Source organism: Rissa tridactyla, chromosome 19, assembly GCF_028500815.1.
Source record: "Rissa tridactyla isolate bRisTri1 chromosome 19, bRisTri1.patW.cur.20221130, whole genome shotgun sequence".
NCBI classification, from domain to species: domain Eukaryota; kingdom Metazoa; phylum Chordata; class Aves; order Charadriiformes; family Laridae; genus Rissa; species Rissa tridactyla.
In genome coordinates, this window is record NC_071484.1 from 3,167,207 (window position 1) to 4,267,886 (window position 1,100,680).

Here is a 1,100,680-nt window from a genome sequence, read left to right on the forward strand (position 1 = left end):
TTGCAGGATAAAACCCCTTGGAAATAATAAACAAGGGTCAGGGCAGGGTTAGAGCCCAGCCCCGGCTCGCAGCAGCAGCAGCAGGACCCTCACGGTCCGACTTCAGCTCCTTCTCTGCGCCCAGCCCGGCAATATTCGGCACCACCGTGATCCCCGCAACCATCGCGTAAGGGATGGGGACCAACACAGAACCACAGAATCCCAGCCTGGCCGGGGCTGGAAGGGCCCTCTGGAGATTGTCCCCTCCAACCCCCGGCCAGAGCAGGGTCACCCAGAGCAGGTGGCACAGGAACGCGTCCAGGCGGGGTTGGAATGTCTCCAGAGACGGAGACTCCCCCACCTCTCTGGGCAGCCTGTGCCAGGGCTCTGCCACCCTCACAGCAAAGAAGTTCCTCCTCCTGTTGAGATGGAACTTCCCAGGGGCAAGTTTGTGCCCGTTACCCCTTGTCCTGTCCCCGGGCACCACTGAGAAGAGCCTGGCCCCATCCTCCTGACACCCCCCCTTTCAGTATTTATCAGCGTTGATAAGATCCCCCCTCAGCCGTCTTTTTTCCAGGCTGAAGAGACCCAAATCCCTCAGCCTTTCTCCATCAGAGAGGTGTTCCAGTCCCCTCAGCATCTCGGTGGCCCTTTGCTGTCCCCTCTCCAGCAGTTCCCTGTCCTCACGCCACCCTCTTCCCCGCGGAAACGTCCTCCTCGCAGCTGACAAACCTGACGGGGTGGGAGAAGAGTCGCCCCTGCTGAACCCCTCCAATTTCTGTCCCCGCGGCACTGAGGAGGCTGCCCCGGAGCAGCCGGGGGAGGCAAAGCAGACGCTGAGCTCCCAGCGCTGCCCTCGATGGTGAAATTGTGTTTCTCAAACACTCAAAAAGGAGAATTTCTTTTAGCCTGTCGCCTACTCCTGTCCCGGGCTGCAATTTGCCGGAGCCGCAGGTGAAGCCGGGGTTGATTTTCCCCAGCGTCGCAGACGACAGAGCCGGCACACAAGGTTGTGAAACCCCCAGCGCGTTGCGGCAAGATGTTCCCGTATTTATACTCCCGATTTTTGGGTGGCTTCGGATTCCCGGCGCTGGAGTTCCCCCGTTGATTCGGTGGCCATCTGACAGGGCGGGCAGCTCGCATGCCGTGCCGGAGGGGTACCGAGGGTCGCTGGAAATGAGACAAGAAACGGGCTTTTTAAACTCTGCGTTTTCTGTCGGATGCAAAAATTCCCCAGCGCTCACTTGCAACCGCTCGTTTTAAGTGAGAAAAACTTCATTTTTAGAGACTATAACGCACAATAAATCAGGGAAAGGTGTAAAGGTCCTGTGGGTGCTGGGCTCCGCGCAGGGGGGAGGTTACAGGCCCAGAGCTTTGGGGTGTCAGCGCTGGAGAGACCCGACACCAGCACAAACACCCCCCCGGGACCCCAAAGCAGCAGCTGACCCACAGCATGGGGCCCCCCAAGCCATGGGGGAGGCCATGGGGGGGGGCTCAGCGCGGGGCCAAGGCCACCAGGGCCTGGCCTGGGATGGGGGGGGGGGGGGCTGTCAGCTTTGGGGGGCAGCCGGGGGGTGGGGATGGATTGGGGCCCTGCCCACCCTCCCGGCCTGGGGAAGAGGCAGCAGCCGGGGGATGCTGGGGGGGGGAAGCCCTTGCTTGCACCACTCTGCACCCCCCGTCTGCACCCCTGTCACTCTGCACCCCCGCCTGACCCCCACCCCCACCCATTTGACCCCCCCTGCGCCCTCTGACACCTCCCCTGCACCCCCTTTTTGACCCCCCCACCGCCTTTCTAACCCCTCCCCACCCCGCACCCCCTATCTGCCCCCCTGGCATCCTCTGACCCCCCCACCTGCACCCTCTGACACTCCATAATTGACCCCCCCCCCAACCCCGCACCCCCTTTCTGACCCCCCCTGCATCTCATGAACCCCCCCCACCCCGCACCCCCTATTTGCCCCCCTGGCATCCTTTGACCCCCCCACCTGCACCCCCTGGATCCCCTAATAGACCCCCCCCCCCATCCGCACCCCCTTTCTGACCCCCCCTGCACCCCCTATTGGATCCCCCCTGCACCCCCGGACCCCCTCCCTGCACCCCCTTTTTGACCCCTCCCCACCCTGGACTCTCCCGCACGCTCTGACACCTCCCCCCATGCACCCCTCTTCTGCCCCCCCCCGCACCCCCTATTTGACACCCCCCTTTTCTGAGCCCCCCGCCCCCGGCTCACCGGCTCCGCGCCTCCGGCCGGGGAACCCGGAAGTGCCGGCCTTGCCGGGAGCGCGCCGGCCACGCCCCTTCCTGACGTCAGCGCGCAGCGGGGCGGGGAGGCGGGGCCACGCCCACCACCCCATGGGGCAGGGGGCCGGGCCGCGGGGGCACGCGGGGCGCGGGCACGCGCGCGTGCAGGGGCACGCGCGTACGTACGCCCGCGCCCGCGCACTCACGTGCTCTTACACATGCACATGCGTGCACGCGCGCGTGCACACCCGCACTCTCGTGTGCAAATGCACACGTGCTCGCACACGGGCGAGAACATACGCGTGCACGCGCGTGCACGTACATGCAACCACATACACGCATGGACTCTCGTGCAAGGGCACACGTGCTCATAGCGTGGAAATGGGCACAGACACAGGCACACACGTGCACACACATGAAAACACACGTGCACACACGCACACACGTGCTCGTACATGCAAACACGTGCACACGCATACACACACATGCTCGTACACACGTGCAAACACGTGCACATATGCACACACACACATGCTCATACTGCAAACACGTGCACACATGCATACACACATGCAAACACACGTGCACACATGCACACACACACGTACACACATGCAAACACGTGCGCACACGCACACACGCAAACACGTGCACACACGCATACACACATGCAAACACACGTGCACACATGCACACACACTCGTACACACATGCAAACACGTGCACACACGCACACACACACATGCTCGTACACACATGCAAACACGTGCACAAATGCATACACACACATGCTCGTACACACATGCAAACACACGTGCACACACGCATACACATATGCTCATACATGCAAACACATGCACACACATACACAAACATGCTCGTACACACGTGCAAACACGTGCACATATGCACACACACATATGCTCATACATGCAAACACGTGCACACACGCATACACACATGCAAACACACGTGCACACATGCACACACGTACACACATGCAAACACGTGCACACACGCACACACACATGCTCATACACACATGCAAACACGTGCACACACATACACACATGCTCGTACACACGTGCAAACACGTGCACATATGCACACACACACATGCTCATACATGCAAACACGTGCACACACGCATACACACATATGCTCATACACACATGCAAACACACGTGCACAAACATTTTCAAACGCACACATGCTCACGCACATGTGGAAATACACACACGCACACACGCGCACACATACATGCACACACACACATGCTCGTACACACATGCAAACACACGTGCACACACGCATACACATATGCTCATACATGCAAACACATGCACACACATACACACACATGCTCGTACACACGTGCAAACACGTGCACATATGCACACACACACATATGCTCATACATGCAAACACGTGCACACACGCATACACACACATGCTCGTACACACGTGCAAACACGTGCACACATGCACACATACATGCTCATACATGCAAACACGTGCACATGCATACACACGTACATGCTCATACACACATAGAAACATGTGCACACATGCACACACATTCTCATACATGCAAACACGTGCACACACGCACACACACATGCTCATACACACATGCAAACGTGCACACATGCATACGCACATACACATACATGCTCATACATGCAAACGCGCACACATGCATACACACACATACATGCTCATACACGCATACACATGCACACACATTCATAAATGTAGACACACGTGCACACGTGCTCATACACATGTGGAAGTACGCGCACACACACGTGCACAAATGCACACATGCACATCCCTCCAAAACACGTGCACACACGCACACACACACATACATGATCATACACGCAAACGCACGTGCAAACATGTACACACATGCACATGTTTACACATGCACACACACATGCACGTACGCATGCACGTACACATACATGCTCATACATGCAAACACGTGCAGACACGCACATGCACACGTTCATACATGCGAACACACGTGCACATGTGTTTGCATGTATGGGGATGTGTGTGCGTGTGTGTGTGCATGCATGCACACATTTGCAAATGCACACATGCTCATACACACGTGGAAATACGCACACACACATGCACACACATGCACACATGCACATATGTGCAAACACGTGCACGCATACATGCTCATACACGTGCAAACACGTACACACATGCACACGTTTAGATGCGCAAACATATGTACACACATGCACACACACCCTCATACACACGTGCAAACACACGTGCACACACGCACACACATTTGCAAATGCACACGTGCTCATACACGTGGAAATACGCACACACACATGCACACACACATGCACATACATGCACACACACGTGCACACATGCACACACATGGACACACGTTCATAAATGCACACACACGTGCACACATGCACACGCATCCTCATACCCACATGCAAACACACGTGCACACACACGTTTGCAAATGCACACATGCTCATACACATGTGGAAATACACGCGTGCACGCACACAGGAGCACAAATGCACGCATGCACACGCATCCAAAACATGTGCACACACGCATACACACACATACCTGCTCATACGCACGTGCACACATGCCTACACACGCACACTCGTTCACACATGCAAACACACGTGCACACACGCATACACACATATGCTCATACACACATGCAAACACACGTGCACAAACATTTTCAAACGCACACATGCTCACGCACATGTGGAAATACACACACGCACACACGCGCACACATACATGCACACACACACATGCTCATACACACAAACACACGTGCACACATACACACATGCACACACATCCTCATACACACATGCAAACACACGTGCACACACGTGCGCAGATCCACACACGCTCAGACACCTGTGCAAATAAATACACACGCACACACACGCACACTCATGTTCATACACACGTGCAAACGCACGCGCCCACATGTACACACGAGCACACACGTGCACACACATGGCAGGCACACGTGTGCATGAAGCCACATGTGCACGCACACATGCAAACACACGTGAGCACACGCACAAGCAGACACACGAGCGCACGTGTGGCAGGCACAGGTGCACAGACACACGCCCGAGCGGGCACACGTCTGCACACGCATGGACAGACGTGCCCAGGCAGGCTCACCAGACCCCTGCCCACACGTGTGTACTCGCACATGCCTGCACACGCCTGCACACGCCTGAACACGCCTGCTCACGTGCGCACATGGGTGTCACAGGCTGGGGTTGGTGCTCTCCCCGGGCAGAGCCACCTCCCCACCGTCCATTCACGGCTGCGACACACGCGTGTGCATGCGTGTGCAGGCCTGGACACACGCGTGTGCGCTTCCCCCCTGCTCGCAGGATGCTTTGGGTGAAAACCCGCCGGGTTTTCACGGTGACTTCGGCAGCGCTTCCCTGTCCTCCGACAACCGTGACGGCCTCGGACACCCCACGCCACCCCGTGGGGACGTCCCTTCCCGCGGGAGCGTGTCCCACGCGTGTTGGGAATCCTTGCAGCCGCCCGGTCCCACCCCGCCGGGGTGAGCTCTGGGGGTCCCGAGCGCACGGCGCCCGCAGCGTCCCCCCCGTCCCCCTCCGTGCAGGGGGACCGTCGCTCTCGGGGTGCAGGGGAGCCACAGGGCGTCGGGGCGGGGGGGTGGCGTGTGTCCCCCCTGCGCGGCTGCTGCGGGCGCTGCCGGCATCGGTCGGGGTCACGGCAAGGAAAGGCCATCCCGGGAAATAACAGCCAAGGAAATGGTCAAGGAAAGAGCGGTCAAGGAGATAACAGCCAAGGAAATAACGAGGAAATTACAGCGAGGAAATAACAGCCAAGGAAATAACTTCTGAGGAAATAACAGCAAGGAAATAATATCCAAGGGAATAACAGCCAAGGGAATAACAGCCAAGGAAACAGCCAAGGAAATTACATCCAAGGAAATAACCAAGGAAATAACAGCGAGGAAATAACGTCTGAGGAAACAGCCAAGGAAATAATGGTCAAGGAAATGACAGCCAAGGAAATAACATCCGAGGAAATAACTAAGGAAATAATGGCCAAGGAAATAACTGCCAAGGAAATAACAGCAAGGAAATAATATCCGAGGAAATAGCCAAGGAAATAATGGCCAAGGAAATAACGGCAAGGAAATAATATCCGAGGAAATAGCCAAGGAAATAATGGCCAAGGAAATAACGGCAAGGAAATAATATCCGAGGAAATAGCCAAGGAAATAATGGCTAAGGAAATAAGGGCAAGGAAATAATATCCGAGGAAATAACATCCAAAAAAATAACAAGGAAATAACGGCAAGGAAATATCAGCCAAGGAAATAACAGCCAAGGAAATAACAGCCAAGGAAATAACATCCGAGGAAATAACCAAGGAAATACCGGCCAAAGAAATAACTGCCGAGAAAATAACAGCAAGGAAATAATATCCGGGGAAGGAGCCAAAGAAATAATGGCCAAGGAAATAACGGCCAAGGAAATAGAAGCTGAGGAAATAACATCCAAGGAAATAGCCAAGGAAATAATGGCCAAGGAAATAACGGTAAGGAAACAGAAGCCGAGGAAATAACATCCGAGGACATAACAAGGAAATAACGGCAAGGAAATATTAGCCAAGGAAGTAACAGCCAAGGAAATAACATCTGAGGAAACAGCCGGGGAAACAGCCAAGGCCATAACAGCCAAGGAAATAATCGCAAGGGAATAACATCCAAGGAAATAACCAAGGAGATAAGAGCTGAGAAAAGAACGCTGAGGAAATACCGTTTGAGGAAGGAACCAAGGAAATAACACCCAGGAAACGGCGGCGCCGGGCGGGCTCAGCAGTGCCCACGCCAGGGCCGCGCAACAGCCGCCGTCCCCGTCCCCGTCCCCCTTAGCGTCGCTGGGCCCTGTTGAAGATCTCCATCTCCTCCTCCTCCTCCTCCTCCTCTGGGGCATTCCAGTCGCGCGGCTGGGCCAGGGCCCGTTCCTGCTGGGAGGTGAGGAGCTGGTGCAGGTCCCACATCCACCCTGGCGCGGAGGGACCCCCCTCGGGGCTGCCCCGGGGCTGGCGTCAGCCCTGGGGACACCAGGGAGGGAAGGTCGTAGGGGCAGGCTGCGGAGCGGCCAGTGGCGCGGGCAGCGGCCAGACACGCTCCCTGCCCTTACCTGCGCTCTGACGCCATCCTCCTCCACGCTCCGTGCCCGGGGCAGGAGTTTTTGAAAGAATCTGGGGGGAAAAAAGAGGAAAAGCAGGATAAAAAGTGGGGGCAGTTACCAGCAGGAAGGTTGTGCTGCCGGGGCTGCAGCTAATGTGGGATGGGTGGCATCTACAGCGCTGCAAAATCACAGAATCACAGAACGTGTTGGGTGGGAAGGGACCTCTCAAGGCCATCTAGTCCAACCCCCTGCAGTGAGCAGGGACATCTGTAACTAGATCAGGTCGCTCAGAGCCTCATCCAGCCTGGCCTTGAATGTCTCCAGGGATGGGGCCTCCACCCCCTCTCTGGGCAACCTGGGCCAGTGTCTCACCACCCTCAGCGGAAAGAACTTCTTCCTAATGCCTGATCTAAACCCGCCCTGCTCTAGTTTAAACCATTGCCCCCCGGCCTATCGCTACATGCCCTTGTGAACAGCCCCTCCCCAGCTTTCCTGGAGCCCCTTTAGGGACTGGAAGGGGCTCCAAGGTCTCCCCGGAGCCTTCTCTTCCCCAGGCTGAACCCCCCCAGCTCTCTCAGCCTGTCCCCACAGCAGAGGGGCTCCAGCCCTCCCAGCATCTCCGGGGCCTCCTCTGGCCCCGCTCCAACAGCTCCGTGTCCTTCTTGTGCTGAGGGTTCCAGAGCATCAAAAGAACCGTCGCCAGCAGATCCAGAGAGGTGATTCTGCCCCCTGCTCCCCTCGGGGGAGACCCCCCTGCAGCGCTGCCTCCAGCTCTGGGGCACCAACAGCAGAAGGACACGGAGCTGTTGGAGCGGGGCCAGAGGAGGCCCCGGAGATGCTGGGAGGGCTGGAGCCCCTCTGCTGTGGGGACAGGCTGAGAGAGCTGGGGGGGTTCAGCCTGGGGAAGAGAAGGCTCCGGGGAGACCTTGGAGCCCCTTCCAGTCCCTAAAGGGGCTCCAGGAAAGCTGGGGAGGGACTCTGGAGCAGGGAGGGGAGCCATGGGACGAGGGGGAAGGGTTTGAAGCTGGAAGAGGGGAGATTTAGGTTAGTTATTAGTAAGAAATTTTTCCCTCTGAGGGTGGTGAGCCCCTGGCCCAGGTTGCCCAGAGAAGCTGTGGCTGCCCCATCCCTGGAGGGGTTCAAGGCCAGGTTGGACGGGGCTTGGAGCAACCTGGGCTGGTGGGAGGTGTCCCTGCCCAGGGCAGGGGGTGGAATGAGATGGTCTTTAAGGTCCCTTCCCACCCAAACCATTCTGTGATTCTAAGGTGCTACGAAATAGGGCTGAGCTGGCACCAGAGAAGAGTTTTGATGGGAACCAGAGCGGGGAGGCATTTCCTCGGGGCTGGGTAGTGTGGTTGCAGGGACGTGGGACCACATGGGAGCCCGGGGCCAAAGACATCCACCACATCCAGGGTGCAGCTGCCTGAGATGTGAGCTCACAGCTTTGGGGTCCCTTCTCTGGGTGCCTTAAAAAAGCTCTGTGTTTTTAACCTAATCTGGTGAGTCTTCGGTGCCCACATGCCCGGGGCTCAGGGATTAGGTGCTGTTAGGAGTAAAGATCATTCATGACACAGCAGTGGCACGATGCAGGGGTTCGTTACCTTTTCGGTTGTGATTTAGTGGTACTTCGGTGTTGGGAAGCAGCTGCATTTTTTTGGGAGCAAGCCTGGTGAAGGAGAGAGGGGGAGAGTGACTTGTAACATCAGGATTTTCTCGTCGTACTCTGCAAAAACAAGGGAGGCCAAAAGGTTCTTCCTCCAACCGAGCCCGTTATATACACGTGCAAGCCTGTACCAGCAGCCATGATTTTAGAAAGAGCCCATCCTCCCTTCCCAACTCCCTGCTTTTCCCTGCCTCCGGAATGACCCGAACTCCCAGAGCTCTCCTAATCTCAGCAGTGTTTATGTCTGCCTTTCTTATCTGCGCGGCGTTTTGCAGGGTGCTCCCCTCCGATTTAACCCCAGCCTGAAACACGTAGGTCGGGTTTTAAAGAAATAAAAGCCGTTTTGTTTTGTTCCGTTTTGTTTTGTTTTCCGAGAAGGGCCCCAAATGGGGGCTGAAAGCCTGTGGGCACCCTGGGTCCTCCCCACAGCCTGTCCCACTGCCCTGACCCACGCGGAGCCATCACGCCTTGCTGAAGGACTTGATTTTGTCCTTCCAGAGGACAGGCTGGGAGAGTTGAGTTGGGGGTGTTCAGCCTGGAGAGGAGAAGACTCTGGGGAGACCTTAGAGCAGCTTTCCAGTATCTGAACAGTACCTCCAAGAAAGCTGGTGAGGGACTTTTTACAAGGGCATGGAGTGATAGGACGAGGGGGAAGGGTTTAAAACTGGAAGAGGGGAGATTTAGATGAGATCTGAGGAGGAAATTCTTTCCTGTGAGGGTGGTGAGCCCCTGGCCCAGGTTGCCCAGAGAAGCTGTGGCTGCCCCATCCCTGGAGGGGTTCAAGGCCAGGTTGGACGGGGCTTGGAGCAACCTGGGCTGGTGGGAGGTGTCCCTGCCCAGGGCAGCGGGGTTGCATGAGCTTTAAGGTCCCTTCCAACAAACGATTCTGTGATTTAATTCTACGATTCTATTCTGTGATTTTGGCAAGAGGGAAGGCAGCAGGGGAATCGCTGCATGGCTGAAAGCAATCAGTGTGGGCAGGAGAGCAGGCCAGGGTCAGGAGAAGAGCCTGGGAGGTGACTCTGTAGGGTTGGGATTGCGGGATAAAACTCAGGGAAGGGCTGATGGGAGAGGCTGGGTTGGGAACGTGCCGCAGCCCCGCTCAAGGAAGCTGTTCGGAAAACTGCAAAGCAGAGCTACAGATCACGGAATCATAGAATGGTTTGGGTTGGAAGGAACCTTAAAGATCATCTAGATGCCAAGACAATCCCCTCCAAGCAGGCTTGAAGCCGCACTGAGCTGCATGGATGCCGTGACCAGCTCGAAGGTTGGAAGAACATCTCCTGTGCTAGCCACGGGCATTCGCATCGGCACCCCGGGGCTCAGAATCCGTGTGGGGAGGCACCACCCTGCCCCGGTGCACTCCAGCTACAAGGCTTGACTGACAGCTGTCTGTCAAACAAGTGACTGGCTTACCACGAGAAGACAAATCGCTGTGAGAATAATCACAATCATGATGGACACCAACATTGATAACGGGAACCCATCACCCAAGGTGTACTCTGCTTTCAACTGGGAGCAAAGAAGAGAAAATCAGGAGGGGAGAGAGAGTTGCTCCTTCCGTTCCCCGTTGTCCAGAAGGACGTGTCCAGCAACGCCCAGTATCTCTCCTACCTTCCCTGTGAATTTCCTGCCCGTTTCCTTGGCTGTGCCGTTGGAAATGTTCCCTTCCAGGAGACACTGGCCTGTGACAGCAGAGGCTGCCTGGTCATCTTGCCCCTCGCTGAGCAGCTTTACGAGCAGCCCCGTCTTCGAGACCATCTTTGCACAGGCCAGCTGGAGCTCGGGCCGGCGGCAGTCCATCCTCAGGGTTCATGCCACCTGGGCGATGAACGTCCGCAGCGCTTCGTTGGGGATGAGCAAGCGCAGGTCATGGTTGACCTTGGTTTCAAAGAGGTCTCCTTGAACCAGCGCATCGTCCGGGCTGTCGGAGCTACCTGGTTTATTGAGGAAACCGGATCCTTCCTTTTGTTGCTTACAATGTGTTTTTGTGGCTTGAGGGATGGCTGGTAAATGCCCACCTAGAGAAGAACCCTTTTCTTCAGCAGTGTCCTCTAGCACGCTGCTTGCAGTGGGGGGGCTGTCGTTAACCAACAGCGTATCAAAAAAATGCTGTTTTGTGTTTAGTCTCTGCTTTACTTGCTGTCGCTGTGGGCTCTTCCTCTGGATTCACGTTGCCACACGTCTTGGAGAAAAGCTGAGTGCTTTTATTCAGATACGGGCTGTCCTCCTGCTTGTGCTTCCTGTAAGTCCAAACATAGTCCTGCTTGGAGATGGTGCCTCCTCTGCATCTTCTACATCCTCCACATCCTCCATCCCAGGAGTTTTCTTGGTCTGTTCCACAGTATCGGAATAATTTTGAATGTTACAAGACCCAGATAAATGAGGGGCCTCCACTGGGGAGTGGGAAAGGGAATGTTTTGAAGGAGGTGTGGATATTTTGCGTTGTCTGAAGACCGAGAGGTTGTCAGTGGGGTTTAACCTGCCAGCTGCTTCCCAGGGGTTCAATGTTGCACGGTTCAAACCTACGTCATGCTGCTTTTTTACCCAGGTTGTCTCTCCCTCCGCTGCCGGGATCTCCTGCACCTCCTGCTTCAGCACGCCAGGCGCTGGCAGGGCTGAGACGATGTTTTTCACAGTCACGACGATTTTAGCCTTGTGCAGCTGCTTCTTCAGCTCGGCCACTAGCGCCTTGTCTAGAAAATAGAGTTTCCTCATAGCAGTTTCACTGGTCCAGCCCATGCGCTGAGCGCTGTGCAGCATCAGCATCAGCTCCGTACTGGTTTTACGTTCCTGCCTGGATAGCTGCTGAGGGGAATATGAATTTGTTCCAGAAATGTGATCGTGGGGGTTACTGAGATCACCGTCAGTGCTGGTCAGGCTCAGGACAACCGCAAGCGTTACAGTTTCATGCTCTCCGAGCGAAGGCTCCTTGGGCTTGAGGTTCAACACCGTGCTGACGCTCAGTTTCCTGGATTGTACGGCTTCTATTATTTCTCCTTGTGTCTCTGCCAGAGGAGCCGCGCGAGCTGTAAAACACCGAGAGAGCAGATCGGTGGCTCGGCATCACAAGAAGCTTTCTGCCAAAACACAGGGTCAAAGGTTTACCCCAAGCAGCAGGCGCTCGGCTTTAAGACAGGGAAGTGCGTGAACTGAAGGGTGGACGTGTTACAGACGGGGAAAAAATCTTGTTAAATCAATCAGATTATCTCATGGGGCAGAACAGATAGATGTTTCTTTTCTGGTCTCTCCCAGGGGTCTCTTTGGATCGATGGGAAGCATCCCGGGGGAATGGGTTTGCTGTCGGAGAGTTTCCCACAGCTCGATACGAGCCAGTGTTGAGTTGCTAAAATCACCATAAAGCTTTTAAACTGGGAGCGAGCCTGGAAAGCAGAACACCCAGAGACACGGTGTTTGTCCCTGAGCAGTTATCCCGACCAGCCCTTCTCCCTGCGGTCAGGAAAACCTGGGATATTTCATGTTAAAATATTGTGGTCTGCCACAAGCTGCAGTCAGAGCGAGCCCCCGATAACGGAGAGCTTTTTCGCTGCTGGTGGGTGCAGCTCCCATCACCCTGGCCTAGAAGAAGTGGAAAATGTTGGGGATTTGACCCAGAGCCACGCAAACGGCCCAGGAGGGCACCCGCTGAGTCTGCAGAGCCAGGATAAGTCTTGAAGAGTCCCACACCAAGGCTGCAAACACACCCTTATCTCTAATCCTGCTTTGCAGATAGCCTCGTGCCAGAGGCAGGGTGACATGGTCAAGAATATTTACAGATTGCGAAGGTATTTAGGCCTTTTTTTTCCCTGTTAAAATGATAGGAAATCAGACACATAAATACCTTTGAGGTACCTAGCCCTAAATGGCTTAGCAGCCTGTTTTCACAGAATCGCAGAATGGTTCGGTTTGGAAGGGACCTTAAAGATCATCCATTGCCACCCCCTGCCCTGGGCAGGGACACCTCCCACCAGCCCAGGTTGCTCCAAGCCCCGTCCAACCTGGCCTTGAACCCCTCCAGGGATGGGGCAGCCACAGCTTCTCTGGGCAACCTGGGCCAGGGGCTCACCACCCTCACAGCAAAGAATTTCTTCCTCAGATCTCATCTAAATCTCCCCTCTTCCAGTTTAAGGCCGTTACCCCGTGTCCTATCATTACACTCCCTGATCCAGAATCCCTCCCCATCCTTCCTGTAGGCCCCCTTTGGGTACTGGAAGGGGCTCCAAGGTCTCCTCGGAGCCTTCTCGAGGTTAGGCTCACTTGTCCAGCTCCAGTTTGAAAATGAGTTACTCGGGGACCTTCCTGTACCTATTTGCAGAACTCCAGCTTGTCTCCGATTTGTTACCCCTTGCAAAGATGGAGCGGGCCAGCGCATTGCTCACGCTGCCCAGGCTAACGAGAGAATAACGATGCTCGGTGTTCCCCTAATGCCCTGTGAAGGAGACCGGGGTTCCTGTCCTCTCTGCTGCCCATGGGGAGCAGGGTGACAGAGAGACCAGGCAATTGTCTGCGGGGGTCACCCAGGCAAGTTTTGGAGCCTGTATATCCCTGCCCCCTTCCAACATGCTCTAACATCACAGGAGGGTTCTATAGAGTCTGCCGGGGGGCATCCATGCTCAGTTTTGGGGGTTTCCAGTGTGGGTGGCAGGTTTGAGGTGCAGCTCGGCACCTTACCAGAGCAATGCAAACATCACCGGGCCCTTTGGCCACGTCTGTGCTGTGTCTGGGACCCCTCTCGCCGCTGAGCTGTGGTTAGCCAAGGTATGGTGGCACTGGAAAGGCTCGGGAGGTTGTCAGGGGGGATTTGGAGGCCTTATGAGCAGACGGTGCCTTCCAGCACTTGGGAAGGGTACTGGGAACGCATGATTGCCTTGGCTAGATGCGCTGTGTGGATTGGAAGCTCGTGTGTTTGTTTAGCCCAGCAAGCTATTTCTTCTCAAGATAGTATTTGACACAGAAGATATGTGCAATCACTAGTAACTTTTCAACCCTTGTTTTTTCCAAGTCATAGGCTCAAGGGGGAGATTTTTGTGCCTGTGGCTCCGGGAGCAGAGTCAGGGGCCTCCCAGGTCTCACCTGAGCTCCCTGCACTGGCTGATTTAAAGGCCTCGCACGGACGGAGCTCCTCTAGGTGTGCTCAGCTCACTAAATCTGTGCTCAACTCATTAAATCTGCTCAGATTTAGTGTCCCTGGAACTGGCCAGGGGCCACCGGGCTGGACTGATGACATCGAAGTGACCAACGCTGCCTGGGAAACCACACAAAATAGGGCCATGCTACTAAAGCTAGAGGAAAAGGGGCAGATTTGGGGAGTCTACGTCATGGGGAAGCCTACCGCAGTGGGGAGCGCTGGCGGAGCACAGGTTCTTGCAGTGGAACTTGATGGTCCTGCAGGGGGTTTCGGTGGTGGGTTTCTCCTGGCAGAGGCAGCAGGCCATGTCACCGGGCAGTTTGCTAAAGATAAGAGGTTACTGGAGAAAAACCCAGCATCTCAATCCCTGTCTCTGAGTCCAACTCAGGTAACACACAGATCACAGTTTTGCTTGGATTTCTTCTACGGCTCTGGAAAACTTCCCACCCCACCGTTCCGATGGACAAATACGTTCTCCAAAGGTCTAGGAGAGGATTCAAATAGAAAATAGGCTTCTCCGGTGGCATCAAAATGTTGATTTTACCTTTGAAAATGGAACCGATCCCAAAACACTGTTTGAAACAGAAACACGCCCCACCTTGATTTAAAACTTCCCTTCGAAAAACCTGGAAAATGTGATCTAAAAGGTGAGATTCCGTTTCGTAGGAGGTGAGTTTGGGAGGTTCTCAAAAGTAAATAGCAAACCTTAGGCTCACTGGGGTTATTCTGATTTAGTGGCGAGCTGGTTTGTCTCCCAGGCAGACCCTTTGTTCCAGCAATTACGATCTGCTGGCAGCTGGGACCGAGTCCCTGCGTACTCACAGCCTTTCCAAGCGGACTGTTGTCAGGAGGAGCGTGAGCAATGTCTGCTGAGTCACTTCTGTCGCACCCAGGTCTCTGAAAGGATTTGAAAAACCGCATTAATTTTTCAGGCCGCGTTACCAGGACTCTGCTCTGAGAAGAAGAAGAGGTCCCTGGTGATTGTGGTGGTGTTCGCAGGGGGATCCACTTCTGCCTAATCAAACAGAAATGACTCAAAAACCTATCGTCTTTCTGCTTTGACCTGTTCCTAACCATGGGGTCTGATTCAGGAGGGGATCCCGCAGCTCTCGTGGGAGATAAATGCAAACTGAAAGGATTCCCTGGCTCAAAACCCCTCCTCCTGCTCTCCATGAGTGCAGCTCCAGCCCTCGGAGGGAGACGCTTCTTGCCCAAGAGGATGAATCCACTGTGACCGTGGGAAGAGAGATTATAACAGTGAAAAGAGAAAATGTGCTGAGCAGAAAGCAAAGGGTATCTGTGGGATAGCAGGGCTGCCAGCAGGAAGGACCTCTGCAAAAACCCTGCATGTCTTCCTCCCCGAGGAGTCACATCGATGCGAGCAGGAGCCATCGGATGCTGTGAATTGTGATGAACACAGACATCCCCTGCCCTGAGCTGCGTCAAGGCAGCGGGGCGGGGATGTGGGGTGCGCAGGAGCCCAGGACTGCCGGCATGAGCACCCCAAAGACCAGGATCCCACCTTCTCAGCACCCAAGCAGGGGCGAGGGGCATTCCCACACCCTTCAGGCCACCCCACAACCCCAGACCTTGGCGTCTGTGCGTCCCGGCTCCTTGGTTGCTTTGCAGCTGGGAACACACCGGGACCGCTTGGCCTTTGCCTCGCTCTGCCAGTGCTGGGGTTATTTTTGCCTCCAGCAGAATAAAGTTGGGAGAAAAGTGAGATCTGCTGCTGGATCTCTGCTTTCCTGACAATCGGGCACTTGATAGAGACAACGATCTGTATTAATCTCGTAAAATTTAGTCAATACTTACAGATATTTGACGGAAGGCAGCTCGAAGAACGATGTGTCAGCAATAACGGACGGGGGGTTATGGCTTAGGGTCCTGAAAAACACAACACACCGCTGTGAGGGGGTGATGGGAAGGACGGGAGCTGGGTGGGTAGGGGGACGTGGGGACAGCGTGTCCCCGTGTCCTCTTGCCCACGAGTCTGGAAAGCCAAGATCAGCAGGCACTGGAGAAACGGGAGGTGGTTAAAACACTTACTGTAGAGTCAAAAAAAAAAACCAACCCAGCGGTTCCTGAATTGTACAAACACAGCGAAATCAAAGTGATTTTCCACTAGATCATTGCAAAATATTTCTGTGATCAAGGAGTTTTCCCTCTTTGCCAGGCTTCACATTTCTGCCCTTTGAATAGCAGAGAGGCCCAAAGAGAGTTGTGCCTGTTGGATCTGATGCGGAATTACACTGAAATCCGCTTTCCAGGCTCCCCTCTACTGTGCGAGGGGTGTAAAGAGGCTTATGGTTGGTAAGGATCCAGCCCGCTTTTATGGATGGCAGATGTGGATTTGGCTGAACAATTTTTGCTCAAACCTCCCCAAAGAATTTCCTTTCAAGTAGAGAACAAACATAGGAAATTTCAGCCCGGAGATAAAAAATTGGCTCGGCGCTAGGCGTGTGAGGAAGGGGCTGGGATGAAGGCTGGAGGCAGGAACACATGCTGATGGGCTGATTCACAAAATACATCAGGTCCTGATTATCTCCAGCTCAAAGAGCAAAAGCCCAGAAGTGCTGCTTCTGGAAAACACAACATCTCTTTCTTTCCTCCTCAGCTCACACCTTCTCTTTGCTTCCCTTGACCAGGACTTTGATGTTATTTTGGAGTCTAACTTTCCGTATTTTCTTCCATTTCCACTGTCCATAAACTTTTACTCTGTTACCGCATCCGGCCAGGCAAAGCTGCGGCCTAGTCCGATGGGAATTGTCATTCCTAATTTATTATCCCACCTTATTTGGTGTCTCACGTGAGAAGCATGGCACTTTGCAGGAGCAAGCGCAGGGAGACCGTGGGCTTTTCCTTACGTCTGTGAACCCTCGGTGGGCAAAACGCCCTGGCTTCCCACTTACTTCAGGTCCGGATGGAAACGGTGATCCTGCCCCTGGAAGGGCTTCTTGATAGAACGCGCTATGGATTAAGTCACGTTTTCTCCAGATACCGAAAGAACAAAGTTTCCTTTTTATGGATGTTTTTTGAGATGTTTTGCTTTTAAATGCAAATACGCGAAGTGAAATCTCCGGCTAGAAATCCGGGTCACATCCCGTACCCTTCATCCCCCTGCCTCTTCTCCCTTCCCGCAGCATTTCTGATCTGTCCCCGTGGCCTCTCTCCGCTGCAGTTTGAACCTGATGCTGGTTCAAGGAAGCCGCGGAGAAGATGGGCAGCCCAGGAGAAAGCGGCTTTCGGGCTGCAGACTCTTGGTGGACCCTGGATGACGTCTGTGGTAGGATTCAGTTCTTCGCAGAGAGCAAATCCTCTCTTCCCCGCTGTCGCCGCCGAGTCCCGCTCTTATCTACCTTTGGACCTTGTTCGACTTACAGCTTCTCTAAAAACTGCATCCCGTGCCGTGCCTGGAAAGCGCCGTTCCGGATCTGCGTGATGAGATTTCCGCTAAGGTTTCTGGGGAAAAAGGAGATCACAGAAAGAAAATGAGTCTGTCCTACAGGAAGCTGGAGCCAAAACCGGTATCGATTTGTAGGAAATATGCAAATCCAAGGTAGAATAGGGAGGAAACTGCCATTTTCTCATTTTTTTTCTTAACCTGTCAAGGAGAGGAAATGAAGTGCACATGTGCTTAATCTATTTCTGCCCCGGGATACAGCAAGCCTTCAAGAAATGGCTTCGATTATGGCTGCGTTTGGACAACCACGCTGTGATCTCTCATCCTGTTGCGGGTCACCCAGCCATCTGCATCAATCGATCTCTTTAGCTCGGTTAGTCTTTTTAGCAGGAGAAATTTAGTCACTGTGCTAAAAATAGCAGGCACATTTTCTAGCACAAGGAGGGTTATAAATGCAAACAGGCTTCACTAAATACACTAGAAAGAAACTTTTATAACTCACATAAGCTGCAAAAAAGGAAGTGGCTCAAAAGCATGTTCCTCAAGCGACAGGATTTTATTGAAAGATAAATCCCTGTTAAAATTAGAACGCGAAATGTTAATTACGTTTGCACCGTCCTGTTTACTTTCATTTGCTTTGACGCTGGCAGCATATATGTTACATGGCTCTGGTTTCCTGCGGTGTTTATATCTGATATCAGCTTGCAGTGGTGTGTAACCTGTGATAACCCTCCTGACTGGAGGTGGCTATCATCTCCGTGATTTTTTTTTTCTAGCTCTGATCCCACTCGGAATTATTTTAGGGCGCGATTTTCCTCGCTGATAACAGAAAAGATGCTTTACGCAGGCCCGGTTTAGCAGCCGAGGATGTGTTTGCAGGGACCACACCGATTTGCCCACCTCTGGATGCACCACAGGGATGGAACCTGCCTTTCCCCGGTGCCACCGGTGCTTTGCTTGCTGAAGTCGGCCAGAAAAGCTGGAACAGAACCTCTAGTCTGAGGGCTCAGGGACGGGTTGGTAACCACCTGGGTGACGAAAAGGGTTATTTTTGATGATCCGAGGGCTGGAGCACCTCTCCTGTGAGGACAGGCTGAGAGAGCTGGGGGGGTTCAGCCTGGGGAAGAGAAGGCTCCGGGGAGACAGAGTCCCTTCCAATCCCTGAAGGGGCTCCAGGAAAGCTGGGGAGGGGCTGTTTGCAAGGGCACGTAGCGATAGGACGAGGGGCAATGGTTTAAACTAGAGCAGGGCAGGGTTAGATCAGCCATTAGGAGGAAGTTCTTGACACTGAGGGTGGTGAGACACTGGCCCAGGTTGCCCAGAGAGGGGGTGGAGGCCCCATCCCTGGAGACATCCAAGGCCAGGCTGGATGAGGCTCTGAGCGACCTGATCCAGTTACAGATGTCCCTGCTCACTGCAGGGGGTTGGACTAGATGGCCTTCAGAGGTCCCTTCCAACCCAACACATTCTACGATTTTTCTCTTCATCCCTTTTTTGGTGAAAAAGTTATGTTAAAGCGACCCTATTAAAGATGCAAAATCAAGAACATGGAAGTCTCGGGAAGGGCAGAATGAAGGGGTAGCTTAAACTCCGCTTTCCTGCACAGCTCTGCTGGGAGATGTGTGTAGACACTCAGCAGCTGCGGGACTCACCTGGCCTAGCCTTACAAATCAAAAGGTTCCTTGTCTCAGCCTGAATTCGCCGCCCGGGCTTGTTCTGCAGCAAACAGCGCGAGAGAAATACATTTGGGGAGTGATTCAGCCCCTCCTCAGACAAGTTCCCGAGATGGTTTGGGTGAATGGGAAGTGCCTGTTCCTCTCCATGGCGGATAAAGAGAGTCTGAACAATTAGCTTAATCCCAGGCAATTATTAGGCGTCTAAAATTAGAGGAGACGAACGCACAAGGTTTCTTCGGTAGGAGATGGCCTGGCTGCTTGGAGGGGGTGTTGAGAGAGAGCGTTGGGGAACAACCGCAGCTCTTGCCTGCGGGGTCCGGACCTCCCAGGGTGGCAGCCGAGCGGTGGGAGGAAGGTCTTTGCACGTGCGATCTCAGAAGTGCTTTGGAGAGTTCAGTTTTCAGCCTTGTGGAAGGGGAGCGTGGCTGGCAGCATGTTTCTTCCCAAACGGACTCGTTTAGCCTGCAACCCACATCCCGCAGAGCATGCTCCCTGCTTTTAAGTCTTGGATCCTTCTTTTCTACAATGTAGGGCACACGTACCTGCTAAAAAGCCACGGGGAGGGGGAGCTGGTGTGGGCAGCGAGCCCCGGCACTGGCACTACCTTGTTTTCCACCATTCCCCAGCGCTGAGACAGGGCTTAGACACCGCCCTAGGGCTGGCTCACCGCAAAAGCAGCTCCAGAAAGGCCAAGACCACCCTGGATTTGGTTCCTTCCAAGCCAACACGAGGACTAGAAAATACAAAACCTCCCTTTTTCTGGGAAAAATGCAAGCATGTAAGGGTCGCACTCAACAAATGACGCTATGAATGCAAACGGTGATGGAGCTGAGATACTCGCTATGATCTACAACAGAGGGGATTTGGGGACACGTCTCCGTGTCCTCATTTCAGCTGCTCTAATAACGGAGGAACGGGACTCAAAACACGACCCTCACGAGCCAACTCCAAGCCAATGCTTCCTTGGCTGTCAGTTTTTCTGCACGGTAGTATTTTTGTCTTTGACATGAGGTTTGTGTTGAGAAATGAGTGTAGCCACGTCTCCTCTGAGGCTCAGGTAATCTGGGATCTGGGCACTACAGCTCTGAGCCTCCACGGGGGGATTTATTTCTCCTGCTTAGCCTTTAGGATAAGAAAAAGACAGCGTGATAGCGGCCAAGCAGAGGACAGAGAACAGGGCAAGATTTTGCCGTTCTTGTTTCATACTTCCTTTGCCTGCACCGCACAGGAAACCCCAAAAAATATGTAAAAACCTGAACTTCAACAAGAGAAAAACCAAAACCCTAATGCTTTTCTGCTCCTTTTCAGGGTGTGGAAGAGACAGAGCACTTGTTGCCATTTCATCTGACATTTCATATGACATCCGTAGATGCGCATTCGTTTCTCCTCCAAGAAGAGGGGGGGGGGTCTCAGCTGGATAAGGCCCTGAGCAACCTCATTGATTTTTAACAGAAAAACCCTGTGCTAGGTGTGAGGTTAGTCCTGCTCGGAGCTGGAGGCTGAAGCAGAGACCTGCCAACCCCGGTCCATCTGGGATTTCAGCAGAGGAAAGGGCAGTGCTGGCTTCTCTCTTTCCACCTCAGATAGCCACCAGAGGGGCTATCCCAAGAGCGGTCAGCAATGTGGAGCTCTGTCTTCAACACAACCGAGGTCTTTCCCCCCAAGCCCTAGCAGAAGCAAGGCATGCGTGGGTTTTGCCTTGTTCTAGGTGGTTCTCACCCCAAAAATGTCAGTCCTCGGATAAACAGAGCCGGGGGCAATCTCCCAGGGTGTGGGGAGTGGTCACTGTTAGCGTGGGGTTGACTACAAGTCATCCAATCTCTGTGGGAAGGGGCAGCAGCCGCCTCCTCTTGGTTGGATTTGGGGAAATGAAAGCTGCGCTATGGCCTTGCGGGAATCCTCCCACCGGGCACTATGGCAGCACCGAGACACCCGGCTCTGCTCTGGCTGTAGCTCGAAATGGAGGAGGAATAAGGCAGAGGGGTGTTGGGGGGGGGCGCATCGAGCAGTAGGGGTCCAAGGGAGGGGGAGGCAGTAACCCACCATGGTGGGCAGGGGATGATACCTACAGGTGCTTCAGCAGGAGCAGACCCTCCAGTGAATGCCTCTTCACTGCCCGCAGAACGTTGTCCTGGAGGACCCTGGAATGAGACAAGCAGACATTTACTGTAACACCAGCTGCATTCCGGGAGGAAGTGGAATTTTCAGGGGAAAATATCCCGTGGAAGCTTTACTAAAACATCTCTCTGAGTCACGACAGGGATCATCACCACTCGTCACAGGAGCAGGCACTTGCTCCTGGGCTGCTGAAGCTAAGTGTAGCCTGATCATTGATTAAATAGGCACAGGGATGGTCCCGTAGGATGGAAGAGACACAGCTCACGGCATTTTTTGCCGTCCTAGGAAGCCCTGGGGATTCACACCCCTCCTTGCTGAGCAGCCCAGCTTTGAGTTCAGACGGAAATGGTTTCTTGCTGAGCAGCTCAGCTTTGAGTTGAGATGGAAACAGTTTGTGTGGGTGCTTGGGCTTATCATACCCTTGGCTCAAAAACCAGACGAAAGGATTGAAAATACCTGAGCTCCTGACGCTTTAAATGTTAGAGGATACTTACAAGGACTCAGCCCATGGGTATTCCCTCCATGCTTGTTTTTCGATGGAAGAAATCGAGTTGCCAGTGAAATCTCTGCAAAGAAATGATTGACGCTGTCACCCCTCAGGAAAACCCTTTCCCCTGCAAATCTGGCTACTGAGGTGGAAGCGGAGTTTGCCTGGAGATGCAATAGCCCGGCCAGCCCAGCTTCACCCCTTGGAGCCGCAGCAGGAGCCCCCAGAACAAAGCTGTCTCCTGCCGGTGACTCTCCTGGGTGTCTGGGATGGGGTTATCAGGAATAAGAAGTGCAGGAGGGGAAGATAGAATCACAGAATCATAGAATCGTCGAGGTTGGAAGCGACCTTTAAGATCATCGAGTCCCACCATCGACGTAACTCTGACAAGACCCACCACTACCCCATGTCCCTCAGCACCACGTCTGCCCGGCTTTTAAATACCTCCAGGGATGGCAACTCCACCACTGCCCTGGGCAGCCTCTTCCAATGCTTGATAAACCTTTCGGTGAAGAATTTCTTCCTAATATCCATCCTAAACCTCCCCTGGCGCAACTTGAGGCCGTTTCCTCTCATCCCATCGCCTGTTCCTTGGGAGAAGAGACCGACCCCCCCTGGCTACCCCCTCCTTTCAGGGAGCTGTAGAGAGCGAGAAGGTCTCCCCTCAGCCTCCTCTTCTCCAGGCTGAACACCCCCAGCTCCCTCAGCCGCTCCTCACAAGACTCGTGCTCCAGACCCCTCACCAGCTCCGTTGCCTTTCTCCGGACACGCTCCAGCCCCTCAATGTCTTTTTTTGTGGTGAGGGGCCCAAAAGTGGACACAGCACTCAAGGTGGGGCCTCACCAGTGCTGAGTACAGGGAGATGGTCACTGCCCCAGTCCTGCTGGCCACGCTGTTCCTGAAACAGGCCGGGATGCTGGTGGCTTCTTGGCCACCTGGGCACACTGCGGGCTCATATTTAGCCACTGTCGACCAACACCCCCAGGTCCTTTTCCGCCCGCAGCTCTCCAGCCGCTCTGCCCCAGCCTGTGGCGTTCATGGGGTTGGTGTGACCCAAGTGCAGGACCCGGCACTTGGCCTTGTTGACCCTCACACCGTTGGCCTCGGCCCATCGATCCGGCCTGTCCAGACCCCTCTGTGCAGCCATCCTGCCCTCCAGCAGGTCAACACTCCCACCCAGCTTGGTGTTGCCAAGATGGAGGGGGTCTGGCCGCCGGTACTCACAGGACGGAGAAGGCCCGATGGTGTGTGGCAGGGGGCAGGCCATCCAGGGCGGCATGGCGGCAGTCCTGCAGCCACCCTCGGCAGCGGCGCGGACAGGGTCCCCCGGGGCAGGGGGCCGCCACCAGCAGCAGCGCCAGCAGCAGGAGCGGGCAGCCGGGCCCAGGCAGGCCCATGGCAGACCAGGCCCAGACGGGGGTCGCCAGGCAACAGGGGGGCTGCCGGCCTCACGGCCCGGAGCTGGGACTGACAGTTTGGGCCTCTCCACCATAAAATCTAAAATAAAATTACAATCTCCACCTGAGAACTTGCCCCAGTAGAGGATTCACTGCACGCCGTGGAGGGCTGGGCCCTCCCTCCAGCATCGCCCCTTGTGAAACGCTGTGAATCTCGCTTCCCCATTTGGATTTCTCTAAATTCAGCGTCCCGACGCTGGATTTTGTTTCACCTTCTCCGTTAAAAAGCTCACCCTGGTATCAAGTGTCTTCTTCTGGAGCAAATCACCTCTTCCCGCTCTTTCTAGTTAAATTAAACAGGCCACAATCCTCCCGTTTCACGAGAGAACACAAATCATTCCTGTGGCTCTTCCCTGAGCTCTCCCATTTTACAATCATCTTTTTTTTCCAAAGACAGGGGTCAAAAAACATGCACAGGGCTCTGTTATCAAATAAGCTTTCCCCCCACTGCATACCCTCATGATTCGGGGAACTTGATGCCCCTTCCCATTGCCTCTGAGATTCATTCACCACACAGAGTTACAAAATCTTACTTAATTTAATGAAAAACCTCTTAAAAAGAACCTTTGCTTTACATCGTGACAATGTCCCAACTCCTTGTAGCTGGGGCTCAACCCATGTGGCTCAACGCATTACGAGAAGACTTAACGCTGATTTCCTTAAAAGAAATTTCACTTAGAGCGGTATTTTCCCTGTGCCTGTGCAGGTGTCTCTAAGTACCACAGCTACTCCTGCTGGTAAGACGTCTCCTTCTGCCGTCTCCGGCTTTCTCCGGCGGATCAGAGCGAACCTGAACTGAAGGCTCTTGGAAGGGCAGGCTCGTTCCTTTTATTTTTCTATAAGTGCCACGCACATCTGTTATGCTGTCTAAATAATAATTGTGCAGCTAAGCTGGCTTCTATATATAGCTGACCTGGATAAGTTGACAGGAAAACACTTCCTCTCCAAAAACAGCATATATTTTTGGGCTTAATTTTAGTAACACTAGGTTTATTGCCCATTTCTTGCGCTGTTACGTATCCGGAGAAAAAGAAAACAGTGGATATGACGCACATGTCATTTCACAGCGTTAAGACTTTCATTCCGAATCAAACGCTGCAGAGCTTTTGGAAACGATGTGAAAACAGAGCTGCGCTAATTAGACGGCACCTCCCGGCTAGGGAGCTCATCATCAAAACTGACATCAGACAAAACTTCTTCTTCCAGGTCAAACTGTTCCACGGACAACTCACTGACCTGGGAAAAGAAATCAAGAGTAAATTTCTTTCTCTCCAATGTATTTTCGGTTCATCCTTCTGCATCTGGAAACTATATATTTTTACCACATGCAAGAGACAGCCTCCATGGAATTTACCAACTCAGGAACATTTCTGTTTCGGAAAGACTGACCGACATCACAAGGCAATGAACCTACAGGACACCCAGCAGCTCTCTTCCCGAACAAGTCCTTCCGAATTCCTGCCTGGTCCTCTTCCTATCAGGCTGGAAGGTGCCTTGCGGAGAGAGCACCGAATTAACCTCCCACACACCATCAGAAGGGAAGTGAGAGGGAGGGGAGGGCAGGGATGGCTCTTTGGGTAAAACAGAGGTTTGAGAAGCAGGAGGCTTTCTGTTTGACTTCGCTCCTCACTTCTCTTATGGTGATTTCACATGAGGTCGGCTCTCTGCGGGTTTCAAAGAAGTCAGATGGAGGGGGCTGTACGGAGGAAAATGCAGAGAGAGAACAAACCAGCAGAGATGTCATCTTCTCAACTGATAAAAAAAAAAAATAATCTGGTGGGCGTTAGTTACTTCACGCACGAAAATACCTCCTATTTTACAGCTGCTCTTCAGTAAGAAAGGAAGATAGTCCTGCCCGTGGACACCAGGTGACTCAGCGTCATCAAACGGAATAAAGTATCACAAGGTTCGTTAGACGCTTCCTCCATGCAAACTGCAGGAGGAGTCTGACGCTGCGCAGCACAGAGCTGATGCATCATGTGAGAGTGATGCCCGCTTTCAAAACCCTGCCCTTTCAGTCGTCTCCCCTGGCAAGCAGCAGCGTTTTCAGTCTTCTGCCGGGGACCGGCTGCGAGCAAAAGCTGGCACGCAGAAGTCATCTCGCTGAGCACGATAATTAAAGTTTTACTGTTGTACCTGGGTATTTTTGTTCAGTGCATGCTAACAATTACCTGCAGGGATTCCACCCAAGCTTTTATTTCACCAAAGCTTTTAACAATCACTCCCTCTGGGGTAAGGATAAGTTTACGAAATGCATTTCTAGACAGGGAGTTTATTTAAGAACGTATTAAAAAATCATTTGATTTAACACACGGTGACTTTACGGGGGTTTCCACTCTTACAGATTCTACAAAGAGCGGTCCTGGACACTGTCACGCGTCAGACTTGTCAACTTGCACCATAACAGTCCTTGTCCCCTGACTGCGCACTTCCCTGTGCTGGCTACAATATACATGCATTTCTGCACAAAGATACCCAAAAAAGTAAGGGTTTTAAAACCTTGGCGTGCTGCACAATTTCAAGATGTAACCGCTTCCTGGGATTTAAGTCAAGGTAATCGCTGCTGCATAAAAGGAGGGTGTCAGAGGCTGTAAGAGTTAACAGCTCTGTCTCCAATCCCTAGATGTAACATAAAGGTCCTGTGCAAAAGCTAAATATCCACCGGTTTTACCTGAACAAGCCCCTTCAGTTCCTCTTCTGTTAAGGAGTCTGTGAGCTCCTCTTGGGTGGGATTGTATTCCACGGCCACTTTCCCATTCTCTGAAACAGAATAAACAGCCAGAGAACAAACACGGTTAATTACTACGGTGTCTAATGCCAACAAACCTACCCTAAACTCCAAATGGGACAATCCTGCTTCATAACGGCTTTCAGAGCAACCGGCTGGTTGGTCTGAAGGAATGTGCTTCTTTCTCTGGCCTCTCTTCTCTGCGGAAAACCAAATGGCTCTTACTAAATGGAGTGGAAACTGAAATTGCGGAAGCAGAAATCTACCGAGAAGACGGAGCATGTTAATTGCTCGTCTCCGTGTACATGATGGACCAGGAGGCAGGAAGGACTGCAAAACATCTGAATCCAGAAAGCCACCTTTGGAAAAAACACCTTAAGGAGTCCAGGGGAGGAGCCTGGCAGATGAAAGGCCCCTCTCTCTAAAATGAGGATAGTGGCACTGACCTGATCCCATAGGGATCTGTCCTGATAAGCATAAAAAACTAAAGTACTCAGATACCACATAAAGAGGCGTCACCTAAAAGCCCAGAGACCACAAGACCTGGAACCCAGAGAAAGCAGATCCAACAGTTCCTGGACAGGCACCGAGTCAGCTGCTGTGATTAAAAACTCAAAGGAGTAGTAACCCCAAAGAAGCAACGTGGAACGCCACAGTGGGCATGGACCTTTGATGGCCCCTGGCTGGCTCGGAACCAGGACAGGAATGTGCCGAGTGCTGCAATTCAGTTCATGCTCCCCCTGGAACCAGAACTTCCCCACATCCCTATTGGGCATGCACACGTAGTGCTGCAATCTTGGAATTTGGAGTCTCAATGATTTATTTATCATAAAAAAATCTGACCTCCCGTTGGGTTTTCCTTGCACTCACATAGCTCATAGGGTGGAACCGCTCTGTTAAATCACTGCAGTCCACAACACAAGTTTAGTTTTGCCCCAGACCCTCATAGCCCAAATGAATCCCAAGAAAGGTTCAGAGAAGAATTCACATCCATTATCATAAGTTATAATATCATTAGCCCAAACAGCCTCGTGTTTAATACAAAAATTGGCCTCACCTAAGACTACGAGGAGTATCTTCTGAAAGGCGCAAGACAAAGCCTTCCCGACTGCGACTTTCTGAGCTCTCCTTGAGGCCGTGACAAACTCGAGAGGATCTGAACACAACAAGCAGCGTGTTATCGATATCAAGACGACACTCTGCAATCGAAGCACACCCGTTGCCTTGCGCTAGGAAACGTAACCAAACGCAGCCTTACGGAGCCGATAAGAAAGCTGCTTGTGTTTTGGGAGCCGCTGGCAGCATGGCAGCACCCTCAAAGGGGTTTTTGTTGCCAACCCCCAGCAGCACGCGACCCTCAGCCCTCTGTCAGGACTCTGCCCAGCGCAGCGGGCAGTGCAGAGCCCTGCTGGCACCGGAGCTGTGCCACAAAGACAGTATGAAGAATCCAAAGCCATGTTCACACCAGAAGTGGCTGCAACGGGGAATGAACAACACTGCAGGCGAGAGGGAGAGAACAGAGGGTACTTTTCCCCTTGTACTGGGCACTGGTGAGGCCCCACCTCGAGTGCTGTGTAAGGTTTTAGGCCCCTCATCACGAAAAAAGAATTGAGGTGCTGGAGCGTGTCCGGAGAAGGGCAACGGAGCTGGTGAGGGGTCTGGAGCACGAGTCTTGTGAGGAGCGGCTGAGGGAGCTGGGGGTGTTCAGCCTGGAGAAGAGGAGGCTGAGGGGAGACCTTCTCGCTCTCTACAGCTCCCTGAAAGGAGGAGGTAGCCAGGGGGGGTCAGTCTCATCTCCCAAGGAACAGGCGCTGGGACAAGAGGAAACGGCCTCAAGTTGCGCCAGGGGAGGTTTAGGATAGATATTAGGAAGAAATTCTTCACCGAAAGGTTTATCAAGCATTGGAAGAGGCTGCCCAGGGAAGTGGTGGTGTCGCCATCCCTGGAGGGATTTAAAAGCCGGGCAGACGCGGTGCTGAGGGACACGGGGTAGTGGTGGGTCTTGTCAGAGTTAGGTTGATGGTGGAACTCCATGATCTGAAAGGTCCCTTCCAACCTGGGCAATTCTATGATTCTATGATCCTAGGAAAGTGATACTGGTGCGAAGCAGGGAGGGAAGAGGCACGCTCAGGATCCCTTGCTGCGTAGCACAGCAGCTCACAAGGCCCTGCACAGATCCTTGCCTCCGGCTAAATTCAGATACTTTATGAGAGCCACAAACTGTGCAAAAGCAAGACTGACCAGTGCCTGTGCCAGATGCTAAGAGAGACTTCCAGCTGCATCCAAAACGTACCTCCACTGTTTTCTATGTCTGCCTCGCCGAGGGCAACTCCCCTGGTGCGTACCCTGTGGTGGGGCAGTGTCACCTCTACAGCACACAGGTATTTCACGGATCGCTTCTGTAACGTCTCTCCCAGTTCCTCATTCTCACCATCAAAGCCAGATACATTCTGCAGCTGTTGGGAAGACCACAAATCATTAATTTTCACCAAAGAGGAAGGGGATCTTATGACCACCGCCTGGATACCACACACCACCTCTGCACAGCATGACTCCAAGGCAGAAGCACACGGTGGAGACAGCGCAGGGATATTTACTCTTTTGACCCTATTTTAGAAATACTTCATAGTCCCCATCCTCCGAATCTCAGTCATCTTGGACACCTTCAGCACACAAAGACTACGGTCAAGCCCTGGCACTGCTTTCATCACAGCCACCCCCATTTTTATTAACAGAAGCCCAGGCAGCGCCTTCACCCATAGCAATCTTCTCCCCCCAGGCTTTCAAAATACCCTCACTTGCGTCCTAACCACAGCTCCCGTAGCTGTCTATTATTTGCTGATTTGAGGACAATTCTTCTTATTCCACCAACCACTCTACCGAAGAAGAGGATGAGGAGAAGGATGATGGATGAATATAAAGGGCCCCTTACTGTGATGATGCGACTGGACCAGCCGTTAAAGCCAAGGTAGTGGTTGGCCAACTCCTGGCACTTGTTGCTGTTGAGAGCAAGAACTTGCTGCTGAAACCCTTTCTGCTTGGTGCAAACGCAAACCTGTCCGGGAAAGAACAACTCTGGTTAGCCAGGCTTTGCTTGCAGGGTTCCCGCTACAGACACACCATGGATGGCGCTGGGACAGTCACTCGAAGGTAACCTCTTCCCTGACCGCATGCGTGCTTCTGTGTTAAATGTTTTTTCCCGGGAATGGGCCCTGCAAATTATTCCAGAGGAGGGATGCTGCCATTTTACTGCTTAAATACTACCTGGCAGCCAGCAGATGGTGGGCCCGTGCAAATCTCATGAAGTTCAACCAGGCCTGCACATGGGTCGGGGCAATCCCAAGCCCAAGTCCAGGCTGGCCGGAGAATGGCTGGAGAGCAGCCCCGAGGAGAAGGACTTGGGGGTGTTGGTGGGTGAGAAGCTCAACACGCCCCGGCAACGTGCGCTGGCAGCCCAGAAACCCCCCGCAGCCTGGGCTGCATCCCCAGCAGCGTGGGCAGCAGGGCGAGGGGGGGATTCTGCCCCTCTGCTCCCCTCGGGGGAGACCCCCCTGCAGCGCTGCCTCCAGCTCTGGGGCACCAACAGCAGAAGGACACGGAGCTGTTGGAGCGGGGCCAGAGGAGGCCCCGGAGATGCTGGGAGGGCTGGAGCCCCTCTGCTGTGGGGACAGGCTGAGAGAGCTGGGGGGGTTCAGCCTGGGGAAGAGAAGGCTCCGGGGAGACCTTGGAGCCCCTTCCAGTCCCTAAAGGGGCTCCAGGAAAGCTGGGGAGGGACTCTGGAGCAGGGAGGGGAGCCATGGGATGAGGGGGAAGGGTTTGAAGCTGGAAGAGGGGAGATTGAGATGAGATCTAAGGAAGAAATTTTTCCCTCTGAGGGCGGTGAGCCCCTGGCCCAGGTCGCCCAGAGAAGCTGTGGCTGCCCCATCCCTGGAGGGGTTCAAGGCCAGGTTGGATGGGGCTTGGAGCAACCTGGGCTGGTGGGAGGTGTCCCTGCCCAGGGCAGGCGGTTGGAATGAGAGGATCTTTATGGTCCCTTCCCACCCAAACCATTCTGTGATTCTGTGTCACCACAGCGGTAGCACCCAGCCACAAGTTAGTAAACTTTTTGCAAAGGAAGCATCGCTGAGATCAACAAATATTGAATGCGATTCTGCCCTGCTGCTGGAGGGCACGGTGCTGGGTCCTGCACCTTCCACACCTGGGGCGGTTCTGCCTACCTTCAAGGGAGATTCCTGAAACAGCCTCTGCCCGTTGCACGTGCGCTGGGCTCTCCTGGCATCTCCAGCTGAGTAAAACTTGATGATGGCGTAATACCCCGGCCCTGCCACGGCAGCGTTTCGGTGCGCTCGCACCGAGTAGAGGGGCCCAAATTTGGAAAACGCTGAAAACAGGGAACGCTGAGGAAAAAGAAGAGACAAAAGGGTCTTTTGAAGTATCTATGGAAGCTCCAGGGGCTGGGCAACAGCGACAGAGAGAGGACTACTCCCAAGACCTAATCACCTAGAAAACGAGGAAAGTTTTTAGTACCGTTTAACAGCAATAAGCCCTGGAGTAAGCAGCGAGACTGAAGATGTGTATGCCTCCATAAAAATAAACTCAACCTGGCTGGATTTCTGCCCCTGAGGACGTCTCGTCTCCCTCATCATCCAGCCCTTGCATCGGGAGGAGAGCGAAAGCAGACGTGGGATTTTCTGTCCCCTGTCACCCTCGTCCCCGACCGCCTCTTGCTCTCCGCCATCCCGCCTTGCGTGAGCGCACTCTTTCTCGAAGTGTGCAGTGAAAAAATTAGCCCGATATTTTACGGGCGGAGTTAACGGGGTTTTGTTCCAGCTCTTCCAACTCGTCCTGGTGTCTCTGTAGTTTTGCTGTGCAGAACCGGCTGCGTGGCACAGGGGCAGAAATCACCCTGGGGTGAAGCCCGACACCCCCTTGGGGTTGCCCGGCGCCCAGCACGCCTCAGGGAGAGAAGGAAACTAAAGAATGATTAAAAACAAACAAATGAAATAAAGGGAGGGATTTAAAAATATCTTATTAGCACAAAGGTGAAGCCATGAGTACAGGTGAGGGGGAAGGGACAGGGGCCTTAGCTCCAGTGGGGGAGAGGGATGGTGGGGGGTCCCAGTCCCCGCTCCCCAGCCCTGGGGGGTTTCAGGCCCTGCTCCCTGGCCCCGGGGGGGATCCAGGGTCCTGCTCCCCAGAGCTGGGGGGTCCAGGCACCGCTCCCCAGCCCCGAGGGGGTCTGGGCCCCACTGCTTATCACTAGGGGGGATCTAGGGCCCTGCTCCCCCAGCCCCAAGAGGATCCAGGACCTGCTTCCTGGTCCCCGGGGCAGGGGGTGGTATCCAGGCTGTCACTGGCGGGGGGATCCAGGGCCCGGCTCCTCACCCTCGGATGGGATCCAGGCCTCACTCCCCAGCCCCAGGGGACTCCCAGGCCCTGCTCCCCACCCTCGGGAGGGATCCAGGGCCCTGCTCCCTATCACTACGGGGGATCCAGCCCCCAATCCCCAGCCCCGGGGGTGGATCCAGGCCCCTCTCCCTGTCACTGGCGGGGGGGAATCCAGGGCCCCGCTTCCAGGCCCCAGGGGGCTCCCAGCCCTGGAGGGGGATCCAGGCCCCTACTCCCCAGCCCCGGGGGGGTTGGGTCTCGGCCCTGCTTCCTATCACTGGGATGAATCCAGGGCCCTGCTCCCCGGTCCTGGGGGGATGCAGGCCCCGCTCCCCAGCCCCACGGGGATCCAGGTCGCACTCCCGGCCCCGGGGGGCGTCCGGGCCCTGCTCCCCAGACGCCGGGGGGATCCAGAACCCGCTCCCCAGCCCCGGCTGGGTCCGGGCCCCGCTCCCCGGCCCCGGGGGGGAATCCAGGGCCCTGCTCCCTCTCACTGGGATGGATCCAGAGCCCCTCTCCGTAGCCCGGGGAGGGGGGTCCGGGCCCCGCTCCCCAGCCCCGGGGGTGTGCCAGGCCCCCTCTCCCCCGGCCCGGTCCGAGGCCGTGCCTCACCTCCAGCCCCGGCTGCGGCTCCAGCCCCCAGACCAGCAGCGTCTGGTGGCTCCCCGCGGGCACCCGGAACTCCACCACCTCCGCCATGCCGGGGCAGCCGCCTTCCCGCCCCGCCATCGCCCGGCCCCCGGCCCGCCCCCATCTCGGCCGGGAGACACGGCCTGGGCTGCGGGCCCCGGCCACGAGTGCGGGGGAAAAGACCCCCAAATCCCCACCTCCAGCCCCAACCCCCCCCAGCCCCACATCCCCCCTGCCCAGGCTGCGGCTCGTCCCTCCCAGGCCCCCCATGGCGTCCTGTCTCCGCAGCCCTCCAAAAGCCGGAGACGTGTCAGTGGGTTGCAGGTTTATTCTCTGATTTTCTTTACAAGGAGCAGGGCAGCCGTGGCCGGCGAGGGGCCGGGGCGGTTGGGGAGCCGTCCGCGGTGTCAAACGGTGCAGTTTCCCTCGCCGTAGCGCCGGCACTTCATCACCTTCAGGTAGGTCTCCACCTTGTGCAGGTCCTTCTTGAAGCAGGAGAGCAAGCCGTAGTTCTTCAGCAGGGCGTCCTCGTTGCGCAGGTGGATGTCGAATTTGTCGTAGGTGGGTTTGAGGATCTGGGGACCCCGCGGACTCCGGTCCTCCAGCTCCTGGGAGAGGATGGAGAGATCCTGGGGATGAGCATCCTCCAAGGGGCCCATCGCCGAGACTCAGGTCTAGCTTTAGAGGAGGTTGGGGTGGTTTTTTCCCCCCTTAATCATAGTTCAAGTATATTTTTGAGTGTATGTATTTACAGGAAGGGTAATTATGCAGGGGTGATGCTACACAAATTGCTGCCAGCGAGAAGCAAGCTGGCCACGAGGCTGCAGGGAAGGAGGAGCGTGTCCTTTGGGGTCTTAAAATAAGGCGAAAATTGCAGGGTCTGTCCATAGCTACTCTAGCCAAGGAGATGGGCAACTGGGTAATTTTCTCCCACTTTACTCTTTTCTTTCTCCCGCTTTCCCCGTGAGCAAAGCTCTAACCCAGTCCCAAGGTGTGTGCATCTGGAACTGGGAGATCGGCCGTCTGCCATTCCTCCTGCCTTGCCTTGCTCACCAGCTGGCACAGTAAACAAGACAGTTCTGGTTAAGTAAACAGTGTCGTAAATGGATGAAATGTGATTATTTGCTAGTTTGTGTACCGCTTCCCAATGCCCAAGCACATACCATACACAGAGCAAAATCTGGAAATGGTACTGATACATATATACCTACTTGCAGGACAGAAGATCTCTATTTACTCTCAGGGCCTGACTTTCAGAGTTATTTAGATGCCAGAAGATGTAAATAATTGTCCAGACTCATTTCTCACAGACACAGGTCTCAGAGCTCTAGCTACGTGGTGATGCTGGCAGAGTTTATATAGAAGTTTATAAAGTTTATACTTAGTTATAGAGGAAGCATAACTGAAAAGGTGTCCTGACAGATAATAAGCAATTTCTTTAAAATAATAAAGCAAAGATTAAGAGCGACTCTCGTAGAAGATCACTCTCCAGCTCTCAGCTGTCTGGGTGCTGTATTAATGTAAGAGAGAAACATGGGAGTAAAGGCTTCCATCTGTACACGGACTTGTGTGCGCTGTTTTTATAAAACGTTGGAAGACCTTAAAGCCAGGTTGCAAACTTCATAAAATTTACTCCCCTTTAAAATGTTTTGCATGGAGATAGAGCAAACATCCTTCCGTTGCTGTTTGTACAGATTTAACTGATTGAATACTCTTTGGTGCTGGGTTTGGAAAGACTTTGGGTCCGGACTGTTGTGATTTTCCTGGTCTGTGCTGCTATCTGAGTGGTTATGGCTTTCTATTCACATTTATTATGTGTTTTTTTTATACTCCCCCGTGATGGAACATGTGCAATGGAGTGTCATGATCTCGTTATCTTAAAGTAATCAGAGTCCAAGGGATGCCACTGGCCTTCAGAGTGGAAGGTGGGGAGATTTCCCGTGGTCTTTGGATCCCATGGAAGACCCTGGGAGCTGAGTGCCCTGTCTCTAGGAGATCCCTGTTATTCTGTAATCATGCTCCACTTACCCTCATGAGAGCTTGGATCCCTTCTTCCAGGTCCTTTAGTTTTTCATATACTCTGTCTGAGGTGCCGAAAACCAGATTGTTTGTGAACACCTTGCTTAGGTATTGCACCGGGGTCAGCCAGGACTGGATGAGAACCAGTGAAAACCGAAGAAGCTCCATATCCTGAAATTAAAAAAAAACCGAAAGGGTCAAAGAGATATTTGGTACAGTTACCTGTACGTCTTGCTCCCTCCGAAACAGCCTGGGCTGACCCAGAGATGTGCCACTGCTCCTGCAGCTTCAGCAGATACAGAGAAGTTTGCAAGCTGAAGAGCAGCACCCAGCCATATGTCCCGTGGAGACAATAGTTTTTCTCCTCCTTGGGGTGGGAATATGATTTATAGTCTTAACCCAGAAGAGTCGTTCTTTGTTCATGCAGGGTTCAAATAGTAAAAAAGGGAGGGGAGGAATGATACCTCGGGAAAGCCTCTGTCCCTGTAATGAAGCACGGCTGGGCTCTTCAAACAGGTCTGTGCTTGCCCAGGGGAGCGAACTTACCGATTTCTGCTGGGCATCGTCCTTCCCCGTGGGAGCAGGGATGGTTTCTGAGTAACAAAATGCTGCCTGAGAATTTTTGTTGGCGTGTCTCTGGTCCTCTGGAATATAGGTGCGTTCCTGTGGAGACATCCCAAATACGCTGAGATCTGTTGCCCACGTACTGGGAGAAGACCACAGACACTTTCCCCGAGCTGTCCTGAACGGTTACTCTTTGCAAGAAGTAAATACGAGACATGAGGTGCCTCTGTACGGGGCTGGCAGGTGGGAACAGGAGTTTGTGTGTTGGCACAGTAGCTTCTGGACCTAAAGGTCTTCTTTTCGCTAAGCCAAAGTGCTAAATTGAATGCAAAACACCCTGGGACCAGAAGTAGGTGACCCTCAAGGACAGTTCTTGCCAAAGTGACAGCTCATGCCAGCTCCTGGCAACAGCAGAGACTGGGTAGTTTTAAGCACTTGGGATCAGCCAGGGCTGTGGGTGACGGTCACAGGAAAGCCTTGCAAAATATCTGTGCCGTCTCCCAGTGCTTTCAGAGCCAGGTTTCTCTTTGAGACAGCTGACCCCCTGCGGTGGGTCTGGACACGGGCAGCAATGGCCCTGAGGAGGGGACTGTGCAGGATCAGAGCGGGATGCGGAGAGCTGAGAAGAGGAGACAGGGCCCAAGCTGATGGGACATCGCCTGTCCTATCCTATTAAAACCATTTTGCCTCATCAAGAACTGTCGAAGGCGACACTAATCGTTGACAAGTCTCTGTTTCTAGGAAGTTACACTGGGTGGGAAGCTGTGGCACGGTCCTGAAACCATCAAACTAATGTGGAGGTGATGCCCAGAGGATGCAACACTTACGAACTCTTTGTATGTCTCGGCAGCCAGGAGGTGAAGGTGCTGAGCCCTCAGCACGGCGTTGGCAAACAGGTTGGAAAGGGGCATGGCCGGGAAGGTGGCAGCTTCCTGTGGCCACTGCAGTCCCAGAGCGATCGCAGCAATGAAGAGAGGAGAAAACCACGACCCTGCAGCAAAGCGGAGAGGAAAGGCGGTGGCAGTCCTTTAGTGGCCGTGCTGAGGAGAATGAATTCCCAGCCTCTTCTCTCCGTGCTGGCTGAGAGCTCACCTTCCTGACCGTCTTGTTTGGCTCCTCGGGTGAGTTTAACCCTCCCCAAAATCAAATGGAACCTCATCCCCTGTCACTGGACCTGCCCTCGAGGCTCGTACTGCTCTCAGCGTTACCAGCGGTGTCTTCCTGGCTGAAGAGTCATTGCTCCTCCATGGAAACTAGAGTGTGTCCCTATGTTTTTCCCTAACACGCTCGTGTGTTTCCGTAGGCCTTGCCCTCATGAGGAGAGCACACTGTGTGAGCAAGCAGGGGATGGTGAGCACCAGGTGAGGGTCTGGGAGTAGCTCACGTCAGCCTTGGTTTACTCCATGCTGCTGAGGTGAAACCGCCTGTCTGCCTTCACTGGTGACATTACCTGTGCTCTGACCAGCTTCTTTTTCTTTCTGGGACGTTCCTGTAGAATTTGGTGATCTTTGTCAAGCCTAAAGGTTTTCCGCCCCTGACATCTAACTCACACAAGTGTCCATCTGTGCTTACAGAGACCACAAAGTTAATCTCAGACAAATAAATACCTTTCAGTGAAGGAATGCCCTGGAGCCTGTAGGGCTTGGATGTATGCATTAGACATCATCCTGATCCCCGTCTTCAGCTTGGAATATGAGTTTTAATATCCCTGCCAACATTGATGTTAATAATAACTGTTATAACTGTGGCTTGACCTTATTCTTCGTGTTCTCCACCCTCTCCTTGCCCAGTTCAGGCTAACGACTACCTAAGTTAAGTCCCGCTGTACGGAAAGGTGTTCTTTTCCATTGATTTAGAAGTTGCCACATTTTAATTTAGGGCTGGCGCTGAGTGTGTGCCGCCCACCGCAGTCCCACCCCATCACCACCCTACGCGGGCAGCAGCGCTGGCAATCCTTTAAAACTGAAATAAAGAAAAGTACCTGGAGCCATTTCTGCGCGCTGCGTTGCTCAGGTGTTGCTTGAGAGCGAATGTTTCCTCCTTTTCGTCTAGGCTGGTGAAGGTAACTGTCGAGCCACCCCTTATATAGCAGGGGGTCTGTTTAAAATGTATGTATGTGTTCGTGATCACAACAACATCTCTATATCTTCTCCGTGCATAAATGCACAAGTGTTCGCAATGGTGCTACCCAATCGTAGTCGTTTATACATAGATGTAAAGGTTGGGGAGGTTGTTTGCCTGGGGATGAAATCGGCGCTGAATAATTTCGCCATGTTCTGCTGTTTATTGCAAAGAGGGGCTTTATGGTCGTTGGAAGACCCATCCCAAATCAGATCGGTGCTTTTACATGGTGGAATTTGCCACAGAGGGTCGAAAATCCACCTGATTTCCCTGCCTGGCTCTACATCCTTGGCCACCCAGTTAACAGGGCAGACTGACCAGTTTGGGAGACTTCTGACTCGAAGCAAGTGGGATGTTTTCCCCCTTTATTGTTAGCAGTGGCAGAGCTGGGCGGATGTTGTCAGGTGACAAGTCATTTCTTTCACGCCACCAACATTTCCAAAGTTCAGCCAATAGTTTCGGCGAGCTGGTTTGGCGTCGGTGTGACGAAGAGCTGTCACACCCGGCTGCCTGTTCGGGTACCAGCCTGCCCACCGCAAATCCCAGATGCCAGCGCTCTGGGAGGTTTCTCACGTCCTCAGATGGACAAGACCATGGGAAGATCTGGTTATCAGCGTCTTCCTGCTCTTGCCTGAGCTACAAATGTGAAATGTTCTCTGGATGAAGCAGAGGGCTGGTGTGGGAAGGAGGTATTTGAGATGACGAAGAGGAGGTGGGGAAGAGGAGAAGTCGCAGCACGCCTATCCCTGCTTTTGAGCAAAACAAGACAGGGATAGGAGATTTCTGGGGGGGCTTAAAGGACTTTTACCCCCCATAAGGCACCGATTGCTCCAAACCACCCTGTTTTAGCCCTTTGTCCGGGGCTCAGGGACTGCTCCCTGGCCAGGGCTGGTGATTTGGCTGCCCCGGGCCCTGGGTTTGCCGTGTCCCCGTGGTGTGGCTCCGGTTTCTGAGAGGCAGCATCGTCAGCGGGGCGGCTGGAGCAGAGGGTGCGAGAGCTGGTTAATAAACATGCCGGGGGGAGCGCGGTCTGTTCCGAGAAGCCCCTGGGTGTTTGCTTGCTGGAAATGTGGTGGCGTCGCAGAGTAAATGTCAGTCCCTAGAGAAGAGGGAACAGTGGGTCCTGCAGCTATCAGGTATCCCGTCACCCAATAGCCGGCAACATCTGGGTGTGTTTTTCTGCTCCGGATCATGTTTAAATATGTCAATATTTGTCAGAAATGAGCAGAGCGCCAGACACCCCCAGCCCAGCACAGGCTCTGCTGCCTGGTGATGATGCTGCTCGACCACCTTGTACCCGAGTCCTGCCCGTCGCTTGCTGCCCTGCTGCCTCTGGAGCTCTGTTAGTAAAAGCACGGTGCTCAATCAACGTATTTTATTTTATGTCGCAGCCAGGCACGGGGATGCCGGGATGATCCAGGCTGTGCGATGGCCCTGAGGCTTGGTTTGTCCCCCGTCATCTCCGAGGCAGAAGCGCCGCGGCGAAGGCAGCGCGTGACTGCGAAGTGCTGGGCTGGGCACGCACACGCCACTGGCAGAATTACCGTCGCGTAAGCCGCTCTCAAAGATCAGCTTGGCGTTTTTCTAGCTTTCGAATGCCTGCCTTTGCGGCCCAAAGTGGCGTCTTGGCAAGCAGCGTGAGACTGTGTAATTTCCCAGTTAATTTTCTTTTTAAAAAGACAAAAAAAAAAAAAAAAAAACAAACAACCAAAAAACCCAAACCCCTCAGTTTTCTTCAGGGTGGTCCCGTGTCCACCCGCCTTACCCTGAGCATCACCAGCAGCATCTCAACAAGTGAAGCAACTTTCCTGGCCCCTCCTGCCCCCCAGCCTTGCTGTGGTTGTGTGGAGAAGACCTTCCCTGACCCATGGGCGAGCTGTGACCAGTGACTCCTGACCCAGCAGCCAGCTGCTGGCCCACAGCCCCGGCGCTGCACTTCGGTGGGCGACGACGTGGTTGACAGAGCTTTTAAGTGACGGTTGACTGCCTCCGCTAGCTCGCTACTCGGCGGGTAAATATTCCTTTTCGGGTTGGATTGGTGGGTTTTATTTACTGGAACTGCCCGGTTTCACTGAACCCGTTTCTAAAGAGGAGGCTGGAGAGGTCCAGGACTGCAACCCAGCCTGTCCGCACGAGCGTCCTGCTCATCTAGGGATACAAATCAGGGCAAAACACCGTAGATACTGAAATATATTTATTTACGTGAAATGCGTTTTAAATACAAACCCATCTCAGTATAAAATGACAACAAACCCTATCTCTGGGCTCCCTAGAAACTAGTCTAAGCATTTAAAAGAAACCGCTAACGCTACAGAAATGTTTATTTGCTTCTGGCGTGTTAAAGGAAGCCAAAGCCCTGGGCTAAGAGTGTAGCCAAGCGGCAGAGCGGAACTGGGGTCGCCGAAACTGCTTTTTGACATCGGTGGCTTCCTCTCCAGGTGCAAACAGCAGATTCTCCTTAATTTTCATACGGTTCGGTTAAGGCGGCTGAGCGAGTTGTTTACGCAGAGCTGAGAAAGCGGTTGGGAACTGGGAAGGCCGGAGAATTCGCCTTCCTCTTCCATTTCGTAACTGAAAACGAGGGATGGAGGGATGAGCTCTGCTAGTCCTAAAACCTTGGCAAACATGGAAACCGGGAACAGCCGGTTCACTTCTCTCGCTGTGAATGTTCCTTTCTTTAATTAATCCGTTTTATAAGTAAAACATGTGTAAGTAACATTTATATGCATGTGCGTGCAACTAATTTGGGGTGGTTTTATTTAACTAGTAAAAATCAAGCTTAAAATGCTGGTTTTGTGCTATTTAGATTGAATTCCAGTTTTCCACGAAGGTGGTTTACTACTAAACAAGAACCATCCTGTTCCCTGCTGAAAAGCCCTGTTTGCTCAGGATTTTACCCTCCCTTTTCTGCCGGCTGGGATGCGGAGCGGTCCCGTCTTCTCCGCGGGGCCCGAAATGTCACGAACCACAGGGACGCGGGGGCCATGGGCTCTCCGAGGGGGGACAGATTTTCAGCCCCACGGTCCTCATCATCCCTTTGTCCTGCCTCGTCCAGCCAAACCCACCGTGTCTCTCCGGACCCCCCCGAGCCCTGCTGTTGGATGCCCAGCCGGCCCCGAGCCCCATCACCCACACAGCTGCTTCCGTGCCAAGATAGTTTTTTATTAACAAAACCAATTAGCGCCGCTCTGTTCCTCTCCAGATGTTTTTTAGCTTCTCTTGCAAGACCAGATGTAGCTGGGAGCAGAATTTCTGGCCCTGGGCTTCGGTTCCTGGTGATGGTCTTTGTCCCTCATCCCCAGCTGACGTCTTGGGACCACAAAGGTCCCCCCGTGCGTGCTCAGCGAGAGCTTCCAGGAAAACCCCGCGGCTGCTCTCGGTTTTCCATCCCTGCCTACTCTCGGAGCCCTGAGGAGGTGAAATGTGGTTTCTACCTAAGTTAGACCTATGAAAAGCTGCTTCTTATTCCCAGAGCATCCATCCTACCAACCCTGGCACCAGGGTTATGGGACACCCCCCGACCAGGCACGGCAGGACGGAGCAGGATGTGAATTTACCCGTTATCTTTATTAGGGCTTGAAAAAGCAGATGGACATTTGAGTCCCACAATTTACATCCTTCCCGTAGGTTCTGAGATCGGACATGGCCCTCACCAAGGGGACGTCCTTGTGATATGGGCCAGCTCTTGCCTGGAGAGGAACAAGACTTGCGCAAGACCCTCTGGGTGACAGCTGTCTGCCCAGCTTTTCCTGTAGTCTTTGGGGAGAAAGAGGTTCTTTTGGAGGATCCTCCATTTTAGACGACTGCCAGCTTGGCCTGCTGGACATGTCCGTGGCTGAAGAGCTAAACAGTGGCCCAAAATCCGCTTCTTGTAAAACCCACATGGTACTGCTCACCTCGGCTCCTCTGCCAGGGCTGCAGCGGGGTCTCACAGCCCAGGAGGGTCCTTGCAGGACGGAGAGGGATCATGTCCGGTCCTCTCCTTCCCAGGGATGGTGGGGCTGGAGGAGACCCGCCACCCACCGTGGTACTTCCATTGCATTAACCATGCAGGAGCTCAGCGCCATGGTGTGGGGCTGCCCGGGGTTTGGGGACAGTTCGCTACCAGGGGGACTGCAGGTAGCTCCTAATTTCTACATAGGCTTTAGGGGTTCATCAGCGGGGCGGTGAGAGCGACAGGGCAGCCTTTGGTGGGCAGCAGGACCCAAGTTCCGCGCAAGGCTGCTGGAGACGGTTTGCAGCCTGGGATCCGGGCACCCATCAGAGCCGTGGTCCAGGGCAGGAACCGGGGGCCCCTCCCCGCAGGCACCGGCAAGGTGCTGGCAGGGAGCCATGCCACCGGTGCCGGCCAGGCGGTGGGCGCAGGACCCCTCACTCTTCACCCGGGTGCTCCCCAACCGTCCACTTGGCCTTCACGTCCCGGAAAGGAGTGATGTCCTCGTAGGTGGCCATCTGCTCCACCTCCAGGCCCTGTGCCAAGAAGAAGGAGGTTGAGACACGGGAAGGGGACCATGGCCTTGGCCACAGCGTGTCCCCCCCTTGGGAGCCTCAAGCAGAGACCCATCTCTAGGCTATTCCCCTGGAGATCGGGGCGGCCTCTGAGAGGGGAGAAGGTGGAGATAGGTGGCTGGATGTGCTCAGAGCTTGGCTTGGTCTTCCAAGCAGCTCTTTATGGCTGATGTGCAAGAAGCACTTGGGAGGAGGATGCCCTGCAAGGGCTGGTGGTGCCCAGGAGACACCCAAGAAGGGCACAACCAGCCATTTCAAGGCTCAGGTTGATATTACAGAGGCATTTCTCTAATTAACGCAGCGTTACCTCGTAGGTGTGGTCCTCCTCTGGGCTTTCCTTGCCTTCACCCTGTGGAGAGCAGAGTCACAGGTTGGGTGTCACCAGCACCCACTGGGATCCTCTGTCCCCTGTCCCAGCCTCGTCCCCCCAGGCCAGGTCCAGCGGCTTCCAAATGCAAATCCAGGCAGTCCCCCCCACCCCATTTTAGATGCTTATTTCCTGTATGCAACAGCCCCAAGCCCAGTGCCTGCCCATAGCCATCCCTAGCAGCGTCCTGCCCCTGGGGACATCCCAGGCTGGTGCCTGGAGATACATCTGATGATGGGCTGGAGATGCTGTCACTTACTTTATCTAGGAAGAGGAGCATGGGGACGCTGATGAAGACGACCAGCAGGATGGACTGGATGATGATGATGGCGTCTTTCAGGGTGTTCCTGCTCTGGATCTGCTGGATGTTGCTGTGACCTGGGAGCAGGAGCACAGGGAGAGCCCTAAGTCCCACCTCTGTGCCAAGCTCCCACGGAACGGGGACGAGCTCAGCCTGGCCACAGGTTCGTGTCAGCAGAGCGGATGGGGGGGGCCAGGGTGACATGCCCTCCCCCTCGGGAGAGACCAGAGCAATGCAAACTGCCCCCGGGGTTGTCATCAGGGACCAGCTCTGGGATGAGATACCTTGGCCAGGAGCCACCACTAGCCAGAACCAGGAAAACTCTGATTTGTTATGGGAATGCAGTCCATGGGATGTGTTTCTGTGGGATGGATGTGCCAGGGAAAACAGGGGGGGTATCCTGCTGCTTGGTGGCTGGCAATGGGCAAAGAAACCTCTGTGGTGCTTCTACAGTTGTATCTGAAGGGGTCCCACCAGCGTGGGGTGGGTGTACAGGAGCGTGATATGGGATTCGCATGGCGGGGGAAAAGGTGAGAGAAGAAGAAAGAGCATCTCCTGGGGCGCGTGGAGGAGGGGGATCTCCCACTCACCCATCACTCTGAGCTCCGTCCCGCACCTGTGCGGTCGCTTCTTCTCCGCCCTGAGGTTCTTGCTGTCACACACGTAGATGCCGTTGTCCTCGTAGGTGATCCTGAAGATGGTGAAGTTGATGACTTTGCCTTCCCTCTTGATGTTGTAGCGGGGGGAGTCGGGCAGCTCGTGCATGTCGTTACTGTTCTCCACCATTTTGTACCACTGCATGCTGTCAGGGTCCTTGGAGGAGCAGATGAAGTGGACGGGCATGTTCTTCTTGGCTGCCACGTACCGCGGGTGCTGCTGCACCACGGGGCACCCGCCGCCTGCCAGGGCACAAGGGTGGTCACGGCCAGCAAGGACCCGGCACCCGGGGAGCCTCAGAGAAAAAGCCACTTCATGAGACTTCCCCCCCCCAGCATCTCCCAAATCAAGAGCTTTCCGTTTTCATGGATTATACTGCTTTTGAGCATGGGGCCAGGCTCTTTTCAGTGGTGCCCGGGGACAGGACAAGGGGTAACGGGCACAAACTTGCCCCTGGGAAGTTCCATCTCAACAGGAGGAGGAACTTCTTTGCTGTGAGGGTGGCAGAGCCCTGGCACAGGCTGCCCAGAGAGGTGGGGGAGTCTCCGTCTCTGGAGACATTCCAACCCCGCCTGGCCGCGTTCCTGTGCCACCTGCTCTGGGTGACCCTGCTCTGGCCGGGGGTTGGAGGGGATGATCTCCAAGGGCCCTTCCCACCCCGGCCACTCTGGGATTCTGGGATTCAGCTTTGTTTTGGTCAGTCATCATCGTCCGGGGACAGAAATCAGAGACTTTTGGTGAAAATGCGCGTTTAACGGAAACTCTGATTTACTGTGTTGTGGGAATGGCTTCATTTGAGTACTTTTTTGCTGCTCCCACCCCTCTCTTTGTACATCTCATTGGTCCCAGCTCCAAAATAACACCCTGCGTTGACACACACCACAGAGCCTTTGCTAGGACAGCCCCATCTCCCCAGCTGGCTTCTTTCATGCTTCCATATTTTTAAAATTTTGCCGCATTTCGTATTTTTGCCCGTGTTTTGGCCCCAGAGCTGGCGAGTTTGAGGGCTCGTTCGGGTTGCAGAGTTGATGCCTAACACCCCGCGGGTGGGAATGGCACAAGTGCCCGGTTCCAAGGCATGGGCTTGTTCAGGCACGGTGCTCTGCAAACGCAGAGCGAAAAACGCGTGTGGTCTTTGGAAAGACAAAATGGGTTCTCCCTCAGCGAAGGGAGAGCGAGGTGCAGGGCTGGGGAAATGCCGCGGAGGAGGTGACAGCCTGGGAATCGCCTCTGTGACGGGGAAGGGCGGTGGGTGATGGGACATCTCCAGCTCCGCAGGGGAGCAGCACCTTCGTGGCATAGCCAGCGGGGACGGGAGGGACCCTGAGGACACAGGTAGGGAAGAGCCCGATGGGTCTGGGAGGTTACCTGTGCTGCTGATGGTGCTGTTCTTGTGTGCTGACGTCCCACCTGCAAGACAGAAGGGCCCTCAGACAGTGGCCAGGAGCTCATGTAGGACAAGCCTGTGTAGGACAAACCCGTGTAGGTTGTCCCACATGGGATGGCACGTCCCACGTGGGATGTCACATCCCATGGGTCTTTCGTGCCCACTCCATGCGGGATGGAGTGCTGGGGAGCATCAACCACGGCCCTGCTCAGAGGACACAGAGCAGTGGAGATTTGGATTCACACCCTTCCATTTCTGTCCCATCTCCTGAATTTTCTCTAAGCTGCTCTCTGGTTGACGGCCCGGCGAAACCTGCCTGTGCTATTACAGCTGCCCCAGGCTGGCGGCCTTTCAGACAGACTCGCATCTCTTTATTTACACTCTCTGTTTTCTGAATCAACCAGAAACACTTTCCCTGCCGGGGCTTCCCTGGGCTCAGGGCACCGTGATGGCCAGGGCAGGATCTCAGACCTTGGGACCATGCAGCCCCCCTGGGACAAAAGCTGGATGGAGCCATGCGACCTACAATCCAGTGCAGGAAAGGGGGCAAGACAGGGACCCCCCAGCACCCATGGGCGCCCCTGCCCACAGCTCCGGTGCTCCTGTGCCTCGGTTCCTCTTGCTGCAGCTGGGCAGGAAGCACCAGACCTGTTTATCGCATCGCTTCAGTGCCCGGCTCCATCCGCTCGATCGATATTCGCCAAACCCCACCGCGGGGAAGCTGGCACGGAGGTGGGGGCTGCACCACCTCCCAGCACGTTGGGGCAGCTGCAAAACTCCCCCCTGCCTCCCCTCCAAACAGAAGAAGAAGAAGAAGAAGAAGAAAGAAGGTTCAATTCCCCAGCCTGAGTTCTGCTGCCTTGCCACCCAGACCTTCGCCATGGGGTCCCCTCCCTTCCCCAGAGCCTCTTCCAGGTCCGTGCTGCCCTCTTCAGCTCCAGCACCTACATCTCCTCAGGCAAACTCCCCCTTCCATCCTCATTTTGTTATTTTTTTTGAGACAGGGAGATGCGCCTTGTCCGGGCTGTGCGTTGGATATGTCTCCCTGTCACCTGCGGTCCTGCCGGCCAGACGGGACACGGGGCTTTGCTCTCCGTGTTTTGTTGGTGTTTCTAAACGAAGGCCAGGCTGGTTCCTCACCCTGAGAGCCCTCACGCCCCTCAAAGCCAGGATTTCCATCGCAACCACGGGTGGGCTGAGCTTCCCCTGTCCTCCCTCGAAGCCACCCAGGAGAGCCAGGACGAAACCTTGTGACCTCGAATCCATGTTGGTGGCCACCCAACAGAAACCCTTTAATTGCCCAATCCGTGCTGGACTTGGGTGGCCACCCAACAAAACCCTTGAAATGCCCGTTCCCCTGAGGGCACAACTTTCTCCATCCGAGAGAATCCAAGGCATTTCCTCCTGCCGCAGGATTTTGTGGGTGTCCCTGCACTGAGCAAGAGGAGTTGGAAGGGGACAGGAGCTGGGTCCCGGCTTTAGCTGCTGCTTCTCCACAGGGATGCAAAGGGGAGCAGCACCGGGGTGTTCACACAGGGCCTCCAAATCACCCCCAAACCCATTTTTCCTCCCATTCCTCCTCTGCTCCCGCGCACTGAACCCCACAAAGCAAAGGGACGTGGCTTGGCCGTGGCCTCAGCGATGTGCCGGCCCCGTTCTTAGGCCTCCGAGAACAATAAATGGTAAAAAAAGACCCAACCCCTTCTTTCCTGACACCTGCAACCGCAGCTGGGCAGGCTCGGCACACCCTCAGCCGCCCCAGAAAGCTCCTGTGGTGGGGGTCAAGACAGTCGTGTCCCATCCCCGCGCCCCAGTGGGAAGCAAAACCCAAAACCCAAGGCAGATGTTGATCCCCGGGCCCCCGCGAGTCCATCCCAGCTCCGAGCGACGGAGAGCAACGATTGCAGAGCTTAAAACCAGCTCATTGAAAGCCAGCCCTGGGCGAAGCCCCTCATTGCACTGAGCCGGGGCGCATCTCCTGGCTACACGTTTCCTTGCTCCGAGGTGCAAAGCCCGCGTTTGATGCCTACCTGTGACGAGGGCCATCAGCCAGAGGTTGGCCTGGAGCACCCAGAGCCTCGTGCAAAAATCAGCCATCTTTCACCCCAAACGGCGGGGAAGCATCCAGTTCACTGGCCCTCCCGTCTGAAGAACACAGTGGCCTCTCCCACCGGCTTGGTCTCCGAACCTAAAAATGGCAAAGCTGCTGCTACGTGAGACGGCCCCTTTCCTGCTCATGTAAATCCTCCTCGATGGGGACTTTCCCCTCGGGGCCGGTTTTGAATGCGGCGCAGACGCTGGGGCGGCCGGTGCCTGCGCCCTGGGCCCCGTCCAAGCCTCGTGTCCCCAGGCTCTGCTCGTCGTGGTGGCCGCCTTTGATGGAGGTGACCACGACTGGTGTGGGTCTACACCAGAGCCGGAGACGAGCCCGCCCGCCAAACCCGGGCCGAGCACAGGGGATGTGCCCGGGAAACGAGATGTGACCGGTGGCACTGTCACATCCCTGGGCGGGGGGGGAGAGGATGGGGGTCGCCCCCGGGGTTGTACCCCAGCTGCACAGCAGCGCGGGCAGATCGTAGAATCATAGAATCGCAGAACGTGTTGGGTGGGAAGGGACCTCTAAAGGCCATCTAGTCCAACCCCCTGCAGTGAGCAGGGGCATCTTCAACTAGATCAGGTCGCTCAGAGCCTCATCCAGCCTGACCTTGAATGTCTCCAGGGATGGGGCCTCCACCTCCTCTCTGGGCAACCTGGGCCAGTGTCTCACCACCCTCAGTGTAAAGATCCCCTCCCCAGTTTCGCCCTGCAGGTGATGGGTGCAGGGGTTAATGCTTGGCCCAGTTGCAAGACTTGGGCCAGGAACAAGGTGGGACGAAGGGGTGTTTGTGGGGCTTCTCATCTCTGCTCCTTGAGGGCTGCAGTGGGGATGGTCCTCCCAGTTCCCATCCCCAAGAGCCCCCGCAGCCGCCCGTCCAGGGACGGGTGAAATCTAGAAGAGGAGAGGGAGGACCAAAGCGAGGTGTCACCTCCCTGGGTGCCAGCCATGCCCGCCCTGATTGCCATGACACCCTTCTCCATGAGTCCTTTGGAGACAACCACTCCCTGGGGAAGCACAAGGTGGTACCCCAAGGTGAGCTCTGTCCCCCTCTGCTCTGATGCAGAAATATGGTTTCCCTCCATGCTGTGCCCTCCGGCGGCTGCGCTTTACCAGCTGCGGGCGAGCACTGAACTGTAAATCCATATGAAAAACACCTTCAGGTACTTTTGCCAGTTGTGTTGGTCCCCAGAGCCCCGGTGGCTCTGCCGGGGGCCTTCCCAAACCTTCACCTTCTGCAGGTTTGGTGGGGTTTTTTGCCGGTTCTGAACATCCGGCGGCTGCTGGGAACCAAACTGAGCCTCACCTTGTATGCGAGGGCACGCGAAGCGAGAAAAAGGAGGGATAAAGGTTTCCAGAGAAAGGCTGGTCCCAGGAGGAGAAGAGAGAGGTGATGGGAGAGGTGTCTTCTCCTGGCAGAGCGGGCAGGTCGTGCCGTGCATGGTGCTGTACGTTGGGGCTGAGTCCCCGCTGCTGGCACCCCTGGTCTTGCTGGAAAAGCACAGCCTGGTCGTGACATCCCGGCAAGGCAAAAGTGATGGGGGATGCCCTTGTGCTCAACCAGCACTGGAGGGATTGTCGTCAAGCCCTGGGGTTGGAGGTGGGAGCTGCGAAGAGCGAGGCAGCAATGCTGGAGGTGCCTGCAGAACCCCCAAGGGGCAAAAAACAGGAGCAGGGCACAAGCCAAAGAGGGTTTGCAGCAACGGTGGCCAAATTACCCCACCGCATTGTCTGCAGGCTCCGTCAAACAGACGCAGACCTCATCCAGAGGGGCTCGGTCAACCCTTGAAGTCCCCTGTGCTTGCAGTACCCCATGGCATGGGATGTAGGGAGAGCTGGAGGTCTCAAGGGCAGGGTCCTGTCCCCCAGCATCTCTTCCCCTGGGCCACCCTGGCTCCCCAGCCCGCAGCTCATGGCCAGACCGTGCCCTGTGGGCAGGGCAGAGCAGAGCCGCTGCCAGGCAGCTGTGCCCTTCCCCAACCCATTCCTATTCATCAGGGCTTGGGTTTCACCGCTGTCCTTTCATACTGACGGGGACAGTGGGTCACACCACCTCCTCCCTCCAGCCCCCTGCCTGCGTGGGTACCACCATGCTCAACTTGAATTACGCCAGCCTTGGGACGAGCTGTTCCAACCAGAGGAAAAATACAGCGGTGAGGCCATGCCGTGGCCCTCGGGGACGTCAGCGGGTCCCGGAGGTGGCTCCTCCTCCAACCACACATCGATGCAGAAACCTCCTTCACCCACCGCTGCTTTCTCCCCATGATGCTGAACTGCTCCCGTGTGGCCGGTGGGGCAGGTTTGGCCCCACAGAGCCTGGCATGGGGTTCTGCACCTCCTCCAAGCCCACTTCTCTCCTTGGTTGAACCTGCAGCAGCATCTCCTGGAGTTGGGGCTCATTGCTGTGAGGCACCGAGGGCCCCAGGGGACTTGTTCATGAGCAGAGCAGAAGCTCTGGGGTCTGGGTTGGGTTGGAGGCACCAGGGGGGACAGCCCAAGGGGGCTCTCGTGCAGAATGGGAACACCAGGTCCTGCTGAGGATGGCAGGTCCACCCAAAGCCATGCAAAAGGGCTCCCCACATCTACCCTGGAGCAAAGCGGGACAGGGGGGCATTTACCCCTCCCAGGGGCAGGGTAAACGTTTCTCCCTCTAACATAGAATCACAGAATGGTCAGAGGTGGAAGGGACCTTAAGGACCAGGTAGTTCCACCCCCTGCCCTGGGCAGGGACACCTCCCACCAGCCCAGGTTGCTCCAAGCCCCGTCCAACCTGGCCTTGAACCCCTCCAGGGATGGGGCAGCCACAGCTTCTCTGGGCAACCTGGGCCGGGGGCTCACCACCCTCACAGCAAACCCTAACACACACCAAGGCACCTAATATCATAATAATAGACCATTTATGGTTGTTTATTTTAAGAAATGTACAAAGAAAAATGCCTTTAGCGCGCACGAATCCTGCTCTTTGGCATTTTTTCCATCACCGACAACACGTACGTACAAGCAGCATCGATTGTGAACCACAATCCGGGCTGGAAACCGCCGTGCCACGGATGCTTCCCAGGCAAACGCCATCGAAAGTAGCTCAGGCTCCTGTTCCAGGGAGCATCACCCTACGCGACACGGAAACGAAAGCACAACGCTACGGGATGAGCAGAGCGACCCCGGCTCTGCCGCCTGGCCGACGACAGCACGTGGACTCAAGCAAGCTCAGCACCGCTCCTGGCCAGCCTGAACATGGGGCATCCGTAACGGCTCAGCGCCAACATCAGCCCAAGAAAAAAAAAAAAAAAAAAGAATTATAATAATAATAATAATAAAAAAGAAAGACAGACCATTTGGCTTCAAGAAGCAGCCCTTGTTTTAACTGGAAGAGGTTTTGGTTCATGTTTGGTTTGATCTCAAGAGGGTTGGGTTTTTTTTTCCCCTTCTAAAAGCAGAAGGCAGCCCAGAGACGAACTCGGGGTCTTTTGCTTGTTTTTCTTGAATTTCTTTCCTCCACCTGGGTAAAGAGCAGTAAAACCCTTCCCCTCTCCCTGGGAAAACCCTCCTCTGCCGAGAGGGTTCCTGGTGAGGACCTGCCTGGCCCCAGCATGTCCTGCTGGGTCATCTCCAGAGCCCCGGCCAAGGGAAGGATGCTCTGCCCCAGTATTTTGGGATTTACACCCCGGTGGGAGCATTCACTGCGTTAAGGCCCCTGGTGGACGATGGGATTTAAGGGACCCCGTTGAAGCAGCTCGTTGCAAAGAACGACTGTTCAAAGACCCGCTCCGATCCCCCTGGGGATGCGTCTCATTAATTAACACTAATCAGGAGCGCTCCAGCGGGACGTTTCCACTCGCTGCGGGGCTTGAAGGAACCCTAGAGGGTTTTGTTACAGGGACCGGGGGTTCTCGGAAAAGGTTCTCCAAACCCGACCTTTGTCCATTCCTTTCCTGCCACAAAATCTGGATGAAAGAGGAAAACGGTGAAGAAACATGAATATAAATACCATTTACATTCGTACCGCGGAGACCTGAATGATTTATGATTTCAATGCATATCCAGAGACCTTTAAAACCTGATATTTAACCCTGAGAACATATCTGCAGATGCTTTGGTTTTGGCTATGCAAACAAATCTTTAAGACGTTAATTGCACTTTCTCTGTATGTAACAAAAAAATAATCCATAAAGCTTATTCAAATATTCAAGAAGAAAGGTGCTACTTTAAGACATTGGAGATTTTTGTTCAGAAGACTTTGTTTTTTCTGTAATTATCCTTAATATTATTTCACTTGGCTCATCTTTCACTGGCCGCTTGGCTGCACTCTGGAAGGATAGTGTACAAGAAAATCTCTTAATTGTGAAATAACATTAATAAATAATTACTTTAAGCAAAAGGACAGCCATCCTCCTTTGTTAATGTCTGAAAAACATCGTTACCGTGATGACGTCATTTCAAAACTAAAGTGTTTCTCTTCCACCAACGATAGATTTCACATTTCATTCTCATAATAAAAATATTAAACTCTTTGCAAGTGCAGTGAGCTGTAAAAACCAGGACCGGTAAGAGATCCTGCTTCGAAAGTTAAGGTGTCTCCTTGAAATATCTCAAATTAGCTCAATATCTAAGATCTAGTGATCTGTCTATGGAAGGGCTCTTGAAAAGGAGATACAAATCAAGTCTTTTCAGGCTGGGCGAGAGATGGAAGCCTCCTCCTGTTATACCAGCGACTCCTTCACCACCCATTCCTTATCCCACGCTTCTGCTTCGCCAGGAGCATCTCGAGTCTCTGAGCTGGGAACGGGTGCAAGATCAAAGGCAGGGGCCGTCTCCACGTCTGTCCCACCGTGCCCATACATCTCGTGCATTTTGGTGGCGATCAGACCTTCCTTCTCGGGTGCGTCCTCTTTCAGGGCCTCCTCGTCCTTACTGTGCCTGTACATGTAGGATGCCTGCTTCACCGAGCGCCTCAGGAGGTACCTCCGGAAAGCCCTCTGGATTTTTGTAGCACAGACTTCCTCGTGTTTCCTTTTCAGAGTGGTGGTGATGGGCTCATAGGAAACCTTCGAGGGGTTCGCGGCCATGAACTTCTCCTCCATGGTGGCCTTCAAGGCATCCATCTCTCCTGAGTCTCCCAACACTTCCTTAGTCAGGGCAAAGAGGATATCCAGGCAGTGGATTTTGTCCCCAGCAACCATTGGTAGATCCATGGTGATTAGCTTGATCTTGTTCGGCTTGGGAATTTTGAGTGGCTCCTGTAAGGTGTCTACAAAGTCAGATAAGGTGCTGTACGCGATGAACTGAGTGGCGTCTGGGTCAAACTTCTCCCAAGTTTCATAAAACATTTCAAAATCATCTTCACAGAGGGGTTCGCTGCTCTCCTCTGTGGCCACATTGAAATTCTCCAGGATGATGGCAATGTACATGTTCACCACGATGAGAAAGGAAATGATGATGTAGCTGCAGAAGAAGAAGATGCCGATGGAGGGGTTGCCACAGTCCCCTTTTACCGAACTGCCAGGGTTTTCCAGGTCAGGGTCACAGTCGGGGGGGCCGCTGTTGAGGATGGGGCTGAGGAGGCCATCCCATCCCGCTGACGTGGTGATCTGGAAGAGGCAGATGATGCTGTTCCCAAAAGTTTCAAAGTTGAAGATGTCATCGATCCCCGCCTCCTTCTTTACATAGGCAAAGTTGGACATCCCGAAGATGGAGTAGATGAACATGACAAGGAAAAGCAGGAGGCCGATGTTGAACAGGGCAGGCAGGGACATCATCAGAGCAAAGAGGAGAGTCCGGATGCCTTTCGCCCCTCGGATCAGCCGGAGAACACGACCAATCCTTGCCAGCCTGATGACCCTGAAGAGCGTGGGTGATACGAAGTACTTCTCTATGATGTCTGAGAGGACGATACCTGCGAAGGGATGAAGAAGAGGTGAGTTTGCCATGCTCTGCAGCCAACACGAGGAGGTGATATGGAGCTACTCCATCTGTCAGAGTGGGCAGATAGGCGGAGATGAGGCCACCCCTGATGGCACTCAGCTCTCTGCTCCTCTGGTGGCAAAGGGAACATATTAAAAAAATGAATTCTGAACACAGACTCAAAGGTTAAATGCTGGCTGCTCTGTTTGAGAGACAAGGGGAACCCAACACCAAGGAGGAGCGAGACACATCCCCAGCCCCTCATCCAGCTTGGTGGCATGGGGTGGCCTCACATCCCTCTTGTCTCAGGGTCCTGTTGGCTTGGACTTACTCAAGGGGTGGGTGTAAGGGGGTGGCCGGTGACTGCTTGGTGGCTGTGGATCAGCTAGATCATTTCCACTCTTCATTATCCAGTGGGACCCCCGAGGAACTGGTGGAACCAGCAGGACTCACCTAAGATGGAGAGGATGACCACCACAAAGTCAAAGATGTTCCAGCCAATAGTGAAGTAGTAGTAACGCAAGGCAAACATTTTGAGCACACACTCTCCAGTGAAGATGACGATGAAGACCAGGTTTATCTTGTAGAGGACAGATGTTTTGAGTTCACTTTGATCATCTGTTTCGACCATCATGGTCACCATGTTAAGACAAATCAGGATCATGATGGTTATGTCAAACACTTGCTTGGTAACAAAGTCAAACACCATCCCTTGAAACTTGTTCTGTCGTGAGGGCCATGTGCGTGATGATGGGGAACCAGAGGTGAGGTGGGAACGTGGGACAGACACACACGAAACAAAAGACACAACAGAAAGAGAAGAAGGAACCGTATTTAAAAGAGCGTAAAAAACCTCAGGGTTGTGGCCAGTACACAGGTCTCGTGGCCCCAAAAGCTGTGGGAGGAGGACACCCAGCACCTTTCAGGATGAAATCCATTACCATCACCGTGACACCACAGCCAGGAGGTGTAGGCACAGGGGACAGTTGCTTTCTAATTATATCCACAGCTAATGCGTCAGGGCAAAAATAAACACATGGAAAGGCCTCACTTGAGCAGATCTATCAAAACCAAACCCAAGTCGCAACCGTGTATGTATTGGCTGGGCCAACGTCCCTTCTAGGAGCGTTGAAAGCTGAGCTTTCCCGGAGTCTAACCCCCTTGGAGAGAGGAGCTGGGAGCCAAGATAGGAGAAAACCCTAATCCCTGCAAAAGTGAACCCCCACCTGGCCCTTGCCAGCAGCCCCGGGGCTGAAGAGCAGACCCAAAGGATGTCACCTGATGGGAACCTCTCCCGGCAGCCCCGTCTCTTAGCAAGGTCCCGTCCGAAGAGTGGTGACAGGGAGCCAGGATTTGGCTCCTTGCCCTGGCAAATGGTCTTCCCTAGACCCTTCTGATTCACTTTGGGACAGCTGGTGGCATGAACTGCTCCCTCCCTGCTGCACTCCAGGGTGATTAACCCAACATACCGATGGCCTGGGGATGGGCTTCTGAGGTTTCTTGGAGCCGAGCTTCTTCATGGCGTTGTAGTATTTCTTCTGCTCTTCCGTCATGAAGATGTCTTTGCCTCCAAAGTATAAAGGGAATCGCCTCTGTTAGTCTTGGGGGACTCACCTCTTTCTACCGAGCATCTCTGACCGTGCTCCTTTCCACCAAGCATCTCCAGCCAAGCTCCTACCAGGCATTACTCGCTGCACTGACTCAGTGAAACCTGCTTCCTCTCCGCTTGCCCTTTTCTACACTGCTTCCCCGAGCTCACAGCACCCATGGGTGCACACCCCAGCGCTGTGGTTTCCTCCCGCAGAGGTGAGATGCTGCAGGGACCGGGGCACCCCGTGCCCTGCTGGGGTTCACCCCCTACGTGCTGGTTGGATCCTGCTGGCAGCATCTTGGTGAGCTTCAGAGCGTGCTCGGCGCAAACAATGTGCTCCGTGTTACCCACCCTCCGCCTGCTCCCCGCCTCCGGCAGCCCAGGGGCGTCAGTGCCGTGCTGCTGGCTTGAAAGCAGAAGTTGAGTCTTTCCTTGATGCATGGAAAAACGGTGAGAAAGGGTCACGGGGTGGGAAAAGAGACTAAAAGTGACAGCGCTGGCGTACAGCCGTGCCTGCTGGGGCATAGGCAAGAGAGAACACGGGGGTCCCCCCGCCTCCTCCTCCCTCTGCATCCATAAATGAAATCTTCTATAAATGCTATGGCCAGGACACAAATCCCTGGCTACTGTTTGCCCGGCACTCCTTGTTCACTAATGGATAACGGCAGTTCGGGTTGCAGAGGGACCCTGGGGTCCATCTAAGCCCTGGTCTCCTCACCCCACAACCGTGCAGGTCCCCTCTGTCCTGTTTTGGCAGGGGGTTTGGACTGGGCGATCTCCAAAGGTCCCTTCCAACCCCAGCCATTCTGTGGTTCTGTCCTGGACCAGCGGCCCAGGAGGCAACAGTGGCTGCAGCACCCAGAAAATACTTATCTTTTTCTTCTGCTGGTTGAAGTTGTCGATGATGACGCCAATGAAAAGGTTCAGGGTGAAGAAGGCACCGAAGATGATGAAGATGACAAAGTAGATGTACATGTAGAGGTTGATCTCGTACACCGGCTGCTCTTCAATCTGACCAGGAGAGATGGGAAACGTGAGACTAACCGTCTCCTGAAAGCATATCCCCAAACCCCCGGACAAGGGATCGCTCTATCCAGACACAGCTGTGGGGTCGCTGCTCCAAAACCTTTGGCAGATGCTGCGTGGGCTGAGTGGTCCCTGTGGGAGCAGCCATGGGAAGGGACAACCAGGTGACACCAGCCGGGTGACCCCTGATCCCACGGCATGGGCTGGGGAGTAGGAAAGGATGCCCAGGTGTGGCAATACCATTGAGCAAACTTGAGTTTCTTCCCAACAATCGGCTTTCCAAGGGCTGAAATATAGCCAAGAGGGGAAAGGAAAAGAGGTTTAATTCACGCCGCGCCAGCGCACGGGGGTGGCACAGCCCGGGAAAACGCTCCTCGTCATGGAACGTCACTTAATTCCGCTCTACATTTGACTGGAGACATCCCAAGGTGTCACAACCAGCCTCCCTCATTCCGAGGATAGCTCTTGGCAGAAAGGAGCGGTTTTTCTCCCGAAACAGCTTTGCCCCAGGTGTCCGGGGAGGCAGGAGCCCAGGCCGTTTTCAGAGGGAGCTGGAAGCAGCTCCTCCGCTGAGCCTCAGCAGCTGCAGCCGGGGCGAGCAGAGCGGCTTGTTTCTGGTGCTAAAAAAAGGCAACGAAAACAATACGTTCGGGCCCGTGGGTGTGCGGGGCTGACCCCCTCAGCGGGGCACCGGCAAGGTGGCTCGGTTAGAGAAAGGTAGGAAGTCCCTTCTGCGCTGGCTCATGGCAGGGCGTGCACACATGGGCTGGCCTGGGGACGGTTTTTGGGGTGGATGCCAGTAGAAACAGCCCCAGCATAAGACCCTTCAAAACGTTGTTTTTTTGGTTTTGTTTTTTTTTTGTTTTTTTTTGTCACCCATTTAACCCAAAGGTTAAACGTTGGCTGCTGTTTTAATAACCCGTTTATTAGGGGGCCTACATAAAATAACCCATTTAGGGGGCCTACAAGGAAGCTGGGGAGGGACTTTTTACAGGGGCAGGTAGTGATGGGATGAGGAGTAATGCTTCAAACTGGAAGAGGGGAGATTTAGATGAGATCTGAGGAAGAAATTCTTTGCTGTGAGGGCGGTGAGCCCCCGGCCCAGGTTGCCCAGAGAAGCTGTGGCTGCCCCATCCCTGGAGGGGTTCAAGGCCAGGTTGGACGGGGCTTGGAGCAACCTGGGCTGGTGGGAGGTGTCCCTGCCCAGGGCAGGGGGTGGAACTACCTGGTCTTTAAGGTCCCTTCCACCTCTGACCATTCTGTGATTCTATGATTATTTCTCAAGTCAAGCCAGGCACTTTATCCAGGATGGGATAAGCTCTTCCAGCTGGAGGGGCACATGGAGGGGCACTGCGTCACTGCGGGGTGAAGGATGAGCCCTCCAGGTTGGAGCTGTGGGGGCAGAGCAGGGATTTCGGACCATGAAGGTGAAGCCGAGAGGAACGGGCTCAGCCGCAGCTGTAGCCTGGGTGAGGTGGGAGCCCGGTGTGGGGGCCAGGGTGCAGCTGGGATGGTGGCTGTGGTGCAGGTGACAATGACACGAGCGGCACAGGGACACAACTGGCTGCCCTTTTTGGGGCTGTGCACCTCAGCAGGGGGGATGTTTTGGAGGTTTCTCCACTCTTTAGCCCATGTCCTAGCTGAAACCAAGGGTGGGATGCGGGCAGCCCGGATGGGCAGAGCCAGGCGGGTTGCTGCGGCCGAGGGGTCCATCCCCAGCCCGTGCTGAGCATCTCCTCGGCCCCAGGACTCTGCTCCCAGCCTGCCCGGGGAACCGGCTCGGTGGGACGAGTGATCCTTGGTGCCGGTTGTGAGACATCCCTGCTTGTCCCCTCACCTCGCGTGAGTCCACGGCGGCGTACATGATGTCCATCCAGCCTTTGAAGGTCGCCTGCAGGGACAGAGGAGAAGAACAGATTCGCTGGGAGGTATTTGGGGGTGAGGGAGGGAGGGGAAGGCAACGGGTGCGTGTTTGGGGTTTAGTTTGGGGGTTCAGCTCTGGGCTGATGTTACTGGAGTTACAGCTTCTCTGTGGGAGTAGCAGGAGAGGGACCATGAGTTGAATCCACAAGGAAAATGCCCTGATACAGAAATGCGGAGATTTACACGCGTGTGTGCACACACAAGCTCCGTTCTGTGGCTGAGGTTACCAAGGACTTCCCCAAAACACTGCTGCGAACCAGGCTGGGAGAAGAAGCAATGGACTCTTTCCTCCCCAAAAAAACAAAATGGATTTTCTCAGTGGCAAAGCTGTGCCGGAGCCGACTGCCTTCCTCCTGCTCCCAACCTCTGCCACCTCCGTAGCCCCAATTTCTGCATCGCTGCCTCTGCTACCTGGATCCCGACCCTGGTGGGGGCACACCGCATCTTTTACAGGTTTTTGCTGCTGATTTGTTAAACAAAAAGCCTGAACATCTTGTTTCCTGAATCTGATGGAACAACAAATCTGAAGAGGAAGCTGAATTTAAAGCTGGTCGGTCAATTTGTGTCGTGCTCCGATTCTGCAACCGCCAGTTCCCCTGGATCTGCTGGGAGTGACCCCAGCACACCCCATAACAGAGCCCACACCTATATTTTTATTGAAATGAGGGGTGAGCAGTTCCTCTTCTGCTTGCCTGGCTCAGCTGCGGTGGGTTCGGTGGAAGCACGGCTGCGTTCGCCCACCGCCCTGCAAGCGGACACACGCACTCTTTTTCCAATCGTCATCTTCCCCATGCAAAACTCTTGCAGCCTGCGACTGAGAGCAGACCGAACCTTTCGAATGGGTAGGGGGCAAAGGCTCCTGCATCCTGTGCTCTGCAGAGGTCTTCTCGCAGCCCCAGGCTGGGTGCTACCTACGCTCATCCGCAGCGGTTCCCTGGTGACACTTTCCCCACCCATCTTCCAACCCTCTCCCTTTCCTTCTTGGCGCTGCAGGGTTTTTTGTGTTAAATACCAATTTTGGAGCTAAGAAGCAAGTAAGGCGCCCCATCTAGGCGTCATAGAATCATAGAATGCGTTGGGTTGGAAGGGACCTCCAAAGGCCATCTAGTCCAACCCCCTGCAGTGAGCAGGGACATCTTCAACTAGATCAGGTCGCTCAGAGCCTCATCCAGCCTGGCCTTGAATGTCTCCAGGGATGGGGCCTCCACCCCCTCTCTGGGCAACCTGGGCCAGTGTCTCACCACCCTCAGTGTAAAGAACTTCTTCAGCCCTCATGCTAATTCGACTAGAGCAGTGACCATCCCCCCATACTGGGCACTGGTGAGGCCCCACCTCGAGGCCTGTGTCCAGTTTAGGTCTCCTCACTACAGGAGGGACATTGAGGTGCTGGAGCGTGTCCGGAGAAGGGCAGTGGAGCTGGTGAGGGGTCTGGAGCACAAGCCTTGTGAGGAGCGGCTGAGGGAGCTGGGGGTGTTCAGCCTGGAGAAGAGAAGGCTGAGGGGAGACCTTCTCGCTCTCTACAGCTCCCTGAAAGGAGGGGGTAGCCAGGGGGGGCCGGTCTCTTCTCCCAAGGAACAGGCGATGGGATGAGAGGAAACGGCCTCAAGTTGCGCCAGGGGAGGTTTAGGATGGATATTAGGAAGAAATTCTTCACCGAAAGGTTTATCAAGCATTGGAAGAGGCTGCCCAGGGCAGTGGTGGAGTTGCCATCCCTGGAGGTATTTAAAAGCCAGGCAGACGCGGTGCTGAGGGACATGGGTCAGCGGTGGGTTTGGCAGTGTTGGGTTAACAGTTGGACTCAATGATCTGAAATGTCTCTTCCAACCTCGACGATTCTATGATTCTAATTGCACTGCCCTGCTACGATGATGCATGGAGGAGGGATGGCAGCTGCTTTCGTTACGTACCACCTGCAGCAAGGAGAGGTATCCCAAGCCAACGTTGTCGAAGTTGACCTTGACGTTGACCCATCGGACCTCGTTGGTGTGGAGGAGGGCCATGCAGTCGCTCTTGTTGTTCACCACGCTGATGTCAAAGAGCTCCCCTGTGGTGGTGTTGACGCATCGGTAGTACTTCCCCGCAAAGAGATTCACCCCCATAATGCTGAATATCAACCAGAAGATGAGGCAGACCAACAGGACGTTCATGATGGAGGGGATGGCGCCCAACAAGGCATTCACCACCACCTGCAAGGGGAGAAAAGACCTTGGAGGACCTGGCTAGGAAACCAGGCTAGCAATGATGACCTTCATGTTCCTGTGCCCCAGCCTTACCCTCCCCAGCGGCACCAAGTGGGCTCAAACTGGACCAAATCCCTTAGTATTGATCCCACCGATCCAGAGTCCCCTGAAAACCAACTGGGATGGGTGCCTGGTGTAGGTGACTGCTGAACGGTACCACGGTGCACGGCCGTGTCAGAGCGAGCAGCACACAGGGGAGGCACCTACCCTCATGCCTTCAAATCTGGACAGGGCACGCAGTGGTCTCAGAGCCCTCAGCGTCCGCAGGGACTTGATGGCTCCCAGCTCAGAGTATCCCAGCCAGTTCGCTGTCAGGCTGATAAGGGAAACCTGGAAGGAGCAGCCCAAGGGATGAGATGGAAACACAACTGAAACGCGTCCACGCAGATCCTGCGCTTCCCTCCCTCCCCAGCACTCCCTCAGGCCAGTGGACATTGTCTTGGGACACAGGGACTTGCATTGAGTCCTTGGGTTCCTGGTGACCAGCCACCTGGCGGATGTCCCTGCTTCTTGGGTGTTAGGGTGGAGGTGACAAGGGACACAGAAATACTGCCCAGGTGGAATGGCCTGTTGTGCCACGGAGCATTTGGGAGACCCTGTATCCCTTCCCATCTCTACTGGGGTCTGGTAGAACAGCACGGGCTTGTTCTTGGCTTGAGCGTCAAACAGAAAGGCTTTGAAAGGGTTTCTGCAATGAAGGAAAGAAATGGCCCTTCCTGTGGGGGACCATTATTTTAAGCAATGGTCTAAGCCCTCATTCCACAGCCACCCCATTGTCCTTTAAAATACAATGTGGGCTCATTTCCAACAGCCTGCTGCAATCCCCTAATGCTCCCAAATCCCTTGGCCAACTATGGCTCCAGAGGTGCTCACCAGACAACACTTACGTCGACGATGAGGAAATCCAGCCAGCACCACGCGTTGGTGAAGTACACCTTGAAGCCGTAGGCCACCCACTTGAGCAACATCTCGATGACAAAGATGTAGGAGAAGACCTTGTCGGCGTACTCCAGGATGGTGCGTATCACCTTCCGTTGTTCAATGTAGATGTCCTCAAAAGCCTGGAAGAGGCATGGAGCTACGTGACAGTCATTCTTCCATTAGACCCGCTGCACAGCTCGGTGCAGCCGCATCCACGCCTGCGTTTCCTTGGGCTTGGGGCCGCTTGAAAAGTCGAGAGCCTAGCTACAGGTGACATTTACTGACGCACCTGATCAACGTGGGGTCTAACTCCTGTTTGTAAGCTCTTGTTGGCTCTGTAGAGCGGTGTTTGTCCCACAGCAAAGCTTCGCTGCAGCAAATGTCCAGCTGCATCTCATTCCCACCGGGCTGAGCACAAGCCAAAAGCTAGGACACCAACTTTGCACCTTTGGATGCCCTGGTAGTTTTGAAAATGCTCTTAGGAGCGCTTAGGGTTACTGATACATCCTCATGGCACGTAAAACATAAACAATCAGAGGTACGGGCACGGTGACCAGGTGTTGCACAGCTGTTTTAGCATAACTTTCGATTCCGGCACTAGCTACAACCTCAGACATCCCCAAACTGCACTGCAGAGCACGACGCAGACACATAAAGTGTGTCTGAAAACCAGTTCGGTCCCTCTGTCCTCATTCCCTCTCTTTTTACCCCCCGAACTTGGCGGAGAAGCTTGTCTCCCCATTAGCTCTGCGTATTTACAGGCGCAGCTGAGTTACACCCAGCCCAAATACTCAGAGAGGACCAACAGGCCAAGACGCAGCTTTTTAATTATCTTGATGTAAATGGCTGCCCAGGTTCTGGGAGGGTGGAGGGTGCACCCGTCAGCGGCTGGAAGCGCTTGAACAGCAAAATGATAACCATGAACTATTCGAAAAGCACCTCCCGACAGCCAGTTAACGGAGGCAGTGAAACGAGGAACCATCCACGTACAGCTAAAGAGAAGGTGCAGATGGTTCATGGTTGACGCCGAGAGCGGGAGGGGAGGCTGGAGGCGGTTGCATCCCCTTGAGCCCGTGGACCACAGCCCACGATGGAGGCTGGGGAGGGCTGTAGCGGGGTGACTGAACCAACGCAGGGCTCTTGGAGGGCAAGGGGAGGATGTTTTGATCCCCTTGCAAGGCTGTACGTGGGGCAGACCTGAGCCAAATGGGGTTTTAAATCAAACACCTGCCCACAGCTGTGTTATTTCGCGCAGGAACCAACCAGGTGATGTCCAGAGCCTTTGGTGCTGCTGCCTGGGCTCTGCCCGCGTTCCTGGGCTCCCCAGCTCCTGGGGAGCTGCCGCAGAGCAAAGGGGACAGGGCAAAAGGTGGGACCTACCAGCGCCCCACTGCTGAGGAGGATCATGAAGACGATGAAGGTCTCGAACCAGTCGTGCTCCACGATGCGGAAGCAGGTTTTCCGGAGGTTCCACCACACCTTCCCTCGATCGCTGGTGACGTCCACGTAGAGGCAGGGAAACCTCTTCACACAGGCTGGGGACGGGGTAAAGAGCTGTAGGTTACCTCCTGGCCAGGGCATTTCCACCAACATGAGACTATTCGTGCTTTTATTGTCTTTTCAAACCCTCCTAGACGAGGGTTGGAGCAGGACCCTGCTGGGTTTGAGGGTGTGCACGCAAGAGGGGACCCCACGGGGACCATCTCCCTGGTAGTAGAGGAGGATTTGGAGTTTGGGCTGAGCTAAGTGAGCCTGGGGGTCGTTATGCTGCAAGGATTAGTTGGCAACGGCCCCTCCATACCCACCTCCCCCTCTCCACGGGGTCCCCCGCCCCGCTCGGTCCCTCACCTTCGGTGAAGCACTCCTCGGGCTCGTTGCTGTCCTCAGCCTCTTCTGCCACCTCCTCCTCCTCCGGCTGCGGGGGCTTGTAATCCACGGTGCTGCACAGGGAGGAGGCGTTGTCGCCGGGGAGGGGTTTCTGCAAAGGGAGAGGAGGATTCAGGCCGGGCTGCCCTGAGGAAGGGATGCTCCTGGGCTGCGGCTGCCTCCAGCCATCCTCCACCTCCTCCTGCCCCCACCGTGGGAGCCAGCTGGTGGGACCCCCTCTCTTGAAGGCTGATCTTAGTCCCTTGCCTACGAAAACGCAGCCCAGAGTGAATCTTCTGAATTGCCCAGGGCTGCAAGCCTTGAAGGATCGTTGGTACACGAGCTTGCACAAGCTTTGCTTTTCATCCAGGTTCAGAGGAGCAAAAGGTCCCCTGACTCCAGCCTTCCTTGGGTGGTGAGGCGCTGGAACAGGTCACCCAGAGAAGCTGTGGCTGCCCCATCCCTGGAGGGGTTCAAGGCCAGGTTGGACGGGGCTTGGAGCAACCTGGGCTGGTGGGAGGTGTCCCTGCCCAGGGCAGGGGGGTTGGGACTAGATGCTCTTTAAGGTCCCTTCCAACCCGAAACCATTCGTGATTCTGTGATTCCTCCCAGCACAGCAAATCGTTCTCCCATCCACTTGTACCATCACCTCTGGCTGATTTTCTCACCTCCTCCTCCTCCTCCTCTGTCTAAGAAATTCTCTGCCAAACACCCTTTGGTACAAGGAGACCTGCAGAAAGCTGGGTGGCCACCATGGCACGTCTCTCAATTCCCGCTGGCTTGGCTTGTGCCGAAGGGCTTTTAGGCTGAGGTTCATCCAAGTTCAAAACCTGCATCCCAAATATCTCTCACCGGCTCCATCCTGCACCACAGCTCAGCTTGGCTGGCTTCCCAGACACCACTCAGCAAAGCCCGGAGGGGCTGATAACGAGAGAAAACCTTGGCAAGGCCTTTGGAATTTTTTTCTCCTCCCCCTCCCCCCCCCCCCTTTTTTTTTTTTTTTTAATGGCTTTCCGAGAAGACTCTCTGTGGCACTTGAGGAAAGAGCAGATCCCCAAAGCTGCCTGTCCTACCTGGGAGCAAGTGGGAACCTGAAGATCTTGGGTGGATCTTGGGTGGACCTGGACATCTCAAGTGGGAACCTGAAGATCTTGGGACATCTCCAATGTCCAGTCCTCCCCCAGGGTTGCCAGTGCTTTCAGTACTGAATAAAGCAGCTTCCCCGACCTCCAACAAGCCAGGGGAGACCCCCTGGGGTAGTTTGAGGCACCGTTGTTGCCTGCAGCTTCAGGGGCCACAGCCACGTCAGTAGAAGACATTGCTTTGGGGGAGCCTTGCAGCCGCGCTACTGCACGCTGGGGACACATTACCACGCAGAGAAGGACACAGCGGTAGCGGTGGCACGAGCCGTCGGCTGGCGGCTCTGCAGGAGCATTGGGGTCACCCTCTGCCGGGGCTGGGGCGGGACGGAGGGATTAGGAGACCTCGGCACGGAGCCAGGCAAGCTGTGACCCCAGGGAAGGACACACGGAAACCATCTGTCTCCAGGACAAGCCTTGCAAAGGCACGAGGTGGGGACGAACCAGGCCAGCTGCGCCGGAGAACAGGGGAAAGGTGCCCAGGGCAGGTCCTCTTGAGGAGGGGGGACAGGGATAACTGTGCTGGTCCCACCGCGTGGTCCCCAAACCCCATCTCCGGGGGCTTCTGAGCGCCCACGCGCCTGCGACCGGCAGGTTTGCAGGGCAATTTCCATCACACACCTGCTACGGCACCTCCAGCCTGGGGGCTGGGTGTTTCCACCCAAATCCAGGGCTTTCCCCGTCCTTGCCAGCGCCAAGCACCGGCATTCAGGCTCTGCACACCCACGCTCACCCCGTGACCCCAAAATTCACAGCGCTTGACGATACTCCTGTGATATGCACAGCCCAGAGCATCTCAGGTGACATCACCCTGCCCGGCAGCAGGGGGGTGTGAGGGCAAAAAGCCCCCAGGAAGAGCCCCGAGCCACAGCACGGACTCTTTTCGCGGCCGTTCCCGTCACCCCCTCGGTGCTTCACGGTGCAAAACCCAAATCAACCGTCAGACACGCAAAAGCGCTCGAGGAGAGCGGCCATCACCCCGCCGTTATTATTTCACCCTGAAAAATGTCTTTGCCTGGGAAAGGAGCTGCTCTGGAAGCCGGGGAGCATTTATCAGCCTTTTCTGAGCAGCCCATCGGGAGAAAAAACCCCAGTTTGCCAGAGTCACCAGCGGCCCACGTCCCCGGCGCGAGGTGGTGTGCCGGGCTCTGGCTCCATCTGGAGATAAGCGACGGCATGTGAGCAGGGCCAGCGAGCAGCAATCCTCCCCGAGGACCCGCTCAGGGCTCCCACCAATTAGCACCTGGTTTCTAATGATCTTTTCACGCGATGACCGCCGGCCCGCTGCCCACCCAGGCCGTCGCCGGGTTGTTAACGCACCCCCCACCCCCTGGCTTGGCACCTTCATCAACATTCCACTGAATTTAGCCACCAAAAGCAGCAGCGATGACGGGGTGAACTGGTATTTAGTGGTTGAGGGACGGTGTTTGCCCCCTGCACGTGCTGAGCAGCCACGGGCGGCTCGCAAAATATGATCTCCATGGAGGGTGTTGGAGCAGGTGCCGCTAGATGTCAGCTGAACACAGCCCCATAGCGCTGGAGCCACGTCGGGACGTGTCCCGTAGTCTCATGCTGAGGTTTTTCCCCCATCCGCCAGGAAGGACATCACGCTGGCGGGGAACTGAGGTCCGTGGGGACCCCACAGACCGGGCAGGATGCGTCCCCCTGTGGTGGCCGGGTTGGCATTAGCATCCGATGCCAGGTTGGACGGGGCTTGGAGCAACCTGGGCTGGTGGGAGGTGTCCCTGCCCAGGGCAGGGGGTGGCACTGGGTGGGCTTTGAGGTCCCTTCCAAACCAAACCATTCTGCGATTCTACGATCGGTGTGACCGCACGCCCAGTGTGCTGCAGCACGGCCTGGGTGTACTCGGGATTAGTGCTGCTGGACTGGACTCGTAGCAGGAAAAATTTTTGGGAAAAACGCCAACTCTCAGCCCTCCTGCTGGCAACGCCGCGGGGAACGACAACAGCAACTGCCCTTGCCCCGGTCCCTCGCCCAAGGTCCTCCGGGCAAGTTTGTCCCCTCTGAGCACAGCAAGCAGTACGTTTGCAACGGGTCACAGCCAGCCGCGGCCGCTCCTGCCGTCTTCCCCCTGCGGCCCCAACTGCTGCAAATGCCCTGTTTTCCCAGCTAAAACCAAAAAATAAATGGATAATCAGGATTGTCCCCTCTTCTTGCACCGTGCCCCAAGCGACGCCGGGTCCCTGGTGCTGTGCGGAGCTGCAAGGAGCCCGCCAGACGGGGAGGGAGGTGGGTGGCTCTGGGGTTTTGAGGGTCCTGGTTCAGTTTCCAGCCCTGCATTGGGGTCCCTGGGCAATCACAGTCGGGATCGCCCCCCAAACTGCACCCCTGCCTTCCGCCCCAGCGTGGCACCCCGAGCAGGACCGGCTGGGACAGAGCTTCCCAAAGGCTCCTCAGCTCCTTGAGCAGACACATTTGCCATCGATAGCGATGACAAACCCCCAGGTCAGAGGTGTCCTATTATTCCTACAAAACCCCTTTCCAGATTGCTGCGGCTGCTTCTCTCCACCACAGCGTCCCTGCTGCCCTGCATTTCCCCAGGACCTCGGTGCGACCACGTTATGAACAGCAATTCCGCCCCCCCCGCCCCGCCCCAGACCATCACCCTCCTTTTTGTGCCCACTCAGGTCTTCCTGAGCGTCTTGTCTCGCGTCTCCCCGAGCACCGAGGCCATCGGTGTCCCACGAGCCCTGACAGTCCTCTCCGCGCCTCGACACAGCGGTGCCAACATCAGATGTCTCGTCGGCTTTGGATCCGAAATGCATTGCTTCATGTTCGCTTGTGCTAAGCTCCTCCATCTGGTTTCATGCTCCCCCCCCCCCGCCCCCACCCCGATGATGTTTTCTGAGGCATTAGCAGTGGATCCAATGTTAGTGCCATCAGCAGATTTCCCAGCATCAAATTCCTCTGGAACATCTTTAACCCCAAACTGAGCGCTTTGACCCTTGCACCAGCCCTGTGGTGCTGTGGGTCCCCTTGGCACTCGCAATAACCCCATAGACTGACCCAAACCAGGCTAAACCCCTGCTTGGGCACCCCCCCGCCCCACATCCAGCTTACACTGGGAAATGCCAGGTTGGAAAACCCCACGTTCGGCCCACGCCACACGTTGTGGAAAAGCTAGAAATAACCAAACCCAGCCATCGTTTTTGGGGCAGCACAGCAAGAACGGGTCAGTCCCGGTTTTTTGGGTTGAAACCCTTCCACCCGCCTTTCTTACCTTGATATCTTCGGTGTCGGACTGGGTGCTCGTCTCCTCATAGAGGTCAGACTCCTCCGAGGCGATGGGGACTTGCACCGTCAGGTTGGGGTTGTTAATGAAATTCATGTGGTCCAGTTCATCCATGAAAAAATGCTCTTTGCCAGCGACTCCGTCCAAGTACTCCAACTTGAGGTCCTGGCCAGCGTCCACGTGGTTGAGCACAGAGTTGTCCTTCTTACTGTGCTCTTGCTCTTCCTCCGGGGCCACCTTCTTCCCCTTCCACAGCCTGCGGAGCAGCATCAGGAGAGAGGCCTTTACAAAGTCGATCCCCTTGGTGATCCTGCCAATAGCGATCTGCAAATTGTTCATCTCTCCGTCGTCGTCAGATGCCGCCAGGCTGTCGGCACTGAAGGAGCTCAGCAGCAAAGCTAAGAACAGGTTCAGCACCTGGAGGGGACAAAAGCAAATACCAACACTGATATTCGGCACCAATGTCATCCCTGTAGGCTGGAGCAAAGTGGACCAGCCATGGCCATGGAGAAGACCCCTTCGTTGACCGTGGTGTGGGACTCCCTCCTCCCATCGCCCAGCTGTGGGGACTACAGAGGTGCCAACCACATCTCCTGGAGGATGCGGACATGGTCCTCCTCCCTCCGCCCTGGGCTGTGATGCCCTCACTGTCACCTCCAGCTTCTTGGGTCCTGCTGATCCGTTTGGAAGTGATGCCAGTCATCGCTTCGGCCCCTCTCAAGCCACCTCCCCTGTGGGTGCATCAACAGGTCCCTCCCTTTGGTCTTTTGGAGAACTTGGCCTGGCTGGTCCCCACGTGGGACTCCCCCCAAGCCTATGGTGCTTCTCCTCACCACCCAGAGGGATGTGACTCCCTCTCTTCCCAGGGAGAAATCTCCTGCTTATTGTCCTCCCAGATGCAATTCTTCCTCTCCTCTTTGTTGGCTCTGGTAGCTCAGATGCCCGGCAAGGTCCTGAGGGTCTCCAACACCCTGGAGCCACGTAGGAGCCTGAGCCACAGCCATAACCTCGTCCCTTTCTCCCAGAGACCACTCTGTTCCGCGGAAAGTGCTATTTCATCTCAGCACAAGTCAGCTCACGGGATGCAAACGCTCTATATCTCTCCAAGCACAGGCTCTCCTCTCCTTCCCCCAGATCTCTCCTACTTCACCATGCCCAAAACGTGACTGGACCCCACCGTGGCCCCGCCTGGCATGGGTGGACTCGCTGCATGCCAGAAAGCTGGAGCAGCTCACGAGGAGAGGAGTGGGATGGGCTCTCCCCGGGGTAGGGGAGCATTGGCAGCACCCAGACAGGCTCTCGCTGTGCGGAGCGGCCGATGGGCCAAGCCCACAGCTGTTGATGTTTGTGCCTTTTTGTGCCAGCAGCGTATCTGAGACGGGAATTAGCTGCTATCCAAGGTCACTGCTGTTTTTACATGGCTCATACCATACGACTTAAATCGCATCTTTAAATAAATCCCTACTATCCCATCAGTTTAATACTTAACGTTAAGTACCAATTACAGCTAATAGTTGCCGTTGGCTCTGGCTTTTGTGGACAGGCGTCCGTTACCTTGTCACCCGACTGACTTCCTCCCTTTTCCCTTAATAACCCCCAAAGGAAATGCTCAAAGTGTCATTAACAGCAAAGGACGACGAGCCGTCGCCTTATTCCTCGGGCAGGGGAAGTAGGGAGAAACACACACCGCCCTGCGGCCGGGATGCTCGGGAGGTTGTGCGGGACAGGCTCCAGCACTCGGAAATACCGGAGACACAGCCAGGAGAGGCTGGCAGGGGGGATGAAGAGGGCAGAGACGGCTCTGTAGGTGGTTGCGCGTCCTGTTTCTCTACTTAGCTTCCAATGAACCCCGTGCAGCAGCACAGGCCATGGAAGGAGCTGCAAAGCTTGCCCGGAAAGCTGGGGTGCAATCTCAGTGAGGGCTGCCTCTGACCCCACCAGCTGAAAATCGTGCTGCCCCCGTATCGTCTCCAGGAAAGTCTCCTGGAGGGGTGGGTGGGCTGTCCTACTCCAAAAACTGGCTTCGGAAGAGGAAAACTCTCCGGGAGCCCTTTTGGGGAGGGTTGCCAGGGAGCCCCAGCTGCGATTCCCAGTCTCTAAGCACCTGCATCCCCTGCAGACCATCCTGGCGATGCTCCTGCTGCTTACGGGTGATTTTAACCCCATTTCGGCATCGCAATTCAAATGAGCATCTTCCCCCTTGAACGGCAGCGTTCCAAGCCGTTGGTGAGTGCCGGGGTGACGGGCGGCCCCGGGGCGGGGGCACGTCGTGCTGCTCCCCACCGCGAGGTGATGCCCCCACGTCTGCCCAGACCCCAGGACACCCCAGGGTGAGGTCTGCAGCCAGCGCAGCTCTCCGCGCTGCTACGGGGGGGCCAGTTCGAAGCCCCAGATGCCTGACGTGAGCCAGTGAAGCCAAGCAGCACCCAAATCCCGACTTTCTACCCTCGAAGGGGGACACTCTAAGCTGCCCTACCCCTCACCCGAGCCATGGGGAGGGTCTGGGTTTCCCCATGGGGCTGCCTTCACCCCACTGGAGGGCTGTGCCAGCCTCGGGGCTGGAGCAGCTACCCGAGAAGCGTCAGCAGCTCCCAGATAGGTTTCAAAGCAAATTCCAAAGGGCTTACACAACCCCGGCAAGTAATAGGAGCGATTCGGCAAGCCACCGCGCTTCCCTCCCCTGCCTTGCTCCTTAAGAAGGGCCCACGCAGCCTGGAAAACAAGCTTCAAAGCCGCCAGCGAGAGGGTTACCAAGTTTAGAAAGGATTTCACGCTCGCCTGGAACTTGCAGACCTGCAGCGCGGGCAGCGAGCGGCTCGGGTTAGCGGGGAGGGCACGGGGCAGGGAGGGAGGAGGGTGACGGTGAGCAGGGGTTCACCAGGACCTGGGGGAAGGAGCCGTGGGCCGCGGAGGGGTCGTGCATCCCCGGGATGCCACCTGGACCGCGGGGAGGATTAGGGATGCTGGGGGTCTGCAAAAGCCTTCTGGAGGGGTCTGCTCCTAAATACACCCAGGAGGAAAGGGCCAGCCCCGGGGCGAGCCGGATATAACGCCACCTCCATTCCTCATCGCAGGAGAGAGGGGAAACAGGGGAGGAAAGCCTGAAAAGCCACATGAAGAAAGGGCAGCTCGAAGATGAGCTCTCTTTTGTCCCGGAGTTGCTCCTGCCTCTGCCTAAAGCCCGTTCTTAAATTTTCCCCGCCTCAGTTTCCCCTTCTGTTCCTTCCTGATCTGGTTTCAGCTGAAGGTCCCTCAGAAATTGCTCCTTACCCTGCTTTACACAGAGCTGAGCGCACGGCACATCCCCTCCGGGTCTCCAGGAGGGAGGACAAGCCCTTCGCCCGTGCTTCTGTACAGCTCCGACAAGACCATGCCTAGAGGCGTAGCCCTGTAGATGAGCTGAGCTGGAAAGCATTGGTCAGAGAGAGAGGGCTGGAGGTGTCCCCACCCCATGACACCCTCCATCCTCACCCCCCACTCTCACTGAGGGTCCACCCCAGCTCCAACACTCACCACGAGGTTCCCAATGACCATGACCATCATGAAAACGATGAGGCACATGGTCTGGCCGGCCACCTCCATGCAGTCCCACATGGTCTCGATCCACTCCCCGCAGAGGATGCGGAAGACGATGAGGAAGGAGTGGAAGAAGTCGTTCATGTGCCAGCGGGGCAGCGTGCAGTCGAGGGAGATCTTGCACACGCATTCTATGTAGCTCTTCCCAAAGAGCTGCATCCCCACCACGGCGAAGATGAAGACGATGATGGCCAGCACCAGTGTGAGGTTCCCCAGGGCGCCCACCGAGTTACCGATGATCTTGATGAGCATGTTGAGGGTGGGCCAGGACTTGGCGAGCTTGAAAACCCTCAGCTACAAGGAGCAAGGAAACAAGGCGTTGATTTGTCTGGGGCTTTCGTTGCCACAAGGTGACAGCAAGGCTGCGAAGCTGGGATTAGGCCTCCACGTGGCAGTTTTATTAAGGCAGGAGAGATTAAACACCCAACTGCTTTGCAAAGAGCACAGATTCCGACTTCCCTAAATATTTAGCTCAACTGCCAGCGTTATCTTTAACAGGGCGCAAGTTGGTGACCGCCGTAAAGGAGGTTGAACAAGCCATTCTCCACCCTGGTGGCAAATGCATCCAAAACCCCCTCGGCCCAGCTCATCCCCAACGGCACGTACCAAGCGGAAGGAGCGGAGCACAGAGAGCCCTTGCACGTTGGCCAGGCCCAGCTCCACCAGGCTCAGGGTGACGATGATGCTGTCAAAGATATTCCAGCCCTGCTGGAAATACTCGTAGGGGTCCAAAGCAATGAGCTTCAGGACCATCTCCGCCGTGAAGATCCCGGTAAAGACCTGTGGGAAACAGCACCCCGTCAGCTTGCTGGAAAGCCAGTCCTTGGCATGGGGTGGGTAGAACCTCTCCTTTTTTGGGGTATTCCCAAAGCGTTTCATCCCACTGTATCCAGCCCTGGTTAACAACGAGCTCCCCAGCTGCTGCCCAGTGTGGCTTGATGGAGCCAGGCTGGGAGTACTGGGGACCGATTGCTACCGGAGAGACTCGGCAAAGGTGCGCGTCAGCAGGAGGCAATTAAAAATAAAAGCCTCATGGGTGAAGGGACCCCCTTCAAATGACTGCTGAATCGTGGGGATTCCCAGCACTGGGAACTGGGCTGCTGCTGGGGTGCCCCTACCCGGCCCCGAGCCCTGCGAAAGCTGATCCGGCTTTTACACATTACGCTTTTCCTGGGACTACAACGGCGCGGTGCATTATCACATTACTCCGGGGTGGGATCAGCAATGTGGCAATTAGCATCCTTGATGCAATCTCCTGACGCGGCGTGTGCAGAGGGGCCCCGCTGACAAGTTTTGGATGTGGATGGGGTTGGGATGCGCAGGTCCTTGCCTCCGCTTCGCAGAAAGGCTTCTGGCACTGGCATCCCGAGGGATGCTCCCTGACATCCCCCTTTCCCCGCCAGCCCCAAAGCGTCCCCTTTTCTTCTTCTGTGCTCTCTTTACTTATAGCTTGGTTAGTTGTCGGCAGCGAGATGGGCAGCAGACGCTTCTGTCTTCATCTCCGTCACAGGCAAGCGATGTGGGGGGAGACCGTGGCTCAGTGGGAGCTGCTTCTCCTGCTCCCACCCCTCCCTGGCCCTTCCCCAGCAGACCATCCCCATCCCCACCGACATCGGGGTGTACGCACGGCCAGAAACCGCTGCTGGCCCGAAGGAAAAGCTTGGAGCTCGTCTTTGCAGCCCGACCGTGCTTCGAGCAACGGCCAATTAATCCCCTTGTATTTCCTGAATGAAACCAGAGACAATGCAGCTATGTGCTGAGCGTCATCCTTCCCCTCCCCGGGGCTCGGGCACCGGCATGTGTCACTCCAGAGCCTGTGCACGCAGAGGCCCCGGCAGGTGCTGGCGCAGGGCAAGGTGGCAGGAGAGGAGACGGCGAGCTCTCCCATCCCTCAGCTCCGTTTCCCAAAGCCACCAAGGGCCTCCTGGACCCATCCCACCGGCAGTTTGCGTCTAGCTGAAAGCCCTTTACCCCGAGCTCCAAGCAGGAGCAGCCACAACTGGCAGCTAAACGTGCCCATGAAATCAGGACAGCCCAGATTTGCAGTGGTTTCAGTGGGAAAAGTCCTGCTTGTGATTTTTCACTGCCGCCTCCCTCCTGCTGCCTGGGGACCTCTTTGCTCCCAGCATCTGAATTGCCCCTGCTCTGCCACGTGGCCACCCGGCATCGTTGAGGACATGGTGGTGTCAGCAGCTCGCGCCTGACCCTGGGTTGCGACGTGGAAGACAGCTCAGGGCAGCTCTGCAAGGCCGTGGCCACACTGGCATCGCCGAGATGCACCGAGCGAGACAGAAGCTGCAGCAGCTGGTGGAGCAGGGGGTGAGGGATCCCACCCCCACATCACTTCCCTTGATCTGAGCCATCCTGGAGCCCGACCCATCACGGGGATGATGGGATCAGACACACAGCTCCGCCCCCACAGCCAGAGCACTTTCTCAGCAGCTGGGAAGTGTTTCCAGGCATGCATAGAATCACGGAATGGTTCGGGTTGGAAGGGACCTTCAAGCCCACCCAGTGCCACCCCCTGCCCTGGGCAGGGACACCTCCCACCAGCCCAGGTTGCTCCAAGCCCCGTCCAACCTGGCCTTGAACCCCTCCAGGGATGGGGCAGCCACAGCTTCTCTGGGCAACCTGGGCCAGGGGCTCACCACCCTCACAGGAAAGAATTTCTTCCTCAGATCTCATCTCAATCTCCCCTCTTCCAGTTTGAAGCCATTCCCCCTCGTCCTATCACTCCATGCCCTTGTAAAAAGTCCCTCCCCAGCTTTCTGGTGACACAGTGGCAGCAAGGGGGATCTTCCCACCAGGGTGGATGGTGTGGCTGCTGTGGCTCTAAACGGGGAAGGACAGGACATCTATAGCTGCCTACCAGGTTTCCCACGGTCAGCACGTTCTCAAACTCCTCTGTCATGGGGTAGTGCTCCATGGCCATGAAGACTGTGTTAAGCACAATGCAGATGGTGATGCCCAAGTCCACGAAGGGGTCCATCACCACCATCTTCACAAACTCCTTCAGCTTCACCCAAGGAGGACAGCAGTTCCAAACCAGGAACGTATGGGCAAATTTGTACCACCAGGGCGGGCACTTCTGGTGAGCTTCCTCCAGCTCTGAGGGCAGGAAGGAAAAATTACATCAGTGTAGGCTTCTCCTGTCTTCTCCTGGGTGGGACAAGTGGTAACCCCCTAAGAAGGGACCTCTTCTGAGGTCCTGAACGAGCACTAGACCATCTACGAGTTTCATATGGGGGCTAAAAGGAGGAGCCTTCCCATGCCCAGGCACAGTGATGTTGCAGACCTCACCCTCCCAACCAGAGGGGGATGGAAAGGCAGATCAGTCAGGGAACTGTGGATACGATCCTGCTTTCAGCACCCAGGCAGGATTTGAGGCGTCCCTGCTGCGCTGAGATGGCAGGAACACCCAAGGGAACTGCTCTGGTGTGGCTGGAGGGCTCGGTGCCATTCCCAGGGAGGGCAGGGCCGAGAAGCCCGTTATTGCTGACTCTGTGGTGCTTTTTGCTGAAGTTGAGACAACGGTTCTTGGGAAGCCACTCAACAGCTCTTGATTGACTCTGGGATTACTTTAGAACGATGCTGGGACGAAAAGCCATGCTTGAGCACCACTGCAGTGCCCTCGCCACATTTGGAGACCCCAGGTCCAGAGTCATCCCTCGCGTGGGGCTGGAGATGTGGGACAGCTGCTATCACTGGTGCGTGCTGAGCACCCCAAGCCCACCAACACACAAGGGCTGGGCTAAAACAGCCGGCGCACACAGCCCTTGCCCAGGCTGGAGAAGGACGTACCTTCCACAGCGTTGGAGATGACACTGATGGCGCTCCCCACTCTCTTCTCGAGGCCTGGCCCATCTTGGTTGCCCACGGTGAGGTGGTTGTGGTCCGATTTCTCTGGCTCAGGGGTCGGGTTGAACTAGAAGGAGAGGAGGTCACAGAGGGTGAACACAGAGTGCTGCGTGGTATTTAATGCACTTAAAGATAGACCAGGCAGAAAAAAAAGGGGCATGGTCTGGAGAGACCTTGGGTGGGCTGCAGAAGGGCTCATAGCCCTCACAAGCTGGGCACAAGCCTGTCCCTCCACTGGGGTTTATTGGGTTGGGCACCCTCAGGGGATGGCAGAGACAGAGCCCAGCACGTACATCAATCACCGTAGCGGACCGCTCCAGCACGACCTTGGGGACCACTTGCCCGTTGCAGTCCTTTGCCTTGTCCTGGTCACTGTTCAGGTCCGAGTCGCGCTCCTTCTCGGCCACGCTGCTGGGCAGGGAACTGCTGCTGGATCGTCGCTCCTGCAACTGCAGCAACCCACGTCTCCATCACCCGCCTGTCCGCAGCCATCGGGAGCTTCCCGCAATCACTACGGGCCACCAGGCTAAGAAGGGGGGCAAATTGAGCCCCAGCACCGTCCTGGGCAGGACTTTGTGACCCCAAAGTCCGCGCTGCCGCAGGACCTGGGCAGAGGTGAAGCTCATCGGCAAACTCGGATCCTCACGAGCCATGAGGAGGGATAACAATTTGCAGCAGCTAAACACGTGCCTGAGGTTGCAAGCTTTCCCTTTTTGCTTGCTTCACCATTTGGCCAGGGTGAATAATTCAGAAAGACAAAGTTACGGCTCGCCCTTAATTTCTGCCTTGCAGGAAATTTCGAGCTTCGAAACAGGCTTTCATCCCAAATGGAAAAGCAGCAAAATCTTCAAGGCTCTTGCTGGAAGGTAACGTCCAAGATTTTTGGACTTGCACTGAATTTGTGAACGTTTGTGTCAAAATTTAATTTTTTTTTTTTTCAAATGTTGTTTTATTAGGTTTTAATTTACGCATGCAATCCTTTTTTTTTTTTTTTTTTTTGTTTCTTTACAAAAAGTGGTATTAATATTTGAAGTTTACTATGCCTTCTGGTAGCACTAAGGATGCCACAGACGAGTGGGAACCTCTCTGTTCCCACTGCGCATCACTGGGATGCAACGCGGTTTCCAGGCTCGGGTGCTGGATATTAAATGGATCCGGGCACCCGTTTCTCGTAGGCTCTTTGCCCTCCCTCTCAGCCTTACTCCCTCCGTCTTCCCCATTTCTCTAGGTGACAATAAACAAATAATAAAGCCTTTGGGCAACTCAGCGGTTCATTTGTCTGAGGAACCGGCCATGGCATCAGCTTTATGCCCAGCCCTGGGGGGGGGTCCCCATCCCTTGGGCAGGACCTGCCGAGACCCATCCTGCAACCAGCAGCAGCCAGATAAGGGCAAAGCCACTTCCTCGGAGGATGTTGTGGCTCGGCACAGATAAGCGGTGAGAGATAAAGGTTCTAGAGAGAGGAAGACACTGTTTTGTGTCTGTCTCTCCATGCGAGGAAGCTGGTCTTTTGCCCAGACCAACAGGGAGGTTTGCAGGGGTGTCTCCCGCGGACCTCGCGGACGCTGGCCAAAATGATGAGTAGAGATGGAAGACGGCTGGGCTGCAGTATCAGACCTCACAGCAGCTTTCACTCGCAGCTTCGGAGGCGTTTTGTGCTCAAAAGAGACTCCTAAGGACTGGAAAGGGGCCAAGGCAACACCTTGGGGGCCGCAGTGGAGCAAATGGGTGGAAAACTCAGGCAGCTTAGAGACTCCAGCGTGAAGAAACAGCAGTGCAAACCCTCTGCAGCATCAGGCACGTGTATCTGCTCGTGTGCTGGGGCACGAGAGCTGAGCCTCAGCTCCTGCAAGGACACCAGCACCTCCCCGGCTGAGACGCGGGGTCCCCTCCAGCCCTCTCTTCTGTTTCCAGCCTCTGCCAAAAGCAAACGATTTGGTAACGCCTTTAGCTTTGCTGCAACCGCCCTGGCTTCCTTCAGCGCTTCTTTTGAACCCTGATCACAATCTGCCCGGGCGGGCTCTCTGCCAGGTTTCCTGCTCTTGACGTGCTGCGGGGAGGTATATTGTTAGTTCTGGGGCCTTTTACGCCTCGTGTCTCACCTCCTCCTTTCAAGCAATACCACAATTCAGCGCTGCACCTCTCTGCTGCCTCCCAGTGCTCCCTGTGCTGGATTTTGCGTGTGGAAATTAAATATTTTCAGCTTTTGTTGTTTGTTTTTTTTTTGTTTTTGTTTGGGGTTTTTTTTTTTTTCTCCCCTTCTTCCCCCCCGCACCCCCTCCCCCCAGGTTAATATCTCAAATTTTTGATTCGGATGAGACCCTCAAAATAGTTACTCTCTACAACTCCCCGAAAGGAGGGTCAGTCTCTTCTCCCAAACAACAAGCGATGGGACAAGAGGAAACGGCCTCAAGTTGCGCCAGGGGAGGTTTAGGATGGATATTAGGAGAAGTTCCTACACAGAAAGGGTTGTCAAGCATTGGAAGAGGCTGCCCAGGGCAGTGGTGGAGTCGCCATCCCTGGAGGGATTTAAAAGCCGGGCAGACGCGGTGCTGAGGGACATGGGTTAGTGGGGGATTGGGCCGTGTCGGGTTGATGGTTGGACTCGATGATCGGAAAGGTCCCTCCCAACCTTGATGATTCTACTGTTCTATCATTCTAATTATTATCTTTGCTTACTATGGACCAAACGGGGCTTATTCTTGGATTTTACATAAACAGAGTCACCACCACTCTTGTCGCTGCCTCCCCTTTTCTTCCCCTGTTCCTGAGGTCCCTTATTTTGGCCTCCACACTTTCCACCAACCATCCTCTCTTGCTCCTCCTGATGCTTCTTCAGCTGCTCCATGAGCTGCTGAAATTCCTCCTCCTTCTGCTGCTCCTCCAGCATCGTGGCGTCGTTTTGTTCTGCGTAAGCCATGGCCACCACTGCGAGGATGAGGTTGATGAGGTAGAAGGAACCAAGAAATATAACCACCACGAAGAAGATCATGTAGGTTTTCCCTGCTGCACGTAGCGTCTGTGGAAAGAGGAGGCACGGGCTGTCACACCACCTCGGCACAATATCGGTTTGGCGATGCTTCCGATGAAAGGTCTTGCACCAGGGCACCCTCCCGTTTGTGGTAGGCATACAATATTTTGCTCTCATCTTCCCCAAGGGCTGGTCATTGCCCACTTGGCCTTTCTGCAGTCCATGGCATTGGATGAAACTTGTGTGAAACAGCCAGAAGTCTCGGCAAACCCAGCCACGCTGTTGCGTGCTGTTTGGTAGCCCAAGGGCTGCAAGTGTGTATGGAGATGGGACCAGTATCTCATCAGAGACTCCCTTTGCCGTGGCAGGGGCTGATGTCTGTCAGCCCCCAACTTCATAGGTCTCACCCTTGGGCCAAGAGCGGTCCTTTTCTAACTCCAGATCTGGGCCTTATCATTTCCAGAGGACGCGTGTAGCCTTCAGGCATAGGCTTGCTTTTATCTAAACAGTCCCCGGACCCCGCTGGGATTTCATGGTGTCTGCAACTTCTCCCTAAAGGATGATTCAATCCAGGGTACAAGTGACTTGGCTTTCCCCCCTTCCCCTCTCCCTCAGCTCAAGCCGAAGAGGTACTAGAGGCTCCTGTAAATCCCCAATTTCCATGATACAGCTGAAGCAAGCCTGGGCTTTGCTCTGGAAAATGCTCTGCACTGCTCGGGTTGAGGAGCTAGATGGGACGGTGCCCCATCTCCGCTGACCCTGGTTAGAGCCATACATCATGGGACAAGGTCCCGCGACTTTCCACTCAACTGCCTTTTTCCATATCCTATGCCAGGGGCAGCATCAAAACAAAAGGAGAATTTGCACAAGGATAAAAATTCGCACCAAAGCCCCACCCCCACCCACAGGGGTCCCACGGGCACCTACCAGCTGGAAGAGGTTCTCCCAGAAGTCCTGCGTCATGAGGCGGAAGAGGGCCAGGAAAGCCCAGCTGAAGGTGTCGTAGCTGGTGTAGCCGTAGTTCGGGTTCCTCCCCGCCTTCATGCACTGGTACCCTTCAGGGCACTTCCTACCAAAGGAGCCGCGGGGGCAGCTGGTGTGAGCCCCCAGAGCTGCCCCTCCTGCACCCGCAGCGGAATGCTCCACCCCCGGAGGTGCTGAGATGCTTCAGCAGGACCAACCCCCAAAGCTGATACAGTTGGATGCCTGGACTGATCCCCCCCTCCAAAATGACACAGTTGGATGCCCGGACTGATACCCCCTCCAAGCTGATACAGTCAGGATTCCCGGACCATTCACCTGCACAGCCACATTCCCAACCCCGGTCCTATCCCAACCCAAGCATCAGTGTTCCCAACAGGCTGCGCTGGCTGCCTTGTCCCCTCCCGCGGTGCCAGAGGGGACCCCGGCTGCCAGCGTGAGCTGCACTCACCCAGCGTCACTGCTGTTCCCGCAGAGCAGGGCATCGAGCGCTCCCTCCAGAAAGTAGAAATTGGCTTTGCAGTTGGCGAAAGAACAAGACACAAAAAAAAAAAATATACATTGATTTGAAAATTTTTGGCAGCTCCTTGCTGTCAGGGAAATTCCCTGAATCCCCGCGTCAGGCGCTGGGTTATCTTCTCTCTGCTGACTTTGCTATTTGCATTGAACTACTTGGCACTAGCTCACAGAGCTCATGGCTTCGTTTCACCGACCCAACTAGATGGCTCCCAAGCCCATAAAGAGCTCTGGAAACAGCCAGGTTGGCCGGGGTCAGGCATCCTGGGAAGGTGGGTTAATATCTGCTCAAAGGACCAGGGCCGGTCTGTTTTGCTGGGAAAATGTACAAAACAGTGGAGCGTTCCCAGGGAGCACCGAGCATGGGGGACTGCAGGGCTCCCAAAAAAGCCTGGGGAAACGGTCTGCTGCTGCTCCGTGGCCATCACCTTCCTCCTGCTGCTCCCATCCCAACCAGCCCCTACCTGGGTGGGGGAATCCCCACCTGGGGTGGGGAAATCCACCCCACTCACAGACCGGGGGTCCTTAAAGCTCCTCCTTACATCTCGAGCACAGAATTGGAGCCGCAGGAGCTGCCAAGAAGTGGCACCACCGATCACCTGCCCCCAGGGACACACAGACGAGCACCTGGAGACACCCGCCCCAGGACATGGCAGAGGGCGGCCGGACCCCCATCCTGGGCATCACAGCCCTTCCGGAAGCCACGCAGGGATTTCTGGAGCTCCCTCAAAGCATCCCCGGCTCCGCCTGGCTTCTTGCCACCAGGCTTTTATTTAACCGACGTGGGCTCGTGGAGGAGACGCCCTGCTTGTGAAACTCCGGGCGACATGTTTTTTTGGCCTGGCCCCAATAGCTGTTAACCTGAATGCATGGCCGCAGGGTGCTGTTGCTATTTGCGCTGCACTCATTAGATCCTATATATTGAATTTGCACCCCTACCAAGAAGCCTTCCTGTAATTAATGCCAGAGCTACTCGTACAGTCGGGCAAAGCAGCTCAGCCGAGATGTAACCCGACCTTCTGCTGAGCTCTGCCCAGTGCCCTAAATGAGACGTGAAACGTCCCCGCGGAGCATCCTGCCACCGCGCAGCTCTGCCAGGCAGGTTTTCTGAGATTTTTACATTTTCATGGAGTTTAAAAAAAAAACAACAACAACAACAACAAACCAAAGAAAAACAAAAAACCCACCACACTTTTTTGGACCAAACTTGTTACAAAGAAGGGGTTGGAAAGCAGCAAACTTGGAGACCTGTCTGAGGACCTGTGCTTGATCCCATCTCTCCCTCCTTCCCCTCCTCTCTGCTGTCACGGTGTTGCGTGCTTGCATGCAATGCTCCCTAGACACCACGGTACTTGGGGTAGGACCCAGCTATGATGGAACAGTGAAAGTGGGTGAGAAATGTCATGCCTGCATCCTTCCCTCTGGTTTTCCACCCAAAGTCCCATCTGCTCCTGGAGGGTTTGGTCTCCCTGCTGCAACCAGCCAGATGGAGCAGCTGCTCACCAGCGTCCAGCACGATGGGTAGATTGTGCCCTCACTAGCAAGTGGGAAGAGATGGAGACACTGGATTGCCCAGGTCTCCCCATGGTGAAACCTTTCTGGAGGAGTTTAGCTTGCCCAGGTGGACTGCATTTCCCTGGCAAGGAGGATTTGATCCCATCTGTCCACCCTGTGAGTATGCACGACCCTTGTTTCACCCACCGGTCACATCTCTCCCTGCAAAGCACCTCAACAGGAAGATCCATGGAAGCACACCATGCTGGTCTGACAGGGAAGAAGACCAAAGAAACTGAGGAGCAAACCAGAGCGATGGGTCAATGGAGAAGGGCATGCATGAGCATTTACCTTCATCGTTGATGTAGGCCTCGAAATCGAAGGTGCTGTTGCTGGTGAAGTTGCTGGTGAAGTTGCTGGCGATGCCGTCGGTGAAGTTGCTGTAGAGCGTTTCATTGGCCAACGTGTCGTTGTCCAGCCCTAAGTCCCCCAGCAGGGTGTCATTGAGGGGGGGCCACCGCACGCACTTCTGCCGGAGGTTCCCCATGAAGAGCTGGAGACCAACGAGGGCGAACACGCTCAGGCAGAAGACGGTGAGGATCATGACGTCCGAGAGCTTCTTCACCGACTGGATCAGAGCCCCAACAATCGTCTTCAGTCCTAGGGGGGAGGTGTTACTACTGAGCTAATCCCTTGTTTGCTAATTGTGGAGAACGTGCTATGGTGTTCCCAAAAGGTGCTGGATCTGGTGGGGACATGTGGTATCACCAAATTCACCCCATGTGCTCAGACCCCCAGCACTGTGCCCCATGTTGCTGGGCAGCATAAACCCTTCCCCCAAAATTGTCACCCTCACACAAGTGCCAGCCCAGCCTCCCCATGCCAACCTTAACCCGGGTGTCACAAGCCAAAGCCCACCCCAGCCTGGCAGCCATCAATTACTTTTGGCTTTAAGTTTTGCCCAAATGCCAAAATCTGTCCTTTTTTTTTTTGGCCCAAACCACTAGGGTAGACCACTTTGCTGTGGCACATGGAAAAGCTGTTTGCCAGCCCAGCTGGAAGATGCTGAGCACCACTCTCAGCTCCCGAAAAGCCTCCGTGGTCCAACACCCTCAACGTGCTGCTGTCCCGTGGGTGGTCAGGAGCTCAGATGGACCCTCCAGCCTGATCCCTTCAAGCTCGAGAAACCCCATCGTGTCTGAGCGAAGGTGACAAAGCGACATCTGCATTAAGCATCAGGATTAACTCATCTCTCCCCCCCCAGCATCGCCATTCCCTCCGCAGAAAAGGCTCGCCCACAGATCCTCGGAGAGCTTTTGACATGGAGGATGTTGTTCCTGTCACCCGAGGTCTACACGGCTGATGGGTGATGCTGGGACATCCTGACATTGATCTTAAAAGCAGCTCTGAGCACAGAGCTTTCTCACGCGGAGGCAGTTCTCTGATAACACATGATTTTTATCCCTGTCATCGTGCCAGTTTCCCCCCCCTCCCCTCCCCAAACTATTTAGGTAAAACCCTGTTCTCCAAGGGCTTCTCTATGTTGGGAAACTGCTGAGGAGCGCCGTTCTAAAACCGCTTATTTTCGCAATGGCTATTTCTGCAAAGCCTCTTGGGGGGATGTCATTCCAGCAAGAAGCATCAGCTTCTGTTTTCCTAAATGCAATTTTTAGCCTGTTTGAGAGAGGCAAGAAACATTCAAATATGAACCCTAAAGATCAGGAAACGCAGGGACGCAAGAACTTGTTCACCACAAGAAATCATCATTTTCAGTTCAATCTCATGCTTCTTCAAGGGGTCTGACCCATCATTTCAGTGAGCTTGCACGAGGTGGTACCAAAGCAGGGCATTGAAACGGCATCAAATTTGGGAAACGGCCGCTAACACCACAGGCTGGATGTTTGGGGTGATGTTAAACACTCGGCACGCCGGCTCTTGCACTGTCACCCACCAAATATCTCAACCCTAGAACCAGAGCAGTCAGCAGTGGGGACAAACCTGAGTTTATGGCTCCAAGGACCAAACAAAGCATATCGGTTTATCGAGCCCATAAACACAAGTCCACTTAAGGCCTCTCCGAGGAGCCCTAAAAACACCACATCTGGCCCACCAGGAGCTTTCCCTGGCCAAACAACCGAGTGAGCGCAGCTAATTTCAAGATGTAAAACCAGCAGGACCTGACCCAAAAGCTGAATTATGTGGAAAATTATTCATAAATATTGAATACCTTATTTCCTCTGTTTTCTCTTAGAGCTGTCAAAAGAACAAGGAATTGCTGTGAACCGTGGGAAAACCTGAGCTCGAGGAAGGGGAAGATACGGAGAGGAGACCCCTTCTTCACGTCTCACCTGGTATCACGGTGATGGTTTTCAAGGCACGGAGGACACGGAAGGTCCTGAGAGCAGAGATGTTCCCCAGGTCCACGAACTCGGTAATGTAGCTGCAGGACAGGAGAGGAGAGAGCTTCAAGGGCTTTGCCGGGCATCCACCTCCTGTTTCTCAGCCTTCCTCCCCAGGGTCCCCTCCCTGGGTGCAGTGGTCAGGCCTCCTGTCCTCCCCCCATCCCACCAAACTCACGCCATGGAGATGACCATGAAGTCCAGCCAATTCCACGGGTCACGCAGGAATGTGAAGTCGTCGATGCAGAAGCCTCTCGACAGTATCTTGATGAGGGACTCGAAGGTGTATATCCCAGTGAAGGTGTATCTGAAACGGGAACGGTGACTGAGGGGATGCTCACCGGGGTCCAAGGGCCAGCTCACGATGAGGTTTTGTCCCCCCATGGGACCATTTTGGGAATCTGAGTTTGGGGGGACCCGGGCTGATGGGTTCTTGGGGTGCTTCAGCACTGGGGGAGGTTTTCACCTCACCTTGTAAGGAAAGTTGGGACATTTTGATGTACCAATCCCTTTGGTGACTATTCTACAACACCTCTGATCCCTGCTGATGTCCCACACCACCATGTTCTCTGTAAAACCCAGCTGAGACCTGATTGTGCAGAACCACAGCAGAAAATGCTGGATTTTCCCCTCTCACCTGGGGCTGGTTGTCCATACTCCTTGGACTGGAGAATCTGCTCAGCCTCTCCAGACTATCACTGTTGACCTGACCCGACCTGCTCTGCAGTTGTCTCCTGTCACAGGGACCCCACCAGATTTTGGGCAGCCCTGAAACGCTCCCACTCTTTGCAATGCCTAATGCAGAGCATGGACATCCCTCCTGAGATCAAGAGGGCCACCAGCACCTCCCAGTGATGCCTCTCCTCCTCTGAAGGGTGCCTGGATCCTGACATCCCTCTCTCAGACTTGGTCCTGTCCCTCCTGAGGACGGCCAAGCTGGGATGGCCCCCACGGCCGGGGGAGGTCACAGGAGGAAGAAACTTACTCCACGTTCTTGGACCACGCCGGGGGGTTGCTCAGCGTCATAAACACGCAGTTGGTTAAAATCGTGATCATGATGAACATGCTGAATAATTTAAAACCTGGTCAAGGAGAAATGCTGCGGCTGTTGCCTAGATTCCCCCCTTCACACGGTTATGAAGCCAAGCACCCCTACTCCTCTCGTCCTGGCTCCCATCTTGGTCCCATGCCCTGGCCTACTCCTCCTGCGGCTCTCTCCCAGCTCAGTCCTGTGGTCACGCTTTCCCGGTAGTCCCCCTGCTCCCGTGCACGGTCCTGGCCCCTGCCCTCCCTTTCTGCTCCCCTCCCCGTCTCCATGGTGCTGGCTCTGCCTCCCTTCTTGTCCCCTGTGCTCCTTCCTCTCCATCACCCCATGATACAGCGTTCCCCACTTGTCTGTTCCCTCTGCCACAAACATCCCCCCTTTTTCCTCCTCCCTCCAGGCCACCAAACCCTCCTGCCACCAGAGCTATTCTGGGATCACTTCCCACCCATCCTAGTGCTCCTCTTGCTCTTGGGGTCCTTTCCTGTCTTTCCATCTCTGCTTGTCTCACATCAAAAGTTCAAAGTTGCCTCCTCCCCTGTACTCCAACGTCATGGTTCCTCTGCCTTCCTTCTCCCAAAGCATCCGTTAAGCTCCTTCACCCACTTGCCAGACGGGACAGGATCCTCTGACCTGTAAATATTTTCCTTCCTTTCCAAGTGTCTCCAGTCCTCAGAGACCTTGAGCCTCTTCCTAGGAAGCTCCAACACTTAGGTTTCTTCCCTTCTCCAACCAAACTGATTCCTCCCTTCTTCAACCAAGACTGAGCTCTTGGTGCCACCAATGTGCCTGAAGCGTCCAAACACCTACTCCTTGGGAAGGGACCAAAGCACTGGGATGGCTGGGCAGTGAGTCCTGACCATAGTGGCGGCCAGCCCAGAAGATTTGCTCCACACCATCATGAAACACTTCTCTCAGCCCTCTCCCAGGGCTGTTCTCACTCTGAGCACCAGGGTTTGACCTGGCCATGGAGCAGCACCACAGAGGGCAAGGATATGAATGGATAAGCACTTTGATGGCTCCTCTGCGGATGGGGTGGAAGGGCCCCAGCATGTAGAGGGCAGGGGTTGCCGAGAAGCGGAAGATGGACTTCCCTTTGTTGAGGACTATGAATGTCTGTGGAGAAAAGAGAGAAGGAAGATGGGTTAGCCTTTCTGCACACCCCTGAAACACCCATGGATCAAGTGCTGCCATTAGAGGTAGGACCTCTTTGCATGCTTTGGGTCTCCAAAGGCTCGAGACTTTGCTAAGGAACAGATGCTCTGCTTTGGAGAAGCAACCACAGAAGTCTGGGGCTGTGGATCACCCAGATGGGCTCATGTGAGAGCCTGGAACATGGTGCAAAGAAGAAGATGGTCCATGCTTTGGTCTTTTTCTTGGGACTTACATCTAATGCCAAGTCTACCCATGGGCTAAGCTGTGTCCCTCACCTTCTTATCCTTGTAGAAAGGGTCCAGGTCCTCCAGAGGAGTCCCTATGAGCTCCGGCGGTGGGTCACCATAGATGAGGGGCAGGTTCTTGCCAGCTTCCAGGTCGCTGCTGGGCTTGATCTCCTCTTCCTCGGGCAGCTCAACTTGCTGCCGCTTTAGCTTGAGTGCCTCTGCCTCGGCGATGCGCTGCTCGATGGCAGCCAGCGAGGCAGGGGTGAAGGGGCGGAGGTTCTCAGGGCCCGGGATGTGCGGCAGGCCGGCCATCCTCTCATTCTGCTTCCGGGACGCCTTCACCCAGCCTGCTGGGGAGAGGGGGGCTGAGAAGGCAATGCCAGCCGGTGCCGTTTTGGGGCATTTTTTGCTCAGCCCTTGAAGCCAGGTGATGGCAGGATCTCGGTGGGCTTTTGCAAACAGGTCTATTGCAGAAATATTGAACTTGCAAGAAAGGTTATCACGCATGGATCGCTTGCGGATGGAGCACCCCCTGTGCTCCTTCTCCTCTCAGACCCCCATTCAGCCCCCCAGCAAAAAGAACCATCAGGTTGAGCACCATATGAGCCGAGCAGTTGGTGTCCCCGGCCCCAGGTGGCTGTTGTTAGACACGCCATTTCACAACCTAGACAGGGTTGTTCAACAAAACACAACACCTCCGGCGTCAGTGGCACCGTCTCCCCTTTGCAATATGTCGCAGGGCATGGACAGCTTTCCTCCCGCACCTTGCGCCAACAACGCGGGGTGCTCAAAGCAAGAGGTTCCTCAGCCAGAGGAGCTCAGTCCTGTAGGAAACACGAGTAACCTGCAGTGCCGGATGGCTCTGCTCCCCAGAGGAAGGGGTTAAAGCCTTATCTTGAACCAAAAAGCAAGGCAATAATGACACTTTCTAATGTTACAGGGATCAGGATGACTCCCCGGACAGGAATAGGATGGGCCATTTGGGAGAGATAAGAGTGGCTCCACTGAGCAGCAAAGCAACAAAAAGGGTTGGAGAGAACAAAGCGGGGACCAGACGGGTGACTGAACCCGGCGGAACAAGCTGCCATGCCCTGAGGGAGGCTGAAACCCCTGGCCAAGGCTTCCTAGACACCAGAGAGGTTCTTTCTTTGAGTAATCTTGCCTCAGCTTCCCCTCCATACCTGTTCGACCCCCAAACATCAGCTTGTGTCAGAGACGAGCCCAATATTCCGCACCACTCGATCCCGCTTTGCGGGGATACTGGGATAGATGCACCTCTGTGCCTCCCCCTCCCCAAAAACCGGCGTCCCACTGGCAAGCAGCGACTCCTCTGTGCACCAAAACTTTACGTGATGCTGCTGAAAAAGCTTTAGGATCGATACTCCCGACAGCCCCAGCCCTGCCGTGCTGAGAGCTGGAAACCTTCAGCCCTTTGTAATTTAGGAGAACTGGACATTTATAACCCTGATGGGAAGAGCGACTCCAGGCGCGCAACAGTATCGACACGTTCCGATGGTGATTATAAAACCAAGTGATAAAAGCAGTGGCAAAAGGGAGGTATTGATTTCGAGCAGGGCAGGATAACTGCGTTTTAGAAACCACCGCGCTCCCTCGCTATCGCCGCCGAATTGACTCTCGGTGGGCAAAATGGATTTTCTTCTGCCAAGGGCAGCAGCACACCGGTGTGGGGGTATTACTGCTCACACACACACACCCCCCCCCCCCGTCATCGCTTCCAGCCCCAGGGATGAAGCAGGGACCGGCCCCCCCTGGCAGAAACCATCTCCATCACAGCGTTTGAACAGCCCCTTCGTGGCTCCAGCACCAGGGCTTTGATGCGCGATCAAAAGGCAGCTGGTAGAGGGATGGCAGCAACTTGCTGCCATTTGGAACGGGGCAAGCTTTAAAAAAAAAAATAAATAAAAATAATCAAGTGGCAAGAGCACCACTTTTTGTAGTTAAACCTGTTTTAGAAGAGGGAGAGTTTTGTCCTTGCTGAACAGGGCTGTCTAATCGGATTAACTGAGTCGCAGCACTGCAAAGTGGAGTCTGGCACTGCCTAAAAACCAGCTTCTGGCCCAAATCGCTGCAAAACAGAGAGCCTGGAGCAGCCACCCCAGGGGGGCACAGCCCCGTCTCACCCCAGGCCTGCTGCACCCCAAAGGTGGAACCTCAAAGGAAGCAAAAAGGGAAATTTTTGCCACCACACGTCCCCGCGAGGGGACAGTGGCCACGGCAGCGGGTCAGCAGGGCACCACCGTTGCTTCTTCTCATCCAGTTATTCTGGATTTACACCCATTTCACACTCCACTTGAGCGGCTCTGGAATCCTGCCCGTTGCATTCCCTCGATACCAGCGGCCTCGAAGCTCCAGCCGAAAAGCACGGGGCTGCGTCTGGCTCTCTCGCCCCCAGTCCCACGGGGGATGCAGTGATGCGCGCACAAGCAGGACCCACAGCACCCATGGGGGAGGACCAACCCACCCCATCTCCTGGGGACTCCGAGAACTTACAGGAGCTCAATTTCCCTGGAAATGGGGTTTTGCAGAGCTTTTAGGGCAAGCGCGTGCTGTGGGCCACGCCAGCGCCCCGTCGGGCTCCAGCCCCTTCCACGCTGCTCTCCAAGGCCTCAATGCATGGGGTGCGGCATGGTCCGGGTCTTCCCCGGAGCCTCCCACTGGGTGCTGCCCCTCCAAACCCCCCAGCAATGCCCTGTCCCCGCTTGCTGCGGTCCCGGCGGAGGTGGCTGTGCTGGTGCCAGCTCCCACCAGCGATCACCGCAGGAGTCAAGTTTCTCCAGCCCCATGACTCTGCTCATTCCTGCCCCGGCAGGAGCGAGCGCAGGAGGAGAGCTCGAGCGAGAAGCACCGGCTTTGCTTTCGGCCTGTGTCCCCTCTTCCTCTGGCTGGGCTGAAGCCACCGTGCCGTGCCACGCTGGTCCAGCTGCCGATGGAGCAGCCCTTGGCAGCCCCAGGGGTTGATGCTAAGTGCTGGCAGCTCTGCCCAAGGCTAAACAGGGGGTTCCTCAAAGGGGATGTTGCCCTTTGGAAATTATTTGTGTTTTTTTTTTTTTTTTTTTTTGAGGGGGTCTTTTGCAGCGTCTGGTCCTGCTCTGACCCCTTCGCGGCCACCCAGGGATAGAGGGATGAGCCCAGGGAGCAGGATCAGGACTTAAGCCTGTATCCCAGTCCCACACACTGCAGCCCTGGAGCCATCAGCATCTCTGGTCGACCGCTGCTTCCCAAAAGAGAAGGGGCCAAGAGCCAAACGCAGGCTCTGTGGGGGATCCAGCTGAACACCCCTCTCCCCCCGCAGCGCGCCCAGTTCCCACACCAGCGTGTGGGTGGGAAACGGCCGTGTCCCACCACCCCAAGTGAAGCAGCTCCCCCTGGGACCAGCCACCTTCCGCCGCCGGGACGGGGCGAACAGCCCCTCTGCTGCCGGCCTGGCACATTTATAGCAGCTGCTATAAATAACCGAGATCAAACTCTTTGCGCCTCCGATAGGTAAAAGCAGTTCAGGCGCAGTAACAGGTGCTGCCCCTGGCATGAGTCGCCCGGTGGGGCTCAGCCCCAGCTCTCCCCAGGACATGGGTCCCCCCAGAGCCCCTTATTAAAGGCAGACTCTCGCCCCATCGGCTTTCATGCTAAGAATTTAACAGTTGGACTCAATGGTCCTAAAGATCTTTCCCAACCTTAATGACTCTAGGATTAAATTAGTCACTTAAAACATCTCCGCAAAGCTCTGATCTGCTATTTATTGCCTTCGTAGATTTTGGACTCCCAGCTAAGCCGGATAACTCCGTTTTTACTGTGACACACTTGAGCTGTTGCTTTTGGACACACTGCCCATGTCCGACACCTTGGCACGCCACGGATGAGCATCTCCCCAGCTTCTCCCCATGGATGAGTGCTCCCCAGCTCAGCATCATCAATTCCCAGCAGGCAACTGGGAGCAGCTCCCTGCTCAGGAGCCCACGGCCTTCACTTTGATAGAAATTCAGTTTCCTCTGATATTTTTTTTTTGCTCCTCTGAGGCCACACAAACGAATCAGCCTCCAAAATAACAAGAGCGGGTTGGAAGCTACCAGAGATGCTGCGTAATACGTTCTCTATAATCAGGACAGACGGAAGGGCGACAGGGTCCTGTCTGAGACAGCTTGGAGAGCCACCCCATCCAGAATTGGCACCTCATCCCTGCACAGAAAATAACCTCCCGTGGGCTGAGGAAGAGGGGGAAGGACTTTCTTGGCCGCTGTGCGCAGACATGTGGCTGTGAGGGACACGGGGTGGCCGGGGGCCTCCCCCCATCCTGCTGGCCCGTGGAGGTGCTGGGTTCAGCCCATCACCCAGGCGCCGGGGCTCTGCTCCTCCCTTCCCAGGGCATTGCTCCCCAGCAACGCTCCCCCAGCCTGGAAAGCCCAGAGAGATGCAACTGTTCCCTCACCATACTCAGGGCTGGGTTAACAGAGACAGGTATAACTGGGGTGTCTCAAGTGAAGACATGCTGCCCCTGAGATCTCTCAGCTCTACGGACACCCGGAACACGGAGACAGCAGTGGGACCCTCTGAGTATCTGCAGTGTCGCAGCAAGACCGCCCAACACATCTTGAAGAGCTGCCACCTGCAAGCCTGCCCTCAAAATTCATCCTCTTAACAGGAGACACTCTGGAAAGACCCTAGAAGAGGCCGACAGGGACACGAGTCCAAGACAGAAAACAACCCGAGTGGTCACCAGCAAGTGTAAAGCAGCTTCACTCACCAAGGACCAGCAGAGCCAGATGATGCTCAGCCAAGAGCTCGCGGTGTGCGGCGCAGGGCGGGTGCCCTGCAGCAGGGATTAGCGTGGAAACCACGCGCTCGTGCCCCAAAGCCCGTGAAGAGCCAGCTCTGGGAGAGCCGGTGCCAGAGAAGCCAGGGCTGGCCCGCACGCTCATAGCTACGAGTTAATGCCGGGGGAGATAAGCTGGCACCAAGCAGCTCAAAAGCTCTGGAAACCAGACCTTGTTTGCACGCACAACCCAAGCCCATCACAGCACACCGAAAGCACAATCCTGCAGCACCCACTCCCTGCACCCCAAATCCTCCTGGGACACGCCACCTCCACCCAAACCAGCACCTAGAGGCTGACGGCACACAGGGCAACCCAACCCTCTCCATCCCTCCCTTATTTATCCCCCAAGGACACCCAGGGTGGGGCAGGATGGTGCAACGGGGACCAGCTGGGACCGCAGGGTTTGGGGATGAGTCACAGCTCAGGGATGGGTGCTCGGTCATGTGCATCGCCAGCGCTGCTACAAACACCATCCATCCTCCACGCTGCCGGTCCCCGAGGCAGCCTCTCGCTCGCCCAGGAGATGCCATGGGTCTCGCTCTCCCAACCCTGCCACTTCCCCCCTGAACCGTCCCCCCCCACCACAGCAGGTTCCCCCTCCACCCCTGTACACATTAAATAGGTTTTAAAAACCAAACCCACGTGGGCTGGGAGACCTGCTGCCAGGAGAATGTGTATTTGGTTCAAACCCAGCCCAAGAACGTGGCCACTCGGAGCGGTCAGGACAGCGTTCACATGTCCACAGAGGACAGAGAGCGTTATGGGGATGAGAAAGCTCCTCCTTGTCTAGAGGAGGCCCCGGAGATGCTGGGAGGGCTGGAGCCCCTCTGCTGTGGGGACAGGCTGAGAGAGCTGGGGGGGTTCAGCCTGGGGAAGAGAAGGCTGCGGGGAGACCTTGGAGCCCCTTCCAGTCCCTAAAGGGGCTCCAGGAAAGCTGGGGAGGGACTCTGGATCAGGGAGGGGAGCCATGGGACAAGGGGGAAGGGTTTTAAACTGAAAGAGGAGAGATTTAGGTTAGAGATTAGGAAGAAATTCTTCCCTCTGAGAGTGGTGAGCCCCTGGGCCAGGTTGCCCAGAGAAGCTGTGGCTGCCCCATCCCTGGAGGGGTTCAAGGCCGGGTTGGACGGGGCTTGGAGCAACCTGGGCTGGTGGGAGGTGTCCCTGCCCAGGGCAGGGGGTGGAATGAGATGATCTTCAAGGTCCCTTCCTACCCAAACCATTCTGTGATTCTATGATAAATAGCATTGTCCTTATCCCCTCTGCATTTCCCACCTCCGTACACCCAGTACTCAGTGGTGGGACCATGGTGGGAAGGAGAATGAGCAGGGCCAAATCCTGCCACTGTACCCAGCAAGGGACCCCAAACAGCCCCAAACCCCACCGGGTGGAGGCTGCGACGCCAGAGGCGATGTCACCCTGGTGCTGTGGTGGCAATGCCATCTGCTGCCGTGGGTTTTGTTTGAGCTTTGGGATATTTGGCTTTTCTTGTGACGCTTAAGTGCACCGTGCTTTGTTGTAAAGTCTGATATTGGTAGAAAAAAAAACCCCTTCCGGCGTGGTCCTATGGATGTCACGTCGCGAAGAAAGTCCTACGGGGTGTTTATTTCCTGCTGTGTTTTCCCCAGCTTTTGGGAAAAAAAAAAAAAAAAAAAAGGAAGTGGGGGAAATTGAAAAAAAAATCTACTGTGAAATGTTTTGGGTTTTTTTCTGCCCACAAATAGCACAGGGGGTGGAGAGAGAGCGGCTTTAGGTCATGCACATGGGTGATTTAACGCGCAGGGCCTGGAGCTGCATGAGCGTCTTCGAGATTATATGAGTTTCTAGTGGTAACTGGGATAAACACCCTTCAGTTGTGCCAGACAAAATTAGCAATTTTATAAACAAGTTTATGTCCCTTTCAGTCACGCGATAATGTGCTATTTAAGAGTCTGATGTTTACTATCCCCAGATATATGGTTGTCCCCAAATGCTTTGCTGTAACTACATGACAAAGGCTATCCGGAAAGACACGCAAAATTTCCAAAAATCTTCTTCTGCAAATAAACACCTCTTACGGCGCTGCCGTGGGACGCCGGAGCTCCGCCACCGCGGCGGTGCCGAGCCCACGGTAAACTCGCTCTGGTTTTTTTTGGCGGCTCTTTTTCAAAGGGAGCTGGGGCTAAAGTTTCACGAAAAGAAAATAACACCGGGGGAAAAAAAAAAAATAAAAAAATTAAGAGGCAGTCAACCCGATCCTTTTCCCACTCTGTTTTCAAATGGCGGTGGGCTTGGAAGACTCTTTTAAGAGCGAGGAAAAAAAATTAATTCTTCATTTTCCAGCATTAGCCTTTTGAATTAATGAGTTTTTTAAGCTCCTGGCTGGGAAGTCCCATGGGCTGTGTGGCTCAAACACCAGCCTCTCGCCCACCAAGCCTGGCCGGCACCGCTGGCTCCCGTTAGTGACATGTCCCCCCCCGTGCCGACTCCTGTCACCACTGTGGTTTTTTACCCTCCTCTTGGTGTATTTTGTTCCTTTGCCTGAAGCGTGGCCCAAGCCAACTGTACTGGCCGGAATGCAGGATGCTTCCAAGCAGCATCCATCATCCCAGGGACCTGGGGGAAGCTAGGCTACGCTACCTGTGATCACCTGATGGCGAGCAAAAGGGATGGTGTGTCGAAAGCCCTTGGAAAAAAATGCCAGAGCAAGCCCAGGGCTGGCGAATGCCTTTCCCCAGCCAGACCGGGGGGACTGAGAAGCTCTTCAGGTGCCATCGTGGTCCCCCAGGTTGGTCCAGCCCAGCCAAGGTCACTCATCACGTGTCACCCACAGCACCAGCGATGCTGGCACGGTTGCTTGGGCCAAATGCTTGATTTTAAGGCCACGTTGAATGAGTTCGCTGCTATGGGAACGACGCTGCTTCGCTGCTTTCCGCCTGCAGGACGCTGCCTTTCTCGAGCAGAACAAGAGGAGGTCTCCAAAGGCTCTCCGGCCCCTTTTCTGCGACGCGATGCATCTCCCACCCCCTGCCTTGCGATGCACTTTGGGACAAGGACACCCGCCAGCCGAGGGCTGTGCCGGTGCTCGGGGGATTTACGCGGAGGAGGAGAAGGACGTGATGCCCAATCCCGTGTCTCACGGCCCGTTGCAGCAGCACCTTCAGCCGGGTCCCACCGCGATGGGTGCCAGGCAAGGGGCTGCTCCCTTCCCCAGCTCCTTGCAAAGACGGGGCCGAGCCTGCGCCGTCGCTGCCTGCCTTTGGAGAGCCGAATCCGTGACGCTGAACACGCTAAGGGGGCACCAGCCCCCCTCCACCACATAAACCGCTGACCCCTCCAAAATACATCCCCTGCAGAGGTGCCTCCACTCCTGCCACCGGCATCATAAGCGGGGTGGAAATTAATTTTATGCAATTCGCTGGTCGTTGTTGGCCTGAACTTACTCAAACGCCGGCCCTTCAATGCCTGTTTGCCCTACCAAGGGTACCTCCATGTGCTTAAGGCGGGGGGTGGCGTGCATAGGCTGGAAGCTGTGAAGTCCTCAGATACTCTCCTGGGCCACAAATGGAAATAGGAGGTTGCAACATCCTGCGGTAACGCGCTAACCCCCTCCTGCCCGGAGCTGGAGGATGCGGCGGGGGGTACGAGCCCATCCCCACCTCCTTTGTGTCCCCCCCGCTATCCCTACGGACCCCCGGGAGGGGATTGCTGGAAAGGGGACACCAGGGCGGACGGCTGCTTGGGTTTATTCTGGGGGGATTTTGGCTGCGGTTGAGGTTCGGGCAGGCGGGGAAGGGTTAAAGCGGGGACCCTGTGCTTGCCCACTGCCCACTGCCTGCGCTCCGGTGTCATCCAATGCTCCCGCTCCTCCTCCTGGAAAAGATCTGGGAGGGGATGGCTGGGGGAAGGGAGGATGATGTGGGGCCATCATGACCTGCTACCTGCCATGGGGTCCCCCGGCCTTGGGGAGAATGGGAGGACAGCGATGCAGCCACCTCTGAGGGATGCCAGGAGAGACACCGCGGGGATCACCATAGGGATCCCCAACCCGGGAGCAGATCCCGGACCTGATGCTCCCGCGGGATCGGCAATATCGAGGCCCAATCCCGGGGTTGGAGGATGCCCGTTTTCCCATGGCAGCCTCTGTACCCCTGTACCCCACACAGGACACCAGGCAAACCAGGACCAACGTGGGGCACCTGCGGCCAGCACAGCCCACCCCATGCCCAGCTCCAGGCGCTGAGCCCCGCACTCCGCTCTTGCCTTCCAGCTCCCCAGGGATCATTCAGATCCATTTGGATCTGGATAAGGGGGACTCGGTGATGTTCCCAAGGGCTGTATAAATAACCAAGGAAGGAAGGAGACGGATAAACAGACAGGCGCAGAAGCTGAGCACCCTTCCCAGCATCTCCGGAGGCTACAGCTGGGATCTTTGCCCTCAGAACTCCCCAAAGGATCCGCCACCTTCTGCTTCCTCCCCTCCATATAAATGACCTCATTAGTCCAACTTGCCGAAAATGATCCTCAAAAATGATCCTCGACGCCTCATCATTACCGGCAGCCGGCTCACTCTCCTACCCCTAGATCCAGCAAGTTTCCCTGAGGGAAGACGGAGCTGCCGGAGCGGTTCCATGGGGCCCTTTTGCCCTGGATGATGCTCCTGGGCCCCTTATGTACACACTGGAAAGTAGAAAATGCTATTTTCAATATTAGCACAGCCAAGTCAAGGCAGGACTCTGTGTTCTTTAACCAATTCCCGTAAATGTGCCCTTTTTCCCCCAAACCGTTATGACGTCAGGCATTTTCCTAGCAGGGACCAGAGGAGGCAGCTCCGGCGCTCACAGCGTCAATCCATCGGCTACATGTGCAGGGTCTCCCCTGTACGACGGGACCCACTGGGGTGTCCCCCACCCTCCCCGGGGTTTTATGGAATTGTTGCCCATCGGCTTTATCCGCTGATAAACCATTTGCCGGGCGTTCAGCTCGCCGCAGGCGTCCGTCGCATCCCTGCCGGCAGCGGTGCGGGCAGGGGAGGAAACGCCGGTGCCGATCTGCAAAATTCACTCCGCGACTCAGCGCCGGCTTCGAGGAGCGAGGGGGGCAGCAACGCAGGATCTGGCCAAGAGGGATGGTTGCTTTTGTGAAGGGTTTGTGGACCAGGGTGGCCGATTGCCTCTGAATAGACCCCAAAACGGCACCGGGGGGTGCAGCGAGTGATGGGAACTCTGCAGACCCCCGCGCACCCACCGCAGGCCAGAGATGTTTGCGGGGGGGGTGGGGGTGGGGATTCAGCACCCAAAAACTGAGCCGAATCCCACCCTGGCACTGCCTGTTTCTCCGCTGCCCATGGGGGGCTCTGAGCCCTGAACCCCACATTGGGCTCACCCTGCCCCCCCCGGCACCCCAGAGCTGTTGGCTCTGCGTGCGCGCCCCCCAGCCCCCACGCGCGGATCGGGGACTGACGGCCTCCCGCCTCCCCGTCACCCTGTCACCGCTCTTTCGGAATGGCAGAGGGGGTCCCACCTCCTCCCGCCGCCCCCACGGGGGTCCCTCCCTACTGCCCCACGGGGGACAGGGGCTCTGCGGGGACAGACGCCTTTCCGAAAGGAGACACTGCGACGCACCACCCCCCCGCCCCAGACCTTTCTTGCAGCCTTGCCTTGGCCAAGCTGAGGTTTATATTTAGACCTCCAGGAGAAGCGAGGAGAAAGGCGACTTGTGACTTTTAAGCTCTGCCTGTAGCTCCCTTCCTCCCGGTGGGAAGGTGGCTCAGAAACCGGTTGCCCGTCACATCCCCCACCGTCCCCTCTCGTCCCGGCGGCAGGTCCGTGGCCACTGAGGGGTCCGGTGGCTGCTGGCACCGCCGTCCCCGCACGCTGCCTGCACCTTTGCGGGGACTTTCTCCCCCCGTCCCGGGCTGTTTTCCACACAGGGGGATCAGGTGGGTGCCTACAGCCCTAAACACCACCCCGGCGATGGCAGGGGCTGTCCTGCTCCCGTCCACCTCCAGCTCTCCGACTGCGAAGCCCCTGATGTTGCCTGCACCGCTCCGGGCACCGCGACTATGACAAAGCCGGTGACATCCAAGACCCTGTAGACCCTTCCCGGTGCCCTGGCATCAACCCAGGGCTGAACCCGGTACTTACTGTTGGGTAGAGAGAGCGAAATCCCAAGGAGAGACCTTTTAGGGCCAGAATTTCCCTCTCCTTCGACTCCGGGAGGCTTTTAGCTCAGCAAGTGGCTGTTGGCAGAGCAGCTGCTGCTGCTGTCAGATGGTCATGTGTGAAACCTGAGGACACAGGATCCTTCAGGTAGCCTCGGCCCCGTCTCAGCTGTGGCATTCGTCCCCCGCCGTGCCAATCATGGGGCTGGCGGCGCCTGCAAACCCCCCGCGGCCGCATCGCCTGGTGCTGCCGGGGTCCTGCATGGCCGGACCCCCCTGCCTTGCACCGCGGCCACCCTGGCCACGCGCCCAGCTGGGGGACGCGGCCACCTGGGGCGGTCCCGGTAGCGCAGCAGGGTGTCCCAGATGTTGAGGTGGCTTCGGACTGGCTTTGGCACCAAATGTGCCGTGGGGAGGCGGGAGGGGAGGTGGGAAGGGACCCCGGCCGGCACCTCCCCATCTATCTCTCCCAGAAGTGACATCTGATTGGAAAGAGCAGCGGGACAACTGCAAGGGCGGTGGGGCCGGCGTGGGGGGGGAGTTCGGTGCCAACCCTGCTGCCAACGTCGCCTCCGAGTCCGTGGCTCCCTGGGAGCGTTATTCGGTCGTGCAGCACCCACCGCCGGCCGTAGCTCCTCCTCTTGCTTGCAAGTGGGGGGCATCTGCCCTTTCTGCTTCGTTGCCCCCGTGCCCACCCTCCGCCGCTGCTGAAAGTTGCACCAGAACCATGTTTCTTTGCACACCAGGAGCATCCAGTGGCCAGAATGGCCAGTAGCCCTGCGGGGTCACCCTGGTTGGACAGCAGGGTGCTTTGACACCCGTGTCCCTTGATGCACACCCTGCCCGGGGAGACCTCCGTGGATCTGAGCCGGACCAGGGTGGCACCGGGTGGTGCAAAAGGACGGCTTGCTGCATGGCTGTCCCCCCTCGTGTCCTTCCTGACAGGGCCTTTGGGTGCTCTTTGCGTGCCCAGGTAGTTGGTCTGGTGTGTAGAGTGCTCAGGGGGCACCCAGGATTGGGAGGAGAAGGTGGCGGGGTGACCAGCTTGGAGGGTCAGCCCTTTTGGGGTGCACAGAGCTGCGTTGGGGGTGGACCAACCACCTCAGCACCCAGCCTGGTCAGAGGAGACTCATCATAGAATCTTAGACTGGTTTGAGTTGGAAGGGACCTTAAAGCCCACCCAGGGCCACCCCCTGCCCTGGGCAGGGACACCTCCCACCAGCCCAGGTTGCTCCAAGCCCCGTCCAACCTGGCCTTGAACCCCTCCAGGGATGGGGCAGCCACAGCTTCTCTGGGCAGCCTGGGCCAGGGGCTCACCACCCTCACAGCAAAGGATTCCTTCCCAACATCTCATCTAAATCTCCCCTCTTCCAGTTTAGAATAGTCCCCCCTCGTCCTATCACTCCCCTCCCTGATACAGAGTCCCTCCCCGTCATCTCTCCAACTCTGTGCAACTCTTCTGCTGCTCGTCCGGTCACAAAATACGCTGTAGCCACTTTCCCCTGCTGGCATGGGCTTTACTGGAGCTGAAGCACCTGCCCTGCCCAGCCGGGCATCCCTCGCTGTCGTGTTCCCATGACAATTCCCCTTTCCCTGCCTCCAGCCTTTTGCCCGCGGGGGTCCTTTGCTCGCTGGCGTCCCATGCAATCAATAAAAACAGGGCCAAGGTTGCGAACCTGAGCACCCAGGGAGGTGGGAAGTGGAGTTCCTTGGCTCAATTCTGCTTTTTGCTCAATAATTTTCCTTTTCTGTCCAAGACCATGGAAATACAGCAGCGCAGGAGACCGGGTTTAGCTCTCGCGGGAGAGGTCGTGCAGCGTGGGACGGAGGATTAGCTCCCTGCGGGAGATGCTGAAGGTGTGCTCTGGGAAGCGTAACTTTTGATTTCTTCAATTAAAAACCGACCCCAGGGCTCTTTTTTGCTGGCTTGGAGGCCAGGCCGGGCTCAGAGCAGCTAAAGCCAAGGGAAGGAGGGAGTGAGGAACTCCCAAGGGATTGCTACATCCAGGGCAGAGAGCACCCGGAGCCCGTCGGGAGCTCAGCAGCAAAGCAGCAGCCTGTATCCACGGGCAAAGAGCATTCCCCGTGCACCCAGCGGCCGGTGGTTTCAGCGGACTGGGAGGGCAGGGACAGGGACTTCCTCGCCCTGTGGCTCTGGGGACTTTCCGCTTGCTCCGTTGGTCACAGCAGGAAATTCAGGGGATGTTCACCGGGTCCCGTCAGCTGCCAGCTGCCCCAAACCCAGCCTCGGCACCGCCGGGAAGCCTGTGCAAGCTGCACTGGTCTTTTTTTGCTTTGCTTCTAGCCTGGAGCAAACCTGGGGTGAGGAATGTGAGGGTGGAAACCCCGGGATGGGGCTTCTGCCCTTTGGGAAGCTGGAGCAACCCTGGGTGTCCAGCTGGGCAACTGGGCAGGCACAAGGGCACGGTTCTGCCTCCAAAACCAGCTAAATCCCAACTGGAATGGGAGTCTGGGGTACCCAGGGGTACTCACAACACTAATTTGGGAGAAAAACTGTGTCCTTGGGGTGACGGGGTGGGCTAAAGGCAATGCCTGGCACAGCCTGAGGGACGCCGAGGTGTTCCAGGTGCTTTGGTTGGCACCTTCCCCCGAAACTGCCGGCGCTGGGCGCATCCTGCCCCTCGCCCTGCTGGGGACGACTGGCTGCATCCATGGGGGCTCTGTGGGGCTGAGCCCTGGCTGGTCTCCGTGCAGGCAGGACTGGGCAGAGACGGAGCTGCCCGCACGCAGCAGGGTGGAAACAAACACGGGGAAGGGGCATTTGCAGGGTGAAGTCCCCCAGCCGCAGATCCGGGCACATCCCGGAGCAGGGATGAAGGAGCGGGTGCGAGCACAGGCATCGGGGCACCCTGGGCACCCAAGGGGGGCGGCCTGGCAGCCCCGGGGAGGAGCAGGGGATGCAGGCAGGGAAAGAAGCAAGAGGCAAAAGCACAGCTCTCCCAGCCCTCAGCCTTATCCCCATCCCCATCTCTGGTTAACCCTCCCCTGTCCAAGGCTGCAGAGGGGGATCCTGGGGGTTCCCCGGCTTTTGCCGGAGCCTTGAGGGGACGCGCGGGGCCGGGTGCAACTCTCCCCCCGCAGCGGCGTGGCCCCTTACCTTACTCCCTGGGTGCTCTCAGGGCAGAACCATTGGGTGCCGGCACCCAGGGCCAGCAGGCGGTAGCCCCCGGGGTGCTCTGGGGTCCCTCCGCGCCGGCCGAGCCCGTGTCCCGGCGCCTTGTTGCGGGGACGCTGCGCGCCGCGGGGCTGACACCCTGGATCCGATGTCAGTGCCCGCGGCGGTGTGGCGGGGCCGCAGTGCCACCCACCGGCAAAACACCCCCCCCCACCACACACACACACACACACACACACACGCACTCCCCCCCCCGCCCCCGCTACTGGTCCCCCCCCCGGCACCCCAGGCTACTGCGTTCCCCCGGACCGCAATGTTATACTTGGAGAAACTCACAATTTATCCTCCTTTAGGCAATTATTCTATCACCTGATGAGCCCTCCCCACCCGGGAAGGGGAATCGGGGAAAACAAGGAAACCCGAGGGTTGAAATATAAACAGATTTAATAGGATAAGACTAAATAATGAACACTAACAATACTAAAGAACCAGTATTGGTCCTGATACCAATATAAATGTAGGAGGATTCGGCCCGTTCCGTCATAGGAAGCCGTGCACTACCCGCAGGGACAGCCAATGTGGGACACTGCGAGCGCTGCAGATTCGGGAGGAAGGGAAGGGCTCAGGGCTCCGGCACCGGGGCAAGGAGTCCTCCGGCCCACCGCCATCAAGGGAGAGAGAGACAGAACTCCCCAGCAAACTTTCTGATTTATATTGAACGTGACGTTCATGGTATGAAATAATCCTGTCGGCAGCTTGGGTGAAGTGCCCGGGTCTCGCTCCTCCTCATCCCCGCACCTGGTGAGCTTGAAGACACTGAGACCTTGAAACCCATATCCCGTAGCTGGCTATGAAGTCAATATTTTCACAGATTCAGAGTCTTCTAAAAGTCCCGTTTTGCCAAGCGTTAGAAAAGAAATGAGTCCTGCGTCGCGCAGACCCTGCTGGAGGGGAGATGGGGAAACCTGCCCCGGCTCTGCCTAGGCTCAGCCACCCCAGATATGTGTCTGTAGGGCATGGTCCATGCTAGAGATGCAGCAAACCCTTTGGAAAGCATTTCCTGCAGCCTGAAGGCGACGCGCAGTCCCCGTGGGGGTGGCACATCACCCCTCCTGCGCCCACGGTGGCCTCCTGCCTTCCCAGGCTCTGCCCCGCCGCGGAAACTACAGGGTCGAAACCCAGCGGGTCATTTGCGGGGGCAGGTTTAGCACCCAGAAAGGCCCGTTCGCAGCTGAAACTACATGCAAAACCCAGTGCTTTTCAAAGCTTTGTGGCAGCCGCGAGGTTCCCACCCAGCACCCCCAGCCCTGGCGCGATCCGCTGCTGCTGTCTGCCTCCCAGCCCTGCCGAAACAGCATCTTCCTCGCTAATGATGGAGAGAGATATTTATTCACCTGTGGTCTCTTCACGGCTGCAGGCAGGCATTTATTTGACAGCTCCCGGGCTCCTCTGGAAGTTTTCTGGCCGGCAACGCAGGGTGTTGCTGGCCCGAGGGGGTGTTGTTTAATGAAGCATCTTCCATCTCACCTCAAATCAAGTCTGGGGCTCGGTTTCCTTCCCTCAACGCCTCTTCCTGAGACCGGGTGGGATCTCTGGAGATCCCGCAGTCTGGAAAGGGGCCAACAAGTGGGTTTTATTTAAGGAAGGACATGTGGCTACACGGAGAAATTACAACCCGGGAATTGCGAGAAGCTCCGCCGAGATCGGGTGGCCGGGGTCTTGGGGACACGGGAGACGCCAGGAGGTTTGGGGAAAGGGCATTCGAGGCCTTTCTCACTCCTGGAGGCAGCGTTTTCCAAGGCAGGAGCTCAGCCCAGGGAGGGCGAAGGATGCTCTTGGGGACAAAGAGGGTGGCGTGGTGGTGGCAGCTCCAACCCGGAGGGGACACAGTGTCCCAGCACCTCTGGGACAGCCCGTGATACACCCATCTTGGGCTTTTCTTCACCTTCCTCCTCCATCTCCTCTCCGTGGCCGTGCCCAGAGCCTGGCTGCTTCACCAGGCAGAGAAAAAGCAGATTATTTCTCCCCCCTGGGGAATATTTCCAGGCATTACAGACACCGGCAGGGTTTCCACCCTCTAGGAAGCCTGGTACCAAGTTATCTGCCTTTGTAGAGCAAACCAAACCTCTCAAAAGCAATGCTGGATTTCAGAACAATATTTTATTGGCAAAATCCTCACTAGCCCCAGGCAAACGAATCCCCAGCGAAGACGGGTGAGCCCCACTGCTTGCAAACCATCCCGTCCCTCCGGTGCAAAGCCCCTGGCGAGCTGCAGAGCTCCTCGGAGCTGGCATGGTGGGGGTGATGGACCGTCTGCCCCGGCACCAAGAGCAGCTGAAGCAACAGGCACGGGAGAAAGGGAAACTTTGTGGAAATCAAGGGGGGATCCGAGGCATGAGACCGTCGGGGGTCTCACCTAGGGAGCTCTGGGGCTTGGTCCGTCTCTGTATTTGTTTCTCCTCCTCCCAGAATGGCTCCTGGGTGTTGTGTCTAGGCGTCTTCCCATAATTTTGTAAACCAAGGAAGGAGGGGAAAATAACCAGCAGTAAATCCCATCAGCGTTGGGGCTGCTTCAGTTTTCATTCCAGTGCCAAAGGAAAAATGCCAGGTGCCCTTTGTGAAATGATATTTGTGTTTCCTACCCTTGCCCGGGGCAGAAGAGGGCAAGAAGCTCTCTTCCCTTCGCCTAAAACATCGACCAAAATGTGGGGAGAGCTTTGGGCGAGCAGGACGCCACCTCTGGGGTCCTCAAGAGCCACCAGCACCTGAGCAGGCAGAGCTTTTCCCAACGGCTGTTCGCACCACCCAAATCTGCCAGACCCAGGACCTACAAAATCCTTTTTATTGCGTTTCTGGGACCGTAGCCTTGCGGCAGCACCACCACCACCATCCTCGGGGAGGTATTTCCCCCCCACCCCCACCCGGAACGCAGTCCTCGTCACGCTGTGAAGTCTTGGGTCGCCAGGTTGAAGACATTGCTCTCCATGGAGGACTGCCACTTGCCCCAGTTCCTCTTGATCTCAGCCTGGACCTGAAGTGACACCACGGACAGGTGCTGGCACCCAGGGCCACCCTCCAGCACCCAACGGAGGGGCAGGAGCTGCACCCGGGGCTCGACAAGGGATCTGGGGTACCAGAGGATGGGGACCCCCATGCGTGTCTGCGTGCCCCGGTGTGCACACGTGCAGGGTTGCGTGCATGCCGCGCTCATTGGGGTGCACCCTTGGGGGTGTCTGTGCACCCACGTGTGTGGCTGTGGTGCCCAGGGGGTTGGTGATGGGGGGGACACGCACCTCTCCATTCAGGAAGCAGTACAGCAGAGCCACCAGGAACCCCTGGAAAGGGCAGAAAGAGAGAATTTCACCCAAGGAATAAGGGTTGGACCCCTCTGTGTTCATCCGCTGCCTGCTTGTAGCATCCTCCCACACCTCTTACCCCACCCTACGGGTGGTAGGTGTATGGCATCAGTGCACGTGCACGAGACCCCAACCCTTGTGCCTTATCCCTGGTGTTTGAGGGGTGCCTTGGATGTTGTCCCCTCCCAAAAGCATGCAAAGCCCCAGCAGCCCATCCCAGGGTCCCCTGGTGGGATCTTGGGATGGGACAGGAAGGGTTCATGGGGCTTTTGTCTACCCATCTGCCCCGGCCTGTACCTGGTAGGAGCCGAGAACCAGCTCAAAGTACAGACGAGCATCCACACCGATGTGCTCGGGGAAGAGCGCGAACACCACGTAGTGCACCCCGAAGAGAGGGATAAGGAGCAGCGTGGACTTCGTCAGCCTCCTGTGGAGAGTGGTGGCATGAGCGGTGGCCTGGGTGCCAGCGGTGGTCCTCCTGCCCTGCGAGACAAGCCCTTCCCAAGACCTTGGTCTTAACCCAAAATAGATTTTCCACGAAAGGAGGTCTTGGAGGCTCCAAGGATGCTCCTCCTCCTCTGTGTTCTGCCAGGGAAGGGTCCCTGCTGCCCTGGGTCTGCCCAGAAACCGGGGTGAGGGGAGCTCCCCCTTGCCCGAGCCAGCCCTTACATGTACTGCTGCTTGTAATTTTTGCTGATGTCCGGGGACCGGATCTTCTGCGCTAACATCCTGGTGACATTGAGGAAGATGAGGAAGTTCACCTGCCACGAGAAGCCATGTCTCAGGCTCTGCACAGACCCCTGATTGGGTCCCCCTGTTCTTATGGGACCCCCCGGCTCTGGGGCTGGGATGCTCCGGGGACGTACTCACAAATATGGCCAGGAGGATGGGAGCCTTGATCACCCACCAGTACAGGCTGGTGTAGTCATCCCAGCACCTGGGGGTGAGGAGAAACGGCTCTGCCACCCACTCGCACCCTTTTAGCCTGGGTTTCACCCCGCTTCCCCCCTCCCAGCCCCCTGCCCCGGTTGCACAGCACCTCTTGCAACGGGGCCCCGCCGCAGCATGGGCCCCACTGGAAAATAGAAATAGCTTTAAAATAAAGTGCTGCCCCACTTCTCCCCTCCTGAGCCTCCCATGCATGAGGCTCGTCCCCCCCGCACCCCCCCACGACCTGCATGGGGGACACGTGGCCGAGCTGGCCTGCAGCAAGAAGAGGGGTGGCTGCTCTTACCCATGGTCGTCGTACTGCAGCCTGGTGACCACCCAGACGCAGACCGTCAGCATGGGGATGCCTGCAAGGACAGGCGAGGGTACGGAGTCACCCTGGGGCTCTGGGGAGCCCCTGTACCTCCCCCCTATCCCTTGTCCCCAAAAACACGTGTCTATGTCAGGTATGAGGCCCTGGAGGTGGCAGGAAAGTGACAACCTTTCCCCTTTCTCCAGGTTTTAAAAGGAGATGGCGCCCACTGATGGTGATGTGTCTGTCTGCAAGTCACCTCCTGGCCACCATCCTGCCCCTCTCTGGGCTCTTGCATCTAACCCGGGCACCTGGGACGGGCGTTTCCAGCCCCAGATGGATGAGGGAAGAAGGAAGGACCCATCTCTGTCCCATCCTGACCACATTCAGGATGGGTGGGCAGCAGATCATAGAATCATAGAATGTATTGGGTTGGAAGGGACCTTTAAAGGTCATCAGATGCTGCTACAAAGGCTCTTTGATCGGCATTAGCAAACGTTTTCCACTTGGAGGGATTTTGCACACATGCCACGAGGGCAAGGATCAAGCCGTGCTGCCTGACCGAGCACGAGGCCATGCAGAGAGATGCTGGGGTGGGGAGCCACACGGAGAGCAGCCATGGGGACCTCTGTGGACCTCTGTCCAGGTGGGCCACAAAGCAGGTAATCCCCGAAGGCGGCGCAGACCCCAGTCTGTGTCAACGGGACCTCACCAGAGGGGGGTGGATCTGCCCAGGGGCCCCTGCACTCACCCCAGCCGATGAGGATGTACCACCAGATGTACCTCTTGTCGGAGGTGAAGGTGAGCAGCAGCAGGGTCTGCAGGTACATGCCCTCCACCAGCAGCCAGTAGAAGTTGGCCAGGACCGAGTACTGGAAGAAGGCGATGGCTGCTTTGCAGTTCGCCTGTGAGGAAGAGGAGGGGGAAAGGCTCAGGAGGGTGGGCTGGTGTCAGACCTTGTCCTGGGGGCACAGGGGGTGGGCAGCCTCTCTGTCCATCCGTCGAGGAGACCTGCGATGGCCTTTCAGCACAGCCCCAGGGATGCTGCGCCGGCGCCGCACGTCACCTGCGGCATTTTCCGCTCTGCCTGCGCAGCACGGGCAGGCGGCCGCAGGCTGTTACCGGAGGACCTTTAGAAACCTGTGTCTGTGGTGTCCGCAGCGTTGTATCTGGGCTGCGCGCAGGGGTTTCCGTTTCTACTGACAACCCCGAATCCGCGCATCCGGAGGCGCCAGGTCTGTTTTCATGTACACGGTGCTGCCGGGGCTGTGCAGAGCTTCAGCCCTGCTGGGACACTCTCCGAGACCAGGGAGAGCTTTGAAGGCAGAATGTGTTTGCTGCAGACAGGGCCCATGCAAATATGCTGTCGTGAACCTCCTGAAGTCCATCCAAACCAGCCTTCCCCCCTCCCCTGGTTCACGGCCTCTCTGTTTCTCCTCTTTGCAATGCTAAATCCACCACAAACCCACCGAGACCCCTCCAGTTCAGCTCATGGTGCCCTCTCCTCCACCACGTCAGGGTTGGGACTCGGCGTCTTACCGTCGACATCGTGCAGTGGTCGACAGACTCGTCCGAGAAGAGGACGGCGTCCTTGATGAACACGGCAGCCCCACGCAGTATGAAGGAGGTGAAGAAGTGGATGTGGATGGAATTCCTGGTGCAATGAAGCTTCCTATGGGAGGAAGAGATGTGCTGTGCCCAGGGCGGAGCAGAGAAAGCAGATGGCAGGAGAAGCTTCTCCTTTGGGAGCCACTTCCCTGGCTGGACCCCAGCCCAGGGGGCCATGTCTTGGTGGTGGTCAAGCTCAAAGCCCTGGAGAAGGTTTTCCTCCTCCGAAATCACGAAGGACGGGGTTGTGCTGTGCTTGAAGCTGCTGCCCGGGGACGAGGTGTGCTGGGGCACGTCCTCCAGCCACCTCCTGAGAGCATCCTTCTGCAGCACAGCGAGGTCTGCGAAAACAAAGCTTGAAAGGGCAACCTGAGGGTTTAAAGTCTTTGTGTCAGCAGGAAAGGACAACGCTGCAGTTCGTCTCATGCCTCCCTGGTTATCCGTGTTGGCAGGGATGGAGCCTGGCTGCTCTGGGAGGGGAGAGACTGAGAGCAGCCATCCCCTGTTCGCTTTCCTCCAGCCCACGGAGCAGCCAGCACTGGAGCCCTACCTGAAGCAGGAGAAGATGCCGATGGCCAGGAAGAGGGCTGCCAGGGAGGTGGAGTAGCCGCAGGTGTAAAGCACCTTCATGGTGACAAAATAGCCTTTCTGGAAGGGAAAGCACCAGCGGAATGAGGCAGCATGGGCTGGGAGGAGCTGGTCTGCGACGGGCAGGGAGGTGGCAGGGTGACGCCCCAGCCCTTGGCTTGTGCCCAGCCAAGCTGAGATCCCTCCAGGCATCCCAGCAACAAGGATGAGGTCAACAAGACATCTTCATCTTCATGTTTCATTGCCCAACGGCATGGGGCAACGTGGGGTAGGGTGATGCTAGGGAGGGTGCCCCATGGCCACCCCCCCGGGGGACCCACTTGCCTTGGCTTCGGTGTCGTTGTTGCTGCCAATGGCCTCCAGCTCGCAGGCATTGTAGTAGGGAGGGCTGGGGAAGCTCCATCCCGACTCGGTGCAGTTCCTCCGGATCAGCGCTGCAGCGACAAGAAGGGACCTCACGAGAGCCACGGGCATCGCCTCTGCACGGGCACCCCCAAAACGTCTGGGGATGGCACCCTGCTCTCCGGGACGGAGCCCAGACCCCACCACCAGCACCCTGGCTGTGACAGCAGCGTGGCACCCGAATGGCCTGGCTGCCCCGTCCCTCCCATCCACATCACATCTCTGTCCTCCGGTGCCGGAGGTGCCAGGCCATCTTAAGGCAGGATGTGAAAGCAGACATGAATCCTCAACAGCGGGAGGGAATTAAGGCTAAAAAAAGGTTTTTTTCATCCTGCAAGGGCTTCATCAAGCCTCTCCTGAGCTGTTTCCGCCCTAAAGCAAGCATTTACCAACCCTCCATCGACTCTGCCCAGCCGAGGCAGCGCTGGGATGCCGTGGGGGCTGGTTGGGTGCTCTCCTTCACACTCTGCTGCCTCCGAGATGGATGGAGGCAGCGGCTCCCCCGGCAGCAGCATCGGGACCCGGGAGAGTGTGCGGCCTTGAAATAATCATGATCTTACACCGCGTTTTTCATCCGCGGGGCTTGGAGTGGTACCGAGCAGGTCAGGAGCGTAAGGCTGGTGTGTGGATGGGGATAGGAGGGCGCTGAGCAGTTAGGGGACTCTCCTGGTGTCACCCGCTTGGAGGATGAGGTCCCCAAGTGCTCTGCCCACAGGGGATGCTTGCTACAGGGTGATGAAAGGGTTTGAGGACTTCCCTGGCGTGACAGAACCCTGCATCTCTGCTTTTGCCTGTCCCCTGCTTTGGTTGTAATATATGCCAAGCTTTTGGACGGGGCAGGAGCTGTGGGAGCGGAGGGGAAGGGCTGGGGTGGCACAAGGACCCCGAGTGGGCAGGGGTGGGTGCAGCTCAGCCCTGGGTCCCAGGGGATGAGTGATCCGGGCTGGATTGAGAGCACTGCACCTTTGGACTTCTTGAAGACGTGGAGGATGTCGGGGCAGGCGACGGCTCGGGACTGGCCGACGGGCACGGCCGACCAGCAGCTCACTCCATCCCACTCCGTCAGGCAGCCTGGGGAAGGAGGGAGGGAGGGAGGGAAGGAAGGGTTAGTGCCGCCGGGAAGGGACGTGCTGGGGACACGCACACACACACACGCAGCCCCCCCGGTGCCCGGCACAGCCCGCAGCAGGCACGGCTGCGTGGGTGTAATGGGAGAGCTGAGAGCGGCCGGCCGTCACCCGATCTACGGGGCCATGCCGTACCCCCTCAGGAATTAGGAGCATCCCGGCTCCAGTTCTGGGAACGGCCTCCCCCCCCCACTGAGATCTCCTTTTAGCCCGGCGGCGAGATGGGACCTGGTATTTCCCGGGGCTACATCAGAGCCAGAGCTCCTGCGGGGAGACGCCGGGGGACGAAGGTGCGGGAAGGGCTGGGATTTTTCCTGGTGGCATCTAAAACAATGCGGGTTTATGCTGTATTTCTGCACCCAGCAGCCGTGGTGGCCCAGCTCGGGACATCTCGCCAGCCCGAAGGAGGAGGATGGGAGAAAGCAAGTGTTCAAGGCCATGTTGGACGGGGCTTGGAGCAACCTGGTCCGGTGGGAGGTGTCCCTGCCCAGGGCAGGGGGTGGAAAGGGATTATCTTTAAGGTCCCTTCCCACCCAAACCATTCTGTTTTCTGTGATTCCGTGATTCTGTTATTCTATAATTCAGACTTGCTGAAGAACAATCAGCTTAAACATGTTTTGCTTCTCTCTCTAGCACCAAGTTCATCTTTAAATGCCTCTCCAATTGCCTTGGAAATGAGAACGGCCGAAAAAGCGAGAATTAGTGCTGCAGCACACCGGGATGAGACATAGACATCACGCTCCCAGAACAGCTCTCCTGCTTGCACATGTACATTATTAACCTTGTAGATATACATTATTAACCTGGAGCCACGTCTATTCCCAGCCAGGGAACGCGGACTCAGACAAGTCTAATTAGTTTTCTCTGATTTTCAGCAAAGCCGTCTGTAGGTATGTGGCCGGGCTGGGAGGGATTTGCAGGGCTGTCATTACAATGTCAAGGTACGTCTTCATTTTTGCTCCGGAGGACAGGCGAACCCAGCACAGCTGCTGGGACCGGTGCTGGGAGCGGTTGCTTCATTTCTTGGAGGCTGAGCGAAATATCTGGATGGGTCTGCCTGACGGAGCCATCCCCTTATATATAAACGCATCTCTCGCTGTGTCAGCGAGCTCTTCCAGCACAGTGGGTGCTGCGGGACCACTTGGTTGGGAGCCAGAGGAGCCACCCGTGGCGCCCGGGATCGAGCTGGGATTCACGCAGCTCTGCGGTGCAATCCCAGGGAATAGAGCCACCCCTCCGTTCGGATGGGGAGGGAAGGTTTAAATCTCCCTTCCCCCTCTGTTTCCCTCTCCTGGGCTGCTGCGGCATCCAAAAAAAAAAAAAAAAACCAAAACATTTCTTAGCAGCGTGCAAAATGGGGACAACTCTGCCATGGAGGAGAGGTGATGGAGGCAACATCTGGGGGGAAAGGGCAAAAAAATCTGCGAGCAAAGGAACTGCCAAGTATCTCATTGCCCACCTCGCAGGCGGGAGCTGTGCCTTCAGCATCCCCGCGTTGTCGGTCCCCAGGGGCCGCCCCATCCTCTCACTGTCCCCTGTCCCCGAGCTCCCAACTGGCGTAGCCCAAGGTGTTTGGTTTGGGCTGACCCAAAGCAACCTGCTGTATTCCCGTTTCCCCGGTGGAGGGCTGAAACATCCCGGAGATCTACATCACCCTCGTCATGTTCTCCTTCACGTGGCCGAAAAGGCCATTTTTTTTTTTCCCCTCAAAAGACAGTTTGATGGGAAATTGCTGCTCAGCGTTTCTGCTGGTTGATTACGTGCAGACCTGCCGGGGTCGCCTCCCTATTTCTTGCTGCTCGAACTGGTATCTGGAGACCTCCAAAAGAGATCGGCCGAGCCTCACCTCACCAGCAGGTTATTTCTTCCCGGCTATTTCGGAGCAGTAAATGCTGCGAGCGCCGACTTTGAAGCAAAAGCGTCGCCAACGTGAGCTCTAACCGGTTTTAGGGCCCTGCGGTGGGTTCCCCGGCAGGATGCTGAAGCCTGAGGTCCCTGTCCTGCTCCTTCACCCTATACTGCCACCGCGTCCAGGGCACCTGAGCCATCCCCTCCAGCGTCACCCCCCGCAGGACCCTCCCCGCGCTGGCACAGGCGAGCACGGGGGAAGGGATAAATTCGGTTCAGGTGGGCAGCGGAGGCGGCAGGGAGCAGGAAACCTGGGCTTAAATACTGATTTTAATTACGCATTGATGCCTCTTGCTTATTTTCCCACAGTGAGATTCCTTCCCCCTGGCTGGCACGATCCGGGCTGCGAAATGGATGTTTTCCAATCAACTTGGCTTTTCTCTGCTAAGCTGGATGATACGTTATATCTCCGCGCAGTTACTTAAGCAATTATGCACCTTAACGGGCATCTATTGAGATGCTTCGTCTTTACGTTTGTAGTAGATGAAATCCGTTGAATGACGCACTTCTCATTCACTAGGTGATCATTTTTACCCAGAATTTAAGCCACGCTTCTTTTGGATGGAAGTTGAAATGCAATTAAAAAAAAAAACAAAACAAAAAAACCAACAATCCCCCCCCCCCCAAAAAAAAACAACAAAAACCCCAAAAAAGTACAAAAGCAGCACTTTAAAACCGGTTTTCAGTTAGATAATTGGTTTAAACGTCCTGGATGTGTAAAAACTAAGTGGCTCGAAACCTGTTTAGCATTAAAAGTGACTGAGTTAGGAAGGGGTGAAGTGGTGACACGCGCCGTGCGATGCTCGTGCTGGCGGCCAAGGCTCTGCGTTGTCCTGCCCGGCCCCGGAGCGTCGGTCTGTGGGGGGATGGGAGCGGGGCAGGAGGCTCTGCTTGGGCCACGGCCCTCTCCATCGTTTCATTGCCTTAGATCAGGGGGGGGACTCAGCCCCTGCGGTTATTTGCATCCTTCAGCCCCCCTGTACCTCCCCGGTGAAATCTCAGCCCCCACCTCTCCCTGCAGCAGCAATTTCGGGGCTCTCCGGGAACGTTTAGAATCATAGAATCGTTTTGGTTGGAAGAGACCTTTAAGATCATGGAGTCCCACCATCGACCCACCACTGCCCAAGCCACCACTGACCCACATCCCTCAGCACCGCGTCTGCCCGGCTTTTAAATCCCTCCAGGGATGGCGACACCACCGCTGCCCTGGGCAGCCTCTTCCAATGCTCGACAACCCTTTTGGTGAAGAAATTTTTCCTAATATCCATCCTAAACCTCCCCTGGCTCGACTTGAGGCCGTTTCCTCTTGTCCTTAGCCTTCACCTCGGCGCCGCTCTCCATTTTCCTGAAAATACCTGCTTTTCTGCATCCCCCCCGCTCCCTGCCACGGATCATCCTCCAAAGACCCCCCTCAGCAGATCCCCCCCCTCCTCCCGAGGGAGACGAGCCCCGTGCGCGGCGGGCGGCTCGCACTCACCCCGCTGCTGGGGGGATGCCGGCGGGGCTGACGTTTGCCTTTCGCTCCTGATCATCTCCAGACATTCAGCTTCTCGCTCTTGGAAATAGAGGACGACGGAGCAGTCGGGATGTGTCGCTCGCACCTTGGGAGGGAGGAAAGGGCAGAGGGTGGGATGCCGGGCATTAAAAGACCTGAGGAGGCGGCGTACCAGCCAATATTCACTATTTCTGCTGCAGCCGGCCCCAGGAGAGCCTACCTACGTAATGGTGCTTTTGGACCCTGACATTTCCTTAGCTTTCTACTGTTTGCCTTGTAAACACCATAAAAGAACCGCGGCGATTATTTCTAATTCCCTCTGAAAGCCTGCGATGCTTAAGGGCACCGCTCCGCCAAGACTCAAGCTCCACGCGGAGGAGCTGAGCTTAAAGACGGAGGGGCCGACCCCATCAGCGGGGCAGAGGCGAGCACGTTCAAAGCCTGAGGAAGGAAACCACGTAATTAGAGATTTGAAAAAAAAAAAAAAAAACCAAAACAAAAAACCAAACACCTATTTGGGCAGGTCTAATCCTTCCCTTGCCGGCTGGGTTTTGCTCACAGGGGTTTTGTTCCCGTTCAGGCTGGTGTATTTTCATCAGAGGCGTCGGTTATGGCTGTTGGAGTTCACCCTTTCTCCCGTTCCTCAGCTTTTTGGGGCAATGCTGCAAAATGGGCGCAATGACCTCATTAAATCTCCGGGGTTTGCTAGCAGAAGTGCTGAAACACCAAGGAGCATGTCCCGACCCCGCAGCTCCCAAAAAAGCAAGGGATGTGGTGGCTCAGAGCCCTGGGATAGAATCTGCCCGGAATTCCCTGCATTTGGGGTTTACCCCCTTGGTTTCCAGCTGGAGAGCTGGGAGATTGAGGCTGGATTTTGCATGCACATTCCCAAGCATCCATGCCCATTCCCATCCATCCATGCCCATTCTCATGCACCCATGCCCATTCCCATTCGTGGCCATTCCCACCCATGCCCATTCCCACTCATCCATGCTCACTCCCATTCATGCCCATTCCCACCCATGCCCATTCCCACCCATCCATGCTCATTCCCATTCATGCCCATTCCCACCCATGCCCATTCCCACCCATCCATGCCCGTTCCCATGCACCCATGCCCGTTCCCATCCATGCCCGTTCCCATCCATGCCCATTCCCATTCCCAAGCATCCATGCCCATTCCCATCCATGCTCATTCCCATTCATGCCCATTCCCATCGATGCCCTTTCCCACCCATCCATGCCTATTCCCATGCACTCATGCCCATTCCCATCCATGCTCATTCCCAAGCATCCATGCTCATTCCCATTCATGCCCATTCCCATTCATTCCCATTCCCATCGATGCCCTTTCCCATCCATCCATGCCAATTCCCATGCCCCCATGCCCATTCCCAAGCATTCATGCCCATTCCCATTCGTGGCCATTCCCATCCATGCCCATTCCCACCCATCCATGCCCATTGCCATGCACCCATGCCCATTCCCAAGCATCCATGCCCATTCCCATCCATCCATGCCCATGAGAGGATGCAGTTGGGGCTGCAGCATCCGGAGTTGGGGCATGTCTGGGGCCAAGCAGACGGGATTGGGTTGCTGATGGTTTTCAGTGTGAGGACAGAGAGCGAAAAGCTGGAAAAACAGAGGGATGAGGGTGGGCAAGCGGACTCAAGGGCTGGAGGAAAGTCTGGGACATTAAAGCATCGCTTGGCTGAGTCCTGTCCTCCCCTGCCCTGGCCTGGCCACCGTGCGGCCACTCCCCTGGGGCTCCTTCACCTTTCCCAGGAGATTTAGTTTTCTTTTCCTGCCGAACACAAGATTTACAAGGAAATTTCGGGTCTGCAAAATACATTTTGGGGATGGCTGCTGGGCACAGCACGGAGGAAGCGCACTGCTTCATCGCAGTGAGGAAGGACGTGGACTGGGCAGAGGTGCCGCAGCCCCTTTTAGCTGTAAAGCTGCTGGTTTTTATTTACGGCCGCGCAGCATGGCTGCTGGAGCAGCGGAGCAGGTAATGTGCAGAGCTCCCTTTGGAGCTTGCTTCAGGGCAGGCAACTCCTTGCTGTGCCTCAGTTTCCCCATCTGTGAAGGGGCCTGATGCCATCGCTCTCCTTAGAAAGCCCTCAAAGCCTCTGGTACTCCCCTGGTCCTGCTTGCATTCCCTGCTCTTTCCCCTTTCCCTCTTTTTTTTTCTTCCTTTCCCCTTTCCCCTTTCCTCTCCTTTCCTCTCCTTTCCTTTCCTTTCCTTTCCTTTCCTTTCCTTTCCTTTCCTTTCCTTTCCTTTCCTTTCCTTTCCTTTCCTTTCCTTTCCTTTCCTTTCCTTTCCTTTCCTTTCCTTTCCTTTCCTTTCCTTTCCTTGCCTTGCCTTGCCTTGCCTTGCCTTGCCTTGCCTTTCCTCGCCTTTCCTTTCCTCGCCTTTCCTTTCCTCGCCTTTCCTCGCCTTTCCTTGCCTTTCCTTTCCTCGCCTTTCCTTGCCTCTCCTTTCCTCTCCTTTCCTTGCCTTTCCTTGCCTTCTCCTTTTTTCTCTTTTCTTTTTTCTTTCCTTTCTTTTTCCTTTCCTTTTCCTTCCCTTTGCCTTTTTTCTTTCTTTTTTCTTTCCTCTCCTTTTCCTTTCTTTTTCCTTTCCTTTTCCCCCCTTCCCTTTCTTTTCATTTTCTTTTCCTTCCCATTATCCAAAGCCTCCATGTTAGCTAAAGAACTTGCGGAGCGAGGCAGCGCCGGGAGCAATCCCGAAGGCTTTGCAGAGAAACACTGAGCCGAAACCCCCTCCCTCCGGAGCCCTCCACCCCCTGGCATTTGCAGCCGGAGCAATCTGACAAGTCCAGGGTGGCTTTGCCGCATGGCTGCCAGGCTCACGGCGCATTGCTCCGGCAGCACGGCCCCCCCTGTGTCACCCCCGTTTCAGCGGGCACCCGCTGCCCCTGGGTCTGCCCAGCGATGGGGAGCACCCAATGCGTGGTCCCTGCCCCCTGCGCCCTCCAGCCATCCCAACCTTCGCGCCTGCGGGTGCTCCCCCAAGCCCTTGGGGTCTGGGGCTCCTTCCAGCCTTGGAGGATGGTGTGAGCAAAGCCCCCTCCTCCAGGACCCACGTCAGGATGGAGGGGACCGTCCCCTGGGCAGGCCAGAGGGGGTCACCCTCCCTGAGGATGCTCTGGAGCATCCCCTGGAGCTGAACCCCACCGGAGCTTTGCCGGCTGACCCTGGCTGGACCCCGAGTGCTGTCCCAGCCCCGGGATGTGCAGTGGGGTCCCAGCATCGCCCACCTCCCTCCCTGCGCTGCACACCCGCAAATCCTCCCCCAGAAGCTGCTGTGAAAGCACCCGAGCGGGTGCAGCGGTGCCGGCAGCTCGCAGGGCTGTGGCTCGGTGTCACCCAGGGGTTGGGCAGCTCGAGGGATGGGGACGGGGATGGGGACGTGCTGGGGGAGACCTGACCCCTAACCAGGACCGCGGGCATGCCGCTCCCCAGGGCCGGCCGGCCCCCGAAGTGACTGTCACAGGCAAGGGACAGCCACACCACTGCCCACCCTCTCCCCATCCCGTCGTCCCTGGGGACACTTACCCGGAGCATGGGGAGCGCGAGCAGCAGAACCAGCAGCGTGCAGGCACCGGGGAGCCGCCGTGGGCCCCCCATGGCTGGAGCCAACCCTGCGCTGCCTCGTCCACGTGTGTCCCAGCTCAGTCCCCGAGGGGTTGGGGACAGCCCGGCTCCTCCTGCATGGCCCTGCAGGTGGGGGGGCCACATCGGCACCCCGGCTCCCAGGGGGGTGACCCAGCACCCTGCTCCCCCTCACCCCGCTTCCGCTGCTCCTTCCCAGCCCTGTCCTGCTGCCGCCTCCCTCCGGGATCTTTTCCCGTGGAGGATGCTTGGTCCCACTCAGGTGACCCTGACCCCGCTCCCTGTGCCCACCCGAATCCGTCTGTCCCCCCCACCCTTGCCCAGCACCGACGGGCTCCGTCTCTCTGCGAAAATGAATGTCACAGCTCCTGGATCTGGTAATATGGCAGGCTCCACCCTCCGCTCCCCCTCCCCACGCAGAGGGCTGGATGCGAGGAGCAGCAGCACAGGGGCGGGGGGGGGGACATGACACCCCAGCCTGGCCACCCCCGGGCTGCCAGCATCCCCTTCTCTGCTCCCGTCAGGGACACGGGGACCCCCAGTTGGGCTCAGGGGGATGCGCAGCGGAGGGCACGGAGCCCTCTCGCCTGCTCCTTGGATGCTGCTGAGCCGGAAAACCGCCGGGTAAAGGCTGTGGGAAGTGGGGGTGCCGTCGGGATGGGGCGCGGGGGGCATGCCGAGGGTGCTGACGCTCCCCAGCCGACTCCACGCAGGGCTAGAGGAAGGCAGAGAGCTCAAAGGAGATGCCGCGATGCAGGAACACACATGCCCTGACACGTGTGTGCATGCCTGGCCACACGCCGGCACATGGGGTGGGGGGCAGTGATGCTCCTTCAAGCCCTGCCGGCCCTGGCGCATCCCCGTCCCCAGCTCCATCCTCCCTGCTCGCCTCCCGCCGACACCCCAGACGCCCTTTCCCAAACGCATCCCCTGTCCAGAAAGGCCCTGGGTGGGCACCGGGTGTCCGGCCGGCTTGGCGAAATAACCTTAATTCTACCCCAAAATGAGGTTTTCGGTCTCGGCTGAGCTCGTGATCTTGGTGGTTTGGTGCTACCAGGGCGGTGGGTGCTGTAACCTACCGGTACGGAAGCGGAGCGGAGCAGAAGGGGTGCTGGTGCACCCCGGGTGTCGGAGCAACCCGTGACGGACACACACCACGAACACCCCCCCGGCAGGGTCCCCCCCAGGCGTGCCCAGGGATGGGGCTGCCCTCGGGGCCACCTACGCACCCCAGACCCTCACCTGAGGTCTCCTCCTTATATATATAGATAAAAAAATATATATAATAGATATAAAACCATATATGTTATGAATATATATAAAACCCAAATATATAAACATATAAATATACAAATATATAAATGTATAAATAGATAAATATACAAATATACGAACATATAATTACATAAATATACAAATATAAAAATATATAAATAGATATAATTCTCCACGCTACAAAGCCCCAGCCCCTTTAGCAAGGGGAGTTTTGACCCAAACTTCACCATTTTAGTGCTTTTATTGACGAAGCAGAGAGGGCAGGAGGGGCGAAGGAAACCCGGGAGCGCAGGGAAGGCGGCCGTGGGAATCTTTTGGGATTAAGGGTCCAGCCTCGCAGCCCCGGACGCCCCCCGAAATCCTCCTCACCGAAACAACTCAGGTGTGGGCCATGGTGAAAGTCGGGGCTGAAAATGGCCCCAAGGGCCTTTTGTGGAGGGTAGAGGGCTGGGGGGGGGGCTGCACCCCGCTTGGTGTGGGGGTGGGAGGAGGGCGAACCGTTTCTGTAGCTAATTTTGGTAATCCTGCGTCATTACCATTTCTTAACGAGGCAGCAGATCGCATTAGCTGCTCCTTCCGTAACTTCTCACGACGAGATGCGAAGCCAAGGAAGGAAGCGCCGCTGCCGCCCCGCGCCGTTCAAAGACCTCAGTAAGAACCGCTACGTAAATGAAATACTCCTAACGAAAAAAAAAAGGCAAATAAAAGAACTACGTCCTTAATATTTAAAAGCACTCGTTTGTTTGACGTTCTTAGGAGTGACCGCCGCCGCTGAAGGCTGAGCCCGCGGTTGTGTCGACGCAAAAGGCTGCTGAGACCCGGCCAGACTCATTACCGTCTAATAGTTTCCACTGAAATGCAAAAAACACCCGTTTTTAATCACTTCATTTCCCGACAGCATATAAACAATGCAGAGGGAGGGTGCCTTATCAGGTGCTGCTAAACCCAAACGAAACCATACCCGATGCAAACAACCCCGTGCCCCCCCGCGTCGCCCCACGCCCGGCAGCTCCCGCTGAGGGGCACAGGAAGGCGGTGATGGGGGACGTGGTTTGGTTTGGGGGTGGCGGTGGCCCTCAGCAACCCAACGAGTCCCCACAAGGCCGTGGTGCCATCTGGTGGCAAATGGACCCGAGGGTCCCGTCCCCAGCTGGTCGCGGGAGGGGAGCAGCCCGGTTTGGAGGTGGCCGGGTCCCGTCCCCACGGTGGGAAAGGCCAGAGGAGGTTTGAGAAGCATCGCCATGGCGGGAGGATGCGCCCTGCTCTTCCCTTCCCCAGCAAGAACCCCATGTGAAGGGGAGCGGTGGGGACCCTTCAGGTGATGCCGGACCACCGCCGCCTTCCCGAGCTGGTCCTGCCCTTCCTCCACTGAGGATGAGCTGGGACAGATGGTGGTGGCTTGACGTCCTTCCTGGGTGACCTGCCCAGCCCTGCCGGCGTTAGGGGCATTGCTCTATTTTGCAGCAGCAAGTGGAAGATGCTGGGAGGGCTGGAGCCCCTCTGCTGTGGGGACAGGCTGAGAGCGCTGGGGGGGTTCAGCCTGGGGAAGAGAAGGCTCCGGGGAGACCTTGGAGCCCCTTCCAGTCCCTAAAGGGGCTCCAGGAAAGCTGGGGAGGGACTCTGGAGCAGGGAGGGGAGCCATGGGACGAGGGGGAAGGGTTTTAAACTGAAAGAGGGGAGATTTGGATGAGATCTGAGGCACAAATGTTTCCCTCTGAGGGTGGTGAGCCCCTGGCCCAGGGTGCCCAGAGAAGCTGTGGCTGCCCCATCCCTGGAGGGGTTCAAGGCCAGGTTGGACGGGGCTTGGAGCAACCTGGGCTGGTGGGAGGTGTCCCTGCCCAGGGCAGGGGGGTGGAATTAGATTGTCTTCAAGGTCCCTTCCCACCCAAACCACTCTGTGATTCTATGAAATGAGGTTAAACTCACGGCACTGCAATCCCTGGCCAGCCTGGGACCCTCCAAGCCCCCTCCGGGCTCCCCGCCTGGACCAGCACAGGGGCACGCAATGGTGGCGGTGATGGGGAACGGTGGTGGCTGACTGGAGGGGACAGGAGAGGAGGATTTGCCTCAGGCACATCACTTTGGTCATGCATGGCCGGGGCGGGGGGGGCGGGGGGAATGGTGACCGTGGGGCTCTGTGACCATTCCGAAGCCCCGGGAAGCTCCCGGAGGCTGCCCTCCAGCCACGGGCACTCCCATTAATCCACCGCCAGCGCTGAGATCGCTGCTGGTGCTTGTCGCTAATTACAAATGACTCAGCCGTTTCCAAAGCAAATGAAGTCACTGGCAGTAATCTTTTTGCAAGCGGCAAGCGCTCGTTTACCCAGGGCTGGTAATTACTAATTGGGTTACCTCCATCCCACCTTACAGCAGAGCAGCGGGGTGTCCCCAGCCCTCGCCAACAACCTCTTGCTTAATTTTAGGCACCGGGGAAGGAAACAGCCTGCGAAGGGCGATTCAGAGCAAGAGGAGACCACGGTGGCTGGATGATGGCTCGGGGAAGATGGGGCTCAAAGCACCAGCAGCGTGAGACCGCCTGGAAAGGGAAAGTGGCATTTTTTGGTTGTAATTAGCTTTGAAAGGGAGATGCTTTCACCCGCTCCCGCGCCTGGACCCACAGAGCATCCCCGAGAGGTGTGTGCCCGAGCGTCTGTGTGTGACAGCGCGATGCAGAGCTCAGGGGACAAGTGGCTGCCAATCTGCCGCTCCGGATCCGGGATTTGTCTTCATGTGCAATGACAAACTGGTTTTTGGACTGGTTTTTTTTATGCCCCTTAAGAGCCAGAAGGGATTAAGGATTATGGGGGGTGTATTGCCTCAGTTGCGTTTACCTCATCTTCCACGAGTCTGAGGCAAGGTTGCTGCCTCCTGCCCGTGTTTCCTCATGTGGGGAATTGCTCCGGCTCCAAGTTGTCTCCGGGGAAGGGGGGTGGCACAAGGGATGCGCCGTCACCTCGCCCCCCTCCCCCAGTTATCGGAGGGCAGCTCAGTGACTCAGTGCTGCCGTACCGCAGCACAGCTCATCCGATGCATCACCGTCCCGGAGTTCCCGGTCGGCCGGCCGGCCACCATGCCCAGGGTGCCCCTGCTCTGCTCCTCGGCTAATTTTGCCAAAGCTCGTTGATGCTGAGCTTTCTTTGCTTGCATTGCAAGTGGAGACCTGCACAAGAGAGAGCACGGCTTCCCTCCGAGGGGCTGGACCACGTTGATCCCGCTCCAGATGCCCGGTGGAGCGTCGACCCTCTGCTCCCAGCTTGTGCTGTGGCGCCTGCTTGCACCTGCGTGGTGCCGATGTTGGGTTCACGTCCGAGGGGGTGGCAGAGGGTGCCCATCCCTCCTGATCCCCGGGTGATTGACCCTGTTTCGGGACCGCTGCCTTGGTCCTGACCATGGCCCAAAGCAAAGCTTCTGGTGGAGCCCACCCTCTGCCTAACCAGAGTTCCCGGCCCTGGGTTTGATTTAGGGAGAAGACTTAGGTGAGGGTTTCCAGAACAAGAAATTCCAGACTTAACAGAGGGGCCGGAGAGCTTCCAAAGTGAGGGCTGCTAGTAAAATTAGCTGCTGAGCATCCTCGGGGTGTCTCAGCACACATCTCAGTCTGGGGGTTGGGTTTGGCAAGGTGGCTCTTACTGGGGACGGCAGGGTCCATGCCCACCGGAATGTTGTAATCCTCTGATCCCTCCTGAGCCCTGGTTTTCTGTGATGCACGTGTGGATGGCTTACGGGCCATCACCAAGCATGTCAAGATGGGGAGCATGAACTGGTCCTGGGCTGTCACCTCCTCCCCAGTGTTGGTGAGTCGGTTGATGGGGGTCCTCACCCCACCTCACCCCTCCTTTGTGATAAGAGGTGGTACCTGCAGCTGGAGGGTCATTTCTACCTGTGAAAGGTGTCTCTGGGCTGTGTCCTGGGGACAGCACAGCCACGGCTGCCTTTCTCTGTGCCCATCCTATGTGCCTTAACATTTGCATTTCATAGAATCATAGAATCACGGAATGGTTTGGGTTGGAAAGGACCTTAAAGCCCACCCAGTTCCATCCCCCTGCCCTGGGCAGGGACACCTCCCACCAGCCCAGGTTGCTCCAAGCCCCGTCCAACCTGGCCTTGAACCCCTCCAGGGATGGGGCAGCCACAGCTTCTCTGGGCAACCTGGGCCAGGGGCTCACCACCCTCACAGCAAAGAATTTCTTCCTCAGATCTCATCTAAATCTCCCCTCTTCCAGTTTAAAACCCTTCCCCCTCGTCCCATGGCTCCCCTCCCTGCTCCAGAGTCCCTCCCCAGCTTTCCTGGAGCCCCTTTAGGGACTGGAAGGGGCTCCAAGGTCTCCCCGGAGCCTTCTCTTCCCCAGGCTGAACCCCCCCAGCTCTCTCAGCCTGTCCCCACAGCAGAGGGGCTCCAGCCCTCCCAGCATCTCCGGGGCCTCCTCTGGACCCTGTGCCCAGCCCATGCTTTCCTGGCCAGCACTTGTGATGCCACCCGACATCCATCCATCACCCAGCAGCCCAACCACCCACAAGGCCCTGAGTGCTCCTGCCCGAGGGGGCTGGGCAGGGGTTGCCCCCGCTCTGATATCCGCCGCCCGAATTCAATGACGCTGTGATTTAAAGAAGACTGAGAGCGGGGCTGACACGCAGGGGCGGGCGCGCGGTGCCTGCATCTCCTGCTCCCTCTCTCCCACGGATGCTCAAACCTTCCCTCTGTGTGACAGACGTGCTGGGGGACTTCCAAAGGGACGTGCCACGGTGAGCACAGCTCTACCCTCTACCTTCGCCCCGGAGCTTGAATCTTTCCCACAGATGAGAACAATATTAGCGTCAGCGAGGCGGATACCCGGGCTCTGTTCAGAGCAAGGCAGGCTCTGCCAGAAGCAGGGGGTAATCAGCACGGTAATTAAATGTGCAAATAATGGGAATTTGGGAGCTATAACAAAAGGCAGAGGAATAATCCGGAGGGGCTTGGAGAAATTAGGAACTCGGAGCGAAATCTAATCAAGCAGAAAATAGCCTGACTGGAGCCAACGGCTGGGGGCTAAGGCAGCCGGCCTCGGAGCGCTCCTTCCCTGGCTTCTGGGGGTGTCTCCAGTGACATTTTGGGGCAGAACAAGAGTTTTTGGAGAGATCTGTTCCTGCTCGGTGAACAGGACTGGCTGCAGGCTGGGTTTCTGGGAAAAGTTCCCAGATCTGCGCTATCGGCGGACGGCGGATTTTGGATGTAATATTGGTGGAAATAATCACCCAGAAGAGGAGTCGAGGGGGAAACGCAGCTGGTGGAGGTGGAGGAAAGATACCTGAGACCAGTGGGAAGTTGGGCTGCTTTGGGGGAGAAAGTGGTTTTTCATGGCAATGGGGTTGCTAGGGCTTAAATATTTTATGCAGTGTTTGCCTGAGATGAGCTTGGACACGCAGAGCTCTGGCCAAGGGGAGATAAAGGGAAAATATGAGCCGGTTTTGGTCTGCTGGACACAAAACCCCTTGTGAGCATCCTGGGAAGGACTCGTGGTCGGGAAGAGCTGGGGGTTGGAGCCAGGCTCTGGTGCAATTGATTCCTGCCTGGTTTCCGTGGCGGGATACGGTGGATGGTCATCGCATCTCCAGGGAAGTGGTCCAGGAGGCTGGGAGCCAGACTCAGGGGACCCGGCGCTGTGCCATGGGCACCCTGAACTCAGGTGGCACTGGTAGGTCTGAGTGACATCCCCGGCCACTGTGCCTTGGTTGTGCACAGGGGGACGCTGTCTCTGAGGACCTGCAAGGGGACATCCCATGGGGTAGAAGGACTTTCTCGCTCCACCAACTGAGACCCCAAACCCGTGGTGCACAGGCGGGGATACTTCCATCCCACGGCGGGCACCGCAGAGCCTTGTAGGTCCGATCCCAGACATCCAAAGCCATCCCAGACTCTCGCCAAGACCCATCTCCCAGTGCTCCCTGCCTTTCATCACCAGGTTTGCTCCGACGTCCCGGAGCACCCCCCAGGCACAGGTGACACATCTCAGCCCCACAGGGACGCGCTGCCACTGCCTCCCCGTGCTTTCCGCCGGCGCTTGAAAGGACCTTTCAACAAGTCCCAATAAAAGAGGCGGTGCGGCGAGGAGCGAGCCGCTCCGACAGGAAAGCACATCCCACCCCATCCTTGTTTTCCTGTTTCTCTGCCTTCTGCCCCGGGGAGGTGACCTGGCAGCGGGCTCGGAGCCAACACAGGGCAACGGCCCTAAACTGGAAAGAAAAGGCTGTTAAAGACGGGATCATCTCCGGCTTGGGATGTCCCAGAGCCCCACATTGCTGAAGCCCAGGAGAAGGTAGCAGGGAACTGTCATCGCAGGTTTTCCCTTTTATCCCGCAGCTGAGTGACCTTTGCTCTGGCCTGGGGTGGCTGCGTTTGGGCTCGGTGATCCCAAATATCTCCTGCAGCCCCCGAGAGTGGGAAACAGAGGCACCGAGAGCACGAGCCACAGGGCAGGAGCAGCCCCGTCTCCCACCGGCCATGATGGATGGGACCAGTGGAGACCACAGGGTGCTGGGGCCTGGGATTTTAGGAAAGCTCCCAAAACCACAAGCTGTGAGATGCCGCCACCGGGGCTCAGCGGCCCCAGCACTGGGACCAGGTCTCCCCTGCTACTGGGACCAGTAGCAGGGCTTGGAAAAACCTGCAGCCCCCTACTCCCAGCTCGCTTCCCTGCCGGGCAGGCTGTCCTGCAGGCTCAGAAACGCCATCAGGGGGGCACAAGCCATCCCTGCCCCACAGCCTGTCGCAGTGTCGGGGGGTTATCCTGGGAATACACCGCAGGGAAACACAGCCCGGGGAGGTTCCTCCGCCGGCCAAACCTGCGGGGAAGGGTTTGTTTAGCCCCAGCAGCTATAGCAACGAGCCCTGCTGCCTGCAGCAGCCCTGCTCGCCCCATCGCCCGCCCCAGCCATGGAGGTGGGGGCACCCCATGGGGCCTGGGGGGGCACGCCGGCAGGGACTTACATCCTACCCCACAGGGTAAGCCCTGGAGAGCAGCTCTGTCTCTGGATTTATGGGATAGTCAGGGCTCACGAGGGTCGGGTGGGGAAAACGGGATGGGGTGGGAGGAGAGAGGGGCTGGTTTCGGGTGGGCACTGGGATCTGGGGCAGCAAAGCTGCTCCTTGCAAAATCCCTCCCTGCTCCCTGCAGACCCCGGGGTCACCGGGAAGGCCACTTCTGCACGGGGACATGTCCCCAGGGGTTGGGACTTGCCAGGCATGCAATTCATCCGGGCTTGCAGGGCTGCACCCCTGGAAAGATGGGGGCTGGTGCAAGCCACCCCCGGCTCTGAGGCTCTCACCCCTGCTCCTCCCGGGGCCAGCATTGCTCTCCTCCCCACCACCAGCTCCTCTCCCCTCTCCTCCCCGGCTGCTGTCCCGCTAATGGGGCACTAAATTAGAGTGGGAGATTCCTGGGGTTTTCCTTCCCCTCCTGCCTTTCAGCTCCAACCTGGGCGATCCGGTGGGGCCGTGACGGTGCCCCAGCAGCCAGTGGTGATCCTCCAGCAGCTTCCCGGGATGGTGGCTGCCCCGGTTCCCCCCGCAGGACCTTCAGACGTCCGGGGAGGTGCGTGATGGTAGATGTTGTAGAGGTCAGCGTTAAAACCAGCTTAACTTCATCCTCCTCTTCTTTTGCCCAGCCTTTTCAGGATGAGGGGCAGGCAGGGGGGCTGTGCCCACCCTTTACAGCCGTACCCCGTGCTTTGACGGCTGCTTTGCCCCATGGGATATGATTTTCGATGGTTTTAGCAACCTTGAAATCTGGGCAGGCTTTGGCCACATCGGGACGCTTCCAGGGGATGGTTTTGGGCTGATTTTGTAAATCCACCTCTCTTTATTCCTCCAAAACCCCCATTTCACGTGGGTCTAGGGAGCATCACCAGGGAAAGTCAGGGTGACACGGGCTCCTAGGTGGGACCGGAGTGGGACACGTGCCAGCCCCAGAGCCCGTGGGACGTGCAGGTGGGAGCAAAGACCGACTGTCTACAGGGGCTTCACCCAACCTTGTGCAACCCAGGATCCAGCAATCTGGGCCGGGGGAGCAGAGAGCAGAGACGGGGGAGCTTGTGGTCCCCAGGACACTCTGCGGGGGAAGCCACGCAGCATTTTGGGGAGGGGGGAAGGTTAGGCCGTCTTTAGAAAGACACGGAGGAAAGGGCACGCTCAAAATTGGTGTGGGAAGAGAAAGGAGAGCCCAGCCCGGCCCCTCGCAGCCGGCTGCCTTTCCAGCGGGACGGGTGGGATCCATTAAGAGCTGCCAGCCCTTCGCCTGCTTTCTCTTCCCGGTTCAATGCCTGGCTGCTGGCCCGCTTTCCCCTCGTGGCTCCGGCTCCGGCCACCTCCCGGGTTGTGCTGTAATGCTTCTCGCTGGAGGGTCAGTTGCCGCATGGGTGCCCTGGGAGCCCGTCCCAGGGCGTGAAAGCATTTTGGGGTCAGGCATGTGGGACACAGGGGTGCCCAAACCCCTTTTTTTCCCAGGATTCCAGCTAAAAGTGGATCGTGGGTCTGGTGCAGAAAGCCAGTGGGATCTCGGGGGCAGCCCCTCCAGCAGGTTTGCAGGCATTTTGCAGGGGAACTTCACGCCTGCGGCAAATGGGGATGTTTCGATGGGGATGTGGAGCCAGACGCTGCGCTTCCCCCGCAGCCTGATTGCCCTCAGCGGCCACCTCGTGGCTTGGGCATCCAGCCAAGGGGACCGGGACATGTACGTGCCTGGCTGCTCCGTGTCCCAGCTCCTCATGCGGAGCCAGGGAAGGGGCTGGCGAGGCACCGAGCATCCCCAATCCGCTCCTCTCCCGGACCCAGTTCCGTAGGTGCTTGCTCCTGGGGATGGAGGTGGGTCCAGCCCCAGCTCCTGCCTCCTCGGGAGGGTCTCTGAGCCCCCCCTGCATGATGTGGTGCCAGGCAGAGCTGACCCTGGCGTGGTCCCCATGCGGTGCCACCCCCAGGACACCGGCTCTGCCGCCTGGTGCCAAGGCAGAGCCTTGCCAAGCCGCTGAGCACTGCCAGGACCACAGCAATTCTCCTCCGAATGGGCGGAAAGTCTGATGCCTCCAGCACCACTAATCACCTTTTGTGAGCAGCCCTCAGCAAGCCAGACCAGATGTTTAATCACATTTGCAAATAAGAATAGGCTGGAATATGGCTATTTTAAAGCTTTATCCAAGCAAAATAATTTTTAAATGCCACATGGGCCTTCCAAATTGGGGTGGGGGGAGTCTGGCTTAGCTCCCGCCACTTGGGCACAGGGACAAACCGTGGTGCCGCCCCATCCCATCCCAGGCACTCATCCCATGGCCGTGTTTCTTGTGCCCTTGCTCCGATCTCTCTCTGACGCAGAGCCCCTTACTCTCCGGCAGATTTAATCGAGTTGATGATGATTCAAAACTCCCAAATGCACCAGGTGGTGATGAACAACCTGGCTATGTCGGCACTGACGTCCTTTGGGTTCGGGCCATCCGCAGCTGCTGCCCAGGTAAGGATCAGGGATGCTGGATGAGCAAAGGGACAATGGGATCAAAGAGGACCAAAAGGACCAAAGAGGTGGGCAAAGGGACCTTTCCAGAGCTGCTCAGGAGAGCAGGATGCCCGTCTCCTGCTTTGGCACAGCGTAGGATCCCTCCGGGCGCAGAAGCTGGGTGGTCTCAGCCCATCTCAGTCCAGGCTCTGCAGCCCCTTGGGGTTTTGGGGCTCTTTGTGCTGGTTTGACCCCCATCTCTGCCAGCACAGATCGCATCCAGGCTTCCTGGAGGCAATTCAGCCCAGCGGGGAAGGGCCAGGACCCTCCCTGCGTGCTGCGGTCCGGGCAGGGTGCAGCGCGGGGCTGCGGCGGCCGAGCAACGAGACTGAGCGCTATTCATTAGGCAGAATGGCTCTGCAAGGGCGTTCATTTAAAAGTCCATCTCGAACCTAAATCATATGAAACATTTCATCTCCTTGGGGGGAAACAAATGCTGCTTTCTCGGCGGGGGCGAGGGCTGGGCTGCGGGCAGCTGCCTTGCTCACTGCCAGCTGGCATCTCGAGGCACGTCCCCTCCCCTGCTGCCCGCCCAGTGCCCACCACTTCACCCAAGACCGGTCCCTGCCTGTCGCATCCCAGCGGCCGGATCAAACAGAATCTTCCCAGCAGCGTTTTGAGGTCCCGGCTGCGGAGCTGCCACCTCCCCGTGTCCCCAGCAGCCTGGTTCCCACGCTGGCCGACCGCGGGGCTTTGTGTGGGAGCGAGCCCACCCAGCCGGACCCTGGGAGAGCCGTGCCGTGCCGTGCCGGCGGCATCGCAGCCAAGAGCGGCTCCGTGGGAACTCTCTCGCCGGTACTTTGGGGAGCGGTGCCCCAGGCTGCCGAAAGGGGACTGGCACAGCCCTGCCTTTTGCTCCTCCCCGCAGGCGATGGCGGTACCTTTGCAGACCGGAGAGGAAGAGGAGGCTGTGGTGTTCCACCATCACTACATCCCCTGCCCTGGTCCCGCTCCCGTCCTGGCGTGGCTGGTCCCGACGCGGGATCGGGGACCGGCGGCTGTACGGTACCTGGGCGCAGGCTCGTTAGCCGAGGATGAGGAGGTGTGAGTAACGAGGGTGCTGCTTGGTGGCACCCAGCATAGGGTCGCGTGCATGTCCCCGGGGCTCCTGGTGTAACAAGACTTCCAGCCCAAGCTGGGACACAAGGGGCAATGCCAAGGTGGCACTTACTCCTGTCCTTGCTCCCCTCCAGCCGTGCGGTGCCCCCCCCTCCACCCCCCAGCGCCACGGGGACCGTGGGAGCCAACGTCCCACCAGCTTCGGGTAAGGACACGTTCTCCCCATGTCCCTCAACGAGGGACGTCTTGCCCTCACGTGTGGATGAAACGGGCAGCACCCGGTCAAAGCTGAGGCCTCCCCGCTCCCTCCATCCGTGGGATCCTGGGGGTGGCCATTGCGCATCTTCCAGCTGCCCTTTTCTCTCCGCAGAGTACTATGATGTGGTGGAGGAGAGGCTGTGAGCTCCATCCATCCCAAGGTGGTTTCTCCTGCACGTCCCAGCCCTCAACCCCAGAAGATCCTGCAGGTTCTGAGCATGGGTGCTCCATGATACACCTCGTTTCGGGGCTTCCTCCCCGCAAGCCACCCCCGAAGGCAGAGGGTGTCATGAAGCCTGTCACCAAAAGCCAGGTGACAGCATGACCCCAAACAGGGACAGTCTTTATCTCCATGCTCTGCACGGGGCTCATCCCCAGCAGATGGGTGGTGACATCCCAATCCTGGCTGGACAACGCGTCTCTTCCAAGCCCTGAGGACTCTGCGGCAGGAGCTGAGCCACCTCCCCATGGGTGGGAGGAGGCAGGTGATGCCAGCCCAGGTGGTCCTGCTCTTCATTAGTGCCTTCAGATCTCAATGCAGCACATTGCCTGTAATTAATTTGCTTTGTTAAGGAAGTGCCCTGCTGTCACTAATTAAGCATCTGTAATTACACAGACTGCTGGCGCCGTGCCTGAATGCAGGGATCCCTCCAAGCTGTGGGGGTGAGGAGGGGTGTGTGGGTGTGAAAAGGGGTGATCATGGAGTTCCTCAGGATTCAGTGTCCCCTCTGCCCATCGGGAAGTGGGGGCAGATGCATTTTTGGGTGCTGGAAGCTGCCCCCCGCCTCTGCTACCTTCCACAATGCCACTTAGGGGTGACAGCCCTGCTCTGACCCCAGTGGGGTTCCAGGCCAGTTGTCAGGAGGCTTTGCCTTAAGAGCAGAGCTCTTAGCAGGAGACCTCAGGGCTGGTGGTCACCTGGAGCTCAGAGTAAGCAGGGAGATGGCGCTCAGGCAGTTGCACCTTAAAGCCCCTCCTTTTGCCCCAACTGGGCATGAGGATTGCCCTGACTTTCTTCTGGGCTCCCTACGGAAAGCAGGGTTTATCTTCTCCAAGCCCAGGACTGAGCTGTGCTCTGGCACAGGCAGATCTGCCCCTCCAGCTAAGCTCCTCCTGGCTCCTGCTGAAGCTGGAGGAGAAGCTTCCCAGGTGTGGAGCAAAAGAGTCACGTTGGGTTGCAGCATGAAGACACATCTCCTCCAGCTGGGAGCACCCTGGCAGGCTGCGAGACTGGCTGGGCAGAGCAGTAAGAGCAAAGGGAAGGAGACGATCCAAAAGCAAAGCTGAGTTCGATGGGAAACCAGGCTGGTGCACAAAGGTTTCCACATCTGTATAGACAGAAAGGGAAGAAGGAGGAGAGGAGTCACCTGGGGATGGGGTGGACAGGAAGGCTGGGCTCAAGATATGTCCCAATTTTAGCTTGAATATGAGGATAATGAGAGGAAGGGGAGGATGAAGCAATGGGGATTGCAACACCCATGGTGGAAGTAAACCCTGGAGCTCTCTCTGGGTCACGCTGGTTGAACTGGGGCACCCTTCAGCTGGCAGCACGGAGAGCATCGCACGGCCAGGAGCCCACCGGCATCTGCTCGCACCCACGTTGGCAGGGACAGGGAGAAGGTGTGGGTGGAAAGAGCAGCCATGGGCATGGAGGGGAACGGAGCAGAGGAGACGCAGAGTGGTTTTGCTGAAGGTAGGTTGTGTCAGACGAGGGACAGGGCTGCTGGGTGATGTGATGTCCCTCCCCAGTGTGGTGCGATGGGACTGTTTGCCCCAGAGCCCTGGTCGGGTTGTTACGGGAAGGCACAAGCGGAGCTCTCTGCTCGCAGGCTCCCTCCCCGAGGGGCAGAGAGGAATCGATGGGGCTGAGCAGCAGCATTTGGATGTTCCTGGCAGGGCTTGGGACACGGAACAGCCAGGCTGGGAGATGTTGCTGGTGGCTGAGACCAGGCCAGAGTTACCTCCTCAATGACGAGCGCTTGCTTTTTAACAGCAAGTTTCCACGTGGCAACCCAGAGTTGGCTTGGATTCTGTGTGCCCAGTGTGAAAGAAACAGAGCGGAAGGAGAGGCTAATTACAGCCCTGTGCGTCTTAATTACACCTAGGTAAACACCTAACGCAATGTGGCCCCTGGCTGCCAAGTGGGGCGAGGGCTGGCATCTCCTTCAGCTTGGGGTGGGAGCAGGGGGTGGTGGCAGGGCGCAGACCACTGTGGGATCACCTGGACCTCGGTGCCAGATGCTGGACCTTGAGAGGGGAAGGACAGAGGAGCTCCTGCAGCCCAGACTGGGGGGAGCAGGGAGACGGGGAGCCCTGGCACCATTTGCCTGCTGCAGACGCTGGGAGGGAGATACCTTCCAATAATCTGGTACTCTGCAGGGTGAGGTGTGGGGATTAGCCATGAGGCCAACAGGGAACGGTGCTAAACTTCGCTGGGGTGGTGGGCAGGGACCAGAACCAGCTCCCGCTGTCCCACCAGCTGAGATCCCCCTTTCCCACACCTCCCTGTGGCCAGGAGAGGTGCCCAGAGAATGGACACTTTAGATTGCATCAAGTCAGAGACACTTTTAACAGCCCAGGAGGGCACTTATCAGCGGTGACACCTTTGATGAGCTGGGGTCCCCGCCGTTGACTCACCACCACTCTCCACCCTTGGTGGGGTAGTCTGACTCCTGTCTGAGCCAGTCCATCCTCAACAGGGTGAGATACGCACAGCACCTTCCCCTGGACCAGCCCCAAACGCCCACGCGCTTCTCTGCTGATACACCTGAGTCACCTGCCACGATCCTCGGCATCCCTGGCTCCACTCGCCCTGCTCCCGGTGACACGGGCTGAGCTCCACAGCATCCTGCCGCCGGGGCAGCGGGATGGAGGTGGTCCTGCTCCACGGGCTGCTGCTCCTCCTCCCCTTGGCAGCCCTGCTGCTTTACCGGTACAATGCCACCTTCCACTACTTCTGCAAGGTGGCCTTCTTCAACTGCTGGATTGTGGCCGTCTCCACCCTCCTGTCCCCCTTTGCGGCTCTTTGGGGACGCTCTGTGGAGAACATGAAGTGAGTACGGCCTGGGGATGTACTTCTGATGTGGAGATGGCTGGGGCTTGACTGTGGTGGAGAAGCTCATGTGGTCTTGTGGACACACGCTCTCTCCTGCTCTGGGCATACCCACAGCCGTCTTATGGCTGGTGGTTGAGCCCTGGGGCCACAGAAAAGGTTGTGGTCATGTCCATGTGGCAACGAAGGATGCCTCTGCATCTTGGAAAGGTGGTGATGGTGGTGAAAAGGTGCTGGCCATGCCCAGGGAGGGTTACGCCATAATGGAGATGGCCAGCTGGGTCGGGACTAGTGGTCTCTGGAGGATGTGGCATGAAAGGGATCATCCTTGGCCATCACAATGTTGGGGTCATCAGTCGGGTGGGCAATAGGGGGGTTTTGGCAAAGGTTGGAGGTACGATCATAAGCAGGATGGCAATGCACACCCATTGCAGTCTCCGTGGCGGTGCAACCAGGTCTTGCTCAGCGGGGATTGCGCTTTGGCAGAGGGATTTGGGGATGTCTTGATGCCATCAGCTGTCGGGCCTGGCACAGTCACGTCCCGGCGAGTCATGCACTGGTGCTGTCAGCTTGCTCAGGGGTGGTGGCAGCCGAGATAACATCGCTGTGCAACACGAGAGGAAGGTCTGGTTGCTTTCAAGGGTGTTGCAATCCTGTTGCTGGATTCCTGGGCATGATAGCATACCGCAAGGGATGTAATTATGTCAGAGTGAAAAATGTCTGAGCCTGTGGTGTTTGCTGAGCTCGAGCCACCACATATTTCCGCTGATGGATTTCGGGCCCTCGGTAGGAGTGTGGTCAGAGGTTTGATGTTATCAGGCCGTGGTGCAGCCTCTCTCCCTCGTCCTTTCTGTGCAGAAATGCTGCGCGCACACGCACGCATCCGGAGGTGCTGCGAGCCCTGGTGCAAACGCTTCCGGCTTAGTGGAAATACCCTTTGTGGAAATAAGGTGACTCACGCTGCCTTATCGCATCCCACCGACACCTCGCAGCCGTCCTCTGCCCCCGCAGCATGCCTGCCGGTCCCATCTCTTCCTCAGCCTCCAAATCCCAAAGCCTCGGGCTTGGAGCATGTTCCTGTCATTAGCCCTGGCTTTGGGCCATTGCCACAAGTGTTTTGCTTCTCTGCAGACACAAGGACCTCTGAGCCTTCGTCTCCCAAGGGATGTGGTGGCCTTCTGATGCAACAGGGCCTCTAAGCATCGTGCCTCCTTCTCCCTCTGTGCCTGCCTCTGCTGCCTCCTCCCAAAGTGCTCCTCATCCCTACCTGGTGCCCTGTCCCCTGCCCTGTCCCCTGTGGGCTCCCTGGGACCAATGGCTGCCAGGCGTGTGGACCCTGGCATGGGTGCTCCTCACGCTGTGGGTTTGAGCGTGGCCCATTTCAACACCGAAAGCATTCCGGCTTTTTATCTGCACTGTGGGTGCTGCAATCCCTGTTGCTCCATCCTCCCTCCATTCCTCTCATTATTCTCATACTGAGCATCACCCTTCATCATACCGCCATCCTAATGTCACCCTTCCTGTCCAACCCTTCCTGGATGGTGACGCCGCTCTTCCTTCTTCCCCCTTCCATCCGCACAGACGAAACCTCCATCTCTTCCCAACACTGCAGGTCTGGTGAAGCTATTCTTTGTGATTTCCTCTAGCGAATGAAGCTGAGTTGGTTTTCCCTTCCCCGCTCTCTTCCCCCTCCCCCTGCAGCATGGAGCTTGGTGCCTGCCGTCCTGCCCTTTGCCTGCTCTGCAGGGACAGTCCCTTGGAGACGCCTGCAGCCTTGTAGACCCCTGTCTGTCTCAAGACTGTTCCTCTGCATGTCCATCTTCAGTGCTCAGCACCTCTCGGCTGCGATCCAGACTGTGATTCTGGTGTCTGGGTTTCCAGCCTGCACACCCAGATCCAGCTTTGTGTGTGTGTGTGTGTTTGTGAGCCTACGAGTGATGCTTACCTGGCCAGAGGTAGTTCTCCTCATTGGGATATGATGATTTGCACCTTGGCTGCAGGCAGGCATCCCATCCTTTCTCGTCTTGCTTCCCCATCATCCCTAGACATCAAAAAGCCTGTGGTTTGGGGTTTTTTTTCCTCCCACCAGCTTGCACCGGCTGCTCTTCTTCAGCAGCAGCTCCAATACAGACTTTCTACTACTAAGGCAGCAGCTGGTCCCACCCTGGGGATGGTTACAGGGTTAGCTCTGAGCTGTGCAGACTACAAATGCGCTTTAGAAAAGCAAAGCATCGCTGAGACTGAAGGCAGATCCACCTTGGGACCCACTATTTGCTCATGTAGAGCAGGTCTGGCCTGGCCAATCTCGCCCCTTGCTCCCTGAGTGATTGTGAAGGGCTGTGTCGATCTGCTCCCTGCGTGTGTTCCTCTGCCCTAGGCTCCTGCGTGCTGCGATCCGGCCCCTCAAATACTTCTATGGCATCAAGATACAGGTGTGGGGCTCTGAGCATCTGAACATCAAGGGGCCCTATGTGATAGTTTGCAACCACCAAGCTTCCCTTGACCTCCTAGGTATGTGCAAGAGAGAGGGGGGGCTCATCTGCATGGGCGGGCAGCCTTTGGGGTGCTGCAGGGGTGGACCAGGCTCGCCCTGGGGGTTCCCAGCGAGGTCAGCACCAGGATTTGTACAGGGCAGCGTGGAAGGGGCGGGCCAGAAGAGCTGGTGGGACAGGAGCTCAGGGCTATGGGTATGCTGGGACAATGGAAGATGATGCCAGGTCACTACAGCACCAGGGCTGGTTGGTTCTGAGTGCCATTGGTCAGGGACGGATCCTTTCCTCTCCCACCCATCCTCCAGGCATAGTGGAGATCATTCCCGACCACTGTGTGCCCATCGTCAAGAAGGAGCTCCTGTACATGGGTACCGTGGGGTGGGCCTGCTGGCTCAGCGGCATGATCTTCATCGACCGCCACAAAAGAGAAGATGCAATCAACGTCATCTCCCAGACGGCCAGGACCATGCAGCGTGAAAAAGTGAGGGGGGGTGGGGGGCTGGCAGCTGGGGGGAGTCAGGGAGCAAACACCGATGGGGCAAGGGGACTGACAGCAGGTCCCAGGGCGCTCTGGTCAGGGTCCATGCTCACGTCTCTCCCTGTCCCATGTAGCTCCGAGTGTTGATTTTCCCTGAAGGCACCAGGAACCAGGACAAATCCATGCTGCCCTTCAAGCGCGGGGCTTTCCACTTGGCCGTGCAGGCTCAGGTAAGGCTGTCCTTCCCCTCCCCTTGCCCTTGATGGAGTTGGGTGGGTGGGCACCCTGGGGCAGTGGTATGGGGGACATTAGGGTCTTTTGGTGTCTGCAGTCCCCAGGGACACACACCCTGCTGTGCAGGACCCAGGGAGGAAATGGGGACCTGCTGAAGCCTGGGGCATGGCAGGAGCTGAAGTCCCACATGCGAGGGGGTCTGTAAGGAGGATACCCCTGACCCTCCATCTCCTACAGGTTCCCATTTTCCCCATCGTGATCTCCCCATACCGGGAATTCTTCAGCTCCAAAGATAAGAAATTCACCTCTGGTAAGCGATGGACAAAAAGCCCCGTTGCCAGAAGGCAGGGCTGGTGGGGGGGATGAAGCACGTAGGGCTTGGGGGGGTCCCTTTGTGGGACACTGAGGTGTGGGGGGGCAGCTGGTGGTGGAGGATGCTGGTGGGAGGACCTGGTTCTTGGTGGGTTCCTCTAACAGCCTCCCCGGCCTTTCCCTTCTCTCTCCAGGGACGTGCACCATCCGAGTCCTCCCCAAGGTAGAAACTCAGGGCCTGAGCCCAAAGGATGTCCCTGAACTGACAGAGACTGTCCGCCAGACCATGGCTGATGCCCTTGCTGAGATGTCTACAAATCACCGTGGGGACCAGGGCGCTGAGCAGCCTCCGCTCCCGCGCTGCCCTGGGGCCGGTGCTGGCAGGGGGACGGGCAGCCTGGAGCGTGAGGGGGACAAAACCGGGACCAGATATTAGGCAGAAACCCTCGGGGACATTAAGGAGGTGGCACAGCCAGAGGCTGGTCTACCCTGTCCCCTGCAGATATGTCCAGCAGACCTGCCACTGCCTCGGCAAGGGGAAGCAGAGGGACAGGGACTGGGCAGCAGCCTGAAATCAGTGCAAGGTGCCCCCAGAAACCCCTCGCTATGACTGTGCGTCCCCTCCCCTGGGGCATTGCCCGTCTCCCCCAAACTTGGCGCTGTGTTTGGCCCCGGGGTATCAAACCCGGTCTGCCAGCTCTGCCCGGCAGGATGGCTCCTGCCTGCGCTCGGGGTGAGGGGAGAGAGGTGCCAGGCTGGGCTGGGGCTTCACCACACCATTTTCCACCCCTGACAACGTGACTCGCAGCGGGGTTCACCCACAGACTTGCTGGGTTCCTTCTTCCAGAGGCTCCTGCAAGCTGGCAATGCTGCTCAGATGCAGCCACCTCTGGGGAGGGGTCCAGAGCACAGCGTGTGGCTGGGGCCGGGGGGGTGGCAGGAGGTCCAGGGGATATTGCCGCGTGGGAAGAGCATCCTTGATGCTGAACTATGAGATGAGGGTGCGAGACTAAAGGGTCCATACCTAGTATCGCGTGTGTGTGTGTGTATGGCGTCTTGCCTGAGCCTTGGGTGCCGAGGGGAGCGTGGGGATGGGGATCCATCTCCTTATGGCCATGTGGGATGCACGGATTGCTGCGTGTAGAGCATCAATATGGACACCACAGCTTCTCCATGGGGTATAGTGCTGGATGGTGTGAGTTATGCCAGCGTGGACCTCTCCCTGCCATAGGGACAAGCAGTAAGTGTGCAGAAGGAGCACCAATAAAGCCCAGAAACCTCAGAGGGCAGAGGATTATGCCCACCTGGAGCCAGAGGAACCTCTCCATGGCCTCTGGACCATGGCACAACCAGACCGATGTGCCAGATACCATGTCCCCTGGCCTCTTCCCTGCAGCCGGGCAGGGCTTTGGGCATCTGCTGGCTCCTTGCCAGACCAGCAGCTCCTGCCTCAGCCACCCTGGGGTGACAGTAGGGCAGGGAGAAGCAGAGTGCGTGGCTGCCCCTAGTGCTGGAGTAGGGTGGGCAGGCTTCACCTCCCATCTTCTAATAAGAAGTACAAACCGTGGCCAAACAAGGGTGCAGCGCTCCAGTGTGGCATCGTTCCCGCTCGTGGGAGCGGCTGGCTCATTCTGGAGGAAATTCTGCAAAACCGTGGAAATCATGGACCAAAATGGATACCACTGGGCAAAAATATCAGCAACAGAAAAGAAACTTCCCTTGAGTGACAACTCACCAGCTTGGGAACCGTCACATGGAGGTGGTCACAGAATCACAGAATGATAGGGGCTGGCAGGGCCCTCTGGAGATCATCCCCTCCAACCCCCGGCCAGAGCAGGGTCACCCAGAGCAGGTGGCACAGGAACGCGTCCAGGCGGGGTTGGGATGTCTCCAGAGACGGAGACTCCCCCACCTCTCTGGGCAGCCTGTGCCAGGGCTCTGCCACCCTCACAGCAAAGAAGTTCCTCCTCCTGTTGAGATGGAACTTCCCAGGGGCAAGTTTGTGCCCGTTACCCCTTGTCCTGTCCCCGGGCACCACTGAGAAGAGCCTGGCCCCATCCTCCTGACACCCCCCCTTTCAGTATTTATCAGCGTTGATAAGGTCCCCCCCTCAGCCGTCTTTTTTCCAGACTGAAGAGTCCCAAATCCCTCAGCCTTTCTTCATCAGGTGTTCCAGAGGTGTTCCAGTCCCCTCAGCATCTCGGTGGCCCTTTGCTGTCCCCTCTCCAGAAGTTCCCTGTCCTTCTGGAACCGGGGAGCCCAGAACTGGACACACTCGCAAGCAGGGCAGCGTGCAGGTCAAGGGCAGCATGCAAGTGAGGGATTTAATTTCCTAGGAAACTCCATTATTCCCTTCCCTCCCACCAGGGCTCCCTACGTGGCGTTTAGTCTGTCAGCTCTGAGCTGGCTCGGTGGTCCCACCACGTGCCCGCCACCATGGGTGCGGTTTGGCTGCCCGGAGCCTTGAACCCAGCAAAGCTTGGGTTGGGTGGTTAAACATTGTCCTAGCTGGGTCCCAGCCAGAGACCTCGCTGGCTTTTGCTTACTGCCAGCGGGGAGGTGAAAGCTTGAGGAGAGGAAGAAGACCCAGCACGGGGGCTCTGGGACCACCTTGCTTCCACGTGGTCCTCCAATTATGGGGTCCGCAGCTGCCCTTCTTTGCCTGCTGCTTTGCACCCTACACCTCACAGCTGGAGCACCTGCAAAGCCGTAAGCCCTCTCTGTGTCTGCCTGTCCATGCCTGCCGGGATGGTGGTTGGTCTCAAGTGGTGTGACAATCCCTGCCGTTGACTGTGGTTGCTGGTTGGGGTGGTGGGTTGTCCCCACAGAGGACTTTGCACCTGGGGTTGGTGTCTCTGGGCTGCTTTGGCGTAGGTGCAACCTTACACACAAGAGCAGAGCCTTTCCTCCACCTGCAGATCAACCCCGCGGATGTTTCCCGAGGTTTTTAGGCAAAGGGGGCTCTGCTCCAGTCTGTGCACTGGTCAGCCTCTCCGGGCGGATGGGAGGAAGGCTGGGTGGCGTAGCCCTGCAGAGAGCATCCAGGGCTGGAAAAAACACAAGTCCCCCCTGCCTTGAGAGTCTGGAGTGGAGGGGAGCACTGGGATTTGGTGGGGAGGTCCCTGCTCTCCTCCTCTAGCCAGGCGTCCCCTCCCCAGGCGCTACGTGGTGCTCTTCCCCTCCGTGCTCTACTACCCGTACCCGGGCAAAGTGCACATCCACCTCATGGACCTGGATGAGCCTGTGCGGGTGACCCTCCACCTGGCGAGCAGCCACAGCATCCCCAATGTCACCCTGGAGGCGCAGGGCAGCGATATCCTCCAGCTGAACTGGCCCCGCTTCTCCAACGTGAGTCATGGCCCCAAGGCAAGGCTGGGGACCTCGGGAAGGGGTATCCATCCCCTACCCACTGCCAGAGCAGGGCTGGGGGAACTGGGAGGGGACGTGGGTCCTGGATGGGCAACGAGTGAGCTGAAGAGTGGACGGATGTGGGGCACATAAGGACACCTTGTGGGTTGTATCCGCATCCTCTTCCCACGCACACCAGTTTCCTGATGCTTTCATGGCGCAACGTGGTGGTGACAATGGGGGACAGGTATGACGACTCACTGGCATCCAACATCAAGGCTTTGCAACCATTTCTGCTCTTTCCCCGGGGACAGATTTCTACCCCTCCTGCAGAAATCCACGAGGTTGCGCATCTTCACGTCTCCATCCAGGGAGGTTCCCTGCAGGTCTCTGAAGAGAAGAAAGTACTGGTGAAAGCTCCGGAGCTGGGGACCTTCGTGCAGACAGACAAGAATGTCTATAAACCTGGACAAACTGGTGAGGGGCAGGAGGTGCTGGAAGAGCTCGCGGGCTCTTGGAATGGGACCTCCAGGTTTCGTTCCCAGGCCCTAGCGCTCACTCCTGCTCCTGCCTTTGCTCTCTCCAGTGAAGTTTCGAATTGTCCGTTTGGATCAAAACTTCATTCCTAACAACAGGGAGGTGAGACAGGGTCGGGGCACAGGGAGGACGCGATCGGTCTCGGCGGCGCTGGCACAGCCTTCAGCGTCCCCATGAGCATGGAGGGGACAGGTGCGGGGAGGGGATCCCCCAAACGCCGCAGGGCTGTGGGATGGGGGACACACGGATCTCTTCCCGTCACTCCCAGCCTGGGCGCCCAGGGGGCAGCCCCTTACTTTTGGCGCTGGCGCAGGAGATGAATTATTTGCACCGTCCCTTTGCCTGTCTTTTGCATGTAGCTTTTATGCACCGTTATAACACCCACCGCTTTTAGCCCCCTGGTGTCGTGCATCGCACAGCGAATGCTGTTTGCGCAGCGCGGCTGCTCGCGATGGCTGTGGATGTGGCGGCGGGAGCTGGGCAATGACAGCGGCTCTGAGCCCCCCAGGCCACCAACTGGCCCTGTAGGGGCCAATCCAGACGCCTCAGCCCTCAGCTCAGCCCTCTGTGCTTTGATCCTGCTAAATCCTTCCTCTCTCTTTCTTTGCAGCTTCCCTTGGTGGCCGTGCAGGTGAGTTGTCCCCCTGTGCCAGCCTGCCAGCTTCCCCAGCAGGAGAAAAGGGCCCCAGCACATGTGTGGTGCTGGGGACAAGGAGCTGGGGGGGACGGACAGGGACATCCCTGCTGCGGGTGCTGAGAGAGGTTACAAGGAATGGGGAGAAGGGCTTGGGTTCCTCATCCACGTTTCCAGCCCACGGGGGGTCAGCTCGCTGTCTGCCAGCAAGATGGGGCTCCTCTGGGGAGATGCTGCTAAGGGGCAGGTTGCACGGATGAAGACGGCAGTGGCTATTGCCACGGAGACTTTGACCCAAACTGGAGAGCTCCCTAAGCTCCCGCTCCATGCTGGAGCATCCCCCTGCCAGCTCCAGCTTCTGTAGCCAGGCTAATAGAGTCCCCAGGGGGAAATTTTCCTTCTGGAGAACCCTCGGGGCTGCTCTGAGCATGATGGCAGGGCAAAACCTCTGCTTTTTGCGAGGATACGCAGGGTGACTTGAGTCCTTGAGGTTGTCAACCCAGAACCACCACCGTACGCTCCATCTCCAGCCCCACAAGTGAGGGCTGATGCCCCACGTCCCCGTGTGCAGGATCCCAGCGGGAACAGGGTGGCGGAGTGGCGGGAGGTGAGCCCACGGCAGGGCATCGTGGATCTGTCCTTCCCGCTGGTGGCAGAGACGGCCCTGGGCACGTACATCATCGAGGTGGAAGGGAAGAGACACTACTTCAGCGTGAAGGACTACGGTGCGTGGGGATGAAGGCTGGGCTCCACAGGGGGTGTTTGGGAGCCATCGCATGGGATGGTAAGGAACTCCCGAAGGAAGAAATGGGCACAGTCCCATTCCCCACTGGTTTTCCCCCAGGAGCGCCCCACTTTGAAGGGCTGATCCGGCTGCCCTGTGTCGTGACGGTGAAGGATGAGAAGATCCCGCTGCACGTCTGCGGGCGGTGAGTCGGAGAGCAGCCCCCAGCAGCAAGGCTGGCTGCCCCCAGGGCGATGCTCCCGCCGCAGCCTCCCCATCCGGTCCCCTTCCTGCTCCCTCCCGACAGGTACCCATCCGGGAGAACTTTCCGGGGAAGGGCTGAGGGCATGCTGTGCCACGACTACGACCATATTTTCCAGGAGGGATCTGAGAGGATCTGTGCTGAGTTCAAGGGCCAGGTGAGGAAATGTGTCCCCATCTTGGGGTGCTTGGGCTGATGATGGCCGGGTGCATCATTTGGGCATTGCCAGGTGATCCAGCTCTCGTGTGAGAGTGCTGCAAACCTGAAGTCATCCCAAAGAGGGCTGAGGAGCCGAGCGGGGACTCTTGGGGTGGTTCTTGGGCCAGGATGGGCAGGAACGGGACAGCCAGATTCATGGCAGCGTGTGGGACCAGCCCCAGGGGGGCAAGTTTGCGGGATCCAAGGGTTGCAGGATGCGATGGAGGGAGGCAACAGGAGCAGGAGGCCAGGGGTGACAGCAGATGACACTCAAGATGACACTCAAGGGCCTGTCTGTGGGGCTGCTGCTAACACAGGCGACTCTCTCCTTCAGACGAGGAGGAATGGCTGCTTCTCCACCAAGGTGCCGCTGGCTTCCTTCAACCTGACCAGCTTCTACCAGGCTCAGCTCTACGCTCATGCGTTGCTGCTGGAGGAAGGGACCGGTGAGCACAGCCATGCCGTCAGCCGCCTGGTGATGTCCTGGGGGGGTGGCACCTGGAGGACGTGGCACAGCTGCTCCGCTCGGGTGTCTCCAGGGTCTCTGTTCTTCCCATCCACAAGCATCAGCCGCTCTGTGCCCTCACTTGCTTTGGTGTCATTTTTCCTCTACTCCTGCCTGCTGGAGCAATCCCTTGGGTTCTGAAGGCCGATCAGGAGTTTCTCCCCCTTCCAGCATCCCCGCCCCGAGATATCCCTCCAATGTCCACCTCTCCTTCCCCACTCTCTACCACTCTGAGCCTAGTTAGTGTGCTCGGTTAGTGCCTGGAGAGCTACCATGGTGATCATGTTTTTCTTATTGGGTCTTTCTAACTTTGAATCTAGTTATAAATAGTCAGTATCTGCCGGGGGTGGAGGCTCGTTAGACACATCCTGAGCGTGAAAAGCCCAATTTCAGCCCAACCCAGCTGTGAGTGGCAGATCCTTGGCCTCTCCGATTTGCTTGTGGCCATTAAGAGGGGCATTTTGGGGTAAAGCTGGGTATTTCGGTAGCACACAGCTCTTGGCTGAGCGTGGTCCTGCTCGCAATACAGCTCCTGTCATGCCCGAGGACCACTTTTTTTTGCATTTGTAGCCCCACAAGCGTGGTTTTGCGCTGTGCGGACTTTCCTCATGCTCTCCAGACTGGGTCTCCACACCAGCGTGGTCTGGTCGCTGGTCAGGGAGGGGACAGGAGAGCAGACACCGGACCCAGCTGCCCTGGGGGGAATCTCCAGGACAAATTGCCGAGTGCCCCTCTCATCTCCCCCTCCACAGGGATGTGGCGTTTAGCCAATAAAAGCTGTATGTTTGTGAGCGAAACGGCCAAAATCACCTTCGAAAACAACGATGAATTCTACAAGTCTGGGATTCCCTACACCGGGACGGTAATGGGGGGGTCCCCGCGCCCTGCAGGGCTCCTGCTGCACCCAATCCTGCTCCCTCTGACCCCCAACCCTGCTATCCCACCCCCAGCCCAGAGCATCTCCCCTTCCCTTCTGCTGCAGATGCTGCTGAAGGGAACCAACATCTCTGCCCTGATGGGGAAGGAGTTCTTGCTTGTGGTTAACACTGGAAGAGGAACGCAGAGAAAAACCTTGCGCATGGATGGGTCGGGGAGAGCCTCCTTCCAGCTGGACACCTCTGGTTGGACTGAAGGGGTCTTCCTGCGCGTAAGTGACCCGTGTCCCACACCCCTCAGGCACTTTGGATTTAGTAAAGATCACTGAGATTTTTCTTACACAGACTCTTCCAGCCTCCCCTTGACCCCACTTGCTCTTTGGCACCCACAGCATCCCATGGTCAAGAGTTTCACATGTTTATTAGCCCTGTTCGGTACCTCGATTGCCTGTCAGACCCTACCAACCCCGGCACCCTTCCTGCTCCTCCTGCACTGGGAAAAGGGGCTACGCTCACTTTTGATGCATTCTGCGAGTTCTTCCGCTAATGCCTCGCCCCTGCCTTACTGTTTTCATCATTCACTGCTGAATTTCAGGATCCTTTCTACTTTCACCATCCAGGCACAAGATTAGATGGTTGTGGGGTGCTTTTTCAGTTCCTACTGTCTGCCCAACGCTTGCTGCTTAGCCATGCCGCCCTCCTGCCATCCACTGGCTACCTCTTTGAGTGTCCTTTGGGCAAAGCCCGTGATGACGTGCAGCTCAATTTTTTGGTGTTGAGGGCAGCTGGGTTGCGTTTCTTGGCATGTCCCCACAGGGATGTCACAGCAAAGCACGGGGCAGTCACAGCTGCAGAGTTGCTTTCCACCCCTACAGTGCTCTGCTGCTGAGCTGGTCTTTGCCAATGAAAGCCTCGATTTCCATCCCTCAGGGTGAGCTCAAGGATGACCCTCCAGCCTTGGAGCACAAAGGCAAGAAGTATCTCGAACACCCCATGGCCAGTCTCTACCCTTTTTCCCTCTCGTCGAACTGCGAAAGTCTCCTGAGGATCCGCAAGGTGGAAAAGAAGCTGCACTGCAGCCAGCCCCAGACGCTCTGGGTGGATTACATGTTTGATGAGAAGGCCGTGGGGATCAAGCTGCAGAGCATGGACGTGGTCTTCCTGGTGAGCCTTCACCTGGGAAGAGATGGGAGCCTGCACGAAGGGCAGAGCTCAGGGGAGGAGAATGAGGCTGTCTGGGGTGTGGGGTTAAGCCTTCCCTTCCAGCAGAAGCCATTTCTCTGGTACTCTTGGATTCAGGACTCAGGGATGGACCCTGGAGCTGTCAGGTCTTGGGGCACTATTTCCGTCCCTCCTGCGGGATGTGTCTCTAATAGTCTCTCCTTGAGCATCCTCCATGGCCTCCCCTTGTTTGCTCGTGTCGGTTCCGTGCTCAGCATCGGTTTCATTGCTCCCGTCTCCTCCTCTGTAGGTCCTGGCCAAGGGGACCATTGTCACCGTCCTCAGGAAGGAGCTGCCTGCAGGGGCTGGTACGTCCCGAGGCATGGGCGGGCTGTGCAGGGCTCTGCTCTCCATGCCTGGTCCTCACCTTCCCTCCTTTCCCACCACCCAGGGCTGAGAGGCTCCTTCTCCCTGGAGCTGCCCATCGGCCCCGAGCTGGCACCCAAGGCCAAGGTGCTGGGCTACGCAGTGCTGCCCAATGGTGAGATGGTAGTCCACAGCATCAAGCTCAACTTGACCAAGTGCTTCCCCAACAAGGTACGCGCAGGCTGCTGGAGTTGGTGGAGTTGCTGCCGGGCTTGGTGTGGGGAGATGTGGGCACTGACCCTCGCTCTTCAGCAGAGCCTTTCCTCTTGCCCTGCAACTGGCTGGTCCCAAGCTCTCCTTTCAGGGAGGGTTTTCTTTCCTCTCCCATTCCTGTTGCTGCTTGCAAACCATCTCCTGGTTTTGAACGCAGTCCTCACTCTCCATCCTCTGCTGGTGTTTGGGGTCAGGCGGTGGTACAGAGCTCCTTCCTGCCACCAGCTCCCCTCTCGGCTAACCCAAAGGCTTCCCCTCTCCAGGTGAATCTGTCCTTTTCGGAGCAGAGGGCTCTGGTGGGCTCACGGCTCCGTCTGAAGGTGCAGGCTGCCCCGGGGTCACTGTGCGCCATCTACACTGTGGATCAACGCATGTGGTCCTCTGGTCTCAAGGACAAGCTCAAGCCCAGCACGGTGAGTGTTGAGTAACCTCGGTCCTGGGCTGGGCTGGACTGGGCTTGCTGCCGGGGCATGAGGCCAGCAGTTTCTTTCCACCGTTATCCATTTTAGGGGAGGATGGTAGGGACCTTGAGGGACTTCCCCTGCAGGATGAATGCCGTGTGAGCCCCCCGTGAGCCCCTGCCACCACCCATGGCTCTGGGGCTTTGCAGGGGACATTGTGCATCGCTGACTGGGGGCAGCTGAGCCACAGAATTGCTCTGTGGTGCCTCCTGGGGTGGAAATCTTGTGAACACGGCGCGGACGGTGAGAAGCATCCCAAGCTCAAGAGAGATGGGGTGGTGACGGGTCCTAGCAGAGGGGCTGGAGGCAGGGCAGCAGCACTGTGATGCCCAGGGAGGTGCAGAAGCTACAGGGCGATGCTAGGGGTTGGAGCTGGGCCAGGAGCATTTCACATCTTTCTCACCCAAAGTTCATGTGTTTTGTTTAGGTCTTTAACTTATTCCCGGTGTTTTCTGAAGACAGATATCCTTTTGAAGTTGAAAAATCCAATTCACCTCGCTGTTGGATAAACGGGTTCAAAGACCAGGTAGTAATGGCTCCACCCATTAACTGTTATGATGCGCCGGGGAGTAGATTGAAAGATTGCCTCCGCATCCTGTGGCGCAGGGAGGTACCGGAGCCTGTCATCCAGCCGGACTCTGACAGCCTGGTGCAGGTACGAGACCTCCAGCCCTACCTCCCCTCCTCTTCCTCCCAGAAGGAAGGTGCTGGGGTCTCCCAGTCCCTCACTCAGCCCACGTCTGCACTCACGAATCGTGCTCTTCTATCGCCCAAATAACATGCCCTGACCCTCGCTTTGCCAGCCTGGGACAGACACGGGAAAGGCATCCATCAGTCCAGGCACAGTAGCGTTTCACAGGGATGGGGTTAAGCTCTGCTCTTCCCATCACAAATCTGGGCTTGGAGTAAACAGCATGGTTTGGCCTGGCATTCCCCTGCTTTTTTTGGGGGTGCGTGTCTCCCACTGGCAGCAAACCCAGGCGTCGGGGCTGTTTGGGAATGGAGCGGGCAGACCAGATCCACCAGACCTTTTCCAACCATCCCTGATGCAGCAGCTTCTCCTGGCACAGATATTCCTCTCCTGCTCTCCCTTTGCAGCACTGCGGGGGGTCCTGATCTTCGGGAGCTCCCTTCTGGCACGTTGGGAGCTCTGTTCTGGCTTCGTGCACGTCGATTCCTTGCTTCAGAGAGGGATGGGAAGGCGTTTCGGTATTTTTGGCCTTCAGCGTGGTGCTGTTCTCTCTCATGTGTCATGTTTCAGAATGCAGATTTGAAAACTGTCACCAACACCCAGCTGGGGTCTGCACCGAGCATCCAGTCACAAAGATTTTCATACTCCCAAGGCGAGTGGAGAGAGTCTGTAATGGCCCCCACGGTGGCTGCAGAAGGACGGGTGGGGACAGCCTGCCTCTTTCCATCCTTTCTGGCAGCACTTTCAAGTTGTGCCCCTGTTTGCAGGAGCAGGACCGGAGAAGGATGTCATGGAGGAAGACACAGGGATGCAGATGGATTTCTTTGCGACATGGCTGTGGGAGCTGGTCCCTGTGGGGTGAGTGAGGAGCCCCAACAGACCTCCAGCCAGGCGACTGCCCTTATTGCATCAGCTTCACCTCTGGGTGCAGCACCCACACCTCTGCTGAAGTGTCCGTGTATCCAGGAGTGACACTGAGACGTGTCCAGCCCCTTCCCTCAGACCTCAGCACCAACCCCAGGAGATATCTGGGCAGGCTGAGTCACAGAATCACAGAATCATAAGGTTGGCAGGGCCCTCTGGAGATCATCCCCTCCAACCCCCGGCCAGAGCAGGGTCACCCAGAGCAGGTGGCACAGGAACGCGGCCAGGCGGGGTTGGAATGTCTCCAGAGACGGAGACTCCCCCACCTCTCTGGGCAGCCTGTGCCAGGGCTCTGCCACCCTCACAGCAAAGAAGTTCCTCCTCCTGTTGAGATGGAACTTCCCAGGGGCAAGTTTGTGCCCGTTACCCCTTGTCCTGTCCGCGGGCACCACTGAGAAGAGCCTGGCCCCATCCTCCTGACACCCCCCCTTTCAGTATTTATCAGCGTTGATAAGATCCCCCCTCAGCCGTCTTTTTTCCAGAGTGAAGAGACCCAAATCCCTCAGCCTTTCTCCATCAGAGAGGGGTTCCAGTCCCCTCAGCATCTCGGTGGCCCTTTGCTGTCCCCTCTCCAGCGGTTCCCTGTCCTTCTTGAACCAGGGAGCCCAGCACTGGCCCCAGAGCTCCAGCTGTGGCCTCCCCAGGGCAGAGCAGAGGGGGAGGATGAACCTCCCTCCAGCTGCTGGCCACGCTCTTCTCGATGCCCCCCAGGATGCCATCGGCCTCTTTGGCCACAAGGTCCCATCGCTGGCTCATGGTCAGCCCGTTGCCCCCCAGGACTCCCAGGTCTCTTTCCCCAGAGCTGCTCTCCAGCAGGTCACCCCCAACCTGTCCTGGTGCGGGGGGTTGTTCCTCTCCGGGTGCAGCACCCTACGCTTGCCCTTGTTGAATTTCATACGGTTCCTCTTTGCCCAAATTTCCAACCTGTCGAGGCCTCTCTGTGCGGCAGTACAGCCTTCGGAGTCCTGTAGGCAGGGGATGCTGTAAGAGATAAGAGTACTGATGGTACCTCTGCCCCTCCCCAAGCATGTGAAAGCCACTGATGATCCTACAGGAAGGGATGGACCTAGAGGAAGGGTGTTGGCATGCTCCTGCTAGCTCTGCCCATCAGACCCAGCCTGCAAGGTCTGTCCATCTTCTACTGCCCTGCAGGGAGGGAGGCTCCGCAGAGATGGCAGTGACGGTGCCTGATGCCATTACCAAGTGGGAAGCCAGGATGTTCTGCATGTCCCCGTTGGGCTTGGGGATGGCCCCTGCCACCACCCTCACGGCCTTCAAGCCCTTTCTCGTGGAGCTGGCACTGCCCTACGCTGTGGTCCACCATGAAGCCTTCACCCTCGTGGCCACTGTCGTCAACTACCTGCGGCAGTGCCTGCGGGTGAGTGGGGCTGGGGAGGGGGCCCTGGGGCTGGGGTCCGGGGGAGGCTGATGGAGCTGTGGCCGTGGTCTGGCAGGTTCAGGTGACGCTGGTGGAGTCAGCAGAGCTGGAGGTGTTGGCGGACATGGGCAAGGGGGCTCACAGAGGCTGTGTCTGCGCAGATGAAGAGAGGACCTTCCAGTGGAGCGTGCGAGCCACTAGCCTGGGTATGGAGGGGACGGCACAGCGCTGGGGAGGGGGCAGACAAGCCCAGTGGGTGAGACTCATAGAACTGAATCACACAAGTGCCCAGGTTGGAAGGGACCCTTCAGATCATGGACCCAACACTGCCCAAACCCACCACTACCCCATGTCCCTCAGCCCCATGTCTGCCCGGCTTTTAAATCCCTCCAGGGATGGCGACTCCACCACTGCCCTGGGCAGCCTCTTCCAATGCTTGGCAACTCTTTTGGTGAAGAAATTTTTCCTAATATCCATCCTAAACCTCCCCTGGTGCAACTTGAGGCCGTTTCCTCTTGTCCCATCGCCTGTTCCTTGGGAGAAGAGACCGACTCCCCCCTTGCTACAACCTCCTTTCAGGGAGTTGTAGAGAGTGATAAGGTCTCCCTCCATTTCCTGGTCCCACTGCACCCATTGTACCCTCCTCCTTCCCTGGCTCCCCACCATGGCTCTGAGCTGAGGCAGTGTCACAGTGATGTCCCCCCTCTGCCTCCGCAGGGGAGGTGAACGTCACCGTCATCGCCAAGGCCCTGCACACCAAGAAGCTCTGCGGCACCGAGGTGCCCGTGGTGCCAGCCCAGGGGCACGTGGACACCGAGACAAAACTCCTGAGGGTGCAGGTGAGCAGAGCCAGGCGTTGGGCTTGCGCCGTCCTCTCGCCGGGAGCAGAGCTGCACCCAGAGCAGTCACCCCCAGAGCGGAGCATCTCCTCATCTCTCGGCCAGGCTGGACGGTGCCCGTGGGTGCTGCGAGGTGTGGGGAGAGCGTTGGCACCTGGAGCAAGGGGGAAGTATGTCCGTGCTTAGGTACCATCAATAGGATGGTACCTTCCCTTCCCTTTTGGGGTGAGATTGGTAGATTTGAGGCTGCTGTGTGATGTTCAGTGTGCCCCCCTCATCGGGCATCGAGCATCCCCTCGGTGCACGGGGCTGCTCCGAGGACAGCCCAGCTTGGCCCGGGTGGCCCTGAGCTCTGCTGGCGTGTCAGGGCTGCTGGGCTGCTGGTGGGGACAGGGTCCAGGCGGGGTGTCTGTTGAGGGAGGGTGGCATTTCAGGGACAGAGAAGGGCAGGCTGACTCTGATCCTGGTCTCACACATGCTGTATTCCTGTTTTTAAAGCCTCCAGAACTGATGTGAAGGGAAATTGCAGCTGCCTGGCTGTCCCTCTGCTCCTGACCCATCGCGCCCCACCAGACAGCCACGATCCCGAGGGCTGGCAACCTCTTCCCATCCCTTCATCCCTTTTGCCTGACCTGGCAGGAGCCTGCAGCAACACGGTTGAGATGAGGACTCCGAAACCCAGCCCTGCTCCCCAGCAGCCATCCCATGCAGATCCGGGACTGCCTGGGGAGCAGCCGCTTTACTGCCCACCATGGAGTCGTGGTTTCCCTTGACTGAGGCCAGTGCGATCCCTCGGAGAGGGGACCAGGGCAGATGAGCTGACCCGGGGCTAACACAAAGCCTTGGGAGATCAGTGCAAGACTGATGGCTGGGCACGGAGAGGATGCTCAGAGCTGCCCCGAGCACAGCCCTGCACCTGCGCCTGCTCAGCCGGGGTCAAAAATAAAGAAAAATGCAAGTGGAAGTGGCAAAATGTGTTTTCTTGCAAGAAAGCTCCCTTTCTTCAGGCTTTTTCCCACTATCCCTGACCAAAGGCAGCCCTGTGTCCCAAAACAGACTTTATGTTAGGAGCTCAGCGTTCCTTTCCCCCTTAATGATGTGTCAGAGGGGCCGTACCTTCGCTTTGCTTTGCTGAATAAAAAACTGAGACCAAAGCAGGGAGAGCATTTGTTGCATGGGCACCAAGGCAGCAGAAGAAACTGCACCACGGGGGGGTCAGCGGTGCCTGGGGGTCAACGCACTCTGGCTCCTGCTCCGAAGTCACCAGCAGCACCGAATGACAAATCCTCCGTGCAATATTTCCCCTTGGCAGCCCCACAGGGCACCGATCGGAGAGGCAGAGGTCCACCCCGCTCCCAAATCGATCTCCCCTTGGCCACGCTGCATCCTGCCCCATGCTCGGTGTTGAACCACCCCCAGGATGCCCAGTGGGGCACTGACCCACGTCCCAGAGTGGCAGGATGGGCTCAGGGCCGTGCTCCCGCCTTGTGTCCAGCGCGGTGGTGGGGACCAGTCTCTGCTGGACACCGACACCGTGTGGGGCTGCTCCCGAAGGGCAGGGAGGTGAGCACAGGGCTGTATCCAGCAATACTTGAGCGGGGCAGGCATGGGGACAGCAGCTGTGGTCATCCCAGAGCCCACGGGAAAGGGGTCAGCCCCATTTGTGGCTTCCTGCAGCGCTGCCTCTGCCTCCCCTCGCGTCCCCAAAGGGAAGGGGACCACAAACCCCCACAGCAGGGGACGCACTCAGGACGCCGTGTGGCTGTTGTGGAACTGCCTCAACTTTCCCAAATTCCCACCAGGACAGAAGGAGGCAGCTCAGCCCACATCCTGGTCGGTGTCCGGCTCCCAGGCACGGTGCACGGAGGAATGAGAGGGGGTAGACCTGGCACGGCAGCTCAATGCCATCCTGCTCCTGTGCCCGCAGCTGGTTTGATGAAATCAGAAGAAACTGGGCAAAAACACAGCCTGAGACCTGCTATCAGCCCAAATAGATACTGTTTGGCTAAATTTGAAACACCTGGAAACAAGCCCTTCTGAGAAATCACCACCAGCTCACAGGCTGTTCTCATGATGGTGCTGTCTACTTTCGTTTGGGGAACTCGTTCCCACTCCCTCCTGCCATCATTTCCCAGCAAACCAGTGTGTAGATGGGTCCTGCCCCCTGGTTTTGAACCTCTGTAGCCTATGGGAACTTTGCCTCCAACTGCAAAAATCCATCAGAGCCTTGAACCCAGGAGGTTGTGGGCAGATGGTAAACATTGCCTTGGCTATATCTGCAGGTCCACGCTGGATCCCTCTGCCAACCCTTGTTTGCTCGCTGGGTGGAAAGCAAAGATCTCATTCCAGAGCCTGCAGCGGAGCAGACGCGGGTCTACAGCAATCCAACACCTGGAGAAAGGAGGCTGTGGCCATCCCCAGCTCCTTCTTGCAGCTGGAGACATGAGGTCCCCGGCTCTCCTGCCCGTCCTGCTGCTCCTCATCCTGCACCTCGCAGCTGGGGCATCTGCAGCACCGTAAGCCCTCTGTGTCTGTCTGTCTGTCTGTCCCTGCCTGCTGGGGAGGCGTATAGTCTTGGCTCCTTGGCAGGATGTGTGGGGAGCTAATCCTTCCCACGCGTGTGATCGGTGGCCAGGGTGGAAATGCTCGGGGTGGTGGGTTGTCCCTGCCCATGTGCGTTGAGGACTTTGCACCCCGGGGGCTGCTGGGGCTGGTGGCTCTGGGGTGGTTTATTGTAGGTGCTGCCTCACTTGCAGCCCACGTGTGAGCAGAGGCTTTGCCTTCCTGAGCTGTGAAGTCAAGGGGAGCTCAGAAACAGAGCGGGGAGGCTGGGGGTAGTGGTCCCGCACCCCAGCACGGGTTTCTGTGTGCCCAAGAGCTCTTCAAGACTTCCATGGGGGTCTGTACTGGAATGTGCCTCATCCTCATGCCTCAGCACTTCTCCTCGCCAGGAGTTATGTGGTCACGTCCCCAGCTGTGTTCTACCACCCACACACAGCGATGCTGTGGGTGCATCTCAGTGGCCTCCATGAGCCCGTCCAGGTGACCATCCAGATGCAGAGAGCAGATGGGACCCATAACATCACCCTGCTGGAGAGGAAGGTCCAGGAGCCTCATCTGTACCTGAACGTCACCTTCCCTGTGAGTGTCACCCAACGCACAGCCATAAGCATGGAGGGGGATGCCCTGGACACGCCGCTGTCCCCAGGCAGTTTCCACCAGCTCCCCGGATCGTGGGGCTGTGGTCCCCATGCTGCTGCACAGCCCTGAGCCTCTGCAGCTGGAGGAGGATGGGAGCAGGTGTGACTTCCCCATCTTCTCGCCCCCCATGAAGGCAAAACGACTCTAGGCTCAGCCCAGTTATTCGGTGGCTGAAATGATCAACTGGTAGCAGATCTGTAGACTAGAGTAGGGTGTTGGGTGGACATCTCTTCCCAGCCCCTGGCTTGGGGAAGGTGTCCCTGTGGGTGAGGAGCGCTCTGGGTCACCCAGAGTGAGCAGAACATCCTGGACATGGCATATCCCTTGTCCTCACTTGGTGTCTGGTGTTCCCCCTGGCAGGCTCCAGCCCCCGCCAAAGGGAAGGAGGAAATCGTAGACCTGCACATCTCAATCCAGGGAGATTCCTTGGATGTCTCCGAGAAGAAGAAAGTGATGCTGAGAGCCCTGGAGCCTGGGATCTTCATACAGACAGACAAGGCTGTCTACAAGCCTGGACAGCAAGGTGAGGGTGGCAGGGTGGACCATCCTGCTCTGGGCTGAAGCACCTAGTGGCAGAGGGGTTCAGGAGGCTCAGCCTTGCTCGTACACTGCATGGAAATAGAAGAGCTCATCCTGGGATGTACTGGGACCCCCAGCGCTGTCCCAGGGCAATGCTGGGATGCGATGGCAGCGCTGGAGGCTGTGCTGCTTGGGGGGCAGTGCCCCACTGCAGGGCTCGGGGTGGATTTCCATCCACCTTCCCCATGGGAAACGCCCCTCCCCTGCCGATGCACCCACCGCTCACTCCTGCATCCCTGTTTGCTCTTTCCAGTGAAGTTTCGAATTGTCTCTTTGGATAAAGACTTCGCTCCCAGCGATAAGAAGGTGAGAGAAGGGCTGGGGAAGGGGGGAGGTGACGGGGCTCCTCTGCACCGCCCTCCTACAGTCTTGGCGAACTGTGAGAGAGGTGTGGGAGTCATCCAGCGCCTTTCCCCTTGGGAATCCTGCCCCAGCCAGCTTGGCCTGGGTGGCTGCGCTCCCCAGGGGCAGGGATGCCCTGTGTCACTCACACAGGCTTTAGCAGGCTAAGGAAAGAGAAAGCAGAACTGTATGTGTGACGTGGGAACGCACCCACTTAAACTTATGGTTAGGGAGGTAGCGATGATGAGTCGGAAGCGGGGGAAGCACTATCGGTATCCATCAAGTCATCAGACACCAGGATTACAGGCGAGTTCAGTCTCTGGCACCCCCGAGCAATCATCTGGGTCTCTGGAACTGCAGGACATTCCCGGATGAAATGATTGCTGGCTTCTTGCGAAGGCGCTAGGAGATTCCACCTCTCCTTGCCATGCTGGCAGTGCCCTTGGCTCATCCCAGCTTGCGCTCAAAATCAACCCCAAAGCAAATTGAAGGGTTGGAACTTCACAGCACCCCACAAATAACCCTCTCTCTGCTCCACCCACGGCTCCGTAGATGTTCCCACCCTCATAAAACCCCAAGGAAGGCTTTGAATTTCTCCTCTAACCATCTTCTCTTTGCCTTGCAGCTGCCCCTTGTGATCCTGAAGGTCAGTCTGAGAGATGGAGGGAGGCTCCTGGGTGGTGTGGGCTTGGGAAGGCAGCATGGCTGGGAAGGAAAATGCGTAAGGCAGCCATGGGCTGTTTTATCGCCGGGTGCTGGGCTCCCTGGGGTGCTGATGCCGCGTGTCCCCGTGTGCAGGATCCCAGCCAGAACCGCATCGCGCAGTGGCGGAAGGTGAGCCCGCGGCAGGGCATCGTGGACCTGTCCCTCCCGCTGGCGGCAGAGCCGGCCCTGGGCACGTATATCATCGAGGTGGAGGGGAAGAGACACTACTTCAGCGTGGAGGAATATGGTACACGGGGACCGGGAGGTGCACAGGGGGTGGGAGCCCCACTTCGGCATGTCCTTGTGGGCAGCATGTCTTGGCCCCCCTGGCCACGCAGGCACCATTGTCCTTGTCCTGGGAGTGACAGGCCTCTCTCTCTTTGCCTCTCCATCAGTGCTGCCCAAGTTTGAGGTGACCATTGATCTCCCCGCCGTGGTGCTGGAGAAGGATAAGAAGATCCAGGTGGAGATTTGCGGACGGTGAGCCCGAAACAGCACTGGGAAGAGGGAGGGGACGGATCCAACATGACGTGGTCCATCAGGAACACCCTCACCACCCTCCACCCAACAGGTACACCTACGGGAAGCCCGTCCAGGGCAAGGTCCAGGCCAGCTTGTGCCAGCACATCGGGATCTGGTACAGTCCTTTCGTACAGACCCAGAGCTGCATCGAGGTTAGCGGGCAGGTGAGCACAGCCGGGGAGCGCAGGTGCCACTGGGACAGCCCCATCCCGGGACTGCTGCTAACGGGGTCGACTATCTCCCTCCAGACTGAGAAGAATGGCTGCTTTTCAACAGAGGTTTTGTTGGCTGCCTTCAACCTGACCAGCTTCACGTATGGGAAGAAATTCCAAGTCCAGGCATCGCTGGTGGAAGATGGGACAGGTAGGGATGGAGGTGTTCTTCTGCTTGGGAACGGGCATTGCTGCGGGTGCATAGTTTTGCACCCAAATGGACGTGGCATGGCACGGGGGTATTGGTCTTCTCCAGAGAAGCCCCAAAGCAACACAGTGATTTAGGGGCGCATGTGTGCAGGGAGGGGGTCCAGGTGGGGATGTGAGCCAAGTCAGCCAGGCAATACTTCTAATTCCCACCAGAGAAATGGTCAGGAGGCAAAAACGCCTTTCCAAGATCCAACAACTCTCCCAACTCTATGGCTAGCAGTGAGTTGAGTCCTTGCAATGCAAAGCAGTGGTTTCGCCCAGTCCAGTGGTGTGGCTTCGTTCTTCGAGCTAATCCCTCACCCACCACCTCGGTCGCACCAGAAATGACTGCCAGCAGCTTGGCTTCGGGGAAAAAAAAGACGAACAGGGGTTGTCCCCAGGCCCACTGGTCTCGAGGTGGCCCTGCATCACGGTGCTTTGATGGAGAGCCTTTTCTGAAGTCTCTGCAGCCAGCTGCACCCTGGTTGTAGGTCTAAAATGTGCCGTAGAGGTTTTGCTCCTCCCGTAGGAGGTACAAACTGTGCTCAAAGCTGCCGGCTGCAGAGGGAAAGCCTAAAATATCCAGGGACCTTTTCTGCAACGTGGTGGGGGAACGGGCAGCACTGGAACCTGTGCCCTGTGTCCCTGTAACACCCTCAGCTCCCCACTCCCTCTCGACAGGGCTGGAGCAAAAAAACACCAAAAGCTGCGAGATTTTACCCGAAATCTTTACTGTCACCTTTGAAAACACCGACGATTTCTACAAGCCCGGCATCCCCTACACTGGGACGGTAATGGGGGGTGGTTCCTGCACCCTGCAGGGTTCCCCTGCATCCTGCTGCACCCAGTCAGCTCCTGCTGACCCCCCCAGCCCTGTTCTCCCACCCTTGCCCTCTGCCCCATGCCTGCAGCCCAACCTGGGGCATCTCCCCTTCCATCTTCAGATGCTGTTGACTAGAGCCGATGGCGCCGTGATGCCGCAGAAGCAGCTCTTGCTCATCGTTCACCAGCAAGGAAAAGATACGAGTCAGACTTTCCTGACAGACAGATCGGGGAGAGTCTTCTTTGAGCTGGAGACCTCTGGTTGGAGCGGCATGGTCACCCTGCATGTAAGTGACCCATCTCCCAGCCCTCAGGATGCTTTCTGCAGTAGTACAGGGCTGGGCAACTCTCCAAGCCAACGTCAGTGATGCCTGGCACTGGGACCAGCACCTCGTGGGCTGCTGGATGGCTTCACCACCCTGATTTCTACCTCCATCGCTCAGGCTCAAGTCAATGAGAGAGCTCACAGCCAGAACGATGGCACCTACCAAGATGCCTACACATACCTCAGCCCCTTCTTTTCGGCGAGCAGGAGCTTCCTGCAGATCCGCCAGCTGGAGAGCGAGCTGCCCTGCGGCCAGCCCCAGCAGCTCTGGGTGGACTACATCTTCATCAAGAAGGCCTTGGGGACTGAGCCAGAGAACCTGGATGTGGTCTTCCTGGTGAGCCCTGGCCCAGGGATGGGGGGCAGCAGGCATTAGGGAGGTTGTGTGTTAAGGTCCACATCTACACACACGTTCATGGTCGTGTCCCTGAGGACAAGACAATAAACAATCTGTCCTGGCTAGACTGAGGGACCTACGCTTGTTAGTAGAGGTGTCTGCTGGCACTGTTGGATCTGCATTCCAACAGGAGATGTTGGGGGAACTGGAGATTGGGCAAGGTCAAAAACCATCCCAACACTCTCACCCCTTGGTCCATTCTCCATCAAGGCATTTCAGTTCCACACTCAGCATCGGTTTCATTGTTCCCGTCTCCTCCTCTGTAGGTCCTGGCCAAGGGGACCATTGTCACCGTCCTCAGGAAGGAGCTGCCTGCAGGGGCTGGTACGTCCCGAGGCATGGACGGGCTGTGCAGGGCTCTGCTCTCCATGCCTGGTCCTCACCTTCCCTCCTTTCCCACCACCCAGGGCTGAGAGGCTCCTTCTCCCTGGAGCTGCCCATCGGCCCCGAACTGGCACCCAAGGCCAAGGTGCTGGGCTACGCGGTGCTGCCCAATGGTGAGATGGTGGCTCACAGCATCGAGCTCAACGTGGCCAAGTGCTTCCCCAACAAGGTGAGGAAAGGCTGCTAGGGATGGAGGAATCACTCCACGGCTTGTCCATAGCTGCATGCCCTGATGTCCATTTGCTCCAGTTGCGTCACAGCATCACAGTCTCTTTAACCTGATCCCCAAACCCTCAAGCCTGATTTTTATCCTTGTCTAGAAGAGACCTCCATGTCCATGGCTTGGTCCTGCTCCTCCATCGGAGGTGGCTCCCCCTCCTGCCCTTGCCCCCTGATGTCCCTGTCCCTCCCCAGGTGAAGATGGCTTTTTCGGAGGACAGGGCTCTGCCCAGCTCAGCGCTGCGGCTGGAGCTGGTGGCTGCCCCAGGGTCCCTGTGTGCCGTCCGTGCCGTGGACCGCAGTGTGCTGCTCTTGAAACCCGAGGCTGAGCTCAACACAGAGGTGGTAAGTGGTGGCACTGCCCAGGGCTCCTTCTGCAGCCCCAGGGACCAGCTGGGGATGTGGGACAGGAGGGGGGAAGAGATGACATTGGCTTGGACCTCCCCTACGGGGAGTCCTGGTGTCTCCAGGGCAGTCCTACTCCTGGGCAGGGGGTAGGTGCCCGCCTGGTTTTGTTCCTAGCACACATGTTTATTCCTAGGTCTACAAAGTACTCCCCGAATTCAACTACCCTGGAAGCATTAAAGACCCACCACCCTGTTCAACCTTTTTCTGGAACCATCCCAACTTTCTCATTCCCATCAGCCCATTTGTACCGAGAACGCGACAATTCCTTCACCACGCAAGGAGGCGTCCCTTACCTCCCCCTTCTTGGAGGAATTCCCAGATGGACACCTACAAGTTATTTCAGGTAAAAGCCCTGCCTGCCTGTGCCTCCTGGCTCCTCTTCATCCAGGAGCTGGCTGTGGTTTGCCTGGGGTGCCGGGAGAGCACAGCAACATGCCATGAAAGCCACGCTCGTGGCAAAGGTCTTTCCCCCGGACCCCAGGCTCCGGTCCTTCTCCACTTGGCTTCTTCTGCAGCCCTGTGACTATTTACTTCTGGGATGGGGATACTCCTCCTGCTGCGTTTCGGACATGGACAACCTCTTTTCTTTTTCACAGAACGCAGCACTGAAACTTTTCACCAATGCCAACACCAGTGATGTTTGCAAAAAGACGTTCGGCATGCCTGGGATAGTGGGTCTCCAAGGTCCCAGAGGTCAGCACAGCCCTCAGCTTGCTTGCTCCACTGAGCCCTCTCAGGAGAAAAGACCAAAGAGCTGGTGCCCAGTCCTGGCTCCCGTGTCCTCAGGGGGACTCGGAGCCATCCTGAAAATACACTCGGCATCAAAGGGTTTGAAGAGTATTCAAAGGGATTTTGGCACCCTTCAGGCTGCCTGCTGGTGAGGTTCAGCTGAGATGCAGAGACCTGTGGATCCTAATTTCTGCTCTGCCTTTTCCAGTTGTCCTTCATTCCCAAGACCACCATTTACGGATAGAAACTGATGCCAGAGAAGTAACGGGCCATAGTGGTATCCCAGTCCCTGTCCAGGAAGAGCGACCGGCACCCCGGACGTACTTCCCAGAGACGTGGCTGTGGGACCTGGTCCCTGTGGGGTGAGTGAGAATGGTTCCCATAGGACTGGTCCTCTCCCCACCTCCCCTCCTGCATGGAGGGAGGTTGGGGACCTCAGGACGGCTCCTTCTCCAACATGGAGAGAGCCAGCCCAGCTGGGGATGACGCCAGCTGCGGGTGAAGGTGGTGGGATGGCCTCATGGTGTTCTCCATCCCGCAGGGAGGGAGGCTCCGCAGAGATGGCAGTGACGGTGCCTGATGCCATTACCAAGTGGGAAGCCGGGATGTTCTGCATGTCCCCGTTGGGCTTGGGGATGGCCCCTGCCACCACCCTCACGGCCTTCAAACCCTTCTTTGTGGAGCTGGCACTGCCCTACGCCGTGGTCCGCCACGAAGCCTTCACCCTCGTGGCCACCGTCTTCAACTACCTGCGGCAGTGCCTGCGGGTGAGTGGGGCTGGGGAGGGGGCCCTGGGGCTGGGCTCCGGCGGGGGCTGATGGAGCTGTGGCCGTGGTCCGGCAGGTTCAGGTGACGCTGGTGGAGTCAGCAGAGCTGGAGGTGTCGGCGAGCGCGGACGAGGTGTACAGCGGTTGCATCTGTGCAGATGAAGCGAGGACCTTCCGATGGGGCGTGCGAGCCACCAACCTGGGTATGGAGCACCAAGGCCATGGCGGGCCTCCCTGTCCTGCAGCTTGGGGACCTTCTCGGAGGACGGGGTGGGTGGGGAGGACAGGAGCAAAGGCAATGCCACCTGGGAAGCTCCCCTCCGCTCCACTTTCACCCTCCCCCTTGTCTCCCAGCACTGCTCCTCAACCTGGTGACCCCCTTCCCAATCCAGCCAGCCCCACACAAAGCGCCAGGGCTGATGCAAGCCCGTGGGGCTGCAATGTGGGCTGGGGGGTTTCCATGGGGACTGAGTACCTCGCTTGCATCTGCAGGGCAGGTGAACATCACTGTCAGCACCGAGGCCCTGAGCTCCAAGGAGCTCTGTGGCAACGAGATGCCCGCGGTGCCAGCCCAGGGGCGTGTGGACACTGTGATAAAGCCCTTGCTGGTGCAGGTCAGACGGGTTGAGGAGGAGGAAAGTGGGATGGATTTGGGGACAGGGTCCGAGCAGCCCTTGGGGTGCAGAGGGAGGGCTGGGAGTGGGACAGCACCCGGCCCCCAGCCCAGGCTGCAGACATGACCCTGGGGGACAGAAGGACGCGGCTGGTCCCTTCTCCTGACCGACTCTGGTACTGCTTCCCCACAGCCCGGGGGGATCCTGGTGGAGAAGGCGCACAACTCCCTGCTCTGCCAGGAAGGTAGGACCAGCCGGGGGTGTCGTGGCAGTGCCGTGGGGATGTGGGGCAGGGACGCTTGGATGCTGGTCACAGGAGCCACCAGACCAGAGGAGCCAAGGACCCAGGGTCCCTAGGAGCTCCTGGCTGAGATGCCCCAACCCAACCCTGAGCCCACGCAGGGTCAGAGCAGGAAGGGGGTGGGCAGGGGTGCCACGGGGCCAGGCCAGGACAAGCTGGGCATTCCCACTGTTGTTGCCCTCCATCCCTGCAGCCGATGAAGAAATCTCCCTGGAGATTCCTGCAAACATCTTGGAGGGCTCCCAGCGAGCCCACGTCACCGTGATGGGTAAGGGACAGGTGGGGAACGAGGCACTACGTGGGGCAGGGAGGGTGCAGAGCTCCGTGGCCCAAGCTCAGCAGGAGGTGGGACCACCTGGGGCTGAGATGGGAGGGGATACGGGGGACACAGCCAATGACGGCGCTCCTCGTATCCCCCTGGGACAGGTGACATCTTGGGCAACGCTCTGCAGAACCTGGACAGCCTCCTGGCCATGCCCTACGGCTGCGGGGAGCAGAACATGGTCCGCTTCGCCCCCAACATCTACATCCAGCAGTACCTGGAGAAGAGCGGGCAGCTGCGCCCCGACATCTGCGCCAAGGCGCAGGGCTTCCTGCAGAGCGGTGAGCGTCCCCGGTCCCCTCTCTCGTCCTCACACCCTGCCTTGCTGCCCAGGGACACCACCGCCCCATCTCCCCCCTCTCCATTCTCTACTGGCATCCCGGGGTGGGTCTGGGCTGCATCCTGCCTCTAGGATCCCCCGGGGATGTAAAGACCTTCATGTGAAGACTCATCCCCATCCCCTCCCCACAGGGTACCAGCGAGAGCTGCTCTACAAACATGACGACGGCTCTTACAGCGCTTTCGGGAAGAGTGATTCCAGCGGCAATACCTGGTGAGGGACCAGATGGGGCTCAGGCAGGTTGTGCAGCAGCATTCCTCCAGGGAACAGACATCCCAGGGCTCCTCCTGCCACCAAGCATGCCCCGGTCCCGGTTTCCCATCCCTCCAACATCCCTCTGGCTCGCAGGCTGACGGCGTTTGTCCTCAAGTCCTTTGGGCAAGCCCGAGCCTACGTGGCCATTGAGGAGCGGCACATCACGGACGCGCTGCGCTGGCTGCAGAAGCAGCAGCAGAAGACGGGCTGTTTCCGCAGCGTGGGGAAGCTCTTCAACAACGCCCTGCAGGTGGGTTGGTGGGCTCGGGTGGGACACGGTGACACGCGGCCAGAGCCAGGCTGGCCCCAGCGTGTCCCCAGCCTGCGCTCTAGGCAGCAGGGGAGTCCCCGTGCCGGTGGCACGGCATGGCCGGACTCGTCTCCCGCTGTCGCCTTTGCAGGGTGGCATCTCAGATGAGCTCTCGCTCTCGGCTTATGTCACGGCTGCGATGCTGGAGCTGGGGCTGTCCCCAACGGTGAGGATGACCCCATCTTCCCTGAAGAGGCTGGTGGAGGGAGTCCAGTTGTTCCAGGCCACCTCCCAGCCCAACCTGGGTGCAACTGGTCACACTGGGCAAGAACTGGAGTCGGTGAGCGATGCCCACGGCTGTGGGCTCGTTCCTGACTCTGCTCCCGTGCCAGGACCCGATGGTGAGCTCAGCCCTGCGGTGCCTGGAGGTTTCGGCCGCGGATGACCCCTACACGCAGGCGCTCCTCGCCTACGTTTTCGGGCTGGCGGGGCGCGGGGAGCAGCAGCAAGCCCAGCTGCAGAGCCTGGCCCAGCACAGCGTCAGCGCAGGTACCACCCGGCGTGGGCAGGGGCACCTCCGGGCAGCACCACCCTCTGCCTGGGTCGCCCCATGCCACCCTCAGTCCCCCCCAGAGCAGGGGGCTGAGCTCCCATCCCCTTCTCTCCCAGAGGGGCAGCTCTCCTGGCGGAGGAAGGGGAAGGCTCTGCCCTCCTCGCAGCCCTCCTGGGCCGCCGCCGCGCCGGCGGAGGTGGAGATGACCGCCTACGTCCTGCTGGCCTACCTCTCCCAGCCCCAAGTGTCCTCTGACAACCTGGGGACCGCATCCCAAATCGTCCGCTGGCTCAGCAGGCAGCAAAACCCCTACGGGGGCTTCGCCTCCACGCAGGTACCGGCACCGGGGGGCATGGGTTCCTCCAAGCATCCCCCCTCTACAGCCCCTGTAATTAGGGGTGACACCGGCTCGGTGCTTTCTCCATGCCCAGGACACCGTGGTGGCCCTGCAAGCCCTGGCCAAGTATGCCGCCCTGACGTACAGCAGCAACGGGGACTTCACAGTGACGGTGACGTCCCCGGCGGGCACCGCGCAGGACTTTGTGCTGCTCAACAGCACCCGGCTGGTGCTGCAGCGGGCGGCCCTGCAGGAGCTGCCGGGGACGTACCGGGTGCAAGCCCGCGGGCAGGGCTGCGCCCTGGTGCAGGTGGGTCCATCCTGGGGTCTCTATCCCCGTGCGGTGCCCGCTCGGTGGCTCTAACCCCTCACCCCGTGTCACCCCAGGTGACCCTGCGCTATAACGTGCCACCCCCTCCGAGCACGGGGACGTTCGACCTCCACGTGGAGACGGAGCCCAGGGAGTGCAGGGGCGACGCCAGCACCCGTTTCCGCCTCCTCCTCCGGGCACGGTAGGGGTCGGGGCTGCCCCCCAGGTTTGGAGGGTCCGGGAGCAGCCGAGGAGGGAGGGCAGACCCCAACCCCACCCCGGGGCTCTGCCCTTGCAGGTACACGGGGGAACGTCCCACCACCAACATGGTTTTAATCGAGGCCAAGCTGCCATCTGGCTACATCCCGGAGAAGAGCTCCGTGGTGGAGGTGAGAAGCCCCCGCTGCCCCCAGGACCCCCCCTGCCCCACCGGGACACCCACCCCGGGGGTGCTGGCTCTGGTTGGGGCACCCACCGAGCAGCTGGTGCCCAACCTGAGCCGTGTCCCTCCAGCTGAAGAGGCAGGAGCTGGTGAAGAAGGTGGAGGTGCAGCCCGACCAGGTGACGATTTACCTGGACCAGGTGAGATGTGGCACAGGGACAGCAGAGCCCTCTGTGCCGGGGCGTGGGGATGCTTCCCCATGGCCGACGGTCGCGCCTCACCCTTGAGCTGTCTCCGCAGCTGACCAAGGAGGAGAAGACCTTCGCCTTCATCGCCACGCAGGACTTCCCAGTGAGGAACCTCCAGCCGGCCGCCGTGACGCTGTACGACTACTACGAGACAGGTGAGCCCCACGGGGGACGCGGCCATGGGGGTGCCTGGCCCCACTGCCACCCCTTGTGACCCTGGTGGTTCATACGTAGGTCTGGCTGAGCTGTCAGTTCGCGTTGATGAGCGTTGGCTCGTTAGCGGGAGCAGCTCACCCTGAGCCCGTCGGTCACCATCCTTGCCGTTGCAGGTGACCGCACGGACGCTGCCTACAGTGCGCCCTGCAGCTCAGGTAGGGACAGAGGAGTCACCCTGCCATCGGGACCCTCATGGGGACCCACCGACCCTGAAGGGCCCACCTGGGCTGTGCTGAGCCCATGGACCCAGGGGACGGAGGGCAGCGAGTGGGGAGGGAAGAGCCCTGGAGTGACTGATGGGGACTTGCTGGCCAGAGCGTGGGGGGCTAGAGGTCAGGGAGGAGCCGGGTGTCCGGGTTGTGGGGTGCAGAGAGGAGCTGTGTTTCTTCAAGGAGGCTCAGACCCCCATGAGACCTGGCCTGCCTCCTGTGCCCCCTGCAGAGCTCCCCTCCGCGCCTTTGGGGTCACAGAGGGGGTGAGACACCGAGCTCCCAGGGCTGGAGCTCAGCTGGAGGGACAGGGACAGCCACGGGTGGCTGGTGGGGGGGCACAGCGGGGCTCCCCTCTCACAGCACGCCCCCATTTCACTTTGAAGAGGCCGACGGTGAGCAGCAGGAAAACTTCTAGCACGGGCTGAAGCCTGGCAGCCGGCCCCCTCCGCTCGCCCGGACTCCCTCAGCCACCGAGGACTGGGACAGCCCACGGTCTCTGCTCCCACCCTGGCCACGGCCCCGACCCTCCCCAGGGACAGAAGGTGGCCCCAAGGTGCTCGCAGCAGGGCATGGCTCGCTCTGGACTCAGCCACTTCTCCCCAGAGCGTAGCTCCCACCCCACCAGGACCCAACAGAGCCCCAGCCGCAGATATTTGACTTTGGTTGAGCAGCCAAGCGGTGGCTTTACAGGGACACCCCTGTGCACGGCCCCCGTGCCATCCCGAGGAGCTCTGGGGCACCAGGTCTGGCCTCTCCGCTCCCCACAGCGCTTCAACGGGACCAAGTCCTCCTCCCTCCTCCCAGACCAACTCTCCCTTCCCCAGCAGGTCCCCACCACCGCTCGCCCCGGCGTGCTCTCCCTGCGAGACATGGTGCTACCCCAGCCCCCTCCCTGACACTAACATAGTGCCCCCGTCACCAAAAGGGACCTGGCAACACCTCCCCGGTCCCACCAAAACAGATTCAAGCACTTGTTGGAGAAGCCATAGTGTCCCCCCCCGCCAAGTCTAAATAAAGACATTTGCTCACGGAGGGGTTTTCTCTTGGTCTTTCTTTTGCTGGCCGGGTCCCACCCCAGTAGGGGGTTGCGCTGGCGGGGATGGGGTGGCTGCTGGGGACTTTGCTGGTCAGGGCAGTGGGGGTGGACATCAGCCCCGCTGCTGCAGGGCAGGCCAGCCGCTCCTCGGCTCCTTTGCCAGAGATAAAACGAGGTGGGCCGAGGTGGGTGGGCTCCCCAACAGCATTGGCAGAGGTGCACGGACCCCACCAACCCTGTGCTCCTCTTTCTACATCGCCCGAAGGGACGTGGCAGCTCCCAGCACAGGCCCCTCATCTCCTGACGATGCAGGACACGTCCCGGTGCAGCCTCAGACCTGGCTTTAATTCTGCTGTAACCGAGGAGCTGCTTTGCGCGGACCCCCGCCCCCCGCCTGCCTCAGGGCTCAGCACCCACCGTCCTGCGAGCTCGGTGGCAAATACGGCCCAGGGAGCTGTCACCGTGAGCCACAACCCCTCTGGGGACAGCGAGGGCTGGCGTGGATCCAGGGCAAGAGTCTTCCAGCAGAGCCGGCAACGGTGAGAGACCTGGAGATGGGGCCATCCAGCCAGCACGGGAAGGGGGTCGATGCTACAGTGCTGAGGTCAAATAAACCTTCCCTGCCCCACCGGAGGACAGCAGGCAATGTCACATCAAGGCACTGACTAACAGGAACGTGTGGAGCCCTGTCCCCGTGACGGGGGAGAGGCAGGACGAGACATCTGCTCCCGAGGCTGTGGTGGGAGGACAGGAGCCAGCGCTGCCCCGTGCGCCGAGCCAAGTCCCTTGCTGAGGACGGAGCCAGTCCCACATCACTTATGGCGTTTTTTCTTCTGTTCTTTGCGCTTCTGAGCCCTCACGTCTTTCTTCAGGCGGCTGTCGACAACCTTGAACTGGCCCTTGACACCAGGAGGACGACGCACCCGGGGTCCTACGCCTTTCTTAGCCACCAAGTAGGTGACCTGCCGCTTCTCCTTGGCCAGCCCAGCCTTCTTGTAGATGCTGCAGGAGAATGGCAAAAGGTGAGACCGAGACCCCAGCACCGTGGCCCGGCTCCAGCAGTTTGGCTTTAGGATGTATCCAAAGACCAATACTGGGTGACACCACTCTACTGGGTGACACCACTCCTCTGGGCCTCCGTGCCCCAAGACGGGGCTCCCTTGCTTGCTCTGCCACCCCTCAGCCTGCACCCGGATCCAGCCCGGCCTTTGCCAGCCCTGCTGGGTTACACACAGCAGCTGTCCCCACGCTGTGGCTGCAGGGACAAGGCATCGCAAACCAGCCCAGCATGACACGAAGGATCCGGATCTCAGCTCCGCCACTCACCGCCGCAGCTGGGCCACCTTCTCCCTCTCCGAAATATCCACCGTGCTCACCACGGCCTCTGCTTTCTTCTTCATCTGCTCCATCTTCTTCAGCATCTGCGGGGACAGCGAGGGTGAGGGACAAGGGGGATCGGAGGAGGGACGGAGCACCTGGGAGGGGGAACAGAGCACCCATGCAGGACCACAGCCCCACTCACCCGCCTCTTCTTGCGGGCCTTGGCCTCCGCCACCTTCTTGATGGGGCGGGCGTTGATTTCACGCCAGCGCTGCCGATACGCCTCAACCGTCTGCCGGTCCACAGGTATCTGCTTGCGCCGGTGCTGCTTCTCCTCCTCTGTGAACCACTCCGGCAGCTCTCCCTCGTCCTCGTTGAAGGAATACCTGGGGAGGGGGACACGGTTGTGAGGGGGACATGGAGTCCCCACACCAATACATCTGCCACCCCCATGGCCTGTCTCCTGTTGCGAGACGGAGCGCTGCTCCCCCTCCAGCAACCGCAGCTGCACATACCTGTTGAAGGAGTCGTCAATGAGGTCCCGTCTTGCCTTTTTGGAGGTGGCAATGACAGAGCCGAGCGCCAGGCCCTCTGCGTCCAGGACACGGGCTTTTTTCACTGCAGCATATGGACAGATTAAAGCTTGGCTTATCTGCAAGCAGCCTGAGACCCAGGGAGCAGCACGGAGCCCTGCCAGCCCACGTCTGACCCTGCCTCCTCACCCTAAAGAGGGACTCGCATGGTATCACCGGGCACACATGGGTGCAAACAGCACCCCCCACTCACCTGGGTTCTCAATGGGCACCACCTCGAAGCCACACGGCTCGACACGGCCCCGCTTCCTCCCCACTGGTGTCAGTGGCCTGCGGAGAGATTGATCAGGGCCGGGGTCCTCACCTCCCCGCTCTCCAGGACTGTGGAGAACATCCAGGCTGCCTCCCCTCTCAGCCCTCACCTCTCCTCATCACTGCTGCTGTCATCGTCGCTGCTCTGCTCATCCTGTGCTTTACCAGCGTCGGGTCCTGCGTCTGTGGCAGGGGGGGGCTCAGCTGGAGCTTCCTCTGGGGGTACCTCCTTCTTCTGCCCTTTCCTTGTTGCTTTGTCTGGGGAACAGGAACCACTGGGTGAGAAAGGGTCGAGGCAGACCCCACTGCAGAACGTTACTCTAGAGATCCAGCTCGTTAACACTACACTCACACCAGCTCATTAAATGATACAGGCTGGAAGCAGCCTCTGGAGATTTCCAGTCCTGCTCAGAGCAGCACCCCCATCGTGGTTTGATCCAGTACCCCAGTCTGGGCCATGGGGCTGTCCCTCTGTACCCCCCCGCAGCGATGCAGCCCCCCACTAACCTCTCTGAGACTCACGCTGTTTCTCAGCCAACATCTGCGACTGCCCCAGCTCCAGGTCCTCGTCCGCATCGTCCTCGATGCCAGCGAAGGCATCCTGGGGACAGGGAGCAGCAGGTCAGGGGACACAGGGCAGACCTGAGCAGCTGCTGGGGCCAAGGCCGCCCTGTCATTTCTGGCCCTGTGGGACTCACCTTCCCAAACCACAGGCTGGTCTGCCGTTCCTCCAGCACCGACTTCTCCTCCAGGGGTACCAGCAGGGGATTCTCCACTTCCTCCCCTTCCTCCTCCTCTTCCTTCTGCTTAAACTTCGCCCTGTGACAAACAGCAGCAGGATCAGCGTCCCCCAACCAGGACGGGGTGTGCCCACTGCGGGACTCCGGAGCTGCTCCAAAGGAAGCCCCTACCTCAGGGAGATCTCTCCCGGCTCTCACCTCTTTGCACCTTTCTCTCGCTTTTCCCGCTCCAGCCGGCGCTGACGGGCTTCTATCTCAAGCAATTCCTCTGGGTCCAGATCGCTAGCCAGGGACACATCATCCTCTTCCTCATTATCCGAGATATAAATGTCATCGTCTCCAGGTCCTATCTCCAGAAGGGCATCTGCGGATGCCATGTCTCCCCGGGCCACCTCGTTTAGCAGCTGCAACGCAAGTGAGACGAGTCACTGGCTACGGCCCATCAGCCATGGGCCCACCACTGTCCCAGTCGTGATGGCTCTGGGAGCCTGGCCTCCCCCTGCCCCACACACCGGGGTCCTGTGGATAGTTCGGAGGGAGAACATGCTGGTGTCACCATCATCAGCGATGGAGACACCAGGGAGGTCCATCTTCAGCTCCACGCGCTCACGCTGCTTCCGCTGCTCCTTCAGGATCTTCTTCTTCTTTCTGGAGAAGGAGGCAAAGGGATGAGGCCGCACTGGCTCCCTCCACACACACACACACAGAGCCCAGTGGCTCTTCCACTGCCACATTGGTGCCAGATCTCCCTCAGCAGCACTATCACCGCCCTATGAGGGGCCACCAACCCTGAGACGAAGCAGGCCCGTGCCAGATTGGAACAGCTGCTTCACCTGCTCAGATGAGCAGACAACCCCAAGGACTCCAGACCCACAACCCTCACCCACTGTCAACAGCGGGACAGGCTCTGACACTACCAGCCTTTGTCCCCATGGCTGGAGCCCGCCTTGTGCTCTGCTGGCCTGGTGCTCCCTCATCTCTCCTCAGGTGAGATCTTTTTACCTCTTCAACTCTGCCAGCTCCTTGGCCTTCATCTCCGCCAACGCCAGCTCTACCTCCTCCTCTTCCTCTTTCACCACCTCATCAGGTGCAGCGCTCAGTGATGCTTTCTTCTCCTCCTTCTCCTCCTCTTTGCCTTCCTCCTCTTCACCGGAGCTCAGGCTGCCAAAAGTAAGGAGCTCAGACCATCTCTCCCAGTGGCAGGCCCATCCCACCGCACTGGCGCTCTGGGGCAGCCCTGTTGTTCCTACTTGATATCCAGCTCCTTTGCCTGCTCTTTCAGCTTTTTGGCCAAGAAACGCCGTAACTTCGTCCTCCAGTTCAGCAGGGCTCTGTGCGGGAAGGCAGACTGTTAGACGCACCCATCAGGCCCAGCATAACGCCCTGTCCCAGTCCCACCCAGTACCTGAGCTCTTTGCGTCCCAGCACACGGATGTCTTTGCAGCACTGACGCAGCTCTTCCGTGGTGGAACTGTGATTCTCCAGCTCACCATCCCCCAGTGTAATCTAGATAGAAGAGAGGCAAATTAATTAAGCACGTATACTAAATTCCTTTCTTTGGTAAGGTTAAACCAATCTATAAAATAGAAGGACAATGACCAGGTAAACTCCAGGCAGGCTCCTGCCCTGCCTCACCTCCCACGAGAACAGGATAAGGGCCATCGCTGGGGCACCCAGCTCCCTCTTTTCATGGCTCTGTGCTCCTGGGGACATCTCGGAGGCCACCAAGGACCCCTTCACTCAGGCACTCTCACCTCGTTGGCCTTGGAGAGGAAGTCCACGGGGTTGGGAGCCTTGAGGAAGTCCATCAGGGTGAAGCGGTGGTAGAGAGTTGTGTCGCCATCTGCGTAGCCTTCTGCCTACAGAAGGAAGGAGCTGCGTGAGCTGCAGCAGGGCGCAAAAGCAGCTTCAACCATCCCTAAGGGATGAACGATGTCACATAACTCATGTCCCACTGCAGCCCATAAACACACCCACAAGACTTCGGGATGAGGGCAAGTTACCAGCCCCAACCCGCTCCACAGCGTCTCCCAGTCCCACCTCAGACTCGGAGAGGTGACAGTGACAGAGGTTTGTGTCAGCTCCATGCCCAGCTGAGGCCACTTGATGCAGCCTTTACTGCCCTGTGCCCTAAAGACGCGTCACAAAGACACAAACCTAGTGGCCAACGATTGCAGGGAGGGTTTTACCGATCCATCCCCAGCTTCACAACTTGTATCACTGTTTCCCCATTGCTGCATAGCCTTCTAAGGCTGTAAGCCTCCCCAAAACTAGCTCTTCCACCACTCTGCATCCCCACACCTTTAATTTTCCTGCGCAACTTTGCTTATTATCTCTTTGTCCCCAATCCGCAGCCCCTTTAGTGTGTGTTTGGCTTTGCTGCCCAGCGAAGCAAGCTCATACCTTTGGTTTCTTTTTGCTGACCAGCTCACTAACAGACTTAGTCTGAACCTCCACTTCCTTGAAGGCGTATTTTGGGTCAAAGAACTTGTTGTCGATTTTGTCTGGAGCCTGATAACCTGGGATAGAGGAATCAGAGCTACGAGCAGGTTTTTTCCAGACCCATCCCAGCGGCTGCAAGTGCCCCCCGGCTGCTCACCCTGGCACACCACAAAGATCTCAGCAGACTCGTTGCGGGAGGCTTGGGGCTTGGTGGCCTGGACCTTGTTGAAGAACTGCTGGAAGATCCAGAGAAGTGGCTGGTAGTCCCGGGAACGGAAAACCTTGGTGATGAACCAGCCGCCTTTGCAGAGAAATTCGCAGGCCAGTTTCAGGGCCATGAGGGTCAGGTTGGCTGAAGGGAGAGAGAAGTGCAGTCAGCGGTTGTCACCGTCCCCACCGCCCAGTTCCCCGTCCCACAGCATACTGCCACCCTGCCCTGACAGGGTATGAGATGTGCCTGCCCTTGTACCCTCCCAGACTGTGCCAGGCCACGGGCAAGCCCCACCTTGGGAATAGGCATCATGCACCCAGCTGGCTCCCACGTTGGGTGCTCCATCGTTCAGCACCACGTCCACCTTCCATGTCTGCAGCTCCTTCCGCAGGGCCTGAGGGATGGACGCAGACGTTAGTCCTACTAACCCCGCTGCAAGAATCAACAGGCAGCTTAGCTCAGTCCCCTGCCACGGTCCTACCAGACCGGTGCACGACGCTCGGAGCAGGGGAGAGAGGTTCGTACCTGGCGGCACTTCTCAGTGGTGATGTCTTCCTGCAGTGTCACCACGTTGGGAATAGGCTTGATGGGGACCAAGTCCACTCCTGGCACAAAGAGGAGAATATAAACACCACAACCCTTCAAAAACAGGCACCAGCCCAGCCCATCCGACGTGGCTTCCCCATCCGCCCTCTCCTCCCACCAGGATCCCCAGTCCACAATCCCCTTTCTTTGGCCATAACCAGGGACCGTGGTGGAGGTCCCTGTCCCCAGTCTGCTCCTGTCCCACCACTCACCAATGATCAAGCTGGAAACCGGCATGAATTTGGAAGCCACCTGCAGCCTAGAAAGAACAGAGAGGAACAAAGCTACAGCAGGATCCCGGCAGAGCCCCCAGCCTTGGACTGTGCTGACAGGGGGCTGGGATCAGGTTTGTATCGAGGACAAAGGCTGAGATAAGTCACCACAAGACAGAACACAAAAACCACTTCACAACGATGTCCCAGGACAGCTGGTGGCACCAGGCTGCGACTTGGGTCCCTGACACCACTCACCACCCGCCGGGGGCTGCACACAGGTCCAGCAGCGCCCGGGCCTTCTGCAGGAACTGGAACTTCCTATTGAGCTGGAGAAGCTTGAAGGAGGAGCGGGAGCGAAAGCCTGCGGAGGGAGAGCTGAGGGTTATGGATCTCCGGGGTCAGGGGTTCGTGGGGCTGCAGCCCCCCTTGTCCCGCAGCGAGCGGACAGGCCCCTCACCCGTCTCCTTGGCCAAGTGGTAGAACTTGTCCCTCCGGCTCTTGCCCAATTTGCTTTTCTTGCCCATGGTGGCGGTGGTCGGGCCCCTCCGCGGGGTCGGGCCCTGCTGTCAGCCGCCGGCACGGCCCTGAGGGGGGAAAACAGTCGGCGTGAGCTCGGGGGGGAGGGGAGAGGAGGGACGGGCCCGGTGTGCCCCCACAACCCGCACAGGCAAACCCCAGCGTCCCCTCAGGGCTCCCCTGTTGCCCCGGCCGACCCCGCCCCCCCCCCGCCCCGGGGTCCCCTCAGCCCTGACACCCCGGTCCCCCCCCGCCCAGGCCGGGGCCGCCTCCGCTGCCGCCGCCGCCGCCACACGCACAGACACGACCGCGATACCGACCCGCTCCCGACACCGCCGCGTGCCCGGCGCCGCCTTCCCGGCGTGCCTTGCGCGAGAAACGAGACTTCCGCTTCCGCTCGCCTGGGCGCCATCTTGGGAGTGGCGCGTCCCCGCCGCCGCAGCCAGGTGGGACCGGGGTGATGCGGCGGCGGGAGAAGGGGGAACGGTACCGAACCCTCCTCGGAGGCGCGTCTTCGGCCTGCCCTTGCGCTTGTGAGGCTCCGTAATGCGGAGAAATCAGCTCTGACCGTACCAAGATGGCAGCACGGCCCCGACCCCAGGCAGCAACCCTCGCGCATGCGCCTTTCGCCCCGGCGCTGCGCGGCGCAGGGTGTTCGGGTCTGTTGTCGCGGCGGAGAGAGGAAGTGACGCCATCACGCCCGGCGCGCGGAGGGGGGGCGGGCAGCGGAAGGAGGGCGGCGGCCATCTTTAGTGCCGGCAGGAGCGGCGCAGGGGTCCCGATGCCGGCGGAGAAGATGGCGGTGGACGGGCCCGAGCAGGTACGGGCGGGCCGGAGCGGGGTGCAGTCGCCGGCCGCGGGGTGCTCGGTTCGCGCCGTGCTGCCGCGGGGCTCTGCTGGGCCTGGATCTGGTCGCGGCCTGGCGGTCGCCGTGACTCGGCGGGTCTCGCCGAGAGGGCAGGGGCCGACCGGGGTTTGGGGCAAGGCTTGGGGAGTGCGGGACGAGGCTCCGGGAGGGGGTTAGGGGGGAGGTGGGGATGGTGGGACCCGCGGGGGAACCGGCGCTTGGGGGCTGTTGTTGGGCACCGGCCCCAGGGAGGCAGAAGGTGGGTGGGAGCGAAAACAGTGACCCAGGACCTGACGCGGGGGGATCGGGGCGGGACATGGGGACTAGAGGGTCAGTACAGAGACTGACTGAGGGTACAGATTGTTTTCGAGGCCTCAGGTAGAATGGGTGGCCCCTGGACGTAAGGCCGGTGCTGCTGAGCTCTGCTCTCTCACAGATGGAGATGGACGATGGGAAGGGAGGCACAGGGCTCCGGCAGTACTACCTGTCCAAGATCGAGGAGCTGCAGGTGAGCCAGTCCTAGCTGCGCGGGAGATGCTCAGCCGGCCTTCCCCAGCACGGCATCGCCACGGTTCCAGCCGGGGCTGTGTGGCCGCGTCCCTGCGCTTGCCTTGAGAGTGTCCGCGGCCTTTTCTGTGCTGCAGGTGTCCTTGTTCTGGGGTGCAAGGAGCGAGCAGTGCCCCAGGGTGGGATCTACAAGCAGGACCAACCTTTGGGTGGTGGGGGTGTATGAGATGAGTTTCAATCCTATGAGCTGACAGCACTGCCGCGTGTGTGTGAGGTGTTGCCCAGCCCTTGGCAGTGCAGTTTGGCTGGCCACGTCCTGCCGGGAAGGGCTGCCCCCCTCCAGGGCCCTGTCCGAAGACAAAGGCCATTGTGCTAGTGCCCACGCTCAGTTGATGTGAGCGTTCCACGGGATGCTGAGGACCCAGCAAAGCTTTTCTCCCAACAGCTCATCGTGAACGAGAAGAGCCAGAATCTGAGGCGCCTGCAAGCGCAGAGAAATGAGTTGAACGCTAAAGGTACGGTTCAGCTCCTCTCATCTTCCTCGCCCAGGGCTGTGGGGCTGGTCTTACCTGCTGGGCTGGTGGCTCCTGGCTCAGTTGCCAACCGCTGTGGCCGGTTCTGCCCATCTGTTGTGGGTCAGGGCACGGGTGCCTGTGGCTGGCGCTGATGTCTCCCTCCCTTCAGTGCGCCTGCTGCGGGAGGAGCTGCAGCTGCTGCAGGAGCAGGGCTCCTACGTGGGAGAAGTGGTGAGAGCCATGGACAAGAAGAAAGTGCTTGTCAAGGTACGAGGCTGAGCTGTTCCGAGGGTGACTGGGGCTGGGGCAGAGCCAGGTGGGGCAGACAGACCCTCCGTTTGACCCCACGGGGGTTGGAGCAAGCGTGAGCACAAGCTCTGGGAGGATTTAACAACTAAAAGATGTGAAGTGAGAGCTCTTTCTCCAGAGGAACAGGTCGCAGCAGCTCTCCTGGGCCCCAACCTTCCCCAGGCTGGTGGGAGGCACCTGGCTTTGGGCTTCCTGGGGACAGGGAAGGCCGCAGAGTGTTTGGCAGTAGCTGAGCTCTCTGGCTCCTTCCTCCTGCTCGGAGCAGCCAGTGTGGATATCGCGCGCGTGCGCGTGACAGGTTACTCGTCAGAGAAATAACTCTGACAGTGGCAACTGCTGCTTTGCAGGTGCACCCCGAGGGAAAGTTTGTGGTGGACGTGGACAAGAACATTGACATTAATGACGTGAGTGTCCTGGGGACGTGACTGCTCCCTCCGGGCAGCCTGGTGCTGCCAGTCCCTTTCCCAGCTGCGGGGATGCTGAGCTCTCCTCTGCTCTTGCTGCAGGTGACCCCGAACTGCCGCGTGGCCCTGCGCAACGACAGCTACACGCTGCACAAGATCCTGCCCAACAAAGTGGATCCTCTGGTGTCCCTGATGATGGTGGAGAAGGTTCCGGATTCCACTTACGAGATGATTGGGGGCTTGGACAAGCAGATAAAGGAGATCAAGGAAGTGATCGAGCTGCCGGTCAAGCACCCTGAGCTTTTTGAGGCGCTGGGGATCGCCCAGCCCAAGGCAAGTGCTGCAGCTGTGGGTGTGCGGGTGGGGGTCAGCATTCAGGGGTGCTGTGGTGCCACTGTAATGCTGCTTCCGTCACCCCTGGGAGTGTCCCCGTGTCTCCTGTCGTGGTGCGGCTGCCCATGCAGGCAGGGACAGGAGTGCTGAGGTCTCCCCGTGGCCGTTGCAGGGTGTGCTGCTCTATGGACCCCCCGGCACAGGCAAGACGTTGCTGGCCAGGGCTGTGGCCCACCACACCGACTGCACCTTTATCCGCGTCTCGGGCTCCGAGCTGGTGCAGAAGTTCATCGGCGAAGGTAAAATGGTGTAGGGGGAGGTGGCTGCTTGTGCCAGAGCCCCAGCGAGGGCTTTCGCGGTGCTGGGTGGCCTCAGGAGTGGCCTCTTACGTGGCATCTGGGGCAGACGGCAGTGCTGGGGCTGTGTCGAGCTGTGCGCGGTGCCAGGGCTCAGCCGTCTCTGCTCCCCGCAGGCGCCCGCATGGTGCGGGAGCTGTTTGTGATGGCCCGGGAACATGCTCCCTCCATCATCTTCATGGACGAGATCGATTCCATCGGCTCCTCCCGCCTGGAGGGGGGCTCTGGCGGGGACAGCGAGGTGCAGCGCACAATGCTGGAGCTCCTCAACCAGCTCGATGGCTTTGAGGCCACCAAGAACATCAAGGTAGGAGGGTGCAGTCCCTGTCTGGGGACAGGGCAGTGTCCTGCCAGCCCCGTGGTGGCAGTGGGGTGCCCAGAGTGGTGACAATTGCTCTCCTCATGCAGGTGATCATGGCCACGAACCGGATCGACATTCTGGACTCGGCTCTGCTGCGCCCTGGCCGCATCGACAGGAAGATCGAGTTCCCCCCTCCCAACGAGGAGGTAGGTGGGGTGCCCCATGGCGAGCCCCGTCTCTCCCTTGGTCCCCTGCGGTCCTGCTCCTCTCCCTGGGGGGAGCACGCTGGTCCCAGCCCTCTCTGGGAGCGATTCCTGTGACTCCAGCCCTCTTCTCGCTGCTCTCCTCCAGGCCCGCCTGGACATCCTGAAGATCCACTCCCGGAAAATGAACCTGACGCGGGGCATCAACCTGCGGAAGATCGCGGAGCTGATGCCAGGGGCGTCGGGCGCGGAAGTGAAGGTGAGCTGGGGCCACTGCGGCAGCGCCGGGGTTGGCAGAGGGGGAGCAGTGGGTGACATCCCTGTCCCTTGCAGGGGGTGTGCACAGAAGCTGGCATGTATGCGCTGAGGGAGAGGCGGGTGCACGTCACCCAAGAAGACTTCGAAATGGCTGTTGCCAAGGTAAGTGCCGTGGGGGGAGGCGAAGGAGGGGCTGCTGGTGGGCTCCTTGCAGAACAGGGAGCTGTCAGGGGGGGCATAACCTGTCCTGGGCAGCATCTGCCAGGACCTGGGAGCTGCGAAGCGGGTCGGCTCCAGGGACAACCAACCCTGTTGAAGGGGTTTGTCCCCATGTGAGCGACATGGAAGAGGCTGGGGAGGTGGTGGAGACCTTTCCTAGCCCAATCCTGCTTGGAGATGGAGGCTGCAGGGCTGAAGTTTCAGGCTGTTTTTTGGGGTTATTAGCACCCAAATGGGGGCTGCGGGCTGGGAACCAACTGTCTCCTCCTCCCTGCTCAGGTGATGCAGAAGGACAGCGAGAAGAACATGTCCATCAAGAAGCTGTGGAAGTAACGGTGAGGCTGGGGCTGCTCCTCGGGCTGCGTTGTCTCTAATAAAGTGCTGCTATGGCCATGCCTGTGCGCCCATGTGGGGAAAGGAAGGGGCTGGGGGGGGGAGCTGCAGAACACCAGCACACACACACACAGAGCTGCTGCTAACTGGTTTTATTAGAAAATATCCAAAATAGACAAAAAAATGGTTACACAAGAGGCAGAGCAGGCACCCCTGAGCCGTCCACCCTGGGAATATGTAAACGCCCCCCCTCCCCTCTGCCTGCAACCGCCTGGGGCCAGAGGAGCCTGCGGGCAGGGGGGCAGCGGGGTTAAGGCACTTCAGTGGGTCCGGCGGGTGGTGGCACCGTCCCCTCAGCCCAGCACTATGGTCCCCTCGCTCCTCCCCGGTATCTCCAGTTCTCTCTGAGAGCCCTGCTGACCCCTGGCTGCCCCCCGCCCCCAGCCCTGACACCTCCTATCGCTCACAAGATGAGTCGCTAATTACGTAAAACAGCAGGAGTTGGGGGGCGGGGGGGGAATTAATCAACTGATTGTCAAAAACTTAACGCTAAAAAACTTGGTTCCGTATAAAAAGAACAGCTCGGGCCGAGCCAGCCCCTCTGAGAACACCACGAACCACTGCATAGATTGAGGCAATGAGTGCAGTTAAGAGGAACTCAATATATTAATCAAATACAAACCCACTGTACAAAACGCTTCCTTTTTTTTTTTTCCTTTTTTTTTTTTTTTTTTTTTTTTTATAAAACCTGTTCACAAAAATAGTGCAAAACGTCGGGCACCAGCGGCGGGGGAAAGGGCTGGCTGGCGTTTGGAATGACACAAAAAAAAAAAAAAAAAAAACCCAAAAAAACCAACTTTGGTTGAAGAGGGGCAGGGCAGGGCCTGCCGTGGCAGCGGCGGGTGGGCTCAGGGAGGGCTGGCAGCGCGGGCGGGAGCAAGGCAGCACCTCCCGCTCGGCACGGGTAGCATTTCCCTGCTGGGCAGCATCTCCAGAAGGGGAACGAGCAGGAGGGCTTGTAGGTGCTACGGGGAAAGAGGCGAACGGCACGATGCAAAAGCAGGAGGCGTTAACGCAGCAGAAAAGCTGCAGCGGGACTTTAGGGGGGGGAACCAGGGGACCCCTCCGCTGTGCTCTGCCTTATGGCTAGAGCTTCCCAGCCGAGGGGAGCCCAGGGGGGGCTAGTGGCTCCGAATCCCTCCAGGCACATAGGGTTTGTGCAAGTGCTGTATTTTTGATTCCAGTAAGAAGTACCGTCAGGCTCAGGCAGCAGGGAGAGGAGAAGGAGCTCCCGAGCCCCCGCTGGCCCCTTAGGTGAGGCGGATCCCGAGCACTTGTTCCAGTTCCTGCCGGCGCTGCTGGACCTGGAGGAGATGGGAGCAGTCAGGAAGGGAGAGGGACTGCCCCAGGCAACCCCCCCCTGCTGCCACCCCAACCCGCTGCAGCACCCCACCAGCATGGCACGGAGCCCACCTTGGCGAAGATGTGTCTGCCCACAGCCTCCTGCGCCCAGGGCTGCTGGTAGAACTCGGCTCGCCGCTCCTCCTCCGGGTTCCCGATCACGTCCGTTATGATCTGAGCAAAGGATGGGGTTGGGGGGAACACGGGGTGAGTGCCAGGGCTTAGACCCCCCCCCCACTCCCAGCCTCAGGGTCTCAAACTGGAAGAGGGGAGATTTAGATGAGATCTGAGGAAGAAATTCTTGGCTGTGAGGGTGGTGAGCCCCTGGCCCAGGCTGCCCAGAGAAGCTGTGGCTGCCCCATCCCTGGAGGGGTTCAAGGCCAGGTTGGACGGGGCTTGGAGCAACCTGGGCTGGTGGGAGGTGTCCCTGCCCAGGGCAGGGGGTGGCACTGGGTGGGCTTTAAGGTCCCTTCCCACCCAAACCATTCTGTGATTCACCTTAAGGTCCCTCCTCTGGGATTTGATCCATTCCTGGATGAAATCCTGCGGGTTGTTGCTGAAGCTCAGCATGAAATCGCGCTGCGTCTTCAGCTGGTTGATGGATTCGATGGTCTCGTGGATCTAGGGAGATGACAACAAGGGGTCAGAGGCAGCTGTGTCCCCCCAGGAACAGGAGACCGAGCTCCCCCCAGCTCTGCGGTGCAGCCTTGAAGTGCCACCCTGCTGCCAGGCAGGGCTGCCCCCCTCGCGGGTCTCCCGGCACCTTGGCATCCAGGGAGGCGATCTCCTGCTGGTTGGTGGTGGAAGCCAGGAAATTGCTCATCTGAGCTTTCAGGGGATCATCCACCTCCACATCGATGTCGTAGCAGGCTGTCTTCTTCTGGTCATTGGGGTCCACGCTGGGAGGAAACAGGACATTACGGGGGGCACTTCTGCAGCCTTCACCCTGATGTAGAGGATCAACTCCCCCGGCAGCAACACGAGCAACCCTCAAGAAACGCCCAAATTTGTTCAGCTGATTCTTCCCCTCCCAAGTGATTTGTGCTCACTCCTGCTTTGGGTCAGAGGCCCTGCAGGTACTGCCCTCCCCTCCTGCACCCTGCGGGGAGGTAACCCTGCCCCCTCTACCCCCCCTAAATCCCCCAGCCCTGCGGAACGCTGCCCAGCACGCCCTTCGCCCCTACCTGATGGTGTGGTTGATGATGATGGGATCCGGGTGCTGCAGGAGCCCCGCCAGCTTCATGGGGATCTCAGAGAAGCGCATGCGGACGCAGTTAAAGATCTGGAGGGGCAAAGCAGAGCGTTTGCTGTCCATGGCAGGGGCTCCTTCCACCTGCCACAGAAAGTCAGGCAGGAGAGGGGCGGGGGGCACTTGCCCAGCCCTGGTTTGTGCATGGCAAGCTGATGGGTGCAAGCTAAAGCCTGGGGAAGAGGCATCAATGGAGACTGGCCATTCCGGAGCCAGAAAGAAGTGCTTTTTCTGGCCTTACTGGAGGGGGGAAGGGTGCTCTCCTCCCAGCAAAGCGTGCTGGTGCCGCGGGGCGAGGGCTGACCTGGCGGAAGTAGCGGTTGCAGTTGATGTACTCCTTCTCGTGACTGTCCTGCAGCTTGTTGTGCTTGATGTAGAGCCAGAGCGCCTGCATGATGCTGGCGCGGGTCTGGGTGTGCACCCCGAGGAGGCGAGCCAGGCGAGGGTCCAGTTTGTACTGTGGTGGCTGCGGGGACAGGCAGGATGAAGGGGGTCTGGCAGTAGGAAGGGCCCCTCCTGGGGGCATCCTGCCCCACACAGCCCTCGTGTCACACACTTGTGTCACCGCAGGCTGCAAGGAGCTCTCTGTGCCCCTTTCCGCCCCCGCAGCCCCCAAAATAGCCTCTTATTAAGGCTCTGCCCCAACCCAGGCCCGTTTGCCCTCCCCGCACAGACGAGCCGTGCTGGAGGAAGGGCAGCAGGGCACGACCAGCGCCCGCAGAGCCCCGCGGCCCCTACCTGGTGATCCAGCATGAGCAGCAGAGTGCATTTCACATTGACGTCGCCGGGACGCTTCACTTGGAAGCCATCAGTCTCCTGGGTTGTGGGCAGCCGGTGCCACTACGAGAGACCAAGGGGACACCGCTCAACTCCAGGACCGTGACAAGCCACCCGCTAACAGGCTTTGCGTCTGCAGCCAGGGGCAGAGAGAGCCGGTGCTCGGGCTCGGCGCAGGGGTCGGGCAGAGGCAGGCAGCCCAGATCCCGCCCCTGTGGGTCTGACCCCAGTGGGCTTCAGCCGAGAGCCCACCCGGTCCTCAACAGATACAGCTTGGTGTGCTCCAGCCCAGAGGCGGAGGGGACTTTGGATGGGCCGGGGGAGTTACAGCACTTGATGTCAAGGGCTCAAAACAGCTCCTGGAGTCCATGTGGGATCAATCCTGCCACAGCCAGCGCAGGCGCTGGGCATCTGAGCTGCTCTCACAAAGCACCCCACGCATGAAGGGGATCGACCCCCACCGCAGCAGGCACCACCACAGAAACAAGCAGTTCTTGGGGTGAAAAGCATGAGCTGGGTGCAGGGAAAGCCTGCTCCAGGCAGGAGCACCCCAAAAAAGGTCTGACCCCACTCGCAGGCAGTGCTTTATCTCCCCGAGGACCTTCCAGCCAGGCAATGGGGGCTGGGAGGCAACAGGGGAGACTCTTCCCCCCCCCCCCCCGACTTGGCGCTGGGAGGCACAGATGAGCCTTTCTGTGGCATCATCACCTGCGTTGGGCCTCGTATTTCCAAATCTGTGGGGCCTGGATCTGCCCAAGCTGCCTCTAGGAGCCATGTCCTCGCTGTAGCCCCACACCTCTCATCTCTAGCTGCCTACTTGTGGGCATGAGGGGGTTAAAAGCCGAGCGGGCAGCAGCTGGAGCCCAGTCACTCAGGCCACCAGCCAGCACCGGGGAGGAAAACACAGCTGTAAACTTGAGCCTGGAAATCCTGGCAGCGTGGTTCCCCTGGGAAGTCTCCGCACCGAGCCCCACCACCCAAAAGCACCTTGCTCAAGCCCCTCTGGCAGCGGGACAGGCGCTGGGCTGGGAGCTGAGTTCCACAGGCTACGCTGCAGGACGCACCTCCCATCGCCCGCGGAGGATAACAGCTCTCCCCACCCTGCCCCGGGTGCGGAGCCAGCCCCGCAGCGCGGCCGGGAGCCTCCCGTCTCACCTCCACCAGATGGTTGTCCGGCCCGTACAGCTCTTTGTCCAGCTCAATGACGAGGCTCTTAAAAAAGGAGGAGAACTTCCTCTTCTGCTTGCTCGGCTGCAAAACAGAGCGGGAGAGGCTTGGCCTGACACCACCAGCCACAGAGGCGGCCCCAGCTCAAACACCGCCTTCAGCACCCAGAAGGCCATATCCAGCCGAGCTCTCAGCACAGAGCACTGTGTTCCTCCCACAGCCGGCTCATCCCTGCCCGCGTTCCTTACGTCCTCCAGCAGTTTGCCCTCCACGCGGAGCTCCCAGGAGGCCACTCGCTCACCACCCTCCCCTTCTTCTTTGGCTGGGGTGAAAGTGTTGGAGATGTAAATCCTCAGCTTCCGCTTTTGCTGTGGCATAGGAAAACAGAGAGGGGGGGATGCTTGGAGTGAGAGGGCGGCTGGGCAGCACCCACAGCAGCACCCACCTCGTTCGCCCCCAACTCCGCCCAGCTGCTCACCGCCCCGGCCAGCGAGGGCCGCCACGCACCGTCAGCGGTTTCTTAATGGCCTCCTGAATCTCCATCCTCTTCCGAGCGATGGTTTGGTCCAGCTTGCGCTCAAAGGCGAGGAGGTCCATGTAGGCCTGGGATTCCGGGACCAGTTCCCGGATCTGTCAAACAGAAACCATCAGTCCCTTCCGTGCTGGGACGGGGCTGCGTCCCCCACACCAGCCCCAGCAACGCTACTGGTGCTGGGCTGACACGGCAAGGAGTCACCAAGCGACAAGTGTAGCACGACAGCACCGATTTCTCATTTTAAATGAAGGCTACAGCCTCGCAAACCTCTCCTCAAAGCACAGAGCTGTACTGCAGACCTCAGTTTGAAGCCTGTCACCGTGCCCAGCAGCCCGCCCGGTGTCACAGGCGGGTAACGGATTGTTACGGGGGATTCCCAGGAGAGGCTTAGGGTCCTCCTGGGGTCTCCATCCCAAGCCACTGCCGCTCCTCGCTTGCCCAAAGTCCCGCTTGTCCAATCTGTGTGCGCCCCAAACCTCTCCTGCCACCCCAGCGGAAGAGACGGAAATCTTCCAGGGTGGTTTGGGACGGAGCAGAAGTGCCCGGCAGGTGGGAGGCAGCTCAGCGAAATCCTCCTCCTCCTCCTCCTCGTGGGGACCTCACCACCCCGGCTGCCCTGGGAAGGCAGCAGGGATTCACCACCTCCCTCCAGCAGCTCGGCTCCTTCCCCACGCACCGAGGCAGCACTCACCCTCTGTGGCAGGACCTTGTCAGCCATCTTCCTCCTCTTCACCCTGCAAAAAGCACACAGACAGGCAAAAAAATAATATTATACTGCACCTCTCGCATGACATCTTGCTGCCTGCCCGGTGGGAGGCTGCTGCATGGCCCGCGCTCCGGCAGCAGCAGGTCTCAGGGGACAACACCAAACTCTGCTTGTACGCCAGGAACCCGGTGGCTCTTTTGGCCCCATCCGGGCCACAAATGGGGCCGGGCTCCAGGGAAGTGAGTCACAGCGGCAATGCCAGCTGTATGCCACGTGGATGGCTCGGTCTGAGCCAGGTGTCGAGGCTCCCGCTGCAGCGAACAGGTCTCTGGGGGTGCAGATCCCCTTTCGGAGCTGCTCTGGGTGGCAGGGACTTTGAACTTGCAGAAGAACAAAGAAGGTCTGTAAGAGCTCCTAAAGCACAAGACCTTGGCTCAGTGCCGGAAAGCAAATGAGTAAGAGAATATATCCCTGTGGGCAAGCCAAGATGACTCCGGGGGGGAAGGTGTTGGATGTCTAGAGCCCATCACCAGGGAAGGAAATGCAGTCCCTGGGTTCAGTTTGTGTTGCTGCTGCTGCTTGCTGAAGAACAGGACAGGAGCAAGGAGAAGGTGGCGCAAGCTGCGGCTGCAGGCACGCTCCTGTCTGCAGGACAACGTTCCCGAGCTTCCTCTCTGGAAATGGCCATTACATCCTCCCAGCGCTACAAACCAAAGCTCAGTTCCAGGAACTCACTTAAAAACAGCTTAAAACAAATCAACCTTGCCACAGCGGGGCCGAAATCGTCGCGGGGAGAGGAAGCAGAGCGGCTTCTAGAGCCACAGAACGGCTGCAGCCTTGCTCGGAGCCATTTTAGCTCTCCCCAAGCTTCTAGTACCTTGTCAAACCCCAGGGCCCGGGGCTCTCCTCCCACCCCGCAGGCTGCAGGCGCCCCGTCAGCCGAGCCCACCCCGATGCCCCACTAAATTTATGCTCAACGCCTGGATGCACAGGGAAACACTCTCCTCCCATTCTGCTGCGCATCTGAGAGACGGGGCAGACTCCAGCGGGCAAAGGGACGCCCCTTTCCTTGGGCAACACGTGAAGCCGTGGGGCAGCAAAGGTGGGCATTCGTGCCGCCATCACGAGGTGTCCAAGGTACGCTGGCTGCCCCACGGCTGCTGGCACAGGAGGACAGGTCGGGAGGGCAGCCCTAGCTAAGAAGGGGAGTCACAGCACTTCTTTGAGCTCTTGTCACTGCATTAAATGCTTCCTGCAGGGTTTGGCCACCCCATTAGCAGCTGGCAGTTCCTGATCCCTTGATCCGCAGCCAGCCGGGAGCAAGGATGCTCGACCAGCTGAGCACGGCTGATCCCAGGCAGCCAGCCCCTGGGAATGACGCCGCAGATTTATCTGGTTGCTGACGTCCTTGCTCGGTGGCGAGCTGCCCCTCGTCCTTAATCCCCAGCTTGCTCTGGAGCACCGAAGTGACACGCAGTCGCTGTGCGGAGGCTGCGACTCCCTGCAGAGGGATCATGGAGCCGACCGAGCCGTCAGCCGCCGGCCCCGCTACACATCCAGGGCAGGGAAGAGGACCTGAGTATCCATTAGGACCAAGGGACCCTGCCCTGAGAGACAGCCTGCAGTAATCAAGAAGCCCTCGTGGAAAACAGAAACTGAGCACAGGGATTAGCAGTGTTGTAAACAAGTGAGGAGCTGCTGGCAGAGCCCTGCAGCTCACCGAGACCAGCGCCAACAAACAGTCCTGCCGAGATGGCAGCTCCGGGAAGCGTCTCCGCAACCTGCCACCCCCGACCCCTCTTTCCACCCACGCCTGTGCCTGCCAGAGCCAGCACCAACCCCTGTGACAAGAGGAAAGACCTCAAGGAGCTGATGCTGGGGCTTCTGACAAGCACGAACGCGTGCAGTGAGGCTTTTCGGTTACTGGCGTGGAGATCAGAGCGCAGGGAAACTGTGAGCCCAGTGACCTTTGCCCCCATCATCACAAAACATCCCAGCCCCGAGCTCTGGCAGCTGCCAGCCGGGGGGACGCTCCAGAAAAGCCTTGCCGGCTTCCACCCCGCCACGGGCAGCTCGCCCCTCTGCAGCAGGGCAGGGAGCTGTGGGTTCCAAGTGGGACCCAGCGGGTCAAACCACCCCCCCTCCAGCCTGCCGTGGGTGTCCGTCCTGCAGCAGGAGGGTGCCGCCCCCTTACCCTCTCCTCTGGGTGGCCAGCGGCGGCTGTGCCTGGGGGGTCAGCAGGCGTTTCCTGAAGGGGTCCATCATCGACTGGGGCAGGCCGGGTCTCATCGGGGAGGCTGCTCCATAGGGGGGAGCTCCTGGTGGTCCCACCTGCAGCCCTGCCATGGGCATCCGGCCGCCGGGTGGCATCCCGGGGCGCTAGCGGGGAAGAGAAAAGAGGAAGAGTGTACGTTAAACACTGCCCTGCGAGGGGGCCCGACCTTTGCTGGGGACCAGCGGATGCCACCTGCCCTCTTGCTTCTTCCTCAGGAGAGATTTCCGAGGCTGTAACCTGCCCCGAGGTGCGGGTGAGGGACGAGGCAGGGAGGAGGGAAGGACGTCAGGAGCTGCAGCCTTCCTTGCTGCAGGAAGAGCGATGGGAAAGCAGAACTAGGATGAGCAGAAGCCGCTGACCGCAGGGGAAGCCCAACCTGCCAGCCGGCACGGAGCCGAGCCATGTGTGGCCCCGAGGCACCGCCACGCAGCAGGAGACATTGGATCTGGAGAATCACGAGGGTCACTGCCTGCAAAGCCGTCCCACCCTGGGGACATTAGGGGCTGCGGCATGGGTTGTGCCGTGGGTTCCTCTCCGGAAAGCGCCGGTGCTGGCAGACGCAATGCCTGGGAGGGGAGCGGGGCAATCCCACTTCCTAACAGCATCGGTCACGAGGCCGGCAGGCAGGAAGCCTAGCTCCTGGGTGCAACGGATGGAGGCAAGAGCTCACTCCCTGCCAGCATGCCAGCCCCCGTCCTTCCCCTTCCAGGGACCCAGAAAGGCCACTTCCAAGCCATGACAGGATACCTAACGACTCCCTCCGGCAAGGGGTCCCAACCCAGGGCAGCACTCACAGCCCCCCCCCATCCCGTAGAGCAGAGCAGCTCGCCAAGTCAGCACCTGCACTTGTGGCTTGCAGGTGCCACCAGGTCTACACCCCATGCAGCCCCCCAGGACCCCCAACAATTGGTCACAGCACCCCACCATGACCCACTGGCCACCCCTACGTGCTCCAGCCTGCTTCACCGGCGGCCTGAGCCAACAGCCTCCCAGGATCCTTTGATCCTCAAGCTCCGCACTGCCAAGATGCAAGGCTGGGAGAGCCACCAAGCCAGCAGAGCAACATTTCTCCCCTGCCGCAGGCTCCTCGACGTGCCAGGACATCCCCCACGGCTCCCCTCCCACAGCCCTGACAATGGAGCTGGGGCACACGGCTGTGCTGCGGAAGCTAACAAAGCTGCCTCGTTATCCCAAAGGAGCCTGGCAAGGCGATGCCGTGGGGCTGACGAGCTTATCTGCATATGGGCATTAATTTCAGTGTTAAGCCCAGGTACGGGAGAGCTGGGAGCAGCTGCAGCTTGTTTGTCCTCCCCAGCTTTTACGGGCAGGCTCAGACCTGGGTGTGTGTTGGGGGGGGGTGGTTTGATGGCAGCTGGAAGCAAAACACACTCACATCGTCCCCAAAATGCTGGTAAATGCAAAAATCAAGAGCTCAAGTTGCTCCCCCTCCGGAGCCTGAGGCCACAGGTATCTCTGCAAGCAGGAGATGCTGAAAACATACCAAGCGCTGCATCGAGAAGTGTATTGCAGCTGGGAATTCGAGCAGCAGCAGGGCACAGGATTAGCGCCGCACGCGGAAGTTCAAACACGCACACAAAGCACGAGCAGAGCACATTTCCCAACCTCATGCTGTCTCTGCCTTTGCTCAGCCTTCCTTCAAAGCAGCGCTTCCAGAGCCTGGGCTCGCTAACCTGCCCTTGCCATAGGGCAGGAGCCTGTTCCTGCCTCCTAACAGCCCCCAGATGTTTCTCTCCTTTTGATCGGCCACATTTGCGCAACTCCCCGTGACAAGCGGGACTGCACCGGCATCGCCAAGAGCCAACCGCGGCCAGCAGCACCTCCTCTTATTGCCAAAAATCACAAGGCGAGAACCGTTTCTCTGGGTTTATCAAGAAATCCTCTGTGGAGGAGGCAGCACCGAGATCCACACCCTTTGCAAAATTATAAAACACAGGCAGTGGGTAAATACTGTTTGCCAGCGCAGCGTGGCTACAAGAGGACTGCGGTCTCATAACCGTGCTGACTCACCTACGAGGGCTTCTGGAGAACAGATAAGCCGTGAGAAGAGGCTGTGAAACTTTTCATCAGGAATCAGAGAGCCCCAGGAAAAGCTGCATCGTGCCGAAGCTGCACACAGTCACCTGCAGCTCCCTACAGCCATCAGGAGCATGGAGAAGACAGACAGCTTTCAAGGAAACCCTCACCCCTGCGTGTTTCTCAAGCCCACGCAGGAGACCACAATCAGTGCCATGGGGAAACTGGTCTGTGGTCAGGCAGGTTCCCTATGTGACAACATATGACAACACAACTCCTTCCCAAAGCACGCAGACAGACGAAAGCCGCCAGCAGCTTGCTTGGATTAAGAGGTGACATGGCCACGACCAGCTCCCGTCCTTCGGCCAGGGTAGCTCTCACCACCACCATGCCCCAAGGTCTCTCCTATCTCCTTCTGCCACTCCACAGGTCACATTTCTGATCTGTCCCTGAAAGGAGAGATTTGGAGGCTGGCCGAAGTCAGCTGAGAAAGTCTTTGACTCCTCCACATAAGCGAGAGCACCTTGTCCAAGGTCTCCCGTGTGTCCATCTGCTCTTTGGAAGGCGAGAGACTGCTCGGTTGCGAGAAGAGGAGAAAATTCCGTTGGCAGGGAGAGTTCAGTGCAAGGATGAACAGATCTGTCACACTTCAGACTCTAACGCCACCTCCCTCCACAAACATCTGAGAACCATCAGCCACAGTTAAGCTGCCGGGGGAGCGAGCTCCAGCCCACCAGGGACCTGCATTTGATCACTTGGACAAGCAAAAAAGAGGCAAGGCAGAATCCTCCACACGGATGGGGTTTTTTTCCCCCCCCCGCTCAGTTTACTCTCAAGATTTGCAAATTGCTAACAGAGAAGCCTTTTGGCAAAGCAGGGCCAGGCTCTGCCTTGTGTTCAACCAGCGCCTGCATCCCTGTCCGGGGCAGCCTCAGCTCCCCGGAGGCTGCAGGCTTCTAAGAATCGACTCACACAAGCACGGCCTTAAATCTCTGGCTAAGCCACGAAGCAGCATTACAGCCCCGGCGGGGTGAAATCTGCCTCCAGCCCCCTTCGGAAGCCCTGGAAATTAGCAGGATGTAAGGGGGCTTAAATTAGGGAAGTTTTATTAAACCGGCTCAAACCAAGGAGACCTTCCCTAGCTCCTTCCCGGCTGACAACACCCCCCAGCCCTCCATCCACCCCTCTTCACCCATCCCCTCTGGGTCCTGCCTTGTCCTCCCCTCCCTGCCCCACCGCCCCTGCCAGTGGGGCGGACAAAGGGCAAACCTCGCAAGCTCAGCTCCGAGGAACAAGCTGGACCTCGTCCAGCCTTCCCCGCGGAGAGCGAGCGGAGCCGTTTGGAAACGGGACAGAAAACAGCTTGTTTCTGTTCCCTGCCAAAGGCGAAGGAACGAACAGGGCTGGCTGTGGTTTAGCGGTTCATCCCAGGTCAACGCGCAGGCCGCTTGCGTTTGGGGAGCTCTGTTGAGAGTCAACTTCAGTTGGATCCAACGGGAGGCTGGAAGGCTTCCCGATGGATGTTTGTTGGCATGACAGGAGCCTCCCCGCCTGCCAAAGGCCCCTTCTTGAGGAAGGGCAGGCCAGAAATCGGAGGCTGGTAGCAGAAAGGAGAAACAAGGGGAGCAATAAATCGCAGGATGGATCTGCAAGAAGCAGCCAAGCTGAAGAGTGAGCCTGAAGAAAAGCAGCATTTCCGAAAACAGCTCGAGAGCCTCTCTTCGTCTTCCTTCCAAGACCGCAGCTCTTTTCCTGCAGCTCACAACGAGGGGGGAAAGGCTCTTCCTGATGCACGTCCCATTTTGCTCCGTCCCGAAAGGCGCGATCCAACTTTGTACATACTAACAGTCAGGGAACGAGAGCCCACATGCATCCTCGCCCGGGGCTTTGGGAGCAAAGCCCTGGACAGACGCCAGGCGACAACGGCTCTTCCTGCAAGTTCCTCCCCGCACGCCCGGACGGCGGCGCTTCCCATTAGGACAAATGCTAAAAGCAAAGCCTGTTCAAACGGGATTTGAGCTCCGTGCCAGGCTGGTCTCAAGGAGAGGTCGGCTGCTTAAAGCCACTGCTCAGCCCAAGGCTTTGCATGGATCAGGACCAACTGAGCCCTCCCAGCACACCCCAAAAAGGTGCTTTCCCCCCCTCTTTTTTTTCCAGTCTTATCTGTGAGCAAACCCCTCTTGGGAGGGCATCAGGAAGAGCCAGGGTTTGCGTCGGTGGAGATCTCCATCCCAGAGCTGGTGGTGTTGTCGAGATGAGAGGTTGCAGCCTGCAACCTCTCACGCAGCACCTTGCTCCCAGCAAACCCCCAAACTGCCCCAGCGCAGCTTGTCATGCTTGGAAGACCCGCCGTATTTTGGTACGGGAGAAGCTCCAGGGGTTGGGTTGCTTCTCAGCTAAAAACCATAGACGAGGAAGTAGTAAATTAAAGGAAAAAAGGCAATGCAACGGGCAAAGAGACCGAGCAGATTTAGGGCACGTGCTGGCAGCGTTTCAAGCACCAACAGAGATGTCTGGGTCCATAAAATCCTGCCCGTCTGCTGCCTCGCACCTGAAGCTGCAGATGTTACAGGTCAGAGAAAGGAAAGGTCACGGGGATTCAAATCATAACACAGGCATTAACACAAGCAGGAACAAGGAACCGAGGTGTCGATTTCCCGCCTGAAACTCCAGCAGCTGCTAACACAGCATGGAGGCACACACGGGAAGAGGTGCCTGGCATAAAACACTGCCTTTGGCGCTGCTGCAGTGCTAAGCTGCCCAGGGAACGGCTCCGAGAGCTCCCGAGAAGGTCCTGTAGAGGAAGATGGAGTGAGGGCCTTCAACAGCAAGTTCTGGAGATGTTGTCCACCTAGAAGTTCACTGTCATGTTTCCCCAGGAGAAACAAAGGGTGCTCTGGTCTCCGATGTTGCCTTCCTCCTTCTTGCTCCAAGAGGACAGCGTTCATCTGCTTCGTATCATCGCTTAAATTAATTCAAGGCTCAGTCTATGATGAAACCTGCCTTGGAAACCATCTCCCTTGGGAAGGGTGGGATCACCCAGCCCAAGCGGCATCACAGCTTTCTGGTGCAGCTCCAGCCTGGCCATTCCCTCCAGGCCCCCTTTGAGCCAACCCCAATCACCCGACGAGCAGGAAAACCATTTTCCTCCGCTCCCAAGAAGATCGTGTGGAACTCTCTCACGCTGCACTACACCCTCTCCGACATGTCTGGGCCACCCCAATCTTTCACCTGGCTCTGTACCAGCGACCTGCACTTCTCCAGCTCCTCCATCCCGGCTGTCTGCACAGGTTTCTCCACGAAGCACGACTTTCATAGAATGGTTTGGGTTGGAAGGGACCTTAAAGATCATGTCGTTCCATGTGGCGTGACACGAGGTGTGACACCTCCCACCAGCCCAGCTTGCTCCAAGCCCCGTCCAACCTGGCCTTGAACCCCTCCAGGGATGGGGCAGCCACAGCTTCTCTGGGCAACCTGGGCGAGGGGCTCACCGCCCTCACAGCAAAGAATTTCTTCCGGATATCTCATCTAAATCTCCCCTCTTTCAGTTTAAAACCATTCCCCCTCATCCTATCACTATGCGCCCTTGAAAAAGTCCCTCTCCGGCTTTCTTGTAGGCCCCTTCTGATACTGCAAAGCTGCTATAAGGTCCTGGTGTGGGGCAGCTATAATGTCTCCCTGAACTTTACTTTTCTTCACGCTGCTGCCTGCCCGGGGACAGGATCACTGAGCCACAGCTGCTGTCAGGGTTAGGAGCTGCTTGGACTGCAGCAGCCCTCCTGTCCCATGGAAACCAGGCTCCTTCTCACCAGCAAGTGCCTATGAAACTCTTTTATCACCTAATTAATGCTCCTTTTTGCCATGTCTGTGCACCAGCAAAGCATCAGCATGGGGTAACTTCGAGGCTGGAGCGTTGCTTTGCACAGTCCCATCTCCACTACACAGTGCCAAGCCCGCTCCCCGCCACAGCGTCAACCTGATAACTCAGGAAAAACCTCTCCTAAGCCTGAAACTAGCACCTAAATAAACAGAAGAAACGCTCCTTCTCGTTGCATTTACACCAGCTGGCACAACCTGGATGCTGGGGGCTGGGATTTGGCCTTGGCAGCCACACTGCCAGCAGCACAGGGACCAGGACGGGGGCTCTGCGGGCAGACCTGCTGCCAAGCAGCCTGATGGAGCTTAGCTGATCATCCTCCACTGGAAAAAAAACCCCTCTCCTTCCTGCTCCAGGCACGTCACCGGCGCCTGACTGCTCTGGAAACGTCAGCTCCCAAAAGGGGTCCCAAATCGGTCCCAAAAGGAACTCCCCAAAGAAGTCATCCTCTTGAATTCCCTGCCTGAGCCACCAGTAAATAACCAGCAGGCACGCAAGGATGTCAAAAGGACGAGCATATGCTTAATAATCCAGTGATTAAAGAGCCCTTAAGCACTCGCTGGCGTGGATGAGGCCTGTTGTGTCTCCTAGTGCTGAAATAATGAAGTTCTTCATTAAGCCAGGGCATAACGAAGCAGGGAAGTCCTCCGGGTATGGCAGGGATGGCCACTGGGAGGGGAGGGGCTGTTTTCCCCAGCCTGGGAATTGCAAAACAAAGGACAGACCCTCTGGATCACACCCGCTCTCCCCTCCCAGGCACAGGGAGCCCTGCCAGCAAGCTGCTAGCCAGATGCAGCTCGTGGCCAGACATGAGGCATGGTGCTTGCCACCAGCCCCGAGGCTCAACCGGCCCCACCGACCCAGCCGTCTCCTGCACCAGGACACTACAGTGATGTACACTTGATGTACATCGCCCTGCGCTCCCAACACCTGCTGCCATCACAGCGTTACGGCCAGCAACGGAGCACAGGGGCGGAAAAAACAAGTATATGTCAGCTTGTTTACCCGCGGCGGTGAGCGGCTCCCGGCTGCTCCCGTCAGGCTTCAGCTTCCCAGCTGGATTTTGCAACCTGCCGCACGGAAGGTCAGCATCTACCCGGCCCAAAACGCCTCCTGAGTCGAGCTGCCTTCGATTCACACTCAGATCAGCCTCGGCTGTGCCATCTCAGTTTTCAGCGCCGGGCTTTAGGGCGTTTTTAAGGCTACGGTGGGCAGTTGTTTCCTCATCTTGTATTAATGAAGCTTACAAGCTGGGAATTCCCTCGGCTTGATTTATTTCTCAAGTTTTAATTCATGCAAATTAAGGCGGCAGCTCTGGAGGAGGCGATCAGCGGCGGCTGAGAACATGTTGCACAACCAGGCTCCTCCATTTCAAGCCCGCCTGGAAAACTGGTGTTTTACACCAGAAACCTAATAACCAAAAATAACCACCCCGCGTGTAAAAGTGAATCGATAAGCCGTGGGTGCAAGCGGGAGGTGGAAACTTGAGTGTATATCAGAATATACTTCTCACAAGAGATGTTCCGGCTGGAAAACGAGCGGTTTCTCTTGCTTTTTGAGGGTAGATATAGTTTCCACCAGTATTAGCGAGCGTCTGCTCGCCTTGTCCACCGCCTCACCGTCTCCGCGGGTGGAAGACACGCACCCGCTGCGCCGTGGGGTCACCTCCGCCTTCGCCGGAGACGCAGGTGGCCGGGTTTCGAGGCTGCTGGGTGCAATGGGAAATGGCTGCGGGCCCGGAGCTGGGTCTGCGGCCTCAGGATTCCTCCGCTCCAGCGGGTAACGGGGCCGGGCACCGGCTGCTGCCAGGCAGCCACCGGCCATGGCTGGCTGCGGCGGAGGGGACGCGCTCGGCGGCGCTGCCCTAACTTTTACCGGGGAAGTGGAGGGGGGGGGGGGGGGGGAAAGCGAGAGCAAGGGAAGGTACGGAGCTATCCTAACTAAAACCAGCAAGAAAACCACATTACCGGGGATTTAAGCCCCGGTAGAGGCCGGGCTCCCGGGTGAGGGGCACCGCGGGGCGGCTCCGGGAGCCGGCGGAGGCCCGGCCGCCGCTGCCTCAGGCCCTGAGGCGCGGGGAAGGCCCCAGCGGCCGACCCAGCGCCCGCCACCCCCGGGAGGCACCGAGGGGGCCTCCGCCACCCCCTCTTCCCCTCACCCCCCCCCCCCCCCACACACACCCCCCCCCTCCCCGCCCCGCCTCACCTGGTACTGCGCGGCGGCCGGGCCCATGGGGCGGTAGCCCGGGGCGGCGGCGGCGGCTGCGGCGGGAGCCGGGCTGGGCCCCCTCAGCATGGCGGGGCCGGGGCCCGGAGGCGGCGGGGCGGCGGCGGGGGGCAGCGGACTGAGCGGGAAGGCGCCGCGGCCGGCCATGGCGGGGAGGGGGGGGGGGGGAGGGGGCGGCGGAGGGCAGCCCCCGCCCGCGGTGTTTACTCGGAAGCGGCGGCGGCGGCCGGAGACGGAGGCAGCGCGCGGCGCCCGCTGGCCACGCCCCCCCGCACGCCACGCCCCCGTATCGTGACCACGCCCCCCGTGTCGTGACCACGCCTCCCATGCAAACCCCGCCCCGAGGGCTCCGCCCCCAGGCGGGGACACGGCCCCGCTGCGGCGCATGCGCACATGTGGGCGTGGGGGGGTGAACGGGCACGGCGGCGAGTAACGGGCACAGGACGGTTAGAGTTGGAAGGGACCTTGAAGACCACCCAGGGCCACCCCCTGCCCTGGGCAGGGACACCTCCCACCAGCCCAGGTTGCTCCAAGCCCCGTCCAACCTGGCCTTGAACCCCTCCAGGGATGGGGCAGCCACAGCTTCTCTGGGCAACCTGGGCCAGGGGCTCACCGCCCTCACAGCAAAGGATTCCTTCCTGAGATCTCATCTAAATCTCCCCTCTTCCAGTTTAAAACCCTTCCCCCTCGTCCCATGGCTCCCCTCCCTGCTCCAGAGTCCCTCCCCAGCTTTCCTGGAGACCCTTTAGGGACTGGAAGGGGCTCCAAGGTCTCCGCGGAGCCTTCTCTTCCCCAGGCTGAACCCCCCCAGCTCTCTCAGCCTGTCCCCACAGCAGAGGGGCTCCAGCCCTCCCAGCATCTCCGGGGCCTCCTCTGGCCCCGCTCCAACAGCTCCGTGTCCTTCTGCTGTTGGTGCCCCAGAGCTGGAGGCAGCGCTGCAGGGGGGTCTCCCCCGAGGGGAGCAGAGGGGCAGAATCCCCCCCTCGCCCTGCTGCCCACGCTGCTGGGGATGCAGCCCAGGCTGCGGGGGGTTTCTGGGCTGCCAGCGCACGTTGCCGGGGCGTGTTGAGCTTCTCACCCACCAACACCCCCAAGTCCTTCTCCTCGGGGCTGCTCTCCAGCCATTCTCCGCCCAGCCTGGACTTGGGTTTGGGATTGCCCCAACCCACGTGCAGGACTTTGCACGGTGTGCAGGTACACGGGTGTGTGTACAAGGGGGTGTGAAGTTGTGGTTGTGCCTGCAGACATGTGTGTGAAGGCGTGTGTGTTTACGGACGTGAGTGTGAAAGCACACGTGTGTGTGCATGTGCACACGAGGTGCATGCATGTGCAGGCACGGAGCCCCGCATGAGCAGCACGTGCATGTGCCGACATGGGTGCAAGAGCACGTGTGCAGAGACACGCAGGTAGAATCACAGATTCATTCAGGTTGGAAAAGACCCTTGGGATCATCGAGTCCAACCATCAACCCCACTCTACTGAGTTCTCCCCTACACCATATCCCCCAACCCCACATCTAAATGAGTCTTAAACACATCCAGGGATGGTGACTCCACCACCTCCCTGGGCAGCCCATTCCAGTGTCTGACCACTCTTTCTTGGAAGAATTTTTTCCTAATGTCCAGCCTAAACGTACCCTGCCGCAGCTTGAAGCCATTCCCTCTTGTTCTATCGCTAATGACCTGTGAGAAGAGACCAGCACCAACCTCTCTGCAATGTCCTTTCAAGTAGTTGTAGAGAGTGATGAGGTCTCCCCTCAGCCTCCTCTTCCTCTAAACAGTCCCAGCTCCTTCAATCGCTCCTCATCAGATTTATTCTCCAGGCCCTTCACCAGCTTCGTTGCCCTCCTCTGCCCTCGCTCCAGCACCTCGAGATCTCTCTCGTGTTGATGTGCCCAAAACTGGACACAATACTCAAGGTGTGGCCTCACCAGGGCTGAGTACAGGGTGACAATCCGCTCCCTCCTTCTGCTGGTCACACTATTTCTAACACAAGCCAGGATGCCATTGGCTTTCTTGGCCACCTGGGCACGCTGCTGGCTCATGTTCAGCCGCGTGTCAATTAGAACCCCCAGGTCCTTTTCTGCCGGGCAGCTCTCCAGCCACACTGCCCCAAGGCTGTAGCGATGCATGGGGTTGTTGTGGCCCAAGTGCAGGACCCGGCACTTGGCCTTGTTGAAGCTCATGCCGTTAGCGTTGGCCCATCGATCCAATCCATCCAAGTCTCTCTGTAGGGCCTCCCCATCCTCATGCAGATCAACACTCCCGCTTAACCTGGTGTCATCTGCAAACTTGCTGATGATACACTCCATGTCCTTATCAAGATCATCAATAAAGATGTTCAACAGAAATGGTCCCAACACCGGGCCCTGAGGGACACCACTTGTGACCGGCCGCCAGCTGGATTTAACTCCATTGACCACCACTCTTTGGGACCCTCCAGCCAGCCAGTGCTTGATCCAGCAGATCGTGCGCTCATCCAGGCCATCAGCCGCCAGTTTTTCCACGAGAATTCTAAGGGGGAACAGTGTCAAATGCTTTCTGAAAGCCTAGGTAGACAATATCCACAGCCACAGGTGTCAGGGCGTGTACGTTCACGCGTGCAGCGTGTGCGGGCGGGTGTGTGTGTGCGGGCCTGCTCGTGCCCGTGTCGGCGGGGGCCGCTGGCACACGCGTGTGCAGGGCAGCGCGCACGGGCGGGCGCGGGTGGGCGGTAGGACCCGGGGGAGCCCCGCGGGGGCAGCGCTGCTCATCGGCGCGGCCGCCAGGGGGCGCCGCAGCGCCGGACCCGTCCGCTCGCTCCGCTGCGGAGCCGGGGGGGGCCGGAGGCTGCCGCGGCGGGGGGGCAGCAGAGCCCGGGGCGGTGGGCCCGGCCCCGATGGCCGTTCTGGGACCTCCCGGACTCTGCCCGCGGGGGGAGCCGAGGTGGAGCGGGACCTGGCGTCCTGGTGGAGCAGGACCAGAGTGGGGCATGGGAGGAGCAGGGCCCGGTGTGGGGCAGGGCTGTGATGTGGGGCAGGGCAGGAGTAGGGCCCGGTATAGAGCCTGGTGTGTGGGGCTGGGACAGGTATGGCCATGCATGGGAGCAGCAGGGCCCGGTGTGTGGCAGGGTTCCATGTGAAGCAGGGCAGGAGCAGGGCCCAGTATAGAGCCTGGTGTGGGGCAGGGCCTGGTGTGGGGCAGGGCAGGAGCAGGACCCCAATATAGAGCCTGGTGTGGGGCAAGGCCTGGTGTGGGGCAGGGCAGGAGCAGGACCCCAATATAGAGCATGGTGTGGGGCAGGGCCTGGTGTGGGGCAGGGCAGGAGCAGGACTCAATATAGAGCCTGGTGTGGGGCAGGGCCTGGTGTGGGGCAGGGCAGGAGCAGGACTCAATATAGAGCCTGGTGTGGGGCAGGGCCTGGTGTGGGGCAGGGCAGGAGCAGGACCCCAATATAGAGCCTGGTGTGGGGCAGGGCAGGAGCAGGACCCCAATATAGAGCCTGGTGTGGGGCAGGGCCTGGTGTGGGGCAGGGCAGGAGCAGGACTCAATATAGAGCCTGGTGTGGGGCAGGGCCTGATGTGGGGCAGGGCAGGAGCAGGACTCAATATAGAGCCTGGTGTGGGGCAGGGCCTGGTGTGGGGCAGGGCAGGAGCAGGACCCCAATATAGAGCCTGGTGTGGGGCAGGGCAGGAGCAGGGCTCAGTATAGAGCCTGGTGTGGGGCAGGGCCTGATGTGGGCACGCTCAAGGCTGTGAAGGTCAGCCCCAGGGGGCTTTGGGCTTTCTCTGCTCCTACCCGCTCAGGTAGACCCCCACCTAAGGTGGGACGAGGTTTGTCACCCCTCTGGGGCTTGGCTCAGCCCCTCTCCTTTCTTTTCCCCCCAGCTATGGCTCCAAGACCCTCGGCTGCAGCTGACCCACTCCGTTTTCTTGGTCTTTGCATCCTTTTTCTCTCGTTTTTTTCCCCCCCTCCCTGCCCTTGCTGCTCCATTTCCATCACCAGAACAGTCATCTTGTGGCCGCTGACCCTCCTGACCAGGCAGACACATGCCCCCTCCCCTCTTTGCCACCACCGCTTTCTGGCCAGGTAGGACACAAGCGCTCAGCCCCGTTCCCCCAGTGACCTGCCCCAGCCGGCCCGGGGGTAGCAGGATGCCTGGCTGTGCCCAGTTCAACCAGTCTGGCTGCCCATGCTGGGAGCAGGACGAGAGCAGAGCTGGAACTCCAGTTGCAGAGTGGAGCTGGACCAGTGTCTGGGCTTATTTTTGATTTATTATTCATCCTGTGGGGCTGGGAGTGGGGTCATTTCTCCCCAGAGCAGCCCCCAAGCCAGGGCTGCTCCCCACGGAGAGCAGGGGGGGGACGTGGTGCTGGGGGAGAAGGTCCATGGAACAAGGTGACTTCCCCAGTGTCTTCCCAAAAGCGCTCCAGAAGGTACCGCCGACACCCGTGTCCCCTTCGAGCCTCACTCCGTGGGCACTAGGTGGAGCAAAGCACCAAAAAAAGCAAATTTTCCTGTTAAATTAACATCTCCCGCATCCCGGCTGTTCGACTCCGTCCCGCTGGGGGACCCCCCCCATCCCTGGATGAAATGGGGATGAAACGAGGTTTTGGGGCAGTCGGTGTGGGGGATCGCCCTCCCCCAGGTTTCCAAACCCTCCGGCTCTCCCTCCCTGCCTGCGCGCTTCCACCGCAGCCGTAAACCATCAGTAAAACGCGGAGCTTCCCTTCAGAAGCGCTGACACTTCATTAAGCAGAACACGAAACCCTGCTCCGGTGGCGATTACAGAGCCGCTAATAACCCTTAATGAAACGCCAGGAAAGGTTGAAATACTGCTCCAGCGCGGGAGCTGCTCGGTGGCGGCACGGGGCGGTGAGCGATGCTCGGGGACCGCGCTCCGTGCCCGGGAGTTATTTGCTTGATGAATCCATCTCTCTGGGCTGGCGTCAGATTTAGTCGCCGTCTGTCATCCCAGCAAATTTGTCAGTGGTTTTGGGGAAGTTTGTAGGATTTTTTGGGCGATCTGGGTGCTCTGTGGTCCCTGCCTGTTCGGTGAAGGCAGCAGGATGGGCAGTAAATGATGTCTTTCCCCTCTGGTGGCTTCACCGCAGTGTCCCAGGCAACGGGGACAGGCAAAACCTGTTTGAAAGTGATGGTGAAACCTCTTTGCATCGTGGTTGTCGCTCCAGACCTTCCCCTGAGCAGAATTCCTACTATTAACGGGTCAGAAAAGGCTCCTTTCAGCCCTTTCCCTCCTACAGGGCTTAAGTCTTCGTCCCAGTCTCGTTCCTGGCGGTTTCTCGGCCCAAGGGGACGGCAGCGACGATGGGTGTTCATCCCCGGGGAGGACACGCGTGGCTCCGCTCTCCATCTGTGCAATCGCCGAGAGGATTTTCCTGCTTTGTTTCGGACTGGGCTGTGCTGGGCGCCAGTTCCCTTTCCCATAGGAAAACCCTTCTCCGGGGTGCAGGGCTGCTTCTCCTACTCGTAGATAGGAAAGGGATCTAAACCAGAGAACGCTCACCTCTTGGTTTTTTGTGGGGTTTTTTTGTTTTTTTTTTTTTTTTTTTTTCCTTTTGCTGAAATGTAGGAGATGCTCCTAAACCCGAATAAACTTCTGGAAATAAGGTAGGTAAACAAAAGGCTTAAGATGAAGAAGCGCCGGCACAACAGCGATTTAATTTGCGCGTGCTCTGCAATGCAGTCGGTAGGTACAAGGCACCCTGCTGCGGCGCCGCAGGGCCCTTGCAGAAGCAACGGGCTTTCGGGAAAGAAGACAAGGATTGTGAGGATTAGGGCTTTATTGCTTTTCCAGCTCCATTTTCTTTTCCCGCCCTCTTCCCGTGAGCGCACGGAAATCCCCAGGGCTTGGGGACAAAGCACATGCCAGCACCCAGGGCGCCGGGTCCTCATCCCATCCCTGGTTTGCTGAATGACCTTCAGCGAGTTGTTTCCTTTCCCTTTTCCCCAGTTTTCCCACCCCTGTTGCAGTGGGAAAGGCTCCCAACCCACCCGGTCCTGCTGCTGCCGGTAGGAGATTCCCCCTGCCCGGGGCAGAAGTTGCCAATAAATCACGGCACCGGTTTCCCAGCAGGAAAGCAGAGCCCGGCTGTGCAGGAACATCTCCGTGGGTGTCCCCAGTCCCTACTGGGGGCATCTTTGCAATCGTTTTCTTGCCCGAGAGCTTTGGCAGCTTTAGCAGTTCCTCTGTTTCAGTCCATCTCCAGGGATCACGCAGGCGGTTGGGAAAAATCCTACTTCCCTTTTTCCCCTTCATGCAGAAAGTCTGGAGCTCCCAGGAACGCTAGGCATCTTCTCCATTTACTCGTGTGCTGTTTTTAATCGCCTCTTGTGACGTTTTTCGGAAGCGCGGAGACCTCAATGATTACTTTGCTGGAGTTCCTCTTCAAATTTCGAACTTTTCCAGCATCTCACCAGGTGCCAGATCATTAGCACGGGGTCAAAGCCCAGAGGACGCTGATTAAAGGACCTTCTCTTTGTCAGCTGGGAGCAAACGTGTTTGCCCTGGTTTCTACTCCTATTATGTGGCACAGGCTGAAGCCTAATTAGCGAGACCCCGTTCGTCAGCGTAGGTGAGGCTCAGTGCCTCTCTGGGAAGGCTCCTTGTTCTCGGCTGTCTGCACAGACCAGGGGAAGCTTCCTCTCTGGATGAAAAGTCAGGAGCATCCTTTGCATATTTTTCAATTAAACCTTCCCTTCTTTAGGTCAGCACAATCCCGGGAGGCAGACGCAATTAACATATAAATTGCAAATCCATGCCGGTGGCCAACTCATCCTTTGGGGACGGAAGGGAGATATTTAGCTTGTCACAGTAACACTCCTGGGAGATGGGAAGATCTTCCAGATGGACAGTCACGGGTGGCGGAGGAAGGCAGCAGGCCCAAATATTGTTTGATGAGCAGCCTTGACCATGTCGAGGAAAGGCACGGAGCCCCCGAGCCAAGAGGGCTGAAGAGATCTCCAAAAAAAGTTGTGCTCCAGAGGAAGGACCGAGGAGAACCACTAGAGAAACACCAACCGAAATCTGGATTTTGCAGATTCCACCATTGTTAGGTTTCATTTCTTCGGGGATTGAAGTAGTTGGTCTGGTGCAAGCCGTGGACATGCTGTTTATGTGTTAGACTCCGTCCCAGGCACCAGTGGCTCCCAAGAGAGCGTTGAAGCAACAAGTTAGTGGAGATAGTGAGATGAAGATGGCTTTGGTTCATGACTAATGTAGAAGCTTGGGCGGTAGGGACATTTCACAGCGGAGAGCTCGATATCTCAAGCCCGCTCCCACCACGTGTGGGACTGCACCACCACCAGATACGACCCTGCGGTGCTTCATCCCACCGGCAGCCTCCAGCTGTGACCACGTTGCGTCTTGCAGATGTGTTGGATGTGAGCCTGCTCTGCCTCTGGGCCATCCATCGCCCCATTGCTCCCAGGGCAGCTGCAGCCTCGGCCCATGAATCCAAGGACAGCCCCTGGTTTTCCCTTCCTGGCAGGGTGGCATCGCTGGGGACAATTTAGGGCTACAAAGATGCTGAGGGGACTGGAACACCTCTCTGATGGAGAAAGGCTGAGGGATTTGGGTCTCTTCAGCCTGGAAAAAAGACGCCTGAGGGGGGACCTTATCAACGCTTCTAAATACTGAAAGGGGGGATGTCAGGAGGATGGGGCCAGGCTCTTCTCAGTGGTGCCCGGGGACAGGACAAGGGGTAACGGGCACAAACTTGCCCCTGGGAAGTTCCATCTCAACAGGAGGAGGAACTTCTTTGCTGTGAGGGTGGCAGAGCCCTGGCACAGGCTGCCCAGAGAGGTGGGGGAGTCTCCGTCTCTGGAGACATTCCAACCCCGCCTGGCCGCGTTCCTGTGCCACCTGCTCTGGGTGACCCTGCTCTGGCCGGGGGTTGGAGGGGATGATCTCCAGAGGGCCCTTCCCACCCTGGCCAGGCTGGGATTCTGGGATTCTGTAATTTCCCCTCCCAGCTGTAGGACCACTGGCTTCTTGGATCCCTTCAACACCCCAGGGCTCCACAGCCTGAGCTGATTGCTGGTGGAAGACTCCCAGCAGTGTGGATGCTGGTCCTGGGACGAGCAGATGGACATCCCTCCCTTCGCCTCAGCAGATGTGTTTCTCATCTCATTTGGGAAGAAAATGATCTGCTTTTCATGTCATCCCCAGGCTGCCTGCTGCCAAATTTTCATCCAACCACGAGTCTTTGCAAGCCCATGCCTACCCCAGTCTATCCCAGCTCCATCTGGGTCCAACCTGTGACACAGCTCTGCCTAACACCTCACGTAAGGCACACGATGAAGCTTTGAGTAATCGGCCAGATGATAACTCAGGTTTTAAATCATTTACCTGTGCAGGGAAGGTTTCCCCATCAGGAGGATTTAAAGCGATGCTGGGAACACGGCTCCTGTTTAACCTTCTCTGAGCTGTAATGGGGTTGAGTTTGTCCTCTCACCATTCCGTTGTCGTTCGGCGGCTGTAAGGTTTCAGGCTGGCTCTGGAGCCTGTCAAACTCCATCCACCGCTAAAAGGCTGTGTGATGGGCTGGGGATGGGTTGTGTTGCCGGGAGGTGGGGGACAACCCCTCTCGGTCCCCTCCGTCCCCGTGGGACAGGTGGCAAAGGCTGAGCTCAGAGGGCTTTTGGTACCGTGGGACAGAGCTGGGACAAATCCCGTGTTTTCCAGGTGAGCCAAGATGCTTTGAGGGGGAAGGCAGCAGCGGAAGAATGAGCTTAAGACGGCCTGTTAATGCCGAAAATCCTGGATATACCGAGCCGGGAAGCTGCACCCACGCTAGCAGCTGAGCCGGGTCTCCCGACAGATCCCCGGCACCATTTCCAGCCCCATCCCTTCCTCCCACGCTTCTCCGGCAGCAATGGGCTGCTCCCTGTGCCACCTTCCCAGGGAGCCACCCCAAGTCCCCCCTGCCTTCCCTGCTACGGGACACCTCCCTTGCGATCCAAGGCACCTGGCACATAAAAGCGTTAAGCCTCATTTTTAGGTGGTTTTATCTCTTGATGGGTTGCAGGATCATGCTAAGGGGGTTTATCCCGGCGGAAAAACATTCTCCCCTCTTCCCAGATTTTCACCGGGGAGAACTTTGGATCAGCATCTTCTCCAGGCTCAGCCCCTCCCTCACCCCTCTGTGCTTGGGCACAAGAGGGCACTGAAACACCACCGCGATCGGAGTGTCCCTGAGCCCAGACGGAGCTGCTGGAGCCAGAAGGTCCCTTCTGCACCTTCCCCCCTGGCCACTGGCCACGGAGGGGCCAGCAGACGCATCCAGAGGATGCTCCTGCCCTACGCCGCCGTGTGCGTGGCCGTGCTGTGCCCATCCCATTAAATTCGATCGCCTTAAACGAGGGGAGCAGGAGCCGAGCGGAGCCAGAATCTCCTCCTGCGTGAGCTGAACCCGTGTTTCTGGGGCTGGGGCCAGCAAGGGCAACGAAATCCCTGGAGGTTTGTGCTCATTGAGGTCAAACCCTCGCTCCCCGCCCTCGAAACGAACAGCCCCTTCACCCGCTGGGGTTAGAGCAGGTGGAAATCACATCAGCGGCGCTCTGCAGACCTGGGAGTGCTTAATTGATATTAATCTCATCAACGCAAATCATATTAGCTCTCCTAGAAACACTGGGCCTTTACCACTAGCAACGGCGACTATTCCGTATAAATCAAATTTACCAGCCTATAAACATTAGTACATCCCACAGACATATTCACCCTCATAAAAAACATCAATTGCTGCCTGACTATATTAGTGGGAATAAATTACAGAACTTTATCTCTCTGCCATGATTTTGGGCAAAACCACATAAAAGAGACACTTGGAAGATGCTTTTGTGTCGATTGTTACAGAAGCTGCCGTTGCTGTTTGGCTTCTTCAAACCGCTATGAATTGCATATAATTAAGGGATTTGAAAACCCTCAACGACTAAATGAAAAAAATGTCCCTTTTGCAAGCCCCAAAACACCCGTGTGGGCAATTTTTGTGCAGGTGAGGAGAATAAACCCAACTTATTAAGCGTCACCCTTTGGGAGGGATGCAGGATAGATCCTTTTACGTTATTTTTTTTAGCAATGGGCAAACAGGGGAAAGCGTCTGATGGGGGGAAAAAAGAGTTTGTGCTATTCAGCTCCTCAAAAAGACGACTGTGAGGTGGTTTTATTCCGGTGTGAGCATCTCTGGAAGAGCAAAACACGCAGTGAAATGAGGGTACCGGAGGGAAGCTGGGAGGGAGTTGGACGAGAAATGAGGCTGGTGCTTCAAGCAGGCAGTGTGATTAACCACGTGAGCGAAGCTTTGAGGAAGTGGTGGGGTTTCATGGAGACCGGATGGTTTGAGGGATGCTTCGTTCCCACATGAGGTACTGGGGCACTGGGGGGGAAGTGGCCGGTGGTGCTGAGAAGGTCGGTCTCAATGACCGAACATCGGATGGGCCTGTGAATCTCTGGCAGGAGGAATGAGGGGTAAGGTGGGGAACAGGAGACTTCAAAGCCATGGCATGCGTCTGCAGTTGTCCCTATGCCAGGGACAAGCCTTATCTTCCCCAGACCCTCCGGGGTACCCGTGGGCCTCAAACCATCCTTCCCTCACCACATGGTTGCCTAATTCTTCTTCCCTGCCGTGGACGCAGTACCCAGGCTAGTTTAATGTGCTCTGCAGTAGATGAGCTTGGGGACATCATCTCCTTAAGTGTCGGCCAACTTGTTGGCTTTCCTGCTGGTTTCCCACCCAGTGAAGTCACACTGGGGGTGCTGCGGGTGGTCCCGTGTCCATCTGTCCCTCCTGAGCAGGGAGGACACTCCCAGCAGAGCTGATCTGCCTCCCCCATCTCATCTGCTTTATCTATGGTCTTAAACTGGAGCAGGGCAGGTTTAGATGAGCCATTAGGAAGAAGTTCTTTCCACTGAGGGTGGTGAGACACTGGCCCAGGTTGCCCAGAGAGGGGGTGGAGGCCCCATCCCTGGAGACATTCAAGGCCGGGCTGGATGAGGCTCTGAGCGACCTGATCTAGTTACAGATGTCCCTGCTCACTGCAGGGGGGTTGGACTAGGTGGCCTTTAGAGGTCCCTTCCAACCCAACACATTCTATGGTTCTATGGGTCTATGATTCCATGGTCCGTTCTGGAGTGTCCTCACTCATCAGCTTGGGTGATGGCCTGGTGCCTGCTCCCAGCTGGCAAGGGTTGGAATAATCTCCTGTTCTTCTACACATCTCTGCTCTTTTTATTGAGGCCTTCTCCTCTAGGTCTGTTTCAGGTACGTGGCGCTCCTGTTACCATAGTAATGTGTCTCACCGCCTCACCGTCTTCAGCGCGCTTATCCTTGTAACGTCCCTGCGGAGGAGAGGAGCACTGTTGTGCCCACGATACAGTGGAGGGAAGCACTAGGATGAAAAGCTCGAGTGAGGTGGGGACCAAAAAGCCCCTCAAAGCCTCAAAAGCTTGGTGTGGTCACCCAGGTGGTGGACAAATGTCCAGGGCAGAGGTGACCATCGGTGGTTCCTCATCTTCACCCTTGCTTAGCCCCATAGCAGGCTTTCTTATCTGGCTCCACCACTGATGGTGCTTACAACCTCATCCCTTCTCTCCGTGCTTGGTGACAAGAAGTGATTAAGGAGTTTAATAATTTGGATTTATTCTTTGCTTCTGTCCGAGGCTGCTCGAAGGACAATAAAGCGACTCCAGCGTGATTATGGCTTAGTACAAGCGTCCCCTTGGCGCGCTCCCCTTGGCAGCGCGTCTGTCGGTGTGATAATATCTGCGAGGGCAGGACGCCTCCCCGCGGGGACATCTCTAGGTATATGAGGATGGGCTCATTTTAGGCGTGTGTAAAACCTTCGCGGCGGTTTGCAGCGAATTTGGGATTTTCCTTTGGGCGAAGTCAAATGCGAAAGAGCCGCGTATGCCTGACAGCTGGGCTACGGAGCCTTTCGTACCTCGTAGGTTATTCATGGACAGGGTTTGTGTTTAATGCGGGAGCCTGGCTCCGGCCCAGCCTTCTGGGACCTCCCGTGATGTCTTAATGCTCTCTCTGCCCTTTGGCAAGGAAAGCCTGGAAAGAAAAGCGTGGAAACCTGCCCTGCCGCGGGGCACATGGAGGGGCAGGGAGGCTGGGGCGGGGGCGGAAGGCAGCAGCCGCTCCTGTGGGGTGATGGGGAGCTCAGCTTTCCAGGAAAAAAGAGAATCCATCGCTCCTAACGGGGGAAGAACCCTGTGAAATAATGGGATACGTGAGTCTGCAGAGGGGCCGTGATCACAGGCCAGGGGGAGGGTCTCGAAGGGGTGTGAGCACCAGGTTACGGTGCCACATTGCCCCTTCCGTCAGCCCCGATTTGCCTGGGTCTGTACCCAAATGTGTTGTCGGCCGGCAAAAGCTGACTTTTCTCTCAGCTGAACACAGCTTTTTTCCAGGATGAGATAAATCCTCCCCTGAAGTGCGGCTGGAGCGAACGCTGGTGTAGATGCGCTGTGGCAGCGTGCTCCGGGGCTCCTGCCTGTGCGTGCTCCCCCAAATCCCCCCGGTCGAGCCCCTCTCAGTAGGTCGATGGAAATGGGATGCTGCTGGCTCCTTTATCCCTATGCCAACGCTCCCCCGGAGCACTCAGGGCCCCGCCGCATGCTTTAATCTAGCGCTGACTAATTACCGGAGCGGTTGCCAGCTTGGGTAGCTGGACACCACCTAAATCCTTCTGTTTAATCTGGATTTTAGGAGCAGTTTGGAAAAAACAGGAGGTAGCCACCATCGAGGGGTCTGACCCATCTCTCAGCTCCCCTCTGCGGACGGGCGCTGGTTTTAATATCCCATCAAATCTAAATGACTTATTGCTGGTCTTTGAAAATCGCCCTCTTAATGACAGTTACAACTACAGCGTGTGCAGATTACCCTGCTAATGACACTTACAGATGTACTAAATGCCTTCCCTCATTCGTATGGCCAGGCGGGAAACCATTTAAAGCCGAAAGGTCAGGAGTGAGAGCGGGATGGGAGAGCATCATCTCCTTGGCAACCGCTCGGCTGGACCCCTTCTCCGTGGGGCTGTCCCCAGCATCCCACCAGCTGCTGCTCCGTCCCGCTGCACCTCCTCGCCGGGCTGGGATGCAGGATGAGGGAGCAAAGCATGGACTTTCCTCCGGCCCGGGGAGTCCCAGCACAGGGATGCTCCTCGGAGCAACACGTGGAGGGGATGAGCCCGTTTTCCGCCCAGGTGATAATTGCAAAGCTGAAATAGAAACCAAGGAGAGGGAATTTGCTCTCGACCGATTTAATATGTTGCCGGGAAGGGGCAGCGGTAGGGGAGGATGCTTTCTGAGCCATCTGTGTTTCTGGTGTAACCAAGAGCCTTGGCGTCCTCTCCCAGCCCCACCACACCACCTCCTGCCCACCAGCAACACAGCGGCTGCCTGTAGAGCTCCTGGGCTGGGGGATGCGAATGGCTTTCGTGCCTCAGAAAAGGCTAACGACTGTTTAATTGGACCCCTCCACGTTACCTGCGTGTTAGCGGCTGGTTTGGTTCGTGACCAGACACAAGGCCAACCTGGGCTCATCAAAGCTGCTATTTCCACGCGAGGTCTGAGTGAAAGCACTTTTCTGGCCAGCTCTGGTGCTTTGATGACTTGGGTTTGTCACCTACCAAAATTAGTCACCTTTTAGAGCTGTAGCAGGTGTGAGCAGCCCAAATTAATGCCTTGTCCAAGAGGAAGGCAGGGAGCACTTGGCCATTAGATGGTGATGGTTCACCAGCCAGCAAGATGGTGGTCTCCTTTTCCTCTGGAGGACACGGGGAGGATCTGATACTACTGAGGGATGCGCGTTTAAGGGAGTGAGCACCCTAATGCATGAGAAATCAGGCTCTCTTATTTCCACTGTTCACAGAATATCTTGGTTCTCTTTTTATTTTTTTTCTCTGATATAACTCCGGATTTTCTTATTATCTGCATAAAATGGTGATCCTTTTTTAAACGCTGCCAGATGATGTATGATGGCAATGAGTTCCAGAGGCCAAGTGTGTCATGCCGTTATGAGTTTCTCCAGTGAATTGCATTTAGCTGTTTCAATCTCTCGCTCCCACTATGGAGCTTCAGAAGAGCATCATCCTTCCTACGGCGTGGGCAGAAATGCAGTGGTGGGGCTACCCATCGGGAAGCTCAAGGTGGTCTCGAGCACTTCTTCATCCGTTGACATGTCTTCAGCTACATCCAGCCTCAGCTTTAAAACATCCATAATTAATGCCTCTGCTAAAGACAAACAGTGTTCAGGAAGATTTATCATTTCTTCTCTTGTAATTACCTGTCAAAATTAAAATAATGGCCTTTTAGAAGGAACGGAGGGTTTTTTTCTTTAATTAATTAAGTATGCGGCTTGTCATGCAAAATCAAGGTCATCAAGATTGAGATGAAGATGACTGCCCCACTATCGTTGCTCTTCTCACAGCCCAGCAAGCATCCTTGGGGGAAGAGTGGGGGGAGATATTTGAGGAGAGCGGAGAGGATTTATTCAAGAATCTAGCTCCTAGTGGACCTTAATGAGCCAAAACCATATTTTATATATACATTATTCACCGTACTAGAGGCCCTTCAGCCTGTGCACCCTGGACAAGGATGCTTAGAGGAATCTGCCATGGACAGACACAGACCAAGACAACGTTTGCTCCCCCCAAAACGTGTCTGAGACCTGCTGGCTTTGGAGCTCCTCTCCTGCCAGTCTGCAAAGAAGCGTTGGGAGACCTGGTGTCACCGTCCAGCAGGCAAGTCCTCCCATTGAGGTGAGGAGCATTGACCTTCTGCCAGGAACAGGCAACCGGGCGGTATCCCACGTTTCAGATGTCCTAAGTGTCCCAGGAACCACCTGGCACTGTGTCTTAGTCCAACTGGTCTGAATATCCCTTGTCCCTGCTGCAGGAGGGCTAGCTCTTCTTGGAGAAACAGGCGGCAAGCTCTGGATAAAACTGGGGTGTCACAGAGGCCCGAAACACTCTCCAAACACAGATGCTCTCAACAGAGCCCCATAGGGCACAAGGGAAGAAGAGGGATACCTTTAGCATGGGAAAGGTGGGGATCTTGCCCCGTTCTCCTCCATCTTCATCCCTGCACCCAGTGGGAGGTGGACATCCCTGCTCTTCCTCCCAGTCCCATCTTGTGCTTTCTTGGGTGTACCCCAAAAGCAGATCTCTGTTTTTAGCAGCCGGTTGCTTTTCGATCGAGACCTCTGGATCCCTGTGCTTTGAGGTGCTCTTCTCTGGGTAGCCAGTGAGCTGCCTGTGCAGGCTTATTTCCCTCCGATAACAGACTCTATTAGCATGAAGTATGGCTTTCAGTGCTCCGGTGAAAAATGTTAGCTTTCTTCGTGAGAGGTATCTATTGGGTTAGGATTATGCTGCCCATAAATAACGGAGACAGGCTCAATTCCAGGCGCTTTCCCAGCCCATAATTGGAACACCATTATAAATTGTAAACATCTACTTTGTGCTATAAATGCACCTTTAAATGCATCGGAGTGGGGAATGGCACAAAGCGGCTGCCAGGAGGAGAGCAGGGAGCAGAGTCCTCTGTCACCGGCTCCAGGTGATGGGTAAGGGGGGGGCTGCGGACCGGCTCTGTGGGGGTTTTGGGGGCAGATCATCAAAATGTGTGAATCCTGTTCTGTTCAAGGAGAAGCTCACAGAGATGGACGCTCTTGGTTTTTCGGTGCAGAGGAGTAATCCCGTTCCTGCCTCTTGTCCTTGAAGCTCGGCTCTGGACTTTGTCCCTTGCTCAGCTACAACTGGGGTCACCCACTGCCTCTTGGCTTGGTCTCAGCACCCCCTTCCCCATCCCAGGCTGGGCATGTCCAAAGCCTCCAGCAGGCACCAGGCTGGACGTGGAGGGTGTCTGCAGAAAATGTGGACTTTTAAGAGGAAAAGAAAATGAAAGACCTTCTGAGAAACCCCAACCTTCTCCTGTAATTTGTTGTTGGAATTTTTTTTTCTCTTTGTTTTCTGCGCATGTTTTTCATCCTGCTGCAATGCCAACTTTCCATCAATAACAACAACAACAAAAAAGCTGTTTGATTTAAATTTTCCAGCCGTCCCTACCTTTCTTTTAAGCTCTTCTCTGGATGTATTTAAAGGTTGTGATAAGAGTCACGCAGAGGTGATGGGGGCAAATGGCTTGTTTCATCTCTGCTCACAATATGCAGTGACCTAAGACTGACATTTATTTTAATGTATTATTGAGCTAATGATTTGTATAGAGAAGAGCCTTTTAGCCATCAATGTGTTTGAATTCCCCAGAAATATGTCTCTAAAGGAGCCAGTGACCTTCTGTTGGCTGCTGCAGCTCCAAAGATGCTCAAGGAGACTTTTTTTTGCACGATAGCAGATGGAGGGACCCGATGTCACGGGCATGCAATGGTGCAGGAGAAGACCCAGGAGCCCAGGGGATGGGATCACGTCCCCATGTGGGATATGGGACAGAAACCAGACGCACATCCGTGGGAAACCAGCTTCCATGGGGCACTTCCTAAAAGTGCCTGGGGCGAAGGCTTTTTGGTGTCTCAAAAAAACAGAGGATCTGAAATAATTTCATTGCAGCGCTTAACTATCTTCACAGGGAAGACACAAGGGGTGAGAAGAGCAGGGCAGGCAATGCACGTGGTGTCGACAAGAGGTGCTGTCTCAAAGGAGGCGGATGGCGCTACCAGATGTGATGGTGTGGAGGTAGCCCGTGGCTCGGGAAGTCCCCAAACCACTGACAGGAGGAAGGTTGCTGGGACATCCACTCTTTTCTCCTCTTCCCCAGGCTATGTCTGCTGCCACGGACCCCAGGGGGACGTGGGGACTTGGATCTGAGGCACCAAAGCAGCTCTGAAGTCCTCGGACTCTTCATCCCTTCTTGGCTTGAGGACCACGCCGGAGCCTCCCTGCCCGCATCCGCGTGGCTGCGCTGGGGAGCTGATCTCCGCTCAGTGGAGCGGTGGCGGAATTAATTAGCCAGCAAAGTCTGAGCGCTGGGCACTGGTCATTTGCTTCTACTCCTGTATCAGTATTGTTTATTAATTAGATAATATATACAAGTTCATATGAATCTCATTTTAAATCCCAGCAAATTTGCTGGGCAAATATTAATAGCTATAAACACCAAGAGGATAGCAGAACTGCGAGCGGCTCAGGTTTATTAAGAACAAATCATGCTAGACAAACTTAATTACATTTTTGATAGAACTGCTAAATTAGGGGATGAAGCGAAGGTGGTAGACATTCATATATCTTGATTCTTAGTAAAGCGTTCAACTCAGCCAAGTGCGAATCGCTAGAAAACATCTTATAAGCTGGCAGGGAGCCGACTATTGTCATGGAAAGAATGGGATCACCGCAGGACCAGGCTGATGGGAGGGGATGGGTGCAAGGTCCTGCACCTGGGTCATGGCAATCCCAGGCACAAATCCAGGTTGGGCGGAGAATGGCTGGGGAGCAGCCCTGAGGAGAAGGGTTTGGGGGTGCTGGTGGACGAGAAGCTCAACATGAGCTGGCAACGTGAACTTGCAGCCCAGAAACCCCCCACAGACTGGGCTGCATCAAAAGAAGCGTGGGCAGCAGGGCGAGGGGGGGGATTCTGCCCCTCTGCTCCTGGAGCACTGTGTCCAGCTCTGGAGCCCTCAGCACAAGAAGGACACGGAGCTGTTGGAGCAGGGCCAGAGGAGGCCTCGGAGATGCTGGGAGGGCTGGAGCCCCTCTGCTGTGGGGACAGGCTGAGAGAGCTGGGGGGTTCAGCCTGGGGAAGGGAAGGCTCCGGGGAGACCTTGGAGCCCCTTCCAGTCCCTAAAGGGGCTCCAGGAAAGCTGGGGAGGGACTCTGGAGCAGGGAGGGGAGCCATGGGACGAGGGGGAAGGGTTTGAAACTGGAAGAGGGGAGATTTAGGTGAGATCTGAGGAAGATATATTTCCCTCTGAGGGTGGTGAGCCCCTGGCCCAGGTTGCCCAGAGAAGCTGTGGCTGCCCCATCCCTGGAGGGGTTCAAGGCCAGGTTGGACGGGGCTTGGAGCAACCTGGGCTGGTGGGAGGTGTCCCTGCCCAGGGCAGGGGCGTGAAACTAGGTGGTCTTTAAAGTCCCTTCCAACCTCAACCATTCTGTGATTCTGTGATTGCAGCCCACTGGCAGCTGCCTGTTTGTCCTGGTGCTGAGATGCCTGGGTGAGCTGGGCTGTCCCCTGTGGTGGGAGCTTCTCCTTCCACCCACCAGTGTGTCACAAGCCCCCAGCGTGGTGTACTAGTGGGTGTGGGGCAGAGGGGATGCTGGGCGGTGCGATTCTGGAGTGGGGCAGAGCTGGCGGAAGGCAGAGCCGTCCCAGCAGCTCCATCACCTGCCACCCTAATTTACCCTAGAATTGCAGAGCCTGAACATGGGTCCCGAGAGGGGAATAGTGCCAGGGCTGTATCGCAGCTGGGTGGAGTTTTGCAGCGATGGGTGCAATGCTTGGCAGCTCCAGCACCCGCCGCAGCTCTCTGGAGTTTCTCTTCCTCGAGCGCTATCAGCTGCAAGCAGGGGAAGACCCTGGTTAAGATAATTACTAAGGATGCTGGTTTTGAGCTCAGCGCTGCGCAGAGTGTTAGCACTCAGGTTACTGGGGCAGTGAAAACAGTTCTGGAGACAGTGGGAAGAAGCCCCTCTTTTCCCTCCCGGCACTTTCCGTGTGGGAGCAATCGCTAGATGTTTGCTGATGTTGAGTCCTACCCTGGGAGAGTGTTAGCTCAAAGATTACTGGGGCAGTGAAAGCAGTTCCCAGAGACAGTGAAAACAAGCACCACTTTTGTCTCCTTTCCATGATGGGTCAATCTCTATATGTTTGCTGATGTTGAGCCCAGCTCTGGAGAGAGCGTTAATAAGATATTAATAATAAGGTATTTATAAGGATGCAGTACCTTCTTGGCAGCAGGCTCGTTTTTCCCCTCACCCCCTGCATGGGCAGCTTGCGGCAGTCGGGGATCAGCACGTGGCCGAGCCCCACCGTCAGGAAGGGAGATTTTCACTTAATACAGCCACTGGGACTGCTGGTGCTGCTGCGGGGGATGACGCTGTAACGCTAATATCACTATGACTCCACGAGAGCTCCACCAGCACAACTGTTACAAAGAGAATAAGAGATACCGCAATAAGCGCCCGCCCTTATTAAAACCATAATCCCAGCTCTGGTTTTTTGGTTGTTTTTGTGTTTTTTTTTTTTTTGTCTCCTTTCTCTCCAGTAATCGGTTTGAACGTTGACAGAATAAATCGTCAGCTTTCTACGTTGGTTTTCCACTGCCTCAAGCTCATCTCACGTCCCTTATGTGGAGCAAAGCGGAAAACGGGACGCTGGGAGGGCTCACGGTGGCGGGGTTGCGTAGGCAGGTTGGGGTGATATCAGAGGGGGTCCTTCTCAATTAGATGGTATACTTTGGGCTCTCCCATCTCCCGCCCGACTCCCTTGTCTCTTCCTACCTGCGTCGGAGCACCCCTGCCTTTGCTTTGGTGTTGTACGCCCAGGTGGGACTGCCAAGGGAGCAGCAGATGGGGACAAGCCACCAAATCTGCACCAGCGGCACCGTGCTTTCTGGGGCGTTTCCATGCAGGCAAAAGTCTTGCAAAAGCTATCGTCGCTTTGCGTGGCCTGGATCAGGTAAAAATGGAAAACGCTGTTTCCCTGCAGTCGGACCGTGCTTTGGGAAGAGGAACGTTCACCAGGAGCGTGGTGACAGCAACATCCCTTCCTTAGATCAGCAGCTACCCCAAGATGCTGCAAATTTGGGAACCATCCGGGGTGTGGGGGGAGCTTGTTCAATGCTCCTTGCTGTGCCCTCGCTGCTTTATCGTGGGCATCTCAGCTCCATCAGGAAGCTGCCATCTGCACTTGTCCTGTTTGCTGGGATTTGCTTTGTTCCTGGCCAGGAGACGCGTTTGATCACCCGGAGCGGCGGTTCCCTGGGTTCAATAGACACCTGCGCTTTGGCAGCGCTCTCCTTAAAAAAGCAGCTGGGTTGAAGAGGGAATGAAAGCTTTGCGTGCTGCACGGGGAGGCTTTTCCCGGGATTTGTGTGTTTACGCTGTATTACTGAGGCCATGGGCTGAGCGCCTTTTGAGAAAATGTTTAATTCCCAGGAACAGAAATGCAGACATTAATTTTTATTTTTTTTTCCCCATCCTGTGCCGAGAGAGGGGAATAGCGCTGGTGCTTGGGAATGAGAGTAGCCCCCATCCATCACGGGCTGCAGGACCAGCTCCATCCTTTCTCTCTTGGGGCTGCTCCACTCCCCTGGTCGCCGAGTCCACGGCCACGCGGAGATCGGGAGCTCAGACCCCTGGGTCAGGACACGTACTTGAAAAGCATGAGATTTTCAAGTGAGGACGTCAGGTTCCTGCCATTCCTTCATTAGATCTAAGCCTTTGGATGCTCTTTCAGGGTGGTTTTTTTCTCTCTGACTCCAGGAAAGCTAGGAACCCGCTTATAGTAAAAATGAGTGCTGATGTCGCCAAGAAATGACGAGATCCTGGGAAGCGGGGTTGCAAAGAACCAGCCTTGTTTTCCTGGGACCGGGGTCAAAGCTGTGAACCAGCAGCCCCATGGGAAGGACAAGTTCAGCTCCAGTGCCAGGCCCGACATTCCATGGGGTTTCCTCTCCCTAGTGGCACAGTTAAATAAAATTCCTACTGCGGGACTTTCTGAAACGGGTCATTGCTCTCCTCCTGTCATCACCAGGATCTCAAGAAAGTATTGGGTGTCCTGGAAATGGGGCAAAATCGCAAGCTTTAAGTGCAACCTCATATAGGTTTTCCCCTCCATTTCTTCTCCAGAATACCTTCTGTTTGTCCATTGTTATGACGATTTTGTCCATCTTTTGTCCTACCGGCAGGTGGAGGGAGGTTCATCCTCCCCCTCTGCTCTGCCCTGGGGAGGCCACAGCTGGAGCACTGGGGCCAGTGCTGGGCTCCCCGGTTCAAGAAGGACAGGGAACTGCTGGAGAGGGGACAGCAAAGGGCCACCGAGATGCTGTGGGGACTGGAACACCTCTCTGATGAAGAAAGGCTGAGGGATTTGGGTCTCTTCAGCCTGGAAAAAAGACGGCTGAGGGGGGATCTTATCAACGCTGATAAATACTGAAAGGAGGGGTGTCAGGAGGATGGGGCCAGGCTCTTCTCAGTGGTGCCCGGGGACAGGACAAGGGGTAACGGGCACAAACTTGCCCCTGGGAAGTTCCATCTCAACAGGAGGAGGAACTTCTTTGCTGTGAGGGTGGCAGAGCCCTGGCACAGGCTGCCCAGAGAGGTGGGGGAGTCTCCGTCTCTGGAGACATTCCAACCCCGCCTGGCCGCGTTCCTGTGCCACCTGCTCTGGGTGACCCTGCTCTGGCCGAGGGTTGGAGCGGATGATCTCCAGAGGGCCCTGCAAACCCTGGCCATTCTGTGATTCTATCTTAAAACATGGTCATGCCTAAACAACTTCAGCTCACCTCTGTTCATGCCTTTTATGTCTTAGGATACGGGAATTGGCTTATTTCTGATTTACCTTTGGGTGTTGTTAGTCCTCTGCTGCTCAGAGGGTTGAACTCTGGGTTAAGGGACAGGTCAAACATGCAAAAGGCACAGGCTCTTCCCAGCTCAACACGCTCCAGCCAAAGCCACCAACATCCCTTGCGCTCTCCTGGAAGAAGCAATCTGGCCGTGCACAGCTGGATTTACACCGGCAACCAAAGAAGGAAAAAACTCTTTGCAAAACAGAGGTTTAAGCCTCAAAGCAGCTAAGAGCAGCAGAAGAAAAGGGTATAAAGCGGGTCCTGAGATACCTGCACCTTTGAGGGGAGAAAAGCATTTATGGTGTGAGGGGCTTTGCGATGTGATGCCAGAGAGCTGGGTAGATCCGTGCCACCTGCCGGTGCAGCCATTAGATTTTGCTCTGCGGCTCCTATTTTGTAGCTGAACATAACCCAGGTAAAATTGATTCACTGCCTGGAGCTTTATAACGAAAATTAATGTCTTCGGTGCATAGCTGTTGTCTTCAGGGTGCATGCAAACAAACAACCAAAAAAATGTAACATGGTATGAAATCAGGGTTATATATGCTTTGAATGCTAATGTTTTTTAAATTGTCTTGATTTATGGAGTGTTTCTTTACTGAATTTCCCTGATATTCATCACGATTACTGCAACTTTGCTGGATATCTAGATGAAGTTAATCCAAAAAAAAAAAAATAAATAACAAAACAAGAGACATATAACTGGGCAGCTGGACGTCACTGTTTCACACACAAAGATTTTGTGGGTCGGTCACAGCCTGGCTTTGTAGAGATGGAATCCCAGAGATGGGATCACAGCTCTGTCTTCTGATAGTTTCATGCATGTCCTTCAGGGATGGATGTTTCTGTCCCCAGGGATATGAGAAGGAAATTTTATTACGTTATCTAGTAGCTTTTGGATCTACCATCTGATCGGGGGGCGGGTGAAGACCATAACCTCCGCGTCTTGAGTAGCATCAGCCAGAACATCACAGCTGGCCACAGCTGGAGTCGGATACTCCCATTGAGGAAACACCATCCCCACAGAGAATCACAGTGGTGGCAGGAAGGAAAGCTCTAGGCACCATCGGAGATGCCTCTGTGCCTGGAGGAGCATCCCCTGGGTGTAGGGTGCCTTCAGAGTAGCTCCGTGGGCCACCAACTCCTCCTGCTTTGGGCTACCAACTAGGCTCAAAAGGCATTATATAAATTAAAATGCATTGCTAATCCCCTGAAGGCCTCCAAAGGGGGTCTCATAAGTCCAGGCAGATTTGTATAGATCCAGCTGGAGAAGTTTAACCTCAGGAGTCAGTTTATGCAGCAAAACTGATTAATTTCTCAGCAAAACCAGTTAATTGCATGAAAACTCCCTCTTGACTGTTTGAGTTTCCATCCACGATAAACCCTATTTCATAAAATTAATAATAATGAAACTAATCTGTGACCCGAGTCAGCTCTTCCGAGGAATCTGTGCCTCACATGAGGATGTGAAGATACTCACTGGGATGAGAAAACAATAAAAAAACGAACCGACCTTTAGCACAGAGGGCTGGTAGCTAGGTCATAACAGAAAAGTAACAACTTCTTTTGGAAGACAACAGAAAACAATTAAACTTTGGATCTACTAAGACACAAAGCTACTCCTACTAAGCCAGCACTAAATTGCTATAGGAGCAAGGCTTGTCCTCAAACTGCACATCTGCAGGACCATTGCTGCCCTTCCAATGTTGCCATGGGACAACCCAGGTTTACCTGCTCCATGTTGCAGCACTTTAAGAGCCTGGACTTGGTCTTCTCTTCCTTTTCCTCTCATCTCTGTGCTGAGGTGCAATCCATGGCTAAAACACATCCATGGACAAAGACAGTCTCTTACGGTGACCGGGTCCCTAGAGGTGGCCATTAGTTGGCTCTTCAAGAGGGAACACAACGAGCAATAACAGCCAAGACTTTGCTATTGCTCTGGATTTCCCAAAAGCCTTATCGAACGGGCTTTGCAGAGGATCAAACCCGCCCGTTGTGGTGAATTTATCACTACGGGGATGGAGAGGTGCCAAATTCCCCTCGGGGTACCAAGCAGCACACTGGGGGTGATGCATCTGCCCCTGGGTTTCCTGCTGATGGTGCTGCCTGTGCTTTCTATAAACCACTTGTGGGGTAACAGGGTATGGAAGTTTTGGGGCTGGTTGGGGCAGGCAGAGCAGAAGGAGAGGAGGAAAAGCTGGTCCAGCTCCGGGGAAGAGCAGGGGACAACATGTGAGCCGGGGCTGGGAGGAGCCTGTGGTCTTGGCTCATGAGAGAAGGGCTTGGAGAGTACCAGGACTCAGCAGGCTTCACTCTAGAGGTAATCATCATTAGCTCTAGCAATTATTGTTAATTGGTGGGAGTTAAAGGGAGAAAAACAATGAAACAGCCCTTCACGCACCTGTGCTGAACCAGGCACGGACCACGTCAGCCTTCATAGCCAGAAGGGATCCAGCCCACAAGCTGGGGAGAGGTTTGAGCATTTATTTCTCTACGTTTATTACAATCAGTTGGGAAAACATTTCCCAGGGTCTCTCCCGTCCTTCGCGCTTCCTTGGCCAAGTTCTTTTAAAGCTAACAAGCTCCTCACCACTGTGAAGACAGCGGGGAGAGGGGGAGGTTGAGCACATCCGTGTTATTCTTCCACCCCTGCTGCGAAGGTCAGGATGGCAGCGATGGGGATGCTAGGGAGGGTTTATTGGTACATGGGAACCGGCTGATCTCCTCCTCATGAGTGTCCTAACCTCACCGGCGGGGACCAGCGCCCTGCAGGAAAGGACAGCCAAAACACGGGTCACAGCCTGCGGGGAGCAGGGCAGGATTGTGCCCTCTCCTGTCTCTGCTGCTGGAGATAAAGAGAGAGTGGGGACCTGCCGCCAGCATCCTTACGGCAGGGGAGGGAGGGTTGCCTTAATGGTGCGAGGGCGTCAGGCTGCTGAGAGCTGGGCAGCTGCAGTCAGCTGGGCTGCAATTTAAAGGTCCTTGCACTGGGTGAAGTGCTCCGAAGAAATATTTCTCCTTCACGGCGTGCACCCACACGTGTGCACCCCTTTCTTTCTACTTTCCCTACGTTGGCCAGCCCTGCATGCAGTGGGTGAGGTTCGTCAAACCTGCCTTTTGGTCCCTGCGGCGCTGATTTGGGGGCTGAGCTCATGCCAAGCTAAGTTGGCCAAGGAAAGCTTTAGGACCCTGGTGGCTTCTTGGAGGTGTGTCAGTGGCCACAAGGACAGACCAAGTGCAGGAACGTGTGGAGACAGAGAACAAGGTGTAGTCCGTCATCTCTTTTCCTCATTCTGCCTTTCTAAATCCCATCACGCTGAGCTAACAAGGCATCTCTTATCCTTATCTTGACCCACGAGCCTTTCACTATGTTTTCTCTCCCCTGTCCAGCTGAGGAGGGGAGCGATAGAGCAGCTTTGGTGGACACCTGGTGTAAGCCAGGGTCACCCCACCTCAGCTGTCTTCTCATGATTACATCCTTGAGGGCTTCCTGAGAACCATAAGCTCATGCAAACAAGGGAATTAACCAAAATTTCAAGTCTTTTCCTGTGCTAACAGCTCTCTCAACAATGAGCGCTTTCTGACGCAGACTTCCATAGTGGCGTCGGACTTTCACTGTCGGCCCTGTGAGCGGGTGGGATGCGAGCTTCATGGGGAACTCACCACTTGTATCTTCCTGTACTCCTTTCTTTCTATTAAAGTGCCAAATTGTTAGCACCGTGCTAATGAAATCCATTCGCTTCATCTGAACTGTCCCCTGGTCACTTGATAAATCACTGGATAGAGGAGTAAACGAAGCTGGCTGGCGACCAGTTGATACCCAGCATCAATGCAGCCGGTCAGCAGCGCTTCTCTTCCCTGGGGTACCTGCGGAGATGAACGGAGCTGCTTCTTCTTCTGCTCGCCCCTAAAATCCCCCAAAAAGCAGGAAGAAAAAGGAGTCTGCGAGGCTGAGCATCCTCCCGTGGGGCGAGGGTCTCACGCGTGGTCTCAGGACGTGGGTGAGCGGTGTCTGCGGGGATATACGAGCCGTTTTCCACCTGGGAGCATGCTTTGGGAGTAAAACCGGAGGCTGGTGACGCGCAGAGCGGGCCTGGGAGGGTGGGAGGTGGCTGCTGGGGTGGTCTGATGGTGCTTTACCCACAGCAGAGTCGCAGGATCCTCCCCCTCCCGCGGGGAGGAGGGTGTAAGTTGTTACTCTCAAAAAAGGGTCCGGTAGTTTTGCTGTTGTGGTGGAGCAACAAAGGGTTGGGACAGACATGAAAAATGCCCGAATCGAGCTTAAATATTACACCGTGAGTCTGAAGCAGCCCCCAGTGTCTCTGCTGGAGCATGCGTCAGGTGACTTCTGCCTATTTATCTGCGAAAGACTTTGTCTTCTCCTACCGTGCGCGTGGCTTTCTGGTGATGGAGATCGGTATCAAAAAGCCATTGCTTTAGTAACTGAAGAGGAGGCAGCACATTTTATACCCTTCCTCTGGCAGCGGTGGCTTGCTCTGCCCCAAGCTCCTTTCTCCCGTATCCAGCGCCAAGAAAATACCCTGTGCAGGGAGCTGGGTCCCTCCTGCACTTCCCAGAGGACTTCAGAGCACAAGTGAAATGCTGATAATTAAGTAGAAAAACTCTAAAAAACCCAATCCTTACCTTACTCTGGAGACTGCTTTCATAGACCGTGATATATCTACATTGCTCCTCCGGTTCTTGGGGACAGACAGCAATCCCTGCATTGCCATATCGGTGCCCAGTGACTCTCCATATCCATAACGGGATAAATCTGTGAACTGTTTTTATCCTGCTTCTCCGTTCTCCCTTTGCTCGTCTCTCCAGGCTCTCAGGTAGCTTGAAGGGTGTCTTACACTCTGTTCACCAGGTTTTTCTCCCATCTGTGCCCTGAAATGTGTTTGTACATCCCAATTCTTGGTGGAGCTGACTTGTCTCATTGATGATGAAACCAAAATCTTGGACCTTCTAGTCCCTTGGACCTTCTGGTGCCTTGAAGGGAGACCTGGTCTCCCTTTCTGTGCTCCTCGGGGAGCAAAGTCCTGTTCCCCCAGAGGGTGCCCATCTCTCCCCTGTGAATTCAGCGAGGGTTTAAGCTTCTTGAGCACACGGAGGAGCCCAGCTCCTCTGCCTGCTTTCCAGGGACGATGTCCCATCCAGCTGTGGCTGCATTGTTGACAAGGCTGGATTTCCAAGAGGACACCTGTCTTGGGTGAATGGATAAAACTGATTTTTTCACTTCTTCGTGTGGCCGCAAGCTCTTGTGGCCCCACTTCCCTTGCTCCTTGGTATTCCTGCCCATCCTCCCACCGCTTTTCTGCATGCTGCTCATCGGCCCCTGGCAGTTTGTGACTCTACCCGAGGTTCAGTGGTACCAGACAGACCACGTCCAAGCCGTCAGGGTGCGTTTTGGTTACACCATCTCTCCAGCTTCCGTAAAGCCGTTCCCAAATTGCGAAACAGCTCTCCCATGCCACTCCAAGAAACCTTTCCTGCTCTTAATATAAGCACTGTCGGCTTTTCCTCGCAATGCCCAGCGTTATGAGAGCTTCCGAATACTTGTCTGAAAGCCGGGCACCTGCTGACTTGATGCTGTCTGCTGCCACCCTTTTATTTCTGTCACCCCCCCTCCCTTGCTCCTTTGGCTCTGCGGTTCCCCTTTGCCGGCCTGGTGGGGCGGGAAGCTGTAAACAATTACGTTGTTCTGCAAGAACAATTGCTTTCCTAACTAAAATATCTGGGGAGACCCCCTGGTTGAATCCGAATGAGGATGCATTTGTTTATTTTCCCCATGCTGAAAGGAATTAATTATTTTGGGCAGAAGAGAAACTTCTTGGTTGCTGTTTGGGAGCCAGGAGGCGCAAGGTCCTGCAGGAGGTTCTGGGTCCAACCGCAGCCGTGGTTCAGGATTCACCTGAAACTTTCCCACTGCCTTTGGGCTACGTGGCCTTGAGCAGGGAGATGCCCTCTGGCTGTGGAAGGACCAGCACTGGTCAATCCCATGTGTTTCTAATGAGCCCCATCCTTTTTGGTCACTCCCCAAAGGGTTTATAAGCCTTGGGCTGGGTGGTCTCCATTTGGTGGGGGTGGTCCTTGGGCTTTTGTTGGGTGGAGCTTTTTTTAAGTGGCTCTCCTTGAAAGGCTGAGGGATTTGGGTCTCTTCAGTCTGGAAAAAAGGCGACTGAGGGGGGATCTTATCAACGCTGATAAATACTGAAAGGGGGGGTGTCAGGAGGATGGGGCCAGGCTCTTCTCAGTGGTGCCCGGGGACAGGACAAGGGGTAACGGGCACAAACTTGCCCCTGGGAAGTTCCATCTCAACAGGAGGAGGAAGTTCTTTGCTGTGAGGGTGGCAGAGCCCTGGCACAGGCTGCCCAGAGAGGTGGGGGAGTCTCCGTCTCTGGAGACATTCCAACCCCGCCTGGCCGCGTTCCTGTGCCACCTGCTCTGGGTGACCCTGCTCTGGCCGGGGGTTGGAGGGGATGATCTCCAGAGGGCCCTTCCAGCCCTACCATTCTGGGATTCCTTGGCTCAAAATGGGCAAGGGGGGGCAGAAATTGGGTGGGTGTTTGTAGTGCAGGGGTGAGAATGCTCCTTGGGGAGCCAGGGCAAGGACTGCTCTCTCTTCAGGTGGATGTGTAAGTGCTTTTTGCAAAGTAGAGCAGCAGCAGAGGAAAGGGAGCACATGTCCTGAGCCCCCTGAAATACCCTCCGGAGAAGAGCACCATGGGCTCAACCCCTGCCTGGTGGAGGAAGATGTCCCATGCCAGCGCTGGAGGCAGGTGCCTGGATGACGAAGTGGGCTGTGGTGGGGGGGTGTCCGGGAGCGCCCCAAAATCTGCCATGGGTTTCCTCTCCAGGGCACAGGCAACTGCAAGGGCCCAGTGTCAGAATTCACAGCAGGGCATGGATGAACCAAAACTCTGCTGCTTTTCAGCTCATCAGCTATCCCTGGGTCTTCCTCTGAGGTTTTTATTTGTCTTTCTGGGATTTTTAGCACTTGGCATAGACGTATTACTTTTTCCTGGCACCATAATCCTCTCCCCAAGAAACCACTTGAAGGTTGTGTGAGGTTTTTTTTACTGCTCCATCTCAAGGCATTCTGGTCTTCGATAAAGCGTCTTGTAAAACCTTTATTCATAGGTCTGGCTCTCTTTTAAATCTTTACAAACTCTTTTTCTGTTTCTACCCCTTGCTGTTCTCCTCCATCACAAGTAAAACCTAGGGAACCATCCTCGGATTCTTCCGTTGTTTCGCCAGGTCTTTCCTCCCTTCCCCAGAAGGTTGGTTGTACCCCTTGGGCTTGTGCCTGGCCCCGCAAAGAGCAGCGTGATCGTCGCACCGTCCTTTTCCCGCGCCCCCGGGGCTCATCCGTCACGGGTTGCCAGGCAGACCCTTCCTCCGGGCTGGCGGGGGATTTATCTCCAGCTGAGCTGGTTTCTCCCGTAGTCAGTTAATGTTACAGCTCCCAATAAGTTCCCTGGCGCTCTGTACCTCCGGCTTCAGCGGCTCCATTAGGTGAGATTGATTGCGAGGGAAGCCTGATATCAAGAGCTGAACCGGTGGATGAAAGCAAGGTAAAACATTTCCCAGGGTTCGGCTTCATCCCGTGAACGTAGACCGCCCTTTGCTCCTTGCTTTTATTCCTCCGCACTGAAAACACACAAGAGCCTCAAGCAGAGCGTACACCGAGGAGTAAGGCAGGGAGCTGTTGAATTTTCTGGAATAATTTGCTTCGTAGCATGTGTTGGAAGCATAACTTTGGGTCTCGAAGCACTTTGAGGGCCTGGGCACGGGATTAGCAGTGGAGGGCGCAAATGTTGCTTGCCCTGTGTTGTAGGATCTTTGAATAAAACAGACGCCTCTTTTTTTTTCTTCTTTCTCATTTAAAAAAAAAAAAAAAAAAGACAAAGTGGAGCAGATTGTTAAAAACCAGCCCAGTTCTGTTAGAGATTTTCTGTTCGGGGACTCTGCGTGAGTCTCTCCGTTCCCCGCGCTTCTCGCTCAGCCTATGATTTTTCAAAGAAAATATACCTGCCTTTGTCATGTTAATCTTCCCTTTGTCTCCAACAAATTTCTCCTGACTGAACCCAAGGCGGGCTGCCAGCAGGTTTGCGAGCTCTTCGTGTTAGCTTGATGAAAAAAGCAGCGATACGAATGCATAGGCTGGATGTCTTGTTTGATAAAAACAAATAATACAACTCAGCGCTCTGTTTTTTTTTTTTGGTTTTTTTCCTACCGTGCGAATAAAAAGGAGACAAATAGAGGGATGAAAATATTATGAAAGGAGCGCTTCTTTTTGTGGTGGTGTTTTGTTTTTTTTTTTTTTTTTTCTTTTAGGAGCGCTTTTTGGAGCGCTTTCCCTTAAGGGTTGGAATAACCTGCTTTGTGGAGGAGGCAGCAAGGAGGTGTGTGGTGGTGTGGTATTACAGGTACGAGTCTGGCAGTGAGTCTTCTCAAAAGCAAGAACTTGCCTGGGCGCATGGCTTCGGTCGGAACTCAGGTTAAGCGACTGCCGGTTAAAGCAGGCAGAACTTCCACGAAATATTTCTTAATGAAAAGCCACAATTTTCCATTAAATATATATATTTTTATTTTTTTTTTCTTTTTCCCCCCTAGAAAGTATCTGTTTGATGTTTTGCTGGAAGATTGAAAAGCCCCAGACTACTAAAACGCCAGAAGCTGGTTTTTTAAGATGACTTCTCATAACTGGAAGTGTAAATCCAGGCGCTTCTCTTTATATAGAGATTGAAAAGCGGTAAATTCACCCGGTATCGTGGATTCAGCTGTAGCACCTCCATAACTTCCCCCCCACCAAGGCTTTCTGAATAACGCAGATGTCTCCAGCGAGGCCAGCTCACCGACGCGTTTTGTTTCTAGGCCTTTGAGGACAAACCTTGGACTTTAGGACAGTCGTTTGTTGCAGGATTCTGACTTTATGAAAATCCAATATTTGTTAGCCGTGCAGCAGATGATGAAAAATAGACCCGAAAGCTCAGGTTTTTCTAGCACAAGGGGATGGTAAGACCTTTCTCAAAAAGGCTGATGTTTTACGCAGCTATCGATTATCGGCCGTGGCAACAGCAGGTTAGGCAAGATGACGTCCAGCATATCATCTGGCTGAGGCAAGATTTGGTTTATTTGGCACTTGCAGTAGAGAACACCAACAAGAGTTTGGGGTCAGGGCTGTGTGGAGATCCTGATGATCTTTTTGTTTTGGTGTTTGTTTTTTTTTTTTCCCCCTGGAAAAACTGGCTTTCTAGAGAAGATCTTGATTTTTGGGGAGGGGGGGAATGGGTTAGGAAAGCAAAAAACAAAACCTTCTACCTGAACTTTCCTGGTTCTCCTAAAAGATGATAAGGTGCAAGAACATGACACCGTCCCAGCAGCGGACACCGTCCTGCAGCCGTCCACGGCTGGTGGGCTTTCTCAGGAGGAAGCGTTTCCCAAGAGGGTTAGGTGCTACTCCAAGCTCTTAGCAAGGCTCCGAGGAGCTATTTAATGCGGATTTGTAGCTCAGATAGGGTGTCCCACCAGGGAAAAACAGCCGTGATGCTCTCCCAGAGGAATTCCTCAAGGGAGGGGGGGTTTCTGAGCTTGAAGGACGTGGACCGAGGGGCGCTTGCACGGTGTCCTGCTGTTCCTTGCTTGCGTGGAGGCGCATCTGCTTGTGCCTACAGGCACAGAGCTCCGACTACTTAACCCGCGGGTTGTCATCCAACAACAGATGGGAGAGTGATACAGAGCAAATGAAATATGTATATTTGTCAATAAACAGATGAAGATTAATCCAAGGCGGGGAGCGGGGTGGGGGGGGTGCTGCAGGCAGGGCTGGCTCTGCATCAGGGTACCAGCGTAGCTGCAAATGAGATAAGAGGCTTTATTTGTGTCGCTATAAAGCAAAGAAACACTGCGGCTAATGATAACGAGAGGCACAGCACTGCTTAAATTTGGACGGGCTTAAAGTTTGGGCTGAAGTTCGCAAGCAGGAGGTGGAAAAAGGCAATAAATCCATAAACGCAGGCGCGGCGCAGGTGAGGCTTAGAGGGAAAGTGGGGTGTTAAGGGAAGACGGTTGCGTAGGGAGAGGGTGATGGGCGGGTGACCGTCACTGCTTGGGTGGGGGATGGAGGTGGCCTCAATGAATGGACCAGGGTCCCCATGGGGAAATGAGGGGGAACTGGAGCAGTGTCTTGGGGAAAGGGTGGGATTTTTGATGGGGAGAGGGGTTTTGGTGATGGGAGTAGGGAAGGAGCAGTTGCTTCTACCGTTCGGGCAGGCAGAGGAAGGTAGTCCCGAGCCTGAGCCTCCAAACCCCCTGGGAGCTGTTTCTCTGTGGGAGCCCTGGAGAAGACAAGGCTCCGAGAGGACCTTGGAGCCCCTTCCAGTATCTGAAGGGGGCCTACAGGAAAGATGGGGAGGGACTTTCTACATGGGTATGTAGTGATAGGACGAGGAGGGATGGTTTTAAACTGGAAGAGGGGAGATTTAGATGAGATCTGAGGAAGAAATTGTTTGCTGTGAGGGTGGTGAGCCCCTGGCCCAGGTTGCCCAGAGAAGCTGTGGCTGCCCCATCCCTGGAGGGGTTCAAGGCCAGGTTGGACGGGGCTTGGAGCAACCTGGGCTGGTGGGAAGTGTCCCTGCCCAGGGCAGGGGCGTGAAACTAGGTGGTCTTTAAGGTCCCTTCCAACCCAAACCATTCTATAAATTCTCTTTTTCTGACTTTTCCCCCTAGCCTGGCAAAGAGCAGTTTTCCCCAGAGTGCTGCATGCTTTTGGCCCAATTTTGGGGATTAAACACAATCCTGGTCATAGCCTCCTACTTGCAAAAACTTGCCTGTCTTTGGAGTGTGCCCTGCCTGCTTTGGCTGCTGCTGGGTTGGTTTGGTGGTTTTTTTTTTTTATTTTTTTTTGGTAGCTAGCCCCAGGTGGCATGTGGCATCTGTGCTGTAATTAGGGCGGTTTGCTAATGGCTCTCTGCAGACAGCAGTACACCTGTAAGATCATTAGCAGAGACGTGGTGTGAGAAAGATGGTCCCACCAGAAGGATAAGGCAACTTATAGTGGTGTAAGCGGCCGTGAAGGCGAAGACGGGGAGCCCCATTGAAGGGGTTTGGGGTCTTGGTGGGTCAGAAGTGGGTTCGTGTAGTGCGTGTTGCAACCTGGGGAGCCAGGTCGTGGCCGTGGGGAGCAAAACCCCATTTCACCTGGATATTTCCAGCAATAAAATGCTGGAGTTGCAGATCCTGGAACACAGGGTTTGTCTCCTGGCCATCGTCTGCTTGGTGCAACCCACCCCTGCTCATGACCATCAATGGCCCAAGAGTTTGAGACCCCATCCATCGAACTGAAGTGGTTTTTTGAGTGAGTTTCTGATTAAACCTTCCCCTGATGGGGCTCCAGCAGAGGTGGGGTGCAGGTGAGCTCCTGCAGAAATACCAGCAGCTTCTCATTGATTCAAATCAGCCTGTTTCAGTGGAGAAAAATTTTGCCTGAAGGTGCTTCTCCAGCATTTTTACTGGCATTATATAAGCGAAGGTGACAGAAACATTTAAGGTATTAAAAAAGTAAGTGGAAAAAGGGTTGTTAGGCCAATCGGAGCTGAAGATGAGGCTTCGTTTAAGCAAGAACACAGGCGAAATGAAATTTAAGCTGTGCTTTATGGGAAAAGCAGTAGTGAATAAACTCTGCAGATCACCTTATTTCATTTACTGCTTCCCCTGTAAATTGTGCTGACTGTCAGGGTGTCAGGCAGAAGTGGGAAACCTGCAGGTTTCGTAACTTCAGGAAAACTGGTGGACTTTTGGTGGGTTTTAGCCTGGGGCAGAGCATCTCCTCTCCACTGTGGGGCACAGGGAAACCTCTTGGTTTTCACTAACTCTTTGCAGCATCAACTCTCCTGGCTGGGATTCACCAGCAAAGACTTCCCAGACCAACAGAGAGAACTTAATCATAGAATCACAGAATGGTTTGGGTTGGAAAGGAATTGCAGCCCACCCACTGCGACCCCCTGCCCTGGGCAGGGACACCTCCCACCAGCCCAGGTTGCTCCAAGCCCCGTCCAACCTGGCCTTGAACCCCTCCAGGGATGGGGCAGCCACAGCTTCTCTGGGCAACCTGGGCCAGGGGCTCACCACCCTCACAGCAAAGAATTTCTTCCTCAGATCTCATCCAAATCTCCCCTCTTCCAGTTTAAAACCATCCCTCCTTGTCCTATCATTACATGCCCATGTAGAAAGTCCCTCTCCATCTTTCCTGTAGGCCCCCTTCAGATACTGGAAGGGGCTCGAAGGTCTCCCCAGAGCCTACAGTGAGCTAATTATAGTTATAAACAAGAGCCATTGATTTCCATCCCTGGGGGAGCGCTGTGTTTTGAACTCAGCACAACACGTGGAGTCAGCGTGACACGAGGGGACCCTGCAGACCAAGGTGACATGGCCGGGAGTGGTGGTGGGGGCAAACACCGTTTGCCCATGCCTCCCCCGCTGAGTTGCCGGCGATGGAGGCAGATTGCATTTCAAGCGTGATGTACAATAGCGCTGCTGGCAGAATTACGGTGATCCATTAGCTACCGAGCGGCTTCGAGCTTCCTCCGTCACAATGTGGGTCGTGGCGAGCAAGTGCCGCCACATGCTAATGCAACCTGCCGTCGTCGCTGGGTGATAAAGTTTGTCCATTATTGGCTTGTTCCGCATTAGCCTCTTCGAACACGGGAGTCATTTTGCAGCTCGTGTTGTTGGACTATCTGGGGACAGGAGATTCGTATCTCCTCGTGTGGGAAACAAAGCGCTCCGTCCTTAATCAGCTGAAAATAGAAGCAAGTAGCGGCTTTCTCCATCCGTTGAGGAGCGCCTGTGTGGGTTTCCCCCCCTCCCGTATTTGTTTCTTTGGCTGCGTTTCAGCGCTGGGCAGAGGGCTGTACGTGGGATGGAGCGCGGAGTTGTAAAGTACCGTTGGACCCACTTGGGTGTGACGCGGCACATAAATGCGAGATCGTTATGAGAACTGATTGCTTGGAGGGAGAGGGGAATAAACAAACATCCAACACGCTTCTCAAAGAGAAATGAGTTCACTAAAAATTCAAGGTAATAAGTTACGCTATGGAGAGAAAGAAAAAAAAAATAAAAAATGCAAGCCTATACAACATTTAGAGCATCGTACTCCAGTCACTTGGAGAGAAGTGATGGTTCTTTCCTTTTTTTTTTTTTTTTTAATTGTGCTCGGTCATTAGTTCTGGGGGAGGAGGAGGAGGAGGAGGAGGTCGGTAACTTTGCTGTAGCACCAGGAAAAGTCAGTGCATTTGTGGTGCCTGGAATAAGTGGATTTCTTAGCATTGTCTTGGGAGCGCATCTCATCTCTCGAGGCTCCCGGAAATACTGGTTTGCCAAAAAAAACCCGTGTCTGCTGTGTGCACGTGGTGTATTTCACCCCAGGCTTGGCAGCCCCTTGCAATGAAATGGTCCGTGGGGAGAGCAGTGCCTGGTGCTGGGCTGGATCCGTGCGTGGACCGGAGCGGCCATCCATGCTCAACCTGGTGTGGGGGTCCCCAGGCGCTTGGGGACCGGAGCTCGCGGGTCCACATGCCTCGGCGCCATGCCATGGCCATGCTTGGGCCAAGTTCAGGGGTTTTAGGTGCTTTTGCGTCGTGCTGCATGCAATGGTCTGGGCTGTGGGGAACCAGCAGCACAGTGGGCTCCCCGACATCGCCTTCTGCAAAAAAATCAGAGACTAGGTGTCTTGTTATTCTTTCTGCTTTTATTTTCTCTTCCTCCCCAGACCCAGCTGCCCACACTGACCCTCCTGGGGATCACGATGGCATGTGAGATGCCCTTTAGCAGAGCAGCCTCCTTTGAGCTGCTTGTCGTGACAGCCCCAATCCCCTCCGTGTTAGATCTTCTGTTTAAACGGCACTTCCAAACGCCGATATTCTTTTACTTTTAGCAAATTACCCTACAGCCACTAATACGATATGAAGCAGCATAAACATTTTTACGGCCAGTAATCCATGGATAACAACTTCTTCATATTTAAACTTCCCAGCCCATTAGACCCTCTTAAATAATTCATGTTAGATCGTCATTTAAGGCTGTGCGGCATTGCTTTGAGGTGATTACGGTCGGTAACAAACCTCCGCTGGGAGTGGTAACGTTAACACAAGTTACTGGTTTAATATAGGTGATTGCAAACGCTGTGATGCTGCCTTGGGGCTGGGAGGGATGACGTTTATTATCCACGGCTGGGTTATGCAGTTGGGGTCTGAGCAAGGCGAGATGCTCTGGCGGGATGGATGAGGAGGTGGTGCGGGGCTGGAGGGGGGAGCTGACGCCGCTGGTGCCTGTCTTGGCAGAGCTGTGCCCGTGCTGAAAGCGCCGCTGGTGGCATCTGGATGCAGGGACTGGGGGCTGAGATGGTCTTTTCTATCAGATGTTTGCAGAGGGAACTTTTCTTGCCCCCTTGCAGATCTGTGGTGCGTGCAGCCAGCACAGAGCAGCTTCCCTGGCCACAGGAGCAGGGCTGGGATCCCAAAGAGGTACCGCTTGGCCAAGAGAGGATGATCTCAGTGGACCCTACCTGTGCATCTGCTCTGGGGCCCACGGGGCTCATAAGCAAAGCTCAGAAGGGTTTATTGGTCCCAGATGGTCCAACAAATCAACTCCACCAAGTGATGGAGGCTGATTGTCTACATGGTGCCTCTCTGTTCTCCCTGATGCTCTTGGTTGGCACCAGTGTTAGTTTTCCTTTGCAGCCCTGTCCTGATCTGCCCTCATATTTAATGGATGAAAGCCTTTCCCTCCTCCCCTGCTGCAGATGGCAAATGGAGAGCTCTTCTCCGACAGCCAATTCCTCCCAAGGCAGATGGAAATCTTGCCGGAGTCGTAAAGTTGTCTTGCTGGTGTCAAGTTGGCCATCGAGAACTAAAATATTGATCCGTTCTTCCCCACAAAACTTGACTGATTAGCTAGAGTGAGTGTGACAATGTTTCCATAAGGTCTGATCTAGCTGCTGGAAAGGCGTTTGCTTCGCTGGTGAGAATTTCTTTGGGTTGTCTGGGTGGAAGATAGTTTTTAGGAGCCAGGAGCTGGCAAAGCTGCTCAAGGCTGGATGTCCCCATCTTGGGTCCTCGACTCATTCAACTCGCAGCTGAGCCCTCGATAACAGGATGTTTGTGATCTTTGGAAACCTCCTACTTGAAGTGCCCTGTTTCAATATGGTTTTTGCCCCCGTTTTCTAAATCACTCATCTCTGTAGAGAGCTCCAGGATGGCTTTGCCCGTGGTTGATGTTGGGACTCTGGCCGTGTGGAAATCTGCTTATTTGTCCTTAACCTATGCAATAATAAAACTAGTGCCCCATGCTCAAGAGGGACCTTGGCTCTTTCTGTCCTGATGATCACCCACGGGAGGCGTCCACAGCTGCTCTCCCCCTCCCCGGAGAGGCCCGGCAGGATTCAAAGCCCCATCTTGAGCCCCATCCTGCTCCACCAGCTGCAACATCCCAAGCAAATCACCGGGACGGCTGATCCGTTCGCACAGGTGGTGGGAGGTAGCAGCACATGCTGGAGCGAGGTATGCACAGTTGAACACCCACACACCTCCGACAGCAGTTCAAGCGTGAGTTACAGCTCCGTTTCATTTACTTCAGGTAGAGGCACCCACGGAAAGCTCCTGTGACAGCCCCCATCTGCACTTAGCTTTCCTCGGGAGCTGTCAGTTTTGCTTCCCCTTCTGTAGGTTCCCCGGTTAGTTTGGTCAGTGAACAGTAATGGGAAAAATAGCTGGTTTTTGTATTTTTTTTTTAAGTTTTGGGTAAAACAAGCAATTGGGGAGCTCTGCTGTGCCCGGAGACAGGGAGCAGGTTCCCCAGATGCTGCTGCTGTGGCCGAGCTGTTCCTCTGCCTGTGCTGCACCTCCCATGGTACCGTTAGCATCCGTGACCCTGTGACAGATACAGCCTCGCCCCACCCAAAGAAGGACTTCAGCTTGCACGAGACCCGCTGCTGGCAATTCCTACGCAAAGCTTTGTGCCGAGGGCTGGCCGCGTGGTTGTATCTCTTACCGTAAAAATCAATACCTCCCAGGGGGAGCAGAAACCCCCGTGTGTGAAACATGTCTCTGGATCAAAACATGTTTGTTTGGGGTTGTTTGGTTTTTTGGGGTTTTTTTGGTTTGTTTTTTTCTGGGGAAAGTTTTAAGCATGTGAGTTTGGCTCAGAGTTTTTGTGAAATTTGGACCATGAGCATTTCACCAGGGATTTCCCAAAGGGACCGGAGATGGTCCTAGCAAGCGGCTTTGCTGCACGGGGACACCAAGCTTTTGGGTTCTTTAACCTGGATGACCGACTCCAGAGACCTGGGGCATGTCCCCCTTGATAACAAGTCTCCTCCAGCTCTCAGAAATTTGGACATGTTGCCCCCAAACCCTTCCAGCCCTTGGAGCAGCGTGTGCGAGTGGCATCGCTGCTGTCCTGGGGAAGGAGGTTGAGCAGGGTTTTCAGGGAGCAGAAACTGCACCAAGGACTGAGCTCCTGAGCTGCCCCAAGAGCTTTGCGATTCAGTTTTGCTTCGCTGCAGGGCTTGGAGCCCCTTACCCAAGGACAGGAGGGGAAGAGCTAAGCTTATTAAAAGCTTTAGCAAGATGACGTCTCCAGGACAAAATCTCCCTGTTGGCACAAACATCAAGGATGTGTGAGCCATCCTCACCCTTCCTGTGTTGTAACCTTTTCCTTTCCCTCCGACTCATCAACAACCTGGAATATTAATCCCAATCTCAAGAGAAGAAATCAGATTTAATTCTAGAGTTTCCCCTCTGCCCATGCGTGAATTGTCCCCCATGAAGGGCTGTTTTGCTTTATACTGACCGTCCCTGGTGTTGTCCTCAGCTCTGACAAGGGTGGCTTTTGAGGGGCTCCACCAAACACGTGCTTTATAAGAAGCTGTGTGATGACATCCAGTTCAACATTTCCCTTGAGCCCTCTGGCGGTGCCTGAGGGGCTGCAGAGATGGGGCGTGATGTGTTAAACCTGTTTATTTTTATGCCAGGGCAGTGCTGTCCGAGGAAGCCTGGGTCTGCAGCTGGGCTGGTGTCTGATGAATAACAACGGCAGAGGTTTGCCAAGACCAGGCCAGCAATTCTCAAAGGTCGACGTGTGATGGCAACACGTTTTGTGCCACTGACAACGGTTGCATCAGCTCTTTCCTCCCTGATCCCTTCCTCGGAAGCTTGTAGCTCGGGTGGAGCAGCCTGACTGTGGATACTCGGGGCGGTTTGCGGTGAGAAATGGTGGGATTCAGTTTACCACCCGATCTCCAGCCCTGTTTGGGCTCCAGGAGGGATGTGGAGATGTGGGAGGTGAACGTTAAGCGAAGGCTGCAGCTTCTTGTCCTGAATGTCTCTGCTGTACGACTGAAGCTGTTCAAATGGAGGACCTATGGGGAAGGTGTGTATTTTGGTCTCCAGGTGAAAATGGGACCAGGAACTGGGAGATAATGCTCTGGGTCTGGAGGCCCAACCTGAGGACGGGGACCAAGAACCCACAATCCCTCTTCTCCGAGTACCCATCCACCATGTCCCTTCAGGTGGTCCCCACCAGCCAGGACATGCTCTTGTCCCATCGCGGTCCTGGCTACGGGTTGCTCTGCAAATATCTGGGGTAGCTCTGCAGCGGGGCTGTGACCTTCTCTTTAAAAAAAAAATAATCTGGGGGTAGAAGGAAGGTGTACGTGGGTGATATCAGCAGAGAGGAGCCCTTTTGGCACGTTTCTGCAGCATCCCCGTCTCTTCCCCGGGTGGGGACCTGCCACAAATGGCTCACCTGTGTTCGTCCTCTGTGCTCGCGACTCCTTGGGTGGGGATGTGGGATCTTAAATTTCAGCTTTGGGAGGAGAATGTCCGTCACCCGAAGGTGGGGATTGTACATCCAGGGTTCAGTCACTAGAGGGAGGGATGCCTGCACGCACTGGTGGATTTCCAGGCAGAGCTGGCAGCATTTTGGGAGTATGTTGGGGTTTTTTTTGGGTTTGTTTTTTTTTTGTATTCACCAATGATAGGCTTCTCTTTTGTAACAAAGCATAAAACTTTATTTTTCCCCCCGAGTGACAGGTCGTATGTGTGATGGTTAGTCTCTGGGAGAATGGCGGCAAAGCTGAAAACGCACAAATAGCTGCTTCTTTTGGGGCTCAAGAAGGTATTCCCGGGTGAGAGGGCAAAGATTGTCGGCATTTCTTGCCTCATTGAAAAATAAAGGGCTGGTGGCACTCCCCATGGCCAGACTCCATCTCCATCCCCAAACCAGACATGAACACAGGTCCGTGGAAGAGCAGATCTTGGTAATATTTAAGGGTTAAACCACTGAATCCATTGTGCTGTGAACCGAAATAATAATGATGGCATCTGAGGTCTTTTAAGGATTTGAGTCCAGGCCAGTTACAGGTTTTATCCTCCCTCTCTACCCAGTTTAACCAGTAAGACGGGGCAGAAAGCTGTTTGGTGCCTTACACAAGCACCGGTGACCTGCAAGAACGGGGTCGCACAAAAACCGCCGATTTCTGTTCGCAAGGAGTTTTATTGAATTGGAAAACTTTGTGGCGTGTTCTCTGCTGTCGTTGCATCAACCCAAAGACATGTTCACGTCCCAGCATCTACCAAGCGCTGCCGACGCTGCCCAGCGAGGAAAGGGAGAGGACCGAAAGCCCAAGGTGAAAAGTAACAAGCTCTCCGGCACCTGAAAGGTCTGAAAAATCATGAAAACTTTCTGATCTTGCAGATGTAGCAGAAGCGCATAAGTTCCTCCAAATCGTTCTGCTTTTATTCCCATGCAATTGGAAAACAGGAAGATGAAGGGGAAAGTAGCCTTGCTGCCTGGAGGAATTTGCTTCTCCTAGGCTTGGCTGTATCAGCAAGAAAGGATGTAGAATTGAGGCCGAAAAAAAGAATAAGTGAGGATGAGAAGCAGGAGAGTGCTTCAAGTTTCCTTTGAGGCACGTCCCAGGAGCTGCAAAATAGCCACCAGTACACAGTCCTTGGTATTACAGACAGACGGGGACAATTTTCCCCCAATTTCCCTCTAGAAATGGAGTAGGGTTTTTGCCATTTGGCTTTTGACAGGTAAATCGCTCGGGATGACGCCAGATGTCATCGCTAACAGCTCCTGGGGCCTGGGGTATTTATTTACTAATCAAAATAAGAGAAGAGAAAAAGCACTCTGGCCAGTTTTAAAAGCAAGCCAAACTTTAAATAAAGCTTTAACGGTGTAACGGCTAATTAACGATGAGCACGGAGGGCTGGAAAAGCCAGACTTCTGGCCTTTCGTAAAATGTACAGCTCTGCATTGGAGAAAATCGGGGTTTTTTTATTTTTTTATTTTTTTCTCCCAAGGTTGTATTTATTTCAGACTTTTGTCATAACGGAGAGAAATAACGCGGGGATGTGGAGCTTGTTGGCATCCTCCAGGTGAAATCTCGCCCCTGGGCACTGGTGACCAGTCCGTGCTAACTCAGTTGGTGGTGTCTCTTCATGCTTGAATCTTACCAAAATGAAAAATCACTGGAAGAGGGTTTTGGACCCTTCCTTTACCAGCTGTGGGCTACGACCACAGGACTGGCAGTTTTGGGCGAGCTTCCTCTCCGACTTGCACCTCAGCATCGGCTCCCAGGGCTTTTTCCTGAACTGAGATTTCCGTGCCTTTGCAAAAAGTTTGATTTCAAGGAAGTGACCTTTTCTATACAATTTTCAGACAAAAAATGCTTTTCCCTTGAGGAAGCCCATAGGGTTTGGCAGGTGTTGCTGGAGGAACTGAGGGGCACCTGAAGCCAGGGGATGGTAGGGCCATGCTTTTGTCTCCATCTCTTTTATCCAGCCTATGGGAGCCCTACGTGGTGCAGGGGCTCTGGGTGCCTCTGCCGTGCACGGGGACCTCAGTGCAGCCCCACGGTCCACCAGAGCGACATCAGCCCAGGGTGTGGGTGAGTAACCGTGGGCTGCTGGCTCCTCGGTGTCCCCCAGACACAGACCGGTCTGTTTTCGGTGCTGGGAGCAGATCTGCGTGCCAGGGAGACTACAGCTGGGCTTGGCATGGTGGAGTTGGGTTAATACACTTGTCTGCTCTCAACTCCAGAGGAGCAGAGAGATGAGCAGGTTAAATCCTGGATTGAATGAAGGTGCACAACGATGGTGTTTAACTGAAGAGCTGAGCTGCCCCAGGTCCCCTTGGGCGGATGGATGGAGGGATGCAGGCGCTTCCCAAGGACAAGATGGGTGCTTGCAGGAGCTGTGTGGTGCTCGCTGATGGCTGGAGAAAATTCTAGTAGAGAAGCGAAGGAGCACATGGGTTGTCATCTGATGGCTGCAGTTATTTGCGGGCTTTGGGGGTGCTGCAGATTGGGGAAACGTGGTGCTTGAAGTGGAGACTTCTTGGTGCTATCAGTGCCTTGCGTGACCTTCAACGCCAGGTTGGACGGGGCTTGGAGCAACCTGGGCTGGTGGGAGGTGTCCCTGCCCAGGGCAGGGGGTTGGAACTGGATGGTCTTTAAGGTCCCTTCCAACCCGAACCACTTGGTGATTCTATGACCCAACACAAAGCTGGGTTCAAGCAGTCCTGATGCTCCCTTCGTTTTAGCACAGCGAAGGCTTGCCGCTGGGCTCGCGCCGGCAAAGAGACCTGGAGCTGCAAAACGTGATGGTAAAGGGGAAAAAATAATCTTCCTCTATCTACCGTGGAGAGCTGGGCAGTGGGTCAGCCTGCTTGGAAGTCATTGCTGCTGGGAGGAGAGGTAAAGGGCAGAGCTGGGCTCGCCGCATGCTCTCTTTGCAAGAAGGTTTCTCTCACTGGTGCTGTTGGGTGCCCAGGAAGCATTCCAAGAAGTTAATTAATTTTCTCTCATCAGCAAACACAGTCTGGAGGAGTGAGGAGAGCATTGCCATTTTGCTGCGGCAGCTCCCCCCGAAGTTGCAGTGATAGTTACTTTGTCTTAGCAAAAATGAAATGTCAAGTGGCGACAGAGAAAAATATTCTTTTAACGCTGAGCAGTAACTGGGTTTCCAAAGTGCTGGGCTCTGGAGGTAATGGGGAGAGCTGGGACGGCGGCAGCCGGGACCACACAAGATTAATTCAGACACCAAATGAGGCTTCATACGTGATGTGTTGCACCATACATCACTGTCACGCAGCCGGCAGTAGGTTGGGCTCAGAGCTCACTTGTTTGCTCCCGGACCCGCTTCATCCCAGCGCGTGCTGGCGGACGCGGTGGCGGGGCGTCCCGGGGGGCTGCTGCCCGCCCTTGCTGCGTTTTGGGTGGGGAACTCGGCAGGTGAAGGGTGCAAAGCGCAGAGCTGAAGCAAATTCTGCCCAAACATGCCTTAGCGGGAGATAACCCCGAGGGGGACCACGGCCCCTGTATATTGCCCCACATTGTCCTGTCTGAGGTCATCACGTCATGACGCGCAAAGCCTGGGGTAGTAAATGCTCGTCGATAACCTGCCTCTTCCCAGAAGCTGGGGCTGGGCTCAGGAGTAATTTTCAGATAAATAAGGACTCGGCTTTCCCGATGACTTATTTGCAAGAGATAATTCAGACAGCCGTGGCCTTGCTGGGTTTCTTCGTTGGTTTTTTTTTTTTCCCTTTTGAATTGTCAGGCTGGCATTGTAAGTGCCGTACTTTCATTAAAGTTTAATTTCCCCGAAGAGTGAAATATTAATGAGAATAGGCTTAATACTGTCAATAGGAAACAGACCCAAACAGATAATTTGCTAATATAATGACTTGGGATTTTATCTATTTCAAGCTTCACGATTGCTCTTCTGCTATGATCGGGTGCAGGTAATAACCATTGTCGCCTCTGTTCAATGAGAAAACTTAATGAGTTTAGAGTGGAATCACCACTTGGCACATTTGCATCCCGGCGTACCCATCACTAATTCCACAGCCCCTGCCCTCTGCGTGCTTCATCTTGCACCCTTGGGTGGTGGTGGGACACCAGCCCTGCTCTTATCCAGGTGGAAGAGAAGCTGAAGCAAATTTGGGGCTGAGATCCCAGGATTTTGGATCCACTCAAGCGTCCCCCCTCAATGACTCACCTGCGACCAGGATCCCCACATACCCTTGAGGCTCCGCACCCTGGAGGCTCCCACCTTTGTGGTCATGGCTGGGTGCTGTGCAGACCTCTGGGACCCCAGAATCCTTTCCCTTTCCCCAGCACCGAGGAGCATCTGCCCCATCAGGCTCCACCATTTGCTTTTAACCCAAATGTCACACTTAAAGAGCTGCCCTCTTTAATCTCAGCCGCTTGAGGAAACAAAAGGCAGTGAATTACCTGGAGCGGGTTCCTCGGTTCCTTGGCAGGTGGGATGTGCCGTTCACTGAGAGGTTGCTACAAGAAGGTACATGAGAAAGCGGATGGGGGCGAGGGGCTGGGAGGTGACCCAGGGACAACCTGACCTCCTCAGTCCAAACAGGCACCTGGACCAGGCCGAGCACCTTCCCAACGTTTTGGGAAACGTCTAAGAATTGGCGAGCAAGCTGTGATGCTCTCCCAAAAGGCTTTCCCGGCCCCACCGGTTTGTAGTGCGGGTGTTTTCCAGGACAGACCTGTTCGCTTTGCCATTTTTTTTATTTTTTTTTTTTTTTAAAAAAAACCACCTTTTTTTCTCTTGACTTGTTTCATCGCTTTCTGAAGCTGCACACCTTGCAGCAAGGGGCACCGCAGGCACGGCATGAGCTGCCTTGTAGTCTGCAGCAAGCTTTTGCTAGTTCCCTTGTGTGCCGCGTTCTGGCCTTAGAACAGACGGCGAACAATTATTTCCTATTGCCTTTTTCTATGCCATTAGGGGTTCGCTGTACCGTATCTTCATTTTGATAATCTTTTCTACTTTGGACCGGTGTTGTCTACTCGACTGTTCCTCATCCAAGCCTTTGCTCGCCCCAGTTACCACGCGCTGACCCTTTCCCAGTCCTGCTGCGCTCGGAGATGGGAGACCCAGGTCGCACTCCGCGTTCAAAATATGCCCGTGGATTTATACAGTGACTGGAGCTGTTTTGGAGACAGATTTTATTCCCGTGGAGGTAAGTCCCCTCGTTTCCCAGTGCAATCCCGCTGCGGCCAGGAAGGGCGCTGTGAAGGGACTGTGCCCGAGAGCTGCTTGTTGTCCGGAGCTCCGTCAGCAGGTCTTGTAGAGGATGCTCTCCCTCCCTGCGATGTCTCCATCTCTCTGGGCCCCGTTTCCTTTGTCAGCTAAAAGGAAGACTATTTGGCGTACTGCCTTTCATTCCCGATGTGTTTGCCAGCACCTGGGGCATCCACCCACTCCAATAATAATACTAACGGAGCGGTTTCCAGACCCCATTTCCCCTCAGAGGCCAGGGTGAGTATTTACACCCATCTCCAACGTGGTCTGTGCACTCAAAGCATTGAAATTTCCCCTGTTATGGAGCTTTTCTGAGTAGCTTCACGCAGCTGTCCCTAGTAAATAAAACCCTGTGTTTTCACTGTTTGGAAATGAATGCAGATCTAGCTGCTTTCGGAGCTGAGCATATGGGCTGCGTTTGAGTGCCGGGAATGTGTTTGCTTGTCATTTAATAATCCCGTGAGTCACGGCTGTACCTTCCTCCCAATTGCTACCCTTGCATCTCTTTGGCGTTGAGTGGATGTTCTGGAAACTCTGTTTTTCTTGTGAAATCAATTACGTTCCACCCTTTATTATCTGCCAGGTCTCACGCTGGCCCCGCTTGCCAAGAAAACCTCCCCAACAGCCCGAGTGTGAATTGCGGCAGCGATGCTGAAGGCAGCCCAGCCAGGAGGTGGGTCCTGGGGCCAGATTTTGGCATCTCCAGGGTCTTGCAAAGCTCCTTCCCTATCCCATGGTGCCTGGCCGGAGCAATCCCCGGGGCAAGGGATGCTCCACAGCCCCGATTTCTGCACGCACCTCTGACCTTGTTTGCGCAAAAACTCTATTAAACTTTTTCACCACAGCAGAACAATGATTCTTTCCGAAATGAAGTCGGATCCGCCGAGACTTCAAATAAACCTTTAAAAGCGTTTAATTAAAAAAGGCACAAAGCCTGGGAGGATCAATCCGGTGTTAATGACCTGTAATGGGGCTGTGTGTAGCTTGTTGGGATTGACCCGCGAGGGAGCGAGGAAGAACCGTGCAACCTGAGGTCTCTAAATCAGCCTCGCCAGGGCTGTCCCAGCCTGCAGGAGAAAGGAGAGCTGCCTGCTTTCATTTGCATCCGGACAGATCCTGATTAAAATTAATGTAGGGCTTGAATACCGACTGGTTTTGAAGGCCACGAGCGGTGTGGGGCTCTCAGCAAGCTGCCAGCTGGCTTCCCCCCAGCGACAGGGCCACAGCGGGGTAGCTGGGTGGAGAACTGGGAAAACTGGAGGACGCGTGGGAAAAGGAGCTTCTCTCGCTTTGGGAAAAAAAAAAAATCAACGGAGCGCAGGAAAGCATAAAGCCAAAGTTTTAAGATGGGGAAGTTTCTTTCATTTCTAAATCAAAGGTTTGATGCAAGAAAAACAAAGCAAAATAGTTCAAAAACTTGTAGCTCCGGCACGGAGAAGGGCTGGAGAAGGAGATAGCTGCTGTCACCAAACATCTCTGCAAAGAGCCATGACGCTTTTCTTGGAGGGATGTATTTTAAAAGACAAGAAAGTGGAGAAGAAACAGTTCCTTTTATTTCCCTCCAAACCCATCCCTTTGGTCTTGAGTTAGTAGAAAACACATTTGCGTGTCCAGAAAGATGTGAGAGACGTTCGTGGATGTGTGTCGGAAGAAAAACCCTTCATCCCCTCCAGTGGGGAGGAAAAGGAAACTGGTATGAAACTGGACCTTGAAGAGGCAGAGGGAGATGCGGGCGAGGGCAGAGCTGCCATTTCAGACTGAGTCCTTCAACGAAATGGAAGGGAAGGACATTTTCTACCCGGAGCAGCAGAAGGGAAAATGGGGATATTTTTCTCAGATCAAACGTGTCAGAGAAAAGCAGATGTTTTGGGCAGACATTTGCATGTAATCAAACCCTCCGTTTTTTGATTGAAAAAATTGGCAGTGGCAAATTTCCAGCCAACACGCCCTGCAATCAAAGAAGAAAAAAGCTTGTGAACAAGGAAAGGGGATAAAAGAGAGCCTGGGAGAGACCTGGCCGCATCTTCCCACCCCGGCTTTCATTGGGCTCATTAACCCGGGCCTTCCCAAGCTGGGCTTTGGAGTGCATTTGCACATCAGGCACGTCCCCTCCTCTGGGCACTCTGTGTTTGTCATCGTGGTCCCTTGAGACCTACATCACAGAATCATGGAATGGTTTGGCTTGGAAGGGACCTTTAAAGCCCACCCAGTGCCACCCCCTGCCCTGGGCAGGGACACCTCCCACCAGCCCAGGTTGCTCCAGGCCCCGTCCAACCTGGCCTTGAACCCCTCCAGGGATGGGGCAGCCACAGCTTCTCTGGGCAACCTGGGCCAGGGGCTCACCACCCTCACAGCAAAGAATTTCTTTCTCAGATCTCATCTAAATCTTCCCTCTTCCAGTTTGAAGCCACTACCCCTCATCCTATCACTCCATGCCCTTGTAGAAGGTCCCACGCAGCTGCGTGCTGCGTCGTTCTGGTGCTGAGGATGGGTGTCTCTGCCCCTTTCACCTTGTGAGCTCTGGGGAATGGCATCACGCAGGGACTGGTGGGTCCCCAGGGAGATGGGGAGGGCACAGAAGGGATTTTCCGCGTCTCTCCAGGGGAGCTCACTTTGCACCATGGTGACTTTTTGCTTCGCAGCCCGGCTCAGGCATCGCACTTTTTTCCCCTGACTTACGCTCTGTTTTATTGGACTTGCAGCAGCCTCCGAGCCAGAGATAAAACACGTCCTTCCTGTCTGTAAGAGGGTAAATTATTGACACACTTAATAAGCATAACTTATCATTAGCCATAATTCATGCTGGTGACAGAGACACAGCTGTTCCTGGAAAGCAGGGTGGCTCTGAATTTCAGATTTCCACAGGCCGGGCTCCTGCTGCAGCTCCACAGCAGTGACACAGATGTCACCGCACACCATCCCTTGCCCTGGTGATTGCCGTCCCAGGACTTCGCACAACGGTCCATCTCGGTCTGTGCTGGGAGTCAGGGGAGGTTGGACACCGTGTGCCTCTCCCCCGGTCCAGAGATTGGTAATGTAATTAAAGGAGTAGGTCTTGCGGAATGTCCTCCACCAGGGACATTCCGTTCCCCGCAGGCATCCAGCTTGCAGCCACACGGGGCCAAAAATCCCTGGTGGAGGACAAGGTCTCCTGCTTCTCCCCACAGCACCCAGCTGCAGCCCGTGCTGCTCCTGCTGGCGATGCCCAAATCTTGGAAAGGGGTTGCAGCCAGTTCAAACTTTTTCTCCTTTAACTTCTCGCCCATGTTCACCCTGGTCCCTAATGTGACAGGGGACGTTCCCACAATCTCCATTGCTTGCAAACGAAGAGCAGCTCATCGTATTTAGGGATGGAGAAAGCCCTGGACCACTTTCCAGAAGTTTTCAGGGCAGTAGTAGGGGAAGAGGGGAGACTGAAGCCTCCCACGCTGGCAGTGCATGGGGTCTGGGGGTCTTACAACTAGCGGGTGAAGTCTGATCGTTAGAGGTGGGGAAACTCTGCAGGGTGGCTGCGTCATCGATGGGGCAGGCAGGTAAGGTGAGGTCTGGGGGTCCGGTGTTCCCTGCTCTCTGGTGGATGGGTCCAAGCCAATCTCCCTTTCCCTGGCCAGACAGGGTGCTCCCAGCTTCCTTCCTGCCCTTGGCAGAAAGTGAGGAGATTCCTGGTCCTCATCTCCCAGGTGGGACCTAAGGAGGCTGCTCAAGTAGGTGCAGAGCAGGCAGGATCTGGGGGGTAATTTCCTGCGCTCATTCAACCCCTCTTCCAAACTGCTTGCAGAAATTTGAGCGCTGATCCGGGCCCTAGAAAGCGACGTACCCCCACGTGGGAGCTCCCCCCTCACCGGGCTGGTGCCCGGAGACAAACAGGAGGTGGAGGTGTGCGAGGGGGGACAGCAGGAAGAGACCACGTGTGAACCTGTGTACACCACAAAGTGACAACGCGCTCTCTGAATAACCGGCAAATTCCCAAAACTTCAAGGTGCCTGTCAGTAAAAGGTGCTCTCTGCACCCACGAACTCAGCCCTGAGTGTCACCCTGGCTTTTGGAAATGTTTCCCAGGGATCTCGGCACCTTGGACATCTGCAGTGAAGTGCTTGTGAACACCTGAGCACCAGCGCCGGATGATTCCAAATAAAGAATCAGTTGAGGAAATATCGCTTTTTTTTTTCCCCCCAGGCAATTTGCAAGAAGTGAAGGCCATGGAAAATCCATCAAGTGGCGGCTGCCACGTTGTGCGTTCGATTTGCTCCATGGCTTGAAGGCATTGGCACGTTTTACAGCGGCACTGATTTTCAAACCATCCCTCTGGCTCGGCGGCTGCCGGAGCAGGTGAGGCGGGCACGGGGCTGTCTGCGCACGCCGAGCACGTCTCCCTCCCAGCATGTATTTCCCCGCTGCTCCAGGGACCCACATGAATCTCAGGCTCCCGCAGACTCCCTTACTCAAGCCCCGTGGTGCTTTAATGGAGGCAGCACTCAAGGCAGGACGTTTCTCCATCTCCTCTCATCTCCCTTTCTCACTGGCGCAAGCAGCGTTTGCTGTCGGCTCTCAGCAAGGAGGGACGCTCGCCAGATATATAAAACCAAGCTGTTCCCCAAGGGGTCAGGCTGCAGCAGCTGGAGGGGGCAGGTAGCCGTGGCTGCAGCCTTACAGAGGGACAGGGAGATGAAAGAAAGGGCTTGGGCAGCCCACGCTCTGCCCATTGCGCCCAGCATGTCCTTGGCCATGCAGGGACCTGTATGCACGCGCACAGCCCGGCCTATGCCCTGATGGAGAAGCCGCCTGTGGATACGTCTCTGCTTTTATGAACAGCTCAGCAGAGCAGAGGATGGGCTGGTATTGAATCACAGAACGGTTTGGGTTGGAAGGGACCTTAAAGACCACCCAGTGCCACCCCCTGCCCTGGGCAGGGACACCTCCCACCAGCCCAGGTTGCTCCAAGCCCCATCCAGCCTGGTCCGAACACCTCCAGGGATGGGGTAGACCCTGTTCTCCACCATCCCATGGTCCTACCGTACCAAAACCTGCCTCACGGATGTTACAACATAGAATCATAGAATGTGTTGGGTTGGAAGGGACCCCTAAAGGCCACCTAGTCCAACCCCCCTGCAGTGAGCAGGGACATCTTCAACTAGATCAGGTCGCTCAGAGCCTCATCCAGCCTGGCCTTGAATGTCTCCAGGGATGGGGCCTCCACCCCCTCTCTGGGCAACCTGGGCCAGTGTCTCACCACCCTCAGTGTCAAGAACTTCTTCCTAATGGCTGATCTAAACCCACCCTGCTCTAGTTTAAACCATTGCCCCTCGGCCTATCGCTACATGCCCTTGTGAACAGCCCCTCCCCAGCTTTCCTGGAGCCCCTTTAGGGACTGGAAGGGGCTCTAAGGTCTCCCCGGAGCCTTCTCTTCTCCAGGCTGAACAACCCCAACTCTCTCAGCCACTCTAAGGTGGCCACATCTGGATGGACTGCACCAGCCCCAGGGGCTCCGTGGAGGATGTCCTGCAGCAAGTTCACACGTGCTCTGTAGCAACCTGCCCTCGAGCAGACTTGTGCTTCCGGGGGGAAATGGAGATGGGCCAACACAAGCTGGAGAGCTGTGGAGAGGGTGAGCTGCTTGCGTGGGTGTGGGGGAGCAGGGAGGTGGGGGTCTGTCTTGGTCCGTGGCTTGGGCTCTGAGTCCCCGTCACCGGCAACGTGAGGCTGGGAGCATCTCTTCTCCAAGCGCGTGAAACATCACTGTCTTTGTGGGGGGAAAAAAAATTGGAGAGCCACTTACAGCATCTCCAATCTGCGTGGCTGGTGAAGTGCTGTTGCTTGAGCTCAGCAAGGGGGTATTAGTCACGCCTTATTGCCTTTAAATCCTACAGTAGCAGAAGCGTCTTCCATTTGCTATTTTAAATAAGAATCAGCCTGATGGAGTGTTCCCAGCACAGTCTATTGGCTTGCCCGTTACCCGGCCAGCCTTTAAAGGATTAAGCTTTCCTCTCGCCTCTTTCCCTGTGGTTTGTAAAGAGCAGGTCTTGCCTCTCGCGTCCCCTGTTTATAAAGTGCTGTTTGTATGGAGGACCCCCTGCGGAAAGGTGAACGGCAAGAGCAAGGCCAGGCTTCCCCCTCCCCATGGCCCTTCTTCCCTGCGCGAGGAAGGCTCTGAGGATGCCGCAGCCTTGTCGTCACGCCTGGAGATCTTGCCATCGGGGTTTGCTCTGCGGTCCCTCCTCTGTCGTCTCGGTTGTGTGTGGGCTGGGCGATGAACAGGGATGGGGCTGGTGGGAGGAAGATCTCTGATCCCTGGCTCTGGAAGGAAAGAGGGAAAAGGAAATGGGGAAACGACGGCAGAGCAAGACGGCCAGATACTCCCAGGATGATTTCAGCTGCCTCTTATGCAGAAAAAGCCTTTTTGGCCTCTGTGCCTGCTCCATCCTCTTAAATGGGGCTGGGATGCTGTGGCCCCCAAGCACCCTCCCAGCACCACTGAAACCTTCACGTTGGCCTCTCTGTGTTTTTCAGCCTTGTCTCAGCATTGCATCTGGAGGGGCTTTTGCATGCTTAAATGCAGCGCTCTCATTCCTGCTTAAGTTATTGATGGAGATCTACAACCTCCGTTCCAGCTTAACAACTCCTTTTTGCAGGGGTTTATTACCAGGATCGATCAAATCAAACCCTGATGGCTTAAAAATGTGCTTCCTTCTCTCTCTCATTGTTATTTGCTTGTTTATTATTAGGAAAGACAAGTTTTGGCTCCGGGAAATTTTGCTAGCAGTAAACAATGTCATTAAAAAGAAATCAGAAGTCCCCGCTTTGCACGGAGCCGACCTCTGCTGAGCTCCCTGTGCTCGGGTCCCCGCTTGCCACCGATGCGGTGGCCAAGGCACGGGACAGGTTCACGGCCAGGCACATCCAAGTGTGTTGTCCTACAGCTGCTCCCTGGTGGGTTCATAGTTTTTGCCCAGATTCGTGTCTCAGGGGGGACTCCTCCACCCTGGACGTGGGGTGCTGCGGGGTGAGGAGGTGGCTCATGAATTGGGGAGGTCACTGTTGCCCAGGCCTTTGAAGGCTTTTGGCCTCATCCTTCTCCTGCTTGTAGAGATGCCGAGCTCCCTGCGTTTTGGGGCATCTGGGATCTCATGTCAGGGCTCATTCCTCCCTTCCCATGGGGATCAATAGCAGGGGTGACCTTGAGAGGTGGTGGGACATCCCTCATTCGTGTTCATAGTGGGGGTCGTGGCGATTTCAGGACTAAAGGGGCTGAGGGTAAGGGTGAAGTGTTGCAAGTTTGGAGAACACCGCATCTTCACCTCCAGGCTCCTTCTCAAACAGCCAGTCCGCCCTGAGCCGTGAGCTCCTCATCCGGCTGTCACCACTGCGCTCCCAGCCCTTTGCCCAGGTCCAACCCCACGGGGGAACAGAGCTGGCCGTTTTCTCTGCTGAGCATCATCTGGGGGTGTTTCATCTCTCTCTAAATCAGTCTTGGGCTTTGTAGCACTCAGCCAAAATAAACCCCAAAGCCCAGGCAGAGCAGGCCAGGAGGAGGTCCGATTGCCGGGGGGATGTGGCTTCCCGTTCCCAAACCTGGGCCACCACAGTGGAAGGGGTTCTGCATGGCCAAGGTGACAGGAAAACCATGGTGCTCTTCATAACTGCCAGCCCGCCTCACAACAAGCATATTGAAGAGTGATGAGGAAGATAAATTGCTTGTTGTTTTTTTAATGCATGCAGTGAAGGACTTCATTTTTAAACCCGTCTCTGAGTGATGCCTGGCTTGATCTTCTAAATGAAACTGATTTAGTCTATTTGCATGGGGGCTTGGGAGAAGAGGGACTGAGCTGGGTTTAATTTATGCGTTTAAGTTTGCCTCAGCAGGACCGTGACAACAGCAGAAAAAATGGAAGCTGAGAAGCTCCCTCCGGCAATCCCAACGACGCAAATGATTTCCCTGGTTTTATCGGATGATGTCGAGTCGCTGATCCCAGGTTGGCATTTGGGGCAGGTATGAATCGTGTGGCCCTGGTGGGAGCTGGTAGAACCAGGGCTGGGTCACCTCATGGTTGGCTCGGGGACTCCTGAAGCACATTTCCACATCTGACCTAGAAATCTGGTCTCCTCTTCTTTATGGACCTGATTTCCCAGCTGACCAGTCTTGCTTTCATCAGCTCTGCCTGGCAGCGTGTCCCTCTAGATGGGTCAGGATAGGACACAAGGACTGGGTCTACTGTTTCTTTGGGAATTCAATGCACGGAGGGATTCACAGCCTTATGGACCTTTGCTGTGTTTCTCTCCCCTGTGGATATCAGGGAGGGCTTCTAGGCTTGGCCCTGGGGCAAATGAAAGGTGACAAACGACAGTAAATCAATGACCTTCCCTCCTTGGTGGGCTCCTCAGCTCTTTGTGGGATGGTTAGGGAAACCCTGCCGAGCGGATCTCAGTGATGGGGTGGAGCATTGCTGTAGTCTGCACTGAATGGAGGCCATAAAAGGCTGAATTACTCTCTTGGAGTCTCCCTTAAAAAAGATGAGCGCATAAAAGCGAGTCTTAAACCAGGCAAAAAGATGAAGTCACTGGCATGGAGGGAAGCAATCATTCAACACCACTAAGCCATGCGTCACTTGGGATAATTAATGATTATTATAAGCAGAGCAACTCCCCTCCAGAAGCTAATGAAATTTCACGTGGAGCGCCCTCTGGGAGATGGATCGTATCAGCCTGGACAAGATTCATCTTCTCTAATGTGCTGCTTATTCCTGTTTATGCGTCTTAAAGCTCCATGTGCAAAGCACCTTCCCGTGGGGAGGGATGAGGATCCTGGGATGCTCTGGCCCGCAGGCGGCTGCACCGACCGCACCGCTCGGATTCCGATGCATCAGACCCCAGGTGGGTATTGGTAGCAATGGGGAAACGATCCCTTCCCCCTTCCCTCTTCTGAATCCCTGCCTTTTGTGGCTCTCTGCCTCTCCAGCCTTTGGGGATCTGTTCGGTGGTGGGCTCTGGGCCATCATCCATGGTGCCTCGTCCTCCTCCCCATCCCCTTTCCCCCTCCCGAGCACCACCAGCCCCATAACCATTTTGCAGTCCCATGGGGGAATGCGCTACCACAAGCCATCAAACGCAACCGGGAAATAATAATTTATGTACATTATATATAGTTTAACTACAAACTGGGAGACCATTCTGGGTTTTTAATGTTTTTACCAGGTCCTGGCACAGCGTTTGCAAACCTGCATGTGAGGGGGAAGGACGAGGATCCTATCCAGACAAAAAAGGCACTTACTTTGCTTCTAAATATTTCATCTGCAGCCCATATGACAAACCGCTGCTTGTAAATGCAACTATTATGCCTTATTTTGTCATGCATAATTGAGACGCTGGATCCGGTACTCAGCAAACAAACACGTAGTTTACAAGGACGCTTTCCTCTGGATCCTTCCAGTCCTTGAAGCAGCTTCTCTCCCCCTCGGGGCTGGGGGTGGATAGCAGTGGGGTCCCCTTTGGGGCAGATCTTTCCAGCTCCATAGCTGGAGAAGTCCCTGTTGGAGCTGGCTGGAGGTGTCCCCGAAGCTCTGCCCTTCTCCCAGGGTCCTGCTCCTGCCCCTCCTGGTTTCTGCCTCCAACACCTACCCAGCGGGGCCTGGGGCTGCTCTTGTGCTTTTATTTTTGCAAATGAGCATGACTGCACTGAGAATAGACCCGGCTCATAGCTCTGCCGCTGAGTTTGCAACCAAGGCAACCCCACTGCCCGTGGCACGTTGAGCATCAGGCTGCTGCCCCATCCCCTGCCTGCTGCTTTACCATGGAAATGGGCTTCGGCGCTCCTCCCACTGAGGCTGCAGATGAGACCTTGGCACTTTTGGCGATCACCGAGGTCAATGATCACCTTTGATCCCGCTTTGCCCGCTGGCAGCGCGGCATCTTGTTTATTCATGAGCTGGAGGTGGGCGAGCAGGAAGGTGGCAAACTCCAGAGCTCCTTTAGAGCTTATTTAGATGAGTCATGACCAAAAAAGGCTCCTGGGAGCTTGGGAAGCACCTTGCCAAGGCAGGTGGATGGGAGAGGTGGTGGAAAATGAAATTCATGCTTGTCAGGTGAAAATAACGTACGTTGGAAGGAACACTTTTAAATACACTTATGGGTGATCAGGGTCTAGATCAAAAATAGCTCCTCAGTAGCTTCCTGGGCTTAGCTGGCGACATCTGACTATGAATGATGTTCCCTCTGGCCTGGGGGAGCTCAGAGGCTGGTCCTGGTGGGTGCAGGGGTTTGGAAGAGGGTGAGGACCATAGCCGTGCAGTTCCGAGGAGAGATTAACAGCAGAGCGCAACGAAGTAAGTGGTCGCTGGGGGCAAAACAGGCACTTCTCCCGAGTCCGTCCTCTTGCCCAGCGACACTCAAGAGCAGTACATCCCTGCTCCAACAGAAGATGCTGTCATGAGGGTCACAGATCAGCTCTAACCGAGTAGGATTAAGAAGAACCGCCCTATGCAGATCATTTCAGTACTGATTTATTTCACCACTTTGTGGAGTAGCCAGCGGCGCACGTTGCGGGAGGCAGAGCCGTGAGCTGAATGGGCTACGGTATCTCCCAGGGACCTGGACTCATTAATAGCCCCAGTGGTAACCAGGACCCCAGGGTGCGTCGTGCTTTTGGTCTATCAGCCTTTGTCTGGAAAGGTGTGGAAACCTATGGGGCTTGGCTCAGCTCTCTGGAAGAACCAAAGCCCCTTTGCGTGGGCCACACCATCACGTGTCTCACCTTTATTTTGAAGTCGGATTGATGTGGTCTTCCTCTGTGCTGCTGCCTCTTCTGGACAATCCCGGAGCCATACCTACATAGCACCGTGCATGCATGTGATGGGGGTATTCTCGTACCCTGCTGATGGACACGTGGAGGAAAACGGAGCCCAGGGTACTCCTGGGTCTGAGAGCAATGATTTAGGGTTGGACAGCATGGATCTGATGTTTCTCCTGGGCTGGAATCAAATGCCTGAAGGACCCAGGCTGCTTCCCAGCGGGGGGAGCTGGAGGTTCAGTTCAGAGGTGGCCCATCACCATCCACGGTAACTTCTGAAAGGCGGTTGTAGCAAGGTCTCTTTTCCCAAGTAACAAGTGATAGGACAAGAGGAAATGGCCTGAAGTTGCGCAAGGGAAGGTTTAGGATGGATATTAGGAGAAATTTCTTCACGAAAAGGGTTATCAAGCGTTGGAACAGGCTGCCCAGGGAAGTGGTTGAGTTACCATCCCTGGAGGTATTTAAAAGATGTGTAGTCGTGGTGCTGAGTGGCAACAGTTAGTGGTAACTTGGCAATGCTGGGTTAACTGTTGGACTTGATGATCTTAAAGGTCTTTTCCAACCATTATGATTCTATGATTCTTCCGTCGCTGCACAGGCGATAACTCGAGGATGTAACACAAGGATATTTACACTCCAGCAGCTCACTCCACTTAATGCCTCATTTCTCCAGCCAACCCCAGGGTTGGGATCCTTACAGCAGCTCTGGAGATCCCAGAAGACATGACCCCGGTGGCCAGGTCCTGCTTTGGAGCCCCACAAGAGACCAGGAGATGGAAACAGGGTCATGGTAGAGCTGTGCTCACCTTAGTCCTCGGGCTGCCTCCATGGCCCTCTCCTTAGGCAACAGACACCCCCTCGCATCTGGGATTCCCCAGGGAAGAGGCACCGGGGCACAATGAAGCAGGGTCACACGCTTCCCTCCTTTCTTTTGGATGTACTCTGCGCTCCCTTTTTCCCAGTTCACCCAGTCCCATCACCTTGCTGGTCTTCCTGACCTCACACTGGGCATCTCCCTCCTTGCACGGGGGGGATGGTGAACCCCTCAGCTGGGCATTCAGGCATGGCAGCGATGCCGTTAACAACCCTAATGAAAAGATTCCACCCAGGAACCCACATGGAGATTCCCAAAAGCCCACAGGAGCCTTTGGGTGACCGGTGCCCTCCACAGACTGTGGCGGTGTCAGGGGAAACCTGCATCTGACAAGTCCCAGCCCTGCAAATGGTCTAGAGACTGTCCAAGAAGACCCAAAGGTGAGACCTCCCCATCTGGGTGTCTATCCCAACCGTCCTCATGGCCACCTCAGCTTTTCTCTGCTGCACAGCCCCTGCCTCACAAAAGCCGCTTCGTTCTTGCAGCCCTGGACCCTGCCTCCACCCGTCTCTCGGGTTTGGCTTATTTGTTTGGTCAGCTCAGATCTCGCAGCGAATCTCTCCCTGGCACAATATGCTCCACGTCCCTCGCTTTAATTGGCGTGGGTCGGTGCCGTGCGTCAGGCTCTCTGCCGGCCGCCCCGCCTGAGCCCATCACCTCCGAGCGCATCAAACCTCACGCTTGACAGAGGGACTGACAGTTTCCAGCCGGGGCGGCTGCCGCAACAGATTGACCGGCTCTGCCCAGGGCTGGGAGCCGGGTCCCGTGCCATGGTGGGCTGGCGGGTGCGGGGGCTGCGAACGCCGGCTGGGGCTGGTGGGTGCCCATGTGCCTTCACACACGGGTCGTGTTTCACTTTGCTCTGCTCCTGCTGTATTTTCCTGGGGGAGCTTGGTAGGAAAAGGCGATTTCTGCTCCTGCAAAGCTTCTCTGCTATGACTGTGTTTTCCCTGCTCTTTGCTGAGTCACTAGGGTGACCGTAGCCACCGGCACTGGGAGTGTCCCAGGAAGGATGAAGGGAACCCAGTGGGAGTTGCAACCAGACCAAGAAAAAGAGAAGATACAGCACACAGTGGAAAAAGACACGCGCTGCTGCACATCCATCTCAGACATCTGCTCAACTTCTTATTCCTCACTGGAACCATCCCTGTCCTTCCCCTGGGGATGCCACCACAATTGCACACAGGGGCACAAGCTGAACGGTCTCCGTTGGTGTTTGCAGTGGGAAAACGGAGGAGCAGCCTGTCCCCCTGCAGGGACCCTGGCATGCGATGGCCATGGCTGGGTGCTCCTTTGCTGGGACACATGGCACCATCAGGGTCCAAGGAAGTCCCTGGCCCAGCTGCCCTGGATGTGTCACAGAGTCCAGCAGGCACCAAGCATCTTCAGCATGTTTGGGCAAAATGGTGTCAAGCCGCAGCTGCTGAGGTCTCTGGAAGACCGGAGGGAGAGATGGAGAAAATGATTTAATGTGACTGAAATGGCAAAGAAGTTTTACAGCAAGCAGAGAGTGAGCCTGGGGAAGTCAAAATCAGGGACAGGCTGCAGAGAGAGTGACGTAAAATTAAGGAAACAGAAGGGCTTGGAGGGCTGGAGAGGGCAAAAATGCAACTTGTGATGAGGAAGTCCTCAAACTGGCGTCCTGAGAGAGGTCATCTTCCCTGTCCTACACCACCCACCCCCTCTCACCCCGGAGATTCACCAGCCAAACACGGAGACGTGGCTGAGGGCTTCCATGCTACGGTCCTTTCGGGGCTGTAGGTGGGGTTAGCCTGATCGTCCCCGTGCCTAAACCCCTCCGCAGCCCTTCCCAGATGAACTGCAGCGATGCTGGTTCGTTCTGCTCCACGGCCAACGCGACGTGTGTGCTCCGAGCGCGCCCCTGGCAACTCGCTGCTTCTTGGCTCGGGGAAGAGCAGGAACCCTGCAGAGTGTCAATATTATTTTTTAAGGAGGCTGAGAAATATTTCTGTATCTGGAATAACAATGCAGAGGCAGGGAAACACACAGAGAAGAGGAAAAATAGCAGCTTCTGATAGTGTAAACCGCCAGTCAAACATGAAACACATTAATATTCATGCGCTTAGATTCAGCCAAAAAAACAACAATGACTGCAGCTCTCCAGAAATGCTCTGAGCTCTTGGACTGCCATCAACAACTGTGGGGTGGAAAAGGCACCGAAACCTTTGGAAACGAGCAAGCTGTGGGAGAAGCATTGTAACAAGCAATTCCCACAGGGCTGGGATTAGGCTTTGGCTCTTTCCGTCCCACCCAACACATAACAAGGACAATCTTTTTGCTAAAAACATCAGTCTAATTGCTGCTAATTGATCTCCTTGCTGGCAGTCTCTGGAGGGAGGCACATGTTGAATGGGCCATGGAAATGTACTTTACAGTTCGTGATTATCGGGAGCGATAAAGTATCGGTCCAAAGAGCTTCTGGTGGGATAGAGGAGCTTTGTGCATGCAGGGAGCGAAGCTGGTATAGGGGAGAAGTGGGTTTCTCTCCACCCTGGTCCATGCGGTTGGGTGACCTTGAGCAAATGGGCATGAAATGGAGGTGAAGGTGATCCTTCTCCCAGTGGGGATGCTGGCCTTGCACTGATGACGTGCGATACTGCTGGAAGATAGCGAGGGTCTCTAAGGATATTTGCCGGATATTTTTCTTGTCCATATGGAAGCTGCTGAGGAGGCAAAGCAGCTGCGATGGCTGGTCAGGGCTCTGTTGGCTGTGCTTTAAATACAGGGGGTGTGCTCTGGCCTGGAGACCAAGCAGCTCAATGCAAAGCTGAGCTCTCTTAGTCTCCAAAAATGCAGCTACAGTTTAGGAACTGCCGACTGGGGCTGTTTCTGGTCCTGCTTTTTCTCCTTAGGCATTTCTGGGCGTCCCATGAGATATGGCTCATTGTCCCAAACCTGAGACCTTGCTGCACAGCACAGAAGGTCCAGTGGCCGGTGCCTCTGCCCTGTATAGCTACAAGGGGGTTGTCCTCTTGGATGCCAATTCTGGCTTTGCTTTATAAGCCTGTGTGTTGAGGATGACTTTACCAAGCTCCTGCTAGGCCAACCCCCTTGTCAGTCCTGCTGAACTTCAAGTTTCCCCAGCTCTTGCATGGGAGTTTCATCTCCCACGATGACTCTTGACGCCTGTCATTTTTGACATCAAGATCTCGGGTGTCTCAGGAGCTGCCAGTTTGCAGAGCTGCTTGGCAAGGCAGGGCTGGTGCCTCTGCGCTTTGCTCTCCCCGGGGTGTCTCAGATATAGCCTTGCAAACTTGAAAAAAACCAACCCCAAACTGCAGATGCAAGCTCAGCGTTGAGTTTACGAACAAAACCTATCACCTTCTGAAAGCTTCTTTTTGAGTGGCAGTCGGAGAAGCAGCTCCTGATTTGAAAAGCAGAGCACGGAGTCTGCGTAATTTGTCAAGGACAGTGATAGACCTCGGACAGCCCTGGAGCCAAAGGGCTTATTGCTGTTCCTCCTCCTCTCCCACAACTTCTCCTGTCCCCTCAGCCTGTACAGTTTGGAGGAAAACACAAAAAGCCCTGACGCCGACTCACTCGATCTCTTGAAAAAGACCTATGTAAGTCAGGTCCTGCAAGCTTGTGCTGAAGGGACTGCAGAAAGTGGTGATTAATGCAGTGTTGAAGGATGAGAGTCCATGCCCCATCCTTCATTTTGATGGATGGACTTCATTTCGGATGGAGTGTCTTCCTGCTCCTCACTGTACGTTGTCTTCAACTCCCAGTGGCGCCCTCATCGTCATGGTCGCAGCCTTCAAGAAGCCCCTTTTGTTGGGCTGAAACCAGGCTCATGGCCCAGAGTGGGAGGCAGCGCCACCAGTCACCACACAAGCAGCTGTGGGGCTCACGGGCTGGTGTTTGCAGCCCCTGCTCATGCTGTCCCTAACCCTGCTGGAGGCATCAGCCCTTGAGCCACCCCTCAACCTCCTTGGCTCCCGGTGATGGGGCTACCAGAGCTGAGGTCCCACCAGAGCTACTCCTGGCTCACTGTCAGAAGCCAGAAGAGGACACGATGGTCAGCCAGCAGTGTTTGGTTTCTAAGTTTGCCTTCATTTAGCATCAAAGACTCTCACAAATGTCTTAGAAAATTCAAAGGGCACTGGACCATCTGGATGTGGTTGAGCAGCACCCCAACCTTGGCTGGGAGAGGGATCATCTTTCTTCACCAAGTCTGGCAGGGAACGGCCTTAGTCTCCTCCTGCAACACTGTGCTGCTATAGGGTCAGGCTCTGTCTTACTCTCCACTGCAGTCCAGAAAAAGCATTTCTGGAGCTTCAGCTTCAAACTTGCTGCACTGAAGAAAACAACCTCTTTAACCAAAATTTCACCTGCATAAAAAGTGTCTGAGCAGCTCTCCAGGCAGTGCCTCTGCGCGTTTCCCCTTGCCTTCCACTGGAAGAGTGGAAACTACGACCTGTTCTCTTCACTGAGGCCTCCCAGAGACCTGGATCCCTCTGCAATAGATCTCATCCAGGGTGGTGAGACGCTGGAACAGGTTGCCCAGAGAAGCTGTGGCTGCCCCATCCCTGGAGGGGTTCAAGGCCAGGTTGGACGGGGCTTGGAGCAACCTGGGCTGGTGGGAGGTGTCCCTGCCCAGTTGGAAGTGGATGATCTTTAAGGTCTCTTCCACCTCTAAACATTCTATGATTACAACTTTACAATGAGCTCAGCTAGGACAAGGCTGAAATATCTCGTTGAAGAGGCTCATCTGAGCTGCCCAGCGCTTGTTGTCACTTGGATGAAATGCTCACACTCAGCTCTCCCGCTGGTTTGGCACCTCTGCGTGTTGGCTCTGCTGGGGTGAACTCATGTTGGGGTGAGCTGCCAAGACCTCTTCTTTGGCAAGGTGGTTTCTCCTCAACATTGTTGCTACAAAAGGTGGAATTACCTCGCCGCTTTGTGAGCTTTGGCAGAAATAGTTGCATCAGCCGCAGCTGAGCCCTGAGCAGACATGGAGCTGGCTAAGTGCCACCTGCTGAGCTCCACGCCGGTCAGAGCAGGTCAGGTGTGAGTTGGTGGATCTCCCTGTGATGCTCTCTCTGTCTTCCATTTGGTTTTGGCTGTTGGTTGAGAAAGAGAGAGAATTTAAAAATGCTACCTTCAGGGCAAGCCAAGAAATTTCCAGCAGTAATTACACCTGGTACAAGCCAACAATTTCATTTTCAGCTCAGGTCTTCCAGAGTTGCTATCCCACCTGGCTTATGAAAACAAGTGGTGGGGAATGCAGCGCTTCCAATAATCAGTTGGTCCAGTAGCTAATTAAACGCCTTGTTAGAAAAATGTTAGAAAATATTACTACTCTGACTTTATCTGGCTATGGCTTGATCTTGTTTCATCTGTATTGGCTATAGACTCGTCTGCAATCTCTTCTTGTGTAACATGGGTGTCTTCCTTGGACTCCCTCTGAAGAATTCAATTGGTTGCTCGCTAGCTGTTAGCAATAGTGATATGCACGTGGCCATGAAATGGGCCAATTTGAGCCCAATAAAGACCTCGTCTTCACAGAGGTGTTTCTAGATCTTGGAAAAGATCAAAAACTTCCGTGGTGAAGTACTTCCCATTGCAGACAGGGCAGAGGATGGACTTTCTTTTGGAGGTGCCCTTCCTTCCACTGGTGGGAAATGCCTTGATGGCTCTCAGACTGGGGGCTGCACTTCCAGCCGACAGGAATTAGGTGCAATGAAGGTCCCATCTCCGCTCAGAATGCAGAGACCTTGGCTGAAAAGCATCAGCCTCAGCCAGCTGCAAACACCACCAGCAGCCCCTCAAAGTGAAAACAGCCTAGGAAAGGCTTCGCTAGGGTACCAGGAGGCCTGGACACAAGTTAAATCAATCTGAGCGAACACAGGGATGCACTTTTCACCTCCATAATTAATTGCCTCTGTGGGCCTGGGAGGCAAAGCTGTGAATTGGAGAACTGGGATCATTCAGGAAGCAATTAGAGACTGTCCTCGGGGAAGAATAAGGAAATTGTTACGCGTTGATGGGACAAGTGGCCATTTCTAATTCCCAGTATCCATCTATTTATTTAATGTGTGAGTAAACGCCGTGGTTATGGGGTATAGCATGTGTTGGAGCTGCTGCCTGCAAAATTAGCATGCCAATAGTGGTGCTTTATGGTCGGAAGGTGGCTGCGTACCATTAGAAAATTGAGCCTGGAGGGAGCTGGGTGGTGTAAACTGCTCACGTGCAACGACTCTTGTGCCAGAAAAGTGTCAGTACCCGGCAGAGCTTGGTCTGAATGTGGGTGAGATGACCCGGATAGATCTGGGCACATGCCACCCCCCTGCCTGCGACCTGCCATCTGTGCGAGCACCGACCACCAGACGTTGCTCTGAGCCCAAGCGCTGCCCGCCCCCGCTTCGCTGGCGTGACTTCACCACCAAATGTTGCCTGCCTGGGGTCCTCCCCGCCGGACTCGCAGGATTTTCACCAGGAAACGTTTATTCGCTGAGCATCCGCTCGGGCACGGACCGGAGCTGTGCGTGCCACCTCTGCTCACAGCCGGGTGTGCTCGGCCGCGGCGGTGAGTGCAGGCATGCGTAGAATTGAAGAATCGTAGAATATTTTGGGTTGGAAGGGACCTTTAAAGGACATCTAGTCCAACCCCTCTGCCATGAGCAGGGACATCTTCTACTAGACCAGCTTGCTCAGAGCCCCGTCCAACCTGACCTTGAATGCTTCCAGGGATGGGATGTAGACCACATCTCTGGGCAACCTGGGCCAGTGTCTCACCAAAGGGACTCGTTCGCCTTTGCCCATGTCTTTACCCACAAGCCCACCCACATGCTGGAAAACCAACCATTCCTTCGGACCTTGGAGTTTGGGTGCTACGAGTGCTCGGATCAGCTCCTTTCCTTTGCCCAGCCCGCTGCCCCGCTGGTCTCTTTGGCTCTGGAATACACAGACAGCAAAATTTCGGAGTGCATCATGCCTCAGGAAGAAAATACACCCCATAAAAATCCCTCTCCAAGGAATATGTAAGACGCACATTTAGCATCACGGGCTCCCGAGGAGATGGCAGTCGCCTGTCAGCCCCCACGCCGAGCAGCTTGCTTGCGATGTTTGAAGTTAATACCTCCCGACGCAGAGACGAGAAGGCCTCTGAAGCACAAATTAATAAAAGTGACATGCCAAGAGGAAGCGTGAGCGTGGCGGTGACAAGGAAGAGGCTCTTTGATGTTATCAGAGCAGGAGAGAAGGCAACAGAGGAGGATATTAAAAAGATGAGAGAAGAGCTGAATTTGACTGGATGGGTACGACCAGGATCAAAATGAATTAAGATTTTTTACAAGGAAAAACCATATAGGAAATAAGTTTCAGCAACTAAAATTAACAGGAGGAAAAGTTCAGCGTCCTGTAGACAAGCTGGCTGTACGATGTAGGGAGAGAATTTATGCCTCCTGGAAAATCTCTAACAGTTTTGGCGGGTGTTTAAAAACCAACGCTGGCAGAGGGAAGGAATTGGAGCATCCAGAAAGCTGGCTGTTGGCAGGAGCTAGATAAAACTATCTCCAAAGGTTTTGTGGTAGCTTCTGGAAAAAGCTCTGATGGAAAGAAAAGGCTCAGTTTGAAGGGGTTCCTCCTGAGAAAGGCTTAGAAAGTGCAAAAAAAAAAAAAGGGGGGGGGGCGGGGGGGCAGTTGGAATGGCTGGTTTTACCAAGCAGCGAGGGAAGCATTTTATCTCAAAGAGGCGTTTTATCTAGAGCTGAGGTTTGTAGTATTGGGTGCATAAAACAGACTAAAATCAAACACGCTGGTTTAGTTTTACTCAACCCAACTCTTTTGAATGGCCCCAAAGGGCAGGCAGCGGGAGGGAAAAGCTGTGCTTTTTTTGCTCCTTCCCCTCCGTTGCAGAACGACAGACCCCACAAATTTCATGGCTCTGGAAAAGAGGCTCCAAGACTGAACCCATTTTTGCTTGGACGCACCCAGAAAATGCCGCAGAGCCTGCTGGCGCTGCTGGGAGTCAGAGAAGGGAAAAATCAAGAGGGACTCGCCGGCCCAAGCACGCCGCCAGCGCCGTCCCCCTGGTCTCGTACGTGTTTTGGGTCAGGAGTGGCGTGACGGCAGCGTTGGCACTTAGAACTGGTATTTGGGCATCCTGCAAAACGGTCCAGACCAGGGTGCCATCACTTTACTATTTTGAGCTCTCGCTTGCACACAAACGCCGGAGGGAAAGACGTGGCAGACACACGTGTGTGCGTGTGCTTTTTAATTTTTCAAGACTCGTCAGCTTGAAAGGGGAGGTTGGGAGATGTAACAGCTTTGTTATGTTCCCTTATCAAACCCGCAACAGTGACCTTCTCGGCTTTTATATCGATTACATCAGCCGAACAGCACATCTCCATCATGTGCTGCATCCCAAGAGGGGCTTATTTTGCCTTAATGCTGCAGAGGTCGCGGGGAAGGTTGAGAGCTAGCAGCTGAGCCGGCTGGGGGAGGAGGGACGGTCCCGTCCCCCCCCCGGGAGATGCACTGGTGATGAGAACAGAAGCGCCCGTTGTACAAGAGACAGCGCTGGGGGTGGCAGGAAGATGGCAAAGCTGTGACTCAAAGCTGAGACCCGTCAGACAAGCTGGCACGCCGGCATCTTACCGCAGGACCGTGCGGGCAAAGTGCTTGGGAGACATTCTGGTGGGCTACTAGCGCGTTGCAGGGCTATTGCATATTTGGAGGAGTATCTCGGCATGCTAATGAAATCCAGGGGCCTTGTGCAGTAATTAGGCCACTTGACAGCCCCGCACAACCACTTTTGGCTGCCACGGGTAGCCTTTTTGGCTGCATTAAGTGCTTTTGGACGAGTGGCGTCGCTCTCCTGGGTCGGAGGGAAGTAGGCAGCCAGGGCATCCCGGGGATTTTTTATTCATGCTTCCTTGTGAGTCTCAAGTGGCTCAGCTCCAGCCGTCTCATCTCTTTCTCTTCTTGTTTATGCCCGAATTTGCTAGAAGACGCCCATGGGGCTGCCGGGCAGGAGGCAGTGCCCAGCCCGCACCCTTGGTAGCCCAGGGAGTTGAACCCAATGCCAAGGCAAGCCGGTCCCGTGGGCTAATACACCAGAGCGGCGCTCAACCCGCTGATCCGCACCTTCAAGACAGTGATGGCTCCAGGGCATGTCGTCTCAGCCGGGTGTCTTTGCCCTGCCTTCGTGGTGGCAAATGGGCCGTACGCTTCCCAAAGCATCGGCATGGGGGGGGGCCACAGCTCAGCAGGGCGATGCGCTTTTATCCAGCTCTTCCAGGGGCTGGAGGGGTATTCATGCAGGGAAGGGAGGTCCAGGGTTTTCACAGGAGAGCTGCAGCACCAGGATTGAACCAGCTTCTCCCACGCTTATAAATGGGAACGGGAAGCATCCCCACGCCCCAGTATTTTCTGCACATTTGCTGATCTCATCCGGGTACGAAGCGGGGAAGCTGGCCACTGGCAGCCACATCGCCGCGCCATTCTACAGCTCATTTTCTGTCCTAATCTCTGCGGGTTTTTTTCAGTATTTCTCTGTCTGCTATTCCCAGTCCTCCCAGAGCCGTGGGGAGCTACAGTACCATCCCTGCTGCCAGCCAGGAACACCGGCTCCCGAGGTGCTGCAGGCATCAGAGACAGGACACGGCATCATGGGGTGCAGGGCTCAGATACGAGGGTGGAGCGTGTGGAGACCTGCAGATATTTCTCCTGATCCTAATGGCAAAGGACAGCTGGGAGGCAGAGGTGGCCACGTACTCAGAAGCTGCTGGAGACAACCTGGATAGATGGTCAGGCACTTCCAGATATCCCGAAGGACTCCCCCAGGCATGGATTGGAGGCATCTTTGTCTGGGTAAGAAACATATAGATGTGGCTGAAAGGCAGGGGCGGGAGGAGGGAGCTTTCTGCATGGAGGATGAACTGAATGGACAGCATTGGCCAAGAAAAGGGAAGTATTTGGTAAAGCACGAACAAAAGATTATTACTTATTCTGACATTTGCAAAGTCAGAACTCTTTTTCCTTCGGTTTGCAGCTGGCCGATTTTTAAAAGAGGAGGGGAAAGGTTAAAAAAAAAATCCACCCCAAAGAGATGCGGTTTGGGACACCTGAGCTGAGGGAGTTTTTACGTCCTTGTTTGCGCTCATGCAGGAATTGTGCAAAAAGTAAGAAGTCCTCTGATATGAGGCGAGTCACCCTCCCTGTCCCACGCCCCCCGGGCCTGGCTCTAAAGCCCTGAGAAATGCTGTCAGAGCAATAGTGCGAGATTCATATTTTTTTTTATTTGTTTTTTTAAGGATTGTTTTCCCCAGGAACTCTTGTTGCAGCTCCAAAATTTCTTGCCCGTCCCCTCCGCTGGCTCAAGCCTTGTTTCTCGCTGCCTGCGCTCCTCAAGCCCCCTTTTCTCCCCCCCTGCCCTGCCCCGCGGTGGGGGCTGAGCTCTGCCCGACTCGTGGGCGTGCAGGACCCCGCTGCCGCCGTGCTGCCTCCCACATCAGCGCTCGTCAAACATTTATAACCCGGGCCAAGCCCGCCACGGGATGCGACCGAGTCGAAAGCTATTTTTGGTTCTGAATTCATCCCCCCTGAGCACTTCTTCCGTCAATTCCAGTCCCTGAGCGTCTCGGGCTAACAAACTCCTCCCAGCAAGCACCGAGGCTACTCGCAGGCTCCACTTCATACCTTTGTTTCTACCTTTGTAAACCAAGAAGAAAGGGTTTTGTTTGCTTTGTGGAAACTAGCCCTTGTCTGAGGAGCTGGAGGAGCAAAACTTGGCTCTTCTGGGCCGGATCCTCCGATGTCTGCCCAGGGTGAGAGCTCCGATTGCCCCAGCTGGTGCATTTTGGATCATCCCAGCCTAGTTTGTGTTTAAGGACCTTTCTCTGCGTTCTTTCTCTCAACGTGGGAATAATGAGGGTTCCTCATCTCTGTATTGTCCCTAATTTCATAATTCTGCAGCCAGGGCACCCAGTAAAGGATTGCACAGGGACCACGTTCACATCTACTCCCTTGGGACACATGGGCCTGTACCAAGCCTTGACCCAACGTGTTATGACCATACAACTTTCCCAAAAGCCCTAAATCCTCTTTTCACTGTTCAGCCCTGTACAGAAGGAGCCAGACAAACACTTTTGGGGAACAGCTCCCTTTTCCCGGGCTCCGGGCACCACCAGGAGCTAAACTGTCTCAGGCTTGGTAGGAAACGTGCGACCTCCAAGCATGGGCTGCTCCAAAACTCAAGCCATGAGTATCTGTGAGATGTAGACAGGGCTCGTCCGCACTGCAGAGATAACTGGGGCTGGGCTTTGGGCAGAAATCTCTCCCTGCAGGAAGCAAGAAATCTGCCGGAATATATTTTTTTGAAGTTTTATACCTACTGGGCTTTGCCCACTCACTGAAAAGGCTGGGATGTTCGTTAGAAAAAATACCTCCCGTCAAAATCAGATTTTTCTAAAAAGTAATGCGTGTTTTTTGGTTGTTCAGGTTTTTTTGGGTTGGGCGGGGTTTTTCTGTGGTTTGGGTTTTTTTTTTTTTTTTTTTAACTCAGGATGTTTTTTTATTTTAACTCAGGACTTCTTTATTCTCCTTTAAAAGTTGAACCCCTCATATCCAAAATTTTGGGCTGGAAAATGGTTTTGCTGTTTCCAGATTTCACAGCAAAATGCCCATTTTCGGATGGTAAGAACAGCAAACCGGTCCCTCTCGCCTTTTTGTTTGCGTTTTCCCCAGAGCAGTTCCATTTTCAAACAAAAGCCGTTGCAGAGATTGAACCCAGGGCTGCAACGGTCTTTTCCCCGAAGCCGAAGGGATTTGCCCTCAGCCCGTGGCCAGGAGGCGGCTCTCACACCCTGGAATTTTCTGGTTTCTGGGCTCCAGCTGGAACGAAGCAACTTCCAGCCACTTCTGTCTTGTAAATACAGGAGCCTTTGACTTCCCAGGCATTTAAAGTGAATTATTGGTCCAGTGACTCCAACCGTGTGGCCCGGAGTGTCTATCTATCTTCCACCAGTTTGCCGATAGAGCCTCGTGCCTCGCGAGCTTCTTATGCTTCTCTTGGCAAAGCGGCCTCTTCTCCTGCAGCTTCAGCTCCCGGATTTCTGGCATGGCCATCCCCATCCCTCCCACATGTTTGGGCTGAAGTTCATTCGCGCTTTCTATTTTTAGCCACTCTCTTGCGTTCATCTCCTCTGACTTCTCAGACATTCAGCCTTTGTGTGCTTTACCCCACGGCAACTTCAGCCTGTGGTATCTCATTTTGGTGGCCTTGGGCATGTGTTATTTATTAGCGTTGAGTGTCTGATTTGTGCACTAAAAATCCTGCTCTTTACCTGTCCTCCAGGAGACACCAAATCCACCTTGTCCTTGTTTGAGGTCCTGGTCCTTGTAGAGAGATGTTAGGGAGAGCATCTGCCATTCGTTTCAGTGGCTGGTCTGGCCCAAACCATGCCACACGTGAAGGATGGTCAAACAAAGATCAAACCAGCCCCATCTCATGCTGAAGTATGTGGCTGGTGGGGCCAGACTTGCTCCAAAAGATGCAACCCATACAAAATTTAGGGAGCATCAGCCACAGCAACTGGCACCTCCTCCCGTGGCAGAGATGGCAGATTTGTGAGATGTTGTAAGTTCCCCAGGTGCCTTCAAGGTGGGTTTCAGGGAGTCTTTTGCAAGAGCTGATGGAGCATCTTGTGAAGTCTACACCCAAGCCTTTGAGGTCATCTGATCCCTCACCCAAAGCAATCCCGACTCCTGCTTTGTCTGCGCAGAGCTCCTGGATCCGCCAGCGGCTAAGAGCAAAGAGGGTGATGTCTCCAGGAAAGAGGCAGGAGACGTCAAACCCCAGCTTGCTCTTTAGTGGCTGCTGGTGGGGCCATCTCAGCTTGTTAACCTCTAGCAGGCTGAGAAGATGCAAGCTACTTGAGGTTTAACAGCACACAAAACTCCATCTTCCTTTTAACCTTTTCTTTTTTTGCATGAGAAAACAAAACAAAACAAAACAAAACAAAACAAAACAAACCCAAAAACCACTTTGCTGCATCGCAATGTGGTCCCTATGGAAGTTGGGTATGGTCCAAATTTCCATATCCTCGTGTCCTCCAGAGACGTGTGACTGCCCAGCCTTCAGCTGGCTGCACTCTCTGCTCTTCCATGAAACATCCAACGGATGAGATGCTTCAATAAAAGTCGTGCTGACGGAATTGGCTCAGGAAGAAGTGGAGCCAAAAAAAAGTGTTTCTAAATCCCCATGCTCTTAAAACCAAAAACTTACTCAGGAAAAGTTTTACTGGGTCCAGGCAGCAGGAGGCTGGTGCCCATGGACTTTCCCAGTGGAGGCTTTCTATGCTGTAGCAAATATTAATAAATAATCAGGGAAGTTGTTTTTCAGGGAAAGGGCGCGATTGCCAAAAAAGATGCAGCCACCCGAGATAGACAGAAGTGTGCAGAAGGATCGTACTCCAGCAGCGCAGACCTGGGCGACCTTTTTTTCCATCCGGGGAAAACCAGCCGCTGTAGTAGAGCCGTCACCTCTGGTCCCCTTCTTCAGACACCTCAGCAGCCCGAACGCGAAGCGTCTCGCACTGCACAGACACACCACAACAATGACGAGACAGTAACGGGGCGGCAGGGATGTGCCGTGCCGTGTCTTTTACATTCCTTTCTCCTTTCGTTGAAATGTGCTCTAAGCCAGCACGGGGCTAATTTGCAGCAAATAATTTATCAAGTGCTTAGAGCCGCCTTTTTTTGCTTGGCAGATCCTTTCGCTCTTCAGCAGAGCTGCTCTCCGTGCTCGCTCAGCAGGTTGGGTTTTGACGTTTCGATGTTTCTTTTTTTTTTTTCTCCCCTAAAACCTCTCTGCTCTTCTTCATTTTTAATCACTACTGGTTTTTTTTCCCCTGAAAAAGGGACTATTAGTCCCATACACGCCATGGAGTTTTGCATCGGCAGCGCCGCCTCCTTCCATCCCACCTTCTCCCCCAGGGCTGCAGGTCCCTTTTCCAGGGACATCCTCAAACCCTCCGCTGGCTCATCATGTTGGTTTCATGAAAGTTTTAAGGTTCCTCCCCCTGCTGAAGAAGGGGCAGAGCTGCCACTTGGTCTCTGGACCCGGGAATGAAGCCGCTGCCCACGCACATCTTAAAGGGGATGGTTTGAGTGGACGTACTTGAATGTCACTTTATTTCTTGTTACTCTTTTGAGCCAGGTAAAATCAATCAGTAAAGGAAAAGGTGTAATCAGCTGCCGGCGTAGCAAGGCTCCAAATCTCCCAGCCCCAGCTGCGTGGAGTTTCACAGAGCTGCTCGCTCTGGCTGCTAAAAATCTATGGCTTGGCGGAAAGTAATTGCTCCTTGAGCATCGGCATGAAAGCAACCTGATTTCTTATGGCTTCGTGCCCCCTTTGCTTCCAGCAACGCCTGTGCATCCCCCGCCTCCCAGGACAACGCTGCCAGGAGAAGGCAGCAGATGCTGGGAACAGCTCGGAGCCACGCGCATGGTCCATCAGCCCCGCTTGGGTCCAGAGCCGCCAGCGTGGGGTTCCCCTCTTCCACTCAACCGGCGGTACTCGTGCAACGGCGCAGGAGATGAATTATTTCTCAGGACCCACTGCCAAATTTTCTTGGAACTGGCTCCTGGATGTGAAAGCTGTCGGGGGTGATGATGAATGAGCAGACAAATGGGCTGACAACAAGGCCTCATAAGGCGTTTCCTCTGGAGACGGGGTCAAAGTCATGATTTTCTATTGCATCTTTAAAAAAACCCAAAACATATCTATATAAATATATATCTCTCACAACTACAGATCCTGGCTTCTCCATGACTCCATCCAGGGGCAGCACATCTGCACCTGCCGAATCTGCCCGCAGACCTTGGTGGGGGTGAGGACAAGGGCTAGAGGAGAGCTGGTGATTGGGTTGAGGAAGATCCTCCAGCACGTCCATGCCCATGGGCTTTTAAAATGATGGGACCTCGGGAGCGTACCCGGCGTCTCAGCAGCTCCTCGCCGCGCGGGTGGGTGGAAGCAGAGGATTCTGCGTGAGAATCGCAGTTTTCTTTGCACGTTTCCAGGCTTCCTCCTGAGCGCTCGAAGCTGTGAAGCGAATGTCACCTTTCTCACTGGGGAGGTGGGAGGAAGAGGAAGGGAAATCAACACCCAATTTCGATTTCTTTCTTTCTTTTTTTTTTTTTTTAGAGAAAATTCTCATGATTGTTTAAGGCAATCTTGTGATTTGGGGGAGGTTTGCTGCTGGACTTTGCCCTGGGGGTACAGAGCAGGGGTGAGCATGGAAAAACGCCCAGCTGATGAATAGCTTCCAGGAGGTGTTGAAGAGCTCCTGTCTGGTGACCGCAGCACCGCAGTGTCCCTCCTGGGATGGCGCGCCTTCTCATGAAGTTTCTCTCACCTCACTTGATCCCAAGCTCAAAGGTCACTGGGATGCCGGGAGAGGGGATATGAGACCGTGAGGAGGTGGGGAAGAGCATCAGGAGGCAGATGAGAGGATCAGGAGGTGGGAAAGAGCATCAGGAGGGTGAGAGCACCAGGAGGTGGGTGAGAACATCAGGAGACTGAGGAGAGCATCAGGAGACTGAAGTGGGTTTGTTGTTTGGTTTGTTTGGTTTTTTTTCTTTTTCCCCAGCAACTGTGAAACAAAACACGTTTCACAGCCTGCAGAATTTGAGCCTCCCTTATTTTTTGACATCTTGAAGGGAGAAGCACCACGAGGTTTCTGTGCAAGGGGGTTTTGTGACTATGGACGGCTGTAAGACGCTGGATGAGAGCAGTGAAGGATTGCAAAGAGCTTTTTAAGCCCGAGGGCGGGACTTTTCTCCCAGATCTGGGCTCTTGCAGCTTCTACGTGGGTGGTGGAACCGGAAGATTTGTCGCCCGGGGGCACAAGCAGGGAAGCAGCAGGACATAAATGTCTGCTGCCTGCTAAGGAGAACTCAGAGGAACGAACGAGCTCCTTCACTTCCCAGCACCCATGGGTGCACGGCGGACTGGGCATTTGAGCAGGACAAAACCAGGTAAAAATGGGAGAAACTGAACTGGACAGATAGAAGGAGGATGGGGAGAGCAAAGCAAGGACACAGAGTACTTCCAGCATGACACCAGTGCTCAGGCTGAGGTTTTAAGGTAGGTGATCAAGGTAATTTTTCCTTCGGCCAGCTCAGGAGTTTACACTTCAAGGGCCATACCCAAGCCCTGTGGGTCCTGTGTCACCGTCTGAAGGCAGTTCTCCTTCTGGAGGCTTCATGGCAGCTTCAAACCCTGTTTTTTACAGCCAGGATGAGAGCTGTGGGTCGATGGGCATGGCTCATCCCGCTCCACATGGGCTCGCGCAGCAGCGCCAGCCTTCAGGCTCAGCCCAGCATCGCCCCGTGACGCCCTCCCGCCTGCTGCCATTGAGATGCCACTGAACACAACTGTGTTTATTAGTGCTTATATTAGTGCAGAGAGCGGGCGGGCATGTCCTCGGCCACCCCCAGGGTGTGGTATAATGTTCCCTTTCTTTCCCGTATGAATTTGGCTTTGCAGCTGATAGATAAGACAGCCGGCGTCAACACAACGTGCGTTGCCTCTAATCAATTGACACGCTAGATCCTTGACAGAGAAACACTTTGTACCCGGCGGTAATTATTTGTTCCTTGCCAGTCCTGGAGATCACACCGCCTTCAGTCTGATAAGCGATTGAAATATGGGCTTTTTTTTGGTCCTTTAAACCACCCCTCCGAGGCTGAATGTCAAAGGCAGCAAAAAGAGAAATAGCCGGGAGTGGAAGAGCGACTCCGGTGCAAAGACCTGCCCCAGCTCTTGCTGTCAATTCCTTGGGAAAAGAAAAGCTTGTGAATGTCTAACAGGGGGAGAACTGGGTACAAGTCCAGCGCGCTGAGGGTTTGGGTGGACTCAGACACCAAGAGGCTCAAATGCAGAGTTTTGGGGTCTTCGCTCCTAAAAGCTTTACTGCGAGGTCTTCTCCATAAGGCAGCCCAGAGAGTGCTGCAGGGATGGGGACCTGCTCTAGGAGCACATCTATTGGGAAAAAGAATGTTCTGTCTTGATTTAAAGTCTTCAGGGGCTGTGGGACCATCCATGGTCCCATTCAGGCTCTCTCATTTGAATGCATTTAACTTCCCCCTGTCATGACCCCCTTCCCCTCCCCGTTCTGCCTTTGTCTGCCAGATTAAAGAAACCTTTATTAGAAATCTCTCCACTGAGAAATTTACAGACTGACGGAGCCACCTTTTCACCTCCCCTTTGTTAAACTAAATGACTTGAACTTTCTTCTCACTGGCAGGCAGCTCGCCAAGCCTCGCGTCGGCCCCGGCAGCTCTCGGTTGAACCATTTGCGATGCACCAACATCCCTCCCAGGAGCTGCTGCCTGAACGCAGCTCCGCGTTGCGTGGGAGGGCCGTGGGGTGGCCGTGGGATGGCTGTGGTCCCCAGGGATGTGCCCTGCCTTAGCACAGTGCGAGGCTTTTGAATTTGGGACACATTGTAGTGACCGCCGGCAAGAGATGCTGCGTTTTGACTCCTCCAGTCCCTCCTTCCTCCACCACCCATCCCCTCTGCTCCCCAAACACAGGCTCTTCAGGAAGGAGAGGGCAGGTCCAAACGGTAGAGGGGTCTTGAGTCATCACTTGGGCTGAGAGCCCATCTGAGAGCCAAGGAGGCTCCAATCAACGCTGCCTCTCTGGGCCCAACAGTCACGTCAGGAGCCTTCAAGCCATGGGCTTGCAGAGTACTGGGCAGCAAAGAATCACATAATGGTTGTGTTGGAAGGGACACGCACAGTTGGGGTGGAAGGGACCTTAAAGGCCACCCAGTGCCACCCCCTGCCCTGGGCAGGGACACCTCCCACCAGCCCAGGTTGCTCCAAGCCCCGTCCAACCTGGCCTTGAACCCCTCCAGGGATGGGGCAGCCACAGCTTCTCTGGGCAACCTGGGCCGGGGGCTCACCACCCTCAGAGGGAAAAATATCTTCCTCAGATCTCACCTAAATCTCCCCTCTTCCAGCTTAAAACCCTTCCCCCTCGTCCCATGGCTCCCCTCCCTGCTCCAGAGTCCCTCCCCAGCTTTCCTGGAGCCCCTTTAGGGACTGGAAGGGGCTCCAAGGTCTCCCCGGAGCCTTCTCTTCCCCAGGCTGAACCCCCCCAGCTCTCTCAGCCTGTCCTCACAGCAGAGGGGCTCCAACCTTTGGAGCATCTTTGTGGCCCATCACCATCACTGCTGCTGGAGAAACCTCAGGGGCACATCCTGTGGTAGGAGGTGGGAATGGGGGCGACGTTCTAGGCAGGCATAAATCCACCAGTGTTGAAGGTGCCAAACCCACCGCAAGTGTCACAGTGTGACCCACCTTACACGGAGGGATGGAAGATGTCATGGCTACAAGTTGACCTTTTTCCACCTTCTGCTGCCCTCCTGCTCAAACAGCCAGTGCTCCAGGGCACCTGGGCCAGCACCGAGCCAGGGCATTGTGTCTGCAGTTACAGCCATCTCCTAAAAGCACGGTAGCCCCCCTGCGCTGGCTGTGGGATGGCTCTCCATCACAGGGGCTGAGGCGCGTTGAATTCACAGGGCAAAATGACACAAGGCAGCCAGAAGCTTTACAAGTAGGTTTCTGGTTTCCAGTGTCCGTCCTTCAAGCTACCCACTATGCTGCTGCTGCTGTCCCGGCCATGTTGGTGTAACGCAGTTTGGTGGTGATCCCCAAGGTGCCTATGGGGTTTTTTGGGTTGAGATACATCCTCAGTGTTCAAACACCTTTTTTTTTTTAGTAACAGGCTGCCCCAGGAATTTAGTAAAGTAGCCCGGAACCCGAGATTTCTAAATTTACCCAGTCTGGTGGTATCTCATCCAGGTTTAGAGGTCAAATGGTACCAGTTTATCTGCTCGGGACTGGCATTGTCAGCAGTGAATCACCGCTCAGCCCCCATCCCCTCTCGAGATCCACACTCTCTTGGTGAGTTGCTTTTGCAGTTGGGGGGCTGGATCCTGTAAAGTGGACTCTAACCCACACCAAGATGGAGACACTCCTGCTTCTTCAGGCACAAAGATATACAGCACAAAGTCCACCGTGGATATAGGGCCAACTCCCTTCCCAGCCATTCATGAGCATAAGGGTTAGAAAGACCAGTTTGCATGAGGAGCCTGGAGGTTCAACCAGCCGTCGTGGGCATGTCTGAGGGCCTGGAGATGTTGCAATGAGTCCCCTTGAGCCAGGCCTGGCACAAATTCCCTCCACTGGTCCAGCAGGGACCACAAGGACCAGTCTGGCACAGGGATTTGGCAACGGGAGCCAGAGCTTGGCAGCTCCGTAGCTCCGCAGCCAGGCTGTCAATGAGCACTTGTTACCAGATGATGGCCACTGGGCATCCCGTGGATAATGAACGTGTGGCCAGCGTCCAGGTCTCAGGAGATAATGAAGACTGATAACACAGAACGAGCTCTTCAGTGTGGAGAGTGTGCTCTTCAGGAGCAATCAGAGGTGCCATCCCTGTGCCAGCCTCCCCCTTCAACTGGCTTTCCTCTACAGGTGGTATTAGCAAAACTCATCACAGCACCTCTGGGTGTCCCCGAGGTGTCCCACCCCATCAAGCTTCAGCAAAGCCTTCCAATGACTCTACCAAAATCTCATGGTGGAGATTTAATAAATTCCCAAGGGGAGAAATTTGTATGCGTGGAAATGACTCTTGGAGTCACTGTCACCCTGAAGCATTTAGAGGGCACACATCTGAGCACACGTCCTCTACGCACTTCTCTGCCAGCCTGGAGAGGATTGGACTGAAACCCGGCTGCTGCTCCTCCATGTACGAAAGGACTCTGCCTGCCTCCCTTGCTTGGTGAAGGATTTTTGGGTGCGTTCAGTCGCACAAACCAGGTATTTTTGTTGGGAGCCTTACTGGTTTTGTTTTTGTCTAAGAGGGAGAAACGTTGAGGGGAAGTGGACTACGTTGAGGGGAAGTGGACTACCTGCTGCTGGAGAGCAAAGGGAGGAGGAGGAGATTGCAGCTAAATAGCCTGCGGGATGTGTTAAAGTGGCTCCTTGGTGCCACAGCTCATGTTTAACTGAAGGAGGACCCTGCTGAGCAGGGACCAGCTTTGCAGAAGCCAGAGAAGAACCCGCCTGGAGGAGGAAAAGCCAAGAACCATGTCCTGCGGGCCTGGGGAAGCCGTGAGCACTGCTTGGGAGCCTGAGCGTGGGAGGGACTCCAGCCTTTGGTGCTGGGGCAGCTTTGGATGCCTTGTGCTGTGTCTGACCAGCTGGGTCACCCTCAAAGCAGCTTCTTGGACTTGATGAGCAAGCGCAGGAGACGGGAGGAGTAGGGCTTCGGGTTGCCCTTGGCGGACAGTGAGCACGGCGGAGCGCTGGGCTGCAATCCTGCCCCTTGGTCTTGCCTCAGCAAGGCTCTCCTTCACATGCCATCAGCCAAAGCCACGCCGAAAGCAGGGAGAGGAGCCCAAACGGCTCCAAGCAGGGAAGGACGCGTGGCAGCTCCAAGACACGGAGCTTGCTGTGTGGAAAGAGCCCGTTGCAGCAGCTGCCCTGCCAACGTCCTGCTTCCCGGAGGTTATTGTAGGCATTCATGTTGGCAGACATGGGAGCATTGCTCCAAGGTCCTGCTGTTGGCATGGCGGGGACAGCAGTGGACTTGGGTTTGGTGGCACGTGATGGGGGTGACGACATGATTTGGACTTTGAAGAGACAGGACCCACCTTTCCTGAGTCACTGCACTGCACCGAGGTTGTCTGTGCGGCTGCCCAGCTGGGACGTCTGTCCCAGCACAGGGAAGCTCTTGTTGACTTAGGTGGCCCAGGACAGACCCACCCTGAGCACCCTTGGCCGGTTGCTAGCTTGACATTGCCCATGTCTACTCCAGAACAAGTGATAGACTGGAACCCCTCTGCACCATGCTCTGGGCAGCAGAAGGATTTGTCCCAAAAGGTGGTTTTGTGCACGAACATGGGCACTCGAGACAGTGGAGGATAGATCTGAACCTTCTCCAGGGCAAAGGGATGTCCTCAGTCCCCCGGCTGGCTGCAGACCACAACACACCTCCCATCTCCACCGTCCCCTGCGGGTAATTCTGGGCTGACCTCCAATCCCTGTGACTGGTTTAATGCCCTCCCAGGGTTTGGGACTCCATCAGCTCTGCAAAAACAGTTTTTCACAGTCCAGCTGCGATTCTCCCTGCTGTGGCCACCATGTTGGTGATGCCAACCGGCTATTCAGCAGTACCCTGCCCGGAGCTAGCAGAGGTGCAAACACACATTGCATCCTGCTCCTGGCCCTCCAGGCTACAAAGCCAGCAGGGGCTGGAGCTCCAGGAAACTTGTATTCTTCTTTATTGGGGTAAAGCAGCATCCTTTTGACCCAGTTCTATTTAAAATCCTGGTCGCCAAGAAATGAGACTCCAAGAGATGACCACAGTGCACAACATCGGAGCTGGCCCCACCACCACGGAGAAGATGGGGACGTAGCTGAGCACGGCCAGGGTTTGGTGCCCACCCCATTAGGAGGTGTGTGATTCTGGAGCCCCTACTACAAGAGAGATACGGATGTGCTGGGGCGTGTCCGGAGATGGGCCACGAGGATGATCAGAGGGCTGGAGGGCCTCTCCTGTGAGGACAGGCTGAGGGAGTTGGGGTTGTTCAGTCTGGAGAAAAGAAGGCTCCGAGGAGACCTTCTAGTGGCTCTACCAGTATCTTAAGGGGGCTACAAGAAAGCTGGGGAGGGACTTTTTAGGATGTCGGGTGATGGTAGGACTAGAGGGAATGGATTAAAACTAGAGATGGGACGATTCAGACTGGACGTTAGGAAGAAGTTCTTCACCATGAGGGTGGTGAGACACTGGAACGGGTTGCCCAGAGAGGGGGTGGAAGCCCCATCCCGGGAAGTTTTTAAGGCCAGGCTGGACGGGGCTCTGAGCGACCCGATCTAGTGGGAGGTGTCCCTGCCCAGGGCGGGGGGTTGGGACGAGATGATCTTTAAGGTCCCTTCCAACCCTAACAATTCTAGGATGTGGTGGAAGGGGCAAGGGGAGGCGAGGGGTGAGGAACGGCTGTGGGCAGCCCCCGCGATGGGCTCGTCCTGGCGCCTGCCCCTCACGCCCCCGCCGAGGCTGCGCCGGGGGCAAGGCAGAAATGACACAGCCCGGCCATTTCCACAAGACCAGCTTTAATATCAGTCATGAGAACGAGGAGAAAGCACAGAATCCGTTAACGGGAAAAAAAAAGAACAAAAAAATTTAAAAAAATTAAAAAACTTTTCCAAAATAAAATAAAATAAAAACATAATATAGAAACCCACCGTCCCGTGCCCACCCGCCACAGACGGACTATCCAGGCACTGCAGACGGAGGAGCACGACACAGCAGCTTGGGGGGGACACACACACGTTCCACCAAGAGCCACCGGTCCGGCCCCTCTCCAGGGATGCTCACCTTGGGGTGACTGGTAGCGCTGAGGAGCCCCGGCGGTGGCCCGGCCTCGGGGGACCCGGCTTAGCTTAAGATTCATCACAGACTGACACGAAGGACAAGAACGTAAGAAGAATCCAAGAGCTGCGACTTTTTGTTTCTTTATTCTAATTCAGCCTACGACGTTAGTAATGGTGATTTCAGGGGATGGCTGGGCCCGCGAGTTCCTTCTTGTAGTGAAAATCAGAGACTGTAAAGAGGAACAGAGCTTATAAAGACAGATAGGAATATATTGCCATAAAAAGAACTGGCATGCAAGTGCTTTATACATTTGGCAGTACGTGAAATGGCGGGGCTTCGGTTGTGTTTTTGGTGGTGGTGGTGGCGGTGGCGGTGGTGGTCTCTTTTGTTTTGTACAGTTCAAAAATGAGCTGCTGCCTTCACATCTTGAAGACAACCCCCCCACAGGAAAGGACAACACAAGTCAAGTCCAAGGCGCCTCTCGCTTGGTTTTGGCAGAGTATATATATATATAATATATATATTTATTTTTTTTTTTAATGCATAGTGATTTTCTTCCTTTTTTTTTTTTAAATACTTTTTTTTAAATCTTTTTTTTTTTTTTTTTTTTTTTTGCCCCCGTTGCAAACCTGAGCTCGGTCCCTGCTTTCCTGTGCAGTTTTCCTTCCTTAGGTGTTGGCACTGTGGAGCAGTCGGACGGTGTCAGCAGGCGATCTCCTCCAGCGTTCCCAGGGTGGCCTGCAGCGGCACGTTCACAGTGTGGCTGATGGTTTCCGAATGATTTGGCATGGGGTCGCAAGTGCTCTGCGGATGGAGAGCGGGGGACAGGGTTACCCTGGGGCCGCTGGACGCTCCCTTTCCATAGGAATCACAGAATGGTTCGGGTGGGAAGGGACCTTAAAGATCATCTCGTTCCACCCCCCTGCCCTGGGCAGGGACACCTCCCACCAGCCCAGCTTGCTCCAAGCCCCGTCCAACCTGGCCTTGAACCCCTCCAGGGATGGGGCAGCCACAGCTTCTCTGGGCAACCTGGGCCAGGGGCTCACCACCCTCAGAGGGAAAAATTTCTTCCTAATCTCTAACCTAAATCTCCCCTCTTCCAGCTTCAAACCCTTCCCCCTCGTCCCATGGCTCCCCTCCCTGCTCCAGAGTCCCTCCCCAGCTTTCCTGGAGCCCCTTTAGGGACTGGAAGGGGCTCCAAGGTCTCCGCGGAGCCTTCTCTTCCCCAGGCTGAACCCCCCCAGCTCTCTCAGCCTGTCCCCACAGCAGAGGGGCTCCAGCCCTCCCAGCATCTCCGGGGCCTCCTCTGGCCCCGCTCCAACAGCTCCGTGTCCTTCTGCTGTTGGTGCCCCAGAGCTGGAGGCAGCGCTGCAGGGGGGTCTCCCCCGAGGGGAGCAGAGGGGCAGAATCCCCCCCTCGCCCTGCTGCCCACGCTGCTGGGGATGCAGCCCAGGCTGCGGGGGGTTTCTGGGTTGCGAACGCGCGTTGCCTGCTCACGTTGAGCTTCTCATCCACCACCACCCCAACCATCCCTTTTCTTTGGCCGAGCCATAGCATCAAGCCTTTGGAAAGAAGCTGGGGTCAAACGCTGCATCCGTATGGAGCAGGGAAATATCCTCCTCCCTCCCAATGGGGCTCCTTACCACGTTTTCATCATGGCTCCCTTCCTCTTCGTCCTTTCCGAGTAGGTCTAGTAATTTCTCCTTGATCAGCTGCAAAAGAGGGAGGTTGGGTTAAGGTGGGCACCCACGAGGCATGGGGCAGCCTCACCCACCCAACGGGGCTGGGTCCAGGAGATGTGCTGGGTTTGGAGGACACCCTCCAAAGGATAGGGAGAAGGGGACAATCTTTCCAAGCAAACCGCCCCATGTGTCAAAACAGGCCTCTTCACATGGGAAAAAAACCCAAACCCACCCAAACCTCAATTTTTTAAATATATTTGGGGGTTTATTGAAAAATGTCAGCGATGCGAGCGCCGCTTCCCTTCACAGCCACATTATTTCCTTGGCAGCCGCGGCTGCTGAAGAACTTATTTTCAAGCGCAGTCCCAGTAGGGTTGAAAAGTGAGTGTTTTTCTGAAAAACCTCCACTGGGGGAGCGTGGCGGGGCGGGGGGAGGGGAGAGAAAAAAAAAAGAAGAACGCTAAAAACGTGAAGAATTGGGTCAGTTCCTAAGGAAGCGAGGTGGCCGCTGGCTGGCACGTGGAGACACGTGGTGGGTATTCGGGACCCCGATGAGTCCAGGAGCCCAACTCTGCCCCGGGACAGGACCAAAAGGAGGATTGTGCTGAGCCAACAATGCAAAAAAAACCCCCCCATCTCTACGGTCAATATTTCATCAGATTTTGCCTAAGCCACCGGGAAAGAATTGCTGTAGCCATTTGTTGGCAATCTCAAACGGTTTATAAATGCTTTGGTTGAAAACACAGTGAATTTTAGGAGCTCTGCACCCCGCCTCGACGCAACCCTGAGCGGATTGGATCAACCACGTAGATTAGGCAGCATTTAAGACATTTTAATTCCTTTTCTCCCCGCGCAGTGTGGGTTAAACATTTATATCACGGGTGACCACGGAGATGACCCCTGCGCAGGGCGTAGCTGGCCGAACCGGCTGCTGCATCCCCAGGCATCCTCTCCAAGGAGACAGGATGCTCTCTTAAGAGCCGCGCTTGCCCAAAAAGAAGAAAAAAAAAGAAAAAAAAAAAACAAACCCAAAAAAACAGCAAGAGGAAACTATTTGCCAAGTTTTATCAGCAGATGTCAAATAAAGGAGTTAAACAGAGAAGAAAAAACCAAACGCTGCGAGGGTTCTTATTACCTGCTTACGAAAGAACCCCAAGAAAGCCGGGAATAGGCGATTTTAATGAAATATTGTGTGCGTTCAGCCTCGGATATAAACTGAGGCACGGGGTTTGTTTGCACTCCGAAGCCATTATGAGCTTTACGCTTGTAATTTTCCATATATTTTATTGCAGAATAATGCCACCAAGTGCTCACAGCTGCCCAGAAGGGACTGGGATGGGGAGTGACCGTCTTAAAACGCGACTAGCATCCCAACTTTAATAACATGAAGGGGGTTTTCAAGCCCCGGCGAGCTCGGAGCAGACCGCGGTTGCCTGACGCCCCCGTGCACCTGGTTTGGCACGCGTTAAGGCAACAGCCACGAGCGACCCCCGGCTGCAATATCCCACGGGATTAAAAATTCCCAGTGCCATCACGGTACGGGGCTGAGACAGGGCTACGGGAGCACTGGGCTACGCAGGTATAAAATATTGCGTATTTGGGGGCGGGGGGCCCGAAGCCATGGCGTTAAAACCTGCAGATAGAGCGGATGAGCTGAATTCGCAGGAGGCACCTTCCCAGGGCCAAGGGCCGAGGACCTTGGGTTGGGATGTGTCCGATTTGTCGGGAACTGCCCATCTCTACAGGTGTTTGCATCCTCCTCCAAACTATACCCAAGGCATAAACTTATCCTTTCCTGCTACGAAACAGGACACGCTCTTGCGTGTTGGGGTCCCTGGGGTCATCTTGGTGCGAAGAGGTGGCTCCTCGGTGGCTGCAGCTCCTCTCCCTGCCTCCATTTCCCCTTTCATAACCCAAAATCATGAGCCTGACCCTCAACACGAAGCCTTCTGCAATGTGGCCATGAAGACTAGGAAGGAAAACCGACGGCTGTCGAGGAGGATGCTCCAGGGAGGGTTATTTTGGCTCATTTGAGAGGAAAAATGGGGCGGGAAAAGCCCAAGTGGGCTGGAATCTGCCTCTGCGCTCGCAGGGGCGACGGCGGAGGATGCTGGAGGGACGATGCCCGCAGGGACGCTGTGACAGCATGGGACCACCGAGGGCTGTGCTGGCACCTCGGCACAGAAAAGCCAAAATCCCCTGGGAGCTGCTGCGCTGTGCTGCTGGGCCAAGACACCAGCGCTCACCGGGGCAACTCGCTCAGGCAAAAAGAGATTAAAAATACGCAAGGGGCGTAACTCTGCTGCTGGAGAGCAGGAGGACGGAGGGCTGCCAGAAAGCAATGCCTTCTCCCGACTGCTTATTGCAATAATTCCCATTAAAGAGGGCTTGCACTCGGCCACCGTGGAGCCACGGGACCGCGCTCAAGCTCGTCTCGGTGCTTCCTAGAAAGCTCCTTGCTCCGGGGCTGCTGAAAGAGCTGCAGATAACAGGGACTGGGGTTTTTCCACCTCCCCAGCAGCGGTACAAGGTCTGGCCTCGCTGCTTCTCCCACCTGACGGCTGGATTGGGGCTCAGGCATTAATTGAAGGAGTTTTTCATAGAATCATAGGATCATAGAACGTGTTGGGTTGGAAGGGACCTCTAAAGGCCATCTAGTCCAACCCCCCTGCAGTGAGCAGGGACATCTTCAACTAGATCAGGTCGCTCAGAGCCTCATCCAGCCTGGCCTTGAATGTCTCCAGGGATGGGGCCTCCACCCCCTCTCTGGGCAACCTGGGCTAATGTCTCACCACCCTCAGCGTAAAGAACTTCACGATGACGATAAGGCCGCGCTGCTGGGAGAAGCCCAAGTGGGGACGGGGACAGGAGGGTGCAGCAGCAGGTCCCCAGCCAGCACCCCAGAGCCACCGCACCTCGGGCAGCACGAGATCCAGCGTAGGAAGCAGCACAGCCCCATGAAGGTGGTGCTTAATTAGCCCAAGCGAGAAGGAAACGTCGTTAGCAGAGGCAGGGTGCCAAGTGAACCTGGCTGTGCCATGCCATGGCTGCGTGCCAACCCCCTTCCCGCCGACGCAGGGACCTCCGCACCACGCTACATAGCTGTGACCCGACGACATAGCACTCCTGTCGAGCATTAATCGTATAGTACCATGAATTAACATGAATAATCCACGTGGGCACATTGGGCATGGAGGGTGCTGGTCCACGACTAGCCGAGCCTGGCATCGAGGCTGGCAAACCCACACCCCGCCAGAGGAACAAGGCGAAGGACGAGGGTCTTACCTCGTATATATAATCGAAGAGCTCTAGGATAGTGAGGATGCTAGCACCGATAAATAGCCCCATCTGGCCTCCAATGTCACCTAGGAGAGAGAACAACACGCAGGTGGCTTTTACCCCTGGGGTAAACGCTCCTAGAGGCACCCGTGCAACCACGGTGCAGCTCCCTGGGTGCTGCTGTCCCTGAAAAGTGGAGAAATGCATCACCCCAGAAACACCAACAGCTCTAACGGCGTGAAAAGCATCCCGGGAAGGACACTGCTGGCCACCAAAGCATTTCTCCTGCTAACGAGGCCATCAGCTGGAAGCCTAACGAGGATGCGATACCGCAGGCTGGCATCTGAGGAAGCCATCTGTCAGACAGCAGGCTGCGTCCTAGGAATCCCAAAGCCCAATTCCCAAACTGGGCTGGGGAAGGAGAAGGATGCTGGAGAAGAATTAGGTAACGTCCCCTGGAGCCAACAAAAAACCACAAAGCTGCCAAAGAGAGGAAAGGGAGAGGGAAGATGGTCTGCTTTTTTGGGGGGAGCATCTCAAAGCTGTCACCGCTCAAGTCCTACAGTCCCCCGGGGCTGGGGAAGGGCTGTGGACGAGGCACCGTGGGGAGAGGAGACTTCCAGGGACCTGCTGGGAAGGTAACCCCTGACGTGAGATGCTCTGCTACGCCAAACCGTGTGCTTCAGGGAAGACAAATCTCATGGGTTTTGCGGCAAAACACCCCACGGTTCAACCGTGTTGCTCCCCCGAGTGAAGGCACCCATGGGTGGCGGAGCTACCAGGACCTTTGCTGTGGGCGTCCATGAGACAGCGACAGCAGAAAGAGAGGAAAAAAGGTGCTTTGGGACAAAGATCTGGTTCGAAAGAGGCTGAGGACTGGGAGGTGATGAGACTCTGCCCAAAGCACTGGGGAACCCAGAGCAGGTGCAGATGGGGTCATGGCATGTACATTTTGGAGAGCTACCACAGCGGGGTGACGTGGGGGCACCCCAAGGGGCTTGGGGTGCTCTGCTCCCTGCAATGTCCCCCATCCCAGCACAGGCTCGCAGAGTCCAGCCCTACGGGATGGCCCGGCTTCAGCTTTTAACCAAAGGTGCTGATCACTCCCTGCATCCCAGGATGGATTTGGGGATTGGGAGTGGCTGAGTGGGCACAGAGCATGCTTGCTTCTCCTTCCTGACCAAATACCTCCACCCCAAAGACCCAATGGGTCCCAAGCACCCAAATCTGTAGGTGGCACCCACAAAGCTTGACCCATCTTGAGGTTGAGCAACCCAACAACTCCTCCACCTTCTCCATCAAGCTGTGGGGCACCACCCAAAGGCAAAGAGCTCAGGGTCCTGGCTGGCCATGCTGGAAAGGACGATTTAAGAGGTGATGGGTAGATGGTTTTAAGAGCTGTCCTCCACACACTACCCTTCCAGCGTTGAGGGCACCACAGAGACCATCCATCAACCGCTCAGCCCTGGGATTCCCAAAAAATAGGGCCTGGTAGCAAGCTGAGATGGACCACTCACATTAACCTTTCATGGGTGACACATGGACTAGCTGCGATCCCTGGGACATTCCCCAGCTTGCTGTTGGAAGAAAAATGGAAAGGTGGCTGGATCTTGCTGGGATTTCATGGCAATGCACATAACCCGTGCACCCACTCGTGGCATCTGTCTGTCCCATAAACACACACGGACCCCAAAATGCACCCCCACTCCCTCCTTACCAAGTAAGGCTGCCACTTCATAGGCTTTCTTCTGTTCAATTGTCTCATAGTTGAGTGCTTCAAAAAATATGTCCAGCACAAGAATATTCTCTCTGTAGAAAGAGGACAAGAGCATCAGCCCATCAGCCACTAATGGGCTTGTGTGCTTTGGGAGAAGAAAAAAAATGGGAATTTGGGGCTTTCGTCCCCTCCCTGTCCTGACTCTTCTCCTTCTGGGGTCCTCAGCAACCCACAGACACTTGGACCACCTGGAGACCAAGACCACAGGGCACCTATAGGACGCTGGCAGCCTTAGCAGAAGCTGGAAAATGTTTTCCCAAGATCCCTCAGGATCTGAGCTCTGGATCTCACTTTGATTATAACAGCAAGAGTCCAAAGGATGCATAATATGCAATAACTCTCTCTGCCTCCACAAGGCAATAATGGGCCCAGCGCTGGGAGTGGTCCATGACAGCGGCTGCCTGAGGTCCACAGCCCAGACTCAGGTAGAGAGTAGCCACATCTCAGATAGGGCCAGCAAGACCGTGCTTCCCTGACAAAATAAAAGGAGGTTTTGCACTTTTTTTTCTGCTGGGTATGGGGTATGCTCATGGAGACAAGGCCAGGGAGGGACTATACAGTTGTCCTGAAACACATCTACTGAGATGAAAGCAACCTACACCTCATCTCTTCAAGGGTTTCACCCCAACCCTCCGTGGAGGACGTACCTCTGTTCAGTGATACAGGCATTGGCAAGGTCTGGTCTTAGCATGGGCTGGTTTAAACTCCCAACAGGGTTTTACAGACACTTTCCCCCATAAAGCAAAGGAGATCTGTCTTTGGCAACACTCACGAGATGTATTTTTCCGACTTGTTGAACTTCTTCTCCAGGTACTTGGCTGAAGTCTTGCTGGGGATCTTGACCATGGAGAGCTCTTTGTTGTACCTGGTCAGGTTACAGGGTGTCCTGCAGATGCAGTAATTGCTGTCCTTTTCAGCAAGCAAACCTGGAGAAGGTCATGGAGTTAGATCTCAGAGAATCAGGGACACAGAGCAGATGTGGGAGCAGAGGTCATGCCACCCAGGGAGGGGCCAAGGAGTCACATCTCAGAAATGCTGCAGGAAAACCAGTCCTGGCCATTACTCTCCCACTTCATCCCATGGCCAACCCCACCATCTTGGAGAGAGGCCTTTTGCCAGAGGCTACACTCTGTTACCAGCATCTGCTCGGGGAACACGTGGTGATCGAGTCTCCTAAATCCAGACCTGGAATGGGTCCCTCCCGCCCAAACCCAGACCCAGACCTGGAGGTGCTCCCCTCCTACATATCCTGGGGTGCCCGTTATCCCGAGGGTTTCTGCACTGATGGAGCCCCGTGCCCCATGTAGAACCAGAAGAAACTTCACCCTGGGGTGCACCCAGCCCTTCCCAACAGGTTGGGTCTCACGAAAACCCATCGCCGGGTTGCGGCTGCTCTAGATCATCCCAGTCCTGCCAGCCAGGAGGACGCAGGCTGCTGGAAGTCCCTCCAGCCCGGGATACCCGTGGTACCCAGGGATATCACCCGGTACTCACCGAGCGCAGGTTCTGCGCATTCCTTATACTGCTCCGGGGTACAGAAGGGCGCATCCCCTGCAGGGAGAGGACACATCCATCACTGGGCATCAGCCACCGCTGCTGCGAGGGAGCTGGGGACTGCTGGCCTCCCCGCGGGGACCACAAGGACCTCCCTGTAGCGAAGCGAACCCAGGCTGGGGATGGGCAGCATCCCCCCCACCTCTGCCCCTCCCGGGGGCCGTTTCTTGCAAACCAAGGGGTGGGTTACTGGAAATACCACCCAGGGCTGTTAAGTGGGGCCAAATATGGGGAAATCAGACCCAGGTCCCTCTGCCACGTCCTGCCCCTATTTCAGGGCCTTTTGCAAAGGTTATTAGCATCCTTCTTTCCTTAGGGAAAGGTATTCCCAGCTCCTTTAATCCTTGGTCCCTTTCCAGCTCATTAACCCCTAATGAGGGATGGAGGGAGGGGGGGTCCCTGCGCCCCCCGGCACACTCACCTGGCATGTGAACCATTTTGCAGTTGCAGTTTTCCACAATATACCGGGTCTCGCAGTCGATCCTGCAAGCCGTGATACTGTAAACGGGAAAGAAGTCTAAGCCCATATCCGACGAGCGACATTCACCCCACGGCGGAGGCAGGTACGTCAGCTGCAAGAGAGGGAGGAGCGGGGTGTCAGGGGACGCTGGGGACCAGCAGCGAGGAGCGGGGCACAGCATCTCCCTCCTCTTGCCATTTTAGTGATGTTTGTAAGGAGGGGACCAAGCGGTGCTGTTGCAAGGGAAGGCCACAGCATGACTTTGGCCAAGTGAGAGTCTTTAGCAAGGTCTTCTGCTCCAGAGCTGCTCTGCCGCATCCCTCCAACCCAGCATCTCCGGGAGCAGAGCCACCGCAGGATGGTGCACTGGAGATGTGCAGCGCCAGAGGTTTTCCAAGACCAGCTCTGTGGTCTTTCTTGCGCCACTGGGAAAATCTTGCCCATGCAGGGACCGAGGGAGAAGCTCCGACCTGCAAATCATCTCTGACTTTGGTGAGAGCAAACATGGGGTTGTTGGTACCGGTCACAGAATCCCAGAATCCCAGCCTGGCCGGGGCGGGAAGGGCCCTCTGGAGATCATCCCCTCCAACCCCCGGCCAGAGCAGGGTCACCCAGAGCAGGTGGCACAGGAACGCGGCCAGGCGGGGTTGGAATGTCTCCAGAGATGGAGACTCCCCCACCTCTCTGGGCAGCCTGTGCCAGGGCTCTGCCACCCTCACAGCAAAGAAGTTCCTCCTCCTGTTGAGATGGAACTTCCCAGGGGCAAGTTTGTGCCCGTTACCCCTTGTCCTGTCCCCGGGCACCACTGAGAAGAGCCTGGCCCCATCCTCCTGACACCCCCCCTTTCAGTATTTATCAGCGTTGATAAGATCCCCCCTCAGCCGTCTTTTTTCCAGGCTGAAGAGACCCAAATCCCTCAGCCTTTCTCCATCAGAGAGGTGTTCCAGTCCCCTCAGCATCTCGGTGGCCCTTTGCTGTCCCCTCTCCAGCAGTTCCCTGTCCTTCTTGAACCGGGGAGCCCAGCACTGGCCCCAGTGCTCCAGCCGTGGCCTCCCCAGGGCAGAGCAGAGGGGGAGGATGAACCTTCCTCCACCTGCTGGCCACGCTGTTCTCGATGCCCCCCAGGATGCCATTGGGCTTCTTGGCCACCAGGGCACATTGCTGGCCCATGGATAGCTCCCATCTCCAGCTTACTCTAACCTCTGAACTGCCCCACTCCGTGCCACTCGTGGGGACAACGCAGACAGCGCTGGTGACACTGAGGAGCAGAACGGGGTGGCAGTGAGACCCCGGCAATGGCTGTGACTGCTCTGTGACTGCTCTGGCGTCAGCAAAGCTGCCACGTTTGCACCGTTCCCTTCTTCAGGCACTTTTCTCGTTGATGAAAAATGCAGCAGATCACAACCCTCAGAGAGGGCCAGGGACTTGGGAAGCATGCAGAAAGGATCAAGAACAGTTCAGCAGCTAGAGATTGCTGCAGAAGGTGAAAAATCCAAGGAAAGGGCGTACCAAAGGAGCCTCCAAACCTTCCTGCTCCCCATGGAGGGATGGCTCTGCTCAGAGCCGTGCTGCCACGGGAGATGGTGCCAGGCAGAGCTGTACCTCGCTGCAGCCTCCCAGAAGGCAGACAAGTCCATCACCTCATTTTTCCAAACACCCACGCTGGGGGAGAGCCCCGTGGAGCGAGATACACGTTCATCCACTCTCCCGGCACCCCATGATGACAAGGAACCCGCCGCCTTCTCCCCTGTTTGCACATCACCTCGCGTGAGGCTCACGACTTCTCTGCTCAGTGCTAGGGCAATGCAAACCCTTCTGCTGTTACCGCTTTATTTAACACAAATGCAAAGATAAGGTAAGCAGGACTCCACAACCCACCGCCGAAACCTTAATCCAGAGCCCAGAACACGCCGGAGGACAAACAGTCACTCTCTGGCCCCCACGGCCAAATCTACCTCGTTCCTCTTCTCTCCGCAGCCTGGCAGCCTTTCCCGTTTCTCTTTGCTAAATGCTCCGCACAACTCTTTGCTAAAGAGCAGAAAATAGCATTCCCCTAACCCCTCCTTCTTCGTCTTTTAAAGCAGTGTCCAATTTGCTCTGCTTTGCTCCAAACACGGAACGTTTTGTGCTGGCAAAGCGCGTTGGCTGAACAAAAACATTTGCTTTAAAAAGTGTAGTAACATTAATCACGTCCTCAAATAAATATGTAAACATATGTTGATGGACTATGAGCCTAGGACTTAGTGGCGAGGCTCTGCGGTGCGCGTCTTGGGTTTCTGCTGGAGATTGATGGGAAAGGGAGGAGAAAAAGAGATGACCCAAGAAGTGGAGGCAGACGCTGTGGGATAAAAAACAACCTCATGAATCCTTCAGGCACGGACCTGCCGTAACTATGACAAAATTACCACTCTGCAAACCGTCTGGAGCCCACGCTCTGCTGTAGGTTTACCCCATGAGATCTTCTGTGGGAAGAGAGCTCCAGCTCTCCAAAGCACCCTGTGAAGAGATGTCCACCTTGTGCAGCAGGTTGCAGCGCTGGGGCGCTGGTGAAACTCCCTGTGGCTTTGATTTATGAACCGCTCAGGCGTTAAAAATCCATAACGGCCTTAAATTGCAGCCAGGAAGAGAAAGACGAGATGTTAGGAAGAACGTGGGGACGCTTGGGTATGGCAACAGTCTGCCTTGGAGGGGCACGAAACCTGGAAGCTAAAGGAGAGTTTGGGGAAGACGGCAGGCTTCAGAGGGTGATCCTGCCCTCTGGGGCTGGACAACCTCTCAACTCAGCCAAACCAAAGCCGTTCCTTCTCTAGGAACAATTTTGCTGTGAACAGTTTCCATCCAGGGCTCCAGAGGTGCTTTGCTTACTCCAGCACTTTGCTTGCTGCATCTACGGGGATTACGCTGGTTCCCAGTTAGTTCTGTCTCCAACGGGCTGATGCGGGCTTTACGGGACCAGCTGGAACCGTGGACGTGGCAGCCCTGTGGCACACCCGTCTTCTAGATGAGCCAGAGGTCCTCCCCAGGACGAGATGGTCGCGCAAGGTCTTCCTTGACCCCAAGGCTGGAGCCGAGAAAAGCTCAGACCTGCCTGCCCAAGGGTGAAGGGGGTCTCTGTGTGATGGTCAACCCCTCTTTGGCTCTGGATGCCTCCAGCAGCCAGGGATGGAGGGATCACCAGCTCCCTTCCCCTGCTCCTGTGAGCACCAACCCTACTTTCAAGCACTGATGAGACACAAACCGTTGCGGCGACGTCGAGCTGCATGTCCCGCTCAGCGCCTCTGCAGGATGCTATGCCCTCCAGAGCCAGCCATCGCCCGTGGGTGCCCGGCCTGCTTGGGGTGGGATGCGAGCTCCGGCATCCCCAAAATCGGCCTCAGTCCGTGCTGCTGCTCAAACTGCTCAGAAAAGCAACAGCGGCGAGAGCCGTTCTGCCACCTGGAGCGACGCGCACCGATCGCTGTGCTCAGCGGGGCCGATCTGAAGAGCAGACAGTATCCAGAAGGGGTGCGAAGATGCAGCAGGTGACGGAGGGATCCCATCTGCGGGGACCAGCTGAGGCATTAAGGGAGGAAAAAAAAAAAAAAAGCAGTTCCCAGCAATTTCGGCATCCTCCAAGAAACAGGCCTGGCTCGCAATGGGGTGGTTTGGAAAGTCAGCAAAGCAGCACCTTGGAACGAAAATATCAAGAGCATCTCTGTGACAATGGCAAAGCACTGTTTGAAGGGGATCTTTTCTCATTTGCTTTACACTCGCAATATAATGGAGTACCAGATGCCATCATTTAGTCATCCGCGGCGGAGAAAAGGGCCCATATGTTGCACGTTGTATGATAAAGGAGAATAAATAATCGCGGTCTCAGATGGTGTCAGCTCTCTTCCAAGCACGGCTACACACAAATCTTTTAAGCCCTTTAAATTTTATTCTGAAATGTAGGTGACGAGATCAGAAAACGATGGGAGTCGTGACCAGATATTTAGCTTACACACTTTTTTGCTCAGCCAGCGTTGGATTTGAGCCACGGCGCTTGTGAACTGGCACGGCATATCTGCAGGAGGCGCACGGCCTGAATGATTCATTAAACCCTAATCGATGCCACTTCGTTAACAGAGTTATAGCCCGTTTTGTAGCCAGGACCACGAGCACTGACCACCCCCATACCAAAAAGCAAAGCTGGTTTGCACCTCCCCAAAAGCGTGGCGTTCCTTTTGGATTTGCTGCTTTGCTGCACACGCGATCCCGTGCGCACACTTGCACACACACAAGTGTGCGCGTGCACGCGGAATTCACTTTCCCCCGTCTTCCTAAAGACGCAGGAATAGAATCATAGAATCATAGAATCGTCTCGGTTGGGAGGGACCTTTCAGATCATTGACTCCAACCATCAACAAACCACTGCCCAACCCACCACTACCCCATGTCCCTCAGCACCACGTCTGCCCGGCTTTTAGATACCTCCAGGGATGGTGACTCCACCACTACCCTGGGCAGCCTCTTCCAATGCTTGACGAGCCTTTCCGTGTAGAAATTTTTCCCAGTATCCATCCCAGATGCAACACATCTCCCCTGCCAGAAGCCAAGGTTTTTCTCTCCCTACCCCTCTCTGAATGGCCAATACTTAAGAGCAGAAAAAGCCTCTTGGTGCATTTAACCCCAGCGGAGTTTTTTTTGCTCTGCGGTATAACCGCTTTCCCTGTTTTTGAGAAAAGCGCATCGTGTCTGGGACCAACAGGAAACTCCAGGGAAGCTCCAACTTTTACTATTTAAAGGAAATTTCCCCAGTGAAACTCCTGGCCATGGAGCAGAGCCCTGTGGGGTGCGATATAAACACCTCAGTGCTGCCTTGTGGTACATTAATCCCTACCTTGTACAGAATCCCAGCATCCCAGCCTGGCCGGGGTGGGAAGGGCCCTCTGGAGATCATCCCCTCCAACCCCCGGCCAGAGCAGGGTCACCCAGAGCAGGTGGCACAGGAACGCGGCCAGGCGGGGTTGGAATGTCTCCAGAGACGGAGACTCCCCCACCTCTCTGGGCAGCCTGTGCCAGGGCTCTGCCACCCTCACAGCAAAGAAGTTCCTCCTCGTGTTGAGATGGAACTTCCCAGGGGCAAGTTTGTGCCCGTTACCCCTTGTCCTGTCCCCGGGCACCACTGAGAAGAGCCTGGCCCCATCCTCCTGACACCCCCCCTTTCAGTATTTATCAGCGTTGATAAGATCCCCCCTCAGCCGTCTTTTTTCCAGACTGAAGAGACCCAAATCCCTCAGCCTTTCTCCATCAGAGAGGTGTTCCAGTCCCCTCAGCATCTCGGTGGCCCTTTGCTGTCCCCTCTCCAGCAGTTCCCTGTCCTTCTTGACCCGGGGAGCCCAGCACTGGCCCCAGTGGTCCACTTACATCTCTCTATCACTGCGCAGGGATTTCTTGCTGCTGGCTACGGCTCCGAGCAGAGCCCCGAGATGCGGCGGCTGTAACCGGAGCATCTCCCACATCTCAGGTGGACCGGCACCGGGAATCCGAGCGCTTCCCCCTCCATCACCGGCTCGGTGGGAAGCAGCACTGCAGGGAAGGTTCATTCGAAGTATGCCAGGCAAATCTGTGCTTCTTCCTCCGGGCAAGATTTTCCAGCCAAATCTCCCTGGGCTGGCAGGGTCGGACCCTCCCTCCCCTGAGCAAGTCAATGAACTCTTCCCTCTCCAAGGGGCTCATCAAGGGCTATTACCTGGAGCCTCCGTCGTAATTACAGCTTGAAAGACTCGTTGATTCCCTCGTTCTCTGTAATTTGTAATCAGAAGCAAACTCTCGACTGATCAGCAGCCAGATAGGGCTGCGGGACCTCTCCGGAGGGAGAAGGCACACCATCAGGGATCACCCACATTTCCCACATCCTGCCTCAAGGCCCAAAGGTAATTTGGTCCCACGAAAGCTTCCCTCACCTTTCCCAGGTGGTTTTGATGAGCAGGGACCAACGTCCCAAGTCTCCGATGTGGTCAGCTCTTGTCCTCACCTTTTATTTGCAGTGATGTCCGAAGGCGGCTGCTGTTACCGTCTGTTTGGAGCCCCAGCAGCATCGCTCACAGGACCGCCAGGACCGCCGGGTTGCATCCTCTCAACTGCTCCCTGTTATCCTTCAAAGAGACGATCCAGCCCCAGAGCCGGGTAGGGTTTTACCCATCGCATAGCTCCCCTTGCAGTGAAAGACTCGAATCAAAGGGCCAAACTCTTCTGCAGGGTTTCCTGCCCTGAAATGCAATGGAGCAGGATCCGGAGGTTCTTCCCTCCAGCTTCATGGCTTCATGGCCTGCGGACCAGCTCCATCCATGCTCCTGTTGCCTCTCCTGCCTTGGCATAGGATTCCGGATGCCCTGCAAGCCCTGGGGTTAACACAATGGTGAAGCCACCCACAAGAGCATCCCTCCTTAACCCCCTCCTCGCCAAAATGGGGCTGCAACTTCAAGCAAAGCCTTCACCTCCAAAGCGCTTGGCCCCAGAGAGCTGCCCCAGCAACTTATTTTAGACATTTGGAAACTAGATGATCTCCAAAAGTCCCTTCCAACGCCTACCAGTCTGTGATTCTGTGATTTGACATTTGCATTTCCTGGCCACGATGCTACCGAGGCTGCTGCATCGCCTGGAAGAGCATGCCGGGGAGCCGAGCCCGCCTCGCCGGCCGGCAAACAGGAGCACACGAGACGGAGCGTGTAAACAATGTAAACGGGAGAGACGCTAATTGGATTGGATTCCTCTCCCCGGCAGCCGTGCAGAGTTTTCCTCCTCTCGAGGGAACAGCTTTCCCCTCTTCCAGATGATGCTGATTTGGGGTCGGAGGGAGGGCTACGGCGCTGGACCGGAGGCGGCTTGCCCAAGGATGCTGAGCTGCTCCCCTCCAACCCGCTCCGCCTACCACCAAAGACAAACCGCTTTTCTTTCAAGCTAGAGGGGGGGAAAAAAAATAATCATAAAAGCAAAAGGAAAAGCAGAGGTAAAGGCAGCAGGGACAGTTTCTGCCCTCTGTTCCTGCAGGAGAGCAGCGCCGAGCTCTAATTTTGCTCCGCTGCCGTGGCAGCTTTCCAAGGGCACATACCCCTCCCCGGTCTCGCCCTTGTAGAAACTCATCTTCAGCCTGTAATTGAGGCTGACAAACTTACCTCCTCGTGCTTTCGCAATCACTAATACTTACCTAATTAACAAAATGCTTTTTAAATTCTCTTGATCCCGGCTGTTGGGGATTCCGACAAGCGGTTACGAACCGGCAGGCGCCGAGTAGGAAAAGAAACAAATTGACTTGTCTCCTTAAAAGCAGGACGGAGCTCGCTTGCTGGAAACTGCAAGGGAAGGGTGGGCTGCTCTCGGCAAACCGGGGAAGGGGGGGACAGACTCGGCTGGCAGCGGCGGGGGCCGTTCGGCACAGCCTCCTCCCTGCCACAGCCCCTGTTCCTGGCCACGCTGCGGCCCCTCGTAGCCACCCCTGGCACTGAGCCTCCCGACAACTGCCAGCATCTCTCTGCTGCCAGAAAAGGCTTTTTTTTTTTTTGATTTAGTTTCAGTGGTATCTCTGTTCTTTTCTACGTGCTGTAATTTTATGCAATAGGGAAGACGTGGAAACGCAGAGGAGCTGTTTCCAACACAAGGTCGGGGTAGTTTCAGCCCGGTTTGTAACGATGGATCCGGCTTTGGGGACGCATCCTGCATCGCCTGGGCTCTGGGCTACGGCTCAGCCCCTCTCCTGCTTCCTCCATGGCCGGGTCCCCCACCTGCTGCCACCAAACCTCAGGCAGCGACCAGCAAAGAGGGATCAAACCTCTCCCCGAACACGGCAACAACTAGAGGGGGTGTCTTCGCATTTGCTCACAACTAAATAACGACCAGAAACCTCCGCTCTTTAATGAGACATCAAATAGCAGCAACTGACTGGAATTTCAATCCCAGGCAGCTTTAGCACTTGTAAAATGCTTAAAAAGCTCGGCCTACGCACAGCTCTCCCAGTTAATGATGCTGGAAGTTGTCTATTTGCCGTCTACCTTTGCCGTGCCGGGTGCGATACCTCGTCGTTCCTTCTCATTTGCTCCCTTCTTTGCATGCACCAAAGAAGTTGTCTTTAAGGAGAAGGGCTTAACCCTTCCAGCAGCTGGAAGGTCCCCATGCACTGAGCTCAGGGAAATTATTACAGCCCACCAGTCCCCAGCTGCTGGAGGGGGAGCGGACACCGGAAGAAAAATGTGATTTTGGAGCTCAGGTTCCTCCGGGTCCCCGTTTCCTCAGAAACGATTTTGCAAATCAAATAGGAATATTGAAACCTCCTCAGAAAGTCCAGGGCAGCCCCCTTCAGAGGCTCGTCCCGGCTTTGCTCCCAGAACGGCTGCTCCCGGCAGTCGCTGCATCTACTGCTCAGTTCTACCTCCCGGCTAAAGGAGACGGACCCCTCGCTCGTGTGCACGCTCGGTCTTACATGGCAACAAACTCTTCTCTCTCCTTCCTGGTCACCTCCTTGGCACATCCACAGCCAGCAAAAGCGTTCCCCCTCATTCTGCCGGACACCCTTGGCTGTATTTGTTGGACTACGTTGGCCAAACTGCTACAGAGGTACCCAATTCGGCGGGTGCGTGGCAGGAGTTGGACCCTCTGAAGCTCTCCTGTCCTCAGCCAGCAGCTTTTTAGTGTTTTTAAAAAAATCCTCGTATCCGTATAATATGGGGAAGGGTTAGCAGGAGCCCCCAGACGACTACTTCACCTGCATCCCTGATGTTTTCTCTTTCTGATCTCCTTCCTAAGCGAGGCCTTTCCGATCTCTCCCGGTTCAGACGCACCATTCCTGGCCCTGACTCAAGTCCATCACTTGCCTCCGAACCCGTTTTCTTTTGCATCCTTTTAGAAACAGGCTGATTCACTCCTAATGCTGTTTTCTAAGCAAAACCGCCCCCCTGCCCTACAAAAACAGCCACGCAATCATTTTTGTACGTCTCCTCCTTTGAACCGGTCCCGTGCAATGAAGTTTTCTATGCGTCTGGCCGGTTTGCTTCTTGTTGTTGAATTAATTAAGAGTCCGATGATATACCAGAGGAAATCAACTGGGAGTGCGTGGGACTGAGGGAAACAGAAAGAAATCGGAGAGTGGATGTTCTTCTGGGAGGATGTGTAAGACCGTAGGTTGGAGAAGATGCTCTGAGCGAGGGTTAGGAAACATGGGAAATACTATTTAATTGCTTCTAATTTTCAAATGCCGCTGCCCACACCCTGTTTGGAAATACGGGCTTCAGTGCGATCGCTGCCAGACCCCGAGTCGTGTTTTCCTGCCTCTGTAATTACACTTTTGATACCGCAGTTGGTGGTAGCTGATGGTCTCTGTCCCGTGCAAGCATTACGAGGGGATGAGTCTCCAAGGCACGCTAGAGCCCTATTAAACAATATTGCTCCATCTTCGAACCTGTTGCTTAATTGAAGCCTCTTAAATTTTTTATTGCCAAGTTGGCAGAAATTGCCATTTTTAGTGCGCTTTTCATCTTCTCTAACGCGTCGTGCCGATGGCGTGGCAGGGAGCTGCCGAGACGGGGGAGGTCCCATTCTCCGATCCCATCCCTTCTGGGAGAGGCTCGGGCGATGCCGCCGAGATACGGCGATGATGCTGTAAAACCCAGCCGGGAAAAGAGGATTAAAAGGAGCCAAATCCAGGAGGAATTTATCTTTCTCCAGCGGATCAACCCTCCGAAATGTAATTTCCAGTGCGCTCACCCACGCCTCGGTGCTGTGGTGCGGTGCAAGGCTATGGGGGGGATATTGCAGCCTCCTCAAAGCCACGCACAACGCAAGGTCCGGGGAGGCTTGTTATAGCACCAGACTCACCCAAAACTGCTGGAAAAAGGGAAAAATTGAGATGTACCTCTCCAAAGCCAAGAGCAGCAGGCGCTGAAAGGCACTGCCCTACTCGGGGTGGTCCTGCCCTCCCTTGGAACCCGTCCGGAGGGTGACAGCCCCCCGAGCCAGCTCCTGCGCAGCTCCGAGCTTTGCCCATTCACGAGAAAATAAACCTTATTCATTAGACTCAGCAATTGCCATGGAAACCGCTCCCCTGCACGGCCGGAGCATCTCTCGCTGCAAGGCACAACGGGGACCGCGGCCAGCTCTCCCCATGTAAAACGGTGTGAAAACCCCCCAAAACACCAGCTATGGTCTCGCACGTCCATGTAAACCGCTACAGCTCCTTTCACGGTGTGTTCAGAGACAGCCACTGCCGTGGTGTACGGAAAGTCACCCAGAGAGGATGTTTTTATAGAATCACAGAACGGTTTGGGTTGGAAGGGACCTTAAAGACCACCCAGTTCCAAAATCCTGCCCTGGGCAGGGACACCTCCCACCAGCCCAGGTTGCTCCAAGCCCCGTCCAACCTGGCCTTGAACCCCTCCAGGCATGGGGCAGCCACAGCTTCTCTGGGCAACCCGGGCCAGGGGCTCACCGCCCTCACAGCAAAGAATTTCTTCCTCAGATCTCATCCAAATCTCCCCTCTTTCAGTTTGAGGACTTTACCCCGTGTCCTATCATCACATTCCCTGATCCAGAGTCCCTCCCCATCCTTCCTGTAGGCCCCCTTTAGGGACTGGAAGGGGCTCCAAGGTCGCCCCGGAGCCTTCTCTTCTCCAGGCAAAGAGATACCCGTGCAAAGTCCCTCTTACCATGCCGCTATTGCAAACCAGCACGACAGCGTTACAGCATTAACATTCCCAAACTGGTAAATGGACCTTAAAAGTGTACCTAAAAAGCAGAGGGAGAAGAAAAACTGATTTGGTTTCTTTTTTGTTTAGGCTGACAGCTAATTTTAAAGGGAGATTTGATGAGATCAGGCACCATCACGGAGCCAGAGTTTGCTTTCGATAAGGGCCTTTCGGAAAGCTCTCGGTATAAAGATCCAGGATTTATCGCCCCAGCACTAAGACTCAAGTCCTTGCTTGCGCTAAGCGGCTGCATACCTGGAAAGGCAGGAAATCAGTAAGTAAAGCCCAGTAAATATTCTTATTTCCAGACTGGGATTGGGGGGGACGAAGGGATGGATTTGGGTATGGCCACAGGGAATAGTAACAGAGCCGCAAATAAAGCCATGAGCCTCTAAACCACAAATAAATTCCCTTCGCCCCAAAGCCTGTCTCAAAGCCGATGCACGGGTCTCACCATCACACCAAGGCGAGTCTGCCCAACTCCACGTCTATTTTTTTATTGCTGGGAAAAGCGCTTTTTATTGCCAGGAAAAGTAAGACAGAGGCTGCCCTGAGCTGGGAGACGTGGAACGACCTTCTCTTTAGCTTTACTTCTATTCTTCTCCAGCTGGAGGATCGTTTCATTTATGTTTCATGGTGTAAAACACACGGTTTCGGATCTCAAGAACTAGCCGGCCTTAGTCCCCTGGGTGACGCCCATGGGCTTTTCCACCGTTTGCTCTTATTTCTTGAAGGAGCAGCACGTGCCTGCCCCAGATGTAGAGATTTAGTAGGAAAAAAACCCGAGACTTAGTCAGGGGTCTGAATAAAAGATGCCCATTCAGGGCTTGAGAAGGTGGGTGATGCCTGGCTGGTCCCTGCAGGGTAATTCGAGGAGGCAGTAACATGTGTATGCTGTAATGGTCATAATTAGGTTAAAAAATGACTTTATGGAGTGGGGGGATTGGGGCGGGCAGCATCGCCCGGGGAGCTGAGTGCTGCTCCAGGCAGGCGGCTTGAAGAGCCTCCGGGTCTCCTGGGTAAAGGTGTCTCAGCCCGTGGTATAATTTGAAACCAGTTACGGAACCCCTGGCCCCAAGCAGAAACATGCCCTTCCCTCTCCCAGCACCAAAACTCCATCAAAACCTGCAGAAGAGGGAACACACTCCAGCTAAAAATCCCCCCCAATCTGTTTTTCTTGTCATCCTTCTATAGCTTCCCTGCCTGGAAGGAGGGATTTGGAGAGCGATGGGTTTTTTTCCCTCTCTCTCTCTCTCTCAGCTGGCTGTCTCCCTGATAGGAAATCTAATTTTTTAATAAAAATAATGAAATAGTTAATGCTGGCAATGCTGGGGAAGATTTACAGCAGCTGTCTTAAAAGTCTCCAGCGTTTACACTATTTCTATCTTAAAACAAAGTCCTGGAGATCCTCGCTGCAGGCTCCAGCTCCCAGCCACGTTCCCAAATCTTGCTGAAACCAGAATGTTTAAAGAAGACAAATCTTTCCAATTACTGCTCCTGCTGCCGGGCGAGTTCGATTCGAGGAGGTGTCGCCAAACTCTTCCGGCGTCAGGCGGCCGCACCGCACAACACGATCCCCTGCCTGTTCATGGGGCATGCAAAGTGCTGCGGAAACGGCTGGCGATGCCCTTCTCGATGGCCGACCTCGGCATCTCCCCCGTCAGCTTCACTCCGGAGCTGACGTGGTCTCACTAAGAGGGGGGCGCTGATTCTGCTGGAGGTATTTTTCATGCCTGACAATTTATGAAACAAAAATCCTGCTCTTCTGCTGCTGAGAAAAGAAAGGAGAGGGCCTCGCTCGAAGGAGAAGCTGGGGATGGAAACGCAAGACCCCAACACGGGACCTTCTGTTCCGACATAGAATCACTGAATCATAAAAACATGGAAGCACAGAATCATATGTGACAGTGCGCTCCCCCTCCCCAGGCGCCAACCTGATCTTCATCTCCCGTTGCCCAAGCGACTTCCAACCATGGTGGTGACAATGGCCGCTTCTAGGCATGATGGCTTCATCCGGGGCACAACGTGGTTTCGAGGAGACAGATAACAACTCAGTAGCCAAGGGCTAACTGGAGCAATGCTGGTATTGTGGTCAATAGCTAAATATGACCAACACAGGTCAATCATCTCACCTCCATAAACAGTGAACAGCCCAAGGGCCCTTTGAGCTCTCCTGCACGGCAACGGGGTGCACGCCAGCATCTCCCCTTGAGCTGGGATGCCGCTCAAGGTTACTTCTTGAGATTTGGAGATGCCTTGCCACAACAGATCCTCAGTAAGTGACTAATAGCACGCTAAACTTTGAAATCTTAGCTAAGTGACAAAAAGGATGGATTGCGCATATGTAGCCCTTTAGACATAAGCCGTTAGAATCATAGAATCATAGAATTGCCCAGGTTGGAAGGGACCTTTCAGATCATCGAGTCCAACCATCAACATAACTCTGAAAAAACCCATCACTAAACCATAGACGAAACCAACCACCAAACCGTTGACCAAGTCTGCGACAAGGATTGGATCCAGCCGCACTGTGACTCCTAGAAAGCCAGGGGGTCCTTTCTGAACCTCGACTCAACGGGAGGGTCTCCCTGACAGCTCTCTCTGACCCTGTAAATAACAGTAAATGCAGTAAATAACCAAGTGTGCCTTGCCTTCCCGAATCTTGTTAAAACACTGTCGCATTTACTATCAAACTTCGTTAAATCCCTGTTTTGTATCAATAAATGTACTGCTGCTTCTCTCTCTGAGTGAAGTCCGTCAATCCATATGCGACATCATAGAATCATAGACTGGTTTGGGTTGGAAGGGACCATGAAAGGCCATCTACTCCCACCTGCCTGCAATGAGCAGGGACATCTTCCACTAGATCAGGTTGCTCAGAGCCCCGTCCAACCTGACCTTCAACATTTCCAGGGATGGGGCACCTCCAATCTCTCGGGGCAACCTGGGTCAGTGTTTCACGTAAAAAATTTCTTCCTTATACCTAGTCTAACATGGGACCCTCTGCTCCATCACTGCCTTCCTCCATGAGCTTTGCCAAATCACTTGTCCTCCCTGGAGTAGCCCAGCACCTCCGAGCTGCCTGCCCGGTGCTGGCACGGGGACGGCTCCTGTCTGCAGCCACTGTGGGGGATGACCAGCCACTGGCCCCAAGCCCAGGGCCGTACCCAGACCCCACTGCCAACGGCAGCCACGGCCACGGGGCTGACCCCAGCGGCGCCACCTCGGCGTGTGGACACCCCTAGAGTGCTTCAGGAGATGCCCCCGGAGCGGGGATGGATAAGGCACTCAATGCCCAGTAATTACTGCCAACAGGAATGAATCAGTTTTCCATCCTTCCAGATTCTTTTCCTCGCAGCATGTCCCACGGAAGCAACGCTGAGTGCTGCTGCTTTTCCCTTGGGGTGACAGAAAGGAGCTGTGGAGTGAGGCGAGGACGTTGGGGACACATGGAAAGGTTTCTGTCAAGGGAACGGGCATGAAAAATGACCATGATGGGTTTCCAAGCCCGTTTCTCCTTTGGACTTCAGCAGCTGCTGCCTCAGCCCCCGAAGAGCCCTTTGCCTTGGCCATTACGAAGGTGTAACACTCCAAAGGAGGTCCTTGAGCGCTAATAAAGCCGCTCATTTTCTCCAGCCCCTCGGACTGCCCACAAGACACAAACTGGCAACAGCGAAACATTTCTCTGCTTTAACTGAGAAGTTTCCACCTGGCGCTCGCCCACCGGGAACCCACACCGTTCGTTATCTCCTGCATGATTACGCACAAGCGCGCCGTAATGAAGGAGGGAAGATCTGCATCCAGCCTCGCTGAAATGCACCATCTTCAGGTGTATTTTGGTCCCCAGCGGCCACGGAGAGATGCCTTAACGATACATTTGGTGGTGAATTCCTCGTGTTGCTCTGAGCCGAAGCGTAACGACTGCGGCTCTGATTTCCACGGAGGAGTTTAATCAGAGCAAAGCCTCCAACAGCTCGTGTTCGCTTTCCTCAACTTGATTTATATCTCATTTGAGGGTGGATGCAAGAGCAGGGAGGAAAATGAGAGAGGCAATGAGGCAGGAGGGCTAGGACTGAAAGCACTGAGGCCAAGCTGGGGGAAAACATTATTCCTCTGGCTGCCTTTCCATATGCCTAATCAGGATTCGGGTCTAATGACGCAACGTCACATCTCATCCATCCACACCGCGACGACGAGCCACCGCTGGGACTCGGGGAGGGTGATGCAGCCTGAGCCAGGAGCATCCCACCGCAGTTTGTAATAAATAACGCGACTATTGCTGTGTTACCTGACAGGATTCACGCTGATCTACGTAATGAAACACTCTCCTCTCGTCTCTTTTCATATCCTTGGAACGTTGAGAGCCTTTTGGCAAAAAGCATCCTTTCTCAGAGGGTTGGAAGGTACCCAACACATTAAGCGACGGCCACAGCTGAACCATAACCATGGAAGAGGAAGGCAGGGAAATTATCGGGGATGAAGTCCCTTCTGTGGCCAAAATTACAAGGATTATGGGCAACACACGAGAAGCAGCGCTGAAAAAGCTGCCCTCATCCCCACCGATTTGAAGCAAAGCATAAAATTAGCTGTTAACGATGAAGATGACTCTCAAGGGGCATGGGTACATAGAAGTAACCTTTCATACGGACACACTGGAGGACTCCTGGTGTGTAAATGAAATTTAGGACTTACCCTTTGCTCTTGGGTGGCCACAAAGGTCTGGAATCCAGGGGCCACCCCGAAGCCCAGCTCCTGGACGAAAGGCGGCTCAGACTGGCTGTGGATCTGGACTTTGACTCCGGCCTCGAACGTCGTCTCCTCTGGAAGAAGAAGGGGGGAGGTTAGCGGGCTGGGGTGGGTGGGATGGTGTCTGCCAGCACGGGCACGTTTGTCCCTCCGTGGAAAATTATCTCCGGTCAATCCGTGCTGCTCAAAAGCAGGAGATAAACAGTTGGGAGTGCTCCAACCTGGACGATGAGATTTGTGGTCATCAAGGAAGGAACCCCAGCAGCAGCGATTGCCGTTGAGCAGAGTGGACCCGGGACTCAGCCCCAATCCCCCCATCGGGTCCAAGAGCATCTCCAGGCCCCTGGTCCTTACACCCTCCCTGTAACGCAGAGCTGCATGATCTCACCAGCTTGGTCTGTACAGGAGGTGACACCTACTTTCTAGCTGCTATTTAGTTACAGCATTTTAAATACATTCCCATATTACTAAAACAAACAAACTCCTCTTTCCCCCAAACAGAGACGTTTCTACTGTCCGTAAGGTGCCGAAAGCATGGGTGCGCCCTGCATCCACTGCCCCAACTGTGACACAGCCCGAGGCCACTTGTGAGACAACATAAGCAATTAAATAACGAAAAAAGTGTTTTAAATTCAAAGAAGCTCATGGTTTTGGCAGCTGAAGTGGCTCCAAGCTGGACAAAGGCATTTGCAGCACATGGGCGCAGACACCGAGTTACGGGTGATGCGAGGTTTCCACATCCCAAATCTGTGCTGAATACCAAGTAACTCGAGGTCAGTCCCCCTCTTCCACCAGAAGCTAAAACCAGCCCAAAAAAGACTTAAAAGAAGAATTAATGGGATGCAAATCAGAGCCGAGTACGATACGTGAGCACTTTGGGCTCCTCTATCACACAGGCATCTTCACGCAGCTGGGGCGCGTAACCTCCCTCTCTTCGGCATTGCTGCCACGGTCTCACTTCCCAACAAACTAGAGGGAGCATATGGGACTACGGGGCGGGGGCCTCATTTGCAAAGGAAGTTCTTAACTACGCATAATTTGGCCGAAAAACTGAGTTACCCGCTAATATGAATCCACGCCTGCGGCCCGCAATGCCACCTCTACATCTAAAGAGCTTCTGCTGAACGACGAGTCACTCCTTTATTTTCTTTGCTTACTACGCCTTGATTTTCCTACTGCTTTATTCCGCGTTTCGTCTTTTTAGCAGCGCTGTATTCAATCCAAAGCCCTGGTAGAAACCCAGCACCAAGGAATCACGGCCGCAGAGCTGTTACACCAAGGGCCGCGCAAAGATTTGCAGCAGAAGACACCAGAGCACGGGGTGATACGGGCAGAGGAGAAGAACTAGGGAGGAATAAGGTGATAGTGGAGGACATGAGGTTTACGGATGTCAGGAACCCACCACTTCGGAGGATGCAACTCTGCTGACTCACTTGGGCAGCAAAGGGATCAGCCGCCTTCTCCCAAGAGGACTTTCTTGGACCCTGCTCACCTGGTAGCCCCCAAGACAAACGAAGCCTTGGATCTGCATGGATTTGTCAGGCTAAACGAGAGCATCCACGGTGCTCAGATCTACGTCCTTCACAGCTAACCGTCCTCTGAGGTTCAACACTCGGCCATGGCGCTGAACCTCAACACTGACCAAGATTTGGTCCAAGAAGGTTGGAACAGAGATCTCTGGAGACCTCTGGCCAGACACGCGGCCGTCACCTTCACCCCCTACTGAGCAAACAATCCCTCCTTGCCAACAACAAACCAAACCACACGTTTTCATTGAGCTTTTGGGAACAAACAACATTTAAAAAGCCCCACTCTGTCAGCGAGGCTGCTTTACGTGGTGGCTCGGTAAAAATTCATGCGCTGCACCTGCAGTGACGCGTCTACCAGCAGCATCTCCACATCTCAAGCATTCGATCTCGGCAGGCTTTGCAGACCACCCAGCTGGAGCAGGCTTTTAAAGCCCAGCTTTTCCATCTAAGGCGCAGGAAAACAATTTGGAGAGAAACAGCATTTATTAAAGCACTCACCTTCCCAGGCCTCGCCTACTTCTGTGCAATTCTGGGATGGTGGAGAGCTCTCTCCATGCGCTTGGTCGGGGCTCAGCTCCAACCAGTTGGGAGTGGGACTTTTAATCAGTCAGAAGGTGTACTGGTCTGCAAGGCTCACTCTTGAACACACCCTCCCATCGACCGATGCCTCCGGTGCCCGCGCTAATCTGCCTGTCTGGGCATTGTCTCGGCGACGCTCCACGCAAGCTAATTATTTAGTTTTGCCTCCTTGCGACAAAAGTGCTTTTGGTATGTAAATAATGCCAAGATTTCGGGCAGGGAGCACTGCTATTGCATGGGGTGGCACGTGGCGGATGCGGAGCTTGAGCGCGTCTCCTCTGAATCCCACGTTGGTGGGATACGGGCACAGAGACTATGAGTTTATTTGGGCTTTTCCCTACACTGGACGCCCCCAGGGCGCGATGGCATTGACCATCCTTGCTCTCGGCCTCCGCTTCTGCTCCAGACCCGATGACCATGACCCAAATCACTCCCCACCACCTTCCCACGATGGAGGACATTGCGAGCAACACGACCCTGTTACTGGGACCCACCGTGACAAAAACCTGCCTTGCCCAGCCATACTTGGGCCCCCTTGCTCCAAGAGGTGTCAGACGGGCATTGACATGTCCAAGCTCTCTCGTTGTCTGCTCAAGCCCTGCATCTGTCCACCCACAGGGGTCTCACTTGAGGGTCTCCTCCCTCCCAACACCTCCCCAGCACTGACTCTCCCAAACACCCCAGCGCTGAGGGTCAAGCCAGCTTTCCCCAAAACTTTCGGCAATGCAGGCTGTCCCCATCCAACCTCATCGCTGCTCAACAGCACCCCAGCAGCCCCGGGCTCCACAGACAATTCGGCACACAGGGGTGCCCCATGGGCCAACGCACACCCGAACGGGTTCAAACCCTCTCCCGAACACCCACCAACTCCTCCAATTTCAATCCCGATCCTGTTTATTCCCACGTGACGCCCACTCCTACCAATCCCACCCGGCTCCATCGCTTTCCCTGGTGTTGATCCCCTTCCAACACTTCAGAAGAGATACCATATGCTTCCTTCAGTAATTACCTGACAAGCTGGAGGAGAGAGCTTCTATTTAGTGTAACTTGTTGGGCAACGGGAACTGTTTTGTCGAAACATGTTCCATCTGAAATTATTCTGCCCGTTTCTGCACCTGCCCCGGGTCTGTTCAGCTCTGACTTAATTCCCCTTATTTCCTATGACCGGGCGCTGGGCCCGGCTCCGTCTGCGGGTAAAACCCTGCCCACCCGTATCAAGCAGACACGATACAGCCTGCAGGGATCCATAAGGGACTTAAAAGCAGCGGGGTCTGTAATTTGAAGTAGAAAATCCTGGCATGTAGCCAGCGGTAATCACGGGCGGGAAGGGGGAAGGCGTCTTCTATGCCGCAGAAGAAACTTTGGTTTTCAGACACACCAGTAATTAATTTTCATCATCGATAATAACAAGAGCAGCAAAATAAACAGTGGAGGTTTTTTTTCTCCGAAAAGTTGCCAAAAGCCAGGCGGCGTTCATTGTCTTTCCTGCAAGAAACACCTGCGAGGACGAAAACTATAAACACGAAACTGGCCTTGAAAAACAGACGCTTCTCCTCAAAATTCATTTCCCGCAAAATAGCAAAATGGGGGTTTGGTTCGTCCCATTTGGTTTTTAAACTAGTTTCGCGATGTTGCCCAAGCCCAGACCTTCATTCCGTCCCCAATCCCACTTTCCAGAGGGCGGCGCCTGTAAATACGTTTCTTAGTGCATCCCAGGTCGAGAACAGAGCAAAAACTCCTTGACGGTTGCACTTTTTGAACACGTGAAGGTACATTACGGTACACAGGACAGTGTTTCCAAACAAATCCTGAGCTGCTCTTTTCACTGAAGGATTAGAGTAGCGTTAATTAAATTGGGGATTAATCCAGCATGTGCTGCAAGCTGGCTGCAGCGTATTATTTGTTGCAGATTGCACCGCTTTCTATTTCTGGCGTTGGCTTGCCATGACTTCGTCGGGGCTTTCTGCTTAGAGCATCGCTCGAAAAGCTTAATAAAGCTCCGGCTGACTGTACGCTGGGGTGCGGGCTACGAAGTTCATCCCCGTGAATATGCAAGAAGCTGCAATTAAAACAAGAAATGCTGCCAAAGGCACGGAGCTACCCTTCTCCCCCTGCCTCATTATGTCCAACCTGATCCACTTCTCTCTGGCAATTAACATCTGAAGCTGTGCTCAGCATTAATTTATTGGGAATTGAAGACACTGCCCGAGTCACGGGTCGTTCCTAGCTGGAGCCGTCACCTGCCAGCTCTGCCGGAGGCACCGGCAGCTCCGTGGGAGACGCTCATGCTCAGAGGCAACCAAAACAGATCCCACACGGCCCCATCTGAGAAAAGTAGACGGTATTTTCTCAGCTGGCTCACTTTATGACTGTATTAGAAATAAACCTGAAGGTTTATTTTGGGTAATAAGCCTTCTCCCACGCTCTGCAGAAGTGAGCATAGAGCTGGGAGGTTTGGTTTCTCCCCAGACACTCGTCGTCCTTTGCCTCAGTTTCCCCATCTGTAAAACGGGAGCGCTCTTGGTACTGAATTCATTGGGCTGGAAGGGTCACCCACGTGTCTTCTACGCTCTGCAAAGTGCAGTTCGACAGCGCGGCGTATCACCGGGGCCCAAAGACAGGGACTATCTCATGGGGACAGGGCTACGGGCAGCACCAAGCACAACACCTGGAAGGACGCACAGACGTTCGTGCCATGAAGGGTACGTTGAGACCACGGTTCCTTGTCCTCCTCAGGGAGGAAGGCTCCCCAGGAGCAGGGGGGTCGCCGCAGCAGCACAGACGTGCCCAGAAGACGCTGTGAGACGTCGAAGTTCATCTCTAGTTTTTACAGCATCCTTTGCTCAGTATCGCCATGGAAACGACGCGCATCGGAGCAAACGCTTCTCCACCTCCCGTGTCGGCCCCCGGGGTGGGTTGGCAGATCCGGCACCGGGGCCGAGCACCCCGAGTTGCTCTGGGTGTGCAAAACAACATGGCCACGGCCCCATTCACACCACCCCAGTGAGCCCCCAAATCCCTCCTGCATCCCTGCTGCACGCCTCCCATTTAGCTCAGCAGCAGGTGGGACCTGGCTGCGTGTCCTCACATCACCCCCGGGGTCTGCACCCGCAGCTCGGCACCTCCTGAGCACGGCAAGCTCATCACACCAGTGGGGCAGCCAGGACCCGCAGCAACCCAGAGGATGTGCCTTGTGGTCCCAGGCTCGGGGAAGTCAATCGCCGCTTCAACCAGGCTGTATCTGTGCAGAAAGCTTAAACAAATGCCTAACCTTCAAATTTTTCATAGGCAAAAATTCATAGACGAAAAAAAACACCCCAAATCGCCATGGAAACATAACTGTAAGAAAGCAGGACCGGCAAGCCTACCCTGAAAAAACCCCAGAATTCTAAAGAAACCAGTTTAACGCCCGCGAAACCAGTTTCGCTCCCCTGCGTGCGCTCTCATCTCTATGGAAGCGTCATGTTTCGCTTCACTTAAAGTTGCTTGGTAACAGGATTAAGCGAAGGCGAAATAAAAGTATTCACGGCAGGGTTCGGGGAGGTTTGAGAGCGCCCGTTTGACAGGCAACAGAGGCGACGCAACTTTCCCCACTAAAAAAAAAACCCCTCGCTCCAAATTTGCCCCGTGTATTTCGTTATTGCGGGCCGTGCTTCGGCTGCTGTTTTGGGAGCAATCAGGGATGACGAATTTCCCCACGGATGAAAATGAGACGTCAAAGCACCGGTGCTGGCAGCGGCTGGGGAAAAGACCGTGCGTCCTGCTCGGATGCGGCAGGAGCGAGAGTCCCAGCGGGGCTGTGCGGAGCCCGCGTGAGCCCAGCCTGGCTGCTCACCTGCCTTTAAGAGGGACAAATTAAATGTAGAGAAGCCCCCGTGCAAGGGTGGCCGGGGGAGTGGGGAGCCTGTCGTGGTCTCGTCCGGCTGGCCAGGCTTCGGAGAGGTCCGGCTGCTGCTGGGTGTGTGGTAGGGCCAGCGCCGGCCCAAGGGAACGGGGATACGTTGATGCTGGAGAAGACAAAAATGTCCCCCAAAGCGGCTGGAGAAGAGTCCCTCTTGCGGAAGAGGGGAAAAGCTCACTAACTGCTTTCCAGGAGGTGGACGTTGCATTTAGAGTGGGGGTGACAGGACGGAAAGTTTTATTATCTACAGGTTACGGCCCTAAAGTCTCCTGGATGGAGACCACCCAGCCCTCTATTCTTAAGGACAGGTCCCTCAACCTTGTCCCCTTTGGCTGGGAGCCCAAAAGGCAGGACATCACCTCCAAGGCTCTTCCCCTTTGGAGCACACCAAGGCATGCTGGTTTTTCTCTCCAACGTGCTCTGCTTGCCACGGTCCATGCTGGGGTCTCATGGATGCTGCAGTGACACCCCCGGGGCCCCCGCTGCTGCTGGAGGACTCGCTGCTGACAGCACCAAGACAAGCTCCAGGCAAGCCCGGTGCCCAGCTCTGGACACCAAAATCTGTTTTCAGGCTCCTCCTTTCACCGAAGGGGCGGGAGTGATTCATCCCATCCCAGGGAGATGTCTACAGCAGGATGAGTCACGGCCAAGGTGTTGCAACTTCCCTCCACCGAGCCAAAGCAACTCCTTAATCTCCGTAAGGAGCTACGACAGGATCCGATAAGCACAACCGAGCCCCAACGGCAAATTCAGGCATTCCCTTTTCAAAGCTGAGGAATCCGTAAAGGTAACCAGCTTCTCTCTCTAGAAACCCTTCCCCGTTGGCGATGAAATCAAACCTTGCTGCTTCAAAGCGCTGCTGACAACCTGCAACAGGGACTTCATGTTCCCTTGGTCCCTTGGAATAATCAGTGTTGGGATGAAACGGGGAGAAAAAGGATCATTTCCTGGTGGACCAACTCCTTCTCTCTCACAGAGGTGGGAAGTGATCTGAGACACCACAACAATCACCCAGGAGCTGGACAACCCAGGTAGATGTGGCTCCAGCACGTCAATGATGATCTCAAGGCTACAGGAGGCTTCGATGGTGACGGAGAGCAGACGAAGAGCGGCAGAGAAGCACCGTGTGACAAGTTTCCCTATAGCAAGTCATCAGGTATTTCGTGTGCGAGGTTAAAGATTCATTCTGGGAACACAAAACCAAAAGCACCTGAACGAGCTACCAGCATGAAAGGCCACCAGCTTGTGTTAAAGGCAAGTGAGGTAGTGATGTTAGTTACAGAGGTAAATCAATTCTTCCTCTTAATTTCTTGGGATACGGTCAGAGTTATTTCAGAGGGGGTTTTTTTCCCCCTTTTTCTTTTATTTTTAATGAAAGAATACTTAGAAAACCTCATCTCTTGGCTCTTGGGGCTGTGACTGGAGCATGGAGGGCTGCTTCCCAGCCTTGACCGTGACGTGAAGGGGATGGGAGCACTGCTGTCACCCAGCTGTCACCATGAAATGACACCTCTTGTTTGCTGTTCCTCTTTGCTTTGGTGAGAAACAACGGCAAGAAGGGATTTGAATGAAGAGAAGAAGGGAAGAAGGGAAGGGGGAAGAGGAGAGGGAGAGGGAGAGGGAGAGGGAGAGGGAGAGGGAGAGGGAGAGGGAGAGGGAGAGGGAGAGGGAGAGGGAGAGGGAGAGGGAGAGGGAGAGGGAGAGGGAGAGGGAGAGGGAGAGGGAGAGGGAGAGGGAGAGGGAGGGGAGAGGGGAGGGGAGGGGAGGGGAGGGGAGGGGAGGGGAGGGGAGGGGAGGGGAGGGGAGGGGAGGGGAGGGGAGGGGAGGGGAGGAGAGGAGAGGAGAGGAGAGGAGAGGAGAGGAGAGGAGAGGAGAGGAGAGGAGAGGAGAGGAGAGGAGAGGAGAGGAGAGGAGAGGAGAGGAGAGGAGAGGAGAGGAGAGGAGAGGAGAGGAGAGGAGAGGAGAGGAGAGGAGAGGAGAGGAGAGAAGAGGAGAGAAGAGGAGAGAAGAGGAGAGAAGAGAAGAGAAGAGAAGAGAAGAGAAGAGAAGAGAAGAGAAGAGAAGAGAAGAGAAGAGAAGAGAAGAGAAGAGAAGAGAAGAGAAGAGAAGAGAAGAGAAGAGAAGAGAAGAGAAGAGAGAACCTCTGCCTACAGAGCCTGCAAGAGGGCAGCTGAAAGGGAGATTTGGGAAGGGCAGGAGATGGACCTTGTGTCCTCCTCTCTGTTCCCATGGCCCAAAGGCTGGAAAAGCAGCAGCAGAGCCTCTGCCGTAAAGCCCCGAGGGATGAAGGCAGAGAGGGGATGTCTCACCTGGCACCGCTGGGATTTAACCACTGTGCGATTCCTACAGCGTACACCGGGATAATATATATGGGATATAAACCCCAAAACACAAGCTAACGCTCCGGGATATAAGGCAACAACTACACCTAGCTGGGACCCAAAGCTCTCCTACCAGCAATTAATTACTTAATCCCCCATTAAGCATTTATTGGGGTGTCTTCTAGTTAATTATCCCGTCACGGTGCTGGAAGAGGCAGGAGACAGGGCATGATCGAGCTCCTTCACTCCCAAAGCCAAGCCGGGAGCGGAGGTTTTCCCCTGCTCGCTCCATCCCGAGCTCCCGGCAAAGCGCAGCCGCGACTCATTACTCACCAAGTAACAGAAGGTGTTATAACAAACTACATTAAGCATATCCGCTATTTTTAGTTAAGCATATTGCATTTGCATACTAAATCTGAGGGGCCATATGTCTCAACGTATATTATTAAAATGCTTCTTACATAATATAGGGGGCAGGAGAAACCGGCAGGTCTCCAGCTAGCCGAGCCCAGAGCTGTTAAAGCGGTTTTGCTGGACGGCGAGGAGCCAGCAAATGAATATTTCAGTTCCTTCCTTCTCTCCTATTAAGCTTAAGCTTTAATCATTAAAGTGGGGGGGGGGGGGAAAAGTGTCTCGTAACCTGCTTTACTGGCGGGGTCATGCCAGGGCAGGGAGGGATGCTCCTGCCAGGTTACGCTGCTTATACGATCGCTTCTTGGCGGGGAAGGAAAATAAAATCCCTTCCCACCTCGGCATCCTTTGGGAATCGCGGGTGGGCGACCAAAAAATCAGGGAGGAGAGCCAAAAAATCAGGGGGTTGGTCAGAGCCACGCCAGTTATCTGCCCCCTCCCTGGGAGCTGCTGCCAGAAATATGGAGCAAGGAAGGGAGAGATATTCCCTCTGGAAGGGAGAAATATTCCCTGAATCCAGAGCCGGGGGTGCCGGGCCCCCCCCACCCCACCCCCCCCAGGCGACCCATCTGCCCACATTCGCTTCAGCAAGCTGCTGCCACCGCAGGGAGAGAAATGATTCAAAAAAAATTCAATAAAACCAAGAAAGGACATGTCTTACAGGCGCAGAAGTGGTTCTCGCACATCCCTCCCCCCCCACTGCCCCCAGGAGCCCAGCCGCTTCCCCCAGAACATCTTGAAATATTAAACGGTGAAAGAGCTGCTGCTAATTTTGGCTGGTAGCAGAACCCGATGGAAGCAGAGTCCCTAGGGCCGAGGCCGGCTCCTGGCTCTGCTGCTGCCCCTTTCCGTGCGGACGGATGGATGGAAGGGACCAGGATGCCTGGGAGGCTGAGCCCTGGGTCCCGCCCGCCTTTGGCATTGACGAAAGGGAGATGTCATCTCCACGAACTTGGTAGAGTAGTCAGCAGGATGTGGTTTCTCAAACTACAAGTCCAGAGGTGCCAGGGAGATCTTCCAGCTCTGAGCATCACTGGTCCCCAGGAAGCTCCTCTACATCCCGACACCTCTCCGGGAATGTGGGTCCCATGAGAAGCCATGATAGTCCCAAAGTGAGACAGAAGAAGAAGAAGATTGGGGTGGGTCATCACCCGGGATGGTGGGTCACCACCCCAAGATGGTGGGTCACCATCCCAAGCGGTGATCCCGTCACCACCACCACCCTGACCTGCGGTGAGAGCCTCCCGTGGGACTGCAAGGTCCATGCAGGTCATCAGACCGAGCTGTGCCAGGTCCAGCTCCTCTGCAGGATCTGTGCTTGAATTTTCCAGCCTGGAGGATGCTGTAGAGCTCACGCTGGTCCAGCACCCCCAGCAGATAACCAGGATTTGCTCCTGCTGGGCCTTTATCCTGCAAGGAGAAGACTTCCCTCTTGAGCCAAGCTCGTGCCTCCTCATCGCCCGCACGCTTTTCTCATTCTGCAGCCACTCCAATGAGTAATAACCTCTTACAACTATTTATTTTCTCCTGGTCCCTCTCCAGGCCATGTTGCCGGAGGCCAAAGCCCAGATGTCCCCGCAGGCAGGAGCTCCGGAGCGGGTCCCATTGGCTTTTGTACCCTTTTGGAGAAAAGCAATTTCTCTCTGAACGCAAAGCCGGGCCGGATGGGAAAGCTTTGGAGTTAGCCTGTAATTAAATAAAATCAGCGGCGGTACAAGGACGTTTGAAGACAGGCGGCGGGCAGAGAGGTTTTCACCATTTCGAGAAACCTTGACTCCGTGCCCTGCCTGAATTGCACCGACAGCTGCGGATACGTCTATTTAATTTGCATCGCCTGTAAATGTCAGTGTTTTGAGTGATGGAATTTCAAAACGCTTCGGTGAACTCGGCAACTAAGTAAACACTTATTTTAATGGAAAAGGATGCTCCTCAGACGCCGTTTGCGATTGCAAAATACCAGGAAAAAGCTACTCTAGCAGAGTGTGTGTGTGGGGGGAAAATCCAAGTATTTTAGTTACGTCGCGGAGAGAAATGCTCCTCCTGCTCGCGCACTTGAGATTCCGAACAGTTGTCCAGGAAGGACCAAGACAGACCTGAAACAGGTGATCTTTCTAGAGGTGGAGATAAAAAAAAGGAAAAACTAGAAAAGAAACCCCAACACCCTGATCAAACTCAGCGATACCAGTGCGTAGGCCTTGGTCTTGCATCCAAAGAGAAGCTTCAACAACCGAGATGCAGGATATTTTAAGGAGATTTAGGTTTTCCCACACATTTCCCCAAGAAGTTTGAATTCCTACATGTTTGCTTAGAAAACACCTCGCACCTAGGAATTTTTACCCCTGGCAGCCAACCGGATTTTAGACCTTAATGGAAGAAAAAAAAGTCTGTGGGCCTGGGGAGAGGAGAATTTCCTACTGCCTGTTTGTTAGCTTATTTATGATATTATGATAAAATGGCCTATTTTATAGCCATTTTTTCAGGACTGGGGTTCCCAAAGCGGGGAGAGCGGGTGGTCGTGGGAGGTGATGCTCCCCCGGTGTCCCTTCTGCTCCTCCAATCTCAGCCTCCCACCCGCAGACCTTCCCGGGTGCCTTCACCACTCCCATCGTCCGCACGCCAAAACCGAACCCTTTTTTTGCACCAAGAAAGGATTTTCCTTCTCGACGTATGTCCCATCTTCAGCCCAAAGCATCGCTGCTTCCTCACGCGGCATCTCCCTTGGTCCCCCCAAAACCCCCGGAGTGTGTTCCCCGCCCCCCCCCCCCCCTCAGCCCTCTCTCCTCCCGCCATCCCCCAGCGCCGCAGATGGAGGATGCTATATATAAAAAATATTTGCATTGTGTTGTGGTGCGCTGCCCACGGTAAGGCCGGCGGGGCACAGACAGATCTCATACGGCAGCAGGCAGCCTAATATTTTCCTCTGATAAAAATAACCCGTGAAAATGACATCTCGCGCGGCCTGCGGGGCTGCAATGAATTTTGCTGGAGGGGGGGGGGGGGGGAAATAAGAAAAAAAAAATAAAATCCATCAGCGCTAACCTGGAGATTTAAGCAGCAAACAGCGTTGCTGAGACCAGAGGTTGCTTCTGAGTTTTCGCAAGGCACGGGGAGAAAACGGCAGCACGAGAGACAGGGCAGGAGGGGAAACACAGCAACGGGACGGAGCACGAGGCATAGCTGGACCCTGCTGGGATTTGGGGGAAATAAGGTGGATTTTGCAAGCAAGACAAAGTGAGGGAGACGTGCGGCTCCTCTTGTTTTGGCCATCTCAAGAGCTGAGCGTCAAGTCTCGTCTGGTCACTAGGGCTCCTCCACAGCCCATGGAGAGCGACAGGTGATTACCCACCCCATCCTTTGAGGGCTGTCTGACTTATTTAGATGAGAAACCTCTTTTTAATGGGCAAGGGAGGGTGAGATGGCTCCACTCCAGCTTTCAGAGCTTGGTCACCCCGTTCATCACCCAAATCCACCTTCTCAAGTGCCAACACACAGAAAGAAATGATGCGTGTGAGCAAGGGGACTCCAAGAGAGTCTTGGTGGTGGAACCTCATCTGAAACACCATCATCGGTTCTGGTCACTGGAGCCTGATCAATGGAGACTGGGAAAGGAGCACAACAAAGCTGCTGGGATGGGAAGAGGAGCGGGGAACCCAGCATTTGGGAGGAGTCCAACACAGCTTGGGTTGTGTATCGTCTGGCGAGACGAAGGCTACGAATCCTCTCTATAAATACATCAAAGGCAAACACCAGAAGGGAGCAGAGCGTTTCCACCGACAGGAAAATATTTGTAAAAAAAAAAAAAAAAAAAATCCAAACTACGATAAAATGACGGTGAATAAATTTCACCTGGAAATCAAAAGGTCTGGAGCCAACAACAATACAGGGCCACGGCAGAAAGCGTAGTGCTAGCACGGTTAGCTTAAATACCACCTTGTGGCCTCTTGCCCTTCAAGGAGAAGCCTTGCTCTTTCAAGGGGATTTTGGCTGCAAAGGCTTAGGGGCAGCCCCACAGCTCACTTCCAGGCTGTACGGTTCGCGGTGAAGGGCTGAGGTTCTCCATCGCCTTGGTAGGCACCGTGCAACCATGGTGGGCACCACAGCAGGCTGTGCCTGCTCTGCACCCACTTTCGCATCCGGAAAGTCAAACCGTCGGGGAACCGGGTGGGGGAACAAACCACTGGGGCTAAGAAGGTGCAAATACTGCCTCCTGCATCTCCCCATAAGTGTGGGACCAAGGACCTGGCTCCAAAGATCTGCCTTGTAACGTTTTACGGACCACAACTCCAACCCCAAGGTAAGACCTTCCCTCTGGAAACCTCAATTCTTGCCCCGTGCCCATGGGACCCGCTCAGCATCCCTACAGCAACACCCTGGACTCAGGCAGGCTCCCGAGCGTCAACATCCCACCCCGGGGCAGTAAAATGACCAAATCCAACCCCCAAAGCCTTGGTCCACTCCTGTCCAAAGCCCAGCCCTGCGCCCTTGGCCGCAGTGGCGTGGGACGGAGCCAGGAGCCAGAGACGCAAGTGTTCTTGCTTTTATGAGTTTGCAGCTTTCACGAGTTCAATACTAACTCGTAAGGCAGCAATAATGCTTAATTATTGCTTTTATTATTGAAATATTTATGGAAGCCCATACAACATTATACGAACAACCCCGCGAGGCCATTACTACCGTTACAGAAATAAATATCTGCACTGAAGGGCATTACGACGAGACAGCGAAGATAAATTGTTCCTGACTCCCAGGACGGAGTATAACAAACTGCTGCGTAACATTAAAATGTGTCAATTTTTCCCTTGGGAACACGCTCAGATAAGAGCTCAGAGCGTGAGAAATGCATCTCAATCAGGACATCACTGAAATAAACAGGATTTTTTGCTATTTTTCCCCCCAGAATTGGCTCTGACATCCCTTTTGATGTGGCTACACCAGAGAGCTGCTTCAGCCCTAGCCTGGAATTCGATGGGAGTCAAACCTCCGACGCCTTGGAAAAAGAGGGTGGTGAAGTGATGGCGAGAGGCCACCAGTGAAGCAGCCTGGATCGTGGGGAGCAAACTGGGGGGGACCTTCTGCTCCCCCATGGGGACCAGCAGCCCGGATGGATTCATACGTTGTGGCAGGGGCTGAAGTCTCACAAAATAAATTAGCTTGGGGAAGATGATGGATGGCTGAAATGCCAGTATCGGGTGCACAGTGCCATAGTGCTCATGACTGGTGGGAAATGGGTTTCTCGCCTGAAATGGAGCCTTCAAAAACAACGTCCCTGTGAGCTGATGGTCTCTTGCCCTAGACCGAAGGTGACCAGATCACAAGGAAAAGCAGAGCTGGCTCAGAGCCCTTTTTCTTAAGGCTCCTGCATGAATCCTTTGCTATCTTTGGCCCTTCCCCATAAAGAGAAGGACTTCTGCCTCCAGCTGCCCCGCTGTTTAATAGCAGAAACCTCTTTCCCATCCTCTTTTCCTAAGACACTTATTTTGCTTTCCTCACACTGACCTTCCACTGGAAGAAAAGGGACTTTTCCTACTGCACGTCGGTATTTGAGAGAAGGCAACGGCAATCACTTCCCCTCTCCGCTGTTCTCGCTCTCCAAAATATTTGAGTAACGACATCCGTCTAGTACAGTTTGTCACTTGGCCAAACTCCGCAGATGGCATTTCCCTCTCTTAATCTTTATAAGCTTCTCCTTAAATAGTAGTAGTGGAAGCAATACGCACAACAAAAATATTAAAATCGATAAACAAAACACAGGAGCAATCCTCCTTCCTAAAGCTCCCCAGTTTCGCAGGGTATTTGGTACCAAAGTCTATACATCGGTGGTGGCAGCACGTCAAACCCAACCCCAGACAGCCCCAGAATGCTTGGGTCTCTTCCCAGGTAGAGGTGACTGGGCACCACGCAGCTCTAAACCAGCTTGGTTTTTATCGCTACATGGCTTTGCAATCTTACTCTGCTGTCACTGAGAAGAAAAGTCATCTATCCTTGGCAATAGTTGTGACCCGGCACGTCTCACCTCGCCAGAAAATGAAAGCAGCCTTCGAAGCATTAGAAACACGCCTTGAAGAAACAGAAGATGCCAACAGAAGAGGCCAGCAGCGCAGGTCACCAGTAACATCACCTGACATCACCCTGCCGGGCAGGCGGGGGCAGATCCTGCCAGGGTCCCCGCGGGCACTGAGTGACCTGTCTCAACAGCCAGGGCTGGAAGAGCCCTGGGGAGGCCACCAAACCCAACCTCCTGCCCCAGGGCTGCATCACGGCAGTCCCAGCCTCCTCTGATGGACCGTCATCTAACCTGTCCCTAAAGGTTCCAGTGAAGAAGGGTTTCCCTCACTCTGTTAGGGACACAAGGGACAAGAGGAGATATCTTTCCAGTGTTTCATGCAGTGGCCTCCCCACCACCCAAGTCCGTTCGTTCTTCACCTACCCACCACGGCTTGTCCCTCCCGTTCTCCCCAGTTTAGTCCTTCCCTTACCTGAAGACTTACGAGCCTTTCTCCTTCCCCCTCTCTGAACCAGACAGCGTTGACTCCTTCTCCATTTCAACCACCTCAAGTGAAGCCCAGCGCTGCTGCGGGTAAGTCTCGCAGCCGAAGACCTCACGTGGCAGCAGGTGCCACCGACGGCTGGAGCTCTGGCAGCGAGGACACAGCAGAGCTGATAAAGACCTTGAAGACCTTGCAAAATTCAAGCTTTTTTCTCCCTTTTCATCTTTCCTCCGCACATCCAACCACCGCGGATCCAGTAAATACAGCGGCAGAAATGCGCTGCTCGTGGGCTGATGAGAGAGGAGCTTTGATTCCTTCCTGCCCTCATTTTAACCTCCATAAAAGCTGAATAATTAACCACAACTCTTTCTTTTTTTTTTTTTTTTTTTCCCCCTCTGCTCTTCTGTTCTGCTGAGATAGTCTTTACCTGCTCTCCAGCCATCCAGAAGCGCGCTCTGGATGCTCTTTGCCATCTGTGATTCCTTCGAGCATTTTGTAATACCGCAACGAGACTCGGCACAACCAGAGACAGCTGCGCTCTTCAACAGAGACGCTCAACATGGACCGTTGGCTGTTTTGTCTTGTAAACAAGCAAGGAGAGAGCCGTAACTGAAAGGACGATGAAAATTCGGGGATGCTGCCTGATGACGAAATGAGATGAGGTAAGAAGCGGCCACCAAGAGCTGCAGGAAACCCTCAAGGAGCGCTCCTACCCAGTGTGTGGGCGCTGGAGCTCCTCGATTTCTCTCACTAAGTCCTGCATATCTCAGGAAAAACCATATTTTATTTGCTGCATATCTCAGCAAAGACCGATTATTTGCTCCTTCAGAGCTGGCGGAAGCAATGATGTTTTTTTAAGAGAAGACTGTTGGGCTCTCATGCTGCTCAGCGCAAGGGAAACGCTTCCAGAGCATCTACGGGAGGGGAGAACCCTTCCACCGTCATCCTCAGCACAGCTTTACACCACGCGGGGACGACGGCAGTTCGCCTTAGGAAGCACCTGGGAGGTCTCAAACGCCAACCGGAGCCTGCGTCGCTACGGGCTGGACAAAATCGGAGCAAAACGATGATCCTTGCACCAAGGAGATTAAAACAATTAAATTTAATTAGCACTTGCAAAAGACTTTTATCTTCAAAGCGCTTTCTAGCCACAAAATCTCCCGGTGCCTCCGTGCGATTGATTAGTACGCGCGGAGCTCTTCATCTTCCAGGAGGGAAACGAAGGCAATCGGGGAAGGGTCAAGAACAAAGAGGGGGGGGGGTAACGACCTGGATTATCCTCATGTAAAACTGCTGCATCCAGAGAGCATCCCAAAATCTCACCAGGGTCACCGACATCTCGCTCCCAGTGTTCAAAAAACCCCCAGATAAATAATAAAATAATAAAATAACTGATGTTTGCGGCACCTTTGGGACTCTTGGGACAGCAAAGGCTGAGGCCGCAGACAGCAGCCCCCAGACCTTGTCACCTCCGCGCCAGCTGCCCGGGCACCGGCCGATGGTCACAACACTGGCCATGCCAGGACCCTTCTCGCGTCTCCTTACTAGCCCACGAATTCTCGCTATTTTGAGCGCTCATATTTTGGCTACGGACATTTAACTTTACACGCCGGCCACAAAGACTCGAACGAAAGCTGCGGCATGAAATGCATGTTCAATTTTAACACCACGCGGCATCGCTTTGTAACAGGTACCCCTTGATTTTAGGTGCCTTATCTCTGCTTTGCCAGATTTCCCGAAGCCAGCTGCTAGTTTTTTATTCCTTTGGTTTTGCCTTAAATGAACATTTCCTGACTCCGGGGCTTTTTTTTTTTTTTTAAGGAAAGCTTTTGAAGCATCTACATCCCTTAAAGGATTTTTTTCTCATTAAGTCACCGATATGTATTTACAGCTTCATTTTAACAACGTGACGTGACCGGGGACGTCTGGCTGTGCTTGCTAATACCAGTCCTACAGAGGAGAACGCCTTGCTCTCGTAGCTCACACCTTCTCAAGCAGGACCCCAGGAAGAGCAGCAGCTTTCCCAGCCACGTCTTAACTGCTCGGCGCATCCCCGTCTGTATATATAAAATCACAAGCACCGTCATTTTGGTTTATTTTTGAAATGTTTTGAATTCTGGGTGTCTAACTGCCAAACCGGCACGAACTGGACCTAGCGGGCGTTGCACAATGCGCTGACTGTGCTAGGATGGGCTGAAACGCGCTCCTTAGCTGAGCTCATGGGCCAGGACCTCAGCACCAAGCTCACCGTGGGAACCAGAGGGGCTGATGGACAAGATACGGGGATGCTACGAGGAAATCCCTTGGGAAAAGACCAGAGTTTTCACGCTTATGTTTGCTCACCAGCAGCCAAAGCTGTTGAGATGTTCTTCCTCATGGCTGCAAAGCACCAGTTTTGGACTCTTAAACCCAAAAGCCTGCAGGAAAGTCTACCGATGAACGTTTTCCCTCTATTTACTAAAACAAACAACCATTTGATTTTAATACCACGTTGAAATCTCCCCCCCGCCCAAGTCCTTTCCTTCTACAAGCCCTGTTGGATGGGCAACATCAACCCTCGGGGCAATCCGAGCCTGGATCAGCCCCCGGCAATTTCCTGGGCGCACGGGAACAGCAGTACCTGCTGCATGGCAAAAGAGAAAAAAGAGCTTTTTCAAGGACTGCGTTGGCTCTCTCCAGCTCCATGATAACATCGAGAGGCCCCGGAGAGCAATTCACCGCGAACGGGAGCGTATCGGTTATGTGCCAACCTTAATGACGCAGCCCAGACACAAAAACTCGAGTAACCTTTGAGCCTCTCTTCGCTCTGGCGCTATCGATGAGTGTGCTCAGGTAAACATAATTAATTTTTAGTGGCAGCCTAATTTTGTGGATGCTCTGGTTGTCAGGGTGCTGGTGGAAAGTGGCAACAACATTGACCTTTTCTCCCCAGGAAACCTGGCTAATTGAATGAATTCTTGCTCTCATTAGGAAAAGGTCCAAGACGCAGCACATTTTATGCCTCCCTTTAGGTGACACCAACCAGCCTCCTAAAGGTCAAGCTGCCTCTTGATGGGTTGATCCGAGATCAGATTTTCCGGTTGCAAAAAAGCAACGAGTTCTCCCGGCCCAAACCACTCCGTGTTATTTACGCTCCAGGCCGCTGTCGCTTTAGAGGCACCATTTATCTCTTCGGACGTTCAAGTCTTCAGAAGGATGAATCAACCCTTTGCCATTGGGGTCTGGGGTGTTTTTCTACTGTCTTGGCTAATTATTGCTGCCTGGCAATGCTGAACCGTCGCATCATTTCAAATAAAGCGGCGTTCGCCCTTTGCAGCATTGGCTGCGGTTCAGTAGAAGTGGAAGCATTTAATGGCTTATATTTAGCAAGAGGAGATTTATGCACGGGAAGCTCAACTTCATTTTGCAGGAAGAGATGTAAGCAGCGAGGATAATTTGACTCTCTAAGGACGAGCTTGACGCCACGCGACAAATTACTACCCTGGTTCAATCTTCTTCATCGCTTTTATGGGCTCTCACTGCAGATCATAACCTAAAATGTTTCTGGCACAGAGGTGCCTGTGCAGGGCCCCGAACACACCGATCACCACCGGTCAACCTCGCAGTTTCGTGAGCAGCTGATACTCAAGGCTTGCCCTGAGTGCTGGGGAAAATCAGGTTTATGGCTTCTAAGTCCATTTGTGGCTGTCTTGACTTCCCCAGATTTTGAGCCTTTCTGGGTCTCTACTCTCTTGCACAAGTTCAAATCCAACGCCAACCAAAATTCATTGCTCTGCCCTGACTTGCTGGGAGACAAGGGGGTTGGGTGGGAGAGGAGCCAGGGAGGGATGTCCACCATCGCCACCATAGCTCGACATCGCCAAATCTGTGCATTGCCCTGCAAACGGCTGGGAACGGATGGGTAGTGAAGCTCCACGTACAACTGAGAGCAAGGCAGCACTGCCATGTCACCTACAGACCACGAATAAAGACGCAGTGAAGATGCCGGTGTGTCTTATCTGGCATTCATAGAATGGTTTGGGCTGGAAGGGACCTTAAAGCCCACCCAGGGCCACCCCCTGCCCTGGGCAGGGACACCTCCCACCAGCCCACGTTGCTCCAAGCCCCGTCCAACCTGGCCTTGAACCCCTCCAGGGATGGGGCAGCCACAGCTTCTCTGGGCAACCTGGGCCAGGGGCTCACCACCCTCAGAGGGAAAAATTTCTTCCCAATCTCTAACCTAAATCTCCCCTCTTCCAGCTTGAAACCCTTCCCCCTCGTCCCATGGCTCCCCTCCCTGATCCAGAGTCCCTCCCCAGCTTTCCTGGAGCCCCTTTAGGGACTGGAAGGGGCTCCAAGGTCTCCCCGGAGCCTTCTCTTCCCCAGGCTGAACCCCCCCAGCTCTCTCAGCCTGTCCCCACAGCAGAGGGGCTCCAGCCCTCCCAGCATCTCCGGGGCCTCCTCTGGCCCCGCTCCAACAGCTCCGTGTCCTTCTGCTGTTGGTGCCCCAGAGCTGGAGGCAGCGCTGCAGGGGGGTCTCCCCCGAGCGGAGCAGAGGGGCAGAATCCCTGCCCACCCCCACCCACCTCCCCGCTCCCCCCGCTGCCCATTCCTCAATCAAAGATTAGCTGAAGCTCATCAGGAGGGAAAGGTGTTCGTTGAGGATCCCAGGATGCATCTTTTGTAATACCAGGGCATTAACCATCGGTTAAACACCGAGAAAAGCTGTCCCCCTCCGGCTCCCCAAGTCCCCACTGCCGTTGCCAGATGAATTCAGTATGATTTTTTGCCATCTTAAACCGTTATATATTCTTCCTGTGAATAGTAAAAGCCCTTTTGGTCTTTCCTCCTTCCAGAGGGACCGGCATTTCATCCTCCTGCGCTGTTACAGCTCCACACGCCGTTTGCTAATCAGCTGCTGAAAACGCTCAGGGCTGAGAAGCGCTGGAGAAGACGAGCTACTTTTACGCCCACCTTGCTTTGCCTTTCTTCTTTTTTTTTTTTTTTCTTTTTTTTAATTTTTCTTTCCTATTTTAAGTCCTCAATCAAACCGAGAACCAACCCTTCCGAGGCAAAACACGAGTTTCACCTGCAAAAAAAAGCTGGGTTGCCGCGGCTGGACGCAGGAGGCAACCGCTCGCAACGCCCCCCCCCCCCACCTCCCCGCCCCCCGCAATGGAAAAGAAATTGCAAAAGCTCCAAGCGGCCCCGCGCGCACTTTTGGGAAGTATATTCCTGTTTTAAAACGTGCTCGGGGTTTCGCACGCGCGTGTGTATGGGGTTATCCCGCTGCCGTAGCCCAGCATCCCACCACCACGCATACCTGCTGCCGCCCGTCACGTTCCCAGGTCATTTCCTCCTTATTTTATATTCGCGGGTGACTTTTATGTTAATTGTCATTAGCCCACTCAGAACTCCACCAGCTGCGAGCGAAGCGGAGGCACAAACCGGTGCCTTTTTTTTCCCCCCTTTTCCCAAACTCCACCGTTAATACCGGCGGCTCAAAGCCTGCAGATGATTCCCTGCGGTGTAAATCCCAAACAGCCCCCCCCCCGACCCCTCAGAGCCGTGCCAGGAGCCCGGCGGATTTACAGCCGTGACCTTGGGGGGTGGCCAGCTTGAATTCACATCTCTTGTTAAGCAAAAAGAGGCCTGAATTTATGAAGAACCGCCACGAATCACGTTAATATGCAGGAGCAAACGACAGTGAGCGCTTTGTGCCTCTCCACAGCTGGCAAAGCAAATGCTCCAGGGCTGGGGGTTACTCGTGCGCCGTGAACAGAGGCGGCACAGCTGGAGACCCACTGCCGGGGCTGGGGAGGCTTTGGGGAAAGCTGGGGGGGGGGACGGACGACGTCTGAGCCCCGAGCTAAACCAACTGTCCCTCCTTTGCTGTAAAAACCTTCGCAACAAGACGCCGGAGCGCGGCAGGAACAACGCTGGGCAGACCCATCTCAGCAGCACCGAGACGCCACTTAAATCTGTTTTGCCTGGCACGAAATCCCGGAGGGCGAGGGGGGGGCGGAATTTAAAAAAAAAAAAAAGAAAAAAAATCAAAGAAACCATGGAAACGCTCTCAATTTGTGCCCGCATCAGTAAACTTTTGCGAGACGGATTTTCAAGGTTGGCCGCGTTGGCCTCCAGCCACCCGAACCTGCCCCCGCGTCACCCTCGTCGTCGTCCCCAGCTCCGAGTCCTCTCGCTCCTCCGGCTCGGCTGCCGGATCCCAAAAGTCACCAGGGCTTTTGTGAGCAACGAGGAGGAACAGCCCCGGCTCGAGCCAAAAGCATCGCCGCGGTGCCGGTTGCACGGAGTGAACGCGGATGGTTTGTGCTGCAAATCCCTTTGAACCGATGCCTGGAGCATCCCAAACCTCAGGCAGGTCGCGGAGATGCTCCACGACACAGCCCAAAACCCAAAGCAGGCGGTGGGTCCCTCAACACCGCCCTGATAACCTATTCTTTGCCAGAAAAAAGCGCCAGCAGAGAGAACGTCTTCTCTAAAACCTGATCTACCCCAAGCTAAGCGAGGCAGCGAGGCTCGTGCCAGTGTCGGCACGATGGCCCAGTGCCCGTCTCTGCTCTGCAGCATCCCACCACGAGCCGGTCCCTGGGGAGATGCAGCCAGAGGAAGGTCAGGGCTGGCTGGGAACTGTTGCTTCTCGCAGCATGGATGCCACCACCATCACTTTTCCCCTCTTTCCAGACTCAAGGAGGACCCAAACGGCCCTTCCCAGAACAGCCAGCAGGCGCAAACAAACCCCAGCTACTTTCTACGGCATCAGGGCTCGCGTGAAGACCCCGGTTCAGAATTAAAGCCCCGCTAATTCAATTTGTCTAAATTCAATTTGGAAATGGGAAGAGATCAGCGGAATTAAGGCGGTTTTAATGAGGAAGAAAAGCAGCGGCATGGAAATTCAATGCCACCGAAACCACCTGCACCTCCGGCTAATTTGGATTAATGCGACAGACATGGCTCAGCTCCCCCGGCAGCGATGCCCAGAGGGAAGACGAGCATCTAGCGCCTTGGGCATGGCAGAGATTGGTCCCCAAGATTCCACCACACACTGTTGACTTTTCCTTTTCCCAAACCACAAACCCCCGGAGAGGGGCTTCCAACAGATGGTTTTCCCTTGCATCCACTCTTTGATGGCCAGGGTCGGTACCCACACCCTGGAGAGGGGCCACCAATAGATGTTCCTCCACTGCATCCACCATTCGATGGCTGGGGTTGGCACCCACACCCTGGGGAGGGGCCACCAACCAATGTTCCTCCACTGCATCCACCATTTGATGGCCGGGGTTGGTACCCACCACTTAATAAGAGCATGGAAAAAACCCAGCTGGGAAGCAAAAAATAAATTGCAATCCAAATGGGCTGGGTGTGAAGGAAACAGGCTTGAGACCTTGTTTTGTGTGACCTAAATCAAAAGTCTTGCTTGTAGCCTGTGTTTTTTATCAAGTTAAATAACAGCAGCCCATAATACTACGTGATAGTCTCCTAAGTGGATTGAAGCCTCGAGCTTTATAGATTTCATGCTGCTGCTTAGCGCAATTTTATAGCGCGTTTCTCATCCCCCCCCCCTTTTTTTTTTTTATTCCGCGTGTTGCTTGATTAATTGGTACGAAATGTTCATCTTTATCCAACGATTCCTGAGACACAAACGCAGAACTCTCCGATTGTATTTCTTATTTGCAGCCCCGTAGCCTGAGCGATTTCCAATTTACTGTGCCGCTATATTAGGTCAATACGTAACACCTCGGGCCACTCCAGAAAGATTAACCAGAAGTGGATTCCCTTTCCAATCAAATAGTCACCGCTCTAAGTTAAGAATTCCTTTTCCCGTATCTGATTGCGTTTCTGCCGCTTTCCCTATCAAGTGCAATAAACCCAACACCCTCGGCAGCCCCGCCGCTCCCCAGCCCATCCTCTTGCGACACAAAGACGCTCAACCGCAGGATTTGGGAGATTCCCTGCCATATGTGCCACCAGTTGCCACTTCCACCTACTCTATTCCGACTCCGCTCTTTGTCGTCTCCTCCTCGATTACTGGAAAGAGCTTTTTTCCCTGGCGTAAATTGTTTTCCATCTTGCATTTTACCTCCACGCAGGATTGCTAGGGGTTTTTTGTTTGTTTGTTTGCACCACGACTCCCTTCTTTAAAGCACAAAGGCGACGTGAAGACTTCAGCCACAAATTATTTTCCCAGTCTTTTCACGTCTAGTAAGCTCGCGGTTGAAGTAAAATGCTAGAAAATATAAATTCGAGAAGCGCGACATTCCAAAGACAGAGATTTCCACTTCTTTTTCTTTTTCCCATCTTTTTTTTTTTTTTTTCCCCCCAAAAAGCCTCATGATTTTGACAGCCCTGACACAATATTTTTGCACCCCCAAAGACGGCGAGGCTGCCTGATGCCACGACATCCAGACACAGTCAAAATACCCTTTTCTCTGCGCTTGGAAATCAAGACTGAAGCAGTCTGTGTACACTCGCTATGCCAAAATTAGACTGCGCATAAATTTAAACGTGTTCAAACAACGGGCTCGCGCACGCAGACAGTCAAGCAAAAGGCATATTTTTCTATTACAAGCAACTTGTTAAACAAGGCATTTCGACTTCCCAGGATATTACTGGATACTCAGTAAAGGTCTTTTTAGAATGACAACGCACTTCGTTTTATTTGCCGAGTCCGTAAACAATTAAATCACTTTTTGTACAACAAAGCAAATGCCAGCGTGACGTGGCGGCGGCAGCTCCTGGAGCAGCCCCATCCCAAAGCTACGGACCACTATTTTCCTTCTTCGCTTCTTATTTGAATTGCAAAGAACAGTTTAAAAAAGCCAGCCGAGATCCCGAGGCACGCAGCCAGCAGCCGAACGAGGATTGTTTTGTTTTGTTTTGTTTTTTTGAGTCCACGCGCCAACTATTTTCCTGCGGGGCTGGGAAGGAGACCGCGTTTTTAGGGCATCTCCAAATCTGGGGCAAAAAACAAAGCAGCGATGGGACTAAATACAGAATAAGATGCCGCCGCTTGAACTTCGGCATTGATAAAAATCGTATCTGCACCCAAGAGAACCACAACTGCTCTGTGCCAACGAGGGTCTGAGGGACCCGGGGGGCAGGAGGAAAGGTCTCATGGGGTGTCTAGGCCACGGTTGGGATGGAGAGGCAGTGAACTGAGGCCTGGAGGGTTCTTTGGGTGGCTGTTTTCTATGGGACAGACCCTTGCAGGAAGCACGAGCCAAGGCCACCACGATGGACCAGAGAAATTGCACGATTCTGTGATTCTATGATTCTATTTTTCCATGTGAAGAGCTCTCTCTGGTGGTGGAGGTTGGTCCACCCACAGCATCTGTGAAGCCCTAATGGGATGCAAACACCATGTCTGAGCCAGCAGTTTGGTGGGGGCAGCTCCGGATCACTCTGGGAAAACCTGGATTAACATGGGACAACCAGCTGGGAAAGGAAACGGTTTGAGCAGCCACGTTTGAGGGACGTGGAAGTTGGAAACTGGAAAAAAAAGGTCAAGGAACTCAACCACACAAAAATCATTGCCTAAGAGGCAACTGAAAGAGCAGCTGCTGGGTACAGGATGGCTACTGGGAAAAGGGAGCAGCAAAACCAGTCTGTAGAAGTGTCTGAAGAGCAAAAGATAAGGAGAGAATGAAATGGCTCAGGTTATAAGAGAGATATGAACTCATTGGGAAGAAAAAACTCAACGTTTTCCATCCTGGAGGTATCCCCACGGCTGGTCTCCCCCAGGCCTACACGTGGCTTTGGCGCTGCAACATGAAGATCTCACCCCACGTCCGCCCCCGTCCCTCTCCAAAGCCAGGGCTGAAGTTCACTGCCGAGAGCCGCGTGCCCTTGACAAAGCTTCTCACTGGAGAGCCAAGTTTGTGCGGTCCCAGCGGTAGCAGCTGAGAAGATTTCATTCCAAACACATTTGCATTATTATGCAAATATTTGGAAATCATCAACTCCTTCACTTACCTACTAAGAGCTGAGTTAAGTGTTTCCATGGGAACAGCAACTATTAACCACTATAGTTAATATTTTTTATTCTGGTAGTGTCCAGAGACCTCAATGAAGATTGACGACAGCTTGTACAAGGCGCTGTACAAAAGTGGAGGATAAAAAAGTCCCTTGTTGAAAGCCAAAGATTAATGTTTTATGAGCTTCAAAGTCAAGTACCAGTTCTACCTGGGCCTGTAAGAACATGGCCAAATTGGCTTGCAACGAGTCCAGGAGCCTCTCCTACACCATTTTAATCAAATTAATTAGGAAGAAGTTCTTTACGCTGAGGGTGCTGAGACACTGGCCCAGGTTGCCCAGAGAGGGGGTGGAGGCCCCATCCCTGGAGACATTCAAGGCCAGGCTGGATGAGGCTCTGAGTGACCTGATCTAGTTATAGATGTCCCTGCTCACTGCAGGGGGGTTGGACTAGATGGTCTTTAGGGGTCCCTTCCAACCCAACCCATTCTGTGATTCTATGACATCATCAGGGGCATCTTGAAAATCAAAGGAGTACACTGCTCCCTTACACATGTGGTCAAAAGTCAAGTCTGGATTCAAAAGACCCCCAAAACCACAAGATTTTTGAAAAAATAAAAAAGGAATGCACTTGGGGTTGGGGTTTTTTTATCCCCTCAGGTTTCAAGTCCACCGCCATGGCCAGGTTTCAAGTACCTTTCCCATGTCCAGGGCTTCAAAGTTGTCTGAAGAGAGTGACGAGAGCAGAAGTCGCCATCCCACCTAACCTCGAGATGACGGTGATGCTCACAGACGTGGAGGTACCAGACTGGAAACCTTCTCCCCACTCCTACAGGTTCTCTCTCCTGCCCAGCTTCCCTGCCAGATGGCAAGAACAAGACCTGGTTGATCCTCCTCCCTCATCTTTTGTCCGCCTAATTTATTTTTCCACTTGCTTCTTTCTCTTTTTTTTTGGCCTCCTGTGTAATGAGAGTCTGGTTTACCCAGCCAAGACCGATCCACCTTTTCCAGCATCGCACCGATAGAAAAGCACAGCTCTAAAGGCAGCGCATTTCTGGAGGGGTTCCTCCTAAAGATTCTCCAAAAGGCAACTCCAAAGAGCAAGCCTAAAGCGAGAACAGTGTGACACGAAGTCTGTGTCTCCATGGGGAACCTCAGAGGGGTCCAAAACTCAACAAAGTCGAACATACGGAACTCGCGGTGGGGTTGTCCAAGCCTGCTCTATCTCCAAGCCATCAATGTGGTGGTTTCCTGCCCCCACGGGCTCCCCCAAGGCATTCTGTAAGTGATAAAGCATCAGAGGCAGAAGATGCACTTCATCTTCCCGCTCTCTATTGTGAACCTGCTTTGCCTTTAAAAGGACAAGACTTCAAACAAATGCAACAAGTCAGAAAAGATGATTTCAAATCACCGTCTCCTCCCCCTCACCCGGGCCAGATCAGGCTGACTTTGAATACGAAATAAAAACAAGAAAGCAAAGCTCTTGCTATAAAAACCTGTGCAATTTTAAATGATTGACGGGACCGTGGGAATCTGTTTAAATCCTAAGAATCAAACACCACACAAATAAATTGTAAGTTTTGAATGAATGCAACCAGATCTTCTCTTTGCTATTGAGCAGAACTTTGAAAGGTGCTCGAAGGGGCTCATTTGTGCAGGACGATGGAGCGATGGCAACACAAAACCTTTAGTGACATCTTGATACCCAAAAATAAACACAACCTCATCCCGAAGAACTCCCACTGCAACGCTCTGCCCTTGCAACTGCCAGAGAAACAGAGCGGCTGGCAATTTTTTCCAGCGCTTTTTTTGGATGCTTTGTTTAAAATGTCAACGTGGGTTCATGGAAAGTGCAGCCGCCACTGCTGAAGAACTGATAAGGCTTGCTCTGAATGGGTGGCTTTGGTGGCAGGTGTCACTCCCCGTGCTGTCCCCTGCCCCTGCCACCCCTCTTGCAACCTCCTGCCCGTTGCTTTTCTGGCAGGTTTCAATGAAGAAACCGTCACCAGCGTTGCCAGCAACTTCCACCGTGGCAGCTCGGTGGGGATGACGGGAGCTGCTGAGCTGCCCTTGCAGGAGGCAGCATTTCCACGGCCACTCCGAGTGCTGCCGTCCCAACCCATGAGACCCACGAGAGCGCACAGCCCCAGCCTTTCTGGTCAGCACCTTCTGCCCTTCTCTATGCCAGCATTAGAGGGCTGCAGTGCAGCACTGGCTCTTCAGAAGATGCCTGACCCAGTTGGGGTCATTAGGGGACAGATGCCGTCCATCCCCAACGCTCCAAGTGCAATGAGCCAAGCCCTTGGTCCACCCAGGCAGCCCTAACCCACACAAAGACAACAATTAGGGCAACGAATGCCCCCAAATTTCAAGGAGGAGGAAAGCGCAGACAAGCAGCTGCAGGTCCACCTTGAACCTGGCCTCCCAAAAATGCATTTCTAAGGAAGAAGGATATGCTGGAGCACCTGAAGAAGACACCACATCTCTTGTCACCCACAAGTGCCCACCCCAGGACAGGCCATGACACTCCTGTTTGGCCTCCCAGTTATTGGCGCTGAGACACCCAAGTCCAGCACTCACCGACGACCTGAACTATGGACGTGCTGGTCCCAACCAGCAGCCGCAGACACCGAGGAGAAAAGCAACTCATTTCCACAAAGACTGGGCTCCTCTTGCTTTCAAGAGCTGTTAGGTTTAGACGTTGGTTGGGGAGCATGCAATGGGATGGACTTTCAAAAAAAATCACCAGAACATACATGTTTGCAGGAAGAAAAAGAAGGTCTTACCTGTTTCTCCCCATATTGGCAAATATTCATCCTGCTGTATGTCCAGCATGATTTCCAGTCCATTGCCTGTCCCACCTTTAACTGTGGTAAGAAGAGGCCGTCCTTCTTCTCCTGAGTTAAACATGTAGCATTTCCCGTATTTTGTAAACACCTGCAAGGAGAGAAGAGAGAAATAATATAATATTTCCCATATAAGCAATGCCTCTTCCCATCGGAATGCGGGCTGAGGGATGAGAAACGGCCACACGCCATAGCTCGAAGGGAAATGTCTGCAGATAAATCTAATCCGGTTTAATCGCTTAGCGTATTGTGTTCTCCTTACAGAAAATAAAAGATGGAAGAGAGGAGGGGAAAGCCGTTTCAGAGCGGAGAACAAATGTCTTCAGCAGCTCGCCTCGCCAGAGTCATATCATGTTAAGCCTCCGAGAAACACACGTACATGCTGTGTTTGAGCTTGTACTCAAATATAACACAATTCCTCGGTTTCGTGCGAGGCATCTCAGTCCACCGCCGCTGCGGGATCACGGCTGCAGCCCTAGAGGTGGGCTCATCCCCAAAGGATGGAAACGCCGGCACTGAAGCCCCCACTTACTCCATGCTCATCCAACTGCTGAATATCAAAGCCTGGAGGTGCAGCTCATGCCCACTGCTTTCCACCCAAAGGAAGCAATGTCAATGATGCCTGTGCTCTCCCGACACAAAAAAATGCAATAACCCATTCATTCCTGACTCTACCACTACTTGGTAAGAGTTAAAAACACTTGGGCAAATGAGGAAAGACCTCCTCCATCGCTTTTGCTTTTTCTTTAGTCTCATTTTGGCCCATCTCTTGAAAGAAACTCTGGGCAAGGCCCAGGTGGTGGCTGACAGGCCACCAGCAGCTCTGCAACGTGGGGTGGACATGGGTTTCCAAGCGAGGTGGATGTGGGTTTCCAAGGGAAGTGGACGTAGGTTTCCAAGGGAGGTGGATGTGGGTTTCCAAGTGAGGTGGACGTGGGTTTCCAAGAGGGGTCGACATGGGTTTCCAAGTGAGGTGGACATGGGTTTCCAAATGAGGTGGACGTGGGTTTCCAAGAGGGGCAGACATGGGTTTCCAAGTGAGGTGGACACGGGTTTCCAAGAGGGGCAGACATGGGTTTCCAAATGAGGTAGACGTGGGTTTCCAAATGAGGTGGACACGGGTTTCCAAGAGGGGCAGACATGGGTTTCCAAATAAGGTGGACGTGGGTTTCCAAATGAGGTGGACATGGGTTTCCAAGCGAGGTGGACATGGGTTTCCAAATGAGGTGGATGTGGGTTTCCAAGAGGGGCAGACATGGGTTTCCAAATGAGGTGGACATGGGTTTCCAAGTGGGGTGGCTCTTGGTGGGGCAGCAGAGGTGTGACATCTTTGATCATGGTGGCATTGACGGTCTCGGGCACTGCCCAGTCCTGCACTCAGCCCTCCCCTGAACTGGGAGAACATATGGAAAAACAAAAGGTTAAAACCCAAGTCTCCCCCATGCCTTGCACTGACAGAGCCAGGGACATGCAGACGTGCAGAACTTCTTCCTAAAATAAAAGAGGATAAAATGGCTCAGGGACATTTAGAAATCCCCCAACCGTCGCACGTGGTGATTCCTGACAAGCATCAGCGCGAAACGGGGAGCACGAGTCGTCTTCGACTCATTCTGCTGCTTTACAGCTCCATAAAGTCCAGGTTTTGGAACCAGTAAGCATCCAGCAAACACCGGTAATGAATATTCAGAGCAAAGGGAGCCCGACACCAAGCGTCAGGCTGGCTCCAGTCCCATCAGAAATCACAAGTCGCTAATGCAGCTGCTGAGATCATACGACCCCAAGATGATTCATGAAACTAAACAGAAGCTGGAGGCATCAGCAATTTATTCCCCTCAAATATTGACGTATGCCTTCTAATCACAGCATCAGGGAAGCAGGTGAAAAGAGACAACTACGAAATCATATTCGAGTTCAAAACCTCCAATCGGAGCCAAAAGGATGCAGAGAATATGAAGTGTTTGCAGTAAAAAAAAATACGCCCTTTAAAAAAGATTTTATATCCATGTGAAAATGCCATTTTAATACTTGCCTGACCTATTAAACCATTCAAGCTGGAAAGATAAGCTGAACAACAGTAATCCTGTGTTAGCAGCCTGTGCCCCGGAGATGGGTTTTCCCGGATAGGTTTTGAAGGCGGGAGTCAAAAAATTTCTAATTAGGGATCGTTTAAAATACGGCAAGAAGAAAACTTGCGTTAGTGACAATCGCGGGAAACCAAGCAAGCTTCTCTCAAGAGCCACGGCACACCGTCCACGCGGAATAAGGATTTAGATGCTGACGTACCCAGCGCGGTCTTTAGCCAAATAAATCCAGGCAATTTTATGGGGCTTTTTATACGGCCCTTTTTCCAGCTGTAAACATTTCAGTGTAAAACCTCCAGTCAGGGCAGGTTTATCCAACAAACCAGATCCGAAGTGAGAGGAGCCCGAGGCTGACTTCAGCTGCACGTCTGGGACCCCAATCCCGGAAAAAGAAATCAAATGGTGACTTGAAAAGGAAGCGACGTTTCTCCATCCCCTCCGCTCCACCCTCAGCCAGCGACTGTCAAAGTCCATGAAAGGCTGCTGGCTACGGCCAAGAGCTCATCTCCCATGACCTTGGCAGATGTTTCTCCCGCTTTTTTTTTTTTCCGAGAGAAACCTCTCCAGCTGTACACAACCCGAGCTGTGTTGACACATGTATGGAAGAAATGCAACTGCCTCCCAGCCCCACATCTACTGCTGAGCAGTGGCAAGTCCAGGGGACGATGTGAGACATGGGTGCTGCTGGCATCATCTACATCACTCCTGCGACCCTGCAAGGACACATTTCCAAGGAAACCTGATGATTTGCTGCTGCTCTTTAGGGCCACCAGCAAGCACAGACCCTCAACGATGCTCCTGGTGCTTCTCCAGCCTTCCGTCTCTGCAAGGTAGGCAGTTACTCACGGCTTTGGACGGCCAAATACCGCACCAGAGCCATGACTGTGTTCTGCAGGAGAACATGAACGCTCGTCCCAACACGAAATCAGGCACCTTTGCTGAAGAGCCAGCACACAGCATGAGAACTTTTGGGGTAGGGTCACCACCAGGCTTAGTCGCTAAGCAAAGAGCTGGTGCTCAAGAGGAGACCAACAAGGGATACATCAGCAAACAGCATGGACCATGAGAAGACTTACAGAGCAAAACATCAGGGGAGGAGGACCAAATGCTTCATTCAGGACTTTTTATTCCTTTGGACCACCTCAAGCCCAGTTCCATGCACTGGGTGCCAATTTGGGCTGGAGCACATCTTCCCACTAAGTTTCACCCTCAAGGAGTTGAGTCCAAGCACTCCAAGGTGGCTCCTCAATGCAAATCAAAGCACAGTAAGTGTGGACAGTTGGGATATTCACTCCCAAAGCACACTCCTGATCGAACTAAACCCCACGTAGATGCCTCCATGTGGGGTTTGAGCTGGCTGCCCGCTGCTCCCACTGCTCACCTCCAGCAGCCCCCACTAGGAGAGCACCACCATGGCTACGAGGACCCAGGCTCGAAAGCACGGAGAACTGAAAATCAAAGAGAACAAACCGAAGATGAAGAAACGACCTTTCCCTGCAAGGACAAGGTTGCTTGCAGGGACCCTACGGCAAAGGCAGCCCCGAGCCATGTGCAGTGTTAATGCTCAAGCAGCGACCAGGGATGCCTTCAGGCAATCTTCTGCTAGGCTTAGCCCTGCTCCCAGGCAGAAAGGAGTCACAAATACATCAAACAAACAAGACAGACAAAAAAAATGGGAAAGGGAGAAGGAAAAGAAGGGAAAAAAGTCACCCTGCTCACTGCAGCTAGAGAACCTCCCTGGAAGCCCCTGAAGAAGCCTCCTAGAAGACATCTGGCTAGCTCCTGCACTACAGTCCCAGCAGTCACCACCCTGCTGTGTACAACGTGCCGCACATACAGCAGCTTCACCTCTACCTACCACCCCTGCGCATCCCCGAAAACACGTCCCATCCACCCAGCTCTCCACCGGCGCTGCGTGGAGCGAGCCCCTTCCTGAGCACGGACGTGGCGTTTAACCCCAGCTTGAAACCACCAGTGTCCGTTTCACAGCGCAGGAAGGCTTTGAGGCCAACAGCCTGGCTTAGGAGGGAGCTGCGGAGAGCCAGCAGGCATGAAGCAAAAACCCACCGGTTTCCTTTTTGAAACCTGTTTTTCATTTCATTTTGATTTCATTTTTCATTTCATTTTGAAATAAAAAGGGTTCATTTTTCCTCCGCAGCACAGCTCCCATGGGATGCCCGTGCCCCACTGCCGGCTACCTTCTGCCTCAAGCCCTGGGCAGGCTCCTTCCACCTCCTCTACCAGGAGAAACAGCGGTGCCTGCATGAAAGTCCCCTACCAAACCACAGATAAATGTCGTATCTTTATGGCATCCCCATTTATAAAACTTCTCTGCATGCAGCCGAGCTTAGGCGCGGTGCTCCATGCCCAACCACGGCATCAGGCTACGGCACTGGACAACCGCAGGTACCTCTCTCAAGACCCTCAACCACAAGGTTTTCCATCTTTTCCCTAAGAAGCTATAAAAGACTATTTCTAACGGCATTTAAAAAGACATTGCCAAGCTCAAAAAATCCATACGCATTCATTTCAACTCCCGTTAAACAGGGTCGCGCTGCTCCTCGCCTTCTCACCTTTGCCATCAACGATTATTTGGGAAGATACAACTTTGTCAGGGGATTCTCTCAGTTTCAGGCTCTTTTGGGCTCTCCGATAACAGGGAGGGATTCAGAGCATTAGCAGATCATGAAGATAAAAGCACAGAGCCATTGGGAAAGGGCAACATCAGTCCATCTAACTGCAGCGGCACACCTGAGACAGTAAACGCGCGGCAAAGCAGAATGATTTAACCCCAGTTTATTTGTCTTGGGGGAAAACACCACTGCTTGCCGTTAGTAACGTTTTAACTTGCAATAAAAAGAAGATCCAGTGCAGAAACAAAAATACAAACATGTACCTTGAGAATAGTCTATAAAAATACCATTAGTTTTTTTCTTTAATGGATCAGGGGTTACTTTCGACAGCTCCTCTGAAAATCCCCATGTAAGTACAAAGGTTAACACGTTCAAAATCTGTGAAATGGTGTTTGAGCGACACGATGAGCCCTTCTTTCGGGAAAAACGTGCATCTGGAGAAATTAAATGGGCATCTCAAACAAATTCTACGCACAAGGAAGAAGATGCCCCCATCAAAAGCTCCGAGACGCCAACGTGCACCCCGCCGCGTGCCAAACCGATAGGGCAAAAACGACTGATATTTAAAATGCAAGCAAGCCTGACCGGAGTAATAGAGAAAAAGGTATTTCACAGTTTATAACCAGCACGCACAGGACAAGCATATCTGCTGATAAATTATCCTTTCAATACGGAGCAAAACGATGGTAAAAGCAAGTCATTTGAAGACTGTAAATTACTTTTCTAAATCCAGACAAAGACGCAGGCTAGAGCTCACTGACAAGGCAAGACATTAGTTGTCAGATTAAGGTACAAACCATTGAAAAGAGGGCAAATTAGCATCATTCACAATCATTTTCTCCACAATTGCGGTACACAAAGGTTCAGAGACACGTATCCCAACGAGCCACGTCCAACAGCATCACGGAAAATGGAGCAAAAAGGAAAACAAAAGGACTTTCCCTGACAGGCCCAGGAGAAGGGGACCACAAAGCTGAAAGGGCCTGGGGAGAACGGAGATGGGTTTGGGTGGGAACTCGCATGAGATGATGGGAAAAAGATCCTGTTCAGGAGGAAAGCAGACCTTATTTCTGAGTTTTTGGCAGAGCGATACATTCCCATAGCTACCAGGTCTCCCATGGCACCTGCTGAGCCGACGGTGGCATCGAGCCACGTCATTATTTCACTCGAGGTGCGAGGAACAGCACGGTCCGGTTGGCTCCATGCAAGCGCGTCGCGATGGTCCATTTGTTCACACCCTGGCAGGAGGCAGCAGTACATTATTGAAAATGAAATGATGGCTGTGGAGCGCAAATCGCAACGGATGCCTACAATAAACAGGTTTCTGAAGCGTCAAATCCCAAGGGGATCTCTTTCCAAAGGAGAACGAGACTGCAACGACAGCTTGGTAAGGAGGGAATTCACGCCGAACGGGCGGGAAAGGCTTCATCCCCCTTCCAAACTGAAGCGCAGAAGAAAAGAAGGAATCAAGTTCCCATCCAACGCAGAGGAGGACGCGAGCCTAACCAGGGCATCCTCTTCCTCGGAGAGGATTACGTATCTCAGGCCTACAAAAACCAAAAACTCGAAAGACCCACGCATTCACAAGGTGGCTTGGTCGGTCAGCCTCAAGAGGCCGTAAGGCACGGCCCTTCCAACCATTACCATAAAGCAGGGGGGAAAATGCAAATAGATGACGTCCTCTGGTGTCTTCTCCCCCTCCAAGGGTAGCCATGGATTTCTCTTTAAACTCAACGTTTGTTTTGCATTATCGGAAACCTGGCACAGAAGCGTGTCAGACAAGCAAAATATTATCCATCCTTCATGGTGTCAGGTTTAATCTCTCAACGGAGAAGAGTAATGGGGATGGCGCTCCGGCAAGCAGAGCCATAAAAGTTGTCAGAGACGTGTTTACAAGGACAGGGTTTTCCTTTCGGCCTCTCCAAGACGGAGATCTCCCAGTGGGGCTTGTCAAGCAGCTCGGCACGGCAAGGCAGGGAGATGCTGCCTTGGAATCAGCGCGATGTCTGCCCGCATCCCCTGGGCACCGCTGTCACACGACTCCGTGGGAACAGCAGGGATGTCAGCTCTGCTTTTACACAAGTCTGCTGTTTTTAAATAAGAAGTTATCGAGGTCCTAGGTACCGCCTGAGGCTAAGATAGTCTTGTACTGGCATTAACGTTATTTCTTTTACAAACTAGCAGCGGAGCGGCCAGCATCCCAAATGTAATAGTCTACCGTGGCGGAGAAGCCGCTACGTAACACTCCTAATACATCCCCCTCCACCTTCAAAACCCGTTTTTGCCACTGGACAGGACCAACTCGCTTTTTAAGTTGTTTATTTTATGGGACGGCATTAAACGCCTCCCAGTGGATCACAATTCGCGCCCCTCTATTCTACCCTTCAAGAACAGTTAAAGTCTAGCAGCACTACCGCAGAAGCACGACAGGCCGGCACATTTAATTCACCAAGAGATATTGCCATTTTCTTCTTATTTGTGCCATCGGCCACTCCCTGTAACGGCATATTGGTGCGAGCATTTGTTTGAATGGCGAGTACTTACGGAGGGTCCTTATAGCTGGCATAAATCACCCCCACAGCGATCGCGGCGATTTAGCACCGGTTGAGTGGATATTTAAAAAGAAATATAGCACTAATATTCTGGCAGCAAATGAATAAACTATAATGGTGAAGCTCCAAATATTTGAGAATTATGTTGGTCCATAAACTAAGAAAACTGCTGCCCTCTCTCTCGTCCCCATCAAGCCCTAATTACTTCCACACATAACAAACCGGTGCAGAACGATGCGGCAGGAGCTGTGTCCCACCGGACCGTAATTTATTAGTCGTAGGAAACAATATCTGCATGCTCCTATAAAGGTTCATCTCCCACGTAAACACAAATTAACCCATGAACATCTCTGAAATTCCCAGGACTCGGTTTGGAGAACATCATCCAGCCTGATGCAGAAGGACATCTGCTTTTTACCGGTTTTGGGGGGTTTGGAGGGGAGAGGGTGGGTTTTTTTAAAGAAAGGGTCTCTCATCTTATGGAAATCTATGTCCCAGCACAAGCGTGAGGCCACTCGTCATGTCCAAACGTGCATCGCGCACAGGTGAAACGAGGTCACTGGCCCAAGACACTGCGGGCTGGGACCGTGATAGCACCAGACTCGGGTTGAACGAGGTCAGACAAGACAAAAACCTGGACGATGCCCTCAGGAAGCAGCAGATGGTGTGGAAAGAGGAGAAAGGCGGGTGACGACGTACTGCATTCCTCCTTCGTGACCATCAAGGCTGTCCCTCTACCAGCAGCAACCCATGGACAAGCTCTGCGCATCCCGGCAGTAGGAGCCCCGGAGCCTTGTAGCAGGTGCCAGCATACGGCTGGAAGGCCAGGATTCATTTGGATAATAATTACAATCTGTCTTCCTAACCTCTCCCCACTGATTCATTTAACGAATTGTTCTTCATTACCCTTGCCGAGCTCCCTACCGAGGAGCAGCACAGCTCTTGTCTCCAGCCGAGCACCAGCATCGGCTCTGGGACGGACAACGGCAATATTGCCCTGCCAAAAACACCTTGAGAGTGTGGTGCAGGAGCCCACGGATCCCCCCAGCACTCACCCAGGGGAAGATACCCATGCAAGCGCTAGGGATCCTTAAGAAAGAGGGCGGACAAAACATTTGGACATGAAACATCGGGGTCAAACCCAAAGCCCTCCAGCTAAGGGTAGCAAGTTCTCCAGAAAATGCTGATTGCCCATCTTCAGACCTCGTGCACCTTAAAACCATCAAGCAGCACCCCAAAGCCAAAGGAGGGATGGGAAACGCTCATGAGCTGAGCCATCCTGGTCAGCCAGGGTGAGACTGGCTGGAGATTCCTCAGCCATGGCCTTCAGCCCCTCCACGACCCTCCTGAGATACTGAGAACCCACAGGATGGTTTCTCCCCAGCCACCACCAGAAGTTTTTACTCCTCGCTACAGAATTATTCGCACGTCTGGAGCTTTTTAGGCCATTCCCTGCCTAGAAAGTCCAGCCTTTCCGCAGAGCTGACGCGGGAGGAAGGCGTCAGCCTCATGAAAAGGACAAACAGCTCCAAATACTCCCAACGGGACAACTTCATCTCATGCCTTTTGCGAAGGAAAAGCAGCAACCGCTCCCTCGTCCTTACGCGGGGGAGATAAGCACTAAATGTTGTACTGGAAACAGCGTTTTTCCGTAACCAGCAAAGCTTAAAACCTCAGGAGGCTTTTACGACTTACAGCCCTGAGTGTTAGAACTTCTGCCTGAAGTGAAAGATTTGGGGCACGAGAAAAAGCGAAGCCAATCTCCACCCAGCGCAGGGCTTGGGCTGGAGCTCAGGACCAGCCCGGCCACCACAGCCAGGGTGAACGGCCACGGCCACACGGTCGCGTGACGGTTTTCCTGCCCTTTGCACACCAAGGGATTTGCACTGCAGGTTTGCGCTGGCACATAACCAAGCCGTAATTCAGAGCACCACCATTCAGGCTCTTAAATTTTCTCTACAATCAATTGAAATTGGTATTTCCATAATGCACTTCCAGGCACTTTAGTTAAGAGACGCTCAGAAGTTAGCACAAAGTGCTCTTTTCGACCTTCTTGGGACGGCTGCGTCATTTGGAAGAGTGAGCTTTGGAGAGGCCGCATGCACGGCGTCTTTCTTCTTTCACCTGTTGGCTCCACGTAGACCTCACAGTAACACCCCGCTGCCCTCTGGTGCGGAAAATCCCAGCAAAAAATAGCTGTTCCCCATCGCTTGCGCAAATCCCCATCACCCATGCACGCCCGGCCTTGCCCCACCACTCGCGCACGTGCCACCAGCGTGGCGGGGCCGGGGAAGCGGGGGTGTCTCATCTTGAGGACCCTCCTTGGGTGCGTGGAGCTGGCAGGAGAGGCAGCCGTCACATTTCCCACCTCCTGTGGGGAAAACGCAGCCTGCGGATCGGTAAAACGGGGCTCTCGGCAGTGCCGGACTCCACGGGAGCGTGTGAGGACGCCCGCACTCACACCCGCGGGCTGCTCGGAAATCACCGTAATAGGAGGAGCGCAGCCAGGTTTATACCATCCCAACCCGATTTATGCCATCCCGCACCGAACGCAGACAGTGGGAGTTTCGCTACAGATGGGAGTGAGCGGAATCAGGCCTCTAATTAGCTAAAACACTACTGCTTTCGACTCACCGTCTACGCAAACGCTACCTCGTAGAGCAAGACAACCTCTGAGCGCCGGCTCACGGGAGGCAGTTGCTGCGCTCACGGGGCAACGGGTGGGCCAGAGCCATCCCCGTGCGCTCACTCCCAGGTTCCAAAACACCTGATCCCGTCGTAGTTTGCCTCTCTGCTCCCCACCACATGGACACATCACGGTAACGCAGCATTTCATCACCTAGAGATAGGACAGACGCAGCAGCACTGCCTGCAGTTAAGACGTTGGCAGGTCTGGCCCCAGCCGTAACTGAATTATACCCAACGACAGCTGCAAAACAAACGGTCTCACGGCAGGGAAAATACAAAAATAGCAGCTAAAGCGAGTTTTATCCCACCTAAATTCAGGCCTCTGCAGTAAAATGCGGACCCAAACCCCGCTGCCAAGGCTCCTGCAACCAGTGGAGAAAGGCAAAGCAGGGAGGAAGGTACGTATGGGGGTGGGTATATAGGGAGAAATCATCCTAAACTGAGATAAAGTTTGTTTGAAGCCTCCGGGCAGGATTCATCATGCCCAAGCATCTATTTCCCAGGGACGGATCCATCCCGGCGGGATGGTGCAGGGGAGCAGAGAGGCCTCTTGCTTCTACGCTTGACATTTAGAGTGTAATATGCTGCAAAAAGAGAATTAGTAACCACAGCCCCTTCTCGCTCAGCTGACTGTCTAGAGGAATTTACATCTTTTTGCTCTTTTTCCCTTCTTTTAGCTGTGCAGAGCTTGGGGGCAGCGGCCGCCCTGCTTTCCAGGCCGTGTTTCAGCCACAAACACTCACTCAGGGACGCGGCTGAAGTTTTATATCGTCGGCATCGCCGAGGGCTCGAAAAACTTAATTTTCCGATTCTGGGGGTAAATCGGTACCGGCAGGCAAGGGGGAAAAAAAAAAAATTAATAAAATTCATGCTTGTAAACGGGGCAGATTGGATCTCGAAATCAGCGAGCGGCAGTAAACCGGGCATGACACCGTGGTATTTTTACAGCCGTATTTTAGAGCAGAGCAGCGCCGAGGGAGGGCAGGGGATGCGGCACCCCAGCAGCGCCGTCCCCGCGTCAGCGAGGCAAGGACGACGCTCTCGGCAAATCCACTTGACTCCCGCTGGGTTACTATAAATCACTCCTCATAACTTTCTACGTGGGATGTCAATCCGATTTGGGCTATGGAGTTTATAGACTGATAGAATCAGGGAAAGAGCAGCAGCCAGGCCCCGCTGTTCCCAACAAACGCGCGCGGAGCACGCTCAACGCAGGACAGCTTTTTGGAGACAGCCCTACAAAGACTGTACAGAAAGGACGGGAATATTTTCCAGGGGAAATTAAAAGGAAAAAAAAAAAATGAATACAGCAAGGAAATTATTTCGTATTCCGTATTCCCAAACCTCGCACAAGTGCCCGATCCACAGCCGCTGCGCTCAGACCAACGCAGACACTCTGTAAGCATCCCTTGGCTGAAGGATTAACCTCAGTTAGCCTTTTAATTTAAATTACTGCTGAAGTAGCCGATTTCAGCGAGTGATTTTATAGCCGCTATTTATTATTTGTACAGCCACAGCTCCAAGCGGCCCTTTGCCGTTCCGGAAAGGCGGTGGGACACACCGCCCTGTGGCACGGAGACGGTGCTTGGAGATACACGGCGGGGTTTAGGAACCATCCCCTAATGACTCAATTGAAGCCCCAGGACCAGACACCAGGCAGCGAAACCCCGGCTCGTGCCACGAGGTGGGCTGTGGTGAAGGGTTTGCTGGACACGACCCTCGGCTGAGGAGCAGCAACTCGGTATTTAGTGTAAGACACGAAGCACCGGGCAGGAACGAGCATCTCCCCCACGGCTGCATCCCTCCTCCAGGGCTGGGGCAATCCCCTCCATCACTGGTGACGGAGGAATCACCGAATGGTTTGGGTGGGAAGGGACCTTAAAGACCATTCAGTTCCAAAATCCTGCCCTGGGCAGGGACACCTCCCACCAGCCCAGGTTGCTCCAAGCCCCGTCCAACCTGGCCTTGAACCCCTCCAGGGATGGGGCAGCCACAGCTTCTCTGGGCAACCTGGGCCAGGGGCTCACCGCCCTCACAGCCAAGAATTTCTTCCTCAGATCTCATCCAAATCTCCCCTCTTCCAGTTCAAAAACATTCCCCCTCATCCTACCACATGAAAGCCCAATTAGTCCAAAGGCAAGATTTTTTTTTTAATCCTTAACTCTTTATTCGACTCAAAACCTTTCGTGATCCCGCAGGGAGTGGTGTTGCCCCAGGGCAGGGACGTTTTGCTTTGTAAATGCGAGCGTGAAACGCAGCAAGGCGAGAGAAAGAGATGGAGATTCCTTCATTACAGCAAATACGCGGCGTAACGGGACACAAGGGAGCTGGGCAGCTCGTCTGCGTCCCTCCTTAAAACAACGCTCCGGTATTTTTGGCGGAGGCCTCCCAAGAGTCTATTTATGGTCTCCTATGGTCTAAAGTCTATTCACTTGCCACCAAAGGGCTTAAGTATCCACCAGCTCCTTTTTTCACATTTTTAGAGCGCATTTCACACTTGATGGGGGCTCAAAGCTCTTTACGGGCAAACGTAGTTTCCCAGATGGTCCCAGATATGGGTTTTGTTTTTTTTTTGACTCTAAAAAATATATAGACATATTCCAACGAGGCACTCACCCAGCGCGGATGAGACGCAGACCTGCCAGGCTGAACTGGAGACAGACCCCGGGCCGTGGGAGGTCAGAAAATGTGCAATTAAACTTTCCCTTGAGACGTGCCTCATCTCTCTGGAGCATCCTCGAGCCAGAGATCTGGTACCCGGAGCCGAGCGCACGTGAAAACGAAGCCAATGTGCCCCGTTTCAGGGCTTTTAGTTGCTTCTACCTTGAAATAACCTCAGAAGATATTCATAACCCAGGCAAGGAAATGAGTTTGTTCAGCGCGCACAGCATGGTTTTAAAGTAGAAAAATATCCTTTTAATTAGCTTACTGAGCGTAGACATATATATATATATCTAGAGATATATATATATCTCTAGATATATCTAGATATCTATCTCCACCAGAACCTGCCAGCCCCTGAAACCCGCTGCCTCTTCCAGTTTCCAGGATGAGACGAGGATTTTACTCGCACCGCAAAGACCCTTTCGGCACCAAGTGCCAAATCCTCGGTCCAACCACCTTGTGCAAACCACCCGGTTTGGTACCCCAGCACCTACAGAGAGACTTCTCTTTCCAATACGAGGGCAGAAGGGTTGCCCCCGGCCAACGCTACGCTGGGACGGAAGGGGATTTGTTGAACACCCCTCACTCCGCTGTAAGAGCCACCGGCTGCTCCCGCAGGGGCAGGACGCTGCAATAACGCCAAATTTTGAGAACCCGCACTCAAAATTAATATGTATTTTCCTTTTCAAGCACTCCCTGGGATGCCGCCTGACAGCATCGCTTTGTCCCCGCTCCCCTTCGCGGCAGTGCCAGTTCACAGGGCAGCAACCAAAGCCGCTCCCGAGAAGCCCAGATGCCACCAGTGACGAGAGCATCCTCTGATCCGAACGTAACCGCCCCTAAAAGCACGCTGCGACGGCTGCCGGAAGCAACTGCGTAAAATTACACCTGTCCTCTTTTTGCCTTTTATTTTAAATTTTATGTAAGCGGCACGCATTGGTTCCTGCCCTCCTAATCTCATAAAAGCACCAGAAAAAACTTGCTCAAGGAGAAAACACTCACCGTGAAACAACCCAGGGGCAAAATCCCTGAACCCTCGCCGTGTGCACCCCAGGCAGGCCCCGAAATCACAGGTACCGTGACTTCCTTAACAACTTTCCCCTGGTCTTGTTTTACAGTTCGCTTCGCAGGAGTAAGCCCACCGTACTCCCGAACGAAATTCAACTCGAAAAAGGTAAAAACCGGCTGTTCAGAAACGTAAAGGCTTTATTTTGTAATTAATTTGACACTAGCTCCTGAAAGGCTCGGCTCGTCAGCAGTCCGTTTGAGCAGCTCACCGAATAAAGATTTTCCTTCTCCCCATTTCAAGGAATTTATTTGATGTAATTTCTGTGCCTGACGGTATCCTGCACGTCCAGCACATAAACGCACGCAGCTCTATTTGCTTAGCGGCACCAATAAGGAAAGACTATTCCGTAAATTCCTTCACGTGGCCTTTAGAGAGATTTTGATACCAAACCTACCCATAAAAAAGGGGGATTTTAGGCTGAGCCGTGCAATTCCTATGCAGGGGAACCACGAGTCGGTGCATGGCCGTGTCCTGCAGGGATGTGAGGGGCCGGGAGCCGCAGGGAGCTGCGTTGTGAAGATGCTGTGTGGGGTTGGAGATGCTCAGCTGCGTTGTGAAGATGCTGTGTGGGGTTGGAGATGGAGGAGCTGCGTTGTGAAGATGCTGTGTGGGGTTGGAGATGCAGGAGCTGCGTTGTGAAGATGCTGTGTGGGGTTGGAGATGCGGGAGCTGCATTGTGAAGATGCTGTGTGGGGTTGGAGATGCGGGAGCTGCGTTGTGAAGATGCTGTGTGGGGCTGGAGATGCTCAGCTGCATTGTGAAGACGCTGTGTGGGGTTGGAGATGTTGCTGAGGGTCAGGACGCTGCAGGAACTGCGGAGGCCGGCATGCTGGGGATGCAAAGCTGCTGCAGCACGGGATCTGCTCACAGAAGGATGCAAATGGGGAGTGATGCTCGGCTGCAGCAGAAACCCTTTTCGCAGCCAAGACGGGCTGTATTTGAAACGAGGGCTCCAAGGGATGCTGCGCTTGGAAGCGAAGAGCCATTGCACGACTCAAATGCCAGACAGATTAATTAAATGACATGGATGGAGAATCACCTTTGCGTAAACAACGGGAAACTCTTAAAACGCGAGTCCAAGAGAAAATCTTTTATGAACATCCCACCGCCGGCACTGTAAATCTGAAAGTCTTTGGGGGCGCGTGGTCTGTCCCAACAGGCCAGGAAAAACAGGAAGAGAGAAAAAAAATGAGCATCATCAAAATGGCTAAATCCAAGAGCCCTCAACCCAAACCCCTTCCCTCGGGTGCTTTGGCAGAGCGGGGATGGAGCGTTTCCCGCTGGAGCAGATTCTACCATAAACGTTTCTTTTTTTCCTTCTAAAACCATCCATTGTTGTAACTCCCGATATTCAGAGTTATCTGCAGAGCCTCCCTACATCCCATGGAAGTTTTAGCCTCACCGGGGAAGTCCGTGACAGCTTCATCCGGGCTCTGCATTTTTAATCCAGTCGGTTTTCTTCCCCCCCCCCCCCCCCCCGCCCCGAATTTGCTGCCCTGAGCAGTCCCTCGGCCGCGGGCGAGCGGACACGGTCTCATCCTTCGCGATGAAATAAGAAATAGGGAAGGAGCGCGGCTGGAAGCTCTCCGCACTTTCCTGTCTCCCTGGTGACTTCTTAAAAGCATCTCCGGATCCTGGAAAGCCTCACACGCTCCGTCGAGGGCTTTTGCAGCTACTTGTTCCCAACCAAGTCAGCTCTATGGAGTCAGCCTCGGAGATATTGTTTGTCTGAACTAACTCAACCCGAGCTGGCGCGTTTTGGACCACGGCAGCTTTCACAGCTGATCTGGCTGAGATGCCAAGTCAATATAGAACGCAGTGAAGGGAGTCGGGGGGAGGAAAAAAATAGCTACTAGGGAAGAGCAAGAAGGGTTTTATGGCATGGAGATGGTCCTGCATCCGCGGAAAAGGCTCTTTTACCTTGCTTAGTTTTGGTTGCCGCAAGGAGAAGTGGAAGTATCCCTCTGCTGAGGAAAGGCTAAGGGACCTGGGGCTGTTCAGCCTGGAGAAGAGCAGGCTGAGAGGGGAGCTCATCAAAGCTCAGCAAGAGCTACAGGGCTGGTGGCAAGAGGATGGGGCCAGGCTCTTCTCAGTGGTGCCCGGGGACAGGACAAGGGGTAACGGGCACAAACTTGCTCCTGGGAAGTTCCATCTCAACAGGAGGAGGAACTTCTTTGCTGTGAGGGTGGCAGAGCCCTGGCACAGGCTGCCCAGAGAGGTGGGGGAGTCTCCGTCTCTGGAGACATTCCAACCCCGCCTGGCCGCGTTCCTGTGCCACCTGCTCTGGGTGACCCTGCTCTGGCCGGGGGTTGGAGGGGACGATCTCCAGAGGGCCCTTCCCACCCCGGCCAGGCTGGGATTCTGTGAAGGGAAAATGGCAACTCATCCTGGAGGACCATTTTGTGATGTTCTCCCCCTGCTCGCTTGTCCTGCTTCTGTCTTCACCTTTATTGAGGGTAATCCCTTTCTCCACGCTTAGATCTACATCAGGAAGACATAAAGGCTCAAACTGACCCTGCTATGAGACTGATGCTCCAACATGAGCTGGATGCAAACTCCCGGGGCAGGGACCATCCCCGTGCACCTCCTGCTCCAGTACCGCCATCCAAGGTTGGACTTGGAGCCATAGTTTCACAAGGCAAAATAACCAAGTCCTGTAGCCCCAGTGCTGGCCACCACAGTGCTGTCCATCCTGGATAAACGCCATTTCCCAGCCTTTTGGGTTTCAACGAGAGGGAGCGTACCAAGCATCCTCCATGCTGTGTGACGCAGCGCGGCATCGCAAAGACCCGAGCATGTTGGGGGAACATGTGCCGCCCACTCCCCTTGGTTTTCCTGGATCTCAACAGCTTAGTGGGTCTTGGCCAACCTGTCTCGCACCCTCTGGGACGGGGCTTAGCTCCTACACCAGCTAGGTGCCTTTAGGAGATAAGCTGCTCCCCCCCCCAAATACAGGCGTACAGATACAAACCTCAAACGCAACACGTTAGTTATGGGAACTGTTTACCAAGAAATAACAATGACGAGGGAAAGGAGCAGCTCCAGGGACAGGAGAACGAGTGTTTCCTTCATCTACAGCAATATGAGCCAAAAGCAACTCAACAGAGATGGATTATCAGAGATGAAACCCAAATGGGACCTCCCCTGACTATTCAACCAGCGAGGAAATGCCCCGCGTCCTTACCAAGAGCCATCTTCGGGGACTAGCAATTACCAGTCAATTAAAAGCGAAGCAGCTTTAGGTTAGAGCAACCGTAGCTGTCTGAAACGCTAAAAGCTTCTGTAAAGCAACGTAATAACTCGGGTCATTATTCCCTCCACACCTTATAATTTTGTTAGTCATCGCATCGGGTTATTTCCCCTTGCTCCCGGGCTACTCGGCTGCCCAGCAAAGCCACGCCATTCGCAACATATTTTATTATCAGCAAAGCAGGGGCTGACAGCTTGAACGCTTATTGTTGTCATCGGAATAACAGACCTGGCGCAGAAGCAAATGACAAGCTGCAGAGGCAAGCGGCCGACCCCACGCGAGGAAAACCGAACCAGAAAATGAGCAGAACTAAACAGGCCAGCAGGTCGAGGGAGGTGATCCGCCCCCTCTACTCCACCCTCGGGAGACCCCACCTGGAGCACTGCGTCCAATGCTGGAGCCCCTACTGCAAGAGACATATGGAAATGCTGGAACACGTCCAGAGAAGGGCCATGAGGATGATCAGAGGGCTGGAGCACCTCTCCTGTGAGGACAGACTGAGGGAGTTGGGGTTGTTCAGTCTGGAGAAAAGAAGGCTCCGAGGAGACCTTCTAGTAGCTCTACCAGTATCTTAAGGGGGCTACAAGAAAGCTGGGGAGGGACTTTTTAGGATGTCGGGTGATGGTAGGACTAGAGGGAATGGATTAAAACTAGAGATGGGACGATTCAGACTGGATGTTAGGAAGAAGTTCTTCACCATGAGGGTGGTGAGACACTGGAACGGGTTGCCCAGAGAGGGGGTGGAAGTCCCATCCCGGGAAGTTTTTAAGGCCAGGCTGGACGGGGCTCTGAGTGACCTGATCTAATGGGAGGTGTCCCTGCCCAGGCCAGGGGGTTGGGACGAGATGATCTTTAAGGTCCCTTCCAACCCTAACAATTCTAGGATTCTATGATTCTAAATCCCTCCAACCTTCTCCTTCTGACGTGTTGGGATGAGCCACGGCCAAACCCACAAAGGGCTGAAATTGCAATGGAAGCAGGGAAGTGGAGCATGGATTTCGCTCCTGAAGTTGAAGGCTCCATCTTAGTGTTATTCCATTATTATTTGCCATTCTCCAGGACCTGGCAGGGTGAAGGTGGATTTCGAGAGATGTTGAGGCTGAGCCTAGAGACGGTCCTGACGCAGGTGCAGCAACAGGTTGTGCCGTGGTGGGATGCTCTTGGGTTTCATCCCAGAAAGCCACACGAAAAAAGAAGTTTGGGCACCTCAAGAGATGGGTGTGTTGAGGTGAGCATCCAAGGAAGAAAAAAATGGAAGACAGCGGGGATGTCTCGGGTTTTTCTAGAAGCCAGGGAGGAAGAAAAGCTCAAGAAGCAAACTCAAACTTATTTTCAGTTTCTACATTACGAAAAGCAACAGGGTCAGCAAGAACATGGGTGAGCAATCCGTACTTTAGGGACATGACGCACATCAAGTTCAAACCCATCCCAATTAAACAGCCGAACTGACCTACCCTTGGAAATTACGGATGCAATTTAATTTCACACAAACAACGTTTGCTTCTCCGTAATTTCTTTTGCCTTTTTTTTTTTTAATTAAAAAAAACCAAACCAAACACTTGTTTTTGACTAAAAAAAGGGAAAACAAAATGAAGAACTCCAGTCTACAATATAAAGACCTTAGCTCCAAAGGAGCTCCTTTGCCCGTGAACGCGGCCAGCCACAGACAATCCCCCAGCACGAACCTACTCCATACTTGGGAGATTTTAAAAACAACAACCCAAAAGGTTATTACTTTGAAGACTTTCTGTCCAGAAAGTTTTATTTAAGATTTCATTTTAATAGCTTGAGTTCTCAATGCCAGCCAGCGCTCGCTGCCAGGGGGCTGCGGCGGTGGCACCTCCACCTCCCCGAGCGGGACGCTTCGTCTACCGCTCTCTTTTTATGTCGCTATTACATTACCCATCATTTCATGACGTTTATGAGCTTGGATGGATCCCATTAGCTAATCAGTGTTAACGGCTACCTGGTCTATCTTATCCAGGTCAATGGGTTTTGAGGAAAGCAGATTAATGTTTAAAACCCTTCAGGTTTAATAAGTCTTTTAATAATCCCCATATGCCTGTAGCGGGTATGTGTGCACTGGAGCAAATAGTTCATTTTGATATGACCAAGCATCACAACCTTTGGGGTCCACCTCCCTGAGGCTCCACTTGGCCCCATGGGTCCCCCATGGCCACCGCTCTCCCCTGCACACGGTGGCCATATCAAACGACTCTTTTTATCCAGAAACAAGGACTAGACGCAAGAAAAACATGGCAAGCCCCCCTGGGGAAGGCTTCTAGGTGCTTTAGACATCTTGAAGAGCGATGGGGGTTAGACAGCAAGAACGTAATTAATCTCACTTAATGTTATTTATCAGCAACGTGCCAGGTCCAACAACAGACGCGGCAAGGACGCAAGGCACGCCTTCCCTTCCACAGGCACCTCACGATAAGCTGAATTATGGCCACGTGGGTCTAACTCTCTTTTGCTAACCATGACGGAAACCCGCGGCTCACACATTCTCTCCTTGAGCGCCGCTAACACCCCAGGAGCATCGCTCGGCTTTTATCAGATTTTGCAGATTTTATACCAAAAAAAAAAAAAAAAAGAAAATCAAAAAATCCCTTGCAGACGTTAACATCTTCCCCGAGGAAGCGGCAGGCACCTGGGGCTCCCGCTGTGCTGATGCCTTTGGTGGCCAGTGATGCTCCACACCGCCTTCTGCGCCTAAATCAACCCCCTGGCGCTGTGCCGTGACAGGGTACGACGGAGCCAGATCCTCTGCCCATCTTTGCTCTTCCAACTTGTTTTCAGTGAGCACTAGGGATGAGTCACCTGCTTCCTAACTTGTTGCTCCAATTTCAGCTCCCGCGCTCACCCCAACCACCCGCTGCCCACGCGTTAAACACAATCAAGCTAATTCGGAAAGATAACGTCCCCGGCTGGCCAGCCTTCCGGATGCATCGATCGTTACTTACTGAGGAAGTGATTTTTGCAAATCATGAACATGCAAGGACCGCAAGAGCAACCACAGAATCCCAGCCTGGCCGGGGTGGGAAGGGCCCTCTGGAGATCATCCCCTCCAACCCCCGGCCAGAGCAGGGTCACCCAGAGCAGGTGGCACAGGAACGCCTCCAGGCGGGGTTGGAATGTCTCCAGAGACGGAGACTCCCCCACCTCTCTGGGCAGCCTGTGCCAGGGCTCTGCCACCCTCACAGCAAAGAAGTTCCTCCTCCTGTTGAGATGGAACTTCCCAGGGGCAAGTTTGTGCCCGTTACCCCTTGTCCTGTCCCCGGGCACCACTGAGAAGAGCCTGGCCCCGTCCTCCTGACACCCCCCCTTTCAGTATTTATCAGCGTTGATAAGATCCCCCCTCAGCCGTCTTTTTTCCAGGCTGAAGAGACCCAAATCCCTCAGCCTTTCTCCATCAGAGAGGGGTTCCAGTCCCCTCAGCATCTCGGTGGCCCTTTGCTGTCCCCTCTCCAGCAGTTCCCTGTCCTTCTGGAACCGGGGAGCCCAGCACTGGCCCCAGAGCTCCAGCTGTGGCCTCCCCAGGGCAGAGCAGAGGGGGAGGACGAACCTCCCTCCATGTTCTTCTTAACGCACCCCAGAGACCATCGGCCTTCTTGGCCACAAGGGCCCATCGCTGGCTCATGGTCACCCTGTTGTCCCCCAGGACTCCCAGGTCTCTTTCCACAGAGCTGCTCTCCAGCAGGTCACCCCCAACCTGTCCTGGTGCGGGGGGTTGTTCCTCCCTGGGTGCAGCACCCTGCGCTCGCTCTTCTTGAATTTCATACGGTTCCTCTCCACCCAGCTCTCCAGCCAATATCAAGGCATGGAAAAAACGACCAGGTTGCTTTTTGCTTCGGAGCACGGGGAATTAATTTATCCTCCGTGCAAGGAAATGCCATAGCTGGGATGCAACCGTGCTCCTGAAGGAGGAGATGCAGGAAAGCCTTGCCTGAAGCCTAACAAACCACATATTATAGCCCTATTATATATATTATAGCGAGTAAAAAATATACACGAAGCAATATCTTAAATAACAACCTCGTCTGTGCTGTGCCCGTCCCCTTGCCTCCCACAAGCTGCTGGTGGGGCTGCTCCAAGCCCTGTCCCCCATCGCCGCCGCTCCGCGGGGAGCCGCAGGGCTCCCCAAAGGGCTCCGAGCCCATTTCCCCGCAGGTCTCGAGCGCAATTCCACGCTAAAGCTCTCGACTTCTCCACGGCGAGCTGCTGTGCCGAGGGGAGAGCGTGAGCTCCCTCGCGCTGCGCTGACGCTCAGCCGAGCGATAACTGCATCCTTCTGGTACCGCTGTCATTAACGCCCAAGATGACCACTTTTCTTGCTTTTCCCCATTTCTCACATGAAATTTGTCTAACCAAGATGACAGGCAACACTGCTGATGTTCAATACACCTGCTTGCTGTAACACATTTCCAAAATGAAGTCTTAAACTCAGAACTCCTCGCTGTCTCCGCTTCCCCACGCAAGCAGGCGCTTCGCAAGGGCTTGCCAGGCCCAGCCTTTGCGGGCAGCTCTGCTGGGGGATATCTCCTTTGCCAAATTTCGTGGCACTTCAAAACCAGACTGCAGACCCATGTATCTTTCCTACCAGGCGAAAAGAAGGTGTTTTCTTTCTTTCTCATGCTTTCCCCTCCTTCAATCACATGAGTGGAGGCAGCCCAATGCCAGCTTCCACGTGGGGCAGTGGCCAAGGAGAGTTTCAACCCATGAAAATCAACCGTGAAAGTTGAATCCAGCTGACACAAGGACCCTTTACACCACCCCAATACATCTGAGCATGAGTTTTAATGCTGCGAGACTGCCATCCATCTCCATGCTCTGCCACGGAGTCCCTGTGGGACCTTGGTCATGTCACTTGACGTACATGGTCCCACCAGAGAGCACCCACGCGCCTGCTGCTCTCCCGCTATAACTCGGCCCATCCTATTCCCATCTGCCGGGATGTCTGCAGAACAAAGCTCTAATCCCAAATCCCTTTTGAATGTAAGCTAAAAATAAAACAAGTCTAAGCACTGACCAAATCTGTTTCTAGACATCAGTTATGTCTGCCGAGGCGTGAGCGATGCTCTCTGCACCACAGCTGCTATTTGGCCCTTTGCATCACACCCTACCAGAATTTGGCAAAGTATCATCCCATGGCAGCCAGGCACGCTTCGTAGATAATAGATCATAGATAAATCATAGAATGGTTTGGTTTGGAAGGGACCTTAAAGGCCACCCAGTGCCACCCCCTGCCCTGGGCAGGGACACCTCCCACCAGCCCAGGTTGCTCCAGGCCCCGTCCAACCTGGCCTTGAACCCCTCCAGGGATGGGGCAGCCACAGCTTCTCTGGGCAACCTGGGCCAGGGGCTCACCACCCTCAGAGGGAAAAATTTCTTCCTAATCTCTAACCTAAATCTCCCCTCTTCCAGCTTCAAACCCTTCCCCCTCGTCCCATGGCTCCCCTCCCTGATCCAGAGTCCCTCCCCAGCTTTCCTGGAGCCCCTTTAGGGACTGGAAGGGGCTCCAAGGTCTCCCCGCAGCCTTCTCTTCCCCAGGCTGAACCCCCCCAGCTCTCTCAGCCTGTCCCCACAGCAGAGGGGCTCCAGCCCTCCCAGCATCTCCGGGGCCTCCTCTGGCCCCGCTCCAACAGCTCCGTGTCCTTCTGCTGTTGGTGCCCCAGAGCTGGAGGCAGCGCTGCAGGGGGGTCTCCCCCGAGGGGAGCAGAGGGGCAGAATCCCCCCCTCGCCCTGCTGCCCACGCTGCTGGGGATGCAGCCCAGGCTGCGGGGGGTTTCTGGGCTGCCAGCGCACGTTGCCGGGGCGTGTTGAGCTTCTCACCCACCAACACCCCCAAGTCCTTCTCCTCGGGGCTGCTCTCCAGCCATTCTCCGCCCAGCCTGGACTTGGGCTCGGGATTGCCCCGACCCACGTGCAGGACCTTGCGCTTGGCCTGGTTGAAATTCGTGAGGTTGGCACAGTCCCACCTCTCCAGCCTGTCCAGGTCCCTCTGGATGCCATCCCTCCCCTCCAGCGTGTTGACTGTACCACACAGCTTGGTGTCATCGTCCAACTTGCTGAGGGTGCGCTCGATCTCACTGTCCATGTCGCCGACAAAGACATCAAACAGCACCGGCCCCAGTACCGACCCCTGAGCAAGCCCACGCATCACTGGTTGCCACTTGGACATCGAGCTGGTGAGAGCAACTCTCCGCCTGTGACCATCCAGCCAATCCCTTACCCACTGAGTAGGTGTGCCCGTCAAGTCCATGTCTCTCCAATCCATCCCTCTCCTCCAGGAAGGAAAGGGACTGTGTGGCAGTCAGTGAAAAAAATTGGACGGGACTGCTGGCAGCTTGTGAGGATGCGGGGATCATCTCCGCGCTCCAGCACGGTCCTTCTGCAGGTGTTTAAAAGCCAACGGGGTCTTCGTTCAAGACTGGGGTTGGTAGGTGCTACATGAACAACAAGGAAAAGCTCCAAGTCCCTAAAGCCAACGCTGAGCTGGAAATAACTGGAAAATTAGAAGCGACGGAGTTCATGACGTTACCTGGGGATGGGGGAGTTGGGCTTTAAGGAGACTGCGGGATGGACTCGGGTGCTAAGCTCTCCCAACACACTTTTAACCCCGCCACAGGATCAGCAGCCAGTGACAGCACCAGATCTGCGATAAAACACTCTTTATGCTCAACTCTGCCAAGACCTACCAACACCTGCCTGGTGGCCGATGGCGGCTTTCAGAAGCGGGGCGCTTGTCCTACCCCGAGACTGGGCACAGGCTTGCCTGGCTGAGCATTCCCTGGAGGAGGGAACTGAAAGTGGATACATAAAGTGCATTAACTTCGGAGTGAACTACCCCTTCCCGTCCTGCCATGGCCAGACTTGGCTTTGAATTTTAACTAAACAAGGTTAAAGCCTCTAATTCCGGAGAACCGTCTCACGGAGAGCTTTAATGCGCTCTGATGAGCTTCCCTGAATCCTAACATCATTTTCCACTTGCAGCATAAACTAAGACACTGAAATCATAATAAAGCATGAAATTGGCCTGTGGATGGGGAGAAAATATGGCGCAAAAGCCAAAGCTTATTATTATTATCTTGAGTTGTCAACAGTCCCTGTAAAATACCCCCTACAAGCGGCCGATGCCCGTGCCCAGCTCTGGGCACACGTCCCAGATCTCCTCCTCTAACCAGGTCACCGCAACGCAGGGGCTCTGCGACATCGCTCTGTTTAATCTCCGGTTTAAAAGCAGAGATAGGGAAAAGGCAGAGAAATGTAGTTACTCGGCCAAGAGACGCGAACCCAGGAAGGCAGCGAGGAGAAACGTCCTGGAGCAGCATCCCCCAGCCTCGCCGAGAGCGGCCCCGCTCTGCCTGGGGGATGGATGTGGAACCGCCTGCTGGGGAAAGCCGATGCTCTAACGGCTTTTCCAGCAGGAAAACGAGCCGGGCAAAGCATCCGGGGCTATAAAGGCGGAGAGCATGTTTAATTAAGCCCGACTATGACACAGATTTTAGGATGAGGGTTTCTCTACGCCCTTCTTCGCGCACCGTACGGACAGAGTCACGCTGCAAACCGACCCACCCGCAGGTCAATGGGGCCGAACGCGATCCCAATTAAACACAGCTCCAAAAGAGCTCGCACAAACGAATCGCAGGACGAGGGCTGTTTACCGGGGGGCAGCGGGCTCTTCGTTACCCGCTGGCAGCAGGAGCGCCTGCGAGCGGAGCTGGAAGGCGATGTGTTAACGAGGAGGACGATGGTGTGACGGGCACACGTGCTTCGCTCTTGGTCACCCCCAACCAAGGACAGGGGCTATAAATTGGGTAACAAATTGGCTAACGGGATGGAGGTGGGAGGTCACCCCGAGCAGACGCGGGTCAGCGAGGCCCCGTTAGTTGTTGGCTTCGCTTATTAATGACCGAGCTCGGTCTGTCGAATGGAAATATTAATACCGCCGGTGCCACAGATTGTCTTCGGGATGATTGAAAGCCACATGACGAGCAGGCACCGAGGGGGGAGGGGGGGGGGGGGAGGGGGGGAAGCGACAGATTTTTGCATGAGTAAGTCAAGAAAGAGGCATCTGAGGAGGGAAAAATAAAAACAACATGAAAACACACCAAGCAAGGAACAGCCTCCCCCGCGAGCGGGCAGCGAGTGGAGAAGAGAGGGCTGGGAGCGCCTGGGGATAAGTGTTTTTTCTCCTGGGGATCGCAGCTATTATGGCGAGCTGGAGGAGGAAACCTCTGGATGCATGTCAGGTCATCTCTGGCTGAGGGGAATGACTAGTTTTTCTCCTATTTTCTCATTCTACAAAAAAAACCAACAACAAAACCCTGGACCCTATAGCCCTTACAGGACAGGGAGGTTGCTGAGGTCCCCGTTGTAAAGCTGTCTCTGGCAACAGGGCAGAGAAGCGGCACTGAACGTCCATGATTTCCCAGGGTGGTTTGCTCTCCTTTGAGGAGAGGAACAGGGAAGGACCTTCAGCGTGGTCCCTGCCACCCATCACCACCACACATCCATCATCCCCCCCACCAGCAGCTGGCACCACTGTTCGCGTCGGGCCGTGGAGATGTCGATCCTCCCTCAATCCCTGGGACGCCAAGAGCTCCCGAATTCCTTCTTGAAACCAAACCCACCTCCCAAGGTGAGGACTGGCCAAAGAACATCACGCCAACCCAAGGCCTCCCGCTCCCATCCACGGACGGACACGAACCGCCTGCGCCCGGCCAGCAGAGGATGCGGCTTTATTCAAAGAGCAGAAGACCTCCCAAATTCAGACCGTTCCCACCGACGCTGATAAAGTCAGCCCAGACTTTGGGCAGGGGCAGCATCACTCCGGCTGCAACGCTGCGGTCTAGACAGAGCCTGGAGTGGCGGCCTTCCCCTTCGTGTCATTAATGTGTCTAGATTGTCACCAAAACAAGCACGTGCCGCATTTGATCCACAGGTCTTGGGACTTCAGCTCCCTTTCCTAGTTCCTCTGCAATTTAACCGACTTTCTGGGAACTTGGTTTTAAAGAGCAGTGGAAGGAGACGCCTAAAAATGTTAATTTAGAGGCAGCACGTTTTCCAGTTCCTTTGAAAAGAAGAACGAAAGCAAGCAGAGGCCAGGGACAGGCCAGTCCCATGCAAGAAGGAAAGATCACGGTGCCTTAAAAGAAAAGCAACTCTAAGACCCCAACAAGGATTTTACGTGAAAAAAGAAAAAGGAGATAAAAAAAAAAAAAAAAAGACGTGCAAAACTTATTTTACAATTCTCATTTTGCTTCGCTCCACACTTGCTGTAAAGCATCAAGAACTGCGCAACCTGCCACCGAAACAATGTTTTGCAAAGGAGAAGAAAATCCAAATGAAGGTGAATTTCTCCCTCACCCGCCCTGGAGCCATGTTTATTGGATCCACGCTCCATCTCCAACGTGGCACAAGCCTCGGGAGAGCCATCCCGCCGGGCAACGCGCTTCGGCAACAACGGAAAAGCAGAGGAGAAACCACTTCTGGCCTCCATATGCCCGGGCAGACGGCTCCGGCTTCTCCTGCAGAACAGCATCTCCAGCTCCACAGCGGACATCGCATCGTACCACAACCTGGGGAGCATCCTACAAATCCTTGACTTGAAATTAAAGCCTCCAAATAGGGTTTTTTCTTCAAATTCCACGCTTTTTACCAACCGTTTGGACAAAACTCAAAGAGGTGGTGACTCAAGAAGCAAGGAGTGGGCGTTTTTTCGTGGTACTGCTCCATGCAAGAGAGGACTCTGATGGCCAACGGCAACGGTGGTGGCCAAGGTGAAGACCCAACCAGACCATCTGGCCCAGCATGCGCCGCTCAGGAGGGGACCGTCACCGCGCACAAGGGCTGAGCACGGACGCAATGATGGGTGGAACCTTCCTTCTGCCGAGGCAAAGCACAAGGTGGAGCAGCCCACGGGGGATAAGAGGCTGGAAACCAGGAGTTTGGGGAGCAGAAGAACCACCCGTCACGAGTTATTCAGACTCACAGTGGGATAAACTGGATGCCGAGTGTGTCTTAGAGCCTCAAGTAAAGCAAAGCCTCATGTCCTGCGATGATCCCATGTGGGATTCTTGCAGGGGTAAGTGTAAATCATAGAATCATAGAATCTTCATGGTTGGAAAGGACCTTTGAGATCACCTAGTCCAACCATACACACGCAAAAAAAACCAAACCCCTACCACCTCTGCCACTAGAGCACGCCCTGAAGTGCCAAATCTACACATTTCTTAAATGCCTCGAGGGATGGTGACTCAACCACATGTTCCTGGGAACTAAACTTGTGGAACTAAATCCACATGTTCCTGGGACCGATGCTCTCCAGAGACAGCATTAAACTACCTGGAGGTGGTTTAGGGCTGCAGGAGGGTCTTAGGCAGTTGGACTAGAAAATTTGAGGCCCAAGAACGTGCTGTCGCATCGCATTTGGAATTAAAACAACCCCAAGAGGGCTTGCACCTTGCCTTAGCACGGGCACAGAGGCATCCACCTCCCCCAAGGCTTTCTCTGCCTTCCTCGCGGAAACCCCAGGTGCAGCAGGAAACCCAGCGGCAGCTCAAATAATGAGGTTTACAGGCGAAAATCTTGTCGGCGTTACCACGTCCGAGGAGCTGCTGGGACACACAGCTACACAAACGGAGACCGGCAGGACAGATGTCCCCTCCGGAGCTTCCTGGCAGCATCATTTGCCGTCTGAAACAGCTTATTCAGTGTCTCTTTTAACGGCTTTATGCTGCTGCTTTGTGCCGGCAGGCAGCTCGCATGGCTCTGCAAGGGTCTTACTCATTTCAGAGATCGTATCTGCCTTGTACATTTTGCATTTTATTCGGAATACATCTATCATGCCAGTGACATTTATGGATAAACTACAGAGCTCCTGCAACACGGTAAAATCCTTGAGACCGATGCGCTTCTCTCTGCCTTCCAAGCCAAGCTGGAAATGCTGGGACAGCTAAAGGTAAATAACACGCTTTGATGGGTTTTGTGGGCAAACAAACAAATCATCTGATGAAACATCGCGTCTATTTCTGGGCTCCGGTCCTGGGGAACCGTTTCGCTCCATGCAGGCTGCGAGAGGAGAGCGTCACCAGCGCTCTCATTAATCAACTTTTAATTGAAAGCAGACAAAAAAAACCTAACCCCTCACACCTAATGAGGAGGTGAGGGAGCCTGGCAGAGATGCAGGCTTCCGATTATCCCTTGGGAATAGGAAGGGTGGATTTCATTTTGAGAAGTAACCAGAATGCCCTATCAGCTCAGCATTACGGATATACTCGGCTGCTGCCGTCGGCGTGGAGTTCAGCGCGGATGCCCTCAGGGTTTTCATATCACAAAGGATTCGCCTTCAGTGCATTAATACTTTGGGCTTTGGTGACCATCCCTACTCCCAAGAAGGCATCATGCACATCATGGAGCCACCAAAGGCAGCAAGCTGGGCAGATAACCATCTATCATAGAACCATCGAATCACAGAATGGTTTGGGTTGGAAGGGACCTTAAAGCCCACCCAGCTCCAAGCGGCCCTTTGCCGTTCCGGAAAGGCGGTGGGACACACTGCCCTGTGGCACAGAGACGGTGCTTGGAGGTACACGGCGGGGTTTAGGAACCATCCCCTAATGACTCAATTGAAGCCCCAGGACCAGACACCAGGCAGCGAAACCCCGGCTCGTGCCACGAGGTGGGCTGTGGTGAAGGGTTTGCTGGACACGACCCTCGGCTGAGGAGCAGCAACTCGGTATTTAGTGTAAGACACGAAGCACCGGGCAGGAACGAGCATCTCCCCCACGGCTGCATCCCTCCTCCAGGGCTCGGGCAATCCCCTCCATCACTGGTGACGGAGGAATCACCGAATGGTTTGGGTGGGAAGGGACCTTAAAGACCATTCAGTTCCAAAATCCTGCCCTGGGCAGGGACACCTCCCACCAGCCCAGGTTGCTCCAAGCCCCGTCCAACCTGGCCTTGAACCCCTCCAGGGATGGGGCAGCCACAGCTTCTCTGGGCAACCTGGGCCAGGGGCTCACCACCCTCACAGCCAAGAATTTCTTCCCAATTTCTAATCTAAATCTCCCTTCTTTCAGTTCAAAACCATTCTGCTTTGTCCTGTCGCTCCCCTCCCCGATCAAGAGTCCCTCCCCGGCCTTTCCTGAAGCCCCTTTAGATGCCTGCAATATTTTGAGGCCAGGCAACAAAAGCCATAGAGAAGAAGTTTTCCTGCAGCTCCATAAAGCCTTCTATTTATCGCCTGAGTAGACACGTGCCATCACAGAGCCCCTCCGCGTCCCTGGTGCTGACCGTGTCCCAGGGGATTGGTTTCACAGACCCTTTGCCCACCCGCAAAGCCATGCCAGGCAGGTGAATAACTTTACACGTGCTGGCTTCAAACGCTGGTGGTGTTTCGGGGGGAGCCGGTTCTGCCCCTACGCCCGACACGACGGCATCTCCTTAGCGTGGAGCGTTATGGTAATTTCTGCAGCAAAACCTCCTATAACTCATGCAAGCACCAGTGACGCCTCTGCCCGAGCAGCTCAAATTCCCGCTTTTTCGTTGTAATAACGTCTCCGTTTCCGAGGAGTCTCCCACATTTTGAAGCAGAGGCCCATTTTCTGCCACAACCCTCCCCACCCCCCCTTTTTTTTTTTTTTTTTTCTGAAAAATGGAGGGGAAAAAATTAAAGCGAGCTGCCGAAGAGGGAGAAAGAGCAACCGAGCATGGACTTCACCCTCCTTCCCAAAACTTGCTGCTGCACACAGTTAAAAACAGCCCAGACGCACAGATTGGCCTGGTTTAATCCCAGTTGGGAACTGGGAGCGCTCAGCCACTTGCTCGCCCCCCCCTCCCCACCAAAGAAGGCTCGGGAGCAGAGGGAGAAAAGGAGGGGAAAGGGGAAAAAACTCATGGGTTGAGATAGTTTAATAGAACAATAATGGAAAAGGAAAAGTAATAATAAATAATTATTATCATCATGGTAAAAGAATATACAAAATGAAGTGGTACAACACAAGTTGCTCTCCCCATCCAACGACCGATTGCCCAGCTCATCCTGAGCATCAATCGTGGATTCCTGTCCCCCCCCCGGCCCCGGGGCCAGCCCCATTCATACACCGAGCACGACACCTGCGGTATGGAACATCCCTTTGGGCAGTTCGTCCTGTTCGTGCTCCCTCTCAGCTTCTACGGGGAGCTGAAAAAAGTCCTTGCCTTCATATAAGCATTACCTAGCTACAACTACAACATTCTGTGTCACGAGAATTATTCGCATATGAAACCCAAAACACAGCAGCTGCTAGAAAAAAAAAAAATTAGCCCAGCCGAAACCAGGGCACAGACGTATACAGACGTGTTATCGAGATCAATTAATTAAAAAGCATAAGGAAATGCGGGTTAGAGCCCAAGCATCAGCATGAAACACTTGTACAGTCTTTGGGGTGGAGCAGAGCCTGCATTTGCTGGGAAAGTGCGTATTTCTTTATTAAGGAAAAAAAAGGGAAGAAAATGGCAATTTGCACATCACTTGTCTCTAATGGCAGCATCTTTAATTAGAACATCCTCGGAGCTGGCACCGCTGATTGTAGCTCTCAAGGTTTTCAATGCTGTTACAGCACAAAGCCCTCTAAGATCCGGCAAAATGCTTAATATTCTCAATTTCACCTCTGGTCCGTGCAAGTCCGTGCCGGGTATTTAATCTGATTGGTCTCATCATCAAATAATAAAATAAATTAATACAAGCTGGCAGCGAAGGCGAGCTCCTTCTCTCCAGTTCGGAGAACAAAATGTTTCGTCATGAGGGGTTTTTTTTTTTGGGGGGGTGGGGAGGGAAGGCTGGGATTTTTCTTTCTCTCTCCACAAACGGAATTTTAAAAGCCAGAACCACGACGCCGATTTCCTGATTCTCTGCTCCCAAACTCGTCAGGCTCAAGCCCCAGGAGCCGCAGCGAGGAGGGAGGCAAAGCACAAAACTCATCGTACGGCAGGAGCGGCCAATCGCCGGAAAAGAGACAAACGGCAGCTTTCCAAAGGATAGAAAATCATCCCGAAAAGTTTAAGTCCAGCATTCAACAAGAGCGAAACGGCAAGCCCTTGCATTCACCATCAGCCACTGGAACGAGCTGAAATTAAAAGCGCGTGGCTGCGAAGGGCGAGGAGACACCTCCCGCGACACAGAAACGCCTCGGGACGGCACGCGGAGACCTCCCCCGGCCGTTCAAAATATAACTTTGGGATAAAACTCAAAAGTCTTCAAAAAACCAGCAAGCCTTTAGAAAAAAGGCATTTATTTTAACTTCTGGTTATCCGTGCGCAGCCTCTCCCCTGGGCGCTGGGGAATTAAGCCGGTGTTTCCCTTCCTCCAACGAGAAAATACTTACGGGTTAATCCCAAACCACTCCGTGACCCCAAAACACAACACTCAAGTTGGCCATGAAGGTTTTCACGCTGAAGAAAGATTTGGTTTTTGTTTTTCTTTAACCTAAATGCAAAGGATAAACAAACTTGAACGGCTCCTGCCCTGCAAACACCAAATCTTGACGTCTGCGGCTCAAAACGCGAGCAGTCCTCCGTCCCCAAATGGTTTGAGTTTTAACTCAAAACAGGCACGCTCTCCACACTGCTCTGAAAAACTCAATAAAACGAGAATATCCTTTTTTTTTGAGCCCTGCGATGGGAAGAAAACACATCTCTCGGGAGCACCATGGGATTCCCATGGTGGTTGGAGCCCACGGAGATGTTCAGCGAAGGACGTGCCATTCCCACCCTGCTCAGTTTAAGCATCTCCCACCTCTGGGTCAGCAGGTGCCACCAGCTCCGCGCATGTAGAAGAAAAAGAGCCCCAGGGGTTCAAAACCCGACTCTGCGACAGGGTCCAAGCAAGGCACAGATCTGCGACCCCCTTCCCTCTCTCCCAAGCCAGGTGCATCCCTGGATGGATGGATGGATGGATGGATGGATGGATGGATGGATGGATGGATGGATGGATGACGTCCATCCCTGGATGTGGGTGATGTAAGTCACCTCTTCACCTAAGAGGAGCCCAGTGAAACTCATCAGGATCATGGGTCATGGAATGATGATCATGGATCATCATCGGGTGAATGATTCTTGACAAGACCATGGGACAGAGGGAACAACTGGACCTAAAACCAGGCAGCAGAGACTTCAGTGGGATGAAGTTAGGACGAGAGGGAGGGTTTTAAACTGGAAGAGGGGAGATTTGGATGAGATCTGAGGAAGGAATTCTTTGCTGTGAGGGTGGTGAGCCCCTGGCCCAGGTTGCCCAGAGAAACTGTGGCTGCCCCATCCCTGGAGGGGTTCAAGGCCAGGTTGGACGGGGCTTGGAGCAACCTGGGCTGGTGGGAGGTGTCCCTGCCCAGGGCAGGGGGTGGCACTGGGTGGGCTTTAAGGTCCCTTCCCACCCAAACCATTCTATGGTTCTATGATCAGATGCTGGCCCAGACCTGTGCTGGCAACCAACTCCCCATAATAACTTATAACGCACCAAGGACCAAAAAACCAAGGTGTGACGGTACCTTAACGCCAGCTCTTGCACCACACCATGAAGCTGTCTGCTACAGCAAAATAACTGTCCGGTGTTTCTGAAGTGTGATGATGCTAAAGGATCCATATAGAATGTCAGAATCGCAGAATGGTTGGGGTTGGAAGGGACCTTAAAGCCCACCCAGGGCCACCCCCTGCCCTGGGCAGGGACACCTCCCACCAGCCCAGGTTGCTCCAAGCCCCGTCCAACCTGGCCTTGAACCCCTCCAGGGATGGGGCAGCCACAGCTTCTCTGGGCAACCTGGGCCAGGGGCTCACCGCCCTCAGAGCGACCGCGGGCTGGTGCGGGGATGGTTCATGACACCTCAGCTGGGATCTCCATCGCCGAACACGCTTGACACTTATTTTTGTTTAGGGAACGCTTTAATGCTGTATCTTCCGAACAGCACTTAGCAGCTTTAACTCGAACTTAATTATCACCCGTAGTAATACGAAGCTGATATTATGAAGGCTAACAAGTCATATTAGCGCAGTCGTTTATGTGATCCAGCGCAATCATCTTATTCAAAAAGTCTCCACCTGAAAATTGCCTCGAAATATGTATTTTATTTAACGTAGGAAGGTGAAGAAAGCCTTGTTGGTAAACCACAGCTAGAGAGGCTGCGCGGGAAACCCATGATTAATCGAATCGTTTAGCCGTGTCCATGCTTTCGTCTCCTCTTCTAAGTGCTCATGATTATATGATACACAAGGAAATGAAAATTAATAAGTATCTCCTAACCCGCACAAACACTCCGGGAAAAAGATGTGCTGCAGCACAGCCTGTCTGCTGTCACGAAGCTCCTTCAATACAAAACGTGGAGCTGGTTTTTTTGATGTTGTTTAATGTGATTAAGTAGGAAATGACGCTCTGAGAGAGCAAACTCAGCTCAACCTGGTGCTCGCTGGCCCCGACCCAGCACCCGTCCGCTCACCATCGCTCCCACGCTCCCGAGAAGCACATCCATTCATTCGGGAGGTTATCGCAGCCGAGCAGGGCTGGAAACCTGTGGGGTTCCCAAAACCTCCTGATATTTGGGATAAGGCCCGGGGAGACCCAGCCCAGCAGGGAGCTTTGCCGTCCCCGCTCCGATGGAGCCCAGGGTTTTCCCCCTCCAGCTCCCGGGCTGCGTGAGGACCAGCCCGTGACATCCACGTTGCTACATCCCTTTTGCTAGCGAGATAAAAAGGCTCCTGCGTTCCCCTCCGCACCCGTATCCCCGACTTGACCCTAATCCCCGCGGCACAATCCCTCCATCCCTCCCCTGCCATCCCCAGCCCCACTCCAGAGCCCCAAATTTCTCATCTCCGTGCCCCACCGATGCGTTTAACGGCCTACAATTAAAAAGCTCTTGCCTACGCTCACTCCGCAATTTTCCTCTGCTTCACTCTTTCCCCCCCCCCAGTTTATTTATTTGTTATTTTTTCCCCACCCAAATGCAAAATCCCCTCCTTGGGGATTTATGGCCCTCGTCTCCTGGGCTTAACACACCAGCCCAAAAGCCGAGCGCTCCGCCACTCTCCTTCCAGGCACTGAGAGCATCTCCGCATCCCTACAGCAATACCCAAGAATGGAAATGACTTTCCAGAAGAGCCCGAAATGACAGGAATTAATTTGCCTCTGATCTTCCAGCACGCTTTTTATTTCGTACGGCGATGCCGATTTCCCAAGTCTCCGCGGGCACCCACCCGAGTTTAAATTAACTCGCTAAACAGGCGGAAAAGGAACACGACGGAAAACAGTCAACCTTTCCAAAAGGCAGGGGAGACCTCCTGAACCAAAGCGCCACGGCAGGCGGAGGAGATGAAACCGGGATTCGCTCAAAGAAGAGAAAAAAAACACCAAACAACCGGAGGAATTTCTTCCTTTATCACCGCGGCTCCTCATTAAATAGCAGGTTTGGGCCACGGCTGCCGACGACCCAGCCACAACTCACCGGAGGTTTTCAGGCATCTCTGGGGACTGAGGGTTATTATTACTAATTTTACTTTAATAGCAGCCAAAATCATTTAAGGGCAGGATGAGAAACCCTTTAAGAGCTGAGGTGTTAGGGACACCCATCTGTCCACGGATACTTCATCCCAAGCTCCTCGCAAACCAAAGCACGTCGGTGCCGGCAGCGCCCAGACCCAACCGCAGGCCTTCCTCTCCCATCCAAAAAATAGCTATTTTGTCCTTTCTCAAATAGTTCTCTCGGGAACATTTCTCTCCGGAATATTTCCTCTCTGGAATATTTATCTATTTTGTCATGGAATAAAGTTTGGATCTCGTCTAGCCGCTGCTTTCGGTCCTCTCAGCCTGACTCCTCGCTCCTGCACCGAGCGCGAAAGTGCTCAGCCCCGCGCTGCAGCAGTTGGGAGCTTAAAAACTAAACAAAATCCCAACCTCAGCCGCGTTTTTCGGATGCTTCGCGTGACCTTCAGGGAACGACCCTCTGACCCGTCCCCGGCACACGCCTGCACATCCCATTAGTATTAGCCGGGCTTAACCCTGCAAGGAGAAGGGTCCCGATGGCTTCGTGCTGCAGCAGAGCTCGTATCGACCGGCGCATCGTATCGACGACAAGGAGAAATCTTTCTCCCCGCACTGAGATTATTAATTACAGCCCCAGGGCTCGCACGGAGCCGCTCCCGGCGAAATAACCTGCTTTAAACTCGGTGCCCGCTGCGACCCGCGGGCAGCAGCCAGAGCTGATCTTAGACCCCCAGGTGCCAACGGGGCGTTTGCAGCCCCGCGGGTGGGTGGCATCGGACGGGGAGGACTTACAGAGTTCTCTCCGGCTGGGAGAAAGCCGGGCGAGATCTAAGGGTGGATCTTCCCTACTTTTGCCAGCGAGGAAGCAACGAGCTCAGCCTTCCCGGCAGGAAGGGGCAAGCCAGGAGCTCCTGGCCGCAATGCTCCCTTTCCCTGCAGGGAAACGTTCCCGTCGCAGGGGTCGCGGGCTGGCGGCGCGGCCGGGCGCCCGCCTGGCCGGAGCTGGCATTGGAGCCTGGCGTAAAGCAGCTGCTCAGGTTGGGGTTTCTATGGCTCAGAAACGCGCTCGCCGCTGTGCTGTTCAACCAGTCAAATAAATTGCAGCAAGACCTTCAAGTCCACGGCAGTAGGAAATGAGACATCCCGCCGCGGGTGCCGGCGGGTGATGCTTTATTTGTCCCTTCCCTGCATCCTCACGCCGCCCCATCAACCAGCCCGGAGCTGCGTCTTCCTCCTCCTTCCCGGGCAAATCCAGGAGAGCAGCTTGTCATTGCCATAAATTCGGGTGGAGGCACGCGGAAGCAAAGCACCTCCATCCCACCAGCAAGTCTCGTTAAAAGATGTGAAGCAGCGTTTCGTTAAAGGGGCACGACTCCCCGGCCTCCCTCCTCCTGCCCCACACGCACCGGCTGAACCCACCGCGGCATAAAATAACCGCGCAGGTGAGCCACTACCAAACGCATGGAAACCTTCCTTCCAAAGCTATTACCCTGGGAACTCACTAGAAAAAAAAAATAAAAATAAAAATATAAAAAAGTGCCATTACAGCTGGGGCTTATCGCAAACACACAGCGAGAAAATAGGTCAAGAGAAAACGTGCCCGAACAGCATAAACGGGGGGTGGAAGCTGGAAGGGCTGCAGCGAAACTCGGGCCGTTGTAGGTCGATGCCTCGCATCCCCGCTCCGCAAAAGTCTGAAATAATGCCACTATTTATAAACTGCCCTTTAAAAATAGAAACGTCGCTCTTCCTCGCTTGGAAATGGCTCGATTTTTTTCTTGAACGCAGGTGAGAGGGAAGGGGGGGAAAAAAAAAAAAGAAAAAAAAAAAGTTATGTATTATACATGGCAAGACTCATTTTTTTATTAGCTGTCTTGCAGCTACATCCTCTCCACATCGCCGCGGAGTAATGAAGTAACGGCGCAACATCTCTGGAGCAAGAGCAGCCTCCTGCCGACCCCGCGGCTCGGGGTCCCCCCGGCCGTGCAGCAGCCCCCCCCGCGCCCCGGATGGAGCCATCAGCCCCTGCGTGCATCACAGCCGCTCTACCAGTGTCACAGCCACCATTGACACGTCACCAGCTCGACACGGGCGCTCACTGTGCCCACAATGTCCTTGTGCAAGCAGTCTCTGCCATCACTCGCAGCGGACGGGTGGTTTATAGACGGCAGACGCGGAGCTGGGAGTGATCCACACCCAGCACAGCACCCGAGCACCCCCCTGCAGCAGGCGGGACCAAGGGGGTCTGCCACCGCCGTCCCCTCGGCTCCCAGTGATGCATGGGATCCCTCAGGGGTCGGTACTGGGGCCGGTGCTGTTTGATGTCTTTGTCGGCGACATGGACAGTGAGATCGAGCGCACCCTCAGCAAGTTGGACGATGACACCAAGCTGTGTGGTACAGTCAACACGCTGGAGGGGAGGGATGGCATCCAGAGGGACCTGGACAGGCTGGAGAGGTGGGACTGTGCCAACCTCACGAATTTCAACCAGGCCAAGCGCAAGGTCCTGCACGTGGGTCGGGGCAATCCCGAGCCCAAGTCCAGGCTGGGCGGAGAATGGCTGGAGAGCAGCCCCGAGGAGAAGGACTTGGGGGTGTTGGTGGGTGAGAAGCTCAACACGCCCCGGCAACGTGCGCTGGCAGCCCAGAAACCCCCCGCAGCCTGGGCTGCATCCCCAGCAGCGTGGGCAGCAGGGCGAGGGGGGGATTCTGCCCCTCTGCTCCCCTCGGGGGAGACCCCCCTGCAGCGCTGCCTCCAGCTCTGGGGCACCAACAGCAGAAGGACACGGAGCTGTTGGAGCGGGGCCAGAGGAGGCCCCGGAGATGCTGGGAGGGCTGGAGCCCCTCTGCTGTGGGGACAGGCTGAGAGAGCTGGGGGGGTTCAGCCTGGGGAAGAGAAGGCTCCGCGGAGACCTTGGAGCCCCTTCCAGTCCCTAAAGGGGCTCCAGGAAAGCTGGGGAGGGACTCTGGAGCAGGGAGGGGAGCCATGGGACGAGGGGGAAGGGTTTGAAGCTGGAAGAGGGGAGATTTAGATGAGATGTGAGGAAGAAATTTTTCCCTCTGAGGGGGGTGAGCCCCTGGCCCAGGTTGCCCAGAGAAGCTGTGGCTGCCCCATCCCTGGAGGGGTTCAAGGCCAGGTTGGACGGGGCCTGGAGCAACCTGGGCTGGTGGGAGGTGTCCCTGCCCAGGGCAGGGGGTGGCCCTGGGTGGGCTTTAAGGTCCCTTCCAACTCTAACTATTCAGTGATTCTATGGTTCCACGCCAGGTAGCATAACACCCCAGCAGAGCTGCCTATAGCACATCGTAGCCCCCGTAGGCTGAGCGTTACCATGTCTAACCCCTGCCATCGCTGCCGCTTCCACCCTCCCTCCGTTTGACCATGTTAAGGGTTTACTGAAAGCCGGGCAAGAGAAGCCTCGATGAGCTAATTAGGGGCTTCAGCACTTGGCATTAGTAATTGCCAATGTGTGAGATGACACACGTAGGAGGTTGTTTTGAAACACAAAAAGTCGTGTGAGCTTTGTGTTAACAAGGAAATTGCAACCAAATTTATTGCAATCGGGGAACAGACAGAGAAACCGTGACGGGTTCTTTGGTTGCTTCTCGACTCAATCCCACATCACGTCAGTACAAGGCAGCCGGACACCAGGCCAGGTTTAACACCATCCCGAGAGAGCAGAAGAGTAAACGCGCGAACCAGAGGGATGGCAAGAGGGATTGAAGGAAACGAACGTGCAAAGGAGATGAATAAGCAGATAAAATGACACGTTTAACTGGAATAGCCTGGAGCTGTTTTCCCAGAGGTGGTATTTTCTGCTCCCTTTAGTCATCGCTTACAGAAGGGGCGGCAGCCAAGGACTGTTTTTTCTGCTGCAAGGCTTCGCTTTGGCTGTAGCAGCCCAGAGAAATCACTCACCTCTCGTTTGGGGTAAGCATCCACATTCCTGCGCTAACAACACCTCTGTGGCCGTAAACAGAGAAGCCAGTGACTTTGCTTTTCCTTAACAAACAGCTTTTAGCCAAAAGGCCATAAGTTTCCGTCAGCATCAGCCTCTCACCTCCACCAGCAGCGCCTCCGCAGCTGTCCAGGCACCCCCGCACCCCGCACACGGCCGCAGGCAAATCTTTAACCCTCATTAACCCCCAGCCGCAGCTGACGATGAGCCGAGCCCCCGCGAAAACGTTCCTCTGGCCCAAATGCACGACTTCGGTTATGCGTGTCACGAGCAAATCTCAGTGGCATCCTTTTATTTATTGCTAAATAAATAGAGTGAGTCCTCCTTTGCACGCAAACTTGGTTGTCGATACAAGCCTTCAGCTTCATTTACTCCTTATTAACTTCCCATGTCCGATAGCCACGTGAGCCAGGACAGAGAACAGCAATTCCTTGCTGCAGACGGCGATGATGATGGCAAAGCAGCCGGCCGCGTGCGCGGCATCTGCACCGCCGGGGTGAGCCCTGCCAGGCCCCTCGCAGACGCACCTGCGGGGTCGTTGAGGTTCCATTAAAGCGGCTTGCAAAAAACCACCTTCATTTATTTCTCGATTTGTTCTTTCCTCGGGACATTCCCCAAAGCCAATTTTTAATTTTTTTTTTTTTTTTTTTTTTTTTTTTAAAATTCTTTTTCCCCCTCCACTTGTGAGCCTTTCCCAGGATTAATTTGCTCGGAGCGAGTCATTACGGTTTGGTGATTTTTGGAAAGGAAGACGAATGGAACACAAGAGGAGGAGAGCGCAACAGAAAATCTGTGCAAAAGCAACAGTCCCATCTCCATTTTCCTTTTCTTTTTTTTAAACGAAGTGACCCATTTCAGGAAGGCTCCCGGGGCAGAACAGCTCAGCTTTGAAAGGTGCAGTGCGGTCCAGCAAGAGGTTATTTAAACCCAAATGCCCGGCTTTGCTCGGGGAGAAGTTGGGTCTCATTTTTGCCAGGCTGTGGGGATCCGAAGCTCGCCGCAAGGCGCAGAACCACAGCTGGGTCCCCCGACAACCCCAGGGGAGAAATAAATGAACCCACCCCGGGGCATCCCGAGCGCCTGGACTCAGGTGCAGTGATTTCCCTGCTGCTCCCTCCCACCCCAAAGCCAAGGGAGGGCACAGGCGGAGCTTGTAGCTGTGAGAGACCCGAACCTCAAAATCACAGAATGGTTTGGGTTGGAAGGGACCTTAAAGCCCACCCAGGGCCACCCTCCTGCCCTGGGCAGGGACACCTCCCACCAGCCCAGGTTGCTCCAAGGCCCGTCCAACCTGGCCTTGAACCCCTCCAGGGATGGGGCAGCCACAGCTTCTCTGGGCAACCTGGGCCAGGGGCTCACCACCCTCACAGCCAAGAATTCCTTCCTCAGATCTCATCCAAATCTCCCCTCTTCCAGTTTAAAACCCTTCCCCCTCGTCCCATGGCTCCCCTCCCTGATCCAGAGTCCCTCCCCAGCTTTCCTGGAGGCCCTTTAGGGACTGGAAGGGGCTCCAAGGTCTCCCCGGAGCCTTCTCTTCCCCAGGCTGAACCCCCCCAGCTCTCTCAGCCTGTCCCCACAGCAGAGGGGCTCCAGCCCTCGGATCACCTTCGTAAAAAAAAAAAAATAAAAATCCCAAATTATATCTATAAATTATAATCCCAAACTCAGCCAAACTATCCACTGAAGGACAAATAGAGCCACTTGCACCGAGGCGTCCTGCCCATCAGTCTTGAAACCATTTACTCCAACCCCTCTCCACCCGGTTCCCATTAAAAAAATCAACTTTTCGGACGCCGAGCTCATTGCGTTCCCGCTCCACACCACGGCAGCCTGTTCCAATAGCAACTAATTGCTAACAAGCTCATTACAAGACGAAAGCAGCAGGAGTGTAATGCTGGAATATTTTTTTTTCTGCCTGTCTGCAAAGTGAACAGCTGGCCACCAAACCTAGAGGACTAATCTAATTAAACAGCAACAAAAATACCTACATCAATGGCAAAAAAAAACAACAAAAAAAAACCCAACTCCTTTCACTCAGACATAAATGTTCCCTCCGCAAAGTTCATCAGAATTTTGTCAATTCTGAGACCGTTTCTGACTTTCGCACTCGCAGGGAGGCCGAAGATTCACGATCGGAGCTCAGCTGGGTGCTGGGAGGAATTAAAAAGAACGTGAGGAGGCAAAGCAGATGTTGGCAAGGTAACCTTGCTGCAGGAACAAGGAGTCACGGAGGGGCCGGTGTAACGCTGCTGCTTTGGAGCCACCTTGTCCAAGCAAGGCCCACTCCAGAGCTCCACCAGTTTTGCCAAAAAATTGAGAAATTGTACGATCTGAACTGGTGTTTCTTTATATACTTCATAGGTATTTCTTTATTCTCTTAGTCATTGCTGTTTGGTTTTGCTCTGTGTCATGCTGGACATCAGGGGTTCTACCTACCCCAAACTGCCACGGACAATGGTGGAGAAGCAGGAGGGACGCGGGACAGCACCCATCCACCCACAGCCTGGTCCATCCCTGTTTGGGACAAGCACGTCCTCGGGCACGGGGTAAGGACATTAGAGCATTTTCCACCCACCATCCCTGCAGCGTGTCGCTCAGCTGCAACGTGGTCCCTGTGGAGCTTGACTCTGAGCCCACACTCACATGCAGGATGGACGTAGAGTGCGGTGGAGCCCAAGACCACCTCCATGGTCTTGGAGACCTCCAAGCTCCTCCATCTCAAGGCGTAACAGGAGCTTCGCCATCTCAAGGCGTAACAGAAAATCAGGGCAGAGATAACGAAAGAAAATCATCAGCAAATCTACAACTGATCACCCCAAGCCTGGGCTGAAGCCCCTTGTGCCAACGCCTGCAATCCCACCACCTGCTCCACCACGAGAGACACTCTGAAGCTCTCGCTGATCCACCACTGAAGTTCACGAGCAGCTAAATATTCATCTGCTTCATCACATCATGAGCAATTTGTTTTGCAAAGTTTATGAGTCTTCCAATCAAGGGCCCAGGTTTTACAGCATTTGTTTAACCGGGACTTTGCAGGCCCACAACAGCACCAGCTTGCTGCGTGGTTTCAGCTGGGCTTTGCTCAGGTTTTGAACCGAGTTCTCCAACCACCAGCGCCTCAACGCCCTGCCAGTCCATGCAACGGGGGACAGCGAAACGTCCTCCTTCAAGGCTTTCGACAGCGAAACATCTTCCTTCAAGGCTTTCCACGCTAGTGTCGGTACAACGCTCCATAAGGCAATTTTTAAAGCACTAAAGACGCACTAATTCCCACACCGTGGACACCCAGAGCTTCCAAACAACTCACTCAACAGCATAAACCAACCCATGGCATCTCCCAGCCCCCTGCTGATCTTCTTCCAAAGCAGCAGCACCACATCTTCATCACGATGAGCTTCAGCCTTATTATACCACCCGTTATTAAGTTGCCGCTGCGTTTTATATTTAAAAGATAAGGAAATATGAATTAGCAAATGAGCTCTCTGCATAATGCAATCAGCTTGCTGCAGGCGGGCTGTATCCCCCCGGCTCCGGCTGGGATCCCCAAATCCGCAGGCAGGAGCCGGTTTTCTTGATGTCTAACATCAAAAGGGCATTGCCTTTCCGAGCCCAGAGGAGAGCAAGATGAAAACCGAGCACAAGTGTCAGGCTAATGCTAACAAGCACTGATGTCTGAGGAACGGCTTCTAAAACAAACAGGTTGCCAGATATCAAGTATTTTATCTGGTTTTTTTTTTTCTCCTCGCTCCTGTTTAGTTGCTGGGAAACCACCTCTTTTGAGGCATCTCAGACCTTTTTTGCACTTATTCCTTCGTCCCCGACAGAAGTCAAAACTCTCGGCTTGAGGCCATCCTACGCCAGCGGGGAGGCGAGAAAGGGACTGTGATCCTCCGGATGGGAAAATTAGAGGTGAAGACCCAACCACGGCACCGCCGCCCCTCTCGGCGCTGGGCTTTTTAAGACCAAAAAGTCAGCAGTCCCACTAATAACCCGTCTTAACGCGGTGGAAGGGCTCACACAGTTGGCACGGGTGGTTCGGTCTTCCCTTCATCTCCATTGGAGCTCATCTTTAATAAGACAGGCGGGAAATGGAGGCCAAAGAAGCAAACCCACTTCAAACAAGTGGAGGGGAACCAAAACAAAATGCAGTTATTTTCCACGGAATGTTGCTTGGGCTCATGTGCCCGGTTGTACGGAAGGAGCTCGCACCGTCTTGGTGCCGCTGGAGAAGGCTGGTTTCTCCAGAGTTACTCAGCCAGGATATCTATTTATTCTTTCCCCCCCCCTCCCCCCGATTAATTCATTTAACCCACGTGGGAGCTGCAGCCGCCCTCCTGGAGAGCATCCCCATCCAGCCCTCACTGCGGAGCGTCCCTCACGGGAGGGCTGCAGCCAGGCTTGCTGCCCTTAATAACATATTTAAAAGAAAGAATAGCCATTCTAGCACTTTTATTTCACCACCTTAAAATTCTCCTCTTTGAAACCAGGCATTTAAACATTTTGGGTTAGTAGGCCACAAAAACCTCCGAGCATTGCGATGATCATACAGATGACAACCCTCTCGAGCTCCTTTCCTCTCCCCTTGCACAAGGCGCCCAGAGTCACTCGGGGGCACCCGCATGTTTCAAAGTCTTTATTTCTCTCATTTTTCCCCTTATGTACTCTTTTCCCCCAATCCATCCTCCTTTCACATCACCCTGGGGGAGACAGCTTGGGGACGAGACCTCCCTCAGCTGCAGGACGTGAACATTGGAGTAGATGACCATCGTGGGTCCCTTCCAACCGAACCGTTCTATTCTAACATCTCAAAGCCGCCCTCAATTCTGACCTTCTCCCTTTCAAGTTGACTAATGGCCGAATCAAACGTTTCCATTAACCCTACGCAACCGCCAGCTCCAGAAGCCCACAGAAATACCCACCTCCCGCACGGCGTATTCCGGATTGCGGCGCAACCCTGACACAGGAACCGCCTGTATCAACCTGTGGTTTTAAGCAACGAGCTGAAACAGGGAGGGGAAAGGGAAAAAGAGACAAAGGGAGACAAGCGGGAAAGGATGGGACTCACGAGAGCTCGGATAAAATGTAATTGTCATCGCAGAGATGCGGGCAAGGAGGAGCCCCGGGCCCCTTTTGGAGGTAGAGAGGACCCTCAGCCCCCTTATCCCAGCATGAATTTTAGGATGAGATGATCGATTTTCTGTAGGGACCCCTCTCTCTTTTTTTCCTTATCACACACAGTTCAATTTTCTCTTTGAAGCGAGGGTTGTTTTCCATTTCCCTTATATATACATCAACAGTTACAGAATCGTAGAATCGCCTAAGCTGGAAGGCACCTGTAAGACCACCGCGTCCGACTGTGCAGGGGCGTTGCAGAGGAAAATCCTCCCCCTTTTCCGAGTCTCCTCTCCACCACTCGCTCCGGGCACATCCCACCACCACCACCTTCCCCAAGAGGCAGTCACCACCCAAGACAAGGATGACAAGCCAACGAGGAAGATCCCCAAAACAGCGGCGCCCACGATGCTAATAAAAAGGTAGAGCGATGACTCAGCCAGGGGACGCAACACGGAGAGGAGTGCATCATGCGCTATTTTTAACGTGTGGAGAGCACAAATTCCACCACCCACCTACCACAAACTCAAAGCTCTTCCCCGGCGCTTGGCATCTTTCCGCCTGCCTTGCCTGACCGCCTGCAAACCTCTCCAGATGCTGCCAGCACCGGGAGAGAGCTGCCGTAACGGATCAGAGCAGCTTCTCAAACCCACACCGCTTCTCTTTGTGCGAAGCAAAAAGAAGTCACCTTGGCAGATCCTACTGGGATGTTAAAAAGAATCAAATATTTCCTATTAACTCCCACATTCCTCACCTCCAGCCCTGAAGCCGGTTAACGTTCTTTTAGGTGACCATATCGTCAGCGACATGTACAAACGTCACAACGTTACCCCAGGCTTCCGTTGCGCCCAGCTGAACCCCTGGACCACGTAATTCCTCAGTTCTCGAGGTCTAAAGGCCAGCACGAAGGACACCCATGAAAACCTCTATTTCGGGGTGGACGTTTTTTAAATCTAAGTGCCTAATTCTTACTAATTGTAAAGGAAAGCTTGGAAATCTCGTCTCTAGCAACGCCCAAGCCAGAAGGCAAAGCACCAATACCCAAGAAAATCTTTAACCCTCTTAAAATGATATTTTTATTAGTCTTCAGCCAACTATCAGGATTTCATTCCTGCTAAACCATTTGGTGCCATCTTCACACGGGAAAACATCCTCTCCTGTGCTGATATAAAGAGACTGCAACGGAGTTTCTTCCGCCCAGCGTACCAGCCTGTGCAAAGCTGCAAAACCTGCAATTTATGTTGATGGATCTCATTCCCACGTACGTATTATCTTTCCCAAGAGGTGGCAGATCTCAAATCCAGAAGCCACTCTAAATATAACCTCCCCAGCCTTGGGCAGGATGAGATGCGGTAGGGAAAAGGGACCTGTAATTTCACCGTATTGCCAACACTAACGGCCAATTACTTGATAACGATGGCTTAATTCAGTGGGAGTAGCCGGGCACTGGATCGAATTCTGTTGAAAAGAAATACCCTCCTGCGCAAAGTTGAACGGTTTGACTCTGCGAGCGAAAGGTCTTCTGAAAAGGAGGAGATATTTATGCGAATACAAGAACACGCGGGTTACAAAACACTCGCGCATCCCGCAGCTGTAAATCCCCGGCAGCCAACGCAGAGAAAGGCCAGGAGTCGAGATGAAGCTTGTACAAGCACCAAGTCACACTGCCACGCGACACTAATGAATTTATTGCGCTTCCCTCCCCAGCCAAGAACGTTATTTATACCTGCCTCCTCCAAAGGCTTCGCTACACAAGTGCCTTGGACGCGTTGGCACATGCAATTAATTTAGCACCAAAAAAAACTTAAGGACGGAGAATCGGCGCAAGCAGTAAAGTGATGGTGAACTGTCCATGGCTTGGAAAAAATAAAAGGCAGAGGACTTTCTAGAGGATGGTAGCACCTGGCCCAAAGGTTTGTGGCTGCTCAACTAACACAGCGGCCTGGGCTGGACTTGGGCAACCAAGCAGGAGCACAGCCCATGCTCAAGAGCCAACCGGTAGCCAAAGCTTAGGGATGGCAACGGGAATAGGGCGATGGGAGACGCAACAGGAGTGGCAGGGAGGTGATGGGAAGCCGAGGGAGGTCCAGGGAAAGTCACCCCGAGCGATGCAGAGCACCTTTTCCAAAGGCAGGGCCAACACGGGGGTATGCGCGAGGCTCCGGAGCTCACGAGCGGGAGGGAAAAATCAGCCTGGACAGGAGCATCCATCTGTCCTGTCTCTCTCCTCGCTTCCAGCCTGGCACACAAGCCACGAGGAAGCCTCTGCCCTCCAGCATCATGAAAACATATGATCTCAGAGTCAGGAAGATCATAGTTTTAATGCCTGGAAACGGCATTTTAATTATTTAATGAGAGAGCAGCGAGCAGAAACCGTGACACCGAAATAGCCTCCTACAACCACAGACCCACCCCTGTAAAGCAAGGGGCCCTTATCTTCTCAAAAGGTTGGGGACTTCTGCGTCCCCAGCCCCAGGGTGGAGGGGGGAAGGAGGGAGGGTGAGAGCAGAGAGGGCAGGAAGGATGGAGGACTAACGCTTCCGACCGCGTCTGGAGACCCATAAACCTGGACGGAGGGAAAGGGACGAGGGAAATCAGAGCTACGCCCAACGCAGGGACAGAGAAGAGGCGGCAAAGCCTGTAAAGCTAAAAAGGAAATGCCCTTTTTTGAAGAAAACCATCTTTGCTTTGCATGCGTCCTCGGCTGGTTGCTCAAGCGAAATATGCCGGCGGATGCTCGAGAGCGCGTGGCGGTAACCGCTGATAAAACGCAGAGCGCAGAATCCAGCCGCAGCCCCGGGTGCGATAAGTCACCCGAGACTCGTGGGAGGTTGCGACGGAGAGACTATATGGATGCAGACGTTATTAGAGGCAGAATGATTGATGGGTTTGATATTACGGAGCGTGTTGATTTTACGATGGTTTGAGGTAGCTGGGATTATGTGCGTGCGACATCTGGATTTGTCACCGTATGCAGTAAATATTTTAAGTATTGTTTCACAGCGAATAACTCAAGGCAGGGTGATACCTTATGTCGAAAATACACTCTCTGGAAGGAACGCATTTTTGCATTCAGCTGAGCATAAAGCGGTTTAGAGACCAGGAGATGCTTAATTATTATCATCCAATGCAGATAATTAGCTGGTTATCTTCACCGGCACGCTGCAAGCTGCTGCTCCAGCCGCAGAGAGGTGGCCCCAACCCCAACGTTCCCACATCCCACCGTGAGCACCACCCACGTTTCCAGGGCTTACACCAGGAGGTGGTAGCACAGAGGGGAAGAAAAGAGAAGGTAAAGGCAATTAATCCCTTAGAGAAGCCATTGCTATTGCAAAATATTTGTTATAAAGCTATACCCACCTGGGGGGAACAGTATCATACATATTTAAGGAACCTTTCGGGCTGCTCTCCTGGTGTTGTACCGTAAAAACTCGCCTGTTTTTCCAATACTTTTGGAAGCATTTGGTAGTTTCTACTAAGTTTGGCATGGGAGGAAGGTCTGAGAGAGATGGGGCCCCCCCAACGCAAGCCCGGGGGAGCAGGCTGGTGACGCGGGTGCGGGTGTCCCTGCTGTCTCCCACGGGGTTGCGCAGGGAGAAGCAGCCTCAAGGATCCATTCCCGTTCTCCGTGGTGCCCCGGACATGCGCGAGTGCATCCGCAGCTTGTCTTGGGACCTAGCACCACCCTCGGCATCTCCATCCCTCCTCATCTCCCCAGCCCTCCCTCCCCTTCCCCCATGGGGAAACCCGCTCCCCAGCTCTTGAAGGTGATGAAGGTGATGGAGGGGCAATGCCCAGGAGAAGGTGCAGACCAGGCCCAGGGCAGGAGAGCAGGCAGGGAGGAGAAGGCAGCAAGGAGGGGAAGACGGTCCTGCTTACACTCAGCAAGGCCCCAGCCTCAAAGAAAATTAAAACACAAGAGTGAAGCCAGGCTCACAGGCCACATTGCTTTCTAGGCTGCAACGGGAAAGGACCATTAGAGCTTCTCACCAGCCATCTCTATTACACAGCCCATTAAATCTCTGCATAAGTGCGTACTTCTCTCCCAGCACCTTGAGAAAGGGCTGGTGAGAAAGTCCACTTAAATTTCGCTTGCAGTATTGCAAGCGATTTCAGACCCGTTTTCCTGGGTATTTCGGCCACCGTGTTTGCCCTCGGGCAGAGCTGGAGATAACTCCATCTCTTCCCACAACCCGGTTAAAGGATCTTAAAGAGAGGGAGAGGTTTTCCTCTCTCTCACAAGCACACTCGGAAGGAAGTTTTCAAACATCCCATTCAAAAACAAAAAGCACAAAGCACCTAGGAGCGACAAAAAAATCTCTCTCGTTGACGTTGCCACCTGGATGGAGAAAAGCCAAAGACTCCTGGTTGGAATGACAAGGCTGGAAGGAGCACAAGGTCAGAGCCCAAAGGACCTCACGCCCCAACTCCACAGGATTTTGGATGAACCCTGAAGGATCCCTGCCACATGAAACACAGTTTAAGGTCCACAGCCCCAAGCAGCAAGTCCTCCATGAGACCACCCAAAAAAAAAATAAAATAAATAAATCAAACGCAGACCATGGAGATGTTTCCAGCAAACCCCCAAGCCAGAGGGAGATGCTCCTCAGCTTCACCCTTTCTCCAACAGCTCGCAGAAAAAAAAAAAATAAAAAAAAAAATCTACATTTCTGAAATCCGTGCTGGTTTGGAAGTAGTTTGTAGCTAAAAGAAGACGGCGCCGAGGTCAAGCTGCCGATGGTTTTGCTCCTGCCCATTGCTCAGACAGATTGGGGTCCTTCCGCAAGAGCGGGCCGGGAAGCACTCATGCATTAAGTCTAATAAAGCTTCAGGATGAGGTTATTTATTCGCGTCAGTAACATATGTTGGGAGCCTATAAAGATTTACATGCCCACAATGAGACACTTTCCATCGTCGCAGAAATTTATTACGAACTACGGAGTGAATTCCCTCTGGCGGGTTTTCCTTGGTTCCAGCTGTTGGCGTGTTTTTAAAAGGCGAAAAGGAAAGGAAGAAAAAAAAAAAAGAAAAAAAAACAACCCCAAACCACAAAGGTTTCAGTCTTTTCTAATCATATTACGCAACTTTTCCCCCCCCCCCGCACTGGCGACAGTAACTCCTGCTTCTGAATCACAGCTAATTGTATTATAATAGGCCATTCTTCTTGATTTAATATACCTTATGAAAATCAGTATGTGAGCGAGCGCGGTCGTAAGATTAGTAACAGCTCTAGTTCTTAATCTATGCTCACACTTTTATGATTAAAAAATGTAAAGCTGAAGGGTGTTGAGGAGGATGTTTTGCTGGAGTTTGGTTTATTCCAGAAGTACCTTACAAAACTGGGGGAGAGGGGGGAGCGGAACAATCGAAAACAAATTGCAACGACCCGCTCCCGCCGCATGAAATTACAGGGCTCAGGGTGAGGGGAAAAAAAAAAACCACAACAAAAAAAAAAAACAAAACAAAACAAAACACAAAACAGAGGAAGAATTCCCAGAACTGCTTGAAAGCGAAATGAAATCAGCTGCGTTATCACAGAGGTTTGCGACAACAGGGTTCCCCGTTTTCAGAAAGAGAGAAGAAAAAGCGCAGAGGGGACCCTCCTCCAAACAGATCAGGTCTCCCGGGTTACAGGGCAGCAGAGAAAGCGGACCAGGAGAAAGGAAAAGAAAGGGTGAAAGCGGTGAAAACTGCGGTGAAGGGAGCCGAAATGCAGGAAAAAAAAAAAAAAAAAAAAAAAGAATTGTGATCGAGCAAAAGCAGAATAAACAGCCCCCGCTGCTAACCCCTGGCCACACCTGCCGACATGCTTTTAAGCCTTTTGGGGCTGGCACGTGGCTTTTTTGAGCTTGATTTTGACTTTTTAAGGCACGGGCAAGCCATTACCAGGCAGGATTTCCCCAGCCGGCTTCATGCCCCTCGTGTGCCCGCAGCAATGGCTGTCCCTGCCATGGGAAATCCGGGCACGGCGGCATCCCTGCCCCATGGCGGCATCCCTGCCCCATGCACCAGTGCCACCCCCCCCTCAGTGGGTACCGATTCCGGGCTGGCCCCCGCCTGCACGGCCAGGGAGTGGAAAATGGTACCTTGGGTGGCATCAAGGACCAAAACTTCTGGACAAGCGACAGGCCCGCACGCAGGCTTAGCCCCAACCAGGAAAAAAAACAGTATTTTCAGTAATACCCGGCAATCCGACTCGAGCCGTTCTCCTCCATCCCGGCTCAGGAGGTGGCAAGCCCGCGCTCAGGATGGGCGGGGGAAAAAAAAAAAAGCAAGTCCAAAAGAAAAAAAGCTCATCCCAGCTCCGATTCCAGCCATCCCGCTGGGAAAAGCGGCTGTTTCTGGAGCCAGCCTGGGATGCTGCAAAGCCCTTATGGCCCCGCCCAACGCTCCAGCCGGGAACAAGCTCCGGCAGCCCGGGGATTTGGGGATAAATGCCATTTCCCTGAGCTACACCCAGAGTAAAGGGCAAACCCCAGCAACCTGCGGGGAATAATGGGCTCCCCACAGGCATTTTCATTAAACAAACCCTTGGAGGCATCTCGCAAGTGCCGAGGAGCCCAGGGAGCCCAAGCCTGACTTATTCCCACCCTCCAGAAGACCTGGAATTCCGCTGTGGTTATTTAACCTCCCCACACCACTTTGCTCTGGTACCTCCAGAACAATACGCGAATTATTATTCTTTGCGTTCGGTACGTATTATTAGTAGACGGTCGGCAGATCCTGAAGCAATTTGCAAATATTAATTAAGCCTTAGCAGAATCCCTGAGTGGTAGGTAACTGTAATTATGCCCCTAATTATATTAATTCTGCTGTCGGGCGGCAAGTAATTATTTGGAATCTATTCTATAACTAAAACAAACCTATGTTGATGATTACATGTTTAGCATGCGACTAACCAGTATTTTGTTTCCAGACTGATGGCTTCGGCATACATGAAACCGGGGGGGGGGGGGGGGGGGGAAGCACGTAGGGGAAAAAAAAAGCATGTAGAAAAAAAAAAAAACACACAACAGAAGTCCCGCTAAAAATCCCTCCTCCGTTTCTGCAGCCTGATTCCCCTCTCCCGGCCACCCTCGGCCCTGCTCTCGGCAAACAGCTCGTCTGCACATCCCTACGCAAGCAAAGGGGTTTGATCCCGTGCTCCCATCCCGGGACCAACGAGGACCAGACACTGGGAGAAGCTCAGACATTTCCACGGTGGTCGTGGGAAAAATCTTACTTTGAACCGTTTCCCCACTGAACAGAATTTCTCCTTCCTGCCTGACATAACAGTCCCCAGGGTTTTCACCCCAAATCCTCGCCCAGATTTTGTTCGAACCTCCCGTCGTGCGAAGTCTAAAGAGCTGCTCGCCTCCGGACCCAGCTCAAGTGGGCTGCAAAGCGCTGGGGAGGCACAACCCAGCCCCGTTCTCCCCAAATCCAGCAAGCCAAGAAGTTGCAATCCCGTCTCCCTTCAACAGCCGCACGACCCGCAGCACGTCCTTTCTCCACCAGTCCAGCAAGAAGCCCCAACGCGCAGGTCTCCTCCTGCTGTGGACCAGTTTCTGGCCAAACCTAGCAGAAAAATGACCCAAGAACAGCCTCGAACACCAAGACGACATTCAGTCTTCCAAGATACCCTCCACGCCAAGCACTTGCAATGCTGCGCTCCCCAGAAATAAAGACCCAGGGGCTATGAAACCATAAAATGTAAAGAGCCTGCCATTTCTTTGTCTTAAATTAGCAAGGCAGAGCAGGTCTTCCCGAACACCCTCATCCTACGCAGCCTGAAGAGTTCACGGCGAGAGCCCGGGCGGCACGTCTCCACGTCAACCTGAAAAATTTCCCCCCTGGCCTTCCCGGCACGGCGTATTGATGGAGCCGGGAGACGTTAGTGCTGACCCAGCAGCCAGGCGCGTTCCTCAGATCAGTTTTATGCCAGCCTTTAAAACCCAATGTCATTTTTCAAATTAAAAAAAAAAAAAAAAAAAAAAAAAAAAAAAAAGAGGCAAAAGTCAGAGAAGCTTTGCTGGACCAAATTGATTATCTGCGAGACAGTAAAGGATTGTTCCCCGCGGCCTGTTCTCGACAGCCTGTCTCCGGTAGAAGACCAATTAGGCAAGTTTCTATCCACCCTCACCCTTGAAACCTCTCGGCCCGTATTTCTTCGCTCTGTCCCAGACACATCCTCAGTAGACACTATCTCCTCCGAGAGCCACATCCAGCTCCCGCAGCCACCCTTGGAGAACCTACGCGGCTCCTTTGGTCCTGACTTGGAAATCAATCCCCATTCCTACCTCTTTTATCGCCGCTACCCTGCACGCTCTCCTCCATTTGTCAATATTCTTTTCTCTTTCAAAGAGACGCTCCAAAGAGAGACGAAAAAATACAGTTTTGTTGCAATTCTATATTATCTTCCTCATGCCTGGAAGGATACTGGTTTGCACTGTGTTGAAAGGTACCAATAACATCTCTATCTAAAGTACATTCAAGCAAGAATTGGCTAAAAATGTTCCAACAGAAGAGTTTTCAAAGCATCTCTATTTTCCAATGGAAAATTATCAAAAGGTTCAGCTTCGACTACATGGGCTACGCTTAAGGAGAAGATGAAAAGTCAAGACGATGACACCAAGCCAAGACGTTTTCAGAGAGTTTTACATCATGAGACGCTCTAATATCATACCTATTAACAGAAATAAATTCAAAATCAGTGCCCCCAGGAGACGGGGGGGGGGGGGGGGGTGTCTGAATTTCAACCAGACTTAACCCGCCTCCCGAAAGCTGGAACTGGGATGGAGAACCAGCCCTTTCCCAAACAGAAGGTAGACCTTCTCCACGCCCGATGCCAAGGAGTGCAAAGCGCTTTGGCAGACGGCCATGCTGATGAAGATGAGCACATCAAAGGGCTAATTCCAACTCCAAGGAACCATAAATAGAATCGACAAGGTTGGAAGGGACCTTTCAGATCATGGACTCCAACCGTCAACCTAACTCCGACAAAACCCATCACTAAACCATATCTCTAAGCACCACGTCTGCCCGGCTTTTAAATCCCTCCAGGGATGGCGACTCCACCACTGCCCTGGGCAGCCTCTTCCAATGCTTGGCAACCCTCTTGGTGAAGAAATTTCTCCTAATATCCATCCTAAACTTCCCCTGGTGCAACTTGAGGCCGTTTCCTCTTGTCCCATCGCCTGTTCCTTGGGAGAAGAGACCGACGCCCCCTGGCTACCCCCTCCTTTCAGGGAGCTGTAGAGAGCGAGAAGGTCTCCCCTCAGCCTCCTCTTCTCCAGGCTGAACACCCCCAGCTCCCTCAGCCGCTCCTCACCAGACTCGTGCTCCAGACCCCTCACCAGCTCCGTCGCCCTTCTCCGGACACGCTCCAGCACCTCAATGTCTTTTTTGTGGTGAGGAGATTCTGTGAACTCAGATCAGGAAAACTGCGATCTCCATCTCAAAGATTACTTGCAATCTAAGTAAAGACAGAGAGGCAGATACGGAGGAAGACACAGAGGAAGAGAAGGGCACAGTGAAACACTGTGAGTCAATATGAAGGCACATAAATATTAACAATTTTTTTTTATTTTTTTTTTTAAGAAAACCACCTATTTATTTAAACACATTCCTTTCTGGGATCACCCAAAAAAGCTAAGCTGAGACTAGGTCCTCACACGTAACACCTGGGAGGGAGCGGGCTGCCTAACGCCGGACGACATTCACCAACACTTTGCCACCCCCCAGGTTACAGAGAAGTCCTCGTGCTGCGATAAGAGAACGGGTCTCAAATGTGGAGGTGACAACGGCAACCCCTTCGCGCCAATTCCTGTCCCGCTCAAGCCAATTTTACTTCCCTCCTGGCCCCGGGACTGTCCTGCTCCCAGCGCTGCGCTCCCCCCCCGGCTCTCTGCGCTCACCCCTCGCTGTCCCGCCACCCAAAGGTGACGCCAAACAGCCCTGCCAAATTCAGCGGCAGCACCAAGGCGACTTTTGGCCGCTGGCGCTCTGCCGATGTGGTCTATCAATCCCAGGAGACAAGGCTATGTGCTGCAAAAAAAATAAAAAATAAAAAATAAAAAATAATAAAAAGGACCTAGGTACCCGCATCCCATCTCAGCCTCCTAAATCAAAAAGATGCGGCAACAAAAAGCCCTGCAAGAGCTGCTGGCTACCGCCAAAGGAGCCGCTTCTCCGCAAGCATTAAGCTCCCAAATTAAATAAGGTGAAAAGAGCATCCCACGAGCCCACATCACGCGCGCTGGCCCAGCTTTCCTTCCTCCATGGATTTATTTAGCATCTCTTAAACTCCCCAGAGCGACTGGAAGGGCCGGTGTGGCACCAGCGGGCGACGCTCCTGGACCACGCTCTTCTCCATCAGCAGCTCAGTGACTCTTAATTGCTGCGTTGCGGATGGGCAACCTCCGAGCCGGCCCACCTCGATTTTTATTCCCCAGCCTAATTGCGGTCACAACCACCTCAACAACCAACCCCGCAGGGCAACTAGAATACCTCGCTTCAGCGCAAGGAACAACTGACCCCCAAACACAACATTAAATCGCCCCAAATCCCTCTTCGGGAGCCAGCCCGTCTTTCACAGCCAGCATCACTTCGGGCAGTACCGTTCGGTCCTAATTTCTCCTTGGATTCTTTGATGCTCACTAACACTAAATTAGTAATATTACTTAACGGCGCTGCAGCCCAGGGAGGAGAGCGGGGACTTGGCTCTGCCGCTTTAATGAGCGAGACCGAATCCAACTGGCTCCGCTCGCGGTTCCCTCAAATGGCACTTGTACAGAGCGGGAGCGCATTTAAAGCTTCGGCCCCACATCAGCATAATTAAACGCAACCCGCTTCCCTGCCGAAAGCAACAGCCCCAGCAAAGCCGGATTTCGGTTACGTTTGGAAGCGGCGCTGAAAATTAAAAGTCATCAAAACAGAAACACAAGGGAATAGGGGCCTGAAAAGGAAGCGGGTAGAACGGGTTTGCTTGTCGTCGAGTGAGCAGAATTCCCCAAGCAAACAAAACCACACGGACGCGCACATGCACACGCGCTGAAATTACTGTGCCATTAGTTACACGGCGCTTACAGCTACTCCAAGCCTCGGCCCATCCAAGCTGGCGGCACAGTCACAACAAAACCCGATGCGAACCCAGTGCTGGAAATGTCTCATTAATTCAGTTTGATGAGTGTCAGCTTATTATCTGGTGGAGAAACAGCAAAATAACTCCCCCCCCCCCTTAAAAACATACAAGAATCATTTCAAAACTGCACTTTTCCTGCAGCATCCAGGTCTCTGTGTGACTGCAAACCCCTGAAGTCTCTGTTCTGGGAATAAATAAAAGTGTTTAAGAATTAAATGGTGAACGTATAAAACCACTAATCGCCTGCCGAGCCTTTGGAGCGGCCCCGTAAATCAGAGCCTTCTCCAGGGCTTGTTTCACCAAGGATGAGGAGGATGAGGAGGGAAACCTGCCTCCTCCCTCCCCCCCCCACCAAAACCCAGCTCTTCCCCTTGCGACGGGCAGGTCACCAGCTACAGCAGGGCCCAAGTTTGATTTGGGAAGTTATTAAATCAGGATGAGGCAATTAGCCCATAAATCCCAACCCCTGGGCTGTATTAATAACTTGCTCAGAAAGAAAAAGAAAAAAAAAAAAAAAAAAAATCAAAAAGCACAGGACAGGACAACCAAGAGAAATATTTTGGAAACAAAAGAGAGCTCAGCGGAATAAATCGGACCCCCCGAATTCAAGCGATGCGGAGCAAAACAATTGTCCGCTCCATCCCGGTACTCAGTTACAGATAGATGGGGCCGTTCCCGCAAGGGAAAGCAAATACCGCCTTTAATCATGAAACTGCCCAGTTCTGACAGGTTTGTATACAAAATCGGACGTAGTTTCTGAAGGACGCCGGCTGAAGAGCAGTTCCCTTGGAGTCACGGCGACAGTCGTGCAACGGCGCGGCTTTTCGGGCCAGCTGAGGGAAATAAGTAAACCCACATCTACTGAGGGGCACGAGACTCCAATCTCACCCATACACAACCGTCCTCACCCCCCACCCCGGAAAACGCCGCGCACAGCGACCAAAACCGGCCACGCACAGGCCAGAATAATTCAAATCGGAGCGCTGCTGAAGAAGCTGAACGCGCCCAACTCGAATGGGTTTTGTCCTGCACGCACCGAAGTCCATAAATCAGCGCAAACCCCCAATGTGTTGACACAGCTAGGGGAGTAAAAACCGCGGCGCCGCCTACACGTGTCGGTTTTGCTGCGCTCCTTCTCAAGTAGCTCGTTCACGTCACAGAAGGGCAAGTGCCGCCGTCCCCTGATGGTGTAAGCGAAGGGAGGTTGAAAGGAGAAGCAATTTTCTTCTACGAGATGCACTAATAGGGTCGGAAAGAATAAAAGGAGACGAGCGCTCCCATCCAGAGCCTCTTCTTCCGCTTCAGATCTAAGGAAGGACTTGTTTGCTCAAAAACATGTCTGGTTTGGTCTTTTGTTTTGTTGGTTTTTTTTTTTTTTTTTTTTTTTTTTTTTTTTTACCCAATGAAAGATATAACCCGGCAAGCATTACCTCCCACTTGCCTTTTAAGACACAAAAATTCTTTTTGAGCATCGGAGGAGATACAAAAAAAAACCAAAAAACAAACCTGCAAAATACTCTTTGCGCTATCATTTATTCAGTTTGCACTTGATCTTTTTCACCTGCTTTGCTTCACGTCTGTGCCCTGTTCAAACCGCAGCGTTTTCTTGCCCCTTCTTGGTGTTATTTCCTCCCAACTCGGAAGAAAAGCAGAAGCTTCGAGTAACCCAGACCCAAAGGGATGCCCGGGGCTGTCTGACTCTCGGCACCTCGCAGCAAAACCCCGAGCCCTGCGTTTGGTACCCCCTATCCCAGCGATGTTCCCCCCGCAGGGACCTCTCCAGACACACGCCGGACCCCAGGGAAGTTGTTTCCAGCATCTCCCCCCAAAAAACATCTCCTCTTCACTAGGGATTCACAGGTGGAAAAGCTCCTCAGCCTTTGCTCAAGGACAACACAGAGGTCGCTCTCTTTTGCTTTAGAACAGAGAGGGGGAAGGACGTGCCGTGACGGAGGGAGCTGGCACTGACACCCCACCCCCCCTCACCCCGCTTCCCGCAGCAGCCTGGTGCAGGGAAGGCTCGGAGGGCTCCCATCGCCCTCCACCGCGGTGTCTGCACACCCTTTGGGATGGGAAGGGGGGGCGGGGGGAACCTCCCCCGTACGCTACCTGCTTCCCCGGGCGAGCGGTTCCACACGACGGCGCAGGTCTCGGAGGAGAGATGGGGAGGGCTCCCCTGCGCCCCGGCATGCTGTGAGCTCCCAGGGCACACCCCTCTCCTGCCACCCCCCCCCCCCCCCCTTCAGATCCCATCTGTGCGGGATGGCTGGAGAAGACCACATTAATTAGCCCTCCCCAGTGATATGGAACAGCTGCTGCAGAGCATTGAGGAACCAGTTCCATCAAACAGAGCCTGCCCTTAACTCCTGCATCCCTCCCCACAGCATCCTTTGCCCGGGCCAAGCCGAAACAGGCTTTACGTTTCTTGGGACAACGTGAATCACGTCGCCTTGGAACAAGAGTTCATTAAAACCCGCAGTCAGGCCCTACTGACGACTAGCAAACATCGTCACACTTGTAAACTGGGAAGCTGGAAGAGGCAGGCAGCTTTCCACAGCCCAGAGGCTGAGTGCCTGTTTCTGCCGACTGCTCCCAAATTTCCTTACGCCACTGTACAGCTGTACAGGTTTGCAGACTTGTCCAGCTAGAAAAGTCCTGTCTCAATACGATTTTTTTATTTTTTTTTTTTTACAAGCGTGCCGTTTCTGCTCGTCTTCGCGGCAGCGTATGCGAACTCAAACCACTCCTGGGCAGCTCCCTTCATCCCGCAGGGATTTTCTCTCTCCTCCCCTTTACAATTTAGCAGCCAGCTAGGCTGATGTGACAACTCCAAAGAGACGACATCCTTTGATTTTAGGTATGCATCTCAGGCAGCGCTTCCAGCACAGGGAATTCAACTCCTTTCCTGCGCGCGGAGCAGCAACAGCTCAAACTAGTTATCTCTCCCCGCAGACACCAGCACCACTAACAGCAGCAAGAGTATTTAATCACAGCATATACCTCTCCCCCCCGGATATCTGCAGAGATTAGAAGAGCAGAATATTCCAGCACAATAAACACCCAGCTGCTATCAACGAAGTACGAAAGGGTCACTCGAAAGAGTCCGGTTTCAGCTCTCATTTCGAGCTATTACGATTCAATATCTCCTCTCACCGCACCGTAGCTTGCAAACGGTCCCACGGGATTTTTTTTCACACAGAGATACTCTCGGTGGTTTGTAAAACAGTGCCTTAAGTTTAGGGGTCTGTTCCCATCGCAGAGCCCAGGGGCGTCGGCACCCCCACAAAAGGGGCTGGGGGCTTTCTAAAAGGTACAGCTGGCAGCTCCACTTAACAGAGCTTGTCATTTGCGACCCAAATCACGCTGCCCAACACCCCCCAGCTGCGCAGGGCGCAGCTCAACGCAGCAGCCGGAGCGGGCGGCAAGCGGGGAGCCCCGTGGCCGGGGTTGCCAGCCCCCACCTCCCCACCGCGATGGAGCCCAAATAGGGGCTACCCTGCAGCCGGAGCCCGCCAGGGGAAACTTTGCTTCCTAGCCAGAATTGGAAAAAGTCGAGATGCAACTATGCTGAGAGCAACAGGGAAAATGTGACAGAAGTACCTGGGATGGCCGCAGAATTTATTAATTTTTTTTTTTTTTAAGTTAACAATAAAAGGGCAGCGAGCCCCCCGCTGCTGATGGCCAGAGTTAACACAAAAGCTTTGGTCCAGAGAAGAAATAAGCGCTCAGGGAAGCGGCTCCAGGGGCAGCGATCTGCCGGGGAGCTTTGAGGGGGGGGCTACAAGGAGGACTTGCCACCGCTGCGGCCGCGGTGGCCCGGCCCGCGCAGGGACCCTCCGCCGGTCCCCAAACGCCCCGAGCAGCGGGACCCGCCACCGCGGGAAATACGCGCAGCCGGCGGCGGCTGACCCCGGACCGACGTGGGGGGGAGACTGGACCGGTACCGGGGGAGCCCGGGGGACGGCGATGGAGAGAGCCCGGACCGGCACCGAGTGAAGGGGGGCCCCCGACCGGTGCGAGGGGGGAGCCCGGGGAGCGGCGAGGGGAAGAGACCGGAGCAGCAGCTGGGGGGGAGCCCGGACTGACACGGAGGGTGGCGGCAGGGAGAGCCCGGACCAGCAGAGGGGGTGTCCGAACCGGCAACGGGGGACGGCGGGGGGGGGGGCCTGGACCGGCACCGGGGGGGGAGAGGGAGCCGCGGACCGGCACGGGGGAAAAGGGGCAGCCCCGGACGGGAGCCGGGGAAGAGGGGGGGAGCCCCGGACCGGCGCCGGGGGAGAGGGGGGGAAGAGGGAGGGAGCCCCGGACCGACGGGAACCGAGAACTTCCCCGGCGACACTCACCGCGGAGAAGTTGTGCGGCCCGCAGAGCTCGCCGCGGTACTTGCAGGAGAGCAGCATGTCCTCCAGCTGGTGGCCCAAGCGGTCCATGAACTCGGCGCTGATGCCCTCGTAGTGCCGGGGGGGCAAAAAGAGGCGAAAATCGGCCAGTTTGGCGAACCAGCGGAGCCGCGCCTCGTCGCCCCGCAGCAGCTCGGTGAGGAGCGGCCGGGCGGTGCGGTTGGGCAGCAGCAACCCCAACCAGTGCCCGGCGTAGTAGAGATCCCCCTTGGAGAGGCGGGGGAAGCGCAGGGGGTTGTTGTTGCAGAGGGTGACGGCGGGGAAGGCCAGCTGCCGGCTCCAGCGGGTGCGCACCTGGGTGTGGGAGGGGAAGGCCAGCCAGTGCAGCAGCCGCTCGGAGGACCAGGCCAGCAGCAAGCCCAGCGCCGCGCCGAAGGCCAGCACCCACAGCGCCCGCCGCGCCGGCGCCGCCCGCCGCCGCACCATGTGCCGCAGCCCGTGCAGCCGCGTGCGCAGCGCCGGCGCCCGCCGCCGCCCCCGCGCCATGGGCGCTCCCCGCCGCCGCCGCCGCCGCCCGGGGCTCAGCGCCGCGCCATGCCGGGCTCCCCCCCCCCCCGCCCCGGGCAGCGGCACCGAACGGCGGGGGGAGCCGCCGAAAAAGGGGAGCCGCCGCCGCGCCGGCACCGAGCTGAGCGGCGGGCAGCAGTTCCGGCAGCGCGGCATGCCGGGCCCCGGTGGTGGTGCGGATGCTGCTGCTGCCGCCGCCGCCGCCGCCGCCGCTGCTGCCTCCCCCACCGCGCCGCGGGGCGGCCGCACCCCCGCGGGGGGCAGCGGGGCGGCCCTGACCGTCAGGCGCCGGACGGGCCGCCCGCCTCACATGCTGCGGTGCGCCCCCCCCCCCTCCTGCCTGCACGCCCCCCCCCCCCCCGCAAGACTCGACACACCACTCCCCCCCCTCCAAACGCACACCCCCGCCCCCCGCCCCGAACACACACACCCGCTCCCAAACACCCCGAACGCACGCCCCCCCCAAACACGCACACACGCCGAACACCCCAAACACACACACGCACCCTAAACCCCCCCCCAAACACACACAAACCCCCTCAAACACACACAACCCCCCCCCAACAACCCCCTCCTCCAAACACACACACCCCTCCTAAAACATCCCCCCCCTAAAACATACACGCACACCCCCCTCCTCCCCCGCCGGTACCGAGCACCGCCGCCCCCCCCCGCCCCGCCGCGCCCCGACCGCGGGGCTCGCTCTCGGCACCCTCGGTGCTCCCGGACACCAGCCGAGCCCCCAGAGGTCGCACCGGGACACCCCGCACCCCCCCCCCCCCCGCCCCGATGCCGCTCGGCGGGGTGAGCGCTGCGAGTTACCCCCCCCCCCCCAAGCCCAACCCCGACCCCCCCTATCCCCTCGCCGCGTTCCGCCCGCCCCCCCCCGGCGCTCATGCTGCCCCCGCCGTGCCGCTGCCCCTCCGTTTCCCCGGGGACAGCCCCGGTCCGCGGGCGAGGAGGAGGAGGAGGAGGAAGAAGAGGAAGAAGAGGAGGAGGAGCGGGACGAAGCTTCCCCGAGGGGCGAGCCCCGCCGCTCGGCGCCGGCCGCGCTGGGGGGGCGGAGGGAGGGATGCTCGGCCCCGATCGCGGCGTTGCTTGGCTGGAGTAGCCCCCTCCTTCCTTCCCCCCACTATTTATCCTCCCCCCCCCCCCCTCCACTCCTTTCCCCGGCAGAACAGCCCTGCTCGCAGCTCCCGGACCGCCGCCGGCCCTGGCCGGGCTTTGGGGAGCCCCCCCTTCACCCCCCCTTCCCTCCCTCCCTCCCTCCCTCCTCCAGCCGGAGTTTGTTTTTCTGCTTTTCAGCATCCCCGAGGGAAAACATGGTATCACAGACACAAGCAAATCCAGGCAGGGTTTGCAGCCCGCTCTTGGTAGCGGTTGCTTTCCGGGGAACGCGGTTAATTTTTTAATTTCTTTTTTTTTTTTTTTTCTTTTTTTTTGGAGGAGGAGGGAGGGGGGAGGCTGGCTTTTTGCTTTCCGTAGCGAAGCTGCTCCGCGGTCCTCCGCTTCCGTGAAAGATGAGTGGAAACGCGGAGAAACACGCTCCCCGAAGCATCGGCATCCCGACCCTGGCGACACATTCGCCCGTGTCACGCCGAGAGACCTTTTGGGGACGGAGGGCTCATTTTGCCCTGCATCGGACACATAAAAAAAGCCCCTTTTCCCCAACCCCTTGACGAGACGGCAATAACTTGTGGTAAATGCCGGCGTCTCATCGGGTTTCTCAGCTCTGATCTCCGAAAAGCAGCTCGCCGTTACCTTCATTTTGATTTCGAATAGTACCAAGAAGCATTCCTATAATTGCGTCCAATTAAGCTGTAAGTGGCAATAACTGCTTTGAATCCCTTCCGATATATTTATTTATTTATTTATTTCCCTCTGAATTCATTTTCCATGTGCATATTGATCCGTTGTGTGTTTTTACCCAATAGATGGAGCCGTTACAGCCTGGTTATCTCCAGCCTCTTTCAGAGAGTTTTCTTTTTTTACCGTGGCAAAGCCGCAAACGTGCAGCAAACCCCCAAAATCCCACTCCTGGGATTCTTCCCACTGGGAAAAAGGTGTTTGAGGGACCCCGAGCTTGTCCCCAAGTCCCCCCCGCTGGAGTTGGTGACCTCAGTGATTTGCACAAACACGTCGATGTGGGCTCCGCTTGACTCCCCCAAATGACTTTGATGGTTTGCGGTGCCCCTGCTCGCTTGTGTCCGCGCCCCGCGGGAGCTTTGCCATTTTTTAGCACGGCTCGTAAGCGTCAAATCCCTTTCAAAGGCAGGAAGATGGCCATGACCTTTCTTAAACCGAACGGGAAAAGGCCAGAAGTCACTATATTCGTGATAACGTGATGTCTAGTAGCTCCCATCGAGCCTCCCCGCCTGGTTTCCGAGCGGATCTCGGCTTTTTTTCCTGCCGCCTGTTGAAATCAGTGGGAGGTTTTTTTCCCCTTGGCTCACTCGCGGGATAATAAACATCCAAACCGCTTCGCCACGAGGCGGTCTGAGATTGTTCTACCCGCGCTATATTGACAGAAACCCAAGGAAATAAAAGGTGCCTGGCTATAAACATCCTCAAATATTCCCTCCCCCGCAAACCTCATCGCCGCCTTGCAGCAAAGGCGGTCTCGGACGGTGCCAAGTTCCCCGGCAGAGCCCGGGCTGTGGGTTGTGCCTGGCCACAGAAACACGCTGCAGCCCTGGGCTTTCTCCACTTGCTTATTTTCATCCTCTTCCCTTTCCCTAAAGGGTTTTTCACTTGTTTGGGTTTTTTTAAAGGGTGAAGGAAAGTTTGCGTGGAAAGCTGCTTTTTTCCCCTTAAACGCGCCTACTCCAAGTTACCTGCTCCAATCTGATCCGATGAGCAAATCAGTCTGACGTATCACAGGGAAGTGACTTTTCTTAATTTAAATAAAGAAGAAAAAATTAAAAAAAAAAGAAAAAAGAAAAAGCTGACGGTAAACAGGAGTAAAACCAACTTCATCCCCAACTGGAATTCAAAAGCTTCCCCGCGAAAACCTACATAGACAAACCAGACAAAACCTGACCATAACGCTCCCAGCTGATGCTGGTGTGACGCCTCGCGCTGCCCCGGCCACCCACCCTTGGGAAACCATCGCCGTTTTTTTTAATTTATTGGGGAAAACAGCTCCCGTTACCCGCTCACCCCGTGCACGTGCTTCATCAGCGTCCCGCTTAATTCTTTACGCAGCCAGAGCAGCTTAAAAGCTTATTGGGCTTAACGCATGGAAGGAATAATAGAGCCGGAATCAATAAATATTGCTTATTAATCAACAAGCCGCTTTTAAAATTATCCCTTGGGGTGGGTGAGTTTGCTACTTCTGTTGGAGAACAGAGTTTGGATGGAGAGAAAACTATACGGGAGAAATTCCGTGAATCACTTCGGGCGAATCCTGCCATTCTCCCCCCCCCACAAGACGTAACCTGCGTGCCCCTGAAAGGTACAGAAAAGACAAATATTCCGCAATTTTTTTCTAAACCAAAAGCACTGCCTTCTTTGAAACTTCATTTTCATTTCAAACGTCGACTCAGGTTAAGACAAAAAGGATTAAATAAAAGCTTTAAACCCCCTGGAAAGTAAACCATAATACTTTCTTCCAGCTGGACTCTTTTATGATTATTATTTAATTCATCCCATAGGGGAGTAAAAGGAGTGAAAGTTCAACCCCGAACACTCTCGGCTCTCGGTGTTATTGACAAGCTGAAAAACCCACAGCCCCCCTGTCTGCCGGGGCCCGGACACCCCCGGCAGAACGAGATGCCGAGTTAAAAGCTTGGGTCCAGAAACGTGCAGGATCCTGCACGTGGGTCGGGGCAATCCCAAACCCAAGTCCTGGCTGGGCGGAGAATGGCTGGAGAGCAGCCCCGAGGAGAAGGACTTGGGGGTGTTGGTGGGTGAGAAGCTCAACACGCCCCGGCAACGTGCGCTGGCAGCCCAGAAACCCCCCGCAGCCTGGGCTGCATCCCCAGCAGCGTGGGCAGCAGGGCGAGGGGGGGATTCTGCCCCTCTGCTCCCCTCGGGGGAGACCCCCCTGCAGCGCTGCCTCCAGCTCTGGGGCACCAAGAGCAGAAGGACACGGAGCTGTTGGAGCGGGGCCGGAGGAGGCCCCGGAGATGCTGGGAGGGCTGGAGCCCCTCTGCTGTGGGGACAGGCTGAGAGAGCTGGGGGGGTTCAGCCTGGGGAAGAGAAGGCTCCGGGGAGACCTTGGAGCCCCTTCCAGTCCCTAAAGGGGCTCCAGGAAAGCTGGGGAGGGACTCTGGAGCAGGGAGGGGAGCCATGGGACGAGGGGGAAGGGTTTTAAACTGAAAGAGGGGAGATTTAGGTCAGAGGTTAGGAAGAAATTTTTCCCTCTGAGGGGGGTGAGCCCCTGGCCCAGGTTGCCCAGAGAAGCTGTGGCTGCCCCATCCCTGGAGGGGTTCAAGGCCAGGTTGGACGGGGCTTGGAGCAACCTGGGCTGGTGGGAGGTGTCCCTGCCCAGGGCAGGGGACGGCACTGGGTGGGCTTTAAGGTCCCTTCCAACCCAAACCACTCTGTGGTTCTATGAAACGTGAATTTGGCGGAAGAGGTTCCGAGGTTTCAGGGCTCGGCTGGCAGGGCTGCAGCTCCACTCCACCCCTGTGAGCGGGAGTCAGTGCATCCCAGGGGATTTATGGGATTTATTCCGTTGCTCAGTTCTGCAGAGCAATTCCTGGTGGGCGAGTGGGCAGCAGATTTACCCGTGGTTCAGCGCCACGACGAGTTACGAATTGGTGGTAACAGCATGATTGTACCCGGGATGAGGATCAGCTTCGCAAAAGCTGCGATATCTTCTGGTTTATAGCGGGTTTAGTCCCTAAAAGCAGGAAGCGAGATTCCAGGGATGGGATCAAAGGGTGCAGGACTCTGATTGCCACCTTGCAAAGGGTTTGATTTTAGCTCTCTGGAGCTCAAGCCAAGGAGAACGGGGCTCAGATACCAAAAGGGTGGTTGTCCCCAAGTAGGAGGTTCAAGTCACCATCGTTGGTCAGCAAAGGGACCGTGACTCCCTGTACAGAAGGTACACTGGAGCTGGTGCCACTGGAGCTGCTGGTACGGAAAGCAAAGGCTGAGCCCCACCGGGCAGCCGGGAAAGCTGCCGGCTTGGCTGGGATGCGATTCGGGCACCGATCCCCACCGAGCCGCCCCAGCGGGACAGATCTGTTGGTGCAGCCCCGCGGGCTGGAGGATCCCAGAATCCCAGAATCCCAGACCAGCCGGGGCGGCAAGGGCCCTCTGGAGATCATCCCCTCCAACCCCCGGCCAGAGCAGGGTCACCCAGAGCAGGTGGCACAGGAACGCGGCCAGGCGGGGTTGGAATGTCTCCAGAGACGGAGACTCCCCCACCTCTCTGGGCAGCCTGTGCCAGGGCTCTGCCACCCTCACAGCAAAGAAGTTCCTCCTCCTGTTGAGATGGAACTTCCCAGGGGCAAGTTTGTGCCCGTTACCCCTTGTCCTGTATCTCAGAGCAAAACGTGGTGCTCCTCTGCCGAGTTCCGCCAACACCCATCCTTCCAGAAGAATTCTCTGCTTTGCCTTAACTGCTGCGAAAACAACTCCTGCCGAAGCCACCGTGTTATGAGAAAGTCATAAAACACTTGGAAATAGGGGTTTCCATGGAAGCTGCCATCTCAGCCTTAATTCTATCGCGGCTGCCTCAAATCCCATGGTACGTGACAAACCCGCCCCGGCGCGATCCGAGGCCAGCGCAGCTTTGGGTGCTGCCACCCTGCAAACACCACCTTCATTCCGTAGGGGGCTTGGGGTTTTGGTTTTGGGGTTTTTTGTTGGTTTTTTTTTTGCTTTTATTTGATTTTCCTTGAAAATAAAATTATTGAACTGCCAGCCGTGAAATTCTCCGAATTAATTGAGGATTCTCAGAGCAGAACCCTCCGAGGTACAGCCCTGCACTACGTCTCTTATAGGGATTTTTCTGTGCCTGCCGTGTTTCGGGGCTGCGTGTTTTTAACGTAGGGAGGTGAAATACTTGATCCATAATAAAATATTGAAGGCACAGAAATAATATGCCAGTAGCCTATTTCTTTATCTGCTGCGTGCATTCCGGCATCAGCAGAGTAGTAAAACAGTTTGCATTTTACAGCTCTGCTTTCAGATCCAGAAATAGGGAAACTTTTGATATCTCATTTTCCGTGCCTCGTGCGTGTATAAGAAAAAAAACACAAAACAAAACAAAAAGCGAACCTGAGGGAGATCAAACGGACGCCCAAGTGAATAAAGATGCCGCTGCTTTTCTGGGGATTACGCTGGGACTCGCAGCGCGGGAAAAGCGAATAAAAGTGGGGTTTTCTAGGGTTGTGCAGGAGGCTGCTAAGGATTAATTAGAAAGACTTTAGGAGGAGCCACATCTCAGCCTGGGGGGGGGGAGGCGGGGGGCAGGACCCGTCTGTGAGTCCCCTGTAAAGGTGTCACATTTGCCCTGATGTCCCTTGTGGGTGGGGGAGTCCCCCCATCCCCACACGTTTGAAAGGATTTACTCCCCCTCCCTCCCGGTTTTTTGGAGGGGGCACTGAGGCGTGTGGCTGGAAAGGGCTGGTCCACGGGCTTAAAATACATCTAAAGAACAACCGTCGATTTCCAAAGGTCCTGTGCAGGGCCCCAGACGACAGGGCTGTCCCATGCCCCATTAGCAGAGTTCAGTTGAATTGGCATTTCCCGACGCCACCATTATTCACTCCCTTTCCTTGAGGGAACAAAATGGTTTACATATACGCGTGTACATATATGCCCGCGTATATATAAGTATATAGATTTTTCTTCTGCAGGTAGAAAAGAGGAACGATTTTAATCTATTTTAAACTTCTCAGCTGGCATCCTCCCAATTATCTCCCTTTTTTTTCTTTTTTTTTTTTTTTCTTTCCTGTTTTCCATTCCACCACTGAAGAAAAGAGGAGAGGGAGCGAAACAAATGAAAATACCTCCTGATTTCTTAAGAACTAATTTTAACATGAATCCTTTTGAGCAAATTAAAAAGCAAAGTTTTCACAGCTTCTTAATAATCAGTAAGCTCCTTTTCTCTTGCGCTCAATAAATCTGTCCTCCAGCGTGGAGCATCTTGTACCCACCACTACCCCGGTCACAACGGAACGTGGGGACAACCCACCTCCTGCTGCGATGCTCTCCACGCGGTTTGGTGGCCCTGTGGCCACCATCCTGCTGGCCAGAGGTGTGAGGGCTGACCAGGAGCCTCCCCTCCGCCCCTGGGTCGCCCCAACGCTTGGCCAGTGGCAAAATTTAAGCTGGGCCACGGTGAGCCGTGGGGAGGGCCAGACAGCACCCTGCGAGCGGGAGCAAATCACTGCTGCTCTCTCCGGGGGATGCTAAGAAAATGGGGAGAGAAACAGCCAGAAGAGGAGACTGGTACCCGATACCCCACTTTTGGCACACTTCTCTCACGTTAACTGGCCCTGCCGGAGTTATCCTGCATCCGTCCATCCCACCACGAAGCAGGGAGATGAGAAAAGAGAAAGCAACGCCTCTAAAAAGGAGCCCTGTAAGACGGCGGGGGGATGCATGAGACACAGCCAGAGGCTGGAGAAATTATTCCATCTTCAGGAGGACACAAAAGAAAATGGAATATTACCTCCTTTGCGGAGAGATGGTCTGTGTCTCCGAACTCCAGAGCCTTGGGGCGGCTCTTCGCGGAGCGGTGCTGCAGCCGTGGTTTTGTGTTGTCATTTATTTTGGGTTTTTTTGTGGTTTTTCCCCCCCCGCCCCTGTATATAAAGGGCTGAAGTCTGCGGGGAGTCGCCTGGCATTTCGCTGGGTGAGCTCCTGCTATTTTAGCTCCCGTCTTTATTTCTGACGGGCTGCGCGGCGCGCGAGCGATGTTGTCGCTGCTTCGCTCGGGTGTTTAATCACGCTCCGAAGCTTTTTACCGCTTTGTGTACACCGCCACAGGAGACGTTCTGGCTTAATTAAAAGAGAATCTAGGGAAAGAAAAAAAAAAACTAAAAAAAAAAACCCCAAAACAAACCCCTCTAAGCTCACTTTACTATTCAAATCTGTGTAATTCAGTGCTTTGGTGCCGGGCTGTGTGTCCGTTGAGCTGGTCCGTATGTCACCTACACCTTCACATGTGGTACTGGGATGCGATGGTGGGAAGCGGGGACCCCAGCTCCCCTGTCTTGGGGGGATAATTCTGGATACTACCTGGGCACAAGCCTGGTGTGTGAAAGTGGATCTGGAGCCTCTTCTGGACCTGACCTCAAATCTCACATTCCAAGGAAATTCCTGGCAAACGGGAGCTTGGAGCTTCACGTCGGGCGTTTGGGGCTGAACGTGGCACCAGTACACCAGCCCCCGCGCTCACACTAGGACGCCTCGGAGGAGGCCTGGTGAATATTTCATGTCATCTCCTCTGTCTGGAGAGAAAATTCCCCCCGCTACCTTAATTCCAGCCTTCCTGCCTCTGCTCAGCCCTTTCTTCGCAGGTTAAATTTACTGGACCTAGCAAATACAGAGGAAAGCTGCTCGGTGTTTAGATGCTGAAGGGGACTGAAAATTATATCTCTCCCAGGGAGGTTTGCTTCTAAATCAAGTTAAGGGAGCAATTTCTTAAGTTAATATTTATTCTTTGTCTTTCCTAGTTATTTGAAGGCTCTTCTGGGAGCCAGGTGGGAAATAGCCCTTTCTCCTCTTAAACCTGTTGCTGTTATTTCAAACACAAGCGAAGGCAAAGAGGCTGCCACAGCCCCGTGCTTTATGGCGGCAGGGAGGGAAGCAGGGAAAGGCAGCCTTCAAATACCAAAATGTTAAGCACAGCTGGGCCAGGACAAAAGGGGACAGTCACCTCTCGCATGAAGCAACATCAGCCTTTCATCCTGCAGCACCCTCACCACGTTTAGAGGCTCCTTTATTTGCTGGGTCGCCTGCTGGAAGGCAAATATTTCACTTTCTGGGCCAGTTTGGGGTCTCCCCATAGAGGCTTTGGCCAGAGTTTTAAGGATTTAAGAGTTTAAGGATTAAGCAGCCTTGGAGCGGTCCCACAAGCCACGATCTTCTCCCAAAGCTGCCACCGAAACCTCCACGTCTACAGAATCCCAGAACCCCAGACCGGCCGGGGTGGGAAGGGCCCTCTGGAGATCGTCCCCTCCAACCCCCGGCCAGAGCAGGGTCACCCAGAGCAGGTGGCACAGGAACGCGGCCAGGCGGGGTTGGAATGTCTCCAGAGACGGAGACTCCCCCACCTCTCTGGGCAGCCTGTGCCAGGGCTCTGCCACCCTCACAGCAAAGAAGTTCCTCCTCCTGTTGAGATGGAACTTCCCAGGGGCAAGTTTGTGCCCGTTACCCCTTGTCCTGTCCCCGGGCACCACTGAGAAGAGCCTGGCCCCATCCTCCTGACACCCCCCCTTTCAGTATTTATCAGCGTTGATAAGGTCCCCCCTCAGGCGTCTTTTTTCCAGGCTGAAGAGACCCAAATCCCTCAGCCTTTCTCCATCAGAGAGGTGTTCCAGTCCCCTCAGCATCTCCAAATCTATTTGCTGCTGGGAACGATTCATGGCACAAGGAGTCGCACGACAATTTGCTGCTGCAAAAATTCTAATTTAGGGCTCTATTTCCTTTGTTCGTGGGCAATTGGCTCTGCGCGGAGACCGGGCATCGGAGGTCCACAGGGTGAGCGGTCACCGGGCGATCGACGTCTCGAGGCCTGGGAGAGCGGCCGGGGGGGGCTGGTGTCTGGGAAGGGTGTCTCGCCTACGCCCGCACCCCCGTCTGCTCCGCCTGGGCGCAGAGCTCACGTTGGATAGAAATCAATAAATGCAATTACTATAAAAATTTCCCCCATCCCCGAGGGAGGCGGCTGGAAGCGCGTACGAGGGCAAGCCTCCGGCAGGTTCCGCGTCGACCCAACTCCGCTCCCGGCATGGTCACCCCGCGGCGCGGCGGAGCCAAGGCGCGTGGAGAATCCCAGGGGAGCAGCGTCTCCTCGCAGCTCTCGGGGGGGTTTCAGTGATATTTCCCAAGGGAACAAGCCCTTCCTGCAGAAGGAAAAGGCTCCCCCTCTCCATCAAAAAAAAAATAAAAATGAATTCCCATCAAAAATTATTTCAAAGGAAAAATGTTGACAGCCCCAAAGTTGCTCCAATTCCTTTCAAATTCAATGGGAATATTGCCGGGTATTTCAGCACGGGTTCATTGAGGTAATTCCCATCCGCGGAAATCCCAGGTCGCTGCAAACTCTCCCAACCCCAGCAGTGGCTGCAGAAGGCGAGTTTGGGGCCTTTTACCTTCTTTATGCGATTTGGCCAGGACTAGGTTTTGGCCAGGACACCGGGTCGGTCTTAAAAGACTGTCTCCGCTCATATTCCCGCTTGACCTCGGCAGGGGTAAAGCCTATCCGCAGGGATGCCGGGGGGCGGGATGGGAGCGGGGCAGGTAAGTGCTACCTGCCGAGCTGCCAAACAGAACGGATCCATCGAACGTTTCCTTGGCAGGCTAATGGGTGACAGCAGTTGTGTGGGAAGACTAATGGAGAAAAGGTTTGATAAAATAGAAGCACCATCCCTAAGTTTTTTTCTGATGCTTTTTTGCAGTTATATAATGTTAAAATGACATTGATTTAAAAAATAAAATAATTAAAAAAACCACAACCCAACAAAACCCAACACTGGGAAACTTTGAACGCTTAGGGCTGGATTCTGCTCTCGCTGCCAGCAGAGAAAGTTTCGGTCCCTCCCCATGAACTTCAGCACATTTTCCCAGGAGGGGGGATGAGAAGCAGGATTTGGCCCTTAATAGCCTCTAAATGCGCCCGGTGCTGTGCAGGGAAAAGGGGCTGAGCCGTCGCCCCCAGGGAAGGGTCTGCACTTTGCATCCAGCCAATATTCCCTGTGCCTGTCGTTACTCTGCCGACCGGCAGCAACGGGGGGCAGGATGCACGGGGGGGTTTGCACCTCGCGGGGATGCGGCGCTGCCCCAGCATCACACGGACCCTCTTGCAAAGCCACTTCTGCAGTTCCCGAGGAGCTTTGGAGGATGCCTGAGGGAACTGTAGCTCCCATCCCGACTGGATCTGGCCTCAGGACTCACTTCTAAGGGAGAGTTGGTGGCAGAGGTTGAAAACAAGGATGACGGTGAAGGAGCTGGATGGTCGGATGGCCAGCAGAGCCGTAAGCTGAATGCGAGACCCTCATCCCTGGTTCCCCAGGGCCTGGCTGTGCTCATGGCTGGGTGGCAGCCGGGGGGGAGCCGGGAGAGCGCCCCCCAAACCCCCGCTGGGCTCACAGGGCTCTGCTGGAACCCCTCGTTGTGCTGGGAGCTGCCGCCCGGGCACACGGAATGGACACTGGGGGTGTCACGCCTGCTCTGAGATGGGAAGATGGACACCTTGCTCCCTGCCTCAGTTTCCCTGCCTGGCTCTCCTGTACAGACCAGCGGTTTCCAGGCACGGGCTGGTGCAGCACGAAGGACAACGGGACCTGGCTCAGGTCAAGCCTGGTCTCTCTCCCGGCGAGCCGGCCCCTCTCCCATCCTAGCCAGTCCGGACTGTTTTATTAACGCTTCCGTGTAGGCGCCAGCATTTGGCTCATCTGATGGCTGATGACTTTTCTTTTTTTTTTTTTTTTCCTTAGTTAAAAATACCTGCTTTCTTCTTTAATATAATCCCATGGGAAGCCAAAATGAAGGGAGCTCTGAGACGGAAAAAGCCCCAAAGAAATGAAACTGCAGCAGAAAGGAGGTTCCTCCAGGAGGGACGCACGGACTGACTCTGCTTCGAAACAAAGACGTCGTCAGAATGAGTTTCCCTGAAGAAACGTCCTCAGTGCTTTTTGGGAAGGTTTGAATTCATTCTCTTACCCCTCCAAGCAAAGGTATGTAATACCTCCAGGTATATGATAAGGCACAAAGGTGAAGTTTCCTGGTCTTTTTTTATTTTCCTCTCCAGCAGTCTCCATAAACATGGCACACATTGATATTCATAATTCCTCTCTCCCGCTCTTGAAGTCGCTGGAGGTGGCGGGCGAGCGGGAGGCGGGTGCACACGGTGCCTTGGTGCTTCTCTGAGCAATGGTTAATGGACCGGATGATGATGCTCCGCGATGGCATGTCAATGTTGTTTTTTTTTTTTTCTTGCCGAGGCTTCTTTTTTTTGTCTCTGCCTTGATAATTTAAAACGATATACCTGAAGGTATAAAACCTCCGGGGAGAACTGAGAAAGGTTGTTTCGAAATGCACCTACCAAGCGCTTCCTCATCTCCTCTGCGCCCTCCTTTTGAGCAGTCCCCTTCGCTTCCTCCTTTATATCTCCGAGAATATGAGTTGTTTTAACAACATCACATGAGTTGTTTTAATTTTGCCATTAATCTTTGTAAACAAGATGCTCCAAGGAAGCATTTTCTCATTTGCCAATGTACCAGGCTTTAAAATCTGGGGAAGGAACACGTCCCCGTCTTCTTTCCTCCCTTTGCCAGGACCAATTTCTTGGTGCGTCGAAAGGTGACGGCAGCCAGGGGTCTTCAAATAAGGGGGAATCAGCAGCTGAAAATCCACCAGTTTGCACATCGTTCTCCTAAAAAAAGCCTCCTCTAACCTTCCACGAAATAGAGGAAGAGCAGGGATATTTATTTTCCTTCCAGCTAATCCCAAATACGAGTGCGGCATCCTCCCACGTTCCCCATTTAGCCCCTGGAGATAGTGACACATCGGGTTTATCACGTCCCTGAGATGGACAGAAAGGGACCGAGATGAGACATTTCCATGTGGACACTAAAACCCCTTCAATATGTTCCTCACGGTGGGTGTTTTTCATGACAATGGAGGTTTTTTTTTTTCTCACGTTCATTGACATCACATTATGCGGTAAGTCCCCAGGGAACCGTTCCCAGAATAATTGCACAAGACAAATAATCAGTATTTCCAATTTATTTCCTTCTGCTCTTCCGGATGAAGTAATGCGGCGCTCCTTTGTGATAATTGGAAACACCTGATGCTGACCTTAGAAAACGAAGGAAGAATTCAAAATATTGATCTTAGAGCCAACTTAGAGGGAAAATCGGCGTCTTGTGCCTGGAGGTGCTACCCTGGCACGGCTTGCATTGCTCTCCACAAGCTCTTGTGCAGAGACCCAGCTTTTGGGCAGCGAATTGGTGCTGGGGCGCAATCCGTTTCTTGGCCGTCAGACTGGCCACCACCTTGGCTGTGAGCCCTGGGGGTTACACATCTCCCCACCGGTCCTGCTCAGTTAATCCCCCCCCCACCACCACCCTTTTTGCTCCTCCAGGGAAGTTTATTGTGTCATTGCTTCTCGGTGCTCAGCAAAAGGTTGGTTTGGCTACCAGTATCGCCAGCCCTGGGATGAGGAGAGGCATCTCCTCTCTAGCATCCCTCCTGAGAGCACCCAGGACCCGAGGCGCACCCGGAAACATCCAACAAAATGAGCAGACAGGGATGAAAACAAGCCGAACCGTGTACTGCTCCACACCAGGCACTGCCAACGATCAGCCCAGGGCTTTTCATACCAAGATACACCTCTGGCTTCGACAGACTGGCCCCGGGCCGATGGAGATTAGCACGGTATGTTGGAGGACAGTGTTACACCCTGTCCTTATTCTTATCCTCTGCTCTAGGCGTATGTTTTTTATCAGTGACAGGATATTGGAGAAGACAAGACTCTCAATCTGATTTAATACAGCTGCTCGCATGCTCTTACGTTACGCTCCCGACAGTCCCCAGACTTCGCAAAGTGAGACGTGCCCGAATCCAGCAGGTTCCCATTAAGCTGCTGGAAAGCGAATGGATTTCGGCTCAATGACAACTCGGGAAAACCGAAATGAACCGGCGTTGCCCTGCGCTGCAAACGACGCGCGCGGGGACCTTCTCCCCACCCCGAGCCCCATGAGCGAGCCGCGGCGTTTGCCCAGGTGGCTGTTGCGTTTGCAGCAGAGCACAGAGGGACCCGCATCGGGGCAGGAGCCGGGGACGAGCACAGCTCCCGACACGCTCCCGGGAACAACTGTCCCGCATTTCACACAGACTGGGAAGGGGATTCATGGACACAGGCATGAACGGAGTGTTTATGAAAAACCCAGTATCAATCCCACTGTTTAAGCATTATAAAGATGCGTGTGATTTTCAGCAGGGTAGGTTTAGGCTGGACATTAGGAAAAAATTCTTCCCAGAAAGAGTGGTCAGACACTGGAATGGGCTGCCCAGGGAGGTGGTGGAGTCACCATCCCTGGATGTGTTTAAGACTCGTTTAGATGTGGTGTTGGGGGATATGGTGTAGGGGAGAACTCAGTAGAGTGGGGTTGATGGTTGGACTCGATGATCCCAAGGGTCTTTTCCAACCTAAATGATTCTATGAGTCTATGAATTGATATTGTATAAAGATACATAATAATGATTTTTTGGGGGCAAAATGGCATGAATCGACTGCTTGTTATCTACTAATATCTCTGCCAGCACCCAGAGTAACCACCCAGCGAAAGCTTTCTGCTGTACTGGATGTACTGGACTGAGGAGCCGGAGGAAGAATGCTGCTCTGAGCAGCGGGCACACGGGGGACACCAGGGCGAGGAGTCAGAAATTGCTATTCTGAGCAAAAACCTGCGCTCACCCAAACTTCACGGCATGATCGGTGCCGGCGGCAGACAAGATTGTGGCTATAATTGACTTATATTGTGCTGGAGCGTGTCTGGAGAAGGGCAACGGAGCTGGTGAGGGGTCTGGAGCACAAGTCCTGTGAGGAGCGGCTGAGGGAGCTGGGGGTGTTCAGCCTGGAGAAGAGGAGGCTGAGGGGAGACCTTCTGGCTCTCTACAGCTCCCTGAAAGGAGCGGGTAGCCAGGGGGGGTCAGTCTCTTCTCCCAAGGAACAGGCGATGGGACAAGAGGAAACGGCCTCAAGTTGCACCAGGGGAGGTTTAGGATGGATATTAGGAGAAATTTCTTCACCAAAAGGGTTGTCAAGCATTGGAAGAGGCTGCCCAGGGAAGAGGTTGAGGCATCATCCCTGGAGGGATTTAAAAGCCGGGCAGACGTGGTGCTGAGGGACACGGGGTAGTGATGGTTCTTGTCAGAGTTGGGTTGATGGTTGGAGTCCATGATCTGAAAGGTCCCTCCCAACCTGGGCAATTCTGTGATTCTATGATTCTCTAACCCAGCCAGGGACTCTGTCCTCGGGCTCCCGGAGGGTTTGTATCCCCTCAGCCTTCAGGATGCAGCAGTTCATAAATGAAGCACGGATGCTGTGCTCTGCCTCGTCGCACGCAGCTGGATCTCCTCACATCGGTCCCTTCAGACACCCTTGGCGGTGTAAGAGAGACGTCAAAGGTAATACATGCCTAAAGCTACGTGAAGTGGCCTCAGCGCGGCCCAGGACCGTCTCATCTCCGATAGATTTCTCTGGATGAGGACGGGATTCCCTTCTTGCTGGTGTAAACCTAACGCACCCACACGAGCCGAGCCGGCTGGTGAAACTCCGACGAGCACATGGCCCCAAGCTACTACCCTGAGTAACAGCTTCGTGCATCTTAAAAGGGACTGAATCAGGAACCAGAATAACTCTGGGCTTCTATATCCAGGCAGCGGCTTATCCGCCCCAGATTCATCCACGCTTCCCGAGAGTTGGGTTTGTGTACACACGCTCTGCTTGCTTTTATAATTATAATCTCTCAGTTGTCTTACAAACAGTAGCCGCCTTAAGGGTGACAGTCTGAGCAAATTCCCCTGTTTGTTAAGAAAACAACACGGGCCTGATTACGAGCTGAGACCTACCTGTTGCTAAGCCGGATAAATGCGCTGAATTCCGGATAAATGCGCTGAATTCGGGATGTTACACGGCTGCTCAGCTGGTGGGGGGAGCGCTCAGGAGAAAGGTTGGTCAGTGAAGGTTTAGCTTGAAGCACAACCTTTCAAATAGGAGAGGTGGTTTCTGGAGAAATACTTGTTGCTTCCCATCGTTCTGCGCCGGGGGCGGGGGGGTGGGGGCCTGGGGAAACCCACGCGGCATTGCAAAAGCCTCGAAAAATGCAGAAGCTGGGCAAAAACGGGGATTTCCCCACCTGCAGCGGCTACAACCTGGAACTGCTCTCCCAGAGAACCAAAGCCCTGAAACGCGAAGGGACGACCCCAGTGAGCTGCGGGGCAGGTGTTTAAATAATTCAAAATTAATCCTCTTTTTTCCCATTGCACGGGGCCGGGAGGATTGCCAGATCACTCCTTTGGAGGAGCGTTACGCATCCCACCGCGGCCTTGCTGAGGTCGGTGGTGACACTCCCTTTTGCTTCCCCGGCATCAGGGTTTCACCCTATTAAAGGCAGACACCAAACCACAGCTCAGCACATTCCTACGCACCCCAAAAACATTCGGCTTCAGCAAGTAAGTTGGTGGCTCTGCCTTCGCGACGCCAGGAGTTCCATCCTCACAAGCTCTGGCATCGCTGAGGGTGAAGAGCAGGTAGGGCTGGATGGGAAACCGCCCCTCACGCTGCGAATATAGCACCTATTTTAAAAAATACCTTTAGTTTGGGATAAGTGTGTTTGCGCGCACAGATGGATGGACACACACGCCGCCCCTTGCTTTTGTAGAGCTCGAGTTTGGGAGAATCACACACCTTCACGTGGTCCCGTTTGTGTGCCACGATGTCTCGGGCTGTAACCGTTGCTGCCTCTCAAACCTACGGCCGCCGCGGCTCCAACTGGATGTGGGCAGAGCATCAGCCCCCTGCGTCTGTGCCCAAGGCCGTCGCACACCTCAGGAGCTGGAGCACGTGGGGTCCGGCTGGGGGTGGTAAATCGGTGTCTCTTAGCACTTGCTAAAGTCTAACTGGGGAACTGGAGCAAGAAAAACAGCAGTTGCGATAAAAACACGGAGCTAAGAGCTGCCCCGCAATGGTGGGCCTGTAGCTGGCCTCTGCCCTGCACGGTGACAACCGGTTTGGCTGGAAAGCGAGACAGACGTCGCTGGAACGAGTGAGAGGGGTGGCTCGGAGAGAGGAGTTTCTCTGCGAACCCTGTGTTTTATCAGCACGGCCAGGGCTTTTAGAGACGCTCGGGGAAACAGCCCTTTATTCCAGCCACCCTCGCTGCGGGACTCGATGGGCTCCCCGAGCAAAGCGATGGAGATGGCGCCAGCAAAGTCCACATCGGCACGATAAAAATGTCGGTGGCCTGAAGAAAGACAGTGACAAAGCAATCTCGGCGGGAGACGGAGCTCGGTCCCTCAGCCACTTCGGTGAAAGCTTGTTTAATTTAGTGCACGGTGGTTGAATTAAATGTTTCTTGGCCTTATTAAAACAAGGATTTACTCCCCATTCTATTATTCATGGGGCTGTACAATAAGTACCAGCCAGTCGGAGCGTAATTAGCAAGGAATTATTTACAGAGATGAGAAATTGAGTTACTAAACCCAAGCAAATAGTGTCTCCGTGCTCTCCCGGGGTGGCCTGGCAGCAGGACACGACCCTTCGGGGCAGCACCTCTGCAAGCAGGAGTAACGACGCCTTCAGCGGCAGGCAGGGGAGTAACTCAGAGAAACAGCAAACATGCAAGCTGTCAGCATGATTCACTGAGTAATTATAGAATAATACAGCGTAAACTATTCGGAGATAACAACAGTAAGTCAGGGTTGACTCGTCTCCTTTCAAACTTCAGGCTGCCTCCCTGCTGTTGGGTATCCCTGGAAGCTGCCCGGGAGCTGGCGCAGGCGCTTCTTCTGGGGGCTTTGACAGCAGCAAACTTAGAATCGTGGGATCATAGAACGTGTTGGGTTGGAAGGGACCTCTAAAGGCCATCTAGTCCAACCCCCTGCAGGAAGCAGGGACAACTTTAACTAGATCAAGGAATCACGGAATCACAGAATTTTTCAGAGTCGGAAGGGACCTCTAGAGATCACCTAGTCCAACTCCCCTGTAAAGCAGGATTGCCCAGAGCACATCACTCAGGGCTGCATCCAGGTGGGTCCTGAAAGTCTCCAGAGGAGGGGACTCCACAGCCTCCCTGGCAGCCTGTTCCAGTGCTCTGTCACCCTGTCACACCTGTTTTTTCTCATATTTGATCGGAACTTCCTATGTTCCAGCTTGCGCCCGTTACCCCTCGTCCTGTCACTGGGAACCACTGAAAAGAGTCTGGCTCCATCCTCCTTCAACCCACCTTTAGGTACTTGTAAACGTTAATAAGGTCTCCCCTCAGCCTTCTCTTCTCCAGGCTAAAGAGTCCCAGCCCTCTCAGCCTTTCCTCCTACGGGAGATGCTCCAATCCCTCACTCATCTTTGTTGCCCTACACTGGACTCTCCCCAGCAGTTCCCTGTCCCTCTTGAACTGGGGAGCCCAGAACTGGACACAGTATTCCAGTTGTGGCCTCACCAGTGCAGAGTAGAGGGGGGGAATGACCTCCCTTGACCTGCTGGCCACACTCTTCCCTGTGCAGCCCAGAATTCCGTTGGCCTTCTTGGCAACAAGGGCACATTGCTTGCTCGTGGACGATATACTGTCTACCAAGACCCCCAGATCCTTTTCTTCAGAGCTGCTTTCCAGCAGGTCCACCCCTAACCTGTCCTGGTGCCTGGCATTCTTCCTCCCCAGGTGAAGGACCCTACACTTGTCCTTGTTGAACCTCATGAGGTTCTTCTCTGCCCAGCTCTCCGGCCTGTCTAGGTCCTGCTGGATGGCAGCACGGCCCTCTGGGGTGTCAGCCACCCCACCCAGTTTGGTATCATCAGCGAACTTGCTGAGGATACACTCTGTCCCATCATCCAGGTCGTTGATGAATCCGTTAAACAACACTGGTCCAAGGACTGACCCCTGGGGGACGCCACTGGGTACGGGCCTCCAACTCGACCCTGCTCCATTAGTCACAACCCTCTGAGTCCTGTCACACAGCCAGCTCTCGATCCACCTCACTGTCACTAAGAGCCTCATCCAGCCTGGCTTTGAATGTCTCCAGGGATGGGGCTTCCACCACCTCTCTGGGCAACCTGGGCCAGCGTATCACCACCCTCAGCGTAAAGAACTTTACTTCTGAACTTCTGAAACTTCTGAAGGTGGAGCCCGTAAATCACCCGGGCTGATGCCTTCCCCAAGGCTGGATGTCTGCTGGAGGGGTGCGGGGGAGAGGGGGGGCACCGGGGCACACCTGGTCGGACAGGGAGCGAGGGGGGTTATCGGTTCGTGTGCTTTGGGACAGATGAAGGCGGGGGTCACGGAGGAGTTTTAAGCTGACCTTTTTTACAAAGGCACCTGTAGTGTTCCCAGGGTGCTGGTATTTACTGAGGTTCGCCCAAGATGAACTGTTTTTAGTAAAACTGAACCCAGAAACCAGCTAAAGAGGCAGCAGAAGCCAGCTCCTCTCAAGCCCAGTGCTGCATTCTGATAACTTTGATTTGTTTGCCTTCAATTTTGAAATTTAGCCTTTTTTTTCCTTCCCAAACAGTCATTGGGTTCATTTAAATAATTTTTTTTTTTTTTTTTTAAAAAAAAGCACTTCAGACTGCAACTTTCTACTCTGAAAACGGCAAATTGGACGTTGAAATAGCTGCGAGCTCTGCTGCTGCCTCCCCTCTCTGCCCCAGCGGTCTGCGGGGTGGGATGGTTGTCAGCTCCAGCCCTTCCCTGCGAGCCTCTTCAGTGAGACGAATGACATTTTCAGTGAAAAACTTAATCCAAATGGCCTCGCTTGGCAGGTGTTGGCATTGCAAGGCCGAATCTCACTTACTACGGAGAATGCCGTGTTCCAGAAACGTTTTTGCAAAGGCCGATGGCTAAATAGCCTGATGCCTTCAAAGTTTGGGTGCCAAGTGGGTCTTCTGGGGAGCAGTCACTGCTCTCACAAATAGGGGCAGAGGATTAGACGTGAATGTGGGGTACAAATTTGCACGGATGGGCAGACACACATGCACGTGCACACACACGTGCAGAGCCACGGCCCTCTGCTTACACACACGCGTAAAGCCAGGCAGCCTGGGGGCCCTCAGGGTCCAGCACCTCGTTCTGCCTGACCAGCACCAGCAGAAACGCTCGTGCACGGCGTGTGGGGACAGGTCTGTGGAACGGGACGGCGTATCGTGCCCCCCGCAGCCTGGGCTGCATCCCCAGCAGCGTGGGCAGCAGGGCGAGGGGGGGATTCTGCCCCTCTGCTCCCCTCGGGGGAGACCCCCCTGCAGCGCTGCCTCCAGCTCTGGGGCACCAACAGCAGAAGGACACGGAGCTGTTGGAGCGGGGCCAGAGGAGGCCCCGGAGATGCTGGGAGGGCTGGAGCCCCTCTGCTGTGGGGACAGGCTGAGAGAGCTGGGGGGGTTCAGCCTGGGGAAGAGAAGGCTCCGGGGAGACCTTGGAGCCCCTTCCAGTCCCTAAAGGGGCTCCAGGAAAGCTGGGGAGGGACTCTGGATCAGGGAGGGGAGCCGTGGGATGAGGGGGAAGGGTTTGAAGCTGGAAGAGGGGAGATTTAGGTTAGAGATTAGGAAGAAATTCTTTGCTGTGAGGGTGGTGAGCCCCTGGCCCAGGTTGCCCAGAGAAGCTGTGGCTGCCCCATCCCTGGAGGGGTTCAAGGCCAGGTTGGACGGGGCTTGGAGCAACCTGGGCTGGTGGGAGGTGTCCCTGCCCAGGGCAGGATTTTGGAACTGGGTGGTCTTTAAGGTCCCTTCCCACCCAAACCATTCTGTGATTCTATGATATGTTTAATTCTGTTGTAAGGAATGACCAAAATCTTACATTGTTTGGTAAATGAGGCCACAAAAAGCCCCTTATTTGCATCTGCCAAGTGAAAAAATAGCAGGCAGCCTACGAAGATATTCTGAAAGATGTCTCCAAAGCCGTGCCAGTGGAGCAAAGGTGGTGACTGAGACCAACAGTTTGTTGGCTAATAGTTGTAGATGATGCTTGGCGAGTGGTGCAAGGACATTTTTGGGTCCCGCACATCCCCTCCAGGAGGGGCTCAGCTGGCAAAAGACTTGGATTGCCTCAAGAAGGCTCGCCCCTGCCGGCAGCGCGGTGTTGCTGTGCTGGAGAGCCCTGTGTCAACACTCGATCCATCACTCGCCTTTATTAGGGCAGGAGAGCAAGCGGCAGGCGTGACCGTGCTTCGCCGTTGATCAGAAGGCGAGACAGCAGGAACAGCTGTCCATCAGCTTGAAACTCAATTATCCAAGCTACAGCTCTCCTCTCTATAGGTGTAATCAGCTCCTTATACAATATATCATGTGTTCACCTACGGGTTATCATCCTCTGTCATGCACTTTCTAGATAGTTCATTACTTCTGCATACACTAAGCGGATATCCTTCCCCTTGGTGGGACCTGTGTTGCTCCTGGTGGATGCCAAACCCTTTCCCCGCATCGAGGAGCATCCTACGGACAGGGAAGCAGCTGGCGGTGCTGCTTAGAATCATAGAACCATAGAATCACAGGGTGGGAAGGGCCCTCTGGAGATCATCCCCTCCAACCCCCGGCCAGAGCAGGGTCACCCAGAGCAGGTGGCACAGGAACGCGTCCAGGCGGGGTTGGAATGTCTCCAGAGACGGAGACTCCCCCACCTCTCTGGGCAGCCTGTGCCAGGGCTCTGCCACCCTCACAGCAAAGAAGTTCCTCCTCCTGTTGAGATGGAACTTCCCAGGGGCAAGTTTGTGCCGGTTACCCCTTGCTTGCGAGGATCTGGGAAGAAGGCGGCACCATGGACCTAGGAGAAACCGCACAACCCTCACAGTCTTTGGTTATAAAAGCCTATGGTGTGTGTGATCGAGACCTGGAGGCTCCACTCTGCAATTAACAGTGGTTCTAAAACAGGGAAAAACTAGGCATGGCCCGTTCATTTATTTCACACCGTCATGATATTTCCAGGAATATGACTCTAGGCAAGTTTGCAGCTTGTATTCACAGTTGAATTCTTTGGTGGCAAGAGCAAGGAGCAATGATTTTTGTTCTCTGGGCTTCGATACTCATAACATTTCCATTTTTATGGCATTTGATTATGTATTAGACATTTAAGATGCATTTATAATATTAACCTCTGAAAAGAGGCCACTCCTAAAACAGCTCTGTTTGCCTAGTTAAAATGCAACTCTCGCTGTTGTCTGTACCTCAAGTGGTCTGAGTCGATGAATCAAAGATCTGAAATGCTAAACCAAAAAATATATATTAAAAAAAAAAAACCCACAGGGGGGAAAAAGCCTCCTTTCCTAACAAATGACCTGTGCTGTAACATCAGCCACTTACTCATTTGTCAAAGCGGCGCGGTTCTGCTCAGCTGCACCGAAAGTTGTAATTTGCAAATCTGAATGCAATTTGATGCTTTGTCATCTTGTGACACCGCGGCGGCGGGGGGGAGAGAAGGTGACTCAGTACCGCTCGCACCGGGCGGCTGGTGGGAGCTGCGCTGCCCTTCCCTGCTGTCCCACGGTCGGGATGGGGCCGCCCAGGGGTGACGCACCCAGCGCCCCGGTTTGTGGGGCTTTAATGAGATCTGGCAAGGAGAGGAAAGCACCAAGAAGGATTTTCTGCAACTGAAAGGTCCCAAAAGAGTGAAGCGCTTTGCGCAAGATCCTTGTGTGTGTTCAACTAAATACAGAGTCAGATTTTGGGGACAAGTGCTGTCGCTCAGGCCATATTGGGACCAGTACTGTTTAATATCTTCATCAATGACATAGTGGGACTGAGGGCGCTTTCAGCAAGTTTATGGACGGCACCAAGCTGAGTGGTGAGATTGACTCACCTGAGGGATTGGATGCCATCCAGAGGGATCTGGAAATGCTCGGGAAGTGGGCCTGTGTGAACCTTGTGAATTCCAACCAGGCCAAGCGCAAGGTCCTGCACGTGGGTTGGGGCAAACCACGGTATCCATACAGGCTGGGGGATGAAGGGATGGAGAGCAGCCCCGAGGAGAAGGACTTGGTGGATGAGAAGCTCAACACGCCCCGGCAACGTGCGCTGGCAGCCCAGAAACCCCCCGCAGCCTGGGCTGCATCCCCAGCAGCGTGGGCAGCAGGGCGAGGGGGGGATTCTGCCCCTCTGCTCCCCTCGGGGGAGACCCCCCTGCAGCGCTGCCTCCAGCTCTGGGGCACCAACAGCAGAAGGACACGGAGCTGTTGGAGCGGGGCCAGAGGAGGCCCCGGAGATGCTGGGAGGGCTGGAGCCCCTCTGCTGTGGGGACAGGCTGAGAGAGCTGGGGGGGTTCAGCCTGGGGAAGAGAAGGCTCCAGGGAGACCTTGGAGCCCCTTCCAGTATCTGAAGGGCACCTACATGAAAGTTGGAGAGGGACTTTTTACAAGGACGTGTAGGGATAGGGCAAGGAGTAATGGCCTCAAACTGGAAGAGGGGAGATTTAGATGAGATCTGAGGAAGAAATTCTTTGCTGTGAGGGTGGTGAGCCCCTGGCCCAGGTTGCCCAGAGAGGGGGGAGATGCCCCACCCCTGGAAACATTCCAGGTCAGGTTGGACGGGGCTCTGAGCAACCTGGTCTAGTTGAAAATGCCCCTGCCCAGGGCAGGGGGGTTGGACTAGATGGTATTTAAAGGTCCCTTCCAACCCAAACTCTTCTATGATTCTATGGTTTTCCTCGTCCCCATCCAGTGGATGAGCCATTTGGTCATGTGCACCCTCCCCTGCCCTCCAAGCTGGTTTGGACTTTCATCAATTGCTCAGTCTCTGTAAGTCATTATTTTGTTTGTGTTGCAGAAGCAGCTCCAGATGCTACCAGAGGACACGGACCTCTCGGTGCTGCCCACATCCCCAACCAGAAGAGAGCTGTGACAGCGCAAGGACCTAAACAGAGACAGCAGAAGTCAGATGGCTGTGGCAAACACAGGGAAGAGTGAATATCCATCACGCAATACAACAAAAAAAGTGCCCCAAAATCAAGAGTTAAGAATCTCAGCTTGCTCTGAACCGCTCCCTGCCTCCTCCTCTCATCTCCCGTTATCCGTTTCAGGGATAAGGATGTCATCCCGTTGCACAATATTTCCTCATGTTTGTGAACTGCTTGACACAACCACAGCGAGAACTGCAGCAAAAACTCCGGAGATAACAATAACTGTCTTTTTTTCCCCCCTAATAAGGACATAAGGCCAGAGAACCAACGCTGAGCACAATGACAGAGCCAGGGCAGTAAATCCGCTCTCTTTCAATGAGCTCTCTCCGCGCTTGCCTGGCACAGGCAGGAATCTTCCTGAAAGCAGTGTGAAATCATGAAAATAAAGGCAGTATTGTAACTCACATGAGAGGTGAAGAGCGGAAATGATGAATGAAGAGTGCAAAGCGTTATCTTCTGTTCCCCGTATCCAAAGCATTTCACTTTGCAGTTTTAATGAAATTCTTCCCCCCCCCAGCTTTGTACTACGTGTGCGTACCGTACTCCGGTTATATCTAACGGTAGCCAAGGTGAGATGCAGGAGCCACACGACTCCTGCAGCGATGCTCGAGGAACCCCTAAGTCGCTCGTACCCCGCTGCTTGTGCTGGTACGTGGCGGCTGAAGGCAGTGTAGTTATCTCAATACACACGTGTTATTTCGTTAGGCAGTGCGGGATCTTAATATATGTACACTGTAATTACTTTTAGTTGCTCCCTTCTCTTTTATTGTAATTTGCTTGCTAATTATCGTTACAGAATCTTAACTCAGTTGTTCCCATTAATCTTAAATTAATTATAAGGTAGTCCATACTAATTTAACACCAGGGTTGTGGTTTTTTTTTTCTTTTAATCACATGGTTTTAGGCTTGTTGCTGATGTGCTAGAAACAGTCACATTGGAAAAGCAGCTCTGTTCCGGAAAGCGATATTGCAGAAAACACGACTGCGACCCGGGGGCGTCCCCTCCTGTTTGAAGGATTCAGGACTAAACAGGCTTCATCTGACACGAGGGAAGAGCTGCTTCCTCATCTGCTCTCCGGTCCACGCAGAGACCACAATCATTTCTTTAGTTTTCAGGTGCCCTAAGTGTTTTGCCACGCGCCTTTCAGCTGACCGGCCTCAGGAGGTAAGGACTAAACCCTGCGAGAGTTGGGCTCCCACCTCCCAGCGGTTCCCTTGCAATTCTCGGTCTCACTTGAGCATCATCTTAGTTGTGTAGGAACCCAAGAGGACTCATCAACCTGCTGGTCTTGAGGTGCTAATGGGAGAAAAAAGCCACCCTCTAATGGACCTACACTCCCGGGGACAGAATATTTACCAAGTCTCCAGTGAGATGCATTTCTCTTCCCGGTTAGCTGTTAGGGGAATGATATTTCTGGACAAAGGATTTATAGGAATGCCTGGTCTTGATGACACCGAAGGCTTAAGCTGTGTTGTTGCACCGATTATATCTCAGCCGGGTAACAAGCTTCGGCTGAAACCTTCTTTGGTAAAGATGGTGACTTGGTGATACCAAGGGGTTTAGTGAATTCATGTCAGTCAGTAGTTTTGCTCCAAAGAAATATAATCACAGAATCACAGAATTGCCCAGGTTGGAAGAGACCTTTCAGATCATCGAGTCCCACCATAAACCCAACTCTGACAAAACCCATCACTAAACCATATCCCTCTGCACCACGTCTGCCCGGCTTTTAAATCCCTCCAGGGATGGTGCCTCAACCCCTTCCCTGGGCAGCCTCTTCCAATGCTTGACAACCCTTTTGGTGAAGAAATTTCTCCTAATATCCATCCTAAACCTCCCCTGGCGCAACTTGAGGCCGTTTCCTCTTGTCCCAGCACCTGTTATTTCAAACCCTCCCCTGAGTCGAGGCACCTCCCTTGAGGTATGGTCAGAGTAGGTGGCTCCTGTCCCCTGGAGCCGGGCGCGTGGCACGGCAGGCACGGCTGGCGGAGGCAGGGCGGCAGCAGGGGGGTATCATGAGGAGCTCGCTCTGCTGCCGGCGGAGGAACTGAGCCACCGTGACTCGATTGCAGCGTATTATGAAGTCTGAGTACTTCCCTCTTTAAATCTTTTCTGGCTCCAGTGAAAGGTTTTATTATGAAGACATCCCAGTAACAAATTCAGAGGGCAACTGTATTTCCTCCGGAGCTTTTCTGAGATATAAATATATCAGAGGAAACACCACATATATCACCTACAATATTTTTCTCCTTTTCCCTGCAGTCCTCAGTGTGCCCCTATACCTTTGGGGCCCTGGAGGACTTGCTATTGCCAATAATTTCTCAGCATCCTCCTCTGAAGGTTGCAACGGCATGCGAGAGAGTTAGATACAAAGCTCAGCTTTTAAAAATACTCATCCACACTCTACTGGGGAATGGCCTTGATCCGTGTAAATGTTATGAGTGCAGGGACGTTCGCGCCTCTCCTTAGCAGAGCCAGCTGGGTTCTACCTAGCACTCACAGAATCCCAGAATCCCAGCCTGGCCGGGGTGGGAAGGGCCCTCTGGAGATCATCCCCTCCAACCCCCGGCCAGAGCAGGGTCACCCAGAGCAGGTGGCACAGGAACGCGGCCAGGCGGGGTTGGAATGTCTCCAGAGACGGAGACTCCCCCACCTCTCTGGGCAGCCTGTGCCAGGGCTCTGCCACCCTCACAGCAAAGAAGTTCCTCCTCCTGTTGAGATGGAACTTCCCAGGGGCAAGTTTGTGCCCGTTACCCCTTGTCCTGTCCCCGGGCACCACTGAGAAGAGCCTGGCCCCATCCTCCTGACGCCCCCCTTTCAGTATCTATAAGCGTTGATAAGGTCCCCCCTCAGCCGTCTTTTTTCCAGACTGAAGAGACCCAAATCCCTCAGCCTTTCTCCATCAGAGAGGGGTTCCAGTCCCCTCAGCATCTTTATAGCCCTTTGCACTCCATTTAGAAGACACAGGGGTTGTGAAGATACTGCTTGCAAGGTGTGCACAGGAACCTCAAGTCCCGATGCCGGGGATGGAGGGTTAATAAAACACGACGAGCAGCCCATAAAATCCCCCTTGTTTTCCCCGGCTGCCGACGCAGGGAATGCAAATCAACCCACCTGTTAATGTTGCAGCATAAATAGAGGCTGAAGGATATTCATGCCGCTTACTGCTAGCTAAAATGTCCCTCAGGAAGCTCTCAATTAGCCTCCTGTCTCTGAGGCTTCGCTTGATACAGTCCTTGTTAAAAGATACTGCCAGAGCATTGTGATTGTGGATGCTTAGAAAGAAATAAAGGGTAAATAAAAAAATAGGCCTGCTGGCTAAACTGTATTGATGGGGGGAAGGAAAGAGGCAGACAGAAGCCGGAGAGGAACTTTTTACAAGGGCATGTAGTGATAGGACGAGGGGGAAGGGTTTTAAACTGGAAGAAGGGAGATTTAGATGAGATACTGGGGAGAAACTCTTGGCTGTGAGGGTGGTGAGCCCCTGGCCCAGGTTGCCCAGAGAAGCTGTGGCTGCCCCATCCCTGGAGGGGTTCAAGGCCAGGTTGGACGGGGCTTGGAGCAACCTGGGCTGGTGGGAGGTGTCCCTGCCCAGGGCAGGGGGTGGCACTGGGTGGGCTTTAAGGTCCCTTCCCACCCAAACCATTCTATGAGCAGGCAGGGGAGAGGGCTGGGCTCCTGTTTGACACGTGCTCCTCACTCCAGCATCCCCTCTACGTTGCCACCTTTGCATTTCTTTCCAGAAATTTTCCTCTAGGCTGAAAGTTCATTTCAGAGCCAATCAACGGAGCAGATGACATGTCACTGGGGAGCTGTGTCCAAGGGAAGCCCATCTCCTGCCTGCCATGGGGCTGCCGGGTGAGGGTGGCACCACCGTACCTGGTGGGCAAGAACGTTGCCTTGGCCAAGCCAGGGCTGGAGAAACCCTCCATGAATGGCAGCATCTGGATGAGTGGATCCAGGTGAGCCCCTTCTAGTGCACACATGAAAAAAATGGACTTTGTGCCTCTTCTGTTCTCTGCATCACTTTTCCAAGCACTTACTGTCCTCAGCCTCCCCTGCTTGGGTCCACATCAGGCACCAAGGTAGGTCCCACGACCTTTGCATTAAAACGCGGGGTGAGGTTAGGTGGCAAATGAGCACAAGCTTTCAGGGTCATGGTTTTGAGCTCAGATTCTTAACATCCCCCGAAAAACCATTTCGAAGCCCGTTTTAGTACTTCCTCTTCATTCCCACTACTACCTGTGTTTATTTTTTAGCCACTAAAAGCGCTCTGCGTGTGTTTGTGCCCATCTCCGTGGTGTGCTGTGGTGTGCGGGGGTGTGTTTGACTCAGGCGGTGTCTCTGGATACTATTCTAAAGCAAGCAGTAATAAATAAGTCTACACCATGCTGTGCTAATTAGGGAGCCCGGCTGCCAACATATTGGACGTCCTCATTTCAAAGACAGCCTGAGCTGAGGGCCTTCCACAGCTCATGTCTATAATGGGAATCCACCAGGCCATGAGTCTGGGCTAAAAATAGCCATCATAATTAAAAACAGAATTCAAGGCACAAGCAGAGGTATCACAGGCGGATGTATCTCCTCGTAAATACATTTTTTAAACACCTAATAAGCATTCAGCAAGGAAGAAGAAGTTGGGAGAAGGTCAGTCCTCCTTCTATTAGTCATGCGGAGAAACCGAATGTATTTGATTCATTCAATATATGTCAGATCTTTAATGGGACTTCCATTTACCTGTAATATTTATCGTAAATTGCTTCGGAAGAGAAAGGCTGGCTGGGGGGGCCCCCGCAGCAAAAATGTCTCGGTGCCCTCTTTACTCCGAGTTTCTCTTTGAGATGGTCCTTGGAGGAGCTCTGCCGGGAGGAGGGCAGTGAGGTTTGAGGCCAATCGCCGAAGAGACGGGACTAAGGAATGGCCATCAACGGGGGGTCATAAATGCGAATGCCGAAGGCAGCAGGGAAGAGTGTCCCTGTTTGCTGCCGCGTGCTGTCGAGCAGAGGAGCGCGCCGTGCCCCCAGTCCTACCCAGGCTGTGCCAAATAAGAAGTTGCTTTTACTGAAAATTTCTCCGAGACTGAAGTTCCAGCTGCTGCGCAAAGCCCTCCCTGTGGGGACACGCCACAAGGTTTTGGGGACAGAAATCACCTTTTTCTCCTTGCCTTTGAGGAATCTGAGCTGCTTGGATCTATGTCAGCGCTTTTCTCACCCTCAGGTACACAGAGGTTACAGAATTTGCTCCCGTGTGCAGTCAGCAATCCCACACGGAGCTGAACTGCTCCGCTGTCGTTGTCCGGACAGCGCTAAGGACCCCGGGCTACCTCCAGCTCAGGGTGGCAGATGTGGCACCATGCACTTGGAGATTGCTTTGTGCCATGTTGGATTTTCTAGCCAGTAAATTCATCCGGACAGGACCCTGCACTCTTTTTAGTGGCTTCTTTCCATCCCAGCATTGCACGAACCCGGGCTACAAGCAACAAAGCACCACTGCTGCCCTCATAGCCACGACCCCGGGAGCAAGAGAAGCATTTTGAGGTTCTCCTCTGAGCTCATCTGGAGCAGGACAACTGCTCAAAAGCCAACATGTTGGGGTCTTTTCTTACTGAATCCCTGTCGCGTCAAGGTCACCCTCTGCTTGCTTAGTTGGGGACTGGGAAAAAAGTGAAGACTCCAGATCCAAAAGGCACATCCTCCTCCTCGCCGCCTGCCCAGGGCCCTGCAGGTACGAAGCCAGCTTCTTCGCAGGGCAGCCTGCTGCAGAGCGATTAGACCACAGCACAAACCAGTTTGGAAATGATGAATATCGACTTGGGAGAAGTCCAGGAGCAGAGAGACTTCTAGTAAATATTACCCTGAACCTCAGGACTTGGCTGCATTTTCATGTCTTGTCCTTGGTGTACAAGCCTGGGGCAAGGTGCCTGGTGGATGCACTGGATCGATGTTATTCCCAGGCTGTAACTCTATCATCGCTCGGGGGAGCGGAATTGGGGTGCAATGGCTGAAGGCAGGGAAAGGGGATGCTTTTCTTTCCAGTTTACCCCTATCCTCTGCTGCTGCTCTCAGTTCGGGTTCCCCAGCTCCGTTACTACTCATTAACAATTCTCTCTGGGTGGATTTAGGACTCATTTAAAGCCAGTGAGCAAGGGGAGATCCGCTGAAGTCGGTGGGGTTAGACCACGAAGAGCACAAGCAGAGATGCTGGTCCTGGCCCACTGTGCCCATGGTTACAAGGCTTCATCAAAGTGACATTTCTCGCCGCGCGCGGAGGGAGCAGCTATTATCTCGCTGTCTGCTGCTAATGAACTTCACCGCAGTGAGCAAAGTCCTTTGGTGGGCATGACCGATGCTGCTCGTTCCAATTAAAAATGCACAATTAACATCTCGTGCCATCCCCTCCGGCAGAATGACCGTTGGAAAATGTCCCTGATCCTTTCTGTCGTGGGATGGCCCTTGTGCTGTCCCTTATCCCCGTGCCTGGCATTGCTGTTAGACACCTGGGGGTTGTCACCTGGCGGCTCGGCCATCCCCCCCCTCACAGGCTGGGTGACACACTTGTCACACAGGGGAAGCACAGAGGAATCGGAGTCAGATGTTTTGGCTGAGACTAAAGAGAGCTTCCAAAAACCATCATGAGAAATTATTGGGAGTCACTGCTGAGACGAACAGCAGCGGGTCAGAGGGACACCGTAAGGACTCAGCAGATCTTGTCACCGGCATTGCCCAGAGATGGCTCCATCCTCAGAGGATTTGTCCCTTTCTCTATTTGTTGTTCCCCTCTAGAAATAAGAATTGATATCCCGTCATTTCGTCTGGATGTTTTCACACCCTGACAAGGGCCAGGAAGGCTCAGGAAAGAAATAACAATTGCTGGTTTTTCTCCAGCTGGGCTGAGCTCTGCCCTTGCTTGCGCAGGAGCGGGTCCGTGTCGCGTCCGTCCGTGTGTGCACGGGTGTCTGTCTGTGGGGCTGCCCAAACGTGATGTTCAGCACGTCCCAAGGCACCCGAGGCGGGCTCAGGTCTGCCCGATCACACACAGGACCTACCGATGCCGGGGGGCAGGAGGGCTCTGAAACGGACCCCGGACACCCACGATGGCATCAAACACCTACGTGAGGGCTACTGAATCCTGCCTAGCTGACTAAGGAGCACTAAAACTCCTCAGGATGATACAGGAGAAGGAAATCGCCGCTAGACTTGCTGGAAGAATCGCTACTTTGCTTCGAATTCCTCTCTCATCCGTAAAGAAATGCGACTACCAAAGCCCCCTCAAAAAGCAAAGCCTGCAGCGAGGGCGGTGACGCTGCCCCGGGAGGGCGAGAAGGGGAGAGGGAGCCGCTAACGGATGCTGTCGGCATGTTACTGCTAACTCTGAGAATTAAAGAACTTGCGAAGAATCAGACCCAGAATGGCAGATGAATTAATAAGAGAGAGAGATAAAGAGGGAACGGGGTCTCTGCTGCGGAGGAAACACACACCCGTAACCCGCACGCACAAGGAAGAGGGAACAAAGGTTCAGAGCCCTTGAGAAATGCGTTTTCTCTGTAAAACCAGGCACGGGAGACTGCTGCTGCTGTTTCACTCTCTGTGTAACCCAAAATAAAATGTCTTCTTAAATAAAAATCAACCGTAGATGCGTGTGTGTTTCTGTGTGTCCCAAGAGGCAGAAGAAGATCCAGAATGGGGAGAAGGAGGCAATTAATTTTCTGCAAATGTTCGTTCATCTTTTCAAATGAAGGTGCTTTTTCTGGGCAAGGGTCCATTTTGGATGTCCATTCACGAGCTGTTCTAACAAAGGGATTTTAACAGCCCAAAGACCGTTGCCCCTGCTTTTACCCGGCAGGCTCATGTTGGAGCATTTCTAGCCTGAAGTTGAAGAGAGAGTTGGTCAGATGAGAAGCCAATCTGTTGAGCCTGAAATACTTAGTTAGAAATATCTTAGCTATGACTCTGTCTAATTATATCCAAAGCAAGTCACTACCAATAGCATTTGGCTGATCTGACTCATATTGAGGGACTGGGATTTTCAAAGACACAAAGTCCCCCTACTTTTTTCTGCAGGTCTGATACACTGCCATTTTAAAGCCCTACCAAAAAAAAAAAAAAAAAAGGAAATCTTTGAAATTGGTGAAATTCCCAGACTCAAGAGCAACTGCATCATCAGGGCTTATGAAGCCCTAGACACAGGAGCCAGACACAGCCCTGGAAGCTGGTGGAGATCAAGTTGGTGAGGATTTGGCTCCTGGTGCTCATGACGCAGCCAGAGCCAGCCCTGACTCTGCATGCAGGGGAAGAGATCACCCTTAGCTTTCCTGCTGGAAACCTCAAGATGCATCCGTAGATACAACCCATCTCCTCTGATGCCTGAAGGCAGACTTTTTAAGCTTCAATAAAAAAAGAGTTAAAAGGTATGTTTCCTTGGGAGTTATTGTCTGTTGTCATGTACTGTTATTCCCTGGGGGTGGAAAACAGAAGGTACCACCCCATCAGTAGAGCCAACACTCTCCCCTGCGCTCCCTTTATTTCTTCACGCTTGGCCCCAGGAGTAAAGCACAGGAGTTTCCTTCTCCGTTGCTTCACCCCTCGCTCGCACGGGTGTGCAATCACATACACACAGCTCCTCCTTCCGTCTCTCAGCCATGGTCCATGACTTATTCACTCACAGATACTCATGTGGGATATTTATGGGAAAGGAGTAGTTTGGTGCTTTGGCAGCTTTACCAGAAAGGCGAATTTATTTAGGCTGATAAACTGTAACTAAACATTCACCCTGTGCTCTAGGTCCCTCAACACAATTTAGTGTCTACAGGAAAATGGTGCTGAGGAAGCCCATGAGAAGACATTACTCCTCTTGAGTAGAGTTACTTGGCTCAGCCCGAGGCAAGCGTTGCACCAGCACATGGGGTACACGCCATCCACCCATTGGGGAGACAACTGAGCTCTTTACAACAATGGAACAACCTCCAACCACCTCCAAACGTGCAAGTCCAGGGGCTTTCAGGATGCAGTAGACATGTCATGGCGAATACCAACCCTACATTGGTACATGGCTCCACGTAAACCACCGGAGGCCTTCAGACACCAGTGTTATGGACCTCTCTACGCCCAAGGGTAGCAATGCCTTGAAATGCACCGCCAGCTCTTATTGCTGCCACCCTGCCAACCCCAGGGGTGGAGGGAAACAGAGAATCACATTCATAGGACGTCTCTAAATCGCACCCTTCTCTTTGCCAAGGGGACGGGATTCACTTGCCGTTCTTTGCTCCTACCAAGAGGTGGCAACAGGCAATTCTGTATTGGCCTCAGCAAGGAAGAAACCCTGAATCTTAATTTCCGCCAGTCCCTGCCACATGTAGTCTCTCCACTGGGTATAGCGCGAGCAAAGTTCCTGGGCTGGAAGGGAGGGGTGCTGCAATAAAAGCAAAAAAGGACACTTGCAAAAGCAAAAAATGACATTGATTTTAAAGAGCAAGAGCAAAACTGCCATTTGCAAAGGGCAAAGCATCTCCAGGGAAAACTGGAGAACATTATTGATAGGTGGATAGTTTGGAAGGAGCACAAATTGAGAAGATTGTTTAACAATGAGGCAAGGAATGCTCAATTAGTGCATGCTAAAAAACCTCCCATTAGGAACTGCTGCTGATCCAGACATGGTAAAGCCAGACACAAGAGTTAGAAGATCGTAAGTCAGCTCCCTTTTTCCCCTGGGGAGTGATACTGGCCAAACATTACCATGTTATCATCAGATGTGCATATATGTATGCATAAACATTCATTTCTTTTTCATTTGCCTTCTGAACCTTGGAGGAACCATGCAGGTCACATCTGCACAATACAGAGGGTCAGAAGCTTAATACAGAAGAAAAAGAAAAAGCAGGAGGTCCTCTCCCAGCACACGGCTACAACAGGCAGGGATGGCTAAAGCGACCAGACTCTGCGAGAGATGCACTGAGGTGGATGGGGGTGAGGAGGGAGCACTGGAGATCTTGAGGGATGCCTCCATCTCTTGCCTCCTGAGTCACTGCTCTTTCCAGCCAGCTGGGGCTGTTTCTGTTTCGTGTCATGGATTTATTAAAGCTGGCGTCTGTGTTGCTGCGGTTCCTGGAGCAGCAGCACATCACCCTCCTCTGCTCTGCTCTGGTGAGACCCCACCTGGAGTCCTGCGTCCAGCTCTGGAGCCCTCAGCACAAGAAGGACATGGAGCTGTTGGAGCGGGGCCAGAGGAGGCCATGAAGATGATCAAAGGGCTGGAGCCCCTCTGCTGTGAGGACAGGCTGAGAGAGCTGGGGGGGTTCAGCCTGGAGAAGAGAAGGCCCCAGGGAGACCTTAGAGCCCCTTCCAGTCCCTGAAGGGGGCTCCAGGAAAGCTGGGGAGGGGCTGTTTGCAAGGGCATGGAGCCATAGGCCGAGGGGCGATGGTTTAAACTAGAGCAGGGCGGGTTTATATCAGCCATTAGGAAGAAGTTCTTTCCACTGAGGGTGGTGAGACACTGGCCCAGGTTGCCCAGAGAGGGGGTGGAGGCCCCATCCCTGGAGACATTCAAGGCCAGGTTGGATGAGGCTCTGAGCGACCTGATCTAGTTACAGATGTCCCTGCTCACTGCAGGGGGAGTGGACTAGATGGCCTTTAGGGGTCCCTTCCCACCCAACCCATTCTGTGATTCTATGATCGCCTCCCTGCAGGAAGCTCTACAAGGGCAGTGGGTGACCCCTACCCGGGCACCTGGGTGTTTAGTGCTCCAGTAAAGACGCTGTAACCCTGCCTCTGTCTCTGTCTTTGTCCTCACCATCAGCCTAGGAGGTATCTCTGAGGAGAGAAGCCTCGCCCTTCCCACTTACTGACCCTTCGCACTGTGGCTTCGGGTTATGAGAAAGACCCCCTGTTCTCCAGGAGACGATGCTGACGTACCAGGAGCTTTATGAGACCAGCAATCAATTCCCCATCCCTCTGCAGAAGCAGCTTTTACATTGTGGACTCTACTCAGCAATTACACTCCTGTGCTGACCTTTAAATCACATCTGCTTTCCCTGGAGAGCACTGAGCTGAGAGGTCACAGCCACACCACGTGTGTGCACTGAGGTGCCTGACATTTGGGGAGGAAACATAAAGACGATTTCAATCTTCTTCTAGCTCCAAGGTGCTACTGAAATAACACAACATGAAATAACATCTCTTCAAGGCCCAGCTGCAGCTGCTTGGTAATGGAAATGTGGGAGAGAGATTGTTCCAAGGGATGGCCCAAGACCTTAGGTGAAAGCCTTGTTAAGTCCAATCTTAACAGGTTTGTCCCCTTGGGCAGAGCCCTTTCTTGCCTGCAGACAGCGGAGACGTGGGGTGGATGCAGGATGCTGCAGCTGGTGGCATGGGCTGTCTGCTCAGCCAACAGTGCCAACGTGTGAGCCCAGCGCTGGAGGAGACAATCCAGGGCAGCCCCGGCTCCACTCAAAGTGACATCTGGGCAAAGCCCTGCATCTTTTTCAGCTGTTTTTTTTTTTTGGTACAGCCAGAGCCCATGGTTGGGGTTCATCCACCAACGCTTGGCTGGGGGCTCAGCAAGGCCAGCACGCTCCTCCTGGACAGACCGGCACCTCCAAGGAGTCACTCAGCCCACCCAAAAGCAGCCACATGGGAAGGGGGAGCTGAAGCTCCCTTGGGAGAACTAATTCCTCATTTTAGCTGCCATCACGTGCTGATATTTCAGGTGATTAAAGCTCTGGAGAGGGACCTCCCTTCCAGTTTGAGCTGTGCATGCAGCATCCAGCACCCAGCTGCAGATGTGGCTGCCTTCCGAGAAACCCACGTTTCCAAGCTCTGTTTGCAAAGGGGAAATCCCAGGTACGAACCGTGTGCCTGAGAGCTAAGCCAAAACCACCGCGGGGACACAGTGTTGTAAAGCAAAGCTTGTGTCAGTTGTGAGACTGCAGAGATCTTGGGCTCTCTGTTTTAACGAAAGGCGCTTTTTTCTGCCTAGAATCCTGAATTTCTTCCTTTCCTACTTATATTCACCGTGCCGAAACCCCCTGAAGCATTCATAAGCAAGGAGCTAACCAAACACAATTACAGATTAGGAAAGCAAAGAGGATTTGTCGGGCTTTGAGGCTACAGGTGTTCTCGCCGGGCGACGGCGTGTTCCTCATCGCGTGTGGCTGGAGGTCGTTTGAGAGAAACGGCTTTGGCTGTTCATTACAGCACATGAAACATGCCGGTTGTGGACTCCCTTTGCAACGCGTGGAGATCTGCTCCGGACCAGCAATGGACCTGAGCTGTGATTCCCCTGAGGGAGCTGACGACCCTTCCTCCGATGAACCGCAGCTCCACAGTTTCGGGAGATACCTCCACCCAAGGTGCCCTACCCAAACGGGATCATTTTTGTGTGGCGACGCCTTAAGTATCCGTGCAGACACCTAAGAGAGAATAAGGGCATATATATTTGTGTTCTGAACTGAAAAGATATAAAAAATTAGTGCCCTGGGTTGCTTTTACTACCCTCGGTTATGGGAAACCTCAAGCACCGCTGCATGAGACGTGTGCGGTTTCCTGATGTGTTTCAGTGCAGAATCAAGCAGATTAATTAAACCGCTGCTGAAGGTGATCAAAACTGCCCTACCTTATTTTGCACTGACCTCCGCAACCTCCCTAACCTTTGGCTTTGAGCAGCAGATACCCAGGGAGGGAGATACCAGCATTTTTACACGCCTGAGCTGTAGGCACGCGCTTGCCTTAAGCCTCCTCTTACGAGGCATTACCAGGGATGGGCTCCGGGTTTTTGATACACGAAGCTTATTACCATTCTGACCGAATCTGCCTTATTATACTTATTGGTGTTGGAATGAGAAACCGAGGGCGGTTAAAAGGACCGCAATTAGGGGACGGTGACTTCCAGATGAGGTCTCACCCTGAACAACTGCACCTTCCAGCCCCACCGGCAAGATTCACACCGCTCACCCTTCGCGGCAGGGTTTGGCATTCCCCGGCAGTAGTTAGCCAAGCAAATCGGTTATCGCCCACTTTAGGGAGGGACATCCTAGGTAGAACAGTGTAAATAATCGATTTTTTTTGCTTCACCGGCAATTTCAAACGACGAAATAAGCAAACAAAAAAATTGCGTTGGGGCAACTTGAAATTTGAATCCTCGAAATTATTTTTTTTTTTGGTCCATTTGAAAGTTGGGAAAAAAATAAACTTTGGGTTAAGCGGAACGTTTCGTTTGCCCTAATGTAAAACGTTCCATTTTGAAGCCAAGTATTTTCTTTAATTAAGTGTAAACATAACTTAAAGAGGCTTCTAAGCAAAGAGTGTTGGTTTGTTACATTTTATTTTTTTCTGATGTTTTGTTTGTGTCTGTCACAGGCAATTCTGCAAGGCTGAAATCCATCCAGGGAACAGTTTGCTGCTGCTGAATCCCTGTTCTTCCCGAGAGAAAAGGATTTGGCAAAATGTCTCACCCAGGTGAAGCTGTAACTCTTTAAGAACCTTTTCTTTTACGTTCTCAAATCACCTTTTACCCAGTAGACTTGGGACGTATTAAAATGTCTGGTTTACCCGTGAGCAAAGTAGGTGAAACCTACCCTGGGCAAAAAGCCAGCCCAGGAGCTATTTGTGGATGAGCCGGGACAGAAGTAACGGGAAGCTTCATTTTCCTCTCGTAGGAAAGGCCTTAGAGTGCAATACGGAGATTTTGTGCAGTTTCAGCTCCACAAAAAGGACTCCTGAAGGACCTGAATGGCACGATTTACTTCAGCAGCGCTGTAAAACCAAAGATAATACCCAGATCTTTATGATCGATGCGGTCTCGGTAAGCCGCGTAGCTCACTTCTTGGGGTAGAAAGCGGGCCTCATGCAGTGATCCTTCCACCCCTTCCCCCACCTTACGGCGCTGAGATAACACACTTGGGCTGGTCTTGTTGAAGGTCATGCAAAGAGCCACCGGTGGAGCTGATAACTGAACCCAAGAGACCCGACGGGTTGCGTGTTTCTTAGAAATAACGTTTACTGTGATATCCGAGTGCCATTACATCAGCCCTTGTTTCTAAGCGCTAGATAGAAATCTTCCCCACGGGGACAAATAGCAGACATTAGAAGAAACAGAAAATTCAGATGTAAGAGAGCAGCTGACGGTTCAAAATTAACTAAATCCTCCCTCTTTTCATGTTTGTATTGTTCCCAACTGAGTCTATGTAAGCCCGAAATGAGGAGATCCTATCAAAGCATTTGGAGATATCTCATCCAACGCTACGTGAACAGCAAAGTCACCACCCAACAAAATCACTTTTGAACTCTGTGCGGCAGCAACCCGACTAATTGCATTTCAGATTAATGAGTCTTTCACTAGAGTCCTAATTGCATAATGAGAACCTCATAGTTCACTTTTAACTACTGAACTGTTTCCAAATTAACCAGGCGATGCACACGCACCCAGTGCAACCTGTAGTTGGGGCTGATTTGCATACGATAATTACAAGTGTTTCGCTTTGTAAGTGGCTCTCTGCTTTCTCTTACAGAGCGTTTGTTTCTGCTCCAGCAAATTGTGCTCTTGGACATGCGTATTATGGCGGAATCGTGAGCGGTGAAAAGACCGTTAGTGTTGTTTTGAACTACCTTCCAGCGAGAGCACACAGCTATAATCGCGCTGTAATTGTTCCCTGCCAGCTGTCTGTGTGGGATGAGACCGTGCTCTCTTCTTGCTTATTTAAAGGCAGCAGGTCCCGTTCTCCAAGCTGGAAAAGCTTCTTCCTTCTCCCTCCATCCCGCTTCGGTTCCCCAAAGGTGCCCCATCCCGCTAGTCCAGGTCTTACCAAGGCTCTTGGATTGACCGGGGGATGAGGGCTGAGCGCGCACTGGGGGTGGTGAAATGCTGCTTGGCAGGGGGCGGGATGCGGGATGGGGCCCGTAGGGACGGATGGAGAAACAACGGGGGGGGTTACACATCTCATTGATCCTTTTTTCATGGATGGTAGTGTGGGAAAGAGGAACCGAGAGAAAGACGAAGAGGAAGTGGCACCTCTCTCCTCGCTCTCCTCTTGCCCACCTCTCTTCCCAGTTCTGTGGGAAAAACATAACATATTAATTTTTGGAGTACAGCAAAATCAGCATTTCGGTTTGAAACTTCATTTTCTTTTTTTTTCCAAATCGGTCTGATTTTACTTGCTTTCAATAGCAAACAATGCATTGGTAAAATTTGCGTTATGACAACAGCATCTTCCCTGGAAGAAAACCTGTCTTTCAAGGCTGGAAAAGCCCTTTATTCTCACGGGTAATATTTCAAGATTTCTACATTTTGCTATAATAACAGTCATTTATAGAGAACATTGCCCAGCTTCTTCCTCCTCCCTAAACCAGACAGCAGGTTACAAACCCCAGACGCTGCCTGCCAGCCCTTCTGCAAGGCGGGCCCTGCACTGAGGTCCACCATGAGACCCTGAACTTCTCTACCACGGCTGGAAGAGCGACTCATTTCTCTCTATACCACTGCACTTATTCTTTCCTTATTCACTACTGAGAGGAAAGAAACATGTAACCTTTTCCCGAGGGCCATGAAGGTGTCTGCCATTGCATCTGCATTTCCTCCACGGGTGTTACTTGGACGTCAAGCAAAGCCAAATCATCACAGTCCCTTTGCTCTCCCCAGATCTCAGCCCAGCTGGCAACAGAGCAAATTTCGCTCTCTTGTCCTTCAACATCACAGGCCTTTCCTCATTCCAGAATAATTATTTTGGCTCCTCTCCGTTGCCTGGTGCTAAGGGTGATTGATTGCCGTTTCCCTCTTGGTCTGTCTTGTCAATAGAGGGAAGTCGTTTTATGTCGTACATGAAGAGCTCAGGTTTGTCCCCTGTACTGGCTATAACGTGAAGGACTCCTTGCTTTAAAAAGAAAACAAATTACGAATCTTTTTCGAGACATTGTGACAGCAGATAGCCTTGCAGATGACCACTCCAGCTCCTCCTGGTGACCCAAGGTCTCATCCTGCCCCTACAATAGTTTCTCATCTTTCAGGCCAAATCTTTCTGCCTTCCTCCATCTGCACGCACTAAAGCTCAGCCTGAAAGGGCTCTCATGAATCCTGTTCATTCCTCATCCCATTTTCTTTCTCTTCTCCTTCTCATCTCCGTTGATAGCCCAATTTTCATAACGAGTGACATTGTGTCCGGGATATATTAAGCCAACCTAGAGCAGTCCTATGTCCCATCCGACCTCAGCTTTGCCCCTGTGCCCGGCCCAGCAAAGCCCCTCTCCTGCCCCTCTCCGTCCTCCTGATCCCCCTGAGCTCCTGCCTCACCGTCCCTTTAGCATCACTTGGGAGAATGCACCCTCCTTAAAACCAGAAGAATAACTTCTTTGTGCCACACCGCTCCATGTCCTCTCCATCCCGACCTGTCCAATGGGCAGGGGAGAGGTACAAACTGCCCCGTTGTCTCTCCTTTGGGAGAAAACTAAGAGTTTTTGAGGATACAACTTCTTCCTGAGCTACAAAGGGATACCTGCCAGCACGATAATGAATCGTCCTTTCATAACATACATGTAACAACAATAATAAAAATAACAAGAATGATACCAGGAACAATGGTAGAGAAAGGTGGATTTTATTATTGGTCACTTTATAGATGAAGAGTGACGTTCCTGGATAATAGCGTGTTATAGCCCAATTCTTCCTGGCCGGGAAGCAGATTGCTTTGCACATCCCTGTGTTTAGGTGGGACAAAGGCTCCGGTTTCTATTCAGTACAAAGAAAACAGAACGTTTCCCGCGGCCAGACAGCCATCTAATTGAGCTCGCTCGCTGCTGTTTGGGATTGCAGGAATTCTTTGTTTCTCATTAGCGCTAAATGTTGCCCGCGCAGCACACGACACAACCGCACTCACCATCGTCGGCACACGCGCAGCAGACTGCGCTGCCCCCGAGGCTCAAAAAAACCCATAAAATCTCACAAATGCTGCAAATAAGAATCCCATTCGCGATGATCGGGGTTTGTTTTGTATTCAGTACTGACGGGCTCCACATTATGTGGGGGTCCTTTGTCCTCTGCTTTCCTTGACAAAACAACGATGGTAAATAATCTCACACCCAGAACGCGAAGCACATTTTTGCAAGGGGACGAAAGAATGACTGGATTAGACACGGGCAGGTTTTTTCCTTCCTCTCATGGTACCGGAGCCATAGTCCTCCCCCACCATGAGGAACGAAGGCAGATTGTATGGCAGCAAAGATAAAAAAACTTAAATCAGTTTGTCCCCTTTCTGGGTTGGGGTATATCTTGCTCTCTATGTATGCACACACATTCATATGCTTTCATATCTATTAATAACATATCTAGATATACATATTTGGATGCATGGAATTTGCGCATGGTGCGTGAGCGCCGTCGTGCCTGCTCAGAGGACTCTCGTTAGATTTTACAGCTCAGCCTAACGAAGATGAATCTCCCCTCGCTGAGCAGGAGCCGGTGAAGAGGAAAAAGGGAAAAGCTACTTTGAGGTGACCAAACACCTCGGGGGACTTATTGCTGCCTAAACATGGCAAAATATTCCTTTTTTTTACCCCACAGGGGGCTGCCCCTTCCTTTGGAGATGCGGTGGATGCTGCTGATGCTCTTCCTCCTGCCTGCCTGAATGCAGCCGCGGTGGGTTTAAAGGAAGAGTCTGTTTTGCGATGGGGGTCGGATTGCTCTGCCCCTGCAGGGAGGGTTTGGCAGGCAGGGACCAAACACGGCTCTGCCAGCGGTTTTTGTTACTTCTCTAGCCGTCTGCCTCTCACTCCGTCCCAAAGGGGGATCTCCCCTCCTCCTAAGCAAAGCTCCAGCAAGATTACGAAGAATAAAACCTTTCATTTATTCTTTACAGACACAGCTTGGCACTCAGATCCCATGGGAGGCGTGTTTGGCTTTGTATACCTCGAGACAAAACTCAAACACCTTTGGATTTCAGACAGTTGGAAAATCTGTATTTTGTTTGCTTTGTGAGAATAACTATCAGGATAAAATTCATCTCCATTCAAGAAGGACTTTATAGCACTGAAGTCTTGCTAGGAACGAATACATTTACCCTGTAGAGAGCATTTAAGCCTACGAAGCCCAGAGCCATCCAACGCTCACAAGTGCACTTCTGCAGTTCAATCGAATAGCAACGTATCCCAGCAGGTTGGGGAAACTGAGTCACGGCCCCGCAGAGGCATGTAGCCATGGAGAAAGGATTGATCTGCCAGGGGACAAGCTCAGCTGGACACCCCGACTGAGGGACACCCCGACCGAGGGACATCCTGACCAAGGAACACCCCGACCGAAGGACACCCCGACCAAGTGACAGCCTGACCAAGGGACACCCTGATGGAGGGACATGCTGACCAAGGGACATCCCAACCAAGGGACAGCCTGAACAAGGGATACCCTGACCAAGGGACAGCCTGACAGAGGGACAGCCTAACTGAGGGACATTCCGACCAAGGGACAGCCCGGTAAAGGGACACCCCGACCAAGGGACAGCCTGATCGAGGGACAGCCTGACCAAGGGACACCCCGACCAAGGGACACCCCAACCGAGGGACACCCCGACCAAGGGACAGCCTGACCAAGGGCAGCCCGACCGAGGGACAGCCTGACCAAGGACAGCCCGACCGAGGGACAGCCTGAACGAAGGACAGCCCGAACGAAGGACAGCCCAAGCAAGGGACAGCCTGACAGAGGGACAGCCTAACCGAGGGACATTCCGACCGAGGGACAGCCCCATCAAGGGACACCCCGACCAAGGGACAGCCTGATCGAGGGACAGCCTGACCAAGGGACACCCCTACCAAGGGACACCCCAACCGAGGGACACCCCGACCAAGGAACAACCTGACCAAGGGACAGCCTGAGCGAGGGACAGCCCGACCAAGGGACACCCCTACCAAGGGACACCCCAACCGAGGGACACCCCGACCAAGGAACAACCTGACCAAGGGACAGCCTGAGCGAGGGACAGCCCGACCAAGGGACACCCCGACCAAGAGACACCCCGACCAAGAGACACCCCAACCAAGGGACATCCCGACCAAGGAACAACCTGACCAAGGGACAGCCTGAGCGAGGGACAGCCCGAGTGAGGGACAGCCCAACCAAGGGATAGCCTGAACAAAGGACAGCCCAAGTGAGGTACAGCCCGACAGAGGGACAGCCTAACCGAGGGACATTCCGACCAAGGAACAACCTGACCAAGAGACAGCCCGACCAAGAGACAGTCTGATCGAGGGACAGCCCAAGCGAGGGACAGCCACAGGAGGACGCGCTCTTCAGACCCCAGCCCTTACAAGGCAGCACGGCACCTTTCTGAAGGAATTCTTTTACCCATCTGCAACGCCTCAGGTTTGGCGATATGCCCCCAGATCCTTCCAATTACGTTTTTGCAACAATTTGCAAGAAAAAGTCCTGGCTTTTCTTCGTTTTAGTGTCATGTTTTACCTTTTAAGCCTGAGCTGCCTTTGCTGCAATTGAAGGAAAACAGCTGCCAGGTGAAAGAATAAAACACCGACTTCTGCAAGAGCGAGTGCAGTGTGTTTGTCGCGTTAAAATGACAGCTGCCCCTTGGACACAAAACCAGCTTGGGAAATGTAATACAAGAGCGATCGCAAAAATCTGAAGCAAGTTTCCTAGCTGTCTACATTACAGAGCCTTCAGTTTTGTGGGGACTTTGCTCTGTCTCAATGACAACTCCTTTCTTCAAACCAGCTGCTTCTTTGGGCATGATTAACTCCAACATCACACCCTGCCTTACATCTCCCCACCTCGGGCCAGCACCTGGATTTTATATGGGGTTCGTGGCATTTCCGAGTGGATGCCTTGGGTGCAACAACCATGGAAAAGATATTTCCAGAGGAAAAAGCGACGCTGTGCAGAGCTAGCAGGGAAACCAGACGCACGGAGCCACATCAAATCAGCCACAACACGGCCCGAGAAACTCTTTGCTTCGAGCTAGTCCTCACCTGAAGCTGAATTTTGGCTACCACAACACGGTCCTGGAGGGCTCTTCAGCGGTAATGCTGGCGCCAGGCTGTCCCCTGGCTGCGCTGTGTTGGTCACCTCTGTAAGGGACGGACTGTAAATTCCCTGCCGAGGAGCAGGAGCCCCTCCAAGCCTTCAGTGGAACGCCTCAAACACTCAAAAGGAAATAAATAATCCAGGCCTGGCCTTCAAAGAACTGATAAGGCTCATATTTCTGGCGCCTGAAAGTGTGGGAGAACTGTCTTGTGAAGACAGGATCGTTCTGCCACTCGTGTGGTGAGCTCGCTCGTTCTCAGCTCTCAAGGCCATTGTGTCCCATGAGTGACCTTTGCTTCATTATCCGCGAAATGCATATGAGAGCGCACACCCCTGCATACGCTAATGAAGATTATAGAGATCATGCTAAACATGGATGACTATGGCACTCGTCTCTCCACCCAAATCATGCTACACGTCGCCTGGGAGAAGGGAGAAACCCGAGAGGAGGCTGTCCGCAGCAAGGGGGGTGGACCGTGCTCATTCAGCAAACATAAAAGGGGAAAATAAGTGCCCTGAGGGGGGAACAAAGAAGAGACAATAGAAGAAGATAGCGCCCGGGAAGATTCTTCCCAAGAAAGAAGACCGTGCCTGGGAAGATTTTTCCAAGGAAGAAGATGATTATGCCTGGGAAGATTCCCTGAAAAAGACGCTGGAACCAGGACCGGTGATCTCTTTATCTCTGTCTTTTTCTGTGTCTTTTCCTTTCTCTATCCCCCAGTTTCTCTTTTCTCTTAGAATTGTTAAGTAACGGTTAGAGTTGTTAAGTAACGACCTTAAGTGCCGCTTGCCGTAAGTTGTCCTATCCCCGTTGTTCACCTCACCGCTTGCCATAACTAGTTATACACCTACCCAATTACCGTGGACTTGTTAAGACCTACACTAACCATTTTGGGAAGCTAATAAATGCTTGTATATGGACCTTGGGATTTATCTCACCTTAGTCCGCACCGTTGAGAATTTACGAATCTGAAGTCACTTCCCCCCCCGGCCTTTACTGGGAGTGGGACGTGACAACCTCCTGCCCCAGTCCTGCTGCAGGACTTGTGGGATGTGCCCATGGATGGGAACAGCCGTCTCTGCAGGAGCAGGATGAGATTCCTGGCTCCATCTCCCAGGCGCAGCTGCGACCCGGAGACTGCGCTCTTACCCGCGTGTTTTTCTTCTCTTGCTGGGCACTACAACCTGCCTTTCGTCGCTGATTCTCCCCAACTTGTGCAGCGCTGATAAAAAGGGGATCCGCTTCCCGGAATGGTCTCGGTCACGTTTTCAAATGCTCCCCAGGCATTTCTGAAACGTTGCTGTGTCACGTTTTCCTTTGTGTCTCAGCCTAGCTAGTTTGCTAGGGCGGTAAATTTTCCCCAGATTGAAGTTCGTTATTTTTTGTCCACGGCTTGCAATTAGAAGCCTTGAAAACACAAGAGCGTGTAGTGCTTTGCTTCCTGTACTTACTGCTGGTACCCTCTGCATTCGAAGGTATCTAAGCAGATAACTGGCTACACAAATGACTTCCTAACAAGAACTGGAACTATACGAGCATTTGGGGATTCTCAGGGCAACCTTTTAAACCAGCTCATGTGTGAATTTTCCTGTAAAAGTCAGAACCCCCCTAGTTTGCTACGCGTGCCCGTAAGTTATCTCTGATAAGTTATCTTTGCGTTACATGCACAAATCCCAGCACTTCCAGCCCCTCTCTGAAGCTGTCCTTCCCGTGGGGGGGTGCACACACAGCCCACGTTGTTCGCTATCGTGAGCCAAGGCAAGGGATTTATCACAAAGATTCGGGGAAAAAAAACCCTGGCTGTGCGCAGACAATAGTAACACACTTCTAATAAGCGCAGCAATGAGGAAAACAAACACTTTCATTAATAATAATAATAATAATAATAATTTTGCAATCAGCGTGTCAGCATGCATCTAACGGTCTGTTCCCCTTAAACGGAGATGAATTGGTGGTATGTGGTTTAAATGTGGATTAAACTTTGCTTAGAGCATCTCAGAGGAGCACAGAACCAGCACACGGGCTCGCTTAGCGCTGCGCCCCGCGCCTGAAGTTGCACGAAAAGTTGCTGTCGATTTAGTGGAGTTGAAAAAACCTAACATTTCTGTGGCTGTTTCCGCCCTGCTTGGTAGGAAATGATCAACGGCCTGGACGAGGGGACAGAGTGCACCCTCAGCAAGTTTGCCGATGGCACAAAGCTGGGGGGGGGTGGCTGTCACACCGGCAGACTGTGCCACCATCCAGAGAGACCTGGACAGGCTGGAGATCTGGGCAAAGACGAACCTTATGGAATTCAATAAGGGCGAGCGTAGGGTGCTGCACCCAGGGAGGAACAACCCCCCGCACCAGGACAGGCTGGGGGTGACCTGCTGGAGAGCAGCTCTGGGGAAAGAGACCTGGGAGTCCTGGGGGGCAACAGGGTGACCATGAGCCAGCGATGGGCCCTTGTGGCCAAAGAGGCCGATGGCATCCTGGGGGGCATCGAGAAGAGCGTGGCCAGCAGGTGGAGGGAGGTTCATCCTCCCCCTCTGCTCTGCCCTGGGGAGGCCACGGCTGGAGCTCTGGGGCCAGTGCTGGGCTCCCCGGTTCAAGAAGGACAGGGAACTGCTGGAGAGGGGACAGCAAAGGGCCACCGAGATGCTGAGGGGACTGGAACACCTCTCTGATGGAGAAAGGCTGAGGGATTTGGGTCTCTTCAGGCTGGAAAAAAGACAGCTGAGGGGGGATCTTATCAACGCTTCTAAATACTGAAAGGGGGGGGTGTCAGGAAGATGGGGCCAGGCTCTTCTCAGTGGTGCCCGGGGACAGGACAAGGGGTAACGGGCACAAACTTGCCCCTGGGAAGTTCCATCTCAACACGAGGAGGAACTTCTTTGCTGTGAGGGTGGCAGAGCCCTGGCACAGGCTGCCCAGAGAGGTGGGGGAGTCTCCGTCTCTGGAGACATTCCAACCCCGCCTGGCCGCGTTCCTGTGCCACCTGCTCTGGGTGACCCTGCTCTGGCCGGGGGTTGGAGGGGATGATCTCCAGAGGGCCCTGCCAACCCCGTGATTCTATGATTCTATGAAAACACGGTGCAAGGTTTTCCTTGCAGGAGGAAGATGCTTTATCAGCAGCTGTTGAAGATGGAAATGTCTTCCAACACAATCAGTCTCGTTTTTAATAGCCACAGGTGATGGCATTTTTATACCATATTGCAGCCCAGTCACAGAATGAGATCTTACTGTAGAAGTTACTATGCAAGGGCCAAGCAAAAGACAACTTCAGCTACAAGAAAGATGAAGTTCTGTAATTAACCCGTGCTCAAATCAAGCCATTATTCAGTGCTAACTGATCAAGCCCTCCTTTAAATGACTCTTGGGGGCTTGGGGTTCTTTTCATTGAACTTCAGAAGGCCTCAGACGAGAGGAGACAGGCCAGGGTAATCTCTCTGATCCACATATCGATTAGTCATTCAGAGGAAATCGGAAGCAAAATGCAGTTCAAAGAGGCCTTGTCCCTGCGGCAGCTCAGTGTGCGTGATCCACCTGGGATGGAGCTGCCCGGGGACCGTGGCCACGTGGGTCCTTGCCCTGCTTCAGCTTCACCCCAAGCTGTTCTCTACACGAGTTCCTCTGGATGTTGGAAAACTGGTGCAAATCTAAGCTGGCTGCAAACTCGCCGGGTGGATCGATGCTGGAATCAGGATCTCTGAGTCAAACGTAGCAGCACGAGCTGAAAAGCCTGAGCTACCTAATGCACGTGGCCCTGGGGCAGCAGGCAGCTCGGTGACCCACAGCCTTGCGTCAGCGAAGGACATTTATCCTGAACGTCAGGGCTCAGAACAGTCAAAACCCTCGCCCAGGTCCAGCCGGGAGCACGGCTGCTCTGTCAGCGTGAAAAGTTGACATTTGCATTTCCCTTTGAGAAAGCAGTTACCTAAAAGCGAAGTGTCTCAGTTGAAAAGCCACCCCTTCCTCGGGAGCTGTGAAATGGGACGCTTCGGTTCTTCGGAGACTTCTTCTCAAGAAGCTTTCTTTCCAGAGACCTCAAAACTCAACACACTAAGTTTCTACAAAACAATCATTCCTGGCCAGAAAACATTTAGCTGGAGTTTGCCCAGCTCTCTAGTACATAAAAGACATGCTAAATGTGTGGCAGGTCACTAACGACTTGCTGAATTTGATTGCCTGGTGTGTCCCCATATTCACATGACTGCGGGAAAGGGGGATTTAAAGTGGAAGAAAAAGTACCGTGATACAATCCAGTGCTAAGAAACAAGGAAATCATGGGTAACGTGGCGCGTATTTTATAGCTTCTGGACAGCTAAAAAGAACTGAAAACAATGACACTCTTTTTCCCTGCTCACCCACTTCTCCCATATGGTGCCTTCCCTCCTCCACGCTTCCTGCTCTCCGCTTGGCACCATCTGTCCCGCCCGTGCCTTCCCCGCGAACACCCTCCCGTCCTCCTTCGCCTGGCACCCTCCTTGCTGGCATCGCCTTCAGCCAGGTTTCCTCCGGCAGTAGATCCTTCCCTAGGATCTGGTCTGGCTTTGCCCCTTCTCTGCTGGCATTTGTGTCACCCGAGCTGGGGTTGAAGGGGGACGTCCCCTCCCTGCATTATCTGATCGCCTGCCTGCTGCTTTGCAAGACATCAGGAAGGAACTAGGAGGCAAGAATAGCTGGATTTATTTATATTTTCATGTGGGGCTCGATATGTGGCTCAATCCCCAGCCAGCCTCAGCCAGCGTGCTGTGCAGAAGGGGTGGATGTGCCCTGCGAGGTTCAGGCTGAGAGAGCTGGGGGGGTTCAGCCTGGGGAAGAGAAGGCTCCGGGGAGACCTTCCAGCCCCTTCCAGTCCCTAAAGGGGCTCCAGGAAAGCTGGGGAGGGACTCTGGAGCAGGGAGGGGAGCCATGGAAACGGTTTTACACTGGAGAGGGGAGATTTAGATGAGATATTAGGAAGATATTTTTCCCTCTGAGGGGGGTGAGCCCCTGGCCCAGGTTGCCCAGAGAAGCTGTGGCTGCCCCATCCCTGGAGGGGTTCAAGGCCAGGTTGGACGGGCCTTGGAGCAACCTGGGCTGGTGGGAGGTGTCCCTGCCCAGGGCAGGGGGTGGAATGAGATGGTCTTTAAGGTCCCTTCCAACCCAAAGCACTCTGTGATTCTATGATTTATGCCGTTGTTGGCATCCTTAGTGGAGGCTGGCAAGGTCTCAGCAAAAGGCACTACAGCATCGTGCACGCTTCTGCTGGGCCCAGCGCCTCGCTGACCTCCAAAGATGGAGCCGGGGGCAAGTCTGTGGAAACTCAGCCCTGGATTACCTCCCCACCTCCTCAAAGCGTCTCAGCAAGTCAACACCTTGCAAAATCAGCCTAAAATTCTTGTAATTTCCACCAGGTATTACTGCTGTTCCCTCCCTGACCCCTGTCCTCACCCAGGCTCCCGGGAGTGTTCAAAGCATGTTAATGCCCAAAGCAGCTTTCCGCTGCACCAGGCAGCAGGGGAATAGGAAAAGGAATCAAATCTCTGCCCTGGAAAAATGATTTCTTTGTATTCACTTGACAGGTAAAGAGTGAAGAGCTGAAGCTCACAGAATCAGAAGAGTGTATGGAAATAGAGATCTTCTTTAATGCATTTTTTTAATTTAGCCCATCTCTTCTCCCTCTAAGAGAAAGACCTGGAAATAAAATCCCTGGGGAGGCAAGAAGGACCTGGGGAGAGAGCTCAGGGGTGCTTGCTGGCCACACTGCCGCCTTCTCTCTTCATCGGGCACTTTCTTCTCTTTTTTTCCCCTCTTTGCTAATAAAACTCATCTCTCTCCTCCCTTTAATATAGCCATGGAGCCCAAGAAAGCCAACAGCTCTGGTGGGGAGCTGGAGTCCCTCGCTGTGATGTCTCTGCCCCGAGGCACGGCGGGCGATGGCACAGCTCTCCCGTGGCACCGCGGCGGGCGCTTTCCTCGTTGCCGAACCTGCGCGTGATCCTAACCCCCTTCTACAGGGTGGATGCTGAAAGTCGCTGAAAGTCAACGGTCCCTTCGGAAACAGGCAGTAGCTCCTCTGGATGGTCAGACTGAACACAGCCGTTGGAAATACAGACCTTTTTCAACATATTAAATGTTTCATTGGAAAATCTGAGAATTTTGTGCTGGAAGGTATTTTATTTTCCTTTTCGTGCTGTTTGCGTATCATATTGTGATGCCAAGAGGTGTCACACAGCGATAGTATATAACCACGACACAAAATGCCTTCAGCCAAGGTCGTAACGTGGCGGGGGGCTGTGGCTGAAATGTTCCAACATCTCATTCCTGCCTCGGAGCCAGCGCTTCTCGGCATCCTGCCCGTGGCTTTTGCTCCTGCAAGCTGCTGCCTGTAGTTCTGCAAACGCCGTGTCTATGTCTCGCCATCCCTCTGCAGCAAAGCCAAGGCTGAGAGGTGTAAAACGTACGTGGAGTGCAGACACGCAGCGATGGGGCTCGCGGGGACGGGGCTGAGCCCGTGCCGTAGCTCTGCGGGATCCTCAGCCTGGTCCCCAGCAGCAGCCAAGGGATGCTCAGCACACGGGAACACTCATCTGAGAGATCCTGATGGGAGGAGGCTCTGATTGCATTAATCATCGTTTTCTAAGAGGACACGATTCCCCAGGACAGCACACACTTCGCTATATTAAGGATTTTGTTTATTCAGATGATAAACTTCCATCAGCGTCAGCAGCGTTAGCGGGCTGAAACAGCCAAGCGCTGAGCGAGCTTCGTCCAAAGAACAGGCTGACACCCAGACATCATGGGCTTTCGTTTAAGGGGAAAAAGGAACATTTTAAGGTTGGTGGCGTTATCTGCAAACCCTGAATTTAGAGCGTTATTCCAAATGCGACCCCGCGGTGAGTTGAACCGTGGTATTCCCAGTGCAAGCCCTAACCGCAGGGAAAATTTCTGGCTGGAGATTTTCTCTCCGACTCGCCTGCAGGACTTGAGGATATTATTTAGCAAACCCAACGTATTCCCACTTGAAAGGAAAGAGAAAGTCCCAAGTTCTGCATTTGGTGAGTCTGCATTTCCCGATGAAGAAAATATTGTCCAAATCCCCCCGGGCAGCACCTGCCAGGGCACCCGTCCCCGTCGCTGGGACCGCGGCTGGCTTGGTACCGGCTCCGTCTCAGCACCTCAAGTAATAGAGTTTCTGCGGTTTCCTGTGAGAAATTAATTTATGGAAATACAGTTCACCGTCAAGCAATTCTCCCCGGTATTCGGTGAAGACGCCCCCTTTCTTAGCATTATTGCATTATCCCTAGTTAGAGCTCCTTGAATTAGCTTTCCTTTCCCTCCTTGCAGTGTACATACTTTGCATACTTATTAAAAAAATTAGTATTGTAATTTAGTCGTAACTGAACGTGTCCCTTAAGCATCTGACTCCATTTCTCTCTTGGTTTTTTTTTTTTTTTTTCCAATTAATCAACACTTATTGTGGTTCCTAGGACTGCAAACGCCGGGTGAGGTGGAGTCTCACTGATGCTGCAAACAATATTACCGCAGGCAGCTTCTGGAGGTTAATTCTAATCATTTCTGTTGCCTTGGCATGATATCGTGGAAACCTGAAAGACAAGGGCTTGCCCAAGGCGTTTGGTTTTACGCGGGGATGAGGTTACCTTCCACCCATCACAGCCCTGGCACCATCAGCGCCAGCCCCACTTCTCCTGTAACCTCCTTTAAAACCTCCTCTCTTCCAAAAATAAACAGCTGAAACTGTCATTGGGCTACTGTCATTTAAAAATAATATACAATATAATCCGATGCCAATATAGCCCTGCTTAAAGAAAAGAGTTAGCAATTACTACGACTCGGAGCTTTTTAGGGCTGAAAATATGTCACATTTCAGAGCTGTTACCCATTCGAACCCTCAGAAATGTTGGAAACGCCCTGAGGGGAACCCAGTCTGTTATGCACACACTATTCAAATATATTTTTATAAGAGCAGATTGTGGTTTTGTTTATTTAGAGCTTTTTCTCCCTTGCATATGCTTTACTATTTTGGGTTAGTCGATGAAGTATTACTGCCTCTAGAGTTTGGCTACTGCGTCTTTGTTACCTACACTAAACGTACGTGTTTCGGGAGCATTACGAAACAGGAGCTAATCTAATTCTGCGGGAGAAGAGGTGGTAGTCACATTTTCAGAGTTCAAGCCACGGAGGAACGCTGTGCCGGGAGGGGCTGGCAGCATCCCCAGGTCTAATTTCTTCCCGCATTTCAGGCACGGGTGCGGCAGAGATTCAGCCCGAGAAGTCCGTCGGCCACAAACTCTGCTCCGTGCTTCACAACAACCTTAAAACCTTTAGTGGGAGACCAAAAGCCAGGCAGATAAAAACCCACTGTAGGTATTTTGAAGGAAGCGGTTTACCAGCAAACTGGGTGCTAGGTTAGAAGGGGTTTTCCCAACCAGTTCAGGACGTTAATGGAATGGGATGGCTCGAGCGGGTGAGTGTCCGTTAAGGAGGGTCAGAGCAAGGAGAGGTTTCTGAGGCTGGAGAATTGCTGTGGGTGGACACCACAGCGTGTGCCGCACCGGGCACTACTTAAGGAGAGCTTTGTTAGAATGAGAAAGAAATTTTAGCTGAAAAAAAAAAAAAAAAAATAGTCTGGGACAGTCACATCAGAGCTGGTTTATGGGACAAGGTTTGGAAAACTCAGGATCCTGGAGGAAGAGCAGTCAGGGGCAAATCAGGATGGGGAGGTTTGGAAAACCTGTTCTTGTCAGACATGGAAGTACCTGAAAGGAGGGGGTAGCCGCGGGGGGTCGGTCTCTTCTCCCAAGGAACAGGCGCTGGGACAAGAGGAAACGGCCTCAAGTTGCGCCAGGGGAGGTTTAGGCTGGATATTAGGAAGAATTTTTACACTGAAAGGGTTATAAAGCATTGGAAGAGGCTGCCCAGGGAAGGGGTTGAGGCACCATCCCTGGAGAGATTTAGGAGCCGGGTAGACGTGGTGCTGAGAGATACGGTTTAGTGATGGTTTCTGTCAATGGCTGGACTTGATGATTTGAAAGGTCCCTTCCAACCTGGGCAATTCTGTGACTCTGTGATTCTATATGGAAAGGTAGTTCTGACCTTGGCTCGGGACACGTGTCCTTCTAAAAGCAATTGCTCTGCTGCCTGGGAGCCTGCTCCTCCTCTCCACAGGCATTCGGGGGCTTTCCGGAATCTCTGCCTCCTGCACGCAGCTTTTCATCGCAAAGGAGCCTAATTCTGCTCTGGCTTACTCGGATCAAAGGTAACTCCACGGAAGGAAATGAAATAACTCAGGTACTAAACTGGTGGTAAAACGGTAGTCAGTCTCCAGGGACTCTCTAGAACAGATATTCCCCATAAAACAATGAATTGTTTTACAGAAGGATGGAAGACAATTAATTAAAGGAAGAAAACAAGTTTAAAAATAAATACGGGACGTTATTCGGCTCCAGAACTTTGCCAAAGTAAATCCTAATTAAATGCTAGTTAAATCAATTTTGTGGACGTGCCTCTATCTAAAGCAGAACTCTTTTTGTTATGCACCCATCTATATAATGAATAATGTTATAAAAGCCTGTGCTCGCACAACACTTGAAAAGACTCCTCTGGAAACTGAGAACTGATTTAAAGCAAACAACAAAACCTGCCAAGCGAGTCCATCCCCAGCACACGACAATAATTGTTCCCACCCAGTAACAAAGCTCTTGTCTCCGAACGATCAACACGAGCTGCTGCTGCTAACTTGTCTAATTACCACTTTCAAAAATGATATATTACTTTTAATGAGAACGCGTTTCTCCCTTCTCTCCTGCTCGTTCGTGAAAGGTCAGGAAGACGCTTTCATGTCTCAGGCTGCCTCAGCCTAGAGAAGCTGGTGCTGCCTTAAAAAATGCCAAAATCGCCTCCTTAGAAATCGCTTCAGAGAGATTCATGGGACTTAGAAATGGCGTTCGCGGAGCTTTTCCTGAAGGTTTCTTAGATGTAGCTGTCACTGAGTTTCATGGAGAGGAATTATTAAAATCAACTTTCCTTTTATTAATAGCAAATTTGGATTTGGAGACTAATCCTCCTTCCTCGGTGCCGCAGTGCAATGGGTGTCAGCGCCGTGCAGGAGCCTCGGCCGCTGCCTTCTGCTGCGGGTGAGGGTGTCAAACCCTTCCTGAGAGCTTTTCGGCTCTTATTAAACATGTGGGGATTTTTAGCTGGAGATGTCTGCCTTGCCTCATGTTTTTTATCTTATGTTCAGGGTGGGCTTTAAAGATTCTGTTCAGTCATTTCTTCATATAAAGAATTTTTTTTCCCAGGGAAACAGTCTTTTGAAAGGGCAACACCCACAGATAGGTTCCTGCTTTTCTCCATTTCTGTTCATTTTCATGATTTATTTCTCCACCACAGGTGGAGATTCATAGCCAAGAAGCATCTTCCCACTTGTCCTTCCTACAGCCGGATGACAAAAGATGTGAAGGGCCACCTCAAGAGCTTGTAGTGATGTCATAGAATCACAGAATGGTTTGGGTTGGAAGGGACCTTGAAGACGATCTAATTCCAACCCCCTGCCCTGGGCAGGGACACCTCCCACCAGCCCAGGTTGCTCCAAGCCCCGTCCAACCTGGCCTTGAACCCCTCCAGGGATGGGGCAGCCACAGCTTCTCTGGGCAACCTGGGCCAGGGGCTCACCACCCTCAGAGGGAAAAATTTCTTCCTAATCTCTAACCTAAATCTCCCCTCTTCCAGCTTCAAACCCTTCCCCCTCGTCCCATGGCTCCCCTCCCTGCTCCAGAGTCCCTCCCCAGCTTTCCTGGAGCCCCTTGAGGGACTGGAAGGGGCTCCAAGGTCTCCCCGGAGCCTTCTCTTCCCCAGGCTGAACCCCCCCAGCTCTCTCAGCCTGTCCCCACAGCAGAGGGGCTCCAGCCCTCCCAGCATCTCCGGGGCCTCCTCTGGCCCCGCTCCAACAGCTCCGTGTCCTTCTGCTGTTGGTGCCCCAGAGCTGGAGGCAGCGCTGCAGGGGGGTCTCCCCCGAGGGGAGCAGAGGGGCAGAATCCCCCCCTCGCCCTGCTGCCCACGCTGCTGGGGATGCAGCCCAGGCTGCGGGGGGTTTCTGGGCTGCCAGCGCACGTTGCCGGGGCGTGTTGAGCTTCTCACCCACCAACACCCCCAAGTCCTTCTCCTCGGGGCTGCTCTCCAGCCATTCTCCGGCCAGCCTGGAGTTGGGCTTGGCATTGCCCTGACCCAGGTCCCTGATGACAGTGATTCCATTCCTGATCTTTTCCCACAACAAATTATACTCAAATAAGGAATCAACGTTCTGCCTTGCAGCTCAGAGTTCAGGGAGGATGGTCTCTACCCACACGGAAGGCAAGTCTTTGGGTGGGCTCTCAGGGTTGGCGGAGCTCGGTGTCTCCTTGAGGAGCACCTGCAACTGAGGCAGAACACGGGCACGTGGCACCAGCAAACACAGCTCCCCACATTAAAGCTTGGAAGAGAAGAGATTTGCTGCTAAGAGAGGATTAATTTTATGAGTCATCAAAATCTCAATTGAGATGCAGGGAAAAGGATTGAAGAGAGAACATTGCAGCGAATGAGATTATAAAACGAGGAAATCTATCACAAACTCCCTCAAAGGTAGGGAGCACATTCTTAATTCTTATTTAATGGCACCATTCCTTGTGTCAATAGCTCAGTTAAAGATTAACTAGAGGCCTTGTCCATCTGCATACTGAAAAAGGAGCTGGAAATGCTCTTTAGGGTAAGTCACAGAGAGAAATAAACAATCACTTCTTTAATTTCATCTGCAACAATTTTAGAAAAAGAAACTGTGTCCTACTTTTTGGAAAACTCTGCAGGTAACAAATCACTTCATCTGCAAAATAATCCATCCCGACTTCTGGGAACAGGGAAAATGTTCTAACGTAGAAGTTTTGCTTTCTCCAAAGCATGAAAAGCCTCAGCCACACGGGAAAAAAACCCAGCCACCGTGTCACACCAGGCTTGAATCACAATAAGTGCTCCCATTTTTCAAGTCAAATGCCCTTGGAAGTGTTAAATTTCCTGACAAATGAAGCTCGGGGTCTCTCAGCATGAACTTCAGAACTGCTTGATTTAAGCTTTGCCGGAGCAGACTACTTGTGAAAGACACTTCATCACCGTGTCCCCAAGCTGGCTTTCCAATATGCCTACACTGAAGTCTTCACTTGTGTTTCTACATATGTTTTACCATTTCCCTTCTCTCTCTGCCAATTCCACTTATTCAAAGCCCTCCAGTACTAGACTGTTTTATTTGAACCTGTGCCTGTCTGTAAGTTTAGGGATGTGGAAAGAAACCCAAGTAAAAACCCCACCTATTCTGGAGGGAGGTCACCACAAGGACCTTCCCGTGATACCTGCCGAAGCCTTGATGCCATCTCTCGGTGGATACCATCAGGAAAGGACCCTGGAGCATCCCACCACACGGAAGCAGAAGAGATTTGTGGACACATCTGGCAGCAAAGAGCCTCAGCTCAGGGCTCCAGCTCCCACGCAACTGTCCCGTGTGGACAAACTTGGGTGAAAGTTTTGCCAGATCATAAAAACCTGAATGTTAGAGGTGGAAAAGACCTGAAAGACCAGTCCTCACTGCCCCATGTGTTAACAAGTTCTATTTTCCCATCTGATTTTAATCTTTTTCAAGTCCCCAGGCTCCTGCCCACCCCTCCGGGGAGATCCCTCCACAGTCTGGGAGCTTTTTCTGCTGGATGGAGGGCGCCCAGCTCGCTGCAACACTATAAGGTCCCACCTGGGATTTTACAGCTTGATTATTGCAAGTTGAGAGTGTGCAAATTCTGTCACTGAAGTCCCTGGATGCTCAAAAGCTCTGAAAACAATTATTTTTCTGCAAAAAGTTGAGCAACGTGTTCTAGAAACGCCTTCACAGCCCTTGGAAACCTAAATCCTTCCAGGCAATAGAGCCGAGACCGTCTCCGTGTGCCCGGGCTGGACGCAGTTACGCTCTGGAGTATGAGGTTGTGCGGCTGATACCCCTCCACATGACAAAAACACTCCGTGTCTGATGATATTGGGGTGGAGATGTCACCTCCTTAGTGTTTGTGACGAATCCACCCCCAGAACCAGCCAAATACTGGAACTAGGTAAGAAACACGCAGGCAGAGCGTTTATATGTTGAAAACTGTATTTCACTGAAATGCTCTGGGGAAAGGTATCATTATATACTACATGTTGGGTTTTGTTTTTTTTTTTTTAAGAGGGAAGGCAAAGCATTTTGATGGTGTCGAAACATTATGACAATATTATAATGGAACGTTTCAATTTCTCATTTTGGAATACTCTTATTTTGCTGTGCCATTTTACAAATATATACCAGTAAAAGAATATGATTAACAGTAAATATCAGTAACAGCAGAAAATTTTTAGATTTTATAAGAACGTACTGTTCAGATCAATCCTACTATGAAATCATCTTCAAAGGAGGTATTTTCTTAAAATTCCCAATGTTTTGCGATTTCTATAAATCTGGATATTATTCATGGTGGGTTTTTTCACCTGTGTTTTCATGAAATGAAACTGTCTTGGCCTTGTCCTGCTCTGAGTGTTTTGACACACCAAGTCCTCCTCTCTCCTGACTCCTAAGTTTGGAATGCCCCGTTCCCGCGGGTTCACCGCGAGCTGTTTGGCTGTTCGCACGATTTGGGTGGTCACGATGCATCCCTGACCAGCTGTGCTTCGTGTCGCCTCTTTGCCTTCAGACAGCTCAGTCTGAGTCTCACCAGGACTCGTCAGCCTCTTCATTTGTCACCAACTGCCTGTCCAAGGCCTGGCAATATAAAGTCTCTGCAGAATTCATAACTGTTAGCCAGCAGCTGGAAATTAGCAGCAATTTTCTTAATATTGGCTACGTAGAAGACAATGAGAACAAACACTTTCACTGATTGCTGTGAATGCCCAGCTAAATTTGCCCATCCTTCTGGCCCATCCCATTCGTCAGACCTTCGCCGCCTACAAAGCCGCGTCTGGGGTCATGATCACTGAAGCCAGCAGCGGTCTTTTAGCACAACGATTTGCAGAAGAGCGGCTATGAGCCAACAGCATTCTGTAGCAGCGCTTATCCCCTACGTGCGAATGACTAGCAGAGCCATTAGCATCATTTTAGCCACGTGACTGTGCTATGTTCATTTTGAATCATAGAATCACAGAATCACACAGGTTGGAAGGGACCTTTCAGATCATCGACTCCAACCATCAACCCAACTCTGACAAGACAAAACCATCACTAAACCATATCTCTCAGCACCACGTCTACCTGTCTTTTAAATCCCTCCAGGGATGGTGCCTCAACCCCTTCCCTGGGCAGCCTCTTCCAATGCTTTATAACCCTTTCAGTGTAAAAATTTTTCCTAATATCCAGTCTAGACCTCCCCTGGCGCAGGTAGGAATGGAATTTTGGACACACCAGACTCAACAGTCTGAAGTCAGGGGGAAACTGCAGCTTTGGGATACATTTGGCTGTGGGAATGAGGCCTGGTCAAAGAGTTGCTGCCCATTCCCATTCCTGCTCAAGCCACTCATTCATCTACGCACTCCAGGACACCGACATCCTCAACATGTTGGGATACCTGTTTGTGTAGCCACGGTGTAAAACACTTTAAACCACTCTGTGCTAACTCAACCCTCCCCTCAATGCATCGCATCAACGTCTACCCGCAGCACGCACCTCTCCTAACACAGTGAGAGCATTCAGCTCTTAAAATGCAGAAGATGCACCTCTAAGATCCAGAAATTAGGAACTACCTGCATGAACTCAACAGGGCAACTTCATTGTTGCTCCCTTGTGCTTGTCTGTTGTTGTACAACTGGATATTAACAGTTTGGCAAAAGTCCCGTCTCGGTCAGTGCCCAGGATGGAACTCCTTTAGGGAAGCAATTGTGACCGCATAGAGAACACAGGTTTTGAAACCCTGGATGGAATGAGAAGGTCTTGCTGTGCTGGGACACCCAGGTACACACACAAGAGCAGCCCTTTATTTCTTGGCCATTACCTGGAGAACCTGTGTAAAGTGGCAGTTTCTCCTCGTGCATTCCTCCCGGACCTTTCCTGCCTCCAGAGCGGTCCCGACTTTCTGCAAGAAGCCAGTTACATGCCTGGTTTGGGCTGTGCCTCGGTTTTACGCTCTGTCATAAGGTCCTGATTTCTGAAACGATCTCACCACAAGCTCTTGATGAAAGGGTATCAAAAATGCACGTAACATTTTGATGAGCAGAGATCACTAGACTGCCTGTAGACGTTGAGGGCACTTCTTACTGCGGCAGAATCACTGAAGTGAACATTTTAGATACTTGTACTTCTCACGTGCTGCTATTCTCAGGGATTTAATCTTGTGCTTGTCACAAGAATTGCTGTTTTGTCCCTCTGCAGCACATCAGAGTCACTCATAGACCACGCTCTGTTCTCCGCTTGATGGATGGGAAATATAAACACAAAAACTTTCTTAATACAAGAGTTAAGCACTTGTGGATTTCCAACTAGGGATGAATTTAGACAGTTCGGTATTGGATTTTGTCCCAAATGGTGGGAAGGGGAATTGGAATTGTAATGTTCTATTTTCCTTTGTGGAACAGAGTATCAAAACGATTTCAATTTGGAAATGTCAAATGTCACTTATCAGGTGAAATATTTTGTCACTTCTGAAGCTAAACGAAAAGGCATCGTTGGTTTCCAGCCGCGATGGCTTGTATAATTTAACTGATGATACCCTCCTTGGGACAGAGTGGCTGGTCCCTGGAGCAGGGCCCAGCATGTAGGACGCTGTGCACAAACATGCATCAGGCCCCTGTGCGTGCTGGCCCCAGAAATCTTGCATTTCTTCTGTACAGCAATGCCCAACCGCCCGGAGCACGGGGAAGGGCAGAGCCACGCGGCCGAGCCCCCTCAGGTAGAGGCAGTTATGGGCAGAATTGCCCCGGAGATGCTTTAGCTCAGGCCACGTGGAAGAGCTCTAGGTATCCGAGTGGGATCTCTGGCATGTCGTGCCTCACAGAGAAGACCCCAGGTGCCTCTAAGGCACTGACTACTCCTGAAGTAGCTTTCTCCTCTCTGTTTTCTGTTCAGCAAAGTACTGAAGATAGAAAACTGCAGAGAAAGATGAAATGTTTTTTCCAGTTGCAGTTGCATTGCCATTGTTCCGCTTATGGAAGATCTTAGAATCATAGAATCATGGAATGGTTTGGGTTGGAAGGGACCTTAAAGGCCACCCAGTGCCACCCCCTGCCCTGGGCAGGGACACCTCCCACCAGCCCAGGTTGCTCCAAGCCCCGTCCAACCTGGCCTTGAACCCCTCCAGGGATGGGGCAGCCACAGCTTCTCTGGGCAACCTGGGCCAGGGGCTCACCACCCTCAGAATGAAAAGTTTCTTCCTCACATCTCATCTAAATCTCCCTTCTTCCAGTTTAAAACCCTTCCCCCTCGTCCCATGGCTCCCCTCCCTGATCCAGAGTCCCTCCCCAGCTTTCCTGGAGCCCCTTTAGGGACTGGAAGGGGCTCCAAGGTCTCCCCGGAGCCTTCTCTTCCCCAGGCTGAACCCCCCCAGCTCTCTCAGCCTGTCCCCACAGCAGAGGGGCTCCAGCCCTCCCAGCATCTCGGGGGCCTCCTCTGGCCCCGCTCCAACAGCTCCGTGTCCTTCTGCTGTTGGTGCCCCAGAGCTGGAGGCAGCGCTGCAGGGGGGTCTCATGAGAGCAAGGCAGAGGCGCAGAATCTTCTCCCCCTTCCTCCTTCTCCAACCACACATTCCCAGGAGACGGCATGTCTGCAGGGAGCTGGTCTGCTCTTGGAACCTCTGGGTAGCTCATGTGATGCCCAGTATAGAACCACCACAGCAACGTATCTTCCCTGGCAATGTCCTGTCCTTGGGAGTAAACGCTCCACTTGTGAGTTGGACACTTCATGCTAAGAGGCAAAGATAATTCTGTGCTAGTGGGAGCCTGGATTTGCAGACTCTTCTGGTTATCTGATAAAATAACTCAGGCACAGGGAGCAGGCTTCTAAGCAACAGGACCGCATGGGGGGCTGATAACACTTTCTTTTATGCTCAGGAACATCTGAATCTCACTTGTGTTATCTAGAAGGGAATTATAATGACAACGATTGTGTCTAACTGAGACCAGGGAAACACAAAATGATCTTAAAGCGCTATTAGTAGCAGGACGCTAAGAGGAAAATGTCAATAATTTTACTTCCCCTTTCTAATGTGTTTTTCACCAAAAGCTCTCACAGCTTTTTTCAGTCATTAGCTAAGCAAACCTCACAAACCTCCCGCAAGAAAGGCATTAAACTATTTTACTTCTCACTATTGTGAAAGAGCAGTCAATACGAATGGGGATTAGCAGCCCTGTGCTTAAAGACCAGGATGCTGTGAAACGCCCCTGGAATATGTGTAAGGAAATAGTGTCCTGCTGTTCTCCTCCGTGAACACATCGAGTCATTTCTCACTGTATCTTAGACATATCCTTTCTCTAGTGACTGCTTGACTGGAGTTCGGCCTTTCTGATGCCCAAATTATCCCTGTGGAGGCACCTATAGCTTCTCAGAGCCCTTGTGGTGCCTGTCTCAGCTGTGGCGCCTGCAGGTAATTCGCAGGATGAACATTTTTACCTGCCAGAAGTGTGTCGTGCCCCCCCCCACCACCACCACCCCCCAAAGGACATTTGGAGAGTGACAACAGCAGTAGCCAGCACATCACAGCCACCTCCTACGTGCCAGCATCATGCTGAGACGTTCTCCAGATGCTCATGACTTATGGCAGACACTAGAGTCCTGGAGCATCTGGCTGTGCATTTCTGATCTTAGCTCATCTGCTGGGCAACTGCCAGCCTGTTCTTGGCTGCTTAAAGGTTCCCAGAGAGGAGAAGGAAGACAAAAAGAGAGGTCAGACGAGTGCAAAAAGCGAAGTTAAGGAATCAGGCAGGAAGAGAGGTACTAAGTGAAGAACAGTCTTGCTGTCCCTTGCAAATGAATTCATGGCAGCGTGAGTCTCTGGTTTTCCAAAGGTTTAGCCCTTACTAAGGCTGTTACCAACATGTTCTGATTGAGACTGTTCCAACAAAGCTAAAATTTGCCTTTGTAAACAACCCTCATCTCATCTCAGGCGCCAAGATTCCCCATGTGCCCATGCACACGCCTGTTCCCACAGATGACTATCAACTCCGACCCCAACCTGAGTATATTTGTACAAAAAATGCGTAAAGACAAAACCAAATTCTACAGAAAAATCCAACTTTGCAATTTTCTTCCCACCTTCATTAAGCTTAAAGATTTATGCCTTGTAATTGCCACAAATGGGCGAGAATCCCTGAATCTTAATAATTCTAAGTATGCCAGGAGTAAATTCTAAAATCCTAAGCAAAAATTAAATGACCATAAAATGTGTGTTCACCTCCCAAGAGACAGTTCTGTTTCAACATGACAGCTTAATTAAAAGCTCAGTAAATTGGTCACAATATTTTTTAATAAACAGTCTTTCTGGACAGCATGCGGGAGGGAGATGGTGCTTGTAATGCGGCAGAAGTAATTGAAGTGATCAAAGGTCCCCATTCCTTTGATGACCTCTGCAGTAGCTAAAATCAGCTTGAACCACTGCTAGGGGGGAGCTGAGGCAGGTGAAGAGCTGGAAACCACGTTTCTATTCCAAATATCCACTCAATGCAAATTAACATCGCCCAGATTTAATTATGTGGGAATGCATTTGAAAGCTTGAAGGCGTGGTTGTGTCTTTGCAGCTTCAGTGCTGGGCGCGTGACCTGTCGTAGATGTTCATGCGAGGCTCTGATTTGTCCTGCTGGGAAATATTTGCACTATATCCCATTGGGTACAGCACCTGGAGACTTGGAGATGGGCATTCCTTGCTCCCAGGGCAGCTCCCTCATCCTTAACGAGTGTGTAACCACCAGGCTGCGGGTGAGGTTGGACAGTTGGGCCCTGGGGTCAGGAATGCCCTTTGTAAGAGACTGCCACACATCCAGGAGCCTCCTGGTCATTCGCACTAACCTCAAGTCCCTTTTCAACTTCAGGATGCGAAAAAAAATAATTTGGTTTCAAAATCGCCTTCCGTTTTATTTATTTTTAAACACAAAATACCCCTCGGCCACTCAAATGAGATGTTTCATTTCAGGAGAAATGCAACACTTCGTTCAACCCAAAATGACTTTTTCTTTCCCATCCAGAAGAGTCAGCGAACCAAAAAATCGGTAATTCCCTCACCTCTACTTGTTCCCCATCTCCTAAGCAAGACGGTCCTTTTATAATTTCGTCTGAACAAACACATCCCAGGTCCCTTTCTCATGCAAGGGAGAGTCGCCCGGGCAGTCAACGCATGCTCTGATCACATCACGCGAGCCTCTTCGCATTCCAGCTCTGCCACAGCACTGAGCCTTCTTTCAATTATTTATTCATAGAATCATAGAATCAGAGAATTGCCCAGGTTGGAAGGGACCTTTCAGATCATCGAGTCCAACCATCAACCCAAGTCTGACAAAAACCATCACTAAACCATATCTCCAAGCGCTACGTCTACTCGACTTTTAAATCCCTGCAGGGATGGTGCCTCAACCCCTTCCCTGGGAAAGTGTTTATCTGCTGTTTCCTTTCCCTTAGTTTAGGGTTGCGGGAGGAGGTCGGGCAGTTCAGAGGTGAGAAAAGAAAGAGCGAGAGCTGCCCTTGGGACGCTCCTTCCCCACGGCGTTACGGGACTCACTGCAACCCTGGTGGCCGAGTCCTTTGCCCAAGTCCTTCGCTCATCTCCAAACCCCAAACTCCGTGAGGGGAGGGCTGGGACAGTGCCCCGGGAAGCAGGGCTGTTCCCTCTCTCTCACATACGAGATGTGAATGGAAACCCCGCTAAGATGTTTGCCGTGAGCTGACTTCCACCCCTTGCAGAGTCACTCGCCTTTGACCTGTCTCTCTTCTCCAGTTCTTTTTTCTGAGAGCATCGCTTAGATCACAAGTCCTTAAAAAATGAACGACAAAACTTTTTTCAGCTCTCTTCTATAAATGGTGTCACTCTTCCTAACACTCTGGCAAGAAATCAAACTAAGGAGCCGGTGGCTTCCAAACCTCCTGACATTTTTTCTTTTGCAAAAGTTATGGAAATTAACTTTTCCATCCAGGACAATTTCCTTTGGACTCAAATTTGTGATGTTTTTGCATTTCCCAACTATTTTCACCTTAGCCTCACGAGAACCTGTATTAGTGGTCACACTAGATATAAACCAACCCACCGCATTCTTCTGCATCTGATATCTTTGTCCATCTGAAGTCTTCATGCATGGGAGAACCCATCTTTGGGACCAATTCACCGAGACATCAAACCACCACTGATGAGAAAAATTCAAATAGAACATCCCCAAAGACACCTCAGGGTGGATTTTTGGAAAACATTACACAACTAATTATGAAATCTTTGTGAATACCCCCCAAAATATTCCAGAACCAGTTTAAAGGCATTTTTCTACCCCTTGCACCTTTTCTTACGATTCATATTCAACCGGTGATGTACAAGCGAAAAGAATTTACTCATAACACTGTGTTTAACTAAAAGGTAGAGAATATTTTCTAAATAACCTATTGAGGGCCAATGCCGTGGACCAGTGTGTGTTTGTGGATTCACATATCGAAAGGCTTAACACGGTTACCACTGGATCCTCAGGACGGTATAATTCAAGTTCGGGAATTTTTTCCTCTATTGAGTCTACCAATCTGTAAATATGAAGATGAAGTTTCTTGCAAAAGCTGACTATCTGGAAAGAAGCTATTCGGCTGAAGATTTATGAATCATATACAGCGCCGTCAGGATTGGCTTGCAAATGATTTACTAAACAAAAATGGCTGTGAGTTCATAATGGCTGTTACTCAAACCAAGAAATTTGACTGGCACTGTATATTTCATCTATTGGGCATAAAATGCATTTGCTGTAATAAAGCAAAGATATAAATGTTAAATATATTCTTTTTTTTTTTCTTTTTCCCCACATGTGGATTTGTGCTTAAGAATTCTTCTCGGCTGCTGGAACTGTGATTGATAACAGCCTTGCTGACAGCTTCACTGACACCAGTTCGGTGTTGGGCAAATTTGCTTTGGAGTATACTTGCCTCGAACAAATATACTTTGGAGTCCATTAAAACTGTTTGTGAACTCGGGTTTGAAGCCTTTGGCAATTTCAGCAGCTCCAGAGCTTTTGGGAAGATGGATTGTAGCATCTGCTGGTTCATAGCTCCTAAAGCTTGGGGCTGGGAGGAGATAACTGGGAAAAGGATTTTATCCTGCTGGTGGCCACTGCTGGAGACGGGGTGCTGAGTTTGAATAGCTGGTCCTACAGCTTATTTCATAGACTGGAGAGACTAGACTTTGCCTGTGCAGAATTCAAAGACATTCTATAAAAATGATGATAGCAACTTGTCTTCCTCCCTTCCCCAGCACGAACATCCCAGGGGCACTGCACAAACGCAACCCCAGCCTGATACCCAGTTCTGACAAAAGCCAGTGAGATATTGCCGTCATATTTCTGCTGAAAGTCTTCATTCAGGCTGTTCTGCCCACAGCCGCAGATGCCGTGCCCTTCCAGGACACAGTTTCACAGCCATGCTAAGTCCACAGAGGTGCCATTTCCTGACAAAACAGAGGTCCTGACCCTGGCACACGTTTCTCTTCCACCCGTGCCTCACTCACACATCCTCATGGTCATATCGGAAATCATCCCATTGCGTTTAAAATATTTTGTCAGAGAGATGATGGACTTTTCTGCCCTTATCTCCACATTTCAGACTCTCTCTTGGAGGGACTATGAAAAGGAACCCAGTGCTTTTGGCGCTGGGTGCTGATGCCCTGATGCTATGGACACAGCCGTATTATTTGTCACCTTGGTACAAACAGGACTGTGCCAGGAATCCTACCGGCTGCAAAAACAACACCTGAAATGGCCATACACCCAGACAGACGCACTCCAGCTGCATGGACAATGTCTAAGAGCCGTCTTGCTGGGATATTTTGACGTACACATCCTAGAACTGGCATAGGTTGAGGGATAACATTTCTACCCCTGAGGGACAGTCCTGTGCAGCCCGGGGACCGCAGCTCCTCGGAAGGAACGGGACCTCCAAGCAGCTCCCCACACTGCACCACCGCGACTCGCGTAGTCCCTGTTTAACTTCACGAGGTGTTATTTCATGGGGGTTTGCGGGGTGGCTTCCAGCCAGCCAGGGGTCTGGAAGCGATCAGAGCTGAATCTGAGCTCACGGGCTCAGGCATACCTGACATTAATTTTAATCACAACAGAACATCGGATTCTTCTTCAAAGAAAATTCTTTTAACGTTTCCCTTTGGTGGGATTCAGAAAGCTTCTCCTACAATTTCTACATTTCCAACAGGACAGAAATTATGAATTCCGTCTGGCTTGTTGGAGAAAATAACTCCTCCAGCCCCCGCACCCTGGAGGCACCCCCCGACCTGCGTGCCTCCCCCGGGAGATGCAGGACCGCCTCGTACCCCAGGGGCTGTACGGAAGCCTGCTCAGAAATCCCTGATCCTGACTTAATCCTGCTTTAAGTCCTGGTGCTATTTCGCTAAAGGAAGCAATGTTTTCAAAGACCATGCACGATATCGCATCTCCAGGTTTGGCCCCAGACCTCTGGAGTCAAAAAAGGAGGCTGCGCTGCATGTGAATGAGATACTAATTAGCTAATAATCTCTAACGGTCAAAGGAAAATGAATATGACTAGCTGTCATTAAGATGGTTTTGAAAGCCTTTCTTTAGTGGAAAAAGCACATTAAAAATGATTTCATGATCCATCTTGCCGTATGGTTTCCATGGCATAAAGAGGAATTATCGGCAATCATAAAGCATACAATGACCATCATTTAGCCTTGTCGTTAACCGCAGCAGTGAGTGAATCAAACTCTGGCTGCAAATAAAGAACAACTAGCTTGTATTTTCAGTCCCCCGGGGTTTGCTTTGTCCAGCCTCTGGGACCACATTTCACAGCAACCTCCTTTCACGGATGACAGCTGAATGGGACTCCTTCCATGCACCGCACCAGCCTTTTCAGTCCTTGCAGGGATGGCTGCGGAGTGGCCCAGGGCAGCTGTACTTGGGCAGGAATCTTCTGCCCATCCTTAAGAGAGGAGGGCTGCACCAAACCTAAAGCTTCACGAGTCATAGACTCACAGAATGGGTTGGGTTGGAAGGGATCTTAAAGATTATCTAGTTCCAACCCCCCTGCCCTGGGCAGGGACACCTCCCACCAGCCCAGGTTGCTCCAAGCCCCGTCCAACCTGGCCTTGAACCCCTCCAGGGATGGGGCAGCCACAGCTTCTCTGGGCAACCTGGGCCGGGGGCTCACCAAGCCCTTCTGCCAAGCGACAGCTGGCTCCTTCCTTGCGAGTGAAGGAATGGGTGTCCTTCGGTTTAGCCCCGTTCTGTCTCCAGCCTCCCTCGGCGCCGTTCCTGCCAGACAGCTACGACACAGGTTCCCCGACTCCAGTTTGCGTCCAAGTTCACGAAGGAGTTGAGAGCGTGCCAGGCTTTGGAGCCTCACGTCTTTGATAACTCAGGGCCAAGAACCGTCAATGAAAGTGTTTCATTTTAGACTGTGAATACCAGAAATTTCTCGATGGGCAAGAAGAAAGGAAAAACAAGAAAGAAAGAAAGAAAGAAGAAAAAAGAAAAAAGAAAGGTCAATGTTTCCTGCAAAAATCCTTCAGGTGACACTGGTCCCCTCTGCTCTCCGGCACCATCTGTAAACTGACATTCAGGAGGCTCTGAACAGCATGAGAAGATCCCTCTGCAAAGAGCGGTCAGTTTAAATAAATCACGCCTTTCCCCGAATCAGGGCAGCTGCAGGTGGAGTAAACAGCCACGGAGAGCAACCCTGTTCTGTGCTGACAGCAAAATATCCAAACGCAAGTGACTGGGTGGGCTCTGGCAGCTGCTTTTGCAGCTGAAACAAGTTAGAAATACATCCCATTAACTTAAGGTTTTGGTCTAAAGAGACTGGTTATTCTTCCTCCAGCACAGGCAAAGGGAGAACACCAGTCGTTAGGGTGGCTGTTGGCGATTTTAGGTTGAGGAATGATAAATCTTGCTGAGGTCTCGATGGCAGCACGGCCACAGCGACCCTGGGAACAACTCCACTGGGCTTTTAGCGGCACGGCTTTGAGGAACGGCTTCCCGGAGCCATGCCGCCCCACGCGGTGCTCTCCTCTTGCCACGTGGCTATAAATCACCTCCAGAGCCCCATCCCCGGGGCAGCTCTCCTGCCTGCTGTCCCCCAGCTTATACTGGGAGGGGAGGGCTGGTTCCCACAGCAAGACTGGCTGCAGTCACTAAACTGTTTTTATTATTCAGGGGTTTCCCTGGATCCGAGACTCCCTAGAAATGCAGCTGGGATAGATAAGAGATGCACTGCATAAGTCCTTGCTCAAACTGTCACCTTCCAGAGTCTGATTTAGTGCTAAATCTTGAAGTGAGAGATAAATCCTCATCAGCATGGAAAAAGCCATGGACCGGCCCAGCCAACCCTCCACTAAACGTATGCAGCTGACAGACCTAAGAAAAGTACTACAAATATCTCAAGGTCAGAAATGCTTTTCTGCAGCCTTATTTCCTTTTATTAGGTCTTTCAGTCCTATTAAAATGTCCTAGAGAGGCTTTTATGCAGGAAGTGGCAAAATTTTAAGTCCAGTCTTTTCCTATTACTGCAACTCTAATGACTTCTTTGGAGTTAAGCGGAGCTCAGGTTAGTCTACTGCTCCCTTACAAACAAAATAAACCCCAAAGCCATCGTTATGCAAATGAAAGAGGAAAGGAGCAATTTAGCTGTGTTAAAGAGAGGATGGTCTAGCAGTCTGAGTCTTGGAAGAAGAGTCAGGAGTTTGAGGAAGAGCCATCAGTCACCTCTGGTTCCGGTGCCATGAACCAGGGAGGGACCGGGGCTGGGACAATGATGGGGAAGGAGGTTCAGGTGCTGATCCTGGAGACGGGTGACACCTGAGTGACAGCTCGGAGGTGGCCCTGGGGCACCTGGAGAGGGCAGGGCTTCATGTCACGCCGCTGCAAAAGAAATTTGTGGTTTGGGTGGTGCAATTTGCAAAATTATTTTCGTGGATCACTTCAAAAGGCTGTGTAAATGTTTCTTGACATCACCTCCCTTTTCTCTCCAAGCCCCCAAACACAAAGAAATCCCCCAACCCAGCTGAAACACCATTTCTCTGCATTAAGATCTTGTTTGGGTAACAATTTCTTTTGTGCAGGGCCCAACATTGCCCCACACAGGGCGGCTCACGGTGGATTTTGGGACCTGGAAACATGCCGAGCCTGTGGGAAGGTTTGAAACGAAACCTCTGCTGCTGCACAGCAGTTTGTGTTTCTCGGAGAACATTTGTCTCCTGGCAGGAGAGGACAACTGCCGCTGAATCGGGGCCCATGGGTGGAGGGGGCTGGGGTATCGGGCTGCAGAGGCTGGAGGGGGTTTCACATCCGTGCGTGTGGCCAAGCCCATGAGCACGACGCTGCACAACCGCTTCAGCTGCAATAAAGGTGAAAGGAGTGAGATTCGCAACTGCTCCGGTGTCTCCTAGGGGGCTGCTTTTTGCCTTTTGCATTCTTTCTGGGGGGTACATCTCCCTTCCCACACCTTAAAGACCAGACTTTCAAAGATGTTCTTGTTCTGCAGCACCTTTGAAGATCTGGCCCGAAGCCTTCGATCAGGGGCCACTGGAGGCAAGAGAGAAAAATATGTTCTTTCTGCAGGGGATGGAAAAAAAATAAAATATCGCCTTGTGTTTGCTCTGTTCTTCTGAGCAAATGAAGCGTTGCCTCTTGAAGCAGAAGCATGGAAGGAGGCAGGGCTGGGCCAGGCACAGGGGTGGAAAGGGAGGAGCGGGATGTCGAGGGAAGGTTACAGATCTGATAGCGCTGGCAGCACACCCCCAGCCCGGCTCTGACACGGGAGAGAGGATTTTATCCAGCTTGAAGATATTGCCTGCAGCCTCCGTGCAGATCATGCGGATTAATGGCTCGAAATTAAACCTCTGCTCATGCAAAAGAGCAGTGTGAGTTTCCAGCAGAATATTTCTGTCCTGGCAGGAGAAAGGAACTGCCGTGTGGCGTTTGCACAGGGGGCTGCTGGTGGGCAGGCATCTACGGAAGAGCAACTAAATCATTCCTTTCCCAGCTGCAGTAATATTTCTCCCCGCTGCGTGTTACAGCTGAGCTCCTCCGACTCCCACTACAGCGGCTGAAACTCGGTGAAGACAAACAAATCAAGCAGTGCCTGCTCCGTGCCGTCACCTCGATGCCAGATCAGCTCCACCCAAACCAGGATTAAACCAGATGAATCTTCAAAGACCAGTTCTACGTATTGAGATGTTCAAGAGTATCATCCCTTTCTGCTCTTCTAAAGCTAATGCCTCCTGGAGCAGCAGGGCCACGGGAGACAGAGAAACATATAACCATGATCAGTCTTGAGTTGGAGAAACCCGGTTGTGTCCTTGTGCTAATGTGTCAGCCTTTTTTCACCGGTATCCGCAGCAAAAAACATCCAGAGCACTACAGCTCTCTGGGTGCATCAGAGGTTGGCAGGGGGACGGCTCGGCAAACGCTGCCTGAACAAGTCAACAGGGTGTTCATCGACCGCAGCTCCAGCTCCAGGGAACCCGGCTATGCCGTACCTCACCTCTCTCCTGGGCTGCAGTGCCCAGGTCAGAGCAGCAACCAAGAGACGGGGAGAAAGGGAGGGTGAGACGTGCTTTTTCCAGCCTGGAGACAAACGAGCTGAAGGATCTTGCGCACTTGCAGCCCAGAAAACCAACCGCAGCCTGGGCTGCATCAAAAGAAGAGTGGCCAGCAGGGTGAGGGCAGGGATTCTGCCCCTCTGCTCTGCTCTGGTGAGACCCCACCTGGAGTACTGTGTCCACCTCTGGAGCCCTCGGGACAAGAAGGACACGGAGCTGTTGGAGTGGGGACAGAGGAGGCTCCAGAGATGCTGGGAGGGCTGGAGCCCCTCTGCTGTGGGGACAGGCTGAGAGAGCTGGGGGGGTTCAGCCTGGGGAAGAGAAGGCTCCGGGGAGACCTTGGAGCCCCTTCCAGTCCCTAAAGGGGCTCCAGGAAAGCTGGGGAGGGACTCTGGAGCAGGGAGGGGAGCCATGGGACGAGGGGGAAGGGTTTTAAACTGAGAGAGGGGAGATTTAGGTTAGAGATTAGGAAGAAATTCTTTGCTGTGAGGGTGGTGAGCCCTTGGCCCAGGTTGCCCAGAGAAGCTGTGGCTGCCCCATCCCTGGAGGGGTTCAAGGCCAGGTTGGACGGGGCTTGGAGCAACCTGGGCTGGTGGGAGGTGTCCCTGCCCAGGGCAGGGGGTTGGAACTAGATGATCTTTAAGGTCCCTTCCCACCCAACCCATTCTGTGAGTCTGTGATCTACCTGGACATACAGCTTCATGCTTCTTGAACCCTGAAAGGGTCTCCAGGCACTGCAGACTGCAATGCAAAGCTCTTCTCAGCTATTCTATGGTCAAAGCAGAAGGTGAGGAGTAGCAGAGATAGGAGAAAGAGCAAACCCAACCGACTGAAGCAGCTGCATGGACCTTTCCACACACCAATGATCCCAGCAGGCTGCCTCCAGCAAGAGAAGACTCTTACAATGTTTCTTAGTTCATCTAAAGTAGCCCTAAGCCCCAGCAATGAGCACAACCTGCCATGCAGAGGCCTGAGCACCGTAAGCACAAGCCCCATTTCTCCTCCATTTACACTAAGATTCCAAACCGGTCCCTAGAAGCCCGTGGTGGGAAGCCAGACACAGACCCCTGCATCTCCTCAGTACTCCTGCCACCGTCAGGCCGCACAAGAAGCCCGGATCGGGTATTTAAAAATAACCGCAAGGTATTTAAAAAGCAACTTTCAGTTAAGAAATTGTGAGGTGGAAACGCCCACGACCAGAACTCATTGCAGAAGAAAGAAGAAGCTCTCACTGATGAAGAGCTGAATCCCAAAGGCAAGACGCAACCGCAGGCTCGATTTACCAGGGAGAAACATCTAATAAGGAAGAACATGCATGATCATTTGGACGCAGTCACAAGTGTTTTTACAGCTTTCCCCAAAACATGATTTTTGCCCAAGGCTGACAGATTTTCTCTTCTTGTCAGACATGGGAACAACAAAGTAGCCCGAGAGAGAGGAGACTCCAACTCCATGAACCTGCAGACACGACTCTCCTCTGCCTTACGCCCGCAAAACCCAGGAGTGACTCTGCTTTTTCAGACTCGGTGATTCTGCTTCTCCGTTAGAGTAAACCTGCAAATGTGGTTTTGCCTTTTCATGGAAAAAGAATAACCATATTTCTGCCTAATATTTCACATTTTGTGTTAGCACACACCACGCCGGCTGCCCGGCAAGGGGAGAGCACAGGGTGCTCCGCTCCCTCCTCCTCCCCACCGCCGGGGATGCAGTCAGATGCGGGTTTGTTATGATTACTTTAATTCTGCTTTCATCAAAACCAAATGAAAACCCTTCCCCAGAGGCTATTGGCAAGGATAGACATGGGAAATGCAGACGAGTGGTATCTACTAATAATTACATTGCGTTTCCCAGCCGGCGGTTCCCAGTTGCAGCACGGAGCCCCGTGGCCACCAGGAGCAGTTCCCAGGATGATGCCTGGGCTGGGCAGTTGCTGTTTAACGCCTGGCAATCTCCTCTGCTTGCAGTGCTCTGTTTGGTTTTCTGATTATTCATTGGTTTCAAATGCCAGGGGTGAGCCGGGGGGGTGTATGTTTGTTTGTTTGTTTGTGCTGGGGGAATTGTTTGGGTTTTATTTTACAGATTTCATCTCTGGGATTTAGTGTTTTCCCCAACGACAGGCCTCTTTTACATCAAAAGAGATTTTTCCGCCACTCTGAATTTATATACTCTGAATCTACTGACACAATACAGCTGGACCAAGGAGGTCATCCCAAATATTTTTCACCTTTTCCTCTTGCAGAGGGAGAATGAAATAGCAATCAAATATTTATTTTAGATCCCAGCGATCTAACACAAATGCTTTGTGTTTACCAGGGGTTTTCAAAGCCCTTCTAAATAGAGTCTCAGATATTTTATTTTTTTCTTTTTTTTTTTTCCCCCCTCGTATTTGGAAAAACACAGGCATATGCAGTCCTTTTACTGTGGCACTTCCAAAGCTGTTTCTGACTGTTTACTCTCCCTGTAAAGTTCCTCAGCAACGAAGGCATTATAAAACCTCCCTCCATCACCTCCCCCTTTTCCTTCCCTCCTCCCCTCATCCCACCTTCCCTTCCCTTGCAGATGCTTCAGAACAAACCCTCTATCATGCCTTTAGCGGCTCTGGGCCATTAAAACCCCGATCTGGTATTAGTGCTGGGGAAACGGAGGGCTTTCATCGCCACTCCAGAATGGTTTTTTTATGGGTAATTGATGGGAAGCCACAGACGGCCGTTGACAGTGCAGAGAGATTAAGCAGTTTACTGCGCAGGGGAAGCCTGGCCAGTCCATCCGCCCTGCTTCAGTGCCCAATCTCTAAAGGAATAAATGATGCTCATAAACACATCATTTTTCTCCCGATCATTATGCACTTCCTCGCCACAGCGTGGTCTTGCGGGCAGGGCCTGATCCAACACCCGGGAAGCCCACGGGAGTCGTTCCTGCCAAGCTGGCACAGATGCACAAACCATTTATAGAGTCAGAATGACTGAAGAGTGGAGGTGCCCAGGGAGGAGCTCGGTGAAATTTAGACCCTCGAATGCAAAATTGCAATTAGAAAATGCCAGGTGTTCAGCTTAATCCTCAATGTGCTGGACCATGATGCTCCCTGGGCATCTGAAGTTGTATCTCTGTGCTCCCAGTCCCAGTTTCGAGCTCACTTCAGCCCCTTCTAGGTACAGAGAGAAAATAAAGCTGGAGGGACCGTTATCTTCTTTTTCCAAGGTACCCTACTGCTACGAACACCTGCAGAACCAAATCCAGGATCATCTCCTGTTCAGTGAAATTCATACTGCATTTCCTACTAGAAATACAGAGGATGTTTTCCCACCTCCCCTTTTGCTAAAGTCCTGCCATTGGGCAGAAAAGCTTTTAACGTAATCAGACCGGAGGAAGACGGAGCAGACGAAGCAGGACTCCAGCACTGGGTAATTGGGACATGCAGGAAAGCCCTGTTCTCCTCAGGTTTACTTTATTGGCTTTGCTGCTGCTGCTCATTTCAAGTAATGTTAGAAAGCAAAATGATAATAAGAAAAAAATAACAGTTACAGATGAAGGCTCTCAAGCGCCAGAGCAGATTTGACGGGAAGCTGGATCGTAACAGCTCTGCAGCATTTGGTGCCCGACTTACCTGTGCAGGATGGGGTTCACTGGGGACTTCCAGAAGCTGGGACTTGGTAGAGGTTTAATGAACAAAGGAGACAAATTCAGTCTCTCCAATCCCTTTTTTTTCCTCTGGTAAATATTGCCCTTGAATTTCACGCTATGCTGTGGGCCAGAAAAAAGCTAATGACCCAAGATGTAAACATTATTTCCTGTCTCCCAAGCTGAACACAACTTTAACCCTTGCCCAGCAGCTGTCACAAAAGCTTTTATGGACTTAAAGGGCAAGATCCCGGCCCTGCTGAATTCAATGGGATTTTTGTCATTGCCTTGGGGCATTTTGGGAAAAAAGGAATGAGGAAACCACCAAGGACAGAAACATCCTTGTAATTAGACACTCCCCCCCCACCCAGTAGATGCAGGCTGGCTGCAAGCAGGGACCCTGCGAGTCAGGATGCCCCAGGAATCCAAGCTACAGTTACATCAGGACATGACACCCAAATTGGAATAATTAATGTACCAGGCATTTTGTCCTCCAAAGGCGGGCAACCTACAAGGAACGGGGAGGGTGTTCAGAGGAGAGATGCCCTGCTGAGCTGCTTTGAAGGTCAGCAGACATCAGTCCAAAGTCAATACTGTTAATGGGGTCTGGTGCAATTCTTCTCAGCCTAAAGTAGATGCCTTCAGTTGGCCAGTTGATTCCCACCCTAAACTCCACTGTCTATAAAGGCACCTGAGGGTGACCAGCTGCGATAGCCTTATACGTCTGTAACGGAGGGACTTTGATGTGAGATGAATCTGACCTGTTGAGGAAGGAGGAATTAAACCCGATGTTCAATAGAGAAATGATGACTACTTTAATTTGTCATTCCCTTTTTTCTCTGCAACCACCTGTGGACCGCCTACGGACGACGGGGCTGTGCCAGGGATCACGCGACCAACCGCCTGGAAAAACGTTCTCTGGGCTTGGCCAGAAGCCACAGCACTTGGTTTGACCCTGAACACAGGATGATGCTGTTGCTTTCACCCTTTCCCAGGCTTTCGAGGATTTTCAGCACATTGGAGGTTTCAGCAGCTTGTGTGTGTACACATTATGGCCATCTTCCCTCCGCCTGCTGCTCTACTCTCAGAGATGTCTGAGACCATGAAGGAAGAAAAATGAGCAGCTGAGCCATTTAATTCAGTCCCAATCATCATTAATAGAAGAACGGGGGGGAAAATGCCCTTGTATAATTTAAGCAACTGTTTGCTTAATGTTTCTGGTCATGACATGAAAGCGTACAGTTGATTATTCTTAGTAGGTGCAGGATTATTTTTGACCTGAAGGATTTCTTGCTTATTGTGCAACCTCTGTCTCAAGCACTGAGCCCTTCTCTGTCTTATCCAGATGCCTTTAAGAGACACAGCCCGAGTCAAGACTGAGCAGCAATTTGTTTTTGTTTACTTGGCCAATTAGGGTCAAGTTAATGAAGCATCGGGTGGAAAACAGCATCTCTTGTTATGTTGCCACAGCAGCAATTAAAGTTCTCTTGAAAGAAGGTTAAGGAATTAATTGCAGTGCTTCTTTAGATACAAAATATAAGCAGAGGTTCTGTCTTAGCTGGTTTGAGGAACTCACTAACTCGTCTGGTTTTGTGGGCACCATTTACTGACAGCACAGTGGAATGAGTTCATTCTGTATTCAGGCCTTGCTGCTGTTTGAGGGAGGACGTGTTGGAAAAGCCGGCAGCAGCCCTCAGACAGACAAGCGCTGGTAAAGTCATGGGCGTGTTTTCGGGAGCTGCTGGCCCTTGGCTGCCCAAACCTCAACAAGACCGATGGCCTGCTGAGGAAGAAATGCCTCAAGAACAGGCTGAACGGTTTAGAGAGCAAACCCAGGATGATCAGGTCCTGGCCCTTCAGTGAGGGTCAACTGACCAAGAGAAGAAAAGAGGGGGAGCAGCTGGGAGAGCTCTGCTCCATCCTCTCTCCACCTCCTCCAGAACCTGGGCTGCTTCTGCTACACCCCTGGAACAAAATCAGTGCGTTCTCTACCCTCCCCACGCTGGGTGCGTTTTGACTCTGGTGCCGGTGGCTGCTGGAAGGAGCGTAACCTGTTTGAGCAGCTCCGCTGCTGAGGACAACCGCAGCCTGCTCTTATTTTACTGCCTGAACAAAACGCTCTGTTAAACTGGAAGTTAAGCTAAGAGTTCAGGTCAGGGGCTTTCAGATGAACAATATTACGGGATCATTTTAATCATCAAAAAAATGAGACATGCTATAAACCCATGAAATGAAAATGTAAAAAGAAAAGGCATCATCCGCAGAGGTAGAAGTAACCGAGGTGCCAGGCCAAGGGCCAAGGGCGGGAGTCTGGCCCGCTGGGCTGTGATGCCTCGAGGAAAGAGACCAGCTATAACACAGGAGATTCCCTAAAAGTTGTTGCAAGTGCCAGAATTACGCAGTGCAAGTTTATCCTCTACCCATCGAACTTATCCGCTCCTCTGCTGATTTGGCTCTTGGCGCCAGATTTGGAGGAGAGGACACGGGAGCGGGTGACCCTCCCCAACCTGGGGAGTATTTTCCAGCCAGCAATGAGAATTTTTCAGGAGAATTCCCCAAAATGCTGAGTGGGACAGTGGGAGGATGAAACTATCTTATTTTAAACATTAAAAGCGCATTGCCTAACCTGGAACATTTGCAAAATTCTTTGTAGAGATTGGCACCAGAAAATTTTACCCTGCAGGTAGCTTTAGAATAGATGAAAAAGCTACACTGTCAGCCCTAAATTATATTTTTCTTCTTCCATCAGCAAAGTCGCACCACAGCAGTCGTCCAGGGTCACTTAAAGCTTGCTGGACATTATCTTCACAAAGAAAACTTAACAAAACTGGCTTGGCTTGATTTTGGATTTTTCTGCTCTGGATGATTCTAAGGCAAGAATGCTGGAAAGGGGTATTTAGAAAGCACTAAGGCTTCACCATCTTAAAAGTAGTCTTTTTTTAAGTATTTGTAGGTAGGTGCCCCAAATTGCTAAATCACTAGCTACTTGATAAAAAACCAGCATTGTTGCTGACGCTGAGCTTCGGTGCAAAGCCCTTGAACTTTCTGTCCCAGCCAGCACAGCCAGAGCTGAGATTACCCCGTTGCCCTCTGCACTAGCCTTTGTCATATTTAAGGACTGTTGGAAAGTCCCCCCTCGGTCTTCTCTCCCTGCAGCCAAACAGCTCTGGAGAAGGTACGAAAGGAAGCAGCGAGGGTCTATTTCCACCCGTCGCAAAACCCTCCCTCAAACAAAACAGGCTCGGAAAAGCAAACGAGCAAGTGAAGTGTCACTGGGGCCAGTGACTTCATCCAAGGCCCTTTGTACCTATTCCCGAAGCCAGTCATTAATTATATCATCACACGCTATTTTTTTAACTCGTGGTCTCTGACTCGATGCACGAGTTGAACCTGCCCTGGGCAGTGACTGGGGCTGTTGCCTGCAGGATCCTCTTGCCTTAGGAAACAAAAAAAAAAAAAAAAAAAAAAAAAAAAAAAGAAACAAGAAGAAAAGAAATCAAAAAAGCATGTTTGAAATGGAGGAGATATTTTTGAGCAACTGCAGACAATGTTCTCCCCTGCTTCCCTGCTTCCTCCTGCCACTCAATACATTATAAATGCGCTTTCTCTGCCGAACGGATGGGGAAAGCAGCCTAAGCCCTGCTGAAATTAATGGCCTGTGTGGTTTACTTTTATCTGGCAGGTTTTGTTTTTCAGAGACGGGTAGAAAGCAATTCATTTTTAAATTAAATAGGTAAAAAGACATTTTGGAGCTGGGATCAAAAGCCGTGAAAAAGAAGATTTGCACAGCGTGACCACAGAGATGACCTTCGTCATTTCTTATGTCCACTCCATTTGTCGCTTATCTGGCTTCGTAGTGTGTTAAACATCCGGAGGTATTTCTGCAGTGACCTTCATGGCCCAAGCTGTACCAGGTATCTGCTACAGGGACTGACGTTTGCGAGCTACGGAGGTAAATCCCTGCTTTCAGCTTTCCTCCTCCCTCCCCAAAGAACAAACCTGCTGGGGAATTTTCATAATCATTATATTCTGCTGGAAAAATGGTATGTAAATAAAATTTCAACATGCTTCACAAAGCGTTTATTGATATTGATGAATTTCTGGGGGATGTAATACTTCCCGAAGCAAATATTCATTTTTTCTCTCTCTTGTGCATTTTCATTCTGATACCGAAGGAAAACATTCCTCGGGATGGAAGGTGCAAGCTTAAGGCAGCTCCATGTGCAGACCCTGCTCCCGGCTCTGAATCTCCCCTTCTCCCGTGAAAGCATCCCTCAAGAACTGGCCTCCTCGTCTCCCTGGAGTCCGTCTTCGCCAGCTCCACCTGAATCCCTCCCAGACTTGATCCCACCACTGGTCCACTCTCACCTCACCCCTTCTCTACATCCTCATTTTCCCTAGAGAAAATCCCATTGCTCCAAATTGCCTCCTGCCACTTGGCTCACGCCAGGACCCTCAAGAGCCTCTCGGTCAGTTTAAAACAGGTTGGAAGCCTCCTTCCAAAGCACTCTGAGCAACCTTGAGAATAAGACGTCTCTCCTGCTGGATTTTATTTCTTTGTCAGAAATCGATCCCCTCTTTCCTCTCCCTTACTGTTCTTAACAGAGCTTGAAATTACTGCACTTCTCTGCCGTCTGTCGGCCTTTCCCTCCCCACTCCGTGCCATGCCGCAGCTCCAGAGGGACCAGATCTCCTCATGGTCCCTCGGGGTGCCCAGGGCTCTCTGTGCACTGTGGTTGTCCCAGCTCCCAGGAGACACCTCACCCTGCCCGTGGGATAGGAGATCCTATGAGCTGGAGCTTCCAGACCAGCTGAGTTGCGTTTCATGGATACCTTCTCTGCCCTAAAAGCCCTCGAGGACAGCGAGACTGCTGCCTCACCAACCAACAGCATGGTCCCAGCTCGCTTTTCTGGCCTCGAGGCGCTCCTTCTATCCAGAAGCAGAAATAGCTTTGGATGCTGCCAAAAAGAGTCACCCCCAGTAGCTCCCACAGGGCACACATGGCCCATTGAAGGGACCGTGGCAAGGTGACACCTTGTCCCACCCACAGAACCTGCCCGGGGAAACACACTGGCCCCGAGCTTTTCCTGAGAAGCAAGCTGAGCAGGGACCCCTGAACCAAGAGCAGAAGAGGAAAGGTCAGCGACAGAAAGAGAATATTTGAGTAAAACTCCCCAGGAGCTGCTGGAGCAGATCAAAATAATACCCAAAAATGCAATTTTTCCTGCAGGAATGAATCCCTGTACAGCGTGTGCCAAAATACACCCCGGTGTGTACTTTACTCTGCCGTCGACTTCAAGAGAAAGTACTAACGTGTGCCCGAGTCACGGAGCTGGGGAACACACTACCTTCCCTTTCCTTTTGCCCCTTCTCAATCTATTTCAGCCTTCCCTAAAGGGGACCTATAGAAGAGATGGGGAGGGACTCTGGATCAGGGAGGGGAGCTATAGGATGAAGGGGAACAGCTTTATACCAAAAGAGGGGAGATTTAGATGAGATCTGAGGAAGAAATTCTTTGCTGTGAGGGTGGTGAGCCCCTGGCCCAGGTTGCCCAGAGAAGCTGTGGCTGCCCCATCCCTGGAGGGGTTCAAGGCCAGGTTGGACGGGGCTTGGAGCAACCTGGGCTGGTGGGAGGTGTCCCTGCCCCCAGGGCAGGGGGTGGCCCTGGGTGGGCTTTAAGGTCCCTTCCAACCCAAACCATACTGTGATTCTATGATTCTATTTTCCTTCCCTAGGCTGCAGCCAAGGATTTAATGCACTGACATTTTTCTGTTTGTTTGAGTTTACTGTTCCAATCTGTTTACACTTCTCAGCGAACATAATGGCTTGAGAGATGAGGAGAGGAGTTAATCAGACCTCAGTCCCAAAAAAAAAAAAAAAAAATCTGCTGAAATGCTCCAGCGAGTTCGTCGAGTTTGAAGTATGGATTTGAAAGGACCACGCCAAGCTGTTCGCTTGAAGCGTGTTTGTGATGCGGAGTTCACTTCAAAGCCAGCGCGTCTGAAACTGCTGGATGCACCCAGCGGGGGACGTGGGCAACCAGTGGGGAGCTGATGATCAACAGAGCCTACCTCGGAAACGTCTGTGGGCTGGACGGACAGGTTCAACCCTCTTCATCACAATACAGGACAGATGTAAGGGTGTAGGAGCGGGCAGGGAGGCAGCTGGGATCTGAGGCAAGCGGCGAGGTCACAGATGTAACTGCATCGTGTTACCCGGGATGTGTAACAGATTGCACAGTATTAATTTGAAGGCTGACTGGAAAAGCAACAAAATCCTTAAAATTCCTCCCCTAAACCCCCCCAAATTAGTCCATACCTGAATAACACTGACTTTCACAATCTACTCTAATATGAGCAGCTTCTCTCAGGGGACAGGCCACCACTTGGACACTTACATCGAGCCATGCAAGTTCCCCCCCTCCCCGTTTTGCTTTGTCTAAAAAAGATTGTTTGTTTTAGATACTTTTTATGCGGACTTTTTTCTTGGCTTCAAGGAGTGTGCTATAGCAGCGAGTTGAAAAGCAAGCATTCACAAACTCCTCACGTCCTTGAGCAGAGAGACACTAGCTGGAGGTGGCCAAAAAAGCAAATTTGTAAGAAATTCCTTTTTTTTTTTTTTTTTCCTTTCGCTTGTTGATTTCTGTCCAAATTGAACTGAAACCAATAGTATTTTTTTAAATTTATCACAGAGTAGAAACTCCCACGGTTTTGCAGCTGCTCCCGTGAAACTACCATCCCTGTCAGCTTCACTGAGGATAGAAATGGGAAAGGCTGTGAACGGCCCTGGAGCGCTGCTGGGGATGATCCTGCACGTCCCCGAAAACCCTGGCCCTGCCGCAGACCTGCCTGGCCCGGTGGCTACCAGCTCCCTCTGCTCCTGGCCCTTGAGCCAACTGGAAAGAAACTTCAGAGAAGCCAGCCTTGGCCAAACAAATTTGAAGCTCAGAAGTGTTAAATGAGACAATTGGTGCTGCCTGAAATGGTGTTTTTCGTGAGGATACTTGGTTTCACCGGCGAGTTTTTGCCTGGCTGTAACGCGAGCCCCGCCACTGCCAGCTGGGATGAGACTAAACTGGGTTCTTACAGGCAGCTCAAAGCATCTCGTTATGAGAAAGATTGGAGTGAGATCAGAAAAATGGGAAGGAAAAAATAGTTAAAGCATTGGTGGGACTGAATTAGGAGGGAAGATTAAAAGAGCATAATACCTAAACCGTGGCTAAATGGCAAGTAGTTTGGAAAGGTGAGGAGGGAGGAATGTGTGTGTTTGAAGTCTGTGAGTTGGCCGAGGGGAAGATTGATTTGAGGGATGCTCCACATCCTGAGGGTATCCAGGGAGAGGAAGGACATCTAGAAATGGGGGGCAGAGGGTCAAGCAATACACAGGTCTGGAAAGAGCGGACACCATCTCCAGGCAGCACCTCTTCCTCTTGACGCATCTTGGCAGTGTCCATCCTCCTGTGCCAGAGAAAGGATTGCTACCCCAACAGCTCTTCCTCACGACTTCAAAATTAAACATTTATGGAGAGATTCATTAACTGGTCTGGTTTATGTCTGCCTGAATACCTGGACTTGCAGTTCCCTGTGCCAACAGCATCACCCACCCGCTCGCTGCGCCCTGTCTGCTGTAGGAACCGGTCCCCATCTGCCTTTTCCAGGGCCACCTTAAGGCTCCACCACCTCCCACTTGTCCATAATCATCTCCTGATATTTCCTAGTTAAATGTCAAGCTTGACTTTCAATTTGACGGCAATACGTTTCCTTTCGGGTCACTTGTACCTTAACGGAGTCACCCGTGGCCAGTAGAAGCCTCCCTGCAGAGGGGACGTGCCGGAGGAGCCACGTGCCCTGCTCATCCTCCCCACGGGGCTGCCTGTCCTTCGCTCATTAAACTCCAATAGATCCAAACACAAAGAGAGTCTGTGCATCATTACAGCTAAATATGTTTTCTTCTTTGGGTTTGTTTTCGAAGGGATATGTTTGGGGACTTGTATAATGAGGAGCTCGTTGGCAGGGCAGCCAGAGAGCTAAAGGCAATGAGGCAAAGAGATGTAAAAGCGAACGGATGGGCAAGCAACATCCTTGTGTACAGGAGCGCGGTGATGTCCCCTCACACCTGTACACATAACAGTGATAGTCACAAGAGGTCACAACAATCCGTCCTGTTTAACTGGCCCCGTTGCTGCGGTGCCTGAGCATCTCCTGATGCTTCACGTGCTCACACGGGCCCTGGGGAAGGGCAGCGCCATTGACTAAAGCCGAAGGAGAAACCCAGCTTTGTCCCAGGAAGATCTCTGTAACGGTGAAACACCTTTCTGTCCTAAGCTGTGGCAAAAATGGTTGTGAATTAAATAAAACCAAGGCAATTTCCCTTCCTGTGGTGCAGGGGGAGGGATTCAAGCACGAATCAATCAAAATGCTACCGTTTGGTTTGGTTTTAATTTCTTTTTCCTAGCCTAAATAAAGCAACACTTTCGACCAGAAAGCCCCTGGTTCAATGCCCAGAGGCTCCTTATTTAAAAACTGAAATGTTCAGACTATGGCAGCATTTTTCTCCAAACAAATTTGAAGTCAGGCAAGGCTTCCAGCCTGCCTCTTCTGGGTGTCACCAGGGGCATTTTTCAGTGTCAACAAAGGAAAATTCACTGAAAAATTCCCAGTGGCCCCAGCCTTCATTTCCAGTCTGCGCCTGTTGAATACATCACAGTCACGCAGAAAGTGGGTTGCGGTGCAAACGGAGAAGCGTTCGTGTTTAAATGATTAAAGAAACGCTAAACATAGATTAAAAAAACGCTAAACACAGATTAAAAAAAAAAAAGTCCTAAACACTGCCAGATCTTCCCTTTTTCTCCCCATGTCCCTCTTCATGCCAAGGTGCTGCTGGACACCTTTGGTCATTTGTAGCTAAAACTCATTTTCAGAGAGATGGAAGGTGGCGCGTGACAATCTGGAGCAATGTCAGCACTTCCCGCGAGCCCATGGGCGAGTGGAAGTCTCCAGAACAAGCAGCGATAACAAAAAATTGGATTGAGGCATCGCACTGTAAAACTTAATCTCCCATATAGAGACTTAGTCTACCATAAAAGAAACACTGCTGGAGGATGTAAGAAAACACGAGACCCTAGGGATGATTTAATGTCCTAAAGACATAAAGACATAAGCCACAGCAATGCAAAAATGAGCTCGGTAACATAGAGGCTATTACGTTTCAATTGGTTATGTGTACTCTACATAAAACACAATCAAAACACTTGTTTTTAAAGGATGTAAATGCCTTTCTCGGGCTGAGCAAAAGCAGCGCTACTGATCTCGAATCTTAAATATCATTTTAGGCTTTAAACTTGAGTGATGCTACCTCCATTCAGCCAAACTGCCCACTGAATGGGGAAAGGACCCTGCAAACTTCATTTTAGGCAGCGTTAGCGTGAGACCTGGCAGCTAAGGCAGGAAAATCAGGTTCATTTTCTGTTATAGACTTTGTGCGTAGATTGAAAAAAAGCTATTTAGTCCCTGGCTGCGCATTTATGGGCTTTGCTGGCTGGGCTCTGAGTAACTCCCGGCTGTCCTGCTCGGAGGCCGATCCTGCGTGGACGATCCCACCCATCTAGAAGGTTTCTCCTGGTATTGAGATGACCATTCCCAGGACTGTCTTTATAAACTGAGCAAGCTGCTCATTCGGCAACTTTGAACCCCTCAGCCTGCGACCTTTCCAGGGCAGGGTTTGCAAAATTTGCCCCTTTATCATGTTTTTGTGCCCCCCTTTAAACAGCGGTCTTCTGGTTTTACGGTGGGAAGGGTCTCCTCAAGAAAGACAGATGATGGAGTCTCAATGGAGGGCCTCCAAGCAAGGAAGACTAAAAGGCGGTTATTGAAGTGAGGAGAGAGTAAAGCCTCTTCTCCTCCTTTCCTTCATCCCCGCATATCAAAAATTATAAAACCAAACCTCCCGTCCTAGGCGAACATTTCTGAGACCTCTTGCTGGCAGCACTGAGAAGAACTGCACCCATTGCTACAACCTGGCAGGGATGTGTAATGAAACAGTATTTCAGGATAAAAAAAAAACCTTTTTCCAAAATGGGAATGAGTCACCCTTGGAAATGGAAATAATCTGTCGTCAAAATGGGGCACTTAATTTCCAGTTTCTTGTTTGATTTAACTCTGGTTTTACGCTATTGTTTTAATGTAACACAGTGATGTGTAATAAGAATTTAAATAATATAGAAAGTGCTAAATATTTCATAGGTGTTTAATATTTATATATTACATTTGCTTTTCCAAATCATCCTGCTTCAGCATTACAGAATGAAGCATTTCCAGAAGGGGGTTCTGACGTTTCCAAAATGAAATTTCCGCTTGGTGAAACATTTCTAAATTTCCCCTTTCATTCTGATGTGAAGGGAAAATGAATTTCAAAACGTCGAACCGCCCCAAAGGCAGGAGTTGTATTTTATCTCGCCTTTTGTCACACTGCCCTTTTCCAGCAGGCTTTGAGAGAGGCCGTTCTCTGGACGGTCAAGGCTTCTAGAACACCTTTGGAGGCCAAGCCAGAGCCATGAGGGATGTTTAGTTATTTAATTGCCATGGATTTCAGTGGGAAAGGGCTGCCTGAGCAGCTCTGTGGCTACCGCGGGATGAAAGTGCTGATCCCTCTGTTTCTACCTTCTGGTGAAGCATCAGGTTTTTGCATTTTAACTTCTCTGCCTTCCCACATGTCCAGGCATGCTCAAAGACCATGAATCCAGCAACACTTTTGGCCATGTCAGCATAGGGCAAGAAGGTCGCCGCCGGCTCTATTAGCCTCCAGGCTGCAGGGCTGCTGCTCCTGCAGCTGCTGGGAAGCAGGATGGGTTTGCAACCTCTGGCTGCTCAGCACGGAGCTCTGCCACCCTCTGCCGGGGACCAGGTCAGATCCGGGGCCCGGCCACCCCGGGGGGCAGCTCTCGGAGCACAGCAGTGCATCCTCCTCTCCCAAACCCGCTGGTGGCCTTCAGAGCCGGGCCAGGCGAAATCCTCCCCTCTGCTGCCTTTTCCTGATCCACCGCGGCTCTTGCCTCACCAGGGGGTGTGAGTTTGGGGTCTGTAGTTGCGTTGTGTCGCACCGTGAATAACTGTGCCAAAAGTTATGAAGAAAGGCTGAGGGATTTGAGTCTTGTTAGTCTGGAAAAAAGATGGCTGAGGGGGGATCTTGTCAACGCTTATAAATACTTCAAGGGGGGGTGTCAGGAGGATGGGGCCAGGCTCTTCTCAGTGGTGCCCGGGGACAGGACAAGGGGTAACGGGCACAAACTTGCCCCTGGGAAGTTCCATCTCAACAGGAGGAGGAACTTCTTTGCTGTGAGGGTGGCAGAGCCCTGGCACAGGCTGCCCAGAGAGGTGGGGGAGTCTCCGTCTCTGGAGACATTCCAACCCCGCCTGGACGCGTTCCTGTGCCACCTGCTCTGGGTGACTCTGCTCTGGCCGGGGGTTGGAGGGGATGATCTCCAGAGGGCCCTTCCAGCCCCGGACAGGCTGGGATTCTGTGAAAAGCTTCAGAACTGCCGTGGCGTTGGGGCTGGCGGCTCAGGAAGATGCAGCTGCGCTTGGCACAGGAGGTGCAGCCTCACGGCCTGGAGCCGGCGGGTCAAGACACAGCACGGCGCACACACAGCACCCTTACCCCCACCTCACAGGAGAACCAGCTCCTTCCACCCCCTTTGCTCTGCTGCCCCTCCCAAGGAGCCCCCCCACTTTCTTTCCCTGCACTCGCCACCCAGAGCCAGCGCTATTACTGGTTTAGCCTGAAGAAAAGAAGGCTGAGGGGAGACCTCATCACTATCTACAACTCCCCAAGAGGAGCGTGTAGAGGGGGATATCAGTCTCTTCTCCCAAGGAACAGGCGATGGGACGAGAGGAAACGGCCTCAAGTTGCACCAGGGGAGGTTTAGGATGGATATTAGGAAAAATTTCTTCACTGAAAGGTTTATCAAGCATTGGAAAAGGCTGCCCAGGGTAGTGGTGGAGTCGCCACCCCTGGAGGTATCTAAAAGCCGGGCAGACGTGGTGCTGAAGGACATGGGGTAGTGGTGGGTTTGGCAGTGTTGGGTTGATGGTTGGAGTCAATGATCTGAAAGGTCCCTTCCGCCCGAGACAATTCTATGATTCTATGATTTTAGTCACTAAGACATATTTATTCCATCATCTGGAGATGGCTTTACTCAGAGAAAAACAGAAATAGAGCAGCTTGGGGGGCTGAGCGGCACGGTGTGTCCCTCAGTTATTGCTTAGTCCCTAATTTTAGCAGCCTCAGCATCCACCCTTATCTACTGCTCCCAAACACATGGAAAAGACAAAGAAAACATTGAGCAAGGAGGAAATCTGGAAGAAAAAGAATTATTAACTCCCACAGGGGTCCTGTTCCCCACAAATCCAAAGGGTCAGCAGAGACCCCAGGGAGCAGAAGGGGCAGGGAGAGGGGGCAGCGAATCTTGGTTCTTGCGGTCTTGGCAAAAGTTATTACTGAAACGGAAACGCCTTCAGAGTCAGAGGAATGACCCAAACCTTGTCGTGACTGTCTGCCTTTTTTAACATAACCCCGTCCTGAACTTGGCCAGCCCTGCAGACACAGCGTGCATGGTTTCACCCATCGGCAGGGCTGCAGATGGGGACAGGAACCAGCTGCCAGCCCCGGCCGTGCCACCGAAGCCCTGCGCACGCGGAGCAGGCACTGAGTCACTTCTGACGAGCGTAAAAACCTGCCGCTGCAGATTTCTGCCCGGGGAGAACTTCTTCCCTCCAGATCTTTACCTTCTGGAGGACTTTGTTTTGAAATCAAAACGCAATAAACTTAAACTGAAAGATTAGCCAGGCTCTGGCTCAGCCGAGAAGGGATTGTTGACACTCTGGGAAGTTCACGGAGGTTAAAATCACCGCGAACCTCCTGCTTCCGACTGCTCCAGGACTTTTGCTCCCAGTGTGTCACACCCATCGCACACCTCGTTCTCCATCATTTTTATTATTAGAACCTTCTGAAGACACCACAGTCTCCAGGGAGGTCAAAAGCCTCTCCACCCACGGCCTCAAAGGATTCCCCCAGCCACCAGCCCAACTGGATTTATTTATGCGGAAAGAAGAAAAATTAACAGGAATTAGCTGTGTCTGGGGTTCAGTGATGGAAGCGTCTGGGCTGTAACAGGGGATGCTCTTAGATGCTTTACAATCCTTCCTAAATAGATGGGTTATCTGAATTTACAGGTTATTTCCATGACTGAAATGACACATCTGTTTGCAGGAACCGCTCGCTCCGTTCGGCAATACCCAGCTCACGATTTCCGGAAGGAAACGCTCTTTGTAAATCACTCTTTTATCCTGATTTACGTCAGGCAAATATTTGATTTCCTGCTTTTCAGAAGTAACAAAATGCATTAGCGCACGTGGGAGAAGATACGGGATGGCTACAACAGAGCAGTAAATAGATGTGCAGCGCTCGGAGAATGGGAGCGACAGAACTGCATTTAGGAGCTAATACAGATCCCAGTTGTGCTGGAAGGGAGCTCATTTGGGTTTATCTATTTTCTGGATGTTTTGTGGCATTTCAGAGAGGTTTATATTCATGGATTTCCCTTTGTATTCCAAAACTTGGCAAGCAAATGAGAAACGTGAAGAAAGGGAGAATAATAAGTCAACCACAAATTTGGGATTTCAGCTTTTCATACTCCTAAGAAAAGGGCAGAAAGCAGAAACAATCCTTCTCTTTTCAAGCCTGGGGGCAGTCTTGCTCGAGGACATTTTCTGTGCTTTTTCTTGATAGGAAAAGGGACGTTTCATCATTTCTGAGCCCACGAATCTGCTGCTGTACATTGTCAGCCCATGGCTGCCTGTTTGCCTACAACTAGCCACGATCTGTACCCTCATTCTCTCAGCGCCACAAAATCTTTTTGTTCCTGTCCTTTGACTTAGTTTTGCCAGAGGAAAGCAACAAAAGGAATTAGTTATCTTGTTATGAATCATGCTCATTACAAGAATGCCTAAGGATCGACTAGGATTAAGTCCCTGCTGTGTTCAGTACAGCACAGAGCTGTAGGAAAAGGTATTGCCCAAAGAGCTCCTCTTCCTGCCTGCGCGTTGCTGGAGCCCATCCTGTATGAATGAGCTTCGAGGTAGGACAAGGAGCACTTGGCTTAATTTCTAACCAGGGACATTTTGGTTAGACATCGGGGAAAAACTTTTTTGCGGTCAGGCCAATTAAACACCGAAATAAATTGTGTCATAGTTTCATTTGGGATAGAGTTAACTTTCTTACTAGCAGCCAGTACAGTGCCATGCTTTGGGTTTGGGATGGGAATAGTGTGATAACACACTGGTGGTCTGGTTGTTTCTGAGCTCTCAAGGCCTTTTTTGCTCCTCACACCACCCCGCCAGTGAGCGGGCTGGGGGCCACAAGAATTTGGGAGGGGGCAGAGCTGACCCCAACTGACCAAAGGGCTATTCCATGCCATACGACGTCATGGTCACCATATAAAGCTGGGGAAAGGAGAAGGAAGGGGGGGACGTCCGGAGTGATGGCATTTGTCTTCCCAAGTCACCGTTAAGCGCGATGGAGCCCGGCTTTCCCGGGGATGGCTGAACACCCGCCTGCCCATGGGGAGCAGGGAATCATAGAATAGAATCATAGAATCTTCATGGTTGGAAAGGACCTTTGATATCCTCGAGTCCAACCATACACACATAAAAGAAAAACAACCCCCTACAATCTCTGCCGCTAGAGCATGCCCTGAAGTGCCAAATGAACCCCTTGTTTCACTTTGCCTGCATACGCGGCTTTTGCTTTACGCGTTAAACTGTCTTTATCTCAACCCATGAATTTTCTCACTTTTACTCTGCTGATTCTCTCCCCCATCCCAGCCAGGGGAATGAGCGAGTGGCTGCGTGGTCCCAGGGGCTAAACCCTGACACACCACCATACTGGAGAATGGATGAGACATGGATCTCTCAGGAGGGAGCAACCTGGATGCTCCTTTCTTTGGCAATGCAAACACCACCTGACGTCCCTCCCCGACAAGATTTTCTATTATTTTAACAACTGTTATGATCAATAACTGTTTATGACCTGTATCCTTCATTCTACCCCTGACTTCCCAACATCATGAAACCGCCCTGCCCGAGCCGGCTTAGCAGGGCCATCTCCAGCCTTCTCTGTGCCTTTCCTCATGGAGCAACGCACCACAAAACTCACGTTTTTGCTCTGTCTGCACCATTTATTAAGCAGATCTTGGTCTGTACCGATGTCCTGCTTCCTTATGCCCAGGCTCCAGGATACATGGGAGAAAGCACTTAGCCCCAACCCCTGGCTCTCCTCACTGGATGTTTATGGGCAAAGACAGATCTATCTGGCAGAACAACACACATCTCCACATTTTTGTTTAAATAATCAGTTTTGGCAACTCTCGTTTGTGTTCCTGTACAGGGATGCTCTGTTACTTGCACCACAGCCACAGGAAGGGCATCCATCCTCTGGAACTGCAATAAGGATCAGGGTGGCTTTCAAATGCCTGTTTCTGATCTTGGGTCAAAGAAATAAGAAATTACCGGGTCAGAATTTATTACAGTTAACGGGCTGATGAATTTGCAGCATTGCTGAACATCTGGATTCAGCAACCGCCTAATGGCAAGCAAGTAAAAATGATCCCCGAGGAATATGAACCTGCAGATCACAACGTCAGCATGGCCATTTGAAGAGACTGACCTTGCTTTTTTAATAGCAGAGAAGAGAGCAGTTTCTGTGCCAGCGTCTGTGCAAAAGACGTGAGAACACAACCGGTCACGCTCCGAGCTAATACTTTGGGCCAAGGCAGTGTGTCTTGCAGACATCCGCAGGAGCTGTGCTGCCAGAGAGCCTTGGCTGTTTGCAGTGTTTTGTTCGAAGCAATAAGCAGGTGGAAAACACCTCTCTGCCAAAGCTGCTGTTCTGCTCCCGAGAGGCCGTTATTGAAATTCAGAAGACAAAATTCTGTATTTCAGCCCTGAGATGCAAAATGCTGAAAAGTAAGTGGCCTCCAGTGGCTGAGCTCTCAAAACCTCATCCCTGCTACCCGGACTGCAGCAAATGCCGGTGGTTTGTTATTCCAGAGGCTGGTGCTGTCTAAGAGTCGAACCTCACCCTTCTCTCTCTGTGCCGGAAGCAAAGCACCACGCACCTCGAGAGGTGCAACCAAACAGACGGTGCAACCAAACAGAGTTTAGTCCAAGAGAGAAAAGCAATTCCCTCGGGAAAGAGGTATCCAGCTTTGCACTGATTCAAAAGGCCTCTGACGTTGTGTATATTAATGTGCGGATCCCTCATCCCAGCACTGTGGCGTGACCGGGCTGGGCTTCGAGGACACGGAGGAACACTTTATCCAGAAGGCCACAAAAATCACTTTGAAAGTCACCTAATCAAAGGTAACCCTCTATTTTAGGAGGAGATGACTTGTGCCTCTGAAATCATGCTGATAAACTGAGAGACCGCAGTGGATCAAGGACAAAAAATTCATAGTAGAAATCAGCTGGAGATATGGTGTGACCACAGCTTTTAAGACATTTTTAAATTAAAATAAAGGAAGAAAACAATGATAAGTAGAAACAGAGCATCCCCTCCCTCCACATCTTACCGAGAAATAGCTAATTAGCACTTCCTACCTGCACTGCAAGAACCGTGCATTCAAACTCTGCTTTTGCTTAGATCCTAATTTCACGTCTGTACTAGTGGAGTTCAAATGTTTCCAGGGACTGCCAAACTATCTGAAGCTTTGCAAGCTTTGGGCCCGTGGCCGTCGTCACTCTCCCAAGAAATTCAGAGGCAGGGATCAGCAGCCGGGTCAGACCCATCTGGGAGAATGCTCCCAGGGCAGTTTGCATCCAGCCCCCCTGGCATGAGGGCTGTGAAATCAACCCGCACATCAACGTCACAACGACCCGTCTCAAGGCTGGAGAACATTCCAGGCACATCCAAGGTACCAGCAAAGGCAGAGCCTGTATGTGCCCAGTGGAAAGCAAAGCGTTTAACCACTACGCCGGTTCACATGTTTTATTTTGGATCCAGAGACGCCAGCCTGGCTATGAGGGGTGCTTACGTAAAACGATGCATTTGAAGGCGAAAAAAAAAAAAAAAAGCGTTTTCAGAGAGTTAACATTTTTGGATGGAAAAACTTTTCCTTTTTTCAAAAAATGCCCAACTGACTTATTCTCCCGTGCTCATCAGCCGCTCCAAAGGGTGCCCTCCAGCCAGCAAGCGAAGATGTAGCTTTGGGAAAGATGTCCCGTTCTCATGGAGCAACCTCAGGAGAGTGTTTTGCAGTTCGGGCTAAGCTGAGAGCAAGCAGACGCGCCGTGTCTGTGGCAGATGTCTCTGCTCTCTCCGGGCAAGCCTCGAGCATGATGTTTGCTGAGCACAGCTCTTGTACAAACAACAAATCTTGTTGACTTGGTTTGGACTGGTTGTTGTACACGTGAAGATTCCTATCAGGAGAAAGGAGAAAATGGAGAAAACTGCTTTCTCCTCCACTGGGTGACGTTATTATTTTTTTCTCCTACTCCCCAAATTAAAAAAAAATCCACTGATTCTAGATAGTTCAATTACTTCTCTTTCTGGCATCTCAGGGAGGGAAACACACATGTCCAAATGACTGAAAGTCATGGAAAAATCAGCTAGCTCATTATTGTCTTTTAATATTTCCCCTGCCTTGTCAATGTGGTGATACATCGCACCACTGAGACAGCGTTTCTGTACTAAACCTTTGTTGTCAGTTGCTTAAAACAGTCACACCAGAAATACCTTTATTGGTTTGACATTTCTCAGATGTTTTCTGCATTTCAGAAGAACTTAATCAGCTCGTCTTGAGTTATGTGATCATAAAAAATATCTACAGCCCTTAATTTTTTTTCACATCTTTTTTGTGATCAAGTAGCTAAAAAACCTCTTTGTTTTGAATAGAGCTGCGTGTAAAATGTTCACTCCTACCCCTGCTTTCACAGTAGAATTTTGCCTTTTTGTTAAGAGTTATTTGGGTTTTGACTTCAGGGTTTTCTGATGAATATTGAAGAACAGAAGAGAAGCGGGTGTTTTTTCCCAGAAACATACAGGAAAACCTGAAACCTGATTTTCCATTGCAAAAGTTTCAGGTTCAGTTGGGGTCTTTTTAGTCTGTCTTGGGTTTGAACTCAAACTCATTTTATGCATAAGTATAATTTTAGAGTTTTAACTTATAAATCATTTCTTCCCCACAAAAATCAAAGCCCCCCTGCCCTTAGACAGGCCATCTGCATGTGGAGATGTTTGAAACTAGACCTTTGTGTGTGGTATGTTCTACAAGTGGACTAATAGCCCCAAAATTGAGTAGCCTTTCTACAAGGCTGACCATCTGCTGAAGAGAACACCTTCTTGTCCCACTAGCGACAGTGCCGAACTACCAAGGACTGCCACCGTGTGACACTTGCTTTTGGGGGATGTCAACACCGTGTACCCTCTGCACCAGCCGGGCACAGACCAAGTCTCCTCCTCGCTCCAAAGAGCTCGTTACCGAACCGATGCTGCTGAATTCCCTCGCACAAACTGCCTGTTGCCGGCAAAACCCGACTCACGCTACATCTCAGCAGTGCCCAGGACACGGGGAGGGTGCCGTGCCGGGGAGCATGCTAACGACATCCCTGCGAGGACGAGCACGTTTCGGTACCCAAAACCGTTCCCTGGCACAGTGTTATTTACCGACATAGACTTAGCCAAAGGAACCGTGTGGTGCCTATAAATTCCCCTAGTTTCTATGGCTACAAGGATGTTACAAGTACATCATAGAGAGAGAGATTCGATTGCCCCAGTAGAAAACCTACGAGACAATCACCGTGCTTCTTGCTGGCTTTAAAATCAATTAATGTGTTGTAGCAGGAGGTCTGTAGGTCAGACCTTAGCAAGCTGCCTGGAGGCATGAGACCGAAGCAAACGGCTCCACGTGTAACCCCGGCAGATAAGCCGACTCCTGCTCGTAGGTCAGACTCTCCCACAGCAGCGCTGGCTCCACAGGTCTCCTCGGAGAAAGTAACACGTGAGCTGCTCGTGCTGTCGGAATGGAGGAGCTTTGATTCGGCTGCAGCCACCGGGGAGGAGAAGGGAGAGGACGGAGCCCGGGAGGACGGGGGCTGAGCAGGGCAGTTGGCTGGTGGCCGCTCCGAGCCCTGCTTCACCTGCGGCCTCTCGCTAAATGTCAGTGGACTGTCATCACAGTGGACATGAAAAAACGGTTCTCTTTACAAAAGGAAAAAAGAAAAAGAAAAAGCAAAGAAAGTGCTCGGGATCCCCTGCCAGGAGTTGCAGAGCAGTCATACGCTGTTTGGAGGCTTTTATGATCAAAGAGTCCTTCCCTGCCTCTTTCTTCTGCCATCACAAAGTCAAGCCCTTTTACAAGACTAACAATATGCAGACATTAAAACTGTGATACAAAGGAAACAGCAAGGATTATGCATTTGATTAATCTTTACATTATAATCCTAAAGGGTAGGATCTGCTGTTTCTCCCTGCCTGGAAAGCCCTGGCTACTGTGGGCTCTGAAAACTATAGATTTTTTCCACTCGTTAAATTTCCATTAATAAGATAGTACAATAGACTCTGCAAACATTGCTGCTTTTTCTTGCTCTCAATCTCCCTGGGTGATTGTTTCAAAATCCCCTGGATCTTGGTAGTGCTACTTCAGGCGATGTCTGTACCGAATGGAAGACAAAGCTCAGACCAAGAAAGACTCTGGCCGGGTTTCTGATGACCTTTTATTATCTTTAATACAAATATGCCGGTCGTGTACAACCAGCTTTCTGGCAAACAAGAACAGCATATAAAATAACCCTGGATCCAATTTCTCGTTCCAAGACTCCTCAGCACAGAAGTCTCCCTGCGCGACAGCTACCGATGATAAATGTACTGACTCAGACGAAGCTGAGCTGTACCGAAACAGTCGGGGCTCCTTCAGTCCTCTCCTATTAGGACAAGTTAAATCCAAGCTTAAAACTAAACTGAAGAAAAGATCTGAGCAATCTAAACATGAACAACACCTTTCGGATAACTGATCTCAAAGTCAGCAGAAACAGGCCCGGCTTTTTTGCTGATTTAGCAAGAAAGTCTGGTTTTATTTTAAGGGCTCTTTCAGGGTAGAGTTTGAAAAATGAGGCCCTGTCTACCTTACCAGCACCTTGGGGAAGCTGCGTGGCCAGTTTCTGCGAACAAGCAGAGCTTTATTTCCCCTCTTCTGTCCAAACTCCCATTCGGTCTCCCTCCAGCAATATTCCCAGGCATGGTAATTCCAGCCAGGGAGCAGCCGCATCTCGGGGTCAGCATCTGAGCTTTGAGGAATTTCATAATCAAGATCTTCATATTTAAACCCATACAAAAACCGAATATTAATACCACAGTCTTGACTTTTTCAAGCAACCACCCCGAGCCTTCACCAGAAATCCCAAAGATTTCTTTGGAGGAGGTCAGATTGTGCGAGGAATTGGCAGCGCCGATGGTGATTTTACCATTAAACCAAGGCTCTACTCCAAGGTTAAGCCACAACATCTGTCTGTCTCCAAATAAGACCGGACTGTTCCCACCTCCCCTTTATTGCTGGGTTATTTTTTCTGCCCATCCGGTGAGCTAAGTCAAGGGATGCCCACGGAATAAGAGCTTGTAGGAATGGGACCGCTTCTTAGTGCAACAAGAAGATGGTAGATTTTTTCAGCCTAGCTCAGGAAGTCTCAGATTTTAGTTTTTCTACGCTGGAACTAGTCAAATAATACTCAAGATCCAACCACTATTTTCCCTATTATGAGCTTAACTGTATTGATCTATGGAAATAATTTGTGGGGGGCTGCAGAAAAAAAATAATCACAGGATGTTCAATAAAAATCTTTGGAAATAATGGTTCCTGTCTTTGTCTCATCCATCACCTGCCCCTCCCGCGGTCCACTCATGATTCAATATCTTAAACTTTTTAAGGAGGCAAGGAATAAAAAAGAAAAGGCATTTCCAATACTTCTCCAAATATAAAACCTACACACAACAAAAACTCAGCCGCATTTATTTATATCGATCGGGAAGGTATTTACTTCGAGCACTGAACAAATGTCTCTGCAAACATCAATATTGGTATTAGACTCATAAATGTCGTCTATATTTCATAATGCGAGAAGCAATGGCTTTTGGGAATGCTCAGGCCCTTCATTCATTCCATCACCTTATTTATTTTTTTCCTCCCTTCTCTGGAAGGCGGCTGCAGGGCTGCGATATATTTAGACCCATACTTCTGAGCTTGCTGCCGCGGCTGCCAGGGAATATAGATTTAGCCAGTTGGCTCAACCCCGAGCAGAGGCTGTTTCAGGAAATGGATGGTGATTTCAAAGGTCTCAGTGCAGTTTCACTTGGCATTAGGTAGACAGTCCCCGGAGGAAATGTAAGAAAGAGTCATGATAGTTAGGAGTTCTTCCTAACTTTCGGCCCTGGGACGGTGCCTGGGTATCTTTGCCCCAGCAGCCCAAAGCAAAGGGCACACAAGAGCTCATGCGTTATTTCCAGCCCACAAAGGAAATGGAAGCTCTAAAATTCAGGCTGCTAAATTTGTGGTCAAGAAATTAAATAGGCACTTCAGTAGCTGCACCAGCTCCAACAGCTTCTATCTTTAGACCAGTGTCTCTCCAAGATTCCATTAATTTTTTCCCCCATTCCTTCCTAATTTACTAAAAATCACTTCTTGTCTTACAGCATCACATCTGGAGGAATACTGACACAGTTGAGGTGAGGTTTGGGCAGAGAGCTGAAGCAGAAGGAATGAACACTGTCATCCTCAAAGCTGCCCGGGAGGCTGTGTCTACTGGGGGGGTCTCGAGCTTTGCTGGCCCAGCTGATGGAGACAAACTCTTTGCCACCACTCTTCTGCAAACACTTGAGAAAAGCAGGCAGAGTACCATCCCTTTTTTAGAAATAACTCCCAATCTGTTGTTTTAAGAGCTGGATAAATCCTGTCCTCCTAAATGGCCACCACTAAAGCTGCCACTGCCCTTGTCCCAGCCTTATTTTTGAGTTAAATTGCCCGAAGCAGCTTGGGGAAACGTTTGGGACCACAGTGCAGGAGCCTTGCCTCTGCCTGCGCTTCGGTGCCAGTCAGGCATCTGTTATCAGAGTGCTGGAGCTGCAAGGAAGAACTCCCCTGCACACTTCAGAAGCTGTCAGCCAGAAATGAAGGACTATATTATATTATTTTGGGCACAAAACCATCTTCTAGGCCAAGAAAGGAAACGAATATGTTAATTCTGAAAAAAAAAAAAAGGGGTGAGGAGGAAGGAGGAGGGTTCTGGTTTATTTCTTGCATTGCCTCGAGAGAGAAATGCCATCTTTCATCTTCTTTCTCTCTTTCTTTTCTTGGTATTTCCTTGCCCTGCTTTCCTCTGAGTTTCTGAAGAATTAGGAACAGCCACCCAAGTATCAGCCTGGCTGTGATGTGTCCCAGGGGAACAGGGATGACACGTGGCCAGCCAGGCCTGAGCTGCAAAGGCCACATCAGGCCACAAGCAGGGCTGATCTAGGCTGTGTCTATCTCAGAAGACACCTGCTATGACAACCTTGCGCTTCACCCAGGCATTGAGAGCCCATGCGCTGACTTCTCCAGGCTCGTAAGGGGCTCAGCTTATTAACGATAGTCAAAGAACATGGGCAAGATCCAGTTTCAACCTCTGAGAGGCAAGAGAAGGAGCCCAGGGAGGCTTTTCCCCACCAGAAGGTCCTGCAGAGCTCAAGGTGCCATGGGAGGTAGCTCAAGTCAGCCCATTCCCTCACCAGGGGAGAAAGCAAAAACCTATCTCTGCTTAGCTGCCATAATCCTCTTGAGCAGTCGTGCTCACCAGCTGCAGAGTGGGCTGGTAAGGTGCGTTTGATGTCTGCAACGTGCTTTGAAATCCTCAGATGAAAGGCGCTTGGGAAGCACAAAGTATTATTTTGACAAAGTGTTTCAATAGCTACCGCCAAGCAGGGAAATCGGACAGGCCATGCTCCAACAACACCGCACCCATGAAGGTGTTCAGCGCTGCAGCTCAGGCTGCTTTCTGCCTGGTGCCCAAGGATTTCTGATTAGGGTCTGGGGATTCTGGGATGTCTGTGTCTATGGAAGAGAGAGGAAGACCATGGAAACACATGGGAAGCCATGTGCCTTGGTTTCCTTACAGTAAAATGAAAATGATACCATCTTCCTTTGCAATCTACTTTATACTATATATACAGACAAGAATTTTTTAAGCCCTATGACTGCCCTCCCCTCCTCTCATCTCTGTCTCCTCAATTGTCCATACGAGCATATCAGGACACTGAGCTTATTACATATTGTGGACAGCAGGTCGAGGGAGGTGATTCTCCCCCTCTGCTTCACTCTCGGGAGACCCCACCTGGAGTACTGCATCCAATGCTGGAGCCCCTACTGCAAGAGAGATATGGACATGCTGGAACGTGTCCAGAGAAGGGCCACGAGGATGATCAGAGGGCTGGAGCACCTCTCCTGTGAGGACAGACTGAGGGAGTTGGGGTTGTTCAGTCTGGAGAAAAGAAGACTCCGAGGAGACCTTCTAGTGGCTCTACCAGTATCTTAAGGGGGCTACAAGAAAGCTGGGGAGGGACTTTTTGTGATGTCGGGTAATGGTAGGACTAGAGGGAATGGATTAAAACTAGAGATGGGTCGATTCAGACTGGACGTTAGGAAGAAGTTCTTCACCATGAGAGTGGTGAGACACTGGAACGGGTTGCCCACAGAGGGGGTGGAAGCCCCATCCCTGGAGGTGTTCAAGGCCAGGCTGGACGGGGCTCTGAGCGACCTGATCTAGTGGGAGGTGTCCCTGCCCAGGGCAGGGGGGTTGGAACTAGATGATTTTTAAGGTCCCTTCCAACCCTAATAATTCTATGATATTCCTCGTACTCAGAACTGGAGAATGACAGCTTTCCAAGACTATGTTACAATCCTTATACTCTTTATACCCTTTACAGTCCTTCTAAAAAGAGTGGATTAAATGACCAACAAACAAAACTGAAATCTCAATATTATTTAATAGGATTGTCCCTGATATCCAGAGAAATTTAAAGCTGGCAGAAAAAATAACATTTAAGAATATAAGAATATAGGAGAAGGCTTCCTGAGCTGATTCAGGTAGTCAGAGATCACCTCTCCAAGTTTCACTGGGAGTTGTGATGTAGCTGTGGTTTTATTAAAGTTTCCAGACTCAAAGGCATGTGATGAGATTCAGTTTTCAGTTCAGTAACTTCCAGCGCTGCTGATAAAAACCAGCAACTTAAAAATAACACCTCCCCTCCAGCTTCAAATCTCACAAAATAAGTTAGAAAAATGAGAATCTGACAAATTTTCCATTTAAAAAGTCACATGCTTCAAAAGACAACCTCCAGATTCTTTAGAAAGTGACTTCTGAAGTTTTGGAGGTTGCAATACTGTGCAGGTGGGTCTCGGATGAGCGATTTCAAGCGGTTTCCCTGAGCAGAGACCAGCACAAGGGCGAAGTGCTTCCCAGAATCCAGGCTGCTGCAGGGTGATGCTCCCGGGAAACAGTTGTGTGGTGTAGGCAGAGCTGAGTGACGAGTTCTGGATGTTCGGACTTGGTAATACTGAAGAAAAAGCAATATTATTACCCCTTCGCTTCCTTCAACTTAGGCATGCCTTCCCCCACTCCCTGGTATTTCAACAGCTCTTCTGCTCCCCATCGCTGAAGCATGGAGACAGTCAAACCCCTCAGAAGATCATAAGAAGGACAGCTGAGAAGATTTCAGGTCCAGCTCTGTATCTCCAATACATCACAAAGCAGGGGAGGTTCCTGAGGGAAATTTTTCTCTGAAATAGCTCCTCCAGCTCTACAGGGTAGCTCAGAGAAAGGGAAGCTGCAGTTTCTCAGTACCATGAAAACGCAAGGCTTCAATGCCTCACTTGGAAGCATCACTGCAGTAGCGCATGGTGTACCCCTGCTGTGGGCTATATGAGTGTCCTGCTCAGGGAGGTTTGCCGGTCTGTGGGTTTGCACCTATCACAGAATCATAGAATCATCTAGATTGGAAGGGACCTTTCAGATCATCGAGTCCAACCATCAACCCAAGTCTGACAAAACCCATCACTAAACCATATCTCTAAGCACCACGTCTGCCCGGCTTTTAAATACCTCCAGGGATGGTGCCTCAACCCCTTCCCTGGGCAGCCTCTTCCAATGTTTGATTACCCTTTCAGAGAAGAAGTTTTTCCTAATATCCATCCTAAACCTCCCCTGGCGCAACTTGAGGCCGTTTCCTCTCATCCCATCGCCTGTTCCTTGGGAGAAGAGACCGACCCCCCCTGGCTACCCCCTCCTTTCAGGGAGCTGCAGAGAGCGAGAAGGTCTCCCCTCAGCCTCCTTCTCTCCAGGCTGAACACCCCCAGCTCCCTCAGCCGCTCCTCACAGGACTCGTGCTCCAGACCCCTCACCAGCTCCATTGCCCTTCTCCGGACATGGTCCAGCACCTCAATGTTTGTCTTGTTGTGAGCAGATCAAAACTGGACGTAGTACTTGAGGTGGGGCCCCACCAGTATCCTACAGGTTCTCCTTCGCATGCTCTCAACATGTCCAGGGTCTGCACCTGAACCCTGGCGTATCTTCAAGGGCGGCGAGAAGTATCTGCGCGTTGCCATTACATGAGCAGATATTGGTATTGCAGCTTGTAGAGGACAAAGGGACGAACCAGGACTCCTCTCTCTTGAGACAGGAGCATGCTTTGTCCGGAGAGATGAGAAATGCTCAGCACTTAGTTAATAAAATAAAATGGAATGGAAAACCTACAGCCCTGCACGTCATTAGGCTGCAATTCAAAACCCAAACACAAATAAAACAATTTCCCTGTTAAGTGAAGCTTGCAGAATGAGAGTCCTGAACAGGTTTGCATATGCTGTGGTTTCAGATGAAAAAGAGAAGGAAAAAAAAGAAAACACACCTCTTTCTAAACAGATGAAGTAATTTTTCTTTGTAATTTCTGTAATTTACATAGTGACGGAATGCACAGCGAGGTTGGCATAAACTGCAGTACAAAGAGCAAGACTGGCCACACCAAGGCATCTCATGGCCCAAAAGATGATTTTCAGCCTTGCAAACCTCCCCCCCAGCCCGGTGTAGTCAAATTGTGTCCCCTGGGCGGAGGTGATGGCAGGGACCTGGCTCAAGGATGCTACAGGAGATGCCCCCAGTGAGCGGCTGCAGCCAAGAGCCCGGGCTGGGGGGAGACTGGGACGGCGGCGAATTCCCAGCAGACACTGTGGCCATCAGGGGCTGGGACAGGGCCCTGTCCCCACCACCCCAACCTTCAGAATTAATTAATCAGAGCAACTACAGATACACAAGTTTTTGGTGTAAAAAGCCCACTTCAACAACCACAATATTTGGCCTTGTTTTATAAATTATAGCAATAATTATAATCTAATGATCACTCCTATAATTATGACTAACTACAAATGTCCAACCTTTTGTTTAAATAAAATAACAATAATATCAATACCTGATTGTTATAGCTAATGACAAATATACGTGCAATGCAATAACAAGCAATTAACACAATATGTAGATTATTAATGTCTCTTGTTTTCACTGATGTTATTATCATCTGAAGAATGTTTCAGGAACGCTCATTTTTTTGGAATGACCCATGACCTCATTTAGGGATTTTTGTTTGTTTGAAGCTGAAACCAAAGAACAATTTCCATGTCCAGTGCTGACTCCTGGCTTTCTGAGACGGGCAAAGCTTGCAGGGTTTTTCAAGCTCTGACTTTGCACACAGAGAGGCTCTGGGCAGCTTTTGAGCGTAACCGGGGCGGCTCTGCCCAACGCGGGAGAAAATTCAACCATTTGGCTTTTTGGTCTGCTGAAAAATCCATTTGTTCTGACCGGAAAGCGAAAGACGGCAATCAACTTTTTTTTTTATTAAAATAAATTCCTCCCTGACCGATAGTAGCAGCGAGGGCAGGGCGGCAAACGCCAGCTGTGAAAGAAGCACGCCCACGACGCCGGGCCCGAGGAGGGCAGGGGAAGGGGCATGGCTGGGGCAGGTTTTTCTCTGGCATTATCCGCAGGGGGATGGGATGAACCAGCTGCTCCATCAGCTCCGACCCAGCGCAGCCCTTGGGCTGCTGCACTGAGGAGCTCAGGTCCTGGCAGCCACTGGATGCGAGGATGAGGATGAGCTCTGCTTCCTCCGTGCTTCAGCCAGGGAGTCTCTGAACCAGGATGCTCAGTGGCAGGGCATCCTGACCAGCCCTCAAGGGCATGAATGAAGACAGTACCCAAAATCTGTCACGTGGCTACGGTCACAGCCCGGTGACCCTTTCCAGATGAAGATGAGAAACTCAACATGAGGCAGCAACATGCCCCCCGCAGCCTGGGCTGCATCCCCAGCAGCGTGGGCAGCAGGGCGAGGGGGGGGATTCTGCCTCTCTGCTCCCCTCGGGGGACACCCCCCTGCAGCGCTGCCTCCAGCTCTGGGGCACCAGAAGAAAGGGGAAAAAGAAGAGCTGATTATGCACCGTCTATCCCTGCAAACATAAGACATCAACTGGAGTACATCAACTAGGCATGAAGGAGAAACAAATTCCTGGGCACTGGGAGGCTTCCAGTCAATGTAACAGAGGAGACGGAGGAGGAAGCTGCCAGATAAATTGTCAACAGCAAGTAGTTGGTGCAACTCTGCTCCTCTTTGCAGCACATATTCTTCTCCAGTTCCATTCACACTTGCAGCTTAAAAATAGCAGAGTCTCTGTCCCTGGCGAAGAGGTGTCACCCTCAGGTGCTAGATTCACTCAGATAACACAGCCTCTTCCTCTGGAAAAAGTCCTCTGGGTGTGTTTGGAAATGATAAGCTCTCCCAAGGAATGTCTGAACTGAAGGACCCTCTAAAGGCTCCGAACCCACTGCCTGGCCCCAGAGATCCCTCGGGAACCTGACTCCTCCCATCCTTGCTCCACTCTGCGGCTCTGCTCTCTGCGACCATGCCTGCTTTCTTAAGGTTAGGGTGAAAGGGACCTAAATGTGACCATACCAGGGAAGATCCACCTGCAGATTCAGTGTTTGAGCCCTTGCTCTGTTTTCCATAAGAAGCTGAAATGCCACCGGCTCACTGAGGCAGCTCCGGGTGTTTGCAGGTGTCCCTCCTTGTCACCGGCATCAGTGTTCCTGTCCTGGGGGTCTGCGTGCTCCTTTCTGTCACCGTCCCACACGGCACTGCCCTGCCAAAGAGCCTGGGCTGGTTTGGCCCTGAAGGCATCCTTCTGGCAGCCTCAGGGGCTGGGGTGGCAGTTCTGCAAGAGGGGACAGCAGCAGGCTGGGAGGCAGAGAGCTCCTGCCAGATGCAATCGCATCGTAATGAAAAATGAAGCATGAAGGTAGCTGGGAGGGATGTTGGCTTCTGGCACTCCCATCCAGCGCCAGATCCGCCGGCAGAGGATGAGGAAGGCATAAAAGCACCTGAAGGTGTCACACAATGAGCAGCTCGGCACCCGGACTAAAGGAGAGCTTGGCTGGCTGTAGGAAGAAAATTAGACAGGGAGAGAATGAAAAAAAGACATCAGGTTTTGCTGCAGGTTAATTAACCTGGGAGGTCATCAGTACCTTGGCTGAGCTGTCTTCAACAGCTCATTAAGAGGTTTTTGACAAATTGATTCCTTCTTTGTCCTCTCTTTCTTCTCAGAATGGGAGAAAAGGGCTCCTGTCCAGAGTATGAGATGCGCCCCGGAGGGTGGCCAGCCCCTGGACCTGCCCGTGCTGCCCAAAGGGCGCTGGAAGCTCAGGGCGAGCTGTGACAGCAAGCGTGTCTCCAGCAGCCATGGGAAGAAAGCCCTCCAGTTAGAAGAAAGCAAACAGGCTCTTCATTAACAGCTCTGCTTCTTGATGAAGAGCTGAGGGAGGGACTCCTGCCAGCTGAATCCACAGCTAAATGCCCCATGTCTCTCCCAGCCTCTTCTTTCAACTTCTTCGCGCTCCAGCTCCCAAGGTGGCTGCAGCAGGAGGATCCGGGCGCTACGATGGGCCCGAGCTTGGCTCATCGCTCTCCTCACCTCAGGGTTTGACTGTCCCCTCTCTTTGCTTTCTATCGACCGCTGAAGCTCAAGTTGATACCACGGTCTTCCTCATCAGAAAGGATCCTGACTTCGGCATTCCCTGTTCGTGTCTGCTGGTGCAGCCCCACTCAGATGGCTTCCCAGGCACAACGCCAGTTTCCTTATTTTATGTATCATTTGATGAGTGGCTATGAGGTTGTTCTCCCTTTAATCTCTGTAATTAGAGCCCCCAGCTGCCACAGCTATAGAAGCGATACAAGTAACAGCAATCTAATAATACTCCATAACTCACGCCCCCCCCACCTTCTTCCTCTCTCCCTGCCTCTCTCTCTTTGTTGATGCTCTCAGGTGCGACACTCCATCTGGGTGGTGGGACTTGTGAGGGAAACAACAGACCTTTTGCTGGTCTAGCCCGATTCCAGGAACGTCACTGATGCAGCAGAGACACCCGCTGAGGCCAGGGAGAGAAGATCTAAAGGCAGAGTCATTTCATTTCTGTGTCTGATGAGTTCATTTGTGCCAGGATGTATCATATCTCCAACAGTTAAAACCCCTTCGTTCCCAAACCTCATCAACAGCCACAGATCAAGCAACACGGTAGAGAAAGAAGTGATGAAGAACCAGAGCTGAAATTATACTGACACAGGAGACAGCAATTTAATGAAATTGGTTCGTGTGGCTTCGGAGCCCTTCAAATTCTGCTGGTCCAAATGAGATCACTCCCTCTCCCGTCCTTTTACTTTACTACTTCTTAATGAACTCAGTGTTAATCAATGGAATGATGTGAGTGGAGTATTACTTCTCCATGGTTCAAGTAATACAGCACGTTTACTCCGTTCACAAGTTATCTGATGGCCAAGTCTCTGGCTCAGAAAATACGACGAAACCTAAACTCTTCACAGGAACCAAAGGCATGCAACGATTTCACTGTAATTTCATGATGAGGGAGGTGATTCTGCCCCTCTGCTCCGCTCAGGGAAGACCCCCCTGCAGCGCTGCCTCCAGCTCTGGGGCACCAACAGCAGAAGGACACGGAGCTGTTGGAGCGGGGCCAGAGGAGGCCCCGGAGATGCTGGGAGGGCTGGAGCCCCTCTGCTGTGGGGACAGGCTGAGAGAGCTGGGGGGGTTCAGCCTGGGGAAGAGAAGGCTCCGGGGAGACCTTGGAGCCCCTTCCAGTCCCTAAAGGGGCTCCAGGAAAGCTGGGGAGGGACTCTGGATCAGGGAGGGGAGCCATGGGACGAGGGGGAACGGTTTTAAGCTGGAAGAGGGGAGATTTAGATGAGATCTGAGGAAGAAATTCTTGGCTGTGAGGGTGGTGAGCCCCTGGCCCAGGTTGCCCAGAGAAGCTGTGGCTGCCCCATCCCTGGAGGGGTTCAAGGCCAGGTTGGACGGGGCTTGGAGCAACCTGGGCTGGTGGGAGGTGTCCCTGCCCAGGGTAGGGGGTGGAATGAGATGGTCTTTAAGGTTCCTGCCCACCCAAACCATTCTGTGATTCTGTAATTCTATGATTCTGTGACTCTATGAAGCTGTTCCTTTGTTTTGTCAGCACGGAGGAACACAGCATTCATCTTGCAGGCAGAGGAACGCCAAGCAGAGACTGAACCCATGTCTCCCATGGCTCAGGTAATGCGGGAATGGAGCGGGTCACAGGGAACAGGAGCATGTGATGCTCAGCACAGTCTGGAGGGATAGCAAGGGCCAACATCGCTCAGCGGTGTCAGCACGGTCCTGCAGCAGGCTCAGCCAAGGCTGCCTGCTTTGGGCTGGCCCCGGGACACGCTGCACTTCACGGAGCCACAGGATGTGGCTGCAGTCTGACAAAATCCTCTTTCTTTGCCCCAACTTAAGGTCATAACCATCTTGCCTTAAAGAAGCCCATGGTTCCCCGAAGGCTTTTTTTTCCCTTTCCCTCTGCTGTGAGAGCTGACGTTTATCTCCTGTCTCTCATGAGGAGGAAAGGATCAGACAATCTGCCCAGCTGGAGCAGGAGCCCCGCAGGGGCTGGGATACGCGAAGGAAAATCTGGAGCCATTCCTTGTGTACTGTCACATACTTGACTTCCTTCAAAATTTAAAGGATTATTTCTCCTCTAATCCTCTGGGTGAACAGCTGAACGCAGACCTGGGAATGTTAATAAGGATCCGGCTCTTCCAGGTGTTCCCACACCAGCAGCTCCCGAGTGGTTTCTGCCCCTCAGAGGCATTTCAAACAATTTGGATGGTTTTCTGTCCGCTTCCACGTCTCAGTGAGCAGAAAGTCTGCCTTGTACTGGTGTCTCGGAGGTCTGGCCACCTGGATGAGTTTGAACATCTTTTTTAAGATGTCCTGCTAACGGGGCCTGGGAGACACGGCAGAGCATCACCCCCAGCAGAGCTGCAAACGCTGCTGCCATTAAACAGCGGAGAGACAAGGATGAACGCGGGGTGTGTGATAGAGAAATATGTCTGCAGATAAGGCTTTAATAGGGTTTTATAGCACCATTAAAATGCCCGAACATCGCCTTTATTATAATCCTTCTTTCACAACCCAAAATAAGATTTCTCTAGACCTGAATTATAGGGGTTAAGTTTTACTGGACCAGGTCGTTATATCACAGAGAGAAATGGGTCCCGGGGTGAACGTGGCAGCTCCTCTCCCAGGGCAGCGCTGTCTGAGCAGGGGGGCAGGATCCTCACGCTCCGTCCGGAGTCTCCGCGGGAGCCCGGGAGTCCCCCTCACAGCCCAGGAGCCCAAAGGCATCAACCTTGTTTTGTGACAGATACAGCCAAACCAAACCAAGCCATCTTCATTTTCTGGTTTCTATTTTATCTATTTTCAAGAAAAGCACATTTTTTCAGCAAAGGAGAAAGTTTTTCTGGTAAATACCTAATTCAACCTCCCCCAAATTAGCCTTGAATCAGCCTTAAAACTCTGAAACATTCTGAATATTTCTTCCTCCCGATCAGCTCCAAACCTTTCTGCTAATGTCTACTTTGGTCTGAAACCACCAACGCCCAGAGAAGTTCTTCCTCTGCTGTCGTTAATCATCTCTGATTATTGTTTCTGCTTTCTTTCCATCTTTTTATTACACGCACGGCTCCGCAGATTACACAGGGAGACGTTAGGAAATGTGTCACGAGGGAGACAAACATTTTTGTTTCATCCCGGAGCCGCTCAGCGAGCAGAAAGTGGATGGTAATATCGGCTCCTGAGGAGAATTTTAGCGGTTTTCCTTCCTGCAGAGAGGTATCACTGCCATTATCAGTAGGTTTGATGTAAATACGCCATGTCACATGTGCGACTGGCTGAAGTCCTACAGCTTTATTTACAGAAATGATCTTACGTCAAGCTCAGGGTTTCCTTTGGGGCAGGAGGAAAAAAAAAAAAAAATCACGAAAAAATGCTTCTATTTTTTAGCAACAACCACCAAATAAATAAACAAATAAGTAAATCACAGAGTTTTCATTCCAACCTCAAAAAACTGCAGCGCATTGGAATTTTCTGCTTCAAACCTCTTGACGTATTTATTGACTCTGCACTGGCTTAAACTTCTAGTTGCTTTTCAGCACAATAATTTCGGATTTCTAAATCCGATCGTCTTTATAAAGGCAGCCGTATCTGTCTCTCTCTGGTAGAGCTTTTTTATTTAAGTAACATAATTTCAAACCAATTTAATTGGATGTGTAATGAGCAAAATAATTGTGCCAAACTATGCATGCTAGTGATAAGATTTACGTGCGTCATATGACATTTCCAAATATTTCTCAAGTTGTTTAAAAGCATCCTCAGCCATCGGCATGGCAGCACGCATGTTTGCTTTATTCGGCTTGGATCTGGCAAGACAAAGCTAATGACTTTGGGGCAGGCAGTGCATGAATTCACGGGCGCGTTAACGACCTGGCCTTAACAAATAAGTAGCCACAGAAAGAGGCAGGTTTGTCCTCGGCTGCCGCTCGTTTCTGAAAAGCTCCACCCTGCGGTGAGAGGTCCTGACACCCAGCTCGGTCCTGGCGTGGATGGGCTCAGGGTGCAGGCACAGGACAGGTCGGGGGATTCAATGTCAGCGCCCAGAAGGGAGCCGAAAACATGCATCAAACACCACAACGGTGGTTGCCGGCATGGGAAAAACTTCCCTGGATTGTAGACCCCTCCAGAGCTGAACAGATGAAGGCACCCCCTCTCTCCTCAGCATTAACACGCATGATCTGTTATCCATTCCTGCAAAGGTGGCTTCCTCCATTCTTACTTCTCCACTGGTTTCCCTTTTCTCTCCACTCCGGTCACCCTTCCTTCCACCCCAAACTCCACATCTCCTACAGACACCTGCACCCACCCAAACCACAGAGAAGGACTAACAGCGGCAATTTACCCTCCACGCAGGGCACAGAAACTCTCAAAAAGAGCCAGGATACGTGCAAAGAGCATCCAAGAAAGGCAGTGCTTTCCCTGGGTGGATCAAGGCTTCCAATTATGTTTCAATAAAGGTTTCTATGAGCTGCAAAGAGCTTTATGTGCAAGAACGTCTTTATAACATCAAAAACTAGTTAAACACTGGGAACAAAAAAAAAACCAAACAACTCACCCGGACAGAGCCTTCTATAACTCAGTGCTGACTTTATGCCTATAATCTTTACATATATACATATATCTTAATTTACTGCCACTAAAAGCCTTTTAGGAAAAATAAAAGTCATTACAGTCTCTTTGTCTGTTTTTGATAACTGCATGAGTACATACATTAGCAAAATTACCGCAAAAAAAAAGGTTTTAAAATTATTTTAATTAAAATGTGATTGTACAATTGTTTAAAGAGATAAAAATAATTCTCACTCATTTTAATTAGTCTTCATTTTTGCATGCCTGGAGCGTCTTCTCCTATGCTAGGGCCCTCGAATGCTCCTCTGACTCCTCCTGCCTCTCCCGTTCCCACGGCTCCTTCCCGCTGCCCCTTCACATGGGGCAAGAATGGGGAATTTGGGGCGTGGGCAATATGGGCAGCACAAAAAGAGAGAATTTCCCTGCCACCGAGAGTAAATCTGCTCAATCTGCCACACTCACACCTGCAGAAAGGTGGTTGCAGGTGCATGTGCTGCAAGGAAGAAAAGAAGGAAACGGGAGCTCGGCGTCTGGACGTGGAGGGTTGTGTTGGCGCTGCCAGGGAGCAAAGGAGCCGAGCAAATCCGAGGGATTTGTCGGACAGCACTTTGGGGTTTGACAAAATGTTTTCATTTGGAAAATTTGTAGAAAGTGCACCTTTGCCCCCAGTCTCTCTGAGGCAGGGCTCGGCATCTCCTCCTTTGCTGGGAATGGGATGTGTGGGTGGAAGTGGGTGTCAGAGGGGAGCAAACCGGGCAGCTCTGGTGGGGCTCGGGGAACCCCCGCGGCCGAGGCTGACGGCTCCCGTCTGCTTCCCTTCCCTCCACGGGTGCCCAAGCCGCCCCTCCAGCCTCGGGGCTGTCCCCTCTGCGCTGGGGATATGGACTGAGGTTGGGGACGGGACGGTCTGAGCACCCTGTCCCTAAGCAGGCACGGCCCAAGCGTGTGCCAGTCAAAGGCTCTGACCCGCTCCGTTCCAAGCCAAAATCCACCATTACAAACCATAATCCTTGATTAAAGACACAGAAGAACAGAAACACACCCAAGCATAAAAAAAGCGGGGCATTATGGCTTCATTATGAACAATAACCCTTAATGCCTCTCCCTTTCACGACAGAGTTTTTAAGATAAGAAAGCATCCCGCTTTGTCAGTCCCTTAGCTGAGAGGAGCAATTACTGCTCTTTTTACCGGACAAAACGAGAGAGCCCAGAGAGCTGTCAGGTCTGCTGTCTGTTGTTATTACAATCTGCTCCCGCTTCAGAGAAAACATATCAGGGAGAAGAAAGAATGTGCCAGACTGGTCAACAGGACCAGAGTAACTGGGAACATCTCAATCCTCCGCGCGCAGCGCTGCTGCAACCAACTGGTGCAGCCCTGGAAAGGAGGACGCAGGGGCCAGAGCGGAGCAGCCTCTCAGTGGGACCGTATGATATCTATGATGTCCGATTATTTTTTTCGCAGCACAGCACTGTTCAAGGAGGGGACAAAAATGCAATTTTCTGTGGTTGCCCAAGAGGGATGCCCCGCAGTCTGGAATTTGCCATCTCTCTATCACTGCCTTTCACACCTCCTCAGCCGGCTTTGTTCGGGTTTGTGCGCGGGATCGGCACGTAGCTCGGATGGTTTAGCAAGTTGCCAAGTGCGTTACGCAGTAGCCACGTGATGGGTCTGCTTCGCCCATGAACGTAGTGCCAGAAGGATACTGCTTTTGGTTGGATTCAAACTGGAGAGCAGGTGTCCTGAGAATGACAGAAAAAGCGAGGCCCAAAAAGCACAACCCTCCCGCAGGTGCAACCTGGGCAGCCCAGGCTGGGACTTCCGTCTGAAAAAGTCCTCTGGCCGTTTCTGACTGGGAGTTAAATACTTGCTTTCAGGTGGTGAGGACTGTAGCAGCGGAGGGTCTTAGGTCTAAATACTCCCACTATAACCAAGGACCCCTGGACTGTAAGATGTCCCTGCTCACTGCAGGGGGTGGGACTAGATGACCTTTAAAGGTCCCTTCCAACCCAACACATTCTATGGTTCTACGGTAAGGTGTCAATGCCACAAAAGCTATTGCAAACCGGCGTCCGGTTGGAAGTCCCGGTGCCTGCGCGATGGCTGCCGGGGCTGGAAGCATCCCTGAGGCATCCTCCCCAGAGGGCGATGCTGGCAGCAGTGGTCACAGCATCACTGGAGTGGGACGGAGGAGCCAAGACCACCTTTCCCAACAACTCACTACGAAGTTTAACTCAAATTGGACACAGAGATAATAATGCCCTCCCCGTTCCTGGTTATGATGGTTGATTTGTAGCTCATATTGCCCTTTCCCAGTAGGCACGTTAGAAGCATTGTAGGAGACGCTGAAGCAATGATTTTTTCTCCAGGGGTGCTGTCCTCCTGTGGAATTCTCATTTCCTTCCTGTTCTGAGCACCGCTCTCCACGACCGGCACAAAATACCAATGGGTTTTGCAAATACCAGGAAAATGGCAGTACTGCAGACTCCCCCACCCACCCCGATTTAATTTCTCAAATCATTCTCCCCGTTGCAAATATTTTCTGGTTTGTAACAGCTGAGGTTTGAAAACAATGCTATGTGCACAGATCCGACATCTTTCTCTTGTTTGCTTTTATTCCACTGGAGAAAATAGAACTGATTCATTTATTCATTGCATATAAATTAACCAACTGTTTGACGCTTCTTTTTTTAATTATTGTGTCGCAAAACAAGCCACAGTTTGATTTTTACAAGTTTACTCATTACTCATACTTGTTAACCAGGATACGTGAGCACTCAGGTGCTAATCATTTATTTAGTAATCATTAGTCTTCGCCAGAATTTCTCATCCATTTCTTGTGGCATTATTTCTGCTTCTCGATTTGACGTCTCAAGCGTTTCTTTAACAGGGGAAGGACAGATCATTAGTGGTAAATAATAAACAATGAAAGATAATTGTCCTTCTTTTCAAAAGTAACTTTGTTCTGTACCTAGAGTTTTTGAATAGCTTTTCTTTACGTCAAGAATAGCCGCACCCTTGATATAGAAACACACCAGTTTTTATTCTCCACTCGGGGCGGTGGGGTGATGGTGGGGTGATGGTGGGTTGATGGTGGGGTGACCCTCCCTGTTTTACTGCAGATGACCTCCTTGAACGGCTGTCCCATCCGTAGCTGTCCTGCTCACCTCACACCAACAATTTCCATCAGATTCCCCCCATCCTCCTTTCCTCCAAAAGCTGCGAGCCCATGCTCGTGTAAATCACCCCCCATCGTGATGCCGACACAGCCATTGTCCCCGCAGCCCTGCCCGCCGGCGGTGGCTTGGGCAGGGTGGTGGCACAGCAACGGTGGCCCTGGCAGACAGAAGCGCAACTTCTCCTCCTCCTTCTCCTCCTCCTCTTCCTCCGCAGGGGGAGAAGCTCTGACCCACCACAGCGGGGAACAGCTGGGAAACAAGAATTGCCTTTTGCAAAGTATTGTCAGCGTTTACACTTTCATTTTCGCTCCCTGCTGATGTGAAAACAGGACCCTTCAAAACTCTGATCAAAAAGTTGCAAAGAGAGAAGCTGTTGCCCTGCCCGAGGAGAGCCCAGCGGCAGATCCTTTCACCAGGACGCGGGAGAGTCTTGATTCAGGTCCGTACCCTGCCTCCGCGGCGGCACAGCTTTCAACAACTACCCCCGGCGGCCGCTCACGCTGTCTCCCGACCGTTGCAAAGCAAGTCCTTCACTATCTACCCACAAATTCAATCCGAATCCCAAAAGCTTCACTGAAAGAGACTTATTTCTATTTTTTTTAAATAGGTCTCACTCATCAAAGTACCATTTATTGCAGTTTTAAAAAGAAGTATTGTCTGAAAAGTTGCCCACTAGGTCTGAGAGGGATTGCTTAGGAAGTTCCACCAGGATGGTCTGGCAGGGAATGAGTTTTCTCTGGGATGCTCCCTAAACTGCAGCAGTCACTGACTCAACCAAGGAGCGGGGAAGAGTTTGCCCAGACCGCGATGGAGCAGAGGGATGATCGGTCAGGAGCTCTCATGGGAGAGCAGGGCACATCAGCAGGGTTAGGCGCAAAAATAATCTCAGCCTTTGCACCAAGTGGGCTGGAACGGCAGTCATCCCTACGGTGGGAAAGCAGCCCAGCACTGGGAAGCCAGCAGTGGCTGTAAGTGTTGGCCCTGGGTTGTGTAGCACAGAGCGTGTCCTCCTGGATAATGGCTCCAGCAGGAGCAAGAGATGGATTTCTGGAGGCAAATGAGGAGTAAAAGCGTCTCTTGTGTTTTTCCACAGCCCTTGCGCATCCGAAGTGAGCGGGGCACCTCTTATGGGTTGCACAGGCAGCAGGGAGTGAGGGAAGGGCTTCGCCAATCAGACAGTACAGGATTTGGGGGTATTTGCAAGATGGTTGGTTAGAGAAGCCAAAAGCAGAGATTCCTCTCCTATCATGGACCCCATCCCAATTCTTTTCTACCCATGCTTTGCTAGTCAGGGATCGGCACAAGTCTCTTGCACGAGGTAACACTGTGAGTTCGTCATTGATCAAGGAAAATAACCCTTGAGTTCTGCATCACTGCTCAGAGCTGCACTCCCAAACCCTTCCTCCTGCGGAGGTGCTGGCAATCTCTTATTTTTCCTTTCTCATTCCGAAGTTGCCAATATCCACACAGAAGCAAAGAAGTACTATTTCACCGAGAAACCTCGTGTGTTTTATGAGATGAGAGTTCCCTCTTCCTCAGCAGCGAGGAGCATTCAGAAACGCCCCGGGCTTGTAATTTCCTAGATGACCCCACATTTAAGTGGCTCCATTGCTCACTGTCCTCAAGCACAGCTATCACCACCCGTCCCCAGTCACCGGAGGCACTCCTGGCTATAGGTTTTCATCACTGCATTGAAATCAGAGAGAGATCAGCACTGCTGTCACCCTCTGTGAGGGAGTGATGAGAGGGGAGAGACATCTCTGGGTGCCTCCCTGCCGTGCTGGGATCATTACTGGGCCCTTCCTTGCTAGCTAGACCGTCACATTAACCTTCCTCAAAAGCCCAAATGCATTGCTGTGGCATATTCAGGAAAATAAGTGACTCACTGATGGCTATTACACTGATTATTCCAGAGTGTTTTGAAGTTCCTATTTCTATGGGAACAATGGCTGCGACCAGCCTCACCTCCCACAGCAGCCAGGAAACCCTGAAAACCTCCCAGGAGCGATGCATTAAGCACAAGGGAAGGCAAAGGCCCATTAGTACTTTTTGTGTTGCAGCTGCTGGTAGTAAGGAGAGACGGTTCTGGCCATTATCGGTGAGGCAGGGATCCATGCCGGCTTTGCACATGTCGTGGTTTGGGCCGGATTGGCCAATGAGAACGACAGATGCTCCCCCCCAACCTCTCTCTCCAAAGAGAGGAGAGAGAGAAAGAAAGAGATTTATGAGTTTAGAAAAAAATTAAACTACAAGGTTTTCATGCACAAGGGTTTTGCTGCCCAATTCCCACCGAGATAGGGACTTTGGTGGGAGTCAGGCACTGGTTAGTGAAACTGTAGCCAGGTTTGGGAGCCTTTGTTTAACACTTGGGCTGGTGAGTCCCACCTTCAGCCCCAGGGACCATCACCCGTGAAGGTGACCTTGCCACCGCGGTACAGCGCAGGTTCCATTGCCCACGCAGACCACATGAAAGCTTGCAGTGCTGCAGGGCACAGGGGTACCTCCATGGGGCTGGGGAAAGGGGGTAAGTAGGGTAAGAAGAGCACCCCACTTCAGAGATGGGGCGAGGAAGAATTCAGTAGATGATAATGCCTCCAAGTGTTGCAGAGCGAGCCAGAGAAAGCCTCGCAACAGCACATTTTCTGATTACATTAATGAGAGCGTGTGAAGCAAGAACGAGCCTCACATCATGAAGCTAATGTTTGTTTTCGCTCCATTTGCCATTGAAGGCAATGTCTGAAAGACATGAAGGTCTCATGTCCCATCCCGCCCCCTTCCCCCTCATCCGCCACAGAGACAGAGTTAGATCATATCTCTCCCAGACGCGTGAGCTTCACAACTCCTCCCAGAGCAGACCCAGACGCTTCCTCACAGCACTGGAGGGGCTCGTGCTGCTCATTTTCACTGACTCATCTCTGTTTCTTTGCCAGGCGGCCCACGGCCACTGGACTGGAGCAGGGGTGAAATGCAAGCCAGTGAATGGAGCCAGACCACTGAGACCTCGATGTGCCAGGAAAAGGGAATACGGTTTGCTCTGAAGTCAGATCAGCTCAGGGCAAGATGGGTAGGACGAAAATGAATGGCTCAGGGGAAGACAGAAGGCAGGACTAAGTAATTCCTTTTTTATTTTTGTTTCACTGCATCCCTTGGTGAATACTGCCTTTGCCCCCCGCACAGAGAAAAGGCAGCCGCCGGGGGCCTGAAGAGTCTGGATCAGCACTGGCGAGAAATTTCAGTTGAAGAAGGAAAAAAAAAGCAAGCAGAAAGGGAAATTCATTCTGCTGTTTCAGTTAGTGAAACTCTCCGGGGTTTGTTTTGAAATGACCCAACACGAAGCTCAAACACCCAAACAGAATATAACTGATAATGCCTCTGTTGAAGGGACATTTTAATTCTGTGCCTACCATAGTGCTTCCGAGGATTAACGGGTAAAAGGAACAAGGTAGGAAAGAAACCTGCGTTAATTAGAGGACCCAGAGTGTCACCTGAAAAAGGAACTGAAGAGTCTTTATCTCAATTACCTGGCTTGTGCCATTAAATTTACAGAGATGGGGCAGGACAACTGTTGAGAACTGGTGGAAGGTACAGGGGGACTCGGCCACAGGCGCTGCGGGCTGGCTGGTCTCTGCCATCCGCACACACACACACAGACGTGGTAAATTGATGCTGTGGATTACTTGCTGGAAGAAATGAGAGAAGAGCAGAACAACATGGAGGGCAAAAGGACAGAGAGTTGTGACAGTTCACCGCTTTTCCTGAGCTCCCATTGTGTCTGTGATGGGATCCTACGAAAACAATTTCCCAGGGAAATAACTATCTTGTCCAAAGATTTTCAAAAGGGAAAAAATATTCAAAGGGAGATTTCCAGCCAGTTTTGTTATGGGATAATGAGACTGTCTCAGTAACAGGATGTAAGGGCAGGATTTCTTTGGAGGCTGTGTATCACGATGCCCTTTTCTTTCCTGCTTGGCTCAAAGGAAACCTGTGTATCAGGGAGGGAGCAGCTCTTGCCTTCTGTCTTGCCAGTCCGTGTACACTGCACACACCCAGGATGGCTCTGCCTCGCAGGAAAACTCCAGCTTGCCACCAAATGGAAAAATCAATAATGACAGAGAGAAAGGGGAGGAGGAGATGGGACAGAAGGTGAGGGTGGTGAGCCCCTGGCCCAGGTTGCCCAGAGAAGCTGTGGCTGCCCCATCCCTGGAGGGGTTCAAGGCCAGGTTGGACGGGGCTTGGAGCAACCTGGGCTGGTGGGAGGTGTCCCTGCCCAGGGCAGGGGGTGGCACTGGGTGGGCTTTAAGGTCTCTTCCAGCCTGAACCGCTCTATGACTCTCTGGGGCAGACTGCAGGGCTCCAGCAGATAAGAAGCCAGCCCTGGTGTTTTGTATGTGTGTAGGGAATTCAGTCTGGAAGGTGAAGCACATGGGTGGTGTCCACCACTGCTCAGTTGATCATTTAGTTAGTTTAGTTAGATCATTTAGCTTAGCTGATCATTAGAAGGGGTAAAGCGAGGCACAGAGCGAAGAGGGGTGTACCCTGACTCACAGGGAGTCACAGCCAGTCCCTCATCGCAGACTCTGCAGGGACTACAGGAATACGGTCAGGAGCTCCCAGCCCCATGCCGACCTCACGCAATGTTATTAAACCCAGGCGGGTTTGCCTCATCCATCCCATGGCCACCGCCAGCGTGGAGGTGAACATCACCTTCTGCAAGGGCCCCCAAAGCACCTCAGGCTGACCAGCACACGCTGTTGACATCTCTTTTGGAAAGTTTCTTAGCAAGGAAGTAACACAGAAATGCCAATCACCTCCCCTGTTGGAACACATATTGAAGTGTTTTTCCAATCTGTCAAATTATTCAGTGCTTGTTAATTATACATATCAGAATCTGCTCTCCATCACATGCTCAGGCCACTGAGCTGAGAAGACTGGCCCTGCCAGGGTCCGGACTAATGAAGCCTTAAAAATCCTGCCTGCCTACATCTTTTGTCAGAAAGTAATTCACCTTCATATTTTGACTAATTACAGGAGTTCAGAATGGCTGGGCTGGCTCAGATCCAAAGAAAAGGAAACCCTCTCTCCAGCTCTAGGCAGTGACTGAGACTTTGGAGAAGGGACTCAACCCCGCTTTACGTCAAGTTGCCTTGGGGTGAGACCCCCAGAAGGGAGAACAGCTTTGGGCTTGATGCTGTGCCCCTGATCCCAGGCAGATGCGGCATCTTCACAGTGCAGGGTCCAATCACAAATAAATTAATCAGCCATGTAAAACACTCAACCTCATCTAATTTCCAGGCTCTCCCCATTCAATGTCTACCTGGGACCGGGGCTGAGCGTGACCCAGAAGTTCTCATTTCTCTCCCCACAGACACGCATACCCACAGCTGGGAGGTGACACTCCCAGCTTTGAAGGGAAGAACTGAAATCAGGACAAGGTTCTGTAAAATTTATGAGTCCAACGCATCAGCTGGTAACTTCACTGATGCAAGCAGCAATTTGTGTGTAAAATATTAGCATGTAGGTAGTCAAAGTCCCCTAACAGGGAAATGTCTCTTTAACTGCCTTCTTGAGGCTTCCTAGGATTTACGGTCTGACAGAAAGTACACTCGCTCACTAGCAATTTTCAACTAAAAAAGTGAAAATAAAGAACAGGCAACTTGTAAATAAACACCTACCTTAAACCTAAAAATTACTTAAATAGAGAAAATCACAACTTAAATCAAAACCATTATTTTTTTTTTCCTAGCTCAGTAGCTGGCCTATTCAGCTTCACAGTCTATATACTTTTGTATAGGAGCATGCCCGTCGCCGAGGAGAAACAATATCATATCGACTGAGGAGATCAATCACACTGGGAGAACAGCAGAGAGATGAACAGGGAGAACTGGAAGCCTCAGGAAAGAAGTTGTGAGCAGATCTACAGCCTGAAATACCTTCCCACCAGCCACTCTTCAAAACAAGAGAGGCTTGCAAGCACGTCAGTGAAAAGGAGAAGTCATTTGCCATGATCAGAGGAAGTGGCAGAAAGGACTCAGTAAGTGCTTTGCTTCAGAGAGCTCACCTCACTCTATTAAAGAGAGAAAACAATTTACAGTGGTGCTCTCTATCCTTTCGGTTTCAGCAGGGAGGGGCAGCCGGGCAGAGCAAAGCTGGTTTCTGCTGTCCTACGTGTGAGACCCTCACACGCAACTGCTTGGACCAGCCTCTGCATCCACTGCCCCAGCTGCCTCCGCCTGCTCCAAAGCCGCCCCCCCAAGGCAAATTCAAACCCTTATCCCAACCCAGGGCTTCTGCTGCAGCACATAGATATAAGGTTGTGAGGAATTATTGGGTCTTAATGAGTCACCACCTCCAGCTGAGCTGCTGTGAGGGCTCGGGCCCACGTGAATGGCTTCGTTGCGAATGCAAATGAAACTCCAGGCAGCTGATGGCTTCCACAGCGAGCAAGTTGTTGTGAATCCCAGTCCAGGAATCTGACTCTACTGCAGTTAAGTCTTTTGAGATTCAGGCATCAAACTCAGCCATGATTGGTTTGATTGGTTAGATTTTCATTGATTAAATCATGCAGAAAGTTGATCTGGGCATCAGGGAAATGAACCCCACTCTCTCAAACCCCACTCCAGCCACTACCTACCGGGTTGGCCTCATTAGCTGCCAGTTCCAACCAAATATATTTCCCGTTTTAAGCAGAAAAGGACCAGCAAGATGAGCTACCCGGCTCACAAACGCGTGTTTGGTGAATGCTGCAAGCCTGGCTTAGCGTTCAGGAGAGGCAAAGTGCCTTTGCGCTGGCTGGGCGGCTCCTCTGTGTCCCTGGCACAGGGTGCCCGGGAGGATGCTGCGGGTCCATGTTCACTTCTCACATCTGCCATCCCTGGGTCATTTAGGCTTTGATTGACAGCGGTGGGGACGTGGGGACCTCTGCCGGTATGTGCCCAGAGAGCGCAGCCCCCTGAGCCCTGCAAGAGCCAGGAAGGGGGAGGAAAGCGCTTCGTTTAGCAAAAAGCCGTGATAAATGACCCTGGCTCTGCAGCTTGATTATCCTAGTGACAATGATTTGTCACCGCAGGATCCGGGGTGGAATCTTTGCGTTGACAAATGAAAGCTTTCACGCCTCTGATGGGGCGGTGGGGGCAGATCCCGCTTCTCCCCTCCCTCGCCCAGCACCGGCTCTGCCATTACCCAAGGATACATGCCTTGGTGGGAGGCAAGGAGATGCTGCCTTCTTTCATGAAAAGCTAATTTTACAAGAAGAAAAAAAAAAGGAGGGGGGAGGGAAGCCTTCACAAAGCCTTTTCTCGTGATTGCTGTGGTGGTTCAAAGCAGAGGAAAGGCCTCAGGGATGTGTCTTTGGGGTGGTGGGAGGCTGGGAGGCTCCTGGAGACAAGCGGGTGCTCGCGGGACCCCAACGAGGAGGCAGGGCAGCTTCACGCATGGCACGTCAGGGTAACGTTAGTGATTCTCTAGCCCCGATTCTCCACAAACCTGATGGATTTCCAGCACATCTCTCCATGCCTCAGTTTCCCCATCTGTAGACCAAGGCTTGGTGACATTCTGTTCCTCCCTGTCCCCCGGGGAGGGGGGTGAGGTGCCACCTGAAGGGCTGGCCAGGGCTGAGCCTGCTCCGAAAAGCGCAGCCTGGGAAGGTCTGCCCCAGAGCGGAGCTGCTCTTGCTTTGGTCGGGGGCTGAAATTCTTAGCTGGAGGAGCTGGTTCTGCTGAAAATCAGTGTGTGCGAACGATGCATTGCAAATTTTTGCAGGCAAATATTCACTCTGGAAATGGATAATACACACTCCCAGCCACGGATCAGAAATGATACCTTGGGCTTATCAGAGCAATCATAGCCCAGCAGCAGAGCTCAGGTTTTGAATACTGCCGACTACAAACATGATTCAAACACAAGGAAGGAATGAACTGGAAGAAATTGCAGTCCTGAGCAAATTTCAGCTACCAGAGAAATGATTGTCGTGAATTATGTCCCATCCTCAGGGCTGACAGATCGACAAAGCCCCGAGTGGTCTGCGCCGGCTGGGGACGAAGTTCCCAGCCAGTATTTCTCCTCTGTATTTGGAACATTTGGCTTTACTTTCTTGTTTTTGTCACCTGCCAGCTGAATTATTGCAAAAAAGGGGGTTTAGTGGTTTAGATGAGGGCCGCAGACCTCTGGAAATACGTGGAGCAGGACTGCAGATGCAAATATCTGTACAGCCCTGGAGCACACACAGCTGCAGTCCCTCCTCCTCCCCAAATCCTCCCCTGCTTTGCCCCTCGAGCCTCTACAGGGTTCAGCTGCCACTTTAATAAGAAACACGTTTTAGCATGGCACAGGGAAAGCTTTCCAGCAGATTGGGGTTGGGTTTTTTTTGATGGAATTAAAGAAAAAAGACAAATAAGTTCTGACAGAGTATGTTAGTCTTCCTCCAGACCAGTGGGAATTTCTTTCTGTTGGAAAATTGACTTCTCCGCTCCCACAGCTCATCAAAATCATTCATTTTCAACGCAACACATACATGGGTTGGGGTGAGGCGTTTTTTGTTTGTTTTTGGAAAAGACTGTGTTTCAACAAAAATTCAGCCACAAATGTCCAAGGAAATACTCGGAAAAGGAGAGTGGGGAAATGCTTTGGGGCTTGTTTTCCACAGAAGCAACAAAATATTCCAGCATTTTGTAATACTTCAGTATTGAGAAGACACTCAAGTCTTCCCTGGCTTTCAAGCTGCTCCCTAACGCAATTCAAAGTATGAGCACTCACCTCGGCACCGAGTGTCGGGGACTGGCCCCAGTTCAGCAAGTTCTCAGCCACATGTGCCATCACCATATTGATTTTCCTGGCTTGGCAGCAGAGGTTAAACTCCGCTGAACTGAGGTCTCTCTACTTCACCCACTTATTTAGTCTCAGGCAAGTCCCTTCCTCCCACAGTCTCAAGATTCACACTCCACTGGGAAATTTTACTTGAATAAAGACTTTGGGGTTTGAGTCCGTTAGCACCTTAGAGCATTCATTACTTCTGCAAGTCTCTGGAAAGGTCATCGCTGCTCCCCGCACACCTCTGAGCCGCTCCGCAGCTCTTTTGGAAGATGAGGAGCCCAGAAGAAAGCCAGGGCCCATAGCAGCGAGAGAGCTAAGCGGAGGCAGGAGCCATGGAGAATTTGCAGGGACCTGGCTCAACGGCACAGTGGGGGTTATGGAGAAGGGGCAGGAGAGGAGGAAGGAGAGGTGGGGTGGACTGTAAGGCAATGGGCAGAGCACCGGTAAAACATTTTGCAATAAGCTTTTCCTGGTGCCTCCCTCCATCACCCGAGGACTGTCCCCTTCCCGGCTCCTTCATCTTCCTCACGTCAGCATTGCCCCCCTTGCACACCTCGTCTGATTATCGCTTTCCGCGTGACACATCTCTAATGTCTCTAATGTCTCCTACAGCCAGCCTGAGCTTCCCTGAATTTCAGCAGCTCCTCAGCAAACTGTCAGCAGGACCAGCCTTATTCTCTTATCTGCAAACAATATATCTGTGTGGATGTTTCCCTGTCTCTTTATCAATGGCTCCAAAATACATCATAAATGAGATCTGGAAGAATAAACGCAAAACATGTGTCAATAATTATCTTATTTTTCCAGCCATACATTGCCTCATCCCCCTTTTGCTTCCATAAGGGTGACATGCAAGACACCACACACTGTGTCCTACGAGACGAAAGGCATGTCAGACTTAACCTAGTGCACTTTAAAAATTGTACTGAATTAATTTCCCGTAGGTTGGCTCGATGCAGAAGGAGCCTGTCTGGAATGCAAAGCAGCCCCGAGTTTGCACGGAGAACTAAGAATTCTGGGCAGAAAGTGATGATCAATTGAATTTCCTCTTAAATCAGATTGAAAAAATATTATGCACTGCAGAGCGATCATTAGCTGGAGTGATCAGGGAGAGCAGCGCAAGGAGCCAGTTTTCCATGGCCAAGCCACACTGGTTTGTTAAGCCTTCCCTGGGAAAGAAGTGGGTTTAGCGAATATATCAAGTAGGGACGGATACTAAAGTCAAAGACTGTAGTTTGGCTCCTCTTCCCCAGCCCAAGCTGCTTCCTAATCCCAGATGCTTTCTATGTTGCTATAGAAATAATACAAAGCTCTCCTTGAGCGGTGCATTCCACACCTCCCCCTGCGTTCAGGCATTTTGGGGTACGATGTGATGAACTGGCATCTCACACCAGCCTCTGCCCCCCCTCCGCCGGCACCGCCTGGCTCCGACACCCCCAGCAGCCCACAGACCATTTCCCTCTGCTTTTCCCCAAATAAACCACAAAAATTCCTGCCTTCCTCACCCTGGGAGGAAACTCTCCAGGAGCACTGGTCTGCAATATATGACAGGCATTATTCAGCCCTGCTTAGCGACATATTTAAGGTCCTATTATTATTATTTATTATTGGATCCTGCAAACACTCCCCACGCGGAGCCAGTGCTTTATGTGCCTGGGATCGAGGGTGAGTACTCCCTTTCCAACGGAGCATGCAATCTACGTCCAAATCTTGCAGAATATGAGATACTGGACCTGAAAATTGCATTATAATGTGACAGCAACTTTAGATCACTTTTAATTCCCAGCATTGATCATTTCCAATTTTTCCTCTCCTCTCCAGACCCACAGAGTGGCACTCAGCTCTGGGAGCCCTTGCTTAGCTTGCAGGAAGGGAAAAAAAAAAGTAGTCCTATTAAAAAGAATAAGCCCCAAACTCCCAACAACCCTAAAACATTTGATGCATTCCCAACATCACTTGAGGAGAACATGTAATGTAAATAAGTTATGAGCCGGGGAGAGTCTATTATCCCTGACCAGGAAATGATTTTTAGCAAGCATTAATATGGCTTTAGGTATTGCAAGGAGGAAGGGATCCCAAAATCAGGTGAATGAACCATCCCACACGATTTCACATGTGTGTGTGCGTGTCCTGCGAGCACACATCCGCACCCTGGGGAACGCCCAACACGGATGTGGCCATGGAGCGCATCGCCTTGGGAAGTCGTATGAAGCCAGAGAGGGAGAATAACCTGAGTTGTAACAGTTAATGATAAACAAGATATCAGGAGTCAGAGTAACTCCACATCTCAAATCAGTTGTCGGTTATAAAGGATTAAGAAAGTGGAAAACGGATTATTTCCCATCTGTTTGTTGATGATGAAGCGCAGCCTCCCTGAGATGCAGTAAAGGTCTAGATGGATCTCAGGTCTAATCTAATTTGACAATTCTTATGTTCTCAAGTGAAATCTCCATAAAGTTTGGAAAAATCTCCTCTTACACCTTGTGAATTTTTCCGCTGTATCCCTCCCTGGTCGGGGAAGGTTCCTGCTTCCCGTAGATCCCGGGCAGGTGCTTGGAGTGACAGCTGACGAATATTCAATACGACTTTACCATCCACTTTGACTCTCACTATATTATAACCGAAGCTCTTCATCTGTGCTTTGCCCTCAAATGAGTGAGTCACTAAGCAGTTAATAAGCTTCTCTAAAACTTAATTAGTGGTCATCTCAGATGATCCTTTCTCATCCTTTTTGTTTTTCCCCTTGCTGGAACCGGAAGAAATACTTGCTCATGTGATTTTTTTAAAATAGTTGCTCCTATTACAGCTTATAAAATGGCAACTCACACAGGCAGGAACACATGCATTATTGAAATGAACTATTCATTAGAACCACATCTAAAAGCTGCCCGTTAAACACAGGAATTATGGGAGCTTCCAGGTTGATGTGGAAGAGGAGACGGAGATCTCCACGGCCACGTGCAGCTTGAGACTTCAATAAATCCCTGCTCTAGCCTCAGTTTCCCCACTTGTAATGCTAAACTTACAAGAACATAAGTATTCCCTTAACGCTAAACTTACAAGAGTAGGTTTACAAGTAGGACTTTTGCCAAATCCCATGAAAAGCAACTTGCAGTTGTTGAGCTGTGGCTTGGAGCAGTACAAAGAACCGCAGCGTAACCCGGTGATTTCTTTTGTTATGAAGAACAGAACATAAATCGATCCCGATTCAGGAAGAAGTGGTAGCTAAACACTGAATGATCACGCAACAGGAAAGGAATACTGTGTGCAAAATGAACATAATTACTGGATAGGAAACAGTGTGTTGTTTATTAAAACACAATATTGTTACCAATTCTGCACCTGACAAGAGGGGACAAGAGAATTTGATGCTGGGGATTTCAAAAAAGAATCGACAAAAGTATTACTTTGAACAATTCATTTTCTTCTGTTATGAATAAGTCAGTGGCTTAATGTGCAACTTAATTTCCCCAGAGATAAAGGAAAAAAAAAAAGTCTTAGAAACACTTCTGTTCTTTTTAAGCTTTAAAATAAAAATGTGATCCTGTTGGAACTGCTCTTTGTTTTATGGCTTCCCATCACAGTCAAAAAGCATCTGTGCAGTCTCCAGCTGTATCACTTGCTCCTGCGTCTAGTTAAACCCTGCCCTTCAGAAAACCAGCATCCATATTACATGTCTGTGTTTGCTGTAACTCTCCACTGCACAATTTAAAATCTGATTAATGGATTTTCTTCCAATGGGATCTATTGAATGCTCTAATTAAAAAAGAAATTGCTATCTCAGGAGCTCCCCCTCAATCAATCGCCCTTGGTAACGTTGGTTACTATTGCTCTGGCCAAAATTAAAAGAAAAAGAGACCAACAGGAAAAAAACCATCTAATTATTGTAAGATAAATACAGGCAGTTGCGAAATGCAAAAAGTTCAGCAGAACTTTTGGAAGAAGACATTAGAAGAGCTAGAAGCGCGTGATGCGGTGAGAGCAGTATCTTAGGGCTGCCTGATGAGAGAACCCTACCCCTTCCCCCAAAACATCTCTCTGCTCTTGGGGTGTCTCAGCCCCATGTGGGTCTGGGGCCACACTATAACATAGATAAACCCTCAGGCACAACATTTACACGTTGACTTAGCTCCAACCCTGGAGTCTGATGTCTGATTCCCCTGGTCTATGGTTTAGGCACCCAAAAATTATCCTCCGCTGACTAAAGGGTGCCCGGCTCCCACCTGGATGTCTGTGTGCCTCCAGCTGGGACACACTATCCTTGAGGCTCCACATTTCCTGTGTCGTGTGTTTTGTGGATGGATTTAGGGAAGGCTGGATGCTACAGCCTCAGATCTACCCAGAGTTTAGCTCTTAGCGCAGAGTGCCATGTCCAGCCAGCGCGGACAGACAGCAGAGTAGCCCAAAGGCACCTGGGCTTGGACTTAATGGACTTATTTCTCCTCTTGAGACTGCACTAGATTTAATCGCAGTGACAGGATACGATGATGTCCAGTTTCACCCCACCTACCAAGCCCTGCGTTCCTCCAAGGGCAAAATGAGAGCAGGTCACCAGAGGACACAGGCAGTAGCCGAGGGGAGGGAGACTGTGCTGGCGCAGGGCTCAGGTGATGCGCCGGAACCGGGCACTTCTCGCTTATTAGAGTTTCTTTGAAGGCTTTCATGCTTATCCTGCTATAATCCTTTGCAAAGAAGTTCTTTGCTTTGGGATTTTTGCTGAAATCTGTTAACCTGGGCTTTCGTGTACTTTCCTGTGGTCAGGGCTATTTGGAAACGCTGAGCGGGGGGGAGGGGAGAGGGTGTTTTGCGAGAAGGGGACAGGCAGGGTGACATTACTCCTCGGCAGCATCACCTGCGAGCTCCAGCTGCTCTGCCAGCCCGGAGCAGAGCCATCCCCAGCCATGGGTGGGTGGGGGACAGCCTTTGTGTGCCTCTAAGAGCTACAACAAAGCCCCTTAGGAAATGGGGTCCCTACTCATAAATTTAATAACCTTGTAATGCACCCGGCCCAGCGGAGTTCCTCCAGACCAAGGTGGGCATCACTGAGAGCAGAACCTGCGCTTCAGTGCCAGCTTCACCACCACCACCACCAGTTATTTTTAATTAGATCATGTCATATATTACGTTCAGGACTTTGCAAGATGGTGTGTTGGATGAGACAGGCCCCCCCAGCCCATGCTGTTTCTCCACAGGTGCGGTGTGTATACAGTTATTTATTTGAATTATTTGCTCCCATGAAGACACATCATCCCCAGGCCTGGGGCACTAAGGTCCTCATTCCTTTTCCTGTGTAGTCTCAGGAACTTCAGGGCTGTCACTGCTGATTTACACCATTTCAAAATGAAAAAGATTCTGGCTCAAGACTCAATAAATATTCATGTCTCTGGAAAGACTAGGGACCAATTAACTCTTGAAAGGAAATTCTGTTTTGGAGATGAACCCAAGAGCCTCTAGCCTTGAGAGGAATAAGTTTTTGAAAGGATCTCTTTCTTAATTTTTGCTCGAGCATCCAGGGAATCAGACAGAGCTTCCAATAAAACACTCTCCGGAGTATTCGGCCCATCAATCGATTCAGTATTCACCATTCTAAGTGCTATTTAGACTTAATTAAATTGTGCTGGTTTCTGAATAAGAGAGAATTGACTGCTCAATGTGCTTCCCTGATTCATTTATTTCTACAGTAATCAGGCAACAAATATATAGAGTGCTCATGCGTTCCTTCTTCATTAGCAGAGTTACTGGGAATCTCCCTGTATCCTCCCGGGCCTTTCAGCGCTGGTAATTAAGGAGTTATCAGCAAACGCAGAAGTTCCTGCCCTGCGAGGCTCCAGGATGGTCCTGGGAGCAGTCTGCCTTCCTCACTAGCAAACACTTGGCGAGCAGGACTTTTCCAGAGTGCTGTTCCTGAATAAATAACATGGCTTCCTGGGAGCTGTGCAAACCTGGAGCATCTCTGCTCCCGTTGAGACCTTATTAGTTATACTCATGCAGTGCCTTGTGCCACGAGAGAAGACACAGAGCATCAAAATACAGCGGGCTTCTTACTGAAATCCTTTTTTGTTAAAAAGGAAACAAAGGAAAAAAATCTTCGATCCGGCCCAATAATAGGATAGCCTTTGAGCACCTCTGCTGAATCCGGGGTAGCTGCACACCATTAATGGGCTGCAATGTAACAAGTCCAAATGCCGAATTCTGCACCTAGGAGGGAGTAACGCCAGGCACAAGCATGAGCTGGGAGAGGAGCGGCTGGAGAACAGGCACTGGGCTTGTCCCCTTGGAGAGAAGGAGGCTGAGGGGCAACCCCATGGCTCTGCAGCTCCCTGAGGAGGGGACATGGAGAGGGAGGTGCTGAGCTCTTCTCCCTGGGATCCAGGGATAGGATGTGTGCGAATGGTTCAAAGCTGCACCAGGGGAGGTTTGAACTGGATACTAGGAAACATTTCTTTACCAAGAGGGGGGTCAAACCCTGGAACAGGCTTCCTGGAGAGGTGGTCGATGCCCCAAGTCTGCCAGTGTTTAAGAGGCATTTGGACAACGCCCTTAATAACATGCTTTAACTTTTGGTCAGCCCTGAAGTGGTCAGGCAGTTGGACTGGATGGTCGTTGTGACTCCCTTCCAACCAAAATAGTCTCCCCTCTCCCTCTTCCCTCCCCTCCCCTCTCCCTCTTCCCTCCCCTCCCCTCCTTTCCCCTCCCCTCCCCTCCCCTCCCTTCCCCTCCTCTCCTCTCCTCTCCCATACCATACCATACCATACCATACCATACCATACCATACCATACCATACCATACCATACCATACCATACCATCGATTCTCCAGGACTCTCAAACCTCTCCCTAGCGAGGCCAAAACCTACAGAACACCCTCAAGGAAACCCCATGTCCCCAACGTCACAAGGCAGCCCCTTATTCCACAGTGCTAAGGCCTTCGGTGAAAGGACCAAAAGTCTTAAAAACTCCAGTATCCCAACTGGGGAGCAAGAGCCACACAAGCTGGTCATGCAGGGACCACGCACAAGCCGGGACCTGGTGAGGTGGAAATGCCCCGATGGAGAAATGTTTCTCAGCTGCACCGGGGAAATGAGAGCAGCTCGGGGTTCCAGGTCCAACTCTACTAGTGAGAACCCCTGTCTGCATCCACACACATAATAAGATATTTTTTCTGTTTTCACTTTAGCTGAAGAAGAGTGAAAATGAAGGTTGAATTCACACCTTCACTTCTAACTAAAAGCTATAGCCCGCAAACAGGACATAAGCCCTTTGGGGAAATTTCCTCTTATCTTATGCTGTTCTTGCCCCTGGAAACTACCTTTCTCAGGGCCATGTTGAGGTCAAAGCCAAGTGCAACAACTCTTCTTTTTTTTTTTTTTTTCTTTTAAATTATAAAAGAGGGCCAAATTCATCCTAAAAAGACCACATCCTTCATTCTGGGAAAACTCGTTTACTCATGGAGTACAACCCTTCCAGACCCAGGCCAACGTTGCAGCACAGGGCAAGAATTTTCCACTGGACGGTTTTGCTCATTGAAAGAGCCCTTTTTAAGCAATCAACTTCCATGGACATTTCTCGGAGGAGTTTTCAAGGAGATGTGACTCTGGGGAAAGTCTCTGGAAAACAGGAGAAAATTGTTTCCACGCTGGAAGGAGAAAAAACAAGACAAAAATCCAGCTTTTCAAAGTGGCTTAATTTTTAATGATCCCCTTCCTCAAGGACACATTAATGAATTTTCTTCCTGTGTTACAAAAACACGCTGAGTAAAACTCACAGTCCAGCCTAGTTTCCAAGACAAAATAAGAAGAGACACAAAGATACGTAAAAGGTTTGATTTGAAGGAAAAAAAAAAAAAAGGTCCAAATGTAGCTGTACCTGCTTGGTTCCAACTGCGAGATTGCAATGAAAAGAAGAAAAAAAAGTCCCAAGCCAGGCTAGATCCGTGCCCCTTGCCTGAGGCTTTGGCAGAAGCTCATCGCCCAGGAGCCTTGTCGCTCCGCAGATGGAGATGTATCAGCCCCTTCAGAAATCAATTCCTCCTCCTTCCTACAGCCACTTCCAGCCAGACCCAGCCCTTTGACTAGGAATCAGGTTTTAATCCCCGCACAAGGGCACTGGATACAACGCTGGTAATTCTTATTGTATAAAAAGGTTTTGTCCTGCCGTATTTTGTTATTCTGCAGATTTTCCTTTTGTCCCTCGTTGTCTGCTCGTCCTTGCAAACTCAAAAACAAAAAAAACCAACCCATTCAAACCGGAAGATTTTCCTGCCTTTCATGTGTGGGGGGAAATTCAGCATTAGCCACACACACACACCAAAAAAAAAAAAAGCCCAAACCATAAAACTGACACTGGGCACATGTTTGGTTTTTTTTTTTTTTGCAAAATGAGAAATGTGTTGATGGCACTTCCAGGCTGCAAATGGACATCAGCTGGTGGAGTATTTTTAACCACACGTTGAAACACTAAAGAAGCCAGTGCCACGGCTTGGAATCCAGTCACACAGCAAATTGGACCACGGATTAAATTTGAATCTTGCTTTGGAAGCAGTAGCGATCTGGGCAGCACATTGCAGTTCCATCACATACTTGTTGTGGGCTTGTTATGTGCAGAGTCAGGGCCGGTGAAAACAGGCCGCCCAGAACCTCAGAAAGGAAAAGCTAAGAAACATATTTCCCCATTTAAAAAAAAAAAAAAAATTCGCAACCAACTTGAAAACTGAACCAAAAAATGAGAAAAATCTCTGCTCGTTAAAAGTTTACCACTGTGTAAAAAGTTGTGAAAAACAGAAGTAAAGGCCCTTTGATTCACGCTGGCTAAGAACTGCCTTTTCCCCACACTCACATTAACATGCGGTTCTTCGGATGCCAAACAAAAAAGGGTATTTTGAGTCCTAGGAAAAGCGGTGTTTCGGACCAGCGACTGTTGTCTGAGAAATCTTCCTGATTTTCCATTACTGGGACAGTTTGCACCCAAAAGCAGGTGGGTTGCTGGGGAGCGGGACGCGCTGTGGCGTGGGAAGGCTCACAGGTAAAGTGTTAATTCTTTCCCCAGTATGTGCGGATTACGAAGGGGAGACTTTCATAGTGATGGAGCTGGTGTAGCTGGAAAGAAATCTTCCAAGGATCAGTGTGGGGGGCAAAAAAACGCCCTTCAGTTGTTTCAACCATTACATATAAAGTTGGCTTTTAATTTTTATTTAGAAACATGCCATCGGGATTCAGGGACAGCAAGAGTGAGGTTTCAGTTAAAGCAGGAATTAGAACTGGCTGAACCTCCCTCTGCCCTGAAATCACACAACCAAACCGCGATTTTCCTTGTAAGCTTTTAGGACTAGAGACATCTCTTATGCTGCATCTCTAATAGGTCCGCCACGACGGGTACTAAGTTTGATTACTGCTTCTTTGGTAGAATTGATTATGATTATTAACCATATTTCATAGTGACATTTTCCCCACTATTATGTCACTTTTGATATTTACTTTGCTTAGAGAAAATTAATGGCGTATGAGATCTTGACAACAGAATAAACCCTACATATTTCAAACCGCTTCCAGGTACAGAACATGCTGTCATAGTCTTTTTGCGACCCATCTCCCCTCCCAGCAATACAATTGCCTTGTTCTACAAAGAGAGGTCATATAATTTCCCTGAGACAGCTTCATCAGGGACTTACAAAATCTAGATGAAACTCCTCCAGCTTCTTTTAATGCCTTGAAGTAAAAGGAGCAGTACCATGTGTCCATGTGTATAAAATTACAACAGTTGCTCAAAAACTCTAGATTCACTCTCATGGTGCTTTAACAGTGTGGGGCAGACAGTTTTAGACACATCCCACATATTTTTCCTGGTCCAAAGATGCTCTTTTGATAAGGTCAAGAGGCAAAGACGCTGTCTGGATGAGGGAGATGCTGTACCATGGCATAAGTCTCCCATAATACGGCTATCAATGTTGCCATATCTCATGACACAGTCTTCAGGCTACCCTTTGTTGACATTTATGGCATTTGTTTGCCAACATCCCACTGCGTGATTCACAAGACGGATGAAATATCGTTCCTGACAGCATCCAAAGGGCTAGAATGAGGAGTCTAACCCAGAGCTTACACTGGTGGGAGAAGAAACTTTAGGACTTGACGTTATCAAAAGTCGTACTATTGAAATGTCCCGCCAACTCCAGCTCCATTCTCCCAGCACAAATTCTGCGCAATCCCACTGCATCAATGCTGTCACGCCGCCCTTGTTGCCGGGTCCAAGCACTGCCACACCACTGTCCCCAGCAACACAACTGCCATCTGTCTGCACATGAACTGATGCGTGGCCTTCAAGAGCTCTGCCTTGGTGAATACCAAATATCTCTGACCCTTACCAGTCGGGGAAAAAGGAGTTGAGTTTAACACGGGGTTTGAGCTCTTTAAAACTGGGAAAATCTGGTGAGGAGATGGTCTGGATGTGACCAATGGGCTGCAGAGGAGTTTGCTGCGTTCATCTATGGAAAGCATACCCTACAGGGCTCCCCACCTCCTCTCAGCTCAATTCCCCCCGTGCGGTGGGCTGGCTGGCTCCGCGTACGTAGAGCAGCTGCAGCAGCATTTACTCGGCTGGAAATGAAGCAGTTTCCCAGTGCCGTGCATCCCCCACCACCCTGGTGTCTTTGGGGAGCTCCGGAAATAGGACCTGCCGACAGCGCAGCAGGGACCAGAGCAGGCAGCCAGCTGGAGGCAACACGGAAATTCAGCTGGCACTGCCAGGCCTAATTGAATATTATCTGATGACTTTTTTTTTTTTGGCAGAAAATGGTTAAACTAAATGTTGGTTTGGCGGGGGGCACCTCTACTATGAGGACAGGCTGAGAGAGTTGGGGGGGTTCAGCCTAGAGAAAAGAAGGCTCCGGGGAGACCTTGGAGCCCCTTCCAGTCCCTAACGGGGCTCCAGGAAAGCTGGGGAGGGACTCTGGATCAGGGAGGGGAGCCATGGGACAAGGGGGAACGGTTTTAAACTGAAAGAGGGGAGATTTAGGTGAGATCTCAGGAAGGAATCCTTTGCTGTGAGGGTGGTGAGCCCCTGGCCCAGGTTGCCCAGAGAAGCTGTGGCTGCCCCATCCCTGGAGGGGTTCAAGGCCAGGTTGGACGGGGCTTGGAGCAACCTGGGCTGGTGGGACGTGTCCCTGCCCAGGGCAACGGGGTGTGGCACTGGGTGGGCTTTAAGGTCCCTTCCAACCTAAACCATTCTGTGGTTTTAAAATACAAAGTTTATTGCTTGTTGCAGAACAGCATGATGCCAGCACTCAAAGCTACTTCAGTGGGCACCAGAGTGGCCCGGTTTGGAAAGGCCTGGCAGGAGTGTAGAGAAGCTGCAGCCCGGTTGTCCCTTGACCCCAGTTTTGCTGCAGGGAGGTTCCCAGGTCACGTTGCATTTGCCATAATACAGCAAGATGAGGAAATCTCACAATCCCCCTCCTTTTTCTGAGGCAGGAGGCGGTGGTGTACCATGGCAGATGCAAGATGCGAAGGCAAGGGTGGAGTCATAATTCCCGTGTGGACCGAGGAAATAGTGTTAAGAGGAAGATATTTCAGCAAATCAGTTTTGTCACTGCAAAAGGACAAGAAAGAAGCCATTTCTGCATGCCAGGATAAACCTGGACCCTCAGTAAATTACTGCCCTTCAAGGTCCAGATGGACCTTTGCTCTTTTTCTGTACCATTCAGACACAGGGGAGCAGGGGACACGGGGCTCTGTCCTCCAGCAGACGCCAACACCGCCCTTCCTGAGCAACAGCGCGGCTCGCGCCAGCCGAACCAGCCGACTCTCCTCCAAATCCCCAGACAAAAGCTTGAGAAGCGACCAGTTACTCTAACGGAGGGCGTGATAATTAGCGCAGAAGTGGAACAAGGCGGGAGGCTGGCTGCAGCAAAATGGCCAAAAAGCCTGTGTCCGCAGAGAGACTCGGTGATTGATGCTGTGACTGACGCTAGCACCGTCACGAAGGCGAAGACTGTGAAATGACGGATGCAGCTTCCTCCCGTAAATCTCCCAGATATATTTTCTCCAGAGCCAGGCCTGCTTTTGCCAGCATAACCAGTAGCAATTTCTCTGATAGATAGCAAGGCCATACAGCGAACGTCTAAAATCTGTCCAACAAAGAGACGAACGCTAATTAATGCTTCTTCTCAAGAGCTCGGGCAGCCCAGACCTGGAGGGAACCTTGGGCAAGGAGCACGTGCAGCCAGAGAAGGGAGACGGGACTCGCCAGAGGCTGCAACGCCGGGGAAAGCACCGGGATTTATTCGCGTGCCCACGATGCAGAAACCACACCATGGAGAGACCTTCAAGTAGGGAGTCAACTGCTACAGAATATTTTAACAAATATAATTAAAAGGGACTATTTTTGCAGAAGGCAGTCTCTGGAAGGCTAATTAAAATATCGCTGGCCCGTGCTTTACTTCCTCAGCTTTCTTCTAAGAGCTAATGAAATGCAAAGTATTGCTCCCTGTTTTCGTCTGTAAGAGAGTTCATCAATGTACCTCTCTGCACTGGATTAAGCCAAGTGCTCAGAAAGAGAATAAATTGAATCTCAGTAATTGAAGACTAACACTTTTTGGCTGCTAGCCGATATTGGAAATGAAATCTTAAAAAATGGGAGGTTCACGTGTAAAAAGAAATGTTGTGGCTTTGGTTCCATTAAGAAAAACTGAGTGTTTTGGGGGCAAGCAGGCACTTCCCTCAAGTTTTATCTAAAAAACTAAGAAAAGTTTCATGAAAAAAATGTTTGGCCAGTCCTTCGACAGGCACTTTGGATGGAGAAATCCCTTCAGAAAAGAATTTCTTTGTTTCAGCTTTAGTCCTGAGGACACATAATACCACGCGCGGCAGGAGGGGATGTTCACTGAGCAGAACAGTTAATTCCTAAGCTAAAAATATAACCTATTAATATAAGCAGGTAATTTTTTTTTTTGCTGCACCAGTGGTTTCTAGGAAGTTGCTACACTCTTCAAGCCTTGCCCTGTAGTTCAGATTTGAAACTGGGTTTTGCTTCGGATTAAAAAGCAAGTAGTTCCTAGAAGAGCAGAATAAAGCCTGGTTTTCAAAGCTGGTTCTTGTGTGGACTCTTTGGTGTCTATGAGAAGGTGAGTTAAGGATATTTTTTCTTCCACAACTGCATAAATTAGCCCATCTTCTTGAATGTTGTTTCCACTAAACCGTAACAGCTTTGAATCCTTAACTGCGAGGTCAGGTTTTACAGAAATTGGCCAATTCAGCAGAGGATGGGGACTCACGGACACACGCACACACACGTGCGCTTCCGTTACACAAACCGTGTTCCTTTGGAAACCGGGCTACAGCCAAAGCGACCCCCCACCGAAACCCAGCTACATTCGAACCCTGGAGAAACTGCCTGAAATCAGTAAAAGATTCCAAAAAAGCTTTTGATATTCAAGCTGCCATCTGTACAAGCCTAGGTCTCTCCTGTTTGGTGAAAGTGGTAGGTGTTAACGTCCACGCCTCTGCTGAGCCACTTCTTGGCACAAACAAAGAGACTTTGCTCTTATTAGCAGCATCTTATATCACATCCCGAGCTTCTGTTGCAGCTTCATCTGGGATTTTTTTCCTTATTTTCTCGATAAGGCCACAATCTGCAACTGATAGCACAGATTTTTTGCAATGATTCCAATTAATGACAAATAAACCCAGCCAAACAGATCACAACCAGCTCTGGAGTCTGTATATTAAGCCTTTTTCCTCGGAAATAAACGTTCATGAAAAAAAAAAAAAAAAGATAAAATTCTGAATTTGTTGCTCAAAACCAGTGTTGCTCAACAAATATTTCCGTTTAAGTATAACTCTTGAACTGGGCACCGTGAGTTCTCTATATTCATGAGACAGTATGTCTCCGTAGTCGTCTGCTGTTATTTTTCTCTCTTATTGTGTGGTCTCGCCAGACTTCAAAATATATGGAAATATGAATGAGATTGCACTAAAGGAACAAATATGGAAAGTCCTAGAGACTGTCAGATTTGCAAGGGCAGAAATAAGGTTGTAGGAGGTCTGAAATTTTATTTCCATACTCTGTCTTGTTAGCTTTCCTGTAAATCTAACCAAACTCTGAATTTCCTGGAGTATTACATGTTAGCTCAAATCATTCCTGCAGCATTCTCCCAAAACATTTTTTGACCGGGTTACTGCGTTTTGCATTCCGCCTTACCTCCAATTCGATAATTTTATTCTCATTTTGGATGGGGATTTCAAAAGATTGTCAACCTAATTTTACGTCCAGCTAAAAAACAATCTCATCTTGTGATCAAATGAAGCTTGTCTCCCAGGACACAGGTCACATCCTGCAAAAACCACCGACCGGAAAAAAACACCCGCTGCTGCCAAGGTTTGCGCGCAAGTGAAGGAAAAGATGCTGCAGCGGCAGCTGAGCAGGATGTAGCCCGGGAGTCACTAAGGTATTTACCAATCATTTTTCTCATCGTGCTGGAAATGTTAACTTGGATAAATAATTCATGGAGTGAGTTCGATGTTGAGATCACTCCTGTAAGCTTAACTAATTACCCCCATAGCACCTGTCTGCATTCAGCTTTCCTTACCCGCTTAATGAACGGGGAAACTGAGGCACGGCTCTCAGGAGAGGAGAGTCGGTTGGAGCTGAAGAGCTTCTTGATCGTTGGAGAGCCTTTTAGAAAATAATTCCTAGTTAATGGTACTTATTGGTTTCTTTTTGACATGCAACTGGTTGGATGGCACTTTATCGCCTCGGGCACGCTGTCTAACCCTTCCTGTTCCTTCTCCCCTTTCTGTGCTCCGATAACAAGCTCTTCCGGACAGAAGAGGCAATGGCATTTGCTGGCACCTTTTGGCTTGGAGAGAAGGAGAAAACATTTTCAGCTTGGAGAGAAGGAGAAAACATTTTTGGTGCCAGGAGGTGTCAGCGAGCAAAGGATCCCTTTGTCTCCTCGTTCCGGAGGTGCTGCTGCTGGATATTCACAGCCCTGTTCAGGCTGGAGGGGCAGTATTAGGTTTTCTGAGAAATCATATGCGGCACTCCTGATTTTCTCTGACGTGCTTCAATTTATGCAAATCCCAACTTCAGAGTTAGGGGAAATTCTGAAGACAGATGATTTACATGCCCAAAAATACCAGTGGAATTTGAAATGGACTGGAAGTAGCTGCATATTTGTGCTTACTCCAAGAAAACATTACAGAAACCCAGAAAGAGGAAAGCTCTGGGGCTGGAAGGTGGGATTGGACTGGGGGAGACTCTTGCAGCCCTCGGTGGGATGCCCTGCTCCTCTGGTGACTATGTGAAGACAAACACCACACAAGGGGACTCGGGCTGGGGACCATCATTTCACACCCAGGGTCAGGATGAGGCAAGAGGAGAGCAGCGAGGAGCAATGCAGACGAAGCCTTGAAATTGGTAGGGCCCTACAGGGAAAAGCCTACATGGCGCTGTCTCCCTGCGCGCTGGCTGAGAGCCTGTCGTGTGTAAGATGCATCATCCCTTCCTCGGAGACAGAAGAAGCCCCTGTCAGCTATAAAACACCCCTCATCCTTCAGCAGCAGCCTAACTCACTCAGCATTATGCAGAGCTGTGGTTTCAGCTCATGACTTATGTCTCCCCAGCCGAGGGTGAAGATCCATAATGGGGTCGTGACCAATTATCTCATCCTTCAGTTCTTTGTAGAGGGACACCGATGGGATTCAGTTGCCTGAGGAAGGGAGAGGAGGCAGGCATATCCAAAGATTAAATACTCCCGGGAGGTGACTAACCCTCTGCAGCTGGGTGACGCAAGTGAGCAAAGCTCCTGGCAGAAGCCCCTGCAAGGTCTTGGCCAAGGGTTGTCCCTCAACCTGGTGCCTGGGGCTTAGCAAAGATGTTGCAAAAGGCCCGACGTGGGTGGAAGCGCATCTGATTTGGCACTTGCGGGCACTGTCATTTGGGGAACCTGTCAGCTTTTCACCAAAGCTTGCTAGGATGGAAAACGGGCTGCCTGTGGAGAGCTGCAAACATGATCCATGCAGCTGGGGCTGGCTCACCAGCACTCGTGTCGCCCCAGCTCTTTCTCTTCTCACAGCGAGTTGGCATGAGCCAGTGAATTACAAAGAAGGGCAATTAGTCAGACAGGCTGCCATTTACTCTGCATCCCTGTTCTCTTGTAGGCATATCTCTCTGCCAAGCACAGCCGGGCTCATGAAAGCAAACTAAAAGGAAGATGAGACAACGTTTCTCTGATGGATTCTTCTCCCTTTCTCCAAATGCTACCCAAGTAATTTTTCAGCCATCGAAAGGGATCATGATGAAAACGTCTTCTTTAAATCACCAGTACTAATGATTTCTAGCTTGAATGGGAAACTTGTAATTGTCGGCAAGGACAGATAGATAGCAAGGAACAAATTCTGCCAAGAATTGTCCCAATACAGGTCTCTGAAATGTCTTGCTTTTGGTGGAGTGCAGCAGTCATCAAAGCCTTTCAATGTAACTTTGTAGTTCAACTTTCCTTGCTTGACTGAGCAAGAAAGGACCACGCACCTTAAGTACCTTCCAGCCAGAAACAAGGCTCCTGCCTACCTGCCTGCCTGCCTTTTTGTTGGCACTCAGTGTTCACAGAAAGAGGAGCCGTTTCAGCATCTGCCAGTGGTCTTCCACGTACTTGGGGAGCTTTAATGCTGGCAGAGGTCTGTTGTTCTCCTTGGGGTATTTTCTGAGGTCCAATTTATTTCTTCAGCCATATGGTGATCAAGTATCTCTCGGCGCCTGCGGTGCTTTCAAGAACTTGGCTTTGTTCTGTGACTGGTTCTGGCCAGCTTTGCCTAAAAGCTTCTCCACGGCTGCTCAGCTGGATGCCTGCAGATGGTGTGACACTGCCTGGCTAATGAAGACGCATCACATCACCAGGTCCCATGCCCGGGACATGTACGCAGCCCGGCACTGGCCTCTCGGAGCCTGTCCTGCTGCTGCATTCACAGAATGTGCTTCCTCCCTGGTGACTTTCTGCAACAGTGCTGTGTCGGTACAGAAAGACACCGATTTGTAACGCTGAATATGACTGTCCTTCATCTTTCCTTGCCTCTAAGGTATTTCCAAGCTTTTATCCTCAGCTCTGATTATTTCTCTAGCAGTTCCCATTTCCAAAGATGTTAAGTCTTGCTCCTGCTCTTCAGCTCAGCTGTCATCGCTGTCAGCCCATCTCCAATCCACTTGCTTTTGCTCGTAGCAGAAACAACACTGGAATCACACAGCGAACAAGAACTCATTTTCCCCTGGGAGACCCATCCTTGCTGGCAGGAACCGCAGAACATCAGTCACGCACCACCAAGCTGGGAGGAGAGAGGAGGGTTCTGCCGGTTACCGCTGGTGCTTCCCTTCTCTTTATTTTGGGTGAAGGGCTCTGGTGACCGAGGGACAGTGTGGGAGAGTGCCCACCGGGGCAGAGGGCAAGGTCCTTGGTCATGCTGTCTGTCCCTTGCATGCTGTCTGTCTCTGTTGAAGGGACTGCTGAAATGCAGCCTGGCTCCCCAAAAAACACAGCATCCACTCCTAAGGACTAGGAGAGACCGTAACTTCATACAATCACAGAATCACAGAATGGTTCAGGTTAGAAGGGACCTTAAAGTCCATCTAGTTCCAACCCCCCTGCCCTGGGCAGGGACACCTCCCACCAGCCCAGGTTGCTCCAAGCCCCATCCAACCTGGCCTTGAACCCCTCCAGGGATGGGGCAGCCACAGCTTCTCTGGGCAACCTGGGCCAGGGGCTCACCACTCTCACAGCAAAGAATTTCTTCCTAATCTCTAACCTAAATCTCCCCTCTTCCAGCTTAAAACTGTTCCCCCTCGTCCCATGGCTCCCCTCCCTGATCCAGAGTCCCTCCCCATCTCTCCTATAGGCCCCCTTTAGGGACTGGAAGGGGCTGGAAGGTCTCCCCGGAGCCTTCTCTTCTCCAGGCTGAACCCCCCCAACTCTCTCAGCCTGTCCTTCTCACCAGGATGATCTCCTGTACATCAGAGGCCCTTGTGCTCCTCTCCTGACCATTCCCCCTTTCCTGCAGTGTCACCTGACATCCACATGCACATCTATCCCACATCAGAAGTGTGTCCCATCGCTTGACGGGAGCCGTGTGCAGTTTTTGTCGTAAGAACGCTATACTCCAGGTCACAGAATGATGCAGGGAGGGAGCTAAACAGCCCTGGAAAGAGGATGAGAGAAAATGGCTAACAGGTCAGGCACGATGTGCTGCTGATCCAGGGGTGGTTTGTAAGGTTTGTAGGTTGAGCTGCTCCAAATTGTCTGTTGCTGCCCACTCCTGGAGACAGCATCCTCAATCAGCCAGCGTATTGCTCTCATCTGGTGTTTCCTCCAGTCCACAACTGTGACAACATCGGAGTAAATCTCTGCACCTCAGTCCCCGGGTGATATGGACCTGCTCAATTACTAAACCCTGGCAAAGTACAGTGGAAACTGTGGGCTATAATACACCCCTGGGGCTTGCTGGCTTTCAGCTTGCTCCTGAAATCATTCTAGAGGGCCATTTATTCGTTTGTATGTATATATATACTCTTAAGTGTGTTTGGGGATGTGAATACGTGCGCATGGGACAGGAAACGAACAAGCGTATTGAATAATGCATGAGAAAAATGGCAGATTACAATGCTTTTTCTAAAATAACTAATAGCGGCAATAAAGCAAATGCCTGAAAGGGCTGTCATCCCATTTGTCAGGCGTGAGACAGATTTTTCAGGCCTGTACCCGAAGCTCCCTCATTGCGGCCCACAAATAAATCACTGCCTCACCTCGTCCCCCCTCCTCCCAAACTCCCTCCCCACTTCTGCCTGTTGGTGCTCTGCTGTCCTGCACCCCGTGGCTGCCTCTGCTGCTCCAGCCAGCTGGGTCCTGTGTTTGGGAGCAGGATTTCTGTCCAGGTCTCTGCTGTGGAAGGGGAGGTCGGGTACAACCCGCTTTTCTCACGCGGTGAGCTCAGCCTCCTGCACTCCGGGCACCAAAACCCCACGCTCTGCTCAGAGACCTACTTCCAAACACGGGTCGGCAGCGAGATCTCATGCAAATAGATGGGAGCGGTCAGAAAACTGACGTGGTGAGATAAAACACACTGTTAGAAGAAGAAGAAAATAAATTTCTTTAATGTGCCAAAATAGAAGGCATGCGCACGGAGAGATTCTGTAACCAGGCAGTGTAAAATGGAGAGCTGGAAAGACGAGGACCAAACGGAGAGGGAAAACAGGTGGGGTTAAGAGATGATTCAGACAAAATAGAAATACCTCCAAATTTAGAAAATTCAACCCAATAAGTGCGAATGTAAACTCTTATGCTGGTCTTATATGTGTTACCCTCCTCAACCTGGAAGGCTGGGTCCCTCGGGGACCGCTCTCAGCATGTCTGCACAGTCTGAAAGCCCCCGCGGGCATCCAAACCAGAACCAGAAGACAAGGGGCTCGCAAGCGACACATGCAAAGCTAACAGGGCAGACCAGCAGACAGAGGGATGGGAACTGGTCCAGAGTATAAATTAGGACTCTACTCATGCACATTTTATAAAAAATTAATTACTGATTAAAGGCTAAAGCTGCAGTCACTGAAATTTCGGAGGAAATGTGTCAGTAATGCGTTAGTGTCCACAGATGGAGCTGGGGAGAGGGAGAAGGAACGTGCTCTCCTGTGCAGATGGCACCCACACGCACATCAGTGCCCCCGGCTCTCCACAGCAGCGCGGGGAGATGGATGGGCTGCACCATACAATTAGGATAATTTAGTGACCTATTGATAAGAGGTAACAATTTAAATGGCATTAAGCCAGTGCTTCCTGCCCAGGTTGACGGAGGACTCATGGCAGAGGCTGCACTCCCGTCCCCCTCGGCCACCTGCCCTTTCCATTATCCAACAAATCAGCCACACGTGGTTGTTCCTAAAACTCCCGGTCCAGGTTTCTTGCAAGCAAAATGTCTCTTCCCCAGACAATGCCAATTTGTTAAAACCAAAAATATCAGTGAGAAAGGATTGATTTGATGAATCTCCTCTTGGAGGAAAAAAGATGTCGAAAAACTGTTGAAAGCCCATTTTGCCATTTTCAACAAAGCCAGTATTTTTTGTTTGGAATAACTTCTAGCTTAGAAATGTAACTTAGTTTATACTACAAATGTTTTTTAAAGGTCAAATGGAAATAAACAGCTTAAAGACCCAATGTTTTGACTGGTTCAAGTTTTTCCTTCCTCAGTTAGTGATAAAAAAATAGAGATTTTTTGATTCTTTCTTCCCATTCAAAAGAGGAAAATTATTTAAAGATTCTGTCACGATGAAAAGACCGTTCCCATGCAGCACAAATTCCACCTGAATTTTTTTTTAGGGCAAAGCGAAGCACAAATAAGAAAGGATGAGGACCATTCAGAGGTGGTCCACTGAGAAACATGGTGTTGAGGACACAACAACATCTCTAGGGAAAGCGCATGCCCTGGGAATTGCATTCTGCTTCCTCTAAGTCCTCATCTTACTGTGTGCATGTACACGGTTTACACTGAAAGAGGGGAAATTTGCATTAGATCTCAGGAAGAAATTTTTCCCTCTGAGGGCGGTGAGCCCCTGGCCCAGGTTGCCCAGAGAAACTGTGGCTGCCCCATCCCTGGAGGGGTTCAAGGCCAGGTTGGACAGGGCTTGGAGCAACCTGGGCTGGTGGGAGGTGTCCCTGCCCAGGGCAGGGGGTGGCCCTGGGTGGGCTTTAAGGTCCCTTCCAATCTAAACCATTGTATGATACTATGATTCTATGTATATATGGGTTTCATATGTGTATAAGATTCTTTCACTATCTTCAGGTCAGGATTTTCCTCCTCAACGTTTTCCATAAGCCATGGGAGATGTAAGAGTGAGCAGTGGATAGGGAGGACTCGGGGGAGTCAGTGTCACAATAATGTTCTCTCGGTGCCCAGGGTCAGCGCCGCCGTCCTGTTCTCATGCTCTGGGCTTCTTTGTTCCAAGTAAGGCCTGGGCTTTTCCCCTCCAAAGAGCATTGCCTGGGAGACAGCATTTTTACAAAGCATGTTTGCCTTTTCCAAAGAGCATTGCTACGGAGACACAGCCGTTCCAGAGGAATATGTCCAGCAGCATTGTCTGGAGAACAAGAGTCTCTCCTATCTGTGGGGTGGGCGAGGGGTGGGTGGGACATTTCCCAAGGCCTCTTACAAACTGCAGTTTCCTCCTGGCAGCCCATGTAGATGTACGCATGTATCCTGAATAGGGGGCTGAAAAACTGGGGGAAAAACACCAACCAGGACGGTATTTCCAAGGCTTCCAAGTTTCTGCTCAATTTACCATGGCAGTAGGAATAAGAAACACAGCCACAACCTGATGTTCATCCCTTGCCCGTGTTGCCTGGAGCCTTCAGTGATGGAGGCATTTTGCTTAACACAATGAGGTCTTCCCAAACAACATCTTTTGTTTCCTTTTTTCCCTTTCAATCAGCCCACTCCTCTGCAGGTCTGCCACACAGGCAATTATTTCTCCCCTCAAAGAAGGGAGAATTCAGCCTGATCTCTGAGAGCACAGCCCCTTTATGATGGCAAAAAGCCATATAGAGAATAGAAGGTACTTTAAATATTAACAACAAGAAAACAAATGGAGATTCATTAAACAATGCCACTATCACAGCAAAGCCTTGGTTGCAAAGCTCTGCAATAATTAGCTGTCAGGAGACAGAAATACAGTTGTATTAGGATTCATCCTAATCACTTATAGACCACTTCTCTTTCAGGCGGCTGCGAAGCTCAGTTCCTAGAGCTGGGGGATTTTTCTCCGCAGGCTGCTGAGCTCAGGGACTCAGAGAGCCCTTCTCTGGCAGCGGGATGGGCAGCTCAGCGCTCCGTCCCCTGGTGGGACCCCTCCACCTTGGCCCCTCGTGCCTGCAGCTCAAGCACTGGCCATCCCACCGCTACTACCAGAGCCACTGCCTACTTTTTTGGTTGTTTTTTTATCATAGAATGGTTCGGGTTAGAAGGGACCTTAAAGACCATCTAGTTCCAACCCCCCAGCCCCGGGCAGGGACACCTCCCACTAGACCAGGTTTTTCCTCGTTTATAACTGGCTAAAGAAAATATAGAAGGTTTGTGCAGATTCTCCAGGGGCAGCTGTGCTCACCCCTGCAAAGCCTCTAAGTCACTCTGGTGTTCTATAAAGTTACTGCTTTGTTTTAGCTGCAAGAGGTTTTCATTACCCCCAGCCCCGAGTAGTAAATAACCCAGAGGAATTTGCTTCTACCCTGCCTGGAACAGAATAAGATGCTTTACTGGCTTGGCATGTTGTTGCATCTTTCCTTTTGGGAAACTGAAAGTCTTTACCAGGCTGCTTATAAAAGCCAAAAAGGCAGCGGGAAGGAGCCTGTTTCCCTTGAGGGAGTTTGGCAGCTTAATCCACACTGCGAAGGAATTCGTTGAATGGTCGATGAGAACTCACAGGGGTACCACCAAAGCCCATGTCTTTAAAATATCATTTTATGTGATTTTGCTATTTAGGAATATTTTTTTTTTGATATTTCAGTGGACAGCAAAGTATTTTTTGACAGCTCACAATGGAAAAGGTGCAGTGAAAGACCAAACTGCAGAGGTTCAGTTTTAGTTGTTTGAAACCTCCTCCTTTGACTGGGTGAGAAAGGAAATTTTTTTCATCCCAGATGTCAGTAGGAATATTTTCATCAGAAAATAGCTGCAGAGAAAATTCTGCTTTCTCTTGAAAAGTCTTCACTAGTGGAGAAAAAATGAACTTCGCTGTGACAAAAGACAAGCCATGGGCGTGTATAAGGGAGTCACAGATTGTGAGCTTTACAGCATGGGGTTGGTGAGGGATCCCAGGGTCTCCTGCCCTTCACTACACCAGTAATTGCATTGAAATTGCTCTTCCAGATGAGCCTAGACTTTAGTCTTGCATCGATGAGTAGAACTGGGAGGTTGTGGCTGCTGTAGCCATTTCAGTTCACTTTCGAGATAGCGGGTGGGAAGAAAGCACCGTGGTTCAGGGTTACCTTTCCTTCTGCTGGAGGAGATGTTGGAGCTGAAAAACACTTGCTCCAAAGTATCCTGCCTGGGAATCCCTCCCCACACACTGGCAGCTGCTGTGCTTGAGGGGAGCACTTAGGCAAGCTGCGACATTAACCCTTCTCCAATGCTCACACGTGTAAAGAGAAGGACTTGTTTTATGGTTACACCAACTGATTTTCCTTCCTTCATATTTGCTGGCTTCTGCCCAAGATCATCTTGAAAGAAAGTGTTGTGTGAGGACTGAGCTGCACATGCACGTGTCCCCCAGATGTCCAGTGTCATTGGTGGTGATGTCCAGTGGTGGAGTCACCATCCCTGGATGTGTTTAAGACCCGTTTAGATGTGGTGTTAAGGGATATGGTGTAGGGGAGAACTTTGTAGAGTGGGGTTGATGGTTGGACTCGATGATCCCAAGGGTCTTTTCCAACCTAAATGATTCTATGATTCTATGATTTTCTACTTCACTGTTCCAGGGCCAAAATTTCCCAGACTCCTTTGTCCACTCTGCAAACAAACCTTCCAGACGTGCAATGTAGGTTGAGGTGGAGTGTCCACACCTATGCTGGAGGAAAGCACCTCCCTCCACCCTCCTGTGCCTCAGTTTCCCAACTTGGGAAACTTCCAGACTCCAGTCTGAGAGTGAGCCCATGGTGTGAAACCAGTTTATGACTGGGAACTTTGGGTTGGAATGTGACCTCAAGCCCTGGGCATCGTAAAATAGCCACCCCAGGAGAGGAGCTTTTCTTCATAAAACCTGGGTCACTCCTGGGACTAATGAGCACAAGTTTCAGCGGCCTCAATGAAAAGAATATAAACACAAGATGAAAATAAACACCATATTTCCAAAACCAATCCAGCGCTTTTGGTTTTTAAATAAGAACAAAAGATTCACAGTTTTGTTTGCTTGCTACAAAACAACAGAGAAGGATCTTTGCTCAGATATACTCTATTTGCTGTTGGGCTCCACTATTTTGATAGAGAATCTAATTCATTTGTTTGCCTGGAGAGAAATTCAATAGAGAAGAGACTTGTGATCAATACCTGAGCAGGTGCTGGCCCCACACGCTGCAGACAGTCTGTGTTCCAAGAGAATGAGGCCCAAAGCAGTGGGAATCTGAGCTTCCAGAGAGCCAGGAAAAACAGCTTGTAGCTCGTAGCTGTAGTTATTCTAGTTACTGGTTATTTATATGATCAAGGTCTGGGAGTCTATGACCCAATTGCGCCAGGTGCGGTACAAAACACAGAAGAAGGATGAAAAGCTGGAAAGGTTTTGCACCAAGGCCAACAGCTGGCTCCGGCGAGGGGAGAACAGGCAGGAGCAATGCGGCAGCGCCGCGCAGCACGGCAGTGATTGCTCCCTGCTGATTAGCAACTGCTGTCAAGTTATTTCACAGATGCCAGGAAAAGGATTTCAGGAAAGGAGGGTTTTGGGAAGGCTCTGATGGGTCTGAGTTGTCTGCACAGCTCCTCTCAGGCGTAAGGAACAGCAGGGGAGGCAGCACCAACACTCGTGGCTGAAAACCCAACGATGGGTGATGGGGCATTGTGGAGAGGTCTCCCCAGGGCACTGAAGTTGTCTAGAGGGAATGGGAGATGACAGTAAAGATCCCCAGGTAGGTCTCGCAGGCCTATAAAGCCAAGACAAGTAACTTATGCTTGACACAAGAGAGGAGGAGACAGCACATACACATTCAGAGACCGGGGGGAAAAGCAGCCGGGACAGCCCAGCCCTGCCAAGCGAAGGTAAAACCCCCATTTACTTCACTCATTATCCATGACAAGCATCGCCTCCCGGTCACATGAGAGACCGTCCTCGGTGACAACAGAGTCAATTGTTTCTTCCTTAGTCTAGCACAGGTTAGATTGGGCTTTGCGTCTGTGCACCCAGCTCTCAAATGTGCGTGCAATGACGAAGCAAGCCCAGGTGCCAGCCCCTGCTTCAACGCCAGCTGTCCCTGCTCCGAGCCTCCCCCAGACAGACACCCCATCCCGTGGCACAGCACAGCTCGAGCACCGAAAGTAGCCTGCAGGAAAGTCTGCTTGAAGAAAAGAGTTAAGACCTGATAACCTGGTTTAGAAGGTGAATAAGCCTGAAGACCGGTTTTGCTCAAAGTCTGCAGCAAAAAAAATAGGGCTAGAACAGAACAGGACGCTCCATCTTCTTTCTGTTCACTTGCCTTTCTTACGCTGCCTTTGTTTGTAGACGATTTTATTCAAGTAGAGCTGAAAACCTGTGGGGATGGCTGTCTTTCAATACAAATTTATTAATACGTAAATATCTCCAGCAATTTTGTTTTTAAAAATCTAAGAAAACGCTGGCACTCTCCCTCCTTCCCAAAGCCTTCCAGTTCAGTACAGACAAAAAGCAGAGCACAAAAGAAAATCTATACAGCCTTCAAAGAAATCACTTTGCTGATACACAGAGCAGAAGGCAATAAATAAATAAATGCTAGGCATACGTAAGCAGATATTGTAGAAATACTGGGAGCAATATCTCCAGATTAACAAACAGCCCGGCGATAGTTGGGAATGCACGTCAGTGCGGCTGCGAGTGAGTGGCAGAAACCACCTTGGGGCAAGACGCAAGTGTGTGGGGTGTGTGAGCGTATGGAAATACATATTTCTGTGAGAAAATTAGGTTGCATCTATGGTGAAATTCTTCATGCCCTAAGGTCAGTGCTTGTACAGACCTGGAATGCAGATACCTGGTTTGTAGATTTCTGAGGTCAGAAGGGATGAATCCCACTCTGGCCTCCTGCGGTCTCGCCTGAAGGCCTCCTCCCCCCTGATTTTCTGGCATCTTCATCAGAAGACACTGGACTGGGGCGGTTCCCTACGTGTCCCTGCTTGTAGCAAGCCCTGGTGAGTGGGTCCATGAGAAGGCAGAGCTGCCGGAGGCTTGGCCAAGAGCAGCCCAGTTACTGCTGCCCAGGATGGAAGTGAACTGGTGTGTGGAAAAACAGAAATGCAAAGAAAACACACATCCCCCCCGTCCCAGGCTGGTAACTGGAGCAGGGACTGGAGGAAGCTTCATGCTTTCTCCAAGGCTCTAGATTTGTTACCATTCCTTTGCTTTCTTTTGCTTCCAGGAGAATTCACTCACACTCTTCAAAAAGGGAAGGAGGGAGATGACTTGCATTAAGTCGCATGGAAATTCTCTCTGTGCTGCCTTTAATATTTATCTGCAGCATCAGAATAGCTGAACCTATAAATTGCTTTCTGCAGCAACTTCCAAGACACTGAAAAGACTTCACAGGGGACAGGACCCTTTCCTGAGATGAGGAGAGCAGGTAGAGCTTGTAGGCAAGGAGAAGAAGAGGCTCCGCTCCCCCCTCGTATCCATATGTGCCCATTTTCCTTGGACTGCATTCAGTGCTACCGTTCGTGAACAGTGGAGAAGCCCAACTGCATTCCTGTCTCAACTGCTTCCACCACCTTTGAACTTCCCTCTATTAAATGTAATGCTAATTTCATTTAGAATACTTCCAAAGCAAAATCCTGGGGATTTCAGAGCCCATTAAAAATTGATCTCAAGGCATGCTTACCAAAGGGGTCTTTACAAAAACCAATAAACACACTCAAAACCAGACTTCAGAAAATGCCCTTCCTCCGACTCCATGCACACCTTCTCTGCTGCTATTTGCTGTATTCCCAGCCCTGATCTGAAGCACTAACCAAGCTCCTCTGGACACAGCATTTTACAACTCCGTGCTTCAGTTCCTGCATTTTTGTAACTGGGTATAAAACTACAGACACATCCACTTTCTATCTTTCATTTCTTACTTTCCCTAACATGAAATACCAATAAAGATCCTGCAGAGAGCTTTGGGCAATATTGCACCGATAAATATTCACCTATTCCTTCTATTTTTCTTCCTCCTGATTGGTGTTCTTCTTGCTAGCCGTATTTGCATGAAAATAAGGTCTTTATTGCTTATGTCCCCCACATGCTATTGCATTTAGAAGCTACAAAGATTATAAAAACTGCAGGAGATGAATAACCACTGGAACAGATCTCTGGAGTAATCAAAAATGTGAGAATATTTTCATCTGTTAAATATAGTGCAATGGACAGTATTGTTTCCAAGCAGAGCCTTTCCTGTGAGCTGCCCACAGAGATCATCTGCCTGGAAGGCTGTCTCATGGAAGTAAAACCTGGCTGGCTTTAAGCTGGCACAGATGGATCCTCTAATTTCCGATCCCTCTGCCCCACGTCAGCTTCTCAGGAGCTGGGTACCCACTTCTGAGTGAGCAGGTTCAGCACAGCCAGTGCTGTGTGTGAGACCCTCTTTTTTAAGCATCATGAACTTGGTCCAGCTCCAGCTCCTACATTTTGCCTCCCTTGTTCTGCTCACCACCGGCCTCCGACTTCATCCCCCTGTCCTCACAGAAAGAGTACTTCATCCCTCTATCCTCATGGCAAAAGAACTTCATCCCCCTGTCCTCACGGCAAGAGAACTTCCTCCCTCTATCCTCATGGCAAAAGCCTCCCTTGCAGCTCCCTCCTCGTTTCATGTTGGCTTATTGTACCTTTTTGACAAGCTTCAGGCTCGGAAGGCCTCAGCTGTTAAATCCTAATGCCTGAAATCAAAGGGCTTGTGATCCTGCCTCTAAAACACATCCTTGGACTGTAAATTGTTTCGGAAGTAGTCTGTCTTTCTGCATATGAATCCTGTGGCGAGGTAGTACAGGGATGTGATTGACTGAGCCCTTAGGCAGAACCGGAGTGTGATTAATGACACTCTCCTCGTTTCCTTTCTCTGTTAGTGATGAGCATATTGGAAATGCCTTGATCAATATAGATTACAGGGATCAAGTCTTCATCTCCTTTCAAATCTGGTCTATAATGTGCTTCCTCTACTTTTGTTGAGCCTTTCAATACCTGCCTTTTTCCTTCTGCTTTAATTATTTATCTCACTAACATCATTAGCTCCCAAGTACGTTTTGGATGGCATTTGTTTGTGTTGCAAGACACAGACTAAACTAGCATTGATTTTGAATGCTGCTTCTTCACTTGGAAGTAACTGTAGGCAAGTTATAAAGTCTAAAAGATACAGAATTTGTCTCTGATCTTCTCTACATAGACACAGCTCCTCTGTTCTTCATTATAGGCAGGTTTGGTGGAAAGGGAATTGGCCTATGAAACTTTTGTCTCACTTCTCCACTTGAGGCCTTTTATATGCTCTACTTTTGAGACAAATCTGAGAGAGGCATTGGGTACAGGACTTATTAGCACTAATTGCCTCCCAGGGTAAAATCAAACATCCAGATCACTAAAATGTCCTGCTCTGTTTTCGTAATAGCCATTTAATTCAACGGGCAGAAGAGCAGGGAACTTTACCAGGAAAAGGTAATACATGTAAATTGAAAATGTAATGGGATATTGGGACACATTATACCCAGCAGGTCTGCCAGATGTGATTAAACTCACTTCCTTTACAAAAGGATAATAGTTCTCATTGTAGATCAGCAAAAAAAAAACCCAATTATTCTTATGTTAACACTAAACCAACCCTATACGATGGTACCGTCCAAGTTAAAAGTAACTTTTCCGTCTCTTGTTTCTAGTGCAGGAAGATCCGAGGCAATAGAATGTGATTGCTCTTGGTTTCCAATGATCCACCCTGATTGAAAACCTTATTTTTCATTTGCTTTTGGTTTTATTCCTGATACCTGATAACCATCACCTGAAATTAGTTACACTGGCTCTATCCACTCAGAAAACATCTGGGCAAGTGCTGGATTGGAGTTATGCTGGTTCTGGATCATCGTGTAGTTAGAAAATGCTAATAAACTCTGTGAAGAGAGAGACTCACTTCTTTTACGCTTCTCCTCTGTGTCAGCTTCTTCTGAAAGCCCAAGCAAAGTCCCAATAGGTCACAGTTTGATGTCCTGCCCAAGTGAACAATTTAGTGGCAATGCCAACTTAGGCAGAAGAGCAAAACTGAAACACATCCACTGCTTAAAATGGTAACCTGAGCGTTTCTTTCTCCTCAAGGATGTCAATCTGGACCTTACCTTAGAGGTCCCTGTGAGAAGCTGCCTTGGGAAACAGGTCACAGGGCCAGCAGACAGAGCTGATCACAGAGCTGTCTCAGTGTGTAGTGCCTCCTTGGGAGAGACATTCACAGTACTCGAGGGAGTGAGGGAGGATTGATTAGCTTTTCCTTCCATCCCCCCTATTCCCTATTAGCTCAGCATTATCCAATTTTATACTACGGACACGTGTATTCAGTGCTGCTGGATCCTGTCCTGCTGCTGAAACCAATGTTTCCCACTTGGCTGCTTTTAAACCTTCCACTAAGCACAACACACAAATAATAAAAGCAGGAACATCACTAGAAGAATCTCAGTGCCCCTGTGGGCCAATTTCCTCCTGGTTTGTTTCCTTTGCACAGTCTGGTTAGGGTAATCAAACAATCTGGGGCTTGCTAATGACCCAGCCTAATCTCTCCTACCAACGCTGCAGGCATAAAATGCCACGTTCACCTGAACCAAGCTAAACCTCCTTCCTTCCTTGGCTTTATCCTCCACATTTCCAGGATGGATTCAAAGCCAGTGGCAGGGGCAGCAGAACATCGGTTTGAGATTCTGAACATTTTATCTCTGTATCTGTGCATCTTCGGCTCTGTGCATTCACCCCAGACAAAGAGCACAGAGGTACAGAGGCCTTAGGAAAGGAATCAGACTGCTTGTTCCATTAAAGTGTTAATGGAAACAGCAGAGGAGAGGACTATGTTGGTAAGAAGACACAAATATTGGCGTGTATTTACAGCAGAAAACTCAGCACAAGTATCCAGCTTTGCAGGTGCTCACTATTTTATAAGGAATGCAGCAATATTAAAGCCTCAGTTCTTCAACCCTGTGAAATTCTCAGGTAGCATTAAACAAACAAGAAGTCTAAATCTTGCAGGCTCAGAAGAAAGCTCTTAAGTATAGCCTAAATAAGCCATCAGGTTCCATAAAGCTGGGAGCAAAAGATAAAAGAAACCCTAATATATCATTTAAAACAAAAATCTCAGTATTCTTTCAAGGTTTGATTCATATTTTCAAATTTGGGCCAGGGCAGGAGTAATTCTCTCCCTTTGGTGCTCTGCAGAAGGTTTGCAACAGTTTTGCAAACTGTAGCTCCAAAGGATGCTTCATCCCTCTTGGGACCCTGAGTTTATGTCTGGGAAAACACAACCGAAAGTCACCTCTCAGATGTGAGATCTCCATTCCCCGCACCAGCCTCCCTGCCCGCAGCGTGTCTCTCCTCCAAGCACACAGCCATTGGCATCGCTTCTGGCACTGCTGGTTTGGGGGTGTCACTCTTCGGGCCTTAACGTACAAGAGGTGCCATCCCTGCTGTTTTCCGAGTTGTGTTTTTCCCTATCCAAAGTTGCTATCTGTTTAGGTACCATGAAAAAATCAAAGCTCTCATCCAAACAATTACCTTCCCTGCACGGCGGAAAACATCACTGATGCACAGCCACGATTCAAGAGAGCTCTGAATTGGGCACGTATCACTCCTGTGGGTATTTATGGGATGATATCTTCAATTGCAGGCACTTTGGGAGGGACCATGAGAGAGCTGTTTTGCCTCCAGATACGGCACAATTTAATAAAGGTAAGATTATTGCCTCCTATTTTACGAGAGACCTTTCATGTTCACAGAATGGGCAAATTCCTCTACTAACAAGTCCTGAGAAAGTCAGTATCTCCAAACACTTTTCATGTGGATACCAAGCAGCATTAAGCTGCATTTTGTATTCAGCCCAGGGGAAGTGCCTGCTGAAGGGAACTTTTTGATGGAAGCAGCAATGCTGGCTCCGAAGGTGATAATCACGCATGAAATTCCGGGCCCTGCAAGGTGCCAGCCCCATCAGACAACAGATTCAAGGCTGGAGAAGAGGGAGAGACGGAAAGGAAGTGCAGGAACCAAGTATTTCCAGGAATATCTGAACAGCAGCAAGTTTAATTCCAGCCTCCCCCACCCCTCCAGGGGATCTGTTGTTTTGGGGTTTTTGTATTGCTCTCATTTTCTGTGTGTGAATGGCAGTAATGAGGGCAGGGAGTGCACGTCCCTGGCTGCAGCAGTAATGTGCCTATTTATCTCCACCGCCTTCCTTGTCCCTCATGTACTGAATCAGGCCTCCGCACACAGGGATTATTTTGGTTACAAATGGGATAATTTAGGCTTTTGCAAAAGCTCCCTTGCACTCAGAGTGGGCTGGTGCTGGTGTGTCTGGCAGGTGCAGCCTTGAATTTCCAGCTGCAGAAATAGGTAACATTTCCAGGTAAAACCAGAAGAGGTAACAAGGCTTTCCCAATTGGAACAGGTCACTGAGACAAATTCCCTGGAAACAAACTCCTTGAGACAAATTCCCTGGCAACAAGTGGCTAGTCTTTTTGACTTGGTCAAAACCTGCCACCTGCAAACCCCATCCAAGGATGGATGAAGCTCCAAAGGCAGGAAGCTCCAAGGATGAAGCTCCAAAGGCAAGGAATGCGTTAAGCTTGTGTTGGCCCACAGTGAGTTTGACTCAGGACAAGAGGTAACGGGCACAAACTTGAGCACATGAAGTTCCACCTAAACACGAGGAGGAACTTCTTTGCTGTGAGGGTGGCAGAGCCCTGGCACAGGCTGCCCAGAGAGGTGGGGGAGTCTCCGTCTCTGGAGACATTCCAACCCCGCCTGGACGCGTTCCTGTGCCACCTGCTCTGGGTGACCCTGCTCTGGCCGGGGGTTGGAGGGGATGATCTCCAGAGGGCCCTTCCAACCCTATGATTCTATGATTCTATGACAGTACCCGTGGATGGGGTCCAAGGGGCACTTTGTATAAAGGGTACAGTTCAAATAATTTCTGGTATGTAAAGAATGGGCATGATGAGAAAATCCTTTGTAATTGTGCCTCTTTATGGGAGATGGGAACTAGTCAATGCATTCAAATGAAGGCCAAGATGCCATTTATCTCATCCCCCATTGTCTGTGTGATCTGAAATGCCTACCAGCCTGCAAACATGAGAAACTGAGAAAACATGCCAAGAGAAGGCAACTGATCTGACCCTTTTTTTTTAACACCATTTTCCAGCTTCAGCCCAGATTTCCCAAATGCATTCCCAAAACACTATCATCCGGGGCGAGGCCAGGAAATGAATGACGAATCATCACGACCAAGAGGTCAGCTCATCCCTCATACCTCATGCAAGGTGCAGCTGGTGGAAGCAACGATGGGCAGAGCGGGGGGAATTTGCAGTGTTGCTAACATGGGCATGGGTTTCAGAACTCTCGAATATCAGACTAATGAAACTGAGCAGCTGTTGGAAGAAAAAGCCATTAATGCATTTAAGGATGCAGTGAAAACTCGTGGCAGAGCAGGACGTTAGATCCAGACCTCCTGATTCTTAGCAGCTTTCAACTGGAAGCTCCATCTGGACAACCCCTGAATGAAATTAATCCTGGAAGATGGTCTAAAAACCACTGTCAGCACATGCCTAAAAGAAGCACAAGCTGCTCTACAAAGGCTCTGTCCTCTGCTCATCACTGCAGGATCCCAGCATCTCTCAGCAGCGTATTAAACAGCGTGATTACCGTTTGTCATGTGACATTTTTCCTGTAGCTGGAGGGAAAAGTAGTATCTGGCAGAAAATGCCCTTTTGTTAAGTGGTATTTTTCTTCTCAATATAGAGCAGCATTGCTTGCACTTTGAACGGTAGACGGTAGAGTTTACAATGGCCCTCAGCTGCTTGAGGCCAAGGGTATATTGATATTGCTTCTAAGGAGGGATGTTGGGCGCAGCACAGAGTGTTCCCTGAGGTCTCCATCTCCTGTTCCCACCAGGGCCTGGCAGACGCCCCGCAGAGCACTGGCACAGTGTCCGAGGACAGCCCGGCCAGCAGCGCCTGGCAGCTGAACCTCGATGCAGACCAGCAGAGCTTGCTGCTGGGGGGCGGCTGGACACCCCCAGTGCCACATGCTCCTGATGGTGTCCCCAGCTGTGTCTCTACCCGTGCCTGCAGCTGAGACCTGGGCAGCCAGACAGTCTGTGCTTGTTCCATGGGCAGCTCAGAAAAATACACCTAAAATATATTGACTGAGACCATTTTTGGACCTAATGCCCAGCCCATGTTTCTGAGCATCATGCGCAGGACTGGGGCTTCACAGGCCAAGCTTCCGAGTCCCGTGGAAGCGGAGGGATTTTTTGGGAAGCCTTTTATTTGTTGCTCACTCAAGGATGACAGCAGGCAACCAGGGAGAAGTGTACTGTGTGTTTAGTGCCCTAAAGCTATGGCTTTATTACTCCAGACAGAGAAAAAGTTCTCAGGAGAAGGGAATAGTGACTAAAGGTTGAAGTTCACCTTCAGGCTGTGTTGGTTTGTCTTTCTCTTTTCAAAGGAAGGCTCCTGGGGAGAGCTAATATCCTTTATTAGCCCAACAACCCTCTTTTCAGCCTTTCCTTGGACAATGGGACTGATGCTGTGCTACTGTAAAGCAGCCTCATGCAAACCAGACAAGAGGCTTCCCCCCTCTGCTTCTGCCTTCTTTCTAATGTGGCTTCAAGAGCAAGAATGCCTGAACACAGAAGAAAAGAGGAAACAAGATAAACTATATAATCCCACTTCAAAGGCTCTTTTAGCTGAGTTGCACTGGATGGGAAGAGCAGCCTGAATAGATGGAGTTTAACTGTTTGTAGGGTGTGTTGCACCCTGTCTGTGTGCCACGGGGCAGGCAGGGTGGAGGGAGCAGAGCTGCCCCGTGTCTGTACCTCCAAAGTCGTCTTGGGGAGCAGCCACACTCTTTGAATTCTTTATTCTTTCCTTGACTGCACGTTAATGATACAATCTTTAGTCCCCTGCCGAAAGCAGCATCCTCTCTCTGGCCTATAACCTATAAATTGACCTGTATAACACCAGAGCTGGAGCTTCCCAGAGGATGAGTGCCACACTCACGGGAAGGTGTGAGACAGGGCAAGTCAGGGCCTCTCTCATGAGACCCCACCTGGAGTGCTGTGTCCAGCTCTGGAGCTCTCAGCACAAGAAGGACATGGAGCTGTTGGAGCGGGGCCAGAGGAGGCCACGAGGATGATCCGAGGGCTGGAGCCCCTCTGCTGTGGGGACAGGCTGAGAGAGCTGGGGGGGTTCAGCCTGGAGAAGAGAAGGCTCCGGGGAGACCTTGGAGCCCCTTCCAGTCCCTGAAGGGGGCCTACAGGAAAGCTGAGGAGGGGCTGTTTGCAAGGGCAAGTAGCGATAGGACGAGGGGCAATGGTTTAAACTAGAGCAGGGCAGGGTTAGATCAGCCATTAGGAAGAAGTTCTTTCCGCTGAGGGTGGTGAGACACTGGCCCAGGTTGCCCAGAGAGGGGGTGGAGGCCCCATCCCTGGAGACATTCAAGGCCAGGCTGGATGAGGCTCTGAGCGACCTGATCCAGTTACAGATGTCCCTGCTCACTGCAGGGGGTTGGACTAGATGGCCTTTAGAGGTCCCTTCCAACCCAACACATTCTATGATTCTATGATTCTATGACACGTTTCTACCATTGCCTTTAGTTTCATTTCCCCAGTTCTCAGTTTACCTAGAAAATGGGAATAGTGTTACATTTCACTCTGGGAGATACAAGAGGAGGAAGCTATGTAGGAATTAACAGCTTTTCCAAATATGATGCTGCTAAAAGCTTTTGAAGAGACACAGGAAAAGATTTATATTTCAGTGTCTGACAAACGTTAAGAAAGGATGTGTCTGCTAGAACTGTGCTTCCACCATGCTGTCATTTAAGCTGTAAGAAAAATAAATGGTGATTTCCAAAGAAAAAAAGCAGCCAAAGGAGGAGGTTAGGCACTACAAGCCTCATGTTCCCAATGAGACTGGTCAAAGTTCATCCATCACAATGATTTTTTTGCGTACAAGTGAGGCTTTTTATGCTAAAAAAAAGTTCACAAAATGTGAGTTGTACCCAAGCAGAGGTTTTTTTGTAAATGAAAAGCCATTTCTTGGCTGAAAAGTAGTGTTTGGGGGCCAAAAAGCTGTTGAATTTTTGATGGGGAATCAATATTTTCAGTGAATAAACTATAACAAAAAAAACCCAAAACAAACAAACAAACAAAAGACAAAAAACCCAAGAACAAAACCACCCCAAATCCTCATCAGAGCAAGAACAGGTAGGGAAAAAAAATTTTAAAACCACACAAATATCCTCAAATTCTAGATAATTTCCTTCCACAAAGAACTAATTTACCAGAAAGCAAGGGTATAAACCACCCTGGAAAAAAGGCAGGAATACAGCCCTCCATCCCGTGTCACCCTCTCTGCATTAACCAAACCACCTCCTCACTCTTGATGAGGGTGATCAGTGACCTCTGCTTCTTTTGCAAACCCTGCAGACCATCGACATCAGAAGGAACGCCCCCCTTCCCACGACATTCTCCTCACCGGGAGACAGATGCCGAGACCCATGGCATTCATCTTGCCTCGGCTAGGGCCAGAATCCAGATTCTCACCAACAAACGCGAGCTCTGCAGCGGAGGCAGGGGTCTGGCATGGAGTGTCATGCCATGGTGAGAGGGACTGTCACCAGGGGCTATATTGCATCCTCTTCCCTTGCTATGTTACTCTGTGCTGAGATATGTCTGATGTGTCACAGCTTTGTCTTTGTGACGCAAAGCCAAAATGGCCTACAGTAAATTTTGCTGAGCATGATGGAAACTAATTCTCCAGCTTATGTGATCAGGACTGCACTGACAACAACCAGAAACCATGACAGAGAAGGTAAATTACTAATTAATAAATGGCAGCTAACCGGGTATCAGGGAGGCAGTCAAGGCTGCTTGCTATTATTTATCACTTGTATCGCAGCACCACCTACATGTCCCTGAGACAGAGCACAACTCTGTGTCATCAGGCCCTGAAGAACCACAAAATATAAAGGGCATTTGGGATGTGTTGTAGTTCAAGATTAAAACATTTAAATGCAAACATACATATGTGGGCTAGGAACTTGGCTGAATCGCTGAACCTGAGCACCATGCCATGGGAAATGGCCTGTATCACTCTCGACTTCCAGCATCCACAAAGGTCTGGCCTAGGTCTTAGGTGATGACCGACAGGCATCCCCTGTGCAGATACCTCGATCTCAAATGGCACAGTTTGGGCAACTCAGTCAAGCCCCAGACTTTCTTTGACATATATTTGGGTGTCATCTTTGGGTGCTGAACCCATCTGTTCTACCCCAACAAGTCTCTAAAAGGAAATACAAAAGCAGATGCACAAAGGTTCAATTCTTCTCATCCAGATTTGGGGATGACAATCATCTGAAAAAATGTCAGAGAGACAAACACAGAGGAGCGCATTTCATCTGTTTCTAGAAAGGACACCTATATTTAGACAGATGGATGGTGTTCTGACGTCCATTGCCTGTATTCAGTGACCACCACGGAACTCAGGACAACTCGCTCATTCGGAGACACGCTGTAGGTATACTAAGTCCTTGAGATAAATCCCATCCCTTGTGAATTCAGAGGGATGGAAAGGATCAAAGCCACAATGGAATCATACTTGTCACCTCAGTATAAGCAGTCTTAGCCTTCCACATTTCTTTTCATTCAGATTTTCTAACTGCCTTGGGGAAGACAAGTTTTTTTTTTGGAAAGAAACTGGATAAATACATCAACCCAAAAGATCTGGATTGCTCCATTAAAAAGAAAAGAAAAAGAGTCAGTTCAGTCAGTTCTCCATAAAGAAGAAGAGGAAACGTTGAACATTAAGTATTAGCCCAATCATGTTCTAAGCCTTACGCTGGAGATGCTATTAATTGTAATTGCAATTCAATTGCTCTAGCGCTGGGTAGCAGCCAATACCGTAATGGATGTTAAAGACAAAGTAGCTGCACTGGAAAGAAAGTGCCTCAACTGAAGCAGATTTGAAAGATCAGCAGTAAAGCCAAGGCACTCATGAGAGAAGAAAGGGGAACGACAGAGGAAGACTGTTTAACAGCACCAATATCAAGGCAGAGAAGCAAAGATGCCTCTAAGTACGCAGAGCATTGTTTGGATAGAGTTCTTCCAGCTCACCAGTTTTCCCATTCAGGAAAAAAAGTAGCATAACCATCTTCCATGGTCAACCTGCTTCTGGTGTGTGAGGGAGGGCAGGGGAGCGCTGGAAGCACTGTCTCCTCTGAACAGCCCCTGGAACTCAGCTGGAGAACGGCTTGGAGGTACTGCACGGAGGGATGTGTCTTCAGCCCCCCTCCAGGTGCCGGAGGCTGGGAGAGGTCAAAGAACACCCTGAAAGCTGCAGGCAGTGAGAGATGTGCCAGCATTAGGGAGGAGAAACCTGCAGCCAAGAGTATGGAGAAAGCACTGATTCTGTTCCACGCAAATAAAAACATATTTGGACGTGGATAAGGCATCTAGCATTGCTTCAGAGCAACCATTCTTCTATTCTTTGGAAAAGAATACCCTTAAAGGGCAACAATAGAACAAAGTGTGCTCCAAGGGCAAGTAATATTAAATGTGAGCCAGATAGTGGCTCAAACTAAAAGTCTCTACCCATGGCTGGGAAACATTCCGCTTTAGCTAATGAGCTGTTTGCAAAAGACCAGAAAGAAAGGCAAACAAATGTAAATAACGGCCTCAAGCTACGGCTTGTAGTGAGACATTTTGTATCTGCACTCCCAGACTGTGAAAGATCTACAGTTACAAGCAGATCACTATAAATTTACAGCATTAGTCCCAAAGTTAAGTTTTCTCCTCTCTTCATACAGCCTGCCAGTTTAAAGCTTTTTTTACAGCTTCTGCTTGATCTGTGCTTCAGCTCTGCTCTCTCTAAGTTTTTTCATTACTTGGGATTGCTTATTAAATTCTTTGTGTGAGCAAAATTCCAACTGGAACTGAACTGTGATTCCCTGACTGCAGGGTATTGTGCTTGGTTATAAACTGTAAAAGGAGGCGCACTGAATAAATGTCTGTGATTCTGAAATTCTAAGAATAGAAAGGAGGAACTCTGGGCAGAGCAGACCTATGAGATGTGATGATTTTTTTTTCCTCAAGGTTTTTCCAATAACTCCATGAATAGAGCATAGGATTAGGATGTGAAAGACCTAAAGAAAATCACTGCTCTGCCTTGGGAAGAATAGGGACTTGAGCTAAACTCTGTCATTGCAGGTGAAAGAAAAAGCATTGAAAAGTTATCTCACTGCTCTGAATCACTAGACGGGCGCTTCTCTAAGAAAAATCTATCTGGACCCATTAAACATGAGACTCCAAGGCCAGAAGTCTCAAATTTGATATCATATGCTCCCGTATAGCCATGATGACACTGATTCAAAACCTCTTCCCAGATTCCCTGCCACTGATTTTATTGCCAATTTGACCATGGTGAAAGAACATATTTTTTTAACTGAGTGTACACCAGTCTATAGTGCTCCCTCCATAGAGTCCAGAGGAGGTGGTTTCTCCCTGCCCCCTCTGGCACAAGGTAGGTGGGATCTGGTCTGACCCGGTGAAGTCCCCTGTGGCTAGTCATTAACCACAGGAGCACAATAAGGTCAGAGGTGATTAGAAGTGCCAGAGGAAGGGTGATACTTCTGCAAGGAGTGGTCCCTGGAGCCCAGACGGAGAGGACAGGGCGGATGCTGCAATGGCAGAGAGGTCACCTCAGTCCAGGTGTAGGACTGGGCCAGACCTCATCACCTCTGTTTTTCACAGTCCCTGGGCTTTGATTAGAAACTGTTATAAAGCAGATGGAAAATGGTAGGCATCTCCACCGGAGTCAATCTTCTTAAAATTGCTTAGGTTCTTCAAATGCCATCTATTTTCACAGGATTGCCCTAAATGTACAGCGTGAGGGGAACCAGGATTCGCTCCGCCAGCACTGGTACTTGGGCCTGGTGGCGGGGGGGATGTGCTGGAAACCAATAAACCCCCCGGACTCCAAAATCTCCAAACTGACCGAGCATCTCACCTCTCCAAAGGACATTCACCGTGTTCTGTAATCCCCCAAGGTAATGGACAGATGCCTGAAGTAAACAAGGTGTCCATATGCCTGTCACTGGGGCACCAGTAGAGTCAGTGTGCGAAGCTCCTGTGGGTTCTGCAGAGACCAGGGAAGTCTTACTTCTTTGAGGGAACAGAGGAGGTAAATATCTATATGTTAATATAGGTAGATACAAATAACAAATGAAGCATGCAAAAATAGGAATTTGTTAGTCACGATGCACAAAGGAATGAACATTTCCTGGAAACAGTTGCAATTTTTCTGCGTTCTGGTTTTTTTTCCATTGGATTATCTCTGCTGATTAGCCTTTTCCGTGGGAGTCGGAGAATGACTGGGCTTGAAGGCTGAACTCCTCTTCATCTCAGCAGAAGTGCTGCATCCACTCAGACTGGGCAAGAGGCTGGAAACTGGTCTTGTCCCTGCTTGACCTGTTTTGCGAGCACAGGACCGAAACCCGCAGATCTCTTCTTGGTATTTTTAATTACCCCAAAGGATTCCAGATGAGAAAGAGAGGGGGTTTGTTTATTTTGCCCTGCTGAGAAATCCTCCTTCCTGTAGTATTTTTAACCAGTTTGCTCCTAGAAGTGCTTTGGCCCAAAGTCAGGCCCCGAAGACCCAAGGCAGAGGAATAAGCCACAAGTTTCATGGTGGGTAAGGCATCACTTGAGGGAGACCTTAGCTGCAAACGGCTAAACCGAGATGGGAAATTCTTCCTCAACTTTTATGTTTGTAATCTAAAATTATGTTGCTGAAGACAGGCTGATTTATGTGTCTAGAAGGGAACATGATTATTATTTTCCAGTGCCTTTCAGAAGCACCTGAGATGAAGCAAGGACCAAACAACACTGCTACAGCAGAAGAATTAAATTGTCTCTTTATTTTAAAGCGTCACAGTAAAATTAGCAGGCTTTGAAATTTCACTGCTGCAAAGAGATTGGTTTCTTTCTTTAAATCTCCCCAACGATAATCTGGTTAATACATTTTTTAAGGATACAAAGTCATCTAGTTTCATTTCCTACTCACTGGGGGGAAAAAATATGCTTTTAAATGGAAAATTATCCATTTTGAATGGAATCTGGATATAAAGACCAGTTAAGCCCCTTCAGAAATAATCAAACCCATATTATTGTCAACTCCTTTAGAGAGACACATTTCTACAATAATTTCTGACTGATATTCTTTATCCCTTTCTTGTTGCGAAGCCTTTCTTTCCGTTGCTAAAAACCATGAGTGTTGTGAGTTATGACGGTTCTTTCCTGGGTGTTTTATGAGATAAATGCATAGTCCTGGGCAAGCTGCAATATTTCAGTTGAATCATTTCTATACGGGCGGCACATTCAGCATTGTGTAATGTCTTTCAAACCAACCTCACACTGATGAAGCTGTCATAAATCACGGTGTGGGTTATTACCCTGGTTCCATTTATAAGGTAGTTCAACCACTCCACATGACACAGAGCCTACAAAATAAGCTTAGCTCTTCCTCCCCGCTTTCCAAGGCACTCCCCTTCCCAGAGCAGCACACAACAGGCACAAGTGGAGACATCTGACCTTCTGGTGGATTTGGGATGCTTGAGGAAGAAGGCTAAGAGAAGGAGAAAAGGCCAATTTTCCTACTGGGAGAGAATTAAAGCTGTGGTAGGTCTCTGTGCTGTGGCTGGTAACAGATTGTTGTGGTTTGGGAAAAACGGCACATGGATGTAGAAATCCAGACCTGACCTGGAAAACTCAGCTGCTCGACAACCCAATAATAGCCTCCAAGATAGGAAGGAAAAGTCCTCCAAAAACCTCCTCAGCTTTCTCCATCCTCCTTAAAGCTCCCTCCTCCTACAATGCTTGCAAGGCTCAGCAGTTGCTCAGTGCTCAGGAGGGTGGAGGATTCCCAACCAGGACTGAGCAGGACAGCAAAAAATGAATCTTCAGATAACATAACGATTGCTTCCAAGTGCCCCTAATATCTCTTAGAGGCCTAGTTCCTCACGTCACCTTCTCCCACACAGAAAAAACAACTGTCAATCAGCATTAATGTGATACCTACTGTCAAGAAAAAACAGCCTAGTCAATGAGTAAGTCACCCATCTGCAGGTGCCCCGAGCTGTCATACAGGAGGCCAGGTCTTTGGTGTGACAGCAGCACGATCATTGCTAGGCAAAGCTAAACCCAGGAATTTTGACTGGGACATGCCCTGGGAGTCGGTGGTTCAGATGCTGTTATTGCAACCTTGTCGAGACATCATCAGGAGGAACGAGCTGTTTCGTTTTGCTCTCCTCACCCCCCTTGTCAGAGGTGGAGAGAAGGTTCCCATTTTCCCTGGAGGAACTGTCTCTAAGGTACCTGTCTCATCATACCGGAGCAGCTTGTCTTGCAAAATCCCTGCTCTTTGCACCCACTCTTACCCACAAAAGGGATTCTCATCTGTATTTTTCTGAAGTGCAGGGCAACTCTCAGACCCTCAAATCTTCCTGAACATTTGTTATGCCATAGCTGTCTCCTTATACATCTGCAGGCCCCTAGCATCAGTTTCCAGGGATTCTCATATCAGACAACGTCAGACCTTGTTTACAGGTTTCTGCTAAATAAAAAGCCATCAGGTAGCAACGGGGATCATGCCCTCGAATGCACTGATACAAAATCCAGATCAGAGTCTGATTCAATGCCTTTTGGTTTTGGTAGGGAGCGGGTGTTACGCTAAGTGGAGGTAAATCCACTTGGTCAACTCTTTATCTTGGGCAAAATGAGAAGTCAAGAACCTAAGGGTAGGCGTCTACAGTGTAGGCATCTCCACTGGAGCCAGCCTTGTTAAAGCATCACATAGTCACTGGAGATGCAGTCACCATGGTCAGCTGTCCCTACAACAGTGAAGTCTGATAACCCCATGCACCGTGTTCTCTACGAGGAACTCAAGCCCTTAGAATTCCAAGGTTGGTTCTTCAGCTTCATACATTCGTGACTTTTGTTCCCCATTCCCCCCAGTCTTTTTTCACTCAGTGTGAGCCACACTTTTCATTCTACCTAGAGTGCAAAATTCCTCAAATTTCTTCACTGCAGTTTCTCCATTATTGTCCTGCTTGAGACAGCAGAAAGCTCTTGTGAACAGAAAGTGCTTCAAAATGATCGAGTGTCACAAAAAAAGCTTCCTCCTACCACCTTCCTTCCCAAGAGAGCGTTAAGTACAGCAGGTCTTTTGAAGGATGAGGAAGGGATCTCATCCTCCACATGGCCAATGCAGAGATGGTTGCTGAGGGAATACAGACTCAATTAGCAAATCACACTAGTTCCTAGGACCATTAGCCGCAACTGCGGTGGTGTATGCTAGGGCAGCACCCTGCTCTCCCCCTAGACCATACTGGCAAACGACTGACCTTCTACCACTCCACCGAGTGACATTGACTGCTACGTGGCGTAGGTTTTGCTGGGGCAAGAAATGGGAAGAAAGAAGGCAATTTTGGTCTGCTTCCTGAATGGACCCAATTACAGCCTGATCTGGATGCCTTTATTCTGCGTTAAGTACACCCTGAGGCAGTGCTGAGAGGAGGATGCATACATGGGGCATACACCACCTGAATGGGGGAGAGCTGAGACGGTTTCTAATCAGTGACCATTACACTGGCTTGATTACCTCTGGATAAACCCTCTTCAAGCCCTGGCCTCTGAGCTGAAAGAAAAGTCAGAGGTGACCTTTAAAAGCTGAGCTGAGATTACAGTAATTGGGCAATAATATGAAACAGTAAATACGAGTCAAAATGATCCCTTTGACTTCAGTGAGAGGAGCAGCTAATGCATTTGAGAGTGTTCTCATTATTCCCACTCGGCATCAAGATTTCAACCACATCTGCTCAACGCGTTAGGCTGTTAAGTGGATCGCTCTTTCATACAAGGGAGTAACATCACCTCTGAACAAGAGCGAATCAGTGTGATTGACGCAACCAGATGTCTGGAGTTCTGTGATTAGAGCCGCATAAATAACCAATGTTTCAGTTCACTGACCAAAACCCCCAAAATGGGGAAAAAAAAATCTTTTTTTTTTTTCCTTTCTTTTTTTCCTGGTATGATAAGCTCTTCAACGTAATTTCTTTTGGGTCAAATTAAATCTTCTGTATTGTCTGAAATGAATCATTTCATTTGGCTTTCAAATTGTCAGCTTCGTTCCTTTCTTTTTGTTTTCTCATGTACGAATGGGAGGACCTTGGACACCACCCACTCAAAATATTGTTTAGAAAAGGCTGAAATGGGAAGGTTCGTCTTTTAAGTTTATTTTTCATTGAAACAGTCAAATGAATTTAACACAAATGTGCAAAGGCATTTGATCATTCAGATTCCTGAATTGTTACCAAAGAAAACACTTGATCTATGCATTTCTCTTTATTCTTTGCCTTTGTTTTTGTCTGATCTCCGTTAAATTTCCAAATTATTTATATTTCTAGATGAAGGGTTTCGCCTCAGGACATATTGCCATGTTGAACACCCTGAAGGAGTGATACAAACCAGACGAACATCAGGTCCCCATCGCATGGTGCCTGGAATCCAGGCATCTTTGCTTCATCTCTGCTTGTCCTGCAGCTTAATCTGACTGAAAGAGCCTCAGGACTAAGATCCTCCAACACTAACCCACCTCCCCCTTGCCATCGTCAGGCACCTGGAAAAGATCAACGACCAACTCTTAAAGCATTTCTTCAATGCCAGATCTTAGTAGAGTCTCTTCCCGGCAGAGACATGACGGCACCACAATACGTTTTCAGGCCCAGCCTCAGTGAGATGCATTCGGGGTTGTGACACCTACATGCGCGCAGGATTTCTACGTGTTCGCTTGAAATATTGACAGGCTTCACGCGTGCTTGATCCTGTTCATTCTTGCCCTTTGACAGTAGATGGACCCTTTCCTCTGTTCCTTGTCCACCACCATTTGGAAGGAGAATTTTGAATGAGTGCCCGCAATGCCAAATGAATGTAGCTTTTTAACGACAACGCAGTCATTACTGAGGCTATTTCTCTTCATCTCTTAAGGGTAATCCATATTCAACCACGATTTACGACCTTGTATGTGAAAATACATAATCTAATCATCATATACCTTTAGTCTCCAGTGAATGCATCTCTTCAGTTCTGAGCAGACAGACAAGTAACCAAAAGTGTTGCAAAGTTTTGCCTTGTAGGACTGAAATGATATTGTTCCAGTCAAGGACCACTGTGTTTTATCACCATGAAGGCCCCTGGTTCATTAGGTGACCTTAAACAAATCGTTTAACTTCTTATGTGTTTGTGAACCCAGCTGGAAAACTTCACACAAAACCATCCAGCAGGCAACTTAGCGCAAGCCACATGCAGTGCTTGCATTTGAGCTTTCCTCGGGGAAATAAAGCACAAATGAAAATTGCAAACCATCATCAACCCATAATAAATGTTTAAAACACATGCTGGAGTCAAGAGGAAAGACTGAAATTTAAACATGAAGCAAGCCAGACTACCAGTTACTTTTTTAAAATGTGGTTGGGGTTTTTTTTCTGTAATTTAGCCCTGCTTAACTCTTCCTGAATCTCAGTTTCCGCACACATGCTTGGTACTTTTTATATTATGACCATATGGGTTGGATGAACTAATTGATGAGCTGACAGCAAGCTGCACCGCGTTCCCCATCTTAATGATTTTACCCTGATATATCTGTCACCTTGGGGCGTAAACAAAACAACCTAGTCCTTCCTCGGGTGAAAGAGGAGAGAAGCGCACACACCTCAGCTTGCTGGCTGACCTGCTCCCGGCCCCGGCGCTGCTCTCATGGCACGGGGTAGGGAGGGAACGTCAGCTTTGTTTGGTTTGACCTATTGGTTGGCTGCATGGATCATGACAGCCTGGAATATACAACATGGACATAAGCAGAAGGTGGCAGATGTCCCCAAAGTGCTGCTGCTTTGAAGAGATGTCAGGATAGCCAGCCCTGTCTGATTACACTTAATCTTCAGCATTTCATTATATGGCAGATCTAAAGCCAACACTAGAGCAGGCAGCAGGATCGGTTTCACAGGGAGAGGCAAGACCAAAGGACCACGCAAGGATGGGTAGGAACCGTATGACAGTATTGAAATGCCAAAGAGCTGGAAGTTAGCGCAGTAGTGGACATCTGGCATTCCCCCCCAGCACCTTCAGACAGGGCTCGAGGCGTGTGCTAGTTGCACGCTGGTGTCTCATCCAGAAGATTCACAGTCAAGCTACAGCTTACTGCAAGTTTGGGAGGAAAAAAATAAACGAAGCAGAAGAAAAAAAGCCTTTATGATCAGAGATAAAGTTAAATACCAGAAATAGTCTGAAAATACATGTTCAAGAATGTCGAGCTGGGGAAAGTGCTCTTAAGGTAATGAAAGAATAAGTGGAAAATGCAAACTGATAATGAGACGTTTTCCCCAGAACCCGCCCTGACGAAGGGCTGGTGGAATTGGACTTTGTCTTCCAGAGATAAACCCAGAATCACATTTTGGGTTCAGGGCAGATGAAGAGGTAATGCAGAGAAGAATCATCAGGGAGCTCAGCTCCCAAGGAGGTGGATTTTCTGTTGGAGAGGCGATGGAAGAGAAATCAGAGAACAAAAGGTGAGGCAGCTTGCTAAAAATCAGGGGCAAAATGATGAATAAAAAAACATTAGCAAAATACATGCTATTCTTATTATGTGCCAGGCAGGAGGGAAGCCAGTAACCTAGGAGTCACTTTTAATTTAGCACAAGATACTAAATTGTGCTAAAAAATGCATCATAATTCTTTGATTCTTCACAGCAGATCCAGAAGCTTTGTGCAAAAAATAAGAAAGCAAGCCTAATCTGAAGCGAATAGCTAATGGCCAGTAAATGTTGGGCCGTATTCAAACAAAAATTCTTTTAGATGTGAGAGGCTTGCTTCAAATGCATGTGGGGTTCTTCTCTCATTATTACGCATGGGAGTGAGTGGATTTGAGATGATAATTTGAAGGAAAGGGCTTGGAAATGTACCCAAAGCAGAGCTGGTCTCAGGCCTGAGAGTCCCGGGAAACACCTCGCCCAACCATCAGGAGTGCGGCAGCACGTGTGAACACTAACCTGGCAAGTCTTGTGGAAGAGTTTTGGGTTTTGTTTTTTTTTTTTTTTTAATTAAATTATTATTTTTTTTTAAATTGAAGACTAGATTTTTGTTGCCTTGTGTGCAAAATACCTCCTCTTCCTCTAAGAAAAACTTTCTACATAAGTCATAAAATGGCACACAGAGATAAGTATGGCGTTTTTTTCTGAGGAATATTAACAACGAGCACTGTGTGGTAGTTTGAACAGAACATTTGGGAATTCTTACGAAACATTTTGGAGGATTTAAGGATATGTCACTCTTTCTACAGGCAGTCCATCATTTCCTGCTCAGTTCTGCAGTACATATTCCCAAAATAAGCACTGCTGAAACACAGGCAGTGGGAAGGTTATTGTCTTCCCTGGCAAGCTGATAAACGAAGAGGCGAGGTAGTGAAACTGTGCATGGATAAAACAGTATTTAAGGCAGCATGAAGACAGCGGTGAAATTGTTTCCCGCAAAGCAGCAACATGATATAAAACAGGACACCAGCACGTGAGTTACCCAGTGATACACGGTGCACAAATTGGGTTTCCCCTTTCTCCAAAGCATTCAAAGAATGGAAAATCAAGTTTACAGCCCCTACCAGTGGCAAGAAATCTGACTAAACATAGATCAAATGGAAATAGTGATTTGCAGCTTGCCATTCCTCACCAATAGCATTTCTGTGCTACACAGGCTATAAGCTAACTATCTCCATTTTTCTCCTAGGAGATAAGCATGCTGTCACATCTCTCCCCACAACTAACATCCGCTCCACCGCATACGTACCACCTACCTTTTCTTTCAGAGATGAACTAGCTGATATATCTCTAATTAAACTCTGAGCAATCAGCCTCAACTTGTATTTAGCTTTTAAATCTGATGTTTCTATTCCAGACCTGAATAATGGCAAGTGTGCCCAAAAGCTTCTCTGCTTTTTCCAACTATACTTGATCTAATACAAGATAATACTTCTACCTAAAAGCCTGGTCTCGCAGTAGAAAATCAAACTCTTCATAAAAAGCATTCTAGTTGTCCGTATGGTTTTAGTTAGCATGCTCGTACCAATTCAAATCCATATGGCAATGGGACAGTAGGTGTATGGCCACTGGCGACAGAAACAGGGGGACCAATGTTTGCTGCTCTGAGGTCTAAAGAGTTAACAGGCTTTGTGCCTCCAGGGGATTTTATCAAAGCTGTAGGACCTCAAGGAGGACCTCAGATCAAACATCAGCTCAGGTTAGACAAAGCTAATCTGTTGCTGGCCACACACTTGCTCTGAGGTACTGCCACTTCCCACTGTCCAACGACGCACCGGCCTCTGCCCTTTTTGGCTCAGTATATCCCAGAGACAGATGCCCAAAAGCTGGCCAGAGCCGCTTGGTTTTCTGACCTTGTCCGGGGTGAAGCAGTCTAGCAACTGCTCTAACTGAAGCTGACAGGAGTATTCAAGGGGCCCATACATCAGATGGCTAATTTAGAGGCTTCTGTGCATCCGTACACATCCCGCTCTGCCAGACAACACGTGCGAAGGGGCATCGGGAGCAGGTTTAGAGCCAGCAGAATGGCAGGTACCACCCACATGCCCAGTGCTGCCTGAACTGCAGCCAAAGATCTAAAATGGAGAACTGACCCCAGAAACAGCAACAGGGGAAATAATCAAAGTCAGGAAAGGCTTGGGGGAAAGCTCTCAGCAACGCGAGACAGAGGACTTCAAACTGTCCTGTTGTCGTGAGGGCCTTTGCTTCCCAGCTGTGTCATTGTGGCAAAGGCAAGCCCCACTACTGATGCTGCAGAAGGGAGCAGAAGAGCAGAAACAGGCTGGGAAGACCTGGTTTAGGAAGCTTGTGCCCCCATTCTCTCCCTCATGGTGCACTTGAAGCTCTCAGTACACTGCACCCCATGGGCTCCAGCACCATCCTGGTGAATGGAGGCTGCTCTAAAGACAAGGAGCCCCCAGAAGAGCAGAAGTCTGCTTGCCTTGCTGATGTTATCATTAAGTCTGCTGCATGGTGAACACGCCCCTACTCACCCTGAGCACAGCCAGCTTTCAACTGCATCCACCCTTGACACCCTGTCATAATTACTATGGTGGTTTCCATGCCTGGGCAATGCAACGATGGAATGCATTTGGTAAATTAACTCACCTAACGTGCTTCTGATTAGGGCTGCATCTCACTAGGCTGTTGGCCAAAGGGCTTTCTCTGCTGTCTCCTCTGTAGGAATGGCAAAAGCACAAGGACGGTCCTTGCACCAACTGCTGCAAGATCCTTTCACAAGGCTTATTCTCCAGAGCTCCAAGTCCAGCGTGGAGCAATACAGTTCCTGCATTTTCTCTGTTAGACTAACACGCAGCATAATTGCTCTCCCAGTGAAGTTATTTTCCTTCCAATTATACTCTGCAAAGTTTCTCCCGTTAAGTCTTTCTTGTCTCACTTCAATCAGTGACTCCTCCACCCCTCTGTACTCAGTATATCACCCTTTGAATATAAGGGATGCCCTGTGAAACATAATGAGACTGTTATTCCCACGCACTCCATGGCAGGGCTATCAGTTTCATTCAAACTCTATTAGCCACTTACAATTGCTCTCAGAAGATTTTCTGTAATGAATTCACCCACCTATTGAGAAAGATTCTACAGAACTCAATTTCCTTCTGCAAACCTTTCTGTCAGCCTGTGATTCCTCTCCTTGCCTGTTTCTGCGTTGCCTCATTCATTCCTGCAGGAGGGCAATTGGGAAACCTGCAACCAAACCCCTGTTAAGCACAGGGATTCTCAGCCTTCTCTGGTGCTCAGCTCACTAAAGAAGGATTCCCATTGACTCCAGTGAGCCCTGGATCTCCGCTCGGGAATACCCCATGGACCCAGCACTAAGCTCCCAGCGCAGCATCGGTGCACGGTGACCCCTGCAGAACCCTGTCCAGGCACTGCCAGGGCAGGCGGGAGCTGGCAGGCACTGACAAGGAGTCTGTCTGCTCTCCAGGGTTAATCAGTCCTTGTTCTCTCCGCTCTGCCTTTTACCACCGCCTGGTGTGGGGGCTGCTTCTCTGATGCAGCTCATCAGGAACTACGACAGGGCCACTGCTCTCTCCAGCTGGCTCGCCAGAGCCAGCATCAGATAGAAATAACGAACAGCCATGTATTGCAGCAAGTCACCTTCAAACCAGAGAGCTGAAGAAAAGCCCTCCCCGACCAATATCCTTGCCTTGAGCCTTGCAGACTTTTCTCATTCTATTAATTTCCTTTAGAAATAGAGTAATGTCACCTGACATCTCTCAGGGCAAACACTGGGAAACAATTTGAAGTTTTACTCCTAATGAGAAGCAAATTGCTGTCTCCAGCCTGTGTTCTGGACTAATGATACAATCACATCAGGCACCATTCATAATTCGGGGGAGGAACAGACAGACAGCTAGAGAAAGAGCCACTGAGAAGCCAAGTGTGGTGAACTGTACATCACTGCACCCATTACGGGGTGAAACTGGAGTTACTGAGTGTAAATCACAACATCAGCTTTTCCTGACAGATGAAGAACACAATTATCCCTTCACTAAACTGATACAATTTATTCAGCGTGGGTTTACCTCCCTTTTTTCTTTCAATTTAAAACTAATTTGTTGAATGGATTTGATTACAGGCACAAAGATTAGGGCAGAGCTGTAGAGAAGCAGCTGCTCCAGGTGAATACTCCCTTCCACCAAGAAGGGGAATTGGGGTCTCACAAGGCCAGGCCCCTCCATCGCTCCAAGGCCCAGCGACACTTGACAGGTGGGGAAGCGGGGACAGAGAGAAAGCAAATCCTAACCCCTTATAATCCCTTACTAATGAGCACTGGTTCTCTTCAACATTGATGCTTTTTTCAAGACAAATGGATGGCCCTGTCTGCCTTCATAAGAGTGGGAAATTCAGGCATACGGCAGGGGAACGGCTCGCCTGTGGCCAGACAGGATCAGTGAGGGACTACGAAGAGAAGCCAGGTCTCCTGAATTTAGCTATTGGAAATTGCTTTCTTGTTACTAGCATTTCTGATTAATTGTATGGTGTCACATCAGAGGCAGAGGGGGTTCATTCCAGATGCCTGCAGCGGTTTCTGTATCGAAGCATGAGATTTGATTGTCTTTAGTTCAGCTACCAATTCTAATAATGAGAAAATCCAAGGGCTGTATTTAACACGCTGCTTCTGGTGAAACTTGCCACGGCTCCTTCCTTTTCGCTGCATTCCTTTGTTCGCCGTTCTTTTGCTCAACAAAATATCCTTTGGATTTGGTCTCTTCGTTTCCATGATACCTCTGTTCTCTGCCTGCCCTCACCCCGCTCCTGTCCTGGCTGAAGCAGATAAACTGCAGGTATATCGTATCGTTATTTGAAGGGCTCACCTGCATCACATTGCCCTGGCCCAAAAAGTGGCCAGGAATCAGCGCAGGGCTGCCACAGCGTGCTCTCAGCCTGCAGCCTCTTAGGGTTACATGCAGTTGAATTCCACCACGATCACTCTGAAATAATTGTATCCTGTGAAAAATGGTGTGCTTGGTGTGAGAGGATGCCTAACTAATTAAGAAACAGCAGTTTGTTTAATGTATTGCAAGGAAAATTCAGAATCAACCCAGACTTTGGGAATATTCCAAGTAAACGTTTCATGAGAAATTTTGCATGTTGGGGAGTGTTGAAAGAGTAGAAACTGCTCTCCGTGAGGTTAGGATCATCCTTTTACACAGCTGTGCCCCACAGAGCAGCAGACCTCTTCCCTTGGAAGATGAGATCTCAGGAGAAAAAGGAATCTTGAGCCCATCTAGTTCCTCTTTATGAGGACAATTATTTTATGATTGCTTCCAGATGTTTCTTGCCGTATCACTACTGCCAGCGATGAAGCTTTGGACAGACCCCGTGGGAAATCATTACATTCTTCTGATGCCGCTTTACTGCTAGGGTACCTTACTGGAGCCACATCCATCCCTACTGCAAACCAGTCCTGCAAGCGAACATTGAGGGCACGGGCTGTAGAAGAGCATTCAGGCAGGGGTGGAAGGAAAGGAAGAGCAGCTGCACTGCCAACATCCACATCGTTCACCCCCAAACCACGCTGGCCTCGGAGCTGCTCTTGTTGCAAAGAGCAGCATCAGAAAAGAGGTGGTTTGGTGGTGGGTACGAGTGCATCCCCTCCTAGAACAGAAGCCCTGATCTTAGGGCCCGTGGGCACTGCGGAAATGAAAAAGAACTCCCTTAAAATTAGACCATGGGCCATTCTGAGATACAGGGAATGGTTCCTCTCCAACAGCTCACAGTCTTCTCTCTTTTCTCTACCCCAGCTTATTTATTTTGCTTCAGCCACAGATGCTAAGCAAACCACTAAACCAACCAGAGCTGAACAACCAATTAAAAATGGCAGCTCCAGGCCACAAGCAGCTTTTCAATTATTCGTTTGTTTACACCCCTCCCTCCCAACCCTCTGGTATTGCTTTATAATGGATAATTTGTTGAAAACAACCTCACAGATTTCAAATCCTTAACAGCAAGTCGGCTGGAAAAGCAGATCTTCCCACCGCAGCTGGTGCATCTACAGCTGCTGTGAGCCCTGCGCTGCCGAAGAGGATTTGGGGATTCTCTTGTAAAGCTGGAGGACCTGGGGAGAAGGTGGGGGTCACTCCTAGAAGGAAATATTTGCTCTGCCTCTGTTTGATGAGTGTTGTTGCAAGCAATATCCCTGCTTCATCTTCTGGGTAAACTGGGACCATTTATGTAGGATGTCTACCATATTATCTTGGTTGCCATGCAGCCCACGATGGGTACCCACCTAAAGCACGATGCCCTCAGCATGCAGAAGGTGGCTGACTCTTAGTCTGTCACAAGAAGACGGCTTCTCCATTTCCACATTTGGACCAAGCACATAGTCCTTGCTTTCAGTCTTGTCTTATCAGTAAGGCAAAAATTTAAGGGTCCACCTCTCAGTGGTGGATATTGGACAAACTTCCAGCAGCTGCAGTCCAAGAAAACCGCAGAGCTCCCCCAAGCCATGGCTTTGGAGAAGAGGTGGCTTATGAGCCCCTTTAGAGATGTCATGAAGCCCCAGGCAAAGTGTGTGGATATCACATCAGTGATGAGATATCCCAAATTATGGCAGCTCCTCAAAAATTACACCAGATAGCCAGAGCCAGGACCCGAGAAGAGGTCAGAGGGAATCCATGCATCAACCACCATATGGGCACCTTCAGTTGCACCAGGGGCAAATGTTTGTGGGGCTGTGCTGTAACCCAAGGCTGGGAATGGACCTAACTTTCAACCAAAGACACAACTGGGGATTCGGTGCATTACAGCCCAGGGAGAGATAAAGCCAGTAGAGGAGGCACAGATGAGGAAAGAGCAGAAATATGTTTCTGCGTGTTGTGCCCATGCAACCATGGCTTTAGAGACACAGAAAGTCCAGGAAAGCCACTGCACAGCTGCAAATTCACTGCCTGCCCAGAGCCCAGTATCATCAGTCATTCGGGGAATTAGTGGAAGAAACTGTCTAAGTCTGAAATATGATTAAAATTACTATCAGCTTAAATGTTACCCTGTTGAGGGCTCACTGGCAGCAAAATGTGATTGCGCATCCTGGGTACTATGGTCAATTGGCCAATGCTTCCATTTTTAAATCATTTGTTCTGTTAAGCTAATTTAGAGCCAACACTTTTATGAACCAGTGGTTGGCGGGGAAGCTCTCCTCTGAGCAAAGCTGGGACTCCAAACTTAGCTCCGTGACAGTTCACATGCCACCAAAGCTGCTTTTTATTCTTTTTTCTTTTGACACTTCATGTGTGTGTGCAAATAAAAAGTTTGAACTGATGCTATCTGAAGGGACTGGAGGTCCGTAGACTTAAGCTGCTTTTCATCATATCTCAAGATTCTTCTACCGATTTGGAGTTGTAACACACTAATTATTGCCAGGTACTTTGGCAGGAATGCCCAGTTCAGTTTTCAGAAGCTTTTGTGATTCCATTAATGGCTTTCTTTTATGGGACATTAACTAATTTGGAACCTAGTACCAGAAAAAAAAAAACCAGCAGCAGCATCATTTCAACTTCTGCATCATAAGCTAATTTGATCATTATTTCTTTTTAAAGTTATAGCCCAAGCACTTTGGAAATTACTCATGAAATACCATTTCTCACTTCTATTTCTAGATTCTCTGCTGATGTAACCCCATTGACTTCAAAGCATTTTACACTAACAGTGAATTTGGCCATGCAATCAACTGAAGAAAAAAAACCATACCCTGGTACGGCCATTTTGCTCTATTATTTGACACCCGGGGACCATATCCCTTGCATATAGCATGCCTTTGGTGCTGCAAAACCCTTAATGAGAAGGTTTTCCCAGACTTAATTTCTGAAATGCCATTCCCAGATGTCATAAGCAAGCTATAGAAAAGGGGGTAGAACAAACCAAGGTAGAGGGGTGAAAACATGATTAGACTCATATTTAAGATAGAGTTTTCAATGACTGACTATCAAAATGAAAGGGTGCATTGACTGTGTTTCCATGTGGGTCTGTGCTGGGCACCATATTTAGTATTTCTCACACAACCAGGGGCAGAGCAGAGAAGAGCCTTGTGAAACTGATAGCAAGTTGAGAAACAAAAGGAGACGGTTCTTCATACAACAGGTAACATCTCTGAAGCTTCTTGCCAAAGGTGTAGACACAAATCACAGCAGGGTCAGGAGATACTCAAGCAGCCAAAGGCTGGGAAGGCACCTATGGAAAGTTTCACGTACATTTCTCCTGTTCTCACACCCCCCCTGTGACTGGCCGCTTTTGGAGGCAGGATACCGGGCTAGAGTGACCCTCAGTCTGAAGCAGAAGAGCATTTCTGCTATTTTCAGGAGAATATAGGCACTCTAGAAGGATGTTTTGGAAAAACTGGAGAAATTAACTTAAAAAAATCAGGATGACATTCAATAAGAAGTTGTCCTAGGTATTACTTATGCTTACACTGGAACATCAACTGCGTAAATACGTGCTAGATAACACTTGTCAGGCTGAAGTTCTGCACAGAAGAATCTGAACGGTTTAGTGCATCCTTAGGGGAACAGAAATGAGCAACGCGATGCTGTTGTACTAATGGCAAAATCCCCCTTGGAAGGCACCATCAGGAGAACAAGGCAAAGAGCAATCTGTCTGTCCTTCTGCCCATCAGCCCCCAATGGGTCTGAGCTTGAGTCCCAGGTGCGGTACTGGGCTGTCTGTGGACCAGCTGGAAGATCCAGAAGAGAGTTGCGAAATTATCAGGACTCTACAAACCAGCCTACAATAAAAAAATGGAATGAGCTTCTTTAACATAACAAAAAGAGAAGGGCAGAGATAATAACAGTGCACAAATATATAGCGAGCCGCCGCAGAGAGGACAGGAACAAGCTGTACTATGTGGCCAGTGAACAGGACAAAAAGTTGCAGCTAGAAATATTATGTTAAACGTTAGGAAAGCATGAAATAATGTACAGTAAGCACTGAAGTAGATTGCCTGGGGAGACGGTGAGAGTCTCCATCGTCAGAGACATAAGCACAGACCAGACAAACACATAAAGGTTTGGCACAGTCAGTCCTGCCTTGAGTAAGAAAAAGAACTACGCAACCTCTGTGGGCTCCCTGCAAACCTTTGAACACTCACAATTTTCCAAAGCCTCGTGCTGACCCTTTCGCAAAACACTCTCCATGTGCCCCATCCTGCCTTTTTCATGAGTAGGTATTTTATAACCTGGCATTTTCAGAAAAAGCTTGATACAGTCAACTCACAATTAGTTCCGGTAATGAGGGGGTGGGTTAAACACCCAAAGCAAAATACGTCTGCTATGCAAAACATATGTAAATTAGGCTGCAGCAACAGATTGAGCATATTCACCTTTGAAAAACTTCTGAAGACATTAACATGGCAAGTGGGAACAGCTTTAAACACCAGTCAGCAGCCCAAGAGCTGGAGTAAATTAACCGTGCTCTACATCACAGCGCTTTGAAGCTACAGCGTAACCGAGAGCGCTGGAGGAAAACAGGGCACAAAGACACCACCGCATGGACACTCGGCCTAAGGATGAAGGAGATTTTGATCTAGGTGGATCCCGCAGAGGATTAGACCCTTAACTGAAGCGTTTGAATTAGGAGCCCTGTTTACATTTGGTGTCGGAGCTCTGCCCATGGACAGCAGAAGGAATAAAGCCCTTCCAGAGAGATTTCGGCCCAGACAGAGCAAGCCACCCTCTGTCCCTGCTTGTACAGGGATTCCTTGCTCCTTATTTTTACCAGGTTTCTCGCTTAGGTGCTTCAGTTACAAGCATTAAGTTAGGTGGGATGTGTCCAGACCTTTGTGACTTCTCCTTGGCTCAGAGCCTAGAGTTTTCAAGACTATGACATTATTCTAGCACAATAAAAAATAATAACTAAACCACCTGTTCTAGGGACCATCTGTCTCAGGGGAGTAGTACAAAATATGATTAATGTAGGACTGGAAAGGACATTCCAGCCGACTGCACCCTGAGAACCATTAACACCATTTTATGAGTCTACCAAAATTCATTTTTAAATTATATATATATTTCTTAATCTCTGCTGCTTGGGTCGGGTAGCTGTTCCACAGCTTCCCTTCCCATTTTCTAGTCTATTGGTGCAAAGTCTGTCCTGTAGCTATAGGAGTTCCTCTGCCGCCCTGGGGCCTGTCCTGCAGTGTCTTTATGGAGTTGATCTTATCTTTCTCAGCTGAAAACAGCTGGACTCACTCTTGCCTCTTCTCGCGAAGAGTTTTAAGAGAGAAGCCAGATGCTGGAAAGGCTGTGGGTCTTTATCTCTTGGTCTTAGTGGTGTCACCTTGCAGCCAAATAGTGGTGAGATCCAGAGGTGACACTTTCACGTGTCCTGCCTTGCCCGCTGTCAATCTCCACCCCACAGTAGATACATGGTGGGCTGGTCCACAAGCTGCATCAGGCAGTTAAACTAACATAAACAAAAAAAGAACAAAAAAATGAGAATTATCTCAGAGGCTGGTGTGCGATGGCTGGGCCTCATGTGCAGCATGGCACGGGGGGGGTGAATGAGCACTAAACAGGCAAAAAGGCCGAGTGCCGGGGGGGGAAATACCTGACCTGGGATTGAGATGAATTCTTCAGAGAGCGAAACCACAGCCTGGTTTCCATCTCTCAATACCATGGTTTCCATCTCTCAATCCACCCAGCAGGAACCAAAGCGAGTGTAATAGAAAGCAAATTATAGACAAACCAGCAAGAGATTAAGGTTAAAGAGAATTGTTGTATATCGATCCAGTTAATGACTTGGAAATAGAAGTTTAGAGACACATGAACAGTTTTCTGCACAGAAACAGTGTTGAATTTAATAGGTGAATCCTGGCGAGGACATGTGGGCCTGAGCGGGCAGGCCCTTCTGCAGGGGGCCAACTGCTGGTGACAGCAAGGAGCGCTCTGAGCCTGCCCTGGCTCTCACGGGTGACACAGCCACCACAGGATCATTACGCCTGTTCCCCAGTTTACTCCCAAAGCTGGTTCTGGGCCTGATCTCGACCTTATACTGGCACTGAGGCCATGCTCTAGCACTGTCTCATACTTTGGCTCTTCCTGCCTCTCTTGCAGTCCTCCTGGAGCAAGGAGCTGGCTCTGGTGGGGTGGGCACTCAGTCCCGGGATGAACTGGAAGAGAAGACTGGGAGATAACCAAAGGGAGGGAACCACAGAGGTGAACGCTGGCACTGACATGCCTGTTTCCATCCAAAGCTTTTCGGGGTTCATGAAGGCAGGGCTGAGGTGCTCTGCCTTGGGTACAGGGGCAGTGGGGCCGTTCCCTGGACACTGTGCCAAGTGACAGTTACGGGTAACCCCGGCGGCTTCTCTTTGATGCTGACTGAAGTTCTCCCCGCTGTGAAGAAACTTCAAGCTAGTCCTGACCAAAGGGGTTTGGGCTGAGCTGCCTCAGCGCCTTGGCGCCGGAGCAGAGCCCTGCGGCTGACCATAGGACAGGGATGATGGATTCAGCATCAGGCTCCACACATGCTGGAACCCGCGTCTTGGACTCTCCTGACCAGAAGAGCTGAAATCAGGTCCCTGGCTCCCTCTCCCAAGTCTAATGTCAAGGGCTCTCCTCCACTCTCTTGTGCTTCTGGCATCACAGGGGTAATTCACTAAACCCGAATTTCCAGCTGGTAGAAAAATTCAGTTTCTGTCTGTTCATTGCATTTTTCATTGTGTGATATTAGCTAAATATTAAAAAGCAATCTTGGCGCCAGGCAGCACTGGTAAAGCTGCACAAGGCTCTGATTTACTGGTGGAGAGTGCTGGGCTCATCAGCATCACGCGATATTTTGCAGCATTGAGTCTCCATCACCCACGTTATTTTGTCTCTACCAAAACAGCCTCTATGAAATGCAAAGCACAGCCAGTGAAAGGCCACACCATACAGCAATGGCTTTTTTTCTGCTTGGTCTTTTTCTAACCTGCAGTTACTTGATTGTCAATTAACTTGCAAACCCGGTCACTCCCTGCACATTAATAGCAGAATATAAATGCACGCACTCTGCCCTGCAGAGACATGAAATGTTCCTTGCCTGGACCAAAAGTTAGGGGGAGGACGGGGCTCAAACTAACCTTTACAAATGTGTTATTAACCATCTAGAGTTAATTGGTTACAAATTAACTCAAGGGCAAAACCCTGCACCTGAAGGCCTTAAGACAACTTTTTTGAACATTATTTTCAACCCACCTGGGGGTGAACTGCCTGGGCCACACCAAAAGAAACATGGCCAGCAGGGTGAGGGGGGGGATTCTGCCCCTCTGCTCCCCTCGGGGGAGACCCCCCTGCAGCGCTGCCTCCAGCTCTGGGGCACCAACAGCAGAAGGACACGGAGCTGTTGGAGCGGGGCCAGAGGAGGCCCCGGAGATGCTGGGAGGGCTGGAGCCCCTCTGCTGTGGGGACAGGCTGAGAGAGCTGGGGGGGTTCAGCCTGGGGAAGAGAAGGCTCCGGGGAGACCTTGGAGCCCCTTCCAGTCCCTAAAGGGGCTCCAGGAAAGCTGGGGAGGGACTCTGGAGCAGGGAGGGGAGCCATGGGACGAGGGGGAAGGGTTTTAAACTACTGGAAGAGGGGAGATTTAGGTGAGATCTAAGGAAGAAATGTTTCCCTCTGAGGGTGGTGATCCCCTGGCCCAGGTTGCCCAGAGGAGCTGTGGCTGCCCCATCCCTGGAGGGGTTCAAGGCCAGGTTGGACGGGCCTTGGAGCAACCTGGGCTGGTGGGAGGTGTCCCTGCCCAGGGCAGGGGGTGGCACTGGATGGTCTTTAAGGTCCCTTCCCACCCAAACCATTCTGTGGTTCTATGAAGAAAGATAAAACACAATGTCACTGATATGGCTGCTCTGGCATTGGGACAAGCACGGAAATGCATCTTCTGTCCACCAACTCCGGGATCCTGCTCCCTGATTCTCTCTTTGTACCCACATGCCCTTGCCCTCTTTTGCCATGCCCTACAATATGTGTGTGGTTTACACGTGCAAGAGGCAGCTGCACACCCAGGTACTGGGCAGACATCAATGAAACACCAGAAAATCAATGGGCTTATCACCTCGCAGAATTGCCAGATAGAAAGAGCAGCTTCTTCAGGTGGGAGAGTGGGTGTGCTGCAAGTTTTTCTCTTCTCACAATGAAAATGGTGTGAAGAAATTATGTGAGCAAAGGTAGGATGGCAAGAGTAATAGTGCTACTACGCCTGCCAGGCCTGCCTAGTTTTACAGACACATATGCACACAGGCTTTGCAGTTTTGGCTTGTTTCTGAATCCTGGAGTACAGTAAATACCACTGGAGAGTTCATAAACTTTTTAAGAAACCACGTGTTAGTAAGTGTGTGATACATTTATTTCCACAGACCAACAAAACCTTAATTAGGAAGCCTCTTCAAGATTTCTCTGAAGAGTGCCTTGTAATCTTTCAAGCCATGTTGGCCCTCAACACGGTCTTGAGGACTGCTGGGCATCCCCGTCAGCATACCTTCGTTTGGGAAAAATTCAACATGCTTCTGCAAGCCACTTACTTACAACAGTTTCTCAACCTATTCATCACAGGACTACGGCTTTAGGAACCACTACTTTGGAGACATCTTCAGCCTCCCCCAACCCAGGATCACAGCACTACTGAGCAGGACTGGAGGAAGGAGAAGAATTAATGTCTTGCCACTTCCCCCACAGAGCCCGAGAGCTGGCCAAAAGTCCTTCTCGTACTTTCTATAAAATTATGTCTGTTTCAGATAAGGACTTTAAGGTAAATAGTTTACAAAAGTGACCTTTCAGAGGTTTTTTGGGGCAAAACTTTCTTCTTCAGACCAGCCTCTAAATGATGGTATTCATGTAGGACTCTATAACCAAAAAGGAGCCACTCTCCAGCACGTGGGAGCCCGGCTTAGTCAGAGCCCGATTTTCTCAGGTCATTCCAGTCCTCGTAGCCCTTAGGGAGGGGAACCAGCAGGTTTTTTAGAAACCACTATATTGGACCACTTGTACTTCACATACTGTGGGACTATTTATGTGTTCTTGAGATCGACTTGCCTGCATTGCCAAGTCCGATAATAACTAGTGAGACACAAGAGTTAAAAAAGTTTCCTTCCATCACCAGCCCCAGTGCAGGTGGAGGAATGAGAAAAGAACAGATTTGCGAGTAACACATTTGGCAAGCAAAAGATACATGCCTTGGCTGAGCTAAACAGTGGCTGTTATTTGACCACTGGTAGGGTTGAAAACAACTTGAACGTTACAAAAATGTCGAGATAGTTCCAATAATTCATGTAAGAGGTAATAGAAATGGGGCCAAGTCTTCTCAGGAGAGACGTGCTCTGCAGCAAACTAAATTAGATAAAATTAGCTGCGAATATAATGGTAAACAACTCCAGCTCAGCCTTCCTTTTGCTTAATACTGTTGTAATTTCTGTCTAGGAGCACTGCAGCTGGACCAGAATCCCGCTGTACTGGATGAACCCCTTTCATCCCTAGCCAAAGAGCTCTGAATCGAAGAAAACCGACGCACGCTGAGAAAGCAGACAGCAATACCAGTCAGCAACGCAGATTGCAGCCGGCTCCCCGGGGATACAACCGCACACCTTTTAACTCCGCGCTACCAGAGAGCCTCTTACACAGAGGCAGTCGCTCCTTCCAGTAATCATTGCCATGGGAACGAGCAGGTCCCCTCCACCTTCTTCCTAATGGCTCCCCAGCGCTATAATTTGCCCCCTGCTCACCCACAGGCTGTGCCCCCCCACTGCTATAACAAGGCTTCCAGAGCCAGCAGAGAAACCTTGATCCAATTCCGGTGCTCAGTCAGGAGGGCTTGGATCTGCTGACAGCTCACAGGCGGTAGGAGGCTTCCAGAGGGATGAGGAGGGCAGGGAAGAAAGGATGCTCGGAAGAAGGAACGCCTATCCCCACAACCCCTAACTGTTTTGTTGGTGGCTTCTTCAATGAGAAGAGCTATTCTTGGAAAGGGATTGTTTCATTCGCAGATGCAAGACATTTTGAAGAAACTATCGGGTCAAGATTTTTCTTAACAAACAAAGCTATTTAACACCTGGTTTGGTTTGGGTTGGGTTTTTTTTTACACAACAAAATCAGACATAAAATTGTTGGCCGTGAGTGGGGGCACACAACTTACAATGGAAACTATTTTCAGAAGTTTCTGAGATATTTGGTATAGAAAAGAAAAAAAAACAACAGCATGAAAACACAAAAGACAGTCATTCAACTTCACATGGTCCAAAATGTTTCATCTAGAGTTTCAGCTTTTCAATACTTTTTTCTTTTTTTACAAATTCAGAGTCTCTTTTGAACAGAAATAGAAAAATTGAAGCTTTCTATTTTGCAAATGTCAACAGAAAACATTGTAACTTCTTCAATTTTTTTCAATTCATTCCTGGGGATTTTTTTAACCAGATGATCCATTACTGACTTTTTAGTTGACAGTATTATTTAAAATGCAATGCTCAACCTAAATATGAGCCTCCCAGGGGAAAAGAAGTTAATCTAAAAATATCATCTCCCTCTATAATAAAGTCATATCTCATTCTTTCCCTTGCAAAATGTGGTTCATTCTCCTGCAACCTGTCTTTGGGCACGGTGTCCAGTCACACTCCAGGTCCACGTGGACACGCAGCAGAGCTCATCCCTCCATCTCTGGGATGTTGGGAATTCAACCTCCCCACCTCTGTGCAAGGAGCTGGGGGGGCTCCAGTCACTTCACATTCAGTAGTTACAGAGCAGATGGCCTCGGTTGTCACTCCCAACTCCTTTCATGCTCAGGAGAAAGAAACAGGCAGGATTCACCTGAGTGAGTTCAGAGGTCAGTTAAGGTCCAGTTAAGGAGGAACTAAACGCGCCCTGGAAGTGCCTGCATCTCCACTCACCATGAAGGGTGCTTGGCACAGGAGAGCCCCATGCGTCCCAGGTCCCTTTGCCCACTCATCGAGCCGGCCAAACACAAGCCGGCTCCCACTTTATATCCATTATCCCAGCAAGCTGGTGAAGCCTGGCGCAGTGTAGCTCTAGCGCCCTGAGCACCGCACCGTGCTGGTACAGCCACACAGCTTTCCCGTCAGAGCATCCAGCATCCCAGGCGAACAAGCTTGTATCTGCCTAAGCACACTGACGTGGCACAGATCCACCCAAAAACCTTGTGGCACGATGTGCTACATGGAGGAAAAGGTCCGTATCGCTTAAATAAATTAAATAAAAAATTTAAAAATCTTTAAGACTCCAGCTCCCACCTCTTTCTCCTTCACATATTTGACATAATAAATTGCCGTTTCCAGAGGATGTGGAGTTAAAGATCTTGGAGAACAGTGATTTTGGTGTATAGAGAATGTTAATCTATTCCTTTCCTAACACATCAGCGTCTGTGAATTTTAAATGAACTGTATTAAATATTGATTTCCTATAGCTCTAACTGCGCCCGAAGGTGGATATGTCCTGAGGTGATTCACAATGTGACAGCAGGTTTCTCAGACACCCCTTCCCCACCCCCGTGGTGCCTCCTCTCCATCGGCGTAGGGAAGAGGGCCTGCTACGGCACTGAGACGGTTTCCCAGGGAATTCAGGGTGTCCTGGTTTCTAACCCGTAATTGCCACCACCTTAAGCAGTTCAGCTCACTCCTCTGTTCCACAAACCATTTCCATCTGTACAAGGGGAATACAAATAATGCATTAGACGTAACTTCTGTTTGCAGAGTTGCTAGCGCCAACAGCAAAGGGGAATTAATATTATTCAAGGATATTTCACATTGTGAGCAGAATAATTTTTCTAGAATAAAGCCCTGAACAGTCTCTATATAGGCACAGCCTTTATTGGAGGACATCCTCTGCCAGACCCGTGCTGGCCAAATGCCCCAGCCGATGAGGATGCCGTACTCCAGGCTGCCTATGAACGGGCACCGTTATCGTCTGAGAAGTGAGTCTCAAAGTGTATCTAATCTAATGAAAGTGAAGGCAGGATGGGACGTTGCACTTTATTTATTGACTAATTTCAGCCTCTTTCTGTGATCATTACCCGAACTATTCCTTCCTTTAAATCAATTGAAATTGCTCTCTCATTGCAAACTGGAACCAATGCAATTCACTTTTCCTATTAATCTAGCTTTCAAGATTAAAAAAAAAAAAAAAAGAAACAGTAAAGCAGAAAAAAAAGAAAATCTGGGAAAAATGGTAAGGGTTTCCTTTGTGCATATATAGGAAATAATCTACCTTTGGTTTAACCCCTGAGAGTCACCATGCTGTGTGCAGAGATGGCATCTGGCTCTGACTCTAGCTCTCGCAGCGGCTCCTGCAAGGAGGCAGCGCACACGCGGTGCCCGTCCAGAGCAGGGATAGTCGCAGCACGGCCGGGAGGGCTGCTCTAGCTGGAACGTCACTTCCCACTTGTTCTTCCCTGCACAAAAGCTAAATTGAAAACGATGTCTGAGGAAGAAGTTCTGCTGCTGAAAGGTTACTGTCACCTTCAAAAGGAGAAAGGAGCAACTGAAGAGTGTGACACTTCTCTGGCTCAGGGTAGGAGTCTTTTTATTCTGACAATACAGCACAAGTTCTGGAAGTCTCTTATTATCAGAGAAATTCGAAAGGGAATTTGTTGGCTGGGTATGAAAGTAAGATTATTCTTAAGGGATTGTTCTCCGGGGCCTTCTACGTTCCAGCTTAATGCAAAGCAAGCAACAGAACTTCCCTACCTACTGCCCAGGTACAGCATTCACTCGGACCTCTGGTCACCATGAAAGGTTACCTTCACTGGAGCTGGGACTGAGAAAACGAGTTTTTAATTTCCTTCCCTCCTGCAACATGCTGGGCCCACCCTGCTTGTTTCCCACTCTGGGCATCCACCAGGATTTGGGGATGTACAGAAGCCTCTGGTTTTGCCCACCATCACTTCGCATCAACCTAAAGGTACATCTAGAAGTTTTCAAATCCCCTTGGCAGTTTCATGCTGCTCTCGAGTTTCTCCTTTCAGCAGGATTTCAAGCCCTGCTGAATTGCTCAGTCAGCTCCTAGGTCAGGGACCAAGATCACTGACGTATCTTGGTGTTGGTATCCGATATTCATGGCAAGGGAAAGGAGCTGCCATAAAGCATACACGGAGCTTTGTCAGGGAGCTTTTGCCGGTTTTACAGCAGCGTGTGCTCTGCTTTCCTCGGGCACCCAGCGCAGAGTGCCTCCCTTCGGGGGGGCTCGTCACATATCAGTGCAGGAAACACCTTCATTGTAAGAGCAGGAGGAAAACATTAAAGCATGTGGACATAGTGAAACACAGCAGAATTTCCCACCCCTTCTTCCAGACAGCAGCACGGTGGTGTAGCTCTCAGGAAATTTCCTTCAAAATACTCTGAAGCGCAAATGGTCATTGATAAGCTTTATATTAGAATCATAGAATAGAAAAGAATCATAGAATCATCGAGGTTGGAAGAGACCTTTCAGATCATCAACTCCAACCATCAACCCGACACTGCCCAAACCCACCACTACCCCATGTCCCTCAGCACCGCGTCTGCCCAGGTTTTAAATCCCTCCAGGGATGGTGATTCCACCACCGCCCTGGGCAGCCTCTTCCAATGTTTGATAACCCTTTCGGGAAGAAATTTTTCCTAATGTCCAGCCTAAACCTCCCCTGGCACAACTCGAGGCCGTTTCCTCTTGTCCTATCGCCTGTTCCTTGGGAGAAGAGACTGACCCTCAACTCTCTACACCCTCCTGTCAGGGGGTTGTAGAGAGTGAGAAGGTCTCCCCTGAGCTTTATTATCAGGCTTCAGGTCCCAAGAGCTACTGTCCATCCTTCTGCAGCCACTCTGTAGAAGCCTAATGATGCACGAGCGGAGCCGAGCTCCTCCGTACTCAGCACACGCACCCTGCAGCCGCAGCCAGACCCCACAGTCCACGGCACAGCTGGGGGGCGGGGAACCCTCTCACGTTAGCCCAGGCCACGGCACTGGTTTTTTAACAAATTCACTCTGCACATCTTAATCCAACTCTTTCCAGTTTTCCCGTCAATTAGCTCAAATTCCCACACAGACTTGGGAAACGCATTCCCATCCATTATTTTTCCACTGTTAGAACTGCAGACAGAGGCAGAGTTGGAACTAAAGCATCAAAGATGATGCCTGCTTCCCATTTACTTACTGTGGTATAAATTAGAAACAATTAATTTCTTCAATTTTCTTTAAAAAATAACCCAGTTGAAGTGGATTATTCTGAATTTTTATTTTAAAAACCTGATTCTAGGTTGTCTTTAAAGCAAATCGCGTGCTTGCTCCTGGCAGACTGCCAGGGCTAAATTAGCTTGATACATTTAATGCAACTGCAAGCTAATAGGCAGTCTGGTCCTCTGTCAAACCTATGCAATCTTTTAAATGTTTAATCAAGAAGCAAAATTAGGACTTAAAAATCCATTTCTTTCAACACTGTTTTTCTTCTAAGCAAGCATGTAAAAATTTAAAATCCCCTCTGCCAGGGCAGCACTTTCTGTGATGCTGAAGGCGTCTTTCCTTGGTCAACAGGAGATAGCGCTGGAGAACCAAAGCCACAGAGAAAAATGGGCAAAACTATGCTGACCGCTGGGAATGAAGGCTCTGGGCGAAGATGGCAGCAAATAAGCTGTTATATATACATAAACACACACACATACATGTATACTCCTACACACAGCTCTGTACACCCTGCAGCCTCCTGATACACCCAGACCCAGCGTCCAGCCCAAATCCACTGCATCCCTCAGGAACCAACCCCTGGCATTCCCGCATCCTGCCCAGATAACACCAGTCGTTCCCAGCCGTGAGTTCCCCCTTGCACTGTGAAAATGTTGGGCCTCCATGAACATGCCGCAGTGATTATACACCTCCAACACCCCAGCGAGATCTCAGAGCCCATAGGTGCTGCCATGCCTTTACTCCCCAGCTCCGGGTCTCTATAGCGTGGCCAAAGCAGGGATTTCTCATGGCTAAGAGGTATCATTACGGTATTTTCTTTTCCCTCTCACACACGACAAGAAGAGTCTTGCCTCCTCCAGCAGCAATATAACAAAGCAATAACATAGCTAATATTATACTCCCAATCCTCCTCTAACTCATTTCAAATGTTTGCTGAAGCCCAAGGGAAGCTTTGCCTATTTAGAAAACATATTAACTACATGTGAGCCTCGGTACGTTCAATGTGGAACCCCAAGAGAGCAGCATAAATGTTTCTTAGTCATCTTTAAAAGAGAAAACACAGCAATATCTCCTAGTAAACCAGAAGCACAGGAACAATATATATCCAATAAACTGCATTTGGACTACTGTGGAAAATGTTTGAGTCGGAGTTAGCAGGCGAGAAGCCTGCAGGGGTGTCTCAGGCTGTCTGCCCTGCTTTCTCGTAACAGCCAAATCTCAGGCTTCAATGTAAAAGCCGCACCACGAGGCTTTTGTACACACCTACAAACCAATTTCTTTCTGCTCTTCGTTCAGGGGCAGGATGTCCACCTTGGCAGCATGCTGTGCTGCTGCTTACGTGAAGATCTCCGAACAGGAGAGGAAAAGCAGCATCTTCACTTTTTGCAACACTTTGGTAACCTCCCAGCAGGCTGGGCTCACACCACCTGGGGGTTAATAACTCAGTGGTCCTCAGCTGCAGCCAAAAAAGCACTCTCCAGTTTGGAGCCAGTGCTTTCACGTTCACGTGGCTACAGGCACAGCTGCTCAACACAGGATAAAAACCACCCCCACCACTGAGCAATGAGACGTGGTGGCTTTTCACTCTGCTGGAACCTCATCCTCTCCCGTTGGCATGCCCCGCAAGCAGAGAGCTGCTGCATGGCTCTTCCCTTAACCCACGCATCTTCCCCTTTAAAATGCAACACGCTCACAAGATCGTACTGCGGGGAGACACGAGACTGTGCACAAACATGCCCTTGGGAAGGATTCACTAGAGCTTTATTGAGAAGGAGTTCTGGGGAGCACTTACGGAGAAGGATGTTATCTCCTGAGATCTATCACAAATAGGATGCCAGGCAGCCTTCGGGAGGCAGATGCTCTCTCTCCTCTTTCACAATAGGTAAAAAATCCCCAGATCCTGCCTTGTCACTCCTAAAAGTTTCTTCTGGCATGCTGCTAAATTAAAGTGGTATTACATTTTTGGAAGGTGCTGGAGATGGATGGTTCATGCTGCAGATTTGGATTTGACAAGCAGTAGTAGTGTATGGACCAGGCGCAGAGCTCTCCCATGGACTGGCATGGGAAAGCTGCACGGAGCTTCCCTAAGAACAGCACAAAGTTTTCCATTTGGGAAATACCTGGGCTCTCCCTTTGCAAAAAGTCAATTCTGAACAAGCAGTGGGAAGTAAACTCTGAAAATTACCTGAATGTTTTTATGATGACTTAGTTCAAGAGAGGACTGAAATCAGACCAAATATGTAAAGAAAGTTATCCCTTAAAAAAAAATTCTGCATTATTTCACCTTTCCTTACCCCTCTGGCAGGGGAGGGGAATAATTCAGTATCCAAAGCTGGTTTGATAGGACCATCTGCCCTGGCTAATACGACACTGGCAAAGGGGGATTCCTCACGCTTAATTTGGGTTTTTTTTATCACGGCAACTGAAATGAAATGTGTCAATACAAACCTGCTATGGTTAGCAGGAATAATGTCATAAAGAGCAGACACTCTGACAATCTATGGAAAATCCCTCTTACCCCAGGGCAGACTTGAGTATTATGTATCGTCCCAACGGCATCTGCAGAAGTTGTATTATGGCTATAATTTCAGAGAAAATACAACTAACAGTCAAAGGAATTGTTTCATGCCAGAAGGTAAATAGATTTTCTAAGTCTCCCAGCAAACCCCCATGGTTCTGAGTCACTTGTGTTAGAAAACAACCTTAGTCAAAGCGCCAGCCATAGAGCCCCTGCATGCCTTTGCTTTATTCAAGTTTTCTCTGATTTCACTTAGACATTGGATATTTCCAAGAGCTTCCTGAGCTAAATACAATCCCTGCTTCACCACTTCACCACAGTGTCCACTGACTGCAAGGAAATTTCTCATCCTTAAAGTGGGAGAAGAGCTTTAATAGGTCTCAAAATGCAGTGTTTGACACGGGGGAGGATGGTACAGAGACAGGTTGGGATGGTGGGAATTTACTCCAAACCCTTGGAGCCTCAAAGCTCCACCTTGAAGTAAAAAACTCATCTGAAAGCCATGGCTCAGACCATTCTTCCGTATAAGCATCACACAAGACATGCAGGTTTTAAAGAGTTTTCATGATAAATTGAGACAAGAGAGTTTATTCACGCCTTTTTGGAGATGACACGCTGAGACACAACGGGTGGGATTCAGCTCACTTAACGTTAGACACCTAATTGTTAAATGTCTCCATCTAGGCAAGTCACCCGTCCTCCACCACACACACGCACAGTTTTAAGCCTGTATATAGAGAGATGTGGGAGCACCAGACGGCAGCTCATCTCCAGGTGTCTCAGATGCCTGTCTTGTGAGGGGCTGTACTGCCCCGGGGGCATCCTTGGCTGTCTCGACTAGAGAGGAGCTGAAATTATCATCTCAGTCGTCTGCTCACATCTGGATCTAAGGTGACTCCAGCTTGGAGCAACTTGCTCCTGGGCCTATTGCAGGCCAGTGCAACAGTCAAGTTTTGAACTATTTTTCCAGCATACCGTGCCTTAACCGTGGCAACACCCTTCCTCCACAGGCAGCGAGATCAACCCACTCACTGCTGGGCTGCTGTGACTCAGCAGTGGGGGATGCGCCAAACCATCTTTAAAGGTCAATAAGTTCCTCTGCCAAGGCTGAAAACAGCAGCTTGGCCCTTTCATCTGTCAGGTCTGGTTTATATCATCTGCCAATCACTGGCATCCCATCCTAAAATAACTCACTTCACCTCTGTTTCCAGCCTTGAGCCCGTCAGGCTGCTCCTGTCCTGTCACCCCCTATTCCCCCGTGTCACATCATGGGCTTGGTCTGACGTGACAGGCTGAGACACACTGAGCCAGGGAAGCCGTAACCATGGTTCAACAGAGAGAAAGAGAGAGGAGAGGATGGGTCAGAAGTGCAATTAAACAGACCACATTTGATCAGCACTCTAAACTCACAATAGATGTGTTTCCTTTCAGCCCATGGCAAAGAATTTTACAATAGAATCATAGAATCATAGGGTTGGCAGGGACCTCTGGAAATCATCTACACAGCAGGGTCACCCAGAGCAGGTGGCACAGGAACGCGTCCAGGCGGGTTTTGAATGTCTCCAGAGACAGAGACTCCCCCACCTCTCTGGGCAGCCTGTGCCAGGGCTCTGCCACCCTCACAGCAAAGAAGTTCCTCCTCCTGTTGAGATGGAACTTCCCAGGGGCAAGTTTGTGCCCGTTACCCCTTGTCCTGTCCCCGGGCACCACTGAGAAGAGCCTGGCCCCATCCTCCTGACACCCCCCCTTGAAGTATTTATCAGCGTTGATAAGATCCCCCCTCAGCCGTCTTTTTTCCAGACTGAAGAGACCCAAATCCCTCAGCCTTTCTTCATCAGAGAGGTGTTCCAGTCCCCACAGCATCTCGGTAGCCCTTTGCTGTCCCCTCCCCAGCAGTTCCCTGTCCTTCTCAAACCGGGGAGCCCAGAACTGGACACAGTGCTCCAGCTGTGGCCTCCCCAGGGCAGAGCAGAGGGGGAGGATGAACCTCCCTCCACCTGCTGGCCACAATACTTTCTCTCTGAATCATGCTCATTTCTTACAACTCCCTAAGGCATCTTGTTCTTCTCTTGCATTGATCATCAGAAGTCAAAGAGAATAGATTCCCTCGACTAATCTGTGTGGACCAGGATCCCTCTCAGCCCTCCAGAATGTTTCTATCACCAGAGACTTCAAGAATGAATAAATGACTTTATTCTGTAAGGACTTTTTTTGTGCCCAGTTGGAATGATAGAGCAAAATGGACAGCAAAATGGAAGTCCCACAGCTTATAAATTTCACGAGGAACTCCAAACTGGTAGATGAGGTCCTTGGATACACTTGCACAGTAACATTTACACCGATGCAGAAAGCCTGATAGAGAAATGTCTGTTACTCGCTTTGCAGACACGTTAGACGGGGATGGATTTATGAGATGCCCAAAGGGCAGATATTCAGCTGATGCAAGGAGACAGCTACCTGAAAGCCAGGTGATCATCTGCCCTTCAAGGTCGAAAGGAAGAATGTATCATTCCCTTGGTTGGGAAATGTCAGATGTAGAGGAGAACGAGTGGAAAACACTGTGTATCTCTACAGTTTCTGTGAGGACAGATGGCTTTGCATGCTGCTGAAAGAATGATCCCCTTCCTTATCTTCTCAGTCTTACTTTTTAAAATATCTCATCTTTGGCAACAGGTCAGACTCACTGGACTAAGAGAGGAAGCATGGTGCTGCAGCATGGTGCCTCCTTCCCAGGATGGCCACTGGGAGAGGGGGGAGCACTGACCCCCTGCAGGGTACATGACATCCCCCTGTAGAGCCCAGCCTTCCTTAGGCAGGCGGTAGCCAGGATACAGGCACGTTGGCATGGGCAAGAACTGGCCCTCCATTAAGGATGTCACCTCAATCTTCAGCTTCCCTCCCTGCAATGGACTTCTCTCAGTGGGGAGCTCCCCATCACAAAGCGGCACTTCAGGGATTTTCCCACCTCTCCCGTTTCAGCTACAGGCTCTGCTCTATGCCTTGGTGCATCTCTCCTATTGTATTGTGAGTTTGTACATTCAGACACAGCGGGGAGAAAAGGTGTGTGAAGGTACGCAAGCACTTCAGCTGCCCGCTGTGATGTGGGACTGACAGCACCGTTCAGCTTCACAGCGCTGTTGTGAGCACCAGCATTAAAGAGATTAAATTGATGGCGGCCTTACACGGATTGGAGATAGGCAGAGACGCTCTCCTTCGAGCCTGTTGCTACTGAAACAGCCAGGCTAGCGCTGTGCAACGATGTCTCCCTTCTGCGTGATCAGAGATTGCAACCAGGAGATGTCTGTGTCTCTTGTCATCTGCTCTGATAGGCTTTAGCAGGAAGAGAACATCAATCTGTTTCTTCAGGTTAATGCTTTGTCTGTTCTACCTTATCAGGTGTCTTCTCCCACCTTCTCCTTGAATGGATGATAGATTCCAGCCAGCGCTCACATCTTAAGGAAACCAGAGACTGAATGAAAGCATGACGCCCCTGCACGCAGCCCCCGACCCTGCAGGTACTGTGCCGTATCATCCCACTTTTATTGAACCCCAGCTTAAATGTTTGATTTCCAAACGCACTCACTCTGGGCCAAGAGCCACAGCCTGCGGGGGATCAGAGGACACTTCGAGTCATTTTTGAAAGGACATTAATTTCAGAGCTGTGGCTGCCTATAGAATCATAGAATTGTCTAGGTTGGAAGGGACCTTTCAGATCATCAACAGTCCTACACCAAGCCTTGCTGGTGGAAGGTGTCTTGCTAAAGGTGGCCAAGCTCTGCTGCCACAACCCTGCCAGCAATGGACACAGCACCCAACAGCCAGGTGAATGACACAAATAAGCTGTGCACAAATCAGAGAGATGCAAACCCTCACCTCAGGCCCTAGTCGGCCTCCCAGCTTTTGCTGGGGGTGAACACACTGAGAGCAAGCTGGAGCTTTCCCAGTGTAAATCCAGTGCAGTTCACTGGAGTCACTGGAGTCACAGCAGCCTGTGAGAGCACAGTCCCTAAGGACAGCGAGATACCTCCAAAATCCTCCTTTACTCTTTCGGCAGCCCAGTACACGCAGGCTTCGTGTTTGCACCCAAGTGGTCCTCACAAGCGAGGTTCCTTGCCCAGAGCTGCTGCTGGCTTACTCTGCATATGAATAACCCTGTACACTAATTAACAGGCCTGTGGCTTGGATGAGAAGGGGGGGTGTGGCCTGCAAGTGTAATCAAGGCTCAGAGAGATGGTGACAACAGGGACAGAGCCTCCATGGTCCCAAGTTGGCAGCGGGAAAGCTGAATTAATTAAGCTGTTGGTGAGGTAAATCAGGATGGTGGAAGGGAAAGTGCCCAGAGAAATGGAGTGGACTGGGATGGCCTGGAGCAGGCACCGAGCGCCTTTTAACTCTGCACTACCGCTTTCATTTCGTGGTTTGGAGCAATCACTGTTATTACTAAGTATTGCTTCTAATTCTGGGCTCCACTTCCTCTTATAAAAAAGCTTTAAAAAACATCCTCACTGAACCAATTACCTAAAGTAAAAAGCTATTATATAATCGGGCAGCATTTAGAAAAGCGAGTTTGATGTTCAAAATGTCCACAACCTCCAGACGCCAGCTGCAAGAGCAGGACCTCTGCCACAGCAGAGACGCAGATTCTGATGCAGGCTTGTAAAATAAATCTCCGTCCACTCAAACACCTGTGTTTGTCCCGTCACTTTCTTACTCTCTTAATGCAACACCTGTAGCGTGTCCTCTCTGCTGGATGACCGCGGCACAGCTGAATCAGCCCCGCAGCAGAGGAAAATGTGGATCCAAAGAGAGGTGGTACTGTTTGACCATTTAACTTCTGCACAGTAACCCTTTACGTCAACTGAGATGGATTTTGCCCCACTGCTTAGGAAAATTTTAACTTTCGCAGGGCAAACCGGCAATTTCTGCATGCGTGCTTTTCCTTTGGGGAAAACGCACTGAGCTTCAGGGACGCATGGCCATTTCCATACACTCCTGTGGATGCATCACTGCAGAAGAGCAGGCACAGCGCAGGGCACAGAGCAACAGCATCCTTGTGGGGATTCATTGATCCTGACGGCTGGAGAGGCAAGTGTTTCCAATGTCAGCAGGAAATACTTCAGATCTCTGCTTTCCCCTCAGCGTAGAGAGGATTTACCGCACGCTTAGGCAGCACTCATGCTCTGAGATCACAAAACGTCATTCAGCGACGTGCGGCTGCTCCCTCCAAAGCCCCCTGCAAAATTGCTGAGGTTGGAGAGAACCTCTGGGTATCGTCTGGTTGAGCCCACCTGCTCAAAGCAGGGTCAAGTACCGCGGGCTGCTCAGAGCTGTGTCCAGCCGAGTTCTGAGTATCACCAAGGATGGAGAGTCCACAACCTGTCTGGACTGGCCCGGTGTTCAGTCACCCTCACAACAGAAAAGGTTTTTCTTATGTTTCAATGGAATTTCTTGTGTTTTGATTTCTGCCCATTGTCTCTTCTGTCGCTGGGCGCTCCTGAGAAGCATGTGCCTCTGCCTCTACTCCCTCCCACCAAACATTTACACTCATTGATAGATCCCCTGAGCCATCTCTTCTCCACACCGAACAATCCCAGCTCAGCCCCTCCTCGTACGGCAGATGCTCCAATCCCTTAAGGATCTTTGTGGCCCTTTGCTGGTCTCACTCCAGTACACCCATGTCTCTCTTGTACTTGGGCGCCCAGAACTGGATGCAGCACTCCAGATGTGTCTCACCAGTGCTGGAGAGAGGGGACGGGTCACCTCCATTGACCCTGTTTGCCTTCTTTGCTGCAAGGAGAGACGCTGGTTCGTGTTCTGTTGCTGTCCACCAGGACTGCAGAAGTCTTCCCACTGAGCACTTGGACAAATGCCCCCACGCTGATGTCTCAGAAATGCAAATTTGATGTAACTTTGACACTTACACTTCAAAAAACACAAGCTCAGCACAGTACAAAAGGGTATAATTACCATTTCAGAAAAAAATAAATGTTAATTTGACATTGTGCATTATGGCTTTGACAGCTCCCAGGCTCTTGTGAAATGAGTGTCAAAGAGACATTACGAACAAATACAGAAGTGTTTGTTTTTCCTCTTCCTATACTGAAGAGAAGGACAGGGGCCAAGCTGAAGCAATGAGTGGAAAAATCAACTGTTAAAAGAGGAGGCAAAGTCAGTACAAAGCAGTTTGTGATTTTCAGAGCAGGCAAGTGTGGGAATGGTTCTTCTCTAAAGCCCTTGCAGAACAGAAGTGATCACACATGCACAGAGCTGACTCCTGCGGGCCTCACTTGTTCCTTAAAATCCTCTCAAGCAACCAACCAAAGTCTGCCCCAGAACCAACTCTCCTCTCCTCCTTTGTCCCCTCGGTGGGACAGGAATGACACGTGCTCAGCGTCTGCAGAAGAAAAATGCAGGAGTGATTCTTGGAGTATCCTACTCAAGGAGGTACCCTTTGCATCTACTTACAAGAGAACACTTCTTGTTAACGCTGAAACATTTCTTCTCCATCAGAAAATTGTTTTTAGAAAAAATTGAGGGTGTTTTTCTCTCTTTCCCCAGCACTGCACGCTTTCCTCTCAGTGCAGTCCCTGCCTAGGAAGGCGCTAGAGGAGCACTGTCAGGAGTGGTGCGTGGGGAGCCGATTCCTCCTTAAGAGACAATCCGAGGGTCCTTCTGGCCCTCAAGCCTATGGGTTTTGTTTATTCCTCTTTTGCCATAAAAGCGCTTTTTTTTTTTTTTTTCCTGTTACCACTCTAGACCCCCTCTACAAAAGAATTTAGAGTTTGGAATTTTCAGTAAAATGATAAAAAATGTCCATAAGGGGAATCCTTGAGTTTTCCCAACCTGATCTTCTCCCTAGGGAGGAAAGTGTGTGGCACAAACAGCAAACACGTTTGTTTTGCTGCTGAGAGCACGCTGACTTGAGCCTAAACATTTCAGACTGAATTGGTTTCAATGGGTCCAGTACCAGACAGGCTGGAAAATTACCCTTGCAACACAGAACAAGCAGAAGCAGTGAATAAATATTTCAGTTCTGTATTTGGAAAGAATGTGGATGATGTATTCATATCCTACAAGGATAATGAAATACTTCACTTTCCAATGGCCCTAAGCAATGTTTGATTGCACAGAAAGAATTCAATATAATTAAAGAGCATGTTAAACAACGGCTATTCAAGACAAACATTTTAAAACCTGCAGCTCCAGATCATTTACATGTAGGAGTACAAAGAGAAGCATTTCAGGAACATTCCAGAACCTGTTATAATTTTTAAGACATTGTATATGCAGGATATCCAATTCAGGCACAAGATGGCTTTAAAGCTAGAATTTTATTCTCCTAAGGGAATTCCCTCATCAGCAGATGCTTTGCTCTCCTAGTGCGATGTTGACTCCATCTTTCTACCTCTCTCCTCCTCTCCTCCATCACCCAAAGGGATTTCTAAAGGACTGGACTCTGTCTCAGACAGCAAAGATATCACTTATCAAAACCTGCCCCTCCTTGCTTCATTGGCTAAGTCCTTGCCCAGGCATCCTAGAGGGAAGACCCAGGGACGCAGTGGGCAGATGCAGCAGATCTCAGCCACAGAGTGAGAGTGGGAGAAAACCTGCAGAAGCAGGACTGGGGTGAGCTGTGTCTTCCCACCTCACACCAGATCAGGCACTGGCTGGAAGGGCTGGATGTACAACAGGTCCAGTAGCTGAGCCATGCTGAGAAAGCCGCAGACACACTATTGCTGGAGGGAGGCACGTGCAGATGGGGAAGCACTTAAAGCCTCAACCATGACCCCAGCAGGGAATTTCCTTTCCTAGCAGGGAAGGCAGGGTCTTTTCCTCCAGTTCTGACAAGGCCTAACTCAAGGAATATCCAGAGGCATTCACAATGTGCCCACTCTGCTCTACTCAAGGACTTGTCTCATGAGCTAGGCTGTCGTGCCGACCACTCTGTATCCTTCTCCAGACGCTCCTGCCCTATATCTGACCTCCAGAGTCCCCACCACCCGACCCCACAGAGACCCCCTGCTCTCTCATGCCCTCCTGACCACTTGTGTCCTACTGCATTGAATTTTTTCTTCTTGGACATCAGTCAGTCACCAGCACATTTAAATATCTCTTACCTTTGTTCAATTCAGCCCCTCAGTGAGTAATTTATTAAACAACTGAGAGACGGTTTAGGTGACCTAGATGAACTTTATTAACATAGTACAAATAATTCAGGATTTCTAACAAAAGAAATGGGCCTTGGAAACACTCATTTTGATTCGTAACCAGCTTTGGTGTAGCTGCCACATGGGGTCACATGATGACCTTTTTAGGGGAGTTGTAGGCCAGGGCACAGGTGTCCCAGATTTCTTCTGAGACTGAGCCTGGGAGGACAGAAAGCTGCCTGCTGAGGCTGGGATGGCTGGGAGTCACTGCTCCTGAACTGCTTGTCACTCACCTGCTGAACAAAGGCCCAGCACGGGCGGTGGGAATTCACTATAAAACACTGTGCTTTGAACTCCACCCGCTCAGGACACGACTCGAGCATCTCAGCAGAGGAGAAAGGGAAGCAGGGGGTTGCCACAATCTAAGATAATAATCAGTCAGAGTCCCAAATCTCACAGTTACTGGTTCCTGAAGGGGAGCTTTCCTTTTAAATCCTTAGGGCCCAGGCTGTCTGGACAGAGGACAGTCAAAAGATATACTTAAGCAAGACTGAACAGGAATTCAGACCCGTATGCCCACATCAAGGTCAGAGCAGGGCGTTGTTCGGGAAGTCTACTCTTGAACTTTGATTTGAACATGCAACGAATAAAGCAAGGCTTTACACAAAGCAGGATTATTCCGGGTTGCATCCACTGAATGAGCCCCATCAGCACTGGAAAACCTAAATAAGTAGACAGAGAAATACTAATAATTTTGTCAGGAGCTGCCGCCTTACTCCTGGAGGGAAGAACCCAAGGTAGATGGTGCTGCAGAGCAGCTGAGAAGCTGGCGTCAGCTGCACAGCCCAGAGATAAGGAATAAAGGAGGAGCCCGTCCATTGCAGACGGATGCTGGCAGCGAGGATTGAGCCTGCGATGACAGAGGGACTTTGATGTTCCAATGCACCAGCAGCCAATCAATAAGTAATTAGGATGATTCAGTGAATTTACTACACAGAGCAATTGATAAAATGAACTAAAAAATGCATATGTAAAGTCCATGGGACAAGTTAACCCTTGTTGGCTCCCGTACTCCAACTCCCACTGCTCGACGTTTCACACATTTCTAGATTTTTAAGGTCCCTACAGCATCTAGCATTTTAATCCCCATAGCATCTAGCAGGAACTTCTGCTCCACTCAGGCTCTGAAGGAAGCTACTAACCCCAGCACTGAGCCCGATACCACGAAGCCAAAGATTAAAGCATTTCTTCTAGTCCTCATTCAAAAAATTATATATAAAATGAGGAAGGTGCGACTGAAAATTAAGATTATTTTTTTTAATTCCAGGGGAAAATAATCGGGATTGAAAAGAAAAAAAAAAATCTTTCTTCAAAACTGAAAAGAAAACTGAAGAATTCATAGATTAATAGGGGAAATTAAAATATCCCTCCCAAATATGCAAATATTACCTAGGTATAAATTAAATACTTTATACCAATGATTTTGAAGAGCTTAATTTCGCTTTTGAACATTCTGAAAAGCTTTTGCCCACTTATGTAAGATACACGTCAAAGCAAAAAGCTCTTTTGAATGGAAAACCTGAACTTTGTTTTGAGAACATTCTAGATTATTTTTTTTACTCCTCTCTCTCACAAAAGAGAAAAATGACCTCTTACTTTGAAATGCGATAATTGTGATGCTTTTTTATTTTCAGTGCACAAAGTTCTACTTGAGAAACTTCAGGGCACCCTAACTACATCTACCTCGTTAGTTTGTTCCAGCTAGGTTAATCAGCCTGACTTTTAGAAAGGTGTGATTTAATTCACTTAGGACTTTGTCTGGCTCTCAGTAATGGGGCTAATGAGAATATCACACTGCAAGCTGCGTAAGGGAAAGGTTACCTTCTCTGACATATCAAATCCAGCACGTGTAATAACACATTCTCTATTCCACTGATCTGGAGGTTCAGCACTGCAAGAGCCTGAAAAAAATAATAATATTGGGTCGCTGGAAAAGGTGTGATGTGGGTAGATCTGGGTGGAACAATAGGTGAGTTTAGCAGTGACTATCAGAATAACTTCTCTGACGTGGAATGGCAGTAAGTTGCACTTCATTACCCTCCAGGTCTAAGTCAGGCTGAACAGCCTCTGTCTTTTCCAGCTGTCCACCAGCAACACCTTCAGCCTGGCTTTCTGTGAAGCAGGAGTTTTGGTTTGTTTTTTTTTCCTGCAGAGACAAACTTCAATGGTAATCCGAAAGGAGGATATTTGAACATTTCTTTCAGAGACTATTCCACTCCCTTTGTGAGCACACCCCCTATTTTAATTCCCTTTGCTATGAGGTTTTCTCTGTATTGCTTGAGGAGGATACTATTCATATTACTTGGATTATTAAGGATTCTGTATCTTTTTAACATTTTGGAAAGGTGACCTGAATTTCCAAAATGATACAGGTGACCACCTTTACTGACTCCAAGTCAGCTACGACTCATAAATATTTGTGGGATTCAGAGCTATGGAAGCAGGTATCAACTATTACTTCTGTTACGTTAAATAGCTAAGCTAAGCATTGTAGCTATCGGAATTCCTTAATTATTTTTGATATATTTTTAAAATAAATCTTTTAGGGAAGTCATTATGGCAAAGCTGAATTTTCCACAGACTTTTTTCTAGGAGAAAGTTTCCTCAAGCTTCGTATGGATTTCTTGGTTAAAATTAAAAAAAGACACAGCCTTCAACAGACAACTAAAAAGTTCAGTGTGTTCACAGCGGGGATGAGATTGTCCCTGGCAGATGTGTGTTAATCTGTTCTTAAAATTCTCCCGATCATTTGAGGTTTACAGAAAGGGGCAGGACGGAGCTCTCCACGAAGGTGCAAGGCTAGTTAATCCCCCCGACCGAGCACATCATCCAGACAGCACATTTGTGTCTTTCTGCTTTTATGCTTTCAGCAACCTTGGGTCTCTCTCAACCCCGGGGAGCTCTTTGGCTAAAAGACTGTCAGCACTTGCAGCCACCTGGGTAGAAGCTGTTCCACAGCCCGCTCTTTAGAGTAGCAGGTTCAAGGTCTACCTGCCGTTCTCCTTGGGAGCACCCTAAAGCATCAGGAGATCAGGTGCCTCTCTGCCTTTTGTTCTTCCTCCACTTTGTGAAAGGCATTAACTATTCCTTGGGGGAGAAGGTGTAACATTGTCAGGCTGTGAAAACCACTTCTCACCCAATTCCTGCGAAGGCTTTCTCCGGAGATCACAGGACTGTGAAGACAGTGTGTGATAAGAGGGCTGAAGCATAGGCTCAGACTAAGCAGAAAGGTGAAGGTCTCCATCCTTTTTTTGAAAGGATTCCGTCTCAGATGCAGAGGCTCTTCATTATCTTTAACTCCAAGCAAAAATTAGGCATATTGTAAACTACACAAATTAATTAATTAATTCCCATAACTTTTCCTTTCACAGGAAGGCTGGAATATAATCAGAGATATGTTAATGTGCCATTTGCTAATTTCACTCTTATTCCATCTGGGGACAGTAAGATCTTCTCCTCTGATATGTTTTCAATGTACTTGTCAGAATTATTAGATCTTGAAGAAGAAATAAAGCATCCTGCTTCTTGCAAGTATTTTTTCATTCTTATCCCTGAGTCCTCACGTGAGGCAAATCAAGATAAACTTTTTTTTTTTCCACCAATTAAGCTAAGACTGTTTCAGCTCCTGCTCATGCTCTATCTTCTCTAGATATCTGGAACAAATTTTTATTGTTATTTTTCTTTCAAGATCTTTTTTTGATCATAATTGGATTCTAAAATTAGCCTGAGAGAGAGACAAATTCAATTTTGTGAATTTAAAGATTGGTCTTTCTAACCATAGGGTGCATTACTGCTGCTTACAGAAACAATATCAGACCATTACCTAACAAGAAAGAAACTAAGGGTTGAAAGATAGTGCTCTCTGACCATTCAGTCCCTTCTACTGCTCCCATGCAGAGAAATAAATTCCAGCCTAGGACAAATTCAGGTCTTTCAGCCTGCCAAGGCTACACAAGCACAAGACCCCGACTCAGAAAATAATCCCCTTGGTCTCCTGGAGAGCCGCTCCTTACCCTCTCTGAAACCAGGCAGAGTGCTCTCACCACCTGCCACAGCTAGTACAAGTGGTTAATTTTCCCTGATTGCTCCTGCGGTCACTGATGAGAGAGTGGCTCCCCCAGGTGAAGATCCAGAGCTCCCACCCTACACCAGGTCCAGGAAGGCTGTGGCTCTGCACTGGCTACAGCCGGAGACAGGGAGTAAGTCAGCTGGCAAAGCATCCCCAGCCTCCCACGCTTCTCCAATACCAGCGAATATTCAACTAATCCTCACAGTCTGAGATTGTCAAAGTCCCAAAATTTGGGCTGTATGTCTGTCACAATGTTTTCAGAGATCTACATATGCCTCTGGCTCCTGTCCTCCAGGCAACCAGATTACTTTGATAAATTCACACATATTAATTCACAGCCCAGACCATGCTTCCCTTTCCAAGCAAGATGGAGTAGCTAATTAAATGCTCTTCTAAATCACTGGAGATCTCCCTGCCTGCAGAGAAGGAGACAATGGAGAGATGCTTCTGATTATAATTTTGCCCTTTCTCGCTGATGATTTGATACATGGAGCCCTCACCCCCCACTTCTGACCCACTTGTTAAATTCTCCAGGAGTTTGTAAGTGGCTGTATGTGACATGCAGGCAATTCCGAGGGACAACTCCGAGTTCCAAGGGAAGGGAACAGTGGGTGCGGATCCAACAGTCTGTCAGGCACTGACTTTCCATGTGACTTTGGGAAAGCCGTGATGCTTTTCTGTTCCTCATCTCTACAACAGGGCTAATGCTATTGGTCTCCTTTCAAAGTGCCTATGAAAAGTGCCTATCAAAGCAAGACTTTAGTGTTCTTCCTATTTTAATACTTCAGCATTTATTTATTTTTCTATTTTTGTTCTGTTCACAATACATTTTTGAGCTTGCTATCAGCAGAGTTCTACAATAGAGGCTTTAATAGTAGAGGGAATTGATACTGATGGGAGCCCTGTTACAATTTGTTAGGTTTTTATGTTCCATGTAAAAAAAAAAAAGAAATTATGTGCTCAGAATTGGTGAAGTTATTTTTTAAGGGTTTAGTGGAGCTTAAATTATGCTTTGGCCTTGTTCTTCTCAGGGGTGCATTTCACCTGGGGTGAAACAGAATGGCCTGGTTAGTGAGGATATAGATTTCAAATAGTAACTCCTACTGGTTAATGATCGCTTCAACTTGTGCTATCATGATACATAAGCGCTATTTCCCTTGAAGGTTTCCAGCACGGAATTCAGGTTACCTATTACAGAATTGGGAGGGAGCGTAGATGCTGAGAGTGCTTCAAGGTAGAAGGGAAACAGAAGCTGATATCACATATTACAACCTACGAGCAACCCTCCTCCAGCCCGCCGTTACAGTCAGACGGTAGCGGCTGCTTTGACTGTACAATGATGTGGGGAGCACATCCAACCGCGCGGCACTTTTGTGTTGATTTCTGCCTTGACAGAAGCACTAATTAGAGCCACGGGCTTCGCTTTGGCCAATGTCATGCCTAGACAAAAGAAGTTTCTCCCACCAACTTACAGAATCAGAATTAGCTGGGAGGAAAAGACTGATTTTTCAATGAGGCACTTTGAAGGAAGTGAAATTTTGCTTCCGTTTTCCCTCCAAATCACTGGAACACCAATTCCAAACTTTTTATCAACTAAAACTTGATCACCTGTCCATCCGTTAAACTCCCCGTTCTTTTACAACATTCCGTGATCCACTATAATTCTTAAGACAAGGGAAGGAGGGGCGTAAATAAATAATTAAATCCAAAATAAAGGGAACCGTTTTGTTTTAACAGAAATCAAAATATAATTTTTCATTTTGATGACCTAATCCATAATCCTGAGCAATGTGAAATCTCTTTAAAGCAACTTTCACTGGCAGACGGTTCTTGCCCACCTCCCCTCCCACCGCTGCGGTGGGGGAAGGCAGCTCTCCCGGAGGGGAGGTGACAGACAACCTGATTTGTGTTTGTCTTTCCATCCTTTCTGTTGCTTTCTTTGTCTCCATCAGATGTAATGGAGTTAACTCACTCGTGCAGCTATCAATCTCTGGGGCGACTGCAGTGATTTATCTGCCACGCTGCGCTGCTGGAGCTCACCACTTCCCCCGGAGGAAGCGGAGTGCATGGGACAGAGCGGGTATGCTCAAGTGCAAGCTATTTTTTGGCTAAATTCAGTCTTTATGAGTCCGGTAAGCACATTTCACCGCTCACTGGTGACAACAGCCAGCCTCCTCCACAGGAGGCTTCAGCCGAGAGAAGTGGGGTCAAGGGACTGACCGTGGAGGAGGTGGCAAAACACCTGATACAGAAATTGGGGGGTTTTGTACGTGGTACACGAGAATGAGCAGCCCCCAGAGCTGTTCATCTGCAGTAGTGATTCCTGACTGCTTTAGATTCAAATAATGAAGGACATGTGTTTGGGGACTAGGAAATTCTCTCTTTTGTTTTTAAAGCAGTTCTATTTTTTCCCAACTTATTTTTAAATGTGCCTGGAAATATTTGCTTAGAAGTGTTTAAAGAACATCTTTACAAAAAGTTTCTGCTTCCCACATACATTTTTGATATTTTTTTGTCTCCTGCCCTTTGCTGCCAAAAAGCAATCCTCAACACAAATATGTATTCTATGAAAAAAAATGGAATAATTAAAGAGTAAAATGGACTATTTCTAGTGCCAATGCATGGTGTTGCCACAAGGAAGGTGTATCTTGGATGTGAGATGCTGCTTTGGTTTGTTGGTTTTTTTTGATTGGAGACTCTGGCCAAATATCTGTCCTCTGATACCAGACCTGGGGACCCTCCTGTTGTGTGTCCACCTTCCCACCCAGAGAGGCGGCAGCTGCTTATCGCAGCAAGCGTTGGCCCAAGGCCCAGCTCATTTTTGTTTAAAGTTTTCTTTCAAAACCTGCTCCTGTTGTCAAAGTAACTCCAGTTATTTGAACAGTGTAATCCAGCACAGCCTGCTCACAGCAGTCCCCCCCAGCACGGATGCCAGCCCGAGCAGGACATCAGAGCCACCAGTGACGTAGCCTGCAGCGAAGCCCTGCCCTGCAACAGAGTCTTGATTCTCAGCATCATTTTCTGCAGCGTATTTCATGTTTTGAATTTGTTGGTAAAACTCCCCATTCCAATCAATACAAACACGTCTGAGAAGCCAGGCAGCCTGCTGAGACTTGGAGGTAACGCCACTCGGATGGGAAGAGAAGGACAATTTCCACTTTGTGTGCGTCTCTGCAAGGTGTCCTGATGGCCATGGGGGAAGGAGGAGGAAAAAGATGGCAATGCCACTTCATTCTCCTCCAGGATTGAAAGGATCAATAAAAAGCATCAAGGATTAAAGAATTAAAGAGGGGAGGGAAGCTGAGATGAAAAGGTAAGAGATTCTTTAACTGAATAAATGGCACACCTGGCTGCTGCTCCCACATGCTTCAAACAAAATGCTCCACACTTCTCACTGCCTCCTCAGAATACGAGGAAACCTTTGAATGAAGCCACATTTATCTTACACCATCGCTTGCTTTGACTCAAAAATGAGGGCGGATCGCTGGCAGACACAGGAGCTCTGTGCTTCATGCTTCCACCTCAGCAAGAAGTACCTGCAGGTGAGTCTCCATCTCTCTTGCTCACTGGTAAAACAAGAAGAACCAAGTCTCTTTCCGTCTGTTGACAATACTATAGATGAACAACTCCAGGCCAAGCAACGTGTGTTTGCTTGGCTATCATCTCTTTTAAAGGATTGCTTGGCTATCATTTCTTTTAAAGGAAGTAACTTTTCCTGAGACTTTTTTTTCTGCTCAGTCTTGCTCCTTTCTCTTTCCTCCCAATGCTTGAGTTACATTAAACATCTAATTTTCAGCTACTTAAAATCTTTCAAAATCACTATGGAAAGCAAAATTTCCAGACAAAACTCTTTCAACAGGAGAATTCAAAACTCATTGCAGAAATATCAAAATAGCATAATTTCAGCTTCTCAAAAGAAATCCCACACCCACTCCTATACATATTTATAGTGGTCAGAAATACATACCAAATTTGAAATGAATTCTTCACTGAGTCAAAACAAACGCATAGGCAGATTTGTTTGCTTCTAAATGGGAAATCTGGCAAATAAACCGTTTTGGTTTTTTGACCCAGTGGGAGGTCACTCAAGCCCTGCAGAGATTTCGGGGCTGGCCGGTGGCTGAGCAGACGATGTGACACGCCGTGCTCCAGCCCCAGCCGGAGGGAGGGCTGCCTGCGGTGCTGCACATACAACTCAGCTGTGGTTTGCTTAATTCCAAGGCTGCTCAGTACCCAGGAAGGAAGGCCACGTGCTTTGAAAGGCTGTATATTAAGTAGGAAAAGACACAGGGAATATCCATCCCCCCAAAACTAAATCAAACCTTTGCTCAGGATCTTCAACACAAGTTTAACCACCATACAATACTCTGAAGAGGAAGAAGAGCAATCACATGATTTGAATGCAAGAATCTGCGCAAGAAGAAGAAACCACTGTCCTCATTGCCCACAGTTACTCTCACATCTCAGCCCTTCAGCCTGAATTTGTCACAGCCTGAAACAAAAGGGTATTACGGCAATCCCGCCAGAAAGCACGCTCAACTGCAACACTGTTTTCTCTGCCAGTAAAAACAGTTTATTACTTTTGCCTGTAACAGACAGATGCTCAGATGCTACAGCAGTGAAGTGGTGAAGTGTGTACATGTAAATAGGGTGGGTAGGTAGGTAGGCAGATAGATAGATAGATAGATAGATAGATAGATAGATGGATGGATGGATGGATGGATGGATGGATGGATGGATGGATGGATGGATAGATGGAGGCATGCATGCTAAGTGATGAAATAAAACAAGATATAGAGTCATATTCCACACAGAGAAGAGATAAAGGCAGGTTCTTCCAAAGCCAGCGACAGTGAGCCTCTGACACAGAGCCACAAGGTCAAAACCACTGACAGATGAGCAGAGGAGGAAGACGAGATTAAAAGAAACAAGGCTTTTTCAGATTACCAGATCAAGCTCTCAGGAGCGTGGGTGACTCTAAAAACGTTCCCTGCTAGCCCTCAGTGACACACAGCCACATGTCCAGGTGCTGGTAGGAGCGTGTCACGCTGTCATAGTCACCTGGGCTTCGCAGGAGGTTTCTGTGGCTGACCCATCGCTGCTGCTGATAAAAGACCGGAGGAGGGCAGTGACGCCTCTTACTTTTTGCTTTACTTATATATATTTTTTTCGCTATTAAAAAAATACTCCTTAGGTAATAGGTTTCAGAAAGGGGAAAAATGTCCCATTAATGAGGAACCAATAGAGACTTTTCAAAGCACCTGACAGGGCTAAAGCCATAAATTCTCTGAATTAACTAGAGTGGAGTTATGGATGTAAGTAGGAACTCAGCCAGGAATGAATTAAAAGAATTCAGCCTCAAATTCATCAATGTCCTGGTTAATATTTTAGTCCCTCAGTGGTCCAGAAATGATGAGGGAGAGAACGGAATCGACAGTAATAACAAGGCTGTTGAACACTCTTTGTGAGTCTTATCGGCGAGGAGATTGGTGAGAGGTGGAACAGCTCGCCCAGGGCTGGGATCACGGCGGGCGGGCGGTGACTGTCCTCCGGCCACCGCTGCTCTGTCACCCCTCAGGCTCTGCTGGAAGAGAGGACTCGGGGCCATTTCACGCCAAGCCCACGGGAAAAATACAAGAGCCAAGGAAAACCCACCCAAAAGGCAGCTTGTTTTTACCACAATGAGAAAAGGAGGAGACGGATGTAAAATGGTAACAAAGATGTTTCAAAAGAGACTATTAATAGAAAAGCAAACACTTTGCCGTGCAAGTTGGAAGCTTTCTGTTTACAGCCCAAGCAGGTCAATCATCCCAGCGCAGAATTGTTTGACTTCATTTGTGAAATGGTGCTTTGGCAAGGTGGGCTGAAATGTTTCATTTCAATTTTTCATCATGATAAATGACCCTCCATCATTGTTCCTTACATTTAATTTAAATGCGGGCCCATGGTTACACATCCAGGTTTCAACAATATATTAGCCCATCTGTGTTAAAAATGTATGATATCTTTTACGTATTTATTCATGCAACTTGGGAAAAAATGTCAAACCACCTGTGAAAAAATCAAGATTAGGGTATTTTCTTACAGCCAGTTCAAGTGGGATCCTTCACTCGGTGATGGAGTGTGTGGAGGTCGAGGTCCAAAAATGTAAATGTTGCCTTCTGAACTAATTTTTTGTAGTCTCTTGAAGAGATAGGCAGCTCTAAAGCATGATTTACTTCACGCATGTCGATACTGACCACAAGAGAAGAAAAGTGTTCCTGTTTCTTTCAGCTCTTAAATAAGTCCAGACAATTGGCGATGACTGAACTCCTACACTACAGACATCTAAACTGAGACTCAATGACACCCCTCTCTTGAGACCGTTGCAAATCCTTACAGGTCACAGGGCTCCAGGCACAGAAAAAAAGCAAACTCATTGCTTTTTATTCACACAAATATTCTCAGCTACGTCAGGGACAATTCAACCAGCTCTAATGAACACTTGCCCTTTTTTCTCAAAGCAAGCATGCTGGGATGTAACATGCAGCTCACTAAGTTTACTCAAAGCTTTTGAGAGAAAATAATTTGGGGGTTTTTTCAAAGTATTAATAAAAGGTTCATCTACTCTGAAAGCAAAACTGACATTAGGGATAGCAGGAGTGGAGGTTGAGGTGGGGAAGATCAGCTATAAGCCTTACTTTTTTACAAAGAAGTCGCTGTCTACATTAAAGATGTAGTTGTCCTGCATCCCATCAACAATTCTCCTTGTGCCTCACTGATTCCTGGCCACAGTGGAGCCATCCATCCATCCATCCATCCATCCATCCATCCATCCATCCATCCGCCCGCCCGCCCGCCCGCCCGCCCATCCATCCCCTGCCATTGCTGTTCACTAACACCAGAAGGCAGAGGGCCAGAAGGAGGATCTGCATGATCCCACAAGGCCTTACAGCCCGAGGTCGGTGCAGTTTTCGGGTTTTCATCCAATACCAACATTTGTCAGATGAATCTCACTTTTCAAGAGGTTAAATAGCTATTGACAATTCCAGTTGCCCTCATGCTCCTGCATTTCACCCAGCATGCAGAACTGCAGCCATGGTAAACTCATCCTGTGTCTAACAGCCTTGGGTACCAAGAACGGCGGGACGGACTTCAGCCCTGCCTGAAAGAGCCCAGCGAGCACTGTGCAGAGACACTTGCAGACAATGCTTGTCCAAGTTTGGCTTTATTCACTTTTTGCAGACTTTGTGTCACTTTACATCTCATTTCCACCCCTGAAGAATCCTTGGTGCCTTGCCATGGCATTTAAAACACACACGCATGCCCACTCCTGTCACTGGAGATGGAGTCAGGGCAGGGCTCACCTCACCACATTCACCTGCGGAGTTACGGCTGAGCAACCGGTGGCTCATCATCTTTGCTCTCCAGAGGATGGGAAGGGAATCTAGACTTTGGCACGGTGACTTACACTGCGCACAGCAGAAGTGTGGTGAGATGAATCACACCATCTTTGTCTCCCAGCTTCTCTGCTTACCAAACTGGGCCCTATATCAAGCCCTGATGTGCCTCCCTCTCCCATCACCCTGCCTGGCCGGTCTCACTGAACGCTGCCCAAGCTATTTTGTGGGGGTTTGATGCCTTGGGGTAATTTCAGAGGTATTTCGGAGGTAAATAAGAGATAAGTACCTAGACGGATTGCATTCACCCTTGTTTAAGGAGAAGCCCAGACTTGAAAAGGGGTTATACATCCTTTCCTGTGAATTCAGCTTATGACCAAGAGCTCCAGGCTCTGGCATATGATGGGACCCACGCAGGTTTCCAGAGCACACAACTCTGCTTCTACTGGAGATGTCATGCAAACAGATCTGCACGCAAACGCCACTCCACACATTCTCACAGGCCGTTCTTCAGGCTGGCGCAGCAGTTCCTGTTTGGATATCATATTCTTTTTTTTTTTCCCCCCTCCATTCTAATCAGTCCTTTAGACTTTGTACCCAGGACCCTAGAGCTGATGGTTCTCTGGTAGGTGTAACACCGTAAAGATAAGGTAATGTTAATGTCAGTAATGATGCATAACGTTGGCTCTTCTGCTCTAGGATCCAGGTTTATCTACCTGCTTCCCTGCTCCAAAAAATTATCTATCTAACATCCTCAAATGTGTTTTGTTTTGTGTTTGCTCTCGATAATCCTGACAATGACAGACAATGTAATTTCTTCTGCAGGCTTCAAATACAGACTTACCAGGGCTGGCACCAGGCATCTGCCCAAGCATATGACTTGTCAGAGCTTCACTGCAGGAACAACAAATTGTTTCTCATTGATTTCAGCTCCTTCCCCAGCTGGGGATTTAAAATTGGAGGAGGATATAGCTAGAAAACATGTTCCTCAGACTCTAAAGGGCAATTACCACTTGGTGGCCAGATCCCGAGGAGCAAATACACACTCAGATATTTCAGAGGTAAATAAGAGATAAGTACCTAGAGACACAGACCAGGTTACGGGAGAAACAGTTGTGGTTGGGTTTGTGTAAGAACCAGTAGCGTCAAGCACAAACACACAGAATCATGTGCCAGGTCCAGCAATTGGGATCCTGCCTGAAAAATCGTGAGGGCTTAGGGGATTTTTAATAATACATTTGAGGCTCCATTCACTTGGAATCTGGTTTCTGGCCATTTGGAGGGTATGTATTTCATCTTGTCTATGTTTTCTTCACTAGCATTTAGAAATGTATGGAAGGGAAGGGTCTCTCTGAACCCTGGAATTAAAAGATACAGACTTTAAAACAAACCATGCCATATTATAAGGTTGATAATAATAATGAAATTGTAACTGGCAACTGTGAAGAACTGATCTAAACTTTTTCTATGAAATTTAAGCTCAGTGACGTCTAATAAAAATTTAGTGTAAACAATATCTTTTATCTGGAGAAAATAAATATTAAAAATGCATCTGTTGATTTCTTCCCTAACATGAATCAAGGACACTTTGAAGGTTTAAGTTGATCCTTGCAAGTTCTGGGACTCTTGTTACCTACTTCATCTGTTCTTAGTCAAAAAAACATCAAGGTGAGCGCTGCTACCAGCAGTGAGGAGAGTGTGGCAACGGTGAATCACACAAGCCCTCAAGATAAGGTAAAATAATAACAAAAATTATTACAAAACTTCCATTAATTTTGGGAAGGAAGAGAAGAGAGAGGGATCAAAATCCAGATTTAAGTAGATTTGTTATTAGTTGCCCAGATATAGATTTTAGTTATTCGATGTCAGTCTTCCAAGTCTGAAAATATGGCCCTGTAGCATTTTATTTTATGTTTAAGGCAGCTGAATGGGAATTCATTTTCACATACACAGAGACACTGGGTGTCTCAGGCAGAGATGGATTTTTCATCCCCTTCTTTTTTTCTTTCCTTTTTTTTTTTTTTTAAGAAAGCTACATCAGTGCCTCAAAGCTAAAGGAATGTCAAGGGCCATAAAAAAACTTTATTTAAACTCCGCCTGCTTCTCCAGGGAATGTGTCTAATCCTGGTTCTGTGACCTCCCTATGCACGGTACCAAGGGAAGCGGTGCCAGCTTACTCTTCCAAGTTTTCATTTCATAATAAGCTTGCACAAAGGATCAAAGAGAGAGCACCCCAGACAGACAGAAAAGCCAACAGATAGAGGAAAACTGATACAGTGCAGTTCTCTGTCCTGCAATGAATCCCTGAAAAAAAATCCTTTTTATTAGATTTTTTTTTCCTCTAAGCATCTTCTTGGCGATTGATGTTGCTGGCAGCCCTGGGGACAAGAGCTCCCTCTTCTCTTGCAGCAAAAACAACAAGGTGATGTATTTCAATGTTTTTTTGGAGTTAGGGCTCTTCTGTGACTAGGTAAAACAATCACTCACTTTATTTTACTGGGAATAAAGGACTCAGGCAGAGAGAAGCGAACAGCCCAGGCGAGCAGGCATCTTTCCCTCAGCAAACTCCCTCCTGTTCTGAATTCTGCATCTGTGGAGGACTTTGTCCCTGCAGGAACAAAAGGTGCCACCCTGCCGTGTGGCTTCCTTGTTGCTTATGGCATGGCTAATGAGACTAGATCTGGAGGTTTTAGGAGGGGGACAATAATTCTCTTGAGCTGTTTGGAAAATGCCACTGCACCTAACAGCATTCCTTCCTCTGGATGACAAGGGGGGCCAAAACACTTTTTGGGGTGCAGTAGTATCGTACACTGAATGTACTGGATGTGCCTTGTGCACCGAATGGGGAAAACAGGAGACATGGTTAAACCACAGGGGGGCTCTAAGCCTGCGCTTGCACACCAGCAACAGACAAATGGATCCTCCTGCCTCCCTCTTCTCCCCTTCCAACTCAAAACTGATGTACGTACATATACCTATATGTATATTTATGCCATACCAGGGCCACAGCCCAGCTCTGCTAGCGAAAGCACATCACGAAGCCACATGCCGATGCTGAAGAGAAGAAGCAAGTGCCATTGCCACTGCCACAGCCCTTCCTCTGCCAGCAGCGCCAGACCGGTGGTGAGCCTGCAGTGCAGTGACCCGGGAACTGATTCCGTTTAATCAATCATTTCTTTTTTCTCTGGGTTAATTTTGACATGGATCGATTCTGCGTGCATCTTCAGCAGTGCTGGCTGGCACCAAGGGGAGGGCTGTGCTTGTGGCAGGAGCTTCCCTTGTGGGAACAGGGGGTAAGAAGGAGCTTTTGGGGCTGGTGTGAATCTGCATTTATCAGTGCAGAATCAGAACTGTAAGAATGCCCTGAGTTTAAATAAACAGCACCACACAGCTCAGTTGGAGAGCTGTGCCTAAAATCCTGAATGCTCGTCTCTACCACGGTACTAAGTATAGCTCCAGATTTAAATTACACTAGAATGCCTTTTTTCATAGACGGCCACTCTCACCCAGACTAAGACTCTGACATACACACACTAACACCCATGGCACACTCTTGCAATCTCTGTCTGTCTTTCATGCTCCCTCCTTCCCTCACCTTTTTAGGTTAAGGTGCTAATTTTCTGTAACTAATATGGATGCTTACAGAGCAAACAGACAGGCTATCCCTCTCTTAGAAATTATGAAGAAACTAATAATATATATTTGCATGTTTAGAGGTGTGGTGGGTTTGAAGATAGGGGGTTTTTACCACCTTGCTGGTTTGCTGCTGAAGTGTAAAATTTCCGTGTATGTCCATTTTACACGCTGTCACACACGCAGCGATCTCTTTTCACAGCCATTTACCTCTGTGCCATGCCTGTCCATCATGGAACCTCCTTCTTAATTAAAACGATGTCTCTCAGATTGCTTTCTAAACACAGAAACTCAAGCTTAGCTCATGGGAACGTGCCTTGGGAGGCTTGGCGAAGATGAGGGGGAGCTGCAGAGATGACTTGATTTTCTCCTTTACCAGTCCCGTAGGACGGGACCGCAGGATGCCTAGATCTCAGAACGATTGCTGAGGCACAGGAAAGTCCTGACAGTATATTCCTGAGTTCTGTTAACCTGGATGTGCCCATCCGTCAGTCTGAATCCCCCAGGCAGCACAAAGCAGCTGAAATCACAACCTTGAACTTAAGAATTTTTAACTTCTCCTAAATTAATGGCTATGGTAGCTCCTCCATGGCTCATCTGTGGATCCAACAGCAGGACTCTGGGAAACATTTCTTTAGACCTTCTAACAAGTTCCACAGGAAAAACATGACAAACTTTGCTGGGGTGTCTAATCTCCATGAGATGGAAGGTTTTCCCAGCCAAGAGCTTTGAGCATAGGAAGTTCCATCTCAACATGAGGAGGAACTTCTTTGCTGTGAGGGTGGCAGAGCCCTGGCACAGGCTGCCCAGAGAGGTGGGGAAGTCTCCGTCTCTGGAGACATTCCAACCCCGCCTGGCCGCGTTCCTGTGCCACCTGCTCTGGGTGACCCTGCTCTGGCCGGGGGTTGGAGGGGATGATCTCCAGAGGGCCCTTCCAACCCTATGATTCTATGATTCTGTGATTTGCCTGAAAGTAGCTTTTGTCCTCCAGACCTCATTAGCGACACGGTAGCTAAGCCAACGTGGTGTCACACATGGTGTCACAAACACAAAACAGCTTTGTGTGAATAGAGGGAGCTTCTCCAGTGGGTGCCTGACAGCCCGGGCCTCGAAGCTCTCTCTAATGACACAGAGAAAGGGGAGTGCTGGCCCCACCGCTCAGCCTGGGGTCCTGTGCCCGAGGTTAGTGCTTCGTCAGGCCCCCAGACTCCCTCATGGTTGTTGCACAACACTATGAGAGAGTCCAGCTTCCCAAGGCAATTTCCTTTTTAAATGGCAAAAAGGTGCTTTGCAAGAGCCTCCAGGAGGAGGATTTCAGGGGAGGATGAGGAGGGAGCAAAAAAACTCTTTCAGTGCAACTGAAATCTTTGTGCAAGGAGAGTTTTCCCAGGAGAGGTAAGAGCACACGGTGCCTTTCTGCCTCCTGCGGGTCCCCCACGGATGCCTGTCCCAGCTTGCAGAGCCCAGGAGCTGCGCAGGGCTCCCGGCAGAGGAGGAGGAAGGGAAGATGGTGCCTCTGTGCTGCTTCTCAGGATACGTGGCCTTCCTCCCAGACAGAGCGGAGGCTACGAAGGTGATCACCACATTGGCTTCTCCTGGTGAGTGGGACACAATCTGCCTGTAGCAGCAATGGACCAGGATATTTTCCAGCACAACAGCCAGGCAGGTGTCTGGACAGGAGGCCAGAATGAGCTGCAGGCTACAGACCAGCTTCATCACCAGATGGCCAAGGCCCTCGGTAGATGTTATAAATTACTGTCTTCACAGGCAATTTGCACTCGGCATCAGGTACTGACTATAACACAGGAATGTATTGTGGATTTGACACAAGAGATGTGAAGCAGCATGTTATCGCTACCCCGGAGACCAGCACTGGGAATGTTTTCAATGGACAGAAATGGAATTATCTCACTTCATATTTCCTTTTGCTCCTTTAGCATTTTACAATTAAACACTTCATTTTAAAGTCTCTCCCTTTTTCCTTTCTTCATTTTCTTTCCTTTGAACAGCCCCTGCCTCCATCCTGTATTTCCACTTTTTTCTCCTTTCTTAAGGACAAAAAGAATGAGCTGAGAGAGAGTCCCACACCTTTCCACTGCAAGTCAGAGGAAATCTTTTCTTTTTCTCCTTCCTCAGATCACTTATTTTTTATTTCCCTCTTTTCTGGACTGTCCCCAGTGTGATTAGTTTAGAACTGTTTTCTTCTCCCGCCCCTCTTCTTTCAAGGAAACCTTGTTGTACTGGGGCAGGGGGGAGAAGCTTTTTCTTCTTTCAAGATTTTGTTCAAGTTTGTTCTACCAGATCTCTCCCAGACCCACAGAGCAGAGAGAGAACTGACACTTCTCAGTCTCTAAATTCGGGCTTCAGAGAAAGAGCAGCTCTTTTGGGTGCCTTTTAGGGAAAGGAGCTCTTCTGTTTTCCAGCTGTTCTCTTAGTTCTGTCCATTTGTGACTAAAGACCTCGTGAAAAATGAGCACCCACTTTTCTCCAGAGACTTGAAAGAGCATTTCCCATGCCCTCAGCACAAATCTGGTACCCACCAAAGCACCAGGTGTTCCCAATGTATTGATGCCTGCTAGCTCACAAGTGAAACTCAAATTCTGCCTTTCTTCCACAAACTTCTTAATTAGCTAACTGTGAAATTAGGTACTCAACAGCTGCCTTCTAATGTGTCCTGGAGATGTGGCATGTCCCCAGCAGCTGACATTTTTTCCAAGTATTCATCTTCTCTGTCAGAGTGATGAATCAAATGAGGAAACTCCTGCACTCCCCTCAACTGACCCAGTGAGCTCTGGAGGCGAAATGCAGGGAGAGGAAGGCATCCTGCTGGGAATGGCCCACTCATTTCCACAGGGAATTAAAATAAGCTCCTTTTGTTCTTTATGTGAGGGATAGCAGAATGAAAAGCTTTTCCTTGCGGAGCTCAGAGGCGTGGGCAAATGATGTTTCCCAGTGCCAGCCGGTGTACGGAGTCCTGGCTTCTCAATGAGACAAAGGCATTTAATGCAAAGAGCAGATGACTGATTTTCCAAGGGACTTAAAACTGAGGGTAAAACTCACATTTGCACCGAGACCACCCTCTGGAGCTGGGCTTTCCTGGAGCCCATCAAACATCCTCTACGTGACAAAAGGGTACAACCATGGTGAACACTGCCAGACCAGTAAGTGTCTTGACTTCCACTGTGTCAACACATAGTCTTATTTCTGCCCTCCTTAGCTATTATTCAAGTATTTCAGGGGTTTGGGGGTTGGTGGTTTTTTTAGAGTGAATTTTCTTTCTATTTTTGGAGTGAATTTTCTTTCCAGTCCCTTCGTACCATCTAGTGGGGGATTTAGGTAAAACACATCAGCAAAAGATAAATGCTTAGAAAATACCAGCTGGTGCTAGACTGCCTAATATTAACATTTCTGCACCTCTAATTAAATGCAATGGCGATGAAGGTGATAAGTAAAAAGCCCTCAGGTCATACAAACCAATAAACACCTTGGAAACCCAAAATGTACAGGGTTTATTCTTCATTTGCAGGAGGAAAAGCAGAAACATGTGAAATGTAAAATGAAATAAAGATTGGAAACAAAACATGAGGGTGAAAATTGATTTTTGGAAGTGAGTGGATGTATTTGATCTGGAAATCATGTGAAAAAACACTGTCATAAAGGGTTTTTTAGTCCTAAGATTGAGCTTCCTTTTTACTCCCTGGGCAGTCTGGAATATTGTTGCTTAAATTGTATAAATACACTGTGAGCTGCAGAAATCTTCACCATAGATGGAGGAGAACAAAAGGGTCCTGAATTAGAGGCAGAGACAAACGTTGAGGCACAAACAAAAATAACCAGTAAGCTTCAACTCACGCAGAAATCCATCCAAGGCCAGAACATGGAACTTCCAGCTGCTACTTTTACCATCAAATTCCATTTTCCTTTTATCTTCTGCTCTTTGAATGGCTTGCAAAGCCATCAAATCGGGAATTTCATGTCTACACCAAAAAACCATGGCTCTGTGCAGGACTGCCAGAGGAGCCAGAGCCTTTCTGAAGGCTTTTGTGAGCTTGTGTTTTGGTGGTTTGAATGATGCTTTCCACAGAGGGCTGCACAGCTACGAACAACACAGGGAAAACAGGAGATCTGACGGAAATCTTTTGACAAGTTTACATGACAAAACACAGAATATTGTCAAAACGGTTAAAAAGCTTCTGAATCAACATTTTGAAATTTCAATCTGTCAAAAATGACATTTCTCTGAAACTAGGTATTTGTTTTGCTCAAAACAGATGATTTTCAGGTTGCTGTTTCCAAACCAACATTTTCCCGAATAAGTTTAATGCCGCTAAAATGTTGATATTTTGGCCTTTGACCCAGTTAGCAGATAAAAATGAATGCCAAAATAATGGAACTCCTAGTTACAGAAAATCTCTTCTTTTTGTTCTCGAGGGTGAAGGAGCTGCCAGTCTGAGGCCAGACTTTCCCTCGGGTGTCAGAGCCCCGAGCAGGGCAGGTCTCACCCGCTGCTGGGCTGGAGAACTAATACAAAATGAAACACTGCCGTAAAGAAAATGATGCTGGAAATGCTGTTGTCTGAAAGTGGTAAAGAAAAGCTAGTTTTCTGCCTTTAGAGGAACAATTCAGTCCCTGACTAATGACAGTTTTACTTTAGATTAAAAGAACTCAAACAAAAAGGCAAGGGAGCGGCTGATGTATCGGAGGGAACATACCTCCCATAGTTGCACCTCATGCTGTGAGAGGTGCTGGGCTGGTTTTATCACAAATCCAAAGCATCGCTACTATGAAGAAAATTAACTCTATCCCAGCCCAAACCAGTACAGAAGCTAATGTCTACTGACACTTCATGTTCCAGAAACATCAAAGGCACAGAGGGACTCAGGTCACAGAATCATAGAATCGTTGAGGTTGGGAGGGACCTTTCAGATCATCAAGTCCAACCATCAACCCAACACTGCCAAAGCCACCACTAACCCACCTATGTCCCTTCGCACCACGTCTGCCCGGCTTTTAAATAGCTCCAGGGATGGCGATTCCACCACTTCCCTGGAAAGCCTCTTCCAGTGCTTGATAACCCTTCCATCCAACATTACATATTGTCCACCCACTAGTCTGAGAAGACAATTCTACAGTTCCTTACTCTGTGCTTGGGGACCCAACAAAGGAGCTGGGAGCTTACAGCATAGACACTGTATTGGCAAACACATGAGTTGAAGCCAGAGACCTCCACAGAGAAATGTGTGCAGAGCAGATCATCTGTTGTGTTAATTTCTGAAACCCTGTTACTATTTTTAGGTCCCTAAGAACTTTATAAAAGCGACCGTTAGTCCCATTTCTCACTTGCAAAACAGGAGCCATGTTCAGACCACAGAAAGCGAGGTGCTCGACTTGTCATCGCAACCACTCTCCATCCTCTGTACAAAAAGACCACGGCTGGCAGCAGAGACCAAGGAGCTCTGTGAATCCTCTATGGATCTCAGGACCTCAGATGTCACAAGTACTGAGGCCGGCAGGGTTTGGTCCCTAGAAAGATGGTCAGAGTCTGACTCTCAGGTGACAGTGCTCTGGCTGATAAGCTCTGGCAGCTCTAGCTATGGTCGTTTAAGTCTTTTCTCTCCCATCCCACAGCAGAGCTGACAGCAGGAAACACGTATGTGCTCTCCAGGCCTTGCTGTTCTCAGCCCAATGTGTTAGCTTAAACTGCTGAAAAAAGTGAGTTTACGCAAATATTTCAGACAGAGCTAAAGCAATGACATTTCTGCCAGTTCTGTGATGAAGATAAGGAGAGAGCAATAATTTCTGACTCAGGGTTGGAACAGACAGTGGGGGAAAAGGAAAATCTTAAAAACACCTCAGCTGATTGCTTCAGGGATGTGAATCAGAGACGCAAAAACTGAAGCTATTAAATGAGATTCTCAAGAGTCCAAGTCACCCTGAAAATGCATCTTAGACTCCTAAGTCACTGTTGGGGATTTTACTCCACACCTCAAACCTTTCAGCATGTTCCAAACCGACACAATTTATTCACGGATGTACTCTAGCCACATCGCTGGAGCACGGTGTCCTGTGGACAGTTTCCCATCAGATACGATGAGACTAATCCAACACAGTGGCAAGCATCGGTAAACATGGAAACAGGGACAAACCAGAGCCACTGAGCATTTTGTTGGCTGGTTTGGGGTCCAGAAGGTGAAGCCATATACTGACCCACTGCTTTGGTGACTGAGAAAGTGAACTGAAGGCAAACTGTAACTAATGGGTAAATGATTTTATATTGTTGACCCCTTTCTAAAACAAACCAAAAATTGAGAGCAATCACAGTTTTATAAAGCAGCTTTCAGCAAGGGCTCTAAAAAATTTTTTAAATCTTAACTCGCCTGCCCACAGGGGCATGCTAGAGGCCTTGCTATGCTGGGAATAGCAGAAATTCTCTTTAGAGGAAAAAAAAATCTTTCTTCCAAAGTCCGACACTGAAATGTCCTCAGGGGCCCTTCTTCAGATCAGAGACAGGACCAGAAATTTTCCATAGAAACCTTACTATGTGTTGCCATCACAGGGTGATTTCAGCAGAATCAAAGATGATTTTGCTCTTTCTGCCAAATTACCTCCTCAGAAACTCACAGTGATCAGATCAACCCAGATGAAAATACTTTATTTGGCGTGTCTGAATACCAGTTTGCCCAGTACCTCACGAACAATCCCTCAGCCACCCTTTGCACAACCCGGTTTCATGTTAAGGTAGTTCCTTTCCAAGAATAAAACTATTTGGCAGAAGCCAGCGCTGAAGCTGTGATTTCAGGCACAAGGGAAGAGGCCAATCCACCCACATTCCTGCAACCCTTTCTACACACGGGGGAGTTCAAATGGGATCTAGACGTGAAGAGGCTGCCCTGTTCCTCCATAGAGACGGCAACTCCTCCTGCACAACACCCCCAGCCAAAAAGAAAACCAGCCCCCAGCAGCTCACAGCTGCATTTAGGGAGTTGGGCACCTAAAAGCTTTTAAAGGCATTTACCTGCTGAAATGTTAGGGCACGGGGAAGGAGAAATAGCAGGGAGAGCTGGGAATAGGTAAGGCAGGTGGCCAGAGAGTGCAGGGGGAAGGCTGGAGATGTGTCCAGGCAGATGTGTAAACTGTGGGATAGACACGTCTCTTCAGAAGCCGATCGGTACTTCCATCTCATCTGGAATGTGCTGGCCCAAAGGATTTCTGGAACGCTGTGGTAGTTAAAAGCAACGTGTGGGTGAGCTGATCAAAACCAGACGTGAGTCTGTGGCGCCTTAAGGTTTCCGGGAGCATCCTTGGGCTTTGATATGTGGAATCAGTTCTATGTAATGGTTTCTCAAATGCATCCTGATGCTTATGTATGGTGTCCTGGAAACGAATGGGATTTATTCAGTGTCTTAAGAAGTGTAACACTGGAGCCGCATTCTGATATGGCTTTCTATATGACAAGCACACAGCTCCTGAATCAGCATTCAGCTCTCACGCCTCTCCAGCGTAGAAGAAAAAGCGTGTTTTTCAACTTAATAAATGCAGGGGACTGTTCAGGCTCATAGCAGGAAAATACAGGGCATTGGGGCAGTTGGTGTCACTGGGGAGGGCACAATTTGCTGCATGAACAGAGGTGCTTATCTTGTATCTATAGGATACAAGAATAAGCATTTCTATAGCAGCAGATCACACAGACACATACAAGCTTGCTGTAAAACAGTCAGCTCATAATAGCGCGCACAACTTTATTAGCTATCGTGAGTTTTTTTGCTCAAGCAGTGCCACAGAACAAAGGCAGTCAGAAAATGACCATGCAAACTCTTTTTCATTAGGAACCAGAGTTTTCAGCTGAAGAAATCTTTCGGTCAAAAGTTGCAAAGAACCCTTGGAAATTATAAACAAACCAACTCCCCAGATGTCAGAAAGCAGAAAGAAATTTCGTTACTAGCTTAAATACCGTGATTTTAACATGCAACCAGGTTCCCCCACGGGAATCACAGCTGACTCCTTCACTTCTCCATTTCTTTTTCACGGTCCCAGCACAAATAAACAGCCACAATGCACAGGTCCCTCAGCGAAATGCTGCCGAGTGCTCAGACGTAGCCCAGATGCAGACCAAAGCACAAGCCGAACACGACACTCTCTATTTCCATTGTAACTTCAGTCCCTGCCTGACCTGCTCATTGTCACACCAGATTGGACCCCTGTGTCACCTAAGCCCAAAATGCCACAGTGCCATCACTTCCAAAGGACCAGACACTTCCAAAAAATGCAAAACCTTCACTTTAAAGAACCTTCACTTTAAAACAAAATCAAAACACATCATACCCAATTTTAATTTTTTATCTGCTATTTCACTTACGTGTTTAAGGACTCCTATCTGACCAGAAGGACACGTTTTCCTCTGCAATTTTCCTCCTGTTATATCCTGGTTCCTTTATGTGATGCCAAAGTTAGTTTTAGGTAGAATTTCCAACCTTCACATACACACCTCTAAGTTTTGTTTTTAATTTCCTGAATTTAGTCTTAATTTAATGAATAATTGGTTATTTGGGTAGCGGCTCAGGCACTTGAATCTTAAGATCCATCAGTATTATTGTTCATTGATCCAGTATCTGACAGAGTTAATGGAAGTCTCTCCACTGGAGACTTAGTGACATATTGAAAGGTCTAGTTAGCATCTCTGTTTCTCTCTCTATCACTAAAAATACAGCTGAGCTTTGATGTGAGTCCAGCAGTGGATTAGTCAGCTTTGACTACCTACCTCTGCCCCAGTTCCTGCACTTTTACTGGTGCCCTTCACCCGCACAGCAGGTTTTTCTGGTGTTGTTTTATTTCTTCACGGGAAAATTTCCATTTATTGAAACCAAAGCGTTTCTTCACTGAGATTCCTTGGATCCAAAGGGAATCTCTCATCAACAGCAGGAAACAGAGAGAGAATGAATCAGCAGTTACAGGCTGCATTTCCCTCTTGAGATTTCTCAGTTCCTGATATTGTCACTGGCCATGGAATGTGATGGCAAACGAGCCTGGTTAAGGGGTCAGCAGCACAGAGTGTGGGACTATTATATGGACAACAGGTTACACGCATTCAGTAAGTGATACACATATCAATTGTAAAGTGTGCAGTGTTCAAATGAAAAATACACATTTTTAAAATTCTATGGCAGACAGACACAAATTTAACCAAAATCTGCATTTTCTGTGAAAAAGCAGTTGAGGAGAGAGAATATTTACCCAGCTTTAGTATAAAATAGCTGACACAGAGTCATGAATGGTTCTTGGCATAGGCACTACTTAGAGCTACCTAAAGCTTTGGGTAAATGCGCCTCCGGCGGTACCATTAACAATTTCCCCAAGCAAATGGAATTATCACTTCAGACATCCGCAGCATGGCAGAACACCCAGGAAGGCGTTATACAGAGATCGTTTTCGTAAGGCACAAACATGGCAAACAGGGGACTGCAGAGAAGCAGCACTCCCCGTTTTCAGTTCTCTGCTGCAAGTAAAATAAAACACCGAGCGGGAAGCGGCCGGGCCCTGCGGGACGATCCGCAGGCGCCAATGGAAGGAGCCCCAGTGGCCCCTGGATGGTGCTGTTGTTTCACAGCTGGGTTTGCTGCCGGGAGAGCAGTTTGGACTTCACACTCGCAGAGTTTTGTTGTGAGAAAATGAAAAAAAAAAAGCTGAAAAAGCATGAGAGGAGGCGAGGCTGTAAGATAGCAAGGGAACAATCTGTCTTGGTGCTGAGATTTATGGATCAGCCAGCTCAGCACCTGAAATTTGTGAATTCTCACCTGGGGGATTTCACGCTGCTAGAAATAGGAATTGCTGGGTCACTGGGTAGGATGAGCTAATGGCTGAGAGTCGAAGACTTTAAATGCCGTATCGTTGGGACTGACACCCTTGCCTGTCAAAAAGTAGTTATCCAAATTAGAGGCTTGAGGGACCGCAAGAAGGTCTTTTCTCACTTTTATAAGCAAGGAAGAAGCTGCAAGGGGAGGAAATAGAATTCTCAGTCCAGTAAAAATATGCTACAGATCAAAACAAAATCCTCCTAAAAAACTCAGTCACACGTCACAGCAAACTAGAAAATTGGAGACATTTTCACACAAAAGAAAACAAAACCCATCAAAGAACAGAAAACAGGAGTTGCGTAAACATGAGTAGTCAGACCACTTCCCTCAGAGGTGACCACTTACTTCATCTATGGCCTAATTCAGGAAAATAGGAGATTAAGCTTATGCACTCTAAACTCATCCACTGTACATTCGGTTACTGCGTAACAGCTACCCCAGAGAAACCATTTCCAGGCTTCCCTTTGAAGCTGCTGTGCTTTGTAGGCACCATCGTGATGAGGTTATTGGATAAGTGATCGGGGCACTGGGATGGGCACTGGAAACATGCCTTATATATATAGGTTTTATAATTATATATTTACAAATTTAATATATGATTTATTTATAGAATTTAAATCCGTGATGGAGTAAAGCAACTGTCTCACTGGTAAAAAATCAGGCAGCCACCATGTGTCCAATCTTTTTGCGATAGAGCAAATTGTGCATTTGGCACATTTCATTCTCCTTTCCAGGACACAAAGCCCCATCTGCACCCTGGATTTCTCCTTGGGCTCCGTATCCCACAGGCAGAAGGCTGCGGGAGAGAGCCCTCCCACACGGGCTGGCTTCGGCAGCCTCTGAGCCTGCGACATCTCTGAAACCCAGCTACGGCAGGTGCTTGGAAACAGTCTTCAAAGAAACTCCGGTTCATCCTTCCTCACCCCAAAAGGAAAGGGAAAGGGAGAGAGGAGAAAGATCACTGCAAACCCATCCCATTGCTTGGCTAATATCTGTCAGTTCTACCTGGCTAAAGGTTTGTAGCGCCTTGTGGGATGGGTGTTTTAATGCAAATTATGTAATAAGGTCATTTTCCTTGCTGCAAATAACCTACATTCAAATCTGTCTTTACAAAGAGGGAAGAAACAGGTTATGGATGAAAGACTTCTGCTGATGAAAGGAATCCAGTGTACACACAGAGAAGCAGGCAGAAGGGGAGATCGCTCCCTGCCCTGCACCCCGCAATGCCACTGTCTGCTCTGATGGCAGGTCTCTGCCCAGAGCCCAGTCGGGCTCTCTCCCTGACCACACTGCCCCTTCGCATCTCCCCTAAGTTTAACCAGTCTTGGAAAGCTTGTGCAAAACCATGAAACAATAAATAGAGACAAGCTAAACTCCATTAAAGGCTGTCAGGCTCACATTTTGCCAGCTAATGAATGGGGGGGAATTTATTCTCCAGTCTGGAGCATCTCCAGATGCCACCCCAGTTTCATGCCTCCCATTACCGAACAGCAGAGCAGCTGCAACACAAGGCTTCTCCCAAAGGAAGGGTCTTTGCCTAGACTCCTTTGAGTGCAATGTCTCCTGGGGAAAGTCCTGTTCTAGGGCACGCACAGTGGACACAAGCTGGGGGGCCGATTAGGCATATGTGAGACGAGGGTTTCTTGGGCCAAAAAGCCAGCATTTTAGCCCCATGCGGGATGAACAGCCAGAAACAACATTCTTCATCGGTAGCTTGACAGAGAGATATGTGCAACACAGGGCAATTTCTATTAGCAGAACCACAAAGCTCTTTTCTACTTCTCTATTAAAGGTCATGTACCCGCTGCACAGAAATAGATAAATTACTGGACCCCCAAGGGCTGCTGGAAGAATAAACACTGTTCAGAGAGCGTCACGCTGTGCAGGTGCTGCGCAATGCTGCTTGTCGGGACTGATAGGTCATTTTGTGCAGAACAGATTGTTGGGCTCTACAACTCCAGTGGAAGAAGCAGTCGTGGACTCAGGAGCCTCTGGGTTTATTTTGAGCTGGGAGACTGTGGCTTTCCCCTGGCTCCTCATTACCAAAACTGAGAGAAGAGTTTTCGCCAGAGCTATACACAATACAACGGAGACTGGGACAGTCTTTGACCAAGGGACTCTGCTGCCTCCAGGCAACAGCTACAGATGGTCAGATACAGTTCATTTGCTTCTCCATCTTGCCTATGGATCAGCAGATGCTGACTTCAGACTCCAAACCCAAAGAACTGATGTTTTCCATTTTTCCTCTTAAAATACCAAGTTTAGAAGCAGAATGGCATTTCCTCATTGTGTGAAAAATTCAGCTTTTCAGCACAAAATATTTTGTTGTAAAAATGTCACGCAGTACAGCCTGGTTTCCATTGCAGTATGGTCCTTTGGGTTTGGTAGCAGAGAGGAATGAGTTATGACTGATGCTTTCTCTCCCCTGTTCTCTGCACCGGATAAGGGTTAGACTGTAGGAAACAAGCACAGAGCAGTTCTCCCCACAGCTGCAGCATGTACAAGGTCTCCGCCTCCTGCTGAACCACTTATTTCTACAGTTGCAGGAATTAAAAGTGAAAAAAAAGAAAGACAAATATTCTTAAAATGCAGCCCTGTCTGTACATCTCATTCTTGCTGCTGAGCAGCTGCGAGGTTGTTGCCCGCATGCTCTGGGGTCTCCAAAGCACTGACAGTCCAGCTCTCAGCTTGATCAATTACTGCAGCCTCTTGTGATAAGTGCCTGCATGTCAGATGCTAATCAGTTGTCAGCAGCTATGCACAGCAGAAGAGAGAGAAAGATAGGTGTGTGCTGTTGAGCTTATTAAATTCTTAGATCACAGCTGATTAACTTGGGTGTGAGGGTCTTCTTTCCAATACAGTGAATAATTTAGACAAGATTGAAAGGAAAGAATCAAGACCTGGACTGCTTATAATTTTTTCAAAGAAATAACTGTCATAGAATCATAGAATGTGTTGGGATGGAAGGGACCTTTAAAGGCCATCTAGTCCAACCCCCCTGCAGTGAGCAGGGACATCTTCAACTAGATCAGGTTGTGGGGTCCTCTAATTCATGACTGCTCCTCCGTGTTCAGCAGCTGACCAGAGCAAAGACGCCTAAGTGTGTTTTCCATTCCTCTCCCTTTCTCCATCCATCCCTCCCTCCCTCCGTCCCTCCCTCCATCCGTCTTAGTCTTCCCAAGGAGGCTGGCAGCCCTGTTCTTGCAATGGAGGGGCAGCTGAAGGGATATCTGCAAGCTGGGGACATCCCAGGGAATGCTTTAAAAATGACTTTGAGAGCTCTGCAAGAAACAGGCCACTGCCTTGCTTTTCTGTGGCATTTTGACAGGGAACTGCACAAGTGAGATCACATGGATTCGAAGTAATGATCCTCCTAGCACAGCCAAGGACAAGCATGTCCTACTTAGCTGGCTCTACTCCCTCTTCCCAGCTCCTTCACAGGTTTTGGCTTTATTTTACTGGCCTTCTGGTCCATTGCCCCTCTGCATGGATTTGTCTGGAAATTCACATGGCAGACGTTTCAGGAATTTAGCTCCATCCAATCCAGCTCTTTTCTTGATTATACTGATTTTCTACCAATTCCATTTTGTTAAGTTTAACAAAACGGTCTGTTGTGTTTAAGCCATGCGTTACAAGCCATAGGAAAGCAAGAAGATAGTGGGCTGGATTCATCTCACCTACCTTGATCTGAGAGAGATACAAGCACCGCAGGTATTTAGAGTCAGCCAAAGTCTAATCTCAGAGTCAATGAAGGGAGACAGACAGATAAATTGCCTAATTCAGACATTTTGGTATGAAGCAAATCTTGTCATAAAAGTGCTTATTTCTCTCTGCTGCCCATGAAAAGGCTGAAAGGTTTCATCACTCCCTTTCCCTCCCCATAGAAGACACTTGGTTTTTTGGAGTTCAAACACTGAGGCAGGAGAAGTTGAATTCAGCACAGAACATCCTCTCACCCCAGAGTGAGCAGCCCCACAGAGGGGCTTTCTCCATCATTTCAGGGATGCTAAAATGCTTCCTCAGTTGGAAATCCAATATATTATTGGTCAGCACATGCACTACAAGGAGATACAAATTTAAATCCTTCATTTAAAAGATGTTTAATCAGCTACATGAGCTAGTGGGAAGGCAGGTATGAGTCCCAGAGCAGAGCACAGTGCCCAGCAACCTGCAGGACACAATCATTGGACCACTTCTCCAAGGACATGGTGCAGCCCTGAGACAGCAACAGGGATCTACGAGATGCAGCTTCTTAGTTCATACTAACAGAGAGACACAAAGGTCTTGGAAAAAAAAAAAAAAGGAAGGCAAAGAAACGTGCAGGATGAAGTGATGTGTCACAGTTTGTGTCTGAACCGTCTCCTGTGGAGTTCAACCCTGTGACCTCAGCACACTTGGTGCCTTTGGCTCCCACTTCCCTCTGGCTCAAACTGGGGAAGGACAGGATGTAACTCGGCGAGAGTTGGTGTCTGCCAGCTCAGCTTAGATCAGTTCCCATCAACCTTGCCTGCAGATCAAAGCAGCCTGCCAGCATGACAGGAGATGCTCCAACTAGAGATTCTGCTGATTAAACAAAAAATCTCATTCAAACTCAAAGACCAGGAAGGACAAGCGTTCTCTCCAAGCACCTGCAGAATCATTCCTTGCCTCTTGCTGCAGCGTCTAAGGGCAGAGGAATGATGCTCACACAAGGGATGAGGGCCAAAACTGACCATGATCTCAGCAGGAGATGCTCAGTTTTGCCTCACAAGCCTGGCAGTGCATGTGCGAGTGGAGGGCTTTGCTGGTGGGGTGCCTCTAAAGGAGTGCTGGGGCTTTGAAAGCCTAAAGGAGAAACTGCAGAGGCAAGTAAGGGAGTGCTGCACACGTATACCTAATGGTTTAGTTATAGCAGAGACCAGGCATAGCCCTGTGATCCGTTAAACTTGACACTGGTTCCCAGTTTGCCCCAGCATTCACAGTTACTGGGCCTTGAATCTCCAGATGCAAATGACTGCCTTAAACTCCGGTCCTTCAGTATCCAGCTTTTTTTTTTTTTCCCAGGCAGGTTTGTCGCATCTGCTTTCCTTTTGTCTCCTCCAAAATCAGTTGCAGAGGAATATAGTTCTACAGTTCTCTTGCTAACCCTAGATGGTGCAATTTAGTTAGAAAGCCTCAAGAGAAGAAACATTGATTATTGGAATCAGAAAGGTTTCTTTGCAAGTCAGGTGGGACACACGGAGAGGTGATGGCAAGAACACATTGGATAACCTGCCCCAGGCGCAAGAAGCCATGGCACAGTCAGTAGCTGGGCCAGTATGTCCATGGCTTGACTGCCTCGCATATCCCACGCCTGCGGTCCCTCCTGTGTCAGCGGCGGATGTGGACGTACAGCTCCATTTGTAGAGTTGGCAGTGACTGTTGTTGCTGTGCTGTTGTTGGTACAGCAGCTGAGGATCAGACCCTCAAAGGTAGGGAACCATCTGTACAGCTCAGCTCTTTCCCTCTGACTTGCGATGGATGGAAACCCCTGTGCTAGCCAAGGCCTACACCTAAGGACCGACTGGCCTCCAAGTTCCAAAAGATATTGCTCACTAGGAGTTTATGTCGTGGAAGTAGGAATTCTTAAATAAATAAATAAAAACCCCTAGAGTAAATGCAGTCTAAGCACAGCAATGAAACATAAGAACATGAGCATTGTAAGAAGCCAAAATTACCTGTCAAGAAGCTTTTCATCCTCCTCAGTGTGTCTCTAAAGCCCTAGCTCTGGGACCTCTCTTATGTTTATTGTGCTTATTATGTGGCTAAAAAACACAAAGAGAGGAAACAAAACACATTAATTCCCCTTCCCAGTGGAAACAGAGCTGGAAAGTCAAAGCCCTAGTCTAGCTCCTCTTGTTTGGCTTCCCCGGGGAACATGTTCACAGCGCGTCACCCGCCTGATAATGCAGATGACCATTGAGTCTTCATTTTAAGATCTTTTAAATGACTAAAATATCAATTAATATCCTTTGCCGCTGCCATAAATCCTCCCATGGGAGATGTGCGTGCTTATCTTTCACCTTTATCCATCCCCCTAAAAAAACCCCACCCCAAGAGAACAGGCGCCGGAGCGCTGTGGCTCTGGTGGCTGCTGCTCAGACCCTCCCAGAAAGCACCAAACTCTACACTTGGGCCAGCTACAAACAGGACTTGAATTCCTCAATCTCAAAGTAAGAAGAGCACAGCTTTAAAAAGGTTTTGCAGCATCTCTGGTGCTCCCTTCCCAAGAGTCTGCAAAGGCTGGCCAAGGTCTGGCATGAGGAGGTTGAGCCTCAACACTGAATCAAACTTTCAACCCAATGCGAAGGACAGGACAGCACCAGCACACGTTGCCTGGGGAGGCTGTGGAATTCACTGGAGTTTAACAATTTAGATATGCTTTGGGTAGAGATAATGTGAATTTAGAGCAAAATAGATTGAACTCGGGAGAGCTATTCCAGGCCTATCTTCTTTCAAGTTTTAAATGAATGGCAACAACCATCTTACTATCCGAATTTAATCCACAGGTCTAAACCTGCTTTGGACCTCCCAGAGAAAGAACCTGATGCAAGGTTTGGAAAATGTCCTCATTTTTAGGCCTTACTAAAGTGAGAATGCCTCATCACCTCAGGGTTTCATGACAATCAAGGGCATGGCTAGGCAAGGGTCTGGGACCACAATCAATAGATTTCACCCTAAACAAAGGCAACAGATGTAACAAGAGGAATACAAACTGCCGGCACCGAGAACGCGCAGTCCTTCTTCTCTAACAGACTCTGACTCAGCACAGCCACAGCACACAAAGAATAACCAACCATAAGAATAGGGGGAAGGCTCTCTGATACAAAAGCATTTAATGCTTCCAATAATATACCATTGTAAATAATTTAATAATAATAAATAAATAGTTAATTACAAGAGCTCTTTAAAATCACTTTTCCTAAGATGAGATATGACATTTTATACAGACATGAATACATCATTTTAAACGCTTATTAAAAACCCATTTCAAGCTACTTGTAAAATGGAGTGCATAACATTAGTTTTATGTGCTTCTATAAACATTTTGCCTTTTTTAGTCATTCATACATTCAAATTGCTGTCGTATCCAAGTCACTAAAATTAATATTAAAATAAAGCACAACTCTACATTATTATTAGCATAATTGCTCCACTATACAAACAATAGACTCTCTTACCCTGAATGGCTTTTTCAAAAATAGAAGGAAACAAGTCACACAAGTGGTCTCCAGTAGAGAGAGCAATGTATGCTCACAACTTCTGACAGCCTGCACTAAACTGAACTGGAAGCCAGCTGCCCGTCTCTGTGGACAGGCATCAAGGGCAAAACGAATTTGCCGTTCTAATGATGAGAAAATTTGTCAAGCAATCCCTTTCAGTGGACCACTACTCACAGCATTAAAAAGATTTCACTTTCCAATGAATCTTCCTGCAATTTCGTTTCACTACAGGTTCTCCTACATAGCAGGGGCACAGAGAAGAGACTTTTCCCAGTGAAGACCACAAGAAGACTATAAGGATATTTTCAGATTAGTTAGGCCACGATATACACCAAGAATTTCATGTAAGGAATGTAGAATAAGGAAGGTGATTTATGCAAGAAAGTGTTAGAAACTGAACTTCTGACACAGAACAGTTTGATCTCCATTAACTACAGGATACACAATTAGGTGGTAGACGGCAGTGAAACTGTTGCACAGTATGGGAGTGAAGTTGATACATTGCTTGCTAAACTGGCATTTCTGTAGCTGTAATCAGCAGTCAAATTACATCAGTCTCTGCCCGGAGATGCTGTTCCTCTGACACACAGCTTCTCTTAATGTTGGGGTCTCTACCCAGAGGTGCAGGAAGACTCTTACATCCTTGGAACTTAAGCCATAGTGCTTGGTTAAGACAGAACCCCAGCAGTTGCCTTAATTGCCATCATTGCTTAGAAACACCAGGTGTTAACATCCCTCTCCCCCGTTAGGCTTGCAGCGATGGGACCAGGCACAGGATTCCCATTGCAGTGTTCGTCGTTTGCTGTATTCTTGTTTAAGGATTTTTGCAAGGTCTTTTCAGTGTGCACCTCTGAAATGATCGGTTCTGTTGGGGTTCCTTGAACTCCTCTCAATTTTGAAATGAACCTCGGTGGTTGAGAGGGCCGAGAGACCCTTTGAGCCAGTTTTTCATACGATTCCTCATCCCTCCTGAGCCTTTCTTTAGACCTAATACCTGTTGTAAACTCAGCTGCTCCCCCCCTCCTGTCCCAAATCTGTATTCCTAAATACACATTTGTGCACCTGATGAGCACTGGCTGTTTTGCTTAGCAGTAGTTGCTGTATATTTGTATTCTAATGAAACCGTTCCCCAGCACGCTATTTGTCAAGATCATCCATCCAGTGTTCTCCCAGCCTTCTGAAAATGTAATAAATGCATTTGCTAGCACACGGTTCAGATAGTTAATGGAAGTACTGAGCAGATCTGGACACAGGACAATTCCTAATGAAACCTGACTCAATTCTTCCAGCCTCCTCTGGCCCACCCTACTACAGTTTTATCTAGACTACATTTCTCTAACACGCTTATAAAAATGTCATATTTCTTGCACTTAAGTACATTGCTTCCCACGACATCTGCTTTTCTATTATCCAACAGGCTTTTCTCTGGTTTAGGAGTAAATTCAATTTGTTTGACATGATTTATGCTTTTCTAATCCAGGTTGGCTGTTACTCATCTTCTTTCTATCTTTCATGTGTTCAACAAACAGTTAAGGTGATTTATTCAGTATTTTCCAGATACTGAGGTCAAGCTGAAACCCCTGTCTCCTCTTTCAGAAAGAAAGCCTTTAAAAAGGCACCCCAGTTTCGGCTGACTTCTCCTAACTGCTGGTTTCTGCCTCTCTCTCCCCATTGAACGTTGTTCTCTGGCCCTTCGCACCATACAGCTTGCCCCTTTAAACTGGGTCAATAAAAAGGTTTTGGTTTTAATAAAAAACTGGCAGAATTTCAGTGCCAACCAGCGTTATCAGGACAGTGGGACAAAGAAAGAATCTCAGGGGGGAAGTACGGAGGCAAGGCCAGGCTGTGGGGGGTGTCTTAAACTGGTTATGCCCGTGCAGGAAAACTGGTGTCAGGCTGTACAGGTCCCTTTGAGTTCTCCAGTATGTTTTCATCCTGCAGAAATTAACTCTCTCCTCCTCATCACTTGATTAATGTCCTTCTGAGCAGCTCGTTTGACCCAAATTGCTTCTCCTCTTATCTCTCCTTGGTCTGGGCTTTGTTGCTATATGAGTTACACCAACCTCTTCCTCACAGCATTTTAGTGAGCGGCTCTTTAGCATTGTGGGGCCCATCTGTGAAAGGTTTTTCCATGGCCCCTTATAGCAATCACTGTATGATCTCATTTACTCTGGGATTTCTCGCATCTCCTGTGTCTGATTTAGTGCTGCCTGTTCCGATTGTGTCCCTCCACACATTGACTATTCTTAAAGTCCATCTTTTCTGATCTAACCTACTTTCCATTTTCTGCAAACATGGTAAGGAAACAAGAAATCAATGCAAAGCTTTTATTTTGTCGAGCTGCCTTTTATCGAGCCTTCTATTCTTCCTCTAAATTGAGATGATTTGTGTTCATAGTCCTACTATCAAATGAAAAATGCCTAGCTCTCTCCTTAGTTTCTTCCCCCTAGATCTACTTCCCAGGAGATCTCATCTCCTGCTTTTGCGTTCATTGGAAGTTACTCTTATTCCATTTTTCTTCCTTTTCCTCCTTAGAATAATCATGCTCATTCTCACCCGACCTCTTCACCTTCACGAGTTCCTCCTTCTGTGGGTGAGAATCAGCTTTGTCTTGGGTTGTTCTGCCTCTCTGTCCCAAAGCATTTCCACTCGTGTGTAACAGGGACTTGTTCTTGCATCAGTTTTCCGCTCTTTTCCATTCCTAAAAGTTTATATAGATAAAATCTCATTTCTGTCCTCCTTACCCATCCTCTCCTTTCCATCAGGGGTAAAGGAGAGTGGGAAGGGAAATCAGAGGGAATGAGGGCAAGAATGGCCTCTGTAGCCCTTAGGGTGGTGACATTAATTGAAAAATCCTGCACACCAGATTGAGGACTGAAGGTCGCTGCCACTCTACATAAGCAATGTACGCTCCAGCCTGCTGCAGTGCCACGCTTTATTGTTATGGTTCATAGAAAGGTGAGTGCACATTCATTTTTCAAGCTAAGTCAAATACTTCAAATAAATGCTGCTTCCATTTTCTATTCAGTATTTTCCTTCTGTGGTTTAAGTAAACACTTCCAAAGAAGAAGAGAAAAGAATCACTAGCAACAAGAAAACCAGAAACCAACTGATCAGATGAGACAACTACAACTGGATCAGACATAAGGGTCTGAAATGAAGGGTAGTGAAGGGAACCCTGAAGAGTGTTGCTCCTTCCCAGTGGCACGCAGGCTCTCTGTGTGCCTCAGTCACGCTGCCAGAAGGCACATGTGCAGCACACAACCAACCATAGTGAACCAGACCAAGCTGGGGAAGCTGCCAGAGCCGTCCCGGAGGCTCGTTTTCCATGTACGCATCCATTCTCAGGGGTCTCAATCCGCAGACTGAATCCCTCCCTCGCACAGCCTTTGCCTTTCCCTCCCTGGCCATCCCTTAGAGGATGGGCAGGGAGCCACGAGGGTGGCCCTGGGAAGCGCGTGCTTCTGGGTCACACAGCAATGGCTCTGTGCACAAATTGTCTTTCCATGTTTTCTGTGCAATGCCTGTTATCTTGCAGCCATGAGTTTAAATATGCTATAGCAAACTGTTCTCTAATATATCAATGCAATCTATAATCTAATCTTTTAATTAAACTACTAGGAAGAAGCTCTTAATGGGCTGTTTCATCCCAGGCAGCAGATTTATTCCCACTTTCAACTCTCACATCAGGATTATTTAAAAACTTATCCTGTCCCAGCTCTATTTGGGAGCTTAAAACAAGCTCAAAGTCAGAAGTGAAACATATGCTTCTTGTTTGCTTATCTTAAGGAAAATTAAGATTTCTTTGGCATAGATAAGGAAGACATTGAAGTGCTTATATCTAAGAAAATAACATTTATCAGCACTGAGGTGTTGAAGAAAAGCATGACTTAAGTCAACATTTTAACTGGAAATTGAACTTTTGTCAGGTTATCAAGACAGCCTTTTCAGTATTTTGGGTCAAACATTTCCTATCAGATTTCTCTTATTTTCAGAAGGAGAATAAAGACTTGAGTCCATTGGATTATTTCATTTACATTCCTTGGGAAATTCTGACCTTCAGAATAAATTAATTTGAAATAAAAAACAACAATCCAGATTTAGAAGTTTGACAGAATGAACTTCCCCAAACAGGCAAATATAGTCTATTTCATGATAAATCAAGTGGTTTTATTTTGGTGAAAGAACATATTATTAAAACTGATAGCTTAAGTCCCCCAGACTGAAAACTTGTGATTAAAACATGCAAAGTCAGTCATATCTATATCCAGGCTCTGAAAAACACTGGGACACAGCTTGTTGTGTCATAAAACGTATTCAGTTTGTGATTTGCAAGGTCTTATAAAGCCAATAAAATTTCTCATGTTATAGGATGGAGTCATAAAGCTATTTCAATTTACTTCCTAAGCAGAAGGATAAATCTAAAGAGGGAAATACCCATATCGAAGGATATTTTTGTATTGATGTGAATCATTTCCAGGCAAATTAGCATTGGTTTATGTGCATTCTCACAGACAAGGAGAGGTCAAAGCAACCATGCAATAAGTCTTCCTTAAGCAGTAGAGAGGGAGGGAAGGTTGTCCTACAGAAGCGCTGTGCATATCTATTTGCATGCAGCAGCATTTAGGCAACCTCCAGGTTACTATGGCCACTCCAGGAGTGGCCAGCAGGCAAAAATGAGTCAGTAAAAGTTGTTGCTCAAGCGCTAAAGTGCTGCTGAGTGAGTTCCTTCAAGACTTCCACCCTTGAGAGGTGAGAGGAACTCTTGGTGAGGACCTGGGAGAGACGGCAGGTAGGTTATACCCATAGCTTATACTTCTTATGTTTCCTTTGCAATTTAGTAATGAAGAATACAACCCTGAATTTTGCTAGAAGAGACTTTTTGCTTAATTTTGTTTTCAAATAGACTCCAAAATCTGGTGTACTCAGAGGTCTGCAGGAGTACCAAAGTGCTTTACTTGCAACTGCTAGCAAGCACTAGGGTTAGGATGTACGTGCCACCAAGTTTCAAATCCCAAGTCTTGGGAGGAAATTTCCCAATAAATACCCAGTAGTAAGATAACTGAAGGCTATAGCTAAGTGCATTTTGTCAGAGAAACATTTGTTTTAAATATTAAAGCAAACACATAGGAACAGTCAAATGAATGGAGTGTAGTGTAAAAAGTATCAAGAAACAGGATAGCTGTTTATACTTCTTAAGGCAGGTAAAAACTTGTGTTACTGCAAATGTTGCAAATTGTATGTCCTGACCAAAACCTTTTTATAAAGTACATCCATCTGGGTTCAATAAGGACAAAAGCCAAGAGCTACAGCAGGCACTTGAGCTGAGCTGCAGTGGTCCAGCAAACGGGCAACATTCCCATTTTTGGGTTAGGATGAGGGTGAACTCAAGCTCAGGCGTACCTGCATGGCCATACCCCAAAGGAACGGACATACCAGACCTCCAAAAAAGGCATTCAGCATTTTCAGCTCTACATTTGGGGAAGGAATGCAAGTGGTTCAGAGTAGATAAAACATCAATAAGCTGAAATTAAAGGGCTTTCATTATCACTCCCCCATTTACATGCAACAGACTCCAATCCCAGAGGTTGCCGAAGCGAACCATTGTACAAGCAATGAAATGCCAAATTTTGAGCAAGAAAACAAATTAATCACTGGAACGAGCTAATGCAGTTTGGCTTGCAGTTAAAGTGAAATCTATGGGGTCACTTTCTCTGTTTCAGCTGATAAGCAGGAGTAATTTAATCATTTGCCACTGCAGATCTGTACTCAGAGTCTGATTAAAAACTCAAAACTTACTTGCGGTTGAAACCTAAATATCTTCTGATAGGACTGTCTGCACAATCTACATTCACGTAGTGACACGACTACAGTGAGCAAGGGACGAGGTTTACATTCATCTAGCACTTGTCTCCCAGCAATGGTACACTACAACGAGGACGGTACGTGCTGCAGCCTCAGCACACCCCTGCTGAGGTGTGTGAAAGAAGGTGCTTTGCTCTACACGTGCAGAGATCTGATGCTCAGCACTCAGACAACTCTGTGCATGGCTGGGCTGAACAGTTGCAGAGACCAACCCCATCTTTGTTTCCCATTGGAAAAATGACAAATACTTCTTAGCAAATAATCTATCCAGTTTTGGAGGCTGAGATCCTTCCTCTCGCACTAGGTTGGAGTAATGAAGTTTACTACTCTAAGGAACTGAACAGCACAGCCTCTGCCACCATGCTAAAGCAAGTACTTTGTGAGCAGCAGTCCCACAGGCAGACACAACTACGCTTAGCAGAGCGCATTCATACTACCCGCTTTTCAACAGCATCCTCCCTGCTCCGGGGAACTGCTGTTGGCTGCCATCCCTCCTGCTGAAGGAGAGACGCTGATGATGGAAGCAGGCAGAACTCTATCCCCGACCTCCCCCGTTTAACATGGATAGGAGTAGAGAGACGACCAGTTACCCAACAGCTCAGAGAGATGCTGTTCCTTATCCCACTCCATTTTATGAGCAAAATGGGCAGCTACCTGCTGTCCCTCTTCCTCTTCCTCCTGGCATTGCCTAGCCTGGTAACGGGGCTGAGGCTCTTCCGTTACACAATTTACCATTTATCCTCCTTTATAGGTTTAAGAAGGACTTCATCTACACATCTGTGAAGAGAATAACACTAATGCTGGAGTCAGAAGTTCAGTGGAGACTGCAGAGACAGGATTAATTTGGAGGCTGGTGCTGCTCTGTCTCATTGCCTCCAGGTACCTACAGTTAAAAGAGATGAATTCCACCCAAAGTAGCAGATATTTCTCCCAATGAAAGCAAGATCATTCCAACAAAAAAAAAGAGGAATTGAGTTTAAAGATATATAACTGCAATGGGATGGGATAGAAAGGAAGAGGAAAATGAAAGATCAAATAGAAATAACCCCAAAACTCTTGACTCTAAATTATTCAAGCTTCTCTCAGCTAAAACCTGAGCAGAGACAAAGCAAGCTTTGCAGTAAAGCCACTGAAATGAGTAATTGCTCAGTGAGTTAAATCACTCAAGAAAAACAGCCTCCTTTTTCTCACTGCAGCTGCAGGAAGGGGGTCTTGCCGTATGCACCATTGCGGTGCCAAAGGGCTACTTTCCTGCACAGGCTGCAGCGACTGGTTATTAAGCAGCATGAGGATGGGCAGCTGCGTTAGTGGGGCCTGATTTCATTGAAGCTGACAACCATTGCACAAGGCCTGTTGAGGGCTGAACTCTTAGGCCTCTCTCAGCACAGCAGAGCAGGGTCTGGCAGCGTTTGCTTCTCAAGTAGAACAGCGGATCAAGCACCGGGAAGCTCCTCGCTGAGCTCTCACTCCCTGAGATATAGGCAGCAGGATTCCAGATACTGCCTAGCCCTCCTGACTGCACAGTCTCAGAGATGCCAGGGATAAAAACCACCTTTGCCCTCATCAGGATCCTCAAGGCTTCAGTAAAGAATAAAGTCACTGTCACACATCACTGCTCTAAAACCAGAACATAGGAGCTCCCAAGCAAACGCTCTCATTACGAGACACTTCTTTCTGCCTGCTGAGGCTTAAATACCCTTCAAAGTAGGACAAGGCTGATGGGACTAGTCAGGGACACGGACAGCTGTCTAGGTCCTTCCCTTTCTAGACAGCACCAGTGTCCTGGTTCCCTCCCACATTAGCTTCTCTTCCTGTCTCAGGCTTTTCTCTAGGCTTGCTGCCTTCCCTCTCTCTTTCTCCCCTGTGCTGAGCTTCTCCATGCAATCCTGTTAGCCCTGGCCCATGGCAGGAGGAAAAAAAGCTTCACAGCACCTTTTCTGGGTCTCTCATGTCTCCATCTCCTCTTGCTCCCTCACATTGCTGCTTCTTATCCCTCGCTGTAATCCAACAGCTGCAGAGACGCCAGGGAGGAGCGCGCAGACATGTGAATAAAGGCTGTTCCTTAGATAAAGGAAGCTCCGGTGTTGATGGGGAAAATTAAGTGGATGGAGGAAGGGACACATTTTCCTCTCCAGGAGATGGCTGCTGCTGTTTACCAAGAGGTGAAGACTTTGAGTACGAAGAGCTTGCTCAGCTCCTGAGCAAATGAACACTGTGCAGGCGATATATTGACCAGCCAACCAACACAAAATGGCCTCCTATTACGCTTCAGAAACCTTACTCTGTTCTACTAACTCTCCCCTGATGAAGAGCTGTCAACATCATATCTATTTCTTGACTTCTAAAAGCACCTTTCTTGTAGAGTTCACAGACCCTTTCCAGAAATCTCCTCTTTCCCCAGCTAGAAATTTTATACAAGTGGATTCTGCAGGTGTTGTGCATTTGGCCGAGATGGAACGCCTTGAAATGGCCCCTCAACACCTAGCAATGGGTATGGCTTTTTCTGCACTGATCAGCAGATTCCAGGGGTCGTGACAGGAGTCAAGAGGACAATAAACCAGCCAAGAGTGTTATGACGATGGAGAATGCTTGATAAAGTCTGTGGGCCTGAGCCAAGGTAGAAGCGCAGCATGATTCACACTGTGGTTCTTGCACTTGAAGTACCTCACCGGTCTTGCATGACATACAAACTAGCAGAAAACTATGTACCGGTTCCTTGTAACTACAGAGAAGTGCACACCCCAGGATATTTATGCAGTTTTACATTGGTTTTACATTGGTCTTTAATATGCAATTAGGTCTACCCTGCTAATTACTTCCAAAGGTTTGCCCATTGCAGTTTGACCTGGGTTAGCTCAGCATTGGCTGAACTACATGCTGCTTGGGTGCCACAGGCTGTGCGACGGCTACCCTTGAAAGAGTTAAACGGGAGATCTCTGGAGCTGAAAATATGTGCAACTTGCAGCAAAAAGCTAAACCCCCATATCTGCAGTTCCTAGCTGGTATCCCTGGGGGCTGACTTCTAACACAGACACGTTGGTGGGAGCTGTAAGCCCTGCCAAAAGCTGCTTACACAGGCAAGTAAAAGCGGCACGACCCTATTCTTAGGCACCATGAGCCTCCCGACAGGTTTTCTCATGGTGGGCTGCAGACGCTTGCAGAGTCTGGGAAACCCCCAGGAGTTTTACTTTGTTGACATCTCACATGTTATCGCTGAACCCCTCAGAGAATCCCTGATCCCTCTGCGCTGGTACAAACCTACTCAACAACAAGTCGTTATCGCAGCAGGTTTGTCCCCCTGCCCAGTGAATCCCAGTGCCTCGACAACCGGTGCTCTGCCGCTCATCCACCTCGGCACTCCCAGCTCTGCCCAGGCAGGTCTGCCAGCACATTTCCTGCTGCCAGAAAGCACCAGAAAGCAGCCAGACAGCATCGCATGCCTCTCCTGCAGGCTGCCTCGGGGCTACTGCCTGTCTGGGTCACTTGTGCAAAAGAAACAGCAGGGGCTCAAAATGTAGAAAATCAGTGATTGTAACAACACCAGAGCCAGAGAGAGCTTGTCAGCATGAGGACAGGGAGCAGAGAAGCCCCAGGCTCACAGATCCTCCTTCCAGATCCCCTGTCCCTGCCTTGCCCCCAGAGCCACCCTGCCTGACGTGCTTTCTGTTCTCACTGAAGGCTTTTCTCTCTGCAGTCTCTCTGTAGCTCAGAAGACCCTTCCCTTATGCACAGGTGAAGAGGGCACATGAGAACGGAGCTGTGTGAACAATGGCAATTTTAGTTCACTAGCCGTATCAAAAATGGATAGACAGACAGAGAGAGGGAGAAAAGAAAACTGGTTTTCTCTGCTCAACCCGAAAAGATGTATTTGGGTTTGGGGTTTTTTTTTGTTGTTTTTGCAAACTGAAAGTAAAAAGAAATCCCTTTCAGGTTCAACAAAAACTCAATTCCCTTAAAAATATTTTTTAGCCTATTATTTCCTAATTAACTGGAATAATTTCTAGAGTGAAAAGCTCTTTTGAACTGAAATAATGAGAAACCCCAGCTCATGAATATCTAAATGAAATATTCGCATGTTTCAGAATTGCTCAGTTTTACTTTTATCTCACATTTCAGAGTTAACCTCTTGGTCGCTGCCCCCCTTCTCACAGAGTGGGACTGCAAGGACCCATAAAGATTTTCTGATGTTTGTGTGCTATACAAACATATTTATGTTTATCCCCAACATTTTACCTCTACTAAAACATCTCTGACTACTTCTGGGACAGGATGTGAGGCCGGGGCCGGGGGGGGGGGGGGGGTGGTCAGTGGGTTTTGGTGCAGGATGCAGCTCCTTGCGAAGGTCTCTCTCTGTACAATCCTTTACTCCACCAGTCCAGGCCTGGTTCCAGTGAGCAGCTGGACAGAGGTGGTAGATGTCTCTGCTCTCCCAACTGACTCTTTATAAATTAGAGGTTTTGTTCTTAACTCCAAACCTTTCAAGCAAAACAGCTAGGAAACTATCTCCCCCCACCAATAAAATACAATCTCCTCCATTTCCCTCACCCCCTTTTCTTGCGCCAATTAAAAATTGAAATAAAACCCGGCTACAAACCCACAGCTAAATCCCTGGGAACACATTATAATAATTACCTTAAGCAGTATTTCTCTTTCTTTACATCATTCATTAATATTAAAAGACATCATGGGAGCATTTAAGCCAAGCAGTACGAGCACACAGGTAGCAGTCTTGCCCCGCCAGATGAGATTTCTTTCCAGAAAGGTAAATTCTGCAGTGCAGTCCGGCAGTCTAAGGAACTACAGTTCCTGGAAAGAACCTGAAAACCACGACTGCAGTGTATATATAGGTATTTTTTCACTTTCATCCATTCCAGTAGTAGCAAAGAGCTGTTAGAGATGAAGCGATTTGCCCTGTCACTGCTATTTCTACGTATCAGCAATTGGTAGGGGAAAAAAAAAAACAAGAAAAGGGAAGACAGGAAAAAAACCCAATGTGTTATCTCATTTCAGTAGCATCTAGATACTGCCCATTTAATAGCTGTTATTTATCCAAGCATTTAATCATGCTGTAAATATAGTGAGTCCTTCGAGTCACAAAACACTTCAGTTAATGAGATTAAAGAAGGATTTACAATTCAGCTCTGCCTTTTCATTCTCTCCCTTCGGCTGTGCCCCAGGTTTTTAGAGTAAACGTTTACCTGTTTTGGGGAAAGCTCTGAAACCTGTCCCCCAAAATCGCTATGACTGACTACAGAAATAAAGATGTTTAGTACCTGCCATTTTGCATTGCAATTGCCTAGTCTCTCTTAGGGAGAGGCTGGGAAGAGGATAGGGAGAGGTGTTTAAGGCAAGACAGATCCTCAGAAGTAACGGGACAACACCCACAGCATCCCAAAAGGCAGGGGGGATCTTCAGATCCTGCTGCAAGCAGTTGATGGTACTTGCCCTGCGGTGCTGATGGGGAAACTGCCACAAACCCATTGAAAACCATAACACAACAAATGGCCAAATTCTGTTTCAGGCTGTTAGAAATGCATCTGGAATTCCGCTTAAAACCCTCGGAGCTTTTCCCTGCTTACCCCAGCACCACTGAGTGACCAGGTTTTGTCCTGGGAGGCTGGCACTTTATCCAGCACTTTTGCTTCCTATGGATGGAGCAGTAACAACGCCCCAGCCTCCAGCAGATTTAATCTGCATTTACACCCGTCTAGGAAGGATGAACCCTGCACATGTCCTGATCATATCTGCTGACATGATGATCCGTTTTTACCCCTGTCAGCACCATAAAAGCAACACAGCTCTAGAGCCACAGTCCCCTCTGCCTCAGGCACCCGCAGCACAAATGTGTCAGCAAGTTTCTAATCTTGGAGCGTTTATTGCTCAAGATGGGGCAGGAGAAGCAGCACAGCTTGATTCATTAGCTAATGTTTGTTCAGCGCTCTGAAGGCTCCGAAGTGCTGTATAAGGACTAAGAGTTACTATTATTATTTTTCTGATCTCAGGATGAGTTTTCCTTGCTGGTGGTTAGAAATATTTTGCCGTGTAAATTGAACTAATGTGAGTGGGAATAGCAGAGATGCTCAGAGGAGGGACGTGCTGGCAAACATCCTCTGATGTGCTTATACTCCCAGGACCGCAGGCAGTTACAAAGCCTGCCTGGGGGCAGTTTCTCCTTCCCTGAATCTGTGCTCAGCCAGGGACCCCCTTCCTCTGCACATCCCTGGTGGCCTTTCCCCACCATGGTCCATGCCGGAGCCTAAATCTAGGTGCCAACTTGTTAAACAAATGCCTGAAACAGAACTACATACCAAAGTGCTCTCAAGGGACAAGTCAGTGTGGTCACAGCTTTGTCTCCCCAAGCTGTCAGTCATTCTGATACCTGGTGGCCGAACTAACGTGTTGCTGCTTCCCATCTTTTGTAGCACACAGCCTGGTACAGAAAAATTGCAAAGGTCCTCCCCAGAGGAGACGTTACTGTGTAGATCCATCCTGCTGATAGCAACACACCAATACCACGGTGACAGCACGGGTCTGAATGTGACCTGGCGTACGTGACATCCACTGATGTGGCAGTGTGGCATTGTGACATCAACGTGACCACTATGGCGGTAACTCAGTAAATCATTTGTGTAAGCAGTTCTTGACAAGACTATGGGATAGAAGGAACAAACGGACCTAAAACCAGGTACCAGAAACTTCAGTGGGCCAATTGCCCAAGAAACTTGGCTATACCTCAGAAAATGTGCCCTGTAGGTGAACCTGACTAACTATACTATGAAAACCCCTCCTCTAGAAGTTGGGATACCCACCTCTGCTTGAATACCCTAACCCACTGGGCCTGCGCAGTAAAATTAAGAGACGCTGTACCTTTAATTGAAGACGAGGACATTTTACAGCAATCAGCTTCAAGATCAGGAATTTTGAGCACCAGTAAAAGACTGGAAACAATGAATATGTTAAGTACGTTAATTTACAACGTATGAACGAATAACTGTTTCAATGCTGTGGGTGCTAGCTTTGTGGGCATACCCCCTAGCACCCATTTCTGTGCAGAACTGCTAATAAATAGCGAACACCTCGCCTCTGTGTGTTATTGGCTCGCACACCAGGTAAATGATCCCACCAGTTTGGGGACAATAGCATCCTGGGAGCTGCTGTCTCCCAGGACAGACTGCAGCATCTGACCAAGAACAGGCTAGAGAGGAGAAAAGGCTCTTTGCCCACACATTCACCACCCCTGAAGGCTCACAACTCCTTTGTCCAAAAGATTAAACGGAATTGAAAAACCTGGTGGCATCATCAAAATTTAAGTAGCCGTGACACAGCCACGCAGAGCTTGGAGCCCGTGTGCTGCTCCGACTCCCCCGAGCCACGGGAAGGGCCAGTGACAATCTTGGGCCCGTTTCACATCACACCTGTCACTGTTTCACATCTGCCTCCTTCAATCAAGGTCCTGCCCGCAGAGTTCAGAGGCAGGTCTGCACACCCCTGGTGCTCCGCAGGGACTTGGGCTTCCTTTACTTTTCCTTTTCTTCACACAAAGCAGTTTTCTGAGGCCCAGAACAGGACTGTGAATCCCAGAGGCAGCTGCCAGCTTTTGCTGGTTAATGGTAAATCCAGATATATTTTTTTTTTCTTTCTTGATGCTCCAGTCTGCCGAATTATGATTCAGTGCCTGAATTTATATGAAATTAAAATGAGGAGAGCCAAACACACTTGTGTGCTAAAATACTTCTACTTAATTTGATCAGACTTTGGGGTATAGAGTCCCAATAGACCAGCACAGATTGACTGGAGCTCATTTATATTCTCGTACTTCAGATGGAAATGAACAGAAAATAGTAGTTAGGTCCAGTCAAAAGTGCTTTGGAGATCTCTTTGCTGGAACCAACAAAACTATAACACTTGAAATAGTTCCCATATCCCCATAATAGCCTGCTGAGCCCTTGATTGACTATAACAGGGCTCTGGGCTGCTGACAACAGGTCGGTTAGAAGCTTGCTGCTGGTCTAGAAAGTTGTTTATACAAAGATGGGAGGCTGCAGTCCTCGCATAGCTGTTACTCATTTACTTTCACCTGCCACAAACTGATTTTTGGCAGCTAAAGCTGAAAAAGCTTTTGTGAATCTTGGCAGGAATTTTCCTTTGTTGGAAAAGATACCGTGAATCTTCTCCAGCTTTATCGTGCTCCATAGGGTCAACCAATAGGCAAGGCTTGTCCATTTTTTAATAGCTCCTTTTCTTGCTGTTTGATTCTGCCAGTGACGAGTCTGTTCCAGATTACACTCATCTCTTCTTAAATTTATTTTTTGAAAAGAACCTGGCTTTAACACCCATCATTCGTATCACTGCTTTGCTTTAGTGGCTACTTGCCAGGTGATGTTTTCTAGGGAGACATCAACAGCCCCTGAAATGGACCCCACAAATGGTAAAGCATTTGTTCCTTTGCAGGAAGCATATGGCTGGAAAGGAGCAGCCCTGGCATTGCCCGTGATTACATCCTCTCTTGCATTTGCTGTCCTGGAGGTTTTCAAGATCCAGCTGCAGCCACCCCTAAGCAACCTGGTCCGAGTTCAACCCTGAACCTGCTTTGGGCCAGAGGATTGACTCGATGATTTCCTGCAGTCCCTGCCACCTTTCCTGCCCCCCTGGGCCACTCCACAGATTCCACAGACCCAAGAGACTCCAATAAGCCAGTGCAGAGTTTTTATCTGGACTTGCTTTCCAGTGATTTATGGAGAGCTCCTTGACAAACTTTGCAGTAGCCCTTAACGCTCTTCCCATCTGAGCCAGAGTTTGTTGGTTGGACGGGGAATATCTGAGCTGGCTGTCTTTGTGAGGGTTGAAGTTTTAGTTCTACAAATAATCTTTTTCTTTCCCTCCTCCAACTAGCAGTCCATTAACACAATGAAGCCAGTCTCTGTGCAGAGATGCAACTTGCTCATCCTGCTTACTGTGAGCCAGCGGTGGCACTGCACATTATTCTCATAGGAAATAATAAAGGAAAGAAAAAAAAATAGCATAAGAAGTTTTGCCTGCAGTTGCCATGAAAAGTAGTTGGGAGTTTTCTTGGCAGAATTTCCAGTGTTAAGACATATGTGAAATGTTTGGTTTTCAGGAGTTCAAGTTTTCAATAGAAAAAAAAAAAAAAAGATCTTTTTGTGGAAAGCAGCCACTTTTTCTCAAAGGCATCTGCTCAGCCACAAATCCAGCATACTGTCAAAAAGCCATTTCAGTGAAGTAGTTTCAACTAGTCCTTCTTAATCACCTGTTTCAGTAATTGATTGCACACCTCTGCAGAGCAGCTTCTTTTCTTCCCCTACAAGCATTTATATTTTTCCTGTCAGTGCCCACAACTCAGACACTATTCACATTTCTCTTCAGATCACTGCTCTGTTTCTTGAGCTGTTTTCGGCTGCCTTTCCTGTCTGATGCAGATCGTCTGTCATTTTTTATGTTCCCAGGTTTGGGGCTGTTTATTTCTCTGCTCTTTGCAACAGTAGCTACAACCAGCATGACCAAGATCCACCCTTCAGCCGGTACCACTGATGTCACCTAACGCTGATGATTTCTGAGGGAGTTTGGTTCGGGATCTCCCTATCAACACCTTGGTTAGGGCCAATAGGCCCCAGAGAGACCAGAGCACCTTCCCTGGCTGGAGGGGGGACGTGTTCATTGATGGAGTGACCAGGTCTCTAAGAGACCCGGTTATGATGCCTGAACTGCCACATCTCTAAAAAGCCAATCTCAGTGACAAGTCTGCATACAGCCCAGCTACATACGAGTCCGTGGTTGCCAGGTTGTTTGATGAGATGCAGCAAACATTGAATTCCCATGTATTATGTTTCTTTTTCATTTTTCTTTTTTTTTTTTTTTTTTGTCCTGACACATCTGAGATTTTATAGAGTACTCTGTTCTTCTTTCAGGCCATTTTCCAACTCTTCTGTCCCTGATCTCGCCCTATCTTTCCATTTATTCTGGTACTGGTATCCTGCCATATCTGTTACATCTTCACTTGCCCTCCACAAGTGACTCGGGGTGAGACCACTCTCACCTGATATGGCAGTCTTTAGTGAAAGAGACTGAAGCCCTCCCATTACAGCGTAAGTTTTCAGTGTTACAAGAGTCAAACCCTCCTTCACAGTAAGACAAAATCCCCTTCTAATGGGTCCAACTGCAAGTACATTAAGAATCAGTCAATCTATCCATCCACCATCAACATGCTCCAATGCAGGCGCAGTTCCAAGGGGGATTTTCCCCATGCACTGATATTATAACAGATGGGACTAAAAATGGCTCAACAATGTTGTGCAATGGTCAGCGCCGCTCAGACCCAGCACAGCTGAGAAGTAGCGAAGAAACAGCCCAGAACCCATCTACGTGCATGCGAGTCTTCCCATGATTATACTGTGAAAATCGGCTCTGCTTGAAGAAACAAGGACTCATTTTTCCCCAAAAAAGGAAAGGACTCTGCTTGAAGAAACAAGGACTCATTTTTTGTTCCAAAATTTTCACTCTGTAACTTAGCAACATTTTTCCTCAGACAAGGAGCTGTTCTCAAATATATTCTGAAATGCAAAAGTCCTTGAATTTGGAGCAGGTTTATGTTTCCTTGCATACAGAAACGCACAGCAGACAAACAGATGCATCACTGTTACAGACAATTACGGCTTCTTCCTCCAAGATTCAAGAGAGGTCAATTACTTCCAAGCCATTTTGCCTTTTCCTATCTGCCACTGTTGCTTAATCGATGGTCTGCGTTTAATGAGGCAGAAAAACAGCAGAGATAATAGCAAAGGCTTCGTTCAGTAGAGGAGTGTTTCACATTTAACCATGTCGGAGGGAAGATGATGAATTTGCCCCGGAGCTGGGACTGTGACAGTACTCAGACTGTACAGCCCCCGAGGTGCACCCAGGCTCTGTCTGGTAAATGTAAGCCAGGACTCCACATCAGTCCAAAAGGACTCTAACTCTAAAGGGGCAAAACTTCTAGGAAAAAAACAAAAAAATTAAAAAAAACCCCAAAACTTGTCACTTTTGACAAAGTGTCTTCCTCACAGGGTAGCCTGAAAAGCATGACTGCAGAAATATCCTCAGTTTTAGCCCACAGATATGATTCCTGACTTCCCCCTCACTTATTATCTCCCTGGAAGTTGTGTCTTTTTTACGAAGCTGCTTTTCCCTGTTCTAGCCCACACACAGCTCTTTCTCTGTCAGCGAGAGGTGTCAGGGCAGTGATTTTGGCTCTTGAGCACTGAGTGCTGCTGGTGAGCGCAACTCCGAGTGGACTGCTGCGTGTACAGGGATTTACACAGTGACAAAAAAGCTGTGATATGTCATTTCAGGGTATGGAGAGAACATGAAGAAAGAAAGAAAGAAATACCTGAGATTCATCAAGTCTTGCAGCATAAGGAAGAGGGTGTGAAGGTACTAGAAAAGCCTGGAGCCTCCCTCTACACAACAAGGGTCACAGGACCCAACTGTCTTGTTTCCTCTCCTTCCTAGGAAGGGACTCAGCATCCCTCCCACTGCTTCCTTCCATCAGTAAGTAACACAGGACTCCTCTTTGCTGGAATTTGAGGAAAGGCTTTAAGGGGAAACAGGAGGAAACTGGGAGAAAGTCATGCCCAGCCCATAGAAGCAGCCGTAACTTCCCAGCTCTCCAGCACTTCCACAACTGAATTTCAATTTTACAGGAGTGCCAGAGGACCTTGAGCTGATTCTGTTGGGAAATTCCCAGTGATCTCTGCCTTCCCAAATCCCAGCACTTCAGTGTTGCTGAGAATCCCACAAACCACATCATGTCTAGACCAGTGGAAAAGCACCATGTTCTGATTAGCTTACATCTAAATAAAATGAAATAAAATAAACCATAAGAATTGCGATACGTGGGCTAGTCCTGGGTCCAGTTGGTAATTCACAGGCTGTAGCTTTGCAGCTGCCATTGCCTCCAGTAAATACACAGGGATAGCAATCAGCTGGTATTTAATTAAACCAAAATTACTGTCTTGTTAGGTCTAAACAGAATTCTTATTACGGAGCCTTCTTTTGATCACTGGCACACACTTCCCCAGGAGGCTTTGTTTTCTTTTGGATGGGGTGGGGGGGGATAGATGAATCGGAGCTTGTGCTGATGGAGATGACCCCTGGCAATGCTGAGATGCCAAGACCACACCAGTGTTTGTGGCATCAATAAGAGAGGTAATTTGAATACTTTCACAGATCATGTTTTGCGAGCAATCGGTAGAAACATCTAAAGTATGCTTAGAGTCAACAGCCCTTTGTTTCTTGAGCAGCGGGGGGGTGGGGGTGTTTTGATTGGGTTTTTTATTACTGCTGTTGTCATGTGATTGTTCTAAATACTCCATCCCTAGAGAGACAAAGACAAGGGGATTTGTATTAAACCAAGTACATTGACATGGTTGGTTGTCTTACACACAAGATAACTAATTGGTGTCAGTCAACTGACAATTCTTTAGCCACTAGCTTTTCTTTTGTTTTCTTTGTTTAAAGCTCTAGTATATAAATTACTTTGCATTTGTAATTTACATTTTTTTTCCTTTCTTTTTCCTCTACAGCAAAAATAATACCAACAGCCTTCATAAATCACACAAAAAGGTAAAAAAAATCCAACATCTGCCTATGGAAGTGAAAGGGGGTGAGGGGGAACCAAACGAAAAAAAGAGGAAGGTTCAATTCACCTATAAAAGCATTTGGCTAGCGGATAATTCTCAGTACCTTAGAGAAAACCCACAAGCTTACGAACTGGGGTACTGACTGCTGACAGGAAAGAGCCACAGGTAAATTCTGCCACTAATTGGAGAGTATTTCTGTCAGCAGACAAGAAGTGGAAAACATTTTAAAGGAAACAGCGTAAGAGTTGTTAAACTACTACGTTCCTGGATGTTTACTTTACACATCTCAGAGAAACATCCTCTGTTTTGGGCTCAGTGAGTGTCTTTCACCATTAAGAGAAAAAGAAATTAAAAGACTCGGGTTCATCCCAACATAGAACAACATAACTTTTGAGCTCCCCAAATTCCTGCTGGATGGGAAAGCTATTTTCTTCTCTGTACAAGACCAGGGAAAACTGGTGCATGACTATAGCAAGAATGAGTATTTTGTAACAGCACAGGTATCTCAAGAACTTAGAACTGAATCATGCTGTCGTGGTTGCTGTTAGTTTGGGGAAGCCTGGATGCACCCAAGACCGAGCCGCTGCACCTGCAAATTACATACAGCATCTCTGTCCCCGTGAGACACTTGGTCCCTTCTACAGTAGACTCCAAGCCAACTTGTCAACTGTCTGGCTGCATTAACTTAGATGTAGTTATACATTCTCCCTGACTTAAAAGTAACCACTTCTCTCAATTGACAATCTTTCACTACAACTGGTATGTTTCTGGGAAAAGTTGATTTTTTGACAACTCAAGATTTCACTGAAAAGTCTAGAGACAGGATCTCTCTAGAGATGGGACCTCTCCAGAGACAAGACCTGGACAAAATTCCGTCTATTGAGATTCTCAGTTTGTGTTTTGCTTAATACCCTGGCTCCTAGAGATAGGAAATTAAATGAAGTCTTCTGCATTTCACTTTAAATGTTTATTTTTTATACTTAATGACTTTGAAAGAAATGCAACCCTTAACCAAACAGAAAGAAAGATTCCAACAGTGTATCTTTTAAAATATTTCTTGATTGTTCAGTCCATGCCGTGCGTGGTAGGAGAACATACACTCATGATTTCGGAGTGACTGAGTCTGGCAAATCTCAAGCAACACATGAAGAAACCATTCCCAAGACAACACCAAAGCTGCAATTTGTTATTTCAGAAGCTATTCTATAAAGAACAAAGGCCCCAGTTCAGCACATTACATATGGTTATGTCTGTCTTTAAAGATATGTGTAGTAAATCCCCTTAAAAGCACTGGAACTACTCATACACTAAAAGTTGGGCACACGCTTAGGTATCTTGCTGAGCTGATGCCTAAGGATCACGATAAGCTTAATAAGCATTCATCCTAAACACTGTGAAAATATAAGCTGTGAAATTCTCATCAAAAATAAGAGGCCTCAAGACACCCAGAGATGAATCACGGAAAACAAATTGGCAAGCCTCTTATTAAAGCATGAGAAAACACAACATCATGCAATCAGAGCAATAAAGAATCTCCAGCTCCACATTGGCTGGAATAATCAAATCAAAGCAACATAAAAGAAATAATGGCAGACAATCAAAACCAAAGGAGCGCAGCACCTAATGACTCCTGCTTGGAATAGTGTGCATCTGTTTTGGAAACAAATTCTTCCCCAACTCATCAGAAAAACTAAAAACTGCTGAGTGTAATCCATGAGTGACAGTATCTGAAGGAGCTGTACATCTTGAAACCATGCTGGTGGCCTTCCCAAGCAGGGCAGGGCTCCCTGGCCATCAGTAGCAAATCTCTAGACCTTGATCCAGCACGAACAAGAGGATTGCATTTCTCTGAATTTGCCAAAGCATGCAGAATTTCCCTGAGCAAAATCAATTATCCATGGGTTTCTAGGTTGTGTTCCTAGGCTGGAGTGTTGCTTGGGGGAGGTTGCATATTTCTGATGGAATTGAGATGATTTCAATAATACCAAAGAAATTTGACAGCTTTCCCCATTATGGGCTTTACTGACTAGTTGAAAGTAAGAAAACATTGTTTTCCTTAGAAAAGGGTCTGTCTGCACGAAAACTTCATAAAACTGCATACTCCAGCCTTACCTGAAATAGGAGGTGCATGCAAAAATATCGCAGCTCTGGAGGAGGGGCTGGTAATGCAGTGGTGGAGGATTCAAAAGTAGAGACCCTTGACTAAGAAGGGTACGTGTTAGCAGTGCTCAGTGAATGCCAAGTGCACTTCATGAAAAGGAATCCATCAGCTTAGCACTTCCTTGCGAGATCATGCAGTGAGGTTCAGCAGCTCCTATAATACAATTAGTCTCTCCAAAAGACCGATTCATGAAGCAATTACACACCATTAGTGATCTATTTCCAAAGGCCTCAGCTCCCCCAGGAGAGCCAGCCACGCAGCTCGACTAAGCTACTCCTCGGTGCCATTTATACCTCTTGGTCCTGAGTCAGGAAGATACTACTGAGAGCTCAGCGCTGATGATTTTACACGGAGAGGTTCAGACGATTAGAAAATGCAAGGCTGGACGGGGAAACCCCAGTAGTGTAAATATATCATTTAGAGACCTACACAAAGCCATTTTTAAGGTTTGCCTACACCAAAGGCAAAATAAAGAGAAGAGGATTTTTAGGTGTTAGCTCCAATTTTCCTCACAGATGAGTTCTGCTACTGTATTTTTCCACACTAGTTATGTTTATGAAGCATCACTTTTAAACAGAATTAAAACTTTTTAAAAAGACATTTTAAATACAAGAGTTCACACATGGCTGGTCCAAAATAGCTGGCCAAGAACGGCTTTATCTGGAGACAAGCCCTGTGCAGCTGAAAGCATGTTAGCAGTTAGCTAACCACATATTAGCTTCCATCCAGATGCCTTGGCTAGTGTTGGCATTGAAGCCACAGCAGCATGGTTTTCATCATGGATTGCATAGTTTTCATTGGAAATACAAAGGATGCTGGGCCCCAAGCTTATACTATCCACACCTAAAGCTCCATGTGCTGCTTCATGCTATGATTGCCCACCTCAGTACGCGAAAGCCAGCAAGTCTGTGTCCCTCCGTAACACAATCACTTCTCTTGCAGCCACTTAGTTGTACCGCAGAAGCGGCTCACATGTCCCACTCAGGTCCACTGGCAAATTTAATGGGGATAGTGGAACCCCATACCGTCTCCAGCAAAGTCCCCCTACCCATACGTGAGAGATTTCTGTCCCACACAGAAGTGAAGGCTCTGTGAGATTATCTGCTGCAGAGCTCCACAATTCATAACTCAAGGCATTCATGTAAATTCCCACAGATTCCTATTAAAGGTTTGTCAAACTTTAAGATAAAAAGCACCTTTCACCTCTTATACCCTTTACCATGCATAATCATATAGACTGAATAACATACATATATTTACATTCAATTTTTCCTGATTGCTTTCAGACCTCTGAACTGTAAGAAAATAAGACAGTTAAACTACCTGTTCTTTATTAGATTTATTCTTCATCCAAGTTATCTGAAGATTATGAAAGTTACTATGAGAAATATTACACATTTCCATGCTTCAAAACATCAAAATACGTAGTTTACACCCCTCAGTAATGTTCACAATAGAAGTTTCTCAACCAAGCCATGCATTTAGCAGTTTCTATAGTCAATAGTTTTCTCTCTGACTTGACAGAAACAGTTTAAGGGATGTGTCAAAGATCTCTTCTTAGCAGAATGGTTTTCCTGTCTCTAACTGCTCTGCTTGTATCCCCAGATACAAGGGAATTTATATATGCATCAGTAAATTCTATCTACTGGTTAGGTACTTCACAGTATTTCTCATATATCTTCCTCTATTGGTTACAATTACACTTGCATTATATCACTAGAGGAACTCACTCTAAAGATTAACTTAGCAAACATTTGGAAAACACAGCCTGACTTCATTAACGTCTTACAAGGACACTCACCAGACACCAAACTGTCTCTATCTCCTACAGTACAAACAAATCAGCCGCATGCAGAAGTGTCTTACAAAGTCAAGTGCTTTGTTAGGAAGAAGCCCCCGACCTCTGTTACAGCAAACTCTTACAGCTTTACTACACTTATTTATTCAAATGTCCAAATTCTCATTTCCTTTGCAGAATTTATACAAACTGCAAGGGAGGAATCTCAGCTGGCTTATAGTTTTTCCTCTTTCTAGGCCTATTACAGCAAAGCATAAAATATCTTGCTGTTTTTAGCAAACTGCTGCCAAATGGTAGCATAATGAGGATATTTATCCCTCAGTGTAACTGTAGTTACGCATGGCTTCTTTGCAAACCACCTGAGAAAACCTCTCCTCAGAAGATCTCAACTAAAATCCAGCAGGCTGATGAGACAAAAAGTTTCCAGAGGAGCTTTCTGTGGCTCAGCTAGCGAGAACCCTGTGCCAATTCAGAAAATGCTGAGGAGCAGGAAATAATACACCAATAAACTCACCTAATAAGCAAAAGAACAGCAGTTGTCCAGACCCTACGGACCTTTCTCCTATTTTTAATGCTTTGTTCTGCCTTGTTCAGAGGCATGTGGCTTTAAAAGCATATGGGAGCCAGGGGATTGACTCATAGGAGGTGGTAGATTCACCTGGGATGCCCACACTGTTAAATTTCTGTCTTCTTAAAGAAGACTTGCTGCTCTTCCTCACAAAGATAATTAAGATAACGTAAGACCAGGGAGGAAATAGGAAACCTACCTTCCAGAGCTCCCTGCCCACCAGCCTTATCTAACTCCAGGCCTAGATGGGATGTACCTCTAAAACTGTTTCCCAGATTATCCTCCTCCACATCCTGCTTTCTACTGAACTCTGCCACTTGTGTTAACCCCTTCCTCACAGCCAAAATCAGCCTTTTCGGGGGGGGGGGGGGAGGGGGGGGGGGTGTGTAATATTTATAGTTTATTTATAGTTTACTCCTTCCTGTGTCTTCCCAGCCTTCACTTTCTCTTAGCTTCTCGCAGGCAATGCGATCTCCCTTCTTGATATTCCCTTTAGTTTTGACAAGGTTTATTAAAGAATAATTAAGGAAACCTTTTGCTACCACAACAATGAGACTCTTACAGGCCCCAAATTCCCTGTTTGTCATGAAATCCAGAAAGAAAGAAAAAGCGCAAATGGCAAAACATTAAGAATTTGACTATTCGAACCTTAGCAAGGTGTACCCGTGCTATTATGTGTCAGAGAAATACCAAAATGCTTTGCCGATACACTTGCAGAAGTAACATAAATCTGGTTTTGGTACAAAAATAAACACAGTGGCAGAACCTTCTAAATAATTTGTGGTTCCCAGATGAGTTTTCTGCACCAAGAAGGCAGGAGATCATTCAGGGAGAACCGAAATTATAACCCCAATCTCCTTCTGTTGAAGAGAGGCAGATACTTCAATTATTTATGTGGGCTTTAAATATTTATCTTGGCACTTATACCCTTAAGGAAACTATAGTTACCACTTCATCATTACAAGGAGCCCATCATTTATTCATGGAATCAATAGGAACACAGAGCAGCACTACTGCTTCGTTCTCTGTGTGCACCACAAGGGTCAGGGCATGCAGAGATTCTGTCCTTCTGGAGGAGCAACCTGATTTCTGTGGTCAATGCAGTTACCCATCAGACAAGTACCTTGTCTTGAAGCTGTCTGGTATTGAAAAAAATAAGTCCAAGAAACAGGCAGCAATCCAAAGAGGAGGCTGGGTACCACACAAGGATCTCAGTGTGCTCAAGCATGTGTGTGATTGTAGAACGGAGGAAAAGCCACATACCTGCACTGAGTGTAATAACTGAAGTCACTGAAGATTTTTGGTGGACTACTGGACTTTTACTGACAGGTGATGGTAGGGATGCTGACTGTGACCAGATTTCTACCAGCTGGAACTGAACCTGGGACCTTGTAACCTGAAATCAGAAATATTTATGGCTTCCCTAAGAATCTTGTTTTTAGCAAAGCCTAAAGCAGGACTATATAAAGGTATATAAACAATATTTTGCTTTGTCCTAGGTAACCTCATTCCGTAGTAGGGTAGGAAAATCTAGTTTCCATTGGCATCCTTGGCACATTAACTTTTTCAACAACCAGAGTGGGAAGCATCCTTCCAAAGCATGGTAGTACAATACAATGTTAACCTATTTTTATTATCCTTAAAGCCCTTTATAGGTCTGTCTCTTTGCTTTGCCTTTTTGTTTCTTACATTTTCTTTATAAACAATGGATAAGGTTGGCACAGAATGAATTCAACGCAATCAACTTTGTTTGAGGTTTAACCAAATGGAGAAGAGCCAAGCAAAGGTGTAGACTCAGCTATTTATACTGTTTGTAAGTGTGACTCAGAAGCCTTACGTGTCCCCTTTCTCTTAAGAAACCTACAGCACCACCCTGTTAGCCTATACACTTACCTACAAAGGAGCTTATACTGATGATGTTTGTAGAACGAGCCACTCTATGATTACCTCTTCCCTGACACACCGATGGCCATTTGTAGCTCCTCGGTTCCCGGGCTTTTTGCCTTGAAGATCACCAACAATACCCCTGCTGCAAACAATTGGGCACCTTTACTTTCTACCATCATTTATCACGGCCGCTTCTTCTGGCACCCATACAAATATAATTTGACATGCCGTCAATGGAGCTCTTTGGGGAAATAATGCTCTTATGACAAGAAAGGGCAGATGGATTTGTAACGTGAATCATAATTGCATTAACACTCATCATTAAGAACTCTCTCGTTTCTGTAGTGTGAAAGAGGGTGGTGATTTTTGTAAGCCACCTAAAGGCCTGCTGACTGGTATCCTGCATCTTAAAAAAAAAAAAAAAAAAAAAAAAGAGAAAGCATTTCCTATTCAATACAGCTGTGAAACACATATGTTTCACACGTGTCTGGCACCTAGGTACCCAGTGAGTCTTCTATTGGATTTACTTTTAATGTCCCCTTTGAAAAGGGAAGTAATTGACTGTAATATATTTCTTTATTTTTAGGTGCCATGTTAACAAATTCACTCTCACTGTAGCTGCACTCTCACTCCTGAGGTGTAGATTCACAGAGGCAATGCAAACCACTAAAGAAATCCCTGATGGAAGACTCACAGTCCCACAGCCCAACTGGAAATAACAAACAATGTCACGAGACAGGAGAGCCTGCTGAAGCCATGCTTCCCTCACTCCTGCTCTCTCCTTAATCTAATTCTTTATAATCTAATTATAGAGCAGTGCAGGGATGGAGGGGGGTGCACCCAGACAGGTCACAGCCCAGGCTGCAAGAAGCCGAAATCCTGAATGTTTCTGATCCCTCCCTTGCGTCCCACACTCCCTACCCTCTTGGTTTTGTCAAACATTAGTAAATCCTTCTATCACTGACTCAGAATAAAATCTCAAATAATTGCTAATTTAGCAACAAATACAGCAGTCTGTGAAATGGAAAATATTGATGAGGCCAAGGTTCCAATACAGGGCAAGATGGAACACTTGGTAAATGAAGATTAATTGAACTTCATTCATTTTAAAGAAGAGAGGAAGGTCATAAATCAAAAAATAAAGGCAAAAAAATATACCTAATGCTTGCTGAGGTAATCAGAAACCGTTGTTATTGAATTGGATTTTGCAATCTGAGACTGAATTCTCAGTAAACGAAAATTCAATTGGTGTCACAAAGCATTTAAGCTTTGGTTCTCTGTCCAGGTTCTGGCTATACAACCAGGACAGTGGCACAGAGAATGATTCCCACCTTCTCTTGTTCGCTTGCTACTGTATCCCATGTCTGGCAGAAAACATAAGAAAATTTCTTGTTCAGACTTCCCAGTGTAAATGGAGAAAAACAAACACTTTCCATGCACATTTTCAAACGGTCAAGGAAGGCCTAATTTCATTTTCTATCAAAGAAGTTCTTACTGGAGAATTTTGCCTATGCCATCTCTGTAGGTACAGATTCTCACATTTATTTAAAAAAAAAAAAATTATCTGCAAAGAGGCTCCAGAAAGATAAATCTCAGGGACTAGAGCCTAGTGATTGAGGATATTTATCCTGGTCCAGTCGCCCTCTGTGCTAGGCAGCGGTAACTGTCTCACTTTCCTCCCACTGACGCTCTCGGTAAAATCTCACTTGTTTCCCTTTCTGTGGAAAGAATTAGTGGTATTTTAACATTTTAAAAAGCGAAAACTCCTAGCGTGATGAGGAGCACGGAATGAGAATTTCTGTTGGTGCATGTTGGCTTTGATGTCTTTTCCTCTTCCCTTGCCAAATGCAGCAGCAGAACCACTGAGAGTTTGTAATATTCCTCACAATGCTTTCTGGTGACTAAATTGCATCATGGACATCTTGTGACCATAGTGTAGGGCAGAAGATTCCTCTTGGCAGAGGAGTTTTATCCAAAACGCAGTTTAAAAATAAAAAAAAAGTAATCATGAGGCACACAATCAAAACCCCTACAGCTCCCATGTGCTACTGAGACAATTCAGGTCCAGATTGATGCCTAAACGAACACAATACAATTTGTGGATTGTTTCCTGGCAGGAAAATCAAAGCTGGTTTAGTTTGTCAGCTTTGGCTGTATTGATGTTTTCCCACATGAGGGTTTCATTTTGCAAGAACCAATTCTCCTGCACAGAAGCACCGACTGGGCAGAGGAGCCCCTTCAGCCCCACTGCCCAGCTGAACCCATGCCCCTACCAACCGGGCTCCAATAACCCTCTCAGCCAAAGAGGCTGGAGGGTGAACTAAGACCGAAGATGGAGGGAGGGGGAAATAGGTAGTTCCTGTCATTTCCACTTCAGCTTCTTCCTTTTGCTCAGAGATGAGCTAGGAATTAATTTCCTCAAAGTCCAGTATTTAAAAGTATATCCCTAAGTTTGGTTCATTCCTCCAAATTTCTTTCTCAAATCTGAACCTCTCTGTCAGTGAAATGAAAACCAGGGGAACATGACTGCCCTTAAAGCAGGTTTAAACAAAAACTATAAAATAGCAGTGGCTATGGAACCAGTTACATCCTTCCTTTCCTCTAACGGAAACGTCTCCTTATTGCATTACAGTACTGTATTCTTGCAAGGGGATAATTACATCAATATTCCTTGGTAAGACAAACCTGCTGTCACTGTAAATTTGACACAGATTAATATTAAACTGGATTTAAGATGCTGTTTTTACATGATGGGCTTGTAATTACCTGGCTAATAGCAATAACTGTGATAGAGCAGTATTGGTGGTTACTCAAGGAAAATTAAAATCCCAGTTCCACGCTCACTGAAAGGATGTCTAAGACATTCAGTTGAATTCACGTGAAGGATTTCCTTTCTGTTGCCACTGAAAGCACAAGTGGTTCTTGTCTTCAGCTACCGATCTGCAACACCAGCGTAGCCAAGCCTGAATAACATCCACATCACCTCTTTGTGCTAGAGCGGCTGGCTGCCGAGGGGGGCCTTCTCCGAAGCAGTAACAATGACGCATTGTCGGGAATAACAACCCATGATGAGCAGAAAGGGAGAGAAGTATCTACGGGAAAACTGCTGCAGTGGAGCTCTGCATCTTGTCCAAAAGGGAAACTGAGAGCCAGAAACAAAAGCAGTGCTTGGAGGAAGAGTCTAAATCTGACTCGTAAACCACTTGTAACACTTCTGTTACTCCCAACTACAGTCAGAAATAAGAAGTCAGGCTCAGGTTGTTTCTCAGGTTTCTAGAAGTCACTGGTAGCTTCTTATATTTATAGCTTGTCTTAAAAAAAAAAAAAATAATATACAAACACATACACAAAACAAACTTTCTCTGTATCGAGGCACAGTACCATCAACTCCTGCAAAATTAGCTTGCAATATCGTCACCACCACTGTTTACTTCTTTAGCATGTCACTCGTAACTTTCTATACTCAACCATCAAATTATCCCTTCACATAGAGAGAAGAAAAGAGAATTACAGTCATCAGCAGAGAACACAAATAGAAAGGAAGGTTATAATTCAAAGAAAGCTTCCAAAACTTGAAAGTCATTAGCTCTCCTTTCTAGAAAGCTCTGAGAAAAGTTCATCACCCTCTTGTTAGGGTGACAGCAAGGCTGGGGGAGCAGCTTAGATGCTGATTTCCTGGTGTGTCCTACCTTGGCCTGATTACTTGGCTCATACTAATTGTCTGGCGAGTAAATCCTCTTTGGGTCTTCACTCTCAGCCTCCAGCAACACAACCCTGAGCTCGGTGTGGGTAATCTGCCCCCCTGCCTTCTCCACATCGCACACACCACACACAGGTGTCCAGTTAACGGAGATGGCATTTGAGTCCTTCACAATAACCAGAGTAAGCCCCAAATCTCAGATTCTGACTTTCCAGCTTAGGAACAGTGGTCTTTTGGAACTGGGTGCATCCCTTGCCTTCCCCACCCCACCTGCTCAGCAGTGCTAAATAGCTACAACAAGACAATTAGAAAGCCCAGGTGAAATTAATTGGTTTTAGAGCAAAAGAAAGCACACAGAGTATTTGGTCCATGCTATATTCCTACTTGATTGAGGATTTTACTCTTAGTTAGGGAAGAGTATTTCTTTCTTAATTAAACAAATATCTGCCGGCTTGGTAGATTACATCTCAAACTTTAAACAGTAAAAAAGCATTCATATTTCTTTTCTTTTTTTGTTGCATTGTAGACATTCTGGCTTAAATTGAACGTTTGAAGTTAGATGCCCTGTATTTAGCAGCTTAATTGCAATACTTATTACTGATATTACAGAGGGGCCACTTAAAAACAAAGCACAAACACAAGAGCCAAGTACTAGACCCCAGGCTGAGTCCCAGCATTAACGATTCAGTGGAACTGCAGGGATGCAGATCAGCACAGGACTGACTCCACAGCAGACACGGGACTGCAATCTGAAGCTCAGCCCAACTGTGTCCTGGAGCTCCCTTCAGTGAAAAAAAAGAGTGTTAGAGATTTGATATGACACAACAGCAACATTCCACAGCAAAAGCCAGCGGTGATGTACACACATGCACCACACGCACTCAGATCTCTGCTTCTTCCTCAGCTACCCATACACCAATCTGGGAGAAGTTTCTAGCCCTGATTATATCCCAGTAATCACGTAACTCAGGACTGCTGCTAAATGAGCAATGTTGCCTTACCTCTGTGCTCCTATAACAGCCATAAAGATTTTATATGTTCCCTGTTTCACTTTAGGCTATAGAAACTGCAGAATTTTCACTTGTACATATCAGATTTAGCAGGGATGTCAAATGTGGAGTTGGAAGACCAGATTTAAGAACCATAACTTTGTCTGTCCAACAACCAGTAGTATCCTGCTACTGACTGTATCAGCAGACATTGGCCTACATAGATATCGATACCTACACTGTGTTAAGAGAATTTTTTATAAAACACACATGAGCCAAAGGGCCAAACTCGTCTTTTTCAGTGCACTTGTATGTCAGGCCACTGTTTAACTGAGAAATAAAAGATCATCAAGCTGCAGTCTCGTTAGGTCAAGGACAGAATTTCGTCTTCAGTGTCCTACCATACAAATAATGATGCAAGGCCAGTAGCCTCGTGTGGTGTCAGAATACTCAACAGCATCAGAAATGGTTTCCTTAAAGCACTATACTTTGAAAAATCACCTGGTTCCAGCAGACGAAAGAATCTATGGTTTTCCATTAGTGCACTTACTACCATAGTCTTCAAGAGAATGAATTGACTTTCTCGGAAGTATCAGGTATCAGCCACAGCTGGTGGTAGACATTAGATTTGCTAAGCAGGTCATTGGTTGAGAAAAGTGATCAGATTCTGCATTCTTGCACAAAATTGAAATGTAAGTACCAAGCTGGGGCCAGCCGTAAGTATTGCACTTCTTTCCAGAAATTATATTCATAATGGTTTGGATATTCAAACAAATCCTAATTGTGATTTAATGGCTTGCACTGTAATTAGCCTCCAGGGAAAAGTACTTTCAATTAACCAATGTAAACATACCATCTAGTTACACCACTACATGTTCTGCTAAATTTCCTAATTAAGAGATGGAAGTCATATAGCATGGGGCCAGAACTCATGGCACAGAGGAAACGCATGGCTGTGACTTGAAATCATCCCTGTCCTCCTCTGCGTGGAACAGCCTGGTCATCCCTCATGTCCCCTGCTGCCATGGCTATGAAGGAAGTGGTGTGGTCCAGGAGTTTGCTGGTTGGCACTGAGACACTAAATTCCTGCCTACCAAGACACAGTTCTCTGATGGATAACCTTGCTCTTACGCCTAGATCCCAGCAGGCGTACAGCACAAAGTACATCTGCATATGCTTACGCATGGGGTATGTAAGAGGAGCACCGGGGCCATGAAGCACAGGAAGAACTTCACTGCCTTAGGTTCTGACTTTATTTGTTCTCATCATCTGACAAAGCAAAACAATTAGAATGAGTCTCTTTCCTCTCGCATCATTCTTCCTAGAAGCAATAAAATAAAATTTAAAAAAAATAAAACTAAAAATCAGAGTGAACATACCACAGGTGTAAGCTACTTCTGAAATTTACCCAAAGGCCAAGAGAAATTGAATCAGAGCTACTGACTCCAGCAGTCTCTGGCTGTGGAAGCAGGAGCCCCCGTGGTGGCTGAGAGCTGGTCTAAGACTCTTCAGGTTTCCAGCAGGCTGCATTTACTATTTTGCCCCTCACCCGAGTTGTGTAGGTTCAGCGCTTTCGTAAACTGCTTTTCCAGCATTTCAAACAGGCAGTTCACAAGTGAAAAAAGACCGAGGGAGGCTGGAAAAGGGACTCTCTGAGGACTGAGTTCACGTGCCGGGGGGGAGGTACATACCCGCCAACGTACCTGTAAATGCTCTTATCTGGGAGACAGGAGGCAAGATTTGCCTCTTAGGCAATGGGCAAGGCTTATTGCAGGATGTCATTTAATTCTTATCTTTATTTATTCCAAGTTATACCGTGTTATAAAGCTTAGTTTAGGAGCCAAGGAAGGGGAGCAGAAGGCCAGCACACACCTGTCCTTGCGCCTGCTTCATTCCAGGACAGGTCTGTGTCTTCTGCTCAGGACAACCAGGACTGCAGAATGGAAAAGCCAATTCTGTGACATTTTCCCCAGGCAATTCCTTTCTAGTTCTGCACATAAGCTGAAAAGCCAGACTCGGCAGCTTCCCGGAGCTACAGGGAAGTGCAAGACATCCCACTTGGGACTGTAATGTACCTTTCTTTAAGATATTCAGCAACAGGTACAATTTACACACAGCGATAACAGCCCAAAGTCACTGAATAAATTGCTGATTTTGAAATAGCGAATGACACGTTAGCAACAGTGCACACTGAACAACGTGTGAGAATAAAAGAATAGGTTTCATAGCTCTTTTTATCCTCTCATCATGTATATTTGTGTGGGAATTCTTGCTGCCAGAGAGCCAGCATGTCTGAAAGTATCTTGAAGAGTCTTTGACAAGCAGTTCCAGTTTATAAATAGAAAGTTTTGATGGCTCTTTTTTTCTTTTACCATTTCCACAAAACATGAAATTTACATTTTCTACATTTCTACACTTTATTTTCTACCCATTTTTGATTTCCTCCCTCTAGCAAAAGTAAAAATCTAAAAAAAGAATAAAAAGTAAAAGACCAGGACTCAAAAACAGCAAACGTTCCGGGTCCTATCCACTAACAAGCTTTTCAGGAACTGTTTTTTTAAAACAAACAAACAAACCACCAAAAACCCCTAAACACATAAAACATAACAGCAACAAAAAAACTACACAAACACACACCTCACTGGGGAAAATCTGCCTGCAGAAACAAAGGGTTCATGTTCTGCAGGATGAACTTTCTGAAAATGATTGATTCCCTCTGGAAAGTCCTCACTTTTCATCAAAATATGTAAGTACTATTTCAATGAAGTTTTTGTGGAAATCTGACTGCACTTCTCCGCTCCAAGTTATTATTAGCCCAGCACTGGTGGCTGCAACTGGTACTCAGCACAGGTGACTTCACTCTTATCTCCCCGCTCCACTGCTGTTCTCCTTCTCTTGGACCAACTGCCCAAAGAGCAGGGGCCACGCTGCACGACACCAACGCGTTGTGAGTGCTTGGCACCTGGGCTGCTGCTTCAAGCAACAATTTTGAAGCGAGGACATACAATTCGCCAAGATCATCCTTCAGCCAAGCTGTCTTTCTAAGCCTGAATGCCTCCAACATCACCCTTCCTGAGCCTCAGCTACTTCTGTGCAAATTTTGACATTTTAAATTGCTGATGAAGCCATCTTGAAGGCAAGATTCTGGACTATGCGTTGAATACATGGAGTGCAGGTGCGTATTCCTTCCTGCCAACCCTAGCACAAGAACACACCACCAGCCAAGCGACAGGACAGAGATCTGAAGGCAATATCACTCCCAACATGTTTCTCAAAGACCAGACCTGGAGCTGACTGTTCAAAAGCATTTAGGTGTCAACGAGCCGCTGCTAAAGAGGATTCTGGGCCTGGCTGTACCAGCAGCAAAACAAGTGACCTCTTGTTTTCCTCACCTTTTGTGCCAAGTGTCAGATCACCATGACAGTTTTGAAGAGCCTTTGCCCTTCTCAAAAGAGGCTGATAAGCCCAGGGAAATTTCCACCCTTTGTGAAAAACTTCCAATAAACTGTCACGAAATTAAAATACAGATTTTTTTTTTTTTTTTTTTTTAAAACAGAGTCATGCAATAATTCTTCTCCCAAAGAGAGGAATTCTGCTGAAAACAGTGAGCTCATATGTATCCATTTGCTATGCAACTGCATCCCACGTCTCCGACAAGATTTTATTTCACCTTGAATATGGACTATTTAATAAACGAAATGTTAATGCTAGGTTTCCTTCCAAGAGACTCAAGATAATGCCTCTTGTGGAAAAAAAATAAATTACAAAATAAAATGAGGGCCCAAAATAGATTTTTGTTCCAACAAAAAAGAAGAAAAAATTGAGGCCTTGAAAAACTTGTCGAAAGACACTGCCCTTGTATCCCCTGCCCTTACTTTTCACCTAGTCCCTCTGGTCACCCGTACTCCAGGAATTAGGGAACACACTTGCAAGACATTTATTAACCAGGATTTACCTGCAGGACATTATTGCCTTGCCCGATAATTGCATTTTGTGAGCTTCACACTCCAAACTAGGGGAAAAACACACAGATCTCCCACCAAGGGACCTCCAAGCTCATGTTTGCTCTGGTCAGGTAGACAGAGCAGGATCTCGACCTTGCAGGTCCGTTGGGTGGCTCAGCCCCAGAAAGCAGGGCTGGTGTCACCCCACTGACCCCCGGCCCTGGGCACGGGCAGATCACTGCTGAAGTGGCAGTCCTGCACTTCATGACCTAGTTATGGATTCCTTGGATGTTCTTGTCTGAGTTGACTTAAAAATAGAAATTTATCTCCAGACTTTAGAAAGAGCCTCCCCCTCCCTGCAAAAAAAAAAAAAAAATTAAAAAAAAATCCCAAAGCCAACACTTTGTTTTTCCCCTCATCCTTTAACGTCCTTTTCTGTTGTTTTGTATTCAGTGAATTACAATTCTCTAATTTGAAGATTTTTAACTAGGAAAAAACTCTTTTCAACTCCAGTATTTACTAATCTTCTGACCTTCAGAATTCATTTTCAGTGATGGAAATCAGAATAAAGGATTTGTTTTTATCCATCTTGCTCCCTTGACACAAAGAAAACAACTGCATTCCCTGACTTTTTTTTTTTTTAAACAAAAAATGAAGATGACAACATTATGTTCATTGTTGCACCATCCCCCAGTACTCTCAATATGCCAAGGCCAATTTAGAATGAGGCATAAACTATCAGTACCAAGAGTTTAAAGGATTTAATTTCTCACTTTCTATACAACATTGCAGGAGAGAATATTTACAGTAAGAACTCAGTGACTTACTTATACTTGAGCTGAAATATTCAGTTCTACTTCTCATAGAAGCTTTGTAGCTTAAAATAGTCTGATCTACTGAGAGAACTATCCCCAAATAGTATATCCAGTTCGAATATCAGATAACATAGACAAAGTGTAGACAGCTAATGTGAAGATGATACTGTCAAAGGAACTGCCTGACATGACAAAGATAAAGGACAAGTAACAGGGACACCAGTTAAAAAGCTTAAAGATCAGAGCTGGTTCTGATTTTCGTTCAGAAAGCAACCTCATCATATATGAAGTTTCAAAAGGCTTCACTGAGCATCTTCTGCAAGTGTGACATTCGCTTCTGAAGCCCACCCTACAACACACACTTCCCTACGCGTGGCACAAAACGTGTACCAAAACTGCGGGGCCATCTGCCACACAGAAGCAGCCACAAAAGTCCGAATAAATCAATGCCCATTCTCCAGCTGTGACTTACATCCTTTTTGTGTGACAGGGCTTCATTGCTTCAAGTCAGTCTTCTCTCAGCAGGTATCAGTCGGTCCTGTCTGACTGTTCATTCATCTTCAAATCTAACGCATGTTCCCAAAAGCTTTCGTTTGCTGGATACATTTTGCAAGCATCAACATTCAAAGCAGCAATCCTAATGTCTTCCTTTCAAAGGAAGCAAATGGCCCTGTCGGAGAAATCAGTCAATTCCAGTGAAGTATCCAACTACCTATTTTTCATTCCTTTGAAACATACTTACTTGACAGGTTTGTTTCAGTATCAGTGCGGTTCCCCAGACCTATTTTATCCCAGTTACAGACAACGGAGAACATTCTTTGTCTCCCATTCTTGCCTGCTGCTGCTGCTGACCTGCTCCTTGAATCCGTCTCCCTACACAGAGGACGGGAAATTAATTTCCGAGATTTGTGATCTGTTTGAAGTGCGTGCAGTGGCAGACCTCACCATATCACTAATGGGCCATCTGGTAAGTGGCATTATCAAAGGAGTTAGTTTCCTAGTCGTGTTCTGCTCTTGCTTGAATATGGAGACATGACTACGAAAGATAGAACCTTTCCTGTCCCCTTCAAGCATAAATATGAACCTAAACAATTTGTATGAAGCATTAAATCTCCTCCACTGAACTCCTTGTTTGAATTCCTAGAATGTGCTCTCTTCTCTTCCATTTATTACCTAGTAACCTATTCTGTTCAGACACTGCCTTCATCTCATTTCTCCTAGAGCCAAGTAAATTTTTGGCACTTAAAACAATAATAAATATTTTCTGCTCATTTTGACGTTTTGATAGCACACACAAATCAACTGTCTGGCATCCCCCAGCAGCAAAAATACCGTGAGAAAAACCAAACCGATCTCAGGAGTGAACTTGCCACACCAAGGAGGGATGAACGGACAACAATTTACTTCAACGGTTCATAAAACACGGCTTAAGTTCCTGCCCATCAACAAGATAAAAATAGTCCTCCAGGAAGGTGAAGTTTCCCGAACAAGGCATCTGCTTTTGCTGAACATTTGTCTTCCGAGTAATTCTAGCACCAGCTGAACAGTAAGAAACCCAAATAGTTCAATGTAAAAATAATGTGAGGAGCATGGCAGGTGCTTCCTAGAATCTACACAGATGTAACTCATCCATGTGTTTTCAAGTGACCACAAATTTCATGACAACTTTTGGAATTGAGAGTAAGACATTTCACAAGTCTCAATATGAACTCTTTTTTTCCGTTTCTTTTTTTTTTTTTCTTTCGGTGCTTCCCCTTGAGTAGATGAGAAGCCACACATGACTTCAGCAACACAGTACAAGGATGTCCATCTAGAAGGAAGCTGGTCATCTAGGTCGTATGGATACAAGGAAGTAAAAAGACCTAGATATATAGCTTGTACTTCCTCGTTAGGCAAAAGAGGATGTCGAATTAATAATATGTGTCATCCATACTGAGCTGTTGGAGCTCTATCACACATCTTCCCATTGGGAATGTGAGAGAGGCTTTTCTCAGTGAGGCTTCCAGATGGTTTGCTCACTTGCTGGATACAAATGAACCCGTTTATGAGCTACCCTTCTTTGAATTTCACAGGATTGCGTATGCTTCCAACATATGGGCCTTGAGCTGACTTGCTTAAGTTTTTAAGAGTCTTCAAATGAAGCTGGGTATGTTAAGTTTACGACCAAGGATCATGATTTTCTTTCTCCTTTCTGTTTGCACACCATTCAGCACAGAGAGGCATCTAGTCTTCTACAGAAGATTCTTGGGCATCATGGAGCAGCTAACGAGCTGTACAGACCTATGTCAGCAGATCCAGTACAGGTTCAACATCACAGTTTTAAATCTCATCTTGCAGCACTTCCAGACTCTTCGCTGCTAACTCTGTCCTCACACACATTTCATAACATCATTTTTCTTAACTGTAACTCCCTGATGCCAAAGATAGTCAGCAGCTGGTGAAGACAGATGACAGACTAGAGCATGAGACAAAAACAAACTCTGCTGTCCAAGAATCAGGAAGAATTATGAAGCAAACTGCCAATTCCTTCAATCGTGACCAAAAGGTCCTTTGAGCCCATTTGCAAGACAGAATCGGCAGCACCCATAAATGCTTTGTATGCACTTTGTATGCTGCCTCCCTTTGCACCTTTCAAATGCAATCTCTCCCTCAGTCACCTCAGAAACCTATTTAAGACATCACCACCATTTTGGCAGTATTCATTATTTCAAAGAGAATATTTATTCCATTTTCCCTGGGCAGACAACACGGTTAATACAGTGGGATGGTGTGAAGGAAGCAATACAAAATGAGGGCAGTGGATTATCTGCACTCATAATGCCTTACTTCTCTGTGGAGGTGCAGAAATACAGACGTCTTCCTTTTGTGAGATTTCATTCATGACTGTTCCATTTAACTTGGCGTTCCTGTGATCATCTTAATTTCTATACAAAGAACATACCTCTGGCAAGATTCTGGTCTTTAATAACTGCATTGTAATTCTGATATCTACATCTATTACTCTTTATTTCCATTGCTTGCATCTCTTCAAAGGCCGAAAGAACCAGGGTCCCAAAGGATAAGATTTTCCACACATCATTTCTAACAATACCAGTGGAGTTGCTCAACAGTGAGCAGAATTAGAGTCATGGTTATAAATTGCTCCTGGGGATGGGGGAGAACATGCAAGAAGTCAGGTAATGAATGCTTGCTACCCTTAGGGCAGGGGTGATCTCAGTTTTATGTGTCCATAGTGATCCTTAGTCACTGAAGGGAAACACACTTGTAAGGTGCAGTTCAGCTTATGCTGCAGCAGGTCAGATGAGCTGCAAACTAACATACCCGTTCCCTCCCAGGGCAATTTAAGGGATTCTGAGATTGTGCGAAAGGAGATGTCCAGATGACAACTCAGACATCTAAACTTGGGAGAATTTCTCTCCTATTTGTCTCCAGGGAAGAAGATGAAGGCCTTATGTAAATCTGTCAGTTCTCAATCTCAGACAGCAAGTCCAGCATGGCAGAACTTACGGAAGCCAAGCACCGTTGCCTAGATTTGGTTTCCTAACCTTATTACAGCTTGCTGGTTGTTAGCGATTTCAAATGTAAGGGAACCACCCGCTCTGCAAACAGAGACATAGATCATTTATACTCCCTGGGGAATGACGTGCCGAGGATTGGGGTCTTCAGAGGTCTTACGGCACAACAAGCACCAGCAGACAGCAAAAGGGCACAGCTGGTACAAGGATGCTGAGCATTGTCACTGTTCTCAAACGATAAGTCTATTCAGATTCTTCCCACATTTTGGGGACCTTCCTGCCAAGCCCCCACTTGCTGGAAGATATATCCAGGAAAGTTTGCCCAGAGACTGTACTATTCCAACAGAGCCCCAGCAGGGAAGAGAGAACAATCAATTGTCTACCTAATGGGTTTTAAAAGAATGGGAACATCTGTTAGCATGAGGATGACAGCTTGTTGGCAGCCTGCAAACAACTAAATCCACTATCATAGCAGGGTATCAGGTCTGCCAAGCAAACACACCACACAATACATGCAGAGAGCACAGTGGAAGCTGGCTATGGCATCTGTGGGTATGAAATAACCCAGCAGTGGGCAGATAAGCATGGAGGAGTGTCGCACTCCTGTTCCCAGCTACCTGCAACCACCACAAGCCTCTTGTGAAACTCTGATGTTGGCCGTAGGACTAAGCCGGGCCCTGCCTCATCCTGAACTTTGGAGGAGTCTTAATGGGGACAACCGGTCAAATTCCTGTCCCAAAGAGAACTCTTAGGATCTAAGTCTAAGCCAGTCATAGAGGCGCTGTCTGCAGTCGAAGAAGAGAAACAGGTATTCCTGAGGTGTCCCAGGCAGATAAGACACAGTGCTCCCCAGGGAGGCTGTTTCTCTTCATTGCCTACAGAAGGGGCATCGGTCTCAGACATCCAATAATTAGATCACCAAAACCAGGTGAAATATCAGGCCTAAGTGGTGAGCTGATACAGGAAGACTTTAGCATGATAGTTATCTCATATCACTATTGCAGCTATGTGTCTGCATGCCTCTGTAGCAGTCCCAACCCGCAGTTCCTCAAAAAACTCAGCAGAAATTATTCCTATTTGTAAGGCAATGCCAGAAAGAACTAAAGACATAATTTCATGTTAATTGCAAATATGTGGTACTTCCCTAAAGCTTTACATTATCTGAACAAACACTGGGACATCTCCCTCCGTATAATGAGGATTACGGGCCCAGTAAGTGACTTGTTCACTGTTAGAGCAAAAGGTATCACACAGTGAGGACCTGAGCCCAGCTTCTTGAACTACATTCACTTGACCTCTTCCTCTCCCACTGCTATAATCTGTTACTTTCAAATTCCTGCATAAATGAAATGAAACTCTGGCACTTTAATTGAGGCCAGCATTTAGTCAAGGAATCTCCTCTCTCAGTCTCTACAGCTTTTGCAGATACTCTGTATAAGAAGCACGTGGAGTGAGGGAATTAAGTGGATGTAAAAATAATCCATACAGAACAGCACAGCAAGAAACACACTGAGAATCTATCAGTCTGAAATGCATCTGGATACCCTCAGCATGGATGGCAAAGAAAGATGGAATTCAACAGAGCAATACTTAAAATTTGGTTTTCATCTGAAGAGCAAAGCACTTAAATTAATTGAGCTTGGCATCCATGTTGAGAGCTCAGCACTGTTATAATCATCACAGGAGAAAGTCTATTTTATGACTGGCTGAAAGAAGCACAACAAGACCTGAACAGACTAATCACTGCCCCGTAGAGGCCAGTAAGATAGAAAAATGGCAGCCCTTGCAATTTTGGCACAGCATAACTCTGGCCTTTTGCTTTTTACCCAAACATTGAACCCAACACTGTCCAAGCACTGTCCCCAAGAAGCAACACATCTTACTTAGTCAGGTATGTGACACAGTCTCTGCTATTGCCTTCTTTTTCCCATCTGCTTACCAAAATATAATATCCTGGGCATGAAAGACCTTTTAAAAGCATTTTTTTTGTTTTTTTTGTTTTTTTTTTTTTCTAGCTTTATGACCACTAGCTACACATCCCAATTGGCTACCGAAAGCTGTGAGAAGCCCGGTAGCTCTCCTCCCTCACAATCTACTTCTCTCTTCTTTTTTCCCCTCCCCTGCCGGATGCTGGTGGAATGTGCGTAGTTAGATAGATATCCACCCCTCCTTCCTCCTGATGTGGTTTGAACTAATGTAACACCAAATAGACAGAACAATAAGGTTCTGTTCCAATGAACAAGATTTATCATCCCTTTAAGGAGATACTTACTTTGTCTTTGCTCGGTCAGTAACTGTTTGCAGGCACCTGCAACTCCCCTTACAATCTGCAACCCACCACTTACCTTCCTACCTCCAGTCCCAGAGGAGCTGAGCTATTAACCATTTTTTCTGGATCACAGAAAGAATAAAATATCCTTCCCCCAGAAAGAATCATCACAGAAAGGATAAGGGCACCAGGTATATGACCATTTAGTGATACTTGGGTAACTTTTCCCACTTCACTGTGTTAACTATTACACTGTATGCATCTAGCCATAGAATATTTTTTATGCGTTCTGCAAAGCATTCAGTATACAAGGATAATTCCATACTAAACAGTACATTAAAGAAACATTAACATTCCAAATCAGCATGCTGAAAGTTGATAAATGCTAGCAGTAAGGTCACTGTGGCCGCCCTTTCCTCTCCAGCTACCTAATGATATATTTTCTCCACATCTCATTCTCAGAAATAACTGAAATAGCTCAGATGGAAGCAGGCACATACACAATTTTAACCCAAAAGCGTTTGGCAGAGTGATAACTGAAACTCCAGTAAGTGTAAATCAAGTGTCATCGTGTAGTACAAACTATCTCAAATATCCACCAGTTCCATCTACAGCAGGTAATTACTGTAGGGGTCACTGACTCTCTGTTTGTAAATTGAAGCACCGAGCATTTCAGCAATTTTCCTATGGTGAGACAGATGGCAAAGGGAGAGCACAGTAATCCCTATTCTCAGTCCTCTGCAAACACAGAGTCCACCTTCCTTCTACATAGATCTTGGAATGGCAAGCTCCTAAAATGTCAAAGGGATTTCCATGGAGCAACCAGGACAAGAAAGTAAAAAAATACCTGCTCTTAGGAAAATTCCCCAGCAATAGGCTCCGTTTCCTAGAAGGAAGGAAAGATCTGACCTGGGGTCGCTGTGTACTCTGAAGCCACAATATTCGAGTGCTGCTTTCACAGAAGAGTGGAAGAACACAACAGCAAACAAAGAGTTAAGAGGGTAGTTCACATCAGGCCAAACTTTCAAGCCCAAAGTGTTTTTCCTCTCTGCTTCCTCAAATTCCTGAAACCAGCTGGGCTCAACACATTCTCTCTGTTTCACCCTGCATGCAGGATCTGAAGCTGTTTATTTTCCACATCACTGATGAAAAAGCCAACTGCATACAAGTGATAACAAGCAGGTTTTTCAGGATGTCTGGAGATGTTTATCATAAACGCTATAAAGTCCGTTCTCATTTGACAGAAGACAGCAGCGCATCTCCGAGCCACAATTTCAGGCAGTTGCAAAAGATTCAGAAAAAGTTATTCAGCAAGCATGTAATCTCCCGTGATAAGAAATACCAACTGTCTGGAGCAGGATTTCTCTGTGTAAATTGAAATCAGGTCTGTGTAAAACTGAATTAAACCTTTGTCAGGAAACTGCAGACCTGCCAGTTATATTCTTCCAGGTTAAGCTGGCAATATCCATTGAGAACACAGCCTTTGAACAGTACTTTTACTGCAGTAGTTGCTTTTAGAATAACAGCAACAATAGGATGATCTGTTCTTCAAAATCCTTAAATGATATTGATTTACAGCACAGAATAATGAACTGCACCATGCTGTGCTTAGATAACTGTTTCACAAGCAATACTGATTTTCAGCAATAAAGCTGCTTTATTTCCATAACTGTCCCTCTTGAGAAATTATGTTAATTGTTCCTCCCTCTTCCCTTAGTTTTAATTCCAATTTTCCCTCTCCAGCCTAAGGGAATAAAACCAAACAGTTTTCATCTAGAATTTGGAAAGCTGGTCAGCTTTCATTATGGCCTCAGTCACTTTTAATCAGCTGGCCCTAAAAAAAAACAATTGAAAATAATTAACTGAGTTTCTCCTGGGTGTTTGGGTTCAATAGAAAGGTGATCAACTGAAGATAGACAGAAGGACAACACTTCTATCAAAGTCTGGACGCTTTCCAAGGCCTGAGCTAAGGATATAACACCAAGCTTCAAAATTTCTGTCCGTATCAGTTAAGAACCTATGCAACAAGTCTTGCAAGATTTGTATATGATTTACAAGTGTTGTTTATGCTGCTGGTTCCTCTGGCTTTGTCCTGGGCTTTACTTCTCTAACAACATGGGTAAAAGTCGGTGAAGTGCTCTTGCATAGAGACATAACCTAATTTTCAAATCTCCCCAGTGCACACTGCAATCATTTACCTGTGCTGCAAGTAACTGACAGTCGAGGGCTGAGGTGCTTGAAACGAAATGTGAGGCCTACGGTGGCTATTCCACATGGAACAATGCTCAGAAGAGATAAGAACTCCAGAAGCAGCAGAACAGTCACAGTTTCTAAGAGCAGCAGGGAAAAATACAGCATTGCAGTACTTAGCTTAAAGGCTTTGAATGCTTCAGCTTCGCCAGATGGGATAAGCTGATCTAACAGCTCCTAACAGCAATCTCTGCTTCCCCTTCTCCCTCGGCTCCCAGGTCTCGCATCTCTCCCTTACCTCAAACCAGCTGCAAGCCTCGGGCAGTCCTTCCCTGAGCAGATTCATCTCACTAACACAACACCAAGCCTGTTTTCAACTGGCTGAAGTGACCCATCAGACAGTTAATGAGCAGCACCACCACCAGAGCTAGCCCAAAGGAAGGATGAATATCCCATTCAACAGTAATGAGTCATGAGCTCAGCCCAGATGCTTGTGAAACAGGCTTCTGCTGTGCAAGGGCTGCAGAGACAGAAGGAGGTGATGGGATAAGCAATGCACACTGAAAAGGAACCAAGAGACAGATCACCCATGGAAACTATGAGGCTGTTGTCCAACATTATCAATATTACTCCTCAGAATTTATTTTTATGTTTATGGAGAGGAGGACTTAATCATCATTTCCATCTCTATGCTGCAGCTAAGAGATGGTTATAGTAAGTCTTTTGTTATTCAGAAGTAACCTTCTCTGGCTGCAGGATCTTTGTAGCCATGGTGTGAGAAAGGCAGGGGCCAGCAGGGCTGTCAGTACCCAGGAGAGCGGATGGGGCTTGTAGCTAAAAAGTAGTGCTAATTTTATTCCTAGCTGAGCATGTTCAGAGAGCCAGTCACAAGGGGAATACCCATAGAAAAATGAAGCAGCCCCATTGGCATGTTTGTATGGTGTTTTTATCTGAGTGGAACTGTATTTAAAATGGCCATCACAAATGGGGAAATGTGGGCAAGACTGGTGAGATCCCCCAGCAGAATTTAAATTAGCACTAACATTTACCAAGGGTCTTCCCAGCACTCACCCATTACACAACCCTTGATCCCTCAGTGTAAATTTGCTTTCTGAATTCCTTTGCAGCAGAAATACACACTTAAAAAATCCCCATTCCCTCTCACTTTTCTGCCTTCTTCACCGTGAAATCCCTTACTACAGTGAAGACAAATCACTCCGAAGCTCTTGGCTGTTGCAGTGGAGGAACAAGAAGGTCCACAGGCAAATGGGGTACTGGGGGCATCTTAATTGCACTGTCAGCCAGAACTGCCTTCCCAGAGCAAAGCACCACGATGGCCAAAGGGGCTCAGCTCTGCTCCAGCCGCCGGTCACCTTCCCTTCAAGCAGGTTAAATGCACAGACAGAAAAACCTGTCTCCATAGATTGTGTGCCTAGCTTACCAGCAATTAAACTGCGGTTCGAAAGAAACATAAATGTGGATGTTGCTTTGCTTATTAGTATCAGCCCTGTCTTTGATTGCCTGAAGGCCTTTCCAACAACATTGACTTTAATTACTTTAATGAGAGAGAAAATGATCTGAGGAGTGTCAGCTCAATGGGGCAAGGTCCCAATGAAAATGCTAGGTCTAGGATCATTAGTTTAAGCAGTTAATAGTACATTATCTTATGTTATTGGAGCTAAACGTAAACAGCTACTGAAGCCCAACTACTGTCAGGATCGAAGCTGGGGAAACAAATTAGAAGAAGCTTTGAAATATGGTTGTATTGGTTCTGCTACCCACTTTCAACAGAGACTGCTCTTTGTTGATCCATTGTAGAGAAAAAAATGCTTGTGGAGAGAAAAGAAAATTTAATATGCTGTGGGCTTGTCTTCAACAAAACACTCATGACAATCATTTAAAATGAACTTTTTGAAGTGACTGAGTTTATTTAAAGCAAATTAAGATAAAGCACGTCAAGGCCACTTCAATTCTTAAGGGAAGCCCAAGCTGTTAAGTAAGATGCCCTACATGGGCTCAGTAGTGTTAGCAGCCCTGTGCGCCTCCTCTCAAGCCATGGGAAAGATGGAGCAATTTAGCTTCATTTACAATGAAAAGGGATTAAATGGCATTGTATGACCTGGTATCTGCTGCAGGTGAAAACCATTCACAGCTATGACAACTCAGCTGACACGTGATTAATTTTAAGCAGGGGTAATGTGATTATAATTCTAAGCCATGAGTATTTGATACCAGGATATAATATGGTTAAATTAATCCCATTTATTTTTTTATTAGACTTGGTGGTGACTGCACTTGTATCAGCCATTCCTTGTGTTCCCATTGTGGAGGATTAGAATTACTGGTTGTTTCAGCTTGGAATTAGAAAGGGAATTACACAAAATTAGATGAAACTAAGAATTTTACTTCCTGAACTTTCCTCTGATTGCGTAGTCCTATGCGTGAGCCAGGCACAGCAGGCATCAAAGATAACCAAAGCCATCCTTGGAGATTCCAGCTCATCAGACACGCAGCTTCTTACTTCAGGCTTCATGTTTTCTCTGTCTTAGGAATAATTTTGGGTTTTTTGTACAAGTCCTTTGAACAACTTTACTGGTTTCTGGCTTGTGGAAGCAAGCTGCATCTTTTAAGTAACCCTCATCTATTGTGAAAGCCCACTTAGAGAGCAGCCCTCAAATACATAAGTAAGGTCTAAGCAGCACAGCTGAGTAGGTGATTATTGAGAATAAAGACACTTCTGCAGGTAAATGAATGCATTCAGCAGTTTAAAGGCCACGGCTGTCATGCTCTTTCCCAAAATAAGGAAGTTCAGTCTTGAAGGACTGAGGTGAAAAGCTCTAGACCTAGTATTCCATGTTTTTCTTTAGAGAGGGATTGTAATGGCTATTTAGCATATAGCAGAAACAAGAATAAGTTGTAAAGAGGGAAGTTAAGTAGCGACCTGCTGACTGCAGAGAGGTAACTCTTCATTCTTGCTTCGAAAATGGCCAGCTCCAATCTCTGGTGCAGGTTCACAGGGAAAACAATAGCACTTCAGGCTTACCTGCCTCTTCCCTGTCTGGGACAATGGGGGTCCATAAATAGTTGACTGACCATTAAGATATAAGGCTTGTCCAGGTCTATCTGCTAATCCAGACAGCACCTTTTCTACAGTTTTACATGCTTTTACATTTACTGAAAGGAGTGGCAGTATTTAGTATTTGTTTGCAGGTGTGAGGAGGAAGAAGAGTAGTCCCAGTTGTGGAAGGCCAGAAAGCATGTGAATCTGAATACATGGCAGAGGATGAGAGCAGAGAGCTGGCTGCATTACCCCTGTGGAGTAATTATAAATAAGTTACAGACGCTGTCCCTAGGTCTGTCATGCAGAAATGTGTCTTGTCTTCCTCGCTTGAGCACCAGCAGAGAGCAAAGAAGCTGCTGCAGCCTGGACAAATTGGGCCAGGCTTTCAAGCTCCTGCAATAGAGACTAATTCGTCTAGCTCCAGATGGTGTAAGGTTTGTACTCATGCTGCTGTGGAGCTGCCCCCGAGCTGCCTGTGCCTTGCTCACACATGGTACTGTAGATGCTCTGTGTGGCAGGTACAGCACCCCAGAAAAAGGGCACTTTGAAAGTCTCTTGGCTCTCTGAAATTACAGTCAAGATTATTTTTGCTTTTTGCCATTTCTATCCATCTATAAATCCAAAACCCTGAATTATCACCAAGAAAACTACACCAGGTTTGCAAGGAGCTATAAAAACCTCTTCAAATGACATAGTGCAGCTTTGCTGATCCGAACAATGGCACGATTTTACAGGTGGATAGCTCAAGACATTGCAGGAAAGGAAGCAAGTGGCCATGCACCTCATTAGGAAGCCAGTAATTGGCTCATTCCAGTGAGCTTAAATACCTGTTACCACCTCTACATATCAGTGAGATATGAGCCTTCTGTCTCAGCTATGGGCTGCCTGTGTTGAGCTTCAGGATGGAACCAAGACAACTAAGACAGAAATGAGGGAAGGAAAATCTTCTGTAGATTGATCACTGAAATAAAAGTGGCTGTTGGAAGTTTCTGAGTGGTTTTGGAAGGGGGACAGTGCCGGAGACGATGGATGAGCAGGCAGAGTGCTGGTGACCAGGTCAAAGCATAAACACCTCATCCAGACCACTGATGCTTCCTAGTGCCTAATATCTTTGGTCATCATCAATCCTTGAGCACTTCCTTGCTGCTATAAGAGGAAAAGCCAAAGCCAAATGCTGGCTTTTACAGTCTTGAGAGTTTATACTGCAGCTCTGAACTTGATCGTAGGTTTATGTGAGTGTGTCTCTGTGTAATCTGGGAAGTGCCTGTTGCCCGCTCCATGAAACATAAATGCTACTGTCACAAAGCCCAGTTTACCTCTCAGAAGTATGGTACATTTTAGGTTGTATTGTAGCTCAGTTTTAAAGGCATAATACAAGAGATAAGACAATTTCTGTGGTGGAAACGCTGAATCTTTTTGTGGTATTTTGCCTGCTGGGTTGTCTCTCAAGGCTGGCTCTGGTCCTCTGCCTGATCCTAGCATGTATCTTACCTGAGAGCATCACAGGAAGGTCCATGGTGAGGCTAAAAGATGGAAACTAATAATACGCACTTCCAGTGATGTTAATGAGGAAATAACAGATGGTTGTAAAAAGATACTCTGCAAAGGACATACAGGTGCTTCTGCAGATTTCCGAGCTTAAGAAAATGGGAGAGGAAAGGAAGAACAGACTGCAAAGCTGAGCCCAAAGGATGCTTCTTTGCAGAGCCGGGGCAGGAGCACTGGAGAGCAGAGCCTGACCTAGAATTTAACTGTGATTCCAGCCAACTTGAACCTTTGGTGGTTCTTATCCCTAATTCTTAGGGATGCTTTAGGATCCCTCTGTGCTGATTGTCACCACAGGGTGCTGTGTGCCACCTAATACTTTCCTCATCCAGCTGAAAGAAAGAAGACACAGAACATGGCACTACCTCTCCCACACCTAGCACTGTGAGTGGGAGGAGGAAGAGTGGAGCCAGGGAAAACGCAGGCATAGCACGGCCTGTAGCTTTTTGTACAAAAGCAGTTTTATGTAACAAAGGAGCTCAGAGACTTTCCAGCCTATCCCTTTAAGACCATGTTTGCGAGGGGAAAGACAAACATATTGTTAACCAGAAACAACAGAAACTGAAACCCTGTGATCTGAAACATGACCCTGATTCAACAGCCAGGAAATCCTGGGAAACCTTCAGAGGCAGCATAAAATCCATTGCCTTCGGGGTGAAGGAGGAGGAAACAACCAACATATTTACCCAGACTCAGAAAGGATCAGCCATTTACAGAAAACAAGCAGAGCATGTGCAATGACAGGAGTGAGGATCATAATTACTAGGGCACCCAATTTGTCTGCTTCAAGGCATAAGCTGATCAGCAGATGGCATCCAAAGGAGCTCTCCCGTTCTGGTGGTGTACACGGCATAATTAGCCAGGGTGTGGAATATCTCCGACATGAGTCTCACAGTCACAGCAGCCCAAGAGACAACAAGCGACATTTTCTGATGCTGAAAACAAGACTGCAAGAGAAAACTGTACAAATGCAACGATGCTTGAATGTGGAGCAGCAAGGGGTTGATGACCCAGCCATTTATACCTGCCTGTGTGGACTGGAAAAAACAATCAAATGATGAATGTGTTGGACTGATCCACTTAAAAGTAATCTGCTTTACCCATAGCAAAATGGGAGTTCATGAGCTGACAGCCCCAGGGAGAGCTGTACTAGGAATCTCAGATACAAGAAATCATGGGGCTTACTAGTAGAAGCAAGACTATAGAGAAAAGTTAATTTTTGAGAGGCTGGAAATGGGCAGTGTTGCCCACTTCAGCAGTAGTTGATTTTTTTCTTGAAAATCTCAGATAATAGAATTTAATGGGATAAGGAATATATGTATTTTTTTTCTTCTTTAATTCAAGTCCTTACGTAGATCCGAATGCAAATGCTGCTGTGCTTACCACTGGAATTGCTGTATATGCCAAGTAGCACTCTCTGCAGGGATAGAGCGAGAATTCCAGATGCCTGAAAGGTGCTATATAGCAGATACGTCACTGCCTCTTTTCTTGTAGATGGGGGACAGAGCCTAGTCCTTTGTAAAGTGTCCACAGATCTGAAATGTTTTATGTTTAAGAAGTGCTGAGCTGCCTCAGTTTGTCTCCACTTCTGATCGAGTTCTCTGGGCTTCACAGACAGCCCTAGAGTTTCCCCTCTGAAGCTACATCTTTAAGCTCATCAGAAACCAAGTTTCTATTTTGCTGGAAATACCAGTCCTTTAAACCCTACTTTCATCTCAAACCTAAGGGAAGCCCAGCATTTTCTAATGAAGAAAAGAAATGGCTTGTTTTCGTCCATGTGGAGTCATCAAGGCATTTCATAAAGATGGTGCTGGCACTTTCATGCACATATTGCAGCACCATTTTAATCTGAATGCACCACACAGATCGTATCACATCCATTTTGTTGGGATCAAACAAAATACAGGATTAGTCAACCATGATTGCTATTGACATGTTCTCCTGAACAGCTTTTAATTCAACAAAATGGCAGCTTCTGATGAAAAAACCTACTATTGACAGTTTTCCTTCTGGCTTCTCTGTCACTATCTGTAGCCGTGCCAGCTCTGCGTTTGGATCAGCATTCAAGCTAACGAATGGGAAAAAGCTGTACCAACTTAACCTCTCTGCAGTACCAGTATCTTGGTTCACTCTTATGTCCACCATTATGGTTTCCCCTACCGTTTATCAGCTACATTTAGTAGACTCCTGATGGGCACGCCAAGGGTGTACCTGCTTGGGCTACTGAGGTGTTCTTTAGGGCAAGCAGAACATCCTTGACAAAAGTTATTCCCTTGTATTTATGCCTTAGGCATTGTCTGGTTCCAGCAATAACTGCAGCTTCTGCCGTTTTATTACTTAAGAACTTTTGCTGCACTAAATTCAGGACATGAACCACGGGGATTGCTCATCTCAGGAGTTTAATTACCTCTTTGATTGAAGTAAATGTTGTATCAAGTGGATAGAGGGAGGTCATTGTTGGAATGATCTCCTCATATACAGATTAGAAGCTCAGCCTCCTATATCTACCATTGGCTTCTAATAAGGAATTTCAGATTCACCAGCTTCAAAGTAATCTCAAAAATACAGATGAACAGTGCTGGGAGAGGAGATTCTACTTCTTTGCTGCTCTGAATTTTGCCACCATGCCTCTTTTTTCTCTCCTTTTTTAGCTGTTTGAAATTGTCTGTATTCCTTGTGCTCCGGACACTGTGCATCAGAGACTTTGGGAGCAGCAGCTGGATGATGAAAGTGATTAAACAAGCCAAAGGAGTTGGTTTCTCTCTGCTTGGGTTTGGACAAGGCAAACAAACTTGGCACAGCTTCACAGAGGAAGGGTTATTAACAGCCCCACAGGGGAGGAGAAACATCTTGTTGACATTATTTATTTAGTGTCCCACCTTCCCAGCCCTGACACATTCCTCATAACACTAAATCCAGCCTTACCTGAGCAAAGGGTGAGTGAAGAGAAAATACACCAAGAAATGTTGCAAGAAAATAAAAGGGAAGAAATGCAATTCATTGAATCTGAAAAGTTTCAATACAAATCTCCAGTAGTCGTGGTGGATCAGGCCAAGGGCTGGAGACTGGGAAACCAGGCCCTAGTCTACTACTTGGTATGTCCAAAGCCAAAGTGTTAGAAGATGTAGCTTATCAGCCCTGGCAACAGGCATCCTGGAAGACAACTGTCTTGAGCTCCAATGTAAGTGCAAGTTCATGCTGAGCACTGTACTTGCTTCCAAAGTTCCCTTTTAGAACATACATCTTAAAAATCAGGGAGGAAGGTTGTTCAGCAATAAAACTTGCCCCTTGGTTCTCATCTTTAGACTTCTTGAACTAGGTCCTTCAGAGCTATAAAACTTATTGCAGGAAATTCAACCCCTGAGTGCCCGAAGCTGGGAATCTAATAACTGAAGGCACTTAAAAAGTGCCTAAAAGTAGGAATTTAATAACTGAAGTCTGGTTTTGATCATAACTCTGGAGTATGGGTACCTTGAAGATCAAATTGTTTAATAAGAGATATCCTGGAGGATGGTGTGTTTCTTTTTCAGCAGTTTCCTCAAGTATTTAATGAACCAGAATTCCCCTCCACAAATATACAAATTTCATTCTGTACCCACTCTTGACACGCTGCAGCAGGCTTTCACCTGCGATGCATCAGCGCTTCTCAAGAGTAAAAAGCTAGTTCCACTGACCTTTTAGGAAGAATTCAGCTCTTCCAAGTGGATGTTTTGTCCTACATCCAGCCCCTCCCTTGTGATTGCCCTTCTCCTGCCAGGCTATTTTTTTTAGCAGAAAAGTACAGCTGAACAAAGGCACTTCAACTCAGCCTTTTAATGTCCTCCACAGAGAATGCGGAGATTCCTTTCAGCTTTAAAGCCACGGTACATCTCCACGCCACTGAGTATGCCCTTTCCCTTCTCCGTATTATTCTGTCTGTGTGGACAGGGCCAGAGAGATCCTGTCTGCCCCAAGAGGGCAAACAGAGGAGACGTATCCTGCATGAAGACAAGCCATTGCAAAGCAGGTTGTGATGATGTCAGAAATCCAACCCCAGCACAAAGCAGACCTGATTCTCCCAGATTGCTCTTTCTCCTCCATCAAGCTGCTCTCCCTCCAAACACAACTCCCGGGCAGTCTCCCTCAAGGAGGATGTCAGCTAGGGCCTAACATCTGCTTACCTCCATGCCACATTTGCTTGAAATGGGACCAGTTGACACCAGAGATGCAGACGGATATTTGACTCTGTGAGCTGTTGTTATATATGCTGTTCTGGGCTCAGCTGAGGTAGGTTAAGAGCTTACCAGCCCCTGACATCAGCTGGCATAACTGATCATATAGCTGCTGTCTAACCTGGTTCTGTCAAAATGGGTTTAAAAAATTCAACAAACAAAAACCTACTATTAGCAATGTTTTAAGCTAATCCAGATCATTTTGATAGAATTGGGCTAGTGAACAATGCTCATTGTCAGATCAGAAATGCTAACCTCTGGCAAGGGACACAGCAATGAACAGGTGGAGAAGGGCAGAGATCTGTAACTTCTCTCTCTGAAGACCACGCAGAAAGACTCGGCTGCTCACACAGCCTGTTTCCAAACCCTGGCCTGCCCAGTTTGCTGCAAAGCATATTCCACAGACAGGTTCAAACCGAGACTGCATCTAAATTAAGTGTAGAACAGGACAGACGGATCTGATGGAATCAGTACAGGTCATACACCTTGCTTTGTCCCCTCAAGTCAGTGCTGAAGTGTCCCCAGCCAGCCAGGAATCCTGGCTGTTACAGAGATCCACCCTGGTTAGTCCAGGAGCAAGTACAAAGGAATGCATGTGGGGTTGTGACAAGGCAATGAGCCATGCCACAAACGCTATTCTAACATAGGGTTTGTAAGATATTATCAGGGTGACAGCAGCATTCTGGTTATGATTCACCCTTGGCCCATGGGGCTGAATAATTCAGTATTTCAATGATACCACACAAGAGTTCAAGCAGATCACCACATACTGCCTAGGACTGAAACAGCGGACTCACAGCTCCCCAGCCCTGCTGTGGCACCTGTATCTAGGTGATTTTCCTTGAGAAGCCCAGCCTTTCCCACCACTGTGACTAATAAAGAATTTGGCTATAATGAGAGGACATCCTTGACCCAATTAACAATCTAGGTAGGAGAAAATGTGTAGGGAATATTACCCTATTTGCAGATGGGGCACTGAATCACAGAGACTTTGAGGAGCGGATTTCTGGCTGTGCATTAATCAGAAGTGGGGACAGATTGGTTTTTTAAGTGACAAGTTCCCAGCAGCTAAGCTTACATCAGTTACAGACAGATTTCCAGTCAGTTTCTGACTGGCATGCCAGTACAGGTCTCCATCAATATATCCTCAAGTGACTTCTAACTAATAGCAACCTCCATTCAGACCGGCTGTTGAACAATCTCCGGTTAGCCATGTGTGATCATCAGTACACAGCAGTGACCTTGCTGTGATATTGCTAGGACTTGAATAAATTCCTTTTGGCTCTGACTTGCAAGTGGTTGTGCCAGTGCAGACACCAACCTTGCAGACAGTTGTAGCTGAGCACAAGGAATATCTGTGCTCCACACGAAGACTGCTTGAGCATTCTCCTTCAATCCCTCTGTCGACCCCATTTTAGTCCAGTGCTACTCTAAATAGGAGTTACAGGCTTTTAAGTGGATGGTTTGAAGTGAAGCTCCACAGAGAGCAGATCTCTGCAGCTGCCTGGGGACAGCGGATGTGTTTCCAAAGCTCTCTACCTTAATAGCTGCTTCAGCATTTTCAAAGAGAGTGGACTGGGGGCCTTTACTCAAGATCTTTCACAGATTTCCTGCATGCAAACAGGTCTCTCCTGTTTTATTTATACCTTGCAAACACAGACACATCCAGCAAAAATCGTCCTTCTTGACTTGAGTAACTAATTTGATGTCATAGGCAACTGTCAGACACCATGGTACCATCTGCCACATTCACATGACTATAATTTGCAAGACACTGTGCATCACCTCCCTGTTTAAAATAATCCTTTCCTCTGAACAAAGACTGTCTTTAGCATATGCACGGTACATCTAAAGGAAAGGAGGAATATGTAATGACTATTTACCATTATCCACAGCAATACATTATTCATGCTTCCCTCTGCTAGCAAAATCTTTCCTTCCCTAATATTAAAGTGGTACATATTGAAGTAGAATGGCAGACCCTCTGGGATTCCAGATGACTTTGCACCGGTCTCATTAGCATAGGCTCTCAGCTTAATCAGTATATTCATTATATAGCAATTTCACTACAAGGACTTATTTGGGAACACGTGCCATGCTGTTTCACCTGGAGTGAGAGCACAGCACCAGTAGCAGCTTTGATGGCAATGACAGAACAAACTGGCACCACTTGCCACTGATGCAGATAACCAAGTCAGTGGCGCACCAGTTGCCAGGTGGGGTGCTGAGGGGCTTGGCACTTCAGAGAGTGTTGGTAGTTTCTCCAATCAGGAACAGCTCCAGAAGGCAATGACATGCTGGAAATGTCCTTCATATGAGATGCTATGCAGGTCCTGTCAGCTCAGGATTACTTAAAAGGAACTTAATTTACAGGAAGTTAAATCCTTGCCCCGCTGTCTTGGCAAAATCTCAGCTGCCTTCCTCAGTTCCTGATTTATAGCACACCATCTTCTTCGCTTTCTATCCCAAAATGGTACTGTGATGTAACTCTACTGTGTTTTGCTTTAGAGCTGTGTGAATATGGGTCAGGATTTGATCGTATGGACTCCCGCCCAGGTTGCAGTTTTGAGAAAAAAGAAAAGCATATCCCCTTGAGCGTGCTGCAAAGCCTCTGGAAACACACATGGCCTGTGAGCCAAGCTGTGAGTCAGGTATGCCAGAAACACAATTCATCTGAAATTATGCCAGGCTGGATGTGGACAGGACCAGCTATTGCCTGTGGAATGGCAGGTGTGGCCGTGGAGCGGCTGAGTCACAACAGGGTTTGGGGAGTTGCTCCCAGTAGCAAACCAGACCTCTGATTCTGATCTTGCACTGAAGTTGGAAACATTCCTGATACATGTGGTGGTGAGAGGCCAAGATGACGTAGCCAGAATAAAGCTCTGAGGGCAGCAGTCTTCAGCACATGAGCCAGCGAGACTATCCTATCTTCCATAAAGCCACCACAGCATCACCTAAGAGGACAGAAATAGCCAAATGTGGCTTTGCTCAAACACAGCTTTGCCCAAACACATTGCTACTAACACTGTTGAAATAATTGTTATTTTACTTGCTGGTGCACCAGAAATTGAGGGGTGTGTCACGGAGACATTAGGTGACAAAGATTAGCATCATAATAGTGAGCTCTTACAGCAGTGTTGCAGCTGTGATCACCTTAGGGTTTTAGACAGACAAGGTTTTCAGGGAGAGGTAATGCATTTTACTTGAACAACCGATGGATTTTGGGGGAGGGGAATATGATGAACTTTCAGGTACAAAAACCTTGACGGATTCGTTTGTTTTCTTCCAGCTGTATCAGTAGAACTAATAAAAGATATTACCTCTGCCAGAAACTTCAAGGGCTGCGTGCCTGAAAGCCTGTCAGTCTTTTTTCTGTATCTATCAGTTACTGTCACTGCAAACCTCACCTCTTACATCTTTGATTTGCACTTTCCCACCAGACCTCTCAAAGACCATGGCGAAATATCATTATTTTCATTTAGCAGGCAGGGAAACATATGCCCAGAGCAGTGATGTGACTTGGAGCAAGGGCAGGAATACGCTGTGAATCCCCCCATCCATTGCAATATGCTGTTGCAGCCTGAACCTGGGGGCTGAAATCACTGTTCTGTCCCACGTCGTGGCTGTGGGGTTGTCCCACGAGTGTGTATGTTGTGACCATCTCTGGGCACTGCTGTAGTCCATCGCAAGGCTGAAAGAGGGCTGCATTACTGTCCACAATACCCAGAGTGCAGCCGCTTCCCTTTCTCACGCATACACTACAAATATGCTCTCATTTTGTAACTGCTGACATGTATAACACTCAAGTAAATTCCAGCCTTGTCTCCCCACCTTATACCATTTCACAGTTTTGTGATAGTTTCCAGTGATGTCGGTACTTCCCAGGTTTTTGATGCAACGTTTTGCTCTAATGTTTGAATTAAAAATCCTAAAGTGAGCTTTGAGTACCAGCGCATGAAAATGTGTGAGTCTTCCCTCAAAGCTCACTATTTAGAACACAGTTCACAGCAAACAATGTTAGCTCTGATAGGAAACAAAAAATGTTTCTCAGCAGTTAGTATTTACCTGTCTTAGAGGAGCAGCCAAACGGTAGAAAACATTTATTTTGAGAATAATTTATTTTAAAAGTGATGGAAAAGCTTTGTTCCGGGTCTTTTTCTCTCATTACCCAAACAGCTCCTGAGCGATTCAGTGTGAATTCTTGCCATTTCATGACCTCCTCCTCTTCACGTGTGCAGAGAGGCCATGTAGTACAGACACAGGCAATATTGAGCCATCTACAAAGGATTTTGTATCAGCTAATCCACTCATAAAAAATGCAGTCACCTCCAGGAAGTGTGAAGTTCTCCTTTATTTCATCTTCCCTCTTTTCAGTTCCTCTGGGACCATAAGAAGCTGTGTTAAAATTGGTTTTGGTAACAACGTTTCGAATAACATGACAAGGTCTTCATCTCTTTCAACTTATAAAAAAGGGCCCTAAGCATAAATGCTAGTGAGGTGCGGAGAAGGGGGGAGTTGTTGGTGAACCATCACGTGTCTCACAGCAACTTCTACTACGACCAGACCTTTACAATTTATCACCACACTCCCCACTGCATTTAGGTCCATATCTCACACCAATACCAGTATCAAGGCTTCCCTCTTCTGTCTAAGGAGCGCACGTGCCAGACACAACTCATTCCGCTGAGATACAATTCACCAACCCTGCAGGGTCCATGAGCAGTGAACAGCCACAGAACAGCATTCCACTAAGAGCAATAAGAAAGTGGCAGGGCAGGTGCAAGAAAAACAAATAAAAGCAGTCAGAGAGCTGGAAAGCAGATTCCTTAAGCCAAGCACTGTGTCTGTCAAGGCTGTTACATCTATGAAGAAGAGATCAAACAGTGGTTGTGTGAGATCACTTGCACAAAGACACAATACTGGGTCCATAAGAAGTCTTGTCTGGAAATGAAAGACCCACTGAATCAAGATGAGAGCCAGAAAAAGGTGAAAGACGACCCACGTATTAAGGACAAACTGGAAAGAAGTGATTAAGGGAAGTGGCGCATTCCAGTTTTCGTGATGCCTCCAGCTAAGGAGGAGCAGTTCCTCCTCTTCCAAATTGAGACATTTTAGCTCAGTAGCCATCCTTGAGGAGCCAGATGGATTTCTGCAGTTTCCATTTTGCTGGAGCCAGGGTGGGAGAGATGATGGAGGATGGCGTGCTCCTCTTCTAACTACCACGCTTCAGTGACTTCTTTATAAAATCTTAAATAGTTTCTTCATAAAACAGAAGGTCAAGGACTTAAAGTATAATAACTGTGACCTTTCACAGCCAAACAAATTCTCCAGACAAATGAAAACTTCCAGCACCTCCTGGATTCTAGAAGCTTTCTAGGTTTCCAACTTTATCCCTAGGAATAAGTCACAGTGCAATTTTTTTCTGCGTGTGTATTCTTGCAAATAGCAAAGACAGTTGTTTGCAATTTGACAAAAATCCCCCATCTTTAACCAATTTCCAGAAAAGACAGTCCAGTAAGCAGTGTTCAGACAGAATGACCAAAGCTGCAGTGACAAAGGCTGGTGCCTCCAGCTGCTACAACATTCAGATCAAAAATCTAAGTCCAGGAAAATCAGAAACTAAGGAAAGTGCAAATTGGTCTTATCCCTCCTGCCAAGCCTCGCTCAGCTGCTTCTAAGGCAAGTACAAAGGAAGAATTGCATAAGGTTTCAAAGCAATCTAGCACATACAAAAGGGATCTTCTTTAGATGTGAATGGTAGAGGTGAAACAGAACTGCAGCCAGTTGGAAAATAGTGCCTACACCCCTCCTGGCCCCTTTCTGTCTCCATTCTGTCACTGGAAAATTTCTGATCTTACAATGAAACAAAGAAAAATTGTAAATATGAAAGCTTCTATATACTAAAAAGCAAAACTGTAACTTTTCTCCTAAAATTATTCAGTTGGGAATTTCTGCCAAAAAATAATACAATACAAGGAGAGAGAGAGAAGGCACCGTGTTTTTACACATTCAGCTTGCTCTAATCTAAGTCCCCTTAGACTGTTCTGAGAATGTTGTTTCAAATTCCACCGTGTAAATACACAATTTATTGAAGCTTTATTAAATACAATCTAGTATTCCTGCTCAGATCTGCAAACCTTTTACAAGTTGCAAATGATCTTTTATTGATTTTTCTTTTTATACAGTTTTTATTATTTACTTTTTTTTTTTTTCCAGGAAAGCCTTTACCCAGGAGCTAAAGCCCTGCTGGAGAGAAGGTTCATTTCACTGCAATTTGGATGAAAATAACTCCATCAGTAACTGCTTAATTGTTTTGAATTATTATTGTTAATTGGAATTGTGTCTTTGATTTGCTGAAAGGCAATGATCAACGATTCAACTTGCACTGCAGCTAATTAGTACCATTTATGATTACTGTGAGCTTCAAGTGGCACTAACCATTTGCAAACAGATTCTCAAGTGATTATTTTGCCAAACATCACAGGAGGAGACAATGGCAAAGCTGCCATCAGGAGAAAGCAGAAGGACACCCAATCAATGGAGAATGATACTCAGAGAGTGGCTGAGCTCTACAGACAGAAAAATCATCACAACCAGGAGTATGAACTGCTGATTGCATAGGAAAGGAAGAAGAATTGTGGGCTGGAGTGCAGGTATGGTGGTAAAGCTTAGCCCTTTATATGAGCCACGCCGATATGTTTGGGAGCGGAGATATTTTTTCTTCATTGCCACATTCACGTTTAAATTTCTGTGCATTTGAAGGGGAATGTTCCCATAATCTGAGGGAACGGGTTTGGCTCCATTTTGAGGAGATCTAGCATTGCTGGAAGGGGAGATGTTGGTGTGTAGGAGGTTTGAAATCCAGACAGAAACAGGATAGAACAAGGCCAGCAAGGAAATCAGCACAAGAACCACTAGGAAGAAGACAGACATATATCCTTTTTTTAAGATCCTGTATTTCCTCTCCAATAACAGCAGCTGCTGCCTCCATGTGTGCTTTTAAAATACCTGATCAAGAATTCTCAGTGCTTGCTCCTGTCATATAGAGCATGAGTTAGCTCTGCATCCGGAGCCACGACAGGGCCCTGGGGTTGTGCTCAGCACTGGAAAACTTTTACAATTCATGAGTGGTTCCAGGGTGCTTCTATTAATGCTCCAGCTCCTGGGGTCACACAAAAAATTGAGCTTTGAAAAATAGATGTAAAAATGACTGGAAGTAGGTGTCTCAGTTCTTCATCACTGACTTGAAGAACTCGTTTCAGATGTCTCAGAGCTATTGTTTCAGGCTGCCTGCAGATTCAGGAAGAGAGCTCTGCATTGCTTCCAGTCAGGTCACAAACTGGGGTGGGAGAAGAGAACAAACATTTGAAGTCAAGATTGACTATCTTTTACAAATGTTTAATTAAATATTTGGAATTGAGACAAAAGAAGAGAAATCCTCATTCTGTTGAGTTAGCTGAGAAGGGAGGGGACACCTTTTCTTCTTTTGTACTGAAGGAGTCTGAATTTCCTCTCCATGTGCTCCAGATTAGCCAAAAGCAGGGACCGAAGTTACTGCCGAGAGTTCTCCATGTGCTCAATGAACCCACAGCCAGCCCCTCTGGTTGCAGAGGAGCTCTGCTCATCCCAAGCGCCATGCCAGGCCCACGGGAAGGGGCAGCTTCCACCACAGGACCCAGTTCACAAAAGCTGGCAAATCAGAAGGGGCTCTGGATGGATTAGCGCTGTATTTTTTTTTTTCACGCTCTTGCTTTTGCCTCCAATACAGCAATCCAAAAGACTGACTTTTATCACAACCAGGATTCAGCATTCTTTAAAGTACTAAAACAAGAGGTGAAGAAAAAGAAACATGACAAATACTAACTCCTAAATCATTACCGGGCAGGATGGGGAGTACAAAGCAGAGCCACTGTGCTCAGTCCTTCATTGATGTGTCAGTGGAAACTCTTGTTCAAGGAAGACAAGCTGCCTTTGGAGCCTGATTTTTCATCTGTCATGAGGACACTATTTTTTCCCATATGAGCTGGCAATATCTCAGCTTCATTCTACCCTGAAGGTGTTGGCCCTGTTTGCCAATTAGAGATAGGAAACAATATTTATTTGGTGGGTGGGAGGGACGAAAGGAGACTGAAGGAGTATTGGAAAGCTAAAAGAAAAAAAAAAAAAAAGACACTGAAAGCTGTTGGCAGGTTAAAACCATCATCTTGCCAGGATGCTTGACCATTTTTTCGGTAAATCCCAAAGATCTACAAGAAGCTAGGGTAAGGTAGTCCAAATGACTGAGGCATATTAAACATATAAAATAGTTACTTTAGAAGTTAAAAAGGCAAGTCTGAGAAATAGTTTGTCCCCAAGATAAGATCTCTAACATTTCTCCATTCGCTTCTGCCAGGTGAGGTAGGTTCAGGATAGAAGAAGGGTGAAGGGCCAGACAGGCTCTGTTTGTTAAATTCTTTTCTTAAATCTAGTGAGAAAAGATAGTGATTCGGCCTTGTAACTTATGCTTAATCAAAATTCGGACTGTAATAATGTGATATGAATCACTTTAAAAGACAACAAGCTGCTCTGAAGCAAAGACAAGCTGTATTAATTGGCCCCTGCCCATTTTCAGTCCAATCTGACAGTCAGCTCTTCACGAGTTCCCTACTTTCTGTGATTCCTTGAGTGCAGTCAGTCAGTGCAGGCATAGACAGAATGAACAGACAAAGCACTGGGTGTTACACGACACACAGACGTACAATACACAGCTGCAATTAGGAGAGTGCTGTAGGTGTGGGACTCTGGATTTCTTTATCTGATGCTACACCGCAGCTCTGCAGCCTTTTCTGTAGGCTGCACCCAATTCAACAGAGAACCACAAATCTGCCCAATATTGTCCTCAGAGAGAGTAAGAGAAGCCACAGAGAGAGCTGCCTTCGGTGTATGAGCTTTAACTACAACTATGCAGAGACTTCAGTGGACTGATGTTTGCTGAGTGAAACTTGACAAATCTCTTTGCATTGCTGTGACATCACCACTTCCCCAGCGTCCCTCAGAACAGCACTGTGCCAGGCACTGCACATACAGCTCCCAGGCCAGCGCCCCCCCAGAAGACAAGCAGCCTAAATTGCACTGATTTTAAAACACCAGGAAGTGATTTCCTCTGCAATACAAGTGTTTTATAATTCACTAGCTAGCACTGCTGTGTTTAAGCTGCATCTCAGATGACTATAAAAGAAGGAAGCGACAGAGAAAAAGGCCAAATATGTCACAAGGAATGTCCTCAGGGTTGTATTATTTGGAACAGGAGTTGCCTGGCTCCTATCACTGAAGAATCTCTTATGGGAAAGAAAACATAATCACCATGGTATTGAATTGCACTGAAAGATTTATGATCTAATTTAAAGGTATAGGGTTTTATTTGTTAATTGTAATAAACAGCAAGTTCATTACACTCCAGCTTCCAAAGAAATAGCATATTGTAGACAGGGGATAAAGTATTAGTTTCATTCACTTGCAGGGTAGAAGTTAACCACACAGATGCCAAGAACTGAGAACAAAAACACTACTATCACTCTGCCAGTAAATTGTCTTTCAATACGAACCAAACACACATGAAAAGAGGCTCTTCCTTTGAGTGAAAGAAATACCAGATTCCTAGATAGCACTTTCATCTTGAAGCACTATGCAATGGAGGTAGTTATTTTTCTCTCCTTTGTACAGAGACACGAAGACTCAAACAAAATGAATCAGGCTAAAATCCTCTGGGATTTTGCATAGAGTTTGACAGCATTTTACCTGTCCCACATCACCTTCTACCACAGCATCATATTTCCCAAAGTCTCTGAATTTATCCATGGGATCAATCCTACATGCTGCCATTTTGCCAGTTTGGGAGGAGTGGTCTGTCACAGAATCCCAGAATGGTGGGGGTTGGAAGGGACCTCTGGGGATCACCCAGTCCCACCCCCTGCCAGAGCAGGGTCACCCAGAGCAGGTGGCACAGGAACATGGCCAGGCGGGGTTGGAATGTCTCCAGAGACGGAGACTCCCCCACCTCTCTGGGCAGCCTGTGCCAGGGCTCTGCCACCCTCACAGCAAAGAAGTTCCTCCTCCTGTTGAGATGGAACTTCCCAGGGGCAAGTTTGTGCCCGTTACCCCTTGTCCTGTCCCCAGGCACCACTGAAAAGAGCCTGGCCCCATCCTCCTGACACCCCCCCTTTCAGTATTTATCAGCGTTGATAAGATCCCCCCTCAGCCGTCTTTTTTCCAGGCTGAAGAGACCCAAATCCCTCAGCCTTTCTCCATCAGAGAGGTGTTCCAGTCCCCTCAGCATCTCGGTGGCCCTTTGCTGTCCCCTCTCCAGCAGTTCCCTGTCCTTCTTGAACTGGGGAGCCCAGAACTGAGCACAATACTCCAGCTGCAGCCTCACCAAAGCAGAGTAGAGGGGGAGGATGACCTCCCTCAGCCTGCTGGCCACACACTTCTTGATGCCCCCCAGGATGCCATTGGCCTTCTTGGCCACAAGGTCCCATTGCTGGCTCATGGTCATCCTGTTGCCCCCCAGGACTCCCAGGTCTCTTTTCACAGAGCTGCTCTGCAGCAGGTCACCCCCAACCTGTCCTGCTGCAGGGGGTTATTCCTCCCCAGGTGCAGCACCCTACACTTGTCCTTGTTCCCAACTCTCCAACCTGTCTAGGTCTCTCTGTATGGCAGCACAGCCTTCCAGTGTGTCAGCCCCCTCCCCGACGCAGCTTTGTGTCATCGGCAAACTTGCTGAGGGTGCACTCTACCCCTTCATCCAGGTTGTTGATGAATATATTGAAGAGGACTGGACCCAGTATTGACCCCTCTATGATTGATGTTGGTACCACCAAACAGAAGAGAAGCCCCCAGCATAGACAGCACTGACCCGCACCTTTACCTGAATTCCCCAAGGAGCTATTCAAGTTGCCAGTGGGAACGGACTAGATCTAGGCTTGAGCATTACAAGCAAATTTCTGTGTGTGAATAAGACCAAACTTTTGTAAGGAAAAAGAGACATGTTTCCCTACACGATATTCCTCTGAAAAACATAACTTTTTGCAGAGGAATAGCACCCTGAGGAGCCTTCCCAGTTAACTCACTTAGCCACTTTGGTGTTGCAACATACTATTGCCTTTCTCAGCACTCAAACCGTTTTCAATATATTTCTATATGTGAACTTCAGCTCTTCTTTGCAACACAGAGTTAGTCTTGATGGTTAAATACTTTTATTTACCTGCTTTTATTTATATACCTTTTGATGTTGCCTGTTAACAGCACGTTTTCCTCTGACCATGAATATTCACTGGAAAATGGCCGTGGCCTCTTACTTCAGTCTGAATGCAAAGATTTATGAGCTGGTTCATTCAAGAGCTCACTTGCTTCAGCATCTGGATGCTTGGCAATGATTCATTATTAAGGGGACCTGCAATTTGTCATGGGCTTTTGTTGTTGACTTGTTTAATTTGCTGATTATATCTGCAAATCACAATTTAAAGTTTAATCTGATGAAAAGGATGGGCTCCCTATGACATGCTCTGGTGAAAACCAAGGAAGCCTTCGAAGTAATACAGTGAACAAAACAAAACAAAAATATATCAATCAGATGCTAAAAAAAGAAACCTCTCTTAAAAGTTGAAATACTGCCTATCAGAATTAATTCAGTTCCCTTAGGAAACAGCAGAACATTGTGCCTGGAACACAGGTAGTCAGAATTACTGCTGGTGTGAAGATCGAGGGTGTTATTTTTTTCCCTCTGGAGTTCTTGCAGGGAAATTATCATTTGAATTTTCCCATTGGGAAATAATATCCCACTTGAAATGTCAAATAGGAAAGCACAGAGAAAGAATACACCCTTTCCCCATTTTTTTCTGGCCGCCTTTACAGTTTTTTGGCTGTCTGGAACACAGCACTGAAAGGAAACAAGTAGTTCCATAACTTGCTTTCAGTCCCACCACTTGTGGCTGGGTTTCCACTGGGCAAAACCTGGAGATACATCAGCAAGAGAGAGGAGTGTACATTTGACAGGCTTGGATGCTTTTCAATTCTTCAGACAGACCTGGACTTGACAGCAGTGCTCTGGGCCCTTTGTCTCCCCATTCCCTTTTTTTCCTGCCTCCCACTCTTGCCACAGAACTGGCACCATCCCCAGGACCATGAATGATATCAGTTGCATGGCATAACGACAAGCAACGGGATAAGTGGGAAGGGTAGAAGCCCTTCCTTTCTCTGCAGCAAGGGAGAAGGGTTCGTTTCTCCCTCCCTTCATTAGTCACATCGAGTTTGCATCTGCCCTGAGCTGGAAAACACTCAACAGTCGTTGCAAGTGTTATTTCTCACACTTTCACCACTCAATACCAGTCAGATTTTGCAGTTTAGGAAGTGAAAGTATTGTTCCTAAAAAGGAAAGCAATATCCTACATCATCTTCAAAAATAAGTTTACCCCAACTTTCCTAAGAAATTAAGATGAAAAGTGTTTTCTTTCCTTGAGGGATACAGTTGCTGTCTGGCTTTCCAGTATTTTTATTTGATTCCAAATTTTTTGTAAAAATTCCAAATATTTTTATTCTATTTTCAGGAAAACTGTTTTTTAATTAGCACAAATTCACTGTGAAAGAAACAGGCTGAATATGGAGGGTGGATTCACCATCTGGACAACAGACCCAGTATCCACAGAAAACAGAAGCAAAATAATCTGGTACCATTATTCTTCAAAGTATCATCATTTTTCTTTTGCAACTTTACACTCAGGGAGATTTTTGACTAGACAGACCGAGGTTTGATGTTGAAAATTCAGGTACTGTTCAACTCTACCCAGGGTTTTTAACAGGCATCCATAGGAGGACCATGGACTACACACTGAAGTGAGAGCTTCACTTTAAAAGACAGAGTTTGGTTTTGCAGAGATGTGCTTAGGGCTCACTGAGACAGGCCCTTGCTTGTCTGCAGGAAACTGCTTTGACTGTATTAATATGCTTCACCTAATTGTCTCACAAGTCCAAAGAAGTCATGTCAGGCAACACTTGGAATGGGGCTTAAATGCATTAAACCTCTGCCTCTGTGGGATTAATTTTCCAGCACATTTTCTACCTTTACTCAAAGCATTTTCAGCTCTTTGAAACTATATTAAGTCAGATTTGGCTATGATTGGGAAGACCATTCTAGCTACCACTGAATGTGCTTACGAAAGTGTGGAAATAGATATTCTTTTATCTGAATCAAAGCTGGATCAATGCTACGACATGGAGCTAGAAGGTGCTGTGCCGTTGCAGATGCTGTAGCTCAGAAGAGATGTAAAAGCAAGGGCTGCTTTGTTTTCTTTTGTTATGGCCTGTGGCAGCACCTGTATGAACTCTGGTATTAAACCTGCGCAAACTCTGTCACAGCTAATCAGGTTATGTTTATTAATCTGTCCTTCACAACAGAGGAGAGACAGAATATAAAAATAATAAATGCAAAGGTAGGAGGTTACAGAGGCTGCTGGACTGAGACTCATCCTATGGTTCTGCCTGGTTTTTTAGCTGAGTATCACTGCCATAAAGCACTGTTTCCTCAAATCCTCAACCATATTGGATGGGGAAGAAGATACCGAATAAAATAGCCATAATTTTAATTGAAAATATTGATGATTAAGTGCCTGAGAAGGTATTTACACACCATAATCAAGTCAACTCTTTTAACACAAATCCCAGATAAACAGTTCAGACTCGCAACTGAAACGAATAAATCAAAAAAATTGCTTCATTAAAGCCAAAATACAAAAATATTTACAGAAAAAAGTTTTTGAACTTCTGCTTTTGAATCAAACATATCTTAAATAAAGCCTGTGGGAAAGAATCTGGGGATATGCTTTAGTGAAGTTGGAGAGAAGAAAGGTAAGTCCACCAAAAACCAAATGAGAAAACTAACTATTGATATTCTGTAAAGCACTTTGCCATGCCATGAAGTCAATCAAAATAGTGTTAGCAAATCCTGCTTTAACACATCTACTTACATGCCCTTCTGTGACACTCTCTCGCTGATGCAGCAGTGCTGGTCACGCAAAGAAAATAACCTGAGACTGCCCAGAGTTCATAGTGGGTGAGCAACAGTTGGCCAAAGCACAGTTGTCTATATAATTTTGCACAACCTTTAAACTGTTAACCTACTCCAGAGATCTACTTAACTTGCTCTATATCCATGATTGCTTCACCTGCAAATGGAGTTTGTGAGGAGTTTGCTAAATGGTTTAAGAGGCCACTTCGTATCTCGCTGTGCCTCCCATATGTGACACTTGCTGTCCCTACTGCTGAACAGCTGTTTCATAACCTGTAAGAGTTCATTACACCACAGGATCGCTTAAGTTAGCCTCGCTGTCTAGGAATCTACAGAAACTTTAGGATAGAGCTATATGGAGACAATCTAACAGCAAAGGAGGAGAGATAACATGAACCTGAAGGTTACGTATGAAAGGCAGGAGCTGGGTCTCCAGGACAGGATATTTTCAGGAGGCTGAGAAGGATGAAACCATTCATACTGTCAAAAGAACAAGCTTAGAGGAACTCTACACCAGGACTGTCCCTACCTCCAAGGTAAGAGGCCAAGGGAAGAGCCAGTCAAGAGGAGAATTCCCTCCCAAAAGGGTGTTGTGATGGAGAAAATCCTGAAAGAATCAAAGCTCGTATATGGGAGAGGCAAAGGCATTACACGCCTGAGAAGGTTTTTTCCCAGCACTAAGGTGGAATATATAAAAATGACTGAGGACCTTAGATGGTTTCTAGCACCTTTGTGCGTGTATATCTTACACAAGTCATATATTGTATTTCTACAGAAGGGTTAGCAAATCACAAAGCTACTTATGATTAATGCTTATTACTAGAGGTGATAGGGAATCTACAACCACGTCAGGTGCTTTATTCCTGCCTCAGAGGGCCCACAACTCAATTTTGGGGGAAAAAAGGCTACTAGGGGGCAGGGAAGGAGAAAAGTAGAGCAGACTCTCATCCTTTATATGTATGAGTACGGTACTCGAAAGAAGTAAGAGAGTGGTAGTGGGTAAGAGACTCATTTGGAAGGAAACACTTTTCACGCAGTTAGGACATCATAATTCCTGCCATATGTAGCAAGTCCTAGTTCTGTCTTCATTTTCCTCGGTGGAAGCCAGAAGCGTTTGTTGAAAAGATAAAGGTGATACAAGCATAAAATTAGTTCATACATCAAAGTGCAGCACAGGGTTCACTGGGGCTGTTGGCATTACTGCCACACCAGGAAAAGAGCTATAACTGCAGCTAAACCCCCTTCTACCAGGTAGCACATGGAAAACGAGGGCCGACATTTGTCAGAATTTTTTTTAGACTTCGTACCTGAGTAAGAACAGCCCAGAGGAGCCGTGCTAACAGCTGTATAAAGCCAAACGTATTGCTCCAAGTGGCCAAGCCAGCCCGCTTTGAAAACCACACCTGAACACAGTACTTGCAACCTGTAGGATCAGAGCCTGTCTAAAATACAGCTCAGAATCAGGCCCTCATTTTGGGAACTATTTCTCCCCTCCTACAGTGCGATAAAGGCAACCATTCTCTGGATACATACTGTCAGGTCATTCAGATCTCTTTTGGGAGCAACCCCCTGCTCTTGTAGAGGCAGACATGTTTGCTCTTTCCTTTCCTCTCTTCCCAGAGCTTCCAGAAAGCCTCAGAGCAAGTATATCAGGTTGGGTTTTTTTTTTTAAAAAAAAAAAAAACCCCTGATCACTATCAGACTTCAGGCCAGAGCTGATGGATAGGTACTTTCAAGACTTTCTTGGGAAACCAGGTGGAAAATGTCACTGAGCATAACATCATCTGTATTGCAGATGCAGGAGCTGTCCTAGCAAAGGAGAAAGGTAGTTCAATGAGATGTACCTGGAAGCAGTGTGTACCTCAGATTTTTCATTTGGCCACTGGGCAGAGGGGAGCCAAGGTCAGTAATTCCTTAGGTCAAAATTTCATTATCAGACTAAAGCCTTCTGCTGTGATTATGAGCTGACGTGAAAGTCTGTATATCTGAATTCGGGATAAAAGGACTTAAGAGTTTCCAGACAAGATTTTCTGCAACTCTGAGTCACAGAGAAAACAGGACACTTCCCTTGTTTAATTCTGGGCAATGAGATGGGCTGTGCATTGCTTTCTTTGAAATTGCTCACCCCATCTGTTTGCTGCTTTATCTGTAAACTATGTTTGCCTAGTTTCCAGCCTTCCCCATTCTCTTAGGCCTTGCTCCTTATGGTATACAGCTCCTCATGGTTTCCAGCTGATAACAACAGCCCTGAAGACAGCAGCGGGCAAAGGTCAACCCTGTTCTAAAAATCTTCCAAGGACAAGTTAATGTATAAAGAAACAATAAAACCCTTCCTTTCTATGCTGTGGTTTTCTTAGAAATAAGACTCATTGAAGCCAGAGGGTCTTCAAAAGAGTCATTCAACAAAAAAATCCCATGAGAAATCACTGCCTTGGGACCATCTACTTTTTCTGTCATAAAAAACACCAAATAATATTTGAGATCATCCACAAATCATTCAGCATTAGAAGGTGGGCTGAACCAGTGGGTACAAAAACTTTGGAAACAGTCACATCCTTATTCCTGGGGTGAATACTTACTGACAAATAGAATTAATTTTCTTAAGCTCGTCAGCATCCAAAACAAAGGGACAATCTACATGGAACCAAGAGATCTCACTAGCTAAAGGCTTCAGATCCTTCAGATGAGATTTTTTGTTTTTAAAGAGAAATAGTCAAAAAATAAATTAATATATCCTGCCCGCCTTCCCCCACATACATCCTTGTATTATACTTGTAGACTTTGTGGATTTTGCTCTGCAAGAATGGAAAACAACAGATCTCTGTGGATAGTGAAGGGCAGCAAAGTTCATGTATTTTGGAAAGACGTTCTTTGATCTGAACATAAACTGGCTGCCTGTCTCTCTGGACATTTGGTAAAGATTGATAGCAGTTCTCTCAGTAATAACATCAAGCTTGGTCCATATGTTTAATTGCACAGTCCAAATTCACATGTTCAAGTGCTTACGGACCCTTCACTCCTTCTCCATCTACACTGCTCAAGGTCTCTCATCTATGCTTTGTGCCACTGCGTCCACCCAGCACTCTGCTCCTCACTTCTTTGCACTTGAGGCCAGCAGCAATTATTTCTCCTGAGGCTCTTGACTGGACAGGGCAGTTCTGCTGCTCTCAGAACTGGTGCCCAGCAGCTGCTGAAACACATATTGGCAGGAAAAGTCCCCTTCAGCACCCAAGTGCTGGGGTACCACAGGCTCCATCTAATGCATCAGGCTGGCACTCCACACAGTCTCGTCACCAACCTCAAAGCTGTCATGTTAAAAGAAAACTGCAAACATGATCTTAAAAAAAAGAAATGATGATGTAACTTCCACAGCAGATGCTAATCCCTCCTCAGATCTGCCAGCAGTAGCACTTCATAGCTGATTTCTTTAATTTCAACTTTTTTTTTTTTGTGATTTAAACAGACACACATAAAATCACCTGTGATTCAGGAGTTTCACTGTGCGTGTTTTTTTTAAACCTTAATCCTTTTCCTTGCCTCTACTCTGTCAAACCTTTCTCCTTCCTCACCTTCAAGTTCTCCTCTGAGTTGCCTGGTTGCTTCTTGCATTTTAGCCACCTCAGAGGAGAAGGCAGACAAACCATTTTCATTCCCTATATACAGTCTGTTTCACCATAGCATCCTCAGCTTCTTAATAGCTTTATTCTACCTGGCTTTCGTAGAAACAAATGAGTCTCTACATATTTTATGTGCAGTACTCTTGAGAATCATACAATCACTACATTTTCAAGTCTTAAGGCTTTGATTAGCAAAACTGAACAAATACCAAATAGAAAGGCATCATTTTATCCGGGGGATCTTAAACCTTTCAATGTTTACTTTTTGATTTTGGTTTGACTTTTTTTTTTTTAATTTTCAGAAAAACAAAACCTTCTGTTTAAGTGTAAATTAATTAGCGGGATTCCTTTCAACATTCTCCAACTCTTCATGTAGCTCTCAGCTGGTAATGTATGTTCTACATCCTTTGGACTTCTATACTACCTTTCATCTGAAAATCTCAAAGTACTTTGGAAAGGACTAATTAATAAGTTTCAGCATGGGTCTCAGCGAGGCAGGTAAACTTGACAAATAGAAGTGCTAACATTCCTGCAAGAATCAACACAGATAAATTCCCTAGACATCTTGGGCAATCGTTAGACCCACAAGAGTTTTCATGCTCTTTGGTTTAACGTAGCATGTTTGACCTTGCTCTGTGGAATGCAGCACAAGGGCAGCCTGTCTCAACACACAGGTCTTTGCAGCTGTTTTAGTCTCTGTTTGAAACGTCTGCATTAAACTATGTATTGAGCGTTCCCCAAGGAGGCAGACACTCTAACTGAACAAGCACACAAAATAGATGATTCTCTCAAGCCAACCAAAAAATTTCTAGCTATCTGAAAATCCAACAGATTTTCCTGGACTTCTGCAGAACTTCCAGCCAAGACCCTCACACACTCTTCTTGTTTTTATTCATGGGTCTTTTCCCTACCACACATTATTTTACCTAATGTGATACTGGATGTAGGAAACTCAAAATACGGAAAGAAAAAACTTCAACATGCTTTGTTCAAATATTATTGACGTGAATTTGATCAGTAAAGTGGGATTCATCAAACAGGGTTGTCTGCAGTGTGACTCACTAAATGCAGACTTCTACTCTATGAGAACACAATTCTTACTCTGAGCTGCGCTGACTCTCCAAGCATTGGCTAATCACTCAAAATCCCGCTTAGCACATGTCAAATGAGAGTAAACCTATTTATTATTCAAAATCTCAATACAGACACCATTGTTTCAAGTGTCAGGAAGGAGAGGAACAGGCAGTAGCAAGCGAACATCTGATATCTGTGCATTAAAAGTGCATATCCAAGAGACCCGTCCCTCCTCGTTATCCTGCTAGAGCTGTTTATCTAACCCTGTAGTTACCGCTCCAGTTCTGGTACATGTTCACATCCTTGGGTGGCATTCCCAGAGGAGGATCTAAGCTTAGGGGAATAAACTTGGTTTTATCCTCAGCCTTTTCCTTGTGGAGATGTTCCCCAGAAGTAACCTTGCCCATCATCAAAATGCATGGGCCCATTCTACAACCAAGACACAAAGGCTACACCTCCCAACACAGGGATGTACCTTCCCTATTTCACAACCCAAAAACATGAGATAGGCCCCTTTTATACAGCCCTGCACTTGGCATAAGTTCCCTTTTCCATGACCTGTGCCTAGCCCATCATCTTTTCCTCCAAAAGGCAAACTGGCCAGCTTAGTTAAGTCCACATCTGGAAATGTGCTTGCACACAATACAGATAGTGGAAGAATCTGGACAAGTGGTCTCAGAAGCCCAAACAACTTGAGTGTAGACAGATGCCCTAGGATGATTATTGCCCTAAAACAGGAGGCCCCAGCTTACAGCTGCTGGAACCCGCTAGCAAGTGTACTACAGTAAAGCTATGCTTTGTGGCAGCAAACAGCCCTCAGTCAGAGACGAGGCAGAGCACAACAATCTTTTGCTACTCTTTCACCGGCAAAACTTCCAGACAGCATCCCAATACTATAATCATCATCCCCAGCTCCAAGTGAGTTAGCTCTATGTCCTGACCGAGCATTCTGCCCTGGTTTTGGCTTACAAGCCTCCCTCATCCCCTTCACACCTCTAGAGTCTTTTCAGAATCAAACCTCACTTCCACTGTGCCCTTTGCACTGGTTGCAGTTTACGTATTCTTACTGAAATCAGTTCATCAGAGCCCTCACTGGTTTAAGGCAAATGCGGAGTGACAGCTCTGAGTCTGTTGAGGAAGCGGGGTTGTCATCTCTGAGCAGTTTGGCTTGCTGACAATGCCGTGGGCTAGAAGACGCTCCCGTCACTTTGAATTACCGTCACCCATGCTCCACGGATGCAGAGATGACCCTTAAAGCCCTGCTGTCGCAGGAGATGCTTCTCCAGTTGTTGAATGCATAAAGTCACTTTTGAGAAGCAACATGGCAAAGTGCAAAATAGCTTCACACATGCATGCCCAGTCCCCCATACACACCCTCCTGCGTCCTCAGACATGAGGATGAATTGCAGCTACCCGTGTTCTGTCCGAACAGCCGCCTGCCTCACTGCTTGCTGCTTCCACTTTAAGAATGCACATCCTTCCCCTGAAGATTAGTTATAATTCACATTAATGTCTCCACCCTGGAGGGACTGCAAATGAGGAATATATGCTATACCCATCATTTAAAGAAGCGCTATTGTGTTTATAGGTTGATCCAACGCTCTTACATATGGCTTGACATCCACACTTGTGCTGGGTGGAGATCTGTAGCATCACACTGTGTAATCCATTCCTGAGTGTCTCTGTTCATAGGTGGATAAGAACTGGTGTCTGTTCCCTGGGACCCCCAGCCAGAATGGCAGAACTGGGATTTTGAAAGTAAACCTCCTGATAAGGTGGGATTCCTATCCTGAAATTTTACGCTTTCCAGATTTACATTAACCCCAGTGCAGGAGAGGGAGCAAATATTATAAATTATGTTTGGCTTGCTTCCTCCTACACAGAGAAAGGAGACACTACATGATAAAGCCAAAACATATCCTCATGATTTCCCAAAGAAGTTGACGAATGTCAATATCATGCTATGAAGCACAGAGCTGGTGTTTCTCTTACAGAAAATTGGTCCAATAGAATATTTTTGGCACACCTTTTTAAATAACTCTGGTTCTGCTAAACAAACTGAGAAAAGTGAGGTTTCCTGTCTCTCTCAAAAGAACAGTTCTATTGAAACGAGGAGAACAACTACCATGAGCAGAACCCCCTGAATAAGCTGGAGGCTGGCAGGACTAGGCTTTGTGCTTTTCATGCAACAGAAAGGAATTAAGCTTTTTCTAATTTGGATCTGTAGAAGTCCGATAACTAAATCTCACGCTGGGGTTCAGATCTGGAGCTGTGCTCTGGAACGATGGATGATTTTTGCTGAGATGTGCTAGAAGATGGTACCAGGTATCCTTGCCCACAGCAGGGGCATTGGAACTAAATTATATTTTAAACTCCCTTCCAACCCAGACCATTCTATGATCTATGAAACTGGAAGCAGAGAATGTCTTAATTTAGAAGCACCTGAACATTTATTACTTCAGAAGACTAAAGCCTTTCATAGGATGTACAAAGACCTTCAAATTTATATTTTAACTTTGTCACCTTCTCCTTAATTATACATCCACAGAAGGTTAGAAGAATTATTGGATTTAGAATTGCCTATTTCCACTGATTCTGAAAACAGCATCGTTCTGAGGTAGATGCCTTGCTGCTGGCATCTCAAGTGAGACGAGTTGAATCCCTTCCCCACGTTTAAATTCCAGCATAAAACCATTTCACAAGCAAAGCAACAATGTAAGCCTGATTCCCTATGGATGGGTATCCTACAAGCGAAGCTTTCTAGCAATCACAGAACACACCTTCATGCAACCTTTTTCCCCTTAAGAATCCTCTTATGACTAGTCTGTGAATTCATGTCATTGCCATCTCCTCAGTGGAGACACTTATGGGATCTCTTGCCTTTATCTAGCTTCTGATTTTCATAAAATTCATAGGACCTTTATTATCCTCGAGACCTCTAATTCCTCACCCAAATTCACTTGAATTTGACTGATGGGTTCAAAGCAGACTAATGGAAAGAAGCAGACAGGCATGTGCACAGGCAGCCCAAACACATCAGCCTCTTTTTTTAAAAAAACTAGGCTAGAGAATCTGAAAAGACTTATGAAGCTCAGAATTCCTATTTCACCAGAAATTAACATTTGACAATTCCTTTTCAAGGTATAATACTTCATTAAACAGAAATTCTCTAAGATATCAGCTTTCTAAAAATATTCCCTAGTTTCAGAAAAGGAATTATGTTCCAGTTTATATTAGTTTTATTATTTCCCCATTATTTCATGAAACACACTGCTCCCAGTGGCATAGATAATATGACATCATATGAGTTAATGTAGTCTGGTTTTTAGGTTTTTTTCACATCATTAAGTGCTGCTGCTATTCAGCACTGATTGAAATGTCTCATCTCTTTCTAGATGAAAATGTCTGCAGCTAGGTGTAATCAAACAGTTTGACACTTTACAGTATAAGCAAGAGATATTTGGATGTAGAAAAGATGAGATTTTCAATCAGTGCTAAATAACTGCCGCACTTATCATCTGAAGTATTATACAATTTTTAAATAGTCATATTGCATATTCATTAATAGTAGCGTCTGTTAAAGTGTACTATTGACAAACAATGAAATAAAAAATAGAAACAGGAAAAATGCACACTATAAATGCTGGAAATGGGAAACAATGTCAGAATGTGCTTATACGAATATATACATCTATTAAATATTTTCTTATAGGAATTTTTCATTCAAATCAAATTAGGCTTTTACATTGGGGGAAAAGCATTCAGCTAGCTATAGCTGCGTGAAACATGACATTGTACCCTGAGCTGGACAACTGTTCCAGAGAAACTGGTCAGCTACTTGACCTGGTTTCTTCCTCACTTGTGGGAAACCTCCGAACATGTCCGGAGCTTGGGCTCCACTGACTATAGATGAAGCTGACAGAAATGAAAGATCAAGGAGATAATTAAAGCAGACATCTAAAACAGGAATGTCCCCCAGAGACAGTAGCCATCAGTGTAACACCTCTAATTCAGTGCTAGTTCATTAGTCAATACTTGTTCCGCTATTAAAGAAACTACCCGTGTGTTAAGTTCTTTAGTGCCCAATGAACATAAGGAGTCTTACAAGAAAACCTGCAAAGAATCTGAAGAAATACAAGCTCTCTAAATAAATACAGCTTCATCTAGGCCCATTCTTAAAGTTCCTGAAGCTGTCACAGCAAGCACTGATGCAACAACCCTTCTGCTGGCAGAAGACTACTGCAGCACCAGACAACCAGACGTCTATCCCTTTGCAGCTCTCTTTAACACTTTCCTCAAACACCCATCACTTCCTGTGTTTCAAGGATCTTAAAGTCAGCACTGTTACCAGAGATAACACTAAATCATCATCTCCTGTTCATTTACTTCCCACACACACTGAAGAAAAGCCTTTCTCAAAAAGCACATCCCTGTCAACATGCTGTGTCCCCAATGCATAATAGCCAGATCCCTAGAGTCACAAAATAATGGCTAAGAGGAGGGGCATTTTCTTCAGGGAGGGAGGGATTTTTGAAAGGAAATAGAGGCATTTACAAAGACACCTTAATCACTTGCAGCAGAGAGCAGTCAACACAAAGGCAGCTCTAGGCCACTTGCAAAGGCAGGAGGAAGTGTTGGAAGGGAACTGTTGGTCACCCAAAAGGGACCTTGGCATACACACAAGGGTGAGAAGAACCAGGCATGCCTAGAAGGAGCCTTCTTACAGAGCTGAGGAGCATGTTGACAGGCAGGATACATCCTTCTGTATCACTCAGAAGGATGAGGCTGTGTGAATGGGGGAGTTCCTGGGTCAAACATTTGAGGAAAAGCAAGGTGCAGGTCTGGTGCTTTCTGAGAAAGGAAGGGCTTGTTCTGGAAAATCACAGCTGGCTGGAAAGAACCAGAATGATCGGGCAAACCTAACAAGAATGAAACACAGCTGAGCAACCTGCAGGTCTCATACGTTTATGCAGAGTCACTATGGAAACCAGCAGGCTAGGCCTGCTGAGGAGAAGATGAATATTCAGGGTGCTAAATCCCTCAAGGCTTCCCCTACATGTCTAAGCACACCAGTCATATCTGCACATTGTCAAGCACACACGTCACCTGGAAGCAGGGATATACAGGTGAAGGATGAGACATGAAGTGTGCCTATGAATGCTCTACAAAATGCTTTTTCAGACAGGCATATATTATAGATTGATCTTATTTATGTTGCCTCCTGTAGTCAAAAAGCAGCTTGTCCTGGGCTGCTCTTGCAAGGAAACCCAGCTTTGCAGGACTGTTCATTGGGATGTGACCAGCAACCAGCATGCTGCTATCAGGTCCTCCCTCCCTGTGACACCACCCTACAGGCCTTCTGCAAACACAGCCCTTCATACATCCTGGGGAAGAAAAAGCACACCTTCACCTTTCAATGTTGCAACAGAAGATGCCAACTTAATGCAGTAAATAGAGAAGAGAAAAATTACTGGCAGTTTTTACAACAGAAAAGCACTGTTCCCATATGAAACAAAAGTAAAACTTTTCAGTACTCAAAAAATGAATTAAAAAAATAGGTCAAATTAAAGTTTAAATTTTGTATGGTTTGTTCTTTTACAAACTTGCATATGTTTTCTCTACTTTAGCATCTTTTAAATAAGGATTTAGAAAGATTAAACTCAAAAGTTTTGCAATGAAAATGGAAGTTAAAATGTCAAAACATTTGGATTAAAGATTTTACTGTTCAGTATTTCCATTTACAAGTGCACATGCACTCCTCCCCTCTAAACATATTTCAAGTGAAAAGCAAAAAGCTGTCCCATAAAAGGGTAAGTTTACATTAATGAAAAGAGATTGCCATTTACCACTGTTAGCAAAATCAGCATCTTTGCCCGAAGTGATTCACATTCATGAGTTAGCAGTTTCTGGCTTAAGTTTCCAATCCGCTTTATGCACAGTTTGTGATATAGAGCTTTGTAGCAGTTGAGCCAGGGTGCACAAAACCTGGGAAGGCTCTGATGCAATGAGTCTCTCTTGGAATTGCTTTTTAAAGGCTGAAGAGCAACACATACTCTGCCTGTGGAGTTACGAGTAGTCTGTTTAAATGTATCTCACAGTGAGAAAGCACATTATCCATGATGAATATGGAATAGTGAGGAGCACTCACTAGAAGAGAGGCTTCTTTGGGGATGCAAAGTTCGCCATTCATTTGCTTTGCCAATAATGCACCTACTGTGTATATAATTGGAGTAAGAGGGTTAATGTATTTTCTGACTGGTGTATTAGGCATTTCATAAAAGTAAGTGCAAGCTGAACTCTAACAACAGCAGGTTCAAGATGGCACAGTGTTTAACAAAAAACCCGCTTATTGTGGAACATGTGTTGAAGAGAGTGAACAGAGTGAAACCCTCGTCAATGATGAGGTAATCTTAGAAGAGCTGGGGGCTCTCATAACAAGCCAAAGACTTATGGACTCTCTCTGCTGAGTTTGTGGAAATATTTTTGGTTGAACTCAACAATATGCAGATTGTCAGCATTCAAAACATCATCGTAAGGGCAAAGGAGCAGACTTTATGGCTGAAAATGCTGCCATAGGTGAGAGAAGTGTTCACTTAGAGCTAGAAAAAATAAAAAGTATCAGTCAAAAACTGAGACACTGAAGATTTGTTTTGATCCCAGAACTCTGGTGTAACACTGTTTTGTGCATATACATATATCTACAGACTGAAACAGACATTTCAAGCTTGTCTGCTTTAAGTGTTATGGTCTGAATGAGTCCAGCAGTGATTTGTATTATCTTCCTGAAAGAGTTCTTGCTTATGGGCAACTGTTCAAAAGCCAGGTGCCTCAATTTTCGCAAATTGGATATTTTCTTCTTGCTGGACTGAAGTCCCTAAATGCACAGACTGAATGATAAACTCCAAAAGGGGCTTTCGGAAGAAAGCCCATAGAAAACACAGTTTCCCTACATAGCCAGCCAGTCTCAATAGGAGAGAAATAACAATTCAAACTACAAATCTCATAGGTAATAGCTGGCAGGGAAACACATTTCAAGTTCTGTCAAAGCAAGTCATAGACTTCAGGGCAAAAAAGGATCACAATGAACATGAGATCTGATTTTCTGCATAATACAATTCATTGGCTTTGCCTGAATTATTTTGCATTTCAACTGGAAAATATCTTTGCAGGGAAAAAAAGTGATTTTTTTTTTTTTTTTAACTTAAAAATTGCTAGTGGTTGAGAATCCAACACTGCCCTTAGTGAATTGTTCCAAAGCTTGATTAACCTCTGTTAAACATTTATGCTTTACTTGTTTAACTTCCACATGCTTGGTGTCTTGTAACTTTGCCTGGTAGGCTAAGTCAAGAGGATGAGTTGATCATCAAAGTTTTATGCCCCACACACTTAAGTTTAACTTAAACATCTGAAGTATCTGAGTCTTATAGTCCTGGCTCCACTTCCTCCTTGGTCTGCACGAATGAGATCTGATTTCCAAGGCTCTTAACATTTCATTTTGCAATAGGTGTTTTTTTGGGGGGTTGGCTTTGTTGTTGAGTTGTTGTTTTGGTTTGGGTTTGTTCTTTTTGTGGGGCAGGGGGGATCTCTCCCCCCTTTAATAGACTCAGAGTCTAACTTTGGGAGACTTTTAGAACAGACCCTTTGTAATCAACGTTCCCTCTCCAATGATCACATCTCTACTGCAAACATTTACAAGCTCCCAGAAGGAGACAAAGAAATGATGAAAGTGAACTATTCTTACAAGTAATTTTCTTGAAGTAACAACGCGACAGACTCTTTGCTAACATCAGGTAGTCCCATTTCATGATGCTAAGCCAGGAATGACTGTAATCCCCTGTGCCTGAGCTACTGAATACTCAAGCAAAATGCCATGCTTTATAAAACAGTCCTCCATACCTAAATATACTCATTTGTTTAATTCTCCACAATTGGCCTGCTCCAGCTGCTGAACAGAGGGTTAGATCCAGCCTAGCCATACGGTCCATTCTGTGCTTGCATCACTTAATACCTCTAAGATTTTTTTCACTTCTGGTTTTAAGGTTCCCAACCACCACAGTGATACACTCATGTTCTAAAGTGGCTCCTTCTGCATCTAGGGTATTAAGAAGTACCTGCACCCCTTATCCAGCTGGAAAGCAGTGGGACTGCGTACATGTGCAACCAGTCCTAGGGAACAGCTTAATTAGCTGTGATACCCCTCAACAGCGTGAGCACTGCTGAGCAGTACCCCAGTGAGGACAATCTGGCAAGAAAGGAAATTTCCATATTCCTCTGATTCCACCTAAGGTTTTATCATTACCCAAGAATCCCACAACAACTATACAAAAAACAGAAGCTGCAAACATCAGATAACTGAGCTTTGACTAAGCTGCAGCTTGAATAGAATTTACTAGAAAGGAATAAAGTTATTTGGAGAGATCACTAAAAACAAATCAGTCTTTTCTTGGGCAGGTGTCAAATCAGGAAGGAGGGCGGCACAAATAGGTTTGTTCTTAAAGTTACCAAGGTGCTGTGTCTCCCTGCAATGGGAGGAAAAGCCTAATCCCCTATCTTGTTTATCAGGAAAGATAATACAAACAGCAAATAATTCCCTATATCCAATTACACCAGAAGCAATAAAGACAGCGCTCTAAAACCAAGCCATCTCCATCATATAAAATCCCAGAGTGTAGTTACCAACTTCTCTCCTTAATTACAGGGCCCCAGGAAAACAAAATAATGACCCTACTTACATTGCATAAAGCTTAGTCTGATCTCAGAATCATAGAATGGTTGGAGTTGGAAGTGACCTTAAAGATCACCCAGTTCCAACCCCCCTGCCCTGGGCAGGGACACCTCCCATCAGACCAGGTTGCTCCAAGCCCCGTCCAACCTGGCCTTGAACACCTCCAGGGATGGGGCAGCCACAGCTTCTCTGGGCGACCTAAGCCAGGGTCTCACTGCCTTCACAGGAAAGAATTTCTTCCCAATATCTCATCTAAATCTCCCCTTTTTCAGTTTGAGGCCATTACCCCTTCCCCTATCCCTACATGTCCTTGTAAAAAGTTCCCCTTCAACTTTCATGTAGGTGCCCTTCAGATACTAGAAGGGGCTCTATCGTCTCCCCAGAGCCTTCTCTTCCCCAGGCTGAATCCCCCCAGCTCTCTCAGCCTGTCCCCACAGCAGAGGGGCTCCAGCCCTCCCAGCATCTCCGGGGCCTCCTCTGGCCCCGCACCAACACCTCCGTGTCCTTCTTTCTGATGTTGGGCAACCCAGAGCTGGATGCAGTACTCCAGCTGGTGTCTCCCCGGAGCAGCAGAATCCCCCCTCTTGCCCTACTGGCTACACTGCTGGGGATGCAGCCCAGGCTGCAGGGGGTTTTTGGGCTGCCAGTGCACCTTGCTGGCTCCTGTTGAGCTTCTTGTCCACCAACACCCCCAAGTCCTTCTCCTCAGGGCTGCCCTCCATCTATTCTCTGCCCAGCCTGCATTTGTGCTTGGGATTGCCCCAACCCCCATGCAGGACCTTGCACTTGGCCTTGTTGATCACAGGGGCCGACCTCTCAAGCCTGTCCAGATCCCTCTGTTTGACATCCCCTCCCTTCAGTGCATCAACCATGCCACACAGTTTGGTGTCATCCTCAAACTTGCTGAGGGTGCACTCAATCCCACTATCCATGTCACCAACAAAGATGCTAAACAACACCAGTCCCAGTACCGACCCCTGAGGAACCCCACTCATCACTGCTTGCCACTTGGACAGCGAGCCATTGACTGCAACTCTTTGAGTGCAGCCATCCAGCCAATTCCTTATCCACCGAGTGGTCTATCTATCAAATCCATGTCTCTCCAATTTAGAGACAAACATGCTGTGCAGGACAGTGTCAAATGATTTGCACAAGTCCAGGTGGATGTCAGTCGCTTTTCCCTTATCCAGCCACATTCCCTTATTACCAGCCATATCCAGTAATGTTCTCTTTTTCTAGGCTCTTTGAAATCCACATATAAAATCTACCAGAAAGACATGCTCTATGATCAAGAACAGGATTATCTCTTTTCAGCCAAGCTTTGTCTTTTATTTTTAAATTATTTTTTAAAGTCAGAAATTTTAATTTATTTCAGATCTTGGTCAAAATTCTCCAAAAGGACTCTAAAAAATAAAAACACAAAATAAGGAGTCTTACCAAAAAAAAAAGGAAGAAAATAAGAGGAAAGAAACCATAGAGGAAGTTGAGACATTCACTTTGAAACATGATAAAGTTATCGTTTGTAAGATGTTAACATATTGCCCATCAGCTACTTCTGTGAACAATGAGTTGTGATTAAGAGGTATGTATTAAGTGATCTGTAGGAGGTTTGTGCAGAAATTTCTTTTGCTGCACAGAAGCTCCATCCCCACATTTGAAAATACATCCTCCTAAATTTCTCAGAGTCTGCTTCTAATTTAACAAGAACCTAATTGCCTGATTATTGATTATCTCTTTGAAGTACAGTAATCATGATATTGCAGCAAATTTGCCATCTGCCTGTCTTGTTAACAACCCGTCTATTTTCACCACAAGCTGTCTTACCAAATGAAAACACATATGGTTTCATTGCAGTGCATGTCCTTAAAAGGGTTGCAAACACAGATGGCTTTGTAGAGGAACACAATGGGGTGACAGCTCAAGTTTGCCACTCCTCTGGGACTGTTGTGATCATCTGCCTCATATCAGTGGGTCTCTGTCCTCCTCTTGTGGTGCCTGGGATGCCTGTGGAGGTTGCTAAACTTCCAGGCTCTGGCACCAAGAATAGGGCTTCGTGGCTTCAGCCGTAGTTCTCATAGATCACATATAAATATCCAGAGACCCCTTTGAGCCAAGCAGTTGATTTAGCAAGAATAGGCAGAATCCAGGCCTACAACCTATGAAACTGAATTTCTTTTGGTACCCTAATTACATTCAGACGAGCAATGATTTCCCTAGGATCACCATCTTTGGCATGGGAGCCACCGCCCTAGTTTGTTGAGAATTATCTCAATGGAAAGGGCATATTTCCTACATCCCAGCAGCTCCTTCAATTTAAAGTGCTTTTGTACCAATACAGTTGTCTTCATGCTGAGGGTGGGATCTGTCTCCATTAAGGTTAGATGCCTATAATATAGCCATTGCTGGACACAACTTATTTCATTCTAAGGTAAACATCAAAAATAAGCGCTGTTCTCACTGCTAGATGTCCAAAATCGCTCTGGAAAATACACTAGATAACCCACCCAGGTACTCCCAGCCCCAGAAAGACAAATTCCACCTCTTTTGCTGCGACTGCCAAAGTGATACACCTTGCACATGTGGACAAGCCTTCAGAGAAATTAGAGAGAAGCAACAGGCTGATGATGAACAACTAATAATTAGTGGAGTAATTAGAGCAGGCAGTGTGAGGAAAGAACTTGCTGGCTATGCTCCATATGACCCTGAATGGTAAGGGCCCTAGAACATAATTAAGGTAAAATGGGAAAAGAAAGCAGAAGTGATCCATGTGCAAAGCAGAATGGCAATACTCCCAACTAGCATACTGGTTTCTAAACCCTGACAGCAGAACTGCGGCTGTGAATGCTCTTTTGGGCCCACCACCAGTCTCCTCAAAATGGCATTTTGGGAGGGGTGGGAGAGATTTAATCTTCACCTAAAATATTTGTCCTCCTATTAGCAAGAATTACCTCATGCCTCCATTATCATTCTAGGTCCACTACAAAGCTTGCTGAGGAGCAATATGTTCAAGACACCATTTTTTCAGTTACACCATGCTCCCTGCAGCTCTTCTCTTTTTCAAGAAGCAAGTCTTTGGAAGGATTAGTTCCACCACTGGCTTACTATTCAGAGCTAGGAAGTTCCGAAATGTGTGTATGACAAAGATTAGCTTGTTCTGGGACTGAGCACTATACTGGGAGATTCAGGTAGCTGCCCCCGACCTTATACGATGCACAGGAGCAAGCAAATGATGCCAAAATGAGGATTTTGTTTTATTACAGTTTTATCCAAATGTCAAATAAAACCTGCTAAACTTGACATCTCTGAAATGTGAGCTGCCGGGAAAGAAGCATGTAAAAGCAAAACCTAGTAGTCACTGAGGTTAGCAGGGCTTGTTACAGCCATCTGCAGAGCTCAATGTCTGTGTAAGAGGAATTTCTCTATAACTAGAGTGTGACTTTAGGAAGAAAGATTACCTAAAGTTGAGAATCATGCCTATAATGGTTTTCCAAAGTAAGCATCAAAGCTGTGCATCAAACCAGATGATGCAGCTGGGATGCTGTTTTCATGGAAGTCCTAAAGATTCACAGCTGAACATCGGGCTATCCCCTTCCTAGGTAAAATTATGATTAAATCAGCCCCCCTACATCTCAGTTCATTTTTTCCTTATCTGCAAATTCACAGAAAAAAGGCACCCTTGAACATTCCTTAGAGATCCCTGGCTGCATTCTTGCTCTACTAGTAGCAACAGGAATTGGGAGCTTAGGACAGTAACATATTGCTGTTGGCCATATCAGAGGGGATTGGAACCTTCCCTGAATGTGTACTTTTTAGATCACATTTTGGAAACATCTGACTCTCTCCATTGACCATATGGGGAGAGGGGATACACTGTTTCAGTTTTTTGGGTACAACTAATTTGGCAGAGACCTCAAGCACTTGGGATCCTAAGTCATTTACCAAAAGTCACGCAGAAACTTTTCATAGACACACACTGCAACCAAATCACCAAGCCCATCAGTGCTTCAGTCTCAACACTGTTCTTTCAACAAACCTCCTTCCTACCCCTTAGTTATCAAGCTTGCCCATCTGGTACTTTATACCAGTACTTATGGTTATAGGGGACAAATGAAGTTGTCAGACTTCAAATGTAATTTCATCGTCTGAATTGATTTGCCAAAGCAGCTGTACTGTTTGGAAAACACTCATAAAGGTTTAACATAATTGGATCTTTGAATAACAATTTCTCAAGTCCCCAACTGAATCTCCAAAGCAATAGCCTAGATGTAGGCATAAATTGGAAAGCACAATCCCCCAACACCAGTGCTTGCAAACCATACACAGGGGAAAGGTTTACACCAGAAGACCTCCATACCCAGGACTCTTCCCTTACTCCCCCCTCTTCCACCTTTTCACTCACTCCACACACTGAATACTAACCAGTGATCCAGCCGTCCTCCTCTGTCAGCTGCAAGCCCTTGCATGAATAGCCAGTGGCTGGATGAATACACGTTACAGCTTCCAGCTTTAACTGGTCCTGAGGCGCCTTCTGTAGCGGGTAGCCTTCAAAAGTACGTTTCCTGCTCTTTACATGAAATGACGCACTCTGGATCAGACTTAAAACACCATCATATTGCACTGTTTAGCCTTCAGAGAGATGTGTCAAGTAATTGCTGCCCTCTTAAATCATTGCTGAGCACTTTAAATATACAGGAGATTATCTTACACATTTGAGACATGGGTTTTAGAAAATGTTGTGGAAAATGTCCATGATACAATTTGCCTTGTTAAACAGGCACAGTTCTTCAGGCAAGAGAATCCAAAGATTCTTGGAAGAGAGAGCACGAAGAATATAGCCCTTGTAATCCAACTGAGTTAGTTACTCCAGTCTTGAGCCTGCAAACAACGCCGTGTGGGAGAAAGCAGGTTTTTCTATAGAGCTGTGTGTATCCAGGGCACATCACCAACAGAGACTGCAGTGGGGATACCCAAGCAAGCTTTCCATTTGTTTGCTCTAATTTTGTACCAGTTATGGTAAGCAATGGCTTTTTCTGAGACCTATGTGTTCGCATTCAGTCTGGAAGCTGTGCATTACCAAAGCTCCAGCCTAGGACTTGCTCCTTCTTGCTAGAGCTGGCCTGTTCCCATTCCTTGAGGCTTTTATCTTAAAACTGTCCCCACTGCAACACCAATTTTCCAGCATGATTGCACAGCTGACTTGAAACAGAGAAACCAATACATTTAGACCTTCAGTCTCTGATCTAAACACACCTTATCTCTGGTTCCCTGTGATTTCTGGCCACAATACCATGAGTGATAAATTAAGCCTGACCAAAGTCATTACAACTTTTTGTTAGCTCTGGGGCAGAGCTGTACTGAAAGACATGGTGCCAGCATCCTTCAAACACTGGCATCTCCTTCCCACACGGCCCCTTCATCTGCTATTAGCCAGACACTTCTCCACAGAGCTGGCAGCAGAGTTGCAGGTTTGCTTCTACTCAGAGGTCTTAGATACTTGCTGGAGTTTTTCAGCATTTAAGCAGATCAGGCACCTGCAACTAGTATTGTGAACTGTCTGTCCATTGTGAAGGTAGAAGGAAAAGTGAATCAAATTTCTCAAGAGAGATCATTTGGTAGCAGGGAGGTGATGCTGAGCAAAGACAGATGTCCTTTTGGTTGTGCCAATTAGCTGAAAAATCCTCACCTCACAGGAGTCAGGCAGAGCTGAGGGGCTCTCCACCCACAGGCTCAGAAAGCATTTGCTGGTCTTTGAGAGGCATCCTACAAGTCTAAGGCCAGATTCCATCTGGAGTTGCAATTTCATTCAACAACAACAGCAGCAAAAATAAAAGAGGCCCAGAGAGATGACGCCCACGAGGGCAGGGCGGGTAGTACCAACATGGCGGACGCTGAGGAGAGCCCTGAGGGGGCTCATAGTCCCGCGGGCACTGAGGCAGCGGGGCCAGGCACGAGGCCCGGCCTGCCCCGGCGCGGCTGGCCCCAGGCCTGGCTCCCTCCCGTCAGGGGCCGCGGCGGCGGGAAGCGGAGCGGGGGAGCTCCGACAGCAGAAACCGACCGTTAGCAGCGCGGCTCAAACCGGCGAGAAACCGTTAGCGGAGCAGTTCAAACCAGCGACCGTTGGCGGGGCAGTTCAAACTGGCGCGCGGCGATGGGCGGGGGGGGGAGGTCTCCTCGCCGGCCCTCAGCGCATGCGCCGGCCCCGGGCTCCTCCCTCGGTTCACCTCAGGGCCCTGCGGGGTTGGGGCACGCGGCAGACAGGTGGGGATGCGATTGTTGTCACGGCCTTCTGTTCGTGAGGGCTTGGAGGTTGTCCTCGTCACCTTTTCTAGTTTTAAATGGGTGACAGCACACTGAGGGGAGTAGCGGATGGAGAGCAGCACTGAGGAGAAGGCTTGGGGGTGTTGGTGGGTGAGAAGCTCAACACGCCCCGGCAACGTGCGCTGGCAGCCCAGAAACCCCCCACAGCCTGGGCTGCATCCCCAGCAGCGTGGGCAGCAGGGCGAGGGGGGGATTCTGCCCCTCTGCTCCCCTCGGGGGAGACCCCCCTGCAGCGCTGCCTCCAGCTCTGGGGCACCAACAGCAGAAGGACACGGAGCTGTTGGAGCGGGGCCAGAGGAGGCCCTGGAGATGCTGGGAGGGCTGGAGCCCCTCTGCTGTGGGGACAGGCTGAGAGAGCTGGGGGGGTTCAGCCTGGGGAAGAGAAGGCTCCGGGGAGACCTTGGAGCCCCTTCCAGTATTTGAAGGGCACCTACATGAAAGTTGGAGAGGGACTTTTTACAAGGATGTGTAGGGATAGGGCAAGGGGTAACGGCCTCAAACTGGAAGAGGGGAGATTTAGATGAGATCTGAGGAAGAAATTCTTTGCTGTGAGGGTGGTGAGCCCCTGGCCCAGGTTGCCCAGAGAAGCTGTGGCTGCCCCATCCCTGGAGGGGTTCAAGGCCAGGTTGGACGGGGCTTGGAGCAACCTGGGCTGGTGGGAGGTGTCCCTGCCCAGGGCAGGATTTTGGAACTGGATGGTCTTTAAGGTCCTTTCCAACCTAAACTAAACTATTCTGTGATTCTGTGAGTAATCAGTACACTGGAGGACAGTGTTGTTATTCAGAGGGGATCTGGGCAGGCTGGAGAAACAGGCTGAGCACAACCCCATGAAGTTCAACAAGAGCAAATGCAAGGTCTTGTATCAGGGGGAGGAATAACCCTGTGCAGTGGTATGGGCCGGGGTCTGGCTGTCCTGGAAGCAGCTCCTCAGGAAAGGATTGGGGATCTCAGTGAGCAAAAAATATAGGAAAAAAAAACAACTTAAAAACAATCCTTAAGCTGTAAAAACAACATCAACATGAGAAGAAGTGCTCACTGGAGCACTGAAGGAGAAGTGATTCCTTCAGACTCTAGATTGTCTCTGAAAGGAGCTGGTGTGGTTGCTGCCAGGGTTAGGTGAGACATGAATGAAGTGGCTGCTGAGCTCTGCACAGGTGGGAGTGCCTGGAAAAACTCCATGAACACTGGAGCTCTCGCTCAAACCACAGTTATTATACATCTGATCTGGGTGTATCACATCTGGGATGTGATAAGGGTTAAAGGTTTCAGACACACTATTCATGTTGAAGAGCTGGGGTTATTTATGTTTCCAGGCATGGTGCTATTCATTTGCATAAAAGATTCTATGTAGTGAGACGGTAGTTGCATGCAAAAAGTGTAATTATGGAACTGCTGAATCATTATTCCTGTCCTTAACATGGCTGCAGAATGAAGTCAGTATTATCACAGGTTGCGGGTTAATTGTCAGTATCCCTGCACTAAGAATCATTACTGAGGAACTGCTGGGACATTTAATTGCCTAAGCAATTAATTACTGGGCAAAAATGGAGAGATATATGTTTCCATGAGTGATTCCCTGCAAGTGTTAAAAGTTATATCAACTAACTGCAAAATGAACCATAAATGTGAGCAGTCACCATCAGTTATTACATACAGATACTAAGCAGGGAGTTTGCAGGAAAGTTTGGAGAGAACTAGCAGGAATTGCAGTGGGAGAAAGTCTCTTCTAGGGCCTCCTCAAGGAGGACAGACTAACATTTGCTACTCTGCCTCCTGCAGCTTGGATAGGAAGGACTGAAGCTCATGACACGAGTTCTGATATTCACAGGGAACATAAAGGAGACCTTTCCAAGACCCTGCAAGCAGTGCTGGCTACTACTGGGAATGCTGCCTCCAATATTCCCCAACGTTAAGGTCAGCCATAAACCAAAAATAGCCTTGGCCCTTTTCATTTAGTCTTAAGTGGTTAGAGCTCCAATGAGTCACTCCACCGCCTAAAATGCCCAGTGATGGGGCAGCGTGCTCATGCCCTCTGACATGAGCGTGCTGCTTTGGAGAGACACCACTCCTGTGGGTGGATGTGGATTTGCAGAGGGTGAAATTCATAATGAGCTTGCTGCCTTGTGCTGCTCCGGCAACCGCAGAGGAAACCGGAGGCCAAATTCTCCATGGCCTCCGAGCATGCTGTGCTAAAGCTGGATAATCCACTCATGAGGAATATGCTGCACAGCTGTAAATAGTAGTAAATGCTCAAAGATCAGAACAGCCCCGGGAAGCAGATAATGGCTAGTGTACAACAGAGATCCTCTCTGGCATAACTACACCAGCAGACTCTCCTCACATAGACCCAGCATATGGCTGTTGCCAGCTTCATTATACAATGCCCCCAAGTGCCATGAGCTGAGCTGACAAAAGTGGTCTGTTGCCAGTATAGCACCGTCCATGCTGGGAGTTTTGCTGGCATCAGCAGGATGATTTTTTAATTTTTTTTACATTTCTTAGCTAATGTAGTTACGCCAGCCAGATTCTGCAAATATCAGTTCCTTGAATTCAGAAAAATGTCTAAAGTATGTAATCCTCTCCTCCCTGCAAACACAGCTCTCAGATTCATCCATACTTCACACTCTTCCACTTATCAGCAGCACCCCATCAGGGGATCAGGCATAAACACCATGGAAGGGAACTGGGCATTTCAGAGCCACTAGGCTTCAGTTTCAGAAACATAAATGGGTGATAGTCATCCCTCGTTTATTCCTGAAAGCAGTGATCTACCATTCACAAGCTAGTATTAAACTAAATGAATGTACTGGTGGCAGTTACCCTAGAGGTCACCAGTAACAACAAGGAAATTTGTCTCTTGGTAAAAAATGGTACCATATATGCCTATTGTGAAGGAAGAGCTGAACGACAAATCCAAACGGGTCTGAGTCAGACGCAAGTGCTATTCCCCCACACCTAGGACTTGTTCAGAGTTGAAATAAAGAGCTGCAAAGAAGTAATTTGTAGTAGAGAAAAAAAAAAAAAGATGTTTTCGGTTCTTTTAAAGCCTCAAGTACAGTTGCATTCTTTGCGTACCATTTTGTAGGACCTTAGCTATTTGCTATTTAAACAAAGAGAGGCAGAAAAACTCTTGTAACCTGACCCAGCTCCATCAATTGGTTTGAGTTTCTTGGCAATCTGAAAATAAAGACTGAACAATACACTTTTTGAAGTTTCTTTTCTGGTCATCCCTCTTCTCTGTGCTGTGCTAAAAAAAAAAAAAGAGAACATATGCAAGAGAAAGAGCCCAGGTGTTGTATTTTACTTTAGTGAGAAGGGAAGAGGGGGGACAGCTTGTGAATGCAATTAAATCAGCTAGCAAAAAGCTGAAAATCAGCATGCGTGAAAAGAATTTGAAACAGTGAGTGTGGTTCTATATTTAGTGGAAAGTTTCCTTTTTCCTTAGCAGCTTTTGCGTAAAGCCCAAAGGCATTAAGAGAATAGATCTGTCTATAGCAATCTGTAGCCCAAAGTGTCAGAAGTCTACAGTAAATATGTAATGCCACCAAAGGAGGCTCTTAAAAGATGAATGCCCCAAAGCCTCTGAATTCAATGAATTGAAATCTTTGTAATGCACAATACCACATCTGTACAACTCAGGGTAACGTTGCCTAAAATAAATCTGTGTATATGACTCACTAACTCCCTCCTACTTACGCTAATGGGTTACCCATGCATACACTGCAGATACTCCAGGAGCACATGGCATAAGGTCAGATTCAGAAGCAGACACTTGCTTTAATCCTGGGTCATTTCTTTTGCTGGTCAAGAACAGAGCTCCAAGATCGCTGTAACGTTCTTAATAGATGGTTGTTGTAAGAATTTTCTTATGTACAGCTTTGTGTTGAATTGTTTTCTGAGGAAACTGCACCATAAGATTCTCTTGTCTATTTTAGGCAATGTATCAGATTGGCTTATTAGCTGGTCAAAAATAATTGGCTCACAGGTGAATGATATTTTTTTGTAAACAGGAATTTATGACAAAAGTAGGAAATCGGATTACAAAACTGTTTCTGGCATTCTTACTAAAAGACTGTCAAACACAGGCCGTGTTTGTTTGATCAGGCAACTATAACTCGAGGTCCAGGAGCTCATGTTTCATGTATCCTTTCAGCAGAGCAGTGCTATTACCCACTCTTTATGGGAAGATGGACAATCATAAGGAAACCTGCTATTATAGCGGTAATGATCTTACTTGATTTTGGCTATCTAAAAGCTAGGAGTCTAGGGTAATCTAAGCTAGTAAGATATGCTACTTGGGAGAGAAAGGTCCAGGGGGCATTTCATCACACCCTAAATATCTAACATAAGTGAGATGTGAGAGGTTGGAAAAGAGGAAGAGGTTATATGGTGCCTTCCTGCATTTCTGAGCACTCTGAGATTACAAGGACAAAGGCCTATGGCCATATACACACTGCCCTTGGACAGCCAGACCCAAGGTCCCTTCCTGGATCCCCATCTGCTCAAGTCTGCTTTGAGGTTTGCTGTAAAAGTGACTGGGGACTTGTCGCCTTGTGAGGTGTGATGTGGTGGCAATGCAGCACCCCATGAAAATGTATCATGGGGACCTATACAGCAATCAGACCCAAATTCAAAGCCTACACTGTGATTGACCTTCAGTGCACCCCCAAACACGAAGGCAGTAAGGGAAAGCAGCAAATTCAGTTGGTAGGTGTGGGTTTGCAGCTGTGGACACAGGGCAAATGCTTTTATGGGCATCTTTTCAGGAACTCTACCTGAGCTGTGTTTGAACCAGATACCCTAGAGGGACAAGCCTGGTCACAGTAATACTGCTCAAAACCATTTAGATCCCACCCTGAACAAAGGTCTTTGAGCATGTGTATCTGGGAGCAGACTGGCATTCTTCCTCTCACTCCACAGCATTAAATGGCTCTGGCCTGCTCTGAAAGTTTGCTCGGTAGCCAGTCTCACACCTCTGATCTGGCAGGACTCAGGGAAGCTGTGAGCACCCTCAGTGTCTGCCAGACATTGCAGGGCTTCATTTAAAATGCAATTAACAGGCTCTGCAGCTCTCCGTGGAGGAGAGAAAAAGCTGCATTTAATTCTGCAGACCAGGTGAATGAAGAAGTTGTGAGTAAAAATGAGTGCTGGTGGAAAAATTTCTTTCAACTAAACTTCCTCCAGTTGGAGGAAGAGGGAGGATAACAAAAGAGAATTTTATGAAATCCTTTTCTTTTAATGAGAGATTAACAGGTAAGCTTTCTTTGGATACAGTGAGATTGATCCTTGGAGCAGGAAACTGAAAGCATTTCTGGACAAGGAGAGCATGGTAGGATTCGTGTGACAAGGCACGAGCCCCTCTTCCAGTGCCAAAAGAAAAAAGGCAAGGCTTTATTGCAAAATTACTGTTTGCTATTGCAAACCTTAGCTGTTCCACTCAATAGAAGGTGACTGCCTTACCAAGCTCTGTCATGCTTATCCTTTCTTTTCTTGGAGGAATAGGGAGAGGAGGCTAAAACAGCTGCACACTGGACAGCACTAGCTAGGCAAACTGCAGCATCAGTCTCCAACTGCTTGGTCAGCTGCAAGATGACATTAGCAATAGGCTCCATTGAGTCCTTTTACTGTGTCATTACTTATTTACTCACATGCAACTCCCTGAAGACCAGTAAGTTCAGTAAGCACCATTAAATAAAAGAAGAAGATTTGGGAATAAAGCTCCTTCCCTGCTTCTGATAAGCTCCCACTTCAGTCCAAGTTTCCTCCTTTTAATTTGTGAAATCAGACCCAAGTTGGTAGTATGGATAATATTTGCCTGGTCACACAGTCCCAAATTATTACAGTGACAAAATAGAATTAATTGCATGGGAGACTTTCAAATGAGCTTCTAAGGAAGAGTTTATAGCACAATTTTAACCAGCAGCTCTCATCCTCCTGAGACTATCTGCATGCTGTGTGCTTCTTCAAAAAGATAAAGGTCCCTTGTCCCTCCTATGTTTTTAGGAAGCGTGGCTGTCATTCGATCTGAAAGAGCCCCTGCGTTGAGCAGTGTGGGTATCAGCAGGCTGCTGCCATTTGACAAACAACTTGAGAAACAGCCCAGGAATTGAAAACGAGGGGAAGAGGTAAGGGGGCTCGAGCAGAGAAAATGGGATGGAGGAAGCAAAAAGAATCCAGAAGTGAAAGAGGGAAAGTGATGGATGACCTTGGCTTTTGGAGAAGTGCTGAAGGATTTGAATTCCAGCACCTTGTCCCAGGAAAGACATAGTCCCAAGTGACGTAGCCCCCAACTCCCAGAGGCTTTGGGTTGAATTCTCACAGCAGAAGTTCCTGGACAGACCCCTAGACCCATAGCACCCCCGAGGCTGTCATAGAGCAGCCTGGGCTGACAGGTTCAGCAGCTACGTGAGCAGAGAGGGAGCCAAATAGCCCAGCAAGTAGGTTAGGAAAACAAACAGCAGCTCATCTCTCAATTCTAACTCCCTTGCTGGAAGGGGAATGTGTTTGCTCATGTCTGCCAGCAGAGCTGCTCTGGTGCCATCTCTGCCTGCCTGCAGAAAATGTGTATTGTCATTTTGTAGAAGCCGAAAAACACCTTAACGCTATATCACCCTGCATTTGTGCATGGTTAAGTCTGGTACCTACCTCTGTTCATTCTCCATGCTCTGATTTTGGGTTATCTGTCATTTCCAGACCAGCAGTCTAAAACATCCCTTCTTGCAGGAGCCCTGCTTGTAAATCTAAGAGATTAAATATTACCATTAAGAGAAAGAGGAATTTAGAGCTACACCTGCTGCATTTCTGGTGCTTGCCAGTCAGCAGGGCTGCCTAGCCAGAGTCTGCAACTGCACCCTCCCAAGAGCAAACAAAAGTCTCCCAAGAGGGAATTTTTCAGAAAACTCCAGATTTTTCCATGTCACGTGGTCATGTGAAAGGTGAGAATGTGCTGTTAAAATTAAAAACAACAACAAAATAATTTTGCTGCAAAATTAATCTGAAGTTACAGTAATTGTGTACAGGGAGAAAGTCAATTCAAGAACTATACAAATAACATGAAATAATTTTACTCTGTTTAAACAGAACACATTGATAGTGTAAAGTCAAAGATAAAAGTTGGAATAATTTGTACTGATTTTTCCTTTAACAAATGGTTATGAAAAAACTAATGTGTTCCCATGAAATGATTTGATTTAAATTAATCTGTATTTTCTAACAGAAAGACATTCTGTCAATGTGTTTTCCAGGCACCTCTGACAACAGTAATTAATGCAGTGTTGAAAAGAGGGATCTTATGACTGAGCCATACTGAGGGCTCATCTTTGGTGTACAGAATAAATGGTATAAATCTATAGAATGAAGAGGTACAGTGTCTTTACATTGCTTCAACTTTGGTTGTGCTTCCAAATTCTCAGGAAGAGAAAACGTGACCAGGCTGTGACTACCACAAAACAATAGCCTCTTTTCTACTTCTATGACTATTTCATTGCAGCCCATCCACAAGGACAAGTAGTAACAGCGGCAAATTTTAACCTGCTGTAAAATCATAGCAGCGACACTTCTGTCCTGCTGCAACCCAAAACATTGCTTGAAAATCCAGAGCAAGATCTCCAAGCTGCATCGGTAATCAAATCCTCACAGTGCTAGTGCTATGTCCTCACAGGAGCAAGTGATGATCCCCAAAAGGGCTGAACTGTACATTTAAGAGTACTTTTGCTAAAGCCCTGGTAACATGAGTTAAGTGGTATAGACTGGAGCCCATTTTCAAAGTGCTACAAGTTTTATGCATGGTGAATGGTACAGATAAAATCAAGCATGACCATATATATGGCTGTTGCCCAGGCACGTAAGAAGTATTAGAAATAACAATGCTGATTGTTTTAACTGAGGAATAGTGTGAACGGTTTGTTCACAGTTGCAATATAAAAAGTCACTTACTTTCTCTGCAAGAAAGATTTGTCAGGCCAACAAGAGACTTGTGGCATAAACATGGTCCTTATACAACTGCATAAAGCCCCTGGAGATTTCTCTTCCTGCCTCTTGCAACCATCTGTGCACCACAGCAGACCATCTTTTGATGTCCCTCCCTGTTCTCTTCTCTATGATTCATACGAGTTCTTCCAGCAATGCTTTCCTGAATTTATGTTCCAAATGCACTTGCGTTTTCTGTCTAGGCATGAAAGAGTGTGGCCAAGTCAACAGCTTGTAGCCCAAAGGGTTCAAACACTAATGGACATGGTCCTGCTCTGTTTTCATTCATTTTTACTTAGGAAATCCTGGCCCCACAAGCCCTGCCCTCTGGAGAGATCAAGTTTGATCTTCGTACTACACACCAAAGAACAGCTTAGGGAGGGGAGGATAGCGTCACTGGGGCTCAGAGGGTTGGTAAAAACACCACTAAGCTGAGGGGACTGAATTTTCAGTTACAAATTATGATTTTATTGGGCTCAAGGAAGAACACAACACTGCATTTGACTATTCCCTTCATCTGTGAGCGAGAGGGAATTACATTAGCAGCAGTGCAGGGAACTGGGCTGTCGTTAAATCCCCTCAAAATGTTCTGAAATATAGGAGCGTGAGCTACTCTCAGGGAATGTGGGGCTGTTTTGTTGTGGGGAATGGAATGGGAATTCACGTCATTGCATAGACCACGCCAGTCTTTTTGCTGAATTTAAACACACCAGACTCCTACATCTTTGCCTAGCCTTGACATCTGGATCCATTAGGAATTTGCAATTCTAATTTGAATCAGCCACACTAATTGTGCTTTTTTTTTTAATTGGCTGCACTATTGATTTTACAAGATAGTCATGCTTTTCCACCTGTGTGCAAGGCTCCTGCTGGGAGCTGCTAATGGAAAAAGACACCTCAATTAGCAAGAATTCCCTCTGAAATCCTTGAAAATCCAATATTGCTGATTAGTTTGTTAAAAAATCTTATTAAGAAATGCTTGGTGACTTCCCTAATAATATCAAGAAGCAGATCCTCATGCTGGGCTCCCTAGAAGACTAATCTCTCCCTCTCCTTTTTCCTTCCCTGCCTCCAGCAAGGTTCAGAATTTGCAGCATGCAGGAATTAATTTCCGAGCCCCTCCCTAGTGAACCATGGAGGAGGAGAACCATGCTTCCTTTTTTAGCCCCATGCGGGAAGTGTAGCTGTGTAAAGAAATTAATGATGTTAATCCAGATTCAAGGAAAGTGGTGGAAAGTAACAGAAAAAAAGTCCCTGTCATCCCTTTAGTGCTTCATCAGGCAAATTAGCTGTATCCCTTCCTTATCCCTTTCCTACTTCAGTCTTGAATTCCTATTAGCTTAGTCAAGCATCTGCTCTCGACAAATGGAAAAGGTGTGTTCTTCCTGCATCTTCTCTTGCCCATCACCTTTTCACAAGAGGTGGCAGAACCCAGAGATAACGAGGCCGTTTGTGCTTGGGACACAAGCTAACGTTCGCTCAAAGCTTAATAATCTCTCTCCCACAGGCGTAAGTTTGGCTTCCTTTGCTTTAACTTGTGCCCACGGTATCAGGTAACAAGCAAATTAATACAATGCAGAATAAAGGCAATATATGCATCTGCACACAGTTTAGCCTATTCCTTTATTTTCAGATAATCATTGCAATTTCTGTGAGCCAGCCAGACTTTTAACTTTCTTAGGAAAAATGACTTTTTCCTCCCTTTGTATTTACTTTGGTCGTATCCGCATTGAAGATACATACTTGGAGAAATGGAGGGATCACAAGTGGGTCCTTCTCCTTTGGCTGCATATAACTGCAACCAGAGGTCTGCAAGAGAGGCTTGGCTTCATGATGGTGCTCTCTGCAGCCTCCTAATGTGGTTTGAACAAGTCTGCGTTGGTGCCCCTGTCAAGACAGCGGAGATAACAGTTCTATTTCCAGAAGCATTGCTAGGTGAAGGAGAACTCAAGCAAGTAAGCACAAGGAGTCCTTCCCCTTCTTACCCATCTTAGTTAACATACAAACAGCTTACAGACATTCCTGAGGTGCTGAAGACACATTCAAGTCCTTCACATCAAAGAGATGTGAAGCAGTGCCTCCTATCAGAAAGGCTATGCATTAGTCTAAGTGCATTCCTCATTTCCTTAGCCAAAGAGTTTGGCTGAAGCATTTCCACAAAGTTTCTACAAAACTGCATTTTGTACAAGCAATAAGCCACCCAAGGTTTTGGGAAAGGACTCCCTGACCAGCTCTAAAATTTACAAAATACCACGCCTGCTCCAGTTGTGAGTTGTTTTGTTCATTTTGTTTTAAACACAATATAGGCATGGTGAAAATGAAAATGGTAAGTCAGCAGCTGGTTAGGAAGCAGTGAGACTGAACATAAAGGAGCCTTCCCTCTCTTGGGGGAACCTGGGAGCTCTGGAAATGAGCGTGGGAACCTTCATCTTTTCTTAACTTTAAAGCCTTCCCTTTATTGAGGAGACATTGCTTCCCCCATCAGTTAATGGGGAGGGAAGACACCGCCACAAGGCAATTCAGAGCAAGAGCCAACTTTTGGTCTTTCTCTTCTCATGCTACCACTCTTGAAAAAGTACCAGCTCTGGCAAAAATTGTCCCTGTGGTGGAGTAAGTGCTCTGCAGAGGGCAGGTAGGAGCAGCCACGGCAAGGGGACTATTTCCCTTCTTCAGACTTTCCTTTCCTTGCTCCTTCTGAGCTGCTGGACTGTAGCTAGGGCCATCCAACATTCTCATTCAGCACATGCTAATTTTGACATTTCCATAATGTCTGCTTGTCATCACCAACTCTTAATTTAACCTCACTGCAGAAATGCCTCCTGCATTTCAACCAGACAGGCTGGAGTTTAATTACACAGCCAGGCAGCTGGACTGTGTTGCAGTATATCCAGCCAGTCTCTTGTTTCATGTGTATAATTGCCAAAATACTTCATTTTCTACCTTTCTCTCTCCCCTCTCCTCAATCTGTGTTCTCATTTAGCAACCACAGTCACTTGAAAATATTTTGCTAGCAAAACAAATTGCTGCTGAGTTCAAGCGGGGCTTTTTCCCCCCCTTGGATTTCTCTATCAGCCTGTTGACATGGAGAGGATGCTGCAGGAGTCATTGAGTTAATGGGGCCCAGAATCCTGTTTTTCTTCAGACCCAACTGATGCCACACCTCAGCAGCAAGCGCTGTTAGTCTCTCACATCTCTTACTCCTTGACAAAGCACAGCACAATTCTGAATTCCTCCTTTTGAGATGAACGGGGACTTGTGCTTCTACAGTCTTTTTTTAAATGCTGCAAAGTCTCCCCTGCCTCTTGAGAGCTTCATCTGCCTTTGAATCCCCGGCTCTGGTTGCCCAAAAGACAAGAGACCACAGAACTGGCAGCCCCAGGAAGGCAGGCAGCTACACAGCCACACCAGCGCTGCCAGAGCTCAGGGTTACCCAAGGACTTCGGCCAAATCAACCCCTTCTGTCTGATGCATTTTCCCTTTGGCACACTGGGAAGCCCCCAAACCCCAACGCTGCTCCAGGAAAAAAAAATTAAATTAAATCTTACTAGCTTTACCCAGTGGGCCTTTAGCAGAACAAACATCTAGCTCTTACCGAAAGGCAGGAGGAGTCTAGCCCCAGTCTTTGCAAATACAACCACTCCACACACCTACTTACATCTTTTGCTGGACTAAATCCATTCATAATTCTGGCTCCCACTTCATAGCTAGTCTTTCTAAACAACAGTCCAGAAGATTAAAAAATAAATAACCTTAGTACTGAGCTGAACATTGTGGGGTTCACAATGTCTCACAAGATCAACTGCCCTTGCAACAAGGGTGGAAATCTTGAACAGAAGTGAAGGCATAAACTGCCAGCAGGGCCGTATTTCTGTTAATTAATGCATCAAACCCCAGACTGAGGACCTATTAAGTACTTAGCGAGGCTCTTAGGACCTGACCTTATCCATGTGCAGGAATTATATCAGCCACCTGTGAATCAAAGTCACTGCTGGTTCAGGGCATGGAGAGAGTGTATCAGAGGGGTGCTGGAATGGGATACGCCAAGGAAATAGTGAAATATACTGTATCCAAATACAAATAATCAACTGACCTGCTGTGTGGAAGTAATCACTCTTACACTCACCCTGTACATCCCATCCCATCAGAGGGCTATAACAAAGTGAAGGCAGGGAATAGGCCTATCTATTGTAAATAGGAGATTTCTCTATCACTGTTCAAATCAGCCTCAATCAGCTACTGCCATTCCTTTGATCTACTCTGCTAAACAACAGCTAACGTCATTCAGGCGCATTCAGACTCCTTGGGATCCACAGCTAAAAAGTACTAACACCTTTGAGTGGCAGCTAGAATCAAACCGCTTAGGCAAAGAGGAGGAGGAAGAAAAGACAGTAAATGGAAAAATGCAATTCTCCAAGGAAGCTGTGCCGTTGAAACACCTGACTTCCCACTGCTCTGCCAGGCAGCAGAGAGGAACTGAAAAGGGAATTAAGCTGTCTCCTGTCATAATCTTAACTTGTGCTTTTGCATAATCAGCTGGAGTGACTGTGTCTCTACTTTAACATTTTACTATGTTTAATCCCAAAATTTGACTTATTCCCTCTCGCTGCTGGCGATGAGAACGCCCCTTAGCAATGCCTTTGCTTAGGGCTTATTATAAAGATGCCCAAATTTCCAGGAGACTCCTGTGAACATGCCACTACCTCCAAAGAGAGCCTCAGAAATTATATTAAGGCTAGCAAGCCAAGTTATATGGGAATTTAAACTGCTGTGTGGACCCATAGTCACTTTCCCATTGGCAATGGAATTCCTTTAATTAATTCCTTTTTAAATTAGAGCACTGATTTTCAGAGCCAGTATCAACCAGTCCCTCTTGGCCTTAGAGCCTGTTACTGTATGGAGTCTTGAAATCAAGATTAAATGTCTTTCTAAAAGCTCTGTGGCCTAGAAGAGGAGAGCAATGGAGTGGTGTCTTGGTTTAGGGTAAAACAGAACCATTTTTCTTTTCAGTAATTCTACTTTTCAGTTAAGCCTCTTCTAACCCTCTGAAATGAACAGCATTTGCTGACCTGTGCTATTCAGCATTCTGCTAATGTTCATTTCTAGCTTTAAACTATGTAATTCTCTAAAACTGACTCAATCCATACTCCACAGTTAGGAAGTTCATAAAGAAAAGATGGCTTTGCCCCAAGCACTCTGCACCTTTATCTACCGAGATGTCTGCTTTCCCTTGCATGTTTGTAGGAGTGCTCAGTGAAATCCCTGAAGACTTCAGTGGAGGAAGCCTGTTCTAGAGAGAAATAATAGTGCTCGTAATTGTTCTGCAGAATCCTGGAAAACGTCTTGTTTCCATTTTCCTTTGCTAGTATTAAATTTTAATGCAGGAGTGTCCATTGATATTCATTATTCATCAGCCCTTGAATTTTTAACCAACATGTGCTCGAGATTATTTCAGAAATTCTGTATTTATAGAGAGCTGGGAGTGAACAACTATTCAGCTGGGCTGATAACTGCTGTTACACTTCAGTATCCATTTTCAGCAAAAAATAGGTGGCTGATAACCATAATCAGAAAAAAATTGTTAAATTTCACAAACGAAAGGATGCCAGGAGTCATCTGCTCAGTAAGAGTGAAATTCATCTCTTCTGGGAATCTGTCTCAAGAGCTGTGTGATCTCCAACACCCCCAGTGTGAAGACTCTGTGATACATAGGCCTTGTGTTGGCTCTCAGCATGCTGATGGATTTCACTTTGCAAGAGACAAGTTACATGATTAGTTACAGAGATTTTTTTTTTCTCAAATATAGCTTATTTCTTCATTATTTTTCTCAGGAATAATCCAAGTGCAAACTGCACCTTTCTTTAAAAGCATTTGGAATTCAGCTTTATTTTCTCTTTCCGTTTTTCACTCTATAAATAGTTTGCAAATCAGTATTCACATTTCAGTTGTGTTGACTTGATGTCTATAGCACTCTTCACTTTTTAAATAAGAATCATGGTGTTTAGAGTGTGGGGTTTTTTTCAGCCACAGCTCTTGGAATCACGTAGCTGTGTGAGAATCTCAGTTTGCACTTAGAAGGGTATTTGTAGCTTTGTATTGCAAAGGAAGTAGGAAAATATCACACAAATGTGCTGAGAAGGACTGACAACTGGAAAGCAAATACAAGAACTTTACATTTATTCTCCAAAGAAAATCTGCACAACTTTCCCCCCTCCCCCCAACTTTTTCTCCTTTATTTGAAGTTTTAGTGGGAGAAGGAAATAGAAAATACATCTCTCCTGAAGGCACCTAAGATACTTTTCTTCTGGAGCTGCCTGTTGCCTTCCCCTGACTATGCAGGAAGGTTAAAGGATGGGATTGAACCTACAGACCCTCAGGGGACCAGCCCAGATGCAGGAGCCTTTCTGTAGTTACTGGAGATCTAGTAAATGGGATTTGGGTGTCCTGCATTTCACCAACTGTAGTTGTTGACTTTGATGATAGACCTCTGCTCCCCATTGTTGTCAGCAGAGCATGATGGGGGGCACCTACACTGGGGCAGATTGATAGATTGGATTGAGCGGGTAAAACCCAGAGCTTGCAGGTGACAATGTGATCTCTGGGAGAGCAGAGCCATGGTAGAGATTAGAAGGAAGCTGACAGGTAAAGTTGAGTCTCCTTTCTTACCTCAGGCAAAAACAATGGGTAAGATGGTTTCTAATACTTCAACTTCTGATACTTGAGCACGCTTTCCTATCATATACCTGCAGTTTAATGAGTAGATTTTAGGCTGGGGCACAGGCCACCAGGTTACCCTGGTTACAAACAGCATTGCGTTCCTGGAGACCATCCAGCTTTAGTTCTTGCTGGAGACCCTTCTGAGAGGGTCACGATGAAAAGGCAGGAAAGCAGAACGCCTTGCCTCAAGCAAGGAACTGAGTGACTTCTTGACTTAGAGAGGTTTGCCATAGCAATGTGGCACACTACACTGTGTACAGAGAAAATGACAGAGAGAAACAGTGCAAAGATGCAGATTCCACCTGAAAGGCAACAGCATTTTGAGACATACAAGCAAAAAATTGAATGGGCAATTGGAACAAATATTTGCAAAGCTTTTATTTCAGAATTCGTAGCATTATGGACATTTTCTTATGCAAATCCTGCCTCCTCTTTGATGAAATCATTTGATTGCTGCTGCGGGTCAATGAATAATAAAAACATGAAGATGTGGGCATGAGTTTCTTGGGATGCTCTGGGCAAGAATCTACTGTGGGATAAAGAGGAAACAACCACCTTTATGATTCAAAATGGAGACATCTGTTTAGCTTCAAGTATTCCCGGGAGCCAGCTGGTGAATAAGAGCAGATGAAATGAACTACCCTAAACTCAGATGCCAAAAGCCTGCTATGGCTAGGGTTTAAACAGTACTAAAGGCAATCTGAATCTCCATCTCCATCTAAGGAGATACCCTATTTACAAGGGAAATGTGTTTGCCTGTGAAATAGATAGCAACAATGGAAACTAGAGCTCTTAATAGACAGAACGGTGCAAGCGCATCTCTCCAGACACTGGTCTCGTGCCTGTTGTTATTCACCAGAGGAGCTGTCCTTCCCCTGCCCGGCCAGTCTCAACCACTCACCGTGCAGAAGCCAGCACAGCTTGGACCCAGGCCACTTGTAGAAAGGCACTGATTTGCAGAGCCTCTGAAAGCCAGGCTCTTTGCGAAAGTTTTTATGTATTGATCAGTCCGTGTCAACACATACCGTGTGCCAGGCTCAAGGACCAAAGAAAGCACTCTCCCTGGGTTAGAAATTCTCCACAGCAGCGAGGAGGGTTCTGCTTAGGGACGTACACACCATGCATTTGTAGAGCTTGGTGGCACCTGTGTGTTCACTAAAAGGCAGTCCACTGTGCCTCCCCTACAAGCTTGGCAATTTCAGCCCTGACATGGCTGTAGTCAGGTGGGAGAGAAAGGAGGGGGGTAAACCCGCTCAATAACCACTTTATAACAACTCCATTGCACTTCATTACCCCATCATCAGGCACTGGTCTCCTCTCCCCAATTATACTCAATCTCTCTCCATCTTTGAGGGCATTCTCGGCCAGGCCAGTGATTTCCACTCAGAGATATTGCCCTGCCACACCATCATTTTATGACTCTTAAAGTGGTTTTAAGACAGCATTGCTGCCAAAAAAAGCTGCTCATACCTCCCCACCCACCTGGGTGTTTGTTCCCATCCTGTCCCTGCCCTGTGCTGGGGCACACGTGGACATGGGATGTACAGTCTGGGAATGTGTGGCTGGGAACCAAGGGGACAGAATTCCATTTCCAGTGGTGGTATGGGCGCTACCAGTGCCATGACCAATGCTCACTCTAACCCTGGCTCCGCAGGGCAGTGACTGACAAGCACTGTAGATCACCCCAGGCTGATGTTGGGGGTTACTGCCACAGCAATCTCCTTATTCTGGCTCATTTTCCACTGGGGCATAGCACATAAGGCAGCAGGCTGTAGAAACAGGGTCCCTAACTATGATCCCAACTTTAGTCACCAGAACTTGTGGGCCAGACCCCCACCCTTGCAGGGAAAGCCCATTGCAGCCAGCAGACACTGGCCATCTTAATTATACCCCCACCACAGCTTCCTCCTCTTGCCAGGAACTACTGCAGTATTGGGGTTGGTTTATACAGCACCTTGCACAGCGGGTACCATATTCATGACTGGTCTTTCTCAGTGGGTATAAACCACTGTCATCCCCCCAGCCTCTCTCCTTCCAGATCATCTTTTCCAGCAACTTCAGACTAATTCCAGCACACACTGACTTCATCCTAGACCGCCAGTCCCTTTTTGACTGCAGGAGCAGTTACAGAGCTTAGGTATACGCAGTGAGCATGGGTGACCTTCCCACGCATTCCTGGCTTTTTAATGTATTGCTTGTCCCACGAAATATCAGGCAGGATTCTGTTGTAATGAACTCAGAGGTGACCCTCTCTCAAGGCCCAAATAATGAGGCATAGATCCAAGCGAATTTATCTAAGTCATATTAAAAATCAATGACAATTATGTATTTAAATGCTTTTCAGACTTTGTCTTCTCTGGTGACAGCTATTGAGAAATATTTGGGTTTTTTTAAATTAAAATCTAAATTTTCCATAACCATGGCAATAAAAAGACGGATTGCTGCTAAAGTTTTCGGTTTTCTTTTTTCATTATTATTATTTCCCTGAGGTCAGAAGCGAAAACAATGTTCTGAGCAAGGAGAGGCTTTTCCAGAAAAAGTTACAGATATTTAAGCTCTGTGGAGAACGGAGGAGCCATTCACAAGGGATTGTGTGATTGTGTATCTCTGGGAAGTGACTGTATCATTTCTGACCAGAATGAAACCATTATCAAAAATGTGATCTGAAACAATATTGAATATACGTGTTGCATATTTTTATTAGCATAGGTGGTATATATTTTAGATCAACATTTCATTCTGAGGCTTTTTTATTTTTATTGTTTTGTACAGTAGTACAAGGCACTTGGTTTGCACTGAACTTTAATCCATCGACGCCTGAGTATTTCACAAGATAAATGTGATCCAGCAGAAGTTCATTTTGTGTTGGCCTGCATAGAGCATTTTCTAACATGGCCTAACCACACTATTATATGTTTCTTGATGGAAAAATACTGCAGAGATCTTGCTGAAAGAAAAGAAAAAATGTGAGGTTGAGGTAGACATATAGCATGAAAAATCTTTGCTTAAATTTAGAGTCAGACACATTCCAAAGCAGATGAAGGCTGGGTACTCTAATGAAGAGCATTAGGAAATATCAATATCATTACCAGAAGAGCATGCAAGAGATAGAGAGCATCAGTTAACACGGAACAAATTTGTTCCAGAGACTGTTCCATGAGTTTAGTAACAATCAATCTTATTCTTGTGAGTCTCTTGAATTTGCTAGTATAGATACAGCCTTATTTTCTCAGATAGTAGCTTTTATTGCCCTTGAAACTTCACTCTAAAACGGCTCCTTCTATTCACCTTGAAATAACAGTGGTTTGTAATTCATTTGAAAAGCACAACAATTCCCATTCACAGCAAGTTTTGGACTTGCATGTGAAACAGCCCAGATTGTCTTCCCGGGCCTTAGGGAACATCCATGTGTTCAACAGCAACGTGGGACCATGACACAGAAGGACCAAAGTAAGGAGATTTTCAACAGCATGTTTCAACAGCTCACAGCTACTTCAAACATGAAGTAGTTTTCCTTGGACCAGCAAAACTGACTTTCTTGATTCCAGAATTACATTAGAAGTGACAGCTAAGTATCAAGATCCTTTATCAAATTTGTTTGAGATCTTCAAAACCAGTCAAAAAAAATGGACACCAGAAAGATTTATATCTTGTATTCCTGCTGATCTTTGAAGAGTTTTAACACCTCCACAGCTGATAACAAGCATTTAGAACTGGCCTTCAGGAAAAGTCTATGCTAACTCTGTAAAAAAATCTATCACTTGTGCCTCATGTGCAAGAGTACTCTGTTCCTAATCGTGTTGTTCTTTGAAACAGTCCAAACAAACATCATCTCATCCTAATACACTGAGCTTGGCTAAATAAGCAAAAGATAAACCTACTGGTAATGCAATTAAGTCATAATTATACAGAAATACATATGCAATTACTTTCCCATCCTCATTAAAGTTGAATGAATGCTTAGGGGTTTAACTACCTTTTAACTACAGAGCAAAAGAAAGTTAATTAGATAGTTGCAAAATTTTACACTTTAACTTTTCCTAGTAGAAGAGCGACAATAACTGCCTTTGAAAAAAGTTCTTTTAGTTCTTGGAGAGAAAAATACAGCTAAAAAATTTGTGCAGAGAAATTAAGAATGCAAGCAAAGTGTATTAATAAAAATTCAATTACACACTTATTGCATGTGCAATTTTCAACTAATTGCATTGCGTCAAGATTTCTCTCTTGGATAGGCACTACATTTCCATCAGAAAAAACAGCTTGAGATGATATCTAATGAAGCTTTGTTAAAAGAGGGCGACAAAAGAGATTAAGTCCTGTTAAGGGCATGCCAAATGAGGAGTTTCTGAGCATCATGTCAGAAAGGTCCCTGAAGAACAGTAGAGCGTATACAAGGAAGCGTTTACTGAGTTATATTCACCTGTGCAGACACAGGGGGCTCACACAGGTGTCACTAAATGGCTTTGACCAACTCGCTTGTCCAGAAGCATGGGAGGGGTCCTGCTGCCAGTCATGTGGGAATGAGGATAAATTCTAGTAACACCCCCAAAACATACCCTACCAGTTAGGGTTTTCCCTTGATCCACAGTTCTAAGTTTGTAGCTTTAGGGTGCCCTCCCCTGCATACAGGTGGTGGATGATCAGGATGGTACATTGTGCTCCCAGTAAGAATTTTACAGGAATTAGATTAAATCCTCTTAAATCCCATGCTAGAACAGGAGGACCTAAAAGACCTGCAGCAAGGAAGTTGAGGTTTCTCGACTTATTGCTCTTCTTTGGACAGTCAATCTGCTGAGCTAAAACCAAGGAAAATTAACTCCAGCAATCCCCAGTCCAAGGGCCCTTGATGACAGGAAACACTGGACAAGTGAGAGACACCTCTCACTTGGTAGGAGAGCTAATTAAATACCTGATAAAGACTGGCAAGGTGGACAGAGAGAGGAAGAAGAGACTAATTTGAAGCACCTGACAAGGCTGGCCACAGCAGGAGTCTTCCCCAGAGGGAATACTGTAATTAACATCTCTTAGAGACATGGTTTGTCACAGAATTGTCTTTCCCTCAGGGAGAAAAATGCAGTAATTTATTATTCTTTCTCCCCTCCCCAGATGATTAGTTGGCTGATGAAATTACATGATCAGTATGTCACACACAGACTAGACCAAAGTCTGGCTAGACAAAATCAGTTAGCATGCAATTACCTTTGGTGTATTAGGGGTAATGCACTTCAGCAGGCCTTGCCTGTATTTTGTAAAAAAGCTAACGGTGCAGTGTCACCTTTGCTCTCTGCCAGTTCCCGTCCTGTGTGGTGGTGAGGACCCAGCTCCCCTCTAAGTCCACCTGAGATGCAGAGAACAGGACTTCTTGCTTGGAACCTGTTTTGCTGTCTCAGCACTGCTAGAGCAGCGGCTTTCCGTCCACTTGACTTGCTTTCTGAGAAATGTATTGCACAGCCTTTGACGCCTAAGGAACAACCATAGATTTGTACTGGTGCAACTGGGATATGTATCTGGCCCTTAGGTCTTGTTCTTTCTCTCCTCCACTGTCAAGTTCTCAGTCATCACCCCAGTCATCCAAGGTGCAGGTTTGCCGTTGCCTGCCCCGTCAATGCGTTCATTTTGCCAGGTCCTTTACCAGCAGAAGATAACTTCCAAGTAAATCCAGAGAGGCAAGAAAAAAAATCACAGCTCTTCGGAGGGGCTCTGCTGAAAGAAGCAGTAAGCAAACTGGGAGTTCCCTCTGTTAACTGTATACCCTCTGTGCCTTGATCTGGTGACCGTGCCTGCACGCAGGCGTGAGCAGCAAGCTGTCAAGCTGTTTTACTGGGATGACAGATGAGTCATCCAAGCGGAGATGTACATTCCCTTATGGCATCTGAAGTGTGGGTTTTTCCAGAGCAAAGAAGCAAGCAACCTCCTTTCTTCCCTCCTGCGCCCCTGCTACTATCCCTGGCTAAAAGGCATCAGGCAACCTGTCCCAGCAAACCTGGCATCAGTAAACAGCCTGCCGAGCGATTCCAGGTTGGAGCAGGATGTGTGACAGAGGGCAGATAGGCTCACGAGGGTATAACATCCTTATCTCCAGTCCTCCTCACCTCCAGTATCTTGGGCTTATCCTCAGAGGAAAGATCATTGGCCAAGAGCACCAATCACTTTTGGTGACACTGAAAATAAGCCCAGAGGTATCCACGTTGCTCTGTTGGGTCTAAGCCTTATTTTAAGACATTTAGAGGAAAAGCGGGGAAAGGCATTGAGTGCCCACAGGGTTAAGGACAGTCAGCAGCTTACTGTGAGTCCATCTGTCCTCGTGGGGCCTCCAAGGTCACGGTATGTGAGCTATTCCCTGCTCACAACTGCAGGAAAAGAGTATAAAACCTTAGCTTTGGCAGCCAGGTACCATGATGATTGGTATACCTGGGAGAAAGAGCTTCATAGAATCATAGAATCATAGAATCATAGGGTTGGAAGGGACCTCTGGAGATCATCTAGTCCAACCCCCCTGCCAGAGCAGGGTCACCTAGAGCAGGTTACACAGGAACACGTCCAGGTGGGTTTTGAATGTCTCCAGAGTTGGAGACTCCACCACCTCTCTGGGCAGCCTGTTCCAGTGCTCTGCCACCCTCAGGGTAAAGAATTTCCTCCTCATGTTTAGGTGGAACTTCCTATGTTCAAGTTTGTGCCCATTGCCTCTTGTCCTGTCCCCGGGCACCACTGAAAAGAGCCTGGCCCCATCCTCCTGACACCCACCCTTTAAGTATTTATAAGTGTTGATAAGGTCACCCCTCAGCCATCTTTTTTCCAGACTGAAGAGACCCAAATCCCTCAGCCTTTCCTCATAAGAGAGGTGTTCCAGTCCCCTCAGCATCTCGGTAGCCCTATTCATAGATATCTATGAACAGCCTGGCAGAGTGAAATTAGTCTTTTGTTAGAGACAAAGAGCTAAACTGATTTGAGGAAAGGTAGATGATGGAAACTAATTCAGGAGATGTTTTTTTTTTATTTTCTATGGAAGTAGCTTAGAAGATGGGTAGCGGTAAAAGTCCTCAATGACAGGTATTTTCATGGGCATCTTTCATTAGTCTCTTGTATTACTGAAAGCCACAATATTGCTATACTTTTATTAAAGTGAGTGAAAGCAAACAGAAGGAATGAGTATCTTACTCTAACTCTTATCCACTCTCTGATCTGCCAGAAAATGGTTATTGCCTTTCAGAAGGTTTTCTGAAGCCAGCTGCAGTCAGTTCAGAGGCTAAGAGCAAACCATCTCCTGGGCCACAGATAGATCATAGTCACATGCGGTGTTAAACCATCAGCCCTGCTACAAACCAAATGTAATGTATTGTCAAAAGCCACTTCGTTCTTGCCCTCCTACTTCTCACATGCAAGTAGACATTTATCAGCGGTCACTAGTAGCTGTGAGCTTCAGTGGCCCATGCTAAAATGGCTCACTGATAAATGGCTTCTTTTATTCTAATAAAATAGCACTTTACTGGACTGCTGCAAAGGTTTTGTCAACACCGGCCTGCTCCCAGCAGCTTGTATTGCTACCACCACTTACTGGTGCCACTTAACTGGTACCGTTGCCTGGGCACGTACAACGAAACAGTCAGAAGGGTGGTCCCTGTGCACATTCATTGAGGTCTCAAAGATAGAGAAGTTTATTCCTACGTTATTTAGGTCCAGTAATATAACCCTTTTATAGAAAGTCAAGGGATTGGTGTACGCATCTTAAGTCAAGCTGTTAACCACTCCACACACACCCCCAAAAGTAGTGTTACCTGGTTATCGTCTCGTTAGCATGCTCAGCAAGATTGAGGACAAATTCTTCTAACTACGTCTCCATTACAGGCATCTACAGCCCTGCTAAGAGTCACCCGAGACTCCTGTTACACCCAGCATATAAGACGGCTTTCTCAAGTGAAGGGCCTGGAGTGATATGGAGGAATTTTTCCTTTTCTGTGGCCATTAATGCTCTGCTTAAAAACAGAAGGACTTGTTTTCCAGAGCTCTCGGCCCTGTACTTCAAAGTGGATGGGGATTGCGTGTCAAGATGGATTTGCATTTCAGGAGAAAGAAGGCTGAGAGAAAAATGTGGCTTTTCTTTCATATTCAATGTTTCAACATTTTTCCATGGGAAATGCTAAATTTTTCATTTTTAGTTGGGGAAGTTGAAACAAAACAATTTAGAGATGGGGCACTGGGGCTGATCCTGAGTCCATCAGATCCCTCACATGAATTTCATCATGGATACCATGTGCTTCTCTTTTCAGATGTGATGCACCACGGCGGTACAGGAGTGATGCATCAGTCCAAAGAGGACCATGAGTTCAAGGTAGGAATGAGTGGGAATAAGGTGCAGAGTATCAATTCTAGAAGGAAACACTCACGAACAATTGAACTGACTAGTATAGAAAGTGTTCTGTGTGGTAGTGTCAAAAAGGTCTTTTTAATGCCAGTCCTTTGACGTTTTCCTTTTTTATCCTTCGCCCAAGTACAAACAAGGGAGAAAATATTGGTAGTTCCTGCAGCCAGAAAATTCCAATTTTCAATCAGCTGCTTCTGCTGCCTTTTACTCATGCTCTGAGAGATGCCTGGGTTGCTGCTTTCCTTGCAGATCGAACAAGGGATGAGATGCTTTGATCTTTCACATTCTAATGGATTAATTTGTTGCCTTCGTCTGAACTGCAATGAATAATTTGAATTACAATTAGCAAACCTCTGTGCAGAGTCAGCACCTGGCAAAGAACAATGCTAGGAAAATAAAGGACCTTCTAGGTGAGACATGATGAAAATATTATAAAGAGAAGGAGCAGCTGGGCACTCGGCACGCTTCCCAAGAGATGAGGTGAAGACATCAGACATCATCACCACAAGGAGTTGTGACAGGCAAGCTAACATGCAGGCGTGATTGAGATCAGAGCTATAAATCCTGTATGTCATAACTCATGGCTGATACACATTTTTACTTAAGCCAGTCAGTTTGTCCATCTCCCTGCTTATTTGGAGTATAGTCACTTCTAGAATCATAGAATCATAGAGTCACAGAATGTGTTGGGTTGGAAGGGACCTCTAAAGGCCATCTAGTCCAACCCCCTGCAGTGAGCAGGGACATCTGTAACTGGATCAGGTCGCTCAGAGCCTCATCCAGCCTGGCCTTGAATGTCTCCAGGGATGGGGCCTCCACCCCCTCTCTGGGCAACCTGGGCCAGTGTCTCACCACCCTCACTGTAAAGAGCTAGGTGTCTATTAATGTGACCAATGCTATGAAATTTGTCCCACTTCTGGGACATCTTGGGGAGGATGACTAGGATCTCATGAGGCCACCTGCCGTTGAACATTCATTAGTCTCACGGCTTCTCTGGCTGCACAGCCCGTGTAGCAGCTCTGGCAGCTGCCTGTAAAACCAGCTGTCATTTATTTCTCCCTCAAACAGCCTGGAGCTGCGAGGAACAGGGTTGACCCAGTGAATGACCCTGGCCTTGGATAAACAAGCAGGAGGAATGACAGCGAGACATGCTTTTCAGCCGAGAGACCCCTCTCGTTCCTTCTCCTGTTAATCCAAACTCTTTCCCAGGGGATCCTCCAGGGGTTCCTTGCTATGCTGTGATGTCTGCAGAAACGCGCCACCATCACTATCAGTTTGGATACTGTCACCAAGAAAGCTGGGCCAAGAATATGCCCGAGCACATAGCTACTACCAGGTGGGATGCCCCGAGAACAGACTGGTACTTAAACTTGCCAGAAGACCATGGGGCCTGGAGGAGGAGGAGTTGTATTTCCCTTGTCGTGTGTATCATCTGTGTGGGTCAGGGGTACATAAAGAGGTCACAACTGAGACAGCCGCAGGATCTCCTTTCCTGGAAATGCTGTACTCCAGAGTTTTCCTTTCTTGATACACCATATCTAAATCAAGTTTAAAAAGTTAAATTTCATTTAAAATAGTATTTTCAAACAAGTGGATAATGAGTTAACAGTGACCATAATGTTCTTTTCCTGTGCCATTCCCCATATGAAACTGTGATGTTTCCTGAGAAAACAACCTCCACAAACACCCTACATAAATCTCTCATTTTGAGCAGCTCTTGAACCTGTGAACGAAATCTAAAAGGACTGCGCAAGTCCCAAACGCAAGCAGATTCTTCAACACAGGGTTGAATTAGAACCTTTTTTTTGTCTTAAAAGGTTCTGGTTTCAGCCTTAAATTCTGGGTCTGTTGCACAACAAAGGAGTCACTGAATCAGACAAAGAAAATTAATTCTGTCATCATTTGGGGACAGGATTTCACACATTTTTGTGCATCAGCATTCAAAAAAGGCTACTGCAAGTGTTAAATTCAATTCAGTGTCCTGCAAGACATGTGTATGTATGAGTGCCTAATTGTAATTAGAACCACAGAGTTTAAAAAAAAATCTCTTCATTATAAGAATGTAATCGTCTTTGTTAATTGCCGTGAAGTTGCAGATCTTTCTCTTTGCTCTGGCCTCAATGCTTGACTTTGATTTCAAATAGAGGCATTGTACTCTAGAAGCTTTGTTTAAATGATGTGGGGTTTGTACAGCATTCTTAATACTTTTCACGATGACTACACATGAAAAAAATACAGATGTCAAGGTTACCAAGCATGCAAAATAATAGCATTACTGAGAGTTTTCTGTACTGTGATGCTGTGTCTGATGAGAGATGTAGTTTAGAGGCCAAATCCCCCATTTTCTTGTAGGCATGGGGCACCAAGCATTTCCCCTAATAAGCAAACTTGACTACAGTCCGGGACACTAGAGGTGGATTCACCTCGTGGCCTTTGGTCAAGGACCACGGGCGCACACATCTGAGTGCTGACACCAAAGCAAAGCTATCAAAGCTATATAGGCTATAGCATAAGGACCTCATCAGAACCCAAATAAGCTCTTATCCATCCTTAATGGCTTTGTGACATGCTTCAAATGTGCACCTAGGGATTCTAATCATCTAAATCCTATTTATTTAGCTTAGTACTTCAACACAAAATAGGACAGAAGACTCCTAGAAATAAATTCAACCCAAATTGGAAAAAAAGAAAATTCTCTACACAGAAAAGCAGAGTAGACCTGGCGCGTCCTGCCTCTGCCATGCAGAAAACCTTTGATTTAAAGCAGCATTTAACACAAAACTATGCCAAAGGCAACCTGAAGATGTTCTGTCATATCTCATTTATGCTCCAATGCCACAATAAAAAGGAAGAATTCCCTGTCAGCACAGCTGTCCTTCTCTTTCAAAGGCTAAACAAAAATCACCAAGGAATTAATTCATTGATGAAGGCTATATGTGAAATATCCCTCTTTCTGACCCTGTGGAGAATGCCTTTCTTCAGACATCAGAAAAGTAATAACAGAAATTGTCAGGGTTTGCTACAGATACTGGTGACTTCCATGCCACAGGAACTGGCTAGCGTCTAATTTGCTTTCAGTTTGCAGGCTGGGGGCACGCTGGCTCATCAATACTGACAAAGTATGCTTAATGTATGGTTGCATCTCCCCAAGGTATGCTTGCACCACTCTCAGGCGTTGCTGGAGCAGCAGAGGCGCACGGGGAGCTACTCCTGGACCTCTGCTTTATAGCTCATAATATTACACCTATGATCCAAGGGGAGACTATGAACTGTTGGACTTCAGCAGCACTTTGAGAAGGAAACACCACCCTAAGGAGGAATGAGCCATTCCCTAAGGTCCAGCTGCCTTTTCTCTCCCAAATACCACATATAACTATTTTTTTCTTATCACTGAGGAAAGTTGTTTCAATATTTCATCAGAAATAAAGTACTGCTTAGCTTCTGTCCACTTCATTTCCATAAGACCACGAGCCAGGATTTGGTTGAAAAATCAAACATGGTGAATATGGGAAAATGCAAATGCTATGCTGAGTTAAATTCTGCCATGTTTGAGTAGTTGGGGCACCTGCCGTGACTGTTATGTGGAACAATTATGTTAGTCTGCTTGGAAATATTTTGTACTGAAAATTATTCAAAAGCTTTTGTGTTATCCATCAGGAACAAGTCTGTGCCAACGATGTAGATATCTCCAATGTCCCGAATCTTGCTGTTTGATGCATTGAGAAAACATGTGTACGTGCATTAAGCTGCCAAAATGAGCAAGCAGAGTTAGTGTTTCATCAGCTTGTTTGTTGGCTGTCAGGGGAAAAGTCCTTTGAAAGGCTTTGGGAACAAAGAATCAGAGAACCTGCTGACATTTTTAGGATGAGAGAGGAGAGATTATAGAAGACAAGGCCTGAATAAACAGTCTGGATTTATGCGCAGATATATTTTTCTATGAAAACTCAACCATATCTTTTCTTGTCATTGTGCTGATTAATTAGCCTGCCTTTTTTATGTCAAAACTGAGACTCTTTCAAAACAGTTTTGCTGATAATTTGGACCCTTCATTCCTTTGCAACAGTTAAGAACTGATGACAAGGATTATGAGAAATATCCCAAAGCTATCTCGCTTTATGAGAAGAGGCAATTTGGAAATTTTAAGGCAACAAAGGATGATCTGGCTCATTCTACATAATCTTTAAAATTTTCTGACACTGTTGTCTCTTAGAAATTTTTGTTGGAGATGCTGATAGGAAAATTCATCCTAGCCCTGAATGTGAATTCAATAACTATGATGAGAATCTGGAAATGTGCCCCTTCAACTGTCTCCTCAGATACTCGATCTTTGCCTGTGGGCAGAAATGGACCGGTCTTCTCCTCTAGGCTTAGTTCTACATGAGTACTTCCAACATCCTCAGTTCCCGTCTTGATTCCTCACTTCTAATGGTGTCAAAATCAGGTTTGCATGGTGTCATGGCTAAAAAGGACATCCAGAAACCCCACTAGACTGCAATCAAAACATCCTGATTACAGTCGGATTTATTCTGCATTAATTATAATATAGTGCAAACTAACTTCCTACTCCTACAGTGCTTTCGTCCTTTTTAGAAAATAATCATCATAACATCCAACAATAATAATGCAACAATCATAAAGCAGTTCCAGGGTCATTTCAGTGTCTGCCTGGCAGGCAGAATGACCACCATTGTTTTAATACATACATTATATATCTGAAGAACAGATGTGAAAACTCCTCGAGATTAAAGTAAAGGGGAAAAAATCTTTTTCAATATGATTAAACAACCCAAATGTCTACATCAGAATTGGAGCTAGCAACGTTAATAATGACTTGAAATCCTAGCACAACTGTCTAACCGTAAATAGCCATTCTGTCTGCCACACTTTTTTGACAATGTGGTAATAAGCTCTAGCAAGTTATTAAAACAGTTTAATAAGGAAAATAAAATACTTTGGGTTTGCTCTGCCTTGTGAGCCTGTCAGGCTGGTTCTCTAAGTGGGCAGTTATCTCACAGGCTCTTGGCAAATGGTTGTGGTGGCTCGTGTTCCCTCCCTCTCCCCTGCTATCTCCCTTCTTACCCGTTCCTCCCCTTCTCACAGTGACAGTGCCCCACAGTAAGATTGGCATTGTGAGTTCGTAACAGCATCTGAGTCACCACAGGGAAAAAATCACCTTCATGAGCACAGGGCTCTGCCCAAGGTGGTGGTCACCCCAGCTGAGAGGCATGGGGAGGCTGTGAGAAGAGGAAGGGCATAAGCCATCCTTTGCACATGGAGAGGAAACCTCATTTGGAATTGGAAAACAGACAATTGCTTTTCTAAAATGTTCAAGCAAAGCATTTTTTTTCTTTTCTTTTCTTTTTTTTTTTTCTTTCTCCTTTTTCTACATTCAAAAAGCTCCATTTTCATCCTGGAATAGGAGGTGCCCTATTACCACAAAAGTGTTTGTCTTGGTCTTCTCCTTGACAATAAATCCTCTTGATGTGTTGTTCTCATGAGATTTCCTAGCAGGGAATCTTGGAGAACTGATCTAAAACCTGATCTCTACCACAGGAATCAGCTCCTTTCCTGTCACTCACACCTGATACATTGAGAGAGCATCAAACTGTACCTGCAGTTGATGGCATTGATGAAGAGATCCCTCAAAGTTCCCGTCTTTCATGACAAATAAGGCCTTTTAATCTTTCAGATCCTGTCTCTTCTCCAGCATGTCTCATGCCATAGGAAACCCCATTCTGGGACACTTTTCTTGAACATATAAGGTACAATTTAAAAAAAATAAGACCATTTAAATATTCTGAGAGAAGAAGAAACACATTAAAGTGTGTTTGCAAAGTACCTAGTTGTGCCTGACATACATACAACCAAAAATTGCATTAAGCTGGTGAATTACTTGTATTCCTTTTCTCCTACTAGAGTTCCTCTAAGCAGTAAACTTGGGTCTATTGGAGTTGTCCTTTCCGTTTGACAACTCCTTCCACGCTCTGACTAATGTAATCAGATACATTCAGAGAACTACAGAATGTAAAGACGCTGCCATTACAGCCAAGCCTGTGGATGTATTTTTGCAAATTATATAGCAAAACAAAGCAGTAAATCAGTGTCTGATTAGCTCTGGGATTTGAGGAGGTCCTGATTTGAAAACTGATGAGAAAATTCCCCTCTGGAATGATAGATGGGCAAACTTGTAAGGTCTTTGTTAGTTTTTGGGAGGGCAGACTGTATTATCTTCCCAAATCACAGCTGTCCCATGGCAGTGGTTAGGGGCTGGAAGATCGTGTCGTGTGTTTTAACTGCCCGGGGACATCAGGGCTGTGTTATGCTGCAGCAAATACTGCAAGCATGGACTAGTTGAGGCAGGACTGAAAGCTGCAACCTTCCCCTGTCACTAAAAGGTCTGTACCTAACCTGACACTGCTCCCAGGGTCCGTAGATGTGCCCTTTTCTGAGCTTCAATTTGGTGCCCTTTGGTCAGGGCTCGGCAGTCTGGCATCTGAGGTACCCTGGGTCTCAGCTCCGTCTTTCCAACCCCTCCTGGTTCCTGCCTGCTGCTCAGGCAGCAAACTTGTAGGACCTGACACCGGTTTTGTTTTCTGTTTATTCAACATCTAAACACACCAGGATGCTGCTCCAGCACTGTAACACTGCTATTAATAATAACGAAAGATGCAAATTACCCCTTGGATTTCCCCAAAGCCAAAGCTTCCCTGCAGTCAGAGATCACCTCACCTATCACAACTGAGAGATGATTCACTGCTCTCCTTTAAAGATCACATGCCGGTTTAGTTTTCAGTCACTGACATTTTACCCTATCGATATTTTCTGATTAGTCCTCCCTGTTTTGGTGTCCATGGCGACAACTGCTTTTCATCTGCAGCCAGAATCCCAGTGCCAGCGTGGGAGTGCTGATGAGATCCCTCCGACTTAGCAGTGACTCTTACAAACGGGGGCTGCTCTTTCCCCCCGTGCTCAGCACCTGGGGTGCCACGCGAGATCAAGGGAAGCAAGGAGGAGGCACTCCCAGCTAGCTGGGCTTATTCGTTTAACAAGCCAAGTTCAGCATTAACACTTCAGAGCACATTCAACAGCCTCCAGCATGTTTTGGAAAAACAGTGGAGACAACAGTGTGTGTTCGCTTTTACCTGCTGTCTGCTGTTAAATTGCTGGAAAAGGGAGGAAGAAGGAATCAAATATGAGCATTTTATACTGCCTGCTTTAGTTAATTGGACTGACAACAATTCCACTTATACTGGACTTTAATTAGTGACAGTAAGTGAGTTAATATAACATTGCAACTGTCTTTTCTGTATTTTATTTCAGTGCACCTCAGATGCTCACTGCTCAGAAAAAAAAAGCCACACTTTGAAAACACCAACACCTCCTGCAATGAAAAAAAATCAAGAAGCGTTGATCGGAATTGATCTGATCAACTCTGCGGGATTTCAGCCAGCCAGCTAGATGCTAAAGAAAAACATCAGCATCATTTCTAGCTGTGCAGAGCTCCACAACCAGAGTATCTCGGTGCCTTGTCAGGAATACATTAATATTCAGATGGGTAAACTGAGGCATCAAGAAATTAAAATGAAATTATTAAGTGAAGAATAGGACCCTGAAGGTGTGGTTCCAGTGTCATGCTGTTTCGTAAGACTGGCCAGGAATTCTTAGAGGATTTCTGAGATGTCTGGTATAAAGCAAACATTGTATATTAACAGAAAAGATTTAAAGCATGTCTACAGTAAAGACAGTGATTATAAAACGCAGTTCTGTACATGTGCTCTACTTGAGCTGGCGATATGACTCTAGCAAATGCATGACCATTTTACAAATACTTGTTAGAATGTTAGAATTAAATGGAAATAACCTGATAGAGAGTACATGAGCCATACCCAAGTCACTCGCAGCCCACCTTTCAGCTATTCCTCATGGATTCCCCTAGAGAAGAGGAAAGAAAGCAGGCAGTTCAATTTGTAAGGCAATAATACTTGTCCTGCTACCTGGAACTGCTAGCAATAGAACGTCTGAAAAGAACTGCTGCTAAGCATTCAAGAAGAATGAAAATATAAAGAGACGTTTGTAAGAACGGAGAGAAGGGGAGTAAATGGTTTCTTTCCTCTCTCTAACATCCTCTTGAAATGAATTTTGGATTTGAGGAATGAGTTTATAACTGCAACAGACAGCAGCCGGACCAGGGCAGAACTGAAATGCAGAGGTTGGTACAAGACGTGGCTACCCCTCTCCAGTGTGGGGAATGCCCAGGAAGAATGGGACGGTTGTACCGAGCTGCAGAGCTACAGCCTGACTGGGGTCACCGAGAGGTGCCCGAGGGCAGGAGGGCTGTGGTGGGTGGTTACGCCTCCCTTCACCCATCTAATAAATCTCATGATCTTGGATGAAGCAACACCGACTTGGAAGAAATGAGAACGGCCCAAAATCCAGGGAGGGGAAGGAATAGCAAAGACAGGACGCATGAAACCGTCCACTGAAACCTTTTGTGAATCACGGTCCCTGCCTCCTGTTCTTGCTTTTGACTTTATAATACATGATGTAATTTTCAAGCTGATTTGATTTACCAGAGCATGTACAGTACTTCATAGGCCTGCAAGTACTTTAATTCCAGAGCAAATAGTGTGAGTGCTATAATCGCTCATCTGACTAGGTAATTATACTTACAGGAGATAAAACAACAGTTTTTATATTTATATGTCATGCCCAACACAAGCAAAACCTTTCATTGTCTTCCAAATCCTCATCCGTTACCGAACCAGGGACTTCATGCGATTGTTTCAGTCTTCAAAGAGCTAAATGAGGCAATCAATTAGCTCAGTTCTGCCAATTGCAGAGTCCTCGGATGCCCTGCTGTGAAAATCAAAAGAGTAATGGTGCTACTGGAAACCGGAGAAAGCAGCAAGTCGCTGGGGTTTGGGTAGCACCAGGTAACAGACGCAAAATGAACAAATGGGAAACCAGGTGCAGAGCAGCCTGAGAAAACATGGAAAGGTTTGTTATTTAAGGGAAGATGACAAGGATGGCCAGAAACAACAATATTTTCAGGGGTAATTGATACATGTTGCAACTTGGGATGAAAACAAGCTTCAAACAGTCAATATTTCTCATTTCCTGTGGAACAGGTGTGAACTATGTAAATATTTTTGTTTCATCTATGCAAAATTCGTCATCAATAGCAACATTCAGGTTTTAACAGAATGCAAGTGGTTTTAGCAAAAGTCAAAATAAAGTCTTTTAGCTTGTTGCAGTGAACCAGCAGCAAGAGGAAATGAAAAGGTTGGAGTGGACATTTCAGCATACTGCAAACAGTCAAAATCCAAACATCCCCACAAAATGTTAATTTTTTTGATCATTTTAATGGAAATCAATTGGAGGGATTTGAAAGGAAAAAAAAAACACAAACAAAACAAAACAAAAAAAAAGACCCAAAACAACACAGAGTTTTTCATTAGAAATACCAAACTCCTGGTGAGCTGAAATGATCCCAGATCTTCTGGTGCTCGTCTGAACCACTAAGCACAAAGCAGCTGAAGCTGTCAGTCTTCTAGAGGGATATAAGGAGCACAATGAAATCTTAACTCTTATCTATATCCCTTATTTTCCATAGTTGATGTATTTCAGGAGAGCCAGACTCCACGCTCATGCCAGGCTTTGCAAACCTCTGCTCTTCTCTATGGGAGTCACTATTTAGGACTTTTAAGTCAGGTTTGAAATGCGGCACCTAAAAGTTCCCCCAAAGCCATGCTCTGCCCTCAACAGCAGCAGCATTAGGAAGTGGCAGAAAGCAATAAATAAGCATTGATGCCAACCCATCACATTCTGCTATTACAACTAATTCAGTCCTTTGATGTTTATATTGTTGCTGAAATTAACTTAATGAGTGTTCACTTCACTAGAGGCGTAATCAAATATTAACAGCTGAATGGGATGAAACTCCCTGCCAGGGCTCACCATAGAGAAAGAAACGGGTCTGTAAGCAAGAAGGATCAGATGAACATCAGCGGGTGGCCAGAGATGACTAAGGGAGGCGGCAAGGAGCCTGCATGAACTGGATGGTGGCAGCGGGAAAGCCTTCCCCAAGGGAAAGGGCTGACAGTGCAGCTTGGTGCCTTCATTCCCTGGGTTGTGCTGGGGCACTGGGGATGTTCCCCAAGAGGGCAGCTGGCCAGTGAAGTCCCGGGGGTAGGAGCAAGAGGCAGTGGTGTTTCTCCACTCCCTTTGCTGCCCAGTGAGTCTGATGTTACCGGCAGAGAAAGATGGCTGAGTAGAGACCAGCTGAAAAAGCCCTCACCTCATAACACTGTGTTTGCCAAACCTGACACTCGCCTTTTCTTCTGTTTCTGACTTCTGCTGATTTTCTGAAGCTCAGTTGCAAAGAAGGGAGGAACTTTTGCTTCATCTGGAGTAATTCCTTTTCATTATTTTTACCTACTGAGAATAAAACATGATCTGCTGAAGGCAACACGGTTTAATACAAAAAGGAGAAAAACTAATTAAGTAAACAAAGGCGCATATCAACTTTTGCTGAAAGGACGGAGTGTGCAAAACAAACTGAGCCATTTGCTGGCTGTGCAGGTTAAATAGGGGTGCTTGCGCTTGCATTGCAGAAAGAAACTTTAATTTCAGTCTGAGCATCCCTTCCTCATCTGGGAATGAAATAACTACAGCGTACCTGCATCCTTCTGTTTCTTAGTAACCATGGAGCCAGGCTAATGCATTTAATTTCTGTTATGGCCACATATTTCCACTCCAATTAGACAAAGACCACAGCTCTATTAGTAATTCAAACACACATGCAGCATTTAATTTCCACAAGGATGTTTTGTCTGGTCTTGTAACAATAGCAAATGTGGGAGAATCTTTTGCTCCTGGAACAGTACGTTAACTGGATGTGCATGTGAGCCTTTCATAAAGCAGGATGGATTGGCAGGGACTGAACATTGTGTCCAACAGAGAATGGAGGCCCTTCCGTATCTGGATAGCCACATCCAGCAACCCTTCAGTGAAAGGGTTGCAAAAACCACGAGACTGATGAAATTCAAGGAAGGGAGGTCACAGCTGACATCCTTAAGCATCACAAGGTGAAGGTTTATCCACCAGGAACTGGGCGGGCAGGACCTGACCAGCAGCAGCAGCATGGGCTTGGTCAGAGGCAGGGTCTTTGCACAACCTCTCATTTATCGTAGAATCACAGAATGTGCTGAGTTGGAAGGGACCTCTAAAGGCCATCTAGTCCAACCCCCCTGCAGTGAGCAGGGACATCTGTAACTAGAGCAGGTTGCTCAGAGCCTCGTCAAGCCTGGCGTTGAATGTCTCCATGGAGAGTGTGGAAGAAGACAGGACACTTACAGATCCAAAGTAAGCAAGAAGCAAACCCCTAGTAAGAAACCCAGGTACCCCACTGAAAAGATTAATGACAGACTCCAAGAATCTGGCATGGCTGGAAAAGATGAATTGTGAAACTATTTGAGGTTTGCATATTTGTTTTCATTTTGCATCAGAACAGTCAGAAGCTTTTGGAAAGTGTCATTAAGAAGAGAAAAAGACCAATCCATCCTAGAATGATGAACAGCCTGAGCACCGGAGCGCTCAGCGGGGGTGTGGGAGACTCCACTTGGAGCCCTTGCTCTGGGTGCGTCGAGAAAACGCAGTCCTCAAAGTATCGCGTGTTTTGAACACGGTGCCGTCACCTCCGGGCTTCGAGCCCCACATGCTGCGGTATTAGTTATACAGATGGGAGAATCTTTCATCACTTTGACCAGAGACTGCTCCAAGGATAGATTTAATAAAAAGAATTTTTCTTTCCAATTAGCAGAGCTTTCTCTATGGAACATGCAAGAGTCAGGCTTTTAGCTAATTTATCTCTTTTCAGCTTACATTTGCCTTTGTATCCATCCTCACACAGTCGTCTATTTGCTTGCTGCAACAAAATCTCAATTTTCTGATCCTTATATAAATATGAAACCTGTACTGAACTGAATCCCTTTTTTATAAAAAAAAAACCAAAACACCAAAAACCCCGAACCAACACAAGTTTTACAAAGGTTTTTCATGTCTCAAGGTCTTCAAGATATCTGGATTTTTGTCTGGTTGTTCTCCTTTATACAAATACTAACAGAGAATTTTGAGATAACCTTAAACTGCATTGCAAAATCTGAAGTACATGAGTGAATGAGATTTGGGTGTGCATTTTCCTGCTGATCTGTAGCCAAAAATTGAAAATTCTGTAAATGGCATGAGAGGAGCAATTCAGAACTGAGAGGTTCAGGGCAGACTTCATCTGTCCCAGTGAGATACCCCAGGCACATAGGTTTCCCAAACACCCATTTTTAAGGCTGGGACTTGATCTGACCTTAGGCAGCTGCCTGGAGTGGCAAAGTGGCCCCCCAGGACCCCATTCTTTGCCTTAATTATGCCCAAGGAAGTGGTGGCCAAGTCTTCATATAGAATAACTGTTTTATGTGTTTCATATCAGAACAGGGCACAGACATGCAGCGCTCTGATGACGGCTACCACCAAGGCAAAGACTGGGTGCAAGGCATGGAGGCATCATGTTTTTCCCAGCACCTTGCTATCCCCACCTTCCCATCCCACCTCGTTATCCTAAATCCTTCCACCAGCTTTCTATGAGCGCAAGCTTTGTCTTCCATAAGGTTATAAAATGCAAAAGCAGGACCCTGCATGGCCTTTCAAGGCTTCCCAAGCCTTAAATTTATCATCAGATTGATAAGGCTCATTTAGAGGTCCTGACCTCTCGCCTCCCCTCCTAATAAAACTAGTAACTGGTTAATCTCCAAGGAGCCTTCGGGTATATGGGGAGCGCAAGGCATGGCTCTGCCAGCTAAATAACATTTCAGTTAAAACATAACATATGATGCTGACCTCCTTGCATGTAAATCTTGATTTATAAAGATGAAAAGGCAAAACAAATTTCTGTGAACAAATACAATACTACACATCAGCTTCTTGGACCTTATGCATTGGCGAGGGGAACGTCACACACCTCATCGGTGAATGCATATGGCCTGTCTTCCAGGCAGCAGGGTTTGAATCACGGATGCAAAGAAATAAAGAAATCAAGGACCGAGGGGTGGCAAGTGGCTGCTTCCCCTATTTTAAGAACTATTTCAGTCTTCTCACCTTTTGCAAACTGCACAACAGGGAAGCACTGCAGTTGTCATCGCTGGCAGCTCCAGAGCCAGAAATTTTCAAGCAGATGAAAGGATCCTACAAGGACCCAGTTCTGTGACAGTTACCCAGGCAGACCCAGCCAGTGTTAAATGGTTAATTAATGCAGGTCCTTCCTTCTGAGATGGTCGTCCTGGGCTCTGTTGAGGGTTAGTGAAGAGAAAGAGGGATTTCAGATTGTTTTGCCAGGAAGTATTGAGAACTTGGGGAATTTGCCCAGGACTACAAAGGGAGCATGGATTGCTAGCCCAAATGGGAGGGCTGCGGCTGGCGGTATGGGCGAAAGCCCAGGAAGAGTCATAGTTCTCTACTAAAGAATATGAAAGGCACAGGGTAAGGTAAGACTGAAATCGGCGCCAGGTGACCAATTTCACTTGGTCTACATGAAATGGCTTCTACCATGGGAAAAGTAGGTGGCGTGATAGCCATTCCCATGATACAATAGGAAATGAGGCATGAATAGTGAGATGGACATCATAATTTCTAAAAAGTCAATTATTGTTTGCCTATAGCAATAAGAGGTTCCAGCAGAACTCAATAAAAAAATACTTATATTGCAATTTATCTCCCTCCTTTCAGTCAGAAGGAAGCCACAAAATAAATAGATGTGAAGACAGGAGTCTCCCCCAGAGCGAAGCTCCTTGGTTCAGGTAGAAGAGCCTTTGTCAAGAACATGCCTATGGCAAGAGCTTTTGCGTGTACGTGAGCCCTACTGCTTTCAGCGGGAGGTTAGACTAGATGGATCTCCAAAGTGGCCTTAATTGCAGGTAAAGAAACAACAGATGGCCCTCTAGAATATATCATAAAGCTTCTGGGGTTTAAGACCACTGAAGCAGGCAACCCCGTACGCTCTTTTTCTATTACTTCTTAACAAAACTTCAGCGAAAAAGAGCCCTACAAACAAACTCACAGCTGAGCCAAATTCTCCAGCCCATCAATTTAGAATTATTCAGCCACACCAAAATGCACAATAAAATAATAATAATAATAAAAAGATTTAAAATAAATTATGAGATGAAATGCAAGTGGAATTGTACCCTCTCCTTCTGTGTCATTAATGGGTATTGAAATCTATGGATTAAAAATGCTGTATAACAGCTTGATATTACTGTATTACCAATACCCTAAACCACCTTCTCTGCTTGTAGAAAGAAATACTGACTCAATTCTCTATGGAGTTAGAATAACATAAATTTGGTCTAAGTGGAAAATCAGGCCCATTTTCTTTCAAACACAGTATCTTGCATGTACTTCTGTATCACCTTCTTTGCCAAAGTCTAAGCATGTGAATCGAGACCATGTTGACTTCACCCATTATGGTTACAAGTGATGTTCAACTGGGGCTACATGCTACTCTCTTGCATAACAGCCTAGAGTTACTCGGTTATTTAAGTCATTAAACATTCAAACGTTTTTGCCAGGGGTCAGACCGCCTGCTTCAGATTCCTACCAGATGGAGATTGTTGCTAAGGTAACAGCCAACATCAGCTCCCTCTGCATCTTCGGTGTCCCCCCCCCTCCCCAGCAGCACACTCAGAGGCTTATTTCTTTCTGAGTGAGCTATTTGCATGTTTAGAGATATGGATGCCCGATGTGAATCTTCTATTTGCTGCTAAACTGTTGTGACAGGACATCAGAGTCAAAAGGGCATTGGATTTTGTTCTTACGATTGCTAGAGTCTGGGGAAATTCAGTCATCAAGTTCAGAAGGACCAGACTCTGGTGGTTTTTTTTCCCTAAACCATCAGCAGCAGAGCAGAGCCAGACGAGCTGCTGACAAATGATGATGTGTGACCATAGACTTGGGCTCAGCCATTGCTCTGCAACTGCATGAGGCACTTCAGTTCAATTCCACCCTGAGTCATCTACAAAATCTGTATTGACATCTCAGTTAGCCACGTTGACTCCTTTTATGGCCAAAGGATAGATTAGTCATCCTCTCTTTCGAACATCCGAGGATGAGTTGTCTCTGTTGAGGAAGAAAAAAGTCTAGATGCCTTAGCTCAGCTGTTGACATCCACTCCCTGGACACCTAAAGTGTGATGAGATGAATCTCACCCCTCAGACACTCTGGACTGATATTGTTTTCCAAATGTACATGTCCTCAGTGTTGACATCTCCATCTGAGCAAGTTGTCTGGACTCACTTGACAGTTAATGGAGAAAAACAGGCACCCACAGGACACAATTCGTCACAGTGCAAGGGAGATGTGTAAAAATAGGTTAGACAAAACAGGCAAGAGGTGCCCAGAGTTGTAACGGAGATAAAAACAGGAGAATGATAGGAGCCCAAACCAGCTGCTGTTGGTGTTCTTCTCTTGTCAGCTATTGTAGTTTGGAGAGGAAATTTAGTAAATTGGAGGAAGGATTGGAGAAAGAGAGTTTGATTTCCAGAAAAACCTCCTTAGCAGTGGTACGAGACACAGGAATGGAGGCTAATGGTCAACTTGTAAGGGAAGAAACACATTCCTCTCTCTTACAGCAGCTCCCACAAACGTTCAAGGACCCTAGGTGATCACTGGAGGTGATACAAAGAATAGTAAAGGCCTCTACCAACTCGCTTTTCATTCCTACTTAGTTTGGTCTCCATCTGCAGGAAGTGCCAGTTGAGGACACAGAATAAACAGCCGAAGTCCGTTGGAGTTTGTTATATCAGTTTTTTCAGTGATCTTCTTGCCAGAATGTGTTTCCTTGGGCAGTGAGAGAAGATCAAGTTGCTTTGCACAAAGAAAAGATTCTTCCAAAGTTTTAAAAACTTGAGTGAGAGGCAATCAGAGGGGCTGCTGCCAGCAAAGGCTGCTGGAAATGGAAATGAAATGTCAGCAAGGTTTATGTAGTGGCACTTGGCCAGAGCTGGACTGAATTAACTCAGCCAGGATAACACTAAACACGATGTACTAATAGGCTCTCGGAGTATATTTCAGGCAGATGAAAGCAATTGTCCCTTGACCTTATGCACCACAATTCACCTATGGCATTTACAATTGCCCAATAATATGCGTTTTGGAAGAAGATTATTGCTACCTTGGCAAAACTGCTTCACTCTACCCAGAGCTCTTGATAAACTCCACAACAAAATGGACTTTTCTCGATAAACCCCAGATGAAGCTTCTCTGTGTTGAAGATGTCACACCCCGTGTGGGCTATCTAGAGATCATCCTGCTAAGTCATTAGGCTCTTTTCACAGTCTGTGGAGGAAACGGAGATGGATTCTGCACCTCTGTTCTGCGCCCTAACTACTGGACACAACACAGAAGAGATGCAACAAGAGGCGAAGAAAGTCTTGGGCTGTTTTTCTATTTGTGCAAATCCCCAACCTAGCCTTCAAGACTTGCGTCCAGTAACGTGTTTCAGCCGTGCGCTATTTTATTGGCTGCTCACAGCTCAACACCATTTCTCTGTTGTTCCTTATGGAAGTGTCAGTGATTTCCAGGTCTTCCCTGGTGATGAATGCCCTCTACAGAATCACACAGGGACGCAAGACCGAACATCTTTGAAGCACACATGAACTCTTGGCCTCCATTTATTTACCTCCTCTTGTGATGGTTTTTACTTTGACATTATCTGTTGGAGCATATTTATAGCTTATATTAACAGAGTGGATTTGGAGTGGACTCAAAAGTGGTAATGGGCATGATATATTTTTACTGTGAAGACTTAAAGAAACTCAAAGACATTCTGCAAGAACTGCATGTTTGGAAAAGATGTTGTTCTGCTCATTTATCCTAACGATGAAGCAGCCATCACACGTATAGATTCATATTCAGTCTCCAGCTAATTACAGAATTTTACTCAGGAGACACTCCATGAGCTTGGGAATCACCTCGACCAGAACAGAGGGTTGTGAGTCCTTCTCAGCACAGGCACTCCCTGGATTTTAACCCTCTACAGATTCATTAACATTTGGCAAACTTGACCAACACGGACTGAGGCTAGTGAGAAAAACAACTGTGGAAGTCTACTGGTGTGAGCAATTTCTGTGAGCCTGGAAGGTACCTGCTTTGCAAACTCAGTGCTGGCAGAGTGCAGAATGGTGGAGGCCCTCAGGTGCTGCCCTGGGTTGACGTGTAATTGCAGAATACTCTTCTGGCTCATCGTAGCAGCTCCTTGCCAGGATCAGAATCAAAGCTACCAGCTCAGTTAAATCAAGACAGATTTACTGCTGCCTTCCAGCCTCCAGTGGCGAGCACAGTCCTGGGAGATCTTCACTGGAAGTTCAGTGATGTTGGAAGCAATGCCACCAGAGAGACTTGAAGTTTGAAAGACCAGTTAAACAAAAGCAGGACCAATGGGATACTGCAGGTACCGGGGCTCTTGCGCTGCCTGGTTTATAATCCTGTCACAGCACAGAACACCTGCATTTCCCACAAAGTCTCCTAAATGCATCATTGGTCTCTGTACCTGTGGGGGTTTTCCTTGAAAAATATTACAGCATGCAAGTCTCCGTGAGAAAATAAGCCCAGGGGGGTATAACAGCAGTTGGCATTTCTCATCAGCTCCTGCTGGCCTTGAAATTGATTTCATGACAGCAAAGTTAGGAATAAAAATAAGAACTCTAATAATCAGGTATTCTGTAAAACTGTTTGGTTGAATGGGCCTATATAGCTGACATATTCAAGAAGCAGAGAAAAATATAATGACAGAACTGCGGAAGTTTTACAGAAACAGCCAGGGACAAACCTTGCCCAATTCAGGTATTACATAGGCTGGCAAAGGGTTCATAGGGCTTAATTTCTAGATCCCGGAAAATATAGGTTAGTATATCCAAACCTCTGTGAGAAAGGGTACATCAAAGATCTTGTGCCAATGCATTAAATGGGCAACACATGCCAACAGGGTACCTTGAGATGTTCCTCCACTATGGGAAAGACTCGGCATAATTTGTATTTTGTGTTTGGCTTTAGCATCTCCCCGTGCATCCCGGACCCAGCAGGGAACATGCACGTGCCCTGCTTTGAAGATGCAGATTTACCTTGTGCCAGGTGGACGCGGGTATTCTGCAAGGATAAAGTCTGCTGAAATCCTTCAGAGTACAGACCAGCCAACAAAGAAGTTTAAAGGTTTTGCTAGGACAGCTTTTCTTGGTCGTGCTTTCAGATGGTTTGAATCCTGGGAGCAGGGAGCTAACAGACTCCCGACCTAATCTATGCCTGAACAAGAACAGCAATTCCCATGTAACACTTGTCATGGCTGCATCTTCCAGAAAGTTATAGAGGAACGTAGCACTTATCTCCATTTCACAGATGGAGCAATTGAGGCATCAGATCAAGCCATTCCACTTGGCACATGGCAGATTTAGGAACAGGAGCCGCCTCGGTGGCTGCTCAACCTGTCTGACTTCATGCAGCAGCAGATGACAAACTCGCACAAAGCAATTACTCAGCTGAAGGGACGCACAGAGAAAAACAACTTTCTGTGCAGATCTGGCAGGATGACCCAGACACGTATTGGCTCAGTTTTCCAGCGCGATGCAGTACTCCATCACACAGCCATCACTCTGCAGCGGCCCATGGCTGCATTGACACTAGCAAGGCTGTCATGTCCCAGACTATCCTCTGGCACCGATGGCAGGCGATGGGGAGCAGCCCAGGTCACTACAATTTAACTCTTACTCTCCTCAGCACGGTGGGAATTGTTCCTTGAACCGCACTAGGGGTTTTTATGAGAAAAACTCATTGGGACTGGTCCAAAACCATGTGGGGGACCAGGCCTAAATCTACCACTGGGGATACTTGAGTCCTTATGCCCAGGGTTGTTCCTTGACATTGTAACTCAGTAGTTCAGATGTTAGAAGTGACACAGAAATGTGCAAGAAAGCCCTTATGAGTAATCAGAGCAGGGGTCTTTCCTGCCAGCTTGCCTTTTCACCAGCACTGCAGAGATGGTGAACAAGGAATTCACAGCCCAGGTTCATTTTGCATCCTCCTACCCAGGAGGAGTTTATTATTCTGCTGGATTGACTTTTTCAGCCTCCTCCTTTTCCTGACTTCTCTCTCCTGGGTGATGTCTCCCAGCACTGCTGATCTCAGTCAGGGCGTCTGCAGTTAATTAATGGAGTGTTTGTTTGTTTGCTTTTGAGAGGACAGGGAAGGTGAGAGGCTGGAGTTCACTGGCTTTGCAGTCGGTGCTGGCTGTGTCTGCTCTGCAGCTCCCACGCTGAGGGCAGCTCAAGGCTAAAGCACCAATTAAATTCCACTTAATCCCTCCAATAATACTAAGAAAAAAAAATAAGTAGCTTCACCCTTGCTCCATGCACCACGTTGCGGGGGGGTTTAACCCTGTCCTTCGTGCTCTGCGGCTATCTGTCACTTCTAGCCTCCCACACATCCCTCCCAGCTGCAGCGGAAAAGCCAACTCCACCTCTGCTCTTGTTGTTTGGCTGGACCAGCCCTCTCAATTAAGAGATGAAGATGCTGGAGCAACCACTCTGCCATGCTCGTGGCTCAGGCTGAGCCCAGCCGCGCAGGGAGCATCTCCTGCCCCGTGAGCAAGCCCTTCTACCGACCACTGCCAACGACAGAGCATCTTTCCCTCGCCAGAAGAAGGAAAATAACTCTGGGGCTCAGAATAGGGGAAAAAAAGAGACACAAGTCAGAACAAAATGAGCTGAGAGCTGGCACTTGCACACAGACTGTACAGCACCTGCTTCCACCCGCAGCTGCAGACGTATTATTGCATGTGCAGCATTTGAATTTCCATCATGGTGTGATCTTACATACAAGGATGTATTGAACAGATGCAAATGGATGCTGAAACAAGCAGAGAACGGCCAAAACCGGACCCCAGTGTCTATGCAAAGACATATAACCCCCCACACAGCCAAATATTTATGCTTTGTATTTGTATTGGGTTGTTTTGATACATGGAATTGTTCTTAACCCTTCAAGATCCTTTCTACAAAGCCCAGAGCATCAGGTAAGATGTTGTCCCTCGTGTTACTCCGGCAGAGGCTGGATCTGCCTGTGTAGGTTGGCAGTGGATTTATGCAAGACTCATTATACTCAGATTGAGCAAAACTTGCTTTTTCTCCTACTGAAAGAATATTTTGGGAAAGATATTTTGTGCAGGACACATTGGAATGTTAATGCATGTGAACACAGACACAACTTGCACTTAAGTATTATTTATATACAAACATTCATCAGCTGCCCCATTAATAAAGTCTCAAGCTGTTTTCCTCAAAAGAAACATAAGTTTGGTATATGTTTAGAATGTTTTTCCTGTATACATTTGAATTTCCATGAAAAGGCCCATAAACTGCCCTGTGTTTTGCCCGGCACACACGAAAGGACAATAACCCGCCCCATGGGAGAAGCTGCACCAGCTCGAGTCCACCCTGACCTGCTGGAACCTGGGAAAGCTTTGACCTTCCCAAGGAATTCTGGCAAGTCAGGCCCTGGCACTTGGATCACTTGGAAAAAACCAGCCCTCGTTTTGTCAAAGTGCTGTCTTTCCCCTGCAGAGAGCAGTAATCATATTTCTCATTTGAATTTCCCCTAAACAGGAGTTATTGCCCATACATTTGATTTGTGAGGCAATTAAGCAGGTTGGGATTCTCTTCTTATACTTTTCCCATTTTCAGCCTCAACTGCTGACTCCAGTAGACGCAGCTTATTTGTTCTTGCAGGTAATGTCATTTATACTGCTAAAAAAATAATTTCTGAGCACATGGATTCTATGGCCCATAAGCTCTGATTGTATTTTCACAGATGCATTTTTTTAAGGCCAGAAGGAAATATTATCATCGCCGTCTAGCGTGACCTCCAGCGTAACACGGGACTTAAGAAATTCACCCCGTAATTTCTGTGCTGCGCCTTGTAATTTCTGCTTCAGCTGGAGACGTGAAGAAACATCCATCCTTCCCTTCATCTCTCGCGGTAAGAATATACCATGTCACTAAGCAAGGTAATTCAACCACTTTGATATTGAAAGAATTTGATTGACACGTGTGAGTATATTTATATCAGATATATTACCTCAAACTTTCTTTGACATATATGGTGCTTTTCTGTGACTGATGAAGATTCGGTGTGATATTTTCTTTCCCCCAGCAAATTTATTACTCTTGAAATTACTGTTAGAGCTGGTCAGAATAGTTGCATTTTTTTTTGCAGGCATGATGGCTTGTTCTGCTGCTTGTAACTGAAAAAAAGTCGGTGTTCACGAAATCAAGTTCAACATTTTTCATTTCTCCTGCTGGAACTTTCCAATCAATATGAAATGAGAAATTTTACGTAAGAGGGATTTTTCTTCTGGTATGACATTTTGATTTGTAATTGCCAACATTTGAACATGTTTATTCTCACCTTGAAGAAAGGAAACAGGAGGAAGTTTGCACCAACACGAGACGTTTCCCTCTCTGACCAGGACCCCGCGAGCCCGACAGATGCGCTCAGCAGGGTCAGTGTTTCTGGCGAAAAAGGCTGTTGAGCATTTTGCTTTAAGGTAAAAAGGTGTAGTGATTCAGAAGTCTGCAGATGGCAAAGTGCTAATACACACAGGATTGAAGTTTGGTAGGATTATTTTCTTTTCCTCCACAATATTTTAATTAAGCTGTAGCTATAATTAGTTGAGTTAAAATGGGATTTATAATGCAGTTAAAAGGCCTTTTCCTGCCTTCTCACATTTGCCTAGATTTCTCAGGTGCTTGAAAAAAAAAGCAAAAATCAAGACAACTTGGTACGTGTACACACTTAATGAAGCCAGTGCAGTCCCGCGAGCAGCGCTGCAGGGTCTGGATCCATTGCATCTAAGCTGCAGAGTAACATGCAGTTAGAAAAAGAGATGCAGAGGAGCCTGTTAAAACACTGCCGTACACGGTATTTTATTGCTCTTACATGGATTCCAATTCATCTCAGCCAGAAAAGCTCTTGAGTCTGTATCAGAGGTGAACAAGGGAGATTTTTAAATTAACAGCAGCTTAAAGACTGAAAGTCAATGAGAGAATATATGAGAAGCCAAGGCAGAAAAGGCCACAGTCATAATACTGTATCCAGCTAGCAGGAGGCTGCTAAGGAGCCATCATGCAGTCGGTATACCTCTCTTGCGAATAAATTGCGAAAAATTGTTTGTCTCCGGTATTTTTCCACCTCTAGTTACTGTGAGCTTCCAAACATCTGATCTCTGATGTATTTATTTCAGCTCACCAGCTGTCTTCTGGAAGGGCAAACATACACCCAAGCACACCAAGACTTGAGTCCACCTTGCTTTCAGTGTGGACAGGTCCTGCAGCCTCAAATATTTCCCCTGTTGTAGTATATTGCCCAGCATTGCCTCTTCAGAGAGTCACTGTCCTGAAGACTAGAGGAACCTGAGCATGTTCCAACATTGGAGATGGCCAAATCCTTATGCCACATGCCAGGCAGGCACCTGAACATGGCACAGTTGAGAGCCACGGGGTAACTGAAGCAGAGTGGTGGATCTTTGAGAAGATGATGGAGAACATCTGCCCCTGTGACACATGGGCAAGTTGAAAGAGGAAAACTGCTACTATGGCCAAGTAATTGCTAAAAAAAGTCTTATGATACTGGGTTCTAACCCTAAACTGGCTCATGTCTGTGTGAAATGCAAGTTCTTTGGAGCTCTTCAACTCAATTTCTGAATCTCCCAAATCACCTTCTGAGAAATCTGTCCCTCTTCATGCCCAATTATCCAACTTCACATAGGGCTCAGGCGCTTTCCTTTGCACCCTAGGGTGGCATGAAGAGCCCTAAACCTTACAATAACAAGGTGCAACTGGGTCGAAAACCAAAAACTTTTCAGACAACAGGACAGCGCCTCTGACTGATTTGTGGAACCTTTTCAACAGTCTTTGTCTTCATTGTTTTGGAGCAAATGGTGGAGATTTTAACTGCTGCCACAGTGGCAATTATAACAATGATGTGTCACTTTTAGATTTACTGGTTAAAATCATGCTAGCTGACACTGGCAATTTCTTGTGCGATAAATTCTAAAAAAGAATCTAAACCAAGCTTCTAATTATGTACAGATCCTGCTTTGGTGTTGATTATAATTCCCAGTCCTGCAGAGTGGGGTGTAATTATTATTTTCTCATATGTTGACAGGGGAATAAAATATTAGAAATGTTGACTACATCCCTGTTTATCAAAAAGGAAAAATGATGGAACTCTTCAGGGCCAAGAATGTGAGCCCATGGCCACGGTTGCAGGGTATGGAGATTCACCGTGATGGACCTCATTTAAGATGATACTTCCATGAGGCAACAGCTGAGACAGCACGATTGTACAAATGGCCATATGTAGTGAGACCTGAGACCCAGAAAACGGTCGCTGTAAAGAAGGAGGAATGAAAACGATGTTCTGAGAAGTTGAAACGGACCCTGGAGAATCTGATTTACAGTTTATCAGAAAGAGTGTAGAGAGGAATGGAAATAACAATAGTGGCAAACTTGGTTTTCATTAAAAGTTTTTAGTTTCTTGCCAGAACTTTTTGATGTCTTGTTAAAAGAAGTCTGTGGCCTTGAGGATTTTGATTTGTCTGGAGAAAATAATACAATGACGGAAGTCAGGCTCATGCCATGAACATCTCTGCCTCATTAAAACTACAGGTTTTCTCTTGAGAAACATCATTCTGCTTTGAGTAATGTCGATTTGAAGTACTTCTTAGAATCAGGTCTATATCTAGTAAATCAACTTTGGGCAACAACTTTGATCACCAGACCATCCAGAACTTGCATCCAGAACATCAGTTGCATTAGTAGCACTAAATGGTGTTTCTGACAAGGTTTCCTGGCTTTCTGATGAAATAATCCTCAGTTTGGCCTGCATTTCTAAACTGAAAAGCAGGTCAGAAATGTCCAGCCCTGGCATAGCCGAACTGAAACACTTTCATCAGTGATGCGTTTTTACTCCCTCAGAACCAAGTTTGGCACAAAAGTGTGGATGGTCCTTACTGAAAAGAAAGATTTTCTTATCTCTGGCTCTGAAAGAATCAAAGGATTTTCTCCCCCCAGCCAAGTAAAATCACAAAATCCACAGATCTTTGCATTATTCAATGTTTTCCATCTTCAGACTGCAATCACTTATCACTGCTATTTTAACAAGCATTAAAGAGCCCTCATCCACTGGAGTGGAAAGCTGAAATACTAAGCTATGCATGAAGATAATTTATTGACCTAAAATATCTAGCAAGGTTACCAGGTTTAGATTTCACTCCTTTATTCTTTTGCTTGCTACTTCAAAGAGAAAATTAAGACAAATTATTATTTGTAAAAACTGTAAACTAGGTCATTGCAGTTGTCATAGAGGAAGCATTACAGCAAAATACCCACCATTAAACTGCCAGAAGGAATTATTTAGGATAACTTCAGACTTAAGCGGAGTGGAGTGTACTTTTAAACTGGTCCTCCGGGAATTCATTTGTACATTTTCAGCCCTTTTACTCAATGTCATGTGTAGGACTGGGGGCTTTTTTGGTTGATTATACAGGTGGGGGCATTAATCTGCTCTGACTGAGCCAAATGAAAAAAACATCTAGGTCTGAGCGGCCACCTTCGTAGTTAACAGAGAGAAGGAGGCAGCCCTGAAGGACAAGAGATGCCTCTTTGGGAAGTGGAGGTAGGACAGGGAAGATGAATTGCCCTCTAGGAGCATCTCGCTCCTTAATAACTACACAGCAAGCCCGGAATGACTACTTCAGCCTTACACATCTGCATCTAGATGAGGTGAATCTTGTACTCAAGAAAAGAAAGTGTGTGAGAGTCAGGGCATGGCAGGATCGAAGCAGGAAGGCAGCAGCTCAACTGCGTAGTCTGCGTCTAAAATACTAGTGAGCGTCAGCTAGTGCGGAAGAAGAAAACACTGGCAAAGGGGGGATGCCGTGGTATTTTTGAGTAGTGCAAACTGGGCCTTGCTTCCCAGAAATATTTTTGGGTTGGGATAAATGTGATGTTCTCACTTAGCAAGCAGCCTACAGATTGAGGAGACAAAACCTGAACACCTCTCAGCTCTGAAGCTCCTCCAGGCATGAACAAGCTTGTTTGGGGAGGGTGGGGGAAGACACCTGCAAAATCCAGAACAGCAAAAGAGCTCTAACGGGCTTAAACAGAGCACGGGCTCAGGAGGGGCAGGGGGTTGGGGTGAAGCTGACAGACAAAACAACACAATAACAAGGATCCCAGCTTGCAAGCGGTTCTGAAGTTGGTTGTTTTTCTTACTGTTAGGAACTATATTGTCTCTATAAGCACAAGAGGTAAAGCCTGCATTCCTACCCTTCTGTCTCCTGGGCAGGAGACATTAACACATACTGTGATACGTTCCTGCCTTTCGCCCAGCTGGCAAACAGAATGGATAAACATTTCATTTGTGCCAAAGCTTTTTTTTTCTCAGCAGAGAACAAGTCTCTCCTAAAAACCTAGATGGGTAGCTACATAGGAAAGACAGACGTAAAGACAATATTGCAAAAGACTTCTGCAAAAAAATCCCTAATTCAAGAAAATGCAAATAAAATTAATTCAAACATCAATATCTTGAAGCCATTTTTCAGTGGTTTCACTGGCCTCCGTTATAGCCTGGCTGGTTACAGCAGATCTTGCCTGGCTGGACCAGGGAGGCTCAGAAAACTCATCATTATGCAAAGCCACATGAAGATCAAGCTTGCTCCTCTCAGCTGAAAGGTAACAAGGGATGGAGCTTGACCGCACCATGGATGGAAAGATAGAGTCAGAATGAAATTGTTTTGGACACAGTAGAAATAGAAAAGTAGATTTGCCCTTTGTGGATGGGTAGACTGTGGGACAGTGAGTTAAATGGACAGAGAGTTGACTTGCAAGCAGAGAGCCTGCGGGACAGATCTTTAGCACTCACGACATTTATTACTAACCACCACGGCAAGTGATGATGACACTAATTGAAAAAAGACCCAGCTGTAGTGGGGGAAGCTGTCACCTGTCACACCCAAGGGCACCCTGTGTCAGGCTCAATGTGGCAGTGGGTAGAGCCTTAAAGCAAGCCATCCACCGCAGCACTTTCTTGGCAGTCACTGAAAGAAGGTGTCAAACCTGAAGGAGAACTTTTTGCAAGCAACAACTTGAGAACATCCTTCGATTTCATTATGCCCCACCAGCCTTGCTGCCCTTAGCTGTACTCTCCTAATAAATCCTCTCGCGAGAGCTATTTTTTTCCCTTTAACCTACAGGTGATTCAGGAATCTCTTCTGATGACCAAAAACCTTCAATTGTAGCTTTTATTCATGAAAATAGAGACTTAACTTTCAGGTGCCTGCACTGTCTTGACAAAGCTCCAGTCATAACAATCTCGCGCACAACTTGGGCGCTGATGGATTGGAAGCTGTAAATCTTGCTGTTATTAGAGCCACAGTTCTCCACGCTCATTGCAACAAGTACTCACCAGCCATAAATCCTTGTCTCCTTTTCTAAAAAAGCCCGTTTTGAATGCTTCAGTGAGATCTGGATTATTCTTTAGCTATTTGGGTGCTTCTTAAAAAAGACATTAGAGGCAGTCTTGGAGAGAAAACGAGTCTCCCGGTGAAGCTTTCAAAGGAATCCCAATATTAAAACAAACACCATTCCTGAAGCCGCAAGGGAAGCAATGGAGGAATTTTCTTCCTTACAATATCCGCCTTGTTGTCTAAACACCAATTGAACAGAACTGGAGATCAGACACTTAGAGATTCATTGCTTATTTTCAAGTGAAGGCACCCATAAATAATAAACAAACAAACAAATAAATAAATTTTGACCAGATGTAGAGTGATATTTAGATGTAGAGATGAAAAGGTGAGATTATCTTCAGATCAGAGTAGAAATATACTCCTGAAGTGATTTTCAAACCCCAAAGCATTCTGTGGGAAAAATAAAAAACCTTTACAGCAGCATTTCCTTATCTTTTGTATGACAGTAGCAGAATAATAACCAATTGCTCCATAAAGCAGATATGGCTAGCTACTCTTTCCAGTAGCAGTATCAAAAAAGAGTTAATTCAGTTTATGAATTGAGAAATGCGTTATCAGTTTTGAATTCTGGCTTGTTGCACTGAGTAAAAAGAAATATTTTAAAACTTTTACAGAGCTTCCAACTCCCTGTCCCTGAAGAGACACAACACATCCCATGGTGCTCCCAAGGCCAGAACTCTGAAAAAACTGTGCAAATAAACCCTTCAAGACAGATGGGAGAGGTGGAAGGAATGAGCAGCAGTAGCACTGACATCGAGCCGCATGTTCAGGTATCACCCTTAGAGATCTCAATCAGACCTTCAACGAAACCCAGGAGTGCTCTGCCTAGGTAAAGGGTGGTGGAAGACCTCCATCTCATGCGTGTATTCATGCAGCGTTGAGTGTATGAACAGTTACGAACACTCATCTACTCCCACCTGTGCATGTTCATGTAGGTATATTCACACTCTACACACTCTGAAACATCAGAAAACTCAGTGCCAGAGACCTCGGCTCAACCTCACTAAGATGAAGCTTCTCATTTGAAAGGTGATCCATTGGGACCAAAACCAGGGAAAGAAAAGGGACTCAGTGTGCTCCGCTTCCCAAGGTAAGCATTCCTTGTACAGAAGAAAGAAGAATCCAGCCCTAAGTCAAGGCAAGCACAGCTGACAAAAATACGGGATTTTTTGTTGCACTGTCAACACATTGCTTTGTTGAATGGCAACTGAGAGCCTTTGCCAATTCCTGGATGTGTTTGGGTCTTTGTCAAGTAATTCTGGGATGTCAGCTCTGGTGGACACATGTCCATAGTGCAGGTACAAGTATGGTGATCTCTAACATCTTCAGTAAGAGGCTCTCTGGAGACACCAAGAGCAAAGTTACGGTGTGTCCCAGCAGGTCAGGGTTGGTGCATGGCAATAAGGTCAGGAGAAGGACAGCAACCAGGGAGCCACCTTACCTCTGGCATAAGGACACAATCACTGGGAAGGAAATGACCTACCCAGAAAATTTCAAGTGTAATTTAATTGGAAACATTAATGTCTCTAAGCTCAAAGTTCTTTTACACAAACAGACGCACACCCCTAAGATAGCCATTATAAGTATTTTCCTCCTACTCAGCAGGAAAAGGCACCAGGGATAATTTAATGGCTTGAGTCATTAGTTGCATATTGATGGCAGGGGATGAGGCCAAATCCTGAAGCTTGGCAAGGAGACGGAGGTCACATTATAGTCTCTATTAGACTTGCAAGACCAGAGTGTGAAAGCTCCTTACTACAGCATTAAAAAGGGTCTCTTTTTCCCCCAGTGGAAACTCTTGCTGACCAAAATTACATCTTCAGCTAGTATATTCCTTTTTTTTTTTTTCTTTTTTCTTTAGAGATGAGAGAGCAATGTATATGCAACCTCCTGGCGCAAGTCACACAGCAAACCCAATGATCCCCTCGCGCTGAGCAATGGGCAGCTCGGCCCCTGCCCTTCTGCACCAAACGCGGTCAGCAGATCTTTCTCGTTCCCAGGGCTCTGGGCCACAGGGCAAAGAGACAGTCAGGGCATGGCCCTACAGCAAGCAACAGTCATGTCCCCAGAACACAAGACCGTTGAATAAGTATTGGCTTCTCTTACTTCTTTTCTGGTGCTTGAACTTTCAGGTCATTCTTGGGTCTCAGTTTCAAGCTTCCCCTAGCAACCAAGTCAGTGGAAAGCTCACTGTTGGGGAAAAAAAGCAGCATTTCTCACTGATTCACAAAAGCGTTCAGAAAATCACCAATTATCACAAGGCAATAAAACCATGAGAGCCAGCAAGGGATGGATTGCCACAGGATATTGCCTGGAACACGTCATGGGGGACTATTTTCAATGACCATAGTTTTTCCCCTGCATCAAAACCCAAGCCGTATCAGATTAATACCCAGGACTCAAATTAAGCCTTTATTCATTGATAAACACAGATTACCAAGCAGGTGGTAACTGAGGAAGAAAATTCTCTGTTGATAGCATATGTGGAACTGCCTGCGACCCCAGCCATATCGAGAAGGAAGCAGATTTTCTCTCCAGATGGCAAGCTTTACTTATTCTAATTACAGATATGTCCCCAAACACCTGAACACTCTCCACATACACACTGTAACATCACTTTACAGGCTGATGATTGGAAACAAAATTTATTTACTTATTTAGCAATTTTTAAAAATCAGAATTTCGGCTCTCTTTGCTGCTTGATGCCTTTCTCCAAACAGCCTTTTGCAGACAACGTGTAGCACAGGTCTCCTTGGCCACAGCGTAGGGCATCTCTGGAATAAAAACTTTTAGAAAGAGAGAAATAAGCTTTAAAATTAATCCTGGGATTAATTAGGAGGGAGGTAGAAGTACAGAGTTCCAAACTGCCTTACTTCCTAATTAAAGACTGCTCACTTCACAGCCTCACGATCCTGAAGCAGTAAAGATAGGGCCAGGTATTTAGCAGTACAAGTCGATATATCCCCATTGACTTTGCAAAGTCAATTTATGCCTCTTCTTGACATACTCGGAAATCAGTGATGAGACTCGCAATGACTTCCGTGGCACTTTGGGTCAGGCCAATAAAAATGATCCATCCTTATTAATTCTTACAGTGTTTGGCTGGTCCTTAGGAGATTTTCCCCCTTGCCTCCCCCTTTCCCTCTTCAAAGTCTACAGAGGCAAATTCTACTTTTTCTCAGCACTGGACTATTTAAAGGAATGTGTTTCATTTTAATTCATCTCACAGTTTGACAAGATGAGCCAATATAAAGCCTTAGTTCTCTGTCAAATAACAGCTTTACTCAATACACGGGAAAAGCCCAAAGTTTGCTGAGGGAAAAAAAAAAAAGAGTGATTGTCTCAGGCTGCATGGTATCTGAGCGAAGGAGGAAGTGCCTTCCCCGTTCAAAAGGATGCTTGAGATGTCACAGCAGATATAATTTTTTTTTCTGTTTTTACAAAGTGGCAACTAAACTTTGAAATCTTAAAAAGCGTTGTGAATGCGGTCAACCCAAACATTTCCCAGGACATGGTGCCTCAGGCTGTGATTTCAACCTGTGCGAAATGGAAGTTTGGCATAAATTAGTGGCTGTGAATTTAAACTGAGGTGATTTTTTTTTCTTTTTATCAGGCAAATGATGTTTTCATTACATCTCTAAAGGTGCTCTCTGTTGCGTTTTCCGGAGGTGGAGACAAGGGGAATTCATCAGCCACAGTTCCCAACCACTCTGACAGCTCTGAAGATGACAGACACAAAAAGCCAATACCTGAAGTGTATCCAAATGAGATAAAAATCAAGGATTTTTGTTATAACCCAATACACGCACATACCCCTCTGCATGCCTAATGCCAGGCATTACTCTGTGGTGACTTGAAATCCAGCAGCAGTTTTTATTGACTGAACATATGCCAGAAAATCATTTCGCAAACGTCAGTGAGCTTGAAAGAGAAAATGAAAAATTCATCTAGGGAAAGAGACAAATGAGCTTAACGCATTTCTTCTCCCCGAGTTAACAAGTGTTTAAAGGATTTTATTCACTATTGCCAGTGTTAAATCTGCAATGTGCTGTAATGCAAATGTACCTTCCTTGTAAAGCCGTTCTACAATTATGGGACCTGTCCGGGAGTTTAATGAAATACTTGGTCAGAAAGTGGTCAAGTGCAGAAATCAAAATTACTTCCATGCACGAAGCAGTTAACGGTGAAAACAAAGTGGGGGTGCAGAAACTGCTGATATGGAATATTTGCAACATTCCTTTTAAATCAAAATGTTTAATTTCAGATTTAAAGGACTTTTCTGTGAAGCATTTTGGAAATCGAATATAATTTCCAACCCCGATCGAGGTGCTCTGGGTGTCTAAGTATGTGAACCAAATCCTTCCAACTTCCTTTTCATTGCAAGTTGAAGGTGCAAGCTTCACAGTGGTTTAAGCAGAAAGTTTCATTATGGATGAAGAGAAATTTCATTTCATGAACACTGTTGATTTTCATGTTTTCTTGTCTGCTCTGAATGGGAAAAGTATTTGATCTCTCTAGAAAAATTAAAGAGAAATTGTTTCTACATCCAACAAGGATCTTGGGTGTAAAGCATTTATGTTCTACAATGTGTCATGTATGGCCAATGCGTTTTATATTTTTTGGGCAGTTTAACTTTATGTATCTCCTCCTGGCCTCCCAGACCGAAGGCAGCTTGACTATAATGAGTTTTTCAAAATATGGCTTTTGTGCTTCACTAAGGCAGAAAACTGAATTATTAGGGTCAAGTACAGTGTGGTTCATTATCTGTCCCTGCCCTGCTACGGCCTTCATGATGCTAAAGAGTGACAGCAAAAATGGATTGGCCTCGTGACAAATTTGAAGTGATAATGGTGTTGCTGATTTTAGGGCTGATGACATTTTCCACTTGAGCCTGGAAGGATTGTCTGGCCTGATTGGAAAGCAGCACGATGGCCCACAAACAGCAGAAGCATGAGATCATCTCATTCTAGAAGAAATATGGTTTTTCCATGTTGTCACCAGATATGTTTGTCTACAGGCGAGTTATTTACTGTCTCTGACCTTCAGCTGCAGCGTTTCTAGGAAGTTGGGAATTATCAAACCTTGACAAATGATGTTAGTCCAATCCCTCATCTCTGATCCTGGTACATGTCTCTTCTTCAGAAGGCTGAAAACACAGCAGTATGCCCACCCTGGGGGGGGCGGTTTAAGTGTCTCCTTTAAATTTTCGGAAAGTCTCCTTGTTCTGTTCTTACGGTCTGACCAAAAAGCTCCTGTTTCCCAAGGCTGCAGCTCACATTTGCAGACCCATAAAGGAGCTACAGTCACATTTAGCATCTCTATGGGGTCTTAAAAGTGTTGGTTAGCTAATGGATATGAAAGGGTTTGAGGCGCCTAGGATAGTGGTTTGTTATTTTTGAGCTCCATGGAGCTAATGAAGGTGCAAAGACTTATAAAAGCACAAGGATAGCCCGTGGCACCCTCATCTCTTAAACACAGGAGGAACACCAAGATGTAATGGCTCCTGGCGACCCTCAGACTATTGCTCTGGCCACAGAGAGCCAAATATTTCTACCACCCCTACTAAGCGCAAAACTTCTGCCATCAGGAAAAATACATTTTTGTGTAATCAATGTTTTCTTAGGAAGCTTCTCGGTTTGGATAGCAGGGGGAAAGGACTACAGGCAACTGTAGTTTGTAGCTTCAAGTTTACCAAAACTGGAATGTTCTTTTATTCTTGTTTATGTCATAAAAGGCAGGGGAAGAAACAACCCTGAAACAGTATGCTTCCAGAGCATTTTCATAACTCATATACTTAGGTTGGATGTCATGATTTTTAGCCTTGGCGTCACAGGATTGCTAAAACTTCTTCCAATCCCAGTTGCCAAAGCCAGCTTGAACAAATTGTGCCTGGAGGGTATAGCATCAATGGGCAAAGATATAAAAGCAATTGTCTGTAAATACCATCTGGATCTACCTCCCTCGGCAGCCAAAGTTTAAGACCCCTCCCCTCTGTGCGCCACCCTCGTCTCCCTCCCTCTCTCGTAATGAAGCTCCCCAGGTGTTTATGGAGGTCAGCTCCCCTCCGTGCAGCTGGGGTTGGTGGAAAACACTGAGCGTCCCTCTCTGTAATTACCGGCTCTCAGCATGGCTGAGCAAATGCTTTGATTCCCGTTCCTGGATGTGCTATGCATCAAATTCTTCTGGTAATCACCATTTAAAATGCTTAGAGCTGGAGATGAAAGGAGAGCGTGCTCTCTCACAAAGGGACAGTGAGCCCTGGAAATGTTGTGATTGTGCTCATTGAGGCCCGGGGCTGGCTATTGGTGCAGGCAAGTGTGGGGGTGAGCTTCAGAAAAACCCCCTAATAAGTAATGGGACTAGAACATGATAAAACTCATAAACCAGGTATGACGGTGGCACCTGCTTCCCAAATGCAACATCAGAGGGGACAGGGAATGCCCCAAGAGACCTTTCTAAGACAGTGGCAACCCTTTGATCCAGTACATAATCAAGCTGCAGCACTCATTGACGCAGGATTTGAAGGGTCCCAAAGTGGTCTCAGGAGGGGATTAGGTAGGCTCAGAGGTGCAATCGAGCAATAGTTCGGTGACTGCTTCAGCAAATCTGTCTGAGCTATGGGGAGTGACAGGCCAGTGGATGAGTCTATTCCCACCTACTCCTTGTGCTCTACCCAAAAAAGCTCATGGCTTGTAAGGTGATGGGTGCTGCCCGTGCTGGTGACCTATCACAAATAGGAAGGATCCAGATAACTACAGGTGGCAACACGTGGAAAAAGGAAGACCTGTATGGGAATGAAGGGGTCAAAGCACAAAGGGGAGGACTAGCAGATGTCATTGGTGAGTGATCTAAATAGAGACCTGAACCTGCACAGACATCCTTGTGTGCTCAGGGGCAAGTGAGGGGTGGTTCTACATGAGGATGGGGCAGATCTCTGGGAGCTAGTAAGCCTGGAAACTGGCATCTAGACCCAGCAGCTGTAGGATGTTTCTTGGCCCTGACCCACCACCCAGCTCAGACAATGAGCAGAGGAGGCTGGCATTGAGTCTCTACACAGACTGAGCTTGTTTCTGCCCACAAAAATAGCACATGGACACCACACAAGGCACAACATCACCTGAAGCATGTTGCATGGAGGAAAACCCTTCAGCTTTACCCATCCTGTCCAACAGCATGGCATTTGGGGGTTATTTGCTTTTGGGAAGGGCACTGGGCAATGGAAGGCATCTAAAACTTTAATGCAGCTGGAAAAGCATTAATAAGAGAAAAGCAACTTCCCCTCCCAGCTCAGCTGTGGGACAGGGGTTTTGCATCACCTTCAGCATGTAACTTCTTGGCAGCTGTTTGGACTGAATTAAAAAAACTCCCTTCCCCCATACGGTTACAGGACCCTTTCCTGGGGTTTCTATGGAAACCCAGATGCTTTTAAAAATATCTGCTCCTTTCTCCAGTGGAAGAGAGTCAAATGGCTAATTTCCTCCTGACCAGTTCTCCCCTTTGGATGGGCTGTTTGCTCATTGACCCACCAGATCAAGGGCTCTCCCTTGCTCTGGCTTGGCAATTGCCAAGCTATAGGCTAAAGCAGCAGCTAAATTCCAAAAGCCATCACAGGGCACAAGCACTGGAAACCTGGACCATGAAGAGCCCCCAGCTCCCAGGAGGCAAAACCCAGGAGCTACTTCCATAGTTCTCCAGCGCTTGGTTAGGCCATGGGCTGAAGATCCCTCATCCTGGCCAGTCCCGCATCCACGTGGCTTTGTTCACCGTACAGCCCAGTCACGAGGCAAAGTCTTTGGGGTCTGGCCCAAGTGCATCTTTGCAGCTTTTTTTCATGAAGTCCTGCCAGAAAATAGCCTGATGTGTCCACGCCTGATGCTCTGGAGTTGGATGCAGACTGGACAGGCAGCATAGAATCACAGAATGGTTTGTGTTGGAAGGGCCATTAAAGCCCACCCAGTGCCACCCCCCTGCCCTGGGCAGGGACACCTCCCACCAGCCCAGGTTGCTCCAAGCCCCGTCCAACCTGGCCTTGAACCCCTCCAGGGATGGGGCAGCCACAGCTTCTCTGGGCAACCTGGGCCAGGGGCTCACCGCCCTCACAGCAAAGAATTTCTTCCCCATATCTCATCTCAATCTCCCCTCTTCCAGTTTAAAACCATTCCCCCTCGTCCTATCATTACATTCTAAGATAAAGAGTCCCTCCCCATCTCTCCTGTAGGCCCCCTTTAGTTACTGGAAGGACACTATAAGGTCTCCCCGGAGCCTTCTCTTCCCCAGGCTGAACCCCCCCAGCTCTCTCAGCCTGTCCCCACAGCAGAGGGGCTCCAGCCCTCCCAGCATCTCCGGGGCCTCCTCTGGCCCCGCTCCAACAGCTCCATGTCCTTCTTGTGCTGAGGGCTCCAGAGGTGGACGCAGTGCTCCAGGTGGGGTCTCCCCAGAGCGGAGTAGAGGGGCAGAATCCCCCCCCTCGCCCTGCTGCCCACGCTTCTTTTGATGCAGCCCAGGATGTGCTTGGCTTTCTGGGCTGTGAGCGCACGTTGCCTGCTCATGTTGAGCTTCTGGTCCCCCAGCACCCCCAAGTCCTTCTCCTCAGGGCATCCCCACCTCTCCCAAGCCACATGCAGCCTCTGACCCCGCTGGGTTCGGCATCAGGAAGAAAACCCTCCCCAAGCCCACTGACTTCTCGACACTCATTACTGCTGACAGGCACCGCTGCCTGCCCGTGTTTGCCATAACAACCATTTCCAGGCAGTTGTGCATCCTGGAAGCACAAGTCCCAGCGCTTTAAATCAGTCTAAACAGTTTCACAGACAAAACATCTTGTCAGCATCTACACAATCTCTGCTGATTGAACCAGTGATGGATGTGACACATCAAAAACACAGTGCTTATACTCTTTCTCTGCTTGCTAAATTTCTCTCGGAGGGGCCGGGAAGCAGCTTCGGAAGTGCAGGGCAGGGGACCCTTGCTTTGCTGACATACAGAGAACGTTCAGGAGACAGCCAGTGATTACTAGCTTGCATTAAAGCACAAATTGTTACTTATCCACCCATTGTCTCATGCAGCCCTCACAGTTTCTCTAAATAGCACCGTAGATGATTTAGAGAGGGCTGCAGTGCTTGGCAGGCGTTGGGGGTAGTGGGCTTTGCAGGTGTTTGCATTATGTTTTGCCAAATATCTGCTCTGTCTGGCTCTCCAAATTTCTGGGACAGAGTGGAAAGAGAAGCCCGGGATGACAAGATCTCCAGGGATGAACATCAGGGTTTGCATCATTTAAAGGTTAGGACGTCTGGAGGCAGAAACGTTGCGCTGAGGATGTAGCCTGGAGAACGGCTCTCGGCACTGCGGAGACTCGGTGAGCTGCTTGCAGGGAGCGGAGGGGTGGGAGCTCTCAAGCGAGGGCTGGAGGGCCGGCAGAGGGTTTGCCGTGCTGCAAGGGCTTTGTGGGCAAGCAGCATGCTAGCCCTACCCCTCTCTCCTGCTAATAGCTCACTAGGCTCACGCGTCTGCAGGGGTACATATGTATGTCTGCGTTTACCTGGGTAAGTACTGAGCTCTCTGCCCCTCCAGAAGCCCTGCTCTAACTGAGCTAGCTAATTATGCACCAAATAATGAGGTTTTTGCTTGAAGAGAGAGTGAAATGAAAGACCATGAGTACCTTCCACTTACTGCCTGTCTTTCCAGCCTTTTCACTCACACTTGCGACCCTTCCTCTGCAACTCAGAGCCCAGAGCCGCGCTTTGTAATGACATCGGCGCGCAAGTTCACATTGCATCAGACGTGCTGAAGCTTTAAGGAAAACATTAAGTTTTGCAAGATTCATAATAAAATCGCTACAGCTGGCAACCATGTAATCTGAAGTGCACATTTCCAGCCCTTTTTCCTGGCACAGACAGCTGTCAAGCTGATAACTCGCTGCCAAAGCTGAAGTTTGTCCAGATTATTTAGCAAATACACACAAGTACTTCGGCAGAGAATCCACAAACAAGCCACTAATCCAAAAAAGCGGAATTCAAAAAGGATGACTGCAAGTTTGCTATTCCAGGCATGCTTAGAGCATAGAGATATGAGTAATTCTGGTGGTAGGATTAAACACAATTTGTGCTTTCAATCATGTGATAGAAAAGCATATTAGGTCTGCGAGAAAAGCAACGGCACTGAGGTTTTTTTCCATTTTAATGGCACGGGACTTTCGCCTGACTTTTTCAGTATAGGGCAGCCTTCCTGCCAACCCCTTGCACGCCAGGAACATAGCATATACCCAAATGGGGGCGAAAAATGCTATTTGCATAATAGGACAAGGCGCTGTTGTAAATAACTCCTGATGAGCTGAATCACAAGGGAACCCAGGGAGTGGGGCCGAAGCGTAGTACCTGTTGCATGGCCCATTATGTATTGCTTTAATATGTCGTTAATATGCGCCTCCCCAAGGCACTCCTGTATTTTCTCATGAAAGATTAACGAGAAGGCAATTTCTACTAATCACACAATTTTTTTTTTTGCATTGCTCTCTCACATTTTGCTGAAGGGCAAAGGGAGGACTGCCTCTTCTAACGCAGCACTGAGCCTTCCTGCCACAGCGCTCAGCTCTGGGTGAGGTTACTCAAAGCTTCTTAGTGGAAGGAATAAAGGCAGAAAAAAGACTTTTTTGCCTGTTAACCTGTTCAAGGGTCTTTCATGGACTACATGAAATAATACCCGAGGAGAGGGACCCCAAAGCGTGGGGGTGTGACCGGCTCTGGGTGTGAGCATCCTTGGGGCCGAGAGCGCTGCCCGCGGAGGTGGCTCCGGCTGTGAGCAGAGGGGGTTTTGCCCGACCGCTTGACAGCAGGTTTTTTTCTGACTCCTGTCAACCATCTTTCTGCCCCAACGGGGCAAAGCCAGGGGAGGGGAAGGTTTACGGCCAGCACTCCTGGTGCCCCACTCTCCTTCTCCTGCCAAGTGTAAAACAAACTCACAACGAGTGACAAGAACTCGCTGAAGGCGAGTAAAATACAGTGCAATTCTTTTGACAACATGTTTTTTCCCATTAAAAAAATGTCAAGTCATCAAACCCAAGGCTTTTTTTTTCATCGTAAGGACAGCGTCTGGTGCACAAGGGACGATTTCTTTTAAACTGAAGCAAGCTTTTTTTTTTTTTTCAAACAAGAGTTGAATCAGAATAACTTTTCATTTAGCCTAAGTGAATGATTACCTCAAAGACGTAATGATGGCACCTGCAATCCCAATCCAGCCAACTCCAGGCCTCTCAAGTCCAGACCCCAAGACCAACAGTCCCTGCAACACCACGCTCAGGGCCAGGATCAGTCTTTTCTGCTGCATTGCTTGGTAGACACAAACTTGCCAGACAAGGAGGTTTTTGCACATGAGCTGTTTTTCTGCCCCAAGCTCTGAGCTGGAGCTGCTTCTGCTTCAGCCGGGACAGCCCTGCCTCCTTCAGCGTACAGCCCAAGGGGGAAAGCCCTTGTCTTCAGTGAGCACCGTCCCCTAAGGATCCAGACAGAAAATCAATAGGAGTGCTGAGATTTGCTGGCTCTGAAGTGCTAAAGAGATAGGAGCCCATCGTGCATGATCAGATGTTCTGATTATCTGCTGATTTTTAGCAGAGGGATTCCTGTAGCAGCTGCCTCTGGCTCCTGTATCCGCTCCTCTGTCCCTCGTCTGTCCTTCTCTGCCTCTGCTGTCACCTTTCTTGGGTCAGTACCAGGTGTGGTTCCCTGTTTTCACACATCCCTGAGCTCTGGGACCTTGTGCAAAGGTCTGCTTGTGTTTTTAGAGAGAGCGAGGGAGCACAGGGGAGGGGTGGGTGCTCCTGAGAAGGCCACGTTTTGTTTTCCCACCAAGGATGCCACCTCTTACTGCAAATTTTGCACCCATGTCGAAACTCAACAGTAAAGACAAACTGAATTAGCCCATTTTAAACTATCCAGGATTCTTGCTCCTCGCTATGTGGGATGCTCTACCAAGTTTCACTGTACTCCAGTTTAAGCTGCTTCTCAAACTTAGTATTATTTCCCTTCATCACGACGACGAAGTTGCTTCATGGGCTGCAAGTTCTGGCCATGACAAAGCAAAGATTCCCCTTGCAGGACAGGTTTTTCTAGTGAGCAAAGCAATGGCAATAATTGACAGAAGCAGCATGGAGCTCCACAGCTGGTTGATGCAAGTCATCCTTTGCTTCCTAAATGGAACTTATTAGCATACGTGCATGGTCATTTGCATATGGAAATGCTAGCTCTACATGGAGCTCTGCAGTCAGTTGGATGCAGCTACCATGCAAAGTGGACAGATTTTCGGTTTCTACAAGTTGAGTAAAATGCCTGGAAAAGTATGATCCACATCTAGAAATATTGCAGCCAGATTTTCAGGAGCTTATCTTGCTTCCCTCCAGGCAGAGCTCCAAGGTCTTCCAGAGACACTGCAAAGGAGGAAAAAGAGTCTACTGGCATAGAGTTGCTCATTACTATTTTAGCCTTTATCTCATCCCGAGACGGTTCCCGATTCTACACAATCTTTAGAGAAGAGGAATAGTAAATGCTCTGAATAGGAAAAGAGGGAATTATAAAAATTCCATATCTTAACTGCTAACAACAACATGATTTCAATTGTCTTTAAGCTTAATAAATTCCCTCTCGTGACATGCTGGGGACAGTGGACAGAATAGGGCAGCAAGTGATTAGACAGAGTAATCCACGTAAGCCTCCCAGCGGGGCTCTCTTGGCTGTACCATGGACTCCTGCTACAGCCTCGCAGCTTGTCTGAACTCCCCTGGCCTCCGTTCTCCTTCTGCAGCAGGAGGGTGGTAACAGTTAATCAATCCCCACCTTTTTCTCACCTTCTCTGCTTCGGCTGCGAGATGTTGGGCAAGAGGCTGCTGTGGTCCATATTTAGCACACCTGTGTTCTGCCCTTCAACAGGGCTTCCAAACATTTTAATGCAAATATCAGGGAATCTATAATTAGATCTGCAATCATTTCTAATAGTGGCTCATAAAGGCTATTTCGTGTTTCCACCACTTTTGTTGTAGCGCTTAGCGCTGGACTAAAAGCAGCAGGTATGGTAGATAGCAAAGCATTTCACTGCCAGTCAGAGGTGAGAAAGAAAGGGAAAACAGTGAATTCCGCCTTTATTTCTTCTGCAGTCAATCTACTCTTAAATATTAGTATGAGCAGGTACAATCTGAGTACAGTACTACAACGCTTTTGTCTTTATGATGTTTACAGCTGTAAGCCAGCCAAGTATGACATGCAATTTCCCTAAAGAGCTTAAACACTTACAAGCCTAGTCACATCCACACGAGCCTCAGCTCTTCTGAGAATAAGGCAACTACACTGGAACGTTTCTACCGAACCCCAAAACCATCGCCCAGGACCAACCTCTGGAAGAAACAGGAGACTCGTTGCAGGAGGAATAGAAAGTGCATTCCTTCAGCTGTAAATCCTGGCTCTGCTTTTAGGCTAAAGGAAATCAATCATAGAATCATAGAATCTTCATGGTTGGAAAGGACCTTTGAGATCGTCGAGTCCAACCATACACACACACACACACACACACACACACACACACAAAAAAATGATTGTTTTATTTTTTTTTCCCATTCTGAAAAGGCCAGAGTGCTACGTGGCTCAAAGTACTTACAAGATTAGACAGCAGAGGTCCCTGCTTCAGAATTCATCTCCTTTACCTACTGTTGTAGCCATTAGATAGAAATAGGCACTGCCTAGCAGTTTAGGTGAGAAGGACGCTCAAAAGAAATAGTTACACACACCTGCAATGATTATATTAAATAGAGATAGCTAGCACTGAAAAAAAAATTGAAGTTTACCCTAAGGAAGAGCTTAGATATAAGCATCTATAGCTGGATTCATGGCTATAAGAAAAAGCAGAGAAATCAGAGCCCGCAGCTGAAACCCTGAGCCCCAGGAGGGACCGGGTCCTGCCAGCGCCCTCCCCGCCAGCCCTGAGCCCCCCCAGACTCCATCAACTGCCTCAAAGGAATGAAACTTGCCCCTGTTCGAGTCTAATGTACCCTGGCAGTGTGGGTGTGCCTCAAACAATACTGAAAGAAAAGTAGGAAGAACTAAGAGGTCTCACTAGGAGTTTAATTGCGTAAAGAAAGTCCCTAGGATTACTAAAAGAACTTTTTGCCTAGTGATCAGCTTTTCTTTTCAATTACGGCGGAAATATCTACCTGCTCAGATAAGGCGTGTGCCAGTGGGATGCTCATTAACCTAGATGTATTTGCTTTGTCGGACTTGGCTGATAATTAAAGTCTTTCCTTTTGCTTCCCTTGGGAATGAAAGGGTCTTACAGTCTCTGCATGGCTCTGTCGAGAACAGTCCTTGAGGCAACAGGCTTGTCTGGGAGCGTGTATCTGTGACAGGCAAATTGTCTTCCTGCCGAGGAGCCTAAACTGGGACCCCTGGGGTCGTCACCCCCTGGGCTGGAACCCCCCAGCCCGGCTGAGCCTTCCCCATCCCACCACCGCCATGGGACAAGGAGCTGCACCTTCCCGAGGGGCTCCCCCTTTCCTGTCATCGGGGGGGGGGGGGGACTGTCAGCGCCTTGCTAGAGAAACCTGCTCTTCAGAAGGGAGAAAACACCCCCTATTCCTCCTCCCCTTTCTCAAAGCGGATGGAACTCTCCTTTCTTTTCGCCTGTTCCCTGGCTGTGGCAGGTTTTCCCGCTATGTTTTCCTGGCTATGGCAGGTCCAATGGTTATTTGTCCCGACAGTTATGAGCCAAAATCTCTAGCATCAACCACCCTCCCCAAGTCAGAGAATGGAAGCTGAAGAAAAGAGCTGGTATTTTACCCTGGGAGCGTGAGTGGGCTCCGCACACTGGGGGGCAGGCAGCAAACGGGGTGTTCGAGTGTTCCCCGTGTCCTTTAAACCTCAGACTACGTAGGAAGAAGTGATTGAACACAGTCCCTGTTTCCCTCCAAAGCAGGTCTTCGCCTGCATTCAAACACCCTCCTGCTACACCACCATGGGGCTCGCTGCCGAGACAGCCCCGTAAATCCATACAGGGCCCTGTCTGCACATTCACCAGCTCAGCAACCTCTCAATTAAAAACTTCCCTGCTACGCTCAGGCCCCGCTGAGACACAACACCCTATCCACAGGTGAGACTGCTCTGCTTTCAACCCAGCGCCGGGAGCAGCGGTTGGGCTTTGCTGCAGTAGCTCAGCACCTTCCTGCCGTCATTAACGAAGGTTAAGTGGCCCTGGGGTGAGAGTGAGGACCCGTGAGTTCAGCCAAGCTCTCTTCCCCAGCTGGGAAGGGGGGGTCAGCACTCTGCTGCCATGGGGAGGAGGTGCTAACGGGGTTAAATCTATTAAAGGCTGCAAACGGCCCTAGTTCTACCATGGGTTGGTGGCTCACACAAACACAGAGGTGAGCTTAGGATGGGGGTGGAGGCAGGTTCTCTTTCCTGCATTCCTGGAGGCACCTGTGCTGGTTTTTTGGTAAGCATTTCAATTATTATATTCTCTGAGCACTTCTTTACCTGTCAGGCCCCTCATATCAGATGGCTGAGCAAATCCATCAAGACCAGAACCCCATAACTCTGAGATACCAGGTTTTTCATTTCCTTGAACAGTCCTTTCTCCTTCAGGCTTTCCAAAGGCACCGGACCGGGGAGTTCAGCTCTGCCCCTGCCTGTTCTTGCTGCAATGAGAGAGAGGGGGCTCGGGCCCGGGGAGATTTCCTGTGTATTTGCTCAAAACCGGCGCTCCTGCCTGCACGCCGCTTTCCAGCTCAAGGACTAATGCTGAGAAAGGCACTTTGAGCACAAAGTTAGCGAGATAGCTTTCATGCCAAACTTGTGACTTATACGCGAGATTAATCCTTACCTCCCAAACCTTTTCATGTTAAGGAGGAAAAGAAACGCTCTGTCAATGACCAATAAATGATTCCAGAGACGAGCTTTCCACTGGAGGCAAACAGAAATAAAATACAGCAGCCTGGGGTTTCAGTATCAGATGTTTAACTCCTTCAGAGCTGGACTGCTCAACAGCCGTCAGAGGTGGCGTTTGCTCACACCCAGAGCAGCTCAGCGCCTCTGGGTCACAAACGCCATCTGGGCGATGGCACGGACCCCTGGGCAGGGCAGAGCAGCCCCTATTAACCTCCAGAGGTGGAAACCTGACAGACGAACTGCCTCTAGTTGAGGAGCACCTTCAGCCAGATGCTGAAATTTGGCATGGCCAGCTCTGAGCCCGCCTTGCTCACACAGCGACGAGCGTTACCAGACAGATGTGCCCGTTGTAATGCCCATGGGCGTGTGGAGCAGCTTGTGCAGGATCCTGTTGTCTGTGTTTTGCTTGCTCTGGCTCCAGTTGCATGTAAAATATTGCTGGATGTTTTTGCACGGGTACCTACACGCTGCGGCCTCTGCAGTGGGTTAACCCTTCCTCTCCTCCTCCACTTGCTCTTCAGGAGCAAGGCACCTTTCTGCGCTGGATTTTAACCCATTCCTCACACAAAGCTGGGAAAAGGCTAAGAGACATACACGCACATACCTACTTCTCTGAGTTTCGCTTGTGCCCAGGCCCTGGGCTGAACCAGGGGAGCCAAAGAGTTACCAGAAATTTCTAGGTGTAGTGAAAAACCCATCTCTGCCCTCTCCCTTGTCTCTGCTCTCTCCTGTTGGGATTCAGTGCCGGTGAAACTTAAGACTAGACTCAGACACTTTGCTCAGCTCCTTGTAAATGCCGAGGCAGGCACTGCTGCTTGGCAAGGAGGTGAGCAAGCCCCGGATGAGCAGCCTCTGGGGTTTCTCTGCTTTTTGCCCCATCGGGGTACAGGGTTCAAAGTCCAGCATCCTTGCTGCCCTCCCAGCACTGCCAGAGTGCCGCGGAGCTGTCGGGGTCCAGCTAATGAATGCTCCTCAGCATTTCGCTCCATCCCTGCCGTGCCTTGGTCTCTCTGGGGGCGTCTCTGAGCCATCATGTCAGACCAGGGTGCTCTGCCTACGTCTATGCTGATCCCAGCTTCTGGGCCATGTTATTTCTCAGACACCTGCTATTTCTGAAGAGTTTTAATGTTAAAATCTCCAGGAACTCAAAGGAACTCAAGACTTCAAAAGCTTTGAAGAAGTGATCTCTAGGCAAGCATGAACTCAGAGTGATAGGGCATGGCTACCCGAATTAGAAACTCTGCTCCATGCCCAGACTGTGAGCACGTTTTACGTGCATCTTGCTGAGGTCCCACATGTGCTGACTCCAGCTTTGCTCGGTTCCTCTCTATCGCTCTCCTCCCCCGACACAATGCCTTCAGAGCAGGGAGCATCTGCAGTTCCTCTGCACTGCCACTTATTTCTAAGCCTTTAAGTGGTTTTCAGTGAAAGAGTGTGAAAAGGCATAGGAAGAGTGGGGTGAAACGTCATCCCCAGCTATTTCAAAGCCAGACTTAGTTGAAGGCACTTACCGGGTGCCTGTTACCAAGTCCCTCGGCCTTTCGTATAAAAAGGTGACAGCAGAGCCCCTAGGGTTCATGAGGTCACCCAGGCAATCTCCCCTCGGCAGGCTCAGCGCTCCCCAAAACCACTTCAGCTGTTTGCCTAATGTATTGTTATAAACCTGAAGTGATGGAGACTCCACTTCCCCAGCAACCTACCGCAGGGTTTCATTCTCCTTTCCATTAGGCAACTTTTCTTAACGTCTAACCTAAATCTTTCTTCCTACAACTTAAACCCATTATTTCTCATGTTATCCCCCATGGACAAGGAGAACTCGTTATTGCCTTCCTCTTCGCAGAGCTCTCTCATGCACTTGAAGGCTATATTTATCTTTACAACATCTCTGGAAAATAGAGCAATGCCATTATCTCTAGAAAACAGACAGGAGCAGAGGAGCTAAGGGTGGGGGTTTCTTGCTTAATTTTAGATATCCAGAAGTTAGAAGTCTAAGCTAGTTGGGTGATGCTCGCTGTTGTATCTAGTACAGATGTTTCCAGCTGGAACTACACTGAAAGAGCTGCCCTGTGCCACCCCTCAATCCCACCGCTTCAGTGCTGTGATCACAGAATCCCAGCCTGGCCGGGGTGGGAAGGGCCCTCTGGAGATCATCCCCTCCAACCCCCGGCCAGAGCAGGGTCACCCAGAGCAGGTGGCACAGGAACGCGTCCAGGCGGGGTTGGAATGTCTCCAGAGACGGAGACTCCCCCACCTCTCTGGGCAGCCTGTGCCAGGGCTCTGCCACCCTCACAGCAAAGAAGTTCCTCCTCCTGTTGAGATGGAACTTCCCAGGGGCAAGTTTGTGCCCGTTACCCCTTGTCCTGTCCCCGGGCACCACTGAGAAGAGCCTGGCCCCATCCTCCTGACACCCCCCCTTTCAGTATTTATCAGCGTTGATAAGATCCCCCCTCAGCCGTCTTTTTTCCAGACTGAAGAGACCCAAATCCCTCAGCCTTTCTCCATCAGAGAGGTGTTCCAGTCCCCTCAGCATCTCGGTGGCCCTTTGCTGTCCCCTCTCCAGCAGTTCCCTGTCCTTCTTGAACCGGGGAGCCCAGCACTGGCCCCAGAGCTCCAGCCGTGGCCTCCCCAGGGCAGAGCAGAGGGGGAGGATGAACCTCCCTCCACCTGCTGGCCACACTCTTCTCGATGCACCCCAGGATGCCATTGGCCTTCTTGGCCACAAGGTCCCATCGCTGACTCGTGGTCTCCCTGTTGCCCCCCAGGACTCCCAGGTCTCTTTCCACAGAGCTGTCATCTTTAGCTCCCCCATCACAAAAATTTTTGTTTCAGGATAAGATGAGGGGAAATGCAGGGTGCTGCTTTCCAAAACACGTCTCAATGTCTGTGGTCCCAGAGCAGCCATCACTACTAACGGGGGTGGAGAAGGGGGTCTGTTGAAGGGGTGCAAGCACAGCAGTGTTGTGGAGCAAGTGCCGCGTGTGCTGCACAGCGTCTGGGAGCAACATCCATAGGTGGAATGGCCATTTTGAGGTCTCAGGAAAAAAAATATGTTATTTTCAAGTTTAGTCCTAATGCTGTCTTTCATGTGCAAAGCAACTGTCTCATTTCATCCGAGCAAACAGCATATATTTGTTGCTCCTTCCTTTTGATTACTTTTTAACACTAAGTTTGTGTTATGTTTGAATTTTGGCAGGAGCATAAGGCTGTAATGAGTAGGAGGTAAAGCTCGGTTAGTCTGAAGAAGGGGAGATACAATAATTTTTTCCAGTTAAAGAAAAAAAAAAAATAATTAGTTTGATACTAATACATGTTGTAAATTCAAGCTGTTAATTGGAAAAAATGAGAGCATAAACATTTCAGTCTTTTTAGTGTTTGTGTCAATCTGGCACTTTGGGGAAAAAACAAGCTTTGATTATTTTTCATTTGAAGTGATGTTTCATTTCAAAACTTCCTTCAGTTGGACCTTTTATTAACTGAAAAATCGCTCCAGAAATGCTCGAATCGTCAGAGATGTTTTCGGTTCATTTCTAAAGTATTTCTTTAAATTATTTTTTCAGCTCCGCAATACTTCGAAGGGCAGGGCTTTTTCCCCCTCTTCCTCTAGAACCACCAGCCTACCATCCGACTGCTTCACCACTCGGCTCAGCGCAGGTGGGGGTTGAAAGGGAATTTCAGCCCCCGGCAAAGCGGGGAGCAGGAGAGCCGGGGCCGGGCAGGGCTGACTCGCTGCCTCAGCTTCCAGAGAGCCGCCGCATTTTGGTTTATAAAACCTTACACCCCCTCTCTGAAAAATCCCAGCGTCTTGCCAGTTGCTCTTTGCTGAGCTCGGACAAAGTAAAACCAAACCCAAATTAAAAAAAAAAAGGGGGGGGGGGAAGAAAAATAACGGTGAGAGGGAGAGAGAGAATTCGTTGAGACGGAATATTTGGTTTTGAGATGCTTTATTCTGAGAAGGGGCTTTCTTAAAATAAAAAGGAGGTTTAAAACAAACAAAAAACCAAAAAAAGGGGGAAAAGCTCACTTAACCTCACAGCAAACCAAAACCATCAGGGTTTTGCTGTACCAATGGCAAATAGAATATTCCTGTTCTTAAACTTATGTTCTAAAGAAGACTTTTCTCCAACACCACCACATTGCAGTTTAGCCCCGAATCCCAATAAAACAGACTAATTGAGCTGGAAAACCCTGAGCCAGCTCTGCTGGTGAACTGGAGGACCATTGCCAAGGAAAGCTGTGCAGGACGACGGCTCCAGAGCCCAAACAGCTCCTACGGTTTTGTCTATTGGCACGTGATAATCCCTGGATCCCGGGACCGCTGGCTTTTGCTACGCGATGTTAATACGGTCTTGTCTGAGAGCGGTGGTGTATCCTTTCCCCAGAGCCTTGCTAGAGCTGCCTGTCCCGTGTTGTCTCTGGCAAGCTGCCCCGGGAGGAGACGGGCGTACGTTTGTTGGTGCCGTAGGATGTTAACACTTGCCTCCATCTGCTAACGTGGCCCCCTGCCTCCCTCCAAGTCTCCTGCCCATTGCGCACAAAGCTTTGCAACGCTTCAAGTACCAAACAAATCTGGTTTAGCAGGGCAGCTTGCAAACCCACTTAATGGGCCCTTGTTACCCAGCCGACCTGCTTCCCCGGGAAGTTTGCCAAGGAAGGGGGATCAGGGTAGTGCATTTCAATGACGGAGTGACAGCTCAGCATCCCACCAAGCATAACGATTTGTGGTGCTCGTGTCTCCTGACTGTGCTGGCTGTGGGTATTGTGGAACCAGGACTTGGTAGGAAGAGTTTATGGCTTTTTTTGGCTCACTTCCCAGATCCAGTCCAGCTAACGCAGAGACCACTGCCATGGCAGGACATCTTTTCTGACAGGAGTTCTATGTAGTTACTAAAATAATTTGAATGCAAAGCAGAACAGTGTCTTTCTCTTCCAGAACCAGGCAGAGTGTGCTTGGATGATGTTCCCTTTCTCTGGGAACATGAAATCTCTGCAGCACCTTCTAGCAAGTGTAGGCCTTGGCCTGGGTCCATGTGAAGATTGGCCTGGCTGGTTGGATCCATATGAAGTAACTCTAGAAGGAAACCAGCCCCCTGAGATCTGTATCTTCTGGGGTGGATTTCAATGAGCTTCAGAGCCTGCATCATCTCCTCAAATGCCACACTGACAAATAGTAGGGTTGGGAAATGGCTGTCCTCTACAGCAGAATCCCTCCAGATGATCATGGGACAAGAGAACCATGATCCTGATTTCCAGAGCTTCCTAAAATATTCAGTGGTAATGACAAACATCCTTAGTTTTTCCCCATCCTGGTAGCAAAGATCTGTCCTCCTGTGGGTCTGTGTCTGGCAGTTGGAAGGACATTCCCAAAGACTTACGAAGGGCAGACTTCTGGATCTGAAGAGGCACCATGCTTCCTGCTTCCAGGTGGTGCTGCACATTGACAACAGACTGTGGGAACCAATTCATTGTTCACAATGAAAAAGCAGCTTGTGCGTGGTGGGAATAAACATGAGCATCGTTCAGGAGAGAGAATTTTTAGTGAAGCCCTCTGCCGTTACCATCAGTGTTCATCCACAGCAAGTATCATTTGCAAAAGACCTAGATAAATATTCTGTGTTTCCAGCCCATTCTGTATTGAAGCAGGGGAAATGAAATTGTCCCTTTTACCACGTGACACAGGTGTCTGAGCAGAAAGCAAAGCAGATTGCACCCTAACATCTCTAACAAGGAGTCTCAGCCACCTTTACTAGCTAATTTGTGCTCAACCCAGACAGGAACATGGTGCTACAGAGTAAGAAGACAGACTGGAGAACCTGAATGAGAACCAGATACAACTGCAACCATCGGTCAAATCTTGCAGCCATCAGTCAAATATCACCACCTAGAAGCAAAACAGGAGATGCCTCGCAGGAGACCAGTTTCTCCTATGCACACTGCACCTGAAGCAGCCATGCTATGACATTGTCAACCCAATGTACAATAACACCGCAAGAGATCCTACTACAACCATGGAAATGAGGAACAGAGGGACACATTCAGGAGTATTGCAGTGTCTGCAATTTGGAGGCCATGTGGGCCAGAAAAAATGATGCTGAGGAGCTATATTTGGGAAAAGTTTTCAAATGAGGGTTTGAGTCTGTTGTGCAGCGGCCGGGTCTTCTGGAAGCTGGTGGAGGAGGTCTTGCTTTTGACAATGTATTTTTTTTAGATATTGCTTAACTTAGAGATGACTCAGGGAATAGGGAAAGATGACATCCAAAGGCTGTCTGAAATCCAAAATTTGGTCTCTCCTTAAAACACAGACTGTGAAACGATTCTTCACAAGACCATGAGGTATCTGCTGTTGGGGTGCTCTCCTCACGCAGTCACTCCTGAACCAATGTCCTCTTCTTATGGGACTGAGAAGGTGGCAGCTCCTGGGCAATGTCTATGGTAGAGATAGCCATAGTGACATCCCCTTTTGGGATGGCTGGTCCAAGCTTGGGTTGGTGACAAGTATTGGGTTCAATGCTTCTCCTTCTCCCTGCATGGCCACACCACATAGCTGTGGTGTTTGGTGATTCATGTTACTCCCATCCAGTGGCAGCTGTGGAGAAAGGAAACACATGACACTGACATGATCCTTGCTCCTCCCATGCCAACATCCCGTTCTGCCTGGCTTGGGGGGTATCCATAGTTAAAGGGTCGTGATCTCCTTTCCCTGTGTCATAAAGAGCTTTAGCACTCTTCCCTTCCATCTCTTCGACCTCACCGCCCCCTTTCCCTCCAGAGCAAACAACATTCGAGATTCAGGCTGATCTTATTAGTGCTTTGACACTACCACGGCGTTCTAGTCTAACACATCAAGGACAGACTGCAACCGCGTCCCTGAGACGCGCCATCGAATGTCAAACACATCAAGACTTAACTCCTCCTAGGATATACGTTACCGCATGCACTCTGCCTTTCACCTCCTCAGTGGGCGTCAGGACCTCACTTATGGACCTCAAGCTGCAGAATAGCTGAACCTTCAGAAGGAAGTGGAGAGGTGGGCTGCCTACTGGCTCTAGCATTTGCTGAGGGGGTGTTTGGCTGTTCCTGCCAGAAGCAAAAGCTGCTCTGCATGGACCTGTTAAAAAAGAGTAAGTCTGGCTGTAAATAGGCATTTCACTATGATCGCGCTGCTTACAAATGTAATTGAGGAGAGGTGACTTCTCACCAACGCGCATGCAGAAAGAACTATCCTAATGTAAACCTAAAGGGGATAAAACTTATTCCCAATTAATTATTAGCCCCAGATGAAGACAACAAGGTAGCGAAGCTGTAATAGTGTGTACTACCCAAAGAACAATCCAAACCAGTGTTACTTCAATGGCAAGGCCCTACCAACAAAGCTCAGAGTAGAGCCTGCCAGCCATCTCTGAGGCAGTGGGTTATGTCCTCCACTGTTGCAGTTACTTCAACAAAGCTGAGAAAGACCTGTTGTGACACCCCTTTGAAAGGTTCCTGGGTTCCCACTGCCTGTCCTTTTGTTCCCTACAATATCAGAGAGGAGGAGAGCAGTATGAACTCCCTTGGATCATCAGCCGTGATCAGTGTTTGTGGCCAACTGAAACAAAGCTGAAAAGGTGTCATCGTTTTTCTATAGCTCATTAGCTTCAGAGGATGTGAAGCTGTTGTCCTGTTCTTCCTGGCAGGCTGATGACATTATCCAGTTTGTTGTTATGTGGCAGATGTCCCAAAGAGGGCGAAAGACTCCCAAATGTGACCAGAGCCCTGAGGCATCCTTCTCTGTTGGGGATCAAGTAATCCAGGTGTTGATATGGCTGTGGACAGTGAGATGGAGGAGGTAGGAAGGTAGCCAAACTATCAGTAGCTTATCACTGCCGAGAGCAGAGTCTTGCCTCAAGAACATGATGGCCTACCTGTCACCTCAACCTGGAAACATGACATTGGTGGCAAGCCAGATGGGTCGGCTAAAGAGTTGGAAGTGGGTGAATTGTCCCAGCAGAATAGATTGGGAATAAGGTATAAAAGTTGGCTTGTGTGGCATGTTTGTCACCTTCCCTTCCCTTTAGTAATCATGATACATACCTTTGCCCTCCCCAGCCAACATTTCTTTGGGCAGGCTTGTCAGGTACTTACCCCAAACCAAAATCTGGTCATAGCTAGCAACATGGGTGATTTTAATGTCTTTTCATGCTCATTCTGCAAACAGCGGTCTTGATGACTGGTCACCAGAACTAACACAAGATGGCTATGGCCACCATGAAGCTCCCGAACCCATGGACACTACAGGGACCCTCAGATTTTCACTGCAATCAAAACCATGGCGCAGCTCCTCTGCCTGGGCATCGCATGTCACTCAGGTGAATCAGAAGGGATGGAGGTGGTAACTAAAGGGCTTCTTTCCCCATGGGGCGCAGAGGCCATGTGCTTCCTGCCCAACATTATGCTCCCAACAGGAGCAGCTCTGAGGCTCAATTTGTCCTCTCAGATCCTGCGTACAATATTTGTAGGCTCTGGGCCAACTCTGTTCTTCATGATACTCCAAAGTAGCTGATGCTGCTCATTGCTTCTGTCAATGATGCCAGTTGGTCATGTACAACTAACCAAATGAGAGATTTCCCCATGAAACTTCCTAACGTCCCCACTCCCCGGACTCAGATTCTTCCTTCATGCCAACTGTGAAAGAAACGTTTCTATTTTTAGCTTTGAGGTGTTGGCAAGAAATGCAGCGTATGGATCTGCATTACAAACAGGCAGGTAATAGCACAGCCCCGAATCCTGTGCCTGCCTTGGTTTCTTTCTGCCTCTACCAAGGATTGAAAACCTTGGTGCTTAATCTAAGTGCCCCAATTGCCTGACAGCCACTCTCCCAAATGCAAATAAGATGGAACAATAGGTAAGGTTTTCCATGAGAAAGTGCATGAGGGATTGAGAAAGCTTTATGTAGGCTGTGTTCAGTAATGTCTCTGTTTAAAGTCTGGAGTGCTTATTCTATCAATTTTCTCCTTTCTCCCCTTCTGAATTTTATTTTCAAACAGGGAAAAATCTTTTTTCAAGGTCACCGAGAGGTTATGTTTTAAGACGTTTGCAGTGCATAGCTTCAGGCTAGGTTAAAATTCCCTTAATGATCGTAGCCTGTCTTGACTGGGATTCATTTCTTCTGCTATCTTTATCTTCTACCTTCCCGAATCCTGTTAGAGCTATGATGCTGCTAACATGGCACGACACCAAGGACAGAAGACACTTTTCTCCCTCCTTTTTTTTTTTTTAATTTATTATTTTTAACCTACAATAGTAGTTTGTTGTCTCTTTTTGTCTTCCTCCCTCTGCTTTCTCATGGCTTCTGGCTGACAGAAATGAGCTGCTTAGCTCTGTGGTCAGGTTGCTGGCAAAAATGCAGCAATTCTCTTTATTCTAGAGGAAACCGTGTGCGTTGTCTGTGTATTACAAAACCCATTTCTTTTTTCCAGTACAAGAGGTTCCTACTATGTGTCATCTTTCAATTTATAACCCCAAACTGGGGCAAAAGCACTGCAACACCCCTGTTGTGGGATGCAAACCCAAAGACTTGACTATATTTAGGAATTAAAGGCCTGTGGCCGTGTGCTGGGGGAAAATTAACTGCAAGCAAACGCATTGAGCCTTCCTCTATGGTGTCTGCAGCTCCAACCCAACCTTCATCCCCCATCACGAACTGCTTTGATTACAGAACCGGTGCAATGCCTTTGGAGAGGAGAAAGATGCTGTGCACTAATAAATAATGATGAGTGATGATCCGACCTGGGGGCTAGCAGGGAGGCAGAGCTACAAATTCAATGAACAGGTGCAATTTGCATCCTCAGAGCCAAGTACATGAAACAGCCTGCAACTAAATTAATTACTGCTGAAAGGCCAGGGCCTCTCGTGGGACAACCAGGGATACGTTTTGGCTTCTATCTAGATTTAAGGCCTTGACTTAAGAGACCTTGTCTTCACTCTCATGCTTTAACAGGGGCAGATGACCCTATATTTACAAGGACAGAATATAGCACAGATAAATTGCTTCGATGTTAGCTAAGGCCTTGAAGCAAAATCACTGGATAATAGACTGTTGTGGCCATTCATTGCATGGGACAGCTGCCAGGGCCCTGCTCAGGGTCCCTCAAGCACCATCACCGTTATATGCCATCCATCAGCTGAGCTCCCACCCAGCATGGAGCAGCCCCAGACAGAAACGACTTGTGAGCATCACTGAGAGCTCCCCAAACAGCCTCTTGCTGCTCCCGCAGCGACTCCAAACACTTTGTCCATCTTCCTTCTCTGCCCATGCTTAAATTAATCCTCTGCTGGGATTACTCTCTTCTTGGACTTTGGGTCCCTTCCAAACTGTGGTGAGCATCAGGGGCATTCGTCCAAGGTATTTCTTTAGTAGCTGTCCCAGCTTTCATCCCACTAGCTTTGTTGGGACACAGTTACACAGTTGTAAGTGATTTATATGCTTAAGGGCTCTCCTAACTTTCCTATATCAGATTATGCTTCCCTGCCACCACCTTGGGCTTTGGCAGTTTGTCCCAGCAGCAACCAGCTGAATGCAGAGGAACTGGTGGGTCAATAATGATCCATTCATGGGCGAACAGCCTCTACTAGGAAAACGGTCATTTTTCTCACCGGTCTTGCATTGCCATTGCTAAAGATTTATTGCTACTGCCAGGACAGTGTATTCTGGGTGTTGCCAGAGGAGCAGAAAACAGGCAACCTAAGGCAGATTAAGGGAAATCCATTTCTTCTATGATTTCTTGTTCGTGTGACCAGAATTTCTCCAAGTACAAGTGTATTAACATTCTTCTATCCCTATTTGAAATGCTTTGCCTTGGTCTGCCTTTGCCTCTATCCTGGCTCGATCACAAGTGGTGGCCTACACTTGTCCCTAGGCCAGCGATAACCCCTGTTTCTCCCTCCTCTCTTTTCTAACCGGTGTTCTCATCACACAGCAGAAATAACATAAACATAAGCACAGTCATAAAATACAAATGAAGGGGATAATACGATTTCTGAATTCAGTGATAGTCATCAAGACTATATTGGTAATATTATGGTGTTCCATATCTCAGCTGTTAGGTAGCTACCGTTACCGCTGGTGTTGAATATTACCCCGCTCTTGTAGTATAGGAGGGAATTTATACCTAGACCTGTGCTACCACATCAATTTATGGTGTGTACATAGCCTGCCCTTTAGTTACTTGCAATCGGCATTCTCTAGTAAATTCAGCGAGTGAATAAAAACCACAGGAGAATCAAGGTACCTGACTCCCCTACGTGATGCGTCTATGCTGTGCTCCAAAATAAAAGCTGAAAGTAGACACGCTGAGCTTAACTTTTCTGGAAGTCAATACAATGTCTCTGTCTTTAACGCTTTCTCTTCCACAAGTGGGAAAAAAACAATCCCTATTAACAGATTCCCTGTTCCTTGACGTGCTCACAGTTCTGTTACGCTCCTCATGCCCTGCTGAGACTAGAAGCAAAACTGCAACCAGCTCGCACTGGGTCAGTGACACCAGTACCGCCACAAGGGGTGTGAAGATGCACCCGACGAGCAGAGCCAGCATCAATACATTTTGAGACGGGCTGTTACGCGATGTCTGGAGGAGCTGGCATACGTAATTTCCCAGGGTGAGGGAGAGGACTGTATCTGCACTGCAAAATAGCTGTATTATAACCTGTTAACTGCAGGACAGCATCCAAATTATGTCAAGGCAATGATATTAGCTTGTTAAACGCCAGTATCAGCAATAGCGATTGCACGAGGATACAGAGGGAGCCAAACGTGCCAATAAATCCCGCTGAAACAGTGTTAACAATTACAGAGCCCCAGGGCTGATGGGACCTGGCTATATTTTAAACAAAACAATGTAGTGTGGGGAACGCGGATCACCACGCAGTAGCTGACTAACCCCAATCCAAGGCTGACTGTCCTCAGTACAAGTGAGAATTGTGTCTCAGACACTGGGGGTCGCCTGCGGCATATCCTCCTCTCCTGGACGGTCTGTGCTTTGAGGCAGAAATGACTTAAAAGAGTTACAGGTCACAGCAGAAGTAGACTCTGTTCTCCAGGTTTCCCAGCTTTGAGAACAGTCAACTTAAACCAGACTGGGACACACACACAGACGTGTTCCCTGAACCTTCTCCATGGGACACGGTCACCACGGGCGCACAAGAGAGAAAGAAAATTTAAACCTTAGACCTATATGGAGAAGGGAGAAACAGCCCCATTTGTGCGAAAGTAAATTGGGAAACAATTACGTGGTGCAGGGGAAAAAATTACAGTAGTAGCCAGCAGGAAGACTTCTCTTAATCATCCCGTATTAGCTCAGTGAATCGGAAAATCGTGGCCAGTCTGCCAGAGAATATACTGCCCAAACCTCATATCAACTGCCGAGCTACATAATATTTAGCTGCTTGGACAGCAAAATGCATTGCTTCCCATAAAGCATGCCTCCCAGAGAATTACAATCTCTTATTTGTCATGCCATGGTGGGTGTTGGGGGGGAGAGGACTGGAAATAAATGCAACAAATGCTCTCTGTTGCGAGTAGGGAGTCAGTTTATCTCTTCAGCCCAGAACATAAAATCCACAGCTGCGAGTGGAAACAAGGGTTATTTACAGCGCAACTTTTTTGATGAAAGCCTCCTAGAAGGGGTGAGGAAGGTGTTCCTTCTTCATCACGAGTCTGACCCTTGCCTTGTGTGGATATGGGAGGAATAAAATGTGTGAGATCCTTGAAGGGAGAAGAAAAATAGTGTTTTCCTATGAGATGTCTTCCCAGGGCCACGCTGACAAATCTGCAGTGCTTTTCATTATGGTGCCGTGGAGCCCTTAACGAATGCACCCAGGAAAATGAATTCCTCCACGTCTCCAAAGCCCCAGGGGTACCTGTGGTTGAGAAGCCACCAGCAGTTCAGGAGAGGAGCCTTCAGGGTGCTCGCGCCAAGCTCTGACACCTACCTGCCCCCCAGCATATCCCGGTCAGCCAGGCACGGGAAGCCGCGGTGGTTGCTTTGGTTGTACACCCCCATGGTAGCTCATAACCAGGGATTTTTTGCGGTGGTTAAACCATCAGGCTGGGGTTCAGGGGACAGTTTCCTCTATCACAGATGGGTTGCAGAGCCAAAAGAAACCTCTTCTCTCTTTCACACATTCCCCACAGAAAAAGCAAAGAAAAATCAGCCCTTGGGGAGGAGGGAGGTTTCTGGTCCAGTGATTAAGAACTCATGTTCACATTAATCCTATGACGATAAAGATTCAGGGTTTCCCCTTCCATTTGGGGAGCCTCCACTTTAAGGTGAGGAGCTCAGAAATCAAGCGCTTCCTTGAAGCAGTCTCAGACCTGCTGGTCCAAAATTGCTTCTCCTGCTGGCTTGTCTGCTTTCACAAATGCGTGTCACTAGAGGAGCCAAGAGTGGAGCCTGGATGTGTGCGACACCTCGTCGCATGTAACCACCAGATGAACCCAACTGTGAGAATTGCTCTGTGGGCTGGGTGACTAGTGCTGGTGTACAAGAAAAAGGAAGCTTTTGGCAGTTGCTCTTGACTTTGTGGGTGTTCTTGCTTGGGCTTTCTGCCTGGGCACCTTCAAGAGCATTCGCAGCTCCTCCTTCCACCGTGTGTGTGTGACTGCAGGGAGAACTGCTGCCCAACGAATTGAGGTATGAGCGGTCCCAGGCACTAGAAGGCTCCTGAGCCTTGGCACCTCTCCATAGTGCCTTCCATCCAGGAGCACGCTCACCCAGCCCGTGTGCACGTGCAGCTGGGATTAGGCTCTGTTCAGCTGAAAACTCGGCACTTTGGGAAAAAAAGAGCCCATTTCCTGCACAGGGATATGACCTGAAAGAGAACCAAGCTCACACGCATCTGTTTTATGGGAAAGCAATTCACAGCATCTGAGAGCTGGGAAACACGATGCTGATCTCATGGCAAGTTACTCTTTAAAACTAGCTGAAGCATACTCGAAACAAGTTTTTTTCCTTTTTTTTTTAATATGCAAGATTGTCAGAGAGAAGCTATTTGATATTTAATTTTGCAAGAGCTAAAAGAATGTCCTTAGCAATGCTTAGCTGGCTCCTCTCATGAGAATACCTCGGCTCCTAAGAAAGGTCTAAAAATCTTTTCTAGAAAACAGCTTCAGAAATGCTACTCCTGAATGTAAAGAACTGGGCTTTGCGGGTGGTGAGGGACTTGTAAGGGTAACTCACAACGCCGGTGAAAGAGTGAGATTCGGGGAATATGCACAGAGGCGTTGACACTCCGTAGTCTTTGGATGGAGCTGGCTATTTTTGCGGATTTCCCCCACCAGCCTGGTAATAAGCAGCAGTGAATTGTAGCAGGAGAACCTGGAGATCCTCAGTCATTTCAACACATGACTTAAGCTTCTTCCTGCTCCCAGGCTGTGGCACGGAGCAGAGGAGGAGAAGGGGAAAGCTGTCCACTGTGGAACCAGCTCTCGGCTTCTTTCTGTGGTCCGGGAACAGTTTAGGTGTGGGTTTGGTGTTAATGGGTGGTTGCGTCCTGCTGCTCTCCAGGAAACTTCTCTTTTCTGCAGCCCCACGCTGGCTTTTCAGAGCTCTTTTAGGGCAAATTAAGAGAGGCGGAGAATGCAGGATGTCCCCTCCTGAGTGCAAGGGAGGGGATGAGAAGAGGTGATGCTGACCCACCACAGCTACTGGTGCTTTCAGCTGCTTTTACAGCACAGATGCACCTGCGAGGGTGTAAGACAGACCCCAGAGCTCCTGCTTTGCTCCCCCCTCGCTCCTCCCGTGGCTGTGGCCACCTCTCCTGTATAGGCTGTGAAAGGTCAGGACATCCCAGTCCCTGAGCCCAGAGCTGGAAGAGGTGGATGGATGGATGGATGGATGGATGGATGGATGGATGCTGGAGGAGAAAAGAGCCCCGAGCACTGCCTAGTCCCCCGGCAGGGTTTGGGAGAGCAGGGATCCGCAAGTCCCCGCCACAGACCACATCCCTCTCCGATGAACCCGGCACAATTTCTACGCCAGGAGGCGGGCACCAAGAGCACACAAACTGGAGAGGTTTGTAGGGCCTTTTTACTGCATCCCTTGAAGGACATATTTGGAAGATCTGCCGGGCTGTCTGAGCCCAAACCTGCCATGGTCTGGCCAGGAAAATTTTCATGGCTCCTTAAAAAAACCCTCCTCTTTCTGCTGGAAGCCATCCCTCGCAGCGCAGCGAGGTGCCTGCTGCCTCGCAGCACTTCACACTCCTTGCTTTGCTGCTAATTTTTCCTTAGGCTTCCCCTGGGGCTGTGTCTTGCCCGATAAACAGAGACATCAGCAGCAGCCCTGCAGGCACCGGGGAGAGCAGAGCAGATTGCGCAGGGTTTGCCGTGCAGCTCTCGCCTTCCTCTGGCAGAGGCAGCCCTCGCCGCTGTGGCGTTTGCGACCACATCTCAACCCAAAGCTGCTTCAGAGAGTTTTTCTATAACCGAATTGAGCCAAAAAGAGCCTCGTGGAGGTTTTTCCAGGGAGGCAAAATAGCTGCCTTCCTCCCCGAGCTTCTCTCTGCTCCATTTACTCGGGCTCTCCGAAATTCAGCAAAATCCCTCAGCTCTTCCGAAATCAAACATCCAGAGACAAAGCTAAGCAAAAGAAATTCCTCCTGTCCCAGGCTGTCACTCCGAGTGGTTTATACCAGTAAGGAAGACATTAGTCACTAATACCACAGGGTCCATATGGATGGTTGTGTATTTTATGGCATGTTTTTCCACGGTGTGTGCCCGTGGTGGCTGTCTATCAGGATGCTCAGGTGGCTACCAGCTAACGGAGGGTCTTTCGGGACGTCTGGACTCACGGAAAGCCCAACACACGCACACACACACACAGAGCCCTGCTGCTCTCCAGCTGCTTCCAGTAGCACAGAAAGCCCAAGAGAGAAGACCGCGCTGGAGGAGGCAGAGGAATAATCCCAAACCTGGCCATTTTTCCCAAGGTGCTGAACATTTTCCTCCGCAACCACTCAAAACCCTTGCTCTTATTCCCACTTTCCCACCAGCCTCCCAGAGCCCACGGGGTCTCGCTCCCGCGGCCAGGATGGGGCAGGCGCCGGGTGGAGGAAGGATCAGAAAACACTTGGGAGGAAAAGGTGGTTTCATCTCATTTCTGATGTTTCACAGCAAAGTGTCGATTTGATCAAGTGAAATTCACTTCAGGACAAAACTCTACATGAATCACTTGGACTTTCTTGTTTAGTTTCAGAAATGTTGAAGTATTTTCTTTTTTTTTCCGGTAGGTAAAACAGACAGTTCCAGCTTATCACTTTAATCCCTTTTATTTTTAACATGTTGCTGTACTGAAATATTGATGACATTTTAGAAAAGCAAAACCACTTAATTTATACTAAATATCCACTTAATAGTATATGTGCGTAGAAACCTATTTAATATCATATTTAATATAAACTCTTTATAATATATGAAGCCTAGAATAACACAATATAAAACCTTATCGTGTTATACTATAGTTTCATATTTTATGGTAATAAAGAAGTAAAATGCAAACAAGCCCACACTAGCATTGCCTCCGCGTTGCTCCGATTTTTGTTCTGGTGTATTTTACACACATCATGGAGCAAAACAACACGAGTCGGGTCCCGGCGTGCGCTTTCCAAAGCAGGTTTGCCTGGGCTGCGGTCCAGCAGGACAGGAACCCGTCGCAAAGCGGCAGCATTTCCAAGGGAAGCTGTGAAACGAACCTACCCCAGCTGGAAGATCTCGACTCAGAAGCACCGTTTCCAAGGCCTGTCTAGACAGGGAGAATAGAGGGCTAATTGCTGCCTGGCTCGGCAGAGCTCTGCTGGCTCGGCTGGAGACGGTGAGGGCAGCGAGGGCAAACCCTGCCTGGGGAAGATGTGCTCTCCGAGGGTCACGGGTCCACATCCCACACATGTGCTCTCCGGGGGTCGGGGGTCCGCATCCCACGCACGGCTGGGCTGACGAACCCTCCTGGCTGCTCCCACCTGGGGAGATGAAGGGAAGGCAGCTGTGGCTTCGTGTCCTGCAGTCCCAGCTCAGTGGAGAAAAGGGACCGGGGCTTAAACTGGCTGTTAAGAGCATCCCTCTGAACAAGAAATCCTGCTCATCCGGTGAGGGATAGCGTACAGCACAGAGAGCCATAAATAATGCATAGATTCCTCACGCGGAGTTTGCTTCAGCCTTGTGTTCCTCAGAGAGTCAGCAAACATTATTTTTCTACTCTTTTTTGCGTTCCCGTTGAATGGTGGGCGGCCCTGGGAGAAGGGAAAGCCGCTCCAAGGTGCTGTGCTGATCTGCTCTTACATCTTCCTCCTCCTCTCCGCTCCCCTTCACTGCCTTCCCAAAAAACCTGCGTTCCCACGCCGGTGTCACATCGGCAGCGCTGCCAAGCTCCCCTGGAGGGTTTGCAGTTGCAGCTGGCTTTGGGAAACAGATTGGCTCAATGTGTTAAACTAAACGCAGATTTTAGAGCACGCGGCAAACAGGGCAAACTGCAGCTCGGCGGAGCCTGGGAATGATGCCTCCCAGGAAAACGAAGCAGAAGGATTTGGCTGCTGGGGGATGACAAGGGACAAAATGGGAATTTCTCCCCAGGCTAATGGAAATGCTTCCCTCAAAACAGTTTTGGAACTCCCTGGGACTGCTAACAGAGGGGATCCAAAACTCACAGCTGCTGAGCAGGTGCCTGAAATCATGATTCATTGGTGTCTCCTTTCCAATTCCTGAAACACTAACAATCTATTCAGAACCTGAAACTGTTAATTGTGTGTCTGAGACCTAAAAGTAGTGCCCGGGATGCCTTCATGCTATTAAAATAGTCCTGACTGCATTGCTGACAGACTATCCAGAAAAATCTGAGACACTAGCATCTGAGTGGCTAACCAGCCTTTTGGGACCCCAAATCTGCTAAAAAGGTGCTCAGGACCCTGGTGCTCCTCCAGGTCCTTTCCTTTCTTTTTTTTTTTTTTTGGAAGCAGCGTGAGAATTTGAACCTCCACTCCCATGTTTCTCTTGTGCTGTCCTCGTCTCTGCTTGAGTCCATCCCTTCAGGTGGGATTTGTGACCCAGGGGTTGTTCCAGCTGGATGCAGCATTTCTTCTGTGTTACAGCCGCTCTCTGAATCACACGGAGAGCAGCTCTATTAAAAGCTGCTGTACGGGGTGGTGTCACACTGACACGTATTTCTTCTTCTACAGAGCATCCTGAGATGACTTCAGTTCTACGGAGTCTGACCTACTTTAAAGCCAGACTGGTTTTGTCCGAGCAGCAGCTGCATTTGGGGGCAAAGAGATAGAAGTAAAAGCTTCTGAAGTCCGAGTCCAGTTTCCTGGTCACAGGCTCGTGCCCCCAGCAAGATTCAGAGCTGCTCGACTTTGGCGTCTGCTCTTCTGTCCCCTCCTTGGCTTTCCTGACACGTCCTTCCCAAGCACAGGCTGTAGCCTTGGCTTTCACAGCAAAGAAGAAAGGAAAGCAGGCTCTATTAGTCAATGCATCATTTGCACAGCCATCAAATGGGAGAAGTAATTAACTTGAACATGTTTATCTACAGTAATTATGAATTTGCATTGCTCGCTCTATCAACAAAGTGGATTGGGCTCCCAACACCCTCTGAAGTATTCACACAGACCGTGCACTCCCTTTTCTGCATGAGTCCTGCATCTTTAGAAGAATCACGTTCAGCCCTGGCTCTGTCTATATCCTTTCTGTCTCTCAGTACCCTCCTGAAGATCTGGGGCTCCTGGGATGTTTCTCAAAGGCCACTCATCACCATGCAATCCATAGACCCTGGTTTGCTTCCATTCTCCATCTGGACGATGGGAACAGCAACCCAGATAACAAACCCTGCGGTGGGAGCAGAAGATGGTGACGTGCTTCAGTGCGGCAGTGACTGAGACTGCATTTGGATTTTAAGGGAATTTCAGCAGGGCCATGATTCTCCCTGGGATTTTTCCACTGCGTTGACAAGAAGTATTCAATCTGCATGGCTGCTAGGACTTTCTTGCAAGACTCCCATTCACAGAGTCCCCCTCCGTCTCACACCGCAGGCGGCATGTGTCACATAATATATTCTTGATTTGTTTCCGAGCTTGATTCCTCGCCTTAGATTGTGTTGGAGGCTGCTGGGACGTGGGCTGGCTCTAAGCACCACGCACACTCCCTGGAAAACACTCCAGTGAACAAACGTTTATTAAAAAACAGCAAATGTGAATTATAACTGACTGCGTAAAGGTGCTGGTGAATTGACAACATATGCACGCAGTCAAAGCAAATGATCTGAAACACAACGGCGAGAGATGGAAAACTCTCTCGCATCCCAGCCTGACACGTACCTCAGGGGTGATGCTGAGCTGCCGGCTGGGGCAGATCCTTCGCGCTTCTGTCCTGCTGCATTTTCACCAGCATCAACCTTTTACTGCGGGAGAGGTGACTTCAACATCCAAGGGAGCTCCGGCAAAGCCACCCCCACCCATTCGAATGGCTTAATTGTACTTTGTACCAATCAACTGGTACGGATTTACTTTTTAACCTCTCTCCTTGCTGGCTGCATTGGTTGAGCAGAGCATCCCTCCGTTTGCAGCAGGACCAGCCGAGATCCAGCCGGCCTGATCCACAGCTCTCCTCTACAGCAGGGTAATCCCTCCAGAGACGGGTCGTAGGTGAATCTAGCAGAGCACCAAAGGGTTCGGACAGTACTAGCTCTGCCGGCAGCACACAGTGGTGTGAGCAGGGTCATTGCTGTCCTCGCTTCGAGCGGAGCTTTCCAGCACAAAATTTAGGATTCAAAAGGGGACAAAAAGGACTCAGAGCAAAACCCCAGTGCTGGCACTAAAATCAAGAAGAAAGGAGGTTGAACTGCACATTCAGCTCAAAGCTGGGATGCCAGTCACAGATTTGTTAGATAATAGCCCCTAAGCCAATAGAAAGTGAGTCTTAATTAGTCCACATCTGGACCTTGGTTTGTCCTAAATGTGTTCCCGCGTCACTTGGTGCCAGATCGCCAGCTCGCTCGCTCACTCCCTTCGGGCATCACGATGTGTCTTGAAAGGGACTTGATTTGCGGTTTAAGCCTGTAACACACACAACCCTGCAAGGTGTGTTTGACGTGGCTCCAGGTTGGCGTGCGAATGTTTCCATACAGCTCTAATTAATAGCAGCAACAATCGCTTTTTAGCCGCGGGAGGGAAACCCCGGTGGGCAGAGCGAATATTTCTCTAACTGCTACCACAGCCTTGTCTCTCTAGGAAACCTGAGGGCAAAATTCCAAATTTCTTCCCTCTTCTGCAGTATTTTCCAGAGCGTGCAGCAGCCCTGCAGGGGAGCCAGGCTTTGTAATGAAAACACGGTGCATTTGCTCGCGCTTATTTATGGGATAATAGGCCAGGTGCTCTCTTTCATGAGACAATAATCAGAGTTCCTAGGTGGATAAAATCAAGACCAACTCACTCATTTCTGCAGAGGGAGTGTGTTATTGTCTTTTCAAGTAAGGTTTGCATTTCTATCTCTGTTTTCTTATGAGCACTGGAAAGCTGTTGGTCAGAATCAATCTAGCTGATGCTTTCCCCTCTTTTTCTCCCTTAAATCAGAGAGAACATTACATTATTTTTAAGCAATAGAGAGGACAGACCATTTTTCTGATCCATTTTCATACAAAGTCTAGTACAGCAGCATTTCAGGGGCTCACAGATGCTATATCAAGAGAGATGATAAACAAAAATCCCACCGCATCTAGTGCCTTGATTTCAGTCAGACTGAGCAGTAGCAAAACCCCCAGGAAGTTTCTTACCGCCCCTTGAAAGTGAAAACATTGAATAACGCTCAGGGATGTCCTCAACTTGACATTAACAAGTTTGAGAGGTTGTCAGACCAGAGATTGTCTGCAGTTCGGGTGTCTCGCATTCATGTTTTGTGTAGATGCTCGTAGCAAGGAACATCAAACACCCTCGACCACTGGAGCTGCTTCAGCCCCCACACGGGATCTTCACACAGAACTGGACAGGGTTAACCACCCTGATGGACTAAATATTAATATCTCCATCCAGACGTAGGCAGGGTCTGAGTTAATAACATTTCCAGCTCTAATAAGCTGTGTATTAAAATCTTCTAATGGTCAAGAAACACAGGATTCACACTATGTGCCTCCAAGAACGGAGGGAAAAGAGCTTTCCCGGACATGACTGTGTTTTTCCAGGCATCCCACCACCCTGCTGAACACAGATTAGGTGTGCTCAACACCCACGATCCAGGGGTACCCCTCGTCTTTTGTTCAGAAAATTCTGGTGTGCATCAAATTGGAGAGGTCCTTGAATGCAGCCGCCTGTTACTGGCAACCACATCATATAATCCCATCTGCAAGGGATGATCCTTTTTTAAAACCTGCTAGGCTTTTTATCCCCATTATTCCTACCGAGCAGTTACTTCAGGATTTCATTCCTTCAAGCACTAAACCCCCCCCCCTCAACTTTCTAACTTCCAGCATAAAGTTATCTATGACCAATTTATACCACTTGCTCCAAAGCCAGCATCATCATTTAGCTGAAATAGCTCCATTTCCCTCTCAGCGCTTATCCCCTTGACGTATTTTCTACAGCGTAATCGAAGCCCTTCACACAGCCTTTGCCTTGCTAGATTAAACAAGCTAAATTCTCATAATCTTCCCTCCTAAAACAGGTGTCTCTTTTTCTTAATCCTCCTCGTAGTCTCTCTCTGTACCTGTTCCAGTTTGGGTTCAGCTGCTTTTGAATGCATGAGACCCACCGGTCGCTCTGCACCAGCATTTGCCACTGCTTTCTCCTGTGGCATTGACATATCATGATCTCCATAAGAAACAGCTTTGTAAAGATCCTTGGCAAAGTACGTAAAGTTAAAGCAGCCACTTAATTAAAAAAAAAAAATAGTCAGGACCTCTGCCTGATTCTGGTAGTTTACATATCTGCACAAAATTTCTCAGGTATGGACTACTCTGAGTCACTGCATGTATCTGCTGGGTTCCACATGTGCGAAACAAATAGGCAAGGCTGGAGCACTAAGAAGGTCTTTGCTCAGTGATATCTGAGATCTGTAATCATAGAATCATGGAATTGTCAGGGTTGGAAGGGACCTTAAAGATCATCTCGTCCCAACCCCCCTGCCCTGGGCAGGGACACCTCCCACTAGATCAGGTTGCTCAGAGCCCCGTCCAGCCTGGCCTTGAATGTCTGCAGGGATGGGGCTTCCACCCCCTCTCTGGGCAACCCGTTCCAGTGTCTCACCACCCTCACAGTGAAGAACTTCTTCCTAACGTCCAGTCTGAATCGACCCATCTCTAGTTTTAATCCATTCCCTCTAGTCCTACCATTACCCGACATCGTAAGAAGTCCCTCCCCAGCTTTCTTGTAGCCCCCTTAAGATACTGGTAGAGCCACTAGAAGGTCTCCTCGGAGCCTTCTTTTCTCCAGACTGAACAACCCCAACTCCCTCAGTCTGTCCTCACAGGAGAGGCCCTCCAGCCCTCTGATCATCCTCGTGGCACTTTCTCTGGACACATTTCAGCACGTCCATGTCTTTCTTGTAGTAATCTTCAAAATATATTTTGTTAATGCCCCATGATGGTGCAATCCTGCCCTACATTGCAGGGTCCACAGTCCCTGCTGAAGGTTCATCCAACCTCCAGGGAGGACAAATCTTTGGCAGGATCGATAAGGAGAAGAGCCACCAGTTGGCTTCGGGGCAGACGATGGTTTCACGAAGGCAGGTCTGGCAATACCAGCTGGCAACAGCTGATAGCTCCCTGCTATCAGCTCCAAAATGCTGTCGTAGACGTAACTCCACAAACCAACAGAAACCTCCTCTCTGGAACTGAGCCTGGGCTGCTCCACGTGGCTCATGCAGAGGAATTCGGTTTCTGAAGAGCAAACCTTTTACTTTGCTCTCTGAGGTCTTAAATACTATTGTTCCCTGTTGAGTGTGGGTTAAGGGAGGAAAATAGTGGTACTTTTCTCTTTGCAGCTCTTTTAAAGGCATATAAAAACAATAATGAGCCACTCCACCACTTTAAGCAGTCAGGCAATGATGAATGAGACCGACTAAAACACTTCTGTCTGTGCCAAGGACACTCTGGATTATGCTTGAACCTGTTTTAACCTAAGCACTTAACCTCCCTTTCCACAAAGTTGCCACTTCATGGCAACAACCACGATGGAGCTCAAAATAACAAGTCAAAGGAATGGTTCCCTAAGAGGGAAGGTGTATTTGCTTTACAGTCAGGCCTGGGTTTTTAAGAAGTGTAATTTATCTACTTGCTAAACCTCTTAATTTTAAAGAAACAGGAAGATAATTCTGTGTTACTAGTAAAGGAGGGAGGAAAGCTATGAAATTCAGCACGGAAGCATTTTTTTATGACAGTCTGGGATGAAAAACATGGGGAAAGAATGGAGCTAAGCATTATTTCCAGCAATGGGGGCTCATACAAATGTCCCTCGCTTCCTTGAATTCAAATCCCTTCTTGGAGTCAGGATCACACAGGCAGTTGACCTCAGGGTTGGGAGAATACCAGCTGACAACATCAGACCTGCTTCTGCTTGTGCTTTTCCAAGGCCACCTGTGCTGCACGAAGTGATGGAGTTCACAGAGACCCCCAAAATGAACTGGCATTGAAGAGCAGAGCCTGGGCTCCCAAAGGTGCGGTTGTGTGATGCTTGCACTTGGGGACCCGTTTCTGCATCCCTGAGAAATGCAATAACTCGGGAAAAAGCTTGCTGTTGATCCTGCCATGCTGTGCCTTGGTTTTACTGTGTGGAGCGGAGGAACACACATTTCCTCTCCATCCTCGAACTCGGCCAAAGACCTGCAAGTTGGCCCAAAGGACCAAAGGCTCATCTGACAGCTCCCTGGTGCCTGCAAGAAAGGAGCAGACCCTGCCAGCATGGTCCCTAGGGAATATCCTCTGCCGCAGCCCTAGACAGGAACCTCCCTGATCCCAGCTCCAAGCAGCAGGATCCCCTTCCCCTGGCCTTTCCTTCCCCTCCCAGCTTGCACTGGGTAGGTAGAAAAACCCAGTGTGGAGTTCCTGGAAACTGTCTTTCATCTCAGGAGCAAGACACAAAAACATCCTGTGCGGGGCTGCCCAGATGGCTATCTCAGGAACATGGGTTTCCTCCAAAGTAGCAAGCATCATATGCATAAAACTGGGTTTTGCTGCATCACTGCTGTAATAAATGATAAAAAATCACCATCTGCATCACTGAACCCTTGCCATCCTTAACAATCCAGTGAGACAGGAGCCAACGTCTTGGCTGAAAAACACCATATTGATGTTGCCGGAGGGGCACCACTGGTCGCACACCCAATAGCTGGAAAATGTCAAGCCTGGATGTGCCTGGAGAGAAAAGAAAGAGAAACTGTTCCAAGTGGGACCATGAAACCCTGCGGGGAGATGGAGCCGCTGGGGCAGACAGCTCAGAGGAGGGCCAGACCAAAGCAAGAATGCATGCTGTTTCCTGGGTTTATTGTGTTTAATGAAAGCGCGCGTGTCTTTTTTGAAAGGTAAGTGTGATTACAGGAACATACCTGACTCACACATTTATTTCTCCTCCTGATAGAAGAAAGCACGGAAGGGATGCACAAGCTACAAGGGCGAACAATAAGAGCGTTTGACAATCCGCTTACACCTCTTCCCCAGTTCCGAGGTTACTTTGCAAATGGGGACTGTGTACGTACCTACCTGATTTGCAACAAAATAAATGCACAACACATTTCCCTATCCCCGGTGACTAAATTGTCCTTGCTTGATCTCTCGAAATAGTTTGCCAGATGAATTCACCTGCGGTAGCTGCGCTTTACTTTAACCCCCTGCGACGGGTACCATTACAGCTTATTTTGAAACACGGGAGGAAAATATTCTGCGACTAATTGCACCAACAAACAGCCAATGGCACACGAAATGGAGGAGTAATCTTAGGCTTAGAAATACCCTTCCACATTTAACAGCATTCCTAAGTGGAAAGGACGGCAGACGTTTTACTTAGGGATGCTGTTTAGCCTGCAGGCGCTTGCAGGAGCTATCTGGGGTTTGCAGAGCTGGGAATAGCTATGGATGCTCAGGTACACTGTGTACCTGCCTTGCAAATAGAGGAAGCAAATATAGGAAGGCTATCAAAATGTTTTTTGAGTGAAGACATTCTTAGAAAAATCTGTTTGGTTTTAATTCCTTCCAAAAGGGAATGATGGATATTCTTGGCTCTGCACAAAATCACAGCCCACGTCATTCTCTGAGGCAGGCTAAAACAAATCCCCTCCCTTGCTTAATTTTTAATCAATTTTAAAAATAAATGTTTAACAACAAACATAAACCAGGAAGGCAGTCCTCGCCCCAAGGAGCTGACAATTTTATCGTCAATCCGAATGGTGGTGTGCGAGCGCTGCACCGACGCGGTATTACGGAGGCTCGGAGCTGGGCAGGAGCCTGTTCCTACCCATGGCCCGAGGAGCACGACGCAAAGCTGTGGTCACCCCCTGCATCCCAGGTCCTGCAGCGCAGGTTCTCACCACCATCACCCTCTCCCGCTGCCAGGAATTAGGCAGCCTCAGGGATAGTTGGTTGGAGGGGAAAAGCCCATGGAGTTAAGCTGGGAGCGGATCCTGGTGAGACAAAGCAGCATCACCCCGTATGGGTTTTGGGGTCTTCTCCTAGTCCTCCTCAGTGTGGCCACACGTACATCATCTTTGGCCATGAATGTCAAGGGGAGTGGTCTGCTCCCTGGGAGGAGGCGCGCAGGGCGGCTCCCACCCATGCCACCTGTCCGGTGCATGACATGGGGCAAGATATCAGTGCCCCTGTTTTCAACCCAAGGAAATTAGGTGCTGGCTCACTTCAGGTTGGAGACCAAGAGCTAACCATGGTGGATGGAATGGGACCAAATGGATACCCTGGATGTTGACGTGAAATGAGAGTATTTCTGCTCACAGTCTTCTGTTCCTGGGATGGAGCAGAGGGCACAGCAGGAGCAAGGCTGGAGGGCTCTATACAGGAACCACTTTTGGAGAGCCATGAGCCTCAAGTGCAAAAGAAGTCACACCGGGATGATTAGGGACTATTCAGAGCGGCAGAGCCCAGCAAGAGAAGGTGCTAAAATGTTTTAAACTCATAGTTTTCCTGCCCTTTCCCAAGCTCTGGAGGGAAGAATCAGATTCATGCCATTTGTTTGGACTTAAGCTTAAAAATAAAAGGGCATCTCCACTCTCCCAGTCCCTCTTCCACATCCCCACTTTCTTTCGGAGAGACGGGGTGTGGGCATTTACTGCATAAACCACCTAACACCGTGAGGCTCTGGTCCCCTCCAACCACTCTCTGTGTGTGTGGCCCATATTGTGGACACGGCACTGTATTCCAAAGCCATGCCTCGCTAAAAAATCAGGTGGTTACAAAATCAGGATGCAGCACTTGTGCTCCCAGCAAGAACTGTGGTGACAGCCCAGCAGGTCAACTCATGGTAGACACAGGCATGTGCATGTTCAAGTACCCACACATTCAGAAGAGAATCTCTTCAGCAAATGCAAGGGGGGAAATGAATGCTTTACATAATCTGGGAAAAACCAAAGCCACCATAATAGGTTTTTCTTGAAACAGGAGGATTAATGAAGCTTGTTTTCCTAGGGATGAGGATATTTTGTTTCCTAACCTCTCCCTGCTCTGTCTCAGGTCCCTTAGGATTCCCACTAGGCAAAAGCAGAACCAGCCAGGAGCATAACATCCACATCCACGTGCCTACCTTCACACGCACACACATCTACCTCTGGGTTGTTTCTCCCTGTCCCACGGGTAGCACAGCCCTATGCGTAGTGATTTTTTTCTTCGGTGTTCTGTCTGTACTGTCAGAAAAGTGTAAGCTGTCTTGTTATTGCCAGGCTGCTTTTGGAGAAAGTGGGGCACATATGTTTGTTGGACAGCTGGTCGCTGTCAGACAAAATGTATAATATCATCGTTGACCCTCGTTGTCCTCAGTGGACTTGAGTTTGGGTCTCTCCCAGCTGCCAGTTTTCATGAAACTTGTAGAAACCAAATGTTTTTGAGGCTTCTGCTCTTTCAAATGGAAGCAAAGTTGCAGAAACCTTCTATTTTCAGGAAATAAGGCTGAAACTGAACCATCTCCAGAAATCTCAGAGGATGGTCTATCAGAAAGCGCCTTGCCCTGAAATCCACCCTTTGAAATAGAGGACTCATTTGAAAGCAGTGTATGAAATGTCCCTCTTCAGGGAAAGCCAGATATAGTATTTAACTCAGGGTTCACGCTTACTAACATCAGATGATACCAGGTTTTGCCCCCAAACCCATGTAAAATAGAGCCTGGCTTGCACCTGGCTTACAAGTGCAAGATGTCGAGATTGCACGTGGTGGAAAGTTCCCCAGCTCCGGGTGACTTTTTTCATTAAATAATTCAGAACTGGCTGAAAATCAGAACATCCATTTAATGAGACATCCCAGGGTTTCAAGATTTTATTTTGCTCTGAGATTTTATTTTTTTTTAATTAATTTCATGGAAAACAGAAATGCTTTAAGACAAAAAGCTTTCATTTTTCTCATGGGAAATCTCATCCCAGTCAGTGTTACTTTAGGAAAGCAATTTTTTTGCATTCAAAAAGCATTTTCTGATGGAAAGTTTTCAATGGAAATGTTCAGACCAATTCCAGGCTCATCAATCTGTTTCAAAAACCCATGCTTGCTTCTGATGTGATATTTGTTTTTTCTTTGAGCCAACCTCAGGGCTCTGATTCCTCATGCCATAAACACAGTTTTCTCCCACTTTTGTCTCACTTTCCCTCTTCCTCTATTTGCTCTCCCCGATTCCTTTTTCCTGCCTCATTTAACCTGCCTCTTCACGCCCTGCACAGCACCTCAAGATACACAACACTGATTGAGAACGAGGAGTTGGGTGCCACAGCTCAACCTGGCACGACGCGCCAACAGAAGCAGAGACGTAACACGAGTTTCTGAACACTAACGCATCCAGCAGAGAAACAGTTTTTAGAAACTTTAGAGTCCTACAGGCACTATAGGAGACCCATGCACATTGTTCTAGTATCATGCATGAACACTGTAGAAAAATCCTTTCCCTCTTGATCTGTTTTTCCCTGGAGAGATGCAGATGTACAGAGACATCATCATAGGACTGACCTCCAAGGGTCTTTTTGTACTACCAAGTGATAATGAGAAGAGAATGATTTTTCCAGGGATGGGGGAGCTAACAGCATGATCTCACTCTCATTAATGTCTTTAGGAGGCAAACTCCACTGGGGTTCAACAGAAACAGGATTGGTTTGTCAGCCTGGGACCTGTTTTTTCCCACAGCCCATCCTTAAGAGCCATCTATACCATTGCATCCTCGCACTCACGGCATCCCTCCGCTGTCATTTGTGTCCCTGTGATTACACGCGCCCTGTAAGGAACTTGTTGCAGTTGGCGTAGAGCAGCAAACGGCACTCATGTTCATTCAACTGCAATCCGTTGTCATTGCCTTGACAGAAACGAATTCATTTGTTATTCATGTGGATGTCACATGTATTTCGGGAGGTGCTCCATCACAATTTAGCATTAGTTAATGGCCACTTAGAGTGTTTCTGGAGCATCTGTAGAAGGGATGGTGGCTGTGGGATTCATTACCAGGGTGAAGTACAAAAAACGCGGTTCAATCAACAAGTATAAAGCTTAACATCTGGCACAGCGACTCCTTCTCTTAACGAGGGCATGATATCCACACCCTGTCTGCTCATGCTGCTCACGAAAACTGGTCAAGTTTTTAACATGAAGGTTGGTTTAGATGGGAATATTGTTTGACAATCTACCACCGCAGCAGTTTTCACAAAAACTTTTGGGAAAACACTTTGTTTCTTTTCATTAAAAAAAAAAAAAAAAAAGGAAGAATTCCCCAACATTAAATGCTTCAAAGAAAATATTTCATACATCAGGACTGTGTGACTGCTGTAACTAGCCATCACCTCCCTAGCAAAAGAGGAGACACCATGTTATGTTGTGGGAGGTATAATCCAACCAGGGCGTCCAGAGAAAAATGGAAATATGATGAACTGAAACTCCAGTTCCCAGCAGACTTCACGGTAACATTTCTGGTTCATATTTCCAGTAGAAAAAACAAGAAACTTGGTGACAAAAATTCAGTTCTAATCCAAGACACCCCCCTCAAATAAATCATCACTTTCCAGGTGGCTCAGAGTCCCTCCGATCTCCCAAAACATAATGCCATCGCACATTTGAGGTCAAGCTGAAGCCTCTCTGATGTCCTTGTGCAGCTCTCGCAGGTTTCTCCATCACTGGAAAACTGCTGATGAGTTAACAGCGCTACCGACGTGGCCATTCACGCATGGCAGGCGAAGACGGATCACACATGCTGCTCTTCCAAAGCGTAGCAGGTGGCAGTGGAAGAAATACAGAGGCTCTAATGGATGTCTCTATATATACCATCCATTTTAGTGCCAGGGAGCAGTGGAGTGTGGTGTTGAAAGTTTAGCTAATTAAGGGTTAAGCTTGCATTAATCCCTCGCACTGGTCATTAACTCTCCTCTGCAATTAATTTAGCGCCTTATTGTCCTGCCTATGGCATACTGCAGTGACGTTTTCTTGCCTGCCATTGAGCGATCCCACACGACAGTTATACTCTCCTCTCTGCTGTATTAGGGCTTCAGCTCCTCATTTTCTACTTGAACTGGGGGAAATAAGTCACCCATCACAGCCGCAGGGATCTGAGGCCTTAGGTTATCCTGCTCACGGTACAGGCAGTTAAGTCACCAGAGAGCATTTGCTTGGGTTTATTTGTTCTCTTCTCCTGGCCCGAGATTAATTTCCCTCAAACGTTCAGGCGAACAAACAGTGTGAATCACCGTTATGGGATTCAGCCCCAGAAAGTGAAGTCCTTGCATGACTGTCCTCCACCGCGTGAGCGTGGGATTTCGGAAAGCTTTGAAGGAACAAGAATGAAACATGAAACAAGAAAATATCTAAATGGATTGTTTTGATTTTCTTCCTCCAATAATGTCAAAACCTTTAAAAAGGCAAACACATTTTTAATTATTTTAATTTCATCCCCATCTTTATACTACGTTCATTTATATATCAGCCTTCAACATTGTTGAAACAGCACCAGGAAGATTCAGATTTCTAAAGCAGCTAAAACTTCAGCCCACTAAAATTTTTGGCCTTCAACCTGTTGGGTTTTTTTTTCAGATACGGAAGGAGGACGGTCTCAGAACTATTTGTTTCCCTCAGGACAAACTCCATTTCCTAACAAACTCACACGGGAAGCAAGACTGACTGAAAGGGAAGCCCGACGGCTTTGCGTGAAGCTCCCACCACTTGGGCAGAGCCTGGGATCTTCTTCTCGTGCAGTGTCAAACTGCTCTGAAGGAGCACCCGGTGAGTAGATTGAATTTGGCTCAGGCTTTCTCACTTCTGATTTTCTTTTCAAATTCCAGCCTCTGAGGAAATCACAATGCAGAACTGGCTCATCTGACAGGAGCAGACAACTGAGCAACTTCTACGGCACGTGAAAACGCCCTGATGGCCCAGGTCCCACTGAGACAGGCTCCTCTCTGGAAATCTAACTAAGTGCAGATTAAACCTCCTTTCATCTATCTCACCCTGAGCAAATATATGTGCATTTTCCATTACCATTCACTTCTTCACTTCACGCTCCCTGACTTAACACACAGGCTAAATCCTTTCTTCAACAGCAGCAACGACAACAAATGATCAAAACAATTCAGCTTCTCTTCAAATAATGGAATGTGCTTCAGTTGTAAATATTCATGGCTGGATGGAAATTGTTTCTTGATGGGCCCTGAGCATACTGGTGTCAATCTGTTTAAATGACTCACAGTCTCTTTTACCTCCAAGGGGCAATTTTGCTTTTCTGATGCTGGTTTCATAGATTAATCCGTGGCAGATGGGAGTCAGACATGTCCACCTCATCTAGCTCATTTTCCATCTTAGCTTGTTGAGCTCGTGATCCCTAAGAGGTTTCTTCGCAGCTATTTGCAGGTCTGGAAATCCCAGCGAGCTTTTAGAAGACCATTCAGGTTATGCCAATCCCTCAATAAAGGGAATATATTTAATGCTTTTTTTTCTTAACATCTCAGCAGACACAGGTGGCAAAATAGCCACTGACTTTTGCAACCTGCAAATAATAGCCACAGTTCATGTTTTCCTCCCTCTGGAAGACCTGCGTTCGCCCCCCAACCCAGCTCTCTCATAGCTGTGCTCATCTTGTAGACAAGAAGGCTTTTCATGGATCTTTTTCCAAAGAGGTCTTCCTATGGAAACCTGCACAAAGGGTCACATCAGCCCAGTATCACAGACTGACCGGGGTGGGAAGGGCCCTCTGCAGGTCATCTCATACAACCCCCTGCCAAAGGAGGGTCACCCAGAGCAGGTTGGACAGGAAAAAGCATCCGGGTGGGTTGGAATGTCTCCAGAGATGGAGACTCCCCCACCTCTCCGGGCAGCCTGTGCCAGGGCTCTGCCACCCCCACAGCAAAGAAGTTCCTCCTCGTGTTGAGATGGAACTTCCCGTGTCCCAGTTTGTGCCCGTTACCCCTTGTCCTGTCCCCAGGCACCACTGAGAAGAGTCTGGCCCCATCCTCTTGCCACCTGCCCTTTAGATATTGCTCAGCATTGATGAGATCCCCTCTCAGCCTGCTCTTCTCCAGGCTGAACAGACCCATGCCGACCCAGGAAGCAAAATACTTTCTATATCTTTTGAATACTATATAGAGTTAGTATAGCTGGGGCAGCAACACATCCATCTAGCACCCTGCCCAGGCCCTGCTCAGGTATCTGAGCAATATATTGCCTTTTATTGCCCGCACCCTGACCATGCGTCCCCCCCGACAGCCAATTAATGCATAATTCTGCCGCGCCAGCCAAGCTGAGTCTGGCTGGCACTCCAGGTATAAATTCCTTTAACAAATTCTTTTGTGAAGGCGTAGGAAGGACTCGCAGACACCGGGCTCTGCCAGAGGAGATGGAGATGCCTCAGATGACCTCGCTGTCCCTGCTGCTGTGCAGGCGGCTGTGCTCCTCAGGAGCTGCGAGGCACATTTTCTCAGTCAAGAGGAGCTGAAGGATGGATTTGAGGTTTTTTTTTTCAGCGAATCTCCACTGTCTCCTTCTAAAACAAACAGGGCTAGTTCCAGGAGGTGGAAAAGGACAGGGGCTCGCTCAGAGAAACTGTGACAGGTTCATTATGGAATCAGAGCTGTGAATGCCTCGGATGCTCAGCACAGAGTTGTCAACAACTGTGTGTTTTAGGCCAATTTTTTTCCTCAGGTCAATAATGTGAACTCGAAATTGTACGCAATGCTCACAGAAAGGAAGGTAACCATCTTCCAAAGCTGGGTCTCATTTTTCACCCTCGCATTGAAGACTTGAGAGTGAATTGAGCATGAAAAAATGAGACGCCTGAAAAACAGCAAAAGGGGATAAGACCCAGCAGGTACGCACCTGCTTTTTATTGTAGAATCATAAAATAATTAGGGTTGGAAAGGACCTCAAGGGGCCACCCAGGCCAAGGCTGAAGTCACACCTGTTTCCTCTTTTAATCAACTTCTCCCTTTTCACTTTATGACTGCTGGTTTCGATTTGTGCCCGTTGCCTTCCATGGGGATCACGGACACTGAACCACACTGGTCAGGACCTTGCAAAGAGTGTTTAGAGTAAATCCACAGAGTGGTTTACAGCTGTCACATCATGTTTTTTCACACAGCATCACTGCACTTGGACAGATAAGCACAAAGATTCTGCAAGAGGGAGCATCTGGGAGGTTATTTATTATTTGTTAGGAGATCTCCAAGGGGCACTTGCATGAGGTGTATGGAAGAAGGTCATGACAACCTATGTTCTTCCAATTTACCTCTCCAGATGGAAACCCTGCTGGTTATTTTAATATGATCCTGGTCTTTCCTGCCTTTCACTTACAGTTTTGGGCATGACTAGATTTAAGTCTGGTTCATGTAGAAAGTGCACAAGTACATATGAATGCTTCCCATGGTTTCACCCTTCATCTACTGCAGACAGCAGCCTGTACCCAAGAGACCTCTGTCCAAGACCTGTGAGATGAAATGTGTTGGTCACAGAGAACCACGGGCTAAGGAAACACCAGGACATGGTGACTGAAAGACATTTATCATCCTTGTTCTCTTTTTTTTTTACAACCTTGCATCTCCACAACTTTCCAGGCCTTTAATTCACAGTGTATCTCTGGGAGAAAGGCTATTTCCCCCCCATTTTGCAGGCATAGATGAAGTGCAAGAAGCCGGATTCAGAGGTACTTTCAATGCAAAGGAAAGCACCCTGCAATTCCCAGGAAAATTTTGATAAAGCCTTGCAGCCCTCAAACATCTCCTCTGTCTTTGCAACTCTAATGACATCCTTCTTGTTCAGCATTTCTTCCTCATCTCAAGGGCAGCATTTGCATTTTGCTTCAGCTCCAGATGCTCTTTTGAGTGCAAATCCCTCATCAGGTGTGGTACGGATCAGGGGGACAGACGAACTCTCACTTGGCCTCCTGGTGAATAATCGTGATGAATGGGAATCACTTAGAAGACAAGAGTTCTTGATCTCCCTCAAACGAAGCAGCCAGGTGCACGGCATAAGCTGAGGCCACAGGCAAGGGAAGGCTGAGCCCCCAGCTGGCTCTTACGCACAGACGTGCTTTGTCTTTCCTCCTCCAGGGCCCCCCCGGTGCCTCATCTTCCTTTGCACTCAAAACCCACTGATCTCCAGCTGTCTCTGATACTTTGTCTGTGCCCATTTCTGAGATATTTCAGAATTCTGAGATATCTCAGAACATTTAGATTATTTCCCACCTCAAACTCCTAGTGAGGGAGGGGAGTGTGCCTGGTCAAGAAAGAGCTCAAATCAGAACAAAAGACAGACCTTTTACAAGAAAATTAAGGAGGAGTTTATCACCGTGCTGCTCAGGTCTTGAGTCAGACCAAAGTCTCAAACGTGGATCACCCACATCCCAAGTAAATGACCTACAGCCACACTTTTGAATTTTCTGTGCTATGGGAGTTGTTTCATCCATAGAACCATAGAATCACTTAGGTTGGAAAAGACCCTTAAGTCCAACTGGCGTGAATACTTTCAGTATTAAAGGACTTCAAATTGGGTTTCCCATGAAAAGACCCCACTGAGGTTCTACAGCCTTCTCTTCATTAGATTTTAACTCCAGGAACAATTCAAGACCCAGGAAGCTTTTTTCATGAACTGACGTTCATCCCAACTGGCACCCTCCCATGAAACGTTCTGCTGAATTTTAAAGCGTTACCCTACCATTTTGTAATAAATCAAGGAAATACAAGCCCAATCAGCTCCACGGGGAAGCACTACCACACTCATTTTACAGTTAAATGCTTAAGGGACAGAGAAACTTAGTCCAGCCAAACATTGGTCTGCATTTTCCAAGGGCATGGTTTGCATGTCAGCCAGATACATGACCAGGAACAATCCACCTCATTGTAGATACCCAACCGAGACACCACCGAGAGCGACACGGTTACCCAGCACTCCCTTCTGTGCCCGTGCCCATGGCACTGAAACTCAACAGCACGTGAAAACTCAACATGTTGAGTGCAGACTGGGAAGGCTGCACAAAGATTTGGTCTCTTAGTGCAAGAACTATCTACTTATGTAAAAAGTATCACAGAACTGCAGATCTCATTCTGGCATCTCAGAATCTGGGGCATACTTTGGGAAAAGTCATGATTTTTCCAGAAAAATTGTTAAATAGAAAGAAGCAATGTTTTTCTGAATCAAGCAGCCATCATCCTAATTTTTATTTTGTTTTTTATTGAGGAAGATGGGAGTTGTATAATAGGAGATGAGAATGGACTAACCAGTCTATAAAGCAAAAGCTGTTTACTAAATACTGGCCTCATGGGCGCACTAGAAAGAATGGGAGAAAAAATATGCATGGAAAGAGACAGATAGATTGACAGAAACTTGTGTCTCAAAATAGAAATATTCACATGAGATACTCTCCATTATGCCGATGCTGTCTTTCAGTAGGAATGCGTATTGAAAATAAACGAGTTATATCCTTCGATTGTCACGGCCACTGAAAATAAATAGACGTCCAGCAACGAAGGCATAGCAGGCACAGGCTAAGTTATTGTGTTACCTCTGAAAGGAACTGGATGTGCGAGGAAGCACACGCTACACATTCCATTTAGCAAATGACCTGCCTGAAAACCACGCTCACACACCAGAACGCACACCCGCCGCCACCGTCTGATGTGTCTGGCAGGGCTTGGCTGCCGGGGCTGACTTTCTCAGCGAGGTGGGACTGAGACAGCCCCTGCTGCACATATCCTCTGTGCCTACACCCAGGTCATCCCACCAGTCGTTCTGCCTTTGCCCCACGGGCTGAAACGGTTTCCACAGACTTTTCTTCCCTCTTGCACCGTGCATTTGCTGTGCCACGCACATCTCCTGCAAGGCTCCCCTGCCGCTGCTCAGTTCATCCCATGCTGGAGCAGCAAAGGACCAGGAGCCACACCAAGGGGCCCAGGAAAGAGGCTTTTCTCCAGCACACCCACAGAGATACCCGGAAAATCGCAGTGGTGTGTCTAGGGCTGCTGAGACGGAGCTTTGCCACGCTCAGCAGCGGTAGGATGGGAAGACCTTAATGCCACGTTGAGCAGCATGAGCACAGCTCCTCCAGAAAAATGCCATCTGCGAGGTCATTTTCAATCGAGACCTCCCGGGAGGAGCCACGCACAAAAAAAAAAGGAGGGGATTTCCTCAGCTGCTGCTGTTATCAGGCTTCCCCTCCTCCAAATAACTCCAAGGGAATGGCTTTGCTAAAGCGTGTTCTGCCAATTTTCTATTCTTCATTGCTTTGCCTACAGCAGACGTCTGCATTATCTTATCTGCTGCTCGGTGCATTGCAATGCCAGCTTGGGAATCAGCTAAGACCTTGCTGCTCCCTTTGGATGTATCCCTGCAGACAAGCTTAGGGGACTCGCTCCTCTGAGCAGCCCATAATGCGGGGAACTGGTGTCTGAGAGGCATTAGACGCCATCCTGGGGAGAAGGAACAGAGAGTGTAAGGAAAGCACAGCTCAAATCCTGTTAATAAAGCCGCGCAGGGAATTGAAACAGGGAAGTGGAGGAGGAAGGAGGGCAAAGTCACGTTTTACCAAGTGCCAGGACGCTGCCATTCCGGCGTCTGCTTTCCCTTGCAGCAAAAGCAGGGTGTGCTTTGTTCAGGCAATGCACGGCACACACCACGCACCCCCCTTCGCATTGAAAAGGGCCGGCTGACCAGCTGGCAATACTGCACTAACTTCTTCAGCAGCACCCGACCGCAGAGGTAACTGCTTCGATGCAGCCTCCTCCTGCAAAACTCCTGCCTCTTCTGCTCCCAGATGCGTGAATTTGGGGAGTACAGAAAAGGAGCCGGAGTTCTTCGCCATGCTGACGTATGACGAAACGGCTCTGGGATTTACACCCTCTGTTTCCCCCCGGGAAAGAAATCAGGCTTCAGAGATGATGCTTCTGCTCTTCTTTCACCTGGTGTTGCAGCAGAATGGATGGGCTGCCACAGAGCCCATGTGCAGCTGCAACAGGTCCTTGGCGATGAAATGCAAAATTCATCCGGGACGTGAGGTTCTGATTCAGCCCGGAGGCAGTTCAAAGACCTTTAGAGCATGCTCCCTGCGGAAAGACCTACTCAGCTTTCCAGCAGACACTTTTTGCTGCCTCTTATCTCCAAGAGGTGAAGCCTGGAAGGGGAGCGGGGCTGCTGTGTCGCTTTTGAGTCCTGCTCCCTGGATTGCCATAACCTGAGGGATTACCTGGAGTCAGTGAGACGGGAACACCTGCCTCTGTTGGAAAGGCAGAGCAGGCAATGCTGGGAAGATGTTGTCTTCTTGATGCTCTAGGAGCTGCTTTGAGGAACGGACTGAAGTATTTCACTGCCCTGTTTCTGAATCTCCACAGCACTTTGACAAGGACAAGCACTGTCAGTCCGTAATAGCGTCTCTGTTTCCAGCTGGCCCTAACCTGTTTTAGCGGAGCAAGGATTTATTCGGCAGACAGGGAATGTTTAGTCTTTCTGGAAACTACTGTATCCCCCATGGAAAAAAAGAATAATCATTGTTTCTGAAGCGGCTGCCTCGAAAAGCTCAATGGCCGGGGAGATGACATCCCACCGTGTCCCAGGGAGGCTGCCAAAAGCTCACATCTTATCTGACAACATGACCTGCTCTTTTAAGTCCTGCAGATGTTTTGAATGTGCCGTTTTCTCGCTGGCTTTTGAGGCTTTTGCTTTTGGCTGGTGTTTACTGTGTTATTGGGAAGCCCATGGGCAGAAAACCTCCCTCTCCCCACACCCTCACTGCGGTCAGGGGAGGGCTGTCCCTCCTGCTGGCGTCTGTCCTCACTCCCCGACTCTTCTGTCCCCTCGACTTTCACATTTGTTTTTCTTTTTCTTTCCCATTCTCCAGACGTAGTCACACATGGCTTTTACGTAGCAAGCTCTTCTCCTGGTGACTTGCTTGATACCTTCCTACGACTCGCGTGGCCCAAGGAGCAGAAGCAAAGGAGCAGTTTGCCTGGATATCCAGTTTGAAATGGGCAAGGCATCAGGGCTACGCACAGGCAACAACGGAGGCATAAAATTCTATGTCCCTGCTCAGACATTTAAAGAGAGCACAGTCCAGGTGATGGCAATGACTTTGTAGCATGAGTCAGTTGGACTCGTTTGCTGAGAGATCCAAAAGCAGCAGAGGCAGAAAATACTCCCTTCTCCTGAAAACCGACAAAAAGCCTGCTGACAAACCAGACCACCGCAAAACCTGTTATGGCACCTGCCTATCTGCAGGACAGCGAGTAGCGAGCAGAAGAAGCAGCGAGAAAGAGAAACAACCGGCTGCAAGCTGTAGCGTTACTGACTCCGGGATCACTGAAACCCCCCAGCTGGCTGAATCGGTGCGAAGGGACCGACCAGCGTGGCTTGAGAGCAAAGTACAACTTAGCCCGGTCCCCAGCCCGCGCTCGCGCATCTCTGCCAGGACAGGGCTCAGACCGCCAGCCTGGGGGGAGCAGACCCCTCCACAGCCCCCAGCCCAGCCCCCTCCCCTGCCACAGCAGCACACTGGGGGCATCACTTCTTCCAGGCAACCTACCCTTTATTTTTATTTTAAGCTGATACTTTTTGTCAGCCAAACTACCCAGGCCAGCCAGCGCAGCCTTCAGGGTGTCATCCAGAAGCTGTAAACTAAGCAGCGGCTGCTTCCTTCAGGATCCTCGGGCTCCCCAGCTCGCTCCACCTCCCCCCCAGCCTGAGAGCAGGCTGGGCTCAGAGCAGAGCCTGATTTCTTTTCCGCTTCTCTTTTCCCCCCACTCCCCCTTCTCTCTAACACAGCACCAGGAAAGGGACCCAGCTGCTGCCCACACTGCGCAGCAAACTAGGATTTATAAGCCATGACCACCAGGAACAAGCAGAAATATTCCCCCTTCCAAGACTTCAGCAAGGCTGCAAACACCCAGGGAAATGCAACTGGCTAATGGACATCACTCAGACCATCCCCGAACGCTTGCCTTTCTTGCCGGCCTCTTCCCAGCCCTTTCTACTTTCTTCAGCTGGCTAACATTCACTGGCCACAGCAAGAGACTCCCAAGCCCCTTCTGATGCTTGCCAGGACCCATCTGACGCCCTGGTCTGACACCAAGCAGGGAACCACGGGCCTTCTGCAGGAGGGAGGCTGGACCTGCTGCAAGCCCCTTGCAGGGCGTAATCCCCCCTCCAGCAAACAAACTTCAACTCAACAGGCTGCCTCCTCCTCCTCCTCCTCCTCTTCCGCCGCGCCAGAGCCCGGCAGGCACCAGTCACTCATCGCACCGTGCCCACACAGGTTGGCCAGTGACCTCCAGTGCTGTCCTGGTCCTGCAACACCACCACCGTCCGCACACCCAGAGAAGAGAAAAGCAGAGTGTCCGCTCATACTCACAGTTTTGAAGTCCTCATGGTTGCACTCTTGGCCTTTGAATTTGCAGTACAGCATCATATCCTTCAGGTCGTGGCCAACCCGCGCCAGGAACTCCTGCATGTTGAAAACTTTTGGTTTATACTGCTTAAAGTTGGCCTTTTCTTGGAGGATGGCTAAGACAGCCGGGTCAGCCAGGTGAGGGTTGGGGATCTGTAGGTTGACGTCAAGCAGAGCCAGGAGCTCCCCAGCGTGGTACAGGTCGTTGGTGGTGAGCCGGGAAAAGCGAAACTCGTTGAGGTTACAGATGGTGACAGCGGGGAAGACCAGGCTGTTTGCCACGACCTCATCCACTTTGGTCACGTGCTGGTAGGAGAAGTAGAAAGCCACCCGGTCGGAGCTCTCAACCAGCAGGAGACCCAGCGAGCCCACAAAGGCCAAGGTCCAGAGCAGGCGACGGATGGTGACTGGCCCATAGACGAAGACGTGACGGATCCCATGGAGCGTGGAGGTGTTGGCAAAAATCTGGATGCTTGAAGGCTGCAGGCTGCCCATGCTGCCCTCGCTGGTGCTGTCCTTCAGATCCATCGGGGATAGTTAGTTAAATCCTGGCACTGCTTTTTGGGTCGGTCCGTAGCCAGAACTGAGATCCGGATCCCTCCCCTCCCCTCTGGAAAGTAATTAAACCCTTTTAGGGGTGGGAGAGAGAAGGAGAGTCTCAGGCCAGCTGCTGCGAGTTTATCCCACAAGCTCAGCAGTAGCTTCGTAGGGGTAAATATTTATATAAAATCCATTCAAACTCTCTCTCTTGATTTCCTCGGTGCGATAAGAAGGGCTGGTTTTATTTAGGGAGACACCAAGGTGATGTGGAAGAGATGTGGGTGGGCAGCACAAGCGGAGCCAATGGAAAGAAAGTCCTCCCCCTACACACACACACATGCACTCACACACGCGCCGAAGGGAGACGAGATTAAGCGAGAGAGCGAGCTTAAAACAAGTGGAGGCAGCTCGCAGCCTGTTAACTAGTGCGTAAAGCCCAAGGATGCCGCTTCCCCGAGCTGATGTCTTGCAGAGCAGCGGGGCTTCCAGACCGACCGGCTGATGCTCCCTGTGCTCCGGGGATGCGAGCGGCTGGATTCGGGCATCTCTCCTCCTCCCCACCCCTCCATTTTGGGCAGGGTTTCAAGAAATAACCCCCATAAAAAACCCACCCTGTGCTGCCGGTGATATTTCCAAGGGCTTCTCCCGGGGAAAGGTGGGCAGCTAATTCAGCAGGGGAAGTACGGGAGGAAAAGGGGGAGGGCAAGGCTGAAAAAAAAAATAAAGAAAAGGGGGAAAAATTGCTGCTCAGCTCCATGCGCGCGCGCGCACACACACACACACAGAAACTGAGCAGGGGAGAAAGCAATCGCATGAAGCCTCTGCTCTGTCACAGCAGCTCCGAGCGAAAAATTGGAGAGGGCAGGACTCGGCAGGGAGAGGCAGCGGGAAGAGAGGGGCTGCAGCATCTCTCTGCTCTCCTGGCTCTGCCTCAGAGCTTCCCTTCGCTCCAGGACTCTCGGCAGGGTGAAGCGCTGAAGCCGTGAGTCACACATCGATCCTCATCCCCGCATCGGGGCGAGAGCCCCAGGGAGGGCAGGGAGAGGGGGCTGCCGTCACGGACCCCCAGCTCCTGCCTGGAGGGTGAGTCCGTAAGCGGCCGTGCCTCGGCGGGACCCGGGGGGGGCTGTGGCGAGCAGCTCCGGTAGCCCCCAAGGCTCAGCTCACCGAAGACTCAGAAGACTTTTGGCCAGCGGGATCTCCAGATGTTTTCTTTGCTGCTGAAAGGCAGCTGTGATGGATGAGTTTGGGGAAGATGCTCCCAGATGTGCATTCAGCCGGGAGGGTTGGGAGGAGGAGGCTTCGAGGGGGGGAGGCAAACTGGGAAAGGTTTCCTACCCAAGAGATACTGCAAAATCCTGTAACGATGCCTCCATACATGAGGGCACCCTTAGTGCACGCTGCAGGAGGTGGGAGCGAGCAAGGTTCAGCCCAGAGAAAAAAGGTGCTGAGCAGGGTCTGGAGTAACTCCCCTCCATATTGTCTCGGTGCAGAGCAGTATTTTTGCCTGCTTTTGTTCAGATCCAGAATTAAAAACCAGTTTCTGTCTCTGTACGGCACCCAGCGCTATGGCAGGTGAGGGCCCCAGGGGCCATGGCAGCATCCAGGAGGCGAATTTCCCAGCTTGGATGAGGTGGGAGCAGAGGGTCAAAGCACAGACAGAGCCTGTCGCAGCCTGCAGGGCAATGCCTAGTGACTCTCAGCCACCCGTGAAGTTACCTTAAGGACAAACCCAAAGATTATCTGGGACAAAACGAGCCCTGTTTTTGAATTTATAACCCCAAGTGCTGTTATCATGAGAGCAGACCCTGAAAGAACCTTTGTGCTTTGCTGCATTTGGACCCTTCAGCACTTCAGGTGCTTCACCATCACTGGCAGAGCCCTGAGTCCCTTGTCCCCTGGCCAGGAGCCACCCTGTCCTCCCTCTGATGATTTTCACCGAGATAAGATAGTTTGAACTTTTCCTACCTCCAAAGCCACATTTGGCCCTGGCAGGCAAAGGCAAGCCCAGCCGCGGCATCCCCCAGCACAGGTTATCCTATGGGAGTATCTCTCAATCTGAGCTACTCATCCCAGCACCGCTGTATGGCAGCGCAACGCTACTCTCTCCATTTTACAAAAGGGAAACTGAGGCAAAGAGAGGACAAAAGACTCGTGAGCAGTCACCCAGAAAGCTTGCAGAATAGCCGTGAGTTGAATTTCCCAGTAGATCTTTCAGTGTACCGGGTTGCTGCCCTAAAGCTGAACCTCCTTCCGTAGCCAGAAGGCTCCAGGACTGTGCCGAGACCACGGCCGGTCCTCACGGACAGCCAGGGTGCAGAAGGAGCAGGAGCTGCCACGCGAGGCTGGTTTCCTCTTTGGACAATTCCCCATCAGCCCCGAAATGCAAAGCATGGTCCCTCCTCCTCCGTCTCCGCTCATGACTGAAAGCCAGGCTCTCAGTGCGAGCCACGTACGGCTAAACAGAGCTGTGCCCCTTCTTCGTTAAGAGAAATTCAGCCAAGGTGAGGCCTTACAAACCTCCTGCATCTTGTCATGCCCTTTCCAGGAGGGGTGGAGAAGGCAGCGCTGAGCAGACCCAAGGAACATGTGAAGCAGAATTAGAGCAGCCGAGGACAGAGTGGCCACGGCACCCTTGTTCCTGGGTTCCAGACCTCGCTGCCTGTCTACCCTTGTGTTCAACATCTCCCCACGGCCGGGAACAAGACCATTCCCCCACTAAAAATTTCCTGGCAGGAATAGGCTCCCTTTCCCACCCATGACCAACCCATCTGCCCATCCCTCCCATGACCATCCCTCCTCTTCCCCCCGTCTGCATTATTTGGCCTGGTGCGTTAATGCTTTCATTTGTTCACCACGCGCGCTGCCTTTACAATCCTGTTTTCTGTAATTCATACTGTGTACCATCTGCTGCCTTTTATTATTTAACTATGTAGAATGCTTTGGCTGCAGTCTGGAGGAAAAAGCACCGTGCCCAGCAGCGCTGCCTGGCACCGGCGCCGGCTCACCAGGCTCCGCTCCGCTGCTCATGGGGTTGGGGACAAACGAGGGGGACAAACGCTCTCCAGCGAGAGCCTGCGGCTCCGGTTTTGTCCAGGAGCTGGCATTGAGTTTCTGCCTCTGGAGACATTCCAACCCTGCCTGGACGCGTTCCTGTGCCACCTGCTCTGGGTGACCCTGCTCTGGCAGGGGGTGGGACGGGATGATCTCCAGAGGGCCCTTCCAGCCCCGGCCAGGCTGGGATTCTGTGAAACTGTGATTGACTGGGGGGGGTTCGTCCTGGTGTCTTTGCTGTCCTGAGAATGGAGGAAAGCAGCTCTGGTCATGCCTGGGGCTGCACTATGGGGTGACACCACCAAGGATTGGGGAGATGTGTCGTAAGGGACGGTAAGGGCTGTTGGCACCTCTCACCACCCATGTAAATGGTCTCTCTGCAGCTGGATGTGCGTGGTAAGGACAAAGTAGCCTGACCAGTCCCATAAAAGCCCCCAGGATGGCAGAGCCCAGCTAAGGAGACCTGCACTCCCTCTCCTTGGGGACAGCCAGGGCAGGGCATCCCTTGTGGGGAGAAGCACCAGCTTTGGGAGCTCGTAGCCCAACCTCAGCCCCTGAACGTTCCTCACAGACCTCGCTGCTTCAAAGCTCCTTCAGAAACAAGGGCAGAGGCGGCAGGCAGGGCCAGAAGCCATGTCCCTCGGGAAAGCCCCTTTTTCCCCCCTCACAGGGAGGGAGCGGTGGGGATGGGACAGCAGGGCCAGGGTGGCTGAGGAACGCAGAGCCAGATGCCTCTCTGGTTTGCACAGCCTGCGCCTGCCCTCTGGTGTCTCAAGCCCATGCTGCACTGCTCAGGGTGAGGGATCCCACCCCTGAAATACGTGGGAAATGAGTTTATTGGGGGAGGGAGAAGAGATGGAGAGGGATCCCCCCACCTGTGGGAGCCCCTCCGCTCCCACAGCCCCACCTGAGCCCTCCCAGAAGCGTCTCCCAGGCAAAGGGTTGGCACTGTGAAAGTCAGGACTGGCCTTACAGACAGAGCAATGGGTTGTTTTAAAAATAAAAGGTGATTCTTTGGCCCCCTGTGTTGTTCAGCACGGGGCCCCCACCGTCCCAGGCCAGACCCCTTTCTGTAGCACTGGAGGTTGCTGTGTTTTCTGCCAATTTGTTGGTTTTATGTTTCCCTCTGGGCTTGATTGAGGAAAGAAAATTAAAAAAAAGAAGAAGAAGAAAAAAAAAAGACAAGAAAAGAAAAAGCAATGATGCTTGCAATCTGGGAGAGTGGTTTGTCTTCCCTGGCCCAGTTGCAGATCATTTGTGTGGTTGCACTGAGCACCAGGAATATGTCCCCATCGGTGTCCCACTGCGTTTCCAGTTTCACAGGACGCTGCTTTTGCCGTATCTCCGTGGGCTTTGCGAAAAAGAAGGCCAACAGGCATTTGGAGGGGAAGCCAGGGAGTATTTGGCCCATGATGATGACATCTGGAAAAAGAAGGACTTTGCTGAAGACGACCATGGTCCTACAAGTCTCCCTTTCCCCAACCTTTTTGGACCCCCTTGTCACCTAACTGCTTACGGCCAGTGGCTTCAAACTGTTGGGCACCCAGAGCTCCACTGAGCAGAGAGAGCTCGGCTACTTAAATGAGCCTGCCTTTCCAGATGGGAACATAACGTTGAATGCCGATGTTCCCCCTGACATTAAATCCGATCCTTTCCAAAGTAGCCTTGGCTCGGTTAAATGGCTTTTTAATATATATAGAAAATTGAAATTTTGATTGGATTTCAATGTATTTAATATTATGCTTGGATTTATAATGGGGCATAAAATGAAAGCAATTAAGGCAATTAAAGAGGGGAAAAAGTCTCCTTGAAAGAAAACAAAAAAAATTAAAATGGCTGCGTGTAGGGAAACACCTGCTAAAGGAAGGATTTGGAACACAATAAAATGCTCCATTTTGATGCCCCTGCACCCCTAAAAGAAGGTGCTGGTTACAAGATATTGACAGACAGTTGAATCGGCATTTTGCAGTGGAAGAACTGTTGTGGGGGGAGGATTTCTCCACCAGCTGCTCCTGGCATCCCCCAGCAGCAGGGAGAATGCTGCAGGATGCCTTCCTCCTCCTCCTCCTCCTCCTCCTCTGCCTGCAGAACCGTTATAGCACATTAATAGCTCAGTGGTGGCAGAGCCGAGCCTCCAGCCTCCAAATCTGGCTGGTGACGGCGGGGGGAGAGGCTTCCCCGGGGCATAGAGATTACTCTCAGCCCAAATCAGCCCAGAGCCTGCAGACCGAGTTACATCTACAGATTTTATTACAGAAAGGGAATATTGGATTTGCAGTAGTGTTTTTCAGCAGTCGGAGCCTGTCCCACTCGCTCTGACATTCCCGGCTTCTCTGCAATAACTTAGATTTATCAGCCCTTTCTCCGGGGCGGTGTTTATCAGCCAGGGTTCGAAGATATTCGCATTAGCGGTGACTCGCGTGGCACCTGCTCGGCGTGCAAAGCGCGCCGGGGGGACTGCGGGGGCCGCCGGCTCCATGCTCGTGTGCCATTGCTTCGTTGCATCACCCCCTGCAAGGGGTTTTTCTTTCTATGTGCAATTAAAGTAATGGTGCTTCTGTCCTATGTCTTGGGCTTAGAGATTCAGGGATGGAAAATGCAATAGCAGAACGATATTTTTCTTTGGTGCCTCCTCGTTTAAATTGCCCTTGAAATCATACTTGTTGGCCATTAAGCTTTACACAATTTTATTTTGACTTATACATGTTAGTTCTGCCTGATACTCTTGCACCTCAGGAAGTCTATGGAAGCACTTTGAATTACTCATGAATAATTCAAGTTTAGGACCCGTTCCAGGCCCTTGTTTCTGGATAACGCCAGGCATTTGTTCTTGTCAGCACATGAAACACGCCAGGAAAATTCACCGAAATACATATTTTTTCATTCTTTTGCCCAAAAATGTCTTCATCAACTTTTCTTTAACTTCTCCTTCAGTGCCTCTGCAGCTCCTAACTGAAATTCTCTAAAGGAGGCAGTTTTGATGGGATTACAATTCTCAGAATAATTAAGAGAAAGAATCCCACAAATTAAGAAGTCATCCTTTCATTGCTATGGCAACCGTGATTGTCCTTTCTCAAGTGGCTGAACCGAGAAAACAAGAAAAAAAAAACAAAAAAACCCCCCAATCTAAAAGATAATTCCTATCCTGCTGCCAAAGGAGCAAAGCTGGGAGGTGCGATGGGACAGAAGGTCCTTGGTGCTCCCCAGGGGGAACCTCTCTGTGCTGTTTCCATTTGACCTCAGCACAGCACGAGGCACTTCTTTAAGCTCTCAGGAGCAAGGGGTAAAACCCTGGATGCAAGGATCTGCTTCGGGATGAGCTGAGTTGCCTTCTGGGCTCCCCAGGTTGGGTTGACCCAAACCTCAGCAACTGCAGAGGGGCAGGAGACACCCAGCACATGGGGGACATTGCCACATTTTGGGTGTCCTGATGAGGACATCCCCCATCAGGACCTCCCACAAGCTGATGGAGCATTTGCTTAGAGAAGTGCTACCAGTAGGAAACTCAAAACCTCTTGGGCGTAATGAACGGGTCAGGCAAAGAGGGATTTACCCCACTGATATAATCCGGCTGGAAGAGAAGATGCTGCTACCCTCATGGAAAAGCTTATCTTTAGGAGATTTCCAGCCTTAAAGTGGGGTAGTTTGAGCAGAAGGAGGGACTCAGCTCTGCTCCTGGCACACCACAGTCCCAAGCAGCTTTCGGATCCAACTCTAACTCCCTCCCGAAGCGCCGCAAGGACACCGCGGGGTTTCCCAGCCCTGACTGACTTTGCAAAGCCAGCAGGTAGAAAAATTTTGTTTGCGTTTGTATCGAGAGCAAATCCCAGCTTGAATTAATTAGAGTGTAGTAATGAGGCTGCCCGGGGCTGTGCTGGCAGAGGTGTGATCCTCACCGCTCTGTCATGGGGGCTGCACTCCCATCCGCTTCCAGTCCCCAGTGCCAGGTCGCCCTGACCTGTGACACCGGCAATGCCGGGGCTCAGTCCCAACCGATGCACAAAGAGAAGCTGAGCCAACGTTATGGCACGAGTTGTGCTCGGCCTCTGCCCTTCCAGACGTCTCTGGAGCTTGGGTTAAGTTGGCTGGCGATGCCCTGGAGGACAAGTGTGAACCCAAGGCCACGTCAGCCCTGGGGTGTTTATTTTAAGCCTGTTTCACCTATATTTGACTAAAATTGTTTACTTCCATTTCCATAAATCAGCAGAGATCTCCTCAATGGGGTTTGGGGGCACTGTAGCCGATATGGAGTGACTCGACTTAAGCCTTATAAAGGCTCCTAGAGACGCTGTATTTTGTGGGGACAGATTGATACACCAAGGCTGTGACCCGTGACGTCGTTAGACCTTTCGTTAGGGAAATCAGAGCCGGGGATAAGGAAGGGGTGAAGTTTGCTGTAGGCCACTCGAGGCACATGCTATCTGGAAATGTGTTATTTAATTTGTTTGTGCCCCCCCCTGGTGTGCTGAATGGGCCTAATCCTTTCCCCTCCTGGGGGAGGCTGGATGGGTTGGTTAATGTTTATTCAATGCTCTGGGAAGCAGCAGGGACAGGAACTCGACCAGATTATGGTATTTACTCTTCAGTAAGATTATACCCACTCCAGAGAGGAGCTGTTCCTGCACTGATAGAACAAGCCTCATCTTAAATCCTTGCCTTTTCTGAGGAGGAAGTATACACAAAATTTCTGAATTCCTTTGGGATATAATTTAAGTTAGTGCAAAGTGACACAGTAATCACTGCACAGTTTTTCCTGTGCAGAAGGGAGCAGCACAGGCTTTGTTGCTCTGTGGAGCTGCCCAGGCTAAACAGAGCCCTTCACATTGTCCAAGATGAGACAGAAGAGGGTTTTACCACGAGCCATTTGCTCCTGTGGAGAGACATCACAGGTTCCCGGAGAAGGTACCTGAGATGGCGGGTGAGAAGAAAGGCCCAGAAAAGCTAACGCAGAGTTTTGCCTGCTTTCAGTGGGGAAAAAAAAGCAGAATGAGCTCAACAGATTTTTTTTCCAAGCTCATCTCTGTCTTTTCAAATGCTGTGTGTCCAAACTTAAAAGAACACAAAAAATAAAAAACAAACATTGAAAAATTAAACTCAAAGGAGAAGGACCCAAGACGCAAATTGAAATGCTCTGTTCCGTCTGCAGCTGACCCTTCCTACTCGATATTCAGACTTCCCAAAGAAGCAAAACCCAACTCTCTTTGATGTCAGTTATTAAAAACTCTGCTTGTGCAACCTGGGCTTCGTGACCCAGCAGTGAAAGGCTTCAAGAGTTCACTCTCACCCGACCAGACAGCAACGCTCACCCTCGCCATGAGGAGGCCATCGCTGACATTCCCTATTGACTATGTGCTGTGTTGATCATTCTCACATGCTCATCCAGACGGGATCCTCCCTCTCCGCTTCCCCAGGACCTGCAGGCGCAGCAGGGGGGGGAAGCAGGGCTGAAGAAGCGGATCTCCTGCCAGCACCTGAAGCTCCTGCCCTCCTCGCCCTTTTGTTGGTTTGTAGAAGGAAAAGCAGAGCCACAAGTGGACACGTGCATGAAGACATTCCCTGCAAACACATCCTTGCTCGTTCCCATCTGCAAATGCATCACCAGTTCTCTACCCTGGTCTCCTGTCTATAGGAGGATGGGAAGTTCATTCCAGAAGATGAAGGAAGGATCAGTTTTCCCTGGTTTAATGGCATCAGAGGGGGGAAAAAACCAACCTGCTGAGCACTCTTTGTCTGTGGGTGTGAGGTTTGCTGGCCTGGCTGGTGAAGCAGGCTGGTGCTAGGTTTGCAGAGACGTGAGTGACTCACTGCTCTCACTTGGCAGAGCATTTTAGATGAATTATCTGATCAGTGGAAAAGCATTTTCAGGTCAGCCAGAGCTATTTGTAGTGAAGCTGGTTAGTGATATCTGGGCAAAAAAAAAAAAAAAGGCTGCCAGAGGATTCGAATGAAAAAACATAAACCTTGTGTAACAACAACAAAGAGTCCAAACAAAACCAAAACATTGGGATTTTGTTGTTGTTGTTGTTGTTTTGAAACAAAGAATTAAAATTAGATCAGCCTAAACTCAATAGAAGAAGATTAAGATGCCCTCGCCCCACCATCTTCCCTGCGGTCTTTCCAGCCGTGTCTCAGCCAGAGCAATGTTTCTGGGTTAGGATTTTACGGACGGAGAAAACTAACTCGAATGTGGGTCTCTGCAGCACAAGCATCTACACTTATGAAGTCCATCACTTGATTTACAGGTAGAGGAGATCTGGGCAGCACAGCAAGGCAGAGGCACAGCCCAATTACCTGTCCACTGCCTTCCCTCTGCTGGTCTGAATTACAGCCGAGCTGCCCCTTCAGAGGAGGATCTCTGAGCCTTTTTCCTACAAGACCCCGTTGTGGTGGCTCGTAACATTGCAAACTGCAAACTGGCGGGTTCAGGAAAATCCAGGTGCTTTATTAGCATTGCTGCGAGTGCTCGCAACCTCCGTCAGAGACAAAAGAGGCCAATTCCCCACTCTCATTTACGAAGGTAACAAAGATGGCTCTGTAGGCAACCTGATTTAGAGTTTTAATAACAGCAAGCGAGGAACAGAGCCCCATCTTTGCTTTCCCTGTTATTCATGATTTAATGCAGCAACAAATCAACTTTTAATGGAAGAACAAAGCGAGCGCCGCTGATTTAACTGCCGTGGCTCAGTGTCTGGCCGTGATTTTGGCCAGGTGGGATGTGATGGGAGGTTTGCTGCTAGCCAAAAATGAGCCAGGACTTAGATGCCATACGCTGGTCACGGTAGTGAGGAAGCAGTTCTCCGTGGCAGATGGGAAACTAAAGAAGCAAAACCCCAACCAGCTAAAAATTGGCCTTTGCTCATCTTCATTTGGAAGCCAGACATGATAGAGTTATTGGCTCATTATTTTAAGATTGGAAGGGCATTTCAAGGCTTTTGTCTTTAACAAAGTGGCCAGGAAAGCCCCCACTGACCCCGTGCTTTGTGAAGGTCAGCACCAGCCGAGCACAGCCCAGCAAATGGGCAGGATCCCCTCTGCAGCCACTGCAGCTGACCTGGAGAGAGCAGCAGAGATGGAGGCAGCACGGGAGGCTGAAGCATCTTCCTGGAAGCATCTCCCTGGAAGCATCTCCCGAGGTGGCATGAGTCCAACCCTTCAGAGATCTACCCTTGCCATTATCATTTCCGCTGTGGTGCCAACAGGGAAGCCCCATCCCCAGGAGCCCGGCTGGGAAGGAGCTGTAAATACAAGACAGACAGGTTTGCAAGCAGCAAACACCCTGAAACAGAAAACTGTGATTCGGTTGAGAGAACCTTGCCAAAACCTGCTTTGTTTCCTCCTCTTGGGGAAATTGCCGATAACTGCGAGAGAGATGCAGGGCTGACACTCATTAATCAAAAACAGGACAAAGCAATGCAAGCCATCCTCTTCCAGAGCTCGATGGTCAATCCTTTACCTTTACTCATTGTTACATACCCATCATTTGCAGCACTCAGGGACCGCCTGATCTGGGGACGGCCCCAGGCAGGGGGGAGGTCATCTTCAGCATGGCATAATTTTTGGCTGACTTTCCGGGGGCGGGCTGCTCCGTGGTGGTGTAACTCAGGTATTCAGGAAGCTGAAGCGTTTCTATTTTCCGCCTCCTGCCCGAGTTTTACAAAACCAGCCTATTTCGAGCAGTGGGATCTGCTGTCTGGATGAATCCATCCAAATGGCACTTTTCCATTTACCTTGTTTCAAACCAGTTGAAGAGGAATCGACACAAAACCACTTGAAAGCAAAGTCGGAGTCCTTGCAAAGCCCTGTGATAATGATCCACCACATCCCCTCTGTTAAATCACTGTCTTCCTGCAGAGACCAGGTGTAAAAATCCCTGCTAGGGATTTCACCAGGATTCCCAAGGCACAAAACCTTTGGATGGTCGTGTTGTTTTGTCACGCTTTCATTCAAGGGTTGCTTTTTATTTGACAAATATCAAATTCAGAAATCAGGGAAGATCAGTACACAGAGTGTATGTCTCTGCCAGGCAGCAGGGGATGCTCTTGGTATTCATTAGGCAGCGCACCCTGTGGCCTCTACGCGCTGCATGTTACAGCGGGATGAAATTTAAAGTGCGTAGTAGTTGCAGAATAACTGTGTGAGTACATTATTCCAGAATATAAATGCCTTGCTCTGGGGAAGGTTAATTTGGTTTCAAAGGTTAAACCAGAATAAGACCCTTTGTTGCGGTTCAAGAGCATCCAAACAGAGTTATTCCAAGACCAATTATTTTTCAGAAAGGCGTATTTGGGGCTCTTTGGTAGCGAAGTCAATGCCAGCAAAATGATATAAGTCTTTGGTCTCTGATCAACACACCGCCATTAGCAAACAGGGCTTTAGTCATCTGGTGGACGGGGAGTGTAAAACGAGAAGTCAAGTGCTTTCTGAGAGCCCCACGGCTTTTTGCAGGCTTGCCGAGCTCAGCTCGAAAGAAAATGGGTAGAAAGACGTTGGAAAAGTCAAGACTCTCTGTCCTGACGCTTACAAAATGAAAAGTCTTGATTTCTCATTGCAGTGCCTTCATCTCCAAGACTGACACAATGCAATATTGGGAAAACCGGAGAAAAACAGAATTTGAAGGCCTTCTAAAGTAAATGGAAACATTTATATTTTGTTGAATTAAACTTTCCGTTTCACTTACTGCTGGTTTTAAGGTTGCTAATGGTTTTACTTATAATTTTTTTAGTTCACCTTGTAGGACAAAATTATGTATTTCAAGGAAAAGCGAAGCAAAGCAATAATTCCCGAGCCCACATAATAAATAAATGAATATTTTAGTGTTTTCATATGATTATTTTCCAGTGCATGTTCAGGAGGAGGAAACATGACTGTAGTTTCATTTGCAGGCAAAGGGTTAAAGTCCATTAATTCAGTCCCTACAAGAGATTTAAAGTCTCTCGAACGTTTCATGTTCGCTCCCCTCTCATGCTAGTTCTTCCCAAGTTTTAAGAATAGATGGTTTCTAATTAAAACTGGCAGAAACCAATATATTTTTACTGAAGCCGCGGAAAGACAATGCATTTTTCATGAAATCAACTCTGCCTGGAATAATGTCTTTTTATTTCTGCTTGAGTGTGAGCAAACGGCAGGGATGGAGGGCTGCCCCAGTTAGCTATGGACCAACGCTGCAAACAGGCTTGGGGGACTCTGCCCCACGCTTCACTCCCCCAAAGCACGTCACCCCATCACTCCCCCATGCTCAGGTTGTGACCGCGAGCAGGCTGCCACGGGATGGGGAGAAACGGGCCACATGCCGTAGCTTTGGATCATGCTTCACTGGGCAATTGTCCCCAAACTCCAGAGTTGGGGGGCCTCTCTGTCTTCTTATTTGGGAAAATCACCTTCCATTTGAAAGCTGTGCTGGAGGAGTATCTCAGGGCAAACAAAAATAGAAGCCTGTTTGGTCTGTAGGTGAGTAACAGTCACATTGCTCCCTCTTTACCTAATTTGGGGGGATGTGCCAGCACACTGGGAGGAAAAGAAGTTCCTCCAGCTTAGCTGGTAGCCCTTGCGAGTATTAGATCTGAAGGTCCTCAGTTAAAGTCATGGCATGATCCACTCAAACTCTGAGACACTTCTCAGAAAAGGAAAAGCCACCCTGGCTCTAACGAACCTCTCCATTTGCACCTTCCAGTCTCACCTTCTACAACTAATCCAGCAACAGGGCTCCGGGAGTCAGGAGGAGTCAGTGGTGGCTCAGCAGCAGAGACCTCCTGCACCACTGTGCCAGTGTTGCATCCTTTTGTAGCAATTCATATGAAAAATTTGCCAGATTGCAGGAATAAGGAGAGCTTTTAAGAATAAATAGGTAGGGTACCAGCCGCCAAAGGAGAGGGCTTGTCCAGGTGGAAGGTGCTGTCTCAGCGCACCTCTCATCAGCTCTCTTGAGAAATGTCCACACCCTTGACTTGCCTGGGGTGGGGTTCACACGTGAGCCTCACAAAAGGTGATGATTTTCCCTCTCCCTCACCCTCACAGCTATCCTGCCTGCCTAGGTCATGCGAACAGGGACTGGGTCAACTTCAAAATCCAGAAAACGCCCTCAGAGAGCAGCCGGTGCAATCACTTTTCAAATTCCCTTTTAGAGCCAATGAACCTAGCAGCGAGTGTTCCCATCATCAAGGCCGTAGAAATCCTGCCCACTTTGAGAACTGTTTGCCGTGGTTAAGAAGAATAAACAGCTCCGTGCAGTGGCTCATTTATTAAGCACCAGTTATTCCACCAGCTCCAACGATCGATTGCAATTGCAGGGTAACATCTAAAGGGAAAACATGAAGTTCCAGTGCGCTGCACTAGATGGTGGCGCCTGCAAAGAAAAAATCCCAGCGTGGCTCTGCGGGATGCTCAGCGCCCGGCAGCACATCTCTGCACCTCCAGGTCAGTCACCCAAATTTAGGGTGAGGTATGCAAGAGAGACACATTCCCCCAGTGTGTAGGAGGACAGGATTTGGCCCTTTCTGGTCCTCTACTACAGAGAAATTTGCCAGCATCACTCAGAAAGCAAACAGCACTACGCATCTAAGGAGAAGCCTTCTAAGAAAAAAATCTTCACACTGTAAAGTAATGATCAACCAAGAAATAATTATCCTGAGCTGAAAGTATGCACCTCTCACCAGTAAACCTCTTAGGGTGTCACAAAGCACCACAGTAGCATGAGCTTCGTTGTATGAATGAGGGGAGAAGATAAAGCAGAGCTTGGGGGGAGATGTCTTTCCCCAGATTTCCTCCCTGGCAAGGAAATGATGATCTCCTGTGTCGCAGGGGACATAGGTGATGGCAAAACTGCATATGGAAAACTTCAGCTGGCTTTAGTTAGTGACACTTTCTGGGTTGCGCTGATGTTTTCTCCAAATGCAATTACAGGAGACCCAGGTACATCCATCCATCCTCTGCTGAAGACGCGGGGTATTGGTGCTGTCACACGGGCCAGCATGAACCCTGTGAACTTCTGTCACCAGACATGATTCACAAAGGAAGAGAGCGGCTGGGCTCCGGCAGCACAGGCTGAGCTTTTGGAGATGGGACTTAATGAAAGGAGAAATCCTCTTGTAAACCCTGAGCTTGTTTGCTCCGCAGTCATTGTCCGACAGCAAATATTTCAGCCTAACCCCACCGCCTGAGAGCTGTGGTATGGGGTGGGGGATGAAACAGGAGTTATTTCAGTACTACCTAATTCCCAAGGAATATTTCCTCCTATGTCAGCATTAATAGTTCACCTGGTGAACAATATTTTACTGTCAGCTTTGCCGCATGTTTCCCTACAAAGGGATCCCAGTCACTCCACGTTACCATCTTTTCTTCCTGTGAAAGGCCAAAACTCAGTTGAAAAAGTTTCTACTTAACTCTGTGTCATCAGCTGGAGCCCTGGAGAAATTAAATATAAAATAACCAAACATATCCCTTTTCTTTGCGAGCTGCTCATTTAACCCTGACCCGCTGTGCCCTGGTGTGCTGCCCCATGGAGACGGGGTAGGAGGAGTGGGTGGGGGCAATGGAGGAACGTCAGGATGTTCCTGGCCCCCAGCAATGGACCTGGATGGACATCTTCGCCCTGTTCCCAAAATCAGCCACCTGGGAAGGCCTGGAAAAGACCAGAGCTTGTATGGAACAGGAGTTTTCATGAGCAGTAAAATGGGTATTAAAACGCTTCAGGGTCTGAGCATCTCATGAACAACCCAGCTGACGCGTTTAACCAGCTTGTTTCCCTTCTCTTTAAACAAATGACCCAAAAGCAATTGTTGGGATGCAGGGAAAACGCAAACATTGGGAAGAGATGGAGGAAAGCGCTCGTGTTTGCTTCTGAGCAGGCCAGCAAAGCGATCCACCAGAAATGCCCTTATAACAAGGCATGGACAATTCCCATGGTCACACTCAGAGCAGAGGGGTCTTCTGATGTGCAAGTCTCAAATCTCTGCTCTGACTTTTCACCCCAAATTGAAATTACTTTTCTGGAATTTTGAAATTCCTGGCATTTGCCTCAGAAATATCACACTGTTTTGTTTTAATAATGTCTAAAGGTTTGAGTAAAGAAAAAAAGCCAAAACGTTCAGTGCTCTTAAACATCCGAGTATATTAAAAAGCACTTCAGTACATCCTACAAAGTGTATCAGAAATACCAGCATCAATATAACAGTGTAAAAATGTAAATGGAACAAGGAGGGCAAGGATTTTCATTCTGTGGGAGTGAGTTTACAGGATTTTTTTTTAACTTTTTCCCCCGTGCTATGTTAGCCAACCCAGCGTGTTACTATAAAACGTTTCCAACAGATTTGGGCAACTCCAGTTAATTTTGCATCTACTGAGGACACGATACCAAATTTGGCATTTGTAGATAATCAACCGGGCAAAGCATGGGGAGTAAAGTCATATCTTTTATTAGACTAGCTAGCCTAGTTGGAATAAAAAAAAGAAAAAAAAAAAGAAAAGAAAAGATTTGGGAACAGCAACACAACTGTCACCTAAGCAATGATATTGCTCTCTTGCTCAATTTTATATGAGTGAGCCAGTAAGTTCATTAAGTTCATATCTTCCCTTCCTCTGCAAGAGTCTGTTTTTCATGTTCAACTCCTACTCAAGGCTAGTTCGTTGTGACTTCTCATCTGCTGAAAGTTATACAGGAAAATTGCTCAAAAAAGGAATTTTTCTTTTCACTCCAGAAAAGTTCAACTCTGTGAAAACCAACCTGCTGAAGTTTCTCCAAATCATGACCATTTCTAGACCAATCCACATCCTTTTTGGACCACAGCCATTGAAAAAATAGAACTGTCCTCAGAGCAAATTCTTTGATGTTCCCTCTTGGGGACTACATGGGGTGGAGAACCATGTTGGTCTTGGTGTTTCCCACCACAGTGATGGAACCCATGGCATTGAAAACCTCTTTTTCCACCAATTCTGATGGGAATTTTCAAGATCTAGGTGGAAACAATTCACGTGCTGCTCTGTGAAATCAAGACCCATGAGTTACAGAGTCTGGGAACAATTCTGCTTGGTTTCCCCTGCCTGTTTGATGCTCAAGGGGTTATCAGTAGGTCCGCCCACTCAATACCACCAGTCCTGGGCAGCTCCTGCCCCATCACCGGGCCAGCCCGGAGTCAGCTGTGCTGGGGGAGAGCCAGAGCCCATTTCCCAGGTGAGGGCTGCGCTGTTGAGGTCTTAAGCCTTCAAATGTGGGCCATCCAGTCCCGTTCCTTCACGCAGAAGACGAAAGCCTTGTTACCTGCGTTGTTGGATGGCGATGGCTTGGCATTAATTTTTCTCCCTTGACTTTAATTCCTGCAGGGAGCATCCTCTACAGCCTCGTAGCCAGGAACACGGTTGCTTGTGCGGCTGTAAAAAGCCACATAACATTTATAGACCTGAAGAAGAGAGAGGTGTGCGCCAAAAGCTTTTCCGTTTTCAAACTATATCTGTCGTTCCAATAAAAGATACCATCCCTCTGAACGTACTCCACCTTTGTCACAACATTTATGGTCTCACCGTGAAAGACTGCGTTATTCTGAGGCATCGGGCGGGAGCGCTGCCCCAGCGACGGCTCCGCGGAGATGCAATTCTCAGCGACACAAAGGCAATCTTACACAGCTCCTGCCTGGAAGCCAATATAAATTTGCACCCTCTTCAATGCTCCCCAACCTGACAAGCAATATAAAGCTATCTTGTTGTCAACAGGAATCAGGGCTACACATTAAGTAAACCCCTGACCATGAAATCGGCTCTGGGATTAGGGATTTGTTGAGCCAGAGGAAATGAAACTCAGCAGCTTGCGAGCAGAAGGACCAGGGAATGGGGAGGGATGCTGGGATGGTTGGAACTGTTGCCAAGATGCAGCTTTTTCCCCCCATCAGAAGATCTGCCCCTTTTCTTCTATGCAGCATACATTTGCAAAGCCCTCAAGCGATTTTTCTGTGAATTTTCTTTTATTTTTTCATGCTTCAGCTGGAGGTGAATAGTCAAAAGTCCAAAATTTTTCACAGATGAGGAACCTGCTTAAAAGTGCAGAAATTTGAGTGCTATCAACTGCTGTGTTCCTTCATCATTATTTTTTAATATTTTTATATTCTGCTTTATATAAATTCCCAGATTGAAAGTAATTTTGATCCAAAATGGAAATTATTATTATGATCATATCAAAGCAAGCAGTAGATAGTCTCAGAATTTCTTTTTTTCCCAGCTTTTATTATAAATATGACCTTTTCCCACAAGTAGCTGTAAATCCACAGAAGCGGCATTTGAGGAAAAGACTTTCCTCAACAGATTCCCAGCCAGCTATTACTCCAGATTTGGAAGCAACATCACATCGTGTCTCCAACTGCCCATTCAGCCCTGCTATAAGAAATCACACAGCGCTGCGTGCCCCATTTCCTGCATTAATCCGACAGCTTTTCCAATCTGTTGTAGACCAGCATGAGTTACCATAGCATTACACTTACCACCAGGTGATCACACTAAGGCTCAGACCTCGATAAGCAAAAGTATTGGCCAGGCCAAGACGTGAATCCCGTATTTTATTTCTGCACATGGTAATCTCCGGCTTTTTTTTTTTTTTCCTCCTTTTTCAGCAGCAAGGCTGCAGTTTCAACAGCAAAGGGCGCGGGGATTTATTACAAGCAGAACAAAAACTGAGTAGCGAAGGGAAGATTAACAGCAGCCCGCTTGCTGAGTCCTGCTATCGGAGACCTTATAATTCACTGGCTTCTCTCAACTTTATGCCTTTAGTGGGATACGCTGAAGCAGCTCGACAGAAACCAACCCTAGAGCGAGCGTGATAGATGGGTTTGCTGCAAAGAAGTATTGCAGAAATTGTGCAGTGGCGGTGGGAAGGTGCCAAAGCTTCCCCCGTGTACCCTGCCGGGCACTGCTGGCCAGACGCAGCAGCCGTAATGCCCTGCGGGTTCATTTCCAAGCGGTCCCTGGTGCATCCTTGACTTTTTCCTTGAAGATCAGGCACGCTGCAGAGCAAATCACGCGTCCTCCTTGCAGATTCTTTGGAAGGCATCCTCGGCGTGGATTTTGGTGAGGGTCAAGGGGACGCTTTGGCCATCATACCGCTCCGCTATGGGTTTGCAGCACCGGAACAGGGAGCTGGGAGTGGAGTGGACTGGTGGGGCTGGGGGAGGGTTTCCAGGTTGCGAAGATGTTTGCTGAGTGCAGACCCCTGAGATTTCCCTCGAGTGAAACCAACCTAAATTGACTCAAGCTGCAAGGCTGTTCCCAGTCCGGGCTTTATCTTTATCTTTTATTCAGCAGGCTAAACGTTCTTGCCAGTGGCGCGTCTCATGTTGCAGCGTTTGCTTGGCCGCTCTGTGCCTCATCAGCCCTTACGATAAAAAAAAAAAAGAATAAGCAAACCAGCCTTTCCCCCAGACTCTGGGCAATTTGCTATTGTGATTCAGCAGTTTGTTTGGGTTTAATTGCAATTATGTTCTTGTGTGTTTAATTAACCCGGTGATTTTGTTGTTGCTGCCAGGCTAACAGCAGCACCGAGACACTGCAGAACCAAATGTCTTCTTGGGGAGAAGCTCTGGCAGGTGGGAAAGCAGGGAAGCTGGGCTGTGCCGGCCGCACAGAGATGCCAGAGGAGGAGTTTCTGCCTTGCTGGAGCCACCGTCTCAGCTTGTCTCTTCCCATCGCGACTCCGACCTCCCTTGATTTCCAGCTGTCCTGTGTTGGACCTCCACAGCCATGCAAGAGCCGTGCCTCCCTCCTGCCTTTCTCCAGAGCAGCACAGGGACCAGCGCAGGCAGCGCTGGTGGGCAAGGCAGAGGAACAAAAGGGTCCCAACAGCAATACACCCCTCAGGCTCATTTTCACCCAGGATGGTTTTATGGAGCTGTGCTCAGCCAGGTTCCCAACAGATCCACAAATGGGTTTTCACCTTTCTCTAGTAGTAACAAGTCCAGGGCCATGAGTACATGGATACAAGGATAAGAGAGAAAGCACTATGGATGCAGAAGAAAGCAGGGACAAGGACAGCATCTTCTTGGAATGGACCTTCAGGTGTGGCCATGTGGCACCCAGCAACAGCCATCACAGCGCTGGCTGCTGCATTTTCTGATGCTCTCCGTCTCGCACATCCAGTAATACATCTTGTAATCTTCCAACACTGAGGACAAGTTGAAATTTCTCACTAAACAAAGTCTCTGCGAAGTGTGACGGGTATTGACAAACCTTGAAATGCTTCACTTCAACATGGTCAGCTGGGTCCATTCCAGCAGCAGCCGTTTGGTTCTCCACCTGAATTTTACAAAAGCAGAAGAAAAGGCTTTAATTCCCACTTCAATCTCTTTCTTGACAAAATCAGTCCATTCAGGGACACACTCTAGTTTCTTTAAATCCTTATTTTCAGCTGAAAAATGGAACCTGTGGGGGACTTCTAGCCAGTGGTGTAAATTAAGAAGAAACTCCTTTGGAAAGCAGAGGAAAACTGCCTTTTGTGTATCCATCAAGTTCAGAAATGTCGCACAAAACAAAAAAGTGCAGGTTTCACAGTCCCCTGCGTGGTTCACAGCAACGCTAAGGTCTAACATTTGTGTATTTTCCCCCATTTTTCCCCAAGGACATTGATTTTCAATTGTCCCTAAACCATCTTTTGGTCTGGCCAAGGGAGTGAAAAATTGCACGTTCTTTCATTTGTTTTTTTTTTGTTTGTTTTTTTTTGTTTGTTTTTTTTTTTCTTTTCCTTTTTTTGGCCTGTAACTTTTGGTCTTTAATACTTTTATTTCCAGTGTTCACACACGTGTTTAGCTTCTTGAGGCAGCTTTCCCAAGACATTCACTAAGTTGCAACAGTTCAATGTGCGTGTGGTGGTTCCATCCCTTCACGCGTACGCTAATAGAAATGCAGCCACCCAGAGCCAGACACATGCTTTAAATCAAATCAAAGAAATAAGTAACTGAAGACTATTAGCCTGAGAATGATTCACAAAGTCCACAGAAATTAATCACAGGGAGCAAGAGTCCTCAGAGGTGGAGAGCCTTGATGAGAGGGTTGTCGGCGTTTTCAAAAGCTTTGGTCAAACACAAGGACTTGAGAATCCGGTGATGAACAAACACTCGCTTTAACCTTTTCTTCATGTCATTACAAAGCGTTGAGTCTCTGCTTCTACAGCCCTCCAGCTATCAAAATAATAATAAAAAAAAAGCTTCATATTAATCACACTCCAAGTTATTAATTTCTCCAATTTTCTTCTGGCTTGTAGTTTAATAAATTAAAGACTTTTAAAATATACCCCTGCCTGTTTCTGCCTCTAGATAACATTTTCTTGGTTTAAAGAGTATATTAAAGAGCAGAAATAATCAGCTGGCAAGAAAGGATTGGCTTTTCCATTGAAGCTGAAGCAAAATTGTACTGGGAACTTTTTTGCGTGGTTGTATGGGCATGACCTGCTGTGTTTGTTTCCCCACTGCTTAAAAAAGGCAACGGGAGGAGGAAAAGGCTATTTCCTACATCTGAAACAAATTGTGACCATTAATACATTGACATTTATGGGCAGGCAGATAAGAGAACAATTCACAATGTAGAAAAGTCTTTTAATAATGTTTCATATTCAAATTGGGACTTAACATGGCTTTCTCTAGCTGTACTTAGAATAATTGCTGTGAATATAATGGATCTTTCTTTTCAGGGATTAAATAAAAGAGATGAAGAAAGAATAAATAATCTTTGGGCAGATCCAGTGCCAAATCCTTGTTCTGTCCACAACAACAGAAAAAAAAAAAAGAAAAAAAAAAAAGAAAAAAAAAAAAGAAAAAAAAAAAAGAAAAAAAAAAGAAAGGAAAAAGAAAACTGCCTACTTTGGGTTGATTAAAGCATTTTTCTCAAGCTGAGGTGAAATTTTTTCTCCTCATTTTCAGGCTCACCTTTTGTTTTAATTTATCCAGAGAACAGATAAATTGATTTCTGAGTCAACATTTTGTTCCAAAAAAAGCCCAAAATAAAATGCTCCAACCACTTCCATGCAAATCCAGAGGCTGCAGATACATGTGCACGCACGCTTTGTTTTCCTCCATCGTTATTAACGAAAGTCATTGCGCTTCAAGGGTCACAGCTGAGACTGTAGGTGTGAGTTGCTCATTCCTGCCAGCAGTGTTTACCTACTGTATCTTCCTAATGAGCCGGTATCATCATTATTGTTTGTGCTGATAACACAGATCCTTTATATGAGGAACCGCGCAAGCACTCAAGAAGAAAATGAATCTTCATCCTGTTCTGCCCTTCCCTTCTCTGCCTTTCCCATACACTTATTGCCATATTTTTCTCTCCTGCAACACTCTTTGGCATAATTAGTAGCATTCAAATAGCTGTAAACACTTTTTATTTGGTTTCTTTTGTCTTCTTTCATTAAGTCAGTGATCTCATTGCGTTCATAGATTGTGCAGCGAGGAAGAATCATTCTCCTCTGCCTCGCGCTTCTTGCACAAAACACAAGCTTGGGTCAAACAATGACTTCCGAGAAGGTGCATTAACTTCCACAAACTGTTTTCTAACAGGGAAAGAGTGGAAACCTTTTAAAGATGCCAGGGAACAAAATCTTTCCTCCCCACCCCCCAATTAAAAAATCATTTTCCAAGCGAAAATGACATTTTCTTTGGAACATTCTTCTTTTATCAGAAACCGGTGGGGAAAAGACTAGAAGACGTGCCAGAAGAATTGTCTGAGCTGAGGTCCAAAAGACACTTGTTCGAGCCAAAGTAAAGTCTCATTAAACTCCAGATCAACAAGTATGTTTCAAATGAGCGTTCTAGGCAAAATACAAACAAAACTGAAGATGATGACGGTGGTGTCAGAGCTGTCACTCAAGTGAGGCCACTGGTTTTGACCCAGCCCTATGCCTGTCCCAGTACCAGTACCCTTGTGCTATGTTTTCATCCATCTGAGTGATTTTCCTGCTCTTGCTTGGCCCCGCTACCCACTGCTGGCTCCTCCTTGCTTTGAAAAGCCCAACAAGGGCTCCGTTCTGCTCTGGGTTCCCAAGAAAGCCGTTGAGATGAGCCATCCCTGCCCTGCAGGAAGGCTCTGTGCCTGAAGCCTGTCTTCTCCAGCTCCATCGAGGCCTTTAAGAAGGGCAACACCCTCGTCCTGTTGCCGTTGTCTCGGCTCGACCCGACGCCCGGCATTTTGATGACTAAATTTCATTGAGTTTAATTCCATTTCAGTGACTTAGACTGCAAGAGAGTCATGTACTTTTTAATGCATGAATAATTCCATACAAAATACTTTAAAATTAGCCACTTTGCAAATCCCAGGCACTCAATGATTAGGGGATAGCAGACTTCACTGTTCATTAAATATTAATCTGCCCGGCTCATGCATATCCATCCTGATACAGCCTCTCATTATACCACTGCACTGTACTTTTTCCAGAGTCCCTGCCTGGAATTGCTATTCCCAAAGAACAGCCCTGAAAGACATTAGGTCTGCCAAGAAACTGCTCATGATATTTCATTTTCATACAAAATGTATTTTAATGCCCCTTCCTAATCCAGCCCTTTAAATCTGTCTTGACAATAACATGGCTTGTTTTACAGAAAATAAATCTTGTTGTGCCCTTAATAATAATGACAATAAAAAAAAATAATAATCCTAGGGGAGAGGAGAAAAAGCTGCAGCAGCAGTTTTGTCAGCTAACTTGCGTGTACAGAAAATGGTGGGGAATAAAAGAAATGCAGGTGCGAGCTCGTCTGCTCCACAAAAAGCTTTTCTAAGTGCATCTCCACGATGGAAGGCGCAGCCCCAGATGCACCTTCTGCCTTTCTCCTGCACTGCTCTCTGTTTTGATGACAGTAATTGAGAAAGGCTTCGGGTAGAAAGCTATCCTTGAGACTCTTAAGGTTCCTTGGTAATATGTGCAACACCAGCCTGTGCCTCATCAAAGTGCCCTGCAGAAAGGCTTGCTATTTTGATCCATCTGCAGCTGGAAAACAAAAAGGGGGAAAAAAACATATAATTCAGTTTTAAAGTCAAACCCCTAAGTTCTCTGAAGGCTTTCTCGAACATTGAAAACTGTGTTTGTCTTCCTCAGGCGTCCCGTAGAATCACACGGCTGTGGTTCATAAGCCCTGTCCTAGTTTTAGGTCCAATATCCAGCTACAACGGTGATGCTGGAGCAGGTAATAAGAAGTATTCCCAAGGCAGAACCGGAGAGGCCACGCTATATCACGGTGACCAGCTTGGTCTATGTGGCCTGTGCCTCAGGAAGGAGCTCAGCCCCTGGCCGTGCCCCAGCTCCTCCTGGGGGCACCGTGCTCTTCAGCCTCAGCACGATGACGGAGAGTCACAGGACAGAAAGCATCGTTGATATTTAGCACCTATAAAATGATTTAGCAGTTGGCCATTCCGCCCACAAGCATACACCCTCAGGTCTCCAGGACCCCCAGCAAGCATCCTGCAAGCCAGAAACCCTCCTGGATCGGCATGAGGAGCTCCCCTCCAAGTTGCAGCTATGAGCCGCATGGCCACGGCCCTTTTCCAGGATGATTCTAATACGAAGGGGCAAACCAAGGTAGCCTGGCAGCCAGAAGGAAGCTGGCTACTTCGACATCCCCGTCAGAAATGGCTCAGTCTTTTTCCAGGTAAACGAGAAAGAGTTAATCTGCCTCCACTGCGAAGGGCCGTGGGGAGCAAGAGACAAAACTTTCCAGTCTTAGGCAAAGCAGCTCATTTCAAGGGGCTCTCTCCCAAGAATCCAATTCACAGGTGCCAAACCACTTCCTCCGTAACCTCGGCTAGAGATAATTAGAGAGCATTTAAGGCAGAGCCTCTGACTTCCCCGAGCTCACGTGGTGTGCTGACCCAGGATAGCAATTCTGCAGCTTCCATAGGTAGATATTTGCTTGGAGGCTAACGAAGCGAAGGCAGCGTTACTGAAACCACAGGGCATTAGTTACAGGGCTAAGGAAACAAATCTCACAGCATAATCCTGAGGTGCCTTTCGTGTTCTAATTAAACCTATATATAGAAGCTGCAGGCAGGAAAAATTGCATGAGAAGTTTCTCATGTGCTGAGTATTTTTCCATCCTTCCCCGCACGTACACACACCTCCCTTAACCTGGAGAGGGGCTGAAAAATATCCCTCGCGTTGATTTTGATGGAGAAAAAGAGTGAGAAATGCCAGGCAGATAGAGATCAGCAGCATTTCCATTCCCTGAGCCCTGTTTGAAAGACAAGAGCCCTGCCGACGCTCACCGATAAGACCGACTTCTGCCCTGATGAGGCAAGGCCAGCCCAAGCCTCTCACAAGGGGTTGAGCCCAGCATTGTAGGCATCGGTTTTTTCTCTTTCTCTAAGTGCAAGGAAGGGCTGGAGATGGGACAATAAACCTGAGGAGCTGGGGAAATCAGGAAGGCTGGCCGGGAGAATTAGTGTTCAGCAACGGATGGGAGGTGGACAGGGTGAACCTCGCTGCCTTCCAATTTAGGAAGGGCCACGGGAGACAGATGAGGAAGGAGGGCACAAGCCTGTTGGATCTTTTGCCACTTAGCAGAGCCATCAAAGTGATGGATGATGACTTTGGGAGATAGGAGACACTTTGCACCAACAAAGGCTATTTTGTGGGGGCGAGACCTGCTGGGACAGCAAGGCCACCCCAGGATCACGGTGTCTGCAAGGGCTTGGCGTTGCTCAAGCTGTTAAACATTCACATCTTGGATAAATGGTCCTTTTTCATGTAACTTACCATCTGTGTTTGGAGCTTTTCTCCACAATGCAGCATACACATGGGGGCTCATGGAGGGAGCACAGGGACATGCAGTGAGGTCGCGCTTCCAGGTTCATGCGACGTGGGGAGGCTGGAGTTAGTTTAAACTGCAAATCCTGAAGAACAGAATCACAACGCTAGCTGAAACCTCTTCTAATCATGTCAAACGTTACCCAAAAACATTTTTTTTGTATCTTGGAAGAAATGTATCTGCTTTAGCAGAGCTTTCACTAATAGTCACAACCCAGTTTGGGGTCTAGCTCCAGGTGGGAGCTCCCGAGGTTATCCATGCTGTGACAGATGCGTCAGTGAGATCCTATTTCTTCATGCCAGGGCTGCCTGAGACCTCTTGCTCCTTTCTTTTATTTCCCTTCACAGGGTCTGCTTCGGAGCTAACAGCCAGGGGTATCTTTATCCCTAAGGCAGCAGAATGAAGGGCTGAGCCTGCTGACAAGGAGGCGGACTGAGATGTTCATTACCACCCTCTCCATGCCAAAGGAGCCCCTCCCACAGCAGGAATTATTCTATAATTAGCTTAGAGAATAAAGCACTTTTAATTAAGGACTGATACTCAGCAGGCCATCTGCCTGGTTTTATTTGCAAGCAATAGACATTTCTGCTGGCAACACCATTTTTCCCAGTTCCCTGCTCTAATCCTCCAAGGGTCTCTCTTGGGCTGAGACCAGGACTGAGCATGTGGGTTGGAACCAGGACATCGCACCCGCGCTGCCCGAGACAGCGCACTGCGATTTGTTGGTAATTACATTGCAAGGCTGCTCTCGGAGACAGGCACGGCAGCAGGGAGGGCAGCTTGCTCTCCTTACGGTCTTGCTGCCGCCGCTTCTGAGCTCCACGACAGCGCCTGCTGCAAGAAACCCACCCGGAAAATCTCGGCAGATGATCTTGCCGTTAATTCCTGCAAGATCCCTTTACTCTGCTCTGCAAATACTCAGTGAGCTTCAGAAAAGCCAGAAGTACAATTCCTGCAGCTTGCCCGTCCTGTACATTTGTGGGAGGTAAAGCAAGTTGGGTATCTGCTGATTTGGAGGCCACCTTGACCAACTTGCAAAAAGATGCAGGAGCCAGGGGGGCTCCTACAATTATACAACATTTTTAACCGCTCATTGCATTTCCTTATATGCTCTATGGGATTTCCAAATCGCATGGAATAAGCCATTTCTCATTTTTAGTACCCTTTCTGTAACTGCCATCTCGTTCTTCCTACTCACTTGAGCAGAGGTGAAACAGCACTTCATGGTCTTGTAACAAACACAAAAGAGACATTTCCATTTTTACAATGCTGAGAACTTTCACATCAATCAAAAACTGTTAAAATAATTTGACATTTCCAAAATTACTATTTTTTTTCAGTCCTTCAGATTTTCCCTTTATTGTGCTTGTATAAGTAAGTCATATTCAGCTTGGCTGTGCAGGAAAGAGGAGAAGGAGATGCTAAAATAAATCCTTGGTTTGAGGTTTGGATCCCATAGGAATGTCCATGGGCACCTTATAGCCAGAAAAGACCTCACTAAGAGATGCTGTCCTGGTCCTGCCACATCCACCTTGACACACCTTCAGTTCCCACAACACAGCAGCCAACACTGCAATATTTTGGGGGGGAGTAGAAAAGAAAATTGCAGACTATCTTTTCTCCCCATGCCATTGCCCTCTGCCTTTTGGTTCCTTCTGTAGGAGGAGAAGGTCTCAGACTGGGGCAGGGGAATAGTCGCTAGCCAAGGCTGAATTAGGATGTTACCAGACTGATCACATGAAGATGGGTTAAATGGTCCTACTGTATTTCTTAGCTGGGCTGATTAAGAAGGGGCAAATGGTTGACTTCTATATCTCAATAAAAGGAGAAAAGCTGCTAATTTGATAAACTGAGACTCCTACTATTCCCAGAATGAAAACCAGCTCATTTGGTAGCAGACATTGGATCAAGTCCACACACAAGCTGTTCACCAGGGCATCCAAAACATCTCTGACATTCATTCATTCTATTCACGTGAATTTATCCAGATCCACTCAGCAGGTACAGTCTGCTACACAAGGAGCAGTCCCTTGACAAGAACTCTGCACCGTGCCGTACCGCCGAGCCCCACCACCCAGCCTCATCCCTCCTCCTTGCCCTGCTCCCCACGTCTCCTACCCAAAGTCTGTCATTCTGGAAGAGATACCTCCTGGGGGTGAAGCGAAACATCCCAGATCTGAACCATCTCTGAAACTCTTCGTAATATCTGTCATCCGGACTTAGAGGCATCAAGCAGCTTTTCAGCGCCGAAAGATAAAAACAAGTATCAGTCTGCCAGCCATGCCTGAACTGAAATTCAGGCATCTGAAGTAGGTTCATAAATATATTCAGCCAATTTCCGATGGGTAACTAATGTACAGGAAACACGCTTTGCTTATTGTGTGAAGGCAGAGGCATGCAGCAAATCCATCTGAGGAATTACGTCCACAGACCACTTGAACAGCTCATAAAAACACCTTTCTCGCCAGGCGGGCTTTCAGAGAGACACTAGTATTTTGTGTGGTTTAGTAGCACAGCTGCTAATCTTCATTCACTTATTTATTTTCCCTACAAAGGAGAACAATTAATTTTTAACCAGCCCATTATTAGCTTTCAGCACCTAATCCTCAGATCGAAAACTGCTTCCAGAGTAATATGAGGGAGGAATTATGAAACACACAATAATGAGAAAATCAGATAGTCAGTGACTTAGTCAGGCTTGAAACAAAAGATCCCCCTCCTGAACTGAAGAACTGGGACCGAAAAGACAGTGAAGGTACGAAAACAAAAATTAAACAAAAAATTAAAAGGCAGCTGAAAGCTTTCCCTGTTGAGAGGGGTGTTTGCAGAGCACTTTCCACTGTCTGTCACAGTAACAGCTTCAAAAATCAATAGGAGAAAGGAGAAAATAACATGTCGAGATATTTTTGGAGGCTGGTGAGGCTTACAGGGAAATTCCTTTGCAGGCAAAGAACAAATATTTATTGCCCTTGCTTTATTTTTCTTCTGCCCACTCCAAGACACAAAGGACTCTTGCTCAGATCTCGATAAACAAGAGCTGACACGCATCCTCTGAATTCTTGCCCAGGTTTAGATCAGTGCTGAAAGCCACTATGAGCTCTTTTTTTTTTTTTTAATTTGGGGGGAATTCGTGGAAAATACCAGCATTAGAATTGAGGGAAAAAGGTAATCGGGATTGGGATTTGTCACAAAGTTTACAGAGATTCCCAGCCAGGGATATTGAATGCTAAAGATGCAAACACTGCTCCATCCTGAACTAAATGTCCAGCCTGAGAATCTGCTCCCAGCCAAGACGTGGAGAGATGCTGTGCAGATCTGGTCCCATCTGAAGGTTGCTCTTCTGAAAACCCAACAATTTGTTTTCCCCTTACAGTGGAAAACTCAGCAAAATTCAGTGGCCAAATGGAGTTTTACTTTTTTTAAGTCCACGGGCACAGTGTGAAACTGGAGACCCATAGGAGCTGACACGAAAGGGAGATCTCTCTTGTGTTCCTATGGCCCTTGGAAGGGCATAAGGTGAGTTGATCTCACACTGGAAGGCCGTGGATCACTCTGTATCTAACCCACCGCTGCCCAGTTCACTCCAAGCATGTCAGACATGCAACCAGGACCAGCAGTAGATCCGTCGGTTGGGTTTCCCTGTTAGGTAGCAAATGGCAAGTGTAACCTCCTTCTGCCACCAGCTGATAACAGCAGGGCAGTGTAAGCTATCCAAGAACACAAATGTAACCTGCATGTTCCCTTTGCGTGCATTAAGCCTGTCCCTCAGACATGGTGTCAAGCTCATTATCTTCTGTCACGTGTCTGCTTAATAATCTATGTATCAAATGCGCAAGCAAAAAGGCGTACCCTGAATTCATGCTAATCGTCCTTAAAAGCTACATTTGGACATTTCACAGTGTCCACATCCTTCTCCATACAATAGCACAGAGTCTTTCAGAGACCTGTGTTATTCCTTTGACAGTCTACAGTAATGTTGTTTGCTAATCATAGAATCATAGAATCACAGAATCATTCAGGTTGAAAAAGACCCTTGGGATCATCGAGTCCAACCATCAGCCCCACTCTACAAAGTTCTCCCCTACACCATGTCCCCCAACACCACATCTAAACGAGTCTTAAACACATTCAGGGATGGTGAGTCCACCACCCCCCTGGGCAGTCCATTCCAGTGTCTGACCACTCTTTCTGGGAAGAATTTTTTCCTAATGTCCAGCCTAAACCTACCCTGCTGCAGCTTGAAGCCATTCCCTCTTCTCTATCGCTAATTACCTGTGAGAAGAGACCAGCACCAACCTCTCTACAATGGCCTTTCAAGTAGTTGTAGAGAGTGGTGAGGTCTCCTCTCAGCCTCCTCTTCCTCAAACTAAACAGTCCCAGCTCCTTCAATCGCTCCTCATCAGATTTATTCTCCAGGCCCTTCACCAGCTTCGTTGCCCTCCTCTGCCCTCGCTCCAGCACCTCGAGATCTCTCTCGTGTTGAGGTGCCCAAAACTGGACACAACACTCAAGGTGTGGCCTCCCCAGTGCTGAGTACAGGGGGACAATCACCTCCCTCCTTCTGCTGGTCACACTATTTCTAACACAAGCCAGGATCCCATTGGCTTTCTTGGCCACCTGGGCACGCTGCTGGCTCATGTTCAGCCACTTGGCAATTAGAACCCCCAGGTCCTTTTCTGCCGGGCAGCTCTCCAGCCACACTGCCCCAAGGCTGTAGCGATGCATGGGGTTGTTGTGGCCCAAGTGCAGGACCCGGCACTTGGCCTTGTTGAAGCTCATGCCGTTAGCGTTGGCCCATCGATCCAATCCATCCAAGTCTCTCTGTAGAGCCTCCCCATCCTCATGCAGATCAACACTCCCGCTTAACCTGGTGTCATCTGCAAACTTGCTGATGATACACTCCATGTCCTTATCAAGGTCATCAATAAAGATGTTAAACAGAAATGGTCCCAACATTGAGCCCTGAGGGACACCACTTGTGACCGGCCGCCAGCTGGATTTAACTCCATTGACCGCCATTCTTTGGGACCCTCCATCCAGCCAGTGCTTGATCCAGCAGATCGTTTGCTCATCCAGGCCATGAACAGCCAGATTTTCCATGAGGATTCTATGGGGAACAGTAATCTAGCATCTAATTGCTTATTACTCATTCCCAGCGCCCTTGTTATTCCAGTCGCACAGCTACAGCCAGCATTTCTCAGATCAATGCACAGCTTTGCCAAAAGGAGCCAGGGTATTTGTTCCAGTCACAAAAACTGGAAGAAAGTCCATGAAGCTGCTGGGGAGGGATGAAGACACCTTTGAAGACCTCAGGGACATAGCACCAGGAGCAGAGAGACAACCCAGAGGGCAACCTAGTGAGCTTTTCCCCAGAGGGCTTTGGAGAAGGGGTCATGCTTGTTCATCCCTGGGTGAACTGGTGTCTCACACTATCATTCACTTGGTGTTTGAGGCTCCTGGGCTGCAGAGCGTTAGGGACAAGGAAATTCCTGGAAAACAGAAGAAGCTTCTACTCCCAACAATCCAAAGCTGCTGAGTTCCTGCCCCATTGAGGTAAGATCTGTAGGCAGGAGCTCAGCCTTGTGGTGGTTGTTCTTTGAAGTTCTTGATAAGGTGCAAATCCTGAGTACCGCCTAGGCACATGCTTGTAACTTGGCTGCTCAGTATGGGCAAGTCTATCCATGCTTGAAATGTTTATCGTTTCCTCCGTTTGCTTCGGGCCAGCATGAACCCCAGTTCCTGATTGCTCCTCACAGCCGTGTCTGATAAGCTTTGCTTCCTTCTCCCCGCCAGGTCCCCTCCACGCTCCTTTGTTTCCCTTTGCAGCCACTTTCATTTTGCAGGGATGCTCGCGGGCACCAGAAAGTACAAGTTTCTTTTTGTCGTTGCTGATTTCCCAAGAGGATGGAAATCTGCGGAGCATCAAGCAGGGGCTGAAAAGGTCACAGCTCAGTGGGTTCCTTTCACAAATGTAGAGGTATAACGAGATAATGACTTGCCCAATGCATTGAACAAGTCCTCCCATTTGCTGAGCCCCTCCTCCTTATGAGAGGCAGGAAAATGGTTACTTCTTCCCTGCCTAATTTGGACTCTGGTCTCTTTTGTCAGCTTCCTATGTCTGCTTTGGCCTCTCATCATGTCCACAACACAATCTCTCCCATGGTGAGGTGGATGAGGTAGGGAGAGATTTAGGCAATACAGAAATAGGCATTTCTGTATTGGTGCTGCAGCCCTGTGTTGTGCGGAGTGGGGCTTTGGTTTAGGAGGACGAGTATGTTTGACGAGAAGATGTCTTAGTTTGCTAAGCAGGATGTCTTTTCAGCTTCTTTTACCTGCAGATGACTGATTTAGGGGAGAAGATGAGGCAACAGGGGTTTTCTTGCAGTGGGGAGCAGCGTTGTCAAAGGCTTGGAGCTCATCAGGTGAAGAGCACTGTTCTCCAAGCAGAGTGGACCTCAGCCCTTTGCTCCAGACCTCAATTTCAGGTTCAGTTCTGCCAGAACAACACTTTTCTCTCATTTCCACCTTGTTAATTTGCATGATTTCTGGCACCTCCCCCAGCTGCCGGACCACAGCCGCCGCCGCCACAGCTCAAACAATACTCCAGTGGAGGAAAGTACGCCCCATCCCAATTAGGCTGGCAAAGACCTGTAGCAGTCCTGATGAGAAACTGCTGTTGAAGTACTATTTATTCCACTGCAAAACCCACCCTTGCTTTCACGGCACATTCAGCAGCACAGCTTTCAGCAGCTCTGCAGCATTCAGAGTTGCCTCCACATACTGGAATAAATATGAGAAGTGCACTCAGGAACAGGACCTGCATCCCATCGTGTTTTGCTGCATTTGCTCATGTCACAAATTCAGGCACTTGAAAGCCGGGAGGGCTGAGTCATCCTCCTCGCCTTGGCTGCCAAACACAAGCTGAGGGATTTTTGTCCATTTGTTTCTCCTGTAAACTCCTGGTGAGTTCTTTTCTCTGGCAGCCTACTTCAGAGGGTGCGTTCGTCGCAGGTTGAGCGCTGGAAGCTGGCACGAGGTGCCTGCACGTCTGTCAGCACATGGGCTTCCCAGAGAGGTGGTGGAGTCTCCATCTCTGGAGACATTCCAACCCCGCCTGGACGCGTTCCTGTGCCACCTGCTCTGGGTGACCCTGCTCTGGCCGGGGGTTGGAGGGGATGATCTCCAGAGGGCCCTTCCAGCCCTATGATTCGATGATTCTATGGTTGGTGCCCCACCTTCAGCTGCAGGGAGGCAGTGAATGGAGCAAGAGGAGCGAGGAAGCTCACCAGCCATGCGGACTTGTCGTGGCTGCCTAAATGGAGGTGTCTAGCTCCATGTTCAATGCAACAAGGTACTCCCCAGCCTTTGGCAGTCTCTTTGGAAGGGTGTAATATTTCCACTGGTCCTATATTGTATTTTCCTGCCCCAGGGACCCCACAGATAGCTTGAGGTACCTCAGACAGCAATAGCCACCCAGGTTTGGGCAACTGAACTCAATGTGTCTATTTTAGGCAAGCTCTGTTGCAGCCATGTGGCACGAAGGAAGCATTCCTGAACCAAAACCATCAGAGGTTTTGCTGAAATATCTCCATTTTCTGCCAGATACTCTAATTCTACAGCAGCACCCTCCCAATCTCAAAATGTGGCACGGGAAAAACCCGTGTTGCCCTGGCTCCAGACCTGTGCCCCTACTTTCCAGTGATTCTCTGACCTTGCTGTGCCTCAGACGAAGCCACGGGACGAAGGTGATGGCAGATGCGACAGTTGCCTTTTTGGTTTGCGCTCCATGGCGTCTGAGCTGCCGAAGTTCACGGTTGTCATGCGAGGAACATCATAGTGCTCAACGGCTGGTGGGCGGCTGTCTGGAAGCAGAGTGGAAGTTGTTTGTGGAATATGGAATGAGGATTATGTATGTATGCAGCTCACCCAGAGATTGGCTGAGCTTGGCATCTGGCAAAGATGCAACATCCTTCTTGTCTCATTTTGGTTTTCTTAAACACAGGAGGGCCCTTCCCCCACCAGGCTGAGAAATCAGGATTCATCCTTCCCCTCTCCACCCTCTCCATCAAATTGAGGTTTGTGACTGATTCAAGTCACAATATTTTAGAAATTATAATCGACTCTTGGTGTCTTTTCAAGTTGCTGCTTGATTTTCTAAGCCGGGAAATGTAAAGATTTCAAACTAAACTGCAAGTACAAATTACCACCCCCCCTGCTTCAAACTGTATTGGATTTCCAGCACCATCCCTGATTGGTTTTTGATGGGACCACGGAAATCCATGAAAGGAAGCAGCACGGATTTCGTTTTATTGCCTGTTCTCAGTGCTGCAGTCTGACATGTCAGAGCAGCCTTACAAGAAAGACAGCGATGGCAGACAGACACTTGAGGCTTTGAGCTCCCAGCTCCAGGCTGGCGGGGTTCAGCCGTGCCTGCGCCCACCGCCCAGGGTTTCTAAAGAGCACTTTGCTTCCCATAACTGCATTTGCAGGTAGCTCACAGGAAGAGGATAGTCATTCTTTCCTCAAGCCTGGAAATCAGTCTAAACTTGCAGAGCTGGCCTGGGACATGTGAGCTATCCTGCCCTAAATTTCACAATGCATTTCTTTGGGCAAAACTCCGTTTTATTTTGGAGCTTATTTATTCCTATGTCCACATGTGTATTTGTTATTAGGAAGGGGCAGAGTGTCTGCCCCGCTCCCTTCCTTACAGCCCGGACGGCGCTCACCCCCCACACTCACTCGATGTACCTGGACCCGGGGTCTGTGCAAGGACCCCTGCTCCCCCCTGCTTCCCGTCCCACTTCGCAAATGCTTCATCCCTCCGCCTTTGAGCTGGGCTTCGAGGCAAGGGCTTGCTATGAAAACGTTGGCTCAGGATGGAGACGTGTGGAGGGAGAGGAGGGTGAGCCTTCACTGGGGAAGATATGGGGAGGGGATGTCAGCAATGGGGCGGAGGGGAGAGAAAGGCAGTGGAAGGGCAGAGGTAGGAAGGATGTATTTATACTTTCTCCTGCGAGTTTCTGTTTCGTTGACCGTGAAGACCCGTCAACAGAAAGAGAATAAGTTTTTTCCAGTAAATCAGCTGCATATCCACTACAGCACAAGGGTCCAAGTTCCCATTCGCACAGTTGTGCCAACCCTCAGCAAAGCACTTCCACCAAGAGACACTGAGGTGTCCAGAAGCACCAGGAGTGTAGCTGTACTCACCCCCCTAGCCCTTAAATCTGACTCTAGTCAGCAAGGGAAGCAGGGAGGAAACCTCTGAAGTGTCTGCAGAAACTCAGATTCGTATTTCAAACCACTTTTCTGATGAAAGGTGTTTCAGGGATGAAGCAATCCAGGGCACGGGAATTATTTTGGCAGCCTTGGATATGAGGAACGCTCACCCCTTCCACCGCTTCAGCTGCGTGCTGGGGAGGGAGGGCAGCTGGGTGGGTGTTTGAGATGTCAACGTCCTCCAACAGAAATGAGTGAATAGTGGGATAGTTACTCCATCACTTCTCTTCCCTTCTTCCTTTTCATTTAGCTTTTCCTGAAGGCTTCGTTTTCTCGCATCATGTGCTATAAATGATCACTTGGGGCTTTAATGTGCTCTGTGTAATTGTATTATTTCCAGAACAGGAGTCAGAGGTTGCCTTTGGTTCTTCTTTTAAAGTCTTTTAAGAAATAGCTTCCTCTCTCACAAAAACACTGGTCATTTTTTTTCCCTAAGAACATTAACTGGGTTATTTCCAGACTCGTCCTTTGATGAGGTTTCATTCCTCTGTACATCTCTGAGGAACAGATACTTGCTGTCTTGACAAGATCTCCAATAATGTTTATTTTTTATATTTGTGAAGGAGCAGAAAAATATGCTTGTATGACATGAGAGAAAGAAAATACTTTTCAGTCCATTAGTAACTAAGGATGCTGTTAAGCAACGCCTGATAGGAACAAAACTATATTTATATAATTTCAAATTGATAATCCGAGACAATTTTTATTCAGGAGTCTTAAAAAAGCTGGTCAAGCAGTTCTCCAGCAGGCTGATATTAAATACTAATGAGTGAGAAATCCTTCTTATGGAGGAACTTGCAGAACTCAGTAGGGCATTGTGCAGGGAAGACAAGCAGGATGTCCCAGACCACAACACATTCAGAGAATCACAGAATCATAGAATCGTTGGGGTTGGGAGGGACCTTTCAGATCACCAACTCCAACCATCAGCCCAACACTGCCCAACCCACCACTACCCCATGTCCCTCAGCACCACATCTGCCTGGCTTTTAAATACGTCCAGGGGTGGTGATTCCACCACTGCCCTGGGCAGCCTGTTCCAGTGTCTGACAACCCTTTCTGTGAAGAAATTTTTCCTAATATCCATCCTAAACCTCCCCTGGCACAACTTGAGGCCGTTTCCTCTTGTCCTATCACCTGTTCCCTGGGAGAAGAGACCAACCCTCAACTCTCTACACCCTCCTTTCAGGGAGTTGTAGAGAGTGAGAAGGTCTCCCCTAAACAGGTGCCATTCACTAAACAGGTGCCAGTCAAAGGCAAAATAATGGGGAAATTCATCATGGGATTCAGTTAATTGGGAATTTAAGGCTGGGAATGTCTTGCTGTTGATTGATTGAGGCTGTCTCTGGTCAAGTGGATTTTCAGTCTCACACTTACGGTTGACAAAAATACCCGCTCTGATACAGTAGATTTTGATTGCTGCAAGGCCTTTGGCTTAGTACTGGTTAAAAGATGAGCACTGAGACCGAAAATTACTTCGTCTGCCCAACTGGACTGAGAAAAGATATTAGCTTTCCTGACAAAGCCGGGCTTGCCAGTGCTAATGAAGCAGATGAATAAAGAGCTGCCAGGAGGAAATCACCTTTGGGTGGGATGTTTCTGGTGGAGTGCTGCAGAACCGCAACCAGATGCTTTCTTCCCGTTTCATCACCATCGTTCAAGGAGATAGAAAACCACATGCAATAAATTCATGTGCAAAGCTTGACAAATTGGTGAATAGCAAAGAAGAGAAGACAGGCCAGTGATTACAAGTCCCCCGTACAATAAGCCTGTTCTAATCCATCTCTTTATACCTCCTCCTTGCCCTCATCTCTCCCCAGAAACAAAGCTCTGCATCAAAGGAGAAGCCACGCTTACCTATGGGGGGCTGTATTTTGCGATTTGACAGCTCAGAAAATGAACCGGCATCGAACACCAGCCTTGCCGAAAGGGCTGGAGGCAATACGTGTCTGCATTAGAGCCAGAAATGCCCAACTAATAAGTATGTGCTTCCCTGGCTCTGCCTACACGGGCAGCTCAGGTGTTGCCAGCGTTTGTGGTCCTTAAGCGAAGGTGAAAAATCAGAAGGGACTGAGAGCAGGGACCAGGCGTGATTGGAGACCTAAAGAAAATGCCATACTGTGGGAGATTTAAAGAGCTCAATCTGGTTAGCTGATCAAAAAAAAAAGAAAAAAAAAAGAAGCCTGATTGAGAGGTGATTTGATCACAGTGAATAAGCGTCTCCCTGCAGAGAAAATACAAGGTACTCGAGTGCTCTTGAATGTAGAGGAGAAGGAATCAGTGGTGAGGATCTGAACCAGGGCAGCTTTGCATTGGAAATGAGGCACATGGTTCTTTTACCCCTGCAATGAGCATGACTAATCCATGCAACAAGGCACTAGCCATCCTTCTGTTGTCTCCAGAGCAAAGCTGGGTGCCTTCCTAGCAAAGAGATGGTGTCCAGCAGAAATGATCAGGCTCAAGAGCTCAGTGGTGTGAAAACAGCCTAGTGACTTTGCAATCCCACCTGCCCGTAACAGGCTCTGCAGCAGCGGTGAGGCTGGAAATCATGGGCTCAGCCACGGGAATGAGCCTGTGGCTGGAGCAGCCCGGAGCTGGGGTTTGTCCGGCAGAAAAGCAGGGTCCTCAATACACGCTCTTTGTCAGAATTTAGGTTTTCTGCAGAAAATGGAGGGGAAAAAAAAAAATTAAACACAAAAAGGTTGTGATTTTTTTCCTTCCAGCCGGCGGGAGTGTCGTATTAGGCCATTAACCTGTGCTGCAGTGGTCCAGGTATGGGGAAGTGGACACAGATGTGTGCCCCTACTCCAAAAATTCCGCAGAAAGAGCCCAACTCCTGCCTTTAGCTTCCTCCTCTCGGCAACATGGGGCTCTTCCCAGACTTAAATAATACACGTGCCAGGTTAACTCCTGCTGAGCAAGTGCCCTCCTGGTGGGGAACATGCCGCAGCCGGGCGGCTGGGAGTGACTCAGCCTGAGTGGGAGAATGTGCTGAGTAAATGGCATTGGGGGGGGATGACTCACGGCGCGGGAACGGGGGTGTCTGCAGGTCCGAAGGCAGCAAAGGAATACACCATCCCCGGCACTGGTGGATGAGATGACTCAGGCGCAACTTCACCTTTATCATCCATTAATGAAAAGCAGAAGTGGGCTGGGTTTGAAATACCTGGAAATTGAAGCCCTCCTTGGGCAGGGCTGACTCAAACGCTGATTTAGCTCTTTGCAGCTACTGCAGTTGTGTCCTTTGCTGCTCCCGAGGGTATTTCTCTCCACCTCTTTGGAAACGGTACCTATGGCAAGGGAGAAATTCCTGCAGCCTCTACCCAGAGCAGCTGCCAGACGGCACCAGCCTCCCGCCATTTCGAGGAAAAACATCACTTCCCTCCACGCATGGCTCCCCCAGCGCTACCCGCTGCACACCAGCGACCACCCGACAGCCTCTCCTAGTCCTGAGGACCCTTAACAAGGTTAAAAAAAGATGCACGCGACTCCTGCAGTGAAAGCAAGTTCATCAGATACATGCTAGAAACAGCACAAAACTTCACAAAGGAGCTAATATCCCCCCTTCTGGAGTGCCGTGCAGTTTAAATGAAATCTTGACGACTAATTAAAATCCCTTCATCCATCTCATAAACATCCTGGAATCGTTTTTCTCCCTGACTGAATTATTTAAGAGTTCATTCTCTCAGGATTCGAAATGATTGTTTTAGTGTTGCATCGCTGCAAGTTCAGTGCGGTGAAAACCCTTTGGCCTCTAAGGAACTTCGTTTGTATAATAAACCAATAAAGAGAAGCTGTTGCTCTGCATTCAGACAACTTCCCTCGGTGAAACCCGCCACTGGTCCTGGAAAATAATTAGGCAGAGCCTTTAGGGACACCTCTCCTGCACTTGTGCTGGCAGAAGTACATGAAAGAACACGAGAGAAGGGGGCAACTCAAAGCTTCAGCTGGTTCCCCCATCCACTTGGCTAAGCAGACCCAGAAATGGCACCGCCAGCACAACCGAGAACCTCGTATGGGACTGGGAGTGAGGGATGGAGTGAGGAGGAGGAGGAGGAGGCAGGAGCTGCTTGGTTAGGCACTGCCACCATGGAAAATAACCCTCGGATCACGACCAAATGGGTCACCAGAGAGAGCTCAGAGGACTTGCAGGATACAACTGCACAGCAGAACAGGAGACCCTCTGCTAAACTCCCCCAACGGACTCCCAGGTTGGTCTCTTCTTCATCTCTGGTTGCATCTCAACCACTTAGAAGGTGGCATGGACACAGTAGGGCACTGAGGACTGCCAGGGCTGGCTGAAGCCCCCAGCCGGCCTGTTTTGGAGGTCTGGAGTCCAGCCACACCTGCTAGTGTGTGGTGGTACCATTAGAACCACGCAGTCTGCTCAGGGGATGTCCCCCTCTCCTGGGCAAAGCTGTCACAGAGGGATTTTCAGCCTGCTGTAGCAGACCCATCCATGGGGAAAGAAACTTCTACACTTATGGCTTAAGCTGTACCTTTACCTACGGCTAAAATTCTTGCCAGCCCAATCTTTCAAAATCCTCCTCTAGTCCTTTTCATGACCCTTTTGGTCGGTCTTGACCCACGAGCAGACAGACCGAGGCTTTCAATTCAGGCAAAGCTCCATGGCCCCAGCAAGAGACGGGCTTACTTCATAGAAAAGAGCAAAGCACTTCCCATCCGCTTAGCTTTTTGGCCCATGAATGATGTCTTCAGAGCACACATTTCCTGGGTCAGGCAAGTGTGTGCCAATGGCAAGGAATGATGCTTCCAAATGGCTTTAATAATGTGGAGAAGTGATTGAACAAGGCATTTCACATGAGCACTATCACTCTGCCTGTCTCACATTCACCCTGGAATTGCTAATCATGGTACATCAAACGCAATTTAATTTCAATTACAATCTCTCTGATAAAGTTTATGGCTTCTTCCCCATCCCCCTTCGAGCACCCTCCTGCACTCCTGCTCTCAGAGCACAGAGCACTTTCAGAACAGGGAAAAGCCAATACAGCTGTTGCATTAACAAAGGCTTTGTGCTGGCATCATCTCCCCTCCATGCATATATGGCATATTGAGAAAGTAGGAACATTATTAAGTGATCATTGCACATAACATTAGGAGCGAATAGATTCCCATGGGAAGGAGACACAGTTCTGACTTCAGTCTGACACTTTGGAGGAATCAGAAGGGAGAACATTCCTTTGTTTGACTGGCGCTCAGCTTGGAAAGCTGCAGAAAATTGTATTGATTTCACTGAGGCTGTAGAATCATTACAAAGGCTCTGGCTAGAACATATAATGGCTATTTATCTATTCTGCAAATGACATCTGCAAGCCTTCGTACGTTCAACAGAAACTGGAAGAGTCAAGGAAAGAAAGAAGTGTTAGGCATCAGCACGGCGCCATGGCAGATGTCGAGGGTGGAGAATTGAGGGGGACAACCCAGACTGGGAACTACCTTCTAAAACTGGGGACACTGGAGAAAGTCTGGAAAAGACCAGAGGGCACAAGGCCGTGGCCAACGGCAACAAGATGGCATTTTTTTTCCTGGCTTTGGTGGGCATGGCTCAAAGCCGACTTTGTCAGACAAACTTCCAGATGATGGATCTCACTCTGCAACCCCCTTCTCCTCTATTCTAGGCCTGACACATGCACGCACATACATGTGTGAATTTTATAATTAATTCCTACGTTTAGCCCAGTGGAGCTTTGACTCTAGCACTTGCACTTTATTTATATTTTTTCCCTCCTTCTATTTGGCAGCTGCTCCTGTCTGCTCTAGAAACCTAGTTCGCTTTGGAAAAGAGGATAAAATGTGGAGAAGACAAAAGCAGCAATTAGGCACAGGGCCCTGCACACAGTCGTTAGACCATGGGAGATCAGAGCCTCCCTCCAAAGATCAAATTAAATGGTGGCTTCGTGGGGGCAAAGAGACTCAGGCAGCTTCCAAGGAATGTCACATCCAGGGCTGTTTACATTTCAGTTCCTTTTTCAATTTATTGCAATTGATTTTGATTTGTAAGGTGCTGTTTATAAGAATAACAAATAGGAAGCCCTAAGCTTGCAGTCAGTGCAAGGGAAATGGTTAAAAACTGAATCTCCAGGCAAGCTCAGGTGGCTCGGGGCTGTGTGTTTGTGGGCTCCCTCAACCCAAGAGGTTGCACAGGCAGACCACCACCAAGAATAGCTTTGGCCCTTCTCCACTGTCCGGGAGCAGGGGAGTGTGGGCTGCACCCTGGCTGCGACGTGGCTAGATCCCCCCAGTACAAAAGGATGGATTTTTGAAGAGGTTACTGGCTATTTTATTGTGTGCCAGCAGAGCACGAGAGCCTTGAGACTCTCCAAAAGCACCCTACGCTCTCCAGAGGTGACGGCTCGTAGGACAACCTTATAATGTGTGTCTCTTCCCTCACATAAAAGAGAAAAAAATTGCATTTCTCTTGCAAGAGATTGCAGGAAAGGGAGACATTGCAGCACACTGCTTTCTCTCTCCCCTGTATCTGTCTCTTTTTCACCTTTGCTTGTTCATTTTCTCTCTACTCCCCCTACCCAACATACCTTTTTCCTTCTTCCCCCTCCCACAATGCACCGTGCTCCCAGTTTCCCAATTTTTGGGAGTTGGCCCTAGCTAGCTGCAGCCCTTTGGCACTTGTCCCTGAAATAAGCCTTTTTTATTTCATGTGCAAATACTTTTCAAATTGCAGCAAAGCCAGGCATCTGCCTCCAATTGAAAGAGCTTTTCAGAAAGGTGTCTTGAACTGAAGTGTGAGGCCCACCGGAGCCCCGGTACCTGCACAAGTGAAAATGGAAGTTGTCAGGAGAAAATGAGATTAAATCTTTGCAAAGCGTGAATAGCAAGTGACCGGGCTGCTGTGAAAAAGAGAAGGTTGAAGACACAAATTGCTTCTAAACACAATTTCCAAGATGAGGTACAATGTAAAGGAAAAGGAAAAAGAAAAGGAAAAGGAAAAGGAAAAGGAAAAGGAAAAGGAAAGGGAAAAGGAAAAAAAGGAAAAGGGAAAAAGGAAAAGAAAAAAAGAAAAGGGAAAAGAAAACCAAGGGTGGTAGGAGAAGCATTGACTACCATGGATGGAGAAGGCACCCTGGCTGTCTCCAAGCTGTTGCAGGCGGGGTGGCTCTTTCACAGAGGACACTGGGGACACCCTCCTTGCTCAGGTCCCCAGTGGCACGATGTGCGTGGAGCTGGTGGACCCAAACCCTCCAGTGTCCGAGCCAAGGAGGGGACGGCCTGGATGTCCCCAGACATCCTCTGCACCCTTGGTGCAGAGATGCAAGCTCTCCTAGGGACATCCTTTGGCCTGTCTCAGGATCCATCCCTAGGACAAGATGTAACGTGACCCAAAAATCCCCTAGACATCCCTTCTGACTTAAATTACTCTGGGATTCCTCTCCCTTAATGCTTTTAGACAAATTCTTACAGCAATGACTTTCTTACTCAGCAGCTCACCCTTATCCAGGAGGTACCTGGTGCTGGAAGAGGACTTGAGTGGGAATAAATCCTGACCTGGGGGTCTGTGGGGGGTCTGCTGTGAATGGAACCAAAGCTTTCCACTCCTCCTGTAATGAGAGCTGGGTTAGGAGCAAAGAGCACCTTAAATCACGGCTGTGATGCTTAAACGGTGGAAAGAGTGTGTGGGAACTGATGGCCATGCATATGTGGACATCGGAAATGACTTGGCTGGAAACACTGCCCAGAGCAAGGAGTTCTGGGGCAGCTGCAGCGGCCAGGGCAAGGGCGATGGCACGTTCTCTGCCACCGCCTGGGACTGGCTCATGTCCTCCGGCGTGGCATGCTTTTGTCAAGTCAATTAAGTGCTCAAATGCTCCGCTTTCTAATCCAGCAAAGGTCCCCCCAGGCAGTTCCCCGTGGAGCAGAGCAGTTATCACAGCTGGGCACACGCAGGGCTCTCCCCCCCATTCCGCCTCCCCCAGGTGCTGTCGCCGGACCCGGCGCTCTGCCTGCCCGTCTGGCACCGCTCAGCCTTTTCCATCTCATCCTTTAGATTTGCTCTTTTGCCTCCGGCAATTCCCTCCGCAGCGACTGCTGTGCTGTCAGCCTGCCTGAGACGAACAGGTCTCCACGCTGTTTGCAAGGCAGCCACGGATGCCTGGAAAAGCCCCTCCATCCCAGCCCCTCTTGGGCTACAGCCTGACACTGTCCCATCACCATCCGGGGAATATTTGGCATCCAGTGATGTGTGCTGGTTTGCAGTGAGAGCAAGCGGAAGAAAAATGGGATCCAGTCCTTGGAAATGCCAGCTGCAGCTTTAGATGCTGAAAACAGCGTTGGGAGCCTGTCCCATCCTCATCCTCTTCAGCAGCAACGCTGCTGGGGGGTAGAAGGGGACGAATTCAGCCTTGACCACCTCTGCTTTCAAGAGGTGGGGTGGACTCTGCCTTGCAGATAATCTCTGCCATCAGTGGGACCTTCTTCAGTTGTTCCTTGGGCCCTCTGAGTCATTCCCCGTGTCTTCATTTCGTCTGAATCCAGTCAGTCTGGGCAGACAGAGGATGTCCCCTCCTTGGTCTGTTGGCTCCAATGACCTGCTGGTTGTGAGGCACCTTCCTTGGGAACACACCGTGGTCCTCCAAACCCTCACAAGCACAAACCGCAAACCTCTGCAAATCATAGGGGAACGAGAGCCTGCTTTTTTTCCAGTTCACACATCACGCTGTGCAATGCGAGCGCCTTTTTTCCCCTGCCGGTACCAACTCTTACATCCCCAGGGAACGGCTGTTATTGAAATAGCGGAGCTGGGGAAATAAGTTCATACATACTGAGATACATACAGGCAGAGAGACAGACACACACACGTCTAATTACTTTTTTAGGACCAGTTTTTTGCTGGTAGGATCTGACTGAGATTTATTGGCTTCCAGGTTACACTGAAGAGCCCGGGGATGTGCTGTAGCTCACCAGCATCCCCCAGACCAGAGTTTGATCCTGCCTGGCTGGTTTTCTTCACCTTCAATATTCATGAAGCATCAAAGCTGGAAACCCATCACCCTCGCCCACCCCCACCCCCCAATTTCAGAGCAAATGATGATCCGAAGTATTCACTGGCACAGCCAGGCTATCTCCTGCCATGGGTCAGTGCCAGTGACCCTGATTGTCTTTTTTGCCCCCTCTGAGGTGTCTCCGCGTCACAGCTGAGCACAGGGGACCTCTCTCGAGCTCTTGCTCATTGACGCTCTCTCTGTGCTGCTGCGTTTAAGCGGAGACCTAATGCATTGCAGCAGGGAGCTTGTCACAACGTATTAGCAGGGCATTTCCAGATAATTCCCTTCCATCAGCTCAACTACACCCCATTTTACAGGAAGATTTTAGGAATTTTTTGTATGTGTTATACCAGGTTCAGCAACTAGCCCTGACTTGCTTTGCAGAGCTTTCACACAGCCTGGCTGGCCCTTCACTCGACGCTTTTGATATATTCCTTGAGCTGATTGTTTTCCCTTTTTTGATGACTTTCTCTCCTCTTCTAGCTTTGCCTTGCCGAAGGCTTGATTCATCTGACCTAACGCAGGTATCTTGTTTTGGGTGGGTCCCTCAAGGTGGGGAGACCTCCATGGTGAACAGATGATGACCTTCCCGCACTGAGCAATGTAAAAGTTAAAACAAAACGAACCAAAAGAACAAAGGTGAAAGATGCGGTTTTGCTTTACAAAATATTTCAGTGCTTTAAGGAAACTCCTCTCCCAAGCTCTCCCAAGCTGGGATGCCCTTAGGCTTTTTCCCCAGTGAAGCCGTCGTGATCGCTGTTTCCCACTGAACGGCGTTTCCCGGCCCCTGAATCATTTTGTGTTAAATAATCCCAGCCACCATTACAGGGCTGGTTAAATGGCAGGCAAACATCCATAGATCAGTCTGTCTCGTCCTTCCAGCACGGTGATTACATGGAAGATGTATCGGCTGGGTAATATCCGCAGCGCAGCCATTAAGCTGACTGGGGGCTGATCCAGGTCCTTTGGCTGGAATAACGAGGTTAATCACACAAACTCGTTTCCCGACTATTACTTTCGCAGCTCAAGCTCCCCACACGCCTTCATCGCAGCAGCAGCAGCACAGTAGAGAAGCCACGGGGCATGGCATGGAGGAGATCCAGGCTCTGGGCTCATCCCGCTATTGGGAAACAGAGGATGATTTCTCATTCCATAGGGCAGATTTAGGGATGGAAATCTGGCTGAGCCATTGCCATAGACCCAGCATCCCACAGCCAAGCCCTGGTCTGCATCATCAGTGTTTCCCTTCCTCACCCCTGATGGGAGCTGCATCCCTATAAAGCTCCTGTTAGAGTAAAACCTAAGGCACAGTCGAGCTCTCACAGAGACTCACATGAAATAAAAGCAGCTCGAAGGGTCTGACGGGATCGCAGGGAAGAAGGGCTGATCTCAAACAAGCTGCACAGGCTCCTTCACCCCGCCAAGCTAAGCCAAGTGCTTCTGGTCCCTGGCTAACTGAGCATGCGAAATGACGATAACAGAGCGAGACTAGGAAAAAAACCCAACACATTGAAGATTGGAATAAAAACCACAGCTCATCAAGATATCTCTGGTCCAGGCAATGCTTAAAACCCGGGTCAACTTTGACGATATTAACATTTTTCTGGACACCTGAGGACCTTGGCAGAGGTCAAACCAGAGCTTTTTGGTTTGCGGTGGTGGACCTCTGCTCTGAGAACAAACCTCCACTCTCTGGTGTCTGTCACCGAGAAGCAATTTGCCTCTGCAACCCCTTGAGCTTGTAAAGGCTGACAAAGGTCCTGGATTGCCTCAGGTTAGACAGGATTGTATCGGCGATGCTATCTCATTGCAGCATAAACGTAATGGCTATGCACATTAGTTATATTCCCGCATGTTTTTCTTCTTCCCTTGCTAAAAAAATTATGTGTGCAGAGATCAGAGTCATGCCTCAGCAGCCAAGGGGTTATTTACTCATCTGTCTTTTTGTACTCCTTTGCCCCGCAAGTGTGGCAGGACGTCCCTGCCATGGCAGCGTGTGACATTCCAGCAAACCCCAGTAAAACCTAAGCCCAGAAGAAACTTCCTCAGGGGTAGGAATAGCCTGAAATCCTGAACGTTCATCAGAAGGCTCACGGAGCAGCAATGAGCTCTCGTCAGCCAGCTGAGCCCCCAGGTGAAAACCAGCAGTTGGTTTTGGGTCCTTATTTTCATCCCTCTGGGATTTATTGTATAGCCCCTTCCAGTTCCTAAAGGGGCTCCAGGAAAGCTGGGGAGGGACTCTGGATCAGGGAGGGAAGCCATGGGACGAGGGGGAACGGTTTTAAGCTGAAAGGGGGGAGATTTAGGTCAGAGATTAGGAAGAAATTCTTTGCTGTGAGGGTGGTGAGCCCCTGGCCCAGGTTGCCCAGAGAAGCTGTGGCTGCCCCATCCCTGGAGGGGTTCAAGGCCAGGTTGGCCGGGGCTTGGAGCAACCTGGGCTGGTGGGAGGTGTCCCTGCCCAGGGCAGGGGGTGGCACTGGGTGGGCTTTAAGGTCCCTTCCCACCCAAACCATTCCGTGATTCTATGATTCTGCAAAGTGGAGTGAGGTCTTGCGTGTGTCCCCTAGGTGGCATCTACACACTGTGCAGTGACTGTCCCCACGCTGTCCCCGCCGGGGTGGCAGCCCTGGGACACAGCCCCACACCCAGCAGCAGCACGGTGCCGCCCGAAATCCCCACCCAAGCACAAAAAACGCCTCCTTGGGGATCGACCTTTTTCTCAAACGCAGCACGACTCTTCCCCCTGGGCCCGAAGCCGGGTGCTTGTGTTTGTGGTGAGAGACCCTGTGAGGTTCCTGCACACATGCCCCATTGGGATCCCGCGCTGTAATTCACCCTGTTCACAGCGCTGATACGCTCTGCTTTGCCTCTATAACATCCTTTACAAGCTGGGCTTTGAGCTTAGTTTGCAATGTGGGAAAGGAAAGCACAGAGGAGCCCCCGGTTTGCCCGAGCAGATTGCTCACAGGGCTGAAAAACACTGGAAAGGGGCCTGATTTCCCAAGCTGCCGCTGCTCTCCAGCAGACACAGGCGGAGGAAGCTGCATGGGGTGATGCTGGTCCAGATCCCTCTCGTGACGGAGGGGTTGGCCTTTGGGACTCCAGCTTGGTTTAGCCCCATTTTCGAAAGGTTGCCGTCTGCCTGCGGTCTGCTCTTCCAGCCTTGTTGGTCTGCTGCTGTCACTCCTTCCCTCCCTCTCAGCACCCTCCGCTGTTTTGCCAGCCCTCCTCTTCCTCCTCCTCCTCCATCTCTCCATGCTCCTTTTGTGCTCCCTTCGTGCATCCTCGGAGCCAGTCCCCATCAGCCTCCCGGGATTCCTGCACTGTCCCAGCCAGGCTGGTGGCAGCTGCCCCTTTTGCCCTGCCCAAACTGGGACGGGGAAAGGGGAACCTCTGGGAAATCCCAGCTCTTGAAAGGCAGGAGTTGAGGAAGTGCCAGGCAAGTGTAGACCCCTGCAAGCAAACATCGGAGGGATTAAACACACCGATGACAGATTGCAGGACCCTAGAAATAATCCTGGAATTTGTCCTCTCCCCCACTGGAGGAGGTCAAAGGGATGGAGGTGCCTCAGAGAAGCAGGTCTCTGACCTACATCACTTCGCTGGAGAGCGGGATGTTGTCTCGGACGTGCTGCCTATAGCGCACACGTGTGAATTTTCTTGGGAGGCAGTTCACTGCCCTGGGGAGGGACAGGGTGCAGCAGGCTCCAGCACTGACTCAGCACGTTGGCAGCGTGACATAAATCACCGCTGCTCTCCCGGCCCGTGCTGCTTTGGCTGCTGAAAGCGCTGGACACACGTTCCCGGTAGGTGTACCACGTGGGATAATAAATGTCCGATCTCCGGCCGGAGGCAGTGACAGATCGGCGATTCATTTAGTTCTGACCTCCTTGCACATGGCACCGCTCAGGAGCTGAGGATTCAGCCACGGTGGAAGCCATTTGGACATAACTCGGCCAAGGACAAGGACACATCTCTCCTCTTTCAAAAAATTTTACCTTGCTAAGGCATTTCTTGGATCCTTGTTACTTGGCACCTAAGGACACCAAGACCTTAGAGCATCCCTCTGAGGCCGGACCAGGCTCCCATCCTCTTGCAGAGCCTCGGCTGTAAACGCCCAGCAGCTCGGTGTGCTCATCTGAAACCCCAGCAGCCCAGAGAGACTTTTACGCTGGTTCCTGCAAACGTGGCTTGGTCCATAGGAGCAAAATGAACCTGTGGAGGACACTCTGACCTGAGATACTTGTAAACAGGGAGGAGAGGAGATGTCTTGGCGAACCCACCACTTACTAAATTACTGAACCTGCACAAACCAAGCTTAAGGAGACAGGGCAGGTGATGCTAAGAGACCCGGTGCACTTTGGGGCTGTGGTTAGCTGTCAGAAAGATTAACCAGCACTAGAAATCCCAAGAACGAAGAACCACAAATGATGTTACTGGAGACCCGGGTGAGCAGCCCAAGCAGCCGCGGCATTCACGGTCTGACCTGCTTCCCCCTGCCTGCTCCCCTGCCTCTGCTCCACAGCTAATTTTAGGTTAAAGGCCTTTTATCGGCTGCCAAGCCTCCAGAACGCTCCAGGCACTCTGTAAGAACCAAGTCTCCTCCCTGTGGCTTTCCAAAGGGAAATATTCGGGAAGTTTTGAGGGCGGCAGAAGCGATAGCTTCCCAAGAAGTAGCCGTAGCTCCTGCGATCTGTCCTTGGAACTGCCCAGGAAAAATATCTCTTGGACCTGAACTTCTCGCAGGTCATTTCTGTGCCTCACTCAACCTGTTTTGGCACCTTCATCTTCAGGGGAGCCTCTCACCTGATGCTGAATGAGTCACCCCCATTGCCTAGAAGGCCCCGGCTATTAAAAAGACTAAATTTACAGGTGGTTTATAAAAAAAAAAAAAAAAGAAAAAGAAAAAGATCCACTTCTGGGTTTTTACCCTACTAGATTAGGTGCCCTTGGGTCACATTTTCTAGCCATCATTTCCGAATTTTCCCGTTTGAACAGAAATTGACCATTCCTGCAGGTTCAGGAGCTGGAGCCTGAACACAGACCAGTATTTTGGGACTCACAGTAAACCTGAGCAGCATAAAGTACCTCTGGTTTGGATAGCAAGCAAACAGAGCCGGTTCCTTCCCATGAGGGAGGAATTCATGGACACGGCGACGACTTCCTTAGCAGCCGGAAAGCTTTCAAAGTGCAGAGTCCTTTGAAAGGCAGCGGCTCGCTCAGCCTTAAACGGGGCAAATTCCGCATTGTGCCTCTTGCTGAGCACATCTTCCAGCTGGAGGTAGCTTTGAGCGGACCGGCGCACTGAAGTGCCAAGCTTGGAGCCAAGCCTTGCAAAATTAGTTAATTTAGATGTTTATGCTCAAGTTAATGGGAATGTGGAGGCTTTAGCTGTGTTGAGTCATCCCTTGTAGCAACAAAACCCCAAGTAGAAAAAGACCCGTGAGACCACGTCCCTGCTCCGGAGTGGATGTGGTTGCTTTTCTGTAAAGCTCAAGAGCTGGGAGGAAGGATTGTGCCCAGCAGAGCTGAGTGTGGGTTTCATCTGCTCGCAGGTAAGAGCGCTGCCAATGCACCTTCTGCTGGCACATGAACAAAGCAGCAGCTCCAGCTGCTGCCCATCTCCTTCCTGTGCTTAAGACGTAAACCTGCAGTTATCTGTGCTGCCATCACGCCTGGTTTCTGAGCTGCTTCTCTGGATCATTGGCAAAACACAAGCAGCGAGATTGATTGTAGAATTGAATTAGATGCTGAGGCTGCTAGCTGCACGTCCTGACCCTGCTCCGGGGTCCCAGCACCCTGGAGGCTGTCATCGCTGACGCAGGCAGGAAAAAGCAGGGAAGATGGATGGGGAGAGAGGAATGAGCTATAGCTGACATCTGTCAATGCATCCGTGAGGCTCTGCTGCTGGATTCAGTCCTGCTGAATTGCAGTGCGGAGATGTTCGGGGATGGCGTCCTGTCTTGCTGTGCAGCACACCCAGTGCCGAGCAGCTGGGATACGGCAAGGGAGGATTGCCCTTCCCCAGTACCTGAGCCACATCGTGGGCTCACACGGTCTGGGGCTGACCATGGGGAACTGGGAGATTTGCTGCAGCCCAGCATCAGCGCAGATGGAGCCTGACCCAGGCTGCTTTTTCCCAGTGAGCATCATTCCTGCCAGCAGGCATTCCCTGAGATCCTGAGGTCAAAAACTCCCCATGCAAAAGCCTGCGTGTGGAAGATGCCTCTAGCTTCATGCCTGGCTCCATCCCAGATAGCCTAGGACATGCACAGGGGAGGTGGGGGAGTCAGCTTGCGAGGAACAGAGATCTTCTGCAAGTGGGATATGCTGCTTTCAAAGAGGTGGGAAAGGAAGAAAAGCAGGGGTTTACCTCTCCTCTTCTCTTCTCTTCTCTTCTCTTCTCTTCTCTTCTCTTCTCTTCTCTTCTCTTCTCTTCTCTTCTCTTCTCTCCTCTCCTCTCCTCTCCTCTCCTCTCCTCTCCTCTCCTCTCCTCTCCTCTCCTCTCCTCTCCTCTCCTCTCCTCATTTTAACTTTTCTTCTTCATCCAGAAAAGGGAGTGCCCTGCTCCAAAGGCAGCTCTGCCCTGTTATTAGCTGCTCTGCAGAAGCAATTACTGCAGCTGCCACGGCAATGCTCCGTGTGCGTGGAGGGAGGCGCGGGCTGCCACGCACGACTTTCCCATTCGCACATGGTGCCCACCACAAAGACGGTCAAGAACATATGCTGGCGAGGGAAATGCACCCCCATCCAAACTGGAGCCCTTTCTGCAGACCGGCTTTGTGATTTCCTCTTTCCCCCTGTAATAAACTGCAGTCCTCTGGTTGACCCTCACTCAGCAGTTAATTGTTCCTAATGAAGGACAAATCCTGGTTGAGCAATGGTGGAGTAAAACATGCATGAGAAACATAGTTTGCAAACTGCCCAAAACCTTAAACCCTATGGAATGAAGCGTTACAGGTATATTAATAATCTCTGTGCTTCTCATGGACCAAGGGACTTTATAAAAGAAGAGAACAGACTAAAAGAGATGCCCAGTAAATGACTGTCCTTTTTTATAGTTGCCCAGCTGAAGTAGTGAGGACCTACAGGATCATAATTAACTGAAGAAAAACGTTTGGTAGAAAGAGGATTTTTATCTACGTGGCCAAATTATTTTATCATTGCAACTAGTAGGCAAGCTAGCTTTCTCATCACTTCCCACAATAACTGGATCACCTATACACAGGCTACACCTGGAGAAACAGAGAAGGTGGAAAGGTTTTGGACTCATCAAATATCAGGAGCTTGTCTGTAAGATTATTGTAAGGAAAAGATGCACCAACATCCCCAAACACACAAAGAAAATGGGCTGAGAGGATACAAAACTAGACAACACTTGCCAGGCTTTTTTGCCTGCACATGCAAAACATTTTCTACCAGCATCATCCACAGTAGCCAAGAAGGTTTTCCAAGAGCCATGTGCTTGGTCTTAGAAAGTCAGAGGAGTATGGCTTTGGAGGACATAGTCATGCAGAACACCTCAAACAACAGTTAGGCCCATTTTCAGGTTGCATTACCCTGAAAGCAGATGGAGATGGGGCCTTATATCAGCCATGAGCTTTGAAGGGAAACATCCCCACGCCAAAGCTCTTTCCCCGCGAGACTGCCAGTCGCCGTCGTGCCAAACGGCACGGTTGCTACGAGTAACAGCCGGCACCACCTCCAACACATCCACCATCTGGCTTCTTCCCATCTCCGAGCGCAGTGGCCCGAGCTGGCTGCTGTCTTGGCACAAACCCACCCTCTAATTAAGGCATAAAAGAAGGAAGGGGAAACCTTCAAAGAAATCCCACCAACAGCCCTTACAAGAAAGCTTGAGACCTGCCCAAGCAATCGCCTGATCCAAGTCTTCCTCATACCCTTCCCAGTACGGTCCTGCTCAGCATCCCAAGTCCATCTGCTTCAAGGGCACTGGGTCACTTCATCTCTGCCCTTTGTGCCACCAGAGAGACGCATTTTACATTATGTTTGATTTCTTATTTTATTTTTATTTTGCTGCTTTTTGCTCTCTGCACCGAGGCCCTGTGTGTCATTCCTTCTGGGTTTTATTTGATTGCCTTTTGGAGATGAGGAGATTAATATTTCATCAAATGCACAGGGAATAAATAACCAGATTTGAAAGACATCCAGAATCTCTCCTGCCTTGACTGGCATTTACAGACCTGACGAGTAGGGAGGTATTTTTGCCACTAGCTGTTTCTGAAGAAGTCCCAGTCCTTGCCGTGATCGCTGCAGGATGTTTCCGTCGCCCATGACATGTCCAGTCTTATGATGTTGTGGTCATGCTCAAAGGAAGAGTGTATCGGTGACAGGATTTGCAGCACTGTGGATGTGGCCATACCACTGGCAGGTCCCCAGAGGCACAGGCGTGTCCCTGCATCAGCAGAGCTGCGCCGGCCACCATTCATCCAACAGCATCAAGTGTGTCCATGCAACAGCATCATGCACATCCATGCAACTCGTACATCCATGCAACAGCATCATGCACATCCATGCAACTCGTACATCCATGCAACATCATCGTGTACATCCACGCAACAGCATCATGTACATCCATGCAACTCATGTATATCCATGCAACAGCATCGTGTACATCCACGCAACAGCATCATGTACATCCATGCAACTCATGTACATCCATGCAACAGCATCATGTACATCCATGCAACAGCATCATGCACATCCATGCAACTCGTACATCCATGCAACAGCATTGTGTACATCCATGCAACTCGTACATCCATGCAACAGCATCGTGTACATCCATGCAACTCGTACATCCATGCAACTCATACCTCCATGTAACAGCATCGTGTACATCCATGCAACTCGTGTACATGCATGCAACAGCATCATGTGCAATGCAACAGCACCTTGCAAGGAAGGGTCCCCACGCTGCTAACAAAGACACAGCCACGAACAGGACGGCTCGATGCTGGCAGGGTCTCTCTGTCACACGGTGCACGAAAGCAGAGCACTTTCGGCTGGTGGATTGATGGGATCAGTCTCCAGAGTAAAACCGCGGAGTTTTTTCCCAACCACAAACCGCGGCGTTTTGTTTGATCAGAAATGCCAATCTCCTGGTTGGCAAACTTCGGTTGACTTAGCTAAAAGCATTTTGATTGAGGAAAATAATAATTATGACTATTATTATGATTAGTTTAGCATTCTGCCTTGAGGTTTAATTAGCTGTAAAACAAAAGCTTTTGTGTTTCTGTTCTATTCAAAATTGACACTTCTTCCCAAAAGAAATTTGAAAAATATGACAAGCTATTTTAAGAAACTGAGAAATCAAATGAGACGTTTGGTTAGATCCCAGATCTTTGTGGGCTTTCCAGCTTGCTTAAGTTTGATTGTTTTAATTTGCAGTTTCAGTGTTTTTGTTAATATAGTATCTCCTGTTGATGCACATAGTCTGGGGAGGGGAGGAGAAAGGGCAGGAGAGAATTATCCATGTACTGAAGGAATCAGTCGTTCGGTGCATGGAGCAATGGGTCAGAGCAAAACCCAGCCCAACACGTGTCTCAGTTGGGTTTTCCTCCTCGCAGGAGGACACTGGTTTCTCTCCCTGCACGACTGCATGGACAACTCGGCATCCCCAGCAGAGTTTGAGGGGATGAAGAGGGGTCTGAAGCGTTGAGAGGCCACCCAAGCCTCTCCCAAGGTCTTCAGGACCAAGAAACCTCTCTGCTCTAAGGTAATAACCGTTAAAGGAGGTTGTTGGTTGAGTAACAAGCCTTTGGCTTCCCTCCCTGCAACGTATTCAGCGGGTCTGTGGTTTAAGATTTCCTGCTCTTCCTTTCGGAGCCACCGTAAGACTTGCAGGGCCAGGACAGGCTATACAGAGCGGTCAAATACAACAGGGCAACCCGAATTTGGGGCAGGATTATATGATACGGGGGCCTGGAATGAGAGAAAACTGGTTCCAGCAACCACATTCTTCTATCAGGCAGAATTTGAGAGCGTGTTCTTCCCCCCCTCACCCCAGGTCTAGGAAGAGGGAAAAGGGACACAGGACAGAAAGCCTGAAACTGGATTTTAAACCCAGGGCAAAAAGCAAGTCCCCTGGGAGAAACTTGATGGCTTGTGTGGGTTTTTTTTTTTTCACAGCCTGCAGTTTCTAGCGCAGCTCCACGTGCTGGCAGCCCTTCCTCCACCAAGCACCGCACTGAAAAGCATCCTCAGCTTCACTCATTTGTGCAGGAAAGAAAGAGTGCCGACACAGCAGCAGGGAAACTGAGGCACATTGCGGATCTCAGCTGCGTTTTCAGCTCAGAAGCCAAACTCCACTCTTCCACCAACCTGATCTCTATGTCCATGACACCGAGGATTATTTTTTTCCTGTAGATGTCCCCCGTGGAAGCAAAGCCCCGTGGCCCACACTGCTACCGATGCCTCATGCGGGAAGCAGGGACACATGTGCCACATTCCCCCAGTGCTGGGACCGGCCCCAGTCTCGTCCCCATTGTGCAGGACGGACACATGGAATTGCATGTTTTTCCCAAACCAGGAAGAGGGGGTGGCAGCAGGGGATAATGTAGGAGCACTGCGGAGGTGTAAGTCACACAAACAGCCCCACAGGGCAGCCGTCATGGAGCTGCTCAAACACAGGAGCATCAACACATATGCCATTACATAAAACAACAATAAAAACACACCAAAGGCTGATAAAGTCAGGCTAAATCGCTCCTCTCCCTCCTTCCTGGAGATCTGACATTTCTCTTCATTCTCCCCATCCCTAATACCCATCTCCCACGTTTGTCTCTGCGCCGCACCGAGGAGTTTGAGATTAACCATGACGAATGTACTGATTTCCTTGTCTCAGGGACTGTTTTATTTTTCCTTTGCCACATCTGACAAGTTGCATTTTACTATAAATCCCCTCAATTAGGCCTTTCAAACAGCACTGCAGCCATTTCCCTGATATATGGGGAAGGAATTATCTTCATGTCCCTGGCAACCGATTCCTTGCCTAAATATAGTTGATATTCACTTTTGCTTTCCTCCCGTCACCTGGCACTTTGGGCACCTGAGAAAGAGTGTGGCCATTGCACATGTCCCACTCGGTGGCCATGGGCAGGCTGAGATGGCTAAGGACAACCCCAGGCTCTCGGCGTGGAAAAGGGGTCCCCACCTCAAGGTGCCTCCGGTGCCCTGGCGTGCACAAAGCCCTGAGCAGCGCCCCCAAAACCCGAGCTGTGTCCCAGACCCACGACGCATTCGGTGAACGGGCTGAACCCAGGCTGCTCGGGGGTGCAGGAGCTTTCTCAAGCCTTGTTTTAGAAAATTTTGCGTTTTCGATTGGGCTTATTGAAGTGGAAGGTAACGCAAGGGTGGCTCTGGAGCGCTTCTCACCCTGTCACTTGTCAGGGGTAGGGATGTTAGGAGACCTGAGAAACAAAGAGTTTCCTGAATTTACCAGAGCTTTACATATTTTCAAACTTCTTTGCCAAAGCAATGACACACTTGATTAAATCCAGCTAATGTCGGAAGATTTCTGTCTGTGTTGTTTATTCTCTTTAATTACTGGGCCATGAGCATTTACCCTTTGGGGCCTGGGATCGTTGCACCCGCGTGCTGGGGTGCAGCCCTGGCCAGCCACTCGTGCCTTGGTCCCGCAGATGCAGGAAGGACCTTGATCGCCTCCTGCCCTCTCCCAAGCTTCAGAGACAGAAAGCGGCTCAGCAAAGATGGATGGAGGCTTCGGCCGTGAATCCATCAAAGGACACTGCCCTCCTATTGATCCGTCTGCAATACGCCATGGTCTGCAGCCACGGAGGCAGAAGCTGTGGCTGGGAAGAAGAGAGGAGCACGGTCCAGCACCCCATGAGAGGCTGTTGGTGGATGCACCAGCACCAGATAGGGGAAACATCTTTGGTCCCACCAGGATGGTGACCCCCATAGCAATGTCTTCTGTCATACCCTTCCCAGCGGCACACCTTGGCTCTCCTTATTTCCTCAAGGAAAGAAGAAACCGTAATATGCTGCCTGGCTTTCTACTGCCAGGTCACCATGGGCAGATGGAGCCTGGCTCACTCCCTGGGGTGGGCACAGCAGCCACAGCTGGGACAATCCCCCCAAGGCCCAGGTCGCTGCAGAAGGGATGCCCTGAAACTGCCCTGGCACGGGGGAGCAGGTTTCACCCAACCAGAGATTCATCCAGTTCAGAGATGGACCTAAGCCTGGCCATGGCATCCCAAAGAGACACAGGATGTGGGGCACCCCTCCCCATGAGCCCAGGATGGATGTTGCCAGGGGACAGCAGTAGGTGAGACAGAGATCCATGACAGAGACCCTTTAACGTCTGAGGGTTAGGTTTGGCGGGGGGCCATTAGCCAAGACCCCAGGACCATCATCCAGGTTCCCGTGCACCACCCACTGCTGGTCCCCACCCTCCGCAGGGCACATGTCCCCCAAAACAGTGCTCCCCTCCTCTTGCTCCCAAAAGAGTTCAAGACCCTGTGCTCCTGCCCCATCACCTCTGCCCTTTCCACCACCCACCCCATGAGTAAAACCACCCTCCCAGCAGCATCCACACCTCCTCTGTGACTCAGTTTCCCCCTGTTATGATCAAGTGCCCCCACCACAGCCCCACTGCATGGAAAGACCTACATCATAGAATCGCAGAACGGTTAGAGCTGGAGGTGACCTTAAAGCCCACCCAGGGCCACCCCCTGCCCTGGGCAGGGACACCTCCCACCAGCCCAGGTTGCTCCAAGCCCCGTCCAACCTGGCCTTGAACCCCTCCAGGGATGGGGCAGCCACAGCTTCTCTGGGCAACCTGGGCCAGGGGCTTACAACCCTCACAGCAAGGAGTTTCTTCCTAAAATCTAATCTAAACCTACCCTCCATCCTAAATCCACCTGCTCCACAGCCCCTCCTTGTCTCAGGAGCATCTCGCTCACAAGAAAGGTCTGAAGCCTGTTCCACCCCATCCCTATGGGACGGGGAAGGGGGGGGTCTCACGTCTCTCCGCATTCTCCATCCAGTTTGCAAAGGGGCCACAAGGGGTGGCGGCGGGAGGGGAAGCCTCCCCTTCCCCCAGTCCCTCTGCCAGAGCCCTGGAGCCAAATCCCGGAATACATAAACCCTCCCACAAACTGCAGTCCCAAGCCCTTTGCACAGACCCAGGAGAGCCCGCAAAACGGGAGTGCGGGGGACAGAGAGGGGAGAGACTGGTGCAGGGGGAGCCGGGGGTGGGAGGATGGTCCCTGGACCGGTGGGAAGTTTCTGCTGCTAAAGATGCTGAGGGAGGGAAGGCAAAAAAACCCAAAAAATAAAATAGAGTTGGAAGGCAGTAAGGAGGTGGAGGAAGGAAAAGGGGAGGAGGAAGAGGAGGAGGGAGAGAAGGGGGGAGTGGGAGGCTGGCGAGGAGGGATGTAGCCCATCGCCAGGCGAGCTGGAAGGTGGGAAGCCGGAGGAGCGGCTGCGAGGGAGGTTATAAAAGGCAGGAGCCGGTCTCTGAGCAAAGGGGAGGGCGACGGGGACCTGCCCGCCCCCGGGCAGCCCCGCCGGGACCCGGACACGCTCCTTTGCACGGAACCCGGAGGATTTTTATCCCCGACGGCAGAAGGAGCCCAGCGGGAGTGGGGACCGCTGCCAGCCATGCCCCGGCGAGCTGGGCGCAGCGGGAGTTAAGGATGGTGCCCAGCCTACGTCCTGCGCCCCTCCTCCTCCTCCTCCTCCTGCAGGTAAGATGCTTTTAAGTCCTCTTCTGCCTCCCTCCCCATCGCCCCTCCGCACCCTCCGCCGCTCGCTTTCTCCGCAATGACTTTTCCATTTCTTTGAAGGAAGGGAAAAGTAAAAGGAGAAACCGCTACACAAAGGGCCCTCCGGAGAATTCCTCCAGTCCAGGCACGGGGGCTTGACAAAAGCTCACGATGCCCAAAAACTAATGGGGAGGGGACTGGAGTGGGTGAAAGGATCGTTAAAGCCGGGGAGGGGGGGGAGACTTGCAGCCAGGTCCTCCCGAGCGCAGCCCAGCTCTCCCAGCAGCTCCCCGCCTCGCACCTCCCAGTGAAACCAGCTGCCACCAGTTTCCCTTACGCTGCTGGGAGGGGGCGGCTGCTCTGGGGGTGTGATGGATGGGGGCAATACAAATGCAATGCCTGATTGTACCCCTCCTTAACTGATTTTCTAAAGAAACCTCTCCTTTCCCCCCCCACCCGCAAAGCAGAAGACTTTCCTCTCTGAATTGCTTGCTCTAGAACTGTAGCCGCTGCTAATTTTGCAGCTCTGCACAAAATGCAAATGCTTTGTCAGAAGCAATATTCCTCCTCCCCAAGGGCTCATCGAGAAAGGAAATGTTCCCAGCCCAAAGCATGTTTAAATCGCAAACCCCGGGGGAAACGAGGAGACGAAAAGGTTTACAGTGAAATCCTGAACATTATTTGAACCAACCTAAGGAGGCAGTTAAACGAAATGATCAGGTCTTCGATTAAACCTCTGTGTTAAAGAGGGTTAAAATTAAAAAAAAAAAAAAATAAAAAAAAATTTGCCTAGCTCGCTGCAAAATGCTGTCTCAGTGGCCCAGTTGTGACTGCAGAGTTGAGACGGCAGAAGGAGCGGAGGGTCAGCCCTCCCCGTTAGCACCGTTGAGGTTCGTACCCCGCGGGCTGGTTTCTCACCAGGCATTGCCGGCGGTAAGAGCAGGGAGGAGTATTTAGCTGCACCTTTGGGATAGGAAAGTTCTCACCTAAGGGATGAGAAGAGCTGATATACGCCAGGTGACCTCCTTGCCAAGTTGGTGTTGCTTTTAAAGGCTCCTCTTCTGAGCAGCTGCTTTCTCCTATAACTGCGCACCCCTGATCCTGTTTTATAAGAGCTCTTTTGCGGTTATATTCCCCTCTTTGGGTTTGGTTTTGTTCTGATGTAAGAAACGCAGGCGAGACAGGGCAGGACGTCTTCCCCCCCAGCCCAGGTCCTCCTTGGCCAACATGTGGGGACACCCTTGGCAAAGCCACAGAGTTGGTGCAATAGAGGCAGGGGCTGAGATGGGGACAGACAAGTGAGCATGACAGCTCCCGATAGCTACTCTGTGAGCGAAAAGTGCTCGGGAAAAAAAAAGCCCAAAGGCACCGAGACACAGCTCCCATCCTCTGCTAAACCTCAGGGGTTTCCCTGGCCACCTCTGCATGTCCCCCAAGGGTGGGCTCCTTGCGAGGATGGAGGGCCAAGTGTTCAAAAACCTTCCAGTTTGAGAGCAAAACCACTCCCGTGCTGGAGCTGGAACCAGGAGGGGGGTCACGAAAGCCAGCCCAAGCAGAGAGAAATCTCTCCCAGCCAGCTCCAAAAAGAAACACCCAAGCTACAAAATGCCCCTTTGCAATCCAGCTATCTGTTTTTCCTTCTAAATACATGCATTTAAAATTCAGACCCTTTTCCAGCACAATCCCAACCCTCTCCTGGGGACAATGCAGGCTAAAAAACAGTGAAACTCCAGCCTCTTGTGAGCGCATCCCCGCAGCCAGGCAGCATCCAGCAGAGACCTGCAGCGGTCTGGCCCCAACACAGACCTCAGCAGGGGCGAATCTCCCCTGCTCGGGCAGGTTTTGCATCCCGCAGATCCCTGGGCTGGCACAGCGAAGGTGTTCCCCACGCATCTGGCCAGCAGCTCCAGTTCAGCATCCATTTGTGCGCCTTGCCTTGCTGGGTAGACATCCCTCGGGGGGGTCGGACAGACAGACCGGCAGCCAAACTCGCTGCAAAATGCTTCTCCGGCACCCTGCAAGTCATTTAAACAAACTAAATAAGTGATTAAAAAGAAACAGTTCACCTGCAGCTTTGTCAGGAACCGATGACATTTCTGGGGCTGATAAAACTCTTTGCAAAAGCATTTTGGGAAAAAAACCCAGGGTTTGATGTTGGGGCTGGGGTGGTTTCCTCCCTGCCTTCATCAGCTCCAGCATTAAGAAGCCCAAAAACCAGCCCCCTGCCCCTTCGCTGCTCAAAGCCTGGCGTAAGCCGCGGAGCTGCGGTAGCAGGACACGCTGACCCTGGGGATCTCTCCCAGTCCTCGCTTTCCTTAAAAGCCAGAGTCGATTCAGCATGTATGAAATCATCCCCGTGGTTTCGCATCTCTCGTGAAGAAGTGAATGGCAATGGCACAGCCTGTTCCCGGAATAGCTGCTCTGTCGCCATAGGATGAATATAGAGAAATACGGTGAGAATAACCTGCACGGCCGCCTCAACCCTGCCCTGAAATACAGCTCTGCTCGCCAGAAATCCTGCACGGGGATGGCCCAGAAGTTTGTTGCGAGCGACAAGCTCGAGCTGAGGTCCCAGTCTGCGGCATTTAGAGAAGCTGCATCCATGGTTTTGTCTTGGAGAACAGTACTCGGACCCGAAGGAAAGCACAAGTCATTAGCATGGGGTTCCCTCAACAAACCGAGCCCAGGAGCCGTTGTCCGACGCTTGAGAGCTGTCACTCATGAGCGGGTGGCTTTTTCTAAAGACGGCATAACATACCCAGAGGCCCATCTGTTGTTTTTTCTTTTTTTTTTTTCCCAACCGTATCCCCTTCTCTGCAGTGTCCTGCTTTATCAATGAGTCGCCCACCCAGAGGCAATCGCCTCCCTTCAGATGGCAGAGGGCAAAGGGTGATGGTCTTTTGCAGGTCATAGTCCCTCTTCCACCCTGGGATCCTGTACTATTCGCCCTGGAAAGACCATGGCAGATGCCGCTTTGCTGTGGCCGAGCTTTCCCTAGCTGTGAACACAGATAAACCAGAGGAAAATTATCGGTGAATTAAATGGCAGAGGTTCAGCCCAGGGGGATGACCCTAAAAAGGTGATGGGTGAAGGGGAGGGGGGCTTGGGACAGCCGAGATGTGGGGCTTGGGAGGCAGCTGGGGAAAACAAACCTCCAACCCCAAAATGAAAATATCCGTGAGTGCACATGGGTCCCCCCCGTGTACGATCTGCAGAAGAGTTTCATTCCCCCGCCTTAGAAAACCAGCCCTCCCCTGTGCTTGTGTCCATCACTCCAACTCTTCTTCAGCAGCCTTTGCTCTGGCAAATCCCGATGCCATAGGAGCCACTTTGATTCGCGCAGTGTCCCCTTCCCCGGCGTGTTTGTGCCTTTAGCTTCCAACACCCAAATGCCGTTATTCTTTTTTTTCACCTGTCCCCCAAAATCCACGCCCCTTTTGATAGATAAGTAAGAATTATTTATGGCAAGTGAGAGAGACCAGAGCTTAATCCAGAAAAAAACCTTTAATTCCTCATAAATCAGGTTTTACAGGGCATTCATTTAGCCCTGATTGATATTCTTTTGTTAGGATCTGCATCCAGCACGCTCAGAGAGCGACTCCGAACAGAATAAATACTCACACCAAAGCCTCTGTCTGCACACAACGGGGGCTGGCCCTCTAATATGGCTAAATTCATAAATTCACAGATTTTCAATGCCAGATGGAGGCGTTCTCGCTGCCTGTTCTTTGCCACCCCCCCGCCCCGAGTAACATCAGCCACAGAAAATCCCCCCGTGGTTCTTGCTTTGAGCCTTGGTCCTCGGCCTGCGCTTTTGATGCCTTGACGTGAGCAAGGCTTCTGATGGGGCTTTGCACGAAAGCAAGCGGAGGAGCACCGGGGAGGTGGTTACTCAAGCGGGGGTCGCAGAGAAACCTTGAGCTCATGGTTAAGGCAGGGGGTTGTAGAGAGGGTCCTTCACGGGCCAGGTGCTCCCCGAGAGTTTCGTTCGTGGCTTGGGCTGGGGATGGGACTTATCCAAGTGAAAGCCCTCAGGGTGGAGGTGGTAAGAAGCTCACCAGCTGCAGAAGACGGTGCCTGGAAGTCAGAGGAGACAAGGGCAAAGGGATCCCCCCAGCGGAGTGAAGGCAGGGGACGGGGGGGCTGGGCAGCAGGGGCTGGAGGCTCCCTGCCCACCTCCAAGCCCATTTGAGGGGGCAGCTCTTTCCGTCAGGCTTTTCAAAGCCACCTCCAGCCTTTGGCTTGCGGTGTTGGCAAGACGTCCTGCTCCGTGCCCTCCCTTCCCGCGCCGCTGATGTTGCTCTGCCATCCGAGGTTGGCATCCAGCTCTTTTAACGTTCACTGTATTTAACACCCAAAGTCTGGCACCTTTTTCTGCAGGCTCGGGGCCAAGAGCAGGCTCGATCCCAGCCTGATGCCCCAGGGAACCTCAGCGAAGGTCCAGGGCGGAGAGACGGTGCTCAGCCCTTCCCCTCTCGGTGTGTCCCAGGAGGATTTTCTTCTTCCACATCGAGTGTCTCAGGAGGCAGCAAGCCCAGAGAAGCTGGGGAGGAGAAGTGATGGGTGAGAAAGGTCCCGACAGCAAGGATGCCTCCAGGGTGGCTGGTGTTGACCCCCCTCCCAGGGAGGTCTCAGTGGCCGTCACCATCCATCGGTCCCGCTCACCTCTCCCTGCTTTGTGCAAAGCCGCTGGCTCGCACTGCTTCGTCCCGCTAATCGCTCCGCTCTCCAATTACAGCCCTGTCGGCAGTGGAAAACCCAAGCCCCATCTTAGATTGCTAATTAGGCTACGAGCCATCTATCTCGCTGCTCAGAGCTGTCAGCCCTTCCTGCCACGCAGATCCGATCTTGTTTGAGGCAATAAGATATCAAGAGGGGACAAGCCTGTCTCTGGGTAGTACGGTGCAGGGGGCTGACGTTTGACTCGGATGTGAATATATTAATTAATATCTGTGGATTGCTTTGGAGAGGGAAAGCACTGCAGGGGGACATTAATTCCTAATTGTTATTAATTGAATTTTGCTGCTAGGTCAGTGGCAGGTCACAGAGACTGATGCCGTGTGTGTGTGTGTGTGATTTTGCTGCTCACACCCACACTGGCAGCGAGACCCCCCAGCCTCCTCGTGCCCAAGAGCCGACACTGTCTCAGCCCGCTGCGCCGCATCTCCTGACCCGGGGGATCTGCCACCCTGTGTCCCTCACGGGCACAGGGAATGGCTCCGAAAAACCCAGTGGCATTGCAGCAGGACGCGGCTGGTGGTTCTGGATAGGAGCGACCTGCCCCATGTGGTGCAGCGCAGCCTGAGCCACCTCCGGCAAACGGTGCTCCGTGCCTCAGTTTCCCTTCTGGGACTTGGAGGGTAGCGGGACACCAACTGCCGCTGGTGTTTGCCGTGTGGGACACTGGAGCAGCGTCAGGTTTTGGTGCCTGAGCCGTGCAACAAGGACTGGTGGGGGCCGGCTGGTCCCGCTGTAGGAAACATGGGGGTGAAAGGAAGGAGTGAGCTGCTCCGCGAGGTCCGAGGTCAACCCAGTCCCACCAGCGTCTGTGGCGATGCCTCCCTGTGTGCAAAACAGAGGTGTTGCAGAGCCTGGAAGGGAGCTGGGTGGATGCTGGGGCAACAGCAGTGTAGCCACTGGGGGCTCCTGATGGAGGAGAAGCTGCTGCCAGTGTGGGGCCTCACGGGGCCCATGCAGTTCCCAGCAGAACCATCGTCCCCATGGGAGCAACTCCCCCCGGGCTGACCGGGACCTCTGTGCACAGCGTCTGCTTCTAGAAAAGCAGATTGCTTTTCTTTCCCCGTGCAGCCGAACGCTCAGCTGAAGCTCTCCGGGATTTTGGCAGTCTGAGAGAGGTCGTGGAGGTGTCCTTCGCTGCAGAGCATGATTTTCCGTAACCTATGTCCAAGCAGGGCCAGGAGGGCAGAGGGACACAGCCCCTCTCTGCCCTGAGCGCGACCCACTGCCGTTTCGGGGCTGTTGAGGCATGCTTGGCTCCAGCCCAGCCAGCCTGGGACCTGCTGGGCGCCATGTGGCATTACGGCAGCGATGCTCTGGCAGACGAAGCTCTTCAAGGACGGAGCTTTGACCTATTCTCTGTGCAAAGCCTGGGGAGGGGTTCAAGTAACCTGCACAGGGCAAAACAGGCAAGAGCCTGACCATCAGGGTACCACATCGGGATGCTTTTGGCTTGTGCAAATCCACCCGCAGCTGCCACCTTCCCCAGCTTGTTCTCCTCGAGCTGGTGCTGACGGGAGTGGGGAAAAAACCTCTGCCTCTGTCAAAAGCATCCGTCACATCGCAGTGAGACAAGACTGAGAGCCTGGTAAAAAAGCTGTTAGGGTTTGCTGTGTTTTGGGGAACCTTTTTCTTTCTTTCTTCCTTCCTTCTGTAGCTGTTGCAGCTCGTTTACAAAGCCTGCAAAGAGCCAGAGACTGCGCTCCATCCACACCCCCCTCTAGCTGCAGCTTGGTCCGTGTTGCTGCTCAGTGCCAAGACCTCTCCCTGTGTCTGGAAGGAGAACGGGCACTGCCAGGCTGGAGCAGGCTGAGATTAGGAGAAACGCATCCAATTAACACTTGAGGGCCCATTCCGGTAGGCAAACCATCCTGGCCCCTTTTGGGGGAACCTTTTTGTCCCAGCTACTGGTACAAAGAGCCACCAGGCCCGGTGGGCATCAGTGCAGAGGGGAGCCGGCCCTGCTACACCTCGCTTACCCCATGTCTGGAGTTTGGGGGGGGGTCTCAGCTTTCAGCAAAGAGACCCAGGAGGTGCCCAGCTCCTGCAGGACCAGCACAAGAGGAGCTCAGGGCAGGGTTCTGCTGCCGGATCCCCTGTGCCATCTGGAGCAGTCATAACAAGGAAGCTATTCTCAGCTCCATTTGTACGTCTGCCTGACATCTCTCTTGCTGTCAAAACCAGCTTTCCAAAGCAGTAAATAGTTGTTTGGAAAAGAGCAAGTGGGTGCTGAGCTTGTCTCCGTGTCTGAATAAACCCTGCTAATGCTTTGGTAAGGCGCAGGGGATTGCTGAGTGTGCCAGCAAGAGCAGCCAGTGTTCATATGGCTAAAGGGCAAGAGGAGGACCTGCTCCTCCCTACCCAGAGCAGTTTCGAAGGTAGATGGCACTCGGGAAGGGAGATCAGGGACCAGCCTGGCCGGTGGGGAAGGCGGAGGTTGTTCGTTGCATTGGCTCAGCACAGGATGGTGTCCGAGCCCACCACCCTGGGGAGCCGGGAGCTCGCTCGCAAGTAGAGGAGGTGAAAGTAGAGGAGCCTTCCCACCCCCAGGCTCGGGTTTGAGTCCCCCAAGGGATCTGTGAGTGCTGGTACTTCGGGGCACGGCTCGGCCGCTCAATCCGGCAGCGGTGAGCTTTCCTCCAAGGGGTTTTTGGCCAGCCCTGGCTGGGCAGGCTCGGGGTGGGGGAAGTGGAGCTCAGCCTCGCCGTTGGCGTTCATCCCCTGAGCAGAGGGGATCAGTGCCTGTCACCATGTCACCCGTCTATAAGCCAGAGGAGAAACTGGGCAGCTGCTCTGGTAGAAATCCATGTGTTTTGCAAAACAATAGGTCCCCTCCTTCCGCCGTCTGCCTCCCTGGTGAGCCCTGGGTCTAACGGCACCGTCCCTCTGCCGTCTTCTACTTGCAATTGCCTTCCTCGGTTTTAGTTTCCCCAAACTCCCGCAAAGGCACAATAATTCGGTAGTAGCTTTTTCCAAAATAGCTCCCCATGCTGACGGAGTCGATGGTTTTCACTAGCAGCAGAGATGCAGAGCCACCCCGGAGCTGCGCTGGAGAAGGGGTGGGATAGATGTTGGTCAATGCTTCCCAATGCAATGGGAATGGCAGCGCTTGCAGACAAGCCCTTCTCCTGAAAAAAGGCTTTAGCCAGACTCGGTTGACTGTGGATCAGATCTCCTTAAGGATGTGTATTAACATCTTCCCGCTGACAGCTTACAAGGCTGTGATTTTAATAAGGTATTGAAAATCTGAGCGTGGTGTCAGGCTCATCATGTTTCCCCTGTCCGCTCTCAGGATGCAAAGACGCTAAAACTAAAAGTGTTGATTAAATTGCTAAATAGCAGAAGCCCCGTGGCCTGGCAGGGGCTGTGCAGGGCTGCAGTGTGGTTTGCTGAGGGGGATAATTGGGGCAGGAGAGGAGTGGTGAGTGGGAAATAGAGCAGAGAGTGTCAGTCTCACCACCCCGGGCTGGATAAACCCAGCTCCTCTGGGCTGGGAAACCCGTCCCGCAAATGGGTACGTGTCCGTCGTGCAGCTTTGGGGGTGGCATCCACCAAGACATGGACAAGTTCAGATCTGACCCCCCTCCCCTGCTGCCGTGTCCAAGGAGGGATCGGGGGCTGGGGAAGCAGCATATTGCACGTATAACCCTGCCTGTGGTCTGCTCTCTCCCCGTGCAGGCGTTTCTCCTCTGGGATAGCCCAGTTGCAGCCTCCATCCAAGAGCAGTACTGCGAGAGCCTGCCGCCTGTCACCAACCACACGGGTGAGTGCCCTGCGTCCCCAGCCCCCACCTGCCATCCCCGGGGGACCCTGGTGGCAGGGATGGCTGGAAGAGGGGGTAAGGGGGTGTCTCTGGGCTGATCTGGGGCTTCCTGGCTCCTTTTCGGGGGGAGGTGGGATGTGCTGAGGCCGCGTTACTGCCCCGTGCTGGCTGCTGCAGCAGCCTCTTTGGAGGGTGACAGCTGAGGCAGGTAGAAGATGCACAGCTCAGAAGAGCCAAAAATAGAGAAAATAAATGTCTATTGGGCTGGGCTCGAGGGGGAGGTGGGCAAAGAGACATCTGCCTGGCCCCTGCTCCCATACTGCCCTTTCTCTGCCATCCCAAGGACACCAGGACCTTTATCCCCTGTGTCCACCCCCCTCTGCCATCCCCCTGCCCAGGGGTGACAACTGGAGGTTGTGACTTCATGCAGAGACCACGTCACCAGTGCAGTGTGGCCACCATGTGCTCAGGGCTCGGCCACCCTCCATCCCCCAGCACTCCTAGATGTGTGTCACTGAGCACTTCGGGAGGCCACCAGCCACGAGGAGCTTCTGGGGCCATGGCCATGGCCAAGGCTGGCTCAGCCGCGCTGGGTGAGACCAGCAGGGTCATGGGCAGCTCACTCCTGCTCAACACCCGCACGTGGGTTTGCATCCAACCAGGTCAGGCCCAAGATGTGTTTGTGCCAAAACTGGCTGCTAGCCTATATTCAAGACGTGACTTGGATGTCACCTCAGCAGTGACAGGTCTGGTTCAGTGACAGGTTTTGAGGGAGGAAAAGTGGCTGAGGGAGAGGAAAGGAGCTCACAGGGATAAGGAGAAAAGTCCTCCACAGCTCAGGGATGCTGCAGAGTTTGTTTTCCCACGTTTGAATGAAGACCAGAGCAGGCACCAGGCAATTTCCCAGCTTGCCCCGGTCCCTGCTGCTCGGAGCAGGTCTCTCCATCAGGGTGATGGATGGCTGCGGAAGTCCAGCGCTGACAGATGGCTGCCCGCCACCCAGCTCCCATTAACAGCAGCATTAAAAACTCCTTCTTAAAAAATTACAACTCGGCACCAGCTGATTCAGTGCCTGGCCGATTGGCAGAGCCCGGGGCACACAGCCCTGCAAGGAGCGTCCCCAGAGCACCCCCAGCCCAGGAGATGGAGGCGGAAAGCCGAGGAAAAGCAGGGCTGCCAGTGGCAATGGAAATGCCCCCATGTCTCTGGCCTGGGCACGGTGCAGACAAGAAACCTGGTGATCGCTCGTGTGCTTTGCTCCCTGAAGGTTTCATCACTCTGCTCAGCAAGGTGATTGTCCTTGGCCATGTTAGGCTGTGATAAATCATAGAATCACAGAATGGTTCGGGTTGGAAGGGACCTTAAAGACCATCTAGTCCCAACCTCCCTGCCCTGGGCAGGGACACCTCCCACCAGCCCAGGCTGCTCAAAGCCTCATCCAGCCTGGCCTTGAACCCCTCCAGGGATGGGGCAGCCACAGCTTCTCTGGGCAACCTGGGCCAGGGGCTCACCACCCTCACAGCAAAGAATTTCTTCCTCAGATCTCATTTAAATCTCCCCTCTTTCAGCTTAAAACCATTCCTCCTCGTCCCATGGCTCCCCTCCCTGCTCCAGAGTCCCTCCCCATCCTTCCTGTAGGCCCCCTTCAGGAACTGGAAGGGGCTCCAAGGTCTCCCCGGAGCCTTCTCTTCTCCAGGTTGAACACCCCCAACTCTCTCAGCCTGTCCTCACAGCAGAGGGGCTCTAGCCCTTGGAGCATCTTTGTGGCCCTACGCTGGACCTGTTCCAACAGGTCCATGTCCTTCTTGTGCTGAGGACTCCAGAGCTGGACGCAGTGCTCCGGGTGAGGTCTCACCAGAGCGGAGCAGAGGGGCAGAATGCCTTCCCTCACCCTGCTGCCCACGCTTCTTTTGATGCAGGGGCGTTTCTAGGCTGCAAGTGCGCGTTGCCTGCTCATGTTGAGCTTCTCGTCCATCAATGGCATTTATTTTCTTCTTACCCATCTTCCCTGGTGCAACACATGTCCAGCTCCATGGGCGCTGACCCGCAGAAGCACCGGCCAAGCACTGCAGGGACTTTTCTGTGATGCACAGACCAGCCGGTGGCACGACCCAGGGTCCAAGAGCATCCTCATGCCCAGTTCGTGGCCTTTGCCACCCACTGCTGAAACCCCCTGAGCCCAAGGGAGAGGGCAGAGAAGGGGGAGAATTTCTGCCGTGGTTTTGCTGATGGATGTGCCATGCCACCCTCAAGCTTTCTACAAGGATTGGGCTTTGCTCTGTAGGGATTTATTAGCATGAATCCAAGCAGGATTTAGTGTACCACAGTGCCCATCACCCAGGGACAGGGGAGCACAACATGTCAGGCTTCAGCTTCACAACACCTGCAGGGCCTCCGGGCACCCAACCCGTCATCCCTGAGTAACTCATTAATTTGGGATGGGGCTGGCACATGTGAGAGCCGCTTCCAGCTCCGGGAGGGGGCTTGGAACAAGAGGTAGAGATGAAATTAATTGTCTTATGTCTGCTGCTTGGTAAGTGGAGCTCAGCGCCAGCCCTCATCCTCGGGGTCCATTTAAGCCCTGCCTGATTCAGGCAGCGATTCCTAGGGAGGGATATTTACAAAACTGCAAACTTTGTTTTGAGGCTATTTAACATGGAGAGTTGTTAGGATGACGCTAATGAGAATTGCAGCGGTGCCGGGAGACTTAATTTGTTAATGCCTGCGTAACCCTTGGGAAATGGCACATGCCGATAACACGAGCCCAGCGGTGTCCCGGCGCGTGGCTCAGCAGGGCATCAGCTGGATGTGCGGCCTCGCGCCCACGTGCAGCATCCCTCCTCTGAAACGTAGCCCAGCGTGGGTTCTCCTCCTCTCGCGGGTCACCAGTCCCTTCGTTATTTAATCTCACACTTTTTAATGAGGATGCATGGCTGGACAGTGATATCACCAGGGCACCAGTGCTCTCCGAGGCACGTGCACTGAGCTGGAAAGGTCTCTGCTCACAGAAGTGTGGTGGAGAGAGACCCGGGGTGATGCTCACCGGGCTCATGGGGTGCAGGTGTTGCAAGCAAACCTTCATCCTGGGAAGCAAAGCAGCTGAGCCCCGCAGAGCTCCCTTGTCCTGCCCTCTTATCAGCACTGACTTACCCACCTTCCTTTAGGCGTGCTGTCCCCAACACCGGGCAATGTCCCTTGGAATTGAGAGTCCTTGCGCAGGCGTGATGGTCCAACCTCGTATTTTAGGAACGCGTCATTAATACCTCTCGGTGAGCCCCTGATTCTGGCCGGTGCTGGGACACACGGGCATCCACGCACAATTGGCCACTCCTTCAGAAAGGCTGCTTTCCTCAGCAGCAGCGAATGTTTTCTCCTCCAGGCTGAAATCATATCAAGCTGGACTTGAGGTGAACATGGTGCATTAGGAAAGTCGGGTCAGCGGCACCCCCAAACATCTGGAAGCCAAGAAATTCCCAGATTAGGCTTGCAAAGGAATGCAGCGAGGATCAGCATCCCTTGTCCGGGGTGGATAGGTGCCTGTCCCAAGGGCTCCCAGCCAACAGCTTGCCTCAGACCGCAAATTTGTCGAAGTGATTATTTCAGCTCCCCGGGGTCTGTGTGCAGCTGCTCTTCGCCTCGCCCTGCCACGAGGGGAGGGACAAGGTCACTTCACCCATCGGAGCAAAGCATCCCCCGGCAGCTGCAGGACCGCTTCCCGTCGGGGCACTTCCCTGGAGAAGGAAAGGGGAATCTGAGCAGATGGGAAAGCCTCTTCCTAATTAATAGATGAGGCTTTTCCAAAGCAGCCCAGCAGAAAGCACTCGAGCAGAGCGAGCTCGGAGCGCTCCCCGGGTTGTTTGGCTGTTTGTAGCATTCGAGCTTGGATCAGCCCAAGGAGTTGGCACCCCATTGCTAATAGCCCCGGCTGGTCCTGGCTGCACGATTCACTCCTTTAAGCTGTTAAACTGTTATCACAATAAATTATTATCCTCAGTCCTGTGTGTGTGCTCAGGAGAGAGAGGGGAGCCCAGCTGATTCCTTCCCAGGAACGCAACGTTTCCTGCCATGCAAGTTCTCCTAAAGCAAAGGAAAAATGACACCAAAGCTAGGCAGAACTGAATAGAAATGTCTTTTTATTTTTTAAACTGGAGGCTTTTTCAAGGAGGGGAACGGAGCGTAGCTTGGCATTGCAATAAAGCAAATCAAGTTGGTCCAGATATAGCAAAAGCCTGTGGCTGAGAAGCACAGGGGAGCAGGGAGCGATGAGAGCATTTCCTTCGCAGGCACTTTATCAGACAGGTTTGGAAACACGTTTCACAGCGGGTGACAGTTTGACCAAGAGACTTTCCACACGCTCCAGCTCAGCTCCCCGAACCGCTGACGCTGCTCCAGCAGTCCCCGCTCCTGCCGCTGCCGTTTCATTCACCCACTGACTCCCCCGGGGGAGAGACCCGAATTTAAATTCATAAAGGTCAAATTAACAACATCAGCGCTTCTTTTCCCTTCAGCCTCGTTGGCATCTCTCCCACCAAGGCAGAAATACTCATAAAGGAGCTGAGCAGGGGCTAAAGAGGCAGCAATGAGTCCTGGCAGGGACTTGGCACCGAGGGAGAGCAGTGACACTGGGGCAGGTTTGGGAACCGTAAAATTTGAACTCATCTGTATGGAAAAATCATAGTGCCTTAAGTGGGTACTTGTATCGATAAAGCCATTCTGCTCCATCATCTAGGACACGGGAATGTCAATAGAAACTTGCTTATATTCATAGATTTTATTGTAGGGGAGGAGGGAAGAAGGTGATGAGATTTTCTGGTAGGAAACAGCGTCCTGGCACGTCTCAGCGTGAGCGGCAGCTACAGCAGTTAAACCGCGCTTTGGACTGGATGCAGTAAAATCATTGCCAGCTACTCTGTTCAGTCATAGCCAAACTCCAAGTCTTTGCTAGGAAAACTCTGCCAGCGAGGGATTATGCTGCTTCGCTCACCCACCAGCAAAGCCTGGGGAATAAACCACTTGCTGCTACTGTTGGTAATAACACAACGCCAACCACTCTACGGGTCGTATCAGGAGAACAAGGTATTCCCCGAAACCCAGCCCGCTACATTATGCATTCGATAAATATATATGCTGTACATGGTCAATCTCAAATGACAACTTTGAGCAGAGGCATCAAATACCAATGGCAGAAGCTAGGTTTGATGCCTCCTATTTATTCTTCTCCAGAACAGAGGCAAAGACCCAAGGGGACCATTGGTGATGGTGAATAGCAACAAGCCGAAAATTCATTACAAAGACACTTTGCTATCATAACACTTAATTAGCCCGTGTAATTATTTTACATTGAGGATCACGGAACTTGAATGCTTGGGAGGATTGCTGGGGGTTTTTTAAGGACCGGACTCCTACAAAGATAAATAGGAATATCCAAGGCCACTGAAAGCAGTGCTGGAGGTCGGCTGTGAGCAGGGATCTGAGTATTTGGAGGCAACCACAGTGTCTCCCAGCCATATTGAGTAACCAACCCTGACTCAGAGAGAAGGCAAGCAGCTCCACCACCCCAACTCCAACCCCGTGTTAACATCAGTTGTCCCCCAGTGTCATTTCCCTCAATGCCTTGAGGCGTTATTCAAGCATTTAGCTCCGCAGCTGTGAATGAGCCACCCCTCCTGGGTACACCAGCGGCTTGAAATAAGAGCATCCCCCCCAAAGACCCCTGCTTTGGGGAAATAAGGTGTGATTTGGCTCCTCCTGCTCCACCGGTGTGGTGGAGCTGCTCAGGAGGGATAAACAACCTTTTGCATGCCATCTTCAGCGAGGATATTTTGATTAGATGGGGAGATGAAGCCCTGATTACCAAATGCAAATGCTGCAGCAGGGACACCCTCAAGGAGCCAGAGGCTCCAGGCAGCTCAGGAGGCAGCAGCAGCAGCGGCAACGCAGTCACCAAGGACATCAGGGATGGACTGCGATGACTGTGGTTGAGTAAAAGCTCAGGACGGGCAGAGATATGAGCTAAAACCTTTCAGCTGTTACTCAGCCTCCTGAGACGCCTTAGATAAATAACCCCATCACTCCCAACCATGGGAATGAGCCTGTGATTCCGATTGCCATGGTCTCTCCTGGCCCCTTTGCGTTGCGCAAGGGGAGAGAGGCTTGGCCTGAGGTGTCGCTGGGCGCACAGCAGCAAGCTGGGATGCTGCGTTGGTGCAAAGCTGCGCCTAGTGTGAGATGAGAACGCGTTTACTGGCACGGTTATATCAGCACAACCTTTGCTTTACTCCTCTTCGTACCCTCCCCGCAATGGTTGGATGGTACGGTAACGCTTCAGACCTCCTGGCATCAGCTCAAGAGCGCCGTGGCCACGCGTCTGGTGGTGCTGGCCCAGGATAAACACGCTCCATCCTCTTTAAATTTGCTCAAAATCTTTGACAGATTAGCTGGGACTGGAGAGCTTTGCCCTGCCAGGCTTCGCACGCTGCACGCCTTCAGCTCGGAGCCATCTCAGGGGCCTCTGGGAGTGGGGGAAGCAGGCTGGAGAAGGATGTTTTGTATAAACAGGAGGGATATTGCTACTGTTATCCTGAGACAGTTATTGTGATACACTTGTCTCCGTGTAAGTCCCTGGACGGCCACTTTTTTTCCTTCAGAAGAAAGAAAATGCGTTATGTTGCTTCAAAGCAACACAACCCGAAGAAAATAGGGTGAGAAGGGATTTGAGTGACTTCCCCCGTGCCACATTCCCCATCTCAAAGCAGGACTGGCTCCTTCCTACCCAAAATGCCGTGTTTGTGTGCAGGAGGGAGCCAAATCGGGGGGATGGGGTGCAGGTAGGAAATTCATTGACCTTTCTTGCCGTAACGCTGCAAAGACCAAAGCTGCGTCTGTGCACCCGACGGTGCTGGGAAAGCTGGAGCAGACGTCTGCAGAACCTGGGAGAATAATCCCCCTGCAAATACGGATGGGCCGCGAAGCAGATATGAAAGCATTTAGCACTGATACATGTAATTTCCATGCTAAACAGTGCTCGAAGTGCCGGGAGCCGCGTGCCGCTGGGGAGCAGCTGGAGCAGATGGTCGTGCTGGGCAAACGCGATGTCGAAGCCCTCACGGCACCCTTCGCCTTCGCTGTTTTACTTAACCCTTCCCCAGCAGGAGATTTTTTTTTTTCTTCTTCTTCTTCTTCCTTATACGCTGGGGAGAACAGAAAGAGCAGCATCTGCTTTCTGCAGCTTTTCTTCATCAAGCATTTCTTAGCGTGAGCCTGGGAAAAATATTACAGGCACCCGCTAGATTAAAAACTGGTGGGTCAGACCTCAAAATGCCGCCTACAGCGGCGGCGGGGGGAAGCCTGCTGTGCACAGGGTGAAGTCCCAGGAGTCTCCGACAGCCTCTGCTCGCCCGGCTGCAGCCCCCAAGCCCGAATGTCACCCCACAACCCCGACCCATGGGACAAAGAGGGGGCTGAACTGGTGATGCTGCTCCAGCTTCACCCCGCATCCCTGCCGTGGTGGGACTGCCAGACCCGTCCATTCCGGTTGTCATCTGCTGGGTGGCCGTAGTGCTTTAATAGGAGTGCCAATTAGCATTAAATCAAGTGCCTTGGAGAAATGTGGAGATGTTAAATGCAGACTTGAGCAGACGCGCAGCAGAACAACGCCACCTTTGTCTGACCACATCATTTCCATGAATCTGCCTTGGGTTTGGTTATTAATGGTATTGCTGCGGTTTTGTTCTCCTGATGGAGAGTACCGTTGCTGCCGCTCTCTGGCTCTGCTGACTTTTAATTACTGAGCCTTCCTGCATGTCCTCCCTGAGCAGTCTGCGCCTGTGCCCCAGCACGGCCCCTGGGCTGCGGGAGGGAAACCGAGGTGTGGGCGGCGGGGGGAGAAAATGGAGTTTGTGCTCAGCCCCATTGGTCACAGGGAGGGTTTTCAACGACTGCATGAGCTGCTCTGGGCATTAGCACTCTGCAAGCCCCATTTTCCTATGCTGTGTTATTCCAAGCAAAGCTTTTCCTATTCCAGACACTCACGCGGCTTCTCACCTGGGTGGATTCCCAGGTGGCTAACAGGGAGGGCACTCGCAATTTAACTTCGTCCTTAGTTGAAGCAATTACCACTTGTTTTTTCTCTACCTGGATGAATATTATCATAAAATTTTAAACAGGGACTTCATTTTCTGTGACCCTCTATTTCTCTGTCAAATTTGGGTCAAAAACAACTAAGGAGCTCAACGAATGCAAATGGCTGCAGATAAGCACAGACACGCACACTAGACGTGATTAAATGCACTTTGTTTCCTAAGAAATAGTGTCTTAAAACAGTTAACTTAAAGTGAAGGTTGCTGCAGCAACCATACACATTAGCAAAGCTAAAAGCAAAGGTCATTGTTAAAATTAATTTCTCACTACAAGCTATGGAAGGCAGAAGGTAACACTCACCACGCTCTGATGCTTCCCCAGCTCACACGCTTGGAAGTTGTTTTCCCTTACAAAGACGTTTGAAGAAGCTCCTCCTTTTCTTTGAAATTTGCTCTGAGAACACCCCAAGAAACCAAGGAGCCGATTTTTCCAATAATCAGTGAGAACAGATATTCCCCCGTGAAAACTTTCATCATATTAACAACACAATATTTTGCCTTTTTTTTTTTTTTTTTTTTTTTTGTTCAGTCGCTCTTTAGCCAGCGCTATTCGTAGGAAGTCTCAGGAAAGGCATTCAAATAACAACCATCGAGTCCGGGTGGAGTGGAAACGCGGTGTTCTCACACCCAGAGAGCTGTGAATTGGGGTGTTTTGTCTTAGGAAATGGCAATGTCTGTCTCTGCGCCGGCAGCACAAACATCTCGGGTACCCGGGAGTGGTTTGCACTGAACTCTGCCCCTTCCAGGGGTCTGCTGCCTGTCATGGATTGTATTATATGGATATTACAGCCGTTGTGCTTCCTACCTCACTTTGAGATGTAGCTAGGGCATATTTAGCTACAGTACATGTTGTTCTAAATATACACAAATTATACATAAAAAAGCCTGCAATCTGGCCTACCTAATGCCTCCGTTAGCACGCTTGTGTAGCTGGGAAAAGCACACAAGTCCTGTTTGCAACCTGAAATAGCAGCAACAGACTTGGAGCTCTCTTCCCAGGAAAGGCGGGAAGAGACCAACGGGAATGGCTGGGAAGGCGATCTTGCAGCCGGGTGTGAGAGGACTGGAGGGGCTCTGAGGAGCATCCCACCAGCACCAGGCTGGAGTCATCCCTGGGAAAGGGAAAACCTGGCTGTTACGGGGCTGGGTGCCAAAGTCATGGTTGAAGAAAGGAGCAGGGCTGGAAGACCAGAGCCAGGGAACCCCAAGCTGACTTGGGAAGCTGGGTCAGAAAACAAGGCTTGTGCCAGAACTGGGCCTAACCCAGGTGCTCAGACAGGACCAGGATGAGAGTCATGGTCAGGATGGATCAACCAGCCCTTGGGGAGTCTCGGCACAGACCCCCTTTGGTGTCTGCCATGAGGCTCTTCTTGGGGCTGAGCTTGCCATGACCCATTGTCCCCCATTCTCGAGGCAAACCTTGAACCTTCCAGAGCCTGGAGGTGGCCCACAGTGGCCCACAATTCTCCACTAACTCTCTACCCTTCTTCCCCACAGGTCCCCAGTGCAACGCCTCCGTAGACCTGATCGGCACGTGTTGGCCCCGGAGCGCGGTGGGACAGCTGGTTGCTCGACCCTGCCCCGAATATTTCTATGGCGTGCGGTACAACACCACGAGTAAGATGAGCAGCACTGGGGGGGGACATGGTGGACGAGGGATGGGGGAGTTCAGAGAGCCATGAGCATCAGGGGCATGAGTGACAATACACCCCTGGGTACAGAACTCGTTGGGGAGCTCTGTGGGATCCATCAACCGAAAAAGAAAAATGCCCTCATATCCCAAATTTTGGGAGAGTGGTTTCACAGCAGCAGCTTTATAAGCAGGTCCTCCTGGACAGGGCCTCATGAAGGGGGAGGAGGCTGATGTCCCCAACTTGGGGACAGGGGAAGAAGAGTGAGCCTGCCCTGCTGTCGGAGGTGGCACAGAGGTCTGCAACCCCCAGCTGAGCAAGGACTGGGGGACCTTGAGGCGCATCCCCTCCCAGCATGGGTGACTGCGTTGTCACTGCCAATGATGTGCTGGGAACAGGGGACAAAGCAAAGGCACTTGGAAAGTGCCCAAAGCCATTCCTAGCACCTGGTTGAGTTTCTGACCACCCAAGTGCTGGTTTTGATGAAAAAAAAACCATCTTGCTTCCTGCAGAAAACATCCGTTTTTCCGTCCCCCACATTTTTGCGGCAGCGGAAGACGGCGTGCGTACGGCTCCTGCTCTGCGGTGCCTCTCATGCCGTTACAGGATTCTCTCTGCGTTAATCCCTACTTGTGCCTGCCTAAGAGCCATCCCCATCCCCGTCCCATCCCGTCGCCCTGATGAGGCTCACGGTCTCTCCCGTTAATAGCTGAAGCCCAGGATCACCCCAGTGCTGGCATCACCCCGGCGCTGACGCTAATCGGGGGCTGCTCCGAGGCTGTCGTGGCCGTTCCTTCCCAATTAGCCTTGCCACTTGCCGTCCTTGCTGAGAGGCAAAGAAAGCTCCTAACGCAGGGAAAGAAGTGAAAACCTCATGCTGCCATTGAAGCAGCACTCAGAGGATGGCACGCGATCGGTGGAGCAAAGGGCGCAGAGGAGAGGAAAAGGAGAGTCAAACTCATGCTGCCCCCACTGCACCTCCGTGGTGGGAGGCGCTGGGGACCCCAAGTGCTGAGGGGCAGGGCTGGTGCAGACCCAAAGCCCTTGAGCGGGTCTGAAACGTTCCAAGCATTTTGGTTCTGCAACCGCAGCCGCGGCAGCATCTGAGCTGGCTTCAAAGCAAAACATGCCGCTGGCTCGATGCCAGCGACCCCCTCCGTAAGTGACAATCACCAGGTCATCTGACAATGCCATCTTTGTGCCCATCCTCACACACCGTTAACCCTTCGACACGCGCCCTGTCTTTCAGATAATGGCTACAGGGAGTGCCTCGCTAACGGGAGCTGGGCAGCGCGGGTCAACTATTCCCAGTGCCAGGAGATACTCAGCGAAGAGGTAGGATCTCAGCAGCTCCTCAGCCGGGCTTTGGCAGGAGGGTGAGGGACAGGCAATGGAGTTTTGAAGGACAACAGCATCCAGGTCAGGAATGGCCCAAGGGAGCTGTAGGCTGGGCGTGCAGCAGCATCCCAGATATAAGGTTGCCTGCAGCATATATGACCCCTTTCTTGATTTGCATTTTCATTCCCTGCCAAAAATAAAGCCACGCCTGTTTCCTTCCCTGTTAAAAATCCAAGAGGGTTTGTGGTGTGAGGTCTCCTGGCCCCGGGGCCGCTGGATGCAGATCAGCATGCCCTCCCGCCCCATCACCCTCCTCCAGCTCCCTCCTGACGCAAGCACTCAGGGCAAACCCCATCCCTCCCTGCTGACAATGAAATAAAGGAGATGTTTAGGAAGCTGGAAAGGATTTAAAAAAAAGGGAACCAAGAATTATAAGCCCCTGAGTAGGTCAAGCCACCCCTCAGAGCAGAGGGGAAGAGATATGGGCTGTTCATTTGCAGTTGATAACCACCTCTGGTATTTAAGATGCTGACATCTCTTGCCAGGAATGGTTTTCTCACTCAGTTAATTGCTAATTCACAGGTTGGATGAGTGCCTAACAGCAGGAGCAATCAATTAATTTAATTATCACTCACATCTTCCTGAGATCCCCTGCTCCCTCTGCCCAAATTCATCCCAGCCTTTCAGCTGCCCTCAGGGCAACGGGGAATGAACTGAGACATCAGATGTCACGTAGCCGGCGAGCTTGGCTGAATTACAGCAGGATTTCCTCAGACGAGGGGCTGGGGATGTCCCAGCGCTGAGGAGCGGTGATGTAGGGACAGCAACCCTGAGCTGCCCTGGCGTGGGTAGGATATGAAATGCCTGAGCCCTCTGCAGGGACAGGTTGCTGCCTCTCCTGTCCTCCATCCAACCAGCCACGTCCCCTTCCAGCCCCACCTCCACTGTCCTGCACCAGGTGGGCTCCAGTCGCCTTGTGAAAAAGGGCCCAAAACGTGCGGTGCAGCTCTTGGATGTGATGTGGTGGTTTTGTGATGGTGGTGGTACCCGGGGCTGCTGCTGATCCTCTCCCCATCTCCCCCCACCAGAAGAAGAGCAAGCTGCACTACCACATCGCCGTCATCATCAACTACCTGGGGCACTGTGTCTCGCTGGGGGCCCTCCTCGTGGCCTTCGTCCTCTTCATGCGCCTGCGGTGAGTGACCTGACTGGCTGGGTGGACAAGCCCAGAGAGGTCACCCCACGGCCATCATGTTTTGCCATATCCACCCCCATGGCCATTGCTTTCCAGTCTGGAGGGATCGTGCCTATCTCAGGGTTATTTTCCTCCTGCTGCTTTTTTTAACGCACTTGGTTATGGAGGCAGAGGGTCCTCCTTGGTGCCTTCCAACTCCTGGCCTTGGTCCTGTGCACCTCACTCAGGGCATGGCCCCAGCAGCTCACGCTTTGCGTCCCAACAAAGACATTCAGCTCCACAAACAGTCCTGTCGCCCAGCCCACATGTGTCCGGCCCCCAAACACCCACCATGCTCTGACGGTCCCTTATCTCCCCATCTCCAGGAGCATCCGCTGCCTGAGGAACATCATCCACTGGAACCTGATCACAGCCTTCATCCTACGCAACGCCACGTGGTTCGTGGTACAGCTCACGATGAACCCGGAGGTGCACGAGAGCAATGTGGTAGGTGCAGCTCTGCCAGGCAGCTGGCCTCAGCCCGGTCCTGAGATGTTGGGGTGTGCGGGGAGCTCGGGGACCCTAACAATGATGCCACAAAAGCAGCTTGAGGGGCCAAACAGGGCTGCCTGCTGGTTGGAGGACAACCCCAGCTTATAAGGAACATGGGTTCAATTGCTCGGCTGCAGTCTGTGTTGCTCTGTGTATTGGTTTCACCACCGTTAACACAGAGCTCTGCTCTTCACCCTCCACGTCTCCTCCTAACCCCCTCGGCAGGTCTGGTGCCGCTTGGTCACTGCTGCCTACAATTACTTCCATGTCACCAACTTTTTTTGGATGTTCGGCGAGGGCTGCTACCTGCACACGGCCATCGTTCTCACCTACTCCACGGACAAGCTCCGCAAGTGGATGTTCATCTGCATTGGCTGGTGTAAGTACCAGGATTTCCCCTTCACCCACCAGGTACCCGGGGCTATAGTGATGCCCACCCCCATCCTCTGCTCCAGCTCTTCTTGTACCCAAATAGCTACAAGAAGGTTGCCAGGAGCAGGAGGATGGGATTTGCATGCCCATATCAGCTCACCCAGTGGTTTACCCTGTGCGAGAAAATTGCTGTTACAGCATGATTTGGTGGCAAGGTTGCACCCCTGAGACTCATCCGTGTGTTCATCTGCAGGTATCCCCTTTCCCATCATCGTTGCCTGGGCCATCGGGAAGCTGTACTACGACAACGAGAAGTGAGCCTGATCGCTCTCATTCCCCATTCTCCTTCCTATCCCAATTACCCAGAGCCAGGGGCTGTGGCAGGCATGGATCCTACCGGGAAGGGCTGACACGAGGCAGGGAACATGGAAAGGGTGGGAGGAAGAAAAGATAATATTATTCCGTTCCTTCTTTTATCTCACCTTTAGGCTTTCTGCTGCATGAGCCCTGCCTGCAGCCGCCTGCTGCTGCATTTTTCCCTTCAAAGGGCAAATTTTTAAGGGGGGAAAAAGCAAGACTAAGGCAGAGCTCCTACAATGTGTTTGCTAAATGGAGCTGGAATTTAATCTACCAGCAGAGATATAAACTACCACCACCTGAGCCATTTTCACAGAGACTTGCTAATGGAGGACTTAACAGGCACCTGAGAGTTCATCCTGCGGACTGAGAAGTTAAAAGGAGCCCGTTTAGATGAATGGCAGCTTGTCTTGTTTTTCGGTGCTAGTTCTGCCCCCTGACTTTGGCAGCCCTGTGCTACACACGCAGGCAGGGCACTGATTTAACAAAACCCCAACAAGGTGCTCCCGGGACATGGATGCACCTGCATGAGCTCCCACAGGGTTTGCTGGGGACAGAGCCAACCACCACCTGGGGGCATGTGAGGTTGTTCCTGCTTGTCCTACAATAACCAGTTCCCGCATCCGCACGGGGCCCATAAACACCCCCACAAGCCCCCAGGCGCCTCTATACACCAGGTTCCCAGGGAAGCTATTCCGTAACGGCTACAGCAGTTTAAGCTGTAGTGGTTTCACCCTGTGGACAGTGACTTACAGAGATTGTGCAAGGACAGGAGTAAATCCAGGTCACTCACACTGCAGGCTTGTCCCCAACACCAGATGTCCCCGATGCTGCTTGTCCTTGCCTTGCAGGTGCTGGTTTGGGAAGCGAGCGGGAGTTTATACCGACTACATTTACCAAGGCCCCATGATCCTGGTGCTTCTGGTAAGAGCAAAGCGACCTTGCTTGTTAAAATTAGGGTCCTTCCCATCTGCACATAGGATAAGGAACCAGGGTCTCGCCCCCTCCTGCAGCATCGCCCCGCGGCAGCAATGCCTCTCGCCCTGCAAGCCCAGCTCCCTGCACCCAAACTGCACCTTCAGCAAATCTGGGCGCCTAACCCGCAATGAGAAATGGCGTGCAGGGATCCTGATGGCTTGGGATGGACTAGAAAGGGAGCCTGGAAACCTCATTCCGATAGGGGTGGTCCCATCGGCAGACTCCCACATGCATGAGTAATTCCCTCCATCCCTGCCCTGGCACTATTTGGGTGCAGGTGGGTGCCCTGCCAAGCATTCGCAGCAGCCTGGGGACCTCAACCCCATTCCCCGATCCACTTCGCTTTGCTCCTGGCCCTTGGCTGAGCAACGATGCTTGGACCAGGGGCCATAGGGAGCATAATTTGCTGGGGCTTTGCCCTTTTGGGAAGGGACACAGAGGTGGCATGTCACAAGCAGCAGTGCCAGGGCCCAGCCCCTGTTTGTAGGGGGAAAGCCGTGCACGAGGTCCCACAGCTTTTCCTCCTTCCTTGCCCAGTGCTAAGAAAGCCTGAGGGAGTACTAATCACCAGCACCAACTGGCCTGGCTGAATAATTGAGCCTGCTTCTCATTTCCCAGCCCGTCAGGTAGCCAGGCCACTTCTAATTTGTGTCAATTGTGCTCGGGTCCCAGTGCTGCCTTCCCGTGCCTTTGTTAGCGGTTTGGCAGCTGGGAGAGTGGCCAAGTGGCTCCTTGCTGTGACGGCAGCCACTCTCCCTAAATCCCTTCAGCCGCCTTATATTCCCCCTCCAACTTCTTTCCCTTCAGCCCTTTCTCTAACGCTTGCTCTCCCTCGCCGATCTCCTGATGTGTCCTGCTGCCCTGCTCCCTTGAAAAAAACCTCCTAAATCTTATTGCTAAAGTGCTTTAAGAATGATAAACGCAGATGTCCTGTTCGAGTGCGTGGAAGGCAGTAGACCAGGTTCAAGAGGAAACATTCCCATTTCCCCTGGCACAGCCTGTTGTGTGTGCTGAGGAAATGGGGCGCAACACTGGGGGAGCAGACGCTAACCAGGTGCCCTCTTCCTTCCAGATCAACTTCATCTTTCTGTTCAACATTGTCCGAATCCTCATGACGAAGCTCCGAGCTTCAACCACGTCGGAGACGATCCAGTACAGGTAAGAGTGCAAAAGAAGCAGAAAGCAGACCTAGAAACTTCATTAGCGCAATTAGTGGGGATTGGAAGAGCCCCATCAGCCAAGTGTCTAGGGGATGGGAGCATGGAGAGACATCAAAGGATGCATGTGGCCATTGCATCTGGGGTTGTTCAAAAATCCTGGCCAGTGAGAGCTTTGTGATGGAGAACACGGATGGCTGGATTTGCTTTTGAAGGGAGCCATTGGGAGCTGAGTCTCTTTGCAAAAGCCTTTGCTGGTGGGACCTGATCAGCTCACCGGGCTCGGAGCTGCAAATCCTGGCGCAGAGGTGAGAATTAAATTGCTGCTTGGCAGCAAAGCAAAGGCCAAGGGAGAAGTCACGAATCAATGCCACCCCAAACACCTCCTCCGAAGCTGCAAGGAGAAGGCAGCACTCTTGGCAGCACAAGGCAGGAAGATTTAACCCTTCCCTGCTGGGGAATATTTTGCAGACAACTTGGGAGGTGCACGGTCAGAGCAGCCCTCCGAAGCAGCTGGAACAGGAGAAGACACTCGGGTCTTCATCAGTGCTTCTCTGCGGATCATTTTCTGGGCAGGAATCAGGGATCTCACTGCGTGCTGGGTCAAGAGAAGCAGGGCTGGGGTGGAGTGTGGCTTTTCCAGCTGAGAATGGAAAAATTCAGATGCTCTCATTGGGAAATGCCAGCTTGCTTCATCACGGAGTGTTGAGCTGGGATGAACGATTCAGCTTGGGGTGAGCAAAGATGAAGTTTATTGAAATAGGCTGGTTGGCCTCAGGCAGCAATTTTGAGAGACTTCTGGTTTTCCAGTATTTGCCTGATTTTGGCAGGGAAGGTTTTTCACCTTTGGGCAGAAGAACGTTTTTCTCAGAAAAATTTTGTGGGACAGGAAAACTTGGAGAGTTTGGTAGGTTTTTAAACCATGCAGTCCTGCTTAAACCAGGCAAGGGACAGCCCTGGAGGGCTCCTGCTCACCTTAGACGATGGCTTTTGGTAAAAACCTGATGGATGCCCTCGCTACCATGGCTGCTCCCCCAGGGAAGCCACACCAGTACACGTGCTGTCCCTGGTTTGACAGCCTGAAGATGCTCGTGCCTTCGGTTATTTCCAGCTCCTCCGTGCCATCTGCCAGCTTGTGTCGGTGGCTGTGGCTCTCCTCCAGGTCAGCGATGCAGCACAGGTCCCGGGCCCCGGCCCTGCCCAGTCCAGACCCGCCAGGGATGACTTTTCCTATTTTCAGCTAATGTTGGAATCTGTCCATTAACAGGATTTTTTAAGCAAAAAGCATTGGCTTGGCGTTGTTGTTGTCCCCTAATCCAAACGAATGAGATGCCAAGCCCCAACTCTTCCTCTTGTATCAGCACTATTACTTTTCACAAACTGCACTTGTAATCTCATCAAGAAAAGATATCAAATTAATTATCTGAGATAAGTTTTTTCATAAACCCATGTTGAAGGGCATGAATTATTTTATCCTCCTTAATTCCTTTTTAACCGAGCCCTAGATCAGCCAAGCAATCATTTCACGCCAGCTCAAGGTCAGGCCTCCGCTATCCACCGCCCTTTTCTGGATGAAGGAACCACAGAAGGTGCCCAGTGCTCAAACCAGTCCCATGGCTTGGGGATCGCATCGGAAAATAGCCCGGCTCTGCTCCATCCTCCCCTAGTCACTGGTTTGCCCAGACCCAGAGAGACCAGTCTGGTGCTGGGAGTGGGATGGGGAGAGTTCCCATGCCCAGAGCCGCCCTGCAGCAGCTCAAGTCCATGTTTTCTCCCCAGGAAAGCAGTCAAGGCCACGCTGGTGCTGCTGCCCTTGCTGGGAATAACCTACATGCTCTTCTTCGTCAACCCGGGGGAGGATGAGATCTCCAGGATCGTCTTCATCTACTTCAACTCCTTTCTGGAGTCCTTCCAGGTATGGTCCTCAGCGCTAGCTTCCGACCCAGTCCCCCCACCAAGGGATGCGGAGGAGCACAACCTGTGGCTGATGCCTCACCCTGTTCCTGCCCCCTCCCAAAAACAGACCTCCCCAAACCCCAGGGCTGCTCCAAAGCTCCTGAGCCTGGGGGTGGCTGCTGGCCGTAGCTCCATGGTGACTGCTGCTTGTCTCCTTCCAGGGCTTCTTTGTCTCTGTCTTCTACTGCTTCCTGAACAGCGAGGTGAGCACCAGGGGTTGGGGGCGGGGGGGTGGTTTCTAGAGCCTTCCTTGCCAGCAGACGCAAGCTCAGCCCAAGGCTCTGCCCCTGCACAGAGCTCAGAGGGCGCCGGCACCCAATTCCCCAACTGAAGGCGTCTGCCATATCGGTCAGTACGTTACCTCCAGCTCCAGACACAGGCTGTGCCTGGATGGGAATGGCTGTGGTCGGTCTCCTCCTTTGGAGGAGGAAAATCGACCCCTGGGAAGAGATGCTCTTGGGATGCACCCGTGCGATTTGGTGCAGCAGAAGGGCCCAGTGTCCCCTCATCCCTGGGAAATCCTTCCCCAGGGTGATCTCCGCACACCCGGCATATGGACAGGGGCATCTCCCAGGCTCTGACCCAAACCACAGACAGCAGAAAGCGAAGGAGGTGAGAGCAGAGGCTGATCGTGGGGCTGATCATTTGGGCAGCTCTTTCCTCTGTCTCCTCCCAAATGATCTTGCATCTTTGCTGGCTCAGGAGGGTTTGCCCCAGGCAAGCTTGCTTCATTACAAAATCGGAAATAATTGATGCAGGATGAAAAGGGACTGGACCAGGGCTAGCTGGTGAACCAGGAGCATATCACACCATGCGATTCATGGTCCTACATCTCTCAAGCCCAGCTGGGCTGGCTGGGGATTTCGGTGCTCACCCAACTGCACCGTCTCAGCCGCCGGCATCCAGTGCCCACCTCCCAGGGCCACCCCACGCTGCAGTCAATGGAAAGGCATTTCTTCACTGTTTACCTGCCACACAAAGCACTTGGGCTGTTGTAGGGTGGAATTAATGTCAAAGAAATGCCACTAGCATGAACCAGACAAGCTGTAAAACCTCCCCAACTATCTCTCGTTCCCCTCCCAGCCCCTTACAGCATCCGATGCAGCGTGTGAGATGCCGGCTGTCCTGCAGAGTCCCTTCTCAGATTTATTTCACCACCTTGTTTCCATTTTGTGCTCAGAGGCGCCATTGGTTGGGTTCATCTCTCTTCACAGCTGCAAGGGCTGCGTTTCACCAGCATCCCATCAAAGGGTGCCCTGGGAGGTGACAGGGGCTGCCGGGACCCTGCAGGGTTTTGGCAGCAATTTTGGTTGAAAGACTGAGGATGGGGATGGTTGGTGCCTCTGAACAACTGCAGACAGCTGTGCGGTGACTAAATGTCCTCTCCTCTCTCTCGCACCCCCAGGTCCGATCAGCTGTACGGAAGCGGTGGCACCGATGGCAGGACAAACACTCCATCCGCGCCCGCGTGGCTCGGGCCATGTCCATCCCCACCTCCCCGACCCGCGTCAGCTTCCACAGCATCAAGCAGTCCACGGCCGTCTGAGCCAGCAGTGAGCTGCCCTACGGGATGGGGGAACCAGCGTCCCTGCTGCGTGGGACCCCCGACATGGCACAGCACAGGAGCCGGGTCCTGCCTTCACCCACCAGTCTCGCAGAGGACACACAAACTCGCTGCAGCTATGGCAAACCCTACAGAAGCTCCTGTCCTGCTTGCTGGGGCAGACCTGTAGAATAGGACAGCTGAGATGCTGCTTTGTCATCTCCCTGCCAGCGGTGTGACCTGCTGGGGTGGCAGAAGGCGCCGGAGGAGTTCGGAGGGGTCGCAGCAGCCTCCCTGCCTGCCTCCATCCTGGGTACAATGCCCCATGTCCCACCGCTGCCACTCTCGAGTTTCTCGCTGCTTTGAGGTGACAGGACACCAGGACATTGCTGGGACAGCTTATGGGGCTAATCCCTTGGGAAGCTGGGTCAGCTTTCCAGTGAGTGCATGCTGGGATACTGCCGGGGGGTGAAAAACCCTCTGGGGGGACCAAAGTCCTCTGGGTCTATGGGGGATGGATGGAGAGCCCTGGACTGAAGGCAGACGTTGCTTTATGTGGCTGTGTTTTTGTAGCACTGGGATTATTTGAGCCCTTCCCCTGCTCCTCGCCTGGTCCCCAGGAGGTCCCATAACTGCTGCTTGGTCTGACCAGGTCATTTCTCATCTCGACACTGAAGACGTGAGGCAGAGCGATGGGGTGGGAGAGGGGAGGGAACCACGCAGGGGACAGGGATGTGTCCCATGGGCTCCAAACAGCTACACGGAGGCGTGACGGTCTGAGGTTTAGTTAATGCTGTGGTCCATCCCGCCCCAGATGGCTCTACAGGCTTTTGCAAAGCCCCTGGACCTCAGGCTGACCCCGTGCCCCTCCTCAGCAGGTGGAAAGGCGAGGGAGAGCTGCAGCAAAGTGGTGGCTCATCTCCCCAAAGGCAGCTACCATGGGGACGTGCCGTGGCTTCGCTCCCCTCCTCCCTGCCCGGCTTTTACTCGTGCAGGAGGGCTCGGTGCCAAAGCTGCTCCTTGCTCTTACGCAGGGGATGGGGCCAAATCATTCCCACGCTGGGTTAAGTGCCTTGGAGGAGCGGCAGCCTCCCTCCCACTCGCTGGGGACCCCCTCCCGTGCAGTTCCCAGGCCCCACCAAGTCCCCGATCCACCCCCGCTGCCCTGTTTCACGTGGTCACTGACAGCAGAGAGGTCCATGCAAGGTGGATGGGTTTACCCCAGCCTCCTCGGAGCCACGTTTTCCCCGTCCCATATGAGGTCTGGGGATGCTCGGGCAGGGGGAGGATGCCCAAGGGGTCATGAGCTGAGTCTGCTCTCTGTGTCCCAGGGATTTTGCCGCTGAGGCCCTGCAGGGTCTGGCATGAGTCCCTTCACACTTCTGTGCCTCAGTTTCCCCACTCTAAAGAGCAGGCATAAGTATTTCCCACCCTGGGGAGTTTTAAGCATCTTGGAAATTGTAGTAACATGTGATTTCCTCCGGATACACCACCAGAAAGGAATAAAATCTTTATTTCTTTAAAGTGAGGCATAGGCTAAAACCTCCAGGTTCTTTCTTTAAACGTTCAAGAAGTTCAGTAGTATGAAGCAAATTCCTCACATTTTCCTCCCGCTGAGATTTCTTACCTGCATATCTACTGTGCAGCCAAAACCAGAAATACCCCATTGCCCCCAGCAACGTGCTGGGAGCAGCGACAACTCCCAGTATGATGGAGTGACCACAATGAGGACCGTGCTCTGCACATGGGGCGGGTTTTAGTCCTTGTACAAGTTGGTCCATCACCAGCAGTCCCAGAAACTGCCCCTTATCCAATATATGGGTGAGAAAAATGCCCCCAGAGTTAGGCGATAGGAAAACTGGCAGCTCCTGGCTTTATGGTTGATTTTGGAAGGGGCTGATGCCCTGCAAGGAGTAAACTTGCTCTGTCCCCACTGTTGGACAGTTTGATTTCTCTGCCAGGTGCTTTGGCAGGAGCTAATAAAGATCTACCGGCTACAGAGAAGGGGAAATTCCCCAGGGAGCTTTTTCACTGTACATACAAGTGGTGTTACCAAAAAGTGATGCGCTACGTGTTCAACTTGGATTTTTCTAAAGTGGGGTCATTCTTGGTGGAAAAGAAGATGGTAATTGAAAAACCAAAGAAAGAAACCCAAACAGAAGCGTCTGTGTTTGTGTCACTGTTTGTTCCTTCTCCTCTCAGTGGTCTGCTCTGACTGACGTGACTTTGCTCTCCGTAGCTGGAGAGTTGTGTGTATTCTCAGCCTTCTTTGATTAAAATTACTTTGATTCCTCTCACAAGGACTCTTGGGGCATGTTTATCTTTTGGAAAAGATAACCCCAGCATGGCCCCTCCCTGATTTCCATGGGAGCATCCTCGCGCTGCTGTGGGCTCAGCATCCCACAGAGGCACCTGGGGCAGCTGGTGGCTTTTTTGTCTCTTCTCTACTCCGCATCCACATGCCCGTCGCATGGAGGTGGGTTACAGGCTCTCCGCGAAGTCATCCACACCACCTCATCTACAGGGGGGACGAGAAGCACTCCGTGTAGGTCTCCCACACAAGTACCATCAGAGTTAGAGAAACTCCCCCAAGTTTTCCGTGGTGCTCCCTCTCGCCAGCTGAGCTAAAACAGAATAAAAACGTAACGTGCTTTGCAGCAGGAGGGAGGGCCAATTAAACCCGAATTTCATTTCATACATCAATGTTTACATGTGAAATTCAGACACAAACACCTCTTTTTGGTCAAGCTCTTCCGTTGCAGAATTAATTTGCTCATCACACAGAGCCTTGGAGAGCGCTGTAATTTGGTAAGCGCCATGCCCATAAAGAATAATTACAGGTTCCTGCTGATTACATGATTGTATTTAAAGTTATCAAGTAATTCTGAGATTAATGACCTGCCATTCCGGTGCTCTTGACAAGGCTGTAGCCTATTGAGATAATCCTGTGTTAACCCTTGGTGTTATCCTGGCGCCTCTCGGGGCTGGGACAGGCAAAGTGGAACCGTGAGGATGGGACCTGGTGGAGCTACAGGGCATCCTGGGCTGGGAGCAAGGCAGACTCACTAGAGCCTCTCTGGCACACGGAGATGGAGTTTAATTGAGCTTCTTTATTTGATTCACACATGAAACCCACCGTCGAGTTTGCCTCCAGCCCTGGAATCGCTCCCCAGCCTCAGCCCTATCAACTGGGGTTGAAGCCTGGGGGTCCTGACTGCCCTGCGCTACTTCTCCAGCACACCAAGAGCTGGCAAAGAAGAAAACCTGCTGTCCGGAGCCTGAACCAAGGAAGGGAGAAGAAAGCTCACGGTCCTGACCTTCTGTGAAGGATCTGAGCTTTCGTCCCACCTTCCAGCCGGGTTGCCCTGGGCAAAAAACCTCATTGCCAGAGCCAGGACCTCCCAGTTCCAGCTCCACTGCCATGAGCATGATGCACTGTCCATCAGTTGGAGGGTTTATAGCTTGTATTTAAAGCCAAGCTGGGACTATCATTCCCCTTCCTCCATCCTGGCTCAGACACAGCATCTCTGTCTGGTTGTGCACAGCTTTGGGCCATTCCTGGATGTTTAACCCTCTCTGTACCTCCCCAGGCTGGCAGTGATCCTGGAAGGGGTGGGAGGTGGGGAGGGAGAGGACATCTCGTGGCGGTTTATAGCCCGATGGGCTCATTCGTGGCTTTCAGCGCCAGCTGCGCCAACGTGCCTCTTGACTGTGATGTGTCGTCCTTCCAGCGCTGCCAAACCCCGAAATAAATATTTCATCCTTTAATTCCAGTGCCCTGCCGCTCGCTGCTCTCCCCCCAGCGCGAGCCTCCCGCTGACATTTGTCACTGCAGCCGCAGTTAAATGGCTTTCAAAAGCGCGTGGCGGCGAGAGACAGGCAGCTCTCTGCCACCTTCATGAAATTTTCAAAGGGCGGTATTTTTCCCGTTTGGAGGAAATCTAAAGATCAGAGATGTACGCGCGGCTCTCCCTGATCCCATCAGAGAGCCCGTCTGTTCAGCCCTGGAGAAAAGGCTTTTCTGGCTGTTCCTTGAGGAGCCCCAGGGCTGTGCCGGCGGCAGCGCGAGTGTGTGTATCGCACAACGTGCTGGAGACAGGCATCTGCAAGGAGCAGTGATGGGTCGGTCCCACGACTGAGAGTCACCCTTGCTTGTGGCTCTGGATCCATCCGCAGTCGTCACCCACGCCTGAGTCCATCCTCCCAGCCGGAGCCCCCAGTGATGCTCCCATGGGGATGCGCGCCAAGGGTGGTCCAGGTTTTCCAGGTTTGTTCGGAAATAGTTCGGTCCCTTGCAGTCCCCAACAGCCTGTTCCCATCTCAGCCCCAGCAGAGCCCCTGCAAGCACCGTGGCCTGGCTCGCCTGCCTGCCTTCCTCTTTGCTGGGCAAAAGTTCCCATGGGAAACTATTGCTTTTAGACTGCTCAAATCTGCTGCTGAGCCTCCTGGTAGCAGGGGAAACTGAGGCATGGATTTGCACCGTGTTGCAGAAGGAGATGCTGGCCTCCGCCTGCTGAGCACCGTCCTGCCAGACACCTCTGCTGCAGAGCATCCTCCAGCCCCAGTCATCCAGGTCTGAGAGCTGCTTCAGGAGACATGAGTGTGATGGGGGCTCGGGACCCTCCCCAGCAGCCCGCAGCCTCCTTCTGCCCTGGAGGAAATAGTCCCAGAGGGACAAATCCTGACCCAAGCAGCAATCCCTCAAACACGATTGCTTTCTGCTCTGACGGCAGCATCCATTTCCAGCAGCCTGCTGATAGATTGAGCTGCCCTTCCTGGCTCTCACGGCAGGAGATCCTAATTTTAGGTGCAGCAGGGGAAGTGTCACAATTTCCCTTGCTCAGCACCGTGCCCATGGGGACCAATGTGCAGTGGGGTCCCCCAGCAGTGCCGGTGGCAAGTGCTTGAGATCCAGAGGTCCATCTCTCGTGGTCCCTCACTGCTTCATTTGCTGCCTCCCCATTTTTGCATGGAGGCAAATCACAAACGACTGGTCCTCACCTGCCCTTTCCAGCACATGGTGTCGGTGACACGGCCGTCCCGGCTCAGCTGGCACAAAGTCTTCGGGGTTTGGCTGCAGAGTGTGGCCCAGCTCCCATCACAAGATGTCAGGGCTTGTGGCTCGGTCCTAAAGGATTGTTTCCGACTGCCAGAAACTGGTAGCATCTCTCTGCTTCCAGAAGGGCTTTGGCTTTGCTTGGGAAGAAGCCAGCCTTTGGGAGAGCAGGTGATCCAGCCGTGTTGCAACTAGGAGGGTCTCCTGCCCTGCGCTTGCAGCTCTGGGTGCGCTGGATGAGGTCTTGGACGCTGGATGAGGTCCTCCTTTGCAGGAGCATGACTTCAGCGGGGTGGCCAGAGAGTCTCAAGGAGCTGGTGGCTCTGGAGAAGCCTGTGGGTATGTGAAATACGGGACAAAAAGGGGATCCCTGGCTTAGGTGCTTGCAGCGTTCCCCATTGCAGAGGGGTTGTCGGCACAGCAGGATCCAGAGACCTGGAGGAACAGAAACAAGGAAAACCGCAGCCTGAGCAGCACATGGAAATGAAATACGCTGCAAAGACAGAAGCAGGATCTAAGTACAAGCCAGGAAAAAGCAGTGTGACTGTGCCTGCTGGTTCAAAAGGAAAATACGATGAGATATTCAGGAAATCCTTGGATTATAGGCTGGAATGATTACATCCTTATCGAAGTTTGACCAGTGCCGCATCACTAACTCAAAGCCATGGTAATAGAAATGCTTATGATTCTGATGAAAATGATTTGGGTGGCTAATGGGAACTATATTTTAATGCATTAATGTAGTTAAGATGTGCTTAGAGACTGCAGGTTGACTAAGCAGATAAAATAGCCTTTTTTTTTTGCTCAACAGGGAACAGCTCGTTCCATAGATCTTTCCACACAGGGATCTTTCTGGCTGCTGCTTTTATGCCAGGCGGTGCTAAGGGAAACTCATCCGATTACTAGCGATAAAAAAAAAATTTTGCAAGCTGAAAGCAAGCAAGCTTACACACGGTGACAAGGACATGGGCTGAGCCACTGCAGCTTGTCACCTGCATGCCCTGGAGACTGCCCAGCCTAGTCGAGACCAGCCCACGACCACGATTTGGGGGCAGTCTCCAACCTGTGTTGATGTGTCCTGTGCAGGTGCAGCCTTGAATTAGCAGTGACCTCCCCTCCCTGCCATACGGATGCTTCTGGGACTGCCGGTCCCTCGCTGTGACACCTTCGAGATGCCACCACGTGCTTTTTCCCATTCACCCTCAGCATCCCCAGGGATAGCCAGGATCATCAGGCAGATTCCAGTACTAATGTGTTTCTGGTCCAACTCCCCAGGTCGGTTGAGACCCAACACACAAACTCTAAACTGGATCTGAATGCATCCCACCCTCTCCCAGAGCAACCTCACTGCTTCCACGCAGCATCAGGTCCTCCCAACATGGTTGAATCCTCCTGGATGCTTGTCCCCAGTGGCAGGATGGCATTTAACCCCTTCCCTCCTTGGTGTTAGCCCTTGCACGCAAACCCAACCTGAAGATGGGTCAAACAAGCAACAGGACAAGGGGTAACGGGCACAAACTTGCCCCTGGGAAGTTCCATCTCAACAGGAGGAGGAACTTCTTTGCTGTGAGGGTGGCAGAGCCCTGGCACAGGCTGCCCAGAGAGGTGGGGGAGTCTCCGTCTCTGGAGACATTCCAACCCCGCCTGGCCGCGTTCCTGTGCCACCTGCTCTGGGTGACCCTGCTCTGGCCGGGGGTTGGAGGGGATGATCTCCAGAGGGCCCTTCCCACCCCGGCCAGGCTGGGATTCTGGGATTCTGTGACACCCACATATTTTAATTCAGATCAGCCAACATATGCTTCATCCATCTCTTTTGACCCCCTGGGGAAAGTTTTTTTGCTTAAACGCTAAATTCTGGTTGGTTTGGGTATTTTTTTTAAAGAAGGTGTGTTTCTGTCCTTAAAATTTCCTATCTATGTGTAATTCCCATGCTTTTCTACTTCTTTTTCTGAAAGCAGTGCCCCAATACACTGCTTGATAGCAAGGAACAAAGCCTAGCCCAGTCCCCAGAGATTTTCTCCTATAAAAGCTGCATCTCAGGCACGTTACACCTAAATTGCGTGGGGAGATTTGAAGGCCCCGATGCAACCCGAAGCATCACAAATCCCAGCCTGGCAAAACAAGACGCGAGTCAAGCACCGCTGGAGAGGAGAAAGTGCGGAGCCAATGCCATGGCAATCGAGGAAAATCTATGCAAAATGGGTAGCAATTAAATGAGAATTAACCAGGTTGCAAGAGGAGAAAATTGCTTCTTTCAAACCCTCTTGATTATAGAGCTGAAATGGCCCAGAGCTCCCATGGCTTATCACCGGCGTGAACAGATGAAGAGGCTGTTAATCAAGACTGTCAGAAGCTTTCCCAAAGCCAAACATCCTCGCTGGAGCGAGGGCTCGGCGGGGACCTTCGATTTGCCGCAGCTTCATCTGCTCGGCTATTAACTGCAGAAGCGCTGGCCAGAGGAAGCAGACAGATTGTTGGTTTGTTCAGAAAAGGGACGGGGATTTCATGCTGCTGGTGGTGAAGGTGACACCTCTGGTGGGGTGGGATGGAGACGGACCCTCCGCAGCCCGTCCCCATCCCACGCAGCCCTTCTCCTTCCATGTGCCTGACATCCCGAAAGGCCAATGGTGTTTGCCATCAGCACGGCGGTTTAGCAGGCGAACAGGGTGTTTTGTCAGCCCACCTTGCCAAAAGCCAAGCCTTGACATGAGCTGACAACCTGCCAAGACGCGCTGGGTGCCACGGAAGGGCTGGGGGTGGGCAGACGTGTGATTCCTCCCCCCTGCCCATACTCACCCCCCCGGCACAGGGACCAGATGGACGGTCACCTCTGACATCCGCATGGCCCTGGGGAATAAAAGGCTTTGGGAGAGGACCTGCATCCAGCCAAGGTCAGATCTGGTCCCCTGACCCCCTAAAAGGATAGACCCCAGCTCTCCCAGTCCCATGGGAAGCAGCTGGGACACCTCTCAGCAGCTCCCCTAAACCGCTCTAGGGGTTTGAAGCAAGGACAGAGGGTGGAAAATTGCTTTGCATTGCAGCTGAAGCAAGAGGGAGCACGTGTGGGTGCACAACCAGGGTTTCACACAAAAACCAGCCCATCCAGCACTTGGAGAGGTGACCACCAGCCGTCCCTTCTCACCGTGCTCAGATAACCCCCAAAATAGGTGCCACTTGGCTCTCAGCAGCTGAGCTGCAGCTGCCTTCTGTGCCAATTACATACTTACGCTAATGCCACAGCGTTAATTGCGTTAATAGGAGACTAATCGCACACCTAACGGATGTAAACGGGAGCTAATTACCCGACAGCGACACTGTGCTCCGTGCAGAGCTGTCTGTCTTGGCAAAGTGTGGCCGTTGCCAGAAGCATCCCGTCGGCAGCCCCGGGGCTCTCCGGGTGCCGGAGCCCTGGGTGAGCGGTGGTGAATCACAGAGTGGCTCTTGGGACACATCTGCTCCTAACCCGTGGCAGGAATAGCTCCCCCATGCCTCATCTCACTCTTCCTGGGGCAAATTAAGCCTGTCGCATTGGCTAGAAGGTGTACGTAGATGGAGAGCACCTACAGGCAGAGGTCTCTGACCATGGATCCAGATCACCCATGATGAAGGGTGCTGCCAGTGTCCATCAGGCTCTTGCCCTTGTCCCAGGCCACCAGCACTCTGGGTATGACCAGAGGCAGTGGGTCATACCCGGAGTGCTGGTGGCCTGGGACAATGGCAGTGGGTACGCCCTTGGGACACCCAGTTTGCCTGGCAAGAGGGTAGGAACGGGTTATTCCTGCCTGGAAGGAGCTGGCAGGAGGTGGGGAAGGAGCTGACCCGGCTCAGGGGCTGCTCAGGTGCTGTGAGGCCGGGTTTTGCACCGCGTTGCCGTTCCTGATGCCTGGCCCCGCGTTCCCCATGCTTCGCAGCCACTCGCTAATACCCATCCCTCGGGCTGCTCCGGCTCCCTGCCTCCGGCACATGAAAACTGAGCCGGAAACTTCTCACGCCCCCAAACCACGGCTCCTCTTCCCGAGGAGCATCACAGCCTGGTGCTAAGCAGGCGGCAAGCAGGATGGCCATGCAGGCTCCTTCCCCGTGGGCTCTGCGCCCTTCTGCCCCTTGCTGGAGGGTAATTAATGCCTCTTGGCTTGATGGTGTGATAAAGTAGCAGCAGCAGCAGCTCTTTGCCGTGGCAGAGCAAGGGCAGCCGAGGGGGAGCGGGAAGCAGCAGGGTGTCAGGACACTTGGCTCCGCAATCCAGCCTCAAGCGATTGAGTCACCCTCTGGGGGTTTTGGATGAGTTTAAGCAGGTTTATCCCCCCATAGCACTATGCTAACGAAGGGCAGATCACTCAGGGGATGTTTGACACTTGTTTGGACACCGTTATCAGCCCGCCAAAGCGCTGCGGTCCTCCAAATACCCTTAACTCCGCCCCTGTGATGATGTGCAGGAACCGAAGTGTTTGAGAAAGCAAAACATGTTTGGGAAGGAGGGAAAAACTCGATTTAGAGGTACCATTTTCAGATAACTGGAGAGCCTGTTCAGCAGGTGGGCTAAAATCTACTGGAGCTGTTGGGCCAAGGCAAAGATGCGTGGAGGAAGAGACTGAAGAAGGCTCTTCCCAGGGCATGTGGCATAGTTAAGGTTGGGATGTACTCTAGCGAACTGTTTTTGTTTGAGGAACGCACAACAATTTATTGTCGTTTAGACAATTATTCTATCACCCAATGACCCCTCCCCACCCAGGAAGAGGAAATAGGAAAATACAAAGAAACCCAAGGGTTGAAACATAAACAGACTTAATAGAATAATTAACATTAATAACACTAAAGAATCAGCATCGATCCCGATACCAATATAAAATATACAAGGACTATACTCAGCCCATTCCATCAGCAGGGAGCTGGGCAGCCCCAGCAGTGACAGTAAATGTGGGACACTGCGAGCGCTGCGGCTCTCGGGGGAAGGGAAGGGCTCAGGGCTCCGGCACCGGGGCAAGGAGTTCTCAGGATGGCAGCCATCAAGGGAGAGAGCGAAAACTCCTCAGCAAACTTTCTAATTTATATAGAATGCGACAATTATGGTATGAAATAACCCTGTTGGCAGCTTGGGTCAAGTGCCCGGGTCTCACTCCTCCTCATACCCACACCTGGCGAGCTCGAAAACACTGAGATTTTCATAGGGATCGTAGAATGGTTTGGGTTGGAAGGGACCTTAATGATCATCTTGCTCCAACTTGAAACCCCCATACCATAGCTGACTATAAAGTAAATATTTTCACAAATTCAGACACCAGAGTCTTCTAAAAGTGCGGTTTTCCCAAGCATTAGAAGAGAAATTAGACTTGTGTCGCTCAAACCGGGACCCAAACCAGGAGCAGGAGGAGCGGAATCACCCACGCCGTGATGAACAGGAGAGGTGGTTTCTCTGTCAAACATACATTGCTCCTCACAACCTTCCCCCTGCCGAGCCTGAGCAGCAGCTCTGCGGCACTGCGCCGGTGCCGCGCGCCGCGAGCGCTCCCGTGCTGCAAAGCAATTGCGGAGAAAACCCCGGCCGGGCTCTCGCCACGTTCGGAGAGGGCGATCGCACGGCGTGAGAGGAATCCTAACAGGACAGCAGGCGGCTGCGGCAGCGTTTGTCATCTCGGCAGTCCCTGCCAGGCAGCGCAGGGCTGCGCTGGCGCTGAAGGCATTCGGGGCACTGCGGGAAGGGGCACAAGCAGCACTCTCGGGGCACGGATGGCACAGAGAATCAGCGCCTTTTTGTCTCACCGCGATGCTCAGTGCATGAACAGTGTCACGGGCTCCTTAAAACGAGCAGGGAAGATGCTGGGTTCCCGGTTTTTGCTGCAAGGGGATAGTCTAGTTCCACCCCGCGTTGACCTGGCAAACTTGGCCACCCGGGCCAGACTCTGGAGCTGCACGGTGGCACAAGTCAAGAATGTAGGTGGGAGAACATAGAAGAACACAGAAGAGGAGTGGAACTCAAGTCTTTCCCCCGTTCCCCAGCACTGACTTTGTTTTGAGGTTAGGAATTCCTCAGTGGATGCGAGCAGCTATGCCAAAAAAAAAAACAAAAAAACCCAACACACACACACAAAAAAAATAATAAAAGACTTTGGAAGCAAATTTCTGCCCAAATCAGTATGCTGGGAGGGATCCACATCATGTAATTTGGAATATATCACAGCAAAATATTTCGAGCTTGAAGGAGGAAAAAAAAAGTCCTTCTGGATTTTAGGGGAGTCTGACAAATTCCACCAGAAGCCCTACACACCCCGGTGTGTGCCAGCACTAATCGTAACACAAAATACTGTTGCCTAAATTCATATTTCCAGCCTCCAACAGACGTTTTCCAATGGGTGCAGACCTGGGCAGACCGGCTGCCTTTTCCTCTCCGAAGAACTTTATTTATTTTCCCACCCGGTTAAACCTTTGTGGCTACGCCGACCTCTCGCTAAAGACGGGGCTGCATTTCATTAGCCAGGGGAAAGCATGCAGCTTGCAAAGGAAAAATCGATACCTGCCATCTGTATTTATGTATGAGCTTTTATTAATGTGGACTTTGGAGTTTGGCTGATGTTCTCTGTATCTGTCCCTAATACCCGCTGCTCCGTGTGCTCTCCCCACTCCAGTCAATAGCCATTCCTGTTTCCAAAGAGATGCACTTTAAAAAGCATCTGCACCGCTTACTTTACCCAAAGGAGTGGGATTTTTTTAGCAGTTCAATAATATTCATGTACAAGATAAATTAATACAATATCCTTTGATGCCCTAGCCAGGTTGATGGTCTTTCTCTCTTTTCTCCATCATCTCTTTCCTACAGTAAAGGGAAAAAATTAGTCAGGGCTCATCAAATCCTCTCACTCAAAAATTAATTTTTTTCTTGAGAAGCATTTGGGGATTGATTACTGTTTTCTTCTGTAATAAAGTACCTATTTCTTTCTTGTTTTTCTTTCCCACCAGGAGATCAAAACCCCAAGCATTATTTTATTGGCAAAGCTTTCAGCTTTCGGTTGCTAAAAACCTAAGATGTTTTGGCCTGGAACCAAAATCATGAAAGTCTTTCCAAGGAACATTTTAAAACCTCGAAATTCCTCTTAGTTTTGTAGGTTTTTCAGTTAAGATTTATTTTTAACAAGTCCTGGAACAGAGGTAGTCTGGGAGGGGGTTGTGCATTCAGCACCTCTGTCTACAGGTCGTGTCTCCCACTGCGCTCACGGCTACGGCAGGATGAGAGCTGAGGATGCCCTGGCACGTCCCTCCCCACCCCAGTTCCTCCTGCACCCAGTTCTGGGTTAATTCAGAGCTCGGAGCTGTTTTCACCTTCCCTAAGCCCAAGCAGGGATCCCACGATGGGACATATTGGCAAGGCATGCGTTTTGGGTAGCAGCAATGCGGTAGCAGAGGCAGCTTTCTAACTTGGCATCTCTCCACAGCAGCAGCAGCAGCAGCAAAAAAATAATCAAAACCGAAATGAAATGCGGAAAGAGAAACTCAGAGACTCAAGTGCCTTCTGCCTGCAGCTGAGCCAAACCTGCCTTTCCCCCATGGTTCCTGAGGATGCTTTAAAGTCCTGGACCCTCCCTGCCACATCTGGATCCTCTTTCTCTCTTCACCTCATTCCCCACCCAAGTGATTTAACCTGCAGAGCTGCTCATTTTCCTTTGAAGAAGTATTTGATTTAAGCACCCATGTCCCTCGATCCTCCCCAGCCCCTCCAATCCTCCTCCCGCAAAAAGAAAGCGGTAGCTGGAAATCCCATGTGTGGCACCGTTGGCACCAGCATGGGCATGCACAGCACGGCACGGAGCAGCGGGCCACGGCAGCGCTGGGAAGCTTGATTGCCTTCAAATTGAAAACTAACGACTGAACATTGGTGTGGCGGTGCTGGAGAGATTTCCTCCTCATTTACTCAAAAACAAAAAAAAAGGAGAGGCAAGGTGAGCTTCACTCACACGGGTCCTTGACGAAACCGGAGTGCAAGAGATTTCTTTCCACTGCGTTGCTCTCCAGTAAAGGAATTTCTCCAGGAAATATCGAATGCTGGAAAGGTGGTGTGGGTGTGACCCCATTCCCTTTTCTTCTATTAAATGGCTTTCACCTCCCATTGCCATTCTTACAAAATCAGGGTGTTTTTTTTAATTCACCTGGAAAACTCCCTTCTGCTCCTTTCACCTGAAGAGAAATTGCCGGCAAAGCCTCTTATCCATGGAGGAAAAGCTGGAGGCAGACCCAAGGCACCCCAAGGTCTTCTCTGGGGCATTTGCATGCCACACATCTGCACTTCTTGTTGCAAAGCGGGTTTCCTGAGCTGGCGGGAGCAGCTCTGCTCCTCAGCAGCTCCTGGCACGTGGTGGGAAGGGTCCTGCAGCTCCTGGCTGGTCCTCCAGTGTCACCTGAAGTCAAGGCTCCCATTGAAACAGCAGCAGCCAGGATAACACACGGATGATGCGTACCAGTACAGGCTTGCGGATCCAGGACTAGAGAAGTGATTGTCCCACTGTACTGGGCACTGGTGAGGCCCCACCTTGAGTGCTGTGTCCAGTTTTGGGCTCCTCACTACAGGAAAGACATTGAGGTGCTGGAGCATGTCCGGAGAAGGGCAACGGAGCTGGTGAGGGGTCTGGAGCACGAGTTCTGTGAGGAGCGGCTGAGGGAGCTGGGGGTGTTCAGCCTGGAGAAGAGGAGGCTGAGGGGAGACCTTCTCGCTCTCTACAGCTCCCTGAAAGGAGGGTGTAGCCAGGGCGGGTCGGGCTCTTCTCCCAAGGAACAGGCAGCGGGACAAGAGGAAATGGCCTCAAATTGCGCCAGGGGAGGTTTAGGATGGATATTAGGAAAAATTTCTTCACTGAAAGGGTTATCAGACACTGGAACAGGATGCCCAGGGCAGTGGTGGTGTCGCCATCCCTGGAGGGATTTAAAAGCCGGGCAGACGTGGTGCTGAGGGACATGCGGTAGTGGTGGGTTTGGGCAGTGTTGGGTCAATGGTTGGACTCGACGATCTGAAAGGTCCCTCCCAACCGAGATGATTCTATGATTCTATGATCCTCCCTTCCTGGTGCGAGCTGCACAATCCCGGTGGAAGTGCCCGTGCTGCCAGGCTCTCCTGGCCATGACAGCTCCAGAGAGGTGGATACACAGAAAAACAGCAGCACTGTGACTCTTGTACCCCCGGGGCAGAGCCTCTGGTTGCAGCTGTGACCCCCACGCCTGGGTCCAGCTGCCCCTGAGAGACACAAAACTGGTGGCCAGCTCAAAATAAAACACAAGCGGCCGGGCAGGCTGCTGACCCACAGCAGCTAAACACAAGCAGCTGGGCGCCTGCCAACGGGGACGGAGACCGGCTCATTTTTTAAAGCACTGGACAGATCGACACGTCTCAGTGAGTTCAGGCGGCTCAGGCAGTTCCTTTCCCCGTGTTTTGGGGAGAGAAGAGTGGGGGTAAAGCGGACGCCTGGCCCTGGAGGCTTTCCCCGCGCTGTAATTTCATCACACGGACAGGAGGAGCGTTCATCGGCTGGAGGCGAACGCCCGGCATATTTATTGCTGTCTGAGCCAGCGGTACTATGCGTGGAGCATCTTTCCTCCCAACGCAGCACTCAGAAACGCCTGGCTGATTAACAGAGTAAGCAGCCGAGCGAGGAGATGGGATCGAAACTTAAAAGGGGCAGAAGCAAAGCCGAGAGGCAGTTAGAGATGACAGAAGCTGCACAGGAAAAGGAGCCGAAAAGGAGCCGAAAAGGAGCCAAAAAGGAGACTTGTGGAGAGCTGGAGGTGGCATCGGATGGAAATTTCCCCTAGGATTGCAACCAGCTGTGATTTTATCCAGCTCCTGCTGCCTCCCCGGGTAACCCATTAACTCTGTGTGGAATAATCAGGTTTTCTACTTTCATTAACATGCAAAGACGATCTCCCTGAACTCACTCCTGCTCTGCAGCGAGCTCCCGGGGGAGCTGTGCTTGCACACCTGCGAAATTAAAGTCATCGCATTCACTCAGCATCCCAAGTGCTGGGGAGAGCATGGGGATACTTGCACCCGCCTCCAGCCTGACGCAGTGAAACAGCCACGGCAGCACCAGGAGGGTGCCTCCGAGGAAGCCCAGCGTGGTCCCCAGGTGGGATGGGGTGGGGAGTCCAGCCGGAGTCTTGTCACCCCAGCCACGCGGCGTGGTCGTCACCACCAAAGGTGTCAAGGTTATTTCAGAGCATCTCCCCCCGCAAGAAAAGCAGGGCTTTGGCAGGTGGGTTTCTTGGGACTTCCAGGCTGAAGCTACCGCAACAAATCTCCAAACTGTGGGAAGAACCCTGCAATGCTTCCTCCCGGCTCGGGAGCTGTGTTCAAACCTCCGAGTGTGACCCTGCGCCTCTCTGCCAAACCAGGTGGCTGCTGTGTCAAACACGTGGGCACGCACAGAGCCATCCTTATCCCCCCTGCATTCCCAGAGTGACGGGGATGCTCCGGGATGCAGGGCTGTGAGCAGGGAGAGGGAGGGAGAAATTGCCTCGTTGCTCTGCCGGTGAGGGGTTCGGCAGGGGAATCCGTGACATCTTTGCTGACAGCTGAGAAAAATTGCTGCTGCAGTCAGTCGTCCTGTTGTTCACACAGGGACAACACAGTGTTTGTTGTCGGGCTGGGTTTTGTTGGCTTCTCCCCTTCCTTCAGGCAGGAGAATGCCAGCGACGCAAAGATGCTGCAGGGCCTTTAACAGCAGGTTATATAGAACAAATTGCAGGGAATCTTCAAATCGAGCCGTGCCATCGCTCAAAACCAAAACCTGTGAAAATCCAGTTGGGAATTTATGTGATATGGGTGGAGAATTCCTTGGCCTGCATAAAGGTTTGGGCGAGTGTGACAGAGCATTAAAACACCTCTTAGGCGGGTGATAAATAGGAGCTGGAGCGGAAAGCCAGACTCGGCACGCGTAGGACATTTTACTGCTACCTTTAGCTTCTTCTAGTAATTACAGAATTTATTAACTTATTCCCCCTGCTCATTTTCAGTTCCCCATTCTCCATTTCTTACAGATGAAGTTTATCTTTAAAACATCCTAAGCCGGACCATTCAGGCAGAGATTAGTGCAGAAGGAAGGAGCGGGAGCACTGGCCATCGCAGTGTGGCCAGAGGAACGCTCTTCCCCAGGCTGCTCCCCCTTTCCTGCCTGGGATGCAAAGAATTTAAACCCAAGCACGAACTTTTTTCTGAATTACACTCTTCCATGGGAATTTTTTTGCCCTTTATTCACAGTTATAGACCCAGAAAAAAACCTTCATCTTCTGCAACCCCCAAAAGTGTGTTGAATGCAGCGCCTTTTTCAGCAAGTGATCAGCAACAGCAGGTTGCAGAGATTTCCTTTACCTTTATTTACCTCTCTGTTATGAGTGTGGGTATACTTCGTGCGCTAATTACAATAACTGCCCCTACCTAATATTTGCCTCATCATCTATTTTTCACTGCAACTACAAAAAGCCCACCAGCTGCTCACAAATTGGATTAAACTCGAATTGATTCCGTAAGTGTAATCAGAAATACGAGTAACTCCCAAAGGTCTATCAAGTAATCCAGCAGCAGTAACTACCCAGAAGTTCATAGTACGTGGGTACACGTGCATGCTGGTGCCCTGTAAGACCTGTGATGCTTAGGTTAAGGTGTCCAGTTCCATTTTAATCACCATTTTTCCGTGGCTAGAGGAAGCTTCTGCTTGAAGACAGTGCTCCAACCGTGTTACCAAATGAGGATGCTGCTGTTCTGGGCCCATACTTGGGGACAGGTGTAACTTCAGGGGGGAAAAAAAAAAAGCATGTAAAATCTATATGGAAGCTGTGGTGGGAAGGGGACGGGGATGCCTTTGCCACCAGGACTTGGGACTTGGGGTGTTGAACCCTTGTGCGATGGCACAGAGCCATCCCCTGGTCCATGGGGATGAGGCATCGGAGCCCAGCACCTGAAGGGATGTGGGCTGAGCTTGCAGGGGCTGGTTTTAAACAATTGCTCCAAAATACCTTCCTACAGACAGACTATGTTGAAAGATATAAATGTGCAGGTGTTTGACTCCGAACAGCTGCCTTGCCTTATTTCCCAATATTCTGGCAATTTCAGTGGGAGCTGATTTCAAAGCCGTGGGATTTGCCTCTGAGAAGGGCTCCAGTTCCTGGCGCTCAGCTCCAAAATCAACTGAAGGCTTCTGAAAACCTCCTGCCTTTCCCTATCCAGTAAGAATCTGCTATTTCGAGACTGGATCACCCGCCAACCCTGGCGCTCACCTTCTTATCTTGTCCCGGAGCCTTCCAGTCCCCTGCTCCTCTGCACGGGGACCAGCGAGCCCAGCCTGCTTAAGGCTTAATCTGTGGCTCCACTCTACCCAAAACAACATTGAAAGGAGAGTCGTCCTTGCTCAAAAGCCTCTTAAAACTGCCAGATGGATCCAAAAACCAGCCAGCCCTGGTCGGGCTCAGCCGGCCAGCGCTCCCACTCCATGCTGGCTTCTCCCCAGCAATTGCAGACAGAGGGAATTTGCTGCGGGTCTGAATGAAGTATTTTGTTAACACAGCTAATCTTGGCTAAACCTCCGCCTAGCCCGGCTCCTGCTTGATTTTATTGCCTTACAGGCTAATTGACAGGAGCCCGTTGCTGTCTGTTCTGGCAAATGGATCCTGCTGCCAAGGGATGGGCACAGAGAGTGGCCAGGAGGGACCGGGGTTTGGCTGGTTGCCTCTGATGGAAAACCAGAGTTTTCCCAAATAGGAACACTGGGGCCCCTGAGCCAAAGGCAACACTTGCACAGAGGTTAAGCCCAGTCTTATCTAATAAAAGCTGTGCCGTAGCGTGTGTCAGGAGGGTACTTGGTGTCCTCAAGAGCTTGTGGCAAGAAGATCCAGCTACATCTGCAGGAGTGTAAGGGGGACCAGATAACCAGGCAGAAGGGAGAATCAGAGAGTTATTACACAAAGAAACCACCTCGGTCTCACAATCTCCCTAAGCCACGGATAGCTGGAGGCTAGGAACACACCTTGGCATGCTTCTCCCCCTCTTTCCCAAGCACTTGCTTTTGGCCACTGCCGATGTGCTATGCGGTGAGAGGGACCTCCACTGCCACCCGTGAGGCTGCTTTTACTCAGGGCAGGAGCACAACTGCGAGGTGGGGACCTGAGCTCGTGGCTCAGACATCGGCTCTGTCCCAGGGCCAAGCTCGAGCTGCCCGTGTGGCTGCAGGAGTCACCGTAGCCCGTGTTTGCTGGAGGAAGAAGATGCAGGAGCATCTCTGACGGCAACGTAGAGGCTCACAGATGACAGCAGCATCCCCCTCCTGGCGTTAATAGGCCTTCAAGCATCAGGGTAATCACTCAGACAGACAGACTCGATCTTTCTTCTTTTGCTGGAAATGGTGAGGAACAGGAACAGAAAGATCCTGAGCCTGCATTTGACATCAATCAACTATGCATGGAAATAGTTTGGTGGCGATAACGAAGCAGCGGGGAGGAGGAGAGCAGGGAGGTGCTCGTGAATCACAAGCCAGGCATGGGGGGGTGGCTGTGCGGCTGAAAGCAGCAGCCTGAAACCCGCTCCCCGCTCAGCCCTGGAGCCCTGTGTGGAGCTGGGCTAATGTCCTTGTCTGAGGTTTGCCCGCTGAGTCCATGGACCCATCCCAGCGATGCTCTGCCAGCTCAGACCTCAGAGGGTGAGGAGCCTGGAGGCAGACAACATGCTAATGGGCAGTAACGAGCACCTCCTCCCGGCTGCCTGATGGGTTCTGCAGGAGGGAACCACATCGGGCACCCCAAGGGAGTGAGCAGACGCTGTGGGTGAAGTGAGAAAATGCACCCGATTTAATCCCAAAATGCTCTGGGCAGGCTCTGAACGAGGAGAGCTTGGCAGCACCATCCTTACCCTCACCCTGCACTGGTGACTTCAGGAGCCGCCCCAGCGTGACACCAGGACCTGAGGCAGAGAAACGGTGGGTCAAGCAAAGCAGCCCGGCACGGACAAGTCTCCCTCCAGCCGCCCCAGCTCTGGCCCTATCGATCTCCAGCCACGCGTAACCTCCCTGCTCTCCCTGGCTTCTCTCACATTAGTTTCACACCAGAGCTTCTCCCTCCAGCTCTGCCAGCACTTTGCACATGTGTTGCGGCATCGCGGCGTGTCCGTGTGCTTTCTGCTCCCTGCCTGCTCCCACGAGCAGCTGCAGAGGAGCTGCAGGACCAGGAGCTGGTGGAGAAGTCTTCAGGAGAGCGTGCACCAGTGACGCCCCCTTAATAAACCAAACGGGTCAACAGGGATGCGAAATGAGAGCTTCTGTTGGTGGGAAGCGATTCTGGGTCTCTCCATCAGGCTGCTCCCCGGAAAAACCAGCACCCACAGCCCTGAACTGACTCTGCTCCAGTCCATCTGCAGTCCTGCTACTGGGACTCTACTCAAAATGAACATTTTCCTTCCGATTAGCAAGAGAAAAAGCTGCAAAGGTTCACCGAAATCTTGTGGTTGCAAAGTCTTCAATCTCCGTCAAACAGTCGTTTAGATGTAAACACCCTCCTGTGGATCCAGAGCTGCTTACAACAGACAGCTGATGGGGATTGGGCTTTTTATGGCATAAGGCTGTGTTTTATTTACCTGCCTCGGCAATAAAGTCTGGAGGTCGTTCAGCAGCAACAGTTCAGCAGCAGTTTCTTGTTAAAACTGCCACACTCACCTTTAATTTTACTGTTTTGTGTGCGGGTGCTTTCCTCCCCACACTCCTGTAAAGCCACCGGGTCGGATGCAGTAAACCGGCATTCCCCAGGTGATGTCAATGGTGCAAGGCTGGTTCACATCAGCTACGGATCCGTCCTGCCCCGTGCGTTTGGCTTCTTGGCACAGAACAATAACGACTTACAACTTCTGAAGGAAGCAGTTCTCAAACGAGGGCAGAATTTCTTATGGAACGAGGGGATTTTTGCAGTGCGCATGAAGAACGACCTCTCTAACTTCCTCAGTGCGAGGACACTGCCAAGGTCACCAAATCCAACCCACATGAGGGACCTCTCCTCTTTACGTTTGGTTGCAAAGGTCTCTGCAGCCGTACGCAGCCAGGGAGCGTACATCTAACAGGAACATTTCAGTTCATCGCTTTCCATTAAGAAAAACCACACACAGAGCGAGCCGAAGTACCTCTTCAGTGGCAAACCCGCTGATGCAATCAAGTCCTCCTAAGTAATGTTGTGATCATAAATCTCCATCTCGACGCGACTGCTCCTGCGCCACCAGACGACAATGAGGACGAGTGGCCAAACACCCACCAGCGCAAATTGCCCCAAAAAACACCATTTGCGGCTCGATGCTCTCAAGCATCTGACGCTAAGGCGCAGCACCTGCGAACCAGCCTGCGTTAGAAATGCTGCAGCGAAAAGGAAAAGTTCGACACGACCCCGTGCAGCCATGGAGAGGGGTAAAGGGAGAAAGAGATGGAGAATCGCCCCCAACCACCACCTCCGCTCCCCAAGGAGGGATCAGGAACGCAAAAACCACCACGACTGGGGAATCTTCGTGTATGTGTAGGCACAAGGATGGACCGCTCATGTGTGTGATGATGGTTTATTGGCTCTCTGTGTCCTCCAGTCCGCAGTTTCTCTCCTTCGGTGTTTGTGGGTAGATTTTTCTCTCACTGATGGTTTATTGAACCATTTCCAGCTGCTGTGGAGCAGGTCTGAACGTACAGCACCTGACACACGGAGCGCAACCTGGTACCCCCAGATAGTCCCCGCTGGCCACCACCCCCATGCTGTGCAAGGCTAAACGCTGCAGTGGCTCTTTGTGTCCTGCCCAGGAGCTCATTTAAAAGGGGACTGAGCCCCAACAAACTCATTTCCTGCAGGTTAGAAGGCATTTGCAGGTGGCAATAGCTTTCTGCCACTGTTGGCCTAGAAGGTGTTGAATCTGGACTCCCACCCCATTCCTCACGCCACAGCTCGGACTTGAAGACAGAATTTGCCACCAATAAGAAGATCAAAAATCCCATGTCCCCATTTGAGGTGTCTCAGAGGCTTCCAATGAGGAGATGCTGCTCCCAGCCATGTAATTCTCCATGTCCTCATCTTTCCCCCACCTCCAAAAGAGATTTTAAGGCAGACCGTGCTCCTGTTGTAATGTTACAAAATTCGTGTTCTCATGGATTCGGTGCTTTATGCAACGGAGGAGTGCGAATGCACATCTCTCCTCCCCGCCACCACTAATATCACCCAGGGTGCAGTGAGGTTTTCAGCAGCACGAGCAGGTTGCCTGAGGATAGCCTTACTGACGATGAGTCAATTATTTACGGGAAGAGGTTACAAAAATATACTGAAAATGACTTGAGATTAGGTGAGGCTTTCTTCAATAACAGGGGCTCTCTTTCTCTGCCTCTATTGATTGTGCAGTAAAAAAAAAAAAAAAATAAACACAAAGTTTACAAAAAGTTTTCAGCTGCTTTTTTCTTGAGCTTCTGAAAACTTCAGCTCTAGGGGGGCAAGAGGTGGGAGGCACAGCTTGGAAAGCAAACGTGGCTGATGATAGGCGTGAATGTGGGTCTCAGCAAAGCTGCAGAACGATGCCCCGCGGTCCCACATGGCAACTCTTTGCCCTTCCAGCTCCACCACAACCTCCCAGCGATGCGGGGGGTGTCTCACTGCCCTGATCACCCTTGGTGGGCTGGGCTGAACCAGGACAGGCACTTGGAGAGGGTGGTGTTGGTCTGTAGCTCATCTCACCAACAACAGACACAAGAAGGAGGATCTTAGAGGGATTTTTTTTTCTATCCTGACTCCTGGCATTGGAGACTCGCTGGTTATCGGGACAGGAGCCCAGCGAAGAACCCAGGAGTCCTGCTGCTCCACCACCAGTGATTGCAGCTTGGGGATGCGATTTTCAGTGCAAACTTTCAGCTGCAGGTTATTTAAACTTTCTTTTAGCAAACAAAGCCTCCAAGGAGAGAATTTATTTTTTTCTGCCACTGTTCTCCAGGGAGAAAGTATCCCTGGGGGAATTTGCCTCCCCATCCCACTGGAAGTCGGCTCAGCTGCCAGTTTTGCCATCCCCTGGGTGTCTACAAGCTAAAAATACCCTGTGTACAACCAACCTGCCACCCGTTAGCCCCTGGCGATGGGACTGACAGGCGCTCACGAGCTGCAGGAATCTAAATGAGAGCTCCACAAACGAAAACGAGCAACGTTTCAGATGTTGCGCTGTGCTGCACTGCGAAACTCTTCCACGCCGGGCAGGGAAGGGCTCTCAAAGCACCTGGGAAGTCAACGCCAAGCAAAGAGACGTCGCGCAGCGCGGGGTGCGCTGGCAGGCGGCTGGCCATGGATTTATTCGCGCTGCTCGACCCTGAGGGCTGGCTCTGCTCCGTGCACAGGAGCCCAGGGATGACGACAGTGAGCAGGGCTTTTTGCGTGTAACGCTTCTTGTAGCAAAATGAGGGTGGCTCAGGGAGACACCGTGTCCGTGATCCTCAAAGTTATCAATCAGCACCAAGGGCAATTGCAGGGTCCCCACATCCTGAGGACACCTTTACAACAGGTCCATAGCACTTCTGTGTTCCTCCAGCCTATTTTAGGCGGCTATTGGGGTGGAGGTAAAATCTCGGGGGAACGAGAGTGCTCCATTAACTGGATCTGCTCCGGCAGCAGAGCGGTTTGGGGACACCAGGTTGTCTGTGGCTGCCGGCATGGTCAGGTGAATCCCATCCCACCCTGATTACCAGCAGTCGCTCATTGGGATTTTTCCTTTTCTAGGGGAAAAAAAGAAGTCTTTTAAGTCGATGCTGCTGGAGATAGGAGCTGACTGCGGCAGGCAGCAAAAGCAGTACTGCTCGCCGTGTAATGATAGCCTGGCACCAGTTTCCGTGTCACAGTCACTCCTGTTGTCACCCACTTAAAACAGTAACAACTACTGACAACGAGAGATGCTCAAAGTTCACAAAATACTGTATTTTTCATGGCTTTTACTCTATTAGCAGACCAGCCTCTTGCAGACTGCCCAGAATACCTGCAAACCCCCCAGGGTCCACCTGCTCCTACTCTTGCGAGCTCTACCTGGGCTGACAAACCTCTCAGACCTCAGTGAGGAGGCAGCCAAGGAAGATCACCAAAGCAGGGCTGTGGAATAAGCTACAGGCGAGACACAGCGACTCATGAATGTGTTGTCACGCAATTCGTCCCTGTGAGAGCTCATCAGGTACGGGAGAGCGATGGATCTGTGAGTGTTGTTGTGCTCAGAAGTGCTTTGGTTCCAGGCATTGTGATTTAGACAATTTAGATGTCACAGGAGATAAAGAGGTGACTTGCATACAGTGGATGAGCATCTTCAAAGGGGAAAATAACAGATTCTGAAAGCCTTTTCATCCAGTAGAGAAAAGGCATAGCAAGATGTCAAATGGCTAGAAGGTAGGCAGACACACTGACATGAGGAACCAGGCATGAGTATGAAGAAGTTGCCGTCAGGGCCTTTGCCAGGCCTGGCAGTGACCTATAAAGAGACCTGCTGCCCTCCAGAGAGCCCCGGGGGCTTGGCCGGGGTTTGCAGGGGACCAAAACAGAGCCCCACTGCCCCCCAAGGACTCGTTAACTGGAGCAGTGCTGGGCTCATCCCTTACTGCTCTCATCAGATGGAAGCCGGCAGTGGTCCTGGCAGCCATGGTTTCATGCAATACACCACGGGCTCGTACCAGGGGACAAGCTGACATTCCCTGCTCTATGTTGATCACAAAGTCAATTTAAAAAAAAAAAAACACAATGCTCCTTTGTAAGGTGTAACGTGTAGGAGTACCTCTGTGGCTTAAACAGCTTTGGAGTTGGTCATCTGAAAACTCCTGCCAAAAATGATAACGACTGCCAGAGAGAAGCTGCAACAGAGGCAACATGCCTGGCATCTGCTGTGAGCTTACCTGGTTCCAAATGTCACAGCAGAGCATGTAAGAAAGGCCTCAAGGTCCAGATTGCCACTGTCACCTGCCTGTCCAGTTCTCAGGCCACCCCCCGAGGTGGACATCATGGTGGCTGAGATGAGTGGGGAGAGACTGGGTATCTTGGCTTGTTTTCCTTCTCTGTTTTGCTTTGACTCACTGAACAATCCCGTCTGGCTGCTCTGAACAGCAGCATCACTCACCTTGCACTTTATGCTTTCCTGGGGATCAGCAATAAACATCCCTTCAGTCGATAATGAAATACCGAGGAAAATTAGGAGCACTTCTGCCGCGAGCTCAGAGCCAGTAAATCCCAGAGAAATGCCATGGAACAAAGACAGGGTTCAGACCCCTGCTGGGACTGACCCCCACGTCTCCCTTCTTCATCCCTGCCTCTTTACCTGTGGATAGTCTTCTTCCTGTGATGCTGAAGGATGTCCCCATTGTAAAACCAGAGCGACGGCAAAACCCTTCTGGAGTGGCGCAGCAGCAGCGGTTCGTGTCCCCAGTCTCCCCTGCCAGGATGGACGTGATTCCTTTCAGACCAGTGGCTCCACAGGAAATCTATTATTTCCTGTTTTCCAGCGAGTGATGTTTCTCCCTCTAAATTGAAGCTTTTCACAGGAGCGGGTGGCTCCTCCACATATTTCTCACCTCAAGGAGACATTTGGCAAAGCTTTAAAATCATCCAAGTATTTGGTTTCAGCTGCTTTGAGGTGAAAAGGTAGTTTTCTGGTTCAAAAGACGTTTTGGCACTAATGGCTAATGATGGTTAAATAAAATCAATATTTAGATGCAAATGGTCCAAGGCAAAATGAGATGTCATGAATCACTGAACTGTTTGGCCTCATTTGATTTTCTTTTTTTTATTGCTTCCCAGTTTGAGAAAAGTTCGCCCTTCTCATCCCCGTTTGCAGTATTAACACACTTTGAACATCCCAACTGGTCGACTGTTTTCCATACGGCCTTGGAATAAGTCCATTGCTGTAATGCGCCGTGGTTTCTACTCCAGCTGCAGTGCCTTACTCAACCATGGCGTAGAGGAGGAACGAGCGTTAGGTGATTTAACTCCTTCATCCCAGGAGCAATGAAGGGGCACCAGCAGCGCTGCTGCCGGACGGCGAGAGTTTTAGTCTCAGCTACTGTGAGAGCGGAGGGAGCTTAAAGCTTAAAATCGAGAGCCGGGAAAACCTCTAGGAGGGAGCCATGTCGAGCCGCGGCGAGGCAGATCCAGCTGGCTTTGTGATGACTCAGCTTTAGGGAGATAATTGCAATCTCCAAATATCATGGGATGTTGCTGCCGAGGAAGGAAAGGAAATATTTATGGTGGAAGAGAGTTCAAAGGCAGCATGGCTGAGCTGCTTGGGTGAAAACAGAGGTGGGATGACCTAGGCTGAGAAGCAAGGAAAAGTATTGGCCTGTGAAATTAGCCCCCTGAGTGTGGAACGAGGTAGAAACACCATCATTTGGGATGCTCAAAATTACACTGAACAAGATCCGAGTGAGTTCCCTCCAGGGAGCAATCATGGACCAGCCGAGACAGATCTCTCCTGCCTCCCCACCTCTGCATTTCACTACATTTTCTCATATAACTGCAGATGTCAGTAAGGAAATTATTAGATCCATGTCCCCGGCAGTGCCATGATGCTTTCCCTCAATTGGCACTACACCCTCCTGCCAACGGGCTGGGAGATGGCCCTGCCAGACGGGTGGGATTTGTTTCCCCAGGGCTGTTGGACCTCTGCAAGAAGGGAAACGGGATGCCCAACCTCTGCATCCCTCGCCGGCACACAGGCTGCCCCACATCATGTCCCTGGGGCACAGTTATCCCAGCACTGCCACTGACCGCAGCCTGCTCCAACACCAACTGGTTGAGGACAAGTGAAGCAGTTTGGCACCACCCGTGCCTTGGCACCACCAGCCTCTGCACCGTGTGTGGCACCGGGGCTGGGTAAAAAAGAGCAGGAAAGGAAAGGGAGAGCCAGAGAAGCTTGGCAAGATGCCCGTCAGCAGCCAGAAAATGAATGCAAAGGCTTTCCCTGAACAGCTCAAGGATTAAAACATCTGTCCTGGGGCAGACAGCATGAAGGCTGGCAAAGGTTGGACACCACCAGATGTGAAAAATCTTTGTAGAGAAAAAGCCTCCCCATCCAAAGAGGGGGAGAAATAAGAGCCTCAGCTTTTGGCTGATGTGTCTGCAGTGAGCAGCAGAGGAGAAGGTGCCCTTTGCTTTCGCCGCTAGCTTTCCTCCAGAAACAGCAACAGAAGGAAGAAAGCTTCACTGCAACACTGCTGAGATGGAGAGAGGTCAGGCTGCTCCCACATCTCTCCGGCAGCTCCCTCCTATGGAAAGCAGAGACTGTTTGCCATCTCTGTGCTACGAAATCCTGCTGCCACTTTGGTGTGACTCCTGTGCGCCTCTAACTTGATGTCCCTGGGCTGCACCATGTTCTCTGCACCTTCCAAGTGCTGGGACAGCTGCATCACCTCCCTGCTGTAGCTGGACCCAATGTTTTGGGTTCTGCCTGGTGGGTGGTAATGTGGGAGGACCTCAACACTTTCTGTTAAGAGAACCGATTGCATCAATGCCACAGCCATCTGCATCCATCTGGTCTCCTGGGGCCAAAGTCTTCCTGTTTCCAGACTCCCTGGGGATTACTACACGGTGTATCATAGAATCATAGGATTGTAGAATGTGTTGGGTTGGAAGGGACCTCTAAAGGCCATCTAGTCCAACCCCCTGCAGTGAGCAGGGACATCTGTAACTAGATCAGGTCACTCAGAGCCTCATCCAGCCTGGCCTTGAATGTCTCCAGGGATGGGGCCTCCACCCCCTCTCTGGGCAACCTGGGCCAGTGTCTCACCACCCTCAGTGGAAAGAACTTCTTCCTAATGGCTCATCTAAACCCGCCCTGCTCTAGTTTAAACCATTGCCCCTTGTCCTATCGCTACGTGCCCTTGCAAACAGCCCCTGCCCATCTCTCCTGGAGCCCCCTTCAGGGACTGGAAGGGGCTCCAGGGTCTCCCCGGAGCCTTCTCTTCTCCAGGCTGAACCCCCCCAGCTCTCTCAGCCTGTCCTCACAGCAGAGGGGCTCCAGCCCTCGGATCACCTTCGTGGCCTCCTCTGGCCCTGCTCCAACAGGTCCATGTCCTTCTTGTGCTGAGGGCTCCAGAGCTGGACACAGTACTCCACGTGGGGTCTCACGAGGGCGGAGTAGAGGGGGAGAGTCACCTCTCTGGATCTGCCGGCCACGCTTCTTTTGATGCAGCCCAGGATGCGATTGGCTTTCTGGGCCTCGGTGTGCTGGCCAGTATTTGCTCCATGACTTTGGCAGAAGACAGGATCCTTATCCCCATCTTGTCGAGGGAGGAACTGAGATACAGAAAAATGACTTGGCTGGATTCACCCCGGCCATCTCAAGCAGACCAGAGGCAGAAAGCCATGCTTTCCAGCTCTGAGCCAATAACCCGGTCCACAGATCCAACATCCCACCCTGTTTGCCAACCACTATATTTTTGTTTGCTCTCGCTTTCAGAGAGAGGCTAAATTACCCCTAATTACAATTCAAATGAGAGGAACTGTGGCTTCTTCAGCCATCAGCACAGGGAAAAGCAGCTGGAAAGGAAAAGGTGCTATCAGCTATGTCAGGGATTCAGATCGATTTTTCTCCCCATGTTCCAGAATATTTTGACATCAGAGTGAGACCAAGTGAGGGGAAATTTTCATCCCAGAAGAGCAATTGTTTTCTTTAAAAAGGTATAAAGCTGCTGGAAAAGAGACTTAAATTTGAAGTGACCATTTAGCCATAACTGCAACTTTGCCAGCAATTTGCTGTAATGTGGAATGACTCAGAAATACAAAACCAAGGGGAAAAATCTCTTCCTTTGTTCAAGGGGAAAAAAGAGATGTATCCTTCTTTAAAACAGAACTGAAAGCTCTGCAATATTAGTTTGAATTCAAGGCAAAAACTGCAGAGAAAATTCTCCTGAATACCCGGTCCCAGTCCTATCGCTGACTCCCTCTGACTGTTAATACTTGGTCCTGTTATTCACAACAGAGGGGTGTAAGATGTGGTGCTTAAATCAGTAAAGAGCCAGATAAATCAACTCTGAAAATCATCTGCACACTGTTATTTTCCTGCATCAAGTGATGTTTCAAGCTGCTGCTTTTCCAGTCGGGCAGAAAGCACTGTATCCCATGGCCGGGGGAGCGTGTTTGGCTTGTGGGTTCCTATGCAAGGAGGGCAGGAGGGTAAGTCTCCAGCCTAAATGGGGAATATGGACCCTGTAAGCCCACAAATGCATTTCGCAGTTGCTCTCCGGTTTGTGACTTCTGTCCTGCTCCACATGCCTGACACGCCAGACCTCATGGCCATGGGTCAAAACTTAAGCAGAGCCTTGTAGTCGTGCAAGCAGCATGTAAGAGGTTTCCTCCCAAACGTTCCTCTACCATCTGTAACCCACTTACTGTGTTAAAGGCTCGTCACAGCCATAAGCAATGAGAATCTCATTAAGTGCCATCCATGAACACTGAAGATACGGCTCTTGCATCTCCGTAAGAGCCTCTGTGGCAGATGACACGAGCCTGAAAACTGATTTCACCATACTAAATATGCCTCAACGAGAAAGCTCCACTCCTTCATACTTGGCAGAGTCATCTACAGTCGTCCTAAAAATAACTCGGGGAGGATTTAGAAGATTTTTCTGTGAAGAGCAGGGAACAGCCTTAACTCCGCCCTGGGATACCCCAGGTGCCACCGGAGCAGGAGAGGCCGCTGCAGCTGTTTTCCCCCAGCACCCAGGGCTCTGTGCCCTTCTCCACCACCTAAAAAATCACAATTCTCCCTCAGCCAGAGGCTGGGAATGGCCTGGCACGCACGGCCCCGCTCAGCCAGCTCTCTCATGAAGATGAATAATCCTATTTGATGTGACGACATGAGCCAGTAGTTGGGGCCACCTCCCAGCCGCTTTAAGGGCAAAACAAAGCTTTGAGTCTGATATGGGTCATCCGTCTGCAGGGAGGAAGGGAGACAGATTGCCCAATAATTAGCCCTGGGGTTAATGACACTTAGAACATTTACAATCACCCCCTGCTCAGTCCCTTGCATTACATGGGGAAGCTGCAGCGCACAATGGGCAGCAGAAGACCCTGACGTGCCAGAGGTGAAGTCTCAGCAGGACCAGATGTGCTGGTTTGCAGTGGCAAGGTGCTGAGCAGGATTTAGGCACAGGGGATGGCTTGAAGTCCTCCAATATGAGTGCGAAGGACCGCTGCGCTTTTGATTCGTACTTGGCTGGCTGTGTCTGTAAGCACGAAGGAAAACTGCTCCCCTTCTGAACCACTGCGACCAGATGTGGCCTCTGGAGGATGCCCAAAGGGAACGGGGGATCTCCATCCTTGCACTCCACAGGCACGACACCCCAGCAAGAGCTGGGCAAAGCTCAGACCTGGAAAGTCAGGAAGAATCTGCCCAAATAGCAACCCAGATGCAACGTTGCTACCATTCCTGGGAAATAAAATCCCCACATGGAGACGTTTCTTTTCTTTTGGTCAAAACCTTCGTCTCTGATTATAATCAAAGCATCACATTCTGTCTTGCCTTCTCCCTGGCGGTGATGGGGTCACTGGGGATATCTCAGCAGGAAATTTCTAAAGGAAATGTCTTTCAAAACAAGCCTTTGCGTTAAGAACACATCCGTCTTATCAAAACGCCTTGTTCCCTGTTTTATTTTTGAACAAAATCTGCCCAGACGTGCGCAGTGAATCTGTACCAGGCGGCATCCCCCAGCCGTGCCTGTGGCTCACGCCAGCCCTGCAGGGCCAGGAGACGAATTCAGGCATTTGCTACCCTCTGCTGTCCTCCTCCTGCTACTTCACCTCCCTCTAGCAGAGGCCACTGCTATTTTCCTCTCTCCTTTATGTCACCTAGAGGCCACAGAGGCATCATCATCCTGCACATCAGAAGATGCTGAGCCTCTCCAGCTGCCTTTGGGCTGAGCTTGCTGCCCCCCTCAACCATCTGCTCCCCCGGAGCACTCAGTCTCCCAAATAGTATCATCTCCATACGCAGAGTAGCTGTGCTGCCCTCCGTCCCCCGGCCTGCTTTTTCACACTGTCCTTTCTGCTTCCCGCATGGTCCCCCTGCCCCTAACCCTGCCCTTGTGCCCCTTCTCCCTCTGCATCGCTCACAGATACGAAACGGGCAGAGCTGGAGAGCTGGACTCGGAGCTGACGAGCACTGAAAGCCCTTCTGCAGGTCCCAGAGAAGAGCCTGGCATCACCAGGATTAATTCTGAGGTGCTATCGGTGCAGCTCCTGCCTTTATTAACAACTTTTGACCCTTCACAGAGGAAAACAAGCCAAGAGATAAATGCCAGCCTTGTTGCTTTGGTGCCTACCCTGAATATTTATCACCAGAAATATTATTTATCACAGGAAGAGAGACCGGGGCATAATTCCTTCCTAATGAGCCACGTTCAACTGTCTCCTGATAGGATCTGAAGCGTGGAGTCCCTTTCTCTGAATTCGGTTGTTTACGGCAGCTGTGGAACCATGCTGTCCTCCCCGGGGAAGCCACACGCCGCTGCCTGTCCCATGGGCTGGGGGTTTCTCAGGGAGAGAAACGTGACCCTGCGCTGCTAACATAACTTGTTGAGTGCTTATGATAACCGGTGTTGCTGCCTTTAGCAGAGAGCACTCCTGGAGCAGAATATAGTCACCAAATCATCAATCCCGGTCTGAAACCAAGACACCTAGCATCTGTGGTGACATTTCTACGTTGGTTCTCCTTGGATCCAGTCTAGATGGTGCTCCTTGGATCTGGTCTAGGTGTTGTTCTGGAAGAGTGGGAGCCCAAAGGATCTCTTTAGGAAGCATCACGATCTCAAGAGATCCAGCTCTGGCTTCCATGGGCCCTCAAGGGCTGCAGAAAGAGGCATGTTCCCTTTGTGCTAAAAAACATCAAGGGTTCAGGGCGTCATGGCTAGGAGCCAGCCACGGTCATAAAGCTCTTGTTCCTCTTGTAACCCTGCAGTATTTTCCCAGATGCCCTTGGAGAGTCCCCAAGGGACCGGGGCACCTTGTCATTCAGTGCTGAAGCTGACGATCTTGTTTGACAAGTGTAATCTCCACTAGAGACCAAACTTGGGCACCTCTGTCTCCTTGTGAATCTGGACTTAGATGTATCCCAGCCTTAGCCCGGCTTAACTTCATTTCTGGCAATCCAGGTCTCCCCAGTCAACCAAAGCCAATTTTAGGGGACCGCTGTGGGGACATACAGACTGTGAGATCCTGTGCCATCTGCCAGCAGGGGACAGGGAGGGACAGCAGGAACAGTGCCTGCGGGTCTGTGTTTGTGCGGCACAACAGGATGCTCCTCCACCCCTGGGCACTGCTGCAGTTCACGTAAGCCAAGGGAAAAGGAAACTTCCTCGATGGAAAACGCCCACGCCGCCAGTGTCCCTCCCTCCCAGCCACGGAGGGATGCACAAGCTACTGAGCCTGTAGCTACTGAGCCTGAAACTACTACTCCTGTATCAATTCTTATTTACAAAGTGAGTTTGCATCTGAATATAACTCGCTTCGCTCTCTTGGAGGGAGGGAGGAAGGTTAATTCCTAGCCAGGACAACACAGGGAATGAACTTTCTACATACTTACTGAAGCAGTGGTTCTGCTCGCTGCAAAATAAGCAAATGAATAACAAATGCTGTAAGATAGTAAGAAAGTGAATTTGTATTCTTGGCATTTTACTGTGGATGACCCAACTTCAGCTCCATACGTGAGCCCGAATTCCGCATTTCAAGCAGGGATCCAAGCTCTTTGCTATGTAAGACGGGTATCCCTTCCCCTGACGCCGCAGCACACGTTCAGTGACTGTTAAACACATTTTCTGAGAACTCACAAACAAATCCCTTAATGAGCTGCTGAGTTCAAGTGAACACAAAAAAATAGGAAATTTCAGAAACATCACACCTGCCTCAGGTCATGTATATTTTTAGCCTGGTCCCCTCAGGAAAAGAGATCCGTGGAGCCATTCGGAGTCTGGCCTGGCTGGCTGCCCTCTTCGTAATAACTTCTGAACACGGGTTTCACTCAAATTGGATGGAGTGGAGATCTCAAAGATGCTATCAAGCTCCCACATGTTTAGTAAAAAGGAGGTGATCAGGGAGAAAAGCCACAGCTGTGCCATGACTCAGCCTGCACCAGGCAGGAGGCAACGCGCAGCCCCATGCTACAAATCGAAAGGAAACCTTCATTCCTTCTGCTGCTCGCACAAGTCTGTTTTTATCCCAGGCGACTTCTTCGGGCCAGACTTGGTTTATTTATGCTAAAACTGTCAAGAGAAACTTGAGAGCTGGGGTGTAGGTTTTTTCTTGGTTTTTTTTTTTTTTCTTTCTTTTTAAAGAAACACGATGGATTCATTCATCCTATTATTCAGCAGGGCAAAGCTTTCTCCATAGGCACAGCCTGAAAACAAACAGCCTCCGGAGACGCTGGCTCAGCCCTGCCCTTTCCGTCGGCCCTCGCTGGATCTGGCCCCCACCCCTCCCGGCCACCGGGCTGGGGAGTTTAAGGTTTTTCACAGATTTTCTCATGATTTCGTCATTCTGGGAGGACAGGGAGGGAGGGCCGCCTTCGCTTCTCATGATTTTCCCCAAGAATAATTGCTGGTGCTTTCTACTGTCTCTAAGTCGTTGCGTGCTCTGTATTTCTGTTGTATCTTAAATGAAGTGGTGGGTGTTTTCTGATTTCGCTTGGGTTTGGTTTTTTTTTTAACTTGTGCTGTTTTTTCATGTATACATTTTTTTTCACGTGTACTTTTTTTTTTCACAAGCCAGTAGGATGATTTGAACACATTTACCCTAAAAGCACTTCTCCCTCCCTTTACACCTCGCCTCCAGAAACCCTGGTACAAGTAAGAGGGAGTTTTCAGCTTTACTCTTCCCAAGTTCCTGACTGGCCATATATTTTAACCGCTCACTTTTACTTCTCAATGGACAATCACAAAAACCTAAATCTCATTTCCAGGACAAACAGGAACATTAAGGAAACACACCCTTTTTAAGAGATCCCGATCTGAACCAAGAGATTGCCTGAAGCGTCCCAGGCTTGAATACAAACTTCCTGCTGGAAGCTGTGGGCTGAGCTCTTGCTTACGATGCAGCCAAATTGGCAGAAAGAAAGGTCCCCTCTGGTACATGGTCACATCTTGCTCTCCTTTGCTCAGGAGCTCCTGTCATTTCTCCCTCTGAGACTTTTGGTGCCTGTTAATTTCCCCTCAAACCCACAATTTCCTTCTTTCTTCAACGTGTTCCTATTTTTTTCAGATACGCTCCACAGCTAGTTCTAGGTACCCTCCATAGCTGGAGACCCTGGATTCTCCTTCTGGAATTATGGGGCAAATTCACCCTCAGTCTAGGCTTTCTGGGGTTTCCCTGCCTTTTGGCCTGCTAGGATTTGCACCCAAAGAGCCTTGCATAGCACCCTCATCATCTGTCTCCTCCTCATTCCCTCTGATCATCTCTCCTACTATGTCTCTTCTACTAGGATGTCCCCAGCCAGATTTCCTCTAGTGCCCAGCTGGTCCCCAGAAGAAGGGCCATGTTTCCCGCAAAGCCCAGACCTGGTGACGGTGACTAAGGTGGGCAGGAGACATGACGCTGCCCAGCCTGTGAGCCATCACTAAGGTGACAGGGAGAAGCAGCAGATTCCTCATTGCCATGGTAACAAGATGTTCCACACTGTGCAGCGGGGCAGGATGCTCTATGTTCCACGCATTTGGCCAGACCTTGGGGGACCCAAGGTGTTGGGGATCATGCAGATCCTGACTTTGGTGCTTTGTAGCTGCTCAGGTAAAAGATCAAGTGGATATATTCTGCTCTGACTGCTTGGAGGGCCAACAGGAGCCCTGGAGAGGAGACCAGAGTGAGGTGAGCACCCTCCAAGCTACACCTGAGCGCTGCCCCTCTGTTTTCCTCCTAGGAAAGACAGCAGCCCTGCCTTGGGACCTTCCAGCCAACTCCAGCTGGGAACTCCAAGGGGGTGAGATGTGCAAAGCTCTCCTGCTGGACCTCCCTGACCCATGCGCTCCTCTTTCCTGGGTGAAGCAGTCTCCTCATCCAGCCTGTGTCCAGGTGTTGGTGGGAGAACCCTCTCCTCGCTGCCCACTCTGCCAACAACCTGGACAGAGGATGTGGCTTCCCAGTCACAGCCAACATGAGCAGAGATGGCCCAGTCTGACTCTATGGTCTCCACCAGCTCTGCTCACGACAGCCTCACTTCTTGCCACTTACGTCTACATCTCCTGGCATTTTCTCTCCTCTAGGCACATAAACAACCTCAGGTCTCCCTGTAGGATCACCCCAGTGGGGCTGGGTCCATCCACATGCCACACAGGTTGCCAGCCTGCTCCAGTGGCTTCCCAACCATCCTCTTTCCTCAGGTCCAGGCCTGGTTTTTGCAAGGTCCTGAAATTCCTCAAATGTGTCCCCAGCTTTTGTCTCTCTTTCTCTGGTCTAGGCCTTGTCTTCATCCACACGGAGAGCAGCCTGTATTCACTGCCCTGCAGCCCTATTGAGATGGAGGTGGCTCATCCCACCTACCGCTGGGTGCAGGACAGGCCAGGTAATGTCCCGGCTCCTCAGGTAATGTCCCGACCTCCTGCATGGTCAGGAGCGAGCTGCGATGGGCTCTGTTACTGTGGGGCAGGAGAGGGGTAGGAGGGGAAACAGCCACCCAAGGAAGGAGCAGGTCTGTGGAGCAGGTGAGGGGGGGGCGCAAGAAGACTGGGATCTCATGATATTGCATGTGTGGGAGGTGTTGTACTCAAAAAGGACATGAGATTATGGGGTAAAACTGTATGGGGTAATACCCCTTTTTCTGTCCTAATAAGGTCTGAGAGGTTTTGTTAAGAAAGTTTTCAGGAATTCACATAGTTCTCTTGCAGATATTTGTGGACATTTCTGGCAGAGGAGAGGGTACAAGGTTTCTTAATTTCTTCTTCCCTCTCCCTCAATAACTTATCAGAGAAGGAAGGGGAAGAGGAGCTTTGGGTGTCCTTGTAGAGTCTCAGCAGTGGTTTAAGGAGACCAAATCCGGGGCAGTGCCGGAGAGCATGACACAACCACTCAGGAACTGGGTCAGCTCAGCACAGGACAGCCAGGTCCTGGTGATTACCCTCAACCCCTCTGTCTCCTGCACTAGCCTCCAGGTTGTTCTCGGTCACCAAAGAGGGACGTCTCCTCTTCCAACACTTCCAAGCAGGCGACAGTGGGAATTACTCCTGCACCATCTCCTACATGAAGCACGGGGTCCCTGTGTCTCAAACATTTCACTACAGCATCTTTGGTGAGTCCAGCGCCATGCCAACAACCCAACAAGGGCAGGAAGGGTGGAGAGGCCATGGGGTGAGAGGACGGTTGGGATCATACTCAGCTCTCTGGACAAGGGAGCTCTCTGTTGGCAGGGGGGAAGAACAAAACACCTTTCAGGGTTTTCTCCCTCACAGGCTACCATGTGCTCGGAGGCCTGGACACTGTGCTGCTCTTCCACAACAAGCTCTGTGAGGATGAGCAAACCAAAAGATTCCTGCGGGATCTACAGGATAAGTTGAGGCAGCTGGAGATCAAGCAGCACTGCAAACTCCATCTGACTGCCACCTTCTGCTTCCCCTCGCTCAACAACCCTTCGGATGACTTCATTGTCCAAGTACAGCTAGAAGGTAGAGCCCCAGGCAGAAGCACCATAGTGGAGTCCCCAGTGGGCAACGGGAGGGTGGAGTGAGAGGCGTTGAGGCATCGCAGTTTGTGCCTGCAGGGGGAAGAGGGAGGCAGTGCAGGGCTGAAGGGGGAGTACTGAAATTAGGGGCTTTTGGGAGACAGGGGTGTCTAATGGCTAGATTTGTTCAGGGCTTTGCCCATCTCCTGCTGGAGCTGGGGCTGCCTGAGCTGCACCGGTGACTCTCCATACTCTAGTGTCCCCCTTTGGGTCGCACTGGGACGAACACTGCAACTCCCAGGACATGGAGACGGTCACAGACTGCTACCGCAAAACAGTCCGGCACAACCTCGGGCAGGTAAGCCCTGGGGCCTGCGTACCGGCAAAGGAGGGAGCATGGCATGGGGGCTGTGGGGAACTGGGACGGTCTCTCCAGGCCCAGGTATCTTCAGCAGTGCTGGAATGAAGAGGAGCAGCCCTGAGGGTTTGCTCAGTCTCCCTGGGGCCCAACCAGAGCTCCCACGCAGGCTGGCGTGCAGTGCCGTCCCCCTTGGCTCACACACCACAGCTCCCACACTACGGCGCTGGGCAACAGGGTCTCAGCTTCCCCCTTGGACCCAGCACTGCCCTGCTGAGCTCTGCCTGCTCTGCCCTCCCCAGGTCCAGCTCGCCCTTACCAGATTCTTCAAGGAGCACAAGTCCTTCCTCATCACAGGGCCTGATATCCCCAGCAGCAACTTCACCAACGAGTTTGTCGGCTTCTTAAAGACCACGCAGTGCAGCGGGGGCTATGGGCAGACCAAGCAGCTGCAAAGATGTCTCGACTGTTGCAGTGAGCCGAGAGTCCACAGCCCTTTGGTCCCCTCTCTTCGTTCCCCCTGCTAGTCTCATTCCCTCCCCACGCACAGCTCCATGGGTCCTTGCTGCTCTCCCCATGCACACCCAGCCCAGAGGACTGGGTAATTCTGAGCCCTTAAGCATCAGGGCTCAGTCTCCCTGACTCTTTGTTGAATACAGCTTTATCAAGCAGCCAGTGCCGCTGCTCAGAAAGGCCTTTCTACATGTCCTCTCCTCAGTTGTATGCCCACCAGGGACGTCCAGCCCTCCTAAGGCCAGCCAGTGCTCCCCATGCCCTGTTGGGACCTACAGCCCAATCTACGGGGTGGCATTTTGCACTCCCTGCAAGGACGGCATGATCACCAGGGTGCCGGGCGCCAGCTCCATGACGGACTGCATCAAGAAGGAAAGGACCAAGCAGGGTACACAGATCATCTACTACTGAAGCAGGGCAGGGAGGGGACTGGGGGACTCTGAGGGCAAGCACTACAGTGGAACGCCACAGCAGCTGCCCTAAATATGTTGGCCATGGCAACTTTTACAGCCCTTGAGGGTCTCTTTGGAGATAGGTAGCTCTTGCCTCTTCCATCACCATCCCTGAAGAGATCACAGCTCCCTTGCTGCTCCTCACACCAGGCCAATGCTGAATAATCTGATTTCTCTCTCTCCACCTTGGTGTCCCCAACTTGCCTTGAGCTCTGACAACCTCACTGCTAGGAGTATTGTAGGTCACACCATCCCCACCTGTCTCTGGGGCTGGGGAGAATTAGCATCAGCATTATCTCCATGGCCTTTTGCAGCGGGACTTCTCATTTTGAGTCAGTCTCACCCATTTCTCTCCCCTCAGCTGTCTCCATCGTGCACAGGATCCCAGCCCTGATCCTTATCATGTTGCCAGCATTACTAGCCCTCAACTTTCTCTTCATCCTGTAAGTCTGAGCTCCTTCTCCCAACATGAGACTTTTTGGGGATTGTTTGTTTGTGTTGAGTCCCCCAGCTCTACATTCCTCCTGGGAACAGGAGCTGAAAGAAAACCTGAGCCCACCACTGTGACCAGCAGGAGGTGGCATGCCAGAATAAGGGTGCAGGACACAAACAGCTGGGATGATCCTTGTCAGTAGCTTACACAGGGATATAGGGAGTGGCTGGGTATGGCCCTGGGGGATCCTAATCCTGAGAGCTGGTGCTGGGTGGCCGCAGGGCTCTGGTGCTGATTCCTGGCACTAAATTCCTGTTTTTTCACTATGGGCTTCTGTCTCTCTGTAGCAGCTCTTGTTACTGGTTCTATAGAGAGTACCGGGTGTCATCTCCACGGGCTTCCAAGATTACAGGAAGGGCCACAAGGATGGAGATGGTGACCAGTTTCTTCAGGATCCCTAGGCAGGGTCCCCAGGCTGGCCCTGATGCTGGACCCACCAGTGACACCAGCGATGCGGACACCAGCGCATCTCAGGGAGGTAATGAGGAGCCCACAGATGGAGCACCATCCCCTGCCGTGACCTCGAACCTTGCTGCTGTGACTGATGAGCCACCTCCTGTGCTGACGCAGGAGGACAGAAAGGACACTTTTTGAGATTTGCCCCACGTGCACACCACCACCGAGGGACAGCATCCCCCTAGCCACCGCTGTCCATTTTGTTTGTGTCCCCAGCCACCTCACACTGGCTGAAACACCCAGCAACGGAGAAGAGGGATAGCTGCCTTCTGCTCTCTGAATTTTTCTTCCCAAATTAGCTCTGATTACAACGGCTCCTTTTGCTAATAAAGATTCTATTTGCATTTCTCTGTAACACTAGATGCTGCCGACACAACGGGACTTGGGGGTTAGGAGGGGACCTATCATACAGGTTGAACCACCTGTTTGTCTTTAGTTGGGGGAGTCATCATTGCCAGTCAGCCTTAACAGTACAGAATGACTCCGTTTCCTTTCTAAACCACTTTTTTATACAGCCCTGAAAAAGCAGCCCCCAGGAAGAACTTAATGCAGAGCATTTTCTGGGGTCAAGGTTATATAGGGCAGGGCAGGAGAAAGCTCAGCCTCAAACCTCTTCATTTTCAGAGCCAGGCGTTGCCATGTGAGCGACAGAGGGCTTCGGGCCGGATTCCCACCTTCTTGGCCTCTGCTGCTGAATTTTTCCTGAGCCCAGCGGCTGTTGGAGAGTCCAGGAGAGGGCAGCAATACCGTGCGGGAGGCACCGCTCCAGCACGCACCGGTCTGGGCAGGCAGGGGGGGATTTTTTGCAGAAATAGGTTCTGGATGCAAAATGCAAGCAAGAGAAGGGACTTGCTCCGCTTCTTGGTATAGAAGAAGCAAGCTCAGAGCAGGGGCACTGGTCCAGCTCCAGGTCTTGGGTGAGTGTGGTAGTTTCAGGGGCACTAAACTGCCCCAAGAAACTTAGCCAGAAAGTGTGGGCTGGCAACGGGTTGCTGAGGCCAAGTAAAAGAAGCAATGGTGCGATTCATGCGTTGCCTGCAGAGCACTCAGCCCAACAACGGCCAGTCCCCAGGGAGGAATGCCAGAAACTGCCGAGGAGAGGGAGAGGAGAGGGAGAGGAGAGGAGAGGGAGAGGAGAGGAGAGGAGAGGAGAGGAGAGGAGAGGAGAGGAGAGGAGAGGAGAGGAGAGGGAGAGGAGAGGAGAGGAGAGGAGAGGAGAGGAGAGGAGAGGAGAGGAGGGGAGGGGAGAGGAGAGGAGAGGAGAGGAGGGGAGAGGAGGGGAGGGGAGGGGAGAGGAGAGGGAGAGGAGAGGAGGGGAGAGGAGAGGAGGGGAGGGGAGGGGAGGGGAGGGGAGAGGAGAGGGAGAGGAGAGGAGAGGAGAGGAGAGGAGAGGAGAGGAGGGGAGGGGAGGGGAGGGGAGGGGAGAGGAGAGGGAGAGGAGAGGAGAGGAGAGGAGAGGAGAGGGAGAGGAGAGGGAGAGGAGAGGAGAGGGAGAGGAGGGGAGAGGAGGGGAGAGGAGAGGAGGGGAGAGGAGGGGAGAGGAGAGGAGGGGAGGGGAGGGGAGGGGAGGGGAGGGGAGGGGAGGGGAGAGGAGAGGGAGAGGAGAGGAGAGGAGAGGAGGGGAGAGGAGAGGAGGGGAGGGGAGGGGAGGGGAGGGGAGAGGAGAGGAGAGGAGAGGAGAGGAGAGGAGAGGAGAGGGAGAGGAGAGGGAAGAGGCAGAGTAGGGGACGCGTATGTGATGTCTGAGGTGAGGGGGCTGTGGGTCTTTGGGTGGGAGGCGCAGGCAGGAGATTGCAGGAGGGCCTCTGGTTAGCTATAAAGCTCCCATGGTTCTTCTGTTCCTCATAGCTCTTCTCCAGCTCACAAGGCTCCTCTGCGGGATTGCAGCAGGTGATTTGGCATCAGCAAGCTGAAGGCAGGGGGAAAAGCCAGCGATGGGAGCTCTGGCTTCCAGGCTTTCTGAAAGCAGGGAGAGTGGAGACCTGGAGTAAAGCCCGAGGAAAGAAGATGGTGGGAACAGGCAGGTCGGTTCTGGGTCCGTCACCTTAAAGTTGCTCTGCCAGGCTGGAGGCGAAGTCCCTGGAGGATGGTTGTGGATAGCATCCTGAGACACAGGGACTGAGCACGGGGACTGAGGAGCACTGGGGCTGTCCCCCTCTGCTGAGGAGCCTGGATGTGCTCAACCTCCCCAGTCGCTCTCAGCTTCTCCCCTCTGCAAAATCCTAAAGTGGGCTGCGAGGCCCCTTTGGAACAAACCTGCGTGTCAGCAGGGCTGCAGCCCAAACCGCAAGCACACTAATGGGGCAAAGCTACTGCCCACCCCCTGCCTTGAGGAGGTTGCGAACATGCCAGAGAGACCCAGCAACGTGTGACGGGGCTGCTCGCTTGGCATCGGCTGGGATGAGGAGGCAGCGGCAGCTTGGAGCGAACAGATTCCTTCTGACTAATCTTGAGACAAGTGTAATTAGCAGGTCTGTGGCGGGGGCCGTGGGTGGGAGCCATGGTTGTGCCCTGTCCCCGGCTGTGTGGGCTGTACCGTGAGTCGGTGGGGAAGGGCTGGGGGGAGCTGGCTCGCAATACGGGCTGGTTTGCCCCTGCTATCAAGGGCCAAGCAAAAAGCTTGGCAGTGAAATTCCCCATATTCAAGCCAGGCTCCTCCAGGAGGGTTCAAAGAAGTGAGCCGTGGAGGGGGTCTGGGCAGAGCAGGGCTGGTAGCCCGGAGACAGGCAGATGATGCCCAGCTGATGGCATGGCTGCAGATACACATGGTCTAGTGCACGCGTCTCTCAACGCTCTGTCACGGGGCTGGTCAAAAGCCTCTTTCACTTCATTATGTTTTGTGGGTTCCTGGTTCTTTCCTACAACATGTCAGAGTTGCTGTTCCACATGAACACCAAAAAAAAACCCAAAACAGGCTGCTGTCGTTCTGGATTCAATTCAAAAGTCTGTTAAGCACCCACGTTATTTTATTCAGCATCTGGGGATGTTTGTGTTTAGGTGCTTTCCCTGGACTGGGATCTAAGAGAAAGACCAAGGCCATCAGGTTTCTGGAAAACCAAAGGGATTTTTGGTGTGGGGTGATAAGGCAGTAAAGTGGCAGCAGCACAATCAGTTGTAATCATCTGCCCACACTGCTATTTAACCAGACTGAGAGAACTAATTGATGCTTGTGTTTGCAAGCAATCATCTTGAAAATATTCTTATATGTCAGATTTCAGTCTTGCTGGATCCGAAAAGGTCTTCTGTTAAATCAGGGCAGTTCTGTGCATGTGTGTGCATGTAATAGAACCCTTTCAGAAGTGACTCAGGAACCAAAGTTTTGTCTTCCCAAAGTCCCTCAGTAATTGCCATTTTTTTAACAAATGTTCTGGTCCAGAAATTATTTTATGCCTGAAATCCAACTAGAACACTGTGATCAACTCTATGGGGAAAAAGCAATGGGAAATTTTGATTGGCCGGAATGAAAACAAAAAATGTATTGGATAAATGGGAACAATAATTTCAAATGGGAAATCCCAAACATTTCACCGTGAAATAATCCGACCTCTGGGTTTTATATCTGGGGAGATGTTATCCTCTGAAAGTGAAAACATGGTGAAACTTGCCTGCCTTTGTAAAACTTCTGGAGGTCACAAAGTCAGTCCTACACAGCCCGGGGGGGGGAATGCTGAGTAAAGCTGCTGCCCAGGTCTCTGCGGGGGCCTGAATCCAGCCCAGAAGAGGTTTAATCTCCCCAGTAAATTCAGGGTTAGGGCCTTCTCCCCAAGCTGCCAAACACATTCCCTTGCGTGTACCTCTTCCCTCCTCTTCCTCCCCACCATCAGCAACTGGGTAGCCCAAAACACATGCTGGCTTTGGGTATTTTGGACTGTCCATGCTGGTTGGAGAGGCTGGGGGCTCTGCACTCAAACCGTTGTCCCAGTTTTGCCCTCAGGCAGACTTGTTTGAATCCAAACTCAGCCCAGCGAAATGGGAGCTGCGAGATACAGCTGGATGAATGAGAGTTAGGAACCAAAGCCACATCCGTAGCAGATTTTGATTTTCAAATCCTTTTCCTCTGTGAATGGGGCCTCCACAGATCCCACACAACAGGGCAAGGGAGGACAGGAGGAGCAGAGCAGTGCAGAATTGGGCCCTCAATTGCATACTGGTATCCATGACAACCTCTCATTTCTACGCGCTCACAGCAATTGCTGAAACTCTCCTCCTGCACCGGAGCACCCCTTGCTGGGACTGGACCCACTTGCTGGGGGTCTAAAGGAGCCTTGGGATGGCAGTGTCTGGAGCGAACACACGTGTGATGAGTCGGGGGTGGCACAGAGGTGCGATGCTCACAAGGACAAGAAACTTTCCATGTAGTGCCAAGGTTGTGAGCGTCACTGCCATCAGCGCCCTGGCATCAGTGGTGATGGACAGACCCTCCGGAAGGTGAGTGACTCCGTCCCTCCATCTGCTTGGGGCTCTGGAGGCGCCCCCACTGCCCCTGCACCCCAAGCGTAGAGCAGCCAGCGGGCACGGAGATGACATCTCCCAGCTGAGCCTGCCCTCGGCTGTGTCCCCCATGCGGTGTAAAATCATCCGCTCAGAGCTGCCCCTGCCAGCACAGCACGACTCCGCAGCGCAGCAGGAGCCACCCTGGTGTCGGACAGCATCAACCCCCCCAAGAGAATCCCTCTCGGGAGGACCACCCTGCCCTGCACTGCAAACTCCGTGCTGTTTTCCAACACGGAGGTCTGCAGACTCCCAGGCCCACTGGTTTTAATGACATGGGGAAATTTCCTCCGCGCAAAGGAAGCGAGTGGGGTCCTTTGAAGCCCGGTTCCCCTCCCCGGTCAGCACCAGCAGGACCACTGGGCTCATGTGACGTCTCATTAGGTAGCTCTCCGGGGCACAGGAGGCATCCTGGGGATGCTGCGCCTCAGCTCCAATAACGAGGCAAATCGGAACCCAATCCCCTTTGAGGTAGTCGCTCACGCTGGTAGGACCAAACTTGCCGAGAAACATTAAAGACCCCCCATCTGGCTCACAGCCCTCCTGCAAGTGCAGTTTACAATTTGCAGTTCCGGTGCCTGCTTGTGTAACCTCAGCCTTAAGCAAGACCTGCTTTGAGTTTGAGCCTGTGGGATTCTTTCTTGTTAAAGCTGACAAAGCCGATGGAGGTATAAATGCCTTGACGGCAGCCTTGTATTAGTTCACTGCAACTCTAGGAGTGTCTTGGATCCCGACTGCCCCTGCACATGTGGCAAACAGCCTACAGACAGGGACCTGGCAGGAAAATCAAGTTGTTTCTTCTGCTTATGTGCTGTGAGATGGACTTCATCACAGCTCTCTGGGGACCTGGGGCTAGGAAAAAGCGTGTCCCCATGCCTCACACAACATGTTCCACCCCAAACCATGAAAACGCAATCTGCCCAGACCATCGTGTCCCACCCGGTACCTACTGGGAGATGCACACTGATTCACCTAGGTGCAGAGGGAGAAGATGGGAGCCCCCAGGGAGCTGCACGGGGTGGGTGGCTCATGCTGTTGTCTCGGAGATGAGCTCCGAAGGCAGCCATAGCTCCAGGATCAGTGCTGGCAGCAGGACCTTGCAGTCAGGTCTGTCTTCAGCAGCCTCTGCTCTCTGGCTTGGTTTCCCTTACAATCCCTGGTCCAGCTGCAGCTGAGGACGCCTGCCTGACCACAAACCCTCTGTGGTTTTAAACTGGAAGAGGGGAGATTTAGATGAGATCTGAGGAAGAAATTCTTGGCTGTGAGGGTGGTGAGCCCCTGGCCCAGGTTTCCCAGAGAAGCTGTGGCTGCCCCATCCCTGGAGGGGTTCAAGGCCAGGTTGGACAGGGCTTGGAGCAACCTGGGCTGGTGGAAGGTGTCCCTGCCCAGGGCAGGGGGTGGCCCTGGGTGGGCTTTAAGGTCCCTTCCAACCTAAACCATTCTATGATTTTCAGCAAAAAGGGCTGTCTAGCTGGCAATGTCGTGGTAGCACCTGCCACTGTGAGCAAGCTGTCTTTGGGCTGAAGGTCCTTGGTCACACGAGCAAAGCACAGGCTCCCTGTCACAGTCAACTCCTGCCAAAGGTACCAAGGAAGTGAGAAGCCCAGTCATGAGCCCTCCCCAGAGGAGAACGTCTCCCTGAAAGTCCTTTGATCCCTGAGCTGGAGACGGCGCTCTTTGAAGAAATGAGATGTAGAGATTTTTCTCTGCAGACAATAAATGACGGAAGAGATTCACTTTGATCTTATCCAAAACATGAATAAATACAGAGCTGCTCCACCATCTCAGGTGGAGTACAGACTTAACTAATTGTCTGAATGCTGATGGGCAAAGGGCTGTCTTGCCAGCTGCTGTCAGTAGGCAGCAATTAATTAAAAGTGTTCCTGTGTAATTTTGCATATCTTTTATTTCCAGCCCAAAAAGACCACTGTCGGCTTGGGTCTGTTCTTTCTCCTCCAAAGATACATACTCAATATCGTATGCAAGATGCAGGAGATAATTAGCGCACTTTGCTCACTGCTGATGAGTTCTCAGCTGGAGACTGTCCGCTTTTGAGCAGCATGCTTTAAAAGATGACAAATTAGAGAGGGCAGATGACATCCGGAAGGCCTGAACCACCCCCCCTACAGAACCGAGAGTTCGAGTGTATTCAGTTCAGGTCAGAGAAGGCTAGGGGGGCAACAGCAGGGGGCTCGTTCCCTGAAGGGGGTTGCTGCAGGGGTTAAGGCTCTCAGAGAACTGCAGCAGTTTACCCACTCTGGCGATTTGAAGGAGAAACCACCTGGAGCTCGAGTTGCCAACCCCACCATCGAGTGCCAAAGCGGGTCTGCGGTTGGGAGCATTTTCTGAGGTAGCTTTGGTGAGAGCTACAGTCGTCCCGGACAGGAAGGTGCTTGGTTTCTTTGCACGACCACTTAGGGGCTGTAATTATTTCAGCACTGCATGGTTTTGCATTGCACAAAGCTTCAGGGGGGTCACCCAGTAGGGGGGGTCACCCAGAAGGGGGGTCTGATAGGGGATGCGAGCTGGCTGGAGGAAGGAAAAGCCAAAGTCATCAACAGCCTTCCCGCTTTGCTGTTCTTTTGTGATTTCTCCAATTCGTGCTGAGCAGGAAAGGCAGTCACAATTAAAATAACACCTATTCAAGATGAAATTATAATTACTGTGGGTTGTTTATGCAAATTTGGCAAAGCACATAAGTGCTGAACAGCAGCCCTGAATCTCCCTGGTCTAAAAGCTCTCCTCAGCTACTAGACTACAGGTATGGCTCAACGCAATGCAACTCTCAACCTTCTGGTTTTCTTCTTTTTCATTTATTGACTCTTTTCTGATTTTTTTTTTGTTTGTTTTTAGAAAGAGTTGTATCCTGCTAAGCACGCTGTGAATTCTTTCACGGTGATTGCTAGCAGGACACGGACTTTTGTGGCTTCAACAGGAAAGTGGTGCCAGCAGCAGGTGCTTTCTGAAGCATTCTTCAACCAGCTCTTGAGTTTCCTCTGGCACATTTGAGCCATTACAGCTGATTCTCCTGGAAACAAAGCCCCACAAAACATCTCCCTTAACACAGTCGAGTGAAATGGATGCTCTTACGTCAGGATGTGGCAGGCTAGAATCCTCAAGCCTTTGCCCACGCTACTGTCTACTCCCACCTTTTTGTCTTTTTCCATGCTCTTGCCCTGAGCAAGTTGATGGTTTGAACATTGTACTTGTTTCTGCATTTGAAGCAGATGTTTCCGTGGTCACACAAGGCCAAGGGGCAGCCTGGCTGGAGGATGTTAGCTACCAGCTAGAAAACATCAACATCACATGAGTTTCTCATTTGCTTATTCTCACTTGACCTGACCACTTGCTTAGCAACTGCTTGGCAACACCTTCCACATTGAGAGGGCGGTGCTGGTCCCCCAGGCTTGGTGGTCATGGCTGTGTGATTGAGAGACTTCATTTGCTTCAACAGAAGGGCAGCAGAGTTTTTCCAGCCTGTGAGAAATGGGGAGCTCGTCTGATGGGACTGTCATCCTGGCCTTGCTCTGCAGGTCAGGTGGAGCACGGGGAGAGGCTGCGGTGAGGGTTGCTTGTCACTTTGAACTCTGAGGCATCCCCAAATAGACAAGGCTATGCATCCCGCCTGCCCCTTCCATCTGCACTGGGAGATTTGGAGCTCATGGGAAGGCAGGAGAGGAGATGTTTACATTGAGAAAGCTGAAGGCCGATTTGAAATCCCTTCCCAGAAAGCTGTGGCTCCCATCTGGTGAGCGGGAATGTTCGATCTGTAGGGTAAGAAAATGCAGATATGGGTCTTACAGCGGGAAGTGCAGTTCCAGTCTCCCTGGAGCAGTCGGGGCAGTAGGGAATCTCTCACCCTGGCTGATGGAGACATAAGCTCAATTCTAGCGGACGCTCCCAAAGTATTCAACTGGGAACCGCTTTTAGTCTGTTAGTGTGGTTTGGCCCCCTGGGAAGCATCAAGTTGAAATGCAGGTCTATAATTAACAACCGACAGCTTAAATAATGTAAGGGAGCTGGGAGGCTGGAAATACATCCTCTCTCCCACAGCGGAGGCTGTGGGGGTGGGCAGGTAAGTCAAACATTGCCAGAAGGAATTAGTCCCTCGCATGGGGGCGTGTCAACTCGCTTTCAGCACAGGTTCCGATGTGAGGCAGATGGCTGTAGGGAGGAACACGGTCGCTTTGGCACAGAGGTCTCGTTGTTGGTGTTTTCCCATTCCATGGAACAGTGTGTACTTGGATGAGGTGATACTTTTCTCCTCCTCTTTTGGGAAGGTTGAAAAGACTCTTAATGGATGCAGCTGAGCTGTGATGAGTTTCCTGTTCGCTGACTGGTGACGTAACGTTTGACTCGACTTCCCCAGTGACAGGAAACCAACCGGCCAGGGTTGAGCTGCAGCTGGGCCACAGCAGTTCCACCAGGAGCAAATGAGGTTTGTGTTGGCCAGAGTCTTCTTGAGTTTCTCTTCCCCTCCACACCTGGGAGATAATTGGTAATGGACAGGCCAGCGATGTGGCCAGGGACTCGGACCGCGAGGAAGAACTGGTTTCACCCTACAGAGGTTGTCATCACCGTTGATAGGCTTTTCCATGGGTGTCATGGTCAGGTTCATGCCCACAGCAACGTCTTTCATTCCTCTTCCTCCCCTTCACCACTTCCATGACCACCAGCAGATGCATTTCTGTTTCCTTCAGCCAATCCCATGAGGAAGGAGAGAAAGCTGTGGCTGAGCCAAATGGTTGTATTTCACTTGGAAATAAGCAGATGGAACAGACAGATGGGAGAACAAAGCTATATATATATATTTATTGCACAGATATCTAATAACCAATAAAATGGGTCTGGGACCACAAAAATCTCTGGCATGGTTGCCATGGCAATGTGCACACAATTCCAGTGAGATGCAGGAAAGAAATCTTTTGTGTTGTTAGGGAGCTTTCTAAAATAAAAATAAATGAGATTTAAATGAGTGATTACAGCTGTCTCAAGGAGCACCTGCCAAAAATTCTGGGCCAGACCATCTACCAGAGTATGGTGTGGGTTTTTTTAAAAATTGCGACAGTGGCACAGTGTCCTTTGGAGCCAAAGCTGAGGGGCAACAGGAGGACTTGCCTTTTGGGAAATTTTACATATGAGTTGACCTGTGAAATTTTTTGTGTTATTAAGGTGGTAGAAGTTTACATGAATTCAAAAAGAAACTAGGCAAATTCATGGAAGCAAAATCCACAGAGAATTACTCAATGAAACCACAGCAAGGTCTGGAAGTCTGAAAATAATTGGGAGAAGTGTGACTATCTGAGGAAAGAGTCGTTCTTGGTCATACAGGTGTCTGCCTGCGGCCACTGAAAGACTACTTGGGCCAGAAAGGGTTAAAATTACAGGAAGTAAATGACATTAAAATAACAGATTTATAGGGATACAAGCCATTGTCTGCCTTGCCATCAATCTGACATTGAGCTGATCGCTACAAGCAGGTGAAAGGCTGAATTTGGTTGTCTATGAATTTTTCATAAATGAAGTCCTCGGGGGAGACTGCATGTGGGATGTTTCCATTTGTGAGCCTTGAAGGTGGGGCTCATTGGAGTTTCCATGTATTGCCAACTACTCCTGCGAGAGACTGAAATGGGATAGAAGTATTCACAATCTCCCCATCTAAATCTGGTCTGGTGGTGGTAATATCACAGTCTGTCGTCTGCTGTGTCTGGGCTTGCTGGGGTCTCCACGGGTGCCTCCCCCAGATGGCCAGGTCTCTCCTTTTCTCTGGATTTTCACATGTCGTGTCATCGGTCCCCGCAGAAGCAGTCCTTGTCCCGCGTATTTCACGGTCGAAGCACAGTTACCAAGTCTTTGCTTGCTGGGATGTGTCCTGTCAGAGTGGGATGATGTTCTGTGTTCTGGATCAGCACATCGCCTTTGTTAATGAGCGTTGGCCTGAGGCCCGAAAGCAGGTGAGATTCTGAACTTGCTCTTCGCTTATGCCTGTCGTTGCCCCCGAGACGTCTCAGGGGAGCGGTGGTTCACCGAGTCTCTCGCCCTTGTGCCATGGTAGTGCTGACAGGGAGCTTTCAGGAAAATTAGTTGTGTCTTCTCGAGGAAGGGCTGGGTCATAATCCACAGCAACCAAGGGTGTTTGGGCACTGCCAGCCCTCTTTGCATCAAGGAGCCAGAAAGGAGTTGGGACTCTTCTCCAGGGAGCCACAAACCTTCCGCTATCCTCAAAACTGGTGTTTGCCCGTGGCTTAACAGCAGAGGGATTCTGAGAGGTGGGGTGGGATCTGCCTGGGGCCAGATCCCCAGGTTGGCCCCGAGCACTGAACCCTTTGGTGTTACCACCTGGGACCTGCCCTTGGTGGGAAGCAGGACACAGCTGCCCGAGACCCGCGTGGGATGGATCAGGCCTGCAGCATGCTCCCCTGAGCATGGGGGGAAGCGGGCACGCCTGGCTGCCTTTGGGGCTGTGGGGAGACAAGCAGGGAAGCGGCGTTTATTCAGAGCAAGGAAGCAAGCTGCTGGGTGAGCTCTGCGTGGGAAGGGAGCTGTGAAGTGTGACGCTTTGGGGGGATGAATTCTAGGCAGGCTTTCCGAGAATAGACCAGGTGGAGGTGAAGGGAAATGAATGCCGTGGAGATGCACTGGCCCTCCCTTCCAGGCTGAGCTGCCAGGGGTTGGGGTGTGTGTGATGCACACAAGTGCCTGGATCTGGTCTCTTCCACTGGGTTTCTTCCCCCACTTGCATGCCTCGCTGATGCCCTCTCCATCACTCCTTTACAGAATCCCAGAATCCCAGCCTGGCCGGGGCTGGAAGGGCCCTCTGGAGATCATCCCCTCCAACCCCCGGCCAGAGCAGGGTCACCCAGAGCAGGTGGCACAGGAACGCGTCCAGGCGGGGTTGGAATGTCTCCAGAGACGGAGACTCCCCCACCTCTCTGGGCAGCCTGTGCCAGGGCTCTGCCACCCTCACAGCAAAGAAGTTCCTCCTCCTGTTGAGATGGAACTTCCCAGGGGCAAGTTTGTGCCTGTTACCCCTTGTCCTGTCCCCGGGCACCACTGAGAAGAGCCTGGCCCCATCCTCCTGACACACCCCCCTTTCAGTATTTATAAGCGTTGATAAGATCCCCCCTCAGCCGTCTTTTTTCCAGGCTGAAGAGTCCGAAATCCCTCAGCCTTTCTCCATCAGAGAGGTGTTCCAGTCCCCTCAGCATCTCGGTGGCCCTTTGCTGTCCCCTCTCCAGCAGTTCCCTGTCCTTCTTGACCCGGGGAGCCCAGCACTGGCCCCAGTGCTCCAGCCGTGGCCTCCCCAGGGCAGAGCAGAGGGGGAGGATGAACCTCCCTCCACCTGCTGGCCACACTCTTCTCGATGCCCCCCAGGATGCCATTGGCCTTCTTGGCCACCAGGGCACATTGCTGGCTCAATTTTTTTACTTTACTCTGCAGACACTCGCATCCATGTGTGAAGCTACTGCCGCTGCTTCAGTGAGTGAAGGGGGTTGCCTGAGCTACGTTGAACCTGGCTGCTGGGAAGTTTTGTGCTACGCTGATCTGCTCTGTGACGGCTTCCGTGAGGCGGAGGGGGAACTGTTTGCCGTTGTGAGCATGTGGGGATGGCTGCTGGAGGAGAGCCCACCCTAATTCTTCACTGGAGGTCACCCATGGAGCCATTTCTTTCACTTTTCCCAGGCGACAGAACACCTTTATTGGCAGAAGGAGGGGGTTTTGTGTCACTGCGCCAGGACTCCTGTAGATTTCCAGGAAATGGGAAAAGAGAGAAATCTGTCAGCTAAAACACCAGACCCTTTTTGAATGCTGATTCTGCCTGGGCGCCCCAGCATTCTGTAGGAAGTGCCAGGTACGACTAGAAAAAGCAAACGCCTTTCACCCTGGAAAGTAGGCTGGGAGCCACCCAAAGCTGGCCAAAAATTGGTGAGCGGACTGCAGGAATCCTACAGCATCGCGCAGAGCTGCGGGCCTCACACCGTAGCTTTTCCCAGTCCTTCACCAGATTTCTTCCCTGCACACGGAAAAGCATCAATACCGTGACCTCCAGGATATCTCTGGGCCTGAGGCTCACATGCTTGCAGGCTATGGTGCTTTTTCCCAAAATCTCATGTTACAGACTAGAAAATCCTTCAAAAGCTGACAGGCCCGAGGGCGTATCGGCTAGCAGCAGTTTGAATCGCAGTGTTCCTTCAATGCACTTTGTTTCCCAGACCGCGTGGGCCAGTGTTTAATGCACAATCTGGCTTTATCACTGGTTTATCTTAATGCAGGAAATTGTCCAAAAAAAAAAAAAAAAAGAGAAAGAAGAGAGGGAGGAATCGGCGGGGGGAGGGGGGGGAGGGCTCATGACTGTTGGCAGCAAATTTTAATTTGGGTTTGGCAGATGAGGGGAGTTATTCGTGGAAATCTTATCCCAAAATAACGCTGCGCCTGCCCTGCGTCAGCCAGGGCAGGCAGGCACGCGTGGAATTTGTCTTTTCTTCCCAGCCGTGGGGCTGAGCGGGACGCGGGGGGTGAGAACGGGCACGCTGGGGCCGACCGAAGGGCACGCGGTGCGGCAGCTGCCTGCGGGCACTGCTGTTCCTCGAAGCACACAAGTGACAGGGCAGCAATAGACGGTCTGGCTCTGCTTCAACATTTTCCTGCCCCAAGAGCAGATTAGGGATTGTTTTATGGTTTAAAGTCCTGGTGAGGAGGTTTCAGTGAGTGCGTCTCGCCCCAGGCCGAGCCTGTCGCTGGCTTTGACTCCTGCAAACAAACGTGAATCCTGCAGCGTGCAAAAGCACCGTGGTGTATTTCTTTCGCGCCTGCTGATTTTTCATTTCTTTTGAGTTCTGCCTTGCTGGTTCTTGAAGAGTAAAGAACGAGCAGCATTTTCTCCCCGGTCACTGTCTGAAGATCTTACAAACCTCAGCCATTTCTTTCCTGGCGTTGAACTCTCTTCCAGGCTGAAGATTTCTAGGTTAGTCCATCCCTGTGGAGGAGCTGTTCCACACTCCTGATCTTTGATTCGATTCTGTTAGAATCTGCAACACAGACACATCGGTCCCCTGTCCCTTCTTGTGCTGCCAAGGGAGAGGAAGGCTGAAACCACACCATCCCTCTGCCAGAAAAGCCAGAGCATCTTCTATGGAGCCCGGGCCCAATCCATACTACGGGAAGGAGGGGGCAGCAGTAATGTTAAAAAAGGATTACAGCTGTGCTGCACAGAGGCTTCCAGGCTGATTCACGCACAGGATAGTGGCTCTTTGTGCCCAACAAGACCTGTGATAGCCCAGAAGCATCAGATCTTCTGTGTGCACACATCGATATCCACCGTATGCTCTTGTTTTCCTGTGGGAAGTCACAATTCATAGGGACCGTGCCCTTCCTGCCTGCGCTGTGTTGCAAGGAGTCCTACGTTAATGGAGCTGCTGGTGGCTCGTCCACAGTATCTTCATCCCAAACGCAGTTTGTCAGACCTCTGGTACAGCTCTAACTTCTCAGGAGCCTTTCGCAGGGAAAAGGGCAGCCCCTTCTTTGCCATGGGAAGAGAGCAGTGTGTATCGCTGCCACCAAAGGTCCTGGTTTTTTGTTTCCTTGTGAAGGTACATACGGGAAGTCTGATGAGGTCCAGAGACTGAGGTGGGGAATGGAGTAACAGCCAGGATCAGACCCAGGTCTGCAGCACAGCAAACTGCGTACTGCAGTACCGCTGCAGCAGCTGAGCATCGCTGATTTCCCATTGTAAATGGGGAAACTAAGGCACGCCGCCTGACTGAAATAACTTAGTCGTCAAGCAGCCCAGAGCCAGGTGTAAACGATCCTGAGCTCGTTCTACCCTGGGCTGTCATATTGCTTAACCAGGACTGGGCTCCAGCCGCCCCAGGAAAACATGACAGAACCTTGCAATGACGGTGACTTCCTTTTTTAAACAGTCTTTGCTCTTGTGTAACGAACTGGCTCTGTTTCGTTTGAAACTGGCTGTGTTTCATACGAGGTGCTGCCGGATCAGGCCCTGAGGTGCTGACCTTGGCCGAGCGATCGGCAGTCCCCTTCCTGCGGAGGCTCGCTCTCTTCACGTGGTCAGCTCTGCGGAGCGAGCCGTGCTGCAGCGGGGGAGCCACGTAGGCGGCAGCTCTTTCAGAAAGGCCAGGGAGAGCTGGAAAATAGAGAAATGCCTGACAGATCTTATTTGAGCCTCACCAGCCTCTTGCCTCTGAATCATAGAATCATAAAATCATAGGGTTGGAAGGGCCCTCTGGAGATCATCCCCTCCAACCCCCGGCCAGAGCAGGGTCACCCAGAGCAGGTGGCACAGGAACGCGGCCAGGCGGGGTTGGAATGTCTCCAGAGACGGAGACTCCCCCACCTCTCTGGGCAGCCTGTGCCAGGGCTCTGCCACCCTCACAGCAAAGAAGTTCCTCCTCCTGTTGAGATGGAACTTCCCAGGGGCAAGTTTGTGCCCGTTACCCCTTGTCCTGTCCCCGGGCACCACTGAGAAGAGCCTGGCCCCGTCCTCCTGACATCCACCTGACACCCTGAATGACTGTGGGTACCAGGCAGGAGGGAAGGGGAGGATCCAGCAGGTCTAGCCCTCACTGGGAAGCCTCCCAGCCAGCTCTGCTGAAACAGGAGGTGGCTGTGTGTTGCCCTGCCATCATCTGAGCCCAGACGTGCCCCATCTGGCCAGCCTTTCCAGCTATCTTGCTGGGAACACTCGCTGCCTACCAGCCAGCCTCTAACCTCCGGCCACCTGGCCTGAAAAAACCCCAATTAGGGAACAACCCGCAGGTCTCCAGGCTGGGAACGGGGCCGGTGCTGGTACGAGCCATTTGGTTTGGTGTGAATGCTTGGGAGCACATCGGAAGGGAAGAATAAGAGCGGGGAGATGGTTGGGCTGTGACACGTGGGGAACCAAATACCTGTCTGAAAAACCTCTTTACTTCCAGGTGTATAGCTTCACTGCTTCTATTGTTTTTTCCAAAAGGACTTTTATGAGACTGCTCTCATGCTTTGCCCAGGGAGGTAATGTCAGTGCTAGTCTTTTGCTTCCTTCCTTCTTCTGCCTCCATCTTCCAGCCCCGTTTCTAGTGGGAAAAAGCAGAGAGGGAGGCAACTGGAGTAGTTGGAGGAGCTTTCTGCTTAGTTGACTTCACAATTGCTTTGCTGCCAGCCTCAGCCCCATCCCAGCGCACAGTTAAGTCTCTCGTCTTGCAGTCTGCAGAGTGCCACACCAGAGACCTGTGCTCTGTGGAAGTGCTGCTCAGAGCAGACCTGACGAAGACAAAGAACGGGAAGTACCAAGGACCTCTGCAGCTCAGAGCTCTGCGAGGTGGGCTTAATCCCACCACCCCACAGGCCACCCGAGTCACACCTCACAGACTTTCTCCGTGCCTTTACAGACCCTTTTCCAGGTCTGGGGCAGTTGGCGTGTGGCAGTGTGGAGGGAAGATGATGCTCTCCCGAAGCTGTGTCCTCGCAGCCCTGCTCTCAAAGGACCCATCATCTCCTCTCTGCCGAGCACGGAGGAGACATCCCTGTGACAGGCCTGACCTTGACATTGCTCCACGCTCCGGGAAAGCATGCGCCCAGGAGGCTGAGCTCTAGGGGCACCCTGAGACGTGGGAGGTCTCCACAACCACGAGCGGCTGCTCAGCAGCTCAGGAGGAGGGCGCTGGCTCCAGGCACGGCTCAGCCTCAGCTCTTGCTCATCGGCCCCCGTCAGCAGATGCTGGCCCCGGGGACCTGGACTGGTGCCTGGCTCTTACACCACCGAGTAATTCCCCTGGGGCCCGGCGGGCGCAGCCACAGCAGTGAGCACCCGTGGGATCGAGTTTCTTTGCTGCTGCCAACGCTGCCTCTGTGGGTAAATGAAGCCAGGTCACGGGCTGGCGTTGCTTTTACGCACTCCCACACATGTGTCTCCCCGCGTAGCAGAATGATATTGCAGAATAATGACCGGGGCCTTCTAGGGAGGTCTGAAATACCTCCTGGCCTGTTCTGCCACTTGGAGGAAACCATGGCTCTGCGTCTCACACCTTGCCTCGTTCCTCTGCAGCACAGAGAGCCAGCATCCATCCTGCTCCCCCCACAGAGACAGACGGGGACCCTCCCTGCCCGCTGAGCCCCAGTCTGGCTCCGTGGGGGGAGCAGGAAGGATGCTGGCCCTGTAAATAGCAAGTAATTTCCATTTCAGTGCTCCTGCTGCAGGGAAGGGCTGGGCCAGGGTGTGTGGGTGCAACCAGCTCTGTCTCTGCCTCTCCCTGCCTTGCGCTGCATCTCCGCAGAATTTTCCTGTCGTTGTATCTGCCCTGCTCCCTCACCTTCGTATCTGCCCACCGCTATCTCTTTTGCTTTATTCTCCCAAATAAAGATACTGGCGAACCATCGTGAGATGGGGGTTACCCCTCCCAGGGCTTTGAGGTGGCAGCAAGCCCAGCACAACACTAGCCCAAAGCAGGGATGAAGCTCATCGTCCGCTTGCCGTCTCCTGGTCCTTAGGGCTACGAGGCTGGAAAATGCTGTGCAAAGCCCTTTGGTGCTCCCCAGGACCCAGCTCCCAGTGGAAATGAGTCCAGTTCATAGCTCTGTCACCTAGTGTGACACTGATTTTTCACCAGCCTTCAAAATTCAGTTCCCCGTCTTCGGAAAAGAGGCTCTGGCTGCCTTAAACACCGGTGATCCCCACTGCTTAATGCCAGATCCTTGAATTCAGGGTTCTGAATTCAGGGATCTTTGAATTCAGGGACACTCTTCCTCCATCACAGTCAGGGAGACACAGGAGAGTCATTGCTGAGCCGTTCTGGATCCATATATCTGTCCACCCCTTCTCGTCTGTCTACCCGCTGCCAAGGCAGAGGAGTGTGAGATCTCCTAGTGGAAAAACAGAGGGAGAAGGGGGAGAATTGCCAAGTGCAACAAGGCAGGAGCAGGAGGCAGATAGACACTGTGCCAAACGGAGATGTCAGTCACCAGGCAAGCTGCGAGAGGAGCCGGCGTCCTGGCAGCCGAGCTGTGCGGCAGAAGCGGCTCTCTCCTGCCATGGAAACGGCGTGGAGCCACAGCCACCTGCAGGGGCTGTGTCCCTGCCTGTGTCCCCGCACCGGGGCCATTTCTGCGCCCTTCAAGGTAGAACCCAAGTGACAACACTTTACAGTCACCGGCTTCTCTGTGCTCCCCTTCTCTTGCAGAGGTGTGCTTCTCTCCCTGTTGAATTTCCACGGTATGTCAGGGATCTGGGGCTCTGTCTCTCACGAGCTCAGCCCTCCTTGAGCGCTGCCATGATGCTTGTGCCCCAGGAGGGGAGGCGAGTGGTCCCTTGCCTGAAGATACTGAGTGACATACGCAAAGGCAGAGGAGAGGCAGCGTCACGGAGTTTCAGAAACTGGCTTTTATCAAAGCTTTGGCTTGTCCAGAGTCCTCTCTGTGCAGTTAGCATTGGATCCATAAGAAGAGCCAGTGTTGCACACTAGCAGGCAGAAGGAGCCACTGGCCTAGTTCCAGAGACCCAGTTCTGGGCTTACTGTGTCCAGTGCTGGGCTCCCCGGTTCCAGAAGGACAGGGAACTGCTGGAGAGGGGACAGCAAAGGGCCACCGAGATGCTGAGGGGACTGGAACACCTCTCTGATGGAGAAAGGCTGAGGGATTTGGGTCTCTTCAGCCTGGAAAAAAGACGGCTGAGGGGGGATCGTATCAACGCTGATAAATACTGAAAGGGGGGGTGTCAGGAGGATGGGGCCAGGCTCTTCTCAGTGGTGCCCGGGGACAGGACAAGGGGTAACGGGCACAAACTTGCCCCTGGGAAGTTCCATCTCAACAGGAGGAGGAACTTCTTTGCTGTGAGGGTGGCAGAGCCCTGGCACAGGCTGCCCAGAGAGGTGGGGGAGTCTCCGTCTCTGGAGACATTCCAGCCCCGCCTGGCCGCGTTCCTGTGCCACCTGCTCTGGGTGACCCTGCTCGGGCCGGGGGTTGGAGGAGATGATCTCCAGAGGGCCCTTCCAGCCCCGGCCAGGCTGGGATTCTGGGATTCTGGCCTATCTGTCTCTTCAGGCTGAAAGCAAACAGACTGAGCCAGCAGTCAGCACAGGCAGGTTGTGAGAGGCCATTCAGTGGCTCTGCAAAAGCAAACACCCCAGCTCAATCACCAGATCGCTTCCAAGCCCTGTCTTTGGCACAGATTCCTGCAGGAGAAGGCCTTGATGTAGGTCACAAAGCATGAGAGAGCCAGGGGAGAAACGTGAGCGAGGTGGCCCGCACTTTGCTCCAACCCTTTGCTGTCTCCTCGGCTCTGGCAGCACACACCATCTCCAAACACCGCCTCCAGCGCAGGAGACAGCAGAGGAGGAAACACGGAGGTGACATAAAAAACAGCATTTGCTTTCTTGGCCATCTGTCACAGTGTCGGCAGTCGTCTTCCCAAACACATCCCAGCTCAGCGTCGGCTGGGAAAAACAGGGAGTTATTTTGGTTCATCATCACACAGCAGGAGCGGGACGATAGATCCCACGTGGCAAGCGGGCAGGCGGCGTTCAGCATCAGGATGGCTGGCTTCATAGAATCATAGAATCACAGAATGTGTTGGGTTGGAAGGGACCTCTAAAGGCCATCTAGTCCAACCCCCTGCAGTGAGCAGGGACATCTGTAGCTGGATCAGGTCGCTCAGAGCCTCATCCAGCCTGGCCTCGAATGTCTCCAGGGATGGGGCCTCCACCCCCTCTCTGGGCAACCTGGGCCAGTGTCTCACCACCCTCAGTGTAAAGAACTTCTTCCTAATGGCTGATCTAACCCTGCCTTGCTCTAGTTTAAACCGTTGCCCCTCGTCCTATCGCTACTTGCCCTTGCAAACAGCCCCTCCCCAGCTTTTCTGGAGCCCCCTTCAGGGACTGGAAGGGGCTCCAAGGTCTCCCCCGGAGCCTTCTCTTCTCCAGGCTGAACAACCCCAACTCTCTCAGCCTGTCCTCACAGCAGAGGGGCTCCAGCCCTCAGATCATCTTCGTGGCCCTCCTGCTGGGACAGGACCCGGCACCCGCTTCACCCCGAGCCACCGGTGGGGTTCAGTCACTCCAGGAGTGGCCACCGGTGGGGTTCAGTCACTGCAGGAGTGGCCACTGGCATCTTTGCTGCTCCGTGTCCCCAGCTGCAGGGCTCTTCCCTCTGCCTCACCGACCTTCCCGGTGGAGAGCTGATTTGTCTGAAGATTCAGCCGCGATCTTGAGGCTGTGGTCAGGGAGGCGCAGGCCACTGCCAGACGGAGGGTCCCATGTTCCCACTTGTCTCCCCTGTCATGGCACTGGCGGCAAATGGGTCGTGTCAGCGAGTTCAGTGAGGAAGCTGGTCCAGAGGACAAAAAAAAGGCCAATATTCAGCCAGATCAGCTCTGTCATCTGCCTCACTGATGGGCACAGGAGAGGGGATGGAAGGAAGGAACCCCCTTCTCTGGTGGCTGCCTGCACCTCCACTGGCGTGCGGTCACGAAGGTGTGATTCCACTGGTGCAAGTGTGCGGTCAGCACAGGACCTGATTTAGCTGAGCAGGGCTTCGCACAAGGGACTGTGCATCCTCAGAGCCTGTCCCCAGCATCAGTGGGTTTCTGACTGCCTGCAGGCAAAGCAGTGAGGTGCTCGGGCGCAGTTCCAGCCCCAGCAGAGCACAATGGCCTCCCTGTGTTCAGCTTGAATGCAGCAGCCGTGCCAGAGCTCTCTGGCCTTCAGGAGATGTTTTCCTCGAGCCTTGCTCTGGGCACACTTCCCCCACTGTCTTCTCATTTTCCTAGTCATGAGGCGGAGTCCCCAGAGCAGACACGGCGAAGGCTGGCAGAGTTTTGACACATTTCATAAAGAGCATTAATAGCGCAAAACTGGAGGCTGTTCTGTTGGAGGGCCTCGGCTCCCTCCATATTCATTTCTCAGGCAATTCATTACCCAGCTGAAATTATTCCTCGATTAAAAAGACAGGTAATTCTCTTACATTGAGCTTGGGATTTCAGGAGGAAGTAACTTGCAGGAGACCCACACAGAGTAAAACCATGACAAGAATGGCTTAGAATTGGTTTCCCTAGGATGTTTTTAAGAGGAAGCATTTCCTTGGAGTAGCCTGGATTCACAGGGAGGTTATCCCAGCTGGGCAAAGGGAGAAAATGTCAAGGAAAATGGGGGGAAAAAATGGAGAAGAGGCAAGAAGGTCAGACATTTTGACATAGGCAAAGTGACTAGGGCCAGTTTTGTAACAAAAAGTTATTTTCTTGTCACATTGCAAAAAATAGAGACCGAAAGAAGGGAGAAAAAGCCTGAGAAATGGAAACGACGTGTGGCAGCTGGACTAAGGCAAAGCAAGCCAAGTTTTATCACGAGATTTTAATGTTTTGTCTCTTTCTGTTTATTTCCCAAGCTCCAGAATTACCCATCAGCAGGAAACCAGTGCCACATACTCCCACCATCTCTGCATTGTGATCCAAACTCAAAGCACGAGTAAAACTTCCCGGCTCCGCTGCAGTGAACTGATTGACGTTGAAGACTTGACGCTGAGCACAGGAGGAAGGTCCCATGTAAGATGCTTTGGGCAAGGCATTTATTACCGTTGCAGGTGGCAGACTCGGTGCCATGCTACCTGTTTCCCAAAAACGCCTCATCGCACCCAGAAAAGAAAAACAAGGGAGAAGCTACTGGAAAACAAGGGGCTTCTGCACAAGGACTCTTTGGTGGCTTGAACAAAGGAGACGGGGATGTGTAATAGGTTTGCAGACACCTCACGCTGGGAGGAGAGGTGTGAGTAACACAAGGCAAGATGAGAGTTCGAAAGGAGCCCAGTAAAACTGAGAAACGGAGCTGAAATGGCCCCTGTGATGGGGTTCACTGGAACAACCGCAGAGTTCTGCAAACCTCCATTGATCATCCATCATCAGCTACACAAACTGTGGATGGGGGACAATAAGCAGAAGACCTAGAGGGGCGGTCCTGGGGTTTAAGTGGATCCAAGGCTGAGGGAGAACTCTTCTAAAGCTGTTTTTTGGGGGAGCTTGAGAAACACCTTTCACAACATGACAGCCTTGCCCTCCTCTTTCCTGCAGGACAGCATTCCTGTTACCTGTGCCAGCGGTGTTGCCCGGGGGCTGCACGGTGAACCAGAGAATGAACTGACCAACATGCAAACCTTTGTTTACTGATAGTTTACTATGGGTTTTTTTTCAGATCCCCTGATCTCCTATGCATGAAGTGGGGAGGCACGAAGAGACAGCGAGGGTGCAGGGAGCTGGGGATGCTCTAAGCTGGAGCCGCCGCGAGCTTCAGCGCATGACAGCACAGTCCTAAAACGCCCCCCTCCTCCAGAAACGATCACAACTGGGAGGCTCAGCCAGGCATTTCCACCACAACAAAGAGGAGAGCGCTGATGCTGAGCTTTGGCGTTGCTGTTCTTCGATTTCTTCATCCCACAACCCCCCTGCCCATGAGGAGGGAGCTATAAAAAGGGACTTTGGCCCAGCGCCTCCGAATGGCCAGCTGTGTCTCTTTGTGTTTTGTTGCCAGGTGTTGTTCCCTCCTGTCTGTTAAAGGGTAACCTGGTATATACCTCACAGAGAATAATGGAGCTATTAGTCAGCCTAAAGCCCTGACATAAGATACCTGCAGGCAGCAGGCCAGAGCCATTTAAAGTAACTGTGCACGGGGCAAATTCCTAAGCAGGTTCTTGCTAACATCTCTCTCCCGTCAGCCTTTGCTGCTCCATCTGGAGCCAAGAAGGAGCTGGGTTTGTCGTGGCTCGTACAGCAGCACTGGAGGCTTCATCTCTAGCTCAAAGTGCTTTGAAACCAGCACCTCAAACTGGGTGGGAGGGGGCAGAGCCATTCATACCATCGTGCAATGCGGTCAGTGCAGGGGAGTACTTTGGAATTGCTTTGCAGCCCAAGGGAAAAATGAGATGTCAGGTCTTGACTTGAAACTGGAGCAACATCCAGAGCTCCCAGCCACCCCAGAGCTGCCTCCTTTCTTTTTTCTTCCCATTCATTTGGGAAGCACATAAAGCTGGAAATGGTTTTAACCCTAAAATAAAAGAAATACCCCTAGCGATACTGCCCAGGCAGATGGAAGCATGAAAAAAAAGCTGCAAACTACAGGAATGGTGCAAACGCGATTAGTATCTCCCTCCTGCACCCCCTGCCCGCCCCAGTGATTATTACATTTCTGTACAACGAGATGACGAACAGTCGGTGCTGAGTGAAATGTGTGCGTAATTTTTCATCCCTCCATGCCTTGCTTCCCCAGGCACTTTATAAACTCCGTAATGAAATGCAGCCACCTGGCACACAGCACACTGCCTAGCAGTGGGAGAGAAGGGAAACTCGAGCCAAGGATGCAGAATAAGCCCAGCACTTTTCTAGCCATGATCCTTCAAGATGAAAAGAACGTCATGTTTGTTCCTACCTGTGCAACCTCTCTGAGCCATCCCTGGCCACCGGGAAACTGCCTTTTGTACCAAATACCAAGTCTTTGCTCCGTGAAACGGGGACGTGGAGTCTCACAAGGGACTTTCTAGAAAAATTGTGTGCACCTGGGCAAAGCAACCTATTTCCTGAAGCTCCTCAGCCAGAATCATTGCTTCACTTTGTCTGGTCACATTCGTGGTGGAGATGTTCAGATTTGCCCAGGTAGAAGGGATCTCCAGTACAGCCAGAGGCTATTAAATCTATGGTTTTCTACCAGAAAGCATTGCCAAGGCAGATCTAGAAGTGTCACTGCCAACTCCAACTTGTACCCTAGAGGTTTCCATCAGCCCAGATCATAAAGATGTCCCTGCTCACTGCAGGGGGGTTGGACTAGATGACTTTTAAAGGTCCCTTCCAACCCAACACATTCTATGATTCTATGAAGCAGGGTTTCTGGAAACCCACCAGCTGAGACAAACGCAGCAGCAGAGACAGGAGAAGGGGCAACCAGCACAGCTGGTTCAGCACTGACCATACACAGCCCGTCTTGGAGGCCGGCCAGCTGTTTGCATGCTGTAATCATGACAGAGGCAAGTGGAGATTAAACGTATTGTCCTTTCCAGCCATAATCCTTTGCCATGCTGCAAATGGCCCGTGGAAGGTCCCATCACACTAGGATTGTTGGCTCCTGCCTGGGTGTGTGAAGTTTAACGGTCCACCAGCTCCCCGGTTTGTGATGTGTGGGCTGAAGAACAATGAGCTTTGCTGTGTACATGAGTCACTCAGCCACCCTCACTGCAGCCTGGGGGGTTTAGGGGTTTTAACATCTCTCTGGAGAAGAGAAACTGGGCCCTGCAGGGTACGGCAGGTCAGGGGGTAGCAGTGTTGAGTTTCCAGGCTGGTCCTTGTGCAGTGGTGTGGCAGCTGGCATAGCACACACCAAGCTGGATGGCTGTCTGTACTGGGAATTCATTGCAACCAATTAGGCCGATTTTCAATTATCTGAGAAAATGAACTTGGGTAATTAAAGCCTAATTACATCTTGCTTCCTTCTTCAGCTGTCTTGTCCTATTAAACCTGCATTTTGGGCCTCAGAGAGGCAAGAGGGGAGTACTCACAGCTGCACAGAAACCTGTAAGATGGGAACACTTGTGGGACCTGCCAGAAAGGACGGTTCTGCCATGCCAGGATGGAGAGCCAGCACCCAGCACCAGCCAGGCAGCTGTCCTGGGAAGGGAACAGTGCCCGGAGCTTGCTTTCATCCATACCTTGTTTTCCTGGAAGGTGCAGTGTTCTGCACAATCACCTGCATCCATCTGCACACCCGCGCTTTTGTACCAGCCTCGAACAACATCAACAGAGACATAAGGGAACAAAACTGGCTTTTAATGAAGAAACAGAGTTGTGTAGCTCTGCAGTTCCAGCCCCTTTCACAGACAGGTCGTTCTAGTTGCCTGCTGCCACAGGGTAGATGTTTCTCCTTCCTTTTGTTGATTATTGCCTTGATCATCTCCATTTCCACAGTTAGAACGAGGTGATAACTCATGTCCTCACAGTATTGGACCCTTTCAGAAGAACTGGAGCGTCACAGGAAGGACGGAACTTGTCTCCTTTCCCCCTAGAGCCTCTCAGAGCAAAACCAGAAGTGGTGGTGGTCACCAAAGGCACATATCAGCAAGGCACAGCTGGTGCTGCATAAATCAGAAATAGCAAGGGAGCCCACAATGGAAAGAAAGGGCAGATCTGACAAGGGACTCTGGTGCCACATCCTCTAATCTCACAGCTGCTTGCAAGGAGTGGCACTATCTTCAAAGCTCATCACTGGGACAGCAGAACCCCATTCATCTTGAGAAGCAATGTTCAGAGAGATCTCATTAGCTCAAAAAGAGGAAACTTGTTTGATTTAATAGTCAGGGAGCGACTGCACCCCAACGGAGAGCACTCATGATCCTGACCAGCTGAGTACCACAGGCTGACAGAGTGCCAAAACTGCTGCCTTCACCTTGACGTCATCTGTGACCTGCAGCCAAGATTGCCAACCAGACCCACCTCTCAGCTTCTTGCACTACTGTGCTAAAATCTTTGTCATTAAAAAGACATTTTTGCTTGTTGTTGATTAACCTGCCTTAAATTAATGATGTGAAAGCATCACCACACACTAATGAGCTTCTGGGAAGGATGAGAGCTGCAAAGGCATCTCTGAAGCTAGACTTCTGTTATACTTACAACCTGAAATACATGTAGATGAGAAGCGCTTTTCAGATCAGAGACAGTCACTTTAGATACGTGCTCATGTCTTTGAGCATCGCCAGTGCCCCCACCACTTTCCAGCACGTTGACAGCAATATCTTCGGGGATGTGCCAAACCATACTGTTTGCTGGCAACATTCTGATTTTCTCTTAACTGAATTTTCCACAATCATGTCCTCACGGAACAAACAAGTCCAAGGAATTGCCTGTCTCTAAAATCAGAGGAGTGCAAACTTGACCAGACTGCTGGGGAATTGCTTGGTTAAGTCATCTTAATGGGGGAACTGGTGTGAATCCAAAGACTTGTCCAAGACCATGGAATGGGCAGTTGTCAAGGCTGTTGAGGATGTTTTGTGCTTCCCTGTGTTCACTGTTTTTCCAAAGACGTATTCTCCAGGACTAAAATCTGGGGTTTCCAGTCCCTCATTCATATTTGAGAAAACCAAGTTGGGTTCAAAAAGCCAAACGACTGCTTTAAAGACATCTACACTGGCATGTAAATCCATCGATTCTAACGAGACACTCGCCCCGCACAGACAGCACAGTCCAAAGCAATGCACTTTGGTCTTTTAACCCTGTCATTTTGCCACTGCCCAGGGACTGTTCGGGTCAGGTTGTTCACACAGGTCTGAACCATACTAAGAACCATTCTCACAAGTTAACAGTATCATCCGTCAAGTTCCAATGCCCAGGGACATCCCTGGCACTGTTCATTTTCCCACTGCAGATGGAGCAGTAAAGCCCGTGTTTTCTACTGAGGACTCTAAATGCTCATGCAATCCCGTAACAGCTCTGATTTGGCAAAGAGCAAGAGGGACAGTCCAGATTTACTTGGAAGCGAGGAGCTTTCTGCGCCCCAGGTTTTGTGGGGGGTGCTGGGTGCTCTGCCCACCTCAGTCGGGAGCGAGCCCTGTGCCAGGGTAGCAGCTCTAGGCAGGCTCGAGCAGGAGGCCGGGGAAGGAGAGGGGATCTGAGGAGCTCCAGGCCACAGCAGCAGAGCAGCTGGGAAGACACAGGAACTGGGAAACGTTTCCCTTTCAATCAGGGAAACGGGTAGGCAAAGTCACGGAAGCTGTGAGGCGATGCTGGCTCTTGAATTCTGTTTGGCCTCAGCTCTCCCTTGAGTACCTGCCTCTCGTGGCACCAAATTGTCCCTCGCTGGCAGAGCTAATGGACTAGAGAGGCTTTATCTGGAAGCTAATGGCTCTCACACGGCCGATACAAGAGAACCATGCTGCGCGGCAGTGGGGATTTATGGAGCGATGTTCCTGAGTAATTGCACTGCGCGTTTCAAGCCATGTCTCTGCTAAGTGAACCCCTACTAAGAGGTTCGGCTGCACTGCCTCAGCCTCCTCAATAGCAAACGGGCTCGCAAAGCTGCCGATTTAACCAGCACTAAGTTAAAATTCAATGTGAGGATCAGCTGCACAAACCTGACACGCTTGCTGGAGGCTTAGGAGGGGAGATGGAAGTGGCTTTTTGTCCATTGATGTGAGGGCAGGAGGGAGACGCGGCAGATTTCCATTTTGCCTTAGTGGGTGGCCCTTCGGGGAGCGCCGCAGCCTGGAGACCACAGCTCAGGGAACCTGTGTTTTCTTCTTAGGTCTCCCATGCGGCTTTAGGAAAAGTGGTGTGTCACCTCCTTTCCAGTCCCCAAACTGCCTGCCTCATCTTGGAGACCGGCTTTGGGACCTTCATCCCACAGGATGCAGGTAACCATAGGCAGGCCGTGCACTGGGATCACGGCATCCTTCTGTGGGCTCGGCTGGGATGAGGGCTTGTCCATGCCCACCCTCTTGTGCGTACACACTTGGGGAGATGCGCGTGTCCTTCCCGTTAGCCAGCTGGGGACACGCCTGAAACCAGCCCAGAGGTGTGGAAGGAAAACCAGGTGGTGACGCAGCATCCCAGAACCCCCATGAGAGGGGTCCAGGCCCTCACCCCCATCAGCACTTGGTTTCGGACCTGCGGAGATCCACTCCAGCCATTCCCCAGATTTCCCAGGGCAATGTGTGTCTGGAACAACCTGGTTCCCTCCACCTACCTACAGACCAAGCCCAGAACTGCCAGACAAGAGACAGGAAACTGCTACTTATCTAATTTGATTTTATTTTACTTCTTTTTCATTTTTTGGGCTCTCAGCAATGTGTTCAGTCTGGATTGAGGTGACAACCTGGGTAATGCCTCCCTGCCTAAAAAAAAAGGCTGTTACCATAACAACCTGACTCTGCGCTTCATTACCATGGCAATTCTCAGGAATTATTAAATACTGTGTATGTTTGGTGCACGCGCTCTAGTACATCTGGTGCCAGGCCCAGGTTGGGATCCTCCCTCCCCCCTAATCTATTTGTCTGTCTCATCTTGTTTAACTCTTTCATTGTCCTCAGCCAAGACTGCCAGGGCAAGGAGAAGGAGGTGGGTATCGTTTGGGACTTGGTTTGGGTTTTTCTCCACCACAGGCAGACCAGGGTTGCTGGGTTTTCTCAGGTGGGTCAAGCCACCTCTTTATTTCTCCAATTGTGAAATCAGTGATTACAGAGGTAGAGGATTTCTCTTTGCAGGCAGGCTGCTCAGCAGGGGGAAATGCTCTCACACTTGCCTTTCTCTGCTGTTTCTCTGCTGCCTGTCTAGAAATAAGAAATTCCAGTGGCAAGTGGGAACCAGCCCAGAGATAGGAAGCTGTTCCTGAAGGAGGACTGTGAAGGTCCAGTGCAGGTTGCCCTTGGTGGGGGTCAAGAAGCAGTTGCCCATCAGCAGGATAACTTGACTGACCATGTAGTGCCTAAAATCATGATTATTTTCAGAGCAAGGATGCAGACTAGGTGGACTAGTGGCTCGAACCAATGTGGCCAGTCCCACAGGATTGCATTGGTATCTTGTATTCCACTGCTAGGACATGATTTTAAATGAGACTCAATGGCTGGTCCTGGCTTTGCCACCGATGTGACGATCCACCTAAGCATGTCCCTTCTCTCCCTGTGCCTCCGCTGTAGTTTATAGCCAGCAGTGTCTCTCAGTCATACTTGTACAGCCCCTGGTACCCCAGTGATGTTCTGGAAGCTAACATGCTACAAGCAACAATTAAAAAAATAAATCAAAGTAACATTAAACCAGCCTCTATCAAAAAAAAAAAATATGTCTGCTTAAATTTTCTTGGGAGCCAGTACCCACTTGCGAGCTTAAGCTAAATGAGTAGGCGTGAGATGAAAAAACGCAGCTATTTGTGGGGAAAGGCAGCAGAAAGAGCCATTATGGTCCGCGTTCCTTACGCCAGCCCTGGAGTAACCACCTCATCCTCTGGCTGCAGGACTCATGCCTCTGTGGCACGGCAGCAGGGTTTTCAGGGCCTGAGACGGCGGCTCTTCCGCTGAGATCTGGGGAGCATCATGGTGCCCTCAGCACCCTCCTTTCCACCAGGCACGACCTGCACTGGCACCTGCTCTGTGCGAACAGGATGGGGAAGGAATCAGGGCGGTTAAAACAGCAACCAATGACTTAACCACAAGAGGGTCTTTAGACCCCAAATCGCTAACCCACGGGCTAACCCACGGGCTTCCCTCACCATGCCAGCCCTCTGTTGCCTTCCTTCTGCTCTCCCCTTGCCATCTCAGTGCTGGCATCAATCCTCCAGAGGTCTTCTTTTCCCCAAATGATACCTCCTCTCAGTGGGGTAATCAGCCTTTTATTGGGAAACTAACGGGATGGAGACTTGCGTGCAAGTGTCTTAAACCCACTGCAAGCAAGACAGAAGCCCAGTAACCCCATGGGGAGAGTTAAACAATACTATATGCCATATAGTATGGCAACGGTGGATGGTGGCCAACAACTGCTTCACTCTGCAGACCTTCGTCTGTTGGTCCACATGACCCAGTAATGTAGAAATAGCCCTTATTGTCAGGAAAGACACACAGCATGATTAGAGGATGAATAAGCCAATGTCAAGTTGTGCTTTTGCCCCGAGAGGCCAGGAGGAAAGTCTTCCCTCTCCTAGTTGACTCCTGAGCAAGCTCCGTCTGTCTCAGCAGGTGCCCAGCTCTGCTTTCTGGGGCATTACGTTGCTCCTCCACCTCATGTGTACGTGACCCTACTGTGGTTGACTTTTCTCCTTTCCTCTGGAAGACTCCACAGCACAAAAGGGACGAAGACCCCCATGCCCCACCCCTGGATGTGGCCTCTAAGGACACTTGGCAAGTTGGTGACTATGGGGGGTTGCAGGGCCACATTTTCCCACTCATCAGCAGGACCCCTCAACACGCACAACCAGCTCTCCCAGCCCCTAGCAGAGCAAGGCGGGTAGGGATGGATGAGGTAATTTGAGCAGCCTCTTCACTTAGGGCATTGCTGCAGGTCAGGGTTAAGGTGATTTTGAAGCTTCCTTTGGTTCAGCAACTTCTTCTGTGCCTTGACTTGCATCGCTAACATTGGAGGGTTTCTCGGGATTCTCCCTCGCGCTGGGGCCACGGCTGGTGGATGGATTGCCAAGAGAGACCAAACACCAGCTTAAAGCAGGAGCTGGATGGGAGTTTAGTGAGCACGTCTGGGCTGTCCCCTGATAGCACAGCGACCTGAAGATGCAGTTACACATTTAGGTTATACCCGCAAGTACACTCCTAAGCATTTGCAGAGCTGGGGCATCGTATGCATTAGGGTGATTTGCGTCTCACCCTGATGTGGTGACCAGGCTCTGCTCCCACAGTGGGAGCAATTTGCGCTCATATGCAAAGAGATCAACGGCCATAACACCCCCGTCAGCAGCAGGGACCAAAATCCCCTTCCACGCTGCGGTGAGAAGCCACTTTTACCTCTGCCGGCAGGGCGGCAAACCCTCCGTGCTGAGAAGGCTGCTCGGGTACGCGGAGCTGCAAGCTGCTCACAGAAATCAGAGCCCTGCCTGTTCAGCCATTTCACTGGCACCGACGGGACATTTCAGGGCTTTGAATCCCAAAATGCTGGTCCTGTTGCCACACTGTCTTTGTGCTTTCGAGGCATTAGAGGCAACAGGTTAGTGGGAGCAACCAGCGGCAGCGCTGCACTGCTGCTGCTCTGCATCGGGCTTAGTCCATCAATACCCTGCGGGAACCTTGAAGAAGGTGCTCAGCAAATATTGCTTAATTACAAAAGGTACTCTAATTTTCTTCCTCCTTCTGGGAAAGGCAGAGAGCTGTTCTTCCAGATTTACATCCAAGTGCAGCAGATCATCAGCTCCTCCAGTATCCAGGGTTGCTTTCCCACTACAGAAGCGGAGCCAGCAGGAATACTGTTGGCGCAACAAAACTCGAATTATTTCCATCTCACACCCACAGACCGAACTGTAATTCCATCACAGAACAAAGGTTAGGAGTCCTCCTCCTCTCACATAATTTAGTTTTGACAGCTCTTCGGGATCAGAGGAGCTGGAGATTTTAATTCGGAGGCTGAAATCTTGCTTTGCAAGAGGCGCTCAGTGCATCTTTTATGAATCTCTGCTTCGGTGCTGTGCATGTATTTAACACAAGCCTGAAATACATAGTTCCTGAGGAATTTATTTCCAAGTGGTAACTGATACTCGCCTGTGAAAAATGTGTGGTGGTTTCTGCTTTAAATAAACATCTCTAATTGGAGTTCAACTGGAAGGTGAGATGATTATATCTGGAACTAGGCTTGAAATACCTGAACTCGGTACACACAGAGAAAGAAAAGGAAGACAACACCAAATTCTTTTGAAACAGGTTCTTTTGTTTCCCGAATGTTCACCAGTTTTCAAAAAACTACAAAAACCTCAAGGACTGTGACAATATCGCACTTGAAAAAAAGGCTGTTGTGTACAAAAACAAGCATGCTTTTGTTTTGGGGTTGGAGTGGTTCTTTTGTATTTGTCTGGGTTCTTTTCTTCCTTCAGCATGTTGTGAAAGAAGAAAGTACCGGTTTCTTTAACAGGATAGCTCAAAACAATAAGGAAGAACATGCTTTCCCCGTTACAAAACTCTGCCAGAAGATGCATGCTTGAGGTCCGATATACAAACACAGGGACACATTTTGTGGCATGCAGGCTTTGTTGTACGGCCCCCACGGCACTTCCCTTCCCGTGCCCCATGGTCAAAGACATGGCCCGTGCCGTGCATTTTGCTTTCCCTTTTGTTTGTTTGTTTCTTTGTTTTCTTTTTGTAGTGAGTTATTTGCGCTTTTTCTTTTTTCCCCCCCCTTTTGTTTTTTAGCCCTAAATCCCAGGTAGTGGTATCCAAGGTAACAGCAGAAAAGAGTCCAGATCTGCACATTATCACTGTTTCTGCAAGTTTCATGCAAAACTTAAGCCATTTCTGCATGCAACACGATGCTGGTCATTTATTGTACTTCATACAACTCAGGGGAGATTTCCCCGTTCACCACGACAGTTTGTTGACTGGGAAGCGCAGCTTTGCTTTCCCATGGACACAGACACACTAAAAGAACCCTCCCCCCCCGTTTCCACTCCCCCCCAGCTGCCCCAAACACATGGGAATCTGCATCTCAGCACCAGGTCCAGACAATTCACTTGCCTACAAAAGCCCGGTGGCTTCAGTAAAGTCCCATGATTGCAGCTCCCACATCCTTGGAAGGTCTTCGGTCCTTCACCAGAAAGTTAATCATGCTCTCTGACTTGATGAGCAAGTTGCAGCCCAAAAAGAAGATGCCGAACATCACAGTCAAGGAGAGGACACAGAGGACGGCGATCTGCACCACCCGCGTGATGTAAAGGCTCCTTTCGTCGGGCGCCAGGACCGAGGAGCCACCGTCGGTCGCCAGCACTGAGCCGGTCCCATTGCAGCAGGCCATGAGCATCCCCAAGCCCTGGGTCCTGTTGGGGTAAGCTCCCTGCTCTAGGAGAGTCTGGTTGAAAAAGGATCCATTCATGGTCTAGGAGCAATCCCAGATCTCCGGGGAAGGCAAGAGGGAAGCTTGCTGTCCCCCTGCCCACCTCTCACATGCCAAACCTCGGCGCTGCTCGGCGGGCTCTGCTCCACCTCCTGCCTTTCTTCTCACAGCCTGGGATGGAGGGGAAACTTCCGCGAGGCTGCGAGCAGGTGGGAAGCCAATTCATGCAGCCGAGGGACAGCTCGGTCCCGGATCCCTCCTGGCACAGGCAGCCTTAGCGCAAGCCCCCAAAGAAGCAAAAAGAGAGAGAGAAAAGGCGAAGGGGGCGCGGGGAAGGGGAAGGCAGCCAAAGATCACCCCATGCCTCCCGCCCTCGCCGCTGCCCCGAAGGTGCCACCCCGAAGCGCAGGGCAGCGGAGCGGTGCCCGTTCCCCCCGGGGGCCGGGGGGTCTCCCGCAGGAGGGAGAGCTGATTCCTGCCAGCTGGGAGCTCCACGAATGCAAGTTCCAAGCTAAAGTCTTCACCGTGTTCAAAGAAAAAACCAGCAACTCCACCCCCTTCCAGCCTCCCCCCAGGACCGCCTTCCTCCCCCTCCACGCTCACCCAGGCTGCCCACCCCTTCCCCACGCCTGTGCACCCCCCCTCTGCCCTGCCAGGGGTGCCCGCACCCACCCCTGTGCCACCCCCAAGCCACCCCCGAGTGGGGGCTGACCCCTGAGGCCCTGCGGAGCGGCACCCAACTCATCCTTCCTCCCAGCCCCCCCACCTGCTCCCCAAAGCAGCCCCCATGCTCAGTGTCCGTCCCGGACCGCTGGCAGGTTCCCGTCCCCCCCCGACGCAGGCTCCCGTGAGCCTCAGGTCAGCGCTGCTCTCGCCGGTCCCCGCTGCTGCTCTGTGCCACCCACTCCTTCTGAGAGCAGCGCTGGCCCAACGCAGCCCAGTCCACCCCCAGCTCTGCTCAGTGATGCCTGTCCTGTGCTTCCAGACGAGCGCTGGATCCATCCCCCTCTCTGCATCCTTGTCTTCCTCGGGCTGGGGGTTTCCTCCCCCGGCACCTTTGTCTCCCTCTTCTCCCCCTCCGGCTCCTTTAGCCCCCTTGGAAGGGGAGCACTGCGATGCTGCACCCTGCTCTCTGCCCAATACCCCTGCCCTGCCCTGGCCCCAGCTCTGGGTCCTACAGCAGCATCACGGAGGGCTGGAGCATCGCAGACCTTCTCCCTCTGGCCCCTCCGCCCCACGGAGGGAATCCCAGGGGAAGGTTTGTCGTCACTCCCCTCTCCTTGCCTGTGTAAGCTCCCAAAGCGAAAGCACAAGTCGGGGTGTCCAGCCATGTCTGGCTTAGTCCTGACCCTGCCCGTCCCAGGGCTGTGCCTGTGGAGCTGCCGTACCCCGGCTTTCCCCTTTGGTGTTTGCCTGGAAACGTGTCTGGATGGCAGAGAACAGGAGATCGCCCCCGAGCCACGATGTGGAGAGCTTGTCCTGATTTATCTGTGTATATCTTGGCTCGCTTTCTTTGCCTAGACCCCGAAGGGGATTTTAATAAACCTAAATGAGAATTGATAAATCGCAGCTAAGGGCAGGAGCATGGGGCTAGCTGAGGATGGAGGCTGGCATGGAGATAGCGTCAGTCGGGTTTCCTTTTATGCGGCTGGGATCTGTGGCCCTGTTCTGCTGCTGTGACTTTAGGGGCTCAAAAACTGTTTGGCTTGGGTTTTACTTGTTGCTTTTTCTTCCTTGTTTTGCGCATGGCGTTTCTCTCCCCGAAGGGCTGCCCGGTCCGCGAGGGCAGTTTGCAGCAGAAGCACTTGCGGGAGGGAAGCGGAAAACCCTGATCGAACAAAAGCGTCTGCCCCTGTTTAACCTGAGGGCCAGGAAAAATCCCCCCGGGAAAGCAGAGCATCCCTGGCGCCCCAGCCCAGCCGGGAGCCCCTCTCCCCGGCTCGTTCCCAGACTGAAGGAGTTTCTGCTCCCTCTGGTGGCTCCAGCTCCAGCCTCTCCTCTCCCCGCACGCCCGAGCATGGATTCGGACTGCTGCATCCATCGCTCCTGGGTCACAGCCCGCGGTGACGGGGCAGCGGGGACACTGGGGCCTCCCAGCTCCAAACCCCCCCTGCCTGTTTCTTGCCTTAGTCCCAGCAGGGACTTCCATACCCAGAGCATCCCACTATCAGTCACACAGTGCCCGGAGTTACCATCACGGCGACGTTTTCAGGACGAGCAGCACCTTCTTGCAGTCGGCAGGGAAACTGAGTCCAAATGCGCTGATTTAAGTTCACGCCATCCTTGTCCTCAGGCAGGACGAGAGCTCAGGCAGGTGCAGGCAAGTCAAATACTTCATTTTGTGACTTTTCCCTTCTTCTTCAAAGTTTTTGCACCCTGCTGGAAGCAAGGGTTGGAGTTCATGTTAATGCTGGTTAATGCTGGGCGGGGATTTTCAGGACCATCCCCTGCTGGTTCATGCAACCAGCTGCTTGGCAGGATGAGTCCCTCAAAGAAGAGGGGCCTGTGAGACCGATGGCAGGTCAGATCCGTGGGATGGGCAGAGCCAAGCAGGGCTCCCACATTTCTCTCCATAGAAACTTGGACAAATTCCTCCTCCCTTCCACGGGGCATCAGATGTGCTTGTGGGGGGGTACAGGGACAGGCTGCCGCATGGCCAGAAAATCCTCCTGCAAAACAGGGAAAGGCCACACAAGCATTTTCAGGTAGGGGGAGAAGGACCTGTGCAGGAAAAGCAGGAATTTGGCTACCCTAAAACTGGCTAATGGGATCTGCGGTGCGAAACGGCTCCGGGATCTGGGGCAGGGCGAGATCTAGAGCCCCCCAGAAAGCAGGTTTGGGGTTTGTATTGATGTCCCAGCCAAGGTGCAGCCCTTTTGGACACTGCACGAGGGGTCCATGGGCTTCTCCTACTCTGTTTTACCAAATCCTCATTAGAAGTTTTGGAGAGGGAGCTGGATCCCAGGTGGAAAATGATCCCCCGCGGAGCGGAGCCCAGGCAGCCGCGGGAGGGCAGCAGCACCCCGCAGGGACTGGGGGGGGGGCTCAGTGGGGAAGCAAAGGGGCATCAAACCTTCTTCTTTAAAAGCCAAGACAAGTCCCCAGCTCCTGAGGCAGGGTCCCCAGGACCATCTCACCCTCGCAAGCACCATCGCCTCTCGTTGAAAGCCACATGGCTCCGGGGACGATGCCATTATCCCCACCTCTCCCAGTGTGGGGCTGTGGGTCTCGTACCGCCCCATGCCCATGGCCCCACAGCTTTCGGCACCGCCAGGCTGCGGCTGCAGCTCTCGGCACCCACACGAGCTCTTTTTCCGCTGCCTGGTGTTTCTGTGTGTCGGATCGTCTTGACCCAGGGCTGTGTCATTGCTGTCCCCAAGCCCTGTCACCTGTGTGGGAGAGAGCATCCCGGGGCTCCAGGGAAACAGCCCTTCTCTCCCTTCTGCCCCCCAGCCTCAGTGCCTCAGTTTCCTCTTCTCTGAGTAGGACCTCGGTATTGCAGGGGAACAAGAGGTTTATCACACCCTTTCGGGAGGCACCCACAAGCAGCTCCGGCCTTTCAGAGGGGACAATTCCTGTGCAGATCTGACTCCCTGCACTTGCTCAATACCGGAGCAATTGTTGAGGACACAGAGGGGAAAAAACAAGACAAGTGAGAAGAAAACCAGGTCGAAATTATCTGACCCAAACTTCCCTCCCTTTGCGATGTCCAGGTTTACACCCAAACTGCTGGTTTCACCGGGTCCAGTTCTTGGCTGGGTCTCACTCGGCTCCCAGCTCCATTTCAGCCGAGATATTCCCATTTGCACCCGTGCTCTGGGGAAGGGAGCTGCGAAACCACACTTTCACACCCACGTGTATTTGCTCTGTTGGCCCCAAAATCCTTGAACTCAGAGGCAGCCCAGGCTCTGGCAGGTTTAAGACCCAGGCTGCCTCTCATGCAAGAGTTAATAAAAGGAGGGAGTGAGCAGGATTTTGTCAGGAATTAAAACCCAGGCGAAAGAGCCGATGGGAAAGAGCCTCTTACCAGCCCCAGGGCTGTAGGTCACCAGCGCTTCGTACTTGCTGCCGGGGGGGGGTTTATTAGGTCCTTGCCTGAGTTGTGAGAGAGGGAAAAAAAAAAAAAAAAAAAAAAAAAAGCCTGAGGAGCTACAGGCAGAGCGGGCGGGGGCACTCCTGACTCAAAACGGAGTGACGAGCCAGCGCCGTTTCCTCCGCCGGCCCCGCTCGCCCTGTGTGTCATACACCCAGACTCATGATTCATCTCCTGGACTGCTCAAAACCTCCGGCTGCCCCAGAGCTGCTCTCCATCGCTCACGGCGGGGCTGGTCCAAGCAGCCCCCCAGGTTCGGGGCTCGGAGAAGAAGATGGGAAAACTCTGCGTGGCTGCGGGGATCCTCGTGCTCTGCGCTGCTGGCGGCTGGGGTAGGTTTACAGCCTGTAGCCTTGTCACTTGCTTAAAGCCAGGTCATTTAGTGGTTCTATTGCCTGTTATTTCCCCAAATCCCAGGACTTTCTGCATTCCCAGGGTCTGTGATTTCCTGGGAAAATCACTCGGAGCGGGAGGTGGCAGCCTGAAACCTGGGCAGAGTTCCCAAGTACAAAGCTCGGCTCAAGCTGGTTGGGCTTCGGCTGGGTCGGGGCCAGGAGGGTTTCTCAAAGATGTTACACGGTCAAGAGATGATTTGGTGCGTTATTCTCGCATCGGGTGCGGCAAGTTTACGTTCCCTACCTATGCCGTGTTTGGCTCCGGACACTGGTTTGTAATGGAAGGACTGGGGCGTGACTTGAGCTCCATCCTTCATAAACAGAAAATACGCTGGGGGAGTTTGCAGGGCAGGTAGTCCCTGTATCCCTGTCACTTTAAGGGCATGGGGTGTATTTATGTCAGCGTTGCTGTCCTCTGTTATTTTTTCTCATGCTACTTTGGTGCTTTTCTTTATAAACTCTGATTTCTGGCATCAGGTGATTTCAGGACCTAAAATACTTTGTATTTTAAAAAAAACCCACAAACTTCCAATGTCTGAAGCATGGAGAAGAAGCCTAGAAAAGCGTTATCTCCTCCCCAGGTGTGTTCCCGGGGCTCAAAGCGCATCTGGCAACTGCAAAATGCTGCAGTGTTTTCAGCTCCTGATTTATAAATCAGTCCCATTGTTTTCGAGGCCCCACTGGAGGAGGTTTGGGGCAACATTGTTCTGTCTAAAGAATTCCAGACTTTGTTGAATTCGCAGGAAGAGCCTGAGGCTCCGATCTCTGCCGGAGTGAGCTCTCATCAGTACAGAGCTCTCATCAGGACAGGACACAGGACAACCCCTGGAAGAGTTTGTGTTTCTAAAGCGGCAGTTTGGGGCCGTACAGGTGATTTCTCTGGTCCTGTGCATCGGTGCCTGTATTCAGCTGAGCTCCGTTTGGGGCATCCCCTCTCCGGGAAGATGCTGGCAGACAGGAAGAGGTTCAGGGAAAAGGCACAGCCCCAGGATGGCGTGGGCAGGAGATCAGCCAGAAAAACCCATATCCTTATCGCTTAGTCAAGCAGAAAGGCCAGAGAGTAAGTCAGTATGGTTTGTGTCTCCATCAAGTCTTCTAAAATATCTTTATCAAAGTTTTCTGTGCGCACATTCTTGCTTAAATTGGCAGAGAAGGGAAAAACAAAGTGTGTGGCTGGCTCACGCGGTCCGTAGAGGAGGTTATGTGGCGTGCAAGCTCGGGAACTGAGTAATTTTCTCCAGCCAGGGAAGGGTGATGCTCAGCCCCAGACGTCTGGGGTATTTTGAGTCCATCGTTTCACCTCACTCGGGGCCAGGGCTCTGCCCGGCCCCAGGCGGGTGGTTCCCGTGCTACCCGTTTCCCTATATTTCGTGTGCTAAGATTTCTTTTGGGTTTGTTTTTTTTTTTAAAGCTCGAGTCTTTAGGATCAGATCGTGTGAGACCAGCTGCTTTCGTAGTGAAAAAATGCGGCTTTCGTACTTCGGTTTATTAGTTTTTTATGGCTGGAAAAACAAGTCTCAAAAATGAAAAAAGAAAAATGAAACAAACTGAAAAACGCCAGTTTTAAGTGTTTTAAAAAACGCTAGTTCAGGCTGTGCTGGGTTCTTGTTAACCTGCTCACGGCCAAGCAGTGTCTTGAGCCGGGGAAGCGCTGCTGGGCGCCCACAGGGCCAAAGGCTGAAGGGGCTCAAGCCGCAGCATCCTCCGCTCTCCTCCGCCTGTGCTTTTGCTCCTACATCACCCCTGCATCCCCCCTTCCTCCCGCAAAGCCCTCCTGACACCGTACCCTGTGTCCAGCCAGGCAAATGCTGCTGGAAATGCCAAAATCGAGACATTTCCCCGCAGTGAGGGGGGTGAGGCTGCCTGCTCCAAGCGGGACGACCTGCGTGTTTGGCTGGTGATAACTCCCCTCTGTTAATCACTGCTGGCGCCCGGGGGAATTCGGCCCCTTTCCAGGGGGAAGGGACGGCCCTGCCCCATCCAACCCTGCGTTAAGTGCAGCCAAGAATGGCTCCATAGGGTGCTGGAGGGTGGGGAAGGGTCCTCCATCCCCGGGCACATGGCTCAGTCATGGAGCAATTCATGGGGCTGCATCTGGGGCGAACACCCCGGGGCTGGGGCTTCAGGCAGCCCAAGGGGGCCGGTACCCACCTGTGGGGACCTCCTGGGCGAAGCCACCGCTGCCAGCAATGGCAAGGTGGCACAGTGTGACAGCAGACCCCAGGGCAGCCTCGGGCATGGCAGCACCCCTTCCGTAGGGACCCTCCATGCTGCAGCCCCGTCTAACCCCGTGTGCTGCTCCCCGGCTGTGGGGCTGCTGCTCTGCCCGGGCGGGACAGCCCGGCTCCTGGCCGTGGTGACAAAATCTGCCAGAAAATTGGGATTACATCTCCAGCATGGTGGGGGGGTGGCAGATCAAGGCCTCGCTGGGCTGTGGGGTGGCGGCAGAAGGGGAGCAGAGGAAACCACCAGTGCGGAAAGGCTGTGCGCAGGCAGGAGGTAATGCGTACCAGCTGCGGGGGAGCAGATGAGCCCTCCAGCCCAGAGGGACCATCCCGGGCCTCGTTAGCCCCAAAGCTCAGGTTTCGTGGCATGCCCAGGCAAAGCAGAGGCAGCCGGGGGCTCAGCCGGCAGACAGGAGCTTGGAAATCCTCCACGTCGTGTTTCGGTGCAGCCGGGTCTGGCCAGGACCCGGCTGGTCCCCAGGGGCTGGGTTTACGCCAGCGGTTGCACGGGCAGAGCTGGTGGTTCTGGAGTCTCTGCCCAATCTCAAACCAGCAGAAATTCCGGTCCCATCACACGGCACCGCTCGGGTGGGGGCTGTAGCTGCATAGTGTGTGTTTCCCTACAACCTCACGCTGCACAGGGGAAACTGAGGCAGGGAGCAGCTGAGAGACCTGGCTCAAGTTGCAGGCGAAACCTTGTTTGGCATAGGATTTGGACCAGTGTATCTCACATCCCAGATGCTGCTGGGTCCTGTCCCCAGGCTGGGAGCAAGGCTGGGGCACCCATGGGTGGCAGGAGCTCCTACCAGTGGGGTGCTGGGGCAGAGCCAGGTCGCTAAACCATCCTCCAGTGAGCTAAAACCCACCCCTGGGGGGGAAAACCCACACTGACATTAAATAGGAGTCTGGGCCAGGAGCGCTGCTGGTGGTACCGGTGCCATGACCCTGCCCCAGCCAGGGCCGCAGCCACCGCGGCCGCGAGTCAGCAGCTGGACACGGTGGCTACGGGGAGAGACATGAGAGCAGAAAGCAATGAAACTCCTGGCACGGGGCAAGCAACTACTTGGCACCTCTCCCCGCGTCCCCAACTAAGGGGCCGTGGTGCTGGTCCGGGTATCAAAGCATCGGGGCTCCCCAGGGACCTGCAGTTTTGGAAGCTGTTCCCATGTTCGAGCACATGGCCCTGGGGGTTGGCAGCTCTGAGAGTTTAATCCCGAGCACCTCAAAAGCCGCCAGGGCCGTCCCCGTCCTCGAGGGCTGCCAGGGCAATGCCTCCCCTGCTGTCCCCAAGGGGCTGAGCCGCTGCCAGCCGCGCCAGAACCGGCTCCCAGCTGCACGGCACAGCGCAAATCCAAGGCATGGCACAGCGCAAATCCAGGGCACGTGCCCCAGCATTGAGCTGCAGCTGCCGGCGCTTGGCAAGGCAGGAGGGATTTCACAGGGACGCCAGCAGGAGCAGCGTGAGAAGCAGGAGCCGGCGCTGTCGGTGCCACTGCTGCTTTCTGAGAGCCCTTTGCTTTGTCCCCGCCAAGCCCCGGCTCTCCAGACCTGTCCCCCCAAGGACGCAATAGTGCTGCTAACACATCGCTAAGTGTCCTCGGTGCAGAAAGTACTGGAGATCAACCCGTCGCTCTTTTGGGCAACGCTAAATTTAAAATCTTCCCCATCCTCACAGGCTGTAGCTGGGTATTTTGGTGTACGGCGAGAGCTCTGGGAGCGGATGCAACCCCAAAACTGGTGCTGAGCCAGGCAGTTGTTGGATTTTAGCGTTTAGTTTAGCCCCCCCCTGCGTGGGACGAGGGGGGAGTGGGGGTGTCAGAGGTCCGATGGGGCACACCGTCCCCAGTGCCCTGGGGCGCGTCCCCAGGCAACCGTTAGCCTTCAGGACAGCCACAGCGTGTCCAGCTCAGCCTGTGACGCCAACCTCGTACAGACACGCGCATCTGTGACACACTGCACACACGGCCGCCGTGCTCACACACGCACACACGCCCCCACACACCCCCACACACACACCCCCCATGCACTCTCGCGCTCCCGGGCTGCGTGCCAGCGGGCACGAGCGCAGAGTGGCGTCACGGTGGTTCTGCCCAAAGATCTGACGATATCGTTTCACCATTTCCTCTTTCTGCTCTGTGTTGCATTTCCTGCAGCTATAGAAAACGCTGCTTTTTCTGCCTGCGGCTGCCGGGGAGAGCCCTGAGCAGGGATGGGGGGACACAGGGCAAAGGGGAGACCCCAGTGCCCGCTGCTTTGTGCTGGCATCCCCCGGGCTCCCCGGGCTGTAGCGTTCCCCCAGCCGGGCAGGCACATGGCTACAGTCTGCTCTGCCCAGGGAATCCTAAAACTCTGCCAAGACACTCGTGTCCCAGAGGGAGGAAGAGCCGAGGGTGACGGCACCGCGGCCATGCCCCCAGCCGCTCGCTGCGTCGGCCATCGGCAGCAGGAACCACAGAGCCGCAGGGTCCCGCCTGTGCCAGCAGAGCTCCTCCTGCCCCGGCGAGATCCGACACTGCCCCAAGGCCCCTGCGGGCATTTTGGGGCTCTTTAACTCCCCACAGAGACCCGCTGGCCTCTGACCATCAGGACTGGTGCCATTATGCATCTCCCAAAGTCCCCACTGCCACTTCCACCGACGGAGCCCAACCTTTGCCCAGGGCATCAGCACACACTGCCACCAGCACCTTTGTGGACTCGTGCCCTTTCCCTCCCCTCCTTTCCCTGGGTTTGAACCTGAGCCAAGACCAGCCGCTGAGTTTAGCATCTGCACAAGAAAGCACTGACCACCCTGGGTCGGGGAAGGTGGGAAGAGGTGGCAGTTCCCCAGCCGCTGGCAGGGCTGTGGGTACCACGCGGCACCCCTGGGAATTCACCCCGGCCCCCTCCCTCCTGCCCCAAAATGTCTGCAGGGAGGCACAAGGGGAGATGTGTGTCCCCACTGGCACTGGGGGCTTCACTCCAATACGTGTGCAAGGTTGCAGGGATGGGGGGGACCCTTTAAGGAGCTGGCAGGTGGGAAACGATGCTCGGTGCTGAGCAGGATGAAGCCCAGCTGGTACCGGGCTGGGGAGGTGGTTATAAAAGGGGCAGGGAGACAGCACTCAGGTTTTGGGACTGGGGAAGGGTTAGAGCAGAGCCCTGGTGGGATGGGGGGAATGGGGCTGCCCCTGCTCCTGAAGCTGCTGGCTGAGCACTGAGACACTTCAGCACACGTAGGTTTTGGGCTCTGCAGGTTGTAACCGCTCTCTGTTTTGCTGTTTCAGGGGGTAACATCTGCACCACCCGCGGGGTGAACTCCTGCAAGCAGTGCCTGGCCGTGAGCCCCCTCTGTGCATGGTGCTCCGAGGTGGTAAGAGCTGGGGGAGACTGAGCAGGGCTGAAACGCGTCCCTGAGCGGGACAAGGGGGTGTGTAGGAAGGGATGAGCCTCTGGGCTGTGGGATGGGTGCTGGTCCCTGTGTTACAGCCACAAGCTTCGTCTCCATCTGTTCCCACCATGTCTAAACACATTCCTCGGCGGCATCTGGCTCTGACCACAGCCCGAGATGCACGTTACGGGGCTCGGGCTGCCCCTTCCTGCCTTGCTCTGAAAATCTGCCTCTTATCCGAGTGCCTACATCGAGCTGGCTGGGAAACGCTGATGTTTTCACTGGGAATTCGCTTTGTCTCTCAAAAAAAAAAAAATGTACATTTGAAAACTTAGTTTACTTTTGGTTTGCTTCTTGAAACGCCATTGTAAAGCTCAGGCAAAGGGAGTTTAATTGCTGGAAGGGCTGGAAAGGGAAGGGGGCCTGGGGAGAGGAAGACAAAATACTGATTAGAAGTTAGAGGTTTAGAAGCCTTTTTTTTTTTTGGAAAGAAGTGGGAAGGAAGACAGGGTGCCTGGTTTTGGTTACTGAGCTAACGAGAATGTGAGAGCTGAGCTGTGGCTTTACAATCACCCCGTTTGGGTGGGTGAGAGCCTGGAAGATCTGCCACGTGCCCCTCCAAAAATGCTGCCCTGGGGGTTAGTCCAGGCGTAAGAGGAGGGAGTTTCCCAACACCCCAGGGCAGAGACTGGGGAGGTGAGGCTGGGATGGGGAGAGGTGACGAAACCCTGAGAAACCTCTTTCAGGGCTTTGCAGCCGGGAGCAGTTTCCCCCCTGGAAAGGCTTTTCTTGCTTTCTGCTTCTCCATCCCTGCTTCGTCTGGCTGTGCCCGTGGTGCCCACTGTGAGTGGGGAAAAAACCTGGGAAAAAGTCATCCAAGCTGGAGAAACGCTGTCGGATGGTGCCTACATGGCCCGTTGCGTCCTACACGGCCCGTTGCTTTGGGGTCAGTGCGTACCTGGAGGGGATGCCTCTGCTCGCTGTGCCCATCAGATACCGCCAGGATCTCGGCGTGAATAAAGATGCTCCTGCCCTGTCTTATCTCCCGCAAGGAGTGGCCGAACCGCACAGCGAGCGTGATAAGGGGCCTTGCTCCTTCCCAGCCACTGATCCTGGGCCGGGTTGGTGTCTTGACGCTGCGGTGGGGGCTGTGATGGGGATTTTTATCCTCCCAGATCAGCAAAGGTTTCCAAAAAAGGAAATATTTCCAGTGCTGCTCCGGGCTGTGCTCGTGGACAGACGTGACAAGCAGCGAGGGAGGCGTCCCGCTGCCAGCAGCCGGCCCCCGGAGAGCCGGGCTGTGCAAGCTCCACTCAGCAACTCTGCCTCCGACATCTGGACCACATTGGCTTAATTTAGCAAATGAGGGGTTTTTTTCTGTGGGTTTGTTTAATTTCCCTGGGGTGGGGGAGGTCTGCACCCCCCCCTTTTTTTAAAGGGACAGTGCCCTTATTTGTGCTCCATCTGCTCCCACTGCAGCCCTCTCCCACCCACCCCGCTTTTCCAAGGAGCCAGGAGTTATCAGTGACTCCTGCTCCATCCTGGCTTTGGACAGGAGAAGGATTTCATTGTGGTTTCTTGTGATCACTGACCCCACCGAGCGCTGACGCAGGGAAGAATTGAGTTTTATTTATTTTTCAGAAACCTTGACCGCTCTTACCAACAAAGTGCCCATCCGCTCACTTTTCCTTTTGGAAAAAGTCAGCCAAGCCCTAACACTAAGATGTGGCTCTAAAAATCTCTCACTTTGGAGATTATCGTGATAAATCTTTCAGGGTCTCACCCACTCTGGCTCCCTTGGAGGAAAGGTGGAGGCAAGGCTGGACCAGGGTTTGATTTTTCGAGAAGCTGCTGGAAGGTTTTAGCTTAATCTGCAGAGGCATCTGTGCTTTGGGTCCTCCCAGGAGCTCTCCTGCAGAGAAGCTGATGCTGCATGTGGTTGCCTTCAAGATGAAAATGGAGATGCCCTGGGGTTGTGTGACTTCTTACAGCCTCCCCACTCCCCACCCAGCAGGGAGCTGGGGGATGGAGCTGGGGCAGACCCTGCCCTCGCTTACAGGCTTCGGAGGCAGCCGTCAGGGGATTAAATCATCCCGTTTCCCATCCTGGAAGGAGCCTGAGCAGATACTGAGCTGAAACCTCCTTCCCTGCAGCGGGACAGAGATGCCCGAAGGGGAGGTGGAACTGGGGGAGCCTCTCAGGCAGGGGCTTGTGATAGCGGGGTGGGAACACGCACCCCCCCGCAGCATCTCCGCGGCGGGCAGCCCGTGCTGTCAGGACTGTGCTGATGGGGAAGCGGGGTTTGCAGGGTGTGCGTCGGTGGATGAAGTCCCCGTGCTGCGAATTTGTCACCAGTGAGCCTGGGCTGCCCCCGGGTCGCTCCTACCTGGGGCTGTGCCCAAGTTGCCGCTGCCCTCCCCAGTAAGGCTGGCGGAGACCGGGGTTAAAAACAGACCGGGGGCTACGAGGGCCCCATAGCCAAATACCCCTTCGATGGCACAGTAACTTTTTCCTTTGCCTTTTGCAGTAGTTTTGTTGCTGGGGAGGCCCCTGTGAGTCCTGAGTCAATCGTAATATTTAGGGCTCAAGGGGAAGGATGCAGCCCTGGGGTTAAATAGCTTCTCCATGGGAATCTCGCAGCAGGAATGATGCTGCTAATCCCATAAGGTGCTACACGGCCTTTGAGGTCCTGGGAACTGCCCAGGATCTCCAGGTATCACCCAAGAGCCCAGCACCACAGTTAAAAACCTGCCTGCCCAGCCTGCTTTTCACCCGCATATTTTTCCAGTGATTTCCCTGCCTGGAACAGGAATGTACGTGACGATTGATGGGATCTGGACTAAACCAGGCACCACTTTTTGCAGCCGGGAGCCCCGTGGGGCGAGCCTGTGGGGTGGGTGGGTGCGAGGGAGCTAATTTAGAGGGGTGACTTGTCCTCTTCACCGACAGCGTGCTGTCCAGGCGGTGAGGGTGGGAGCGGGAGGCCGCCGGGGAGGAACACGCCTGCTGATGTATTTTCTGGCTATCGCCTGGCCACCGTTTCCAGAGGGCTGTGGGCCAGCCAGGGCCTCCTCACACCGTTGGCGTTTTTTCTACTTGTTTGCGTAAAACGCACAAATTTATTCCTGAGTTCAGCCAGCCTGAACGTAGGGGAGATGGTGTCTCAGATGGGCAACCTCCGCAGTGCTGGGAGGCTGCAGCGTTGGGATCCATATTCCTGGGAGCAGGGAGGGAGCTGAACCAGCCCCGCCAGGATCTGTGCCGCCTCCTTTTGCTGCAGGGAAAGGCTGAGCTGGTCATCTGCCGTTGGACTTTGACTGTACAAAGATCTGGGTTGGAGGAGGGAGATGGAGAAACCCTTTGGAGGGGAGGGCGGCTGCTGCCTGGCTGGGAACACGCGGCAGCAGATCCTGGCGGCGTTGGGCTGGGAAAGAAATTCTTCCCCTATTTGTCCTCATGAGAAACCCGAGCGCCGGGAGCCCTTCTGAATGTACCGCGATAAGGGCGAGGAGCCGGGAGCTTTCTAGGAAAGGAGGGACAGGCCCGGAGCCCCACCGTGACGCCACACTTTGTGCTTCCTGCCCCTGACGGGCACTTGACAGCTTCTCCCGCAGCCCCGTTGCCTTTTTGCTCTTTCATTCCTTTTTTGGTTCTCCTTTCTCCCGGCCGGCTCCATCCGGCAGGAAGCTGGAGAGCTGGAGATAAGCCTGACCCGTTCTCGGACAGGAACCGAGCACCACTCCACGTGATGGGCTCACCTGCCGCAGGGCTGTTCCTTGCTCGCAGTGAGATTTCAAAGGGCAAGTGTCAAGAAAATAGGGGGGAAAGGTGGCTCGTCCTTTGCCAAAGTTTAGAAAATAATTAAAAAAAAAAAAGTCCTAGACTCTGCCCCTCACCCCGAGCCTGCCGTGTTCACATCCCACCTCACCCTCTTCTAGCCATCCCACACAGATGCGCTTTCCATTTAGCTTTGCCAAAAACCAAACCTGAGGCTCCAGCTAGGAGTCAGGAGGGGGGTTGGCAGGGATATATTATCCATCGCCCCTTCTTGGCAGGGGTTGCTGAGCTCCACTGGGGAGCGCAGCAGACCAAAACCTGCTCTGAGCCCCAGCAGGACTTGCTGATCCCATATCCACCTCCCTCGAGCAGGGACCACGTGCCCCAAAAAGCCTCTTACCCTGGTCTTGTGTTAGGTGTAATAAAGCAGGGGCTTTCTGGGGAAAAGGGGGGCCTTCCCTCCTCCTCCTGGCATAACCCTGAGAGTTCCTGGGGGGAGCTGGCTCCTGACTGTCTCCTCCTCCTGCAGGTTTTTGCGCAGTCGTCCCCTCGCTGTGACCTGCTCGGCAACCTCCTGCAAAATGGCTGTGGGCGCGACTACATCGAGTTCCCCACCAGCAGCGTGACCATCCTGGAGAACCGACCCCTCAGCGACAAGGGCTCGGGGGGCTCCACCACCACCCAGATGAGCCCCCAGAAAATACAGCTGAACCTGCGGCCAGGTAAGAGCCCCCAGACTGCCGCAGGAAGGGGAGATGCCGTGAGAATAACCCAAAGGGCTCAAGCTATGAGTGAGCCATCACTCTGCCTCGCTGGCCAAGGCTGTCTCGTGTCCATCGGGGGCAAGGTCACGCTGGGGGCTGCAGTGAACCCTCCCAGAACATCCCTGGTGGGCAGCCAGGCTGTCTGCAAGCTGATTTCTGCTCTTCAGTGTCTTGGCTCAATCCCATGTTATCCGAAGGGGCGGGATGGGGATGCGACTTCAACAACGCATGGGCTCGTTTTATAAAGCCATTTAGACTTTAGCTGCTGCTGCTGTACTCCGAACGCTTTGGTGGAAGTCAGCTCGTGTCTAACGAGCCGTAGAGCAGCTGGTGGGGTTGGGCTGCCAACAGGTCCCTGTAATTTCCCGGGCTTGTTTCAGCCAGGCAGGCTGGAGCCAATTAACTGTTATGGTCGTTTGCCAGCATCAAGGAATTTCAAGCGCTGCCAGGCAGGAGGCAAAACTAACAGGCACCACTCACCCAAGGTCACGAAATGGGTTTGGGGAATGTGGAGTGAGTGGTGCCATCACCATGCTCTGCCCCGCACGTAGCGCCCCCCCGCTCCCCAGGCCATCCACCCATGGATGGCTCTTCCAGTCTCAGCAGGAATAATTTTGGTTCTTTGTGCTCATTAAAGCCCTGGGGCCAGATATCGGTGGCTGATAGCACGTGGCACGCTGGGCACATCCCTGGGCCTGGCCGAGAGGAGTCCTGACCCAACTGAATGACAGCAGTCTGAAGTGTCCCCACGCAATGGGGACATGCAGCTTCTAAGTGGCCCTTGCTTTATTTAGGTCTGAAGATATTTGGCAGGAGGCAGGTAGGTGTGCTGCTCTGGAGAGGAACAGAGGCAGCACGCAGTGCTGTAAGTCCCTGTTCCTTGGAAGCAGCAGAAGACAACCCCAGCTTGGTATCCTCTCTGCCCAACCGAGAAGGCTTGACAGGAGTTATCAGCCTTGACTCGTGAATCAAGACAAAATGCTGAAGGGTATAAGTAGGACAGGTCACAGCCCATGTCCCACAAGCTCAGAGTCCTCATAGTTTTAGCTCAAGAAGGAGAAACAGATGCTTTCTGGGCACAAAATTGGGACCTCGACTATGTGGTGGTGCTCCAGCAATGCAGCTGGAGGGGGGATGGAGGACTTTGGGCTCTCATAGATTTTGAAACTTTCTCCATCCTGAAAGTTAGAACGTGACATGCAGATTTAGAAGGAAATATGAAAACAATAACAATTTAAGGTCAATTAAAGCTTTTTTCTTCAGCATTTGAGGTGTTCTGAGAAGGCTGGAGCTGTGCCCCAGCTTACATTTCACAAAGCTGTTTCAAAGAACAGCAAGAAAGAACCTTTGTCACTTTTAAAAGGCAGAAAGAAAAGGTCGACCCGAAGTGTTTTCCGCCTTTTTTTTTTTTTTTTTTGAAGTGCAAAAGTCATCGAAACTGGCCTGTTCCCCAGAAGGCTCTGTCTGAGGAGGCTTTTGTTTCAATGGAAAACATTTCACAAAAAATTTCCCAGAAGAAGCTGGGAGGAGCTGAGAGGAGAGGGAAGGAACAGGGACGGGGGAGGCCCCAGGAGATGCTCAGAGTCCTTGGGAGCTCAGAGAAAAGTCCGAAGCAGCCATGCAGCCCCCTGGTAATCCCTGTAATCCCTGCTGCCCACACACTGGGTGTTTCACTCACTCCATCCAGCATGTGTTGGTCACACTGTTCATGCAGGACACCTTGGGGGTCAGGTCTGAGCCGGAGGGCTCTGCTCACGTCCTGGTAATGAGAGGTTTGGAGAACGGGAGCCATGAGCCACATTTGCCATCTCCAAGCGGCGCAGAGCATATCCCCTGTGCAAGAACCCTGCCCGAAGGGCTTTGCCCCTTTTCTGTCTGTTTAACTGTGATGTTCTCCTCCCAGCACCTCTAAACCATCTCCTTGGGTTCCTGCTGACCCCATAGGTTGACTTTCTCCCTAGTCCTGCGGTGAGCCCCCTTTGCTCCTCCCAGGAGAAGATCTCTCACTCCACTGCCCTGTAACATTACAGATGACTCGCAGATCTTTCGCGTCCAAGTGCGTCAAGTGGAAGACTACCCTGTGGATATCTACTACCTGATGGACCTGTCCAACTCCATGAAGGACGATCTGAGGAACATCCAGAACCTGGGCACAAAGCTGGCTAGTGAGATGCGCAAGCTCACCAGCAACCTACGCATTGGCTTTGGGGCCTTTGTGGACAAGCCCATTTCCCCCTACATGTATATCTCTCCTCCACAAGCCATCACGAACCCTTGCTATGAGTAAGTCCCAGGCTGAGGGAGTCCTGTAAGAGCTGGAAGTTAATGGGACGTCACAGGAACGTGGCTGGAAATCCATACCAATGGATTTCAGTAGGGATTTGGGTGCCTGATTTTGGGCAGAGTTCAAACCTTGCTGCACTGAGTGTTCTGCTGGCACAGGGAGGAGGAGCAGGTCTAAACTAAAAGTATCAATGTGACTGGAAAGCTCTTAAGGGAACAAACAATTTTACACCATTTTTACAGGAGAGATGTTGAGGCTCAAAGAAAGCGACCTCTAAAAATCCCAGCAGGACTAAGGCTGGGAGCTGACCTGAGCCCAGCATCTCTAGAACATGTGATTGATTTTTTTAAAAGGTCCTTCACCAGCTCTTGGGATGGTTGGGTCCCTCCAACGCATCCTCGACAGGACCATGAGACGTGGGATGGCTGCAGGGTGGGCATGGGAGCAGGATGAGCCCTCTGAGCCTCATGCCCTGACTTCTCTCCTCCCGCAGGATCGGGGAAACCTGCCTGCCCATGTTTGGCTACAAACACGTCCTGTCGCTCACGGACGAGGTGACCCGCTTCAATGAGGAAGTGCGGAAGCAGAGCGTCTCACGGAACCGCGATGCACCTGAGGGCGGCTTCGATGCCATCATCCAGGCCACCGTGTGCGACGTAAGGGGCAAGAAGGCCTGGCTGGGGCTGGGAGTGGGTCATGGGGCTGGGAGAGGGTCATCAGGCTGGGACTGGTGGGTTGGCAGAGACCACCCAACCCCACCAGGACAGGGCTGTAAGCCCTGTGGAGCTGCTGTGGGGCTCAGATCTGTGGGTGAACATTCAACTAGGACATTTCTAGACCACTAGGCAAGGCAAGAGGAGGACCCTTACGTGGTCCTGGGACAAGAGAGGAACAGAGCAGGTGCTTTGGAACTGATGATGATCCCACATCAGGCCAGATGGGACATCTTCTCCTGTGCCTGCACCTTGATTTTGCTGGAAATGGGAGGGGTTTCATGCCTCAGTCATTAGCCACCTTGATTAACACTCTAGCGAATTAAAACCTGCCTTTCACCTGTACAAGCAGCCCATGCCCACCTCCCAGGCTCCACAGCCCCCACACACCCATAGCGCTTCCCTGGGAGAGCAATCACCCTCGGTTCCCTCTGCAGCGGCAGGTCGGTCCCTATGGCCAAGCCATGACCCGGGGTGGCGGCAGTGGGGTGCTGGCACATAGGGCTGCCCTCGGCACATGCTGCCGCATGACTGGGAGCTGCCTTTCGCTGCAGGAGAAAATCGGCTGGAGGAACGATGCTTCCCACCTACTCGTCTTCACCACGGATGCCAAGACCCACATTGCACTGGATGGCAGGCTGGCCGGCATCGTGCAGCCCAACGATGCCCAGTGCCACATTGACGAGGATAATTTCTACTCTGCCTCCACCACGCTGGTAAATCCTGACCCACACATGGGGCTGGGGAGCCCAGAGCTCCTGTTGAGGGTCTCCATGGGATGGGAAAGGTGGTCTGGGCCTGGTTGCAGAGCATAATGGGTACCAGCATAGTTGCGGGTACGTATTCCTAGAGTATAGTCTCTTCTCTTCCCCAGGACTATCCCTCTCTGGGCCTGATGACTCAGAAACTCTCACAGAAGAACATCAACTTGATCTTTGCTGTGACGGATACGGTTGTTGGTCTCTACCAGGTAACAGCTGCTGTGCAAAGCCACCTTCTTGGCCTGGTGGGTCCTGAGGAGCACCCTTTGCAGCTGACCATGGGTAGCTGGACATAGCTTGGTGGTCTCCTGACCTATCAAAGCTCCTTGGGAAGCTCCTGTGTGCCCAGACAGGGCTTGGCCCAGCCATGGCACAAGCAGACCACATTTATGATATTTCTCCAGAATTACAGTGAACTGATCCCAGGCACAACCGTGGGCACCTTGTCCAGAGACTCCAGCAACGTCCTGCAGCTCATAGTGGACTCCTATGGGGTGAGTGTGCAGTGTGATGGCCCCACAGCTCTCTGCCTCCCAAAAATAGCCACTGCTTCACACTGCAAGCAGCCCACACAGATTTGGCAGCTCCCCCAGCCCCGAGCATCCTCCCTGGACCAGCTGCAAGCACCTGCCTCCACCCACGCCTGCGGGGACCCCGGGGAAGGGAGATCACTGTGTTTCGCTGCCTGCTCCTTCCCATCCTCGAAGGCGTTTCCCTGTGGGGAATGACGTAGTCAAGCCCTGAGAAAGACTCGGGGCACTTGGCCGCTTTCCCATGTGTGTGGGAGCATCGCTGTGGTGCTCAGGGGGGCTCCTCCCCGGGCCTGAGCCCTGCCCAGCCTGTGCTGTCATCTTCATCGCTCCTCTCTCCTCCCTTAGAAAATCCGCTCCAAGGTGGAGCTGGAGGTGCGTGACCTCCCTGAAGAGCTGTCCCTGGCCTTCAATGCCACCTGCCTCAACGACGAGGTCATCCCCGGGCTCAAGTCTTGCATGGGGCTCAAGATCGGGGACACGGTGAGGATTCTGTGCATGGGGTTGGGTTTTCTCCACCTCTGTGTAGCAGCGCTGCCAGCTCGGCTGATGCTCTCCAACAGCCCCGTCCGCTTGCCCCACCACCTCCTGGGTGACACAGACCCTGTGTCACCATCTTTGCGGTGGAGAGAGGGGTCCAGCTGGGTGGGTGCAAGGAGGAAAATGCATTTTTGAGTCTGCTGGATGCACACTCTGTGGTCCTCTAACTCAGCCTGGCCTGCTGGCCACAGTGTGTGGGATTTAGCCTGGTTACTGTGGCAGGCAGGTGGCCTGACCCAAACCAGGCCTGGACAGCTTTGAAAAGCCCAAAGAGACCTGGTGGGTCCCATTTCTGGGCTCCTTAAGCTTGGCTGTGGACTGGAGTGGGTACCCCCATGTCGTGCTGGTGGTACTGCTGCCCCGACGCACCCCTCTGCCCTCCAGGTGAGCTTCAGCATCGAGGCCAAGGTACGGGGGTGCCCGCGGGAGCAGCAGAAATCCTTCACCATCAAACCCGTGGGCTTCAAGGACAGCCTGATGGTGGTGGTGGACTTCAACTGCGACTGCTCCTGCGAGAGCCAAGCCGAGGCCAACAGCTCGTCCTGCAGCCGAGGCAACGGCACGCTGGAGTGCGGCGTGTGCCGCTGCAACCCCGGGCGCCTGGGCTCGCACTGCGAGTGCTCGGAGGAGGAGTACAACCCCTCGCAGCAGGACAACTGCAGCCCCCGGCGGGACCAGCCCCTCTGCAGCCAGCGTGGCGAGTGCATTTGCGGGCAGTGCGTGTGCCACAGCAGCGACTTCGGGAAGGTGACGGGCAAGTACTGCGAGTGCGACGACTTCTCCTGCGTCCGCTTCAAGGGCCAGATGTGCTCGGGTGAGTGCTGGGCTTGGAGGGGAGGCAGCTCAGGGCATTTTCACGCCGACCAACCTCATGGACAAGGAGACACCGTCTATTTTGGGGCTTGTCCCATGCATTGTCCCCACCAGCTTGCTCAGCCGTGGTTCTCCCTGGACCAGCCCTAGGTCTGAAGCGATGCCAGGGAGAGTTATTCCCCTTTTGGCAGCTTCTATCACCTTCTGTGCCCAAGAGCCATGGCAGGGTGATGGGCTCTGAGGGTTAAAAGCAGACCTCGGTCCCTGCTTAGACTCAGGAGCCCCATGGGGGTGGCCAGTGGGCACCCCAGGGAACAGGGACCAGCCAGCCCCTGTTCGAATCGCAGCCCCCGACACACCAGAGGTATTGCTCTGCAGGAGGAAAGCCCGGGGTGGAGGGAGAGGGGTGGGGAGAGGCAATTTTTATCCTCCCCCCAGTTCTTGAAGACTCCCCATTGGCAAAAGCAGTTGGGGAAGCAAATCCTCCCACCTCGCTGGTATTACGGCATCGGCCCTCCTGAATATTTATCTCTTCCATGTGCTACCAGACCCCCCACTCCAGCCCCGGCTGCAGTACTGGGGAGAGAGGGGAGGTCCTTGGATACTTCCCCCATGCCAGGAACTGGGGAAGGAGCCCCTCTCTGCAAAACACCCACCCCAAGAGCAGTTTCACATGTCCTGATGTGCCAGGGCCGCTTCCCTATTGGAAACCCCCATCTAGGGTTTATCCCACCCACGTCTCCGGTAAGCACCGGAGCCCAGGCAAGGTGGCTGCTAACACAGTGCCAAAAAAGCCACCGCTTTCGTGCTGCAAGGCCAAAACTCCCCAGGAAAACGTCAGGGGCCAAAGCTGGTCCCATTCTGCTGGAGCCCAGCATGGGCGAGATGAAACCTGTTGGACAGATAACACTTGGTTCCTGCTCCCCACTGTCCCCAAATTGGTTTTGGGACCCCCCCACCTGCCCCCCAGCCCAACTTCATGGCTCACGGCTGACTCTGCGCTGCTGGGATTGATCCCTTATCTTAACAGCCTGCTGATAACAGAGGTGGAAACTGAAGGTTTTCCCCCCACACCCGGAACAGTCAGTGCCCTTGGGGAGCCGGACGCCCATCCCTGCTCCCGCTGCCTGTTTGCACAAGGGCTGCCAGGTTTGAAGGGTGATAAGGAAGCGCTGCCCCCATCCTGGGCAAGCTGTTAATTAACCCGATCTGTCTGACCCTGTTGGCATCCATCCCATCCCTTGAGCCACTTCTCCCCAGCCTCCCCGTCTGTTTCCATGCCTTGTCACCCAGCGCGGCGCTATTTTTCCTGTGACTCAGCCCCAGTTCCTCATTAACGGGGTTACACATCTATTTCTCATGCCGGTGCCCCAGAGGCCATGGCAGGGACGGTGCCCGGCCGATCCCCCGCCGGGAGCAGTGTTCCCAACCTACCCCGCTGCGCTCGGGGCTTGGGACGGGTCGGTGTGTGCTGGCTCCGCGGCATTTCCACCGCTCACCGTGGCTTGTCTTTGAGCTGAAATCAAACCGCAATCCAAACAGCCCCGGGCTTTGGCAGGATTTGAGCACGTCTGTCTGTCTGTCTGTCTGATTAAACCAGTCTCAGCGAGTGCGCAGAGCTGGTCCAGCTTTTCCCAGCAGTCGGCTTCCCCTGCCTGGTCTGGGACTGGGAAACGAGTGGGATTTGGTGGGGTTTGACCAGATGTCCTGAATCAATCTGAAATTATAAGGCAAAGCTTGACTAGCTCAGAGACAGATCTGATTGAGTATCTCCAGCTGCTGCTGCTGCTGCCAACCTGCCAGAGCTGGGGCAGCTCAGCCTGAAACTTGGCATTTTTTTCCAGTTTGGGTGGAATAAGGGTGTTGGGGACATGGCAAAGGTCAAGGTTAGATGTGAGCTGCTGTCTGTCCCACCCCAGGGATGGTTGTCCTGGGAGCCTGGTCTGCCTTGCCGTGCCCACAGAGGTGGAGCTGCCACTGTGGGTACATGGATATCCCACATGGGTGATTGCTAATGGGATCTATGGGGACACTTGAGGGTCCTGATGCCCTCTGGGTTGTCCCCAGGCCATGGAAAGTGCAGCTGCGGGGACTGTCTGTGCGACTCGGACTGGACCGGCGACTACTGCAACTGCACCACCCGCACCGACACCTGCATGTCCAGCAACGGGCTGGTGTGCAGCGGCCACGGCTCCTGCGTCTGCGGCAAGTGCGACTGCACCCAGCCCGGCTCCTACGGCGACACCTGCGAGAAATGTCCCACGTGCCCAGACGCCTGCACCATCAAAAAGTGAGAAAGGGCAGAGAGGTGGGAGATGGGCCGTACCCCACTGGGGAGCCCGCAGTGGTGCCGGCAGGAGCTCTCACCGGCTGCAGCCCGGTTGGGTTGGGATTGCAGCTATTTCCGCAGCCTGAGATGAAGAAGTGTGACGGTTTCCCTGGGGAGAGCATGGAGGAGCTCACAGTACCTCCTTCCTCTTCCTCAGGGAGTGTGTGGAGTGCAAGAAGTTTGAGCGGGGAGCGCTGGTGGAGCAGCAGTCCTGCAGCCGCATGTGCCGCGACGAAATCGAGACGGTGCAGGAACTGGGTAAGAGAGGAGACCCAAACCCCTGCCCTAAAGCGTGGCAATCTGGTGGGGTGCGTATGCCGCCCGCTTTCCCTCCGCGTGTGCATCCCCTGGCACGGGGGGCTCTGAGCCTTCGCTCTGGCAGGTGACAGGGGCAAGGACGCCGTCAACTGCACCTACAAGGACGAGGATGACTGCGTGGTGCGGTTCCAGTACTATGAGGACTCCAGCGGCAAGTCCATCCTTTACGTTATCGAGGAGCCTGGTAAGATCCGTCTGCTGTGGTCACATGGGAGGGGGTGCAGAGCATGCCGTGCTGGCTTTCTTTGCTAAATGGGGGGATTTTTTGAGTCCCCTTTGAGCCTCCCACCCCAGCCAGGCTCACGGGACACCGTGGTCGGGGGCTGAGAGGGGTTAAAATGCTGCTTTGTTCCCTGCTCGGTGCCACTGGGGCTGAAATTTCCTGCCTCTGTCTCACATTTCCACACTTTGCTCGGTTATTTTACCCCCTCATTGAGGCCAAGGATGGGGGCTCAACCTTGCCACCGCCCTGATCCTGCTTCTGACTCCGTGGGTGTGATTTTTCTCAAGATGCCATTAAGAGCTGCTGCCTCCCATCAGCCTGGTGGGAGCGATGCTGGGCTGAGATACAGCAGCCCCCCCAGCCACGCGGAGCAGCTCCGGGGTCTCCGCTGACCTCGGGGTCTGTTTTCCAGCTGAGCTGGGGACTGTGCGGCCGCAGATCTTTCAAAAGCTGTCCCGAAGGCAGCTGCCAGCCATCAGCAGGGCAGCAGCCCGCCCTCCCTGGCCCTCGTACCCGGGGAGAAGAGGCAGGCGAGGGCCGGGGGGGCTGCAGAGCCCCGGCAGCGTGTGGGGGGAGCTGGGTGGGTGCTGGGGTTTGTACCGGATCTCGCCGCCCCGGTTTGTGGGTGCAGCGGTGATGCACAGCCGGAGGGCGGGGGCGGTGTGGGGTGTCAGCCCTGGCTGGTGGTTTGGGGATGAACTTCCAGCAGCCCAAGGACCTGGTCTCCAGTGTCATCCCCCAGCGCGGGTGGGACCTGTGATGCCCCTGACCTGGGCTGCTCCAGACTTGGGTGCAGACCCCCATCCTATAGACAGGAGCTTGAGGGTCTCAGCACGTGCACCTCATGGATGGGATCCTCCTTTTTAGAGCCTGCTGCGCTCAAGGGTGGAGGCTCCTGCTCCCTGCCAGGGGAGGATGAAGCCCTCCTGAGACCGGAGGAGCCCCATGTACCCATGGCCAGGCAGCCCCAGAGCTGGTTTTAATTGCCCCGGGGGTGCTGAGGCCCCCTCCCAACTCTGCCCTCCTCCCTCTGCCAGACTGCCCGAAGGGGCCGGACATTCTGGTGGTCCTGCTGTCAGTGACGGGTGCCATCCTGCTCATCGGCCTCGCCGCCCTGCTCATCTGGAAGCTCCTCATCACTATCCATGACCGTCGAGAGTTCGCCCGCTTCGAGGAGGAGAAGGCCAGGGCCAAGTGGGACACGGTGAGGGCCAGAGGGTCAGGTGTGCTGGGCAGGAGTACCTGAAGCCCACAGCCCCTGGGTTGAGTGGATCCAGATCCCAGTGTTCCCAGCACGAGAGTCCAGTTGCTGTCTGTGGTCTCGGGACACGGTCCTTAGGGACCAGCCTGGCTCATCCCTCTCTGAAGCACGGCACAGTGTCACGGGCCGGACTCGGGGTGACACTGCCAGCCTGGACACCCCTTCCCGGAGCCCGCGGTGGTCACAGGGGATGCACACAGGCGATAGCAGATATCCCAGATGCTTTTCCCACCTCCAGCGTATCCCAAGCACTTGTCACCAGCGTGACCCTCTTACTCACTGCCCACGCCAGTGTTTCCATCCCATGAGTGAGGTGGAAGGTCCCTCCTGCCACGGGATGCTGGAAGGGCTGAGGCACCTGGAGCACGAGGGAGGGGGCAGGGATGGTACTGGCGCCTGTCCCCCAGCTCTCCTCCACCTCCCTGAGGGAAGGGATGGGGTGGGGTGGCTCTTTCAGGAGGCCGCTCTGCTCCTGAGCTCCCGCTGCCTTTCCTCTCCTCCACAGCAGCTTTTTCCTGCTCTCCCCCGTGAAACCTCAGGGGGAGCCATTAAAGTGGGCAGCCGAAGGCTTGAGCGGAGACATGGATCCACCACTCAATGCTGAAATGGTGCCTCAGTTTCCCCAGCTGTAAAGTAGAGCAAATGCTGATGCCAAGCACAAAGTGACGATGCTCTTTTTCCTCCTTCTTCCAGGGCCACAACCCTTTATACAAAGAAGCTACGTCTACCTTCACCAACATCACGTACCGCGGGAACATGTAAGGATGCCGCATCCAGCGCTGGCCGTGGGATCAGCCAAGGATCAAGGATCTGTGGGATCTTCTGGAGTCTGGTTTACAGAAGAGCCTGTGTGTGTGTCTGCGTGTGTGAGTGTGTCTGAGCGTAATTTAACAATCCCTCCAAGGCCCTGTTGTCCGTCACCCCACTGTAACTGCAGGGATGTGCTTTCCACAGCAAACCTCTCGTCCTTACCTCGGCGGGTCGCCTCGCGGGAGCCGGCGGCCCCTCCATACACTGAACGCAGAGAAATGGGACTTTCTCTGCCTGGCGAGTCTGTGAACTTGTTAGGTGCTCATCGGGCCACGGGGATTTCAGGAGCGGCTGCTCCAACCAAAGGCTGAGCCGTGCTTTCCTCCGTGGCCCGTGCTGGCGAAGCTCTGCCCGCTCCCAGAGTCCCCTCGTGCACTGGACAGACGCGGCCCCCCTGGGTACGGGAGCCATCTCCATGGGGGACAGGGCAGCTACCCTCGCTGCCAGCCCACAGAAGCCACCGCACGGCTTTGCGGGTTGAGGATATACCGCTCAAACAACCTGGCATCCCCCAGCTTCTCGCAGCCACGTGTTTCTGGTACTGCTGGGGCCTGGGACAGTGAAAAGCAAATGCCCCGGCCTCGCAGTGCCCTTCCTCCTTCCCTCCACATGCAGTTTGCACCACTGGCCAACTCTATGTAGCATCAGCTGCGCTGGGCCCAGCTGCAGCCTGGTTCAGCCCCATGACGGTGCTGAGTTCCCCATGTCCCCCTCCACCACCACTACGCCACGAAGCACGTGGATGGGTGGGCAGCAGCCTGGGGAGGGTGGCGATGCCCGTCACCCCTCGAGCCTGGCCCCCTCTCTCCCTTTTCTGTGCTTTTTGGGGCTGCGTTACTGCACCCCGCTCTATTTTCTGGGTAGCTCAGGGTTCTAGAAGAGCAGGCAGGGTTCAGGCCACATCCTGCTGCCTGTGGTTTGGGTGACCCTTGTGGGAAAACCAAAAAAAAATAAAAACGTCCTAGTAGCAGAGTTTGGCTGTAACGGTGCTGCTGCCTGGTCCATGCCCTGGCCAGAGCATGCTGGCTCTATTCCCTTCACTCACACCAAAAAGCAGCAGCGACCTTGTGCCTGGCGTGGGACTGGCCCTGACAGCCCCAGCAGTGTGTTGGCTGGGCTGGTGGTGGCCATATGTCCCAGTTCCCTAGCTGGCCTGTCCCCAGCAGCCGGGGGACGGGGGCAGGGGCTGGCTGCAGGCAGCTGATGGGAGCTGGGGCTGAGGCCCGGAGCAGGGAGGTGGGTGGGCAGCAGCAGAGCGACAGCGATTCACACCACGAAAATGAAAATAAAGAAACCTTGAACTACTAACAGTGTCGGTGTCCACGCCAGCTGTCTGTGCCCAGGCTTTCCCCCCCTCCATGGGCACCCCCTGGCACCTCAGCGTGACTCGGGGAGCTGGTCTGGACGGGGGAGCCAGTGTAAGCAGGGCTGTGGACCCCCATGGGGGTCTCTGCTCTGTTACTGGTGCCCTCCTGGGGGTGGGTAACGCACCTGGGGACACAGACCATGGTACTCCTGGCAGCCACCTGCTTCTTTGTAAGTGGGGCAACCCCCAGCAGCCCCCCATCCTGCTCCACAGGTCCCTGTGAGCCCCCCGCTCCGCTGGAGAAGCCCTCGGAGGAGGGGAGCGGGGCTGGGACGGCTGCAGGACCATCCCGGGGGGGGCTGGGGGCTGGGCTGGGGGTGAAGATGCTAAACATGGGAGCAGGGTCCTGCCGGTGCCCCCAGCTCGGAGCACCCAGCCCATGCTCAGCACCGCATCGCACAGGGCTGCAGGGACACCCAGTGGCCACCTTCCCAAGCAGCATTTTGGGACCACAGAAGGTGACAGAAAAAAACTCTTTGCCTGTCTCTCCAACACCCTCAATCCACCCCCTGGGCCATGGGGTGCCCCCAGCCCATGCAGTGGGTCCAGGCACCTGGGCCAACACTCAGTGTCCCCAGCTGCACCTGGTGGGGCTCAGGGTGGGTGTCAACAACACCCAAGAGAGCTCCAGGGTGGGGTTGGGTTGGGCTCAGCTGGGTTTGGCCCCAGGAGGGTCATTTCAGCTGCAGGGTTGGCCAAGGGGAAGGTAAAGAGGAGCCCAGGGAAGAGCCTGGATGCCACACAAAGGAGCAGGATGAGCCCCCCAGGCTGGCTGGGGCTGTTCCAACGCAGAGGGAGCTGGAGAGGGAGTTTGGGGTGCAGGGGGTCTGTCTGAGCCCGCTGCGCTTGCCCTGAAGCAGCACTCGGCTTGGGCACCTGCTCCGTGATGCTGCAGAGCTTGTGGTGCCACAGGGGCACGGTGGCAGCACGGGGTTCAGGGCAGCCACCTCTCCTGGGTCACCCAGCCTGGGACCTGCCCCGCTCTCCTGCTGACCCCACGAGGGTCCTTCCTGCAGGATGCATCCAGCCTGTGCAGGGCCCGATCCTGCTCAGGTCCACGGGCACGGCACAGGGTCCGACAAGCAGCAGCCGGAGGGGTGGAGGCATGGATGTACTCAAGCCCTGGATGTTGTCCCCATCCCTGTGCCACCCTGTGCCTCAGAGACCCCGTTGGACCCTGTCCCAGCTCAGCGCTTGCTGGTGGCGGGGAGCTGAGCCCAAGGAATGCCACTGGTGACGCCAGGTGCTCTGTGACATCAGGCAGAACAGGGACGGAGAGGTGGCACCAGGCAGCGAGCCTGGGGGCTGCCCCGCACCTCCTGGGTGCACCCGAGGCCACTGGGGCACTCGCCCAGAGAGTGAATCGCCTGCAGCGTCCCTGGAGCAGGACAGGGGGACACGGCGTGCTGCGGGTGGGGGGGGCCCTGCTCTGCAGCACGCTCTTGCTAGGCAGCCCCTGGCACTGAAGTCACCTCCTGCCTCACCACGGACACAGAGTCCCGGGTCGCATCCTTCCCAGCCGTGCCCTCGGCCACAGCCCCACTGGGTGTGAGACCCCCCCCGGGTGTCAGCGGGTCCCCACGGGTGCCCCTGCTCACAGCGGGGCTGGGACGAGGAGGGCATGGAGCCCTGCGAGCCTCCGAAACCCTGTGGCCCCGCAGTCACCGAGGCCCAGTTGCAACCACCACGATGTGGCTCTGCAGACAGTCAGGACATATCTGCCTGCTCCCGACCCCCGTCAGCCCCCAGCAGGACCTCCACATCCAGCAGGAGCACCGAGTCCATCAAGAAGTTCACATCCAGCAGGACCCACAAGTAAGCAAGGGGTTGCCTCCTTGGATGGTTTTAAACTAGAGCGGGGTAGGTTTAGATTAGACGTTGGGAAGAAGTTCTTTCCACTGAGGGTGGTGAGACACTGGCCCAGGTTGCCCAGAGAGGGGGTGGAGGCCCCATCCCTGGAGACATTCAAGGCCAGGCTGGATGAGGCTCTGAGCGACCTGATCCAGTTACAGATGTCCCTGCTCACTGCAGGGGGGTTGGACTAGATGGCCTTTAGGGGTCCCTTCCAACCCAACACATTCTATGATTCTATGGTGGGAGCCCACATTTGCCTGTGTTTCGGTCTTCCCTTCCCTGCTCGTCCTCACGGCAGAAAAGCTGCAGGACAGGAAGGGGAGGGTGACAGAGGATGGTGCCAACATTGCAGGAGGGCTGGCTCGTGGTGCACGGTACTGATAGCCGAGACGTATCCACCCAGGCACGTGGTGCGCAGGAAGGACGTACCGAAGGCAGATAAAGCAATGCAGGTGAGGATGGGCAGCGCTGGGCCCCGCACGTATTCACACGACTTCTTTTGGAAGTGTGCCTGCACCCCAAAACTATGTGTCCATCCCCCACACACACAATTCCTCATCCCCAGGGACGCAGCTGGGTCATACCAGGGGCTACACATCCTTACATCCTCCTGGGAAGCACAGGATTTGGCCTGGAGATGGATTTGGCTGCTGCTGAGCACCCTGGTGTGGCACAGTCTGGGGTAGACTCCTGCAGAGGAGCTGGGGACCCTCCAGAGATGGAGGACTGGACCCTCCCAGAGCCCCCCAGATGGGGGCTGCCAGGTCCCTCCTGTTCCCCTCCCTGGGCTCAGCCTGTGCTCAGACAGTGTTTTGATGGTGCGGGTGCTCCCGGCCCCAGACCCCCTCTTCCTTCAAGGTGTTACGGAAGGAATGGCAGCCATGGGGCAAGAAGAAGAAGAAAAATAAGTACATGAGCAATGGCCAGGACCAGCCACAGCAGTGTGCCTCAAGGGCCGGCAGTGCCATGGGGAGCTGGTCTGAAGCATCACAGCACGGAGCCCCCAGCCCCCCCGCGGTGCCTGTCACACCCCAGAGCAGGTAACGCAGGGACTGTCTGGAGTTGAGCCGGTCCCACCCCTGGGTCTCCCCCCAGGGCGATCGGGGTCCCCACGGCACAGGGACAGGTGCTGGGCAGGGTCATCTCACACGTGTCCATCTGCTCCCTCGGCAGGAAGAGCGTGTCCAGCCTGGGTGTGACTACGGACGACGGGGAGGGAAAAGAGCAGGATGAGGCTGTACTGGAGCTGAAAGGTAAACCCGCTCCTCCCCATCCCGTTCAACCATGTTTGCTCCATCGTGCTCCTCTGAAATCCTGTCCTGCTTCCATGACTCCGGCACGCTGGAGAAACCAGAGCGGTGCCACGTGCGCGATTTGGGCAGACGTTCATTTCCCATTGAGCTGTGGGATGAGACAAGACCCCTGTTTAGGTAAATTCACCGCCCCTTGATGCCAGTGGGCACGGCTGCTTGCAGGATCAGGCCCGTGACCGTGAGGACCAGCTGCTGGGAATCTGGAGTGGTTTTTTTTCCCAAAAAACTCAGGGCTGTGTTGGTGTGCTGGCTGGTGTAAAGGACTGTGAGCAGCCGGAGGTACCTCCTGGGGCAGGAGCCGGAGGTGGCAGTGGCTCACTGCTCCCCGGCAGAAGCCATTTGTGAGCTGTGGTAACTCCAACCCTGCTGAACCTGCAAATTTCGGGCCACGTTGAGGCTGTTGGTGTTGGGGACCACTAGATGGTGATGTCTGTACGCGGCTCGGTCAGATGCTTGCCACCTTTCTGTGCTGCTTTCTGATCATCTCCCACTGCGGACGGGGATGGATCCTCAGGGGAATTTTCCCCATGGAGGTTTCCAGAGAGCGGGGACATCCCGTAACCCATCCCACAGACACAGCTCCTGCAGCAACACCCCGGGCCGGGGTTCTTTTTCGTGCTACTTTTATTCCTGAAAGCACTACAGTGTTCCCTCTTCTTGGAGCCCATTAACACCTCAACTCCTTTTGTAAACTGATGTCTATTAATAAATCCAAGAATGAGCAAAGCACTTCCTGATGCACCTGGGAGGTGATTTAAGGTGCGTTCTGCCCCGTTCACAACCCTGAACTGTGTTTTCCAGGTCTCTAGGAAATTTTCTGAAATGAAACACATTTCCCCATTGATTCTAGTGAAGCAGGTCAACGTCGGAGACGTGAAGTCTCACCTACCCCCGGGGGAAATCCACTTTCCAGAGGAGAATCACCGGGAGGTACTGGAGGACATGGCTGTGGGTGGTGAGTACATCGGCGCTTTGGGATTGTTCAGGATCTGAGGCATCCGCTGGGCAAAAATCTTAAGACTTGGGGAAAAGGAGAAAGCTGGAATTAAAAAAAAAAAAAAAAAAAAAAAGTCAAAATGCTGACATTTCACAAGATCGCAGAATAATTCAGGTTTCAAGGGGCCTCAGGAGGTCTCTAGTCCAATCCCTTGCTCAAAGCTGGGTCAGCTGAGAGGTCAGACTGGGTTGCTCCGGGATTTATGCATTATAGGATCTCCAGGGCAGTGAAGGAATCGGGGTTAGCCTGGGATGAGAGAGTGCCGCGCTCTGGAGAAAGCTTGGACCTCCAGCCTACATCTGGCCAAAAAGGCCCTGGTTTGCGAAGGAGTTTTGGGGTGAGATTCTCTAAAATCACCAAATCCTTTGTGGGTATGAGAGTTCTCGGTGTTATAAACTGCCCTTTTGGTGAGACACGTAAAGCTGCAGCCAAGAGCCTCCCTCCAAGCTCCTGTCTGTATTTTCGGGCTCTCCTTCCTCAAACATATTTTCCCGTTGACTAAACCCCATCTTCCCCCATATCCCAGGGGACACAGTTGACATCCAGGACCCAGACTTTGATGTGGGCAGCACTGAGGTGTCCTTAGCCAGCAAGGAGCTGCAGGAAGCCCTAGGACATGCCGGAGGTGGGGACCGACATTTCCCTCCTTGCCCTCTCCTCCTACATGGCCCCTCCGGCCAGCAACCCAGTGCCAGGGACTCGGGGACGCTGCTGGCTCCCTGCAGCTCCTGTTTGGCCCATGGCTGGCGTGGGACATGCCGTGCGCTCGGCCGAGGTTAAATTCTCTCCACTTCCCTCTTCCCTTTAATCTCACGTTGAATTTTTGCTTTGCCTTCTTTGGCCCAGGGGCCGCGGTGGGAACTCTGTGTGTCTCGGCAAGAAATAAATGCCATCCCTCAGCGTACCAAAGGCAAAGGGGGCTGTGTCTGGAGCATGTTACATGTGGTGCAGCGTGTGGAGGGGAGGTGGCGGGTGATGACTGGCCGTGGCAAGGGAATTTGATCTTTCTTGGCCTCGGCATCCCACCCTGCCTGGCGGGGAGGGAGTTTCATTGCATTATTGCGGCTACAGCCCTTTAGATCCTGAGATGGAAAGGGTAGGTGAAAGGCAAAGGAGTCGCTGTTATTATTATTTAAAACATTTTTTTGCCAAGTCTCTCTGCGCTGCCTGCCAGCGCGCAGGGGAAGTTTCCAACACTTTCTTGTTACAGAGGACACAGCCTCTGCGGATACTCTGGGCTCTGACCTGGATGCAGTGGAGACCTGCTTGACCCCGGAGCCGCAGGAGGTGCCCAGTCTCGCTGCTGTGGCTGGTACGTCCCTGGCTGCCCTCTCCCTGCCATTGCCAAGGCCTGAAATCTCCCTGGAGAGCCAGTCCCTGCTGCTGGCGAGATGCCCTGCTCCATTCCAGTATTGCCCGGGCTCTACCGTAGGGTTCAAAAGCGACACTCAGGACCACGACTCCATCCAGGGCTCCGTGGCCAGCGAGGTCCACCTGACCAGCAGGGAGAAGCTGGAAGCCGTAGGAGACATGGAAGGTAAGGGAAGGTATCTGAGGTCTTTTTCCTTGGAGGAAGCCTAGGAATCTGTGGAAACCAACAGACTAGTGAATCCATGAAGGTGGTGAGGATCTCCATAACCCAAGTTGCTGCTTGTTGACAGCAAATGGGATTGGATAAAAGTCCTTCAGAAGAAAACTCTGGGGCCACCTATCTCGACGAACTGCAAATCTGCTGGTGGTGAAGCTGTGCAGGGAGAGCCAGGGACATACCAGCAGCTGCAGTAGGTTTCCAAATCTTCACTGCAGGTGCTCACTACAGCTGTGTGTCACCAAGGTCAGACAGGCAACACAAATTCCCGTATTCACTCGCCTTCCTTAACACGGGCCCTTACACGTGGCAGTGGCAGCACTTGGGTTGTGCAGCCAGGCTCCCAGTACAGCACGCCAAGAGGAACCGTGTTAAACTCCGACTTCTCATTGAGGGTTCAAACACGCCGTCCCCAAGCCAACTTTCCAACTGAACACGTTTCCCACCAGAAACCTTAATATTGCTCAGGGCCATCGGAAATTAACACATCGAAGCTGAAGCTGCCGGAAAAATCAAAGCACAACGCTGCTCTCAGCACGCTCCTTCCTCCGTGTGGTAACGCTGGAGCCATGAGGGTGGGAAATCACGCGTGTAGGATGGGCTGCTTGAGACTGACAAAGATTTACTTGACACCTTCTGGTTTCTCTTTCCCTCCTTGTTTCAAGACCCAATTTGTCCACAAGCCACCTCATCTCGCTCTGCTTCCCCCTCATCGCAGTGGTGGCAGGGTTTTTCCCCTCCCTGCATGCAGGAGAGAATAGTTTCGCTAATGGGCTGAAAAGGTTTTAAATCCTCTGGAGGACAGAGCCGGAGAAAGGCAAAAGATGTTACTAACACTGCTCTTATTTTTATATAACCAATCTCCCTCCTGTCCTGGCTGTGCATAGAAGGTGGTAGCACCCTGCTGCCGTGTTTAGGATGGTACTTAAAACACCCACATTTAGAAGGAAAACAATACTCAGAGGGGCTTTTTTATTTTCACAGAGGACAAAGTTGACGTCAGGAGCGAGGGCTCCGTCCTGGCCACCCCACAGATCCATTCAAACCCAGAGGAGCTGAAAGAGGCAAAAGTGAATGGTGGAAATATTGGTGGGAAGGAGCTTCTGGAGGCCTCCAAACCAGCCTCCCACGTGGAGCCAGCTCTTGCCAGCACTAGATCAGGTTGGTCAAGGTTTTGTCTAGCCAAGCCTTGGGTATCTCCTTTGGGACTTGGAAGTCTGGGCATGGCCCAAGGCCCCTTGCCCAGCGTCTCACAGACTTTCTGGGGTGACAGCCGGTACTGAGCCTGGGTCTTTAGCCACACGCGCCATGGACCTTAGTGCTGGGTCACAGTGGTGCAGGGGTGACAGGCTGGCGTGCTGTGATCACAGTTGTGTGGCCATCAGATGAACCAGGTTCTGGATTAGCAGGTAGAGGACAATAACTGTAAGGGAGAGCTTGGTGTGATGTTAATTTTCCCCCTGTGACAAGTCAGCCTTTGGCTATCATGAGACATCATGTTCAAGGGGTAGAGAAAGGAAAACCAGCTTGTCTATGAAGTGTCACCTCCAGGGGTGGCCGTTTGTCTCGGAGCCACCTGTCATCCCAGGCGCTGGCTACTCTGAAGGGAAGGGCAGAGGAAGGGGAATAAAGGACCCCGCACATCCACTGCAGGTGGGATAGGCGATCAGAGGCTTAAGTGGCAAGAAGAGGAGATTCAAACTAGCCATAGGGAAGATGCCGTAGCAGAGGACAGGGAATACTGGGAGGGCGCAGGATTTCCATTGCTGGATAGCCTGCTGCCCATGAACAGGATGAGACAGTGAGTTGATGCTGCGGTAGCACCACAGGGACAGGGTCCTTCCAGCTCTCCTCCAGGGGATGGCTACAGCCTGGAGGGAAGTCCATGAGACTCTCCATTTATTTGTCTTCCCACATTCAGAAAGAATTGCTCCTTCTCCTGGCTGTGCTTCCAAAACCAGTGTGACAGCAAAGCCTCTACCAAAGAAGAGGGTGATAAAACCCTTCCCAAGGGAGACACCCAGGTGAGCATGAAGGTGAAAACCAGGTGTGTGGCACTGCTGCTGTCCCTGGCCTGTTATGTGATCACGTGCGGGGGTCCTACCTTCACGCTCATCCCTACAGTGCTGGGCGTGTTGGCATTGTCAATCTAGAGAAGAAATGCCGAGGCACAGGTGGTGGATTGAGCCAGGCTCCTGAGCACCAGCCCCGAACAAGGATTGTGGGTAACAGAGCTTGGTCCATCCAGCGTTGTGGTGTGGCCAAGGGAGGTTTCCAGGGCTGTTGCCTCCTGGCTGATGCTTCTGCTTCCCCGCACACACCAGGGAGGCCACAGCTGCCCTCTGTCAAATCTGACCTGAGCTGGGGAAGACGGCTAAGATCCCTTTATGGGTTCTGTGCAGCCTTGAGCAGTTAACGTGAGCTGCCGCACAGCGTTTCACTCCCACCACTGTGAGCGTGGAGCTGGGTGGTGAGCTCTTCTCTGCCAGTCCTTCCACCGCTGGCCCATAGGCCTGGCAGAAGGACCGGCACCTCCAGCTCCAGCTCGCTCCAGCTCCACCAGCAGGAGCTGCGTATCGGTTGGTCTCTTGTCAGAGCGCGCCTCTGAGTTGTCAGCCTGTCCATCTCTCTTTATGCCTGTGTGCGTGGCAGGGACCCCTCACACGTCCTGCAGCAGAGAACTGAGTGTAAAGCAGCAAAGAGCATGGCAAGGAAACAACGGAAAGGTAATGTCACCTTGTTACGGGCTTCCCCCTTGGAAGGCATGTTGCCAGTATGGCCAGTTCGACCTTTAGCTTGGTCCTGCGGCGTTGCAGATCCTCCTGAGACAATAACCACGGGTACACACAGGAAGGGACAATCCCCTGTCCCGAGGATTTGGGGACCCAGTGATTGAAGGAAGCATCAATACCCTTTTTGACAGAGAGATAACTGAAGCTCATGAGCGCAGAGCTAGAACTAAACCGACCACTCGCCCTCACATTAAACACAGGCTCACTCTTTGTCTGCCCAGATTCCCCAGCCCCCCTGCACCCCCGGTAGCTGTTTAGAGGTAGCTGCTTTGCCACTGGCAAAGGCACTCCAGCAAAAGCCTCGCTTATGCAGAGATATACGAATTTACCTGATTCTCAGACTAATTGAGCAAGAAATCAGCATCTGAGACCCAGAGAAACTAAGGCCGCTCTACTCAGACAAGACAGTGATCACTCAGTGGGCCATAACAGGCCAGCTCAGGGCTCGCTCTGCCCCCATGGCCAGCCCTCGTTGTGTTTGGCAGTCTCAGGGACCAGGGCAGGAATCCAGCAGTCGCTCCAGATTTTCCTGGCTACAAGAGCAGAGGCCAAACTCTTCTCTTACAAGATGGGGCACAGAAGTAGTAGAAGACCTCACCTTCTTTGGCTAATGATAAGCTTCAGGGAACTGTCCTCCCTGCTAGATACCTAACCAGTGCTCAGAAGAAAATGGGGATGGATCCCCACGGCATGACTTGTCCAGATCTTCCTGCGGGCTGCTGGGATCTCTGGACCCTTTGAGCTCTGGGAAGGGAAGACAAGGCTCAGTCATGGCTCTGACCATTCTCCTCCTCTCCAGCCCGTGGGAAAAATGACTTAGACAGCTTGGATTCCATCTATGCCAGAGGAATCATCTTCTTCAAAGCCTTCTTGAATCTGGTGGAGTTGGCAGCTCTGCCCCAGAGAACTCTGTTTCAGATTATCAGGTGAGCTCTGCAAGATAGAGAAGTCCCCATTTTACCGGGATATTTGTGCCTTATCTAACAAATTATACACAGGGATCCCAAGACTAGATTTCCAGAAATATTTCATACCTAGTTGGACATCTAAAAGCACCAGCCCAGCTCAGGCACCTGCACTACAAAGACCCTGTTGTAAATGCCACCATGTGTCTAGCACACACTTCCGTAGTTTAAAGATCCTCAAGGACCCTGTCTTTCCAGACATGCGGGTGCACAGCAGGCAGTGGTGAGCTGTGTTTCATGGGACGACGACGCCCTCTTTTGTCTTCTAGTTGCTACCAGCAGAAGCTGAGTGACGGCACTGGCCAAGAAGTCTGGATGGATCGTGACTTCCCCAAGTGTCACAGAAAGAAGAAGCCCCACAAAAGTCAGAGAGAGAGTGTTTACTCCATGCCATCCTTCAGAAGTGCTGCCCGCGTCTCAGCCATGAACAAAAGGGAGGCAAGGGCTCACGTGGAGCACCTCAAAGGTAAGGCTTGCACACTGTCACTCCCACTGTGTCCGAAGGGGATGTCACCAGAGCTGTGAGGGTGACAACCTGGCTGGGGCATTTGCCACAGCTGCTTCTGTTGCCTCCTGGCATGTGGACTTCTCCGAAGGGGGAGGATCGGTGCTTCTGGTACTGAGTTCAGCGCGGCTCAGGGTCAGCCCTGCATTAGCACACCTTTGCCAAGGTCATTTCCAAAAGGATCACAGAAAACAGAGCTGGAGCAGGCCTCGGGAGTCCACCCAGCTCAAAACCTTCCCAGGGCAGGATGCAAAATCAAATAGCTGTAGTGGGTTCTGCTCCGGGGGCTCATATGGGTGAAGGAATCGGGCCCCAGAGGTGTCTGTGCAAGGTGGCTGCCCTAAACACCCCACTACAAAGCATCCAGCAGCGAGTGAGCTCTGGGTTACCCCAACACCCGCAGGCACCTCTGCCCCGCGCATTGCTGCAGATACACCTCAACACTGTAGCCAAGGGGTCGGTGTCTTTGCCGCTCTATGCCTGCTGATGCTGGGCAGGCCTGATGGCAGCTGCTGTGACTCGTGGGCCAGAGTGAGGAATTCAGGACCTACTGAGTCCTTCCCCAGCAAGAGAAGACCATCCAAGAGGCAGCTGGGGGTTGGCCACACAGTCGGTGACTCTGGTTCCCACTTCCCTTTGCCCCATTCAGGCAGCCCCTACGCCCAGGTACCCATCTTCCCGCTGGTTTCTAAACAAGATGCAGCCACACTGGCAAAGCCAAAAGAGGGCTCGCAGAAGGTGGCGAGGCAGAGGAACAAGCCAACCATTTCGTTTGGGAGTCACATCATCCATGAGAGAAACCAGGTGCAGGAGGTGAGAAACAAGCAATTCTTCAGCTGCGCAACAGCACCAGAGGTGTGGGAACAAGCCTGAAAACCTGTGCTTTATTTAATCAGGCAGCTGCTGTCAAGCCTCCTGTTCACCATAGAAAGCAGACATGCTCCTCTGCTGTCAACACTGAGTGCCCCAACACACCACGTCCTCTGACAACAGCCTCCAACCTCCTCCCAGCCAGCCTGGCCAAGACACAAGCACAAGTGAGTGTGAAACGTAGAGGGAAGATGTGACCTTTTGTCTTACGGGACTGTAATTAGAGCAGAACTAAGTGTGACTGGTCACTCGTGTAACCTATTAATTAGCTGTCTGGTGAATGTTTTACCTAGACACAGGTATTAAAGAGCAATTTTGTCGTAAGTGCAAGGAAAAATGAAACCACAGGTGTAATAATAGCTTGGCTGTTTATTACTGTTAATGGTCAGCATGAATTGGTTATAACCTGCCAGCACCGCATCATAACGAGCCACTGAAGTACTTTTAGTCATGTATGTACATACACGGCACTTGGTCCCACCTGGGCAAAGCTGTGTGATTTCCCCCACCATGGTCCCCTGACTCCTCTTTCAACTTCTCTCCTTCCTCCCAGAAGCCACCAGCAGCCAAGCCGTACAGCCAGAGCCCGGCCCTCCGCCAGCGCCGCAGCCTGCTGGAGCTGTGGCAGAAGATCGGCGGGGCCCAGATCGGCCTGCAGACCGGCAGCGAGTGCTTCCACCAGACTTTCTGCACCTGCTCCTGGTCCTGGAACGCCTGCCGGGAGCTGGTGACGGTGACCGACCTCCGCAGACTGGACCGCCAGCTCTGCTGCAGGAGGCGGCCTGTGAGGCGGAGGCGGCGACAGGCACTGGGCGGAGGCCGTACTTAGACGCTACCGGCGGCCGGTGAATGCTAGACAACGGCGGCTTGGGCCGGGCCTGCCCCCTCCCGCTGTATGAAATGCGAAATAAAAGCCGGGGAAAGCGTTCTTCTCGCCGTGGTGGCCGTTCCGCGCTCAACACGGGCGCCGCCATGTCTGCCATCCCTCTGAGGCCGCGGCCGCGCGCTTCCCGCCACCGTCCCCACGTGACGGCGGCGCCCCTCACGTGACCGCCGCCCGCCTAGTCCTCTCTCGGGTCGGACGGCGAGGCGATTTTCCGGTTCCGGTGGCGCTCGGCCCGTCATGGCGGCGCCCAGGGAGGCGCCGGAGCGGCGGCCCTTCGGGAGGCGCTTTCTCACCGACCCCGCCCGCCTCTTCCAGCACAACGCCTGGTGAGGGCAGCCGCCGCCTCCTCGCCCCCTCGGTGCCCGGCTCCGCATCCTCGGCCCTTCGCTGCCCGCAGTGGGGAGGCCCGGGAAGCCGGCCGAGGCGCTGTGGGCCGCTGCTGCTCTGTGGGGCCTGTCCGCGCTCGGCCGCGGGGGTTGGGGTGAGATGGCGGGCGGGGGGCTCGTCCTCGCCGCCTCGGGCCACCGGTAGTCCGGGGCGAGGAACTAAATAACGGGGCTCTCGGCGGCCGGGGCAGGTCGGCCCCGAGTAGCCCCGCTCCGCTTCACGGGCGCCCGGCCGCAAACATTGTTCGCCTTCTCTCCCGGCGTGTTGGCCCAGCGCCCGGGTTCGCCTCTGAAGCGTCCGGTGGGGAGCGGAGCGGGCCGGGGGAGCTGTGGGTGCGGGGCTGGAGGCCAGGCAGCGAGAGGGGCCTGTGACAGGAGGTGGCACCCTCCGGCCTGGGTGCTGCCAGCGTGGCAGGTGGTGCCGTAAGCGCTTAGAGGTGTGGGAGGGCCCTGGGTGCTCGGGGGTGCTAATCCTTGGGGGGTCCTGAGCCTCCCTCAGCTCCTCCTGACGCAGTTGGAATTCCTTAGGCCTACTTAGACTTTTAGCAGTGTTGTTTTACTCTGTAGCAATTGTTTCATTGCTATAGTTAATAAAGCTAAATTGTCCTTTCTCAGAAATCTCTATAATTTTTCTCCATCTGTATACATTAGTGACTAATCTATAGATTGAACAAAGATCACTTCACCCATCTGTTGCCACACGATGCTGTAACACTGTGAGATCCTGCTAGACGTTAGCTTGGAACAGGTCTTTGGTTGGAGAAAGCTGTTGTTTCAGGAGATGTTAGGCACCCAAAATGTCAGATTTTGCATTGTTGGGGTAAATGCGTCCGCTTTTGGTCTCAGGCTGCTAAGCCCTATTGAGAATTGGGTATGCTTAATTTGTAATAAAGTAATATGTGCATATATCAGCTTGTCATTCATTTTGGGACTATACTATACCAAACGTATGTTACGAAAGCACATCCTTAATAGTATTTCCCTACAGAAACTCCTAGTAATCTGTTGGGTTTTTTTCACAGACTTGACATTTAAGTCTTTGTTTTGTGAGTTAATATCAAAAGACTAATTTCTCCTGAGGCCAGAATAGTGCTTCTTGATCTTGTAGTCTGCTTTTCATTCACTCGTTCTAATGAAGAAAGGTCAAGTGAATCACTTTAATGGCTACGCAACTGCGTATGCACATTTAAGTTATTAATAGGTTCTTAATGCTTTAAAGCTTCCTGCGTATTTTCCTCATAATTTGATTTAATAGTAATATAACGCTTTACCTTCCAAATAACCCTACTGCCTTTTTTGGTTTAACTTGAGAAAGAAAATATAGTTTTCCAAGACAGCTAAATCAAATGGCCTGTGTTGATGATCTGCACACACGCACCTAGCTGGCAGTCACAGGTGCTTCTCACCATGTGAGAATGGCAGTTCCTCTCTGAGCAGGCCTGTTTGTGCTGAGTGCCCTTGTGGTTTTATAGAAAGGATTTATTTCCTCTAAACTTGTCTGAGCATCAAATAGGGAAAAGGATTAGCGGACAGATTTGGTGTCTCTTGGGATCCCTTCCAGTTACATCTTTTGTAATGCTACGAGTGCAGCTCATTTAGAACTGGGAGCCGTATGTGCCGATAGCTGCTGTACTGCTGCTGAGCTAGAATTAGAGATCGTGGAAAAGCTCCACAGCTGCCAGTCAGGAGAGCTGTCTAGACCTTTCTCTTTTCTCTCTGTCTTCGCCTTACCATTCTCAGCTGAGTAGTTCATCTTATTTTTTACAACAGGGATAATGTGGAATGGTCAGAAGAGCAGGAAGCCAGTGCCAGGAGTAAAGTTCAAGAGAACAGCTCACAGCTATTGCCGCAAGATAAACAAGGTACTTTTGGATACTATTGTAATGCTGAGTCTTAACTTGTTCATACAAGAGCGGAACAGTCTGGCCAGAGCTGCATATGCATCATTATTTATTTCTCCTTCTCCCCATCTCCCAAATCATTTAAAACACATCACCTAGTGGTTGATAACAAAAAATGGAAAAGGATGAATCTTTCTGTTCTTTATTTACCTCTTTGTGACTTTTCCACCTTCTCCAGAGACTCATCCTACTGGAACAGAAATGATCTTGGCTGGGAGGAGTCATCTTGGGTTGAGCTTCTTTGTTCATGTTGTGTACGTTTAAATACTTGTTAGTGTTCCTTGTCAACAAACTTCTTTCAGCGTAGAGCAACAGCCTCATTTAATCTTATTTTCTCTGCTTGCTTTTGCTCTCTAAATCTTAACTTCTAACAGGTAATCATTTGTTTGCTTGCATGCTGTGGAGATATCCCTGATGCAAGCTTGTTTTTTCTCTTAAGAGCGTTTAATAAGGTAGTGTCCGTATTCACCTTTAGCAGGTTAACAAGCAACATGATAATGATAAAATCAAAAGCAAAGAAAAATTATTTTATACTGATCGAAGTGTGTATCATCAGAGAGGCAGAAGAGGGATTCCAAAGTTTTTATTTCCTCAAACTTGGCATAAAGGATATTTATACATCCAAAATGCAAAGCTTACCTGAATCCGAATCAAGCTAAAGGTGCACAGCTCTACAGTGAAGTAATATGGTTGAAGCTGTTCTTGGTGGGTTAATACTGCTTCTGTCCTCCACACCTGTTAGATATCATCCAGTCCCTTGAACGATGGTGAAATGGTTTCCTGTTCTTTGGTATGATAAGAGACTTGTTTGACGGTGATCTTGTTATACCCTGCCGAGCTCTAGGATGGATCTGCTCCTTTTGTTCAAATTAAATTGAGTGTGTCATCTGTAAGGCGATGCTGAACACTACTGGAGTTATTGAGACACTTCCCATATAGCTTCCAGTTGTGTTCACAATAGCAAATTTAATTACACCAAAGAGCAACCCTCCTAATTTCTTGGATTCCCAGAAGTATCCAGCAGTTTCTATTGTGATGCCCATTGTGTTGAGTTCATTTTAAAATCTGGTTAACATTAAAGGGTGCTGTCTGTCATGCTTTGAGAACCTATATACAACTATGAAATTGTGGAGCAATTTGCTGTTAGAGCAGTTTGTCAGGTCTTCATGATGTATTTCCCAGACTGAACAATGGAGGCCAGTCAGATTTTGATGGTTGCTATTCAGTGGTAAGCGTGTGGAGACAATGGGATGGCTGAAACGTAGGGAAGCCAGCCCAGCCAAGTGTGCCTGAAGGGGCTAGTATTTTGAGGATCAGTAATGTCCAAGCAGGAGAACAAAGGCAGGCTATTGGTCATTATGGCTGTATTATTCTGTGGACTTCTTGGGGCTGTCAGAAGTTGTTCTGAAGGAGGAGAGAAGTTCTATGGGGCATGTTGAAGATGTGTCTCCTGGCTGGGAACAAAGAAAGAAGCGGAAGAGTTTCTCGGTTTCCTTTTGAGGCTCCATAATTAGCCCCCATGCAATTCAGGGGGTCCCTGGTTCTCTTCCTGTCTTTTGTGAACAGTTACTTTTGTTTACCCTTCTTCTGCAATGTGAAACGGTGAGTATGGGCTTGGCTTTGGGGGTGTCCTTACAAAGACGAGCAGAAAAATCAGGAGTCCTTATCAAAAAAGTCTCTGGAGGAATCTGTCTCGCATGCTGATGTCGTCATGAGGTAATATCACAAAAAGGATCTTGAAGCAAGTATTACATGAACTTCTCTGGCATAAATTGTGCAGGAAGTCAGACTGAAAAAATTACTTTTTTTTTTTTTTGCTTTAAATCTGTTTCTTGCATAATCTTTGTCAGCTGGCCCTTGATTTCTTGCATCTGTATTGTTACTGATCCTTTATTCCAGTGCTTAGAAAACACTAGTCTACGAGGTAAATGAGCTTTAAATAAAGCTTCCACGCATGTGGGTTGGAGTGTAACAGCTGTTCAATAGCATCCAACAGAATTTCACAATAATTTAACACAGGAGGAGCACAATGTCTTGTTTGGTGTTATACTATTACACTATGGCAAAAATGTGGGTAATCCAAAATGACCGGGCTGGAATTTTGCCCCAGCACCTCGGGTAAGCATCCCATTACAGCCAAGCTCTTACAGGATTTTTAGGGACCAGCAGGAATCAGGACTTTAGATTTTTGTTAGGTGAAAGAGCATTTCCAGCCCCAGCAGCCTCGCATATCCCTACTAGTACATGGAAGAAGTGACAGTTCGGGCAGGAGCGTGCCAGGGTATGAATCAATAACACTTAGTCCCCTGACATTAGCAGTCATTGAGTTCTCCTCTGTAAATAGTAAACTGACTTGACCCTGCCTGCTTTGAGCTACAGTGACATCATGGCACAAATTTATTGCTCTAGTCTAATATCAGACATTAAAATTTCTTTTAACTTTGGGTTTAAGGCCAAGGCTTCTTAAAAGGAGAAAATCCTTGTGGTTGAGGTAAAGAAAGTATTTTTGTATCAGCTCTTTGTGCTTCACATATCTTCTAAACACTGGTGTGCTTTTCAGGAAGACTAATAAATAAACTGCAGTTTAGATGATAACGCTAATCTCCAATTTTAAGATGCCTGCTTTTTCTTTTAACCCTACGCTTGGTAGACGTTGGAGAGGGGTTATCCATTCTCACATACAGTCGTCGTCTTTAATTATGGGAGAATCATTTGCATTCAGTAATGCACTTGTTGCTGTGCAAAGATGGCTAAGGAGTTGCATGTTATTAAAATGCAGTTGGGATCGCTGGCTGTGGATGTTAATGTCCCTAGGTGATTACAAGCACAGGGTGCTATAATTAGCTCTTACTTCCCAGGACAGAGAGCTCATCACATCAGCGAGAATTCAGGAAACCAGCTGGATTCATAACTTCCCACGGAAAAAATAGTTCCCCTGGAAATGTACTTGGTCTGAAATCTGTGAAGATGTGTGGAAATAATTCTGTGGGTGTCTTGAATTTTATTAGTTCATGGCTTTGTAAGAGTTCTTCCAGCTTTCTGTAATACTCATCTTGCTACTGGAATGTCTCCACTTGGTGTGAAAATGATAATGCTTGCTGCTAAAGTTAACTCTTATCACCTTTAGTCTGTCCACCTTAGCTCTCCACTGTTACTTTATGACAGTGGTCACTTCTGTCGATTCCCCTCTCTTGTTTTAATTTCATAAATGCGTGATGCTCTAACATGCACGGAACTATGGAAAACAAAGTGCTGTAGACTGGGCTCTAGCAATACTTGTGTAAAACATGCTGTCCTGTAATCTTGGAGTATTGCACAAATGCTAATTGGGCTTTCTGCCAGGCCTATGTAGTTGACTATTTTTCCTTTTTCTCCATCTGAAAAAAAGGGGTAGCATGTTGGACAGGACTCTTCAGCTCCAGGCATCTGTCTTAGAATTCCTTATAAGTTGTAAGTGCCTGACACTTAGTGTCATGAGGCTCCAAATGAATTGTTCCAGCGAACTGAACAAGTTAGTGTTAGAGATGGAAGTAAAACCTGGATTTCTTCAATCCAGCCTCCTTCAAAGAGGCCTTTTCTCTTGTCAGCTTCCTTTAAATCCTACCAGGAGACAGACACCTTCCTCTTCTATCTCTTTTACCTTTTTGAGTCCTCACAAAGGTACTGTGAGGAGGCAGGGTGAGTGTTTATGTGTCGTGGCAGAATTTAAATAAAGGTGATTTAAAATCAATAACCTTACTTATTAAAGCAGATTGTTGAATAGATATCTGCAGCGATCCCTCACTGTCTGAACTGATTAAACTCTGAGACCTTCTGATTTGACTGCTGGTGACGTTTTTGTTTGTGTTCACAGAGGAATATGAGGTGAATGCTAAGAGGTACTGGGATGACTTTTATAAAATCCATGAAAATGGCTTCTTCAAGGACAGACACTGGCTGTTCACTGAATTTCCTGAGCTGGCACCTAACAGGAACCCAAGTCAAAATGGGGATTCTGCACACGAATTTAGTAACAAAGAAGAATCCAACAATGAGGGGCTGGGAAGCTGTGAAAATGGACATTGTTCACTGGAAACCAGGGCAGAGGATCAGTTAAACGTGATAAAAAGCACACCTCAGATCTGCATGGAGGAGTTGGCTGCACGGAAGTATAGTGAGCTGAATCAAAGCGATGGAGATTACCCAGGATCATCTGCATCTTACCGTATATTAGAGGTAATAGCTCTAAAACAGAGTCACACATCAAACAGTCCCTTGTGTCGGTGTTAGTGTGACTGGAACATAAAAGTATATATCATTGGCAAAGAGCAAGTGAATGGGGTGATTGTCTTAAGTCAGTAAACTGCAAAAAACAGAGGGCAGCTTCGAACTGAATTAAATCTGTTGGGATTCTGTTGTTTCAGGCTGTGAATGGGCAGAGCACAAGGACCATAAGAAGCTTTCGCGTTTAAAAGACAAACTATTACTATCAGATGCTGAAACAAGCATTTAAAAGTCATCTTTTGAAGAAGCTGATTCTTTTACTTGTCTGTATAAAGCTTTACCCTGTCATTTATGTCTTGCATGTTTGTGCTGACTCTTGTTTGCCTTGGGAGGTGTGAAAGAAAACAGTGAAACCAAGAATGTAAAGATGCTCTCTGGTTTGTTTCTTATGGCCCATGTAATAATGGGGAATCTCAGACTGACACAGGGTTTATCCCAGAAAACTCTGTAGGGCTTCTAAATATTAGACTCCTGACAGCTGGTAATGGCCTTTTACTCTGCCACTTCTAGTTTGTTCACTGTAGATACCGCTGGTTTTGATTAATGCTTCATGTTCTGTGGAAGTCCGCCCTTCTAGGGAGGGTCAACATGAACTGTTCTTTTGATATTTTATTTTTTTTTAATTTAATCTGAGGCTTTGAGACTTCCTTAGACTTTGTTGTTCTTGGGTCATTGCGGCTTTCCTGTCTCCCCTGAGTACTTTCAGTAATACCTGTCCCTGCAAGGCATCAGGGGTGTTTTCTGATCAGTCTATTTGAATTTTACGGATTCCTTAAACATTGATTGGGCAAATTCCCCAAACCCAGTTGTGTGAGCCATCTTCCCTTCAAATGGGAGCAAGCAGAAGGAATAATAAGGCAGAATCACGGTAGGCCTAGTTGTAACTCGAGGAAGAGCCGTCTAGTGAAGGAAACTCTGAAACAGCAGGATCTAATTATAGTAAAGCAAACTTCTTTCTCCGTTGCTCGGATTTTCTGTGGAAGTGAATGCAACTAATCCGTGGCCTTTGCCAATGCTTCAGTGACTCAGACTGGTTGTTCTGCTTGGGATTCCAGCAATAAGTTTTCAAAAGAGTAACAATATATTGCTTGTTAGTAAGATTTCTACGAGAACTGGCTTAGTGGTTTCCCACAAAGGCTTATATGTGAGCCTGCTCCTCAGAGCTGAATGTATTCAGATCTTGCAGTGAGATTTGCAAATTGTCACTGCCCTTCTCAGTTGTTACTCATGAGTTGCTCTTCGTTCCATGGCTGTAGAGAGATGATTTGGAATGAGCTGCATGGGACATGCTGAAGAAACTATTTTCACTATATGTACATCTACTTTGTGCAGGTTGGCTGTGGTGCTGGAAATACAGTCTTCCCAATTTTACAAACCAACAAGTAAGTAGTTCTCAGTAGGTTTTTACCTGCATGATATACCAGCCTCTGAAAAACAGTTGGAAAATTGTTGCACGTATTCCTAGTTTACACAGTCCCAGAGAAAGGCCAGGTGCAAATGGTCCCTCTGCCGCGTCCGACTTCCAATGATTGTGTTTTGAGCTTGGAAATCTTTGGTCTTAGAATGCAACCAGTGAAACCTAAGGCGAATTTACGTGTCTCATTCTGAAAGCATTTTCATACAGGCCTTAGTGTCTCTCCTTTTCCAGAAGGAAAAGTAAGCAGTCAGTTCCATATGAGAATAACTGAGGCATAAAGGAGCGATGCGATCCACCAGATTTTGCACAACACGTTATTGATAGAGATAGACTAAAGCCCAGGATTTCTGGCTCCCAATTCTGTGCTCTGTGCATTCAAGAAACTTCTGTAATTCCTGTGGAGCACCTTCATATAAATGATGATAGTTTATTTGATTTTATTTCAGTGACCCAGGACTTTTTGTTTATTGCTGTGATTTTTCTACAACAGCTGTGGATCTTGTCCAGGTAAACTCAATGGTGACTTACGAAGGTAGGAAGTACACGGTGACAATCGCACACTAACACAAATATGTCACAGCTGCCATCAGCTGTGTGACTGTGGTGGCAGCTTTCTGTTTTTAGCTAGCCCTGATGCTGACCCTTGTACTGGTAAACCAGGAAAATAAGCCATCGAAGATTGTAGAAATGAGGGAAGTTGGAGTTCTCAAAATGTCACGTTGGCAGCAGACAAGTCAGCCAGATTTTCTTTCCCCTGTGGTTGGCAGTACTTTTCTAAATCCAGTGCTTTTTTAGTTGAGTAACTGCTGAACCTTGAAAACATTCAGGCAATTTTTTTAACAGGAACTGAAGCTGGTTTTGGTTTGTGTGTGCGTTACTGTCACTGCAGTTCTGGGAACATCAGCTGATTGCTTCTGCACAGACAGCTGAGGAGGGATACTGCTGTCTGTGGAGCGAGAGGCTGTAATTTAGTCAAAGGACAAATACTGCTAACAAATTTCAGGCCAGAAGAGAACTGAGAATATATGAAGTATCAAATGTAATCAGTCTCTTCATGAGATGAGATGGGGAGCACAGCAGCAGAAGCAGCATGCCATTTCATCCTCTTAAGCTGACACAAGCGCTGTTTATAGAGGGCACTGCAATCTCCAGCAGCAGCTTTAGAAAAATATACAACTTCTTTTAGAAGTCTAAATGTGGTTTTTAAGAGTGTAACTTTAAGCAGACAGGTTTGACGTTTGGGATGTAGGGAGTAGTCTGCTTGTAGTTGAAATGAATATTGGTTTCAGTGATGCAGTGAGAGGCCCTGACGCTCGCACTTTTGTAAAGGTACTCAGTTTAAGTGTAAATCCCTCACTTCTTACCACTATTAGTGGAAAACCTGACCTTAAAATTGCAATAATCCCTCAAACGGGTTTTTGGCAATGCTGATTGTCTGAATGTAACAAGTCCAAAGCTCTTTGTGACTATCCCATGTGTACTTATTTTTCACATTTCACCCCTGTTCCCCGTGTGACCAGAGAGCCTATGGGACCTCATCTGCCTTAGTTCAGTGAGGCTGAAACAGATCTCTGGACATACCACTTTATTATGTGAAAGTTAAAATGCTCCCATGTCCAGATAATATTGAGATCAGGCTCTGCTGCTAATGCTCTAATTTCTCTCCCCTTTAATACAGAACAATGCAGAATATGATTCTTCTCGCTGCTTTGCGTTTGTCCATGACCTGTGCAATGACCAAAGTCCTTTCCCAATGCCAGACGAGAGTCTTGACGTAGTTATTCTTATCTTTGTCCTCTCAGCGATTCTCCCAGAGAAGTAAGTTTTAGTAATTCCTTCTGGTTGCAGAAGATAATGCGTACAGAACTGGAGCTCTTTAATAGTAGGTCCCCTTACATCAAGCAAAATTAAAGTTTGTTCTGTGCCTGGTCCGGTTTTCCATTAAGCCTCTGAAAATGAAATTTGCAGGTACTTTCTGTTGTAACAAATTTTGGTGCAGGTGACTACAGGTGACATTTTGCTGCGCTCGCAGCTGGGCACCTGTTCTGAACCCCAGCCCCGCTGAGCGCTCAGCACCCATTTGTGGAAAGTGTGCTGCTAGATGAATTTCTTATATGGGAGGTAGCAAGAAGGGAGGGGACAGGTTCAGAAAACATTTTTAAAAAGAGCTGTGATTGTACTGTGACAGTGTATTACAGCCTACTGGTCTCTCTTTCTTGTTCCCTTTGGTTTTATTTCACAGCGTTTTTCAAGTTCACGTATTACTTGTTTTACAGAAACCAGCGGAGATACTTTTGAAATTAGTAAGAGAGAGCAGTTAATCCCTGCTGTGGCAGGCCAAGTTATCGTTGTAGAAAAAAAAGCAGAATTGAGGAGTGTCAGAAATAAGGCAGCCAAATAAAATCAACCCGCCTAAGTCTGAGAGCTCAGAAAAGTGCTAGCTTTTTGTAGTTTTTTATATGAAATTGAAATATATATTAAACTTTATACCTTCTTTTTGGAAAGTAGGCTAAGGAAACAAGCATCGTTTTGCAGAATGATGAATACTTCTGTTTTGGTCTTTCCTCAGGATGCAATGCATCGTTAACAGACTGAGTCGCCTTCTGAAACCAGGAGGAATGATTTTGTTGCGAGATTATGGCCGTTATGATCTGGCCCAGCTTCGGTTTAAGAAAGGTATTTTCTTTTTCCCCTGGGGATTCTTGCCAGATCACTAATAGATGATGCTTCTCTGGAAGCATCTGGATGCTCCTCCTGTTTAGGAGGCAGCTCATTAATTCTCCTTAAGCACAGCGTGCGCTGGGAGAAGTGCCTCTTGTCTTTACGTGCAATTGGATGGCAGTTGTTGATTTTTAAATGATAGCTGGTAACTGTTTAAATCCCCCTTGCCCTTAGGTCAATGTCTGTCTGATAACTTCTATGTGAGAGGTGATGGCACCAGAGTCTACTTCTTCACACAAGGTAGGAGGCTAGAAAACAGCCCTCTGAGTCTCCTCACCTCTTTTTGTCCCTGTGCCCTCAAGTTTTGCCACTAGCTCTTTCCAGCCTCTCTCTTGGAGCAGTGCAAAATGTTAAGTGTCTCCCAATTGCACGCATAGCTGGGCTTGTCGCTTGCTGATGCATACAGTGTGGTGAATTCCTTAGTGGAACATCCTTTTAGAGGAAAGACTAGCATGTTTGGTACACTGGAAGGGGTGGGATTGGAGGAGCTCTCCTTGAATCTTGTTGCCTGCAGAGGATGGAGTGAGATGGACACCACTTGAAGGAGCTTCTCTTAACTTTACTGTTCTCCTATGAAGAAATAAGGAGGGCATGGTTTGGCATAGACCTGAGGCAGCTTCTCCAGTCCTGCTGCCGCCTGGTGTTCAGCAGGGGTTGTATTCTCTCTGCTTATCACCAATTACACCTCCAGTCACTTCCACCGCGGGTCCCTCCGCACAGTGAGTTTTAGAGCAGTGGCCCAGCTGCAACGATTCCCTTCCCCGCTGCCCAAGTCTTGTTTGTCACAACAAAATTAATGTTTAATGCGTGTTTGGCAAACGCTTCACGATGGCAAGCATCTGATAAAAGAGCACAAGCTGGGGCCTGTTAGCCCGTTTTCTACAGAAACTCCATCCAAATCACGTGCTCCCAGGCTGCAGTTGAACAAGCTCTCTGCTGCTCAGCAGGACTGGCTCTGGCTTTGCCCAGGGCCAGTGTGCTGGGGCACTACCATACTTATGTGCTTGGTCAGGAATACCTGCCCCTGTAAGTGTTGCAGCCTCCAGGGCTCCTAGTGCTTTGATTGGGCCCCAGCAGGGTGTGGTTTTTTAAGGATTTTTTTTTTTTTTCTTCCCTAACCTTAACCTTAATGAATCCCGTTCCCCTCCAGCCTATACAGCACAGATCTTATTGCCGCCATTTAAAAGCGTAGGTCTGATCCCGTTCTGTGCTCTTGCAGACTCTAAAATTCCTCTGGAGAGAGCGGGGAGGGGGAAGGAATGCATCTGTCCCTACTCACCAGAAGGTGCTCCCTTAATCGGTTACTAGAGGCGATACCCATGTCTGAAACTGTTTTATCTGTGTCAAGTTTTTATAATTCTAATTGCCTTCCAAATAATTATTTTCTTCCTTGGTAGAAGGGAAACTCGAGAAACTGTGATTCTTAATTCCCCCATAGTACAGTAGTTAAGTCCTGCCTGACCTTTACGTTTCCCTGCAAGAGTGAGACTGTGAGTTTCCTCTGGCCCATCTTTCACATAGTTTAGCCCTCAGTGTGAGCGGGTATCAGTTAAATGAAAGCTGTGGCATCCTCAATCTCCTTCTCTCTGCTTCCAGATGAATTAAATGATCTCTTCACGACAGCTGGGCTGGAGAAAATCCAGAATCTGGTTGATCGGCGATTGCAAGTGAACCGCGGGAAACAAATGACAATGTATCGAGTATGGATCCAGTGCAAATACCGCAAACCTCCTGCCCCTCAACTGTGAGGAAACAGGGCACGGTTTTTAGGTTGGAGCCTCTTCATGGCCACGTGCGGTGTGTCGTCCTGGTGAGATGTGGTTTTACGGAGTCCAGCGTACACGGGACCTCAGTGCCTTTTACAGTGCCTAGCATCACTTCGAGTGAGTTTTGCTAAGGACAAATGCCATAAGAGGAGACCAAACAGTATTTTAAATGTGTTGCTACTGGTCTGAGTTTTTAAAATTATTTATGGTTTTAACAACTTAAGAAATGGTCAGGCTGTCTTACAGCAGCTGAGCGAGTTGAATAGTGAGTCACTCTTACTCTGGATGTCCACGTGAAACAGAAGGAGATCTTCGACATCACCTCTGTGTTGTGTACTCTTGTTTTGGGAACAAAAACCATATAAAGGGTAAATCTGCTCCTTTTTGCAACTGGTGACTGTGCCTAATATGGATCCCTTGGCCAACTTACCTCATGCAGCTCTCTTCTGGTCATTCAGGTTTGTGCAAATCCACAAGTTAAAATACACTGATCGAGGGCAGGAGCTGAAAAAAACATGCTAGTTTCTCTGTGCCAGCTTCCCCACGGATGCCTCGTGGTATGCAGATAACCTGTGGAGAAAGCAGGTTACGCTGCCCTCACTGTCCACAAGAGTGTTCATCTAGGGAGGTAGCGCACTACAGCTCAGGTGCCATAAATTCATATCAGGCAAGGTTCAGGCTTTCAAAGATTTGGGGCTGATGCCAGTTTTGGGGTACCTCCAGAGCGCAGAGTATCACAAGCAGCTCACGGGACCAGGTTTTACGCAGAATTACCTGATTTTTGTGCTTGAACAGTGAGAAACTGTTCTTGGTGGCTGCAGCACCCAGGTCACAAACTGCGCTGCCCTGTCACGGTGGTGTGCTAAACCCAAGTAGACAAGACAGCTGTCTTTGATTATCAATCGGAAGAATGTCTACCACTCTTGTTTAATTTCTTAGAGGAAGCCAACATTGTGGCTTTCTGAAGGTATTTCCCCACCTTTGACAGCAAATATCTTTTATCTTAGCCTGTTTTCTTTTGTTATTTTTAGGGTGTGGTACAACAGGTATTAGAATAAATTCTGTGGTGACGCTTTTCAGCGCTGGTTTGATTAATATAAATCAGGCTTCTACAGAAACTCACATGCTTCTGCGCCCCTGATCTGAAGGATCTGAGCCACCGTTCAGTAACTAGGTTTTTTTCCTCTTCTGTTATTATGGGTCTCGCTAGTGCCTGCTCTCCTCTCAAAAGGGAAAGCCTTGCCTGATATCTCACACCTTGTTTTAGTTCATGAAGCAACAAGGTCTATTGTGTGTGCACCACTGGCTGAAGAGCGGTTCATGCTACACAAAGCATGGATATTTTGTTAGCTAGACATTTGTGGCTTACAGTTGCCTAAGAATAACCGTCAACTATAGAGACACGTAGGTTATGAAATAACTGCTGTCTTAAAACAGGGGAGAAAGGGTAAAAAGAAGAGGAAATGTCACTGCTGACTTTGGAGAGTCTGCAGGAGTCCTGGAGAGTCAAACCAGGAGCACCCGGATTTGTAAAGCATCGGAAGGGGCTGTAGCAATACTCTCTGGGCATGTGGCAGCATGATCAGTTCATAACTTCTGCGTCGCTGTGTCACCCGGCAGGCATTGGTATGGCTGCTGCCCGAAGGCTTCTGGGTCAGGACATCGCAGCCCTTCCTGTGGAAAGGTGACCCAGCAAACCCATTCATACCACAAAGGCTGCAGTACCAGGGCGGGAATGGAAACGCACCATTGCTTTTCTTTGTGTATCTAGCCCTTTTCAATAATGGTGAAAGGGAGTCACATAACTGGGAAGAGAATTCTTGTTCAATGTGTTGTACTCTATTTTCTAAAGGGCTAAGAGACTTTGCAGCGTCTGCTGATGAAATAGGAGGAGATGAGGCTTCTTTCTTCCTCAGCACATTTGACTTCTGCCAGGCACAAGCCTGACCCAACCCAGAAGCTCTGGAGTCGCTGCTATGTTTTCATGCTAAACCTACAAAGTCTGGTTCCCTGGCAAGGTTGGTACCTCAGGCAAGGTCTAGGCAAAACACAGCTCAAGGCCCCTGGGAGCTGAGCAAGCTCATGCCTTCTCATCTCAGCCAGGCAAAGAGTCAGGCTTAGCAAAAGGAGTCCTGTGAGCGTTTGACGTGACGTGACTCATGTAACCAGCTCTGTCGCTTTCAGTGAAAGACCTCCCGTGTGTTGCTGGTGCCTTAGGCTGTTCCCTTGGGGTCCTTTCCCTCCTTGGTCCCCGGAGGGAGGCCTCCTCCTGGGCTAGCTTTATCTCCCTGGAAGAAAAATTATTGACTGGGGTAAACAGCAGCATAATTAGTGTGAATTAAAGTAATTTGAAAAATGCCTTATTAATCATCCAAAGGCTTGTAAGCAGCACAGGAAAATATGTTTTTAATTATAAACATGATTTATTTAAAGTTGAAGTTAAGGAAGTTGACTCCTCTTTAAATTTAAACTCCTGAATGGCAGAAAATGAAGGCTAGTAATTTATTTGCTTCTACTTTCAAGGCTACGTCCCAGCTGCCTGCCTGGTTTTGACTTGGGCTTCATGCAAAAACTTGCAGCCCTGTGAGCCTGCAGCCATTGAAGTGGCTCTGTGCCTTTCTTAACACTCTTCGTTCTGCTGGAGTATTTAAGCAATCGCTGAGCGTGAACCATGCTGGGCAGACATGCTTTTGTTTCCAGTCCTGTTGGTGTTCAGAAAGCAACAAGTTAATGGCCTTGAATTGAGCCGGGCCTCCTACAGACAGATCTGAGCTTCCTTCATTAATCTCCGCCAGCTCCCGTTCTCTCTGAAGCATCTGCTCTCCTGCGACTCCGGGCCTTGCCTCCCACACAGCTCTGCGCAGGTACCTTGGTCCTGACTTGCAGCAGCTTCTGCCATTCCCACCTTGGGCCTGCTGAGCAGGCTGGGTTGCACAACGGCTCCCTAGCATGTTCAAAGGAAATCGCTGAATTCACTTTTACTGTGTTGAAAAGCCAGGTTAAGTGCCTTTATTTCTTTCTTTTCTTTTTTTTTTTTTTTCCTCTTTAGCAGTGTAACATTAGCTTTAAAGCCATTCTGAACGTATCTGCTCTGGTTTTGCTCCCAGCATTCCAGTCTTGCGGTCTGTGGCTGACAGGCAATGCCAACGTAGCTCGTCAAACCTCCCAAGCAGAAGAGATGATTTCATAGCTCTTCAGAGGCACTGCCCCTGCAATTCTGGGCCAGACATTGTTACACTTCAGAAAGTCTGGTCTTGGCTTTTGCCAGAGGATGGTGGATTTCCTTGGAGGTTCGTAGATTGTTTTGGCTGGAAGGGAACTTTATCATCACCTATTCTGACCCTTTGCATAACCCTTTCATGTAGGGATTATGGCATCAAGCCTGTGACTTGGGCTGAGCCAGAACTAGTCCTTCAGAAAGGCTTTCGATCCAGCCGTGGTGCTGAGGGCTCCAGCGAATGGCAAAGAACGCTTTGCCTCCCCAGGTACACCATTCCTCTTGTGGCATCCGGAGTTCACAGATTGGCTAGAAACTGGGAAGCAGGAAGGGAACAGGGGAGGTAAAGAGAACAAGAGGCTGGGGAGTATTTTTGATACCCTCACTTCCAAAATAAATAAATTGTAAATTCCACTGAAAACTGGGGCTTTCCCAGGGTCCTCCTGACAGCACAGGAAAGCAGGAAACGGCAGTCATCCGTAGTGATTTTTATTGTTACAACAGTAGTCATCAAATGCTTCTGGCCAGAAGCAAGTGAGACCAGACACAATTGTCTTCTCTCCCAAATACTTCAGCTCCACCTTCTCAGGGTATATCACCACCATTTCTAATCCTGCAGTTAGTTGTAGAGCTCCAGGATAAATGAGACCTGGTTATTTTCAATAAAACAGAGGTGTGAGCAGAAGGAACCTCCATGTACGCATCCCAGCGGCTTTTGGCGTCGCATCCTAACTAAAGCTGAAAGAGCTGCCTTTTGTTGTTGGCATTGGGATGAGCCCCGGCTGGTCCCCAGTTGGATTCCCTGCAGGAATCACAGATCCAAACTGAACTTAACTGTTTTTCCTGAGCACACATGAAAGATGCGCAGGTTTCAGTGCCTAAAAGTGAGGGCACGGATGAGGCTGAGGCTGCAGGGATCGAGTTATAAAGGGATCTGGAGAGCATCCTTCCACCTCCGTAAAGACAGATGGAGGGAAACTGAGTCATGCAATCTTCTTTGTTCTCCTCGTAGGTCAACTGGATCTGCTTTGTCAATCAGAGCAGTGCCACCACTTCTGGTTTGGTGCCATATTGGGGAAAATTAGTCCAGAAGAGAAAATTCATGATCGGGGTCACTTTTGCTCTTGTAGCTATTCATCTTCCTTGACAGGGCTGTGTGTGCTTGGCACGCGTCTTTTTGCACAACGTCCGTAGGATTCTGATTCTAACAGTGTGGTTGCATATGTTTTCAGGGCATGATAGAAATTACTAAAAAAGCGAGGAAAAAGGAGGAATTTTTTTTTCTTTGGCGGGGGGCGGGGGGGACTCTCCTGCAAAGTGAAGTGCTCTAGAGGGAAAGGAACTGTCAGCTCTGTGCTTAATCAGCAAAGCTCTGGAGTTTGTGCTTAGCTCTTGCTGAAGGCAGTAGGTTCCTGTGCGCAAGTGCCTGGCTGAATGGGAGCTTGTGTTGCTGAGAAAGTGGGACACAGTGCAGGAAATTACCTGTGTAGGCAACAGTGAGTGCTTATTTCAACTAAATAGGATGCAGCTACCTTTGTCCGGACCTGGCAACTTGGCTGGAGCACAGGCAGGGAGAAGCTTAGCCATGTGTGTGCCTCTGCTTTTGCCTCCTGCCCAAAGGCTGCATGATATGACGGGAGGTGTCCCACCAGGGAAGGCTTTTGCTTTTGAAAATAGTCTTTGACCCACAGTTGGATGAGTGGGAACTCGCTGTGATTGGAAAGCGTTGATGGCAAAGATCACTAGCAAATCTAACGTGTCAGCACCTGCCTGGAGGTCCCAGCCTGTTGGTCCATGGCTGTCTCCAGGAAGGAAGAACATCCTGGTGAGGTTTGGACCCTGCTGCTCTAAAACACGCTCCCTGGTATTGAATAACTCCAAAGAGTCTTCACTGCAAGCGCCAACACAGCGTGTGAACAAGAACTTGATTTTGGGGTGGAGAGCGCGCATGACTGCCGTATTCAGGTTGTTTTAATGGTTTGTAGGCTTCCATTTTCATGTTATTTGGGGGTGCGTTCCCAGGATCTGAGGAGTTCTGGGGGATGGCGGCCAAGCCTTTGGCCTATGAAACTTTCTTTCAGCTCATGTGACGTGGGGAGTTGCTGTTTGCAGTCCTGGGTCGCAGAGGCCGGGCTGACACCTCTGTGTCGTGCGTAGGGAGCACCAGGGGATCTGCTCTAGGACCGTAAGTGGAGAGGTACCCTGCGGCGCCGCCCCAGGGGCGCTGGATGTGGCTTTCCTCATGTAGGGAGAAAATTGGCTGATCCTCCCCTGAGACTTCTTCATCCATGGGACCAAGCACAAGGCATGGTGCTGGGTGCCCCTCGTCTGGGGAGCACCACCCAGCCAGGCACAGCACACTACACTCTGAAATTACACAGCCGCACGTTTTTTTCCACGTTCAGTGCCAAGGGTGGATGCGAAGAGGTCGATCAAGGTTGCATGGAAAACTAAATCTGGCTTTTCCTTGACTTCAAGTGACTTCTTCCCTACTGAGACGAGCCTGGTTATGAAGGTTGGTATGTATTTACAGACATTCACACAGAGGCTGAATATACTCAGAGAAACGTGCATGCAGTAGCTCTAGTTTTACAATAGGATGTTGATTTAATTTTCCTCTTGCACAAATCTCAGAGCAGTTTGTTTAATTGAGGCTTTCAAAAGCCCTGTAAGGTAGGGTGTTATTATGCCCGTTTTATGCAGGAGGAAGAGAAGCAGGGGGCAAATCCTGCTGAGGATAATACCCTCTTGTGTTCTAGGAAGCTGGTAGTGAGCGAGGACAGGGAAGGATTTGCTGGCACGTAAAGGAGAATCGCATCGTTTCAGGTGCGTGCGGGGGAAAATAAAAAAGCCCAGTGGGTTCTGGTTCCCCTCGGCAGGGCTGTGGTGGTTGCCGCGGGTCCACGTCCCTCCTCCGGCCCACGGGACACGCGCTCCCTGGGATCAGGGCACGGCTCCGAGGTTGCGCTTGGCTTGCTGCTTGTGTGGAGGTTGAGCCACCTGGATGCTTTCCTACTGGGTTCGGGTATCAAAGCCTCCCTAATGGGATACCTGAAGGTGTAGACAGAGGGAGGGGCAGGAACAACCTCCGAGATAAACTCCATTGTGTGGGAGGGTGGAGGCTCTCCGAATGGCCTCAGGAAGGAGTCAGGCGATGGCATGTTATCTTTGAGTAGGTGAGATACCAACTTTCTCCTGGTCTAATGAAAATGAGGAGAGACCCTTTTAATGTTCCTAGCGAGGGAAGGGCTGTGCCGGGAGGGAGCCCTGCCCTTACTAGATGCTCAGTCCACGCAAGGGGGAGATGTTGTGAATACTCTTCACTTGCGACTCATCCCTCCTCAGGTACAACAGAATCTGTTCTGCAGACAAGGATTGGCTCTTCTGGATGCGGTGCTTGGAGGTGAGATCTCCCCCCAGTGCTAAAACCTTAGGAAACCTGTTGAGTGCTGAACGCTTTCGTTGTTGGGTTGTTTTTTTTTTTTTCTTAATGGCCGTAAAATTTTCAGATTTGAAATCACTGATGCCAGCTTTTGTGTTTTAAAGGTTCAGGCTTTTTGTTGCTTTTCTCAACTCCCCAGCATCCTTGTTATAACTGAGGAATCTCGGCTCTCTTTTTTGTGGATGTGTTACATCATGTCAATCCGTTTCTAGACCTCATGGCAGTACAGAAATGCTAGGAAAGATGTAGTTAGAGTATTTCACAAGCCTGAAAAGCAGAGGCAAAGGAAAAATCACCAAAACCACATTTAAAAGCTCAGGAGCTTGACTTCTGGCGTTTTATCTTTTCAAAATTCAAGACAAAGAACTTACACGCTGTGTTCAAATCTCTATAAAATCTTACCTAATTTTGGTGAAATCTAACATGGGTTAAAAGCAAAGCTGTGATGCGAAGGCAGGGGTTTTGCCCTTATTTTGCTGCGCGCGCCGTGCTGGCTGGAGGGGAGCTCTCGGAGACTGCTCCAGCCGAATTCAGTGACAGAAAATGGCTGCTGCAGCTGAGGAGTTCTTCAAAACATGATACATCAAGTGCAACGTGCCAAGGAGATCGCTGACGTCCAAGGAGGCCAGTGCAAGAAGACGAGAGCTGCCACGGGGGATGTAATGGGAAGCATTAACACTGGCTGATGGCAGACCTGGAGAGCAGGATGCTGGACGGGAGGAGTCTGGCGGAGACGATGGTGTAGGAGGGCTGGCTTGCCCCCATGGATGAGATAATATTTGGTCGGCCATGTACGTACTGCGTCGCTCACAACCATCCCGTCGCCAGCGCTCAAACCAGCTCCTCTAAAAGCACCAGGGGCTCTTACGAAGTTAATGAAAAAGGAGGGGGGGAAACGGAATACTTTTCCTGTGTCACTCGAGCGCGGGCTGGAAGGAGGAGTTTTCCTGCATGAGAATTCTTGGAGATCCAAATATTCTCTTCTCTTGCTGGGCCAGAAAGTCAAACGTATTGAAACCGTTCACAAACTGAAATGCCATGGGGAAAATCAAGTTGAGGTTGATAGAATTTCGGCCTCCTAACCTTAAGCATTGTTTTAGTTTTGATGCTTTATAGGCTTTTAGAAGTAGTATCTTAAAAGTCGACATTAGAATTTTTAAATTAATCAAAAAATTTCCTATACAAAATTATTAAATATTTACATATTCCAGACACTTTGAATTAGAAAACCTTTCCCTGTAAAAACGGAAAGTCACAAACTGACCTTTTCTTGCCAGAAGCGCATTCTAATAACTTGGCTCTTCTTGTTGAGAAAGCAGAATTAAAAAAACAACAACAGTCTTCCACTTCTCTGCTGAGTCCCAACCTGGGGGATTAGCTCCCGCAGGAGATAACACCATAACAAAGAGTCCAAGCGTGCTGTGTGTTATCACCGATAAATATATTTTTACCTTAGAGACCATTGCTGTTGCAGGGAACCCGCTCTTGGTTGCACCGTCACAGCACGGGAAGAAGTACCAGGCTGGGATGGGTGGTGCATCCCTGCTCAAAGGATGGAAATGGAGTGCAGGAGGAAAAACCTCGGAGGTTGCTGACTTACGGGCTCTGGCTGCCCTGGGAAATCTGTCTGGTAACTTACAGCCTACGGAGGCTGTCGGATAAACTTGTCTGAAATCCTCTTGTACCCATCTGGCACTCAGCAGACAGCAGGACATACCCTTAAAGGCTGCTCCAAAATTTATGCCTGTGGCCAGAAACACAGTTTCAACTTGATGCCTGGATTCTCTTCTGCGCCACAGAAAGACGAGCTGCCACGTCCTGCAAAGGAAACTGCAGCTGGAAGTGTTGCTCTGAGCTGCTCTTTGGAGGACGAAGGTGGAGAGGACGGTATTTGAGTTTGCAGCAGATGAGTAGGGAAGGATCATAGAATGGTTCAGGTTGGAAGGGATCTTAAAGACCATCCGGTCCCACCCCCTGCCCTGGGCAGGGACACCTCCCACCAGACCAGGCTGCTCAAAGCCTCGTCCAGCCTGGCCTTGAACCCCTCCAGGGCTGGGATTGTATGGCTGGCCAAGGAGAAGAAGAAAGGCTTTGTGGACTGAAAATCCAGGAGCCGAGCTGAGCCAGTGGAGCCCTTGGATAGGAAGCCCCACAGGCGGTCTCCCCAAAGCCCCCCCAAAACATACTTTAGAGGACGTGCTCCATCCCTGAAACACAAGCGAGAAGAGAAACTCCAACCCTTTTGCAGAGCACCGAGGTACATGGGGCAGGGCAGGTCACGAGAGGAGGATGGTGCAACCTCAGCTTATCGGGTTCATTATCAGAAGTCACCACCTGCCTCTGCAGCCTGACCCCGGCAGAGCCCAGGACTGCAGCCACGGGTCCCATGTCCAAAATCGGCGGGATGTCTTTTAGGAAACATTCCTGCAGTAAACTCTCCAGGAGGCTGGTACCTCCCTGGGCATCTGGTCCTGCCAGAGGGCAGAAGAGCAGGGTCGTTGATCTGTCTGACTTCGGTGAAAGCGATAGCGAGCCAAGCGCCGTTAGGAAATTATAACCCCACAGTCTTTTTCTGTTATCCTGTCGGAAAAGATCGAGGGCGATGTGATCGCCAGCAACGCGTGGGAGAGGAGGAAGAGCCTCAGCAAAGCTCCCTCCAAAAAAGCAGGAGAACTATTAGATCAAAGCGACCCCCATCACCCCTAAAACACAAAACCGGGCAGATGGTGCCAGAGATCCGGTGTTATGGCACCCGATTCCTGCCCGGCGCTCGAGGGGGTGAAGGTGGAGGCGTTCGCGGGGGCGGGGGTCCAGAAGAGCCGAGGGGAAGTGGGTCCCTTTGCGGAGTGTAAGGGCTCCCAGATCTTCCCCTCCTTCCCCCCACCATCAAACAGAAATGCGCAAATGAAATTTATACCTCCCCGAACAATGTTAACTGCGAATGGTACTAATTAGCGCTCTCCTAAATGGCAGTGATTAGTTTACCAGCTGATGGAATATTTACTCTAGAATTTTTTCTTTTTTTTTTTTCTTTCTAAAAAAAAAAAAAAAAAAAAACAAACAAAACACAACACACAAAACGATATTTATTTATTTATTTTACAAATTCCTGCCGCTGGTTGTGCTGAAAATGTGACTCACGCAGGGGGAGCTGAAACTGGAGTGTCTCTTCTACTGAAAAAAAAAAAAAAAAAAACCCACACAAAACAAAACGGATTAAAGCACAGGAAACATATCTTGTGAGAATAGACAGGCGCTTCGAAAGCCATTTGCAACCTCAAGTTAACAAATAAGGCCGGGCTCGATGCGCGATAAATTCACAATTTTTAAATAATACGACTTCCCCCCGCTGCCTTGCGAGAGCGGGTTTTTTCTCCGCACCGTTCCGCCAGCTCTTCTCCTCCGCATCGTCGCGTTTGCCAAACTGGTAGGTTCCAGTTGGGTCATAAATCGCTCACTGTCGGACGCGCTGTGACACGGAGGTGACGGATGTCCCTCGGCTTTCCCTGCCCCGCCAATCCCTTCTCGGGGAAACCTCCATGGCTAATCCGCGCCTGCCTCCCCTCGGACGGGCCCGGCCACTTCCCTTCCCAACAAACCTCGGGGTTTTCGGGTGGTTTGGTTTTTTTTTTTTTTTTTCCTCCCCTTTCTCCCCTGCTTGTTTGCTTTTCAGAAAGCTGATTCAGCCTTAAAGCTGAGCGGGCGTCAACACCCGGCAGCGGCGTTTCGCGTTCGGCCCAGGCCACCCGGGAGAAAGGCGAATAAACGGCGATGTAATCACTCATTTGCAGCCAGGATGAGCCTTTATTTTGATGATTTTCCTATTCTGGGTTTTTTTTCCCCCCCCGCTGGCAGCCTGGCCGTAGGAAGGCGAGGGTGGACAATGGCTCTCGGGAGCTGCCGGGGTTGTGTATCCATCTTTGCTCAGCCCCTGAGGAGGGGGTGAACGGGACCAGGCCCCCATCCCGGGGGGGGGGCTTGGGGGGGTCCTGTGTTGGGGGGTGCTGGGGTGTCCTTGCCCCCTCCCTCAGGGGGGTGAGGGTGGGTTTGGGAGCGAGGTGGCTCCTGGCTATGGGAGATGGAGACTGGGGAGAGAGGGTGGACACCCCCCCCTCTGGGGACAGTGAGGGGGGGGAAGGGGAGGGGGGGGGGGGGGCAGGTCATCCTCTGCTCCCCTGAGGGGGAAATGCCCCCAGGCCTGCCCTGACCCCCCCGCTTTGCTCTTGCACCCCCCCCTCGCCTGTCCACGCCCCAAGGCTGGATCTGACCCCACCTTGTGCCTTGTTTCCCCCCCCCCCCCCCCCCCCCCGACCCCCACAGGCATCCTGACTCCATCCCAACCCTGTGCTGCCCCCCAGGTCTTTGTGGACCCCCCCAGGCCTTTGTGACCCTCCTAGACCTCCTGCTCCCCCAGGCCTGCCCTGTCCCCCAGGCCTTTGTGACCCCCCCCTCCCAGGCCTGCCCTGTCCCCTTATACCTTTATGGAACCCCCAGGCCTCCTGCCCCCCCCCCCAGGCCCTTGTAACCCCCCTCCCAGGCCTCCTGCCCCCCGCTAGGCCTTTGTGACCCCCCCCCGAGGCCTGCCCTGTCTCCCCATACCTTTATGGATCCCCCAGGCCTCCTGCCGCCCCTTCAGGCCTTTGTGACCCTCCCGAGGCCTCCTGCTCCCCCCAGGCCTGCCCTGACCCCCAGCGCCCACTGACCCCACCTTGTACCTGCTGCCCCCCCCGCCCCTGCCCCCCCGCCCCTCAGCGCAGGCCCCGCCCCTCCCTAGGCCCCGCCCCCTCGGTGACCTGCCCCCCCCCCCCCCCCGCGCTGACCTGCCCTCCGCGCCCCTCCCCCGCCCTCGCGCCGCCGTGCAAATCTCGCGAGACGGCGCGCGCTTTCACCACAGTGTGTGTGTGCACCAATCGATCTGAGCCGGGCCGGGCCGGGCCCAGCGCCGCGGGGAGGGGGCGAGCACCGGCCCCGCCACCTGCCCGCGCCCCGCCGCCCCCCCCCTCCCCCCCCCGAGCCCTCCCCACCTGCCCGGCTGCAGCCGCCTGACTAAACCTCCCTCGGGCCTTTGTCCCTGCCCGCCAGGCCTTGCGCCTCGCCTCCGGTCTACGCGCGGCCCGGCCCGGCGAGGTTTCTTACGCGAGGCCGGGGATCCGCGGCCTATCCATCCCTTCTCGCTCGCCCCGTCTCCTTCCCCGCCCCGCAGCCGGCGAGGGGCGAGCCCCCACCTTCCCCCCCGACGACTGCTGCCGCCGCCCCCCTCCCCTCCGCCCTCCTCCCCCGCGTGGAGCCCGGGTGCCCGCAGCGGCGGCGGCGCCTCGCTCACGAGAGGCCGCGGAGCCGCCCCTGGCCTCCCCCTCCCGCCTGTGCCGCCGCCGCTGCCGCCGCCGCAGCAGGTTCCCTCCCTCCCCCTCCTCCTCCTCCTTCTCCTCCTCCTCCTCCTGCTCCTGCCCCCGGCGGCGGCGGGATCCGAGCGGTGCCCGGGGAGCGCTCGGCCCGGGCAGGAGGGGAGAGGAGCGGCGGGGCGGCGGCAGGAGCAGCAGCAGCGGCGGCGGCAGCGCCAGGTGAGAGAGCCCGGGGGCGGCGGGAGAAGCGCGGGGACCCCCCTCGCCTCCCTCCCCGGCGCCGGGCCCGAGGCCGCCCCGGGAGCGGCGAAGCCGGGGGCGGCGGTGGTGGTGTGGTGGGGCGGGGGGAGCCCGGGCAAGGACCCTGGGCCGCGGCGGAGGCGAGGGGCGGAGGCTGTTAAACGCTCGTCGGGGCCGGTCCGGGGTCACGGCGGAAGGGCCCGAGGCCTGTGCCCCGAGGCGGCGGGAGCGAGGCCTGGGCCTCGGGTGCCCGCCTCGCCGGGGCACGGCGCAGCGCAGGCCCCGCGGGCTCGCAGCGAGGCCCGGCACGGCGGGCGGGGGGTAAGAACGAGGCGGGGGGGGGTCGGCCCGGGGGGAGCGCGGAGGCCCCGGGCCGGCGGGGGAGGTGAAGGGGTGGGCACGGCCTGTGGATCCCCGGCCTGGGAGTTGAGGCGGTGCTGCCTGGGGTGCCGGGGAGGAGGAGGAGGAGGAGGCAGGCCGAGGCGGTGCAGCAGCTGGCAGTGGGGCAAGGCTGCTCACTCACCGGCTTATTTTGAAACGCGTGCCTCTGTTTCCCGAGTGGGGAGGGAGGATGGGAGGGGAGGGGGTGGGATGGGAGAGAGGTGCTGAAAATCACCCCGCAAAGGAGCCGGGGAGGGAATGCCATCGCTTGCGGGGAGGGATGGAGGGGGGTCCGGGGCAGGCCCCGGGAGGGAGCTTGGCCCTGCCGTGGGGCTGGGGAGGGGGAAAAGGCTCGGGAACTTGTGGCCGTCCCTTCCCCAGGCCGGCATCCCGGCGTGGGGATGCGATTCCTTCCCGGATGGTCGCCCTGTGCCCCGTAATGGGCGAGAGACCTGGGAGTACTTTAACATCTTTGCGTTCATGGCTTGCCTGTCATTTTCCTCGCTGCACAGATTTCCTGTTTTGAAAACTAGGCTTGTAGCTTTGTTGGGGTTTTAAAACCAATAGTAGAAATAGGGTTCTTTAATAACCGCATTTAGTATCCCATTAGTTTTTGAGGCTTGTTACTGGCTTGGGAGAGCAGTTGTAAATGCCCCTGGATGGATTTGCTTTGCCCCCTTAACTCATATCTGCAGCGTTTGGAGGAAATGGCAGGGACAAAATGGACAGTTAATAAAAGGAACAATTGTATACTGCCTATTCTAGAGGGCACTTGCTGCCCTTCAAGAACTTTCCTCATCGCATATGCTCTTTATACAGCAAATCTTTATCTTCTATCTCTTTTTTTTTTTTTCTACCTTAGTCCAGAAAATGAAACTGGAACAGACATTTCTGGAAATGAACTTGATTGGTGCAGTTGGGAAGATGTGATTCACAGTTATAATGAACGTTGAAATTTGTCCCATTTTTTCGCAGTTCAGTATTCGAATTGTGTATTTTCTGATTTTTAATCTGTTTACGCAACTATGCTGGGTTGTTTTTTTTTAACCCTTCAAATAATGGCATCCGTTGTGTTGGATTGCCAGGAGGTACCCCAGGTACATCTAGTATGTAGAGGCAGCTGTTACTCTAGAGGTGTCTTTTTACTTGATAAAGTAAAAGGTTTAAACAAGCATTATTTTCTTCTTATAACCCCTTTCTGTACTTGGAAGAACCAAAGCTGTTGTCAGTGAAATCTGGAGTTTGGGGAGATGTAGTATTTCCACGATTGGCCAAAAATAAATTATGGGGTAAAGAATTTTGCTTTTTTTTTTTTCTGCTAGTCATGCAGCACGGATGAAAAGCTCTGAAGCTTTTAGTCATAACACTCTGGTCCCATGTTTTCCTTCTAATAAAGCATCCAGTGGGAGAATGTGACATAATTGGTTTCTTGGATTTAGAGATCTTGAAATGGCTGGTACAACAGATAGAAGGGGAAACTCTCCAGCAGGGTTATGGTTTAAATACAGTAATATGGTGGCAGAGTCATGTTATTATTGCATGGTTATCTTGTATTTCGCTTGCAAGAAAATGCTTTCTACGTGGTTATGCTGCAGAACAGGCACTTTTGAGCCTCGTCAGTGGCACGGAATATTAAATTTCTCTCCGTTCCTTGCATTGCATAATCTGAGTGTTGTTCTCCCATAGCAGCAGAAATGATGGAAGAATTGCATAGCCTGGACCCACGAAGGCAGGAGCTACTGGAGGCCAGGTTCACGGGAGTCGGGGTTGCTAAGGTGAGCGTGAGTACTGTTGGTAACAGGCATGACTGCTTATCCATCCTGCACTGCACTTTGGTTTTTTTCATTTCTACACTGGTAATTTTGCTTTGCAAGCAGAATGTTTTGTGTTAATAGTTGTGTTTTGAATGGTAATTTGCTTGAAATATGTTTAAGAGGAATGAAAATGGGATCTCTATGAGCAGATGTTTTGCTATACAGAAGATTTTTGGGTTCTGATTAAGTTCTTAGGAGTTGCTCCATCTTAAGGCAGCTTGTACACCCCCAAAAAACCATGACAACTTCATCTTTGGAAGTGGGAATCTCACCTGTCTCTTCCTTTCTCCAAGAATGCATTTGAGAACTGAATTTGGCCACTTGTTAGATACAGTTTCAAGTTTACTGTGTTCGATACAACATGTAACCAGACTTAATATATTCAGGAATTTGTTCACTTCTCTGTGAGTGCAGCGTGCTAAAATTGGGTACTCGGTCGCATAGAACACACACGCACAAAAGTATTTGAAGGTAAGCTCTCCTGATCCACAACCTGCTAGTAAAATCCCATCTTTGTCCTCACGTGCAACTGCATAACTGTTCAGTAGCTGCCTTTTTTGAGTAAGGCGCTTCAATAATAACATTGTGTGGTTGCTTTATAAATTAGCATGAAGCTGTTAGTTCTCCAGATGTTGTTGGTAGTGCTAATTGGTAGTCTCTCTCAGAGCAATGAAATGGTGGCAGAACTCCTCTTAAACTAGGTCAGTGATAAGGAGTTTACTTTTGAGGAAGATACTGAGTTTTAAACAACTTCAAGGTAGATGGTAAAACAACGTATCGTTGTTAGATAATCTTCAGAAACCTCTTAGAATTATATTGAGAAGAAACTTTGTAGGTGCTGTATTTCTTTAGAAAAATTCAAAGCCAATCAGGACTTGAAAAAGGGCTTAGTCTGAGTTCATACTTGTCTTTCTGATCCGTACTTCAGTCAGGACCCACACAAGGTTAAGCTTTGAAAGGGAACATGAGAAAGTAAAATGTTCAGCTGTGAGGTAGTGTAGTAAGGAAGATTAACACTAGAAGTTGTTAAGGGATAACAATTTCAGTTACTGAAGTAAGAGCGTGGGGTATTTTTGATCTTTTGCCCCACTCTTAAGACTTTTTTTAATCTTAAGGCTTTTACTAGCATAAAAGCTTATGCTACATAAGGTATTTATGATCTTGAAAGACTTGTTTTATACAACATTACAACTTTTTATGTACTTTTTCATCTGTTTCTTGTCTCTTCCCGCCATGTATGTCACTTTAACATCTTTAGCTGTACCAGTACAGATAACTTTCTAGACTAGCTAAGACTTAGAAGCATAGACGCTGTCGTTGCTTTAAAACAGTGCCAACGTACTCAGTGCTCACAAAGAATGTTAGGAACTATTCCTTTTAAATTAACAACCTTTAAAAGATACAGGAAAGCAAGTCTTAAGTATGTTTTCAATATGTTTGGAGCAGAAAGTACATGCCCTTTCTCTGTAGGGTGAATACTGAAAACTCATTTTTGTTCCTAAAGAATATCCAAGTAAAAAAGCCTCATTTCTTGGAGGCTTTGCTTTGAGCAAAGCTGTTCTGTTACCAAGTTTTATTTTTACCTGTTGTTATGTAGTATAGAGTTTTACTTTGTACTAGTCAGTAAACTGTTAAAGTGCATTACACTTATTTCAAACAATATATATTTATTTACTTGCATACTTGCTAATTTGCAATAGATCAGCCAACCGTTGATATGAATTAGCATGACTCTACTATGTTGCAGCAAATCTTGGTTGCAATATTAATCTCAGATACTACATTCCCTCCCAGGTTGGTGCTTCAAATTCCCTCCCTACCCCCCCAAGTCTCCGTCCGTCATGCTCCGCACTGGCATTGGTAGGTCATTGTCTTAAAGGGAATATATTGGGAAAGCTGTGATACAATTTGTATGATTCAACTAAGATTTTTAGCTCTCTCCAATTAAATGTTTAAGGAACGCTACGTAGAGTAAGTTAGTGCCATCTAGTGGGACCGGGCCTGGCACATCCTCCTGGGATAGAAGGTATTCTGTTGCTGTTTATTGCATAAAAGGAAGAAATGTCATCTTAGATGCTCTCCTATTGGGTGAAGGCAGCAGGCAGTTGTAACTGAGCTTCCTGCCTTCCACCGACTGGGTGTATCGCTTAGTGTGCTTGGTTAGGATTCTTTAACGTTTAAAAATACAGGGTACATTTTGGACCCGCATAAAACTAATGCGCTAGTTTACGTCCTTAATACAGCTGCCACTTTAAAGCTCACTTTCCCTCCGTGTTTACAAGTAAAGAGCAACTATATGTGTTTCCGAGAAATGAATGAGACTAAGCTGATCTAGAATAAATTTTTAGGCTGCAAAGTAGAAAAAAAGCTTCTAGCCATCAGAGTCATGGGATTCTGGAAGAGCTTTCCAGTAACAGTAGTAGAGGTCAGAAATCCTAAACTGTTTTGGAAACAGCTGTGTGCTGTCACCTCCTGTGGTAGCTGAAGGCACAACCCCAAAGACTGAGGTCGTTTGCAGTCCCAAATGCTTCAAAATTCTGTTGCAAGTCTGTGATGAATTATCTTACTTAGTAGTTGGAGAATATATTTCTCTAGAAGCTTGGAGTTAATACGTGGAAACAAATTTATGAGCAAGGAATGTTTCTAGGCAACTGTTATACTCATGTGGTTCATCCAGGTCACTAGATAGCTTCAAAAAGCCAGTGATGCTTTAGATGTCTATTCTTGCCATATGGTAAAGTGCCTTCTTCCCCAAATTTGCAGAGCAGCTCCTTGAATTAACGCATGACTATCTGACAGCTACCAGTATTCCTGCTTATTTAGCTCCTGTTTATGTTTACTTACTGGGGAAAGTCTAAGCACATTCACTTGAAGCGTTTTTCTGACTAATCATCTCAGACATCTTCCTTGGGTCAGTAGGTACAGGAGACAAAATGTAGTTTGTTTCTGTAGATAACATTGTTTTAATTTTGTCTGTTCTCATCTTCTGCCTCCATTGCCCCTCTTTGGGTGCTGCCTTTAAGATATCAGGTGGGTTAACTCCAAAGGATTTGTGTTATTTCCACAGACTTTTCCTGGATAAGAATTGGAATAGGTAGTTGTGATGGGTGACTCTGTATTTGCACATGGCTTGTCTGAGGCTTATCCAGGGTGGATCATCACAGCAGCGTGCGTATCTTCTACAAGCTTGGTCTTTAAAAGATCTTCAAATGAAGTTGTGTGCATCCCTTCATTATAGCTAAATTAAAAAGGCTGAAGTATTTCTAGAGAGAGTAACCTTCTCTGTCGTGCTGTAGGAACCTTTTAGATCCAGATGACTCTGCTAGAATTGAAGAAGTATTGGTCTTGGTGGTAGCTAATGCTCCCTTTCCTCCCTCTTTGAGGTATCGTAAAGACGGAAATGAAAATAACCTGAAGAGTGTCACTTATGCTGCAGAACATCTGCCTGCAAAAAGAGAATTGCTCTTAAGAAGGAATAGAATTTACTGGTTTTATTTTGGTTTTTACCCTTCCTTTGTCACTCTAGCAGTCTTGGTCAGTTAAGTAAGTACCAGTTGTGTGGTCTACTTAGCAAAGTTTTTAGCAGCGAAGTTACGGAGTTGAGAATTTGTGTTTGAGAATAATCATGTCTTACTTGGAGGGAAGTGGTTGCACAGTAAAGGTCCTTAACAGGTGTCACGTGCCACCAGAAGAACTAGTTAATAAGAGATTTGAAACTTAGCATTGAATTTATCAGCTACCACAGAGGTGCCAGGACTTTATGCCAGATACTTGAAAATTGTTTGGATGCTTCCGTGTGCAACTTTACTTATTTCAAATGTGTTGTCTGGCTACTAGAGCCCAGAAATAGTTGTCGGGTCTCAGTTTTCTTTCTGCCCCTGAACTGAGGATTAGGGGGAATTGCGTGACCCTTCTGTCCAGTTTGCCATCAGTAAAGTACAAATACGGTTTTTTCAACCTGAGAGAACTCTTGGGGCATAATGGAAGCCAAGCAAATCCTGTTGCAAACCTGCTTACCCATCTGATACAGGGGAGATTACCTGTGAACTTCTGATAGTAGATGAACTTCTCGTGGCAAAAAGACCCAGGTGATTTGGGGGTTTCGTTATTGGCTGTAATACTGAGCTTTTCCAAAAGCCCAATTAAGAAGCAGGCTGTAATTCTCATACTTATGTGATGCTTGAAATAAGATAAGAATATGTTAATTAAACCTGATTTATACAGTAGCACTGGACCAGAGTAACTGGAAAACCATTCAGCCGTTTCACTTTGGTGTAAGCCTGTGTGGAGTCAGCACTAACTTTTAGTGGAATTGAGGATTGACTTTTTCCTTTTGAAATCTCTTGATTTGCTACAGAATTTAGAAGAACTTGGGCTACCTTGGCTCGAGGTAATGAAGCGTGTCTCCGTCATTGAGCAAAAAAATTTTGCAATGTGTGTGTCGCTGTAAGTCCGCTTTGGAGACTCTGGCTAGGCAGCTTGGAATTCTAGGGCTCTCTTTCAATACGAGGAGTTGGAGAGCACAAAATGGAGACCAACCGATGTAAGAATTATGGACTGGCCTGAGGGATCACTTTTGGGAGCTTGGCGAGGCTGAGGAAATGCACAAGTCAAGCAAGGCGGTAGATAGGCTTGAAGAGGAGATAGGTAGGGGCAGCCTGAGTCAGGCTAGCTTTGTTATGGAAGACCCGATGGGAGCTATTATCAGGCGAAGCAGTTTTTATTGAAACTTCAGCCATTGTGCCTCATTTGTGGCCTTTCCAGGAGTCTTGCAAAGGGAGAAATGACTAACCAACTCGCGTGAGTGGACAGATTTTAATTTCTTGCCTTTGAGTAGGAGTCTTGAAAGCGCTTGCTACTGCTGCATCCACTTCTCAACATGGAGGTTTTGTTGTGCATAGGTAGGTCACGGACTTAGAAGCAGCAGTTGATAGGTGAATCACAAGGGAAAAGAGCATGCCAGCTTATCTCAGACAGAAATTCCTTGCGGAGGAGGAAGTGTGTGCTGTTCTTGTGCTTGTCATTTGGGTAAACACTATAGAAACTATTAGCTTATTTCAGATGACCCACGTATTTTGAATTTTTGCTGAGCCCCATCACCGGTTCTCTTGACAGGGTACAGCGGATGAGTGGGCTGTAAGTGAGACCAGAGAAGTGCGGTATTATCCCAAAGTAGTCTATGCTAGAAAAGCCAGATGCCAGTGCAGATGACTTCTTCAGGAACAAAATTTATAAGCCCTTCCTGTGTAAACTATTACATGTTTATTATCCCCTACTGCTACTTCCCCAGCAATATTCTGATGTTAGTATTTCTTGCCATCGCTTACTTGATTTTTTCCAAAATTCAGGTTTGTTCCTTTAATTCCTTTTGTGTCATGACCACTTGTAATGGTATGCTAAATTAAGTACTGAACATTTATCCGATGTCAGTTGCTGAGTTAAATATAAACAGTTAGGAATGATAAAACATAAATTTGAAGGGTTTGGGTTTTTTTATACACACACTCGCTGACTGTTAGTTGAGGGGGAGGTGCTCAGATGTATGGTTTCTCATATCCATTGTCTAAACCTGTTGCTATAAGCAGTTGATAACGTGAGGTTATGTGTGGAACTAGATATCTAGCTGGACGATCAGGAAAACTTGCTTTTCCTTTCTTTGCATAACTAGGTGAGAAGAGGTGCAGCTGAGGACTAGGCCATGTTCCTTAAACCTCCTAGGTATTGCATCTTTATTGCTTCGAGTACAGCACGTTCGAATTGTGTTTCCATAGCCGGAATTCCTCAAAACAAGAGGAATTTTTTTGCCAACTTTGACGTGAACAAGATGCTTCAGCTGCTTGTCTGTAAGATAGGCCTAATCCTTTACATTAAGAGAAGTGTCAGTGGAAGGTCCTCTAGAAGATCCTCAAGGGAGAGGAAAGCTTGTGCAATTTTTGTGGGTCAAAACTTGCCCACAAAAACTTAATTCTGCGTTTTTTCGCAATATCAATACACACAACAGTGAACTGGCTGGATACTTATAGACATCTGACAAGCTGTTCTTCTCTGATTCCATAACTACGTAGTTAGTTCCTTTTCACCCTTTCTACTACTGGGCTGAGTTCAATTTTACAATTTTGTCAGTGTGCTTTCTCGAGGAAGTTTTAAAATAAAGGAAAAATAAGTGTTTCGCTCTTCAAGTATCCATGATCAGAACTGAACTGCTCTTTTGTTGATGCAAAAAACGGGTTTGATTCCAACTGCTAGAGCTGTAAATCTCCCATGCGGAATAGTCGGTACAGGTAGTTGTAGTACTGGAAGTAAGAAAAATGTTGTGGATTTTGTATTAGGCATATTTCCAGCTGCTTGCATTCCAGAACTTTACATTCAGATGCGTCTGAGTGGATTGTTTGTACTGGAGAGGGTAAGCTCGTATCTCTGAAAAAATCTGAGGATCGTTTCTGACTGTAGGCAGCCTCACCAGTTTCTTTCTCCAGGTTAGCCTGGAGTACCTAGGGTCGTGGCTGAAACATTGGCCCTTCGTAAGCCACTGACTTACCCTTTCAACCACCGTGTTCCTGAAAAGCTCAAACATGGCATTTTGGGAGCAGCTGTTCCTGTCATTTGCTATCCATGTGCAAAACGGAGGCAGCGAAATTTAAGCAAAAATGGAAACAACTTTCACTTTCATCTTCATCATGTCAGAACCCCAGCCTGTCCATCTGAGACCCGCAAACGCTCATTTGTTGAGATGCTCCTGCACCTGATAAAGCTTTTCACGCTTGCACAGAAGGTGGATGTCTTGCGTGTGCTGTTGGGGTTTGAGTTCGTGAGAGGAAGTGAAAGATTTTAGAGGACAGCATTTGTGCAGCTTATAAACAAGCTTTTTACATGGGTGAAAAGATTAATTTTCTGCTGCCACTTGCCATAAGATATTAACTTTTTTTAATCAATGAGGCCTTCATGTGGATGTGGGCAAGGGTAGTGTTGGCACTTCTGTTAAGTCCTGTCAGCCAAGGAATAAATCCCTCGCATAACCAAGAGTTGTACCTATAAGATTTGTGAGCCATCGCATTGGGTGGTGGGGAAGCTTGCTGCTTTGTTTAAAAAGCAACTAAATTTTAAGCTTTTGTATTGCTGAAGAGATGAGGTAAAACATCTTTCTGGTCTTGAGCTATTTGTGTGATGAGTTGAAGGGGTAACGGTATGGCTTAAATAATATCATCTGCAATTTTTCTTAAACTAATTTGCTTTTAAAAGGAAATCCTAAATGTGTAGCTTCTTGAGCTGTTCAAGTTGTTGTTGTTTTTTTATTGAAGCAACTAAGCGTGTCCTTTTAGGAGAAACACATCTGGTAGTTAACATTCACAGTGTAATACAGAAGGTAAACGGAATTTTTACTTTCTGCGGATGCCTGCTTGGAAATTGGGGTTAGTAACAGCTAGGTTGTGTCACAAGTTTAATTTGATGGTGGTGTTGGTCTTATAAATGGGGAAGGGAGAACTGCTACCCTCAAAAATAATGATTTCTCTGTGGTGTTAAGGCTTCTCCCCCACTCCTCCCATTAGTCTTCTGCTCAAGTATATAATGAGAAGTGGCTTTGCTTTGAGGAAAGACTGATTGGTGGGAAGTGGTTACTGCAAAAATAAGAACGCTAAAATAGAATGAATCTTTAGGAAAAGATGCTCACAAGTTATTAATGGAGAGGTGGCTTTATCATGTCATTCTTCCTGTTAATACATTCCATCAGTAAATGTGAATCTTGTTTTTATATCTTTGTCAAATTTGTCTAGATTTCTTAAGTTAGATCTGTAGGAGGATACTTTTATGTCAGAGCACTAGGATAAAACACAGTGACTTTGCATGATTCACTTTTCTTTCCTTTTAAAACCAGTTTTGATAGAGATTTTAAAAAATAATTCCCAAAACTGCTTGGATACGTAAAAATGCAGATGTGTATCCAGTGGAGCCTGCAAAGATGCAGGCAGATGCTCGTAGGTACCTGGATACTATTTCGGTTAATCTATTCCAGCCTCTTGAATTTGTGTTTTAGCCTGGTAGGAGCAACTGCTCTGTTGGCAGGTCAGCCACGAGTCCATAAAATAATGGGAAAGATCATCTTATGGGTACCAGTTGTACTGCTGTTAACACAACTTTCACTTGTTCATTTTCTTAGTGTTAAAAAAAGCATTAAAATTTCGCATTTAAAGAAAAATCAGCAGTACTGCCAGCATCTGATAACGGTAATAGCTGCCTTGCCAGATGGAAGATGCTTCTCAATTCTTAGCCCAGGGTCAAGCAGATGCTTGCCTGAAGAGCCGAGCTTGGAACTACTGCTACTCAACAAATCAGAAGTTTTGTTTCTCAAACCGGTTGTCTTAGACTTTTATGAATACTGCCTTGGCTCTTTTGTGGATGTGGTTAAATTGAGCAGTTAGGGTATAAATTGAGATAGAAATTGCAGAGGCTGGATCAGTATACTGAGAAAAGACCGTCCAACGGGCAGTCCAACTTCCGTCTTGCTCCAAGCCACTTCTGAAGTTTTTTAGTGCCCCATCACGTGCCTGGGTGTTTGACCCGTGTTGCTGCTGTATCCACGTGACTTAAGAGCAGCATAGTTAGCCCAGAGATGCAATGTTTGATAGGACGTATCTGCCTTGTATGGAAGTTGTTTCTCTAACAGTCTTTGCTTATTTTTCACTAGGGTCCATTAAATAGTGAGTCTTCCAACCAGAGCTTGTGCAGCGTGGGTTCTCTGAGTGATAAAGAATTGGAGGTAAGCAGGCACAAATCCTCGTGGTGATCGGGTTTAAGGTGGACATGATTGAACTCAAAACATAGAAGAAATTGTGTGTGAGTGAGCGGGCGCAAAAGGGACTAGTAAAAGTATTTAGTCTGGATCTTTACAGTCTTTGGACCATGCTGTGAAGCTTCCCACTGTAGCAGGCAGATTTTGCCCAAACCCGAAAGAACAGCATTCCTAAAGCTCATCTTATGAAATTATTTTCAGCTGCATTGTGATTTGTTTCCTGGGTTTGGATACAGTGTTGGCCAAATAAAAAGCCAGAGAGCATTAATGGAAAAGTTTGCCTTACCTATCAAATATGTGAATTTGCAGAAGTCTGTACAAACCGGAGCATTTTTATGAATTGCTCTGTGGAAGTGTGGGAAGGTGAAAATTGATGCTTTGTCCCTGTTTAATCTCACTGCTTTAGGATTAACTATTTCAAAACACTTGCTAAAGCAGCAAAATGAACTGTAGAGTTACATTTTTACTTTAAAATTAAAGCAAAATCTCAAATTTAAATGCATTTTCTTATGCATTTAAAGAACTTCCCACACGGTTATCAGGTAAGTTTTGGATCATATTTCCCTCTATTATATGGCAGCACTGATATGAGGTGTCTGGTGAAGCTAAGTCTTTCGAGAACGCAGTATCTTAAACTCCATACAAGTAAGTATAGTTAATAGTGGAAAACCGAGTATTCGTTCTAATTTTACTTGGTTTCTTTAATGGACTTCTGTGGAGGGATTTAAATTGACCAAGCTGACATAATCCAATCTACCATTCCTTGCTTTTTCAGTTTGTAACAGATAAAGTTGTGTGTAATTTTTGTTATGTAAGTACTTGAATGGAAAAACAACTTAAACTGAATGTCATTAATATGCTTACAGTTCCATGGAGGCTGTAATGGAGCCTGTGGTGTTATAGTCACGCCAACGCTGTTCATGAGTTGCTCTTCACTACGCAGTGAGGAGGTTATGTCACTGAATTTTACAGATACAGGAGCTGGTACAGCAAGTCTGTAGATAATTATGGAGTTTTCAGTCCTCCCATTCTAAAAAGTGTCTTTGCAGACACAATGGCGACCTTTGTCTTAACATTCCCTCCATCCTCGTACCAGAACAATAACATGTCGGTGACTGTCCAGCTGGTAACTTGGGCCTGTAGATGTCCAGCATCCCCTGGGGACACAGCCAGGTTTAGATTCTGGCTGTGTCAGCTTTATCCTTGTTATCCTATTAAAGGAGGTAGATTGATTTCTGTGCTTACTGTGTGCAAGTCTTTTGGCAGAGATCTTTAAACGGGGTACTTTGGACTTTGGTTTCCAAAGAGCATGAAACTTAGGTTTACCACAAACTTTCTGGCCATGGCTTTCCCTCTCCCAGAGCTGTGTTTTGCACACTGTGGTTTTCTTCCTGCCCCCAGGCTATAGTTTAGTGGTGGCTGCAGTGATTGTAAAGCATATAGCTCAGAAATTATTTGGGACCCTTTGGGATAAGAGATGTTTTTAAAATGACGTTGGTGATGGAAATGACAAGCTATCTTTCTTTCCAGCAACCTCAGTAAGCTGCTTCTAGCCCAGTGTTTCCTAACGTTTTCAGCAGGTCTGGCCACACGAGTGACTCTGGTGACGGGGAAAGCACCACGCCAGGGTCTCATGCCAGGGTCTCCTCCACTCTCACGTGTCTGGGCTTGCTAGCCTTGTACAGACGTGACACTTTTGTAGCCTTCAGGCCTCCCACCTGTGCTCTGTATTGTGCCTGTGCTTAAATATATCACTGTCCACAGATAAACTGCCCCTCGGGGTCTCTGGTTGCTGGAGGAAATGGCAGGTGTTACCAACCCTTGACTTGAATGAGAGAGAAGTCCAGATGAATTGCTGCATCTGTGGCAGCTTCCTCCTGGCCGCCATCTTGGGGAGCTCTGCCTTGTTTTGTGTAAGGTTGAAGTTGTGCACCAGTAGACAGGACAGTTCTTGTAGCCATCTGCAAAGAGCTTTGGGAAGAAACATGAGGTGGAGACAAGATGAATTGTCCCGGTAGACGGCGAGTAGCCACTGGACCGCAAATTTAGATGTCTGTACTCAAACCTCTTGTCATTACTCCTCTTGTACCCGCACTGTGATCGTTGTGAAATGATTTATACGGGTTTTTATAAGTGTTTGAACTAGTTCTGCTAACCATGTGAGGTAACTAGGCAGTAGAGGCTGGCTTGCTGCAGCTGAAATAGGAAAAAAAATTTAACCTCATTCCTAACCGTGTTCTCTCCCTTCTGCAGCGCAGATACCAGAAGGTAGTAGCTGTTTGAGAGCAGTTGTTTCTTTAAGTACCAGCAGTAGAAACAAATGCACCAGAGAAGCGAAATGGCCACTGGGGATATGGAGCAGATTATTGTGTTTTTGGTATTTTCTTTAAATCTTGGAATAACTGCAGAAATGTTAATTTTGAAGTATTGTTTAACAGACTCCTGAGAAAAAACAGAATGACCAGCGGAACAGAAAAAGGAAAGCAGAAGCGTATGAGACCAGTCAAGGTAATTCATTCTCCTGACCCTGCTGCAGGATTTCTGAACGGTTGGTAATTTGTGCACGTTTTGCACAGTCAGTGTCCTAGGAAACTAATGGCTCTTCTCAAGGGTGTGTCAGGCTGCTTGTTATAAACTACTCCATGATGGTGTAGTTCTCTTCTGGGAGCCTTGTTATCCTCATTGGCAGGCAAATACTCGTCCACAGCTTATTCGCACAAACTATTGCATTTTTATGGGACAGACTGCCCAAAGGCTTAACGTGGCTTCTCTGGAGTGTTGTTTCGGTCCCGCGACGCTACATATACAGCAGCCAGGCTTCAAAATACAGACTGTACTCTCTTCCTTGCTTTTTGAGACGTACGCGTGCCTCGTTAGAGTAAGTTCTCACCATAACAAATAGAGAACAAACTGTGCTCAAGTATGAAGCAGGCAGTGCTGTCTCGCAGTACGAAAGAAAAAACGTGTCCAAGTGGAGATTTTCTAGCAAATGGGCATAGGGGCAGATTTCTGTTTCCTTTGTTCTTCATCGAGGGATTGTGTTGACAGAACCGCTTTGATAATATATTAAAATAAGAGAAAAGGGCTAAGTTTTAATGAGCTGGTATTAAGCCACCACTAATTATCTCTCTAACTCTTACGGTAATGTTAGTGAGAGATCTAATATGCAGTAATTTATCTGAAGGTGGAGGACTAAAAGTACCCTTTTCTCTGTCCTTATCTTGAAGGAAATTCTGCAGAACCCATGCAACATTCAGTGATGTTTAGTGTTTTCTAAGTACTTTAGCAAGTGCAAATGCTGTTTGATTGGATTTGACATGTTTGGAATTGAGAGTTAATTGAATTGTCAACTGTAAACCCTCCCAACAACAGCACAAGAGCTGTAACCCTGGGGCAGTCTTTTGTTGTGCAGAAGCTTTTGTTGTGATAGGTGTTGCACCTCTCTACAGCGAAAGGAGTGTCAAAATAGAGGAACAGTTTTTTTAGAATGGCATCATAGCTTCTGTTCTTAAAAATATGAACTCTTATTTTCATCCTTTGTTTTGCTTTTTAGGAAAAGGCACTCCTAGAGGACATAAAATTAGTGATTATTTTGAGGTAAGCATCTTTACATTGTCTGAGAAGTCTGCTTGAATTCCCATTATGTAAAATCTGTAGATGGAAGTCTGTAATGCGATTTCTGTTACTGATCCAGCACTGGAGTCATTGATTGACGATGTTAACCTGATATGCTCGGATCTGTTTAGGTAGAGGATATGAGATTTTTGGAAGTTGATTTTTAAATTCACATTTCTTTGAACAACTGATAAAGCAATTTTTTAAAAGAACAGCCACATAAGTATAGGTTTGAGATTGACTTCCATTGGAGCTTGGATCTCAGGTGAGGCTATCCGAGTGCACAAACCTGTTTCGATAAGGGTCCAGTGCTGCAAAAGAACCTACCTGCAAAGTCACGCTGATTTCAGCAGGAGGTTGTTTTGGGGGTTGCCTCTTTAGAAAAGCTTACCGTGGGAAGCTGGCACCACACAGGAGACAGAGACCCCTCCCCAAAATAACGATGGACATTCTAAAAATCAACATTCTTTTAATTGCATTTTTCTAGGTCTGCACCATTCAGAGCTCTAGCTTTTATGTTTGTTCTTTATTTTGCTGAGTAGCTTGGAGTCAGAAATTAAGTGCTTGTTAGCGCTTACTTCTTTCCTGGCCAAAGGTTTTTAGGTGCAGGACCATATGAATTTCTGCACCAACTAGACCAGTTACCCAGCTGCTTACGTATCCCGACTTCAGCAGTGACTGGCGCAGGTGCTTCGGTGGAGGTGTACGTTTCTTACCGCCCCTGTGGTGCACAGTTAGACACGTCTCCTCACTGGGAGTGGGCTTTCTAATTCTATACAGTAAATAACAGATCTATAGCCAAGTGTGCGGCTTTATATCTTTTTGTGTTAAAAAGAAAAATGTACTCTGTGCAAATATGAATGTTTGTCTGAAGTATTTCTGCTGTTATTTTTGAAAAGAGTACATGCAATTTTAAGGTTTTCCTCTTAACTTATATTCAGTTTGTTTAAATGAGTCCCTTGAGCCTATAAGGCTTCATTTTTAAGATTAATGCATTTCTTCTGTCTCTGTTAAATTTGCTTAAATATAGTATCTCTGTGGAATTACTGATAATCAAATTGTTCCTTTGGCCAGTTTGCTGGGGGAAGTGGCCCAGGAACCAGTCCCGGTAGAAGTGTGCCGCCTGTCGCCAGATCGTCACCGCAGCATTCCTTATCCAACCCCTTGCCGGTAAGTGTTCTCCCCGGGGACGGAGCTGGTGGTATGGCATTGATTAGGCTGGTGGCCATGCTTCAGACAGGTAATAAAAGGTTCTGAACAGGAAAGAAGGGTGTCTTGGTGAGTGATGTCGCTTATTCTGTATTTTTTTTTTTTTTTTTTGTAATCTGAAACTGGGTTCTAGCAGCAAAGCCAGATGTCCAGGACCCTGTAGCAGTGGCTAGTCCAGTTGCAACTGATGCAAACATCTGATCTTAAGGCATGCAAGAGGAATGTTTTTAGCATGTTGTGTGGTTACAGATAGATCGCTGTCCTTAATAAAAGGTGGAACTGACATATTAGTTATCTTGTATTCTGTTGTAGCTCACAAACTTCTCCATGGAGCTGGGAGTATGTCGTATGTTGTGTACCACCGGTACAATGATATTCTGATCTTGATTGGACCCTTTGGGTATACTGAAAAACGTGCATATTTTAACTATATTGGGAAGGTCTTTTACTTCTGTTTACGTATGTGTGCCTTGTAAGGAGCATTAGCAAAAGCTTGCAAAGAAATGCGTATACATGCACATCTGTTGCTATTTTTTTTGTTATGTAATTCCATTTTGCTGTCTCGGCATTTCTACAAGATCTGAATGTGAAGAAATAACCGGTATTTTTAAGCCATTTTAGCACAGGGCAGCTAAAGACACTTCTTTCAGCTAGCAAAGCAATATTCAGAGGCTGTGGTGTCTGATCTCTAGTTTTGAATGTTGCCTGGGTCCCTCTTTAAAAAATTTTTGGCATTTGTTGAGTGTCACAAAGGTATGGAGCATTATGGGAAAGGTTCGTATTCCGAAAACCAAATGCAAAGTCTTCCCTGATTACATTATTCTGCAGAGACCTTTGCACAGTTCACGAATGTGTACTGAACTAAATCCCAACACTGAATGCTCTGCTCAGAATTCAATATATGTTGCTAGATTTTGGAAGCTTTTAACGCTGCTTTAAGGGACATCAGATATGCTTCTAGATATATTTGATGTTTACAGAAATTATAATATATTGGTTAATTGAACAGCCCTTTCTCCTGTCCTATTAATTCACTAATACACCTCTTTAAAGAGAAGTTAATGAAAGCAATGCCATCTCTGAATGTTGCAGATGCGTGAGGTATTAAGGACAGTTCTTTATTCCAGTGGATGCGATGCCCTGCAGGTGTTTATAATGGGACAAGTTGATTCTTCCTGTGGTTTTCTTCTCTACTTGTATGTATTGAGTAGGTAAAAGTTTGAACAGAGTATTTCTCATGAGGGGAAAACCAATGTTCCGCTCGTTTCAGCTAGGCCAGGTTGTGTGTCTCCTTACGCAGGTGCTCTTTGTGTTTCTTATCTTCTGTTCTTTACTCTTGCAGCTAGACCTACAATGTTTGCTTATTCATAACAAATTATTACGTGCATTTGTAAGATCTGTCCTCTTCTTACAAACTGAATATCAGTGGTTTGAACTAAGCCCCAAAAAACAGGGGGATGAGTGAAAACTGGAGAAGGTTGAGTATCTTACCCGTTACAGATGTCGGTATGGTCTAGGAAGAGAGCAGTGTTAAAATGTCTTTCACGATGAGACAAACCTCCTCCAAACCTGTGAGTTAATCTGTATTGTACTGGAAATCTTCTGCAATCAGAACTTGCGGAGGAATGGTAATGACTTCAGGATGTTACTTCTTGTCTTCGAATCTCTTGACTGCTTTGAATTGCCTTGCTTCTCCTTTGATCAGAAGAATGATCTGCAGGTCTTCAGACTCTTCTGTGGTTACTCTCATATACAAGCATTCTTTTGGGGAAGAAAGCACGCTCTTGACATTCAGAACGTTAGCCACGAAATATGCTTCAGGTTGCAATTTAGGTTTTTAAGAAAAACTGAAGCCTGACCTGACTGTTTACTTTCTATGTGGCGTATGCCTGGCCGAGAGTTACGACTTGGAAGGACTTAGATGATTATTATCTAGACTGCCAATTTTTATCAGTGATGGCCTGGCTTTTAAAGTGAGGGCAATGAGATTCTGAGTGCTGTAATCAATGTAGCTCAGATGATTCTTGTTCTTATTGAACCCAGTTCCTGTATCACAGTTGCAAAATTAGCCTACTGCAGGAGAATGGAGCTGGCCTTTAAGAGATGCGATGCATCTTTAAAAGATTTTGAAAACACATTAGTACTTTACTTGTCTTGCAGGAAATTGGTCCCAGCTATAATGACAGAAATGAGCTTACCGTGACGTCTGGGTCCTAGACATGGTTAGGTTGCTGGCATTTAGCAGTTCTGACTCAGTTTACTTCACCAGAATAATGAATGTATCGTGACATTGGCTGTTTTAAAATGAGTCCTTAAAAACCATCAAGTAGTATAATTGTGAACGCATTGACCAAAATTGCAATGCACTAAGATTTCTGGATCTACAACCAGGTTTGCCCCACTGGCTCTGAAACACATATATATACAAAGGAAGGGGGTGTGTTAACTGACAAGGAATTATGTCCTGTGTGTTCATTTGTGACTTTTTTAATTGTAAACTTCATGTACTTTTTGATGTCTGCCATTGGAACAATCACTCCAGGAGTCCTGTTTGAGTTATCAGATCCTCACCGTGCTGCCTGCCCATTCCTGAGCTGCTGCTTCGCTGACAACAGTTTTGGCAGAGTCAGAGAATTGCTTTTTTTTTTTTTTTAAAAAAAAAAAAAGTTCATTGTATTGTTTTTGACTGTGTTACAGCGGCGAGTGGAGCAGCCGCTGTATGGGGTAGACGGCAGCACAGCAAAGGAACCGCAGGAGGAACACTCTGCTCTGCCAACGCTGATGTCGGTGATGCTGGCGAAGCAGCGGCTAGAGAATGAGCAGCTGGCACAGAGGGGAGGTGGCCTCTGTTTTACTTTTGTCTCGGTGAGCAGCTCTGAAAAGATTTGAATCCCAAGGGAGGATGTTTCTAGTTAAGGCATGGGGAATTTGAAGCTTTTCTGCTCAAAAACAGTGGTTCAAGTGCAGCCTGGTTTATTGATGACCAAGTCTACCATCTTCTGGTAAGTTCATCTTCCTTGTGAAGAGTTCTAGGTCCCAGGCTTTGCTTGTTTAATAAAATGATGTGAGTTTTAAGTTAACGACTCAAAATCTTACATAGATCACAATAATAGCATCTGAGAGGCTAAATCTGATAGATTCAAAAGCAAAAGAATGAGGTATAGTCTTGCTGTGAGAAGTGTTTGTTTTGGCCTCGCTTAATCTCAGCTGACATTAATTATATTAGGCTTTTAAAAGCTTTGTCTTTTAGCAGGTTGGGCCAGACTTCTTGAAAGAAACTGACTCTTCTTGTTTTAACGAACTAAATCTCTACAGCATTCTTAAACCTTAACATGAAAGCATGGTACCCAGGCCAGGCTGCACCTCCCATGTAAAGATAAGTGTATCTGCATGGGCACTAGTGATCACGCTGAGGAGCATATAACAATACGCTGACTTTCTTTTGCAGGCCCAGCAAGGCAGCCCATCTTCTACCGGATCAGGGAACACTGAGCATTCCTGCACTTCCCAAAAACAGATTTCCATCCAGCACAAACAGTCACAGGTATAGCTCACTAGATGATACATCTCTTGGATATGAGATTGCAGCTTGATGCAGCTTGTCTCCCACAGCAGAGGATGCCACCTGTAGTAGACATAATGTTTCCAGTGAAAGGAGTCAGCAGTCCCAAGTCGGTCTGTAACTACTGATTGAAGTGAATCGCTGAACTTTGTTTCTTATCCTGTAAGGGATGCTTCCAGTTGCTGCTACTGAAGTTTGCCCAATCTGTTAGTGAGGCTTTTCTGTGCCAGTACTGTGGGTAGTTCTCCAGCTGTGTGCGAACGTGCTCAGGAGAGGAACGCTTTAGCTCTGTTTCAGTTCTGCTGTATCCTGAATGTTCTTCCTCTCTTTGTACATGAAGATGTGAAGGAAACCCAAGTGATAGCTGTGAATGCCTCTATTCAAGCGCTGGTCATGGGTGCCTCCGCACTGCTTACAGCACAAATATCCACGGTTTAGCTGGAAGTTCTTTGGGTTCTGCAGAGTACACCCATGGCATAGTTTGTCCTGTCAAGGTGGAACATGATGTGCTCCTGACAGTGCTTCTCAGCAACTCCACTGACATGGAGTCAAGAAGAGGAGTAGCTCCTTTGACTGTGCTGATGCCTTTTTGGTGCCTTTTAAATTGTTAAGGTTCTTCTTGTGGCTTTATGGCAAGATTTACTTTTTAGCTGTGTCATCTTCCTCTGTTGCTTAGAAGGATGTTCAGCTTTATCTGCAATGCACTTTGCTTATTTCTTCTCCAAGCCTGCTTTTAATCTTCTTTTGATTTCCATCTCTGATTTCTCTGTGACTGACCCTTCCCTTGAGTGATATTTAAACAATGAGTTTTGTGTCAATCATTTTCTCACATCAGTCTGTGTCAGAGATGATTTTATTGATGGGGGAAGTTCATTCTCCTTTTCCCCACCAGAGTGGTCCAAGTTCTTTGTGCATGAAGAACAGCAGTTCTACCTCTGGGGTACTGATTAGCTTAAATCTCTGAGCTCTGTTGTGTCACTGGGGTCAGATCTGTTATCTGTCCTGTTAAAATGCTGGTCTCTGACGATCCCACTTTCTTGCTAGTGCATGGAGAGTTCTTGTGCGAGAACGATGCCGTAACTCGAGAACCTGCCAGAGAGAGCTTTCAGATTTCAATCTTTGCTGTCCCAACACCAGTGCTTAAAAGAGTGGTCCCTCCTGGAGCGAGCAAGAGGTTTTTATTCTCTCCTGTGCTTAGCATGCCCACAGGGTCCATCTTCCTTGAAAAGAGTGACATGTTATCTGAGGCTGCCTTCTGCTAGTGCTCAGCTTCATGGTATTCTCCAGGGGTCTAGACGTAGCATACGCTTAAGGCAAAGAATCCACGAAGATGCTTGACTTGTGCGATGAGGACACTTACATATTCTTGGTTTTCCCTTCCAAACCTGTATGGAGTTGATAGGGTTTTAAAAAAAAAAAAAAAAAGAGTTCAGCAATTTCCAGTTTGGATCACTTCTGGCAATGCCAAAAGCAAGTCAGCGTGAGCATGATTTTCTTAGCGTTTTCAGTCAGTGCCAGGGCCCTCCGAGCGCTCTGAGGCAAGGTGAGTTGGGATGAAGTCACGTGTAAGAGCATGCAGCCTGAAACATGACTTCATCTGACACGGTGCGAGCATGGCTGTGCATTTGGCAAAATGGCATAATAACACTCACTTACTAAAGAAACTTTCTGCAGCCTAGGTTTCCAGCAGACAGCCTTCTCGTTGCCTTCAGTGACAAAAGCTTTTGTTGCACGTTGTCAGGAAGCATAAACCAAGCTAAGGCAGAAGTGAGGTGACCTGCCCAGGCCTCCCCTTTGTATCTTGGGATTTAGGATCATCTCGCTTGATGTGCAATGCTGGCACGTGTTCTTTTTGATCTTTCCCGAACTGGGCATATGTAGAGCAGCAACAGCCTGCCAAGTTTGTCTCTTACTTCATGGTGTTAGCTTCCAGGCAAGCCTGAAATTTGGAGAACAGTTATATGACAACTCCGCAGGTAAGTCTCTGCTAACTCTTCTCAGAACCAAGATAGCTGCTTGCTAGCCATAAAAGTGAAATCCGTGTACGCAGTCATGGAGCGAGACTTCCTTGTGTCTATTTGGGTATTTTAGATGCGGTGTTTGTGTACGTGCTGATTTCTTTCACCTTTTCTTCCGCACCCATTAATGAGAGTGCTGAGTTTGAAATATTTCTACTGCTAGGGAATATAGGGTATGTCTTTTGTCTTCTGTTCCTGGGCATAACTCTCACTTCGTTGGTGAAGGTATTTGAGATGTGCTGCACCCCATAAAACTTTCCAAATAGGTTTAACTCAAGAACTATAAAGCGTCTGTCCATAGTGGGCACCAATAAGTCAGTTTGTCAGAAACAAAGGCTTGTGCCTAATATTCCTGTTCTCAATCTGTTATAATACTTTAAAATGAAGACCTGTGTTTTCTGTCAAGACCACTGTAGAACCCACAAGTATTGGCTTTTGACTGGCAGGTAGTTGTCCGTGCCCGTGAAAGATCTCATAAATTTGATATTCCAGCTGAGAGTTGGGATTTGGTGGGGTTTTTCTTAAGCCTTTTTCCTGTATGAGGTATGTTGCGCTGCAGGAAAGGACAGTGAATGTCAGAGACCACCAAGGAGTGGGCAGAACTCAACTATGAAACCAAAATTTGCAGGATGCAGAGGATCTTGTAGGCCTTTATTACCAGTTTGCGTTCTCCAGAGCAGCTTTGTGCTAGCTGACTGCTAGGGTTGAGGGTGGCAGAGCCCTGGCACAGGCTGCCCAGAGAGGTGGGGGGGGTCTCCAACTCTGGAGACATTCAAAACCTGCCTGGACGCGTTCCTGTGCCACCTGCTCTGGGTGACCCTGCTCTGGCCGGGGGTTGGAGGGGATGATCTCCAGAGGGCCCTGCCAACCCTGTGATTCTATGACTGAACCTCCTGTGCTGGAGGAGCCCACCGTGCAATAAGAAAATGAAGAATGGAGAAAGTTCTTCCCCTGATGCAGGGCATCGGCTCCTTCTTCTTAGACCTAACTGTTCAGATCAGAGAGGGTTACACTGTGATGTTACGTGCTGACTATCTGAAATATCAGCTCTTTTTCTTAAATGTGGTTTATGGTCATTTTTCCCTACAGTCTGACCTCACAATGGAAAAAATATCTGCACTAGAAAACAGTAAAAACTCTGACTTGGAGAAGAAGGAGGGGAGGATAGATGACTTATTAAGAGTAAGTATTTAAAGTGGGACAACTCTTTTAAAAGCTGCTATTTAAAGATACCTAGAATGCACGTGCCAGCCAGGCTGCAGAGCAGGATTTTGTATACCGTTTGTAGAACCAAGACTTGCAAGGTAAAACAAATCCGGTCGTCCCTTACTTGCAAGATAACTGCCTGCCTTGTAGATACTCTGTTTGGGCCCGCTTGAATCCACAAGCGGTGCAGCAGCGACTGTGGTGCCAGGTGTAGCTCAGGTGTTTGTGTCCTCAGCAGTGTCGTTGGCCTTTCTTTGATCTGTTGCACAGTTTGATATTTTGCTAGCTAACTGAACATGTTTGCAGAATTATTCCTCTCTCCTAAGTTCTGAGGAGCTGACTCCGCTTTTTGTTTAGCAGCATGTTCAGTAGCCTCTCGGTCGACTGGGAAGTTGTATTCTGAAGTGCTCGTTCATGAGAGTCAGTGACATGTACAGAAATGAGGAGAGCATCTTTTGGTGAAACCAAAAGAGTAAAGCTTCTCTTAACCCATTAGTATTCTTCAGTAAAAGATAAATACCTTTAAATCAAGGATCTTGTCTTAATGGAGGAGTTCTCATTGATTTGGCTTTCATCAGCTGGAGAGGCATCTCTTGTGAAGTGTTGAAAAGGATTAGAAAACACATTAAAGGGAGAAGAGGGGAGGCTCTCTGTGTGTCTGCTCTCGGCACCTAAAAGCTAAGGCAAGCTCATAGAGACACACACATGTGGGTTTGTGGAAAACAATCCATGAAGCAGGAAATTTATTTATTGTTACCATCCGCTGTTTAATCAGAAGTCAGACTTTTGTTTGGAAGGGGGATGGTTAAATGGTTAAATTTTTATCAACGAAAGTGCAGCACATAAAATCCCGCTATACACTGGTGGTGTTAAAAACAGCATCTGTTACTGGGAGCAGTCTATATAGCAGGGCTAATGGATAGCAACTTGAACAAGAATTTAATTGGAAGTGCAAAGGGAGTTACCCCATCCTTTTCCTCTGCCAGTATTGTGGCTGAAGAGGGAGGATAGTCCAGGGATGACTAAGCTATTTTGAGACTTCATAGCTGTGGCAAGGTCTTAAATGTTTAAAAAAAATTAAAATATTCCTGGTGCTTGTGTTTAGTCCCTTTGTACCTTAGTTCCTTATGTAAACCAGGGTGATGGCACTTCCCTGTTGTAGGAGGGGTAAGGAGTGGGTTAAAAATCAAAGAGCTTGGCTTGCATGTTTTGCTAAGAGGAACCTACTCTTTTTTCCTTATCCTGCTGGTTTGCTTTCTTTAATCTGATGCCTAGAGCTAGCTGGAGAAGCTTCTTCCTAGGTGATGCTTAGTTTGGCTCTGAGTGATTTTAAAGTCAAAGGCTTTTCTTCTCTTTTCACTTTTAGGCCAACTGCGATTTGAGACGGCAGATAGATGAACAGCAAAAGATGCTGGAGAAGTACAAGGAGCGGTTGAATAGATGTGTAACAATGAGCAAGAAGCTTCTTATAGAAAAGGTGAGCGGGGGACTCTTCACATCTCTGCAGTCACAGCTCATGTCCTTGAAAACTTCTCAGCGCAAACCTGCTCCTATTGCTACAGTGGTAAAAGACAACTGGAATTCTGTCTTGAGTTATTTCTCTGCAAATAGGAATGTAATGCTAAGACTGAAGTGGTTCAGAATGTTTTGATTTCGTTACTTTTCATGGTCTCAAAGAGCGGTCTCTCTTGCTTAAGTGAAATAGTCTGAGCTGTAAACGCGGCAGACATGATTGGGAAACTCGTACTCCTGAAAAGCGACATTGTCTAGCTCTGGCAATACAAGAGCGGTATCCCATTGTGCAGTGAAATTGCCAGATATGCTCTGTGACATGGGCAAGTGATTTAGATCTTTCCTTCTTTCAAACAGCAAAGTTGGAGATCGTTGCTTTGTATAACACTCAAAACAACACATTAAAGACACTGGGGAAACTGCCAGGCTGCTGTTTACCAGCATCCAGCCTGCTTCAGCGTTGAAAGATTTCCAGATTTCCTGATGGTTAAACAATGTGGGGGTTTGATTGCTCTTTCACCTGTTGGCCAATTACATCTATTGTTTGTGGGCACTGGATGGGCAAAACTACCAGGGTGCTGGCCAGTACGTGCAGTCTGTTTGAGTTGATTTTTGTCACAGAGCTGATTGTTCTTGGCTGAATGGGACTCCCGTTTCTGGGAGGATTTGTAACTCCGGGCTAGGTGTTATGTAGACCTGGGATTATATATGACTCCAGTGAGGAGCTTTGCTGGTTCATCTTTAATCCGAACTGACTGAAGCTTTGCTGCTCTCATCTCAGGCCTTGGAAATTTCCGCTCCTTTACCGGACACGCTCTGTGACAGACACCACCCCCAAGTTTTAGGCGTGTTGGTGACCTAATTGAGATTGTGTCACTTCTAGGAGTGGTGTGAGTCTAGGACTGAGCTGGCTCGTCACCCTATCTTAGTCTTAACAGTGATTCAAGGTGCATTTTCTTCCTTCATCTCCTGTTTGTGTGAATAAGGGCCTGATCAGAGCCATGTCTGGAGACTCGCTAAGCTGCTGATACAAAGGGAGAGTTTTAATCCTACTGCTAGACTGATTTCAGCTGATGGTAGAATGGGTGTGAGCTGCCCAAGCAGTAATGGGGAAGGAAAGGTGAGGCTGAAATGTCAGAAAGGAGGAGGTCAAACAAATGCCTGTCAGACCAGTGTGAAGCGCCAGCAATTATTTGATCAATGATTTTCAGCTGGGTTTCAGATAAGCAGTACTGAAACAATGGAAAGCAGTAAGAATTGGTAATGATTTAAAACACAGCACAGCTCTCAGCTGCTAATTTATGGTTTATATTTTAACATGTGTTTTGTTTTGTTTTCAGTCAAAACAGGAGAAGATGGCATGCAGAGATAAGAGCATGCAGGATCGATTGAGGCTAGGTCACTTCACTACGGTGCGGCACGGGGCGTCCTTCACCGAGCAGTGGACAGATGGCTATGCCTTCCAGAACCTCATCAAGTGAGGACAGAAATTGTCTTTACCTTCAGAGGCAAAGACAGAAAAACTAAGCAGTTGTCTGTGATGTCTTACATATCAAAATAGAGAATGGTGTGACTGATGCATGAAAGCATCAGATAGAAACTCAGCTTCTGACAATGGGGAACGGTTTCGCGTTGTAGTGAGAAATATGTCTCCGCTTAAACCCCCGGAGACTTGAAACTGGAATCGAATTGTTTGAGTTGGCCCCTGGGTTGGGAAGCAGTCCGCTGCCCTGTCAGGTGTTGTCGGTGCACCTGCCCGGCTGTGCAGTGCTTGGGCTGGAGGGGTCGACCAGATTTTGAGTCAATCAGTTTGATTTGCATACTTGCATATATTAGTCACGGAAGGCTAATTAGCTCCTTTTCTTTTTTAAAGTAGAAAGTAGAGAAGCTTAAAAGAGAAAATCCATACTATTTAACTTTTTTTGCCTTCTGGTAACAGTGATCAAAGGGGCTGCAGAAACCTGGAAATGAAGATCAGAGACCCTTTTATGCAGGATGTTAATGAAAATATCCAGTGAATTCCCACCTGGCCTAGACCTTTAAGTAGGACTTGGCAAATTAATTGCATTAGAGCTATGTGTGATCCTTTAAAATCATATCACTTCTCTGTAGTCTGATAGGGAGGTGCAGGTCTTGTTAGGCGCAGATTAAGGACTTTATATTTCCCCCTTAGTTTATGCTGTAAGACATGGAAAAAGTACTTCTGGAATATTTACCTGCAGTCTCAGACTCTTTTTAAAAGTGAATTAAGTATGTAAATGCTCAAGTTATTTAGACTTGAAATTTCAAGAGTGCTTTTATCACTGTAAAACGTTTTAAGATGTCTTTTTATCTTGGAGGAGAGAATTTTCTTAGTGAAATCGGGAATGGCGTTGGTTATATTTCAGAGAACTAAGGATAGTTTAACCGTACCCTTGAAGTATAAGGATACTTTCTCAGTGCCAGACTCCAGGAATAGCTTTAGCAGGAAAGCTTGAGACTTAGAACAGAGCCTTCTAGGAAAAAGTGTGTGGAAAGTTAGTGACTTACCATGGATCCCTGGGTTTTCCGTGAGGTTAGCAGCTCCTTGTTCCTGGATATCCTTTTCATGAATAAAACCTTTCACTTACTGAAAGGTTTCTGTGGGCCAGGAAAAGAATCCCCTTTTATGTAAAAATACCTTCAAAAATGTGAGGCATAATGTTTGGCACATCCCCCTTTACTGTACAAAAATATTTTGTTACTAATCTTACAAGTACAACTGATTTGAAATTCATTGCTCCAATCTGTTAAGAACAGATGCTGAAGACAACTGAGTACATACCAATAGTTCATCCTTCACGGTTTTTTCTACTCTCTTCTTTCCAGGCAACAGGAAAGGATAAATTCCCAGCGGGAAGAAATAGAAAGACAACGAAAAATGTTAGCAAAACGGAAGCCACCTGCGATGGGACAGACCCCTCCAGCAAGCAACGAGCAGAAGCAGCGCAAGAACAAGACCAATGGAGCAGAAAATGAAACGTAGGTTACGTGGCCTTCTTGGTGCACTGCAAAGCTGGCTGCTTTGATTAGAGCACAAAATATCTACTGGAAACGGAATCTTGCCCTTGCCCCTAGGCTTTACTCCACGCACAAATGAATATTGTGGAATTAGCCTGGCATTCGGCAACATCTGGCTGCAGTTCTAAATAGTTTTCATTGGAGTAAAACAAGGATCATTGCTGAGTCCAGACTTTGTACGAGCTTAACTTTGAATGCAGTAACTTTTTCAGTATTCCTGTTCCTGTTGCATCAAGTTTGAAAAGAGGTGTCTTTTTCTTCCGTGTTGCAACTTCAGAATTTATTTTGGTATCGCTGTGTGATACATGGGGCTTTTTTTTTTTTAAGGAAAAAAAATTGTACATATTTAGAAGCCTTTATTTCCATGTACCTTCTGGTAAGGATTTTCAAACAATTTGGTATACTAAAGAAAAAATATACTCTCTATAAGGACAGTATATTAAGCATTGACCTCTGTCTCCAGAGCAGTCCTTCGCAGATACCCGAGTCAGGGAAATGGAGTGCTACTCTTTCTTCTTACAGATTTGTTTTCCTACCTCTTTTGAAGTTACTGGTGCTCTAAGAGTCCCAGTGTTCTCAAAGCTGTGTCTCACAAGAAATTCAGAACATTATTTTTTTGGAAGTTTTTTTGAGTTGGAAATACCCCTACCTTCTACCAGTTTCCTTTACGGCCTTCATTTCATTGCTGTTGACTCTCAATGACACTTTTCCTTTTGCACTATTAAATCTCCTGGGCACGACTTGACCTTGGGGTTCCTTTGAATTCTTGGCCTTGATCATTAAAAGCGCATGTGAAATAAAAGCTCCCGCTGCCTTTTGCAGTCACTGCAGAAGGTGGCACATGGGTGAGCTGTGGTCTTCGGGGTGCTCTCAGCAGCCAAGGCGGTGCCCCCGAACAGGGTGCTGGTGCCTGCTGATCGGGTGTGTTGTGTTGGAGGGCACTGTGTCCTTTCTGCAAATAGGTAGCTTGAATAGAGGCCCAGGTGGCCAAGAAGGCCAACAGCATTCTGGCTTGTATCAGGAATAGCGTGGCCGGCAGGAGCAGGGAAGTGATGGTGCCTCTACTCGGCACTGGTGAGGCCTCACCTCGAGTGCTGTGTCCAGTTCTGGGCTGCTCTGTACAAGAGGGACATTGAGGTGCCGGAGCGTGTCCAGAGGAGAGCTACCAGGCTGGTGAGGGGTCTGGAGACCAGGGCATACGAGGAGAGGCTGAGGGAGCTGGGCATGTTTAGCTTGGAGAAGAGGAGGCTGAGGGGAGACCTCATTGCCCTCTACAACTCCCTGAAAGGAGGGTGGAGAGAGGTGGGGGTTGGCCTCTTCTCCCAGGGGAATAATGACAGGACCAGAGGAAAGGGTCTGAAGCTGCGGCAGGGGAGGTTTAGGTTAGATATTAGGAGGAATGACTTTACTGAAAGAGCGGTCAGGCACTGGAACAGCCTGCCCAGGGCGGGGGTTGAGTCACCATCCCTAGAGGTGTTTAAGAAACGTCTCGATGTGGCACTTCAGGGCATGCTCTAGTGGCAGAGATTGTAGGGGTTTGGTTTTTTGGTTTGGTTTTTTTTGTGTGTGTATGGTTGGACTCGATGATCTCAAAGGTCCTTTCCAACCATGAAGATTCTATGATTTACCCCTTGTTCTGGGCAAGTGAGCTGGAAAAGAACTAAATAAAGTTCTAAAGCCGTCCTTTTGCATTGCAACTTGAGTTTGGACAAGTAAATTGAATATCTGTGCATGGATATTTGGAAACGTTGCTGTTGGTTGTGGTCACCTTTCACGTCCAAGGGGCACGTCTAGCCTTCCGCGTTTCTGCAGGGATGTTTTTCCCCAGCAGACTGGTGCAGCTGTAGGGTGCCTTACTCTGCAGACATGGCAGCGCAGCTCTTGATGTGCCTGGAAATCATGATAATGTCTCTGATATCCAGTGAGCTCCTCCCTGTGTTGTGAGCCTGCCTTGACATAATCTAGCTTTACTGGGCTTTGCTAGCAAGCCTTCTTGTGCTACCAGGTCTTTTTCTCTGCGTTTCTTGCTGGTTTATCATTCTTCGCTTGTATATTTCAGGGTTTTATTGTTGTGGTTTACAAGAGCTTCTTGTGGCATTCTTGATAAAAACTGCTTGCCAGTGTATGGATGTGGTTCATGTGGAGTGCTTTAGCTTATGAAAACATTGTTTTTGCAAGTCAGCTGAAGCAGCTGTACTGACTGACTGCTTCCTTAATCACTAGTTACCCTGTAAATGCGTTTGTTGAACTGATGTGTATCGGGTACAAAATTTTTTTTTATTTTTGGAGGGAGGCTTTTTCTTAGAGGCGCGTCTTTTAGGCAAGTCGAATATAAATGTTTCTGAAAGTTGAGTGAGAGGTGGGCAGACAAGTTCCTTCATTTGATTTTCGGTTCCATTTCGGTGGTTGTTTCTGTGTCTTAAAAAGGAGAGGAGGGTCTCATGATGCGAATTTAAACACGCGCTCTTCTGAAACTACTTTCTAGCCTGTGAGTAAGATTTTAGTTCAGGGAGACTAGTCTGCTGGGGCTTTTTGAGGTTTGTTAGGGCAGCCTGGGCAACCTTAGAGTCTTCAGCTTCACTAGTGGTGTATTTCAGGCATGTTTCTGTGAAACAGGGCAGTGTTTGTCTTAGAGCCCCCTTGATTTTTGTAATGCTTGCTGCTAACAGGCAGCTATTTTGAGCAGTGTTAGCCTGGTGGTACTCATTACATCCCTTGCTTAAGGAGTAGCCTGTTGGTGTTTAGCTCTGTATTTCATTTGTGCACTAGAATATGTGGAAAGCTTCTGGCTGGTTTATTCAATTGTCTTTTTATTCCTTATACAGCAACACCAACCAAAGACCTACGCTTTTGGGATGGTCTTTTAGATTAGCGGAATCTGATTAGCTGTCGCTGGGGGAGGTGTGTGAATTAGCATGCTTTTATATGGAATGAGACAACATGTAAACATTTATGGTACGGGCTGTGTTTTGTATGCATCTTTAATCTGTAATAAGCAGTTTCTTATGGTCAAGATTCTTTCAAAGGGAACTTGGCTTGTGAGTTTCGCATTAAATTTATCGGCTAACAACTGCTTTATCACTTACTTCAACTATGTGGAACCCTCTGCATTAGCAACAGCGGGGAGAAGTTGGGGCATTTCGAGATGAGCGCTTAATCAGCTGAATGCTGCCGCCTCTGAATTTACTGAGCAGTGAGCCAGTGTCCCCTGGCCCTGCACAGACATGGCACTCGGTCCCCTCTTCAAACTAGTTGTGGTGTTGGTGCTGTGGAGACCTCATACACTAACCTCTGTACTAAGTCCTACGCAGGGCATAACTGCTGCAGCAGGAATCCTCCTGGGATACACTTTGAACTCCATTTAGGTTCAAAAAAGATATTTATATGCTGTCACGTGTGTTATCTTGTTTACAAAGTAAACCGATGCAGTTGATAACGGGCTTCATAACTTCATGTTCACATGTGATGCCTTTACCAAACTCCTTGTTGGTGGTAGTAAGAAAGTGAGTATAATGATTGCTTTTTCTAACCTTAAAGATCTCAGCACATCATTACCTTTCACTAGTGACGGGATCTGTCGTTATTCTAGTGTAAGGCTGTGTTTTGCCTCTGTCCTACGTGATGCTCTTTGGCTATAAAAGACATTGAAAAACTTTTTTTGAGCAGCCACCTAGGATGGAAACTTTGCACATCACTTACCATCAATCAAATGGGGATTATTCCCCTTATCCCATTGCTCCTCCTAACTACACATGAGGTCAAAGAGGTGGTAAGGTGATGTAAAGTTCCCAAGGTTTCCCTGGAAGCCGCTTTGCAGAGCCTGAAGCAGGAAAAAGTTCTGAATCCCAGGTCAGTGCTCTGTTTGCAGTGGCTCTGTGGCCAGGTGGTACTGCTAGTCCCAGAATAAATAGCAGGGTTGAATTACCCAGCTTTTGTTACAAAGAAAACTTTGAAAGCAAGTCAGTAAAGCAAACTTTAAATGGAAAAAATAAGATGGGGAATAATTGTGCTTCAGAGTTCCACACTTAGATTACGATTTAACTCTCTGTGTTAAAAATCAGTCGCTAGCCTAAACAGGTGTTATTCAGGACTTGGATTTGAAAATAGTATGTGCTTTATCAAGGTTTAAGCTTTTTGTCTCTGTTGACACGCTCTGCGTACTTGTCACTTCCACTGGAGATGTGTATTCTGCAGGCTGTTCACTTTATCCCATGCGTTGAAACCTAACGCATTGGACCTCTCTTCTGTGCAGGTTAACGTTAGCAGAATACCACGAACAGGAAGAAATCTTCAAACTCCGACTAGGTCATCTTAAAAAGGTAAGAACTAACCGCAGAAAAGGCTTTTAGGTGGGTTTTTGATTCAGTATTCTATGAACAATAGCATTGCTCTGTAGAGGTCGCTACTGTTTGTTTGATAATAGAGAGGCTTTTTTTGCTTGAAAGAGATGGCCAGGATTTTGTAATAATTTTTTTCCAAGGCAGTGGTATTCAGGAAAGATGTTCTTTGCTTCAATAAATAGATTTCTGTGTCCTTAGAATTACGATTTCCTGCAGGGAGTTCCACTGTTTTGACGCGTCTTATTTTTTCACTATGATGGGCCCTAGTGCTGGGCTCTGTACGTGTCTAATAGGGGGGAACAGGAAGGAATGGAAAATTATAGGGAAGAAAATTACAAGAACACGTCATTGGCTTTCACATTTCTTTGCATTATCAAATAACCAGCATTATCAGTAACAGTCCAATAAAATCTCTTGGGCTTTTGGAAACTATCCCTGTTTAGGTCGTTGCAATGGACGTTTGTTTTCAAATACATTGGCTTCAGTAGGAATCGTACCTGCGAGTGAGGTTATAATTAGATAAGCTGTTGGTTACCTTTTAAAGTGATTGCAATAACCTATAAATAAGTTTTTTGGGACACTTCAACAGATAAAATACTGGGAAAAAAAAATAGATGTCTTCCACCATTTCTTGGTTAGCTGTGATCTCTGCTAAGGCCAAAGAGTTTTCTTTCCCCTATGAAACAAAGAGGAAGCATGGAAACGCATTGCCAGAGTTGTCCTCCTTTTCTCAGGTGGGGCCTGAGCTCTACACTTAGTTTTTCCTGTAACCTTGACACACCAGTTGAATGCAAGGCCTCATTAATGCTACTGCGCTCCTTGTTATTTTCAGTGGCAAGGGGAAGTTAATGCACATGTGGAATCCGCTGGCACTCTGCCCGTTACATTTTATTGACCTATGAGCAAAGATAAGTGATACGAGCAGGGCTATACTAAAGGCATGCTCAACTACGGCTTCCGTGTTGCTAGAGTGGATTCATTGCAGGTCCATTTATGCTGGCACGTAGTGTGCCACCCTGGAACAGAGGAATCCATTTGGAAATGGACCTTAATGGAAAATGAAGTAATGTTCCGGGATCGTGGCATTGTCTGAAGCTGTGCTTATCCTTCTCCACTTTTGGAAACCAGCTCATTCTTTGTGCCTAAAAATAGAACAAGTTGAGAAGGAAAGGAAAAGAGTCACAAGACAAATGGGTAACTGTGTCCCTTGAGTCATATATACCAAATAATGCTGCTCAAGGCGCATGTTTTAATTGAGGTTTGCAACCCTGTCCACAGCGATGTGAACTCTAGCGTTGTGTTTGAGGGCAGTAGAACTTCAGCTCTACATCAAAACTTCCCCACGGCACTAAGTTACGCTCTGACCTCTTCTACCTCTTACCGCTAATGGGACCGTGTGTTGTCCTTTCACAATCTCCATCCTCTCCGAATGCTGCCCCGTCCCCATGTGGCATCGTGATGTCCCTGTTTCTTACTTCTGAGGACCATCCTCTTTCTCTTGTCCCAGCAGACGCTGAGTTCTTACAAAACCAGCTCCACAGCACTTAAATCAAGGAAGGAGCAGGACCAGAGCTACAATGCTTCTTAATTACAGAAAACGTTAAAAACAAGAAGGCGTAAAGATGTGTCTGCTCCTGTCTGTGTGGGGGTGTAAACAAAACTGCCCAGTCAGTTTTCATTCCCATCACCTTCCACCTGACTTTTAGTTGACGATGACCATCTCTCTAATCTCCCAAACAAGTTATTTACCAAAACGTTCTTCACAAGTGGAATTAACGTGTGTTTCTGTAAATCAGGCAGAAGTGCTAACTGCACCGTCTTACAGTGTTGTGGTTTCCTTTTGGTTTTTCCTTGTGTAGGAAGAAGCAGAGATCCAGGCAGAGTTGGAACGGCTAGAGAGAGTTAGAAATCTACATATCAGGGAATTGAAAAGGATACACAATGAAGATAATTCACAGTAAGTACATGGGATTCAGGGACAAGAACACGTAACGATTTTTTATGTCCCCTTCATAATGGGAAACAATCTTTTTTTAAATTGGCATGGTGATAAACTTGAAGTTCATGTAAGACAAAGGCTTCCAAGTGCGTCAAGGCACCATTACATAGTCTTTCATCAGTGCAAAATGATCAAATAGTACCAAATCTGTCAGTCGTTAACACAATTATAATATTTTTCTGTCTTAATATAAAAATGTTGTTTCTAAGCTGTGTGGTAGCTGTAATTTATTGTGCAGTAGATTGCAGTATTTCTGTCAGTGTTCTTAAACTGTGTCTTTCTTGATAGATTTAAAGACCATCCAACGCTAAATGATAGATATTTGTTGCTACATCTTCTGGGTAGAGGCGGCTTCAGTGAAGTATATAAGGTAAATTTGAAGTGGCAATCTGTGGTGTGATCTGAATCTGCAATGAAATATTGCAGTAAGCAGGATTTTTACACTTTTCTCAGTGGTGTGTGTGTGATTGTGGAGGAAGAAGGGAGGACAGAGCATGTGTCCATCTGGCTTGCATTAGACAGCAGACTTGAGATTTTGGGGTTCTGCCCTGGTCCTCAGAGGTCAGATTCCCTGCAAATGTATGTTTTGAGAAAATGCTGCGCCAAGTCTGCAAGTTTTTTCCGAACAGATAAGCAAACCACTTGTTTCTTCAAGTGCTACACGCAAATACCTTAAGAGGCTAAGTTTTATTCAGTATGGCATAGCAAGTCTGAACATCACCGGAAATAAGAGAAAAGAGCGCCAATAATAAGAGCAAAGCTTGCATTTCCTGGGGGTAGAAGGCCTTTTTTTTTTTTTTTTTCCCTTGTGTCTTGATTTTATGCTCTGAAGTAGCAGACTGGAGGTGTGTGTGCAGTCTTGGGACTTCCTTGGAACTGAGAATTACTTGTGTGTCAGCACTCTTGCATGGCCGAGACCTGCGATACTTTGGTGCTCGCTATTTGACTGTTACGCTTAGACCCTTTCCAGTTCTAAATATTCCCCATCTAGTAGTTTTTAATTTACGTTGAATTTGGCTATAATAAAAAGAACTAGGCCAATGCAAATATTGGAAACTTCACGTTGATTTGTTATTTTGATGCAGTACAACAATAGATATCTAAACCAAGGGGGCTAGACTGCTCAGGTAGTGAAAAACAGAGCGTGAGCCGCACGTGTAAGTACCCTGAATTGCTCTTTGGAGGCTTTGCTGACTCAGTAGAAAGCCTTGGCTCCACAGAGGAAAGCAAGAGGGTACAAATGCTTCCTAGCTGACTGCGCTTAAGAGTTGTAACTGTGTTATTAAAACAAAGAAATGCTTAGCCCTTCTTCTCCAGGGTCTCGACCCATCTATTAAGCATGAGGAGTTAAGTACACAACTTTTGAGATGGACGCAGTTTATCCTTGTCTGCTTATTTTGCCCCGTCCTATAAATTATTAGCCGTTGCTGCTCTCAGACGAGGCAAAAGATTTCTGCATTTCTCTAAGAGCAGAATTCCAGTGGTCCGTTCTTTAAAGACTGCCTAAATAGCCGGAAACTGGAAGGGAAAAAACACAGCACAAGATTTACACAGTTCTGCCACTGAATTCTCCATCTTCTCAATAAGCTGAAACATTATGCTCCAAGATGGAGAGCTGAGCTACCAGTGTGAAACAAAGTATTGAAAATCCTCTGTATGTTCTGGGTTTATTTCACTGAGTGTAGAAAATGAGTTAGGTGGCTTGGGGGAATAATGGCAGGGTCTTTCCCAGTGTGATTAACTGTCTATATTTTGGTAATTTGGCCTTTCTGGTCTCATTGTAGCTCTGGTGGTAAAATGTCAGAATAAATGCGGCATTAGTTAGATCCCATGGGGCAGGTCAGATCAAAGCACAGAATATTCAATTGTTTTCAGAGTTGCTTGGTTTCATTAGTGAAACTAATTACATCAAAATGTGGGTTTGCTCTTCGCTCAGTATGTCGTAATGCCGATTTCCTGGGTGGGGATATTGGTTTGTTAGAGCTTGTCTGCTTTTGCAGTATTAACTTGAAGTTGTGATTCCTACTGATTTTCAGCTCTTCTCTCTGCAGGCATTTGATTTAACAGAACAGAGATACGTAGCTGTGAAAATACACCAGTTAAATAAAAACTGGAGAGACGAGAAGAAAGAAAACTATCACAAGTAAGTAAGGCTGTAAAGCAGACAGCCGTGTTTCCAAACTCCTCCTTCATTTGGTTCTCAGTGTCTCTGAACAGGCTGCCACTTTTTCCTGCGTTTTGCTACGTTTCATAAGCCACTCTGTCCCGGTAGCTACTTGCAGAAGTAGTGCCTGAGGGCTGTCCTCTTTCTCTTGTCCCAGCAGAGGCTGAGTTCCTACAAAACCAGCTGGTCAGATTAGAAAAGTTTTAAACACGTGCACGCACGCTCAGTTTTGCATAAGTACTATGACACAAGGTTCTAAAGCACTGGTAGCGCTCTATGAAGAAAGCGTTAAAGTGGCTTCTCCTCCTTGAAATGTCTAAGCTCTGCTGTTGTGGGAAACAATTATTCATGCCCATCTTCCAGATACACACCTGCATTGTGCTCCCGGAAAGCCTTCCCCTTCCCTTTGCCTCCTAGAATACCTAATCCTTTCACAGATGATTAGGACTATAGGTATGTCATGGCCTAGAAGGGACATACAGGAAGCCTTTTGGTGTTGGTAACGCTTGCTCCCTAGTGCCGTGGGTTAGATAAGCTCTGCAGAATGGCAGCCGAGCCTTCTCGACAGAGCTTCAAAGATAAAGTTGTTATCTTGATTCCATAACAAGTCACTGGGACAAACTAAGCCGAATTTGAAACCTGGAAGTTGGGCTCTTGAGCATCTTGGAATTTTTCTAGAACTTGCTGATTTTTGTATTCAGCTATCTTGGATCCCTTAACGATTTTTTATGAGGTTATTCTACTTTGGCAAGCAGTACCATTAATCAAGATTAGTTATTTTGTAGTATTGCCAGCATTTGAGATGCACTCAGATTCTGTGGTTCTCGAGAACTGTTCTGCGCAGTCCCTTGTTTGCTTGCCTTTTCTTAAGCTGTCTGAATAACGTGCATGGGTTTGATTGAAGTTGGACCGCTGCGTGGTATGTCTGGGTTTGCTATCTGCAGAACTTAGAATTAAGTCACTTGTATGACTAATGCTCAAACTTTTCCTATTTTCAGACATGCATGTAGGGAGTACAGAATTCACAAAGAACTGGATCATCCTCGAATAGTTAAGCTATACGACTACTTTTCGCTGGATACTGACTCGTAAGTTATGCTGCTGCATCCTTTGACTTGGTTTGACCCATTCACTACAGACAAAGTATTTGGTCACTTAAAACTTTCCAGGAGAGTCCAGAGAATGTCCACACCAATGTTACAGACTGTACTGCAGAGAGATCTGAGGCAGTTTAAAAGAACATTGGTTTTCTAGAGACTAGCTCACAAACCAGTTAGCCGTATTATGTCAGATGTGGTGCTTTACTGGTAAATCCTACTCTTTGTTGGCCTGGGCAAATGCCCCAGTTGATACAGCTTTCCGCTTCTGGATCTAGCACTTAATGGTGGATCTCTGACCTTTGTACCCTTGAGCACTGAGGACTGTGCTCCCGGTAGCTTATTTTTAGAAAGGGATTAATAGGCTGCAGGACTCTTAATTTAATGTATTGACCAAGTAGGTGAATCTTACAGACAAGCAATAACGAAGTGTTCTGGTTTCTGTCAGGTGCCTTAATTACAACAACTACTGTTTTGCCTTCAGGTTTTGTACAGTGTTAGAATACTGTGAGGGAAATGATCTGGACTTCTACCTGAAACAGCACAAGTTAATGTCGGAGAAAGAGGCGCGATCCATTATCATGCAGATTGTGAATGCTTTAAAATACTTAAATGAAATCAAACCTCCCATCATACACTATGACCTTAAACCAGGTATGCTGTGCTGCTAGCTGACGTGCTTAAGGATGCTAACTAAAGGTAATGGGTTATAAGTAACATGGGGAAGTTTACTTTGGTCAGACAGCAAAAAGGAGACGGGGCTGTCTGGGAAAACTAACTTGCAACAAGAAAAACACTAAAATGCATAGAACGTGCTGTGAAAAGGGTATTGTCTCCCAGAATTGCAACATAAACCAAGGAAATAACATTCTAGAAAAAGTAGACTCCTTGTTCAGAATGAGCCCTTGAACCACCAAGTGTCTGTGTTTGGTTTCTTAATGTCCTGCTCGTATTCTGCTGTTGAGAGCTTCTGTTATTGCTTCATAAAGGGTTCCCATAATTACTAGTGTGTTTCGTGTTCCCATTCTTCCGGCTTATTCCTTCTGTAATCATCTGCCTGAAAATGTGGTGGCAGAAGCGAGCTTGGAAGTACTCGGTTTTTCATACCGGGTGGCAGCTCACAAAGCTGAGGACAGACGGTCGAACTGTTTGCTCGGGTTTTGAATTCTCTGCCTTTGAATTCAGTAACGCCTGCCGCGTAGAAGGTCCTCTCCAAACATTGTTGCAGATTCCCCTTTATCATTGGGCAGAGTCACGAGGGGGGAAATGGAAGTGCCTTCTTCTGGGGTGCTGCATACAGGCTGCGCAGCTCTCTTCCTACTCCAGTAAAATTCAGCCATCTCTTTGGGCAGTTATCCCTGGCTTGTCTCCCTATGCTGGTGGCACTTCATTGGCATTGTGTAACCGGTATGTGATGTGGTTTATTGCATCAGCATGAGGAATCTGTACGGGAGGTGGTGCTGTTGCACCAGTTGTAGGGACCCTGTTTCTTCCCCCCCCAGCTGCCGACTGCTCTCATGTTGTCTGAGCACGCTGCAGAGCTCTGCCTACAGTCGCCTAAAACTGTGATTCATCCACTGCCATCACGCACGATTCTCCTGCTTTATTGTAGGCTTTGAGAAAAACAGTGATGATCTGACTTCTTGATCCTTGATGGATTTCTAAAAGACTCTTGCCTGCCCAAGCGGTAGTTGTCCTTTTTGAGCTTAGAAAGCCACTGGGGAGCACTGCCAGGAAGGAGAGAGTTTCTGGCTGTTGAGAGGCCAGGGCAAGTCAGGACTTCTGGGCAGAATGAGTCATAACTCTGTATGTGTATTTCTCGCCTTAGTCCTCCTTTTTGACCTGCCCTTCCAATGGGACCTTTGGGAGGGGTCAAAACAGCACGGGTGGCAAGCTCGTTTGGCTAATAGGGCTCAGAATCTGGAGGCTCCAAGTAATGTCGGGCCACTGGGTTGTTCAAGGATGGGCACTGCTAGCTCTTGGTGGGAGCTGACCTGTCTGTGGAGCTCAGGGTATTGAGTGTTAAAACATCTACCCCAGGCTGCCGCAGCTCACTGTGTGGGTTCCTTGTCCTCTCCTGCAGAGCGCCAGAGTTCAATGCAATTTTATTCTTGTTCTTTTCCTGCTAGATGTATATCCTAAGGGGCTGTTTTTTTCCTCTGTCTAGGTAACATTCTTCTAGTCAATGGTACTGCATGTGGAGAGATAAAAATCACAGATTTTGGACTTTCCAAAATCATGGATGATGACAGCTACAACTCTGTTGATGGCATGGAACTGACATCGCAGGGGGCTGGTACTTACTGGTAAGCATCGCCTCGGGCACTTGCAAGTTACGGATCAAGAACAGTTTATAAACAGCTTTGGATCTATGTCAGCTCTGTATGTGCTGCCACTGCTTGAGACACTGGAGATTTGAGACCCTGGAAACTGTTCTTGTCCTCACACAGCTCCTTTCGAGGCTGGCAGCTTTTTACTTTTCAGTGGGTTAGTGTTTATACATTTGAAAATCATCTCTTCTCCAAAGGCCCTGGTGAAAAACTGCATGTGCTGCTGAGATGGCGAGCTCTGGAGTGGAGCTTGGCTGCTATTTCACAGTCCATAATGACACTGTCTAACAGTTTAAGCGAGGAGGAGGAGAATACCATGCCTATTTGGAAACCTGGGTACACAGGGAGGTGGAAAGAGTATTCCACTGAAATGAGGAGGTGAAAATCCATAGTTAGCTCTTACAAAAGATGTAAATCTCACAGTGCTGTCTATAGCCAGAGCTTCGCTTTCAAGTGTCATGAGAAGGATGTTTTCAGCAGTACGTTATCGTCAGTGCCAAGTGTTGTCACTGCATCTCCCGTGGCTGAGAGCATGACCTACAGTGAGTGCCACCGAACGTGATTCTTGGATATTACCCAAGCTGCAAACTGTCACTATGGGCAACAGTTGTACAGGAACATTTGTTAAGGCATTTGGTATTGTACAGGTTTGTTGCGTTCCTAAAAATGACACTCGCTGTAGTTTGAGCGAGGCTGAGTGTCTCTAACTAGGACGTGGCATCTGGGGTTGTATTTCTAGAAATATGTATTTTGGCTGTGTGTTTCTATTGTGGAATTGTTGGCCTAGCCCTTTTGACAACAAATACCAGTTCTTGAAGATAAAAGAAAATGGGACTGGTTTATGTGCTCTGGCGAAAAGAAACTGACTGTGCTGACTTGCTCAGACCATGAGTGTCTGGAGAGTCCTTGGGATTGCTGTCCCCAGAAGGGGTATGTATTGGTGGTCTTGGCCCAAAGATGCACGGAAATAAAATTGGGTCCCTCGAGTCCCAAGCCAATATCTGATCACAGAACAGCTTGTTCCTTGCTTTCAAAAGAAAATTATTGAAACTATTTGGAGATGCTGTTCGTAACCTGTTGCCTCTTCTTTCTAATCTCAGGTATTTGCCACCAGAATGTTTTGTGGTTGGGAAAGAACCTCCAAAGATTTCAAATAAAGTTGATGTCTGGTCAGTGGGAGTCATCTTCTATCAGTGTCTCTATGGCAGAAAGGTAAGAAGGTATTTTAACTCCTTTCCTAGTGGTAATTCCTAAACCTTTAGGGAGGCAGCCCTGGCTTCTGCCTCCTTCTCCTCCCCAGGCTTAGAAGGTGCTTCTGCCTTGTCTCCTTGCCGTCAGTTCCAAGGCAGAGTCCATGCTAATGGAGTGGGGAGAACTCACTTGGTTGTGTTTTCCTCTACATGGCACTTCCTTCAAAAGCAACGTTCTGCAGAATATCTCTTTCCACTGGGCATGTTCCCACTGAGGCCATTATGGCAGGACAAGTGTATCATTCAGAGCCAGACGCTGAGGTTCGTGGTCTGGCATTGTTTTGTGACGCTTTCGATGCGCTCAGTCTTTGTTGAGCCTGATAGTGCTTGACAGCTGCAAGTGTTTTAGGGAAAAAAAAAAAAAAAGTAGGTACAAAGACCCACCCTAGAAGTTTTTAGGACAGCTTTTGGAAGGGAGGGATGCAGATCAGGAAGAAGTGATTTATCGTGACAAAAGGTAACTTGTTTTATGACAACAGAAGACCATAGGCTTGAGCAGGAAATGGATTCCATCAACTCTTGTTTTCACAAGTCCTTGGCAACCAAGTGTTGTGAACACCTGGGCTGACAAACACGCTCTGTTGCTTAGTGTTGTCAGTCAGACCAATGGTGGAACCAGCCCAGCAAAGAGCGAAGTGGGTGAATCTCCTGTCAGCTTAGATGAAGGCCCTCTTGCACACGCTGAAGCTGACCTACGAGGTCTGGAAGCAGGCGGAGATCCCTCCTGTCTGAGCTGGAGACACCCCAGACGTGTTTCAGCTTGGGTCCTTTTTGTTCACTTTAAGCGCAGGAGCAACGCGTCCTGCTCATCTGGCTGGAATCTGCAGCACCTTCACAGCATTTGTGGGCTTCTTGCCTGGAAAAATACTGATGTCAAGGGACGATAAACAGTAGCGTTACGGGTTTTTTAATGCCTGTCATCAACCTTTAACAACTGTCTTCCGTTTTTTTTTTTTTGGTAGCCCTTCGGTCACAACCAGTCACAGCAAGATATTCTGCAGGAGAACACAATTCTGAAAGCTACCGAGGTGCAGTTCCCTCCAAAGCCAGTAGTCACGCCAGAAGCAAAGGTAAATCTTCTTGCAGCGAGTTTGATCGCCCTGTGTATGTCAGTCAGCGATAGGCACTGGCAGTTCCTTCCTCTTGGTTTCCCTGAACCCAGTGAGAAGTTCTGCGTTTAATGCTTGCCTCCTGCAGAGTGGTCGGTCGGTGGCTTTGTGTTGTAGTTGTCAGGCTGAGGATCAAACAGAGCGCAGCGTGTGCCTCCGCCTGTGCTTTCTCCTAAGAAAAGATGACCTTCTGGTGTAGGAGCTGGGCTGTCTGGTCACTGGGGAAGGAATTTCAGCGCTGGGGTTGTCAGATTGGCCTTGCTCCCAAAGAGTTGTCTGTCAAAGAACGCTTCCCGTTTCTCTCCGTCTCCTAATTCTTGTTTTGCCTTTGGGGTGTCTGCAGGCATTTATCAGACGTTGTTTGGCCTACCGAAAGGAGGATCGGATAGATGTCCAGCAGCTGGCCTGTGACCCATACTTGCTGCCTCACATCCGCAAATCTGTATCCACAAGCAGCCCAGCTGGAGCTGCAATTGCATCAACCTCTGGAACATCCAATAACAGCTCTTCAAACTGAGACAGAGTAATAGGCCAAAAACTGCTTGAGAAACCGGCAAAAAGACTTTCAGAAACAGCTTTGGAATAGAGGAATCTGCAAGGGTCTCAAGAAACCTGTACCAGGTGCTTTTTTTCTCTTGCTTTTTTCCATCCATAGAGCATGACAACATCAACTCTCATCAAGAAAACCTTCGGCATCTAGGCCAAGCCACGTTGGATAGGAGATGGCTTGAGGTTTATCCAGTAAATGACCACAAAGGGTGGCTGCTCTGAGCAAGGAGGGGAAACTCAAGAAAATACAAAAAGACATGGTTCCATGTACTGTGAACTTCTGAACATGCAGCCTTGGGGAATCCAGGACGCCGTGTGTGCTTCATATGAAGAATGTGGACTTTGGAAAAAGACTGGGCTAGTCCAGTGTTGATATTTAAACATTGTTCTTTTTCTTTTAATAAAGTTTAGGTAACATCTCCTGAAAAGCTCGAAGCACCAAGGTTCAGCTGGGGATGGTATATGACTCTTTGCCCTTTGGAGGGGAAAAAAGTTGATCCTGCCTGTTCATGGCACTAGAGTTAGTGTTTTACCCCTAATTAATTTCAGTTTTTTAAAAATAACAATTTTTTGGAAGAAAACAGTTTTCTGGTCTCAAAGTGAAACCCATATTAGCAGGTTCATGGCAGTGTTCGTTCTGCGGATGGTGCAGCTTTCTGCTCCCTTGGGGTGGCCTCTTAGGAATAATTCACCTTCTCAGGAGGGCGGTGAAGCCCACGGGAGAACAGGCCTGCGTCGATCTCCTCTGATCAGGGTGGATCGCAGCTCAGACTGCCACAAGGTTTTCAGCCGCTGCTTCGTAGCACGCTCAACGGTTGCACCTTTTTAATTTATTTGAAGTGCTGTTCTTTTTGAAAACACACCCCGACATGTTCACGGCGCGCTCTCTGCCCTCGTGAGCATGATACCTGTCGACTGTTGAAAAGGCAGGCAGCGAGCGGGAAAGAATCGGAGCACAGCGCAGTTGTTCACAGGTGTGATCCGTGCTCACGCAGTACTGCACGTGTCTTGTTCGGGTTATGAAAATCTGAAGCTGAAGACTTGTCTGCTCTTCTCCATTAAGTGACTTGGCAGCAAAGCTTCCTCTCTCCCTTAACACTTTCCTTTTAAAACTTGCTGACTTTCCTAACGTGCTGCCGTCGCTGCATCCGATCTCAAAGGAGAGGGAATGAGATAATGTTCTTGGAGGGAGCAAACACTGATTATTGGTTTTGTCTCCCTTCTGTAATCTGCCTGGAGGGGCCTTACACCTTCAGCTGGAGTCTGCCTGCTGTGAAACGCAAGCCTCTTGTCCCCACTCTGCCCCCTTTTCCCCCCCGCGTTGAAGGAAAACTGAAAACACACACGAAAAGCACAGCACTTGAACATGTGGCAGCCAGGTTGGAGCGCTCCTAACATGTGGCAGGAGTTCCTAGCCAGAAATATTTAAAGATGCAGTGTTCAAGAGCAAGGTTTGTCTCGGGAGGGAGCTGAGCGGTGCACTACTGCAATTCGGGGTGGTGTTTTTAAAAAAACAAATCACCCCGTGCACACTTCCTCACCCGATACCCAGACCACTGCGGTGTCTCTGTGCGGCAGCTCCGGGGTTGTTCCCACAGCTCCGGCAGCGCGTGGGCTGTTTGGGACACTCCGCACCCGAATGGCATTCTCGTGGCAAGCGATGTTCTCCGTCACGCACTTTCAGAGAGAACTACCGCTTGTCTGCCTTAGTGTAAGCCATCGTCTGCAAATATTGTGCTTAAACCTGATCAGGAACTTTTTGATCAACTGAAACATGGCGGAGTCTGTTGAACTTCAGCAATGGACCTGGGAAGCAGAGAACTCTGCCGCTTTCATTTTTATTACTATTTTTGTAGTGACTCTTGGGCTTTTAATTGGCTGTATTCACTTGCAGCTGCATTAAGGTGGTCTCTAAACTGTAGTGTTTTAAACAAAGAAAAGAAATACTGCATCTTTAAATCCTCAGCCATGATTCCTTAGCCCTCTCCATCCCTGCTGCTCTACTCCAGAAGTTAACTGTTTAGCAAGCAGCGCTTCGACACGTCTGTTCAGCCTCTGTCGGGCGAAATCAGGGTTGATGCTTCATCCCATTTGCTGCAACTGATGATTCGGTGTCTGTCCGCATCGGGGAGAATTCTAAAAGGGTTTTTTCTATCCCGGTCCCCTCGTTTCTTGGACATACAGTGTGTGCTATCTCTGTGGGTGTGATTAGTTTTGTGTCAGATGCATTTATTCCTGCTGTGCGACACCCATCCGGGGGCCTGGGGACAGCCGTGGCCTTTCCCCGGGGCTGTTAGCCGTGAAGAACCCTGGTAGAATTCTGGCTGCCACACTTCCTCGTTAATATGGGTTTCACTTCCAATAACAGACCCTATTGCCACACTGTTCATTTACTTAAAGAAAAGTGTATGAAGAATTTGTAACTTAAACCAGGCCAGACTGTTTTGGCTCTACCCAACAGATGAGACATGGATATTAAAATAAGTTTTAAGAAACTGATTTGCCTGGCTCTTACTGTTTTGCTCTTTGTAGCGTTGGCACGAGCTCTCTTGCAGTGGCTGCATGGAGGTGACACGGGACAAGATGAGGAAGAATGGAGGACGGTTGCATTCAACACCTCAGAGCAGTGAGATCTCTGCGTGTGAGGTGAGAATCGCTGAAAATTACCATGTTTTATTTAATTACTGGCATTGATCTTGTTCTGGAAGACCGAGACAGATGTCCAAGGTGGGTTTGTCCCTCGTCAGTAGAGTGTCAGCTGCCTTAAGAAGCAACGTATGTTTGGGCCACAAAAACCACCTTTTTTGTTTGCTGATGAAAATCAGCGTTGAAGTCCCGTGCCCTGGCTGGCTCTGCCGAGCCGGTGGCCGCAGCCCAGCCCCGGCCGCCCGGGGCTTTGGTTTCAGTCACCCAGAATAACCACATTGGGCAGTGACGAGAAACTCAGCTCTTAAATTTATAGCTGAGTCTTGTCAGCTTTAAAAACATAGAATAGAAAACAAAAAAGGACCTTGGCAGCTGAAGACGTCGAGTCTGCTTATATCTGGACTAAGAACCGGGGGGAGGGCCGGCTCACATGCCCAGCTCCTCCGTAGGCATCTCCCAACCTCCGTGTGGGGCATCCGCAGTGCGAAACGGGCTGGTGCCCGCCCACCACAGCCTGGTTCCTCCGCAGGAAGAGTTTCTGGGGATCAGGATTTCTCTGCAAACCTGACGTCACCCTCGCTGCACTTGAAGTTAAAGCCGGCTTTCGGCTGAGCGCGAGTGAAACCGAACACCGAGAGCAGCGCGGCTCCCTCCCCGCTGCTGCAATTGATTATTTTTTGGCCCCCTCGGCCAGTTTTGATGATGCGACGCAGATTTGGGCAGGGGGAGGTGGCGGCAGCCTTTCAGCAGCGAATGCACAAACATCCTGCAGTGGCGGCGGTTGAGCCCGCAGGCCAGGTACCCCCCGGGCGTGCATGGCGTGGCTGGGAGCAGGGATGTAGATGGGATGCCAGCGGGAATGAGACTTGCTGAGGGGCTGCCTGGCTGGATGCTTCGTCTCCTATGCTAGCGGTTAGGAGTCACGCTATGAAATGAGCTTCCTTCTGCCAAATGGGCCAGTCCCAGTTTATTTTGTGACCTGGCAAACCCTCGACGCGAGGTTTGCTACCGCTGCCAGTGTCTCCCTGGGGTTTGCTGCTGGAGGATGTTCTTCTCTGGGTGCTACGCGAGCCTGGCTCAAGCAGCCTTGATTTAAACCTTCCCCTTCCCAGCCTGGAGGGGGACAGGAGACTTGCACCATGTGGAAGCAGGACCCGGCGCAGCCCTGACTCCCCCCCAGCCCGGAGGTGCCTTTTTGACCAGATGCTGATGAATCTTTGCACCAAGACCCTGAATTCCCATCGCCGCACGTGGCTGTGCCCGCGGCATCTGCTTCGCCCTGGCCCTGCTGCTGCCCTCGGGGACAGCTGGGTGCCCCACGGCCATCGCCTTGGGTGGGGGCGAGAGGCCAAGCAAACGCGGAGCTGCTCGGCCTCCCCTCGCCACGTTCACACCCAGGAACAGGCGTCTTGGCCACAAGGACGCTATTGTCTGTGCTGGGCGGGGGAGCGGGAGCCGGGACCGGGGCTGAGACACGCTCTCATTTCATGCATTAGCTGCGTGGGGGCGCAAAGGATGGGAAAAGCCGCCGGCGCGTGCTGTCTGGTGAGGAGCCGGTCGCTGCTGCCAGCACCGCACGCTCCTCCGTGCTCCTCTTCACTCCCAGCCCTGCATCTCGCCATGGCGTGGATTGCCCCAGCCTTTCTTCTTCCTCCATCCTTGGTGTTTCTGTTGCTCCTCGTTTCCAAAGGCGGGCCAGCTGCTGGGTCAGCGCAGGGGATGCTCGGTGCTTTGAGCTGATCCGGTAAAAGCCTAAAACCAAAGGTTGGCCACCACCTGCCGCGGCAGTGCGTGGGATGAGCCTCGCCAGCCCACAGGCAGCCCTGGCCTGGAGCTGCTTGCCCATCCCCTCTTACTTGGGCTGCAGGGGTGGGGCAGGGGGGTGCAATGGTCCAGCTGGAGCTAAAAAGGTGAGGGAGGGAGGGAGGGATGGATGGAGCTAAAAATGTAGGGATGCTGTTGCTAGCAGCGGGGAGAAGACCAAGGAGATTTGGCCTCATGTGCTGTCCAGATCTCCCGTCCCCACTCGAGCAGCCACGGGGAGCACAGGCAGTGGGTTTATAAGGTGCTTGGCTCTGGTTTGCATTTATGGGAAGAAGAAAAAAAAAAAACCACAGGTCTGCTCGGCCCTGTCCTCTCTTGACCAAAGCTGCCGGCTGTGCAGGAGCCACGAGCACGCGCTGGCCGGGGTCCACGGGACAGGGGCTGCCGTGTCGGCAACCTCCTCGCTCTTGGCCTGGCTCAGCTTTGCATCGAGATCGGGGCTCAAAACCTGCTTTGTTCAGCATTGGCTCATCCCGGCTCCTGCTAATCCTGAAAATACACCCGCTCGCACCCAAACGCAGGAGACCGGCCGGGATTGATGCCAAAACCCCTCCAAGGCTAAAGGGATGGAAAGGAGATGGTGAGGGACGGAGGCGTCCGTAGCAATGAGGTGAGGCAGCAGTGGAGGTGGAAACGAAGCATCTAGGGCCGACTACGTGGCCACTGGACCACGCTGCTCCTGCTGGAAAGGGCTGCGGGACAGGGTGGGAGCTCTGCTCCCTGGTCCCATCCCCGCATCCGGCGGGAGGAAGATGCCGTTTGGGATGTGCTGTCCTCCGCCGCTCTCCAGCTGCCTCCCCTCCCCGCTCCCCGACCCAGCTCTGCTAATTTGCTCTTGAGTCATGCGGAGAAAGTGTTTTTCTAAAAGGCGAAATTTCTTGCAAATGGCTGGAATTCCTCTCTCTCCCCCTTTCCAGGAGCCCTGGGGAGGCCGGGCAGGAAGGAGAAGGCAGCGGGCTGGGAGGGCAGCGCTGCTCCCCGGGCAGCCCCCGGCCTCGTCTCGCCCCCGCGGCGGAAGGGCAGGGATCTCGGCGCTGGCCTTCCCCGGGCTGGAGCGCCCTGAAATTCCTCGTGGCAGCTTTGAGCGAGCACATCTGGTTTTAATAAATTATTTGCAGCTTGAACTTGCCTGACTCTTAAGGGCTGCAGAAGAGAGAGCAGCAAAGAGCCCCGAGAGCCGCAGCACGGGGCACCCACAAAGGGACCCCCTTTGCGGCGCTGGGAACAAGGGGGGTGGGGAGGGATTTGGGGGGGCAGGGGCTGATTGAGCCCCTGGAGGAACCCCAGCAGCTGGCAAAGCCCTGTCTGCTCCTTGCAAAAGCCAAGGGGATGGTCGGTTTGGAGGCAGGGAAACGGCCCTTCTTTTTGGCTGGGATCCTTCTACCCGCAGCTGGGTGTCGAGCAGAGCTGGGGCTTATCTTAAATACTGCGTTTCCGCGCCGAGGCGAGGAGCACGGGGAGCAGACTGCAGTGCAGGGCAGGGTGCCTCCCCCGCACCCCCTGCTCTGTGGAGCCACCAGCACTGAGACCCCCCTCCCGGCGCTGAACCCGTCGGCGCTTGGGGAAAACCAAACCCTCGGGAGCGTCAGCAGCACCCGGACACTCCACGGCCACCGCCGTGCCCGGGGCTGCGGAGGAGCTGAGCCCCCGCGCGGTGTCCCCGGGCTTGTCCTCGGAGGAAAGGCCGCAAATTCATTTTGGGGACGAGTCCCCCTTGCCATAGCCCGGGGGGGGGGATGTGTTGAGCCCCACGTCCCAGCGAGGGGGCTGCCGACCACCCTTCGCTGGCTGCGATGCAGAGCCCGGCAGCAGGATCGGGGTGGGGGGAACCCTCTCCATCGCTGGGACCGGGGCTGCCCTGGCTGTCCCCCGCCCGTCTCCAACGGGTAGAGAGCGACGTGGCCTTCCCCTGCCGCCGGCGCGGGGGAGAGAGGAGCCAGCAGACGCCGAGACGGCCTCTTCCCTAAGCAGTGACCTCAGCGCGGCGGCGGCTGCCAGGTGGGTGTTGATCTTGGCCCGGCCGGTGCCGTTCGGGGGCCAGGATGAGGCCGGGGCGGCGCGGACGGAGGGCTGAGCCCGGGGCTGAGCCTGGCAGGTGCTGCCCGTCCCCGGCCGCCATTGCCGCGGCGAAGCCAGCTGCCGCACCAGCAGCCCCTCGACAGCCGCTGCCCGCAGGCAGGGCTTTGGGCTCCAGCACTGTTCTCCTGAAGCCCCTCAGACCTGCCGAGAAACACGGGAAGTGAGGGACACCCTTGGAAGAGCACGATGGAGCAGGACGTGCAGCCTCCCTGGTCGGATGCGGTACCCCCGTGCCCTCCCCAGGCTCTAAAATTAGACCCTTTGGACCCCCTGGTCCTCGGGGGTGGCTGCTGGGTTTGTAGAGATCCTTCCTGCAGAGCGTCTGCCCTCGAGCCTGGTGCTACGGCCGCTGCTCTCATGGTCCATGGGTCGCCAGATCCTCTCCTCTAACGCCTCCGTCACGAGCAAACACCAAACCTGCCCCGTATCAACCTCGAACTCGGCACCTCGCAGGGTGCCACCCCGATGGCTGGGTCCCACAGCTCGTTAGCAACATTTAATTTCCAACCTGTGGGAAGCTGAGCGTCGCCCATTGACCCGTCCTCTGCCAGCGCTCCCGACGAGGGCAGACACTGGTGAGTGGCACGGATCCATCTACGGAAATATTTTCCAAATCCTTCTGCAGGGGCACTTTCGCTGGAGCTGACGCAGTTTCACCCTGTCCCACTGCAGCCCCTCCGCTCTCACCACCCCCATACAATGTTTCGCTTTGGCCAAAAAATAGCATTTATTTTTCCAACAAGGAGACAGATAGAGATGCTCCGACTGCGGGAATTGGCCGCAGACGCTGAACGGCCCGAGTGCTGGCCAAACCCGGGGCCAGCCCATCGCCCCCATCCCTTGCCGGGTGCTACGAGCCCTCCCGAGCGCTCGGCTGCGGCGCCGTCGGCCATCGCCTGCGCGCAGCCGCCGCCCCTCGTCTGGCAGCAGCTCGTTAGGGCCAGAGAGGTCAGACAGCTTGGAAACATCCCAGGGGAAGGGAAAAATGCGTTTCCTCCCGATCCGCTCCGACGAGTAGCAACTGAACTGGTACTAAACTGGATTAGGAGGAGAGTAGGTGAGGAGCTGTTAGCCGTTATTGGGGGAATTAATAATTAGGAAGTGCTAATTATCTTCTAATCACAGGGGCCTCCAAGACATGGGATGAACCAGGCCAGGAGGCAGCAATGCTCCGTGGGATCCGAAGCCTTTCGTCTCTGCCGTGTCCTGTCCTTTGGATGGGACTCGCCTCCCGGGAAAGGGATGTCAGGTTTGCCCGGGATGGATGGAGGGTCCCACTCATGGGACTCCACGGCTCCATCACGTCCAGCCGCTGGCGCCTCGGTGGGTGGGATGCCCCCGGAGTGGTCTCCAAAGTTTAGGGATGGGAGGGAGGATCTGGGCAATTCCCTCCTCTCCTCCGGGCTGTCGCACTCGCTCCCCGCAGGCAGCCCCCGGCGCGCGTCCAGCCCCGGAGGGCGAGCGAGGCTGTTCCCCCGGCGCTGCCTCAATTAAAAAATAATCCCTGGCTTAAAAAGCCCAACAGCCCAGATGCTGATGTACTTAATTGGGCCCCCCCCGGAGGGTTTGCATCCCCAAAGCCCGTCCTGGCACCGGTCTGCAGGTCCTTCCTGCCTTGCTGGGAAACAACGGATTCATTTATTTTCACAAGAACGGCCAAACACCACGTGGCCGGTTTACACGTGTGTGTCGTCCCCCCCGCGATGTGCCATCTCGGGGCCCGATCCTGCTCCCTGCTGGAGGGAGCGCTGCCGTCGTCTTGGATCGATTAAAAGCACTGTTTCACCTGGATTTTGCGTGGCAGAGTCTGGGTGTCGAGGTCCGACGTGCTTCCCCCTGCGCTGCCCAAATCCCTGGAGAGCTCGAGGAGGAGGTGAGGCTCCCGCGTCCCCGGGGATGCTCCCATGGGATGGGTATCGCAGGCGTCACCCTTTCCGCACCGGTGCACCCAAATCTTTGCACTGTGCCACGTTGCCACGCCACGGGCAACGCCAAGAGCAGCCGGACCCTTTCAGCCATCAGGGAAAGGAAGAATTTGCTGCTTTTTCGGGTGGGTCTGAGCACAACCCTTGAACGCGGGAATGCACGGTGGGTGCCAGCCTGCGCCGCTGCCCCGGCGCTTCCCAGCACAATCCCGAGCGAAAAGCTCAACGTTCCCAACCCGGCTGCCACCGCACTTCCCGATATTCCCACCTCCCCTCTCAAAGCTTTCTTGGTTGCTCCAGAAACGGAGGAGAACCGGCTCTCCAGCGGCCGGGTGATGCCCAGGGGAGCCAGCGCCTCGCTGCTCAGTGGGAATTTTCTCCTCCCAGGTTTTAGGGATTTGGGGCTTTTCTTTGGTTCTGGCACATTGGGGTGCCGAATCCCCGCCGGGTGCCTCGTCTGACCCGTTCCCTCCAGCCAGAGCTCCAGGAGGGGGGCAGCACCTGCGCTGTTTTGGGGCTGATGGTTTTCCAAGGTGCAAATGGCTTTTAGCACCGAAGAAACCCACCCCCCCCAAGCAGGAATCCGTGGTGGCCGCGTGGCTTCCGTGGCAGTGGGCATCCTCGCACAGCAACACGCAGCCCGACGGCCGTAGGAAGCCGGGAAAATGCTCATTTCCAACGTTTTCCACGCACACTGCCTTCTTCGCCTGGCTTTCGGGGCTGGGCAGCCCTGCCTAAAGGGGAGGTATAAAAAAAAAAAAAAGAAAAAAAAGTTTAAAAAAATATTTAAAAGTTTTCAAAAGCCTTTTCTATCCAGGTCTTGTATACGGGATATATCCACGTGGGGTGCTGCGTGATGCTCTTCACCCCACGCTCCTCGGCAGGGTCCCGGGAAGCGCCGTCACCCCCAGGGCTGGAGGCAAGAGGCCGCTCTCTGGACGGGGGGGAAGGTGCCACCATGTCCCCCAGGAGCGGAACACACCACACCCAGAAGAGAGAAGCAGCAATCTGTTTTATTGAGGTAAAATGATAATTTGACAGAGTTCAATATATTCGATGGAATTTTAACAAAGTTTAACCGTGATTTACCAAGATTAAGTTTGACGACAAGGTTCACCTTATTAATTACCGCGTGGAAAGAAACATAGAAAGGAAAATGGAGTTAGAATGGAGTTAGAATGATTCACACAGAGACCGGAGACGCAAAGGGTAAGGAAGACCCTCCGCTGAGTCACGACCCCTTTGCTTTCCGAACCCCTGACGGAGCCGAGGTGCCGTAGGTCCAATCTTCGTCTCAGACTTGGACAACGGTTTATGTCTAATGGAATTACCTCTACAAAGTTCATAATAATTGAGTAGCTCCGTGGATTCGTGATGTTTCACTCGCATTAATTCAGCGTGCCATCGGTCACTTACCCAGGACCTGGCGCGAGGGAGGGATCTCTCCGCCTTGGGCGAGGAAGGAGCTCCTAGTCTTGGGTGAGGGACCTCGAACCTCTAGAGGCGTCCCTGCGCGAGGGGAGAGTCACCGGGTGTGCGGGGCTCCAAGTGGGCCCATCCTGATGGTAACGTTCGCAGAGTGAAGTAGTTGGCTGCTAGTCAGCAGTACAGACAGGGCAAATGTCTTCGTTTCAGCTGCGGTATCTCGTTCCGTACTTTGGTGATTTTGCATCTTGGGCTTCAAAACCACCTTTCCGAGGCACCTTCGCTCCCTTGTGCGCGATCCAGGAGCTCTCCGGCTTGCAGGTTCACCACAGGACGTGGGGCCTGTTGCTCCTTAGTCATCCCGAACCAAGCTACGGCGAGGGCTTGAGTGTATCCATCAGAAACGAGCTGTGTCTGACCTCAGCATCCCCCACCCAGAGGTGAGCCGGGAGCTGCCCGGCTCTGTGCCACAGGGATGGATGGATGGATGGATGGATGGATGGATGGATGGATGGATGGATGGATGGATGGAAGGAAGGAGGAGGATTGAGCTGGGCTGGCTCGGCAATCCGTGTTTCGGATGAACCAACCCCTCCCAACACCCACGGGTGCCACCCAAAATGTGTGGCAGCAGCTCACGCGGCCCTTGGCTCCTCTTGCCGGTGGAGGTGGACTCCCACGCTGAGGTCCCGAGACAGAGAAGGTGCTCGCTCACGGCTGAGCGAGACCCGACGTGGGGCTGGTGGCACCGTAGGCATCTCCCACGCACTGTCGGGGGCACCGGGGCCGCCTGGGGGGCAGGGGGATGGTGCGTGGCCCCTGTGCTGGGGGAGCCAGCCCTCCCCAGGGGTTTGCAGGGATGTGCTGGCCATCCTGCAAAGCCTCTGCTTTACCCCCAAACTCCACCTTCACTCCAAATCCCACCATCACCCCCAAACCCCACCATCGCCCCTGAACCCACCCTCACCCCTGAACCTCACCGTCATCCCAAACCCCACCTTCACCCAACTCCACCCTCACCCCCAAACCCCACCATCACTCCCAACCCCATGATCACCTCCCAACTCCACCTTCACCCCCAAACCCCACTGTCACCCAAAACCCACCTTCATCCCCAAACCCCATCATCAACCCCAAACCCCATCATCACCCCTGACCCCACCATCACCACCAAACCCCATGATCACCCCTAACCCTATGATCACCCCCCAACCCACCTTCACTCCTTAACCCCACCATCACCCCAAATCCCACCACCACCCCGAACCCCACCTTCACCCCAACTCCACCATCGCTCCCAAGCCCTACCTTCACCCCCAAACCCCACCATCACCCCCAAACCCATGATCACCTCCCAAGCCCGCCTTCACCCCCGCACCCCGCCGCGGGACGGAGACCCCTCCCCGGGCCCGGCCGCCGCCGCCGCCCCCTCGGCGGAGCCCCCGGGCGGCCGCCGCCGCCGCCCCCCCCGGCTCTCGGGGCCGGGCCCACCGGCGGGGGCAGCGCGGCTCCGGCTGACGCAGTGTCTGAGCCCGGCACGCTGCTTTTTTTTTTTTTTTTTTTTAAATTTAATTTATTTTTTTAACTTTTTCTCCCCCCCCGCCCCTTCTCGCCTCCCTCTCTCCTTTCGGTGTCCCTCCTCCCTCCCTTTTCCCTCCTCCCCCGCCTCCTCCCCCTCCTCCTCCTCCTCCCCCCCCGCCCCTCCGCCGTCCCCCGGCCCCGGCGAGGGAGCAGCGAGGCCCCGAGCGGAGCGGAGCGGAGCGGAGCGGGGCAGCGCCGGGCATGGGGCGCGGCTCGGCGGGACCGCGGCCCCTCCGCGCCCCCCTCTGCTGCCTCCTCGGCCTCCAGCTGGTGCTCGGCGCTGCGCACCCAGGTGGGACCCCCCCTTACCCCGACACCCCCCCCCCACTTGAGTTAATTACCGGGGGAAAGGCGGGAGAGCAGCGCGGGAGGGATGCGGGACCCCCCCCAGCCCGGCTCCGCGGGGCGCTGCCCGGGGGGGGGAGGGAGGGGGGGCGCTTGGCTCCGGCGCGGTTCACATCGCTCCGGTTTATTTCCTCCCGGGATGTTTTATTTGCTTTTATCGCCGTTTGTTTTGCTTCATCCTCCTCCGGTCGCGCTTCGTTCCGCCGCGTTTTGTTTTCTCCCGTTTGGCCGCGTCGGGTTTTTCTCCCCCGTTCCGTCGCCTTTTCGCTCGCTTTTATTATTTTCAGTTTAACTCCCCGCGCCGTGCGGCCACGCAGCGTCTGGCAAGACCGGCGGAAACGCTTCCGCGGCCGCGGGGGGAGCCCGGGGGGGGCGCCGGGGGGTGCCGGGGGCCCGCAGCGCCCCGCGGCCCCGCTCCGGCCTTTTGTCTCCCCGGGGAGGGCAGTTGGCGGAGGGGGAGGTCGGGAAGGGGCCGAAGTGTTTTGTTGGAGGTTTCCTCCCTCTCCCATCCTGACACCCCCCCCCCCCCTCCTCCTCCCGCCGTGTTAATCCTTTGGAAAAGTCCCCCCGCGGGATCGGGGCCCGAGTGGGTAATTCGCAGACTTTTTTTTTTTTTTTTTTCTTTTCGTAAATTCTCACAATAAAGTCAACGGGTTGTATTTTTTTCTTTTTTTCTTTTTTTTTGTTTAAAACCTTCTGAAGACACCATGTGCCAGATGCCTGAGGCTCCTCGGGACGGTCCCTGGAATTGCCATTTGAGACACATTTTACCCCAGGATAGTCTAGCACAGAAGCGAGGAACAGCTTTTTTGGCTTCCTTGGATTAATTTGGCCCTATTGAGAAATTTTTTTTTTTTTTTTTAAAAAAAAGCAAAATTGGCTACTTTTGCCTGAACGATAATAACTGTAAACCCTTGGCCTATTTTATTAGAGGACGTTTAGCAAATCCAAAGCAGATTTGGAAACGGCAGCATGGGAGGGCACCGCTCCCTTCCTCCCCCCTTGCCCCCCGCTTTCCCCTCTCCCCGCCGGCGCAGCAGCAGCCGCTGGGCATTGCGAGGGGCAAACCCGGGGTTGCTGTCGCTTCATGGTCATGCCGTTGGGCGACAGTCCCAAGTGAGGGATCCAGCCTGGGATTGGAGGCTCACGGCTGGGAGAAACTGCTTGTCCGAGAGATGGAGGAAGGAGGCGGCGATGGGGAAGGAGCCCCCCATTCCCTGGGGCGTCCAGGAGAGCGGTGCTGGGGTTTGCTGCCAGTTGGAGACATCTCAGCTGCTGGTTGGAGACATTTCAGCTGACCCTCCAAGGTTCCGCAGCTGAATTCCTCTTCAACCTCCCCATAATTTCCTTGAGGGCCCTGAATTCCTCCTTTTGTGGCTTTTAAGGGGGTTACTTGGTCTCAGCAGGGCTTAGCTACCTGTAAGCACCGATTCTGGCTGTTTCGCCCTGAAAAATGTCGGTGGGATGCAGGTCTGGCGAGTGCCGCGAGCCGGAGGACAGAGGCACCTCTGTGCCGGCGGGAGCGCGGTGGCAGCCGGCCCCGCGCCGGGGCAGGGCGAGGAACAAGGCGGCTTTGAGCTGCCTCCGGCCCCGTGCCGCGCTGCTCCCGCTGAGCGTCCCGCTGGCCCATGGGCACGGACGCCCGCAGTCCCCCCACCCCATCCCCGCTTTTCCGCTGCTCTCCCCAGCATCGCCCCGGCTCGCACCCAGTGGGCGAAGGGGACAGGGGATGGCGCCGATGGAGGTGGCACATCCGAGGTCCCCTAGCGCCAGGCTGGGTTTGCAGCTCGGAAAGGACCCTGGCTGGGATTTTGGGATCGGGGTGGGTTAGTCCCAGGAGTCCCCTGAGCGAGTGCTCTTTGCAAGGACGCCCTCGGTGGGGGCTGGCCTGGCAGACGGCGTTGGGTTCCCCAGGGAGCTGACGCTTCCTTGAGGGGTTCGTGCCAAATCCTCGCCCTCAGGAGAGCCGGGAAGGCGGAGCAAGGCTTTTGGCAGGAGGTTTGTGGCTCCTCGATGGGGTATTGCTCCCGCCTGCCCCATCTCTGCCCCACGGCTTGAGCACCCACGCTCCTGCCGTGGGGAAACTGAGGCAGCAGCTCCCGTCCCACCATGGCTACAGGAGGGACGAGGTCCCCGCGTCGGTGCAGGGACATGGCGCTGCCGATGCTTTGGATCAGCTTCTCCCCGGTGTGCAACCAAGTGCCTGCGGCCACCCGGGCTTTGCGGCGAGGGGAGGGGGCGAAGGGGACCCGGGGAAGAATTTCCAGCCTGTAAAACAAACAGAGCCGCCTTTGCGTGAAACTCCTTCCCCGTTTTCCTCTTTGCAATGGAAACGGCTCGTTGCACGGCAAACGCAGCTCCAAGAAGTTGTAACTCGGGCTTCTTTGGGTTATTTGGGAGCAGGAAAGGGGAATGGAGGTGTCGGCTTCGCGGCTGAAAGCCCAGCGGCTCGGTGCCTGGCGGGGTGTAGGGGACAGCCGGGGACCTCGCCGCCCCGGCACGCTCAGCAGCCAGCCGGGCGGGACGGGGACACGGGGTGGCCGCTTGCGCAAGAATTACAAGAATGAAAAGCAAAAGAGACTTAGCCTTGGGTAGCAAAAGTGTCCCCTTCCCCCAGAGCCGCCCAGGGCGGTGCGGTGGCCCCGGGAGGTTTCCCAGGTGAAGGTGCTGCCCCGGGACACCTTAGTGGCGCGCGAGAGGACAGTGATGGTTGAAGCCACGTTGCGGGTTTCTCTCTTCCACTTTATTTCTGGCTGGGTTTCTCACCTCTCCCTGCAGGGCAGAGGCACGCTCCTGCCTTCCCTCTTCCTTAAATATTCTCTGGGGAAACTTTTTGCCCCGAAATCAACGCAGATGGCTGCGGAGGGGGTACGGTTGCCGGCTGCTAACTCATCTTTTCCAGCTGGTAGATCCGTAGCGGGAGACTCTGGCTGTGGTACCTGGGTGGGTGCTCAGAAAGGGGTTGTTGCCCCAGTTGTCGGCTCTGCCGGGGGTCCCGGCGCTGCTCCCCGGTGCGTCGCACCCCGCTCGCCTCCCTCCAGCGCAGCCGGTTCTCCGCTGGGAGCGTGCGCCGCGGCCGTCCTCGCGAGCCCGTCCCAACCCAGCCGTTTCCTCGAAGGGTTGTTCAAGCAATTTGTAAAATTTTGTTCTTCACGTGCAGCCGAGGGAGCAGGATTTTAATTAATTTGAACTGTGCCGAGACTGCGGAGCATCGACATTTTTCTCATTCTTAAGATTACTCACAGCCCAGAAGAGACCCGCACAGATGCTCCCTGTCTTAAAGGACCCATCTTTAATTAATTAAGGATTAGAAAATGATTAGTGGATTGACTTGCAAATTCTTGGGATTATTCTTTAGCCCGGGAGCACAGGTTTGGGTGTTTGCAGGGGGTACGGGGCGTTTTTCAAGCATGATGTTCCCTTCATCCCCATCCCGGTGAGAGCTCGGTCCTGATTTACACCTCGTGCTGCCGAAACGGGGACATAAATGGGATTTCTCCATGTAAAACAGCGTGTTTGCAGGATGGTGCTGAGACCACGAACGGGGAGATCGAGCCTTTTCCTCCGCCTGAATCCAGACACGGCGACTTTGGGCTCTGCAGGGAACAGCCCCATTTACCCTGGTCTTGCCCTTGAGGGCTGGGCACGAGGCAGGGAAAGAGCACCCGGTGGGAAGTTGTGTGTTAGACATTTTAATTAAAAGAAAAAAAAAAAAAAAAGCTGTGGGACACCAGGGGCTGATCCTTGCTGTGCAGATGTGCTTGGCCTTGGTAAAAAAGGGGGGGTCGCTTGTCTGGAGACCCTGATGGTGCCGCTCGAGGTGTTAATATCAGGAATGGTGGAGAAACAAGGGAGGAAAAATCTCTGGGTCGTATTTTTTTTACTACTTCTTTTGGGGAGTTTCTTTAGTAGTGTTGAAAATTTTGGGTTTCGGCCAACTGTGCTGGAACCGCGTCTATGGGGACACATGTCGGGGCTGTCCTGCGTGTCACATCGCACCCCCGGACGTGACCACGAATTTGCTGGCCGGGGTGGTCTGTGCTACCGGTGGGAGATGCTTTGGGGCGAGCAAATCGGAGGCGAATCGGTGCCAAGATTTTGTGGCTGGGTGAGAAGACGTGTGTGGGACAGGACATTCACGGTGACGTTGGCACCGTGTCCCAGCAGGGGGGAGCCCCCTCCGTCGCCACTCCTGGCCGTGCTCTCAGGGGGTCCGTCGCACTCCTCCATCCCAGCTGGAGCCCGTTCGATGGACGGCGCTGCCTTCCTGCATTCCCAGGGAGGCGGCAAACCTGGGATTTCCACCTCTGGGTGCGTGCAGCCGCTGTGGGGCTGGGGGCTGGAGAGGAACTGGGGGAAATTTGGGGAAGATTTACATCTTTCCACCCTTTGCTGGGTACCGGAGGGTGGATGCTGGGGCTCCTGGCTCCCTTGTCCCCTGCCACAGCTGCGAGTGAGTCACTTGAGCTGCCCAGGGGCGAGCATCCCCCGTGGAAAACAGCTGGACCTTTATTCGTCCGCATCCCAGACAGGGTGCGGGGAGAATGGACTTGCTAATGTCTGCAGAGAGGCTGAAACGCGGTATGTGGACCCCGTCCAAAACCTTTGCGAGGCAGCAGAGACTAAGCAGGGTGGTAGGTAGCCTTCATGGTCGCAGCCAAGTAAGGAGCTCGTCTCGTACGGCTCCCACCATATAAATAGCAGCTTCTCCGCGCCGCTGGGCGAGCCAAGAGGAGTTTCTGGGCTCCAAGTGCAGGTCCTGCTGCCTCATACCCTCAACCAGGCCATCGGGAGCTTCCCTTTCTTCCCTGTAACCAGAGATCTGCCCCTGATTGCCCAAGGTTTATTTTAAAAACAAAACAACCACCCCTCACTTTTATTCCGGAGCTTGGCTTGGAGTGCCCGGAGCTGCTTTTGGCCGAGTCCGGCCCCAGCCGAGCCCCGGGGATGTGCTGGGTTGGGATGAGCCTGCGGGACGTCGGGCAGCATCGCTGGTTTGATGCAAACCACGAGTTTAGGAGCGTTGAAGGTGGGGGGGTCGGTGTCTGCCGGCGATTCTCGAGCAGACGGGAGCGGTGCCACTGCCCCGTCCCGAGCCAGAAGCTCATGGCGTGCCATGGGGCTGCTGGTACCGTCTGTGTTTCCTTCCCTTTTAATTATTTTTTTTAGTCTGAAGTTCCTCTTTTAGGGGTTGCAGAGAGTTTATGGATGCCCAGAAGCGGCTGGGGGGGAGACGGAGGAGTGCTGCCCTCCCTGCGCGCCCCGTGGTCGATGGCAGCAGGGATGCCCCAGCTCTGCCCTCGGGAGCTCCCGCGGGCACGGCCGCTGCTTTTCCTATCACCGCGTCCCTTTCTGAGGCCTTGGAGGGGCACACAGGCTCCTTCCTCGGGCCAAAAATCACTGCTCTTTGTGGCAGCGGCCATGCTTTTACTCTTCTCTCTACGCCGAGACCTTGGGGATGGCGTCAGCGGATGGCGTGCGAATGCCAGCGGTGGCAACGCTGGGCTTTGCCGGGAGCTTCTTTCCAGGAAGAATTTAAGATGGAGCTGGGGCTTTTCCGCGCCGCTGCTGCAGCCATCAGTGGAGCCGGCGGGCGCAGTGCCGGGGGGCAGCCCTGGGGTCCTGCGCTCCCGGGTGTTCCCGGAGGGTGAATTTTCGGGCCGGGTCTGTCCCCGTCCCGGCAGCTCCCTCCCCTCCTGCAGGGCTGCTGGCGGCGGAGCCTCGCTCTGTCTGGAGAAACCCTCCTGTGTTCAACCAGCAACACTTTTTCATAGAATAGAATGGTTCTTTTTGGTTCTTTTAATGTTGTTTTTTATTCCAGGGGGTTTTGCTTCTCTGTTGCTGATCTTCCCCTCCCCGAGTTTGGTGCGTCCCCACCTTGGTTATTGTGAATGAGCTACTGCTTCCCGCACCTTTTCCTCCATCGCTGCCATGTGGGTTTCGGAGCCGCTGCTCGCCCTCGGGCAGCAATAACAGGCTAAAAAGCCGGTGGTTTGGAGCAAGTGGCTTGGGGCTGCTGTGCCCTGTTTCCCAGTGCGGGGGGAGCACGTGGAACTGGGAGGTTCAGGCTGAAAGGAGGTTTCTTTCTGCACCGTACGAGCGAAGGGTGGGTTTCTTGCTGCAGGATGTTCTGGGTAAAACTTTTGCGTGGGCTCACAAATCCGAATGAAGGCGTTCGTTAGCAGGTTTGCTTTCCTCGCGTGGGGGTCTGCGGCTCCTGAGGAGCTCCCGGCTCTTGGAGCTCCAGTAGAGCCCCGTTTGCTGCCGTGGCTGGGGGGCACCGCGCCAGGCTTGGAGGATGTGCCGGGTGGTTTGGAGCCAGCGACCTCCCCGGCCGCGTCTGCAGCACAGAAACCTTTGAGGAGGGGATCATCCATGTTGCTCTGTGTGTGCTCAGCCTCCCACACAAGCAGGCTTGGAGCTGTTTTTTTCGGGACACCCCAAATAAAGGGCGATCCTGAGTGAGAGCGTCGGGCAGGGAGCACCTTCGCTGGGGCGGCTGCAGGACGGGGTGAGCCCCAGTGCAGCCCCGGAGCTGCACGAAGGGCTCTGCCATTGAGCGGGTGCCACGATGAGACTCGCGGAGGAGCCAAGGGGGTGGCAGGGGATGGGCACAGAGCCGGAGCGGCACTGCCATGCTGGGGCCAGCGTTTGCTTTCGGCTCTGGTCGGATGAAATTGCGCCCAGAGCGCTGGAGCTGCTCCAGCCCAGGATAACCGGGACCGATCAGAGCCGTGGAGCTGCTCCAGCCCAGGATAACCGGGACCGATCCGAGCCGTGGAGCTGCTCCAGCCCAGGATAACCAGGACCGGGGTCTAGCCGGAGCTTGTGTTGTTGGTGATGGGAGGGCGACAATGCAACGTAGCAGGGGTGCTGTGGGTGTCCTGGTGTGGGTGGCCGGGCTGGGACATGCTCGGGGCAGGGTGATGCCGAGGACACTCATCCACGCCGTGCCGCAGTGCTTTCTGTGTCTGCCACCACCGATGGCCACCTCTGTCCCCTGCAGCCTCCCCGTCGCCTCTCTCATCCCGTGCTGCCCACGGTCCCCAAAATTGTAGGCTGTGAATCTTTCCTTTTTTGCTGTGGGTAAAGCTGTTGTGGGAAGGGTTGAGCTGAGTTCCCTCCGGTTCAGACTTTCTGCTGGCTAAAAAGGTGCTTATTCTAATTTAAAAAAAAAAAAAAAAAAAAAAAAAAAAAGAGAGAACCTGGAGGTGGGCATGGGGTGTAAAACCTCCCTTGAGAGCTGCCCCAAAGGATCGCGGCTTCTCCATCTCTTCGGCATTCAGCCGCCAGTGCCAAGGCTGATTTCTCCCGCTGTGCCAAAGCGCGAGCGTCCCGGTGTTTCCCCCGTGGGAAAGGAGAGCGTTTCTGCGGGCAGAGCCGGAGTCTCGCTCGCAGCCCCAGCTCCCCACCATCACGCTGTCTTGTAGCACCGGCTGGTTTCCGTGCTCGTACCAGTAAGCCGGAGGCAGCATCCAGTTGTCTGCGTGGCTGGGACAAGACAGCATCCTCGCTGAAAGCGTGGGTTTTCCCTTTGCTTTCACAGTTCCTCCGCAGAGGAGGAGGAGGAGATGATGGAGCAGAGCTGCTCTGAGCTGGCGCTGCGGGGAAGGTGTAGGGTGCAGGAGGGAGAGGCACAGGCTGTGCAGTGCAGGCAGCTCCTCTTCGGGGCAGGGAGGAGGATCTGGCAGTGTTTTTGCCCTGGTTGGGTTTCCGGAGCCGGAGGGGGTTGGGAAGCTCTGCCCGGGGGGTTTCAAGTCTGCGGGTGGGTGTGAAAACCCGAGGAGCATCTCTGAAAGGAGTCGCCCATCACTGCGCCATGGCTGCGGAGGGCAGTGCAGGAGAGGGCGCCCTGGAAGGGACGGGGACATTCCCAGTCCCACTGGGATGCTCCTCCGGAGCTGCCTCCTGCAAGGGTTGGGTTTGCTTTGCGGGATACCAGGCTGGGAGAAGGGATTCATCAATACAAACTGTCCCCATCCCACCCAACTCCACATCCATCCCGTCCGTCTGTAGCCGGGTGGGAGCAGGGAGAGTTCACTCGGGCGCTTGGTTTCGGTGCTGAGCGTCGTTGTGGAGCTGGAGACAGCCGCAGCCGGGCTGGTGCTCGGTGGTGTGGCCTCTGCAGCCGCGTGTCGGAGGTTTCTGCACGAGTGACAGCTGGGAGATGGTCGGGAAGAGCCCGGATTTGGCCGAAGCAAGGGGCACCATGGAAAAAAAGACTGTCGGTGCCCTGGGGAGCCGTTTCTTCCGTAGGTCTCGAACCCCATCGGCCGGGGAGGCTGGAAGCTCCTTTCAGCACATCAGGGGCTGGACCAAGCACCGCTGCCAGTGCCGTGGACACCAGTGGGGGTCAAGTCAGCCCCGAATTCCCTGTAAATAAGGGAAAGAAAAGCATATTTTGGGTGAAGCACAGAAGGTGCCTTTGCTGACATGTGTTGAGCTTGTGTTGGTCGTCCCCCCCCGGCCCTGGCTCCAGCCTTGCCGGGAGCAGCTTCCCCACCTGTGGCACATGGGGGTTTTTGCAGGGGGAGAAGATGGAAGCGCCGGGGAGGTGCGAGGGCTGAGCTGATGGTAAAGCTTTCCTGTTCCTCCAGGACTCCGCAAGGACCAAGGGGGCCATTTGATGCCCTCTTCTGCCTGCTTTGAGCAAAGGGGCTGAGCCGAGCCGCCTGCGGGGTGCGGGGGCAGCCCAAAACCCTTAGCCTATAATTTCCTACCTCCAGCTCTTCTCTTTTTAGAGTAAAATGATATTTTGTGCTTTTCCGGCCCCGGGACTGCCTCCTCCAGTCTGGACAGCTTCCTCCGAGCACCGTGCCGCTGCGTGGCTGCTGTTGAGCATCGCCCTTGCCTGGTGCCGTGCAGCCCCGATGCGGCGCTGAGCACCCCAACGCTGGCTCCTGGGGCTGCCTCCAGGGCTTTTCCGACAGGCTATTAATTTTTTTACGCAGCCGGGTTAGCAGATAAGTGGAGGAGGGTGTCCCGTTGCTGACCCCTGCTGCTAACGGCCACGGCGGTGCTGGCAGTAGAACAGCTTTTTCTATTCCTGGTACCGAAGTGCCGGTGTTCGTCTCCTTGCGGCACAGCCTGTCACCCAGGGAGGTCTCATCCCTCCCGAGCGCCGGTACTTGGGTCCAGCGGGTCACGGCGCTGATGCTGCATCACCTCAGAAGTGCTCAAAGACACCCCCTGCCCCGTGTCCCCGTGGTGGTGGTGGGTCGCATGCGGGAAGGGGCGAGCGATGGGCTGGGTGATGCCACGGGTGATGCTGGCACGTGAGATGGGTGTTTGGTGGGGGATGAGCCTGTCTCCCGATGTCCAGGTCAGGATCAAGCCAGCTCCAGTTGGGGGAACACCAGCACCCGTTTGAGGGACCTGAGCTTCAGCCAGCCAAAATTGGCCCCGTCTGAATTTTTTGCTTATTTTTTTTCACTCGCCATGATTTGAAAAATACTTTCTGAGAAATTAAGCATTTCTTCTTCCAGTCGCTGCCTTTTTCTGTTGTGCGTGCGCAGAGTCTGCTGCCCGGAGATCGCCGTGCGAACGGCCTTCACTTCTGTGTATTTGAGGTCATCGCTGATGTCATCTCGGCTGGGCAACGGGCCTTTTGCGTCATTTCTTTTCTGGAGCCGGGTCGATGCAGAAGCTCTGAAACGAAATGTCCTTCTTCCTCCATTTCTTTCCTCTTTTCAGAGACAAGTCGGGAAGGTTCGCTGGGCTGAGATGTTTGTTGCTCGACTGTGCCGGAGCCGCCTGTAACAACATAGCTGGGGCAGGGTGAGGTTGCGGGGGAATGGGAAATGAAAACCTTTTTCAGCCCAAAAAATTCATACAATGGCAAAAAACCAAAGCAAACCAAAGCTAAATATAGCGGGGCCCGTGAGTTCGCTTTGACTTCTGGTGAATGCTTGTCGTGTTAAAAAAAAAAAAAAAAAGTAAGTTGCTTTTAAAACAAACAAAAAAAAACCCTGACAAAAGTCGTCTTGTTGATGTGCTGCTTTGGGCAGGTTTTTGCTGGGGCGTTGGGGCAAGAAGCAGCTGCGCAGAGCCCCGGGGGCGGCTTTTTCACTTAGAAAGAAGCATTTGAAGCAATAAAGTTATCTTTTAAAAATGACACGTCAGCTGGAGCAACGCGTCCCAGTGAGATGTCCTGGGTTTGCTGGTTTATAGAGGTTTTGTGCTGGATTCAGGTGCTGGGGTGGCCCTTGGTGATGCTGGGGGTCGGGGAGTCGCCGTGGGGCTGCGGGGCTGGGCTGTGGCGGCGGGCAGGACCGCGGGACGTGCGTGGAGCCGGGGTTGAGATCAGCCTTTCTCCCCTCCGCAGCTGCGCGAGCGCTTTATCTGCTGGCAGCGCTTCCCCTCGCTCTGCTCCCGCCTCCCAGCGCCTGGGCTGGGATTTCGGAGGGTCCCGAGGCGACGTTTCGTGTTTGCTGGGGCCGAGCCCGCGGGATTTGCGGCTGCGTGCAGGCATTTTCCATCACGCCCTGTTCACGCGATGGGAGACCTTCCCCAAAAGTTCTTGTTTGCTCCGCAAATTTTTTTAACAGGTCCCCAAATAGACATAAAAATGATGGATGCGCTCTCTGTTTCCCCGCTCTGTTTTTCTCCGCCCGGAGCAGATGGACGGTGCCGAAGCCATTGGCGTGGGCTCCTCTGGGGCTCGTTGCGATGCCTCGGGATGCTGCAGCCGAGCGCTGCCGATGGGAACTCTATTTTAAATGGCTTTGCTGACGCTGTTAGAGCGGGCGAGCTCTTTGCCCTGGCTCCGATGCCCAAAAGCCGCTTGTTGGTGCGTTGCAGGGATGCCACACTTGGTGCAAACACCCATCCGTGTCACCCTGCCCAGAGACCATCACCCTGAGGACAGGCATCGGGGCAAACCCTGGGGTTTTTTACGCAGGGAAGCAGTGGTCCCCAGCGTGCCGGATGCTCTGCACAGGGATGCACCCCAAAACTTGCGTGAAAAGGGAGCCAGGATGCTCTGGTGGGGCTGGGGGCGATGCGTGGCACGACGCAGAATCCCCAGCGATGCTTTAACCCTTTCCCTGTGTTTTTTCCCCAGACTCCAAAGTCTTCCTCATCTACAACGCGGGTGCGCAGGGCTGCCTGGAGACGAAGGACTCGCTGGTGAGACTCACCAAGGGCTGCAACGCCAGCGCCCCGGCCCAGCAGTGGAAATGGGTCTCGCGAAATCGCCTCTTCAACGTGGGGGCCATGCAGTGCCTGGGGGTGTCGTGGCATGGGGCCAACGCCACAGCGGGGCTGCACCCCTTGGCCACCTACGAGTGTGACCGCGAGTCCGTCAACATGCGCTGGAGCTGCCGCGGCCTCGGGGAGCAGCTCTCCCAGCATCTCGGCGCCCGCCCGGGCAATTCCTCCACGGACAGGGGCGACCAGGCGCGCGGCTCGCAGTGGAGGACATACGGCACCGAGGAGGATCTGTGCTCCGTGCCGTACTCTGGTAATGCCTCCTTGGGCATTAGTGTTAACCCTGTAACCCAAACCAGCCCCGCAACGTGGGCTGAGGCCACAGTGCTGCAGCGATGGGGTCCTGCCCAGGCAGCTTGTCTGCAAAACCGGGCAGAATCGGTGCAATGGGGATCAGCCCCAGGGAGGACGCAGCCCCTGCACTGAGCCCCCTGCACCCCTTGCCCCTCGCCTCCCTCCAGCCCCCCACAGACGCAGCCTCAAGCAAGGGCTCCTCTTTCCCCCCACAGAGATTTACACCATCCAGGGCAACTCGCACGGGAAGCCCTGCACCATCCCCTTCAAGTACGACAACCAGTGGTTTCACGAGTGCACCAGCACGGGGCGGGAGGACGGCCATCTCTGGTGTGCCACTACCCAGGACTACGGCAAGGACGAGCGATGGGGCTTCTGCCCCATAAAGAGTAAGTGCGGGGGATGCGTCCCATGGGGAAAAGCAGAAACCTCATGTTCATCCCTCCTGGGGGCTTTCCTGCCTGTCCCCTTCCCTCCTGGCTCATCCCTCCTCCTGTGAGCAGCCAGCGGTGCCGGCGCAGCCCCACTGGCTTCTTTTTGTCTTGCATTTGGGGGTTATTGGGGGTTTTTGGAGCCACAGATGGGGCTGTGTTGGGTGCTCACTGTGCTCATCCTCACAGGCAACGACTGCGAGACCTTCTGGGACAAGGACCACCTCACCAACAGCTGCTACCAGTTCAACTTCCAGTCGACGCTGTCGTGGCGGGAGGCCTGGAATAGCTGTGAGCAGCAAGGGGCCAACCTGCTCAGCATCACCGAGATCCACGAGCAGACCTACATCAACGGTGAGATGATGGCAGCCTGGCTGAGCACCCGTTGTCCTCACTTGGGGCAGAGCTGGTGGCACTGTGACCATCACCGGTGCCAGGTTACTCCGCCTGACCTGGGTAGTTGGTCTGGGGATGGTGACGGGCTGGGGGTTCAGTTGGGGCCAGGGGGACTGATCCTGCCCCACGGTCCCAGGGCTGCTGACGGGGTACAGCTCCACACTCTGGATTGGGCTCAACGACCTGGACATCAACGGAGGCTGGCAGTGGTCGGACAACTCACCCCTCAAGTACCTCAACTGGGAGAGCGGTGAGCCACGGGGGATACGGTGGGGATGGGGGGGCTGGGGAACAGCCTGTGACCACCGGAGATGGGCCCGTGGCAGGGCAGGTGGCCCGGGCTGCCGTGGGGTGTCCCCTTGCTGCCTGGGGATGGAGAGACTCATGGGTCTGCGAAGCAGCCTGGGGCATCCGAGGAGCTGGAGGGGGGACACAGGGCGCTGGAGGGGGAATTGTCCTCCCGCAGACCCTCAGTAGCCCTGTGGGTAACCTGGGTTTGAGCACCCTTGTTTGGAGGGTCGTTGCATCCTAGCTCGGTGCTGGGGCGCAGCTGAGGAGAGGTCCCCAACTGCAGACACCCATCTCTAACCCTGGGGCGCTCAGGGGGGCAGAAGGACCCATTGCGAGGGCTGCTCTGGTTGTGCCCAGTGCTGTCACCCAGAGGCACTCCTGGGGACAGTGACACCCTTGGAGGACATGTGGGGACAGTTCAGGTCTGGTATCATGTGCCCCCCACAACTGCCATCCAACATTGGTAGGTAAAATAGCGATGCTCCAGGTCCTCGGGCATCGAGGCACAATAAATAATCCTGGGCATGTGAGGTCACATCTTCATCATGCGAAACAACAAAATAAATAGGTCTTTACTGGTGTTGGAGCAGGGAGAGCTGTGCTCTGCCGGCGCCGGCCCTTGTACGGTGCCCTGCCTGCCTGGGCAGCGTTGGCGGCTCTGCCCCAGCTCCTCAGCAGCGTGTCGCCCCCTCACCCCACTTTCCAGACCAGCCCGACAACCCCAGCGAGGAGAACTGCGGGGTGATCCGCACCGAGTCCTCCGGGGGGTGGCAGAACCGCGACTGTGGCATCGCCCTCCCCTACGTCTGCAAGAAGAAGCCCAACGCCACCGCCGACCCCTTCCTGACGGGTGAGCGGGGGAGTGGGCAGCACCGGGAATGGGTAGTCCTGTCTCCCAGCCGGGTGTGTTCCCGTCCTGGCGTGCTCAGGGGATGCTGCCGGCGTGCCGGAGCAGCCTGTGGAGATGCCCATGGTGTCCCCAGCTTGCTGGCACCCTGGATGTGCGGAGCAGTGGTCGAGCTCCCCAGGGCGGCCTAGATTTTGGAAAAGGTTCTCCCCGAGGAGCATCCCCCGAGAAGCGCTTGGTGAAATTACGGGTTGAGCGGGAGGGGAGCGTTGGCTTTAGCCCCAGCCGGCAACTAAGCTCCCCACGGCCGCTCGGTCACTCCCCCCCGATGGGATGGGAGAGAGAATCAGTAAAAGCGAGAAAACTTTTGGGTGGAGATAAAGACAGTTTAATAAGTAAAGCAAAAAGTGTGCACGCAACCAAATCAAAACAGGGGGTGTTCATTCCCTGCTCCCCATGGGCAGGCGGGTGTTCAGCCATCCCCGGGAAAGCCGGGCTCCATCACGCTTAACAGTGACTTGGGAAGACAAATGCCATCACTCTGAATGTGATGAAGGGGGGCTTCCTCCTTCTTCCCTGAGTTTTGTATACTGGGCATGACGTCGTATGGCATGGAATAGCCCTGGGGGCAGCTGGGGTCGGCTGTCCCGGCTGTGTCCCCTCCCAACTCCTCGTCCCCCCCCCAGCCCAGTCACTGGTGGGGTGGGGCGAGGAGCAGAAGAGGCCTTGACTCTGTGCAAGCGCTGCTCAGCAGTAACTTAAACATCCCTGTGTTATCAACTCTGTGTCCAGCCCAAGTCCAAAACATAGCCCCATAGCAGCCACTGTGAAAAAAATTAACTCTATCCCAGCCAAAACCAGCAGTGGGAGGGATCGAGAGGAGCAGGAGGTCCCCAGGGGACGGAGTGCTCTCCGCTCTGCTATCGCTCCTCGGCAAACAAAAGGGATTTAGTTTTGTCCCTGGAGCTCTAAAGCCACCGCTGCCTGCACCTTGCTGTTGCGCGTTATGTTTTGGCCGTAGCCTTCCCCCGTTGCTTTAGCTTGGTCTCCTGAGCACCCCGTGGGACTGTGGTCCCTGCCCGAGGTCCTCTCCCTGCCAAGCAGAGGGTTGGAGAGCGGGAGGGGAGCCCTCGGGCTGCTTTGTGTCCTGCCAGACTCGTGGTCGGAGGTGAAGGTGGACTGCGAGCCCAGCTGGCAGCCCTTCCAGTCCAACTGCTACCGCCTGGTGGGAGAGAAGAAGAGCTGGCAGGAGGCAAAGAAGACCTGCCTGCGGAGCGGGGGGGACCTGGTCAGCATCCACACCCTCTCCGAGCTGGAGTTCGTCACCAAGCAGGTCAAGCAAGGTAAGGGGGAGCCCGCTGTGCCCGTCTGATTTTTGGGGAGGTGACCTCTGTGTGATGGAGGCTGCAAAGTTGGGTTGATTCCTGGCCGCGAAGGCAGCGGAGACCCCAGTCCGGCAGGTGACGTGTTGCTCAGAGGAGCCCGTGCTCCGGGCACATCCTCCATCCGGTAAGTGTAAAAGCCGTTCCTGGGAGGCTGCACCGCTGGGCAAGAAAATACGTGGCTGCAGTTGGGAATGATGCTAGTCCCAGTTGGTTAATGTAGAAAAACAAGGAAAAAAAGGTCCTGCTGGGAGGAGGCTGCACCTCTTACTGCTAAATCTGCCCAGGACACGGGTGTCCCCTGCAGCAGGTCAAGTGAAGGGGGAACTCCTGCCTACTGCCTCCCAGGTTTCTTTTGTGAGTTGTGGCTTCACCCAGGTGCAATTGGGTTGAAGTTTCGGTGTCGGGATGTGTCAGAGCTGGGACGGTACTTGGGAAGTTCCAGCCTGAGCAATCGTGTGTGGTGGTACAGGGGAGCACCCACGCCACCATCCTCCGGACCCCGCTGGTGCCACCCCTCATTAGGGTCGCCCTTGGCTGGCATTTTGCTGTTCCCGTACGAATGCAGCCCCTTCAGCCAGGTGATGCGCTCCCGCAAGCCCACGGCCCATCCCTGCTCCTCAGGGGAAGAGCCTGGCAGCAAAACTCACCATGGGGACATCGGGGACCCGGACATCAGCGGGGACCGGGGAGGGGCTGGGGGCTGAAGGGAGTTAGTGCCCAGGGAGGCAGGAGCCAAAGGAGGGTGGAGGAAGGAGGGCGACGTGCTGGTGGTCCCAGGCCAGGAGCGATGGGGATGGGAGGGAATGTTTGAAAACCAGTAGCTTGCTGGACTTGAGCCCACGGGTCCGGAATTTATCGTGTTGCTGCTGCCAGCACCTTTCCGAAAACCGCTGGCGAATGTCGTGTGTTTCCTGCTCCGGGGGCCTGTCCTTGTGGGCAGGAGCTGCCCTGCCTGCCCTGCCCTCTCCTGCCTGCCCTGCCCTCTCCCTGCATGGCTGGGATTAGGGGCTGAGCCCTGCAGCACCTGCAGGGGTTTCTGGCAGATGCTTTGCGGAGCTGTGGTCCCACCACGGGGGCTCACGTTGGGTTTCTGCAAGGTTTCAGGCAGGCAGAGGGAATTTCACCCCCTGCCCCTCCTGTCTTGGCAGACGTGGAGGAGCTCTGGATTGGCCTGAATGACCTCAAGCTGCAGATGAACTTTGAGTGGTCGGATGGGACGCCCGTGAGGTTCACCTACTGGCACCCCTTCGAGCCCAACAACTTCCGCGACAGCCTGGAAGACTGCGTGACCATCTGGGGACCGGTGAGAGCCCAGGGCGGGGGGTTCATCCCGCACCTCCGCAGACAGCGCTGCAGCGTCCTCATGGCCGGGGAAGGGACACCTCGGGGAGCATCTCCGGCTGGGGTTGAATGCATCTCATCCCAGCTGTCGGGATGGGAGGGATCCAGCACGGCATCCTTAGGGATTCGATGTAGGGAAGGGAAGTCTGTGGGCCCAGCGTGGGGGTGGATGGGCTGGGGAGTTCCCCGGGCTGGCGGCTGGGCTGAATCCTGCTCTTCTCCCCGCTGCGCAGGAAGGGAGGTGGAACGACAGCCCGTGCAACCAGACCCTGCCGTCCATCTGCAAAAAGCCCGGACGGGTGAGCCAGGAGAAGGAGGAGGACGACCACGGGTGCCGAAAGGTGAGGGGGACGTGGGTCGGGAGGTGGCTCTGGCTGCTCCGCGGCTCTGCCTGATGCTCAGGGCTTCAGGGTCGCGGGGGACCTCTCCCCAGACCATTTTGGGGAGCCCTGGCGAGCAGCACCCAGATCTGTGGGTCTGTGCCCGGGGCTGCTGAGCCCCTCGCTTCTGTGGTTGCATGAGGCTGCGGGAATAAACTGGGACAAAACACGTCTCTATCGTCCAAGATCCTCCCCCTTGTGCTTGGTTGCCAGCAGGGATGTTCATTTTTTTTCCCCTCTCTGTGCCAAAACCCGGCAGCAAAGCTGCTCCGTGCGGGAGCCCGGTGGGACGGAGATGGCTGCCAGCCCCGCGATGGCAGGCTGCGCTCCCTGGGCAGGATACAGGTGTTTTGGGGAGACGGTCACCAAATCGGCAGGTTCTCACCCAGACCGTGCTCTGCCTCAGTTTCCCCAGCGGTCGAGCGGGGCTGAGGCCGCCCCATTCCCACGCTTGCTGGGAAGTCGCTTTTGTGCCTCTTTGCAAAGTCTCCGAGCGGCGAGCCTGGCATCGCCGCCGCTCTTGAACGTCTCCCAGCATTTCAAAGCCAGCCGGCTCGCGCTCGGACTAGCAAGCAGCCCCTCGGGGCCGGCTCCCAGGGGTGCCACCAGGCTCCTCCGAGGTCTTTACCCCATCGCAGCAGAGACAAACCCCAGCAGCCGCTTGGCTCGGGGGGGAGCAGGGCAGCCAGGCTGGATTCGGGGGGCTGCCAGCCAGAGCTGGAGGAGCCCTGGTGTTGGTGGGTGCTGGGAACGAGGTGCTTGGTGGCAATGTGCCACCACCACCCGTCCTCGCAGCAGTCCTGAGGACTTACGGGATGTCCCCACACGGATTTAACTCCCTCCTGCCTCTCCAGCTGCAGTCGTACTGTGGCCCTGGGTGCCCAGCAGAGAGATGCACCCGCTGGGAGACAAACCGGGAGTGATAAATGAACTGAGAAAAGGCCTTTTCCCATCCTTCCTCCCCCTCCTCATCCTCAGCGGGGCCATTTGCCACCCAGATGCAGAGGCTGATGGAGAGGAGGCAGCATCTTGCTCGGAGGATTGATTCCGGTCCTTTCCAGCCCTTGTGCTGGTTATTCTTGGTGGTTTTGCTGCTTTTTCTTTCTCTTTTCAAAACCTCTTTATTTTTGAAACAGCCTTCAACAAAGCAATGGGGGATGGAGGTTTGGGTGATGGGGAAGGCGGAGCCGGAGGGGGATGTGGGACCATGCCAGGATCGGGGGCTGGAGGCACCAGTTGGGGTTGATGGTCCCATCCTGGCCCCTTGTCGGATCACAGGGGCTCACTGTGGTGCTCAGTGTGTGGGAGAGCACCCCTGCGACTTCAGCGGTGCTGAGGTCCAGGGCTGGCTGGGGACCCCTCTGGGGACATCTGGGCCCCTCTGGGGACAACGGGGTCCTGCACTGTCCCATTCTGGGCCCCTTTCCCAGCTTCTCGGGGTGTCCGTGCTGTTCCCAGTGGGACCCAGCCCAGGGCAGGGGCTGTGGGTGGGTCTGTGCCTGGGTTTGCTGACTTTGGGGAAAGGCGGCAGGAGCAGGAACTCGGGGAAAAAAAATGGAATTGGGGGTCATTTTCCTCTTGGCCTCCCAAAGCTGCTCTCCTGCTTCCCTCCCCATTGTGCTGATGACGCTGCAGATGGCACGTGTCCCCCACTGGCCTTCCAGTGGCCGGGGGACCCAGGGGTAAAACCCCCGTGATGCTTCCTGCTGTGCCAGGGGGGTCTCTGAGCCTGTGGCCACTTGGCCTCCCCGGCTGAGCCCCTTTGCTCTTCCCACCCGGGCTCGTTCTTCCATCACGTGCGTGTCCCCTCTCGCGGATGAGCCCCCCGCGTCCCTCCCCACGCCGCTGCCAGCCCCGGGGCCACCTCGCTCCCCTCTCTGGCAGAAAACAGGCGCTATTGTGTCTCCGGCCCCGGAGAGTCTCCAACATCAACAAGGCGGGGGATTAAAGCAGGCTGCGGTGGGACTCGTGCTGGATTCGGCCCCGCAGCGTATAGAGGAGGATTGTGCTCCCCTCCCCGCGCCCCGGCCGGGGCTGGACGTTGGCAGGGAGAGCCGTTTCCCTGGCTTTGAAGCCGCCTGGGTGTTTGTTTTCCTTGCAGCCATGTCCTCTGGGGCCGGGGGCTTGTTAGAGCTCAAAGCTGAGCAGGGTCAAGCCGGGGTGGCCGGGGGCAGGAGACCTCCCAGGAGAAGGCGGAGGTGGCAGCAGGGGACACAGGACGCTGCTCTCACCCCCCGGGTTTGGCTCCTGTCCCTCTGGGGAGGGCTGGGGCGAGCGGTGGCGGACGTGCCCTGTCCCCCTGTCCCCAGGGCTGGAAGTGGCACAGCCCCTCCTGCTTCTGGCTGGGCGAGGACCGCGTCCCCTACAGCGACGCCCGCAAGATGTGCTCCGACTACGGCTCCACGCTGGTCACCATCACCAACAGGTCAGTGCAACGTCAGCGGTGGTGGGTTTGCCCCAAAACGAGCCCCCCAAAGGAGGGGGGGTGACCCGACAGCGGGTCGGGTCCATGGCTCATGCGCGGGCTGGGGTGGCGCGGGGTGCTCGGCATCTCTCGCAGCATCGCCCGCTCTCGCCATCCCTCCAGGTTCGAGCAGGCCTACGTCAGCAGCCTCATCTATGGCTGGGACGGGGAGTATTTTTGGACAGCACTGCAGGACATCAACGAGACGGGCGCTTTCCGCTGGCTGAGCGGCGACGAGGTCATGTACACCCACTGGAACCGCGACCAGCCCGGTAAGGGGGCGGCCATGGGTGGGATGGGGATGTCCCCTCTGCGTGGTGGGTGCTGGCTGTGCCACCCGGCGCGGTCCGACCCTAAGGCTGCCATCCTCCCCGCTCCTGCGAGCGCTCCAGGTTACAACAAGGGCGGTTGCGTGGCCCTGGCCACCGGCAGCTCCATGGGGCTGTGGGAGGTGAAGAACTGCAGCACCTTCAAGGCCAAGTACATCTGCCGGCAGAACCTGGGCACCCCGGTCAACCCCGAGCTGCCCGGTCCCTACCCCACACCCAGCCTCGCCGCCGCCTGCCCCCTGGGATGGAGCTCCGACTCCAAGCTCCGTCACTGCTACAAGGTGAGGGGTGCTGAGGGGGTCGCCCTGGCCGCCGTGGGGGTGCAGGGAGGGTGAAGCAGCATGTTTCGGTGCTTCCGAAGGGTAGCCTGCACCCCACGAGCCTGGTTCGGGCTGGGTGGTGGCAGCGTGCCCCCGGGATGCTGCACGGTGGGGGACGATCCTCTGCTCCTCTCCCTGTGCTGAGCCCCCTCCGCTGCCGGTTCCTCCCTCCCCAGGTGTTCAACTTTGAGAAACTGCAAGAGAAGAAGACGTGGATCGCGGCGCAGGAGTTTTGCCGGGAGCTGGGGGCCCAGCTGCTCAGCCTGGGCAGCTACGAGGAGGAGCACTTTGTCGCCAACACCCTCAACAAGATTTTCGGGTGAGAGGCTGCGGCGCCAGCGCGTGTCCCGCTGCCCGAGTGCGCTTGGCACGAGCCCACAGCCCTCCCGCGTGGTCTGGCGCACGTGGATGCATGGACAGGGCATGGATGTGGCTCCCTGAGCGCAAACTTGTGAGCAGAAGGTGCATCAGATGGCGTGGCTGCACCTAAGAGGGCACGTGGGAGAAGCGCGGGAAATTCGGTGTGATTTTGGGGATGGAGTTTGGGTTTAAAACTCCTTCAGCCCTGAGCCAGCGTGCCTGTTATCCGAGCTCCTGCCTTTGAGTGTTGTGGGGACAGCGGGCTTTGAAGACAAACCAAAAAAGCCCAAATTATAAATATATATTTGTATATAAATATAAAAATCTCCGGTTTGGAGGGGGGGGGGTTGTGTTCTCACCCTTCCCCCTGGCTCCCCGCAGGGAGTCGGAGCCGGAGCTCCACGAGCAGCACTGGTTCTGGATCGGCCTGAACCGGCGGGACCCCGCGGGGGACAGGAGCTGGAGGTGGAGCGACGGGCTGGGGGTGAGTCGGGGGGGGGATTGCGGCAAAATGAATCCCGTTGGCATTTGGGGTGCAGGGAGGGGGCAAATCCGGCGCTGGTGGAAATGCCCAACACCGCCTGTCTCTCTCGACCCCCAGTTTTTCTACCACAACTTTGACCGCAGTAACTACGATGACGATGACATCCGGACCTGCGCGGTGCTGGACCTGGCCTCCCTGCAGTGGATGCCCATGCAGTGCGAAGCCCAGCTGGACTGGATCTGCAAACTGCCCAAAGGTACCCAGCGAGGAGGCCCCCCAGACCCTTCAGCTTTGAATAGCCCGGTGGAAGATGGGCTGTGGAATGGTGGGGCAGGCGTGGGGGAACCCGCCGTCATCTCCCTTCCGAGGGTTGAGCTTTTATGGAAGGATGAGTCCTAACTCGGGGGCTGGGAGAGGTGCTGCCCATCCCGGGGGTAGTCAGGCGAGCATCTCGCCCTTAGAGCCTGCAGGTGAGCCTCAGCGGGAGCATCCCAGCCCCGCATCCCGCTGATGGCTTCTCCTTGCCCTTTCGCCAGGTGCTGATGTGAAGGAGCCGGAGATCACGACCCAAGGTGCGTTGGCCGTGGCCGTGTGTCCGTTCGGTGTAGACCATCCTCCCCAGGTGTTTGCCACCCCGTCACAGTCCCTGCAGGGTATCCTGCAGCGTTATCCAGAGGAGAATGGATCCTGTGTCGGGTCATAGGAGGGAGGGGAGACCAGGCATCCTGCTGCCCCTTGCTGCATGGCATGGCTGTGGGGACCGGGCAGGATCAGGCCCCTCGGCTGGATGCAGACCCTCTCCCTGCAGGAGAGAGGTGAAAGCAAAGCAGCCCAACCCATGGGGGACCAAGGGACCGAGGGTGGCGGGCGCTGCTGGCTGTGGCAGGGGGTGGCACAGCCACGGCGTGACACCGGTCCCTGCCTGCAGGCAGCAAAGAGTGGGTGAAGTACCAGGATGCCGAGTACAAGTTCTTCGAGCACCACTCGACCTGGGTGCAGGCGCAGCGCATCTGCAGCTGGTTCCAGGCCGAGCTGGCGTCGGTGCATGGCGAGGCCGAGCTGCGCTTCCTGGGACAGAACCTGAAGAAGGTACCAGGGGGATGGGGACGGGGATGGGGATGGGGACGGGGATGGGGATGGGGATGGGGACCTCCCTGGGCTCCGCTGCCTCCCCGGGCTGCTCCCTCCCTGCCTTAGAATCACAGAATGTGTTGGGTCGGAAGGGACCCCTAAAGGCCATCTAGTCCAACCCCCTTGCAGTGAGCAGGGACATCTGTAACTGGATCAGGTCGCTCAGAGCCTCATCCAGCCTGGCCTTGAATGTCTCCAGGGATGGGGCCTCCACCCCCTCTCTGGGCCACCTGGGCCAGTGTCTCACCACCCTCAGTGGAAAGAACTTCTTCCTAATGGCTGATCTAAACCTACCCGAGTCTAGTTGGAGGGACATTATTTGGGGACAGCCTGGCTCTGCTGAGGTCATGATGGGTGTTGACGTGGTGGCAGCAGGTCCCGGTGCCTGGGTGCGGGTTTGGGGCTCGACAAGGCGATGCTTTCTGCTGCAGGGGGGCTGCCCTGTCCCTGTGCCCAGGGTGGCCATGGCTGTCCCCAGGGACACCCAGTCCCTGCAGGGGACACTGATGTGTCCTGTCTGGGCGTGCAGTTTTCCAGGGGCCAGGAGCAGCACTGGTGGATCGGGCTGCACACCTACGAGAACGACGGGAGGTTCAAGTAAGTTGGAGACCGAGCCGCCGCGTCCCTGCCTGTCCCCGTGCCACCGTCCCCAGCTCTCACACTGGCTCAGCGCCTGCATCTCGGGGGTCTCATCCTGGGGTGCTGGGATGGAGGTTCCTCACCCAAGGGAGGGCAGTGGTGGGGTATGCTCCCAGTTAGGGCGTGCGACTGGTCCCGTTTGCCAGCTCGCTGCTCGGTCTCGTGCTCCCACTGGTGCCTTTCCCAGGTGGTCCGACGGGTCCCTCCTCAACTTCGTCTCCTGGGCGCCGGGCAAGCCCCGGCCCATCAACAAGGACAAGAAGTGCGTGTACATGACGGCCAGCAGAGGTGAGGGGCCGGGCCCAGCCGTGCTGGGGCTCTGGGGGGGCCGGGGGTCGCAGGCTGAGCAGAGACACCCCTACCCCCGTGCAGCGGGGGGGTCATGCCCGGCCTGTCCCTCCCCGCAGAGGACTGGGGGGACCAGAAGTGCCTGACGGCGCTGCCCTACATCTGCAAGCGGAGCAACGGGACGGCGGCGAAGCCTTCCCCCCCGCCGCTGCCCGCTCCCACGAGCGGGGGCTGTCCCCGCGGCTGGTTTCCCTTCCTCAGCAAGGTACAGTGGGACAGAGAGGGGACAGAGAGGGGGCGGCCACCTCCTGGCCTTCCCCCAGCCCTGTGGAGGAGGGTGGCAGGGACTGAGAAGTGGCAGGGTGGAGAGGAACACATGCGTGTTTTGGGGGAAATGCTGGGGGTGCGTGCACAGGGGTTCTGGGAGAGAGGCGCACTTTGGGGGGGGGTGGATGCAGGATGGGGTTGGGATGGGGGTGCATGCACAGGGATGCTGGGGGAGAAGCACACCGTGGGGTGGGGGTGCAGGATGGGGTTGGGATGGGGGTGCGTGCACAGGGATGCTGGGAGAGAAGCACACCGTGGGGTGGGGGTGCAGGATGGGGTTGGGGGACCAGCCAGCATGAGGACACAAAGGGGAGAAGGACCGTTGGGGCAGAATGGGGCTGCAGAGGGTGGGTGAGTGGGGAGGGCGCAGGGCTCGGGGTGGGGGGGATGGCTGCACCCCCTGGACCATCCCACGCCCCTGCCCGTGCAGTGTTTCAGTTTCAATGGCCACGACAAAGCCGAGATAGTGAAGTGGCCGGAGGCGAAGCAGGCGTGCGAGAGCCAGGGCGCCGTCCTGGCCACCATCGCCAGCCCCCTGGAGCAGGGTAGGTCTCCCCCTGCCCCCACCGGCCCCGCTGGCCGGGGACCTGCCAGGGGGGGTTGATCCCCAGCACCTCGCCTGTTGCTTGCAGCTTTCATCACGTCCATGCTGCCCAACATCTCCTTCGACCTCTGGATCGGCCTCCACGACGCCCAGAGGGAGTTCCAGTGGGTGGAGGGCGAGCCGCTGCGGCACGTGAGCTGGGCTCCTGGCGAGCCCTCGGGCTGCGGCGCCTCCAGCCCCCGCGACAAGCCGGTGAGTGAGACCCCTCCCATAGCATCCCCCATCCCCTGGGAAGGTCTCATCCCTGTGTCCCACCATGAGAATGGAGGGTTTTAGGGTGGATCTCCAAAGGCGCAGCAGGATCCAGCCCGGCAGGGTGGCGGGTCCCTGTGGGGGGGTTGTCCGTGGGGGTGGGATGACCATGCGGAGGGCAGTGCTGACCCTGCGGCTTTGGCTGTGCAGACCAACTGCGTGGTGGTGTGGCACGGCTCACCCCCCCACTTCACGGGGCGCTGGGACGACCGGAGCTGCCTGGAGGAGAAGCACGGCTACATCTGCCAGCGGAGCATCGGTAGGGGGGGCGGGGGGGACAGCCCAGCCTCTGCTCGCTGGGGACTTGCCACCACTGCCCTGGTGCCCCATGCTGTGGTGGGGCTGTAGCTGGGGAGCTTGGGGAGGAGGGCTCAGCTTCAGGGGGGCTCAGGGCACTGCGGGAGCTTGGAGAGACAGACTTTGGGGTGTCCCTGGTCCCAGCGATACATGGGCCACCCCCAAAGCAGCCTGGCTCGGCGTGTGCTATAGGGACTTGCATCCTGATGGAGAGCTTCAGGGTGGGGATGGCACCAGGGTGTCACTGTTCATCACCCTTTGGGATGTGGCCTCTCCGTCCTCCCCGGTTACACCAGGGTGTCCTACGTGCCCCATGCACAGTGCCGTCAGGGACACCCCAGCTTGGCGGAGGATGGATGAAGGGGTGAGCGCTGGGATGCAGGAATGTCCTCCGTGCCTTCTGACCGTGCCTCTTTGCTCCCCCAGACCCATCCCTGAGCCCCGCGCGGACGCCGTACCCCCCCTCGCCCACCGGCACCCTCTTTTACCACAACAGCACTTACCGCATCCTGCAGAAACCCCTTAGGTGGCACGAGGCGCTGCTGCTCTGCGAGACCCTCAATGCCACCCTGGCCACCATCCCTGACCCCTACAGCCAGGCTTTCCTCACCCAGGCCGTCAGCAGCCTGCGGGCTCCGCTCTGGATCGGGTTGGCCAACGACGAGGTGAGGGAAGGAGGCAGGCACTCGGGTAGGGGGGTCCCAAGGGGTCACAGCAGCTCCCCAGCTTCTCCTCCCCTTGGTTTTCCAGGGAGGCCGGAGCTACTCATGGCTGACGGAGGAGAACCTCTTCTATACCAACTGGCAGGACGGGGAGCCCCAGCAGGTCGCCGGCTGCTCCTACATGGACGCGGACGGGAGCTGGCGCACGGCCGGCTGCGACACCAAGCTGCAGGGAGGCATTTGCCAGCTCCGAGCAGGTGCTGCCCGGGGGGGACACGGGGGCTTGGCGGGAGGCAGAACATGTAGGGAGCAACCAAGGGTTAGAGATGGCATCCCACCGGGGACCTTCTGGAGCTCCATGCGCATCCCTGCAGGGCTGGGTGCCCCAAAGTGCTGTGGGACCCTGACACCCTGTTCTCCCCCACCCACCCCCAATGCACCGTGTGCTCCCCAGATGCCCCCCGCACCCACAAGTGGAGCTACAGCGGCAGCTGCCCCAAGTCGCTGGAGGACTCGTCCTGGATCCCTTTCCGGGACCACTGCTACACTTTCCACATGGAGATCACACTGGGGCAGAAGGACGCCATGAGGAGGTGCCAGAAAGGTATGGGGGGGCTGTGGTGGCTGGAGGGGGGTGATGCATCCTTGGAAATGGAAGAGGATGGGGTCCCCAGGATGGCTGTGGGTGTATGAATGGGACTTCTGTCCCTGTGCCCAAGTCCAGCCTTGGTCAGCCATCTGCTCCTTACTGTTACCTGTTGGAGTTCCCCAACTCCCACGTGTTTTGTGCGTGGTTCCTCAGCTTTGTCTTCTCGGGCACTGCTGCTCCGGAGTTCCGTCCTCCGAGCTCCGGGCTCTTCCCTGACACTCTTTTCTTCGCAGTTGGTGGCACGGTGTTGTCTATCCAGGACGAGATGGAGAACGTCTTTGTGTGGGAGCACCTCCAGGCGTACGAGGGCCCATCCAAGGGTGCCTGGCTGGGCATGACCTTCAACCCCAAAGGTACAAAGGAAGGAACAAGGTTTTGTCTCCCTTAGGCAACACCCTGAATTCCCACCAGGTCTGCGGGGAGCAGAGGAAGACCTTGGTGGTGGCACCAGTGGGGGGGGCTCATGCCATGGTGTGACCAAGAGCCCCATTGCCTCAGGCCATGCTGGACATGCCGTGTGTGTCCTCCTCTGGCTTGGTGGGATGGGAGTAGCGGCTTTCAAGCTCAGAGCCTCCTCCAAGGGGCTGGAGCCTGCAGGTCCAGGAAAGTGCCTTGCAGCCCCTGGTCCTCCCTGCTGGCCCATCATACCTCCCCATGATTCTGAACTGGGACAAAGATGGGGCATGCCTCTTTAGACCTAATTCTTCTGTTTGCCAGGTGGGACCTTGGTTTGGCATGACAACACCGCTGTGAACTACTCCAACTGGGGCCAGCACGACACGGGGCCCAGCATGCTCAGCCAGAACAGCTGCTACTGGATCCAGAGCAGCAACGGCGTGTGGCGCCTGGGCTCCTGCACCAACGTCACCATGGGGGTCATCTGCAAGATCCCCCGAGGTAGGGCCCCCGCTTTTCCCTGAGGCGCCTGGGCTGATGTGGCGTGAGTTGGGGGTCCGAGGAGGGTGCTGCAGGGCAGAGCTCTGTCCCGTTGATCGCACCAGCCACGTGTTTTGGGCAGTTCCAGTGTAGGGGGGTTGTGGGGGCCAGTGTCAGGGTCTGTAGATCTCCGCTGGGCTCAGTGGTAAGCTGCGCAGGTCTCAGTGGCTGGGTGAACGCCTCAGGGCAGGATGAGGTCGGTGGGGTGGTGGTGGGGCAGGACCAGAGGACCCCCGCAGCTGCGCATCACCCAGCGCCTGCGTGGTGCGGTGCTGGGAGGGGTGGAGGACGTGGGGCCGGTGGCGCTGGGGAGAGGGGAGGGTGCCGTGGCTGTGCACTCATGTGTCCGTGTTGTCGTTGCAGTGGAGGAGAGCAGCTTTTCCAGGGCAGGTGAGTGGCACCGTTGGCCTGGGCACAGCACTGGGACCAGGAACTGGTGTTGGGGGGGCCATGCTGCAGCGCGACTTGTATTAATAACCAAAGAAATGGTGTTTGCGGGTGGGAAATCCCTCTTCCAGGTGGCTTTGGCCCTGGGTTAGGAATCCCCAGCAGCAGGAGCCATCCCTCCAGGGAGGAGTGTGTCTGGACAGGTCCTTGCCGGGCTCTCCTGCCCTTGCCCACGCTGCCTGGCCAGGCTGGGGGATGGACACCACATAGAATCACAGAACGTGTTGGGTTGGAAGGGACCTCTAAAGGTCACCTAGTCCAACCCCCTGCAGTGAGCAGGGACATCTGTAACTGGATCAGGTCGCTCAGAGCCTCATCCAGCCTGGCCTTGAATGTCTCCAGGGATGGGGCCTCCACCCCCTCTCTGGGCAACCTGGGCCAGTGTCTCACCACCCTCAGTGGAAAGAACTTCTTCCTAATGGCTGATCTAAACGTGCCCTGCTCTAGTTTAAACCATTGCCCCTCATCCTATCGCTACGTGGCCTTGCAAACAATCTGCTGGTGGGATCCCAAAGATCCATCCCAGGCAGCTGCCAGATGTTCACGCACATCAGGAGTGACCCAGAGAGGCCGCCTGGCCCCGGGAGCTCTGCCACGAGCAGGATGTCCCCAAAACAGACTCCAGTCCTGTCCTGCCCTGCCCCTCCGGCTGGAGACCCACCAGCCAGAGCCCCTCTTACAGGGTGAGATGGCAGGAGACATCAGGCTGCCTTTCACTGGCCTTTTCCCCTCCCTGCAGCTCTGCCGGAGAACACGACGGCCATCGCGGTGGTGGTGCTGTCGACGCTGGCGCTGTGCGCTGTGCTGGGCGTCGCCGTCTACCTGTACAAGCGTCGGCGGAGCGCAGAGCGGGGCGCCTTCGAGAGCGCCCGCTACAGCCGCACCACCTCCAACCCCAGCGAATCCGCCGAGAAGAACATCCTGGTGTCGGACATGGAGATGAACGAGCAGCAAGACTAACGGCAGGGGGGACGCTGGGGACGGGGACCTGGGGAGGGGGGAGGACGGAGAGCATCACACACGCTATCCCCACGGCGCAGGGGGCAGGGGCGGCAGCGGGACCATTGCAGCAGGGCAGGGAGAGGGGCTGGGGTCGGGGTCAGGGTCCGGCCAGGCGGGCGAGCGGAGGGAGCTGGGGTCCCCCGTGCCCCGCGGGTCACTGCCGACACCTTCGGGCTTGTCTCCAGCTGCCGGGAGCTTGCCTGCAGCAGCCGTGGAGGCAGTTTCAGGGCTAAAAAGTTTTGAGGAAAGTTGCCCCCCCTGCAGTTTAAGAGCTTTCTGGTGGTGTGAACAGGCTCCGAGACACCTTCCCCTTGGGAGAAGGCAAGCGCGGGTATTCAGGGCCCTGCGGTGGGCTCGTTCCCCCCAGGAATCGAGCTGGTGTCCGAGAAGACATCCTCCTGGGCAAGAGGTCTCTAAAGCTGATCTACCTCCCCTCCGCGCGCAGCGGCGAGGACCCTGCCAGCCCCCTGTCCCCACCGCCATGCCATTTCTCACCCCCTCCTCAGCCTCGTCCCCCACCTCTGGGAAAAAAGCAGCGGAGACGCCGTCGCAGCGATCCAAGTGTGGATTCCCCCCAGCAACAGCGATGGGACCCCCTTCTCCTCCCTGGCACATCCCTAGGGCTGCGTCCAGCGCCGGCGAGGCTGCGGCTGCTCCCCCTGGGGCTGGCAGTCAGAGCCCACCCCATTTTTTGTTACTTTGGTGTGTGTCCCCCACAAAATAACTGCACATGATAGCACCGGAGCAAACCGCTGGCCAGGTTCCTTCCCCGGCAGGAGCATCCTCAGCACCCCGGGCTCCGCGGGAGGAGCTGGGTGCTGCGGCACGAGGCGCTGCCGGAGAGCCGGGGCCACCCTCCGTCCCTTGCCGGGCAGGGATGGCGCGGGGCTGGGGCCACTTGCCGCTGGTTGCCTTGTTCAGGCCAGAAGGCTGAGCGTCAGGGCTGTAGGGTGGGGAGCGACTCGGAAGCTTTGGTGGTTATTGAAAGTTTGGTGATTTTTGGGTTGGTGTTTTTTTTTTTTTTTTTTTTTTTAAGGAAACTATAGCTTTTTTTGCTATACTGTACTGAGTGCGTGCTGAATATATACGTTCTTTCACACAGCTGGCTGGGGTGTTTGTGGTTGCCTGTTTTATGTGTAGGGTGAGGAGGAGGAGGAGGAGGAGGAGGGCTGAGCCCTGCCTGGCTTCAGAGCCGTGCAGGAAGGAGCAGGGGTGCCTGGGGCTGAGCCGTCCTCCGTCAGCTGCCTGCAGCAGCCCCGGTGCCGGCGTCTGGCCAGAGGATGCCTGGCGACAGCGAGAGATGTTCGGGCCCCGAGGGGGGGTTCCCTGCTGGGAATGGGACCCAAAAAGCCCCGTGGACCTTTGAAGCGGGGTGGCACAGCCCCCACGAGAGACGTTGCGTTTAGCTCTCTGCCTCCGAGGCTCGAGTTGGGTTTTTTTATTGTTGTGATGACAACGGGAACTAGCTAATTTTTTGTTCATCTCTTTTTTGTCACCTGTGTGGATTTAAAGGTCTGTTGATTTCACTTAAGCTGGACATTAAGTGTTTAAGAAAGTGTTGGGGGGGTGGGTTGGGGGAACAAAGGATCGTTGGGATTTTGTTTACTTTTTGGCAATGTCCAAAAGCTGCCACAACGTTTCAGGGCGAGCGAGAATCTGGAGTGCACGGAGCTGCCCCGGCTCCGTTTCTCTCTCTTGGCATTCTCCGCATTTATTTTCTGAGGTCCTTTCTGGTTTGCAGCTGTTGGTTTCGACCACGGGCCCATGGTTTTCCGACGTGGATGCTGGATCCTGAAAAGCCGAGCGTGAATTCCTCCTCGTCCCCAGCAGGCGTCGATGGACCAAGCGGCAAGCTTGGAGTGCGCTGGCATCCCTGCTGCAGGGATGCTTGGAATAGCAGCAGGGAGGCTGAGCTGGAAGCTGTGCTGCTGGTGGGGATGGAGGTCCTGGATTAACTCCTCCTGGATGAGCAGAGCTGTTAGGAAGTCTTAAAAAATAAAGGTTGAGGTTAGGATTGGTGGGATGGAGTGGGCGAGGAGTGGTGCTGAGGTCGAGGGGTGCAGGCGGGCAGGGTTGGGGTTGGTGGGAGAAGCGCGTGAGATCCCAGGCAAGGAGGGCGCAGGGAAGCATGAGGGGTACGGCTGGGACGGTGGGGAGTTACTGGCGCCGGAGGAAAGCCCGTGCCATGGAAAGGCATGGAGTGTTGGGAGTTGGGCAGGAGGTCCCATGGCTGTGCAGGAGGCAGCACGCCTGGCTTTCACGCAGCCCTGCCTGGGAACACCTTGTTTAAGAAAGTTTTTTTTTTTTTCTTTTTTTTTGTTCTCCTTGATTACTTTTGTTCTTTTTCCTTTTTCTTTACTTTCAAGAAAAGAAATCTGTACAGTCTAGGGGGAATTTTGTATGAGAAGAGTTTTGTCAGCTGTTGGCAGTGATCAGGATTATGGAAAAAAATGCATATATGGTTAAATGGTATCTCCTATCACCGTTAGAATAATGTGAAGAATTGCTTACAAGGACCCTGTCAATTATATATATATAAAAAATATATATATATAGTTTTGCATCTTTTTTTACTCGGTTGTTTGTAAGATCCTTTTAGAAGCTCGGAAATAAAATTTCCTTCCCCACCTATTCCTTTTTTTTTTTTTTTCCCCCCTTTTATTTGGGAAAATCAAAACTTGTCTTTCCCCGTGTCCCTAACAAGTAGCGAACGCAAAACTGAAATTACACCTACCTGTCTCTAGCGGAGGAGGCTCAAAGTCTGCCCGGATGAGAGGGGGTGTTTGTATGAATTCCTGGCATTGCTTGGTTGTGTGTCCCATGGGTATGGTGGCTCTGCCCCCTGGTTGTTTGGAAGAGTCGGTGGAGGAAGAAGATGATGGAGAATGGGCAGCGGTTACTTGTGGACGACTCTTGAGTTCAAGGGAGACATCAGGTTGAGTAAGGTCTTTGGAAAAGCACCGGAACTTCTGTTTCTCACCAAGGGTTGGGAGATGGGGCAGTGATCCAGCCGAACCTGCTCCATCCCGTATCTCAGGAGTGGTGAACAGTGGACGCGACCACCGTGGCACCAAAGAGCGCTTCTGCAGCAGCGAGGTTGGCAGCGTTCCCGCTGGCACAGGGCACGGGCACCGCATCGGGGGTGGCCACCGGCAGCGTTTTCACACGAGGCTTCCCCTGCTCACACCGCCTTCGCTCAGGCTGCTGTTTTCTCACCTCCCTCTGCCTCGGGACTTCCCCCCATCCCTTCGGCAGCCTGGGGCTGCCCACACCCACCGCGCCCTTCCCTGGGGGACGGACCCAGCACCCTCCCCGCTCCCCCGCCACGCTGGTGGGGTTGGGAGAGATGAGGTCTCAACAAGGTTTCCTTTAGGTTTGCCGTGGCCATTCGGTTTTGCCTTTCATTTGGTGAAGAGCACAGAGCAGGCGTGTGGAGCAGAAGCTCTCAGGATGCCTTTGAAGGAACAGATGATTTTTCTTTTGTTTTTCACCCGAGAGGTGAGAGGAGCTGGCGGGGGGCAGCGGGGGCTGCTCTGTTTAATTGCAAACAGCAGTGGAAATAATGCTGACCGACGCCGCAGTGCAGCAGGGGAAAGGACACTGGAGTCGTCCTCCTTCCGGAGCTGAAACGCTCTCACGGTGACCTGACCTGAATTCAGGTATGCGGTTTCTCTTCAAAGGAAGCCCAGTGAAACTTGCACTGCTGATTTTAAACAGCAAAGCACAGAGTGCACTTTATTTTTTTTTTAATTTAAAATAAACGCAGGCTTTGGAGAAGATGATAGTAGTTTGTAGTAACCAAAGGCCCTTTCTCATGGAGATGAAGTGTCTCCTCCTTTTATCTGCTCTTCTAAACTTGAATTGAGCACACCCATTTTAAGGGAGTCATTAGAAAATTCCATGAGGTCTGGTTCAGGCTGGGTTCATCTGGAGAAGGGTACGAAATAGCCTCGTTATTTTAATCCTCTTTAATTTCCCTACTGACTACCTAGGTACCAGACAGAGGGAAGGTAACACCTCCAAGGCAGGCAACTAGGGCACTCTAAAATTAGCCATTGGAGGTGTGCTTCTCGCCAGCCCCTGGGCTGCGGACGAGCGGGAAGGGTTTTGAAGAAAAATGTCAGTTTTATTTTCAGAAGCAGTTTCTAGCATGTCTAAGAAGTGCAGCACATCACACCTAGACTCCAAGGTGGGCTTCAGCTGATGAATCTGAGTCAACCTGCGCTGCCGGCATAGCCTTGGGCTCCTGCCGTAGTCCGCTCGGATGCACTGACTGGGCATTAGTAGGTCTAAACTGGGTTGTGTGAATGGTGACCTAAAGCGCCCTTTTCTCTTGAATAAAAAAAGAAGGCTGGAGCAGCGAGCTGAGCTGCAGTGTCCACGTCGCACCTGGTCTTAGGTGAGCAGAATCCTTCCCAAAGAGGCTAATTCCCTCGAGTTTGCCTGTGCTGGCAGATAAAAGCAGGCCTGAGCTGCTTAGTACTTGCTCATCATTTGTGTCGAGTACTTTTAGCCCTGCACTGAGGTGTTCCCAGTATCCACAGCGTGGGAAGCGCTCAAATACACCTGGGAGCCTTATGGTACGGGCAGTGAGAAGCCGTTGGGCCATGCTTGGCTCTGCCAAAGACACGGCGGCTGTTCTGACTGCAAGCTATGGCAAACAGTTTGCACAGAAAGGGCGAGGAGTCCGCTGGGCTGACCTCTCTTTACCGCTCCGATCCGACGCAGCAGTGTTTGCGAAGGTGAGAATTCAGTGTTAAATATTCAGGATAAAGAAAACACTCAGTGGCTGTAGCATATGAGAGACTGGGGCTCCTCAGAATGCATACGACGTGTATGGACTGTGACCAGCGGACACTGCCTTTTTGAAGCAAATTGCAGTTGGCAGCTGTTTTCATTTCACCCCATGGTAAAAACCGCTACTCTGAAAAGAACCAGTTTGTGCAAAACGAGTAACCACAAGATCTTTGTTTCCTCATTCCCAGAATCCAGGCCTAAGTCTGACTCAGAAGTTATTAATCTTTGCTGGATAAGAAGGAATGCAATGTTCTGTGAATACAGCGTCTGCTTAGTAAGTAATTTTTTTCAAGGATAATGACAAATATGCTAAGTACTCTTCACTCAGGATGGTTATTGGTCATATTATGTATAGTTCATATTTAATAATTACCT

The 1,100,680-nt window shown here is 51.1% G+C and overlaps 22 protein-coding genes and 1 long non-coding RNA gene across 51 annotated transcripts in view; 11 read left to right on the forward strand and 12 right to left on the reverse strand.

Moving 5' to 3' along the window:
• PLEKHM1 (pleckstrin homology and RUN domain containing M1) overlaps positions 1–2,352 on the reverse strand; it is a 24,274-nt gene extending 21,922 nt beyond the window's left edge. For 2 of the 3 annotated variants that reach the window (XM_054224393.1, XM_054224394.1), the window contains exons 1-2: positions 2,213–2,352; positions 1–1,149 (exon numbers count right to left, since the gene is read on the reverse strand). The exon at positions 1–1,149 is cut by the window's left edge and continues 507 nt beyond it. The gene's annotated coding sequence lies outside the window, so the exon portion shown is untranslated. The remainder of the gene's footprint in view (positions 1,150–2,212) is intronic. The other variant, XM_054224392.1, reaches the window with a different exon arrangement.
• A 5,101-nt stretch (positions 2,353–7,453) lies between these two features.
• Positions 7,454–10,910, reverse strand: LOC128919219 (leucine-rich repeat-containing protein 37A-like). Its single transcript, XM_054224407.1, has 4 exons — positions 10,711–10,910; positions 10,513–10,608; positions 9,035–9,156; positions 7,454–7,503 (listed from the first exon to the last, which is right to left on the reverse strand). The coding sequence occupies exons 1-3, from the start codon at positions 10,897–10,899 to the stop codon at positions 9,136–9,138; spliced, it is 306 nt and encodes a 101-aa protein (XP_054080382.1). The 5' UTR covers positions 10,900–10,910; the 3' UTR covers positions 7,454–7,503; positions 9,035–9,135.
• Positions 10,911–11,279: 369 nt separating this feature from the next.
• LOC128919217 (uncharacterized) lies at positions 11,280–21,432 on the reverse strand. 9 transcript variants are annotated; one of them, XM_054224398.1, is made up of 7 exons: positions 18,130–18,379; positions 17,334–17,686; positions 16,849–17,215; positions 16,040–16,111; positions 15,047–15,121; positions 14,429–14,547; positions 11,280–12,125 (listed from the first exon to the last, which is right to left on the reverse strand). In XM_054224398.1, the coding sequence occupies exons 3-7, from the start codon at positions 16,929–16,931 to the stop codon at positions 11,308–11,310; spliced, it is 1,167 nt and encodes a 388-aa protein (XP_054080373.1). In that variant the 5' UTR covers positions 16,932–17,215; positions 17,334–17,686; positions 18,130–18,379; the 3' UTR covers positions 11,280–11,307. The 9 variants fall into 9 exon arrangements, with proteins under 9 accessions (XP_054080373.1, XP_054080371.1, XP_054080374.1 ...); XM_054224396.1 differs by lacking the exon at positions 18,130–18,379 and adding an exon at positions 21,373–21,432 and having other exon boundaries at positions 16,849–17,686; XM_054224399.1 differs by lacking the exon at positions 16,849–17,215 and having other exon boundaries at positions 17,606–17,686.
• A 2,470-nt stretch (positions 21,433–23,902) lies between these two features.
• RDM1 (RAD52 motif containing 1) lies at positions 23,903–32,209 on the reverse strand. The gene is made up of 7 exons (XM_054224406.1): positions 32,094–32,209; positions 30,311–30,490; positions 29,026–29,148; positions 28,387–28,549; positions 27,151–27,249; positions 26,037–26,125; positions 23,903–24,601 (listed from the first exon to the last, which is right to left on the reverse strand). Exons 1-7 carry the CDS (start codon positions 32,178–32,180, stop codon positions 24,500–24,502), a joined length of 843 nt encoding a protein of 280 aa, XP_054080381.1. The 5' UTR covers positions 32,181–32,209; the 3' UTR covers positions 23,903–24,499.
• Positions 32,210–32,435: 226 nt separating this feature from the next.
• Positions 32,436–38,345, forward strand: LOC128919254 (uncharacterized). The gene is made up of 3 exons (XR_008469869.1): positions 32,436–32,569; positions 35,545–35,815; positions 38,207–38,345. It is a non-coding gene; the product is annotated as an uncharacterized LOC128919254 (long non-coding RNA).
• Positions 32,519–35,707, reverse strand: LOC128919253 (somatotropin). The gene is made up of 4 exons (XM_054224462.1): positions 35,522–35,707; positions 34,677–34,793; positions 34,140–34,301; positions 32,519–32,719 (listed from the first exon to the last, which is right to left on the reverse strand). Exons 1-4 carry the CDS (start codon positions 35,603–35,605, stop codon positions 32,519–32,521), a joined length of 564 nt encoding a protein of 187 aa, XP_054080437.1. The 5' UTR covers positions 35,606–35,707.
• A 728-nt stretch (positions 38,346–39,073) lies between the features above and the next one.
• Positions 39,074–46,230, reverse strand: CD79B (CD79b molecule). The gene is made up of 6 exons (XM_054224708.1): positions 46,067–46,230; positions 44,018–44,059; positions 42,583–42,891; positions 41,951–42,069; positions 41,632–41,673; positions 39,074–41,285 (listed from the first exon to the last, which is right to left on the reverse strand). Exons 1-6 carry the CDS (start codon positions 46,131–46,133, stop codon positions 41,187–41,189), a joined length of 678 nt encoding a protein of 225 aa, XP_054080683.1. The 5' UTR covers positions 46,134–46,230; the 3' UTR covers positions 39,074–41,186.
• A 2,779-nt stretch (positions 46,231–49,009) lies between these two features.
• Positions 49,010–98,452, reverse strand: SCN4A (sodium voltage-gated channel alpha subunit 4). 4 transcript variants are annotated; one of them, XM_054224529.1, is made up of 27 exons: positions 95,164–95,566; positions 93,982–94,132; positions 84,259–84,557; positions 83,824–83,944; positions 82,772–82,859; positions 81,965–82,093; positions 81,736–81,827; positions 79,739–80,047; positions 77,829–77,892; positions 77,324–77,465; positions 76,232–76,444; positions 73,719–73,874; positions 73,369–73,492; positions 72,437–72,675; positions 70,174–70,347; positions 69,505–69,861; positions 65,980–66,408; positions 61,582–61,711; positions 61,114–61,268; positions 59,700–59,873; positions 59,020–59,142; positions 58,480–58,758; positions 56,487–56,540; positions 54,497–54,634; positions 53,502–53,606; positions 52,486–52,756; positions 49,010–52,024 (listed from the first exon to the last, which is right to left on the reverse strand). In XM_054224529.1, the coding sequence occupies exons 3-27, from the start codon at positions 84,520–84,522 to the stop codon at positions 50,832–50,834; spliced, it is 5,523 nt and encodes a 1,840-aa protein (XP_054080504.1). In that variant the 5' UTR covers positions 84,523–84,557; positions 93,982–94,132; positions 95,164–95,566; the 3' UTR covers positions 49,010–50,831. The 4 variants fall into 4 exon arrangements, with proteins under 4 accessions (XP_054080504.1, XP_054080505.1, XP_054080502.1 ...); XM_054224530.1 differs by lacking the exons at positions 93,982–94,132; positions 95,164–95,566 and adding an exon at positions 98,299–98,452; XM_054224527.1 differs by lacking the exon at positions 93,982–94,132.
• A 2,802-nt stretch (positions 98,453–101,254) lies between these two features.
• On the reverse strand, positions 101,255–113,784 carry LOC128919298 (vasoactive intestinal polypeptide receptor 1-like). The gene is made up of 13 exons (XM_054224524.1): positions 113,602–113,784; positions 110,023–110,146; positions 106,474–106,581; positions 105,433–105,542; positions 105,071–105,168; positions 104,452–104,584; positions 103,664–103,817; positions 102,907–102,967; positions 102,543–102,609; positions 102,342–102,433; positions 101,970–102,099; positions 101,610–101,651; positions 101,255–101,347 (listed from the first exon to the last, which is right to left on the reverse strand). Exons 1-13 carry the CDS (start codon positions 113,782–113,784, stop codon positions 101,255–101,257), a joined length of 1,395 nt encoding a protein of 464 aa, XP_054080499.1.
• Positions 113,785–121,846: 8,062 nt separating this feature from the next.
• On the forward strand, positions 121,847–125,915 carry PRR29 (proline rich 29). Its single transcript, XM_054224752.1, has 6 exons — positions 121,847–121,915; positions 122,381–122,504; positions 124,279–124,412; positions 125,323–125,498; positions 125,648–125,718; positions 125,884–125,915. The coding sequence occupies exons 1-6, from the start codon at positions 121,847–121,849 to the stop codon at positions 125,913–125,915; spliced, it is 606 nt and encodes a 201-aa protein (XP_054080727.1).
• A 2,723-nt stretch (positions 125,916–128,638) lies between these two features.
• On the forward strand, positions 128,639–132,775 carry LOC128919509 (1-acyl-sn-glycerol-3-phosphate acyltransferase alpha-like). The gene is made up of 6 exons (XM_054224805.1): positions 128,639–128,823; positions 131,201–131,334; positions 131,621–131,796; positions 131,928–132,023; positions 132,265–132,337; positions 132,534–132,775. The coding sequence occupies exons 1-6, from the start codon at positions 128,639–128,641 to the stop codon at positions 132,773–132,775; spliced, it is 906 nt and encodes a 301-aa protein (XP_054080780.1).
• A 2,090-nt stretch (positions 132,776–134,865) lies between these two features.
• Positions 134,866–160,682, forward strand: LOC128919510 (alpha-2-macroglobulin-like protein 1). Its single transcript, XM_054224806.1, has 58 exons — positions 134,866–135,048; positions 135,498–135,687; positions 136,002–136,164; positions 136,274–136,326; positions 136,835–136,855; positions 137,430–137,583; positions 137,703–137,787; positions 137,890–138,001; positions 138,377–138,488; positions 139,300–139,409; positions 139,530–139,694; positions 140,353–140,586; positions 140,894–140,951; positions 141,035–141,180; positions 141,486–141,635; positions 142,111–142,338; positions 142,945–143,026; positions 143,142–143,232; positions 144,451–144,676; positions 144,753–144,882; positions 145,394–145,515; positions 147,011–147,078; positions 147,798–148,031; positions 148,467–148,656; positions 149,077–149,239; positions 149,549–149,601; positions 150,263–150,283; positions 150,436–150,589; positions 150,738–150,822; positions 150,914–151,028; positions 151,113–151,227; positions 151,947–152,056; positions 152,210–152,374; positions 152,531–152,749; positions 153,076–153,133; positions 153,217–153,362; positions 153,608–153,757; positions 153,954–154,163; positions 154,417–154,513; positions 154,758–154,911; positions 155,091–155,316; positions 155,393–155,519; positions 155,809–155,930; positions 156,123–156,174; positions 156,425–156,499; positions 156,658–156,834; positions 157,025–157,106; positions 157,242–157,398; positions 157,550–157,624; positions 157,791–157,947; positions 158,068–158,285; positions 158,383–158,598; positions 158,676–158,800; positions 158,897–158,987; positions 159,112–159,180; positions 159,281–159,383; positions 159,558–159,599; positions 160,040–160,682. Exons 1-58 carry the CDS (start codon positions 134,975–134,977, stop codon positions 160,069–160,071), a joined length of 7,359 nt encoding a protein of 2,452 aa, XP_054080781.1. The 5' UTR covers positions 134,866–134,974; the 3' UTR covers positions 160,072–160,682.
• Positions 160,683–160,688: 6 nt separating this feature from the next.
• Positions 160,689–168,040, reverse strand: FTSJ3 (FtsJ RNA 2'-O-methyltransferase 3). Of its 3 annotated transcripts, none has more exons than XM_054224727.1 (22): positions 167,887–168,040; positions 167,508–167,634; positions 167,306–167,411; positions 167,048–167,094; positions 166,776–166,855; positions 166,545–166,644; positions 166,197–166,391; positions 166,001–166,116; positions 165,352–165,456; positions 165,003–165,103; positions 164,848–164,928; positions 164,600–164,758; positions 164,110–164,245; positions 163,796–164,001; positions 163,556–163,676; positions 163,365–163,458; positions 162,968–163,115; positions 162,799–162,875; positions 162,528–162,630; positions 162,215–162,398; positions 162,019–162,113; positions 160,689–161,694 (listed from the first exon to the last, which is right to left on the reverse strand). In XM_054224727.1, exons 2-22 carry the CDS (start codon positions 167,572–167,574, stop codon positions 161,505–161,507), a joined length of 2,511 nt encoding a protein of 836 aa, XP_054080702.1. In that variant the 5' UTR covers positions 167,575–167,634; positions 167,887–168,040; the 3' UTR covers positions 160,689–161,504. The 3 variants fall into 3 exon arrangements, with proteins under 3 accessions (XP_054080702.1, XP_054080704.1, XP_054080703.1); XM_054224729.1 differs by lacking the exon at positions 167,887–168,040 and adding an exon at positions 167,866–167,884; XM_054224728.1 differs by lacking the exon at positions 167,887–168,040 and having other exon boundaries at positions 167,508–167,736.
• Positions 168,041–168,232: 192 nt separating this feature from the next.
• Positions 168,233–172,213, forward strand: PSMC5 (proteasome 26S subunit, ATPase 5). Its single transcript, XM_054224732.1, has 12 exons — positions 168,233–168,386; positions 168,850–168,921; positions 169,366–169,435; positions 169,605–169,702; positions 170,092–170,148; positions 170,251–170,481; positions 170,654–170,780; positions 170,954–171,144; positions 171,246–171,344; positions 171,490–171,600; positions 171,675–171,761; positions 172,098–172,213. The coding sequence occupies exons 1-12, from the start codon at positions 168,348–168,350 to the stop codon at positions 172,149–172,151; spliced, it is 1,236 nt and encodes a 411-aa protein (XP_054080707.1). The 5' UTR covers positions 168,233–168,347; the 3' UTR covers positions 172,152–172,213.
• A 71-nt stretch (positions 172,214–172,284) lies between these two features.
• Positions 172,285–188,530, reverse strand: SMARCD2 (SWI/SNF related, matrix associated, actin dependent regulator of chromatin, subfamily d, member 2). The gene is made up of 13 exons (XM_054224731.1): positions 188,378–188,530; positions 180,181–180,365; positions 177,972–178,014; positions 177,253–177,375; positions 176,994–177,113; positions 176,734–176,829; positions 175,540–175,641; positions 175,106–175,267; positions 174,737–174,834; positions 174,316–174,451; positions 174,051–174,173; positions 173,625–173,726; positions 172,285–173,515 (listed from the first exon to the last, which is right to left on the reverse strand). The coding sequence occupies exons 1-13, from the start codon at positions 188,465–188,467 to the stop codon at positions 173,462–173,464; spliced, it is 1,434 nt and encodes a 477-aa protein (XP_054080706.1). The 5' UTR covers positions 188,468–188,530; the 3' UTR covers positions 172,285–173,461.
• LOC128919412 (uncharacterized) lies at positions 180,301–351,693 on the forward strand. The gene is made up of 2 exons (XM_054224734.1): positions 180,301–185,672; positions 351,646–351,693. The coding sequence occupies exon 1, from the start codon at positions 180,943–180,945 to the stop codon at positions 182,047–182,049; it is 1,107 nt and encodes a 368-aa protein (XP_054080709.1). The 5' UTR covers positions 180,301–180,942; the 3' UTR covers positions 182,050–185,672; positions 351,646–351,693.
• On the reverse strand, positions 266,737–796,426 carry ASIC2 (acid sensing ion channel subunit 2). Its single transcript, XM_054224735.1, has 11 exons — positions 795,848–796,426; positions 319,292–319,442; positions 291,251–291,378; positions 275,823–275,973; positions 275,342–275,398; positions 274,620–274,773; positions 273,788–273,879; positions 272,077–272,156; positions 268,753–268,821; positions 267,739–267,913; positions 266,737–267,338 (listed from the first exon to the last, which is right to left on the reverse strand). Exons 1-10 carry the CDS (start codon positions 796,409–796,411, stop codon positions 267,812–267,814), a joined length of 1,548 nt encoding a protein of 515 aa, XP_054080710.1. The 5' UTR covers positions 796,412–796,426; the 3' UTR covers positions 266,737–267,338; positions 267,739–267,811.
• A 56,790-nt stretch (positions 796,427–853,216) lies between these two features.
• Positions 853,217–880,984, forward strand: CRHR1 (corticotropin releasing hormone receptor 1). Its single transcript, XM_054224733.1, has 13 exons — positions 853,217–853,267; positions 861,701–861,785; positions 871,421–871,540; positions 872,804–872,889; positions 873,981–874,087; positions 874,453–874,573; positions 874,844–874,997; positions 875,244–875,304; positions 876,199–876,271; positions 877,398–877,483; positions 879,262–879,397; positions 879,600–879,641; positions 880,844–880,984. The coding sequence occupies exons 1-13, from the start codon at positions 853,217–853,219 to the stop codon at positions 880,982–880,984; spliced, it is 1,263 nt and encodes a 420-aa protein (XP_054080708.1).
• Positions 880,985–949,834: 68,850 nt separating this feature from the next.
• LOC128919415 (reprimo-like protein) lies at positions 949,835–953,225 on the reverse strand. The gene is made up of 2 exons (XM_054224736.1): positions 953,096–953,225; positions 949,835–951,074 (listed from the first exon to the last, which is right to left on the reverse strand). The coding sequence occupies exon 2, from the start codon at positions 950,940–950,942 to the stop codon at positions 950,607–950,609; it is 336 nt and encodes a 111-aa protein (XP_054080711.1). The 5' UTR covers positions 950,943–951,074; positions 953,096–953,225; the 3' UTR covers positions 949,835–950,606.
• Positions 953,226–955,112: 1,887 nt separating this feature from the next.
• On the forward strand, positions 955,113–977,394 carry ITGB3 (integrin subunit beta 3). The gene is made up of 15 exons (XM_054224730.1): positions 955,113–955,328; positions 960,880–960,965; positions 965,290–965,482; positions 967,555–967,807; positions 968,302–968,464; positions 969,076–969,237; positions 969,396–969,491; positions 969,687–969,776; positions 970,161–970,295; positions 970,737–971,166; positions 973,233–973,455; positions 973,652–973,752; positions 973,877–973,996; positions 975,073–975,239; positions 975,990–977,394. Exons 1-15 carry the CDS (start codon positions 955,271–955,273, stop codon positions 976,056–976,058), a joined length of 2,346 nt encoding a protein of 781 aa, XP_054080705.1. The 5' UTR covers positions 955,113–955,270; the 3' UTR covers positions 976,059–977,394.
• Positions 977,395–989,447: 12,053 nt separating this feature from the next.
• Positions 989,448–1,004,456, forward strand: METTL2A (methyltransferase 2A, methylcytidine). Of its 5 annotated transcripts, none has more exons than XR_008469866.1 (10): positions 989,448–989,568; positions 991,399–991,490; positions 995,383–995,744; positions 997,125–997,174; positions 997,656–997,716; positions 998,888–999,027; positions 999,779–999,885; positions 1,000,105–1,000,170; positions 1,001,527–1,003,714; positions 1,004,220–1,004,456. XR_008469866.1 is itself a non-coding variant. In XM_054224457.1 (9 exons), the coding sequence occupies exons 1-9, from the start codon at positions 989,480–989,482 to the stop codon at positions 1,001,676–1,001,678; spliced, it is 1,119 nt and encodes a 372-aa protein (XP_054080432.1). In that variant the 5' UTR covers positions 989,448–989,479; the 3' UTR covers positions 1,001,679–1,004,456. The 5 variants fall into 5 exon arrangements, 2 of the variants coding, with proteins under 2 accessions (XP_054080432.1, XP_054080433.1); XR_008469867.1 differs by having other exon boundaries at positions 1,001,527–1,003,380; positions 1,003,549–1,004,456; XR_008469868.1 differs by having other exon boundaries at positions 1,001,527–1,002,154; positions 1,003,134–1,004,456.
• Positions 1,004,457–1,013,374: 8,918 nt separating this feature from the next.
• On the forward strand, positions 1,013,375–1,058,418 carry TLK2 (tousled like kinase 2). Of its 10 annotated transcripts, none has more exons than XM_054224203.1 (23): positions 1,013,376–1,013,916; positions 1,016,005–1,016,093; positions 1,017,927–1,017,992; positions 1,024,816–1,024,887; positions 1,027,359–1,027,428; positions 1,028,474–1,028,517; positions 1,029,610–1,029,705; positions 1,032,442–1,032,609; positions 1,033,193–1,033,288; positions 1,036,414–1,036,506; positions 1,037,897–1,038,007; positions 1,039,383–1,039,519; positions 1,040,890–1,041,042; positions 1,045,334–1,045,400; positions 1,047,281–1,047,378; positions 1,047,709–1,047,790; positions 1,049,472–1,049,563; positions 1,050,583–1,050,672; positions 1,051,166–1,051,335; positions 1,052,849–1,052,987; positions 1,054,112–1,054,223; positions 1,055,224–1,055,331; positions 1,055,714–1,058,418. In XM_054224203.1, the coding sequence occupies exons 2-23, from the start codon at positions 1,016,013–1,016,015 to the stop codon at positions 1,055,885–1,055,887; spliced, it is 2,319 nt and encodes a 772-aa protein (XP_054080178.1). In that variant the 5' UTR covers positions 1,013,376–1,013,916; positions 1,016,005–1,016,012; the 3' UTR covers positions 1,055,888–1,058,418. The 10 variants fall into 10 exon arrangements, with proteins under 10 accessions (XP_054080185.1, XP_054080187.1, XP_054080178.1 ...); XM_054224205.1 differs by having other exon boundaries at positions 1,016,008–1,016,093; XM_054224204.1 differs by lacking the exon at positions 1,013,376–1,013,916 and adding an exon at positions 1,014,137–1,014,258.
• Positions 1,058,419–1,067,519: 9,101 nt separating this feature from the next.
• Positions 1,067,520–1,095,485, forward strand: MRC2 (mannose receptor C type 2). Its single transcript, XM_054224683.1, has 30 exons — positions 1,067,520–1,067,691; positions 1,078,807–1,079,205; positions 1,079,462–1,079,635; positions 1,079,867–1,080,031; positions 1,080,210–1,080,323; positions 1,081,071–1,081,214; positions 1,082,366–1,082,554; positions 1,083,745–1,083,899; positions 1,084,171–1,084,278; positions 1,086,627–1,086,742; positions 1,086,905–1,087,053; positions 1,087,174–1,087,391; positions 1,087,607–1,087,749; positions 1,088,172–1,088,274; positions 1,088,392–1,088,530; positions 1,088,811–1,088,846; positions 1,089,203–1,089,363; positions 1,089,935–1,090,002; positions 1,090,232–1,090,332; positions 1,090,452–1,090,597; positions 1,091,090–1,091,204; positions 1,091,292–1,091,455; positions 1,091,666–1,091,774; positions 1,092,239–1,092,477; positions 1,092,563–1,092,731; positions 1,092,929–1,093,078; positions 1,093,357–1,093,476; positions 1,093,841–1,094,020; positions 1,094,423–1,094,449; positions 1,095,246–1,095,485. Exons 1-30 carry the CDS (start codon positions 1,067,601–1,067,603, stop codon positions 1,095,464–1,095,466), a joined length of 4,413 nt encoding a protein of 1,470 aa, XP_054080658.1. The 5' UTR covers positions 1,067,520–1,067,600; the 3' UTR covers positions 1,095,467–1,095,485.
• The last annotated feature ends 5,195 nt before the right edge of the window (positions 1,095,486–1,100,680 follow it).

Excerpts from the sequence above, each read along its gene's own strand:
- LOC128919219 (XM_054224407.1), bottom strand. The coding sequence starts at position 10,899 with ATGGACTGCCGCCGGCCCGAGCTCCAGCTGGCCTGTGCAAAGATGGTC. Across the intron at positions 10,609-10,710 it reads GCAGGAAATTCACAGGGAAG|TTGAAAGCAGAGTACACCTT; the intron begins GTAGGAGAGATA and ends CTTTGCTCCCAG. Across the intron at positions 9,157-10,512 it reads CAGCGATTTGTCTTCTCGTG|AGTACGACGAGAAAATCCTG; the intron begins GTAAGCCAGTCA and ends TTGTTTTTGCAG.
- LOC128919217 (XM_054224396.1), bottom strand. The coding sequence starts at position 16,931 with ATGGACAGTGGAAATGGAAGAAAATACGGAAAGTTAGACTCCAAAATA. Across the intron at positions 16,112-16,848 it reads TCAAGGGAAGCAAAGAGAAG|GACCCTAAGCCATAACCCCC; the intron begins GTGTGAGCTGAG and ends TGTGTTTTTCAG. Across the intron at positions 15,122-16,039 it reads CTGCCTTCCGTCAAATATCT|AGACCTGGGTGCGACAGAAG; the intron begins GTAAGTATTGAC and ends AAATCCTTTCAG.
- RDM1 (XM_054224406.1), bottom strand. The coding sequence starts at position 32,180 with ATGGCGGAGGTGGTGGAGTTCCGGGTGCCCGCGGGGAGCCACCAGACG. Across the intron at positions 29,149-30,310 it reads TTCAGGAATCTCCCTTGAAG|GTTTGCGTTTGCACCAAGCA; the intron begins GTAGGCAGAACC and ends TTTCCCGGACAG. Across the intron at positions 26,126-27,150 it reads GATACTCCTCGTAGTCTTAG|AGAATGGGAAAGTGGCCGTG; the intron begins GTGAGGCCAATT and ends ATTCTGTTTCAG.
- LOC128919253 (XM_054224462.1), bottom strand. The coding sequence starts at position 35,605 with ATGCCCCTTTCCAACCTGTTTGCCAACGCCGTGCTGAGGGCTCAGCAC. Across the intron at positions 34,794-35,521 it reads CCGAGACATACAAAGAGTTC|GAACGCACCTATATTCCAGA; the intron begins GTAAGTGTTGCA and ends ATGTCTCCACAG. Across the intron at positions 34,302-34,676 it reads ACGATGCCCAGCAGAAATCG|GATATGGAGCTTCTTCGGTT; the intron begins GTAAGTTCGCTC and ends TTTTAATTTCAG.
- CD79B (XM_054224708.1), bottom strand. The coding sequence starts at position 46,133 with ATGGCTGATTTTTGCACGAGGCTCTGGGTGCTCCAGGCCAACCTCTGG. Across the intron at positions 41,674-41,950 it reads TGCTCCTCTTCCTAGATAAA|GGTGAAGGCAAGGAAAGCCC; the intron begins GTAAGTGACAGC and ends TGCTCTCCACAG. Across the intron at positions 41,286-41,631 it reads AGGAGGACCACACCTACGAG|GGCCTGGAGGTGGAGCAGAT; the intron begins GTAACGCTGCGT and ends TTCTTGGCACAG.
- SCN4A (XM_054224530.1), bottom strand. The coding sequence starts at position 84,522 with ATGGCCGGCCTGCCGCACATCCCGGGCCCTGAGAACCTCCGCCCCTTC. Across the intron at positions 69,862-70,173 it reads TGCTCCGCTCCTTCCGCTTG|CTGAGGGTTTTCAAGCTCGC; the intron begins GTACGTGCCGTT and ends TGCTCCTTGTAG. Across the intron at positions 52,025-52,485 it reads GGTCATCCTCTCCATCTTAG|GTATCGTCCTCTCAGACATC; the intron begins GTGAGTCCTGCT and ends ATCCCTTCGCAG.
- LOC128919298 (XM_054224524.1), bottom strand. The coding sequence starts at position 113,784 with ATGTGGCCCCCCCACCTGCAGGGCCATGCAGGAGGAGCCGGGCTGTCC. Across the intron at positions 103,818-104,451 it reads ACCACTGCACGATGTCGACG|GCGAACTGCAAAGCAGCCAT; the intron begins GTAAGACGCCGA and ends TCTTCCTCACAG. Across the intron at positions 102,610-102,906 it reads CTGCAGTACGACGACCATGG|GTGCTGGGATGACTACACCA; the intron begins GTAAGAGCAGCC and ends CCTCACCCCCAG.
- PRR29 (XM_054224752.1), top strand. The coding sequence starts at position 121,847 with ATGGAGGTGGGGGCACCCCATGGGGCCTGGGGGGGCACGCCGGCAGGG. Across the intron at positions 121,916-122,380 it reads CTTACATCCTACCCCACAGG|CTCCAACCTGGGCGATCCGG; the intron begins GTAAGCCCTGGA and ends CCTGCCTTTCAG. Across the intron at positions 122,505-124,278 it reads ACCTTCAGACGTCCGGGGAG|CCCCTTACTCTCCGGCAGAT; the intron begins GTGCGTGATGGT and ends TCTGACGCAGAG.
- LOC128919509 (XM_054224805.1), top strand. The coding sequence starts at position 128,639 with ATGGAGGTGGTCCTGCTCCACGGGCTGCTGCTCCTCCTCCCCTTGGCA. Across the intron at positions 131,335-131,620 it reads AGCTTCCCTTGACCTCCTAG|GCATAGTGGAGATCATTCCC; the intron begins GTATGTGCAAGA and ends CCCATCCTCCAG. Across the intron at positions 132,024-132,264 it reads ACTTGGCCGTGCAGGCTCAG|GTTCCCATTTTCCCCATCGT; the intron begins GTAAGGCTGTCC and ends CATCTCCTACAG.
- LOC128919510 (XM_054224806.1), top strand. The coding sequence starts at position 134,975 with ATGGGGTCCGCAGCTGCCCTTCTTTGCCTGCTGCTTTGCACCCTACAC. Across the intron at positions 149,240-149,548 it reads CTACAAGCCTGGACAGCAAG|TGAAGTTTCGAATTGTCTCT; the intron begins GTGAGGGTGGCA and ends TGCTCTTTCCAG. Across the intron at positions 156,500-156,657 it reads AGCCCACGTCACCGTGATGG|GTGACATCTTGGGCAACGCT; the intron begins GTAAGGGACAGG and ends CCCCTGGGACAG.
- FTSJ3 (XM_054224727.1), bottom strand. The coding sequence starts at position 167,574 with ATGGGCAAGAAAAGCAAATTGGGCAAGAGCCGGAGGGACAAGTTCTAC. Across the intron at positions 166,392-166,544 it reads GCATGATGCCTATTCCCAAG|CCAACCTGACCCTCATGGCC; the intron begins GTGGGGCTTGCC and ends CTCTCCCTTCAG. Across the intron at positions 162,876-162,967 it reads AGCAGCAGTGATGAGGAGAG|GCCACTGACACCAGTGGGGA; the intron begins GTGAGGGCTGAG and ends ATCTCTCCGCAG.
- PSMC5 (XM_054224732.1), top strand. The coding sequence starts at position 168,348 with ATGCCGGCGGAGAAGATGGCGGTGGACGGGCCCGAGCAG. Across the intron at positions 168,922-169,365 it reads CCAAGATCGAGGAGCTGCAG|CTCATCGTGAACGAGAAGAG; the intron begins GTGAGCCAGTCC and ends TTCTCCCAACAG. Across the intron at positions 171,601-171,674 it reads CGTCGGGCGCGGAAGTGAAG|GGGGTGTGCACAGAAGCTGG; the intron begins GTGAGCTGGGGC and ends TGTCCCTTGCAG.
- LOC128919412 (XM_054224734.1), top strand. The coding sequence starts at position 180,943 with ATGCCAGCCCCCGTCCTTCCCCTTCCAGGGACCCAGAAAGGCCACTTC.
- SMARCD2 (XM_054224731.1), bottom strand. The coding sequence starts at position 188,467 with ATGCTGAGGGGGCCCAGCCCGGCTCCCGCCGCAGCCGCCGCCGCCGCC. Across the intron at positions 176,830-176,993 it reads AGGGCAAACTGCTGGAGGAC|CCGAGCAAGCAGAAGAGGAA; the intron begins GTAAGGAACGCG and ends TCTGTTTTGCAG. Across the intron at positions 175,268-175,539 it reads TGCTCATGCTGGATCACCAG|CCACCACAGTACAAACTGGA; the intron begins GTAGGGGCCGCG and ends CTGTCCCCGCAG.
- ASIC2 (XM_054224735.1), bottom strand. The coding sequence starts at position 796,411 with ATGGATCTGAAGGACAGCACCAGCGAGGGCAGCATGGGCAGCCTGCAG. Across the intron at positions 319,443-795,847 it reads ACCATGAGGACTTCAAAACT|GTGTTTACAAAATACGGGAA; the intron begins GTGAGTATGAGC and ends CTCTCCTTGCAG. Across the intron at positions 267,914-268,752 it reads GGAGCCATGATGAAAACGTG|AGCACTTGCGACCCCATGCC; the intron begins GTAAGGAGCCCC and ends CTCCATCCGCAG.
- CRHR1 (XM_054224733.1), top strand. The coding sequence starts at position 853,217 with ATGGTGCCCAGCCTACGTCCTGCGCCCCTCCTCCTCCTCCTCCTCCTG. Across the intron at positions 874,088-874,452 it reads GTCCTCTTCATGCGCCTGCG|GAGCATCCGCTGCCTGAGGA; the intron begins GTGAGTGACCTG and ends CCCCATCTCCAG. Across the intron at positions 874,998-875,243 it reads GTTCATCTGCATTGGCTGGT|GTATCCCCTTTCCCATCATC; the intron begins GTAAGTACCAGG and ends GTTCATCTGCAG.
- LOC128919415 (XM_054224736.1), bottom strand. The coding sequence starts at position 950,942 with ATGAATGGATCCTTTTTCAACCAGACTCTCCTAGAGCAGGGAGCTTAC.
- ITGB3 (XM_054224730.1), top strand. The coding sequence starts at position 955,271 with ATGGGAAAACTCTGCGTGGCTGCGGGGATCCTCGTGCTCTGCGCTGCT. Across the intron at positions 960,966-965,289 it reads GTGCATGGTGCTCCGAGGTG|GTTTTTGCGCAGTCGTCCCC; the intron begins GTAAGAGCTGGG and ends CTCCTCCTGCAG. Across the intron at positions 965,483-967,554 it reads ACAGCTGAACCTGCGGCCAG|ATGACTCGCAGATCTTTCGC; the intron begins GTAAGAGCCCCC and ends GTAACATTACAG.
- METTL2A (XM_054224457.1), top strand. The coding sequence starts at position 989,480 with ATGGCGGCGCCCAGGGAGGCGCCGGAGCGGCGGCCCTTCGGGAGGCGC. Across the intron at positions 995,745-997,124 it reads CATCTTACCGTATATTAGAG|GTTGGCTGTGGTGCTGGAAA; the intron begins GTAATAGCTCTA and ends TACTTTGTGCAG. Across the intron at positions 1,000,171-1,001,526 it reads AGTCTACTTCTTCACACAAG|ATGAATTAAATGATCTCTTC; the intron begins GTAGGAGGCTAG and ends CTCTGCTTCCAG.
- TLK2 (XM_054224203.1), top strand. The coding sequence starts at position 1,016,013 with ATGATGGAAGAATTGCATAGCCTGGACCCACGAAGGCAGGAGCTACTG. Across the intron at positions 1,016,094-1,017,926 it reads CGGGAGTCGGGGTTGCTAAG|GTTGGTGCTTCAAATTCCCT; the intron begins GTGAGCGTGAGT and ends ATTCCCTCCCAG. Across the intron at positions 1,047,791-1,049,471 it reads GCTTCAGTGAAGTATATAAG|GCATTTGATTTAACAGAACA; the intron begins GTAAATTTGAAG and ends TTCTCTCTGCAG.
- MRC2 (XM_054224683.1), top strand. The coding sequence starts at position 1,067,601 with ATGGGGCGCGGCTCGGCGGGACCGCGGCCCCTCCGCGCCCCCCTCTGC. Across the intron at positions 1,087,054-1,087,173 it reads CTGGAACCGCGACCAGCCCG|GTTACAACAAGGGCGGTTGC; the intron begins GTAAGGGGGCGG and ends CGAGCGCTCCAG. Across the intron at positions 1,092,732-1,092,928 it reads CATTTGCCAGCTCCGAGCAG|ATGCCCCCCGCACCCACAAG; the intron begins GTGCTGCCCGGG and ends TGTGCTCCCCAG.